Source organism: Rhinatrema bivittatum, chromosome 11 (genome assembly GCF_901001135.1).
Source record: "Rhinatrema bivittatum chromosome 11, aRhiBiv1.1, whole genome shotgun sequence".
In the NCBI taxonomy this organism is placed as follows: Eukaryota; Metazoa; Chordata; class Amphibia; order Gymnophiona; family Rhinatrematidae; genus Rhinatrema; species Rhinatrema bivittatum.
In genome coordinates this window covers 2,218,379-3,346,067 of record NC_042625.1, presented here as the reverse complement: position 1 = coordinate 3,346,067, position 1,127,689 = coordinate 2,218,379, and the positions used below count along the sequence as shown (strand labels likewise).

The following is a 1,127,689-nucleotide window of genomic DNA, read 5'->3' as shown; positions in this document are numbered from 1 at the left end:
TCCAACCCCCTAAACCCTCCTCCCGCCCCAACCTTTATCTTACCTTCTGCGCCTGCCGGCACATGATCCCCCAGCACAGTGGCAAATGGCCCAGCACATATAAGCCTTTTAAAATCTGGGCCTTAATGCATTTTACTTTCTAGAATGCCACTAAGAAAGTCCTGAGGAGGGGAAGAGGTCCCCCTATATTCAGGCAGGGGTGCTCATACAGAAATCCTAGTCTCTGCAGGGAAGTACACATAATTTAAGTGGACCCAGACCACAAGGGAAAAATCTGCTCTTCCATGACCATTACGGGAGAGGAGAGTGACATGTGGAAACAGTCACTGAGGCAGCTGGGAAAAATAGGAAGAAAGGAAGCAATATCCTCTTTTGCCTGACTGCTCAAGGTGAGCAGGGGATTAGTAGCACAAGCCCAAGCAGACTCATGGTAATTCATGGAAACAAATGCTGAGGCACTTAGAATTATACATACAAAAGTTAAAAACAGGCTTTGACTGGCTGCTGAAGGAGAACAGGATGAGAACACTGCAAATTGGATAAAACTGCAGTAGTGCTTGGCAGGTAGCTTAAGGAGCATGGGGTCTGGGCAGCTTAAGTCTGGGGTGGGTGGGGGTGACTGGAAGTCAAACAACAAGGAAACTGGTAGAAGTATGAAGGAGAATGCAATCTCCCTTGTGCATGGTCACATGCTCATGGAGCATAGGGTGGGAGCAGCTCCATGCCAAAGTGGTTAGTGGAGAGATCAGGAGTCAACCCCTGAGGCACCTGGGAGAAATATGCAGATGGGCTTCATTGTCCACTTTGCATGACCATCTACTATTTATTTATGTATGTATGTATGTATTTAATAACTTTTATATACCATCCGGGAACCATCACATCGGTTTACAGAGCTTTAAAAATAACAAATAGTAAAAGATAGCAGAGTGCAATAATAACAAATAAAATAATAGGTAATAAAATACAAAAATAATAAAGTAGGATAAAAGATAATAAAATCAAGGAAAATAAAATACTAATGGTAGTAGCATCCAGTCAAAGCGTGAAAGAATAGTGTAGTCATAATAAATCAGGATTTCGACATAAAGGAATAAATAATCACATGTATATCGTAGAAGTTCCTTAAGCAGGTTAGAGAAAGAATCATGTTGGATCCTGATAGGCCTTCATAAAAAGCCAAGTTTTTACCTTCTTTCTGAATAATTTTAAATCTGGTTGAAGCCTTATCTCTGTTGGGAGGGAATTCCAGAGCTTGGGTCCTGCCAATGATAATGCCCGATCTCTTGCTTGAGAGAGATTAACTGAATGGACAGAGGGAATACTTAGTGTTACGATTTGTAGGTTCATGGGCCCTTGGGCCGAAGTGAGAGATGGTAATGCCCATGGAGAGGAGCCCCACGGAGCCTCACCGGCAAGAGGCGAAGTCTGGCTGCTGGGTGTATAATACAACAACAGTTAGATATAGACAAGAGAGAGAGTCAGAGGCGAGAAAGGTTAGAGAAGTGGCCCCGGGAATGGAGCCGCCGGAGTGTACACCATCACAGTGGTGCCATGGGTCAACAGAGCAGGGTACAGCGATGAAGGTCCTTGGTAGCGATGGAATGGCAATGGTCCGCAGAGCAGGGTACACCGATGAGGGCCCTCAGTAGCGATGGCACGGCAATTGTTCCTCAGTAGCAATGGTATGGCAATGATCCGTAGAGCGGAGAACTCACTGTAATAGTGCGAAGGTTCCAGAGGAAGCCCCAGGGAGCGGCGATGGTAGAAATCCGAGGTGCGGGGCCCTCCGAGGAGTGAATAGCCAGAGACAAGAAAGAGGCCCCCAAAGAGCGGATACTCAAGGAAGTCTCACACTGATGAAGCAGGAACAGGAAAGAGGAGACCGTAGCGATAGCAGTGGATTCAGCAAAAGGGAATCCGGACCCCAGCACCGTCCACCTTCTTTCTCCTCCTCCTCTGTCGGGGCTCCCCAGGCCCAATTGGGGTCCGAGCCCGCCCGCTAACACCGCGAGCCGTGCAGAGGAGGCAAATTAGAAAACAACAAAAAAACCCAAAAACTTAAAAGACTAAAACAGCGAAAGGAACCCTCACAGCGGCCGAGTTGAGCGCACACGGTGAGTCAGCCGCGCCCCCTGAAAGGCACTAGGCCAATCAGAGGGCGGCAAACAGTTCTTTAAATTGCGGCAACTACCTCCGGCGTCGCGCGCCCCTTGGAGCGTCCCAGAGCCAGGGCCGCTACACCCTCCCAGTCAGCCTTGGAAAAAACCATACCAGCACCTCAAGCGCTCACTGTAAAACCCCCAAGGTTGGGCCAAGGCACCCAGAGGCAAACGGCCACACCTCAGCCTTCTTCAGTGTACCTAATACTTTTCAAACCAAGCACCGCAATCACCTATATACAACCCAACAACCATCATCGCAATCGTCAACAAGTACTCCACCATCACTCAGAAACCACCCCTTCATCCCTCTTCCAGCAGCCACTCATCCATCCTGCATCCTTCATCCATCTTTCATCCAGTAACCACTCATCCATCCTTCATCCAGCAACCACTCATCCATCCTTCACCCAGCAACCGCTCATCCATCCGTCAGCCAGCAATCACTCATCCATCCGTCATCCAGCAGCCACTCATACATCCTGCATCCTTCATCCATCCTTCAGCCAGCAACCACTCATCCTCCATCCACTCATCATCCAACAACCGCTCTTCCATCCTTTACCCAGCAACTACTCATCCTCCCTTCATCCAGCAACCACTCATCCATCCTTCATCCAGCAACCACTCATCCATCCTTCATCAAGCAACCACTCATCCATCCTACATCCTTCATCCATCCTTCATTCAGCACCTCAATTACTGATTTCACACTAAAATACAATACAACACACTAGCATTTCAACATGCACCCCATCCCTATACCTACTATCCCCTACACTCCCAAACTCACATCCAACAAACCCAGGATTCTAGGCATCCGTCAACAGAGATTGATCCCTATTATGATCTCCCCAATCTCTCAAATGCTAGGATTAACACTATTCACACTCACATTATTCAACGCACAATTGATTACAAAAAAACTCCACCTTCTCAATGATCACCTGACTGACAACAACCCCGACATTTGCGCCATTACCGAAACATGGCTGAAACCCACTGATACAGTTCTATTAAACCAGCTCCCAAACCACCTCTACGACTTACACTCAATTCCCAGAATCAAAAAAAGGGGTGGAGGGATCCTGCTAGCCTCTAAAAAGGGCCTTGGGCTCTCACCACAACTATCTACTACTATAAACAATACTGAAATTGCCTTTTTCCTCTCGGACCATCTACAAATAGCCTTAGTCTACTCACCACCAGGAACTTTAGATACTGACCCCTCACCATTAATTGAATTCACAACCAAACATTTCAAGCAGGACAAACCAGCTATCTTGATGGGAGACTTTAACCTACATGTAAATAGCGCTCGTTTAACCCATAACTGTGACATCCTCCTCACAGCTCTAAATCAACTAGGCTTCAATCAGATTGTCAAAGATCCCACACATAAAGCGGGTCACACCCTAGACCTGATCTTTCTCAACAACGGCATAACTTCAACCTCTAACCCCACATGCATCCCGGTCCCATGGTCTGACCATCACTTCATCTCTGCCGAACTTCGAATAAAAGACCAGCCTCGGCCTATCTACCCGGCAACCACTATTCAATACAGGAAACCCTGCTCCATAGACAGTCTTAGTAATCGGCTCTCCAAAGAACTCGACCGACTGGATCTCACAGACGCTTCCTCAGCCATCAATTCCTGGCTCAAGATTACAAACGAGGTCGCAGATCTTTCCTGTCCCTCCATCACCAAATCTTTGAAACCACCTCAAGCCAAAAGACATCCGTGGTACACTCCGACACTCAAAATCCTTAAACAAGAACTTCGGAAAAAAGAAAACAACTGGCGCAAGTCTCCATCCACCACCACAATTCTAAACTACAAATCCCACCTCAACACATACAGACTAGCCGTCCTCAAGGCCAAAAAAGACTTCTTTGCTAAAAAAAATCCACAACTTCTCATTCGACTCCAAAGCCTTATTCTCGTTTGTATCATCTCTCACAAAACCCTCTCCACCTATCATCCCAGACGAACAAGCAGCCAACAAAGCATCGGAATTAGCAATCTACTTTGACAATAAGATCACCAACCTCCTTAAGTCAATCTCCACCCAACAACCGACAGCAACGCCCCCCAGCACCGCAACACACAACAAAAAATACAGCTTATCATCATTCAAGACCCCATCATCATTGGAAATCGAAAGCATTCTCAAGAAGCTCAAACCTTCCTCTCATCCACTGGATTCCATACCCTCCAATTTTCTGCTATCGACTCCCAACACCATCTCCAAAGCATTAGCAGACATCATAAACTGCTCTTTAACTCAAGGAAAGGTCCCAGATCAACTCAAAATAGCCATTCTGAAACCCTTACTAAAAAAACCCAACCTTTCAACGGCTGACCCTGCAAACTTCCGCCCTATCGCAAACCTTCCCCTGATCTCAAGAGTAATGGAAAGATTTGTCAACAAGCAACTGTCTGAATACCTAGAAGAGAACAACATACTCTCTCCTTACCAGTTCGGCTTCAGGAAATCGCAAAACACAGAAGCCCTACTAGCATCATTATCTGACACCATCCTCCTCAATCTTGAAAGAAAACAATCATACCTCCTCGCGCTTCTCGACCTATCAGCCGCTTTCGATACAGTCAATCATGCCATCCTACTCGAGCGGCTATCAGATATAGGAATCCAAGGAGAATCTCACAGCTGGTTTCAATTATTCCTGGAGAATAGATTCTATAAAGTCAAGATCAATAACGAAGAATCTTCTCCTATAAAATCTAACCGAGGAGTACCTCAAGGATCATCGCTCTCCCCTACTCTTTTTAACATTTACCTGCTTCCACTCTGCCACCTACTCTCCAACCTCAAGCTAAAGCATTATATTTTCGCGGATGACATTCAGATACTTCTTCCCATTACAGAATCTCTGCAAAAAACCTGGACACATTGGACCAATTGCTTGCAATCCATCAATTCCCTATTATCCAGCCTGAACCTCATACTCAACTCAAATAAAACAGAAATACTCATCATCTCGACTGATGAAAACAATACTCTCATCAACTCCAGAAGCGCAACACAATTCGCAAACTCATCCATTAACCACTCCCCTACCGTCAGAGACTTAGGGGTACGTCTCGACAATCAATTCAACCTTAAGTCCTTCGTTCACAACACAACTAAAGAATGTTATTTTAAACTTCAAGTGCTCAAAAATCTGAAACCACTCCTTCACTTCAGTGACTTCCGTCTTGTAGTTCAGTCTTTAATTCTGTCTAAGTTAGATTACTGCAACTCTCTACTGTTAGGTCTTCCGGCCTTATCTACAAAACCCCTACAGATGGTGCAGAACGCTGCGGCGAGGCTACTCACCAACACTAACAAAAGAGCCCATATCACACCTATTCTCCACAGCCTCCACTGGCTTCCTATAAAAGCCAGAATCAACTTCAAGACTTTATCAATGATTCACAAGGATATTATGGGCATCGCTCACCTAAATCTTAACTCGCAACTCCGCCTTCACACGTCACAAAGACCTATTAGATATAATTACAAAGGTTCATTATATGCTCCCCCGATCAAAACTTCACTAACTAAACAAGCACTTTCCACAGCCGGGCCCACCTTTTGGAATTCATTACCGCCGGATCTTCGACAAGAAACATGCCATCCAACTTTCAAGAAAAACCTAAAAACGTAGCTCTTTCGGCAAGCCTTTCCGGAATCGCAGGAACACTCTGACACCGGTCAAAGAACAAAATAGTCCACTACAAGTTCCATGACCGCACATATCTCCTCAGGGCCCGAATACGCCTTATCTGGACAGCCCACTCGCCTCAAAAGACCCCTTTTGTTGATATATTAGTCCATTAGCTCATGCACTTCTCTTGTTCATGCCCCCCATGTATTCACTGTTACCTGTTTATCTCAAATTAACTCACCATTTATTTTTAGCTATTTTAATAACTTTATTCACGTTAATGGAAGAGTTATTGTTGTCTACTTTATATTTATATTGTTATATTTTTCAGTTTATTTTTATACTTATTATTTACGTTCTTATGTTCAGAATCACTGTTTAATGTAACGCCTTATCTGCGACAGTTTTTGTTCTATGGAAACCGACCTGATTTGATATTTGTATCGAGAATGTCGGTATATAAAAATCCTAAATAAATAAATAAATAAGGGAACTCGTTGCCAAGTCGATTGAGGAGCAGAGGAGGAGTTAGAACAGAAAGACACTGGCGCAAACACCCCACCACTGCCACAAAAACCATTTATTACCAACTCATGCACGCATATAGAAACGCCATTCAAACTACAAAAAAGGAATACTATGCCAAGAAAATTCACCACCTCCAATTCAACCCAAAAGCACTGTTCACCCTAGTCTCAAATCTTACCAAACCTAATATGTCTGCACCCCAAGTCCCCTCCACACAGACCCGATGCAATGATATTGCCCTATTCTTTAAGAACAAAATAGCTAACATCACCGCCAAGTTTACCCCCAACCCCAAAAATTCCCCCAACACTAACAGTATAACCCCCTCCATCCTACACACACCTAACATCCTCACTTCTTTTGAACCCTCCTCAACACTAGAAATAGAAAACATTTTAAAAAAGATGAGACCCTCCTCCCACCCCTCAGACACTATCCCTACTAAACTACTACTCGCTATTCCTAAAACAATAGCCACCTCACTCTCCAAAATCGTGAATTGCTCCCTGGAACACGGCCTGGTACCCAACTCCCTGAAACAAGCTGTGGTCAAACCTATCCTAAAAAAACCCTCCCTTGATCCTTCCAACCTATCCAACCTCCGTCCCATCTCCAATCTCCCTTTCCTCTCCAAAATCATTGAGAAACTAGTTAATTCCCGCCTCTCTGACCACATAGAACAATCCAACATACTCCCACCTACACAACATGGCTTTCGTAAACACCTCAGTACCGAATCCCTACTCCTTTCCCTCACAGACACCATCATCAAAGGAATGGATGCCGGTAAATCCTATCTCATTGCCATGCTAGATATTTCCGCCGCCTTCGATACTGTAAATCATAACATCCTTATCAACACTCTCACCAGTATAGGAATCTCAGGTACTGCCCTCTCCTGGATAAAGTCCTTCCTCCAAAACCGCACCTACACAGTCCTCATTGATAATTTCACATCCCCCCCTGTTAATCTCGACTGTGGCGTCCCCCAAGGATCCTCCCTCTCTTCCACGCTATTCAACATTTACATGCTCCCCCTCACAAACCTCCTTTCTAACCTTGGTATTACACACTTCATCTATGCAGATGATGTGCAAATACTCATTCCTTTCACAGATACTGTACTCACTGCTCTACATAGATGGGACACCATTCTCACTTCCATTAACCAACTTCTCACCGACATGCACTTAGCCCTCAACCCTCAGAAAACTGAACTCCTCCTCATCTCCTCCAAACATGCACCCATACCCTGTCCCTCCACGCTTCAGACTCCTAACTTTATCTCCGACACAAGAAACTTGGGTGTTATACTTGACAACCAACTTACCTTCAAACCATATATCAAATCTATCGTTAGCAGTTGCTATTTCAAACTCCAAACCCTCAAAAAACTCAAACCCCTCCTCTACTTCCATGACTTCCGCACAGTACTCCAATCACTAATTTTTTCAAAAATCGATTACTGTAACGCACTCTTACTTGGACTCCCTGCCACCCACCTCAGACCTCTCCAACTCCTTCAAAACGCTACTGCACGCATCCTCTCTAATGTCAAGAAGAAAGACCACATTACCCCCACCCTCATCAACCTCCATTGGCTGCCCATCCATTCACGCATCCTATACAAGACCCTTACCCTCATCCACAAAAGTATTACTAATGAACACTACAACTGGTTAAGCCCACCCTTCCTCCCTCGTACCTCCACAAGACCTACACGCTCCTCCCTTCGTGGAACTCTTATCCCCCCATCTATAAAATCCACAAGACTCATCTCCACCACCAATAGGGCCCTTTCCCTCGCAGGCCCCTCCCTGTGGAACTCCATGCCACTTGACCTTCGCACCGAAACCTCCACACCCACCTTTAAAAAGAAACTCAAAACCTGGCTCTTCCTCCAAGCATACCCCCAATCACCTTCACCACCTATAAACACCTTAACCCAACCTCCATCTAGTACTAGTACTAACACCCCTACCACAGGACCTACACCCATCCCCTCAAGACAACCACAAACCCCTCACTTATCATGCACACAATAATCTATCTCTTATTAGCACCGTACATATCTTCTTACCCCTTTCACTGTTGCCCTTGCGCATTTTCAAATATTGCACACAACCTATGTACATACCACTTGTTCATTGTTTCCCTGTACATATTTTCTCCTCACGTTTCCGTCTTCACCCCCCCTGCCCCCCCCTTTGTCTCGACCACCCCCTCCCCTCCCTCCCCTATTTATTTAGTTATTGATCTGTTACTATGTTCTAGGTTACACAATGTTCCTTGTAAAGGCTTTGCCTATATATATCCTTGTTTTAAGTTATCTGTAAACCGGCACGATGTGCAAACGGTTGCCGGTATATAAAATTAAATAAATAAATAAATAAATAAAAAAATAAATAGGCCCCAAGCAGTGATGTCATCGGGGGCGGACCAGGGTTCCCGCCCTGGGCCCTTTAAATAATATCCTGGTGACACGCGCGCCTAGGGAGAGCCCTGGGCGGAGCATAACTCGGCGGCAGCGTTCCTGCCACGAATTGAGGGTTCTTGCCTATGGGGCAGGCCGTGAAGAAGAGTGGCATGCTGCGAGCCACTCCAAAGCCCCGCAGCGGAACTGGAAGCCGCTCCGGCGAGAAAGTGAGCATAGTCGGCCGCGATGTCCGTGGCCGACCGGCATAACAATACCCCCTCCTCAAGGCCCTCCCCAAGAGGGTTAGAGTAGCCTGGGAGCCAGTTGTCTCCCATGACACATGAATTCGGGGTCCGAAGTACAGTGGAACACCAAGGCATGACCATCTCGAGAGTATTCTGAGGAGGAACCGGGTATTCCAAGGGCATCGGGAGAGACCCAGAGAGGTGCCTTCCTCCGTTCTCCAGCTGCAAGAGAGCGTGTAACCTCTGGATCTCCTGTTCCTTGTAGGCCAGAATGGATACAAAGCCTTTTGTGGCTTGATTGTGTCTATTTACGAGGGCTTCGTTTTCAGACGTCTTGTGCACCAACTGCTCCTTCACCGGGGCGAAAACAGCCCTCAAGACGTTCTCCCAGAGAGAACCAGACCTGGTCTGCATCTCTTGGGATTTCTTTAAGGAAAAAGAGGTTTAGAAAGGACGGTAGCCACGGTTAAAGATCGAGAAGGCCTTGCGGTTTTTATACAGGTCTTCGAACACCGCGGCCCCCACTGAATCAGGTCAGGCGATGACCAGTTGAATTGTGGCTGATGTCTATGTAATCATGGCAGACCCAGAATTACTGAGCTAGGGCCATAGGAAGAATGTAGAATGAAATGGGTTCGGCGTGATCCAGTCCTATTCTCAGGGACAGAGGTTGTGTGGCTCGTGTGACCTCCCCAGGAAGGAAGTTCCCATGTACGAAGAGAGAACCACAGGAGGCGTCACCAGACATGTGGGAAGTTGATATCGATCCACGAGATCTTGCTGGATAAAGTTTCCCCAGGTGCCAGAGTCCACTAGGGCTTGAGTGGAGACAAGTGGAGGGTGGTTCCAGGGAGGCGGGCAACAGGAACAGGGACGAAACTGTAGTAAGACCGAGGGTTATGGTTTCTGCAGTCTCTCAACGAGGAATCACCTTCTTTTTGGGGCATTGGGACAGCGAGTGTGAAGAGTTACCACAATAAGCGCAAAGTCCCAACTGGCGGCGACGGGAGCTCTCAGCTGCCGAGAGATGAGCATGACCCAGTTGCATCCGTTCCTCAGGAGAAAACAGGTGGTCATCAGCTAGGAAGAGAGGGTCCTTGACATGTACCCGCTGAGTAGTGTGATTTTCCCGGGCCCGCTCTTGGAGTCTTCGGTTGATCTTCCCCGTGAGATCAATGAGCTCTTCGAAGGAAGCAGGAAGTTCTCATGCTGTGAGTTCATCCTTGATTTGGGGGGGCTAAACATGGCATGAAGGCTGTTCCCCTGCCAGTTTAACTCCGTGGCCAAAGTTCGAAATTCGATGGTGTAATCATTTAGGGAGCGAGATCCTTGTCGCAAACGAAGGAGGTCCGAACCCATGGTGGGCATTCTGCCGGGTTCCTCGAAGACTTGTTTGAAAGCCGAGATGAAGTGTGGCAGGTTTGAGAGCAAGGTGTCTGATGGCCTTGCCATCCAAAAGGGAAAGGATAAAGGTCGTTTTAACAGAGTCATTTGGAAACAACGCTGGTTGAAGGGTGAAGTATATGTGGCATTGGTTTAAAAATCTCCGACACCTCTTAGGGTTTCCCGAGTAGCACGGCGATGCCGGCATAGGAATAGATGCTTGACCAGCGTCCACGCAATGACCTACCAGGTCTAGGTTTTTGCGGATGTAGATGATGGAAATCCTGTAGCATCCAAGGTATTGGACATTGGAGTCCGTCCAAGAGTTGTCTTTTGGGCCATAACCATCCCATGACAGGAGGTATTCCCATACTCTGCTTAGTTTTCTTACATCGAGAACTGCATCAACTTTGTATTTGATGGCATCCTCTGCATCTACCAAAGTAGAGTCGGGTATCTTGTTGGAGAATTCACTGAGTATCACTGGTTTCAATAGTGAGACGTGGAATGCATTGTGGATCTTGAGAGTAGCTGGTAGCTTCAGACTGTAGGTGAGGTTGCCCAGTCATCGGAGAATGGGAAATGGTCCAACGAAGCGAGGAGCGAAACAAGCTGAAGGAAGTTTGAGTCTTAAATGTTTTGTTGAAAGCCAGACCTTGTCACCAGGTTTGAAGTCTGGAGCTTTACGGTGATGAGCATCATATCCTTTCTTGGCTCGTATTCCTGCTATCATAAGCATCTCTTTAGTCTGAGTCCAGAGTTGATGGATATCTGTAGCAGTTGTTTTGAGCTGCTGGGGACGACACTAATGGAAGTGGCAGTGGTGGTAATGGTAGTCGTCCGTAGACCACTTTGAATGGTGTTGATCCTGTGGATGTTGCTGGATCAGAGTTTATGGCAAATTCTGCCCATGGCAACAGTTCGCTCCAATCATTCTGTCGGCTGTTCATGTAGGCACAAATGAACTGTTTGAGTGTCCTGTTCATCCTTTCTGTTTGGCCGTTGGACTGAGGATGATATGCCAATGTGAAGTCGAGGGCTATATCGAACATAAGAACATAAGAAATTGCCATGTTGGGTCAGATGAAGGGTCCATCAAGCCCAGCATCCCGTTTCCAACAGAGGCCAAACCAGGCCACAAGAACCTGGCAATTACCCAAACACTAAGAAGATCCCATGCTACTGATGCAATTAATAGCAGTGGCTATTCCCCAAGTAAACTTGATTAATAGCCATTAATGGACTTCTCCTCCAAGAACTTATCCAAACCTTTTTTGAACCCAGCTACACTAACTGCACTAACCACATCCTCTGGCAACAAATTCCAGAGCTTTATTGTGCGTTGAGTGAAAAATAATTTTCTCCGACTAGTCTTAAACGTGCTATTTACTAACTTCATGGAATGCCCATAGTCCTTCTATTATTCGAAAGTGTAAATAACAGAGTCACATCTACTCGTTCAAGACCTCTCATGATCTTAAAGACCTCTATCATATCCCCCCTCAGCCGTCTCTTATACATAGATTGCAAATCATCAAAGGTAAGGATAAAGAGATTTACAGTGGGCTCAGGTAGGATAAGACCCGTGACCCACAGACACCCATTCTTGATAGCTGTGCAGCCCACAAGTCTACTACCCCCACACTCACACAGGGCATTAATGAACTCAAACAACAAGATTACAGTGGGCTCTGGTAGAATTGAACCTGTGATGCAGAGTCACACCCTGTATCAGTTGCAACAAGTACCAAAAGCCCTCTCTGTAGTAAATACTGAAGAAGCTCTTGAGAAAGTGATTGAAGTGATATCTGAAAAGAAAGAAGAAACCCAATGCATAAAGAAATTCCAGATCCATAACCAAAGGATGTGCTGGATGAATCTGTCATCAAAGGCACTAATCCCTTCCTTTGCACAAATGCAAAGGGGAAGGGTGAAGAGGACAACAAAACTCAACTAAATTCACAAAAGGAGTCCAGGAACAGCAGTAACCTGAACAAGGAAAGCTATGAGCACAAATGCTCGTAGTTTGGGCAATAAAATCCCAGATCTGCATGCCCTAATGATAGAGGCAGACTTAGACATTGTTGCTGTCACGGAGACATGGTTCACGGAATCTCACGATTGGGATACGGCAATACCAGGCTATAACTTGTTAAGAAAGGACAGAGAGGATAAGCAAGGGGGAGGAGTGGCTCTTTATATCAGAAACAATATCCAAGCAACTGAGCTTCAAGGAAGATGGGGCAATGAAGAAGCACTATGGGCTGATCTAAAAAAAGATGGGACATCCATTTTTATCGGAGTGGTTTACAGGCCTCCAAACCAAAAGGAAGAGCTGGACAGAGATCTGGTTGAAGACATCCAAAAGATAGGAAAGAAGGGAGAAGTGGTGATCGTTGGAGACTTTAATATGCCAGATGTAGACTGGAGAATCCCATCTGCAGAATCTAATAATAGTAGAGAAATAGTGGATGCCCTGCAAGTAGCTTTGTTCAAACAAATGGTAATGGAACCCATGGGAGAAGGAGCTATACTCGACTTAGTGCTCACTAATGGAGATAATGTCTCTGATGTCCAGGTGGGCGCCCACCTTAGCACCAGTGATCATCAAATGGTATGGTTTAATATCACAAAAAGGATACGGAAAAGAAGCACAAAGACCCGAGTTTTGCAGTTCAAAAATACGGACTTTGATGAAATGGGGAAGTACCTGGAGGAAGAATTAAAAGGCTGGGAGAATGAGAGAGATGTGGATCAACAATGGACCAATCTAAAAGGAGCAATTACCAAGGCAACTAATCTATATGTTAGAAAAGTAAAGAAAAGCAAAAGAAAAATGAAACCTATCTGGTTCTCAAAGGAGGTGGCTGACAAAATAAAGGCTAAAAGAACAGCGTTCAAGAAATATAAAAGATCCCAAAGGGAGGAGCACAAAGAAGAATATCTGGTAGAACTGAGGGAGACGAAGAAATTAATCAAGACGGCAAAAAGTCAAGCAGAAGAGAAGATTGCTAAGGAGGTAAAGAGAGGTGACAAAACATTTTTCAGATACATCAGTGAAAAGAGAAAAGTTCAAAGTGGTATAGCAAAATTGAAAGATGGAAAGGATCAATGTGTGGAGAGAGACGAAGAAATGGCAGAAATATTAAATGAATACCTCAGTTCTGTGTTCACTAAAGAGGACCCTGGAGAAGGACCGTCGCTAGTTAACAAGAAACTGGAGGGGAGTGGAGTAGATGTAACTCCATTTACAGTAGAAAATGTATGGGAAGAGCTGGAGAAACTGAAAGTGGACAAAGCCATGGGGCCTGATGAAATTCATCCCAGGATACTGAGGGAGCTCAGAGATGTGCTGGCGGGTCCGCTGTGCGACCTGTTCAATAGATCCCTAGAAACGGGAGTGGTGCCGAGTGATTGGAGAAGAGCGTTGGTGGTCCCGCTTCACAAGAGTGGGAACAGAGAAGAGGCTGGTAACTACAGACCAGTTAGCCTCACTTCGGTGGTGGGAAAAGTAATGGAGTCAATGTTGAAAGAGAGAATAGTGAACTATCTACAGTCGGGAGAATTGATGGACCAGAGGCAGTATGGATTCACCAGGGGAAGATCCTATCAGACAAATCTGATCAACTTTTTTGACTGGGTAACCAAGGAATTGGATCAAGGAAGAGCACTTGATGTCATCTACTTGGATTTCAGCAAAGCTTTTGATATGGTCCCGCACAGGAGACTGGTGAATAAAATGAGAAGCTTAGGAATGAGTGCCGAGGTGGTGGCCTGGATTGCAAACTGGTTGACTGACAGAAGACAATGTGTGATGGTAAATGGAATTCTCTCTGAAGAGAGAGCAGTTTTAAGCGGTGTACCGCAAGGATCCGTGTTGGAACCGGTCCTGTTCAATATCTTTGTGAGCGATATTACGGACGGGATAGAAGGTAAGGTTTGTCTTTTTGCGGATGACACTAAGATCTGCAACAGAGTGGACACGCCGCAATGAGTGGAGAGAATGAGACGGGATTTAAGGAAGCTGGAAGAGTGGTCGAAGATATGACAGCTGAGATTCAATGCCAAGAAGTGCAGAGTCATGCATATGGGGAGTGGAAATCCGAATGAACTGTATTCGATGGGGGGAGAAAGGCTGATGTGCACGGAGCAGGAGAGAGACCTTGGGGTGATAGTGTCTAATGATCTGAAGTCGGCAAAACAATGTGACAAGGCGATAGCTAAAGCCAGAAGAATGCTGGGCTGCATAGAGAGAGGGATATCGAGTAAGAAAAGGGAAGTGATTATCCCCTTGTACAGGTCCTTGGTGAGGCCTCACCTGGAGTACTGTGTTCAGTTCTGGAGACCGTATCTCCGAAGAGACAGAGACAAGATGGAGGCGGTTCAGAGAAGGGCGACCAAAAGGGTGAATGGTCTTCATCAAATGACTTATGAGGAGAGATTGAAGAATCTAAATATGTAACCCTGGAGGAAAGGAGGAGCAGAGGTGACGTGATACAGACTTTCAGATACTTGAAAGGTTTTAATGATCCAAAGACAGCGACAAACCTTTTCCATCGGAAAAAAATCAGCAGAACCAGGGGTCACGATTTGAAGCTCCAGGGAGGAAGACTCAGAACCAATGTAAGGAAGTATTTCTTCACGGAGAGGGTGGTGGATGCCTGGAATGCCCTTCCAGAAGAAGTGGTGAAGACCAGATCTGTGAAGGACTTCAAAGGGGCGTGGGATAAACACTGTGGATCCATAAAGTCTAGAGGACGTGAATGAAGAGTGGGTGGCTCGCGGGTATGACGGCTACTGCCTAGAGATAATACCCTTATTCAATAAAAATACATACGGTTAATGCGACTCCAACATTGCTCTAAGCTTCAACGGCAAGAGGAAACGTGGAAAAAGATTTGCATTCACAAAAAAGCGGGGAGTAGCTTGCTTGTTACGGCGGTTACTACTCCATACCAAATAAGCCTGGTACTTCACGTTCAATGCATATCCAGAATAGCTCTCTGCTTCAACGCCATGGGAGAAAGACTGATACATCATGCATATCCAGCATAGCTCTCTGATTCAACAGCAGGGGAGGAAGTCTCATAGTTAACTTTCAATGCATATTCAGCATAACTCTCTGCTTCAACGGCAGGGGAGAAAGTCAGATACTTCACTTTCAATGCATATCCAGCATAACTCTCTGCTTCAACGGCAGGGGGAAGGAAGAAAAGTAGATCTATATACAGAAAAAAACCAACAAGGTCTGAATTATTTAGTCTTGGTAAACAAATAAACATGGGTATAGCTTGCTTATTGCGGCCGTTACTACCCCTAACTAATTAAGCTAGATATTTCACTTAGAGGCAGTTCCAACACTGCTCTCTATATTAATGGTGGGGGTAGAAGGGAAATAGAATCAAAAGGTTACTAAGAGCCAAGAGTAACAGATAAGGTCCATCAGGTCTAGAGGACGTGTATAAAGAGGAGGCAGCAAAACATTGCACAGAGCGGCAGTAGCCACAGAGGGATTCACGGAGCGGGATGCCAGTGGCATTCACGGAGCAGAAGGATGGAGGGCTGCCATCTCCAAATTAAAAAAACAAAACAAAACCCAGGGGAGGGTAAGAGTATGTAAAATTAACGGAGAGTTCAAGGCTATAGGTATTACCAATTATTAGGCTTATTCAATATTTGTTGATAGTTAATGTGGCTTTCAATGCATACTTCACTTTCAATGGATATCCAGCATAGTTCTCTGCTTCAACGGCAGGGGAGAAGTAAAACTAATACTTCACGTATATCCAGCATAGTTCTCTGCTTCAACGGCAAGGGAGAAGAAAAACTAATACTTCACGCATATCCAGCATAGCTTTCTGCTTCAACGGCAGGGGAGAAGAAAAACAACCAATAAGGGCTGAATAACATAGTCTGGGTAAACAAATAAGTATGGGTGTAGCTTGCTTATTGCAGCGGTTACTACCCCTAACTAATCAAGCTTGATATTTCACTTGGATGCAGCTCCATCACTGCTCTCTACATTACATAGAAACATAGAAATGACGGCAGAAGAAAACCAAACGGCCCATCCAGTCTGCCCAGCAAGCTTCACACATTTTTTCTCTCATACTTATCTGTTTCTCTTAGCTCTTGGTTCTATTTCCCTTCCACCCTCACCATTAACGTAGAGAGCAGTGATGGAGCTGCATCCAAGTGAATTATCTAGCTTGATTAGTTAGGGGTAGTAACCACCGCAATAAGCAAGCTACACCCATGCTTGTTTTACCCAGACTATGTTATACAGCCCTTATTGGTTGTTTTTCTTCTCCCCTGCCGTTGAAGCAGGGAGCTATGCTGGATATGCGTGAAGTATCAGGTTTTTTTTTCTCCCCTGCCATTGAAGCAGAGAGCTATGCTGGATATGCGTGAAGAATCAGTTTTTCTTCTCTCCTGCCGTTGAAGCAGAGAGCTATGCTGGAAATGCGTGATGTATCAGTCTTCTCCCATGCCGTTGAAGCAGAGAGCCATGCTGGATATGCATCGAAAGTGAAGTATCAGGCACATTTGGTTTGGGGTAGTAACCGCCGTAACAAGCCAGCTACTCCCCGCTTTGTGAGTGCGAATCCTTTTTTCTTCTCCCCTGCCGTTGAAGCTATGCTGGATATGCGTGAAGCATCAGTTTTTCTTTTCCCCTGCTGTTGAAGCAGAGAGCTATGCTGGAAATGCGTGATGTATCAGCCTTTCTCCCATGCCGTTGAAGCAGAGAGCCATGCTGGATATGCATTGAAAGTGAAGTATCAGGCACATTTGGTTTGGGGTAGTAACTGCCGTAACAAGCCAGCTACTCCCCGCTTTGTGAGTGCGAACCCTTTTTTCTTCTCCCCTGCCGTTAATGGTGGGGGTGAAAGGGAATTAGAACCGAAGGTTACTAAGAGCCAAGAGAAACAGATAAGTATGAGAAAAAAGAAGTGTGAAGCTTGCTGGGCAGACTGGATGGGTCGATTGGTCGTCTTCTGCCATCATTTCTATGTTTCTATGTAAGAAAAGACCCTTGCAAAATGAGATGTGTTATCTGAGTAATTCCCCTATCTTTCCATTTCCAAAAAGCTTGTGCAGGTATACCTAGCTGAAAAAGAGTATTATGAAATAATTCGGTCTGGGGGAAATAGGAGGCATTGCCCATTACTTTACGCTTCCATGTAAACCAAACATTTAGGGTGTGTCTAGTAGTTGGAGCCATTGTGTGACATGGCCACCAAGAGCAGTGTGGCTGCCAGGGCATAGCCCGTAACGGCATATCTAAAAGTCATACCTGTTCCATCTGAGCCCATTGCTTAACTTCTTGCCTCATAGGGGAGCTGTTCCATTCCCCTTATCATTTTGGTAGCCCTTCTCTGTACCTTCTCCATCGCAATTATATCTTTTTTGAGATGCGACGACCAGAACTGTACACAGTATTCAAGGTGCGGTCTCACCATGGAGCGATACAGAGGCATTATGACATTTTCCGTTTTATTCACCATTCCTTTCTAATAATTCCCAACATTCTGTTTGCTTTTTTGACTGCCGCAGCACACTGAACCGACGATTTCAATGTGTTATCCACTATGACACCTAGATCTCTTTCTTGGGTTGTAGCACCCAATATGGAACCCAACATCGTGTAATTATAGCATGGGTTATTTTTCCCTATATGCATCACCTTGCACTTATCCACATTAAATTTCATCTGCCATTTGGATGCCCAATTTTCCAGTCTCACAAGGTCTTCCTGCAATTTATCACAATCTGCTTGTGATTTAACTTTCAATTACATTTTCATCAAATAGGAATTCATAATTATTTTCAAATTCTCCTGACTATAAAAATGGCAACCCCTTTATAAATCAATAGGTTGTTAGGTCAGAAGCTATGAAATCCGGCTACAATTTTTTTCTTTTACCTGTCTTATTTATTTATATTCAACATTCTTGTAAACGTAATCAATCAATAAAACTCTGTTTCTCCGTACTTTGCTGTCTTCTCTCAAGCTAACAGCTGAGCTGCAGCTGTGGTGCCTTCTTATCTAAACAGCTGCTTTCCCGCTCCAGACCTCTCGCGCAGATTCCTGGCTAACAGGAACGCAGGCTTTGGAGTCCTCTCGTCTACCCCGGACCAATAGCAATCGCCCGGTGCACATCGACGGCGGTTGGTGTTACGCGTCGAGGGGCTCCTCATGAATAATTTAACACCGTCGAGGAAGGAGGAGAAAAAATAATTGGACGCAAGCAAGCCCCTTATGAATAGTTAATTAGATGAGTGCCTGCGCCCGCTGCCCTCACCAGCTGTTGTCGCGGGCTTACTGTGTGACCAGGCCTCCTTGAAATGGCCGGATTCGCAAGGTAATTTCCTGCATCTGCGCGGCGTGTCTCCCTCTGACTGTCACGGCTTCTGCCCTCTCTTATTATTCGTATTTACTGGAGTTAGCACTGCCTACGGTTACGCCTCTGAAGAAGTGGAGCTAGAGGGAGGTGGATCTGTGCTAGGCCCGGTTCCTAGAGACTCGGTCCTACTCTTTTTCGGAAACCTTTCTGAACGCCAGCGGCGGCCTTTGAGAGTCCTGGAGCTAAAATAGAACCGCTTCCTACCTGCAAGCCAGCTCCCACACTGGCTTTATTTTTACAGATTGAAACCCAATGAGAAATGCTGAGTTGTACTTCCTGTTCCAAGGGTTGTGGGTGTCTAAAGGGAGTAAAACCAGGATTGGGTCAGCGTACCTTAGTGATCAGGCATTATGGAAATCCAACTCTTACATGATTAGAGATGGACCACATAATTACGATTTAGAATTAAGATATTTTTAAGGCAGGGTGGACAATGTAGAAATCATTTAAATAACTATTACGGGAAATGCTGTCAGTTTGTCTTATTATTGGTGAGAAAGTAAATATTGATTTTGCAAAAATGTAGGCAGCGCTGTACAGACACACAAGGACGTCCCTAGACCTTGGAGCTTGCAGGGTAGCCAAGACAGCCTGACAATTTGCAGATGACACAAAATTGTTCAGAGTAGTTAAATCACAAGCAGATTGTGATAAATTTCAGGAAGATCTTCTGAGACTGGAAAATTGGGCATCCAAATGGCAGATGAAATTTCATGTGGACAAGTGCAAGGTGATGCATATAGGGAAAAATAACCCATGCTATAATTACACAATGTTGGGTTCCATATTAGGTGCTACAACCCAAGAAAGAGATCTAGGTGTCATAGTGGATAACACATTGAAATCGTCGGTTCAGTGTGCTGCAGCAGTCAAAAAAGCAAACAATGTTAGGAATTATTGGGAAGGGTTAATAACATGGAAAATGTCATAATGCCTCTATATTGCTGCATGGTGAATTCTGTGTACAATTCTGGTTGCCGTATCTAAAAAAAGATATAGTTGCGATGGAAAAGGTACAGAGAAGGGCGACCAAAATAATAAAGGGGATGGAACAGCTCCCCTATGAGGAAAGGCTGAAGAGGTTAGGGCTGTTCAGTTTGGAAAACAGATGGCTGAGGGGGAATATGAAAGAGGTGTTTAGAATCATGAGAGGTCTAGAAAGGGTTGATGTAAATTGGTTATTTACTCTTTCGGATAATAGAAGGACTAGGGGACACTCCATGAAGTTAGCTTGTAGCACATTTAAAACTAATTGGAGAAAATTCTTTTTCACTCAACGCACAGTTCAACTTGGAATTTGTTGCCAGAGGATGTGGTTAGTGCAGTTAGTGTAGCTGGGTTTAAAAAAGGCTTGGATAAGTTTTTGAAGGAGAAGTCCATTACCTGCTATTAATCAAGTTAACTTAGAAAGTAGCCACTGCTATTACTAGCATCAGTAGCATGGGATATACTTAGTTTTTGGGTACTTGCCAGGTACTTGTAGCCTAGATTGGCCTCTGGAAACAGGAACCTGGGCTTGATGGACCCTTGGTCTGACCCAGTATGGCATTTTCTTATGTTATTGGTATCTCTGATTCAGGTATTTGAAATACCTCACCAAGGTACCTCTTAAAAGTTGTTTCTGGCATTTTACCCATGAACCTGGAAAAATTTAATCACTCACATTTAACCGGCAATTCCAATTTTCAAGAATTTCTAATCTCCAGGATAAGGCAGTTCTATCTTTAACAGTAGCCATATTTAAAGTTGTTTATTTGTTGTATCTCTGTTTCAGCTTTGGCTACTGACATCTTAACAGCCTCTAATGAATTCTCGTGATATTGAATTTTATTATTCACAGAAATGGTTAAATGATCCATTTTTCTATTGCAAGTTTTCACAGCAACTGAAAGCCCTGCTACCAATTCACAAAGATTCTCCAAAGTTACTATCATGGGTTTAGTCGGGGGGTGTAAGCTGCTCACCCAACGTAGAGGTGTCACCTTCCAAGGCTGATGTAATTGGGAGTCCAACCAGGGTTTCAAAACTCTCCCCTGTTGTATTTCTCCCCGTCCCTGGTTGTGCAGACGCTGATAGATCTTCTTCCTGCTTTGCCTGTTCAATGTCCTCACCAGCTCTCGAGGGCTGCAGAGCACCTGGAATCAGCTCCACCCTAACCGACAGTGGTCTGGTGTTTGGGGGGGCTGAGGGAAACCTCCGCCTCAGGCGACAGCAGCTCTCCTCCAGCCACCAACGCAGAGGGGGAATCCCCCCCCCCCCAATCTGAATCTCCTGCAGACATGAAGCGAGTTATCAGAGCCTGATCAGTAAGTTGAGTCGTTATTGAGGGAAAAACAATCACGTTACCCTTTTCTTTTCGGTGGCATTATAGCACGAAGGTTTTTAGTAGAAAATCCAGATCAGCTCAACTTCACATCTTGCTTTCAGGATGCCATATTAATTTCCTTTTCTTTAATGAGGGCAGGTGGATCCACCTTCCCGCTCTTGGCTGCTGGATGGTCGCACTATTATCTTCCTGCATGGCTGCGTATTCCAGGGGTTACTGGAAAGGGTTATTCTAGTCCCTAGACTAGTGTTATTACACTCTTCGTCTGATCTTAGTGTTTTCCTGTTGGCTGAGTGCTGTTAATAATTACGTTTTGTTAACTTGTCCACAGTTGGCTTTTGTGGAGAATACTGATAGGCTGATGGCAGTGCAGGGGTATATATACACTGTGATGTCAGCTTTTGCTCCTTCTCCATCTGCTGGTAGAGGTGCATAATCCACTTATTCTGGTTCCACCTGTCTTTATTAAAGAAAAGCAAATTATTAGGTATTTAGTAATTTCTTCTCATTTGAAAGTGATTGTTCTAAATTTTGTACCATTGCTTTGGTAGGAGTGTTAAAGTTTTAATACTTGAAATGAAATAAATAACTTATCTGACATCTAGGGAAAAATCCCTGTAAGGTCTCAAAAATTCATGTCACATTTTTAAATGATCTCACAACCTATTAGCACTTGAGCTTTTTTCAGGATATCCCAGAGAGAAAAGATAGAAAATATCGTGTTGAAAACTTTTTATATTCTGTCCATAAAGCTGTAACGTTATAAAAATGTAAACAAAACTAAATCTGTAAATCAACCACAATGTTGTATTGCATCTTTCAGAATCGGACTTCCCTACCGTCAGCAGTGGATGTGCATGCGCTATAATGGAAGCTATAAGCACTGTGGGCACTATCAGTTGTCATATTTTATGGGTATCGTAAGAGGCATGTCTGTGGCACTTCGTAAGGGATCAGAGACTCAAGACAAAGCTATCCTGGAGGAGCTGAACGTGCCTTTTTCCAGGGCCTCTGTAGGGACATTTTTTCAAGATCACCCAAGGCTTGGAAACCAGTATTTAGAGGACACCTTTCTCCAGAAGTATCTAAGAAGACACTTACCCCCTAAGGTCTGTTGTGCTGTTGTGTGCATAAACATGTAACTTCTAACAACTATCTGTCTTTGTAGGAGTTGAAACTGAGTAGTAGTAAATTTAATTTTCTTAGCATATTTGTACAATGTGGCGTTGAACTAGAAGGTGAATGTTGATCATGAATATGAATGTGGATATTCTTTTGGAATGACAGTATATAAAATGCCTAAATAAATAAATTCAGACAGGTTAATCCACACCAGTGGGTTATGCACCTCTACCAGCAGATGGAGATGGAGCAAAACTGACGTAATGGTATGTATAACCCTGCACTGACAGTCCACCAGTATTCTCCATCTCCGGCAGATGGTGGACTTGCATCTCCCTACTGGGGATTGCTTTAAAAAAAAGAAACTGAAAAGAGAAAAGAAGAGGGGAATTAATTTACTCTGCTCTCCTATAATGATACCTTATGGTCCATCCCTCAGTCAAGTTTTCCTGAGGCGATATCTGCGGATCCCTCCCTCAGAGTGCCTCGGTCCGGTAGCTAGTTTTCCGGCGTGGACTTAACTGTGGATAGAGAAACAGCTGAGAAGCTAGCGGGTGCAGGAAACAGAGTACAGCGGTGAAGGCCTTTGCCCTCTCCCCTGCAGCCAGAGACCAACTCTCTACTCAGCTGGGACAAGCTGAGCTCAGATAAAGAGTTTAAAAAAAAAAAAAAAAAAGAAGTGAGGGTTTTCATTCCCCTTCTAGTCTCTGAGCCTCAGCACATCAATCCAATGTCCGTTCCTGCCTCCAATGGAGCTTGGGGAGTTATGGTGGGTTGAGCGGTCTTTTGGCTAGGCCCCGCTCTCAGGCTTTACTTAGATTTCACATGGGTAGGCCATGGCAGCATTTGCATGCTTTTCTACGCAGTCTGCCATGAAACAGTGTTTGATGCCAGTTTGCGCTTGTATGCCTGGGTGGGTCCTCAGGTGGGCGCCAACCTGCGCAATGTATTGTGCGACTATATTTTGGACGCTTATTTGGACACACCTTGTTTTTGGGCGCCCTCTCCACGATCGCTTGTGTGGGTGTGCAGCTGAGCGCACAGTTGTCGGATACCTTGGGAACGTGCTGCTAGCGGGGTCTACCTTTGTGCTGCTTGCCTTATTTAGGCATTTCAGCTTGGCATCCCCCCTAACATTTGTTAGTCTACTTGGAGGCTTAGGGAGAGTTTTCTCAGGCTGCTTATTCTGAGCCCGCCCTTCCCAGCATGATGCGGGAATGGGAACAGAGGGGACCTATCAGAGGTTTTGCCTAGTTTTGGGGCTTCCCTAACTGGTTCGTCAGCGGGAGAAGGCTACTCAGTGGGCGGAGGACTGATGCCTCCTAGTTTGGTATGGAACGGCAGCAATCGCGCACTTTTCAACACATGAGTCTGCCGTGAAGCAGCTTGGCTAGGCCTCATTCACAGGTTTTGTTCAGTCACCGATGTGGTAGACCTAAGAGTTCAGGGTCTTAAACTGCGGATCCTCACATGCCTGGTGTCGCAGGCAAGCATCTGAGTACACCTACACCTGCTGCAGATCGCGCTGCAGGGTCAGGGTCACCCTGACCCTGCAGTGCGATCTGCAGCAGGTGTAGGGTCACCCTTACTCCCTGGAGTAAGGGTCACCATCATCTATGCCAGGTGGCATAGATGATGGTGACCCTTACTCCCTGGAGGTTGGGAAATTTCTCCGGGGTTAGAGCAGTATAGAACAATATTGCGTTTCTTTCATAGAGATGAATTGCGGCTAGGATCACCCAGGCATTGAAGATGCTGGGGGTGCCGGGTGCTGATTCATGTCTGAGCCAAACAAGAATCCCATTTAAATTCCTTAAGAAAAGCATTATAGATACTATTCAAGAATTGATTGATTATGAATGGGGAGTCCTGGAGGCTAATTTTATTTTTATTTTTTTCATTTTTTAACACACAATTATAGAAAATTTCTCCAGATAATACAGGAATCAATACATATTATTCATTCCCTTATTATACATAAACTTTAACGCATACAAAATAAAAATTTAAAGTCACCCTTAATTATAGGTATACATGTAAGATCCAAGAGTTACTAGAACAAATATGCAAACAGAATGAAAAAGAAAGAAAAAAGGAGATAAATCTATTATTTAGCTATCCTGAGTTGGTTGGGCTACATTACTCTCAATTCCATGATTATCCAACAAGAATCTTAATTGGGATGGCTCAAAAAAAGATATGTAATATTATTCAAGTTTACAAGGCATTTACAAGGGTACCTGACTGTTACTTTAGCCCCCAACTGCCTGGCCTCTTGGCACATCTCCAAAAACTTTTTTCTTCGAATTTGGGTAGCCCGAGTAATATTGGGATAAACCCAAATCTTTTGCCCTAGGTACATTTTACTTCTATTCTGAAAATACATATTCAAAACCAAATCTCTATCCATGGATAGGATAAATGATACCAAGAGCGTCCCACGGTATTCAACCTCTTCTTCAGTCGGTTTCAAGAAATGCAGTTAGATCTATTTCTACTCCCTGTGGCAACATATTCGTAGCACTTTGTTCTTTCAATGTTGAAGGCACAAAATAAAGTTTAGATATTGAAGGTAAAGCTTCCTTTGGGAATTGCAAATTTTCGACAAGATATTTCTTAAATAGCGCTCTAGCTGAAATTAATTTTACTTTGGGGACATTTAATACCCGCAAATTTAAGTATCTTATACAATTTTCTAAGTTCTCTATTTTTGTCATTGAAATACTTTCATCCTGAATTAATTTATTCTGCATTTCCTGAATAGAGGACATTTTTACATCCATATCATTTATCTTTATATCATGAGATGCAAACATAGGTTCCATTACTTGAATTTTATTCTGAGATTTATTAATGGCCTCAGTTAATGAAGTAATTGAGTTCTGGATCATCATTAACGCTTCCCAAACCATACACAAAGTAATTTCTTGTGGTTTAACCAATTTCAAATTGGGAGTTAAACTCACCCCCCCCCCCCCTTCCCTGCAAATTTCAATAATCCTAACATTCATTTGCTGGTGCCTCTCCTCCCATTAAGTTGGTAGTAGAAGTACATGGCCTTGGGGTGTCCAGATTTACCCTCCCGGTCGCCCCTTCCATCCGCCATGTCTCCAATTGGAACGCCTTGCATTAAATTCTCGTTTACAGCCTCTGCGACCGGCTTAGCACTCAACAATAATTGTTGTGCTGGCCAGTCCTGTATCCAGATATGGCTGTTCGTAGGGGGAGAAAGAATCTCAGGAGCCCTAGGGCTAAGAGATGTATGAGGGTCCAAGGGAGCTTGAATGTGTTCTTCACTCAGTTTCCCAGCAGATGCTCCTGGGGTTGAAATATGGGTTGGAGCAAAAAACCCTTCAATAGTAGGTTGAGAAGGTATAGGTACAGCTATTGCAGGGGAATCAAGCCGCACCCTTCCCTTCCTCTTCGTATGAGGCATGAAATTATTAAAACCAAAAACCAAAAAAAAAGAAGAGTTTATCAAGCTTCAGCTTCTCCATTACGCATAGTCCTGGATCTTACACGGTTTGGAGGCGTTGCAGAGAAGGGATTCTACTATAAATATTTAAACTTTAACTTACTTTTATGTGGAGGAGAATCTCGGTAGGCTTCAAATAATCCTTAATTCCAGAAGAGAAAAAAGAAAGCCGCGCGGCTTAGGCAGCGCGCCTGCGGCAGCTGCGCACCATGGGTGGGCCGGTTTAAATGTCCTTTCACGGACCCCTCCCAGTTGACGTCAAAGCCAGAAGTTAAGCTCAGCGACCGTTGGGGCCAAAGCACTCCTTACCCCCGGAGCTGATTCAGATGCAGGCAGTCCGTGGCAATCAAATCAGGCAGGCAAAAACCTCTCTCCCTTCTACTCCACCTCCTGGAAGCTAATTTTAAAGGAGGACGAGCCTTGGTGGCGCTGTATCCCCTGGATTCAGCAGAGAGCAGTTGCGCTTTCTGAAAGTGGATGCGCTGGTGTATGTTTGTTTATTTTATTTTTAGCTTTTATATACCGATCTTCTTGCATTGGATACAAATCAAACCGGTTTACAGTGAAACAAACAAATACTTGCCCTAGAGCAATTACATAGAACAAGAAAACATTCAAAAAACAAAGCTTTGAGTAACATGCTATGAGCGTTAAATAATATCCTAACAAAACCATAACAAAGCAAAAAGGTAAAAGTAGACTTAAGAATTGCCCAACACAATTTGGGCAGGTTGCAAAAGGGTGATCGGAACGATTGAGGAAGTGCAGGGAGCAAAGAAGAAAGAAGGAGACATGAAAAAGGCAGGACCAGAGGGGATCAGTGGTCCTTATCGAGGGATAAAGGGTGAATAGAGACTATGAGAGTGCATTTGAGAGCGAGTTGAAACATTATATACTTGAAAAGGAGAAAATAGGGAATGTTCAGGTTAAGGTGAGGATGCATTGGTTAACATGCGGGTTCTGGAAATGCTAGGCGATTGGACAGGGATCTTGACGGAGATCTGGTGTGAGAGAGTTCCATTGAGTAGGACCTGCTGTGGAAAGGGAGAAGTTCTGCATTGTGGGACGAAAAGGGTGCCTTGGTATGCTCTTGTCAGTCTGGAGGAGTTTTTTGTGTTTTTTTCAATTTCTCTTTATTAAATTTTTAACAAATTACAAAGATAATTTAACACTTTGTAGCAGACAAAACACATTCAATAAAATTACAGACATAAATTTCAAGAAATATTATCTTATCTTTGTGCTTGTCGTTGCTAAAACATCAAAGAGGTAATACTTGCAAGGGGTTTCAGTGCAACATTAGATAGGGATTTCCAAAAATATTCTAACAATAACAATTGTATAAGATACAGCCATTATTCTTTATTGACCTCGTTACCATTTCCTTCATTCAGAACCTGTTTTGCTTTCAAAAAATCTCTTAACTGATTTATTTCAAAGAAAATATATGTTATTCCTCGAAGTTGTAACATACACTTACATGGGTATTTTATTTTCATTTTAGCACCTAATGCCTCAGCTTCAGGTTTTAACAATAAAAAGGCCTTTCGATGTACCTGGGTACACCTTGCTAGGTCAGGAAACAACCTGACCTTATTACCTAGAAAATTAATATCCATATTTTTAAAATATGCTTTCATTACTAAATTCTTTTCCTGTTCAGATTGAAAGGTAATCAAAAGTGTAATGTGTGTGAGTATCTCTACCTGAGATTCTTCTAGAAATCTTGTTAAATTCTGAAAGTCTATGGGATTTCTTTCTGCATTATCATTGGACGTTTGCTTATTAGATAATTGAACAATTTTCTTTATATTTGGTACTTTATCTGATGGAATTTTTAAATTTTCCATCAAATATTTCTTAAAGGTAATAAGCAATGGTTCTTCTTTAATTTTTGGAAAATTTAAAACCCGGATATTCAAAAATTTGATGGAATTTTCTAAAAACTCCATTTTTCTAGATGTTGCTAACTTATCTCGGGAGATAACTGATGACAAATCTTTCAATCCCTTTACTTCTTCTCCTAGAGATTGTATCTGCACAAACTGGTCTGTAAGAATTTTCTGATGGTCTTGAGATACAAAATCTAACTTCTGGGAAACATTTCTTAAAATTAAAGACTGTTCTTGAATGCTAACAGACAGCTTTCTGATCATGTCCGCCAAGGACTCTATGGACACAGCTGATAGTTCTTTAATCCCTTCATCCTCTATTACCCCAGATTTACCTTCTGGTGTAGAGGACCTAACTATCACTAAATCCTCTCCATGGTCTCCAGTTGTTTGTTGTACTGTGGTAGATATATCTCCATTTCCAACAACAACCATGGAGAGTATTAGGGGGGAAGCTGTAAGCAGCTGGCGAGGTTCAGGGGGGCTTAAAGATATTTCGCCCGGTGATAGCGGTGTCCCTACCCCCACTACACCAATGGGACTAGCACTCCCCTGTAATGTGGCTGATAATGCATATTCAGGAATTAGGCGTTGTTGTTAACAAGGGAGAGGGTTCAGCTGGAAAAACCCATACCTTGGCTTTTCTCTTATAAGGCATACCTTAAAAGGAAATTTCTAACACTTAACCTAAAATCCTGAATTAGCTCTTATACTAACAAATTAATACACAGAAAACCTCTTATGGAGAGGTTTGGAGTTTTCCTAATCACGACAAAAGAATAAAAACTTTATCCTTTAAAAGGAAAATTACGGGCCCTAAAATCCTCCGTCTGGAGGAGTTTTTAATGCGGAACTGGAAGGTGAGATCCAATGGTGCTAGGTTGTTTAAGGTTTTGTGCATGATGGTTAGGACTTTGTAGCAAACTCTCTATTTAATGGGGAGCCAGTGGAGGTTGTAGAGGATGGGAGTGATGTGGTCCCTTTTTTTCGAGTTCATCAAGATCCTGGCGGCTGCGTTCTGTAACATCTGTAGTGGCTTGGTGGTGACCGCAGGGAGCCCAAGCAGCAGTGAGTTACAGTAGTCAACTTTGGTGAGTATGATTGATTGAAGAACCAGGCGGAAATCATAAAAGTGCAGGAGGGGTTTTAGCTTTTTGAGAACTTGTAATTTGAAGAAGCCCTTCTTAGTTGTGGTGTTAACAAATCTTTTGAGGTTAAGCTGGTTTTCCAGGAGCACACCTAGATCTCTGACATAAGACGTGTTTTTCAGGCTGTCCGGAATTGTTGAAGTGGAGTTGGTGATCGAGTGGCTGTCTTCCTGTGGTTGACCCCCTGGAAGAGGGGTTGTCTCTCTAGTAAAGAAGTTGTCTTCATGGGAGATGATGAGGAATTAGGTCTTGTCTTTGTTGATGACTAGGTTAAGTTTCGAGAGGAGTGCGCTGATTTCCTGGAAGCAGTTGTCCCAGAATTTTAGGGATTTTTGTAGTGACTCCTTAATCGGGATGATAATTTGAACATCATCCGCGTATATGTAATGCTTGATTTTCAGCTTGGACAGGAGGAGGCAAAGCGGGAGAAGATATATGTTGAAGAAGGTCGGTGATAGGGAAGAACCTTGAGGGACTCCCAGGTTGGAGCCGATAGGGCAGAGCTTTCCAAAGTGTGTGTCGCGACACTTTACTGTGTCGCCTGAGGTGTGCCAGTGTGTTGCGCAAGCCCGGTGCATGTGACACACCAGCAAGTGGGAGCCAATGCGGCCGCCGGTGGACCTCATCCCACTGGCGGCTGAGCAGTAAAGAATCGCTGTGCTGTGTGCCGCGGACACACAGCAGGAAGATCGGCATGGCCGTGGTGGAGCTCACCTCACCATGGCCTGAAGAACAAGGTCACGTTGAAACGTGCAGATGCTCCGCCTCCTTCCTGCCCACGCGGCCCCGGAAGGAAAATGTTGCCGGAGCCGCACGGGCAGAAAGGGGGAGGAGCATCAGCCGAGTGCAGAAGAGGAGCAGCGTCGTTACAGTGTGTGAGAAGAGGAGAAGGCCCCCACCGCGGATTGGTCCGAAAAGATCAGGGCCGCTGCAGAGCCCGTCCTGCAGCGACCCGTGAAGAGGAGGCCCAGAGGTAAAAGAGAGGCTGAGGGCCCGTAGAGTGTGTGCATGAGGTGCGTTGAGAGATTGGGTTGCGTGTATGAGGTGCGTTGAGAGATTGGGTGTGGGAGTGAGGACCTGAATGTTTGCAGAGACAGCATGTGAGAACCTGTATGTGTGTGCGAGAGACAGCATGTGATAGTGAGAGCCTGTGCTTGAGCAAGACAGCATGAGGGAGTGAGAGAGAGCCTGGGTGTGTGAGAGTCGGACAGCATTTGCAAGAGAGAGACTGTATGAATGATTGTATGAGAGAGAGCATGTGAGAGTGAGAGCCTGTGTGTGTGTGTGTGTGTGTGTGTGTGTGTGAGAGAGAGAAAGCATATGAGAATGAGAACCTGACAATGTTTGAGGGAAGAAGACAGATGGAGAGAAAAGAAATAGAAAAAAAGACAATATGAAAGGAATTGGCAAAAAAATAAGAAAGGGGAGGTGGAACAAAAAAGCCTGTGACCAACCGATTAGAAAACTAAGTTCAGACAGCAAAGGTAAAAAAAAAAAGAAATAAATTACTTTTTACTGATTGGCACATGTAATCTTTGGTAATGTGCAAGAGTAGCACTTTCTCTATGCGGATCTCACAATGTACGAGATCAACATGGAGGAAGTGGAAACCCACGGGGCCTGCACAGAGGCGGCAGCAGAATGGGCTTCAGTGCCAATAGCAGCAATCAGCGCCTCCCCAATAGCCATGCGGCATCAGTGACAGTGGCAGCAGAGGAATGAGAGAGGCTCTGAGGTTGCTGGCAAAAGAAAGAGAGGGAGTCTGCCTTTAGTGTGCATGTGTATGAATGGGAGTCTGCCTAGGGGTGTATGTGTGTGAATGCATGGGTGCCTGCCTGATGGTGTGTCTGTGTATGAGAATGTATGGGTGTCTTCCTGGGGTTTGTATTTGTGAGAATAGGTGCCGGCCAGTGTGTAGTATATGTGTGTGTGTGAGAATGAATGTGTGCATGCCTGGGGGATGGTGAGGGAGTGGTGTGAAAATGAATGGGAGCCTGCCTGGGGGTCAGTTTCAGTGTGTGAGAATGACTGGAAGCTTGCCTGGGTGTGTGTGTTTGTGTGTACGTGAGGGAGCCAGAGAGAGTGTGTATGAGAAAATCCAGGGGAGTAAGTTTGTGTGGGGGGTGTGTGTGGAGGGGTAGAGAGTGTCTTAGACCCTGAGAGTGTGTCAGTGTCTGTGAGAGCGAGAGGTTATGGTGGGTATAAGAGCATGAATGTGTATGTATGTGACAGTGTATGTGGGAGAGAGAATGGACATGTGAGTCTGTGTGAGAGAGGATAACCTCCTAATCCTGGACAATATCAGGGTGACTGGAAATCAAGAGCTCCCACGTATGGACAGCAGGGGCTTTTTAAAATCCTTATTAGTTTTAATTATTGGGTGTTATTTGATATATGTGCTGTTTTGAAATATTTTATTGGTGTTTGGGAAATTGTAAAAAATGTATGATTTTAATTAATAGAAATTCTAATTATCAGTAGTTTTAAAATATTCTTTTATTAGTATGGTTTTACTATTATAACTGATGCTTTGTTTCTTGATTTTATTTGTTTTATGAGGAATGGTGGTTCTATTTTTCCATTGTTAATACACAGAGTCTGGCTTCTTGGGGTTTCCATTTCAGTTTTTGTCTAATTTGTGCTCCTTTATTTTGTATTCTGTATTTGGTGAGGGTCTGTCTCTGCTCTGTGTGTGTGACCATTATGAGAGATTCTGCTAGCATAGGGATCTATAGCAATCTGGTTTGTTTTGTTTCCTCAGTAGGTGGTGTATTGGTATTCTAGGACCCAGTGTAATATTTACCCTTGCTTTTTCACAGGTAGGGTTATTGTTGTTTGAGTCCTTGGTGTTATTACTGTTATGTTACAATGGGATTGCAGTATAGATTTTGAGTGTCTTTTTTACGAGGTTTTATTTTAGTTCACAATGTGCCTGGCAGTGGAAGGTGTTTGTGCTGCGCTTACTGTGAGGTGACACCAGCATTTGAAAATATCTTTCAGTATGATGAACTGTAAGGGAAACATTCAAGCTCCATTGTTTGGGGGAATTTCAGTGGATGCACAGAGTTACAGAACTGGAGGTGCAGGATTTATATTGACATTCTGTCCCTTCCTATAAATTCCAGACTTCACTCTCATAGCCATATATAATTAGTTGAATGAGGCTATCAATTTTATAGTGTGAAACTGGCCAGCTTTTTAAAATTACGCAGAAGACCCTTTGGACTTTATTAACACCAAATATTCAAAAGCTGTGTTCATCCCATCAAGCTCATATATCTCATTAAAGAGGTAAATTGAATAACACAATAACTTTGTTTTATTATTGTTATTCATAAATTATAACAATAACATTAATCTTGGAATATTATATATTTTTAATATAAATGAAAGGTTTTCACAAGATAGGTTGTGTCGTGAAACATTTTATCATGTATATATTTAAGGAAACATACGTAAATTGTCGAAATACATTTTGTTCTTTTAACCTTTAACCTCTGGTTTGCTAGTAGACTGAATTACTGTGTCCCGAAATTATGTTTGTCTAAAAAGTGTGTCACCAACATGAAAAGTTTGGAAAGCTCTGCGATAGGGTGTGATTCTTTGTTGATTTTTATCTTGAATGATCTGTTGTTAAGAAATGAACGGAACCAGGCGAGAGCGGAGCCAGAGATACCAATGTCTACGAGACGGTCTAGAAGGATTGCATGGTTGACCGTATTGAAGGCTGCAGAAAGGTAGAGGAGAATGAGTAGGTGAGGTTGTCTTTTGTCCAAGTTCAAGATGATGGAGTCCGTGAGAGAGATCAGAAGTGATTCCGTGTTTAAGGATTTGCGAAATCCATATTTTGAAGGTGCCAGGATCTTGTGTTCTTCCAGGAATTCTGTGAGTTGTTTATTAACAATTTTCTCCATAATCTTGGCAATGATGGGTAGGTTGGCTATGGGACGGAAGTTAGCCGGGTCTAAGGTTGATAAACTGGGTTTTTTAAGGAGAGGTTTCAAGATGGCCTGCTTTAGCGAATCCGATACTAGTCCTTCGGTTAACGAACAGTTGATAATTTTAGCGATGGGTTTCGCAATTGTCTTTGGGATTGAGATGAGGAGGTTAGATGGGATGGTGTCTAGTGGATGAGATGAGGGTTTGAGTTTCTTTAGGATATTTTCAACTTCGAGTGATGAGGTAAGGATTCTAACCTTGCGACCTGTTGAGATATTGGGGCCATCGACAGGGGGATATGGGGGTTGGGGGTGGCAAACGGTTTGGTGAGATTGATGATTTTGTTCTCGAAGAAGGTGGCCAGTTCTGTAGCTTTGGTGAGAGCTTGGTCGTCCGGAATGGACGGTGGAGAGGGTTTAGTGAGAGCAGAGATGTAGGTGAAAAGGGCTTTGGAGTCGAAGCTGAAATGGTGAATTTTTTTGGCGAAGAAGTCTTTCTTTGTTTTGAAGATGGTGTTTCTGTAGATGTTGAGGGTGGATTTGTAGCTTGATAGAGTTGTGGGTGAAGGATTTTTGCGCCAAATATGTTCTTTGTTTCTGAGGTCTAGCTTAATGGCCTTCAGTTCAGGTGTGAACCAAGGTTTTCTGTTGTCCTGGGCCTTGTGAAGCAGCTTGGTGATTAGAGGGCAGATTTGTTCTGCGACTTTATTGGTGATAGAGTGCCATGATGAGATGGCTGTGTTAGCATCTGAGAGATCGAGCTGTGGGAGTTCCTTGTCAAGCTGTGCAGGGTTTCCTAAAGTGAACCGTGGTTTTGGGGAAGGAAGGGGGAAGAGTGTCTGCAATCTTGAGGACCGTAGTGATGATTTGGTGGTCAGACCAGGGAACCGGGGTGCAGGTTGGAGAGGATGAGAGAGAGATGCCTTCGTTCATGAAAATCATCAGGTCCAGCGTATGGCCTGCCTTGTGAGTTGGGTTGTTAATGATCTGTTTGAAGCCCATGTGGTGAAGTGAGGATAGGAGAGTCTCACAGTTGTGGAGTGTATGGCCGCGTCTACATGAAAGTTGAAGTCTCCCATTATTAATGCTGGGGAGTCATAGTTGATGTGTTTGGCGATGTATTCTATGAGAGGTGATGGGTCAGTTTCGAGATTTCCGAGAGGAGCGTAAATAAGGCATATTTGGAGCTGTTTGGATTTGAAATACGCACATTCTAGGTTAGCAATTTGATTTGATTGTTGAAGGGTGATTGTTGTTGTCATCAAGCAGACTATCATACCTGTGGCAGACTTGAAGATGCAGGATAGGAGAATTGAGGCTATTCTTAAGCAGGTCTTGAGACGATGGCACTGAATTGCAGATGGCCTCTTGCTTGCTCTCAGGAAGTCAGTGAGTCTGGGTTGAATTTGAGAACAGCGCCCTATGGCCTTACCACTCTGGATGCGCTCGATCTCGTCTGATCTCGTAAGCTAAGCAGGGTTGAGCATTGGCTATGGCTGATGAATTGATGCTGATACAATTTCAAAGTCTAATATTACAAAATGGTCTTTTAAAGGATCACTCTGGTTTGGGAGTGAGTTAAAAAAAAATACTGCCAATAAGTGGTGTGAGTCCCAGGTTCCTCGATTACCAGAAGATTAAAAGCAGGTGTCGCATTCATTCAGCGTGGGAGGTCGTGCTAGGGGTTTTCAAACTTTTTCTACCTTAAAGAGGCGAGGCTTCTAAGAGGGCTCGACCTTTGGATAGGTCTTAGTCCTTCATTCCAGGCAGCACAGAGGGGGGTACGGGCTCGAGTGGTGGTATGCTGACCCACTCCCGGGAACAGGAGATAGGGGATTATCTGTGTCTCCTCTTTATCAGAGGTGGATTGAGATCACATCAGACCAGTGGGTTCTGGAGGTGAAAAAGATGGCTATGCTCTGGAGTTTCTCAGCATTCCTTGGGACATTTTTGTGATGTCTTCCTGCAGTTCTCCACAGAAGAGTCACAGTGGAGTGTACGTTGTCAATACTCCTTAGCCTGCAGGTTGTGATCCCTGTGCCCATGTCACAAGAAAATACGGGCCAATATTCCAATTATTTCATTACACTCAAGAAGGAGGGTTCCTTTCACCCCATCCTGAATCTCAAGGGAGTCAACCGGCTTTTGCAAGTGACTCGTTCCTGCATGGAAACCTTACGCTTGCTGATAATGGCAGTATAGTTGGGGGAGTTTCTTAAGTCTCTGGATTGTCAGAGGCATATCTGCCTATTCCCATTCAGCTGGAGCATTAACACTTTTCTGCGGTTCGCTGTTTTTGAGTACTACTTTTCGGTTTGGCCACTGAGCCAGTGGTAGCGGCAATGTTGAGAGAGGATGGCATTCTGATCCACCTGAACTTAGACAATTGGCTAATTTGGGCCAAGAGCCATGAAAGAGTTTTTTCGGGCCTCACGCAAAGTGAGGTGGTGAACTTGGTCAAGAGCAATCTGCAGACAATGGAGTATCTCAGTGTTCGTTGATGACATGAAGCAAGACAGGTATATCCTGGGGGGGGGGGGGGGACTGAATTCAGAACTGATGGTGCAGGTGTGACTATTAATGGAAACAATACGCCCGGCGGTGTAGTCTTAGCTATAGGTGTGTGGGTTGATGGTAGCCATCCAAGAGGTGGTCCCATAGGCAAGGGTGCTTTGGCATCCTTTTCAGTGCACACTGCCTGCATGTTGGAGTCCCCAGTGTCAGGACTACTCGGTATGACTTCAGTTACTGGTAGAGATGAGCATCCAACTGCGATGGTGGTTGCCATCAGATCATCTAACGAAAGGCGTTACTCTATGAACACCGGACTGGCCACTATGCATGACAGATGCGCACCTCCAGGGTTGGGGGACTCACTGTCGGGAGTCATCAGCGCAGGGGCGCTGGAGTACATTCGAGTATTTCTGGAGCATCAATCAGCTGGAAGCCTATGCAGGGTCAAGCAGTCCAAATGTTAGACAGTGCGACAATGGTGCTTACATTACCAGGGAGGGGCCAAAAGCCAGCAAAATGAATTCAAAGGGGGTTGAAGGGCTGATGTGCACGGAGCAGGAGAGAGACCTAGGGGTGATAGTGTCTAATGATCTGAAGTCGGCGAAACAATGTGACAAGGCGATGACTAAAGCCAGAAGAATGCTGGGTTGCATAGAGAGAGGAATATAGAGTAAGAAAAGGGAAGTGATTATCCCCTTGTACAGGTCCTTGGTGAGGCCTCACCTGGAGTACTGTGCTCAGTTCTGGAGACTGTATCTACAAAGGGACAGAGACAGGATGCAGGCGGTACAAAGAAGGGTGACCAAAAAGGTGGACAGTCTTCATCAAGTGTCTTATGAGAAGAGATTGAAGAATCTAAATATGTACACCCTGGAGGAAAGGAGGAACAGAGGTGATATGATACAGACTTTGGTACTTGAAAGGTTTTAATGACCCAAAGATAACGACAAACCTTTTCCATCGGAAAAAAATCAGCAGAACCAGGGGTCACGATTTAAAGCTCCAGAGAGGAAGATTCAGAACCAATATCAGGAAGTATTTCTTCACAGAGAGGGTGGTGGATGCATGGAATGTCCTTCCGAAGGAAGTGGTGAAGACCAGAACTGTGAAGGACTTCAAAGGGGCGTGGGATAAACACTGTGGATCCATAAACTCTAGAGGATGTGCATGAAGAGTGGGTGGCTCATGGGAATGATGGCTACTACCTGGAGATAATACCAATGACGGCTATTACCTGGAGATAATACTCTTATTCAATAAACATACACACAGTTAATGTGACTCCAACATTGCTCTAAGCTTCAACGGCAAGAGGTAATGTGGAAAAAAAAGGATTTCCATTCACAAAAAATGCAGGCAGTAGCTTGCTGGTTACAACGGTTACTACTCCTAACCAAATAAGCCTGATACTTCACTTTCAATGCCTATCCAGCATAGCTCTCTGCTTCAATGGCAGGGGGAATGAAGAAAAGTGGATCTATTTGCAGACAACCAACAAGGACTGAATTACATAGACTGGGTAAACAAACATGGGTGTAGCTTGCTTATTGCGGCGGCTACTATCCCTAACTAATTAATCTAGATATCCACTTAAGATGCAGTTCCAACACTGCTCTCTGCATTATGGCGGGGGTGGAAGGGATACAGAACCAAGAGGTTACTAAGGGCCAAGTGTAACAGATAAGTATGAGAGAGGAGAAAAAGAAAAAAAAAGTGCGAAGGCTTGGTGGGAAGACTGGATGGCCGTTTGGTCTTCTTCTGCTGTCATTTCTATGTTTCTATAAGTGTTGCAGGAAATAGCCCAACTCATGGAATGGGCAGAAGTTCATCTTCAGATCTCAGCCTCACGCGTTGCAGGAAGACAATATAAGAGCCGACTTTCTCAGCAGACTCAGACTGGATCCAGGAGCATTCCAGCTCATAGTGGGTCGCTGGGACCTCGTGTTTCTAGGCTTGCTGGTGACATCACACAATGCGAAGGTTCCTCCTTCGCAGGAGAGATTTGAAGTTTTTGGGCATTGATGCCCTCGTGAGGAGTGGGCAGAAGGCAAGCTTCTATATGCCTTTTTCCCTTGGCCCATGTTGGGCAGAATGATTCGGAGGTTCAAGAGACAAATGGGGTTGGTAGTTCTATTGGTGCCAGGTTGACCCAGGAGTCTGTGGTATGCAGATCTGCAGAGACTTCTGGTGGAATATTCTCTCCAATTACCGGTCCACGGGGATCTGCTATGGCAGGGGCCTTTTCTTTTAGAAGATACTTTATTTTTGTCTTGAGAGGGCTCAGTTGCTGAAGCATGAGTAATCCACTGCTATGATTTTCACCTTGCTTCAAGCATGAAAATTATTCACTTCCTTAGCCTATATTAGTGTTTTGCGAGTGTTTGAAGCTTGGTGTGAGGAACAAGGAATTCATCCTTGTTCAGTTAAAATTCCACTCAGTTTGGATTTTTGCAGGATAGGTTGTTCAAGGAATAAAGGGCCACGTCTTTTATTCCGTGAAGGTACAGTTGGTAGCTTTTGCCTGTTTCTGAGGTCACATGAATGGTGAACCCTTGTCGGCCCATCCATTTGTGGCCCAGTTCTTGAGAGGGGTGAAGCATCTTCGTCCCCACTTGCAGTTGCTGGTGCCCTTGGGAGTCTTAATCTGGTTCTGAATTTCTGGTGGGTCCCACTTTTTGATCACTGTGTAGCCTCTCCTTGAGGTTACTTACTAGAGAACAGTGTTCTGCACATAGTTTACGAACTGTGGGCTCTGTTTTGGGAACCGTTTCTGCAAGTGACTCTGGGGCCGGTCCAGCCGCACACTGTTCTTTTTTTTGCCAAAGTTGGTTTCTGATTTTCATTTGAATCAATCAGTTCCCTGCTGACTGGACAGGGAGAGAGTTGTGGATGAATATCACCTGTTTCGGACCTTGGGTGTCAAGCGGCATATCATGATGAATTGGAGGTTTCTAAACCTCTCAGGAAGACTGGACTGGCTGTTTGTTTATATTTCATGGTGGAAGTAAACAGGGTGAGTTGTCACGGGTTATGGTAGCCCACTGGATTAAGGAGGTTATCAAGGCCGCGTATGTGGATGCTGAGCAACCATTGCCTAGTCTGGTTAGGGCGCATTCCACTAGGGCTCAGGCAGTGTCATGGGCGGAGATTAGATAGTTGTCTCCCATAGAGATTTGCCGAGCTGCAGCGTGGTCTTTCTTATACAACTTCCAGACATTATCGCCTGGATGTGCAAGCCCGGGAGGATGCAGCCTTCGCACTTGTGGTGTTGATCAGACCATGGTCAGCCTTCCGCCCTGTTCGGGAGTAGCTTTGGTACATCCCACTGGTGTGGATTAACCTCTCTGAATGTTAAGCAAGAGAAATTACTACTTACCTGATAGCCTGTCTTCATTAAAAGAAAAGGAAATTAATCCACCTTCCCACCCTTGGCTGCTGGATGGAGAGGTTATTTACTCCTTCGGATAGTAGAAAGACTAGGGGGCACTCCATGAAGTTAGCATGGGGCACATTTAAAACTAATCGGAGAAAGTTCTTTTTTACTCAACGCACAATTAAACTCTGGAATTTGTTGCCAGAGAATGTGGTTAGTGCAGTTAGTATAGCTGTGTTTAAAAAAGGATTGGATAAGTTCTTGGAGGAGAAGTCCATTACCTGCTATTAAGTTCGCTTAGAGAATAGCCACTGCCATTAGCAATGGTAACATGGAATAGACTTAGTTTTTGGGTACTTGCCAGGTTCTTATGGCCTGGATTGGCCACTGTTGGAAACAAGATGATGGGCTTGATGGATCCTTGGTCTGACCCAGTATGGCATTTTCTTATGTTCTTATGTTCCTCCTGAGTGGCTGCATTTCCGGGGATCACTGGTAAGTGTCAGATCCAGTCCCTAGATCAGTGATATTACACTCTTTGTCTGCCCTCAGTGTTTTTTTTTTTTTCTGTTAACTAACTGAACAGTTGTCTCTGGTTACGATCATGTATTGTTTAGTTGTCCACAGTTGGCTTTTGCTGTAATGTCAGCTTTGCTCCATCTCCAATTACCCCAATATTGACTGGTTAAATGTATCATCGATACATGCTAGAAATATAAAGTTCCTGGATGGAATAAATGACATTTTTATGGAGCAATTAGTTCAGGAACCGACAAGAGAAGGAGCAATTTTAGATCTAATTCTCAGTGGAGCATAGGATTTGGTGAGAGAGGTAAAGGTGGTGGGGCCGCTTGGCAATAGTGATCATAATATGATTAAATTTGAATTAATGACTGGAAGGGGGACAGTAAGCAAATCCATGGCTCTCTTGTTAAACTTTCAAAAGGGAAATTTTGATAAAATGAGAAAAATTGTTAGAAAAAAAACTGAAAGGATCAGCCACAAAGGTAAAAAGTGTGCAAGAGGCGTGGTCATTGTTAACAAAAAAAAATCCTAGAAGCCCAGTCCAGATGTATTCCACACATTAAAAAAAGGTGGAAAGAAGGCAAAATAATTACCAGCATGTTTAAAAGAGGAGGTGAAAGAAGCTATTTTAGCCAAAAGATCTTTCAAAAATTGAAAGAAGGATCCAACAGAAGAAAATAGGATAATGCATAAGCATTGGCATGTTAAATGCAAGACATTGATAAGACAGGCTAAGAGAGAATTTGAAAAGAAGTTAACCGTAGAAGCAAAAACTCACAGTAAAAAGTTTTTTTAATATATCCGAAGCAGAAAGCCTGTGAGGGAGTCAGTTGGACCGTTAGGTGATCGAGGGGTTAAAGGGGCACTTAGAGAAGATAAGGCCATCGCAGAAAGATTAAATGATTGCTTCGGTGTTTACTGAAGAGGATGTTGGGGAGTTACCCGTACTGGAGAAGGTTTTCATGGGTAATGATCCAGATGGACTGAATCAAATAACGGTGAACCTAGAAGATGTGGTAGACCTGATTGACAAACTGAAGACTAGTAAATCACCTGGACCAGATGGTATACATCCCAGACTTCTGAAGGAACTCAAAAATGAAATTTCAGACCTATTAGTAAAAATTTGTAAACTATCATTAAAATCATCCATTGTACCTGAAGACTGGAGAAAGCTAATGTAACCCCAATATTTAAAAAGGGGCTCCAGGGGCGATCCGGGAAACTACAGACCGGTTAGCCTGACTTCAGTGCCAGGAAAAATAGTGGAAAGTGTTCTAAGCATCAAAATCACAGAACATACAGAAAGACATGGTTTAATGGAACAAAGTCATCATGGCTGTACCCAAGGCAAGTCTTGCCTCACAAATCTGCTTCACTTTTTTGAAGGCGTTGATAAACATGTGGATAAAGGTGAACCGGTAGATGTAATGTACTTGGATTTTCAGAAGGCGTTTGACAAAGTTCTTCGTGAGAGGCTTCTAGGAAAAGTAAAAAGTCATGGGATAGGTGGCGATGTTCTTTCATGGATTACAAATGGACTAAAAGACAGGAAACAGTAGGATTAAATGGATAATTTTCTCAGTGGAAGGGAGTGGGCAGTGGAGTGCCTGAGGAATCTGTATTGGGACCCTTACTTTTCAATATATTTGTAAATGATCTAGAAAGAAATACGAGTGAGGTAATCAAATTTGCAGATACAAAATTGTTCAGAGTAGTTAAATCACAAGCAGATTGTGATAAATTGCAGGAAGACCTTGTGAGACTGGAAAATTGGGCATCCAAATGGCAGATGAAATTTAATGTGGATAAGTGCAAGGTGATGCATCTAGGGAAAAATAACCCATGCTATAATTACACGATGTTGGGTTCCATATTAGGTGCTACAACCCAAGAAAGAGATCTAGGTGTCATAGTGGATAACACATTGAAATCGTCGGTTCAGTGTGCTGCGGCAGTCAAAAAAGCAAACAGAATGTTCGGAATTATTAGAAAGGGAATGGTGAATAAAACGGAAAATGTCATAATGCCTCTGTATCTCTCCATGGTGAGACCGCACCTTGATTACTGTACAATTCTGGTCGCCGCATCTCAAAAAAGACATAATTGCGATGGAGAAGGTACAGAGAAGGGCTACCAAAATGATGAGGGGAATGGAACAGCTCCCCTATGAGGAAAGACTAAAGAGGTTAGGACTTTTCAGCTTGGAGAAGAGACGGCTGAGGGGGGATATGATAGAGATGTTTAAAACCATGAGAGGCCTAGATCGGGTAGATGTGAATCGGTTATTTACTCTTTCGGATAGTAGAAAGACTAGTTTTAAATGTGCCCCATGCTAACTTCATGGAGTGCCACCTAATCAGAGAAAGTTCTTTTTCACTCAACGCACAATTAAACTCTAGAATTTGTTGCGAGAGGATGTGGTTAGTGCAGTTAGTATAGCTGTGTTTAAAAAAGGATTGGATAAGTTCTTGGAGGAGAAGTCAATTACCTGCTATTAAATTCACTTAGAGAATAGCCACTGCCATTAGCAATGGTAACATGGAATAGACTTAGTTTTTGGGTACTTGCCAGGTTCTTATGGCCTGGATTGGCCACTGTTGGAAACGGGATGCTGAGCTTGATGGACCCTTGGTCTGACCCAGTATGGCATGTTCTTATGTAAGACACCAAATAATTATAAACCCTTTTTCAGTTGAACATAAGAAATTGCCATGCTGGGTCAGACCAAGGGTCCATCAAGCCCAGCATCCTGTTTCCAACAGTGGCCAATCCAGGCCACAAGAACCTGGCAAGTACCCAAACACCAAGAAGGTCCCATGCTACTGATGCAATTAATAGCAGTGGCTGTTCCCTAGGGAAACTTGATTATAAGCAATTAATGGACTTCTCCAAGAACTTATCCAAACTTTTTTTGAACCCAGCTACACTAACTGCACTAACCACATTCTCTGGCAACAAATTCCAGAGCTTATGTTGCGATGCTGCTTGCGGGCTAGGAGACGTACCTACTCCTGAATCAGCTTTAAAACTTTAGCGACTTAATAAAATGAAGATGTAGACAGTAGTCTAGCAGCAAGTTGGGGATTCTCCAGTCTTTTGCACCGATTGCCACGTTTGATTATCTGCCTGTTGATGAGATGTTGTATGGGTGCACTCGGTGCACAGAGCTCTTGGCTCTCAAAGAACGAGTTTGATCTATGGAGGTCAGAGAGGAAACCTTCAGGGACATAGTAGAGCGGTCCTAACTCCAGTCAAGCAGCTTGCGAAGGGGTATACACAAGAAAACCTCAGAATACCTTAAGGGACCGAATCCAGAGATCTGGTCTGATCCAGCTTAAGGTCATATAACATGGAATCCTGGTTTGGGAGGAGGCCCCTGGGAAGGGGGAATATCTAGCCAGGCACAGGAGTGAAGAGAAAGGCCCCAGGGGAAACAGGAGGAAACTTAGAAAAGGCCCAGCCTGAGAGCCTGTAAGTTGTTATATTGCTTCTTTGTTTATAATGGCCTCATGTTACTCTATGACTTATGTCAACTTAAGTCATTAATGTTTATGCCTTATGTTAATTCATAAAATTATTTCACCTCATTTCCCTATTGTTTATGCCTTATGTTACTCTATGACTTAGATCACTCTATGATAGCTGGATCACTTGCGTTTCCAGACTTCACCACCCAAAAGACTTCGTTACACAAACTGCCTTCGCCTCTTTATTTATCTGTTACATGTTGTTGTATTTTTTACCTCATTTAAGTAGTTAATTTCAATTCCAATTTTTACTTTATTTTTATATTGTATTTATTTATTGTGTACACTTCAGGGAAATCTAACCAAGTTATAATTTAACCAGACTTAGTTCATCTTTATCTAAAACCATCCAGTTTGTCCCTAACCCAGAGAAGTTACCTTATGAAGTTTCCTTGAATCGTTACTATTCATTATGTTATGTAAAGCCTTGTTTAATATGTTTCTTGTAAAGCCAGGGGCACAGTTTCCCGTCCCGCGGCATTATTGTTGTTACCTGTAAACCGGACTGATTTGTTTCCCAACAAGAATTTCGGTATATAAAAATTCTAAATAAATAAATAAATAAAATAAATATAATCTGTAAAGATATGCAGTGTTTTTTCTGTTATGAATTAATAAACATTGCTGAATATTCAGCCATGCACATTGCAATATTTTCATTTCCATCGGATCAGTGATCATCCAGTCACATACAGTCTATGATCTAATCTCCCATTGGTGGGGTTCAACTCAGAAGATTCATGTAGCCTCATTCAGTAGTTTAACATAACCTCTTCCGTTGGCTGTGAGTAATGCCATTCATCAAAGATATATGCTTCAATGGTTGCTCAATATTTAAAAAAGGGTCATTCTTTTTAAGATCTTCAGTGGAATGTCATCAAATTGGTTGAATCTATGTGGAGGGGAGTTGATCGCCAAGCAAATTTGAATTTTCACACTTTGTTCTATTAAGCCCACAGGGATGAGCAACACCCAAAAGTGCTATACTTTTTGATTTAGTGGTGATGACATATTTCTGTGTAATAATGCAGTTTTGGTGTGCATACAATCTACATTCCATGAGGAAATATTTGACTGACATAATTTTCCATTAGCAGAGAATAATATTAAACTTCTGAATTAGTTTAGCCTGACCAATGGGGGGGGCGGGTAGTCAGACCATGAGCGATCACATGGAAGTTTAAATGTTGCAATGTGCTTAGTTTGTATAAAACGATTTGGAACCTAAGTCGCAGAAAAGATGCCTTCAGCCACCGATGAAAGACTTTTTAACCTGTGTATCTAGTGAAGCAGAATTATTCTGTATTGGGTTGCGAGATATTGAGATAGGTGAGATTTTATTGTGCAAAGTAAAAGTAGAAACATTGGAATAGAACTATTGACACTGATGCTCATTGACTGATGATTAGAAGAATAGAACCACAAAGTTTATCCAGTGTGGTTTGCTGTATGGTATTCCATTAAAATACAAATGATGATATATGTGTGATTAAAGTTTTTTTATTCATTATTAGTAGGATTGAATAATTTATTGGACATTTTTCTTCCCTTTACCTTGGACTCATTTCTGGTGACCATTTTGTGTGTAGCAATTTCCGTAACCACAGAATGGACCAGTTTATCCATAGCACAGGTACACCAACATCGGGAGCAAGACAGGTTGATTTAGACAGAGGAGTATGTGAAGAGTACTTACCAATGGTACTTTGCAGGTCTTTCAAGAAGTGAGCCAACAATTGGAAAGATTTGGAGCTCGTGTGACAGATGAGATTGACTCTTTGGGGCGTGAATGTGAGTTAAGCCCACCACAATTGCAGCAGTATGATGCCTGGGGCCAACGAGTAGATAGAATTGTCACCTGCCCAGCCTGGAAGAGGATGAAGGAAATTTCTGCAGAGGAAGGGCTTATTGCTGAAGCCTACGAGAGGAAGTACTCTAGCTGGAGGTAATGTAATAATGGGGGAAAACAAAGCATGCTTGGCTGTACTAGAACATTATTGTGCAACATTATGTAGTTTACGATATTAACTGTTGTAGACAGACCATGAGATGTACTATAATATGGATAAAACATACTTTCAATCAGTCAGTTAGCCACCGATATATTAGAGTTCCTCTCATAAATCCTAAGCATTGAAAAATAAAATCCTTTATCCAAGGCACAATCATTATCTAATTTTAACATATGCATACTAATACATATTATAAAGCATAAAGAAAGAAAAGATGTTAGACATAGACATAGGATCAGAGTAATGTTAGAATAAAAGGTTTCTCTTACTTGCTAGTCTTACTTCAGTGGAAGAATACCAGTGTTTTATAGCTCCTTTTTTCATGAAATTTCTGCCTAAAACTATTACCTAGTGATGTATGTTGGAACTCTTGAGCTGGATGTGCACACTATGGGGCAGATTTTCAAAGCCCTATGCGTGCCGGGCCTATTTTCAAAAGGCCCGGCGGTGCGTGTAAAGCCCCGGGGCTTGAAAAAGTGGGAGAGGCGGGGCCAGAGCCTCCAGGCACAGCAGCCATTTGGTGCTGTGCCCGGGATCGCGGGCCGGCCATTGGCCGGCGCGCACAACCTACGCCTGCCCAGAGGCAGGTGCAACTTATAAAATAAAGGTTGGGGGGGGGTTTAGGTAGGGCGGGGAAGGGAGGGGAAGGTGGAGGGGGGGCGGAGGGAATGGGGAAAGCAATCGGGGCTCCCTTAGGGCTCCGCTCCGCCCCCCCCACCAAAATGCACTAGTTGCACTAGTGTGCTCCCCCCCCCCCCGTCCAGGCCCTGCTGCCGCTCCGGCTGACCCTGCCCCTGGCCCTTCTCGCCCTTATTGCGGGCACCCGCCTCCGGGCAGTCCCGCTCATGCGGACCCTGATGTCTCGGAGGACGAGTCCGAACCCCCCGAGGAGGGAGAACTTCCCTCTGGGATAGAGCCATACCGAACCATGAGGCGGTTCTTTCCCAAGGAAGATCTCTCCGACCTGGTCTCTCAGTGCCTGACTGAGTTGGCTATTCCAGGCCCCAGTACCATGGAAGCATCCACGCAGAACCCCCTGCTGGAGGGTCTTCGTCCCACAGCCCGCCATTTCCCCTTCCTGCAAGAGAGTGATGTCCGACAACGCCACCACGGTGGCATACATCAACCGACAGGGCGGAACCAGAAGCCAACAGGTGTCCCTAGAGATAGCCCCGCTGATGGCTTGGGCAGAGGCGAATCTCCAGGACATCTCCGCCATCCACAATGCCGGAAGGGACAACATCACGGCAGACTTCCTCAGCAGGGAATGCCTAAATCCGGGAGAATGGCAGCTGTTCCCCACAGCCTTCCAGATGATCGTGGATCAGTGGGGGATTCCGGACTTGGACCTACTAGCGGACAGGTCCAATGCTCAAGTACCCAGATACTTCAGCCGCAAGCGAGATCCGTTCTCTCACGGGATCGACGCCCTGGTTCAGCCATGGCCTCCAGGGACTCTGCTATACGCCTTTACTCCGTGGCCCCTGCTGGGTGCCCTGCTTCACAAGATTCAGAGACACAGAGGCCTAGTTCTTCTAGTGGCACCAGACTGGCCAAGAAGACCTTGGTACGCGGACATGAGAAGATTACTGGCAGGGGAGCCCCTTCCCCTGCCTCCTCTCAGGGACCTGCTTCGTCAGGGTCCCATCCTCCACGAGAATCCGGCTCAATTCTCTCTTTCGGTCTGGCCATTGAGAGGGCTAGATTGAAGAAAAGAGGTTACTCTGAGCCGGTGATAGATACGCTCCTCCGAGCCCGCAAGTTTTCCACATCCCTTACTTATATAAGGATCTGGAGAGTATTTGAAGCCTGGTGCGACACTCATGGCACCAATCCACATGCGACCACAATCCCTATTGTTCTGGATTTCCTGCAGGATGGGCTTCAGAAGGGTCTCTCCCTCAGCTCCATCAAGGTTCAGGTGGCTGCGCTGTCTTGCTACGGTCCCAGGAGGGATGGCAAGACCATTGCCACGCACCCAGATGTTTCCCGCCTCCTGAAAGGAGTCAAGCACATTCGTCCGCCACTGAGGTGGCCAGTGCCCCTGTGGAACCTCAACATAGTTTTGGATTTCCTCGCGGGATCCTCCTTCAGACCCCTTCAGGGCCTGTCTCTCCATTCGCTAACTTTGAAGATGGTGTTCTTGCTGGCCGTGTGTTCAGCACGCCGCATCTCCGAGCTACAAGCACTGTCCTGCCGTGATCCCTTTCTCAGAATCACTCCTGAGGCTATCCATCTTCGCACGGTTCCCTCCTTTTTGCCTAAAATGGTCTCACAATTTCACCTCAACCAAACCATATCTTTGCCAACCACGGCCGGTTTGAAGGAATCTGAAGGAGGGCGTTTGTTATGCCATCTCGACATCGGCAGATTGCTGCCCAGATACCTGGAAATGACAGAAGCAGTAAGAAAGACGGACCATCTGTTCGTCCTTCACAGCGGGAAGAAGCAAGGGGAAGCAGCCTCTCGGCCCACCATAGCCCGCTGGATTAAAGAAGTTATCAGGGCGGCCTACGGAGAGGCCGGGAAGTCACCACCTTTACAGGTCAAGGCTCATTCTACCAGAGCACAAGCAGCATCTTGGGCAGAATCGAGGATGCTGTCGCCCGCAGAAATATGTAAGGCGGCGACATGGTCCTCCCTCCATACCTTTTCCAGATTTTACCGTCTGGATGTCCAGGCCAGGGAGGACACAGCATTTGCGAGGGCAGTCCTACGCGGTCCTCAGGCAGCCTCCCGCCCAGTCCGGGAGTAAAGCTTTTGTACATCCCACTTGTTCTGAGTCCATCTGGCTACACGCTAGGAAATGTTGAGATTACTTACCTGATAATCTCCTTTTCCTTAGTGTAGACAGATGGACTCAGCATCCCGCCCGGCTGCCGGTATACATGGGTTTCACAGATTCAAGGTAAGCCATGTCATTTTCTTACATAAGAGCGTCCACTCTACCAGGTGTCGACGCCTTCCAGTTGGAACTGCTGGTGGTCTCCAGCTACTGTCCATCGATCAGGGGAATCCTGTTTCCCTATTTCATTGATAGTCAGTACACATATATCCATAACAGCTTTTGCAAGGAAGATTACTGAATTGTCTCACTTCCTGTAGGGGTATATGTACCCGTGCTGACGTCAGATCCGTCTCCAACTGCTAGCACGAGCACACTATACCCACTTGTTCTGAGTCCATCTGTCTACACTAAGGAAAAGGAGATTATCAGGTAAGTAATCTCAACATTTCTGTGCACCGGGTTGCGCGCACAAATGTACGCCCGTGCATACGTCTTAAAATCTGGCCCTATTTGTCTATTTTTCCCTATTTATTTTAACATCTGGCACCACCTATTTCCAGTCCTCATCTGAAGCAATCACAGCTGTCCTATAGTACCTAGTTTTGTTGCCGGTCAGTCCTTTGGTTGGGGCTGGGGGCCATAGTGATAATGCACTAATGCTACCCATTGATATTCTCCCACATACCTTCCTAGCTTAGCTAGACACTACAGTAAAATTTGGTGTTAAGAAGGCAGAAACTCCCATGGAATTGCTCTAATACTGCTCTGCGCCTGGCCACATGTGTTGTAAGCACTGGTACTTTGTTGTACTCCCATCAGGGGCTGTGAACACTGGCTCTGCAGAATTACACACCAGAGTAATCTGAGGAACAGGTGACTTGAGTTAGACAGGAGACCCAAGTTCAATTTCTATCAGACTTGTTGTCTTAAGAGAGAAACAGCAATAATCTAGCAGACAGCATAATATGGAGACTGCTATAGGAGCAGGTATAAGGTTGAAATTTTTAACTCGTGACTCTGGCTTACAGTCTATTCCTGAAGCTGCGTTTGAGGTTTATATGTTATATATTCTGTATAAGCTCACAGAATTCGAGTTCTGCACAGATTGCCTGATCAGCAACTGTTAAATAACTAGTGACATCTCTAAATACTCGTCCATCAGGTGAACTATTTTTTAAACAGTTTTTCAGAGCCCTGTATTGCATCCATAAAAAAACAACCACAGTTAGCTCCTATGGATTGAGAGATTTACCAAAAGTTCCCTTAAGAAAATTGTTACTGAAACATATCCTTAGTTTTTACCTTTATGGAGGTCCATCTTTTCATAGTATTGGCACAGAATTGACAATTATCCCAGGACAAGCAGGATGCTAGTCCTCACATATGGGTGACGTCACTGACTGAGCCCTATTGCGGGAAAAACTTCTGTCAAAGTTTCTAGAAACTTTTGCCTGGCTGCCTGAGGCTACTGAGCATGCCCGGCATGCCATGATATTCCTTGCCACAGGGGTCTCACTTCAGTCTTTCTTTTTCCGCGCTGCACTCAGCATCGCAGAGACTGGAGCCCTGTGAGAATCTCTCACTAATTCTGACTGGAAAAGTCATATTTTTTCTCAAAATTCCCCATTGGGGTCTCACTAAATCTCATTCTTCACCGGACGGTGACAGAAAATAATAATTTGGAAAATTTCTTTTCTCAAGATTTCTCTTTCTCTCACCTCATCGATGGCTGTCGATCACAGACATGGCTTCAGGTTTCAAAAAGTGTCCAGCTTGCAACCGAACCATGTCTATTACAGATCCTCACATAGAATGTGTAATCTGTTTGGGAGAGAAACATGAAATTACTTCATGTGAGAAGTGTCAGGAAATGACCCCAAAGGGCAGAAAACTGAGACAGGAGAAAATGTTTCAGCTTTTTCATCTTAAATCGCTGCCTTCACCGTCTACCTCGACAAAGTCATCACCAACGGGGGTCACTAAGAAAGTTCTCTTAAAAAACAGAGAATAGAAGAATCTGGCGATGCTCCGTCACCAGTACCATCGACCAGGTCAGTGTTGGAATCGGGGCCTAAGCATAAGCACCGACGGCATCGATCCTCGGTGTCGTCGTCGCTCCTTCCCCCAGAGGAACCGACTACAAAACAGCACAAGCCGTCCGATCCCGTGCTGACTTCCGCATCATCGGTTCTGGTGCCGCCTCCGTCGATATCGCCTTCGACATCGATTGCCCAAGTTTTACCATCGGCACCAGACTTACTAACTCTAATCAAACAGATGGTCACCGAAGCCTTTCAAGCACAGATACCGGCGTCCTCACCGATGCTGACTCTTCAGTCTATGCTGGCCACCGCGCTGATGCCAGCTGTTATGCCGATGCCGACAGATATGTTGATGCCGGAAACTCCGCCAGCACTGTCTATGGAATCGTTGTACCCATCGACATCGATGCAATCTTCTATGCCAAACGCACCGATGTTTACGGAGATGCTACTTTGGATTCCTTCATCATATCTCCAAGTTCCATCGACTAAAGTGGCCACAATTTCATCGATGCCCTCGGTTCCAGTCCAATTGTCGACGTTTTCTTTTCTTCAAACATAGACTTTGGCTGCCTCGTCTGCCCTACAACCAAAATTGGTTTACACGACTGCACCTACTTCATACCCTTCTCAAAGGACATAGACAACAAGACTCAAGGCATCCATGAAAATGAAATATACGATGCCAAAGCATCCTTTTCTGACACTTTAGGTGCACAGTCGCATCTACACGAGATGCTAACCAAAAGGTATGAAGACCTATTAGCTTCCTTACCTGCTAATCCAGTGCAGGAGGAGCAAGATGATATTTTCTCTGATCATACTCAGCCTGGACCCTCAGGTGTTTCTCAGCTTCCTAAGCCTATACCTATTAAACAACCTTCTGCGTATGATACCTGGTCAGATACTTCATCAGAGTTCTCATCGGAGGAATTCATGTCTGACCCCTCACCGCCTCAAGCTAAGAAACAATCCCGCCAGAGGATTTTTCACTTTCTACCTTCATCCAAGAAATGGCAGATTCTATACCATTCAAACTGCAGACAGATAGCGATGACAGACAACAAACTCTAGAAATACTCCAGTTTGTTGATCCTCCCAAACATACTCTCGCCATCCCTATTCATGAAGTTCTGCTGCAGTTACAGCAACGCATCTGGGAACATCCATGCACTGTTCCTGCAGTGAACAAAAGAATAGATGCTACATACCTCGTGCAGTCTGCACCAGGCTACCAAAAACCTCAGCTGCCCCACCATTCGGTGGCTGTAGAATCTGCACAGAAGCGTTCCAGGCAATCTCGGACCCATTCCTCTATTCCTCCCGGGAAGGACAATCTATTCCTTGATCAAATGGGTTGAAAAATCTATCAGGGAGCTATGCTCTCTTCTAGGATTTCAGCATACCATCTCTATATGACACAACACTAGAGAAACCTCTGGAAGCAAATAGAAGAGTTCATACCATCCCTACCTGCGCAGAATCAAGAAGCAGCGCAGAATATTATTACCAAAGGTTTAGATACCGGCAAACATGAGGTGAGAGCCGCTTATGATGCCTACGAAACGGCCTCAAGAATTGCTGCTTCCGGAGTTACTGCTTGGTGGTGGGCGTGGCTCAAAGCATCTGACTTATGGCCAGAGGTGCAAGACAAACTTGTTGACCTCCCTTGCCTGGGTGATAATCTCTTTGGCACTAAAGTGCAGGACGCAGTATCCCAACCATGCGAGCATACGGAGACTCTGAGGCAATTATCCTCTCTTCCGCATGATACACATGCTACTCGCAGACCTCCTAGACACGGGACACCAGAACACCATTTTATCGACAAAGGAGATAGTATCCTCCATCATCCAGGCCACGGCCTCCAAGGTCTCAACAGCGACCACAACAGAGGTACCAAAGAACACCCAAACCTCAACCTCCTTCCCAAACTGGACCTGCAACTGGATTTTGAGGTCACATCCAGAGAGCAAAGCCTCTATTCCAATCCCTATACCGCACTACCCGTGGGAGGAAGACTGTCCAATTTTTACAGCACTTGGACATCCATAACATCAGACCAATGGGTCCTCTCAATTATACACAGAGGTTATCAACTCAATTTCACAACCATTCCTCCAGATTGTCCACCTCGTCATTCCCATCTCAGCAAAGCTCATTTGCTTCACTTCCAAACAGAATTATCCACCCATCTGAAAGCGAGGGCTATAGAACCGGTGCCCCAGTCTCAGCAGGGCGGAGGATTCAACCCCCGTTACTTCCTCATTTCAAAGAAAACCGGAGGCCTACGACCCATCCTAGATCTCAGGAATCTCAACAAATTTCTAAAAAAAGAAAAGTTCAGGATGGTTTCTCTAGGTACCATGCTTCCACTTCTACAAAAAGGGGATTGGCTTTGCTCTCTGGATCTTCAAGACGCTTACGCTCACATTCCAATATTTCCTCCTCATCGCAAGTATCTGCGCTTCATTTATTTATTTATTTATTTTTAATTTTTCTATACCGAAGTTCCTATATGAATACAGATCACACCGGTTTACATAATAACAACAAAATTCGCTTAGGAGCGTTACATATAACAAGGCATAAAAATATGATATGAAATTTTAACTTAGGATATGTACTGCTTACTATATATTATCATGTCAATTAACTTCTCGTAAATATGTATCGGTGGAAAGCTTTGGAGAGGTGGGTGGGAAACAGTGTGTGAGTCAATTACGGTAGAAAGAGGGGGGGGGGAATAAACAGTCGGAGGTTGCAAGAAATAGGAGACTATAAAGGCTTCATGGTGGGCCATCAACATTTCCAATACAGAGTTCTGCCATTCGGACTAGCCTCTGCACCCAGAGTGCTCACAAAATGTCTGGCAGTAATAGCAGGACACTTGCACAAGGAAAGTGTCCATGTATTTCCATATCTAGACGACTGGCTCATCAGAAGTCAATCTCAACAAGGAGCTCTAACTTCTCTCAATCGAACGATTGCTCTCCTTCACTCCACGGGATTTCTAATCAACTATCAAAAATCCCACCTAACACCGTCGCACCTACTTCAATTCATAGGTGCAGACTTAGACGCTACCCTATCAAAAGCCTTCCTACCACAACATCGTGCAAACACACTTTCCCTCCTGTCGAAGGACATGTGCTGTACACAACTAGCGTCAGCTCATCAATTTCTAACCCTACTAGGCCACATGGCCTCTACTGTCCATGTCACTCCTCTAGCAAGGCTGGCCATGAGAGTAACTCAATGGACTTTACGATCGCAATGGATCCAAACCACTGCATTCTTCAATTCAAGTAACCCACCAGCTACGTTCATCTCTACTATGGTGGGCGAACGAGGACAATTTGCGCAAGGGCCTACCTTTCCAGCAACAAGTCCCACAAATAACTTTAACTACAGATGCATCCACCTTGGGCTGGGGAGCTCACATACACGATCTCCAGACCCAAGAAACTTGGACAACACTCGAAGCCATTTTCAAATAAACTTCCTGGAACTTCGAGTATACGTTATGCGCTATATGTATTCAAGGACTACCTCTCACACAAGACTGTTCTCATACAAACAGACAACACAGTAGCCATGTGGTATATCAACAAACAGGGAGGTACGGGCTCATATCTCCTCTGTCAAGAAGCTGTACAGATCTGGGGTTGGGCCCTGAACAACTCAATGTTTCTTCGAGCCACTTATCTGCCAGGCATACACAATGTAGTGGCGGACGACTCAGTCATCAGTTCCAACCACACGAATGGTCCCTGGATCCCTTAGTAGCGACCAGGATATTTCGCCGTTGGGGACAACCAACAATAGACCTCTTTGCGTCACATCTGAATCACAAAGTGGACGATTTCTATTCTCTACACAAACAGAAGAATGAACCAGCCAGGGACGCAGTTGCTCGCCCTTGGAACTCAGGCCTACTATACGCGTATCCTCCAATACCGCTAATAACCAAGACTCTAATAAAGCTACAACAGGACAAGGGGTCCATGATATTCATAGCCCCATAATGGCCTCGACAAGTCTGGTTTCCCACACTTCTAGACCTCTCAGTCAGGGATCCCATTCGCCTGGGAGTAACTCCCACTCTCATAACTCAGGATCAGGGTCGGTTGCGCCATCCCAACCTTCAATCCCTATCCCTGACAGCATGGATGTTTGAAAGCTTGATTTTACAACCACTCAATCTTTCAAACAATGTCTCTCAAGTGCTTCTGGCTTCACGTAAACCTTCCACACGAAAGAACTATTCTTCCAAATGGAAAAGATTTACTATGTGGTGCAGACAAATGAAGATAGACCCTTTCACGTGCCCCACAACCTCTCTCTTAGACAACTTATACCTACTTTCAGACTCTGGTCTCCAGATGTCATCTATAAGAGTACATTTAAGTGCAATCTCAGCTTACCATAACAAGGTTGGAGATGCACCCATATCCACACAACCTCTCATCAGCAGGTTTATGAGAGGTTTAACTCATCTTAAACCACCAATTCGACCACCAGTCACAGAATGGGATCTGAATTTGGTACTAACAAGACTCATGCGTTCTCCTTTCGAACCCATAGATTCTTGTGATTTAAAATTCCTCACATGGAAGACTATCTTCCTCATAGCTATTACTTCAGCTGGGAGGGTTAGTGAGATACAAGCACTTGTCACGTACGAACCCTACACAAAATTCCTGCATGATAGTGGTTCTCTGTACACATCCAAAATTCCTTCCTAAGGTAGTTACAGAATTCCACTTGAACCAATCCATAGTTTTACCCACATTTTTTCCAAGGCCTCATTCTCACCAAGGAGAAACAGCCTTACATACCTTGGACTGTAAACGTGCTCTATCATTTTATTTAAACCGCACTGCAGTCCACAGGAAATCCAATCAACTCTTTGTTTCTTATGATCCAAACAAACCTGGTAAAGCAGTGGGTAAACATACTCTATCCAATTGGCTAGCAGATTGCATACAGTTTTGCTATGAAAAAGCAGGCCTTCCTCTCCAAGGGCGAGTAAAGGCACACTCAGTAAGAGCAATGTCAACTTCAATAGCACACTATTGTTCAGTGCCAATCATTGATATACCGTATTTTTCGCTCCATAAGACGCACCTGACCATAAGACGCACCTAGGATTCAGAGGGGGAAAATTAAAAAAAAAAAAAATTGTGCTAAACCGGCTCTGCGTCTGGGCGTCTTATGGAGCAAATTAGGGGAGTGCATAGCTTTTTTTTTTTCTCCCCATTTTGTTTTCGGGTCTGGGGAGGGCCATTTCGGTCCACTCCCCAGATCAGAAAACTTTTCTTTCTCTGGGAACCCCCAAAACCCCCCCCCCCATCCCAACCCAACCCAACCCTTTAAATTAACAACCTCCACCCCCCTGACCCCCCAAGACCTGCCAAATTAATTTCCTGCAACCCCCCACCCTCCTGACCCCCCCAAGACCTGCCGAATTAATTTCCTGCAACCCCCCACCCTCCTGACCCCCCCCAAAACCTGCCAAACGTCCCTGGTGGTCCAGCGGGGGTCCAGGAGCGGTCCGGGAACGATCTCCTGGGCGTGAGCCGTCGGCTGCCAGTAAACAAAATGGCGCCGACGGCCCTATGCCCTCACTATGTCACTGAGACCGACCAATAGCAGCGGTCGGTCTCAGTGACATAGTGAGGGCATAGGGCCGTCGGCGCCATTTTGTTTACTGGCAGCCGACGGCCCACACCCTGGAGATTATTCCCGGACCCCCGCTGGACCACCAGGGACGTTTGGCAGGTCTTGGGGGGGTCAGGAGGGTGGGGGGTTGCAGGAAATTAATTTGTCAGGTCTTGGGGGGGGGGGGGGTCAGGAGGGGGGGGGGTTGTAGGAAATTAAGTCGGCAGGTCTTGGGGGAGTCGGGGGGGGTTTGTTAGATTTTTGTTTGGGTTTTTTTTTATATTCGCTCCATAAGACGCACATACATTTTCCCCCCACCTTTGGGGGAAAAAAAGTGCGTCTTATGGAGCGAAAAATACGGTATGTAAAGCAGCAACATGGAGTTCTCTTCACACCTTTGCAGCTCATTACTGTTTGGACAAAGAAGGACGACAAGATTCTGCCTATGGACAATCTGTCTTAAAGAACTTGTTTCCTGTTTAAACCCAACTCCTTCTACAACCACCCTGCTTTAATCTTCGGCTGACTCATTTCAACAGCAATACTCCACTGTTGTCTCAATACAAAATGACTCAGCCTCTAGCTTGCTAATCACCCATATGTGAGGACTATCATCCTGCTTGTCCTGGGATAAAGCAAAATTGCTTAGCTTGTAATAGGTGTTATCCCAGGACAGCAGGATGTAGTCCTCACGAAACCCACCCTCCACCCCGCGGAGTTGGGACACACATTTTTCTTTCTTTCTTTCTTTCTTTATTTTTGCTAAATAAGAGACTGGAGTGAGACACCTGTGGCAAGGAATATCATGGCATGCTGGGCATGCTCAGTAGCCTCAGGCAGCCAGTCAAAAGTTTCTAGAAACTTTGACCGAAGTTTTTCCCGCAATAGGGCTCCGTCAGTGATAGGTGTTATCCCAGGACTACATCCTGCTGTCCTGGGATAACACCTATTACAAGGTAAGCAATTTTGCTATACTTTAAATATTAGTACAATGATGAGGGAATTTTAAAATGTAAAAAGAGACATACAAAGTACTTGCATTATTATGTTGAATTGGTTAGAACATATTTATAATCGTTAATCTCCCTTATTTTTAAACACACTTTTGAGGCTAGTTTTTTGTCTTTCTACATTGCAAGTAAAATCTTATAAAAAGATATAGCTGAGCTATATTAGAACAGCATCACAGCAATGCTAGTCTTGAGTATAATGATTCTCAACTAAGATGATGGATTCCCTACTGTCTTAACAGCATAATTAACAGGTTTTTCTTAAAAATAGTTTTCTCAGGGGGGTCTTAATGTTGCTGCTTCTACTGCAGGAAATGTCTCTTATTTCCTTTCAAAAAGAAGCTGATCAGCATAAGAGTTGCCAATCAGATCCCTGATTACTGCCTCTAGGAACAACTGTGAAAGTAGCAGAGTGACTTGAACAAAAAAAATCTGACATGAAGCCAAAAGTCCTCTTCTGTGGTTTTATTGCAAAAAAGTACAGCTCTAATAGTAAAATCTAAAAATTCAATTGCTCTGCAACTCGTGTTATACTTTTTCATTTTTCATTACAATTATACATAGCCAATCAATACATTATTCTTTGATTACCCATTTCCTTGCATCATATTCTCATGACAACATCATTTCATGGATGGGATTTATTACTTTATCCAAAGAAATATTGATTACTAATTATGCTGTAAGCTATAATATGCCCCTTTCCTCCATCTTAAATCTTATCCACCGTTTTAGATCCAAAGACAAGTTGTCCTTTAGTCCTCCATCTTAGATGGAGCATCATGTGAGATTTTTCACTCTTCCAACTGGGGAACATGTTTATCTCCAATGAAAAGGGGAACAATTGCAGTTTTGTTTATGATTTAATACTCCAGGTGCGGGCTTATAATAATTCTCAATTTTAGACAGTTATGACCAGTGGCGTAGCCACGGGTGGGCCTGGGTGGGCAGGTGCCCACCCAACTTAGTCCCAGGCCCACCCAACTGGCACCGGAACTGCAAAGCTGTCGCGGGATCCCATCCCCGCGACAGCGAACAAGAGAACCCGCGCCATCACGGCACACGTGGGGCAGCGCTGCTGCGGCCGTATGGCCAACCGGTCTTCCTGTTCGGGGGGGGGGGCGGAAGCGCCGCGTGCAGCTTCCGCTTCCTCCCCCCAATGCAGGAAGATCAGCTGCCTCTCCTGCTGCCACCGGCCTCCTGCTATCTTCGGACCAAATGGCCCGCCGAATTTCTTGTTTGGGGGAGCGGAAGCGCCGCGCACAGCTTCCGCTTTCTCCCCCAAAGCAGGAAGATCAGCTGCCTCTCCTGCTGCCACTGGCCTCCTGCTATCTTCGGGCGTCGGGCTGATCTTCCTGCTTGGGGGGGGGGGAGGAAGCGGACGTTGTGCGCTGCGCTTCCGCCCCCCCCCCCCCCCGACAGGAAGTTCGGCCCGACGCCCGAAGATAGCAGGAGGCCGGTGGCAGCAGGAGAGGCAGCTGATCTTCCTGCTCTGGGGGAGAAAGCGGAAGCTGTGCACGTGCTTGAATGTGTATGTGTGGATGAGAATGGGAGTGTGTGTGTGGGTGAAAACTGGAGCCTGGGTGTGTATGTGGGTGAGAATGGAAGATTGAATATGTGGGTGAATGGGAGCTCGAATGTGTGTATGTGTGGTTGAGAATGGGAGCCTGGGTTTGTGGGTGGGTGAGAATGGGAGCTTGAATGTGTGTATATATGGGTGAGAATGAGAGCCTGGGTTTGTGTGGGTGGGTGAGAATGGGTGCTTGAATGTGTGTATGTGTGGGTGAGAATAGGACCTTAAATGTGTATATGTATGGATGAGAATGGGAGCTTGAATATGTGTGGGTGAGACTGGGAGCATGGGTTTGTGGGTGAGAATGGGAGTCTGGGTTTATGTGTGTGGGTGAGAATGGGTGCCTGGATGTGCGTCTGTGTGTGTGCATAAGAATATAAGCCTGGGGAGGGGTGAGAAAGTGAGAACTTGTATGTGTGTCTGCAGAGAATGTGAGCTTGTGGGGGGGGGGGGGGGAGAGCATATGAGAGTGACAGCTTGAGTGTGTGAGAAGGGAGTCTGTGAGAGAAAGCGTGTATGTGTGTGTGTGTGTGTGGAAGGGAAGAAGACAGTAATAGAAGAAAGACACTGAAAAGGAATTAGGAAATGAGCTATAAGGGAAAAAATGGGAAAAAGAGACCAGGACCAACTGATTAGAAAAATACAAAGATCAGACAACAAAGGTAAAAATATATATCTATATTTTGAGATGTTAGCATTTTAAATATAAGCAACACAACCGCTCTCTCAAAATTTATGGACAGGTAGGAGCCGTGTATAAAATTGTAATAATAAGAAGGCTAAAGTACCACAAATCACCGTGAATTATGTTTGTATCATTAAGTAAACCTCATACTTAGGCGTAGATGTGAATGCTATGCTGCATAATTTGGCATTATTTATCAGTAAAAAAAACAACTAGTAGACCTGCATGCCTACAGCCCACCCATGTTAACCTTGTGCCCACCCAAAAAATCAATTCTGGCTACGCCACTGGTTATGACTTAATCATTCATTTCTTAATCAGATCATAAGACTTTTGACATATGCAAAAACAAAATGCTTAGCTCTGCTTTTCTGTTCCACAGCATTACAGTCTACAGAATTGGGCTAGTAATGGAGACCCTAAAATGCCCAGAGGGTCTTTTCTATTCTAATTCTACACTACTGCTCAAGTCTATTCAGCTGTGTGTTGGCATTCTGGAATAATGTAAATTACAGACATGGATGACTTAGAAATGGGCCAATCCGGACAAAGTTTGTTTGAATTTGGCTCATAAATTTACCATCTATTATATTACATGCTGCTTATTACAAAGGGACCGATCAATTAAAGAACTTTAAAGTGCAGTATAGATAATTGTTCCTGTACGTACCCGGATCAGTCCAGACAGTGGGTTGAGCCTCCTTTCCAGCAGGTGGAAACAGACTAAAACTTGAAGGATGCCCTATATCAGGACAGAGCCTATCCTCTACCCCTTCAGTATTCGTCTGTCTCCAGCAGGTACAGCATCTCCCCTTCGGTTCTCTGCTGTAGGCTAGTCAGCCTCTTCTTCTTTCTTTTTCGGCTCAAGCAAATAGTTCTTTTGCTTCCCGCTAGTTTTAGAAACAAAGGAAAAAATCTATGAAGGAAATTTTGCCGCCTTTTAGTGTTTTTACTGTTTTTGTGTGGGAGACATCAGTCTCCCAGCTCTTGCCCGGCTCAGGGGGGCTTTGCCCCTTTTGCAGGAGGGGGTTCCCTGCATAGTCCTGAGTCCATGGACGCTTCCAGGTGTGGGGATCGACGCTCTCCGGGCCTCGTTCCCCCCCCTCTGGCTGCCGAGAGGGTTTTTTTTAAACCGCTGCTGTGCTCAGTAAAAAAAAAAAAAAAAAAAAGTTTCAAACTTTCAATAAGTTGCAGGTGCTCACCTACCTCTAACTTATTTGCAGCAGTTGACCAGCTTTTTAATTTTTTTCTGGTCAGAGTAGGGCTAGAAACCGGCAGCCAGAGAAGCAGAAGGCAGCAAGTTTCCCGCCTGCTCTCTCCTGCTGTGCAGGCTGTCAATCAAGCTTTTTTTTTTTCTTCAGCTTTTTTTTCTTTAGCCGCGGCTTAGCTATGTCCCAGCTGGCAGCCTGCCTTTCTTGTGGGCTGCCCTCTTCGCGTTTTTCGCGGCAGGGCCTCTGCACTGCTTGCCTGCTGGGTGGAGAAGGTCCCTCCTCGGCAGGACAAGCAAATTTAGCCCGGGGCTCCACTCCTCCCTGCATGGCTAGGCCTTTCCCGGATCTGCAGAGCCCGGGAACGGCCGCCATCTTGGATTTTTCATCGGGGCCGATTTCAGTGCTCCCTGGGGCTGGGGGGCCAGATTTTTTTGATTTAACCCCCGATTTGGCCCCCACGGGTGCCCAGGAGGGGGTCCTGACCTTCCCTCGCCCCCCTCCCCCCGCCAAATCCAGGGTCCCTTTTTCAGCGGATTTCGTCCTCATGCACAAATCTTATCTAGCTAGCCTGCATGAGCTGGACAAAAGCCCCCTCCGCCAAAAATCCCTCGTTCAGCGCCGTTGACCACTGGACCGGCCGCGGAGCCCCAGGGACCAGTTCGGGTGCGGGTGGTCCCGGAGGTGCCCCCCCCTCCCGGTGTCTCCCGTGTCCTCGGACCCCGCTGCTTCCTCGGATTCGGCGGATGCCCCCCCCCCAGAGGGGGATGACCCTAGAGCCCTCCGTCTTTTTCGTAAGGAGGAATTAGAGCCCTTCCTCCCTTTTTGTTTTGCAGGAGCTGGGTCTGGAGAGTCCCTCCGTGAATAATCTCATGGCCTCGCTCCCTAAGGATATGAACCCGGTTCTGGGAGGGCTCCGGACTTCGGCCTCGGCCTTTCCCTTCCACCCCATGCTTAAGCTCCTTATCCTGCGGGAATGGGAGGCTCCTGAGGGTGCGCTTCGGGTGGGGGCGTGCGATGGATAAGCTCTATCCCCTTCTGGAGGAGGGCTTGGAGCTGTTGCGATATCCATCGGTGGATTCTTATGTTTCTGCAGTGGCCAAGCACACCACCATTCCGGTGGAAGGTTCCACAGCCTTGAAGGATTCACAAGATTGTAAGCTGGAGGCTCACCTGAAGCGCATCTTCGACGTTCTGGCCCTCTGGGTCCGGGTGTCTTGCTGTAGCAGTCTCATGATGCGAGCTGGTCTCCAGTGGCTCCAACAGTTACTCTGCGCCCGGGAGCTTCCGCCAGGTGAGGCAGAACAAGCCGAACGTCTGGAGGCAGTAACCGCTTACATATCGGACGCCCTCTACGATCTGGTCCGTGTCCAGGCGAAGGCGATGGTTTCGGCAGTGGCGGCCCGGAGGCTCCTTTTGGCTACGCCACTGGTCGGCTGATCAGTCCTCGAAGACCCGGCTGGGCACGCTACCCTTCAAAGGTAAGATGCTCTTTGGCGAGTATCTCGAGAAGCTTATGGACTCCTTGGCTGACCACAAGGTCCATAAGCTCCCAGAGGACTGCCCTAAGTCTTCCCGATCCTTCGCGGCCTCTTGCTCTCGCTTCAGGGGCCAGTGTTGCTTTGCTCCTCGGGGGTGGGGCGGTTCTGCGAGGGGGTCTTCTCGTGCGCATTTCTGGTCGCAGTCCTTTCTTGGCAGACGGCCCTATCGCAAGGGCCAGCCCATGCGTGCCACCGCTAAACCTGCCACGCAATGAAGTTCAGCCGACCCATTCCTCGGTTCCTTACCTCGGCGGACACCTCTCCCTGTTCTTCGAGGAATGGGTCAAGATCACGTGGGATCAGTGGGTCCTCGACATTATCAGCGGGTACGCTTTCGACCTCGTCAGGGAACTTCCAGATCTCTTTCTTTTCTCACCTTGCGGCCGGGCCAAGAGGGACGCGGTGGTCCAGACTCTCTCCAAGCTTCTGGATCTGGGAGCGGTGGTCCCAGTCCCGGAAAGGGAAATTGGCGCCGCCAGTATTCTATTTACTTCACCGTGCCCAAAAAGGACGGGTCCTTCCGCCCAATATTGGACCTCAAGAGGGTCAATCGGGCTCTCAAGATCCCCCACTTCCGCATGGAAACCCTGCGGGCGGTCATTGCGGCGGTCCGCCCCGGAGAGTTCCTTCCTTCCCTCGATCTCGCAGAAGCTTATTTTCATATTCCCATTCACCGCGACTATCAGAAGTATCTCCGATTCCACATTCTCAACCAGGACTTCCAGTTTCGAGCTCTCCCCTTCGGCCTCGCGACCGCTCCTTGCACCTTCACGAAGGTCATGGTAGTAGTAGTGGCGGCCTTGCGCCGGGAGGGGATTCTCGTCCATTCCTATCTGGACGATTGGCTCATCAGGGCCAAGTCGGAGACCTCTTGCCGGCGGGAGGTGGATCGCGTCTTGGAGCTCTTTGCCTCTCTTGGGTGGATAGTGAACTTTTCCAAGAGCAAGCTTCAGCCCTTCCAGGAGTTGGAATTTCTGGGAGCCCACTTCGACCTCGGGCGCGAGCCCTCAAGCTGATCGATCAGGTCCAGACTTTGATTGCCCTACCTTCCCCAACAGCCTGGGATTATCTCCAAGTCCTGGGATCCATGGCTTCTACCATCGACCTTGTCCCCTGGGCTTTTGCTCATATGCGTCCGTTACAGAAAGCTTTGCAGTCCTGTTGGCAGCCAGTGTCGGAGCAGTTCCAAGTAGTCCTTCCGTTCTTGGATTCTACTGCCGACGAATTACAGTGGTGGCTGTCTCTTCCTCATCTTCTGCAAGGGATGCCTCTTCAAGCTCCACAGTGGAAGATAGTGACCACGGACGCCAGCCTGTTGGGCTGGGGTGCGGTCTGCCTTTCTCAGTCCACCTAGGGGACATGGTCACAGACTCAGTCGCGCTGGCACATCAATCGACTGGAAACTTTGGCGGTCCGCCTGGCTCTTCAGGACTTCCTTCCCCTGATCCGCAGCAAGACTGTACGAGTCCTGTCCGACAACTCCACCACAGTCGCCTACATCAATCGCCAAGGGGGCACTCGCAGTCCCCTGGTAGCCTTAGAAGCCAGCCGTCTCCTCGCTTGGGCGGAGCGTCACCTACAGTGCCTTGCGGCCTCTCACATCGCCGGAAGAGACTATGTTCAAGCCAACTTCCTCAGCCGGCAGTCACTCGATCCGGGAGAGTGGGAGCTCTCGGACGCGGCCATGGCTCTGATAGTGGACAGGTGGGGTCCTCCTCACCTTGACCTCATGGCGACTCTGCGCAATGCCAAGGCCAATCGGTTCTTCAGCCGCTGGAGGGAGCACGGCGCAGAGGGCGTGGATGCTCTGGCTCTACCTTGGCTAGCGGACGTCCTTCTGTACGTGTTTCCCCCGTGGCCACTGGTGGGGAAAGTTCTCAGGAGAATCGAGCTCCACTGGGGACCGGTAATTCGAGTGGCCGCGAAGGCCGTGGTTCGTGGATCTCATCAATCTAGCGGTGGACGGGCCCCTGCGCCTCGGTCATCTTCCTCGTCTCCTCCGGCAGGGGCCTGTATATTTCGACCAGGCCGATTGCTTCTGTCTTGCGGCCTGGCTTTTGAACGGCGTTGCCTGAGGCACAAAGGTTATAGGGAGGAGGTCATCTCCACCCTGCTGCGAGCCCGGAAGCAGTCGACTTCTCTGGCCTATGTGCGCATCTGGAAAGTTTTTGAGTCCGCGTGTACGGAGGCGGGTGTCCCTGCGCGCTCCGCCTCGATTCCTTTGATTCTTTCTTTTCTTCAGAAGGGTCTCTCTAAGGGCCTCTCCTTCAGTTCTCTACGCGTTCAAGTCTCTGCGCTCGGCTCTCTCCTGGGTCGGGTGGACAGTCATGCCTTAGCAGCTCACCCTGACGTGATTCGTTTCTTGAGGGGCGTTAGACACCTCCGCCCCCTCCTCTCGGGCCACGTGTCCATCGTGGAGTCTCAACCTAGTCCTTCGTGCTCTCTGTGCGGCTCCCTTCGAGCCTCTTCACCACGCTACGCTCAAGGATCTTACTCTAATGACTGTCTTTCTGGTCTCTATTTCCTCTGCTCGCTGTATTTCCGAGCTTCAGGCGCTGTCCTGTCGGGAGCCCTTCTTGCGTTTCTCGGATTCCGGTGTTTCTCTCAGGACAGTTCCTTCCTTCTTGCCTAAGGTTGTCTCCGCTTTTCATGCAAACCAGTCGGTAGAACTCCCAGCGTTCTCTCCGGAGGAGATTGCGGGTACAGCGGGTGGTGACCTTCGTCGGCTAGATGTAAAACGAGTCTTGCTTCGTTATCTCCAGGTCACTAATGACTTCCAGGTATCGGACCATCTCTTCATCCTTTGGAGTGGTCCCAACCGCGGTAAACAGGCTTCTAAGACCACGATTGCGCGGTGGTTGAAGGAAGCCATTTCCTCGGCGTATCTTTGTCAAGGTCGTCCACTTCCTGAGGGTCTGAAGGCCCATTCTCTGCGTTCTCAGGCTACTTCTTGGGCGGAGAGTCAATCTGTCTCCCCGCAGGAGATTTGCAGGGCCGCCACTTGGGACAACTCTGCACACTTTTGCTCGGCACTACCGTCTGGATGTACATGCTCTGGTGTTCGGTTCCTTTGGGCGGCAAGTGCTTCGAGCGGGACTGTCTCGGTCCCACCCAGTTTAGGGAAGCTTTGGTACATCCCACTGTCTGGACTGATCCGGGTACATACAGGAAAGGAAAATTAGTTCTTACCTGTTAATTTTCATTCCTGTAGTACCATGGATCAGTCCAGACGCCCTTCCCTGTCTGTCTTCTGTCCTCTCAAAGCTTGTTTTCTTGCAGGTCTGCAGATGTTCATATATTTCTTTGTGCAAGATTACTGAGCAATTACACCGGAAGCCTTGGTCGTTTTCTTATACCAAGTTGATGCAAGAGCGTATAGGTATACCATGTTTTTCTACATTATTCTATATTTGCTCCGTTAAGCTTTACAGTTACTTTCTTGATCCTATTCTTGGGTTTGTTGTTTTATGCTTTGACATACGTTATACTGAAGGGGTAGAGGATAGGCTCTGTCTCCACCTGCTGGAAAGGAGGCTCAACCCACTGTCTGGACTGATCCATGGTACTACAGGAACGAAAATTAACAGGTAAGAACTAATTTTCCTATGTTTCAAATAATGCTATTGTACATCTAAATTAAGTACCAATTCAATTCCTCATGGAGGAACAATTCCTCAGCTTTCAGAACAATTTATTTGTTCTGTCGCCACCCAATACAACTGGGGGGAAACTATTATTGTCCAAGCAATTTTGTACCATTGGAGCACAGATCTTTCCTGTTTTTATTCAAATTTGGTGCTCTATTAGACTAGTCCAGTTTGATCTAGTTGGTCTTCCAATATAAATCTTCAAATGGGGCAAATGATGAAATTTTATTGTAAATCTTCAAATGGGGCAAATGAAATTTTATTGTACAATCTTCAAATTGTGATAGACAAGACTGAGTCTACCCGCAATGTCATGCATTACCAGATCTTGAAAAGTCTGAATATCTGGATCTAGGCTAGGTGACCCAGGGGAATCCACTTCAACAATATTTCTTTTTCTGTGGTAAAACAAAAAATATTTTACATTCAGTGCTCTAACAAATATGGATCAAGATAATGTGTAGGGACGTATGATAGCCTGAGATCCAATACTGCTTCTTATGAAGATGTCAGTTGGAAAGATGACAAATTTATTGCTGCAGATGTCTGGTTTTACATTTTAAAATTCTCTCACCACGTTTGATTCAGTTGTACTAATATTTAAGTGACCATCCATTCTATGCTTCATTATTTCACTTAAGCTTGTGCTTGGTATATTAGAATTGGCAAGATGTCAACAGATCAGTGTTTTCCTATTGTCTTTTCCAAATATTTTTATATTTAATACATTTGTTGCTTACCTAACTTGGAGAATCAAGGCACTATACAGTAAACTATTACAAATAAAGTACATTAAATCACAAATGACCCAAACCCAACAAATAAAAGTTGAATAAATTAATTACCAAATAAAACTCCCACATTTGAGATTAGTCATTTACATTTCTAAGTACTATTGTTGCATTTTCTTTGTCAAGCTTTCTATTAACTGAGCTTCTCTTTATTTTATTTCATTTCTAACCTACCTATTATTCTGTCAACAAGCAAGCTGAATTCACCATGACTCATGGGTGATGTCATCGGACATGCCAAATGGACCTGTTTCTCTTACAGCATAAAGGTTTTGCTCTACTGAGCATGTGCAGGAGTTTTCTCGTAGGCATTAACTCATAAGCCCCTTAGTCTTTTATTGTCTGAGTACCAGCTCTGATGCATTTTTTTTTTTTTTATATCTTCATTCTTTTACATTTTTTTTCTTTAATTGCATTACTTTGGCAGCCCCTAAACAGCACTTTTATGTGCTATATCTATAAAAAAAATAAAAAAATAAATCTTCAGAATATCCAGCTCCAAGGAGCCCACTGTTTAATGACTTCAAGTACCATCTCTACATTAGAAAAATGACTATTCTAGATGGACATAACATCTGGAATACAAATAACATGACCAGATAAATTGATACTATTGTGGCTGAATGTCTCCGTGCCTACAGAAGTCCAGGGTCGTCTGGAGCTGCATAAGTCTCTAAAAGAGAGACAGCCCTTCTCCTGGAGCAGAGCCCTGTCAAGTTCCCTGGGTGCCAAGATGAACAGAGTGCCTTGGGGAAAGTCTGCCCCCTCACTGGATCAAGCCTGAGTCCTTTGATTTGAGCAAGCAAAAGAAAGCACAAGGCTTGGGCCTGTCTAAGAAAAAGTGTCACTCTTTTTAGAACACGTGGTGCAACCAGTGCTAAAAAAGCATTGTCAGTGTTGTTGATGCATCTGTTGCACCATTCACCAGTGCTCAGAGTCCTGGAGCACTCGATGCAGCAAGCCTTGAAGCCATTGATGTTCTTTCCCTCAACACCTCGTTCTTTGGAATAAGCTACTGCATCGGTGATGCACTAGGCTGCAGTGCTTCCTATGCAGCTCTTCACTAAATTGCCAGTTCCTTAGATACGTTTGGGAACTTCCTCTGGGGCAGAAGGGAATATGCTTCACTTACCCCCACCAGTTTGTAGAGCAATGTCTCCACTGAGGTTAGTGGAGCAAGGCCAGCGCCTTTTATGTCAGATCCCATTTGCTCCTTGTTGCCTTTAGTCTCTTAACTTGCCACCAGGAAATTTTGCAAAGTCCAGAGAATGTGCAAGTGTTTTCCATTCTAGTTTATGAAGAGGATGTTCCACCTCAAATGCTTAGCCAGAGGGCACATTAGCCCTTAGCCAAGTGGTACAGTTGGTAAAGACTTTCTTTACTTCAACTTCTCCTTTCCAAGATATCAGATTTACTCCTCCAAGGAGAGGAGTCCCAGTAACACCTGACTGAACAGGTACTTCATCATAAACCCCTGCAAGGTGGGTCTAGTCCTTGATATTCACTTGCAATGGAGTCCAGTCAGTTTGAGGATGTACACCAGGAATATATATTCCTCTGAGGGTATATCATCTTTGGGGTTCTGGATTAGTGTTCCTTCTCCTAGGATCCAAGGAGGTCTCGATGGGATTAACCTCCTGCCCTCAATCTGAACCTCTAAAACATTTGTTGCCACTGAGGACCTCTCCCTCCAGATTTCTGGGCTAGTTGGCAAAGGAACTTAAGAGTTAACATCAATAAGGAAAAGGTTCTTCGCACGAAAGTCTTTGGTCTTCTCCAGATCCTCAGTACTCTGGCAGAGCCGGCAGCTATCCTGATCCTGCAAGAGTTACAAACAAGAATGTGGGAGAATCCAATTTCCTGCATCACAGTGGCCAGGAAATTAGACCTCTGGATTTCAAAGTAGTCCAGCTGCCTCATCAATCAGTTGTAGCTGAGTTGGGTCTAAAGAGAGCAAAGACAACTAGTTTCATTCACTCTACCAGGCAAAGACCCCAAGCTTCTAAAATAATTTTGGTAAATGGTGTTCCAGAGCTCCATTCTTAATGCGCACATTTCAGCTCACCAGTTTTACATGGTTCAATACTCATATAATTGCATTCAAAAATTGAAACCCTTCCTTCCTCTGGGGGAAAGCGGCTCTGCATATCCACAATCATCCCTAGATATGGAAAAACACATGCCATCTTATTTGATCAGTTTTATAAGGCTTTCAGTATGAAGCCTGCTCCTCGTTAGCCTCCATTAGAGGATGTTGAGAGCCAGCAGTTTACACGATGATGTCCATTAGAAATTAGCAGATGTCCCCTGTCTGGGAGATCATCTCTTCTGAGACAAGTTTTAGAAAAATGATTGCTGAAATCAAAGAACGTGTTGCAGTCCATTCGCTCTTAATGGCCTAATCTGGGTGTACACCTTGCACTCTGGCATTCTGCCCAGGTGCTAATCTCACTGGGGTTTAGACAGGAAGTTACCTGAAGAGTTTATCTGCACGCACATAGGACTACCTCAGGAGCTTACCCAATGTAAACACACACGCTCAATTTACTGGGATTATACCCAGGAGCTTGAACCCACACACACACACTCTTACTCTGTACATCACGGTTCCAGTTCTTTAATAGGTTTATTTAATCAATAAGTGTATAGAACAGAGAATAAATAAAATCAGCAAATACAGAAGTTAATTGCAGATAATTACTAAAGAGAATACCTAAATATGTACATATTTATATTTCCAAATGCTCTATAACATCCAGGAAGTGATCTCTCTTCTCACCTAGCTGTTATCACCCTTCATTTCAGTACTCACTGTCTGTCCCTTTGCCAGTTATACCCTTTCTATCTATATATCTGAAACTATGTTATGAGACATGCATACAGTGTTCCCAAAACACAGTCTAGGCTGTCTCTTGTAATTCTTTTTTTTTTTTTTTCAATTTAAATGTTTATTGAAGTTTCAAAAGTACAAAACACCCAGTCATGACAAACAAACAAATCTACAACATCATAGTCATGAGAAACAATGTGCAAACCAATCAAATATACAGTATGCATCGGGGTGTGCATAACCCTCAGCGTCCCCCCCCTCCCCCCTCCCTTCCCCTCCATGAGCCTGATCCCATATGTATTAACGAGAAGAGCCTTGGAAAATAAATGGAAATATTAGTGGGGATAAAGTTAAAAAAAAAAAGGGAGAAAGACAATAAAAAGAAAAAAAAAGAAAGGAACAGAAAAGGGATATCAGGAAATGAAAGTCTAGTTCGACCGTTTAGCATCAAGGTAAAGACAATGCCAGATTGAGAATTCACTGCTCTGCTTGTTCTGTTTCCCATTTTAGATAAGGTGCCCACGCTTCCTGAAATTTGTGCGAGGAATTATGCAATTCGGCTGTGATTGCCGCCATTTTACAATAAAAATGTGTTTTATGCTGTACAATTGCTATAGAAGGGGTTGTATTCTGCTTCCAGTAGCTGGCTATGGTTAATCGGGTGGCAATAAAAACTTGTTGACAAAAAGCCATGTGTGGTTTTTTCATAGGAATGTGGGGATGTAATAGAAGCATGAATCCTGGATCTAATATCCCCTGGATGCCCAAAATATGTTCCAGCCATTGTGCGACAAGCCGCCATAGCGGAGATATTTTGTCACAGGACCACCAAGTGTGGAAGAAAGTACCGGTTTGACCACAACCTCTCCAACATTGATCGCTTAAATGGGGGTATCGTTTGTGTAAAGTACTGGGGGTAAGGTGCCATCTAGTAATAAGCTTATAACAGTTCTCCTGCAATGTGGCCGATACTGATCATTTGCGTGCATAAGTGTATATTTGTGTCCAAGAATCAGGACTGATAGTGTATCCCAAATCCGCTTCCCAGCGGGACATATAAGGAAAGACTGGGATGTCCGGTCCCAAAAATAAGTTATACAATTTAGATATCATCCCTCTTTGTTTGTCTACATGCTCGCAAAAATGTTCAAAAAGGGTTTTACCTAACGCCAAGTCCTTGGATATGATAGGAGTCCTCAGGAAGTGAAGGAGCTGACCCCCCGCTAGAAAATCTTGCCCAGGAAGGTTATACTGAGATTGTATATCTGCCCAGGACATGAGAGTACCCCCACTAAGCAAATTCTCCATCTTAATAATACCATGCCGATGCCAGGACTGAAATGCACTATTACCTTGTCCGGCAGGGAATAATGAGTTATAATAGAGGCGAGTGGAATAAAAGTATTTCCTGTTGCCTACCAGGCGTATTTTCCACTTATTCCAAATTTTTATAGTAGTATCTAGGGCCATAGGGAATTCCCGGACAGGTAGCCAGGTATCCCGAGGTTGCCAAAAAAGTGCCTTGAGCGGGTAACCTCCGATAAGAGATTCTTCAAGCTTAACCCATTGTTTTACGTAGGTCACTCTATGAATATCTGTAATGGCAGCGAGCTGCGCAGCTACATAATAGTGTTCGATATTTGGAGCCCCTAGTCCTCCTCTCAGCCATGGTTGTTGCAGTATGTGTCTAGCCACCCTAGGGGGTCGTCTTTTCCAAATGAAATCAAATAAGATTTTTTGCCATGACCTTAATATAGCACTGCTTAAGAAAATAGGGAGTGTAGTGAACAAATACAAAAATTTAGGGAGAACATTCATCTTTACAATTGCTACTCTACTTAGCCATGAAAAAAAAACTCTATCCCATGTGCGTAAGTCTGTTTTCACTCTGTCCACTAAAGGTTTGTAGTTGAGATGAAAAAGGTGGTGGATGTCGGGGCCAATATGGACTCCTAAATATTTAATGGATTTATGTGCAATCTTGAATGGGTACGTCTGTTGAATATTCAAAATGGTAGCCGGGTCCGCTGATACATTAAGGAGTTTAGTTTTATCTAAGTTAATTTTAAAACCTGATACTGCACTAAAGGCTGATATCTCTTTCGTAACTCCAATTAGAGAAGCTAAGGGATTAGTATGGGTCAAGAGTATGTCATCTGCAAATAAAGACATTTTCAAGCGGTTCGTATCAACATTAACCCCTTCTATCAGTGTAGAGGCTCGAATACGAGTAGTGAATGGTTCCAGGAAGAGGGCAAACAGTAGAGGAGATAAGGGACATCCCTGCCTCGTGCCTCTCTGCACCAGGAACATATCACCATAAAGTCCGTTCACCTTGATCCTGGCCCCCGGATTGTGGTATAAACATTTTATCCAACCCAGAAATCTCTCCCCAAAACGCATTTTAAATAAGGTAGCAAATAAAAAATCCCAATGTACAAGGTCAAAAGCCTTTTCGGCATCAACGGCTAGGAGAATTAAGGGGTTTTGTTCACGTTTAGCCCACCATAAAATATCAATCACTTTACGGACATTGTCTGCCGCTGTCCATTGTGGTATAAAACCCACCTGATCTTTATGCACTAATTATGTGAGAATTACATTTAACCGATTAGCTAGAACTTTAGCAAACAATTTAAGATCAATGTTCAATAAAGATATTGGACGGTAGGAGCCACATTGAGTAGGGTCTCGTCCCGGCTTCGCTATAACTGTAATTCCGGCAACGTTTGAATGGAGAGGTAAATGTTCATCTTCCGACAAACTATTAAAGAAGTTCACTAAAGGCTCCAGAAGTTGTGCTTGGCAGTTTGTAGTAGACCCCCGTGAAGCCATCAAGGCCAGGTGACTTTCCACTTTTCAGGTCCTTAATAGCAGTTTGCACTTCTATCATAGTAATCGGTGTGTCTAAATAAGATTGTTGATCTTCCGACAAGGTCGGTAACGTGAGAGGTAATTTTGGATGTCCTCCTGCGTGATGTGGGTAGCTTTGCTGTATAGCGCTGAATAAAATTCTGTAAAACATCTCCTGATGTCGTTACTGGCGGTTTGAATATTTCCTTGTCTGTCCTTGACTTTTGCGATGTTATTAAGGAGCTGACGTTGCTTAAGCTTTCTAGCTAAGGCCCGTTCCGCCTTATTGCTGCCTTCGAAGTGTTGTTGCTTAAGTCTGTCTAAATCAGCTGCTATTTGTGTAGAATCCATTATATGTAACTCAGAGCGAGCTGCCTGGATTTGATGGAGTGTGGTAGCCGGCGATCTAGCGTGTTGTTGCGTTAGAGAGGTGATTAAATGAAGTAGGTCTAAGCGTCATCTTTCCCGTTGCTTTTTTAACGCTGCTGCCAAAGTGATGACGTCCTCGAATAACCAATTTAGAACATTCCCAAATGGAGCTGGCCTTCGGCACCGAACCTTTGTTGAGGGTGAAATAGTCTCGCAGAGCCTCCTGTATGGTATGAAGGTGTTCCTTAGACTTTAAAAGTTCTTCTCGGAGGCGCCAAAAATGTAGACCGGAGTCAGAATCAGTAATGTCCAATACGACCCAGACCGGCGCGTGATCCGACCACGTGATTGTGCCTATGTCAGTGTCAATCACCAAATTTTGCAGGTGTTTGTCAATTAGTATGTAGTCCAGTCTAGAGTACATATTGTGGGGGTTGGAGTAGAAGGTGTATGCCCGTTCGGTAGGATGAGGTTGCCTCCAAATATCTACAAGACTCCAGATGTGCATCAGGTGCGTTAATTGTGAGGAGGCTTTCCATCCCGCCGACGTTTGCCTATTTGAGGTGTCCACTGTTGGGTTGCGTACTAGATTATGATCCCCTCCCCATAGTATATGGCCTTCAGCAAAAGTCATCAATTTCTCATGCACAGACTTTAAGAAAAGATCCTGTCCCACATTTGGTGCATAGATGTTGACAATGGTTAGAGTTGTGTTATCACATAGTATTTTTAAAAACTGAAATCGTCCCAAAGGATCAGTAAAGTGCTCCTTCAAGGTAAAGGTCACTTTATTAGCTATCAAGATACCCACTCCTGCATACTTGGAGTCCTTGGTGCTAGCTGCGAGGAATACATTCGAGAAGCCGTGAAAGCGTAAGAAGTGTTCATGCCGTTTGCGAGTATGGGTTTCTTGAATGAGAGCGATGTCGACATGAGTGAGTAGGTCGCGGGCTAAGAACTGCCGTTTCGTATGGGAGTTAAGCCCCTTAACGTTAAGGGACCCGACCTTCAATGCCATGACTCATCCAAACGTTTGTTCCTGAATAGCCCTGAGTAGATATTAAAGAACCAAATATCCCCAAAGAAATGTCAAATATAAATCGTCGCCCCGAAGGTAGTGGCTCATGGATGAAGATTTCCCCCTCCCATCCCAACCCCAAGTCTCTTGCATCCTCCATCAGGATACCTCTCATCTCAGGGGTCCTAGCCACCTGCGGGGAAGCCGCCTTCCCTGCGACTTAGAAGTATGAAAGAAAAATATAGGCAAAGCCTCAAGTTATTAAATAATAGTCCAATAAACACCCAGCAGCTGATCAGCACTTAGCGCCCATTAAAGGAGATCAGAAGAAGACTATTACCTCTCCAGTTAGGGCACAGGTGGTGCTTGGGTAGATCTAGCAGAGCTTCTCTGGTGTTCCAGCCGTTTAGAATTACCAGCTCGCTGCCATCTTGGGATAGTAGGTTTCCTACCAGTTTTAGGCGGTGAAGAGGCAGCTGGTGTTAGTGAAGGTAGGTTAGCCTTATCAAAGGCTTCTGACGCCTCTTCTAGGTCACGAACTCTGTAGGTTACCCCATCCACTGTAAATAATAAACTAAATGGGAAAGTCCAACGATAGCGAATGTTTTTATCCTGTAGTGTAGTGGTAGCAGGACACAAATCGAATCTTTTGCGCATAGTCGATGCTGCTCAATCATTAAAGATATTTAGCTTATGATTTTCCCAGATCCACTTTTTTGTTTCCTGGCTGCATCATATATGAGAGTCTTTTCCTGAAAAGTCTGTAAACACGTTAATATATCTCTAGGTCTTTCAGTGTTTCGGGGACCCTGCACCCAGTGAGCACGTTCTATATGAAATGTCTCTGTGCCCGTCTCCGACGCCATCTCCCCTCCGTCTGCAGTGAGAAGTATAGCGCGAAAGATTTTAGTGACCACATCCGTGCAGTTAGTATATTCTGGCAGCTCGGGGACACCTCTAACACGTATATTATTGCGGTGAGATCGGTTTTCGAGATCCTCTACTTTTTCATATAATATTTTAAGAGAGGCCTGGGCTTGTTTCGAGTCATCCGCCATTTTGTGAAGATCCTCCTCGTGTTGCTCAACGCGGATGTCTAGATCATCAACGCGGTGCCCCACCGCTGCTAACTCCTCTCTTACCTCGGCTATAGAGGTCAGCAGCTCTTGTTTGTGCTGTTTAAGGTCTCGCCTTAAATCTATGTTCCGTACGAGTGGTGAGCTCTGCGAGCGACGCAGGAGCCGTGTGGTCAGAATCGAGCTCCGAGGTCTCGGCTGAGGCCTGCTCCCCCGTCGGGACCGCAGAGGTATCAGGCGGTTTAGTATAAGAGAATTGTGTAAGGTCCGGATTTTTACGTTTCGTTGCCATCTCTGCTCTTTCAAACTGACTCCCAGGGAATTATTAGCTGGTAAATCGAGTGATTACGTGCTGTGCAGGCTTTGTAAGAAAATCGTCGTAGGGAGCTGTTGCTTCAGGCGGCCATTCCCGGCGGTGACGTCAGCGCGCCCCCTCTGTCTCTTGTAATTCTGACCTCCTCACATCCAGATTCTGAATGCCTGGTGTTTACTACTTATTTTCACAGTACTTACAATCATGTGATGTTTGTGTGAGAACTCTGAGTTCACTAAAGGCATAACTTCTAAATACATCCTCAACTAGAGCAATCAGACTCGGGCTATGTAATTCCATTACACAGTCCATGGTGACTCTATTACGCTTTTAAATGGTTGTACTTCTAGAGACACCCCTTCTGATATTTTCAGCAGTATCAAGTTCTGTCTCTGCTTCCACAACAGTAGCAACTTCCAGCTCAGAGTTGACCACAAGTGACAACTGAAAGCAATGCAACAGGTTCAACCCAAACCTGGAACAAGATTATAACCAGCCTCCAAGCTCAGCACTCATCCTCCATGATAGGGAGGAGAATTCATCTTTATCTGGATAAATGATGCAAGATCACCAAAGACTGCTAGGTGTTCAAAATTGTAGAATCTGGTTATTCCTTGCATTTCTGCCGGTTTCCCACATGTTCTCATTATTCAGCCTTTTATCTGCATCCTTCTTACTCAACACAACTTTGCCTGGAGGTGGAGTTGCTCACTGAGCAAGCTATGGAACTGGTCCCACCCAATCAATATGGCTAACAGTGTTAAGCGATTAATACATTTTATAAATGAAATGAAAAAAAAAAAAAGAAATCCTGGATTTAAGAAGTTTGAACAAGAATCTACTCTAGGAGAAATTCAACATCAACATCCTCCACACGCTTCCAGTCAGGAGAATGAATATGTTCCCTGGATTTGAAGAACACCTATGCTCACATGTCCACCCATCCCTCCCGCCCACTGGCGGGAGGGATGGCTGGTGCAGTTCTGTCACTATCAGTACCTAGTATTCCCTTTTGGTCTCTCAGCAGCACCAGGGTCTTTACCAAGTGCTTAGCTTTAATAGCAGTGCACCTGCATTGTCAGGACATTTTGCATTTTCCTTTACCTGGACATCGGGCAAGTGACTGTGACTTCCTGTCAGGTATTGCTAACTTCCCTACAAAAATTGATTCAGCTACTCCAATCATTGGACTCTTAGTAAATTTTGAGAAATTGACCCCAATTCCAACTCAGAAGCTCAAATTCATTGGGGCATGGATAGTCTCTACAAGAGAACTCTATCCATATCCTGACAGATTGAACAAATGCTCTCAGGTCTCTTGTTCATCGATTGCTGAACACAGATCAAGCAACAGCCAGGGAAATACTGGTCATTCTGGGCCACATGGTGGCAGTTCATGTAGTATCACTAACCCACCTCCATGTGAATCCTACAGTGGGGGCTCTGCTCCCAATGGGACCAGTTGATGCAGCCCTTGATGACCTTTGTTAATGCCTTGTAGAAAATGAAGCAAAAACTACGCTGATGGCTAGTCCATACATCTTTCAAGAGGTAGCACCACTCCATCTACTTCATCAGATGACATTAGCAACAGACGCCTCCACCAAGGGGTGGGGAGCTCATATGAGTCCCTTCCAAATTCAAGGGACTTGGTTATTAGTGGAAAGACAGTTTCAGATTAACCTTCTAGAACTACAAATGATTAGATATGCCTTAACAACTTTAACGCATCTTCTCGAGGGGAAGAACATTCTCATTGAAACAAACAATTGGCCATATTCCATGTCAGCAAACAAGGAGGTACAGGGTCATGGAATCTCTGACAAGAGTCTATAAAGATATAGGAATAGGTATGCAATCATCGAGCTATTCTGCAAGCAAACCTACCTTATGGGGATCGCCAACACATTAATGGACTGCCTCAACAGGATATTTTGGCCACATGAATACCCTCTGCACCAGTCCATAACAGACAGACTGTTCGACCTCTGGGGATGTCCCTTAGTTTACCTCTTTGTTGGAGGAAAATGGTGAGTGGAAAGATTTTGTTCCATTCTTCTCAGAATCCTCTGACCTGCTCTCTCGATGCTTTTCTGCTTCGCTAGAATGAAGATCCCTTGTGTGCTTTTCCACCAGTTCCGCTGATAGCCAGGTTGGTACAAAAAGTCCTCAGACCGGTCCCATCCTGATTTTTATTGCACCAGCATGGCCTAGACACATGTGGTACATATACCTAGTATAGCTGTCCATCCCTCTTGGAGTAGATCCATCCTCATTAACTCAAGAGCAGGGATGTCTATACTATATGAACATTCCCTTGACAGCCTGAGCATTGAGTGCTCACAGCTTGCCCCATTCTCTTTTACCTAAAGAAGTTGAAGATGACATAAAATCCACCAGAAAACATAAAAATAGGAGAGCTTAACGCTCTAAATGGAAACTGTCCCCCTCCCCCCCCTTTCCCGGTGTCATTAAAGCTGTTTGCATTGAGCCATGAGAGCTACTTAGTAATTGCTATCTTTTTCTTCCTCATGTCTCAATACTTCTTTAGTAAGAGTTCATCTCAGTGCTATAGTGGCCTACCATAATTAGATTGAGGGTAGGACAGTCTCCACTCATCCCTTGATATCAAAGCTCATGAAAAGCATATGGTATACTAGATCTTCAGTTATCAAATCACCAGTAACATGGGACCTTAACATGGTTCTTGCACCACTTATGAAGTTAACTTTTGAACCACTGGAATCGAATTCTCTCAGATTTCTCACATGGAAAGTATTATGTCTTTTTACGATTACATCAACCAGAAGTCTGGTTTATTACTCTCCTTATATAAAATTATTTGCATCCACCCAAAGTTCTTACTAAAGGTGGTCTTGGCTTTCCATATTAATCAAGTCTTTGTGCTACCTACATTTTTTTTTTTTTTTTTTTTACAAGGCCACATGCACATGAAACCCCCTTTTAGGTTTTTATATTCTGCTTTTCAGCACTTCAGAGCAGATTACATTCAGGTACTATAGGTATTTCCTTATCCCCACAGGGTTTACAATCCTAATTTTGTACCTGAGGTACAAAAGTGACGCACAAGGTCACAAGGAGCGACAGTAGGATTCAAACCCTGGTTTCCCTGGGTCATAGGCCGCTGCTTTAATCACTAAGCTACTCCTCCACTCTACTCCACTCGAGGTGAAGGCAGGGAAATTCCACCCACTAATACCTTCTTCCCCAGGTGCAGGCACCACGCACCAAGAGTGTGAGGTCCGGCGGAGTATGCCCTAGGGGAGTTCCCGCCAGGTCAGTCCCAGACCCAGGAACGCCTGCGAGGTAAGCGGTCAAGGGGGCGTTACATAAATTCCTCATTCCTTATACCGTAAAAGAGCACTACCGTACTACTTACTGAAAGAACTTGGCACATCGACAGGCCTTGTAACTATTTGTCTCCTATGATCCTAACTGACTAGGTATAGCAGTTGACAAACATACTTTGTCCAGTTGGCTAGCAGTCTGAATTGTTCATTGTTATGCCTTAGCAGGCCTCCATATCACAGACTATCAAGGCTCATCAAGTGAGAACCATGGTCTACATCTGTGGCTGATCTCAAAGCAGTACATATTAAAGATATTTGCAAAGCTGCAACTTGATCATCCATGCACACCTGCATGTTCTATTACTGTCTGGTCAAATTATCAAAAGTGACAGTAAATTTGGATAAGCAATTTTTCTTTATCCAGTAATCTATTCTCCATGGTGTGGTTCAGATTCACTAAATGCTCCACTGCAACTCTCATCATGGGACTTCCACATGTCCTGACTACTTCAGCCCTGCTTGTCGACAGAGAAAGCAAGTTTGCTTACTATAAACTGTGTTCTCTGTAGACAGTAGGATGAATTAGCCATGCTAAATACTCACCTGCCTTCCTGGAGAGTCAACTTAGCTAGACCTAGCTCTAAAATCAACTGAAGGGTTCATGAGACGGTGCCCATGCAGGAACTCTCACATATGCTCAATAGAACTAAAGCTCTATGCGCTAAGAGAAAAGGGTCTGTTCTGCACTGTTGGATGACATCAGCCACATCTCATGGCTAATTCATCTTTCTATTTACAGTAAGCAGACTTGTTTTTTCTTCTACAGCCGAGTATACCAAGTGGCTAAGATGTACCTGTATGCCCCCTCATCTGGCCTCTTCACCTGTCCACTAGCCATGACTGATGGAGCAGCTAAAGTTATTGAGGTGAGTACATTGCTGCTCATTAATTATACAGGATCGGAACAGTATATTTTAGCACCACTGCAGGAGCCTAGCAAAGCACATAGAACAGGGCTAGTCACCTTTGGTGCCTAAGGCTATTAGTACAGGTTTTTATACCCAACAAAAAAGACCTAGAATTGTCATTTCAGAGTTAAAACCTGAACAGGACTAGCAGAATGTGCTAAAGTTCCTCACTGAATAAAACAAGGAGGATTGATATTTTATCTAGCCTCTGTCCTCCTCCCAAACTTTGCAAAATTCCAAGTTTGCCCCCCTCTTGTGACCCATGCCCCAAAAGCACCCCCTCACCTCACACCAAGCTTGGTCTATCTAAGTCCAGCCATTCAAAAGTTTTATATGTGAGCGATTTAGTCCTGCAAAAAACTACATTGGTATGAATGTTTTGTTTATAATTTTTATTAACTAATAGTGCACATTCATTTTATTTATTTTTTTGCATAAACTGTTAAATTGACCCATAGGTTATGAGGATGTACACAGGCCATTTTGGGGAAAGCATTTTTCTGATATTTTGGGGGTGGGAAAGGAAGGGAATGGTTTGGTTGTTTTTTGTTTTCATTTTTATTAAACTAATGGGGTTGTTTTTTTCAGTGTTTTAATTTTTAATTTATCAATTTTCCTTACAAACATCTATCGGTTTACCTGTATATTTAATGGCCACCAAAAAGTGGTAAGGTGCCAGGAATGGCTTTAGCGTGGACATCAGTCTTTGAATAATGCCTAATGCAACTGAATGTAAACAGCAAAACATGGCCATGTCAGTGTTACACAGATAAGTGGATTTGATGGCTTTATATAGATAAATGGATTTGAATTTGAAAATCATGGGTTTGGGGGGGGGGGGGGGGGGGGCGCTGTTCGCATTCAATGTGAGAGGACGCACGTTAGCTCAGCTCCGCTCCCTCCGGGCCCTGCAACCCTCATAACGCGACTCCAAAACCCTGCTATTTTCGGCGAAAATTGTAAGAAACTACCCACACAACCCCGGCTGTTCCCGCTATGACCAGCAAAAGGAAAATGATGGATTTAAAGCAGTATTCTTATGGTAAAACCACCCCGGGGACAAACCAAGATGGTGCCGAGAGTGGAGCTGCGGACCCGGGCGACCCAGGAGAGCCGGCGGCAGAGAGAAGGGAAGCCCCGGACTCGGAGCTGGACTCCCCAAATACGGCTCTATCTAGAGAAGAAGCCAGATGCTGGTTCATGGAGCTGAGAGCCGATATGAAGCAATATTGGCAGGACATCATGGCGTCGGTGGCTGACCTCAAGGAAGATCTCGCTGCTCTGGGGAATCGCGTCGACGAGACAGAAATCCGCATAGATGGCCACGGGGATGCAATAAATAGTATGGCAACCCGACAAGACAACATTTCTGCTGAATTAAAGGCACTACATGACAAGATTGAGGACTTAGATAATCGCGGCAGACGGAATAATATGAGGATAAGAGGAGTACCTGAAACCCTTGAGTATGCCGATGCGCGGCAAACTGCGGCCCAAATTTGCTGCTTTGTTCTTAGCAGGGGAGCTGAGGGCCAGCCAGAGGGAACGGATATGCAGTCAGTAAACAGCTTTGAAAGGGCTCATCGGGCGCTGGGGCCCTGCCGTGACCAGCAGCCGCGTGACATAGTCCTCTGCTTCTCCAGCTTTCCCTTAAAGGAACGGATCCTTAAGGAAGCACGACTGCAGAAATCTATACAGTGGTGTAACTGCCAAAAAACGCTATGACCTGAGGGAAGTGACGGCTGCCTTGAGGGACCGAGATATTCGCTATCGCTGGACTTACCCCTTTGGGTTAACTTTTCAACATCAGGGAATCACATACAGAATCGCCTTCCTGGAGGAAGCCGCGGACGCCTTTCAGAAGGCTCAATTGCCTCTTTCATTCAATACTACCAAAATGGTGGACCAGCCTTCGACCCGGGATTCAGCGCCCCGATGGCAGAGAGCAGGGAAGGGTGGTAAGAGGTTGTGACGCCAGTCCGGAGGCACGGGATCACACACTTCGGAACCGGATTGAAAGAGAATTGACTTTTCAGACTTAACTCATTTCGGACGGGTCTTCAAGGCTCTAATGTCTCCCCCGGGGCCTATTATCACTATTGGGCTGGAGCAGGTGGGGAACTCTTATGATGGGTTTTGGAAATGTGGGTTATGCTTGTTGCATTGTTATCCGTTAGCACTCAAATTGTGACTTAATAGTACTGGAGGGTTTATATCATGAAACTTAAAACCCTCTTTATAGATAGGGGCTTGGGGGGGGGGGGGGCGGGGATTTTCATGTTCATTCCTCCGCTTGGATGGCCACAGGTCCTCCAAACTTAGTATCCCATAGTACGACTTGGGATACTGCAGGACGTACAGACCTCATGACCGATTACACAGGTAGCGCTATTAGCTGGAAGCGTGACAGGTGGCAGCATGGTTACCTTTGGCGGGAGCTTGTAGTATGCAGGGGCGAAGACTGTGGGCCCGATGATGATAGGGGGAATCTGGGTGCTTTGGAGGTGATAGTCTCATACCAGAATGGCGGTTAAATTGGTATCCATAAATGTGAAGGGTTTAAATTCTCCCCAGAAAAGGCAGCTGCTACAAAGAGAACTCACTCGACAGGCTGCTGATATTATTTTTATACAGGAAACGCATATTAGAAAATCACATGAACACTTGCTAAAATACCCTCGATTTTCCACCGCTTTGTGGGCTGCTAGTACGCTAGAACATAAATACACAGGTGTGGGTATTTTGTATTCCCCCTCACTTGTACATGAGCAAATCCTGGTAGTCAAGGACCCTCATGGCAGATTTATACTTAATAAGATCAAAATGGATAAAAAGATTTTCACTATCCTTAATGTGTATTTTCCCATACAGAATCAGGTATCTTTTATAAGCCGTTTGAATACCCTACTGCAGCAACATGCGGAGGGGGAGGTGATTGTGGGGGGCGATTTTAACATGGTTATGGTCCCCGCCAAGGATTCTAGTTCAGGTTCACAGGCCCACAAGGTGGAGCGCCGAGCTTGGTTGGAGGTGCTAGAGAACTGGGGCTTGGTGGATATTTGGCGGATTAAACATGAACATTCCCGCTCGTACACGTTTTATTCTAATCCACATTCCACGTACTCTCGCATTGACTACATCTTTGTGTCGGCCACTATGCAGGCAAGGGTACAGAAGGCTGATATTGATAACATTACTTGGTCTGACCACGCCCCTGTGTGGATGGTCTGCAATATGGGAGATCATGGAGGTGGGCTTCGCACTTGGAGACTTAATGACAGTCTCCTTAAAGACCCCGCATTTACAACATCCATTTCCCAGCAGTTGCAGGAGTATTTTCGGCTTAACCAAGTAGAGGGCATATCTCCTCTTACAGTGTGGGAGTGCTCTAAGGCCGTTATCCGAGGCTCCTACATTGCTCGGGCGGCTTATTGCAATAAAGAAAGGGACGCCAAACGAGCACAGCTCGTTCAGGAGCTTACTGAGTTAACTAGAAAACATTGTAGTACGCAGTCCGGGAGGCTCTACCATAATATTTTGGCGGTGCGGGGTCAGCTCAGGGCACTGGAAGATACAGCCATAAGCCACTATCTGACCCTTCTCAAACAGAAATATTTTGAGGGGGGTAACAAGGCGGGCAAACTATTAGCTAGACAACTGCGAGCAGCCCAAGCTCAGGCAATCATAGCTAAGATAAAAGATTCTCTGGGCCAGGTGGTTACCTCCTCCGTGGACATACGACAGTCATTTACTGATTTTTATTCCAAGTTATACTCTAGGGACAACGCCATCGTCACTAACACAATTGATGAGTATCTGTCTACTATCGAATTACCCCATCTTACTCTGTTACAAAGGGAGGTACTGGATAGGCCTATATCACAGATGGAAGTGTTGGCAGCTATAAAGCTGTTGAAAGCTGGAAAGGCACCAGGGCTGGACGGCTTTACAGGTATTTACTATCGTAAATTCGCCCAGACGTTAGCTGGCCCACTGACCCTCGCGTTTAACTCTATCTTGGCGGGATCAGACTTCACTTTGGATGCCAACACAGCAGATATCACAGTGTTGGCCAAACCGGGCAGGGACCCAGAGCTTTGTAGTTCCTATAGGCCGATATCCCTAATCAATATCGATCTGAAGATCCTAGCCAGAGTTCTGGCTGCCAGGCTGAACGGGGTGCTGCCCGGGCTTATACATAATGGTCAGGTGGGCTTTGTTCCGGGAAGGTTGGCGGCGGATAATGTCTGTAGGATGTCTGTAGGATGTCTGTAGGATAGTAGATATCATTGATCTTGTGCACCAGGAGGCTCTTCCAGCCATCCTCCTGGCGTTGGATGCGGAGAAGGCCTTTGATCTTGTTCATTGGGACTTTCTCTTCCGCACCTTACGGGTTATGGGTTTTGGTGATTACTTTATTGAGTGGATTCGTAAAATGTATGCCAATCCAGCGGCCAGGGTAAAGGTTAATGGGAGCTATGGCCCCCAGTTTTCGATCCAGAGAGGGACTAGGCAGGGTTGTCCACTCTCCCCTCTTTTGTTTGCTATCTTTTTAGAACCTTTTGCCAGACGAATTCGAGGCAATACGAGTGTCTGTGGCATTGCCAAGGGTAAAGACCATTTTAAAATATCGCTATTTGCAGACGATGTAATGTTTACTCTTACTGATCCTGAGAATTCGCTGTAGGGGGTTATGAAAGAGTTGGATGAGTTCACGTCACGGTCTGGTATGAAAATTAATTTTGAAAAGTCTGAAATCCTTAATTTAACTATGAATGCTGAATCTGCCCTGGCCCTCCAAAAGAAGTTTCCTTTTAAATGGGCCGAGACCTCTCTCAAGTATTTGGGGGTTCACCTGGGGAAGCATAATGACTCATTTCCTGGCGTGTAGCCAGATGGACTCAGAACCAATGGGATAGTATCCGCGTGCTAGCAGTTGGAGACGGATCTGACGTCAGCACGGGGTATATAGCCCCACAGGAAGCGCAGCGATTCAGTAATTTCCGTCTCCAAAGCAGTTTGGAGTGCCTACACGCTGGTTCAGCGTGCTTTCCAAGCCTACTTTAATTTTCTTTTTTTCTCATTCTAGATTCTACTTTTCTTCTCTACAAACGACTATCGAGCCCCGCGCTCCTCAGGGGACGTTTCTGGCACTCCCCCCAGTTGAGCTTCCCGGGGCGCTTACCGTGGCCCCCCGGTGGGAAAGTCCTCGGTCCGGCCGAACCGCGGCAGGGACACAGCCTCCCGGGGGAGACTCGGGTGTGGCTCCGAGGCCCTCGGTCCCGGCGTGGATGAGGTAGCGGGTGCAGTTCCTCCAATCGCGGCGGTGAAAGGTACTGGCCCTTTCCCCCCGCAGCCGGAGACCGCCTGTGTTCCAGCCTTGAAGCGCCGAAGATCGGGTAAGGCGTACATCTCTTCGCCCAGGTCTCCAAAGTCTCGAGGATTGGCGGCGTGGCAAGCCGTGGAGGACGCCATTTTGTGGCCCTATTCAGGTATTCCGCGCCCGTAATGGGCGCGGCTTTCTTCCTCCTTGTGCGTATATTGTATTGTTTTCACATATTGGCTGCCACTGTGATATATGCCGCATATTATTGAAAGCCTATTGCATGCCATAGAGCGTATATTGCTAAACGGCTTAGTGCTGATTGCCTATTGAATGCCATTAAGCGTATATTGCTAACTGCTTAACTGCTGATTGCCTGTTGAATGCCATTAAGAGTGTATTGCTCTCTGCTTAGTGCTGTGTGCCTATTGCTTATGGTTGTGCGCTTGTTCTCTTCAGCGCCCTATTGCTGCCGCATGTTATTGCTATTTGTGCGCCTGTTGTATTGAGTGCCTATTACTGCCGCATATTATTACTATTGTGCGCCTGTTGTATTAAGCGCCTATTGCTGCCGCATATTATTACTATTGTGCGCCTGTTGTATTAAGCGCCTATTGCTTCCGCATATTATTATTCTTGTGCGCCTGCTGTATTAAGCGCCTATTGCTGCCGCATATTGCCGCTATTGTGCGCCTGCTGTATTAAGCGCCTATTGCTGCCGCCTATTATTGCGCGCTTGTTCTATTTGGTATGGATCAGCACGCAGCCGCATCCTCAGCGGCGCAGCCGCTTGTCTCAGGCATTTCAGCCCTTGGCCTCTGCTCTGCATGCCACCTTAGAGCCACACGCAGTACTGAGCCAGACTCACTATGTGCCCAATGTGAGGCGGCAGGGGGACCCTCCGGCCAGGACCGGTCTCAGCCGCAGTTTCTTGATAGTTCCCCTGGGGCTACCCCGGATTTGGGGGGCAGTCTTGACCATTCGGGAATCCCGGGGGATCTTGTACCCCGGCGATTAGAGGCTGCTTCCATTTCCTGGGTGGATCTCTTTAAGGGGATTCATGCCTTCGTTCAGATGCAGACGGCTTCCCGTCCCGGCCCTACTGTCCCTGCTGCTCCGATGGTTCCTGCTGTTGCTGCGGTTCCTGCGCTGGCTGCATCTGCGGCGCCTGCTGCGGCCGCCGCTACGGTGGCAGCACCTAGGGATCCTGTGCCTGGACCCTCACAGCCTTATCGGGAGCGGGACCTCCCACCACTGGACAGTCCAGATCAATCGGACCAGGAGGTTTCGCCGGACGAGTCCGACCTCCCGGATGAGGGGGACCTCCCCCCGGGGATTGAGCCATAGAGAACCATGAGGCGGTTCTTCCCTAAGGAGGACCTCTCGGACCTCGTGACTCAGTGTCTGGCGGAGTTGGATATCACTGGTCCCAGTGCTTCGGTACCTTCTGCGCAGAACCCCCTGCTGGAAGGTCTTCGTCCTACAGCTCGCCATTTTCCTTTCTTGCAGGCAGCTCAGCAACTCATTGATTTGGAATGGGCGGCGCCGGCGGCTTCCTTCAAAGGGGGCCGGGCCATGAAAGGCATGTACCCGTTGGCACCGGCTCTCCAGGACCTGCTGGCATGTCCTCAGGTGGACGCCTTAATTAGCGCTGTGGTCAAGTGCACTACTATTCCAGTGGAAGGGGGGACGGCCCTCAGGGAGCCCCATGACAGACGAATGGACACCATTCTGAAACAAACTTTTGAGGTGGCAGCTCTTTCTTTGCGGATTGCGGCCTGCTGTACTGTGGTGACACGTGCCTGCTTGTCTCAGGTCCGGAACAACGCTCCAGCGGCTGACATGGAGCCCGCTCTTTCCTTCCTCACCGATGCCGCATCGGATTTGGTTTGCACTACAGCTAAGGGGATTTCATCCTCCGTAGCCGCCAGGAGGCAGCTCTGGATCCGGCTGTGGTCAGCTGATGCGCCTTCGAAGTCTCGTCTCACTAGGTTACCCTTTCAGGGCTCGTTTCTGTTTGGCAGTAGCCTTGATAAGCTAGCCGCTACCTGGGGTGCCTCTCCTGTGCCTAGACTTCCGGAAGATCGATCCAGGAGGGGTCAGCGCTCCTTTCCACGGCCCTACAGGGGCAGGAGTTCCCAGCGCTTTGTTCCGTATAGAGGGCGCTATCAGGCGACTCGTCCTCCGGCCAGGAATCAGTCCTTTCGGACCAAGCAGCGCAAGCGGGGGGCTGGCCTGGGCTCGGGCCCTGGTCGCGCCCCGCAATGAGAATTTGCCGATTCATCTGGGGAACGAAGCCATAGGGGGCAGGTTGACCCTCTTCTACCCCAGATGGGTCGAGATTACGTCGGACCAGTGGGTCCTCGCCGTTATCCGGGACGGATATTATCTGGATTTTCATCTTCTTCCTCCAGACAAGTTTGTGGAATCTTCATGTCCCCGGCACAAGAAGGCAGCGTTAGAAGCTACCCTGGCGAGGCTCCTGTCCTTGAACGCCATCCTCCCAGTACCTGCCTGGGAAGTGAATTCTGGACACTATTCCATTTATTTCATGGTACCCAAGAAAGGGGGCACTTTTCGGCCTGTGCTGGACCTCAAGTCAGTCAATCGCTACTTATGGGTACCGAGGTTTCGCATGGAAACTCTGTCAAAGCCGCAGTCCAGCCCGGAGAATTCCTCACGGCATTAGACCTGTCAGAAGCATATCTTCATATTCCGATCCATCCGGATCATCAGCGCTACCTGCGCTTCAAGGTTCTGGGCCGCCACTTCCAGTTTCGGGCTCTACCCTTCGGGTTGGCCACGTCCCCACGGACATTCACCAAAGTGGTAGTAGTGGTGGCAGCGGCACTCAGGCGGGAAGGGATTCTGGTCTATCCCTACCTAGACGACTGGCTGATCAGGGCGAAATCTCGAGAGGAGAGCCAGCGGACAACCGACAGGGTGATCGCCCTTCTGGAAAGCTTGGGCTGGGTAATCAACCTCAGCAAGAGCTGCCTGCTGCCTTCCCAGTCTATAGAGTATCTGGGAGTGCAGTTCGACACTCAGGCGGACACGGTCAGTCTTACGACCAAGAGACAGTTGAAACAACGCATCCAGTATCTGATGAGAGCCAGTCGGCCCATAGCCTGGGATTATCTGCAGGTTCTGGGTCTCATGGCGTCCACCCTGGAAGTGGTGCCTTGGGCGCGGGCCCATATGAGACCTCTACAGCATTCCCTGCTCTCTCGCTGGAGCCCCTGTCGACGGGACTCTTCCACGCACCTTCCTCTACCGGCCAGAGTTTGGACCCAGCTGCGGTGGTGGTTGCAGTCCAACCACCTGAGCAGGGGGTCGAAGATGTCCTCGCCCACGTGGACCTTGCTCACCACGGATGCCAGCCTGAGCGGCTGGGGAGCACATTGCGAAGAGCTCACCGCGCAAGGGCGATGGAACGGAGAGGAATCCACGTGGAACATCAATCGCCTGGAGGCCCGGGCAGTCCGCTTGGCAAGCCTTCGGTTCGCTCACAGACTACGGCACAGAGCTGTCAGAGTGATGTCCGACAACGCCACCACGGTGGCCTACATCAACCGGCAGGGCGGAACCAGAAGCCGACAAGTATCTCTGGAGATCGCCCCACTGATGGTTTGGGCAGAGGCGAATCTGCAAGACATCTCCGCCGTCCACATTGCCGGGAAGGACAATACCACAGCAGACTTCCTCAGCAGGGAAAGCCTGAATCCAGGAGAGTGGCAGCTGTCCCCCATAGCTTTCCAGATGATCGTGGATCATTGGGGGATTCCGGCCATGGATTTACTGGCGGACAAGTCCAATGCTCAAGTACCCAGATACTTCAGCCGCAGGCGCGACCCGTTCTCGCACGGCATCGATGCCCTGGTCCAGCCATGGCCTCCAGGGACTCTACTATACGCCTTTCCTCTGTGGCCTCTGCTGGGCGCCCTCATCCACAAGATTCAGACACACCGGGGCCTAGTTCTTCTAGTGGCACCAGACTGGCCAAGAAGACCCTGGTATGCGGACATGAGACTACTACTGGCAGGGGAGCCTCTTCCCCTGCCTCCTCTCCAGGACCTTCTACGTCAAGGTCCCATTCTACACGAGGATCCAGCTCAATTCTCTCTTACGGTCTGGCCCTTGAGAGGGCTAGACTGAAGAAAAGAGGTTACTCGGGGCCCGTGATTGGTACCCTCCTCCGAGCTCGTAAGTTTTCCACATCCCTCACCTACGTACGGATCTGGAGAGTGTTTGAAGCATGGTGCGACACGGCACCAATCCACATGTCACCACCATACCTATTGTGTTGGATTTTCTGCAGGATGGGCTTCAGAAGGGTCTCTCCCTCAGCTCCATCAAAGTTCAGGTAGCGGCGCTGTCTTGCTATGGTCCCAGGAGGGAGGGCAAGACCATCACCAAGCACCCAGATGTCTCTCGTTTCCTGCTGGGTGTCAAGCATATTCGTCCGCCACTAAAGTGGCCTGTGCCCTTATGGAACCTTAATCTTGTTTTGGATTTCCTCGCGGGATCCACCTTCCGACCCCTTCGGGGCTTGTCTCTCCGGTCTCTCACCTTGAAGTTGGTGTTCTTGCTGGCGGTGTGTTCCGCACGCCGCATCTCGGAGCTACAAGCACTGTCCTGCCGTGATCCCTTTCTACGAATCACTCCGGAGGCTATCCATCTGCGGACTGTTCCCTCCTTTCTCCCTAAAGTGGTTTCACAGTTTCATCTTAACCAAACTATATCCTTGCCTACCACAGTAGGTTTGAAGAAATCTGAAGAAGGCCGTTTATTATGCCATCTCGACATCGGCAGATTGCTGCCCCGGTATCTGGACGTGACACAAGACCTGCGAAAGACGGACCACCTGTTCGTCCTACACAGCGGGAAGAAGCAAGGTGAAGCGGCCTCTCGGCCCACCATTGCCCGCTGGATTAAAGAAGTTGCCAGAGCAGCCTACGTGGAGGCTGGGAAGGCTCCGCCTCTACAGGTTAAGGCTCATTCTACCAAAGCGCAAGCAGCATCTTGGGCTGAATCCAGGATGCTGTCGCCGACAGACATCTGTAAAGCAGCGACGTGGTCCTCCCTTCATACCTATTCCAGGTTCTACCGTCTGGATGTCCAGGCCAGGGAGGACTCGGCTTTTGCGAGGGCGGTACTACATGGTCCTCAGGCAGCCTCCCGCCCCGGCGGGGAGTAAAGCTTTTGTACATCCCATTGGTTCTGAGTCCATCTGGCTACACGCCAGGAAATGTTGAGTTTACTTACCTGGTAATCTTCTTTTCCTTAGTGTAGACAGATGGACTCAGCATCCCGCCCAGCTGCCTGTGTACATGAGTTTTCACCGGTTCCAGGTAAGCCAAGGCATTTGTTTACATAAGAGCGTACGCTCTACCAGTATCTGCGCCTTCCGGTTGTGAATGCTGGCGGTCTCCAGCCACTGTCAATCGGTCAGGGGAATCCTGTTTTCACTTTTCACTTTTCACTGAGCGTCAGTACACACATCCATAACAGCTTTTGCAAGGAAGATTACTGAATCGCTGCGCTTCTTGTGGGGCTATATACCCCGTGCTGACGTCAGATCCGTCTCCAACTGCTAGCACGCGGATACTATCCCATTGGTTCTGAGTCCATCTGTCTACACTAAGGAAAAGAAGATTACCAGGTAAGTAATCTCAACATTATATGACCTGAACTATCGCCCTTTATTGGTCAAAATACAGAGTGACTTGGTTAAATGGCTAGCCCACACTCATTCCTGGTTAGGTAGAATGGCCATTCTTAAGATGAACGTGCTGCCACGCTTTCTGTATTTCTTCACCACGATTCCTATCTATCTCCCTGACATGTTACTTCGCAAATGGCAACAAATCCTAGGGCATTTCATATGGCGGCGTCGGCCCCCTAGGATAGCCAGGGGCGGCCCCCTAGACTAGAGCTCGGGGCGGTCTACAGGTGCCTAACTTAGCATGGTACTATAGCGCAGCACAATTGAGGGCGCTGGTTGCCTTTCACTCCAGTGCCGAGGTACCGTAGTCGGTTAAGTTGGAGCAAGCCCTTTTGGGTCATTTCCCTGTGGATGCCCTCCCATGGCAACCCCAATCTTCTTGGGGCACTCATACAACTTTACCATTTGCTCTGTGCACTACCATGCGGATCTGGAGTCGATGGAAACCGGTGTTAGTGGGGCCTGAGTGTTTTTCTATGATGACCCACTTGTTTACCAATGTAGTGATACCCTTGCAGGACCGTGCTGGGGCTAATCAGCAATGGTTGGGGCGGGGTCTATAAGCTGGGTCATGTCTATCAACAGGATGCCATGTTGACGTGTGAACAGTTAAGTGATCTGTATAACCTGGTACGAGTTGATTTTCTCTTGTATGCCAAAGTATATCATTTTCTCAAAAAGGGGATTCGTAACGGATTGATTAGAACTAAGGGCACCCTCTTTGAAATGTTCTGTAAATCTGCCAACTCCTTGTGGGGAGTGATCTCCAAAATATATGGACTCATGAACGCTCGTAAATTGGGTACACACAGACATCGATCTTTATGGGAAAAGGACTTTCAAACTTCCTTAGCTGACGAGGAATGGGAGCAAATCTACACCGCAGCTGATAAATGTTCAATATCTACGGGACTACAAGAAAATTGCTACAAACTTCTCTACAGGTGGCATTATACACCCGTAGCTCTCCATAAATTTGCTCCAGATATCTATGACACTTTATTTATTTAGCGTTTTTCTACACCGGCATTCATGATTAGAAACCACATCATGCTGGTTTACATGCAACAAGGGGTGAGAACAAGAAACGAAACATAAACAAGTGCAAGGAGATCAAAAGTTACATTACAGCAAAGGTCTTAAACTGGGAAGAGAAATTAGAATAAGAGAGCCGAACAGTAAGGATTACATTATTTACATTATAATGTGAAGTCTCTTGTATAGTTTGCTATCTCTTATAAAATTGCTATCATTTAGTTCGGATCTGGGAAGGCTTGTTTAAATAGCCAAGTCTTAAGCCTTTTTCTAAAAGTCGGTAGGCATGGTTCTTGTCTCAGATCCGGAGGGATAGAATTCCATAATGAAGGACCGGCTGTGGAAAAGGCTCGGTCTCTGAAAGTTACGTAGTGAGTGGTTTTGGTTTGGGGAACGCAGAGTGATCCTCTGTAGGCTTCTCTGATGGGTCTAGTGGATGTGTGTTGTCTGAGTGGTATTCTTAAATCGAGCGTTGCTTGATGATGTATAGCCTTGTGGATAATAGTGATGGATTTGTGGATGATTCTAAAGTGTATAGACAACCAGTGCAGGTTCTTGAGAGTGGGGGAAATGTGATCTCTTCTCCTGGTGTTGGTCAGAATTCTCGCAGCTGTGTTCTGGAGCATCTGAAGGGGTTTGATGGAAGCGGAAGGGAGACCTAGTAAGATAGAATTGCAATAGTCTATCTTAGAAAAGATCACTGCTTGAAGGACCGTTCTGAAGTCTCGCACGTGAAGGAGCGGTTTGATTCTTTTAAGTACCTGGAGTTTGTAGAATCCATCTTTAGTAGTTTGTTTAATGAAGGATTTTAAGTTGAGATGGTTGTCGATAATTATTCCTAAGTCCCTTGTTTGGGTGGTAGGTGGGTTGGTTGGAAGACTCAGAGATGGGTTACTATTTTCTGGTGAGATGATAAGAAGTTCCGTCTTAGCCGTATTTAATATCAAGTTTAAACTCGAGAGGAGGAGATTGATTTCTTTGAGACAGAGTTCCCAGAATTCAAGAGTTTTGGCGATGGTTTCATTGATAGGGATCAAGATCTGCACGTCGTCTGCTTTTAGGAAGTGAATTGGCCTGCTTTTAGGAAGGATTGGCCTTTGTCTAGTCCCATGATGATGTTATCTGTCAGGGCTTGCTGGAGAGGTTGTGGTACTAAGGGCACCTATTATCACATCTGGTGGCAATGCCCCATTATGGCACAATGCTGGAAGGCGGTGTTTGCGTGGTTGTGCCAGATCCTGAACCATAAACTCACCATTGAACCTTGGCATGCCCTTTTGGGTTTAACACTTTCAAACACATCACAGGCTGATCAAAAAATAGCTTTACAAGTTTTTATTGCTACGCGAGCAGAGATAGCACTACATTGGAAACAGAAAACTGCACCATCTTTAGCCAACATTCTACACCGTTTACATTCTTATTACCAGCTGAATCGGCTTACAGCGTTACATCAAGATCGCCTTCTTGCATTCCAAAAGATATGGTCTCCCTACTCAGCCTGGTTGGAGACTCAGCAGGCCTGTCTGGAGTGACTGTCGACGGGTATATGGAGGGCACTCAGGAGGATGACACAGGAGATGTTCCCATGTCTATGAGAATACCCATGGTGAATCCGTGTTTACTATTTGCCTTAGATGAACTTTATTAGTTTGCTGGATTGCTATGACTGATTCCATCCAGTATATGTGCCCCAAACGTATTCTTAGCTTCCTGGTTGTAGTTAACTTTATACTACAATCAGTATTGTCGCCTGATTATTCTCTATGGTGAGTGTTGCCCTGTGATCTGGTCATGGAGGGAAGGGGGGAGGGAGGGAACAGGGGGGTTGTTTTCCCTGAGGGTCAAAAATTTGGTACGCCTAAGGCGCTCATTAGCTAAGGTTAATGTTGCATATTGTTAGCTCTGGGTGCTCTTCTCAGTGGACATGTTATGATGTATTTGGCTGTGTTTTGAGTATTATGCTGTTCATTAATGGTTACCAATAAAAATTGTTTACATATAAAAAAAAGAAAAAAAAAGAAAATCATGGTTTGAATACCTATATATTTGGGACATTAGATGATATGAGGAATTTATTGGACTAAAAAGCAAAGAGAATAAGACATTCTGGTGGTCTTGTGGACTATGTTTTTAATAAATAAAGACAGAAAAAGTTCAAATAAAGTGGTAATTGTAATAAACTGATAAAAGGGTTTTTTTTTTTGTTTTTGTTTATTTTTTTTAAATCAGTGATGGCAGTAATACCAAGCATATTAAGCACCAAGAGAGAAAATTGAGATTTTGGGGCTTATGTTGTCTGAGATTTTCCCTTTTATATATTTTTTAAATATATAGGTAAGCCGATAGAGGTTTGAAGGGAAATTTGAAAATTTGATAGTGCACTTTTTTCATTTTTTTAATTTACTATTAGTTTACTAAAAAATTATAAATAAAATAAATTTGCATTATTAGTTGTTAAAAAATTATAAATAAAACAAATTCATACCAATGTAGTTTTTTGCAAGACTAGTTGAGTGGAACATTGGGGAAATTTTCTTTTTTTGGGAATAGGCATTTAGTCCTGGTAGCTCAGGAGTTGAATATTTAACACACCAGGCATGATACTTATTTGATCAGCTGAAATTGAGTGAGTTTACAATGCTCAAGATTGTGCTTTTATGTGCTGTTTTGAGATTTCAGGCTCTCCTACTTTCTGCTTATAAACATGTCATTAAGATTGAGTGATGTTCTTTGTATACTTTGATATCTATCATGCCACAGAATCTCTTCTTTTTTTTTAAGACTCTGGGTATGTCTGGACCAATTGAAGAGGCCTACAGACATCTGACCTCCCGTGACCCCAGAGAGTTCTGGACTTCTGGTCAATGGATGACTGAGCGTAAGGGAGGCTCTGACATTGGTAGGTATTCTGCATTTTAAGAATGTTCCCTACAACGTAATTTAGCAGTTTATAGACCGCCTTTCCAGAAAACATTACTGTAACTTTGATAAGCCTCACCAACAACTATGATTTACCCCATGAATAGTGACTTATTTTTTTTATTGGGTGAAATAAGCAACTATACAGAATAATGTAAGGGTTAGTATGCCAAAATGGGCCAGTATTTTAAATATACCCCCCCCCCATCTGTTCTGTATGTTCTTTTCTAATGACTTTGTTCCCTTCTGTAATATAAAATGTTCTTTCCTACCCAAAAATTAACACTTTTTTCATTAAATAACATAGGATCATAGAAAATTACTGCAGATATGGCCCTTCCACATCTCCTGTTCAGTGTTATAGTCCTGTCCTTTCCTTCGGAGATCCTATGTGCATGTCCCATGTTTTCTTGAATTCTGATTCCAGTATGTACCCAGATCAGTCCAGACTCCTGGGTTTTGCATCCCTGTCAGCAGATGGAGACAGATAAAGTTTTGCTTACACTGCTATATAACCAACAGGCCGATACAGTAAAGTGCGACCGCGGTTACCCTGCTTCTAACCTGCTTTCTACTCACAATTTGGCCGCGTTAGTCCAACCCGTGATTCACTATCCCTTTAACCCATCCTTACCGCTTCTTAAAATCAACGGGTAACCCTTTCCGCCCGCGGCATGTATATGAGATGTAAACGATCGGATTAGCATTTCCCCCCGCCCCCCATTCAGTAACGTGCTCCCCGACTATCGCCTTTTTAACCTGCAGTTTAGCCGCGCGTTTAACCTGCTAATTTACTGCCTACCCCTACCCCTGCGATAGAGGCAGGGGTAAGGGTAGATGGCAAACTTTCCCCCAGCCCCCGCTCACCTGCCCTGGCCGCATCCATGGGTGCCGGTCTCCGGGGCAGCCCCAGTCCTCTCTCCCCTCCTCCCGAAGCAACTTTAACCAAAAGAAAACCTAAAATCCCTTCCTCTCGAAGCGACTCGACATGTAAAGTATTGTGAATAAGTTTAACCAAAGTTAACTTACTTTTTCTTTCTTTCAGCCCTCTCCGCCTTCCTCCAGAGGCGCGCACCGCGGCTCCCCTGCCTCCCGGGGGCAGCCGGCGGCGAAAGCGGCTTCCAGCGGCCCCCGCCAGCGAAGACGGACGAACACACGCCCGTAGTGCACGGGCGCTCAAGCCAGCGAAAGCACATGAACGGGCGTGCGTGACGTACGCCGTGACGTCATGCGTTTCGGTGGCTTGAGCGCCCAAATTGACGGGCCCCCAAGTCAGCAAAAGCGTATGAATGGGCGTGCGTGACGTCACGGCGTACGTCACGCACGCCCGTTCATGTGCTTTCGCTGGCTTGAGCGCCCGTGCACTACGGGCGTGCGTTCGTCCGTCTTCGCCGGCGGGGGCCGCTGGAAGCCACTTTCGCCGCCGGCTGCCCCCGGGAGGCAGGGGAGCCGCGGTGCGCGCCTCTGGAGGAGGGCAGAGAGGGCTGAAAGAAAGAAAAAGTAAGTTAACTTTGGTTAAACTTATTCACAATACTTTACATGTCGAGTCGCTTCGAGAGGAAGGGATTTTAGGTTTTCTTTTGGTTAAAGTTGGGATCCACTTCCTGGTACCTGTCATTTCAAATGTCATTTGAAATGACAGGTACCAGCGCACCCAGGATACTGTATAGGCGCTGTATAAAATGCCTATACAGTAAAATGGATTGCGCTTCATGGACGTGGGTTGGACGCGGCTTGCATTTGCATGCCATTTAAATAGAGTATCGAGCGGTATGTGATCCGAACTGTGCGTGCAGCAAACGAGGGTGCGCCCGGCACTGCCGCACTCTTTCTAACGCGTCCTTACTGTATCGGCCTGCAAGTGTGCTCTCTGTAGTCCTTCAGTATTTTTCTGTTTCCAGCAGATAGTAGATGGTGAAAAACCTGCAGTCTAAGAAAAAAAAAAAAAGGAAATTAAGGAAAAGGAAGATTTGTTCTTTGAGGTTCTTTCCAGGGAGTTGTAAGGTCCTGGTGGGGCTATTCTCCCTAGTTGAGGCAGATGCGCAGAGGGTTGGTGACTCTTTTTAGCTCTGTCTGGGAATCCAGTTCACATGAGACAGCCTGGTGTCCTGCTGCAGTTCTGCCTACAGGCCTTGGAAGGAGCAGGAATGTATCCTTGTTTGAGTTGGGTAAAGTTGTTTTTGGAAAAAAAGGCTCCTTATTTTCTAGGCAGCGCAGAGTGCTCAGGCTGATGCTGGTGTATGGGAGGGTTTTGTGGCAAGGCAGCAGGTTCTACAGGTGGCCCTTGGCTCTCCAATCATATGCAGAGGTATGCATCACTAAGCGCCACATGGTCCTTCCTGTTGAGCCTGCGGGGAGTCAGGTTCACGCCTTAACCAACAGGATCTCTGCTCCGGATGCGCAGCTGAGGAGGACACATCAGCAGGTTCCTCTCTTCGCACTAGAGCAGTGTCAGCAGCACGTCTGACCAGACCTTTGCCCAGGGCGGCCTCCAGAGAGTCTGAGATTTCCCCCTCATTTATCCCTGGTGGGGTCTAGTGTAGAGATGGATCAAGTGGAGTTTTCGGGGGGGGGGGGGGGGTGGGATTTCCCCCTTGGGGCTGACTCAATGTATGGAGATGTGGCCCAGGATTGAAAGTCAGAGGACTCCCAGGCCGCCTTGTCAGAGTGTTTTTTGATGTATAAGGCTTTTTTGGTCCAGAAGGCATCAGAGGGTCCTGGTAGGTCGGGCTTTCGAACTTTGGGGGGTCCCAAGTTGCGAAGCGTAAGTGGACCGACCGAGTGCGGTAGATGTCGGGCCTGTCCTCGAGGTCTGCTGATTCACAGGGGGATACTGACAGTTCCGCAGATTTGCAGGGGTTCTCTGGGGAAGCTCCTTGGTTTGATCTGCTGCAGGACACACCGGATCTGGTTGGGGACCCGGAGGAGGTTCCCGTGGCTGGGGGAGATGATCCCAAGGTGGAACACCTCTTTTGCAGAGAGGAGCTCTGGCCACTGATTCCACAAGTTCTGCAGGAACTCTGGATCAAGGTGACGCATGAAGAGTCTGACTTGGAGGGAGTAGATCTGGTGCTGAATGGCCTGCATGGACCAACGAAGGCCATAAGACAAAATTGAGTTAGTTCTTCATGAAGAATAGGCCCCTGCTGTAGCAGATCCCTATGGGACTGGTAATCAGAGAGGAGAGTCCACCAGAAGCCTCTGCAGATCTGCATACCACAGCAGTGGCTATTCCCTAAGTAAACTTGATTAATAGCCATTAATGGACTTCTCCTCCAAGAACTTATCCAAACCTTTTTTTAAGCCCAGCTACACTAACTGCACTAACCACATCCTCTGGCAACAAATTCCAGAGCTTTATTGTGCGTTGAGTGAAAAATAATTTTCTCCGATTAGTCTTAAATGTGCTACTTGCTAACTTCATGGAATGCCCTCTAGTCCTTCTATTATTCGAAAATGTAAATAACTGATTCACATCTACTCATTCTGCTCTTTTGCTTCCGGATCCAGGAGGTAAATTGTTTCCAAGGCTCATCTCCCTTTAAAATTAGCTTCCCATTCAAGATCAATCAATTCTTGAACAGCATTCACAATGGGGAAGAAACATGATTCTTTAACAAGGAAATTAAAATGGGATTTTTCTTTGGCTCAGACATGGAATCAGCATCCAGCACCCCTAGCACCTTCAGTGTGTGGGAGATGAGAGCCAGTAACTCATCTCTATGAAGGAAACGCAACATTGTTGTATATGGCTCTAATCCCGGAGCAATTTCCCTATCCTCCATGGAGTAAGGATTGCCTTCATCATCTTTGCCATCTGGATCCCTATCAGAGTGACCCGCAGCAGGTCTAGATGTACTCAGACGCTTGCCCGTGGCACCAGGCATGCAGGGGTTCGCAGCCTGTGATCCTGAACTTTTAGGTTTGGCTGGGGCTGCCAACTGAGCTTGAAGAAAGGACTGCAGCCCTTGAAAAAGTCACCCAAGAAAAGGCAGAAGGATCCATAACAAAACCAGGGAGCATTGGTCCGGTGCCCACTGAGTTGCCTTCCCCTGCTGACAAACCAGTTAGGGGAGCCCCAAAACCAGGCAAAGCCTCTGGCAGTTTCCCCTCCAGTCCCATTCCCACATCATGAAGGGAAGGCTGAGCTCAGCAAAATCAGTTGGAGACAACTCTTCCTGAGCCGACAAGCTATGATGCCCGAATATGGCAAGCAGCACTGAAAAGAGCACTCAAAAAATAAGGCACCCAAAACACGGTCCAGGTAGATATCCACCTGAGTGCCTAGCTAAGCACCCACCTGAGCGAGCGCATAAGTGTGAACTGACGTCAGACACTGTTTTGCAGCAGACTTGTGCTTAGGCTGCGGCGTTCGTGCGCTTTCCTATCACGTGCATCTAAGCAAAGCGTAGCCAAAAAGGCTGCTAAACCCGTCAAGCTGCCATGACTTCCCAAGCTCCCCCGGTGACGGGAATGGACGTCTGATCGGCGTGCTGAGCTCAGAGACCAGACAGGGAATGAAATACCTAAAATTAACTCCTTTTTTTTTTTTTTTTTAAACATATTTACTCTTTACCTGAGCTCAGCCTGTCCCGGCCGAGTACAGAGTCTGTCTCCAGCTGTGGGGGGGGAGAGGGCAAAGGCCTTCACTCCGTGCTTGACTTCCTGCAGCTGCTAGCTTCTCAGCTGTTTGACTCTCTACAGACAAGTCCACACTGGTAAACCAGCTACCGGACTGAGGCACTATTGAGGGATACGCAGGTATCACATCAGGAAAACTTGACTGAGGGAGGGATCACAGGAGAGTGGGGCAAATTAATTTTCTTCTTTCTCCTTCTTCTAAACCTTTTTTTTTTTTTTTTTTTTTTTTAAAGCAAACCATCATCTTCTGGAGACGGAGAATGCTGGGGGCTGATGTCAGTGCAAGAGTATTTATACTGTGACGTCAGCTTTGCTCCGTTTCCATCTGCTGGTAGAAATGCATTACCCACTGGTGTGGATTAACCTGTTTGAATGCTAAGAAAAAAGGGTTAGCATTCATACAGGTCTATCCAGTAACGAGCGGTAGGAAGAGCTGCGTTAGCGCCTGGCGCACCTGCGGTTGCCGCACGCACAGTGCAGCTCACCTACCGCTCGATCCTGTATGTAAATAGCTTGCAAATGCAAGCTGCGCTAAGAAGCGTCCGTGAAGCATTAGGCCCGCGCAACCCATTTTACTGGATAGAGCGCCTATACAGTATCCTGGGTGCGCGGGCCTAACGCTTCACGGCCATGCTGGTATCTGTCATTTCAAATGTCATTTGAAATGACAGATACCAGGAAGTCGGGATTGCCAGTCCGCTCTCCCCTCCTCCCGAAGCAGGGCGCGAAAAGCAGCCTTGCTCCGGGAGGAGGGAAGAAGGGACTGGTAGTGTGAAGCGGCGAAGCGACTTACTTTTTGCAGCCCCTCCAGACATCGGACGACCTCTCCTGCCTCCAGCTGCTCGCAAAGATGGACGCCTGCACGGCCGCTGAAGACGTGACGTCACATGCCATGACGCCAAACGTCGTGACGTCACGTCTTCAGCGGCCGTGCAGGCGTCCATCTTTGCGAGCAGCTGGAGGCAGGAGAGGTCGTCCGATGTCCGGAGGGGCTGCAAAAAGTAAGTCGCTTTGTCGCTTTACACTACCAGTCCCTTCTTCCCTCCTCCCGGAGCAAGGCTGCTTTTCGCACCCTGCTTCGGGAGGAGGGGAGAGGGGACTGGCACGGGGGAAGCCACGATGTCCGGAGGGGAGCTGCAAAAGTAAGTCGCCGAGCGTAGGATTGCCCGTCCTCTCCCCTCTCTCTCTTGCAATTTTTTTTTTTCGCTTTTTTTTTTTGCTTCGGGAGGAGGGGAGAGGACTGGGGCTGCCCCGGAGACCAGCATCCATGGACGCAGCCAGGGCAGGTGAGCGGGGGCTGGGGGAAAGTTTGCCACCTACCCTTACCCCTGCCTCTAACGCAGGGATAAGGGTAGGCGGTAAGTTAGCAGGTTAAACGCGCGGCAAAACGGCAGGGTAAAATAGCGATAGTCGGGGCGCGGGTTACTGGATGCTAGGGAATAGCTAATTCGCTCGTTTGCATGCAATATACATGCCGCGTGTGGAAGGGGTTGCCCGGGGATTTTAGGACGCGGTAAGGGTAGGTTAAAGGGGTTTGTGGATCGCAGGAAGGGCTAACGCGGCCGGAAAGTGAGTAGAACGTGGGTTAGGAGCGGGGTAAACGCGGCCGCACTTTACTGGATAGACCTGATAGAGAGGAAGATAGGCAACAATATCTGGAAAGGCTAAGAGAAGCTGGGAAAACAAAGATGGGAATGGAAGAAAAAATAGCTAATATAGTATAAAAGGGGATGAGACTTTTTGAGAGATATTAGGAGGAAGTACAAAAGGTGAAGGGTGAATATATGGAGGCTGACTAGGAGAAAGCAGAATTGCTCAACTAATATTTTGTAAAGTGTTCATTGATGAAGAGCTTGGAATAGGATCATAGAAAACTGTCACAAGTAAGAATAGAAGTAAGGTACAGTTCCATCAGTTTTCAGAAAAGTGTGTTTGCAAGGAGCTATTAAAACTAAAAACGAGCGTCCGGCAATGACGTCAAGGGAGACGGAAGCAACAGGGTAGAGCTCCGTGGCCCCGCTCCCCTAATAGCTTAAAAACAGCTTTTACTCCCAGCAAAAATCTACTGTTCTTAACTGCCCTGTGGCCCTCTCGGCAGTGATCATCAGCCCTGGAGGCAGTGGAACACATCGGATGAGCACCCGTAATACTCCTCTGGACCTCACCTCGCCTGCGGACGCGCTGACAAAATGGCGGCGGCCATGTTTTTTGAATTTTGGTGCCGCAAGGTGTTGCTGCTTTGCTTTGGGGATCCCTGCTCCTTGTGCCTCCTGCTGCCCAAATGAAATTTGCCGCTCTTTATCTGCCCTACGGCCCTCTCTGTAGTGGCCATTAGCCCCGGAGGCAGCGGGCCGCCTCGGGTGAGAGCGCATGGTACTTTTCTGGATCTCACCTCACCTGCGGGAGCGCTGAAAAAATGGCGGCAACCATAATTTAAAAAAAAAAAATTTTTTTGGTGCCGCGTGGCGTTCCTGCTTAGCCTTGGGGATCTCTGCTCCCTGTGGCCCCTGCTATATAACAAAAATATGCCGAATTTTACCTTCCCTGCGGCCCTCTTTGCAGTAATCATCAGCACTGGAGGCAGTGGGACACATCTGGTGAATGCACGTGCAGCCTTGTAGGATATCAAGTTTCCCACGGGAGTGCTGCAAAAATGGAGGCGGCAATGTTTCTTTAAGATTTGGTGCCGTGAGGTATTGTTACCGTCAGAAAATAGGCCCCAGAAACTGTTCCGTAAAGAAAGACTTTTATTGCATATGCAAGACACAGCTGAGAACAATGGCTCAGAAACTGCGTGCCCCTCCCCTTCAGGAGCTGGCTTTTATACATTCTACATTTCTTATCTTTTACACATGCGTTCTACGCCTTGCTGAGCAAGCATATCCTAGCTGAGGGGCTACTGACCCCCTCCTTAGACAACCTGGAACCTTCGTGAAGCTTCTGCAGGAGAGGCTGCTGGGACTTGCAGTTCTGGAAAGGAATTCACGAGTCTATAGTAATACAGCCCTTCACATAATACATCCATTGTTCTATTCTAGGTTACAGTGAAAGCTTATCAGAGAATAAGAACAGCGAAGCTAAAAAAATGAAAATGTGCAATGTGCTGACAGAGAGTTTCTCAATGTCCTAATTACAGCTGTATTGCAGACTGTAAGTAAACCCGTCATGAAGCAGGGAATTCTGGTACATGAAGTCCTGTTTGGCAGGAGTTTCAGGTTGTCCTTTGTCAGGTTGAAGCGTTCAGACCCCTTCATTCCCCCCTTTGATACTTATCATTCTTTATGAAAAGTATCACACCATCACAACGCAGCTGTGGAGCTGAAAGAAACAGAAACAAGAAAAATTAGCAATTTGAGTTCACAGAGGGCCCTAATTTCCCAAACAGTCCGATGCTTTCTTCACGGGTTTGAGACGGATGGGCCCTATTGGCTTCACCCCCCTTTGTAGCCCGAACTTGTCATGTATGGGAAGATGGCCCAGGATAAAACATGAGGATGGTTAAATAGGTTCTATAGGCTCAGAGGAATACATGTACAGTGACAGGAGCTGCGTGGCTGTTTTGCGTTCAGCAATGTCCTCCATCACCCGACGAAGGCGATTTGAGCAAGAAAGGAATAATACAGGGTCCTAAAAGACAAAACAGAATTAAACTGGCTGGGATAACATACAAGCTCTTAAATCCACCGATCATGGAAAACCAACCACGGAATCCATTGGTCCAGTCCCAAGCACTATTCCACTGCTGGACAGGGACGTGTGCCATCTTGACCATGTGATCAGTGATGTCTTGGATAACCTTGCTTTGGTCATCTACCTGTAAACAACAATTGGAGAGGTTAAATGTTCCACAAACCCTCCTTCCTGGGCCAGAGGGTAATCTAAAACCAATCTATTCTGGTACACTGCAGTCATAATTTTTGTATTTTGTTTTGCCCAGAGTTTAAGAGCGAAAACAGTCGTTGGTGATGAGCTCCAGGACTGCCTGAAGCCTGATGATTCGATGCAATTAATACTGCTTGGAAGGGTTCCCGAGTTGCCTCTTTTTGCTGCTTCATCTGCTCTCTGATTTCCTTGACAATAGGGTTTGATTTCCTGGTGTGTGCTTTGCAATGCATTACAGCCACTTTGCGAGGTAGCCAAACTGCGTCTAGTAATTCACGTTCTTCTGATGCATTGTTCAATTGTTTTTCTTCTGCAGTCCAGGAACCTCGTTCTTTGTATAATGTTCCATATACTTGAATTGTAAGAAAGGCATATTTAGAGTCTGTATAGATATTTACAGTTTTTCCTTCTGCCAACTGCAGAGCTCGAGTAAGGGCAATTAGTTCAGCTTTTTGTGCAGACGTTCCTGGGGGAAGAGGTTGAGCCTCAATGATTTCATCTTCGGATACATCAGCATACCCAGCAACTCGTATTCCATTTATATCTTGGCTACTTCCATCAGAGAGATCAACCTTGGCCTTGCCAAGGTTGATCTCTCAGATCAGGTCAACTAGAATGTACTGTAGCCATGACTTCTTCGCAGTTGTGAGTGATTGGTTCAGGGACTGACATTAGAGTAGCTGGGTTCAGGTTTTTACTGTCTTGTATTTGGATTTCAGGTGTTTCACACAGTAAGGCTTTGATACTTGACGAAACGTGAATTAGTCATCCATTTTGGTCCATGAGTTTCTAGTAGTTCTTGAATAGTATGAGGAGTTGTCACTTGCAGAATTTGTCCAAACGTTAGCTTAACAGCTTCGGGTATCAGTAAGCATGCAGCAGCAATGCTTCGAAGGCAACCAGGCCATCCTTTAACAACATTGTCCATTCCTTTTGACAAATATGCAACAGGTCATTCCCAGGATCCAAAAGTTTGAGTCAATACCCCAGTGGCCATTCCTTTCTTTTCATCGATGAACAGATGAAATGGTTTCATCACATCCGGTAATCCTAGCACAGGGGGTGCGACCAAGGCTTCTTTTAGTTGATGCAATTTTGCTAGTTCGTGTCTTTCCCATTGAAAAGGTTGAGACTCTGCTTCTTTACCCCGCAACTTGTCATACAGGAGCTGAGCAATAATTGCATAGTTGGCAATCCACAATCTACAGTATCCTGTAGCTCCAAGGAACGCTCGAAGCTCTTTTTTACAAGTGGGTACAGGTTATTCTCTTATAGAACTAGTACGAGAGATTCCAAGACGACGGGTGCCTTCACGGATTTGGAAGCCCAAATATTCTACTTCCAATTCGCAAATTTGCGCTTTCTTTTTACTTGCACGGTATCCTTTGGAGTACAAAGTCTTTAACAAGTGGAGGGTGGATGCTGCACATTCAAGATACGTTTCTCGAAACAACAGAAGGTCATCCACATATTGTATGACTGGCCCATACATAACTTGATACATCTTTAAGTCTTTTGCCAGTTGCTCACCAAACAAAGTAGGTGAATGCTTGAACCCTTGAGGCAAACGAGTCCATGTATACTGCTGCTTTACTCCAGTGTGTGCATTTTCCCATGTGAAGGCAAAAATCTTCTGACATTCCTCCGCTACCGGAACGGAGAAGAAAGCATCTTTGAGATCAATAACACTGTACCACTTGGATTCAGGAGAGACTTGAGCCAAGATTGAATACGGATTTGGCACAAGTGCTACCAAATCTGCCTCTTGAGTATTTACTTTTCTCAAATCCTGCACGGTTCTTGCTGGGATTTGGGCCATGATGGAATACGGGTTGGGACCAGGGCCACCAGGTCCATGATCTGGCTGTTGACCTTCTGCAGGTCCTGAAATGATCTATATTCTGTGGAATCTGGTTTCTTTCCCGGCAACAGAGGCGTTTTCCACTCAGATCTAGTTGTTTCAGGTGTTTCTGATCCGATTACTGCTTCTGGCGGCATATGGCACGGGGTATTGGGTTTGGTTAACTATTTGGGCGCCTTGCTTTAGTTCGATCCAGACTGGGGGTGTTCACGACTAATCCTCCAGGACAAATCCCGTCTCTGTCGATGATGGGGTGTCTTCTGGGTATTTGAGGAAGTAATCTCCATTTCTCCCTGAGGGGGCAGATGAGTATCACTGGATGGTCCCTGAAGGAGGCTTTAACTTCCCCTGTTGGTTGAAATCTCAATGTGGTCTGTAGTTTACACAGCAGGTCCCGTCCGATAAGGGATACCATGGTCCCGCCTACTTGTATAGTTCATTCTTTCTGCAGAGGGGCAGTGAGTACCTGACCCGAGGCACTCACTATAGAAACAGTCTCTTTCGTCGGGGGGGGGGGGGGGGCCGATTGGTGCAGTCATGACAGATCGTTGGCCTCTGAGTCCAACAGGCCCCTGATTTTGTCGGTGCAGGTCCATTTTTGTCGTTAGTATTCACTGCAGGGCTCCTGTATTTCTTTTGCCATTCTTCACAGTCTCTCTTCCAATGGCCTTCATTTTTGCAGTACGCACACTGATTCTTTCCCAAAGGGGGTCTTGTTCCCCCTCCTCTTCGCGGTCTGCCATTGTCTTGGCTCCTTCCCGTCCGAGTGTCCTCGGGAGCGGCGGCTAACAGTCACTTTCTCCTTCATATGTCTACTTGCCTCTCTCTTTTCTCTTCCACTTCTCTATTTCCACATACCTGGTCTGCTATAGCTTTTAACTGGCTGAGGCTCATGCCCTCGAAGCCTTCGGCCTTCTGCAGCTTCTTTCAGATGTCGGGTCTATTATTAAGTTCCTGGTTGCAGGGACGGGCCCTTTTCTTCTCTTCCTGATCCCTGTTCCCATACATCTCAAAATACGATGAAAAGATCACAGTCCATCTGGAAATTGAATAGGTGACCTGCGCCTGGAGGCAAATCAGTTCTGACGAGGCTGAGAAGCTGCAAAACATTGCTTCCTTCAAACTTGTAGTTTGGCATTGGGTTAATTCAATAAAGTCAACCTGGATCTGCAGGCTTTAGGTGTGCAGGAGTGATGATCAAACCCTTGGAAGCCTTGTACCAATTACATTGCAAACACTAAGAACATATGGTAATAGCCAGAGCCCAGCCCCCACCAGTGGTAAAAGAACATAATTGCAGTATATATATATATATATATATATATGTGTGTGTGTGTGTGGGCCACTACTTTATCATTTGGGCCGACTCATATTTGCTCTTGTTCCTAATCTTGCATAGTGGCCCCTTCTCTTGCCCACAACTTCCAATAATCCTTATCTTGCGCCTTTCTCTGTGTTTTTACAACGGCATCCTACCACAGTCAGATGCTGTCTTATCTTGCCAGTTCCTTAAAACAGGGAGTAGCTCTGCATATTTAACTACTGCTTTAACAAAAGGTCCCATTCTTAATCATTTCTCCTCTAATTTTCCCAGAGACAGCTTCAAAATAAACTGCGTCAGCAAAAGAGAGTTCATACTTTATCATGCGTTTCAATGTAACTTTTAAATAACAGATAATATATAGGAGACAAGTAAGAACAATAATTAACATGGTATTAGAGAATAATTGACTAACCTGTGGATGTATCGAGTGAAGGATAAGCATAGGGAGGACACTGGGATAGAAGATATGAGAAAACTGAAAGCTTCTGATTAACAACGCCAGCATTGAAACGCACAGCCATATTGAATGCACTATGCACTACGTACTGACATATTGACACGCAGTGGAACGCACCACCATTCCATAATTACATTTTTGTACTGTAACAATGAATTTGCTGCTATAAAATGTCTTAAAAATAACCTGCATCATAAGGCACTGTTTCCCTGTATGCAAGAGGTGTAGCTATAGAAAAAACCTCTAGGTTATTACAGTGCTCGGTAAAAATGATTTGTAAGGGACCCTTGGTTCTGGTATTTCTTTGCAAGTAGCAATCCTTTGTCAGATTACAGACAGTTTTAGCAAGGACAGGCCTTCGGAGCCATTGTGGAATAATACCAATTTTTGGTTTTAACCTTGGAGAATAAATTTAATCAGCAGAAACTCGGAGCTACAAAAAAACTTTTACTTCTGTGAAACAACCTAGGGAGTAAATGTACTGATGTGAGTACTAAACCTTTGACCAGCCCCCACTAGGGATTGAACACCAAGGAATCTTCCTTTCTTTTAATTAACATACCACAATTCTATCTTTATTCACATACGCACACCATCAACTAACTTTCAATAATGCTTGCTCTTTAAACAAACGAAACTTAATGTTTTTCTTTCCCTTTGTCCTCATTCACCCAGGCTGGCTCAATGTCCTTTTTTTTTTTTTTTTTTTTTTCCGGCTGGATCCCCTCCTCTCTCCTGTAATTATCTCTGCTGTTAACCCTTAACTGCCATCAAGTTCTAAACTTCAACACCAGTAAATGCATTCTCCAGTAATCAAATCAGTATTTTAACTTAACACTGTAAATTAATTTGTTGTATAGTAGTCTTGTGCAGCATCTGTAAACCAAAAATCTCTTCTTATTAGGGTTTAAAACAATTAAAAACAATTAAAAAAAAATCCCTGGTACATGTGCTTGCAATTCACAGATAGCAGTTACATACATCACAATCCTTAATTAATAATTTGAAAACCCAAACGTACCAGAGAAATGTTTTGGGGGTTAAACTGTCCCGCTGAGAAGCAGCCTCTGCCCAGCCAAACTAGTTAACTCTCAAGCTCCCAGCAGCAGCTAACTGCCGCTGTTCAGCACACATATACAGATAAATAATTCACAATCACTTTTAATAAGTTTTCCTTAAGTAAAAATAGTCTGCATCACCAGAGTAGATCAAAAGAAATAATGCATTTGATCACAAAAAGAAATTTGTCTAACCGATCTACCACAGTAGAAATTTTTTCCTAAGGGTACCTTCAGCTGAAAATGCACTCTTTCACACAACAAGAAATCTATTCCCGCTAGTCTATATGTATTATTAATTTTATTCCCAAGCGCGTGGTCTTCAGAGCGGGATTCCTACTAACCACTGCGCGGGGCGTGATCAGGGCCCCCTCGGTCCGCTTGGTGACGGACCGGCTACTCGTTAATCTTTATCTATTCTTCACTTAATTCTCTTCTCATCTTATTTATTTTTTCCCAAAATACTCGCCTGCAAAGTTCTTCCGATCGTCAAGAAAGCCTTCTTTCCGGATCAACCAATCCCAAAGGTCTCAGAGGATCTCCGTGGAATGACCCCCTCAGATACCTGATCACTGAACTCAGCGGTGGCCACTCACCAGGCAAGTCTGGGGGATCACTCCGCCACAAAATCTCCTGGACCAACTGGGGGGCTAAAATAGCGTCCCCAGGGCCCCGGTCCCATCTGGGGTGCCAAATGTTACCGTCAGAAAATAGGCCCCAGAAACTGTTCCGTAAAGAAAGACTTTTATTGCATATGCAAGACACAGCTGAGAACAATGGCTCAGAAACTGCGTGCCCCTCCCCTTCAGGAGCTGGCTTTTATACATTCTACATTTCTTATCTTTTACACATGCGTTCTACGCCTTGCTGAGCAAGCATATCCTAGCTGAGTGGCTACTGATCCCCTCCTTAGACAACCTGGAACCTTCGTGAAGCTTCTGCAGGAGAGGCTGCTGGGACTTGCAGTTCTGGAAAGGAATTCACGAGTCTATAGTAATACAGCCCTTCACATAATACATCCATTGTTCTATTCTAGGTTACAGTGAAAGCTTATCAGAGAATAAGAACAGCGAAGCCAAAAAAATGAAAATGTGCAATGTGCTGACAGAGAGTTTCTCAATGTCCTAATTACAGCTGTATTGCAGACTGTAAGTAAACCCGTCATGAAGCAGGGAATTCTGGTACATGAAGTCCTGTTTGGCAGGAGTTTCAGGTTGTCCTTTGTCAGGTTGAAGCGTTCAGACCCCTTCAGTATTACTACCTGTTTTTGGGGATCCTTGCTCCCTGTTCCTCCTGCGCAATAGTGTTCAATCAGAAGACTGAGACGGGGTATGCGAAATCGTAGCGGCCGAAACGTTGGGGACCGAAGCACTCACTGATCACGTGTAGGGTCGCCTAAGATGGCTGCTGTACCGACAGGCGAAACTGTGACATCCGCCTTCACGGAAGAGGCCCTTAAGCAAATATCGCAGCGAGTTACGGAGGCCCTAGATGGAAGACTTATTAAGCTTCAGACCTCTATAGAGGGCATTAAGGGCGTCGTGGAGAACCAGTCTAGGCGTTTAGATGTTGCAGAAACAACCATTTCAGATCTTGGTGATAGGGTATCTGAATCGGAGCGTCGGGTGGAGGTCCTGCAGGATCATCAGTGTGAGTTGATTGCTCGGATGGAGGAGCAGGAGGACTGTGGACGCAGGAATAATTTGAAAATTATAGGCCTCCCGGAACAAGTAAAAGATGGGGGAATTACGCAATTTTATTGAGAAATGGCTTCCAGAACAGGTTGCATTGAATCTGGAGGGGGGAACGTTTGCAGTTCCCCGGGAGGGTGCGAACAAACCTCGACTTGTGATGGCGCGTATTTTGCATTGGGAGCACAAAACGCAATTGATGAGGGCCTTCCGTCAGAAGGCATTGGTGGAATACCAGAATAATCGCATTTTGCTGTTCAATGATTTTTCCGCCAGCACTGCAGCTCAGCGGAAACTGCTGTCGCCGGCCTGCACTGCGCTTCATAAGCGGGGCATTCACTTCGCGCTGTTATATCCTGCGAAGTTACGTGTTCATCATGATAACCAGGTTCTCTTTTTTACCACCAAAGAAGCAGCCGATGGGTTCATCAAGACCCTTCCCAGGATAGAGGAGGAGTGAGGCGAGACCACTTACAGATCCAGTTTCTAGTTTTGTGGGTTTCTTAAGGTTCAATGGGGGAGAAAAAAGAAAAGAAACAAGGAGGCACCAGAGAGGTTTCTTTGTGAGAGCGGGCTGGTTATCTGCGGGGTTTTTATTTTTTTTTTCCCGTCAACTAAGTTCTGGTTTTTTGAACAACAAACTTAGTCTACAGCGGAAACTACCATGCCTGGACACGGGGAACGTTGACTTCTCACTTGGGGGTCAATCATGTTTTTTGTTACTTGTTTGACACTATTTACCTATGGGGGTTTGGAAGTTTTGATGTTACACCGGGGGAATGAAAAAAACCAAAACATTTGTCACCCCAAACCTCGATGGGGGGGGGGGGGGGCAATACCTCTTGGAGCGACGGTGTTGAGAGCTGCGAAAGCTGTGTTTGGTGTGGTGGGTTGTGATGTGTGATCTGAATGTGGATTTGATTGTGTCGAAGCTTGCGGGGGGGAATGGGGTGGGGCAGGGAATCTCTATCCAAATGCGACTGAATTCATTTTTCTGGCTGGCTAAACACTTGATACGCTGTCCTCCAAGACCCAGGCTGGGGGGGTCTTGTGGGGTTTACATGGGAATGATCTCTGTTTTTTCTGCTCATCTGGGTACTTGGTATGGCGCAGGTTAAAATTGTTTCCATGAATGTGGGCGGTATCCATTCCCCGATCAAACGGAAAAAAATATTTACCATGTTTAAGCATATGCATGCCCATGTAGTATTTCTACAGGAAACGCATCGTAATGATAGTGAGCACGCTAAGTTGAGGAGGGACTGGGTAAGCCAATGTTTTTATTCCTCCTTTAATTCGAGGCAGCGCGGAGTGGCTATTCTTGTTCATAAAAATGTGCCTTTCCAACCAGTGCAGACTTACCAGGACCCAGAGGGAAGGTATATTATTGTAATAGGTACATTTCCTGGCGTGTAGCCAGATGAACTCAGAACAAGTGGGTATAGTGTGCTCGTGCTAGCAGTTGGAGACGGATCTGACGTCAGCACGGGTACATATACCCCCACAGGAAGTGAAGCAACTCAGTAATTTCCGTCTCCAAAGCAGTTTGGAGCTCCTGCACGCTCGCTGAGTGTGTTTTCCAAATCTACTTTCTACTTTCTAAATTTCTAAGAAGATACAGAAGACGAGCCCCGCACTCCTGCGGTGATACCCTCGGGTCCCTCCCCCAGTTGAGTTTCCCGAGGTGATTTCCGCGATCCCTCGGAGATCTAGGCCTCGGTCCGGTGGCCGAGTCGTGGCAGGGATCTAGCCCCCGAGTGAGAAGGGCTCGGGCTTAGCTGAGAGGCGCCTCGGTCCCGGCGTGGACTTAGCCCCGAGCGAGACTAGTTCGGCGGCTTAGAGGCAGCGGGTGCACCTCCTCGAGCGCGGCGGTGAAGGTATTTCCCTTCTCCCCCCGCAGCCGGAGACCGCCCGGGTCATAGCCGGGAAGCGCCGAGGATCAGGTAAGGCGTACATCTCTTACTTTTGGTCTCAGAGATATGAGGATTGGCGGCGTTGCCGGTAGGCGATTCGCCGTGGAGGTCGGCATTTTGTCTGCGTTGTTAAGGTATTGAGCACCCACGGATAGGCGCCTGTGGATAGGCGCACAACGCAGCATATACATTACTAAGCATATGTTATTGAGTGCATATTGTATATTATTGAGCGCATAGTGCTGTACGCATATTCTTGAGCGCATATTGTATATTAATAAACGCATAGTGCTGAACGCATATTCTTGAGCGCATATTGTATATTATTGCGCGCATATAGCTGAACGCATATTCTTAAGCGCATATTGTATATTTGAGCGCATATTGTATATTATTGAGCGCGTAGTGCTGAACGCATATTCTTGAGCACATATTGTATATTTGAGCGCATATTGTATATTATTGAGCGGCATATTGCTGAACGCATATTATTACCAAGAGAAGGTTTTTTTTTTGTTTTTTTTTGTTTTGTTTTTTTAAATTTATTGTTTATTAAATTTTTCTTAAACATTTTACAATGAATAAAGAAATAAGAAAATTTAAGTGACATTCATATTTGTCAATATACATACATATGTATTTCAGAAGAGGAAAAAAATTATACATGTACTCCTAAATAAAGTCCACAAGACTTGGAAGCACAATGATGCTGTCCCTTTGTTTAGTTTCTATATCTCCACAGGTATTTAGTGAGACCACACCTTGATTTCTGTATCGTTCTGGAAAAAAAAATCTAACAAAAGGTATTGACAAGGTAGGGCTAATTCAGAGGTGCATGGCTTGTGCTATAAATCTTACATGGAAAGATTTAAGAACTAAAGATGTATTCTCCATGGAAAAAGGGTGATATCTTAATTTTTTGCAATTTTCTGTGCTTGTTTTATGTTTTTATGATTGTATTTTATGTTTTTCCTCTGCAAGTCACATTGTTCCTATGAAAATTATGAGATTAGTAAAAAATAAATAAGATACACAACCATTTAACTATTTAGTGCAGCTTCAGTAAGATACCAGAAGGCAATATTTTACGTAAAAGAGAAGCTGAAGGACAAAGATTTTTCATATGATGCTGAACCAGGGAGGAAGGCTCAAAAGTAAAGTGAGAAAATAGTTTTTTTTAACTCAGAAGGTAGTGGACACCTGGAACAGAGGTAGTAGGAGCCAAAATGGTGCCTGAGATGGATATGAAGTGACCTTGGTGGCAGGGAAAAAATGGGAGGGAATCAGTGATGAAGTAGGATCTGTGGCAGTCCAATAGATATATACAAATGGACAGATTGGGTCAACCAGGTGGTCCTTTTTGTCAACATCTATACAACTTATGTAGAACAGTCAACAAGACATCAGCAAAGCTTAGACATTTTGCTAACCTTACACATGACAGCACTGGGCCAGTAACCATCCTGTAGAGAGGGATAGCTCCATCTTTTCCTTGTTTCTTCTACTTCAAGCAGTAGATAATGTTATTACTAAGAAGGATGGTAACTTTGTTACCGGTGCGCGGGCGCACATGTATGCGTGTATGCTGACTTGCGCCAGAGGATGCGGCCGTTTTATACCGTATGGTAAGAAATAGGCTGAGCGCACATACATGAGCGCACAATTTTATGTGGACACGTGCAAATGCCGTCTCTACTACGTAAGTGGGGAATTTTTATAAGGGACACGCACCGTCGCCATTACTAGTTTTCCCAGTTCGCGCAGTCAGCTCAGTGTGCTGCGGCAATCAAAAAAGTAAACAATGTTAGGAATTATTAGGAAGGGAATGGCAAATAAAACGATGGATGTCGTAATGCCCCTGTATTGTTCCATGGTGAGACCACATCTTGAATACTGTGTGCAGTTCTGGTCGCCGTATCTCAAAGATATAGTTGCAGTAGAAAAAGTGCAGAGAAAAGGGGCATGGAACTGCTGCTCTATTTGGAAAGGCTAAGGAAGTTAAGGCTGTTCAGTTTGGAGAAGAGACAACTAAGTGGGGAGATGATAGAGGTTTACAGAATCATGAAACACTTGAACTGGTTAATGTAAATTTGTTATTTACTCTCTCAGATAACATAAGGACTAGGGGGTATCTCATGCAGTTAGCAAGTAGCTCATTTAAAACAAATAGAAGAAAATTTCATTTTACTCAGTGCTTAGTTAAGCTCTGGAATTCATTGCCAGAGGATGTAGTTACGGCAGTCAGAGGAGACGTCCATAAACTGCTATTAATTAATAAGCAATAATAGCTTGGGATTTAATGTTGGGGTACTTGCTAGGTACTTGTGACTTGGATTGACCACTGTTAGAAACAGAAAATGCCATACTGGGTCAGACCAAGGGTCCATCAAGCCCAGCATCCTGTTTCCAACAGTGGCCAATCCAGGCTGTAAGAACCTGGCAAGTTCCCAAAAGCTAAGTCCATTCCATGTTACCATTGCTAATGGCAGTGGCTATTCTCTAAGTGAACCTAATAGCAGGTAATGGACTTATCGTCCAAGAACTTATCCAATTCTTTTTTAAACACAGCTATACTAACTGCACTAACCACATCCTCTGGCAACAAATTCCAGAGTTTAATTGTGCGTTGAGTAAAAAAGAACTTTCTCCGATTAGTTTTAAATGTGCCCCATGCTAACTTCATGGAGTGCCCCCTAGTCTTTCTATTATCCGAAAGAGTAAATAACCGATTCACATCTACCCGTTCTAGACCTCTCATAATTTTAAACATCTCTATCATATCCCCCCTCAGCCGTCTCTTCTCCAAGCTGAAAAGTCCTAACCTCTTTAGTCTTTCCTCATAGGGGAGCTGTTCCATTCCCCTTATCATTTTGGTAGCCCTTCTCTGTACCTTCTCCATCGCAATTATATCTTTTTTGAGATGCGGCAACCAGAATTGTACACAGTATTCAAGTTGCGGTCTCACCATGGAGCGATACAGAGGCATTATGACATTTTCTGTTTTATTCACCATTCCCTTTCTAATAATTCCCAACATTCTGTTTGCTTTTTTGACTGCCGCAGCACACTATATCGACGATTTCAATGTGTTATCCACTATGACACCTAGATCTCTTTCGTGGGTTGTAGCACCTAATATGGAACCCAACATTGTGTAATTATAGCATGGGTTATTTTTCCCTATATGCATCACCTTGCACTTATCCACATTAAATTTCATCTGCCATTTGGATGCCCAATTTTCCAGTCTCACAAGGTCTTCCTGCAATTTATCACAATCTGCTTGTGATTTAACTACTCTGAACAATTTTGTGTCATCTGCAAATTTGATTATCTCAATCGTCGTATTTCTTTCCAGATCATTTATAAATATATTGAAAAGTAAGGGTCCCAATACAGATCTCTGAGGCACTCCACTGCCCACTCCCTTCCACTGAGAACATTGTCCATTTAATCCTACTCTCTGTTTCCTGTCTTTTAGCCAGTTTGCAATCCACGAAAGGACATCGCCACCTATCCCATGACTTTTTACTTTTCCTAGAAGCCTCTCATGAGGAACTTTGTCAAACGCCTTCTGAAAATCCAAGTATACTACATCTACCGGTTCACCTTTATCCACATGTTTATTAACTCCTTCAAAAAAGTGAAGCAGATTTGTGAGGCAAGACTTGCCTTGGGTAAAGCCATGCTGACTTTGTTCCATTAAACCATGTCTTTCTATATGTTCTGTGATTTTGATGTTTAGAACACTTTCCACTATTTTTCCTGGCATTGAAGTCAGGCTAACCGGTCTGTAGTTTCCCAGATCGCCCCTGGAGTCCTTTTTAAATATTGGGGTTACATTTGCTATCCTCCAGTCTTCAGGTACAATGGATGATTTTAATGATAGGTTACACATTTTTACTAATAGTTCCTTCAGAACTGTGGGGTGTATACCATCCGGTCCAGGTGATTTACTACTCTTCAGTTTGTCAAACAGGCCTACCACATTTTCTAGGTTCACCGTGATTTGATTCAGTCCATCTGAATCATTACCCATGAAAACCTTCTCCATTACGGGTACCTCCCCAACATCCTCTTCAGTAAACACCGAAGCAAAGAAATCATTTAATCTTTCCGCGATGGCCTTATCTTCTCTAAGTGCCCCTTTAACCCCTCGATCATCTAACGGTCCAACTGACTCCCTCACAGGCTTTCTGCTTCGAATATATTTTAAAAAGTTTTTACTGTGAGTTTTTGCCTCTACAGCCAACTTCTTTTCAAATTCTCTCTTAGCCTGTCTTATCAATGTCTTACATTTAACTTGCCAACGTTTATGCTTTATCCTATTTTCTTCTGTTGGTTCCTTCTTCCAATTTTTGAATGAAGATCTTTTGGCTAAAATAGCTTCTTTCACCTCCCCTTTTAACCATGCCGGTAATCGTTTTGCCTTCTTTCCACCTTTCTTAATGTGTGGAATACATCTAGACTGTGCTTCTAGAATGATATTTTTTAACAATGACCACGCCTCTTGGTCATTTTTTACTTTTGTAGCTGCTCCTTTCAGTTTTTTTCTAACAATTTTTTTTCTCATTTTATCAAAGTTTCCCTTTGGAAAGTTTAGCATGAGAGCCTTGGATTTGCACACTGTTCCTCTTCCAGTCACTAAATCAAATTTGATCATATTATGATCACTATTGCCAAGCGGCCCCACCACGTTACCTCTCTCACCAAATCCTGTGCTCCACTGAGAATTAGATCTAAAATTGCACCCTCTCTCGTCTATTCCTGAACCAGTTGCTCCATAAAGCTATCATTTATTTCATCCAGGAACTTTATCTCTCTAGTGTGTCCAGATGATACATTTACCCAGTCAATATTGGGGTAATTGAAGTCTCACATAGTACAAGAAGTGCAGGTAAATTGATAATCCTGACAAAGGACTCAAAACGGACTTCCAAAAGTGAAATGGGTTTTTATTAATTCATTAGGCAGCTCCACTGATTTAAATCGCAAGTAGCTTTACGGCGTCCCCCGACACGGTCCCGTGTTTCGCCTAGGGCTGCATCGGGAGGGCTCGCCAGCAGGAATTCACATATGAAATACTGAAATTAAATCAATCACAAGTCAGGATGCTATATAGGACTTACAACCGAAAAAAAAAGTACAAACAGGTTTAAACACCACTCTTACCTGACAGCTGATGTGCTTGGTTTTGACAGGGAGCGCGCTTACTCTGAACGCAGTCAGGTATTTAAAGAATGGCAATGGCGCCAAGGCTACAGGTGAACCAATGACGTGGGTCTGATAGCCACGTTCATTGGTTCCCGTTCCTGTAGCTCGCCATAGCAGCATTGTGTGCGACCAAGCTTAACTGTGAGAGATCTAAGTGAATAGGAACCATTCTATCTCCCGATTAAGTCCCTTCGGAGTGACTGAGTCTAAAGTAAAAATCCACCTCTGTTCAATGCGGCCGAGCTGTTCAGCATAACAGCCACCGCGAGCAGGTCGTGGAAACACCTCAATGACACTGAATTTAAGGTCTGAGAGATTGTGACATTTTTTTACCCAATGGTCTACCAATGGTTCATTTTCTCTGGAGTGCCTGATGTTCGAGCAATGCTCTATAATACGTGTTTTGACCATTCTTGTGGTTTTTCCAACATATTGGGTAAAAAAAATGTCACAATCTCTCAGACCTTAAATTCAGTGTCATTGAGGTGTTTCCACGACCTGCTCGCGGTGGCTGTTATGCTGAACAGCTCGGCCGCATTGAACAGAGGTGGATTTTTACTTTAGACTCAGTCACTCCGAAGGGACTTAATCGGGAGATAGAATGGTTCCTATTCACTTAGATCTCTCACAGTTAAGCTTGGTCGCACACAATGCTGCTATGGCGAGCTACAGGAACGGGAACCAATGAACGTGGCTATCAGACCCACGTCATTGGTTCACCTGTAGCCTTGGCGCCATTGCCATTCTTTAAATACCTGACTGCGTTCAGAGTAAGCGCGCTCCCTGTCAAAACCAAGCACATAAGCTGTCAGGTAAGAGTGGTGTTTAAACCTGTTTGTACTTTTTTTTTCGGTTGTAAGTCCTATATAGCATCCTGACTTGTGATTGATTTAATTTCAGTATTTCATATGTGAATTCCTGCTGGCGAGCCCTCCCGATGCAGCCCTAGGTGAAACACGGGACCGTGTCGGGGGACGCCGTAAAGCTACTTGCGATTTAAATCAGTGGAGCTGCCTAATGAATTAATAAAAACCCATTTCACTTTTGGAAGTCCGTTTTGAGTCCTTTGTCAGGATTATCAATTTACCTGCACTTCTTGTACTATGTGATATTGCCTCAAAGTGCAGTTTGCTCTAGCATGTACTTTTGGTAATTGAAGTCTCCCATTATTACTGCATTACCAATTTGGTTAGCTTCCCTAATTTCTCTTAGCATTTCACTGTCTGTCTCACTATCTTGACCAGGTGGACGGTAGTATACCCCTATCACTATAGTCTTCCCCGACACACAAGGGATTTCTACCCATAAAGATTCAATTTTGTATTTAGTCTCATGCAGGATGTTATCCTGTTGGACTCTATGCCATCCCAGACATAAAGCGCCACATCTCGTCCCGGGTGCTCCTCTCTGTCATTGCGATATAATTTGTACCCCAGTATAGCACTGTCCCATTGGTTATCCTCTTTCCACCATGTCTCTGAGATGCCAATTAAGTCTGTTATCATTCACTGCTATACATTCTAATTCTCCCATCTTACTTCTTAGACTTCTGGCATTAGCATACAAACATTTCAAAGTTTGTTTTTTGTTTGTATTTTCATTCTGCTTTTTAATTGATAGGGATAAGTTAGAATTTTTTAGCTCAGGTGAGTTTTTAGTTACAGGCACTTGGACTATTTTTCTAATTATTGGAACCTCACTGTCGGGATGCCCTAATTCTAATGCATCATTAGTATCCTTTGAAGATACCTCTCTCCGAACCATGTGCTGCTGAGCGACTGTCTGCTTTCCCCTTTGTTCTAGTTTAAAAGCTGCTCTATCTCCTTTTTAAAGGTTAGCGCCAGCAGTCTGGTTCCACCCTGGTTAAGGTGGAGCCCATCCCTTTGGATACTGGGCTTGATAGTCTGACGTAGTATGGCATATATTTTGCTCTTATGTTTCATCTAGATCCGGGGTCAGGAACCTTTTTGGCTGAGAGAGCCATAAACGCCACATATTTTAAAATGTAATTCCATGAGAGCCATACAATATGTTTAAAACTAAATACAAGTAAATGTGTGCATTTTATGTAAGATCACACTTTTAAAGTACAATAAGTCTCTGAAAATATTACACCAGGCCTTAAGTCACCAATACATCTCCTATTAGGAAAACGGACCAAGTCAGGCTGCTATAGAGCCCTTCACAGAAACTACACGCCAGCAGAAAACCTCACCTGAATCACGTGCTGTCCCTCACCTAACATAGAATAAAGAGACCAAAACGCATAACAAGAAGCATGCAGACAAAAACTGAATTGGAAACTGCAACAAGCCAGAGTCTCTGTATGCAGTGTTAACAAAGGAAAAAAGAAACATCACTCATCCTTATAAAACAAATCAAGAAATATAAAATCATCAGCAGTAAAACTGTACTAACAAAAAGAACATATTTCGAAACAGCTGATGAGTGGAATATCCAATAATTAAAACTCATATAAAACATTTCCAGATACCAACAAAATATTTCAAAATAGCAGACACAAAGACCCAGTAATGAAAAATAATAAGGATACAAACATTTTTTTGCTCTGCATACCTGGGAACGTTTGATATCCAGAGGTCCTGAGATTGTTCTGAATTAGCAGGAGACGGGGTGGTTTGCTTGGAACTTTCTCCTCTCTCTCACACTGGCTCTCAATGACACACCTATACACACATGCTCTCAGTACTCACATATACACATGTTTTTTCTCTCTCACTTATATAGGCTCTTAATTACACATTTACACACATGCTGTCTATCTTTTCACGCTTACACACACACAGGCTTTCAATCACATAAATACATGCTGTCTTTTTCTCTCAAACAAAGACTCTCATTCACATGCTTACAAACATGTCCTCTCTTTCTCTCATTTACACACAGGCTCTCAATCACATACTCACATGCTCCCTCACCTAAATCAGCTCTGTCACACACAGACACACATGGTCTCTCTCTCTCATTTAAACACAGGCTCTCAATCACATACTACTCACATGCTCCATCACCTAAACCAGCTCTCAATCACACACAGACACACATGATCTCTCTCTTACTTATACACACATGCTCTTAATCATACATACACATGATTTCTCTCACACACAGAGGATCTCAATCATACACACATACTCTTTCATACAAACAGGTTTTCAATCACAAACTTACACATACAAGTTCCCAATGGTAAACTTACATTCATGCTCTCTCTCTCACAGGCAGGCTCTCAATCAAAGACATACTCTCTTTCACATATACAGGCTCTCAATCATTCACATACATGCAATCTCTCACTCACACACACAGGATCTCAAACACACATGCTTGCTCGCTCATTCATTCACTCTCTCTCCCCCACCCCGGGAACTCGCGGCAGCAGCAGCCTCCTCCCAACGCTAACCTCCTTCATTTTCAGCCCTCGCGGAGGCGGAGTCCCATCGGCCGCGGTTGAAGCTCTTCATTTTCCTCTGAGCCGCGCTGCAGTCTTCTTTTCATCGGACACTAGTGTGGCCTCTTTTTCCCGCGCACGCACCCGATGCGCACCACTTCCTCTTCTGGGCCGCGGGGGGGGGGGGGCGGGAAGAAGAGACCACACTAGCGTGCAGTCTCCGAGCCGCGCTGCAGTCTTCTTTTCATCGGACACTAGCGTGGCCTCTTCTTCCCGTGCACACACCTGATGCTCACCACTTCCTCTTCCGGGCCGCGGGGGGGGGGGGGGGCGCGGGAAGAAGAGAGCATGCCGGTGGCACTGACTCCAGCTGTCCTGCCGCGTTCCGCCCGGGCTGACAGCATTTTAAGCCCGGGCGGAGGACCAGGGAGCAGCTGGGTCAGCGGGGGACTGGAAAGTGTGGCGACACTTGTCTGCGAGCCAGATGCAGCCCTCAAAAGAGCCATATCTGGCTCGCGAGCCATGGGTTCCCGACCCCTGATCTAGATGGACAAAAAAAACAAGGTAAATAATACAGAAAAAACACATGCCCCAGCAAGATTTTTCAGGGATGTAATTGCTTTTCTGTGCAGGTTACCTCCACACCTTCTGTTTCAGTTTGTAATTGCCTCTCCTAGCTTGAATTATGAACATAAGTGTTCCCTTTTTAAAGGATGCTACTCTTCGTGAGCAACATGAAGAACTGTGTTAACATTCAAAACCATTATTTGTCTTTAAGAGCCTGGAAACCTCCATCCTGTGTGTTTTGTTTTCAGCTAGTGGCACAGAGACTGTTGCCAGAGAGCAGCCTGATGGCACATTTCAGCTCTATGGGTTCAAATGGTTTACATCAGCTACAGACTCGGACATGACACTGACACTGGGAAGGATAATGGACACTCAAGGAGCCACAAAGCAGGTCAGTGAAAATAATTCTGTTCAGCCTTTCCATTTCTAGGTTATGGATATTCACCCCAAGGATGCTTAGATACCAATTGCCAAAGCCACAAACAGGCTTGCAGGATATATTAACCATATTCTACACACATTTCTCAAGTTGAAAATTGGCTTTTATGGTTGTAGATGTATCTCATCTGTAATTAAAACAAAAAAAATGACCAAGAAATCTATGGGGTTTATTAAAATTCATTTTCCTAGCGTGTAGCAGATGGACTCAAAACAAGTGGGTATAGTGTGCTTGTGCTAGCAGTTGGAGACGGATCTGACGTCAGCACGGGTACATATACCCTCGCAGGAAGTGCAGCAATTCAGTAATTTCCGTCTCCAAAGCAGTTTGGAGCTACCTCACGCTCGCTGAGCGTGTTTCCAAATTCTACACGACTAAATTCATAAAAGAAATCTACCTGAAGACGAGCCCCGCACTCCTGCGGTGATACCAGTCGGTCCCTCCCCCAGTTGAGTTTCCCGAGGCGATTTCCGTGGTCCCTCGGAGGTAAGTGCCTCGGTCCGGTGGCCGGCTCGTAGCAGGGACCTAGCCCCCGAGTGAGAAGGGCTCGGGCGCGGCGTAGAGGCATCCGCGGTCCCGGCGTGGACTTGGCCCCCAAGCGAGACGAGTTCGGGCGCGGCCCAGAGGCAGCGGGTGCACTTCCTCGAGTGCGGCGGTGACTGTACTCACCCTCTCCCCCCGCAGCCGGAGACCGCCCGGGTCGCAACCGGGAAGCGCCGAAGACAAGGTAAGGCGTACATCTTTACTTGTTGGTCTCCGAGGAAGCGAGGATTAGCAGAGTCTGCCTAGGTGGCAATCCGCCACGGAGGTCGCCATTTTTCTGCCTGGTTCGTCACCGTGCAATAGGCGCCTGTTGCTACGCGCGCGCTGTTAGGAGCACGCTGTTAGGCGCACGTTGTTAGGCGCGTGTTAGGCGCGCATTCATAGGCGCCCGCTGATAAGCGTCCGTTCCTAGGCGCACATGGAGCGTAAGAGAGCCCATGTGTCGGCAGAGCCGGCCCCTCCAGCATCAGGCATGAGCCTCTGCTCGGCATGCAACCTTAGAGCCACACAGAGCGAGGAAGCAGACTCCCTATGTGCGCAATGTGAAGAGGCCCTTGGAGTTCCAGGTCAGGACCTGTCGCAGCCCAGCGTACTTGCCAGTTCCTCAGGGAACACCCCCGACCTAGCAAGCAGCAGTGAGCAGCCGGGGAACCCGAGGGACCTGGTACCTCTCAGACCAGTTCCTGCTTCGCTCTCCTGGGTGGAATTATTCAAGGGGATTCATGCCTATGTCACAATGCAGGCTGTTCCCCGAGCGGGTCCATATGTACAGGATGACCCGGCTCTTGGACCTTCAAGGCCTAGGCACGGCCACGTGCCACCCGGAACCCCCACTTATGGGGATTCAGATTGCCCTGAGGAAGACGACGAGTCCCCCGAGGAGGGAGAACTTCCCTCGGGGATTGAACCATATCGGACCATGAGGCATTTCTTTCTGAAAGAGGATCTCCCAGGCCTGATCTCTCAATGCCTGTCGGAGCTGGCTATCCCGGGCCATGACGCCCCAGAGGAACCTAGAATGAACCCCCTGTTAGAGGACCTGCGTCAAACGTCTCACCATTTTCCCCTCCTACAAGCAGCTCAGCAGTTAATCAATCTGGAATGGAATACGCCGGAGGCCTCATTCAAAAGGGGTCGGGCCTGGGCTGGCATGTACCCCTTAGACCCGGCAACCAAGAAGAAGCTGGCGTGCCCCCAGGTAGACGCCATAGTTAGCGCAATTGTGAAGCGCACCACCATTCCGGTGGAGGGGGGGACGGCCCTCAGGGGATACACATGACCGGCGCATGGACACCGTTCTGAAACAAGCCTTTGAGATGGCAGCCATGTCCCTACGAATTGCGACCTGCTGCACCGTGGTGACACGTTCCTGTTTATCACAAGCTAGGAACAACACCCCAGGAGAAGACATGGAATCAGCTCTCTCGTTCCTCACTGATGCAGCCTCCGACTTAGTCCGTATGGCAGCCAAAGGAGTGTCATCCTCAGTGGCGGCCAGGAGACAGCTCTGGCTACGTAATTGGTCGGCCGACTCCTCCTCCAAGACACGCCTCACGAGAATGCCCTTTGAGGGATCCCTCCTGTTCGGCAGCGACCTTGAGAAACTGGCCAATAAATGGGGTGCCTCTCCATTACCCCGTCTACCAGAAGACCGGTCAAGGAGAAACCAGCGCCCCTTTCCTAGACCATCCAGGGGTAGAACCTCTCAGCGCTTCAACCCTTACAGGACTCGCTACCAAGCACCTCGTTCACAGGCCAGGAACCAGCCCTTTCGGCCTAAGCACAACAAGAGGGAACAGGCTCGGGTTCGGGTCCCGGCCGTACCCCACAATGACAATCAGCCGACCCATCTGGGGGTAGCAGCCATAGGGGGCAGGCTATCCCTCTTCTACCGCAGGTGGGTCGAGATTACCTCGGACCAGTGGGTCCTCGCCATCATCCGAGAAGGGTATTACCTGGATTTCCTTCGGCTCCCGCCGGACAGGTTTGTGGAATCTCCTTGTTCGCCCATTAAGAGGACGGCCCTAGAAGTTACTTTGCGGAGGCTCCTGTCCCTAAAAGCCATAATCCCAGTGCCTGCAAGGGAGATGAATTCTGGGCATTATTCCATTTATTTCATCGTGGCCAAGAAGGAGGGCACTTTCCGGCCCACCCTGGACCTCAAGTCAGTCAACAGATACCTACGGGTCCCCAGCTTTCGCATGGAAACACTGCGGTCTGTCAGAAATTCATTACAGCCAGGGGAGTTTCTCACATCCCTAGATCTGTCGGAAGCCTACTTGCATATCCCAATCCATCGGGATCATCAGCGCTATTTACGCTTCAAGGTCCTGGACCAACACTTCCAGTTCCGAGCTTTACCCTTCGGGTTAGCCACCGCGCCACGGACCTTTACCAAGGTCATAGTAGTAGTGGCGGAGTACCTCAGGAAGGAGGGATTCCTCGTCCATCCCTACCTGGACGATTGGCTGATCAGGGCGAAGTCACCGGAGGAGAGCCACCAGGCAACCAACAGAGTTATAGCTCTTCTGGAAAGCCTAGGTTGGGTAGTAAACTTGAACAAGAGTTCCCTACAGTCGTCTCAGTCGCTGGAATACCTAGGAGTCCGATTCGACACCCAGGAAGACAAGGTCAGTCTGACCTCCAAGAGGAGATCAAAGCTCCGGAATCGTTTGCTGGCCCTGCTGAGCGCCACCCGGCCCACAGCTTGGGATTACCTACAGGTCCTCGGCCTTATGGCATCCACTCTGGAGGTGATGCCGTGGGCTCGGGCTCATATGCGGCCATTACAACGCGCCCTCCTATCTCGGTGGAGCCCTCGATCACAGAACTACACCGTACACCTACCTCTACCAGCCAGGGTGCGGAATCAGCTACGATGGTGGTTGCAGCCCGGCCATATGAGCCGGGGGTCGAGAATGTCCTCCCCAACCTGGGCCCTGCTCACGACAGATGCCAGCCTGAACGGATGGGGAGCACACTGCGAAGAACTCACCGCCCAAGGGCGGTGGAACAGAGAAGAGTCGGGGTGGAACATCAACCGACTAGAGGCACGGGCAGTCAGGCTTGTGTGCCTGCGGTTTGCCCACAAACTTCGAAACAGAGCGGTCAGAGTGATGTCGGACAACGCCACCACGGTGGCATACATCAACCGACAGGACGGAACCAGAAGCCAACAGGTATCCCTAGAAATAGCCTTCCTGATGACTTGGGCGGAAGCAAATCTCCAGGACATCTCCGCCGTCCACATTGCCGGGAAGGACAACACCACGGCAGACTTCCTCAGCAGAGAAAGCCTAAATCCAGGGAAATGGCAGCTGTCGCCCACAGCTTTCCAGATGATTGTGGATCAGTGGGGGACTCCGGGCATGGACCTACTAGCGGACAGGTCCAACGCTCAAGTACCCAGATATTACAGTCGCAGGCGGGATCCGCTATCCCAGGGGATCGATGCCCTGGTACAGCCATGGCCTCAGGGGATCCTGCTATATGCCTTGCCTCCATGGCCCCTGCTGGGCGCCATTATACACAAGATTCAGCGGCACAGAGGCCTAGTTCTTCTAGTGGCCCCGGACTGGCCAAGAAGACCCTGGTATGCAGACATGAGAAGATTACTGGCAGGGACTCCATTTCCCCTGCCTCCTCACAGGGACCTGCTGCGGCAAGGTCCTATCCTCCACGAGGATCCAGCTCAATTCTCTCTTACGGTCTGGCCATTGAGAGGGCTAGACTGAAGAAAAGAGGATACTCGGGGCCGGTAATAGATACACTCCACCGAGCACGCAAGTTCTCCACATCACTAACATATATAAGGATCTGGAGAGTATTTGAAGCCTGGTGCGAAACTCACAGCACCAATCCACATGCCGCTAAGATCCCTATCATTTTGGATTTCCTGCAAGACGGACTTCAGAAGGGTCTGTCCCTCAATTCCATCAAGGTTCAAGTAGCAGCGCTATCGTGCTACGGTCCCCGGAATGACGGCAATAGCATCGCCACACACCCAGACGTTTCACGTTTCCTGAAAGGAGTCAAACACATTTGTCCGCCACTGAAGTGGCCAGTACCCATGTGGAACCTCAACCTAGTTTTGGAATTTCTAGCGGGACACACCTTCAGATCACTTCAAGGCCTGTCCCTACGTTTGTTAACCTTAAAGATGGTGTTCCTGCTGGCTGTCTGCTCAGCACGCCGCATCTCAGAGCTACAAGCACTGTCCTGCCGTGATCCGTTTCTCAGAATCACTCCAGAGGTTATCCATCTTCGCACGGTTCCTTCCTTTTTACCCAAAGTAGTCTCACAATTTCACCTCAACCAAACCATATCCTTGCCAACCACGGAAGGTTTGAAGAAGTCTCGACATCGGCAGACTGCTGTCCAGATACCTGGAAATGTCAGAAGCAGTACAAAAGACGGACCACCTGTTCATCCTTCACAGCGGGAAGAAGCAAGGGGAAGCGGCCTCACGGGCAACCATTGCCCGCTGGATCAAAGAAGTTATCAAGGCAGCCTACGTAGAAGCAGGGAAACCACCGCCTCTACGGGTCAAGGCTCACTCTACCAGAGCACAAGCAGCCTCTTGGGCAGAAGCTAAGCTGCTGTCGCCTGCAGAGATATGTAAAGCAGCGACGTGGTCCTCCCTCCATACCTTCTCCAGATTCTACCGTCTGGACGTCCAGGCCAGGGAGGGCACAGCATTTGCGAGGGCAATCCTGAACGGACCTCGGGCAGCCTCCCGCCCATTCCGGGAGTAGCTTTTGTACATCCCACTTGTTTTGAGTCCATCTGCTACACGCTAGGAAATGTAGAGATTACTTACCTGATAATCTCCTTTTCCTTAGTGTATGCAGATGGACTCAGCATCCCGCCTGGCTGCCGGTATACATGGGGATTCAGTGACTCACGGTAAGCCATGTTTTTCTTATAATAGGGCATCCACCCTGCCGGGTGTCGACGCCTTCCGGTTGAGAACACTGGCGGTCTCCAGCTACTATCAATCGGTCAGGGTAATCCTGTTCATTTAATTGATCGGTCAGTACACATATATCCATAAAGCTTTTGCAAGGAAGATTACTGAATTGCTGCACTTCCTGCGGGGGTATATGTACCCGTGCTGACGTCAGATCCTTCTCCAACTGCTAGCACGAGCACACTATACCCACTTGTTTTGAGTCCATCTGCATACACTAAGGAAAAGGAGATTATCAGGTAAGTAATCTCTACATTTTTGGGCAGAAAGACATTTGAAATGGAGAAACAAAAACATTTCACCCTTGTTGATCACTGTGGTCTAGACCAGCGATTCTCAACCGGTGTGTTGCGTGCTCCTGGTCTCTCCCGCTTCTCTTCCTTCCCTGCTGCCTTTGCCGCCGGGCTATCAGCATGTTCAAGCCCAGTGGGAACGGCAGCGGTGCTAGAAGGAGTGTGGCACCCACGGCTGGCCTTTTCTTCTTCCCACACCTGCCCCCCCCGTGACCTGGAACAGGAAATGATACACAGTGCGGTGCACAGGAAGGAGAAAGAGCCGTGCGTGTGGAAAAGTAGCAGCGGTGGGAGCAGCATCGGCCCCCGAGCAATCTAAGCAGCCAGTAATCAGGAAAGGAGACAGCAGCATGAGCCTCCCGCGGCCGATGGGATTCTTCTTTCTTGGCCTGCGGGGCTGGAGGAGGGGAAGGCTGCTGCAGCTACCATTTGTGCTCGGGCGGGGGGGAGGGGAAATGAGTGAGAGATAGAGAAGCAGCCAGCCAGCCTGTGTGTAAGTGAGAGAATGTATTTGATTGAGAGCATGTGTGTGATTGAGAGAAACTGGTCAGAGAGCTCGTGTGTGTGTATGTGTGAGGGACAATGAAAGTGACTGCTCAGGGAGGTGGCTGGTGTGTGTGTGTTATGTGTGAGAGATAAAAAGCATGGAAGTGAGAAATCTGGGTATGTGAGAAAGCATGGGAGTAAGAAGCCTGGTGTTGTGTGGGTGTGTGTGAAAGAAAGCATGGGAGTGAGAAGCCTGATTATGTGAGAGAGCATGGGAGTGGGAAACCTGTGTGTGTGTATGCATGAGAGAGAGACTGGTTGGTAAAGTGACGGTGTGTGTGTGAGAGAAAGAGATGTGGGTGAATGTGAGAGAGAGAAAGTGATTATGGGAATGAGAAGCCTGTGCATGTGAAGAGTGAATATGGGAGTGAGAAACCTGGGTGTGTGTGACACAGCATGGGAGTGAGAAGCCTGTATATCTGAAAGAGAACATGGGAGCAGGAAGCCTGTGTGTGTGTGTGTGTATGCATGAGAGAGAGATCAGGTGACTGGTGTGTATGTGTGTTTGTGTGTGTGTGTGTGTGAGAGAGAGAGAGAAAGAAAGTGATTATGGGAACGAGAAGCCTGTGCATGTGGAAGAACAAGCATGGGAGTGAGAGACTGGTGAGTGTGTGTGTATGTGTGTGTGTGTGTGTGTGTTTGTGACAGAGAAAGTGATTGAGAGTGAGAAGCCCGTATATGTAAGTAGAACACGGGAATAGGAAGCCTGTGTGTGTGTATGGCATGAGAGAAACTGTTCAGGAAGGTGACTGGTGTGTGTGTATCAAAGATGATTGGTGTGTGAGAGACAGAAACTGGTCATGGGAGCATGACTGTTATGGGGTGTGTGTGAGAGACATGGGCCCTAAGGAAGAGGACCATGAGTATAGAGCTTAACCACTACTGCTGCTTCTAGTGTATGCTACAGCCTGCAAGGAAGAGGAGTAGGAGAGCTGCTGGTGGGGGTAAGTAAAGGTGGCTTTTAAAGTTTATTTTTCTTGATTGGCTGCCATTTAAATTATTTAATATTATGTGATGTCTGCTTTTTTGAAATATTTTATTGGTGTTTGGAAAATGTTTTTAATAGTTTTTATGAGATTTTAATTGTTGGATGTTATTCTGTTCTTAGCTGTTTTGAAACATTTATTTTGCTTATTAGTATAGTTTTACAATTATTTCTCTGTGGGGATCTATAGCTGCTTGCTAGTTCTGTTTTCCTAATAAGAGGTGTATTTATTTTAGGGCCTGATTTAATATTTGTAGTGTTGCCTTTTCATAGATAGGGTTGCTCCTGTTTGAGTGTATTCCATAATACAGGTTTAACTGTGTGCGGATTAGTTTATGTGCATTACTTCAGATCCTGGGAGTATGTTAGGTCGGTTCTGTGACTGTTACCGAGATGAGATATTTTACTAGCATGTAAGCATTTGTATCAGTCTTATTTGTTGTATTTTCTCAAGAGGACATGCATTGGTGGTAAACTGCTGTCTTTTCATAAGTAGGGCTATTGAGCCTGGAAGTAGAAAGAGTTTGAGTTGCTGTTACTGAGATGACACCAGAACCAGAATATCTTTTTTGTAGGGTGTGTTGTATGGGGAATGTCATAATTCTGCTTTACATCCATTATTGTGGGTCAGGAGGGTTCCCGTGGATGCAGACTGTACTTTTACATCTAGGCCCATGATGATCATTGGTCACTGTGTCATGCATGTGAGAACCATCTGTCAGGTGTGTCCCGACAGAAAAAAGGTTGAGAACCACTGGTCTAGACTACTCCTCCAACCAGTTGAAAAAAAAAACCAAAAAAGGTGTAACTGGCAGATGGACAGAATGAATGTTCTGTTTCAAATTTTTTAAATGTGCTAAAAACATATAACAGTAATATTGGTAGATCCACAATAAGCAAGGGAGAAGTGTTACTGCACTCAGCATCAATAATACACGAAAAATAAGTGCAGAAAAGTTTATTGGTCCACATATAAAGTTTCATAAATAATAAATATTTCAGATTCAGCAATACCACTGTAAAAATATAAATTTTTCGAAGGGTCCCCTGACACGGACCCCGTGTTTCGCCGCAAGGCTGCATCAGGAGGGACAACTAATTTTAACAACAATCTGTGAAGAGATGCATAGAAGCAAGTTCTACTAAAATGAGACCAACAAATGGGTAAAGCCGATGTAATACAAAAGAAATGACATACCTATGTCCACAGTTATGTAGGTTCACAGGGAGCGCACAGGTATAAGGAACAGAATGGACTTTAAACGCTGTCAAATTGGCGCGAAAAGCATCAACCAATCAACAGAGAGGAAAAAGTTAGCCAATCAGATCACAGCACAGGGACTCAAGTAAAAAAAACCTCCACTCTCAGAATGTAAATCCATTTTTGCTCCTTCCGAATTAAAATTTCTGAAAAGTTGCCCCCTCCCCCCGGGGAGGAGGTAAAACAACATTGATGACAAAAGATTTTAGATCCCAAAGCGAATGAGATAGTGAAACCCAGTGATTAACTAAGGGAGCATTCTCTCGAAGGTTTTTAATATTAGAGCGATGTTCTACAATGCATGTCTTGATCCTATGTGTTGTTTTACCGACATATAATTTCTGGCATGGGCAAATGACATAAACCACCCCTGAAGAAGTACAGTCAGAGGTGCCACGTAAAGGAAACATTTTTTCGGAGTTAGGATATGTGAAAGAAGACTTTGTTAATGCAAGTGAACACAATGAACAGTGACTACGCAGTTTATGAACTCCTGAGACATGAGACTGTGTAATACTAGAGCAATGTTCAGAATGAACCAACAAATCATGAAGATTCTTACCATGGCAAAAAGTAAACCAGAGAGGGCTATTAAAGGTGGTGTTTAATGAGTGAGGACCAAAGCTTGCAATTAACAGAACCATCAGTGGAGCGTTCTTGTGGCAAAAACAAAAGATCTCGGTTCACATATAGTGCACATTTAAATGCATTTTTCAGAACTTTAAAAGGGTACCCCCTCTCTCTAAACTGTGAAAACATCTGCTTAGCTTGTGACACAAACTCCGTTTTAGATGAGCAGAGCCGATGCAGTCTTAGAAACTGTCCAACAGGAATATTCTTCTTCAAGACTCGTGGATGAAAGCTGTCAAAAGTTAATAGAATATTACGATCAGTCTCTTTTCGATAAATAGAGGTAGAAAAACCATCAGTATTAAGAGAAATTGAAATGTCAAGAAATGAAATCTCATTTGGATGAATATTGAAGTTAAATTGGAGGTTACAGTTACAACTATTTAACCAATAAACTTTTCTGCACTTATTTTTCGTGTAGTAATATTGGTAGCACTTTGACTATTTTAGTGATGCATATTTGGGATTTTCTTAAATGCAAACCAAAATTCTTTAAGCTTGTTGTCGCTGGAGAGGTGGCCGTGCAGATGGTGGAAAGGAGGTTGACGGGTCACCGCCGTGAAGATTGGCCGGGAGGTGGCTCGGAGCCGAGAGACCAAGCAAGAACTTCACCCTTGGAAGACTGCGGTCCCCCCAGGAGGAGCCTGTGAGGACCCAGGCCGCTGGGGCTTAGGAGAGGTCCCCTGGAGCAGGCGATAGTCCGTTGAAGCAGTCGCTATGCAGTCTGGCAGGGTCTTTTTCTATCTCTTAAAAAAAAAATACTGCACTGGCAGTTTAATATGTGTCCTCTCCTTGCTCTGTCTGTTTTTGTACCTTTGTCAGGTGCTGGCAGGACTGACTGAATGCAGTCTGTTGGTGATCCATATAGGCTGCTGAGCCTGGGGACTCACTTGAATTCTACCTGGGCAGGATTTCCATGTCGTTGCACCGATCGATCAGCATCAGTGGAGGTTCAGACAGTGCAGAGATCGAGGACTACACTATTCCTGTGGGAGGGAGAGCTCATCCTTTATATTCAAAGGAACTAGCCTCCACAGGCAGAAGCCCTGGATGACATAGCCTCCCCTCTTGTTTGCCGGTATGGCAGTGCAGTCTCCTGGTGAAAGAGGATGAGCAGGAGCCTGGCAAGCAGCTTGCTGCCGCAGCTTTGGTGCCATGCCCTGTAATGGTTGCCCATGCACTTTTGTGACCAGCACACCATTGCTTTGACATATCGATGTCAGGACCGTGTTGGGGACCAGGACTGCCATTGAGTGCTGTAGTCACCATTAATACCATCGAGGTGCCATTGTGCCCTCGATGCCATAAGGGCCTTCCTTGCCGTAGGCATTTGTGGACTTCAGGCACCAGAGTCATCAAGCACCTTGGGCTTCGAGGTGGTGGACTAGTCCATTTCATGGATGCCTTGGTCCCATCAGTGCCATGGATGCCTCTGTTCTATTCCATGCCATGAATACCCTCAATCCCATCGAGGGGTGCTAATGGCCTCCCCCGATGCCATCAAGGGGCATGGCCTCGATGCTGCGGCTGCCCGCGATGCCATCGCTATGCATTGACTGCCAGGGCTCTTGGGAGCCCTCAAGTGCCACTGAAGCAGTCGAGCAGCAGGGACTTTGGCCTTGAATGGATCGAGCACTGGGGCCATTCTTTACAGGCGTAGTGGTCTTGTGCCCTCGAGGCACCTTTGCAATGTCCTGACGGAGCACCGAGGGACATTGTGGTGTCTCAACACTGGCCTATGGCTATTGGGGACCATGGATGCCAATGATCTCGGGGGCCCTGAGCCACTGGGATCAGAAGGCATCAGAGGCCCCACCTGGATTCATGCTCCATTATTGTAAATGAGCACTAGCGCTCATTATCCTCAGCCATAGCCGCTGGCAAAGGGTGCCAACAAGCTTGCAACATTGATGTCCTCGGACAGATAGATGAGCCAAGGGGAACAATTGATGGTGCTGGCAGTCATTGGTTCCTCTGGGCATTGATGAGGCATGTCGGGGCTGCAGAACCTCTGCCTGCTGGTGCCCCTGGCATCTTTGGTACCACCGATCCATGCAGCTTCGTCTGGTGCCCTGAATGTGATCCATCATTGGTGAGTGCAAAAGCACTATGCGCCCTATGGGCGCAGTCACCACTGTGGGCACAAGTGGATTTGGTCTGTTACCACATGAATGACCGCAGAGCACCATGGGCACTGTTTGTCACCATTGACTTCGCTGCTGTCATTCCCCCCACAGTGTCAAGGGCTGTGTCCAGCCTCTTGGAGTGTTATCAGGTACTGGAGGGGGCAACATCATAGAACGCCACGCACCACAATGCCATACCCAGAGCCCCAGTGTGATGACAGCGTCCCCCTGTTCCTATGCAGTCCACTGGGAGTTAAGGGGACAGTAGAGCACAGCATGCATGGTCGGGTATGGCAAGGCATCTATTCCAAGCGCCTCACATGATGGCAGGCAGCACCCTGGCATGCCAGGGCTCTGCTATTGTTGTGTCAAGGTCTCAGCTCCTAGTCAATTCTGCACCACAAAGTATTGGGAAGCACTGGCGAGGAAGGTGTCATCACACACTCTGTGATTTGCCTTTTGACAGCACGCAGCCACCAACTCTAGCACTTGGTTCTTGCTGTGCCATGGGATTCGCGTGGCGAGTGGGGTCACAGGTGTGCCGCCATCCATAGGATGGAATGCCACTGTATGAGTACTGGTCAGCGTGCTTTTACAGCAGAGAGCTCTATTCTCCTGTTGTCCTCTGCTGTGTGTGTGTGTGTGTGTGTGTGTGTGTTTCCCTTGTAGCAGGCACAACAGGCTGTGCGCCGCAGCCACAGGACTGACCTTGGTCTGCGTTCCTCGTCGAACCCAAAGGGGAGTGGACACCAGGAGGGTAGTGTTGGAAGTCTTCTCCTTCCTCGGAAGAAGGTTTGTTTTTTTTTTCTACCCCTGCCATGTCACAAATCCCCTTTCTGGGGCCCTGGGGCTCTGTCCCTGGCAGGTTTATCGCCGACCTGGAGCCTCAATTCTTTGAATCTGTGCATCTCGTTGTAGGCCAGGGCAAGGTAGTAACAGTCATCTGACTGTTTTGCTGGGGCCCCTTTGTGGATTTACTGTGGTGACCTTCCCAATTCAAGGGTGGCTTCCAGTAACAAATTGGTTGCTTCTGAGCCTCGGTGATGGTGTCTCCACTTTCAGGTTTTTCCGGCTCGAAAGAGTCCAATTCCCGTTGCTTTCCTATCCCTTCAGGAAGGGAGGATTCGACTGAGTTCCAGGGCAACTCTTATGGGTTCCCTTCTAGACTCCTGACTGTCTACCTCCGCAAGGGGTGTCCCTCATTCTCCGTTTCCTGGAGAAAGCATGTCACTACTTCTGTCTGGTGGTTGCTCACGATTCCTCGTGGGATCTGAGAGCCAGTCGAGCGGTAGCGCTCTCCTTAGGACGCCCTAACGCACAGCAGGTCTGTTTCACTAGGGAGCCTTTCCAGAGTAGTTCTCCAGTGAAGATTAGGGAATTCTCCCACTAGGTCTCACCTTTCATAAGTGCTGAGCTCAATAGGGTTTTGTTTTGTTTTTATAAGGACCACTATTGCCAGTCATTCTTGCCTGCAGAGCCATACCTCAGTGAGGAGGGTTCTAATCCATCTGGTTAGCGAGCATGCCTTTCAATCTATCGCCATATCCTTAGCTGAGGGAGTTGGAAGATGAGGGATCCAGTAACAGAGATGCTACTTTTTGGTTGCAGTGGCTGAAGAACATAAGAACATACCATACTGGGTCAGACCAAGGGTCCATCAAGCCCAGCATCCTGTTTCCAGCAGTGGCCAATCTAGGTCATAAGAACCTGGCAAGTACCCAAAAACTGTCTATTTCATGTTACCGTTGCTAGTAATAACAGTGGCAAATTTCTAAGTCAACTTAATTAATAGCAGGTAATGGACTTCTCCTCCAAGAACTTATCCAATCCTTTTTTTAAACACAGCTATACTAACTGAACTAACCACGTCCTCTGGCAACAAATTCCAGAGTTTAATTGTGCATTTAGTGAAGAAAAACTTTCTCCGATTAGTTTTAAATGTGCCACATGTTAACTTCATGGAATGCCCCCTAGTCTTTTTTTATCTGAAAGACTAAATAACCGATTCACATCTACCCGTTCTAGACCTCTCATGATTTTAAACACCTCTATCATATCCCCCCTCAGCCGTCTCTTCTCCAGGCTGAAAAGTCCTAACCTCTTTAGTCTTTCCTCATAGGGGAGCTGTTCCATTGCCCTTATCATTTTGTACCTTCTCCATCGCAATTATATCTTTTTTGAGATGCGGTGACCAGAATTGTACACAGTATTCAAGGTGGGGTCTTACCATGGAGCGATACAGAGGCATTCTGACATTTTCTGTTTTATTCACCATTCCCTTCCTAATAATTCCTAACATTCGGTTTGCTTTTTTGACTGCCGCAGCACACTGAACTGACGATTTCAATGTGTTATCCACTATGACGCCTGGATCTCTTTCTTGGGTGGTAGCACCTAATATGGAACCTAACATTGTGTAACTATAGCATTGGTTATTTTTCCCTATATGCATCACCTTGCACTTATCCACATTAAATTTCATCTGTTATTTCGATGCCCAATTTTCCAGTCTCACAAGATCTTCCTGCAATTTATCATAATCTGCTTGTGATTTAACTACTCTGAACAATTTTGTATCATCTGCAAATTTGATTACCTCACTAGTTGTATTTCTTTCCAGATCATTTATAAATATATTGAAAAGTAAGGGTCCCAATACAGATCCCTGAGGCACTCCACTGCCCACTCTCTTCCACTGAGAAAAATGTTCATTTAATCCTACTCTCTGTTTCCTGTCTTTTAGCCAGTTTGTAATCCATGAAAGGACATCGCCACCTTTACCATGGCTTTTTACTTTTCCTAGAAGCCTCTCATGAGGAACTTTGTCAAACGCCTTCTGAAAATCTAAGTACACTACATCTACCGGTTCACCTTTATCCACATGTTTATTAACGCCTTCAAAAAAGTGAAGCAGATTTGTGAGGCAAGACTTGCCTTGGGTAAATCCATGCTGACTCTTCCATTAAACCATGTCTTTCTATTGATTTTGATGCTTAGAACACTTTCCGCTATTTTTCCTGGCACTGAAGTCAGGCTAACCGGTCCGTAGCTTCCAGGATTGCCCCTGGAGCCCTTTTTAAATATTGGGGTTACATTAGCTATCCTCCAGTCTTCAGGTATAATGAATGATTTTAATGATAGGTTACAAATGTTTACTAATAGGTCTGAAATTTCATTTTTTAGTTCCTTTAGAATCCTGGGGTGTATTCCATCCGGTCCAGGTGATTTACTACTTTTCAGTTTATCAATCAGGCTATAATTCCCTATTTTAGGGATAACCCTGTCGGTGGACAGGGGGGGTCCTGATTCAGGCAACGGTTGTTTTTACTGGACTGCATGCATCTTTGGGGGAAGAATATGTTGTCATGGCTGAGATATTAATACCTAAGCCAGGTTCGGGGCAATCTGTTCCGAGATCACCCTTGCCCTGCCCTGGTACCTAGGGTTCCAGGCTGGTAAAGAAATCATGTTCGACAGGGGGTTGCACTTTCATCACCCTAGCTTCCTGTCATTTAGTGGAGTGTTTCTGGATTTCTTCACTGTGGAATTTGCTCTCAGTTTCAGCTGTTCCAAGCAGACTGAGGGCTCTACCTTGGCAGGTAACACCCTACTGGAATCCGCAGCAAGTTATTCACTTGGAGTTGAGATATACAATCTAGCGACTTTTGCTTACTCTGTCATTCCAGTGGTCTGCCTCCTTTGTGTTCTTTGCTCCATCCAACTTCCAACTGAAATTTAAAGGGGAGGAGGAGAAAAGCTAAGGCATTTATGTTTATCTTAGTGTATACCTGCAGGGAGTGATACACCACTTTTTCCCTATATTTTTGCCAAACTCTGGCCAATACTGCCTTTTGCTTTTCTCACTTCACTTGGTTGCCCAAAGTGCCTTCCTGCTCACCTGAACTATCAAGTACACAGGATGGATAGCCTGCCCTTGACAGGGTGCAGTGTGGGTGAGTTTCAGGCCTAACGTATCTCCCTGCTCAGGGGTTGGGCTAGCAATCCCATTCAGGGATGGCCTTGCATCCCCTGAAACTCTTGTTGCTGTCCTGCTGGTCAGCTGATGCTTGGCACGTAGTCTTTCACAGACCCTGCCATTGTTACTGATTATTCTTCCAAGCATTGCTTGGGTTTTTCTGACCATTATGCCTATTGGCCAAACATGAGCACACTTCTGCAGAGACATTCTGTCCTTCGGATGTCAGTGGACCGCAGTTTGTTTCTGGGGAGTTTGTTTTTCGGTTGTTTTGCAAAACTGAAGAAAACTGTGGTCTTCGTCAAAGGGTCCTTCCCTTGGTTACATCTCTGGACTTTTTCCTGTATCCAGAGGGTTCTAGACATACTGATGTTTTCCATGATGCAGAGAATATTTCTTGTTTGGCACTCACATTGCTCCCCTGCCTTAGGCGTCCCTGCTACAGATCCAGGTTTTGTGTCTGAGTCTTTTCTATGGTTTTCTCTTTGTAGAACCCAACTCTTTTTTTCCTGCCTAGACCCCTTGTGGGTCAACTTCCTCATGGGCAAAAGGGAGAGAGGCAGTGCTTTTAGCATGGAGCGGTTTCCCACTTTGTCCTGCTCAGACAGCCTAAGGCTGGGTATTTACCCATGTGTGAGAACTACCATCATGCTTGCCCTCAGAGAAAGCAGAGTTGCTTACTTGTAATAAGTGTTCTCTGAGGATAGCAGGATGTTAGTCCTCACGAAACCCACCTGCCTCCTCTGGGGGTTAGTTTCACCATGTATTAGCTATATTAGGGACTGAGGGTCTCAACCTAGGCAGCAGGGTGATGACTACAGCCGCATATGCTCAGTAGGGCATGTTTGAAAGTTCTAGAATCTTTGAGATCAAAGTTGCGTGCCGGCTCGATCCAGTGGTGTCACTCATGTGAGGACTAACATTCTGCTGTCCTCGTAGAACATCTGTCTCTTCCTCTTTTTCTTCTTGTAATAAACGCTGATAAATTCCCCAAAAAAATAAAATTAACTGAAAACAAAGGCACAAGCATATTTGAAAAATGTGAAATATGCTTTTAATTTTAGCATGGTCTTTTGTCTGTCAGAGGAGCTTCCCAGAACCTGATGCTGAAGAGCAGAGAAACGTGCTTTAATAATCCTTGGGTTCAGGAACCAACAAGAGAGGGAGCTATTTTAGATTTAATTCTTAGTGGAATGCAAGATTTGGTGAGAGACGAAACGGTGGTGGGGCCACTTGGCAACAGTGATCATAACATTATCAAATTTAAACTAATAACTGGAAGGGGGACAATAAGTAAATCTGCAGCTCTAACACTAAATTTTAAAACGGGAAACTTTGATAAAATGAGAAAAATAGAAAAAAACTGAAAAGTGCAGCTGCAAAGGTTAAAGGTGTTCAACAGGCTTGGACATTATTTAAAAATACAGTCCTAGAGGCGCAGTCCATATGTATTCCGTGCATTAAGAAAGGTGGAAGGAAGGCAAAACGATTACCGTCATGGTTAAAAGGTGACGTGAAAGAGGCTATTTTAGCCAAAAAAACATCCTTCAAAAATTGGAAGAAGGATCCATCTGAAGAAAATAGGATAAAACATAAGCATTGTCAAGCTAAGTATAAAACATTGATAAGACAGACGAAGAGAGAATTTGAAATGAAATTGGCCATAGAGGCAAAAACTCATAATAAAAACTTTTTAAAATATATCCAAAGCAAGAAACCTGTGAGGGAGTCGGTTGGACCATTAGATGACAGAGGGGTTAAAGGGGCTCTTAGGGAAGATAAGGCCATTGCAGAAAGACTAAATGAATTCTTTGCCTCCGTGTTTACTAATAGAAACATAGAAACATAGAATTGACGGCAGAAGAAGACCAAATGGCCCATCCAGTCTGCCCAGCAAGCTTCCCCCATCCCTTCTCCCATACTTATCTGTTTCTCTTAGCTCTTGGTTCTAATTCCCTTCCACCCCCGCCACTAATGCAGAGAGCGGTGGAGGAGCTGCATCCAAGTGAAATATCTAGCTTGATTAGTTAGAGGTAGTAGGAGTAGTAACCGCCACAATAAGCAAGCTACACCCATGCTTATTTGTTTTTACCCAGATTATGTTATACAGCCCTTATTGGTTGTTTATCTTCTCCCCTGCCGTTGAAGCAGGGAGCTATGCTGGATATGCGTGAGGTATCAGTTTTTTTCTTCTCCCCTGCCGTTGAAGCAGAGAGCCACGCTGGACATGCATCGAAAGTGAAGTATCAGGCACATTTGGTTTGGGGTAGTAACCGCCGTGACAAGCCAGCTACTCCCCGCTTTGTGAGTGTGAATCCTTTTTTCTTCTCCCCTGCCGTTTAAGCAGAGAGCTATGCTGGATGTGTGAAGTAACAGTTTTTCTTTTCCCCTGCCGTTGAAGCAGAGAGCTATGCTGGAAATTCGTGATGTATCAGTCTTTCTCCGATGCCGTTGAAGTAGAGAGCCATGCTGGATATGCGTCGAGAGTGAAGTATCAGGTACATTTGGTTTGGGGTAGTAACCGCCGTAACAAGCCAGCTACTCCCCGCTTTGTGAGTGCGAACCCTTTTTTCTTCTCCCCTGCCGTTTAAGCAGAGAGCTCTGCTGGATGTGTGAAGTAACAGTTTTTCTTTTCCCCTGCTGTTGAAGCAGAGGACTATGCTGGATATGCATTGAAAGTGAAGTATAAGAATGGAGTGATCAAGCTAGTTGAAAGGCATCAGGAATAGAGGAAGGTGGAGGTAGTAATTTGGATATTTGGTTTGGGGTAGTAACCGCCGTAACAAGCCAGCTACTCCCGTCTTTGTGAGTGCAAATCCTTTTTTCCACATTTCCTCTTGCTGTTGAATCTTAGAGTGATGTTGGAGTCACAGTAACCATGTGTATGTTTATTGACTAAGGGTATTGTCTCCAGGCAGTAGCCATCATTCTGGCGAGTCACCCTCTCTTCATTGGCGGCCTCTTGACTTTATGGATCCACAGTGTTTATCCCACGCCCCTTTGAAGTCCTTCACAGTTCTGGTCTTCACCACTTCCTCCGGAAGGGCATTCCAGGCATCCACCACCCTCTCCGTGAAGAAATACTTCCTGACATTGGTTCTGAATCTTCCTCCCTGGAGCTTGTTGGGATGTTGGGGAGATACCAGTTCCAGAGATGGTTTTCAGGGGTGATGAGTCAGATGAACTGAACAAAATCACTGTAAACCTGGAAGATGTAGTAGGCCAGATTGACAAACTAAAGAGTAGCAAATCACCTGGACCAGATGGTATGCATCCTAGGGTTCTGAAGGAACTAAAAAATGAAATTTCTGATCTATTAGTTAAAATTTGTAACCTATCATTAAAATCATCCATTGTACCTGAAGACTGGAGGGTGGCCAATGTAACCCCAATATTTAAAAAGGGCTCCAGGGGCAACCTGGGTAACTATACACCAGTGAGCCTGACTTCAGTGCCGGGAAAACTAGTGGAAACTATTCTCAAGAACAAAATTGTAAAGCATATAGAAAGACATAATTTAATGGAACTTAGTCAACATGGATTTACCCAAAGGAAGTCTTGCCTAACAAATCTGCTTCATTTTTTTGAAGGGGGTTAATAAACATGTGGATAAAGGTGATGTAGATGTAGTGTATTTGGATTTTCAGAAGGCGTTTTGACAAAGTCCCTCATGAGAGGCTTCTACGAAAACTAAAAAGTCATGGGATAGGAGGCGATGTCCTTTCGTGGATTACAAGCTGGTTAAAAGACAGGAAACAGTAGGATTAAATGGTCAATTTTCTCAGTGGAAAAGGGTAAACAGTGGGAGTGCCTCAGGGATCTGTACTTGGACCGGTGCTTTTCAATATATATATAAATGATCTGGAAAGGAACACGAAGAGTGAGGTTATCAAATTTGCAGATGATACAAAATTATTCAGAGTAGTTAAATCACAAGCAGACTGTGATACATTGCAGGAGGACCTTGCAAGACTTGAAGATTGGGCATCCAAATGGCAGATGAAATTTAATTAATTAATTTAATTAAGAGCGTACACTCTACCAGGTGTCAACGCCTTCCGGTTGGGAATGCTAGCGGTCTCCAGCTACTATCAATCGGTCAGGGGAATCCTGTTTCACTTTTCACGGAGCGTCAGTACACACATCCATAACAGCTTTTGCAAGGAAGATTACTAAGTTGCTACGCTTCCTGTGGGGATATATATACCCCGTGCTGACGTCAGATCCGTCTCCAACTGCTAGCACGCGGATACTATCCCATTTGTTCTCGGTCCATCTGTCTACACTAAGGAAAAGGAGATTATCAGGTAGTAATTTCAACATTATAGGCAAACAAATATTTTTCAAATAAAATAAGTAAAATAATCATTCATTTCTTGTTCAGATCATAAGACTTTAGACCCATGCAGAAACAAATTGCCTAGCTCAGCTATTTGTTCCACAGCAATACTCTTTACAGAATTAGCCTAATTATGAAGACCCTAAGACACCAAGAGGGTCTTTTCTAATCTAATTTTGCACTGGTATTATGGCTCAGAGGCTTCAGAACATGACTACTAGGATCTTCATGGGCCAGTCTAGACAAGAATGTGCTACTCTTCTTTTGAAACTTCACTGGTTGCCTGAGATTTCATTTTAAGTTTAAACTCCTTGTACTGTTTTAAGATCTTGCTTGGAATTTATCCTCCACACGTCCCACAATCTATGCTGGAAATAGTAATCCAGAAACTTGCATTCATAATATTGCCATCAACTTCGGCTTTCGTCAATTGAAGCCTACCGCCATGTTAAGCTGCAGAATAGGAATTGCCATAGAAAATGACCTAAGTTATGGGTTGATTTTCTTCTGTCAATTAAGGAGGAAAAAGACATAGAAACATATAGAAACATAGAAATGACGGCAGAAGAAGACCAAACGGCCCATCCAGTCTGCCCAGCAAGCTTCACACATTTTTTCTCTTATCTGTTTCTCTTGGCTCTTAGTTCTATTTCCCTTCCACCCCCACCATTAATGTAGAGAGCGGTGATGGAGCTGCCTCCAAGTGAAATATCTAGCTTGATTAGTTAGGGGTAGTAGGGGTAGTAACCGCCGCAATAAGCAAGCTACACCCATGCTTATTTGTTTTTACCCAGACTATGTTATACAGCCCTTATTGGTTGTTATTCTTCTCCCCTGCCGTTGAAGCAGGGAGCTATGCTGGATATGCGTGAAGTATCAGTTTTTCTTTTCCCCTGCCGTTGAAGCAGAGAGCTATGCTGGAAATTCGTGATGTATCAGTCTTTCTCCCATGCCGTTGAAGCAGAGAGCCATGCTGGATATGCATCAAGAGTGAAGTATCAGGCACATTTGGTTTGGGGTAGTAACCGCCGTAACAAGCCAGCTACTCCCTGCTTTGTGAGTGCGAACCCTTTTTTCTTCTCCCCTGCCGTTGAAGCTGAGAGCTCTGCTGGATGTGTGAAGTATCAGTTTTTCTTCTCCCCTGCCGTTGAAGCAGAGAACTATGCTGGATATGCATTGAAAGTGAAGTATCAGGCTTATTTGGTTTGGGGTAGTAACCGCCGTAACAAGCCAGCTACTCCCGTCTTTGTGAGTGCAAATCCTTTTTTCCTCATTTCCTCTTGCTGTTGAAGCTTAGAGTGATGTTGGAGTCACAGTAACCCATGTGTATGTTTATTGAATAAGGGTATTGTCTCCAGGCAGTAGCCATCGTTCTGGCGAGTCACCTACTCTTCATTAGCGGCCTCTTGACTTTATGGATCCACAGTGTTTATCCCACGCCCCTTTGAAGTCCTTCACAGTTCTGGTCTTCACCACTTCCTCCGGAAGGGCATTCCAGGCATCCACCACCCTCTCCGTGAAGAAATACTTCCTGACATTGGTTCTGAATCTTCCTCCCTGGAGCTTCAAATCGTGACCCCTGGTTCTGCTGATTTTTTTCTTATGGTAAAGGTTTGACGTTGCCTTTGGATCATTAAAACCTTTCAAGTATCTGAAAGTCTGTATCATATCACCTCTGCTCCTCCTTTCCTCCAGGGTGTACATATTTAGATTCTTCAATCTCTCCTCGTACGTCATCCGATGAAGATCCTCCACCTTCCTGGTCGCCCTTCTCTGTACCGCTTCCATCTTGTCTTTGTCTTTTTGTAGATACGGTCTCCAGAACTGAACACAGTACTCCAGGTGAGGCCTCACCAAGGACCTGTACAAGGGAATAATCACTTCCCTTTTCTTACTCGATATTCCTCTCTCTATGCAGCCCAGCATTCTTCTGGCTTTTGCTATCGCCTTGTCGCATTGTTTCGCAGACTTCATATCATTAGACACTATCACCCCAAGGTCCCTCTCTTGCTCCGTGCACATCAGCCTTTCCCCCCCCATCGAGTACAGTTCATTCGGATTTCCACTCCCCATATGCATGACTTTGCACTTCTTGGCATTGAATCTCAGCTGCCATATCTTCGACCACTCTTCCAGTTTCCTTAGATCCCGTCTCATTCTCTCCACTCCTTCCGGCGTGTCCACTCTGTTGCAGATCTTAGTGTCATCCGCAAAAAGACAAACCTTACCTTCTATCCCGTCCGCAATGTCGCTCACAAAGATATTGAACAGGACAGGTCCCAACACCGATCCTTGCGGTACACCACTTAAAACCGCTCTCTCTTCAGAGAAGGTTCCATTTACCATCACACATTGTCTTCTGTCCGTCAACCAATTTGCAATCCAGGTCACCACCTCTGCACTCACTCCTAAGCTTCTCGTTTTATTCACCAGTCTCCTGTGTGGAACCGTATCAAAAGCTTTGCTGAAATCCAAGAATATGATATCGAGTGCTCTTCCTTGATCCAATTCCTTGGTTACCCAGTCAAAAAAGTCAATCAGATTTGTCTGACAGGATCTTCCCCTGGTGAATCCATGTTGCCTCTGGTCCATCAATTCTTCGGACTGTAGATAGTTCACTATTCTCTCTTTCAGCAGTGACTCCATTACTTTTCCCACCAGCGAAGTGAGGCTAACCGGTCTGTAATTGCCAGCCTCCTCCCTGTTCCCACTCTTGTGAAGCGGGACCACCACCGCTCTTCTCCAATCACTTGGCACCACTCCCGTTTCTAGGGATCTATTGAACAGGTCACACAGCGGACCCGACAGAACATCTCTGAGCTCCCTCAATATCCTTGGATGAATCCCATCAGGCCCCATGGCTTTGTCCACTTTCAGGTTCTTTAGCTCTTCCCATACATTTTCTACTGTAAAAGGATTTTCATCTATTCCACTTCCCTCCAGTTTCTTGTTGTGTAGAGATGGTCCTTCTCCAGGGTCTTCTTTAGTGAACACAGAGCTGAAGTATTCGTTTAATATTTCTGCCATTTCTTCGTCACTCTCCACACATTGATCATTACCACCTTTCAATTTCACTATACCACTTTGGACCTTTCTCTTTTCGCTGATGTATCTGAAAAATGTTTTGTCACCATTTTTTATCTCTTTGGCAATCCTCTCTTCTGCTTGATTTTTTGCCAACTTGATTATTTTCTTCGTCTCCCTCAGTTGATACAAATATTCTTCTTTGTGCTCCTTCCTTTGGGATCCTTTATATTTCTTGAATGCTGTTCTTTTAGCTTTAATTTTGTCAGCCACCTCCTTTGAGAACCAGATAGGTTTCAATTTTCTTTTGCTTTTCTTTACGTTTCTAACATATAGAGCAGTTGCCTTGGTGATTGCTCCTTTTAGATTGGTCCACTGCTGATCCACATCTCTCTCGTTCTCCCATCCTTTAAGTTCTTCTTCCAGGTACTTCCCCATTTCCTCAAAGTCTGTGTTTTTGAACTGTAAAACTCGGGTCTTTGTGGTTCTTTTCCCTATTCTATTAGTGATATTAAACCATACCGTTTGATGATCACTGCTGCTGAGGTGGGCGCCCACCTGGACATCTGAGACATCTGCATTAGTGAGCAATAAGTCGAGTATAGCACCTTCTCTCGTGGGTTCCAACACCATTTGTTTGAACAAAGATACTTGCATGGCATCCATTATCGCTCTACTATTTTTAGTTTCTGCAGATGGGATTTTCCAGTCTACATCTGGCATATTAAAGTCACCCACGATCACCACTTCTCCCTTCCTACCTATCTTATGGATGTCTTCAATCAGATCTCTGTCCAGCTGTTCCTTTTGGTTTGGAGGCCTGTAAACCACTCCAATATAAATGGACACTCCGTCATCTTTTTTTAGGTCGACCCATAGAGCTTCTTCTTTACCCCAACTTCCTTGTAGCTCAGATGCTTGGATGTTGTTTCTGACATAAAGAGCCACACCTCCCCCTTTTCTATCCTCTCTGTCCTTCCTTAACAAGTTGTAGCCTGGTATTGTTGTATCCCATTCATGAGATTCTGTGAACCATGTTTCTGTGATAGCAACAATGTCCAATTCTGCCACAGCCATTAGGGCCTGCAGATCTGGGATTTTATTTCCCAAACTATGAGCATTTGTGGTCATAGCCTTCCAGGTACTCTAAGGTTATTGCTTTTCCTGGACTCCTTATGAGATATTAGTTGAGATTTGTTATTCACTTTACTCTTTCTGTTTGTAGTTGTGCCACTGTTGACAGAGTTATCCATCTCAATTAGATTTTTCTTTTGGTTATGGATCTTGAAATACTGCACGCATTGTGTTTTTTCTCTCTTTTCTGGTAATACTGCAATGTTTTTCTCAAGAACTTCCTCAGTTTGTAATATAGAGAAGGCTTGTTCTTTTTGCATTTGGTACATTGTGTGTCTCCTCATCACAGGTCTAATTCTACCAGAGCCCACTGTATTCCTGGATTTTAAAGAATTTTTTAATGACCTGTTTGAGTGGGGGGGTATACCTGTTGGCTGCTCATCTGTCAAGAATGGGTGACTGTGGGTCCTACCTGAACCTAATGGATCTCCTTTTCTTGACTCCTGGTTTTTCTGTGATATTGGGGAATTATTATCTGAGTAATGCAATGTGGGTGTACTACCTTTAATTGAAGCTAATTTAGCTTTTATCACAGTCAGCTCCATTTTCAAGGAAGAGAGTTGTGCACAAATTGGGCAAGCTCTAAGTTTCCAGATGCTTTCCCTCAGAATAAAGGCTCCACAGCAGTTACATTGGATAGTCCTCATCTTGGTAATTTGTGATTTGTATTTCCTTGACTGTTACCAATGTACTAATTTATCTCGCTGCCAATGGGAAGTTAGGCAGTCTTTATTAGAAAACAAGCCCCAGGGGTGGGTGGGCAAAGGGGTAGGGTGGGAGGGAGTCAAACAGTTTAGGCTGGGACAAGCAGGGTAAAGCAGGGCACTTCTGGACTGTTGCCTTTGCTTTTGGTCAATTGTTTTAAAAAACAGTCTTTATGCCCCAATTTTTAGTTTGAACCGATTTTTTGTGCCAACTAACTCCAAGGGAGAGAGATTATAACAGTTTAAAAGCTGGAGAGCTGTTTGTTTGGAGGTTTCTTTTTTTGGTTTGTTTTTTTTTTTTTCCTTCTAGCTTTATTCAGCAAACAGCAAATCAACTTACTAGAATAATAACTTACTATAAAGAAATGAAACACAGCCTATAAAGAAAATTCAAACACAGACAGGAATAATCACAGAACCTTTCTACACAACTTCAAAGCAATAAGCAAAAAATACTTAGCCACAATGCAGATTACACAATGTGATATACACGTCCACCAAGAGAAAACCCCTCCAGCTTGTGCACAGGAACACAATGGCTCCCCTCCTCTAAGAATACCTTGCCCAAGCTCTGAGTCACACCCAATGTGACTGCAAAACCACCTAATGTGGTTTTGCAGTCAAGTAAAGACCTAGCTAATGAGGTCTGGGATAGGAACAGCCTAGCTTGGCATAAGTAGCGGAAGTTGAGTTGACTCAGTTTTGACACAATTTTTTTTGTTCTGCTTTTAACATGTTGATTTTTTTTTTTTTTTTTTAAATTTGTAAAATTTTTATTGACAATCAATCAAAACATTAACAAGCGGCTGTGTGCGGCATCACAATAAAAACATAGAAATATAAGTCACAGCCTAATAACATAGCCTTAACCATCATAGATTGCCAGAATACAATTTTGACAAAGATATATCTCTAGCTAAGAGATATCTCCCCGACCCCCCCCCCCCCCCTCCCACACATGAGGAAACAGAGAATAATCATGGGTCTAAAGTTAGTAAAGCTAAACATCTCGGTCTAGTATGGAGCGAAGGAAGAAAATACATAACAAAAAGTAAAAAAGCACACCGAAAGCATGATCATATAAATTCTGTAAAGTGTATGGGGCCTGTCACACCCCTATGACAGACAACTAAACAGCAGTAAAGGCCGTCCACCGTTCATATGGTTGCCAAATTTTTCGGAACTTAGACAACGTTTTATATTTATGTGCTGTGATTTCCCCCAAAGTATGTGCCAGAGCCAGTGACTTCTGTACTACCTGTATAGACGGAACTTCGGGACCCTTCCAACATTTGGCCAATGCTCCCCTAGAAATTGTAACAGTATATTTAATAAAAAGATTCTGAAAAACTGTGAGATTGGTGTCCTCCTTATTGAGCAGCGCCTGAGCAGGGGTAAGATCCACCGCTCGTGCAAGAACTGTAGTAAGCCAAGCTGACACCATGTCCCAAAATAATTGGATTTTGGGACATTCCCACCACATGTGTATAAATGTGCCTAAGCCATGGCATTGTTTCCAGCACTGAGCGGACTGAGATAAATGACGCCGATACAGTCTATCCGGAGTCCAATACCATCGAAACAGCAATTTGTAGCCATTTTCGATATGTGTGGAGGAAATAAGTCCCTTTCCCATCTCCTGAGATAATTTACGCCAGGAATCCACTGTCCAGGAGACTCCCAGATCCCTTTCCCAAGCAACAATGTGTGCTTCTTTTACCGACGATGGGCTCGTCAAAAGAGCATAGATACGAGAAATGTGCTTTCGGGTCTTCCCCGATTGTTGGCACATTACTTCAAATGGAAGTGAACCCAAACTCAAGTCTGTCAGTTGTAGTTCATGAGTGACAAAGTGGACTACTTGTGTATAAAAATATAGATCCATGGGGTCCAGAGCATAACGCTCCTGGAGACTATGAAAAGGGACAAAGCCCCCGGGATCCCAAATATGCGTGATCGCACAGATACCCAGCGATTTCCAATGGGGAAGCCGTCTAGACTGAGCGGCTTGGCGAAAGGATTTATGATGAAATAAATGGGTACTAGAAAAAGTTTGTCTGGTGCCCACCAAAGTAGTCCGCCATTTATGCCATACCACCAAGGTAGCACGAACAGTCTCAGGCAAACTAACCATGGGATACCAGGTGCTTTTATCCTGCCAAAGAAGGGCTGACAAAGGAAGGTCACCTAGCATAGCTTGTTCCAACTGTACCCAGGGCTTCGAACTATGAGGGTTATTCCATTCCACTGCGGCTTTCAAGTGAGCCGCTCCATGATAACCGTGTAAGGATGGCATCCCTAGTCCCCCCTGTGCCTTAGAAAGACACAGAATGGTTTTCTTAATCCTAGGTTGTTTTGCCTGCCACAAATACTTTAGAAGTCTCCGTTGCCATTTGTCTAAAAATTGATTGGGTACCACAATAGGTAAAGTTTGAAAAAGATATAACAGCCTAGGCAGGATATTCATCTTTATCACCGCTAGCCTTCCAAGCCAGGATATGTGGTACCTATCCCATTCCTCTAATTCCTTGTAGATTTTAGCGAGCAATGGGGGATAGTTAAGTTGGAAAATATCAGGCTCTCCCCCAAGGTATATCCCCAAGTATTTCAATTTGCCTTTGGCCCACTTAAAAGGATGGGATTTTTTAATTTGCACAATCTCCGCCTCAGGAACAGTAACATTCAATAATTCCGACTTATCCCAATTTATTTTAAATCCCGAGACCTCGCTAAAAGCCGAGATCTCTGCCGATAGTGCCCGTAGTGATTCCCCTGGAGATGTAATGGTAAATAAGATGTCGTCCGCGAAAAGGGACATTTTAGATGAGAAGGTTCCCAAGCCCAGCCCATGAATTCGTTGATTAGCTCGAATATGGTAAGTGAAAGGTTCCAAAAATATAGCAAAGAGCAACGGGGATAGAGGACAACCCTGACGAGTGCCCCGCCCTACTATAAACGGATCGGAATATCCCCCATTAATTTTTAGACAGGCTTGCGGGGCTGCATAAAGTTTTTGGATCCACCGAATGAACTTTTCCCCAAATTGATAAGCTCTCATTGTTTGAAAAAGGAAAGGCCAATGGACATAGTCGAATGCTTTTTCAGCATCGAGCGCTAATAACAACAAAGGGACCTCCAGGGTGCGGGCTAGACCAATTAAATCAATTATTTTCCTGACATTATCAGAGGCCATTCTGCCTGGTATAAAACCCGATTGATCTACATGAATGATATTGGGAAGGAAATGATTAAGTCTGTTAGCCAGAATTTTGGCAAGAAGCTTCATATCCAAGTTAATCAGAGAGATAGGACGATATGAACCGCAGAGAGTAGGGTCGCGCCCAGGTTTCGCCAAAATAGTCACCCCTGCTAGATTAGCCGAAGTCGACAAAGGGAGATTACCCTGCAAAGCATTAAACAGTCTAACTAGAATGGGTATCACCAATCCCGCGAATTTCTTATAAAATACCGCAGTAAAGCCGTCTAGGCCAGGTGACTTTCCCGACTTCAGACTTTGGATCGCCCACATTACTTCGGCTGGGGAAATATCACGGTCCAGAGACTCCTGATTAGTCAATGAGATAGAGGGTAAGGATACAGAAGAGAGATACCCCTCAATGCCTTGAGAAGATATGGCGGTATCAGTGGCATATAACTCCGCATAAAACCGGATAAACCGTTGACGAATATCAGAATTTGAGGTAAGCATCCCCCCATTCTCATCCTTAATTTTAATAATATTATTCTGCACCTGTTGAGCTTTAAGCTTTTTAGCCAGGAGTCTCCCCGCTTTATTGCCCCCCTCGTAATATAATTGTTTTGTGATAATTAAATTATGGGCAATCCTAGCCGACTCTAGATGCTGCAAGTGAGCCCTCAAGCTGTCCATAGTCTCCAATAAATGGGGTCCTCCATGTTGTTGGTGTTGAAGGCTCAGCTCATTTAACCGCTGTAACGTGTCGGTTTTATCTTTAATACGCTGTTTTTTAAGGTAAGAGCCCCTAGCAATGAACTTCCCCCGGAGTACGGCCTTTAAACAATCCCACAGGATCATAGGCGAGGTTCCCTCCCGGTCATTAATCGTCAAATACTCCTTGATATCAGAATGTATTTGTTGCACAAAAGTGTCATCAGCCAACAGACTCTCATTCAACCGCCAATATTGGTGACCCCTCGCATAGTTATTTAAATCAAACTGAAGAGAGATCGGACCATGATCAGACCAGGTGATAGGGCCAATTTGAGGGGATTGTACCTGATTTACACAACTTGTAGAAATAAAAAAGTTATCAATCCTAGAATATGATTGGTGTGCCCTGGAGTAAAAAGTATAAGCTCTGCCCCTGGGATTCCAGCTTCGCCACACATCGACCAACAGCCATTGGGTGAGAAATGACCGAAGGGCCTTACGCTCCTTAGTGGCAGTTATGGCCGCACCCCCGGAGTTATCTAAATGAGGATTGAGGGTGAGATTAAAATCACCACCAACTAAGATATGGCCCTCTGCATGGTGATCTAAGAAACGGGAGAGCCTCGTAAAATATTGGCCTTGACCTGAGTTAGGAGCGTAAACATTAACCAATGTAAATGTATCCCCGCCCAGTACCAGAATTAGAACAAGATATCGGCCCTCCGGATCTCTATGGCAAGCAACTTCCTCGAACATTAAGTCTTTGTGAAGTAAAATTCCCACCCCTAAGTATTTGTGACTGAGTGGTCTCGCTGACCAGTATTGTGCTGGATATGAAGGGTGTCTGAGGAGGCTTTCATGGCGTCGTTTAAGGTGAGTCTCTTGTAGGAATGCAATAGAAACAACAGAAGATTGCAAGTCCGAAAAGAGACTATGTCGTTTATAAGGGGAATTAAGACCCTTAACATTAAGGGACAAAAAAGTTAGACAAACCATCCCCTGACCGTATAGAGCTCACGGCCAACAGCCTTCCGTCGACCGTTCCTCCCCTCAGAACATATAGGTCCCTTCCCACCCCAGCCATTCTGATCATACATTCTATGATAGACCAGTTTATGATCAACCCCAGCTTGCATTTCAGATGCCATGTGAAGTTTCCCTCTCCCCAACCCCTCACCCCCCTCCCCTCCCCGCTTTACCATACCCCCCTCAAATTGGAGTACCAGTACCATCCAATCTGACCTCAGAAGAGAGGAGTCAGTCATCCCCAAGTGACTAAAAACTTATCCACACCACAGTATAATAAGTAGTATTGAACATAGAACAAAACATCCCTTAATATAATAGGCTTAACATCACAAAAAAGGTAACCATCCTTGATTACAGAAACGAGCCCTGTCTGGGCCGTCCCAGGAGATAACCAGCCAACATGGAGTAAAAGGCTCCTACGAAACCTTCAGCGCTGCCTTAAGACAGCCTACGCAAAAAAGAAATCATGGTCCAGCACCCGGAACCTCAGAATGTGGTGCATTCCGGCGCAGTCTTTTGTCTCCCCGGTTTACTCTCTGCCACTGTGGATAGGCCTCCCTGCGACTGTTGGGTTTAGGCGTCGCTATGATTTGTTCAAAACCAGCATATCCTGCCTGATGAATCACTCGCGCCGCTTCCAGCAGAGTCTTAACTTGATGTGATTCTCCCTTTAATGTAAAACTTATCCCAAAAGGGAAGAGCCAGCGATACCTTATATTTTCTGCACGGAGAAAATCCGTCACTTGTTTCAAGTCTTGACGCCGCCTGATAGTAATGGGCGAGAGATCAGAGAATACCATGATGGCTTCCCCCTGCCATTGCCACGTTGCCTGTTTGCGGGCTATGTTCATGATTTGGTCTTTTTTGGTATAGTCGTGGAAACAGGCCAAAATGTCCTTGGGTTTGTTAGCTACCCGAGGTCCCATGACCCGATGAGCCCGATCAATCTTAATGTCCCCTGCCATCTCTTCCATATTCGAAGCTGCCGTGGTCGCTAACAGCATGGCACAAATCTTTCGCACGACCTCCTCGCAATTTCCGTTTTCAGGAGACTCCGAGACTCCCCTGAACCGAATGTTATGTCGCCGCGAACGGTTTTCCAGATCTTCAAGTTTTTCACTTAAGCGCTCCAGCTCCGTTTGCGTAGTTGTTTGCTGTTCCCGAATAGTTTTGAGATGATCGCAATTAGCGTCAACTCTGGTTTCCAATTCAAACAGCCGCCGCCCTTGGTCGGCCATTTCGCTCCGTAGATCTTCGATGGACTGTTTAATATCATCCGTTTTAGTAGAGAGCTCTGATTTCAGCTCTGCAAACCACAGTTGCATGTCTGCTTTGGTCGGGAGCGTACCCGGCGCATGGCTTGCCTGTTCGTCCGCGCTATCCTGCTCAGAGGCCGCGTCTTCAAGCGCCGCCATTTCCTCCTCACCCGCGGTCCGCCCGTCTCCCTCCAATTTCTTATAAGAAAACTTTTTAAAGTCAATTTGTTTGCGTCTCGTGGACATCAGGACTCTCTAGGGCGATGAACCCGCGCTGGTAAGGCAAATTTTTGAAAACGATGGTTATATTAAATAGGGATTAAGTCTGTGGTCGGAGGAGCTCTCAAGTCAAGCGACCATCCCTGAGGGTGACGTCACTTCCTCCTTAACATGTTGATTTTATGTATTTTTATATTACTTTATTTTAAAATCTTATAGCCCATAAATCCGATAGGTTTAAAGCAGGTAACAATTACAATAAACACAATAAAACAATATAGTCAGAATAACAAAACAGTATGTACATTGCTTTGGAAATTTTTATTGTAAAACTTGTAAAGCAATTTATAGACCATGCCACATTGTTTTGTCTTACCACAAAACACCATGAAGCAAAACAATACGGTGATACAGCAGTGATATTTTTCGGGGGAGGGGTCCCCTATCACAACTACAACCCCCTCACTCCCACCCCATGAAAAAACCACAGCTTAGTGAATCCATGTGTAAATTGGAATCGAGCCTGTATTGGAAGCCAATGTAATGTTCTCAAAAGTGGTACAGCCCTTCAAAACTCTGGCAGCTGCATTTTGAGCCACTTGTAATCTATGTAAAAGTTGTTCCAACAAACTTACATATAGATTATTACAGTAATATATCTGAGGCATTATTAAAGCTTGGATCACTGTATAGAAGGATTTAGAATCTATAAAAGGGCAAAGGTTTTTTTTTTGGGGGGGGGGGTTTATTATCTCTTTATTAAATTTTTTCATACAAATACAAATAAGGATTTACCTTACCATAAGGTATAGCAAATTCAGATACAATCATTAAATAATCCTTGTATAACTTCCCATAATTTCTTTATGCTATTACCTTATTTTATTTATTTATTTATTTATTATTTTTGTTATACCGAGTTTCATGACAGGCATCACATCAACCCGGTTTACAAATAACAATGTGTGTAAAGCATAGCGTAACGTAATAAACAATATTCCCAATAAAACTGTGAACTTTAAATACAGTGAATCAATTACAGGGTGTGAGAAAGTTACAATAAAACAGGGAAAATTAACTTGGAACTGGAAGAGGGGAGAGATTGAACAATGCAATATCTACATTTCATCCAATTAATGTAATAGTATAGCAGAGTAAATAAATAAGCCTATGTGAATAAATGTGACGGTACATAAATATGAAACTGTAAAATAAGTAACCAAGAGAATAAATATGACACAGTAGTGAATGGTAATGATATGATAAAACTCAGCAGGTAATGATGAGTGTAAGTTTATGGTAGGTGGATTCTTATTTAGATCCAGTTATTGCATACGAGTTTGTGTTGATGAGTGGAGGTTTTATTCAAGGCTTGGAAATGCTTTTTTGAAAAGCCAAGTTTTTAGTCTTTTCCTAAATGTTAGATGTTTTATGTTTTACCATGAAACTGAGAAATCCATCTAATATTAAAATGGAGCATTACACACATATAATCTAATCTAAGGAAAACAAGAAAGTAGTGGAGATTACAATCTATTCTCCTGGTTTAAAAAACAGAAAATTAAGCAGAAATCTCTTTAGAAGACAAAGGTTTTTCTAATTGTTCCGGTTCCAGAAATACATACCGTGTATTATCTATTGTTAGAACACATTTACATGGAAATTTAATCAATATATGTGCTCCTAAGGCTCGTGCTCTAGGACATAGACTCAAAAATCTTTTCCTACGAATGACACATTCGTAACTAAGTCCGGGTAAACCCATATCTTTTCTCCCAAATACAGCTTATTCCTACACCTAAGAAAATTTCTTAATAGATTATCTCTATCCATTGCTGTAGCGAAAGTCACTAATAATGTACCCCTTCTCTCAATCTGCTCTTCTTGAGAGGTTTCTAGAAACCCAGTAAGATCTTTTAAAGGAGACGTTAAAGGAGACGTTATCAATGCATTTTCCTTGGGGGTGCCTTTTACTCCTTCTCCTTCACTGTTCTTTTGGAATTCAGATAAAAAGTAAGCTTTAATTATAACAGGTAAGTTAGTGGAGGAGTAGGACAGCACTTCCCTTAAATATTTATTTAGTTGTTCATTAGGAGAGAAGTTTACATTTGGGGAAATTTATCAGTCTCAGATTATTTTCCAATTTTTCTATTCTTTTATCTGATCTGGACTCCCCTTGGATCAAGTTTGCTTGAATCTCTTCTCAGCCAAAATCCTTCCAATTTCGTAAAACCTGCCCTATAGATTCCCTCGCCACCGCCTGCTCAAACATCCCATATCACATTGACTTGGAGACAGCAGACAGGGCTATATCCTCCTGGACAGAAACAACACAGAAAATCGCTAACAATTTATGCCCAATCATTCACAAAACAATCACACAAACCAAATCTTCCAAAAAACCCTGGTACTCCCAGACACTCAAAACCCAAAAAATCCAGCTTAAAGCAGCAGAAAGACACTGGCGCAAACATCCCTCTACTGCCACAAAAACCACCTACTACCAACTCATGCATGCTTATAGAAACGCCATTCAAACAACAAAAAAAGAATACTATGCCAAGAAAATTCATCACCTCCAATTCAACCCTAAAGCACTATTTAGTCTCTAATCTTACCAAATCCAACGTGTCTACAGCCCAAATCCCCTCCACATAAACCCGATGCAATGAAATTGCCACGTTCTTTAAGAACAAAATATCCAACATCACCGCCAAATTTACCCCTAATACCAAAAATTCCCCCATCACTAGTTGTATCACCCCCCCCACCCCACAGACACCCACTATCCTCTCTTCTTTTGAACCTTCATCATCCCTAGAAATAGAAAACATTTTAAAAAAGATGAGACCCTCCTCCCACCCCTCAGAAACTATCCCTACTAAACTACTCCTCGCTATCCCCAAAACCATAGCCACCTCACTCTCCAAAATCGTTAACTGCTCCCTGGAACACGGCCTAGTACCTATCTCCTTGAAACAAGCCGTGGTCAAACCCATCTTAAAAAAACCCTCCCTTGACCCCTCCAACCTTTCCAATCTCCGTCCCATCTCTAACCTCCCTTTCCTCTCCAAAATCATTGAGAAACTAGTAAACTCCCGCCTCTCCGACTACCTAGAACAATCCAACATACTCCCACCCACACAATATGGTTTCCGAAAGCACCTCAGCACCGAATCCCTACTCCTTTCCCTCACAGACACCATCATCAAAGGTATGGACGCTGGCAACTCCTATCTCATCGCCATGCTAGATATATCCGCCGCTTTCGACACTGTAGATCACAACATCCTCATCAACACTCTCATCAGCATAGGAATCTCAGGTACTGCCCTCTCCTGGATAAAATCCTTCCTCCAAAACCGTACCTACACAGTCCTCACCGACAATTTCACGTCCCCCCCTATTAATCTCGACTGTGGCGTCCCCCAAGGATCCTCCCTCTCTTCCACCTTGTTTAACATTTACATGCTCCCCCTTACAAACCTCCTCTCCAACTTTGGGATTACACACTTTATCTACGCAGATGATGTGCAAATCCTCATTCCTTTCACAAATTCTGTTCTCACTGCTCTCCAAAAATGGAACACCACTCTCGCCTCCATAAACCAACTCCTCACTGACATGCACCTAGCCCTTAACCTGCAAAAAACTGAACTCCTCCTCATCTTTTCCATCTTTTCCATCTTACGCCTTTTCCATCTTACAATTGCTCTCTCAGATTATACCCATATTGTCATTCCAGATAGCACTCCTACATGCAGCTTATCAATCCGTAGTTTTATCCAGTTTGAACCATGTTTAGCTATTGCTACACAAAAGTATCATATTTATTGTTTATGGTGATACCACACTCCCAGTTCAGTTGATCCAAGTTAATCTTCCTTGTTTCAATGTAATCGCATTCTTACATGCCTGTTAATGTTAAAATGTAAACCGAACTGATTTGTAACTTTGCTACATGAATTTCGGTATATAAAAATGCTAAATAAATAAATAAATAAATAAATCTCCTCTAGACATGCACCCACACCCTCCCCCCCCCCCACCCTCCAACCCTCTAACTTTCTCTCTGACACAAGAAACCTAGGTGTCATACTTGACAACCAACTAACTTTCAAACCATATATCAAATCTATCCTTAGTAGCTGCTACTTCAAACTACAAACCCTCAAAAAACTCAAACCCCTCCTCTACTTCTCTGATTTCCGCACTGTACTCCAATCCATAATCTTTTCTAAAATTGATTATTGTAACGCACTCCTACTGGGACTCCCTGCTACCTACATCAAACCTCTACAACTCCTTCAAAACGCTACTGCACGCATCCTCACCAATGCCAAAAAGAAAGACCACATTACCCCCACCCTCTTTAATCTCCACTGGCTTCCTATCCACTCTCGAATTTTATACAAGACCCTTACCCTCATCCACAAAAGCATAATCAACTAACACTACAACTGGCTAAACCCTCCCTTCCTCCCTCGTACCTCCACAAGACCCACCCGCTCCTCTCTCCGTGGAACCCTGATTCCTCCTTCCATAAAATCCACTAGACTTATCTCCACAACCAATAGGGCCCATTCCCTCGCAGGCCCTTCTTTCTGGAACTCCATGCCTCTTGACTTATGCTCTGAAACCTCCACACCCACCTTCAAAAAGAAACTCAAAACCTGACTCTTCCTCCAAGCATACCCCCAACCATCATCATCACCTACTAACACCCTAAACCTACCACCCTCTCGTACTAACTCCCCCTCCACAGGACCTACATCCACACCCTCTAAGGAAATACAAACCCCACACCTAACCTCCAGTACGTAATACTTCTCACTTAACGCAACCGTACACACTTCCTCACCTCAAGTACTGAGTTTCGACGTGCTTTTACAATTTTGTTCATAACCTATGTATATGTTAATAGTCACTCGACCCCTGTACATATTTTTTCCTTATGTACCAGTTTTCACCCTCCCCTGCCCCCTCCTCTGTCTCGATCACCCCACCCCCTCCTTCCATAAGTTATCTAGTTATTTGCGCTGTTTTTGAATTTATGTTATACACTGTTCCTTGTAAAGGCTTTCCGCCTATATACCCTTGTTGTAAGTTATCTGTAAACCGGCACGATGTGCAAACGGTTGCCGGTATATAAAATTAAATAAATAAAATAAATAAATAAATCTGATCTACTTGAGTATCCAATTTTTGTATTTTCATAGAATTAGATAATACTACTGGATTTACTTTTATAGACTGGTCTTGAAAACCTTGAAATGCTTTAGTTAAAGAAATAATTTAATTTTGATTGTAAAGCCTGTTGCTAATTTATGTTCTCTGTAAACCGAGGTGATGTTTGCTAACGAACCGCGGTATATAAAAATCCTTAAATAAATAAATTGTCTTTTCAAAAACAGCACAGCATTCCATAATACATCCAAAGTAACTACTTCAGGTTTTTCTAACAATGTAATCTCAGGTATGCTTACTGGAGATCTCTGAGCAAGATTAATTAAACTGCCCCTTTCTGTTACACTTTCCCCTTCTATGGAGACTGGCAGATCACTGCCAATTCCCAATATTGTCCCAATGTTGACTTCTTTCAAGGCAGACAAAACTTTGTCGCCCTGAATCTGTCCATTCTTTATAACAGCTGTTGCTTCCTTGAGCACTTCTCCCATCTGGGACATCTTTGGTCTCAGGGGGTCTGTAGTAACAGCCATTTCGCCATGGACAGGGGGAGAAGGGGTCTCAGGAGCCCAGGGCTCAGAGATGTTTCACCAAAGGGTTCAGGATACTGCTCCTGATCCAATAACCCAGCTGACTCTCCTGGGATGGTCCCCACTGCGGTATAGAACTCTTTTATCTTCGTTTGAGTTGGGGAAGGCTGACGTGGGGTCGAGGTTCCCTCCCTCACCTTCCCTTTCCTTTTTGTATGCGGTATTGAATTAAATAGGAAACAATAGCAAACGAGAATTGAGTTCTTCTTACCGTCTTCTTTCTCTTAAATGTGGATCTCTCACGGAGGCTACTTGTATCAGGAGGCAGAAATAATATTGCACGAATTTAAAGTTCAAAAACTTTAGGAGGACTTCTTTTCAATCCAAAGCCGCGCACCCGGCATTGACTGCGTGCCGCTGCGAGCCTGATTTTATTGGCTGGATCTCGGCGGGGGTGGAAGTGACGTCACGCCCCTCCTCCAACCGGGATTCCAGAGTCAGCTCTCAAGACTCTCATTGCATCGGGGAAAAGCCTCCTTGGTAAGGCAAAGTCTTTCTCACCTCCTCTTTTCAAATAGCCCCCGGGCAAAGGGTTGGGTTTTTTTTGGGTTTTTTTTTAATCAGCCTCAACTTGAAAATTAACATTTCTTTTCTGAGAAACCTGAGAAGACAGACTAAACTCTGCATCTAATTTAACCTTCAAACTCTTAATTATATTAGAAATTATCTTATTTTACTCTGTAAAATTTTGTTCCATCTAAATAGAATAATAAAGCTCTTCTGCAATCGCTTATTTTTTGTGCGGAAATTACAAAAAAAACCAACAACTTCCAAGAGAGAAATTTTATTGCAATAGGCTCAAATGATGATTTCATGAGGTGAGCTAAAACTATGTATAGATCCCTAGGAATATCTTTTAGCTGGAGGTTTAAGATGTTAGGCTTTTCATGAATCTGGCAACAGTAAATTGCTGGGAAATAAGAATTCCTCTTGAATTCTCATGTTATGCTCCTATAGCATTAAGATGAATTCTAAGTTAGTTTTCAATCCTGAGTCAAATCGACTTAAGAGCTATTGAAGTAAAATGGGAACAGGCCATTTAAAGGGGTTCTGATTGACTCGAAAACACCAAATAGGGTACTTGCCAGGTTCTTATGGCCTGGATTGGCCACTGTTGGAAACAGGATGCTGGGCTTGATGGACCCTTGGTCTGACCCAGTATGGCATTTTCTTATGTTCTTATGTTCTTATGTTCCATTTAAAAATGCTAGATCTTCTAGTAGAGAACCCTCTTGATGGTAGAATAATCTTGCTTATTTCAGCAGACATCTGAATAGAAGATTCTAGTTGACTTTCAACATCCATGTAGTCTGAGCTAAAAACTGAAGGATGGGATAAAGAAGATTGCCTGCACTGTGAGATCAGGGCTGGGAATATTCTCAACTTTGAGTGCTGAATAGCTAGGCATTGAAGCCATGGAAACCAATTCTGATATGGCCAAAAAGGGACTATCAAAATCATTAGACCTTATTCTCTTAACTTTTGAATTGTCTTAGTTATCTGTAGAATCAGAGGGAACACATAAAGAAGCTCCTGATTCCATAGGATTGAAAAGGCATCTGTTGCTAGGCTGTTCCTTGGTGGTAGTCCCAGAGCAATAGACCAAGCTCAGACCAACCTCCCACCCCAACGGCACCATCCCCACCAAAACTCCTATCTATTCCAACCTCCATTGCTAAATCCATATCTGACATCATCAATTGTTCCCTCTCCACAGGCATAGTCCCTGACACACTCAAACAAGCAGTGGTCAAACCCCTCCTTAAGAAACCCTCTCTGGATCCGAAGGACCCTGCCAACTTCCACCCCATCTCAAACCTTCCATTCATAGCCAAGATAATGTAAAGAGTTGTCAACTCAAAACTGACAGACTACCTTGAAAACCACAAGATCCTTCACCCTGCACAATTTGGCTTCCGTAAACACTTTAATACGGAATCCCTCCTTCTCACCTTTTCAGATCACCTCCTCAGAGGCATGGACCAAGGAAACAGCTACATCCTTGCCCTTCTCGATATTTCAGCGGCATTTGACACCATATGCCACAACCATCTCCTCACCCGTTTAAAAGACATCGGCATTTCAGGCTTAGCCCTCCTTTCGTTCTCTTCCTACCTCTCCAACAGAAACTTTTTTGTGAAAATAGGTAATGCCATATCTGCCCCCTATCCTCTCCTTCATGGAGTTCCTCAGGGTTCCTCCCTCTCCTCCACCCTTTTCAATATATACCTCACCCCTCTCTGTCAACTCCTCTCAGATCTCAAACAAAAATTTTTAAATCATCATACCAATCCACACCTCCATATCTGATGCCTTAGTGCACTGGGATACCTGCCTCAAATCAATCAACTCCTCACCAATCTCCACCTCACCCTTAACACTAAAAAAACCCCCAAACTACTATTTATTTCTCACCACTCTACCCCTATACCATCCTTTGCTATTGACCCATCCTTCCAGCTCATTACCGCACAACCTTTTGTAAGAGACCAGGGAGTACTCATTGACCAACAACTAAACCTGAAGAAACAGGTCAGCTCCATCCTTAAAGAAGGGTTCTTCAAACTTAATGTGCTAAAGAAACTCAAGCCCTTACTACATTCCCATGATTTTCGGACAGTGATCCAAACCACCCTATCATCAAAACTGGATTACTGCAATTCACTCTTCTTAGGACTCCCTTACTCCACCATAAGACCCCCTACAAATGCTCCAAAACGCCATAGCAAGAATACGAAATGTCCGCAGAACAGACCATATAACCCCCATTCTCAAAGACCTACATTGGCTCCCCATCCCTTCTTGTATTCTTTACAAAACGCTCACAATCATCCAGAAAGCCATATACTCCCACCACTCCAACTGGCTCGACCATCCTTTCACCGCCGCACACCCGAATCGTCCCACTAGAACAATCAACAAAGGGAACCCTTCATGTGCTCTCTCTAAAAACAGCACACCTATCCGCCACAAGAGAACGTGCCTTCACGATCGCAGACTCCCACATTGGAACTTCCTGCCTTCAACACTCCGTCACGAATCCTGTCAGTTCAAATTTAGAAAGAAACTAAAAACATGGTTGTTTATACAGGCATTTCCTGACTAGCAATTTCTCCCTGCTACATTCTGCCTTCCCCCTACACCATAACCCGCCATCACCTCTAATACCATTATACTCTATGATTCTATACACTCTTGTACATAATGTATATAATAACATAACATATCTAGCATGATATATATACCAATAGTTACTTATGTTAAGAACCCCTCGCCAGTTGCCAGTTGCGCTGTATTTCTGACTTTCTCTGCGTGCACCCTGCCCTTACCATGTTTCCCTTGTTAAATGTATTTTCTAAACATTTTGTAATGATGTAACATAACCGATGTGATGTACACACTAACACCGGTATAGAAAAGGTTTTAAATAAATAAATAAATTGGAACTTTTGTTAAATCTCTTGGCAATGCCACTGCCCAGGAGGGAAGGGTTAGGTCGGCCGTCATAGTTGGTGATTCGATCATTAGGAATGTAGATAGCTGGGTGGCTGGTGGGCGTGAGGATCGCCTGGTAACATGCCTACCTGGTGCGAAGGTGGCGGACCTCACGCATCACCTAGATAGGATTTTAGACAGTGCTGGGGAGGAGCCGGCTGTCGTGGTACATGTGGGCACCAATGACATAGGAAAATGTGGGTGGGAGGTTCTGGAAGCCAAATTTAGGCTCTTAGGTAGAAAGCTTAAATCCAGAACCTCCAGGGTAGCATTCTCTGAAATGCTCCCTGTTCCACGCGCAGCTCACCAGAGGCAGGCAGAGCTCCGGAGTCTCAATGCGTGGATGAGACGATGGTGCAAGGAAGATGGATTTGGTTTTGTTAGGAACTGGGGAACCTTTTGGGGAAGGGGGAGTCTCTTCCGAAGGGATGGGCTCCACCTTAACCAGGGTGGAACCAGACTGCTGGCGCTAACCTTTAAAAAGGAGATAGAGCAGCTTTTAAACTAGAACAAAGGGGAAAGCTGACAGTCGCTCAGCAGCGCATGGTTTGGAGAGAGGTATCTTCAAAGGACACTAATGATGCATTAGAATTAGGGCATCCCGACAGTGAGGTTCCAATAATAAGAAAAAATAGTCCAAGTGCCTGAAACTAAAAACTCACCTGAGCTAAAAAATTCTAACTTATCCCTATCAATTAAAAAGCAGAATGAAAATACAACCAAAAAACAAACTTTGAAATGTTTGTATGCTAATGCCAGAAGTCTAAGAAGTAAGATGGGAGAATTAGAATGTATAGCAGTGAATGATAACATAGACTTAATTGGCATCTCAGAGACATGGTGGAAAGAGGATAACCAATGGGACAGTGCTATACCGGGGTACAAATTATATCGCAATGACAGAGAGGAGCAACCAGGAGGCGGTGTGGCGCTTTGTCTGGGATGGCATAGAGTCCAATAGGATAAACATTCTGCATGAGACTAAATACAAAATTGAACCTTTATGGGTAGAAATTCCTTGTGTGTCGGGGAAGACTATAGTGATAGGGGTATACTACCGTCCACCTGGTCAAGATGGTGAGATGGACAGTGAAATGCTAAGAGAAATTAGGGAAGCTAACCAAATTGGTAGTGCAGTAATAATGGGAGATTTCAATTACCCCAATATTGACTGGGTAAATGTATCATCGGGACACGCTAGAGAGATAACGTTCCTGGATGGAATAAATGATAGCTTTATGGAGCAATTGGTTCAGGAACAGACGAGAGAGGGAGCAATTTTAGATCTAATTCTCAGTGGAGCACAGGACTTGGTGAGAGAGGTAACAGTGGTGGAGCCGCTTGGCAATAGTGATCATAATATTATCAAATTTGATTTAATGACTGGAAAAGGAACAGTGTGCAAATCCAAGCCTCTCGTGCTAAAGTTTCAAAAGGGAAACTTTGATAAAATGAGAAAAATTGTTAGAAAAAAACTGAAAGGAGCAGCTACAAAAGTAAAAAAAATGTCCAAGAGGCGTGGTCATTGTTAAAAAAATACCATTCTAGAAGCACAGTCCAGGTGTATTCCACACATCAAGAAAGGTGGAAAGAAGGCAAAACGATTTCCGGCTTGGTTAAAAGGGGAGGTGAAAGAAGCTATTTTAGCCAAAAGATCTTCATTCAAAAATTGGAAGAAGGATCTAACAGAAGAAAATAGGATAAAGCATAAACGTTGGCAAGTTAAATGCAAGACATTGATAAGACAGGCTAAGAGAGAATTTGAAAAGAAGTTGGCTGTAGAGACAAAAACTTTAAAAAATATATCCGAAGCAGAAAGCCTGTGAGGGAGTCAGTTGGACTATTAGATGATCGAGGGGTTAAAGGGGCACTTAGAGAAGATAAGGCCATCGCGGAAAGATTAAATGATTTATTTGCTTAGGTGTTTACTGAAGAGGATGTTGGGGAGGTACCCGTAATGGAGAAGGTTTTCATGGGTAATGATTCAGATGGACTGAATCAAATCACGGTGAACCTAGAAGATGTGGTAGGCCTGATTGACAAACTGAAGAGTAGTAAATCACCTGGACCGGATGGTATACACCCCAGAGTTCTGAAGGAACTAAAAAATGTGTAACCTCTCATTAAAATTGTCCATTGTACCTGAAGACTGGAGGATAGCAAATGTAACCCCAATATTTAAAAAGGGCTCCAGGGGCGATCCGGGAAACTACAGACCAGTTAGCCTGACTTCAGTGCCAGGAAAAATAGTGGAAAGTGTTCTAAACATCAAAATCACAGAACATATAGAAAGACATGGTTTAATGGAACAAAGTCAGCATGGCTTTACTCGGGGCAAGTCTTGCCTCACAAATCTGCTTCACTTTTTTGAAGGAGTTAATAAACATGTGGATAAAGGTGAACCGGTAGATATAGTATACTTGGATTTTCAGAAGGCGTTTGACAAAGTTCCTCATGAGAGGCTTCTAGGAAAAGTAAAAAGTCATGGGATAGGTGGCGATGTCCTTTCGTGGATTGCAAACTGGCTAAAAGACAGGAAACAGAGAGTAGGATTAAATGGACAATTTTCTCAGTGGAAGGGAGTGGGCAGTGGAGTGCCTCAGAGATCTGTATTAGGACCCCTACTTTTCAATATATTTATAAATGATCTGGAAAGAAATACGACGAGTGAGATAATCAAATTTGCAGATGACACAAAATTGTTCAGAGTAGTTAAATCACAAGCAGATTGTGATAAATTGCAGGAAGACCTTGTGAGACTGGAAAATTGGGCATCCAAATGGCAGATGAAATTTAATGTGGATAAGTGCAAGGTGATGCATATAGGGAAAAATAACCCATGCTATAATTACACAATGTTGGGTTCCATATTAGATGCTACAACCCAAGAAAGAGATCTAGGTGTCAAGGTGGATAACACATTGAAATCATCGGTTCAGTGTGCTGCGGCAGTCAAAAAAGCAAACAGAATATTGGGAATTATTAGAAAGGGAATGGTGAATAAAACGGAAAATGTCATAATGCCTCTGTATCACTCCATGGTGAGACCGCACCTTGAATACTGTGTACAATTCTGGTCGCCGCATCTCAAAAAAGATATGATTGCGATGGAGAAGGTACAGAGAAGGGCTACCAAAATGATAAGGGGAATGGAACAGCTCCCCTATGAGGAAAGACTAAAGAGGTTAGGACTTTTCAGCTTGGAGAAGAGACGACTGAGGGGGGATATGATAGAGATGTTTAAAATCATGAGAGGTCTAGAACGGGTAGATGTGAATCGGTTATTTACTCTTTCGGATAGTAGAAAGACTAGGGGACACTCCATGAAGTTAGCATGGGGCACATTTAAAACTAATCGGAGAAAGTTCTTTTTTACTCAACGCACAATTAAGCTCTGGAATTTGTTGCCAGAGGTTGTGGTTAGTGCATTTAGTATAGCTATGTTTAAAAAAGGATTGGATAAGTTCTTGGAGGAAAAGTCCAATACCTGCTATTAAGTTCACTTAGAGAATAGCCTCTGCCATTAGCAATGGTAACATGGAATAGACTTAGTTTTTGGGTACTTGCCAGGTTCTTATTTTATTTATTTATTTAATACTTTTCTATAAAGACCTTCATGAATAGATTCATATCAAATCGGTTTACATAGAACAAGGGGGTTAACTGAATAAACTATTTAACAAAGAAGTAAAAGTTACATCAAACAAGGAAATATAAACTTGGGGGCTAGGGTAGCCAGAAGCAAAGGACAGTGGAACTAAATAAATGAGAAATGTAGAGACCGACGAATTAGGTGTAGCGTCTGGTCGGGAAGTAGAGTCTGAATAAATAGTATAATGACGTTTTAGGGAGTTAGGGGAAGGCTTGATGGAAAAGCCAAGTCTTGAGTTTTTTTCGAAAGGTCAGAGGGCATGGTTCAAGTCTGAGGTCTGTGGGCATGTTATTCCATATGGCAGGACCCGCTGTAGAAAATGCTCTTTCTTTGGTAGTTGGTGGGACTTGAAGGGTTCCTTTATACGCTTCTCTGATGGGTCTAGAGGAGGAGTATAGTTTGAGTGGCCTGGATTGGCCACTGTTGGAAACAGGATGCTGGGCTTGATGGACCCTTGGTCTGACCCAGTATGGCATTTTCTTGTGTTCTTATGAATGCCCCAAAATTGAAATATTTCCTGTGTGACTTGATGGCTCAATGGCCATTCATGTGGCTGCAGTTGATGGCTTAGTATGTCTATTTTGTTTTAGTTCCCTGGGAGATAGATTCATTTTCTGGAAAATTTGCTCATTTCATATTTTGCAGGTGAAGGATAATATAAGGAAAAATATCCAGAGACTGGGAGCTCTGCAACTCAGTGTCTGCCCTCAGCAGCCATCTTTCCTCTCCCCACCCAAAATTGTTTAACAAATTAACTTTTTTCTACTCAACAAACTTATCCAGAGATGCGAGAAATATCCATTCATTAGCTGTAAAGTCAACTCTTTCCTTCCTCAAGCAGGGAGAGTATGCAGTCCTTTCAGCATTAGTTGCTTGTTGGTGCACTGCTTGAGCCCTCAACAAGGCACTGTAGTGCTCCTGCCCAGCAGCTCTCCTTACCTGTTACAGGTAAGCAACATTTTGCCTTACTGATAATTAAAAAAAGTTTAAATGATTATACATATTGGAGGTAATTTTCAAAGGAGTTAGATGTGTAAATGCAGCATAGTATTGTAGCAATTTTCAAAGGCCATAAGTGTACTTACACATGTAAAATCTATAGAAAATTCAATGTTTCAAAAGCCCACTTACACAGGTAGTGCATTTACATATGTAAAACCCAGTGTTGTGTGTGTAAATTCTTTTGAAAATTACCCCTATTTTTTAAAATTGACAATTTAAAATGTTTGGGGTTTTTTTTGCTTTAAACCGTTATGAGTATTTTGATTTCATCTGAATGTTTTGTTCCATTTTTAAGGATCCTTTTAAAGGTATATTTGTTCAAAAGTTGGAACCCAATAAGATTTTGTGCTTAGATTTTGAGCATCCTGGAAATTGAACTAGTTTGCATCCCCCAAGGACTTGGACAGCTGTGTGTTATACTGTCTTAGGAGGGGCAATTTTGAGTTTTGCAGCAGAGATAAGCCAGTGAGTACTTCTACCAATGGGCCTACAAACTCATTTTCAAAAGGAAGCTCCTAGGAGGGATGTAGTCACATTAGTACCTCAGAGATAAAATTAAATAATGTGTACTTTTAACTGAGTAAAAAGTAGGCAGACCCAGGAGCAGGTCAGGGGAGAAATAACCTTTATAGATTACATTTTCAAATCTATGCACATTGTTTTTATTTATTTATTTTATTTATTTATTATTTTTGTTATACCGAGTTTCATGACAGATAGCACATCAACCCGGTTTACAATTAACAATGTGTGTAAAGCATAGCGTAACGTAATAAACAATATTCCCAATAAACTGTGAAACTTTAAATACAGTGAATCAATACCGTGTGTGAGAAAGTTACAATAAAACAGGGAAAATTAACTTGGAGCTGGAAGAGGGGGAAAATTGAACAATGCAATATATACATTTTTGATGGGAAAAGTACATGCAGAAAAAACCAGGCTTAAATCTCTGCAGATATTTTTTCCGGGGGTAATTTTCAAAGGGAAAGTATATGCCTAGATTTTCCCTGTGAGAACTGGGGCATAGTTCACAGGTAAATGTACCCATGGGCTATACATCTAAAATTCCCCCCATTATTCATAATCTCAAGAGACAAACTCCTTTCTCTCTTGTATTCCAAACAGCTTTCACATTTGCTGGCTTTTCTCATTCCTAGGGCACCAAAGGGCTGTCACTTTTCTACCTGAAGATTCAAAATGAAGACGGGAAACTAAATGGCATTGAAGTACAGAAGTTAAAGGACAAGCTGGGGACACGCCAAGTGCCAACAGCCGAGCTATTACTGGACAGAACCAAAGCATTTCTGGTAGGCAATCGTAGAAATGTTTGCACTTTCCTCCATAATTTATTTCATGTTTTTAATACTACTCCCCTTTACACTGAATCCCATTAGATGTGGGTATGTAAATGTCTTTATCAAGATTACAGATAATAGGAGGTGAGAGATCTGGAAATAACTCTTGGTTAACTAGTAAAGAGTTGTATAGCATAGCATTCAACACATTTATTTATTTTGATTTATTTTTATTATTATATACTGTTTTTCAGCACTTTGAAGCAGATTTTCCCATAGATAAGCAGGCTGAATTAGCCATGCTCTCTGGGGACATTCTCCAGGCATTCCTGTGCGAATCTCATCTCGTCAGAAATTAGTTTCTCTCACGCAGCTCACAGTCGCGGTTCTTCTTTCTCTTTCATCTTTTTTCTAGCTTTTCTTCTTTTAAATGCTTTAGTGTACCCAAAACAAAAAGCACTTTTAAGTGCTATCATGGCACCGAAGGCACCGGGATTCAAATTCTGCCAATGTGGCAAAATTATATCCGTCACAGACGTACATAATTATTACTACATTTGCCTCTGACCAGACCACAATCGGGCCTCCTGCTGCAACTGCGGCAGGATATCTCCAAGGGCCCACAGACAAAGAGCCAAAAAAATAGAGAGGTTGAGCGACCCTTCGGGTTCTTATGCCATGACCCACTGCTTGAACCAGTCCTTACCAGCTCAGAAGAAGAAGACGACTTTCTCACAGGACAAGCAGGATGGTAGTCCTCACATATGGGTGACATCATCAGGATGGAGCCCAATCATGGAACACTTTTGTCAAAGTTTCTAGAACTTTGACTGGCACCTACTGGGCATGCCCAGCAATGTACTGACCCTGCATCCAGCAGGGTTCCCCCTTCAGTCTTCTTTTTTCCGCACAGCAATAGCCACGCGGGTTAAGGAGCTCTCTGAGATTCCTGACAGGAATTTTCCTCACGGAACTTTTTTCAAAAACTTCTACCCCATAGGGGTCCCCCTATCAATATCTATACTCCGCGGTCGAAAGGTAAGCTTTTACCCTTGTGGTCGATTCCTGTTGAGTTATCCCTTCGGAGCCTTCTGGCCATTGACTCCACTGCGGCTAAATTTTTGTCTGAGCCTTGGCGTCGGGTTTTCGTCGGTGCCCGACTGTACTCGGACAATGTCCATCACTGACCCGCATGGGGTCTGTGTTTATGTGCTTGGGGTCCGACCACGATGTCCTAACTTGCACCAAATGTACCCAAATGACACCGAAGGACCGTAAGACTAAATTAGAGAAAATCGACTTTCTCTTTCAGTTAAAAACCCCAATAGCTTCGACCTCGTCCGAGCCGGTGCCATCGACCTCTCGCCAGTACCGGGACACCACTGCTGTTCGACCGGCGTATACAATTCCAAAAGTGTCAATAGTCTTCTTGCCTCCTCAGGAAAAGGACCGAGGAGAACATCGTGAAAAGCGTCGACACTCAGTCCGTTGATCCAGGCAAGTCCTCTGCATCGATGTCGATAGAGCCACCGACAAAGAAGCCCTGTCCAGAAAAGGCCCCATCCTCTTCTGTGACTGGGTCACCGAGGCGGTCCCCCACCTTCAGTGGTAATGGGATCCGGTATTCCACCTTCACCGGTGGACCCTCTGGCTATGCCAGTGCTGCCTCCTACTCCGGTGCCGGGGTTCCATGCCCCAGGCTTCCAAGAGGAATTGGATCGGATGATCCAAGAGGCCATCGGTAAAGCACTTCAGGGCTTCCATCCTCCATTGATGCCGGTGCCAGCCACCGATCCGATTCCCATAGCGCTCGCACCGCTACTGGGTAGACTGGATGCGTTGATCGGTGCCCTGCCTACGATGGAACCGAGAGCCACCGTCTGGGATTTTACCACCGACTCGTCCATCGATGCCGTCTGTGCCGCCTCCGATGCCATCAATGCCTAGGGCTGGTCCTTCAGGATTAGCACCCTTTCTCCCTGATGGAGACCCACTAGGTGCTGGAGATCAGCCCTATAATCCTTGGACCGGTGATTCGTCCCAGGATACAGATGATCTACCATCAGAGCCCTCTTCCCCCAGATGAAAGACGACTCTCTCCACCAGAAGATCTTTTATCAATTTCATCAAGGAAATGTCTGACACTATTCCTTTCCAACTTCAGACAGAAGAGGACTCTAGGCACAAGATGCTGGAAGTACTCCAATTTCTTGATGCTCCTAAGGAAATCATGTCCATACCTATTCATGAAATCCTGCTTGATCTCCTGAAAAGAAACTGGGAACACTCCTGGTTTCCAGAAGTCTCAGTTGGATCATCATTCTGTGGTTGTTGAGTTAGCCCAGAAGGCACGACGTTCAAAACCTCATCCCTCCATACCTCCAGGGAAAGAACAATAATCCCTGGATGCTTTTGGCAGGCTTGTTTTCCATGCTCTATGCTTATATCTCGCATAGCCTCTTACCAGTTATACATGACCCAGTATAACAGAGACCTCTCTAAAAGAATCCAGGACTTCTCTGATTCGTTACCAGAGCAACTCCAGACTCAACTTCATACTCTAGGTCAGAAAAGTCTGGATGCTAGAAAACACGAGGTCCGCGCTGCTTATGATATCTTCGACACTGCTTCTAGAGTGTCTGCAGCGGAGCTTAGTGCACAAAGATGGGCCTGGCTCAAATCCTCGACTTAAGACCAGAAGTCCAAGACAGGTTAGCAGATCTACCTTGTGTGGGAGATAATCTCTTCGGGGAAAAGATCTGAGAGACGGTGGCGCAGTTGGACCATCATAAAACGCTGCGCCAGCTTTCTTCTGTGCCGTCTGAGTTCCCTTCCGCGCCTAAGAGAACTTTCAGATGAGACTCTAAGCGGCCAGCCTACAAGCCAAGGAATTTTTATCCTCCAGCTTCTAGAGGACGCCCTTCCAGACCTTACCAAAAAGATCAACCCAGGCAGACTCGGCCTCAAAAGTCTCAGCCAGCTTCTCAGCTTCTCAGCATCAAGGTTTTGACTCCTTCCTAGAGAGTGCAAGCCAACCTCCTCTTCCATCCATACCAGTCGGAGGTCGACTCTGCCACTTCAACAATGCTTGGCACACAGTTACCACCTAAATTTCCTGACTGTTCCAACGGACTCTCCACCTCGGCCAATGTGGGGGAAGTCCGACCACTCTCCCTTGCTTGAGCACGAGGTCTCATCCCTCCTCCTATCCCAAGCAATAGAACCGGTACCCCTCTCCCAGCAGGACAGGGATTTTATTCCCGGTATTTTCTAATACCAAAAGAGTCAGATGGTATACACCCGATACTGGACCTCCGTGCACTAAACAAATTTCTGTACAGAGAAAAATTCAAGATGGTAAACTTGGGCTCTCTACTTCCTCTTCTGCAAAGAAGAGATTGGCTATGCTCTCTAGATCTTCAGGATTCATACACACACATCTCAATCACACCATCTCATCGCAAATTCCTGCGATTCCTGTTCAGCCCTTGTCATTTTCAGAACCGTGTACAACCATTCGGCCTGGCGTCTGCTCCACGAGTATTCACCAAGTGTCTGGTGGTGGTGGTGGTCGCGGCCTTCCTCAGGAATCAGGGTGTCCATGTCTACCCTTATCTCGATGATTGGTTGATAAGGGCTCCGACTCAGCTATCAACACCCTGTCTCACTATCAACACCCTGATTTCCTTAGGGTTTCTAATCAACTATCCCAAATTCAAGATAGTTTCATTCCCAAATCCTATCCTTTATAGGGGCCGACCTAGACACTATACAGGCGAAAGCCTTCCTTCCCCAGGATCGTGCTTTCACCGTTACATCTCTGGCGCATCAACTACAGTCTCGAGTATCTTCAACTGCTCGTCACTTCCTCATACTGTTGGGTCACAGGGCGTCTTCTGTGCATGTCACTCCAATGGCTCGCTTAACCTTGAGAGAGGTGCAGTGGATCCTAAAATGCCAGTGGATTCAAGCTTGTCAGCCAATGTCCAGCAGTGTCCAGGTTACCAAACAGCTCCGTCTTTCACTAGCCTGGTGGGTGCACTACTCCAATCTCATTCAAGGCCTTCCATTTCAGGCTCCAGATCCTCAAATCACCTTAAGGCATCCAACCTTGGGTGGAGTGCACATGTAGGCGACCTGCAGACTCAGGGAATCTGGTCTCCAGAGGAAGCCAAACACCAAATAAATTTCCTGGAGCTACGGGTAATCAGATATGCCCTCAAGGCCTTTCAGGATTGCCTATCAAACAAAGCCATCCTGATTCAAACCGACAATCAGGTTGCAATGTGGTACATCAACAAACAAGGGGGAACGGCTCCTACCTTCTGTGTCAGGAAGCTGCACAGATATGGGCATGGGCCCTTTCCCGCTCGATGTGCCTCAAAGCAACCTACTTGCCGAGAGTGGACAATGTATTGGCGGACAAGCTGCACAAGTGGTCTCTCAACCCCACGGTAGCGGGTGCGATATTCCAACATTGGGGTTACCCTCGCATAGACCTCTTTGCGTCGGTTCACAACCATAAAGTAGACTACTTCTGTTCTCTCATTCGCAGTCACCACTCGCAGCCAGGAGATGCCTTCACCCACTCCTGGGCCAGCGGTCTCCTTTATGTGTACCCTCCACTTCCTCTCATTTCAAAGACTCTCGTGAAGCTCCGGCAGGACAAAGGATTAATGATTCTGATAGCTCCACATTGGCCACGCCAGGTTTGGTTTCCAATCCTCCAGGACCTATCAGTACGCCGACACATTCCTCTGGGGAAGGATCCCCTTCTAATCACTCAGAACGAAGGGTATCTCCGTCACCCCAACCTCCAAGCTCTGTCTGTGATGGCCTGGATGTTGAAAGGTTAATACTCCAACCTCTTAACCTTTCGGAGTCAGTATCCCAAGTCCTGGTGGCTTCACGAAAGCCTTCAACTAGAAGGTCTTATTGCTCTAAATGGAAGAGGTTTACGATCTGGTGTACTTCCATGTCCATAGACCCCTTCATTTGTTCCACTGCAAGGTTCCTGGACTACCTCTGGCACCTGTCAGCGTTAGGCCTAAAACTTCCTCTATCAGGGTGCATATTAGTGCAGTGTCTGCGTATCATAAGGGTGTAGGTAATGTCTCCATTTCAACGCAACCCTTAGTATCATGCTTCATGAGAGGCTTGCTCCATTTAAAACCTCCACTGCGCCCTCCTGCCCCTGCTTGGGACCTTAATGTGGTTTTGGGACGGCTCATGAAACCTCCGTTTGAGCCTCTCCACTCCTGTGATCTCTATCATCTCACCTGGAAGGTAGCTTTTCTTCTGGCGATCACGTCCGCTTGCAGAGTTATTTATTATTTATTTATTTAACATTTTTATATACCGAAATTCATGTAGCAAAGTTACATATCATTTCGGTTTACATTATAACAATTAACAGGCATATAAGAATGCGGTTACTTCGAACAGGTAGGATAACTTGGATCAATGAACTGGGGAGTAAATTACAATGATTATGATTTGGTAATAATATTCTATAACTGAAATCTGGCTAAGTAAATAGGGAGTCCTGTTACAAGGAGCACATTGATGGGCGATTATTGTTATGTATTAAAAGCTTGTTCAAATAGCCAAGTTTTGAGTCTCTTTTTAAAGGTGATTGGGCAAAGTTAGTGAATTACAGGCATTAGTTACTTACCCACCTTACACTAAAATTCTGCAAGACAGGCTAGTGCTCCACACTCGCCCTACATTTTTGCCAAAGCTAGTGTCGGAATTTCATATTAACCAATCTATTATCCTACCTACCTTTTTTCCCAGGCCCCATTCGAACCCAGGAGAATAGGCTCTGCATTCTTTGGACTGCAAACGTGCTCTAGTTTTCTATCTGGACCGCACGACGGCTCACAGGAAATCCACTCAATTATTTGTTTCTTTTGACACCATCAAATTGGGAAATCTGTGGGAAAGCAAACCCTCTCCTCCTGGTTGGTGGAATGCATTTCATTTTGCTATCAGCAAGCAGGCATTACGCTACAAGACCGTGTAAAAGCACACTCGGTCAGGGCCATGGCGACATCAGTAGCGCACTTCCGTTCAATGCCGCTTGCTGATATCTGTAAGGCTGCTACCTGGAGTTCGCTCCATACTTTCACAGCCCATTAGTGCTTAGATAAGGCTGGCACACAGGATTCTATCTTTGGCCAGTCTGTTCTACGCAATTTGTTTACTGTTTAACTTCCCAACATCCTTCCACAAACCCATTCAGGGTTTCAGGATGCCCTCCTAACCAAAATCCACCCCTGTTGTTGTGCCTGTTGGACGTCTTTGGGTGCATTTGGTGCTTTTCTCGGGCATCCTCAGCTCAGTACTCACCCATTTGTAAGGACTACCATCCTGCTTGTCCTGTGAGAAAGCAGAGTTGCTTACCTGTAACAGGTGTTCTCACAGGACAGCAGGATGTTAGTCCTCACAAAACCCACCCGCCACCCCATGGAGTTGGGTTCGTTTACGTTTCTTTTATTTTTCGCACGTACTTTTACTATAACACAAGACTGAAGAGGGCCCCTGCTGGATGCAGGGTCAGTGCATTGCTGGGCATGCCCAGTAGGTGCCAGTCAAAGTTTTAGAAACTTTGACAAAAATGTTCAGTGATTGAGCTCCATCCTGATGATGTCACCCATATGTGAGGACTAACATCCTGCGAACACCTGTTACAGGTAAGCAACTCTGCTTTCTCACAGGACAAGCAGGATGGTAGTCCTCACAAATGGGTGAGTACCGAGCTGAGGATGCCCGAGCAAAGCACCAAATGCACCCAAAGACCTGTTATAGGTAAGCAACTCTGCTGTCCCAGGTAGGAGATCCACTTCTCTGGAGCCTCAAGTAAAACAAAAGTCAAAAAGGATTCAGGAGAAAAGTTCCCCAAAACACCCTAGTGCGTCAAAATCGGTACCGATAGTGTCGGAGTCGATAAAATCTAAGCATGACGGATGGATCATCGAATTGCCCAACGCATGAAGCGTCCAGCCGCACGAAGCATTGACTCGGTCAATGCACGATACATCAAGACGTGTGGGATCAGAGGATCGTCATTCTAGGAAAAAAACAGCGCATCTATCAACGCAGGATACTCGTATATCCAAAGACAAACACACCGAAGGGGATACTTGATCACAATGGTGACAAGATCCACAAATAGTATTTACGCCGGAAGAGCTGGAAGGAGGCTCTGATGTAGATGTTGTCAGACTAACTGAAAAATCTTCCTCACCCTCACCAAGCAGTATATTCTTAGGCTTTTCGCAGGTCTCTAATCGTAAAAGGGAATAACCTCAACTACAGGAACCCTGAATAAAAAGATACAAATCTCACCAAGAGCCACATGTCCATTCACACGCACAAAGAGAACCGGACTCTGCTATCCTTCTGGCAGAACTACCAAAATAGACTCCGTCTGACACTAGCCTGACACAGGTAACAGAACGACTTATTTCCTGAACCAAGGGGAAGAAGGCAGCCTCGCAAGTAATGTGACAGATATCAGAAATTCTAAACAACTTTTTTGCATTGATACCGGCCCTCATCAGGAGCAGGGTTAATCAAGCAAATCTGAGGACAACATCTCTGCCCTCTTCCTCATCAGAAGATGAATGTGTAGAAGAAACCACTGCACATGAACCTTGTCTGGTGAACTTGGAGAAAGAAGTAAATGTCCCTGCCTCTCCACCAACATCTCCTGGGTAGTCTATGGGGATCCCTTCAGATCCACCAGAAGAGTCGCCTGAACCATCTTCGCCTCCAGAAGACTTAACATATTCAAAGTTCATTGAAAAAGTAGACTTCTTTCTAAAGATTGAAACAAAAAAGATATCAGATCCAAGAGCGGAGGTGCATGGAATATTAAAGATCTTGAATATTCCATCAGAACCTACGGCACTACCCCGCCCCATGCGGTGCTGGAAGATGTACTAGATAAATCCTGGACTTCACCGTTTTCCACTTCTACTATTTCCAGAAAAACAGATTTAAAATTTAGGGTACGCAAGTCCACAAACTATGGGTGTGTATAACTACCACATGCTTCTGTCGTTGTCGAATCGGCAATGAAAAAAGCGAAGAAAACCATACTCTAACACTCCACCAGGTAGAGACAGCAAATTCCTAGATGATTTTGGCAAGAAGATGTTATATCACTCAGTATTTATATGAGTGTTTACAAGGACTGACACAAGTCCTGCTACTAATAATACTCAAGTGTAAAATCAAATAAAATCTGACAAGGAGACAGGATTATGTCATCTACTCAGAATAGTCTATGAAGCTATCAACACTTCAGCAGGGATGTCAGCAGCTGCCATAGCGGCCCGTAGAATTGTCTGGCTCAGAGTGAGCGCAATAAGAGACGATATCCATGAAAAGCTCACTGACTTCCCTTGCAAAGGGGATAATCTTTTTGGGGGCAAGTTACGTGAAACTGTCTCACAGTATCATCGCTCACATTCCCACCGGAGGAGTATCCCACTAAACGATACTATCCCTACAAACAACCATTCTACCAATGTCGGCAATACAGACAATTTACTCCCTATCGTGTACCAACTTACTGGGCTCAAAGACAGCAGCCTCAGCAGCTGTGGACAAGAAATTGCCAGAGAGCACTGTGTCAGCAAAAACCAGGCACAAGGCCTGAGCCAGAAGCCTCAACAAACGTTTTGGAGCAAGGCCACAGCCATCACTAAAAGTGGGGGGGAAGAACGGTCATCCATAACATCAGGCCGTTGGGTGCTCAGTATTGTAAAGAATGGTTATCAACTAAATTTCCATACAACGCCCTGCCTACCCCATCTAGCTCATCCAAAAGCAGATTGCAAAAACCTAAATCTGCTTCACAAGGAAGTACAGGCACTTCTACACCAAAATGCCAAACAACCGCTGACTCGCATGCAGCACATTCAGGGGTTCTACTCCCAATACTTCCTCATTCCTAAGAAAGGAGGGGGCCTCAGGCCTATTCTAGATCTTCAAGCTTTAAACAAATTTATTCAGAAAGAGAATTTCAAGATGACATCTCTCAAAACCATTCTACCATTTCTGCAACCCAACGATTGGATGTGCTCTTTGGATCTCAAAGATGCTTATTCCTACATTCCAATGCATCCGGCCTCGTGACAGTAAATAGCTTTCAAGTGAGCAACACACGTTATCAATACAAGGTACTCCCATTTGGCTTATCCTCAGCTCACAAAATGTCTAGCTGTGGCTGTGGCCCACCTTTGAAAGAAAGGCATCAAGATTTTTCCCTACTTAGACAACTGTCTCCTAGTCTCCTCGAAACCAAAAATACTTCTTTCACACCTACAGCAGACCATAATCTGATTGGACAAGTTGGGATTCATAATCAACTATGAAAAGTCGAACCAGGTCCCCACCCAAATCTTCCAGTTCATTGGGGCAGTAATAAACACCAAACTCTACAGAGCCTTTCTCCCAAAGGAACAAATACAGACTTTCCGCGAACTGGCCTCTGCATTAAAGAGTCACTCAAGTGCATCAGCCTGCCAAATTCTCACAATGTTGGGTCATATGACAGCAGCCCTTTTTGTAGTACCACACACTCATCTTCATATGCATTGCCTACAATGGGGGGACTAAAAGCTCAATGGTCTCAGCACAACCAACCAATATCTTGCTGGATTCTAATGACTCCCTCTATGACCTCGGGTATAAATTGGTGGCTCTCCTCCCAGGTTCTACAGACGGGAGCGCCGTTTCAATCTCCAGGTTATCCAGTCACTATGACAACAGATGCAACCACCCACAGCTCGGGTGCACATGTACTACACTTAACTCAAGGGATTTGGTTGTCACAGGAAAAACACCTACAGATAAACCTGCTAGAACTAAGGGCTATAAGGAATGCATCTTTGTAAATACCCTCACTGGAAAGAAAATGATGGTTATCACGGAAAACCAGGTGGCCATGTTTTAAGTAAAGGAGGGTCCAGTTTGTGGACTCTTTGCAAGGAAGCAGTGCTAACACTAGAATGGGCATTGAGCCACTCTATCCAGTTGCAAGCAACATATCTTCCGGTAATAAAGAACACAGAAGCCGACAGGCTCAGCAGAATATTCCACCCCCCACGAGTGGGCATTAAATCAAGAAGTAGCAAACAGTCTATTCAGAGAATGGGGAACACCCTACATGGACCTCTTCGCAATGAAACCAACACAAAACTACCACAGTTTTGCTTTATCTACCCCAGCACTTGCAGAATAGCCCAGGATGCGTTTCTGCTTCCATGGACGCAGCACTTATTATATGCTTACCCACCGATACCCATGTTGGGAAGAGTGATCCAAAAGTGCATAACAGACAAGTCAGATCTCATTCTCATTGCACCAGTGTGGCCTAGACATCCATGGTATGCCTACCTAGTACATTTATTTATTTATTTTATTTATTTATAGATTCTTTTATACCGCGGTACGTATAGTTATACATCACCTCGGTTTACAGTGAAACAATAAATTAGCAACAGGCTTTACATATAACAGTTTAAACAGTAAAACATTTAACAGCAACAGGCTTTACAGAAACATTGTGTTTCAAGGGTAATATGCTAACATCATTAACTATAATAACCATAAAATATTAATATTCAAGTATTACGAAGGAGCAAATTAACTGTCAAAGGCAAAACCAAATTCACATTAAAGTCAATATACAGAATTGAACGACAGAGGGGGGGTATGGATTAGCAGAATGATAAAAACAAATGGCTAGGATAAGAACCTGGAGAAGGTAAGTAATAACATGGGATAGCTGACTTTTAGGTTAGATATGATTCATAGAGTGAATGCTTGTTCAAACAACCATGTTTTAAGGTTTTGTTTGAAAGTTTTGTGACAGGATTCATGACGCAGGTCCAACGGCATGTTGTTCCAGAAATTGATACCAGCTATGGAGAATGAGCGGTCTCTGGTGGACACGAGTTTGATGTGTTTTAGAGGATGGACAGCTAATTTCGCTTGGTGAATATTTCTAATTGGTCTGTTGGCAGTGCGAAAAATGAACTGATCAGAAAACCATTGCATCTCTTGGTTGTGAATTGATTTGTGAATGAGTGAGAGAACTTTAAAAGTAATTCTGTAGGATACGGGTAGCCAATGTAGGAACATGAGTGCTGGAGTAATATGTTCATGTCGTCAAGTATTAGTAATTAAATGAGCAGCGGCATTCTGCAACATCTGTAATGGTTGAATTGTGCTTTTTGGAAGACCCAGTAGTAGTGCATTACAATAGTCAATCTTTGGTAGAATTGTAGCTTGTAACACAGTCCGGAAGTCCTGAGAATGTAATAACGGTTTAATTCTTTTCAGGGTATGTAACTTGAAGAAGCCACTCTTAATTGTGGTCGAGATGAAATTCTTCAAAGTAAAGTGATTATCAATAATAACTCCAAGGCTGCGGACATGCTTCAGCTTGATATGGTCTGTTGTTGAGGAAGGAGAATGTGGAGTGTTGGATGTGGTGTTCTTGTGTGGCGTTATGATGAGGAGTTCGGTCTTGTTGGTGTTGATTGCAAGAAAGTTTTCCATGAGTAGATTTTTTATTTTGGCAAGTGCTGATTCCCAGGTTTTCATCTAACAATACAAACGCTGATTCACCTGGGAAACAGAGAGGACCTTATATCACAGGAAGGGGGCACTTTACTTCATCCCCTACACTCCTCTCTACATCTGACAGCTTGGAGATTGAAAGGAAGGCCTTAGATCATCTCTCTCTCTCTCTCTCCCAACAGATATTGAGCATATTCTTATTTCTGCTAGGAAACAGTCTACAAGGAAGAATTATGCTGGAAAATGGAACAGATATACAAAGTGATGTACTAATATAGCAATAGATCCATTCCATAACTCTCTACAACAAATTCTTCAGTATCTTCATCAGTGGTATTCTTCTGGGCTAGCACTGTTGTCGATTAGAGTATACCTAAGCTCTATTGCAGCATACCACCTTTGCTTACATGGAAAATCCATTTCCACACTTCCGTTATTAACTCAATGCATGAGGGGAGCTATAAGACTTCGCCGCCTGATCGCAAAACTAGTGGTTCCCTGGGACATTAACATAGTTTTGGAAAAACTCATGCACCCACCGTTTGAACCACTACATTCCATATCACTGAAGTTCCTGACGTAGAAGGTACTTTTTCTAGTGGCTATCACATCAGCAAGGAGAGTAAGCGAATTGCAAGCCTTAGTTCACTGTGCTCCGTACCTGCAATCCCTAAAATAGTCTCAGCGTTTCATTTTAACCAAACAATCACTTTACCAACTTTTTACCCAAAGTCACATGCTACGGAAAGGAAAAAGATACTACACATATTGGACTGTAAAAGAGCAATAGCTTATTATATTCAATTAACTCAATCCCCAGAACATAGTTCACAACTGTTTCTCTCCTTTAACCCGAGTGCGCCAGGTTTGCAGTCTCTAAACGTACTCTGGTGGCTTGGTTATGCCACTGTAACCTCTTCTGTTACTTGTCACATAAGGGCAAACTCCCGGATGGAGTAAAAGCACATAAAATCCGAGCTACGGCAACCTGTATACCCCACCTAAGAAATGTAGCGATTTTAGATATCTGCACGGCAGCCACATGGTCCTCTCTGCACACCTTCACATCGCACTATTGTCTTCAGCAATAGACAAAGTCGGACGCAGCAATGAGGGAAGCAGTACTCTGCTTCACAACTCAAACATAAGCTATCCACACCAAAACATTAATTCTTTTGCTCATATTTTTAAGAACATAAGAAATTGCCATGCTGGGTCAGACCAAGGGACCATCAAGCCCAGCATCCTGTTTCCAACAGAGGCCAAACCAAGCCACAAGAACCTGGCAAGTACCCAAACACCAAGAAGATCCCATGCTACTAATGCAATTAATAGCAGAGGCTATTCCCTAATCCAACTTGACTAATAGCAGTTAATGGACTTCTCCAAGAACTTCTCCAAACCTTTTTTAAACCCAGCTACACTAACTGCACTAACCACATCCTCTGGCAACAAATTCCAGAGCTTAATTTGTGTGTTGAGTGAAAAAGAATTTTCTCAGATTAGTCTTAAATATGCTACTTGCTAACTTCATGGAGTGCCCCCCAGTCCTATTATCCAAAAGTGTAAATAACTGATTCACATCTACTCGTTCAAGATCTCTCATGATCTCAAAAACTTCTATCATATCCCCCCTCAGCCATCTCTTCTCCAAGCTGAACAGCCCTAACATCTTCAGCCTTTCCTCATAGGGGAATTGTTCCATCCCCTTTATCATTTTGGTTGCCCTTATCTGTACCTTCTCCATCGCAACTATATCTTTTTTGAGATGTGGCGACCAGAATTGTACACAGTATTCAAGGTGTGGTCTCACCATGGAGCGATACAGAGGCATTATGACATTTTCCGTTTTATTAACCATTCCCATCCTAATAATTCCTAACATTGTTTGTTTGCTTTTTTTGACTGCTGCAGCACACTGAACCGATTTCAAAGTATTATCCACTATGATACCTAGATCTTTTTCCTGGCTTCTAATATGGAAAAAGATCTAGGCATCATAGTGGATAATACTTTGTAGGGCAACCAAAATGATAAACGGGATGGAACAACTTCCCTATGAGGAAAGGCTGAAGAGGTCAGGGCTGTTCAGCTTGGAGAAGAGACAGCTGAGATGGGATATGATAGAGATCTTTAAAATCATGAGAGGTCTTATCTGATGATGATCTGAGACAAGTGGATTCCAAAAAAAGTGGAGTTTTCTTCCCACTGGAAGATTCTGCATTGGGAGATTGTTCTCGATTCAATGTTAAGTGCATTGACTTTGAGGAGGTTGTTAGGTAAGATGCTTTTGCACTTTGTTTCTGGATCTAGCATGCTATTGTTGCTGTTGAAACTGTTGTGGGTGCCCTTTCTGCCGAGGAGGTGAGGAAAGACTGAAGAGGTTAGGGCTGTTCAGCTTGGAGAAGAGACGGCTGAGGGGGGATATGATAGAGGTCTTTAAGATCATGAGAGGTCTTGAACGAGTAGATGTGAATCTGTTATTTACACTTTCAGATAATAGAAGGACTAGGGGGCACTCCATGAAGTTAGCAAATAGCACATTTAAGACTAATCGGAGAAAATTCTTTTTCACTCAACGCACAATAAAGCTCTGGAATTTGTTGCCAGAGGATGTGGTTAGTGCAGTTAGTGTAGCTGGGTTCAAAAAAGGTTTGGGTAAGTTCTTGGGGGAAAACCACTAGAGAATCGGAAATAACAATGAGCTCTAGAAATTTTTTTGTAGCTAGGCTCTCCCAGAGAGCATGGCTAATTCAGCCTGCCTATCTATGGGGGGAAAAAGCAAGTTTGCTTACCGTAAATGGTATTTTCAGTAGATAGCAGGATGAATTAGCCATGCTCTCTGGGGGCATCCTCCAGGCGGCCCAACACAGAACTTTCTCCAGGTATACAGAGCTGTGCTCTGTGCACCTGCACGGTCATTCCCACACGAATCTCCTCATCTTGTCAGTTCACATAAAGCATAAACATACAGCGAACGGAGAAAGGTATAGACAGAGTCAGAATGAAGGTAAAATCTGTCCAGGAAGGAAGGTGGGAATGCATGGTTAATTCATCCTATCTACGGAAAACACCATTTACGGTAAGCAAACTTGCTTTTACGTTCGGGTACCGTAGATATTATATGGGGCAGAAGGGGAGAGAAAACAGCTTTGCACACAAGTCTCTATTATTTTTTTTCCTTCAGATTTCAGAAGAAGGACGTGGAGTGGCCTCTATTGCCAACATGTTGACTATAACTCGGATCCACAATACTATCTTTGCTGTTGCATCTATGAGGAGGTAAAACTTGAAAGATCAGTCAGTATGCACATACTCTGTCACCTCATGTAAGAATAGTGCAGTTCAGCAAATCCAGCAGAGCTATATTGGGGAACCCGCAGAACCTTTCAGTAACTGGGGAGGGAGAAGAACAAAATTGGGATCTCCTGCAGCTATGTTCCAGGTAAAACTTATCTACCTTAACATGCATGAGGATGGCATTCAGGATTTCCTGCTGTGTTGTTTTTAATGGGGAGATCTAGAATGATTAGGAGGGACAGTGACAGCTATTTTCTGTGGACACGCAGGAACAAAACAACCGCACAAGTGGATGATGTAATCACAGTGCTGTGTTGGGACAAAAAATATATTTGCTGGAATCTCAAAATCCTTACTGAGTATGCACTGGACTTCCCATATTTGAGTTGCCACGCAAGGACCTCGATCATTTTTTTGACTGCTTCGCGAATAATCAGCAGTTGTTTTCTCTTTTGTCACTGCGTTATTTTTAAGTTTTGCTACTACTTTTACTACTTTTTCAATACTTCTCATCTTAGTTTTCATTTGCCCCTTAAAAAAAATAGTGTAGATTAGTTAGCTACCCTTTCCTGTCAGATAAATCGTCAAAGGCAGGAACACTGGCATTTAAAGCTTGTGCCAGATGTCATTGGAAAATGGCAGTGCAAGATCTTCAAGATACATGCTTTAGATGTCTGGGACCTGATCACTATACATCAGATTGTGCTCCATGTGGAATAATGTCACCACGGGCCCATAATTCAGAGAAATGAAGCTGAAATATGAGCACTTTCAAAGGGGGAAAAAAAAGGTGAGGACAAGGGTCCAAAACCTCAGAGGTCCAAGGCCAGTATAAAGATCTATCATTTTTGGGATTCCTCAAGGAAGAAAAGATCTCTTCTGGAAACTGTCATCCACAAAAACACTGCATGGATAAACATGAGACAGCTCAGGCAGTCAGCACAGAAAAGTTGTCAATGGCACAATCGATTTCTTCATCTATAGCGCCAAAGGACCATGACAGGGAAATGGCATATCAGCATCGATGATTCACCTCACGCAGAGAACATTTGGAGAGGATTTTCAATCTTAGCTCCAGAATCTGATTCCTCAGCAAAAGTTAGTTCTCCATTGCTACCAGTGCCACCTAGTGTTGAATGTCATTTTTTTGTGCAGAGGCTGTGGTCTAGCTTTGTGACTGCATATGCCACCAAATGGCCATTACTTCATTATTAGCAGATGAACTGCATTCAAATTTACTCCAAGGAATTAACTAATTTGAAAGCTTCTCAGAATCACCAAGAAGGAGATCATCCACAGCAGAGCCACCAGTGGTAGCATTGGACTTGGAAGAATCTGAATTCTTATTATGGATATTCTCCAAACTCTTATCAAAACTTGCTAGTACTCCCTTCTGATCCATTTCCAGAACCTGTGAGATGTGACACCCCTATAGAGGACATGTATAAAGGCTAGATATGACAAAGGTTGACAGAAAATACCCTTACAGTTGGAAGATGAAATTACCATGTCTGAGGAATTTCAAAAAATCTTAACTCATCCACTGGCGGAAGCTGAAGAATGCTCAAAGCATTAAACAGGGTCTGTTTGATATAGTGTCCAGATTTTCAGCAATGGCTATATCAGGAAGAAAATTAGCGTAGCTGAAAGCATCTGGACTGAGAGAAGACATGCATTATAAACTACTACCTTAACAGAAGGCATGGGGGCAACCTGCACAGAGAGTCATTTACTACCAGAAGCAACTTGCTGGATGGACCATTTTGTCTTTCTGTCATCATTACTATGTTTGTATGTTATGTATAAAATATACTTTTTCCCCCAAATAGATTAAGAGGTCATGCAGGCATTAATGACTGAAGAGCGGAAGAATGCTCTTTTAACATCCACCACCACAGATCAGTCCTCTCAGAGAAGATACCAGTCACCCTTCAGAAGATCATATTACTATCCAAGGAGAAGGTACAACCCGTATCCTTACTACAGATAGAGGAACATAAGAACATAAGAAATTGCCATGCTGGGTCAGACCAAGGGTCCATCAAGCCCAGCATCCTGTTTCCAACAGAGGCCAAACCAGGTCACAAGAACCTGGTAATTACCCAAACACTAAGAAGATCCCACGCTACTGATGCAATTAATAGCAGTGGCTTTTCCCTAAGTAAACTTGATTAATGGACTTCTCCTCCAAGAACTTATCCAAACCTTTTTTGAATCCAGCTACACTAACTGCACTAACCACATCCTCTGGCAACAAATTCCAGAGCTTAATTTGTGTGTTGAGTGAAAAAGAATTTTCTCAGATTAGTCTTAAATGTGCTACTTGCTAACTTCATGGAATGCCCCCTAGTTCTTCTATTATTTGAAAGTGTAAATAACCAAGTCACATCTACTCATTCAAGACCTCTCATGATCTTAAAGACCTCTATCATATCCCCCCTCAGCCGTCTCTTCTCCAAGCTGAACAGCCCTAACCTCTTCAGTCTTTCCTCACCTCCTCGGCAGAAAGGGCACCCACAAAAGTTTCAACAGCAACAATAGCATGCTAGATCCAGAAACAAAGAGCAATAGCATCTTACCTAACAACCTCCTCAAAGTCAATGCAGCTAACATTGAATAGAGAACAATCTCCCAATGCAGAGTCTTCCAGTGGGAAGAAGACTCCAATTTTTTTGGAATCCACTTGTCTGATTATCATCAGATAATTGGGTACTCAAAATTATCAGCCAGAAGTATTTATTACATTTTCAGACCATTCCACCACTTCCCCCAAAGTCAGTCTCAGAAACAGATATCCTAAAAAGGGAGCTTGTATGCCTCTTATTAAATAAGAAATAGAACCTGTCCTCTCACCACAGAAAGGGAAGGGATTTTGATTCAAATATTTTCTCATTCTAAAGAAAATGGGGGATATTTACCCTATAGTAGATTTCAGAAACCTAAATATATATGTCAAAAGTAAAGACCTACTGTATCTGAATGTAACTTACCATGAGCTAAATCAAAATAAAATAAAAATAAATTCCCTGGGTACCATTTTACTGCAGCGAGAAATGGGAACATGCTTAACTATTCTGCATCTGAAGGATATCTACACTCTCACATTCCAAGCCATAGTTCACAGAGAAAATACCTAAGATTTTCACTAGAGAATCAGCATCATCAGTGCATCCATTCAGCAAAGGGTGTTTTCCGAATGTTTAGTAGCGATAGCCGCACATTAAGAAAGAAATATTATGGTTTTTCAGTATTTAGACGATTGGCTAATATTGAGCAAATCCTTCAACACTTCCTGAGAGGATATCACTTTAACAATTCAAATTTTACAAAATGTAGAGTGTTTGAGAAATTTCAAAAAGTCCCTCATGACTCCAACAGATCCAGTAGTTTATAGGCATGCATATAAATACTCAAAAGGGAAAATGTAACATCCCAAAAATAGTTTGCAAATTAATGGACCTTGTTTGCACAATTTCTGCACATCAGTCTGTTACAGCAAGCAATTTGAGAATGTTAGGTCACATGGCCTCAACCATGCATGTAACCCCTCTGGCGTGTTTACACATGAAAAGCCTTCTCAAATCAGAGCATATTCTTATAGAAAAAAAAATTGATCACCATAAACTCGACAATCACATAATCACACAGGCCTCCTTTTGTTGCTAGATGTGTCAGTTATAATCTTAGGTCAGAAAGCAAGGATTTTGGGGTTTTTTTATTTGAATATAAAAGTCCAACAAGCAACACTTATCTTTTGCTGTGAAATCTTCAGAAAAATTACAGAAGAAACCCGTCACTGAGCCAGCATTTCAAGTTAGCATTCTCTGCATCAGGAGTACTCACAAACAGCAAATTTCATGTTTGCCTCTGCTTTTCAAAGTCCAAGGGAGTGGCCACAAAGGAGAAGCTATAAAAAGTAGCACACAAGCAGACTCAACAAGAGAAAGTTCCAGAAGCGCGCTCCACTTGGAGATGGACTTTGACATTGTTGCCATTACGGAGACATGGTTCATGGAGTCTCATGACTGGGATATATCTTAAGGAACAACAGGACAGAAAAAGGGGGAGAAGTAGCATTTTATGTCAAGCACAATATCAATGCGATTGACGTGGGGTAGGGAGGAAGCATTATAGGCTATCCTAAAACAAGATGATGGTTCTTCCATTTAAACTGACATGGTCTACAGGCCTCAACCCAAACTGAATACCTAGATCAAGATCTGATGATCTAGGTCTTCCCAAAAGATGGGAAAGAAGGGAGAAGTATTTATAGTTGGAGATTTTAATCTGCCGGATGTAGATTAAAGTATTCCTTCTGCAGAATCTGCAAGAAGTAGAGAGATAGTAGTAGATGCCTTTCAAGGGGCTCTTCTCAAACAAATGGTAATGGAACCCACGAGGGAGGGTGTACTACTTTATCTAGTGCTTACTATTGGCCAGAAGGGTGCCCACGTGAGCACCAGTGATCATCAGATGATATGGATTGATATCGCAAATAAGATACAGAGAAGCTACACGAAGACCCGAGTTTTGAATTTCAAAAATACGGACTTTGACAAAATGGGGATATACCTGGAGGAAAATTAGAAGACTGGGCGAAAATAGGCAGGGTGGAGCAAATTAAAGAACATAACACAAGATATGCCATACTGGGTCAGATCAAGGGTCAATCAAGCCCAGTACCCTGTTTCCAACAGTGGCCAATCCAAGTCACAAGTACCTGGCAAGTACCCAAACATTAGATAGATCACATGCTACTAATACTTATTAATTACTGTCATAGCAATTTATGAATTTATCCTTTAGGAACTTATCCAAACCTTTTGTAAACCCAGTTACACTAACTGCTGTAACCACATCCTCTTGCAACAAATTCCAGAGCTTAACTATGCAGTGAGTGAAAGAATTTTCTTTGATTTGTTTTAAATGAGCTACTTGCTAACTTCATGGCGTGCTCCCTGGTCCTTCTGATATCTGAGAGATTAAATAACCAATTTACATTAACTTGTTCAAGTCCTTTCATGATTTTTATAGACTTCTATCATAAAACCCCTCAGTCGTCTCTTCTCCAAACTGAACAGCCCTAACTTCTTTAAGCTTTCCTCATAGGGCAGCCGTTCCATGCCCTTTATTTTGGTTACCCTTCTCTGCACGTTCTCCAGTGCAGCAATATCCCTTTTGAGATGCGGTGACCAGAACTGCTCACAGTATGTAAGGTGTGGTCTCACCATGGAACAATACAGTGGCATTATGACATCCTCTGTTTTATTTTCCATTCCCTTCTTAATAATTCCTAACATTTGCTTTTTTGAGCGCCACATCACACTGGGCCAATGATTTCAATGTATTATCCACTATGACACCTAGATCTCATTCCTAGGTGGTAACTCCTAAGATAAAACCTACAGCAAGGGTTATTTTTCCCTATATGCATCACTTTGCACTTGTCTATGTTAAATTTCATCTGCCATTTGGAAGCCCAATTTTCCAATCTCGCAAGATCCTCCTGCAATTCATCACAATGCACTTGAGATTTAACTACTCTGCATAATTTTGTGTCATCGGCAAATCTGATCACCTCACTCGTTATACCCCTTTCCAGATCATTTATAAATATATTAAAAAGCACTGGTCCAAGAACAGATCCCTGAGGCACTCCACTGTTTTACCTTTTTCCACTGTGAAAACTGACCATTTAATCCTACCCTGTTTCCTGTCTTTTAACCAACTTGCAATCCACAAAAGGACATCACCTCATATCCCATGACATTTTAGTTTTCGTAGAAGCCTCTCATGAGGGACTTTGTCGAATGCCTTCTGAAAATTCAAATACACCACATCTACCAGTTCACGTTTGTCCATATGATTATTCATCCCTCCAAAAAAATGTAGATTTGTGAGGCAAGACTTCCCTTAGGACACAGCCAGCATGGATTTACCTATCAAACCATGTCTATCTAAATGTTTTGTGATTTTATTCTTTATAACAGTTTGCTCAATTTTTCCTGGCACTGAAGTCAGGCTCACCGGTTTATATTTCCTGGATCACCCCTGGATCCCTTTTTAAATATCGGGGTTACATTGGCCATCTTCCAGTCTCCAGGTACCTCGGATGATTTTAATGATAGGTTACAAATTTTTACTAATAGGTCTGAAATTTCATTTTTCAGTTCTTTCATAATCCTAGGGTGTATACCATCCAGTCCAGGTGATTTTACTATTCTTAAGTTTGTCAATCAGGCTTACCACATCTTCCAGGTTCACCGTGATTTGGTTCAGTTGATCTGAATCATCACCCATGAAAACCTTTTCAGGAATGGGTATCTCTCCAATATCTTCTTTAGTAAACACTGAAGAAAAGAAATTGTTTAATCTTTTTGTGATGGCCTTCTCTTCTCTAAGTGCCTCTTTAATCCCTTGATCATCCAGTGGTCCAACTGACTCCCTTGCAGGCTTTCTGTTTGGACATATTTAAAAAAGATTTTATTGTGAGTTTTTGTCTCTATGGCCAATTTCTTTTCAAATTTTCTCTTAGCCTGTCTTATCAGTGTCTTACATTTAACTTGCCAATGCTTATGCTTTATCCTATTTTATTCTGCTGGATCCTTCTTCCAATTTTTGAATGAAGATCTTTTGGCTAAAAAAGCCTCTTTCACTTTATCTGTTAACCATGCTTGTAATTGTTTTATTTATTTATTTATTTATTTAACATTTTTCTATACCGTCGTTTGGTGGGAACCGTCACAACGGTTTACATTAAGGCACATAAAAATGAAGCTAATGTATCTTAAGTTATATAGGTGCCATTTAAGGATCGGTAACATAGTTTGTAAATAATATTAATTGGTAAGTGTAATGAGTCATATCCAATTCACATTGTAACAGTTTAGGTTACTAGATTACCTTTATCATTGTACTTTTACCCTTTTGCTGAGCTTTAAAAGAATGAAACTTAATCTGATTAAAAATTACACACACATTGATTTTGGTTATGTGTTTGTTGTTCAATTGTTTGTTTGTACCTGCTTTCCCTTGAGTACTATTCTCCTTTCTCTTTTTGGTAAGCTAGTTTAAAAAGCCAGGTTTTTAGATTTTTTTCTAAAGGTTTTGTTGTTGCTTTGTAGTCTCAACTCTGTGGGCATGGTGTTCCAAAGTATGGGTCCTGCTAAGGATAGAGCTCTTTCTCTTACTTGTGTGAGTCTTGCTGTTTTGATTGATGGAATAGTGAGGAGTGCTTTGTTGGCTGATCTCAGGTTCCTATTTGGCTATTTGCCTTCCTTCCACCTTTCTTAATGCATGGTCTGTGCTTCTAGGATGGTATTTTTTTTTTTTAACAATGACCACGCCTCTTGCACACTTTTTACCTTTGTAGCTGCAACTTTCAGTTTTTTTCTATTTTTCTCATTTTGTCAAAATTTCCCTTTTGAAAGTTTAGCACTAGAGCTGTGGATTTACATACTGTCCCCCTTGCAGTCATTAATTCAAATTTGATCATATTATGATCACTATTGCCAAGCAGCCCCACCACTGTTACCTCTCCCAAAATCCTGCGCTCCATTGAGAATTAGATCTAAAATTGCTCCCTCTCTCGTCACCTCCTGAACCAGTTGCTCCATAAAATTGTCTTTTATTCCCTCCAGGAACTTTTATCTCTCTAGGATGCTCTGATGTTTCACTTACCCAGTCAGTATTGGCTATATTGACTATATAACAAGGCAACATCTATTAGAAAAGTAAACAAATGTACAAGGAAAAAGAAACTGATTTGGTTCTCAAAGGAGTAGGCTGAAAAAAGTAAAAAAGAACAGCATTCAGGAAGTATAAGGAATCCCAAAAGGAGGATCACAGGGAAGAATACCTGGTGAAACTGAGGGAGACAAAGAAAGAAATCAGGAACGCAAAAGGTTAAGCAGAAGAAAGGATTCCAAAGAGGTAAAGAGAGGTCACAAAATATTTTTCAGATATATCAGAGAAAGAAGGAAGGCCTGAAGTGGTATAGTGAACTCGAAAGGTGACAATGAGCAAGAAAGACGAAGAACTGGCAGAAATATTAAACAAATACTTCAGTACTGTGTTCACTAAAGATGACCCTGGAGGAGGACTGTTGCTGGATGACAAGGCTGTAGATGGGGATGAGGTAGACACAGTTCCTTTTACAGAAGAGAATATATGGGAAGAGCTAGGAAAACTGAAAGTGGACAGGGCCATGGGGCCAGATGAGCTACATCCCAGGATACTAAGGGAGTTCAGAGATGTCCTAGCGGATCCATTGAAAGACGTGAGTGGTGCCACGAGATTGGAGAAGAGTGGTTGTCATCCCGCTTCATAAGAATGGTAGCAGAGAAGAGGCTAGAATCTACAGGCCGGTTAATCTCACCTCAGCGGTGGGAAAATTAATAGCGACTCTGCTGAAAGAAAGAATAGTGAACTATCTATAAACATAGAAGCATAGAAATGACAGCAGAAAAGGACCAATAGTCCATTCAGTCTGCCCAGCAAGCTTTCCATGGTAGTATCTGCTGTGCCGTGCAGGTTACCCCAGTCAGTGCTGCTTGATGTGCTTTGCTTATGGACTTGACCGTAAAAGCAGCCCTGTGTTTTTTCCTTAATGTCTGCATATCAGTACCCCCAAACTGTAAAAAGAAGTCAAAGCTCGTATTGGTTGTCTCTGAATCAAAATTCCTTTTTCCCTCCACTTCCTATCCCCCTCCTTGAAAGCAGAGAGCATGTTACAGTTGCATCAGAATCATCAAGGCTTATTGGTTAAGGGTAGTAACCACTGCACCAGCAAGTTACCCCCATGCATGCCTTCTTTGTTTCCTTTAAGACTTGGCCATAGAAGCAGTCCTGTGCTTTTTCCCTTATGTCTGTATATCAATATCCCAGACTGTTGAAGTCAGGGCCCTCAGTTGTCATCTGAATCCAATCCCTCTTCTCCCCCTGCCGTCTAAGCTGGGAACAATGTTGTACCTGCATTAAAAGCCTCAAAGCATATTGGTTAAGCGTAGTAATCTCCATGCCTTCTGTTAGCAACCGCCGTACCTGCACGCTTATCTCATTTCTGTCCTCTACCCTGTAGAGATCCACAGTGTTTATCCCATGCTCTTCTGAATATTTTGATTGGAAAGGCACCACCACCCTCTCTGTGAAGAAATATTTCCTAATGGTTTTGTCAGCCCTCCTGGAGTTCCATTTCATGACCCCTAGTATTATTGTTTTCTTTCCAATGGAAAAAGTTGGAAGTCCATACATCATTGAAATAATCCAGTGCTGGATCCAGGGCAGCATGGATTCACGAGGGGAAAGTCCTGTCAGACAAATCTGAATTTTTTTTTTGATTGGGTGACTAGAGAATTGGATTGAGGAAGAGCACTCGATGTGATTACTTAGATTTCAGCAAAGCTTTTGATATAGTCCCGCATAGGAGGCTTGTGAATAAAATGAGAAGCTTGGGAGTCTGCGTCAAGGTAGTGGAGTGAATTACAAACTGGTTGACTGAGAGTAGACAACAGGTAATGGTAAATGGAATCTGCTTTGAAGAGAAAATGGTGATAAGTGGAGTGCCACAAGGATTGGTATTGAGACCAACTCTGTTCAATAACTTTGTAAGCTACATTACAGAAGGGATAGAAGGTAAAGTTTGTCTATTTATGGATGATACTAAAATCTGTAACAGAATGGACACATCTGAAGGAGTAGAGAGAATGAACAGTGATTTAAGAAAGCTTGAAAAGTGGTTGAAGATTTAGCAGCTGGGATTCAATGCCAAGAAGTTCAGATGCGGTAATCCAAAACAGCTGAATGTAATGGGGGTGAAAGACTGATATGCATGGACTAAGTGAGGGATCTTGGGATGATAGTGTCTGGCGATTTCAAGGCATCAAAGCAATGTGAGAAAACGATGGCTAAAGCCAGAAGAATGCTGGGTTGCATAGAGAGAGGAATAACCAGTAAGAAAAAGGTGATAATGCTCTTGTACAGGTCCTTGGAGTGGCCTCACCTGGAGTACTGTGTTCAGTTCTGGAGCCCATATCTCAAAAAGGATAGAGACAAGATGGAGGTGATCCAGAGAAGGGACACCAAAATAGTGAGGGGTCTGTATTGGAAGACTTATGAGGAAAGGCTGAAGGATCTAAATATGTATACCCTGGAAGACAGGAGGTGCAGTGGAGATGATATAGACCTTCAGATACCTAAAAGGTTTTAATGATGCACAAATTTCAAACTTTTTCTGTTGGAAAGAAATCAGTAGAACTAGGGATCACAAAATGAAACTCCAGGGAGTATGACTTAGAACCAACACCAGAAAACATTTCTTCACAGAGAAGGTAGTGGATGCCTTGTTATGCTCGGTGAGGTGGACCTTTAGTCCAACGAAGGCTGATTAGGCCACCGTCGGTAGACGAGGCCGATCCTCGGAGTTGCAGGTAGAAACGATGAAGATCTGGATGCAGGCGCCTCCTGCAGGTCGTGAGATCCAGATGCTGGCGCCTCCAGCAGGTCGAGGAGCAAACCCCGAGGATCTCTTAAGGAAGTTCAGTCCAATAGTCGAGAGCCAGAGGTGTCCGCAGCCAGTCCAAGGGTCGAGAGCCAGAGGTGTCCGCAGCCAGTCCAAGGGTCGAGAGCCAAAGAGGGTACGTTGCCAAGCCAGGGATCGAGGAACCAGGAGAGACGTCAGCCGGACCAGGTCGATACCGGCTGCGGCCCTAGCAGCAAGTCAGGGGGCGGAGCCAAGCTGCGCGGAGAAGACGCCGCGGCCATGTTGGGGAAGCTGCTGCTGACGAGCCCCGTCAGCGTCGATGCTCCGTTCGGCCCCCAGGGACAGCGGTAGGTCCTGGTCGCGGCGTGCCGCGGCCGGTATTCATAACAGTACCCCCTCCTTTAGGCCTCCCCCTAGAAGGTCTGGGCTTCTCCGGGTGGTCGGTGTGAAAATCCTTGAGAAGATCCTTGTCCAGGATATTAGTAGCGGGTTCCCAGGAGTTCTCCTCCGGCCCAAATCCTTCCCATGCCAGAAGGTACTCCCATCGGCGGCCACGTCTCCGAACATCGAGGACCTCCTGGACTCGATACGTCGCGTCGGTCTCCAGCTGGACGTGGGAAGACACAGGAACCTTCCGAGATGGCCAGTTGAGGAGCAACGGCTTCAACAGGGAGACATGAAAGGAGTTGTGGATGCGAAGAGAAGGAGGTAAGCGTAGCTGGTAAGTAACGGGCCCAATTTGCTTAGTCACAGGAAAAGGACCGATATACCGAGGGGCCAACCGCATAGAAGGAACCTTCAAACGAATATGACTGGTGCGAAGCCACACCTTATCGCCAGGCTGAAATTGAGGAGCCGGTCTCCGATGCCTATCCGCAAATGTCTTAGCCTTTCGTGCAGCTGTGCAGAGCATGTGGCGAGTGCGTACCCATAAGCGTTTGAACTGGGAGGCGGTGAGCTGAGCCGCCGGAGAGGGCACCGCCAGGGGCAGAGGCACCGGTGGTGTGGGTTGGTAGCCAAAAACAACTTGAAAAGGAGAGGATCCAGTGGAGGAGCAGGTGTGATAGTTATGTGAAAACTCCGCCCACGGCAACAAGGCGGCCCAGTCATCCTGGCGAGCATTGACATATGACCGTAGAAACTGCTTGAGAGAGCGATTGGTACGTTCTACCTGGCCATTGGCCTGCGGATGGAAGGCGGTGGTGAAATCCAAGGCAATATGAAATTTGGCACACAGACTCCGCCAATATCGAGCGGTGAATTGGGAACCGCGATCGGAGGCAATATGCAGAGGTAGGCCATGAAGCCGGAAGATATGAGACATAAACAGTTGAGCCAAACGAGGAGCAGAGGGGAGGGCGGGCAGGGGTGTAAAATGAGCCATTTTAGAGAACCGATCAATCACCACCCAGATAACCGTGTGTCCTTCAGAAGCAGGCAGATCAACCACAAAGTCGGTGGAGAGATGAGTCCAAGGTTTGGTTGGTGCCGGTAGAGGTTGTAGATGTCCCCATGGCTTCCCCACAGGACTTTTATGCTGGGCACAAACGGGACAGGAATCTACATACGCTCGAATGTCTTTGCACATCCCCGGCCACCAGTAAAATCGTTGAAGGAGGTCCTGTGTTCTCTTACAGCCAGGATGTCCAGCAAATTGTGAATCATGTCCCCATTTCAGTATCCTGTTGCGGAGTCTGCTGGGAACCACGGTTTTCCCCATTGGAACCGAAAAAGTAGCCGCAAGAATAATACGGGCCGGGTCGATGATATGCTGCAGGACGTCCTCTCCATCTTCACAGATGAAAGACCGGGATAGCGCGTCCGCCTTGATATTCTTGCTTGCAGGTCGATACCGGAGTTCAAAATCAAAGCGAGAAAAAAAAAAGTGCCCAGCGAGCTTGTCGCGGGTTAAGACGTTGGGCTTGTTGTAGGTAAGTCAGATTCTTATGGTCTGTAAAGATAGTGATTCTGTGCTGGGCCCCCTCCAGCCATTGTCGCCATTCTTCCAATGCAAGTTTAATGGCTAGTAATTCTTTGTCGCCAATAGCATAGTTGCACTCCGCAGAAGAGAATTTTCTTGAAAAATACGAGCAGGGATGAGACGTACCTTTGGCATCCGTCTGGCTTAAAACGGCTCCTACTCCCTCGGTGGAGGCATCGACTTCAACTGTAAATGAGCGACTTGGGTCAGGATGGCGAAGACAGGGCTGTCGTAAAAAGGAGTCCTTAAGAGCCTGAAATGCTTCCTCTGCGGCAGTGGGCCAATTAGTGATGTTAGCTCCTTTACGTGTGAGTGCAGTGAGTGGTGCAGATAATTTTGAAAAGTCCTTAATAAAATGACGGTAGTAATTGGCAAAACCAAGAAATCTCTGCAAGGCTTTTAGCTCCTTCGGTTGAGCCCATTCTTGTATGCTTTTCCATTTGGAAACCTCGGCTAGAAATAATGTAACCCAGGAATGGCAAAGACTCAGTTTCAAAAATACATTTCTCCAGTTTAGCATACAACTGATGGTCCCTGAGTCTTTGTAATACTTGTAGCACATGTTGACGATGAATTGGTAAGTCCCTGGAGAAAATCAAAATATCATCGAGATATACCACCACGCAAGTATGTAACAGGTCTCTGAAGATTTCATTAATAAAATTTTGAAAAACTGCAGGAGCATTAGTTAAACCAAACGGCATTACCAAATATTCATAATGTCCGTCTCTGGTGTTGAACGCGGTCTTCCATTCATCCCCTTCTAGTATTCGTACCAAATTGTACGCACCACGGAGATCCAGTTTGGAAAAAATTTGAGCTCCTTGCAGACGGTCAAATAATTCCGCAATGAGAGGCAAGGGATACCGATCCTTAATAGTAATGGCATTGAGACCTCTATAATCGATGCAAGGGCGTAACGTCCCGTCTTTTTTTTCCACAAAGAAAAAACCAGCCCCCGCAGGCGAGGTGGATCGTCAGATAAATCCTTTTTGCAGGTTGTCCTGAATATATTCAGCCATAGCTCGAGTTTCGGCAACAGACAGAGGATAGATGCGCCCACGCGGTGGTGTGGAACCAGGCACCAACTTGATTGCACAGTCGAACGTCCGATGAGGGGGCAAGGTATCGGCCGCTTTTTTAGAGAATACATCTGCAAATTGTTTATATGGAGGGGGCAGTTCCCCCAGAGTCGAAGCACAGATATAGTTGGAAGCGGAACCGGAGTCCTTCAAACAAGTCCCGGAACATTCAGGGCCCCACTGTGTTAGTCGTAAGGAAGCCCAATCAAATTGGGGATTGTGGCGTTGCAACCAAGGTATGCCCAATACCACAGGATGGATAGCTCTCTCCAAGACATAGAACGTGATTTGTTCTGAATGGTCCGGTGCAATGAAACAGTCCAAAGGCTCCGTTTGGTGCGTAATCCTGCCGGGTAAAGGTTCCCCGTGAATGGAGGAAAGGACTAGAGGCGTTTGACAAAGTCGGACTGGGTTGTGGAGTTCATCCACCAGGTTTTGCAGAATGAAATCTCCACCGGCTCCAGAATCCACCAGAGCCAAGGTGGTAAATCCTCGTCCGTTTATATGAAGAGTTACTGGTAGAGTGAGTGGGGGTTTAGGAGAGGAAATGCCCAGGGAAACGCCCCCCAAAGTCCCTAGGCTTTGAAGTTTCCCGGACGAATAGGGCAGGTAGCTAGACGATGTCCGGAACCACCACAGTACAAGCAAAGCCCGGATCTACGTCTTCTCAAACGTTCCTCCGGAGTCAACGGGCCCCTTCCGAGCTGCATTGGTTCGTCCCTGGGACCCACACTGGTAGGGGTTTCTCGAGGAGTCGTAGTGGTGGGCGGCGGGGCCTGGGAAAATGTAGGCCGTCTTCTCCAGTTACCACCCTCACATGCTCTTTCTTGTAGCCTACGGTCGATCCTCGTGGCCAATTCAATGGTGCTATTTAAAGAAGCCGGAAGTTCTCGGGCGGCCAACTCATCTTTGATTTTTGCAGTAAGTGCTTCTAAATAGATGGTCCGAAGAACACTCTCCTCCCAATGGAGTTCATTGGCTAACGTGCGGAAGTCAATATTGTAATCTGTGAGAGACCTTCCTCCTTGACGTAGGTGGAGTAGATCAGTGGCGGCAGCAGCTTGTTTCCCCGGTTCTTCGAAGGTAGTCCGAAACAGCTCAATAAATTGAGAGTAATTCTGCAACACTGGATCCGATCGTTGCCATAAAGGAGAAGCCCAGGTGAGAGCCTTGCCTTCCAACAGGGACAGAATGTAGGTGGTCTTGGTGACGTCATCAGGAAAGAATGGTGACTGTAGTCGGAAATGCATCGTGCATTGGTCTAAAAACCCCAGACAAAGACGAGGATCTCCGGTGTATCTTGGAGGTGCTGGAAGTGGAAGGACTGGACGGAGGCTGCTCGGTGCTGGAAGTGAAGCAGGTGTGACCCGTGGAGCTGTGGCAGATACACCAGGCTGGTTGGCCACCACCGCATCAAGCCGGGCGTTGAGCCGCTCCATGGAGGCAGCCATGGATTCGAGCATACTCTGTTGCTCCATGATTTTCTGAGCCAGGCCGGGAATGGCTCGTAAGGCTGAGGCCTCTGCCGGGTCCATGGCCTTGACTTACTGTTATGCTCGGTGAGGTGGACCCTTAGTCCAACGAAGGCTGATTAGGCCACCGTCGGTAGGCGAGGCCGATCCTCGGAGTTGCAGGTAGAAACGATGAAGATCTGGATGCAGGCGCCTCCTGCAGGTCGTGTAATCCAGATGCTGGCGCCTCCAGCAGGTCGAGGAGCAAACCCCGAGGATCTCTTAAGGAAGTTCAGTCCAATAGTCGAGAGCCAGAGGTGTCCGCAGCCAGTCCAAGGGTCGAGAGCCAGAGGTGTCCGCAGCCAGTCCAAGGGTCAAGAGCCAAAGAGGGTACGTTGCCAAGCCAGGGATCGAGGAACCAGGAGAGACGTCAGCCGGACCAGGAAACAACACAGAAGGATGACCAGGAACCAGGAACCAAACGAACTCAGGAGCCAAGAAGTCAAGGCAAGGTCTGAGGGCATAGACCTTGCTTAAATAGTCCCAGCCAATCAGGAAGCCGCAGGGAGACGCTAACTCACATCCTGTGAGTATTCCTTTAAGGCAGAGCCAGAGCCGCCCACGCGGCCCTAGCAGCAAGTCAGGGGGCGGAGCCAAGCCGCGCGGAGAAGACGCCGCGGCCATGTTGGGGAAGCTGCTGCTGACGAGCCCCGTCAGCGTCGATGCTCCGTTCGGCCCCCGGGGACAGCGGTAGGTTCCGGTCGCGGCGTGCTGCGGCCGGTATTCATAACATGCCTGGAATGCCATTACTGAGGAGCTGGTGCTGACAAAAACAGTCAATTAATTCAGTGGCATGGGATTAATACTGTGGATCCCTGAAGGCTAGAGGATGTAAATGAAGAAAAGGATGTATCTGGGTAACTTGATGGTGCGGCAGTTACTACCCTTGACCAATAAGTCTTGATAATTTTGATGCAACTGCAACATTGCTCTTTGCTTCAACGACAGGGAGAAAAGGGGAGTTGGATTCAGACACAGCCAACGAGGGCCCCAACTTTTACGATTTGGGGAACTGATAAGCATGGAGGTAACCTGCATGGAGCAGCAATTACTACCCTTAACAAAAGGCAAGGGATTACTATCCTTAACCAATAAGGCTTGATGCTTTTAACGCAACTACAACATCACTTTCTGCTTTGGCGATGGGGGTGGAGGTGGGTGGTGTAAGAGGAATTGGATTCAGATGGCAATGGGCCCTGACTTAGTCTAGTATGCTGATACACAGACATAAGTGAAAAAGCACAGGACTGCTTTTAAGGCCAAGTCCATAAGCAAAACACATCAGCAGTGACTGAATTTTCAAGAAGGCTCACCACCCAGTAAAAACATTGCTAGAAGTAAATTTTTTATGGGTTATCAAAAGGCTTGGGAATAACTGCATGGAAGGCAGTTACTATCCTTAACAGAAACATGGGAGTAATCTGCACGGTGTGGTAGATATTACCATAAGAAACTTGCTGGACAGACTGAGTGGACCATATGTTCCTTTTTTGTCATCATTACTATGTAAATTTAAAAAAAACAAACTTTGCTTTTTGTCCGCTAATTATATCCAGTACATACATCTGTCAGCACAAGAATATCTGTGTGTATAGGTGATTGTGAAGTTTATGATGATCAGTTACAATTTTTTCTATTTGTATATACTCTGATTTGAGAGAGATTTTACTGTTTGTGCAATTTTGAGGTTTTTCTACTCATTGGTTCATTTTATTGTGCGTTATATTTTATTTATTTATTTATTTATTTGCTTTTATATACCGACATTCGATCGAGATATCACATCGGTTTACATATAACTCAGTGAATAGGGCAGGGTCTGCCTTATTTTACATTGTAACATTTAACATGGTAACTTGTCTAGCAACGAAGGAGATGAGTATATATTATAACAATTTAAAAGATATAGGATAGTAGCAAATCACAGTAACATTTATAGTGTCATAATATAAATATGGGTTTACATAGTGATGAGGTAATTTGAGAGTTTAAAACAAAACAATTTACATTGCAACAAGAATTTATAACTATTTACATTGCGTCGGGGTGACATCGTAATGAGGTGTTCGAACAATTTATAACAGTCTACATAGCAGCAATGTGGCTTGTGTCAGGATTGGAGAGAAGTAACTCTGATAGGAGTGGATGTTATTGTGTGGGAAGTTGGATGGAGGTGGAGGAGACGGGAGGCTAGCAGGACGGGCCTTTATGGGGGGGTGAGGGGGGCGGGGGGAGTGGTAAAGAGGGGGGGTAGGGGGTAGAATTGGAGGGCGTGAGCTGAGGGAGGGTGGTGAAGAAGTGAGTGGAGGTGGGGGGGGGGATTATTATGGGTGTATGTTGAAGAAGGGGGGGAGTGAGGAATCAGAGGTAAGGAGTTAAACTCAAGGAGGGGGTTGAGAGTCTGGCGGGAAGGCTTTTCTGAATAACCATGTTTTAAGTTGTTTTTTGAAATCTTGGGCGGAGGGTTCGTTCCTGAGGTAGGATGGGAGCGAGTTCCATAGTGTTGGGCCCGCTACTGATATAGCTCGTTTGCGGGTGGAGGTTCGGTGTGCTGTTTTGGAGTTGGGGACCGTGAGGAGGCCGGCGTTGGAGGACCTGAGGTTTCTCTGTGTGGTGTATGGGCGTATTGCAGTGTTTAGCCAGTTCATTCCGTTGTTAATTTTTTTATGGATGAGGGTGAGGGTTTTGTATTGGATCCTCTGACTGATGGGTAGCCAGTGAAGTTCTTTTAGTGTGGGTGTGATGTGATTGCATTTTTTCATGTTTGTGATGGTCCTGGCTGCGGCGTTTTGCAGAACCTGAAGAGGTTTGTATGTTTCGGGGAGTCCAATAAGTAATGAATTGCAGTAGTCGAGCTTCAAAAAGATGATTGATTGCAGGACTGTACGAAAATCTTGAGCGTGCAGAAGGGGTTTGAGTTTTTTTAATGTTTGTAGCTTGAAGAATCCATCCTTTATCATGTTGGAGATGTGGTGTTTGAGGTTGAGTTGACTGTCTAGGGTCACACCTAGGTTTTTTGTGGCTGGTGTGAGGTTGAGCGCTGGGTCCTTTGAGGCATTGTTGCTGAGGGGTGAGGATGGGCGATCGTCAGGGATGTGAAGGATTTCGGTTTTGGATTGGTTGATGCAGAGTGAAAGCTGTGTCAGCAGTTGGGTTAAGTTCGAGCTGAGTTTATTCCATCTGTCCAAGGTGTGTTCGATGGATTTGTTTATGGGGATTAATATTTGTATGTCGTCTGCGTATACAAAAAAGGTGAGGTTTGATGCAGAAAGGAATTTGCAGATTGGGAGGAGGTATATGTTGAATAGGGTTGAGGAAAGGGAAGATCCTTGTGGGACACCGTGTGTAAGTGGTACTTGGATGGATTCCAATGTGTTTATTTTTACATTGTAGGATCTGTTTGTGTGGTATGATTCAAACCATTTGATTGTAGCGTCTCGTAATCCAATTTCTTTGAGCCTGGTGAGGAGAGTTCTGTGGTTGATGGTATCGAAGGCGGCGGATGTATCAAGGAGAATCAGGAAGAAGGATTGGCCTTGGTTGTGACCTCTGAGGATGGTATCAGTGAGTGTGAGAAGGAGGGTTTCGGTGCTGAGAAATTTTCTGAAGCCATGTTGTGTAGGATGAAGGATGTTATTTGAGTCGAGGTGATCTGTAAGTTGATTGTTCACTATTTTTTCAATGATTTTTGCTATGAATGGGAGGTTGGAAACTGGTCTGTAGTTAGCTGGATCGGCTTTGTCGAGTTGAGGTTTTTTGATGATTGGCTTGACCACTGCGTTTTTGAGTTTGTCGGGGAAGATTCCTTGTTCGAGTGATAGGTTAACAATGTCTGTTATTGGTTTGACAATAATCTTGCTGATTAGTTTTAGGGTTTTGATAGGGATGGGGTCTAATGGGTGGGATGCGGAGTTAGTCTTTTTGATGATGGGTTCGTTTTCAGTGGATGCGACGGTGGTGAATTGTGACCATGAGGGGTTGGGTTGGAGGATATCTGTTGTGTCAGAGCGGCTTGGGAGGATCTTGGCTATGATGTATCCATAAGATGCTCAATGGGATATATCAAGTTTTATTGGAACCAACAAATTTGCCCACTTTCAAGCAAAGTTCAGATAAATGAGCAATGTGCAAGACCATCAGATCTGCTCGGTGGACTCAGTTTTCATCCTCCACAGGTGCCAAAGATTATAATCCTTTTGTGGTGGAGAACTCATCTGGATACTATATGTACACAAGGAGTTTGGACTGCTGTAGAAGACCGTACTACATATCAGTGTTTTGGAGCTTAGGGCCATATTCAAAAATTTTTCAGGTAATCGAACTTTGGATATCAGAAATAGTCCTACAAATTCAGACAGACAATCAGCTAGCAATGTTTTACATAAGTGAATAAGGAGGAAAAGGTTCTTAACTTTGGAAGGAAATACTCAAGTTACAGAAATGGGTTCTGTAATGTAAAAAGTTATACCAAGGACAAAACAACAGGACTGCATGTTTCTCAGAATTAAGTTTTTATTCTTATGCGAATAAGGAAGTTGGCTCTTAAAGTTGCAGAGTGCGATTTAATCAGGTATCCAATTGACTTCACTTAAATACATATTTGCCCAGAATGTTATTATAAACACTTCTTTGATTTAATATTACAAGGTGAAGACATTTGCTAACATTAGCATTTCTAAATGTCCTGGGAACCCTAACTAACCTTGAAGACGCATTTTTTTTTATAGCTCTTCGTTGTGATATCTAAAACTACAAAGAGATTTATTTATTTATTTAGGTGGTTTTATATACCGACAACCGTTCATACATCGTGTCGGTTTACAAGTAACTTACAACTAATGTATATATAGGCATGGCCTTTACAAAGAACAGGCAAGGCCTTTACAAAGAACAGTGAAACAGTAACAGATAAATAATAACTAGATAAACTAGAGGAGGGGGGGATTAAATGGGGATGACATGGGGAAGGGCAGGGAATAGGTAAGCTAAGAGAAAAAACAGGGGGGGGTAGGGGAGGGGGAAATTGTGGGAATAGGGGGGAAAGAAGCATTGGGTTTGGCGAAAAACATTTGTTATGTACAGGTTATATACATGATAATGGAACCCTGTATAAGACACTCGTGGAGGCGAGGTCAAATACATGGTTGAATAATATTCTTTATGTACAAATTAAAGTGGGGAGAAGAGGGCTAGAGGGGGCAGGTGTTAGGAACTTGGTCCTGAAGGGGGAGGGTTAGTAATAGATGATGAAGGGGGGTAGGCTTGGAGGAAGAGCCAGGTTTTGAGTTTCTTTTTGAAGTTAAGAGTGGAGGTTTCGGTGCGTAGGTCAAGGGGCATAGAGTTCCAAAGGGTGGGGCCTGCGAGAGAAAGAGCTCGGTTGGTGGTGGAAATGAGTCTAGTGGATTTTATGGAGGGAGAAATAAGAGTTCCACGGAGTGAGGAACGGGTAGGTCTTGTGGAAGTGCGGGTGAGAAATGGTGGGTTGAGCCAGTTGTAGTGTTCATTGGTGATGCTTTTATGAATGAGGGTGAGGGTTTTGTATATAATTCGTGAGTGGATGGGGAGCCAATGGAGGTCAATGAGGGTGGGAGTGATATGATCTTTCTTGTTTACATTAGTGAGGATGCGTGCAGTGGCGTTCTGAAGGAGTTGTAAAGGTTTGATGTGGGTAGCGGGGAGGCCAAGGAGGAGGGCGTTGCAGTAGTCAATCTTTGAAAATATTATAGATTGGAGTACTGTACGGAAATCAGAGAAATGGAGAAGGGGTTTGAGTTTTTTGAGGGTTTGTAATTTGAAATAACAGCTAGTGAGAATCGATTTGATGTATGGTTTGAAGGTGAGTTGGTTATCGAGTATGACACCCAGGTTTCGTGTGTTGGAGGTAAACGTGGCAGACAAGAGGGTAGGGGGTATGGGTGTTGGTGAATGTTTAGGAGAGATGAGGAGGAGTTCAGTTTTTTGGGGATTGAGGGATAAGTGCATATCAGTGAGGAGCCGGTTGATGGAGGAAAGAATGGAATCCCAGTTTTGGAGTGCAGAGAGAAAGGAATTTGTGAAGGGGATGAGGATTTGCACATCATCTGCATAGATGAAGTGTGTAACCCCAAGGTTGGAGAGGAGATTGGTGAGGGGGAGCATATATATGTTGAATAGGGTTGAAGAGAGAGACGATCCTTGTGGGACACCACAGTCAAGATTAACAGGTGAAGATACAAAGTTGTTAGTGAGGACTGTATAGCTGCGGTTTTGGAGGTAAGATTTAATCCATAAGAGAGCAGTACCAGAGATTCCTATGCTGATGAGGGTGTTGATAAGGATGTTATGATTGACGGTGTCAAATGCGGCTGAAATATCAAGCATAGCAATGAGGTAGGAGTTACCGGCATCCATTCCTTTGATGATGGTGTCTGTTAGGGAAAGGAGAAGGGTTTCCGTACTGAGATGTTTTCGGAAACCAAATTGTGTTGGTTGGAGTATGTTGGATTGTTCAAGGTGGTCAGAGAGGCGGGTGTTTACTAGTTTCTCAAGGACTTTATAGAGGAAGGGGAGATTGGAGATGGGACGGAGGTTGGATAGGTTGGAGGGATCAAGAGAGGGTTTTTTTTAGAATGGGCTTGACTACCGCTTGTTTTAGGGCGTTGGGGACGATACCTTGTTCAAGGGAACAGTTCACAATTTTGGAGAGTGAAGTGGCAATGGTTTTAGGAATGGCGAGTAGTAGTTTAGTGGGAATGGTTTCCGAGGGGTGGGAAGAGGGTCTCATCTTTTTTAAAATGTTCTCTATTTCTAGAGTTGAGGCAGGTTCAAGTAAAGAGAGGGTAGGAAGTGTGTGTGGGGTGGGGAGGGTTATGTTGTTGGTATTGGAGGTGAATTTAGTGGTGATGTTGGAGATTTTATTCTTAAAGAAAAGAGTAATTTAATTGCAACGAGACTGTGTGGAGGGAACCTGGGGTAGCGACATATTGGGTTTGGTAAGGTTTGAGATTAAGTTAAAAAGGGCTTTAGGGTTAAATTGGAGGTGGTGGATTTTCTTTGCATAGTATTCTTTTTTAGTTTTCTGAATGGCATTTCGATACGAATGCATGAGTTGGTAGTAGATGGTTTTGGTGGCAGGAGAGGGATGTTTACGCCAATGTCTTTCGGCCGCTCTCAGATGGATTTTTTGGTTTTTGAGTATGTGGGTGTACCACGGCTTTTTAGTTGATTTGTTTTGTGTGACAGTTTTTTGGGTGATTGGACATAGATTGTTAGCAATTTTAAGGGTGGTTTCTGCCCAGGAGGCTATGGCACTGTCAGCTGTCTTGAGGTCAAGTTGATTTGGAATGTTGGAGCAGGCTGTTGTGAGGGTGTCTAGTGGGCAGGTCTTACGGAACTGGAAGGATTTAGGTTGGGAGAGAGGGGATGGGGGTGGGATTTGTAGTGCCAGGGTAGTGTTGATAAGGGAGTGGTCAGACCATGGGACGGGGAGGCATGTGGGGGAGTGGGTGATGTTGATGAGTGAGTTGGTGAACATAAGGTCAAGGGTATGACCAGCTTTGTGGGTCGGGGAGTGGATGAGCTGTGTGAAGCCCATCGCTTCTAAAGAGGAGGTGAATGCTTCGCAAGATAGGGATTGAGGTATGGAGTCAACATGAAGATTAAAATCGCCGAGGAGAATCGTAGGGATGTCAGGAGAGAGTGAGATAGTGAGAAATTCGATGAGGGGGGAGGGATCTTTTTCTAGTAGACCAGGGGGGGTGTAGATCAGTCAGATTTGTAGGGAGTTCGATTTGAAAAGGCCTACTTCGTATTGGTTGGGAATATTGCAGGTTTGAGTTGTGAGTTTGAATTCTTTTTTGGCTATCAGGAGAAGGCCTCCTCCTCTTTTCTTTTTGCGGGGGATAGAGAAAATGTCATAGGTTTCAGAGGGCAGTTGGTTGATAAGTGGTGTGTCACAAGGTTTAAGCCAGGTTTCGGTTACTGCAAAAATATCTGGTCTGGAGACAGTTAAAATATCATGGAGAAGGTGTGTTTTTTGTTTCAAGGATTGGGCGTTAATGAGGAGTAGGGAAATGAGTGATAGGGAAAGGGCTTGCATGGAGGGAGATATGGGGATGGGGGTTAGTCGCCTTTTTTGAGTGTTGTGGGGGCTGGAGGGGGGGAAGGATGGTTTTGAAGGATGTCTGTTTAGGTAACTGTTGGGATAGATGAAGGAGTGGGGAGGCATGGTGAAGTAAATGGCTAGTAGAGGTATAATGGGGAGAAAAACCAGTAATGAGATCAAGCACAGTTATGCAAGCACAGTTGTACAAACATATTTGTGCAGAGACAGTTATGCAAAACACAGTTGTGCCAATACAGTTATGCAGACAGATAAGTAGGTATATAGAACTAATAGATATATAGATGTACGGAACACTAAATGAGATGTTATAACACATTACTGAACACAGTACTCCAGGTGAGGCCTCACCTGGAGTACTGTGTTCAGTTCTGGAGACCGTATCTACAAAAAGACAAAGACAAGATGGAAGCGGTACAGAGAAGGGCGACCAGGAAGGTGGAGGATCTTCATCGGATGACGTACGAGGAGAGATTGAAGAATCTAAATATGTACACCCTGGAGGAAAGGAGGAGCAGAGGCGATATGATACAGACTTTCAGATACTTGAAAGGTTTTAATGATCCAAAGACAACGACAAACCTTTTCCGTAGGAAAAAAATCAGCAGAACCAGGGGTCACGATTTGAAGCTCCAGGGAGGAAGATTCAGAACCAATGTTAGGAAGTATTTCTTCACGGAAAGGGTGGTGGATGCCTGGAATGCCCTTCCGGAGGATGTGGTGAAGACCAGAACTGTGAAGGACTTCAAAGGGGCGTGGGATAAACACTGTGGATCCATAAAGTCAAGAGGCCGCCAATGAAGAGTGGGTGACTCGCCAGAATGATGGCTAATGCCTGGAGACAATACCCTTATTCAATAAACGTACACATGCTTACTGTGACTCCAACATCATTCTAGCTTCAACAGCAAGAGGAAATGTGGAATAAAGGATCTGCACTCACAAAGGGGGGAGTAGCTGGCTTGTTACGGCGGTTACTACCCCAAACCAAATAAGCCTGTTACTTCAATTTCTATGCAAATACAGCATAGTTCTCTGCTTCAACGGCAGGGGAGAAGAAAAAACTGATACTACACACATCCAGCAGAGCTCTCTGCTTCAACGGCAGGGGAGAAGAAAAAAAGGGTTCGCACTCACAAAGCGGGGAGTAGCTGGCTTGTTACGGCGGTTACTACCCCAAACCAAATGTGCCTGATACTTCACTTTCGATGCACATCCAGCATGGCTCTCTGCTTCAACAGCATGGGAGAAGAATAAACTGATACTTCAAGCATATCCAGCATAGCTCCCTGCTTCAACAGCAGGGGAGAAGAAAAACAACCAATAAGGGCTGTATAACATAGTCTGGGTAAAACAAATAAGCATGGGTGTAGCTTGCTTATTGCGGCGGTTACTACCCCTACTACCCCTAACTTATCAGCTAGATATTCACTTGGATGCAGCTCCATCACTGCTTTCTACATTAATGGTGGGGGTGGAAGGGAAATAGAACCAAGAGCTAAGAGAAACAGATAAGTATGAGAGAAAAAAGTGTGTGAAGCTTGCTGGGCAGACTGGATGGGCCATTTGGTCTTCTTCTGCCGTCATTTCTATGTTTCTATGTTTCTATAACTTGTTGTAAGGATTATCTGGAATTATATAGAAACGGGTAGAGATTTCGCGGATGATTTGTGGCCTGCTTTTCGTTGCGGTCCCTTGTGTCAGGTTCGAGGGCTCCTGGCCCTGGTGGGTATACGCTGGTCGTGTGGAGCAATGGGGGGGTTAATAGGCAGACAGGCTTGGCAAAAGGGGTTGAAAGCAAAGTAACTGGAGAGCAGATGAGAGGCTTGAGGATGAAGGTAGCCGGCCTTCTGTGGAATGTGAAGGGCCTTTCACTAGTCTCGTAGGTTTTTCTGAGTGCTGAAGTCGTCTTGTGGGTTTTTAGAAGTTGTGGTTTCTGCGGTTAGGTGCGTGAGCCTAGTCACTGGTAGGGGGCTGCACGAAGGGGCGCACAAAGGGGCGGGCCCCTTTGTCGCGCACCTTCGGCGCGTGATGCACGGTGTGCGGCGCCGGAGTTGCAGCTGGCTTTAAGGAGCCTCAGGGCCCCTTGTGGTTGGCTGGCTGCTGGTGGGGGGCGGGCCTTCTCGGCGTTCGTAGCGGCAGGAGGACGGCAGGAGGAAGGTCTGGGAGCCGCGTGGTCAGGCCCGGAGGTAAGAGCGAAATTAAGAGGCCTTACCCCGGTGGGTCTGTGGCGCCGATCGCGCAGGCCTTCGCTCAGTCGGGTCGCCGCCGTGGAGGGAGATCGCCGACGAAACAAGAGGGGGATCTCCGGAGCTGCAGCTGGCTTTAAGGAGCCTCAGGGCCCCTTGTGGTTGAGATACATTTGTCTTTTCTGTTATCTAAGTGTGAGACAGTTTCAAGACCTAGCAATGCTTTCTGGAACTCTTCTGGTATTTTTCCATTGAACAGATGCTTCTAATAAATTTTATTATATCAGTTCACTTCAGGAAAATTCAACTTTCTATCTATCTTCCAGGAAAGAACAATAGTTCAGTAGATGCATTGTCATCTTCAACCACATGAATATTATCTCCGTAACAGTACAGTGAGTTAACTGCTTCATCAGTGGAGAAATCTAAAAGTAGAATGCTTTGCTTCTCCTCAGAATTGCAAACTTTCTCTATATGCTGTTCAAGAAGACCAGCATAAACTCATTCACATCAGATGCCTTTTTAATTCTCCGGAACAAAAGTTTATTGCATGCAGTTCCCCCAGTTCCACTAATTGCACAGATGTTACTAAAGTCACAGGAGAGATGATCATTGTAGCCCCGTTTTGGCCTTGTCTAATATGGTTTCTGTGGTTGCAGAGGTTAGCAGTACAGCCCCCAATAAGCTTATAGATATTCCCAAACGTACTGATTTAATACAACAGTTCTTTGTTCCACCTCAGCCTACACTCGTTGGCCTTCACAGCATGGAAATTGAAAATGAATTGATACATAATCTTTATTTACCACCACAGGTGTAAAAATGGTGCTATTGATGGCTAGAAAGCCAACTACAAAACAAATGGAAAAGATTCTCCCCCCAGTATGTGGACCATAGCAGTGATCCATGCGCCTGCCATCCTTTCACGATTCTTCACTATATTTTACACCTATCAGATTCTGGTTTGAAGTCAAATTTTATAAGATTGCATTTCAGTGCAATTGCAGTGTACATGTACGAAGGGTGTCCCATTTCTTAGCACTCATTAGTAGCTTGTTTCATGAAGGGATTGTTCAATCGAAAGCCACCTGTTCAACAACCACCACATCAATGGAATCTGAATATGGTCCTAGCACAATTAAGTTTCTGTATAAACCATTAGCAACTGTGGAATAAAATATTGAAACTCTTTCTCATAGCAATAACTTCAGTTCGCAGAATCAGTAAGTTTCTGGCCTTGGTGCATTATTCACCTTACACTAAAATTTTTAAAACTGAAATTGCATTGAGAACACACCCAAAATTATTAGCAAATAGAGTAATGCAGTTTCACATAAATCAGTGTGTTATACTTTCCAAAACTGCATTCATCATCTGCATAGCGCTAGACCATGGATACTTTTTGAAGTGGTGTGCCCAGATTTTAAATTGGGGTTAGGTAACTCTGGTCTTCAAATACCACAAAGCCAGTCAGCACCCTGATCTTCCAGATTCATTTCATACAATTGAATATTAGAGATGTGAATCGTGTGCCCGATCGTTTTAACGATCAGGTTCGGATGGAGGGAGAAAAAAATCGGATCGTTAGAGATGTGAATTGGAATCGGTTCCGATTCCAATTCATATCGTTAATTTTTTAGTGAGGCCTGAGCAGATAAAAAAAAAAAAAACCCCACCCCGACCCTTTACAAATTACCCCTTTGCTTCTCCCACCCTCCCGACCCCCCCAAAAACCTTTTACATGTACCTGGTGGTCTAGCGGGGGGTCCGGGAGCCATCCCTTCAATCATACCCTCGGTGCTGGACTGGTTTCAAAATGGCGCCTTTGCCCTCACTATGTCACAGGGAGCGACGGTCGCTCCCTGTGACATAGTGAGGGCAAAGGCGATTGGCGCCATACTGGCAGTCGATCGCCTTTGCCCTCACTTTGTCACAGGGAGCGACCGTCGCTCCCTGTGACATAGTGAGGGCAAAGGCGATAGGCGCCATTTTGAAACCAGTCCAGCACCGAGGGTATGATTGAAGGGATGGCTCCCGGACCCCCCGCTAGACCACCAGGTACATGTAAAAGGTTTTTGGGGGGGTCGGGAGGGTGGGAGAAGCAAAGGGGTAATTTGTAAAGGGTCGGGGTGGGGTTTTTTTTTATCGGGCCATCGGTGCCATTTTTATCAGTGGTAGCCAAAATGGCGCCGATGGCCCGAGAGCGGGAGATCGCACCGGGACACCCCCCCCCCCCCCCCCCACTGGACCACCAGGTAATTTAACATTTTGGGGGGGTTCGGGAGGGTAAAGGATTGGTTTTAAAGGGTCGGGGTGGGTTTAGGGGTTGTTTTGGTGTGCCGGTTTTCCTGCCCTCCCCCCAAATAATTCCCGTACTCGATTTAACAATTTTTCACGATAAATCGAGGGAATTCCTATTGTATCGAGTCCCTTACCGATTAATGACTATTTTAAAATTATCGGACGATAATTTAAATCGTTAAAAAAGGATTCACATCCCTATTGAATATTAATATTAATTGACATTTTTTGTTAAAATATTCATGTTATGTAAAAATGTTTCAAAACAAAATTATAAAGAAGCAGAGAAAAATCTCACTCTGTCCCCCGTTCTTGCCAATAGATTTCCTATTAGGAAACCAGAACAGGCCAGTATGTTATTGATCCCTACGCAGAAACTACACTCTAGCTAGCAGAATAATTCACTTCAGTCACACATGCAGAACCTCACCCAATACAGAATAAAATGACCAGAAAAAAGTATAAATGAAAACATGCAGACAAAAAATGAACTGGAAAATGCAACAAGCCAGGCTCTGTATGCAGTGCAACAATGGAAAATCACTATGCCTCATAAAAAAATCAAACAAAATTAAGAAATAAAAAACATCAATTATAATAGTAAAACCATACCAATAAAAATAATAAATATTTCAAAACAGCTGATGAATAGAATAACATCCAATAATTAAACTCATGCACAATTTTTTTAAAAAGTTTCCAAATACCAATAAAATATTTCAAAACAGTAGATATATCAAATAACACCCAATAATTAAAACTTATGATAAAAAGAAAACTGCTTTTCATACCTGGGAACCTTTGATTTTCAGTCACTCTGAGATTGTCATAAATTAGTTGGGGTAGGAGAGGGTGCCACAAACTTTCTCCTCTCTCTCTCACATGCACATGCTTTCCAACACACATTCACACACTCTTATCTCCCATATAAAATCACACACAAATTGCTTGCTCTCTCTTCCACATGCAATCTCACACATTCATTCGCTCTCTCCCCCACATGCAATCACACATGTGCAACAGCAGGCGCTGGACGGTATGGGAGAGGAAACTGAGCGTTGTTCACATGGGGTGAAGTGGAATTATGGGCTCCATCCTTGGCAATGACCAGCTCATTTATTCTGTGCCTCCACACAGTGATCACTCCTTCCCTCCCTTCTCAGAATGATCCCCAGTCCATTCACTCCTTCCCTCCCACTCCTCATTACAATCCCCGGTCTGTTCACCCCTCCCGTTCATTAACTGCCTCCCTACAGCATTCACTCATGCACTGCTATCCTACAACAGCAGACAACGACAAGGACTTGCAGCTGCTCAGGTGCATCCTCCCTTCTTTCCAGGATCCCAGTATTGTCCTTTGAATCACATGGTTCTAAGTGTCAGTCAGGCCCAGCGGCTGCAAGTCCCTTAACTCACCCTGCTGTTGTAGGAGAGCAGCAGGTAAGTTAAGGTATCAGGAGGGGGAGCAGAGGAGGAATTGTCCTACTGTACCCAGTGCTTTTTAATTCTGAGGGTCCCCGGCCTTTTTTGTGCTGCTTCAGTTTCTTCAATCCACAGGGATTAGAAACCCCGCGAGTACATTATCATTGCACCATAGCAGTTATATATATGAGATGCAACAACTCAGCTGCCACTTACCAATAAAAATGTTCTGGCATGCCATTCGTGGCACAGGTTGTCAACCCCGTGCTAGACTGCAAAAGAGCCCTGCTATTCTATCCAAACAGTACTAAGCCTTTCAGAAAATCTTCACAATTATTCATGTTTGTCTACAAACAAGGATTTCAAGTTTAAGCAAATACTATCAAAATGACTTTTTCAAGACATATTTTGTTTCTCATCAGTGAGAGTTACTTTTCAGGAAAAATTACAGTGCACCAAGTAGGGTGATAGTAAGTGGTGAGCTGAAGGTGGCAAAACAGTGTGACAAGGCAATAGCTAAAGCTAGAAGAATGCTGGACTGTGTAGAGAGGAACAACCGGTAAGAAAAAGATGGTGATGCCCTTGTACAGATCCATTGTGAAGCCTCTCTTGGTATTGTGTTCAGTACTGATGTCTGTATCTCAAAAAGGATAAAGAGAGGATGGAGGCAGTCCAAAGAAGAGCGACCAAAATGGTGTTGGGTCAGCATCGGAAAACTTATGAGTGGAAGCTGAAGGAATGAATATGTATACCCTGGAAGAGAGGAGGTACAGGGGAGATATGATACAGATCTTCAGATACCTGAAAAGTTTTAATGATGCATAATCGTTAAAAATGTTTCCTTTGGAAAGAAATCAGTAGAACTAGGGGTCATGAAATGAAACTCCAGGGAGGACAACTCAGAACCAATGTCAGGAAATATTTCTGGATTGCCCTTCCAAAGGAGGTGGTGAAGACAAAAACAGTGAAAGAATTCAGAGGGATATAAGCACTCTGGAACCCTAAAGGCTGGAGGATGGAAATGAAGAAAATAGTGCATAGGGGGTAACTTGCTTTTGCAGTGGTTACTACTCTTAACCAATAAGCTTTGATGCTATTGATGCAGCTCCATCATTGCTCTCTGTTTCAACAACAGGAGGAAAAGAGAAATTGGATTTAGTCTGCAGCCAACGAGGGCCCCAACTTTTATGGTCTGGGGAACAAATAAGCATGAATTTATTTATTTTATTTATTTATTTTTAACTTTTATATACCGATCTTCTTGCATTGGATACAAATCAAACCGATTTACAGTGAAACGATAAACTTGCCTGTGAGCATTACAAAGAACGAGAAACATCTAAAACAACTTTGAGTAACATAGTATGAAAGTTAAATAACATCGTAAACAATTTGAGTTACATAGCAATAAAGTTACAATAATCAAGCGATAACATTAATCAGTTTGGGCTAGGATGCAGTATGGTGAAAGGAAACTACGGAGAGAAGGTATTGGCTAACTTGCGGGTTCTGGAAACGCTAGGCTGAATAGCCATGTTTTGAGTTTTTTCTTGAAGGAAATTGGGCAGGGGTCTTGTCGGAGGTCTGGTGGGAGAGTGTTCCATTTAGTAGGACCTGCTGTGGAAAGGGCCCTATTCCTTAGAGAAGTTTTAGCTTGAGGGACGAAAAGAGTGCCTTGGTATGCTCTTCTAATTGGTCTGGTGGAGTTGTTAGTGCGAAACTGGAAGGTGAGATCAATTGAGGCTAGGTTGTGTAAGGTTTTGTGCATGATGGTCAGGACTTTATAGAGAATTCTATATTTGATAGGGAGCCAGTGGAGGTTGTAGAGCAGGGGTCGGGAACCTTTTTGGCTGAGAGAGCCATGAACGCCACATATTTTAAAATGTAATTCTGTGAAAGCCATACTAACTACAACCCCCCACCCTCCTGACTCTCCCAAGACCTACCAAATTAATTTACTACAACCCCCCATCCTCCAAACCCCCCCCCCCTCCCAGACCTACCAAAAGTCCCTGGTGATCCAGCGGGGGTCCAGGGCTCACAGACAAATCTTTAATAAAAAAGTAAAAATCTAACAAAAACCCCCACCCTCCTGACGCCCCCCAAGACCTCCAAAATTAATTTACTACAACCCCCACCCTCCTGACCCCCTCCCTCCAAGACCTGCCAAAACTCCCTGGTGGTCCAGCGGGGGTCCGGGAGCGATCTCCTGGACTTGGGCTGTCGGCTGCCAGTAGTCAAAATGGCGCCAATGGCCCTTTGCCCTCACTATGTCACTGGGGTCGACCAATGGCGGCGGTAGCCTCTGTGACATAGTAAGGGCAAAGGACTGTTGACGCCATTTTGATTACTGGCAGCCGACGGCCCTTTGCCATTACTATGTCACAGAGGCTACCGCTGCCATTGGTCGACCCCAGTGACATAGTGAGGGCAAAGGGCCATTGGCGCCATTTTGACTACTGGCAGCCGACAACCCAAGTCCAGGAGATTGCTCCCGGACCCCCGCTGGACCACCAGGGACTTTTGGCAGGTCTTGGGGGGCGTCAGGAGGGTGGGGGGGGAGGTTGTTAGATTTTTACTTTTTTATTAAAGATTTGTCTGTGAGCCAGATGCAGCCATCAAAAGAGCCATATCTGGCTCCCGAGTCATAGGTTCCTGACCCCTGTTGTAGAGGATGGGCGTGATGTGGTCCCTTTTTTGAGTTCGTTAAGATCCTGGCGGCTGAGTTCTGTAACATCTGTAGTGGCTTAATGGTGGCAGCAGGGAGCCCGAGCAGCAAAGAGTTGCAGTAATCAACTTTGGTGAGGATGATTGATTACAGAACCAGGCGGAAATCATAAGAGTGCAGAAGGGGTTTAAGCTTTTTAAGAACTTGTAATTTGAAAAAGCACTCCTTAGTCGTGTTTACGAATCTTTTGAGGTTCAGCTGGTTGTCCAGGAGGACGCCTAAATCTCTTGCATAAGATGTGTTTTTGAGGTTGTCCGGAATTGTTGAAGGGGAGTTAGGGAGAGAGTGGCTGTCATCCTGTGGCTGACCCTCAGGGTGAGTGGCTGTCTCCCTGGTAAAGAGGTTGTCTTCCTGGCAGATGATGAGGAATTCGGTCTTGTCTTTGTTGATGACTAGGTTAAGCTTAGAGAGGAGTGAGCTGATTTCCTGGAAGCAACTGATTTTGTAGAGCTGATTTCCTGGAAGCAACTGATTTTTGTAGAGACTCCTTAATAGGGATGAGAATTTGAACATAATCCACGTATATGTAATGCTTGATTTTCAGCCTGGTAAGGAGGAGGCAAAGAGGAAGAAGATATATGTTGAAAAGAGTTGGAGAGAGGGAAGAACCTTGGACTCCCAGGTTAGAGTTGATTGGGTGTGATTCTTTGTTGTTGATTTTTACCTTGAATGATCTGTTGCTGAGAAATGAACGGAACCAGGAGAGTGCGGTGCCTGAGATGCCAATGTCGACGAGCCGGTCTAAAAGGATCGAATGGTTGACCGTATCAAAGGCTGCAGAAAGATCAAGGAGAATGAGTAGGTGAGGTTGTCTTTTGTCCATGCTCAAGATAATGGAGTCCGTGAGAGAGATCAGAAGGGATTCCGTGTTTAGGGATTTACGAAAGCCATATTGTGAAGGTGCCAGGATCTTGTGTTCCTCCAGGTATTCTGTGAGTTGTTTATTAACTATTTTCTCCATAATCTTGGCAATGATGGGTAGGTTGGCTATGGGGCGGAAGTTAGCTGGGTCTGATGTTGACAGATTGGGTTTTTTTAGGAGAGGTTTCAAGATGGCCTGCTTTAGAGAATCGGAAACTAGTCCTTGGGTTAACGAACAGTTGATGATTTCTGCAATGGGTTTCGCAATGGTATTTGGTATTGAGATTAGGAGGTTCGATGGAATGGTGTCTAGTGGATGGGATGAGGGTTTGAGTTTCTTAAGAATATTTTCAACTTAGAGTGAAGAGGTAGTCTCGAAGGATTCTAACCTTGCGACCTGTTGAGGTAATGAGGCCATTGAGAGGGGGATAGGGGGGTTGGGGGTGGCAAACGGTCTGGTGAGATTGATAATTTTGTTCTCAAAGAAGGTGGCCAGTTCTGTAGCTTTAATGAGAGCTTGGTCGTCTGGAATGGACGGAGGAGAGGGTTTGGTGAGAGCAGAGATGTAGGTGAAAAGAGCTTTGGAGTCGAAAATGAAATGGTGAATTTTTTTAGCGAAGAAGTCTTTCTTTGTTTTGAAGATGGTGTTCCTGTACTTGTTGAGGGTGGATTTGTAGCTTACTTGAGTCGTGGGAGAAGGATTTCTACGCCAAGTATGTTCTTTGTTTCTGAGGTCTAGTTTGATAGCCTTCAGTTCGGGTGTGAACCAGGGTTTTCTGTTGTCCTGGGCCTTGTGAAGCACCTTGGTGGTTAAGGGGCAGGTTCGGTCTGCGACTTTGTTGGTGATAGAATGCCATGAGTTGATGGCTGTGTTCGCATCTGAGAGGTCGAGCTGTAGCAGTTCCTTGACGAGATGGTAGGTTAGGACATCTGAAGAGCAGGGTTTCCTGAAATGAACCGTGGTTTTAGGGAAGGAAGGGGGAAGGGTGTCTGACTTGAGGACCGTTGTGATGATTTGGTGATCCGACCAGGGTACAGGGGTACATGTTGGAGAGGATGAGAGGGAGATGCCTTCCTTCACGAATATCAGGTCCAGAGTATGTCCTGCTTTGTGAGTTGGGTTGTTAATGATCTGTTTGAAGCCCATGTGCTGAAGCGATGATAGGAGAGTATCACAGTTGGTGGAGCGTATGGCCGAGTCTACATGTAGGTTGAAGTCTCCCATTATTAATGCAGGGGAGTCATAGTTGATGTGTTTGGCAATGAGGGGAGATTGGTCGGTTTCGAGATTTCCTGGAGGAGCCTAGATAAGGCATATTTGGAGCTGTTTGGATTTGAAATACGCACATTCTAGGTTAGAAATAAGATTTGATTGTTGAAGGGTTATCTTTAGGCCTTTCTTAGCTGCAAGAAGAAGTCCGCCTCCTCTCTTTTTAGGTCTGGGGATCAAGAATATGTCATAGATTTGTGTAGGAAGTTGATTTATAAGAACTGAGTCCGTGGGTTTTAACCATGTTTCTGTGATAGCACAGATGTCTGGATTGGCCTCTGAGAGATAATCATTAAGTATGTGGGATTTTTTAGAGAGTGATTGGGCATTGAAAAGGGTCAGGGTGAATAGTGAGAGGCCTAGACGTTGTGTGACCGGTGAGAGAATGACAGGGATTAGCCTCGTCTGCTGGATGGTGTGAAATGGAGGAGATTTCTCTTTATTTCTGGGGTGTTTGTTGATGATGGGGATGGTAAAGGAGTGCATTTTTAAGTGGGGAAGTGAGCTGGGGGGTTAATAAGCCTAGCCTAGATTTCTGGGGTAATCAGAGGAAAGGGCAAGGAGAAGCAGAGATAGCTGGGAGAAAGGCTGCCCTACAGAACATAAGAAAATGCCATACTGGGTCAGACCAAGGGTCCATCAAGCCCAGCATCCTGTTTCCAACAGTGGCCAATCCAGGTCATAAGAACCTGGCAAGTACCCAAAAACTAAGTCTATTCCATGTAACCATTGCTAATGGCAGTGGCTATTCTCTAAGTGAACTTAATAGCAGGTAATGGACTTCTCCTCCAAGAACTTATCCAATCCTTTTTTAAACACAGCTATACTAACTGCACGAACCACATTCTCTGGCAACAAATTCCAGAGTTTAATTATGCGTTGAGTAAAAAAGAACTTTCTCCAATTAGTTTTAAATGTGCCCCAGGCTAACTTCATGGAGTGTCCCCTAGTCTTTCTACTATCCGAAAGAGTAAATAACCGATTCACATCTACCCGTTCTAGACCTCTCATGATTTTAAACACCTCTATCATATCCCCCCTCAGTCGTCTCTTCTCCAAGCTGAAAAGTCCTAACCTCTTTAGTCTTTCCTCATAGGGGAGTTGTTCCATTCCCCTTATCATTTTGGTAGCCCTTCTCTGTACCTTCTCCATCGCAATTATATCTTTTTTGAGATGCGGCGACCAGAACTGTACACAGTATTCAAGGTGCGGTCTCACCATGGAGCGATACAGAGACATTATGACAATTTCCGTTTTATTCACCATTCCCTTTCTAATAATTCCAAACATTCTGTTTGCTTTTTTGACTACCGCAGCTGTATGAAGGGGCGCACAAAGGGGCAGGCCCCTTTGTCACGCTCCTTCGGCACACGGTGCCGGTGAGAAGTTGAATTTAAAGCCCCTCTTGTGCTGCAGTTGATTGGTTGGCTGAGGGAGCCGTCGCGATTGGCTGGAGCCCGGGGGCCGGCTCAAAGGCCTGAAGAGCGTCTCGGAGAGCGGACGGCACGACGCTGTGGTCTCGTGGTTGGCTGCAGCCCTGCTGTGGGGAAGGCGTGCAGGTAAAGAGGCCTTACCCCGGCGGGACTGAGGCGCTGACTGCGTAGGCCAACCAAGCCGCGAACGGCGGTGAAGAGAGGAAATGGCGCCGTTGAGAAGTTGAATTTAAAGCCCCTCTTGTGAATGTAACGTGCTGATGCAGCTTTTACTACCCTTAACCATAAGAACATGCCATACTGGGTCAGACCAAGAGTCCATCAAGCCCAGCATCCTGTTTCCAACAGTGGCCAATCCAGGCTATAAGTACCTTGCAAGTACCTACCCAAAAACTGTCTATCCCATGCTGCTGATGCTAGTAATAGCAGTGGCTATTTTCTAAGTCAATAGCTTAATACTTTTAATGCAACTCCATCATTGTTCTCTGCTTCCACAGCAAGGGGTAAGGGGAAATTGGATTCAAACAGCAACCAATGAGGGGCCCTGACTTGTATGGTTTGAGAAACTGATGAGCATGGGGGTAACCTGCCCTACGCAGCAGATACTACCATAAACTTGCTGGGCAGACTGGATGGATCATTTGGTCCTTTTCCGTCATTTCTATATTTCCAACTGTAACAACAATGGCACACAAAATATGCATCCATTCAGGACATCTGTAAAATCGCCACATAGTCATCTTTCAGTTAAGCATTGAATCTAATTCACTAGAATTAGATTCAAGGAATGACACTGCATTTGGCCAGACTTTATTTTATTTTAGCTTTTTATATTCTGCTTTTCGGCACTTCAAAGCGGATTACATTCAGGTACTATAAGCATTTCCCTATCCCCAGAGAGCTTACAATCTAATTTTATAGATGAGGTAACAGAAAGTAAAGTGACTTTCCCAAGGTCACAAGGAGCGGCAGTGGGATTTGAACTTTGGTTTCATAAGAACATAAGATAGGTACATGCCATACTGGGTCAGAACAAGGATCCATCAAGCCCAGCATCCTGTTTCCATCCGTGGCCAATCCTGACCATAAGAACCTGGCAAGTACCCAAAAACTAAGTCTATTCCATGTTACCGTTGCTAGTAATAGCTGTGGCTATTTTCTAAGTCAGCTTAATTAATAGCAGGTAATGGACTTCTCCTCCAAGAACTTATCCAATCCTTTTTTAAACACAGCTATACTAACTTCACTAACCACGTCCTCTGGCAACAAATTCCAGAGTTTAATTGTGCATTGAGTAAAAAAGAACTTTCTCTAATTAGTTTTAAATGTCCCACATGCTAACTTCATGGAGTGCCCCCTAGTCTTTCTAGTATCTGAAAGACTAAATAACCGATTCACATCTACCCGTTCTAGACCTCTCATGATTTTAAACACCTCTATCATATCCCCCCTCAGCAGTCTCTTCTCCAAGCTGAAAAGTCCTAACCTCTTTAGTCTTTCCTCATAGGGGAGCTGTTCCTTTCCCCTTATCATTTTGGTTGCCCTTCTCTGTACCTTCTCCATCGCAATTATATCTTTTTTGAGATGCGGCGACCAGAAATGTACACAGTATTCAAGATGCAGTCTCACCATGGAGCGATACAGCGGCATTATGACATTTTCCGTTTTATTCACCATTCCCTTTCTAATAATTCCCAAAATTCTGTTTTCTTTTTTGACTGCCGCAGCACACTGCGGCAGTCAAAAAACACAATGTGTTATCCACTATGACGCCTAGATCTCTTTCTTGGGTTGTAGCACCTAATATGGAACCTAACATTGTGTAACCATAGCATGGGTTATTTTTCCCTATATGCATCACCTTGCACTTTTGATGCCCAATTTTCCAGTCTCACGAGGTCTTCCTGCAATTTATCACAATCTGCTTGTGATTTAACTACTCTGAACAATTTTGTATCATCTGCAAATTTGATTATCTCACTCATCCTTTTTCTTTCCAGATCATTTATAAATTTATTGAAAAGTAAGAGTCCGAATACAGATCCCTGAGGCACTCCACTGCCCACTCCCTTCCACTGAGAAAATTGTCCATTTAATCCTACTCTCTGTTTCCTGTCTTTTAGCCAATTTGCAATCCACGAAAGGACATAGTCACCTATCCAATGACTTTTTACTTTTCCTAGAAGCCTCTCATGAGGAACTTTATCAAACGCCTTCTGAAAATCCAAGTATACTACATCTTCCGGTTCACCTTTATCCTCATGTTTATTAACTCCTTCAAAAAAGTGAAGCAGATTTGTGAGGCAAGACTTGCCTTGGGTAAAGCCATGCTGACTTTGTTCCATTACGCCATGTCTTTCTATATGTTCTGTGATTTTGATGTTTAAAACACTTTCCACTATTTTCCTGGCACTGAAGTCAGGCTGAAAGGTCTGTAGTTTCTGGATCGCCCCTGGAGCCCTTTTTAAATATTGGGGTTACATTTGCTATCCTCCAGTCTTTAGGTGCAATGGATGATTTTAATGATAGGTTACAAATATTTACCAATAGGTCTGAAATTTCATTTTTTAGTTCCTTCAGAACTCTGGGATGTATACCATCCGGTCCAGGTGAATTACTACTCTTCAGTTTGTCAGTCAGGTCTACCACATCTTCTAGGTTCACCTTGATTTGATTCAGTCCATCTGATCATTACCCATGAAAACCTTCAGTACACATACCTCCCCAACATCCTCTTCAGTAAACACCGAAGCAAAGAAATCATTTAATCTTTCCGCGATGGCCTTATCTTCTCTAAGTCTCTTTTTAACCCCTCGATCATCTAACGGTCCAACTGACTCCCTCACAGGCTTTCTGCTTCAGATATATTTTTATAAGTTTTTACTGTGAGGTTTTGCCTACACAGCCAACTTCTTTTCAAATTCTCTCTTAGCCTGTCTTATCAATGTCTCACATTTAACTTGCCAATGTTTATGCATTATCTTATTTTCTTCTGTTGGATCCTTCTTCCAATTTTTGAATGAAGATCTTTTGGCTAAAATAGCTTCTTTCACCTCCCCTTTTAATGCCGGTGATCGTTTTGCCTTCTTTCCACCTTTCTTAATGTGTGGAATACATCTGGACTGTGCTTCTAGAATGGGATTTTTTAACAATGATTATGCCTCTTGCACACTTTTTACTTTGTAGCTGCTCCTTTCAGTTTTTTTCTAACAATTTTTCTCATTTTATCAAAGTTTCCCTTTTGAAAGTTTAGCACGAGAGCCGTGGATTTGCATACTGTTCCTCTTCCAGTCATTAATTCAAATTTGATCATATTATGATCACTATTGCCAAGCGGCCCCACCTCCGTTACCTCTCTCACCAAATCCTGTGCTCCACTGAGAATTAGATCTGAAATTGCTCCCTCTCTCATCTGTTCCTGAACCAATTGCTCCATAAAGCCTAGTTCATAGCCCATTGCTCTAACCACTAGGCTGCTACTCCACAACAGACTTAAAATCTATTTCAATAAAAACTTCAACTACCCTCCTCCAGGCTAGGCAGGTTGAGATAAACAGACACAAATATTTGAGGTAATATCACAACCCTTAGCTAGGGAATCCCCACTTGTGTGACTGATTTTGTTTCTGCATGTCCACAGAGAAAATGAAGATGCTTACATGTAGCAGGTATTCTCTGTAGACAGCAAAACAAACAGCCAGACAGTATTTCCTGCCTCTCTGTATAGTTGAAGCTAGCTTGAGAAAAAGACTGAGGTGCTTATGTGGCGACTCAGGTTCAGGAAGTTCTTTGCATGCTCAGTTAAAATTTTATACCATGAGCTATGAGAGAATTATTGTTAAACACAGTGCTGTCAGATGCTGTAAACCTACTTGTGTGGCTGTTTTTCTGCTGTCTATGGAGAATACTTGCTACAGGTAAGCATCTTCATTTTTCTCCCAGGACAAGCAGGATGGTAGTCCTCACATGTAGGTGATGTCATTGGACGGAGACCTGTCATGGAAAACTTTTCTGTCAAAGTTTCTAGAACTTTTGACTGGCACACTGAGCATGCCCAACATGCCATGATCCTTGCAGTTACAGGGGTCTCCCTTCAGTCTCTTTTTTTTCCGTGCTGCAGTTGCCTCGTGGTTAGGAGCTCTGTGAGAATTTCTCACACAATTTTCCTCATGGAAAAAATGTATATTTACTTCAAAAAAGATTCCCTCATAGGGGTCTCCCATTGTGATAGTGTTTTCCCATCATTCGGTGAGTAACTTCACTATTCCCGGTCGGTTCCCGCTCCCACCTTTTTCGGTGCTTGCAGGCCATCGACCATTTTTGGGCCGCAACCTCTTCCATTATGGCACTAGGTTTCCGAAAATGTCCAGAGTGCCCCCAAACCATGTCGATTACCGACCCACATGATGTCTGTGTGCTGTGCTGTGCTTCGGGTCATCACACGACGTGTCTCACTGCCCAAGTTGTGCCCAGATGACTCCGAAGGGTAGGCGGGTTCGCCTCAGCAAGATGGAGACTCTGATCAAAATCAAGTTGACTCCATCGACTTCCACCCAATCGTCACCGGCAGGAGCATCGAAGAAGTTAGTCATAAAACCTCGCCGGGAGCACCAGGGCAGCGGTGACCATCCGTTACAGACTCCATTTAAGACATCCACATCATCTACCTCGATGCTGGGGAAAGACCGGACCGAGCACCGAGAGAAACACCGGCACAGACACGAGTCAACTCCCGTTGCAGACATCAACCCCGCATCGGCCTCGATGGCTATCGCGCCGCTTGCGAAGAACATAAGAACATAAGAAAATGCCATACTGGGTCAGACCAAGGGTCCATCAAGCCCAGCATCCTGTTTCCAACAGTGGCCAATCCAGGCCATAAGAACCTGGCAAGTACCCAAAAACTAAGTCTATTCCATGTAACCATTGCTAATGGCAGTGGCTATTCTCTAAGTGAACTTAATAGCAGGTAATGGACTTCTCCTCCAAGAGCTTATCCAATCCTTTTTTAAACACAGCTATACTTACTGCACGAACCACATTCTCTGGCAACAAATTCCAGAGTTTAATTGTGCGTTGAGTAAAAAAGAACTTTCTCCAATTAGTTTTAAATGTGCCCCATGCTAACTTCATGGAGTGTCCCCTAGTCTTTCTACTATCCGAAAGAGTAAATAACCGATTCACATCTACCCGTTCTAGACCTCTCATGATTTTAAACACCTCTATCATATCCCCCCTCAGTCGTCTCCTCTCCAAGCTGAAAAGTCCCAACCTCTTTAGTCTTTCCTCATAGGGGAGTTGTTCCATTCCCCTTATCATTTTGGTAGCCCTTCTCTGTACCTTCTCCATCGCAATTATATCTTTTTTGAGATGCGGCGACCAGAATTGTACATAGTATTCAAGGTGCGGTCTCACCATGGAGCGATACAGAGGCATTATGACATTTTCCGTTTTATTCATCATTCCTTTTCTAATAATTCCCAACATTCTGTTTGCTTTTTTGACTGCCGCAGCACACTGCACCAATGATTTCAATGTGTTATCTACTATGACACCTAGATCTCTTTCTTGGGTTGTAGCACCTAATATGGAACCCAACATTGTGTAATTATAGCATGGGTTATTTTTCCCTATATGCATCACCTTGCACTTATCTACATTAAATTTCATCTGCCATTTGGATGCCCAATTTTCCAGTCTCACAAGGTCTTCCTGCAATTTATCACAATCTGCTTGTGATTTAACTACTCTGAACAATTTTGTGTCATCTGCAAATTTGATTATCTCACTCGTCGTATTTCTTTCCAGATCATATATAAATATATTGAACAGTAAGGGTCCCAATACAGATCCCTGAAGCACTCCACTGTCCACTCCCTTCCACTGAGAAAATTGCCCATTTAATCCTACTCTCTGTTTCCTGTCTTTTAGCCAGTTTGCAATCCAGGAAAGGACATCGCCACCTATCCCATGACTTTTTACTTTTCCTAGAAGCCTCTCATGAGGAACTTTGTCAAACGCCTTCTGAAAATCCAAGTATACTATATGTACCGGTTCACCTTTATCCACATGTTTATTAACTCCTTCAAAAAAGTGAAGCAGATTTGTGAGGCAAGACTTGCCCTGGGTAAAGCCATGCTGACTTTGTTGCATTAAACCATTTGTTTCTATATGTTCTGTGATTTTGATGTTTAGAACACTTTCCACTATTTTTCCTGGCACTGAAGTCAGGCTAACCGGTCTGTAGTTTCCCGGATCGCCCCTGGAGCCCTTTTTAAATATTGGGGTTACATTTGCTATCCTCCAGTCTTCAGGTACAATAGATGATTTTAATGATAAGTTACAAATTTTTACTAATAGGTCTGAAATTTCATTTTTTTAGTTCCTTCAGAACTCTGGGGTGTATACCATCCGGTCCAGGTGATTTACTTACTCTTCAGTTTGTCAATCAGGCCTACCACATCTTCTAGGTTCACCGTGATTTGATTCAGTCCATCTGAATCATTACCCATGAAAACCTTCTCCATTACGGGTACCTCCCCAACATCCTCTTCAGTAAACACCGAAGCAAAGAAATCATTTAATCTTTCCGCGATGGCCTTATCTTCTCTAAGTGCCCCTTTAACCCCTCGATCATCTAAGGGTCCAACTGACTCCCTCACAGGCTTTCTGCTTCGGAAATATTTTAAAAAGTTTTTACTGTGAGTTTTTGCCTCTACAGCCAACTTCTTTTCAAATTCTCTCTTAGCCTGTCTTATCAATGTCTTACATTTAACTTGCCAATGTTTATGCTTTATCCTATTTTCTTCTGTTGGATCCTTCTTCCAATTTTTGAATGAAGATCTTTTGGCTAAAATAGCTTCTTTCACCTCCCCTTTTAACCATGCCGGTAATCGTTTTGCCTTCTTTCCACTTTTCTTAATGTGTGGAATACATCTGGACTGTGCTTCTAGAATGGTATTTTTTAAGAATGACCACGCCTCTTGGACATTTTTTACTTTTGTAGCTGCTCCTTTCAGTTTTTTTCTAACAATTTTTCTCATTTTCTCAAAGTTTCCCTTTTGAAAGTTTAGCACGAGAGCCTTGGATTTGCACACTGTTCCTTTTCCAGTCATTAAATCAAATACGTTATGCTCTATATGCGTTCAAGGACTGCCTTTCACAAAATACTGTACTCATACAGACAACACAGTTGCAATGTGGTACTTGAACCAGCAGGGCGGCACAGACTCTTATCTTCTCTGCCAAGAAGCCGCACAGATCTGGGCCTGGGCCCTTGCACACTGCATGTATCTACGTGCCACTTATCTGGCAGGCATGCAGAACGTGGTAGCAGATCGCCTCAGCCAACTGTTCCATCCCCATGAGTGGTCTCTGGATCCTGTAGTAACAACCAGAATCTTCCAATGCTGGGGTCAACCAACAATAGACCTCTTTGTGATTCAATTCAGATGCAAAGTGGACAGATTTTGCTCCCTGCACCGGCAACAAAAGAAGTTAGCCATGGACGCCTTTGCTCGCCCCTGGATCACAGGCCTCCTATACACGTATCCCCCGATACCACTGATAGCCAAAACTCTCGTGAAGCTGCAACAGGACAAAGGGTCAATGATTCACATAGCCCCGTATTGGCCTTGCCAAGTATGGTTTCCCATGCTTCTTGACCTCTATCAGAGAACCCATTTGCCTGGGCACAGCACCCAATCTCATAACTCAGAACCAAGGCATGTTATGCCATCCGAACCTTCAGACCCTATTCCTCACAGCCTGGATGTTGAAAGCTTGATCCTCCATCCGCTCAGCCTTTCAACTGATGTCTCTCAAGTGCTTGTAGCCTCACAAAAGCCTTCCACATGAAAATCCTATCGTTCTAAGTGGAAAAGATTCACCACGTGGTGCACGCATAAAGGTATCGATCCCTTTTCCTGCCCCATGCCATCTCTATTAGACTATCTCTGGCACCTTTCAGACTCTGGTCTCCAGACTTCTTTGGTGAGGGTACACCTGAGTGCTATCTCAGCGTACCACAAAGGAGTTGGGGATGCCCCAGTAACAGCGCAACCCCTTGTGAGTAGATTTATGAGGGGCCTACTACAACTCAAGCCTCCTCTACGGCCACCAGTCACTGAACGGGACCTAAATGTAGTACTTATAAGGCTCATGCACTCCCCGTTTGAGCCTTTGCACTCCTGTGATGTTAAATTTATTACATGGAAAGTTCTCTTCCTAGTAGCCATTACATCTGCTCGAAGGGTTAGTGAGTTACAAGCACTTGTCACATACTCACCCTATACAAGGTTCCTACATATTCACCCTAAATTCCTTCTCAAGGTGGTTACTGACTTCCACTTGAATCAGTCTATAGTCTTGCCCACCTTTTCCCCAAAACCTCACTCCCACCAGGACGAGAGAGTTTCACACACCTTGGATTGTAAATGTGCACTTGCATTTTACCAAGACAGTACTGCAGTCCACAGAAAATCCATCCAACTTTGTTTCTTTTGACAAAAACAGCCCAGGAGTTGCAGTGGGCAAACAAACTCTCTTCAACTCGCTAGAAGACTGTATTGAATTCTGCTGTGAAAAGACAGGCCTTCCTCTCCAGCGACGAGTGAAGGCGCACTCAGTAAGAGCCATGGAAACCTCAGTAGCACACTATTGTTCAGTACCAATTGCTGACATCTGCAAAGCTGCAACATGGAGCTGTCTTCACACATTTGCAGCACATTACTGCCTAGACAAGGAAGGACGTCAAGACTCTGCATTTGGCCAATCCGTCTTGAAGAACTTATTTCCAGTATAATCCCAACTCCTTCTACATCCAATCTGCTGTGATTTTCAGGCTGCCTCATTTTTCTCAACAGTACACCAGTTGTTGTGCCTGTTACACAAGTTGTACGCTGTTGGTCCACACAAATATGAGTCAGCCTGTAGCTTGCTAATCACCACATGTGAGGACTACCATCCTGCTTGTCCTGGGAGAAAGCAGAGTTGCTTACCTGTAACAGGTGTTCTCCCACGAAAGCAGGATGTAGTCCTCACGAAACCCACCCGCCACCCCGAAACATTTTATTTTATTTTTTCGCTCGCACCTTTTCCTACAAACAAGATTGAAGGGAGACCCCTGTGGCTGCAGGGATCATGGCATGCTCAGTGTGCCAGTCAAAAGTTCTAGAAACTTTGACAGAAAAGTTTTCCGTGACAGGGCTCCATTCAGTGATGTCACCCACATGTGAGGACTACATCCTGCTGTCCTGGGAGATCACCTGTTACAGGTAAGCAACTCTGCTTTCTTGCATACCAGCACCTTTCATTACTGAATGGAAATGTATGTGGCTTTAATCCATAGAGTGATTAATTTGGCAAGAGATTATGCAAGCAAGCGCTTTGCATTTGGAAAGTTTATCAAGGATCATCCGTTGCACATGCAGACAATGGCCCGCATGGAGGTAAGAACTCCCTATTAGTAAACAATAAGTAGAATGAGTATTAGAATTCCCAGAATGAGCAGTTAAACAGAGGTAGGGGTTTCCCTCGCTAACTTATATGGTATGGTTAGTTTGAAGATCAGGACTCTAAATGCTGTAATATGAGGAAGAATTCTCTTTGCCAGAGCTGACCTGAATAAAGCAGTATAAGGTTTTCCTCTTTATCCTGCTAACCAGTCCAAATGTGTGAGTTACATTCCCTATAAACAGATAGAGACTGACATCAGCAAGCCTGTTCTCTCCCCATATAGGGTCCCATGCTTACCTCAGCCTGCCAGTATTCACTGTCTGTTAGCAGATGGTAAGCAAGTGCCCCATGCTGAGAGCTGGAACCAGGCCTAGAAAAGGCTCTTGGACTAGGCTTCTCCTGGGGTGGCAATTCTCTTGAACTGGTCAAGCATAGCCTGAGTAAGGGGGCTACTCTTGAGCTAATCTCCAGTTTCCTAGCATGTAGACAGATGGACTCAGGACCAGTGGGTAATGAACCTCTGCCAGCAGATGGAGATGGAGCAAACTGACGTCACAGTAGATATATATATACTCCTGCAATAACAGCGTGACAGTATTCTCTGTCTCCAGCAGATGGTGGATGTGCATCTCCCTGCTGGAGATTGCTTCAGATTTTAGAAGGAGAATTTTATAAAGAAAAGATGAAAGCCCCGCTCTCCTGTGGTAATAATAAATGGTCCCTCCCCCAGCTGAGAATTCCTGAGGTGATTTTCGTGGTCCCTCAGATGTGTGCTTTGGTCTGGAAGCTGTTTTTTTTTACCTGGCATGGACTTAGTTATTGTACAGCTTAAAGGCAGCAAGCCGAGCACGGTGGTGATGGCAGATGTCCTCTCCCCCCAGAGACGGTCTCTGAACTCAGCCGGGAAGGGCCGAGCTCAGGTAAGTTTTCTTTTTTTTTTTAAAGTTCTGAGTAGAGGGGTTGTGTAGAAATTTCTCTGTGCTCGGTGCACCATTCCGACGTTTGTTCCTGCTCCCGTTGGACTTAAGGAAACTGGGCAACCTGGTGGGTTGAGCAGCCCGGGTGGGCTAGGCCCCACTGTTAGGCTTTTTCCTGTGCACCGCATGGTAGGTGCAGTGGCGTTTTTGCACGCTTTTCTGCGTATTCGGCTGCCGTCTACAAGATCGTCTGGGTGCACAGTATGTCCAGTTGTGCATACAAATTCTGCGCCCAGATTTTTTGGGGCGCGCTACCTGTGCACGTATTCTGAAACTCATCAGTTGTGCACCCAGTTTTGGTGCGGTTTAGGTGTGCTTAGTTTTTACGGCACATAGACTTGGGGCACCTAACTTTTGTGTGCGGAAATTTTGTGCGCTTACATTTTTTCAACGTGAATCTGCTGGACGCACATCTCCAGTCGCCTATTAAGCATTCTGATGAACTAATAGTGCTGGTGACCAAGAAACCTAAGTGCCTTTCTCTCTGCTGCCTGTCATATTCAGGCATCTCAGCCTGGAGTGCCTTCTAACATGTCAGCGCTGCTTAAAGGAAGAATTATCTTCCTCTGATTTTGCTAAGTCTGGTTCTTCCAGCCTGATGACGGCCTGGTTAAGCACTTGTCTAGAGGGAATGCCTGACCTTGGAACTCCTTGACTGGTTCCTCCGCAGGGGATGGTGGCTCAGTGGGCGCTTGTCTGTGCAGTCTCTAAGCGGATGGAGGAAAGAGTGGTCTTAAAGGGTGTGCATGATAGGAGGAATGAGGCCATCCTTAAGCAAGCATTTGAAGCAGTGGCAGTGACATTGCAGATAGCTTCCTGTTGGGCCCTGGTGGCTCTCTCTTGTCTGCTTCTCTCTCAGGATGTTGATGATTCTGGAATGAATTCCAGAGCAGTTATGGAACCTGCCGCTGCCTTTTGAGCAGATGCGGGTTATGATTTGGTCCATACCTCAGCTAGAGGAGTGGCTTCAGTAATAGTGGCCAGGCATCTATTATGGCTGCATAATTGGTAGACCAACGCAACCTCCAAAGCTAATCTTACGAAATTGGTTTTTAAAGGCTCAATCTTGTTTGAGAGCGAGTTGGAGAAACTGACCAGTAATTGGGGTGAATCCCCGGTTCTGCAGTTGCCAAAGGATAAGAAGCAGTTGCAGTTTCCCTTTGGTATGAGGGGTCGTCTCAAGGGTTCCAAGCGGGTTCGTCCCCACAGATGGTCGACCTTTTAGAGTACTCTGCCTTTTAGCAAGTCTCAGTCCTTTTGTCCCAGACAGCCCAAGCGAGGTATGGGCTCGGGTTAGCGGATCCTCCCAAATCTTACAATGAATGCTTGCTGACCCACCCTCATGAACAAGAGATAGGGAGTCGCCTCTCTCTTTTATCAGAGGTGATTCGAGATCTCATTTGATCAATGGGTCCTGGAGGTGATATAAGGAGATGCGCTGGATTTTCGCAGTGTTCCTCGGGACGTATTACCTTGCCACTCCCCACAGAAGAAGCAGACAGTGGGATCTACACTGTCAAGGCTCCTCACTCTGATGGCTGTGGTTCCAGTGCCTACATCTCAAGAATGTACAGGGCGATATGCCTTGATTTCAAATAGATCTGAGGAGACGGAGAGAAGCCCAAGGCAACTGCGAGGTAAGGTTTGGTTTTCGCTGCTGGGAATCTTGGCTGGAGCCGGGCAGGAAGCTGCCCACCCTTCAGTGAAGTCGTAGTTAGCTGTTCTATGTAGCAGGTTGTAGTAGACTTTTCCTTAATTGAAGTTAGAACACTCTGAGGTATTGGGGAGGAAAGCAGAGTAAGGAAGGGGTTATTGTTTTTCATAGCATAAAATTAAAGTTACAGCTAATAGGATTCTTTCAATTGTGTCTGCCAGATTTAACAAGAGGAATGTTTCCTGTCTAAAATAATGGATTGCATAGTGTTCTTCAAAGTATCAGTTGTAAAACAAAATATATAGGCAGTCACAGGGTGCTATGTTAAATCGGAAGGGATTTCTGCCCACCTGCTGGCGTTTTTTCTGTTAATGTGAAGTACTTGTCTAGTTCTGTAGGTCCTCCTCCAAAGCGCAGCTATTTTTAGTGTAACTGAGTATAAAAAAGGTTTGTATAAGTTCTTTGAGAAGTCCATACATTATTTATTTATTTATTTAAAAATTTTGCTATACCATCGTTAAGTTAAATACCATCACAACGGTTTACAGAAGGGCACGATAAAGAGAAATATGGGTGGTATAGATTACAAATTACTCGTGTGCCATCATAGTATGGTAACAATTTAAAATAATAAACTAGGTGTGTAAATTAAACCTGATTGTTAGGAACAAATTAGGCAGTTTGATTTTAACATTAATATGCTTATGTAGGTTACTAAAAACTTCTAGCTTGGTGCATCCTTATCGCTCAACTATTTTTCTCCTTTTCTTTATCTTTATAAAATGCTTGTTTAAAAAGCCAGGTTTTCAGATTAGTTTTAAGAACATAAGAACATAAGAAATTGCCATGCTGGGTCAGACCAAGGGTCCATCAAGCCCAGCATCCTGTTTCCAACAGAGGCCAAACCAGGCCACAAGAACCTGGCAATTATCCATACACTAAGAAGATCCCATGCTACTGATGCAATTAATAGCAGTGGCTATTCCCTAAGTAAACTTATCTAAATTTGTGTCCTACATTTTCTTTTTCCTCCTCTGTTTCCCTAGAACCCTTCCACTCACTACTCCATCTCTCCTATGAATATTCTCTAACATTTCTCTGGTGCGATTATTTCCATTTATGCTATGTCCTTTTATGCCTAACTCTACATGCTCTCTCATCATATAGCTGATGTGTAGATTGGATTCTACTATCACCCTTTTCCCACTTTTGCTATTTGCCAAAATGTAACTTTTTGACAAAAATGTAACTTGTTACCTGTTAACCATCTTTAATATGCGTTTCTCGAATGTGTTTTGTGTATTAAGTTGTTTATACTGTAAACCGGAGTGAAGGCTGCCTGCTATACTTTAGTATAAAAAAAGAATCTAAATAAAAAAATAAATAATGGACTTCTCCTCCAAGAACTTATCCAAGGTTTTTTTGAACCCAGCTACACTAACTGCATTAACCACATCCTCTGGCAACAAATTCCAGGGCTTTATTTTTCGTTGAGTGAAAAAGAATTTTCTACGATTAGTCTTAAATGTGCTACTTGCTAACTTCATGGAGTGCCCCCTAGTCCTTCTATTATTCGAAAGTGTAAATAACTGAGTCACATCAACTCGTTCAAGACCTCTCATGATCTTAAAGACCTCTATCATATCCCCCTTCAGCTGTCTTCTCCAAGCTGCACAGCCCTAACCTCTTCAGCCTTTCCTCATAGGGGAGCTGTTCCATCCCCTTTATCATTTTGGTTGCCCTTCTCTATTGCAACTATATCTTTTTTGAGATGCGATGAGGGTTTAATCTCACTCAAAAGCTGCTTCAAGTCCACTGAAGAGAGACACAAACTAATCTAAATCATTTGTATCTTCATCTAAAAGGCAAACCTAACCCCCTCCCTACTCCACTCTTGAATATCCTCACCCTGCATGCTATTATGCAGAAGATGTATTGGCATTATTTTTTCAAGATAAAATACATTTAGGACATCAATTTGACGCAACTTAAGAATTTTTATAATAGAGATAATATTTCAAGACAAGACTGCACTTATTGCTTTTTTTTGTGCTTACCTACAGCACATAGTTATATTTCACAATTATCAAACTAGGACATTAAAAATTAGTTTATGCTTGAAAAGTTCTTTTCTTGGTTTTTATTATTTTTAAGTTTCATTTTGTTATTAGTGTAAAATGCATTTTTTTGTCATTCTGGTAATCGACAAGAGAGCTGAACTATTTTAAAATAACTTTGCATCAGAACCTTCTCTCTGCTTGTGGTGTATAGCACTACATTTTATTGTTATACACAAGGGACAGCTTGTGGTGTATAGCACTACATTTTATTGTTATACACAAGGGACAGTTCAACTTTCTGAGCTGGTAAAACTGAAGTCTCTCTTAATCAAAGTGAAGAAAAAAAAAAAAAAAAAAAGTTACAAACCAAACCAGTGCAGGACCAAAACACAAAGTCTGAAAGGAGAGAAGGGTGTGGCTATTCAGAACAGGAAAGATGTCAGAGATAAAAGCACAGAAGAGATAGGACTGGGGAGAAGGAGCTCAAAATAGAGTTAGCAGAGAAGAAGGGGGAAATGGCACTGATAGCAGCTCCTGGGATCAGAGGAGCAGAGCAAAGGGGGGAGCAGAAAGTGAAGTCAGGGGGCTAAAAAGAAGGGAGAAGTATTCTGGAGAACAGAGCAAGTGAAGATGATGGCATAGAGGATAAACCATCCAAGGGTTTACAGGACGACGGGCAAACATGAGAAAATATAAGGAGATGAAGCATCAATGACTTCCAAGAATACATTCAAAGGAAGGTTTAGGAGGAGATCTTCCTTCTGAGCTTTTCTTATTCAATAATTGAGGAGAACAGATGCTGAAGTTCCTGTAGCCCTGCTTTTGCATACTAAAAGATCTGAAACAGTAACAGCTGCTTCTACAAGGAGGAGGGTGTGAATGCAAGCAGGCAAGGCAGTGATGCGGGAAAAAAGGCATTTTAGATTTCCCCATAGAAAGATCAAGAAAATTATTTCCAAACACTGACTTTACACCACTGCGGCTCCTAAATCATCCAGCGTGCACAATAATTCACACTGTAAAAATGAAGTGGTATTGCATAATGTGTTCCTTTAGGCACCGTGTCTTCCTTGCTCAGTGCTGAAGCCAAATACAATTTTTGCTGATTAAAATACCGCAGTACCAGACTTGCTAAGGAAAATTAAGCTATTCTCTACACATTACCATCACACCACCATTAATTAAAGGGACAAGGTCTTGTCATAAATGGGAAGCAGAGACTTTAAAAATCACTAAACAGTTAACTATGATGCAGCAGAAGCAAAGACAAATAACAGGATGCAACAGGATTGGCCTACCCGAGTCAGGACCCGCTGGCCTGTTTTAGAGGCTCAGTTGCTTGCCCTTCCTGGTGCACCATAATGAAGACCCAAAACGTTTTCATTAACATTTGTAAAAACAGTCAAAAGGTTAAAAGAAACACAAGGTGTAACTAAATAGAAAAGATGAGAAAAATAACTACAGCAATGACTGACGAAATAAGCACTTTATATCTACTAATAAAATAAAGTATAAGTAGGATCAGTAGAGAGATGTAAAATAAAATGTGATGAAGAACATGGCGATGACAATATACCTGGAGAATTTTGCAGAACATAGGCAAGGAATGAGCAGAGTCTCTCACAAATCTGATATATAATCCCAGGAGAACTCAAGACGACTTATTGGGAATATTTGTATCCAAGTTTCAAAAATCAACAGAGCCCTGTAGTGCAAAGGCCACAGGACAATACATTCACTTGGTACATGATGGCAAAACAATCCATCAGTTGCTCCATGCAGGTTATCCCCAAGCAGAAAAATTAAGTTCCATATTGCATATATCTAAGATCGGGGTGGAAAAACCACCAGCCTGCCTGAGAATGGGCACCTGGCACTGGCTTAGAGCAAGGAGAAGCCACCACAGCCAGTGCCCCCTAAATGAAGGCAGCCGCAGAGCTACTGCAGGCCCAGGACTGAAAGGGCTCCCCAGGCAACGCCCATACAGGAATTCCTGCACATGCTTAGTAGACCAAAAAAAGATCTAAGAGCTTAGAGAGAAGGGAGGAGTAGCCTAGTGGTTAAAGCAGAGAGCTATGAACCAGGGAAGTCAGGGTTCAAGTTTGACTACCACTCCTTGTGACCTTGGATAAGTCACTTCTCTCTCCACTGCCTCAGGTACAAGCTTACAGGCCAATGCAGTAATCTAGCACCACTTATCACCCAAATCAATGTTTTAAACTCTCAATGTAGTACGCTAATGCTATACAAAGGCATTAGGAGTTTAAAAAATTGCATTGAGTGTAAGATCTGTGTCAGCACAGGTCAAAAGCACATTTTAACTCAGAAAAGTGGGGTGGGGTGTGGTGTGGTGGGGGCCCATCAGTGCCACTGCCACATAGCCAGATAAGGTTTATAATTATCCAGGGAAATGGCAGTGAAGTGGAAAACACTTGTTTAAATTTTAGGTGCTGGCACAGCAAGGCTGGAAGCTTAACTCCCATTTTCTGACCCAGACTTAAGTTTCCAGTGCTGGACAGTGTGCATTTGGTCGGCACAGCTCTCTTACAGGCCGATACAGAATGGTGCACTCAGCTGAGCGCGCCGTTTAGCCCCCGTGTTTTACACACGCTATTATTACCCCTTATATGGAAAACACGCTGCCAATCCCCCCCGAAACTAATAGCGCTCATCACATGCAAATGCATGTTGATGAGCCTATTAGTTATCCCCGCGGGATACTGAAAGTAACGCCTGCCTTCACTGACAACACTGGGAAAGTGTACAGAAAAATAGAAAAAACTGCTTTTCTGTACACCTCTGATTTAATATCATGGTGATATTAAGTCGGAGGTCCTAAATTAAAAGCTGTCTGCCGGCCCACCAGTTGGAAAACGGACGCTCGATTTTGCCGGCGTCCGTTTTCTGAACCCGTGGCTGTTAGCCTTATTTCGAGTGGCATGGTATTCCAGAGTACAGGACCAGCCAGTGACAGTGCTCTTTCCCTTACTTGTGTGAGATGTGCTGATTTGACAGAGGGGACAGTTAGTAGAGCTTTATTTGCAGATCTCAGGTTTTTGTGGTACATGCACGCGCAGTGCTGTGTTAAGCCAGTTGGCTTTATCATCGTGGATTAGTTTATGGATTATACAAAGTGCTTTATATTGTATTCTTTGTTCAATTGGAAGCCAGTGGAGTTCAGCAAGTGTTCCTGTAATGTGGTCACTCTTTTTTTTGCCTGTCAAAACCTTGGCAGTGGAATTTTGCAATATATGCAGAGGCCGAATTGTAGATTGAGGTAGTCCTAACAACAGGGAGTTACAATAATCTGTGCTAGCGAATATCATTGCTTGTAGAACTGTGCGAAAATTGTTAATCGTTAATAGAGGTTTTAGTCTTCTTAGGATCATTAGTTTTGCATAACCTTCTTTTATTTTCTGTGAGATGTTTCATGTTTAGCTCAGGGTCAATTATTACTCCTAGATCCCTAACTTTTGTTGCTAACTCGGTGGTTTGAATATTTTTGATTGTGAATGTTGGTTGTGTGTGGTGAGTGTTTTTACGTTCAAGATGTAAGAATTCGGTTTTGTCAATGTTTATAACCAATTCCATCTGGTTTAGGAGCTGTTTGATTATTTCTAGGTACATATTGGCTAGTTTCATTGTTTCTTCAATGGTGTTTGGAATGGGTAACAGTAATTGTATATCATCTGCGTAAATGTAATGTAAGATTCCCAGTCCTGCTAGTAAGTGACATACTGGGAGGAGATAGATGCTAAAGAGTGTTGCAGATAGGGCTGATCCCTGTGGGACACCAGTTAGCAGTTTGACTTTGTCTGAAAGTGCATTTTTGATTTGTACCTGAAAACATCTATTGTTTAGGTATGACTCTAACCATTTTAGTGTTTTGTTAGTGAGTCCTATTTCTTTCAGTCTATTGATTAGAATTCTGTGATTTACAATGTCAAATGCTGCAGAGAGATCTAATAGAACCAGAATGTAGTGTGTTCCTGTATCGAATCCTCTTAAGATATTGTTTGATAGAGCTAATAGCAATGTTTCTGTACTGTAGTGTTTGCGGAATCCATGTTGTGCTGGATATAGGATGTTGTTATTTTCAAGGAGGTTAGATAGTTGTTTTTGAACTGATTTTTCAATTAGTTTGGCTATTAGGGGTAAGTTGGAGACTGGTCTGTAGTTGCTAAGATTTAAGGGTTCAAGGTTCTTTTTCTTAATAATTGGCTTGATTATGGCTCCTTTCAAGGTATCCGGCATTACCCCTTCGTCTAGTGAGAGGTTGATGATTTTAGTTAAGGTTGGGGTTATTGTGTCAGCTATTTTTTTAAGTTCTGTAATGGGTATGGTGTCGCTTTTGTGGGTAGCAGGGTTTAATTGCCTAATCATTTTTTCTACTTCAGGGTGTGATACCTCCTCAAATTCAGCCCAGATACTGACGTCTCTAGTGGGCATCCTAATCTCTTGTTTTGTAGTTACAGGGATATTTTTCCTTAAATTCTCAATTTTGTCTTTAAAGAATTGGGCTACATCATTGCATTGATTTTCTTGTAGGGTTAGATGATTGATAGTGTTGTCACATGTTAGGTTGTTTACTATATTAAATAGGGTTCTGGCATTGTTTGCAAATTTTTCTATTTTTGAGCTGTAGTATTTTTTTTTTTTGGTGTCTAAGATTGTTTTTTGTATTATGCTAGTTGTTTTCTGTACTTAGATTCTCAGTTGATTTGTTATTTTTCCATTCTTTTTCTTTATTTCTAAGTATCCGTTTTACTTCTTTGATTTGTTCACTGTACCATGGATTGTTTGATTTTGGTTCTTTAATGCGGGCAGTTTGTAGAGGATTTAGTTTGTTAGCTAAAGAAGTTATTCTGTTTAGCCAGTCAGTTGTAGCGTTGTGGCTATCTACGTAGTTATTATGTGTTAATTCTTTGGATAGTTTGTCTTTAAGAATTTCAGTGTTATAAGGGGGGGGAGGGGCGGTATGAGAATTCGGCTGGTTCCATGTTCTGTTTTTTTATGGGTCCTTTGTGCTTTATCTGGGAGTTAATGAGGAAGTGGTCTGAACATGGGATTTGTGTGTAAATTATAAAGGCAGTTACAGAAATCCACTTATCCTTGACATAAACTGCTTTGAATCTATCTACCCCTTGGGATTCTGCCAGGTACTTGTGACCTGGATTGACCCCTGTTGGACACAGGATACTGGGCTTGATGGACCTTTTGGTCTGACCTGGTATGGTAAATCTTATGTACTTTTGTTGTGCCCAAGAAGAGAGGGCTCCTTTCGTCCCATCCTGGATTTCAAAGGAGTCAACTGTCATTTGCGGAAGACTAATTTTCACATGGAAACTTTACGCTCAGTGATAATAGCCATGCAGTCGGGGAATTTGACCTCCCTGGATCTGTCCAAGGCCTACCTCCATATTGCCATCTGATTGGAGCACAAACATTTTCTGCATTTCACAGTGTTGGGGTGCCATTATCAGTTTCGGGTGCTGCCTTTTGGTCTGGCCACCACTCCCAGAACTTTTTCCAAGGTTATGGTGGTGGTGGCGGCAGAGTTGAGAGAGGATGGAATCCTAGTACACAAGTATTTGGACGACTGACTGGTTCGAGCCAAGTCTCTGGAAGAGAGCCACATGGTGACCCACAAGATGATCTCCTTGTTGCAGGTGCTCGGTGGTGGCGAACCTAGCCAAGAGCAGTCTTCAGCCATCTCAGTCGGAGTATTTGGGTGTTCGATTCAACATGAGGCAAGACAAAGTTCGGATTCAGAAGTTTGCCGCAGGTGCGTCTTTTAGTAAACACTGTATGCCCGACAGGGTGGTCCTATCTGCAGGTACTCAGTTTGATGGCGGCAATCCTGGAACTGGTGCCATGGGTGAGAATGCATATGCATAATCTTCAGCGTTCCCTGCTCTCTTGTTGGAACAGACAGTTTCAGGACTATGTGGTTCGGCTCCATTTGCCAATGGAAATCTGCTCTCACCTTCAGTGGTGATTGCAGGAGGATCATCTGAGAAAGGACTTTCCCTACATTGCCAGACTGGTTGATACAACAGATGCGAGTCTCCAGGGTTGGGGAGCTCACTGTCAGAAACTAACTGCACAAGGACGCTGGAATACAGAAGAGTCTCTCTGGAGCATCAATTGCTTGGAAATCTGGGCAGTCTGTTTGGTGTGTTTGCAGTTTGGTGACAGGCTGCAGGGTCAAGCAGTCCGAGTAATGTTGGACAACGCAACAGTGGCTTACATCAATCAGCAGGGAGGAACCAAGAATCAGCAGGTAGCACAGGAAATAGACCAACTTATACAATGGGCGGAATGACATCTCCAGGTGATCTCGGCCTCTCACTTTGCAGGAAAGAGCCAACCTTCTCAGCAGGGAGACTCTGGATCCAGGATAATGGTTATTGTCGGACGAGGCATTCAGCTGATAGTAGATTGCTGGGGCCGTCTGTTCCTAGACGTGCTGTCAAATTCTTGTAATGCGAAGGTTCCTCGATTCTTCAGTCGCAGGTGAGACCCAGAGTATTGATGCTCTTGTGCAGGTCTGGCCGGAAAACAAGCTGCTGTATGCCTTTCCCCTGTGGCCCATGTTGGGCAGGATAGTTTGCAGGATCAAAGGCCACAGGGGAGATAGTGCTCCTGGTGGCACCAGATTGGCCCATAAGACCATGGTATGCAGACTTGTGCAGACTCCTGCTAGAAACTGCTTCCTTCATCTTCCACCTCACAAGAATATGTTGCAGCAGGGACCTGCCCTTCACAAAAATCCAACTTTGTTTTGTCATACAGTATGGCCCTTGAGAGGGATTGCTTGTTGAGGCATGGATATTCTTCTGCGGTGATTGCCACCTTGCTCGAGCTGAAATGTTCTCCACTTTCTTAGCCTATGTGCAGGTTTGGCAAGTATTTGAGGCTTGGTGTGAGGATTGATGTATTCTTCCTCATTCAGTTAAGATCCTGCTCATTTTGGAATTTTTGCAGGATGGGTTAAATAAGGGGCTGGCCCTTAATTCTTTGAAGGAACAGGTTGCGGCTCTTATCTGTTTCAGGGGCCAGGTGAATGGTGAATCCTTATTTATTTATTTAAAGTCTTTTCTATACCATCGCTAAGTTATATACCATCGCAACGGTTTACAAGTAGGAACATAAGTAAGTTTGGAGTAAGCGTACTATAGTACATTCTAACAGGTGCCATTAAGTTTCGGTTACGTTAAATCATAATAATATGTACAAATGTTTAGTGATGTAGGTTCTGGCCAGGTGTACCTAGAAGGTACTTTTACAGGTAAAAAAAAATCACATTTACTGTGTTATATTATTACATTCATTGTGTACTCAATTTGTTAAAATATTGTAATGCACATTTATGAGAATAGTGCTGTGTGCCGGTGCTCTTCTGTTTATTCCAGTGTATTTTCTATTCTCCAGTCTCTTTATAAAAGGCTTGTTTAAAAAGCCATGTCTTTAGACTTCTCTTGAATGTTTTGGGGTCTCTCTGTAATCTGGTCTCCAAAGGCATTGTGTTCCAGAGTATGGGTCCTGCTAAAGACAATGCCCTTTCTCTTACCTGGGTTAGTCTCGCTGTCTTGACTGAGGGAATGGTTAAGAGAGTTTTGTTTGCTGAACGAAGGTTCCTGTGTGGTACTTGTACCCGTAGTGCAGTGTTTAGCCAGTCCGTTTTTACATCATGTATTAGTTTATGTATGGTGCATAGTGCTTTGTATTTTATTCTTTGTTCTATGGGTAGCCAGTGAAGTTCGGCCAGAGTTTGTTATATGGTCTCTTCTTCTTTTTCCAGTTAGTATTCTCGCTGCTGTGTTTTGTAGAGTTTGAAGTTGTCTTATTGTTGTATTTGGGAGTCCTAGAAAAAGTGCATTACAGTAATCGGTACTGGCAAAAACTAGTGCCTGAAGCACTGTTCTGAAATCTGCAGGAGTTAGTAACGGTTTAAGTTTTCTGAGGATCATGAATTTAGCATAGCCTTCTTTTACTTTTAGCGATATGTGTTGTTTTAGATTAATTTCGGGGACCATTATTATTCCAAGGTTCCTTACTTTTTCCGCTAGTTTTATTTTCTGGTTGTTTTTGAGTATAATTGGGGTTTGAATGATTTCAATATTTTTTCTTTCTAAGTGTAGAAATTCCGTTTTTTCAATATTGATCACTAGTTCCATTCAGTTTAATAGTTGTTTTATGATGTTTAGGTACATGTTAGCTAGGTTTAATGTTTTTTCTATTGTGTCGTCGATTGGTAGAATTAATTGAATATCATCTGCATAGATGTAATGTATGATTCCAAAGCATGTATATGTTAAAAAGGGTTGCAGACAAGGCTGATCCCTGTGGTATACCTGTTTCAAGATTGAATTTGTCTGATAGTGTGGTGTTGATCTGAACTTGAAAGAACCTATTTTTTTAGATATGAGCTGAACCAGTTTGTTTCATTATGTAGTCCAATCTCTTCTAGTCTTTTTAGTAGAATTTTATGGTTTATTGTGTCAAAGGCTGCTGATAAGTCTAACATTAATAGAATGTATTGTTTTCCACTATCAAAACCTCTTAGGATGTTGTCTGTAAAGTGAGAGGAGTAGTGTCTCGGTACTGTAGAGTTTGCGAAATCCATGTTGTGACGGATATAGTAAGTTATTGTTATCAAGGTGTTCCGCTAGTTGTTTCTGTACCGTTTTTTTCTATTAATTTGGCTAACAAGGGTAGATTTGAGACTGGACGGTAGTTGTTTAGGATCAGGGGGGTCACAGTTTTTTTTTCTTTATGATTGGTTTTATAATTGCTCCTTTTAGTATATCTGGGATTGTTCCTTCTTTTACGGATAGGTTTATAATATTAGCTAAGGTTGGGGAGACTGTGTTGGCTGCTTTTAATATGTCAAATGTTGGTATTGTGTCAATTTTGTGTGGAGCCGGGTTTAGATTTTTTTAGTATGGATTCTACTTCTAGCTCTGATATTTCAGTGAATGAGGACCATTGAGTAACATCTCTTTTTTGCAATTTAATTTCTTGTTTGGTGTTTGGAAGTTTGGATCTTAAGTTTGTAATTTTGTCGCTGAAGAATTTAGCTATTTTGTTGCATTTTGATTCTGGTAGACTTAGGGGTGATTCTTGTTTGTCTTTGGTGAGATTTACTACTATGGAGAATAAGGTTCTTGGGTTGTTAGCGAACTTCTCAATTTTGTTGCTGAAGTATTCTTTTTTAACGGTCAGGATTAAATTTTTGTAAAAGGCTAGATGTTTTCTGAATTTGGTTAGGGTTTCGATTGTTTTGAGCTTTCTCCATTTTTTCTATATTTTCCTGAGTGTTCTTTCTTGCATCTTTTACTTTTTCATTGTGCCAGGGATTAACTTGTTTCGCTTCTTTTTTACACATTACTTTGGGGTTTATTTCATCTGCTATCCTTTTGGTTGAGTCGAACCATGTTTCCATTGCGGAGCTGCAGCTATTGTAGTCAATATTTGTGAGTTTTTCCTCTAGTTTGTCTTTTAGTTTTTCAATATTATAGGATGGACGGTACTTGAATTCTATCGGTTTATGATTTAGTTTCGTTTGTGGTTTAAGGAATTTAACGTTGGAATGAATCAGGAAATGGTCTGACCAAGGTATTTGAGTGTAGTTTGTTTTAACATGTTCCAAACATTTGTGTTTGATGAAGGTGAGATCGAGAGTGTGTCCCACTTTGTGTGTTGAGTTGTCTGTTATTAATGAGAAACCTAATGCTGTCATAGTGCCTAACAGTGTCTGGCATGTATCAGTTAACGGGTGGATGTCCATGTGAAGATTAAAGTCGCCTAGCACTATGGAGGTTTAGATATGTTTAAGTGTAAGAAACTCGATTAGTGGTAAGTATTTAATTCAAGGAGAGTAGGTGGACAGTAAATGAGGCATATTTGTATGTTAGTATCAAAGATGGCGATTTCATGATTTGTAGGGGGAGTTATTGGGATTAATTTACATTTAAAGGTTTTTTCAATAATTAATAAGAGCCCACCTCCTCGCTTATTTATTCTGGGTACTGAGAAAACTTCATAATTTCTATGTGCTATTTGATTTTTTAGAACTACATCTGATTTTTTTTTAGCCATGATTCAGTTATTGTAATTAAGTTTGGTTTATTGTCATACAAGCCGTTAAGCCCGTCACAACGGGCTACATTACATTTTTGTTTTCGGTCCATTTTCGAAAACAGCACCCTCCTACACTTTTTCTCCCTCATTCCCCCTTCCCCTCAGTCACTCACCCCCTTCCCACCCCTCAGTCTTACTCACTCTCTGTCTCCCACTGCCTCCTTCCCCTCACTCTCACCTCCCTCCCCTTCCCTCAGTCACTCCCACCTCTCTCCCCTTCCCTCAGTCACTCCCCACCCTGTCTCAATCCCATCTCCCTCAGCCCTCCTCCACTCCCTTTTTCTCTGCTCCACAACTTCTTACCCTTCCACTTACTCATATCCCTGTCTCTCACCTCTCCCTCATTCTCCCTCTCCCCTCACTCTTCCCCACCCCCTCAGTCCCTCCCTCTCCCCTCACTCTTCCCCACCCCCCTCAGTCCCTTCCCCTCCCTCCCTCCCACTCAGTCCCTCCCCCTCCCTCAGTCTCTCCCCCTCCCTCAATCCCTCCCTCTCACTCAGTCCCTCCCTCCCCCTCCCTCAGTCCCTCCCCCTCCCTCTCACTCACTCCCTGTCCCTCCCTCTCTCTCCTCCCTCCCTCGCTACTGGCCGCCGCTCCTCGTCGTCGTCGTTCGCTGCCGCCGCAGCCGCTCAACGCCGCCGCTGCCACCACCCGCCGCCGCTGCCACCTGCCGCCACTCGACGCCGCCATGTTTTTGTTTTTTTTTTAACGCTGGCTAAGACCGACGTCCTTGCCCGCACATGCGCAGTAGAGCTGTGCTCTACTGCGCATTTGCGGGCCGTCGGTCATGGCCCATTTATAAGGTAGATAGCAGGTCTGTGAAGATTGGGAATTTTTTGGCTACTGATTGTGCATTTACTAGGAAGAATGCTAACATTAACATGTTGTTTATGGTGGGTTTATTTGAGTTGTTAGTCCTTTTTATCTGTAAAGGTTGCTATGAGAGTTTTCTTTTGACTCTTTTATTGTATGTTTATTTCTGTTAAGTGAAAAGTTTTTTCCCTATTTACCTTTGTTTAGGTAGACTGTGATTTGTTGTTTCGCTGATACTTCTCTTTCTTTGTCCATGTTCCAAGTTGATTGGCTTTGTCTCGTGTAGTATATGGTTGTTCTCTCAGTCTTGGTTGCTCTGGGGTGTACGAAGGGGTGTACAAAGGGGCATGCCCCTTTGTTGCGCCCCTTCGGTATGCGACACTGGCGCACAGCGGCACAAGCGTCCTTCCTTCAATTTAAACCCCCCTCTTGGCACGCTTTTTGTCTTCTGTGATGTCATCAGCGTCAGCCAAAGGGGAGGAGCGTGGCTGGTCTTCCGGGTTCGTCGGGGCATCGTGGGACAGTGTCTGTAGCAGAGAGAAAAACAATAAAGGAGGAGAGAGAAAACACAGGAAACTGGTGAGACAGGGAGCACAAGGGAGGGGAGGGTACAGAGAGCAGAGAAAATCAAGGAGGGAGGGAGAGCAGAAAATAAACGGGAGCCTTAGATGTCTTGCTCAGGCAGGTCAGCTGTGCCGGTCACATCCTCTTATCTTCTCATCCTGATGTGGCCCATTTCTTGAAGGGAGCGAAACATCTTCATCCTCCCTTGCAGTTAATGGTTCCCTTGTGGAGTCTTAACCTAGTGTTGGATTTCTTGGTGGACCCTACGATTCAACCGCTGCGTAGCCTTTCCTTGCAGTTATTGACCTTGAAAACAGTGTTTCCGGTGGTGATATGTTGTGTGCATCGGATTTCTGAGCATGAGACCTTGTCTTGCTGGGAGCCTTTCCTTTTGGTGACTCCAGGAGCGATACATCTGTGTACTCTTACCTCATTTATTTATTTATTTATTTATTTATTTATTTGCTTGCTTGCTTGCTTTTATATACTGACATTCGATCGAGATATCACATCGGTTTACATATAACTGAACAAATAAGGCAAGATCTGCTTATTTTACATTGTAACATGGTAACTTGTATAAAAGAAAAAGAGAAACATTTATATTCTAACATTGCAACTTGGGAAGATAAGTTATAGATTATGATCTAAATAGTCTTAGAGTGGTTAACTGGGGGTGGAGTCTTTCAGGGAAAGCTTTTAATACGTGGCTAAGGGGGGAGGGGGAGGAGGGAGAAGTTTTTAATACGTGGCTAAGGGGGGAGAGGGGGTGGGAAAGAATGATTAAATGCGGGGGGGCTGTAGGGTGAGTTTCACTGGGTAGGTGACAGAGGTTAGGGGTTTCATTTTCGAGTATCTGGCGGGAAGGCTTTTCTGAAGAGCCAGGTTTTGAGTTGTTTTTTGAATACTTGAGTGGAAGGTTCATTTCTGAGTAGGGGCGGGAGGGAGTTACAAAGTGTGGGGCCAGCCACAGATATGGTTCGTTTGTGAGTAGAGGTGAGGTGCGCTGTTTTGGAGTTGGGAACGGTGAGGAGGCCAGTGTCTGAGGACCTGAGGTTTCTTTGTGTGGAGTATGGGAGTATGGCAGTGTTTAACCAGTTCATCTCGCTGTTGTTTATTTTTTTGTGGATGAGGGTGAGGGTTTTGTATTGAAATCTTTGGCTGATGGGGAAGCCAGTGAAGTTCTTTTAGTGTGGGTGTGATGTGGTTGCATTTTTTTATATTTGTGATGGACCTGGCGGTGGCGTTTTGTAGTACTTGAAGAGGTCTGATGGTGGTTTCGGGGAGGCCAAGGAGTATATTATTACAGTAGTCTAGTTTTGAAAAGATTGTAGGACTGTTCGAAAGTCCTGAGCGTGAAGAAGGGGTTTGAGCTTTTTTAGTGTTTGCCTAAAGTGGTCTCGGATTTTCACTTGAATCAGTCCATTTCCCTGTACGTACCCGGATCAGTCCAAACAGTGGGTTGAGCCTCCTTTCCAGCAGGTGGAGACAGACTAAAACTTGAAGGATGCCCTATATCAGGACAGAGCCTATCCTCTAACCCAGAGCTTTCCAAACTTTTCATGTTGGTGACACACTTTTTAGACAAACATAATTTCGGGACACAGTAATTGTCTACTAGTAAACCAGAGGTTAAAGGTTAAACGAACGAAACATATTTCGACAATTTATGTATGTTTCCTTAAATATATACATAAATAAAATGTTTCACGACACAACCTATCTCATGAAAACCTTAAATTTATATTAAAAATATATATTCCAAGATTCATGTTATTGTTATAATTTATGAGAAACAATAATAAAACAAATTGTCTGTCCCCCACACACTCATCTCTCTCCTCCCCCCAGCACGTCTGGCCCCCCACACACTCATCTCTCTCCTCCCCCCAGCACGTCTGGCCCCCACACACTCATATCTCTCCCCCTCAAGCACATGTCTGTCCCCCCAGCACGTTTGCCCCCCACTCACTCATCTCTCTCCCCCCAGCACATGTCTGGCCCCCACACTCATGTACCTCGTCTTTTTGATTGTTGCCAGTTAAGTGCTTCACTCCCTTCCATGATCACCAGACACTGTTGCTTGCAGTCAGTACTCCTCATGGCCAGGCCTCATCGGCAGCAGCAGCCAATGCAAGGATGGCTGGGCTCGTTCCACCCACCAAGCCCCCCAAAAAACCGCGATTGACAGCAAAAATCACCCAATAATAAGCAACCCATAAACTGAAAAAAAAAAGTGTACCTGAGGCAATGGAGGGTAAAGTGACTTGCCCAAGGTCACAAGGTGCGACTGCAGGACTTGAACCCTGGTCTCCTGGTTCATAGTCCACTGCTCTAACCACTAGGCTATTCCTCCTCCCTTATGTGTTGAGATCTTGGAGATCTCAACGCATATTGATGTTATAACAGTGAGCAAAGATTTAAGAACATACATAAGAACATAAGAAATTGCCATGCTGGGTCAGACCAAGGGACCATCAAGCCCAGCATCCTGTTTCCAACAGAGGCCAAAACCAGGCCACAAGAACCTGGCAATTACCCAAACACTAAGAAGAACCCATGCAACTGATGCAATTAATAGCAGTGGCTATTCCCTAAGTATAATTGATTAATAGCCATTAATGGACTTGCTTTTTTGACTGCTGCAGCACACTGAGCCGACTATTTTAAAGTATTATCCACTATGATGCCTAGATCTTTTTCCTGGGTGGTAGCTCCTAATATCCCCCCTCAGCTGTCTCTTCTCCATCTTTCATCAACATCACCTAAGGCTCGCGAACTAGAGCGATGGCAGGCATCCATTGCCATCTAAATGGAAGCACCTATTAAGCATTTATTTATTTATTTTTATTTAAAAAATTTTATATACCGTTTTATAAAAGAGATTTTTGTCAAAACGGTTTACATAATGGAAATAAAATTAATCAAAGAAAGTCAAATTAAAAATAAGTTAAAATATACAAAAATTAGTCAATAGCTAAGAAATTAGCTTAAAAAATAAATCAAATTAATTACTTAAAAACAAAGTAATAAAAATATGTTGCCATGGATTTCATGTCAGGGGAAGGAAGGAAAGGAGGGGGGGGAGGGGGGGCTATGAAAAAATGGAATGTAGCTAGTAGGAGGAGAGTATGGGAATGGTAAAGGGAAAGGAATGACATGAATCTGGTAAATATGGAAATAGATGGATGAGCATTAAACTTGTTCTTGAGTGGATGTTTGAAATGCGAGTTGAAACAAATGTGTTTTGAGTGATTTTTTGAAATGAGACGGATTTGATATAGATCGGAGTGGGTTTGGGAGTGAATTCCAAAGGATGGGACCGGCTACTGAGAAAGCTCTCTTTCTGGTGACGTCTAATCTGGCTTGTTTAGGTGAGGGAATGTCTAAAAGATTTTGGGTAAGTGATCTTAAGTGTCTTGTTGGTTTGTAAATCCGTAGTAATGAGCAGAGCCAGGTGGAAGTTGGGTTATGGATTAGGCTATGAATAGTGGAAAGAATTTTATATTTTATCCTGAATTTTATGGGGAGCCAATGTAAAGATTGAAGAATAGGAGTGATATGATGATGTAAAGGTGTTCTTGTTAGAATTCGGGCTGCACTGTTTTGAATTAATTGAAGGGGGTATACTGAAGAGTCTGGTAGTCCTAGGTAAAGAGCATTACAATAATCGAGACCGGAGAAGACTAGGGATTGAAGAATAGTTCGATAGTCACGATAGAATAGCAGTGGTCGAAGATGTTTTAGGAGCCGTAGTTTGTAAAATGACTTTTTGGTAATTGAAGAGATATGTTGCTTCATGGAAAGATCAGAGTTTATGAGTATACCTAGGTTTGTAGCTTGACGTGTTATGGGTATGGTGGTATTGTTTATTGATAAGTGTGATGGTGGACCTATTGAAGTATCTGAAATTGACGATAAATGTATAATTTCAGTTTTTGAGGAGTTTAGTTTTAACCGGTTATGAGAAAACCAGGAGTTTATGGTGGATAGATAGAGGGAAACCAGGGATAATGTTGCTGACCAAGATGTTTTATAAGGGACATAGAACTGAATATCATCTGCATAAATTTTGAATTGGAGATTGAGTGAGGATAAGATGTTGCAAAGCGGTAAGAGATATATATTGAACAGAATAGGGGATAAAGATGAACCTTGGGGAACACCGGAATTGATAATGTAGAGAGAGGATGAGTGATGATTATAATTAACTTGTTGGGGGCGATCTGAGAGGAATGATGAGAACCAATTCAAAACTGTTCCTGTAATACCTATTGATTTTAAACCTGAAATGAGAATTTGATGGTCCACTGTATCAAAAGTAGATGAAATGTCTAAAAAAACTATAATGTAGTCCGTGTATGAATCAAAAGCGCGAAAAAAAGTGTCGAAAGAAGATAGTAAGAGTGTTTCTGTGGAATGTCCTTTTCTGAATCCATGTTGGTTGATATGTAGAATATTGTGTTCTGTGAGAAAATCAGTTAATTGATATAGTACTGCAGATTCTATAAGTTTCGCTAAAGAAGTAAGAGAGGCAATTGGTCTATAATTGTTGAGATCTGATATTTCTTTGGCTTTTGATTTTTGGATAGGTAATATGGAAGTCTTTTTCAAGGTGTGGGGGAATTCTCCAGTTTCTAGGGATTGATTAACCAAAAGACTGAGAAAGAAGCAAGCCTCTTGTTTGAGGGCTTTAAAGAAGGTTCCAGAGCAGGGGTTATAGGGGGAATTAGAGGGTTTTTGCTTGCTAATGATATTAAGAATGGTACTTTCTTGTACAGTAGAGAATTGTGACCAGATATGGTTAGGGTCGGCCTTTCCCTGTGTAGGGTGGGGCAACTTGGAAAATTCCTTTGAGATGTTTGAAACCTTTGTTTCAAAGTGTTTTGCTATTTTATTGCAGAAGTTGGTATCAGAGTCTAAAATGTTTTCAGTGTATGGAGTGGTAAGAGATTTTACTATATTGAACAATGTATTAGGGTTACCATTGGCTTTAGAGATGATATTTGCGTAGTAAACTTTTTTTGCTAGGCTTATTTCTTTATTATAGCGACGTAATGTACAACGATATGCATTTTTAGCTTCAGTAGTTCTTATGGTTCGCCACTTTCTCTCTAATTTCCTAAGAAGAGTTTTAATAGTGTGTAGGGATTTTGTGTACCAAGGAGCAGTGGGTTTCTTTCTATTGTTACATTTTATTAACTTAAGTGGGGCTATGATATCTAGGGTATTAGTGATGGCGGTATTCCAGGATATTACTGTGTCATTTATATTGGAGGATAAAGCAGTGGGTAAATTTGGAGAAACTGTTTCTAAAAAGGTGTCAGTAGAGATGAATTTCCTTTTATATATTGTCGGCTGTTTTTTTATAGGAGTGTTTTTATGGTTATTGATCTGAAATGAGAAATGGATTCTATAATGATCTGACCAGGGTATGGGAATAGCTGTGATGTCATTCCAGTTGGGAAAATGGGAGGAAGGGTTAAAAAATACTAAGTCCAGTATTTGACCTTTAATGTGTGTGGAGATATTTATAAGTTGTTCCCAGCCAAGACGGCCATGGAATCCAGAAAAGAATTTGTGATTATTGAGGGATTAGTGATATGTAAATTAAAGTCGCCAAGTAAAATAGTTTTGTTTAAATCTAATGAAAGAGTGGTAATAGTTTCTAAAAAGTTGGACAGTTCTAGGTTAAGGCAGCCTGGGGGGCAGTATATGACACCTATATTTAATAAGGTGGTGGATATGAGAAGTATTTCAAAGGAACCAGAAAATGTTATCTGCTTTTTTATAGGTTTCAGAGAGGATTTGATGATAGCTAGTAGGCCACCACCCCTGCGTTTTAGTCTGGGTTCCGATATAGACGTGTAGCCTGGTGGAGTTAAATCATTTACAATAGCTATGTCTGCAGTGGTTAGCCAGGATTCTGTAATTAGCAGTAGATCTGGTTTGTTGGTGCGAATGAGATCACATATGATAGGAACCTTTTTTCGTATAGCTTGAACATTAAGAGAATAAAAGAAAGGGTAATCATAGCAGAGGCGTAGACAGTAGTACTTATAGAGGATAGAGTTCGGTTAAGACAGTTCTTGTAGGAGGAGGGGGGGTTTTGATATAAGGTAGCTGAAGCCGTGTTACCGTATCTTCCTTTTCCCTGGACCACGGGGATGGACATTGCTGTCGCAGGGGGTGTACAAACAATTGTAGCGAAGGATTTAAGAGGAGTACTCGAAGTGACTCGAAGGTGACAAACGAAGGGGCAAAACAAAGGGGCAAGCCCCTTTGTCGCGCCCCTTCGTCGCGCGCCGCACATCGCGCGGCGCCTGTGAATTTGCAGTGTTTTATAAGCAGCTGTCGCCCGATGATGACCTCAGCGAGGGGGCGTGACCAGGAGATCGGTCCGGCTGCTTAGCCGCGGGTTAGGCAGGTAAATAGAAGAAAATGTCCGGTTGTTTTCCAGCAGACAGTTCTGTGGCTCTCAGATGGCAAAGAGAGCGTTCGAAGGCCAAGGCACGAAGCCCCTTCGAATTCGCCGCGTTTATGAGCAGCTGTCGCCCGATGATGACCTCAGCGAGGGGGCGTGACCAGGAGATCGGTCCGGCTGCTTAGCCGCGGGTTAGGCAGGTAAATAGAAGAAAATGTCCGGTTGTTTTCCAGCAGACAGTTCTGTGGCTCTCAGATGGCAAAGAGAGCGTTCGAAGGCCAAGGCACGAAGCCCCTTCGAATTCGCCGCGTTTATGAGCAGCTGTCGCCCGATGATGACCTCAGCGAGGGGGCGTGACCAGGAGATCGGTCCGGCTGCTTAGCCGCGGGTTAGGCAGGTAAATAGAAGAAAATGTCCGGTTGTTTTCCAGCAGACAGTTCTGTGGCTCTCAGATGGCAAAGAGAGCGTTCGAAGGCCAAGGCACGAAGCCCCTTCGAATTCGCCGCGTTTATGAGCAGCTGTCGCCCGATGATGACCTCAGCGAGGGGGCGTGACCAGGAGATCGGTCCGGCTGCTTAGCCGCGGGTTAGGCAGGTAAATAGAAGAAAATGTCCGGTTGTTTTCCAGCAGACAGTTCTGTGGCTCTCAGATGGCAAAGAGTGCGTTCGAAGGCCAAGGCACGAAGCCCCTTCGAATTCGCCGCGTTTATGAGCAGCTGTCGCCCGATGATGACCTCAGCGAGGGGGGCGTGACCAGGAGATCGGTCCGGCTGCTTAGCCGCGGGTTAGGCAGGTAAATAGAAGAAAATGTCCGGTTGTTTTCCAGCAGACAGTTCTGTGGCTCTCAGATGGCAAAGAGAGCGTTCGAAGGCCAAGGCACGAAGCCCCTTCGAATTCGCCGCGTTTATGAGCAGCTGTCGCCCGATGATGACCTCAGCGAGGGGGCGTGACCAGGAGATCGGTCCGGCTGCTTAGCCGCGGGTTAGGCAGCTAAATAGAAGAAAATGTCCGGTTGTTTTCCAGCAGACAGTTCTGTGGCTCTCAGATGGCAAAGAGAGCGTTCGAAGGCCATCACGTGGTCACCGCTGAATACCCTTGCCTCACACCACTGCCTTTGCCAGCAGACAACTGCAGATATGGCACAGGCCGAGCTATACGCAGGAACATCTAGAGAGATTGTCCGCAATGATGGAACAGGTTGACCGCGCCTTCCAAGAGCCGGGATGGATTACCACCACTCCGGAGAGTGGGGGCACCCAATCTGCTAGCTGTGGACTCCCCAGTTATCATGGCTAATTCAACCTGCTTATCTGCGGAAAAGAACAAGTTTGCTTACCGTAAACGTGTTTTCCATTAGTAAGAACATAAGAAATTGCCATGCTGGGTCAGACCAAGGGTCCATCAAGCCCAGCATCCTGTTTCCAACAGAGGCCAAAACCAGGCCTCTGTTGGAAACACTGAAGCAAAGAAATTATTTAATCTTTCCGCGATGGCCTTATCTTTTCTAAGTGCCCCTTTAACCCCTCGATCATCTAACGGTCCAACTGACTCCCTCACAGGCTTTCTGCTTCGGATATATTTTAAAAAGTTTTTACTGTGAGTTTTTGCCTCTACAGCCAACTTCTTTTCAAATGCTCTCTTAACCTGTCTTATCAATGTTTTACATCCCAGGATATTGAGCTCCCTCAATATCCTGGGATGAACCTCATCAGGCCCCATGGCTTTGTCCAATTTCAGTTTTCTTAGCTCTTCCCATACATTCTCTTCTGTGAATGGAGTTTCATCCATTCCATTCCCCTCCAGTTTCTTGTTTGCTATCGACCGTCCTTCTCCGGGGTCTTCTTTAGTGAACACTGAACTGAAGTATTCATTTAATATTTCTGCCATTTCTTCATCTGTTTCTACTCATTGATCCTTTTCACCTTTCAATTTCAGTTTACTACTTTGGACTTTTTCTCTTTTCACTGATGTATCTGAAAAATGTCTTGTCACCTCACTTTAGCTCTTTGGCAGTCCTTTCTTCCGCTTGACTTTTTGCTTTCTTGATTTCTTTCTTCGTCTCCCTCAGTTTTACCAGATATTCTACCTTGTGATCCTCCCTTTGGGATCTTTTATATTTCTTAAACGCTGTTCTTTTATCTTTATTTTATCGGCCACCTCCTTTGTGAACCAGATAGGTTTCACTCTTTTCTTGCTTTTCTTAACTTTTCTAACATAAATATTAGTCACTTCAGTAATTGCTCCTTTTAGTTTGGTCCACTGTTGTTGCACATCTCTCGTTTTCTCCTAGCCTTCTAGTTCTTCCTCCAGGTACTTCCCCATTTCAACAAAGTCAATATTTTTGAAACTCAAAACCCGGGTCTTTGTGCGACTTCTCCATATCGTATTAGTGATATGAAACCATACCTTATGATGATCACTGGTGCTGAGGTGGGCACCCACTTGGACATTAGAGACATTATCTCCATTAGTGAGCACTAAATCAAATATAGCTCCCTCCCTTGTAGGCTCCATTACCATTTGTTTGAACAGAGCCCCTTGCCTGGGCATCCACTGTTAGATTCTGCAGATGGGATTCTCCAGTCTACATCCGGCAGATTAAAATCTCCAAAAATCACCATTTCTCCCTTCTTACCCATCTTTTGGATGTCATCAACCAGCTCTCTGTCTAGTACTTCCAATTGATTTGGAGGCCTGTAAACCACGCCTATAAAAAGGGATGTCCTATCTTTTTTTTTTTTTTTTAGGATGGCCCATAAAGCTGCTTCTTTGCCCCATCTTCCTGCAGCTTGGATGCTTGGTTGTTGTTTTTGACATAAAGAGCCACTCCTCCCCCTTTTCTGACCTCTCTGTCCTTCCGTAATAAGTTATATCCCGGTATGGTAGTATCCCAATCATGTGAATCCGTGAACCCGTCTCCGTGACAGCAACAATGTCCAAGTCCGCTTCCACCATTAGGGCTTGCAGGTCTGGGATTTTATTGCCCAAACTACGAGCATTTGTGCTCATAGCTTTCCAGCTATTCTGGTACAGGTTAATGCTTTTCTTGGACTTTCTTTGTGACTTATTTAGCTGACTTTTGTTATCCATTTTGCCCTTTTTTATTGCATTTGTATTTGGGGGGTGACATTCTAATGTCCTACTGTCACCCCCATCATCTAGTTTAAATGCCTTATGACATAGGATTTGAATTTCTCTCTTAGGATTCTTTTTCTCTCCACAGACAGATGTACGCCATCTTTGACAAAGTTTTTTTTCTGTTCCTTACACTGCCCCAGCCCCCAGTATATCCAAAACATTTTTCTTTACAGAGGCTATATGCTTTTATTCTGCATTACATTTTGGATCATTGTTTGCTTTTTTGACCACAGCTGAACACTGATCTGAGGACTTAAGTGTATTGTCCATTGGATTCCCCAAGTCCTTTTCCTCCTACTACAGAACTCAGCATTGTGTACCTGTGGTTGGGATTATTTTTATTTATCCTAGGACAAGCAGGATGCTAGTCCTCACATATGGGTGACATCGGTAATGGAGCCCTATGTACGGAAAAACTTCTTTAAAAGTTTCCATGAAACTTTTGACTGGCACTTTTTAAAATATATCCGAAGCAGAAAGCCTGTGTGGGAGTCAATTGGACCGTTAGATGATCGAGGGGTTAAAGGGGCACTTAGAGAAGATAAGGCCATCGCGGAAAGATTAAATGATTTCTTTGCTTCGGTGTTTACTGAAGAGGATGTTGGGGAGGTACCCGTAATAGAGAAGGTTTTCATGGGCAATGATTCAAATGGACTGAATCAAATCACGGTGAACTTAGAAGATGTGGTAGGCCTGATTGACAAAGTGAAGAGTAGTAAATCACCTGGACCGGATGGTATACACCCCAGAGTTCTGAAGGAACTAAAAAATGAAATTTCAGACCTATTAGTAAAAATTTGTAACTTATCATTAAAATCATCCATTGTACCTGAAGACTGGAGGATAGCAAATGTAACCCCAATATTTAAAAAGGGCTCCAGAGGTGATCCAGGAAACTACAGACCGGTTAGCCTGACTTCAGTGCCAGGAAAAATAGTGGAAAGTGCTCTAAACATCAAAATCACAGAACATATAGAAAGACATGGTTTAATGGAACAAAGTCAGCATGGCTTTACCCAGGGCAAGTCTTGCCTCACAAATCTGCTTCACTTTTTTGAAGGAGTTAATAAACATGTGGATAAAGGTGAACCGGTAGATATAGTATACTTGGATTTTCAGAAGGCGTTTGACAAAGTTCCTCATGAGAGGCTTCTAGGAAAAGTAAAAAGTCATGGGATAGGTGGCGATGTCCTTTCGTGGATTGCAAACTGGCTAAAAGACAGGAAACAGAGAGTAGGATTAAATGGGCAATTTTCTCAGTGGAAGGGAGTGGACAGTGGAGTACCTCAGGGATCTGTATTGGGACCCTTACTTTTCAATATATTTATAAATGATCTGGAAAGAAATACGATGAGTGAGATAATCAAATTTGCAGATGACACAAAATTGTTCAGAGTAGTTAAATCACAAGCAGATTGTGATAAATTGCAGGAAGACCTTGTGAGACTGGAAAATTGGGCATCCAAATGGCAGATGAAATTTAATGTGGATAGGTGCAAGGTGATGCATATAGGGAAAAATAACCCATGCTATAATTACACAATGTTGGGTTCCATATTAGGTGCTACAACCCACGAAAGAGATCTAGGTGTCATAGTGGATAACACATTGAAATCGTCGATATAGTGTGCTGCGGCAGTCAAAAAAGCAAACAGAATGTTGGGAATTATTAGAAAGGGAATGGTGAATAAAACGGAAAATGTCATAATGCCTCTGTATCGCTCCATGGTGAGACCTTGGGGTGATGGTGTCTAATGATCTGAAGTCGGCGAAACAATGTGACAAGGCGATAGCTAAAGCCAGAAGAATGCTGGGCTGCATAGAGAGAGGAATATCGAGTAAGAAAAGGGAAGTGATAATCCCCTTGTACAGGTCCTTGGTGATACCTCACCTGGAGTATTGTGTTCAGTTCTGGAGACCGTCCGAAGAGACAGAGACAAGATGGAGGCGGTCCAGAGAAGGGTGACCAAAAAGGTGGAAGGTCTTCATCAAATGACTTATGAGGAGAGATTGAAGAATCTAAATATGTACACCCTGGAGGAAAGGAGGAGCAGAGGTGATATGATACAGACTTTCAGATACTTGAAAGGTTTTAATGATCCAAAGACAACGACAAACCTTTTCCATAGGAAAAAAATCAGCAGAACCAGGGGTCACGATTTGAAGCTCCAGGGAGGAAGATTCAGAACCAATGTCAGGAAGTATTTCTTCACGGAGAGGGTGGTGGATGCCTGGAATGCCCTTCCAGAGGAAGTGATGAAGACCAGAACTGTGAAGGACTTCAAAGGGGCGTGGGATAAACACTGTGGATCCATAAAATCAAGAGGCCGTCAATAAAGAGTGGGTGGCTAGCCAGAATGACGGCTACTGCCTGGAGACAATACCCTTATTCAATAAACATACACATGGTTACTGTGACTCCAACATCACTCTAAGCTACAACAGCAAGAGGAAATGTGGAAAAAAGGATTTGCACTCACAAAGTGGGGAGTAGCTGGCTTGTTACGGCGGTTACTACCCCAAACCAAATAAGCCTGATACTTCACTTTCAATGCATATCCAGCATAGCTCTCTGCTTCAACGGCAGGGGAGAAGAAAACCTGATACTTCACGCTTATCCAGCATAGCTCCCTGCTTCAACAGCAGGGGAGAAGAAAAACTGATACTTCACGCATATCCAGCATAGCTCTCTGCTTCAACAGCAGGGGAGAAGAAAAACTGATACTTCACGCATATCCAGCATAGCTCTCTGCTTCAACGGCAGGGGAGAAGAAAAACTGATACTTCATGCATATCCAGCATAGCTCTCTGCTTCAACGGCAGGGGAGAAGAAAAAAGGATTCGCACTCACAAAGCGGGGAGTAGCTGGCTTGTTACGGCGGTTACTACCCCAAACCAAATAAGCCTGATACTTCACTTTCAATGCATATCCTGCTTCAACAGCAGGGGAGAAGAAAAACAACCAATAAGGGCTGAATAACACAGTCTGGGTAAAACAAATAAGCATGGGTGTAGTTTGCTTATTGCGGCGGTTACTTCCCCTACTACCCATAACTAATCAAGCTTGATATTTCACTTGGTTGCAGCTCCATCAGTGCTCTCTACATTAATGGTGGGGGTGGAAGGGAAATAGAACCAAAGAGCTAAGAGAAACAGATAAGTATGAGAAAAAAATGTGAAGCTTGCTGGGCAGACTGGATGGGCCGTTTGGTCTTCTTCTGCCGTCATTTCTATGTTTCTATGTTTCTATGGTCGCCGCATCTCAAAAAAGATATAATTGCGATGGAGAAGGTACAGAGAAGGGCTACCAAAATAAGGGGAATAGAACAGCTCCCCTATGAGGAAAGACTAAAGAGGTTAGGACTTTTCAGCTTGGAGAAGAGACGACTGAGGGGGAATATGATAGAGGTGTTTATAATCATGAGAGGTCTAGAACGGGTAGATGTGAATCGGTTATTTACTCTTTCGGATAGTAGAAAGACTAGGGGGCACTCCATGAAGTTAGAATGGGGCACATTTAAAACTAATCGGAGAAAGTTCTTTTTTACTCAACGCACAATTAAACTCTGGAATTTGTTGCCAGAGGATGTGGTTAGTTCAGTTAGTATAGCTGTGTTTAAAAACGGATTGGATAAGTTCTTGGAGGAGAAGTCCATTACCTGCTATTAAGTTCACTTAGAGAATAGCCACTGCCATTAGCAATGGTAACATGGAATAGACTTAGTTTTTGGGTAATTGCCAGGTTCTTATGGCCTGGATTAGCCACTGTTGGAAACAGGATGCTGGGCTTGATGGACCCTTGGTCTGACCCAGTATGGCATTTTCTTATGTTCTTATGTGGTCTGAAGACGTGTCCCGCTAGAAATTCCAAAACTAGGTTGAGGTTCCACAGGAGTACTGGCCACTTCAGTGGCGGGCGAATGTGTTTGACTCCTTTCAGGAAACTTGAAACGTCTGGGTGTGTGGCGATGCTGTTGCCGTCCCTTCGGGGACCGTAGCAGGATAGCGCTGCCACTTGAACCTTGATGGAATTGAGGGACAGACCCTTCTGAAGTCCATCTTGCAGGAAATCCAAGATAATAGGGATCCTAGCGGCATGTGGATTGGTGCCATAAGTTTCACACCAGGCTTCAAATACTCTCCAGATCCTTATATATGTTAGTGATGTGGAGAACTTGCGTGCTCGGAGGAGTGTATCTATTACCGGCCCCGAGTATCCTCTTTTCTTCAGTCTAGCCCTCTCAATGGCCAGACCATAAGAGAGAATTGAGCTGGATCCTCATGGAGGATGGGACCTTGCCGCAACAAGTCCCTGTGTGGAGGCAGGGGAAGTGGATTCCCTGCCAGTAGTCTTCTCATGTCTGCGTACCAGGGTCGTCTTGGCCAGTCCGGGGCCACTAGGAGAACTAGTCCTCTGTGCCGCTCAATCTTGTGTACAATGGCGCCCAACAGGGGCCATGGAGGAAAGGCATATAGCAGGATCCCCTGAGGCCATGGCTGTACCAGGGCATCGATCCCCTGGGATAGAGTATCCCGCCTGCGGCTGAAATATCTGGGTACTTGAGCGTTGGACCTGTCCGCTAGTAGGTCCATGCCCGGCATCCCCCACTGATCCACAATCATTTGGAAAGCTGTGGGCGACAGCTGCCATTCCCCTGGATTTAGGCTTTCTCTGCTGAGGAAGTCTGCCGTGGCGTTGTCCTTCCCGGCGATGTGGACGGCGGAGATGTCCTGGAGATTCGTTTCCGCCTAAGTCATCAGGGGGGCTATTTCTAGGGATACCTGTTGGCTTCTGGTTCCGCCCTGTCAGTTGATGTATGCCACTGTGGTGGCGTTGTCCGACATCACTCTGACCGCTCTGTTTCGCAGTCTGTGGGCAAATCGCAGGCATGCTAGCCTGACTGCCCTTGCCTCTAGTCAGTTGATGTTCCACCCCAACTCTTCTCTATTCCACCACCCTTGGGCGGTGAGTTCTTCGCAGTGTGCTCCCCATCCGTTCAGGCTGGCGTCTGTAGTGAGCAGGGTTCAGGTTGGGGAGGACATTCTTGACCCCTGGCTCATGTGGCCAGGCTGCAACCACCACCGTATCTGATTCCACACTCTGGCTGGTAGAGGTAGTAGTTCTGTGATCGTGGGCTCCACCGAGATAGGAGGGCGCATTGTAATGGTCTCATATGAGCCCGCGCCCATGGTATCACCTCCAGAGTGGATGCCATAAGGCCGAGGACCTGTAAGTAATCCCAAGCTGTGGGCCGGGTGGCGCTCAGCAGGGCCTGCAGACGATTCTGGAGCTTTGATCATCTCTTGGAGGTCAGACTAACCTTGTCTTCCTGGGTGTCGAATCGGACTCCTAGGTATTCCAGTGACTGAGAAGGCTGTAGGGAACTCTTGTTTAAGTTTACTACCCATCCTAGGCTTTCCAGAAGAGCTATGACTCTGTTGGTTGCCTGGTGGCTCTCCTCCGGTGATTTGGCCCTGATCAGCCAATCGTCCAGGTAGGGATGGACGAGGATTCCTTCCTTCCGGAGGGCCGCCCCCACTACTACTATGACCTTGGTAAAGGTCCGCGGCGCGGTGGCTAACCCGAGGGGTAAAGCTCGGAACTGGAAGTGTTGGTTCAGGACTTTGAAGCGTAAGTAGCGCTGGTGATCCCGATGGATTGGGATATGCAAGTAGGCTTCCGACAGATCTAGGAATGTGAGAAACTCCCCTGGCTGTACTGAATTTTTGATAGACTGCAGGGTTTCCATGCGAAAGCTGGGGACCCGTAGGTGGCTGTTGACTGACTTGAGGTCCAGGACGGGCCTGAAAGTGCCCTCCTTCTTGGGCACTATGAAATAAATGGAATAATGCCCAGAATTTATCTCCCCTGCAGGCACTGGGATTATGGCTTTTAGGGACAGGAGCCTCTGCAAGGTAACTTCTAGTGCCGTCTCTTGAGGGGTGAACAAGGAGATTCCACAAACTTGTCCGGCGGGAGCCGAAGAAAGTCCAGGTAGTACCCTTCTCGGATGATGGCGAGGACCCACTGGTCCGAGGTAATCTCGACCCACCTGCGGTAGAAGAGGGTTAGCCTGCCCCCTATGGCTGCTACCCCCGGATGGGTCGGCTAATTGTCATTGTGGGGTACGGCCGGGACCCGAACCCGAGCCAGTTCCCCTCTTGTTGCGCTTAGTCCGAAAGGACTGGTTCCTGGCCTGCGGACGAGGTGCTTGGTAGCGAGTCCTGTAAAGGTTGAAGCGCTGAGAGTTTCTACCTCTGGATGGTCTAGGAAAAGGGCACTGGCTCCTCCTTGGCCTGTCTTCTGGTAGACGAGGTAATGGAGAGGCGCCCCATTTATTGGCCAGTTTCTCAAGGTCGCTGCCGAACAGGAGGGATCCCTTAAAGGGCATTCTAGTGAGAAGTGTCTTGGAAGAGGAGTCGGCCGACCAATTACGTAGCCAGAGCTGCCTCCTGGCTGCCACTGCGGATGATACTCCCTTGGCTGCCGTACGGACTAGATCGGAGGCTGCGTCAGTGAGGAACGAGAGAGCTGATTCCTGGGGTGTTATTCCTAGCCTGTGATAAACAGGAACGCGTCACCACGGTGCAGCAGGTCGCAATTCGTAGGGACATGGCTGCCACCTCAAAAGCTTGTTTCAGAATGGCGTCCATGCGCCGGTCATGTGTATCCTTGAGGGCCATCCCCCCTTCCACCGGAATGGTGGTGCGCTTCACAATTGCGCTTACTATGGCGTCTTCCTGAGGGCACGCCAGCATTTCCTTAGCTGCCGGGTCTAAGGGATACATGCCAGCCAAGGCCCGACCCCCTTTGAATGAGGCCTCCAGCGTATTCCATTCCAGATCAATTAGCTGCTGTGCTGCTTGTAGGAGGGGAAAATGGTGAGTCATTTGACGCAGGCCCTCTAACAGGGGGTTCATTCTCGGTTCCCCTGGGGTGTCATGGCCCGGAAGAGCCAGTTCCTACAGGCATTGAGAGATCAGGCCTGGGAGATCCTCTTTCAGAAAGAAGCGCCTCATGGTCCGATATGGTTATATGGTTATACCCTTCCAATTTGACAAATCCATCATCCAACTTAAAGACAATGTTAAAGATTTAGGCATCTGGGTGGACAATGATCTAAATTATAAAAAACACATGTCCACAAGAACAAAAGAAGGATTCCACAAACTTCAGGTAATCAAACACCTTAAACCACTGCTCCACCCCCATGATTTCAAAACAGTCCTTCAAGCCCTAATATTCTCCTGTTTGGACTACTGCAATTCTCTTCTGATTTGCCTACCCAAGTCATCCCTAAGACCTTTACAACTTCTTCAGAATGCCGCTGCCAGAGTCTTGACGGGAAAAAGAAAATCTGAACACATCACTCTTGTCCTCAACCAACTACAATGGCTCACAATTGAGAAAAGAATCGAATACAAAGTCCTTTCAATACTGCAGAAAGCAATTTACAAAACAGACTACACTGCTCTTGATGATGTCATACATATCCACCACTCCCTATGCACTACAAGAACAACTAGTAAACTACAACTAGTGATTCCATCTCTTCCTCACGCCAAACTCTCTTCCACCAGAAATAGAGCCATCTCCATCATCGGCCCAAAGCTATGGAACTCACTATCTCAGCATCTAGCTGGTCAAGAAAACCCTAAATCTTTTTAAAAAGACCTAAAATCCTGGCTTCTAAGCCAACCCTCTTACTGACAGCTCAAACTCTTGATCTCATAACTATCAGTCTGCTGATTGGACAATTTATCCTACTTCCTAACTATAGATATCTCTTATTATCTATGAACCCTGTTTTTCAGTATACCTAATTTTTGGTATATCCTGTTTTTGTTTAGACTAATTTTATATGTCAGTTCTCAGTATGTTTATTGTAATCTCTAAATTTCAATGTAACAGTTTGTTATAATGTAAACCGGAGTGAAGGCAACTCTGCTATACCTCGGTATATAAAAAATGCTAAAGAAAATAAATAAATAAAAATGGTTCAATCCCCGAGGGAAATTCTCCCTCCTCGGGGGACTCTTCGTCTTCCTCAGGGCAATCTGAATCCCCATAAGTGGGGGTTCCGGGTGGCGAGTGGCCATGCCTAGGCCTTGAGGGTCCAGGGGCCGGGTCATCCGGTACGTATGGACCTGTTCGGGGCACAGCCTGCATTGTGACAAAGGCATGAATCCCCTTGAATAATTCCACCCAGGAAAGCGAAGCCGGATCTGGCCTTAGGGGGGCACCAGGTCTCTCGGGTTCCCTGGCAGCTCCCCGCTGCCTGCTAGGTCCGGGGTGTTCCCTGAGGAACTGGCAAGTACGCTGGGCTGCGCCCAGTCCTGGCCTGGAACTCCCAGGGCCTCTTCACATTGGGCACATAGGGAGTCTGCTTCCTCGCTCTGTGTGGCTCTGAGGTTGCATGCAGAGCAGAGGCTTATGCCTGATTCTGGAGGTGCCGGCTCCGCTGACGCATGGGCTCTCTTACGCTCCATCTCGTCTGTTAACTCAACTAGAGTCTGCGCTTTGTAATATGCGCGAAAGATGTGCGCCTACCAATATGCGCCTGTCCACGTGCGCCTATCAACGTGCGCCTATCAGCGGGCGCCTCTATGAACGGGCGCCTATCAGCGGGCGCCGCTTAGCAGCGGGCGCCTATCAGCGGGCGCCGCTTAGCAGCGGGCGCCTATCAGCGGGCGCCGCTTAGCAGCGGGCGCCTATCAACGTGCGCTTAGCAATGGGCACCTAACCGCATGCACTTAGCAACCGGGCGCCTAACCGCATGCGCTTAGCAACCGGGCGCCTAACCGCATGCGCTTAGCAACCGGGCGCCTAACAGTATGCGCGCTATCAACGTGCGCATAGCGACATGCGCCTATTGCGCGGTGACGAACCAGGACGGAAGGTGTCGGTGCGCAGACAGGCAAAATGGCGACCCCCCTTGGCGGGTTGCCACGTAGGCAGACTCTGCTACTCCTCGGTTCCTCGGAGACCAACAAGTAAAGATGTACGCCTTACCTTGTCTTCGGCGCTTCCCGGCTGTGACCCGGGCGGTGTCCGGCTGCGGGGGGAGAGGGTGATTACCGTCACCGCCGCGCACCTCTAGGCCACGCCTGAACTCGTCTCGCTCGGGGGCCAAGTCCACGCAGGGACCGAGGCTGCCTCTATGCCACGCCCGAGCCCTTCTCACCCGGGGGCTAGGTCCCTGCCGCGAATCGGCCACCGGACCGAGGCTCTTACCTCCGAGGGACCACGGAAATCGCCTCGGGAAACTCAACTGGGGGAGGGACCGAATGGTATCACCGCAGGAGTGCGGGGCTCGTCGTCAGGTTGGTTTCTTCTATGAATTTAGTCGTTAGAATTTGGAAACATGCTCAGCGAGCGTGAGGTAGCTCCAAACTGCTTTGGAGACGGAAATTACTGAATTGCTGCACTTCCTGAGGGGTATATGTACCCGTGCTGACGTCAGATCCGTCTCCAACTGCTAGCACGAGTACACTATACCCACTTGTTTTGAGTCCATCTGCTACACGCTAGGAAATCTAACTTTGAGAAAATAATTGCTTGGAGGATCGTTCTGAAATCTTGGGCGTGGAAGAGAGGTCTTATCCTTTTTAAAACTTGGAGTTTGTGGAAGCAGTCTTTGGTCGTTCTGTCGATGGAGGCTTTGAAGTTCAGCCTGTTGTCAATTATCACTCCTAAATCTATCCATGTCACTCCCTTAGCACATTTACACATGTGCAGACCCCATTGGATCCTGAAGTCGCAGTAGCACCAGGCCACTCAGAGCCTTCAGGATTGCATCTAAATCACCCCGTCTCTTCAGGACTCTCAAATCTGGAATGGAGATCTCTTTTCAAACTCCCACCTACTCAAATTGTCCTAAACACAGATGCGTCCACCCAGTGGTGGGGAGCTTATGTAAATGGGTTCAGCACCCAGGGTCTCTTGTCCACTCAGGAACATTCTTGTCAAATCAGTTTCCTGGAGCTTCATACAATCAGGTATGTGCTATGGGCTTTTAGGGATTGGCTGTTCAACAAAGTTGTCCTGATCCAAACCAACAACCAGGTAGCCATGTGATATGTCAACAAGCATGGAGGCACAGGATCGTACCTCCTGTGTCAGGAAGTGGTCCAAATCTGGTCGTGGGCCCTGTCCCACGGGATGGTACTCAGGGCCATGTACCTGGCTGGGTCGGAGAACGTAATAGCGGACAGGTTGAATCGAGCCTTCAGACCACACAAGTGGTCCCTGGACCCCAGGGGGTAGCAAATCTGATATTCTACCTCTGAGGGAGCCTGGACGTAGATGTGTTCATGTCCTCTTCCAACAGGAAGGTGCCTCAGTCCTGCTTCCTATACAGATCAGACAGCAAACCAGCCTTGGACACCCTTGCGGCAAGGGTTTTCTGTATGCATATCCTCCGATTCCCTTAGTAGTGAAGACTCTTTTGAAGCTTGACAAGGGCACAATAATCTAATAGCCCCTTATATGCCATGACAGGATTGGGGTTAAAGGGGCACTTAGAGAAGATAAGGCCATAGCGGAAAGATTAAATGATTTCTTTGCTTCAGTGTTTACTGAAGAGGATGTTGGGGAGGTACCCGTACCGGAGAAGGTTTTCATGGGTAATGACTCAGATGGACTGAACCAAATCACGGTGAACCTAGATGATGTTGTAGGCCTGATTGACAAACTGAAGAGTAGTAAATAACCTGGACCGGATGTATACACCCCAGGGTTCTGAAGGAACTCAAAAATGAAATTTCAGACCTATTAGTAAGAATTTGTAACCTATCATTAAAATCATCCATTGTACCTGAAGACTGGAGGGTGGCTAATGTAACCCCAATATTTAAAAAGGGCTCCAGGGGCGATCCGGGAAACTACAGACCAGTTGGTCTGACTTCATGTGGGGTCTTCATTTGAAGCTTCCCCTAAGGCTTCCCACTGTGTCTTAGATCCTCAACGTGGTGTTAGCTCAGCTGATTAAAGTTCCTTTTGAGCCACTGCTTACCTGTGACCTGAAGTACCTGAGCTGGAAGGTCATATTTTTGGTGGCAGTCACCTTAGTGCATAGGGTCAATGAGCTCCAGGCTTTAGTGACTTATACACACTAAGTTTTATCATGACAGGGTGGTCTTGCATAAGACTCTAAGTTCCTTCCTAAGGTGGTCACAGACTTCCATCTTAACCAGTCCTTCGTCCTGCCAACATTCTTTCCCAGGCTTCATTTTGCACCAAGGCGAACAATCACTGCGCAGTTTGGACTTCTAGCGAGCCTTAACCTTCTATATGGAGTGGATAGAAGTCCATAGACAGTCCACCCAAATTATTTCTTTTGATATAAATAGGTTGAGTGTTGCCATTTCCAAATAGACACTATCCAGTTGGCTAACAAATTTCATCTCCTTCTGTTATGCCCAGGCAGGACTGCATCTTAGGGGGTCATATGAAGGCTCATTCTGTCAGAGCCATGGCAGCGTCAGTGGTCCATTTGCAAACAGTTCCCATGGAGGAGATCTGCAATGCTGCATCGTGGAGTTCTCGCCACACATTCACATCTCTCTATTGTCTGGATAGGGATGGCCAGTGTGACCATAGATTTGGCCAGTCTGTCCTTCGAAACCTGTTTGAGGTGTAGAACCCAACTCTTCCCACCTAGGTCCCATTGATTGGGTTCAGACTGTCTCCCCCCTTTTGTTACCAACAGCACTTTTGTTGTACCCATTGGCACCTGGTTGGGTGTCTGGTCCTTTTTTGTGTTGGGGAGCAGCCTGTAGCTAGGGATTCACCCATGTGTGAGGACTACCATCCTCTGAGAAAGCAGAGGTTGCTTACCTGGAACAGGGGTTCTCTAAGGACAGCAGGATGTTATCCTCACGAAACCCGCCTGTCACCCTGCGAAGTTGGGTTTCTCCTATTTTTGTTTTAATTATAATTCTATGTTACAAGACTGGAGAGGGATCCCACGAGGACTCATGGTATAGAGCATGCTGGACATGCTCAGTGTGCCTAGTCAGAGTTCTAAAAACTTTGATATGCGTTTTCCGCATCTTGGCTCCAGCTGATGATGTCCTCCATTTGTGAGGACTAACATCCTACTGTCCTCTGAGAACCTCTGTTATAGGTAAGCAACTCTGCTTTATCAAAGAGATTAAATTATCAGTGTATTAGAGAAGAACAAAAACTGTGCCTAACATGGTCAAGCATGATTTAGGAGATGGTTAAAATAAAATCAGAAAAGTCCAGAAAAAGTATCCATTTTCGTTTCTACCCAATGTACAGGAAATAGAAAAATTATATTTATGACTTGTCCTCTTTATTCTGTGGATTGTTAGGCTTGGTGATTAAATACATTTGAGAAGTGTGATTTTTTTTTTTCTCTCTGCTTTTGCATGTAGGTACAGATTCGTGGTGCATTTCTTTTGATGATGGAAGTAGCCAGACTGCTGGGATTAGAGGAAACCAATATGGCAACTGAACAAGACCGGCACATCCTGCGACTGCTGACTCCACTCGCAAAACTTTATACTGGGAAACAGGTATGACAGGAGATTAGGAGTGAAGATTGAATGGGATTGTGCCATTATGTAAGTAGTAGGCAGATATAGTTTTGGGCAAAAGTATGGGCAATTGTATGTTTCACTGAATCTCTGAATAGAAGTTGACAGAATCTCTACATGGCACAAAGTTTAAACATCTTGCTGCAGTTTTTAATGCATTACTATTTATTTGATGATTTTAACAGATTAAAAATAATTTGAAAAATGAGTATGGTATGTGCAAACATTTCACTCTCTTCCAATTGATTCATTACTCCTCCCCCCCCCTCTTTTTTTTTTTTTAATAAAGTTAATAAGGCCCAAAATTTTGATTTATTTATTTTTGTTGAGTTTTATATACCATCGTTCGGTGAAGCCATCACAGCAGTTTACAAGATTCAAAAGGTAGTATTTTAACATATGTGAATTAAGGGTATAACAGGATACATATTATATTTGAAAAAGAGCGGATAGAGGGGATAGGAATGGGTAAGGATTAGAGGGGATAGGAAGGGGTGGAAGTGCTGGGGGGGGGTGAATAGGAAGAGTGGGGAAAGGAGGGTTACAAGGGTGGGGAAATTAGCTAAACGTAAAGTTATTCTATTTTTATAGTCCGTCATAATATCATTTTTGTATGAGAGGGGTTTGCTTGGTGCTGGTTGATGTCTTGTTTTTGCGTGGTTTCAGTTGGTAAGTCTGTTGATTGTTTGGCTGTTGGGATACTAGATTGTCACTGTAGACTTTGTAAAACAGCCATGTTTTTAGATCCTTTTTGAATGTTTTGAGGTTAGATTGGGTTCTCAAATCTTTTGGGAGGGAGTTCCATATTTTAGGGCAGGTGATGGAAAATGTTCTTTCTCTGGTTGCTGTCAGGTGAGCATCTCTGATGAGGGGGACTAATTGACTCTATTAGGATTTTAATTAGGCGAAGATAATTCTACTGTTGAACAAAATCTTTGACCATTCTAACCTCTCAGGTTGTGATAGTTCTGTCTACTTTTAACAACCATACAGGTTAATTTTAAAACAAGCATGCATGCACCCATATGGATATTTCAGTGAGATGATCCAAAACATACCTCCAAAGTCAACTATTAATTATTTACAGGAAAGAAAGATAAAGGTTTTAGAATGGCCTTCAGTCCCCAGACCTGAATATTATTGAAAATCTGTAGAGAGATCTCAAACATGCAGTTCATATAATTAGACCTAAGAATATTTCTGAATTAGAAGAGTTCTGAAAGGAAGAGTGGGAAAATATTCCAAAGCAAAACTAGAAAGTTTTAGCTGCCTACAGAAAATGTTTGAAAGCTATTTCTGCCAAGGAACTGACTGAAAGGATGCTCAAACTGTTGCACATGGCATATTCACTTTTTTATTCTTTTAAATCTGTTAAAATCAGCAAATACAAATTCTTTATTAAAATTTACAAAAAAATGTCATATTTAACTTTCTACCAGACAAAAGATGGAGATACACAATAACAATGGGTAACAAAAACCACAAGAAAAATAGGTTCACATTAGTGTTAAACAGAGACCATCATAGGATCGAGCTTTCAACTTCACTTAAGTGGTAAAACAAATTTTTGAAATCCACCTTTATGTGCTGTAGCTCATACTTTAATCACTGGTTTCCAGAAATCCACATTTTAAAAAAGTTTTTATATGCATTTAAAAGAAGGAAAACGCTGAGATTGATAGCACCATTATTGTTATCCATTGATTTCAATCACCACAGGGTTTTTAGGATTTATATATGATACACAGTAACACAAACAAGTGATCTATGCAGCAACAAGTGTGTTATCTCATACCGTAGAGATCTGTTCTAAATAAGTTCAAAGTCCAAGTTGATTAAGCATTTGAAGAACCTTTAATGAAACAATCAGTCACAAAACTTGTCAAAAGTCAATTCCCTGACACAGTCAATGCTTCACATAAGACTGCATAGGAGAGACAACACGATCAGCAAAGATCTCTTCTGACAGTACTAAAAAGCAAATAAAATAAAAGTAATCTCAAAATAGTGCTCACTAAAACAGCAAATACCAATATGAAGTAAAGATTGAAACACATACCATTTAAGTGTAAAGGCTTAATATTAATGACAGTGACTTCAAGCAAAGGAGAGCCAAAATATCAACCAATGAAACTGGTTTCATGTCATTGAAACAAAGAGCCAATCAAAGAGCAACACTTTAGAGGCCAGTCACTTGAATTGAAATCACATGGCCATCAGCATAGACTCCAGATATTCCTGGATTACAAGGCTTCTAGAACTCACTAAGTGAACTTTTACTGTTATATATATTTGTGCCTAGAATAGAAGGGGTGTATAATTGTGTGCCTTGGTTTTTAGAAGGGGACAGCTTTTAACTGAAACCTAAAAGGGTGCAATCTAGACTACTTTTCTGGGTCTGAGGTAAAAAATAAATTAAAAAAAAGTAAAGCCTTTACTTTTAGCCACTGTTGACGTGACACAACAGTTAAATGCCTTCCAGGATCCTCAGTTAGTAGAAATGCAAACCAGATAGTCCAAGTCATTGAAGAAGAAATAGGAACTTTGATATTAGTGTTATCATCCATCTGGGGATCAGTGACCTCAATAGAAGTAGCTTCCATGAAGTAGAAAAAGATTTCCAAAATGTTGGAAATATAAGACACACTGCAAAGGCTATTGCCTTTTTGGAAGTACTACTTGTTCATAGAAAGGGAAATGAGAAGCTATGCCATACAGATAATTTCAATTCCTGGCTCAAAACCTGGTGTACAGAAAGTGGCTTTGGATATATTGGAGGCTGGGGTCATGGGGTCATGTATAGAGCAGTAAAAAGGCTTTATGGAAAGTATGGGCCTACATTTGTCCGTAACAGGAAGGAGGATAAGAAATTCAATCATATATTATCAGACATTTAAACTAAAGAATGGGGGTGGCAGGAGATGCCAATGACATTGACATGTCGCCCCCAAGCAATACAGGAAGTGGGAGGAGAAAATAAAATCAGTCAGCTCAAAAAAGCAGAAAAGGTATCTAGGAAGTGCAACAATTCAAGAGAGAAAAATTGGAAAGCAATGACTACAAATGCTCCCAGTCTGGGAAATGAAATCCCAGACTTGCAGGTTCTAATGGTGGAGGCAGAACTGGACATTGTTGCGGTCACAGAGACATGGTTCATGGATTTTCATGATTGGGATATGGCCATACTGGGCTATAACTTAAGGAAGGACAGAGAGTTCAGAAAAGGGGAAGGAATAGCTCTTTATGTCAAAAACAATATCCTAGCAACTAAACTGCAAGAAATGTGGGGTAGAGAAGAAGCATTATGGGCCATCCTAAAAAAAAAAAAAAAGAAAAATGATGGTGCATTCATTTTTACTGGAGTGGTTTACAGGCCTCCAACTCAAATGGAAGAACTAGACAGAGATCTGGTCAAAAACATCCAACAGGTGGGAAAGAAGGGAGAAGTGTTGATTGTTGGAGATTTTAATCTGCCAGATGTAGATTGGAGAATCCACCAGAAGTAGAGATAGAGTGATGCCCTGCAAGAGGCTTTGTTCAAACAAATGGTAATGGGATCCACGAGGGAGGATGTGATACTTGACTGCTCACTAACAGGGATAATGTCTCTGTCAGGTTGGGCGCCCACCTCAGCACTAGTGATCATCAAATGTATGGTTTGATATCACAAGTAGGATACAGAGAAGTCACACGAAGACCCGGGTTTTGAATTTCAAAAATACGGTCTTTGTCGAAATGGGAACGTACCTGGAGGTAGAACTCGAAGAATGAGAGAAAATGAGAGAGGTGGAAAAACATAAGAAATTGCCATACTGGGTCAGACCAAGGGTCCATCAAGCCCAGCATCCTGTTTCCAACAGTGGCCAATCCAGGCTACAGGTACCTTGCAAGTACCCAAACACTAAGTAGATCCCATCCTACTGATGCCAGTAATAGAAGAGGCTATTCCCTAAGTCAGCTTGATTAATAGCAGTTAAAGGACTTCTCCAAGAACTTATCCAAACCTTTTTTCAACTCAGCTACACAAACTGCACTAAACACATCCTCTGGCAACAAATTCCCGAGCTTAATTGTGCGTTGAGTGAAAAAGATTTTTCTCAGATTAGTTTTAAATGTGCCACTTGCTAACTTCATGGAGTGCCCCCTAATCCTTCTATTATCCGAAAGCGTAAATAACTGATTCACATCTACCCATTCTAGACCTCTCAAGATTTTAAAAGACCTCCATCATATCCCTCCTCAGCCATCTCTTCTTCAAGCTGAACAACCCTAACCTCTTTAGCCTTTCCTCATAGGGGAGCTATTCCATGCAGTTTATCATTTTGGTCGCCCTTTTCGGTACCTTTTCTAGTGCAACTATATCTTTTTTGTGATGCGGTAACCAGAATTATACACAGTACTCAAGGTGCTGTCTCACAATGGAGCGATACAGAGGCATTATGACATTTTCCATTTTATTCACTATTCCCTTCCTAATTCCTAACATTGCTTTTTTGACTGCTGCAGCACACTGAGCAGATGATTTCAATGTATTATCCACTATGATGCCTAGATCATTTTCCTGGGTGGTAACTCCTAATATGGAACCTAACATTGTGTAACTACAGCATGGGTTTTTTCCCTATATCCCTATACTAGTGCTGAGGGTGGGTATTTGTCCACATTAAATTTCATCTGCCATTTGGTTGAAATCTTCCACTCGCAAGGTCCTCCTGCAATTTATCACAATCTGTTTGTGATTTAACTACTCTGAATAATTTTGTATCATCTGCAAATTTGATAACATCACTAGTCGTATTCCTTTCCAGATCATTTATAAATAAATCCAAATGTACCGATCCAAATACAGATCCCTGAGGCACTCCACTTGTTACCCTTTTCCACTGAGAAAATTCACCATTTAATCCTATTCTATTTCCTTTCTTTTAACCAGTTTGTATTCCATGAAAGGACAACAGTGGGCCAAACTAAAAGAAGCAATTACAAAGTCAACAAATCTGTATGTTTGAAAAGTAAACAAATGTTCAATGTAATGTTCAATGTTCAAGGTTTACATTGAACTAAATGTTCAATGTAAACCGCTAAATGAAGCGATAGTTACGGTTCCTTAGCGATAGTTTTGGTTCCTTGTAAACCGGGGTGATATGTATACTATACAGGAACCCCGGTATATAAATTCTTTAAATAAATAAATAAAGTAAGAGAAATAAGAAACCGATCTGGTTCTCAAAGAAGGTGGCTGATAAATAAAAGCAAAAATAGCGTTCAAGAAATATAAAGGATCCCAAAGTGAGGAACACAGGGAAGAATATCTGGTGAAACTAAGGGAGACCAAGAAAGAAATCAAGAAAGCAAAAAGTCAGGTGGAAGAAAGGAATGCCAAAGAGGTAAATAGAGGTGACAAAACATTTTTCAGATATATCAGAGAAAGGAGGTCCGAAGTGGTATAGTGAAATTGAAAGGTGACCGTGATCAATGTGTGTAGAGAAACGAAGAAATGGCCAACATAGTAAACAAATACTTAAGTTCGGTGTTCACCAAAGAAGACCCTGGAGAAGGACTGTTGCTAGTTAACAAGACTGTGGATGGGGGTGGAGTAGATGAAATTCCATTTACAGAAGAGAATGTATGAGAAGAGCTAGGAAAACTGAAAATGGACAAGGCCATGGGGCCAGATGAGGTACATCCCAGGATACTGAGGGAATTCAGTAGACCTACCATCACATCCCTGAAGAACCTGTTCAATAGATCCCTGGAAATAGGAGTGGTGCCACAAAATTGGAGAAGAGCGGTGGTGGTCCCGCTTCACAAGAGTGGTAGCAGAGAGGAGGCTGGAAACAACAAGCCATTTAGCCTCACCTCAGTGGTGGGAAAATTAATGGAGATGCTCTCTGCTGAAAGAAAGTATAGTGACTTATCTACAATCCAGTGAGTTGCTTGACCCGAGGCAGCATAGATTCACCAGGGGATGGTCCTATCAGACAAATCAGTTTGTTTTTTTTTGACTGGATGACTAGAGAATCGTATCATGGAAGAGCGCTTGATGTGATTTACTTGGATTTTAGTATATCTTTTACACAGAAATGACGGCAGAAGAATGACGGCAGAAGAAGACCAAACGGTCCATCCAGTCTGCCCAGCAAGCTTTCACTTTTTTTTTCTTCCCATACTTATCTGTTTCTCTTGTCCCTTGTGACTTTTTTGTTCTATTTCCCTTCCACCCCGCCATCCCTTCCACCCCCGCCATTGATCTATTTCCCTTCCACCCCCACCATTGATCTATTTCCCTTCCACCCCCGCCATCAATGTAGTTAGCAGTGCTGGAGCTGCATCTGAGTGAAGTAACTAGCTAATTGTTATGGGGTAGTAACCGCCGTCATAGCAAGCTACTCCCATGCATGTTTATCCAGCCTGTGCAACTCAGTCCTTGTTGGTTGTTGTCCGAATATAAATCTTTTCATCATTCCCCCTGCTGTTAAAGCAGAGACCTTTTCCTCATTCCCCCTGCCGTTGAAGCAGAGAACTATGCTGGATATCATTGAAAGTGAAGTATCAGGCTAATTTGGTTTGGGGTAGTAACCACCGTATCAAGTAAGCTACTCCCCTGTTTTTGGGGATGCAAATCCTTTTTTCTTTTTCACATTTCCTCTTGCCGTTGAAGCATAGAGCAATGTTGGAGTCACATTAACCGTGTGTATGTTTATTTAATTAGGATATTAATCTCCAGGTAGTAGCCGTCATTCCCACAAGCCGCCCCTATGCCTCTTCACTTCATTCACATCCTCTATACTTTATGGATCCACAGTGTTTATCCCACGCCTCTTTGGAAGACTCGGGAACAAAATGAGAAGCTTGGGAGTGGAAGCCAAGGTGGTAGCATGGATTGAAAACTGGTTGACTGACAGGAGACAGCGTATAATGGTAAATGGAACCTACTCTGAAGAAAGAATGGTGTTGAGTGGAGTGCCACAGGGATCTGTTTTGAGACCAGTTCTGTTGAGTATCTTTGTGAACGACATGGTGGAAGGGATAGAAGGTAAAGTTTGGCTATTTCCGGATGATACTAAGATCTGCAACAGTGGACAGGTCTGACGGAGTAGAGAGAATGAAAACTGATTTTAAAAAAACTTGAGTGGTCGAAGATTTGGCAGCTGGGATTCATTGCCAAGAAGTGCTGAGTCATGCATCTGGGGAGCAGCAATCCTTAAGAGCTTTACGTGATGGGTGGTGAAAGACTAATGCACATGGACTGGAAGTGGGACTTTGATGTGATAGTATTTGAAGATGGCGAAGCAATGTGTTAAAGCAATACCTAAAGCCAGAAGAATGCTGGGCTGCATAGAGAGAAGAATAACCAGTAAGAAAAAAGCAGTAATAATGCCCTTGTACATGTCCTTGGTGAGACCTGGCCTGGAGTACTGCGTTCAGTACTGGTGCCCGTATCTCAAAAAGGATAAAGTCAGGATAGAGGCGGTCCAATGAAGAGCAACCAAAATGGTGAGGGGTCTGCATTGGAAGACTTATGAGGAGAAGCTGAAGGATCTGAATATATATACCCTGGAAGAAGGCGCAGGAGGGATATGATACAGACCTTCAGATATCTTAAAGGTTTTAATGATGCACAATCGTCAAACCTTTTCCGTTGGAAACTAATCCGTAGAACTAAGGGTCATGAAATGAAACTCCAGGGAGGTAGACTCAGAACCAATTTCAGGAAATATTTCTTAATGGAGAGGGTGGTGAATGCCTTCTGGAAGAGGTGGTGAAGACTAAAGCTGTCAAGGAAGTCAAAGGGGCATGGAATAAACACTGTGGATCCCTAAAGGCTAGAGATTGGAAATAAAGAAAAAAGTGACTGGGGATAACTTGCTGGTGTGGCAACAGGATGCTGGGCTTGATAGACCCTTGGTCTGACCCAGTATGGCAATTTCTTATGTTCTTATTTGTGGATGATACTAAGATCTGCAACAGTGTGGACATGCCTGAAGGAGTAGAGAGAATGAAAAGTGGTTTAAGAAAGCTCAAAGAGCAGTCGAAGACTTGGCTGCACAGATTTAATGCCAAGGGGTACAGAGTTATGCTTTTGGGGTAGAGTAATTCAAAAGAGCTGTATCTGATGGGGGGTTAAATGGCTAATGTTCACAGACTGAGAGGGACATTGGAGTAATAGATTCTGGCGATCTGAAAGTGACAAAACAATGTGACAAGGTGATAGCTAACTAACTGATAGGAAAATCAGAGGTGGTAATGTGCTTCTACAGGACCTTGGTGAGGCCTCACCTGGAGCATTTGGTTCAGTTCTAGAAACCTTATCTCAAAAAGGATAAGTACAGGACAGAAGCAGTCTAGAGAAGGGTGACCAAAATGGTGTTGGATCTGTGTCAGAAGACTTATGAGGAGAAGATGAAGGATCTAAATATGTATACCCTGGAAGAGAGGACATGCAGGTGAAATTTGATACAAACCTTCAGATACCTGCAATGATGCACAATCTTTGAACCTTTTCCTTTGGGAAAGGAAACTGTAGAACTAGGGGGTCATTTATTTTTTATTTATTTAGATTTTTTTATATTTCACTTTTCACACTTTTTTCCAGATACATTCAGATACTGTAGGTATTTACCTATCCCCAGAGGGCTTACAATCTAAGTTTGTACCTGAGGCAATAGAGCGTAAAGTGACATGCTCAAGGTCACAAGGAGCGACAGCAGGACTTGAACCCTGGTCTCCTGGTTCGTAGTCCACTGCTCTAACCACTAGGCTACTCCACTCCTGACATGAAATGAAACTCCAGCAGGGACAACTCAGAACCAGTATCAGGAAATATTTCTTCACGTGGATGTCTAGAATGCCCTTTCAGAAGAGATGGTAAGCACGAAAACAGTAAAAGAATTCAAAAGGGCATGAGATAAACAATTGTGGATCCCTAAAGACTAGAAGTTGGAAATGAAGATAAGTGTGCATGGGGCTAACCTGCATGGAGCAGCAATTACTACCATAAGAAACTTGTTGGACAGACTGGATGGACCATTTGGTCTTTTTCTGCCATCATTACTATGTTTTATGTTAAAATGTAAGTATAAGACAAGTGAACCTAGTCTCTCAGTCTGAACCCAGAAGACCTATCTAGCCCAGAATTAAGCAAACTTTGCAATCACTGCCCATAATTACCACAGATGTCTTCTTATGTTGAAGCCTGTCAAGAAGGGAGGCAAATAATTCCCCATGGTTGCTGTTAGGACCATAAACATTAACCAATATAGAAACATAGAAATGAAGGCAGAAGAAGACCAATCTGCCCATCCAGTCTGCTCAGCAAGCTTCACACTTTTTTTTTCCTCCTACTTATCTGTTTCTCTTGGCTCCTAGAAACCTTTGGTTCTATTTCCCTTTCACCCCCACCATTAATGCAGAGTAGTGATGGAGCTGCATCCAAGTGAAATATCAAGCTTGATTAGTTAGGGGTAGTAACTGCCGCAATAAGCAAGCTACACCCATACTTATTTGTTTACCCAGATATGTTATTCAGCCCTTATTAGTTGTTTTTCTTCTCCCCTGCCGTTGAAGCAGAGAGCTGTGCTGGATATGCGTGAAGAATCAGTTTTTCTACTCCCTTGCCATTGAAGCAGAGAGCTATGCTGGATATGTATTGAAAGTGAAGTATGCATTGAAAGCCACATTATCTATCAACAAATATTGAATAAGCCTAATAATTGGTAATACCTATAGCTTATGAACTCTTCATTAATTTTACATACTCTTATCCACCCCTGTTTTTTTTTGTTTTTGTTTTTTTTTAATTTGGAAATGGCAGCCCTCCATGAAGGTGGAACACCAACCACTGGCCACTGGCATCCCACTCCGTGAATGCCTCTGTGGCTACTGCCGCTCCGTGCTGTGTTTTGCTGCCTCCTCTTTATACACGTCCTCTAGACCTGATGGATCCACAGTGTTTATCCCACGCCCCTTTGAAGTCCTTCACAGTTTTGGACTTCACCACTTCCTCTGGAAGGGCATTCCAGGCATCCACCACTCTCTCCGTGAAAAAATATTTCCTGACATTGGTTTTTCAAGTATCTGAAGGTCTGAATCATATCACCCCTGCTCCTCCTTTCCTCCAGGGTGTACAGATTTAGATTCTTCAATCTCTCTTCATATGACATCCGATGAAGACCCTCCACCTTTCTGGTCGCTCTTCTCTGTACCGCTTCCATCTTGACTCTGTCTCTTTGGAGATACGGTCTCCAGAACTGAACACATTACTCTAGGTGAGGCCTCACCAAGGACCTGTACAAGGGGATAATCACTTCCCTTTTCTTACTCGATATTCCTCTCTCTATGCAGCCCAGCATTCTTCTGGCTTTTGCTATCGCCTTGTCACATTGTTTCGCAGACTTCATATATCATTAGACACTATAACCCCTAGGTCCCTCTCCTGCTCTGTGCACATCAGCCTTTCCCCCCCCCCATCGAATACAGTTCATTTGGATTTCCACTCCCCATTGCACTTCTTGGCATTGAATCTCAGCTGCCATATCTTCGACCACTCTTCCAGTTTCCTTAAATCCCATCTCATTCTCTCCACTCCTTCCAGCGTGTCCACTCTGTTGCAGATCTTAGTGTCGTCCTCAAAAAGACAAATCTTACCTTCTATCCCATCCGCAATGTCGCTCACAAAGATATTGAACAGGACCGGTCCCAAGGTCCCAACACCGATCCTTGCGGTACACCACTTAAAACCGCTCTCTCTTCAGAGAAAGTTCCATTTACCATCACACATTGTCTTCTGTCCGTCAACCAGTTTGCAATCCAGGTCACCAACTCGGCACTCACTCCTAAGCTTCTCGTTTTATTCACCAGTCTCCTGTGCGGAACCGTATCAAAAGCTTTGCTGAAATCTAAGTAGATGATATCGAGTGCTCTTCCTTGATCCAATTCCTTGGTTACCCAGTCAAAAAAGTCAATCAGATTTGTCTGACAGGATCTTCTGAGGCAGCATGGATTCACCATCCATGCTGCCTCTGGTCCAGCAATTCTCCGGACTGTAGATAGTTCACTATTCTCTCTTTCAACAGTGACTCCATTACTTTTCCCACCACTGAAGTGAGGCTAACCGGTCTGTAGTTACCAGCCTCCTCTCTGTTCCCACTCTTGTGAAGCAGGACCACCACCGCTCTTCTCCAATCAATCGGCACCACTCCCGTTTCTAGGGATCTATTGAACAGGTCACACAGCGGACCCGCCAGCACATCTCTGAGCTCCATCAGAATCCTTGGATGACTCCCATCAGGTCCCATGGCTTTGTCCACTTTCAGATTCTTTAGCTCTTCCCATACATTTTCTACTGTAAAAGGGTTTTCTTCTATTACACTTCCTTCCAGTTTCTTGTTGTGTAGAGATGGTCCTTCTTCTGGGTCTTCTTTAGTGAACACAGAACTGAAGTATTCATTTAATATTTCTGCCATTTCTTCGTCACTCTCCACGCATTGATCATTTCCACCTTTCAATTTCACTATACCACTATACCACTTTGAACTTTTCTCTTTTCACTGATGTATCTGAAAAATGTTTTGTTACCATTCTTTATCTCCTTGGCAATCCTCTCTTCCCCATGACTTTTTGCCGACTTTATTAATTTCTTTGTCTCCCTCAGTTGACTCATATAAGAGCTCAATACTAAATAACTGCCCCTCGATAATAAAATAATCATCAGGGTCTCAATAGGTCTTACTGATAGTCATTTGCAATGCTCTATGTATAAATACAAAAACTTCCCTGCTTTTTGAGTTAGAAGGCACGAACCAACCCAATCCATGAGAAGTTTCTTATGGTTTTACTTTAGACATGTTTCATGTAAGAAACTCATCTGGGCCTTGTGGTTCTCAAGAAATTATTGGACCTTGGTTCTCTGAATAGGATTGGACAAACCCCACACATTCAGAGATAATTTTCAGGTTAGAACTAGCCATAACAAAAGGAGAAAAAAATTAAGTCAAAGTATCTACTAGATAAGGGAGCCCGGACCGACGTGCCGCAAATGCGCAGTAGAGAGCAACTCTACCGCGCATGCGCGGGCGAGCACGTCGGCCAGAGCTTGCCCATAACAAAAATGGAGCTGGGAGGAGCGGCACGCGCACGCGCGAGGGACCTCCCCCGAAGATCTTCCATTTGTGCTATCTGGAAGGGGAGTGACTGAGGGGAGGAGGGAGGGAGACTAGAGGGGGGATGTGGGAGGGAGAATAAAGGGTGAGGGGAGAATGAGGTGGGAGGGATGAGAATGAGGGAGGTGGGAGGGAGAATAAAGGGTGAGGGGAGAATGAGATGGGAGGGAGGAGAATGAGGGGGGGGGGGGGGAGGAAATGGACCGAAAAATGTTTTTTAATGTAGCCCGTTTTTACGGGCTTAACGTCTAGTAATCAGATAAAAGATAAAAATACTTTCCCACATACACAAAGAGAAGAAACCTTGTTATATGTTGAAACAAGTACAAAAGACCAATTTTGAAGATGAACTCCAAAGACCCAACTAACTCAAAACCCTTATAACCAACCCCAACTTAATTGAACCCATATATTTTTCTCCCTTGTGGCTGCACAGCAAGGTATTGTAACGTGAAATATTCACTGCTCAGAACAGGCTCCCCTGCCAGGCCCAGAGCATGCGTTTCAATCTCCCCCTGTCTTATTACAAAAATTCTGAAGTCCAAAAACGAAAAGCCAAAAATAAGATGGATATGATCTGTGGATGCATCCTGTCAGACTTAAATGAACAGTGACCCAAACAAAAATTAGAAACAAAATGAATCAGTCCAAACAGCCATATACAACTAAATGAAAGTTTTAAGTCGGGAATAAAAACACACAGGGGTAGATTTTAAGACCTGCACGTGGGCGTACATGTGTGCATGCTACCCGGCGCGCACACATGCATGCCTGATTTTATAACATGCGCGCGCAGTCGTGCGCATGTTTTAAAATCAGCGGTCGGGGTGCACAATTGTGCACCTTGCGCGCGCCGAGTCGTGCTGCCTTCCCCCATTCCCTTCCCCCTTAACTAATCTTCCCCCCCCCCATTTCTTATCTCATCTTTTGCGCCTACCTAGAGGCAGGCGCAGGTTGCGCACGCCAGCAGCCTGCCGGCACAAGATCCTCCAACACAGCCACAAATGGCCGCTGTGTTGGAGGCCTCTGGCCCCGCCCCTGGACCGCCCCTTTAGTAAAGCCCCGGGACTTAGACACGTCGCCGGGCCTTTATAAAATAGGTCCAGCGTGCGTAAGGCTTTTAAAATCCGGCCCACAGTGTACTGTCAAAAAACAGATATGCCAGGCCTCAGAAAAAGGAAAATGGATAAAAACCTTCTCTGACTATCAGGATATATCTAAGGTCCATTGTAGCATGAAAACAGTACGTATTACTAAAGCATTGAAAACACCACAAAAGAGGAAAAAAAAGTAAAAGAATATAACTAGCAGAAAAAACTCAACACCCCATGTGAGATCATGGGAGACCACGGGAACCTCCAAAACAAAATCAGTGGTGCTCTCCCAGCCACTAGTCTCAAAGCATCATGTGGTCTCCACTATCTGTTTTTATGAACCCAGGAAATGGGAAATCTCAATAAGGCAACTCGTACACTTAATACTCTGATCTTTGAACATTCTTCATGTGTATGCCTTTCAAAGAGTAACACTTCCCTTGTTTCCCAATCAGCCAACAAAAGTTATAACATCTCAGATATAAAGCTTTTCGCCATAGAAGTAGTTGACCATTGCAGTCGCAGGGTAATTTCTTTGAACATTTGGTACAATGCGAACAATGCTGGATTTATAAACTGGGGGCTTGATTCATGAAAGCTTTTCTTCCATTCTGTGTCTATGAGGAAAAAAACTTAGTAAATCTGGCCCTGGGATTGTCGTCATCTGATGGCTTGAAGGGAATTTGAATGGTCCCTTTTTTCTGAATTTTTATTTTTATGTTTTTTTCACAGGACAAGCAGGATGGTAGTCCTCACAAATGGGTGACATCATCAGAATGGAGCCCAATCACGGAACACTTTTGTCAGTTTCCAGAACTTTGACTGGCACTTACTGGGCATGCCCAGCATAGCATCAACCCTGCAGCCAGCAGGGGTCCCCCTTTAGTCTTCTTTTTTCCCGCCGATAGCAGGGCTGAATTAGCCATGCTGTCATGGGATCTGTCAATCAGGTCCGGGAGGCGGAGCTTGTCCAAGCAGAGATCAGAGCTTTGCTCTCTGCGGCTGCGCGTGTGTTCCCGCGCAGGAAAGTAATGGAATCTCCTCAGTCTGTTCTTTCCGTGCGCGGGATCGCACGCAGAGCTATTCTTCTCCTCAGCGTTAATAAAACAAAACATGTCAAAATCAGGGTTTAAGCCCTGTAATTGCGGCAAGGTAATGTCGGTCATGGATGGCCATGACCGATGACCGGAGCCATCGGAGGCTCATTCGTTGCCTGGCCCTGCGATTTTACCGGCTCCCTCAAATAAGAGGGCATCATCGTGGGATCCTCAATCCTCCAATCTTGGAGGTAAGGATGTGGCAAGCCGACAAAGGCCATTGGATTTTCAAAAATCCAAAGAGCCAGAATCACCAGCGCAGGACACATTGGAGCCAAAAATCTCGGCGCCTAAAACTTCTGCGCCTAAGGCGCCTTATGCGCATACAAAAGTGTCAGCGCATAACACTCCGGCGCCTGAAGAAGTATCGGAGCACAACATTTCTATGCACATAGCGCCGAAGACACTTGTGCGCACGGCGCCGAAGATTTCTGTGCGCAGGGTGCCCAAGGCATCTGCGCGCAAGGCGCCAAAGCAGTCTGTGCGCACAACCAAAGGAAACTCTACGTGCACAGCGCCGTCGACATCTGCGCGCATGGCGCCAACACCACCTGTGCGCCCGGCGCCAACCATATCTATGCGCACTGCGCTGGAGATATCGGCGCCGATCACTCTTGCGCGTACGGAAACAGAAAGATATGCGCACAAGTCTAGATCCACGCATAAATCCAAATCCACGCATAAGACACATGAACACCCATCTCAAGTATTACTAAATGAGTTGAAATGAAGACCTGGACCCTCACAAAGGTGTTCAGCCTCTCCATCAATAACCTCACCTCGTTCGGGTACTTCCCTTTCTTCGAAAGATAATTTGACAGAGTTTACAATAAAACGTAGAAAACGATCACCGTCTTCACAGACTCGTCGTCACACTATTATCATAAGCACTCACGACACTCCCACCACAAAAAGTTGGCAAAGAGCAGTGCAACATGGAAAGTAAGCCCTTCGACTTCTAAATCATCTCATATACCAACTTCAAATACCTTCTCCCACAGAGAGGTAAATACAAGTTGCTTCCTCTACCGCTTCTACAGCTTCAGAGGATTCAAGGGACAAAATATGTGACAAAAAACAGACCATAAAGTATACACTACTTTACCTCAGAATACTCCAATGCACCGTAAAGCATGTGAGTCACAAAAACCAGATGATCGTACAATAATACCCCCTCGTACAAAAGAGGCATTTTATCAATTGTCCCAATCCTTAGCAGGTTTTTATGAAATTCTTCAGTCATCATTCAAAATGACTAATATTGCTGATGACAGTTCTCCAGAACATAAGACGTAGACTAATAGAGAACCGTCTGTGGAGCCTCCGACATCTCCCATAGCAAACCGACCAGCTTCACCAAATTATAAACAAGATACATCTTTTGATTCTCCTTAAACAAGATACATCTTTTGATTCTCCTTCACCGCAAACATTCCCATCGGATCTGCAGGAACAACCTCAGGAGCCGTATTCCCCTCTGGAAGACCTTACATACCCAAAATTTCTAGAAAAATTGGGTCCAATACTGCATCTAGAGGTCCAAAAAGAGACAGACCCTAGGTTAGAAACCCTTGGCCTCCTAAAGATTTTTGATACTCCAGGGGAACCAACATCTCTTCCACCACAAGAACTCCTGCTTGCAGTCTTACAGAAATCCTGGGAAACACCTTACGCAATCGCAGCGGTTTCCAGAAAAACGGACATAAAATTCCGTATGAGGAAAACATCACCATACTCTGTACCACAATTACCTCATGCTTCAATTGTAGTAGAGTCGACGATGCAAAGATTTAAGAAAACAAAGTCACATTCCTCATACCCACCAGGGAAAGACAACAAATATTTAGATGAGTTTGGCAGGAAAATATACCATAATTCAATGTTGAATGCCCGAATTATGCACCATCAGTTCTACATGGTACAGTACCTATATGAGTGCATACAGGCTATAAAAGGTATGCTTTCCTCGACTGCGGATCAGATACCTCCGCCTCTTCATGACATGGAAGAGTGTTCCCGACACCTTTTGAGGTCAATCTGTGAAGCATATGAAACAACGTCTAGGGCATCGGCAACAGCCATTGCAGCCCGCAGACTAGCATGGTTACGCTCAAGTTCGATACGTGAAGATTTGCATGAAAAACTAGCAAACCTTCCATGTACAGGAGATAACCTGTTCGGAGAATGATTTCAGGACACAGTAGGTAAACTGAAGGAAGAAGCTCTAGCAGTACAATCATTAACATCACATCCTAACTATTCGAACACACGTCGTTATATTGGATCTACTCGTAGGCAATCATATGCCAGGAGACCCTACAGATCTTACCAGTCCTTTCGTACACAGGCTTACCCTGCATACCAACGTCCTGCTCCACAACAGAATACCTCAAACCAACGTAGCAGGCATAACAGCTGGCTACTGCAGTGAAAGCGACTTCATCTTTTTAGTTACCCAGCCACCACCCGGCAGGATTCATTCCTGCCTGGCAGCCTGGGAGAGAATAACATCCGATCAATGGGTTTTAGAGATAGTATGTCACGGCTACCAACTCCAATTTGTCACAAAACCCATATTACCTCATCTTTCCACTTTCAAGATTCACAACTTCCAATCACAACTGGGGGAGGAAATTGCTTTGCTTCGCAAACAACAAGCAATTCGACAAATTTACCCGGGAACCCAATCAGTAGGATTTTATTCCCCATACTTCCTCATACCCAAGAAGTCGGGTGGCCTTCACCCCATCCTAGACCTAAGGGAATTGAACAAATTTCTCACCAAAGAGAAATTCAAAATGGTATCGTTGAAATCAATCCTTCCTCTGATTCAAACCAACGATTGGATGTGTTCCATTGACCTGAAGGATGCTTACACACACATTCCAATCCATCCATCCTCGTGGCGTTACCTATGCTTTCGCTACAGGCATCAACACTACCAGTACAAAGTTCTCCCCTTTGACTATCGGCTGCACCCAGGGTGTTCACCAAATGCATGGTAGTGGTGGTGGCTCATCTCAGACAACAAGGTATAACCATCTTTCCATATCTGGACGATTGGCTCATAATCGCCCCAACTCCAAACATCTTACTCGAGCACCTCCATCGAGTGATACAATGCTTGCAAGAATTAGGATTGGTGATCAATTTTCAGAAATCACACCTACAACCAACACAACAGTTACAGTTCATAGGAACATGCCTGGACACTACGCGCAACAGGGTATACCTACCAAGCGACAGAATATCACAATTCGGTCTTCTGTTACATACCTTGAACCATACTCAGAGACCTTCAGCGAGACAGGTTTTAGTAGTCCTCGGCCACATAGCAGCGGCAAATTTCATGGTTCCCAACACCAGGCTTACACATAAGACGCCTGCAATGGGGCTTGAAATGTCAGTGGAAACAGCACTCGCAACCATTGACACAGAAGTTATCGTTGACCACCGAAATGAGAAAAGATATAACATGGTGGCTCCTAGACTCCACCCTATCCAAGGGAGCATTGTTCAGTTCCCCTCCTCACAATGCAGTATTAACCACAGATGCGTCTCGCAAGGGCTGGGGTGCACACCTCAAGATTTACAAAACACAAGGGTTATGGACAATCTCGGAACAAAACTTGCAAATAAATTTATTGGAACTCAGAGCGATTCGGAATGCATTACGAGTGTTCCAAGACCACCTGAAAGGACGTAGGGTCATGATCTACACGGACAACCAAGTCGCAATGTTTTACATCAACAAGGAGGGTCCGGTTCATGGTCTCTTTGCAAGGAGACCCTGACAATCTTCGAACATGCTCATCGAAATTGCATACATCTCCAGGCAACTTACCTACCAGGAGTTGCAAACACAAGAGCGGACAAGCTAAGCCGTATCTTTCATCCTCACGAGAGGGCACTCAATACAGAAATAGCCCAAGACATATTCATGCAGTGGGGGACGCCTTCGATACATTTCTTTGCAACGGAGATCAATGCTAAAGTTCTAAAATTCTGCTCGATAAGACCAAGCCAATTCAGGTTCGCCCAAGATGCCTTCCTTATCCCATGGATGACAGGTGTCCTATATGCCTTTCCTCCCATACCACTCATAACAAGGACAATTCAAAAGTGCATAGCAGACAAAGCTTAACTGATACTCGTAGCCCCGGCTTGGCTGAGGCAACCGTGGTACAGTTTCCTTCTCCGACTATCCATCATGGATCCAATTCGATTACCGAATTGCCAGGATCTTCTCTGCCAAGATCAAGGGACGCTTCTACACCCGTTACACTCATCTCTCCACTTGACAGCGTGGAGATTGAGAGGCTCCTTTTAACAGAACAGGGAGTTTCCACCTCGGCACAATTCATCTTGTTAGAATCCAGGAAACTCTCAACGAGGAAAAATTATAGCTATAAATGGAAACGTTACTTTACATGGTGCACTTCCAAAGGTGTACCACCATTAGACTGCTCACCTGAGTTGCTCATTGATTATCTTCATACACTATATACAGCGGGTCTAGCAACATCATCCATCAGAGTTCATCTCAGTGCCATAGGGGCATATCATAGACCAGTTAACAATGTTCACCCCTTACTATCTCATTTCATTAAGGGGCTAACTCACAATTGTCCTCCGATTTCTAAACCTCCGGTTCCATGGAACCTCAACATAGTTCTGGAACAGCTCATGCTTTCCCCATTTGAACCCATGGACTCGGCACATATTAAATACCTCACATGGAAAGTGGTATTCTTGGTTGCAGTAACATCAGCACGGAGAGTTAGTGAATTGCAGGCCTTGGTCCATTATTCTCCATATTTGCAATTTCATCACCAAAAGGAGTTCTCCGAACTCACCCTTCCTTCCTACCAAGAGTGGTTTCCCAATTCCATCTCAATCAGACCATGGAATTACCCACCTTTTTCCCTAAACCTCATGCAAATGATAGGGGAAAAACTACTGCACACACTAGATTGTAAAAGAGCTTTAGCATACTTCAAAGAAAGGACAAACTCGGACTCCCGTGTTTCTCAACTCTTTGTCTCCTTTGACCCAAAGGCACCTGGATTACCAGTGGCTAACGCACCATCTCCAGCTGGATAGCATAGTGCATCAAATTCTGTTAACATAAACAGAAACTACAACTACATTCAGAGCCTAAAGCTCACCAAGTCAGAGCAGTGGCAACCTCATTGGCACACCTAAAGAATGTGCAACCCATAGACATTTGCAAGGCAGCTACATGGTTATCACGCCATACTTTCACATCTCACTAATGCCTTGATCAACAAGCAGCCACGGATGCGAAGATAGGGCAAGCAATCCTGCAATCTCTGTCCTACTGTCCACGGTGACTGCCACACTGTCAAAGATCACGTTCAAACATATATATCAAAAACAACGTGATAGGGAGCTTGGGACTCCCATGACAGCATGGCTAATTCAGCCCTGCTATCGACGGGAAAAAGCAAGTTTGCTTACCGTAAACGGTGTTTACGTAAATAGCAGGATGAATTAGCCATGCTGACCCACCCTCCTACCTGGCAGTCACCAAGTCTTCGACTACACTAAGGCTTAAACACAGACTGAGGAGATTCCGTTACTTTCCTGCGCGGGAACACACGCGCAGCTGCAGAGAGCAAAGCTCTGATCTCTGCTTGGACAAGCTCCGCCTCCTGGACCTGATTGACAGATCCCATGACAGCATGGCTAATTCATCCTGCTATCTACGGAAACACCGTTTACGGTAAGCAAACTTGCTTTTTTCCACGCAGCAGTAGCCACACAGGTTAAGGAGCTCTTCAGAGATTCCTGACAGGAATTTTCCTCACGTAACTTTGTTAAAAAAATTTCAAAACATTTTACTCCACAGGGGTCCCCTTATCGATTTCTTTGCTCCGCGGTCGAAGGGTAAGTGTTTTGCCTGTTTGCGGTCGATTCCAGTCACGTTTTTCCCTCGCGGCCTATCTGCCATCGACCGCACCGTGACTAAATTTTTTCGGAGCCACAGCATCGGGTTTCCGTTCATGCCCCGACTGCACTCGAACAATGTCCATCACCAACCCTCACATGGTCTGTGAGATGTGCTTGGGGGTCTGGCCACGATGACCTTATTTGCACCAAATATGCCCAAATGACACCAAAAGGTTGCAAGGCTCGGCTCGATAAGATGGGTCTTCTCTTTTGGCCAAAAACCCTGACGCCATCGATAGCTTCGGTGTCGTCTGAACCAGTGCCGTCTACGTCGTGCCAGCACCGGGAATCTGCTGCTAACCGACCAGCCTCGATGACTCCATGGGTGTCAACTCCCTCTGTTCCCTCTCAAGAAAAACACTGGGGTGAACATAGAGAAAAACATCGACACCGTCATCGTAAAGCTCAGGACATCGATACTGGTAAACCCTCGACATCGACGTCGTCTGAGCCTCCGACAAAGAAGCCCCGTACAGAAAAGGCTTTGTCCTCTTCTGTCTCTGGATCACCGGGCGTTCCCCACCTGGACAGGTGCCAGGATCCGCGACTCCACCTTCACCGATTCTGATGATTTACCTTCACAGCCCTCCCCTCCTGATGAAAGGAAGCGTTCTCCTCCAGAGGACCTGTCCTTTATTAATTTTGTAAAGGAGATGTCTGAAACAGTCCCATTCCAGCTTCAGACAGAAGAACACTCTAGACACCAGACTCTAGAGCTTCTACAATTTCTTGATGCTCCAAAAGAGATCATGTCCATTCCTATTCATAACATCCTTTTGGACCTTTTGAAGAGAAACTGGGAGCACCCTGGCTCGGCAGCACCTGTCAATCGAAAAGCAGATGCCACCTACTTAGTTCAGTCAGCCCCGGCTTTCAAAGAACTCAGTTGGATCATCACTTGGTGGTTGTAGAGTCCGCCCAAAAGAGGGCCAGACGCTCCAAACCTCAATCATCCATTCCCCCAGGGAAAGATAAGAAGTTCCTGGATTCATTTGGAAGACTGGTATTCCATGGATCAATGCTCATCTCTCACATTGCATCCTACCAACTCTACATGACCCAATATAATAGGGCCTTGTTCACAAAGATTCAAGACTTTGCTGAAGCCTTACCTCTGCAGTTCCAGGACTAGCTTCATGCCCTAGCACAAAAAGGATTAGATGCCGGCAAGCATGAAGTACGATCAGCATATGACATCTTTGACACCGCTTCCAGGGTGTCAGCAGCCGGTATCAGTGCAACGAGATGGGCCTGGCTGAAATCTTCAGACCTCAGACCAGAGGTATAAGACAGATTGGCTGACCTGCCCTGTGTGGGGGATAATCTTTTCGTTGAAAAGATTCAAGAAGCAGTGGCACAGCTCAAGGACCACCAAGAGACTCTGCGCCAGCTCTCTTTACTGCCTTCTGATCCCTCTTCTTCATCCAAAAGATCTTTTAAAAGGGATTTTAAGAGGCAATTCTTCCGGCAGAGAAGATACTACCCCCCCCCCCCCCCAGCATCCAGGGGTAGGCCTTCTAAGCCTTACCAAAAAGGCCAATCCAGGCAGCCTAGAGGGCAGAAGTCACAGCCAGCCACTCAACCAAGTCCAGCGGCAGGTTTTTGACTCCTTTCTAGAGAGCAGTACTCAGCTTCCACTTCCAACCATTCCAGTCGGCGGCCAGTTGTGCCACTTCTCCAACCTATGGCACACAGTCACCACAGATCAGTGGGTACTGGCAATAATATCCAAAGGTTACCACCTCGGTGTTCTCTCTGTTACACCAGATTCCCCGCCTCGGCTGATGTGGGGAGCATCCGACCATTCACCACTCTTGGAGCAGGAGGTTTCCCTCCTCCTCCAATCCCGAGCAATAGATCCAGTGCCCCTCTCAGAACAGGGGCAAGGGTTCTATTCCAGGTATTTCCTAATACCAAAAAAGCCAATATTGGATCTTCGCATTCTAAACAAATTCCTACAAAGAGAAAAGTTCAAGATGGTGACCTTGGTTTCTCTACTTCCCCTTCTTCAAAGGGGAGACTGGCTCTGCTCTCTAGACCTTCAGGATGCCTACATGCACATTTCAATTGCTCCGTCACATCGCAGATTCCTGCGATTCCTAGTAGGCCCAAAACACTTCCAATATCAAGTGTTACCTTTTGGCCTAGCATCTGCCCCATGTGTTTTCACCAAATGCCTCGTGGTGTAGCTGCCTATCTCAGGAGTCAAAGTATCCAGGAAATTTGTACGGGGAATCTGTACGGGGAATCTTTGTCGGAGGCTCAGACGACGTCGATGTCGAGGGTTTACCAGTATCGATGTCCTGAGCTTTACGATGACGGTGTCGATGTTTTTCTCTATGTTCACCCCAGTGTTTTTCTTGAGAGGGAACAGAGGGAGTTGACACCCATGGAGTCATCGAGGCTGGTCGGTTAGCAGCGGATTCCCGGTGCTGGCACGACGTAGACTACCCCTATTTATTTATTTATTTATTTATTTATTTATTTATTTATTTATTTATTTAGTGATTTTTTTATATACCGCGGCACGTGTAAAACATCACCTTGGTTTACAATAAACAATAAATTAGCAACAGGCTTTACAGACAATATGAAATTAATGTGGACATAATAATAATCATTTAAGAACTATTTAAGAACAAAACATAATATAAATCAATAACGAAACCAGTTAAGAACCCCTAGCTGGACGATTGGTTGATCAGGGCTCCCACTCGGCAAAGTGCACTGACATCCCTTTGCCTCACTTTGCATTCCCTGAGCTCCCTAGGGTTTCTCATAAACTATCAAAAATCCAGGCTAGTTCCTTCACAAACTCTATCATTCATAGGGGCCGACTTGGACACTAAGAGTGAAAGCTTTCCTACCTCAGGATTGAGCTCTCACTCTAGCTTCTCTGGCCTTTCGACTGCAGTTTCGACAACATTCAACTGCACATCATTTCCTGATAGTATTAGGTCATATGGCCTCCACAGTGCATGTCACTCCCATGGCTCGCCTTGCCATGAGAGTAATGCAGTGGACGCTAAGATCACAGTGTTCTCAGCCAATGTCCTCCACAATCCGCATCACCAAACAGCTCTGTCTATTCCTAGCTTGGTGGGCAAACCAATCCAATCTGGTACAGGGCCTTCCATTTCAGATTCCAGAACCTCAAATAACCTTAACAGATGCCTCCAACCTTGGCTGGGGTGCTCACGTCGCACACCTTCAAACTCATGGCATCTGGTCTCCCGAGGAAGCCAAACACCAGATAAATTTCCTGGAGCTTCGTACAATCAGATATGCTCTCAGGGCTTTTCAGGATCACCTCTCCAACCAGGTCATCCTGATTCAAACCGACAACCAGGTGGCCATGTGGTACATCAACAAGCATGGGGGGGAACGGGCTCCTACCTCCTGTGTCAGGAAGCTGCACAGATATGGGCGGAGGCCCTTTCCCACTCGATGTACCTCAGGGCCACCTACTTGCCTGGAGTGGATAATGTGTTGGCAGACAAGCTGAGTCGCACTTTTCAACTGCACGAGTGGTCCCTCAACCCCACTGTAGCAGACTCAATATTCCAACATTGGGGATACCCTCAAGTAGACCACTTTGCATCAATTCACAACCGCAAAGTAGGGAACCTCTGCTCTCTCACTCGCAGCCAACACCGCCAGCCCAGAGATGCTTTCTCCCTCTCGTGAGCTAGAGGTCTCCTTTATGCGTACCCTCCACTTCCACTCATTACAAAGACTCCTGTGAAGCTGCGAAGGGACAAGAGACTAATGATTCTCATAGCCCCTCATTGGCCATGCCAGGTCTGGTTTCCAATTCTCCACGACCTATCAATACACCGGCACATTCTTCTGGGGAAGGACCCACTTCTGATCACTCAGAACAACAGCTGCCTTCATCACCCCAACCTCCAGGCCCTCTCTCTGACTGCATGGATGTTGAAAGGTTAATCCTTCAACCTTTTAACCTTTCAGAGCCGGTTTCCCATGTCCTAGTGGCTTCATGAAAGCCTTCCACAAGGCAGTCTTATCGTTATAAATGGAACAGGTTTACGGGATGGTGTACTTCCATGTCCATCGATCCCTTCACTTGTCCTTCACCGACGTTTCTGGACTATCTCTGGCATCTGTCAGTCAGGCCTCAAAACTTCGTCTATCAGGGTACATGTCAGTGCGGTAGCCGCCTTCCATAAAGGTGTGGGGGGTGTACCCATTTCAGTACAACCTCTTGTCACACGCTTTTTGAAGGGCTTGCTTCACCTTAAACCTCCACTGCGCCCCCTGGCCCCTTCTTGGGACCTCAACATGGTTTTGGGAAGGCTCATGAAACCGTCGTTTGAGCCTCTCCAATCCTGTCATCTCCACTATCTCACTTGGAAAGTGATTTTTCTTTTAGCGGTCACATCGGCTTGCAGAGTTAGTGAGTTTACAGGCCTTAGTCGCCTACCCGCCTTACACTAAACTTCTGCGTGACAGGGTAGTACTCCGCACTCACCCTGTCACTCATATCACTCAATCCTTTATACTACCCACTTTCTTTCCCAGGCCCCACTCAAACCCAGGAGAACGGACTCTGCATACCCTTGACTGTAAACGTGCTCTAGCATTTTATCTAGGCCGTACAGCTGCCCACAGGAAATGCACTCAAATGTTTACTTCAATCCCATCAAATTGGGCAATCCTGTGGGTAAGCAGACTCTCTCCTCCTGGTTAGCAGACTGTATTTCCTTTTGTTACCAACAGGCAAGCATTCCGCTTCAAGACTGTGTTAAAGCACATTCTATCAGGGCCATGGCAACATCAGTAGCGCACCTACGCTCAGTGCCGCTTGCTGCCATCTGTAAGGCTGCTACCTGGAGCTCTCTCCACACCTTCGCAACCCATTATTGTTTAGACAAGACTGGCAGACAAGATTCCATCTTCAGCCAGTCTGTGCTACGCAACTTATTTGCGACCTGAGGTACCAACACCCTTCTGCCTGCCCGTTAGGGTTCAGGATGCCCTCTACCAAATTCCACCCCAGTTGTTGTGCCTGTTGCACGTCTTTGGGTACATTTGGTGCATTGCTCGGGCATCCTCAGCTCTGCACTCGCCCATATGTGAGGACTAATATCCTGTTTGTCCTGTGAGAAAGCAGAGTTGCTTACCTGTAACAGGTATTCTCACAGGACAGCAGGATGTTAGTCCTCACGAAACCCGCCCACCACCCTGCGGAGTTGGGTTCGCTTATGATTTATTATTTTATTTTTCGCATGTACTTTTACTATAAGACTAGACTGAAGGGGAACCCCTGCTGGCTGCAGGGTTGATGCCAAGCTGGGCATGCCCAGTAGGTGCCAGTCAAAGTTCTGGAAATTTTGACAAAAGTGTTCCATGATTGGGCTCCATCCTATGTCACCCATATATGAGGACTAACATCCTGCTGTCCTGTGAGAACACCTGTTACAGTTAAGCAACTCTGCTTTCCATCTACTTGCAATTCCCCCTTTTCTCCCACTTTATTTCTATTTCAATTTTTCTTATTTACATTGCAGTTTTTTAATCCCCTACTCTTTTGCCCTGGTACATTTTAATTGGCTGGTCAAGATCACCTGTCTTTTCATGCTATTGTGCCTATCCTTTTATTGAACCTTTTAAAAAAACCTCAAAAGAATGTTTTTTTAAATTACAAGTATTAAAAAAACTTAAACCTCTCCTTCACTTTCGAGACTTCCGACTAGTGCTACAGTCCTTAATCCTTACCAAATTAGATTATTGTAATTCCCTCTTGTTTGGGCTCCCTGCATTAACAATAAAACCTCTACAGATGGTACAGAATACCGCAGCGAGACTACTTACTAATTCAAATAAAAGAGATCATATCTCTCCCATACTGCAGTCCCTACACTGGTTACCTATCAAAGCTAGGATTTCGTTCAAAATACTTATGATGATACATAAAGATATTCATAAAACTGCCCCTCTCAATCTATGCCATCAATTCCGTGCTCATTCCTCTGAAAGACCTATCAGAAGAGCTTATTTGGGCTCTCTACATGTTCCCCCTACTAAATCATTACTAAGCAAAAGAGCATTATCTACTTCTGGGCCGACGCTTTGGAACACTCTCCCACCTGACCTCCGTCAAGAACAGTGTCTCCTGACCTTCAAGAAGGACTTAAAAACTTGGCTGTTTAATCAAACTTTCCCTGAAAACCTTGGTTCTCCTAGATGCAGATCCTAAAACATGAATACAAGACTTTAACTATTCATTTTATTATTATTATTATTATTATTTTTATCTTATTTATTTATTTTATTTATGATTGACTCACAATTTATTTATTGTGGCTCTAGGCTTGCTGCTGTTCCTTAATTCCAATTGTTTCTAAAATGTTCAATGGTTTATATGCACTGTTTATTGTATCGCCTCCTAGCGAAAGTTAAGTTCTTTGTAAACCGGTGTGATCTATATCCTTTATAGGAATATCGGTATATAAAAATTCAAAATAAATAATAAATAAATTGAATTGATTGGTCCCTTTACACTGTTGCTCTTTGGCTCTTTGTTTTCAATGAAATGAAAAGTTACCTGTTTCATTGGTTGATGTTATTTTTAGTGCTTTTTTGATAAATATTTTTATAAGAATGCTCATACTTTGACCCTCCTTTGCTTGAAGTCACTGTTTCTAATATGAAGCCTTTATACTTGAATGGTACGTATTTCAACCTTTATTTCATATTGGTTTTGTTTGCTGTTGGTAGCTATTTTTGGATGATCTATTTTCTGAATGACTTTTATTTGCTTTTTAATACTGTAAGAATAGAATTTTGTTGATTGTGTTGTCCCTCCTAAGCTGTTTTATGCAAAACATAGACCATCTTGGGGTACTGACTGTAGATGAGTTCTGTGACTTGATTGTTTCATTAAAGCAGAGCTTTCCAAACTTTTCATGTTGGTGACACACTTTTTAGACAAACATAATTTCGGGACACAGTAATTCAGTCTACTAGTAAACCAGAGGTTAAAGGTTAAACGAACGAAACATATTTCGACAATTTATGTATGTTTCCTTAAATATATACATAAATAAAATGTTTCACGACACAACCTATCTCATGAAAACCTATAATTTATATTAAAAATATATATTCCAAGATTCATGTTATTGTTATAATTTATGAGAAACAATAATAAAACAAATTGTCTGTCCCCCACACACTCATCTCTCTCCTCCCCCCAGCACATGTCTGGCCCCCACACACTCATATCTCTCCCCCTCAAGCACATGTCTGTCCCCCCAGCACGTTTGCCCCCCACTCATCTCTCTCCCCCCAGCACATGTCTGGCCCCCACACTCATGTACCTCGTCTTTTTGATTGTTGCCAGTTAAGTGCTTCACTCCCTTCCATGATCACCAGACACTGCTGCTTGCAGTCAGTACTCCTCATGGCCAGGCCTCATCGGCAGCAGCAGCCAATGCAAGGATGGCTGGGCTCGTTCCACCCACCAAGCCCCCCAAAAAAACACGATTGACAGCAAAAATCACCCAATAATAAGCAACCCATAAACTGAAAAAAAAAAAAAGTGAATCTCTAGAAAAAAAAAAGCCCAAACTCGCATCAGAGTTGACCGGGCTTGCGCAACACACCTGCACACTGCAGGCGACACACTAACGTGTCCCGACACACAGTTTGGAAAGCTCTGCATTAAAGGTTCTTCAAATGCCCTTGCTCTTAGATCTCATGTTAATTGTTCATTGTTTATTTATGATCTTCCTTGTTTAATTCCTTAACCAAAGTTTCTGTTAATGTTCACCTGTTATTTTATTAACTTATATTATTAACTGTTCTCTGTTCCATGTAAAAGATATGCCTCTTTTTGGCTTGTCCTTATTTGTTACATGTAAACCGGTACGATGTGTAAACGGATACTGGTATATAAAAATGTTAAAATAAATAAATAAATGCTTAATTTGGACTTTGAAATGGTTTAGAACAGATCTCTAAGCTATGAGATAAAATACCTGTTTTCTACATGTTTAATTTTGTACCATGTAAAGGTTTTCAGCTTATGTTTGAATGCTTGAGAGTACCTAACTTTGTCTGAGGGGTGGGATGGATTAATATTTGTAAACCTTGTTCTGAACCATTGACATGTTTTAAAATTTGAAGATGAAGATGACTATCAGTAATCCCTTTTCTGGAAATCTTAGAGAGCAAATCCCTTTCTACTTGCCACACATTTTATGTCCGTTACCCAGTGGTATCTTTAAGTAAATGCGCCATTACTGTTGTGTCTTCAGGACTTGGTCTGGCTGTATGAAATGTAATGCTTTATGTTTGACAGGCAATTTCCATTGTCTCAGAAGGGCTGGAATGCTTCGGAGGGCAGGGCTATATGGAAGACACAGGCTTGCCAGCCATGCTTCGGGATGCTCAGGTATAGCAAGTGTAAAAACTCTTAAAATATTCAGCCACTACCAGGATAAGCAAGTTAGTCAGCCATGCTATTTAATATTCTCAGCTATGTTATATTTTATCTGTTTTTATTAAGTGATACATGTAGGAAACAGCTTACAAATCACAACGCTGAAAGACAGCACAGAACTGGTAAAGAAGGAAAGCATCATAGACAGTAATAGCACCAATATATTTTTTTTATTTATTTATTTATTTATTTATTTATTTAGAAACTTTTATATACCGGTATTAGTGGGGACATCATACCGGTTCACATATTAACAAAAGGCTTGGAAAATACATATCAACCGTCATGTTATCACCTTTTGTACAAGTGTGTTAACCCCCACCCCCCCTTCCCCCAAAGGCAACATCCAGCATTCAGGGGGGGGCGATCCTAGATCCAGGGGGGCATTGCTCCTTTGCGTCCCCTGGATCAAGATGCATATTCAAGCTTAATATAACAGTTGCTACACCCCAGCCCCCATGACATCCCTCCCCCCGGAAACCCCCACCCTCTCACCCCACCCTTCAGAGATCGAGTTCAAATAACTGGGTATGGCCATAACGTAAATGCTTAATTATTAAGTACTAAACTTATCGTTCTGTGAGGCAAGGATTGCAAGTATGGTTCCCAGGGTTGTAGAAAGAAAGTTCGGCGTCTGGGCGAACTCCTAGAAGACAAATTCTCCATCTGCATCAGTCTGTGAAAATGACTGTGCCACACCCAAAAAGAAGGCGCTGTTTCTTCCATCCAATATGTAAGGATTACCTGTTTCCCAGTCAAGCCTGCCTTTTGCAGAAGAGTACGTAGACCCTTAGTCGGGACTAAATATCGATTCTCAGCTATGTTATAGTTAGCCGGATAGGTTTGGCTAAATATAGGACAGCCAATTAGTTGTACTATTGACTTATCTGGCTAACTAAGCCAGATACGGCTGAAATCAACACTTATCTGGCTAAGTTAGCTGATTAAGTATCTCCACCCAGGAACGCCCCATCAGAACCAGTGTTTGGGTAGGTCAAATCTGGGGCCCCATGGGCACTGTCAATATCACCCATCCCACCGCAGTCAGAGTCCCAGCATGACTGCAGCAGATCCCATCCTGCTGCAGCCAAAGAAAGTCTTGACATGGACGCAGCTGATCCCCTCCCACCCCTGGTGCCCTCTCTTGCCTAAAAGAAGACTCCTTGGTAGTCTAGTGATGGCCTATAGCAACTGCTAGCTCTGGGCCAGTCGACGTCTTTTTCCAAAATGGCATCGACCAGTCTTTGCTCTTATCATGTGATGGGGCAAAGACCACTCAATGACATTTTGGAAAAGGGCATCCACCGGTCCAGAGCTAGGTGGCACTCTGGGCCATCACTAGACTACCAGAGCCTCCTCTTTTAGGAAAGGGGGAACCACTAGATTACCTAAGAATGCTATGTGTATGGGGGCCTACTTATAGTCCAGGGTGTCATTTGACCTAGAGCTGACTTTGCGACCTGCCTTACCTTATTTATCCAACTAATTGTTTAGCTAGATAAACAGATGGAAAAGTGGAGCCGAATATCAACTTCTTAGTTTTTATAGCTGGTGATTAGTTAATGTTGCCACTGGCAAGTGATGCTGTTTACTTGCATGGTGAAGATTTGGTGAGTAGTTAAGTCACTGGTGCACGATATGCAGAGTACAGTCTATGTGAACAAACATGAAGGAAGCTAGAGAGGCTATATCGCATTTGTCTCTTACCATGTTGTACCATTAATCTATACAACTTTTATACTGTGTGGATGCAGGAAAGTTTTTAAACAAGTTATCAATGGCTAGACAAGTAGATGCCAGTATTTATTTTAAATGAATATGAAAATTCATCCAGGACTTACTTGCCAGAGGTGACAATCATTTGCCATATACTCCTGCCCCTATCCCCCAATGATTTTTTGGAGAGAGGACACAGAATATATGGAGAGTATGTTTGTTTCCTGAGAAATGTACATGGCCCACCCAAGAAACAGATTCGTTCTGCTCCTCCCACCAAGATGCAATTCACTCCTCCTTCCCACCCAGATGTAATTCATTTCTCCTTCACTCCCTCCATATTTCAGATCTCATTCTCCTTTCATCACCCCCAAGCACTTTCTTGCTTTCTTCTGCTCACCTCTCCCACCCCTGATGCAGCCCTTTCTGCATGGACAAACAGGACATGATCAGCCACACAAGTAGGTGGCGGCATCCAATGGCATGGTGATGGGCAAAGCTCTCTGAGTTCAGACAATCCAGAGTTTTCTAAGCATGTGTGGCCATTTTTGCACAGCTACCATGAGTCTCTTCAGTCTTTTTTTCTTTTGGTATTACAAAAGGAGGCTTTCAGCTCCTCCCTTATCTTTTTTTCCCCCTTTCTTACTTTAATTTTTGTTTAACCTTTATCTCCTCAAAAAAACAATTCCTTATTTACCAGACCAGTCCAGATGGATGAATGTTTCTCCTCTACAAGCAGATGGAGGCAGAGAAGAAAAGATTTACTGTAACCACCTACATAAGGCACTATGCTACCTGAGGTCAGATATTATTTCTTTATCTCCAGCAGATGGTAAAAAGTGCAAGATTCTGCATTCGGATGGTGCTGGTGAACCAAATTTCTCTGAGTTTATGCCCCTGGGGGCCATCCCTCTGGTAGAGAAGGGACAAGCAGGGGTGTTGATGACTCTTGGCTTGGCTTACTCCCAAATATTAGGGGGATTCTGAAAGTCAGTAGTGCTGGCTCCCTTTGTCCCCCCTCCTTCTCTCTCCTCTCCTTGGGATCAGAAGCTTGAGAAGACTTTGGCAGGAAAGTATTGGTTTCTGTTTTGGTTTGTTTTTTTCCTCTGAGCTGAAAATTTAGTAATTTGAAGCCAAAAGAAAACCAGGTTTGGACGCTCTGTCCCGAATGTGGCAGAGTTGTCTTTTGTATGTTTCCGCCGTGGCCACTGATAGGCAGAGTAATTCACAGAATGGAGAGGCATCATTGAATCATGGTCCTTGTAGCCCCAGAGTAGCCAAGATGGCCTTGGTTTGCAGATTTGGTGAGACTGAGTAGACAACTCCTGAGGTTCATTCACATCAAGGTCCGATTTGTTTGGAGCAGGCTTTTTCTTACAGCATGGCTCTTGACAGGATGAGATTGAGTCAAAAGGGTTACTTGGAGGAAGTAATTACTACATTATTGTGGGTAAGGAAGAATTCCTCTTCTCTTGCTTATGTCTGGGTTTGGAAAGCCTTTGAGGTGTGGTTTCTGAAAATGGGTGTCTCCCCTTTTCAGGCCTCCGTGTCAATGATTTGTTCCTTTTCTGCAAAAATGTTTGCGGAAAGGGCTTGCTTTGAATTCTTCTACTTCAAGTGGCAACACTTTCATGCTATAGAGAACAGGTACAAAGGCAGCCCTTAGCTTCACATCTGTTCTTTTCCTGAGAGGGATGAAGCAACTGCAGCCTCCTGATAGGAAATTGGGTTCTCCATGGAATCTTCATTTGGTATTGAAGGCTCTCTGTATTAGTCCTTTTGAGCCCATTGGGGAAGTGCTTTGAAGAATCTGACTCGTAAGGCAGTTTTTTCTGGTGGCAATTTGCTCAATCCACAGCATTTCCATTGCCTTGTCGTGAAGAGAACCCTTTCTCACATTTTCGGAGGATGGGATTTTGATCCGCAGTTCCCTCGTTCCTGCCTAAGATAGTCTCATCCTTCCACTTAGATCGATTGGTCAAATTATCCTCCTTCAAGAAGTCATCTTCTAGAGCAGTGGTTCTCAACCTTTTTTCGGTCGGGGCACACCTCACAGATGGTTCTCACATGCGTGACACACTGAACATGTGACCATCACCAGGCTAAATGTAAACAAACACTCTGCATTCCACAGAAACCCCCCTCGACCCCCAACAATGGGTGCAGAGCAAAACTAGGACATTCCCCGTTCAATTTACCATACAAAAAAAAGATATTTCTGGTGACATCTCAATAACAGCCACATAAACACGTTCTCCTACCAGGTGCAATAGACCACCTTATGAAAAAAAAAATTTACCACCAATGCATGTTCTATTGAGAAAACACAACAAATAATATTGATACAAATTGCCTACATGCTAGTAAAATGCTTCACCTTGGTCATACACAAAGAATCAACCTTCACCAAGTACAGAAAGACCACAGATTACAAATATGGAAACAGAAACTGGAATGGAAACCCAAAAAAGCCACTCTGCATTCTGTGCAAAACAAAAATATAGCACTTATTAGACTTCCAGGATCTGAAATAATGTACACAAACTAATGTGCACAAAGTTACACCTGCATTATGGAACTCAAACAGTAACAACCCTACCTATGAAAAGGCAGCACTGCAAAAATTACACCAGGCCCTAAACACCATTACACCTCCTGTTAGGAAAACAGAACAAGCCAAGCTGCTATAGATCCCTACCAAGAAACTATAAACTCGCAGAACACCCTTAGCTGGGTCACACATGCAGAACACAGACAGACCCTCACCAAATACAGAATAAAGTGACCATAAAGCTAATGTTTTTGTTTTTGCGGGTTTTTTTTATTATTTTCAAAATTTCAGAGAATTTTACAGAAAGTACATTTCTGAATGAAATACAGTATAATACCGTCACATAATTGCAACTTATATAATATACCTTCCAACATCAATAAATATTTAACTAAAGTGTACACCTAAATATAAGAATATAGGGGCAATAGAATTCAGAGCGAAAACAGGTATTTCATTTATTTAAACAGGAAAAGATAGGTGAGCTTCCCTAATTCTAATGAGTCAATCCATCTCCGGGATCCTGAGAGTTTCCTATCAGAAAAACCTTCAATTGCTCGTGCTCAAAAAATACATAATTATTATTTTGAAATCTAATGCAGCATTTACTAGGGTATTTTAACACAAATTGGGCCCCTAAATTAAGAACCCTTTCTCTCATTCCAAGAAATTCCTTCCTACGTTGCTGAGTTAACTTTACCACGTCAGAGTATATCCAAATCTGAGCCCCATAAAAGGGGACTGATCTATTCCTTAGAAACATTTTCAAGATGTAATTCTGATCAGATATAAATGCAAATGTTATCAGCATTGCCTTTCTCTCTTTTATTTCTGATTCTAGTGATAGTTCCAATAAATCAGAAATGTTCATAGATGGAATATTTCTCTCCCCTTCAGCCTAGGTTCCCGGGCGGGGTAGGTAGTATGCCGTAATGCATACTGGTAGCGTAGCTTCAGGAATTTTTAAAACTTCTTTCATGTATATTTTGAAAAGTTCCATCGGTGATACCATTCTGACCACAAGAAAGTTTATAATCCTCAAATTCAGGATTCTTAAGTTGGGACTTCCGGCGATGACGTAGAGGCGCCGGCAGCACGGCTTTTGGGCTCCGAAGTCCCGCTCCCTGCCTCGGCGAAAAAGCCCCCAAAAATCTCGGTGGAACGCCCCCAAATTTTTTCACCAGCTTACCTGGGACGAGCTGCAGCGGTCCTGACCTGAGTGGGAGGCGCGGGGGATGCGGCAGAGAAACCTCCGCAAGGCTGCGGTGCGACGACCTTGCTGTTACAAGATGGCGGCGGCCCCTTCCCCCCCCCCCCCCTCGGGCGCGAAAGTTTTGGAAGCGGTGTCGGAAGATGCACTGATGCAGATCTCCCAGAGTGTGACTGCGGCTCTGGATGCCCGGCTGATTCGCATTCAATCCACGATGGAGGACCTCAAGGCGGCTGTGGAGGGCCAGTCTAAGTGCCTTGATGAGGCGGAACAAATTCTCTCCGATCATGGAGATCGGATGGCGGCGGCCGAGCACCACGTGGCTGAGCTGCGCACACAACAAAGAGAGCTGCTAGATAAGGTAGAAGATTTGGAAGATCGTGGGCGCCGCAATAATCTTAAGATTGTGGGGCTTCCGGAGGCGGTAAAGGATACTGCGCTCCTGGACTGGGTTGAGAACTGGCTCCCTGCCCAAATAGGCCTGGACTTGCCTCCAGGGGAGCTGAAATGTGAGCGGGTCCACCGGGTCGGGCCCTTGCGGGACGGGGCGCCCAGACCCCGGCCGGTGATGGCAAAGATCTTGAATTGGGATCACAAGACCAAAATGCTGCGAGCCTTCAAGCAAAAGGATCTTGTGGAATATAAGTCACAGGATTTTACTATTCAATGACTTTTCAGCATCTACTGCTGCGAAAAGGAAACTGATGACGCCAGCTTGCTCGGAGCTCTATAAGAGGGGCATAAAATTTGGATTGCTGTACCCTGCTAAACTCCGTGTGTATCATAATAACAAAGTTCTCTTTTTTAACACCAAGGAGGAAGCCGATGGATTTATTGCTAGTCTACCTGGGGCAGCAGGGAAATGAGCGGGCTAAGGATCACACAGGATTCAAGCTACATCCTTTTTTCAACCGCTGCGGTTGTGTGCTGGCTGACCCCCACTCCGCGGAGGGGGGGGGGGGGTTGAAGTTAATATGGACTGGTTCTTACAGTTGGAGTGACTCTCATCACTGGCTCTATTCAGCCGTTCGCCAGTCTTTTTGTTTCCCTCCTTTTTATTTCACTTCACGGCAGGGCTTACAATTCTTTTTGCTGGGGGCTTGGCTCATGGACTTGTTTCAATTGACTTGGTGTTTGAGAGTGTGTTCTGTTGCATTGAACTTGTTTCACTTAATACGCTGGATGGGGGCTTCATGGGGCTGGGGGCGGGACGGAGGGGGGTATTCTTGTCCCACTGGAGAGGTTGGCGGGTGAGATACCTCTGTACCTCCTTGAGCGGTTCTGGGTATGCGTGGGGGTGTGTGGGTGTGGGTGTGCATGTGGGTTCGGGGTGAGACACTGTGTGGGGGGGTGGATAGGAGGGGTGGGGAGGTAGGGGGTTGGGGGGGATGGGTCCAGGGACCAGGGTGTTACAACTCTCTTGTTGGTTTTCATATCTCCTTGTGGTCTAGGCTGGGGGGCCATGGGGGGAGGTGGTGTATGCTACTAAAGCCCACTTGTTGGGCTCACATAAATTTTGTGCGGGTATTAGCGCGCCATGGCGAAGGTTAGAGTTACCACCATGAACGTAGATGGTATACACTCCCCAGTTAAGCGGAAAAAGTTATTAACTATGTTTAGTCGCATGCATTCACAAGTCGTTTTCCTTCAGGAAACACATTTGAATGATGCGGAACACCTTAAACTCAAACGGGAGTGGGTGGGTCACTGCATATATTCATCTTACACATCTCGTAAGAGGGGAGTGGCCATCCTTATCCATAAGCATCTGCCCTTTCGCCTCACTAGAACTTGTCATGATAAAGAGGGTCATTATGTGATTGCAGCTGGGGTTTTAGGTCACCAAAAGATAGCCTTTTGCAATGTTTATGGGCCCAATGTTTTTTCTCAAGAATTTTTTTCATCCCTGGCGGGCTTGCTCACTGAGTTTCTGGATCATGTGTTGGTGGTTGGGGGAGACCTTAATGTTGTAGCGGACAATCTCCTGGATCGAAAGCCGCCCAAACCTGCTGAAGCCCGTGGCCGCTCATTGGGAGTTCAATTTTTGTGCGACGAACTTCAGCTGTTAGATGTGTGGCGGGTTCTTCACCCTGGTGAACTTGATTTTACATTCTATTCTAACCCACACCAGGTTTACTCCCGCTTGGACTACTTGCTGGTGTCCGATAAGTGGTTTGCCAGGGTGGAGGAGGCGTCCATAGGTGTACGATCGATCTCTGATCATGCCCCAGTGTCTGTCTTGTTGCAGAGTGATATGGGAGAGAGGCCCCCATTCTCATGGCGTATGCGCCCTGACTTGTACTATGATGAGAAGTTTCGGGAGCACTTACAAAGGTGTTGGAAGGAGTATGTCACGCATAATTCTACCCCGGATATTACCGCGGCTACCTTGTGGGAGGCCGGGAAAGCGGTGATGCGCGGGGAAATCATTGCGTACGTGGTCAAGACGAACCGTCAACGGAACGCTGAAATAGTCCGTCTTACTCAGGTCCTTAAAACGGCACAACAGCGTCACGTGGTTGATATGACCCCGGACGCTAAGGGTCAAGTTGACCAGGCGCGAGCCACGCTAAATTCTTTGCTCCATCAACGGGCGTCCAAATCACTCAAATACTATCAATACCAAATTTATAAATATGGCAATCGGGCCGGTCGGTTGTTGGCCCACTTGGTTCGTCCTAGGGGCCAGAGGAAGGTCATTGTCAGTATTAAAGACAGCCGGGGCGTACGTCGAATGTCCTCTGGGGATATTGAGGCTAGGTTTCTCGAATACTACCGACAATTGTATGCGGAGCGCTGCAGCGATCCGCTGGTTCGGGAGGCTCTGTTCCAACCGATCGAATGGCCGAGGGTGACTCTAGATCAGTTGAATGCTCTTAATACTCCCATTACTGACCAGGAGGTGCATCGGGTTATTCACACTCTCCAGTTGGGCAAGGCTGCGGGATCGGATGGGTTCGGCTCCGAGTTTTATAAAATATTAAAATTCCAATTGCTTTCTCCACTTGTGGCTTTCTATAATGCACTGTTGGAGGAGAGGGCCCTCTCCCCTGCACTCAATCACTCTGTTATAGTTGTTCTTCCCAAACCAGGTAAGGACCCGGAGGAGGTGGGGTCCTATAGACCCATCTCCTTGATAAATGTAGATATCAAGCTCTTAGCGGCTATTCTGGCTGCCAGACTTAGTGTTCTTCTTCCCAAACTCGTTCATGACGATCAAACTGGTTTTGTCTGGGGTCGACAAGGAGTTCGGAATGTGCGCCACCTGATGGCTTCTCTTAGTTATTCTGCTGGGGCTGACGCGGTTGTTCTGAGTCTCGACGCGGAGAAGGCCTTCGACTCACTGTCTTGGGACTTTCTCTTTTGGGTGCTGCGCCAGTATGGCTTTGAGGGGGCTTTTGTACAGTGGGCGGAGGTTCTTTATAGCAACCCCAGTGCTAGTATTTTATTGAATGGGGCAGTGTCCTCCCCGTTTGATTTGCATTGTGGAGTTCGACAGGGTTGCCCCCTCTCTCCCTTGCTTTTTGTTTTAGCTCTGGAACCATTGGCCATTTGGTTGAGGGAGGAGCCTCAGATTTGGGGATTGCGTGTGGGCCAACAGTCCCTTCGTACCGCTCTCTTTGCTGATGATATTTTGCTTTTCGTTGGCAAGCCACAAGCCAGTGTTCCCGTCATTATTAATCTTTTTGACCAATTTCGGGCGGTGGCGGGTCTACGCATTAATTTTGGGAAGTCGGAGGCGTTGGCCTTGAATCCCCAGCTGCAATCTTCATGGGTGGGCTCTTTTCCATTTCGATGGGCGCCAGATAGGCTGAAATATTTAGGTATTTGGATTCCGAGGGATTTAAGGCACTTGTATGAGTTGAATGTTACTAGCCTCTTGGAGTGGATACACTCACAGCTGGAGGCTTGGGCCTCGCTTCCCTTGTCCCTTTTTGGTCGCTGCGCTCTTATCAAAATGATCATTGCCCCTAAGATATTATATGTCCTGTCTATGGTTCCCTGTTGGTTGCGGGATAAGGACTTAAAAGGGTTGTATGCGGCCATTCAGCACTTTCTTTGGAGGGGACGGAAAGCCCGTCTTAGTTATCTGACTATGACTTATTCACGGGATCAAGGGGGATGTGGCCTGCCTGATTTTCGTTTGTGCAACGCTGCATGCCAGCTGTGCTTCATAGGGGAATGGCTTATGGGGGACTATAAATTCTGTGCACAGGGGCTTATCTCTGGCATGGCTGCCCCTTGGTCGCCCCTGAGTCTTATCCAGTCCAGCGCCGTGGAGCGTCGTAGGCTTGCATACCCTAGAGTTTTGCTATCTCCTTGCATTGCGGTCTGGCGGTGGTTACGGGGGCAGCGGGGATTGGATGGGGTGGTTTCACTACTATTGCCCTTGACTGGAAATGTGGGCTTTCTGCCGGGAAGGGACTGTGGGGCTTTGTTTCATAAGTGGGCGTCTAATGGAGCGATGTTTGCCTTTCATTTCTATGACACTGACACTCATACACTGTTGGACTTTGCTACTTTAGCTCACACTTATCGCCTACCGACTCATCAGTTTTTTGCGTATCTGCAAACCAGGCACTATTTGACCTCCTTTCACTGGACATCGGACAGGGTGAGCTTGGAGTGCTCCTATGCTAACAAGATATTTGACATGGCTAACCTTGCCAATACCATAACGGGTTGGGCTACGCTTGGCAGATCGTTGCGTCTAAACCCGCGCTTGGATGTGCTGGCGGTAAAATGGACTGCTACTTTTGGAGAACCTATTACCGTGCAATATTTGGTGAACTGTTTTGCAGCGGTACACCGACAGCTACCGGACATTGGACTGCGCGAAGTACAGTTTCGCATACTTCAGCGGATATACTGTGACGATGTGCGACGATTCAAGATGGGGAGTACTGATTCTCCTCTCTGTATTAAATGTGGCCAAGAGGAGGACACTTTGGTGCATAGACTGTATTCTTGCCCTACTCTCCACTCTTTTTGGGCCACGGTGGTGGGCGTGATTTCTACGTGCACTGGAGCGCCGCCGCCTATAACAGGGAAGTTTCTTCTCTCTAGCCCACAAGCCTGCACTGCCGAGGTCAGCCGATCAAAAGACCGCTTTGGACGCATTGCAGCCATGCTGGCATGCCACACCATACTGTCTGGATGGGCGGAACCCGTGACGGCCCCCACTTCAGTATAGTGGTTCCAGCGTATGGCCTTGGTTTTGCAGATGGAACGTTTGGATTTTTTGAAAGGCCATCGAAAGACTGACAAACTGTATGGGGCTTGTTGGACTCAATGTGTCTTATTGTTGCCGGCCTCAGTCCAGGCCGGTCTGCGGGACAGTGGGTATACTAATGATTGGATTGACAATATGGTCTCTGGGGGAAAGGGGCTGGGAAGGGGGGGGGGGTGGCCCGGTGTGACTGAAGTGTGAGTGGGATGGTTGTGGGGTACGAGGGTGGGAAGGAGGGGGGAGGGGTGGTAAAATCAGAAATAAGATAAGGGCAGAGAGCATCTACTGGCCTAGGAGGCTTACTGCTATCTGGGAATGTCATATGCCTTCTTGTTGTAGTTCCCTCATTGTGTGGGATTGATCTTTGTTATGTTATGTTCTTTACTTGGCTGGTTGGTTGTGTTTCTGCCAATAAAAATTATTCTGAAAAAAAAAAAAAGGATTCTTAAGTTATTTTCAACCCTTTCCAACCTTTTTTCAATTACCAATTCAGATCTTATAAGATTTTGTTGCAGGGACTCCATTTTGATTATTCTTTCCTCGTGGTTTTGAATTTTAAGGTTAAAAGTTCCTTTTAAATTCTTGTTAGTTATTGTTTGACTTTTAACTTCAGTAGTTATCTGTGCAAGTGATTTCAAAGTTTCTTCGATAGCCTTTAAAGCATGCCACACATTCCCCAGAGTAATTTCCTTGGGCTGCCCAAGCTTAATACTCACAGCCGAAGGTTCTGACTGGATTTCTCTCTTCCCTTTCGATTGCCGATTGCTGCATGTTACCTGCAGTTGTTCTAGCAGTCTGGGCTTGAATCCCTCCTTCTGAGGAGCTCACTTCCAGCTCATGTTGGAATCCTCCACATCGTAAACTGGACTCTCCGTCCGATTGTGTCCTGGGACTTCCCCGGCTACTCTCCAGCAGCGCTTGATGTGATCCACTCTGGACTCCAAACATAGCCTGGGTTGATTCACTCTGAGCTGGATGCATAGGCCTGGATGGCTCGCCAGGACTCAGGGTGACATCGAGAGTCACCCGGAGAGGCGTTTGCTGCTCCGGTGTCCCCCCAGCGACTAGTCCTTCTGGCGTTGCGGTAGCTCCCATGAAGAAGCCCTTGATTCGTCTCTGGAAAGGGTCGGGAACGGGTGAGCTTGTCATTGCTCCCCGAACATTTCCCTTTCTTTTTGTATGAGGCGTCAAGGTGTTGCATATAGGGAAAAATAACCCTTGCTGTAGTTAAACGATGTTGGGTTCCATATTAGGAGCTACCACCCATGAAAAAGATCTAGGCATCATAGTGGATAATACTTTAAAATCATTGGCTCAGTGTGCTGCAGCAGTCAAAAAAGCAAATAGAATGTTAGGAATTATTAGGAAGGGAATGGTTAAAAAAATGGAAAATGTCATAATGCCTCTATATTGCTCCTGGAATACTGTGTACAATTCTGGTTGCCACATCTCAAAAAAGATATAGTTGCGATGGAGAAGGTACAAAGAAGGGCAACCAAAATGATAAAGGGGATGGAACAGCTCCCCTGTGAGGAAATGCTGAAGAGGTTAGGGCTGTTCAAAAATTGGAAGAAGGATCCATCTGAAGAAAATAGGATAAAACATAAGCATTGTCAAAGTAAGTGTAAAACATTGATAAGACAGGCGAAGAGAGAATTTGAAATTAAGTTGGCCATAGAGGCAAAAACTCATAATAAAAACTTTTTAAAATATATCCAAAGCAAGAAACCTGTGAGGGAAGTCGGTTGGACCATTAGATGACAGAGGGGTTAAAGGGGCTCTTAGGGAAGATAAGGCCATTGCAGAAAGACTAAATGAATTCTTTGCCTCCGTGTTTACTAATGAGGATGTTGGGGAGATACCAGTTCCAGAGATGGTTTTCAGGGGTGATGACAGACGAACTGAACGAAATCACTGTGAACCTGGAAGATGTAGTAGGCCAGATTGACAAACTAAAGAGTAGCAAATCACCTGGACCAGATGGTATGCATCCTAGGGTTCTGAAGGAACTCAAAAATGAAATTTCTGATCTATTAGTTAAAATTTGTAACCTATCATTAAAATCATCCATTGTACCTGAAGACTGGAGGGTGGCCAATGTAACCCCAATATTTAAAAAAGGCTCCAGGGGCGATCCGGGTAACTATAGACAGTGAGCCTGACTTCAGTGCCGGGAAATATAGTGGAAACTATTCTCAAGATCAAAATCGTAGAGCATATAGAAAGACATGATTTCATGGGACACAGTCAACATGGATTTACTCAAGGGAAGTCTTGCCTAACAAATCTCAATTTTTTTGAAGGGGTTAATAAACATGTGGATAAAGGTGAACCGGTAGATGTAGTGTATTTGGATTTTCAGAAGGCATTTGACAAAGTCCCTCATGAGAGGCTTCTATGAAAACTAAACAGTCATGGGATAGGAGGCGATGTCCTTTCGTGGATTACAAACTGGTTAAAAGACAGGAAACAGAGAGTAGGATTAAATGGTCAATTTTCTCAGTGGAAAAGGGTAAACAGTGGAGTTCCTCAGGGATCTGTACTTGGACCGGTGCTTTTCAATATATATATAAATGATCTGGAAAGGAATACGACGAGTGAGGTTATCAAATTTGCGGATGATACAAAATTATTCAGAACGGAAAATGTCATAATGCCTCTGTATCACTCCATGGTGAGACCGCACCTTGAATACTGTGTACAATTCTGGTCGCCGCATCTCAAAAAAGATATAGTTGCGATGGAGAAGGTACAGAGAAGGGCAACCAAAATGATAAAGGGGATGGAACCAGCTCCCCTATGAGGAAAGGCTGAAGAGGTTAGGGCTGTTCAGCTTGGAGAAGAGACAGCTGAGGGGGGGATATGATAGAGGTCTTTAAGATCATGAGAGGTCTTGAACGAGTAGATGTGACTCGGTTATTTACACTTTTGAATAATAGAAGTTAGCAAATAGCACATTTAAGACTAATCGGAGAAAATTCTTTTTCACTCAACGCACAATAAAGCTCTGGAATTTGTTGCCAGGGGATGTGGTTAGTGCAGTTAGTGTAGCTGGGTTCAAAAAAGGTTTGGATAAGTTCTTGGAGGAGAAGTCCATTAATGGCTATTAATCAATTATACTTAGGGAATAGCCACTGCTATTAATTGCATCAGTAGCATGGGTTCTTTTTAGTGTTTGGGTAATTGCCAGGTTCTTGTGGCCTGGTTTTGGCCTCTGTTGGAAACAGGATGCTGGGCTTGATGGACCCTTGGTCTGACCCAGCATGGCAATTTCTTATGTTCTTATGAGAAGAGACGGCAGAGGGGGGATATGATAGAGGTCTTTAAGATCATGAGAGGTCTTGAACGAGTAGATGTGAATCAGTTATTTACACTTTTGGATAATAGAAGGACCAGGGGGGCATTCCATGAAGTTAGCAAGTAGCACATTTAAGACTAATCGGAGAAAATTCTTTTTCACTCAATGCACAATAAAGCTCTGGAATTTGTTGCGAGAGGATGTGGTTAGTGCAGTTAGTGTAGCTGGGTTCAAAAAAGGTTTGGATACGTTCTTGGAGGAGAAGTCCATTAACGGCTATTAATCACATTTACTTACGGCCGTTTCAGTAAAGTCCGCGGGAGAGCCGGCGAATGCTGGCTCTCCCGGCGCGCGCACAGGCCACTCGCCTGTGCGTGCGATTCTGTATTTAAATGAGGCCTAGCAGTAGAAACAGGCAAAAGGAGGCGCTAGGGACACTAGTGCGTCCCTAGCGCCTCCTTTTGGACCGGAGTGGCGGCTGTCAGCGGGTTTGACAGCCGGCGTCGGTTCTCAAGCCCGCTCTCAGCCACGGGCTCGGAAACCGAACGCCGGCAAAATTGAGCGTCCGGTTTTCGACCTGACAGCTGCGGGCCGACTTCTTGGAAAGTTTTATTTTTAATAAGGTATGTCTGCCTATAGAGTAAGCAAGCCACAAGCCTTGGTCTCATACTATCCCTGTAGTCAAATTTTTTGTTACAGAGTAGTTTTGAAAACTCATCCTAAATTTATACCAAAGTTCTCTCTCTCATTTAAATCAATCCATTGTCTTTTCAACATTATTTCCAAGATCACACGCCAATAAGAGTGTGCAGGGTCTTTATACCTTGGACTGCAGAAGAGCTTTATTCTATTTAGAAAGTCTTCACAACTGTTTAACACCTTCAGCCCATCAAACAAGGTTCTTCAGTTACAAAAACAACTCTTTCAACTTGGATATTTGATTGCATTTCTTACTGTTAAAATCAGGATAGCATCTTCAAAATAAAGTGAAAGCCCATCAAGTTAGGGCTACAGCAGCTTCCATAGCACATCTTTGCTGTGACTTCATAGATGATATGAGCAAGGCTGTCATTTGGTCTTTCAACCATACCTTTACTGTTCATTACTGCCTAGAAAATACTTCATGTCAAGACAGTACTTTTGGACAGGCAGTTCCAAAGAGCTTATTTGATCGATTCCTTCAACTCTTCCCTCCAGCCTCTGACATAATTACAGGTTGCATGGTCTTCTAACAGCATATCATCAAATGTCATACACTCCTCAGTTTGAGTGCCCCATTTGTGCGGCTGATCGTTGTCCTGCTTGTATATGGGGAAATAGAAGTTACTCATCTGTTACAGGTGTTCTCCATAGACAGCAGGACAAATCAGCCACACAGTTCCACCATCCACCCCTTAGAATTGAAGATCAGCTTGCTATAAAAACTGAGATGACTCATGCAGCAGTGACTGTATAAGAATGGCTACACATGCTTAGAAAACACACCTGGCTATTTCTGAGCTCTTCCGTCTCTGCTCATTTAGACAATGTTGCCCATTTGTGTGGTTAAGTTGTCCTGATATCTATGGAAAACACCTGTTACAGGTGAACAACTTTGCTTTCTTTCCTCCTTGGAGCCCTGCTGCCTTCTTGGCCCCAGTTGGGGTTGAAGATGTATCTTCCTCCCCCCAGGGGACTGAAGTTCTTTCTGGGCCTAAATCGGGGTATTTCCCAGAGCAATAGCCAGCTCTGTCACATTATTTCTGCTCAGTGGTGAGGTAGTGTTGTTCCTTGTGCCTAGCTGGCTGCTTCTTCCTTTCATCTAGGCAGGGGTTCTTCAGCCTCACTTTGTCCAATTTCTAGCAGTGGATATCAGCTTGCATTTTTGAAAGCCTATTTATTTTCAGTTTGCTATAAAAACTCAGGAAACTGAATCTTGCTAGTTTTATTGGCAAAATGATTTGGGGTCTGATACGTACATGTCCCTATTTATAGGTATTGACGATTTGGGAAGGCACAACCAACATTCTCTCCCTGGATGTCCTGCGTGCTCTTGCTAAGAATGAAGGACAAATGGTTAGCTTCTTCTCTGCGGTTCAGGTGAGTCAAATTCTCAAGTCTTTGCTCCTCGTAACCAGTTGTGAAGACCAACCTTGAGACTCAACCAATGTAACTTTTCTTAGTGTTTTTAGGTGCCATAAGGACTGCAGCCAGGTGAGTTTCTTCTAGCAAATCACTGTTCACTGTGGATCGCAAGGCAGACTTTACGGATGTCCATTCATTTTTTCATTTTTTTTTTTAAACAAAAGGCAAGAAAAACAAATGGAATTTTTGTTTTCCTTTTTTGCCAGCATTCTTTTTAATGAAAAAAAGTCCCATGCCCTCCTCCTGATTTGCTTCCCTTCACCTTAACTCTTACCAAGATGATGTTCTTCTTGAAGTAGCAGCAAACCCCAGGGAAGATCAAGAGAATGGCCCAGGAGGATGGTGAAGAGGGGTTTGGGACAGGAGCCAAACAATTAAATATTTTGTTTTAATATTTTAATTGTTTTAAATGTTTTATTATTTTTCTTTACTCAAAAAAAAAAGAAACAAATGAAACAAAAATGTCTGAGAAACACCCATTGTAAGCTTCTTCCTAACACTGCCACTTGGTTCTCCTGTAGTGTATGTAATGCTTACTTACTTCCAAAGTGCTGTCCATGCTTCTTTACACTAGAGTGATATTCTGTAAATATTCCTCCAATTTTGTTCTTTTTATTTTTAGAGCAACTTGGAGTCATCTTTGAATATTCCTGAACTGGCATCCTCAGTAACATTGGCACAGGTTGCCTTGAACAGACTGGGAGAGTTCACACAGAGAGCAGGTCTGAAAGGGGCAACCTTCTTGGAGCTGGCAGCTAGAGACTTTGCCTACAGCTTGGCAAGAATCTACATGGGTAATAGAGGAACTCTGTGTGAATGACAGCTGCACTGTGAAATCTAGCTAAGCATGAGACAAGCCTGAGCACTGAGGAGCCTTGAGTAGGATGGGCTTTACTAAAGAAAAAACAGTGGCCCCCTTGGTAATGCCCAAGTCTGACTTCATGCATTCTTGGAAGGATCAGTGGAGGAAGAGAAATGCATTCTTCCTGGCTAATGCAACATGGTTGTATGTAGTGGAGAAAACAATGGGCTATAATTACACAGGTAGTAAAGGTTAGAGCCTTTCTCCCAGGACAAGCAGGATGGTAGTCCTCACATATGGGTGACATCATTAGGCGGAGCCCTATTATGGAACACTTTTGTCAAAGTTTCTAGAAACTTTGACTGGCACACTGAGCATGCCATAATCCCTGTGTCCACAGGGGTCTCCCTTCAGTCTCTTTTTTTCCGTGCTGCAGTTTGCCTTGCGTTTAGGAGCTCAGTGAGATTTTTTCTCACAACTTTTCGTCACGGAAAAACTTGAAGTTTTACTTCACAAATAATTTCCCTACATGGGTCTCCCTTAACATACATTTTCATCGACTCTCGGTGAGTACTATTCTGTGTTCTCCGGTTGGTTCCTGTCATCTCACTGTCGGTTCTCCGGGGTTACCAACCGTTTACGGCCCTCATTTTTTCTCTCCCTATGTCTATCACACTCTGTCCGCCCCACGATGCCCACGGGTGTCCTTGCTGCGATCTTCGATCGGGGCGTCCATGGTTCCCATTAATGTCATGGAGGCCCCTGTCAACAACTCCGTCGGCGCCGCCATCAACACCGTTGATGTCACCATCTACATCGGCATCAATGTCTCAGTGCCCTCGACTAACAAAAATGCTCCATACTTCGGGATCTCAACCAGAGCCCCCATGTAATCCTTGGGCAAAAGCCACGCCAGGAGCAGTAGAGGCACAATGACCATCCGTCACCGATGTCATCCAGGACAGCTGGGTCATCTTCCCCGGTGCTGGAGAATGACCGGGCCGAGCACTAAGGGAAACATCATCGCCGGCACCAACAGGTTTCCGTGTTCGGTGCCAGCTCCGATACCGCATCGATGTCAATCGAGCCAGTTGCGAAGCGGGCCCGGATACAAGAATCTCCATACTCCTCTGCACCCGAGGCACCGAGGCATTCCCCACCAACACTGGTGGGGAATGCCACCACAGATCCATGTGGAAGTGCCAGTAATGCCTAGCCTGTATCTGCATTACCAAAACTAGGTGTGTAAATTAAACCTGAATGTTAGGAACAAATTAGGCAGTTTGATTTTAACATTAATATGCTTATATAGGTTACTAAAAACTTCTAGCTTGGTGCATCCTTATCGCTCAACTATTTTTCTCCTTTTCTTTATCTTTATAAAATGCTTGTTTAAAAAGCCAGGTTTTCAGATTAGTTTTGAATAATTTCAGATTTGTCTGTAGTCTTATTTCGAGTGGCATGGTATTCCAGAGTACAGGACCAGCCAGTGACAGTGCTCTTTCCCTTACTTGCGTGAGATGTGCTGATTTGACAGAGGGTACAGTTAGTAGAGCTTTATTTGCAGATCTCAGGTTTCTTTGTGGTACATGCACGCGCAGTGCCGTGTTAAGCCAATCGGCTTTATCATCGTGGATTAGTTTATGGATTATACAAAGTGCTTTATATTGTATTCTTTGTTCAATTGGAAGCCTACTTCCAAGGAAAACAGGCGACCTCCGCCCATCCTGGACCTCAGAAATCTCAACAAAGTTCAGTATGGTGTCTTTCAGCACCATGCTTCCCTTACCACAACAAGGAGGTTGACTCTATTCTCTGGACCTTCAATACGCTTCATAGTGAGTCAACAGCATTTTCAATTCCAAGTTCTGCCATTTGAACTAGCTTCGACACCTCATGTATTACACCAAATGGCTAGCAGTGATTGCCGCTCATCTATGAAAAACAGCATTCATGTGTTTCCTTACCTGGACGACTGCCTGATAAAGAGTCGGTCCAAACAAGGAGCTCTAAATTCTCTAAGACTCACTATAAATCTACTAAATTTGCTAGGATTTCTGATCAACTACCATAAATCCCATATGGATCCGTCTCATCTCCTTGCCTCCATCGGACCAGATCTGGGCACTACAGTCCAAAAGGCCTTCCTGCCCAACAACCGCGCAGACATCCTATCAAACTGTCCACATCGCTCACGCATGCAACATAGCCTCAGCCCATCAATTCTTCCCATTGCTAGGCGACATGGCTTCCACAGTCCACGTCACTCCTATGGCCAGACTAGCCATGGGAAAAACTCAGTGGACTTTAAAATTTCAGTGGCTCTAAGCCGTTTAACCGCTTTCGTCCCTGATCCATGTCACCGATCCAGTAACCAATTCCTCAGGAGACCTTGGCCTCGGTCGCATCCATCTTGGGTTGGGGAGCTCATATTAACAACCTCCAAATCCAAGATATGTAGACTCCACTCGATGAACAGTCTCAGATCAACTTCCTGGAGCTTCGAGCCATATGTTATGCCCTTTATGCCTTCAAACACTGCCTCTCACACAAAACTGTGGATACAGACAGACAACATAGTGGCAGTGTGGTATTCGAACAAGCAGGGACACACAGGCTCTTATCGGCTCTACTAGCAAGCTGCGCAGATCTGGGCCTGGGCCCTTGCACACTCCATGCATCTCTGGGCCACTTATCTAACAGGCATACCGAACATACTAGCAAACCATCTCAATCGATGTCTCCATCCCCACAAGTGGTCTCTGAACCTATGTGTAATGAGCAAAATCTTCTAGCGCTGAGGTCAACCAACATCGACCTCTTTGCGTCCGAATTGAACCACAAAGTGGACAGATTTTGCTCCCTACACAGGCAACAACATGCGTTAGCCATGGACGCCTTTGCTCGCCCCTGGAACAAAGGCCTCCTATATAAGTCTCCTCCAATACCGCTCATAGCCAAAAAACTCTCGTGAAGCTATTGCAGGACAGAGTTTTAATGATTCTCATACCCCAGTACTGGCCTCGACAAATATGCTTCCCCATACTTCTCGACCTATCAATCCAGGAACCAATTCGCTTGTCCACAGCTCAATCTCATAACACAAAATCACAGCAATTTATACCATCTGAACCTTCAAATCTTTTCACTAATGTTTTTCAGATACTCATAGCTTCAAGAAAACTTTCCACACGTAAATCTTACCATTTGAAATGGACAGGATTTACCAAATGGTGTACACAAAAAGGTATTGGCCCCTTTTCCTGCCCCACTCCATCTCTATTAGGCTATATAGGGTACCTTTCGGATTCTGGTCTTCAGACATCCTCTGCACAGGTACACCTCCGTGCCATTTCGGCATACCACCAGGGAGTAGGTGATGCCCTGATAACTGCTCAACCCCTTATGAGTCGGCTTATCATGGGCTTTCTACAACTTAAGCCTCCTCTATAATCACCGGTTACAGAATGGGACCTAAATGTAGTGCTCACAAGGCTCATGCATTCCCCGTTTGAGCCTTTGCATTCCTATGACATTACAAATTCTAACATGGAAAATTCTTTTCCTCGTAGCCATTACATCTGCTCAAAGGGTCAGTGAGTTACAAACCCTACACTAGGGTCCTCCGTACTCACCCTAAATTTCTTCCTAAGTTGGACACAGTCTCTCCCCTTACTCAGTCTATAGTCTGCCCACTCTTTTCCCAAGGCCTCACTTTCACCAGGGGAAGAGGTTTTTGCACACTTTGGACTGTAAGCGTGCACTTGCATTCTATTTAGACCGCACTGCAGTCCACAGGAAATCCACACAACTCTTTGTTTCTTTTGACAAAAAAAGCTGGGAGTTGCAGTGGGCAAACAAACTCTCCAACTGGCTAGCAGACTGTATCTAATTCTCCTATGAGGAAGCAGGCCTTCCTCTCCAGGGGTGAGTGAAGGCACATTTTGTAAGGGCCATGGCAACGTCGGTAGCACACTATTGTTCAGTACCAATTGCCGACATCTGCTAGGCTGTGACATTCCCAGCCACTACTGCTTAGATAAGGAAGGCCGTCAAGACTCTGGACAATCTGTCTTGAAAATCTTTTTTCCAGTATAATGCCCAAATCCTTCCACAACCACCTGCTGTGATTTCAGGCTGCCTCATCATTGCCAATAGCACCCTGTATATTGTGCCTGTCGCACGAGTTGTCTGCTATTGGCCTGTTGTAATATGAGACAGCCTGCAGCTTGCTAATCACCCATATGTGAGGACTACCATCCTGCTTGTCCTGGGAGAAAGCATAGTTGCTTACCTGTAACAGGTGTTCTCCCAGGACAGCATGATGTAGTCCTCACGAAACCCACCCGCCACCCCGCGGAGTTGGGTCCGCTTATGTTTTATTTTATTTTTCGTTTGCACGTTTTTGCTGCAAACGAGACTGAAGGGAGACCTCTGTGGACACAGGGATCATGGCATGCTGGGCATACTCAGTGTTCCAGTCAAAGTTTCTAGAAACTTTGACAAAAGTGTTCCGTAATAGGGCTCCACCTAATGACGTCACCCATATGTGAGGACTACATCATGCTATCCTGACCTGTTACAGGTAAGCAACTCTGCTTTCCTTGAATTACATTGGATGAGTGCTTGTGCTGATGGAATGGGCAATTGAACTCTGCCAAGTGTCTTTTCCTTTACATCCTATTAGACCGGTCCAGACCTCTGGGTTATTTCCCTCTCCTAGCAAATGGAGAAACACCTTTTTCCATAACATCATCACTGGTAGTTACCATGGTGCACCTTCTGCAAAAAATCAGTATTCTCCATCTCCAGCAGATGGCAGGAACTTGACTACCAGGCTTCGGCCTTTGCCTGGCAGAGAATGTTTGGGCAGTTCTGTGTTTGTCAGCCTTTTCTGCTTTATTGACAGCAAATTGTGGGCCAGGCTTCTGTGCTTCCCATTTAAGCAACACCTATATAAGGCTTCCAGCCCCAGAGGGAGTTTGGTAGAGCTTAGAGGGTGGAAGCTTGTTTTTATTCAGGGCTAGAGCTATCATGACCAGGAGCCTCTCAGATCATGGTTTTGGCAAGAGCGTCTGCCATTTTAAGCTATGCTTCCGCAGCAGTTCCTGATTCACGGAACCAGTAGGGGCCCTCAATAATGGAGAATGACTCTGTAATTCTCCTTTTTCTTAAGGAGGAGATCCTGTACGTACCAGGATCAGTCCAGACGGTGGGTTATGTCCTCCGTCCAGCAGATGGAGTCAGAACAAAAACTTTTGGGGAAGGTCCTATATTACCTCACCTCCCTTGCCTCAATTCTCAGTATCTTTCTGACTCCAGCAGATGTGAGCAGGGGACCGTATAGTCCCCAGCACCATAGCTTAGTGTCCTAGGCTCTTGCTCTGTTCTATTCCTGAGGGATCAAGTACAAAAAAAAAAAAAGTAATTTACTAGGCAGGAGGGCGGCATTAAGTCTGGGAGAGTTAGGTTGCTTGGCTCTCCCTTCTAGTGGCTTGCTGACAGGTCTGTCTCCCTTGTTTCTCCTCTCTGCTTTTCTTTCTTCAAACTGTTGTGGGGTAAGTGTGTGCATTTTATTTTTAGACTTGCCTTCCTCTTCGTTGTGCTTCATTGCTGTGGGCTGCTCCTGACCACTGGGGTGCACGTTGGTGGTGCTAAACTCTCCCCCTCCTCCCCCTCAGTGGAGTGAGACTATCGTTACCAACCCGTGGCCCCGCAAAGTTCCATTCCCCGGGGCCGCCGACCGCTGAGAGGTCAGATTCCCCGACGGTTCCTTCGGGTCGGTGGGGGGGCCGGTCCGGGTACTTTTGCAGCCAGCCGCCGAGGATTTCGCCGCGCGCACTTGCCCCTCCCCCTCGAACTCCCGATGCTGTGTTCAGCGGCCTGTGTGGCATGCGGCCGTCAGGGGGAACGGCTTTCGCGGGAGGGGCACTGCGCTAGCTGCCTCCCTGATGGAGAGGACAGCTCTCCACAGGGGGACGCCGCACGAGGACAGGACCGCGCGGCCAGGAAACGGCAGTCCCCGTTCCCCCTGAGCGCAGGAACGGCGGCCATTTTGTTTGCTGACTCGGATGCCGGCATCCCTGAAGAGGACACTGAGGCCCCGATTTACAGCGACGCCGCCTGTTCTGGCCCCTTTTGCAGAACCGGAGCCAGGATGTCAGGAGGGGGAGGCCCCGGTGTGCCCCCCCTCGGGGGTTCCTTCGTTTTCTCCCGAATTTGTCATTTTAATGCATAGGGCCTTTCTGCAGAGCAGGGACTCGCTCATGGACCCTCCTGGGCCCCCCCCCCCCTAAAAAACTGGCTCGCACGGCTCCACTCCTGGGGGGGAAACCTCCCCCAGGGCAGTCTTCAGCTAGCCGGGGGGGGGGGGGGCCGGGACCTTCCCGGGACCCACCTGCACCGCCTCGAGCACCGCAATCCATTCCGGGGGGCGGGGGGGGACCCTCTTCTGGATCCGGCTGGGGATGACCCCATTTTGGCAACCCAGATGGAGGGAGACGATCCGAGGGTTCTCTGCATTTTTCAATCAGAGGAGTTGGACGACCTTATTCCCCACATCCTGCAGGAGATGGACATCGATCCTCCACCAGAACTGGTAGGGCCCGACCCTAAGGTTAAGAAGGGAGACCCCCTCCTGGCGGGCCTTCGGCCATTGGCCAAGGCTTTTCCCCACTCATCCCACCTTCCTACAATTAATCTCCAGGGAGTGGGATGCGCCGGAAGCCACTCTCAGGGTCAGTAGAGCGATGGAGAAGCTGTATCCCCTTCCGGAGGACTTCCTTGAGCTCCTCAAGGTCCCCACCGTGAATTCTGCAGTCTCAGCAGTCACAAAGCGTACCACCATCCCAGCCACTGGCGACACGGCGCTGAAGGATATTCAGGACAGAAAGTTGGAGAGAGTCTTTGAGGTGTCACCGTTGGGAATGCGGGCTGCTATTTGCAGTTTGTTAGCGCAGCGAGCTGGTCTTCATTAGGTCCAACAGCGTCTCACCTCCCAGGCTCTGCCGGACGCAGAGGCTCAGCAGGCGGACAGGTTGGAGGACGTGGTCGCCTATGGGGCAGACGCCCTGTACGACCTCCTACGGGTCCTGGCCCGTTCAATGGTGGCTGCGGTCTCGGCTCGTCGACTCCTGTGGCTTCGGAACTGGTCGGCGGATGCCTCTTCCAAGACCCGGCTAGGGTCCCTTCCCTTTAAAGGCAAGTTTCTTTTTGGGGAGGATCTGGACCAAATCATCAAGTCACTGAATGAGAATGCAGTCCATAGACTACCAGAGGACCGACCGCGCTCTACAAGATCATTCAGTGCCTCCAGAAACCGGTTCTGTAATCAGCGCCGGGCGCGGTCTACGAGACAACAGCCTCCCCGGGCTCCGTCATCTCGCTCGCAAACCTGGAACCGGTCCTTTTGTGGGCGCCGGCCTGGTAAGGAAGGACAGGGCCCGGGCACTTCCTCCCAACCTGCCCAATGATGCCAGGCAGACCCGCGAGCCGATTCCCCGGCTGGGGGGTCGGATTACTCTCTTCTACGAAGAGTGGGTCCAAATCACGTCGGATCAGTGGGTTTTGGATATTCTAAAACACTGCTACGCCTTGGATTTTGTTCGCGCACCCAGGGACAGGTTTCTTTTCTCCCCATGCGGGTCCCTCCACAAACAAAGGGCTGTTCGTCAGACCCTTGACCGCCTCCTGTCGCTGGGGGCGATAGTGCCAGTTCCCGCCTCCGAGCTGGGCCGGGGTCATTATTCCATCTATTTCGTGGTACCCAAAAAGGAAGGCACTTTCCGTCCTATCCTGGATCTCAAGACCATCAACAAGCCCCTCAAGAGTTCCTCGTTTTCGCATGGAGACTCTCCGCTCAGAGTTGGCAGCAGTGCACCAAGGGGAATTCCTGGCCTTGCTGGATCTCACGGAGGCGTATCTTCACATCCCGATCCACCAGGCACATCAACGCTTCCTCCGTTTCAAGATACTGGGACAACATTTTCAGTTCCGGGCTCTTCCTTTTGGTTTGGCCACAGCTCCACGGGTCTTTACAAAGGTCATGGTGGTGGTGGCGGCCTCACTACGCAGGGAAGGAATCCTGGTGCATCCCTACCTGGACAATTGGCTCATACAGGCGAAATCTCGGATCCAGGGTCTTCGGGCGGTCGACAGAGTAGTGCAACTGCTCTGCTCCCTGGGGTAGATCGTCAATTATGCCAAGAGCAACCTTGTTCCATCCCAGTCGTTGGACTTTCTGGGGGCGCATTTCGACACAAAGGAGGGCCAGGTGTTCCTGCGTCCGGAGCGGGCACATGCGCTTCGCGAACAGATTCATCGGTTCATGGCGCTCGATGCCCCCACTGCATGGGATTACCTGCAGGTCCTGGGAACCATGGCCTCCACCATCGATCTGGTCCTATGGGCCTTCGCGCATCTGCGTCCTCTCCAGAAAGCCTTGCTATCCCGGTGGAAACCGGTGTCGCAGGATTTTCAGGTGGCCCTTCCAATTCCGAGATCAACCCTAGTCAGCCTCCGCTGGTGGCTGGACCCTCATCACTTGGCTCAGGGAGTGTCCCTGGAGGTTCCGGACTAGGTGGTAGTCACCACGGACGCCAGCCTCGCCGGCTGGGAGGCGGTCTGTCGGGAGAGCTCAATCCAGGGTCGGTGGACGACGGATCAGGCACATTGGCCCATCAACTGGCTGGAGACCAGAGCGGTTCACCTAGCATTGAAGGGTTTCCTTCCACTGGTGCACCATCGGGCAGTCAGGATTCTCTCGGACAATGGGACCATGGTGGCATACGTCAATCGTCAGGGGGGCACGAGAAGCAGTCATGTCTCGTTGGAGGCAGACAAGCTGATGGAATGGGTGGAACTCCATTTGCTGTGCCTGGCAGCCTCTCACATTGTGGGCGTGGACAATGTGCAGGCGGACTTCCTCAGCCGACAACACTTAGATCCCGGAGAGTGGGAACTCTCAGAGGAAGCAATGCGTCTGATAGGTTGTTGGGGGACCCCACACATGAATCTCATGGCCACTGCCGGAAATGCAAAGGCCGCTCGCTTCTTCAGCCGCAGAAGAGAGCACGGCACGGAAGGGGTCGATACTCTAGTCCTACCATGGCCACGTCAGTGTCTATTGTATGTCTCCCCCCCCCCCCCCCCCCCGGCCCCTTGTGGGAAAGGTTATTCGAAGGATAGAGGCTCATCAGGGTCCGGTAATTGTGGTGGCGCTGGAGTGGCCCCGACGGCTGTGGTTCGCAGATCTCCTCAACCTGGCGACGGAGGGCCCGCTACGTCTCAGCCACCTATCGCATCTTCTCCATCAAGGGCCAATATTTTTCGAGGAGGCAGATCGCTTCTGACTTGCGGCTTGGCTTTTGAGAGGCGCAAGCTGAGGCGCCGCGGGTATCCGGAGACGGTCATATCGACTCTACTGCGGGCACGCAAGACGTCCACTTCCGTTACTTACGTCCGGGTGTGGAAGGTCTTTGAGGAGTGGTACGTGTCACATGCCGTTCAGCCGACCCATGCCTCGGTGGCGCAGATTCTCTCATTCCTGCAAGCGGGTCTGGATTTGGGACTCGCCTATAACTCCCTCAGGGTTCAGGTGGCGGCCTTGGGGGTTTTCCTTCACAACGGGAACGATTTGATACTCTCTTCCCATCCGGATGTCCTGCGTTTCCTCAAAGGAGTCAAGCACCTGAAGCCTCCTATACGACCGCCTTGTCCCTCATGGAATCTGAACCTGGTACTCCGTGTCCTCAGTGGTCCACCTTTTGAGCCTCTTCGTGCCGCTACCCTCAAGGACGTCACCCTCAAGACCATCCTCCTGGTAGTGATCAGCTCGGCGCGACGTATTTCAGAACTTCAAGCGTTATCCTGCCGTGAGCCATACCTCCGATTCATGGCCGAAGGAGTTTCATTGCGCACGGTACCATCTTTTCTACCCAAGGTGGTCTCGGCCTTTCACCTCAACCAATCGGTAGAGCTGCCTTCTTTTTCCTCGACCAATTCCAGTGACCTGCGCAAACTAGATGTTAAGCGATGTCTGATGCACTATCTGGAGGTCATGAATGATTTCCGTCTCTCTGACCACTTGTTCGTCCTTTGGTCGGGACCGAAGAAGGGGTGTATGGCCTCCAAACCGTCCATCGCCCGTTGGCTGAAGGGGAGCGATCGTCGCTGCATATCTTGGAGCGGGCAAGCCCCCGCCACTGGGAGTTAAGGCTCACTCCCTTCGCTCTCAAGCCACGTCTTGGGCGAAGAGTACCTCGGTGTCCGCACAGGAGATCTGCAGGGCGGCCACCTGGAAGTCGCTTCATACTTTTGCGAGACACTATCGCCCGGACATCCGGGCGCCGACTGGCAGTTCTTTCGGGGACAGGGTCATTCGAGCAGGGCTGTCTACGGCCCGCCCATAGTAGGGAAGCTTTGGTACATCCCACCGTCTGGACTGATCCTGGTACGTACAGGGAAAAGAAAATTATTCCTTACCTGCTAATTTTCGTTCCTGTAGTACCATGGATCAGTCCAGACACCCTCCCTATGTCTGGGGGATTGTTGTGGGACACCTCTGCTCGCCTTTCTCCTCATGTTCAATTCTGTGCTTCCTGGTGCGCCAGGACCTTTCTTCTCACAGTTCTGTTCGCAAGTTCTCAATTAGGGTTTTTGCCTAATGCAGTTGCGGTTTTTGTTTGGCAACCGTTATTGAGTGCGTTCGTTACTTGATCCCTCTGTCTCTTCTCTTCTTGGCTTTGTTAGTCTAGTTACTGAGAATTGAGGAAAGGGAGGTGAGGTAATATAGGACCTCCCGCAGAAGTTTTTGTTCTGACTCCATCTGCTGGACAGGGGACATAACCCACCATCTGGACTGATCCATGGTACTATAGGAACGAAAATTAGCAGGTAAGGAATAATTTTCTTATTGTCTACCGCCTCAGGATTTCAGAAGCCACAGTTGAAGCTCCTGCATGGTGCTTAAAACCATGAAGGTCTTCCCCCTTTACATTCTGAGATAGAGGAGATGGTATTAGTGGAGTGGGAGGCCCCTAAATTGTCCCCCTAAATCTTTTCAAACTGTATCCTCTTCCTACAGAATTGATTAAATGCTTCTTTCACATGCCACGTGTGGATGCTGTGTCATGGCTGCATGGCTGTTATTAGATGCACAACTATCCCAATTGATGGTAGCAGGTCTCTTGAGAGCCCTCAGGATAGGAAAACAGAAAATCACTTAAAGTATTCCTCGCCACTGGTGGTTCAAATTTCAATTTGTGGTGGATTCGTGATCAGGGTATTCTTGTGCTAGAGCCAAGAGCTTCCAGAAAATGAAGGCACAGTGGCTTCTCCTTTAGTGGCCAGAGCATTTTTTGGCTTTGAAACTGGTCTGCAGATGCTTTGTTGCCTTGGAAAACTCCCCTTTAAAAGGAGGCTGTTGGAGAAGACCTGGAACAGCTGCATTTTATTAGATTGGGAATTTGTTATTAATTTTATCTCACTTGCAAACATTACAGCACAGAAACCTTACTACTCTCATTGACTGATAGCATAATGAGAGGCTTTGACAATGGGAAACATTATATCCTCCTAATGCTCGACCTATCCTCTGCCTTTGACACAGTAAATCATGACATACTGCTAAATAGACTCGATGAAATTGGATTAAAGGAAAAAACTAAAGCCTGGTTCAGATCATACCCAAGTAACAGATATTATCAAGTTCAAATAAAAAAACACATTGTCAGAGAAAATAAATCTAATAACTGGAGTACCACAAGGATCAGCACTCTCAGCTACACTCTTTAATATCTACCTACTTCCACTGTGCCATCTTCTAGCTGGACTGGGTATCATACACTACATATACGCCGATGATATTCAGATTTTACTACCAATCGAAGACTTACTGGAAAAAACACTAAACCTAGCAATCATGTACCTTGACATTATTAAACAGCTACTAAACCAAATGGAGCTAGTCATCAACATAGAGAGAACTGAAGTCCTCCATCTTGAACGAAAAAACACGACAGTCATCCAATCCCCAATCCTACTAAAAAAACAATCAGAAAATTGGAATAGCAGAGAAAGTACGGACCTCGGTGTAATAATAGACACAAAACTTAGCCTCAAACAACACATATCATTAAAAGTCAAAGAAGGATATGCCAAACTAATGGTCCTCAGCAAACTTAAACCGTTACTAAATCAAACTAACTTCCGAACTGTCCTACAAGCTTTAATATTTGCCAGCACTGACTACTGTAATGCCTTACTACTAGGATTACCATACACGACATTAAGACCACTCCAAAACTCAGCCGCAAGAGTTTTGACAGGAAAAAGAGATCATATAACTGAAACACTAGCTGAACTACACTGGCTGCCAATTGAATACAGAGTAAAATATAAAACCCTTTGCACTATACATAAACTAATCCATGACAAAAAAGCTGAATGGCTAAACACAGCACGTCCCACACAGAAACCTGAGATCTGCCAACAAAGCCCTCCTAACCATCCCTCAGTAAAAACTGCAAAACTAACTCAAGTCAGAGAAAGAGCACTATCTTTGGCGGGGCCGATACTATGGAACACCATGCCCATAGAGATAAGACTACAGAGAGATTTCAAGACATTCAAAAAGAGCTTAAAGACATGGCTCTTTTCACAAAGAGAGCCAGAAAGAGAAAAACGCTGTAAGCTGTACACATAAAATCTTCATATAGCACTAGCACATTATATGTATGTACGTCGTGGTTTGTCTATTGCACCTTTTAAAATTAAATGTATAATTTTTATTTATTTTTTATTTAAAAAATTTTCTATACAGTCGTTTAGTGATGCACCATCACAACAGTTTACATTTCGGCACGAAATAGGTTGGTTAAGTTTCTAAGTTATCCATGGTGTGCCAATATTTTACGGTTACATAGTTCAGTAATATACTCTAAATGAGAGATGGGTTGGGGTTACCAGGTTAGCTATACAGGTTAGCACCACCAATTCGGCTTCCAATATTTCTAAACCTTCTCACTCAATAACAGGGAACTTTTATGCACCCCAATCTAAAATCTCTAGCTTTGATAGCATGGATGTTGTAATAGTAATAGTCTACAGCATCCACCAGAAATAAAACAGATTCTGCTAGCATCAAGAAAACAGTGAACTAGGAAATCATAACTGTAAATAGCAAAGATTTTACATTATCCCAAGACAAGCAGGATGGTAGTCCTCACATATGGGTGACATCATCGATGGAGCCCCCTCATGGAAAACTTCTGTCAAAGTTTCTAGAAACTTTTGGCTGGCACACTGAGCCCACTAAGCATGCCCAGCATGCCATGATCCCTGCAGCCACAGGGGTCTCCCTTCAGTCTCTTTTTTTCCACGCTGCTTTTAGCCTCGTGTTGAAGATTTTCTCATTATTTTTTCCTCACGGAATATTACTGATAATATTTCTGTCAGAAAATTTCCCTCTCGGGTCTCCCTTCGACATCCCTTTCGGTGAGTACTCTTTGGAGTCTTTTTTTTTCCATCTATCCCAGATACTTTATCATCAGTATCCACAAGCCACTGACTGTTACCCGGCCTAAACGTTTTTATAATGGCCATGGGCTTCAAAAGGTTCCACCTATACCCAGATGACACTGAAGGGCAGGTGTGCCCGACTGGATAAAATGGAGGAACTTTTCAAAAAGATCACTCTATCATAATTTTTGGCGTCATCACCGAAGATAATTCCTTCCTCTGTTGAAAAACATCGAGGTAGAAAGAAGGCCGATGACCATCCAACACCGACCCCATCCGGATCTTCTATAGCGTCCTCTTCGGTCTCCAGCAAAAACAATCAAGAGAAAAGACGCCGTCAGCACCGTTCCGATTCCATTCCTTTGGAACCATCGGTGTCTGCATCGGCTTCGAAGGACGTCGAACCGATGAAAAAAACGGGTCTGGGTACAAGAGCTACCATGCCCCTCTGTACCTGAGGCACAGAGGTGCTCTCCACCAGCGGCGCTGTTAGAAGCTGTTCCACCACACTCTGCTGTGGAAGTGCCAGTGGCGCCAGTCTTACCTTCTCCTGCGACAGTGGACCCAGTCCCAGTTTCCAGAGAAGAAGTGACTTCAATGATTCAACAGGCAGTCACCGAAGCTTGGCAAAAATTCCAACCTCCATAGACACTGATGCAACCGTTGGCACTGACACCGGAGCCAACCATATTTGCTCCTCTCCTGACAAGAATCGATGCTTTACTCTGTGCTTTACTCTGTGCTCTTCCAGCACCGGCACCGATACTATCGACGGGTTTTCCGATGTTTCCATCTGCGCCAATACCAGGCTCATCTAAAGATGATAGACAAAAATAGGGACTAGCTAGTTTCCAATGCAAGATACCAAAAATAGACTAGCTGTGAAACATAACAAGTCGTATGAACATGGATACTCTTTCTAAAAGACCAATCTTTATTATTATCTGGTCATGGATGTAAACAATGATTTTTTATGAATAGAGACAGAAACCTCAGAACTGGTAAACCTTGTCGTTATTTTACAATGGTTTTTTAGACCAGTAAACTCAATCACGGGTTTCAAATGTGTCTCTCTATTTTCTATTTTTCTTAAAAAGATTTTACTTATAGTTTACACAATCTTAAGTAGCGTTTTTTAGACTTAGATGGAGCTGGGCATATAAAAATTGCCCCTGTGTAGGAGCTAATAGGTACTGTAATCGTTTAGTTTGCCGAAGTTCTTTCCTTTTGATTTTTAACAGCGGCTTGCTGCCCGATTTTGCTCTCACTGCAACAATGCTCTACTTGCTCTCATCATAAATTTCTTAGAGAAATGTCCATATCGGCTTGGATAGACAACCCGAGTTTAAAGACTTGTTACTTTGCCTTCAATGTGACATCAAATTTTATATTGTGACATTTGATTTTTGAAAAGCTTGTGACACTGTATTTCGGACTTGTTGCAATTTAATATGTTTTTCAAAACAAGTCAGTGCTTCAATCCCCGCCACAGTATTGCACTTATCTTATATAACTTGTTGCGATATCTTTGAATGCCTGAAACAAGTTAGTGCTTGAAGTCGCCGCCAACGTCAACGTTTCGCATGTAGCTTCCTCAGGGCGGATTGATACTATCTGTGGCTTGTAAGACGCGGGCTTCTAACTCATTTGATGTCACATTGAAGGCAAAGTAACAAGTCTTTAAACTCGGGTTGTCTATCCAAGCCGATATGGACATTTCTCTAAGAAATTTATGATGAGAGCAAGTAGAGCATTGTTGCAGTGAGAGCAAAATCGGGCAGCAAGCCGCTGTTAAAAATCAAAAGGAAAGAACTTCGGCAAACTAAACGATTACAGTACCTATTAGCTCCTACACAGGGGCAATTTTTATATGCCCAGCTCCATCTAAGTCTAAAAAACGCTACTTAAGATTGTGTAAACTACTTGTTTCACAGCTAGTCTATTTTTGGTATCATCTAAAGATGATGACAGACTCTGATCACACACCAGGACCATCGGACTTACTAAAAACCCGTATTCCATCAATGCCTTCGATGCCATTCCCTGGTCCATCGATCCCTTCACTGCCTAGTCCATCAGGTGATACCGGACATCGGTTCCCATCGGTGCCATCAATACCTTTTGGTTCCCCATCGATGCCTTTTCTGCCTCCATCGATGCCAAAGCAGATTCCAACACAACCATCAAAATCTGCATCGATGAAAAAGCGTCCTCTTCCACAGGACCCCTTACATCCTTCTGGATCCCATTTCCAGCCTCAAACCAATCCTTGGGAGGATGTTAATACTGATACTGATGACCTCGCATCTGAACCTTCTCCACCAGAGGAAAGGAGGAAGTCCCCACCAGAGGACCTGTCTTTTCAACACTTCATCAAGGAAATGGCAGATACCATTCTTTTTGAATTACTAGCCGAGGAGGATACCAGACATAAGACCTTTGAAGTCCTTCAGTTTGTAGATGCACCGAAAGAGGTCATGGCAATACCCATCTCATGAAGTCCTTCTAGAGCTTCAGCATCGCCTATGGGAACATCCCTATTCTGTGCCTGCCGTCAATAGGAGAACGGACGCAACATACCTGGTTCAACATACACCAGGTTTTCAAAAACCACAGTTGCCACATCATTCATTTGTTGTTGAATCAGCTCAGAAAAAAGCAAGAAAGCAGAAACCACATTCATCTGCTCCTCCAGGAAAAGAACATAGATTTCTGGATAGTTTAGGGAGGAAAGTATTCCAAGAATATAAGAAATTGCCATGCTGGGTCAGACCAAGGGTCCAGCTAGCCCAGCATCCAACAGAGGCCAAACCAGGCCACAAGAGCCTGGCAATTACCCAAACACTAAGAAGATCCCATTCTACTGATGCAATTAATAGCAGTTGCTATTCCCTAAGTAAACTTGATTAATAGCCGATAATGGACTTCTCCTCCAAGAACTTATCCAAACCTTTTTTGAACCCAGCTACACTAACTGCACTAACCATATCCTCTGGCAACAAATTCCAGAACTTTATTGTGTGTTGAGTGAAAAAGAATTTTCGCCGATTTAGTCTTAAATGTGCTACTTGCTAACTTCATGAAATGCCCCCTAGTCCTCCTATTATTCGAAAGTATAAATAACCGAGTCACATCTACTCTTTCAAGACTTTCAAGACTTCTCATGATCTTAAAGACCTCTATCATATCCCCCCTCAGCCATCTCTTCTCCAAGCTGAACAGCTTGGAGAAGAGGGGAGCTGTTTCATCCCCTTTATCATTTTGGTTGCCCTTCTCTGTATCTTCTCCATCACAACTATATCTTTTTTGAGATGCGGCGACCAGAATTGTACACAGTATTCAAGGTGCGGTCTCACCATGGAGCGATATAGAGGCATTATGAAATTTTCCATTTTATTAACCATTCCCTTCCTAATATTTCCTAACATTCTGTTTGCTTTTTTGACTGCTGCAGCACACTGAGCCGACGATTTTAAAGTATTATCCACTATGATGCCTAGATCTTTTTCCTGGGTGGTAGCACCTAATATGGAACCTAACATCGTGTAACTACAGCAAAGGTTATTTTTCCCTATATGCAACACCTTGCAACTTGTCCACATTAAATTTAATCTGCCATTTGGATGCCCAATCTTCCAGTCTTGCAAGGTCCTCCTGTAATGTATCACAGTCTGCTAGTGATTTAACTACTCTGAATAATTTTGTATCATCCGCAAATTTGATAACCTCACTCGTCTTATTCCTTTCCAGATCATTTATATATATATTGAAAAGCACCGGTCCAAGTACAAATCCCTGAGGCACTCCACTGTTTACCCTTTTCCACTGAGAAAATTGATCATTTAATCCTATTCTCTGTTTCCTGTCTTTTAACCAGTTTGTAATCCACGAAAGGACATCACCTCCTATCCCATGACTGTTTAGTTTTCATAGAAGCCTCTCATGAGGGACTTTGTCAAACGCCTTCTGAAAATCCAAATACACTACATCCACATGTTTATTAACCCCTTCAAAAAATGAAGCAGATTTGTTAGGCAAGACTTCCCTTGGGTAAATCCATGTTGACTGTGTTCAATTAAACCATGTCTTTCTATATGCTGTAATATTTTGTTCTTGAGAATAGTTTCCACTATTTTTCCCGACACTGAAGTCAGGCTCACTGGTCTATAGTTACCAGGATTGCCCCTGGAGCCTTTTTTTAAATATTGGGGTTACATTGGCCACCCTCCAGTCTTCAGGTACAATGGATGATTTTAATGATAGGTTACAAATTTTAACTAATAGATCAGAAATTTCATTTTTGAGTTCCTTCAGTACCCTAGGATGCATACCATCCGGTCCAGGTGATTTGCTACTTTGTCAATCTGGTCTACTACATCTTCTAGGTTCACAGTGATTTCGTTCAGTTCATCTGACTCATCACTGCTGAAAACCATCTCCAGAACCGGTATTTCCCCAACATCCTCATTAGTAAACACGGAAGCAAAGAATTCATTTAGTCTTTCTGCAATGGCCTTATCTTCCCTAAGAACCCCTTTAACCCAACATCTAATGGTCCAACCGACTCCCTCACAGGTTTCTTGCTTTGGATATATTTTAAAAAGTTTTTATTATGAGTTTTTGCCTCTATGGCCAACTTCATTTCAAATTCTCTCTTCGCCTGTCTTATCAATGTTTTACATTTAACTTGACAATGCTTATGTTTTATCCTATTTTCTTCAGATGGATCCTTCTTCCAATTTTTGAAGGATTTTTTTGGCTAAAATAGCTCTTTCACCTCACCTTTTAACCTTGACAGTAATTGTTTTGCCTTCCTTCCACCTTTCTTAATGCATGGAATACATATGGACTGCGCCTCTAGGATTGTATTTTTAAACAATGTCCAAGCCTGTTGAACACTTTTAACCTTTGCAGCTGCACCTTTCAGTTTTTTTCTAACTATGTTCCTCATTTTATCAAAGTTTCCCTTTTGAAAGTTTAGTGTTAGAGCTGCAGATTTACTTATTGTCCCCCTTCCAGTAATTAGTTTAAATTTGATCATGTTATGATCACTGTTGCCAAGTGGCTCCACCACCGTTACCTCTCTCACCAAATCCTGTGTTCCACTAAGAATTAAATCTAAAATAGCTCCCTCTCTTGTTGGTTCCTGAACCAATTGCTCCATGAAGCAATCATTTATTACATCCAGGAACTTTATGTCTCTAGCAAGTCCTGATGTTACATTTACCCAGTCAATATTGGGTTATTGAAATCTAGCAATCAGAAGATGGGAACACAACAATCAATTTTTCAAATAGCCTCCATGAAGGTGTCATCAAGCCTGTCACTGTGTTTCAATCGAAACCAACCGGTCTTCTCTATCATTCACCTTCAATCAAATTTATTCAAAATGCTTTTTCTAAGTTTTTCTTTATAAGTTTTTATAAAATTATCCCAGTCCAGGAGTTTTCAAGCGCCCAACACGGCCATGTTTCACACACGTAGTGCTTCTTCAGGGGCATTTGACTAGAAATTTTAACACATCATTCTCATCTGGACCGGCATCTCAACCGTCTTGCAGTCAGAACGGTAACCTTGACAACTCTATTGACTATTGTTGTGGCAATTGAAATCTCCCATTATTATTGCACTGCCAAATTGATTTGCTTCCCTGATTTCTCTTAGCATTTCATCATCTATCTGACCATTTTGTCCAGGTGGATGGTAGTATACTCCTATCACTATAGTCTTACCCAACACACATGGGATTTCTTCCCATATAGATTCTACTGAGCATTTAGTCTCTTGTATGGTCTTTATCTTGTTGGACTTTATATCCTCCCGGACATAAAGTGCCACACCCCCACCAAGTTGATCCTCCCTATCATTGTGATATAATTTGTACCCTGATATAGCACTGTTCCATTGGTTCTCCTCCTTCCACCAAGTCTCTGTGATGCCAATTAGGTCAATCTCATTTGCTGCTATACACTCTAACTCTCCCATCTTACTTCTTAGACTTCTGGCATTGGCGTACAGACATTTCAAAGTGTGTTTTTTGTTTGTTTTAACAACCTGCTTTTCAGTTGTTTGGGATAATTCGGAAATCATTAGCTTTGGTGATTTTTTACATATAGGCATATGGACTATGTTTGCTTTTAATGGAACTTCTCTGTTGGGATGCCCTAACTCTCCTGTTTCATTATTATCCTTCAAGGATCCATGCTTGTGTCCCGTATCGCTGAATATCAGTTATATATGACACAGTATCAAAGGAACTTATGGAAACAAGTTCAGGACATTGCAGATACCCTCCCTCAACAACAACAAGTGACACTCAACGCTCTTATTGACAAAGGGCTGGAGTCAGGGAAACACGAAGTAAGAACCGTTTATGACTCTTTTGAAACATCAGCCCATCTATCAGCTACAGGAATTAGTGTACGGAGATGGGGTTGGCTGAAGGCCTCGGATCTCAGAGTAGAAGTCCAAGAGAGGCTCGTGGACCTCCCATGCACAGGAGACAACCTCATCAGAGAGAAGATCCAAGCTACTGTCTCTTTACTTAAAGATCATCATGAGATATTCCAACAGCTGTCCAAGTTACCATCGGCACAACCATCCTCAGCACGTAAACCTGCAAGACGTGATACTAGAAAGCCTTTCTATCAGCCTCATAGGTACTATCTACCTACTTCCTCTACATGCCCTTTCCGTCAATCCCAGAGAGGTCGTCCACGTCAACCAAAGCAGGTTAAAACTCAGCCACCCCCACAAATAGGACCAGCATCTGGTTTTTGAAATAGATACCAGAGAACAGCAGCCTCTTCAACAACCCCCAACCCAACCTGCCTGTCTGAGGTCGGCTCCACTACTTCCAACCTTGATGGAGCCTCATTACCACGGATCAGTGGGTGTTAGCTATACTGAACCAGGGGTACCGTCTAAAATTTCAAAATTTACCCCCGGAGTCGCCACCCATTCCTCTGTGGTCACACAGCATCATAACATCTCAACTACAATCAGAACTCTCCACCCTGCTGACTACCAGGGCTATCGAAACCATTCTCCGGTCTCAACACGGCAGAGGGTTTTAATCCCGTTATTTCCTAATTCCAAGGAAAACAGGCGGACCTCCGCAACCTCAACAAATTTCTTCACAAAGAAAAATTCTGCATGGTTTCCTTGGGAACCATTCTTCCCCTATTACAGCAAGGGGATTGGCTCTGTTCTCTGGATCTTCAAGAAGCCTATGCTCACATTCCCATTTACCCCACAACATCAAAAGTATCTACAATTCATAGTGGGGATAAGACATTTCCAATACAGAGTCCTTCCATTTGGACTGGCCTCAGCACCTCAGGTGATTACAAAATGCCTGGCAGTGGCAGCTGCACATTTAAGAAAAAACAGCATTCATGTTTTTCCCTACCTAGACTGGCTCATCAGGAATCCATCCAAGCAAGAACATAAGAACATAAGAAAATGCCATACTGGGTCAGACCAAGGGTCCATCAAGCCCAGCATCCTGTTTCCAACAGTGGCCAATCCAGGCCATGAGAACCTGGCAAGTACCCAAAAACTAAGTCTATTCCATGTAACCATTGCTAATGGCAGTGGCTATTCTCTAAGTGAACTTAATAGCCCTGCAGAACACCATATCCCTCTTGCATTCCCTGGGATTTCTAATCAACTATCAGAAATCACATTTGAACCCGTCTCAGTTCCTTACCTTCATCGGAGCAGACCTCAACACCACAGTCACGAAAGCTTTTCTTCCAAGCGACCGTGCAAACAATCTAGTGAATCTTGCAAACTCCTTGAGCACCTGCAACTTCACCTCTGCTCATCAATTCCTGACATTATTAGGCCACATGGCTTCTACAGTCCATGTAACACCTATGGCAAAGTTAGACATGAGAAGGACTCAATGGCCTCTGAAGTCTCAATGGCTGCAAGCTATTCAGCCTCTGTCGACCCTGATTCGCGTCACCAACCAGTTATGTCTCTCACTTCAATGTTGGACAGACCAATTTGCTTTGCGGACCAGGTTACCGTTCCAGCCGCCAACTCTTCAAGTAACTCTAACCACGGATGCATCCAACTTGGGATGGGGAGCTCACATCAACAACCTTCAGACTCAAGGTACGTGGACCCCGCTGGAAAGAAAATGTCAAATAAATGTTTTAGAACTTCGAGTGATACGATATGCCCTTTATGCCTTCAAGGACTGCCTCTTGCACAAGACTGTGTTGATACAGACAGACAATACAGTAGCAATGTGGTACACAAACCAACAAGGAGGCACCGGCTCCTATCTCCTGTGTCAAGAAACAGTACAGATTTGGGCCTGGGCCCTAGCACACTCCATGAGTCTCAGGGCCACTTATCTAGCAGACATACAAAATGGCCTAGTGGACAGTCTCTGTCGACGTTTCCATCCACACGAATGGTCTTTGGATTCCTGTCTAGTGAGCAAAGTTTTTCAACACTATCGGCCTCTTTGCGTCCAAAATGAACCACAAAGTGGAAAAGTTCTGCTCCCTCCACAGCTGTCGACAGATGTTCCCCAGGGACGCCTCTGCTCGCCCCTGGAACACAGGGCTTCTATACGCGTATCCTCCGATTCCGTTCATAGCCAAGACTCTTGTGAAACTAAAGCAGGACAAAGGGTCATTGATCCTCATAGCACTGTACTGGCCTCGGCAAGTATGGTTTCCCATACTTCTCAATCTCTCGATCAGAGAACCAGTTCGCAGCACCCACTCTCATAACTCAAAATCAAGGCAGATTACGCCATCTGAACCTACAAACTCTTGCCTTGACAGCATGAATGTTGAAAGCTTGATCCTACAAACACTCAATCTTTCCACAGAAGTCTCTCAGGTTCTCGTAGCTTCACGAAAGCCTTCCACTCGTAAATCTTACCGTTCCAAGTGCACTAGATTTACCAAGTGGTGCACTCAAAAAGGTATTGACCCTTTCTCTTGTTCCACTCCATCTTTACTAAATTATCTATGGCACCTCTCAGATTCTGGTCTCCAGACTCCATGTACACCTGAGTGCCATTGCAGCATATCACAAACAAATAGGGGATGCCCCAATATCAGCGCAACCCCTAGTAAGTCGGTTTATGAGGGGCTTACTTCAGTTGAAGCCTCCCATTTCACCACCGGTTACAGAATGGGACCCTAATGTAGTACTGGCATGACTCATGTGATCTTCGTTTGAGCCTTTGCATTCCTGTGATGTAAAATTTCTTACATGGAAAGTACTTTTCCTCGTAGCCATTACATCTTCTAGAAGGGTTAGTGAGTTACAAGCACTGGTCACATACTCACCCTATACAAGGTTCCTGCACGACTGAATGGTCCTGTGCACGCACCCTAAATTTCTGCCTAAGGTAGTAACGGATTTTCACCTTAACCAATCCATAATTTTGCCCACTTTGTTTCCAAGGCCTCACTCTCACCAGGGCGAGAGAGTTTTTTGCACACCTTGGACTGTAAACATGCTCTCGCTTTTTATATCGACCGCACTGCAGTCCATAGGAAATCCACCCAACTCTTTGTTTCTTTTGACAAAAACAAGCCAGGAGTTGCAGTGGGAAAACAAACTCTCTCCAACTGGCTAGCAGACTGTATCGAATTTTGCTATGAAAAAGTAGGCCTTCCTCTCCAGGGGTGAGTAAAGGCGCACTCAGTTAGGGCTATGTCATCATCCATAGCACACTACCGTTCAGTACCTATTGCAGATATTTGCAAAGCTGCTACTTGGAGTTCTCTGCATACCTTTGCAGCTCATTACTGCTTAGATAAGGAAGGAACACAAGACTCTACCTTTGGACAATCCGTCTTGAAAAACCTATTTCCAGTGTAATACCCAACTCCTTCCTCAACTACCTGCTGTGGTTCAGGCTGCCTCATCTTCATCAATAGCACCTCAGTTGTTGTGCCTGTTGCACGAGTTACGTACCATTGACCTGTTCCAGAATGAGTCAGCCTGTAGCTTGCTAATCACCCATATGTGAGGACTACCATCTTCCTTGTCCTGGGATAAAGCTGAGTTGTTTACCTGTAACAGGTGTTATCCCAGGACAGCAGGATGTAGTCCCCACGAAACCCACCCGCCACCCCACGGAGTTGGGTCCGAAATGTTTTATTATTTTATTTTTTGCTCGTACTTTTTATTGCTACAAACAAGACTGAAGGGAGATCCCTGTGGCTGCAGGGATCATGGCATGCTGGGCATGCTCATTGAGCTCAGTGTGCCAGCCAAAAGTTTCTAGAAACTTTGACAGACGTTTTCTGTGAGGGGGCTCCATATGTGAGGACTACATCCTGCTGTCCTGACCTGTTACAGGTAAGCAATTCTGCTTACCTGTTTTCTTGTTCAACCAAAAGCATCCTACATTGCTTCCTACATTTGTCAGACTCAGAGCTGAAACAAATTCTGCGAGAGTGCATTTAAGTGCAATATCTGCATACCACCATTTAATAAATAGAAAACCAGTTACAAAATCCATTAGTGGCAAGATTTATAAAAGACTTATACAATTCAAAGCCCCCAATAAAATCACCATCAGCACAATGGGATTTAAATATAGTACTGAGGCAATTGATGCTGCTTCCGTTTGAACCTTTAGCAATCTAGAAGTGCTATTTTTAATTGCAGTAACTTCAGCAAGAAGAGTAAAACTGCAAGCCTGAGTTATTTACTCCCCTTATATTCAAATATTCAAGGATAGAATAATACGTAGGACACACCCTAAATTTCTCCGTATCAACTAAATCATAACATTGCCAAAATTCTATCCAAAGCCAAATATGGGACCAGAATTAGCAGCTCTACACAAGTTACACTGTGGGAGAGCGCTCCTGTTTTGTTTAGAAAGGACTAAACTGTATTGAAAATCATCACAATTACATGATTTCAATAAGAAAGGTAGCGCAGTCAAAAAGGTATCAAGATGGTTGACAACGAATTTGGGCTATGACCGCTTCCACAGCATTCAATAACTCAGCCTCTATACAATTGTGATGGGGTTTATGTCCCAAACCCGAGAGGTCAGTTAAAATCCCCGGAACCAAAGATCCAAGAGAAGGGGGGAAGGAAAACACAGCAACACCAAGCTAGGGACGTCCCCTGGTTCCTTCCTCTGGATGTTACAAAGACAGAGGAACCACAGGTATGGGAAGTTAAGGGTGGAGCTATAGAGACCAATCCTTGGCTTCAAGGGGAGGGCCAAAGTGAGAGTGGAACTTTCCGAGCCAATTAGCTAGTAGAGGAGCCACTCCTATGGCTGAGGAATTGGGCGGCAGATTTGTCCTCCAAAGTCCCAACTTTGTAATCTACTCTTTAAGGGCAAGCTTCTGTTCGGGGAAGATCTGGATCAGTTGGTTAAGCTGCTCGGGGAATCCAAGGGCAATAAGTTACCAGAAGATAGGAGATCTTCTAAGAAGGTTTTTCCCCCTCGGTCTCGCTTTCGGGATTCTCGCCATTTTCGATCCAGCAAATATTCCACGCCTTCTGGTCCTAAGCAAAATTCGGGATGCCAGCAGTCCTTTCGAGGAGGTCGTCGCTCTGGTAGGGACTCTGGACACCAAGGTACAGGAACCAGTAAGCCCTCCCAATGAAGCCACGAGCACCCATTCCATCGTCGAAGCTGTCGGTGGCAGATTATCCAACTTTTACGTGGAATGGGAAAGGATTACCTCGGACCGTTGGGTTCTAGAGGTGATCAGAGACTGCTATGCTCTTGTTTTCGCGGCCGGTTCGGTAGATTTTTGAGGAATCGCGCATGAACTCAAGCATCCAACGAGATGTGGTTCGAGTAACTCTACAATGTCTTCTCGAGCTTCGAGTGATTGTCCCAGTTCTGGAAGTGCAGCAGGGACGTGGACGTTACTCGGTTTACTTTGTGATTCCCAAGAAGGTGGGCATGTTTCGTCCCATCCTCGACTTGCAGAAGGTGAAACGTTGTCTTCGGATCCCTCGTTTCTAGCGTCCCTAGATCTCATGGAGACGTATCTTCACATTCCCATCTGACTAAGCCACCAGTGGTTTCTACGCTTCAAGGTCTTGGGTCAGCACTTCCAATTTCAAGCCCTTCCATTTGGCCTCGCAATAGCTCCTCGAACGTTCACCAAAGTGATGGTGGTAGTAGTGGCTTTCCTTCGCAAGGAGGGGATTTTAGTCCATTCTTACCTGGACAACTGGCTTATTATCACGAAATCTCGGGAGGACTGCGAGAGATTGGTTTGCATGGTGATGGTCACCTTACAGTCGCTCGGGTGGGTCATCAATGTGCAAAAGAGTCACTTGGAACCCTCCCAAGAACTGATTTATTTGGGAGCACTGTTCGATACCTTGCGCGGCAAAGTTTTTCTGGCTGTGGACCGAGTGACAAAAGTTACAAGGTCATATCCATTCTCTTCTTCAGAGGAAGAGTCCCGCAGTCTGGCATCATCTGCAGGTCCTGGGTTCCATGGCTTCCACTCTAGACCTGGTCCCGTGGGCATTTGCTCACTTACGACCTTTACAACGTGCACTTTTGTCTCGATAGAGTCCGGTGTCAGAACAGTTCTACCTACCAATGCTGCTGCGTCCAGAGTCAGTCTGTCGTGGTGGCTATCGCACAACAATCTGGTGTGTGCAGACAAATCTGCTCAAGGTCTCTGGTCACCGATGAAGAGCTCCTGGTCTATCAATCGACTCGAGACAAGAGCAGTTCGGTTCACCCTACAAGCTTTCCTACCTGAGATACAGGGCAAAATGGTAAGAATATTCTCCGACAATGCGACGACTGTGGCTTTCATCAACCAGCAGGGTGAAACAAGAAGTCCTGCAGTTGCGCTCGAGGCGCGACTCCTGTTTGCCTGGGCGGAACGGCACCTCAGGGGAATTGCCGCCTCTCATGTCGCGGGAGAGAAAACATGCAGGTGGACTTTCTCAGCAGGCAACAACTCGATCCAGGAGAATGGGAGCTGTCTCCCGAAAGCTGGAATTAATTTGAACCAGGTGGGGCGTTCCGCAGTTGGATCTGATGGCGGATGAATGCTAAGACAGATCGCTTCTTCAGCCGTCAACGGGAGCAGGGCTTGGTGTGTCTCAACGCTATGGTGTGCCCTTGGCCCACTGGAATTCTACTTTGTGTTTCCGCCTTGGCCCCTCATCGGTCAGCTTCTCCGTCGCATAGAACTTCACCCAGGCAGAGTGGTGTTGGTGGCACCAGAGTGGCTGCGTTGCCGGAGGTTCGCGAATCTGGTTCGCTTGGTTCTAGAGGGTCCCTTGCAGCTAGCTCATCTGCCGCAGGGTCCCATATTTTTGGATCAGGAGGATCACTTCTCTCTCGCGGCTTAGCTTTTGAGAGGCGACGTTTAGGCTTGAAGGGTTATTCCGAACAGGTCATTTCCACACTCCTGCAGGTAAGATGCCCAGACACCTCTATAACCTATGTTAGAGTCTGGAAACTGTTTGAATCATGGTGCCGTCAGCGTTCTTGGGATCCCTAAGCTGTGGACGTCCCTCGGGTCCTGGAGTTTCTACAACAGGGGCTCGCTAAGGGTTTAGCGTTTAATGCCCTTTGTGTTCAGGTGGCAGCTCTGGGTGCTTTGATTGGAAAGTTTAACGGTTGTTCGCTGGTCGTGCACCCGGATATTGCTCGGTTTCTCAAGGGTGTTAAACATTTGCGGCCTCCCATCCGTTCTGTGTGTCCTGATTGGAGTTTGAACCTAGTGCTTCAGGTACTTTGTGGTCCTCCTTTCGAGCCTATCCGAAGAGCTTCGCTGAAGGATCTGATGTTGAAAATGGTCTTTTTAGTGGCCATTTGCTCGGCGCGTCGGATTTCAGAGTTACAGGCATTGTCGTGTCATGACACCTTTCTTCGGATCTACGACAATAGGGTGTCATTGCACACGGTTCCGTCCTTCATTCCGAAGGTGGTATCGTCCTTTCACGTCAATCAGACTGTGGAGCTTCCAGGGTTTCCTCAGTGGTCTCGGGAGTCCTCTCAGGGCAGGGACCTTCATCTTTTGGACGTACGACGCATTTTATTGAGGTACCTGGAAGTTACGAATGATTTTCGATGTTCCGATCATTCATTCTATTTGGTGGTCCTAAGAAGGGGGACAAAGCGTCTAAGGCATCCATCTCTCGTTGGATTAAAGAGGCCATTTGTTCGTCATACATCGTCCGCGGACGCCAAGTGCCTTTGGGTCTCAGAGCTCATTCTACCAGGGCCCAGGCTACTTCCTGGGCAGAATGTCAATTGCTGTCGCCTAAGGAAATCTGTAGGGCGGCTGTGTTGTCCTCGCTTCACACTTTCACTAAGCATTATCGATTGGACGTTAAGGCTTCTGATGAGTGTCCTGCGTGCAGGTCTTTCAGGTTCCCGACCAGTGTAGGGTGGCTTGGGTACATCCCACTTCTCTGGACTGATCTGGATACGTTCAGGAAATGAAAATTGGTTCTTACCTGCTAATCTTCGTTCCTGTAATACCACAGATCAGTCCAGAGGCCCACCCCTTTTCTTCAGTTACTGAAAGACTGTCTTGCTAGACTTTGCTATGTTTCTTTCTTTTTTCACGATGCTCCTTTTACAGATAAATTTATTGGAGCAGTTTTTTGAAGTTTGTTCAGTTTGTGTTCATGGGGCAAAGTGGTAGTTAGTTTTAATTGGTTTCTACCCTTTGTTCCTTAGTTCTGTTTGCATGGGCTTGGGTACAGGTCAATACTGAGGGACAGCAGTTGGCACTCTTCTATATATGGCAGTGCCCAAAGTTCTTTGCTCTCTGACTCCACCTGCTGGTAGGGATACACAACCCACTTCTCTGGACTGATCTGTTATATTACAGGAACGAAAATTAGCAGGTAAGAACCAATTTTCATTTGAGTTTTTGTTTCCACAGCAAGCTTCTTTTCAAATTCTGTCTTTGCCTTCTTTATCAGTGCTTTGCATCTGTCTTGCCAGTGCTTATGCTGTTGCCTGTTTTCTTCATTCAGATCCCTGTGCTATTTTTGAAACTTGTTCTTTTGGCTTAAAATAGCCCCTCTCACTTCACTTTTTAACCATGCCAGCAATCCTTTGGCCTTTCTGCCACCTTTTTTAATGCATGGAAAACATCTGGTCTGGGCTTCCACAATGTTTTCCTTGTATTATTTTGCTAACAATTTCAGTCTGGATGCTCAGGCCAGAGGATGCAACCTTTGCACCTAGTGTTCACAGGGCAGCTCTAACTTCCTCCCCTCCCTCCCAGATTAATTGGGTTTGATCTGGATGGTGTAACAGGATGAAAAGGAAGGAGAAATGTAATCTTACCTGATAATTTCCTTTCCTTGAATCTTGCTGCACCAATCCAGGACCCTGCCAGGAAGTTGGACTTGTTCAGTCTTTGATTAACAGATTTTCTTTTCACTTCCTCTTTTCCTTTTTCTTCCTCTTCATTTATTGAAGAAAAGTTTGAATGGATCATTTCTTTGGCGGATCCTTTAAGTATTTCAAATTATGTACATATTTAAGAGTTTGAATCTGTTTTTAGTGTTTTTTCCCCATTATTTTGACATAAGAATACAGTTGGAGTTTTTTTGCTGTAGCTGCACCATGGTACGTACCAGTGATAATGCCATGGAATAAGATATGTCTTCTGTTTCCATCTGCTGTTGGAGGAAGATAACCCACACAGCTGGACTGGTGTAGCAGGATTCAAGGAAAGAAAATTATTAGATAAGACTAAATTTCTCCCTCTGTTAATCTTTCTATTTAGGTTCCTGTTTCCAGCCAAGAGGGGAGAATTTAACATCATCTCTTTCGGTTACTTTCATATTCTCTTTACTCCCTGAAATAAATATAGTTTTAGTTATATTTCATTTTACTTTTTAATGTTTGTAATTGTTTGTGCTGGCTGCTTCCTTTATTTTCATTTGCAAACTTGCATCTATTTATGTGCTTTTTTTTTTCAGGTGGTCTTTTGCTGAAACATGCAGCATGGATAGAAGCCTCAAGTGCAGACATTTACAATGCTCAGAGGTAAGAGCTCTCATATCTCACAGGTTTATGAAGTAAAGGTGAACTACTTACATAGATGGAAGTGCTGAGAAATTGGAACATCTGACAGCATAATGCTCAGAGAAAATAAAAGCCGCACTCACATTAAGACCACCTAACCAACATAAGAGATGCAGTGAATGCAAGACCATAAAGCTACAATTCAAGCAAAAACTAAAAACATGGCTATTCCTACAAGCATACACCTAACTTATACATTTTCACATCACATGCACTCCCACTTCCTCCTCATTAAAATTCACATAAGATCTTGACCCTACCCCCAGTTATTCACGGCCTAGCAATATTCTAACAGCTACTTTCCATTTGTTCTAGCAACCATTGTCAAATTTGTATATAAGATCCATGATATTGCATTATTTAATTAAGTTGCATCACATTGTAATCTAATTTGTATCTCTTTAGTTTATCTTATCTTATTTAAACCCGTTTACACTCAGTTATTTTCATATATTTATGCTCTTTATTCCTCTACCCTTTTCCCCTTAGTTAATGTGTTAACCGTATTGCTCCATTAATGTTAATGTGTCAACTGTAATGCTCTGTTGCTAACCCTATGTTCTTTAACACGGTTGCAATTTTACGTTCTCTGTGAACCGATGTGAAGTTACTAAACAAATGTCGGTATATAAAATCTGCAAATAAATAAATAAAGGGCCAAGGAGTTGCCGTAATAAAATTTCATACGTGAAAGTTCAAAATCGCACCAGGAACTTACTCTTTTCTTGCACTTGTGTGGATACTAATAATTTAGAGTGCAAGCAGTGCTCCAGTGTGTCGTTTTCCAAGAGAGCTTACATTTTATTAAGTTATAGATGTTTATTTATTTATTTGTTGATTTTTATATACCAACATTCATCAGAACATCATGCCGGTTTACATTGTAACAAATTAACAAGAGAGTGAAATACAATAAACAGGGATGGGGAAGGGGGAGCAGCAATGAAGGAGGAGAGAGGACAGCAGTAGGAAGGATAGAGAAAGAGATTTTATAGGAACATTTGAAAGATAAATTAACAATTATTATATATGCATTATATATTATTTAATATATAATTATAATTATACAATATTATATAATTATAGATGCATGCCCAAGAGAGTTTACATTGAAATTTTAACTCCTTTCTTGGTCTGAGGTGGATTAAATTTTCATTTCTGGTGGCCAATGTTGTTGTGTTGCTGTGCCCTGTGTGGTGGAAACAGCGAGACACTACCATATGAGCACAGCAATACAATAACATGGCCATTATATTTTACTCTCTTGTCCCCTGCCATACACACACCCTGACACTTGCCTTACTTCACACCACTCACACCCCCCACTCTCCAACATACAACACTATAACTCCCCCACACCCCCGACATAGAGGAAGGAGAAGAAGACTACAAAGTGGACAGTGCAAGGGGGGAGAGAAAATACATACGCACACACACATCTCCTTCCTGTGGACTGCTATCTTCTCACATGCAATGCCATTGTGCCACAGTGCCAGTGTGTGCTGTTCAGTTGCAGGTGGTTGACCCATTGTCTGAAGGCACGTCAAGTAAAATTGAAGCATAAGTTCTCTTGGGAAGGCACCTACAGCTGAACAGCTTGGTCTTTTATGTTCATAATTTTATGTAATTTTTATTTATTTTCAATCTTATGTTAATTTATTTGTTAGTTATGTACATTATTATGTAAATCGCTTAGAGCTCAAGCACAAAGCGATTAAGAAATTTTAACAAACAGTATGCACCAGTACTGCGGCACAATGGCTTTTCATGCAAGATTGCATCCCAACTTTGGCACATTCTCACATGCAAGGCCATTTGGCCAAGGCATGCCAAGTGAAATGAAATGGTAAATTCTTTGGATCAGACACCTAGAGCCATTCAGTTCACACTCTTATGTGCCCTGGTCGAGATGCACTGTTTGGCTCTGGGTGCCCACTCCAGAGAGTTTACCCTTCAATTCCTTTTCATTCTGCTACACCAGTTGAAAATCTAAGTTCTGTCTCTTTTCCAGGAGTTGGAGGCAGATTTTTTTTTATTTATTTATCAAATTTTACTTAAATTTTTCAGAGAAAAAACTTTGCTATGAAATCAAAGAGAGTATCATAAGAAATCTCTTATATGATACAATTATTGGAAGAAAACAAAAGAAAAATTATAGTACATCTCTTACATTCTTAGGAAATTGGGGGAGAAAGCAAATTAAGAGGAGTACAATTAAAAAAAAAACAAAAAACAAAACAATATATTGAAAGGCTGCATGTTACATGTTACACCCGATTCCTTATAGATCCTTCCTTGTTTTAATTGAAGGTTAATGCACCAGCCCATCCGAGAAGGCCCTTAACTGCTCCGAGCTAAAGAAAATATACATATTTCCTGATAATTTAATTATACATTTACACGGGTAGCGAAGTAAAAAACTTGCTCCCAATGTTAACGTTTCAGCTCTCATTGACAAAAATTTCTTTCTATGCTATTGTGTACATCTTGACAAATCTGGATATATTCGGACTGGCTCACCAAGATACAATACATTTAAATCTTTAAAGTAACATTTCATTAATTTACCTACATCATACTCAGAATAAAAGGTGACAAATAATACAGCTCTTTCAGTAATTTCTAAACCAGAATTCTCTAGGTCAGCGCTTCTCAACCGGTGTTTGGCGACACACTAGTGTGTCGCCAAACACCGCCAGGTGTGTCGCGTCTCCCGGTGTCCCACTATCCCGTTCTACTTTCCTTTTGCCTTTTTCCAGCACACGCGGGCCAATTGGAAGCCTTCGTTCTTCCTACCCCTATTACACAATGGGAAGCCTCCTTCATTCTGCCTGCCCCCGCGCAGGCCAATCGGAAGCCTCCTCCCTACCAGTGGGAGTAGGAAGAAGGGAGGAAGCCTTTGATTGGCCGGTGAGGCAGGCACGGAGGAATTTTGAACTCTGACGAAGCAAGATCGCGCAGTGAAGAAGAAACCCGACCCCCGACGAAGCAAAGCCGCCATGGGAGCCCATTCCCATGGCGGCGAAGAGGAGACCTGACCCCGACAAAGCAAGGCCGCCACAGCCTGTGGCGGCGAAGAGGAAACCCGACCGAGGCCACCACAGGAGCCCATTCCCGCGGTGGCGAAAAAAGAAGGCCCGCCGGAGTAAAGCCGCGGCGGAACTGGAGCCCATCCCTGCAGCGAAGGAAGAAGAAGTTTTTGGTGAGAGCGGGTGCGTCTGTGTGCGTGAATGAGTGCCTGGGTGAGAGCGGGTGCGTCTGTGTGCGTGAATGAGTGCCTGGGTGAGAGCGGGTGCGTCTGTGTGCGTGAATGAGTGCCTGGGTGAGAGCGGGTGCGTCTGTGTGCGTGAATGAATGCCTGGGTGAGAGCGGGTGCGTCTGTGTGCGTGAATGAGTGCCTGGGTGAGAGCGGGTGCGTCTGTGTGCGTGAATGAATGCATGGGTGAGAGCGGGTGCGTCTGTGTGCGTGAATGAATGCATGGGTGAGAGCGGGTGCGTCTGTGTGCGTGGATGAGTGCCTGGGTGAGAGCGGGTGCGTCTGTGTGCGTGAATGAATGCATGGGTGAGAGCGGGTGCGTCTGTGTGCGTGAATGAATGCATGGGTGAGAGCGGGTGCGTCTGTGTGCGTGAATGAATGCATGGGTGAGAGCGGGTGCGTCTGTGTGCGTGAATGAGTGCCTGGGTGAGAGCGGGTGCGTCTGTGTGCGTGAATGAATGCATGGGTGAGAGCGGGTGCGTCTGTGTGCGTGAATGAATGCATGGGTGAGAGCGGGTGCGTCTGTGTGCGTGAATGAATGCATGGGTGAGAGCGGGTGCGTCTGTGTGCGTGAATGAATGCATGGGTGAGAGCGGGTGCGTCTGTGTGCGTGAATGGGTGCCTGGGTGAGAGTGGGTGCGTCTGTGTGCGTGAATGAGTGCCTGGGTGAGAGCGGGTGCGTCTGTGTGCGTGAATGAGTGCCTGGGTGAGAGCGGGTGCGTCTGTGTGCGTGAATGAATGCATGGGTGAGAGCGGGTGCGTCTGTGTGCGTGAATGAGTGCCTGGGTGAGAGCGGGTGCGTCTGTGTGCGTGAATGAGTGCCTGGGTGAGAGCGGGTGCGTCTGTGTGCGTGAATGAATGCATGGGTGAGAGCGGGTGCGTCTGTGCGCGTGAATGAGTGCCTGGGTGAGAGCGGGTGCGTCTGTGTGCGTGAATGAATGCATGGGTGAGAGCGGGTGCGTCTGTGCGCGTGGATGGGTGCCTGGGTGAGAGCGGGTGCGTCTGTGCGCGTGAATGGGTGCCTGGGTGAGAGCGGGTGCGTCTGTGCGCGTGAATGAGTGCCTGGGTGAGAGCGGGTGCGTCTGTGTGCGTGAATGAATGCATGGGTGAGAGCGGGTGCGTCTGTGTGCGTGGATGAGTGCCTGGGTGAGAGCGGGTGCGTCTGTGTGCGTGAATGAGTGCCTGGGTGAGAGCGGGTGCGTCTGTGTGCGTGGATGAGTGCCTGGGTGAGAGCGGGTGCGTCTGTGTGCGTGGATGAGTGCCTGGGTGAGAGCGGGTGCGTCTGTGTGCGTGAATGAGTGCCTGGGTGAGAGCGGGTGCGTCTGTGTGCGTGAATGAGTGCCTGGGTGAGAGCGGGTGCGTCTGTGTGCGTGAATGAGTGCCTGGGTGAGAGCGGGTGCGTCTGTGTGCGTGGATGAGTGCCTGGGTGAGAGCGGGTGCGTCTGTGTGCGTGGATGAGTGCCTGGGTGAGAGCGGGTGCGTCTGTGTGCGTGGATGAGTGCCTGGGTGAGAGCGGGTGCGTCTGTGTGCGTGGATGAGTGCCTGGGTGAGAGCGGGTGCGTCTGTGTGCGTGAATGAGTGCCTGGGTGAGAGCGGGTGCGTCTGTGTGCGTGAATGAGTGCCTGGGTGAGAGCGGGTGCGTCTGTGTGCGTGGATGAGTGCCTGGGTGAGAGCGGGTGCGTCTGTGTGCGTGGATGAGTGCCTGGGTGAGAGCGGGTGCGACTGTGCGTGGATGAGTGCCTGGGTGAGAGCGGGTGCGACTGTGTGCGTGAATGAGTGCCTGGGTGAGAGCGGGTGCGTCTGTGTGCGTGAATGAGTGCCTGGGTGAGAGCGGGTGCGTCTGTGTGCGTGGATGAGTGCCTGGGTGAGAGCGGGTGCGTCTGTGTGCGTGGATGAGTGCCTGGGTGAGAGCGGGTGCGTCTGTGTGCGTGGATGAGTGCCTGGGTGAGAGCGGGTGCGTCTGTGTGTGAATGAGTGCCTGGCTGAAAGCTGGTGTGAATGGGTGCCTGGGTGAGAGGTAGTGTGTGTGGGTGTGAATGGGTGCCTGGGTGAGAGGTGGTGTGTGTGGGTGTGAATGGGTGCCTGGGTGAGAGCTGGTGTGTCTGGGTGTGAATGGGTGCCTGGTTGAGAACTGATGTGTCTGTGTGTGAATGGGTGCCTGAGTGAGAGCTGGTGTGAATGGAAGCCTGGGTGAGAACTGGTGTGAATGGGTGCCTGGGTGAGAGCTGGGGTGTCTGTGTGTGAATGAGTGCCTGGGTGAGAGCTGGGGTGTCTGTGTGTGAATGAGAGCCTGGGTGAGAGCTGGTGTGAATGGGTGCTTGGGTGAGAGGTGGTGTGTGTGGGTGTGAATGGGTGCTTGGGTGAGAGCTGGTGTGTGTGGGTGTTAATGGGTGCTTGGGTGAGAGCTGGTGTGTGTGGGTGTGAATGGGTGCTTGGGTGAGAGCTGGTGTGTGTGGGTGTGAATGGAAGCCTGGGTGAGAGCTGGTGTGGGTGTGAGAGCATTTGTGTGTGATTGAGAGCTTGTATATAAGAGACCATGAGTGTGATTGAGAGAGAGACTGGTCAGGGAGGTGAGAGAGACCGAGACTGTTCGTGGGGTCTAATTGGAGTTATGTGTGTGAGTGACTGGTTGTGGGCGCTAAGGAAGAGGACTGTGAGGACAGAGCTTCAGCAGCCCTTGCTGCTTCCTGTGAGTGCTATTGGCCTGGAAGGGAAAGAAGTAGGAGAGTTGCTGGAGAGGGTAAGAAAAGGTGGCTTTTTAAATTTATTTTTCTTGATTGCCATTTTAATTATTGGGTATTATGCGATGTCTGCTGTTTTGAAATATTTTATTGATATTTGGACATGTTTTAATAATTTTTATGAGTTTTTAATTGTTGGATATTCTGTTCAGCAGCTGTTTTGTAACATTTTTAGTAAAGCTTTACAATTATTTCTGTGTGGGGCGCTATAGCAGCTTGGCTTATTCTGTTTTCCCAATAGGAAATGTATTAGTGTTTAGGGCCTGGTTTAATAGTTGTATTTCTTAGATAGGGTTGTTACTGGTTGAGTGTGTTCCATAATACAGGTGTATCTTTGTGCGGGTTAGTTTGTGTGCATTATTGCAGATCCTGGGACTATGTTAGGTGCTATATTTCTCTTTCCATTTCTCTAGGTTTGCACTGCATGCAGAGTGGCTTTTTTGGTTTTCCATTCCAGTTTCTGTCTCCATATTTATAATGTGTGGTCTTTCTGTACTTGGTGAAGGTCAGTTCTGGGTGTGTGACAGAGGTGAGATATTTTACTAGCATGTAGGCTTTTGTATCAATCTTATTTGTTGTGTTTTCTCAATAGGATATGCATTAGTGGTAAATTACTGTCTTTTCATAAGAAGGGCTATTGTGCCTGGTAGTAAAGGGAGTTTGTTTTGCTTTTACTGAGATGTCATCAGAACCAGAATATCTTTTTTTGTATGGCGAGTTGTACAGGGTAATGCCCTAGATCTGCTCTGCACTCATTGCGGGGGGTTGAGGGGATTCCTGTGGATGCAGAGTGCATGTTTACATTTAGCCCCGTGACGGTCACATGCTCAGTGTGTCACGCATGTGAGAACCATCTGTCAGGTGTGTCCCGGCCAAAAAAAGGTTGAGAACCACTGCTCTAGGTAATCTGTTAGATTTACAATATCTACCCTTTCATTAGGCAATATCGAAACAGAGCTGGTTCTCAGTGGGAGAAATATTTTCTTCACAGCCAGAATCTCTTCCAACGATATTTTTAAAGTTTCCTGAGCATATCTCTTGAAAGTTATTAGGGGTGGCTCACCCATTACTTTTGGGAAATTGTGAAGCCTCAGGTTAAGATGCCTCAAGAAATTCTGGAATTACAGAAGCATTCACCTCTTGTAAATTTCTGATATTATTGGTATTTTCTTGTATAGATTTAGCCTGTTCTTGTAATAGCTGTCGCTGGTCCCGTTCGAAAATATCCATTCTCTGTGTAACTGCCTCTTAGCGTCGGGTCTGATCATTGGAGGAAAGTGCAATACCTGCAACTAAACCCCACAGGGATTCCAAGGTTACTATCGCCGTTTTTTTAATCTCCAGGGGTCTAAAAAGGCAAGCCCCCAAATCAGAAGCATTCTTGCTCTCCTCCGCTGATATCGAGGAAGCAGCCCCTCCGTTCTGGGACTGTAACCTGAGAAGGGGGCGCCTCCCCTGCTGAACAGCCGCTGACATGACTTCCTGACTGAGTCTGCCCGGTGATGTCATCCACCGGCGACCCAGCGTTGCCCTCGCCACGCAGGGAAGAATCTCTCGGCGGAGCCCGAGGATCTGGAGGGCTCCTCTCCCTAACTCGCCAGCGGGGCTAGATGCCCTCGTTCCCGGGATTGGAGTCGCAAACTCAGGTATTAGTCTTTGCCCTGAGGGAATTTCCGAATCAGGAGGAAAAATTTGGATTTTCCCTTTCCTTTTGTGAGGTATATTTAATTAAATCACTTTTAATTCTTAACTGAAGAGAAACTCGGAAGTCGGAGCAAGTTGAGCTGCGTCCTCTCAGGCAGTCATCTTATTTTCTCTCTTTTTTTTTTTATATCACATGTATGTTTATCATATATGGAACTGGTATAGCCATTGCTATCTATCTTTGGCTACTGGATGAATGGTTGTGGAAAAGGCACACCTTGAAATTTTAATAATTCATATTTTAAGGGTGAATTTTGGTATTATATAGCTTCTATACTGACTCTAGAAAGCTATCCTTAAATTGTTCTCTTGTCAGTGAGGTGGGCCAAATTAGGAGAGCAGGCTGTCCTACCTCTCAGTGAGGAAAGTGGTTGAACGAGCACTCTTGACAGGAAAAAGGCCACTTTTCTTACCTTTTCCTTTGACTTAAATAGTCACTGCATATTTTTGTCTGATTTTTCGGTTGATAAAGGTCTAGGGCTTCTGTGGGAACAAACGTTCCTTAGTCTCTAATGGCTGTTTGTGCTCTGTCTGCCATAGTACCGTGAATTCAGGGGAGTCCTCTGAGGTGTCTCACCCCCCCCCCCCCCCCCAAAAAAAAAAACAAAACAAAACTCCAATGAGTTGGGACCTCCTCTAAAGAAGTCAGTAGAATAATTTGGGGCTTAAACAAGGCCGACACAATTTTCAGCAGTGGCCGTTTTTAAGTCACTGTGAGTTACAAATGCAATGAAAGGAATTGCAGCCTTCTTTCAGGAACCTCCGAAGTTATTACCGGAAGGAAATATTGAGCTGAGCATCACACAGGAAGAGGTGGCCTTTCAAATGCTGAATATTTGCCAGAATTTTTTGTTTCTTCGCCAGGTTTTTCAGGCAAAGGGTATCAAAATAAACTTTTTCCATGGTCATGCTCTTCCCCTTAATTCATGGATGGCAAAAAAGAAGGAAAGTTACTGGAGATGAGGCAAATTTTATTCTACGAGGACAAGCAGGATGGCAATCCTCACACTTGGGTGACATCATCCGATGGAGCCCGGCACGGAAAACTTATGTCAAAGTTTCTAGAACTTTGACTGGACTTCTCACACATGTAATATACCACATGTCCAATAGGGGTCCTCTCGGTCTCTTCTTTTCGGTAGAACCTTGTGTCTCACAGTTGGGTGAGCCTCAATTTTTTCTTTTCTTCATCTTGAAGTACTTTTTTTCATGATCAATTTTTCGCATTTTCTCACACAATCAACAGGGTCACCCCGTCGTCTCCTGTTAGCATAGGAGATAGTTTTTTTTAAAAAAACATTTTTGGGTAAGTTTATTTTCGTTGCTGATCCCCAGGACAGCGATGCGCTTTGTCCCTCCAACCATTGACTATCTCCACCATCTATTTCGATCTTGCATCCCTTTTGTTTCGAGGCGACATGTCCACTTTGGGTTTTAAGCAGTACCCCAAGTGTACGAGAACCATATCTATCATGGACTCCTATGATAGATGTGTCCTCTGCCTTGGGGCATTGCACAACATCTGACGTAGCAAGTGCGCCAAAATGACCCCAAAAAGACATAAGATCCACCTTTCTGAGCCGAAGAAGACAGATCATTAGCATTGATGGACCATGGAGCCACACCAATGGACATTGAGCCATCGACGCCAGTGGGGCCACCAGTTCCATTGAGGTTGGGTGCCAGGGATGCTGGAGACAGGCCATATGACTCCTCCAGGATGAGGTCAGGTTCGTTGCCCTTACTCTTGGCACCAGGGAAGGAGCGGTATGAGCATCGAGGGAAGCCGGAAAAGCATTGGCATTGGTCCCCCTTGATGCATGGTGCTAGGCATGGGAATGCACCAGCTTCTGCTGTGATGCTCCCGAAGCAACCTCAGGGCAAGGAGAGCCAATCCTCTATCAATGCCAGAGCTATGCCATGGTATCCACTGGTCCCAATGCCTGCCACTGATCCTCCTCTCTGTTCCGAAAAGGATCTGGTTACACTGCCTGGAGCCCAGTCTGTCCAGGCATCTGTGAATTTTGAGGAGGAACTGGAACGGCATGTGCAGCTGGCCGTGGAGAAGGCGATATGCAGCATCAATGACACTGGCACCGTCGTTCTTCAAGCCACTGCTGGAATCTCTGAACATGCTCATTGATACCGCACCTGGTATCTGTTCTTGGGGAGGCACTGATGCCCTGCCATCAACCAATCTGGTGCTTATTCCCAGTTCCTTGGAGGAAGCTTCCCTGGTGCCAGGAAAGTAACCAGGACCTGAGACAAAGCAGCCAGTCGAACCGGTGCCTACACTGGTGGCTGGCTGGGGACTGAGTGACTAGGGCCCTGTCACCAGCCGATGACAGCGAAGATGAAGGCACCTATGACCCCTGGTCATAGGTGCCTTCATCAGTGTTTCTGATGATGTTTTGAATGGACTCCCCTCAGATTCATCTCCTCCAGACGATCAAAGGAAGTCTTCACCAGAGGACCTCTCCTTCACGGGATTTCTCCAGGTGATGGCGGAGGCCATCCCATTTCAGTTGCAGACTGAAGAGGATACCAGGCACAAAATACTAAATATCCTCCAGTACGTAGAGCCTCCCAAGGAAATCGTGGCAGTCCCAGTATATGAGATCCTTGTAGAGTCACTGAAAATGATGTGGGAACATCCCATCACAGTTCCTCCCATTAACAGAAAGGTAGACGTGGTTTATCTCATCCAAAAGGCTCTCAGATTTGACAAGCGTCAGCTGCCCCACCAGAGGTCATCAGATCTGCCAAGTGCTCTTGGACCCATTCTTTGGCACCCTGGGAAAGGATCAGAGAGCTATGGATACTCTTGTGAGGAAGATATTCCAGGGCATTATGCTAATTGTCTGCATAGCTGCCTACCAGCTCTACATGAGCCAGTACATACACAACATCCTGAAGAAGATGCAGAAGGTTGCCGAGCAGCTGCCTCAGCAGCAGCAACACACCCTCCAGTCACTGGTGCAAAAGGGTCTGGAGTGCAGAAAACACGAAGTTCATTCAACCTATCATGTTTTCAAAATGGCATCGAGGGTCTCTGCAGTGGGAATGAGCGCCTGCAGACTCGCATGGTTTCGGCCTCTGTTCTCTAACCAGAGGTGCAGGAGCAACTCGCTGACATGCCAGGTACAGGAGAGAATCTCTTCAGAGATAAGGTGAAGGGACGCAGTGGCCTAGATTGGGATTCCCACTGGCACTCAGGACCCATTCTCCTCAGCCAGAAGAGTGTCATGGTTTGGGCCCAGGAAGTCCTCCTTTCGCTCAAAGATATACTATCCTCTGCCCCCCTCGCTCCCGTCAGCAACATGAGGCCCCTCATAGTCATCCCAGGCAACAGAGGGCCCCAAAGACCCAGCCAGTGCTTCAGTCAATGCCAGAGATGGGATTTTGACTGGATTGCAATGATCATAGCCAGGTCGCCCATACCCAGAGTGATGGACCCTGCCAGTCAGGGTAAGGCTATGGTTCTTTTCAAAGCAGTGGCCAAGTGTAACCTTGAACCAGTGGGTTCTTGCCAACATTCACAAGGGGTACAAATTAAACCTGATGGGTGCCCTGCCAAATTGTCTCCAAGCCCATTTTGGGGTCTGGTAGCACATCAGGAGTTACTAATAGCAGAGTTCTCTTCCCTCTTAATGGCCAGAGTGGTCAAGTCCATCCCCAGGGCAAAGAAGGTGGGGATTTTTCTCCTAGTACTTCCTATTCTCACAGGACAAGCAGGATGGTAGTCCTCACATATGGGTGACATCACAGGATGGAGCCCAATCACGGAACACTTTTGTCAAAGTTTCTAGAACTTTGATTGGCACCTACTGGGCATGCCCAGCATGGCACTAACCCTGCAGCCAGCAGGGGTCCCCCTTCAGTCTTCTTTTTTCCACGCAGCAGTAGCCACGTGGTTAAGGAGCTCCACAGAGATTCCTGACATGAATTTTCCTCATGGAATTACTACAACTTTTCTTACCCCACAAGGGTCCCCCCTTCAATTTTTTTCAAGCCGCGATACTCCGGTAAGTTTTCTACCCGTTTTCGGTCGCTTCCCGTCGAGTTTGGCCCTCGCGGCCTAAATTTTTCATGGCCATGGCGTCAGGGTTCCGTCGGTGCCCGGACTGCAATCACACCATGTCCATAACAGGCCCTCATAAGGTCTGTGTAATGTGTCTTGGATGTGAGCACGATGTCCTGACCTGCACCAAATGTGCCTTAATGACACCAAAAGGTCGCAAGGCCAGAATAGAGAAGATGGAACTTCTCTTCCGTGCGCAAACCCTGACACCATCAATTGCATCGACGTCGTCAGATCCGGCACCGTCAACTTCAAGCCAGTATCGACCAATGACTGGTGACCGTCCGGCATCGACGACTTCTCGGCCTTCAACCACCTCTACTCCCCCTCAGGACCAAGGGGATTGTAGAGAGAAACATTGCCTCCGACATCGGAAGTCTCGGACCATCAAGGGAGCGAAATCATCGACCTCGCCATCGTCCGAGCCGCCGAAGAAACCCCGTCCAGAAAAGGCACCGACCTTTTCGGTGACCAGGTTACCAAGGCAACCCTCACCCAAAAGGGGATTGGGAGCCGTGACTCCGCCTTTAACGGTGGTCCCTCCGGCTATGCCTCTGCCTCCTTCTTCTGTTCCGGAGCCGGGGCTGCTTGCTCCAGGACTCCAAGAATAACTGGACCGGCTGGTTCAGGAGGCCATTGACAAGGCGATGCATCGACTCCAGGTTCCTCTGACACCGGTGCCGATTGTGGAACCAACCACTGACCTGATTCCAGCAGCGTTGGCACCGCTGCTCTCGAGGATGGAAGCACTCATTGCTGCTTTTCCACCGATGGATCCAGGGTCACCGATGGCCCTGTTGCCCTCTCCGCTTACCTTGTCATCAGGAGGAGAAAAACTGTTCCGCATCCCTCCATCGGGAGTCCTACCGATCCCTCAGCCATCGATGCCGATATGTCCGTTGGCACCACCGATCCATCCATCGATGTCGATGCGCCAGGCGCCATCGATGCCCTCGATGCCTTCATCAGTGCCTCCAATTATTCCTTCAATTCCTTCGGAGCCTAGACCAGGACCTTCAGGGAATCCACCATCCCATCCCCCTTGGGCATCTAGAGGGGTAGGTGCTGATCCCTACGATACCTGGACTGATGATTCTTCACCAGACACCGATCACCTGCCTTCACCAACTTCTCCTACTGAAAACAGAAAGCATTCTCCTCCAAAGGACCTTTCCTTCATAAATTTTGTGAAGGAGATATCTGAATTGGTTCCCTTCCAATTACAGACCGAACAAGATGACAGGCATCAAATGATGGAGCTATTGCAATTCCTGGATACTTCCAAGGAAATAACCTCCATCCCTATTCACCAAGTTCTTCTAGATCTCCTCAAAGAACTGGCTCTGTTGCTCCAGTCAACAGGAAGGCTGACGCCACTTATTTGGTACAGTCAGCCCCAGGTTTTCAAAAACCTCAATTGGATCACCAATCTGTGTTGTAGAATCTGCCCAAAAGAGGGCAAAGAGATCAAAACCCCACACTTCTTTTCCCCCAGGCAAGAAGCAAAAATTTCTAAATGCCATTGGTCGCCGGGTCTTCCAGAGCTCAATGCTCATCTCCCAAATCGCCTCTTATCAGCTCTATATGACCCAATACAACAGGGTCTTATTTACGCAGATACAAGACTTGACAGACTCCCTGCCTCAGCAATTTCAAGATCAGCTCCAAACCCTAGTAAACAAGGGTTTTGAGGCGAGCAAGCATGAGATAAATTCATCTTACGAGATCTTTGACACTGCTACCAGGGTATCTGCAGCTGCTAACCCGGCAAGAAGATGGGCCTGGCTCAAGTCTTCAGACCTTCGCCCTGAAGTACAAGACAGATTATCCGACCTGCCCTGTGTAGGAGACAATCTGTTCGGCGAGCAGATTCAACGAACGGTGGCAGAACTCAAGGACCATCATGAGACCCTGAGACAGCTCTCTCTGATGCCTTCTGAGTATTCCTCAAAACAGCCTTTCCAAAAAGACACTAAGAAGTCCTCTTCCATCCGAAGAAATCCTACCCACCACCAGCTAGAACTCGCTCTACAAGACCATTTCAAAAAATCCAGTCTCGTCAGATTTGAAAACAAAAGCCGCAAGCAGCTCCTCAGCTGGGCCCTGCTTCTGGTTTTTGACTCCTGCATAGAGAGCAGCAGCCAGCTTCCACTGCCTCACATACCAGTGGGAGATCAGTTGTGCCATTTCAACAACAGGTAGCACTCAATCACCTCAGACCAGTGGGTCCTAGCGATAATCACTCAAGGTTATCATCTCAACTTTCTCTCATCCCACCGGACTCCCCACCCCTACCGACGTGGAGAACATCCGATCACGCCATCCTTCTGGAACAGGAGGTCTCCCTCCTTCTCCAGTCCAAGGCAATAGAACCAGTACCCTACTCTTAGCACAGCCTAGGGTTCTATTCCCGGTACTTCCTAATCCCCAAAAAATCAGGAGGCATTTGTCCAATTCTGGATCTACGTGCCCTCAACAAGTACCTTCATCGAGAAAAGTTCAAAATGGTAACCTTAGGTTCTCTTCTTCCTCTTCTACAAAGATGAGACTGGCTCTGCTCTCTAGACCTCCAGGACACATACATTCATATTGCGATAACTCCATCTCATCGCAAATATCTGAGATTTCTGGTAGGCCCCAAGCACTATCAGTACCGAGTGCTTCCATTCGGCCTTGCATCTGCACCACGAGTTTTCACAAAATGTCTCGTAGTACCTTTGTCAGGACTCAAGGTTTTCACGTCTACCCCTGTCTAGATGATTGGTTGATCAGGGCTCCCACTCAGCAAACTGCTCTGTCGTCCCTACATCTTACCTTACACACTCTGATTTCCCTAGGATTTCTCGTCAACTACGACAAATCCTACTTAGTTCCATCTCAAACCTTATCATTCATAGGGCAGACTTAGACACCTTGCAGGCAAAAGCTTTTCTTCCTCAACAACAAGCTCTCACTCTCGTCTCTCTCGCACACCAGCTGCAGTCTCAGCGCTACACGACGGCACGCCGCTTTCTCATCCTACTGGGACACATGGCATCCTCAGTTCAGGTCACCCCAATGGCCCGCCTAGCCATGAGAGTCATGCAGTGGACTCTAAGGTCACAATGGATTCAATGCATTCAGCCCCTGTCGACCATTGTCCACGTCACTAACTCACTCCGTCAATCTCTCACCTGGTGGAAAAATCAGATCAATCTCCTCCAAGGCTTGCCCTTCCAGGCTCCAGACCCTCAAATAACTCTCACAACTGATGCTTCCAACCTCGGCTGGGGAGCCCACGGGGCCAATCTGCAGACACAAGGAACTTGGTCTCTAGAGGAAGCCAAACACCAAATCAATTTCTTGGAGCTTCGAGCAATCAGATATACTCTGAGTATTTCAGGATCGCCTCTCCAACCAAGTCATCCTGGTTCAGACGGACAACCATGTGGTACATCAACAAACAGGGAGGCACGGGCTCCTACCTCCTGTGTCAGGAAGCTGTGCAGATATGGGAGGAGGCCCTCTCCCACTCGATGTACCTCAGGGCAACCTACTTGCCGGGAGTGGACAATGTGTTGGCAGTCAAGCTAAGTCGCACCTTTCAACCGACCCCTCAATAGCAGACTGGGTCTTCCAACAATGGGGTTACCCTCAAATAGACCTCTTTGCGTCACCTCAAAACCGCAAAGTAGAGAACTTCTGTTCTCTCACTTGCAGCCAACTCTATCAGCCAAGAGATGCGTTCTCCCTCTCATGGGCAACCGGTCTCCTATATGCATTCCCTCCACTTCCACTTCTCTCAAAGACTCTCGTGAAGTTACATCAGGACAAGGAAACCATGATCCTGATAGCACCTCACTGGCCACGCCAAATGTGGTTTCCAATACTTCAGGATCTCTCCATTCGCAGGCACATTCCCTTGGGAAAGGACCCACTTCTGATCACTCAAAACGACGGGTGGCTACGCCACCCCAATCTTCAAGCCTTCTCCCTGATGGCCTGGATGTTGAAAGGTTAATCCTTCAGCCACTTAATCTTTCTGAATCAGTTTCCCATGTCCTGATTGCTTCACGGAAGCCTCCTACCTTTACAAATGGAACAGGTTTCAGTCATGGTGCTCTTCTCAATCCCTTGACCCCTTTACCTGTACAATCATGAAGTTTCTGGACTATCTCTGGCACTTGTCGGAGTCAGGTCATAAAACTTCCTCCATCAGAATGCATGTTAGTGCAGTGGCCGTCTTCCATAAAGGTGTTGGATGTTCCCATATCGGTACAACCCCTTGTAACACGTTTTCTGAAGGGCTTGCTTCACCTCAAGCCTCCACTGCGTCCTTCGGCCCCTTCTTGGGACCTCAACCTGGTTTTGGGTCGGCTCATGAAACCGCTGTTCGAGCCTCTCCAATCCTGTGAACTTCGCTATCTCACATGGAAAGTGATCTTCCTTTTGGCATCACTTTGGCTCGCAGAGTTAGTGAGTTACAGGCCCTAGTTAACCTATCCGCCTTACACTAAAATTCTGCAGGACCGGGCAGTACTCTGCACTCACCCTAAGTTCTTGCCTAAGGTAGTATCAGAGTTTCATCTCAATCAATCCATTATACTATCTAGCTTTTTTCCCAGGCCCCATTCCAATCCAGGAGAACAGGCTCTGCATACCCTTGACTGTAAACGGGCTCTAGCGTTCTACCTAGACCGTACAGCTGCCCACAGGAAAAGCACTCAATTGTTTGTCTCTTTCCATTCCATTAAATTGGGGCAGCCTGTAGATAAGCAGACTCTCTCCTCCTGGTTAGCAGACTGCATATGCTTTTGCTATCAGCAAGCAGGCATTCCACTTCAGGACCGTGTTAAAGCACACTCTGTGAGGGCCATGGCGACTTCAGTAGCACACCTGCACTCTGTCCCGCCTCCTGACATTTGCAGGGCTGCCACCTGGAGTTCTTTCCATACCTTTACAGCCCACTATTGCTTGGACAAGGCCGGAAGACAAGATTCCATCTTTGGCCAATCTGTCCTGCGTATCCTACTCACAACTTGACGTACCAACACCCTTCTGCCTGCTGATAGGGTTCAGGATGCCCTCGGCCAAACTTCACCCCAGTCCTAGTACCTTGCACACCTGGGTACATTTGGTGCATACTCGGACATCCTCAGCTCTGTACTCACCCATATGTGAGGACTACCATCCTGCTTGTCCTGTAAGAAAGCAAATGTTGCTTACCTGTAACAGGTGTTCTCACAGGACAGCAGGATGTTAGTCCTCGCCCGCCACCCCATGGTGTTAGGTTCATTACGTTTCTTATTTTATTTTTCGGCACTTCCTGTAGCTTTAAACAAGACTGAAGGGGGGGGACGGACCCCTGCTGGCTGCAGGATTAGTGCCATGCTGAGTATGCCCAGTAGGTGCCAGTCAAAGTTCTAGAAACTTTGACAAATTGTTCCGTGATTGGGCTCCATCCTGTGATGCTGTCCTGTGAGAAAACCTGTTACAGTAAAGCAACATTTGCTATACCAAAGAAAACAGGGGGACGAGACCTTAGGGCCTGGATCAAGTTCATCAAAATAAAAAAGTTCAAGATGGTTCCCTGGGCACCCTGATCCCCCTTCTTACGAAAAGGGCACTACTTATGCTCCCTCGATCTGAAAGATGCCTACACACACATCAAGATCTTCCCAGGTCACTGAAAGTATCTCCAGTTCGTGGTGGCTTCCAGTATTGCTTTATGCCGCTTGGGCTCGTGGCCATATATGTTCATGAAATGCCTAGCCGTGGTAGCTGCGCACCTTCGCAGAATAAGAATTCACGGTTTCCTGTATCTGGATTATTGGCTGGTTAAGAGCACCCTCGGGCAGGGACCGAGGAGTCCATGCACTCAACCTTCTTGATTTTTGGATTTACTAGGGTTCGTTGTCAACTACCCCAAGTCTTATCTCATCCTGTCACCACAGTTGGACTTCATTGGGGCCCTGCTAGGCTTGGCTCAGACCAATACCTTCCTGCCTCGGCAACAGGGCATTAATCTGAAGAATCATGGCAGGAATTCAACAGATCAACAATAGAAAGCCCAATCAAGCAAATGAAATTATTCCAAAGTACAGGTAAACATGAATTGCAAAGAGCAATAATATAAATGAGAAAGAGACTTTGAATATATCTATGGGACATTCATACCACCCTTACAGTTTTCGAACCTGGTATTGTTCACATTAACAACCTGTAGGGTCTTGTGTAATCATCAGTCCTTTTTTTTGTTTTTTAACAATTTTAAATGTGATAACTTCCACCAGAGCAAAAGAAAAGCAAAATTGCATACCTTGTAATAGGTGTTATCCCAGGACAGCAGGATGTAGTCCTCACATATGGGTGACGTCACTCACGGAGCCCTAATGCGGGAAAACTTCTGGCAAAGTTTCTAGAAGCTTTTAACTGGCAGCCTGGGGCTACTGAGCATGCCCGGCATGCCATGATATTCCCTGCCACAGGGGTCTCACTTCAGTCTCATATGTAGCAATAAGCGTTAGCAAATTAAAATAATAAAAGTCTAAGGTCCAACTCCGCGGGGTGGCGGGTGGGTTCTGTGAGGACTACATCCTGCTGTCCTGGGATAACACCTATTACAAGGTAAGCAATTTTGCTTTATCCCAGGACAAGCAGGATGCTAGTCCTCACATATGGGTGATTAGCAAGCTAGAGGCTGAGTCATTGTCCATGAAGTTAGCAGTGATGCGTTGTTGAGGAAGTGAGTCAGCCGAAGATCAGAGCAGAATGGTTGTAGAAGGAGTTGGGATTAAACTGGAAACAAGTTCTTTAAGACAGATTGTCCATAGGCTGAATCTTGTCGTCCTTGTTTATCCAGACAGTAATGAGCTGCAAAGGTGTGAAGAGAACTCCATGTTGCTGCTTTACATATGTCAATGATTGGCACTGAACGAAAATGTGCTACTGAAGTTGACATTGCTCGTACTGAATATGCTTTTACTCGCCCTTGAAGAGGAAGGCCTGCTTCTTCATAGCAAAACTGTATGCAATCTGCTAACCAGTTTGATAGAGTATGTTTGCCCACTGCTTTACCTGGCTTATTTGGATCATAAGAAACAAAAAGTTGATTGGATTTCTTGAGGGATGTAGTGCGGTTTAAATAAAAGGACAATGCACGTTTACAGTGTGTAAAGCTCTTTCCCCTTGGTGAGAATGAGGCCTTGGAAAGAATGTGGGTAGAACTATGGTTTGATTTAAGTGGAATTCCGTAACTACTTTAGGAAGGAATTTTGGGTGTGTATGGAGAATTACTCTGTCATGTAGAAACTTTGTATAAGGTTCATAGGTGACAAGTGCTTGTAACTCACTTACTCTTCTAGCTGATGTAATGGCTATTAGGAAGATAGTCTTCCATGTGAGAAATTTGAGATCACAAGAATGAATGGGTTCGAAAGGAGAACGCATTAATGCTGTTAAAACCAAATTCAGATCCCATTCTGTGATTGGAGGTCGAATTGGTGGTTTAAGGTGAGTTAAACCTCTCATAAACCTACTGACAAGAGGTTGTGTGGATATAGGTGCATCTCCCATCTTGTTATGATAAGCTGAGATTGCACTCAAATGTACTCTGAGTGATGAAGTCTGAAGACCAGAGTCTGAAAGATGGTATAAATAGTCTAGAAGAGAAGTAGTGGGGCAAGTGAAAGGATCAGTGGTTCTGTCTGCACCACAAAGTAAACCTTTTCCATTTGAAAGAATAATTCTTTCTAGTGGAAGGTTTCCGTGAAGCTATAAGCACTTGAGAAACATTGGTTGAAAGATTGAGTGGTTGTAAAATTAAGCTTTCAACATCCATGCTGTCAGGGATAGGGATTGAAGGTTGGGATGGTGCAACCGACCCTGATCCTGAGTTATGAGATTGGGAGCTACTCCCAGGCGTATTGGATCCCTGACTGAAAGGTCTAGCAGTGTGGGAAACCATACTTTCGAGGCCAGTATGGAGCTATGAGTATCATGGTCCCCTTGACTTGCTGTAGTTTCACTAGAGTTTTTGTTATAAGCGGTAGTGGAGGATACGCATATAGTAGGCCTGAGTTCCAAGGGCGAGCAAAAGCGTCCTTGGCCAGCTGGTTCTGTTGTTTGTGTAGAGAACAGAAGTTGTCCACTTTGTGATTCAGATGCGACGCAAAGAGGTCTATTGTTGATTGTCCCCAACGTTGGAATATCTTGGTCGCTACTGAGGGATTCAGGGACCACTCGTGTGGATGGAACTGACGACTGAGTCGATCTGCTAGTACATTTTGAATCCCTGCCAGATAAGTGGCCTGTAGGAACAATGAGTGGTTCAAGGCCCAGCCCCAAATTTGTGCAGCTTCTTGACAAAGGAGATACGAGCCCGTACCTCCCTGTTTGTTGATAGACAATACAGTAGCCATGTGGTACGTTTGGATCAGGACAGTCTTGTGTGAAAGGCAGTACTTGAACGCATGCAGCGCATAACGTATAGCTCGAAGTTCCAGAAAATTGATTTGATATGTGGCTTCGAGTTTTGTCCAAATTCCTTGAGTTTGAAGAGAGTTTATGTGAGCTCCCCACCCCTTAAGGTGGATGCATCTGTACTTACAGTTATCTGAGGGACTGGTTTTTGGAAGGGTAGGCCCTTGCGTAAATTCTCCCTGACTGTCCACCATTGTAGTGATGAGCGTAGTTGGTGGGTCACGTGGATTGGATAATGTAATGGCTGAATGGCTTGGATCCATTGTGATCGTAGAGTCCATTGGGTTACTCTCATGGCGAGTCGTGCCATAGGAGTGACATGAACTGTTGAGGCCATGTGGCCTAGTAAAGTGAGAAATTGATGGGCTGTCGCTTGTTGTTGTGTGGAAATTGAGTGTGCCAACAGGGACAGTGTGATTGCACGATCTTCTGGTAGGAAAGCCTGTGCAATGTTTGTGTTTAATTCTGCTCCTATGAATTGGAGTAGATGAGAAGGGTTCATGTGGGATTTCTGATAATTGATGAGGAATCCCAGTCTGTGAAGTATAGCTATTGTGCGATTTAGTGAAGTTATTGCTCCTTGTTGTGATTGACTTTTGATGAGCCAATTGTCGAGATAAGGAAAGACATGAACACCTTGTTTGTGTAAGTGTGCTGCTATCACTGCCAGGCATTTGGTGAATACTCTGGGAGCTGAAGCTAGGCCGAATGTTAACACTCGGTACTGGAAATGCTGATGTCCTACTGTGAATCTTAATAATCTGGTTAATATTGGCACAGACGTGCTGAGGGGGTCCTTTAATAGGTAAGAACTAGAAGTTTCCTAAGGTGTCCAGTTAAGGCCAGTTTGGGTGTGGCAGAGAAGGTAAATAGTGACCTGGCTGGGCATTGCAGACTACTTGAGGCAGTCCCAGAAAGGTTCCTTCTTCTGTTCCTGTGCAGATAAGACTCTTTTACATTTTTGTGGTGCTCTCTGGGGGATAAAAGACTCTTACTTTTCTGTGGTGCTCTTGAGGGAAAAAAGAAAAAAACCAAAAAAAAAAAAACCCTGCTTGTTTTCTTTCACTATTCTAATTAATTGCTTTGTGCTGCACTAACATCTGGGCTCTCTGAGCAGTAGAACTTCTGTGTTTTATACCTTTCTCTAGGTCTGTTATTATACAATAATTGTAATTGTTGCTTGCAAACTGTTATTTTGAAGATCCAGTATACCTGCTTTTCTATTATTGTATAGCGGTTCTTTAATAATCTGGTTAATATTGGCACAGACGTGCTGAGGGGGTCCTTTAATAGGTAAGAACTAGAAGTTTCCTAAGGTGTCCAGTTAAGGCCAGTTTGGGTGTGGCAGAGAAGGTAAATAGTGACCTGGCTGGGCATTGCAGACTACTTGAGGCAGTCCCAGAAAGGTTCCTCCTTCTGTTCCTGTGCAGATAAGACTCTTTTACATTTTTGTGGTGCTCTCTGGGGGATAAAAGACTCTTACTTTTCTGTGGTGCTCTTGAGGGAAAAAAGAAAAAAACAAACAAAAAAAAAAACCCTGCTTGTTTTCTTTCACTATTCTAAATAATTGCTTTGTGCTGCACTAACATCTGGGCTCTCTGAGCAGTAGAACTTCTGTGTTTTATACCTTTCTCTAGGTCTGTTATTATACAATAATTGTAATTGTTGCTTGCAAACTGTTATTTTGAAGATCCAGTATACCTGCTTTTCTATTATTGTATAGCGGTTCTTTAATAATCTGGTTAATATTGGCACAGACGTGCTGAGGGGGTCCTTTAATAGGTAAGAACTAGAAGTTTCCTAAGGTGTCCAGTTAAGGCCAGTTTGGGTGTGGCAGAGAAGGTAAATAGTGACCTGGCTGGGCATTGCAGACTACTTGAGGCAGTCCCAGAAAGGTTCCTTCTTCTGTTCCTGTGCAGATAAGACTCTTTTACATTTTTGTGGTGCTCTCTGGGGGATAAAAGACTCTTACTTTTCTGTGGTGCTCTTGAGGGAAAAAAGAAAAAAACCAAAAAAAAACAAACCCTGCTTGTTTTCTTTCACTATTCTAATTAATTGCTTTGTGCTGCACTAACATCTGGGCTCTCTGAGCAGTAGAACTTCTGTGTTTTATACCTTTCTCTAGGTCTGTTATTATACAATAATTGTAATTGTTGCTTGCAAACTGTTATTTTGAAGATCCAGTATACCTGCTTTTCTATTATTGTATAGCGGTTCTTTAATAATCTGGTTAATATTGGCACAGACGTGCTGAGGGGGTCCTTTAATAGGTAAGAACTAGAAGTTTCCTAAGGTGTCCAGTTAAGGCCAGTTTGGGTGTGGCAGAGAAGGTAAATAGTGACCTGGCTGGGCATTGCAGACTACTTGAGGCAGTCCCAGAAAGGTTCCTTCTTCTGTTCCTGTGCAGATAAGACTCTTTTACATTTTTGTGGTGCTCTCTGGGGGATAAAAGACTCTTACTTTTCTGTGGTGCTCTTGAGGGAAAAAAGAAAAAAACCAAAAAAAAAAAACCCTGCTTGTTTTCTTTCACTATTCTAATTAATTGCTTTGTGCTGCACTAACATCTGGGCTCTCTGAGCAGTAGAACTTCTGTGTTTTATACTTTTCTAGGTCTGTTATTATACAATAATTGTAATTGTTGCTTGCAAACTGTTATTTTGAAGATCCAGTATACCTGCTTTTCTATTATTGTATAGCGGTTCTTTAATAATCTGGTTAATATTGGCACAGACGTGCTGAGGGGGTCCTTTAATAGCTAAAGGACTAATAAAGTTCCAGAAAGTGTCCTGCTTGTCCCAGGTTCAACTGTTTGTTTCCCTCCCACCCTCCCCCTCTACCCACCCACCCCTGGGATTAGATTACTATTATAGACTGTCTAAATTAGCATTAGCAACAAGATCAATTAGTAAGTTAACAGCTCAGGACATACCAATCCCAAACTTAACCAATATGAGAACTATCCAATGCAACTGTTGTAGAGCCTTTATTCTGAGGGAAAGCATCTGGAGACTTGGAGCTTGCCCGATCTGTGCACAGCTCTCTTCTTTGACAACGAAGCTGACTGAGGTTAAAGCTCAATTAGCTTCAATTAAAAGGATTACACCCATATTGCATTACTCAGAAAATAATTCCCCAACACCAAAGAATAACCAGGAGTCAAGAAAAAGAAATACAGTAGACTCAGGTAGGATAACACATGTGTCCCACAGTCACCCATTCTTGACAGATGGGAAACCAACAAGTACACCCTCCCACTCAATCAGTTCATCAAGTAAATCATTAAAAAACAGGATCACAGTGGGCTCTGGTAGAATTAGACCTGTAACAAGGAGACACACACAGTATCATATGCAACAAGAACATAAAGCCCTCCCTATATTAACTGAAGAAATTCTAGAGAAAAACATTGAGATGGATAACTCTGTCATCAATGGCACAACTGCAAAAGGAACGAGTAAAGTGAATAACAAATCTCAACTAAAGTCTCATAAGGAGTACAGGAAAAGCAATAACCGTAAAGAGAGTACCTGGAAAGCTATGACTACAAATGCTCATAGTTTGGGAAATAAAATCCCAGATCTGCAGGCCCTAATGACAGAGGCAGAATTGGACATCGTTGCTATCACAGAGACATGGTTCACAGAATCTCATGATTGGGACACGGCAATACCAGGCTATAACTTGTTAAGGAAGGACAGAGTGGATAGAAAAGGGGGAGGTGTGGCTCTTTATGTCAGAAATAATATCCAAGCATCTGAGCTGCAAGGTAGTTGGGGCAAGGAAGAAGCACTATGGGTCGACCTAAAAACAGATGATGGAGCATCCATTTATATTGGAGTGGTTTACAGGCCTCCAAACCAAAAGGAAGAGCTGGACAGAGATCTGGTTGAAGACATCCATAAGATAGGTAAGAAAGGGGAAGTGGTGATCATTGGTGACTTTAATATGCCAGATGTAGACTGGAAAATCCCATCTGCAGAATCTAAAAACAGTAGAGCAATACTGGATGCCATGCAAGTATCTTTGTTCAAACAAATGGTATTGAAACCCACGAGAGAAGGAACTATTCTCGACTTAGTGCTCAATAATGGAGAAATCGTCTCTGATGTCAAGGTGGGCGCCCACCTCAGCACCAGTGATCATCAAACGGTATGGTTTAATATCACTAAAAGAATAGGGAAAAGAACCACAAAGACCCGAGTTTTACAGTTCAAAAAAACAGACTTTGAGGAAATGGGGAAGTACCTAGAGGAAGAACTAAATGGATGGGAAAATGAGAGAGATGTGGATCAACAGTGGACCAATCTAAAAGGAGCAATCGCCAAGGCAACTGCTCTATATGTTAGAAATGTAAAGAAAAGCAAAAGAAAAATGAAACCTATCTGGTTCTCAAAGGAGGTGGCTGACAAAATTAAAGCTAAAAGAACTGCATACAAGAAATACAAAAGATCCCAAAGGGAGGAGCACAAAGAAGAATATCTGATTCAACTGAGGGAGACTAAGAAATTAATCAAGTTGGCAAAAAGTCAAGCAGAAGAGAGGATTGCCAAGGAGATAAAATATGGTGACAAAACATTTTTCAGATACATCAGCGAAAAGAGAAAAGTCCAAAGTGGTATAGTGAAATTGAAAGGTGGAAATGATCAATGTGTGGAGGGAGACGAAGAAATGGCAGAAATATTAAACGAATACTTCAGCTCTGTGTTCACTAAAGAAGACCCTGGAGAAGGACCATCTCTACACAACAAGAAACTGGAGGGAAGCGGAACAGAGGAAAATCCATTTACAGTAGATAATGTATGGGAAGAGCTAAAGAATCTGAAAGTGGACAAAGCCATGGGGCCTGATGGGATTCATCCAAGGATACTGAGGGAGCTCAGAGATGTGCTGGCGGGACCGCTGTGCGACCTGTTCAATAGATCCCTAGAAACGGGAGTGGTGCCGAGTGATTGGAGAAGAGCGGTGGTGGTCCCTCTTCACAAGAGTGGGAACAGAGAGGAGGCTGGTAACTACAGACCAGTTAGCCTCACTTCAGTGGTGGGAAAAGTAATGGAGTCACTGTTGAAAGAGAGAATAGTGAACTATCTACAGTCCATAGAATTGATGGACCAGAGGTAGCATGGATTCACCAGAGGAAGATCCTGTCAGACAAATCTGATTGACTTTTTTGACTGGGGAACCAAGGAATTGGATAGAGGAAGAGCACTCGATATCATATACTTGGATTTCAGCAAAGCTTTTGATACGGTTCCGCACAGGAGACTGGTGAATAAAACGAGAAGCTTGGGAGTGAGTGCCGAGGTGGTGACCTGGATTGCAAATTGGTTGACGGACAGAAGACAACGTGTGATGGTAAATGGAACCTTCTCTGAAGAGAGAGCGGTTTTAAGTGGTGTACCACAAGGATCGGTGTTGGGACCGGTCCTGTTCAATATCTTTGTGAGCGACATTGCGGACGGGATAGAAGGTAAGGTTTGTCTTTTTGCGGATGACACTAAGATCTGCAACAGAGTGGACACGCCAGAAGGAGTGGAGAGAATGAGACGGGATCTAAGGAAACTGGAAGAGTGGTCGAAGATATGGCAGCTGAGATTCAATGCCAAGAAGTGCAAAGTCATGCATATGGGGAGTGGAAATCCGAATGAACTGTATTCGATGGGGGGGGAAAGGCTGATGTGCACGGAGCAGGAGAGGGACCTTGGGGTGATGGTGTCTAATGATCTGAAGTCGGCGAAACAATGCGACAAGGCGATAGCTAAAGCCAGAAGAATGCTGGGCTGCATAGAGAGAGGAATATCGAGTAAGAAAAGGGAAGTGATTATTCCCTTGTACAGGTCCTTGGTGAGGCCTCACCTGGAGTACTGTGTTCAGTTCTGGAGACCGTACCTTCAAAAAGACAAAGACAAGATGGAGGCGGTACAGAGAAGGGCGACCAGGAAGGTGGAGGATCTTCATCGGATGACGTACGAGGAGAGATTGAAGAATCTAAATATGTACACCCTGGAGGAAAGGAGGAGCAGAGGTGATATGATACAGACTTTCAGATACTTGAAAGGTGTTAATGATCAAAAGACAACGACAAACCTTTTCCGAAGGAAAAAAATCAGCAGAACCAGGGGTCACGATTTGAAGCTCCAGGGAGGAAGATTCAGAACCAATGTCAGGAAGTATTTCTTCACGGAGAGGGTGGTGGATGCCTGGAATGCCCTTCCGGAGGATGTGGTGAAGACCAGAACTGTGAAGGACTTCAAAGGGGCGTGGGATAAACACTGTGGATCCATAAAGTCAAGAGGCTGCCAATGAAGAGTGGGTGACTCGCCAGAATGATGGCTACTGCCTGGAGTCAATACCCTTATTAAATAAACATACACAGGCTTACGGTGACTCCAACATCGCTCTAAGCTTCAACAGCAAGAGGAAATGTGGAAAAAAGGATTCACACTCACAAAGAGGGGAGTAGCTGGCTTGTTACGGCGGTTACTACCCCAAATCAAATAAGCCTGATACTTCACTTTCAATGCATATACAGCAAAGTTCTCTGATTCAACGGCAGGGGAGAAGAAAAACTGATACTTCACACATCCAGCAGAGCTCTCTGCTTCAACGGCAGGGGAGAAGAAAAGAGGGTTCGCACTCACAAAGCGGGGAGTAGCTGGCTTGTTACGGCGGTTACTACCCCAAACCAAATGTGCCTGATACTTCACTTTCGATGCACATCCAGCATGGCTCTCTGCTTCAACGGCATGGGAGAAGACTTATACGTCACGCATATCCAGCATAGCTCCCTGCTTCAACGGCAGGGGAGAAGAAAAACAACCAATAAGGGCTAATAACATAGTCTGGGTAAAACAAATAAGCATGGGTGCAGCTTGCTTATTGCGGCGGCTACTACCCCTAACGAATCAAGCTAGATATTTCACTTGGATGCAGCTCCATCACTGCTCTCTACATTAAAGGTGGGGGTGGAAGGGAAATAGAACCAAGAGCTAAGAGAAACAGATAAGTATGAGAGAAAATATGTGTGAAGCTTGCTGGGCAGACTAGATGGGCCATTTGGTCTTCTTCTGCCGTCATTTCTATGTTTCTATGTTTCTATACTTGCGATGAGGCGGGAATATAGGAATGTGCGTATAAGCATCTTGAAGATCCAGAGAACAAAGCCAATCTCCCTTTTGTAGAAGTGGAAGCATGGTGCCTAGTGAAACCATCCTGAACTTTTCTTTTTTTAAGAATTTGTTGAGATTTCTGAGATCTAGAATGGGACGTAGGCCTCCGGTTTTCTTTGGAATGAGGAAATACCGGGAATAGAATCCTCTGCCCTTCTGACTGTGTGGAACTTGTTCCACGGCTCTTGATTGCAGAAGAGCTGATAATTCTGTTTGTAATTGAGGTATGTGATTGAGATGGGAATTTTGTGGTGGAAACTCCTGAGGGAGAGATGCGAAGTCTAGGCGGTAGCCTTGATGAATTATGGAAAGGACCCAATGATCGGTTGTTATTGATGTCCACTCCTTGTAGAAATGGGATATTCTCCCTCCAGCTGGCAAGGTGGTGTAGGGATTGGAATATTGGCCTTGTGCTCTGAAATTTGTTTCAAAAACCCAAGGCAGGTCCTGTTTGAGGAGCTGGTTGGGGCCTCGCAGACCGCTGTTGTCTCTGTTGGGGTCTTTGTTGAGACCTTGGAGGTCTTGGCCTAGAAGCGGGAGGATAGTACCTCTTTGGCCGATAGAAGGGACGTTTTGTTTCCCTACGCGGTGGTCTGCAACTTGTGTGGGTTGCAGGGTCATGAGGCAGCATGGAGAGTTGTTTTAATGTCTCTGAGTGCTCTCGAAGTTGAGCCACAGCATCCTGAACTTTGGTGCCAAACAAATTATCTCCCTGACAGGGAAGGTCTACTAGTTTGTCCTGGACTTCTGGGCGTAAATCAGAAGCCTTTAGCCAGGCCCACCTTCTGGCACTAATGCCAGATGCTGCTGTTCTCGAAGATGTTTCAAAAGCATCATAGGCTGCTCTGACCTCGTGCTTCCCTGCATCCAAGCCTTTTTGGTTTATGATTTGTGCTGCCTCTTGGTGCTGTTGAGGCAGAGAGGGTACAAATTCTTCAATCTGGTTCCAGAGATTTCTTTGGTATTGAGTCATGTAAAGTTGGTATGCTGCAATTTTGGAGTTGAGCATGGCTCCCTGGTAGATTTTTCTTCCCATCTGATCTAAAAATCTATTGTCCTTTCCTGGAGGGACCGAGGCATGAGTTCTGGTTCTGCGAGATTTTTTCTGAGCAGATTCCACCACAAGGGAATTGTGAGGAAGTTGAGTTTTCTCAAATCCTGGGGCAGCTTGAACTAGATAGGTAGAATCTACCCTTTTATTAACAGCAGGAGTTGTACATGGGTGTTCCCAAATCCTCTGCTGGAGCTGCAGTAGCACTTCGTGGACAGGGATGGCCAGATTGTGCTTAGGAGGATCTACAAACTGTAAAATTTCCAGTGTCTGTTGCCTCTCATCCTTTTCAGCTTGTAGTTGGAAGGGTATGGACTCAGACATCTCTTGGATGAAGGATGAAAATAAAAGGTCCTCTGGAGGTGACTGTTTCTTGGATTGAGGTGGAGAGGGATCAGACATGAAATCCTCTGAAGAGGGCTCAGATTCTGTATCCGACCAGGTATCAGAAGTTGGTGTTGGATATGGAGGAGGCTCAGGCCTTTGAGGTGGAGGTATCCCAGAAGGGCCTTGCAATGGATCTTGTGGATCAGGTGAAGTTTCTTGCTCCTCCTCTTCTTGCCCAGGCATAATGGGCAATGAAGCTAGAAGGTCCTGATATCTCTTAGTGAGCAGGCTGTGTAATTGTGCTTCAGAACTGGAAGTGTCTGGAACTGTGGGAAAAGGCTTTAGCAAAGAATGCTTGAATTTCCCCAATGACTTTTGCTTGGAAGATGTTCTTCTTTGCAAAGGGGGTTTGGATGGTGCCATGGTATAGAGAGACATCGATTATGTAACCGATGGCATCGATGATGTAGTGAAGGAAAACATCGAGATAGGAATCATCGAAGGCATCGAGAATGGTAAAGGCACCGATGGTATCAATGGTACGAACGCCTGAACCGGATCCGTCATCGATGTAGACATCAGCGGAATCGAAGATACCGCTGGCATCGGCGTATACGCCGGCATCGACTGAGCTGTCGGCATCATCGGCGGAGTCGCCGGCATCGGCTGTGAAGCCGGTATCGAAGGAACTGCTGACATCGGCGATCCCGTCGGCATCGGCGATGGCGCCGGAATTTGATGCTGTAAGGCATCGGTGACTATTTGTCTGATTAACACAGTCAAGTCAGGAATCGAAGTTGATACTTGCTGTGATGTCGATGGTATCGATACTGGAACCGATGGAACCGTAGTCACCGAAGTTGAGGAAGACTTTTGCTTCTTAGCAATCGGTTCATCCGGCGGCGGAAGCGGCGGGATAGATCGATGGCGTCGGTGCTTGTGCTTCGATCTTGGTTCAGATACCGACCTTGTCGATGAAGTGGAGGGTGTTGGAGAAGAGGCATCGCCCGAACCCTCCGGAAGTCTTTTCTTGAGAAGAATCTTTTTAGTAAGGCCTACCGGTGATGATTTTGTGGAAGTTGTCGGTGAAGGCCCCGATTGGATTTGAAAAATCTGTGCCATTTTTTCTTGGCGGAGTTTTCTGCCTTTTGCAGTCATCTCCTGGCATTCTGGACAGGCAGCGATGTCGTGCTGTCCTCCAAGGCACCGAACGCATTCAATATGCGGGTCCGTTATGGACATTGTTCGGTTGCAGGCTGGGCACTTTTTGAAGCCTGATGACATCTTGACTCGACATCCATCGATGGAAAAACGCTGAATTTATTAGCGAAAGCTAATTTCTTTGTCACCGTCCAGCGACAAACAGTATGAGACCCAAAATGGGGCAAAATTTTTAAAGAAAGTGTTGACTTTTTCTGTCAAGTTGTGAGGAAAATCTCATAGGGCTCCTGTGACCGCGATGTCGATGGCAGCGCGGAAAAAAGAAGACTGAAGTGAGACCCCTGTGGCAGGGAATATCATGGCATGCTGGGCATGCTCAGTAGCCCCAGGCTGCCAGTTAAAAGCTTCTAGAAACTTTGCCAGAAGTTTTCCTGCATTAGGGCTCCGTGAGTGACGTCACCCATATGTGAGGACTAGCATCCTGCTTGTCCTGGGATAATAATTTTTACTTCCCCTTTTTTATCCTGTCATCTTGCCAAGCCTGACATATCATCATGTTTCGCTAGAGCTGCTTCAGGGGCATCAATTTGTAGTGAATACTTTTGCATTCTCACTGATTAATCAAATTCTTTGTCCCATGACCATCTTCTATAAGAATACAAAACATTTGTTAATGTCCCAACATACAATGCGCTAACAGAGCTGTGAAAAACAACAACTTAGGCGTCCCGCGCTTCAGCAAACATTCCTGCGCCAAGTAAAAATAGTCTACTCTACATGGGTTTTTAAACATTTCACTTGACAGCACGCAACTGAGCGTGATGTCATATGTTATTTATATCCACGGAAACAGCGTGACCGTGCTAATCACAAAAAAGCAGTCTATTCGATTTGTTTGAGACCCCACAGGTCCACGGTGTGGAGCCGATAGATCCATTTTTGTTCCTATTGGGCCAACCTCTGAATGTGATTGCCACCTCGCAATGTGCTGCCACTTTTTCCAGAATGATCCACCTACACTCATGAAAAGCGTGATCCTCTTTAAGAAAATGGTCCACTAAAGGTGCCCCCTTCTTTATGTGTTTTAAGGCAGCTTTTATGTTCAGTCATCCTAATTTTGACAGTTCGTTGTGTCATGCCTATGTATTTTAAATTGCATGGACAGATGATGCAGTACACTACAAATTTTGACCTGCAAGAAAATTCCAAAGGAGATAATACTTGATAACCATCAAATGAAGATGGGTCGGCAGAAGCAAGTTTCATCTGACATAAAGTACACTGGCACAAGTTGTTTTCAACCAGTGTTGAAACTGGGATGTAATCACTTGATCAGACTACTTGATCTCTTATATTCCGTCCCTGTGAGTAGGCTGTATGTAGATGGGAAGAAAATACTGAGCTTACATTCTGAAAGGTACGCCAGTGTTTTCCAATAGCTCAGCTGATTAATGCAGCCATCAGTGAATGTTTTAATACTAGGGTCTGCTGGTTCAAATCCCCATTAGGCGCAGGTTGCAAAAACAAGTGCTCTCGGTGGTTGTATAAAGCTCTTCGATATGCTGTACGAATACATGGAGGATAGCCTCTGTCCAAAAAGCGATTAGCCATATCCTTGGCACGTCTTTTGAATTCATCCTGTTAGAGCATAAGCGGTGTAATCGGAGGAATTGTCTAATGGGGAGACTATGTTTGAAAGCTGTGTGGTGGGAACTGTCAAAACGAAGTAAATTGTTGCATTCAGTTGGTTTGCGATAGATGCTGGTCCTTACAGAAGTGGAATGCTTAGTCATTAAAATATCTAAAAATACATCCCAGTTTCAACACTGGTTGAAAACAACAACTTGTGCCAGAGTACTTTGTCAGATGAAACTTGCAACTGCTGACTCATCTTCATTTGGTTATCAAGTATTATCTCCTTTGGAATTTTTTTGCAGGCCAACATTTGTAGTGTCCTGTATCATCTGTCCATGCAATTTAAAATACATAGGCATGACACAACGAACTGTCAAAGTTAGGATGACTGAACACAAAAGCTGCCTCAAAACACATAAAGAGGGGGCACCTTTAGTGGACCATTTTCTTAAAGATGATCACGCTTTTCATGAGCGTAGATGAACCATTCTGGAAAAAGTGGCAGCACATTGGCGAGGTGATAATCGCATTCAGAGGTTGGCCCAACAGGAACAAAAATGGATCTATCGGCTCCACACCATGGACCCGCGGGGTCTCAACAAAGAAATCAAATGTTCTGCTTTTTTGTGATTAGCATGTAGTCACGCTGTTTCCGTGGATATAAATAACACACGACATCACGCTCAGTTGTGTACCGTCACGTGAAATGTTTAAAAACCCATGTAGAGTAGACGTTTTTTCCTTGCCGCAGGAATGTTTGCTGAAGTGCGGGACGCCTGAGTAAGTCATTGTTTTTCACAGCTCTGTTAGTGCATTGTATGTTGGGACATTAACAAATGTTTTTGTACTCTTATAGAAGATGGTCATGGGACAAAGAATTTGATTAATCAGTGAGAATGGTAAAAGTATTCACTACAAATTGATGCTCCTGAAGCAGCTCTAGCGAAACATGATATCGTGTCGGGCTTGGCAAGATGACAGGATAAAGAAGGGGAAGTAAAAATTATTTCTTTTGCTCTGGTGGAAGTTATCACTTTTCTTTTTTTTGTTTTTTAACAATTTTAAAGGACCGATGATTATGCAAGACCCTACAGGTTGTTAATATGAACAATACCAGGTTCCAAAACCTTAAGGGTGGTATGAAGATCCCATAGATATATTCAAAGTCTCTTTCTCATTTATATTATTGCTCTTTGCAATTCAGGAATTCAACAGAGCCAGCAAGCATCAGCATGGCACATATTGAAGTTATTGGGCCACATGGCTGCTACAGTACATCTCACGCCCTTGGCTCATTTGTACTTGTGAAAATCCCAGTGGACCTTAAAGTCACAGTGGCAACAAGCCACTCAGCACCTGCAGAATCACATCTTAGTCACACCATCCCTCTGGGCCTCTTTGTCCTGATGATGGGAAATCTCAAAAGAGGGTGGCATTCCAAAGTCCTCCCACTCAAATGATCTTTACCATGAATGTGTCCACCCTGGGTGGGGGAGCTCATGTAGATGGACTCAGCACCCAGGGTTTATGATTCGCCCAGGGACATCTCTGGAAATCAATTTCCTTGAGCTCCGGGCGATCAGGTTCACATTGTGGCCTTTCAAAAATAGGCTGTCCAACAAAATTGTGCAGATACAGATTGACAACCAAGTAGCACTGTGGTATGTCAACAAGCAGGGAGGTATGGAAGTAGTGAAGTGAAGAAATTACATACAATATATGTGATCTGCTTTTTTAGGTCCAAAACAAATCAGAATGAAAAAGGTTGCAAAATAGTCTTGCGGCGATGGGCCAGGAAAAGTACATGTCCTATCCATTGCACAGGGCTCTACCTAGGGCAGCACCCTCAAATAGAGGGGAAATGTCTTGTGCATGCAGATAGTAGCCCACTGACTCAGTACCAGTTTGGAAAGGTGCTCCGGCTGGCTCTATGGGTGATTGGTGACTCTGGGGAGGGTTATAGTTCTTACTCATTTCAGATTGGGGCAGCTACCATGGCTGCAGAGCTTGGTTTGCAACCGGCAACAATAATGTCAGTAGGCAGATGGCATTCAGGGAGGTTCAAACTGTATGTCAAACCACAGGAATATTTCTTGCCCTAGTCACTAACCTGCTTACTCTTACAGGTCCGTCAATGCAAATGCACTTCATCTGGATTACAGGGCATTCATATGTGCCATGGGCACATAAGAGCCATGGGCCGGCTGTTGGGTAAACACCTGGGCATGGCACTGCCTCATCTGACACTGATTTGGAAAGGAATACAGGGGATGAGGTGGGACCAACTGCTACCAACTATTCTGCATATACGCAAAGCCTTTCCACCCCGCCTTATGTTGATATCCATTTAGGGGGTAATGATTTGGCAACTAGGCACAGCGTTGAGCTAATACAAAAAAATACAAAAAGATCTCATTGTAATTTCTGGATGGTTTCAACATTCAGTCATTGTATGGTCCTGCATCACCCGCACACAGGTCTGAAGAGGAGAATATTCATACCAGGCATTGGATAGGGAAGGAGAAAGATCAATAGATGGATGTGCAGATTCATGCTGTCTACATCAGACATGTATAGCCCCTATACATGTCTGATGTATAGGGGCTATACATCAGACATGATTTTTTAGATGAGAGCCTGGGAATGTTCTGTCCAGATAGAGCGCATTTGTCACACATAGGCTGGGGTATTTTTTAATAGTGATTTACAAGATGTGCTGGATGCTTTGCTTGATAGATTTGGCTCTGGTGCTTTTAACGGCAGCCAGGGGAGAAGAAAAGAGGCAGGGCACGAGCAGTGCTCAGTTAAGGTCCAGGGACTTCTACGGTCAGGACCTCAGCCTACCAACGATCCTGTCAATGTGATTGGCTTCTATGGCCGGGTTTTATAGCTTGTTAATGGCTTGTTGGCTTGTGCACTGGTCACCTGGGGAGAAAAGCTGATGATACTTTGATTGCTTAGGTAGGCTGTTTTAGGCCTCGACGTTCATTCACGGCGCCATTAATGCATGGAAAGAAACGAGCATTAATAATTTTGTCAAATTGAATGACTAGCGTTGGAAAGGCAAAACTGTTTTTGGAGTTGCGATTAAAAATACAAGGCATCCCCTGAGGAAGACTGGAAACAGTCGAAACATGGCCCATGTCGGGACAGTTGTGAAATAGTACATCTACAGTGGGGCTAAGTATAATTTATTCTAGGATTTCAAGGGTTAAAGGAAATAAATAATGACGGTGGACAATTTAAGTTAAATGGTGAAAGGGATAATGGTAAATTAATTGCGTTGATCTTAGAAAGGTTAAAAAAATTTTGTGTTTTGGGGTGAAATAAAACAAAAGTAAGAATTTTTAAATGGATTAGAAAATATTAAAAAACATTTTTTGAGTAAAAAGTGGAACTGTACCAAATGATTATAGATCCAGTGCTTGACTAATCGCTGAATTTGCCTGCGGCCCATTGCGTGGCGAGAGGCGATGGATTAAATCCTATTTGTACTACTACTGATGGTACTGGTTCCTATTAATTGGTTTATGAGGGTAATTAATATTTTATAAAATGAAATAAAAAAAGATCAAGATACATCCTCCTTTTTTTGTATTAGATACATTCATGTAATGTCATAAAAAAAAAACCTAACTCTGCCTTCAAATGTTGAATGAGGGCTAGAACCCATATGTTCTTGACTGGTGTAGCAGAAATAAAAGAGAGGAAATGATCAGGTAAATCCTAATTTCACTTTTCTCTTGCCAGGCCTTGCCCAAATGACCTTGTATGTGAGATTGCACCCAAGTCAGCATACACAGCACCAATCTTTTATGCAAGGCCATTTTGGTCACACTCGTTCCAATTTCAAGCACTTGTTTCCCTACTCCTGTTTTATTTTTATTTATTTTTAACTCATGTTCGATTTCCATCCATTAGCTTAGTGCATCCTGTAGTACCCCTGCTACTGTGCATATTAACCATAACCCCCACTAAATATAACTCCTGTTTTAGTGCAGGCTTTGTTACATCTGCCTCAGTAGGAGTAGCAAGATGGAGCAGTAGGACTGTATGTACCTTACCCAAAATAGCATTGTGTTTCTAAACAACAGAGGGCATTGGATTAAGCTGTTTTACATTTTCCTTCAGATGGTGCGAGCAAGACCTCTGCCCTGTACACACGGCTGACAAAGCTGGAGCATATAATGCTGAAACAGCCTCCATGGACACAACACTGGTTTATGAGGGGAGCCTACTCTTGAAGGGAAATTAGGAAATTATAAATTGAGCAATCTATCTTGAACAATATCTTCCAGCTTTCTTTTCACACAGTCTCTAAAATTAATAAAGAGAACAAGTAACTTTAAGCTCATTATGGCTGTAAAATGAATAAATATAAACACAAGCAGCAGTAATCTAATCCAATATCTAATCAAATAAGGATACACTTGTAGCAAACAGTAAGGGGGCTTGAGGGTGAAGACATGTTAGTGATAGAATTTCATATGGATATTTGTATTTTATTTTTCACTTTTAATGTCAGAAAGAGTGGCTAGATTGACAGTACTGGAAACTAAAGTCTTATATCTATAAAACAGATACAGAACAAGTTTTCCCATAGGTCTGTGCTCATCACTGAATCCTGTACTCAAGAGACCACTTCTCTGAGCCATGCTGCTGCACTTCAAAAAGGATGCTAAATTGTGAGGATTTTTTAAATAATGATTTAAAGTAGTGTTTATCAACCCAGTTTCTGGTAGCTAATACACCAGCAACTACATTGCAGCCCTACCTCAAGACCAGTTCACAGCTGCCATGGTGCTGGCTCTGCATGATCCAATGGCAAAAGGAGTTGCTGTCGTTCCCTGATAAACTTCCTGTCTGGTCACTGCACTTCTCCCTCTGGATGACACAGAGCAGCGGAGCCTCTTCTGTTGCATACCCCACAGCCAGCCCTGGGCTTTGAACAGCACAAGACCCATATTTTCATGATCTTGGAATTTGAGAAGCAAGAGAGTATGGGTACCAAGCTGCTCTGAACTGGCCACGAAGAAGAGGGGATGAAGGGAACTATGGGAAGAGAGGGGGAAGCTAGAAGAGTAGATGAACAGCGAGTGCATGTAATGCAAGGGAGAAAATGGAGTGGGATCAAAGTTGAATGGGATGGGGGGAGGTAGGCTGAGAGCACAGTACTAAACAGAACGAGACTATGACACAAGAGCAGATATGTTTGTTACTGGGAGCAACACTTTCATCCAGACTGGAAAGAGCTCAGGAGCAGGTAGACCCACCTACCACATTCAATGCAATGAACAAACTGATCTTTTTCTTTACCATATATGCTACACTGTGTTTAAAATAGTTTCCAACTAATCTCTGAGTCTTTTAGTTATTATTTAACATGACATGGTTGTAACTAGCAAATAGCTGTTCTTTATCTTTAGGGGGAGAAGTGTTTTTCTTCCACTGGGGAGAGGAAAAAAGGTTTGAAACCACTAATATTAACAGTCGCCTACTAGAAATTATAGTGAGATAACCAACTGATTTTATATTAATCACCCTATTGCTTTCAGGACTCTTGAACCTTGCTGAGGTGAGCTGAATCGATTTGAACCACCGACTTAAAGTTGGAGGTCTCACTAAACCATCAAATCCCACTTTAGCTTTTATTTAAAGCATTGAAACATCTTCACTTTTGTATCATGAAGTCACACTAATGCCATAAAATTAATCATTGTTTGCATAGTAAGCTGAAACCTATTTATTGTTCACATATTTTCTAATGGCCTCTATTGTATTTTTTCTTTTGCCCAGCCATTTCTGCCTGCTCCTTAGGGCTTCCAGCTCTTTTGAAATCAGGGTTGGGATCCTGCACCAACTACTTGGGAATTCCCCCCCATTTTATATCCCTGACATTGTAGCAACAGTCCTCAGCTAAGGGCCACAAACTCAAGTTCCCTCCAGTAACCCTACAATTGTGGGCCTAAACGTCTGCTCATGAGGTATCACCACTGCAGGGTGACCAGGCCTCCCTTCTCCCCCTCCAGAGCTGCTAGGAACTGAACCCAGATCCTTTCTATGTGCACTGCCATTCAGTCAGCCGCAGCAGGGCTTTTGTTTATAGAGATTAATTGATTACAAACAAACCTTGTGTGAACGTGAAGTATGTGCCTAAAACAACACAACAAAACACTTGCATGCTTAAGAGTATGAGTTTGCTAGAGCAATACAATATCAAAGTGTGAGAGCTTGTTCTGTTGTCAAGTGCCTTATTGTGCTGAAACCAGCAATTAAAGCATTCTGTACCTCAAATAAATATAATTAACTACAAGAGCCACCTCTGTATGCTTTTTGTTAGCCTAATCCTTTACATTTATAATCAAGTATAATCATGTAATAGCTAGTGATTTTATATGCTTTTGTATTAAAAGAAATTGTGTAAATAGCGGGATTGCATAGGCTACCACATTCAACTTTTGCGAAGCCTGCAAAACTGAATTACTTTTGCCTGTCTTTCCCCCCCCCTCCATCTCAAATCTTTTTGGATGTAACTTTGGAGAGTATAGTTCTGTTTAAAATAATTAAATAAAGCATTTCACATGGACACAAAAGCTTTTATGCCCCTTAAATTTCAAACTTTTCACAGTGCTGGATTAAAAGATAGCATTATATTTTGCCAACTCCACGTATGTTCTCATAAAATTTGGAAGTAGTAAGCCCTGCTTAAGGAAAGTTTTTCAATCATTTAGTGAAAATAAAACAAATTAGTGAAGAATGTAAGCTAATGAAAAATGTATAAGACAACACATCAAATTACTTATGATGCATTAGCATGAAAATTACTGGTTTTCTGCCATTCATAGAATCCAAAGCTTATTCTCTGAACAAGTAGGAAATTAGAGACAATGTTCATGTAGAGAGCTGAAGTGCCATAGAAAGCTAGATAAAAATCTTAAACAGGAAGTGTTCAATAATCCTTTCCTACAAAACTGTTGTACTACTTTTCCCTATTAATGGGGCCGAGTGCACTGTATAACCCGCAGTCGGATGCTTCTCCTGAACACATTTAGAACAAGTACAGAAAAGCAGAAAAAACAGCTTTACTGTACTTGTTTTAAATGCTTAAAGAAACTGTACTTAAAAAACGCCCGAGTTAGGAAAACCGATCGGGGTCATGTTAGCAAGGAGGTGCTGGGGCTAACGCGACCCCCGTAATTTATATATTACATTATGCCCCCCTTAGGGGCACCTGGGGCACGTAAAGAAAACGGGCGCTGACTGTTCAGCACCCGCTTTCTACGCACTTTTATTGCATCGGCCCCAATGTGCTGCCTCCCTTCCTATTTCTAAAGGCATATAACATGGATAGGGGTCTCGAAAGATTTTTTTGCATTGCTGCTATTGTATACAAATATGAATATTCATTGTGGATATTCTGAAAATCAGACCTGTTTGTGGCACATGAGAACAGCAGTTGCCTACCCTGGGCTATGAAATGGTATTATGTCATCAAATACTTATTACATTAAACTCCTGTGGCTCAGAGCAGGATATTCAGTAGCTTTTAAGAAAGCAGATGTTGTCACAAACAAGACTTAGTTTTTGGGTACTTGCCAGGTTCTTATGGCCTGGATTGGCCACTGTTGGAAACAGGATGCTGGGCTTGACGGACCCTTGGTCTGACCCAGTATGGCATTTTCTTATGTTCTTATGTTCTTAAGCTGATGCAATACCATGCACTCAGGCTAGCACACAAGTTAACCTGCGGTTGGACGCACATCCACAACCCCTTATGCCAGAGCTTTCCAAACTTTTCATGTTGGTGACACACTTTTTAGACAAACATAATTTTGGGACACAGTAATTCAGTCTACTAGCAAACCAGAGGTTAAAGGTTAAATGAACGAAATGTATTTCGACAATTTATGTATGTTTCCTTAAATATATACATAATAAAATGTTTCACGACACAACCTATCTTGTGAAAACCTTTCATTTATATTAAAAATATATATCCTGCACCTCCAGTTCTGTAACTCTGTGCATCCACTGAAATTCCCCCAAACAATGGAGCTTGGATGTTTGCCTTACAGCTCATCATACTAAAAGATATTTTCAAATTTTGGTATCACCTCACAGTAACAGCAGCACAAACACCTTCCACTGCCAGGCACATTGTGAACTAACACAAAACCCCGCAAAAAAGACACTCAAAATCTATACTGCAATCCCATCGTAACACAACAGTAATAATACCAAGGACTCAAACAACAATAACCCTACCTGTGAAAAAGCATGGGTAAATATTACACTTGGTCCTAGAATACCAATACACCACCTACTAAGGAAACAAAACAAACCAGATTGCTATAGATCCCTATGCTAGCAGAATCTCTCATCATGGTCACACACACAGAGCAGAGACAGACCCTCACCAAATACAGAATACAAAATAAAGGAGCACAAATTAGACAAAAACTGAAATGGAAACTCCAAGAAGCCAGACTCTGTGTATTAACAATGGAAAAACAGAACCACCATTTCTCATAAAACAAACAAAATCAAGAAACATAAAGCATCAGTTATAATAGTAAAACCATACTAATAAAAGAATATTTTAAAACTACTGATAAATAGAATTTCTATTAATTAAAATCATATACATTTTTTACAATTTCCCAGAGGTTATCCTCTCTCACACAGACTCACATGTCCATTCTCTCTCACACATACACTGTCACATACATACACATTCATGCTCTTATACCCACCATAACCTCTCGCTCTCACAGACACTGACACATTCTCAGGCTCTAAGACACTCTCTCCCCCTCCACACACACCCCACACACAAACTCTTACTCCCGTGGATTTTCTCATACACACTCTCTCTGGCTCCCTCACATACACACAAACACACACACCCAGGCAAGTTCCCAATCATTCTCACACAAACACACACACCCAGGCAAGCTCCCAGTCATTCTCACACACTAAAACTGACCCCCAGGCAGGCTCCCATTCATTTTCACACCACTCCCTCACCATCCCCCAGGCAGGCACCCATCCATTCACACACATACACCCCCAGGCAGGCACCCATTCATACACATGCACACACTAAAGGCAGACCCCCTCTCTTTCTTTTGCCAGCAACCTCAGAGCCTCTCTCATTCCTCTGCTGCCACTGATGCCGCATGGCTATTGGAGAGGCGCTGATTGCTGCTATTGGCACTGAAGCCCATTCTGCTGCCTCCTCTGTGCAGGCCCTGTGGGTTTCCAGTTCCTCCATGTTGATCTCGTACATTGTGAGATCCGCATAGAGAAAGTGCTACTCTTGACATTAACAAAGATTACATGTGCCAATCAGTAAAAAGTAATTTATTTCTTTTTTTTTTTTTACCTTTGCTGTCTGATCTTAGTTTTCTAATTGGTTGGTCCCAGGCTTTTTTGTTACACCTCCCCTTTCTTATTTTTTTGCCAATTCATTTCATATTGTCTTTTTTTCTATTTCTTTTCTCTCCATCTATCTTCTTCCCTCAAACATACAGTCAGGTTCTCATTCTCACATGCTTTCTCTCTCTCTCACACACACACAGGCTCTCACTCTCACATGCTCTCTCTCTCATACAATCATTCATACACAGTCTCTCTCTTGCACATGCTGTCTGACTCTCACACACCCAGGCTCTCTCTCACTCCCACATGCTGTCTTGCTCATGCACAGGCTCTCACTGTCACATGCTGTCTCTCTCTCACACACACAGGCTCTCACATGCTGTCTCTGCAAACATTGAGGTCCTCACTCCCACACCCAATCTCTCAACTCACACAGGCACCCAATCTCTCAATTCAGCTCATACAGGCACCCAATCTCTCAACTCAGCTCAGCTCATACAGGCACCCAATCTCTCAACTCAGCTAATACACGCACTCTACGGGCCCTCAGCCTCTCTCTTACCTCTGGGCCTCCTCTTCACGGGTCGCTGCAGGATCGGCTCTGCAGCGGCCCTGATCTTCTCGGACCGATCCGATCCGCGGTGGGGGCCCTGCTATCGTGAGGATAGGACCTTGCCGCAGCAGGTCCCTGTAGGGAGGCAGAGGTAGAGGGTTCCCTGCCAGCAGTCTTCTCATGTCTGCGTACCAGGGGCTTCTTGGCCAGTCCGGGGCCACTAGAAGAACTAGGCCACTGTGTCGCTGAATCCGGTGTACAATGGCGCCCAGCAGGGGCCATGGAGGAAAGGCGTATAGCAGGATCCCCTGAGGCCATGGCTGTACCAGGGCGTCGATCCCCTGGGCTCGAGGATCCCGCCTGTGGCTGAAATATCCCCCAATATCATGAAGAGCTTCAGGAGGCCTTTCCTCTCATCAAGAAGATCCTGGAACTCCCCACTACCACCACCATCTTTCTTGAATCTCCACTTAGGATTCCAGAAGGACTTCATCTTTGCTGGCTGGAGGAACACAATCTCCCTCCTGCTGGCACCACTGCCCTGTGCTAAATGATGCCACTTGTGAGTAACCTACCAGAAGTCACTTGTACCAGGCTATAGTAGTACATCATTTATTTATTTGTTATCAATTTATCGTATTTTCTGCATATTCCAGAATAGAGCTGTTCACTGCAGATTCCACTGTAATATTCATATAACTGTAAAACTTAAAACAAAGGTTAAAATGAATCATTCATAAAACACAACCCCATTACATCTAGTAGAATGACAAACAAGCACAGACATTGCATGGATGGCCATAGAGGGCAGCTTTCCCATAAGGCATTTATGTATGCAAGGGGCCATGGCAGATACAGGTACAGGGTTGCACTACAGAAGAGACAGCACTTGTTCTAAGAGTACCCTTGTGCATAGGACTGAATTGAAGGCTTTAGACAATAAACTCAGGGACTGCATCCCAAGGAAGTTCACAACCCATTAGTTGATGTTCTATGGACTGTTTCCAAAGACGCACACATGGGAAGCCATCCTAGATATTTAGAAGCTCCTCTGCTGCATCAAGGATATCATCTTCTTCCCAGGAACCAACTGGAGCTCCAGACAGAGATGGTGTCCATCTAGGCCTGATCCACAGCTCCAAAATCTTCACTGGCTGCCTATAAAATTTAGGATACAATTTAAATCCCTCATGATGATTCACAAGGCTCTTCACAACATATCCCCCCTCAACCTATCCTTCCAACTACAGCAACACATCTCCAATAGACCAATCAGAAGTGCATACCAGAACATGCTTCACACCCAGCCAACAAAAACCTCATTGAGGAAACGAGCTCTGTCCACTGCAGGTCCCCATCTTTGGAACCTGCTCCCACCGGACCTCCGCCAAGAACCACGCCTTCCGACATTCAAAAAGAAGCTAAAGACTTGGCTATTCACTCAAGCTTTCCCTGAGAGCTAAAATCTGGTGAAACGACAGACGATATACCTACCTATGTACATATGTTCCTGATTTATGGTTCCCAGTTACATTTAATTGAGTTTATGAAAGTTCTCTTTAATAGTTTTCCTGTATACTTGTGTTAATGTATTCTGCCTTGAGGCGACTGTTTTAATGTATTTCCGCCGTGGAGGAGACTGTTCAGTTCCTTGTAAACCGGTGCGATATGTATTCTTTACAGGAACATAGGTATATAAAAATTAAAAATAAATAAATAAATAAAACGAAGAAACCTCTGATGCTCTTTTATCAGAATATGACCTTAAGCTTTTGTGATATTAGAAATTCACCTTATCTCATGTTAGAATAACAGACCTTAAGATCTCCATCTCGAATGAGTCATCCACAGGGATCAGACGACATGCTTTAAATCCAGAATGGGACAGAAGGAATCCTTTTCTTGGGAACCTCAAAATAATTTGAATTGTGCCCCAGGCCTTGCTGCGATCATGCTTTTGAAACCACTGCTTTAAGAACACAAGAACATGCAATACTGTGTCAGACCAAGGGTCCACCAAGCCCAGCAACCTGTTTCCAACAGTGGCCAATCCAGGCCATAAGAACCTGGCAAGTACCCAAAAACGAAGTCTATTTCATGTAACTGTTGCTAGTAATAGCAGTGGCTATTTTCTAAGTCAACTTAATTAATAGCAGGTAATGGACTTCTCCAAGAATGTATCCAATCCTTTTTTAAACACAGCTACACTAACTGCACTAACCACATCCTCTGGCAACAAATTCCAGAGTTTAATTGTGCGTTGAGTGAAAAAGAACTTTCTCAGATTAGTTTTAATTTTAAATGTGCCACATGCTAACTTCATGGAGTGCCCCCTAGTCTTTCTATTATCCAAAAGTGTAAATAACCGATTCACATCTACCCATTCTAGACCTCTCATGATTTTAAACACCTCTATCATATCCCCCCTCCGCCATCTCTTCTCCAAGCTGAACAGCCCTAACCTCTTTAGCCTTTCCTCATAGGGGAGCTGTTCCATTCCCTTTATCATTCTGGTCACTCTTCTCTGTACCTTCTCCATCGCAACTATATCTTTCAGCTTGAGGCGGCATGTAAGCATCGATTCTACCATTCCTAATTTACTACAGAGTGAAGGTGGAAACCATAAAAGCATCTGAAATGAAATAGGCAAACTACAGAGCATAACTGTCCTAAATGACTTCCAAAATCCACTGATTGGAAGTAATCTGGGCCCACCTCTGATAAAACCTGGATATACATTTGGGCTCCCAAACCATTATTGTGAGGCTCTATTCTTGGAAGATAGAAAGGTCAGATACCTACTAAAGCATCTACTCTCTCTGCCTGAGTTTCATCTGGGGCTTTCCGGTATACCATCTTGCCGGTATTTACATCTATTGCTGCCTCCCGAACCACCCATTGCCCCTGCTCAGTAGAACTGGGAACCTGCCCACTTTGACATATAGGTGTCACAGCTTCTACTCTCTCTGCCCGAGATTCATCTGGAGCTTCCTGGTATACCATCTTATTGGTATTTATATCTGTTGTTGCCACCCAGATCATCCACCGCTCCTACCCAGTGGGACTGAGAACCCGCCCACTTGGACATCATTTCCTGGGCTGTGGGCTTAAGGGGCTTGTGACGACATTGTAGGCATCACAGCATTTGCTCTCTTTGCCTGAGCTTCATCTGGGGCTTCCCGGTATACCATCTTGCTGGTATTTACATCTGTTGCTGCCACCCAGACCATCCACCGCTCCTGCCCAGTGGGACTGAGAACCCGCCCACTTGGACATCATTTCCTGGGCGGTCTGGGCTTAAAGGGCTTGCGATGACGTTGTCTTATTGAACCTATTGTAGATCTTGATTTGTATGGGGACTTAAGAGTAATTTAAGAAATGTTTGTAAAAGTAAAAATGTGGTTTACCCTGTTGTAAGTAATATCTCTGCTATGCCTTCTTACTTAATGTTAACTTTGTTCTTAATGCTCAAACTCTGACAAAGAAGATCCCTTTCATTAATGATCTTTTGGAGGATCTGAATTCTTCCATTTTTTTGTATCTGAAATTTGGCTCAATGCTAATGACAATGTCTTGCTAAACCAAATTCCTCATAATAGCTATAAAGTTCCCTGCCAAAAGGGACCTTTGTCCCGGGCAGGGCACAAAATGTGCGGGACAGACGACAAAAGGCTAAGCTAGCATAGGGATCAGACAGACACAGGCTAGAAGGGAAAGACAAAGGGGGGGGGGGGTGTGTTAGGAAACAAGAGGAAGGAGCTGGAAAAGGGGAGGGAAGTTGCAGGAATTAGGGCACCATGTTCATTGGAGACCATAGCCCTTTATAAGGGGCATCCTGCGCAGAGGAAAACCCCTTTCCACCACGATTGCACTAGCAGCTTGCAGTTTTATCGTTTATGCCTGCGATCTGCAATTCAACGGATTAAACGGTCGGCCTTTGCTTACACGGCTGGCAACATACTACAGTCATTTTCACACAGTCTAAAAAACATTCTGTGCATGTGCTAGCAGTGGTCGCTTTCGCAGTTGCATCCAAAGAGAAAAAGGTAATACAATTTGTAAGTTACCTTGTACTTGGGTCCGTTCCGGCCCACAGCCATGGAGTGAGCACAGTTCAGATGATTTTGTTCAGAAGCTGGATTGGGGCACCGGGAATGTTGTCCGCCCTCGCCGCTGGTGTGATTTCTAGCCAGCACCATTTTGGTCCCTCGTGATTGCTCGGTCATTGGGTGGGGGCCGTTTCCAAAAAAAAAAAAAAAAAAGAGAGCAGCGATTCCGGGTGCCGGGACTGGGCATCGGGTGGAGGCCGGTCTGATGAGGTGCAGAGCTGCGACTCCGGGTGCCGGGACTCGGGGCTGGTTCAGGCCAGCATGGCAGCGGTTGGGTTTTTCAGCAGCACTCAGCGGCAGAACAGAACGGGAGGCAGCCCAACTATGCTCGGCAGCAAGGGGTCTTATTACGGGAATGCTACCTCTGGCTTCTACGGCTGAGGAGGAGGCAGCACCTATCAAGAGAAAGTGGATTGTCAAGGCCCCCGAACTTCTACAGAACGAGAGTTCCGGCCAAAGCATATCTACGGCGCCAACAGACTATGGCTTCGACGGCCGGGATTGCCAAGGAAGTAAAGAGAGGTGACAAAACATTTTTCAGATACATCAGTGAAAAGAGAAAAGTTCAAAGTAGTATAGTGAAATTGAAAGGTGGAAAGGATCAATGTGTGGAGAGAGACTAAGAAATGACAGAAATATTAAATAAATACTTCTGTTCTGTGTTCACTAAGGAGGACCCTGGAGAAGGACCGTCCCTAGTTAACAAGATACTGGAGGGGAGTGGAGTAGATGTAACTCCATTTACAGTAGAAAATGTATGGGAAGAGCTGGGGAAACTGAAAGTAGACAAAGCCATGGGATCTGATGAGGTTCATCCCAGGATACTGAGGGAGCTCAGAGATGTGCTGGCGGGTCCGCTGTGTGACCTGTTCAATAGATCCCTAGAAACGGGAGTGGTGCCGAGTAATTGGAGAAGAGCTGTGGTGGTTCCGCTTCACAAGAGTGGGAACAGAGAGGAGGCTGGTAACTACAGACCGGTTAGGCTCACTTCGGTGGTGGGAAAAGTAATGGAGTCACTGTTGAAAGAGAGAATAGTGAACTATCTACAGTCAGGAGAATTGCTGGACCAGAGGCAGCATGGATTCACCGGGGAAGATCCTGTCAGACAAATCTGATTGATTTTTTTTGACTGGGTAACCAAGGAATTGGATCAAGGAAGAGCACTCGATGTCATCTACTTCGATTTCAGCAAAGCTTGTGATACGGTCCCGCACAGGAGACTGGTGAATAAAATGAGAAGCTTAGGAGTGAGTGCCGAGGTGGTGACCTGGATTGCAAACTGGTTGACGGACAGAAGACAATGTGTAATGGTAAATGGAGCTCTCTCTGAAGAGAGGGAGGTTTTAAGTGGTGTACCACAAGGATCGGTGTTGGGACCGGTCCTGTTCAATATATTTGTGAGCGACATTGCGGACGGGATAGAAGGTAAGGTTTGTCTTTTTGCGGATGACACTAAGATCTGCAACAGAGTGGACACGCCGGAAGGAGTGGAGAGAATGAGACTGGATTTAAGGAAGATGGAAGAGTGGTCGAAGATATGGCAGCTGAGATTCAATGCCAAGAAGTGCAGAGTCATGCATATGGGGAGTGGAAATCCGAATGAACTGTATTCGATGGAGGGAGAAGGGCTGATGTGCACGGAGCAGGAGAGAGACCTTGGGGTGATAGTGTCTTAACGATATGAAGTCTGCGAAACAATGCGACAAGGCGATAGCTAAAGCCAGAAGAATGCTGGGCTGCATAGAGAGAGGAATATCGAGTAAGAAAAGGGAAGTGATTATCCCCTTGTTCAGGTCCTTGGTGAGGCCTCACCTGGAGTACTGTGTTCAGTTCTGGAGACCGTATCTACAAAGAGACAAGGACAAGATGGAGGCAGTACAGAGAAGGGCGACCAGGAAGGTGGAGGGTCTTCATCGGATGACATACGAGGAGAGATTGAACAATCTAAATATGTACTCCTTGGAGGAAAGGAGGAGCAGGGGTGATATGATTCAGACTTTCAGATACTTGAAAAACTTTAATGATCCAAAGACAACGACAAACCTTTTCCGTCAGAAAAAAATCAGCAGAACCAGAGGTCACGAGCTGAGGCTCCAGGGAGGAAGACTAAGAACCAATGTCAGGAAGTATTTCTTCACGGAAAGGGTGGTGGATGCCTGGAATGCCCTGCCGGAGGAAGTGGTAAAGTCTAAAACTGTGAACAACTTCAAAGGGGCGTGGGATAAACACTGTGGATCCATCAAGTCTAGAGGGCGTGAATAAAGAGGAGGCAGCAAAACACTGCACGGAGCGGCAGTAGCCACAGAGGCATTCAAACACTGCACGGAGCGGCAGTAGCCACAAAGGCATTCACGGAGCGGGATGCCAGTGGCCAGTAGTTGGTGTTCCACCTTCATGGAGTGGAAGGATGGAGGGCTGCTATCTCAAAAAAAAAAACAAAAAAAAAAAAATAAAAACGGGTGGGTAAGAGTATGGGGTAAGGGTGTGGCCTGCTTGTTACAGCGGTTGCTACCCCTAATTGAGCTGGATGTTCACTTGGATGCAGATACGGCGCTGCTCTCTATATTGGTGGTGGGGTGGAGGGGAATTAGGGCTGGAGGGTACTGGAAGCCAATAGTAACAGGTGGGAGAGAAAAAAAGGGGAAAAAATGGATAAAGTGCGTAGCTTGCTGGGCAGACTAGATGGGCCGTTTGGTCTTCTTCTGCCGTCATTTCTATGTTTCTAGAGACAAAGCAGAGTCAACGGTATGGTCACCCTGAAACCTCCTATTTGCATTACAGTTGTTTTTGATAAAATATAAGTCTATTACTTGGGTTATATAAGTTTCTGTCAATTTTAGCTTGTGCTGTGGCCTTAATATATCCCATAAAATTCATTCTTATTATATCATGAAAGGTTTTGGTGTCTTTATTATACAAGAAAATGGAAAAAAGGAAACAGAGGCGCTGGAGGAGGGAGAGGGGGGAGTTCTAGAAAGGAGGAGTGAACCTGCACATATTGTGTATTTCATATTACTAGAACCAAAGCATAAAGGTGGGGGTTTGTTAATTATTAGTATGAAAGAACTTGTTAGTTCCTTATAAAGTAGAGATTAGTCCTCCCTATGAAGTGGCTGTTTTGAAATCTCCTCAATTAAATTTAGGACTTGTTTATTGTCCTCCTGGACTTCTCCAACAAGATTGTTCACCATTGAGTTATTTCCTAATTGCTTTCCTTCGTCAGATTCTACTTTAATTACTGAAGATTTTAACCTTCATGTGGACAAATTACACAGAACTGGCTTGTGAAACTTTCTTAGAAGCTGTGTATGCCTTGGGGTGGACTAAATTTGTTTCTAAAGCTACTCAAAGTGGGGCATACTTTATATTTAATTTTTGCCAATGTTGGCAATTGCTCAATTAATACTTTCCACTCTTGTTTTGCCCTGGTCTGACCATCAATTAATAAAGGCTGAAAACTTTTCTTAATTCTCTTCCTAAAATCTTTGATCAAAATCTTTTTTCCTTTAGGAAAAATATAGACAAAGAGGTGCTTTCAGAGTTACTAGGAAATAAGCTTTCTGAATTAAATTTAGAACATGTTTCCTCTGCCTTTAACTCTTGGGAACAGATTGTTAATGATATAGCTCATAATATGATTCTAGTTCTAACTAAAACTATTAACCTTTTAGGTACCAAGAACTTAATACCTAGCTTTAAAATGTTCCACTTGTGGAACGTTGGTACCTAATTTAATAATGAAAAGAACATTTCCAAATGGAAAAACCTCTGGTTTAATGAACATTTAAGGCATACTAAACAGATTCTTAGGAAATATGAGAAATCTTGGCAGAAATTCTCTTCTGATTCTTTAGGAAAATACAGATCTCTTTTAACCCAATGTCGTACTTTAATCAGTAAAGCTAAAAAGGATTATTAAGCTAAACAAATTCATGCAGTAATGCTCAACCCTAAATTACTTTACGATGTAGTTAAGCATCTAATTAAGGATCCATCATCTTCCTTTTCAACAAATGTGGGATTACTACCTGATAATCCCCTTTTCCTTAGTGTAGACAGATGGACTCAGTACAAATGGGATAGTATCCGCGTGCTAGCAGTTGGAGACGGATCTGACGTCAGCACGAGGGTGTATATAGCCCCACCGGAAGCGTAGCTGTTCAGTAATCTTCCTTGCAAAAGCTGTTATAGATGTGTGCACTGACGCTCAGTTAAAAAGTGAAACAGGATTCCCCTGACCAATTGACAGTAGCTGGAGACCGCCAGCATTCCCAACCGGAAGGCGTGGACACCTGGCAGAGTGTACGCTCCTATGGAAAACAGGGGACATGGCTTACCTTGAATCGGTGAAACCCATGTACGCGGGCAGCTTGGCGGGATGCTGAGTCCATCTGTCTACACTAAGGAAAAGGGGATTATCAGGTAGTAATCCCACATTTCCTGGCGTCTAGCCAGATGGACTCAGTACAAATGGGATGTACAAAAGCTTTACTTCCCACCTGGGCGGGAGGCTGCCTGACGCCCATGTAACACCGCCCTGGCAAATGCGGAGTCCTCCCTGGCCTGGACATCCAGACGGTAGAATCTGGAAAAGGTATGGAGGGAGGACCATGTTGCCGCGTTACAGATTTCCGCCGGCGATAGCATCTGGGATTCCGCCCAGGACGCTGCTTGAGCTCTGGTAGAATGAGCCTTGACTTGTAGAGGCGGGGACTTTCCCGCCTCAACGTAAGCTGCCCGGATAACGTCTTTAATCCAGCGGGCGATGGTGGGCCGAGAGGCCGCTTCACCTTGTCTCTTCCCGCTGTGCAGGACGAACAGATGGTCCGTCTTTCGTAGACCTTGTGTAAGCTCCAAATAACGGGGCAGCAATCTGCCAATGTCGAGATGGCGCAATAAACGCCCTTCTTCAGATTTCTTCAGTCCCGCCGTGGTAGGCAAGGAGATGGTTTGATTAAGATGAAACTGTGAGACCACTTTGGGTAGAAAGGAGGGAACCGTACGAAGATGGATAGCCTCTGGAGTGAGTCTGAGAAAGGGATCACGGCAGGACAATGCCTGTAGCTCTGAGATGCAGCGGGCTGAACATACAGCCAGTAAAAATACCATCTTCAAGGTGAGAGAACGAAGAGACAGGCCCCGAAGGGGTCTGAAGGTGGATCCCGCGAGGAAATCCAAAACAAGGTTGAGGTTCCACAAAGGTACAGGCCACTTCAGTGGCGGCCGAATATGCTTGACTCCCTGCAGGAAGCGAGAAACATCCCGGTGCTTGGCGATGGTCTTGCCATCCCTCCTGGGACCATAGCAAGACAGCGCAGCCACCTGAACCTTGATGGAACTGAGGGAGAGACCCTTCTGAAGACCATCCTGCAGGAAATCCAACACAATAGGGATTGTGGTTGCATGTGGATTGGTGCCGTGAGTGGCGCACCATGCTTCAAATACTCTCCAGATCCGGATGTATGTGAGGGATGTGGAAAACTTGCGAGCTCGGAGGAGGGTATCAATCACGGGCTCCGAGTAACCCCTCTTCTTCAATCTAGCCCTCTCAAGGGCCATACCGTAAGAGAGAATTGAGCCGGATCCTCGTGAAGAATGGGACCTTGATGTAGAAGGTCCCGGAGAGGAGGCAGGAGAAGGGGCTCCCCTGCCAGAAGTCTTCTCATGTCCGCGTACCAGGGTCTTCTTGGCCAGTCTGGCGCCACTAGAAGGACTAGGCCCCGGTGTCTCTGAATCTTGCGTATGACAGCGCCGAGCAGAGGCCATGGAGGAAAGGCGTACAGTAGAGTCCCCGGAGGCCATGGCTGAACTAGGGCATCGATTCCGTGGGAGCACGGGTCGCGTTTGCGGCTGAAGTATCTGGGTACTTGAGCATTGGACTTGTCCGCCAGTAAATCCATGTCCGGAATCCCCCAGTGATCCACAATAATCTGGAAGGCCGTGGATGACAGCTTCCACTCTCCTGGATGTAGGCTTTCTCTGCTGAGGAAGTCTGCTGTGGTGTTGTCCTTCCTGGCAATGTGGACGGCGGAGATGTCCTGAAGATTCACCTCTGCCCAAGTCATCAGAGGGGCGATCTCCAGAGATACCTGTCGGCTTCTGGTTCTGCCCTGACGGTTGATGTAGGCCACCGTGGTAGCGTTGTCGGACATCACTCTGACTGCTCTGTTCCGTAGGCTGTGGGCAAAGTGAAGGCATGCCAGGCGGACAGCCTGGGCCTCTAGACGGTTGATGTTCCACCCCGACTCCTCTCTGTTCCACCGCCCCTGTGCGGTGAGTTCTTCGCAGTGTGCGCCCCAGCCGCTCAGGCTGGCATCTGTGGTGAGCAAGAGCCACGTGGGTGAGGACATGTAAGAATTTATTAGAATGTCTGCGCATATGCTGGACAGGAAGGCCATTATGACTGTGGTGTCCAAAAATGTTATATAAGGGATTTATGGCAGTGTCAGTAATCCCAGTTAGTAAATGTATAGTGAGTCATGAAGAAGGTAGAGCTCCTTGCATGGACTGACTGGTTATGCAGCTGTCCATACAAGGAAAGAGTGAATGATGTTGCACTCAGCAGAGAAACAGCAGTCACCGATAGTGATTCAATGAATACCCCAGTTGCCAAAGCTAGTGCAACCGGCAGAGCTTGGGATTGTAATATTGTTGACTCACCATGAAGCACATAGAAAGATTAGAGGTAATGTACTTACTGCGATATGGAAGCATGGTGACGAGAGATACCATTTTACCTGTGCCTTCTGAAGAAAGTTGGTATTTCTGAGGTCCAGGACTGGCGGAGAGTAACTACTTTCTGTTGAAAGAAAGAATAGTGTAATTAAAACTCCCCAACACCCCTACCCCCCTCTGCGCTTTGTAGCATCTGGGAGAGTGTACCGGGAACTTTGGTACAAGGTAGGGTGGCCGCTCTGATATCCAGCCAGTTGGGAGACCAGGGGGTGTCCAACTGGAGGGGCTGATGTAATCTGGATATCATGTAACCTCCCACGGGAGCGTGAGCGGTAAAGTCTTACCCGCATTTCTGTGTGCTGTACAAGGAGACACCGATACCTGTCATCAGGCTTCGAGGTGGACTTGCACTTGAGGCAATATTTGCTGGATCTCGTGTTTATCAGATTAGCGAATGCACCTGGAACTTTGGTTCTGAAGCAGGAACCAGAAGCCAGAGCATTAATCAGTACAGAGCCTCATTGCGGAAGAAGGGAGGATGCCCTGATGCAATCCCAAAGAAATGATAGAGGTTCTCTTTGTATTGTGGCTGACATAGCTGGCATAGTGATATGTGACACTAATACGGTTCTTGGAAGGTACATGACCTAGAACATTTCGAACCATGTGGCCCGAATTAGAGAACACATCTCAATGGGAATGCTGCAGAAGCGGGTACTTACTATCCGACGTGGATCGCCAAAGGACGAGCCGGTGAAGATTGCTGGCTCTGTGGATTTCAGGAGTCATCGAGGGAGTAGACGCCCGTCTCAACTCTGATGCCTGGTATGGTGGTGCAGGTATAGAGGAGACAGGCTGAGCGTGGCTGGCGCTACCACGGTAGTATTTTGTGGAGGGCCACAATCCCCCACCGATGTTGGTGGGGCACGCCTCGGGAAAGGGGATCTGATTAACAGCTCGTGAACCCGGCCCTCGTCGCAGCGGCTCGATGTCTCGTGACGCCAGTGTAGAATTCTTCGGAACTAGTTTCGGTGTTTCTGGAGCACCAAGGACTGCCAATACTGTGTGAAACAGTGTCGATGGCAGTGTTGATGTTGCTCAGCCCAAGCATTGTCCAGCATCGAGGACAGCACCAATGTGCTGGATGGCGTCGGTGGCGGACGGTCACCAGTGACGATACATGCCACGGTGCTCAGCCCGGTCTTTCCCCAGCGCCGAGATGGATGCCCTCACTGTCACATGGATAGTTGCAGGCTGAGCATGCTCAGTACACTCAGTGTGCCAGTGTCAGTCAGCTTTGTAGAAACTTTGACAGAAAAGTTTTCCGTACAGGGCTCCATCCTGTGATGTCACCCATATGTGAGAACTACCATCCTGCTTGTCCTGTGAGAAACCCCCAATATTTAAAAAGGGCTCAAGGGGTGATCTGGGAAACTAAACATTTCCCGGCTCACTGGTCTATAGTTTCCCAGATCACCCCTTGAGCCCTTTTTAAATATTGGGGTTATATTGGCCATCTTCCAATCTTCAGGTATAACGGATGATTTTAATAGGTTACAAATTAATTGAAGTAGGTCAGAAATTTCATTTTTTACTTCTTTCAGAACCCTGGGGTGTATCCTATCTGGTCCAGGTGATTTACTACTCTTCAGTTTGTCAATCTGGCCTAGTATATCTTCCAGGTTCACAGTGATTTGGTTCAGTTCATCTTAATCATCACCCTTGAAAACCATCTCTGAAATGGGTAACTCCCCAACATCCTGTTCAGTAAACACTGAAGCAAAGAATTTGTTTAATCTTTCCATGATGGCCTTGTCTTTCCTAAGTGCCCCTTTAACCCCTCTATCATCTAACGGTCCAACCAACTCCCTCGCAGGCTTTCTGCTTTGTATATATTTAAAAACATTTTTATTGTGAGTTTTTGCCTCTATGGCCAATTTCTCTTCAAATTCTTTCTTAGCCTGTCTTAACAATGTCTTACATTTAACTTGCCAATGTGTATGCTTAATTCTATTTTCTTCTGATGGATCCTTCCAATTTTTGAATGAAGATCCTTTGGTTAAAATAGCCTCTTTCTTCTCACTTTTTAGCCATGCTGGCAATCTTTTGACCTTTCTTCCACCTTTCTTAATGCGAGGAATACATATGGACTGTGCTTCTAGGATGGTATTTTTTTTTTTCTTTTAACAATGTCCATGCCTGTTGCACACCTTTTACCTTTGTAGCTGCACCTTTCATATTTTTTTTTTAACTTTTCCCCCATTTTATCAGTGTCCCTTTTGGAAGTAGGAAAATTAGTTCTTACCTGATAATTTTCGTTCCTGTAGTACCACGGATCAGTCCAGACCATGGGTTGAGCCCCCCTTCCAGCAGGTGGAGACAGACCAGAGTCTAAGAGTAGCCTATATAAAGGACAGAACCCACCCTGGAACCCTCAGTATAACCATTGTTAAAGCAAAAAGAACAAGATCAAGCAAGTAACAGGATAACTAGTAATTTAATTTAAACCAACAAAACAACAGAACAGTTGAATGACCTGTGTAACTAAATACTAAATACTCTTGTATATCTACCCCTGATCATCGTAACGATGCTTCCGGTGTCTATCATAAAAATTCCAGGAAGACGATGCAGAGATAAAAAGAGAAAAATCCTATAAGAAGGAAAAACAAAAAAAGAACAGGAAAAAGAATTCGAGAGGACAGAAGAACGGGCGGGTGTCTGGACTGATCCGTGGTACTACAGGAATGAAAATTATCAGGTAAGAACTAATTTTCCTTTCCCTGTACGTACCCAGATCAGTCCAGACCATGGGATGTCCCAAAGCTTCCCTACAAAGGGTGGGACCCAAACAGTCCTGCTCGAAGCACCTGCCGACCAAAGGAACCAAAGACTGGAGCCTGAACATCGAGTCGGTAGTGACGAGCAAAATGTATGAAGAGATTTCAATGTAGCCGCCCTACATATTTCTTGCGACGACACCGATTGAGACTCCGCCCAAGAGGCCGCTCGAGAACGTAAAGTGAGTTTTTAGGCCTTCAGGAACTGCTCGGCCCTTGCAAATGTAGGCAGAAGAAATTGCATCCTTCAACCAGCGAGCGATCGTAGCCTTAGAAGCTTGCTTCCCCCTGTTGGGTCCACTCCACAGGACAAAACGATGATCGGAGACCCGAAAATCATTAGTGACCTCAAGATAACGCAATAAGACTCGTTTGACGTCGAGACGACGAAGATTACTACCACCAGACACCGCGATTTCCTCTGGCGAAAAAGCAGGAAGTTCCACGGACTGGTTAACATGAAAAGAGGAAACAACCTTAGGTAAGAAAGAAGGTACGGTCTTAAGAGAGACGCCCGAGTCCAAGAAATGCAAGAAAGGGTCTCTATAGGATAGAGCTTGAAGCTCAGACACTCTCCTGGCTGAAGAAATAGCGACCAAGAAGACAGTCTTGAGAGTCAAGTCTTTGAGAGTGGCACGACGGAGAGGCTCGAATGGCGCCGTACAAAAAGAGCTCTGAAGTACCAAATTTAAACACCACGAAGGACAAATAGATATGACAGGTGGTTTTAGGTGCTTAGCGCCCCTGAGAAAACAGTCATAGAGGGCATCCGCACCATAGGCTATAGCGCCCTCCAAATGCTCGGCCTGCTCAGCCTCTGCAGAAGGGAGGTCCTGGGTGCTGGGTAACTGTTGCATCCACCTAAGGCTTGCCCGCTGCATGAGACTGCTGCAAATTGTCACCCGGACTCAGAGAGCTAAAACCTCAAAAATGCGTTTCAAATAAAATTCAAGCTTACGGTCCTGCACATCCCGTAATGCTGTGGCGCCCACCACCGGAATGGTGGTAAGTTTCGTCAGCGCGGTGACGGAAGAATCCACCTTTGGAATCTTTAACATGTCCAGGCAGTCCTCAGGAAGCGGGTAGAGCTTATCCATAGCCCTAGCAACTCGAAGACCCGTCTCTGGGGACTCCCATTCCCGGAGGAGCAAGCGGTGCATCGGATGAAATGGGAAGGTACACGGTAATGCCCCCAGAGTCCTGTCAGGACCGGGTCCGCATTTAGCATCAAAGCCGCCGCCACAGAATCATCTGGTGGGGCATCAATTCCCAATTCCTGGAGAACAAAAGGAATAAGAGGTTCCAGTTCCTCCTGCTGAAACACGCGCAGGACACGGGGATCGTCGCCTTCTAGCAGGGGGGCTTGGGCCGTGGTATCACTCTCCCCTTCATCAAACGGGTCCACAGGAAGCTGGGGGAGTCCGCCGGGGAGGGGGGGTTCCTGGGACCACCTGAACCTGAACCGAGCCCTGAGGATCCGGAATAACAGCGGGGGATAGCACGGGCAAATGAGGAAGTTTCAGGGGAGGGGGAACTACCTCCCTCTGTAAGCTAGCCAACTAAGATTCATGTAATAAAAGAACAAAATCTGAAGAAAAATGGGCCCGGGCCAAATTTCCCACAAGGGGAGGGGGGCGGATGGGGTCCGAATCACCTCCCCGAGAGCGAACCGGGCTCAAATTGGGGGGTAAAAGAGGAAAAATTGTATCCACTGCCTCAGGAGAAGCAGAATGTGTTTCCTCAGAAACACCTAAAATGGCTGCCGCTCTCGCGTGTTCCCGAGACGGGAACGGCCTGGCCAAACGATGAGGAGCCTGTCTTCGAGCTTTTGTAACCTGCGGCGCTGAAGAGGAGCTTTCCCCCCTACAAAGGCACCTAGAGCACACCCCCTCGCGGGAGAGTCGGGAGGCCGACTCTCCACACGCCAAACAACAAAAAGGCCGTGGCATAGGCAGAGAATAGCAGCTGCGATATTAATAGAAAAACAGCTGACCGGGGAGCCCCGCTCCCTCCTCACAAAAATCTGCTGCCCTTTTTTTGTTGTTGTTTTGGCAACAAAGACTAAAACTTTATGGTCCTTTGTGAGAAAAATGAAAATCTTCCCTTTATTTATTTATTATTCACAGAGACAGGGAAAATGACATCCCTGACAGTCCAACCGAGTAATGTGCATCTCGGGGCACGGCAGCAGAGAAAGTGGGGAGAGGGACTGGCACCACCAGTATCACCCACACCAGGTCACCAGGAAGGGAACCTAGGCTGATAAAAATCAAGGGGCCAAGCCCCCCTAGGAACCCCAAGAGTGAGGGAGACAGAACTGTCTACCCTAACACAGTCAGTCAGAGAAAAAATTTATTTTTTTTTAAATACGTAAGAAAGGCAAACTAAAAATGTACTTGCGTGAGCTTGCCCCAGAAAGAAAGTAAAAACATCAAAGAGCACAGAGGGCAAGCTAACAGGGAACCACAGGGTGAGCTGTTCCACCTGCTGGAGACAAATACTGAGGGTTCCAGGGTGGGTTCCGTCCTTATATAGGCTACCCTTAGAACTCTGGTCTGTCTCCACCTGCTGGAAGGGGGGCTCAACCCATGGTCTGGACTGATCCGGGTATGTACAGGGAATTAGTGCTACAGCTGTGGATTTACTTACTGTCCTCTCTTCCAGTCATTAATTAAATTTGATCATGTTATGATCACTATTGCCAAGTGGCCCCACCAATGTTACCTCTCTCACCAAATCCTGCACTCCACTGAGAATTATATCTAGAATTGCTCCCTCATCTGTTCCTGAACCAATTGCTTCATTTATTCCATCTAGGAACTTTATCTCTCTAGCATGTCCTGATGTTTCACTTACCCAGTCAATATTAGGGTAATTGAAGTCTCCCATTATTACTGTACTATGAATTTGGTTAGCTTCCCTAATTTCTCTTAGCATTTCACTGTCCATCTCACCGTCTTGGCCAGGTGGACGGTAGTATACTCCTATCACTATACTGTTCCCCAACCCACAGAGGCTTTCTACCCATAAAGATTCAATTGTGCATTTAGTCTCAAGCAGGATCCTATTGGACTCTATGCCATCCTGGGCATAAAGTGCCACACCGCCTCCTGGGTGCTCCTCTCTGTCATTGTGATATAATTTGTACCCTGGTATAGCACTGTCCCATTGGTTATCCTCTTTCCACCATGTCGCTGAGATGCCAATTATGTCTATGTCATCATTTACTGCTATACACTCTAATTCTCCCATCTTACTTCTTAGACTTCTGGCATTAGCATACAAACATTTCAAAGTGTTTTTTGTTTGTATTAACATTCTGTTTTTCAGTTAACAGGGATAAACTGGAATCTTTTAGCTCAGGTGAGTTTTAAATTATAGGCACTTGGCCTACTTTTCTTATTATTGGAACCTTGCTGATAAAATACTTAGCACCATATCTGGACCCTATTTCATATAAGATGCTGATGTGTATGCTTGAAGCAGTGTTTCTTTGCACATGCGTACCTGGATCATGAGCTGATTGCAGTGCATCCATAAGCATACAAGCATGAGAGTCATCGTAATGGTGATTAACATCCATGGTAGAGCATGCATTGAGTTGATCTCTGGTATGCTTAGAGTCTACTTCACAGACAGATGTCTGAACATCTGTTATTTTCTTTGTAGCCATGAGAATGAGCTGTCATGCTCAGAGGCAAGTGTTAAGACAGTCTCTGGTTCACTGAACAGGATCTTCTGAGAACACCTGATCAAGCTGGATCTCCTCGCTTTCTTGTGCCACAGCAGTTTCAAGGCTTTTAGCTTGGCCTTCTGCAGCAGCTCTGCATCTAGCTCAGCCTTCCTAGGTGTGGCTGCTGCTGCTGCCTCAGCCTCCAACTTCTCAGTTCTAGCCCTGGTTAATTTATAACAGCCTCTTGTTAACTGAACGAAGCATGCACCCATGTAAAGGAAAATTAGTTCTTACCTGATGATTTTCATTCCTGTAGTACCACGGATCAGTCCAGACACCTGGGTTGTGACTCCGCACCAGCAGATGGAGACAGAGCAAAACCTGTCGGGCTCCCTACATATTGTAAGGTGCCACCCACAGCCCCTCAGTCGAACGGAATGTCCAAGCAACTAAAGTGCCCGACTAACTAAACTAAAACTCTTAACATAGGCCAATTCATAAACACACCCCTGGCTGGAACCAAACTGCCAGAACCAGAAGCGAACGGCCTTATTCCGAACTTGAAACAACGTTGGAATTCCAACTTGAATAACGGGGACTTAATTCAACCGAGCGGACTCTCCCTCACTTCAGCACAAGAAACAGAATATACGGGCGGGAGCCTGGACTGATCCGTGGTACTACAGGAACGAAAATTATCAGGTAAGAACTAATTTTCCTTTCCCTGTACGTACCCGGATCAGTCCAGACACCTGGGATGTACCAGAGCTAATTACCGAGGGTGGGAAGCAGAGAGTCCCACGCGGAGAACACTCGCCCCAAACCCCTGAGTCTCAGCTGCCTGGACATCCAGCCGGTAATGTCTAGTAAATGTATGCAACGACTTCCAAGTCGCTGCTCTACAGATCTCCTGCGGGGACACCTGAGAGACCTCAGCCCAAGATGTGGCTTGCGCACGAGTCGAATGAGCCCGGAGACCCCTAGGCACCGATTTGCCCTGCAGAAGATACGCCGAACCAATTGCCTCCTTGAGCCATCTCGCAATCGTGGAACGAGGGGCGGCAGACCCCCTTCTGGCACCAGAACAAAGTACAAACAAGTGGTCTGAAACCCGGAAAGGATTCGTAACCTCCAGGTAACTGAGTAGAATCCTACGGACATCGAGTTTCCGTAACTCTTTCGACCCCTTATCCCTTTCATTCACGGTCGAAAAAGCTGGAAGCTCCACGGACTGATTCAAATGGAAGGGCGACACCACTTTCGGCAAGAAAGACGGAACCGTTCTCAAGGACACACTGGAGTCCGAGATTCGCAAAAACGGTTCTCTACAAGACAGAGCTTGTAACTCCGAGACTGGTCGGGCGGACGCGATCGCGACAAAAAACACCGCCTTTAAAGTAAGATCCTTCAGTGTCGCTCATTTCAGAGGCTCAAACGGCGCTGCGCAAAGCGCTGACAGGACGCAGTTCAAATTCCATGACGAACAAGGATGCCGTACCGGCGGACGCAAATGCTTAGCCCCTCGAAGAAAACGCGCCATGTCCGGATGGCGAGCCAAAGACACACCGTGTATCTTACCTCTGAGGCAACCAAGGGCAGCTATCTGGACTCGTAGGGTACTCCAGGACAGCCCTTTCGAGAGACCCTCCTGTAAAAAAGCGAGGACCTCAGGCACGGCTGACCTGATGGGGTTCACCTCATGAGAACTGCACCAGTCCTCAAACACCGTCCAAACCCTAACATAGGCTAAGGACGTAGACTGCTTTCTAGCTCTCAACAGGGTGGCTACTACCGCATTCGAATACCCTTTAGCCCTCAAGCGCGCCCTCTCAAAAGCCAAGCCGCGAGACAAAAGTGATCCGCATCCTCCAAACAGACGGGTCCTTGACGAAGAAGGATCGCGTCCCCGCGAAAGCGAAGAGGAGGTTCCATGGCAAGTTGCAGGAGATCTGCGAACCATGGTCGTCTTGGCCACTCCGGCGCAACCAAGATCACCTCCGACGGGTGCAACTCGATTCGCCGTAGTACCTTGCCTATCAGGGACCACGGAGGGAATACATACAGCAACACGTCCGTGGGCCACGGAAGCACCAACGCATCGACGCCTTCTGCTCCCCGCTCCCTCTGCCGACTGAAGAACCGCGGAGCCTTTGTGTTTTGGGCGGTGGCCATCAGATCCAGGCGTGGCCGTCCCCACCTGGCACAGATGAGGTGATAAGCTACGTCTGGCAGTTCCCATTCCCCTGGGTCCAGACGGTGTCGGCTGAGGAAGTCCGCTTGAATGTTGTCTACCCCGGCGATGTGGGATGCCGCGATGACGCTGAGATGTCGCTCCGCCCAGTACATCAACCCGCTCGCCTCCCGCGCCACCTGCTGGCTCCTTGTTCCGCCTTGGCGATTGATATAGGCCACCGTGGTCGCATTGTCCGAGAGGACCCGGACCGCCCGACCCCGTAACAACGGGAGGAAGGCTCTCAACGCCAATGCTACAGCCCTGGTCTCTAACCGGTTGATGGACCATAGCGACTGCTGGATCGACCACTGTCCCTGTACCGAGTGTCCCCGACAGACCGCACCCCAGCCAGAGAGACTGGCGTCCGTTGTCACCACCGTCCAGCTGGGCATAAGTAGTGAGACTCCGCACGTCAGGTGGTCGGGGAAGAGCCACCATTGCAGGCTGGCCCTGGCCCTGCCTGTGAGAGGAAGAGGACGATAAAACTCCTCCGATGCCGGCTTCCATCGGGAAAGTAAGGCTGATTGTAACGGTCGCAGATGAGCAAAAGCCCAAGGAACCAAGGCGAGCGTCGAAGCCATCGAGCCCAATACCATCAGGTAGTCGCAGACTAGCGGGCACCTGCTGGACAACAGCCGTCTCACCTGACTCTGCAGCTTGGCCACTCTTTCCTAGGACAGCGATACCCTGGCTCTCTCCGTGTTGAACATGGCCCCCAGGTATTCCAACCGCTGAGTAGGCTCCAGCAGACTCTTGGCTAGATTGACCACCCAGCCGAGAGACCGCAAGAGTTGCAACACCCTGGCAACCGCCTGTCGACACGCGACCTCGGATTTGGCCCGAACGAGCCAATCGTCCAGGTATGGGTGTACCAGGAGACCTTCCCTCCGGAGCTGGGCAGCCACCACCACCATAACCTTGGTGAAGGTGTGTTGCGCCATGGCGAGGTCAAAGGGAAGAGCCCTGAACTGATAGTGTCTGCCCAGGATGCAAAACCTCAAGTATTTGTGGTAGGCCGGCTGAATCCCGATGTGCAGGTACGCCTCTGTAAGGTCCAGAGACGCTAGGAACTCGCCCGGACGAACCGAGGCCACCACCAAGCGGATCGTCTCCATTTTTAAGCGCGGGACGCGAAGACACCTGTTGACGCCTTTCAGATCTAGGATTGGTCTGAACGGCACGTTCTTTGGAACGATGAAGTAAATGGAGTATCTCCCCTTGCCCCGCTGTTTCGGGGAAACGGGAGTGATGGCGCCCAGATCTTCCAAGCGCCGGAGGGTTGTCCTTACCGCTGCGCGCTTGACCAACCCCTTGCATGGGGATACGAGAAACTTGTCCGACGGTAGCCCTGCAAAATCTAACGCGTAACCGCGACTTATTACGCTGAGGACCCACTGGTCTGAAGTTATCTTGGTCCATTCCTCGAAAAACAGCGCTAACCTTGCTCCCATATTTGGCACGAGTTCCCGAGGCTGCAGTGAGGAATGAACCCTTCTCGTTTCATTGGGCCGATTTGGACCCCGCTCCCGACGAGGGACCACCTGTTCTGTTGAACTTCTTCCCTCGAAAGGACTGGGACCACGAGGGGGTCCTGGAGGAGCTGGACCAGTAGGAAGGCCCTGCCCCGGACGATCTCTGCGGGCGCTGACGCCGGTTGCCCCGAAACCGTTTCTGGACGAGAAAGAGGTTCTAGGCCTGGGCCTGTCTTCCGGCAGCTTAAAAGCCTTGTTCTCGCTTAGGAACTGCATCAGATCGTCCAGCTGCTTCCCAAATAATAGCTTCCCTTTAAAAGGCAAGGAGCCCAGGTGAGCCTTGGACGTACCGTCCGCCGCCCAATTTCGAAGCCACAGGAGGCGGCGAGCCGAGACCGCCGATACCATGGCCCTGGCCGTCCTCAGCAAATCATGCATAGCGTCTGCGCTGTAAGCTATCACCGCTTCCAAGTGATCAGCCTGCGATGCCTTCCCCTCGGAGAGATCTGCATTCGCTTGGAGATTTTGGGCCCAGCGGAGCCCCGCCCGCAGCACAAAATTACTACATATGGCCGCTCTGACTCCCAGGGCGGGCACCTCGAAGACCTTCTTGAGTTGCACCTCCAGCTTCCTATCTTGAATATCTCTGAGCGCCGTGGCGCCTGTGACTGGAATGGTGGACTGCCTTGTCTACCCGCGGGAGGTGCAGCAGCTCCAAGACGTCCTCTGGCAGAGGATACAGCTTGTCCATGGCCTTACTCACCTTCAGACCCAATTCCGGGGTATCCCATTCTCGAAACAGGATATCGGAAGCTGAAAAGTGAAACGGAAAAGCCACGGGCGGGCTCGCCAGGCCTAATAACACCGGATCCATATTGGCCCCTTGGTGGGATTCCACTGGTGGGGCCTCCACCCCGAGCTCGTTGAGGATAGCCGGGATGAGGGGAGACAGCTCCTCCCTCCGGAACAGGCGTACGACTTTGGGATCATCCCCTTCCGATGCCTGCGTACCTTTGCTGGCCCCCGGCTGGGCTGGACCCTCGTCATCGGGCCCCTCAGGCCCTCCTGGGGCCCCCTAGGCCGGCTCCTCCCCCAAGGAGGAGGTAGAATCCGTATCAGAGTCCCACGGATCACCCCGCGACGGCCTCTTCTCCCTTGGAGGGCCCGGCATGTCCCGGTCCCGAGCTGTCCTCTTCCGGGGCTGAGAGCGTCCCTCCCTGCCCCTCGAAGCTTTTCCAGACCTTTGTTTTGACTTTTTATATTTTGCTAATTTCCGGAGCAACAAAGCAAAATCCGCGGAGAATGAGTCTTCTGAATCCGAGGAACAGTCATCTACACTAAGATTTCCTGAGCCCAGCCCCCCCGGGGCCTCTCCCCCCAGGGCCCGCTGCTGCGGCGAAAGTGAAGGTGGCTGGCCGCCATCTTCAATAGCTTTCCTCGTGGCCTCTCTCACAGAATTCAAAATGGCCTCCGTTGCCTCCGCTGGCACGGTGATCGGCGGCGAACGGGACGCCCGAGATCGGCTCCCCCGAGCAATCTCAGACGATCCCTCGCCCCCTGAAATGCAATTCGCGCGCGCGCACACACCTTCGCACGGCAAGCCGCCCCCTTCAACATCCCAGACCGGCGCGGCAAACCTCGCAGAGCAGAGAAAACTATAAGAAAAACAAGTCGTCGTGTCTCCCCCCCCCCCCCCCCCCCCCCGCGAAGCTCCCCGACCGAGAAAGAGAGACGGCACGATTAAACTAAAAGTCCCGAAACTTTTTTTTTTTTTTTTTACTTAGCCGCTGGCCCAGGTCCTGAAATCTTCCGCTCCAGCGGGGGTGAGTGAACCGGGGTCCCCGGTGTCACCCCCAACGCTGCTGCCATGCACGGCCAGGTCCTCGACCCTCAGCAGCGGCCTTGACCAGGAGGGGATGGTCTCCTCAGGACCTTCCCAACCCCCCTGGGAGGCTCCACCGACGGGAGACTTCCTTTCCTATAATTGTTTCCTCTTCTGATTAAAAAAAAAAAAAAAAAAAAAAAAAAATTAAACAAATTGAAAACCAATAGAATCCTTTTTTTTTTTTTTTACTATCCCTGACTGACTATCAAAACCCCAGGGATCCCAGAGACTGTGGGTGGATCTGCCCCATCTGCTGGAGACAGAGAAAGACTGAGGGGCTGTGGGTGGCACCTTACAATATGTAGGGAGCCTGACAGGTTTTGCTCTGTCTCCATCTGCTGGTGCGGAGCCACAACCCAGGTGTCTGGACTGATCCGGGTACGTACAGGGAACTTCTGCTTATGCCCTGGCTGCAGCTGTACTTGCTGAAGACAGGTTTGACAGATTGACTTCAGCAATCTTGAAGTCCTCAATGAGCTTTTAGAAAGGTTAGAATACTGGGATAATGTTTTTTACATTCTCAGTTTTTTTTGCTGTGCTTTGCACTAGATGGTCATGTTCTAGTTCAATGTTCTCATGCAGATCTCTATCTTCAACACTCTCTTCTGTATTTATTCGCATAAGGAATGCAAGGTATTTGTCTACATTTGAAAATATTTATTACTGCAACTGCAGTGGTTTATAGCTTGTTGAATTTCTTCTGTACTGGAAGCACAAACTTATGTGTATCAAACTACAACTTTTCCCACATTCTATTCATTTTCTTTAAGTAATTTGTTTTGTCAGTTTTGAATTTCTCTACTGCTTTTGCTGTTAACACATGCTTTCGTTTGCAGGCAGCAACTGTGACTGTGGTAGAAAGCAATACTTCGGCAGAGCTTGAAACAGGAGTGAAGAGGAGCTGCTAGCCTGCAGGAAACCCAGTTCCAACTGAAGAAAATCACAGGAAGCAAACTATCCCAAGCATTTCTAGGGGCAAGGGACCAATGAGAGCAGGCAAGAGAAAGCAGACAGAAAAACAAAACATAACAGGAAAGATCTAATAAGGAGCTCAGAATCATTCAAAAGACAACCAATTAGGAAAGAGCTCTACAAAAGTAGAGAACCCAAACTGTGCAATATCAAAATGACAGGCAGTCAGTACAACAAATGAACATATATACATATTTTTAAGTATACTGTGACAGCAACAGGACTAATTAGATAGGAATACAAACATCTCAGCAAAGAAATAGGTTATAGCAGCATTTTCAAGGCACTCTTATAAAAACACCATAAGCAGTTTATAATATTCCCCTCACTCATTAGGACCTTTGCTCCTGAATGCTGATCCCACTATAGTTCCTTCCTTCCAAATCCCACCATGGCCATACTACTCCCTCACTGTCAGGCCAGCAGGACAGCCAGAGCACATATAGCAATGCCCAAAAATGCACCTTAGGGTCAGCACCTTGTTTACTGCCACCTCTAATCCTGTAAAGCAGCAGCTGTTGAAGGTGTTGGTGTAAGCGCACTTTCTCTCTTCTTCTCGGTGCAGCTTCAAAGTGGCAATCAGTTATACTCTTCCCTATCTCCTCTCCATGCCAGGTTGGGGTTTTTGAAGCTGTGATCTTCCTCTCCTCAGCATTAGATAAGGCAGTGGAATGCATAGCGCCTCAGAGTTAAGGTCAGCCTATTTCACAGTAGTTACACTTTACTTGCCTCCCTCCTTGCAGACCCTCTATGATGGTCTCACAGACCCCACGTTGGTAAACACTGTGGTAAGGCATGCAGATATTAGCACTGTTTTTTACTCCTATCTCAGCATACATTTTTCCACAGTAAGTTAACTCTGTTATTTAACAGAGTTATCAGTACAAAAAGCAGGAGTATAGCAGAGTTGCTTACCTGTAACAGGTGTTCTCACAGGACAGCAGGATGTTAGTCCTCACATATAGGTGACATCATCAGGATGGAGCACAATCACAGAACACTTTTGTCAAAGTTTCTAGAACTTTGACTGGCACCTACTAGGCATGCCCAGCATAGCACCAACCCTGCATCCAGCAGGGGTCCCCCTTCAGTCTCGTAATATAGCAAAAGTATGTGCGAAAAATAAAATAAGAAAATGTAAACGAACCCAACTCCGTGGCGTGGCGGGCGGGTTTCGTGAGGACTAACATCTTGCTGTCCTGTGAGAACACCAGTTACAGGTAAGCAACATTTGCTTTCTCACAGGACAAGCAGGATGGTAGTCCTCACATATGGGTGAGTATTGAGCTGAGAATGCCCAAGCAATGCACCAAATGCACCCAAAGACGTGCAACAGGCACAACAACAGGGATGGAATTTGGTTAGGAGGGCATCCTGGACCCTAATGGGTCGGTGGAAGGATGTTGGTATGTCAAACTGAAAATAAGATGCATAGAACAGACTGGCCGAAGATGGAATCTTGGGCTGCGAATGTATGGTGAGAACTCCAGGTAGCAGCCTTGCATATGTCAGGAAGCAGCACCGAACGAAGGTGCGCTACTGATGTCACCATGGCCCTTATAGTGTGTGCTTTCACATGGTCTTGGAGTGGAATGCCTGCTTGCTGGTAGCAAAAAGAGATACAGTCCACCAGCCAGGAGGAGAGGGTCTGCTTTCTCACAGGATTTCCAAGTTTGATAGTATCAAATGAAACAAATAATTGAGTGGATTTCCTGTGGGCTGACGTGCAGTCTAGATAGAAGGCTAGAGCACGCTTGCAGTCTAAGGAATGCAGAGCCTGTTCTCCTGGATTGGAATGGGGCCTGGGGAAAAACGTAAGTAGGATAACAGATTGATTAATATGAAATTCCGATACTACCTTTGGTAAAAATTTAGGGTGGGTGCAGAGCACCACCCTGTCATGCAGAATTTTAGTGTAAGGCAGATAGGTAACTAATGCCTGTAATTCACTAACTCTGCGAGCGGATGTGATCGTGAGAAGAAAAACTACCTTCCAGGTGAGATAACTGAGATCACAGGAGTGGAGAGGCTCAAACGGAGGTTGCATGAGCAGACCCAACACTATGTTAAGGTCCCAAGCAGGGGCCGGAGGGCACAGTGGAGGTTTTAAATGGAGCAAGCCTCTCATGAAGCGTGATACTAAGGGTTGTGTCGAAATGGAGACATTTCCTAGACACTGCACTGACATGCACCCTGATAGAGGAAGTTTTCAGGCCTAACTCTGACAGGTGCCAGAGACAGTCCAGGAACCTCGCAGTGGAACAAGTGAAGGGGTCTATGGACATGGAAGTGCACCAGATCGTAAACCTCTTCCATTTAGAGCGATAAGACCTTCTTGTTGAAGGCTTTCGTGAAGCCACCAAGACTCGGGATACCGACTCTGAAAGGTTAAGAGGTTGGAGTATTAACCTTTCAACATCCAGGCCGTCAGAGACAGAGCCTGGAGGTTGGGGTGGCGCAGGTATCAGTCGTTCTGAGTTATCAGAAGGGGATCCTTCCCCAAGGGAATGTGCCGGCGTACTGACAGATCCTGGAGGATTGGAAACCAAACCTGGCGTGGCCAGTGGGGAGCTATCAGAATCATTAAGCCCCTGTCCTTCCATAGCTTCATGAGAGTCTTTGAAATGAGAGGAAGTGGAGGGTATGCATAAAGGAGACCGCTGGCCCAGGAGAGGGCGAAGGCATCTCTTGGTTGCGAGTAGTGACCGAATGAGAGAGCAGAAGTTGTCTACTTTGTGGTTGTGGACCAACGCAAAGAGGTCTATGCAAGGGTAACCCCAACGTTGGAATATCGAGTCCGCTTCCATGGGGTTGAAAGACCACTCGTGCGGATGGAAAGTGCGACTCAGCTTGTCCGCCAAGAGATTGTCCACTCCCAGCAAGTAGGATGCTTTGAGGCACATCGAGCGGGAAAGGGCCCATGCCCATATCTGTGCAGCTTCCTGACACAGGAGGTAGGAGCCTGTTCCCCCTTGTTTGTTGATGTACCACATCGTAACCTGATTGTCGGTTTGAATCAGTATGGCTTTGTTTGATAGGCAGTCCTGAAAGGCCTTGAGGGCATGCATATCTGATCGCCCGTAGCTTCAGGAAATTTATCTGGTGTCTTCCTCTGGAGACCAGGTTCCTTCAGTCTGCAGGTCGTCCACATGTGCACCTCACCTTAGGTTGGATGCGTCTGTTAAGACAATTTGAGGTTCTGGAGCTTGAAATGGAAGACCTTGAATGAGATTGGAGTGGTGCATCCACCAAGCTAGAGCCAGACAGAGCTGTTTGGTAACCTGGGCAATGCTGGACATTGGCTGACAAGCTTGAATCCACTGGGATTTTAGGATCCACTGCATGACCCTCATGGCAAGGCAAGACATTGGAATGACATGCACAGAGGACACCATATGACCCAGCAGTGTGAGGAAATGTCGAGCAGTTGAAGATGCTCGAGTTTGCATGTGATGCGCCAGAGAGGTTATGATGAAAGCGCGATCCTGGGACAGGAAGGCTTTCACCTGTAGTGTGTTTAGGTCGGCCCCTATAAAGGAAAGTGTTTGGGATGGAACTATCTTGGATTTGGGATATTTGATTAGAAACCCTAAGGACATCAGGGTAAGGATAGTGATTCGCAGGGAGGCTAATGCATCCTGCTGAGTCTGAGCCCTTATCAACCAATCGTCGAGATAAGGGTAGACATGCACTCCCTGATTTCGGAGAAAGGCTGCGACTACCACCAGGGCCACTTGGTGAATACTCGTGGAGCGGACGCTAGGCCGAATGGTAGTACACGGTACTGGAAGTGACGAGGGCCGACCAGGAATCGCAGGAATTTGCGATGAGAAGTTATGGAGATATGTGTGTAAGCGCCTTGGAGATCTAGAGAGCATAGCCAATCTCCTCTTTGTAGAAGAATTTTCTTTCTGTAAAAATTTGTTTAGGGCGCAGAGGTCCCGTATCGGACGTACACCACCTGACATTTTTGGTATTAGAAAATACTGGGAGTAGAACCCTTGCCCCTATTGGGAGAGGGGCATTGGTTCTATTGCTCGGATTCTGAGGAGGATTGAGACCTCCTGTTCGAGCAAGAGAGAGTGGTCGGAAGTCCTCCACGTCAGCTGAGGTGGGGAGACCGGTGGAACAGTCAGGAAATTTAGATGGTAACCCTGAGTGACTACCGCAAGCACTGTGGTGACTCTATGCCAAATGTTGTTGAAGTGGCAGAGCCAACTTCCGACCGGTATGGATGGAAGAGGAATTTGGCTTACACTCTCTAGGAAGGAGTCAAAACACCGACGCTGGTCCAGGCTGAGAGGCTGGCTGAGACTTTTGAGGCCGAAGCTGTCTGGACTGACCTTTTTGGTAAGGCCTGGAAGGACAACCTCTAGAAGGCGGAGGATAGAATTTTCTTGGCTTATAGGCTGGCCTTTTAGAGTCACGCCTGAAAGTTCTCTTTGGGGCGGATGGAAACACAGAAGGCACAGAAGAAAGCTGGCATAACGTTTCATAATGGTCCTTCAGCTGCGCCACAGGCTCTCGGACTTTTTTTTACCGAAGAGATTATCGCCTACACAGGGTAGATCAGCTATCCTGTCTTGCACTTCTGGTCTTAAGTCTGAGGATTTGAGCCAGGCCCATCTTCTTGCACTAATACCCGCTGCAGACATAAGAACATAAGAAATTGCCATGCTGGATCAGACCAAGGGTCCATCAAGCCCAGCATCCTGTTTCCAACAGAGGCTAAAACCAGGCCACAAGAACCTGGCAATTACCCAAACACTAAGAAGATCCCATACTACTGATACAATTAATAGCAGTGGCTATTCCCTAAGTAAAATTGATTAATAGCCATTAATGGACTTCTCCAAGAACTTATCCAAACCTTTTTTGAACCCAGCTACACTAACTGCACTAACCACATCCTCTGGCAACAAATTCCAGAGCTTTATTGTGCGTTGAGACACTCTAGAGTGTCAAAAATATCATATGCAGCACATACCTTGTGTTTTCCAGCATCCAGACCTTTTTGAGCCAGGGCATAAAGCTGACTTTGGAGTTGCTCTGGTAAAGATTCAGAAAAATCCTGGATCCTCTTAAAAAGGTCTCTGTTATACTGAGTCATGTATAACTGGGTAAGAGGCAATGCGAGATATGAGCATTGAGCCATGGAAGACATGTCTACCAAAAGCATCCAGGGATTTTTGTTCCTTCCCTGGATGTATGGAGGAATGAAGTTTTGAACGTCGTGTCTTTTTCTGGGCTGATTCAACAACAGAGTCATGATCCAGCTGTGACTTTTGAAATCCTGGAGCTGACTGTACGAGGTAAGTTGCATCTGTCTTACGGTTGACAGGTGGGACTGAACCTGGGTGTTCCCAGTTTCTTTTGAGGAGGTCAATCAGGATTTCATGAATAGGTATAGACATTATCTCCTTAGGAGCATCAAGAAACTGGAGTACTTCCAGCATCTTGTGCCTAGAGTCCTCTTCTGTCTGAAGTTGAAATGGAATGGTTTCCAACACTTCCGACAATATATTTTAATATATTAAATGTTAATTGAGCTCTCCATTCTAATCAATTGATTTGTACTATTGTGCATTACTTTTAGGCATGTTGTGTTAAACTTTTTTCTCTCGCTTAAATATCCTGAATGTACTCCCTGTTCTTTGTAACTTTCTCTCATGTAGTTAAATGGTTTTCCCCTGGTTATACGGTAAACCAGTACGATAAGACTTGTCTTGAGCATCGGTTTATTAAAAGAATTTAAATAAATAAATAGATAAATTTCCTTGATGAAATCAATGAACGAGATCTTCTGGTGGAGAACGTCGTCTTTCATCTGGTGGAGAGGGCTCTGAAGGCAAATCATCGGTATCCTGGGAAGTATCATCAGTTCAAGGATCATAAGGCTGGTCTCCAGTTCCCATAGGATCTCCAGAAGGGAGGAATGGTGTTAATCCTGAAGGACCAGGCCTAGGCATCGATGGCATCGGAAGTGGAACCGACGGCATCGATGGAGGCACTGAAGGAACTGGTGACATTGATGGACGAGTCTGAGGTAAGATCCCAGATGGTGGAATGGGTATCTGTGTTTCCTCTTCATCCGATGATAATGGAATCAGAGTAGAAGGTACTGGATCCACCGGTGCTCTCGGTTCCAGCGGTGGAAAGGCTCCGATCAACGCATCCAGTCTACCCAGTAGCGATGCAAGCGCTATGGGAATCGGATTGGTGACCTGCTCGGAAACCGGCACCGAAGGAGGTTGGAAGCCCTGAAGTGCTTTTCTCGGAGACCTGGGGCGAGTAACTCCGGCTCCGGAGTAGGAGGCAGCACTGGCATAGCCGGAGGGTCCACCGGTGAAGGTGGAATCGTGGATCCCTGCACCACTGAAAGTAGGGAACGCCTTGGTGACCCAGTCACAGAAGAGGATGGGGCCTTTTCTGGACTAGGCTTCTTTGTCAGTGGCTCTGTCGACGTTGATGACGAGGGCTTGCCTGCGTTGGCGGACTGAGCCTTACGATGACGGTCTCGACGTTTTTCATGATGATCTCCTCAGTCCTTTTCTTGAGGCAAGGAGGCGATCGACACCCTTGGAATCGTCGATGCCGGTCGGGCAGCAGCGGTGTCCCAGTGCTGACGAGAGGTCGATGGAACCGGCTCAGACAAGGTCGAAGCTATCGATGGAGCCGGGTTTTTTGACTTAAAGAGAAAGTCCATTTTCTCTAAACGAGTCTTGCGGCTCTTCAGTGTCATTTGGGCACAAGTTTGGACATCATGGTCGGACCCCAAACATAAAACACAGACCCAATGCGGGTCAGTCAGGGACATTGTCCGAGAACAGTCGGGGGCACTGACGAAAACCTGACACCATGGCTTCGACAAAATTTTTTAGCTTCGGTGTGGTCGATGGCTGGTAGACCCTGAAGGAATAACTCGACGGGAATAGACTGCAACCAGGGTAAAGCCTTACCTTTCAAACGCGCAGTATAGATATCGATAGGGGGACCCCTATTGGGTAAAAAGTTTTGAAATTTTTGAGAAGTTCCGTGAGGAAAATTCCTGTCAGGAATCTGAAGAGAGCTCCTTAAGCTGCGTGGCTACTGCTGCGCGGAAAAAAGAAGACTGAAGGGGGACCCCTGCTGGATGCAGAGTTGGTGCTATGCTGGGTATGCCCAGTAGGTGCCAGTCAGAGCTCTAGAAACTTTGACAAAAGTGTTCCGTGATTGGGCTCCATCCTGATGATGTCCCCCATATGTGAGGACTAACATCCTGTTTGTTCTGTGAGAAAAACAGTGCTAAAATTAGCACAGAGTTACAAATGTTAATGAAAGTATTATGTATTCCCAAGCAATACATAATGCTAAAGGGTATATTGCATAAGACATTTTAATGCTGGAAATTTAACTCCTGATCCTGAGAGAGAGTAAAAGCTAACCCATATTTCTTGTGGCAACCATTATTCAATTGCTCCACCCATATGGAAGTGTCTAGCTTTCTCTACTACCCTAGACACAGCAATAAAATAATATTGGCCATCAGAAATATGAGTTTACTCCACCTCAGACCAAGAAAGAAAATTTCTATTGTAAGCTCTCTTGAGTGGCCACCTACAGCTGAACAGTTCACTGGTATTGTGTATCCCAACTTTGGTGTACTGTTCAGCTATAAGTACCCAACCTAGAAAGCTTACAATTTGGTTTTACTCATGCTTTTCCAAAATGGCACTGCTTGTGAGATTGTGCCCACCTCAGGATGTGCAGTGCCAATTTCACATGCAAGGCCATTGCTCCACTATGGCAATGAGTACTGTTAAGCTGTAACTGCCCACCCCAGAAAGGCAAGTGCTGGAAGTTGAAAGGAATATGAACAAAATAGCCTTGCATGCAAGATTGATGTTGTGCATCCCAACTTGGGTACACTTTCACACCTTTCCTTACCCCCTCAATAAAGGTTTGCTAAGGAAAAGAATCACTGCCCTGAAACAAAAAGAAGATAAAGGATGGTGTGCCAGAGCATTGAATCATTTGTCTATACAATTTTAAGACTGGTGAGGAAATGTGTAGGAATCTGTTTTCAGTTTTTATTTTATTTTTTAATGTTAAAATAAAAAAAAAATCAGTAAAAAAAAAACCAATTTTTCCACAGATTTTTTTTTTTTGTTGTAACATTGAAATTCTCAGGAAGGATGTTTGCTTACCATAAACGATGTTTTCTGTAGATAGTAGAATGAATTAGCCATTACATGTGGGTGACATCATCTGGCGGCACCGAACAGACATCTCTCTAAGTTGTAGAGCTCTGAGCTGTACTGAGCATGTGTGGGAATTCCCGCATGGACATTGCCTTGCAAATCTCCCAATTCAGTCACAGAGCTTATTTGGCTATGTAATCAAATCTCCAGGGCTAATTCATCCTACTATCTATAGAAAACACCATTTATGGTAAGCAAACATGCTTTTCCCACTGATAAGCAGGCTGAATTAGCCATTACATGTAGAGAGTCCAAGCTGAGGGTTACAGCAAAACGATAACTTAGTAAGCAACTCAGACTCCACTGTGGAGAGTGGACTACAGCGAGAAAAGATTTTGCAAAGCTGCTTGTCCAAATCTGCTGTCAGTTCTTGATGTGCTATCGCGATAGTAATGGAATGTGGATGTGGATGTGTGTACCATGATGCAGCTTTGCAGATATCTTCAATGGGTACCTTATTGAGATATACAACAGAAGAAGCCATTGCTCATACTTGGTGAGTTTTGACTGAATCTGTTAGTTGTAATCCAGCCAAGGTATAACAGTAACGAATGCACTCTGCTATCCAAATGGATGTAGTTTACTTTGCAATCAACTCCGAGGTGGTTAGATCATAGGAGACAAAGAACTGGCTTGATTGACAATAAGACTGAGTATGCCATTTATAATACGCTGAGGCTCATTTGCAGTCTCCACATCATGCATATGAGGTCTTGGGAAAAAAGTAGGTAGCACAACAGATTGATATGAAAAGCTGAGACTACTTTTGGTAGAAGCTTGGGGTGAGTTTGAAGGACCACCTAGCTGTAACAGAATTGTAGATAAGAGGGTAATGGATGAGAGCTTGAAGTTCACTAACCCTTCTAGCAGAGTTAATTATGATGAGGAAAAACACTTTCAAAGTGAAGAACTTCAAGGTAACAGTTTGCAGTGGCTCAGAAGGAGGCTTCATCAATTGAGAGAGTATTATTTTGAAGTCTCATGGAATCGAGAGTTCTTGGACCAGTGGTTTCTCATGCCAGAGACCTTTCATAAGGCAGGATGTGAGCAGATGTGAGGAGATGGGCTTATCATCTATTAAGGAGTAGCATGTGTTCAGATGAACTCTTACAGAGGAGGTGGAGAGTCTTGAATGAGAAAGATGGAGGTAGACAAGTAAATGGATCAGAATCAGGTCGCCATCAGATGGAGAATCTTTTCCGTTTGAAGACATACTTTTTCCTGGTCAACGGTTTCCTTCAGCATATCAGTATGTCTTTGATCTCTGATAGTAACTGAAGGATTACAACCACTGCATGCTCAACATCCATGCTATGAGGCTGCAAGCAGGGAGATTGCGATGGAAAAGGGTTTCATTTTGAGTTAGGTGAGCAGGGTCTAACCCAATTGTATGGTATGACTGCTGGACAGTTTGAATAAATATACATACCAAATCTTCCTGCGCTATGATTAGGCAGGATGGAGCTAGAAAAGGATTTTGCACTCTTTTGGATATGAGAGGTATAGATGGAAAAGCATACATGAACCGTTGGCCCCAATTGAGAAGGAAAATGTCCTGTGTGATTCTGCGGTTGCTTGAAAGAATAGAGTAAAAATTGACTTAAGTTCTGTATTTTGCTGTGATGCAGAGGTCCACTGTTGGAAGACCCCTTATGTTAAATAGTTTGTTTGCTACTGATTGCTGTCGAGACCATTCATGAGGTTGAGATACTCTACTGAGATGATCTGCTAGAATGTTCAAGATGCCTGGCAGGTAATTTACTTGTAAAGTTGCGTGATGGTGCTCAGCCCAGATCTTTAGGGCTTCTCGGTAGAATAGCCATGATCCTGTTTCCCCTTGTTTGTTTACATAGAACACTGAAACTTGATTGTCCATCTGAATCATGATGGTGCCGTTGTAGAGGAGATAAGTGAGCATGATGACAGCATGCTATATTGGTCATAGATCTGAAAATGGGATTCCTTATGTGATCAAATCTCCTGGGTACAGAGGAGTGTCACATGTGCTCCCCAGTCTTTGGTGAATGTATTTGTGGTGGGAATGAACTGATTTTGAAGTAAGCGGAGGGGTCTACATCCTGTAGTACACAAGGTCATAACCACTATCACAATTTGCTTGCCATTGACAGTGTGATTCACAACACTGAAAAGAGGGCTGAGTGAGCTGATCTGCCTTTTTAGTGTTAGGCGGTTTATAAATGCAATAAATGTAAATGTACCGCACATAGAAGTGAGTTAATGGGTACAACATGGATTGTTGTTGCCATATGACCTAGTATGATTTGTAGCTCCCAGGCTGTGCAGAATGGAAATCAGCACCCGAATGAGCGAGTGCATTATTGATCTCTGGTTGCTGCGTAGAAAAGCTCTCTGAGTGCCAGAGAGGATTTCTCGAAGTTGATGAGGAAGCCTAAGCTCTGCAGGAAGCTTTTGGTTTTTGCCAGAGTGGAGAATTGCTTCTTGAGAATTTGCTGTGATCAGCTGGTCATCTAAGAAAAGAAACACTTGTATTCCCTGTCAAAAAAGGTGGGCTGCAATCACTACAAGGCATTTTGTGAAGACTTGCAGAGCAGAAGTACCAATGCGCTGAGTGGTTGAAATATAAGTATAGGCATCCTTGAAATCCAAGGCACCTATCCTCCACCAAGCAACGTGCAATATCCCTAGCTGGACCCTCACTATGGAATTCCATGCCCACCCAACTACGCCTTGAAACATGCCCCAGAAAATTCAGGCAAAACCTCAAGACCTGGCTCTTCACCCGAGCCTTCACGTGAACATCCCCCCCCCAACCAACCCCCTCCTCCCTCCCCACACTATTTCCCCGCCCCCTAAGCACACACCCTCTTCCCCTTCCCTCCCTTCGCCCTCCAAGTAAGCAACCGCTCCCCCTCCTCACAACGCCCCCCCAGATGCTTTATTTAAATAATTCCCCTGTATATAATGCCCTCTTTGTATATATCCATCCATACTATATCGCTTGTTAATTTGTACAGTTTACCCTTGTTTTTCTTCCCCCCACCTTCCCTGATACCCAGTTCGCCGATCAGTTCATTGTAAAGCCCAGTTGGCTACCTTGTGTTGTATGGAAACCGATGTGATGTTCCCCGAACGAATGTCGGTATACAAAAATTGCAAATAAATAAATAAATAAACATCTATTCGCCATGTTGAAAGAATGGGAAGATTGTACTGAGGTAGTTCATTCTGAATTTCTCTCAAAAGGATGTGCTTGTTGAAAGGTCTCAGGCCAGGATTGGATGCAATCCCCCAGATTTTTGGGAATAAGGAAGTACCTGGAATAGAAACCCTGCTTATGTTGTGAAGCAGGGAGGATCTCCACCGCCTGCTGGTTGAAAAGCGATTACACTTCCTGAAAGATCTGTGGTAGATGCGAGGGTTCTGGATGAGGAGAGGAATAGTAGAGAAGGGTTGGCAGTTGAGAGAAATGCAATCAGTATCCATGTTGTACAATACTGAGAACTCAAGAATCCTGGGTTATGTGATGCCAGTTGCTGATGAAATGTTGAATTTATCCGGCTACCAGAAGGGCAGGATGCAGATTGGTTGACAGGATCAAAAACTGGGCCCTGGTCCTGCTGGTGATGTTAACGTTGTCTGGCCTGGTTGGAAGCTGTTGTTGATGCTGCTGTGGAAGAGGTGGAAGTCAGTACTGTTGAAAAGGGTGGAAAGGCCATCTATGAAAGTATTTCTTTTTGTAAGGATAGTAAAGATGTCTTGACTCAGCAGGCTGTTTTAGGGCAAGCAATAAAGACTGAACAGCTATATTTTGGTCTTTTATCTCCAAGACTGGTTCTTGAAGTTTGTCTCCCAAGCATGGGAAATCTGCTAATTTTTTGTTGACATCCTCTCTATCTGGCTCACAGCCATACCATATGTCTGGCTCGAATGGAGATTGCATAGGCCTTTGCAGCAGAACTGAAGGATTTGTACACCAAATGAAGGAGTTGGTAGACCGCCTCTTTTGTGTCCAGAAAGGCTTTTGGCCAGTCAAAGATAAATACAGTTTTAGCTTTTGCAAACAATCATTAATGTATTGCATCATATATAACTGGTGCATAGCAATACAGGCAGAGAGCATTGAAGTAGTTTATGATTTTTAAGTGGGGGTGGGGTCAGGGATTGGAGTAAATACGGGTTTCTTTGTCTTTTTTATAGCCAATTCTACAATGATTGATTGGTGAAGCAGGCGGACTACCTCAAATATAAGAGTGTGCTGGACTCGGAATTTGAGGTCTAGCTTTCTGGACATTAGGGGACACGAGATGGGTCCAGGATTTTTAGTAGACCAAGAAGTTCTGATCACACATCTTTATCCTTATGGACCTGAATACCCAGGGCTATCGCAAATGTCCCCATGAATTTGGAGTAGGTAAATTCCTCTGAAGGGGAAGATTGTTTCACAGGGACCGGTATAGGGTCTGATGGTATTCTAGTAGATTAATCTTCTGATCCTAGGAGTTCTGGCTCACTAAGCCAGAATGCCAGTGAGGAGGAAGAAGTGGATGATCTCTTGTAACCTCCAAATGAGTGGGTTCTGCTGCAATCAAATGTGTTGATATGGGGTTCCGATGATGAAATCACCCCTAAAGGTGAGTTTGGGACTATGATCTCAGGAATAGTTGCTGCTATGGAGAAGATAGGCTAGAGAGTTCTGTCCGTCTCTCTTGTGAGAGGTAAAGAAATTTCTCATTATACTGCCAACTTGCCAGTAGGACTGCTGTATCCCTCTGGCCTAGGGTTGGTGGAGGGACCTCATCTTCCAAAACCAGAATTTGTTCCTGATATTTAATAGGTGGTTTAGTGGTGGAGAGCAGTATAATAGTCTGAATCAGATCTCTCCTCTGTAAGTGAAGACCCTCTGCTCCCAGTCTTGGAGGTGTCAGTTTCTGAACCAATAAGAAAAGTAAAGTCAGCTTCTCGAGTTGATCTTGGGTGAGAGGAGAAATGCTGGGCTGGAAGGCCTCTTGGATCCCAGGATGGAGATGCAGCATCTCTGGATGAGCCAAGATGGGGATATTATTGGATGGTCCAGGTTCCTCATGGAGCAAGACGTATATCAGATGCAGCGTGGCCTGCATCGGGTGCACTGGTACACAATGCGGAGAAGAGAGTGTAGCTTCGGAAGAGTCCATATGCATCAGGATGACTTGTATTGGTGTATCGTGCATCGATGGCTGGTTCAGCATTGTAGATTACATAAGTGCAGAAAGCATTGGGTAAGGTATTTCAGTTTACCATGGTTTAGGAAGATGGACACATCATGTAACAATGATGTTGAGTGCGCTGATGGCCTCGAGTGCGTCAACTTGGTATGCATGAATGGTTTTGATGGTATCTGTGCACCATTCTTTTTAGACGCGCCATATTTAGAAAGCATCGATGCATTGGTATTTCAACGTAGTTTGCATCAGCACTGGCTTCGATGCTCCTTGATGCTAATGCTTCTCTGATGCATGGGGAGCTGGCTTGAAAGAATACCACGTGTGCATTGATGCTTGCCGGGCAGCTGAATTCGATCCTGCAGCCTTGGCAGACAGGGGAGATTTTGAGCAGCTTTGACTCATGGGTATTCCCCAAGGCAGATTATGCTGCACTGTGGGAGGAATAACAGCTGCTACTCCTTTGAGATTTACACAGCCCTTCCATATGCAAGGGATCTGGTCGTGATCCAGTCCAAAGCAATGATAGTAAAGTTCGTGTCTGTCAGAGAGAGACATGATTTTTCCACACTGGCAATTTTTGAAACTACTTACAGTTCTTGATTTTTTCTTATGGCCTGCCATTATGAGGGAGGACTCGCTCAGTACTGGTATGTCTTCTTTTTTTCTTTGTTTTCTTTTTATAGAATAAAAAATAAAAAATGAACCAATTGCCAAACCCCTGAAAAGTACTGTTTGGGTGGCTGCAGGAGCAACTAGAATATTTCCTGAAGACAAAATGAAAAACTGAAGAAAGAATTGAGGAAAAATGAAGTACACATCTGTGCTTTAGCTTAGACAAAACATGACTGGGGACTCGTGGTGCAAGAATTCCCACACATGCTCAGTAGAACTCAAAGTTCTACAGCTTGGACAGACAAGTCCATTTGTTGCTGCCGGTCAGCGTCACTCACATGTAATGGCTAATTCAGCCTGCTTATCGACAGAAAACAAAAAATAACAACTAAAAATGAAGGTCCCTAGAAATATGTTATTTGTGGAAAGACATTCCTACAGTACTACAAATGAAAGACCTTATTTACTTTTTCTTTTACAAATATTTTTTGTTGTTAAACTTCCTTAAAGGCTTCAAAGGTGATAAAAATAGAAATCATGAATGCAAATGCTACCATGCAAAACTCTAATGTTTATTACATTTTATTTATATATTTAACAATGCTAAAGTATTTACTTCTTGCTTTGACAAAAAAAAAAAAAAAATTATAGGAGCACTTTCCTCCTTTTCAGGAAAAGCTAGAGAAGGAATCACCTCTCCTTTCCTGAAAGCTAGAGAAGGAATCACCTCTCCTTTATAAAGAAACATATTTGAAAAAAGTGCTTCAATGACCAAGAGTAAAAGCCTAGGAGTAACTAGCAATGCTTCCCGGCATACATCAGAGTCATATGGCCACAGCTTGGCATCCAGCATCAAGCTTCAGACCATTTGAGACTTCTGTTTTCTACTGTCTATTTATTATTTATTTACTTACTTTTTTTAGCCACAAAACACTTCCTTAGTGCATGTAGAAATGTGGGATATTTTCATTGAAAAGCTAGTAACTCATTTTAATGGTGGTTTTAAATCTGTTTTAAGAGGTTATAATATTTTAGCGTTCCTTTCCATCCACACCACGCTTCAGAACAGGTATTTGAAATAATTTGTGTGATTTTTAAATGTGCTCTAGCAGAATATTAACACTGCATATTTACAAAACGTAAGTGCCCAATAGGGTGGGATCCTGGGAGAAAACTATCACCTGACAGTTTCCTAGTAAAATAAAACACAAGCTATCCAGGAGCCTGGATCTGCTAGACAGAACCAGAAGCAGAATGATAACATGTCCACAAACAAAAACCAAACTACTGTCACTGTTTTCAGAAGGACACTGCACATTCCCAGTCAGTTACTGAGAAGGTGCTGGGACTAGGGAGTCAGGAAACAACTAACATTTGTAGAGGTAGAAATACCGGAGTGTGAATTCCATCTCCACTCTGCTCTAGAAGGCAAATTTGAGAAGCACAAAAATCAAAGCCCAGGCAGCATTTCTCTCATAGGGACTCAGTTACAATAAGTAACATGGGGGCGGCAGTTCTGATCTGCCAAGTGCCCATTCCACTAAAGTCATAAAATGAACAGTTTTGTAACAGTAGCATACTGGATCCCAACAAGATACTTTTAGTAAAAGATTAGTCTCCTAAAAACATGTAGGGTACAAATGCCACAACAGTCAGGCTAAGAGTACTGCTATACTAAGAGTACATGCTGGGGTGCAGTTAGTTCTACTTCAGAGTAAGGCAACAAACTGCAGTGTTTAAAGATAAGTGCACAAATGGGTAAGTATTTTCTAATTACTGATTAGGAGCATTTTCTTTTGTGTATACTGAACCCCTATCCTACTGTTCAAAGACCCAGATATTCCAAAGACTCATGCTTTAAGGAGATGTAGAAAAAAAATTCATGAGTGTTTTCTCAACCTTTTTTCAAATTGGATGTCTAGCGTACCAAAAAAGGGAAAAGTAGCAACATGAGCTTCGACCAGCAACAGTGTCTGGATTGCATTCTAATTAAATATTACCTCTGCAAACTAAATCTGACAAACAGATGAAATAAAAAACTAAAGCAATGTCCATTGGTAGGAAATTTGTCAGTGCAAACCTGAATCTGTATTTCTTTTATTGAATGTGGAGCTATAGGAAAGCACAGTACTGATCATCCTAAATCAGGCTCTGAGTTCTGACGAGAGGGTAACCATGCTCCTCTGATACAAGAGCAGGTGTTGGACAATGTTCTGGCTAACAGATTGCAGATATTCATTCTGCTACATTTTCATCTAATTTTTCTTCACATGCCCTGAAACTCCTGTAACACCTGCTTGTTTAAAAGTAGGACAATTAATAATAGAAGGAGCATTTCAATCTTCACCCTCATTCTCCTCTGTCTTCAGCATTTCTCTCCCCCAGAAACATCAAACAAAGACAAAAAAAAGCAGATGGGAGAACTGGAAAATAACCACCACAATTCAGTGGTACTCCTGAGAGTACTATCTTTCTGAGCAGTGCCATGCACAGAACTCCAAAGTGCATAGCCTTCTTCTCTAGCCATCCCAGTCATAGACCTGGGAGAATGCGCGTATAAAGGGCTCGTTCCCTCCTTGGTGGGCAGGGGCTTCAGTTTGAAGTGGCAGAGATAGGCTTCTCCAGTTCAAGATCAAGGCTGGAGCTACTGGGCTGCAAGCTACCATAGCAAGACTTGCAAACTCGACTGGGCTCGAAAAGTTGTTGGCTGGGGACCGGCACCTTCTGGTTACAGCAGCTGGAGCAGAAAACATTCCCACAATTCCTTTCACCATGAAGCAGCAGAAAAGGAAAGAGGTGGAGGAAAAACAAAATAAAAAATTATTTCCGAAGTTTTTTAATTTCTTTACATCGTCTGCATGTATTGCACATAGTAGCTTAAACTCTTCTGCTAAAATATTTATCACAAACTAACAAAAACCATTGTGGTAAAATGCTATAAAAGCAAACTTTCAGCAGCTTTTCCTCCCCCGCTTCAAATAAATGCAACAATCTTTAAAAATGAATTACAATATTTTCCAGTGAAGCCAGCTGCATCATGTTTCTTTTACTAGAATGAAAAACATCACAGTAATCATGCAAAGTTAATGACAAGAGGTGCCACCTATGATCCATGCTTAGGAAGGGCAGTGCAGAGACCACCACATGCAGCCACACATGATCCATGCCAGACAGAACACAAACACACATTCCTAGAGCAGACCTGCAAGTGTCACGAACTCATGACCAAACATGTGACAAAGGTTCAAGTCTTCTACTCTGATCAATCTCCAAATCATTTTCACCAAACTAATTGTTCAGGAAGAAATCTTTGGATTCAGAATATGCCAGAGAGAAAAGTCTATCATCTGAGGTATTTAGGATACTTTTGCTGAGTATGACTTTCACTATCAGTCCTCTAGTTCCCAGGAATGGGGATAGATGGAAAAATGTTAAGCTTCAAACATGCATTGCTCACGATAGTGAGGTTAGTGCAAAACTACTGAGCTACACGGATAACAGCAGTGAAAAATCCCTTTGCTGCCAACCCAGAGTTGTTTGGAAACAAGAAAATAAATTATTCAAGACATAGGTTTAAGATGGCGAGAAGCTATGTTAGAAAGGAACACTTAAGCTCTGCTGCTCCACAGCTATCTTGGGAGAAATAATTTAATAGGAACTGTTGCTAGAATCTTAATATGAAGATTCCTTTAGACAATAAATCACACTGTCAATATTTTTTCTGGAATTTCAGTAGCATGAATTTCTCAAGCTAGGTTCTTACTGATTTTCACATCAACCTAACTTATTATTTCACATCCCTTCTCAAAAAGAGCCATATCTCATGGTCAGAGATGTAAAATTTCTCTAGGACTTGCTCTCCAGGGATGAAATGCACTTCTGATATACTCTCCACCCTCTAATTTGTTTTAAGGAAGTAGAGAGAGGGGGGGGGGGGGGCAGGGTCAAAATACATAGTGAATACATGTCTTTCCTGATCAGTACACAACCTCTACCCTACCTGGTGCATCCCTCATTCTTCCCCCTACCACATTAAGGCGGTGCAATCCTCTCCCCTCCTCCAGTGAATGCAAACTGATCTAATGCATATTCATTGTGGATTTTCTGAAAACTCAAGTGGGGTCACCAGAACAGGTTTAGGAAACCCTGAGCTAACAATTTCTAAGGTAGATACAGTCCAAATACATAAAGGACATAGCCCTTAAAATTTTTCAGGTTCTTATTAAATCCCCCTTCCCATAGGATATAATGAGAGCTCAGATGGAATCTGCAGGTCTACAGTACATTGTTTTTCAGAGGAGAGGAAAATTCTGCTGCTGGAGAGTGCTGTTGCTGCTCCAATCAACTCCAGGTTAATATTGCACTGCTGAGCTGAGCTAAGCTAAGCAGGACATTTTTTTTTTTTTTTAAAGAACTTTATTGTCCCTGCCAGTGACTAAAGGTGCTGGAGCTGTTTCTGCAGATCCTTCCATGTCGCAGATCAGCAGTTGAAGACAGCGGGGCTGATGCAATAAAGTGTGCCCAGCCTAGCACATGTGTTTACACGCATCAGATGCAGTAAGGAGATTAGCGGGTTCAAAACATGTACCCTAATAAATGCGAACCCGATAGCACCTTGCAGATGTTGAGAGCATGTATATGAGGAAACTAGCTATTAACTCTGATGCAGTAAAGCACTGGGTGCCCAATGCACCCTTTTAAATACAGCAAATTTAACTCCAGTCTTGGAGGTAAAGTCAGCTTGCAGTCAAGGGCTCATTTAAAACACTAAAAAAATAGGTTCTCTGTGTTGTAACAAGCGTCTCCTCCCCCTTAATATCATTGTGACACTAATTTACTGCTTTTGATGGAGAAAAATAATGTATATTTTCATTTCATTAAAAAAACAACAAAAAACCCCCACTTTTTTTTATTGTCACAGAATTTGGACATTCATAGCAAGGGGTGCATAATATTTGGCTGAGATTGCTGAAGTGAATTATAGCAAAAAAAAAAAAAAGAAGTGGAATGAAAATGGATGTTCTTATGAAGCACCCGCTGATGCTCAATTCTCCATTAGCACGCCCTTATTAATACTCCTCATTTAAATATTGCATCAGGCGCCCAGGGGATGTGGCTGCACATGCGTTAGTAAAATGGGCACTCGAGTACCCGTCTTCAGCGTGTCTTATTGCATCAGCCCCAGCAGCAGGAGACCATTGCCCAAAGAGGCAGAGCCCATCAGTTCGGATTGTGGTGAATGTAATTGAATTTATATTTCTTGAAATCCCTCTCTCTCAGATTACCATTCTCAAAGAATATCTCCAGGGCTATTCTATAGCTCCTGAAACTCCCTCTTAGTCTAGCCTGCATACTATAGCTTCAAGAAAAAGGCAAGAGAAGCCAGAGTTAGTCTGGGGTAGTAAGTGAAATGCGGACTGACAACTAACTGAGAGACCATTGTAAATGCTCACCAGGTTTCATCAGCTCGCTCGTTGTCCCTGCAAGGATGGAAGAAACAGCTCAAAGGTGGAAATGAAACAAAAGACAAAGGCTAAAGAAGAGGGGCTGTAATCAAGGGGAAATATTGCTCAAAAAGGCTTCTTGCTGTAACCACAGATAAAAGGGACATCACTGAAGAAAAGCTAATCTGCTTTTGCCTTTAACATGGGTTTTGTAACCTATTCATCTATGAGCGAGAAGAGAACACAATGCATAATTGAGAAGATCCCTACAGACTGCAGGAAGTATTAATTTTTAAGTACTGGCACTCATGGCACATTACTCACAAGTTTGACATCTATCACCAAAAATTTGATGAATACATCAGATATTTATATCTTATTCAGTTGAGTCAAAAAGTAGCCATAGAGAACTTTCTCCGAGCAGCATTTAGAAAGGAAGAGAACAGAAGGAGATTAAAAGATGACTGTACTTTCTTCCTTTGTACAGGCTTTTGATTTAAGGCTGATATGCCCTTGTATGCATTTTGGGTTGCTGAAGATCTCTAGAGTGTCTCCTTAATCTACTAAATATCAAAGACAAGAGCTAAATATTAGAGAGATTGAGAGGAGACAAAAAATGAACAATGAATAGGAAATGTACTGGAAATGAAGCAGCACGCCATACACAGAACAAGTGGACATTTCAACTCCCTGTTCCAAAATCTGCACTGTATAGAAGGCATACAGATAATTTAACCCACCCAACTTAATAATCTTATAAAGGCAAAGAAAAGTGACCATTGCAGGAATGTAAAAATCAGAAAAATGAAAAAGGGCCATGCAAGATGGCTTCTCATACACCACATCTCATGATGCTGCTGCTGCATGTCTTCTCTCTTGCCTTTGACTACATCTTTCTTTACCAATACATCGTCCAAGACTCACCTGCAGTGGTGCTTCCTGCTAGCCAACCAAAACTTGCTGTCACAGCCATAGCAATTTGCAGCTAGGTGGTCTGGAAGCCATCGTGTCACCTGGAAAATACATAAAGAGTGCAAATATCATTAGCGACAAAAGGGCATACAAGCCCAAGAAAAAGCAAGGTAAGTTGCCTGGGACAGAACACACTAAGGGGCAAAGTCTGAGAAAAGTTAGACCAAGATCAACAGAACCATTGCATCAGTTACCACCTATGCTGATGAGGTGCAACCAATCTGAGGAATGTGTATTTCTAGCAACAAGGAGAAATAGGAATACCTCACTGCATCTTCCTAATGTATCTCTTGGTATCCAGAATAAGCCATTTTCCATCAAACTTGTCATTCCCTTCATCATAGGCCTTGCTACAATCTCCCAGCAGAAGCCAACAAAGGAGGACCATTTATTAGGAAGTAGAACAAAGTAGTCAAAAGGCTGCAGTACAATAGAAATATAATGTCCTAACAGAATAGAAAGAGGTACATAAACAGCTGAATAGTATGCAGCAGAACAGAACTGGGAGTTAGTCTGTACCTCTGTATCTTGTTTATCCACTTGCTCCCAGCTGGCTTCAGAGAAAATCTCTGTGCTGCAGCGAGACAAGCAGTTCGGATCCAAGTTGCTTTCCGAGTCAGGGATTGAAGTCTGTTGGCAAACAAATAAAGGTGAAGGGTGTCTTTCCAAACCACCCATCACACAACAGGAGACTACTCAATGAGAGGGAACTTTCATAAACCACCCCTCCAAAAAGAACAAGTAGACACTGCCTATTTGGAGAGAAAGGGAAGCTGCAAAAAACACTCTACCAAGCAAGACTTGTTTGGTGTAATATTTCTCATTCAATTCCAGTATTTCTATTTATTGTACATCACTTTGAGAGATTTACCTAATCTGTAAGGCAATCAAGTGCTCCTAAATAACATGAAATAAGAGAGACACTATGTAGAAATATAGTAGGGTTCCAGCATGAAAACTGAAGCAGAGCACTGTGCTCACATCTTAAGAAGAAGTTGAACTATTCATGGAAGAGATGAGACATGCCACTCAGTGCCCTACTAGGAGTCAAGCCTTTTTAATATTAGAAAAGGAGGAAAGAGCGTGGGCTAATGCAACAAAGTTCAGAGGTACAGCACGTTAATGGCTGCAGTACCAGCAAAATATTTTTAGGCAATTCAGTTAACTGCTTTAAAAAAAACAAACAAAAAAAACCCATTATGAGCTTTCTTTGTTATTCTGATTTGCTTTTTGAGGAGATACTGTTAAAGGTTTTAAAAGTGCCTCATCCGAAGTCATTCCCACCAATAAGAATGAAGGTAAACTGTGATACTGCTGTGCAGATTGTCAGAATCCTATGTGGGCTATGAACTGATGTTAAAAAAAAACAACCCCAAACTTGAATACAGTACACACAGTAAAGTGTAAATTCAAGAAAACAGATTTTTTTTTAAAACAAAGCATGGGCACAAAAAATGCACACTTTTTATTCCAACTGTAAAAAACAATTATGCCAAATAGAGAAGATAAAGAATAAGATCATGACAGGGAATGACTAAACATTTAAGTTGATATTTTCAAGAATCAATTGGTACATCTGCTTTAATATAAAACTACAGAGGAATATTTAGCCTGTCTCTTCTCTCCAGCAGTACACCAGACAGAAGCAGCACAGCACAGTTAAACAGATTAAAACAAGGGCCCAGATCATGAAAAATGTTCAACTGCAAACAAACTCTACGAGGTAAGGCCCATGAAAATCCATGGGTTTCAGCCAGTCTCTATTGTGCACTGAGGTTTCCTTGCCTCCCCCATCTAGCAGGTTGTATCCTCCTTGTACTAAAGGGAGATTGCTCAGAACCAATGGAGGAACAGGAGACTCAAATGTTCACATTGCAAATGAGGATCCCAGGAGCTCAGTGATAGAGATTACATACTCCTATGGTGAAAAATACCAACCTTGACATAATTACTACAAAGTATTCATGATTCTGCTCTATCATGGGGCAAGCAACCACAGTAACCTGCCTGAATGTTTTCACACATATCTACCACCTACAAAATATTAAAGGCCTTATTTACTAAGCATTTTTCCCATAGACACAGAATGAGAGAAAATCCTTAGTAAATCAGGCCCTTAGGATGCTAAATTAGAATGCCAGAACTATATGACTGCTAGCAATCTCTGGACATTTGCAGATATGACTATGCAAAACTAACAGTTTAAAAAGTCTATACTTGTCTAGCTATAGATAAAATATTTGAAGTAAATTAAAGTATTCCCTTGGGCAGACCCATACAGGCCCCATGATTTTCCTACGTACACCACACACTGGCCCCAAAGAATGTACATTCCTACATACCCCCAAAAACAAGTAGCTACCCATGTCTACTGATACACTCCACACAAATTGCATTAACAATGCAAGAACATGATCTTCATGCATACTCCACTGATCCTCCCCCAAAGAGTGTATCCATACATGTACCAAGTCTCCTTTAAAGCACATGCCCCACTGAACTTTCCCATGCATATAATCATTCAAGCTTGCATAAAGCCATCCATGCACAAATGGTATAATCTCACAATTTTATTCAGTCTGAATTCTGCAATGTGCCATCAAATGTTGCACTTTGCAGAAATATGTACAGCATACTGGTTATTGGTATACAGCGTCTATTCACTTACCACTTCATCAGCAAAGTCCCCATTGAAGCGCAGGGAGCTGTTGAGATTTTGGCTCTCTAAACGACTCTTGAGCTCCTGCACTTGCTTCTTCAGGATCTCCACTTCCTGCTGGTGTCCTGTTTCAATCTGTCGCAGGCGTTGCTGGATGATGTCAATATAGACTGGCATGCCGTCATCATCCAGGTGACTCCTGGTGGGCTGATCTGGGCTGGTGGCTGCCTGTTGCCTTCCAACATGGCCTTGCTGTACCCACTTGTGCTGCAAGTTCCTTAAATGAAATTGGGCAGAACCACAACTGGCTGCGGAAAGCTGTCTAGTGAGAGAGACCTTGTTCTTGCTGTCCTCTCCATTCACATAATGCCCATTGGACACAGGTGACCTCCGAGCACCAAGTTGCCCTGCAGATCTCTCAATCCCTAGTTCACCATTACACACAGCCTCTTCTTTACATTTAGCGAGGGGTAAGGCACAGAGAGAAGGCAAGTGGCTGGGCATGTTACTGCTGCTGTTGCTTTGTGAAGTCCTATTAACATCTGTTCCTACTTGGAATATGTCCACTATGCTCTCCCCCACATCAGGCCTAGTTTCAAGAGTTTGAGAAAAATCAGTGGTAGTACTACTGCCCATCATACAAGGTCTGAAACAAGGACCCTTTCCAAGTAATTCCAGCTTCACGCCATCCTCAGTTAAGTTTCTGTAGCTTTCTATATTGGCTGTTTTCACCTCCTGTTTAAAGGCAGTGAGGAGAGGAGGAGGGGGGCTGGGTTGTGGGGTGGTATAGTGATTTCCCATATCTAAACATTCCTTAGCATTTGCTACTATGTCATTTTGTATAGGTGTCTCCAAGGAGATTGTCATTATTCCTTCATCCTCAAGGACTTCCTGAGGCTGGTTACTGACATGCTTCTCCTCCAACTCCTGATTTTTCAATTGTGGGCTAGGAATACTCTGTGGAATCACTTGGAGGTTAGAAGCAGGATTCTCCATTAAAGTATCTGTAACTGCCTCCATCTCCATACAGACACCATCAACTACATTAAGTAATGTACTCCTGCTCGCCTTATTTAAAATGCCCTCCTCCTCGCCATCTTTTACTAATGCAGTCTCAGGGGCAGTGACCTTCAACAGATCCTCTAGGTTGCTGTCCTCCTTTGTGGCCTCCTGCAAAATATTTTCCATCTGGCCTTCTGCCACACCAGCAGCTACAGAGAGCTCTGCCCCCAAGGGAGCTCTACTTGGTTTCCCCAACTCCAGGCTATCTCCATTGAAGTTGTCATCCCCCAGGTTTCCTAGACTGTTTAGCTCTAGGGACCGGCGGTGCTCCTGCCACTTCTCGTTCAGGCTGGGATCGCTGCTGCGCCGGTTGGCATTTGGCAAGCTGTTGTCACAAGTTGTTAGATTGTCAAACGATCTGGTCTTTGGTAGCCTGTAAAGATGGTCAAGAAATACTCATTGAGCTTTTTTTCACTGTTTTTCTTTAGTTATGCAATACCTGCTATTCAACTGTTTCCAATCACAGTTTCTATATCTTTTTTCTCTTCATAATTTAAATGCAAAAATTTGGAGGGAAATTATTTGAAAGGAGTTCATAGACAGGCAGAGGGTACACAGTGTAAATGAAGTCCAATCGTATTCATAAGCTAGTAGGCAGAGTGTAATTTTCCTGCATGCTAGCCCAAACTATAATCTGACCCCATATACCTCTTACCCTTATAACAACTGATTTCTGAGTAACTGGTGGATCCTAGTCATACCTTCCTGCGTCCCTGAGATCTGGGAGTCACAGCAACTTCAACTACACTGTATTCTTGCTCATACTGGGATCTTGTAATAGAGAAGGCTGTTTTACCTACCAATCTGGCTTGGTTACATAGCTACCTTTGGATTCTCTGCTATCCTAAGGAGGAAAGCCCTGTCACAATACATCGAAAGATCAAATGAATTTCAGTTCTTCCTCTCTCAGACCATCATCTGATAACTTTCACACTAAACCACCCTACCCCACAGCATCGTACATTTGCCATCAACACCTTCCAGAATCTCCAAGCTGTCGATCCTTGTATCCTCTCCACTACTGTTTCATCTCTCCTTTCCTTCTGAGTCAGTTGACAAAGCACCATCATACTCTCCTCAAACTTTAGACAACTTTGCCTCTCTCCTTATCTGTCCTGTAAAGCACACCAAACCCAAGTCTTGGCTCACCCCTAGAATTCACTTCCTACTTTAGCAGAATGTTTCTGGATAAAATCTTGTGCCCATGCAGATGTCATACATTTCAAATTCATGCTGACCTCCTTCCAGTCTGCTATTGTACTTGCCAAGCAAGACTACTATGTCCACTTGGCAAACTATTTTGCATCCCAACCCTTGCCTTCTTTGCCACACTCAGTTTCCCTCCTCAAACCTCTTTTTGTGTCCCTCTCCCACTTCACTCTCTGCACAGACTAAGGAGGACTACTTCCATGATGATTCACAAAATTAGTCTTGAGTTCTCAACCAGATCACCTCTACCTCCGCTCTCCCCTTCCACTGGCCTCTGCCACTCTTTTCTCCTTTTCTGAAGTCACAATGGAAGAGAAATGCCCATCCTCCTCTAAACTCACTATCTGTTCCTCTGACTCGTTTCCCATCCAGATCCTCAGTTTTGTCTCCACTGTAGTCATCCCTTCCATCTGTCACGTCCTTAATCAAATTTTCTTCCACTGCTACTGTTTCTACTGCCATCAATATGCTGTGATCACACCACTCCTCAAAAAATCCTCACTAGATCCTACCTGTCCTACCAGCTATTGCCCCATCTCCCTCTTCCCTTTTGCTTTCAAACTACTTAATTACTTGAACGTGCTGCTCACCACCACTGTCTTGACTTTCATTCATTTCATTCTTGATCCACTCCAGTCTGGTTTTCATTTTCTACAATCCACAGAAAAAGCCCTTGCCAAAATCTCCAATTACCTATTTATGGCTAAAACCAAAGGCCTTTACTCAGTGTTTGACCTAGCTGCTGCTTTTGACATTGCTGATCACCATCTACGCATCAATACTCTGTTCTCACATGGATTTTGTGACTCTGCCCTATCTTGGTTCTCTTACCTCTCCCATCATACTTTTAGTGTTTCTTCTGTATTTGGCGGATCCTCCTCTATTGCTATCCCACTATCACAATTGGTGTGCCTCAGGGTTTTGCTCTGGGCCCTCTTCTTTTCTCTCTGTATACTAATTTCCTTGGTGCTCCAATTTCCTCCCATGGTTTTCAATAACATATTTATGCTGATTCCTAGATTTACCTCTTTATAGCAGAAATTTCATCAGGAATCCAGTAACAGATCTTAACCTGCTTGTCAGACATTGCTGCCTGGATGACCCATTGCCACCTTAAACTCATCATGGCCAAGACAGATCTCCTTTTCCTTCCCTTCAAGCTCATGTCCCCTCTTCTTCCTTTCTCTATTTATTTGGATAACACTTTAATACTCCCAGTCCCCTTGGCCTGTAAGCCTTAGCATCATCTTCAACAACTCTTCTCTCTCCTTCTCCACACATATCCAAAACAATGCTGTTTCTTTCTCTATCAACAACCAAACCTTGTCCCCTTTTCCTCAAGATCAATAACAACCAACCATTAAGGGAACTCCCCAATGTGTGGTGATGTGCGGTGGCTACGTCTAAGACAACCACTGTGTGATTGTCTCAATGAGTAGTTCCCGTGATTATTCTTCAAATGCTTTATTATTTTGTTTTTTCTTTTTTCTTTCATGTGCTTAGTTAATATCCTCTCCCTGGCAGATAGCCCGACCCTCCCTAAGCGTTTCGGCTTTTCCGTTGGTACTTATCCATTTCCTTTTCTCCCAAACGGAGTCCTGTCACTTCTGTGTAGTCGGAGCCGCCTGCCCGACATCGGCCACGTTTCAGCAGTTGTCTGCCTGCTTCAGGGACCTCGGGAGGATTTTTCTTTCAATTCACCGTATGGTTTCAAAATTACTAAAGCACATATGAATTCTCTTTAAAAATCATTTGCGTGTTGAAAGAAAAATCCTCCCGAGGTCCCTGAAGCAGGCAGACAACTGCTGAAACGTGGCCGATGTGGGGCAGGCGGCTCCGACCACACAGAAGTGACAGGACTCCGTTTGGGAGCAAAGGAAACAGATAAGTACCAACGGAAAAGCCGAAACGCTTAGGGAGGGTCGGGCTATCCACCAGGGAGAGGATATTAACTAAGCACATGAAAGAAAAAAACAAAAAATATATAAACAAAATAATAAAGCCTTTGAAGAATAAACACGGGAGCTACTCATTGAGACAATCACACAGTGGTTGTCCTAGACGTAGCCAAGGCACATCACCACACATCGGGGAGTTCCCTTAATGGTTGGTTGCTATTGTTTCTTTCTCTATAGCATCACCAAAATCCCTCCCTTCCTTTCTGAACACACAACCAGAACCCTTTATCCACTCTCTCATCACTTAAGACTATTGCAACCTGCTCCTCACAGATCTCCCAGTGGGTCATCTCTCTCCATTACAATCTATCCAAAATTCAGCTGCGTGACTTATACAGTGACTTTGGCAAAAGATAACCCCTCCTCTCAAGTCACTAGATTGGCTCTCTATCCATTCTTTTAAACAGTTGAAACCTTAACTTTGCAGTTACTCACTACCTCTCTTTTCATCTCTCTCTAAACCCCTCCCCTCTTAGGTTCCGCTCATCAGGCAAGTCATTCCTATCTATGCCCTCCCCCTCTACCACCAATTTGTGCGCTTCCTGAGCTGTTGCATCATGCTCCTCTCTCTTGAGATATTTAAATCCCACCTAAACATCCACCTTTTTGAGGCTACTTTTAAAATCTTACCTCCTGATTGCTCTACTTATAGACTCATTAACTTTTAACCATTGTTTTAAATAAATGAAATTCCACAAATCTTTTGCCTTTTATGTTTGTTTTGCTTAAATTGTATGCTCTACTGAGCTATGTTTTTTACAGCAGTGTGTATTTCGAGTAGCGCTATATTAGTGTTAAATAATAGTAGTAGTAATATCGCATTTGAATATTCCAAGACAAAAATTCCTTTAAAATCAGAAGAAAAATGTCATTATAAAAGACCAGAACACAATTAACAAATCTTGATCTTCCAGCAACACAGTATAGCATGAGCACTGTTAAATCCATAAACATTTAACACACTAAAAGAATTGAATAAAGTTAAATTATACTTACCTGATAATTTATTTTCCTTGAAGACTGCAAGACCAGTCATTATATTTGGGATTTTCCTCCTACACACAGCAGACAACATTAGTAGCCTACTGCTAAAGCACTAGGACTATTAGAAAGCCTCTTTATACCCTATTTTTTAAATATATACTATGGGATGCAGGAACCCATTCTGAGCGAGGCACAAATGTAAGACAAAGGGGGAAAGTCGACAGTTACTCAGCACTGCATGGTGCTGAGGAAATTATCTTTGAAAGTGAGTTAGAGCATCCCACAGAGAGGTTCCAATAAAAGCAAAAGTAGTCCATGTGACTATAAGTAAAGAATCACCTAAGCTAAAGGATTCCAAATTATCCCTATCAACTGAAAAACAGGTTGCTAATACAAACAAAAAGCACTTTGAAATGTCTGCATGCCAATGCCAGAAGTCTAAGAAGTGAGATGTGTATAGCAGTGATGATGAGATAGACATAATTGGCATCTCAGAAACCTGGTGGAAGGAGGATAACCAATGGAACAGTGCTATATCAGGGTACAAATTATATTGCAATGATAGAGAGGATCAATTTGGTAGAATCTATATGGGTAGAAATCCTATGTATATTGGGCAATAGTATAGTGATAGGGGGTATACTACCATCCATCTACCCAAAATGATCATAAGAACATGCCATACTGGGTCAGACCAAGGGTTCATCAAGCCCATCTTTCTGTTTCCAACAGTGGCCAATCCAGGCTATAAGTACCTGGCAAGTACCCAAAAACTAAGTCTATCCCATGCTACTGATCCTAGTAATAGCAGTGGCTATTTTCTAAGTCAACTTGATTAACAGCATATATAGAAACATAGAAATGACAGCAGAAGACGACCAAACGGCCCATCCAGTCTGCCCAGCAAGTTTCGCACTTCTTTTTTCTTCTCATACTTATCTGTTACTCTTGGCTCTTAGTAAACTTTTGGTTCTATTTCCCTTACATCCCCACCATTAATGTAGAGAGCAGTGTTGGAACTGCTTCTAAGAGAAATATCTAGCTTAATTAGTTAGGGTCAGTAACCGCCACAATAAGCAAGCTACACCCATGCTTATTTGTTTACCCAGACTATGTAATTCAGTCCTTGTTGGTTGTTGTCTGTATATAGATCCACTTTTCTTCATCCCCCCTGCTGTTGAAGCAGAGAGTTATGCTGGATATGCGTGAAGTATCAGTCTTTCTCCCCTGCCGTTGAAGCAGAGAGCTATGCTGGATATGCGTGAAGTATCAGTCTTTCTCCCCTGCCGTTGAAGCAGAGAGCTATGCTGGATATGCATTGAAAGTGAAGTATCAGGCTTATTTGGTGTGGGGTAGTAACGGCCGTAACAAGCAAGCTATGCCCCGCTTTTTTGTGAATGCAAATCCTTTTTTCCACATTTCCTCTTGCCGTTGAAGCTTAGAGCAATGTTGGAGTCGCATTAACCGTATGTTTATTGAATAAGGGTATTATCTCCAGGTAGTAGCCATCATTCCCGCGAGCCACCCACTCTTCATTCACGTCCTCTAGACTTTATGGATCCACAGTGTTTATCCCACGCCACTTTGAAGTCCTTCACAGTTCTGGTCTTCACCACTTCCTCCGGAAGGGCATTCCAGGCATCCACCACCCTCTCCGTGAAGAAATACTTCCTGACATTGGCTCTGAGTCTTCTTCCCTGGAGCTTCAAATCGTGACCCCTGGTTCTCTTAATTTTCTTTCCGACGGAAAAGGTTTGTCGTTGTCTTTGGATCATTAAAACCTTTCAAGTATCTGAAAGTCTGTATCATATCACCTCTGCTCATCTTTCCTCCAGGGTGTACATATTTAGATTCTTCAATCTCTCCTCATAAGTCATTTGATGAAGACCCGCCACCTTTTTGGTCGTTCTTCTCTGGACCGCCTCCATCTTGTCTCTGTCTCTTTGGAGATACGGTCTCCAGAACCGAACACAGTACTCCAGGTGAGGCCTCACCAAGGACCTGTACAACGGGATAATCACTTCCCTTTTCTTACTCGATATTCCTCTCTTTATGCAGCCCAGCATTCTTCTGGCATTAGCTATCGCCTTGTCACATTGTTTCGCCAGCTTCAGATCATTAGACACTATCACCCCAAGGTCTCTCTCCTGCTCCGTGCACATCAGTCTTCCCCCCCCACCCATCGAATACAGTTCATTCGGATTTCCACTCCCCATATGCATGACTCTGCACTTCTTGGCATTGAATCTCAGCTGCCATATCTTCGACCACTCTTCCAGCTTCCTTAAATCCCATCTCATTCTCTCCACTCCTTCCGGCATGTCCACTCTGTTGCAGATCTTAGTGTCATCCGCAAAAAGACAAGCCTTACCTTCTATCCCGTCCGCAATGTCGCTCACAAAGATATTGAACACCGATCCTTGCGGTACAGCGCTTAAAACCGCTCTCTTCTGTCCGTCAACCAGTTTGCAATCCAGGCCACCATCTCAGCACTCACTCCTAAGCTTCTCATTTTATTCACCAGTCTCCTGTGCGGGACCGTATCAAAAGCTTTGCTGAAATCCAAGTAGATGACATCGAGTGCTCTTCCTTGATCCAATTCCTTGGTTACCCAGTCAAAAAAAATCAATCAGATTTGTTTGACAGGATCTTCCCCTGGTGAATCCATGCTGCCTCTGGTCCAGCAATTCTCCCGACTGTAGATAGTTCACTATTCTCTCTTTCAACAGTGACTCCATAACTTTTCCCACCACCGAAATGAGGCTAACTGGTCTGTAGTTACCAGCCTCTTCCCTGTTCCCACTCTTGTGAAGCGGGACCACAACCACTCTTCTCCAATCACTCGGCACCACTCTCGTTTCTAGGGATCTATTGAACAGGTCACACAGCAGACCCGCCAGCACATCTCTGAGCTCCCTCAGTATCGTGGGATGAACTTCATCAGGCCCCATGGCTTTGTCCACTTTCAGTTTCCCCAGCTCTTCCCATACATTCTCTAATGTAAATGGAGTTACATCTCCTCCACTCCCCTCCAGTTTCTTGTTAACTAGCGATGGTCCTTCTCTAGGGTCCTCTTTAGTGAACACAGAACTGAAGTATTCGTTTCATATTTCTGCCATTTCTTTGTCAGATTGACAAACTAAAGAGTAGCAAATCACCTGGACCGGATGGTATGCATCCTAGGGTTCTGAAGGAACTCAAAAATGAAATTTCTGATCTATTAGTTAAAATTTGTAACCTATCATTAAAATCATCCATTGTACCTGAAGACTGGAGGGTGGCCAATGTAACCCCAATATTTTAAAAAGGCTCCAGGGGCGATCCGGGTAATTATAGACCAGTGAGCCTGACTTCAGTGCCGGGAAAAATAGTGGAAACTATTCTCAAGATCAAAATTGTAGAGCATATAGAAAGACATGATTTAATGGGACACATTCAACATGGATTTACCCAAGGGAAGTCTTGCCTAACAAATCTGCTTCATTTTTTTGAAGGGGTTAATAAACATGTGGATAAAGGTGAACCTGTAGATGTAGTGTATTTGGATTTTCAGAAGGCGTTTGACAAAGTCCCTCATGAGAGGCTTCTACGAAAACTAAAAAGTCATGAGATAGGAGGTGATGTCCTTTCGTGGATTACAAACTGGTTAAAAGACAGGAAACAGAGAGTAGGATTAAATGGTCAATATTCTCAGTGGAAAAGGGTAAACAGTGGAGTACCTCAGGGATCTGTATTGGGACCGGTGCTTTTCAATATATATATAAATGATCTGGAAAGGAATACGACGAGTGAGGTTATCAAATTTGCAGATGATACAAAATTATTCAGAGTAGTTAAATCACAGGCAGACTGTGATACATTACAGGAGGACCTTGCAAGACTGGAAGATTGGGCATCCAAATGGCAGATTAAATTTAATGTGGACAAGTGCAAGGTGATGCACATAGGGAAAAATAACCCTTGCTGTAGTTACACGATGTTAGGTTCCATGTTAGGAGCTACCACCCAGGAAAAAGATCTAGGCATCATAGTGGATAATACTTTAAAATCGTCGGCTCAGTGTGCTGCAGCAGTCAAAAAAGCAAATAGAATGTTAGGAATTATTAGGAAGGGAATGGTTAATAGAACGGAAAATGTCATAATGCCTCTGTATCGCTCCATGGTGAGACCGCACCTTGAATACTGTGTACAATTCTGGTCGCCGCATCTCAAAAAAGATATAGTTGCGATGGAGAAGGTACAGAGAAGGGCAACCAAAATGATAAAGGGCATGGAACAGCTCCCCTATGAGGAAAGGCTGAAGAGGTTAGGGCTGTTCAGCTTGGAGAAGACACGGCTGAGGGGGGATATGATAGAGGTCTTTAAGATCATGAGAGGTCTTGAACGAGTAGATGTGACTCGGTTATTTACACTTTCGAATAATAGAAGGACTAGGGGGCATTCCATGAAGTTAGCAAGTAACACATTTAAGACTAATCGGAGAAAATTCTTTTTCACTCAACGCACAATAAAGCTCTGGAATTTGTTGCCAGAGAAGGTAGTTAGTGCAGTTAGTGTAGCTGGGTTCAAAAAAGGTTTGGATAAGTTCTTGGAGGAGAAGTCCATTAATGGCTATTTAATCAAGTTTACTTAGGGAATAGCCACTGCAATTAATTGCATCAGTAGCATGGGTTCTTCTTAGTGTTTGGGTAATTGCCAGGTTTTTGTGGCCTGGTTTTTGGCCTCTGTTGGAAACAGGATGCTGGGCTTGATGGACCCTTGGTCTGACCCAGCATGGCAATTTCTTATGTTCATTGATCCTTTCCACCTTTCAATTTCACTATACCACTTTGAACTTTTCTCTTTTCACTGATGTATCTGAAAAATGTTTTCTCCTCCAAGAACTTATCCAAACCTTTTTTAAACCCAGCTACACTAACTGCACTAACCACAAATTCCAGAGTTTAATTGTGCGTTGAGTGAAAAACAACTTTCTCCGATTAGTTTTAAATCTGCCTCATGCAGTGACCCCTAGTCCTTCTATTATCCAAAAGAGTAAATAACCGATTCATATTTACCCATTCTAGACATCTCATGATTTTAAACACCTCTATCATATCCCCCCTCAGCCGTCTCTTCTCCAAGCTGAACAGTCCTAACCTCTTTAGTCTTTCCTCATAGGGTAGCTGTTTATGACATTTTCCGTTTTATCACCATTTCCTTCCTAATAATTCCTAACATTCTGTTTGCTTTTTTGACTGTTGCAGCACACTGAGCCGACGATTTCAATGTTAGTATCCACTATGGCGCCTAGATCTCTTTCTTGGGTTGTAGCTCCTAATATGGAACCTAACATCGTGTAACTATAGCATGTTTTTTTTCCCTCTATATGAATCACCTTGCACTTATCCACATTTAATTTCATCTGCCATTTTGATGCCCAATTTTCCAGTCTCACAAGATCCTCCTCCAATTTATCACAATCCGCTTGTGATCTACTTACTCTGAATAATTTTGAATCATCTGCAAATTTGATTAAATCGCTCATCGTATTCCTTTCCGGATTATTTATAAATATATTGAAAAGCATGGGTCCCAGTACAGATCCCTAAGGCTCTCCCACTGTCCACCCCACTGAGAAAATTGTCCATTTAATCCTACTCTCTGTTTCCTGTCTTTTAACCAGTTTCTAATCCACAAAAGGACATCGCCATCTATCCCATGACTTTTTACTTTTCCAAGAAGCCTCTCATGAGGAACTTTGGCAATTGTCTTCTGAAAATCCAAATACACTACATCTACTGATTCACCTTTATCTACATCTTTATTAACCCCTTAAAAAAAGTGAAGTAGATTTGAGAGGCAAGACTTGCCTTGGGTAAAGCCATACTGACTTTATTCCATTAAACCATGCCCTTTCTATATGTTCTGTGAATTTGATCTTTAGAACATGTTCCACTATTTTCCTTGGCACTGAAGTTAAGCTGACCTGTAGTTTCCTGGATCGCCCCTGGAGCCCTTTTTAAAGATCGGGGTTACATTAGCACCCTCCAGTCTTCAGCTACAATGGATGATTTTAATGATAGGTTATAAATTTTTACTAATAGATCTGAAATTTCATTTTTTAGTTCCTTCAGGACCCTGGGTTGTATACCATCCGGTCCAAGTGATTTACTACTCTTCAGTTTGTCAATCAGGCCTACCAGATCTTCTAGGTTTACCGTGACTTGGTTCAGTCCATTTGAATCATTACCCATGAAAACCTTCTCTGGAATGGATCTCCCCAACATCATCTTCAGTAAACATCGAAGCAAAGAAATTGTTTAATCTTTCCGCAATGGCCTTATCTTCTCTAAGTGCTCCTTTAACCCCTCAATCAACTAACAGTCCAACTGACTCCCTTGCAGGCTGCTTCGGATATATTTTAAAAAGTTTTTACTGTGAGTTTTTGCCTCTACGGCCAACTTTTTTCAAATTCTCTCTTAGACTGTCTTATCAATGTCTTACATTTATCTTGCCAATGCTTTATCCTATTTTTTTCTGCTGGATCCTTCTTCCAATTTTTGAATGAAGATCTTTTGGCTAAAATAGCCTCTTTCACCTCACCTTTTAACCAAGCCGGTAATCGTTTTGCCCTTCTTCCATCTATCTTAATGTGTGGAATACATCTGGACTGTGCTTCTAGAATGTTTTTTTCTAAACTATGTCCATACTTCTTAACTTTTTTTCTAACTATTTTTCTCATTTTATCAAAGTTTCCCTTTTGAAAGTTTAGCACTAGAGCTGTGGATTTGCTTTCTGTCCCCTTCCAATCATTAATTCAAATTTGATCATATTATGATCACTATTGCCAAGCGGCCCCACCACCGTTACCTCGCTCACCAAATCCTGTGCTCCACTGAGAATTAGATGTAAAATTGCTCCCTCTCTCTTCAGTTCCTGAACCAATTGCTCCATAAAACTGTCTAGGAACTTTATCCCTCTAGCATGCCCTGATGTTACATTTACCCCAGTCAATATTAGGGTAATTGAAATCTCCTATTATTACTGTACTACCAGTTTAGTTAGCTTCCTAATTTCTCTTAGCATTTCACTGTCTGTCTCACCACCTTGGCCAGGTGGACAGTAGTATACTCCTAACACTATACTGTTCCCCAACACAATGGATTTCTACCCATAAAGATTTGATTGTGCATTTAATCTCATGTAGGATCTTTATCCTGTTGGACTCTATGCCATCCCGGACATAAAGCGCCACCCCACCTCCCAGACATAAAGCGCCACCCCACCTCCCTTATGTCACTGTGATATAATTTGTACCCCGGTATAGCACTGTCCCATTGGTTATCCTCCTTCCACCATGTCCCTGAGATGCCAATTAAGTCTATGTCATCATTCACTTTTATATATTCTAATTCTCCCATCTTACTACTTAGACTTCTGGCATTATTTATTTATTTGTTTGTTTGTTTTTATATATCGGTGTTTGATTTACACATCACATTGGTTTACATGTAGCTTGAAGGTACAAGAGGAAAGGTGTTTCCTTTTGCCAGGTATAAAAAAACAGTAAAAAGAAGTAAAATGAGGTCATAGTGGTAACATGAGCAACAAACAAGGCTAATATTGGCAATATTGGCAGTGGCAGTATTGGCATTAGCATACCAACATTTCAAAGTGTGGTTTTGTTTGTATTTTCATTCTGCTTTTTAATTGATAGGGATAAATTGATATTTTGTTTTTTAGCTCTTTTCATTACAGGCACTTGAACTACTTTTCTTACTATTGGAACCTCACTGTTGGGATGCCCTAATTCTAATGCATCATTAGCATTCTTTGAAGATATCTCCCTCCGAACCATGCGCTGCTGAGTGACTGTCGGCTTTCCCCTTTGTTCTAGTTTAAAAGCTGCTCTATCTCCTTTCTAAAGGTTAGTACCAGTAGTCTAGTTCCACCCTGGTTAAGGTGGAGCTCAACTCTTCGGAAAAGAATTCCCCTTGCTCAAAAGGTTCCCCAGTTCTTTACAAAACTGAATCCCTCTTCCTTGCACCATCGTCTCATCCACACATTGAGACTCTGGAGATCTGTCTGCCTCTGGGGACCTGCACGTGGAAAGGAAAATTAGTTCTTACTTGTTAATTTTCGTTCCTGTAGTACCACGGATCTGTCCAGACCGTGGGGTTGAGCCTCCTGTCCAGCAGATGGAGACAGACCAAAACTGAAAGGGGTATCCTATATGAGGACAGAGCCTACCCTGCAGCCCTTCAGGATAACAGTTGTCAAAGCAGAAAACCCAGTAAAGAGATCAAGCAAGTAAACACGACTCAAAAAAGAGTAACCGACAAAACCATTATGAACAATTCTGAACAAAGAATGGACTCTGTGTAATAGTGCTCTTGCATATCATTGGACATCATATAGATGCTTCCGGTGTCCTCAACATAATGACAGGTGTTCTACAGAAAGAACTTCGAGCGGACGGTAGAAAAGCCGGAAGGGTGTCTGGACTGATCTGTGGTACTACAGGAACGAAAATTAACAGGTAAGAACTAATTTTCCTTTCCCTGTACGTACCCGGATCAGTCCAGACTGTGGGATGTACCAGAGCTTCCCTAAACCGGGTGGGACAGAGACAGTCCCGCTCGAAGCACCTGCCGCCCTAAAGAACCAAAAAACGGGGCATGTAGGTCTAGACGATAATGCCGAGCAAAAGTATGCAGAGATGTCCAAGTAGTGGCCCTGCAAATTTCTTGCGGAGAGACAGACTGACTCTCCACCCACGAAGTAGCCTGAGAACGCAAAGAGTGAGCTTTCAGGCCCTCAGGAACAGACCGGCCTCGACAAATGTAGGCCGAGGCAATCGCTTCTTTCAGCCACCGAGCAATAGTAGCCCGAGAAGCCTGTTTTCCTTTATTTGGACCACTCCAAAGGACAAAAAGATGATCTGAGAGTCTAAACTCATTAGTGACTTGGAGATAACGGAGTAACACCCGTTTCATATCAAGCCGGCGAAGATCGACCCCATCGGGACCCACGACATCCTCCACCGAGAATGCCAGAAGCTCCACCGACTGATTAACATGGAAGGAAGAAACGACCTTCGGCAGAAAGGAAGGAACCGAAAATCGCAGAATAGGCTCCCGACAGGACAAAGCTTGAATCTCCGAAACCCGACAAGCGGAAGAAATAGAAACCAAGAAAATCGCCTTAAGCGTAAGGTCCTTAAGCGTAGCCCGCCGGAGAGGTTTCAATGGAGCCACACTTGGACCGGATGGTATACAACTAAATTGAGATTCCAGGACGGACATGTAGGTCGGACGGGGGGGGGTCTCAAGTGTTTGGTGCCCTTCAAAAATCGAGCAACGTCCGGGTGAGATGCTAAAGGGTGTCCTTCTACCCGACCAAGAAGAGAACAGAGAGCGGACATTTGGACGCCCAGCAAATTGAAAGACAGACCCTTGGAGAGGCCCTTTTGAAGGAAGGAAAGGACCACAGCTACTGGTGCCGAAAGCACCGAGACACCCAAGTCAGTACAGACATTCTCAAAAACCTTCCAAATGCGAACATATGCTAACGAAGTAGATGGCTTACGTGCCCGCAGAAGGGCGGTAATCACCTCTTCCTTGTAGCCTTTACGCCTTATCTGCTGCCGTTCAAAAGCCAGGCCGCTAGACAAAAGCAATCCGCCTGGTCAAAAAATATGGGACCCTGCCGTAGAAGACGAGGCAGGTGGCCGAGACGCAGAGGGCCGTCCGACGCCAGATTGACCAGATCCTGCGGGGCCATTCAGGAGCTACTAGAATGACTGGCCCCTCGTGGAGTTCTATTCTTTGGAGGACTTTCCCCACAAGAGGCCACGGAGGAAACACATAAAGGAGGACATTCGATGGCCACGGTAGAGCGAGAGCATCCACTCCCTCCGAACAGTGCTCCCTCCACCGGCTGAAGAACCTGTTGGCTTTGGAGTTGGCCAGAGTCGCCATGAGGTCCAGGTGCGGAGGACCCCACCGTTTGGTGATCAAGGTCATGGCTTCATCCAAGAGCTCCCACTTTCCTGGATCGAGACGCTGGCGACTGAGGAAATCGGCCTGCACATTCTCCTTGCCTGCTATGTGGGAGGCCGCTAGACAATCCAGAGGCCCTTCTGCCCAGGTGAGATCCGACTGGCCTCCAGAGCCACTAAGCAACTCCACGTGCCCCCCTGCCGATTGATGTAAGCTACCGTCGTGGAGTTGTCGGAGAGGACCCTTACTGCCTTGCCTCAGAGCAGAGGTAAAAACTCCTGAAGAGCTAGGCGTACTGCCCTGGCTTCCAGCCGATTGATGTGCCAGCGTGCCTGGACCGGGGACCAATAACAGAGTGGTCTGAGACTGGCAGACTGCCCTCCAGCCGGTGAGACTGGAATCCGTGGTGACTATAATCCTCTGTGGAGACCGAAGAGGCATTCCCTTCAGAAGGTGCGGAGGCGAAAGCCCCCACTGTATGTCGGCGATGGTAGAGGCTGAAAGCGGGAGAACCGTTTGGAACTGTTCCAACACCGGTTGCCATCGGGATAGCAATGCTCTCTGTAATGGGCACATATTTATTTATTTAGAGCTTTTTTATACCGACTTTCTTGATACAAATCAAATCAACTCGGTTTACAGAACAAAGATCTTAACAATAACAATAAACAGTAAACTATAACCAGAGGAAGTAAAAGTTACAATAAAACAAGGGAATACAACTTGTCCCCTGGGCTTTTGCGCATATTTATTTATTTATTTATAGATTCTTATATACCGCGGTACGTATAGTTCTACATCACCTCGGTTCACAGTGAACAATAACTTAGCAACAGGCTTTACATATAACAGTTCTACAGAAAACAATAGTAGTAACAAATTTTACATATAACAGTAAATATATTATGTAATCAGTCAAATAAACAAGTTTTATATAAATAACAAATACAGGAGGCCAATATATAACTCCAGTAAATACAATTACCGAATGAAGGTTTCAACGCAAACCTATTAAAGGGCCGGATTCTAACGTTAAGTTCTAGTCAAATCCACAGGTTCGCATAAGGAAGGAGGTGAAAAGGAGTAGAAGTGTGATGGGCTGAGAGCAACAGGCTAGTGGAAAAAAGAAGTATGTAGCGCAGAGTTGGTATCAAAGTAGTTCTGTGAGGAGAAGGACACAATAAGAACATGGTGTAATTGAGCAATTATACAGAAAACTGATTCATAAGATATTTATTGATCATTGATAGAAAGCTTGTTCAAACAACCATGTTTTGAGATTTTTTTTGAAGGTTTTGTGGCAGGACTCAAGACGTAAGTCCAAAGGCATATTGTTCCAAAGGCATATGCCCAAAAGCCCAGGGGACAAGGTCGATGGTGGAGGCCATAGTTTCCAGGACCTGGAGGTAGTCCCATGCCATCGGGAGTGGGAGCAAGATCAAGTGTGTACCTGGTCGACGAGCTTGGATGCTCGAGCAGGGGGCAGAAACACCTTTGCGACCAGAGTATCGAAACTCGCCCCCAGAAATTCCAACACCTGGGAAGGCTGGAGATGGCTCTTGTGGAAGTTTACTATCCACCCGAGAGAGGTAAGGAGAGCTAAGACCCAACTGACCACCCGTTTGCAGAGGGCTTCCAATTTGGCTCATAGTAGCCAGTCGTCCAGATAAGGATGGACTAGGACTCCTTCCTGCCAGAGGGCCACCGCCACTACCACCATGAAGGTGCGCGGCAGGTGGCAAGACCGAAGGGAAGCGCCCGGAACGGAAAATGCTGACCCAGAACGTGAAAGCGGAGATACTTCTGGTGATTGGGGCAGATTGGGATATGTAAGTACGTCTCTGTTAAGTCGAAAGAGGCCAAGTATTCGCCGGGATGAACAGCTGCTATGACCGCCCTCAGGGTCTCCATATGGAAATGGGGTACCCTGAGGGCTCGGTTGACCCTTTTGAGATCCAAGATCGGGCGAAAGGAATCTTCTTTCTTTGGTACAACAAAGTAGATGGAATACTGGCCAGCGCCAATCTCCGCCTCTGGGACAATGGCTCCCAGCTGCTGAAGCCTGGCAAGGGTTAAAGCCACCACGTCTCCCTTCAGACGGCCGCATGGAGAGACCACATAGAGGTCCGGCAGGTCTCGAGAAAACTCTAAAGCGTAACCGTCTCGGATAATCTCAAGGACCCACTGGTCCGACGTGATCTTGACCCATTCCTCGAAAAATAGGGAGAGATGGCTCCCTAGGCTGGGGACAGAGGAATGGGTTGACTGGATCTCATTGGGTAGCGGACTTTGGGGTGGTACGCTGGGGGGCCCCGTCACGAAAGGGCCGATGACCGCGAAAAGGCTGAGACCAAGACTGAGCCCGCGAAGGATAACCCTGCGAAGAAGCACCATGCCCCCGAGTCGCATAACGATGGTGGCCCCGGAAACAGGACCGAGAAGGCACAAAAGCTCGAGCCTGTTTCGGCCGGTCCTCCGGCAGCTTGTGAACCTTGTTCTCATCCAAGGAATTAATGAGCTGCTCAAGGTCCTCGCCAAAAAGCAACTTACCTTTAAAAGGCAGAGTGCCCAACCGCACCTTTGACGCCGGGTCCGCCGACCAATTGCGTAACCAGAGGTGTCGTCTGGTGGAAACCGCCGAGGCCATAGCCTTCACCTGGACGCAGAGAACATCGTACAGAGCGTCTGCCCCATACGCAATAACACCTTCCAGCCTTTCAGCCTGCTCAACCTCTTCAGGGGGAAGGTCCTGGGTGCCGAGTAATTGCTGAACCAACCTAAGGCCGGCCCGTTGCATGAGACTGCTGCAAATAGTCGCCCGAACTCCCAACACCAGTACCTCGAAGATACGCTTAAGGTGGAATTCGAGTTTGCGATCCTGTGCATCCTTCAGGGCCGTAGCCCCCACCACCGGAATAGTGGTGTGCTTGGTCACAGCGGAGACTGAGGAATCCACCGTGGGCACCTTTAACAGCTCCAGGCAGTCCTCCGGGAGCGGGTAAAGCTTGTCCAAGGTTCTCCTGAAGCGGAGCCCCGCCTCGGGAGCTTCCCATTCCCGGAGGAGTAACAATTTAAGCATGGGGTGAAACGGAAAGGCAAAAGCTGGGGCCCGGAGACCCGCCAGGACCGGATCCATGTGCTTAGGTAGAGCCGCCGTAAGAGTATCCACCGGGATACCCTCAACGCTTAACTCCTGTAGGACGAAAGAAATGATGGGTTCCAACTCCTCCTTCTGAAATAAACGGAGAACCCGGGGATCATCCCCTTCCAGAGGCGGAAGCATCCCCGCTAAATCCCCCGTCGGATCTTGCTCCGAGGTTCCCAACTGCGCCGGAGGGTCCGGACAGGGAGGGGCCCCAGGGACCACCCTTACCCGGACATTCCCCTGCAGATCCAGAGCCGTAGGGGTGATCGGAGGGTCCAACCGCGGAAGCTTGGCCGGCGGGAGACCTGGGGAAGGGTCCTCCTCCTGCAAGCTGGCCAAGTAAGATTTGTGCAAATTCCAAAGAAAAATGAGGCCTAGACTTGCCCAGGGGTGGGGGGTGTCAAGGACCATGTCCTGAGGTCGCACGGGGCTCAAATCAGGGGGGGGGGGGGGGGAACAAAAAATTTCCTCCGCCCCTGCGACGAGCAGCACTGAATCGGGAGCTGCTAAAACACCCAAAATGGCCGCCGTTCCCGCAGTTTGCCAACTCGGGAACGGCCTGACCATGCTTCTAGAGCAGCGACCCCGGGCTGGATTTTGCTGCGCTACCTGGGAGGGGCCTTCCCCACCCGGTAGGCATTTCGAACACAACCCCTCACGTGAAAATTGCGTCGAGAGTTCCCCACAGGCTAGGCAGCAGTGTGATCGCGGCATTATCAGTGAAGAAAGCTGCGATCACCAAGAAAATCAGTTGATTGGGCTTCCCCTCGCTGCCGGGAGGAATGGAGGCAGAGGACTGAACCCTGCACGCTCCTGGCTGAACACCTGGCTGCCGGCTAATGAGGTAAAAGGACTGTGCTAGAGGGAAGCTGAAAATCTAACAGTACCTCTGTTTTTATGTCTTTTTTTTGCCAAGACCAGAAAAAAAGGGTGTGTGTGTGTGTGTGTGCCCTAAAGGCACTGACAGGAGAGAAATCTCCTGAATACTTTAAAGGCAGCCAGGTGAGGGGGGAGTGACTGGACCACCAGTTTCACCCTCTTAGGAGCACCGGGAATAGGGGCTTAGGCTATGCTACCAGAAAAAGAACACAAGGGGCCAAGTCCCCCTAAGCCCCCCAAGAGCCTGGAGGCAGCGCTGTCTCCAAAGGATAATAAACAGTGTCAATTCCTGGGGTTTTTTTGTTTGTTTTGTTTTTTTTTTTTACTAAAACCCAGAGAGTACTTGCTTGATCCTCAAAGGACGTATATACTGGCTCCCAGTAAACTTCCGGATCATGCATAAATCTCTCACAATCATTCATAAAAATATCCACCATCAAACCCCGCTTGACCTGTCTCATCCTCTCAGACTGCACTCGACAGCCAGGCCTTTAAGGGATGCTTACAAGGGATCTTTACACGTTCCTACAATCAAATTAGTGCACCACGCAAACATCAGAGACCGGTCATTTTCTACCGCAGGCCCTTCCATGTGGAACGCCATGCCTCCGGACCTCAGACTGGAGACTTGTCTAACAACTTTTAAAAAGAAACTAAAGACATGGCTGTTCAGCCAAGCCTTCCCCACTACAAACTCCATTGCCTGATCTAGAACTGTACACCACACATCTCTGTAAACAAAACTCTCCAAATTTTCATGCATAATATTCATTAGAGAGAGGTTGGCCCCTTGCCCCCTCTTCTGTATATAGTATTTATTCTATTTTATTTCACTTTATTTATATATTTATTGCTCCGTTCACCCCCTCTTTATTTTCCTACTCCAAGTTAAGGCTTCCTTGTTATAATGTAACTGTATGCTCCGTATCTCTTGTTGTTTGGTTAATTGTATATTCTGCTTAGTTCATTGTAAACCGAATTGATTTGATTTGTATCAAGAAAGTCGGTATATAAAAGCCTTAATAAATAAAATAAAAAAATAAAAATATACAAGGATCAGGTCAAAGTGGGGGTTAGCATAGGAATGAGGGAGGTCAGTGTCTAGTCAGGGTAAGCCTGCTTAAAGAGCAATGTCTTTAATTTCTTTTTTAATTTAGTGGTACATGTATTCCATGCATTAAGAAAGTTGGAAGGAAGGCAAAATGATTAGCAGCATGCTTAAAAGGTGAATTGAAAGAGGTTATTTTAGCCAAAAAAACATCCTTCAAAAATTGGAAGGATCCATCTGAAGAAAATAAGAAAAAGCATTGGCATTGTCAAGTTAAGTGTAAAAGATTAATAAGACAGCTAAGAGAGAATTTGAAATGAAGTTGGCCATAGACACAAAATCTCATAATAAAACCTTTTTTAAATATATCAGAAGCAGGAAACCTGTGAGGGAGTTAGTTGGATTGTTAGATCACAGAGGGGGTTAAAGGGGCTCTTAGGGAAGATAAGATCATTGCAGAAAGACTAAATTAATATTTTTCTTCTATGTTTACTAATGAGGATGTTAGGAAGATACCAGTTCCGGAAATGATTTTCAAAGGTGATGAATCAGATGAACTGAATCAATCACTGTGAAACTAAGAAGATGTAGTAGGCAGATAGACAAATTAAAGAGTAGTAAATCACCTGGACCAGATAGTATGCATCCCAGAGTTCTGAAGGAACTAAAAAATGAAATTTCAGATCGATTAGTTAAAATTTGTAACCTATTATTAAAATCACCCATTGTACCTGAAGACTGGAGGGTGGCTTATGTAATCCCAATATTTATAAAGGGCTCCAGGGGCAATCTGAGAAACAATAGACCAGTGAGCCTGACTTCAGTGCCAGGAAAATTAGTGGAAACAATTCTAAAGGTAAAAAATCATAGAGCATATAGAAAGACATGGTTTAATGGAACACAGTCAACATGGATTTACCCAAGGGAAGTCTTGCCTCACAAATCTGCTTCATTTTTTGAAGGGGTTATTAAATATGTGGTTTAAAGTGAACCGGCAGATGTAGTGTATTTGGAATTTCAGAAGGCATATGACAAAGTCCTTCATGAGAAGCTTCTAAGAAAACTAAGAAGTCATGGCACAGGAGGTGATGTCCTTTCATGAATTACAAACTGGTTAAAAGACAGGAAATAGAGTAGGATTCAATGGTTAATTTTCTCAATGGAAAAGGGTAAACAGTGGCATGCCTCAAGGATCTGTACTTGGACTGTAGCTTTTCAATATATTTATAAATGATCAGGGAAGGAATACGATGAGTGAACTAGTAATCAAATTTGCAGATGATAAAAAATTATTCAGAGTAGTTAAATCACAAGCTGATTGCGATAAATAGCAGGAGGACCTTGCAAGATTAGACAGGACATCCAAATGACAGGTGAAATTTATTGTGGACAAATGCAAGGTGATGAATATAGGGAAAAATAACCCATGCTGTAGTTACACGATGTTATGTTCCATATTAGGATCTCCCACCCAGGAAAAAGATCTAGGCGTCATAGTAAATAATACTTTGAAATATTCGAGTAAGTGTGCTGTGGCAGTGAAAAAATCAAAAAGAATGTTAGGAATTAGGAAGGGAATAGTGAATAAAACGAAAAATGTCATAATGCCTCTGTATTGCTCCATGGTGAGACCACACCTTGAGTACTATGTACAATTCTGGTCGCCGCATCTCAAAAAATATATAGCTGCCCTGGAGAAGGTCGACCAAAGTGATAAAGAAGATGGAATGGCTCCCCTATGAAGAAAGGCTAAAGAGTTTAGAGCTGTTCATCTTGGAGAAGAGATGGCTGAGTGAGGATATGATAGAGGTCTAGAATGGGTAAATGGGTATCTGTTATTTACTCTTTCGGATAACAGGACGACTAGGGGGCAACTCCATGAAGTTAGCAAGTAGCACATTTAAAACAAATCTGAGAAAATTCTCTCTCACTCAACACAAAATTAAGCTCTGGAATTTGTTGCAGAGGATAAGGTTAGTGCAGTTAGTGTAGATGGGTTTAAAAAAGGTTTGGGGAAGTTCTTGGAGAAGAAGTCCATTAACTGCTATTAATCAAGATAACTTAGGGAATAGCCACTGCTATTACTAGCATTAATATCATGTGATCTACTTAATGTTTGGGTATTTGCCAGGTACTTATTACCTGGATTGGCCACTGTTGGAAACAGGATGCTGGAGTTGATGGACCCTTGTTCTGAACCAGTACAGCAACTTCTTATGTTCTTATGATATGGACAGAAAGAGGACGTGCTTCACATGATGCCTTTAGTCCTTCTAGACCTGCGTGTCCTTGTCTACCTGGGCACCATCCTGACTGGTCTAGGGATCTTCAAGGAAAGTAAATTATCAGGTAAGTATAATTTTACCTTCCTTATCCTCCTGTTAGACCAGTCATTACGTTTGGGAGTTACAAAACCTTCCCTTTACTGGGGGTGGGAGAAGAAATGGCTGATTTACCAATCCTTGCCCCCAAAGGCAGAACTGACAGTGGATGTGACCAATAGTGTTTAAAGAAGATGCGAGGATGACCATGCCACTGCCTTGTCTGATTCTTCTGAAGAGGCTGAGGTACCTCTGTCTGGGACCAAGCTTGTACCTTTGTAGAGTGAGCCCAGAGAAATTCAGGTATTTGTTATCCTGTTAAAGGATGGTGACCTTAAGAGGCCACTTGCCCCTTCTTGGTTACCGGATATCAAAAACAGCTCATCTGTTCCTTTATAATGATAAATGTGTCAGGAGAAAGCAGAGTTGCTTACCTATAATAGGTGTTCTCAGAGGACAGTACATGGGTGACATCATCAGATGGAGCCCTATACCATGCATCCACGCAGGGTCCCTCTCCAGTCTCTTATTCTGCAGAGCTGCAGCATCGTGTTTGGTGAGCACTAATCTTGGCCTGTTTTAGAAAACGTTCTTTCGTTCCTTTTCATGTTTTTTTCAACGTTCGATGCCAGGTCTCTCTCGGTCCATCCCCAATAGCATTCCTAATCAGGGTTTTTGTTGTTTATTTGTAAGTTTCTTTTTGCGGTCGATTCCCTGCAGTGGTGGTACTTTGGTGTTCGCCTGCCACCATCGATTTTTATTTTGCGTCCCTTTTATTTATCCCATCATAGCCACATCTGGTTTCCAGCGATGCCCCAGGACCAAGTCCATTACGGACCCCCATGATACATGTGTTCTCTGCCTGGGGGCATTGTATGACATCTGGGATTGCCGCTTATGCGCACAGAGGACCCCAAAGGGACGTCATCTTTGGCTCAACAAGTTGGAACTCTTCGGGTTGAGCAAGACCAGGCCATTGGCATCGATGGACCCCATGTCATTGGCAGATAGGGACAACCAGAGACCGACCACCATTGAGCTCCACCAGGCTGAGGATGTTGGGTTTCTCGTCATCAGCCTCAGCACCAGAGAAGGACCGGGCCAAGCATCAAGGGAAGCCGAAGAAGCTTCGGCATTTGTCCTGTCGGTGCACGGTGCTAGGTTCGGGGATGCACCAGTACATGCTGTGATGGCCCCAAAACAACCCAGCGGCAAGGACAGCCAGTCCTCCATCAGTGCCAGGGATCCACAACGGTCTCCACTGGTTCTGATGCCAGTCACCAATCTGCCTCGTGGCTCTGAAGAGGATCTGGCCACTCCTCCTTCCTCCCAGTAGGTGTTACCAATGGCAATGTTCGAGGAGAAGCTGGAGCATCAAGTCCAACTGGTGGTGGAACGGGCGAGGCAGAGAAATACTGAAGGACTGCAGGTGGCACTCTCGGTTATGTAGCAGTGCCCAAAGTTTTGTTCTCTAACTCCATCTGCTGGTAGGAATGAATAAATCCCGCTTGACTGGACTGGTCTGTATATATTCAGGAACTGCTAATTAACTTGTGCACAGCAAAATGTTTGGTGTCATATACTTACTGCTGGGTTAGCTCTTGAACTGCAGGGACTACTGATCTACCTTTGCACTGCCTGAATTTGGCAACTTTCAAAGGGGTAGCATATTATTGGCCTTTTGTGCACGTACAGCAAGGTTACAGCTATTACTGTTGTGTCCCAGATACATCATGTGGAGTTGATTAGCACTCCAAATCATTGCTGTCCCAACTGTGGGTATCCTCACAGCAGACCCAAAAGAATATCAGATAGCATGGTTTTTTTTGTTTTGTTTTTACACAAAAAATTCAACCTTACTCACCTTCTCCCAAGAACCCCCACCTGCGAGACAGACAGACAGACAAGGCTTCTACTTACTTCTGTTGCTTTGCTAAGGAGAGGGAGAGAGGTGGGGGACAGGAGATGAGGCACAGAGAGAGAGAGAGAAGGAGCATATCTGTAGCCTTAATCTTTTTTTTTTTTTTTTTTTTTAAACAAGCTGCCGGGTTCCTGAGAACCCAAAAACAGCTCTCTAGAGGCTACACAGACCAAGATTAGCCCCTTACTCTCTGAATGCTCTGTAGATCCCATAGGATACACTGGGATTAACTTTCAGGGACTCAACCAGGGTAGATCCTGGGAGGGTACCCTGCTGGAAAAAAAATTAACCCTTAGTAACTATTTGTCCCCAGAGCAACACTGCCTCATTACCTTATAAGGGGAGCCTGCCTATTTGCTTCATAAGAGGAGCATTTAACCTTCAAGAGGAGCATTCAGGGCTAAACTGCTTGCGCCATAGCATTAACATTCAAGAGATGCATTCTGGGCTGACCCTGCTTGCTTCATAGTCATTGTATTAATCATACAAGGGGAGCATGTAGGGCTGAACCTGCCTGCTTTATAGCCCAGCATTAATCATTCAAGGGCAGCATGCAAGGCTGACTTCTTGTTTCATAACCAGAGCATTTACCATTCAAGAGGGGAATGCAGGGCTAATCTGCCTGTTCCATAGCCACAGTGCTAACATTCAAGAGGAGCATATAGGTCTAACCCTGCTTGCTCCATCACTAGACCACATATGGAGCACACTGTATGGTCTATGCTAGGGATTACTAGGAAAAGAATGGAGAATAAAACGCACATCTAAAAAAAAAAATAGAATTATAAAAGGTACAGAGAATGGTGACCAAAATGATAAAGGGAACAGAACAAATCCCCTAAGAAGAAAGGCTAAAGAGGTTAGGACTCTTTAGCTTGAAGAAGAGACGCCTAAGGAGAGATATGATAGAAGTCTATAAAATATTGAGTAGAATGAAACAAGTAAAAGTTAATCAGCTGTTTACTCTTTCAAAAAGTACAAAGACCAGGGAACAAAGAACGAAGTTACTAGGTAATACATTTAAAACTCATAAGAAAATATTTTTTTTACTCAATGCATAATTAAGCTCTGCAATTTGTTGCCAGAGGATATAGTGAAAGCTATTAGTGTAGTTGTGTTAAAAAAAAAAAAAAAAAAAAAGGAAGAAGAAAGGTTTGGATAGGTTACTGGAGGAAAAGTCCATTAACCATTATTTAGGTAGAGTTGCAGAAATCCACTGCTTATTCTTGGGATAAGCAGCTTGAAAATCTATCTATCCATTGGGATCCTGCCAGATACTCGTGATCTGGACTAACCACTGTTGGAAACAGGAAACTGGGCTTCATGAACCTTTAGTCTGACCCAGTTCGGCAAATCTTATGTTCTTATATAATCACTTTAAGGCCATTTTACCCCTGACTAGTGAGCAAGTGCTTTCACCAAACCAAACCAAACCCCATCAGTGCTAGTAGATGGTGTGGTCAGGGAGCATGCCTGGGGCATTTGACCTGCAGCTAGAGTTAGTTTAACAACTGCTCTTTCCGTATCTCAGGCAAGTACTGAAACCCTGTAAAGTTTATTATCAAGATTCTCACATTTCAGCCTATTAAGTTATCAATTTACTGAAGGGCATGCACCTGAACAATATCATGCCACTACTACCCTCTCTCCAGCAGACCCTTGGTCTGACCCAGTATGGCATGTTCTAATAAACTGGCTCAGCCACTACTTACCACCTCCATTCAAGACCCCTGCCTGCTGGTAGCTAACCCAGCTTCTACTTACTTCTGCTGCTCCTTCACCTTGAGAGAATAAGGTAGGGGGTGGAGAGAGCCTTGCAAGCCCCCTGAGAAAACAGGAACCACTCTCTACAAATACACGACCACCAAATGTCCCAGACCTCTGAGGGATACTGGGCTAGGCACTGTCCTCTGGAGTTTTCGCAGTCCTGCAAGCAACTGGGAGGGACCTCCAGGACATCAGGCAGGGCCTGGAAAACTGCTCTGGTCAAGCTCCTGGGTTATCCCAGTGTTAGCAGAGACTGGGAGACTGCTCCCACTGGGAGAAGTAATCCCTAGGGGTAGTTGTCCCAGGAGCAACAAGGACTCAACTAGCCAAGGCACACCCTGCCTTTGGGAACTACACCCTCTTTCATGTGTTTGCCATTGCAGAGACAGAACTACTTATGTTGGCTAGGGCCACAGCTCCTCTATAGCCCCGGTCATGAAAAAAGTGTGTTGTCTGTCAGCTGTGTGGATGCAATGGCTGGTCTATCAGGATGATAAGGAAATAGTGATATATACATAAGTGTTTAACAAGAACACAGACAACAGCACTGGCAATGCTACATGTTCCAGCACTGACATAGCGATAGCCTTCTGAAACCATTAACAGTCCCATTTATAGTGTATCCAGTACCACTCCCATCCCCTCACATCAGCGCACTCTGCATTGATCTTACTTCATAGATTTTGAGGCCTGAGGCTTACCTGCCTAGGGGCTGCTCTTCAGGGCTGGAGCATGGGACTGGGTAAGGTACACAGGACTCATCAGCAGGTGTAGAAGGAGATGAGCAAGGTAGGTAGACAGCACTCCAAAGCATCAGATTACGCACATGACATACTGGATACAGTACCTTCGGAGGAAAATTAGAAAGAAAATCAATTTCAGCTAGGTCTGAATGCTGGCCTACAAATTGTGTGTGAACAAGGCATAGCTGTATATTTCAATCATCTTTCCAAGAAAAAATAGAATAGCACGTACAGTTTCAGACTGGGATGAGTACAGCAGATTTTTGAAGGCTTTGTTTGCTGCCCGCAACAGAGACCAGACAGAGCAAGTGCGTTCCTGAGTGTGCTTTTCGCCTCGCTCCTTTGCGTTGTTGCACAGGAATGTTCCAAAAAGGCAGGAGTAAGTGTGCTGCACCAGTTTCACCTGGGAAGAACAGTAAGAAGAATGGCAATACATTCATGCATATGCACACTATTTCCCAAGGCATTTAGTAAACTAGACATCTTACAGAATCGGGTGTGATACATTCTGGAACTTATTTCTTGTACTGTTAATCAAATATCTCTTCTCTCTGCTACAAGCTTTCCCCTCCTCTCTCTTCTATTGTTTCCAGTTATTTTTAGTTCCTCATCCATGTGTCATACATGCATACAGAGTCATGCCTATTTATTTTTTCAATTAAAATGTTATATACTGCCTGTAAATCATATTACTTAAGTGGGGGTACAATAAAAAAACAAATGGAAATTAAAATCAAAATACAACAAAAACAAAAATGTGAATAAAATATAAGTAATTAAAATAAAATAAATGAACAAACATAATCCAATAAAATACAACTACAAAAAAAAATACATTTAAATTAAATAATCACAAACACACATAGACTAACAACCAATCAACCGTGCCTACTTAAGTTGCTATGAGATGTTATCAAACGCTTGAGTGAAAAGCAAAGTTTTTACTGCGTTTCTGAACTTTGCATAGCTTCCTCTGAAAGAATATCAAATGATAAAGTATTCCAAAGTAAAGGAGCTTGGTAACTAAAGGAGTCGTCCCTAGCTGACTTAAGGCGAATCACAGATGGCAGGGGAAGAGATAGTAAATCCTTCTGAGAAGAATGGAGGGAACATGTTGACGTATAAGGAGTTAGATGTCTAGCAAGATACAATGGAAGACCAGTACGTAATGCTTGGAAAGTAAGAAATAAAACTTTAAATCTAATATGGTAATTAATCAGAAGCTGGTGTAATTCTGACAAAATAGGAACAATATGATCAAATTTCTTAAGACCATAAATTAATCTGGCTGTTATACTCTGAAGCAATTGCATTCTTTTTGCTTGGTAATTTGGTAAACTTAACAGTACACACCAACATGCAGGCACAGGGAAACTTGTTTTTCCCACATTCTGCCTCTCTTCAAATACATGGCAAAGACATTTGATTTTACCTTCCTGTCCCCCTCCTTCCCAAAAACAACTTGTCAGTTCCTGTTCTGTACTTTTTAGAGGAGAAATAATAATTCTGTCTGCTCCAGATAGAAGGCTAAGGGTCTTTTGCAATCTAAATTGTGCAGGGCTCGTTCACCTTGGTGTAAATGGGGCCTGGGAAAAAAAATGTTGGCACGACGATGGACTGGTTAAGATGGAAGTCCGACACCACCTTAGGCAGGATTTTAGGGTGCATGCACAAGACTACCCTTTTGTGAAAAAACAGTGTAAGGTGGATAAGTCACTAAGGCCTAGAGTTCATTGACCCTGCATGCTGCAGTGACCGCCACGAAAAATATGACCTTCCAGGTCAGGTACTTCAGGTCACAGGAGCACAGTGGCTAGAAAGGAGTTTTCATCAGCTGAACTAACACCATGGTGAGGTCCCAGGACATACAGGAATTCTTAGGGGAGGCTTCAGCTGAAGCAGACCTCACATGAACCATACAACTATAGGCTGTACAGAGATAGGTTTACTCTCTACACCGTGGTGTTACCCGCCAATCGTACTCAGGTGAACCCTTTTCAGACCAGAATCCAAAAGATGTAGAAGGTAATCAAGCAGATTTTGTGGAGAGCAGGAGAACAATACTTTGGTCTTTTGCTCAATCCACATGGAAAACCTCCTCCACTTCAGTGCATAGGACTTTCTAGTAGAGATGTGAATCGGAACCAGAATCGGATCCGATTTCAGTTCCGATTCACATCTCTACTTTCTAGTGGAAGGCTTTCTGGAATTGTAAGAACTCGAGACGCATCCTTCGAGAGATCAAGTTGTTCTAGAATTAACCTTTCAACATCTAGGCTGAGAGCAATAGGGCCTGGAGGTAGGGATAATACAACCTGCCCCAATCCTGGGTGATAAGATCCAGAGAATATCCCAGTCAGATTGGTTTCCTGACTGGGATATTCCCTGGATTCCCTTTGGAGTCCCTTTGCCTCACGAAGCTTCAACAAACTCTTTGCCACCAATGGTGCTGGAGGATAAGTGAACAGGAAACCTGTGCCCCAATAGTGGGCAAAAGCATCTGAGGCTGGACTGCTGTGTGTCCTGTACAGAGTGTAGAATTGAGGAACCTTCTTGTTCCAAGGTGTAGTGAACAGAACCATCCTCTGGGCTTCCCCTGATTTGCCACCCCTTGGTCCAGAGACCATTCAGTCCATCTTCAATTGCGTTCTCTGTACTTGCCAGATACATGGCCCTGAGCACCATTCCGTGGGAGAGAGCCCATGACCATATCTGGACCACTTCCTGACACAGGAGGTATGATCCTGTACCTTCCTGCTTGATGACATACCACAATGCCACTTGGTTGTCTGTCTGTATCAGCACAATTTTGTTGGATAGCAGATCTCTGAAAGCCCATAGAGAATATCTGATCGTCCAGAGCTCCTGGATAGACCACAGACCCTGGGTGCGGAGCCCATTGATATGAGCCCTCCAGCTCAGGGTGGATGCATCTGTTGTTAGTACAATTTGGACCTGAGAACTTTGGAAGGATACCCCCCCCCCCCGTTCCAGAATGGAATTTACCTGCCACCAGGACAAGTTGTCCAGGAGGCAGGAGGACGATGATACAGTCCCATAGATACTACATGGCTTGTTGTCACTGGGACCTTAGGGTCCATTGGGCTTTTCATATGTGCAAACGTGCCAAGAGAATAATATGCACTGATGTGGCCATGTGATCCGACAGTCTCAACATATGCCAAGCTGAAACCTGCTGGCTCGCTTGAATCTCTTCTGTGATGGCCATCAGATTGATGGCCCGCTGCCAGATCAGGAAGGCCTGGCTCCAATGAAGTCAAATTTCAGTGACGGGCTGAGATGCGACTTGGGGTAGTTAATGATGTACCCTAGTGATTCCAGAACCCAGATGGTCGAGCGCATGGACTCCATGGGCCCTGTCCAAGAAGTGCTCTTGTCCAGCTAATCATTCAGATAAGGGAAAACATGGACTCCCAAACTATGAAGGTGCACTGCCACCACAGCTAAGCATTTCGTGAAGACATGTGGGGCTGATGCTAGCTTAAACGGCAGAATGCAGTACTGGAAGTGCTGTTTTCCCCACCACAAATCAGTTACTTCCGGTGACTGGGGAAGATCTCGATGTGACTGTACATGTCCTTTAGATCGAGGGAGCATAGCCAGATCCCTTTTTGCTGCATTCCCTTCTTTCTGATTGGAAAACAGAACATATAAATTATCAGACCTCCTTAAAGAATAAGACTCCTTTAACTACCAAAGTAAAGACCCTCCAATTTCCTGGGAAATTTTATTGCTCTGTTAACCTGTCCACACTATGTATGAGATATTGGATATTTGGACTCCCGTATCACATCTTAATGTTGGGACTCATATTATGTACATAAGTTTGTTTTTCCGATTTCAAGCCTTAAGCTATCGCTCCCACGTGCACCTGACCTTGCACTTCCCAGTTCTCTGTTATCCTATTTTTTGTAACTGCTCTCTTCCTGCTTTGTTTTTACCCCTGTTACATGTAAACCAGCATGATATCTCTGATGATGGTCGGTCAAGAAAAAAACACAAATAAACAAACACATTCAAGGAATGAAATGTCTTGTTTTTGCCTGCTGAACTGCTATGAATCACTAAGAAATGAACCAACTGATTCAAGTGGAATGGAGAAACTACTTTAGGTAAAAAAGAAGAGACCATTCGAATATTTATTCCCTCTTCTGAAATTTGCAGATAAAGATCTCTACATGATAAGGCTTGAAAATCAGAAATATGTCTGGTGGAACAAATAGTCATGAGAAACTGTCTTCAGCGTCAAGTCCTTGACAGAAGCATCTTTAATTGGCTCAAATGGAGCCTTACAAAGGGCCCAAAAGTCCCATGCTAGAACTTCCTGATGCCTGGGCAGCCAAAGATGCATAGCTCCTCTTAGAAAACAAAACATATCCAGATGAGCTGCAATAGACATCCCTTTCCAATTTCTTCTATAGCAACAGCTGCCACCTGCACGTTCAAGAAATTTATGGCCAAACCTCTTGCCAAACCAGGAATCGAAGCTTCAAAGGGAGCAATACCAGACTTCTCATACCAAATCTCAAAAACCTTCCACATCCAAATATATGCAAGGGAAGTTTATATTTTTTTCTCACCTATAACAAAGTGGTTACTACCTCTGTTGAATAACCTTTCTTTATTTCAATAGCCAGGATAAAAGACAGAAGGGAGCCAGATCCTCCAACACCACCAGCCCCTGATGTTGCAGATCTGGAACATGCAGAGTCTGATGAGATCTGCATAACACATACACCAGGGCCAACCTGAAGCCACCAGAATAACATGTCCCCAGTGTTCCTCTATCCTTTGAATGATGCAGCTTATCATGGGCCAAGAGTGGAAAATGAATAGCAGTTTCTGAGCGGACCACAGATGCAACAACACATTTATCCCTCTCCTCCCCCCCCCCCCCACACACACGCTAGATGTCGCTTCTCTCCTTCGACTGAAGAACTTTGCTGCCCTGGAATTCTCTCTTGTGGCCATGAGATCCCACTCCAGATTTCATTAAATGAGAAACTAGCCACTTGAAGGTCATACCCACTAATTCCCATTCCTCTGGATCCAGGGTATGGCGACAATTTGCCTGAACACTTTCCACTCCTGCTATATGAGGCTGTGAGTGCTTGAAGATGCATTTCCACCAAGTGGAATAGCATCTCCACTCTACGCCACCAGACAGCTATTTGTGCCTCCCTGACAATTCATATACACTTCTGCTGTTATATTGTTGGAGAGCACTCTCACTGCCTTACCCTCTATCAGCGGAGAAAACTTCTGCAATGCATTCCTTACGGCTCTTTAGTTTACTGATGTTCCACGATGCTTCTGTTCAATTCTAGATACCCTGAGCTGACATGCCTTGACAATATGTTCACCATCTAGTCACACTAGCGTCCACCATTATCACTACCCATTCAGAGGACTCCAAAGGCATTACCTTGTTCAGATTCAGAGTAGAGAGCCACCAATGCAGACTAATCCTGCCTTTTGGCATTAAATGCAACCTCAGCTCAAAATCTTGAGACTGTGCCTTAAATGTGAGAAGAGAGATCTCTGCAATGGATGCATACGTGCATACGAGTTCTTGTCCACTGAACTAAATCCAATATCATGACCATGGAATCTAGCATTTGTAAATAATCCCAGACCCTGGGTAGCCTCCACTTCATCACATTCTGCATTCAGGCCCAGCGCTACAGGTTGTGCACTATGTGCAATTGCACAGGGCTGCACCCCGGGGATGGGGGGGGGGGGGGGGGGCAGTGGAATAAGAGGTGACCCATGAGTCTGCTAGTGGATCCATCCCACCAGTGGCCAAAAAGAGGAAGAGGTCCGTAAGGCTGTGGTGGACCCCATTCCACCAGTGGCCAAAACAAGGAAGAGGCCTGCAAGGCAGCCAGTGGACTCCATCCCACCAGAGGCCAGGAAGAAGAGGCCAGCAAGGCCGCTGGTGGACCTCATTCCACCAGTGGCCAGGAAGAGAAAGAGGCCCTCAAGGCCATTGGTGGACTCCATCCCACCAGTGGTCCAGAAGAGGAAGAGGCGCTCAAGGCCACTGGTGTACCCTATCCCAATGGTGTCATAAGAAAGAAGCAGCAGCCCATTCTTCTGTTCCTTCTCGAGTGCCAGCATACGTTGTCCAAAACATGTGCAGCTAGCATGTACTCTATGCTGATCTCACAATGCATGAGATCAGTATAGAAGTGTTAGCCCCATGAGATTTGATTAGCGCAGGGGCCAGCACAGAAAGAGCAGCAGCAGAACGGCTCCCAATGGTATATGCGTATGTGTGTGAGTAAATGAATGACAGCCTGACAGGGATGTAAATGGGAGCTCCACTGGGGTGTGTGTGTATGTATGAATGGGACCCTGACTGGGGTATATGTGTGCATGAATAGGAGCCTGACGGAGGGGGAGGGGTGAATGGGAACATGACTGGGGTGTGTGTGTGGGTCAATGGGAACGAATAGAAACGTGCCTGGTGTGGTTGTGTGTACGGGAACCTGTCTGGATGAGTGTGTGTATGTGAAGAAAGTTTGTGCTGCCCCACGCCATACTCAGGAAGACTGGAAATGAAACTTTTTCCGGTATGAAGAGCAGTGAATTTTCCATCCTTATTACTTTTAACTATTGGGTCTGTCATTTCGAAATATTTTGTTTGGACAATTTTTAAAATTTTGTATGAGCTCTTAATTATTGGACGTTATTCTATTTCTTAGCTTATTGGAAATATTTTTATAAGTATGGTTTTACTACTATGATTGATTTATATTCCTTGATTTTACTATTTGATGAATGATTTATCAGGCTGGTGATGTTTGTTTGTTTCTCCACTATTGTACTTCATACAGAGTCTGGCTTGTTGCAGTCTCCAGTTCATAAGAACATGCCATACTGGGTCAGACCAAGGGTCCATCAAGCCCAGCATCCTGTTTCCAACAGTGGCCAATCCGGGCCATAAGTACCCAAAAACTAAGTCTATTCCATGTTACTGTTGCTAGTAATAACAGTGGCTATTTTCTAAGTCAACTTAATTAATAACAGGTAATGGACTTCTCCTCCAAGAACTTATCCAATCCCTTTTTAAACACAACTACATTAAATGCACTAACCACATCCTCTGGCAACAAATTCCAGAGTTTAATTGTACGTTGAGTGAAAAAGAACTTTCTTCGATTAGTTTTAAATGTGCCACATGCTAACTGAGTAGAAAGACTAGGGGGCACTCCATGATCTGAAAGAGTAAATAACTGATTCTACCTGATCTAGCTGTTCTAGACCTCTCATGATTTTAAACACCTCTTATCATATCCCCCTCAGCCGTATCTTCTCCAAGCTGAAAAGTCCTAACCTCTTTAGTCTTTCCTCATAGGGAAGCTGTTCAGTTTCTGTTTATACTTTATAGTCTCTTTATTCTGTATTTGGTAAGGGTGAGTGTGTTCTACATGTTTAATTGGGGTGGGGTATTTTGTTTTTAAATTAAAAAAAATAGAAAAACAAGGAGGGAGCCTCACAGTTATTGTTCGCATAGGGCAGCAAAAAATGCTAGCATTGGCCCTGTCTGCACCCTAGAAAGACTTTGGCAAAACAAGTATCAACAATACTAGTATTGACAGAACCTGATCAAGTGAAATAAAGATACAACCAATACATACTGATTCACCTTGTTGAATTAAAAATTCAAGCACACTTTTTTATATCCGATATGACCATCATATGGTCATATCGGATATAAAACAAGTCTGCATCTGTTATAATCATTAGTCACATAGTCTCATTTTCTGAATGCAAATAAAAAGCACTTAGCTTATTCATTAATATTGCTTGTCTTCATAAGAGATCATTGCTCAATACTATGCCAGTATTTCGTTTACCTGCTTCAGGGGCACACAATAAATACATTCACCCGTAATTGCTAACTGCAACTTAAAACGTAAATCCACATTCTCACTAACAGCAGTCTATAGATGAGCATAGGACATGAAAGGCTTTCATGAAGGAACCATAAACTGTGAACCAAAAGATACTATAAGTTACAAACCAGAGCTCTTACTCAGACTCTCTGTGTCTCATTGCCTGTCAGCACCTTAGTCCGTGCACAGGTTGGTGCCGGATAGAGACGATGACAGGCAATGAGACACACTGAGTATTATGTATTATTTACTGCCTTTACTATTGTGTGTCCCTGGAGCAGGTAAACAAAATACTAGTATAGTGTTGGGCCATGATCTCTTATGAAGATAAGCAATATCAATGAATAAGCTAAGTGCTTATTCATTGATATTTGCATTTTATTTGCATTCAAAAAATTAATTCAGAAAATAAGAGACTGTGTAACCAATGATTATAACAAAGACGCAGTCTTATTGAAGACTCTATAGACTCTAAATGAGTACTCTTGGCAACTCTATATGATGGATCATAAAATATGTGCTTGAATAATTCAACCATTTAATAAGATGAATCAGTTTGTATTGATAAAACAAGTATCAAAGCATATCCACAAATATTCTGTGAATTGAGATGGCTTGAATATGCTCCGTGGAAAATGTATCACCCATCCCAGATCTTGCAACAATTGAATCACTCTGTCTGTAGCTTCTTGGGCCTCTATCTGACTTAAGCAATCAGTCAAGTAAGGATGTACCATTATACCTTGTTTGCGGGGTCATAGCCAAACTGAAGGTAAGTGACCAAAATTAGTAATGTTCTTCCATCATGGCATACCTGAGATACTTTTGATGAGATGGATGCATCAGAATATGTAGATATGACCTTCTTCTCACTGCCACAATAATAGTAACATAGTAATGATGGCAGAAAAAGACCAAATGGTCCATCCACTCTACCAGCAAGTTTTTTTTTAATGGTGGTAACTGCTGTTCTGTATAGAACATAAGAACATAAGAAAATGCCATACTGGGTCAGACCAAGGGTCCATCAAGCCCAGCATCCTGTTTCCAACAGTGGCCAATCCAGGCCATAAGAACCTGGCAAGTACCCAAAAACTAAGTAGATTCCATGTAACCATTGCTAATGGCAGTGGCTATTCTCTAAGTGAACTTAATAGCAGGTAATGGACTTCTCCTCCAAGAACTTATCCAATCCTTTTTTAAACACAGCTATACTAACTGCACTAACCACATTCGCTGGCAACAAATTCCAGAGTTTAATTGTGCGTTGCGTAAAAAAGAACTTTCTCCGATTAGTTTTAAATGTGCCCCATGCTAACTTCATGGAGTGCCCCCTAGTCTTTCTACTATTCGAAAGAGTAAATAACTGATTCACATCTACCCGTTCTAGACCTCTCATGATTTTAAACACCTCTATCATATCCCCCCTCAGTTGTCTCTTCTCCAAGCTGAAAAGTCCTAACCTCTTTAGTCTTTCTTCATAGGGGAGTTGTTCCATTCCCCTTATCATTTTGGTTGCCCTTCTCTGTACCTTCTCCATCGCAATTATATCTTTTTTGAGATGCGGCGACCAGAATTGTACACAGTATTCAAGGTGCGGTCTCACCATGGAGCGATACAGAGGCATTATGACATTTTCCGTTTTATTCACCATTCCTTTTCTATTAATTCCCAACATTCTGTTTGCTTTTTTGACTGCCGCAGCACACTGCACCGACGATTTCAGTGTGTTATCCACTATGACACCTAGATCTCTTTCTTGGGTTGTAGCACCTAATATGGAACCCAACATTGTGTAATTATAGCACGGGTTATTTTTCCCTATATGCATCACCTTGCACTTATCCACATTAAATTTCATCTGCCATTTGGATGCCCAATTTTCCAGTCTCACAAGGTCTTCCTGCAATTTATCACAATCTGCTTGTGATTTAACTACTCTGAACAATTTTGTGTTATCTGCAAATTTGATTATCTCACTCGTCGTATTTCTTTCCAGATCATTTACAAATATATTGAACAGTAAGGGTCCCAATACAGATCCCTGAGGCACTCCACTGTCCACTCCCTTCCACTGAGAAAATTGCCCATTTAATCCTACTCTCTGTTTTCTGTCTTTCTGTAAATAACTTAATGATGGTATAAAAAAAACTCTTAAATAAATAAATAAATAAATCAATAAATAAAATATTTCATGGCTCCAGATACCCATTTTAACAGAAATGGTCCTGGCCAATGTTGTTGTATGGTGCCATATACATCTAGCGCTTCTGACTTTTCCAATTTATTTTTAAGCCCACAAAGGTGCCAAAAGCCTGTTGGAGGTCCAGCAATAGGGGAAGGGATATAAAGGGGCATGTCAGAAAGATTAAGATGTCGTCCGCGAAGCCCACAACTTTAAAAGGATGGGGCTCTTGGGAAAATCCAACGATTGTCTTAGAAAGTAATATTTCCCTTATTAGGGGGTCTACTGACAAAATATATAATAAAGGGGGAAAGGGGACACCCCTGCCTGACCCCTCGCTTTATTATTACCAGGTTTGATTTGCAACCATTTGCTATGATATGGAAATGTGGATTTTGGTAGAGTAGGGCGATATAAGATAAGATATTTCCCTGAAAACCAATCTTCGCAGAACCGAGAATAAATACAACCAAGAGACCCTGTCAAAACCTTTTTCTGAGTCGAATCCAATGGCTATCACTGGAATTTGGTGTTTTTGACAGGTCTGCATAGCTGAGAGGAGCGTTATAATGTGTGAGCTTGCTGCCCGCCCCTTAACAAAGCCTTTCTGCAGATAAGAGATGAGACTGTCCAAAATAGAGCAGGGGAGAAGAAAAACTGATACTTCATGCATATCCAGCATAGCTCTCTGCTTCAACGGCAGGGGAGAAGAAAAACTGATACTACACGCATATCCAGCATAGCTCCCTGCTTCAACGGCAGGGGAGAAGAAAAACAACCAATAAGGGCTGAATAACACAGTCTGGGTAAAACAAATAAGCATGGGTGTAGCTTGCTTATTGCGGCGGTTACTTCCCCTACTACCCATAACTAATCAAGCTTGATATTTCACTTGGTTGCGGCTCCATCACTGCTCTCTACATTAATGGTGGGGGTGGAAGGGAAATAGAACCAAAGAGCTAAGAGAAACAGATAAGTATGAGAAAAAAATGTGAAGCTTGCTGGGCAGACTGGATGGGCCGTTTGGTCTTCTTCTGCCGTCATTTCTATGTTTCTATGTCTGTTTGCCAGGGTTTTAGCTAAGATTTTACAATCACAATTTAGCAAATATATGGGTCGGTACGATGCCGGATTTTGAAGGTCTTTACCAGATTTAGCCAAGATAGTGATATGGGCTGTATTGAAACTTAATGAAAAGGAGCCAAGGGTTTGGGCACTCATGAAAAAAAATATGTCATAGGGGCGGTGACAAAGAATTTAAGTATTTTATAGTAATTGTACGAGAACCCATCTGGTCCCGGAGATTTTCCGGGCTTAATCTCGGAAATTACTTTAAGAATTTCAAATGTCTGCAAAGGGTGGTTCAGAAAGGACAGTTGGTCCTCGGACAGTGTTGGTAATGTCAGGTCTTTAAAAAACCTCTTCTTCTTCCTGCGAACCACCCATTTCATCATCTGTCAATAGGGACTCATACAACTGTTTAAAGGCCTCACAAATTTCTTCCTTGGAAGATACGAGTTCACCAGAGGATAACTTCATGCAGTCAATAATAGTTTTCCCCTGCGCTACTTGTACCGCATTTGTGAGGAATTTCCCCATCTTGTTTCTGTATCTGAAAAAATTGTGTTCAGCTACTTGCAGGGTATGCTGGGCCCTACGATGAAGGTATGCGTTGAGACCTTCTAGCACCAAAGTGTGTGTTTCTGTATGTTTTCTTGGGTGGGGAAGCAAATGAGCTGATCCTTGGCCTTACATAAAGTGGATTCTAAATGGAGTATGGTTTTATTGAGACTTTTTTTACTTCTACTTACAAAGGGAATAATTTTGCCTCTCATCACAGCTTTTCCAGTCTCCCATAATAATTGAGGATTGGAGGCATGTTGCTGATTATGAAACATAAATTCTTCCCATTTGCTTTTCAAAAAAGTTTGAAATTCAGGGACAGAGCTCAGGAAGCTTGTGAATCTCCAGGTATTAGGAGAGCTGCCTCTAGAGTCATTATGGCTCAGCTCAACCCAGATGAGGGAGTGGTCAGAGATTATTTATTGTCCAATTTCAGCATGGGAAATATTTGGGAAAGTGTGCTGGGAGACCAAAATGTAGTCGATTCTATTTATTTATTTATTTAGTGTTTTTCTATACCGGCATTCGAGATAAAAATCCCATCATGCTGGTTTACATTAAACAGGGGGTGTACAAAACAGAAAACACTGGAAATCTATAAAGAGGCATGGGCTCTAGAGACATGGGTAAAGTCTTTCTCACCCGGATATAGGACCCTCCACACAATCAATCAATCCTAACTGTTGGCTGAGGAAAACTGAACCCTTCTGCTTAAGAGTGGTCCCCCTTTCTTTGGGCAGGCATTCGTCAATAGAGGGATCCACCGCCCAATTAAAATCTCCCATCAGAAATAAATCCCCTTGGGAGTTGGATATTAAAAAGTTAGAAATCTGAGAGAAAAAAAGTGTGAAAGTTTTCGTTGAGGGGCAGAAATATTGCAGATAGACACTTCTCGTTTGTTTAATAATCCCTTAATGAAAATATATTGGCCCTCTTGTTCAGGAGATACTTGAAGTATTTTAAAATTTAACTTTTTATGGATTAGGATGATCACCCCTCCCTTCTTATTCTTGGCCGGCGAGTAGTGGCAGGTATCCACCCAGTCACTACGCAACTTAGCACTTTCCGCTGCCGAGAGGTGGGTTTCCTGGAGACAGGTTACTGAGGCCCCACTTCTCTGTTTTTCCTTTTTATGGGGGTTCCCAACCCGTTAACATTCCAAAAGAAGAGCTGTATTTTATCTATACTCTGAAGTGGAAAGCAGTTGCGTAAATTCAGGTGCTATGTCTCGGTAGGACAGTGGGGCCCCCAACCGACTCCACTGGTTTAGCTGAGACAAAACCATAAATAGGACCCCAGTCTGCATTATAATCCATCGTGTAGTGCCATACAGTTGGGGAACCGTCCCGCTGATAGCCCAACAATCTAGGGATATACATAAGCAGAGTATCATGCAAGTAACATATAGAATATGCAAAACCATAGAACATGCACCCCCCCTCCCCCCCCCCCCCAACCGTAATGCATATACAGGGAAATGGAGTCGTGTGAATGCTGTGGTCAGGCGCCACTCCCCACCAGTAAAGAATGGTGTACAGATTCAATTGTCCCGTACTCTCCCTCACCCTCAGTAAGTAGCCATTTTATAGGGGTAGACATTTCTGCCTAAGATGTTTGGTGAGATAGAAAACAGGTGGAGGCCTCACTTAACCCGGGCATCGCCTCTATAGAGTAGGCTGCGTGGCTTCTCCCAGCATGTACAGATTTCTACCATTAGTCCATGGCAGCCCTGGGTGTTATGGACACTCCAAACAGTAATAATACTGTTCCAAAAGTATACTGAAAATAGAGATATTATGCAAACCCTGTTAAAGCCCAACTCGGATATTTAAATGTCACTGTGGTTCTGTGTCCCAGGTCCTCCAGAAAGTTATTTCTCTCATAGACCCGACTCAGGGTCTATGAGAGAAATAACTTCCATGCGAGGGATTCTCCTCCAGGAGCCAGGTACCAGGAACGAGAAGGCCTGTTTGGGGTGAAAATCACACCGGTGTGCTCCCGGAGTGTGTCAGGTCCAAAGAATTGCAAGGCTCTGTCCTGTCCTCATCTCTCATGAAAAGGTGATCGAATCCACCCTCTCTCCTAGTTCTCAACAAAACACAGGTCTGAAAAAACTTGTGCGGCAGATCAGGATCCTTCTGCCGGCAGTGTATCTAGGAAGGCTTGCATATCCCCCGGCAATTCAAAGGTTTTAGTTTGTCCGTCATGCCATATCTGCAGTTTTGCGGGATAGGTGAGCACAAATTTTATCTGTCTCTTAAATAAATTGGAGCAGACCGGGGAAAACGTTTTCCTTAGTGCGGCCGTTCTTGCATAATCCGATGGTTTTGAAACTCCAGATCAGGGAATTTTCTTGCTTGCTTGTTTGAGTGATTTTGGCCTTGTAGGCGAAGCTGAGAAGCTTTGTGATGACAATACGTGGTCTTGTGTCCGTGGGTCTTTTCGCATCGAGATGTGTGCTCGCTCAATATGCAGTTGATTGCGAAGCTCAGAAAGGTTCAACGCTTCAGGAAGCCAAGTTTATAATAATTCTCGCCCAGTTTATGGTCCTCAATTGTTTCTGGAAAGCCGAGGAATCGTAAATTCGATCGCCAGGATCTGTTCTCGAGGTCCTCTAATTTCGATGCTTGGTCCTCTATATTTTTTTCAAGTGCCACCATTTTCCTCATGGCTTGAAGGGAGTCATCCTCCAGCACAGACACCCACCCTTCCACCTGCTCTATGCAGGGTCCGACTTCCTCCAATGCTGATTTCACCTCAGCCAGTTGTGTAGCAATTCCTGCTAGCTTCTCATCTAGGGCTGATCGAATGATTTCTTTAATTTCAAACAGCATATGTTCAGAAGGAGCCTGTTCAGCTGCTTGCTCTTTTGCCACAGGTGTCGCTGCCATCTTGTCGTCAGGGGCCCGGAGTTTTTCGTTTTCCTTCTTACCTCCCCGAAGCAGCATAGATGGCGGCGTTTTGTTCATGTAAGTGGTTATCGACATGTGACATGTTATATCAACAAGAGACATGTTATAGACATTGTCTCTTGTTGATTATAGTTGGTTATAGTTACTGCCTAGTTCGATGTAAACCGAGTTGATTTGATTTGTATCAAGAAAGTCGGTATATAAAAGCCTTTAATAAATAAATAAATAAATGTGTTAATATAGATAATGTCCCTTTCTCTTGTCAGGGGGTTGATTCAGACATTGAAATGGTATGTGGTGGCTGTGTGGCGCCTGGAGCTAGGGAAAACACGTCTTACCAGGCTCAATCACATCACGTGACCCCCCCCTCACCCATTTCCACTTTTATAACATCTGCTCTTCTAGAGTCCTCTGGAACCATTCCTTTCTCCAACAGAACTGTCAGTGAGAGCTGCAGAACCTCTGAGCTCCTTTAATGTTCTGATATATATGCCAGTTGATTCACTGCCTTGTCTACTTTCAGTTTTGTGAACCCTCTCTTCTGTTAATGGAAGGGGTGTCTACCTATCATCTATATCTCTAAAGTTCTTTTTCAATTCCTTCTATGGTGAATATTTTGGTGTATATTCCACCTTTCAAGCATTTCAGAGTGGATTACATTACTGTAGGTAATTCCCTATCCCCAGAGAGCTTACAATCTAAGGGCATGATTTACTAAGGCTTTTCTCTCATTTTGTATTTATAGGAAAAATGCTTAGTAAATGAGGTCCTAAGTTTGTACATGAGGCAATGGAGGATGAAGAGATTTACTCAAGATCACAAGGAATGGCAGCATGATTTGAACCTTGGCTTTTCTGGTTTGCAGCATGCTGCTCCTCCACTGAACAATGCTTATTTTTTTTTGTCACCCCTTCCCAAGTATTACTCCTCTTCATCTCTCAGTTTTATAATCCCACCTCTTTATTCCCCTCCTTTAACTGATATATTTGAAATAAGTCATCACCTTTATTGTATTAGCTATTCCTTCCTTGATTTGTGTCTTTGCATCCAGACTACTGTTTCTGCTTCCCTCAGTTATTCCAAACATTCTTCTGTTGTCCTCTTTCTGAAATCTCTTTACCTTTCACATGGTAATCTCTTTTCCCTTCACTTTTCACCTACCTCTTGAAAACCATGCTAGTCTTTTTCTTCTTATTTTATTTACTTTCCTTACAAGGATTTCTTGCTCTTATGGCTCCTTTCAGTTAAGCCCACTGTTCTACTTCACCATTTTACCTGTTTCTCCTGAAGGTACTCTATCTTATTTATTTATTTATTTATTTTTAGCTTTTCTATACCGAAGTTCCTGTAAAATATACATATCACATCGGTTTACAATGTAACTACAACATTCGCTCAGGGCGATACAAAGAACAGTGGTGGCAATTAACAGTAAAACGGGTCATAACATATCAAATCATAACATAACATGGAGCAAAATATTGATTAGGGTAAGCTCGAGATGCCATTAGGGCTTCATGTTGTACCTTTAAGTGAGTTTCTTGCATAAAAATATCTAATTTTTGATGAGCTAGTTCTCTAAAGAATATTCGCCTTTTAAATGGAGTATTAAGCCCTTTTACATTAACAGAGCCTATCTTAAAAAATTGGTACTCAAAGTCCAAGATGTTAAACTTGTGTGACCTCCTGATCTCATACATTAAACCACTCTGTCCGATGATCATTGAAGTTCAGGTGATCACTTACTTGGCTATTAGAAAACTTTCCCCATTTGTAAGTACTCCCCGTTACCATTTGCCTGAAAAGAGCCCAGCAACTCTGTACTTTTGTTTCTGCAGATATGATGGCTCAATATCTGGAAAATTAAAAGCAGCTATCTGCAGTGGGTATTTACTGTATTCTTATGAATGTCCATCTAAATCCCAATCTAACTCTTCTGTATATCTCTATATTACATAAGTGTAAATGGGCATGAACCTGCCATACAAGGTCAGCCCAAGGGTCTACCAAGCCCTGTATCCTGTTTCCAACAGTAGCCAATTCAAGTTAAAGTCTCTGGAAAGAGCCCGAATCGTAAATAGATCCCATACTGCTATCACATATTTATAAACTGAGAAATTGCTACTTACCTGATAATTTATTTTTCTTTAGGACAGTCAGATGAATCCAGAACAAGTAGGTTATTCATCTCTCCAGCAGATGGAGGCGGAGCAAACTCACAGTATATATACCCCTGCAGTGACATCAGCCTGCCAGTATTCTCTTCAAAAGCAACTATAGATTGACTAGCAAAACTTGATTAAACAGATAACTATTTCAATACTCAGCAAACAGGCAACACTGAACTCAGACAAGAATGTACTGGCCCTAAATTTAAAAAGCTCTCCAATTGCTTCTAACTGCTGTGGCGCATCTTCAAAAGACATGAGCATATCACTCTGGTTTTCATTGACCTGTATTGGCTTTCCATTTCTGAGTGTATCAAGTACAAGGTTGCAGTAGTTACTTTCAAATTAATTTCCTCTGTTGTTACTCCATGATGTAATGCCTTGCTGCGACTGTATTGCCATACTCATCAACTTTGCTCCTCCCAGACGGGCCTGCTAGATGTAGCCTCGCCTGCACATGCCAGGCTCAACTGTAAGAGAGACTGTGCGTTCTCGATCGAAGCTCCGGCTCTCTGGAACACATTCCCTGAAACACTATAACTGGAAGACAGCTTAAAGACCTTCAAGCAGTCTCTAAAAACATGGTTATTTAGGCAGGCATTCTATTAGTTGTCCACAGTGTGTCCTATGTACTTTTTTAATAACTTGAAACAGGTTGGTATGATGTTTGTACATTTTTGTTTGGAATTTTATGTATGTTCTTTTTTGGACATCGTCTAGTATTTAGGTGATTAACAAATGTTAATAAAGACAAAGGTGTAATAACACTAGTCTAGGTACTAGACAAACACTTAACAGTAATCTCGATAATACGTAGCCATGGAGGACCATAATACAACCATTTGGCAGCCAAGGGAGGGAAGCTGGATTCATTTGACTGTCCTAAAGAAAAGGAAATTATCAGATAAGTAGTAATTTCTCATTTATTAGCATCCAGTCAGATGAATCCAGAGCAAGTGGGATGTACCCAAGCACCTCCCGAATAGGGTGGGAGACTGCCCACAGTCCAGTCAAAACCACACGTGAAAAAGCTACGTCCTCCCAGGCTTGCACATCCAGACGATAATACCTGGAAAAAGTGTGTAATGAGGACCATGTCGCAGCTCAACAAATGTCAACGGGAGATAATTTCACTTCCACCCATGACACTGCTTGAGCTCTTGTGGAATGAGCCCTGACCTGAGTAGGTAACGGTTTCCCCAGCATCAACGTATGCAGCTGTGACTGCCTCCTTAATCCAGTGAGATATGGTAGCCCGAGAGGCCAACTCTCCCTGCCTAGTACCGCTGTGAAGAACAAACAGGAGATCTGCCTTCTGTAAAGGCTTAGTAACCTCCAGATACCAGACAATATGTCTCTTGACATCCAAGGGTTGCAACAGATGACACTCCTCAACATTTTTCTCTTTGTCCAGACAGGGTAGGGAGATGGGCTGGTTCAAGTGAAAGTCAGTGACAACCTTCAGTAGAAAAGAAGGAACAGTACACAGCCCCTGGAGTCTCCAGGAGGAACGGTTCCCGGCAAGACAAGGCCTGCAGTTTGGAAACCCTATGCGCAGAACAAATTGCCACAAGAAACACTGTTTTCAAGGTCAATAAATACAAGTTCAGGTTACACATCGGTCTAAATGTAGGGCCCGCTAAGAAATCCAATACCAAATTAAGGCTCCATATGGGCACTGGAAACTGCAAAGGAGGGTGAAGATGCTTCACTCCTTTCAGGACATGGGCCACATCAGGATGAGCAGACAGGGATCCACCATTCACCTGACCTCTGAAACAGGTGAGAGACACTACTTGTAACTTTAAGGAATTAAGAGCCAAACCCTTATTCAAGCCATCCTGCAAAAATTCCAAAATCAGTGGAATTTTGACCAAGCAAGAAAAAGTACCTTGATCCTCACAGCAGACCTCAAACACTCGCCAAACTCGCACATAGGCCAATGAAGTGGAGAGCTTTCTAGCTCTTAGTAAGAAACATTGAAATGAAGGCAGAAAGGGCCAAATGATCCACCCAATCTGCCCAGCAAGCTTATGCCAGTATCTGCTGCACTGTGCAGGTTACCCCCATGCTTATCAGTTTACCAGACCGTAAGTCAGGGCTCTCGGATACTATTTGAATCCAATTTCCCTTAACCGTTGCCGAGAAAGCAGAGAGCAATATTGGAGTTGTATCAAAAGTATTAGGTTTAGTGATTAAGGGTAGTAAAAGCCACATTAGCAAGTTACCCCCATGATTATTTGTTCCCCAAACCGTAAAAGTCAGAGCCCTTGTTGTTTGCTGTCTGAATCCAATTTCCCTTTTCTCACTGCCACTGAAACAGAGAGCAATGATGGAATTGCATTAACAGTATCAAGGCTTAATTGTTAAGGGTAGCAACTGTCACACCAGTAAGTTACCCCATGCACTCTTTTCTATATTTCTATCCTCTATTCTTTAGGGATCCACAGTGTTTATCCCATGCCCCTTTGAATTCCTTGATTGTTTTTGTCTTCACCACCTCTTCCGGAAGGGCATTCCAGGAAGTCACCACCCTCTCTGTAAATAAATTTCCTGACATTGGCAATGAGTCATCCTCCCTGAACATAAGAACATAAGAACATAAGAAAATGCCATACTGGGTCAGACCAAGGGTCCATCAAGCCCAGCATCCTGTTTCCAACAGTGGCCAATCCAGGCCATAAGAACCTGGCAAGTACCCAAAAACTAAGTCTATTCCATGTAACCATTGCTAATGGCAGTGGCTATTCTCTAAGTGAACTTAATAGCAGGTAATGGACTTCTCCTCCAAGAACTTATCCAATCCTTTTTTAAACACAGCTATACTAACTGCACGAACCACATTCTCTGGCAACAAATTCCAGAGTTTAATTGTGCGTTGAGTAAAAAAGAACTTTCTCCGATTAGTTTTAAATGTGCCCCATGCTAACTTCATGGAGTGTCCCCTAGTCCTTCTACTATCCGAAAGAGTAAATAACCGATTCACATCTACCCGTTCTAGACCTCTCATGATTTTAAACACCTCTATCATATCCCCCCTCAGTCGTCTCTTCTCCAAGCTGAAAAGTCCTAACCTCTTTAGTCTTTCCTCATAGGGGAGTTGTTCCATTCCCCTTATCATTTTGGTAGCCCTTCTCTGTACCTTCTCCATCGCAATTATATCTTTTTTGAGATGCGGCGACCAGAATTGTACACAGTATTCAAGGTGCGGTCTCACCATGGAGCGATACAGAGGCATTATGACATTTTCCGTTTTATTCATCATTCCTTTTCTAATAATTCCCAACATTCTGTTTGCTTTTTTGACTGCCGCAGCACACTGAACAGACGATTTCAATGTGTTATCCACTATGACACCTAGATCTCTTTCTTGGGTTGTAGCACCTAATATGGAACCCAACATCGTGTAATTATAGCATGGGTTATTTTTCCCTATATGCATCACCTTGCACTTATCCACATTAAATTTCATCTGCCATTTGGATGCCCAATTTTCCAGTCTCACAAGGTCTTCCTGCAATTTATCACAATCTGCTTGTGATTTAACTACTCTGCACAATTTTGTGTCATCTGCAAATTTGATTATCTCACTCGTATTTCTTTCCAGATCATTTATAAATATATTGAACAGTAAGGGTCCCAATACAGATCCCTGAGGCACTCCACTGTCCACTCCCTTCCACTGAGAAAATTGCCCATTTAATCCTACTGTCTGTTTCCTGTCTTTTAGCCAGTTTGCAATCCACGAAAGGACATCGCCACCTATCCCATGACTTTTTACTTTTCCTAGAAGCCTCTCATGAGGAACTTTGTCAAACGCCTTCTGAAAATCCAAGTATACTATATCTACCGGTTCACCTTTATCCACATGTTTATTAACTCCTTCAAAAAAGTGAAGCAGATTTGTGAGGCAAGACTTGCCCTGGGTAAAGCCATGCTGACTTTGTTCCATTAAACCATGTCTTTCTATATGTTCTGTGATTTTGATGTTTAGAACACTTTCCACTATTTTTCCTAGCACTGAAGTCAGGCTAACCGGTCTGTAGTTTCCCGGATCGCCCCTGGAGCCCTTTTTAAATATTGGGGTTACATTTGCTATCCTCCAGTCTTCAGGTACAATGGATGATTTTAATGATAAGTTACAAATTTTTACTAATAGGTCTGAAATTTCATTTTTTAGTTCCTTCAGAACTCTGGGGTGTATACCATCCGGTCCAGGTGATTTACTACTCTTCAGTTTGTCAATCAGGCCTACCACATCTTCTAGGTTCACCGTGATTTGATTCAGTCCATCTGAATCATTACCCATGAAAACCTTCTCCATTACGGGTACCTCCCCAACATCCTCTTCAGTAAACACCGAAGCAAAGAAATCATTTAATCTTTCCGCGATGGCCTTATCTTCTCTAAGTGCCCCTTTAACCCCTCGATCATCTAACGGTCCAACTGACTCCCTCACAGTTTCATTTTGTGACCCCTAGTTCTATTCATTGCTTTCCAACGGAAAAGGTTTGACGATTGTGCATCATTAAAACCTTTCAGATATCTGAAAGTTTGTATCATATCTCCCCTGCACCTCCTTTCTTCCAGGGTATACATATTCAGATCCTTCAGCCTCTCCTCAATCTTCCAATGCTGATTCCCTCCATTTTGGTCGCTCTTCTTTGGACCACCTCTATCTTTTTGAGATACGGGCACCAGTACTGAATGCAGTACTCAGGTGAGGTCTCACCAAGGACCTATTCAAGGGCATCATCACTAACTTTTTCTTACTGGTTATTCCTCTCTCTATGCAGCCCAGTATTCTTCTAGCCTTAGCTATTGCCTTGTCATATTGCTTCGTCACCTTCAGTTCATCAGTCACTATCATACTAAGGTCCCTCTCCCAGTTCGTGCACATTAGTCTTTCACCACCCATCACATGAGTTCTTTTGGATTATCGTACCCCAGATGCATGACTCTGCACTTCTTGGCATTGAATCCCAGCTGCCGAATCCTCAACCAGTCTTCAAGCTTTCTTAAGTCATTTTTCATTCTCTACTCCTTCAGGTGTGTCCAACTCTGTTGCAGATTTTAGTATCATCCACAAATAGACAAACTTTACTTTCTATCCCTTCTGCAATATCACTCACAAAGATATTGAACAGTCTACTTGTCCAGGCACAATTCAGAGAATGTTTCATCCATTCTAATAACTCTCCACTGACTGCTCAGCACATTAAATATAAAGCTTTAACCTGAGCATTTAAGGCCTAGAACACAATATAGACCCCACCTATTTGGCTGAGCAGTTGATCCCATACATTCCACCTCAGTTGTTGCAGTCATAAGTGGGTAATTATCTTAATTCACCACCAAAAAGCATTAAACTCAGACCCAAACCACTAGGTTTTTTTTTCTGAGGTTACAAATTAGACAAATTTCTACAAGCTTTGCACTTAACTGAGCTTGTGACATTTAGACATTCTTTAGAAATTATTTGAGTGTTTGATGTTCATTAATATATATTGCGTGATTTCTTGTTACATGTTACTTTGTTACATGTGAACTGTTTTTTTGATTTACTGTAATCCATTCTGAGCAATCTTGGAATGTCAGGATAAACAGCAAACTAAATAAATAAATAAATAAATATCAATCTACAAGGCTGCCTGAGAAAATTCACCCAAGAATTACTCATAATTCTGAATCAATCTATTGGTTTGAAAGTTGAGCCCTTAAAGAAATCCAACTAGTTTAGTTTATGCAGCATAACTATTTAAAATGAAATGTGAACAAAAATAGATTCTGTGGCTAGGCCAGTCTCCTTTTCCAGTTCAGTTTTTCTACTACTGAACTGGGAAATATACATATCTGATGAGATAAAGATTTTGGGAGTCATTTTAGACTCCAATCTCACTATGCAAGGACAGATCTGGACAGCGGAAAAAAAGGCTCTCTCAGTTGAGATTGATAAAACAAGTTAAGCTACATTTAGTTGCACAAGATTTGCATAAGGTGATGCAAGCTTTGATTCTGACACACTTAGATTATTGCAATGCACAGTAGATAGGGTTACTGAAAAGGACGATAAGTTGCTTGAAAATTATACAAAATGCTGCTGCAAGGGTTATTACAAGAAGCAGATGGTGGAATGAGCTTCACCATTGTTAATGGCTTTGTACTGGCTATCTGTATCCTATAGATTTCATTTTAAGATTATTGCATTAGTTTTTCAATCAATAATAGGTGTAAGCTCCGATTATTTGACAGCCAAGATCTCAATTATGGGCCCACTAGAGTGCTTGGTTCCAGCTAGGAGGTGAGACTGGATATGCCATCAACAATCACTAAGATCAGAACCAGATAATGCTTTTTTACTGGAATGGCTACTACTCTGAAATATGCTATCAGTTGTGCTTAGGAGTCTTTTAGATGGGCTCCTTTTCAAAGGGGAGATTTTATGTTTTGAGGTGTTGCGCTGTTTTTTGGGGACTGAGGAAGGTTATTGTATTTTGTGCTTGTTTCAATGATTTGGAATATTGATTAGATTTATTTTATATAGTTAACATTTCAGTTTAATGAACTGTAGTTTGTTGTACTCTGCTTTGAAATGACTTGATGTGGAAAGCAGAATAAAAATCTGTAAATTAAATTAATTAAATGTAATCCAATTTAGCAGAGATTAAGTAAGGAGACTGATATTAACAGATTTCGGTGATACTGGGTTTTATTTTACTGTCCAATGTTTACTCTTCCCTATTTGACAAATCATGCACAATCTATTATCTTTCTTTTTTTTTTCTCTCATATTCCCTATCCATTCAGAGCTGCTTCCAAAGCTGCTCTTTGGCTGACCACTAAACAATGCAATAAGAATGGGACTTGGCTTTCCCTCTCTCCCCAGAAGCTGTATTTTACGCCTTGTCTTATTACTTGGCAGTGTAATGTTGTCTAGCCTATCTAGAGCCATTTGCAAATTATAAAGCAGGTAAGACTTCATTTCACTGGGTAATTTCAAACAACATACAAGTTTTAATGGCTGACAACTGAAGGTGTCTAAAGTTACTACTCACAAGGAATGCTTCGTTAAACTCAAAGGAACACGGGAACTGCCGCTGGAGTTGATGGACACAATCCAGCCACTGCAGAAACACTGGGCAGCGTTCATTTAAGTCATCTGAATTCTCACCATGACCACAGCGATCTGCAAACTTGTGACCAAAGTCCAGCCACTCCATCTCCACCAGCACTTGGAAACCCTTCAAAAGAACAGGCAACAGCAGCAACATCTGGTCAGGGAAATGTACTGGGGGAGTCATCAGACCAGACAGATAACTCTGAGGGTTTATCTGCCTCTGACCTAGTATCCTATTACATTTATATTCTGTCTAAAGAACATGCTCCCTGACATTTAAGATGGCATCGTCTTACATAGAAACATGACTGCAAAAAACATCATATGAGTTTGCCCATCCAAAGCAACTACCCAGTTCTACAATTCCTACTACTCTCTCAGAGATCTCCTTTGCTTATACTATACTTTCTTAATTCAAATACTGTCCTCGTCTCCACCATGTCCAGTGGAAGGCTGTTCCATGCATCAACCACCCTCTCTGCAAAGAAATATTTCCTTAGATTACTCTTAAGTTTACCCCCTTTCATCCTGATCCCATGAGCCTCCTTTTCACTGAAAGAGGCCCATCTCCTGTGCACAGATACCTTAGATGCATTTAAATGCCTCTATCATATCTCCCCTGACTGTCTTTCCTCTAGGGTATATATATTTAGATCTGTAAATCTGACCCCCATATGCTTTAGTACGAAGACTAGTGACCATTTTAGTAGCCACCCCCTGGACAGACTCCACTTTGTTTATATATTTTTGAAGGTGCAGTCTTCAGAATTGTTGTCCTATCATAGTTAACATAAGCATTACAAAAGGAATCACAAAACTCACTACTATCCATTGGACAACAGAAGCCACAAGAAAGCAAAATTGCCTTACCTTGTAATAGGTGTTATCCCAGGACAGCAGGATGTAGTCCTCACTTGTGGGTGACATCATTGATGGAGCCTTATTGCGGAAAACTTTCTGTCAAAGTTTCTAGAAACTTTTGACTGGCGCTCTGAGCCCACTGAGCATGCCCAGCATGCCATGATATTCTCTGCCACAGGGGTCTCCCTTCAGTCTCGTATGTAGCAATAAGCTTTAGCAAAAATAAAAAATTAAAACGTATCGGACCCAACTCCGCGGGGTGGCAGGTGGGTTCTGTGAGGACTATATCCTGCTGTCCTGGGATAACACCTATTACAAGGTAAGCAATTTTGCTTTATCCCAGGATAAGGAGGATACTAGTTCTCACATGTGGGTGATTAGCAAGCTATAGTCTGAGTCATTTTGTAGTTAAGCAACATTGCAGTATTGTTGGTAAAAATGAGGCAGCCAAAAGTCACAGCAGGTTGGATGTAGAAGGAGTTGGGATTATACTGGAAACAAGTTCTTTAAGACAGATTTGTCCATAGGCTGAATCTTGTAGTCCTCCTTTGTCCAAACAGTAATGAGCTGCAAAGGTGTGAAGAGAATGCCATGTTGCTGCTTTATATATGTCAAGAAGTGGCACTGAACGATAGTGTGCTACTGAGGTTGACATTTCTCTTACTGAATGCGCCTTTACTCGCCCTTGGAGAGGAAGGCCTGCTTTTTCATAGCAAAACTGTATGCAATCTGCTAGCCAATTGGAGAGAGTATGTTTACCCACTGCTTTACCCAGTTTGTTTGGATCAAAAGAGACAAAGAGTTGAGTGGATTTCCTGTGGACTGCAGTGCGGTCTAAGTAATATGCTAGCACAGGCTTACACGTTCTCCTTGGTGAGAATGAGGCCTTGGAAAGAATGTGGGTAAAACTATGGATTGGTTCAACTGGAATTCCGTAACTACCTTGGGGAGGAATTTTGGATGTGTACAGAGAACCACTCTGTCATGTAGGAATTTTGTATAGGGTGAGTACGTGACAAGTGCTTGTAACTTACTAACCCTTCTAGCTGATGTAATGGCTATAAGGAAGATAGTCTTCCATGTGAAAAATTTTGGATCACAGGACGTCATGGGTTCAAAAGGAGAACACATGAGTCTTGTTAAGTCTAGATTAAGGTCCCATTCTGTGACTGGTGGCCAAATTGGTGGTTTAAGGTGAGTTAAACCTCTCATAAACCTACTAACAAGAGGTTGTATGGATATTGGTGCATCTCCCATCTTGTTATGGTAAGCTGAGATTGCACTTAGGTGTACTCTGACAGATGAAGTCAGAGTCTGAAAGATGGCATAAATAGTCCAGCAGAGAAGTTGTGGGGCAGGAGAAAGGGTTAATACTCTTTTGCGTGCACCACAAAGTAAACCTTTTCCATTTTGAAGAATAATTCTTTCGTGTTTATTTTATTTTATTTAGCATTTTTTTTATATACCGAGGTATAGCAGAAATTGCCTTCACTCCAGTTTACATTTACAATAACCTGTTACATTTAAAGCATTTAACAGAAAAACAGAAACTGGTACCGAACAATAATATATCAATTAAGATATACAATATAGTTAGGTATATATCTGTGCTCAAATCATGTAAGGGGACAGCTGATACAGAGAAAAAAAATCGAGAAAGTTTCTGAGAGTCAGAGAGGTAGTCGTTGGAGGGAGATTGCATGCCCAAGGTGGGACACGCAATGGGTGTGGTCTATAGATTTATCCTATGCAGTCTTTGAGTGTGCTGTCTTTGAGTGTTTGGCTGAGTAGCCAAGTTTTAAGATCTTTTTTAAAAGATATGTTTTCTTGAGAGGTCAAGTGATGAGGTAACGAGTTCCATAATTTCGGGCCAATGATGGAGATGGCTCTGTTTCTTGTGGAGGACAGTTTGGCTTGTGGTAGTGATGGAACATCTAGATGAAGATTACTTGTTGACCTTGTCGTACGTAGTGATCTATGTATATGAATGATATTGTCCAGTGCTGTACTTTATGAATTGTCTTGTGTAGAATTGTAAGAACTTTGAACTCTATTCTTTTCTCTACTGGTAGCCAATGTAAATTGTTGAGTACGGGGGTTATGTGGTCAGATTTTCTTTTACCAGTCAGGTCTCTGGCAGCGGCATTCTGAAGTAACGGCAGTGGGTTTAAGTTCGTTTTAGGAAGACCTATCAGGAGAGAGTTGCAGTAGTCCAGACCGGAAAAGATGAGGGCTTGTAAGACGGTTCTGAAATCATGGAGGTGAAGCAACGGTTTTAGGTATTTGAGTATTTAGAGTTTATGGAAGCCCTCTTTTGTTCTTGTTGTAATGTGTTTTTTGTAGTTTAGTTCATTGTCTAACCAAATGCCAAGGTCTTTTACGTTGTCTTTAAGTTGAATGCGAATGCTGTCAGTTTGGAAGGGTGGTGTGGTTGTTGATCCTGAGTTTTTTCTCACGATTAGAATACATTCGGTTTTGCTCATATTTAAGCATAATTTTAGATTGTTTAGCATATTTCGAATTGCATCAAGGTGTGAGGCTGCTCTTGACATTGCATCTTCTATGGAGGAAGAGATTGGAATGATGAGATGTATGTCATCAGCGTACATGTAGTAAGTGATGCCTAGTCTTGATAGGAGTTGGCCTAAAGGTAGAACATAAGAACATAAGAAAATGCCATACTGGGTCAGACCAAGGGTCCATCAAGCCCAGCATCCTGTTTCCAACAGTGGCCAATCCAGGCCATAAGAACCTGGCAAGTACCCAAAAACTAAGTCTATTCCATGTAACCATTGCTAATGGCAGTGGCTATTCTCTAAGTGAACTTAATAGCAGGTAATGGACTTCTCCTCCAAGAACTTATCCAATCCTTTTTTAAACACAGCTATACTAACTGCACGAACCACATACTCTGGCAACAAATTCCAGAGTTTAATTGTGCGTTGAGTAAAAAAGAACTTTCTCCGATTAGTTTTAAATGTGCCCCATGCTAACTTCATGGAGTGTCCCCTAGTCTTTCTACTATCCGAAAGAGTAAATAACCGATTCACATCTACCCGTTCTAGACCTCTCATGATTTTAAACACCTCTATCATATCCCCCCTCAGACGTCTCTTCTCCAAGCTGAAAAGTCCTAACCTCTTTAGTCTTTCCTCATAGGGGAGTTGTTCCATTCCCCTTATTTTGGTAGCCCTTCTCTGTACCTTCTCCATCGCAATTATATCTTTCTTGAGATGCGGCGACCAGAATTGTACACAGTATTCAAGGTGCGGTCTCACCATGGAGCGATACAGAGGCATTATGACATTTTCCGTTTTATTCATCATTCCTTTTCTAATTATTCCCAACATTCTGTTTGCTTTTTTGACTGCCGCAGCACACTGAACCGACGATTTCAATGTGTTATCCACTATGACACCTAGATCTCTTTCTTGGGTTGTAGCACCTAATATGGAACCCAACATCGTGTAATTATAGCATGGGTTATTTTTCCCTATATGCATCACCTTGCACTTATCCACATTAAATTTCATCTGCCATTTTGGATGCCCAATTTTCCAGTCTCACAAGGTCTTCCTGCAATTTATCACAATCTGCTTGTGATTTAAGATATTGAAGAGTATGGGCGATAGTGCCAACCCTTGTGGTACTCCTGTTTCAAGGGTGATAGCATCAGATGAGTTGTTGTTGTAGGAGACTTTGAAAAACCTGTTTTTAAGGAAAGAGGTGAACCAGCTTAGGGTTTTGCCAGCGAGCCCAATGGTTTCTAGGCTAGAAATAAGCCTTTTGTGGTCAACTGTGTCAAAGGCTGTGGAAAGGTCGAGGAGGATCAGTAGGTGTTGAAGGTTTACATGAAGCTATAGGCACTTGAGAGACATTGGTTGAAAGATTGAGTGGTTGTAAGATCAAGCTTTCAACATCCATGCTGTCAGGGATAGGGATTGAAGGTTGGGATGGTGCAACCGACCCTGATCCTGAGTTATGAGAGTGCGAGCTACACCCAAGCAAATTGGATCTCTGATTGAGAGGTCTAGGAGTATGGGAAACCATACTTGTCGAGGCCAACATGGGGCTATGAGTATCATGGACCCCTTGTCCTGTTGTAGCTTCACTAGAGTTTTGGTTATGAGCGGTATCTGAGGATACGCGTATAGAAGGCCTGAGTTGCAAGGGCGAGCAAAGGCGTCCTTGGCTGGCTGGTGTTTCTGTCTGTGCAGAGCGCAGAACTTGTCCACTTTGTGATTCAGACGTGATGCAAAGAGATCTATTGTTGGCTGCCCCCAAAGTTGAAATATCCTGGTCGCTACTAAGGGATCCAGGGACCACTCGTGTGGTTGGAACTGACGACGGAGTCGATCTGTCACTATGTTGTGAATGCCTGCCAGATAAGTGGCCCGGAGAAACATTGAGTGTGTTAGGGCCCAGTCCCAAATCTGTGCTGCTTCCTGACAAAGGAGATACGAGTATGTACCTCCCTGTTTGTTGATGTACCACATGGCTACGGTGTTGTCCGTTTGGATCAGAACAGTCTTGTGTGAAAGGCAGTCCTTGAATGCATGCAGCGCATAACGTATAGCTCAAAGTTCCAGGAAATTGATTTGAAATGTCGCTTCGAGTTTTGTCCAAGTACCTTGGGTTTGGAGATTGTCTATGTGAGCTCCCCAACCTAAGGTGGATGCATCTGTAGTTAAAGTTATCTGTGGGACTGGTTGTTGAAAGGGCAGGCCCTTGCGCAAGTTGTCCTTGTTCGCCCACCAAAGTAGAGATGAACACAGCTGGTGGGTTATTTGAACTGGAGAGGACAGTGGTTGAATGGCTTGGATCCATTGTGATCTTAAAGTCCACTGGGTTATTCTCATGGCTAGTCTTGCCATAGGAGTGACATGAACAGCTCCTAAACCAGATGGAACTGGTAATAAACACCGACAAAACTTCTTACACCTTGAATGTAAAAACACACACAACCAACATTCACAATCAAAAATATTCAAACCCCCGAGTTAGCAATAAAAGTTAGGAATCTAGGAGTAATAATTGACCCTGAGCTAAACATGAAACAACACATCTCACAGAAAATAAAAGAAGGCTACGCAAAACTAATGATCCTGAGAAGACTAAAACCTCTACTAACGATTAACAATTTTCGCACAGTTCTACAAGCAATGATATTCGCAAGCACAGATTATTGTAACTCCCTGCTTTTAGGACTACCTCAATCTACAATTCGACCTCTGCAAATATTGCAAAATTCCGCTGCCAGAGTTTTGACAGGCAAAAAAAAAAAGAGTGACCACATTACAGGAACACTTGCTGAACTCCACTGGCTTCCAATTGAACGAAGAATACAATATAAGGCACTTTGTATAATCCATAAACTAATTCATGATGAAAAAGCCGACTGGCTTAACACGGCACTGCGTGTGGACGTACCACAAAGAAACCTAAGATCTGCAAATAAAGCTCTACTAACTGTCCCCTCTGTCAAATCAGCACATCTCACGCTAGTAAGGGAAAGAGCACTGTCACTGGCTGGTCCCGTACTATGGAACACCATGCCGCACGAAATAAGACTACAGAGAAATCTGAAATTATTCAAAACTAATCTGAAAACCTGGCTTTTTAAACAAGCATTTTATAAAGATAAAGAGGAGAAAAATAGTTGATAGATAAGGATGCACCAAGCTAGAAGTTATTAGTAACCTACTAAAGCATATTAATGTTAAAATCAAACCGCCTAATTTGTTCCTAACAATCAGGATTAACTTACACACTTAGTTTATTATTTTAAATTGTTACCGTACTATGATGGCACATGAGTAATTTGTAATCTATACCACCCATATTTCTCTTTATCGTGCCCTTCTGTAAACTGTTGTGATGGTTCTTTAACTTAACGACAGTATAGAAAAGTTTTTAAATAAAATAAATAAATAAATGTGGCCTAGTAAAGTTAGAAACTGATGAGCTTTTGCCTGTTTCTTTGAGTGTAGCGAGTTTGCCAATAGGGAAAGTATGTCTGCCCGATCCTTGGGTAGAAAGGCTTTTGATGGTATGGTGTTCAATTCTGCTCCTATGAATTGAAGCAGGTGAGACGGAGTTAGATGGGACTTTTGATAATTGATGAGAAAGCCCCTGGAGTGAAGTAGTGTAATTGTTCGACTGAGAGAAGCCAGAGCTCCTTGTTGAGACTGACTTCTGATGAGCCAGTTGTCTAGGTACGGGAAGACGTGGACACTTTCCTTGTGTAAGTGTGCTGCTATCACTGCTAGGCATTTTGTGAATACTCTGGGAGCTGATGCAAGTCCGAATGGTAGTACTGTGTACTGGAAATGCTGATGACCCACCAGGAAACGCAGATACTTGCAATGAGGAGGGAAGATTGGAATGTGAGCTTAAGCGTCTTGTAGATCCAGAGAACAAAGCCAATCTCCTGTTTGCAGAAGTGGGAGCATGGTGCCTAGAGAAACCATCCTGAATTTTTCTTTCAGAAATTTGTTGAGATTTCTGAGGTCTAGGATGGGATGTAGGCCTCCGATTTTCTTTGGAATGAGGAAATAACGGGATTAGAATACTCTGCCCTGCTGAGCCAAGGCCACCGGCTCTACGGCTCTGGCTCTCAGAAGGGTGGATAATTCTGCTTGTAGATGAATTATGTGATTTTCGCTGAGTGAAAGAGACCTTGGAGGAGAGTCACTTGGAATTGAGAGGAAATTGAGTTGGTAACCTCGAGATATTATTGAGAGTACCCATTGGTCTGTTGTTATCTGTAACCAATGGTTGTAAAAGGAGGAAACTCGGCATCCTACTGGTAGATCCGGTTGTGGATTGTGGAAGTGGCTTTGGTCTCTGGTGATGGTCTCAAAAGCCTGCAGCCGGTCCCGTCTGCGGTGGAGGTTGAGGCCTAGCAGCTCTAGGTTGCCTGGGCTGAGATCTTTGCTGCGGACGAGAAGATCTGCCCCTTGATGCTGGAGAGTAATAACGCCTCTGCCTGTAGAAAGGTCTTTGAGATTCCTTCCTAGGAGGACGGCGAGATGAAGATGCAGCAGAATCTTGCGGAACTGACGACAGTTGACACAAGGTTTCTGTATGTTCTTTCAATTGGGCCACAGCGTCCTGCACCTTTGAGCCAAAAAGGTTGTCCCCTGTGCATGGCAAATCAACCAGTTTTTCCTGGACCTCAGGCCTGAAGTCAGAGGCCTTCAACCATGCCCAGCGATGTGCACTTATTCCTGAGGCCGCTACTCTGGAAGCAGTTTCAAAATTGTCGTAAGCGGCACTTGCTTCGTGCTTACCAGCTTCAAGCCCTTTGTGTATTATGGTTTGAGCTGCTTCTTGATACTGCTGTGGTATTGAATTTGAGAGATCTTGCATCTGTTTCCACAGGTTTCTCTGGTATTGCGTCATATATAGCTGATATGACGCAATCCTTGTATTGAGCATGGCTCCTTGATAGACTTTCCTGCCCAAGGAGTCCAGGAATCTGTGATCCTTCCCAGGAGGAATGGAGGAATGAGGTCTTATTCGCTTAGATTTAGTTTGTGCAGACTCAACCACAACTGATTGATGTGGCAGTTGCGATTTTTGGTATCCGGGGACAGATTGTACCAAATAAGTGGTGTCCACTCTCTTATAGATGGTACTGAGCATGGATGCTCCCAGAGTCTGTGCTGTAAGTCTAGCAGAACTTTGTGGACAGGGATGGCCAAGACTTCTTTTGGAGGGTTCACAAACTGTAGGACTTCCAATGTTTGTTGTCTTGTGTCCTCTTCTGATACCAAAGTAAATTGTATGGAGTCTGCCATATCCTTAACAAAATTTGTAAAGGATAAATCTTCTGGTGGAGATTTCTTCCTTTCGTCCGGAGGAGAAGGATCAGACATAAACCCCTCAAAAGACGTAGCCGTATGTCTGTCTTCCCAGGAATCGTAAGGGTCTTCTTGGCATGGAGACGTGGGAGAAGACCTTGGCGGTCGAGAAAGCCCTGAAGGACCTGGCTGTGGATCATCTAGTGGTATCCGTCCAGGGATGTCTTCCTGTGGCTTGGCTGGAATCGATGGTAAAGCACCGACGACTGCGTCAAATCTGTTCATCAGAAGCTGAAATAACGCTAATTCTGGCTGTCCTGGAGCCCCAGGTACTGGCATCAGCATCGACAGTGGGCTGGGCATCGGTGATGGTAGAAGCATCGGCATCGACAGCCGCTTTGGTGTAGACTTCGTTGTTGGTACCGGCATCGGAGCTGGCACCGGCATAGGCGGGAGCGCCGGCATCGGTGCAGGCACCAGCATCGGCGGGAGCACCAGCATCGGTGCAGGCACCGGCATCGGCGGGAGCGCCAGCATCGGTGCAGGCACCGGCATCAGCGGGAGCACAGGCATCGGTGCAGTCACCGGCATCGACGTCTGTGAGGGCATCGATGGTTGTTGATCCTTTAATGCTTGGAGCACCGCTTGACGGATAAAATCTGTCAATTCCTCCGTGATAGCTGGTGCAGGCAGAGCAGCTACACTTGGTGGCGGTGGAGGTGTTGTTGGTCCTTCCACAGGGCCCTGTGGAGGTTCGATGATCGGTGCATCGAGAGGAGGCGAAGGCCTCTGTGTCTCTTGGAGTCGAGGCCGTTTCGCAGCCGATTTCTCTGGGGAGAGAAGCGCCTTCGAATCGATGGGTGTCGGTGCCGATGGCGATGTTTTGGTCTATGTTCCGCAGCTGACCTCGTCGATGCCACGGATGGGGGTCAGTGACGAATGATCCCCCGAGCCTTCCGGATGACGCTTTTTGAGGATTAAACGTTTCGAGACTCCGGCCGGAGACGATTGAGTAGACGTTGACGGGGAAGGCAAAAGTTGTAGATGGAATAAATGTTCCATCTTTTCTTGGCAGTCCTTTCGACCCTTCGCAGTCATTTCAGCACACTTGGGATAGGCTGTTACATCATGTGTTTGACCTAAGCAAAAGACACATTCGAGGTGTGGATCTGTAATGGACATAGTCCTATTACAGTTGTAACATTTTTAAAATCCCATGGCCATATTTTTGCTGACAGCCGTCGATGAAAATCTATTTATTTTATTTATTTTTAATTTTTATATACAGAGGTTCCTGTATGAAATACAAATCACTCCGGTTTACATAAAACAGTAATTCGCCCAAGGCTGAAAATGGGAGAAAAACGAGAGAAAAATGATTTCTACTCAAGAAAGTAAAAAAAGAGTCTAAATTTACTCACCGGCCGGTGGTAACACGAGAGACACCGATATGGGAGAGAAATACATGTTTTTAAAATCTGATTTTAGTCAAACAGTATGTGAGAAAACTTACACAGGCTCCTGCTTCGCGATGCTAACAGCAGCGCAGAAAAACGAAGACTGAAGGGAGACCCCTGTAGCAGAGAATATCATGGCATGCTGGGCATGCTCAGTGGGCTCAGAGTGCCAGTCAAAAGTTTCTAGAAACTTTGACAGAAAGTTTTCCGCAATAGGGCTCCATCAGTGATGTCACCCACATGTGAGGACTAGCATCCTGCTTGTCCTGGGATAACACTAAATAAGATTTATTCACAATATCAAAATAATGCCCTGAAAGGTTAGAAAACTAGCTGGAAATAGAGAGAAAGGGAAGAAAGAATGCAGAGGCAGACAGTGCACTGAATCAGGAGTTTGCATACCTCTATGGTTCTGTAATATGGATCCAATAGCAATTTGGCCAGGGCCACTATCTGTGGGGTACGGTCCCAGCCATCAGAGCAGTGCACGAGAACAGGTCGCTGGTCTCTGTCCAATGCATGCACGACCAGCAAGGCCGATTTCAGGAGCACAGAAAGGTGCTGCAGCCACTTGGTACTTTCCAGCGCAGATAGCCAACTGCAGCAAAAAAGAGTGATTACTAGCATTCTAAACCCGGAAAAGATATGAAGCACAACTCATCTCAAACACATCATGGCAAGAGGTTGCAAAAAGGAAATCTCAGACAAAATGAGAAATTACTACTTAGCTGATAATTTCCTTTTCCTTAATTCAGACAGATGAATTCAGGACCAATTAGTATGCACCTCTACCAGCAGATGGAGCAAACTGATGTCACAGTATATATATACCCCTGCAGTGATATCAGACTGGCAGTATTCTCTTCAAAAGCCAACTGTGGACAGACTAGCAAAACTCAATTAATAACAGATAATCATTTTAGTATTCAACCAATAGGAAACACTGAACTCAGACAAAAAATGTATTAACACTAGTCTAGGGACTGGATTAACACTTACCAGCACAATCATTTGGCAGCCAAGGGCAGGAAGCTGAATTCATCTGTCTGGATTAAGGAAAAGGAAATTATCAGGTAAATAGTAATTTCTCATTTGCTAGCACCCAGACAGATTAATTCAGGACCAGTGGGATGTACCAGTTACTCCAGAATAGGACAGGAGGCTGCCTGCGGTCTTGTCAAAACCACATGTGCAAAGGCTGCGTCCTCCCGGGCCTGCATATCCAGATGATAATACCTGGAAATCGTTGCAGCTTGGCAAATCTCGACAGGAGACAACAATTTAACTTCCATCCATGACACTGCCTGAGCCCTAGTGGAATGAGTCCTAACCTGAGAAGGCAACGGCTTTGCAGCATCCACATTCGTAGCAGTGACTACCTCCTTAATAAGTCACTGGACTAAATTGTAGCCCACGAAGCCGGCTCACCCTGTTTACTTCCACCATGAAGGACAAACAGGCAATCCATCTTTCGGAAGGGTTTGAAAACCTCCAGATACTTTATAACATCTTTTGACGTCCAAGGGTTACAACAGACTATATTCCTCCACATCTCTTTTCCTATCCAGAGATGGCAAGGAAATGAATTAATTCAAATGAACATCTGAGACCGATTCTGGCAAAAAAAGGAGGAACAATACGCAGCTGTAACGCCCCTGGAGTCACCCGAAGGAACGGCTCCCAGCAAGACAAGGCCTGAAGCTTTGAAATTCGACACACAGATCATATTGTCACCAGAAACATTATTTTCAAGGTCAATAATCGCAAGGAAAGGCTGCGCATCAGTCGAAACCTAGGGCCCACCAAGAAATCCAAAACCAAATTAAGACTCTACAAAGGTACCAGTAACCACAAGGGAGGACGAAGATGTTTCACATCTCTCAAGAAACGGGCCATATCTGGATGAGATAAGGATTCTCCATTCACCTGACTCCTGAAACAAGGAAAGGCTACTACCTGTACCTTCAAGGAATTAAGGGCAAACCCTTTGTTCAATCCATTCTGCAAAAATTCCAAAATGAGCAGGATCTTAACTGAATGAGGAAGCACTCTTTGACCTTCACACCAAGCCTCAAATACTCACCAAACCCACACACAGGCTAAAGAAGTGGAGCTCTTTCTTGCCCATAGTAAGCTGGCAATCACCGCAGTAGAATATCCATGCTTCAGCAAGCGAGCCCTCTCAAGTCAGATCTTTGTAAAGAACAGGTCCCTGCCACAACAGATTCCTGTGTGCCGGAAACCGGAAGGGAGTATCTACCATGTGCCTTCACAGATCTGCATACCATGGTCTCCTGTGCCAATCTGGTGCCACCAAAAGCACCATCCCACTGTGACCCTTGACTTTCCGAATTATTCTGCCCAACAAGGGCCATGGGGGAAAGGCATACAGCAGCCTGTCCTCCGGTCAGTCCTGCACAAGAGCATCAATACCCAAGGACTTCAGATCTCTCCTGCGACTAAAGAATCAAGAAACTCTTGCATTGTGAGAGTTCGCCAGCAGGTCTAGAAACAGAAGGCCCCAGCAATACACTATCAGCTGAAACACCTTGTCTGACAAAACCATTCTCCTGGGTTCAGTCTCTCCCTGCTGAGCAAGTCTGTTCTTACATTGTCTTTTCCTGCAATGTGCGAAGATGCACTTCCGTCCATTCCATAAGTTGGTCTATCTCCTGCGACACTTGCTGGCTCTTGGTTCCTCCATGCCGATTGATGTAAGACACTGTGGTCGCACCGCCCGAAATTAGCCAGACCACGTGACCCTGTAGCCTGCCACTAAACTGCAAGCATGCCAATCAGACCGCCCGGGCTTCCAGCCGATTGATGTTCCAGAGAGAGACTCTTCTGCACTCCAGAGCCCTTGTGCTTTTAGTTCCTGACAGTGAGCTCCCCAACCCTAGAGGCTCGCTTCTGTCGTGAGTACTAACCAGTCCAGCGATTTCAGGGAAACTCCCTCTCTTAGATGATCCGATTGCAACCACCACTGGAGGTGAGAGCAGACTTCCATCGGCAGGTGGAGCCAAATCAAATAGTCCTGGAGTCTGTGGGCTCCAATGAGACAACAGGGAGCGCAGAAAAAGACGCATAAGTGCTCTCACCCATGGCACCACTTCCAGGCTTGCTGCCATCAAACAGAGTACCTGAAGACAGGACAACACTGTTGGGTGTATAGTGGTCATCAAGAGATGCACATGTGCCATCAACTTCTGAATATGAGCTACCGGCAGGAAAACTTTGCCTTGTTTCACATTGAACTGAACAACCAGATACTCCAATGACTGAGATAGCTGAAGACTGCTCTTGGCTAGATTCACCACCCAACCAAGCTCCTGCAACAGGGAGATCACCTTGCGGGTCACCAGGCGGCTCTCTTTCAGAGAATTAGCCCGAATCAGCCAGTCAATCAAATATGGGTCTACTAGGATACAATCCTCTCTCAACTTTGCTGCTGCCGCCGCCGCCACCACTATAATCTTGGAAAAAGTTCTGGGAGCGATGGCCAGACTAAAAGTTAGTGCCCGAAACTGATAATGGCACTGCAAAACCACAAAACACAAAAATCGCTAGTGCTCCAATCGAATGGGAATATGGAAATAAGCCTTGGACAGATCCAGGATGGTCAGAAATTCCAACAGCACGGCCATTATCACAGAGTGCAACCATTCGAAAACACCTCAAACGCAAATGATGGTTGGCCCCTTTGAGATCCAGTATGGGACAAAAGGAGACCTCCTTCTTGGGCACAACGAAATAAATGGAATATCGACCCATATTTTCTTAACACGTGGGCACTGGGACCACAGTCCTCAGACTGAGGAGCCTTGACAATGCACACTCCACTGCCTGCTTCTTCTGCGGGAAATGGCAAGGAGACACCATGAACATGTCCCGAGGAACACTGCGAAACTCCAGCAAATATCCCTCTCTTATTACCTCCAGAATCCACTGTTCCGATGTAAATTCAACCCACCTCTGACTAAGAGAGAGAGGCACCAACCTATCTCCTGTTCCCGGGGGGGGTGGGCAAATCTTCATAGGGAGGCTCAGGAGGTTCCACTACATGAGCCCACACCCCATCTGGGCTATCTAGGATGAAAGGACTGAAATCTACTGAAAGGTTGCTCCTCTGTAGGGTTGAAAACATTTGGAGCCCCTAGTACGACCCCTCATGCCAAAGGGGCGCGGCTTCTGCTTCTTATCCTCTGGCAACCGAGGAACTGGGAATTTGCCCCACTTTCTCCAACTCGCTCCCAATCAAAAGCAAGCCTTAAAGGGCAATTTTGTAAGACTAGCCTTGGAGGTCACATCGGCTGACCAATTTCTCAGCCATAACGGATGCCTGGCCACTATTACCAATGCCACCCCTCTGCTGAGTTGCGGATCAAATCGCAGCCCGTATCAGCTAAAAAGATGGCAGCTGGTTCCATAACAGTCCTAGAATTCATTCCAGAGTCATCGAGCCACCAGGGAGCATAAAGCTATCTACAAGATCATCGCCAACTGCATAAGGATGCCCTCAATCCTTCTATCATGCACATCCTGCAACGCCGCTCCTCCCTCCATGGGGATAGTCTTCCACTTAGAGAAGGCATAGACAAACACATCCACTTTCAGAAAACGCAAACGCTCTCTCACTACTGGACCAAGCAGTACAAGCCTTCCAAAGCCTGACCCCTTGCAATTAGACTCTGGGACGTCCCTACTCAAGATCAATCAATTCTTGAATGGCCTCCATAACAGGGAAAAAAGCAAGAGGCTTTACGCAAAGAAACCAAAATGGGATTTTTCATTGACTCAGACATGGAATATGCCCCAGCATCTTCAGCATCTTGGAAATCAGATCCAGTAGCTCATCTCTATGAAAGAAGTGCAACATAATCCTTTATGGTTCCTGTCCTGGAGGAATTTCCCCATTCTCCAGACAGTCAGGATGAGCCTCATCATCAGTGCCATCCGGATTCCTATCAGGAGGACCTGCTGCCAATCTAAGATCATAATAACATGCCATCCTGGGTCAGACCAAGGGTCCATCAAGCCCAGCATCCTGTCTCCAACAGTGGCCAATCCAGGCCATAAGAACCTGGCAAGTACCCAAAAACTATCCCATGCTACTGATGCTAGTAATAGCAGTGGCTATTTTCTAAGTCAACTTAATTAATAGAAGGTAATGGACTTCTCCTCCAAGAACTTATCCAATCCTTTTTTAAACCCAGCTACAATAACTGCACTAACCACATCCTCTGGCAACAAATTCCAGAGTTTAATTGTGCGTTGAGTGAAAAAAAAACTTTCTCCGATTAGTTTTAAATGTGCCACATGCTAACTTCATGCAGTGCCCTCAGTGGGAACACAGAGGAGAGGATCACCTTGCTGGTGGTTGAAAGGAATCAGTAAGTTTCTGCTTGGGACATTGTCTTTTTTAAAAGTATTGGGGCAAAGTTAACTATTTGGGAATATTATTTAGTGTGTTTGTGTGTTTATGCCTTTAATAGTCAGAAAGGCAGTGAATAAACAAGTTAGACTGTTTGTATTTTTAAATAATCAGTCAATAAGGTAGCAGTAGGTAGGCAATGAATAAACAAGTTAGACTGTTTGTATTTTTAGTCAGTCAATAAGGCAGCAGTAGGTAGTGTGTTTATTTTTTAAAAGTCTGCAGAACTGAGTGTTCTCCAGACTTTTAAAGAACTGAGTGTTTGTATTTAATACTAACTGAGTGCTTGTATTGAGGAAAAAAAAACCCCACAAAAAACAAAAAACCCCCAAAAAGTAGCCACAAGCTAGAAATAATCTAGGAGCAGTGTATACCTAAGTAAAAAAGTTGAATAGTTCAGCTCAGTTACTCACCTTGGAAAGGTGTTGAGGTAGTGTGATTGGGTTTGAATAGGGACCAACATTTGTTAATCAAGAGAGCAGTGAGTCAGTCAGGCTGACTAACTGAAGTTAGACTGTTTGTATTTGCAGATGACACAAAATTATTCAGAGTAGTTAAATCACAAGCAGATTGTGATAAATTGCAGGAAGACTGGAAAATTGGGCATCCAAATGGCAGATGAAATTTAATGTGGATAAGTGCAAGGTGATGCATATAGGGAAAAATAACCCATGCTAAAATTACACAATGTTGGGTTCCATATTAGGTGCTACAACCCAAGAAAGAGATCTACGTGTCATAGTGGATAACACATTGAAATCGTCGGTTCAGTGTGCTGCGGCAGTCAAAAAAGCAAACAGAATATTGGGAATTATTAGAAAGGGAATGGTTAATAAAACGGAAAATGTCATAATGCCTCTGTATCGCTCCATGGTGAGACCGCACCTTGAATACTGTGTACAATTCTGGTCACCACATCTCAAAAAAGATATAATTGTGATGGAGAAGGTACAGAGAAGGGCTACCAAAATGATAAGGGGAATGGAACAACTCCCCTATGAGGAAAGACTAAAGAGGTTAGGACTTTTCAGCTTGGAGAAGAGACGTCTGAGGGGGGATATGATAGAGGTGTTTAAAATCATGAGAGGTCTAGAACGGGTAGATGTGAATCGTTTTTTTACTCTTTCGGATAATAGAAAGACTAGGGGGCACTCAATGAAGTTAGCATGTGGCACATTTAAAACTAATCGGAGAAAGTTCTTTTTTACTCAACGCACAATTAAACTCTGGAATTTGTTGCCAGAGGATGTGGTTAGTGCAGTTAGTATAGCTGTGTTTAAAAAAGGATTGGATAAGTTCTTGGAGGAGAAGTCCATTACCTGCTATTAAGTTCACCTAGAGAATAGCCACTGCCATTAGCAATGGTAACATGGAATAGACTTGGTTTTTGGGTACTTGCCAGGTTCTTGTGGCCTGGATTGGCCACTGTTGGAGGCAGGATGCTGGGCTTGATGGAACCTTGGTCTGACCCAGTACGGCATTTTCTTATGTTCTTATTATCCGAAAGAGTAAATAACCGATTCATATTTATCCATTCTAGATCTCTCATGATTTTAAACAACTCTATCTTATCCCCCCTCAGCTGTCTCTTCTCCAAGCTAAACAGTCCTAACCTCTTTAGTCTTTCCTCTATAGGAGAGCTGTTCAATCCCCTTTATCATTTTGGTCGCCCTTCTCTGTACCTTCTCTATCGCAACTATATCTTTTTTGAGATGCGATGACCACAATTGTACACAGTATTCAAGGTGCGGTCTCACCATGGAGCGATACAGAGGCATTATGACATTTTCCGTTTTATTCACCATTCCCTTTCTAATAATTCCTAACATTCTGTTTGCTTTTTTGACTGCCGCAGCACACTGAACCGATGATTTCAATGTGTTATCCACTATGATGCTTAGATTTCTTTCTTGGGTGGTAGCTCCTAATATGGAATCTAACATTGTGTAACTATGGCATGGGGTAGTTTTCCCTATATGCATCACCTTGCACTTATACACATTAAATTTCATCCTCAATTTCGATGCCCAATTTTCCATTCTCACAAGGTCTTCCTGCAATTTATATCTGCTTGTGATTTAACTACTCTGAACAATTTTGTATCATCTGCAAATTTGATTACTCACTCACTCTATTCCTTTCCAGATCATTTATAAATATATTAAAAAGCACAGGTCCCAGTACAGATCCCTGAGGCACTCTCTGCCCACTCCCCTCCACTGAAAAAATTGTCCATTTAATCCTACTCTCTGTTTCCTGTCTTTTAGCCAGTTTGTAATCCACAAAAGGACATCACCTCCTATCCCATAACTTTTTACTTTTCCTAGAAGCCTCTCATGAGGAACTTTGTCAAATGCCTTCTGAAAATCCAAATACACTACATCTACCGGTTCACCTTTATCTACATGTTATTAACTCCCTTCAAAAGAGTGAAGCAGATTTGTGAGGTAAGACTTGCTTTGAGTAAAGCCATGCTGATTTTGTTCAATTAAACCATGTCTTTCTGTGATTTTGATATTTAGAACACTTTCCACTATTTTTCCAGGCACTGAAGTCAGGCTAACTGGTCTGTAGTTTCCTGGATCGCCCCTGGAGCCCTTTTTAAATATTGGGGTTACATTAGCCACCTTCAAATCTTCAGGTACAATGGATGATTTTATTTACTAATATATCTGAAATTTCATTTTTTAATTCCTTCAGAACCCTGGGGTGTATGCCAACCAGACCAGGTGATTTACTACTCTTCAGTTTGTCAATCAGGCCTATCACATCTTCTATGCTCACCATGATTTGGTTCAGTCCATCTGAATCATTACCCATGAAAACCTTCTCCAGAACGGGTATCTCCCCAACATTCTCTTCAGCAGAGAAATCGTTTAATCTTTCTGTGATTAGCTTATCTTCTCTTTTAAACTAGAACAAAGGGGAAAGCCGACAGTCGCTCAGCAGCGCATGGTTCGGAGAGAGGTATCTTCAAAGGATACTAATGATGCAATAGAATTAGGGCATCCCGACAGTGAGGTTCCAATAATTAGAAAAACAGTCCAAGTACCTGTAACTAAAAACTCACCTGAGCTAAAAAATTCTAACTTATCCCTATCAATTAAAAAGCAGAAAGAAGATACAAACAAAAAACAAACTTTGAAATGTTTGTATGCTAATGCCAGAAGTCTAAGAAGTAAGATGGGAGAATTAGAATGTATAGCAGTGAATGATGACATAGACTTAATTGGCATCTCAGAGACATGGTGGAAAGAGGATAACCAATGGGACAGTGCTATACCGGGGTACAAATTATATCGCAATGACAGAGAGGAGCACCCGGGAGGAGGTGTGGCACTTTATGTCCGGGATAGCACAGAGTCCAACAGGATAAACATCCTGCCTGAGACTAAATACAAAATTGAATCTTTATGGGTAGAAATCCCTTGTGTGTCGGGGAAAACTATAGTGATAGGGGTATACTACCGTCCACCTGGTCAAGATGGTGAGAAGGACAGTGAAATGCTAAGAGATATTAGGGAAGCTAATCAAATTGGTAGTGCGGTAATAATGGGAGACTTCAATTACCAACACACAAAAGAGAGTCGATGGATAACCACAAAAATAATCTAATAGCAAAAAAATGTGGAAATCACAATATTATGAATATTTATTTATTTTATTTATACAACTTTATATACCGACTTTCAAATACATGTCAAGCCGGTTTACAATTATCGAAATTGCAGTAGCAAATTCAAACTAGTAGTAATTGTTATAAAAAACTTATCTAAGTTTACATTCTTTAGCCTAAGAAGGTGCCAGCAAGGTGCCAGCAAGCCTGACGTTATATGTCCTTATTATGGACACTAACCGGTCTACTCAATCACCACCTTCATCATTTTTTAATTCTTTAATGCTTCATCAGATAAGTAATGCTATCATCAGATAAGTAGTATTTTTTACTTTCTTGCTATTCGATATATAAATTAACTACAATATGGTTATTCTAGGAAACTGACTCATGCTAAAACATTTTTTGATGTGCCCCTGATGAAGCTGAGTTTGCGAAACACCGGCCTGTGTAGGGCGATAAGAATGTTTTTTTGATAAGAGTCTGAGTCATCTTGAGATCCATGGATGGAGGACTGTTTTAATTAAAAATTTAAAAAAAGCTCTATAAAAAATATTTTTGAAGCATTAAAGAATTAAAAAATGATGAAGGTGGATGATTGAGTAGACCGGTTAGTGTCTATAATAAGGACATATAACGTCAGGCTTGCTGACACCTTCTTAGGCTATTATTCATAATATTGTGATTTCCACATTTTTTTGCTATTAGATTATTTTTGTGGTTATCCATCGACTTTTTTTTGTGTGTTGTGCTCCACTATTGTGAGTCATGGAGGCTGAAGCTGTTATTCCCTTAAAAACTCTAAGTTTTTCTGACGCTGACCTACAAGCCCTGTTGGAGAAGCCATCTTCCTTTGTTACTTCCACTAATTCCACTTCACCGGATTTACAGTGGTTTACGCTCCAAAAATTACTTCGTCATTCAATCCGCACTATTTCTCATGCCGATACTCTATTAGAATATTGTCGGGTCCAACATATACCTCGAGGTCTTTGCATGATAAAGAAACCACATTTATATAAAGAAGACGCTGAGTTAGTTTCCGATTGGAATGCAGTACTCAATAAATGTTGCCTAGACATGATGATTCTGATCATTAAAAAATCCCAGTCTTCAGACATTGTGATACGCGAAGAAATTGAGATCACTAAGACGATGCTAGCATCTACTGTAGAAATAGATCACTTCAATGCCCAGATGAAATCTACTGAAGAATTAATTGAGAAATTTAAATCAGAGTTACGCCAATTCAAATTTGATAAATTTTGCCGTGATGAATGGGATTATAATAAAGGTTATGTCTATCCCTGGATGACAAAGGATCATATTGAAAAAACATCTCGACATGTTACCTTTGATTCCAATACAGATGATTCTTCAGGAGACGATGATATTCGTTCCCGTCAACAATGATTGAGTCAGCTGCACAGTCTTTTTTGGGACAAAATTCACGAGGCTCTCGCCGCCCGTATCGGAGCTGCTGCAATTGATATCAGTCTGCCGGACGACAGGACACCTACGAACCCCGATATCCACCAGCGGGTCGACAAGACAAATACGAACCACGCATCACGCGGTCCCAGCAAGTGAAAAATCCCTGATTCTTAATTTATCTCGGCAACTTTCTCCGATTGAATTACAAGTATTGGAGTGAGGACTCATTTGCACCCACTAACCTTGGTGATACATTTTCTTTACAAGTGGCTCTATTTCGATTTGTCCGCACTTTGAAAATAAAAATTTTTTTCACATCTCATCCTTCTTCCGTGGATTTATCCATTCTTTCTAATCCTTCTACTTGGAGCCCTCCAGGACCTGAAGACCCGGCTATTAATGTCTTTTATCAGTTAATTTCACGAGATATTTCATCTTTGGATCTCACTGCGGATGCGACATTTCATAATTTTTCCCGGCGTGAACGTGATGCCCTTCGTGAACTTCAATCTGCACCTGATCTAATCATTAAATCTGCTGATAAAGGCGGTAAAATTGTTCTTCAAGATCGAGTTGATTACGAGAATGAAATTCGTCGTCAATTAGAGGACGCTCGTTTTTACACACGCCTGGATGCAGACCCCACCACCGAGATAAAAAATCTTATTACGTCCGTGGTAAAAATCGGTACCAAGTCAGGCTTCTTGACCCCCAAGGAATCTAATTTTTTCATCAAGCAACACCCTCGTGTTCCTGTTTTCTACACGCTACCAAAGATTCATAAGAATATTGATCACCAACCAGGACGTCCAATTGTTTCAGGTTGCGGCTCACTTCTTGAACCTCTTTCCCGGTTTGTTGACCATTTTTTGGCACCCTTTGTTCCCCTAATGCCATCTTACATTAGGGATTCAGCAGACATGATTGTGTTTTTGGAACATTTGGATATTAACACCATGATTTAAAACTAGTGACCTTGGATGTAGAAGCCTTATATACTTCTATACCTCAAGATGAGGCTATAGAAATTGCACAAAATTGTTTTGATCAACGCCCTAGACCACATCGAATTCCTAGTGACTACTTGTCACAACTTCTACAGATTCCTTTAAAGAAAATTTTTTTTGCCTTTAATCAAGAATTTTTTCTGCAAGTATGTGGTACGGCCATGGGGGCAACCATGGCCCCAGATTTGGCAAACCTTTATATGCATCATTTTGAGAACAGTTGGCTCACTAATCATCCATTTATGCAACAATTAGTTACCTGGAAACGTTACATCGATGATGTTTTTGTTCTATGGAGGGGAAATGAAGAATCATTCCAATTGTTTTTGATTTGGTTAAACTCTTGTAACTCTCATTTGAAATTTACAGCTTCAATTGATTCACGCACAATTACATTTTTGGACATTCGCATCACTTTAACTGGTAGAAAATTTGTCACTTCACTGTATCGGAAATCTGTCAGTTCGAATACCTACCTTCATTATTCGAGTGTAAGAGAAACTTACCAGTAAGCCAATATATCCGTCTCAGACGCCTATGCACATCTACAGCAGATTTTGAAATACAGTCTAAAGTGCTAAATGAACGTTTCTCTGCGAGAGGCTATCCTCACTCATGTATTAGGAAGGCATATCTTCGGGCTAAATATTCTCATCGTGAATATTTGTTCCTTCCACGTTCAACAGAAGACTCTGTACGTCAGACTTGTATTTTACCCTACTCTACTGCTGCCTCTAAGGTTCGAGAGTCAATTTTAAAATATTGGCATGTTCTGCAAGTACATGAGATTTTTCAATTACCCCCATGGATCACCTTTTCCCGCGCTGCAAATTTGAGAAATTTGTTAGTAAAATCTGACAGCTCTGTGACATCAGTTTCATCCAATAGCACTTTGGGATCTCATTACCCTTGTCATAACTGTTCCATTTGCCAATCATCTATGTCTATTCAGGATCATCTAATTTTGCCTTCGGGTTATAAAGTATTTCTTAAACACAACACTACTTGTGATTCCTTGATGGTGGTCAACCTGATTCAATGTCCGTGTTCATTACTCTATGTTGGGAAGACTAAGCATCTCTTGAAGACGAGAATGATAGAACATCGTTCTAATATTAAAAATAATTGGGAGGATGAACCCTTGGTGTTGCATTGTCAGGAACACAAACATACTTTTGCTGATCTTCTTTTCTGTGCAATAGACCATATATTACCGCATTGGCGAGGGGGAGATCGACATCATCTTTTATTGCAGGCTGAACAACGCTGGATATACAGACTTAATACTGTTCATCCGTTTGGCTTAAATAATGAGTTGGATTTACATGCTTTTCTGGGTTGATTATTTTTTATAGATCAATCTATGACATCTCAACTATACCTGACTTTGGTCATTGACGTCAGACTTTTGGGTGAATTTAAAGAGACGTGAGCCTCGGTTTCAGTTCCTCCAATCTTCCTGTTGACAAGACAGTTGAGACGCCTGGTCCCGTTTGAATGGTTAGCCATGCTATCATCAGATAAGTAGTATTTTTTACTTTCTTGCTATTCGATATATAAATTAACTACAATATGGTTATTCTAGGAAACTGACTCTTGCTAAAACATTTTTTGATGTGCCCCTGATGAAGCTGAGTTTGCGAAACACCGGCCTGTGTAGGGCGATAAGAATGTTTTTTTGATAAGAGTCTGAGTCATCTTGAGATCCATGGATGGAGGACTGTTTTAATTAAAAGTTTAAAAAAAGCTCTATAAAAAATATTTTTGAAGCATTAAAGAATTAAAAAATGATGAAGGTGGATGATTGAGTAGACCGGTTAGTGTCTATAATAAGGACATATAACGTCAGGCTTGCTGACACCTTCTTAGGCTATTATTCATAATATTGTGATTTCCACATTTTTTTGCTATTAGACTTCAATTACCCCAATATTGACTGGGTAAATGTATCATCAGGACAAGCTACAGAGATAACGTTCCTGGATGGAATAAATGATAGCTTTATGGAGCAATTGATTCAGGAACCGACGAGAGAGGGAGCAATTTTAGATCCAATACTCAGTGGAGCACAGGACTTGGTGAGAGAGGTAATGGTGGTGGTGCCGCTTGCAATAGTGATCATAATATGATCAAATTTGATTTAATGACTGGAAGAGGAACAGTGAGCAAACCCAAGGCTCTTGTGCTAAACTTTCAAAAGGGAAACTTTGAGAAAATGAGAAAAATTGTTAGAAAAAAACTGAAAGGAGCAGCTACAAAAGTAAAAAATGTCCAAGAGGCGTGGTCATTGTTAAAAAATAGCATTCTAGAAGCACAGTCTAGATGTATTCCACACATTAAGGATCCAACAGAAGAAAATAGGATAAAGCATAAATGTTGGCAAGTTAAATGTAAGACATTGATAAGACAGGCTAAGAGAGAATTTGAAAAGAATTTAGCTGTAGAGGCAAAAACTCACAGTAAAAACTTTTTAAAATATATCCGAAGCAGAAAGCCTGTGAGGGAGTCAGTTGGACCGTTAGATGATCGAGGGGTTAAAGGGGCACTTAGAGAAGATAAGGCCATCGCGGAAAGATTAAATGATTTCTTTGCTTCGGTGTTTACTGAAGAGGATGTTGGGGAGGTACCCGTAATGGAGAAGGTTTTCATGGGTAATGATTCAGATGGACTGAATCAAATCACGGTGAACCTAGAAGATGTGGTAGGCCTGATTGACAAACTGAAGAGTAGTAAATCACCTGGACTGGATGGTATACACCCCAGAGTTCTGAAGGAACTCAAAAATGAAATTTCAGACCTATTAGTAAAAATTTGTAACCTATCATTAAAATCATCCATTGTACCTGAAGACTGGAGGATAGCAAATGTAACCTCAATATTTAAAAAGGGCTCCAGGGGCGATCTGGGAAACTACAGACCAGTTAGCCTGACTTCAGTGCCAGGAAAAATAGTGGAAAAATGTTCTAAACATCAAAATCACAGAACATATAGAAAGACATGGTTTAATGGAACAAAGTCAGCATGGCTTTACCCAGGGCAAGTCTTGCCTCACAAATCTGATTCACTTTTTTGAAGGAGTTAATAAACATGTGGATAAAGGAGAACCGGTAGATATAGTATACTTGGATTTTCAGAAGGCGTTTGACAAAGTTCCTCATGAGAGGCTTCTAGGAAAAGTAAAAAGTCATGGGATAGGCGGCAATGTCCTTTCATGGGTTGCAAACTGGCTAAAAGACAGGAAACAGAGAGTAGGATTAAATGGACAATTTTCTCAGTGGAAGGGAGTGGGCAGTGGAGTGGGTGTGTATTCCTACCAGCAGGTGGAGTCAGAGAACAATTAGAACTTTGGGCACTGTAACATAACGAGAGTGCCATCTGCAATCACTCAGTATTGACCTGTACCTAAGCCCATGCTAACAGAACTAAATAACGAAGGGTAGCACCCAACCAAATTTCCGGACTACCACTTCGTCGCTGGCAAAAAACCAGACCGAACAACTGCTAAAAACTGCTCCATGAATCATGTCTGCAAAAAAGGAGCTTAAACAATTAAAAACTTAAGCAGGAAGGTGGTCTCATGATTGGAAACCATCAACCTGGTGCAGCAGGAAAGGATCCTATAGCAAGGACCTGCTCTCCAGGTGATGCATTGTCCTTTCGCACCGAGGATATCTCCCCAATGCCTACGCCCCAGGAGGGAAGGGTTAGGTCGGCTGTCATAGCTGGTGATTTGATTATTAGGAATGTAGACAGCTCGGTGGCTGGTGGGCGTGAGGATCGCCTGGTAACATGCCTACCTGGTGCGAAGGTGGTGGACCTCACGCATCACCTAGGTAGGATTTTAGACAGTGCTGGAGAGGAGCCGGCTGTCGTGGTACATGTGGGCACCAACGACATAGGAAAATGTGGGAGGGAGGTTCTGGAAGCCAAATTTAGGCTCTTAGGTAGAAAGCTTAAATCCAGAATCTCCAGGGTAGCATTCTCTGAAATGCTCCCTGTTCCACGTGCAGGTCACCAGAGGCAGGCACAGCTAGACGCACAAGCTGAACCAAAATCCTGTAGAGGGCAGCCTAAGAAAAGCTGCCCTCTACAGGAGGGCACGCCATGTGGTAGTCCGTTGCGGACTACCACATGGCGTGCAGCGAAAAAGCCTCAGAGCGGGGCCTAGCCTACAGAGGCTGCTCTGCCCGCCAGGCTGCCCATGTCCCTCAACCTCCCAAAGAAATGGCCAAACAGCGGAACAGTGCACCGAGTACAGAGACCGGGAAAAAAGAGGAAGCCCTACACTACACAAAAGCCTCCTCTTACGTCTCTGTAAATATACTTTATTTTTTTGAAACTTACCTGGGCTCAGCCTTACATGGCTGAATATAGAGCAGTCGCCAGCTGCGGGGGGAGAGGGCATATGCTGTTACCACCGCACTCAGCTTCCTGCACCTTAAGCAGCCTTTTAGCTGCTTAAGGAGCTAAGTCCACACTGGCTGAAAAACCAGCTACCAGACCAAGGCACTCATTTGAGGGACCACAGAAATCACCTCAGGAATTCTCAACTGGGGGGGAGAACTTTTTGTTATCACCGCAGGAGAGTGAGGTAATGTAATATCCTTAATTCTCCTTTTACAAAATGAAGCAATCTCCGGTAGAGAAATGCACGTCTACCATCTGCTGGAGATGGAGAATACTGGCAAGCTGATGTCACTGCAGGGGTATATATACACATATACACTGTGACATCAGTTTGTTAAGTCTCCATCTGCTGGTAGAGGTGCATAACCCACTTATTCTGGGTTTATCTGACTGGACACTAAGAAATGAACTGATTGCTAAATTGTAAGACCTATATGCACTGGATTTAGATGATAGCACAGGAGACAGTCATGAAGGGGGGAAAGTCCGAAGGACGTTTTTCCTGTGGAGATGGGGGATTCGCATAGACAAGCTCCCTCTCCTTATTCTGCTCAGGATATTTTGCATAAGCTGGTCTTCTAGTCCCTTCAGGGTAAAATCTGGCGTGCCCTCACCATACTGATATAGACGTTACTGGAGAAGCAAGAGTCTACAGGTATCAGAAATTCTTCAGCCCCCCAACTCCTGGACTTGGCTAATCTCTGTAGGAAATTGGCTGAGCTTCTGTTGCCACATAAAACATTTTTCCATGGCAGATAATCAATGGCCCGATATGTATAAAATTGTTTCATGGAAAGGGGAAAGTAAGCAACTGATTAATGCCCTGGTGCATTCAGGGGCGGAGGCAGGTAAAGGGGCCGGCCAGTACAACTGGAGGCATACGGAGGTTCCGTTACAAGAGTGCAGATCCTAGCGTATCTAACTACTGAGGATGGTCGCATTGCTCTCCAGAAAGATTGCATATTAGATACTGATTTTATCAAACTGTTTGACCTGGAAGTAAAACATGGGCAGATGTATATCCAGATCCTATATCTCTTCCAAAACCCACTGAGGTTGTACATTCTGATCAATTGATGACAAAATGCCCCTCCACAGTTGTACAGACTACTATTGATGAATTAAGGGAAGCTGGGGTAGTGACACCTGCAAGGTCCATTTTTAACAGCCCTGTGTGGGCAGTGCTAAAGCAGGTATTTGACTGTAAGTTAAGAACATAAGAAGTTGTCACACTGGGTCAGACCAAGGTTCCATCAAGCCCAGCTCACTGTTTCCAACAGTGGCCAATCTAGGTTACAAGTACCTGGCAAGTACCCAAAACTAAGTGGATCCCATGCTTCTATTGCCAGTAATAGCAGTGGCTATTCCCTAAGTCAACTTGATTAATAGCAGTTAATGGACTTCTCCTCCAAGAACTTATCCAAACCTTTTTTAAACCCAGCTACACTAACTACCCTAACAATATCCTCTGGCAACAAATTCCAGAGCTTAATTGTGCATTGAGTGAGAGAATTGTATCTAATTAGTTTTAAATGTGCTATTTGATATCTTCATAGAGCGCCCTCTAGTCCTTATCTGACAGAGTAAATAACCGATTCACATTTACCCTTGCAAGACCTCTCATGATTTTATAGATCTCTATATCCCCCCCTCAGCTGTCTCTTCTTCAAGCTAAACAGCCCTAACCTCTTTAGCTTTTCCTCATAGGAGAGGCATTCTATCCTCTATCATTTTGGTTGCCCTTCTCTCTACCTTCTCCAATGCAACTATATCTTTTTTAAGATGAGCCTCAAGGTTCGGTCTCATCATGGAGCGATACAGAAGCATTAAGACATTTTACAGGAATGAGGCGAGGAGGTTAGAATGACTATGTCCAACATGAGCAGGCAGCTCAATAAACTTCAGAAGCTGAGAGGTGGAAAACAGAAGCTATTGCAACAATATACATTGAGAAGGCCTCCCTGAGGTCACAGAAGGCCCAGACGTGGCAGGGTTCTTTGCTAAATGGCTCCCGCAAGTGCTACAGCTACAGGCCACCAAATCAATTTTCAAGGTGGTCAGCGTACAGAACTTTGGAGCTGAAGCTCATGGGAATTATAAAATTGAGGGCAATAATAGTGCGTTTACATAACTAAGGAGGTAAAAATATGCTATTGGATGCCGCCAGAAATATTCCCGACCTGAATTAAAATGCCAGTGAATTTATGTGTTCCTGGACTTCTTGGCAGATCTTCAAAAAAAGCACCAAGGCTTTCAAGAAGCAAAACAGCTCCTTCACCAAAATGGGGCTCAATATGCATTGTTATCCTCCTCTAAGCTACATATCAAGCATGGTGGCGCCTCTTAGTTTTTTACTACTGAAGCTTTTAAACTAGAAAGGGGAAAGCTGACAGTCGCTCAGCAGCGCATGATTCGGAGAGAGGTATCTTCAAAGGATACTAATGATGCATTAGAATTACGGCATCCCAACAGTGAGGTTCCAATAATAAGAAAAGTAGTCCAAGTGCCTGTAACTAAAAACTCACCTGAGCTAAAAAATTCTAACTTATCCCTATCAATTAAAAAGCAGAAAGAAGATACAAACAAAAAACAAACTTTGAAATGTTTGTATGCTAATGCCAGAAGTCTAAGAAGTAAGATGGGAGAACTAGAATGTATAGCAGTGAATGATGACAGACTTAATTGGCATCTCAGAGATATGTTGGAAGGAGGACAACCAATGGGTCAGTGCTATACCGGGGTACAAATTATATCATAATGACAGAGAGGAGCACCCGGGAGGCGGTGTATCACTTTATGTCTGGGATGGCATAGAGTCCAACAGGATAAACATCCTGCATGAGACTAAATGCACAATTGAATCTTTATGGGTAGAAATCCCTTGTGTGTCGGGGAAGACTATAGTGATAGGAGTATACTACCGTCCACCTGGGCAAGATGGTGAGACTAACAGTGAAATGTTAAGAGAAATTTGGGAAGCTAACCAAATTGGTAAAGCAGTAATAATGGGAGACTTCAATACAGATATAAAGTTCCTGGATGGAATAAATGACATTTTTATGGAGCAATTGGTTCAGGAACCAACAAGAGAGGGAGCAATTTTAGATCTAATTCTCAGTGGAGCACAGGATTTGGTGAGAGAGGTAACTGTGGTGGGGCCGTTTGGCAATAGTGTTCATAATTTGATCAAATTTGAATTAATGGCTGGAAGGGGGACAGTAAGCAAATCCACAGCTCTCTTGTTAAACTTTCAAAAGGGAAATTTTGATAAAATGAGAAAAATTGTTAGAAAAAAATTAAAAGGAGCAGCTACAAAGGTAAAAGGTGTGCAAGAGGCATGGTCATTGTTAAAAAATACCATCCTAGAAGCACAGTCCAGATGTATTCCACACATTAAGGATCCAACAGAAGAAAATAGGATGATGCATAAGCGTTGGCAAGTTAAATGCAAGATATTGATAAGACAGGCTAAGAGAGAATTTGAAAAGAAGTTGGCCATTTGAAAAGAAGTTGGCCAAAAGCAAAAACTTTTTAAAATATATCCGAAGCAGAAAGCCTGTGAGGGACTCAGTTGGACCGTTAGATGATCGAGGGGTTAAAGGGGCACTTAGAGAAGATAAGGCCATCACGGAAAGATTAAATGATTTCTTTGCTTCGGTGTTTACTGAAGAGGATGTTGGGGAGGTACCCGTACTGGAGAAAGTTTTCATGGGTAATGATTCAGATGCAGTGAACCAAATTACGGTGAACCTAGAAGATGTGGTAGGTCTGATTGACAAACTGAAGAATAGTAAATCACCTGGACCGGATGGTATACACCCCAGAGTTCTGAAGGAACTCAAAAATGAAATTTCAGACCTATTAGTAAACATTTGTAATCTATCATTAAAATCATCCATTGTACCTGAAGACTGGAGGATAGCTAATGTAACCCCAATATTTAAAAAGGGCTCCAGGGCGATCTGGGAAACTACAGACCGGTTAGCCTGACTTTGGTGCCAGAAAAAATAGTGGAAAGTGTTCTAAACATCAAAATCACAGAACATATAGAAAGACATGGTTTAATGGAACAAAGTCAGCATGGCTTTACCTAAGGCAAGTCTTGCCTCACAAATCTGCTTCACTTTTTTGAAGGAGTTAATAAACATGTGGATAATGGTGAATCGGTAAATGTAGTGTGCTTGGATTTTCAGAAGGTGTTTGACAAAGTTCCTCATGAGAGGCTTCTAGGAAAAATAAAAAGTCATGGGATAGGTGGCGATGTCCTTTCGTGGATTACAAACTGGCTAAAAGACAAGAAACAGAGAGTAGGATTAAATGGACAATTTTCTCAGTGGAAGGGAGTGGGCAGTGGAGTGCCTCAGGGATCTGTATTGGGACACTTACTTTTCAATATATTTCTAAATGATCTGGAAAGAAATATGACGAGTGAAATAATAAATTTGCAGATGATACAAAATTGTTCAGAGTAGTTAAATCACAAGCAGATTGCGATAAATTGCAGGAAGACCTTGGGAGACTGGAAAATTGGGCATCGAAATGGCAGATGAAATTTAATGTGGATAAGTACAAGGTGATGCACATAGGGAAAAATAACCCTTGCTATAGTTACACAATGTTAGGTTCCATATTAGGTGCTACCACCCAAGAAAGAGATCGTCGGTTCAGTGAGCTGCGGCAGTCAAAAAAGCAAATAGAATGTTGGGAATTATTAGAAAGCGAATGGTGAATAAAACGGAAAATGTCATAATGCCTCTATCGCTCCATGGTGAGACCGCACCTTGAATACTGTGTACAATTCTGATCGCCGCATCTCAAAAAAGATATAATTGTGATGGAGAAGGTACAAAGAAGGGCGACCAAAATGATAAAGGGAATGGAACAGCTCCCCTATGAGAAAAGACTAAAGAGCGGGGGATCCAAGATGGCGCTGATCTGAAAGGACGCTGAACTGAGCCCTCGTGTTTAAGTCTGCATATTTGTTACCTAATTGCCTTCCAATGCTGGAAATATGCCGCACACTAAAAGAAAAAGGCAGGGCAAGGGAAACTTCCTCGGGGACCACTAACCTACCGAGTTCGCAGACTTTAATTCCGGACCTGTTCACACAGGCAGCCAGAACTCCAGAGAGTCCCGCGCCTGCGATGACGAGTGAGCAGTCGTTACCGCCAACGGGCGAAACAACACTTAGTCCTGGAGCACCGCTGACCCCCTCCCCCCCAGCAAGGACACAAGCTGAAAGTGCAGAGCTTCTCCAACAACGGATGTCGTCTGACGGGGTGAGCTTACCTGAGGCGCGCTTTTCAGGGGAGATCGTGGTCCCTGCGATAGAGGGTGGTGTAATGGCGTCCACCCCGCTGGGAGGAGGGGAATCCCCCGAAAGCCCTAGAGCTGAAAGAGGAGGGGGATCTATCCTGGAGATACCAACAGAAATATCTAGAGGTACAGATGATTTAAATATTGTTTTGCAACCGGTACCTTTTCCTGTTTTAAAACCACTAGAAAGGCCTCGAAATATTACCTTAGAATCATTGTGGTTCGCAATATCAACGCTTCAAAACTCTTTAATGACAATATCGGAAGGATTTAAGATAACTCAGGAATCGATATCGAATGTGAAAAAGGTTATGGCTGGTCAAACAGAGAGAATAACTTACATTGAAGGGAAAATAAAGAAAGTAGAGGAAGTTCAAAATTCCATAATTAAAGGAGAAGCAGTCACGAATAGAAGAATGGAAGCATTAGAGAACGAACTGAAAAATGTGAATATTAGAATAATAAACTTTCCGAAATGTAAATTGATCTCCTCTAAGGAGCAATTTAAAAGTTATTTAAAAAATATACTGAAAATGCCAAATGAAGATCTGCCGGCTATAAATAAAGCATATTTTGTGTCAGCACTCAAAGAAAATACAGAAAATCAGATGGAAATGGAAGGAGACAGATTAAATGTTACGGAGTTTTTGGAGACCTCACAACAACATCAAGTGGAAGGAAGAGGTACCTTGTTGGTTAAGTTCATGTCATCAATGGACAGAGCTATTTATTTATTTATTTTAATTTATTTTAAATAATTTATATACCGGAGGTTCCTGTATAATATACATATCACCCCGGTTTACAAGGAACAGTAACCGTCGCTACATTTAGCGGTTTACATAGAACATAATTAAAAACGAGGTAAACAAGTTTTATATTGAACAAATTAATCAAAGTAAGCAAATAGTATAAAATAGTATAAAATAGTATAAAATAGATATAATAATGAAAAGATTTCTACAACATAGGTCGGTGTTATATTTGAATCAAAAAATCTGGATGTATCCAGATGTTTCGAAAGAAACTCAGAGGAAAAGGAAGAAATTCCTGACTTTGTTGCCACAGGCAAGAATGCATGGAGCTCAGATAATACTGAGATTCCCATGCAAATGTGTTATGAGAGTGGAAGGGAATAGATATGTTTTTTATGATCCCGACCAGTTGGGGAACTTTATACAAACACATCAATGGACCCTAGATATAGGATAAGATAGAAACAGCAAAAAGTATATAATGCTGCCTAACTTTCAGTAATTTGAAAAAAAAAAGTTTGGTTAATATTGCTCTAAATTAAAATGGACCCTCTCTTACTAGTATATAAGTGAAATACAGGAAATATATGTCTTTATTGTTTAGTTAAGAGGTTTGATGAATATTTGTTTTATTTGAATGTGGAAATGGTAAAGAAAAATTGTTTTTCTGACTACATGCTTAATATTACTGTATTACTTGACATTTATTGTAAATGTTTGAATTACTGAAAATGCAAAATTAAAAAATTAAAAAAAAAAAAAAAGAAAAGACTAAAGAGGTTAGGACTTTTCAGCTTGGAGAAGAGACGGCTGAGGGGGGATATGATAGAGGTGTTTAAAATCATGAGAGGTCTAGAACGGGTAGATGTGAATCTGTTATTTACTCTTTCAGATAATAGAAAGACTAGGGGGCACTCCATGAAGTTAACATGTGAACATAGAAACATAGAAACATAGAAATGACTGCAGAAGAAGACCAAACGGCCCATCTAGTCTGCCCAGCAAGCTACGCACTTTATCCATTTTTTTCCCCTTTTTTTCTCTCCCACCTGTTACTATTGACTTTTCAGCTTGGAAAAGAGACGGCTGAGGGGGGGATATGATAGTGGTGTTTAAAATCATGAGAGGTCTAGAACGGGTAGATGTGAATCTGTTATTTACTCTTTCAGATAATAGAAAGACTAGGGGGCACTCCATGAAGTTAACATGTGAACATAGAAACATAGAAATGACTGCAGAAGAAGACCAAACGGCCCATCTAGTCTGCCCAGCAAGCTACGCACTTTATCCATTTTTTCCTCCTTTTTTTCTCTCCCACCTGTTACTATTGGCTTCCATTACCCTCCAGCCCTAATTCCCCTCCACCCCACCACCAATTTAGAGAGCAGCGCCGTATCTGCATCCAAGTGACATCCAGCTCAATTAGGGGTAGCAACCGCTGTAACAAGCAGGCCACAACCTTACCCCATACTCTTACCCACCCCTGTTTTTATTTTTTTGTTTGTTTTTTGTTTTGGAGATAGCAGCCCTCCATCCTTCCGCTCTGTGAAGGTGGAACACCAACTACTGGCCACTGGCATCCCGCTCCGTGAATGCCTCTGTGGCTACTGCCGCTCCGTGCAGTGTTTGAATGCCTCTGTGGCTACTGCCGCTCCGTGCAGTGTTTGAATGCCTCTGTGGCTACTGCCGCTCCATGCAGTGTTTGAATGCCTCCTCTTTATTCACGCCCTCTAGACTTGATGGATCCACAGTGTTTATCCCACGCCCCTTTGAAGTCGTTCACAGTTTTAGACTTCACCACTTCCTCCGGAAGGGCATTCCAGGCATCCACCACCCTTTCCGTGAAGAAATACTTCCTGACATTGGTTCTTAGTCTTCCTCCCTGGAGCCTCAGCTCGTGACCTCTGGTTCTGCTGATTTTTTTCTGACGGAAAAGGTTTGTCGTTGTCTTTGGATCATTAAAGTTTTTCAAGTATCTGAAAGTCTGAATCATATCACCCCTGCTCCTCCTTTCCTCCAGGGAGTACATATTTAGATTGTTCAATCTCTCCTCGTATGTCATCCGATGAAGACCCTCCACCTTCCTGGTCACCCTTCTCTGTACCGCTTCCATCTTGTCCTTGTCTCTTTGTAGATACAGTCTCCAGAACTGAACACAGTACTCCAGGTGAGGCCTCACCAAGGACCTGTACAAGGGGATAATCACTTCCCTTTTCTTACTCGATATTCCTCTCTCTATGCAGCCCAGCATTCTTCTGGCTTTTGCTATCGCCTTCTCGCATTGTTTCGCAGACTTCATATCATTAGACACTATCACCCCAAGGTCTCTCTCCTGCTCCGTGCACATCAGCCCTTCTCCCTCCATCGAATATAGTTCATTCGGATTTCCACTCCCCATATGCATGAATCTGCACTTCTTGGCATTGAATCTCAGCTGCCATATCTTCGACCACTCTTCCAGCTTCCTTAAATCCCGTCTCATTCTCTCCACTCCTTCCGGCGTGTCCACTCTGTTGCAGATCTTAGTGTCATCCGCAAAAAGACAAACCTTACCTTCTATCCCGTCCGCAATGTCCCTCACAAATATATTGAACAGGACCGGTCCCAACACCGATCCTTGTGGTACACCACTTAAAACCTCCCTCTCTTCAGAGAGAGCTCCATTTACCATCACACATTGTCTTCTGTCCGTCAACCAGTTTGCAATCCAGGTCACCACCTTGGCACTCACTCCTAAGCTTCTCATTTTATTCACCAGTCTCCTGTGCGGGACTGTATCAAAAGCTTTGCTGAAATCCAAGTAGATGACATCGAGTGCTCTTCCTTGATCCAATTCCTTGGTTACCCAGTCAAAAAAGTCAATCAGATTTGTCTGACAGGATCTTCCCCTGGTGAATCCATGCTGCCTCTGGTCCAGCAATTCTCCCGACTGTAGATAGTTCACTATTCTCTCTTTCAACAGTGACTCCATTACTTTTCCCACCACCGAAGTGAGGCTAACCGGTCTGTAGTTACCAGCCTCCTCTCTGTTCCCACTCTTGTGAAGCGGAACCACCACAGCTCTTCTCCAGTCACTCGGCACCACTCCCGTTTCTAGGGATCTATTGAACAGGTCACACAGCGGACCCGCCAGCACATCTCTGAGCTCCCTCAGTATCCTGGGATGAACCTCATCGGGTCCCATGGCTTTGTCTACTTTCAGTTTCCCCAGCTCTTCCCATACATTTTCTACTGTAAATGGAGTTACATCTACTCCACTCTCCTCCAGCATCTTGTTAACTAGGGACGGTCCTTCTCGAGGGTCCTCCTTCGTGAACACAGAAGTATTCGTTTAATATTTCTGCCATTTCTTCGTCTCTCTCCACACATTGATCCTTTCCACCTTTCAATTTCACTATACTACTTTGAACTTTTCTCTTTTCACTGATGTATCTGAAAAATGTTTTGTCACCTCTCTTTACTTCCTTGGCAATCCTCTCTTCTGCTTGACTTTTTGCTCTCTTGATTAATTTCTTCGTCTCCCTCAGTTCTACCAGATATTCTTCTTTGTGCTCCTCTCTTTGGGATCTTTTGTATTTCTTGAACGCTGTTCTTTTAGCCTTTATTTTGTCAGCCAAAACCTACATAAGAACATGCCGTGCTGTCTTATGTTTTAGCCTTTATTTTGTCAGCCAAAACCTACATAAGACATGCCGTGCTAGTTTTAAATGTGGCACATTTAAAACTAATTGGAAAAAGTTCTTTCACTCAACGCACAATTAAACTCTGGAATTTGTTGCCAGAGGATGTGGTTAGTGCAGTTAGTGTAGCTATGTTTAAAATAAGGATTGGATAAGTTCTTGGAGGAGAAGTCCATTATCTGCTATCAATTAAGTATACTTAGAAAATAGCCACTGCTCTTACTAGCAACGGTAACATGGAATAGACTTAGTTTTTGGGTACTTGCCAGGTTCTTATGGCCTGGATTGCCCACTGTTGGAAACAGGATGCTGGGCTTGATGGACCCTTGGTCTGACCCAGCACGGCATGTTCTTATGTAGGTTCTGACCAAGACAGTTTTTCGGTATCTGAAGAAAGGGGTGGGCCTCTGGACTGATCTGTGGTATTACAGGAAAGAAAATTAGCAGGTAAGAACCAATTTTCATTTCCTGAACATACCCAGATCAGTCCAGAAAAGTGGGATGTACCCAAGCCACCCTACACTGGACGGGAACCCGAAAGACCCGCACGAAGCACACTCTCCCCAAAGGACGGTTCATTAGAAGCCTTAACGTCCAATCGGTAATGTTTCATAAAAGTGTGAATAGACGACCACACTGCCACCCTACAAATCTCCTGAGGTGACAGTAACTGACACTCTGCCCAGGAGGTAGCCTGAGCCCTAGTGGAATGAGCTCTGAGACCCAAAGGCACCTGACGCCCTCGGGCTATGTATGCCGCACAAATGGCTCCTTAATCCACCGAGATATGGTCTCCTTTGACGCTTTGTCCCCCCTCCTTTGGGCCACCAAAGAGAACGAACAAATGATCAGAACATCTGTAGTCACTGGTAACCTCCAGATAATGCAATAAGGCGTGCCGCACATCCAAAAGATGAAGGTCTCTGTTCTGAGAAGACTCCTGGGACCAGTTAGGGAACCCCGGAAGCTCCACAGTTTGATTGACTTGAAAGGCTGAAGCCACCTTAGGGACAAAGGACGAAACCATACGTAATGATACCCGATCTTCGTAAATCCGAAGAAAAGGATCCCGACAAGACAGCGTCTGCAATTCTGAGATCCGACGGGCCAAGCAAATGGCCACCAAAAACACCGTTTTCAAGGTTAGATCTTTCCTGGAAACTCCACGAAGAGGCTCGAAAGGAGTGCCACATAGAACTCGCAGGACTAAATTCAAACTCCAATCCGGACACACCGAATGGATGGGAGGGCGCAAATGTTTGACCAACTTAAGAAACCGAGCAATATCTGGATGCGCTGCCAGCGAACAGCCGTCAGTTTCCCCGCAAGGCACCTAGAGCTGCAACTTGTACACGAAGGGAATTGATCGCCAAGCCCTTAGCAAGGCCCTGTTGCAGAAAGTCAAGCTTCCGAGGAACATGCACCGCTAAAGGGTCTCAGGAATGCTGATGACACCACGTCTCAAAAAGCTTCCAAACTCTCACATAGGCCATAGAGGTGGCTGGACATCTCGCCTGTAGGAGGGTGGAAATGACTTGTTCTGAATAACCCCTCAAGCAAAAACATCACCTCTCAAAAGCCAAGCCACGAGAGAGAAGCGATCCTCCCGATCCGAAAATGTGGGCCCCTGACGGAGCAGATGCGTTAGATGAGCCAGCTGAAGTGGACCCTCTAGAGCCAAGCATACCAGATCTGCGAACCACGGATGACGTAGCCACTCCTGTGCCACCAGAATCACTCTTCCCCATGTGCCACTCTATGCGACGGAGAAGCCGACCTATGAGGGGGCCAGGGCGGGAAGGCATACAGCAGAATCCCCGTGGACCAAGGACACACGAGTGCGTCTATGCCCGGCGACGGCTGAGAAAACGAACTGTTTTTGCGATCGCCTGTGTTGCCATCAGATCCAGCTGAGGAGTTCCCCATCTGGCGCAAATGAGATTCCACGCCTCGAGAGATAGTTCCCATTCCCCTGGGTCTAGTTGCTAACGGCTGAGATAATTGGCTTGCATATTCTCTACTCCCATGACATGGGATGCGGCAATGCCCTCAAGATGGCACTCCGCCCAGGTGAACATAAGACGTGCCTCCAGTGCTACTTCGAGACCTGCCTTGCCGGTTGATGTACGCCACCGTTGTCGCATTGTCCGATAAGACTCGCACCATTCGCCCGCAGGGCCAGATGTACAGCCCTGGTCTCGAGCCCGTTTATGAACCAGGATCTTTCCATAGCCAACCAGAGCCCTTGGGCGGACCTGTCTGCCCACACCGCCCCCAACCTGAGAGGCTGGCATCGGTGGAGATTATCAGCCAATTCGGAGTGTCCAAATCCACCCCCCGTTCCAGATTGTCCAATGACAGCCACCATGACAGACTGGCTCTGGATTCCAGAAGTAGAGGCATTGGTAGATGGAACTGCTCCAACACCGGGCTCCAGCGAGACAAAAGCGCATGCTGTAAAGGTCTTAAGTGAGCGAACGCCCAAGGAACCAAGTCCAAGGTTGAAGCCATGGAGCCCAGGACCTGAAGATGATGCCACATTGTGGGATTGTTTCTTTGAGGAAAGAAATGTATTTGTTCCTGCAGCTTCCCTATTCGGTCCGCTGCTAGAAACACTTTGCCCAGCAAGGTATCGAATTGTGCTCAGAGATAAATCAACTTATGAGTGGGTTCCAAGTGACTCTTCTGCACATTGATTACCCAACCTAGGGATTGCAATGTGAACATCACAATGTGCACTGATCTCTCGCAGTCCACCTGAGACTTTGCGCGAATCAACCAGTCATCCAAGTACGGGTGGACCAAGATTCCCTCCTGACGAAGGAAGGCCGCCACCACCACCATCATCTTGGTGAACGTGCGAGGAGTTGTTGCAAGACCAAATGGGAGGGTTCGAAAATGGAACTGTCATCCCAAGACCTTGAATTGCAGAAACCTCTGGTGATTCAGCCGGATTGGAATGTGTAAATACGCCTCCATGAGGTCCAGAGAAGCGAGAAACTCCCCTTTTCGAACCGCGGCCATCACTATCCTCAGGGTTTCCATACGAAAGCGAGGAACCCGAAGGCAACGTTCACCTTCTGCAAATCGAGGATGGGCCGAAATGTGCCCTCCCTCTTGGGGAACACAAAGTACACGGAGTACTGACCTCGTCCCTGTTGAGCCTCCGGAACTGGGACAATAGCTTTGAGCTCGAGAAGTCGTCGTAGAGTCACCCGGACCGCCTCTCGCTTGACACTTGAGGCCATGCGGGACTCCACAAAAACCTCCCGAACCGGGCGCGAGAACTCCGGTGCATACCCATCTTTGATCGCTTCTAAGACCCAGCGGTCTGATGTAATTCTTGCCCATTCCATGTAAAAGTTGGATAATCTGCCTCAGACAGCTTCGATGACGGAATGTGCTCGTGGCTTCATTGGGGGTTTTTATTACTTCCTGCATCAAGATGTCCCGAATCTTTTCCGGGTCGGTGACCCCCTTGAAAGAACTGCTGGCGCCCCAAAGCAGGTTTAGAAGCAGGAGGTGCGGAGTATCTACCCGCTCTGAAGCGGCGAGAGTCCTGAAACCTAGCTCAAGGAGGGAAGACTTTCTTAGAAGATCTTTTATCTTCCGGCAACCGATTGCCCTTGGATTCGGCAAGCAGCTTTACTAACTGATCCAGATCCTCCCCAAACACGAGCTTGCCCTTAAAGGGTAGATTACAAAGCTGGGACTTGGAGGACAAACCCGCCGCCCAATTTCGCAGCCAGAGGAGATGCCACGCTGACACCAAACCTCTCACCGAGGTCCTCACCAGATCATACAAAGCATCTGCAACATAAGCGATGCCTGCTTCTAGGCGGGCGGACTGCAGAGCCCCACTGTCGCCCTTACCGGCCCCGGCAGCCGACTCCTGGACCCAACACAGACAGGCCCTCTGCATGAGGCTAGCGCAAACCGCCGCTCGAAGGCTTAGCGCGGCAACCTTGAATGCTCGCTTCAACTGGATCTCCAGCTTGCGGTCCTGCATATCCTTAAGGGCAGCCGCCCCAGCAACCGGGATAGTGGTCTTTTTCGTGACTGCCAAGACCGCGGCGTCCACCTTTGGAATCTTCAGTAAATCCAAAACATCAGACGATAATGGGTACAGTTTCGCCATAGCTCTGCCCACCCTCAAGCCGGAATCTGGAGTCTCCCACTCCCAGGTCACCTTCTTAGGCAGAGGAAAAGATGTTGTGGGACCCCTAATGTCGTCGAGGACTGGATTGATGCCCTCGTTGTCAGACTCTTCTTGAGAAACCTTAAGTCCCAGAACTTCAAGGACCTGGGGAATAAAGGGTCTTAACTCATCCCGCTTGAACAAACGCACTACGCTGGGGTCATCCCCCTCCGCAGGAGGGTGATCGGGCTCATCCAGATCATCAGTATCCACATCAGCCGGATCCAGCCGTGGATCCGGGTCTGCCGCCCTACTACCCCAGAAGACGGCGTCGCCCCAGACCCAGGGATCAGATCTCGTGTACCCTGGGGAGAATCCCCTGTGAGGTGAGCCTGATCAGAGAGGTGCTGACGAGGGTCCGTACCCAGACCTCTTCTCAGGAGGGTCCGAACCTGCCCCCAGGAGATCGGGTCGCTTTACCACCAGGAAAGCCTGGTGCACAAGGAGGACAAATTCTGGGGAAAACCCCTCTGGGTCCCCTCCCCCACTGGAGAATCGGCTGGGATGATTTCATCAGCTCCCTGGTGAGGTCTTCCCTCACAGGGGCTAGAAAAGGCGGAGAATCCTCTTCCCGCGAAGCCAAAGACGAGACAGATGTTCCCTCCCCGAAGGAGGAGGCAAGAAGCCCTGAAGAGCCCTCTAACCCCGGGGAACACGCTGTGCATAAGGAGGCTGCATCTAACGCCTGGCCGTGTGACCCACACGCGCGGCAGGCCTGCGATTCTGTTTTCGGTGCCATCCGCAGCAGTGCACCGATAGTCTGAAGTGAAATAGAAAGGGGCACGGAATAGAAAAAGAAACGCTCAGAGCCGCGACGTGGAGAAAATTTCAGTCAGGCAGGACCAGAAAAAGAAACGTTTCGTGCTGCGGGCTAAGATGCTACCGGCTGAGGAAAAAAAAACACGTGCAGCCATGCTGCGGGAAAGGAGCCTGTCTATAGTGAAATTGTGAGGCCTCCACAGCAGGGAAGCGGCGAGTAAACAAGGTACATGGAGCAAAACTCACCCTTGCCCTCTGAAAATGACCCGGAGCCCCGGGAGCTGAGGGGAACGCTGCTGACAGCTTCCCCGGCCAGCCTTAAAAGACCCGGTCCCTCCTGCACCTCTCCTTACCTCAGCACTGAAGACTGTCAGTCAGCAGCAGTGAAAGCAGCTCTTTTTTTTTTTTTTTAATTAAACTTTACCAAGACACAGAGAAAAGCTGTTGCAGGAGACAAGGGAGCAGCTGTAGCAGAGATGGTGGTGAGTAGCCCAGAGCCCCTGGTTGTCAGACGCCGAACTGTGGCGGGCAAAACCCTGACAGGAATATCCAGTTCCCCGATGCCCGGCTTCTACTGAGGGATGGCCCACGAAGGCGCTTAACACCTCAGGAAGCGACCGTAAACCAAAAAATTAAATTCAAACTAACTAAATAAAAAATATAACTAAAGACTGCAGGTGTGTGTCTGTACCACCCACTGGAGTCAGAGAAATACTGAGTGACTGCAGGTGGCACTCTCGTTACGTAGCAGTACCCAAAGTTCTAATTGTTCTCCGACTCCACCTGCTGGTAGGGATACACAACCCACTTTTCTGGACTGATGTGGGTATGTTCAGGAACACAAGTTAGAGGGCCCTCCAAGCTGAGATGCTTGAATATGACAGGCAGCACAGAGGGAAAGGCACTTAGGTTTTTTAGCCACAGGAGCCATTAGTCCGTCAGTACGCTTAACAGGCGACTGAAGGTGTGCATCCAGCTGAATTGATGCTGCAAAATTTAAGTGCACAAAATTTAGGTGTCGCAAAACTAGGTGCGCTTTCACTGCGCCAACCTTACACACACAACCAATGTATCCGAGATTGTGCACCCAGGCACCGTGCCCAAAACAAACTGGGTGCAGAACTCAGATGCACAGCCAGGCGCACTTGCATGTACAGACTGACCTAAAAAGGGCAGCCTAACGCGCAGAAAAAAAGAGCGCAAAAATACCACTGCAGTTTACCACGCGGCACACAGAAAGAAAGTCTAACAAAAGGGCCTAGCCCACCTGGGTTGTTCAACCCACCAGGCTGCCCAAGTCCTTTAACTTCCCGTGTGAATGGTAATGAATGTCGGAACGGCGTACCAAGCACAGAGACCGGAGGCAGGGGAAGGCCTACAACCCTTTTACTCTGATTTGTCTCTCTCTCTCTCTTTTTTTTTTTTTTTTTTTAAACTTTATCTAAGCTCAGACTTTCCTGGCTGAGTACAGAGACTGTCTCCAGCTGGGGGGGGGGGGGGGGGGGGGGGGAATGAAAGCATATACCATCACCTTCGCGATCGGCTTCCTGCACCCACTGCCTTTCAGCTGTTTTAAATCAGTTAAGTCCACGCCAGCTGAGAAAAACAGCTATCGGACCAAGACATTCATCTGAGGAACCCAGGAAATCACCTCAGGAATTCTCAACTAGGGGAGGGAACATCTGGTATCACCGTAGGAGAGCGAGGCGAATTAAATCTCTCATTATTTCTCCTCTAAATTCTGAAGCAATCCCCAATAGGAAAATGCAGGTCCACCATCTACTGGAGACAGAGATGATGTCACTTCAGGAGTATATATATATATATACTGTGATGTATTTTGATCCATCTGCTGGTAGAGGTGCATAACTCACTGGTCCTGAATTCCTCTGTCTGGGTGGTAGGAAATACCATTTTATTGAGAAGATGGTGTATACCTAAAACAGCCTACCAGGAGAAATGATGGCAACCAAAATATTGAGAAAATGTATACATGCTTAGAGCAGATACAGACCAAAGATCAAGTAGAATATTAGTGATACTGTAAGCAAGGGAACTGGGTTGGCCACGTCGTCCATTTTTCTGACAATGAATATGTTATGTTGCTGTTAAGAAACAGGCTGAAATCCAATAGCAATTCTTCAACTCTCCTTCCAAAACTGAAAGATTTCTCATTAGTCCTAGAGATGTAATCATTAGCAGGGTCAAGAATTGCCAAAGACTAGGAATGCGGCATACTAGCCTGGTTTCTGTCATGACAAGTATTCTGGGAGAGTATCACTAATTCCTCACCAAGAAATGAGCAAGTCACCATGTCATTCACTTACATGCAGGTTTCTGAAGTCAAGGTCTTAGGGCAAATGGATATACCGTTTAGATGAAGTGCAAAATGGATCTAAAATAATTTTAATATCATTATATTGTGACAAGGGACTCCTAGTTCTCCAAAGCCAGTTTCAGATGAGGTAGCAGCAGGGAAGGCAGGTAAACACAGCAGAAATTAGAATAAGAATACACTCACTTGGCAGGATCTGGCATCTGGGTGCACAGCAAGCGCAAGGATTGGAAACTCTTACGAATAGAATGGATGTTGGCCATGCCCATGAACACTACTTCACAATTAGGATAATACTCTGCAAAGAAACAGATAAAAATAAAGAGGACTGTAATACTAAACTATTCTTTGTAACACAATAACACTGAGGAGTTCAGCTTTGTGACCAGCGTGATCAGCATTTTCTCTCTCAAAAATACATGAAATCTATCAGCAGTTGTCTCCCAGTTTCTAGTTGTGAAGCTTAAAATGAAATAAAGTGAACTTATTTATTTAACATCTTTTATATACCGTCCCTCAGAATCTATCAGAACAGTTCACAACAAATAACAATTAACATATCATATATAAAATTTAACATACAATATAAAACTTATGACTAAACTTTTCCAGCTAAAATTACTAATTAAAATGTTATAAAATGTAGCTCCTATCCTACGACACTCCAGATTCTTCTTCAGTGTGTAAAATATATCTAAAATCCTAATAAAATTCTAAAATAAAGTTTGATTCAGATTCTACCTCATCCCCCTTTCTGCTTTAATACATCTAGCATGTCTAAAATTGACACCTACTATAATTAAAATAAAATTTCAGTATAGACTAAATAACCACTATCTACATTAAATATACTCTTCAGCCTCCTTAAGACTGATTTGATCTCGGTATCTTCAACAGTAAATTGACTTATTCTGTATAAGCTTTAGTAAAGAACCAGGTCTTAAGTTCCCGTTTAAACTTTTTAAAGTTTGGTTCTAGTCTCAGCGGAGCTGGGAGTGAGTTCCATATTCCTGGGCCAGCCATCGATAGCGCTCTTTCTCTGACCTGATTAAGATATGCTGACTGAACTGTTGGTAGGGAAAGCAAGCCCTTATTTGCTGAACGCAGATTCCTTTGGGGGACATGTAATTTAATGGCTGCATTCAGCCAATCCACCTGTTATGCAAAAATTAATTTATGCAGAATACACATGGCCTTGAATTTAATGCGGTACTCTATTGGCAGCCAGTGTAATCCAATCAGTATAGGTGTAATGTGTTCATTCTTCCTCACCCCCGTCAAGACTCTGGCTGCCGCATTCTGCAATACCTGCAATGGTCGAACAGTGGATGCAGGCAGTCCCAACAAGAGGGAGTTACAATAATCCAGGCTTCCAAAGATAAGGGTCTGTAATATTGTGCGAAAATCGTTTGTCTCCAGTAATGGCTTTAATCTTCTTAACATCAATAATTTTGCATAACCCTCTCTCACTTTTACAAGGATATGCTTTTTAAAAGAAAATTCTGGGTCGATTATAAATCCTAGATCCCTAACTGTCTCTGAAAATTGTAAGGTGATATTATCCTGGAGTTTTATCTGGCTTATGTCCCTAGGGGAGATCTTTCTCTCTATTATAATTATCTCCGTTTTTTCCATATTGAGTACAAGTCTCAACTGATCAAGGACCTGTTTAATTGCCTTCAGATATATTGATAAAAGTTTACATGTATCTTCTACCGAATTTTCTATTGGCAATAAAATTTGGATGTCATCTGCATACAAAAAATATTGTAGACCCAGACCTGATAATAACCGACAAATTGGCAACATATAAATATTGAAGAATGGGGGCGACAGCGCAGAACATACTGTGATATAGGATTTTCTTCTGGTTTGTATATATTTGGCCTGGAATGAAATGCTTTATTAAAGGCTGGAACTGAACAGAGCTACTCACCCGGACACTCACAGCCCCCACCCTTTGCTCGATTGGCCACAGCAGCCGTATAGGAGCGTGCGTCCAAGATTAAGAGTTTTTGAGGTTGAACAGACAGGTTCTCTGATCCTGGTGCATTGGATATGGAAGAATCTGCAAGAGGAGAAATACATCAGAAAGGCAAATAGTGCTGAAAATACAAGTGAAAAACAGGCAGGGCAATATGGTCCCTGCCTCCCTCATTGTAACCTAACTCCCACACCACCATGGCAGTGTCCTTTCCAACTAGAACTATCAGCCCCAGTTTTCTGTAATACTGCTGCATAAAATGATCACACAATTTTATGTTATTTAATGTGTGTAAAAAACAAAAATGTACTGAAAAATGTTAAGATATTTAGAAATTATTTTTCAAAACATTTTCCAGTCTTTGTTCTTTACTTTCACCATTTTCATTCTTTCATATTCTATTTCTTTTTATCTTTATTATAATTTATGAATCATCTGGTGCACAAGGTTCTAGGCGATTTACAAAAGGTACAAACATAATATAATTTGATATAAAACAATATAAGCTGCACATAAACAAAAATAAAGCATCAACAGAAAACTTAGAAAAGAGCATCACATGTTAATCATAAGCAAGCTGAACAAGTATGCTTTCAGCAAAGATCAAAAGACCTTGGGATATGGAATGAGCCGCAACTCCTGTGAAAGCAAGTCCTTTTACCTCTCTCTTTATTTAGCTCTCCAATCTTACCACCCCATCTCCATCTCTCACAACAGACTCATTCATCTGTCCCTTCAATCTTATTACTTTTTCCTTGCTTTTTCATTCATATATCTCTTCCTCAATCTCTCTGCTCTCCCATACATTTCCTCCCTTCGTGCAACTCCAACTTTCTCCTGCTGCCAAATTCCTGTTCATATCCTCCCCCTACATCTCCTTATACACTCTCTGCAGTATTACCTTCCCTGGTCTCACACCAATTGTGTTGGAGCCACACTGTTTTACTTAGGAACTTTGAGCTATGTTCTGCCAGCATAAAAATACTCTTAAGTTAATAAAATATTGCTCGGAGTATAACACACTGTTTTCTCTCCGATGAGTAGCAAAAATCAAGCAGCACATGGATTACAATCCACCTATATAAATACATATGTCAATTTCAAAAGTCTGTACATTAACCCTTGAGCTCCTGTTGTCCCAGTACCTCTAGACCCAGATCTGATCATAATAAGACAAATTACGTTTAATCATATAGATCAGTTTTCTATTATTGCTGCATTCAGCACCAGTTAACACGAAAGGGCAACCGATGGCGATGTCTTCCATAGAGTAACAATGGTAAGTTGACAATGCAATAAGTGATCAGCCATGATCCGTTTCAATGTGGCTAAATGTAAAGTTCTCCAATAGCCAAGCAGACATGGCTGCGGAGTAAGAGCTATCTCCATTTCAGAACGAGTAACATCTCTACTTTTACTGCCTTCCAAAACTGAGCAATCTCAGAACATGACCACTACATATGCGGAAACATACCATCCATACCACATTCCCGCCACCATAGTCTTGGGGCTGCTTCACAAAATGTAATGTAGAAGAGCATGTACCTCTGTGTATGATGTAAGAGCCACATGATCAATTCCAAGATCCTGGTTCCATTGAGATATACAACTATTTGACTCCCCAGGAAAGCTTTATAGAAAAATGAAATACTTATTCTTGGGAGGGTGCTCCTGAATAACCTTTTTTTTTTTTTTACCACAGAAGGTATCAGAGATTCTCAACCCCACCTCCTATAACCTTCAATCATTTTGAATAGGTCTGAATAAAATTGCTCAGAATCCCTATCGACCACAAACTGTGATCTAAAATCTTGAAAGGTTTTGAAGTTAGTACTTTTATCTGCCCCTAGCTGTCCCACAAATTTTAACCCTAACTCTCACCAGTTGGCAGCCTGCTTACCGCAGACTGGGTAAATGTATCATCGGGTCACGCTAGAGAGATAACGTTCCTGGATGGAATAAATGATAGCTTTATGGAGCAACACTAACAGCTTTTACCATATCCACCAGCAACTAATTCCAGAGTTTAATTAGGTGTTGAGTATAAAAATATTTTCTATTTATATTAAATGTATTAGTAACTTCATTGCATGCCCCTCTAGACTTTGTACTTTTTCAAAGCGTAAACTGATTCATGTTTACTCGTTGCATTCCACTCATTTTACAGACCTCTTTCACATCTCCCCTCAGCTGTCTCTTTTCCAAGCTGAAAAGCCATAACCTCTTTAGCCTTTCCTCAGAGGGGAATTGTTCCATTCCTTTATCATTTTGGTTGCACTTCTCTGTATCTTTTCTAATTCCACTATATCTTTTTTGAGATGCAGAGAAGAGAACTGCATATAAAACTCAGCTTGTGTTCTTAACTCATGTCTTGTGCACACAAACCTTTAGGAACATGAAAGTTGAGTTTCTGATAATTTGTGTACACAAATTTTAGGTGCACAACTTTTAGATGCACAAATATTTCCTGCTCACCAGGCAAACAAAACTATGGTTATAATCCTAAAACATGCTTTGTGCTCATTAACCAACTTTCAAATGGCCCCATCTAGCCATGTTAAGCCTATTTTAATGTGGCTAGATATGTTTGAAAATTGTCCTCTCCAATGCATAAAAAATAAAGGTCAGTAAACAAATTTCAGATGTTTGGATATTTTAATGCTGATTTAATATAGAGTATAACTTTGAAAAGCAAGTCATAAAGCAGTTAAGTTAATCCAAAAAAAGGTATTATCTGCAACATCTTTTCTCCTATATATTACATTCTAACAGGCGATGCAATAAGTTGCGTTGAGCTGCATGAATTTTTCTGTGCATACTTCAACGCACATTTTCTTTGAGCAAAACTTACTAAAGATGCAGCAAGGAGTTTTACATGCAGAAAACACGTGCTTCCAAATGGGAGTAACTGCTTAGTGCTCTTGCATGGAAAGCCTTTTTTAGCTCAGGAAACTTAACTTCTGGTTAGAGCTGGAGTTAAGTTTCCAGAGCTATTTAAAAATAAATAAATAAATAAGATTTTTAAAGTTTTAAAAACTCTCTGGGCAAGTGCCAGCAGCTGCCACTACTTACCTGGATAATAACTGACTTATCTGTCTGCTGCCACTTATCCAGGTACGTTTCTATGTACTGATTTATCCAGCTAAGAAAGTAGCGGTTACTCAGATATCCTGTCAGGGATGCCTCCACCCCCTTCCCTAGATAAAATGTATGTTTGACCTGTGCGAGTATACATTTTACAGATTTTATATGCTTTTTAACTCCCAATCATTAGCATATCATTAGCTTACTGTATCAGGAGGTAAAAAATATTCTTGGCATTAAAAATGTGCACTGAAAACTAGCGCACATTTTATCAATGCCGAGATTGCATCAGGTTTTTAGAATTAAGCTCCAGCTTGGCCAAACTTTCCTAAGTGGGTCCAGTAAAATAAAAGCTATTCATCTGCTTTAATTTTTCCACCAGGAAGGCCCGAAAAAAACTGCTGTTCAACTCATCTTGCCCAGAGTTTTCTGAACAAACAATAAGCTTGAGCCTTCTCACCGTACACACACACAGAGCTAAGCTTACCAAATTCCACATCGGAAAGGTCCCCTCCATTAGAGAAATCTCTTGGACAATTTCCATTGGAGAGTTTGCTAGTGCTTGATCTAGAGTCAGTGGCACAGGCTTTGGCCATAGACTGGACAAGGTGTTCATCATCTGCATTCCTCCAGCCCCACCAGCTGACCTCCGGTTGTCCACAACGAGCAATCACTGCCCCATTACTCTGATGCCTACACAGAAGTGATGCAGAAATAAAATTCTCAGACAAATATACACACAGTATATCATAGTGAAACAGGTGAACCTAAGAACCACCTACTGTTATCTACCCAAAATAAAAAGCAAATTCTCATCCGTCTATAGCACTAAATAGACATTGCTGCATGCAAAACACCTCTGTAGTATTCCCAAGTAGTATAATGGGTACACGATCAAACTGATTGACAGGTGAGATAAGGATGACAGCAGCCAATCAGCGTTCACTTCCGGTCTAAGCCCCACCCATTCCCCACCCACTCCCTATAGAGGTGAATGGGGGACGTGGCCACGCCCCCTCCTGCCTCACCCCACTCTTGACCATGCCCCCCAGGTCACACCCCTTCCACCCCTGGCCACACCCCTGGCCCCGCCCCAGACCCCATTGATGCTCCTCCCCCCAATAGAAGTGAATGGGGAGCCCCTCCCACACCCCACCCCCAAACCACCCCATGATGTCATGGATGGCCCCGCCCACACCCCAGCCCCAAGCCACACACCCCTGTGACATCACGGGTATGACATCACCGGAAGTCCACCCCCCAAAAACACACCCCCTAAAAGGGTCCTGTCGCTTTTTTAAAGATGTCAGAATTAATGGACTCTGGCTGTTTTTGATTATTTCACCGGAAGTACAATACAAAAGTCCCGAAATATGGGCTCCTAGAACATCCTGATGCCTTTTAATGATGTCAGAGCCGAAAGTATGCTTTTAAAATACGCCCCTAGAACATCCTTACGTCTTTTAATGATGACAAAGCAGGAAATATGCTTTTTTTCTAGCCCCTCTGTTTTAAAAAAAAATAAATACAAGCTGTTAGGAGGCAGGAAAACTGTGGCTCATTCTGTTGACAAGGATTTGGTTTTTAAAACAAGTGATTGCTTGAAGCTACATGTGGTGAACTGCATGAACTGCAATGTATTTTTTCACATAGGCACGATCAAACTTTACAAAAGACAGGCTTTTTTTTTTTCCAAAGACCAGGGACCGGAGTAGTCTATGGGTACGCTGTCACTCAAACCCCCAAGCCAAGCCCCCCAGTGATGTCACCAGAAGTCCAAGCCCACCCCCTCCAAGCCCTCGCTGTAGATAGGCATGCCCCAATAAAAGTTACCAGACAGCTGGCAGGAAGCTGTGACTCGTTCTGTACACAGAGACAGGGAGAATCTTCCCCACACCCCTTCCCTCCTCCCCTCTCTGTAGATACATGCCTCAACCCTCCCTGCCCCCAGACCTGAGAAGAAGATAATTGAAAGCAGTGGGGGGGGGGGGGGGGTGTAGGTTTGCAATGGTAAAACACAAGGCTTTAGTTTTGTTTAAAAAAAAAAACAGACCTCTGTATTTACAGCCATATAAAAAAACAAGAATGCACCAGCGGATCTTAAAGAAAATTTATAATGACCCAGGATCTATAGGTAGCTTTGGCGGTATAACACCTCTTTTGCAGGCAGCTCACCTCTTTTGCAAGACCAGATATAGAAGTAAGCATGTGATAGTGATCACGTGAGAACAATCTTCAAGCAGAAGTGTTGTAATTGTTCCTGAAAATGGCCGTTTATGAAACACCTAAGCATCTTGAAATGGAAATCGTACCACAACCAAAACTAAAAAGGAGCCATAAACGAAAGCGGAGGGCAGAAGAAGAAGGAGGAAGCACTGACCCAGATTTTGATGAACTACCATTGGGACAAAGCTTTTTGATTCGCAGGATCCAGACCTGGTCAATGAAAATGCTACAGACTCTGAAGATTTAGAGCTGCACACAGCTGCGTTGGATGCCGAAGCAGATTATTTGTTGGAAAAGCTTGAGTGTAAGGTAAGAAAAAAATCTCTTTCCTTCTAATGATGCATTTTAGGGGGTGGTGTGTTTGGGAGCTATCTATAATAGAGAGTTTGTTTAGAAGAGGTTTTAATTTAATGTTTACATTATGTTTTATAGGAAAATGAAGGACCTTTACAAACAGAAGAATATGGAGACACACCAGGTATCAAAATGAACTGTATTTGCTGCTTCTGCCCAAGTATAAAAGAACCAGATACATGTGATCCAAAAAAAAACAAACCCAATCCTGAAGATGTGCACGATTTCAGCTGGTGGAGCTATATAGGATTCCCAAAACCACCGCCGGTGCATGGACTTCTTCGAAAAATGACATTTAGATCAATCGTAAGGGTGGCTGTCTATAGTATTCTTACAAAATGTCTGGCTGGCATATGGTATGAAAATTGCGAAGGCTGTGTTCGCGACGAACCGAGTCAGGATGATCATAGTTGCGTTTATTGGACTGCCTCTGACACACAGGAAAAATTAAGGACCGCTTGTAACAGGTTGTGCCTAGAATGTGTTTTGAATCTTATAGTATTAGCAGCATATAAAAGAGGTGTATTAAGCCTAAACAATGACGATTTGAATCTGATCATATATCTTATACACAGTGTGAAAACTGCTGAAAATCCTGTTCAAAAACTAAACAGTTTGCTTAAACCTACAGATGAGATTTTAATGATAAAATATATAAATGCCATCATCTATGGGAGAAAACACCAGTCCCTTTTTAAAAATGTATAATAAAGCAGTCTTTGTTTGCTAGTAATGTTTTTTCTTGTCTGTATTTCAGAAGTATGTATTGACAATGAAATACTTTGTAATATTTTAATAAATTTTGCCATGTGTATAAATTAGTTAATAAAAACAACTAATAAATATATCAGAATTAACAAAATGTGTCAATTGTGCTTTAAGGTAATATGGAAGTTTTTAGGGGGGATATCTTATGGTTTTATTAAGTCTCATTGATATCAATGCACAGCCTGTAAAATGTTTGATACAGCAACTATTTCATTAACTAAGGAATGTATATTGCAATGAGCTATGTGTGTGGGGGAAGTTGTCTGGATCCAAGATCTGTAAATGGTTAATCTAATCAGAATGAGACAATGTTTGGAAGGGGAAAAAAAAAAAAGACCAGGATGACAAGACATTCAAGAGAGGCCTTTCATTTGTTTTTTAGGATTGTTGTGTGTGTGGGTGGGTGGGGTGAAGGAATACATAGGGGGGATGTCTCTTAAAACACATCAGTCTACATTTTTGTAAAGTGCCCCAAGACCTAAGAGGGCGCTGGTAACACACTACCTTTCATGAACAAAAGGGGTTGTATATTGTAATGACGTAGGTGCGGATAGCTGTCTGGACACATGATCTAATCAGGGAGAAACAATGGTCAGGAACCATTAAATCACAGAAGGTTCAACAGACTGTAGTTTTGTGAAAGGGCTTCAGATCTAAAGAGATATTGATAATACATACAAAAGCCCTGTAAATGATAACCCAAGCAAGAGAACTATCTTATTCTATAAGATGGGTAGTTGTAGCAGATGTCCATCACATGACAGAGAGTGCAGGTAGCTTTTTTTTTGCTGTTGCTTCTCAATAAAACAAAGCCATAGTATCTGCATCAAACGTAGGAATCACAGCCAAATACTTAACTGATTGCGCTTCTGAACACCTATACATGTATTTTATTTTATGATTTAAGTACGTATATCTATACATGTATTTTATGTCTTTATTGTTTTGAATTACCGTATTTTTCGCTCCATAAGACGCACTTTTTTTCCCCCAAAGGTGGGGGGAAAATGTATGTGCGTCTTATGGAGCGAATATAAAAAAAAAACCAAACAAAAATCTAACACACACCCCCCCCCCCGACTCCCCCAAGACCTGCCGACTTAATTTCCTACAATTTCCCCCCCCAAGACCTGACAAATTAATTTCCTGCAACCCCCCACCCTCCTGACCCCCCCAAGACCTGCCAAACGTCCCTGGTGGTCCAGCGGGGGTCCGGGAATAATCTCCTGGGCGTGGGCCGTCGGCTGCCAGTAAACAAAATGGCGCCGACGGCCCTATGCCCTCACTATGTCACTGAGACCGACCGCTGCTATTGGTCGGTCTCAGTGACATAGTGAGGGCATAGGGCCGTCGGCGCCATTTTGTTTACTGGCAGCCGACGGCCCTATGCCCTCACTATGTCACTGAGACCGACCGCTGCTATTGGTCGGTCTCAGTGACATAGTGAGGGCATAGGGCCGTCGGCGCCATTTCTATGTCACTGAGACCGACCAATAGCAGCGGTCGGTCTCAGTGACATAGTGAGGGCATAGGGCCGTCGGCGCCATTTTGTTTACTGGCAGCCGACGGCTCACGCCCAGGAGATCGTTCCCGGACCGCTCCTGGACCCCCACTGGACCACCAGGGACGTTTGGCAGGTCTTGGGGGGGTCAGGAGGGTGGGGGGTTGCAGGAAATTAATTCGGCAGGTCTTGGGGGGGTCAGGAGGGTGGGGGGTTGCAGGAAATTAATTCGGCAGGTCTTGGGGGGGTCAGGGGGGTGGAGGTTGTTAATTTAAAGGGTTGGGATGGGGGGGGGTGGTTTTGGGGGTTCCCACAGAAAGAAAAATTTTCTGATCTGGGGAGTGGACCGAAATGGCCCTCCCCAGACCCGAAAACAAAATGGGGAGAAAAAAAAAAACTATGCACTCCCCTAATTTGCTCCATAAGACGCCCAGACGCAGAGCCGGTTTAGCACAATTTTTTTTTTTTTAAAATTTTCCCCCTCTGAATCCTAGGTGCGTCTTATGGTCAGGTGCGTCTTATGGAGCGAAAAATACGGTATTTAATTTTGTTGTTTTAAGGTTTTATATTTATTTGTTCAATTCTAGTTGCCCCTGAGGCAGCTCTATGAGCGAAACTCGGCCAGAGTCGGGCATTGAAATAAAGGGCTTCTTCTGATCGTCCGATTCTCATTGTCTTTACTGTATCACAGCCAACTGGATCGGCTTCCGATTTTCTTACTAAAAGGAGGCAACAAAGAAAACTAAAAGGTGAGTTAATAGTTTTAATGTATATTTTGAGATATGATTTAAAAAAAAAGTAGTAAAAACAGTGTTTGTCTGTTTTATCATTAGAACAGGGAAATATTGCAAAATCAGACACAGATTTGAACATAGACCAACAACAAGAACAGCCTGGATGCAGTAATGCCTCAGAGAAAAAAACAGACCCCCAAGACATTTCTGACAATAATACAAATAATGGTGAGAAATAGGTTTTCCTTAATGTCTATGCCCCCCAAATGTCTCTCTTTTTTCCTTCATAACAGTCAACGAAGCAGAGATCTACCGTATTTTCCGGCGTATGACGACCCCCCCCCCTTTTTTATACATATTTTTAAGAAAAAAAATAATTTTACACTCAAACAGGAGCAACCCTATCTATGAAAAGGCAACACTACAAATATTAAATCAGACCCTAAAAACCAATACACCTCTTATTAGGAAAACAGAACTAGCAAGCAGCTATAGATCCCCACACAGAAATAATTGTAAAACTATACTAATAAGCAGAATAAATGTTTCAAAACAGCTATGAACAGAATAACATCCAACAATTAAAAACTCATAAAAACTATTAAACATTCTCCAAACACCAATAAAATATTTCAAAAAAGCAGACACATCACATAATATTAAATAATTAAAATGGCAGTCAATCAAGAAAAATAAATTTTAAAAGCCACCTTTCCTTACCCCCTCCAGCAGCTCTCCTACTCCTCTTCCATGCAGGCCGTAGCACACACCAGAAGCAGCAGTAGTGGCTAAGCTCTATACTCATGGTCCTCTTCCTTAGAGCCCATGTCTCTCACACACACACACACACACACACACACACACACACACACACACACACACTGGTCATGGGGGCATGACTGGTAAGTCATGCCCCCATGACCAGTTTCTCTCTCTCACACACCAATCATTTCCCAAACAGTCTTTGACACACACACCAGACACCTTCCTGAACAGTTTCTCTCATGCCATACACACACACAGGTTTCCCACTCCCGTGTTCTGCTTACCGTACATATACAGGCTTCTCACTCTCATAATCACTTTTCTCTGTCTCTCTCACACACACACACACACACACACACACACACACACCAGTCTCTCTCTCATTTTCATGCTCACTCTCCACGTGCACAGGCTTCTCATTCACTGAATCACATTCTCTCTCTCACATTCACACACACCAGTCTCTTTCTCTCACACACACCGTCACCTTATCAACTAGTCTCTCTCTCATGCACATACACACACACAGCCCTCCCACTCCCATGCTCTCTCTCACATAATCAGGCTTCTTACTCCCATGCTTTCTCACATACCCAGATTTCTCACTTCCATGCTTTTTCTCTCTCTCTCTCTCACACTCACATACACATCAGTCATCTCTCTGAGCAGTCACTTTCATTGTCTCTCACATATACACACACATGAGCTCTCTGACCAGTTTCTCTCAATCACAGACATGCTCTCAATCAAATACAATCTCTCACTTACACACAGGCTGGCTGGCTGGCTGGCTGCTTCTCTCTCTCTCACCCCCTTCCTCTCCCCTCCCCCGCCCCCCAAGCACAAATAGTAGCTGCAGCAGCCTCCTCCTCCAGCCCCCGCAGGCCAAGAAGGAAGAATCCCATTGGCCATGGGAGGCTCATGCTGCTGTCTCCTTTCTCGATTACCGGCTGCTTCAATTGCTCGGGGGCCGATGCTGCAGCGGCCGCTGCTACTTTATCACGCGGCACAGCCTTTCTTCTTCCCGCGCACCGCGTATCACTTCCTGTTCCGGGTCCGGGGGGGGGGGGGGGGGGGGGAATGCAGGCGTGGGAAGAAGAAAAGGCCAGCCGCGGATGCCACAGCTTTTTTTTTTTTTTTTTTTGCACCGCTGCCGTTCCCGCTGGGCTTGAACGTGCTGATAGCCCAGCGGCAACGGCAGCAGGGAAGGAAGAGCAGCGGGAGAGACCGGGAGCACGCGACACACAGGTGAGAAGAGCTGCCCTATAAGACGATACCCGGCGTATAAGACGACCCCCGACATTCGAGAAGATTTTCAGGGGTTAAAAAGTAGTCTTATATGCCGGAAAATACGGTATTTACAAAGACATCAAAAGTGTGTGTGACCCTGTGTTTATTTTATTTTGTAATTTTTAGAATGTGAAAATGATGCAAACAAAACTATTTCCAAAAGAAAGAGAAAAGAGTCTGAAGATGCTGTTGAAGGTAAGAAGTATTTTTTTATATCTGTATGGGTAAAACGCCAATTAGTTCACAGCTGTGTAAAAGAAAAGGTATTACCATGTTTTTTTTGGTTTTTTTACATAGACCATGAGCAGCATATGCCAAAGAAATCTGACAAAAGACCATACCAAAAACCAAGAGATAAACAAAAGAGTAAGAATCTATACTGTTATAGTTTAAGAAAATTCTTCTTAAAATATTGCAAAAAACCAATAAAAAAGTATGAGACCACCCATGTTAATTATTATTATTTTTAATTTTAGACAGTGAAAAGACTACAAAAAGACCTATTTCCAAAAGAAAAGATGAGAGAGACAGCAACAGACCTGTGCACAGGGAGGAAGTAGAGAAAGAATGTGAAAGCATGTTCTTAGATAATTGTACCGATGACAATGTTTCAGAGGGGGTGGTAAATAATTGTATATCAGAGACCTCTGAAAATGCAGTTGTAGAAAATGAACCGGTTAATTCTGTGCAATTTGTGAGAAGGTGGAACCGTGATTTAGAAAAATTTAATGGCGTGCTTTATTCAGAGGAATTTCGTTTTATTAATTTAGATAGAATAGATTCTTTCATAGATGCACAAAATATTGTGAGACAAGGCATACAGCATGTTCTAAATGAAATAAGCCATAATGTTTCCCCCCCATGATTATATACAGATTCATTTACATTCTACAGGTTTTCATAATTCTTTGTATTCGGGAAAGTTAAACCCTCAGGATTTGAATGCTGATGATTTCTTAGATCAAGTTAGTAAACTCCTGCAGAGTTAGAGAGAGATACAGTTTGGTGAGACATTCCGCATAGTCATTCTTGTTATAAGGAACAGGGGTGGCGGGTCACGAAGGGTTTTAAGGTCTATTCTGTACAGTCAAATCGTACATAAAAAGAGAAGGCATTTCATAGACTTGAATAACACAGGTAATGCCCTATGCTTTGCAGGGAGCCTTACAGCCCTCATGTCACCAATAAAGCTCACAGATGCAGAGCTATTAGACTGTGCTAAAAAACTGCACGCGGAACTAGGGTGGTCAGAACATAAAAAGGTCATGCTAGATGATGTCTCAACATTTGAACAACATTTAGGTATAAACATAAGAGTTGTGCTTTATACAAAAGAATGGGGGTGTTTTAAGACAAAGGACAGACCTGAATTCCAGAAAACTGTATTTATATTGCTACATGATGAACATTTTTATGGAATCTTAGATGTAAAAAAGCTCTATGGGGAGTGAAACTTCTGTAAATTTTGCCAGAAACCATATAGTCACGATCATAATTGTACATTATGGTGTCGTCTCTGCTTAACAGCAACGTGTATAGACAATATTGGTTTACAACAGAAATGTCCTAAATGCAGGCTGTATTGTTGTTCTCAAGAGTGTTTAGAAAAACATACAGCTCTGGCTTTAAAAAAAGAAGTTGAGTGTTTGCTTAAAATACTGTGTGAAAAATGTGAATCGTATGTTGATAAAAAACATAAATGCCGAGTCAGACAATGTAAGCTTTGTTCTGAACCCTTGATCGCTGGCGACAAACATTTGTGTTTTATGCCCCCTATTGATCATGCACAAATATCCGAAAAATATATATTTTATGATTGTGAATGTGTGCAGGAAACAGGCTTTCATGTTCCAAATTATATATATGCAACAGATTTAAACACAAGAAACTGGGAATTCAAAGGTCTTGAGAGTATTTCTGAGTTTAAGATTTTTTGTGACAAAACGTTTGAAGGATACACCTTCATAGCGCATAATCCTAAAGGCTATGATGGTTATTTTGTAGTTAGAGAGCTGCTAAAGGAAAAGATGGATGTGCGCTTGTTAGCTCAGGGTGCTAAGCTCTTAGAAATCACGATAGAACCCCTGGGTATACGGTTTAAAGACTCTTTAAATTTACTGCCCATGAAGCTTAGCAAGCTTCCGCAAGCCCTGGGGTTTCAAGGCTGTAAGGGCTATTTACCGCATTTTTTTAACACCAGGGTTAATCAAAATTATGTGGGACCTATGCCCAGTGTTGAGTATTATGGAGATGGGTATATGATGTCTGGAGAAAGAGAGGAATTTTTAAAATGGTACAGGGACAATCAAAATAACACCTTTGATTTACAAAAGGAGCTCGCCTATTATTGCCAACAGGATGTGAACATTCTGAGGCAGGCTTGTGTCTTATACAGAACTGAAATCATGGCTTTGACAGAGAGAGAGACGGTTGTAGAGCAGGATGGTGGATCTAAAACTGTGAAAAGGTGTATAGACCCCTTCCAATATATAATACTGGCATCTGTGTGCATGGCTATGTACAGGTTTATGTTCTTAGAACCCAAGACAGTGGCACTCGTCCCTCCAGACAACTATCACAGACACACAAAGAGACATTCAACACCCTCTATACAGTGGCTGATGTATACAGAGGCCACAGAGCAAATACAGATCACCCATGCTCTAAAGGGGGGTGAAAAGCAGGTGGATCCCTATTTTCTTGACGGTTATGCACTTATTGATGGGATACCAACAGCTTTTGAATTTAATGGCTGTTTTTTCCACGGTTGTCCGAGCTGTTATAACTATAAAGACCAGAACCCCTTAACGGCTACAACCTTTGGTTTTCTCAATTACAAAACACAAATCAAAGCAGATTTCCTGAAAAGAAGAGGGTTTAAGGTCATAAGCTTGTGGGAACACGAATGGAAGAGAATGCTGAAAGAAAATATATGGGGTTGTGCAGACATTCTGGTTAAATCAGGCCTGCCGCAGCAGCTAGTACCCAGAGATGCCCTCTTTGGTGGTAGAACCAATGCTACATGTTTGTACTATAAAGCCAGACCTGATGAAAAAATACATTACTATGACTTTACCAGCCTCTACCCCTTTGTCAATAAAACCAAGGAATACCCTGTTGGCCACCCACAAATCATTTATGACAGTTTTGGTCCCCTCTCAGACTATTTTGGGCTTGTTAAAGCCAAAGTGTATCCACCACGAAAGATCTTTTTCCCAGTATTACCGGTCCGTGTGAGAGGTAAGCTCATGTTCCAACTGTGCCGCACATGCGCTGACAACAGTCTGCAGGATATGTTCAACCACACGGATGAGGAGAGAGCCCTCGTAGGGACTTGGTGCACTGTGGAGATGAATGAGGCTGTTGCAAAAGGGTATGTGGTTGCTGAAATATGTGAAATATGGCATTTTGAATGTAAATCTGTCAGCCTGTTTTCTGAATACATAAAAATGCATCTACGTCAAAAACAGGAGGCCTCTGGTTACCCTCAGTGGTGTACCGATGTAGAAAAACAAAACATGTATATATCTAATTTTTACAAAAAAGAAGGTGTAGTTAAGGCATGAACAGGTTAGTATAAACCCCGCAAAACGTCAAATTGCCAAGCTTTTCTTAAACTCTTTGTGGGGGAAGTTTGGTCAAAGAACAAACCTACCTGTTACAAGTATTGTGAGAGATCCTGACGATCTGTATAAGTATTTGTTTTCACCCGAATATGATGTTTCATCATGCGATTTTATTGATGATGAAACAGCCTGTGAGACATGGAAGCATTCAAAAGACCGCAGCATATTGTCAGGTAATACAAACATCTTCATTGCCTGTTTCACAACTGCTTATGCTCGTTTAGAACTGTACAAACTGCTTGACAGTTTGCAAGAACGTTGTCTGTACCACGATACAGACTCTGTGATATTTGTGAGTCGTGAGGGTGCCAGTGATACCCCTTTGGGAGATTATTTAGGACAGTTGACGAGCGAGATACCCGCAGACGAGCATATCACAGAGTTTGTATCGGCTGGGCCCAAAACATATGGCTACAAACTATCCAGCGGAAAAACCTGAATGAAAGTGAAGGGGTTTACGTTAAATGTAGAAAATTGTAAAAAGATCAATTTCACTAATTTGAAAGATCTCGTCTTTGACTATAAAACAGACGCTGTGGACAAGAGTCCTAAAAAGATACAGGTACAACAATCTGGGATCATTAGAAACAAAAAGACCTGGTCGATAGAGACCAGCCTACTTAAGAAAACACAAAGGGTCGTATACGATAAAAGGGTGATAAAAGAGGATTTTAACACGCTGCCTTATGGATACTGAATTTGTGGATGTGCGCTGGAGGCACCCCTTTTCGTGTATTTTAGCCGGACCGTCAAATAGCGGCAAAAGCTTCTTTGTTAAAAACCTGCTAGATCACGCTGGACGTGTGTTGACTGACATGCCTGATAATATTGTAAGGTGTTATAGTTGCTGGCAACCTTTGTATAAAGAAATGTTGTGTAAATATCCTTTTATTACCTTTATTATTTATTTATTTATTTAAGTTTTTTTTATATACCAACATTCAAGACGGTAGTCCCATCATGCTGGTTCACAAGAAACAGGGGTGCAATTAAATAAACTTTACAATTTGAACAATAGTGCAGAAAAGCAGTTACATGTAACAGGGAATCAATAACTTGGGGTAAGAAGGAAAATGAAGATCAGATATATATATATATACAAAAACATTATAAGAGGTGGCTATTAATGCTATTACTAGCGAAGTATGTTGATTGAAGGGAGTTAGTAAGTAATGTTGGAGTTAGGAAAGGCCTGCGTGAACAGCCACGTCTTGAGTCTTTTCTTGAATGTTGAGATGCTGGGTTCCATTCTAAGATCCGGGGGAATGGAGTTCCATAAAGTTGGACCAGCTGTGGAGAAGGCCCGATCTCTAAGCGTGATGTGTCTGGTAGATTTGGCTGGAGGTACTTGAAGTGATCCTTTGTAAGCATCTCTTGTCGGTCTTGTTGAGTAGTGTAATCGGAGGGGGATATGGAGATCGATTGGGGCTAATTGATGGATGTTTTTGAAAATGGTGAGAATGGCCTTGTAGATTATTCTGAAGTGGATAGGCAGCCAGTGGAGGCCCATCAGGATAGGGGTTATGTGTTCTCTTCTCCTGGTGTTAGTGAGTATACGGGCTGAGGCATTTTGGACCACTTGCAATGGTTTGGTGTGTGATAAAGGGAGACCAAGCATGATGGTGTTACAAGCATGATGGTGTTACAATAGTCCAGCTTTGCGAAAATGATTGATTGTAGAATCGTTCTAAAGTCATGTGTGTGGAAACACTGAGAGGAGAGGATCACCTTGCTGGTGGCTGAAAGGAATCAGTAAGTTTTTGCTTGGGACATTGACATTGACTTTTTTAAAAGTATTGGGGCAAAGTTAACTATTTGGGAATATTATTTAGTGTGTTTGTGTGTTTGTGCCTTTAATAGTCAGTCAGTGAATAAAACAAGTTAGACTGTTTGCATTTTTAAATAGTCAGTCAATAAGGTAGCAGTAGGTAGGCAGTGAATACACAAGTTAGACTGTTTGTATTTTTAGTCAGTCAATAAGGTAGCAGTAGGTAGTGTGTTTATTTTTTAAAAGTCTGCCTGACTATTAAAGTGTCCTCCAGACTTTTAAAGAGCTAAGTGTTTTATTTAATAAATAACTGAGTGCATTGTATTGAAAAACAAAAAAAACACAAACCCCCCCCCCCCCCCCCCCACAAAAAAGTAGCCAGAAGCTAGAAATAAGCTAGGAGCAGTATATACCAAAGTAAAAAAGTTGAATAGTTCAGCTCAGTTACTCACCTTGGAAAGGTGTTGAGGTAGTGTGATTAGGTTTGAATAGGGAACAACATTTGTTAATCAAGGGAGCTGTGAGTCAATCAGGCTGACTAACTAAAGTTAGACTGGCAGCCCTGGTGCTGCCTTGGAGGAAGAAGGTCTCATAATGGGAGAGCACCAACCAGATGTAGCAGGAAAGGATCCTGTAGCAAGGACCTGCTCTCTAGGTGATGCATTGTCCTTTCGCACTGAGGATATCTCCCCAAGGCCTACTGCCCAGGAGGGAAGGGTTAGGTCGGCCGTCATAGTTGGTGATTCGATTATTAGGAATGTAGATAGCTGGGTGGCGGGTGGGCGTGAGGATCGTCTGGTAACATGCCTACCTGGTGCGAAGGTGGCGGACCTCACGCGTCACCTAGATAGGATTTTAGACAGTGCTGGGGAGGAGCCGGCTGTCGTGGTACACGTGGGCACCAACGACATAGGAAAATGTGGGAGGGAGGTTCTGGAAGCCAAATTTAGGCTCTTAGGTAGAAAGATTAAATCCAGAACCTCCAGGGTAGCATTCTCTGAAATGCTCCCTGTTCCACGCGCAGGTCACCAGAGGCAGGCAGAGCTCCGGAGTCTCAATGCGTGGATGAGACGATGGTGCAAGGAAGAGGGATTCAGTTTTGTTAGGAACTGGGGAACCTTTTGGGGAAGGGGGAGTCTCTTCCGAAGGGATGGGCTCCACCTTAACCAGGGTGGAACCAGACTGCTGGCGCTAACCTTTAAAAAGAGATAGAGCAGCTTTTAAACTAGAACAAAGGGGAAAGCCGACAGTCGCTCAGCAGCGCATGGTTCGGAGAGATGAATCTTTAAAGGATACTAATGATGCATTAGAATTAGGGCATCCCGACAGTGAGGTTCCAATAATTAGAAAAGTAGTCCAAGTGCCTGTAACTAAAAACTCACCTGAGCTAAAAATTCTAACTTATCCCTATCAATTAAAAAGCAGAATAAAAAATACAATCAAAAAACAAACTTTGAAATGTTTGTATGCTAATGCCAGAAGTCTAAGAAGTAAGATGGGAGAATTAGAATGTATAGCAGTAAATTATGACATAGACTTAATTGGCATCTCAGAGACATGGTGGAAAGAGGATAACCAATGGGACAGTGCTATACCGGGGTACAAATTATATCGCAATGACAGAGAGGAGCAGTCGGGAGGAGGTGTGGCGCTTTATGTCCGGGATGGCATAGAGTCCAACAGGATAAACATCCTGCATGAGACTAAATACAAAATTGAATCTTTATGGGTAGAAATCCCTTGTGTATCAGGGAAGACTACAGTGATAGGGGTATACTACCGTCCACCTGGTCAAGATGGTGAGATGGACCGTGAAATGCTAAGAGAAATTAGGGAAGCTAACCAAATTGGTAGTGCAGTAATAATGGGAGACTTCAATTACCCCAATATAGACTGGGTAAATGTATCATCGGGTCACGCTAGAGAGATAACGTTCCTGGATGGAATAAATGATAGCTTTATGGAGCAATTGGTTCAGGAACCGACGAGAGAGGGAGCAATTTTAGATCTAATTCTCAGTGGAGCACAGGACTTGGTTAGAGAGGTAATGGTGGTGGGGCCCCTTGGCAATAGTGATCATAATATGATCAAATTTGATTTAATGACTGGAAAAGGAACAGTGTGCAAATCCAAGGCTCTCGTGCTAAACTTTCAAAAGGGAAACTTTAATAAAATGAGAAAAATTGTTAGAAAAAAACTGAAAGGAGCAGCTACAAAAGTAAAAAATGTCCAAGAGGCGTGGTCATTGTTAAAAAATACCATTCTAGAAGCACAGTCCAGATGTATTCCACACATTAAGAAAGGTGGAAAGAAGGCAAAACGATTACCGGCATGGTTAAAAGGGGAGGTGAAAGAAGCTATTTTAGCCAAAAGATCTTCATTCAAAAATTGGAAGAAGGATCCAACAGAAGAAAAATAGGATAAAGCATAAACATTGGCAAGTTAAATGTAAGACATTGATAAGACAGGCTAAGAGAGAATTTGAAAAGAAGTTGGCTGTAGAGGCAAAAACTCACAGTAAAAACTTTTTAAAATATATCCGAAGCAGAAAGCCTGTGAGGGAGTCAGTTGGACCGTTAGATGATCGAGGGGTTAAAGGGGCACTTAGAGAAGATAAGGCCATCGCGGAAAGATTAAATGATTTCTTTGCTTCGGTGTTTACTGAAGAGGATGTTGGGGAGGGTACCCGTAATGGAGAAGGTTTTCATGGGTAATGATTCAGATGGACTGAATCAAATCACGGTGAACCTAGAAGATGTGGTAGGCCTGATTGACAAACTGAAGAGTAGTAAATCACCTGGACCGGATGGTATACACCCCAGAGTTCTGAAGGAACTAAAAAATGAAATTTCAGACCTATTAGTAAAAATTTGTAACTTATCATTAAAATCATCCATTGTACCTGAAGACTGGAGGATAGCAAATGTAACCCCAATATTTAAAAAGGGCTCCAGGGGCGATCCGGGAAACTACAGACCGGTTAGCCTGACTTCAGTGCCAGGAAAAATAGTGGAAAGTGTTCTAAACATCAAAATCACAGAACATATAGAAAGACATGGTTTAATGGAACAAAGTCAGCATGGCTTTACCCAGGGCAAGTCTTGCCTCACAAATCTGCTTCACTTTTTTGAAGGAGTTAATAAACATGTGGATAAAGGTGAACCGGTAGATATAGTATACTTGGATTTTCAGAAGGCGTTTGACAAAGTTCCTCATGAGAGGCTTCTAGGAAAAGTAAAAAGTCATGGGATAGGTGGCGATGTCCTTTCGTGGATTGCAAACTGGCTAAAAGACAGGAAACAGACAGTAGGATTAAATGGGCAATTTTCTCAGTGGAAGGGAGTGGACAGTGGAGTGCCTCAGGGATCTGTATTGGGACCCTTACTGTTCAATATATTTATAAATGATTTGGAAAGAAATACGACGAGTGAGATAATCAAATTTGCAGATGACACAAAATTGTGCAGAGTAGTTAAATCACAAGCAGATTGTGATAAATTGCAGGAAGACCTTGTGAGACTGGAAAATTGGGCATCCAAATGGCAGATGAAATTTAATGTGGATAAGTGCAAGGTGATGCATATAGGGAAAAATAATCCATGCTATAATTACACGATGTTGGGTTCCATATTAGGTGCTACAACCCAAGAAAGAGATCTAGGTGTCATAGTGGATAACACATTGAAATCGTCGGTTCAGTGTGCTGCGGCAGTCAAAAAAGCAAACATAATGTTGGGAATTATTAGAAAAGGAATGATGAATAAAACGGAAAATGTCATAATGCCTCTGTATCGCTCCATGGTGAGACCGCACCTTGAATACTGTGTACAATTCTGGTCGCCGCATCTCAAAAAAGATATAATTGCGATGGAGAAGGTACAGAGAAGGGCTACCAAAATGATAAGGGGAATGGAACAACTCCCCTATGAGGAAAGACTAAAGAGGTTAGGACTTTTCAGCTTGGAGAAGAGACGACTGAGGGGGGATATGATAGAGGTGTTTAAAATCATGAGAGGTCTAGAACGGGTAGATGTGAATCGGTTATTTACTCTTTCGGATAGTAGAAGGACTAGGGGACACTCCATGAAGTTAGCATGGGGCACATTTAAAACTAATCGGAGAAAGTTCTTTTTTACTCAACGCACAATTAAACTCTGGAATTTGTTGCCAGAGAATGTGGTTCGTGCAGTTAGTATAGCTGTGTTTAAAAAAGGATTGGATAAGTTCTTGGAGGAGAAGTCCATTACCTGCTATTAAGTTCACTTAGAGAATAGCCACTGCCATTAGCAATGGTTACATGGAATAGACTTAGTTTTTGGGTACTTGCCAGGTTCTTATGGCCTGGATTGGCCACTGTTGGAAACAGGATGCTGGGCTTGATGGACCCTTGGTCTGACCCAGTATGGCATTTTCTTATGTTCTTATGAAGAGAGGTCGTATTCTTTTCAGCACTTGGAGCTTATAAAAGCAGTCTCTGGTGGTTTTGTTGATGTTCGCTTTCAGGTTTAGGTGATTGTCAATTAGAACTCCTAGGTCTCTCACTTGTGTAGTGTTTGGTAAGGTTGGATGAGTGTGTGTGAGGGGGCTGTTTTCTGGTGTGATGATAAGAAGTTCCGTTTTTGATGAATTTAGTATCAGGTTGAGACTTGTGAGAAGCTGTTTGATATTTTGGAGGCAGGTTTCCCAGTGAGACAGTGTTTTTGCGAGTGACTCCTTGATGGGGATCAGGACCTGAATATCGTCAGCGTAGAGGAAGTGTTTGAGATTGAGGTCAGTGAGAAGTTCACATAAGGGTAACAGATAAATGTTAAACAAGGTAGGAGACAGGGATGAGCCCTGAGGGACTCCTACTGATGCGGGGTGAAGAGAGGATTCTTTATTATGAATCTTAACCTTATATCCTCTGTTGCTGAGGAAGGTTCTAAACCAAGATAGGGCAGTGCCAGAGATACCTATGGCTGTTAGTTGGTTGATGAGAAGAGAGTGAGTGACCGTGTCAAATGCAGACAAAAGGTCGAGTAGGATCAGAAGAAAGGATTGTCCTTTGTCTAAGCCTAGGATGATGTGGTCGGTCATAGAGATGAGGAGGGCTTCCGTGCTTAAGGTTTTACGGAATCCGTATTGTGATGGGAATAGTAGGTTATTGTCTTCAAGGTAGTTTGAGAGTCGTGAGTTTACCAATTTTTCCATAATCTTGGCTATGAAGGGGAGGTTGGCTATCGGTCTAAAGTTGTTAGGATCGTTTGGGTCAAGATTTGGTTTTTTGAGAAGGGGTTTGAGTGAGGCTAGTTTGAGGTTGTCAGGGTAGAGTCCTTGTGTGAGGGAGCAATTTATGATATCTGCCAGGGTTTTGGAGATTGAATCTGGAATTGATAATAGTAGTTTAGCTGGGATGTGATCTGAAGGGTGGGAGGAAGGTTTCATTTTCCTTAGAATTCCTTGGATCTCCATGGATGAAGTTGTGTCAAGTTCTTCTGAGTGTAGTTGAGTGAGGGTTGAGGAGTGGTTAGTGGAACAGTGGGGTTAGTGGGGAGCTGAGATAGAAGAGTGTTGATGTTGTTGCTGAAGAATAGAGCTAATTCTTCCGCTTTCGATTGAGCTTGGTCATGTGCAATCTCTGGTTGGTTTAATTGTGTGAGGTTGGCTACATAGCTGAAGAGGGCTTTGGCATCGAATACAAGGTCGTGTATCTTCGAGGCGTAATAGTCCCTCTTGGATCTTAAGGTGCTTGATTTGTATTGATGCAGAGATGATTTGTAGATTGAAAGGGTGTTGGTTCCTGGGTTTTTGCGCCATTTAGCCTCATTTTGTCTTAGTTGGAGTTTGAGCTTTCTTAGTTCTGAGGAGAACCAGGGCTGTCTTTTGGAGGAATTCTGGTGTGGTTTTTTTGTAATTGAAGGGCATAGCTTGTTAGCTATCGTTTCGGTGATTGTATTCCATGATCGAAGTGCTGAGTTCGGATCTGTGAGGTCCAGTTGGTGGAGTTGTGGTGATAGGTGATTATTGAGGTCTTCTGGGGAGCAAGTTTTCCTGTATGTGAAGGAGGGCGAAGGAATGCAAGCCGGGCTAGTATCTTTTATAGAGAATGAAGTTGTTATGAGGTAGTGATCTGACCACGGGACCTTTGTGCAATCTGGGATAGATACGGGCTTGATTGTAGCGTTAACGAAGATCAGGTCTAACGTGTGGCCGGCTTTGTGGGTGGGTTTGTTAACTAATTGAGTGAAGCCTAGCGCTGAGAAGGCTGTGAGTAGTGTTTCACAGTTAGGTGAAGGGGTAGGGTTATCTACGTGCATGTTGAAATCACCTAGTATGATAGCTGGCGAGTCAAAGTTGATGAGGGAAGAGGTTAATTCGACCAGGGGTGAAGCATCTGATTCCAGGAGTCCTGGGGGAGCATATACGAGAAGGATTTGGAGCTTGTCTGAGGTGAAATAGCCGAATTCAAGTTTTAGAATTGGAATTGGATTGCTGTAGAGAGAATCTGAGGTCCTTTTTAGTTGCTAAAAGAATACCTCCTCCCTTTTTTTTATGACGAGGTAGCAAGAAGAAGTCGTAAGCCTCTGTAGGTAATTGATTAATTATTGCTGTGTCTGATGGTTTTAACCACCTTTCAGTGATTGCACATATCTCCGGTTTCACGTCGATGAGGTAGTCGTTTGAGATTACAGACTTTTTCGTTAGAGATTGAGCATTGAAAAGGCTTAAAGAGAAAAGAGTGAGGCCTAGCAATTGCGTGGTAGGAGTGGTCAAAATTGAAGAGAGGGATTAAGGTTGAGTTGTTGGGCATGTTGGAAGAAATTCTTTTAGGTGGTTGTATTATGTTGGAGAATTGGAATTGTGAAAAATGGGGCCATTTGTAGGAACTATGTTGCGAGATTAGAAGGATAATGAGAGGGGCTATGTGAAAGTTGGAGGCTTGTCTGTGCAGGTTTGATGAATGCTAGAGGCTTGCCGGAGAGGCTGTATGAGTGATAGAAGCTTGCAGGTGAGGCTGGATGACTGTAGGAAATTTGCAGGAGAGTCTGGATGAATGCTGGAAGCTTGCAGGTCAGGCTGGATGAATGCTGGAAGCTTGCAGGTCAGGCTGGATGAATGCTGGAAGCTTGCAGGTGAATGCTGCTGGGTGAATGCTGGAAGCTTGCAGGTGAATGCTGCTGGGTGAATGCTGGAAGCCTGCAGGTAAATGCTGCTGGGTGAATGCTGGAAGCTTGCAGGAGAGGCTGGATGAATGCTGGGAGCTTGCAGGTCAGGCTGGATGAATGCTGGAAGCTTGCAGGAGAGGCTGGATGAATGCTGGAAGCTTGCAGGTCAGGCTGGATGAATGCTGGAAGCTTGCAGGTAGGATGAATGAGTGCTGGGTGAATGCTGCTGGAATGCTGAAGCTTTGCAGGTCAGGCTAGATGCTTGTAGGTGAGGCTGGCTGACTGCTTGTAGATTGCCGGTGCGGCTGGATGAATGCTGGAAAAATGCAGGTGGGAAGGGTGGATGGATCGAAGTCCGGGTGCGTTGGTGGAGAGTGTCTAACCTGACTAGCGTCCTGAAGGGGTGGAGAGTCTTGTTGTAGATGTTTGTTACGATGCTGTGGAGACTGGAATGGATAGGAGTTGGTTTGAGTGGTACTTTTATTCCATATGGCTGAAAACTGTTAGCTCCATACCTTTGCTAGCTGCTACCTTTGTTGTAGATAGAACACTCCGCAGGTAAGACTCGGGCCTCCTCGGGGCTGAAACAAAGGGGCGAGACAAAGGGGCAGGCCCCTTTGTCGCGCTCCTTAGGCGCGCGACGCACGGCGCCGGTCTTCCTCTGATTTAAAGCCCCTCTGGGCTGGCTCCTATTGGAGGCTGGCTTCGACGGGCGGGGCTTCCTATCGCGGCGATTTTTGGCGCGGAGAGGAGATGTTAAAGTCTCTGTAGGTACTTATCTTTTTGCCTCGCTGTCTGCGCTGGGCCTCCTGGGGGAGGAGGGTGCTTTTGCAAGCCTTCCCCCAGCGGGGCTCAGCGCCGATCGCGCAGGCTGAAGCAGCAAGCAGCAGCAGCGTTCAAAGGGAAATGGCGCCGGTCTTCCTCTGGTTTAAAGCCCCTCTGGGCTGGCTCCTATTGGAGGCTGGCTTCGGCGGGCGGGGCTTCCTATCGCGGCGAATTTTGGCGCGGAGAGGAGATGTTAAAGTCTCTGTAGGTACTTATCTTTTTGCCTCGCTGTCTGCGCTGGGCCTCCTGGGGGAGGAGGGTGCTTTTGCAAGCCTTCCCCCGGCGGGGCTCGGCGCCGATCGCGCAGGCTGAAGCAGCAAGCAGCAGCAGCGTTCAAAGGGAAATGGCGCCGGTCTTCCTCTGGTTTAAAGCCCCTCTGGGCTGGCTCCTATTGGAGGCTGGCTTCGGCGGGCGGGGGCTTCCTATCGCGGCGATTTCTGGCGCGGAGAGAGAGATGTTAAAGTCTCTGTAGGTACTTATCTTTTTGCCTCGCTGTCTGCGCTGGGCCTCCTGGGGAGGAGGGTTGCTTTTGCAAGCCTTCCCCGGGCGGGGCTCGGCGCCGCTCGCGCAGGCTGACGCAGCAAGCAGCAGCAGCGTTCACAGGGAAATGGCGCCGGTCTTCCTCTGGTTTAAAGCCCCTCTGGGCTGGCTCCTATTGGAGGCTGGCTTCGGCGGGAGGGGCTTCCTATCGCGGCGATTTTTGGCGCGGGAGAGGAGATGTTAAAGTCATCTGTAGGTACTTATCTTTTTGCCTATCGCTGTCTGCGCTGGGCCTCCTGGGGGGAGGAGGGTGCTTTTGCAAGCCTTCCCCGGGGGGCTCGGCGCCGATCGCGCAGGCTGAAGCAGCAAGCAGCAGCAGCGTTCAAAGGGAAATTGGCACCGGCCTTCCTCTGGTTTAAAGCCCCTCTGGGCTGGCTCCTATGGAGGCTGGCTTCGGCGGGCGGGGGCTTCCTATCGCGGCGATTTTTGGCGCGGAGAGGAGATGTTAAAGTCTCTGTAGGTACTTATCTTTTTGCCTCGCTGTCTGCGCTGGGCCTCCTGGGGGAGGAGGGTGCTTTTGCACCCTCCTCCCCCAGGAGACTTTATGGATTCTTTGCCTGATACTTTGCCTGATTCTTTGCCTGATACTTTTAATAATGATCAACTGTTTCCAACCAATAAAATAAATATGGTTATTGTAGACGATTTCATGGCTTCTGCTTGTAAAGTGATGAAATCGAGAAAGCCTTCACACAATACGTGCATCACAGAAATCTGAGTATTATATATATTGTACAACAAGGTTTTCTGTCAAGGCAAACAAGCAGAACTATAGCCTTAAATACCAAATATATGGTGCTCTTTAAGAATCCTAGAGACAAGTTGCAAATCGCTATTTTAGCCAGACAGATGTACCCTGGTAAGTCACGCTTCTTTTTAGAAGCCTTTGAGGATGCCATCAGAAAGCCATATGGATATCTCATCGTGGATTTAAATGCTACGAGCCCTGAGCGCTACAGACTGAGAACAAACATCTTTCCACCAGAATGGACCACGGTATATTGTGAAAAAACACAACCCCTCCATAAAAGAAGTGAATATATATTCTCCCCCCCACATATTTGTTTGTGTGTCCCAGAGATCATGTCTGCTCGCTTTAAAGCGGAACCTAGCCCTTTTTAAAACTTTTAGTTCAAGCCTCTCCGCAATGGAGAAAAGCTATCCTAAAGGCCGCTTCTAACGATTTAGTGGGGGGTCATAGCAGAGATAGCAAATGTTGCTTACCTGATGTAACAGGTGTTTCTCACAGGACAGCAGGATGTTAGTCCTCACCAAATGGGTGACATCGAGGATGGAGCCCAACCACGGAAAACTTCTGTCAAAGTTTCAGGAACTTTGACTGGCCCCTACTGGGCATGCCCAGCACGGCACTAACCCTGCAGCCAGCAGGGGTCTCCCTTCAGTCTTGTTTCAAAGCTACAGGCAGTGCCGAAAAATAAAATAAAAACGAACCCAACACCGCGGGGGTGGCGGGCGGGTTTCGTGAGGACTAACATCCTGCTGTCCTGTGAGAACACCTGTTACATCAGGTAAGCAACATTTGCTTTCTCACAGGACAAGCAGGATGGTTGTCCTCACAAATGGGGTGAGTACCGAGCTGAGGATGTCCTGACTTACACCAAATGTACCCAACGGCGTGCAACAGGCACAACAACTGGGGTGGAATTTGGGGAAGGGCATCCGCACCCTACCGGGAAGGTGGAAGGGTATTGGTACATCATGTTGGAAAAAGGTTACGCAAGACAGATTGGCCGAAGATGGAATCCTGTCTTCCAGCTTTGTCCAAACAATAGTGGGCTGCAAATGTATGGAGTGAACTCCAGGTGGCAGCCTTGCAGATGTCAGGAAGCGGCACCGATCGAAGGTGTGCTACTGAAATCGCCATGGCCCTCACAGAGTGTGCTTTGACACTGTCTTGGAAAGGAATGCCTGCTTGCTGATAGCAAAAGGAAATGCAGTCCGCCAACCAGGAGGAAAGAGCCTGCTTACCCACAGGTTGTCCTAACTTGTTAGGATGGAAAGAGACGAATAATTGAGTGCTCTTCCTGTGAGAAACTGTACGGTCTAGATAAAAGGCTAGAGCACGTTTACAGTCTAAAGTATGCAGAGTCTGTTCCCCGGAGTTGGAGTGGGGCCTGGGAAAGAAGATAGGTAGTATGATGGATTGATTGATGTGAAACTCCGAAACTACCTTAGGTAAAAATTTAGGGTGAGTGCGGAGTATCGCCCGGTCCTGCAGGAGTTTAGTGTAAGGCGGATAGGTGACTAGGGCCTGTGACTCACTAACCCTGCGAGCGGAAGTGATAGCCAAAAGGAATAACACTTTCCATGTGAGATATTTTAGGTCACAGGAGTGGAGAGGTTCGAAAGGTGGCTTCATAAGGCGACCAAGAACCAGATTAAGGTCCCAAGATGGGGCCGGAGGACGTAAAGGTGGTTTCAAATGGAGCAAGCCTTTAAGAAAGCGTGTTACAAGGGGTTGTACTGATATAGGAACACCCCCTATACCTTTATGGAAGGTGGCTACCGCACTAACATGCATTCTTATGGAAGAGGTCTTTAGGCCTGATTCCGATAGATGCCATAAATAGTCCAAGAATCTAGAGATTGGACAGGAAAGGGGATCAAGGGCCTGAGAAGTGCACCATGATGTGTACCTTTTCCATTTGTAGGAGTACGATTTCCTTGTGGAAGGCTTTCGTGAAGCTATCAGGACACGAGAAACTGAATCTGAAAGGTTAAATGGCTGAAGGACTAACCTTTCAACATCCATGCCGTCAGGGACAAGGCTTGGAGGTTGGGATGGAGGAGGCATCCGTCGTTTTGAGTGAGCAGATGCGGGTCCTTTCCCAGAGGAATGTGCCTGCGGATGGAGAGATCCTGGAGTATGGGAAACCACACTTGGCGGGGCCAGTGCGGTGCTATCAGGATCATAGTTCCCTTGTCCTGACGCAGCTTCACGAGAGTCTTTGACACAAGAGGAAGTGGAGGGAATGCATAGAGCAGACCGGTTGTCCACTTGAGGGAGAATGCATCTCTCGGTCAAGAGTGCTGGCTCCGAATGAGAGAGCAATAATTGTCCTCTTTGTGGTTCTGAGGGGACGCAAAGAGGTCTATGTGAGGATAACCCCACTTGTGAAACAGAGAGGTCGCTACCAGAGGATTGAAGGACCACTCGTGTGGTTGGAAGACACGGCTTAGCCGGTCTGCCAATACATTGTCTACTCCCGGCAGGTAGGTGGCCCTGAGGTACATGGAGTGGGAGAGGGCTTCTGCCCAAATCTGCGCAGCCTCCTGACACAACTGGAAGGAGCCTGTGCCTCCCTGCTTGTTTATGTACCACATGGCCACCTGGTTGTCTGAATTAAAATTGCATGGTTTGACAGGCAAGTTTGAAAAGTCCTGAGAGCATAGCGAATGGCTCGCAGCTCCAGGAAATTGATCTGGTGTTTGGCTTCCTCTAGTGACCAGAGTCCTTGAGTTTGCAGATTGTTTACATGGGCTCCCCAACCGATGTTGGAAGCGTCGGTGGTGAGGATTAATTGGGGATCTGGTGGAAGAAAAGGCAAGCCCTGTAGGAGGTTGCACTGATTCGTCCACCAGGCAAGAGATAGACGGAGCATGTTTGTGATGCGAACAATGGAGGACAGAGGCTGAACAGCTTGGGTCCATTGTGATCATAGAGTCCATTGTGTGACTCTCATGGCCAGACGAGCCATGGGAGTCACATGAACTGAGGAAGCCATGTGTCCCAGTAGAACAAGGAATTGACGAGCTGTTGCTGTGTGTTGAGACTGCAGCTGGCAAGCTAGGGACACAAGGGCTTGAGCTTGTTGATGAGGAAGGAAGGCCTTTGCCTGTAAGGTGTCCAAGTCTGCCCCAATGAAGGATAAGATTTGAGATGGGACTAAGTAGGATTTCTCGTAATTGACAAGAAACCCTAGAGATAGCAAAGTTTGAATGGTTAGGGTCAGGGAGGACCGAGCAATCTGCTGGGTTGGGGCCCTGACTAACCAATCGTCCAGGTAGGGGTAGACGTGGACACCTTCCTTCCTGAGGAACGCTGCAACCACCACGAGGCATTTGGTGAAGACCCGTGGCGCAGATGCCAGGCCGAAAGGTAGCACTCGTTATTGGTAGTGATTTCGGCCTACTAGAAAACGCAGGTATTTTCGATGAGATTGCGTGATTGCAATGTGGGTATATGCGTCTTTCAGGTCTAGAGAGCATAGCCAATCCCCTCTCTGCAGCAGAGGGAGAAGCGAGCCCAGGGTTACCATCTTGAATTTCTCCTTGCAAAGGTACTTGTTGAGGGCCCGGAGGTCGAGGATCGGACGAAGTCCCCCTGACTTTTTTGGGATCAGGAAGTACCTGGAATAGAACCCCAGTCCTTGTTGTAAGGGAGGAACGGGTTCTATAGCGTTTGACTGTAGGAGAAGAGAAACTTCCTGCTCTAAAAGAACAGAATGATCTGTGTGACTCCACGCCTGTAGAGGTGGGGAGTCGGAAGGAAGAGTCAGGAAGTTGAGATGGTAACCCTGTGCAATTATTGCTATCACCCACTGATCGGTGGTGATGTAATGCCACCTTTCCAGAAAGTGGCACAGACGACCTCCCACTGGAATGGCTGGAAGAGGGGTTTGGCAAGTGCTCTCCAGGCAAAAGTCAAAAACCAGCAGCAGGGCCAGGTTGTGGAGCTGCTGCAGGCTTTGGTTTACGAGTCTGGCAAGGTTGAGTCTTATGATAAGATCTCGCTGGCCTAGCCTTAGCTGATGGGGGATAATACTTTCGTTGCCTGAAGAAAGACTTTTTGGAGTCTTTCCTAGATGGCTGTTTAGGAGGCAAGTCAGGAGGGATAGACGAGAGCTGTTTTAGTGTCTCATGATGATCCTTTAGTGCAGCAACAATTTGCTGAATCTGCTCACCAAACAGATTATCCCCTAGACAGGGTAAGTCAGAAAGTCTGTCTTGAACCTCTGGTCGTAGGTCAGATGACTTAAGCCAAGCCCAGCGTCTGGCGGAGATGGCTGCAGCAGAAAGTCTAGTGGAAGCATCAAAGACGTCATAAGCGGTTCTTATTTCGTGCTTCCCTGCTTCAAATCCCTTATTTAGGAGGGACTGGAGCTGCGGCTGGAACTGTTCTGGCAAAGCATCTGAGTACTCCTGCATCTGCTTGAGAATGACCCTATTGTATTGTGTCATATATAGCTGATAGGAAGCTATTCTGGAAATCAGCATAGCTCCTTGGTACACTTTCCGGCCTATACTATCGAGGAATTTATTTTCCTTGGTAGGAGGTATGGAAGAATGTGGTTTTAAGCGTTTAGCTTTCTTTTGGGCTGATTCTACCACAACAGAGTGATGATCTAATTGAGGTTTTTGAAAGCCTGGTGCTGACTGTACAAGATAGGTAGAGTCAGCTTTCTTGTTTACTGGAGGGACAGATCCAGGAGATTCCCAATTCTATTTCAAAAGGTCTAGAAAAACCTGATGAATGGGAATAGAGGTTAAGATTTTTGGGGCATCCAGGAATTGCAATTCCATCATCTGGTGCCTGTCATCTTGTTCAGATTGAAGTTGAAAAGGGACTAATTCTGACATTTCCTTCACGAAGTTTATGAAAGAGAGGTCCTCAGGGGGAGAACGCTTTCTACTCTCTGCTGGAGAGGGTGGTGAAGGCAAATCATCGGTGTCAGTAGAGGTATCATCACCCCAAGTGTCATAAGGATCACGAGGAGGTTGAATATCTGAAGGCCCCGGTTGAGGCTCCGAGAAACCGGAGGGAATCACCGGGGGTATCGAGGAAAACCTCGATGGAATCGGTGCCGGTGTCGGCATCGAAGGAATCGGTGTCGGCATCGGTATTCTCGGTGGAGCTGATGTGCTTATCGCCCCCGAGGAATGTATCGGTGGCGAGGGACGACAAGGCATCGATGGAACTACCCCCGAAGGGGGAATCCGATACGGTGTTTCTCCACCCGATGACCTCGGTGACCCGGGTAGTACCGGTGGAAGGGCTTTAGCAAGCGCTTCCATACGGGCGAGCAGCGGTGCTAGCGCTGCTGGAATTGGGTCAGTGACCGGTTTCCACCGTCGGTGCCGGAGTCGGTGCCAAAGGAGGCTGGAACCGTAGCATCTCCTTGTCGATGGCCTCCTGGACCAGCCGGGTCCAGTTCTGCCCGGAGACCTGGGGTAACAAGACCCGGCTCGACGGGAGAGGGAGGCTGAGGCTGAGCCGGAGGGGACCACCGTCATCGGTGGAATCGCGGCTCCCAAACCCCGAGGGGGTGAGGGTTGCCTCGGTGTCTGCGAGACAGGAATGGACGGTGCCGCTTCTGCTCTAGACTTTTTTGGCGGTGGCTCGGCCGGTGCGGAGGTCGATGACGTCGATTCCTCAACGGGCCGAGACTTATGACGTCGATGGCGATGTTTCTCCTTCCGATCCCCTCGAGCATCAGGGGAAGGGACGGGAGTCGATGGCCGTGAAGACATCGATGGCGGACGGTCACCGGAGGGCTGTCGATGATGATGAGACCTCGACGGTGCTGGTTCCGATGACGTCGATGCAATCGATGGCGTTGGGGTGCGAGCATGGAAGAGGAGCCCCATCTTCTCCATCCTGGCTTTGCGACCTTTTGGAGTCATTAGGGCGCATTTGGTGCAAGTCAGGACATCATGCTCACTTCCTAAACACAAAACACAGACTCTGTGCGGGTCTGTGATTGACATAGTTCGGGTACTGTCCGGACACCGACGGAACCCCGACGCCATGGGCCAAAAAATTTAGCCGCGGGACTGTCGACTGCCAACAGGCCTCGAGGGCCAAACTCGACGTAAGTCGACTAAACGACGGCAAAAACTCACCGAAGTTCCGCGGACCGAAAATTTGAAGAAGGGAGACCCCTGAGGGGCAAATTTTCTTCAGAATTCCAAATTCCTGTCAGGAACGTGGTTAAGAGCTCTTCTACCGCGTGGCTACTGCTGCGCGGAAAAAAGAAGACTGAAGGGAGACCCCTGCTAGCTGCAGGGTTAGTGCCGTGCTGGGCATGGCCCAGTAGGGGCCAGTCAAAGTTCCTGAAACTTTGACAGAAGTTTTCCGTGGTTGGGCTCCATCCTCGATGTCACCCATTTGTGAGGACAACCATCCTGCTTGTCCTGTGAGAACGCATTAAACACTCTGAAAGGTAATGTTCCTTTATCACAACAGCAGATAAATATCTTGAAAAGGAAACGCCAAGCCATAAGGATTCTGGGTGATAAAAGAATAACACTTAAGAAAAAAAAGAAGCTGGTGAAACAGTCGGGAGGGTTTATCGGGCCTCTGTTAGGATTCGCATTACCACTCATCACGGGCCTTTTGAGCTAAAACACTAATGCAGTACACAGAAAAAATGTATTTAGTGCCTAGTCAACAACTTGACCGTTTGAGAAGCCCTTCAGTTCATGAGGAAAATATTAGAACCACAGCTGTTCAAAGACTCGATGAAGAAATGAAAGGTATACTTCAAAGTTCTGGTATGTCTGAATATGAGAAAGCCAAACGCTATTCAGAAGTGCTACAGCGCTATCTGTTGCTTAACAGACACGGAGAAATGGAAAAAGAAAGAATAAATCTGTATCTACCCCTACAGGATGATACAGCAACCTCTGCATTTCTAGAGCACAAAAGCCCCCCAGACCCCATCCTGCAGGAAGTGTTAAATAGCATCAGCATGCACTGTAGAAAAAATGCAGAAATACTGCTCAATAAACTGTCAAAGAATAAGGACATTGCATCCTGGGAGAGTAATGGGACTTTTGTATACAAGGGAAACCCTGTAAGCGGCTCTAACCTATTAGACCTGGTTCGTGGAGCTACACAGACCCGTGCTCTTTCACATCGGAGGATACCCAAAGGTTGGGGAGAGTTCATGCAAACCCTGGCAGAATTAAACATGCCCTCCACCGTCATGGGTAATCCAGCCAACAGGGATCTGCTGGTACAACTCAAGGAAAATCCTTCAGCGACAACTGTTGAAATGTACACAAAGACTGTAAAGTGCAAAGACCCCCTTCCCCGTAAAAGATGTAAAGTACTTGACACAAACAGATGGTTGAAGGTGTAATTATATCTTTTCAAATAAAAAAGGCTAACACTGGTTAGCAATATACTTGACTGAAAACGGCACAGGAGAATAGACTATAGACGTTTGGTTTGTTTTTCAAAAAAACTCTTAAGAGAGATTGTTTTTATTTAGGATTAGTACAACATTCTTGGTATGGTACACACATCTGGGGGGCATGAAACAGACAGCGAAAAGATTTAGACATACAATATGTTCTCTGTTTGTTGTTTTTTTACAAATTGTAAAACCATTTTGTCATTTTGCAATGGTTCTTCAGAATACATTTTAAAAATATTTTCAAAAGACAGCCCTTTATAGCGTTGATGTAGGAAAAACACACAATGGTTACCGCAGGTTGTAGATACCGGGTGTTGCAATTGTTTGCTGCTGTATAAAACATCCTCACAATGTTTATTGAAAAAGTTCATAATACTGTTAGGGAAGAACAAGCTATCAGGCTGTTGCCCATAGGAATCAAAAAATTCTCCTGTGCCGTTTTCAGTCACGTATATTGCTAACCAGTGTTCTCCAGGAAGGTCGTGGGGGTGGGTATTTACCACCAAGCTTGCAGGTTTCCTTTCTATTTGTACATCAGACAGCCAGTCACTGGGTAGGACGTCTACAAAAGATTTTGTAACATACGGATCCTTCTTTAAAATACGGTAGATCTGTACGGTGTTCATCATCATAGGTAATCAAAAAGTACGTTCCTTCTGTGGTTAATTTCTATCACGTTGTCAAAGACACCATACACAATCATATTTACCGTGTGTGGCAAAGCGAAGGCAAAATGGATTTCAGCCCGCAGATTACCGGTTTTAATCAAAGAGTAGTGGTCCGTGCACTCTTGGTCGGGTGATAGGTCAACGGCCAGTTAGGTATAACCTTGGTAAAACTCTTGACGATCAATCAAGAGAGCACTGTCTTTCAAATGTTTACCCGTCGCTTGAACCAGCTGCATGTATTCTCTGATACAACAGCCATTATCGAAATCCGGTTGGAGAGGTTTCCCTGGGACTTGCTCACCATCCACATACAGCGCAGCAAAGTTAATATCGTAATGTTTAAAATTGAAGGGGTTTTTAGAGTAATTACCGCTGAAAGCGTCATTATCCACAAAGCCCAATACGATAATTTTGGGTAATTGTCCCAAAAAGAGGTTTTCCTGGTTAGTCATACGGGCGCCAGCCGGTATGCTAAAGACTTTCCAGACTTACACGGTCCACGGCGTACTTGACATTAGCTCTCAGCAGCGCTTCTGCATGCCCCAAGCGCACTCCCGGGGACACTTTCACTCTCCTTACAAAGAGGGCTGCAGATAAAATAAGGAGTTTGTACCTCTCGTTGGCATCTCCGCTCATTAAGCAGAACGTATCTTTAGAACATAAGAAAATGCCATACTGGGTCAGACCAAGGATCCATCAAGCCCAGCATCCTGTTTCCAACAGTGGCCAATCCAGGTCATAAGAACCTGGCAACTACCCAAAAACTAAGTCTATTCCATGTAACCATTGCTAATGGCAGTGGCTATTCTCTAAGTGAACTTAATAGCAGGTAATGGACTTCTCCTCCAAGAACTTATCCAATCCTTTTTTAAACACAGCTATACTAACTGCACGAACCACATTCTCTGGCAACAAATTCCAGAGTTTAATTGTGCGTTGAGTAAAAAAGAACTTTCTCCGATTAGTTTTAAATGTGCCCCATGCTAACTTCATGGAGTGTTCCCTAGTCTTTCTACTATCCGAAAGAGTAAATAACCGATTCACATCTACCCGTTCTAGACCTCTCATGATTTTAAACACCTCTATCATATCCCCCCTCAGTCGTCTCTTCTCCAAGCTGAAAAGTCCTAACCTCTTTAGTCTTTCCTCATAGGGGAGTTGTTCCATTCCCCTTATCATTTTGGTAGCCCTTCTCTGTACCTTCTCCATCGCAATTATATCTTTTTTGAGATGCGGCGACCAGAATTGTACACAGTATTCAAGGTGCGGTCTCACCATGGAGCGATACAGAGGCATTATGACATTTTCCGTTTTATTCATCATTCCTTTTCTAATAATTCCCAACATTCTGTTTGCTTTGTTCCGCGTTAGTTTAATTTTCACATCCACACCATTTATGAGCAGCTTTTCTTGAAAAAACAGATCGCTATGTAAATGTCCCAGAAGCTCTACTTTATGGCTATCGGCTGTAAAAACAGCTCTTTCGGTAAAACCTTTATTACGGGATCCCACGTCTCTCACTTCATGGTTTCCGGCTGTGTCTTTATAAAACAGACCGCTTGTAAACTGTGTTTTGAGAGGACCCTCACCATAATTGAGAAACAGTGCTATGAGGGCTCTGTAAGGGTAACAGTTGTTGCTCTGACTAATGAGTCTATCTCCGAGAGTGACATCCAGCTGGCTAAAAATAGAGGCTATTGGATAGTTCACGAGAGCTACTTTGGCCCCTACATCAAGATCGAACCCATCTTCGTTCACGATTTTGCAGGTCAGGTACAGCAACGTGTTGTTCAAATCCAGTTAATCCTCGCCATGTCTGGCTATATAAAAATCTAAAGGGGCTGTTTCTGACAAGGCAGATAATGGCGGAATCTCCACATAAACACTTTTTTCTATGCTGGTTTGGGTGGGGGCCAGTTGAAACAGATCCAGTTCTGATTTCAAGCATTCTTCAGACCCCTGATGTACAAAAGCCATAGTTTTTAGAATACATCTTGCTTCTTGGCGAAGAGGTTTCTCTTCTTAGCCTTGCGGTTAGTCTTTTGAGACTTGACACGTTTGGTCGTCTTTGTTTTAAAAGGTTCAGGAGGCCCCTGTTGATTGGTTCTCTTTCTTTTAACAGCTCTTCTAATAACCACTAATCCTGACCCCTCCTGCTCTGTGTTATTGTTCATTTTATGCAGAACCGCCGTTGTGACACGGCCCATAACATCTTTGGCGATGTTTTTTGCTGCACTTTTCACATGAGATTTAACAATCTCAAAACCCCTTCTCAAAAGAGGTATTGCTTTTCTAAAGAGACTACGAAAAATACCACATATCCCAGCCCCGTACATGACCGGAGCGCCGTAATACCCCGAAAGGCCTTCACCGGCCTGTGCTGCATAGTAATTTCTGTATGCGCCAGGGTCCCCGTAGTCTTTAACCACAACCATTTTAAAAAACAGTTTTCCGGGGTCGCAGGTGTAGCTTAAGGATCACTTTCCCATAGCGAAATGAGACGTGTTGGTTTTGGTCCGTCTTTATTTCAAATGTTATGGTGTCTATGTGCTGCTTGTTCACAGGAACATAATGCGGTTTATCATAAGTGAAGGTGATAAACTCGTCCTTACCACCTTTAGCGGGGACACAGCGAAGTAGCTGCACAAAATGATCTCCCACCAACTGGTGCTCTACAATATCCGTGTACAGGTATAGGGTATTAAACCCTCCTGTGATATCCGTTGGAAATAGCGAGCGCTTCGTATTCGTTTTAGCTTCTAGCCCCAAAATGGTCGCCAAGTCACCCCCTGCAGAAATTACAGCGTTGTCCTCTGACTTTAATTTGATTCTTGGGATATTATTTATTTATTTATTTATTTTTAGATTTTTATATACCGGTGTTCCTATATGAAATAAAGATCACATCGGTTTACATTGAAACAGAACATGAAAATTGCCAAAAGGCATTACATAGAACAAGGTTATGAAACTTGGAACAGTGTACATAAGTTCAAAATTTAACAATAACGTTGTAACATTGATGACCAAAAGATAGAGAAAAAAAAAAAAAAAAAAAAAAGACTTAAACAATTAAGTTGACAGGTCTTATTGAGCATAAAAATTATAACGTATAAGTGAGAAAGTCTCAAGTGTCCTGCAGCAAGAGATTAGATACCGAAGTAGGTAGTGGTATGGAAAATGGGGGTTTGTGAAGAAGATATGTTCTTGCTGGTTGGAGGGGAAAAAATGATGATCATGGTCCTGGAAAAACTTGGCTAAAGAGCCAGGTTTTAAGTTTTTTTTTGAATGAAGAGTGGCAGAACTCAAGCCGAATGTCTGGTGGGAGCGCATTCCATTGAATGGGGCCTGCTGTAGATATGGCACGTTTATGATGCGAGGATTTTGTTGAAGGTACATAGAGTGTGCCTTTATATGCTCCTCTGATGGGTCTAGAGGAGGAGTGAGGGCGTAGTTGGTTACATAATTGAAGAGGAGAGATATTGTGAATGGATTTATGAATTACGGTGAGTACTTTATATAGGATCCTTTGCTTTATAGGCAGCCAGTGGAGGAGCTTGAGAATGGGGGTGATGTGATCTCTTTTATTCGTATTGGTAAGGATTCTGGCTGCAGAGTTCTGTAGCATTTGGAGGGGTTTGATGGATGAATATGGAAGGCCAAAGAGAAGCGAATTGCAATAGTCGACTTTTGATAGAATAATGGCTTGTAGGACCATCCGAAAATCGTTGAAATAAAGAAGAGGCTTCAATTTTTTTAAGACTTGTAACTTATAAAAACAGTCTTTGGTGGTTGTGCTTATGAATTTTTTAAAATTGAGCTGATTGTCTAGCATGATACCTAGATCTCGAACATGTGGTGAGTGATTTAATATGGGAGTGGATGAGTTGAGTAGGTCAGCTGGGTTTAGAAGTTTGATGTTGATGTCTTGATTGATGATTAGGATCTCAGTTTTGTTGTTGTTAAGAATGAGACAAAGGCTGGAGAGAAGATGATTGATCTGTTGCAAACAATTGTTCCAGTGAGCCAAGGTTTTTTGTAAGGATTCTGAGATTGGGATGAGTATCTGGATGTCATCCGCGTAGAGATAGTGAGTTAGGTTTAGTTTAGTAAGTAGATGACATAGAGGTAAGAGGTAAATGTTGAAGAGGGTAGGGGAAAGGGAGGAACCCTGAGGGACCCCCCGGTTGGAAGGGATCGGTTGTGATTCTTTGTTGTTAATCTTTACTTTGAATTGTCTATTTGCTAGGAAGGATTTGAACCAGCTGAAGACTGTTCCTTTAATGCCTATATCTGCCAGACATTTTAATAGAGATGAATGGTTGACAGTGTCAAAGGCTGCAGAGAGATCTAGTAGTATCAAAAGATGTGGTTGTTTTTTGTCCATATTAGATAGAATAGAATCGGTAAGAGAGATAAGGAGAGATTCAGTGCTTAACGATTTCCGAAAGCCATACTGGGAAGATACAAGAATGTTGTTTTCTTCCAAATATTCAGATAGTTGTTTATTGACTATCTTTTCCATAATTTTGGCGATCAATGGCAGATTAGCTATTGGGCGGAAGTTAGCTGGATCTGTGGTTGGAAGGTTAGGTTTTTTAAGTAGAGGTTTGAGAATGGCTAATTTAAGTTGGTCAGGAACTAGACCCTGGGAGAGAGAGCAGTTAATGATGTCTGCAATTGGTTTTGATATGGAGTTTCTTATTGCGATGAGAAGGTTAGTAGTTATATTATATATATATATATATATATATATATATATATATAATATATATATATTATATATATTATATATAGTTAGTAGTTATATTGGGGTCATAGATGATTCTTGGTGCCATGGGTTTGAGGAGACTGCTCATGTCGTGGTTCATTTGATCCGTCAGGTTTTGAACGGTTGCATAATACCCTCTTCGTACAACAAAGTGATGCTCCGTGCTTCCTTCACCCGTGGTGACAACATATTTATGGTCTTCTTTAATATTATCCCATGTGTTCGGGTACTGTATTTCCACCAGACCCACTTCCCACGGACTCTGTAGGTCCAAAGGTCTAGCTAATTGTGTGGTGAAATTAGAGCTGTTGTTTTGTGGAAATATTCTCACAGAGGCGTTACTAGGCAGCGTTATGTAAAATCCCCCTTCATTCATTTTTTTTCTTTTTATGAGTCAAGGCCTTTTCAAATCAAATGTTTTGAATCTCTGATGCTTTTATCCAGCTGTTAAATTTTTCGGGCCATCCTCGCCATTTCACAAAGCACTGCTTGTTCTTACCTCTCCCTTTTACCTTTAGAACCTTATCAACGCAGTATATTCTGTCCTGTTGAGGGCTGACTTTCTGTAATTCTTCAGGATAAAAAGAACCTTGAATGGTTTCCTCACCATAATCTTGTATCTTGTACACTGTTTTCTGCCCCATGCTTAAGACGCCAGTTATTATAAATATCTAATCTGTCCATGTTTGTTCATAACCTTTTTCAAATTTCCCTTTAGTTTTTGACAGTCTAACATGATCCCCCTTTTTTAAAAAAGGCTTAGCAGTTTCATGTTTGTTGTTATTGCCGTAGATTACTTTCCAGAACCGCAGAGAGTTTGAGGTTGTTACATCGATGGGGCGGGCCTGTATTGTTCGGTGAAAACTGTGATTGTAACTGTTCATAAAAGCCGGAAGCACATCTTCATATCGAAAAGTGTTGCGCGCTGTAAAGTATCGCCACATTTTGGATTTTAAAGTCCTGTTAAATCTCTCCACAACCGCTGCCTTAACATCGTTGTTGGTCACAAAATGATGAATGCCTCTGTATTTTAACAAACTCTTCACAGAGCAGTTTAAAAATTCTTTACCTCTGTCTGTTTGTATTTTGTTGGGAACACGACCACCTTTAAATATACTTTCAAAGGCCTCGGCCACTTCACGACCTGTTTTTGTTTTAAGGGTCACAACCCATGCGTATTTTGATAAAACATCTATTACCGTCAAAATGTATTTGTAGCCTCTGTTATAACCAGACAAGGCTGTCATGTCAACCAGATCTGCTTGCCATTGTGAATCCATATCTGGCACTATGGTTTTATTTCTTTTAAATCGTACCCTAGCAGGTTTGTGTAAAGAATAAGCATCTTGTTCTGTAAGCCAATCAATCACCTGTTTCTTGGTCACAGACGGCATACATGTTTTAGCTGCCTGCAAAAGAGGTGTTATACCGCCAAAGCTACCTTTAGATCCTGGGTCATTATAAATTTTCTTTAAGATCCGCTGGTGCATTCTTGTTTTTTTATATGGCTGTAAATACAGAGGTCTGTTTTTTTTTAAAACAAAACTAAAGCCTTGTGCTTTACCATTGCAAACCTACACCCCCCACTGCTTTCAATTATCTTCTTCTCAGGTCTGGGGGCAGGGAGGGTTGAGGCATGTATCTACAGAGAGGGGAGGAGGGAAGGGGTGTGGGGAAGATTCTCCCTGTCTCTGTGTACAGAATGAGTCACAGCTTCCTGCCAGCTGTCTGGTAACTTTTATTGGGGCATGCCTATCTACAGTGAGGGCTTGGAGGGGGTGGGCTTGGACTTCTGGTGACATCACTGGGGGGCTTGGCTTGGGGGTTTGAGTGACAGCGTACCCATAGACTACTCCGGTCCCTGATCTTTGGAAAAAAAAAAAAAGCCTGTCTTTTGCAAAGTTTGATCGTGCCTATGTGAAAAAATACATTGCAGTTCACCACATGTAGCTTCAAGCAATCACTTGTTTTAAAAACCAAATCCTTGACAACAGAATGAGCCACAGTTTTCCTGCCTCCTAACAGCTTGTATTTTTTTTTTTTTTAAAAGAGGGGCTAGAAAAAAAGCATATTTCCTGCTCTGTCATCATTAAAAGACGTAAGGATGTTCTAGGGGCACATTTTAAAAGCATACTTCCGGCTCTGACATCATTAAAAGGCATCAGGATGTTCTAGGAGCGCATATTTCGGGACTTTTGTATTGTACTTCCGGTGAAATCATCAATAACAGGCAGAGTCCATTAATTCTGACATCTTTAAAAAAGCGACAGGACCCTTTCTGATGACGTTTTAGGGGGTGTGTTTTTGGGGGGTGGTGTGGGGGTGGACTTTCGGTGATGTCATACCCGTGACGTCACAGGGGGGTGTGGCTTGGGGCTGGGGTGTGGGCGGGGCCATCCGTGACATCATGGGGCAGTTTGGGGGTGGGGTGTAGGAGGGGCTCCCCATTCACTTCTATTGGGGGGAGGAGCATCAATGGGGTCTGGGGCGGGGCCTGGGGCAGAAGGGGTGTGACATGGGGCATGGTCGAGGGCAGGATGAGGCAGGAGGGGGCGTTGCCACACCCCCATTCACTTCTATAGGGAGTGGGTGGGGCATGGGCGGGGCTTAGACTGGAAGTGAACGCTGATTGGCTGCTGTCATCCTTATCTCACCTGTCAATCAGTTTGATTGATCGTGTACCCATTATACTACTTTCCCACCTGCGTATGAAGCATTAAGCAAAAATGTCTAGTTTTCTAGAATACTAAAACAGCTGACCTGTACACCACTGCTGGGATGCGTTTCCAGGACCTGAAGCTTGCCACACTCTCCAACTCTTTGTCGGTGATCCAGGCAGGAACAATAAGCTCTTGGGGGTAGCTAGCACATAGTCTGCAAGGAGAAAAATAAAAAGGCTAGTCATCAGAATACCAAAGTAAATCATAACTTACGCCCCAAGGAAAAAGCCCTTAATCAGCATCTTATGAGCTGCATACAGGTCCCTGAATGTGAAAATGCAGCTCTTTCAATAGTGCCAGTCATGGCAAGAAAGGAAGCCTCATTGGCCCATGCTGGCCAATGGGAAAAGAAAAGGCATTCCTGGCCTGCATGAGCCAAAGGGAATAGGCAGTAGCATTGGCAGGCTGAAAGGAATAAAAGGCACTTCTTTGACTATCTCCAAAAAGATTCTTCCCATTGCATGGTATGTCCGCAAGTCTTTCCTGGATTTCCTGTCATAGGTTAAGGTTCGCAGCCAGGCAAGTCTGCCCTGCTAATACCCACTGCAGACATACTTAATATCGATTGAAAAACAAAAGTCGAACAGACTATGCATTTTCTGCACCCAAGTCCACTAGCAACACTAGGGTGTTACACTGCTTTTGAGAAAGCTCTGAAAATCCCTTGATGACCTTCAAAATGTTTTAAGAATTGAAACAAAGAGCTGAAAGGAGCCTCTGTGTGCACAGAAGCCCCCCTCCTCCATAATAAACCTTCTTCCCAAGAGTGCCAAGGTGCACAGAGAAATGAGTTCTAGACCTTGGTCTTTTTGAGGGCTGATTCAACAAACATCCACGACTTCCGATCTATCCTTCAGGCCATTTTGTTCGCTAAGGTAGACTACTGCAATGCTATTCTTTTAGGTCTACCTGCATCCTCCACTAAACCCCTATAGATGTTACAATACGCCCATTGCAGGGGGAGGAGGAATAGCCTAGTGGTTAGAGCAGTGGGCTATGAACCAGGAGACCAGGGTTCGAGTCCTGCTGTTGCTCCTTGTGACCTTGGGCAAGTCACTTTACCCTCCCATTGCCTCAGGTACAAAAAAAAAAACTTAGATTGTAAGCCCTCTTGGGATAGGGAAATAACTACAGTACCTGAATGTAAACCGATGTGATAAATAAATAAATACAATCTACATTGGCTCCCAATAACTTTCAGAATCCTGCACAAATCTCTCACTATCATTCATAAAACTATTCATCACCAGGTTCCCCTCGACCAAATTCCACTCGAACTTCACACCTCCTCCAGACCTATTAGGGAGGCGTATAAAGGATCCCTACATGCTCCTCCCAACAAAACCACCCATCTGTCAGCCTCCAAAGTACAAGCTTTCTCGACAGCGGGTCCCACAAGCTGGAATGCCATTCCCCCGGACCTAAGACAGGAAACCTGTCTACTGACTTTCAAAAAAAAACTCAAGACTTGGTTGTTCAAACAGGCATTCCCTTAATCATTGCAACAGCCCTGTACCATTTTTAAATCCTTCCAAGCTCCCCAACTCTATAGTTGTATTCTAATTCTAAGTTAATTTTCTCTCTGTTTTTCCACCTCCCAAGTTCCACTCCCCGTTTGATTGTAACATTTTGCTCCTTCTTGTTATTGTCAATTGTTATGATACTATGTTCTCTGTAAACCGATATGATATGACCGATGTCATGAATGTCAGTATAAAAAAGCATTAATTAAATAAAATAAATAGCATCGACTGGAGTGATAGCTGTTGCTTTTTGAAATCAGGAGCCTTCTGGATACAGTGGGGTCTCTCACATTCTCTTGGACAGGCACTGCCACAAATTATTTAGGGGGCATCCACAAACTGGAGGATGTGAAGCATTTTGGCCCTGGACTCTTCCTCCTTCTGCAGATCAAATGAAATGACATCTACCATTTTGTTCACAAAGACAGCAAAGGAGAGGTCTTCTGGTGAAGGCCCTCTCTTTTCCTATGGAGAGGAGCTGTTGACAAGTTGACCCCTTCTGATTAGAGAAGCCTTCAGATCCATAGCTATAACCCCAGAAATAATCTGACTCCCAAGCCTGACGGATATATCTAAGACATGGATCGGGATTTCACCTGGCCTTGGAGGGAATAATGCTTGCCTCCTGGGGCCTAGAAGCCGATGAACTCCTGCATGCCAGGGAAGATAATCTCCCTCACCCCGATGCTAATTTCTAGTGCATTGGTGCTGTGGTTCCCAATGCTTCTCAGAATTGGCATTAGGACCCTACTGCCAGGTGCCTTAAGTCTCTCCAGAATGGGCTGGATGTCTGTCTGCATCTACACCAATGCCATCTATATTGTTGTACTGGCTGCCTTCTTCCCTTCTTCTGAGGCATCAGATGAAAAATCAGTGAGGCAAAAATCAATCAACTCAATAGCAAAAACCCAACCAATGTCAACTCGATGCATCGGTACTGGTACACATGGCCATCAAAAAAGAAAGGAAACTTACAACTCATTCGAACAGCCTACCTAGAAGGACTAGATTGTGAAAAACCTGCAGGGTCCCACAAAGACTGCTCCTGCAGGGCCAAATGAAATTTACCACTGCAGCAACTGAGAAAATGAACCGTGATCTGTGGAAAAGATGAGCCCTCACAGGACACTGACATGGGAAGAGCTGTACACGTGCCAAGTGGACATGTCCAAAGCATTTACAAGCTCTGAAGTAAAACTTCCAAGCTAGGCTCCATTTAATGAAATTCCCCACAACCTGCTTGTCCTTGGAGAAGGAGGAGGAGGAGGAGTAGCCATCCTGCTTGTCCTTGGAGGAGGAACAGCATTGCTGTTGACTTCTAATAAAGGCAGAGTGAGACTGGGAGAGGAAAGGGCTTGCAGAGAGAGTGACAGCCTGCTGGGGAGAGGGAGCGAGACCGGTGAGGCCAGGGTACGGAGAAAAAGACAGAGAATGGTGGGGCCAGGGCCGGAGGAATTAAGAGAGAGAGAGAAAGAAAGACTGGTGGAAATCAGGAGTAGGATATCAGAATTAGCCTTTTCTTTGGGGGAAGAAGTTCCCCATCCCAGCTCTTCAAAGGCTCTCTGCGTTCTGGTTTCTTGGCAGTAAAAGTCTGGCCACTATTGAGCTAGAGGAATCCAAAATATACTATAGCATATATTATGTTGATTCACTAAAAGTTCATAACCTACAAAAAACAAAAACCCCAAAAGGTTTTTCCAGGAATGATACATCCTCTAGAAATCTGCAACTGCACTCTATTACAGTAGAGACGATACCTTGGATCTGGATTTTGGATTTACTTACTTACTTTTCCTCAGCCAAGCTCAAGGTGACTTACATTCAGGTATAGTAGGTAGGTCCCTGTCCCAGAGGATTTACAATCATAAGTTTCTACCAGAAGAAATGGAAGGTGACTGCTCAAGGACACAAAAAGCATCTGTGGGAGATCAATGATTTGAACCCCAGCTTCCCTGGGTTTCAATCTACTGCACACTAACCACTAGCCTACTCCCTTCCACTCCATCTCCCTCTGTGGAAGTGCAGAGTACTAAATAACTATGTTAGTTCCTGAGAATACTGGATTCTTTATACGTTGAAATACCTTATATTAGATCAATGTAAGAATCATCCAAAGACAATATAGTACATGAGCTAAAAAATGGACCCACAATCTTGTAAATTCATTCCCATTTCATCTTTGGATGATTCTTGTATTGGTCCAGTATAGCCAGTTTGCTTACTGTAAACAGTGTACTCCATACACTGCAGGATGAATTAGCCATGACATGTGGGGGAGGGCTGATGTCATCCAGCAGTACCAAACAGACCCTTTTCTCTAAGCTCAGAGTTTTTGCTCTACTAAACATATGTGGGAATTCGCACAGGAGTATTACCTCATAAGAATCAATTTTAGAGCTAATTATAGCTAGATGGTCAACTCTCCACAGAGATGGGGAGGTATTTAGCATGGCTAATTCACCATACTGTAATTGGAGAAAACATTTACAGTAAGTAAACTTGCTTTTCTCTGTCAACAAGCAGGGCTGAATTAGCCACATGTGGGAGTCCCAAGCTGAGGGCTGCAGCAGAGCGTTTACTGGATAAGCAACCTGGTCCCCCTGTGGAGAGCAGACTACTGGGTACTCAGACTACACAAAACTGCTTGACCAAATTAGTCACTCTTCAAAAAATGGTCCAGACAGTAATGGGACATAAAGTTGAGCACTAATGACCAAGTTGCAATACTGCAGATGATTGAGAGGTACAGCTTGTATATGAAACACTGATGCACCCATGGCTCTGTCTTGATGAGCTTTGATGGTATCTGCAATATGTAGGCCTTCTAGGGTAGAGCAGTGCACTATACTCTGCTAGCTAGACAATGTATATTTGATTACTGCTAAGCCTAGTCTGTAGGACTGTAAGAAACAGTTTTGAAGCGTGAAGATGAGGCTTTTATAGTAAGCCAAGGTATGACTGTTTTTTCTCATCTTTATGTACTTGGCCTTGGGAAGAAAGTAGATAAAGGCTTGATTAATATGGCAGAAACTGGTAGGTACAGAGCACCACCTTATGAACCGAGCCTGAAGCTCCCTCAAGTGACTATTACAAGGAATATTACTTTCCATGTTAAAGACCTGAGAAAAGCAGACTCCAATGATTCATATGGTGGCTACATCAATTATACTAAAACTACGTTTAGGTTCCATGGAACAGGTGGTTTTAGAATTGGAGGTTTGGTATACTATAAGCCTTTCATGAACTTGGATACTAATGGATGAGTGTATATTGATTTCCCCTTGATTTGGGTATGGTAATCTGCAACTGCATTGAGATGATCTATCACTGATGAGGTAGTAAGATCTGAAAAAGATCTGAAAAAGGAAGTAAAGGAAGTAAAGGAAGTAAGATCTGATAAAGATCTGAAAAAGGAAGTGAGTTCAATAATATTTGGGTTTGCAAGCAAACAGGTCTAAGGAACAGCACTGACACCATGAGAACAGTTTCCATTTAAATCCGTAGGTTCTGCTTGTTGATGACTTCCTGGGAAACACACATGTCCTCAACCTCCTTGGGTAAGTACAGTTCAGCAATTATTGAGCACTCAACATCCAAGACATCGAGGTGAAGAAGGAAAGATTTGGATAATACAGACATCCCTTTTCTTGAGTTAATAAGGATGGATCAAACCTGAGAAGGATTGGAGGACTACTCAACAGCTGTACCAGATACACGAACCATACTTGTCTGAGCCACGATAGAGCTATGTAGATCAGCCAGGCCAGGTTTTACGCTCTTTTTTCATTGGCTATCAGAGAAATTGTTGGGCGAGCAAGCTGCATTCCAGTCGAATAGAAGAGTATTCTGAGCAGCTCTAAGCTTGCAGGGAAGAATGGAGAAAAATCTTTCCAGTTTTTTATTTTGTTCTGAAGCAAAGAGGTTGATTGTTAGAATTCCTCATTGACTGAACAGTCTGTTGGTTGTTGATTGTTGCAGAGACCATTTGTGTGGACAAAAAACTCTAAGACAATCTACTAACATGTCAGAGATCCCTGGAAAATAGGTCACTTACAGGACAGCTTGATGTTTTCATGCCCATTCTAACATATTTATCACTTCTTGGCAAAGAGTCCATGAGCTATGCCTTCTTCCTTATTCACATAGAACATGAGTACTTGGTTGTCTTTTTGCATGAGAATACTCTTCTCTTGGAGATGAATGAAAGTTGTAAGAGCATTTCTCATTGAATGTAATTCTAGGAAGTTGATTTGAAATTGTTTCTCCATGAATGACCATGTTTTCTTGAGTTCAAAAGGGCCCCAATGTGGACCCCCAACCCTTTGTGCAGGCAATTCTCATCAATATTACTTGATGATGAAGTAGACAGAGTGAGTGTGGTGCTCCTTCCTGGAGGATGATGGGTCTATCCATCAGCGTAGTTCTTTCTTCATTGCTTGAGAAGTTTCCACTTTGATTTTCAGTAGTTGAGTTACTTGGTCCCAATGGGACTGGAGACCCCACAGCAGGAGTTGTATATGAAAGCGGGTTAGTGAAACGATGTGTTTTGCCACTACCATGTGGCCTAGAATGACCAGTAATTTCCCGGCCGTCATGTGATCTGTGTTCAACAATCCATATACAACTGATCTGAGTATGTACACTTGATCCAAAGGAAGGTAAACTGTCTCTTGCAAGGAATCAAGAGTTGCCTACCTGTAACAAGTGTTCTCTGAGGACAGCAAGATGTCAGTCCTCACACCTGGGTGCAATTATCTGATGGAGCCCGGCATTGAAAATGTATGTCAAAGTTTCTAGAACTTTGACTGGGCCTCACGGAGCATGCCTAAGCTTGCATTATATCATATGTCCACATAGGGTTTTTTCAGTCTAATAAATTTAGCTAAAGAAATAAACCATGGAGACCCAACACAACAGGGAGGTGGGAGTATCTCAAGAGAACTGACATCCTGCTGTCCACGGAGAATACCTGTTATAAGTAAACAACTCTGCTTTCTCCGAAGACAAGCAGAATGGCAGTCCTCACATATGGGTGAACTCCCTAGCTACAAGCGGTCCCCAACAAAAAAGGGAACAAAACCCATGCCAATGGGCACAACAATAAAAAAAAAAAAAAAAAAAAGTGTTTTTGTTGGCAAGGTTTTTTGTTGTTTTTTTTTAAAACCGGTATATATCCTAAAGGGGGGCAGCCTGGAACAAAAACAACAGATCCTAGGCAGGAACAGACTTGGGTTCTACACCTCAAACAAGTTCTGAAGGACAGACAGGCCAAATCTGCTGCCGTGTTAGCCATCCATATCCAAACAGTAATGTTGAGATTACTTACCTGATAATCTCCTTTTCCTTAGTGTATAGACAGATGGACTCAGAACAAATGGGTATAGTATGCTCGTGCTAGCAGTTGGAGACGGATCTGACGTCAGCACGGGTATATATACCCCCACAGGAAGCGTAGCAACTTAGTAATCTTCCTTGCAAAAGCTGTTATGGATGTGTGTACTGACGCTCAGTGAAATAGTGGAAACAGGATTCCCCTGACCGATTGATAGTAGCTGGAGACCGCCAGCATTCACAACCGGAAGGCGTTGAAACCTGGTAGAGTGTACGCTCTTATGGAAACAGATGACATGGCTCACCTTGAATCGGTGAAACCCATGTACACAGGCAGCTGGGCGGGATGATGAGTCCATCTGTCTACACTAAGGAAAAGGAAATTATCAGGTAAGTAATCTCAACATTTCCTGTCGTGTAGCCAGATGGACTCAGAACAAATGGGATGTACAAATGTTTTTCTCCCAGCCTGGGCGGGAGGCTGCCTGAGGACCATGTAGAACCGCCCTCGCAAATGCTGTGTCCTCCCTGGCCTGGACATCCAGATGGTAGAACCTGGAGAAGGTTTGGAGGGAGGACCACGTCGCCGCTTTACATATTTCTGCAGGCGACAGCATCCTGGATTCTGCCCAAGATGCCGCTTGTGCTCTGGTAGAATGAGCCTTGACTTGCAGAGGCGGAGACTTCCCGGCCTCCACGTAAGCTGCTCTGATAACTTCTTTAATACAGCGGGCGATGGTGGGCCGAGAGACCGCTTCCCCTTGTCTTTTCCCGCTGTGCAGGACGAACAGATGGTCCGTCTTTCGTACTTCTTCTGTCACTTCCAGATATCTGGGCAGCAATCTGCCAATGTCGAGATGGCGTAGTAAACGCCCTTCTTCAGATTTCTTCAAACCCGCCGTGGTAGGCAAGGATATGGTTTGGTTAAGATGAAACTGTGAAACCACTTTAGGTAGAAAGGAGGGAACCGTCCGAAGATGGATAGCCTCAGGAGTGATTCTGAGAAAGGGATCACGGCAGGACAGTGCTTGTAGCTCTGAGATGCGGCGTGCTGAACATACAGCCAGCAAGAACACCATCTTCAACGTTAGAGAACGGAGAGACAGGCCCCGAAGGGGTCTGAAGGAGGATCCCGCGAGGAAATCCAAAACAAGGTTGAGGTTCAATAAGGGTACAGGCCACTTCAGTGGCGGACGAATATGCTTGACTCCTTTCAGGAAGCGAGAAACATCTGGGTGCTTGGCAATGGTCTTGCCATCCCTCCTGGGACCATAGCAAGACAGTGCAGCCACCTGAACCTTGATGGAGCTTAGGGAGAGACCCTTCTGAAGTCCATCTAGCAGGAAATCCAACACAATAGGGATTGTGGTCGCATGTGGATTGGTGCCATGAGTGTCGCACCATGCTTTAAATACTCTCCAGATCCTTACGTAGGTGAGGGATGTGGAAAACTTGCGAGCTCGGAGGAGTGTATCTATCACGGGCTCCGAGTAACCTCTTTTCTTCAGTCTAGCCCTCTCAATGGCCAGACCGTAAGAGAGAATTGAGCCGGATCCTCGTGGAGGATGGGACCTTGACGTAGAAGGTACCGGCGAGGAGGCAGGGGAAGGGGCTCCCCTGCCAGTAGTCTTCTCATGTCCGCGTACCAGGGTCTTCTTGGCCAGTCTGGTGCCACTAGAAGAACTAGGCCCCGGTGTCTCTGAATCTTGTGGATGATGGCGCCCAGCAGAGGCCATGGAGGAAATGCGTATAGCAGAGTCCCTGGAGGCCATGGCTGAACCAGGGCATCGATTCCGTGTGAGAACGGGTCACGTTTGCAGCTGAAGTATCTGGGTACTTGAGGATTGGACTTGTCCGCTAGTAAGTCCATGTCCGGAATCCCCCAGTGGTCCACAATCATCTGGAAGGCTGTGGGTGACAGCTGCCACTCTCCCGGATCTAGGCTTTCTCTGCTGAGGAAGTCTGCCGTGGTGTTGTCCTTCCCGGCAATGTGGACGGCTGAGATGTCCTGAAGATTCGCCTCTGCCCAAGCCATCAGCGGGGCTATCTCCAGAGATACCTGTTGGCTTCTGGTTCCGCCCTGACGGTTGACATATGCCACCGTGGTGGCGTTGTCGGACATCACTCTGACTGCTCTGTTCTTCAGTCTGTGAGCAAATCGTAGGCATGCCAATCGGACTGCCCGGGCCTCTAGACGGTTGATGTTCCATGCTGCCTCTTCTCTGTTCCACCACCCTTGTGCGGTGAGTTCTTCGCAGTGTGCTCACCAGCCGCTCAGGCTGGCATCTGTGGTGAGCAGAGTCCACGTGGGGGAGGACATCTTCGACCCCCTGCTCATGTGGCTGGACTGCAACCACCACCGTAACTGGGTCCGTACTCTGGCTGGCAGAGGAAGGTGCGTGGAATAGTTCCGAAAGCAAGGGCTCCAGCGAGAGAGCAGGGAGTGTTGTAATGGTCTCATATGGGCCCTTGCCCAAGGTACCACTTCCAGGGTGGATGACATGAGGCCGAGAACCTGCAGATAATCCCAAGCTATGGGCCGACTGGCTCCCATCAAGTACCGGATACACGTCTGAAGTTTTAACCTTCTCTTGGTAGTGAGACTGACTGTGTCTGCCTGGGTGTCGAACTGCACTCCCAGGTATTCCAGAGATTGGGAAGGCTGTAGGCAACTCTTGCTGAGGTTGATTACCCAGCCCAAGCTTTCAGGAAGGGCGATCACTCTGTCGGTTGTCCGATGGCTCTCCTCTCGTGACTTTGCCCTGATCAGCCAGTCGTCTAGGTAGGGATGGACCAGGATTCCTTCCCGTCTGAGTGCCGCTGCTACCACTACGACCACCTTGGTGAAGGTCCGCGGTGACGTGGCCAACCCGAAGGGCAGAGCCCGGAATTGGAAGTGGCGTCCTAGAACCTTGAAGCGTAGGTAGCGCTGATGATCCGGATGGATCGGGATATGCAGGTAGGCTTCCGACAAGTCTAAGGCCGTGAGGAACTCTCCTGGCTGTACTGCGGTCTTGACAGAGCGCAGAGTTTCCATGCGAAACCTCGGGACCCTTAAGTATCGATTGACTGACTTGAGGTCCAGTACGGGCCAAAAGGTGCCCCCTTTCTTGGGTACCATGAAATAAATGGAATAATGTCCAGAATTCACTTCCCATGCAGGTACAGGGATGATGGCTTTCAAGGACAGGAGCCTCGCCAAGGTAGCTTCCAATGCTGCCTTCTTGTGTATGGGACATGAAGATTCCACAAACTTGTCCGGAGAGAGGTGATGAAAGTCCAGATAATAGCCCTCTCGGATAATGGCGAGGACCCACTGGTCCGATGTAATCTCGACCCATCTGGGGTAGAAGAGGGTTAACCTGCCCCCTATGGCTCCGTCCCCCAGATGAATCGGCGGATTCTCATTGTGAGGCGCGGCCGCGACCTGAGCCCGGGCCTGCTCCCCTCTTGCGCTGCTTGGTCCGAAAGGACTGATTCCGGGCCTGAGGACGAGGTGCCTGGTAGCGACTCCTGTAGGGAATGAAGCGCTGGGAGCTTCTACCCCTGGAGGGCCTTGGAAAGGCGCGCTGGTTCCTTCTGAACCGATCTTCCGGCAGTCGAGGTACTGGAGAGGCGCCCCATGTGCTGGCCAGTTTATCAAGGTCGCTGCCAAACAGGAAAGAGCCCTTAAAGGGCAATCTGGTGAGGCGTGTCTTTGAAGGCGCATCGGCTGACCATTTCCGGATCCAGAGCTGCCTCCTGGCAGCTACGGAGGATGAGATCCCCTTGGCTGTTGTCCGGACTAGGTCTGATGCAGCATCCGTGAGGAACGAGAGAGCTGACTCCATGTCTGCTGCAGGAGCGTTGTTCCTGACCTGTGACAAACAGGAACGCGTCACCACTGTGCAGCAGGTTGCGATCCGCAAAGATAGAGCTGCCACCTCAAAAGTCTGTTTCAGAATGGCATCCAGTCGCCGGTCATGAGGCTCCTTGAGGGCCGCCCCCCCTTCAACTGGAATGGTAGTGCGCTTGACCACAGCACTAATAAAGGCGTCCACCTGAGGGCACGCCAGCAGCTCCTGGATAGCCGGTGCCAGTGGGTACATGCCTGTCAGGGCCCGCCCCCCTTTGAATGAGGCCGCTGGTGCAGCCATTTAAAATCTATCAGTTTTTGTGCTGCTTGCAAGAATGGAAAATGTCGGGCTGTGGGACGAAGACCTTCCAGCAGGGGGTTCTGCGCAGAGGGTCCCGTAGCGCTGGGACCTGTAATATCCAACTCCGCCAGGCACTGAGACACCAGATCGGAGAGATCCTCTTTAGGGAAGAACCGCCTCATGGTTCTATATGGCTCAATCTCTGAGGGAAGTTCCCCTTCGTCCGGGATTTCGGACTCATCCGGTGAAACCTCCTGGTCCGACTGATCCGGACTGTCTAGCGGCGGGAGGTCCCGCTCACGATAAGGGCGTGAGGGTCCAGGAACAGGATCCGCTGGAGCCGCAACCGCAGCAGCAGCTGCAGCAGCCGCCGCAGTCACAGCCGCAGTCACAGCCACCGCAGGACCAGCAGGAACCGCAGGGCCTGGACGGGAAGCCGTTTGCATCTGTACAAAGGCATGAATCCCCTTAAAGAGATCCACCCAGGAAATGGAAGCAGCCTCTAATCGCCGGGGTACAAGATCCCCCGGGATTCCAGAGTGGTCGAGACTGCCCGCTAAATCCGGGGGAGCCCCTGGGGAATTGTCAGCGAATCTTGGCTGAGACTGGTCCTGGCCCGAGGGTCCCCCGGCCACCTCACATTGGGCACATAGGGAGTCTGGCTCTTCACTGTGCATGGCTCTAAGCTGGCATGCAGAGTAGAGGCCGAGGGCTTTAATGCCGGAGGCAGGAGGTGCCCCTGCTGAAGATGCTGAGGCGTCCTGTTCCATTGAAAAATATGTGCTTAATGAAAAGCGGCAGCAATAGACACTTAATATAACAGGCGCTTAATAATAATAATATGCGGCAGCAATATACGCTTAATCCAAACGGCGTTCAATACAACAGGCGCTCAATAATATGCGGCAGCTATATACGCGTAATACAACAGGCGCTCAATAATATGCGGCAGCTATATACGCTTAATACAGCAGGCGCCCAATAATCTGCGGCAGCAATATACGCTTAACAGAACAGACGCTCAATAATAAGCGGCAGCAATATATGCTGAACAGGACAGGCGCTCAATAATATGTGGCAGCAATATACGCCCAATGATATCCAATATGCTCTCAGCAATGGGCGGCTAGCAATATACACTCAATAATATGCAATATGCTCTCAGCAATATGCGGCTTAGCAATGTACGCTGAACAATAAGCAATGTGCTCTCAGCAATATGCGGCTTAGCAATGTACGCTGAACAATAAGCAATGTGCTCTCAGCAATATGCGGCTTAGCAATATACGCTCAATGATATGCAATATGCTCTCAGAAATATGCGGCTTAGTCATAGACCTGCGCCTATCATGGGCGCTCAATACCTGAGTAAGGCCAACAAAATGGCGCCCTTCCACGGCGTGCCGTCTACGGGCCACGCCACCAATCCTCGTTCCTCGGAGACCAACAAGTAAGAGATGTACGCCTTACCTGATCCTCGGCGCTTCCCGGCTGGAACCCGGGCGGTCTCCGGCTGCGGGGGGAGAGGGCAAGTACCTTCACCGCCGCGCTTTGAGGAAATGCACCCGCTGCCTCGTCCACGCCGGGACTGAGGCGCCTCGTTCGCCCCGCCCGAGCCTCGCCCGGGGGCTACGTCCCTGCCGCGATTCGGCCACCGGACCGAGGACTTAGACCTCCGGGGGATCACGGAAATTACCCCGGGAAACTCAACTGGGGGAGGGACCTTAGGGTATCACCGCAGGAGTGCGGGGCTCGATGGTGCTGTAGAAATTTAGTAAAAAGAAAGTAGAAAGTAGAAAGTAGATTTGGAAACACGCTCAGCGAGCGTGCAGGCTCTCCAAACTGCTTTGGAGACGGAAATTACTAAGTTGCTACGCTTCCTGTGGGGATATATATACCCGTGCTGACGTCAGATCCGTCTCCAACTGCTAGCACGAGCATACTATACCCATTTGTTCTGAGTCCATCTGGCTACACGACAGGAAATGCAATATGAATTAGTGGATGGAACACCATATCAAAGCCTTGCAGATCTCCTTCATGGGAACTATTCACAAGTGAGCCACTGACGCTGCCATGGTTCAGACAGAATACGTCTAGATTCAAGCCCACCTACACATAAAAGAAGGAGATGCCACCTGCTAGCCAATTGGAGAGCATCTGCTTGGCAATGGCAATCCCCAGCTTATGCTAGTTGAAAGAAACAAAACGCTGAGTGGACATTCTATGGGCTTCTGTCCTCTCCACACAGAAGATCAAGGATCTCTTGCAGTCTAAAGTTAAACTGAGCAGGCTTGTTCACCGTGGTGAGCGTGAGGCCTGGGAAAAAAAGTTGGAAGGACAATTGACTGATTAATATGGAATTCTGACATCACCTGGTTTGTATGCAAGACCACCCTATAATGAAAAAACTTAGTGTAAGCTAGATAAGTCACTATGGCCTGAAGCTCACTGACCCTGCATGCTAAAGTAAAAAAAAATATGACCTTCCATGTCAGGTACCTCAGGTCACAGGAGCACAGCAGCTCAAAGGGATCTTTCATCAGCAGTTGACAGATCTATGATTAGGTCCCATAACATAACAGGTGGTCTGATGGGAGGTTTCAAATGAAGCAGATCCTGCATAAAATGTACAACTAAAGGCCATACAGAGAAGGGTTTATTTTCAATGTGGTGATGATATGCACCAGTTGCACTAAGATGAACCCTGACCAAGTTGGTCTTAAGACCAACATCAGAAAGATGTAGATGATAGTCAAGCAGTTTTTGTTTTGAACAGGAGAAGGGATCTAAGGCCCTTTGCTCACACCTCATGGTAAACCTCCTCCACTTCAGACTGAAGGACGTTCTGATGGAAGGCTTTCTGGAAGATAAGATAACCCGACTCTTCAGAAAGATTGAGAAGTTGGAGAATCAGCCTGTCAACCATCCAGGCAGTGAGCAAGAGGGCCTGGAAATTGGGATGACGCAAGCAGATCGGGATGACGCAACCTGCATTGATCCTAAGTGATGAGATCTGATTGGTTTCCAAATTAACAACTTCTGAAGAAGCAGAAACCAGTCTCAGTCTCAGTCAGGACTTCAAAATCTTTACAACAATTGGAACTGGAGGATGCACATAAAGAAGTCCCTGGTCCCATTGGAAGGCGAAGGCATCCAAGGCTAGCTTGTCGTGCGCCTGTAAGTGGAACAGAAGCGAGGGACCTTTCTGTACCAGAGAGCCAGGAATAGGTCCACCTCAGTGTTACCCCACAGGCTGATTTGCTACCGCCTGGGTGCAGGGACCATTCGTGGGGTCTGAAGGACAGACAGTCAAGTCCACCACTGCATTCTCCAGATTGGCCACATAGGTGGCCCTAAGCACAATCCCCTGAGAGAGTATCCAGGCTCAAAGCTGGACTGCTTCATGAAACAGAGGTAGGTTCTTATACCTCCCTGCTTGTTGATGTAATACACTGCCACTTGGTTATTCGTCTGGATCAGTATGATTAAGCAGGTCAGCCAATCTTTGAAAGCCCATAGCACGTACCAAATAATCCCATTCTGAGGTTCTTGGGTGGACCAGAACCCTTGGAAGCAAAGCCCATCTACATGAGCTCCCCAGCCCAGGTTGGATACATCTGTGATTAGGACAATTTACACTGGAGGAATCTGGAAGGGAGCCACACCAATTGGAATTGTCCCATCACCAGGACAGAGAATCCCGGAGCAATGAAGTAACTCGGATGCAATCTTGAATGGCCTGAAATCACGGGGACTGCAAGGTCCATTGGGCTCTTCACATAAATAGATGTGCCATGGGGACAACATGAATGGCTGCGGCCATGTGGCCAACAACTGCAATGGCCATCAGGGTGACAGTTTGCTGCTGCAGGAGGAAGGCTCTAGCCTGAGTCATGTCTAGCAGAGCTCCAAGTCCAATTGAGTTGATCGGCAGAGGTGAGATTTTAGGTAGTTGATCACAAACCCTGGTAACCAACACCAGACATACGTACAGACTCCTTGGCTCCTGCCTGAGAGGGGCTCAATCAGTCAGTTGTCCAGAAACCAGAGGTTGCAGTGAATTCCTATAAGGGATAAACTGTGTGTGGTATATATGCTTGTGGGGTCAGCTCTGTCAGAGTCACAGGTAAGTAAATCCCTTTGTGTCTGAGTTTGGCAGTATGCTGTCAGGGTCACAAGTAAATCACCAGATGAGCCCCATTGTTCAGAAGTTAAAGGAGCTGTCCTAGTCTGTCACATTGAACCCACTACACTCTTTTAAAAATACAAAAACTGGGGGACACACCATGAAGTTAGTAAGTAGCACATTTAAAACAAATCAGAAAACATTCTTTTTTACTCAATGTACAATTAAGCTCTAGAATTTATTGCTGGAGGATGTGGTAAAGGCAGTTAACACGGATGAGTTTAAAAAAGGCTTGGACAAATTCCTGAAGGGGAAATCCATAAACTAATAACTAGGTAGACTTGAGGAAAGCCTCTACTTATCCATGGGTGTTAGCAGCATGGGATCTATCTACTGTTTGGGATCCTGCCAGGTACTTGTAACCTGGTTTGACCAGTGTTGGAAACAGAATGCTGGGCTTGATGGACCCTTGGTCTGACCCAGTATGGCAACTTCTTATGTTCTTATGAATCCCCAACCCGTATAGGCGCGCCGCCACCATGGCTAAGCATTTTATGAAAATTTGGAGTAGACCTAAGCCCAAATGGCAGAACACAATACTGAACTCCACCATGAACCTGTAATACTTCCAATAAATGAGGAAGATCTCAATGTGTGAGTAGGTGTCCTTTAGCTTGAGACAGCAAGCCCCCCTTTTGCAAAAAAGGGGAACAAGGTACCCAAGGAAATCTTGAATTTTTCTCTTTTGAGAAACTTGATCAAGGCTCTTAGGTCTAGGAAAGGATGGAGTCCCCCTGTTTTCTTTGGCATAAGGAAATACTTGGATCAAAATCCCTGCCCTGGTGGAATGGGCTCGAATGATCTGGCCGTTAAGAGGGAGGAGAGCTACAAAAGCAGTGCCTCCTGATTTGCTATGAGCTCCCAAGTCAGACTCAGATGATGATTTGGAGGGACACTCAATAGATTTAATTTGTACCCTCTCCGAATAATGCTGAAACCCAGTCATCTAAGGTTACACTGGGCCACTGGTTCACGTAGAACCACAGGCTACTAATGACCAGAAAGTCCCTCAGCATGAGTACTGGGATCTGTGATGTGCTCTCTGCTATCCAGTCAAAACCATCCCAGGTATTGGCTGGGATGCTGTCTCAGGCTTAGATGCCAAAATAAATCCTTCAAAAATTGGAAGGATCCATCTGAAGAAAATAGGAAAAAGCATAAGCATTGTCAAGTTAAGTGTAAGGAAAAACAAAGAAATGGATGCCACAAGATAGTCCTTTTCAACGTTTAATCAAGGAGACGTAAAATTCTTATAAACATGCCCGACTCTGGCCGAGTTTCGCCACCAATGGTGGCTGCCTCAGGGGCTTGTTGGTCACAGAGCAGTATTCAGATGGTGGTCCAAATAAGATCAAATGTGTATCTATGTCAATCGCGCGTTTCTCGTAGCGAGTCGTCTCCTCTCGGCCAGAGTCGGGCATGTTTATAAGAATTTTACGTCTCCTTGATTAAACGTTGAAAAGGACTATCTTGTGGCATCCATTTCTTTGTTTTTCCTTACGGCTGTACTGGATCGCCTACCCTGCTGTTTTTTGGGCCCATCCAAGTTAAGTGTAAAACACTGATAAGACAGTCTACGAAAGAATCTGAAATGAAGTTGGCCATAGAGGCAAAAACTCATAATAAAAAGTTTTTAAATATATCCGAAGCAAGAAACCTGTGAGGGAATCGGCTGGATTGTTAGATGACCGAGAGGTTAAAGGGGCTCTTAGGGAAGATAAGGCCATTGCAGAAAGACTAAATTAATTCTTTGCTTCTGAGTTTACTAATGAGGATGCCTTTCTGTTTGAGGCTCAATGTAATATAGTTTCTTCTAACTAACCTATATTTTACCGCCTGATGCTTTTTACTGCTTTATGCACCCTGTATTCCCCCTAACCGTGCGAATTGTCGCCCTTGCCCTGCGCTATTCTTTTTTCCTCCCCTATCTCTCTCTTCGCTCTTCTCTTCTTCGCTGCTCCACCTCACCCCTTCCCCTGTTTCATTGTATTTCTTCCTCAGTTCTAAGTAAACCGATGTGATATTTATTCGAATAACGGCATAAAAAAACCCACAATAAATAAATAAAATGAGCAGAGCATTTTCCCTAGCTGGCCCCACTACATGGAACTCCTTGCCGCCTGAATTACGCATTGAGACCTCTACCCCTAAATTTAAAAAAAACCTCAAAACTTGGCTGTTCCAACAAGCTTACCCCCTTTCCCCCCCTCCCACGCATAAAAATCTCCAACAAGCGAGTAACAATCCGAGTAGCTAAACTGTTACCCATCCGCCAAATATGATTAAGAATGCTCTAGATATACTGTACCTTGTTGTTATTTTATTATATTATATATACTGTACATTGTAGTTATTTTATTATAGTTCCATGTATTTATATATTTACTCAGTTTTTCGACTGTTACTTGTAAGGGCCCCGCCCAAAAGTTAATTGTTTGATGTAAACCGATACGATGTGCGAACGATTATCGGTATAGAAGAGACTTTAAATAAACAAATAAATAAATAAATAAATGAAATACTGGTTTCGGAGATGGTTTTCAAGGGTGATGAGTCAGATAAACTGAAGCAAGTCACTGTAAACCTGGAAAATGTAGTAGGCCAGATTGAAAAACTAAAGAGTAGCAAATCACCTGGACTGGATGGGATGCACTCCAGGGTTCTGAAGGAACTCAAAAATGAAATTTCAAATCTATTAGTTAAAATTTGTAACCTATCATTAAAACCATCCATTGTACCTGAAGATTGGAGAGTGGCCAATATAACCCCAATATTTAAAAAGGGCTCCAGGGGCAACCCAGGAATCTATAGTCCAGTGAGCCTGACTTCAGTGCCAGGAAAAACTATTCTAAAGATCAAAATCACAGAGCATATAGAAAGAAATGGTTTAATGGAACAGCATGGATTTACGCAAGGCAAGTCTTGCCTCACAAATCTGCTTCATTTTTTTGAAGGGGTTAATAAACTTGTGGATAAAAGTGAGCCAGTAGATGTAGTGTATTTGGATTTTCAGAAGGTGTTTAACAAAGTCCCTCATGAGAGGCTTCTAAGGAAATTAAAAAGTCATGGGATAGGAGGCTGTGTTTTTTCGTAGTTTACAAACTGATTAAGAGACAGGAAACAGAGTAGGATTAAATGGTCAATTTTCTCAGTGGAAAAGGGTAAACAGTGAAGTACCTCAGGGATCTGTACTTGGACCATTGCTTTTCAATATATTTATAAAAGATCTAGAAAGGAATAAGTGAGGTAATGAAATTTGCAGATAATACAAAATTATTCATAGTTAAATGACAAGCGGCTTGTGAGATTGCAGGAGTCCCTTGTGAGACTGGAAGATTGGGCATCCTAATGGCAGATGAAATTTAATGTGGACAAATGCAAGGAGATGCATATAGGGAAAAATAATTCATACAGTGGTTACACAAAGTTAGGTTCCATATTAGGAGCTACCACCCAGGAAAAGATCTAGATGTCATAGTAGATAATATACTGACATCATCGGTTCAGTGTGCTGTGGCAGTCAAAAATTAAATAAATTGTTAGGAATTATTAGGAATGGAATAGTGAATAAACAGAAAATGTCATAATGCCTCTGTATCGCTCCATGGTGAGACTGCACCTTGAGTACTGTGTACAATTCTGGTCGCCTCGTCTCAAAAAAGATATGGATGCAATGGAGAAGGTACAGAGAAGGGCGACCAAAATGATAAAAGGGATGGAACAGCTTCCCTAATAGGAAAGGCTAAAGAGGTTAGGGCTGTTCAGCTTGGAGAAGAGATGGCTGAGGGAAGATATGATAGAGGTCTTTAAAATCATGAGAGGTCTAGAATGGGTAAATGTTAATCGGTTATTTACTCTTTTGAATAACAGAAGGACTAGGGGCACTCCATGAAGTTAGCAAGTAGCACATTTAAAACTAATCGGAGAAAATTCTTTTTCACTGAACGCACAATTAAACTCTAGAATTTGTTGCCAGAGAATGTGGTTAGTGCAGTTAGTGTAGCTGGGTTTAATAAAGGTTTGGATAAGTTCATGGAGGAGAAATCCATTAACTGCTATTAATCAAGTTGACTTAGGGAATAGCCACTGCTATTACTGTCATCATTAGCATGGGATCTACTTAGTGTTTGGGTACTTGCCAGGTACATAAGAACATGCCATACTAGGTCAAGCCAAGGGTCCATCAAGCCCAGCATCCTGTCTCCAATAGTGGCCAATCTAGGCCATAAACCTGGCAAGTTCTCAAAAACTAAGTCTATCTCATGTTACTGCTGCTAGTAATAGCAGTGGCTATTTTCTAAGTCAACTGAATTAATAGCAGGAAATGGACTTCTCCTCCAAGAACTTATCCAATCCTTTTTTAAACCTAGCTACACTAACTGCACTAACCACATTCCCTGGCAACAAATTCCAGAGTTTGTGCGCCGAGTGCAAAAGAACTTTCTCTGATTAGTTTTAAATGTGCCACATGCTAACTTCATGGAGTGCCCCCTAGTCCTATTATCCGAAAGAGTAAATAACTGTTTCACATTTACCCGTTCTAGACCTCTCGTGATTTTAAACACCTCTATCATATCCCACCTCAGCCATCTCTTCTCCAAGCTGAAAAGTCCTAACCTCTTTAGTCTTTCCTCATAGGGGAGCTGTTTAATCCCCTTTATCATTTTGGTCACCCTTCTCTGTACTTTCTCCATCGCAACTATATCTTTTTTGAGATGCGGCAACCAGAATTGTACACAGTATTCAAGGTGCTGTCTCACCATGGAGCGATAGAGGTATTATGACATTTTCCGTTTTATTCACCATTCCCTTTCTAATAATTCCCAACATTCTGTTTGCTTTTTTGACTGCCGCAGCACACTGAACCGACAATTTCAACATGTTATCCACTATGACGCCTAGATCTCTTTCTTGGAACCTAACACTGTGTAACTATAGCATGGGTTATTTTTCCCTATATGCATCACCTTGCACTTATCCACATTAAATTTCATCTGCCATTTGGATGCCCAATTTTCCAATCTCACAAGGTCTTCGTTGGCCACTGGTGGAAACAGGATGCTGGGCTTGATGGACCCTTGGTCTGACTCAGTAAGGCAATTTCTTATGCTCTTATGCCCTCTGTTGCCTGAGTGGCTGTGTGGAGCCTGCTGAATGAGGGATTGAGAGAGCTGAGGATAGTATGTCCTTGAATGGAAGAAAGGCTTCCTGTGTCCCGATCTTGGATACCGCCTAGAGGAGGAGTTCAGGTCCGAATAGGGAGTGGAGAGCTGTTACAGCATCACACAGTGATCACAAATCTTGCCACTGTATCCTTAACCCGATCTCCGAAGAGATTCACTCGTGTATACGTCACGTCAGCAAGTTGTTCTTATACTTCCAGATGAAGATCAAAGGCATGCAGCCAGGCAAGTCTGCAGGCCCCTATCTCTAAGCAGAGACTCTCAATAACTCCTTGAAACACTGTAGGTCCTCCGGACCCCATGTTTTCCACACTCTAGGCCCTTGGTCACTAGTGACTAAATCTTGCTGGTTCTGAGGAAGCAGCTCAACTACCTCCTGCACCTGCTTCAGAATGTCCTACATATATTGGCTCATATAAAAAGCTGATAGACGCATATTGAATTTACAAACTGCTTTTTACCACAATCGAGAGAATTCCCGATTGATTGATGGATAAACAATATCTGCTTGCACCAATCAACAAGGCTAACTAGTAAGCTCATTGAATATACTAAACTTGTGATGTATTCCAACCGATTGAGCTGACTTAAGAATGTGACATTTTAAAGATTGTACAGCCCCTGAAGCAGCCCCTTGGTGGGCGAAACTAAGGCCTGGAGTCGGGCAATCAATAAAGAATTCTTTGAAGGACTATCGGTTATTCTTTATTTTGTTCCTCATGGCTTTTCTAGACCGCCTTCCTCTACGTTTCACCTATACCAGCTCCGTTCCCCGCAGGTTGAGCCCTTGGATTCCAGGGGCCAGGAGGGCTTAAGCGATGGTCCTGTAGAAAGCATGGTCAAGTGGAGTTTGGAAGCAGGCTGAAGTCTGGGCAGGCTGCAGACAAGTGGTGTTGAAGTCCAGGCAGTGGTCAGGGCAGGTGGATGGCAAGTTAAGGCCAACGCAGCAGTCAGAATTGGAAGTCAGGCAGAAGACGAACAAGCCAAAGACAGACAGTGTTGAGGTGCTTACAGCCCCCATCACAGACATGAAAGGGCTGAAGAAGCAGTGGAACACTTTTTGACATGTCATACATGAAGTCATTCTTGTTTTTCTTTTTGATATTTTGATAATAGGCAGGTTTTTTTTTTAAGTACTAACATTATAGCCTCAGCCTTGTACTTGTTTTCCTAGACAAAAAGACACTAAGTTAGAAAAAGATGATGAACTACAAGGTTATAGAACTTTTTTGAACAGAAACAAGGCCAGTTTACATTCCATCTAATTGTGAGACATAGATAACCTCATTTACATACGAGTCGAGGCTAAGTAGCATGGAAGGCAAGAGCAAATTACCTTATGTCCAGTCACATTTGTTTAGAATGGAAAACCAATCATAGAAATTTTGGCAATTATGTAATCTAACTTGTGGATGGATGAAACAAGTGTAGAAATCCTATATATAATCTTGCTAGTAGTAAAATCACTTGAGAGAGAGGGTTATATTAGTGCTTTGTATAGCACATTGCTTATCTCTCCAAGATAGCAAATGTTGCTTACCTGATGTAACAGGTGTTCTCACAGGACAGCAGGATGTTAGTCCTCACAAATGGGTGACATCGAGGATGGAGCCCAACCACGGAAAACTTCTGTCAAAGTTTCAGGAACTTTGACTGGCCCCTACTGGGCATGCCCAGCACGGCACCAACCCTGCAGCCAGCAGGGGTCTCCCCTCAGTCTTGTTTTTATAGCTACAGGCAGTGCCGAAAAAGTAAAATAAACGAACAAAACACCGCGGGGTGACGGGCGGGTTTCGTGAGGACTAACATCCTGCTGTCCTGTGAGAACACCTGTTACATCAGGTAAGCAACATTTGCTTTCTCACAGGACAAGCAGGATGGTTGTCCTCACAAATGGGTGAGTACCGGATCTGAGGATGTCCTAACTTGCACCAAATGTACCCAACGGCGTGCAACAGGCACAACAACTGGGGTGGAATTTGGGGAAGGGCATCCGCACCCTACCGGGAAGGTGGAAGGGTGTTGGTACATCATGTTGGAAAAAGGTTACGCAAGACAGATTGGCCGAAGATGGAATCCTGTCTTCCAGCTTTATCCAAACAATAGTGGGCTGCAAAGGTATGGAGGGAACTCCAGGTTGCAGCTCTGCAGATGTCAGGAAGCGGCACCGATCGAAGGTGTGCTACTGAAGTCGCCATGGCCCTCACAGAGTGTGCTTTGACACGGTCTTGGAAAGGAATGCCTGCTTGCTGATAGCAAAAGGAGATGCAGTCCGCCAACCATGAGGAAAGAGCCTGCTTACCCACAGGCTGCCCTAACTTGTTAGGATGGAAAGAGACAAATAATTGAGTGCTCTTCCTGTGAGTAACTGTACGGTCTAGATAAAAAGCTAGAGCTCGTTTACAGTCAAGGGTATGCAGAGTCTGTTCCCCGGAGTTGGAGTGGGGCCTGGGAAAAAAGATAGGTAGTATGATGGATTGATTAATATGAAACTCCGAAACTACCTTAGGTAAAAACTTAGGGTGAGTGCGGAGTACCGCCCGGTCCTGCAGGAGTTTAGTGTAAGGCGGATAGGTGACTAGGGCCTGTAATTCACTAACCCTGCGAGCGGAAGTGATAGCCAAAAGGAATAACACTTTCCATGTGAGATATTTTAGGTCACAGGAGTGAAGAGGTTCGAAAGGTGGCTTCATAAGGCGACCGAGAACCAGATTAAGGTCCCAAGATGGGGCCGGAGGACGTAAAGGTGGCTTCAAATGGAGCAAGCCTTTAAGAAAGTGTGTTACAAGGGGTTGCACTGATATAGGGACACCCCCTATACCTTTGTGGAAGGCGGCTACCGCACTGACATGCATTCTTATGGAAGAGGTCTTTAGGCCTGATTCCGATAGATGCCATAAATAGTCCAAGAATCTAGAGATTGGACAGGAAAGGGGATCAAGGGCCTGAGAAGTGCACCATGAAGAGTACCGTTTCCATTTGTATGAATAAGATTTTCTTGTAGAGGGCTTTCGTGAAGCTATCAGGACACGAGAAACTGAATCTGAAAGGTTAAAGGCTGAAGGATTAATCTTTCAACATCCATGCCGTCAGGGACAAGGCTTGGAGGTTGGGATGAAGGAGGCATCCGTCGTTTTGAGTGAGCAGATGCGAGTCCTGTCCCAGAGGAATGTGCCTGCGGATGGAGAGATCCTGGAGTATGGGAAACCACACTTGGCGTGGCCAGTGCGGTGCTATCAGGATCATGGTTCCCCTGTCCTGGCGGAGCTTCACGAGGGTCCTCGATAGCAGAGGAAGAGGAGGGAATGCATAGAGCAGACCGGTCGTGCACTTGAGGGAGAATGCATCCCTCGGCCGAGAGTGCTGGCTCCGAATGAGAGAGCAATAATTGTCTACTTTGCGGTTCTGAGGGGACGCAAAGAGGTCTATGTGGGGGTAACCCCACTTGTGGAATAGAGAGGTCGCTACTACAGGATTGAGTGACCACTCGTGTGGTTGGAAGACACGGCTCAGCTGGTCTGCCAATACATTGTCTACTCCCGGCAGGTAGGTGGCCCTGAGGTACATGGAGCGGGAGAGGGCTTCTGCCCAAATTTGCACAGCTTCCTGACACAGAAGAAAGGAGCCTGTGCCTCCCTGCTTGTTTATGTACCACATGGCCACCTGGTTGTCTGTCTGGATTAAGATTGAATGGTGTGATAGGCAATCTTGAAAGGTCCTGAGAGCATAGCGGATTGCTCGGAGCTCCAGGAAATTTATCTGGTGTTTGGCTTCCTCTAGTGACCAGAACCCTTGAGTTTGTAAATCGTTTACATGGGCTCCCCAACCGATGTTGGAAGCATCGGTAATGAGGATGACCTGAGGATCTGGTGGGAGAAAAGGCAAACCCTGTAGGAGGTTGAATGGATTCGTCCACCAGGCAAGAGACAGACGAAGTGCGTTGGAGACGCGTATTATAGAGGAGAGAGGCTGAAGAGCCTGAGTCCACTGTAGTCTCAGAGTCCACTGTGTGACTCTCATGGCCAAGCGGGCCGTGGGAGTCACATAAACTGAGGAGGCCATGTGTCCCAGAAGAACGAGGAAGTGGCGAGCCGTAGCTGTGTGTTGGGACTGCAGCTGGCGAGCTAGGGACACTAGGGCTTGGACTCGTTGATGAGGAAGGAAGGCTTTTGCCTGTAAGGTGTCCAAGTCTGCCCCAATGAAGGATAAGGTTTGAGATGGGACTAAGCAGGATTTCTCGTAATTGACAAGAAATCTTAGAGAAAGCAGAGTTTGAATTGTCAGGGTCAGGGAGGACCGAGCGATTTGCTGGGTTGGGGCCCTGATCAACCAATCGTCCAGGTAGGGGTAGACGTGGACTCCTTCTTTCCTTAGAAACGCTGCAACCACTACGAGGCACTTGGTGAACACTCGTGGTGCGGATGCTAGGCCGAAAGGTAACACACGATATTGGTAGTGATTTCGGCCTACTATAAACCGCAGGAATTTGCGATGAGATTGTGTTATCGCAATGTGGGTATATGTGTCTTTGAGGTCTAGAGAGCATAACCAGTCCCCTCTTTGCAGCAGAGGGAGTAGCGAGCCCAGGGTTACCATCTTGAAATTCTCCTTGTGAAGGTACTTGTTGAGGACCCTCAGGTCTAGGATGGGACGAAGTCCCCCTGACTTTTTTGGGATCAGGAAGTACCTGGAATAGAACCCTAGGCCTCGTTGCAAGGGAGGAACGGGTTCTATAGCGTTCGACTGTAGGAGAAGAGAAGCTTCTTGTTCTAAAAGAAGGGAATGATCGGTAAGACTCCACGCCTGCAAGGGTGGGGAGTCTGGAGGGAGAGACAGGAAGTTGAGATGGTAACCCTGTGCGATGATCGCTGTCACCCACTGATCTGTGGTGATCCGATGCCACTGTTCTAAAAAGTGGCATAGCCGACCTCCTACTGGAATGGCTGGAAGAGGGGTCTGGCATGTGCTCTCTAAGTGGAAGTCAAAAACCCGCCGCAGGGCCAGGTTGTGGAGCTGCTGCAGGTTTTTGTTTACGAGCCTGGCGAGGCTGAGCCTTATGGTAGGACTGTGCAGGCCGAGGCTTGGTAGATGGGGGATAATACTTTTGTGGCCTAAAGAAAGACTTTTTGGAGTCCTTCCTAGACGGTTGTTTGGAAGGCAAGTCAGGAGGAATAGATGAGAGCTGTTTTAATGTCTCATGATGATCCTTCAATTCAGCAACAAGTTGCTGAATTTGCTCACCAAACAGATTATCCCCTAAGCAGGGCAAATCCGAAAGCCTGTCCTGAACCTCTGGGCGAAGGTCAGATGATTTGAGCCAAGCCCAACGTCTAGCAGAAATGGCTGTAGCAGAAATTCTAGTAGAAGCATCGAAGATGTCATAGGCAGTTCGGATTTCATGCTTTCCAGCTTCAAACCCTTTATTTAAAAGGGACTGAATCTGGGGCTGGAACTGCTCTGGCAAGGCGTCAGCGTATTCTTGCATTTGCTTTAAAATGACTCTGTTATATTGAGTCATATAAAGTTAGTAAGAAGCTATTCTGGAAATCAGCATAGCTCCATGGTAAACCTTCCTACCTATACTATCTAGGAATTTATTGTCCTTAGTAGGAGGTATGGAAGAGTGTGGTTTTAGTCGTTTAGCTTTTTTCTGAGCTGACTCGACGACCACAGAATGATGATCTAACTGAGGTTTTTGAAAACCTGGTGCTGATTGTACAAGATATGTAGAATCAGCTTTTTTATTGACTGGGGACACAGAGCCAGGAGATTCCCAATTCTTTTTAAGAAGGTCTAGAAAAACCTGATGAATGGGAATAGAGGTGATGACTTTCGGGGCATCCAAAAATTGGAGCAATTCCATCATTTGGTGCCTATCATCCAGTTCAGATTGAAGTTGGAAAGGAACCAACTCTGACATTTCCTTCACAAAGTTTATGAAAGAGAGGTCCTCAGGGGGAGAGCGCTTTCTGCTCTCCGCAGGAGAGGGTGGTGAAGGCAAATCATCGGTGTCAGTAGATGTATCATCAGCCCAAGTATCATAGGGATCTGGTTGATGACCTGGAGGCCCTCTAGGGGGCTGAATTCCTGAGGGCCCAGGTTGAGGCACCGAAATATTGGCTGGAGACACCGGGGGCATCGAGAAAATCCTCGATGGAATCGGTGTCGATATCGGTGCCGGGGTAGGCATCGAGGAAACCGGTGCCGGTCTCAATGGAATCGGTGCCGGCATCGGAAACCTCGGTGGAGCAGAGGTGCGTATCGCCCCCGAAGATAGGATCGGTGGCGAGGGACGACTTGGCACCGATGGAACTATCCGCGAAGGGGGAATCCGATACGGTGTTTCTCCACCCGATGAAAAACCTGTCGGTGACAGCGGTCTTGCCGGTATTGGTGATACAGGTATCACCGGTGGAAGGGCTGTCATGAGCGCCTCCATCCGGTGCAACAGCGGTGCCAGTGCCGCTGCAATCGGCTCGGTGGCCTGTTCCGCTCTCGGTGCCGGAGTCGGTGCCGGAGGAGGCTGGAACCGTTGCATCGCCTTATCGATGGCCTCCTGGACCAGCCGGTCTAGTTCTGCCCGGAGACCAGGGGTAACAAGACCCGGCTCGACGGGAGAGGGAGGCTGAGGCTGAGCCGGAGGGACCACCGTCACCGGTGGGATCGCGGCTCCCAAACCCGGAAGGGGTGAGGGTTGCCTCGGTGCCTGCGAAACAGAAGTGGACGGTGCCAACTCTGATCGAGGCTTTTTCTGCGGAGGCTCGGTCGGTACAGAGGTCGATGACGTTGATTCCTCGACGGGACGAGACTTATGACGTCGATGGCGATGTTTCTCCTTCCTATCTCCTCGATGATCAGGGGAAGGGACAGGAGTCGATGGCCGAGAAGTCGTCGATGGCGGACGGTCACCGGAGGGCTGTCGATGGTAGTAAGACTTCGACAGTGCCGGTTCCGATGACGTCGATGCAATCGATGGCGTTGGGGTGCGAACATGGAAGAGGAGCCCCATCTTCTCCATTCTGGCTTTGCGACCTTTTGGTGTCATTAGGGCACATTTGGTGCAAGTCAGAACATCATGCTCACTCCCTAGACACAAAACACAGACTCTATGTGGGTCTGTGATTGACATAGTTCGGGTACAGTCCGGACACCGGCGGAACCCCGACGCCATGGCGGAAGGCCAAAAATTTAGCCGCGGGACTGTCGACTGCCAGCGGGCCTCAAGGGCCAAAGTCAACGGAAGTCAATGAAACAACGGCAAAAACTTACCGGAGTTCCGCGGACGAAAAAATTTACCGAAGGGAGACCCCTGAGGGGCAAATTTTCTTCAGAATAACGAATTCTAAATTCCTGTCAGGAACGTGGTTAAGAGCTCTTTCACCGCGTGGCTACTGCTGCGTGGAAAAAAGAAGACTGAGGGGAGACCCCTGCTGGCTGCAGGGTTGGTGCCGTGCTGGGCATGCCCAGTAGGGGCCAGTCAAAGTTCCTGAAACTTTGACAGAAGTTTTCCGTGGTTGGGCTCCATCCTCGATGTCACCCATTTGTGAGGACAACCATCCTGCTTGTCCTGTGAGAAATACCTTACATTATTTTGTAGCATTTTAATAAAAAAGTTTTTCTCCACACCTGTTGGGTTTAAGCGTTCTTTTTTATTTTGGTGCCCCATATCAATTGGTGCTCCATTGGGACTGGAGAACTCTGGAGACAGTGAGTAGAACTGCCTGCTTGTCTCCTCTGTTAAAGGGAAGTATGTTCTCTCCCGTGCTGGCTGGCGTTTTCTTTCTACTTGATTTGAGATTTTGTCTTGCAGAGCCACAGCTGGAGAACATTTTATTAGGATAAGATTTAAGATTTATAGGTTAAGATTTACAGAGACAAGGATGTTATCCTCAAGACCGATTAGCCCACTCATGTTGAGGTGACAACGGTGGAGGAGAAGCATCGCACGGAGAAGCTATGTACCCAGGCTGGGTTCTTGAGAAGTGCTATTCTTTGATAAGTTTATTTTTAAATCACAGACCTAACAGGTTATTAAGGATAGAGCACTCAATTTTAGGATAAGGCATGAGACATCTAGTATGATTGAAAACAAAAACTGCAGTTTGCTTGCTTGTTAGTGTGAATGCATTTTAGTAAAATCACTTGAGAGAGCGCGTTATATTAGTGCTTTGTATAGCACATTGCCTATCTTTCCAAGATATACCTTACATTATTTTGTAGCATTTTAATAAAAGTTTTTTTTATTAAGTTTTTTATTAAGTTTATTAAGTTTTACAAACTTAACATCATCAAAAAGCTCAAGCCACTACTTCACACTCATGATCTTAAAACAGTTGTCCAAGCCACCCTCTCATCCAAGCTGGACTACTGCAACTCCCTATACCTTGGACTCCCTCACTCCTCCATCAAACCCCTCCAGATACTTCAAAATGCCACGGCGAGATTCCTCAGCAACACATGCAGAACAGACCACATAACCCCGGTCCTTAAGGACCTGCACTGGCTCCCCATCTCATTCCGTATCCTGTTCAAAACCCACACCATCGTACATAAATCTATTTACAAGAGTGACTCCTCGTGGCTCAGCGAACCACTTCGACTCTCCCAATCGGCACGCCCTACTAGAGCAAACCTCGCCTGCACCTTGCATGTCCCACCCCTCAAGAAGGCCCGCCTCTCCGCAACCAGGGACCGTGCCCTATCTATCGCCGGTCCAACCCAATGGAACGCCCTACCTGCCCACCTCCGCCTTGAGCCATGCCCCATGAAGTTCAGAAAAATGCTCAAAACATGGCTTTTCCACCAGGCCTTCCCGGACTAGCCCCCCCCCCCCACACACACTATTCACCCCGACCCCCCCTCTTCGATGTTAATATGTTCATTCTCATACCCACCCTGAATTTTTGTAAATATGTTATGTATTATCATTTTCAATTTTTGTAAATATGTTCATATCCCTCTCTTCCCCCCCCCCCCTTTTTTTTTCCTCGCTTGATTTCTGACTCCTCCTCATAGCCCCTATTCTGTTTATTGTTCTCATGTTTCCCCCCTCCCCGTTCAATGTAATTTCAACCTTTCGTTATGATGTAAACCGATATGATGTGTATTTTAATGTCGGTATAAAAAAAGCTGTTAAACAAATAAATAAATAGTGACTTTTTCCGAAGAAGTAACAGTTTTAATAGTGTATAAATTTAAGGTAATGATTAATACTTTTAGGTGTTTTCATGTTTGTCTGCCAAATGACAAGAAATCAATATCTGAAGATGTTTTTATGTCCTATATGTTTCTATGTTTGACGCTTGTGACTTGAAATAAGAGAAAAATAATAATTAGGATTAGGGAGTTTTCCTTAATGAAAAGCATGCACTTCATAGTAGGAGACAAAATTGTTGCCTCAGTATACAGAACTATCAAGATTTTGGAAATTACAAAAATATTCTAATGTGCTATAAATGTGCCTTTGATAATATTAGTTAGCAAGATAAATCACACAAAGGGTCCATTGTGTTGACATTAATACAATATGAGACAAAATGCAGTAATAAATAATAAGCTGTTTATCCAGATAAAATTAACTTGCAGTTAGATGTCAAGAAATATGAATACAATATGAATAAAATTAATTGCAGAGTAAAAGTAACTAAAATAAACACACCCGGAGTGAGTGTCTGTGCTTACATACTTGGCAGTGCTTGTGTGTGTGTTGCAAATAATTTTCTAACTTCTATTTAACCCTCTGCTTTTCCTTGATACAGCTGTTCTTCATGTAGGAGTAAACAAGCTTACTGTATAGGTTAACTTTCAGTTTGGAATGTTCTCCCTCTCTTGCTTTCTGCCAGTTGGAATGTTCTCCCTCTGCCGGCCTTCACATGTTATCAGGAGAGAAAGGGGGAGGAGAGAGAAAGATGTGAGAGCCAAGAAGCAGTAATCTTGGTTGTACTAAAGCTTGCGAAATACAGCTGCAGCAGTTTGTGTACTGTGAAAATCTGTACAGTGTGGGACTGTTGATTTGTGTGTGTCAAGCTATGGAATCTGCAAGCGTGTGAAAGGAAGCAAACATGTTTACAAGGATAGCAAGGATGGCACAGAAAGGAAATACTAGAACCCCTAATGATATAATACAGTTAAAATATGGAAAAGCTTTTGATATAGAAAAGATTACAAAATGGTTTAATAAAAAGCTAGGATCCTCAGTGTGGTCAACTGAGGGACTTTTGATCCTGATAAGATTTCAAATGTTTTGCGAGAGGAAAGGATCTGAAACTAAAATGAAAACAGCTAAAATGCTATTTACCATTTTTCTCGATGAAATTAAACAAAGGAAATAAAGTCAATTGAATTCATTGCAAAATGAATTGCGAAAGCTGTCCATTAAGAAAGATTCTGTTGAATACATTCCTACTGTCCAGAACAAGAGTTTTTTCCTTCTCCCCCTCCTTTAGATCCATCCACAGACTCTTATCGCCCCTTAGTGGACACTTGTTTACACTATGTAAGAGTCCGGTTACGTTAGCAGCTTTGAGATTAAAAACTCAGCCCTGCCCCCGAAGACCAGGACGGGTTATGAATTAGGCATGAGAGAAACTGACAGCTACAAAAATTCGCTCTATCTATGAAAGATTACCTAAACTGGAAATATAAGGGGATAAACAATTAGCAGATGAGGTACAAGTAGGAGATCTCACATTTGATAATGTGGATTGTAATAAGATCACATTTAACTGAGGAGCAATTTGAAAAGTGAGCTAAAGTAGGAGATTACCAGGAAAATTTACTTCCAGGTAAAACTCGGGTAACCCCAAATGATGGAATTGAAGTGGCTATTTTACAAATTGTACCTAGTCTGCCCCTCTAAACCAAACTGGAATGTGATTAGAGCTACTATACAGGGAAAAGATGAATCAGTTAGGGATTTTTGTGCACGATTTCTTAGAAGTATGGAAAATGAATGCTGGCACAGATATAGTTCCTATTGACTCCTTAATTACCCAATGTATATCTGGATTCACACTATGCATTAAGGGGTATATTTTCAAACCGCGCGAACTGGCGTACTTTTGCTGGCGCATCAGGCGCCAGCAAAAGTACGTGGGATTTTAGTAGATACGCGCATAGCCGCGCGTATTCGCTAAAATCCTGGATCGGCGCGCGCAAGGCTATCGATTCTGTATAGCCGGCGCGCGCCGAGCCGCGCAGCCTACCCCGTTCCCTCCGAGGCCGCTCCGAAATCGAAGTGGCCTCGGAGGGAACTTTCTTTTGCCCTCCCCTCACCTTCCCCTCCCTTCCCCTACCTAACCCACCCGCCCGGCCCTGTCTAAACCCCCCCCCCCTTACCTTTGTCGGGGGATTTACGCCTCCCAGAGGGAGGCGTAAATCCCCGCGCGCCAGCGGGCCGCTAGCGCGCCGGGCCGCGACCTGGGGGCGGGTACGGAGGGCACGGCCACACCCCCGGACCGCCCCAGGCCGTAACCACGCCCCCGGGCCCGCCCCCAAAACGCTGCCGACACGCCCCCAAAACGCCGCGCGGACCGGGCCCGCCCCCGACACGCCCCCCTCGCCAAACCCCAGGACTTACGCGAGTCCCAGGGCTCTGCGCGCGCCGGTAGGCCTATGTAAAATAGGCGCACCGGCGTGCAGGGCCCTGCTCGCCTAAATCCGCCCGGATTTAGGCGAGCAGGTCTCTTAAAATCCACCCCTAAGGCAAGTGTGGAGCAAGCTTTTTTACTTATACTCACACAAATTGAGAGAACTGCTGTCCAAGCTGACAAAACTGTTAACACTACAGATGTAGCAGAAAAAGTGATAGCTCCATCACTCCTACCTCCTCCCCCAAGAAATGATGAAAGGGGAACGAGATAGCCTCTAACCATCAAAATGTTCATTATTATTATTATTGCAGGAAGCAAGGTCACTAGAGAAAAGAATGTAGAAAAAGGCAGGCTCACAGAAATGTTAGAGGGGAGCCGGGATACTGGATCACTGCTCCCTGGCCCCAACCAGGTATTAGACAGAAGTCTCCAGCAGTGGGCCAAAAAGTTCAGCCTATTTATCCCTGGGCTGCTCCACCTACACAGCCCCAAACTTGTAATAGTTACAGTTGACTAGAAAGGGGGGCATGCACTGGCATTTCTCTTATTGGTGCTGGTGGTGTTTTTGTGTTGTCTGGTTCTTTTACTAATGATTTAACTATAGAAGTCGAGCTGATAGGCGTTCCTTTCAGCATGATGACTGACACTGGAGCACAACAGTCTCTCCTCACGGTAAGGGATCATCATAAGATAAGGACTCCTCTGTCAGATCAGAATCAACTGTAAAGAGAATGGGGAATAAAAATATTGTTTGCTCTCTTACGCCTCCATTGACAGTTACAATTGGTCCCTCAAGTAATTATTCTCTTTTTAGTCACCCCCTCCCCCTTTCATATTTCACTTCTAGGTCTGTGCACTCTCCAAGCCCTGGAGTGACAGGTTCATTGCCATAAGGCAGAGCTTTCCAAACTTTTCATGTTGGTGACACACTTTTTAGACAAACATAATTTCGGGACACAGTAATTCAGTCTACTAGCAAACCAGAGGTTAAAGGTTAAACGAACGAAACAATTTACGTATGTTTTCTTAAATATATACATAATAAAATGTTTCATGACACAACCTATCTTGTGAAAACCTTTCATTTATATTAAAAATATATAATATTCCAAGATTAATATTATTGTTATAATTTATGAATAACAATAATAAAACAAAGTTATTGTGTTATTCAATTTACCTCTTTAATGAGATATATGAGCTTGATGGGATGAACACAGCTTTTGAATATTTGGTGTTAATAAAGTCCAAAGGGTCTTCTGCGTAATTTTAAAAAGCTGGCCAGTTTCACACTATAAAATTATTGATAGCCTCATTCAACTAATTATATATGGCTATGAGAGTGAAGTCTGGAATATATAGGAAGGAACAGAATGTCAATATAAATCCTGCACCTCCAGTTCTGTAACTCTGTGCATCCACTGAAATTCCCTTAAACAATGGAGCTTGGATGTTTCCCTTACAGCTCATCATACTAAAAGATATTTTCAAATGCTGGTGTCACCTCACAGTAAGCGCAGCACAAACACCTTCCACTGCCAGGCACATTGTGAACTAAAATAAAACCTTGCAAAAAAAGACACTCAAAATCTATACTGCAATCCCATTGTAACATAACAGTAATAACACCAAGGACTCAAACAACAATAACCCTACCTGTCAAAAAGCAAGGGTAAATATTATACTGGGTCCTAGAATACCAATACACCACCTACTAAGGAAACAAAACAAACCAGATTGCTATAGATCCCTATGCTAGCAGAATCTCTCATCATGGTCACACACACAGAGCAGAGACAGACCCTCACCAAATACAGAATACAAAATAAAGGAGCACAAATTAGACAAAAACTGAAATGGAAACCCCAAGAAGCCAGACTCTGTGTATTAACAATGGAAAAACAGAACCACCATTCCTCATAAAACAAATAAAATCAAGAAACATAAAGCATCAGTTATAATAGTAAAACCATACTAATAAAAGAATATTTTAAAACTACTGATAAATAGAATTTCTATTAATTAAAATCATATACATTTTTTACAATTTCCCAAACACCAATAACATATTTCAAAACAGCACATATATCAAACACCACCCAATAATTAAAACTAATAAGGATTTTAAAAAGCCCCTGCTGTCCATACGTGGGAGCTCTTGATTTCCAGTCACCCTGATATTGTCCAGGATTAGGAGGTTATCCTCTCTCACACAGACTCAAATGTCCATTCTCTCTCACACATACACTGTCACATACATACACATTCATGCTCTTATACCCACCATAACCTCTCGCTCTCACAGACACTGACACACTCTCAGGCTCTAAGACACTCTCTCCCCCTCCACACACCCCCCCCCCCCCACACACACTCTTACTCCCCTGGATTTTCTCATAAACACTCTCTCTGGCTCCCTCACATACACACAAACACACACACCCAGGCAAGCTTCCAGTCATTCTCACACACTGAAACTGATCCCCAGGCAGGCTCCCATTCATTTTCACACCACTCCCTCACCACCCCCAGGCATGCACACATTCATTCTCACACACACAGACCCCCAGGCAGGCACCAATTCATTCTCACACACACACATATACTACACACAAGCCGGCACCTATTCTCACACATACAAACCCCAGGAAGACACCCATACATTCTCATACACAGACACACCCTCAGGCAGGCACACATGCATTCACACACATACACCCCCAGGCAGACTCCCATTCATACACATGCACACATTAAAGGCAGACCCCCTTTCTTTCTTTTGCCAGCAACCTCGGAGCCTCTCTCATTCCTCTGCTGCCACTGTCACTGATGCCGCATGGCTATTGGGGAGGCGCTGATTGCTGCTATTGGCACTGAAGCCCATTCTGCTACCTCCTCTGTGCAGGCCCCGTGGGTTTCCACTTCCTCCATGTTGATCTCGTACATTGTGAGATCCGCATAGAGAAAGTGCTACTCTTGCACATTACCAAAGATTACATGTGCCAATCAGTAAAAAGTAATTTATTTCTTTTTTTTTTACCTTTGCTGTCTGAACTTAGTTTTTAATCGGTTGGTCACATGCTTTGTTGTTCCACCTCCCCTTTCTTAATTTTTTGCCAATTCCTTTCATATTGTCTTTTTTTCTATTTCTTTTCTCTCCATCTATCTTCTTCCCTCAAACATTGTCAGGTTCTCATTCTCACATGCTTTCTCTCTCTCTCACACACACACAGGCTTCTCACTCTCACATGCTCTCTCATATACAATCATTCATACAGTCTCTCTCTTGCACATGCTGTCTGACTCACACACCCAGGCTCTCTCACTCTCACATGCTGTCTTGCTCAAGCACAGGCTCTCACTGTCACATGCTCTCTCTCATACAATCATTCATACACAGTCTCTCTCTTGCACATGCTGTCTGACTCTCACACACCCAGGCTCTCTCTCACTCCCACATGCTGTCTTGCTCAAGCACAGGCTCTCACTATCACATGCTGTCTCTCTCACACACATACAGGCTCTCACATGCTGTCTCCCACACCCAATCTCTCAACGCACCTCATACACGCACCCAATCTCTCAACTCACCTCATACATGCACCCAATCTCTCAACTCACCTCATACATGCACTCTACGGGCCCTCAGCCTCTCTCTTACCTCTGTGCCTCCTCTTCACAGGTCGCTGCAGGACGGGCTCTGCAGTGGCCCTGATCTTCTCGGGCCGATCGCAGCGGCGGCCCTGATCTTTTCGGACCGAACCGCGGTGGGGGCCCTGCTACCGGGCCTCCTCCTCTTCTCGCACGCTGTAACAATGCTGCTCCTCTTCTGCACCTCTTCGGCTGGTGCTCCTCCGGCAACATTTTCCTTCCGGGGCCGCGTGGGCAGGAAGGAGGAGGAGCATCTGTACGTTTCAACGTGACCTTGTTCTTCGGGCTGTGGTGAGGTGAGCTCTACCACGGTCCTACCGATCTTCCTGCTGTGTGTCTGCGGCACACAGCACAGCGATTCTTTACTGCTCAGCCGCCAGTGGGATGAGGTCCACCGGCAGCCGCATTGGCTCCCACTTGCCGGTGTGTCACATGCACGGGGCTTCCGCGACACACCGGCACACTAAAGTGTCGCGACACACACTTTGGAAAGCTCTGCCCTAAGGGAACTAACTATATCCCTGACTAACATCAGAGGCCCTGCAGCTTTCTACCCCTAGAGACTAAGGCTGCATTGAACTTGCTCCGGTACATCTTGAGCAGACTCAGGAAGAAAGAGATGTTTTTTTTTCACAATCTCTGCATATTCCTCCTTGCCTGTGGGTAATAGAAAACAGAAGGAAAGTTAATAAAATCTGACCCAGAGTGGACTCAACCAAACAACTCCTATGTATGTGTCAATATCCCTTCCCCCCCAGAGGCAGAGGAAGGAATTGAACTCATCATATAGCCCTTGCTTACATAAGGAATTCTAAATCATTCTCAAAGAGACTGTAACAACTCCATTCGGCCTGTGCCTAAGCCCAATGGCAAGTGATGTCTTACTCAGGATTTACAGAAAATTGTGTGCGAGTCCTTGTTTTCCTACTAAACCTAATCCAGCCACAGTCCTGTCCACCATACCATCCACAACAATGATATATTCAGTCATATCTTACTGTTACCTTTTTTTTTTTTTTTTTTATAGTGCCCATACATCCCAAGTCTTTCGTTTTCTTTGCATTTACGTATAAGGGATTGCAATATACATGGACCCGTTTTCCCCAGGGCTACACAAAGTCCCTCTATCTTCAACTTCTACATCAAGATTTGGTGATGTAACCCTCCAGGGAACATTGGTACAATATATAGATAATCTTTTGCTCTGTACTACAGATCAACAGAGCCATTTACAATATTTAGCCACATTATTCACTGCCTTAGCTCACAAAGGCCATAAAATGGACCTTAAGAAATAGCATTTCCAAGAAACAGTATGATACCTCGGACATCTTGTGGTCCCTTGACCTCATGCTGTTGCTCCTTATCGAATTGCCGCTATATTTCAGGTCCCATTTCCCAAAACAGACAGCTCAGAGCTTTCTTATCGCTAACTAGGTATTATGGTCAATGGATTAATGAGAATGTCCTAATGGCAACGCTTCTGGAGGCCCCTACCTTCAGGGATTTCCACCACCATTTGATACTTTTGAATGGAATAAAGAGCTTCAGAAAGCTTTTGAGGCCTTACAAACTGCTCTGGCCTAGGCTACAGGCAAACCCACTAGGCCATGTTGACAGCAAGTGAACATGGTCTATTGGGTTGGATCTGGGCTTTACCTATAAGAACATAAGAACATAACAAATTGCCATGCTGGGTCAGACCAAGAGTCCATCAAGCCCAGCATCCTGTTTCCAACAGAAGCCAAACCAGGCCACAAGAACCTGGCAATTACCCAAACACTAAGAAAATCCCATGTTATTGATGCAATTAATAGCATTGGCTATTCCCTAAGTCAACTTGATTAATAGCAGTTAAGAACTTATCCAAACATTTTTTGAACCCAGCTACACTAACTGCACAAACCACATCCTCTGCCAACAAATTCCAGAGCTTAATTGTGCATTGAGCGAAAAAGAATTTTCTCCCATTAGTCTAAAATGTGCTACTTGCTTATGTCATGGAGTGCCCCCTAGTCCTTCTATTATCCGAAGGTGTAAATAACAGATTCACATCTCGGTCAAGACCTCTCATGATTTTAAAAACCTTTATCATATCCCCCCATAGCCGTCTCTTCTCCAAGCTGAACAGCCCTAACCTCTTCAGCCTTTCCTGTTAGGGGAGCTGTTCCATCCCCTTTATCATTTTGGTTCCCTTCTCCATCGCAACTATATCTTTTCTTGAGATGCGGCAACCAGAATTGTACACAGTATTCAAGGAGTGATACAGAGGCATTATGACATTTTCTGTTTTACTCACTATTCCCTTCTTACTAATTCCTAACATTCTGTTTGCTTTTTTGACTGCTGCAGCACACTGAGCCGAAGATTTTAAAATATTATCCACTATGATGCCTAGATCTTTTCCCTGGGTGGTAGCTCCTAATATGGAACCTAACATTGTGTAACTACAGCAAGGGTTATTTTTCCTTATATGCAACACCTTGCACTTGTCCACATTAAATTTCATATGCCATTTGAATGCCCAATCTTCCAGTCTTGCAAGGTCCTCCTGTAACGTATCACAGTCTGCTTGTGATTTAACTACTCTGAATAATTTTGTATCATCCGCAAATTTGATAACCTCATTCGTCGTATTCCTTTCCAGATCATTTATATATATATTGAAAAGCACCGGTCCAAGTACAGATCCCTGAAGCACTCCACTGTTTACCCTTTTCCACTGAGAAAATTGACCATTTAATCCTACTCTCTGTTTCCTGTCTTTTAACAGGTTTGTAATCCACGAAAGAACATCGCCTCCTATCCCATGACTTTTTAGTTTTCGTAGAAGCCTCTCATGAGGGACTTTGTCAAACTCCTTCTGAAAATCCAAATACATCTATCGGTTCACCTTTATCCACATGTTTAACAACTCCTTCAAAAAAATGAAGCAGATTTGTTAGGCAAGACTTCTCTTGGGTAAATCCATGTTGACTGTGTTCCATTAAATCATGTCTTTCTATATGCTCTACGATTTTGATCTTGAGAATAGTTTCCACTATTTTTCCCGGCACTGAAGTCAGGCTCACTGGTCTATAGTTACCCGGATCGCCCCTGGAGCCTTTTTTAAATATTGGGGTTACATTGGCCACCCTCCAGTCTTCAGGTACAATGGATGATTTTAATGATAGGTTACAAATTTTAACTAATAGATCAGAAATTTCATTTTTTAGTTCCTTCAGTACCCTAGGATGCATACCATCCGGTCCAGGTGATTTGCTACTCTTTAGTTTGTCAATCTGGTCTACTACATCTTCCAGGTTCACAGTGATTTCGTTCAGTTCATCTGACTCATCACCCCTGAAAACCATCTCTGGAACTGGTATCTCCCCAACATCCCCATTAGTAAACCCAGAAGCAAAAAATTCATCTAGTCTTTCTGCAATGGCCTTATCTTCCCTAAGAGCCCCTTTAACCCGTCATCTAATGGTCCAACCGACTCCCTCACAGGTTTCTTGCTTTGGATATATTTTAAAAAGATTTTATTATGAGTTTTTGCCTCTATGGCCAACTTCATTTCAAATTCGCTCTTCGCCTGTCTTATCAATGTTTTACACTTAACCTGACAATGCTTATGTTTTATCCTATTTTCTTCAGATGGATCCTTCTTCCAATTTTTGAGGGATTTTTTTTGGCTAAAATAGCCTCTTTCACCTCACCTTTTAACCATGATGGTAATCGTTTTGCATTCTTTCCACCTTTGTTAATGTGTGGAATACATATGGACTGCACCTCTAGGATTGTATTTTTGAACAATGTCCAAGCCTGTTGAATACTTTTAACCTTTGCAGCTGCACCTTTCAGTTTTTTTCTAACTATTTTCCTCATTTTATCAAAGTTTCCCTTTTGAAAGTTTAGTGTTAGGGCTGCAGATTTACTTATTGTCCCCCTTCCAGTTATTAGTTTAAATTTGATCATGTTATGATCACTGTTACCTCTCTCACCAAATCCTGCATTCCACTAAGAATTAAATCTAAAATAGCTCCCTCTCTTGTTGGTTCCTGAACCAATTGTTCCATGAAGCAATCATTTATTACATCCAGGAACTTTATGTCTCTAGCAAGTCCTGATGTTACATGTACCCAGTCAATATTGGGGCAATTGAAATCTCCCATTATTATTGCACTGCCAAACTGGTTTGCTTCCCTGATTTCTCTTAGCATTCATCATGTCTGACCATTTTGTCCAGGTGGACGGTAGTATACTCCAATCACTATACTCTTACCCAACACACATGGGATTTCTGCCCATATAGATTCTACTGAGCATGTAGTCTCTTGTATGATATTTATCCTGTTGGACTCTATACCCTCCCGGACACAAAATGCCACACCCCCATCAAGTTGATCCTCCCTATCATTGCGATATAATTTGTACCCTGATATAGCACTGTCCCATTAGTTATCCTTCTTCCACCAAGTCTCTGTGATGCCAATTATGTCAATCTCATCATTTGCTGCTATACACTCTAACTCTCCCATCTTACTTCTTAGACTTCTGGCATTGGTATACAGACATTTCAAAGTGCGTTTTTTGTTTGTTTTAACAACCTGCTTTTCAGTTGTTTGGGATAATTCGGAAATCATTAGCTTCGGTGATTTTTTACATATAGGCATATGGACTATGTTTGCTTTTAATGGAACCTCTCTGTTGGGATGCCCTAACTCTCCTGTTTCATTAGTATCCTTCAAGGATACATTTCTCCAAACCATGCACTGCTGAGTGACTGTCGGCTTTCCCCCTTGTTCTAGTTTACACAAGCCCTGATCCCTGCAGGTTAAGTCATTGGGCTCCAGGAGTCAGCAGGGCTTAGGCAATGGTCCTGTAGAGAGCATGGTCAGGCAGAGTTCAGAAGCAGACAGAGGTCTGGGCAGGTTGCAGACAAGTGGTGAAATCCAGGTAGCTGTCATGGCTAGCATAGTGAATGTCAAAGCAGTGGTCAGGGCAGGTGGATGGCAAGTCAAGGCCAAGGCAGAGGTGAGAATCGGAAGACAAGACAGATAGACGGGGGTAAGACAGTATACGTGGCAAGGAACAATATACAGGCTAGGCCTGGAGTGAGAGAGGGACATAGCCTGGAACAGGGCAGGGTGGCACTGGTGGGACCTAGGCAGGAACTTGATGTATTTTTCATGTTACTCAAAATTAGATGTCTTTACTCCTGGGGGAATTCTACGCAAAAAAATGTTAAATTCTGCACACAAAAACTTAAAATTGTGCAAACTTTATATTGATCAAAATAACACAATTTACAAGACAGTCTAAGTAATTACATTTTAAATTAATACAGAAAAAAGTTATTAGTTAGTGATGCAAAATTTTAAATATTTTGAACAGAATTTCCTTAGAAATTCACTGTTAACAGTGTCACACTCGCTCTCCCTACTCCCCTGGCCACTTTGCCCTCTCCTCCACCTCTAGGCTCAACCCCTTCCACTATCACCAGTCCCAGAGTTTGACCCCGTTCTCAGTACTGCCCCTCACAAAGGCTCCCTCTGTCCCTCCCTCTCTCACACACATGCTCCCTCTCTCTAGTACACATACACACACCCTCAATACAGGCTCCCTCACTCTCTCATACAAACACATCCCCTCATACAGGGTCCCTCTCTCTTGCATTCACACTTACACACACAAGCTCCTTTTCTCTCTCACAAACATCCTCACACAGGCTATATGTCTCTCTCTCATGCACCCCTTCACACATACACAATCCCTTCACACAGGCTAGCACCCTCACATACACACGAGCTCCCAATCTTTTACACACATACACACTCCTTCACAATCTCCTCATATAGGCTCCCTCTCTCTGGCACACTCAAGCATTCCCCCCCCCCCGCGATCTCACACACCCTCCTGCTCCCTCACACCCTCCCCTCCCCCCTCACACATACACATTCACTCTCACTGGGGCTTTCATCTTCGCTGTGAGCGGAGAGCATCCCAAAGCACACGGGGGCCTTCATCTTCGCGCTCCGTTCATGGCATGCCGGGGTCTCCTCTGCCATTTTCTGCGCAGAATTCCCCCAGGAATTCTCTTTCGGTTATTTACTCTTTCAGTTAATAGAAAGACTAGGGGGCACTCCATGAAGTTAGCATGGGGCACATTTAAAACTAATCGGAGAAAGTTCTTTTTTACTCAACGCACAATTAAACTCTGGAATTTGTTGCCAGAGGATGTGGTTAGTGCAGTTAGTATAGCTGTGTTTAAAAAAGGATTGGATAAGTTATTGGAGGAGAAGTCCATTACCTGCTATTAAGTTCACTTACAGAATAGCCATTGCCATTAGCAATGGTAACATGGAATAGACTTAGCTTTTGGGTACTTGCCAGGTTCTTATGGCCTGGATTGGCCACTGTTGGAAACAGGATGCTGGGCTTGATGGACCCTTGGTCTGACCCAGTATGGCATTTTCTTATGTTCTTATGACTATGTGTATCTGTGTATACTGGAAAAAAAGAATCCCAAGTCTGATCAGGATTGGAAGATGAAGGAAATACAGGGTAAGGAAAATGTGAAAAGGTAGCCCTAATTAGTGAGTTTTTTCCCATGAAATAAGCCACTATCTTATTACAGTGTTTGACTGTAGAAGCTGTGTTTATTTTTTCAGTAATTAATGGTTTGTCAATATTAAACAGTGTGGAGCAATTATTGCCAGCAACGTGCATCTCTGCTGAATAAAAATGCTTTTTGGTAAGATCAATTTGCTTAAGATAAGATAAGAACATGCCATACTGAGTCAGACCAAGGGTCCATCAAGCCCAGCATCCTGTTTCCAACCATGGCCAATCCAGGCCATAAGAACCTGGCAAGTATCCAAAAGCTAAGTCTATTCCATGTTACCATTGCTAGTAAAAGCAGTGGTTACTATCTAATTCAACTTAATTAATAGCAGGTAATGGACTTCTCCTCCAAGAACTTATCCAATCCTTTTTTAAACACAGCTATACTAACTGCACTAACCACATCTTCTGGCAACAAATTCCAGAGTTTAATTGTGCATTGAGTGAAAAAGAACTTTCTCCGATTAGTTTTAAATGTGCCACATGCTAACTTCATGGAGTGCCCCCTAGTCTATTATCCGAAAGAGTAAAAAACCGTTTCACATCTACCCGTTCTAGACTTCTCATGATTTTAAACACCTCTATCATATCCCCCCTCAGCCATCTCTTCTCCAAGCTGAAAAGTCCTAACCTCTTTAGTCTTTCCTCATAGGGGAGCTGTTCCATTCCCTTTATCATTTTGGTCGCCCTAAGAGTTTAGCTAGCCTAAATAAGTGGAAGTATTAGATTATTACGCCAAACGGCGATCAAGTTGCCTAACTCTGAAACACCCTCCTATACAACTGTCTCATGGTCCGATCACACAATGATAAAAACTAATCTCTCCATAAACAAAAATCTCAAACAAATCACATCCCCTCTTTCCAATTCAGAAAAACATGCAACAAAGATGACCTAATTGAATCCCTTACAGATGCCCTAATCGAACTAGACCTCACAAACACAGAATCCGCCGTCTTGGAATAGCATTACTAACAGCATAGCCAATAAACTCTGCCCACTAACAACCAAAAAACTAAACCCTTCCCATAACAAAAAAACATGGTACTCACCCAAACTTAAAAAACTAAAACGCACACTAAGACACGAAGAAATAAAATGGCGAAAAGACCAGACTCTCACCCTACTGACCACATACAAAATCACCCTACACAATCAGAATCACTATCCTCAAAACCAAACGCGATTTCTACTCCAAGAAAATTCACGACTTCCAATACAACACCAAAGCCCTCTTCTCCTATGTGACCGACCTTACCAATACTTCACCCCCCTAATATCTAATATAGACCCCAAAACCAAATGAGACAACCTTGCCCACTTCTGCAATTACAAAATCACTAACCTAATGATCAATTTCCCACCAACACACACATATAAAACCCGTCCCCCCCAAAAATCCAAATCAGACTGCTGGCGCTTACCTTTAAAAAGGAGATAGAGCAGCTTTTAAACTAGAACAAAGGGGAAAGCCGACAGTCGCTCAGCAGCGCATGGTTCGGAGAGAGGTATCTTCAAAGGATACCAATGATGCATTAGAATTAGGGCATCCTGACAGTGAGGTTCCAATAATAAGAAAAGTAGTCCAAGTGCCTGTAACTAAAAACTCACCTGAGCTAAAAAATTCTAACTTTTCCTGTCAATTAAAAAGCAGAATGAAAATACAAACAAAAAACAAACTTTGAAATGTTTGTATGCTGATGCCAGAAGTCTAAGACGTAAGATGGGAGAATTAGAATGTATAGCAGTGAATGATGACATAGACTTAATTGGCATCTCAGAGACATGGTGGAAGGAGGACAACCAATGGGTCAGTGCTATACCGGGGTACAAATTATATCATAATGACAGAGAGGAGCACCTGGGAGGCGGTGTATCGCTTTATGTCCAGGATGGCATAGAATCCAACAGGATAAACATCCTGCATGAGACTAAATGCACAATTGAATCTTTATGGGTAGAAATCCCTTGTGTGTCGGGGAAGGCTATAGTGATAGTATACTACCGTCCACCTGGTCAAGATGGTGAGACTGACAGTGAAATAAGAGAAATTAGGGAAGCTAACCAAATTGGTAGTGTGGTAATAATGGTAGACTTCAATTACCCCAATATTGACTGGGTAAATGTATCATCAGGACACGCTACAGAGATAAAGTTCCTGGATGGAATAAATGATAGCTTATGGAGCAATTGGTTCAGGAACCTTCGAGAGAGGGAGCAATTTTAGATCTAATTCTCAGTGGAGCACAAGATTTGGTGAGAGAGGTAAAGGTGGTGGGGCCGCTTGGCAATAGTGATCATAATATGATCAAATTTGAATTAACGACTGGAAGGGGGACAGTAAGCAAATCCACGGCACTTGTGCTAAACTTTCAAAAGGGAAACTTTGATAAAATGAGAAAAATAGTTAGAAAAAAACAAAGGAGCAGCTACAAAAGTAAAAAGTGTGCAAGAGGCATGGTCATTGTTAAAAAATACAATCCTAGAAGCACAATCCAGATGTATTCCACTTATTAAGAAAGGTGGAAAGAAGGCAAAACGATTACCGGCATGGTTAAAAGGGGAGGTGAAAGAAGTTATTTTAGCCAAAAGATCTTCATTCAAAAATTGGAAGAAGGATCCAACAGAGGAAAATAGGAAAATGCATAAACGTTGGCAAGTTAAATGTAAGACATTGATAAGGCATGCTAAGAGAGAATTTGAAAAGAAGTTGGCCATAGAGGCAAAAACTCACAGTAAAAACTTTTTAAAATATATCCGAAGCAGAAAGCCTGTGAGGGAGTCAGTTGGACCATTAGATGATCGAGGGGTTAAAGAGGCACTTAGAGAAGATAAGGCCATCGTGGAAAGATTAAATGATTTCTTTTCTTCGGTGTTTACTGAAGAGGATGTTGGGGAAGTACCCGTACTGGAGAAGGTTTTCATGGGTAATGATTCAGATGGACTGAACGAAATCATGGTGAACCTAGAAGATGTGGTAGACCTGATTGATAAACTGAAGAGTAGTAAATCACCTGGACCGGATGGTTTACACCCCAGACTTCTGAAGGAAGTAAAAAATGAAATTTCAGACCTATTAGTAAAAATTTGTAACCTATCATTAAAATCATCCATTGTACCTGAAGACTGGAGGATAGCTAATGTAACCCCATATTTAAAAAGGGCTCCAGGGGAGATCCGGGAAATTACAGACCGGTTAGCCTGACTTCAGTGCCAGGAAAAATAGTGGAAAGTGTTCTAAACATCAAAATCACAGAACATATAGAAAGACATGGTTTAATGGAACAAAGTCAGCATGGCTTTACCCAAGGCAAGTCTTGCCTCACAAATCTGCTTCACTTTTTTGAAGGAGTTAATAAACATGTGGATAAAGGTGAACTGGTAGATGTAGTGTACTTGGATTTTCAGAAGGCATTTGACAAAGTTCCTCATGAGAGGCTTCTAGGAAAAGTAAAAAGTCATGGGATAGGTGCGATGTCCTTTCATGGATTACAAACTGGCTAAAAGACAGGAAACAGAGTAGGATTAAATGGACAGTTTTCTCAGTGGAAGGGAGTGGGCAGTGGAGTGCCTCAGGGATCTGTACTGGGACCCTTACTTTTCAATATATTTATAAATGATCTGGAAAGAAATACGACGAGTGAGGTAATCAGATTTGCAGAAGATACAAAATTGTTCAGAGAAGTTAAATCACAAGCAGATTGTAATAAATTGCAGGAAGACCTTGTGAAGCTGGAAAATTGGGCATCTATATGGCAGATGAAATTTAATGTGGGCAAGTGCAAGGTGATGCATATAGGGAAAAATAACCCATGCTATAGTTACACAATGTTAGGTTCCATATTAGGTGCTACTACCCAAGAAAGAGATCTAGGCGTCATAGTGGATAACACACTGAAATCATCGGTTCAGTGTGCTGCGGCAGTCAAAAAAGCTAACAGAATGTTGGGAATTATTAGGAAGGGAATGGTGAATAAAACGGAAAATGTCATAATGCCTCTATATCGCTCCATGGTGAGACCACACCTTGAATACTGTGTACACTTTTGGTCGCCGCATCTCAAAAAAGATATAATTGCAATAGAGAAGGTACAGAGAAAGGCTACCAAAATGATAAAGGGAATGGAACAGCTCCCCTATGAGGAAAGTCTAAAGAGGTTAGAACATTTCAGCTTGGAGAAGAGACGGCTGAGGGGGGATATGATAGAATTATTTAAAATCATGAGAGGTCTAGAACGGGTAGATGTGAATCATTTTTTTACTCTTTCGGATAATAGAAAGACTAGGGGGCACTCAATGAAGTTAGCATGTGGCACATTTAAAACTAATCGGAGAAAGTTCTTTTTTACTCAACGCACAATTAAACTCTGGAATTTGTTGCCAGAGGATGTGGTTAGTGCAGTTAGTATAGCTGTGTTTAAAAAAGGATTGAATAAGTTCTTGGACAAGAAGTCCATTACCTGCTATTAATTAAGTTGACTTAGATAACAACCACCGCTATTACTAGCAACGGTAACATGGAATAGACTTAGTTTTTGGGTACTTGCCAGGTTCTTATGGCCTGGATTGGCCACTGTTGGCAACAGGATGCTGGGCTTGATGGACCTTTGGTCTGACCCAGTATGGCATGTTCTTATGCTGTCCTTGACACATTTGAAACCACCTCTTCCAAAGAAATCTAATCACTCATAAAAAAATAAAATAAAACCAGCTATACACCCAACTGATGCTATCCCTATAAAATCCCTAATATCTATACCAAATATCCTAGCTAAACCCCTATCTGGTATCAACACATCCCTGACACTTGGAAATGTCCCTACCACATTAAAACAAGCCATAGTTAAACCTATCTTAAAAAAAACCCAATTTGAACCCTTCAGAACCAGCCAACATAAGAACATAAGAAAATGCCATACTGGGTCAGACCAAGGGTCCATCAAGCCCAGCATCCTGTTTCCAACAGTGGCCAATCCAGGCCATAAGAACCTGGCAAGTACCCAAAAATTAAATCTTCAGACTAATATCCATTCTCCCCTTCTTAGCTAAACTCCTTGAGAAAGTTGTAAACATCCAACTTACCGAACACTTAGAAAAACACCACATTCTATACCCTTTGCAATTCTGTTTCCGCAAATTCTTCAGCACTGAAGCTTCATTAATCTCCCTGACACACACTTAAAAGGAATAGATAAAGGCCAATCCTACATCCTAGCTATGCTAGATATCTCAGCAGCCTTTGACACTATCAGCCATAATAGTCTCTTGAATAGACTCTCTGAAATCGGCATAACAGGCACTTGTAATTACAGTTTTGAATCTTATCTAGAAAACTGTAATTACAAGATGAAAATAGGAAATATCGAATCTGAACCTGTCAAACTCACCCGAGGAGTACACCAAGGCTCTTCACTATCCTGTACCCTCTTCAATATCTATATGCTGCCCTTATGTCAACTCCTATCTGACCTAGGACTCTCACACTTCATCTACACTGATGACGTCCAAATTCTAATCCCTATCACTGAATCCATTCCAAAATCCCTCCAACTCTGGGAAAATTATCTTTCCACTATTAACAACTCCAAACCAAACTGAATCTGGCCCTGATTACCTCCAAAACTGAACTCTTTATTATATCTCACAATCTTAATGACAAGACACTCACTGACATTAACTCCCATCATCCCAAACACCCGATTGCGCTCCAGGTAAGAGACCTAGGCGTTATCTTAGACAGCCAACTGAACCTAAAAAATATTCATAAATATTACAATGAAAGAATGCTACTATAAACTACATGTCCTCCTACATCTTAATGATTTCCGAACTGTACTTCAGGAAATAATCTTCTTTAAGATAGATTACTGCAACTCCCTATTACTAGGCCTCCCTGCATCAACCCTCAAACCCCCCTCCAAATGTTACAAAATGCCACTGCCAGAGTCCTCACTAACACACGAAGAAATGAGCATATCACACCTATTCTAAAAGACCTCCACTGGCTCCCAATCCAATTCAGAATTCTCTTCAAGAGCCTTATATTAATTCACAAGATCCTACACATAATCACACCATACACTGGCTAAATGACGCCCTCCATTTCCAAACCCAAAAAGACACACACCAGATCCGCCAACAACAGAACTTTGCACGTACCCTGACCTAAACTAACACACTTCATCTCCACCAGGAACGAGCACTATCTATTGCTGGCCCTTCCAACTTGAACGCTATGCCCCCCGATTTAAATCTAGAATCTAACACACAGAAATTTAAAAAAAAAAAAGGCTTTTCAAACAGGCCTATTCATAACCCCCCCCCCCCCCCACATCGCCACCATGTCAATCCTTCAAACATTTAGTACCTTTACTCAAAGTCCTGTACAAAGTTTCTCTCTTGTTTTCACCCTGTTATTTAATTGTATCACTAAGAAGAACATAAGAAGAAAATGCCATACTAGGTCAGACCAAGGGTCCATCAAGCCCAGCATCCTGTTTCCAACAGTGGCCAATCCAGGCCATAAGAACATGGCAAGTACCCAAAAACTAAGTCTATTCCATGTAACCATTGCTAATGGCAGTGGCTATTCTCTAAGTGAACTTAATAGCAGGTAATGGACTTCTCCTCCAAGAACTTATCCAATCCTTTTTTAAACACAGCTATACTAACTGCACTAACCACATTCCAGAGTTTAATTGTGTGTTGAGTAAAAAAGAACTTTCTCCGATTAGTTTTAAATGTGCCCCATGCTAACTTCATGGAGTGCCCCCTAGTCTTTCTACTATCCGAAAGAGTAAATAACCGATTCACATCTACCCGTTCTAGATCTAAACACCTCTATCATATCCCCCCTCAGTCGTCTCTTCTCCAAGCTGAAAAGTCCTAACCTCTTTAGTCTTTCCTCATAGGGGAGTTGTTCCATTCCCCTTATCATTTTGGTAGCCCTTCTCTGTACCTTCTCCATCGCAATTATATATTCTTTTTAATATGTAATTTCCTTTTCTTATAACGTTTTATCTTTATGTTCCTTGTAAACCGATGTGATGTGCAAATGAACGTCGGTATAAAAAAAAAGCCTTAAATAAATAAATAAATAAAATAAATGTTTGCTTCATCTTTTTTAACTGAAGGGAATACCAAAGGACATTGTGTTTACAGAATTTGAGAATTTTTTCACACACAACTTTGATCATAATTTGTTAGTGTGCTGTTCCAGTTGATATTAGCTTAATATCTGTAGGTGAGTGTGTCGATGTAGTCGAAGCTAATACAGTTTTAAAGTTTTCCGAGGCATTGTAACCTTGACTTTTGATTTCAATTGGCATGAGAGGTTCAGGTTAAGCATTTAAATTGAGGGAAAATTTTAGAGATATTAAATGATAATCAGACCATGGAAGTGGGAGAGATTGTAATTGTAAAGATGGAAGTCAGAAAGATGGATTTGCAAATAGAAGGCACAGGGTGTGACCTTCTCTAAGGACAACAAGATTAACGAATTGTTCCTATCCTAATCCAGTCATGGCATCCAGAAGGGTTATTGCAGAAATAGGTAAAGGCACAGTTCTCTACATGCAAGTTGAAATTACTGGCAGTTTACAGAATGTCTCAAGTACAGGAGAGATATCAGGAATGTGAGGAGGCCTGGGTGGATAATAACATTTTGTAGGGAATACATGCATCATTGTTAACTATAGTTGGAGAAATAGAGAAATTACTTACCTGATAATTTCGTTTTCCTTAGTGTAGACAGATGGACTCAGGACCAATGGGTATAGTGTACTCCTGATAGCAGTTGGAGACGGATCAAATTTCAATCTGACGTCAGCCCTAGTACATATATCCCAGCAGGAAGTGCAGCTCTTCAGTATTCTCCTCAAAAAGCATTGTGGATATATGTGTGACTGACTAAGTGAAGGAAAGCATGGCTTACCCTTGTACCATTTGAAATTCCATGAGTAACGGCAGCCAAGGGTGGGATGCTGAATCCTTCTGTCTGCACTAAGAAAAACAAAATTATCAAGTAAGTAATTTCTCCATTTCCTAGCGTGTAGCAGATGGACTCAGGACCAATGGGATGTATAAAAGCTACTCCCGAACTGGGTCGGAGGCTGCCCATGACCCACTTAGCACTGCCCTTGCAAATGCCATGTCCTCCCGAGCCTGAACATCCAGGCGGTAAAACCTGGAGAAGGTGTGGATGGAGGACCACGTCGCCACCCTGCAAATCTCAGCGAGTGACAACATTCTGGTTTCTGCCCAGGACACTGCCTGGGCTCTAGTAGAATGGGCCTTGACTTGTAGAGGCGGCGGCTTGCCTGCTTCTACGTAGGCTGCCTTGATGACTTCCTTGATCCAGCGGGCTATGGTTGCCCGCGAGGCCGCTTCCCCTTGACTCTTCCCACTGTGAAGGACGAATAGGTGGTCCGTTTTTTGTACGGGTTCCGACATTTCCAGGTATCTGGATAGGCGTCTGCCGATGTTGAGGTGGCGTAGACTCCGAGCTTCTTCCAAATTCATAACCTCATCCGGCGATGGTAGCGAGATGGTTTGGTTAAGATGGAAGTGTGACACCACTTTGGGAAGGAACGAACGGACCTTCCCACAGTGCTTGTAGTTCTGAAATGCGGCGGGCTGAACAAATTGCCAGCAGGAATGCTGTCTTCAAAGTCAATAGTCGGAGAGACAGTCCGCGGAGGGGCCTGAAGGAGGCTCCTGCTAGAAAATTCAGGACCAGGTTGAGATTCCAAAGAGGTACCAGCCACTTTAGGGGTGGGCGGATGTGTTTGACTCCTTTCAGGAAGTGTGAAACGTCCGGGTGAGAGACTATGCTGTTGCTCTCGCTCTTGGTGCCATAGCATGACAATGCGGCCACTAATACCTTGATGGAGTTGAGGGACAATCCCTTCTGGAGCCCGCTCTGTAGAAATTCCAAGATCGCGACAACTTTGACTGAGAGTGGTATGATGTCGTGGTCTTCGCACCAGGCTTCGAATACTCTCCAAATTCTTATGTACGTTAACGATGTGGACAACTTGCGTGCTCGGAGTAGGGTGTCGATTATAGCCCCCAAGTATCCGCTCTTGCTCAAGCGAGCCCTCTCAATGGCGTAAGAGAGAATTGAGCTGGATCCTCATGGAGGATCAGCCCTTGTTGAAGCAGGTCTCTGTGTGGCGGCAGCGGCAGGGGGGTCCCTGCCAGTAGTCTTCTCATGTCTGCGTACCACTGTCTTCTTGGCCAGTCCGGGGCCACCAGAAGTACTATCTTCAAGTTGTATCTTGTGAATGATTGCGCCCAATAGGGGCCACGGCGGGAAGGCATATAATAGAGTCCCCTGTGGCCAGGTCTGAGACTGAGGTTCCCGCCTGGGACTGAGGTTCCGCCTGCGACTGAAGTACCTGGGTACTTGGGCGTTGGACCGGTTTGCCAGAAGGTCTATGTCCGGTATGCCCCACCGGTTCACTATCATTTGGAACGCTGCGGTCGACAGCTTCCATTCTCCTGGGTCTAGACTTTCTCTGCTGAGGTAGTCCGCCATGATGTTGTCTTTCCCGGTGATGTCGACGGCCGAGATCTCCTGGAGATTTACTTCTGCCCACGACATTAGGGGGTCTATTTCCAGAGACACCTGTTGGCTTCTGGTTCCCCCCTGACAGTTGATGTAGGCCACTGTTGTGGCGTTGTCCGACATTACTCTGACTGCTTTGTCTCGGAGTCTGTGAACGAACCGTAAGCAGGCTAGTCTGACCGCCCGCGCTTCTCGACGGTTGATGTTCCAGCCATACTCTTCTGCGTTCCACTGCCCTTGGGCAGTTAGCTCCTTGCAGTGTGCTCCCCATCCTCTTAGGCTGGCGTCTGTTGTGAGCAGGGTCCAGTTTGGTGAAGATAGTCTTGTTCCTTGGCTCAGGTGGCTGACCTGCAGCCACCATCATAGCTGGGTCTGAACTCTGCCCGGGAGTGGTAGACGTACGGGGTAGTTCTGAGACAGTGGATTCCATCGTGATAGAAGTGAACGCTGTAGGGGTCTCATGTGAGCTCATGCCCATGGCACTACTTCCAGTGTGGATGCCATCAGACCGAGGTCTTGTAGGTAATCCCATGCTGTGGGGCGAGGTTCGCTCAACAGGATCTGTAACCAGTTCCTCAGTTTTGATCTTCTTGTGGGAGTCAGGCTGACCTTGTCTTCTTTGGTGTCGAATCGGACTCCTAGGTATTCTAAAGACTGAGGGCTGCAGACAACTCTTGTTTGTGTTGACCACCCATCTGTGGCTCTCCAGTAGAGTTTTGACTCTGGTGGTTGCTTGGTGACTTTCCTCTGGGGATTTCGCCCTGATCAGCCAATCGTCTAGGTAAGGGTGTATGAGGATTCCTTCCTTCCTCAGTGTTGCCGCCACCACCACTATAATCTTGGTGAACGTCCAGGGTGCTGTGGCTAACCCGAAGGGTAGTGCTCGGAACTGGTAGTGACGGTCCAGGATTTTGAAGCGTAGAAAGCGCTGATGTTCCTGATGGATCAGGATGTGTAGGTAGGCTTCCGAGAGATCCAGGTATGTGAGAAACTCTCCCGGTTGTACTGCCCTTATTACAGAGTGTAAGGTTTCCATGCGGAAGCGGGGAATCCTCAGGTGGCGGTTGACCGACTTGAGGTCCAGGATGGGCCTGGACGTCCCCTCTTTCTTGGGGACAATAAAATAAATGGAATAACTGCCCAGTATTTATTTCTTGTGGAGGTACTGGGGTTATGGCCTCAAGGGCCAGTAGTCTGGTCAGTGTAGCTTCCACTGCCACCCTCTTGGAGGGGTCGTGGCAGAGGGATTCCATGAACTTGTCCGGAGGGGTTCGTAGGAAATCCAGGTAGTACCCCTCTCGAATGATGGTTAGGACCCACTTGTCCGACGTTATCTCGACCCATCTGTGGTAGAACAGGGCTAGTCTGCCCCCTATGGCTTCTTCCCTTGGACAGGTCGGCTGAATCTCATTGTGGGGTGGGGCTGGGGCCTGGACCCGAACTGGTTCCCCTTTTGTTGTGCTTGTTCCGAAAGGGCTGGTTCCTGCCTGTAGGGCGGGGCGCTTGATAATTATTTCTTATGGATTGAAGTGCTGTGAACCTCTGCCTCTGGTAGTCACGGTAGTGGGGACTCGCCCCATTTGTCAGCCAGTTTCTCTAGATCACTGCCGAACAGGAGGGATCCCTTGAAGGGCATCCTTGTGAGTCTCGATTTGGAAGACGCGTCAGCCGACCAGTTTCAGAGCCAGAGTTGTCTCCTGGCTCCCACAGCTGATGACACTCCTCTAAGCTGTGGTGCGTACTAGGTCGGAAGCAGCATCCGCGAGGAATGATACTGCTGGTTCCATGGCTTCCCCAGGGGTGCTGCTCCTGGTCTGTGATAGGCAGGCACGTGTCACAATAGTGCAGCAGGCCGCTATTTGTAAGGACATAGCGGAGACGTCAAAGGACTGTTTAAGGATGGATTCCAGGCGTCTGTCTTGCACATCTTTGAGTGCTGCACCTCCCTCCACTGGGATAGTGGTGCGCTTCGAGACCGCGCAGACCATAGCATCCACTTTTGGGCATGTCAAAAGGTCTCTGGCCACCATGTCCAGAGGGTACATGGCTGCCAGAGCCTGCCCCGATTTGAATGTGGACTCTGGAGCAATCCATTCCAGGTCAATTAGCTGTTGAACAGCTTGTAGCAGAGGGAAATGGCGGGAGGTCTGACGGAGTCCCTTTAGCAGAGGATTCGTCTTAGGTTCCCCCGAGGCACTTGTGCCCAGGATTGCAAGTTCCTTCAGGCTGCTGGTGGCCAGGTCTGGAAGCTCATCCTTGGTGAAGAAGTGTCTCATGGTCCGGTGAGGCTCTGTCCCCGGAGGGAGTTCCCCCTCCTCCAGGGGCTCTGATTCCTCCTCCGAGATGTCCGTGTCCCAGTAATGGGGCTTCCGGGTGGTGGATTCACTACCCTGGGACTAGCGGGGCCCGGAGCATGGTGGTCCTCTGGTGAAGGCTGTGGCCGTGTTACTGGAGGCTCCGTGTGCATGTGAACGAAGGTGTGTAGGCCTTTGAAAAATTCCACCCAGGAAATAGACGCTGGGTCCAAGCTAAAAGGTGCTGTGTCCCTGGGGAAGCCCATTTGAGGAGGGGTCCCGCTGGGATTTGCTAGGTCCGGGGTACTTATTGAGGAACTGGCACTCAGGCCCGGATGGGGTTGGCCCTGGGCTTGATACCCCAGGGCCTCCTCGCACTGGATACACAGGGTGTCGGCCTCTTCGTGTTGTGCGGCTCTGATGTGGCATGCTGGGCAGAGGCCCTGAACCTTGAGCTCTTTTTCTAGTGGTGCCATCAATATAGACGCATAAATCTCTTGTGCGTCAAATATGTGCGTGTGGACGGATGTGCGCGCTGATGTGCGCACAAGTCGTAGTTATACGCCTGGCCTAGTAAGCGCGAGTTGCACTCAGCACTTGAGCGTGTAACGTTGTGTGCACAAGTAGTGTTGTGCACACGACTCGCCCTACGAGTACGGATCGTGACAGCCGTCAGGGCGGCGAACAGGGCCAAAATGGCGACAGCGACCACGCGGGCAATATGGCAACCACCTCGAAGGGTCCCCACCTGGGAGAGCCCTTGGATCTAACCGGGGTCAAGCCCTGCTAGGGCGGATCAACCCGTGGCACTGGTCCCGGCCGGTGACCTGTGTGACTCCTCGAGCTTCGAACGGAGTCTTTAAACAAGATTTCTACCTTACCTTGTGTCTTCGGCACTTCCTGTTTTCGTTCCGGGCGGTCTCCAGCTGCGGGGGGAGAGGGCAAATACATTCACTGCCATGCTCGTGGTTGCACCCGCTGCCTCTCAGCCACGCCCGAGATCGGGGGCTAGGTCCCCGCCGAAGGTCGGCCGCCGGACCGAGGCTCACCTCAGAGGGACCACGGAAATCACCTCGGAAATTCTCAACTGGGGGAGGGACTCGAGGGTGTCACCGCAGGAGAGCGGGGCTTGTCGTTGAGGTAAGTTTTCTTTTTCTTTTGGGTTTTCTCCGTTAAATTTCGCTCTAACGCTGTGAGAGCGTGCAGATAGTCCCTAACTGCTATGGAGACGGAAAATACTGAAGAGCTGCACTTCCTGCAGGGGTATATGTACTAGGGCTGACATCAGATTGAAATCTGATCCGTCTCCAACTGCTGTCAGGAATACACTATACCCATTGGTCCTGAGTCCATCTGCTACACGCTAGGAAAGCGTATTTTTTACAATTGCTAATAAACCATTGACTCTTTGGTTTGGTCTTAGTAAGCGAAGGCTGAACAGCCATCGGGATATGATTGCTGATAATAGTATCATATTCAAGGAGCCAGGATTCAGTAATCATCAGACAGTCAGTGTTGGAATTTTGAAAAGGTCATATATAATAGGTACTTTTTTTTTTAACCAACTGCACATTGATAGGGTGGAAACAAAACTAAAAGATTAATCAATAGCAATTTTATTTGATGACGACAAGTGATTGTAAACCTCGATTTGGAACATGTACTGAATAAATGTCCATATTTACCCTGTCCCATGACGACAAATATAGACATATTTGAAATTCAGCGAGGAAAAATGTGATTGAGAAATAAGGAGAAATAGACAGAAAAGATAAGATATTAGTGTGAATAAAAATCCAATCCTGAGAAATGGACATAAAAAGAGAGAACTAGAAAATCATGTTTACAAATAGCTTCATAGCTAGTTCATATGAAGATTTGTACAAAGGGGTATACTAATGACGCAGAGTCTCTTGACCTGGTGCCCAGATGACATCGGGATGGGCAGGGTTAAAGTCCCATCGGGTCAAGACGTGCTGCAGGATGGAAAAGACGACAGCAGGCAGGGAAACCCTGAAACACCGTGATTACTCCCACAATGGTCAGAAGGGATCTGGTCCAAAGCAGGCAGGGCAGGTGGCATTCTCCAGTGTGATGCAGTGCCTCTTGACAAAATGCCCAGATGATGGTCACTAAAAAGTGCTGTTAGAGGGCTGTTGAAGTACTTTGAAGAGAAAAAATATTGGAGAAATTACTTACCTGATAATTTTGTTTTCCTTAGTGTAGACAGATGGACTCAGGACCAGTGGGTATTGTGCTCTTCTGCTAGCAGATGGAGTCAGATTTCAAAGCTGATGTCACTCTAGATATACCCCTGCAGTAACCTCAGCTCTTCAGTATTCTCTTCAAAAAGCCATTGTGGGTATATCTTTGCTTAAATATGTGTTAGTTAATTTAATTTACCCAAGTTCCTCCTTTCCTTGTTTCGCTGTAAGACTCTCATGTTAAGTCATTTCAATGTTATATGTAAACCGAAGTGATTAGTAACATTGTTACTAGAACCCCGGTATATAAAAAATGTTAAATAAATAAAATAAATAACTTGATTAAACTTGATTAAAACTTGAACTGGTTCATCTATTTTCCAAACTGGAGACCACCAGTGCACTCAACTAATTAACGCTGACATCGAACAAACTGTGGGTGTCTTGAACTAGGAGTAGGTCGCGGCTTAACCATATTTGCTTAGTCTCGACGTTTGCTATCCGAGGTTCTCCTTTTCTGGGGCAGCCATGGACGGGATGCTAAGACCATCTGTCTACACTAAGGAAAATGAAATTATCAGGTAAGTAATTTCTCCATTTCCTAGCGGGTAGTCAGATGGACTCAGGACCAGTGGGATGTACAAAAGCTACGCCCGGACAGGGCAGGAGGTTGCCCGTGGCCCACTTAGTACTGCCCTTGTGAAGGCTGCGTATTCTTGGGCTTGAACATCCAGGAGGTAGAACCTGGAGAAGGTGTGTATGGAGACCACGTTGCTGCCTGACAGATCTCGGCGGGCGACAGTAGCTTGTTTTCTGCCCAAGAAACTGTCTGTGCCCTCATAGAATGAGCCTTAATCTGTAGTAGAAAGGGCTTTCTTGCCTCTATGTAGGCTGCCTTGTTTCTTCCCACTGTGAAGAACGAACAAGCGATCCGTTTTGCGCACTGGTTCCGATTTTTCCAGGTACTGCACTATTTTATTTATTTATTTAAAAACTTTTCTATACCATCGTTTAGTGATGCACCATCACAACGGTTTACATTTAGGCACAAAATAGGGTTGGTTTGCTTTCTAAGTTATCCATGGGGTGCCAATATTTTACAGTTACATAGTTCAAAAATATACTCTAAATGAGAAGTGTGTTGGAGATACTGTTTATGTGATTCTATGGTAATCATATGTGATAACTGTTTTAATTTAAAATTTAATTATGATTAAAACAATAAAGTAACATTCTGCTTTTTATATGTGACTTTCAGCTGTATGTCTTTGTTGTTATTCAGCGACCTCACTGTGAAATGCTTTTTTGAATAGCCAAGTTTTTAAGCTCTTTTTGAAGAGTTTTAGTTCTTTCATAAGTCTAAGCTCAAGCGGTAATGTGTTCCATAATAACGGTCCTGCCAAGGATAGTGCTCTCTCTCTAACTTGGGTCAATTTTGCTGTTTTGACTGATGGAATGGTTAGTAGTGCTTTATTGGCTGATCTGAGATTTCTTTGAGGGACATGTAATCGTAGGGCAGTGTTTAGCCAGTCAGCATTTTCGTCGTTTATTAGTTTATGGACTGTGCAAAGTGTTTTGAATTGGACTCTTCGTTCTATTGGGAGCCAGTGCAAATCAGCAAGTGTTTGGGTGACGTGATCTCTTCTTCCTTTTCCAGTTAGTATTCTTGCAGCTAAGTTCTGTAGTATTTGTAGTGGCCTGATTGTGGTGTATGGTAAACCTAGGAAAAGTGTATTACAGTAGTCCGTGCTAGCAAATATTAGTGCCTGTAGTACTGTGCGAAAGTGATCTTGAGTTAATAAGGGTTTTAGTCTTCTAAGCATCATTAGTTTGGCATTGCCTTCCCTTACTTTTATTGATATGTGTTGCTTAAGGCTGAGTTCGGTGTCAATAATTACTCCTAGGTTTCTAGCCTTATTAGTTAGCTCGATTGCCTTGTCATTTTTAATTTTGATGGGATTTTGGATTCTTACAATGTTTTTTCGTTCAAGGTGTATAAATTCAGTTTTTTCTATGTTTATTACTAGTTCCATTTGGTTTAAAAGCTGTTTTATTATGTCTATGTACATCATTGCAAAATTCAGTGTTTTCTCAATTGATTCCTCTACTGGTAGAATCAGTTGAATGTCGTCGGCATATATGAAGTGTATGATACCTAGCCCTGCCAGAAGGTGACATAGGGGGAGCATGTAGATGTTAAACAGGGTTGCTGAGAGTGCTGATCCCTGGGGGACTCCTGTTTTTAGGTCGATCTTGTCTGATGTGTTTATCTGTACCTGATAGGATCTATTTGTCAGGTAGGATGTGAACCAATCAAGTGTTTTTTGTAATCCAATTTCTTCTAGTCTTTTTAATAGTATGTTATGTCTGCCGACATTTAGATGGCGAAGAAGGCATGAGTCTTCAGAGTCCTTATGTTCATCCGGAGATGGTAGAGAGATGGTTTGGTTCAAGTGAAACTCGGATACCACTTTCGATAGGAAGGAGGGGATGGTGCGCAGCTGTATGGTTCCAGGCGTGAAACTAAGGAATGGTTCCCAACAGGATAGTGCATGTAGTTTGAAGATGCGATAAGCTGAACATATTGCTACCAGGAATACAGTCTTCAATGTTAAAAGGCGTAGTGACAGTCGCGTGTTGGTCTGAAGGAAGCCCCAGCTAGGAAGTCTAATACTAGATTGAGATTCCATAGAGGCATCGGCCACTTTAGAGGTGGTCAGAGTTGTTTAACCCCTTTCAGGAAGTGGGACAAATCCGGATGGGTTGATAGCCGGATTCTGTCCACTTCGGCTCTGAAGCAGGACAGTGTGTCTACTTGGACCTTGAGGGAGTTGAGTGACAACCCCTTCTTCATATCTTCCTGTAGGAACTCCAGAATCATGGGAATCTTGGCTGTCCGTGGGAGTATTCCGTGTCCTTGCACCAGGCTTCGAATACTCTCCAGATCCGTATGTATAACAGGTATGTGGAGAACTTGCACGCTCGGAGCAGGGTGTCAATTATGGCCTTTAAGTAACCCTGCTTCTTCACGCGAGTCCTCTCAAGGGCCAGACCATAAGAATTGAGAAGGATCTTCATGGAGAATTGGGCCCAGCCGTAGAAGGTCCCCGTGTGGAGGTAGGCACAGAGGGTTCCCCGCAAGGAGTCTTTGCATGTCTGCATACCATGGTCGTCTTGGCCAATCTGACGCCACTAGTAGAACTAATCCCCTGGAATGTTCTATCTTGCGGATGACCTTGCCCAGTAGTGGCCATGGGGGAAGGCGTACAGTACGTATTCCTCCTGCCATGTCTTTTTCCTATGATGTGGGAGGCCGAGATCCCTTGTAGGTTTATCTCTGCCCATACCATGAGAGGGTCTATCTCCAGAGACACCTGCTGGCTCCTCGTTCCTCCCTGGCGGTTGATGTAAGCAACCGTTGTCACGTTCGACATTACTTGAATCGCTTTGCCTCGAAATCTGTGGCTGAATCGCAGGCACGCTAGCCTGACTGCACGAGCTTCCAGGCAGTTAATGTTCCATTCCGCCTCTTCCTTGTTCCATTGTCCCTGGGCCGTCAGTTCCTGACAGTGGGCTCCCTACCCTCACAGGCTCACATTCGTGGTGAGCAATTTCCAGTTTGGTGGGGATAAGCTTACTCCTCTGCTTAGGTGGTCTTCCTGTAGCCACCACTGGAGCTGAGAATGTACCTCTGCTGGTAGCTGGAGGCGAATTGAGTAGTCCTGGGACAGTGGGTTCCATCGTGACATTAAGGAGCGCTGGAGTGGTCACATATGTGCCCTTGCCCACGGGATGACCTCCAGGGTTGATGCCATGAGGTCGAGGACTTGAAGATAGTTCTATACCTTGGGGCGTGCATTGGTCATCAATTGTCGTAATTGTTCCATCAGTTTCCTTCTCCTCGGAGGAGGGAGGAAGACTGTTCTGTTTGGTGTCGAAACTGGCCCCCAGGTCTCTAGAGATTGAGAGGGCTGCAGATTGCTCTTGCCCATGTTCACGACCCAACCGAGTTCCTGCAGTAGGCTCTTGACTCTGCTGGTCACCTGTCTGCTCTCTTCCGAAGACTTTGCCCCGGATCAGCCAGTCTTCCAAGTAAGGGTGTACCAAAATACTTTCCTCAGTGTTGCTGCCACGACCACCATAATTTTGCTGAAAGTTCTGGGGGTGGTTGCTAGGCCAAAGGGCAGCATTCGGAACTGGTAATGGTGACCCAGTATCGCAAAGCGCAGGAAGCGCTGGAGATCCTGATGGACTGGGATGTGAAGGTAGGCTTCAGAAAGGTCCAGGGAGATTAAGAACTCTCCCAGTTGTACTGCCATTATTACGGAGCGAAGAGTTTCCATGCGGAAGTGCAGTACCCGCAGATGGTGGTTGACGTTCTTGAGATCCAAGATGAGCTGGAATGATCCTTCCCTTCTTGGAAACGATAAAATAGATGGAATAGCGCCCCATATTTTGCTGGGGCATGGGAACTGGAGTTTTTGCCTTCAGACTGAGTAGCCTTGTTAAGAGTGGTTTCTACTGCCAGTCTTGGTGTGGGAGTGGCTGGGTAACATTGTAAATTTGTCTCGAGGGATGCTGTGGAACTCCAGAGAGTAACCTTCTCGAATGATGTTTAGTACCCATTTGTCAGACATTATCTCGACCCATCTTTGGTAGAAGAGGGCAAGTTGACCCCCCATCTCCTCTTCCTGTGGATGGATCGGGCCCATTCTCATTGTGGAGCATGGCTGAAGCCTGCCCCCGGGCCTGCTCCCCTCCTTGGTCTGTCGGTTCCGAAAGGGCTGGGACATTCCGGAGGGACGAGGTACCTGGAACTGCGAGTTCCTGTAGGGTCTAAAGCGCTGCGAGCTTCTGCCTTTGGTTTTTCTGGGGGAAGGACGCTGAGATCTTTTACTCCTATCTTCCAGTAGTCGAGGCACTGGGGATTTGTCCCATTTGCTAACTTCTCCAATTCGTTTCCGAACAAGAGAGATCCTTTAAAGGGCATTCTTGTTTTATTTATTTATTTTATATACCGACATTCAATCGAGATATCACATCGGTTTCCAGGTAACTAAGAGAATAGGGCGAATTCTGCCCTATTTTACATTATAACATGATAACAATTATAACATGGTAACAATTGTAACAAATACATGGAAAAATAAAATTATAGCATATAACATATATACATTATGACTTGTTGATAAAATAATTTAGGTATCAGGGTTGATTGGAGGGAGGTAAGAGAAGGGTGGGAGGGGGGGGAGAAGAGAGGGTGGGAGTGTCAGGGGAGGGAGGAACGGAGGTAGAGATTAGCTTTAGATGTCGCGTCCGCAGACCAATTCCGTAGCTATAGTTGTCTTCTGGCTGCCACTGCCAAGGCAATGCCCCTGGCTGAGGGGCGTACCAGGTCTGAGCTTGCGTCCATCAGGAAGACTGCTGCAGGTTCCATCGTCTCACCGGTATACATTACGGAGTTATTTGCCTATCTCTAGAGAGAGGAGCAAGCAGGAACGTGCCACCAGTGCGTAACAGGAAGCAATCTGCAGTGTCATTGCTGGTGCGTTGAAGGCCTTCTTAAGGATGGATTCCAACAGTCTGTCCTGAGTATCCTTCATGCAGCCCCTCCCTCAACGGGAATCGTCGTTCGCTCTGAGACGGCACAGACCATAGCATCCACTTTCGGGAAACGCAGGTGTTCCTTGGTTGCTGGCTCTAGAGGGTATAGAGCTTCCTAGGTCCAACCCCCTTTGAAGCTGGCCTCCAGGGCATCCCACTCCAGGTCAATCAGTTCCTGGATGGCTTCCATCATTGTAAAGTAGCATAATGCCTTAAGAAGGGACACCAAGATGGGGGTTCTTTTTTGGCTCCGCCATAGGGTCTGTGACTGGAATACCCAGCGTCTTCAGAGTCTGGGAAACAAGGGCTGGTAATTCATCCTTGTGGAAGAAGCGAAGCATGGTTCGGTATGGTTCCATTCCTGGAGGGATTTCTCCTTCTTCCAGGGAGTCACCCTCATCATCTGAGGTGTCTGGGTCCCTGTCAGGGAAGTTTTTGGTTAGGCGAGGCATCCGAGCAGGGCTTGGAGGATCTTGTGCTTCCGGCAGGGATTGAGCCCGGGGCGCAGCCGGGGTTAATTGCGCCTGAACGAAGGCTTGCAGGCCTTGGAAAAATTCCAACCAGGAGAAGATCCCTGGGTGCATGTTAATCCCAGGGGGAGTCGGAATAGGGGCCCCAGAGGTGCCCTCCTGTGGGGAAGCCATCTCGGAGATGCATAGATCCGGGGAGCTATCGTCTGTAGTTCCGGAACCATCTCCCGACAGTAAGGGACCAGGCTTTGTTTCCCCCTGGGCTTCTTCGCAATGTTGTCACAGGAAGGACTTCAATTCAGGCTGCGTGGCTCTTATTTGGCAGGCTGTGCAAAGAGAGTGCCTTCTGGCCTTCTTGGGCACTGGTGCCATTGTCTCTATGTGTTTGCGCACGTGTAATTGTAAACGCAGCTGTGCGTGTCGTTATGCGTATGGGTGCGCTCAGTTGTGCGCACGGGCAAGTTAGGCGCATCAGCCGCCTGGACTGCCCCGCTGGTCAAGAAGGGAAGATGGCGCTGAGGACCCTCGCGTGTAAGATGGCGCCCCCCCAGGGTCTTCACATGTGTGGACCCTTGCACCGGATCGGGGCCTAGCCCAACCAAGACTGCTCAACCCGATCAGTGCTCCCTTTTCACCTCGCCGGAAGAAGAATTTGGTATGGCAAGCCGACCTCTGGAGACCTGAATTTAAAGATTTTTTTCTCACCTGGTCTCGGCGCTTACTGATTGTGTGCCGGACGGTCTACAGCTACGGGGGGAGAGGGAATTACCTTTACCGCCGCCTTGGTTCTGCACCCGCTGCCTTTCAGCTACACTGGGGGCTAAGTCCACACCGGGAACCGGCTACCGGACCAAGGCACACCTCTGAGGTATAGAGATCACCTCAGGAATTCTTGACTGGGGGAGGGACCCTTAAGTATCACCGCAGGAAAGCGGGGCTCGATCTTCTTTAAGGTAAATTTTGGTTTTTTTTTGCTGTAATTCTTGACACTCTTCTAGTGTGTGGGATTAGTGTCCGCATCTGCTAGGAGAAGGATGAAGAGCTGAGGTTACTGCAGGGGTATATCTAGAGTGACGTCAGCTTTGAAATCTGACTCAGTCTCCCATCTGCTACCAGAAGAGCACAATACCCACTGGTCCTGAGTCCCTCTGGCTACACGCTAAGAAATAAGAATTTTAGTAGAAAAACTGAATAATAATAGAGAGATATGGTATAATAGAGAGATATGGTACTCCTCACGAGAACGCCCGCATAGGAATTCATGCACATGCTCAGTAGAACAAAAGTTCTACTGAGAAGGGTCCATTCGGTGGTGCTGGATGACGACACTCCTCCCCCACATATCATGGCTAAGTCATGACATATCATGGCTAAGTCAGCCCTATTTATCGATGGAGGTAAAATATCACAATCTAAAACTGTCTTCAGTCTTCTATGAAGGAAATTAACCAGGACACAATAGGCTTGACTTACTAAGAATTTCTTCCACAGGCACATAAAGATCAGATATCTATGAAAACTGCAAACCCAATTGCAAGAAAGGAAAGGAATCAGATTTTAAAGGTAATTCTACAAAATACTGGGTAATAACTACTACATGATTTTGATATATACACACCAGTCCACAACATATGATGCAAGGTGTGGTCTGCTAAAGTCTGGGCCATGGATTATTAAAAAGGATACAGTTCCCAGTCACTCACCTGAACTTCTCATTGATATTGGAAATTCTCCAAGCATTGTTCATATCGAAACCCATTCGTTCCACTTCATTCTTAAATCTTGATGTGACATGGTCCCCTGAAACACAGGCTAAATATATAACATCCCTAAAGTGCTCTATCTATAGTTCTTCTCTTGCCTAAAGGTCCTACCGCCTCCGCCCCCCCAATCCTCTGGAAATCCACATGGGGCCTTGCCATAGTAGTTCCTCCTTTTCAGAACACTGCATTCCATGCATATATAGGAAAAAACTCAAAAGTATTTTGCTCTAGTTTTGTAGACAGATACATTTAAACAGGGAGCAGAATTAATGGAGCCTACTGTTTGGGCACATGCATATATGTGGATCAAAATAAAATACCCATTATCTGGATCTCACTAACATGTCCTGTAAATTTGGTGAGGACAGTACACCTAACCAAAAAGTTGTTGGGGGAAATATATACTCACAAACATGTAATTCTATAAGCCTTGTTTAGGATAAAAAGTCACAGTGACCCCTAATTCTGCACCCAAATACAGAACATTTGTTGACCTGAAGGCGGAAGAGATCATCCTCATCGACCTCCTATCAGAAACCCATATATATCTAAATCATCTATAACAGCAGTTCACCAGTCACTCACGTGTGTCACATGACAAAAAGGATTATTATTCCTGAGCTATCTATAAAGGCTAAAAAACTTTACTGTGCAAATGGCATGGTGGTGCAGGCTGGAGTCAGAGGATACCCCCTCAGAAGTGGTGCAAGACTGCAGGGCAAGGCTTGGATTTATCTTCTACCTAGCTAGCCCCCTCCCCTGCAAGTTGAGCCCTTGAGTTCTGGAGGCTGGTAGGGCTTGGTTTCGGTGGCAGAACATTATTATGGAAGCTGGTCTGGTTCTGGGCTTGGCAGGAGTTGGATAAGCTGGACAGACAGGGTAGGTACAAGCTGGAACTGAGGTCATGCAAAAGCTGGATGTTTGGGGGCAGAAGACTGGAAGTAGAGGTCTGGGTACTGGAACAGGCAAGGAGCCTGACACTGCAGGGATTGAGACTGGATATGGACACAGGCTGGACTGATTGCTGAGCAGGGACTGGGACTGAATCTGGATACAGACACAGGCTAGGCAGGATACTGACCAGGGACTGGGTGTGGATTCAGACACTTCAGCAGGCAAGGCAAGGCAAAGCAGGGTATGGATATGGGAACTGGGCTGGGCAGAGTACAATAAGACCAGGCAAAAGCAGGACTAGACAAGGCAGAAAAGAGCAGGACCGGACAAGGACTAGACAAGGACAACACAGAGCAGAAAACACTAAGGCCCAAAGGCAGTAGTACAGAAGGCCTATAGGTTGCTAAGCAAAAAGCCTGGAGGCCACTAGGCAAGATGCTGGGCAAGGAAGAAGATAAGAGGGGGCACAGAGACGAGAGAACAAAGAAAGGCTCGAGTAGGCTGCAGAACAAGGTATAAGGTAAGAGCAGGCCTGGAAGCCACAAGGCAAGGCATGGTCTAGACAAGGCACAAGATGACAGAAGGCCCGGAGGCTACAAGGTATGGAGCACGGTAAGAGCAGCCAGGTCAGAGAGCCATGGGTGATGCCATGAAGAGGCACTGAAGTTCTAGCAAGGCAGAGTTAAATGGGGCTAGAGCTTGGGTGTGGTGTGAGCAGAGGAGGAGCTTGGCAAGGCTGGAGGTGAGGCTTCCTGAGAACCCTGGTGGAGGGAAGGCTGCACAACAGGCTAAACCAGGGCAGTGAGAGCTTGTAAAAAAGGCAAAACTGTGACCACGTATATAGGCATGTCCACTTTGCTGAAGCCTCGTGGCTTCCATCAGTTCTATTAATACAGCTTTGACTGGGGAAGAACAACTTTAAAAGGGGAGATGGAAGGATCTGTGTGACTGGTAAAGTGATGTCCTCAAAGAACATCTGCTATAGTTAAGCAACTTCATTTTCTCTAAAGACAAATAAGTTCACCATGTCACATAAGAGATATTCCCTAGCTAAGTGTGGTCTTCAACAAATAAGGAGAAAAAGTCACCAAGACCACCAATAAACAAGAAACATTTTTGTTGATCTATAAGGTGTCATCCGTCTCATGTCATTTTTGCTACACCAGACTAACTTGGCTAGCCCTCTGAATTTTTGTTGACCAAAGCCCTTTCCTTTTTTAATAGGAGCTTGTTACAAAAGGCTGTAGACAATCTCGGAACACTGACACAGCAACATCTTACTATGGGAGAATGACTTCACCTCCAGATGTGGCTACTTTGCATGGTGCAGAGTCGCCTGCACTGCCATACTCTTAAAATCTTGGGCCAAAAAGGCACACTAATGATTCTAAGCTTCTGCTCGATGCTGAACCTCTCAGGATTCATCCTTGAGCATCCAGAGACCTTGTTTCAACTAGTGCAGAGGGGTGGGGGACCAAACTCTCCAACTGAGGGGCCAAAGAAATCAAGAATTCCTTCAGCGTGGCCTTGGTACTTGGTGATAACTTCATAGAGCTAGACTATTTCTTCTCAGCAAGGTAAGCTTTTGGCCTGAACCACTTGGGACAACATTCTTGAGCAGAACTGTAACTCGAGGCATTGTGTCCTTGCCTAAAAAATAGTAGCAAACATGATGATCTGTAATGGTTATCTGTTTGCATCTGGGGCAGAACGTGAAGCCACTGGTCTGCTTCTCCAACATGAAGAGGAAAACAATCACAGCAAAAATCAAAGAATGTTTTTGGGGGTATTTTATGAAAGACCAAATATTCGAAAAATCAGCTGAACAGATTTACTAGCACCACAACAGGGAGAGAACATATCCAGACAACAAAAAACAAAACAAAACAAAAACCTATGTTTAAAGTTAAGTACGGTATTATGGGCACAAAAAGAAGATTTAAAAAATTGCTAAAGTGGGGGCAGAGCAAGATGGCTGCCTGAGCTGAGACAGAGGATGCCGACCTTTTGCTTTTCTTCTTTGGTTTGTACTATTATGGCTCCTAAGCACAAAGGAAAATTGAGGGTCTTTCCTTCCGAACCCTCTCTACCTTCTGGTCAGCAGTGTATCACTTCCTTCGTCTCCACCATGCCCGGATACCCTGAGGACTTCCCCGCTGCAGCTTTGTTTGAGGGAATGGAGCAACTGCCAGGGGAAGGAGCTTTCTCTGACCCTCGGGACCAGGACCTACCACTGGAGTGGTGCATTAGTATCCCCAAGGAAGCAGCATTGGCGCCGATTGATGACATGCCTAGTGTGCCCACACGGGAGGGGACAGAGGAGTCTGCTACACCGAAGGGCCCTACCATTCAAGCCAATGAGAGCTTAAGTGACCCACTGTTGACTCCTAATAGTGAGACTGCTTTGATTCCCTCTGTGCCTTGTTATAGCTCTCTTCCTAGTTTGCTGGCCGCCTCTGGTTTTTCTGCAGACTTTTCTCCGGGTGAGTTCATCTCCAAGTTTAAAGAAACCCGCGGTAGTGACTATAGACTCTGTCTGGGATAGCATGGAACACTTTGCTAAAATCTTATATGTTTCTACCTCCAAGATTGATTCAGTTTTGTCTAAATTGGCACATCAAGTTTCCAGCCATGAGTCCCGCATTCAAGATATTGAAGTACAACTTGATTCAGTTTCACGGGACTTGAGTAAAATTCAAGCTGTTCATACTACCTCTATTCAGGAACATGGAGCTTTGTCTCACCATATTGAGTCTCTCGAAAATTCCTTTCATAGACTCAACTTTCATTTTTTAAATTTTCCTAAATTTATGGGAGAGCTACCTTTGATTTCATTAAAAAGATATTTTCTTGAAGTGTTAAAAAAAAAATTCCTCAAGATAAATTTCCCTCTATTAACAAAATTTTTTTTTTTGGCTTCATCTCGTTCTCCTAATACCCCTAAGTTTGCTTCTGGCAATATTTCTGATTTGTTGAAGTTTTTGGAGACATCTACTTTAGAGATTATCGATTCTGCTACTCTTGTTGTTCTCTTTATAGCTGACTCTGATGTTCACCTTGTGATATCTTCCTATTTTCGGTATCTGGACGTAGAATTTCATGGTTATAAGATTAGAATCTTTCCAGATATTAGCAGAGTAACCCAAGAATGAAAAAGAAGGTTCCTGGCTATGAGAAAAGAGACTCTGGACATTGGGGCATCTTTTACATTGCGTTACCCCTGTAAATGTTTTGTTAAGTATCGCTCTGATTTCTTTGTTTTCTTTTCTCCAGAACAACTTAAGTCTTTTATAAATGCCAGGAAAGTTTTGGTTTCTTCCCCTTTTCCTCCAGGGTTTTAATATCCCTTATTTTCTTTTTTCGGGCATGATTTCTAGCTAAAGCATTGCCTTTTTGTGATTTTCCTTTTTTTTTTCTCTTTTTCTCACTCTCTGCCCCTTTATCCTTTGTTTCTTTCTAATGATCAAGATGGAAAGATTTACATTATTCTGTTTTCCTAGATATGTTTCTTTATTTTTTATTTTAAGTGTCCTGTAATTTCTAAAGTTATAAGCTTTGTTTATATAAAAATGTTATAAATAAGAAGTTTGGCCTTTCCAGAAAGCTTTGGAATGGTTGTCCATTTGGCAACGTGAGCAACCATTTGTCTGACTGGAGAAACTGAATACTGAATTTTCTAACAAAAAACATTTACAAACCTCCCTTCTACTTCTAGGGCTCTAAAACAGACCTATCTCACTTCATTATTCCCTACATATCTTCCTTTAAGCACCACACCATTTATTCTTGACACACCAATAGCATAAAATTAAAAATCTACCTTTCACAGGCTTAGTTATAAGCTTCATGGATTGGCTACTTGAGTAAGAAATGTCTTGGCTGACCCTGTTTTAGGCTCAATCAAATTCAAGAAATGCAGGTTCTAATCTCTAAACTCCCACTTCACAGGTTCTGGAGAAAAGTTCACCAACTATGGAGAAAGACCATTTATTGGCTAGAAAATTTTAGAGACTGATATTCAAAAGGGTTTCTCTGGCTAACTGCTGAAGGTGTAAAATTCCCACCTTGCTTAGTGGCTAAATTTTAATCAGGTAAGTCATTATCCAGTTAAAGTTTAACCACTTAAGAAAAAGGTGAATGGTGAATAAAGTTATCCAGTTAAGTCTGGGCAGAAAAATTCCTGTTCAAAAGTTAGCCAGATGACAAAAGAAAAAAATAGTGGCCAGGCAGTGACCGATCACCCTCCCTCTTTCAAAAATATAGCATGGCCAAGCAGACCCTATTCCCCAAAATATATGCAAATCTTGTAAGCATGGCCAAGCAGACTCTGTCCCCCCAACCCAAATATATGCAAATCTTGTAGCATAGCCATGCCAGACCTCCCTCCCACCCCTAATTTAAAATTTTTGCACAGCAAACAGCATTGATTCCTCCCCCACCTATACTGTTAGAGAAAAAGATTCTAAAAATACCTTCCCCATAGCCTCCAAAAAACTATCCCGAAGTAGAGCAAGAGAGTCTATTAGTATTCAACAGAGAAGAAGCAGGCATGTGCTAACAGCTCTGACAGCTAAGGCACATAGTATTAATTTATTCATTGCACTTGGTTCATGATTGCTCCCTTCATTGACAGCCTCTCCTGATTCCACTCTGCTTATGAAACAGTTTTGGGGGTGAGGGGGGTGGGGATTTTTTGCAAACTGTTTTAAAATGTATGGTTTGGTGGACTAGGGGATTAGCATGGGATAATTTTAAAATGTTATTGGCTGTTCTACAAGTTTTACATATACTGGAGAGGGGGGTGTCTGCTTGACCACTCAATAATTTAGGTATGGGGGGGGGGGAGGGCAGAAAATCGGCTGTAGTTTGAGTTTTATTATGAATATAGCCAGTGAGCAGCTGTTACCCAGATAACTTTTCTGCTCACTGGCTTACTGAATATTAACCTGTTATAAAAAAAAAAAAAAAAAAAAAGACATTGATGGTGTAAAAAAAAAAAATTACTACACAAACAAAATAAACCTAGTAAATGGAAATCCCAGAGTCCTATTTAATGTTAAGTTCCTGACCTCACAAGTAACAATACCAAATGATAAAAAGACTGACAAACATTGTAACAAAATTGCCTGTCATTTCCAAGAAAAACTTTTAAAGATATCTACTGAATTTGAAAACTTACCTATACCTAAAATCAATCTACCTCCTCTTACCTGCTCTTGGTCTGATTTTACTGAAACTGACTCTGCTACTGTATCTAGACTACTTGCCACAACCAAAATATCACATTCCCCATACAATCCGTGTTCTGGAAAACTCATAAGAGACAGTCACGAGTTTATTTCCCCAGTCAAAGCACAGATAGCAAAAATATATCACTCACTACCGGTACTTTTCCAGACATTCTTATAAAAACATCTATAACTCCAATACCCAAGAAAAGTATACCAGATTTATATGACCCTTCAAATCTCCGACCCATAGCATGTTTAAGCTCACTAGCCAAAATAATTGAATCAACTGTATTACACCAACTTACTGAATATATAAATGACAACACCACATTCCATACAAATCAACATGGATTTCGTAAGGGTCATAGTACTGAAACTTTATTACTCAATGTTTTTGTTACAATCATTCGTGGTTTTCACGCTAACACTGATTTCATTATTCTCCTCGACCTCACCGCAGCATCTGATACGCTGAATCATGAACTTCTCTCTCTCTATTCTACAGTTTTACTGGTATTCGAGACTCTGTGCTTGACTGATTCACTTCCTTGATATCAAATTGCTCTCAGCAGATAAACCTTAACTCCCACCATTCATACTGGTTTACCACAACAACTGGAGTACCACAAGGCTCCGCATTACCCGCCATGTTGTTTAACATTTATCTTCTTTCGTTATGTCATATCCTATCAGGTTTAGGCATAGATTTCAAAATCTATGCCGACGATATTCAGCTAATCATTCCTTCACTTCCTACTGGGCACACACCTTTTCATTAATCACCATATACATGGATATAATAAAAACCTGGCTCGCGCATAGACTAAAATTTAAATGATGGAAAACCAGAACTAATATATATATATCAACCATTCCAAACTCTTCATGGTCACCTCCATCACACTTTATATTTACCTCACACTCCATCCCAATTGTTACGCAAGAATGTAACTTAGGTTTTATTATGGACTCAAAACTATCAATATCAGAAAATATATCAAAATGAACAAAAACCTCATTCTACAAACTCAACTTTCTGAAAAGACTTAAACCTTTACTATGTCAGGATGATTTTAGACTTGTACTCCAAGCACTTATCCTTTCAGGATTAGATTATTGTAATTCCCTATATAATAGCCTTCCAGATTCAGCACTTTGTCCGCTTCAACTTATTCAAAATTCTGCTGCTCGACTCCTAACTGGTTCCAAACTTAAAGATCAAATATCCCCTGTTTTGCTAAATCTTCACTGGCTACCCATCAAATGACTCCACTACAAAATCTTAACTTTAATATTCAATTTAAACCATAACCCATCGGCTATCTGGCTATGTACAACCTTTCATTTATAATCAACCCTGGCGTCACTTACGGTCATTAGAGAAAAACCTCCTTGAGGTTCCAACAGTTAAAATCGCGAGACTAGAAATGACCAGGAAACATGCTTTTTCAGTGGCAGGTCCTCTCCTTTGGAATTCCCTCCCAACCTCTCTTAGAACCATATCTAATCCAAAGGAATTTAAGAAAAAATTAAAAACATATTTCTGTTGCATCGTTTTCAATTTAACTTATACAGACTAATATCGCCATCCCACCTATGCTATTTTTCTTCGGTACTACGTTGTGTTTTATTTGCCTTGTTTCAAACAATTTTTTATTTAAATGTATTTTATTATTGATTGCCTATGTTTTTATTTCCTGAATTATGTGCTATCCAATTTGTAAACCGCTTAGACCATTCTATGTATAAGCGGTATATAAGAAGCTTTTAAATAAATTAATTCATTGAGGAAAAAAAAAAAAGACTGCTACAGAGAAGATTTTCAAGTGAGTTGCTATCAACTGTATAATCAACTGAAGAAAGCTTAGGAAAAAAAAAATACTTTTTAAGTGCAGAACTTGTCACTTACAGAATACATCTTAAAGCACTGATGATATCCTGTTCCAAAAGGATCTCAGCACATACACATGGCACAGCACACATCTATTCGCTATGTACTTTTTCATTTGAAATAATTAAATATGTTTTAGCTGGCTGCTTCTACAATGAATACAGAGTGCCTGCATACCTGGCCGGCACAGATCCCCATGTTGTTCCTTCTCACTGGCATAGACTTCCATGCACCATGCATGATAAGCAAAGGAGAAGAGATCCTCGATCTTGGCAGGAGGATGAATAGCATTGTTCAAGCGCTTCAGCCATTCCTGACATTGCTCAAAGGTGAAAAACTGGCATCTATAATAGTACCAAAGATACATCTAGGTGAACATTTAAAGGTGTGACAATCAGTGCCATGTAATGTACGGTCCAGCTCTTAACCTATGGTTGAGAAATGGTCAAACAGACAAAGAAAAAAAGAAAACAATCTGCTAGGGTTGTTAATATTACTTTTAGAAATTAATCAGTAATTTAACTTTACTGTTAAATTACTTTAATTCCTAAAAAGTTATTTGTGACACAAAACCTTTGCTCCTAGAATAATCCAGGAACTTGTTTGAAGTATACTTTCCTGCAAAATGATCCCATTATTTATTTTTTATTCAAAATCTTATATTCCGCACCCTCCACTTCACAGAGTGTTCAGTGCAAATTACAACAATATCATTTAATACAGCATTGCATATATATTACATGTTAAAATCTCAAACACATAATAAACATGACCATCAGCCAAATGCTTCCCTGAACAATATTGACTAACTGCTTCCTGAAATCTTTTACATCAGTTTGATATCTAAGATGATCAGGAAGTGAATTCCACAACAGTTGTGACATGAAAAAGCCTAAGTTCTTTAAAGATGATAGGCATTGTTTGCTGGTACCTTCAACAATGTTTTGTTAGCTGATCGCACATTACGACCAAGTTTATACCATTCCAGCTTCCTTTGTAAGACATTTCTCATCAGATGTCAAAAGCTTACGAGCTTATAGTGATGACCTTAAGTTTAGATCTCAACCACACCGGCAGCCAATGCAATTCCCTTAATGTGGGTTGAATATGGTTATTCGGGTGTAATCCCATAAGGATACATGCAGTGGCGTGTTGGATCAACTGCAGTGTATGCGACAACCTTTTAGGTAAAGCAACAAAGGGAGCTGCAATAATCCAGTGAACCCAAAACCAGAGCCTAAAGTACATCTTAAACATGTCTCTTGAGAGAACATGTCTAAGTGGTTTTATCATCTTCAATTTATAAAAGGCAGTGTAACATTGGAACACATGGTAAGCTGAGAGTTCAACAGTACACTCAAATTCTTTGCCTCAGAATGGGTAAAACAATATTCTTAACTTTAATCGGAGGAACCTCTGAGATTAGTGCTGGTGAAACCATCCATCAGTTTTGTTTTTGTGAGGTTCAAAACTAACCCATTCTTTGCTAAGCACTGCTTCACCCTCATAAAACATGTAATGAATGACTTGTAATACATAATTACAAGTCATTACTTTAACCACCTTGATTTCAACAACACATCACAGAAAGCAAATGTTGCTTACCTGATGTAACAGGTGTTCTCACAGGACAGCAGGATGTTAGTCCTCACAAATGGGTGACATCATCAGGATGGAGCCCAATCACGGAAAACTTCTGTCAAAGTTTCCAGAACTTTGACAGGCCCCTACTGGGCATGCCCAGCATGGCACCAACCCTGCAGCCAGCAGGGGTCCCCCTTCAGTCTTGTTTCAAAGCTACAGGCAGTGCCGAAAAATAAAATAAGAAAACGAACCCAACACCGCGGGGTGGCGGGCGGGTTTCATGAGGACTAACATTCTGCTGTCCTGTGAGAACACCTGTTACATCAGGTAAGCAACATTTGCTTTCTCACAGGACAAGCAGGATGGTAGTCCTCACAAATGGGTGAGTACCGAGCTGAGGATGTCTGAACGTGCACCAAATGTACCCAACGGCGTGCAACAGGCACAACAACTGGGATGGAATTTGGGAAGGACATCTACACCCCCACCGGGTAGGCGGAAGGGTGTTGGTACGTCATGTTGGAAAAAGGTTACGTAAGACAGATTGGCCGAAGATGGAATCCTGTCTTCCGGCTTTGTCCAAGCAGTAGTGGGCTGCAAATGTATGGAGAGAACTCCAGGTTGCAGCCCTGCAGATGTCAGGAAGCGGCACCGATCGAAGGTGTGCTACTGACGTCGCCATGGCCCTCACAGAGTGTGCTTTGACACGGTCTTGGAAAGGAATGCCTGCTTGCTGATAGCAAAAGGAGATGCAGTCCGCCAACCATGAGGAAAGAGCCTGCTTACCCACAGGTTGCCCTAACTTGTTGGGATGGAAAGAGACAAATAATTGAGTGCTCTTCCTGTGGGCAACTGTACGGTCTAGATAAAATGCTAGAGCCCGTTTACAGTCGAGGGTATGCAGAGTCTGTTCCCCGGAGTTGGAGTGGGGCCTGGGAAAGAAAATAGGTAGTATGATGGATTGATTAATGTGAAACTCCGAAACTACCTTAGGTAAAAACTTAGGGTGAGTGCGGAGTACCGCCCGGTCCTGCAGGAGTTTAGTGTAAGGCGGATAGGTAACTAGGGCCTGTAACTCACTAACCCTGCGAGCAGAAGTGACAGCTAAAAGGAACACCACTTTCCATGTGAGGTATTTTAGGTTACAGGAGTGAACAGGTTCGAAAGGCGGTTTCATAAGTCGACCGAGAACCAGATTAAGGTCCCAAGAAGGGGCCGGAGGCCGTAAAGGTGGCTTGATGTGGAGCAAGCCTTTAAGAAACCTTGTGACAAGGGGTTGTACCGAAATCGGGACATCCCCGATTCCTTTATGGAAAGCGGCTACCGCACTGACATGCATTCTAATGGAAGAGGTCTTTAGATCTGATTCTGATAGATGCCAAAGATAGTCCAAGAATTTAGGGATTGGACAGGAAAAGGGATCAAGGGCCTGAGAAGTGCACCCTGATGTGTACCTTTTCCATTTATAGGAATAGGAGTTTCTTGTGGAAGGCTTTCGTGAAGCGATCAGGACACGAGAGACTGAATCCGAAAGGTTAAGTGGTTGAAGGATTAACCTTTCAACATCCATGCCGTCAGGGACAAGGCTTGGAGGTTGGGATGGAGGCGGCATCCGTCGTTTTGAGTGATCAGATGCGGGTCCGTTCCCAAGGGAATGTGCCTGCGGATGGAGAGATCCTGGAGTATGGGAAACCACACTTGACGTGGCCAGTGTGGTGCTATCAGGATCATGGTTCCTTTGTCCTGACGTAGCTTCACGAGAGTCCTCGACAGAAGAGGAAGTGGAGGGAATGCATACAGCAGACCGGTTGTCCACGTTAGGGAGAATGCATCTCTGGGCCGAGAGTGCTGGCTGCGAATGAGAGAGCAGTAATTGTCCACTTTGCGGTTCTGAGGGGACGCAAAGAGGTTTATGTGGGGATAACCCCATTGCTGGAAGAGAGTTGTCGCTACTAATGGATTGAGCGACCACTCGTGTGGTTGGAAGACACGACTCAGTTTGTCTGCCAAGACATTGTCCACCCCCGGCAAGTAGGTGGCCCTGAGGTACATCGATCGGGAGAGGGCTTCTGCCCAAATCTGCGCAGCTTCCTGACAGAGAAGGAAGGAGCCTGTGCCTCCCTGTTTGTTGATGTACCACATGGCCACCTGGTTGTCCGTCTGAATCAAGATGATGTGATTTGATAGGCAATCTTGAAAGGCTCTGAGAGCATATCGGATTGCTCGAAGCTCCAGGAAATTTATCTGGTGTTTGGCTTCCTGTGGAGACCAGAATCCTTGAATTTGTAGGCTGTTTACATCGGCTCCCCAGCCGACGTTGGAAGCGTCGGTGGTGAGAATCATTTGAGGATCTGGTGGGTGAAAGGGCAAGCCTTGTAGGAGGTTTGATTGATTTTTCCACCAGGCAAGAGATAGACGGAGTGCATCGGTGATGCGGACAATGGTCGACAGAGGCTGAGTCGCTTGAATCCATTGTCATTTCAAGGTCCATTGCATGACTCTCATGGCCAGACGGGCCATTGGAGTCACATAAACTGAAGACGCCATGTGTCCCAGCAGAATAAGGAATTGACGAGCTGTTGCTGTGCGTTGAGACTGCAACTGGCAAGCTAGGGACACAAGGGTTTGGAGTCGTTGATGAGGAAGGAAGGCTTTTGCCTGTAAGGTGTCCAAGTCCGCCCCAATGAAGGATAAGGTTTGAGATGGGACTAAGTAGGATTTCTCGTAGTTGACAAGAAACCCTAGAGAAATCAGAGTTTGAATAGTCAGGGAGGACCGAGCGATTTGCTGGGTTGGGCCCTGATTAACCAATCGTCCAAGTAGGGGTAGACGTGGACACCTTCCTTCCTTAGAAATGCTGCAACCACCACGAGACATTTGGTGAAAACTCGTGGTGCGGATGCTAGGCCGAATGGGAGCACTCGGTATTGATAGTGTTTTTGGCCTACGAGAAACCGGAGGTATTTGCGATGAGCTTGAGCTATCGCAATGTGGGTATAAGCGTCTTTCAGGTCTAGAGAGCAGAGCCAGTCCTCTCTTTGCAGCAGAGGGAGAAGCGAGCCCAGGGTTACCATCTTGAACTTCTCTCTGTGAAAGTACTTGTTGAGGGCCCGTAAGTCCAGGATTGGTCGAAGTCCTCCTGACTTTTTTGGGATCAGAAAGTACCTGGAATAGAACCCTAGTCCTTGTTGTAAGAGAGAAACGGGTTCTATAGCGTTTGACTGGAGGAGAAGGGAAACTTCCTGCTCTAGGAGAAGAGAGTGGTCGGTAAGTCTCCACGCTTGCAGAGGTGGAGAGTCCGAAGGAAGAGTTAGGAAGTTTAGGTGGTAACTGTGTGCGATTATGGCTAGCACCCACTGATCTGTGGTGATGTGACGCCATTCTGCTGCAAAGTGGCTTAATCGACCTCCTACTGGTATGCCTGGTAGAGGGATTAGGCATCTGCTGCTCTCTAAGTGAAAGTCAAAACCCCGATACAGGACCTGGTTGTGGAGCTGTTGCGGGTTTTTGTTTCCGAGGTTGGCGAGGCTGAGGTTTTTGGTAAGGCCTCGTCGACCTAGATTTAGTGTGTGGGGGATAGTACTTCTGTGGATGGAAGAAAGACTTTTTAGTGTCCTTCTTAAATGGTTGTTTAGAAGGGAAGTCAGAAGGAATCAATGAGAGCTGTTTGAGGGTCTCATGATGGTCCTTTAATTCAGCAACTATTTGCTGAATTTGCTCACCAAATAAATTATCCCCTAAACAGGGCAGGTCAGAGAGCCTGTCCTGAACTTCTGGGCGGAGGTCAGAAGACTTAAGCCAAGCCCAGCATCTTGCCAAGATGGCCGCAGCAGACACCCTAGTGGAAGCATCGAAGATGTCATAAGCTGTTCTTATCTCATGCTTCCCAGCTTCAAAGCCCTTAGCCACTAGGGCTTGAAGTTGATGTTGGAATTGTTCTGGTAGGATATCTGAGAATTCCTGTATCTGTTTGAAAATGACCCTATTGTATTGGGTCATGTAAAGCTGATAGGAAGCTATCCTGGAAATGAGCATGGCCCCTTGGTATACTTTCCTACCTATACTATCTAGGAACTTGTTTTCCTTAGTAGGAGGTATAGAGGAGTATGGCTTCACCCTTTTAGCTTTCTTTTGAGCTGACTCTACCACTACAGAGTGGTGGTCTAGCTGAGGTTTCTGAAAGCCAGGTGCTGACTGTACAAGGTAAGTAGAGTCAACTTTTTTGTATATTGGAGCAACAGATCCAGGAGTTTCCCAATTCTTCTTCAGAAGGTCCGGAAAAACCTGATGAATTGGAATGGAAGTGATGACTTTAGGGGCATCTAGAAATTGGAGTAGCTCCATCATTTGGTGCCTGTCATCTTGCTCAGATTGAAGCTGAAAAGGGACCAATTCAGACATTTCCTTCACAAAATTTATGAAAGAGAGGTCCTCTGGGGGAGAACGCTTTCTACTTTCAGCAGGAGAAGGTGGTGAAGGTAAATCATCGGTGTCTGTGGAGGTATCATCACCCCAGGTGTCATAAGGATCAGGCAACTGACCTGTAGGACCACGAGGGTGTTGGATACCCGAAGGCCCCGGTTGAGGCTCCGAGAAACTCGAAGGGATCACCGGGGGCATCTAGAATACCTTCGGAGGCATCGGTGCCGGTATCGAAGGCATCGGTGGCACTGATGTGCGTATCGCCCCCGAGGAATGTATCGGTGGCGAGGGACGACACGGCATTGATGGCACAACTCCCGAAGGAGGAATTCGATACGGTGTTTCTCCACCCGATGACACTGCCATCGGGGAGCGTATCGGTGCCGTCGGTGACCCAGGTATCAAAGGTGGGAGGGCAGTCATAAGCGCTTCCATACGGACTAGCAGCGGTGTCACGCTGCTGGAATCGGGTCGGTGACCGGTTCCACTCTCGGTGCCGGAGTCGGTGCCGATGGAATCTGGAACCGTTGCATCGCCTTGTCGATGGCCTCCTGGACCAGCTGGTCCAGTTCTTCCCGGAGACCTGGGGTAACAAGACCCGGCTCTGCGGAAGAGGGAGGCTGAGGCTGAGCCGGAGGGACCACCGGAATCGTGGCTCCCAAACCCCGATTGGGTGAGGGTTGCCTCGGTGTCTCAGAGACAGGAGTGGACGGTGCCACTTCTGGTCGAGACTTCTTCGGTGGCGGCTCGGACGGTACCGAGGTCGATGACTTCGATTCCTTGACGGTCCGAGACTTGCGATGTCGGTGACTATGCTTCTCCCTCCGATCCCCTCGATCATCGGGGGAGGGGACGGGAGTCGATGGCCGACGGTCACCGGGGGGGTTGTCGACGATGGTGTGACTTCGACGGTGCCAGTTCCGAGGATGTCGATGCGATGGACGGCGTCGGAGTGCGAGCATGGAAAAGGAGTCCCATCTTCTCCATTCTGGCTTTGCGACCTTTTGGTGTCATAAGGGCACATTTGGTGCAAGTCAGGACATCATGCTCACTTCCTAAACACATTACACAGACTCTATGAGGGTCTGTGATGGACATGGTGCGCGAACAGTCTGGGCACAGACGGAACCCCGACGCCATGGCCATTGACCAAAAATTTAGCCGCGGGACGGTCGACGGCCAGCAGACCGCACGGGCCAAACTCGACGGTAATAGACTAAAAACGGCAGAAAATTTACCGAAGTACTGCGGGCTAAACTTAGAGACAGGGGGGACCCCTGTGGGGCGAATTTAAAGTTAAAGAAGTCCGTGAAGAAATTCCTGTCAGGAATGTGGCAAGAGCTCCTTAACCGCGTGGCAAGAGCTCCTTAACCGCGTGGCAACTGCTTCGCGGAAAAAAGAAGACTGAAGGGGGACCCCTGCTGACTGCAGGGTTGGTGCCATGCTGGGCATGCCCAGTAGGGGCCAGTCCAAGTTCTGGAAACTTTGACAGAAGTTTTCCGTGATTGGGCTCCAGCCTGATGATGTCACCCATTTGTGAGGACTACCATCCTGCTTGTCCTGTGAGAAAAATGTAGACAATCCCAGGTAACTATGCACCAACCTTCTAGTTTCTGTATATATTCACTGAAATTCATTTCAGTTTCTACTACTTTACAAATGAATTTACAGCACAATACAAGACTAACACCTTAGGGGAGTATTTCAAAAGGATTTACACACATAAAAATAGCATATAGTGTACCAATTTTCAAAAGCCTACTTACACATGTAAAGTGCATTTACGCATATAAAACCCAATTCTAAGCACAGAAATCTTTTTGAAAATTACATCCTTAGAATTTGTTATGAAGTGCTGTATATTGGTACTTATGGTTACATATACAGCATCAAAGCACAGTACTTTCCATTTTACTCTAGATGCAAACAGTCTTACAGCTTTCAGTCAAATTTGATTTTCAAAAGATATCACTTTTTGATCAAACCTTGGAAGAAACAGTCAACAAAACAGAAAAGAAACAAGCAAGGTAACTATATATTCTAGAAAAGTAATGTGCAGTAGAGCAAGAGTTTGTTCCAATATTGAAGTTAGGCAGGGAATGAGTTAATGAAACTTAGTAACATAGTATTGTTGGCAGTAAAAGACCAAATAGTCCATCCAGGCCTGCATAGCAAGCTTCCCATGGCAGCAATTGCCGCTCTGTGCATTACCCCCAGGCCTAATGTTAAGGATAGTAATACTTACAAGCAAAAACAAGCAACTATCAAACTTATAATAAAATTATTGCAACATTTTTACATGGTGAGCATCCTGCCTGATAACTCAAACAATGCTGCTTGAAAGTTCTTTGCTTTTGGACTTGGCCATAGAAGCTTTATTCCCAATGACAGCATATCAGTACTCCAGATCATAAGTCGAGGCCTAGCGTTGGCTGTCTTCAGAATCCAATACCCTTTTTTCACCCACCATCAAAGCGGAAGAGCTATGTTGCAGTTGTGTCAAAATCATCAAGGACAGTTGGTCAAGGGTAATAATCCCCCATGCCTTCTGGTTAAGTGTACTAGCTGCTGCTTCGTGCAGGTTACCCCCATGCATCTTTTTCTTCATTATCATCCTCAAGCCTTTAGGGATCCACAGTGTTTATCCCATGCCCTCTGTTACAAAAGAGCATTCCAGGCATCCACCACTCTCTCCATGAAAAAAATATTTCCTTATGTTGGTTCTGAGTCTACCCCACCTAGATTTTCATTTCATGACCCCTAGTTCTACTCTTTCCTTTCCAACGGAAAAGGTTCAAAGTTTGAGCATCATTAAATCCTTTCAGGTATATTGAAGGTCTGTATCATATCCCCTTTGCACCTCCTCTCTTCCAGAGTATACATATTCAGATCCTTCAGTCTCTCCTCATAAGTCCTCAGATACAAACCTCACATCATTTTGATGACCCTTCTTCTGTCACCTTGCTTTACCTCTTCGGTGATCCTTTCTGTCGCTTGACCTTTTTGCTTTCCTGATTTCAAACTTAGTTTCACCAGCTATTCTTCCCTGTGTACCTCTTTTTGGATCTTTTATACTTCTTGAATGCTGTTCTTGCCTTTATTTTTTCAGTGAAATAATTAAAATGGTTTAAAGCTTTTGTTTATTTATGTATTTATTTATTTATTTAAGAATATCAGGGTAAAATATATTGCTGACTGAGGCCCAAGCAGAGGGAGAGTGTGGTACAAAGATAAGAACTAGCAAATGTATCTATTGCTTCCTTTCTGTGATTAAAGTAAGGCTGTAAACCTAATCTCTCATAGCATGTCTTCAATGTTAAATTAGCTTTCCCAGAAGAATTAGAAATGTAGACATCTTCACCTTTTTATCTTTGTAGTTTACCTTTGTAAGAAAGTGGATTTAAAGCTTGAATATGCCATGTCAATTTGAAATCAGCATCTTACTGATTTCTCATGTGCATGTTAATAGAGTGAACTAACAAAGAAATACCAGTCTTATATGCTGTGAGTCTTCGTGTGATTTCTCTGTATCCTATTTGCAAAATCAAACCATACCATTTGATATCACTGGAGCTCAGGTGGCAACCACCCGGACAGAGACATCATCCCCATTAGTGAGCACCAGGTCAAGTATCACACCCTCCCTCATGGGTTCCATTACCATTTGTTTGAGAAGAGCCCCTTGAAGGGCACCCACTATCTCTCTACTTCTCAGATTCTGCGAAGGGATTCTCCATTCTGCACCCAGTAGATTAAAATATCCACCAAACACCACTTCTTTCCCATCTTTCAGATGTGTTTGACCAGACCTCTGTCCAGTTCTTCCATTTGAATCCGAGGGCTGTAGACCACACCAGTAAAAATGGATGCCCCATTATCTTTGTTTATAGTATGGCCCATAATACTTCTTCTCTACCCCATGTCCCATGCAATACAGTTGCTTGGATATTGTTTTTGACAAAGTTACTCCTCCCCTTTTTCTGCCCTCGCTAATCTTCCTTAACAAGTTATAGACCGGAATGGCCATATCTCAATCATGAAAATCCGAGAACTATGTCTCCATAATAGCAACAATGTCCAAGACTGCCTCAAACATTACGGGCCTACAGGACTGGGATTTTATTACCCAAACCACAAACATTTGTGGTCATAGCTTTCCAATTACTCTCCCTTGATTTGCTGTATCTTTTCTGCTTTTTTGAATCGATTATGTTATGTTCTCCTCCCACATTCTGTATTGCTTGGGGTGATATGCCAATTTCATTGGCCACCTCCAGCTACCCCCATTCTCTAGTTTAAATATCCGATAACATATATGAATTTCTCACTTAGCAACCTCCTTCCTGCTACAAATGTAGGCCATCCTTACCATATAGCCTTTTACTGCTCCATACACAGCCCAGCCTTCCAATGTATCCAAAACCACTTTCTGTACACCAGGTTTTGAGCCAGGAATTGAAATTAGCTATGTGACATAACCTCTCTTTTCCCTTTCTATGAACAGGTAATACTTTGCCATGTGTCTCATCATCTTCCCTAGATTTTGGAAATCTTTCTGTACTTCATGGATACCATTTCTATTGAGGTCATTGGTCCCCAGATGGATGATAACATTGATATCAAAGTTCCTACTTTCTTCTACAATGGCTCTATCTGGTTTGCATTTCTATTAGCTGAGGATCCTAGAAGGCATTCAACTGTTGTCACCATCAAAATGAACTCCCAAATTGGTTCCTCTGATAATCGAGTCTCCCAGGAGAAGAAGCTTTCTTTTATAACATTTGATCCCGTTGAAGGGCTTCTGGGTGCATTGGATGTCCTATCTTTCAGACATAACTTCTAATTCTATTGCTGAGGTTTCTTCATTTTCGAATGCAGAAAAGGTATTAAGTAAGTATAACAGTGGGGAGAGTAGGAGTCTCTTCATCACAGGATGGTGCAAAGTTGGGGAAATTGGATGTCTCTGTCACATGTTTTGTTTTACTAGAGCCCACTGTAAACCATTTTTTCCTGGGTTTCTGAATCCTCTGTGGGAGATGGATGAGAGATTGAAATGGTTAAAATAATTTAGATCCTTTCAATAAAGAATTTCAAAATGAAATATATTGTTGCTTTAAACTTCTGCACTATGAGGTCTCAGAAACAACGTGAGTTGGCTGGTAGAAGGTAAAGATAGACAAATGTTTCATTGCTTCCCTCATGATTAAAAGGGGAGGCTGTAAACAATCTCTCATGATGTTTTCAAGGTTTAATCAGCTTTCCCAGAGTTGTTAGGAATGCAGATGTCTTCACCCTTTCATCTTCGAACAAAAAGTGCTTATCTTAACATTTTATCTAGGTAAGAATGTGTTGTGGTGTTTGTAACATTTTTTCCATAACAAGATACTGGATGGTGAAAGGAAGGGGAGGTTAATTGAAACCTGGACAATTCCTCTCTCAGATGAGTCAGCTCCATTTTCATTGCAGACAGCTGAAGGCAAAATAGACAACCTTTGATTCTCCAAATGATAGGCCTTAGGACATAAACACAGTTGTTGTACTCAAAGACATTGCTAATTTATCGCTAATCCCTTAAAATTCTACAAAAAAGGTATGGTAAGATTTAGGCTCTCGCAAAAGATTTTTAATAGGTATTTGAAAAGTATTAAAAACAAGCCAGTAAAGATTAATAGGCAAACCCTGAAAGCTAAATTTTACATGCCATATGACAGTTTAAATTTCTGTTATCTGAGCTGCAAGAAACTATCTTGTAATGGAAGATGATGTAACTGAAGATAAGTCAGAGTCCAGGGAAGACTATATAAGAAAAGTATATACTCTTTAAAGACCCTATTCATTCTGTTCCAAGTGTTCTTATGTACTCATATTTATATTTATATATTCTACTAGACATTATGTTCTAATGTTACGCCCTAGCCGCGATTGTTCTGTTATTATATTCTTTTGACGCTATGTTTTAATGTAACGCCTTAGACGCGATTGTTCTGTTGTATTGTAAACCGATATGATTTGTAAATCCTGCAAGAATGTCGGTATATAAGAATTCAAAAAAAATAAATAAAAATAAAAGTAATCTCAGTTTAGGGAAGGAGTGATGGAGGGAGGGAACTAAATAGTTGAGATTACAAGCAGGAAACAATTCCACTTAGCTTGTGTTGCCTCACACAGAAAAATCTGTGTGAGGAAAGTAGCAAGATATCAGATGCTAGAAGAATCCAGAACTCTGGCACTGTCTCTCTCTGCAATGATGCAATTGCTCATCAGACCTCAGGTGAGGCTAAAAGTGAAAGCCCTCCCCATAACATAAACTACTTTCTAAGTAATCATCTTCCCATCTATATTAGGTCCTCTACATACCTAATAATTTTGCAGTCTTTGCAAGTCAAATGGAGCTGAAAAATTTCCCGGCATTCAACACATTCGATAAGTTGTAATGGAATCTGCAAAAAAAAATAAAAAATACAAGAATATATAAATGTGTTTACTGATGTAAAAGAATAACTATAAAGGAAATGGACCCAAAAAATGTGATACAATTTGAAACAAATGTTTTCTTAGAAACAAATTAAAACTGACAAAATAATGCAACCTAAAATGCAAAATTTGCACAAATACAGCATGCAGACCACTATGGATTGTTGATTTTTTTTTTTTTATTATTTATAATGAGCAATGGTTTTCAATTGCGTTCCAAAACAATTTCAGGACTTTGAATTCAGAGCCACTTGCCCTGCCAATGTTTTGTTGTCTGAAATTAACAGAGACTGGCACAATGTAGTTAAAATGTTAAAGAGAAAAGGGGAGGTGAAGAATGAAGAAATACATCCATATTTTGCTTTAAAAAAAAATGACAAGCTTCACACTCCACAGGTATGCATGTCTCTCTTCCTGTAATCTGGTGTTCGGAGAATGAGTGGGAAGACCTGTGTAAATGCAGTAATTAAAATACAAGGACTAGGTTTTAAAAATAAAAAAGATGAATGTAAGCTACTAAGGTACAAACGTGATTTTTTTGTAGCCAAAAATAAATCTCTACAGTAGGATGAAGTGACTGTATAACAAATACTCAAACCAAGGTCAGACCCTATATTTTCAGTCTAGTCTCTTATCTTAACCTAGAAATAAAACATTAGCAAAAGCTGTATGTAATAACTTTTTATTAACTAGCTTAATACATTTATAACTAGCCTTTGACAGCTATGCTCCCTTCATCAATTCAGTGCAGAAAATGTTAATGAAAATGTTTCACAATTATAGAAGTAACTTGTAGGTTTGACCACAGAAGAGGTGTTTTAATTGTAAAGCTATAAAGAGCTTTAAAATAGAAAGGCTAAGAGATGGGGATGGTGACATGTTTGGAGAGGGATACAAATAACAGAATTTACAGCTATAGAAGATTATTGACTTTGTTCAAAATGAACATTTCCTCTTTCTGTCTCTCTGTAAAAAAATTAAACTCTTTAATGAAGAAGTTTCTATATCTAGTAGTGAAAAAGAAATTGGTTCCATTTGGGCAGCATCATCCTTTGCTCATTCTGCACTAATCTAATAAAAGGGATCCTAGCTCTCGAAAGCTAGTCTCAAATGTATTAAGTTAGTCAAACGTAAAATATCACAACTTATTTGTTGACTTATTTCTAAATATGCAAACAGACTAACACAACCACCATCCTGCTTTTTTAATGATCTTAACCTGTAAGCAGATGGGCAAGGAAAGCCATTTCCTTTAGAACAGAGAACAGTGATAACTATAAACAAGGGTGATGGTCAGAGCTAGAGTAGTGTAACAGAGGTAACTCAGATTGAGTAGACCAAATAGTACGTTCTCTGTTTACACCCATTTTCTTAACTCTGTTAAATAGAGAAGCATTTAATAGATGACGGATATAGCAAGGACAGGTATTCCATAAATACATCAACTGCATTGACCCTAGTATAAAGCAAGTTGCTTACCTTTAAAAGGTGCTCTCTGTGGACAGCAGGATAATTTATCCACACATGAGGGGACATCATCAGATGGCACCGACACAGAACATGCTCTTTCAGAGCTCAGAGAAACCTATCAGTCTTTCTGAGCATATATGTAGCAACCACCACAGAAGTCTCCTCAGTAAATGTGTAAGCTAAGCTTTAACTCTACAGGGAGGAGGAGTGGAGTTGTGTGACTCAATTGTCCTGCTGTCCACAAAAAACCCCTGTTACAGGCATGCAGCTTCGCTTTCTCTGTGAACCAGCAGGACTGAATTCAGCCACACAAGTGGGGATTTCCAAGCTGAAGGTTGGAAGATATTTATGTCCAGTGACTAAAGATTTGTAACCAGGTAGTAGAAAATGGAGGAAGAACTGAAGTACTTAGGTAAATAAGCTCATAAGTACTGCCTGGCCAAAAGTAATATTCCTGCAGGAGTCCTCTTCAAGACCAGCAACGTTTCACAAAGGTGTGGCTACACAGAAACATGATGGGTCATACAGTCTTTTTCTGCCATCTAGTCTGCCCATCTGCCCAATTAATTTAGCTTTATAATTCCCATCACTCCTTTAGAGATCCCCTGAATTTATTCCATGCTTTCTTGAATTCAGATACTGTTTTTGTCTCCACTACCTCTACTGGGAGGCCGTTCCATACATCTATCACCTTCTCTGTAAAGAAATATTTCCTAAGATTACTCCTGAGTCTACCCCCTTTTCACCCTCATCTCATGTTCTGAAGCCTTCTTTCCATTGAAAGAAGCTCACCTCCTATGCATAGAAACCTTTATTCTAGATATATAAATGTTTATTATATATCCCCTATCTTCCTTTCATCAAGGATATACATGTTTAGAGCTTTATCTCCATATGCTGTAGAACGAAGTCCAATGACCATTTTAGTAGTCACCCTCTGGAACAACTCCATCCTGTTTATATCCTTTTGAATTTGTGGTTGCCAGAATTGTACACAGTATTCCAAATTAGGTCTCATCTCAGGACCTATATAAGGGAAATAACAACTTTTTCTGCTGATTAGTCCTCTCCCTATGCAGCCAAGCATCTTTCTGTCTTTTGCCATCATTTTATCCACCTGTTTAGCCATCTTTAAAATCATCAGATTCAATCACCCCCAGATCCAGCTCTTCTTTTGTGCTTAGAAATATTTCACCTCTAATACTGTACCTCTCCCTTGGGTTTCTGCATACTAATTAAGAATAGTCCTGGGCTCTGATGACAATTGAACTCATTTCCTCTGGTTTATAAGGCTTGCCACTAAATGATTGCTCTGCAGATTTCTTGGATTGGAGCTGAGTGAAGGTGCACTAAGGAAGTCAAAGCTGGTCATACTTGAGAGCTTTTACCTAACTATGGATTTGTACCCAGATTTCATATAGCAATATAAAATGCAATCAGAAATCCAGGTAGAGACTGTTAGCCCTAGACTGATTAGGTTAAAAGAAAAAAAAAAAAAACAATTGAGGAGATTTTCTGAAAGATTTAAATCTTTCAAAGTAGAACAAACAACCTTTTCTACAGTCCAAGGAGTGAAACATTTGTTTTTCATCGATAAGCAGGCTTAATTAGCCATTGCACGTGGGCGATGTCATCTGACAGCACACAATGTACTCTCCTCTCCTAGCTAGTACAGCTTTGAGCTCTAATGAGCATGTGCAGCAGGTCCAACTCGGGCATTGCCTTGTGAGCCTCTTCAATCTTTTTTGTCTGAGCACAAGCATGGATGTGTAATCTATCTCCACTTACAATATTACATCAAATATCTTCTTGGTGGTTTTTACCTAAAAAATCTTTTTACTTTGTTGCTTTGCTGTTTTGGCAGCCCTACAACAGAAAAGGAAAGAAAACTGAAAAGAGTTGGCCCTGCCTCTTCATCATGTTGGGCCAGATAAAAAAAAACAAACAGTAACAGTGAGCAGTTTTAAAAGTTCATTTGTGACACAGTAATGGAGAAATTACTTATCTTATAATTTCGTTTTCCTTAGTGTAGACAGATGGACTCAGGACCAATGGGTATAGTGTACTGATGATAGTTGGAGACGGATCAGATTTCAATCTGAATTCAGCCCTAGTACATATATCCCAGCAGGAAGTGCAGCTCTTCAGTATTCTCCTCGAAAAGCAACTGTGGATATATGTGTGACTGACTAACTTGAATAACTTGATTAACTTTATAACTTGGTTAACTTAATTAATTTGAACTGGTTCAATTGGTTATAGCTGTAGACCGCCAGTGCCCTCAACCGAGAAACGTCGACACCCGGCAGGATGGGTGTTCTAGTTGGAGAAAGGCATGGCTTACCCGTGAAACATTCGCTGTCGGTGATGTCATTCGAGGATTCCAAGAATAACGGCAGCCGTGGGTGGGATGCTGAGTCCATCTGTCTACACTAAGGAAAACGAAATTATCATGTAAGTAATTTCTCCATTTCCTAGCGTGTTGTAGATGGACTCAGGAACAATGGGATGTATAAAAGCTACTCCCGAACCGAGTGGGAGGCTGCCCATGACCCACTTAGTACAGCTCTTACAAATGTTGTGTCCTCTCGAGCCTGAACATCCAAGTGGTAAAACCTGGAGAAGGTGTGGATGGAGGACCATGCCGCCGCCCGACAGATCTCGGCGGGTGACAGCATCTTGGTTTCTGCCCAGGACACTGCCTAGGCTTTAGTGGAATAGGCCTTGACTTGTAAAGGCGGTGGCTTGCCTGCTTCCATGTAGGCCGCCTTGATGACTTCTTTGATTGAGCGGGCTATGGTTGCTAGCGAGGCCGCTTCCTCTTGCTTCTTCCCGCTGTGAAGGACGACTAGGTGGTCCGTCTTTCGTATGGATTCCGACCTTTCCAGGTATTGGACTAGGAGTCTGCCGACGTTGAGCTGGTGTAGACTGCGAGCCTCTTCCGAATTCTTATGCTCATCTGGCGATGGTAGTGAGATGGTTTGGTTGAGATGGAAATGAGACACCACTTTGGGGAGGAACGACGGAACTGTGCGTAAATGGATGGTTCCCGGGGTGAGTCTGAGGAACAGCTCCTGGCAGGACAGTGCTTGTAGCTCGGAGAAACGACAGGCCGAACAGACTGCCTCCATGAAGGCTGTCTTCAATGTTAATAGTCGGAGAAACAGGCCGCGAAGAGGTCTGAATGAGGCTCCTGCTAAGAAATCTAGGACCAGGTTGAGGTTCCAAAGAGGCACCGGCCACTTTAGGGGTGGCCGGATCTGCTTGATTCCTTTCAGAAAGCGGGAGACATCCAGGTGAGAGGCTATGCTGCTGCTCTCGCTCTTGGTTCCGTAGCATGATAATGCGGCCACCTTTACCTTGATGGAGTTGAGAGACAATCCCCTTCTGTAGTCCATTCTGCAGGAATTCCAAAATCGCAGGAATTTTGACTGAGTGTGGAATGATGTCGAGGTCCTCGCACCAGGCTTCTATTACTCTCCAAATGCTTCGAGCAGGCGTAACTTGTATAACAAAGCTAGGGGGGTTAGATAGGGCTGGGGGGGGGGCGGTGGGAGGAGGCCGAAGGAAAGTTCCCTCTGAGGCCATTCCGATTTTGGAGCTGCCTCGGAGGGAACGGAGGCAGGCTGCGCGGCTCAGCCCGCACAGGCTGCCGACTTTGGGCAGACTTGTGCGCGCCGACCCCGGATTTTAATGTATACGTGCACATCTATTGAAATCCAGCGAACAAAAGTATGTGTGTGCGCAAATTTATAAAATCTACCCCTATGCGAGCATGTTCATGTTGGCAGTCAGTTGGCATCACCCACTTACATGGGTGAAATTAGTCCAGCTTGTCCATGGAAATGTTAACAGGACACTCCTAATTTTTTGCACTTTTTTTCTGAAGCAGAAGGTAACCATTGAAATCCAGCTTCCATGCATGGTTGCAGATGATACAAGTTTTCTCCATGTGTATAATGTACCCCATAAATAAAGAAAGGATCATTTCAATTTTAATTATATATTCATTATTTAACTGACCTACATGCAACACATTTGGGTCCAGTTCTATGTCCACACAATTTCTTTTACCCGAATTTATAACATCCCAACAAAACTCCACAGTTATACAGTCCCATATTTAAAAAAAAAAAAAAAAAAGTTACCTTTGTGCTTCCATTTTATTACATTTCTGGTTTACCCAGCTCTGCACCTTCAACAGTTAGCTAGGAAGTAGTGTGTTTTACAAACACTGAAATTCATGCTTGGAATATATAACAACTGATTTATTATGGGAATACCAAAAGTACTAACCACAGTTCCTACTTGTTCTTTCTTGCTTCTATTGCTTGGCACAAGGAATTCCTTTACAAGTCCAACTGTTTCTATATTTTCCATTTCTAACTTTTCAGATCACCCTCTCTCCTTTCCCCTTCCCTCTTCTGCAGTTCCTTGTTTCTTATTGAATGCTTCTCTCTCACTCACTCTTACATTCTTTCCTTCCAAAACTTTCCATTTTTATTCTAAAGTATAATGCAACACAATGCTGTTAATCTGCTCCACAAAAAAGCATAAATAGGCCAAGAAGCATGACACCAAATATAGTATTATGCAACGTACCAATGGTAAAACCAAATACTTTAATGAACATGCTCTGCTCAAAGGCTCGCATTGTCAAAGGAAGAGAAAAATCAGTGCTATAGCATGCTTTAACGCTGTGATCTCTCTCTAAACATGCTTTCATCAAAATGCTAGTTTAATTTCAAACATTAAAGAAATATAATTAACTGAAACTACTGTGTGATCTTTTCTCCCACTTCATTGAGGGCAAAGTGTATAGATGGTGGCCAGTTATGGCTAGGAAGATCAAAGGCAAACTTAAATAAATGGAAACTCAAGACTAAAAGATGTAGGAGGAACACTACATTTGGACTAGTATTTTGTAAAGCAGATGTCTGGGATCAAAATGCTATATTTGCATCCATTTTGCTTCCATGGTATGAATAATGCTTTAAAATATACAAAGTCAATTGCCTGTGATTTTCCTAAGCAGACAATTTGGGAAATGTAGATTTATTAGGAGGAAAAACTGACTTCCCAAAGGCCATGCAAAGGATCCATGTCTAACAGTTAAAATTATAATCTATGAGCCCTGATTACCAGTCTTCTCATTTGATTAAAAAGGGAGAAAAAAAAAAAAGCATTTCAGAACTGCGATTCTATCAAGGTATCTAGCAGATCTTACTTTTTTTTTTTAACCTAGTTAGTATTCCTGACTCTAAACCCTGTGACCTGTCAAATGAGTCATGCAGACAGCCTTTCATGGCCAAGTCGCAAAGTAAGCACCCACGTCATTCTTAGGATGACTTCATTGGTCCAAGCAGATGTTCAAGTAGTCAGCATCATGATACTTACTGAAATTTCACAAGAGGCAGTTGGACAGGCATTCTAGCAAAATTGTAAACAAATACAAAAAAAAAAGCAAACAAGCATGAAAACTATAAAAATTAACAGCAATATCTGCAACTTTATTGTACAGATCCTATGTCTGGCTGTACTGACAAGATGCACCATGTGCACGTTAAGAGGCAGAAGATGACTATGCACACATATTGCTGTCCCTACATATGAAACTGCTCCTTGACAAATACCACATGCAGCAAAGATAGCACACATCTGAAAAAGATAAGACTGGTGCCAGCATACACGACATGAAGTTTATACTGCTAGATCAACCCTCTCAGACCAGTACTGAGATTTTCAGAAGGCCAACAGAAGGTATTTGCCTCTACCACACTTGGATATAACTTCATGCAAACTAAAGTACCATATCATTTTCCCAATTTACTATAGCAGAAAGGAAGTATAAAAAAAAACAGCCATAAAGTTACTGAACATGCCCTTCTTCACTAAATAATTTAGATTTTATTAACCATGCCTCAAAGTGGTACCAAAGAACATGAGAATCAGCTGCCACTATTCCTGCCACTTCGCCATTAGTGAATTGGTTAGACTTTCTGTAGCCAGAATCAAAGAGACTTACATTGACAACAGATTCCTTGAACTTGATGTGCAATCTGTAGTTAGAAAGCGCAATGACAGCATCCTCTGCTCGCCCCACATACTCAGTGCTTTCCCCATGCAGTTCCAGGAAAGGGACCTTCCAAAACAAAAAAGGAAAAGTTTGCTTGTATTCCAAAATAATGTCTTTCCAGTGTGCAGTGAATGGGGTGAAGTCCATTTAAGCAATACAGAAGTCCAGTTGTTTGACTGGAATACAACCTGAACTTGACAATATAATTAAAAAAAAAAAAAAGTCTGCATATCTTCCTATGGCATAAAGTGTACTGATGGAGTTTCAAGCTGACAGTTTGCTGGCTTCTCTGCAACTGCAAAGCATGGAGAAGAAAATATAACACGATCACCTCATTCCTACTATGAGATAGCAAAATTGCTTACCTTGTAATAGGTGTTATCCCAGGACAGCAGGATGTAGTCCTCACATATGGGTAACGTCATTGAACGGGGCTCCGTTCAATGACGTCACCCATATTTATTTATTTATTTATTTATTAACTTTTATTTACCGACATTCGTGAAGCACATCATGCCGGTTTACAAAGAACTCAGGTGGGAGATACAGTGAAACAATATAACAATATAATATAACAATATAACATTATAACAAAGTGAACAAATAAAACAGTACAAAATGTAACCATGGGAGCCGAATTGAAGAGGGGAAAAGGGGGGAGAGGAGGGGGAGGGTAGGTTAGGGGTAGGGCGGGAAGGGGAAAGCGTAGATAGGAGGAGGTAAGGGGAGAATACAAAAGAGTAGGGGGAGACTATGTACAGGAGAGCTGTACAGGTGTCATTTAACTACGTAGAATTACGAGGCGTCGAATGTTGAAGAAGGCGGTAGAAAACTGGGAAAAGTTACTTCAAAGGGTATAAAAAAGGGGGGGTGGAGGGGGGGGGGAAATAAGGGAAGGGTGGCGGCCGGGTGACGCGGAAACGAAAGGGTGACAGGGGGCAGGGAGGAGAAAGGGATAAGACATGCGAGAGGAGGGTGAGAGGGATGGCCGGGCCGAGCGGAAACTGAAATGGGGGGGGGCAGGGGGGAGCTGGGGGAGATATTACGTTTGGTTTGCGTCAGGGTTTGTGTCAGGGTTTGCGTCAGGGTAGGCCTGTCGGAAAAGCCATGTCTTGACTCCTTTCTTGAAGTTGTGAAAGGATGTCTCTTGGCGTAGGAGGGTGGGGAGGGAGTTCCAGAGGGTAGGGCCAGCGACGGAGAAAGCTCTCCCTCTGGTGTGAGCTGAATGAGCTGTTTTGAGGGATGGGGTGTGGAGGGTGCCTGTATGGGTAGTTCTTGTGGGGCGATTGGAGGAGCGGTAATGAGGCATATGTGAGGACTAGCATCCTGCTTGTCCTGGGATAACATGTAACCAGGGGATTAAGAATAATTGATTTAAAAAAAAAAAACAAAAAAAACAAAACCTCACGGTAGGAAAGCCAAAACATCCAAAACAATCAATAGTAATTATCAAACAAACAAACTGACCGTCATAAATTAGACATAGATTTGCACATAGATTTTCATGCTAGACTGTATATCTACTGATATACACAAGGATCAGATCAAATACCTGAGCTCAGCTCTTCCCGGTGACTACAGAGACTGTCTCCAGCTGCGCGGGAGAGGGCATCTGCCATCACCACCGTGCTTGGCTTCCTGTACCCACTGCGTTTTAAGCTGTACAATCAGCTAAGTCCACAATGGCTGAAAAACCAGCTACCAGACAAAGCACTCATCTGAGGGACCATGAAAATCATCTCAGGAATTCTCAACTGGGGGAGGGACTGTTGGGTACCATCGCAGGAGAGCAGGGCAATCAATTCTTTTATTTATTTATTTTAGTTCTCCTTCTAAAATCTGAAACAATACCCAGTAGAGAGATGCATGTCCATCTATTTTAGATTTAATTCTTAGTGGAATGCAAGATTTGGTGAGAGAAGTAACGGTGGTGGGGCCACTTGGCAACAGTGATCATAACATGATCAAATTTAAACTAATAACTGGAAGGGGGACACAATAAGTAAATCTGCAGCTTTAACACTAAATTTTAAAAAGGGAAACTTTGATAAAATGAGAAAAATAGTTAGAAAAAAACTGAAAGGTGCAGCTGCAAAGGTTAAGTGTTCAACATTGGACATTGTTTAAAAATACAATCCTAGAGGCGCAGTCCATATGTATTCCGCGCATTAAGAAAGGTGGAAGGAAGGAAAAACGATTACCGTCATGGTTCAAAGGTGAGGTGAAAGAGGCTATTTTAGCCAAAAAAAATCCTTCAAAAACTGGAAGAAGGATCCATCTGAAGAAAATATGATTTTATTTATTTATTTATTTAAAAGAATTTATATACCACTTTATAAAATTAGTTTTTGTCAAAGTGGTTTACATTGGAAAGAGTAATAAAATAAAAAAATAAAAAGAATAAAATGAAATTATAAAGAAAGGATAAAACATAAGCATTGTCAAGCTAAGTGTAAAACATTGATAAGACATGCGAAGAGAGAATTTGAAATGAAATTGGCCATAGAGGCAAAAACTCATAATAAAAACTTTTTAAAATATATCCAAAGCAAGAAACCTGTGAGGGAGTCGGTTGGACCATTAGATGACAGAGGGGTTAAAGGGGCTCTTAGGGAAGATAAGGCCATTGCAGAAAAACTAAATGAATTCTTTGCCTCCGTGTTTACTAATGAGGATGTTGGGGAGATACCAGTTCCGGAGATGGTTTTCAGGGGTGATGAGTCAGACGAACTGAACGAAATCACTGTGAACCTGGAAGATGTAGTAGGACAGATTGAGAAACTAAAGAGTAGCAAATCACCTGGACCGGATGGTATGCATCCTAGGGTCCTGAAGGAACTAAAAAATGAAATTTCTGATCTATTAGTTAAAATTTGTAACCTATCATTAAAATCATCCATTGTACCTGAAGACTGGAGGGTGGCCAATGTAACCCCAATATTTAAAAAAGGCTCTAGGGGTGATCCAGGTAACTATAGATCAGTGAGCCTGACTTCAGTGCCGGGAAAAATAGTGGAAACTATTCAAGAACAAAATTGTAAAGCATATAGAAAGACATGATTTATTGGAAAATAGTCAACATGGATTTACCCAAGGGAAGTCTTGCCTAACAAATCTGCTTCATTTTTTTGAAGGGGTTAATAAACATGTGGATAAAGGTGAACCGGTAGATGTAGTGTATTTGGATTTTCAGAAGGCGTTTGACAAAGTCCCTCATGAGAGGCTTCTACGAAAACTAAAAAGTCATGGGATAGGAGGCGATGACCTTTCGTGGATTACAAGCTGGTTAAAAGACAGGAAACAGAGTAGGATTAAATGGTCAATTTTCTCAGTAGAAAAGGGTAAACAGTGGAGTGCCTCAGGGATCTGTACTTGGACCGGTGCTTTTCAATATATACATAAATGATCTGGAAAGGAATACGACGAGTGAGGTTATCAAATTTGCAGATGATACAAAATTATTCAGAATAGTTAAATCACAAGCAGATTGTGATACATTGCAGGAGGACCTTGCAAGACTTGAAGATTGGGCATCCAAATGGCAGATGAAATTTAATGTGGACAAGTGTAAGGTGTTGCATATAGGGAAAAATAACCATTGCTGTAGTTACACGATGTTAGGTTCCATATTGGGAGCTACCACCCAGGAAAAAGATCTAGGCATCATAGTGGATAATACTTTAAAATCGTCAGCTCAGTGTGCTGCAGCAGTCAAAAAAGCAAATAGAATGTTAGGAATTATTAGGAAGGGAATGGTTAATAGAACGGAAAATGTCATAACGCCTCTGTATCGCTCCATGGTGAGACCACACCTTGTATACTGTGTACAATTCTGGTCGCCTCACCTCAAAAAAGATATAGTTGCGATGGAGAAGGTACAGAGAAGGGCAACCAAAATGATAAAGGGGATAGAACAGCTTCCCTATGAGGAAAGGCTGAAGAGATTAGGGCTGTTCAAGCTTGGAGAAGAGACGGCTGAGAGGGGATATGATAGAGGTCTTTAAGATCATGAGAGGTCTTGAACGAGTAGATGTGAATCAGTTATTTTCACTTTCGAATAATAGAAGGACTAGGGGGCATTCCATGAAGTTAGCAAGTAGCACATTTAAGACTAATCGGAGAAAATTCTTTTTCATTCAACGCACAATAAAGCTCTGGAATTTCTTGCCAGAGGATGTGGTTAGTGCAGTTAGTATAGCTGGGTTCAAAAAAGGTTTGGATAAGTTCTTGGAGGAGAAGTCCATTAATGGCTATTAATCAATTTTACTTAGGGAATAGCCACTGCTATTAATTGCATCAGTAGCATGGGATCTTCTTAGTGTTTGGGTAATTGCCAGGCTCTTGTGGCCTGGTTTTGGCCTCTGTTGGAAACAGGATGCTGGGCTTGATGGACCCTTGGTCTGACCCAGCATGGCAATTTCTTATGTTCTTATGTTCTTATCTGCTGGAGACGGAGAATACTGGCAGGCTGATGTCACTGTAGGACTATAGGGATGTGCAGAGGGACGCCATACGTTGCATTCGTGATTCTGATTCGTCGGGGAGCAGATACATTACATTCGGCCGTATGGCACCCCGATGTGTTAATATGGCGATTTCTATTCGTGTCCCAGCTAAAATTAAAATTAACTACAACCCCCTACGACTTACCAAAACTCCCTGGTGGTCCAGCGGGGAGACCGGGAGCCATCCCCTGCACTCTCACGCCAATCGCCTTTCCCCTCACTATGTCACAGGGGCCGACCATCGGTACCTGTGACATAGTGAGGGCAAAGGCGATCGGCGCCATTTTGAGTACTGGCATCGGACAGCCGGCGTGCAGGAGGTTGCTCCCGGACCCCCGCTGGACTTTTGGCAAGTGTTGTGGGGGTCAGGAGGCCCCCCCAAGCTGGCCAAAAGTCCCTGGGGGTCCAACGGGGGTCCCGGAGCGACCTCCTGCACTCCGGCCGTCCGATGCCAGTACTCAAAATGGCGCCGATAGCCTTTGCCCATATTATGTCACAGGGGCTACCGGTGCCATTGGTCAGCCCCTGTCACATGGTAGGAGCACAATATGGCGCCGATGGCCATGTGACAGGGGCTGACCAATGGCACCGGTAGCCTCTGTGACAAAGGCTATTGGCGCCATGATGAAACCGGCACCGAGGGTGTGAGTGCAGGGGATGGCTCCCGGATCCCCCTGCTGGACCACCAGGGAGTTTTGGTAAGTCTTGGGGGGGTTCAGGAGGGTGGGGGGTTTGTTTAAATTTTTATTTAGGTGGCCGTATAATTCGGCGAAGATTTGTGTATTCGTGGGGAATCGCGATACGTTTCGCTTCCCCACGAATACTACGAATAGTGCAATATATGTTGCAGATCGCCAATACGGCGAAAACGAATGCACACCCCTATAGGACTATACAAACTGTAACATCTGTTTGCTCTTTCTCCATCTGCTGACAGAGGTGCATAACCCACTGGTTCTAAATCCAACTATCCACATGCTAGGAAAGAAGCCATTACTGAAGAAAAACCACATCAAAGCACTTCTGGAGTATGCCAGAAAGCATCAGAGTGACCCAGCTATAATGCGAGATAAGGTTTTGTGGTCAGATTAGACAAAAACGGAGCTATTTGGCCAAAAAGCAAACACCATCCTCGGCAACCACCATCCCAACAGTAAAGTATAGAGGTGGCAGCATCATGTTGTGGAGATGCTTTTCCTCAGCGGGGAATGCCTAATGCCTAAGATGCCTAATCTTGTTAAAATTGAAGAAAAGGGGAGGAGTTGGAGAGACTAGCCTCTTGAGAGAGAGGAGGCACGAAGGACTGCAAAGGGAACCCTGTTGAAATTCAGGGAGCCCTGGGAGCGCAGAGAACATCTCACCTCGTGCCAACCCCCGCTGACGTCATCCAGCGGCGACGGGACTCCCTACAAAACCGGAAGAGCTGCGGCGCGAAGCCGCGCGCCAAAGGGGCGCGCCCCTTCTGAAGTTTTTACTTGTCTATCTTAATATCCTTTATGGGTAAGAAGAGAAAGACAAAGTTAGTTACTTCATCTCCAGGAGTCATACCAGCTAGAGGCCCGATAGACTCCCATGTGGTAAGGAGAATGGGACAGTTTGAGAGACATTCTATTCCGGAAATTTCCTTTTCATCAGGGTCACCAGAGAGTCCTGCCATATTACAGACACCCCTGAAGCTCAGTGAGACTCCAGACTCTGACCAACAGAGATTGGTATTTGGGACTGGAGCCTCAGTGAATATGGATAATAATAGGCCAATGGAGAATGCTGGTATGCAGGACAGTCAGGAAGTGTTGATACCTCAGGAAGAGATACCTGGGGGAAATACTGATATTGAATTACTAGAACCTCAAAATATTACTTTAAGTGATATTTGGAGAGTATTAATGGAAGTTAAGAAGACCTTAGATAACTCCACTAAGCAATTTAAAGGTGATATAGTTGTGATTAATAACAAGATAGAACAGCAGGTAATTAGACTGAATATGAATGAAGAAAATATTGGGGTTATTAAAACTCAGATAACATCCTTACAAGGAACTAATAATGCATTTGTTAAAGATAGTTTGATTATTCATCGACAGTTAGAATTGTTAGAGAATGAAAATAGAGCAAGAAATCTAAGGTTCTTGAATTTTCCAATGTCTAGACTGCTATCAGCATTTGAACTGTTGAAAAAATATTTGAATGAAATTTTGTCAATTACAAATATTGATGAAAGAAGTATCTCAAAGTTATATTATATTCCTAAATCAAAAATTCAACCTCAAGAGGGGGGTAGAAGAATTAGACACTATGCAACGGGAATCACCAAATTTAACTTCATTCCTTGAGGCATTGATTGATGATATCCCATGTAGAGCCACACTGGTAGTATCTCTGTGTAGAGAACAGGATAAGAGTTTAATTTTGCAAAAATTCTTTAGAAATAAAGATTTTCTTTTTTGTGGATGTAAAGTCCAAGTATTTCCTGATGTCACACCGAGTACCCAGTTACGGCGGAAACAATTCCTGTTATTAAAATCTAGGGTTTTAGCGCTGGGAGCATCTTTTTATTTGAAATTCCCGTGCAAATGCCTAATTGTCTTTCAAAAAAAAAAAAATTTATATTTCTAGATCCTACCCATCTTGAGGTATTTTTGACGGATAAAGAGCAGGGTTGAGTAACTGTAAAATAAAATATAAAAGTCTCGTTTAGTATATTTATATACATTTTTCCTATAATATAATTTGTTTATAAATTTCCTGGATTATCCTCCCATTATTGGGGACTTTTTCTCTGAAGTACTGAATATGTTGTAGTTCTATTTTTTTCTTATATCTTTCTGTACTGAAGTGAATTTCTTGATTTTTTGCAAATGTTATAAATTTGTTTTAAAATCTGAATAAAATTATAAATTAAAAAAAAAAAATTGAAGAAAGGATGGATGGTGCAACATACAGGGAGATACTGCAAGACAGCCTGATTCTGATTGCTAAAAATACTGAAACTTGGGAGAAAGTTCACCTTTCAGCAGGACAATGATCCCAAGCACAGGGCCAAAATAACACAGGAGTGATTGAACAAAAAGGCAAATGTTCTCCACTGGCCAAGTCGAAGTCCAGATCTCAATCCAATCGAGAATCTGTGACCCTATTTGAAAATCACATCATCCAACCTACTTGAACAACCTGGAGTAAATATGCCAGGAAGAATGGGCAAAAATCACTCCCAAACAGTTTTCAAAGCTGGCAGAAACTTACCCCAACAGATTTAAAGCTGCTTTGAAAGGTGGTTCTACTAAGTACTAGCCTGAAGGGTTTAAATACTGATGCAAGCAGCATTTTTCAGTTGTATATTTGATTTTACAAAAAATGCAGAAAAATAATGATTTGTGACTTTGAAAGTTTACTTTAAGAGCATACTGGCTTGCCATAAACATACTGTCTAGAACAATCTATGTAAGTGTCATTTGTAATCCACACAAATCTGCTGACTTTTTACAAGTTGAATACTTTTGCAAGCCACTGTATTCTGAAAACTAGACTGGTTTTGTAGCTCTTGAGGACCAAAGTGGGCCACACCTGTTCTAATTACACATTATATCTGACAAAATTGACTCATCTTTGAAAGCTTATGCCTCAATAAATCGGTCTCTAAGGTGCTCCCTGCCTCTATGTTGTTTTAACATATGTTGGAAATTTTTCTATGGATATAAATATTTTATAAAAACTCGTATGCAATATATATTTTTTAAATAAAGTATTGATCCCAGTCCTGGCATTTGTGATTTTACCAGAAGGCTGCCAACTCAGTCTCAATCTCCACCCCATCTAGTATGAACAGTTATGGGATCTCTCAAGTAAGACCCCCAGACAAGTGAATCACTGTAATGGGCTCCCAAATAAGTAGAGTATATCCCAGAATGCAACAAATATCTAAGATGAGATGTGAAATCTTAATTCATTCCACAAGAGTATGATCTGAAGTTCCACAGACAGTTACCTGAAGATTCTCGTCCTCTCGGATCAGCTGCTTCCTGGGAAATATTCGGTTGGCCTGTATGCACTGAGTCTCTTCATCCTATGGAGACAAAATCTTTCTCAGTTAGCGATAAGAGTCCTGTCAAAACTGAAGTGACCTCTCTCGAGGTTCAAGTACATTGTAAATTCTGAAAAAGAACTACCATCTGCCTGAACAAAAGTCAAGACAACTAAAAAGTCTATGAACCTAAAAATAAACTGCAAGCATCTGAAAACAGGGCTAATGAAGGGAGACTAAAAAGACCACCCACTGATGTCCCTCTTTTCATTCACAGGCGATCTATGAGAAAGAGGCCTATGCAACACTGTCTTGTAATGTACCTAATGGCTTTGTGAGCTAGAAACAAGGACCATCCTTCTTTCTAGCACCAAGCTTATGCTAAAACTCAGAAATCCAGACTCCACAACAGGACAGCTTATAGCTTCATGTAAACAGAAACAAACAAAGCAGGTACTGAACATAATCAATGGGAGTTGCAATTTACAGGTGAATATTCCAGCTTGGAAGATGGCAATCATGAAATTATTCAGGCACTCATGACATTATACATACTCACAATGTTAATTGTAGCTCCCATTGGCTTATTTCTTTTGTTGAACAGTTTCATTGTCCATTTAATATTTAGAGCAAGCCTATGACACAAAGAATATATAGAGAATAACTGGATAAGAGTGGAGTAGTTTGGTTTTGCGTGTTAGACATCACTGCAGAACTCACAATTCAAATGTTTAAATGCTTTCTGACTGTTCTCTGAACCAGATAGATGTTCTAGGTAGAGGGCTATCTACATGTGATAGTTATACAATGAATCGGACTCACGGGTCTCCCACTCATGAGAGCTACTACCACTCAGTGCAAGGAAATTATGACTGTTTCTGCTTCATGAGCTAAAAGATAACTCGCAAAACAGTGGAGTGAAACAATCACAAAGTGGCGATTTCTTTATTCAATGTGAATGAAATAAAATATGCCTTTCACTTGCTGAAATGCAGCCTTTGATTTCTCTTTTCTGAAGTATTTTGTGGTAAAGTATTCAATTGTTTTGACCCCACTTCTGTATTTTGAACATATTTGAGGAGCAGAAAAGAATGAAAACAAACCGATGTGATATGTAAATCTAACACCAGTATATAAAAGCAAATAAATAAATAAATAAATAAATAAAAGGGCTAGTAACCTAAAAAGGCAATCATTTTATAGGTTAACAGGAACTACATTATTATGAAAATATCAGTATCTAAGGAAAATATTTTTTCACAGTGTACAACCTAAACTTGGGAGACAGAGGGCAATAATGCATAAACACCTGCACCCAAACTTTATATTTCCCCACTAATACTGGCAAAAGCATGACAGCAATAAGAACTTAAATTGGGGAAGAGAGAGAACAAGAGCATGCACTTTTGCATTTCATTCAAACAAGATCATGTAGGCTACACAATCACTATAATGAATGAAGATTTCTAGATTCCCTTAGGAAAAGGAGTGTGAGAAATATGGCATCTGGAATACAGTAGCCTCAAGTCGAGTACAATACATTCAATATTTCTTCTATTGCACTAAATCCCATCCAGAACAGATGTACTGGTAACTGGGCATAATATAAATTACTGCAAATAAATAAATCAATCCCATTGACTGCTGATAAAGCTTCAACACTTACCATGACGGACCCCAGTTCAAAGGGCAGTTTTGTTCTTGCACGGTGATTTCAGACTCTGTTTCACAAAGAAAACAATCTGGACAGCAAAAGCAAAAACATAAATCAGAAGAGAATCACCTCACAAGCTTTAATATCACCAAAGATGAACCACATACTGAAGTGAAAAAAATGTGTCCATGAGCACTTGACAGAGCTATTACAGAATTCACAGCCTACAATGCACTAAACCAGCAGAGGAGCAGAGGGGGAAAGCATGTTTGCTTGCCATAAACGGTGACATCATCTGATGGTGCCGAACAGACGCTTCTCTCTAGCTCAGTAGAACTTTTAGATTCTACTGAGCATGCGTGGGAGTTCCTGCCAGAGCACTGCCCGTGAGCCTCCTCAGTTTGTTAGTAGCTTAGCTTTAGTCAGATAGTCCACCCTCCAGGGAGGTGGGAGGGTAACAAGCATGCTTAATTCATCCTGCTGACTACAGAGTATGCCTTTTACACTAAGCAAACATGCTTTTCTCCAATGACAAGCAGAGCTGAATTAGCCTTGGAGAGTCCCAAGCTGAGGGTTGTATAATAGAGCACTCACTGAACAGCAACCCAGTTCCCCCGTGAACAGATGACTACTCAGTGAACAGGTTGCGCAAAACTGCCTGTCCAAAATTATTGTCAACTCTTGAGACTGTCCAGATAGTAGTGGAACGTGAAGGTATACACAGAGAACCAGGACACAGGTTTTGCAGATATCCTCAATAGAAACAGATCTCAGATGAGCAACTGAAGTAGCCATAGATCAGACAATGAGCCTTGATGGAGTCCATGATCTGAAGGCCAGCAAGTGCACAGCAAGTGCACAGCAGTGCCAGAGCCGGCTCCCCTCTTGTTGCGTTTGTTCCGAAAGGACTGGCCCCTGCCTGTGGGGTGAGTGGCTTGGTATGTACTCTTTTAGGGTCTGAAGCGCTGTGATCCTCTGCTTTTAGGTAATCGGGGAGAGGGGCGTTGGCTTCTTTTGTTCTTGTCCTCCGGTAGCCGAGGTACTGGGGATTCACCCCATTTGTCGGCTAACTTCTCCAGTTCGCTTCCGAACAGGAGGGCTCCTTTAAAAGGCTTTCTCGTGATTTTCATCTTGGAAGTCCGTCGGCTGACCAACTTCAGAGCCAGAGTTGCCTTCTGGCTGAGGTGCGTACCAGGTCAGAGGTCGTATCCGTGAAGATACCGCTGGTTCTAGTCCTTCGCCAGGCGTGGCAGCATTCCTGGTCATGGATAAGCAGGGCGTGTTACCACGGCACAGCAGGCAGCAATCTGTAGTGACATAGCTGATACGTTGAATGACTGTTTAAGGATAGATTCCAGACTTCTGTCCTGGGCATCCTTGAGTGCTGCTCCTTCCTCGACTGGAATGGTAGTGCGCTTTGTGACCACACAGACCATGGCGTCCACTCTGGGGAACAGTAGTAGCTCTTTGCCTATGGGTTCCAGTGGATATAGGGCTTCCAGGGCCCACCCCCCTTTGAAACTGGCCTCCGGGGCATCCCATTCCAAGTTGATCAGCTGTTGCACGGCTTGCAGCAAGGGGAAATGGCATGAGGCCAGACGAAGCCCTTCTAGAAGAAGGTTCATCTTTGGTTGCTCTGTGGCACTTGTGCCTGGAATGGCGAGCTCCTTCAAGCTGAGAGCCACGAGATCTAGTATCTCATCTTTGGAGAAGAAATGCCTCATGGTTTAGTAAGGTTCCGTTCTTGGAGGTATTTCCCCTTCCTCCAAGGAGTCTTGCTCCTCGTCCGAGGTGTCCGTGTCCCTTATGGTGAGGCTTTTGGCTGGGGAGAGCACGTCACTGGAAGGCCTGGAGGGTCCTGGTAGACAAGGGTCCTCTGGTGGCGGATGTGTCTGTGCCATCAGTGGCAGTTGCATGTGGACAAAGGTTTGTAGACCCTTAAATAATTCTACCCAGGAGAAGGATCCTGGGTCTAGATTAAAGGCCGCTGCGTTCCCCAGGGACCCCGTTTGGGGGAGGGTCGTGCTGGGAATAGAGAGGTCCAGGGTACTATCGGTGGATCCGGATTCCTGTACTGGCTGGGGAGGGCCTTGTCCAGGTTCTCCCAGGGCCTCCTCGCGCTCTAGGCACAGAGCCGTGGCCTCCTCGTGCTGCGCAACTCTTATGTGGCAGGCTGGGCAGAGGGCTTGTGCCTTGGTTTTCTTGACCGGTGGTGCCATGGTTTTGTGTGCGTGGGTCGTTGAAACCCCGGTCTGTGCATTTAATGTGCGTGCCGGGAGGCTTAGCTATGCGCTCCGGGTGTGCCAAAGATGTGCATGTAGGCCGGGATGCGCGCTCACTGAGGTGCGCACGGCCTTAAACTTGTGCGCCCGGCAACGTTGTGTGCGTAGCTGTGTGTGTGCACTGCTGTGCGCACAAGTAACAGGGTTCAGTTAGGCGGACAGAGCAGTGAAATGGCGTCGGCGACCATGCGAGCAAGATGGCAACCACCTCAGAGGGTCTCCACATGGGAGGACCCTTGTATCCGATCGGGATCTAGCCCGGCCTGGGGTGATCAACCTCATGGTACATACGCCAGCTGGCGATCTGTGTGGCTATCCGAGCCTCGGAGACCGGAGACTTAGAAAAGTTTTCTACCTTACCTTGTCTCAGCGTTTTCCGGTTTCGTTCTGGGCGGTCTCCAGCTGCGGGGGGAAAGAGGGAAGTACCTTCACCGCCACGCTCGGTATTGCACCCTCTGCCTCTCAGCTGCCCCCATTGCCGGGGGCTACATCCACGCCGGGAACCGGCTACCGGACCGAGGCCTACCTCTGAGGGTTCTCTGAAATCACCTCAGAAAATCTCAACTGGGAGAGGGACCCTTAGGTATCACCGCAGGAGAGCGGGGCTCGTCTGGAGAGGTAAGATTTCTTCTTTGTTTGGAATTTTCTTTCTTCTTTGGTTTGAATACTCTAAAGCTGAGCAAGTGTGTATAGAGTCCTGAGCTGCTATGGAGACGGAAAATACTGAAGAGCAGAGCTTCCTGCATGGGTATATGTACTGGTGATGACGTCAGATTGAAATCTGACTCCATCTCCAACTGCTATCCGGAGCACACTATACCCATTGGTCCTGAATCCATCTGCTACACGCTAGGAAAAAGCTAATTTTTTTTTCCAGCAAGGTTTTTCTTGTGATTTTAAATTGTGGTGAATGCTCCAATATGAGTCTGCCATGAAATGAAGTTCTCTGCAATGAGATGGACACTCGCATTGATGCCAATTCCAGCGTCAATGCAGATACCAGGGCCAAAGAAGTCATTGGCACCTTTGCCAACACTAGAGCTGTAAAGGAACTCTCCATGGTACACTATGTCTTTTTTTTCTGCATCGATAGTCCACTATGCACTGGCTTATATAATTTTGTTCCCTTATGCACAGATAACATTTGACACTTTTTTTTTTTTTTTTTTTTTTAATGGGGGAGCTTTCTCTATTCAACCTAGAGACTGCCCTTTTTTTTTTTCCTCTGACTCTTCGAGTTCTGATGCGACACAATGCCTTTCTGAAATGTGAGAAGAGTGTTTATTACACCAAGTAGAGAGTTTCTGACTCTTTTCATGCTCTTTTCTGTGATGTATTTTTCTCTTTCTTTTAATAAAAATGGATCCTTGGATCTTGTATCCTAAATTTCATTCCTCTAAAAATGAAAGCTCTTGGTGACATTTTGCCACATGAGCTACAATTAGATGGCTCATGAGATGCACTCAGACACAGAATACATATTTTATGATCATCCCGGCTGGACATACTTTTGTAATATCTCTCGTAAAACTTAAAGGGCACCTTATCAAATGTTGAAGCAGTAGAAGACTTATTTTTTAAACTAGATAGAAATAAATGAATAAAAACTATGGGAAAATCTGTGCATGCTCTGAAAGGTTTTCTAGAACCTTCAGAGCACAAAGAAAGCAAATAAGAAACCAGGAAGAAGCTCTAAGAGGTCAGGGAGGGAGACAAAGTACTTTTTATCATATTTTCTAGCTGGGGTGGGGAACATGCTAAAACTTTTCTCTTGCTCGCCTTTTCCCCAAATTTTTAGAAGTCAGTATTCCAGAAGGTTGTTGTATAACCAAAATCTGCTGGAGAGAGGGCTCCAGAAAGTGAGGGGATGAGTCAAGTTTGCTGAAGGAGGGTGGTGAAGGAATAGATGAACTGAGCCCACAGGAGAAGGTTGCTGGCCAGGAAGAAGGAAAAGAGCTAGCTAGGGAGAGAACAGGGTCTGCTGAGTGGAGAAGTGGGGGGAGATTTGTGGAAAGTGGAAGGTGGAGAGCTGGGAGAGGAGGGAAGTATAACAGGCACAGTGGCAAGTAGCACAGGCTGGCGAGGGAGTAGACTGGGCAGGAGGATATTAATCCCTCTTTCCTCCTCAAAATATAGAAGTTAATCTATGCTTATGAATCTTTCAAGATTGATTGTAAGAGAGTTTCTGATCTGGTTTAATGCTGCCAAGCAAACCAAATTAATACATATCCTACATCACTTCTTCTTACAGTTCTTGTCAAGGGATAAAATATATTTTTAATCAAATGGCTGATCAAGCCGCCTACATAATGCTCATTCTAATCCATTCACTGTCTCTTAAGAGACTTTTTTCCTCCTATACTGGTGATTCTAATTATGTTTGCTACCAGCAAGCGATAGTGAGAAGATCTGACTGAACAATTAGTTTTATTCTGTGCCTGACAAAACAGTCTTTCAGGGAAGCATGAACATTTTTCACCTAATCTTTTTGTTTTGGTACACAGATGGTTATTTTTCAATGGTAAACAAGAGTACGATCAGAGAGCCCATGAAACCCAGCAAATCAAAATACATTTTTTAATGTTATATTATGGCATAAGAAAAGTACAGTTCTAATATAAAACCTAAGGCTCATACATGTCCAGCCTAAAGAGATTGCTATTTTACAGTGGGGACAAGGAGGGTATTTGTCTACTTTTATTACTGTAGCAAACATATGAATTGCTGCAAGAGGTGTAAACTTTGCCTCTCTCGTCAGCTAGAACCATGATACGGCACTCATGCTTCTGTAGTTTATGCCTTCAAGTCTCACATCAAAATTAAGAAACATATTTGTCTGTCATTAGTGTCATTCAATTCTGAAAAATACGTTTGCTAGCCTGAATTTCATTTCAAAAGATTAAAATTGCTGACCATACTACATTATCGCCACTATCTAATTCCCTCCTTTCTCAGACCCAAACACTTGTTTTTCAGGTCTTATAGCTTGTAATCAGCTGACAAACACCAAATCTACACTAGTGAGAGGAATGCTTGACAGCGGAGGAGGGAAGAATTAGCAGATGTGCATCATAGACACTGAGCAACAGTTCAAAGTCATTTACCTAGGTAAACCGGCTTATCTGAAAACTACCCTCCTCTACCCTGCTGAAAGCTCACATGGGCTTTCCACAGGGCGCACACTCCTAGCTAGGTTAATAAGAGGCATTTCCAGGATGGGGGAAGAATCTATGCATACATGTGCTATTCTACCTCCTCCCTCCCATTTCCACCTGCACAAATAGCAAGTTCATAGCAGTTATGATACACCTGTACCCCAGTTCTGAATTTCCCTTTTATCAAGTAAAAGTCAAGTAACTCAGTCTCATCTTCAAATTACTTTAAACACTCATCCAGACTATGCTAAAGAAACAAGGTGAATGGAATAAAAACAAGAAATGTCATCCAACAAAAGAAAAATCACCTGAAGACTTACCGTTTACAAGTGAATTTCAAAGAACATTTCTGTCCTATGACCTTTAGAGACTGTTCATCTAAAACTAGTCTGAAATCTGTGAACAGAAAAAAAAAGCATTACTTTACAATTAAAATGCAATCCTGAGAGAGTTAGAAGCAAAGATACGTTCATACTTATACCTTGAATAAATACCTATAACTTGAGGTGGGGGTTAATCTTATTGAGGTATGCCCCACACCAAAAGAAAGGCTAGGATCAGGGAAATATTAACATCTACTCCCGATCCAGTGCTTTTACAACCAAGAATATCTACATTCTTTGCCCCAACACTGGGAATGAATCCGGAGGACAGGGCCGCAGTGGTATCTGACTTGGAGCGGGAGCCAGTACTACAGGCTGAAACAATCTCGCTTAGCCCCGGAGCTCCTAACACTCCCTCACCACCTGTGCAGTTAAACCAGGAACAGTGTGACTTTTTATTGGGGGGGGAGATAGCCCTGGAAAATCAATATTGCCGGGACTAGCTACAGGAATGAGTGGACAGCAATCTGTGGGGGGGATAGGGGGCCCAAGCAGGAGCTGAATATAATTCTACCATCAGAAATGCCAGAGATAACTATGGGGCTACTGTGGTCAGCCATAAAATCTCTTGAGAAAACAATTGTGGATCTTACTCAAAATATTGGTAGAACACAGCAGAGTTTTTCTTGCTTAGAAAATTTAGTAACCCTGAATAAAACAAGTATAATAAAAACTGAAAAACGTGGAGGTATTTCAACAAAAATATGTTAGATCGGAGTTGATAAATGATAAGAAAATTGAATATCTGGAAAATTCAATTAAATACTTGAATCTCAGAGCTCTAAATTTTCCAATGATTAGGTTAACTTCAGCTAAGGAAATGTTTAATAGATATCTAGTGAATGTTTTGAAGATGCAAGAAAAGAATTTACCAATAACTTCAAGAATTTATTATTTACCTGTAAAACCTGTTCCTGGTAACTTAGAGGAACAAGGAGTAACTGATAATTCAATTGGGGTGTCTAAGGTTTTAGAGATATCAACTGATACGGTAATAAAAACAAGGGCCACTATGTTAGTATCCTTTGTTTTTACAACTGATAGGGACTCTGTCCTAAGATTATTTTTGAAACAGAAACACCAATTATTTTTAGCACAAAAGATTTGGATATACCCGGATCTGTCTAGGTCAACGCAGACCAGAAGGAAAAGTTTCTTGAACCTTAGATCTGAGGTAGAATCATTTGCTGCTAAAATGATTGTAAAGTTTCCTTGTCGATGTGAGATCTTTTTTTCAAACCACAAATATGTTTTTTATGAAGTATCTCAGCTCCAGAAGTTCTTGAGCTCCCACACCTTAGTTAGTACAGATTAGCGGTTAGAAGCATGTACTCAGTTAAGACTCAGTGTACTCTCCTTTCCTTTGGATAAACAGTTTAGTTTATATCTGATGGATCGCTTGATTTCTGCCATAAATAGCTTGTGGATTTCCTACATTAAGAACAGGCAATTTATTTCAGGGTAGTGGCTATTACAGAATTATGTAATTGCTTTAAATGCCTGTATTCAAATTTATAATGTAATGTTATAATATTCTAAAAGCTGAATAAAAATAAAATTAAAAAAAAAAAAAGCAATCCTGAGGAATATGTGCTTAAGTTATTTTACTCCTTGACAACCCAAACTAAAGCTTCTAGCTTGGTGGCTTACCCAAGAATTGAAAAAACAAACAGGATTCATACTCTACAAAAAAAGATCTGTCTGTGAGATATTCTGGTATTTCTAGCATTCCATCAACTTTAGTTTTAAGAGAGCTTACAACTGACTATCCCAATATCATTTTCCACAAAATAAGGCAGATTTCACTGCTATCTGCAATACCATACTGACAGAATATGAATACTGGAAAATAAAATAGAAGAGGATTAAGATTCACCTGTGCATGTGCCTTAACCTTTTATAAATATTTTTAAGAACAAAAAGTCCTCGTAAACAGCATTCAGAAATCAGGGATATACTCACAACACCGTGTGTTAGTCTAAATATGCAATGGAAACTAACACAAGCTTCCAAGTAAACCCAAAAATGTCTGTGGTTTTGTATAAGACATGACTGGTCAACAAGGTCAGGGCAACTAGACTGCTGCAAAGAAGAATTTATCTTAAAATTAGGTTGTACATTTTTCTAGCCAGGGTTTTATTTTTTCATTCTGTCTCTATGGGAAAAAAAAAAGCTTAGTAAATCAGGACCTGAATATATAAAAATTATTTACCTTTATTGAGAAGAAATATAGAAAAGCAGATAGTTAAACTCTGATTCACACAAAGGTGCCAAATATTGTCCTTTTCTAATGATTACCAGCTGCCCTTCTAAGGTTGTTTTCACCCAAAACTGGGTGTTCTTGCAGAAACTTCTTGCCGTTAAAGGTGCAAGTTCCAAAATTGTGTTTTTGATGCTAAGTTCACAGGTACCTTTACCTATGGGTTTTGCACCAGTTTTCAAAGTGGAAACATGCACATCAGCAAGTTTGCTTAGCATAAACAGTAGGATAAATTAGCCATGATAAGACGGGTGATACCATCTAGATGCAGCAAATGGACCTCTCTCTCTCAACTAGTAGAGCGTTTGCTCTACTAAGCATGTACGAGAATCCTCGCTTGGGTATTGCTTTGTGAGATCCCTTAAGTCGATTTTAGAGTTCATTTTAGCTAGGTAGTTGACTCTTCAGGGAGGCAGGCAGGTATTTAGCATGGTTAATTCATCCTATCTACGGAGAGCACTGTTTAGTGCAAGCAAACGTTCTTTCTCCATCTACAAGCAGAGCTGAATTAGCCATGATATATGGGGAGACCCAAAATGAGGGTTGGAATGGAGCATTTAGGGGCAGATTTTAAAAGGAGCGCACCTGGTGCACACACATGTACGCCAGATTTGATAACTTGCGCACGCAAGTTATAAAATCAGAGGTCGGCGCACGCGCAAGGGGGTGCTCAATTGTGCACCTTGCACACGCCGAGCCGCACTACCTTCCCCCGTTCCCTCCCTCCTAACCTAACCTTTCCCCTTCCTAGCCCTACTCTAACCCCCCCAAAATTGTTTTCTTACCTTTTGCGCCTGCCGGCAGCATGCCAGCACACAATCCTTTGACACAGCGGTAATGGCCGCTGTGTCGGAGGCCTCTGGCCCCACCCCTGCCCACAGATTGCCCTGTCCCGGGACCGCCCCTTTAGTAAAGCCCTGGGACTTACATGCTTTACGCACGTCACCGGGCCTTTTAGCCCCGGCGTGCATAAGGCCAGTTTCGCGCGTAACCTTTTGAAAATCCGGCCCTTACTGAATAAGCAACCTGGACTCATCTTGGAAAGTAGTCTACTGGGTGAACAGGCAAAGCAAAACTGCTTATCCAAATTTACTGTCACTCAGACTATCCAGACAGTAATGGGATGCAAAGGTTTGTACTGACAACAATGTTGCAGCTTTGCAGGTATCTTCGAGAGAACTGGTTTGCAGATGAGCCTCTGATGTAGCCATAGTTCTATCTTGATAAACCTTGAAGATGCTTATAATTTTGTAGGCCTTCTAGGATACAGCAGTGCATGATGCAGTCTGCTAGCCAGTTGGACAATGTACATTCGGCCACTTGGACAATGTACGTTCGGCCACTGTTATGCCCAGTCTGTTAGGATAACAAGAGACAAATAGATGTAGTAAGCCAATGCTCTTTTACAGCCTAAGGTATGAAGAGTTCTCTCTCTTTCATGTGAACATGCCCTCAGAAAGAACATAGATAACACAATAACCATATTAATATGGAAAGCTGATACTATTTTTGATAGAAACTTGGGGTGGGTGCGAAGCACCACTCAGTTGCAGAAGAATTGCATATACGGTCGGTAATGAATTTGAAAGCCTGAAGCTCGTTGTCTTTTGGCTGATGATACTGCTATTATTTTCTGCTAGAAACTTGAGAGAAGCAGACTCCAATGGTTCATATGGCAGCTTCCTCAGTTGTGCCAGAAAGCAAAATTGTTTACCTTGTAAGAGGTGTTATCCCAGGACAGCAGGATGAGTCCTCACATATGGGTGACCTCATCAGATGGAACCCTGATACGGAAAACGTCTGTCAAAAGTTTCTATAAACTTTTGGCTGGCACACTGAGCCTACTGAGCATGCCCAGCATGCCATGATATTCTCAGCCACAGGGGTCTCCCTTCAGTCTCTTTTGTAGCAGTATGCGTGAGCTAAAAAATTAAAATAATAAAACATATCGGACCCAACTCTGTGGGGTGGCTGGTGGGTTCTTTGAGGACTACCATTCTGCTGTCCTGGGATAACACCTATTACAAGGTAAGCAATTTTGCTTTATCCCAGGACAAGCAGGATGATAGTCCTCACATATGGGTGGATTAGCAAGCTACAGGCTGAGTCATTTGCATTATATCAACAGCATACAACTTGTGCAACAAGCACAACAACTGGTGTACTGCTGGAAAAAAATGAGGCAGCTTGAAATCACAGCAGGATGGATGTAGAAGGAGTTGATGTTATACTGGAAATAAGTTCTTTAAGACAGATTGTCCAAAGGCTGAATCTTGTCGTCCTTCTTTGTCCAAACAATAATGAGCTGCAAAGGTGTGAAGAGAACTCCATGTTGCAGCTTTGCATATGTCAAGAATGGGCACTGAACGATAGTGTGCTACTGATTTGGACATAGCCCTTACTGAGTGTGCTTTTACTCACCCCTGGAGAGGAATTTTTGCTTTTTCATAACAGAATTCGATACAGTCTGCTAGCCAATTGGAGAGAGAGTGTTTTCCTACTACAACTCCTGGTTTATTTTTGTCAAAGGAAACAAAGAGTTGGGTGGATTTCCTATGGACCGCTGTGCAGTTCAGGTAAAAAGCTAGTGCACGTTTACAGTCTAAAGTGTGTAAGACTCTCTCTCCCTGGTGAGAGTGAGGTCTTGGAAAGAAAGTAGGCAAGACTGGTGTACTGCTGGAAAAAATGAAGCAGCCTGAAATCACAGCAAGATGGCGTTTGACAAAGTTCCTCATGAGAGGCTTCTAGTAAAAGTAAAAAGTCATGGGATAGGTGGCGATGTCCTTTCATGGATTGCAAACTGGCTAAAAGACAGGAAACAGAGAGTAGGACTGAATGGGCAATTTTCTCAATGGAAGGGAGTGGACAGTGGAGTGCCTCAGGGATCTGTATTGGGACCCTTACTGTTCAATATATTTATAAATGATCTGGAAAGAAATAAGACGAGTGAAATAATCAAATTTGCAGATGACACAAAATTGTTCAGAGTAGTTAAATCACAAGCAGATTGTGATAAATTGCAGGAAGATCTTGTGAGACTGGAAAATTGGGCATCCAAATGGCAGATGAAATTTAATGTGGATAAGTGCAAGGTGATGCATACAGGGAAAAATAACCCATGCTATAATTACACAATGTTGGGTTCCACATTAGGTGCTACAACCCAAGAAAGAGATCTAGGTGTCATAGTGGATAACACATTGAAATCGTCGGTTCAGTGTGCTGCGGCAGTCAAAAAAGCAAACAGAATGTTGGGAATTATTAGAAAAGGAATGATGAATAAAACGGAAAATGTCATAATGCCTCTGTATCGCTCCATGGTGAGACCGCACCTTGAATACTGTGTACAATTCTGGTCGCCGCATCTCAAAAAAGATATAATTGCGATGGAGAAGGTACAGAGAAGGGCTACCAAAATGATAAGGGGAATGGAACAACTCCCCTATGAGGAAAGACTAAAGAGGTTAGGACTTTTCAGCTTGGAGAAGAGACGACTGAGGGGGGATATGATAGAGGTGTTTAAAATCATGAAAGGTCTAGAACGGGTAGATGTGAATCAGTTATTTACTCTTTCGGATAGTAGAAAGACTAGGGGACACTCCATGAAGTTAGCATGGGGCACATTTAAAACTAATCGGAGAAAGTTCTTTTTTACTCAACGCACAATTAAACTCTGGAATTTGTTGCCAGAGAATGTGGTTCGTGCAGTTAGTATAGCTGTGTTTAAAAAAGGATTGGATAAGTTCTTGGAGGAGAAGTCCATTACCTGCTATTAAGTTCACTTAGAGAATAGCCACTGCCATTAGCAATGGTTACATGGAATAGACTTAGTTTTTGGGTACTTGCCAGGTTCTTATGACCTGGATTGGCCACTGTTGGAAACAGGATGCTGGGCTTGATGGACCCTTGGTCTGACCCAGTATGGCATTTTCTTATGTTCTTATGTTCTTATGATGTAGAAGGAGTTGGTGTTATACTGGAAATAAGTTCTTTAAGACATTGTCCAAAGGCTGAATCTTGTCTAGTAAAGAAGGAGTGGGGCAAGAGAAAGGGTCAAACCCTTTTTGTGTGCACCACTTGGTAAATCTAGTCCCCTTAAAGTGGTAAGATTTACGTGTGGAAGGCTTTCATGAAGCTACAAGAACTTTAGAGACTTGTGTTGAAAGATTAAGTGGTTGCAGAATTAAGCTTTCAACATCCAAGCTGTCAGGGCAAGAGTTGTCATGTTGGGATGACGCAACTTGCCCTGATTCTGAGTTACGAGAGTGGGTGCTGTGCCTAGGCGAATTGGCTCTCTGATCGACCCCCTTTGAAGCTGACCTCTGAGGCATCCCACTCCGGGTCAATCAGTTCCTGGATGGCTTCAATCATTGGGAAGTAGCATGAGGCTTTACGAAGGGACACCAGGGGTTCTTCTTTGGTTCCGCCATAGGGTCCGTGCCTGGAATACCCAGAGTCTGGGAAACAAGGGCTGGTAATTCATCTCCACTGGCTTCCCATTAAATACAGGATACAGTTCAAAACCAGCATGATGATTCATAAGGCCCTACATAGCATCTCTCCACTCAACTTAACCTTCCAGCTTCAACTACACTCTTCCAAAAAGCCAACTAGAAGGGCATACCAGAACAGAATGGTCACCCAACCTGCAAAATCCTCCCTGAGGAAACGCGCACTATCCACAGCGGGCCCGTCTCTCTGGAACTCTCTACCACCAGAGCTCCGCCTTCAGCCGTGCCATACTACTTTTAAAGTGAAACTCAAAACTTGGCTCTTCCTGCAAGCTTTCCCTGAGAGCTAAGAGCAAGAAGAGCAACAACCCTCCTGCTATTACAACTATAATGTAAAGTTCATTTGCTTTATTTATGTGTTCTAAGTTGATCTAAGTGTGCCCTAAGTTGATCTTAATTTGTATTTTACTCTATAATAGATTAATCGTTTGATATGTTCCATGTAAACCGCCACCCGGCGATAGTTATCTCTGTTACCTGTGAACCGGAGTGATATGTATTGTATACAGGAACTTCCGGTATACAAAAACCAAAAATAAATAAATAAATCAATTCTTGTGGAAGAAGCGAAGCATGGTTCCAGGCCTGGAGGGATTTCTCCTTCTTCCAGGGAGCAACCATCATCATCTGAGTTGTCTGGGTCCCTGTCAGGGAAATTCTTGGTCAGGCGAGGCATGTCTCGAGGCATCAGAGCAGGGCCGGGAAGATCTTGTGCCTCCGACAGGGGTTGAGCCCGGGACGCAGCTGGGGCTGATTGTGCCTGAACGATGGCTTGCAGCCCTTGGAAAAATTCTAACTAGGAGAAGGTCCCTGGGTCCATGTTAATCCCAGGGGGAGTCGGAGTAAGGGCCCCTAAGGTGCCCTCTTGTGGAGAAGCCATCTCAGAGATACATAGGTCTGGGGAGCTATCATCTGTAGCAGTTTCGGACCTGTCCACAGACAGTGAGGGACCAGGCTTTGGTTCCCCCTGGGTTTCTTCGCAATGCTGACCCAGGCAGGACTCCCGTTCAGGCTGTGCAAAGAGTACCTTCTGGCCTTCTTGGATGCCGGTGCCATAGCCTCTATGTCTAAGCGCACAGGTAATGTGCTTCAATGCACGCGTGTAGTTGTAAACGCGGCTGTGCGTGTAGTTGTGCGCACGGCTGTGCGTGTCAGTATTGGCTGCGCACAAGTTAGGTGCATTGGCCGCCCGGTCTGCCACGCGCGTACTGCTGGACGAGAAGGGAAGATGGCGCAGATGCCCCCGGCGCGTAAAATGACACCCCCCGAGGGTCTCCACATGGACCCCTGCATCGGATCGGGACCTAGCCCCAACTAGGGCTGCTCAATTCGATCGGTGCTCCCTTTTAACATTGCCGGAAGAGAAACAATCGGTACGGCAATCCGAGCCTCGGAGACTGGAGACCTGAATTTAAAGTTTTCTGCTTACCTGGTCACAGCGCTTACCATGAGTGTTGGGATAGTCTCCAGCTGCAGGGGGAGAGGGCTTTACCTTCACCACCGTGCTTGATTGTACATCCGCTGCCTTTCAGCCACTCTGGGGACTATGTCTATGCCGGGAACCAGCTACCGGACCAAGGCACCCTCTGAGGGATATAAGAAATCACCTCAGGAATTCTCAACTGGGGGAGGGAGCCTTAGGTTTCACTGCAGGAGAGCGGGTCTATCTTCTTTAAGGTAAAATTTTCTTTTTCTTCTTGCTGTAATTCTATTCTAGTGTGTGGGACAGTGACCGCATCTACTAGGACACGGAGAGATACTGAAGAGCTTAGGTTACTGCAGGGGTGACGTCAGCTTTGAAAATCTGACTCAGTCTCCCGTCTGCTAGCAGAAGAGCACATAACCCACTGGTCCTGAGTCCATCTGGCTACACGCGAGGAAATGTTGAGATTACTTACCTGATAATCTCCTTTTCCTTAGTGTATGCAGATGGACTCAAAACAAGTGGGTATAGTGTGCTCGTGCTAGCAGTTGGAGACGGATCTGACGTCAGCACAGGTACATATACCCCCACAGGAAGTGTAGCAATTCAGTAATCTTCCTTGCAAAAGCTTTTATGGATATATGTGTGACTGACCGATCATTTAAATGAACAGGATTACCCTGACCAATTGATGGTAGCTGGAGACTGCCAGTGTCCTCAACCGGAAGGTGTCGACACCCGGCAGGGTGAAAGCCCTATATAAGCAAACATGGCTTACCGTGAGTCGGCGAATCCCCATGTATACCGGCAGACGGGCGGGATGCTGAGTCCATCTGCATACACTAAGGAAAAGGAGATTACCAGGTAAGTAATCTCAACATTTCCTAGCGTGTAGCAGATGGACTCAAAACAAGTGGGATGTACAAAAGCTACTCCCGGACTGGGCGGGAGGCTGCCCGAGGTCCGTTTAGGATTGCCCTCGCAAATGCTGTGTCCTCCCTGGCCTGAACGTCCAGACGGTAGAACCTGGAGAAGGTATGGAGGGAGGACCACGTCGCCACTTTACATATCTCTGCAGGCGACAGCATCCTAGTTTCTGCCCAAGAGGCTGCTTGCGCTCTGGTAGAATGAGCCTTGACCTGTAGAGGTGGTGGTTTTCCTGCCTCTTCGTAGGCCATCTTGATAACTTCTTTGATCCAGCGGGCGATGGTTGGCCATGAGGCCGCTTCTCCTTGCTTCTTCCCGCTGTGAAGGACGAACAGATGGTCCGTCTTTCGTACTGCTTCTGACATTTCCAAGTATCTGGCCAGTATTCTGCCGATGTCGAGATGACGCAGTATTCGACCTTCTTCTGACTTCTTCAAACCTTCCGTGGTTGGCAAGGATATGGTTTGGTTGAGGTGAAATTGTGAGACTACTTTGGGTAAGAAGGAAGGAACCATGCGAAGATGGATAGCCTCTGGAGTGATTCTGAGAAACGGATCACGGCATGACAGTGCTTGTAGCTCTGAGATGCGGCGGGCTGAACACACAGCCAGCAAGAACACCATCTTCAAGGTTAACACACGGAGAGACAGGCCTCGAAGGGGTCTGAAGGCGGATCCCGCTAGAAATTCCAACACTAGGTTGAGGTTCCACAGGGGCACTGGCCACTTCAGTGGCGGACGAATGTGTTTGACTCCTTTCAGGAAACGGGAGACGTCTGGGTGTTTGGCAATGGTGTTGCCATCACTCCTGGGACCGTAACAAGACAGCGCTGCCACCTGAACTTTGATGGAGCTGAGGGACAGACCCGTCCGAAGTCCATCTTGCAGAAAATCCAAAATGATAGGGATTTTAGCGGCATGTGGATTGGTGCTGTGAGAGTCGCACCAGGCTTCAAAAACTCTCCAGACCCTTATATATGTGAGTGATGAGAACTTGCGTGCTCGGAGAAGTGTATCTATTACCGGCTCAGAGTATCCCCTTTTCTTCAGTCTAGCCCTCTCAATGGCCAGACCATAAGAGAGAATTGAGCTGGATCCTCGTGTAGGATGGGACCTTGCCTCAGCAGGTCCCTGTGTGGAGGCAGGGGTAGAGGATTCCCCGCCAGTAGTCTTCTCATGTCGGCGTACCAGGGTCTTCTTGGACAATCCGGGGACACTAGAAGAACTAGGCCTCTGTGCCGCCGAATCTTGTGTAGAATGGCGCCCAGCAGGGACCATGGAGGAAAGGCATATAGCAGGATCCCCTGAGGCCATGGCTGTACCAGGGCATCGATCCCTTGGGATAGCGGATCCTGCCTGCGGCTGAAATATCTGGGTACTTGAGCGTTGGACCTGTCTGCTAAGAGGTCCATGCCCGGCGTCCCCCACCGATCCATAATCATCTGGAAAGCTGTGGGCGACAGCTGCCATTCCCCTGGATTTAAGCTTTCTCTGCTGAGGAAGTCTGCCGTGGTGTTGTCCTTCCCGGCGATATGAACAGCGGAGATGTCCTGGAGATTTGCTTCCGCCCAAGTCATCAGGGGGGCTATTTCTAGGGATACCTGCTGGCTTCTGCTTCCGCCCTGTCGGTTGATGTATGCCACCGTGGTAGCGTTGTCTGACATCACTCTGACCGCTCTGTTGCGGAGTCTGTGGGCAAATCGCAGGCACGCTAGCCTGACTGCCCGTGCCTCTAGTCGGTTGATGTTCCACCTTGACTCTTCTTTGTTCCACCGCCCTTGGGCGGTGAGTTCTTCGCAGTGTGCTCCCCATCCGTTCAGGCTGGCATCTGTAGTGAGCAGGGTCCAGGTTGGGGAGGACATTCTTGACCCCCGGCTCATGTGGTCGGGCTGTAACCACCACCGTATCTGATTCCGCACTTTGGCTGGTAGAGGTAGGTGTGTGGTGTAGTTCTGTGATCGTGGGCTCCACCGCGATAGGAGGGCGCATTGTAATGGTCTCATATGAGCCCGCGCCCATGGTATCACCTCCAGAGTGGATGCCATAAGGCCGAGGACCTGTAGGTAATCCCAAGCTGTGGGCCGGGTGGCGCTCAGCAGGGCCTGCAGACGGTTCCGGAGCTTTGATCTTCTCTTCCTGGGTGTCGAATCGGACCCCTAGGTATTCCAGTGACTGGGAAGGCTGTAGGGAACTCTTGTTCAAGTTTACTACCCATCCTAGGCTTTCCAGAAGAGCTATAACTCTGTTGGTTGCCTGGTGGCTCTCCTCCGGTGACTTTGCCCTGATCAGCCAATCGTCCAGGTAGGGATGGACGAGGATTCCTTGTGGGATTGTAAGCTTAGCCCCTGAAGGAGTATCTCAGGGGTTAACTCTGACTTCCCTCTTTCTCCGGCATACACTGGAGACAGCAGAATTGTTCAAGTTTCCTCCTGCCCTAACTGAGACAGGAAATCTGTCTGACAAACAACCTGCCTGCCCCAGAAAGAGATCTCAAACTGTAGCAACCTGAAACTGCTCCCTGCTTACTTCCTCTCGCACTTAGTCAGCTAGTTCAACACAGCTTAAACTGCTTCAATGTCCAGTCTTATAACTTTTCCCCTCTTGGCCTGCTAGCTTACGCGTAGTCAGCATAAAGGCCAGGAAAGGACATTTCCTGGCCTTTATGCTGACTACGCGTAAGCTAAATAACTGACTACGCGTAAGCTAAATAAACCATAAACCATGCTATAAGCGCACAGCCCAATGAAGGCTCGCGCTTAGCTTTTCCGGCATACAAGCGCACCTAAGATGGATGTGCATCCAAGTCCTCACGCTTAGGCTGCTCATCCCACCGGACACCCAAACAGGACACCCAGGACTGATGCCTAAACCTGGCGTACAAGGTGTGCATCCAGAAGGAAGAACACCCAAATGCACACACAAACAAGAATGGGTGCACACCCAGGCACGCAAGTGTGCGCCAACGATCTGCAGCAAAACAGAGCGCAAAAGTACCCAGCAGCCTACAGCACGCCAAAATGGAATAAGCCTGGAATCAGGGCCTAGCCAAAAGGCTGCTCAACCCCCCATGCCTGCACTCTCTCCTCATTTCACAGAACTCCCCAGAGACGTGAGCGGGGCAGCTGAATGCCAAGAAAACAGACCCTTCACTTACTGTCTTCCTGTCGCTGAATCAACAAAAAAAAAAAAAAAAAGGTTAAAAACTTTTACCTGAGCTCAGCCCTCTCTGCTGAGAACAGGAATGGGTGCCGGCTGTGGGGTGGGGGGTGGGAAAAAACTAAAGCCTTCATCGCCAAGCCTCTCTGACTGAAACCGCTAATTGTAATTTAGGTCCACACCAGAAAAGGCTACTGGACTGAGGCACTCTTACTGAGACCGCACGGTATCACCTCAGGAGGCAAGCGGTGCTACATAGACATCTCCTTTCCATCTTCTCTCTTTTTTTTTTTTTTTTTACTTACAGCAATGCCCTGAAAGAAAATGCATGTGATGGCTCGTCAGGTCTCTGAGCAGCAGACTTTTCTGCCTTTTCTCCATGAGACTCTGGGTGTGATTTAACTTTGGAATGTGCCTTCCTTTTTGTCCAGTGATTTCAGACTTTCATTTGAATCAATCCATTTCTCTGCCTGCCTTGGACAGGGAGAGAGATGAAGCAGAGTACCGCTTTTTGCATTCCTTGGATGTCAAGCATCATTTACTGTGCTATTTGGAGGTGAATAAGACTGTTTAGAAGTCTGATCACCTGTTTGTGCTCCATGTTGGAGGTAAGCAGGGAGCACTAGCAACGCGGTTATTGATTGCCTGCTGGGTTAAGGAGGTCATTACTGCAGCCTATGTAGCTGCTGAGGTTACCTTACTGAAGAAGATTAGATCGCATTCCACAAGAGCCCAAGTGGTATTGTGCACAGAGCATCATTTGTCACCTGCTGAAATTTGCTGAGCAGCGAAATGGTCATCTTCACACGCCTTCTCCAAGCATTACCGCTTGGATGTTAGGGCTAGGGAGGATGCCGCTTTTGCACAGATGGTTCTGACTGGGCCACTGGCAGCCTCCTGCCCTTTTCGGGATTAGCTTTTGTACATCCCACTCATTGGGATTAATCTACCCGAACGCTAAGGAAGGAGAAATTATTACTTACCTGATGATTTCCTTTCGTTTAGTGAGAGTAGGTCAATCCCAGACCCGCCCTCGGCTGCCGGTTTTTGGTTTTGTGGTTAGCCTTTTCTAGGGCGAGTGATGCAGTGTATGATTCCTGCTCTTTGTTTATAACTGTTAAGTGGCTTCTCTAGCCCTAAGTTTGCTAGATATATTTTTTCCTTCTTTTGGCTGAGCTCAGTGTTCCTGTGGTTGAAAAACATGAATGGTTGCCTGTTGTAATAATGTTCAAGTTTAATCAGGTTTGTCCACAGTTTGGCTTTTCCAGAGAATACTGGCTTGCTGATATCGGGGCAGGACTATATAGCTGTGCTGTCGGATTTTTGCTCCATCTTCATCTCCTGGCAGATGTGCATAACCCACTCATTGGGATTGCTCTACCCTCATTCAGGCCGATTCAATAAGAAACTCGGGAGAATGGGCGTTCTGTGTCGAGTGCCCGCTCTCCTGTGTGCCCAGCCACCTCTCCTGGGCATGTGATCCTATATTTAAATGAGGTGTCGCACTAAAACAGAGGCGCTAGGGACAATAGCGTATCGCTAGTGCCTACTTATTAGCAGAAACCGAGGAGAGATGGCTGTCAGCGGGTTCAGGAAACTGACGTTCAATTTTACGAGCGTCAGTTTTCTGATCCCGCTGACAGCCATAGGTTAGGAAAACGGGCGCCAGTAAAATTGAGCATCTGTTCTCCTAATCTGACTGGCTGGCACATTTTTTAAATTATTTTTTTAAACATTTTTGGTTACATAAGAACATTACATACATAAATCATCATATTTTTGGTTACATAAGAACATTACATACATAAATCATCATACCTTCATCACACACCAAACCATTACAAATGGTACAAAATGCCTCCGCCCGTATACTCACCAACACCAGGAGAAGAGAACACATAACACCTATCTTGATGGACCTCCATTGGCTGCCCATCCACTTCAGAATAATCTACAAGGCCATTCTCACCATTTTCAAAAACATCCATCAATTAGCCCCAATCGATCTCCATATTCCCCTCCGATTACACCATTCCACAAGACCGACAAGAGATGCTTATAAAGGATCACTTCAAGTACCTCCAGCCAAGACTACCAGACACATCACGCTTAGAGATCGGGCATTCTCCACAGCCGGTCCAACATTATGGAACTCCATTCCCCCGGATCTTAGAATGGAACCCAACATTTCAACATTCAAGATAAGACTCAAAACGTGGCTGTTCACGCAGGCCTTTCCTAACTCCAACCCCATCTAATCTCCCTTCACACAACAAGCTCCGCTAGTATTAGCGTTAACAGCCACCTTTCAAAATGTTATTTATACTTATATTTTACTATCTAATCTTCATTTCCCTTCTCATTCCAAGTTATTGTTTTCCCTTGTTTTATGTAACTGCTTTTCTGCACTTTTGTTAAATGGTAAAGTTTCACCCCTGTTTCTTGTGAACCAGCATGATGGGACCACCGTCTTGAATGTTGGTATATAAAAAACTTAAATAAATAAATAAAATAAAATAAATACATACATACATAAATCCGACAGGAAGGTGGAGGGTCTTCATTGGATGACATACGAGGAGAGATTGAAAAATCTAAATATGTACTCCCTGGAGGAAAGGAGGAGCAGGGGTGATATGATTCAGACTTTCAGATACTTGAAAAACCTTAATGATCCAAAGACAACGACAAACCTTTTCAGTCAGAAAAAAATCAGCAGAACCAGAGGTCACGAGCTGAGGCTCCAGGGAGGAAGACTAAGAACCAATGTCAGGAAGTATTTCTTCACGGAAAGGGTGGTGGATACCTGGAATGCCCTTCCGGAGGAAGTGGTGAAGTCTAAAACTGTGAACGACTTCAAAGGGGCGTGGGATAAACACTGTGGATCCATCAAGTCTAGAGGGCGGAATAAAGTGGAGGCAGCAAAACACTGCATGGAGCGGCAGTAGCCACAGAAGCATTCACGGAGCGGGATGCCAGTGGCCAGTAGTTAGTGTTCCACCTTCACGGAGCGGAAGGATGGAGGGCTGCTATCTCCAAAAAATAAATAAATAAATAAAACAAACAAAAAAATAAAAACAGGGGTGGGTAAGGGTATGGGGCAAGGGTGTGGCCTGCTTGTTACAGCGGTTGCTACCCCTAATTGAGCTGGATGTCACTTGGATGCAGATACGGCGCTGCTCTCTAAATTGGTGGTGGGGTGGAGGGGAATTAGGGCTGGAGGGTACTGGAAGCCAATAGTAACAGGTGGGAGAGAGAAAAAGGGGAAAAAAATAGATTAAGTGCGTAGCTTGCTGGGCAGACTAGATGGGCCGTTTGGTCTTCTTCTGCCGTCATTTCTATGTTTCTATGGTATGACCTATAACATCCAATGAATGATGTATGTGTTTGCAAGGACCCAATGATGTTATGACAAATCTGCATGCCATGCTATTCGATGGAATTATGTACAATAAAAGGAGCCCCGGGGAAGGAGGAGGAGAGGTGACCTTCCCGGGGACACGCTTCACCACGAATCCTGATGTGTCTTCATTACAACAATTCCTTCCTTCCTGAGTGCCGCCGCCGCTACTACTATTACCTTGGTAAAGATCCGCGGCATGGTGGCTAACCCGAAGGGTAAAGCTCGGAACTGGAAGTGCTGATTCAGGACTTTGAAGCGTAAGTAGCGCTGGTGATTCCGATGGATTGGGATATGCAAGTAGGCTTCCGACAGATCTAGGGAGGTGAGAAACTCCCCTGGCTGTACCGCATTCTTGACAGACCGCAGAGTTTCCATGCGAAAGCTGGGGACCCGTAGATGTCAGTTGACTGACTTGAGGTCCAGGACGGGCCTGAAAGTGCCCTCCTTCTTGGGTACTATGAAATAGATGGAATAATGCCCAGAATTTATCTCCCCTGCAGGCACTGGGATTATGGCTTTTAGGGCTAGGAGCCTCTGCAAGGTGACTTCTAATGCCGTCTTCTTGAGAGGTGAACAAGGAGATTCCACAAACTTGGCCGGCGGAAGCCGAAGAAAATCCAGGTAATACCCTTCTCGGATGATGGCGAGGACCCACTGGTCTTAAGTGATCCCGACCCACCTGTGGTAGAAGAGGGTTAGCCTGCCCCCTATGGCTGCTACCCCCGGATGGGTCGGTTGATTGTCATTGTGGATTGCGGCCAGGACCAGAACCCAAGCCGGTTCTCCTCTTGCTGTGCTTAGCCCGAAAGGGCTGGTTCCTAGCCTGAGAACGAGGTGCTTGGTAGCGAGCCCTGTAAGGGTTGAAGCGCTGAGAGGTTCTACCTCTGGGTGGTCTAGAAAAAGAACGCTGGCTCCTCCTCGACCTGTCTTCTGGTAGACGAGGTAATGGAGAGGCACCCCATTTCTTAGCCAATTTCTCGAGATCGTTGCCGAACAGTAGGGATCCCTTAAAGGGCATTCTTGTAAGGCGCGTCTTGGAGAAAGAGTCGGCCGCCCAATTACGTAGCCAGAGCTGTCTCCTGGCTGCCACGGAGGACGACACTCCCTTGGCTGCCGTACGTACGAGGTCGGAGGCTGCGTCAGTGAGGAATGCGAGAGCTGATTCCATGTCTTCTCCCGGGGTGTTGTTTCTAGCTTGCGATAAACAAGAACGCGTTACCACGGTGCAGCAGGTCGCGATTCGTAGGGACATGGCTGCTACCTCAAAGGCTTGTTTCAGAATGGTGTCCATGCGCCGATCATGTGCATCCTTGAGGGCCGCTCCCCCCTCAACTGGAATGGTGGTGCGCTTTACAATAGCGTTAACTATGGCGTCTACCTTGGGGCACGCCAGCAGCTCCTTGGACACCGGGTCCAGAGGGTACATGCCTGACAAGGCCCAACCCCTTTTAAATGCGGCCTCCGGCGCAGTCCATTCCAGATCGATTAGCTGCCGTGCAGCTTGCAGGAGGGGAAAATGGTGAGCCGTTTGGCGCAGGCCCTCTAACAGGGGGTTCATTTTAGGGTCCCCCTGGGGTGTCCTGGCCCGGAATAGCCAGTTCTGATAGGCATTGTGAGACCAGGCCTGGAAGATCCTCTTTCTGAAAGAAACGTCTCATGGTCCGATAGGGTTCTATCTCCGAGGGAAGTTCTCCCTCCTCGGGGGGCTCCTCATCTTCCTCTGAGCAATCCGAATCCCCTAAGTGGGGTTTCCAGGTGGCGAGTGGCCGTGCCTAGGCCTCGAGGGTCCAGGGGCCGGATCATCCGGGACAGAAAAGGCCATTCGAGGAGCAGATTGCATCTGGACAAAGGCGTGGATCCCCTTGAATAATTCCACCCAGGAGAGTGAGGCCGGATCTGGCCTTAGGGGCACCAGGTCTCTCGGGTACCCTGGCTGCTCACCGCGGCCTGCTAAGTCCGGGGTGGTCCCTGAGGAACCGCTGGGCTGGGATCGGTCCTGTCCTGGAACTCCCATGGCGTCCTCACATTGGGTACATAGTGAGTCTGCTTCCTCGCTCTGTGTGGCTCTGAGGTTGCATGCTGAGCAGAGGCTGAGGGCTCTTATGCCTGATTCTGGAGGTGCCGGCTCTGCGGGCATATGGGCTCTCTTATGCTCCATACTCTTTGCACTACGTATCGCCTACTAATATGCGCTTATCTTATGAGAGTGCGCTTATCAACTTGCGCTTAGCTGCCTGCGCCTATGAACGGGCGTCTTATGGACGTGCGCCTATAATGTGCGCCTACCAACGGCAGCTTATGAATGGCGTCTTATGAACGTGCGCCTACCAACGGTGTCTTATAAACATGCGCCTATAATGTGCGCCTACCAACGGAGTCTTATAAACATGCGCCTATGAGCGTGCGCCTACCAACGGCGTCTTATGAACGGCGTCTTATGAACGTGCGCCTATAATGTGCACCTACCAATGGCATCTTATAAACATGCGCCTATGAGCGTGCGCCTACCAACGGCGTCTTATGAACGTGCGCCTACCAACGACGTCTTATAAGCATGCGCCTATGAGCGTGCGCCTACCAACGGCGTCTTATGAATGGCGTCTTATGAACGTGCGCCTATAATGTGCACCTACCAATGGCGTCTTATAAGCATGCGCCTATGAGCGTGCGCCTACCAACGGCGTCTTATGAACGTGCGCCTACCAACGACGTCTTATAAGCATGCGCCTATGAGCATGCGCCTACCAACGGCGTCTTATGAACGGCGTCTTGTGAACGTGCACCTACCAATAGCATCTTATAAACATGCGCCTATGAGCGTGCGCCTACCAACGGCGTCTTATGAACGTGCGCCTACCAACGGCGTCTTATAAGCATGCTCCTATGAGCGTGCGCCTACCAACGGCGTCTTATGAACGTGCACCTATAATGTGCGCCTACCAACGGCGTCTTATAAACATGCGCCTATGAGCGTGCGCCTACCAACGGCGTCTTATGAACTTGCGCCTATAATGTGCGCCTACCAACGGTGTCTTATAAGCATGCGCCTACCAACAGCGGCTGAGGAACGCGCAGCTATGTATGTGACGAAGGCGAGTAGGCAGGCAAAATGGCAACCTCCTTGGCGGGCTGCCACGTAGGCAGGCCCCGCAAAACCACACTTCCTTGGAGACCACAATACAGATGTACGCCTTACCTTGTCTTCGGCGCTTCCCAGCTGCGACCCGGGCAGTCTCCGGCTGCGGGGGAGAGGGTAAGTACCTTCACCACCGCGCTCAAGGAAGTGCACCCGCTGCCTCTGGGCCACGCCCGAACTCATCTCGCTCAGGGGCCAAGTCCACACCAGGACAGAGGCTGCCTCTACGCCGCGCCCGAGCCCTCACTCGGGGGCTAGGTCCCTGCCGCGAGTCGGCCACCGGACAGAGGCTCCTACCTCCGAGGGACCACGGAGTCAGCTCGGGAAACTCAACTGGGGGAGGGACCGACTGGTATCACCGCAGAAGTGCGGGGCTAGTCTTCAGTAGGTTTCTTCTAGGAATTTAGTCGTTAGAATTTGGAAACACGCTCAGCGAGCGTGAGGTAGCTCCAAACTGCTTTGGAGACGGAAATTATTAAATTGCTACACTTCCTGTGGGGGTATATGTACCCGTGCTGACGTCAGATCCGTCTCCAACTGCTAGCACGAGCACACAATACCCACTTGTTTTGAGTCCATCTGCTACACGCTAGGAAATGTCCATTTAATCCTACTCTCTCTTTCCTGTCTTTTAGCCAGTTTAATCCACGAAAGGACATCGCCATCTATCCCATTACTTTTTACTTTTCACAGAAGCCTCTCATGAGGAACTTTGTCAAATGCCTTCTGAAAATCCAAATACAATACACCTACAGGTTCACCTTTATCTACATGTTTATTAACCCCCTTCAAAAAAGTGAAGCAGATTTGTGAGGCAAGACTTGCCTTGGGTAAAGCAATGCTGACTTTGTTCCACTAAACCATGTCTTTCTATATGTTCTGTGATTTTGATCTTTAGAACACTTTCCACTATTTTTCCTGGCACTAACTTAAATCAGAAGTTTCCCGGATCACCCCTGGAGCCCTTTTTAAACATTGTGGTTACATTAGCCACACTCCAGTCTTCAGGTACAATGTATTATTTTAATGATACGTTACAAATTTTTACTAATAGATCTGAAATTTCATTTTTTAGTTCCTTCAGAATCCTGGGGCATAAACCATCCAAGTCCAGGTGATTTACTACTCTTCAGTTTGTCAATCAAGCCTACCACATCTTCTTGGTTTACCATGATTTGGTTCAGTCCATCTGAATCATTGCCCATGCAAACCTTCTCCGAAATGGGTATCTCCCCAACATCCTCTTCAGTAAACTCCGAAGCAAATAAATTGTTTAATCTTTCCACAATGGCCTAATCTTCTCTAAGTGGGAACTTGCCAGGTTCTTATGGCCTGGATTGGCCACTGCAGGATGCTGGGCTAGATGGACCTTTGGTCTGACCCAGTATGGCAGGTTCTTATGTTCTTATCTTGTAAGTGCCCTTTTAACCCCTCGATCATCTAACGGTTCAACTGACTCCCTCGCAGGCTTTCTGCTTTGGATATATTTTTTAAAGTTTTTACTGTGAGTTTTTGCCTCTTCGGCCAACTTATTTTCAAATTCTCTCTTAGCCTGTCTTATCAATGTCTTACATTTAACTTGCCAATGCTTATGCTTTATCTTATTTTCTTCTGTTGCAGCCTTCTTCCAATTTTTGAACGAAGATATTTTGGCTAAAATAGCCTCTTTAACCTAGCCTCTTTAACCTCAGCTTTTAACAATGCCAGTAATCGCTTTGCCTTCTTTCCACCTTTCTTAATGTGTGGAATACATCTGGACTGTACTTCTAGGATGTTTTTTATTTTATTTTTTTTTTTTTTTTAATCTTTATTTCTAAGTTTCAAATTTACATATTTCATTTTGATTCAAACAAACAAAGAGAAAAAAAAATTCCAATTATTTTTAAATCATACATTTCTTCAATAAGGAAAAAAATTTTCATATTTTCTTCTCATATTTACCAAACAATAGCTTGGGAAGTCCTGTACTTGAGCAAAATAACATAAAAATATAACACTTTGAATCTAGGGTAAGGCAGAATAATAATCTTTGCCAACTTATTGGGTAATATCAGTTACCTCCTCAGGTTTGCGGCGAGCTTCTAAAAACCTCTCTAGGTGTTCAGGTTCAAAGTACACATATCTTACTCCTTCAACACGTAATATACATTTACATGGAAATCTCACTAATGCTTGATATCCAAATGTTCTGGCCTGATTTACCAACAACAAAAACTTTTTCCTCCTCATCTGTGTTTCTTTGGAAAGATCTGGATAGATCCATACCCTCTGTCCCAAGTAGGAAGAGTTTCGTTTGGCCAAGAACAATTTCAATATTTTCTCTCTATCCATAACATTAATAAATTTGACCAATAACGTACCCCTTTTTTCCACCTGGGAACTGAGGGATGATTCTATTAAATCTGTCACATTTAAGGAGGTATCAATTCCTCCTTGTTCTAATACCACATTATTTTTCCAACCAACAAAGTATGCATTCATTATTGAGGGGAACTGATCCAAAGATAATAAAAGGACTTCTGAAAAATAATTTTTCAGTTGTTCTTTCGGAGACATCATCTTGCACTTTGGAAAATTAACTATTCTCAAATTGTTATACCTAATTGAATTCTCTATATTTTCAACTTTTTTTTGCAAAATCAATTCTCCCTGAATAATAGAAGATTGAGTTGATTTAATTGGTTTAATTTCTTCTACCTTATTTATTGATTCTGACCAGTAACAGTTGGATTCAAATTAATTAAGGACATTTGCATGTCCTTAATACTACCATTTAAATTTAGGATATTCTTTTGCAAAGCCATTATGGCTTGCCAAATCGTATCCATTGTCACATTAGTAGCCTTCCCCAACAATATTTGTGGACCTGATGATGTTATTTGCTGCCCATAAAGGTCTTGTCTGCTACTGCTCCCTGAGGATGAGTCTGAATCTTTCCTCCTAATGGAGATTCCTTCTCCATTAGTTTCCACCCTTTGTGGGGGGAGCTCTAATTCTCCCTCCCTTCTTTGCTCTGCTATACTCAAACCTGGAGCTTCCTCAATCGGGGTTCCCTGACCTGACGCAATCCGTACAGGAGAGAAACCTAGTTCCTGGTTGATTGCGTTGCTACAAGGGGGAATAGGTGTCATTGGAGCCCCGGGACTAAGACTGACCTCTCCCAGGAGGGGGGTCGATTGCTCCCCTTCCCCTCCTCCAATGGGACTCTCCGGGGATTCTTTTTCTGCTGAAAAAAAACCAGTCATGGTTGTTTGAACCAAGGCTGGGTATACAGGGGTTGAGGCTTCCTGCCTAACCCTACCTTTGCGTTTGGTATGTGGCATAGCACTAAATAGTGCCTAAACAACTATGAGGATATTCAATTACCCTATATTAACAACAATAAAAAAAGTACTTAAGAAGGAGATATGAGATAGTGAGTCCAAAATAAGCAGTACCTCAAAGAGTTGGGGAGCCTTCTAGCCTTCGCCGGCTTAAGCCGGACCAAGCCGCGCGCCCCTTACGTAGCGCGCGGGTTAGGCAGCGTGCCGACGGCGATGGTGCGCCGTCTGCCATCCAAATTTATCTGGAGACGCGCAGCGATGATGTCACTGGGGCACCTCCCCTTGCCGGGCTCCCAGCTGGAGCAATCGATATTCCGGGGTCTCTCACCTCCCACGACAAGGTCAGTCTCTCCGGGCACCCCACCGATTTGGAGACCCTCTCTCAATCTCAATACAGACACATTTAGTGCTAAAGTGTTTACTGTTGAGTTGCTGGTGCCCAACCAGTCAGCCTAGGTGAGTTCCCCAGTAGCCTAGTCGTTAAAGCAGCAGACTACAAACCAGGTAGAACATGGTTCAAATCCCACTTATGCTCCTTGTGATTTTTACCCTCCGATGTCTCAGGTTCAAAAGGAAAATTAGTTCTTACCTGTTAATTTTCGTTCCTGTAGTACCACGGATCAGTCCAGACAGTGGGTTGAGCCTCCTTTCCAGCAGGTGGAGACAGACTAAAACTTGCAGGATGCCCTATAATCAGGACAGAGCCTATCCTTTCACCCTTCAGTATAACGTATGTCAAAGCAGAAAACAATAAAACCAAGAATAGGATCAAGCAAGTAACCAAAAGCTCAACGGAGCAACCATAGATTAATGTAGAAGCATAGTATACCTATACGCTCTTGCATAAGCTTGGTATAAAATAACCACCAAGTGTAAATGCTCAGTAATCTTGCACCAAGGAAAATATGAAATCTGTAGACCTGCAAGAAAACAAGCTTCGAGAGGACAGAAGGCAGACAGGGAAGGGCGTCTGCACTGATCCGTGGTACTACAGGAACGAAAATTAACAGGTAAGAACTAATTTTCCTTTCCTGTATGTACCCGGATCAGTCCAGACAGTGGGATGTACCAAAGCTTCCCTAAACTGGGTGGGACCGAGACAGTCCCGCTCGAAGCACTTGCCACCCAAAGGAACCAAACACCGGAGCATGCACATCCAGACGGTAGTGCCGAGCAAAAGTATGCAGAGACGTCCAAGTGGCAGCCCTGCAAATCTCCTGAGGAGAGACAGACTGACTTCTCCGCCCAAGAAGTAGCCTGAGAACGCAGAGAATGGGCTTTCAGGCCCTCAGAAATGGACGACCCTGACAAAGATATGCTGAGGAAATGGCTTCCTTCAACCACTGCGCAATCATGGTCTTAGAAGCCTGTTTACCCCGGTTGGGACCACTCCAAAGGATGACGAGATGGTCCGAACGCGAAAGTCATTGGTGACTTGAAGATAACGAAGCAAGACTCGCTTGACATCCAGTCGACGGAGGTCGCCCCAAGCCGTACCCACAATCTCCTCCGGAGAGAACGCGGGGAGTTCCACCGACTGGTTGACGTGAAAAGTGGAGACAACCTTAGGCAAGAAGGAAGGAACCGTCCTGAAAGAGACCCCGGAATCAGAAAAATGCAAGAAGGGCTCCTGACAGGACAGCGCCTGAAGCTCGGAAATACGACGAGCAGAGGAGGGAGAGACTAGAAAGATAGTCTTAAGAGTAAGATCCTTGAGCGTAGCGTGGCGAAGAGGCTCAAAGGGAGACGCACAGAGAGCACGAAGGACGAGGTTGAGACTCCAAGATGGACATGTGGCCCGAGAGGGAGGGTGGAGGTGTCTAACGCCCCTCAGGAAACGAATGACGTCCTGGTGAGCAGCCAAGGCATGACCATCCACTCGACCCAGGAGAGCGCCAAGCGCAGAGACTTGAACGCGTAAGGAACTGAAGGAGAGACCCTTAGAGAGACCCTTCTGAAGGAAAGAAAGAACCAAAGGAATCGAGGCAGAGCGCGCCAGGACGCCCGCCTCCGTACATGCGGACTCAAAGACCTTCCAGATGCGCACATAGGCCAGAGAAGTCGACTGCTTCCGGGCTCGCAGCAGGGTGGAGATGACCTCCTCCCTATAACCTTTGCGCCTCAGGCGACGCCGTTCAAAAGCCAGGCCGCTGGACAGAAGCGATCGGCCTGGTCGAAAAATACAGGCCCCTGCCGGAGGAGATGAGGGAGATGACCGAGACGCAGGGGCCCGTCCACGGCTAGATTGAAGAGATCCGTAAACCACGGCCTTCGCGGTCACTCGGGAGCGATGAGAATCACCGGACCCCGGTGGAGTTCGATTCTCCTGAGAACTTTCCCTACCAGAGGCCACGGGGGGGGGGGGAACACGTACAGAAGCACATCCGCCGGCCAAGGGAGAGCCAGAGCGTCCACGCCCTCTGCGCCGTGTTCCCTCCAGCAGCTGAAGAACAGATTGGCTTTGGCATTGCGCAGGGTCGCCATGAGGTCGAGATGAGGAGGACCCCACCTGTCCACTATCAGAGCCATGGCCGCGTCCGAGAGTTCCCATTCTCCCGGATTGAGCGACTGCCGGCTGAGGAAGTCGGCTTGAACATTGTCTTTTCTGGCGATGTGAGAGGCCGCAAGGCACTGTAGGTGACGCTCCACCCAAGCGAGTAGGCGGCTGGCTTCTAAGGCTACCAGGGGACTGCGAGTGCCCCCTTGGCAATTGATGTAGGTGACAGTGGTGGAGTCGGACAGGACTCGTACCACCTTGTCGCGGATCAGAGGAAGGAACTCCTAAAGGTCCAGGCAGACCGCCAAAGTTTCCAGTCGATTGATGTGCCAGCGCGACTGAGTCTGGGACCATGTCTGAGTCTGGGTCTGGGACCATGTCTGAGTCTGGGACACATTATATATATGTGTTTTATCTATCACATCTAATTTTATCATTTATTGATTTTAGTTCTTTTTGTTCAATTTGTGGATTGTTTAATGTAAACCCGAACGTTACCTGTTCAATACTCTATTGTTCAATGTAACGCCTTACGGCGAAAGTTTTGTTCTTTGGAAACCGTCTTGATTTGATTTGCACATCGAGAAAGTCGGTATATAAAAACCCTAAATAAAAATAAATAAATGTCCCCTGGGTGGACTGAGATAGGCAGACCGCACCCCAGCCCAACAAGCTGGCGTCCGTGGTTACTATCGTCCACTGTGGAGCTTGAAGAGGCATCCCTTGTAGGAGATGAGGAAGGGACAGCCACCACTGTAATTCGTCGGCAGTAGACTCCAAGAAGGGAAGGACTACGTGGAACTGCTCCGACACTGGTTGCCAATGAGACAGCAAAGCTTTCTGTAATGGACGCATATGAGCAAAAGCCCAGGGGACCAGATCAATGGTAGAAGCCATGGAGCCCAGGACTTGGGGATAATCCCGGGCCGTCGGTGAACATAGCGCAATCAAATTCTGAAACTGACCGATCAGTTTGAGGGCTCGCGCCCGAGGTAAGAAAACCTTGCCTACTCGGGTGTCAAAGTGTGCTCCCAGAAATTCCAACTCCTGGGAGGGCTGAAGCTTGCTCCTGGAAAAGTTCACTATCCACCCAAGAGAGGCAAGGAGCTCCAGGACTCGATCCACCACCCGTCGGCAAGAGGTCTCAGACTTGGCCCTGATGAGCCAATCGTCCAGATAGGGATGGACGAGAATCTCTTCCCGGCGCAAGGCCGCAGCCACTACTACCATTACCTTCGTGAAGATGCGAGGAGCGGTCGCGAGGCCGAAGGGGAGAGCTCGAAACTGGAAGTCCTGGTTGAGAATGTGGAATCGGAGAAACTTCTGGTAGTCGCGGTGGATGGGGATATGAAAATATGCTTCTGCGAGATCGAGGGAAGCAAGGAACTCTCCTGGATGGACCGCTGCAATGGAAACCCTGCGGGCGGTCATGCGAAAGTGGGGGACCTTGAGGGCCAGATTGACCCTCTTGAGGTCCAGGATTGGGCGGAAGGACCCGTCCTTTTTGGGCATGGTGAAGTAAATAGAATACTGGCCGGCGCCAATTTCCCTTTCTGGGACTGGGACCACCGCCCCCAGATTCAGAAGCTTGGAGAGAGTCTGGACCACCGCGTCCCTCTTGGCCCGGCCGCAAGGTGAGAACAGAAAGAGATCTTGAAGTTCCCTGATGAGGTCGAAAGCGTACCTGTCTCTGATAATGTCGAGGACCCACTGATCTGAAGTGATTTTGACCCATTCCTCGAAAAACAGGGAGAGGCATCCGCCAAGGTAAGGGACCGAGGGATGGGCCGGCTGAACTTCATTGTGTGGCAGGTTTAGCGGTGGTACGCACGGGCTGGCCCTCGCGAAAGAGCCGCCTGCCACGAAAGGACTGCGACCAGGACTGCGCACGAGAAGACCCCCTAGGAGTACTGCTCCGCCCTCAAGAAGCGAAGCGACGCTGACCCCTGAAGCGAAAGCGAGAGGCTGCAAAGGACCGAGAAGCCTTAGGGCGGTCCTCTGGAAGTTTATGGACCTTGTTGTCAGCCAAGGAGTCCATAAGCTTTTCGAGGTCCTCGCCAAAGAGCATCTTACCTTTAAAGGGAAGCGTGCCCAGCCGGGTCTTCGAGGACTGATCAGCCGACCAGTGGCGAAGCCAAAGGAGCCTCCGGGCAGCCACTGCTGAAACCATCGCCTTCGCCTGGACACGGACCAAATCGTAGAGGGCGTCCGACACGTAAGCGATTACCGCCTCCAGACGTTCGTCCTGTTGTGCCTCACCTGGCGGAAGCTCCCGGGCGCAGAGTAACTGTTGGACCCACTGGAGGCCTGCCCGCATCATAGAAACATAGAAATGACGGCAGAAGAAGACCAATCGGTCCATCCAGTCTGCCCAGCAAGCTTCACACTTCTTTTTTCTCATACTTATCTGTTTCTCTTGGCTCTTATTAACCTTAGGTTCTAGTTCCCTTTCACCCCCACTATTAATGTAGAGAGCAGTGATGGAGCTGCTTCCAAGTGAAATATTAAGTTTGATTAGTAGGGTAAACGGCAGCATAGCTCTCTACCGTTGAAGCAGACAGCAATGCTGGATATGCGTGAAGTATTAGTTTTTCTTCTCCCCTGCCATTGAAGCAGGGAGCTATGCTGGATATGCATTGAAAGTGAAGTATGCCTTGAAAGTCACATTAACTATCAAATATTGAAAAGCCTAATAATTGGTAATTGAATAAGCCTAATAATTGGTAATACCTATAGCCCATGAACCCATCCCTGTTTTGTTTTTATTTGTTTGTTTTTTTTCTTTTTTTAATTGGGAGATGGCAGCCCTCCATCCTTCCGCTCCGTGAAGGTGGAACACCAACCACTGGCCACTGGCATCCCGCTCCGTGAATACCTCTGTGGCTACTGTCGCTCCATGCATTGTTTTGCTGCATGCTCTTTATACGCGTCCTCTAGACCTGATGGATCCACAGTGTTTATCCCACGCTCCTTTGAAGTGCTTCACAGTTTTGGACTTCACCACTTCCTCTGGAAGGGCATTCCATGAGGCTGCTACAGCAAGACGCCCAAACCCTGAGGGCCAGGACGTCGAAGATGCGCTTCAGGTGAGCCTCCAGCTTACGATCTTGCGAATCCTTTAGGGCCGTGGAACCTTCCACCGGGATCATGGTGTGCTTGGCCACTGCAGAAACATAAGAATCCACTGATGGATATCGCAACAGCTCCAAGCCCTCTTCCGGGAGGGGATAGAGCTTATTCATCGCACGCCCCACCCGGAGCGAACCCTCAGGAGCCTCCCATTCCCGTAGGATAAGGAGCTTAAGCATGGGGTGGAAGGGAAAGGCCGAGGCAGGAGCCCGGAGCCCTCCCAAAACCAGGTTCATATCCTTAGGAAGTGAGGCCATGAGATTATCCACGGAGGGACTTTCCAGACCCAGCTCCTCCAAAACAAAAGGGAGGAGGGGCTCTAGCTCCTCCTTACAAAAAAGACGAAGGGCTCTGTGGTCATCCCCCTCTGGGGGGGGGGGGGCATCTGCCGAATCCGAGGAAGCAGCGGGGTCTGAGGACCCAGGAGACACCGGGGGGGGGGGGGGGGGGAACCCTGGGACCACCCGCACCCGAACTGGTCCCTGAGGCTCCGCAGCCGGTCCAGAGGTCAACGGCGCAGAGCGAGGGATTTTAGACGGGGGGGGGGGCTTTCATCCATCTCATGCAGGCTAGCTAAATAAGATTTGTGCATGAGGACGGAATCTGTGGAAAAAAGGGACCCTGGATTTACCGGAGGGGGGGGCGAGGGAAGGTCAGGACCCCCTTCCTGGGAACCTGCGGAGGCCAAATCGGGGGTTAAATCGAAAAAATCCGGCCCCCCAGCCCCAGGGAGCACTGAAATCGGCCCAGATGAAAAATCAAAGATGGCGGCCGTTCCCGGGCTCTGCCGACCCGGGAAAGGCCTAGCCATGCCGGGAGGCGTGGAGCCCAGGGCTAAATTTGCTTGTCCTGCCGAGGAAGGACCTTCCCCACCTGGCAGACAAGCAGTGCAGAGGCCCTATCGCGAAAAACGCGAGGAGGACAGCCCACAAGAAACACAGGCTGTCAGCTGGGACATAGCAACCTCGGCTGAGGAAAAAAAAGCTGAAAAAACAAAGCTTGATTGACAGCCTGCACAGCAGGAGAGAGCAGGCGGGAACCTGCTGCCTTCTGCTTCTCTGACTGCCGGTTCTAATCCTATACTGACCAGAAAAAGTTAAAAAAGCTGGTCAACTGCTGCAAATAAGTTAGAGGTAGGTGAGTACCTGCAACTTATTGAAAGTTAAAACTTTGAAACTTTTTTTTTTTTTTACTGAGCGCAGCAGCGGGTTCAAAACCCTCTCGGCAGCCAGAGGGGGAACGAGGCCCAGAGAGCGTCGGTCCCCACACCTGGAAGCGTACACGGACTCAGGACTAAGCAGGGAACCCCCTCCTGCAAAAGGGGACAAGCCTCCCTGAGCCGGGCAAGAGCTGTGAGACGGACGTCTCCCACACAAAAAGGCACTAAAGAAGGCAAAAATTCCTTCAGAGATTCACTTTTTTTTTTAAACAAGAACCAAAAGAAGTACTTGCTTGAACCTAAAGAGAATAAAGAGGCTGACTAGCCTACAGCAGAGAACCGAAGGGGAGATGCTGCACCTGCTGGGAGACAGACGAATACTGAAGGGTGAAAGGATAGGCTCTGTCCTGATATAGGGCATCCTGCAAGTTTTAGTCTGTCTCCACCTGCTGGAAAGGAGGCTCAACCCACTGTCTGGACTGATCCGGGTACGTACAGGAACTTAAGATTGTGAGCCCTCTAGGGATAGGGAAATACCTATAGTACCGGAATGTAACCTGCTTAGAAATGCAAAAAAGTAGAATATAAAAAAAAATGAATAAAAGAAATATGCCCACAAGTTGGGATGCACAGCACCAATCTCACATGCAATGCCATTTTGGCAAAACATGGCAAGTAAAATCGAAAGCATAAGCTCTGTGGGGCAGGCACCTTCAGCTGAACAATATGCATTTTGGTACTGAGCATCCAACTTTGGCTCCTGTCCAGCTTTAGATACCCTCTCCCCCCAGAAAGTTTATAGTTTGTTAAGCTAGCTATAGTTGCTCACCCCAGAGAGCTTATGCTTTGATTTTACTTGCCATTCTCTGCCAAAAGAGCCTTGGATGCAAGAAGTTGCTCTCTGGAGCGGGTACTTATAGCTAGCTGAACAAAGTGTAAGCTTCCTAGGGTGGGCATCTACAGATAAACACAGGTGGATGCACAGTGCTGATATACTGTTCAACTGTAGGTGCCCTAACTTGAGAGTACCAGAAATTAAACTCCTGGGTCCGAGGTGCAGTAAATTCACATTTCTGGTAGCCAAAGTTATTCTACTGTTGCGCCCATTGTGGTAGAAGTAGCTAGACACTATCACACTGGGCACAGCAATAGTATAATATAGCAATGAGAAATGCGAATTTACTCCTGCTCTGACCCAGGAGTTCAATTGCTAGCATTAATAAAATATGATTTAAGCTGCTTGCCCTTTAATGCACCTCTCTGCATTACTGGGGAACAGATAATGCATTCTTTTACATGGCATTTGTATACACCCGTCTGTTTAAAATGCATTATTTAAAACCCCTGTTACCATACCAGAGTTTACTTACTCCTGAAAAATGTGTGATAAAACAGGAGTAAAAACCTGGCTATTGTTAACGCTCCTTATTACTTCATGCCAAAACTTTTAAACCATCTTGTTCTTCTCAGTTTTTATCTTCAAACTCTGCTGCAATACAGGCCCCAAATTATTTGCTCTTCCTAAATATGGAAATACCAGTGTGGAAAATAATATGGAATAAATAATTTCAGCACCAAGACAGACAATACAGACATTCTGCAAAAACTAGACCCAAGTACCCACAATTCTCAAAAATGTTACAGAATTTCTCAACTGATTTTCCATGCCACTAAATTTGGGGGTATTCCAGGGTACCTATAACATAAGTGAACTGGGCAAACCAACATCTCTTCAACCAGGTAAGCGATCAATAAATGTAAATACTAAATATTCAAGGTTAAAAATGTATTACTATGTCAACAAAATATTTACAAAAAGAACTTTTGATACAATGTAAAAATAGACCACACACTAAATTCATATCTACAAAATTTGTTGTGTACTCAAACAGATTAACATGAGGAAGAATTTTTCAGACTATACTCAGCACACTGCTATGCTATTCAGTTACTGACTGGATAGTTATTAGTTGCATAATCATACTTTAATTAATTACTCAGGAAATTGTCAAGAATGTACGGAATGGTATGGGAATGACAAAACAATGATGCTATAGTTTCACTGATGAAGACCAATGACATTATTAGAAACAAGTAGTGTGAAACTTAGAATACTCATCCAAGCTGATTCCACAGCATATATTTAGGAATTGCAGTAAGCTTTTTTTGATTATAAAGGAAATTAGACTACTCAGATTCAAAGCAGCTAAAAATTGTTTTTGAACATTCTAAAGCACAGTCACCTAGAGGTAATATCCAGTAATGTAATAACTTGAATTTCATAATAAATGTGGATAAATAAGAAATGGATCTTGTTTCCCAAATGGCACCTGTAAGGCTCAGTGCACAAGAGGTACATGCTGAATACGGACAACTGTTGTGTTAGACGTTTAGTTTGTAAGCAATTCACATTCCATGAATTCTAAGCTTTCAGCAAAACTCAACTTGATACATTAATAGTGTCCCCAATTGCTTCTTCAGCCACAGTGCAACTATTATGAAAGGACAAATCAAAATACAGTTTAGATCATGCTACCCACCACTATAACATCAAGGTCAATGTCTTGACCAAGTCAAGAACACTCCTATACACACATTTCTCATGGTACTGTAAAATTCTAACAGATCCAGCACGAAAACCACCACAAATCCTAACAGATCATGCACTAAAAGAAGAAAGTGTTTGTGATGCCAAGCAAGGTAATATCAGCAGAAACACAATTCCTACGGATAAGTTAAGTGCAAAAATTGATATTGCACATGTTGAAAACAGTTATCTCCCAGAAAGTTACAATATGGTAAAATATACCCACATAGGATTACAAAAGGCCCTTTACTTTCAGCTTTCATATTTTGGTAGAAGGTTATAGCAGATAGATTCAGAATGTACACTATGAGCCTTCACATGTTAGTGCAAAGGAATTTCCCTAAACAGGAAGAACCTGACCACCAGGCCCAACAGCAGCAATCCAGGGACCAACAGCAATTATAACAGCTGCTGCGGCTCATTATTAGTCAGTAGTAGGTCACTACATGTCTAGCCAGCTTCAAAGATTTTTGTAATTAAATATCAAGAGTAGCTTACAGAGACTTCTGGTGGTACAGGGAATGAATACAGATGGGTGTTCTGTTTGGGAATTAAAATAAAGGAACTTAACTTAAAATGTACCACTTTTGTGGGAAAGATGCCTAAACTCAACAAATCCAAGTCTGCAAAACTAAAGAAATATATGTAGTAAAAGTACAAAAAAAATCTACAATTTTAGCTCCCAATCTGAAGAGCTTGATTACAAAGAGCACAGACTATTGTAGAAAGATGAAACTCAAATTCCAGAGACATGCACAGACCCTAACTTCAATGTTACTCAGAGAACATTTAATTCAGAAACATTGAAAATGAAGAATATTGAAAATAAAGTTAATAAATTACACTTCTGGACCTTAGAAACTAAATGTATTTTGATTTGTATTTTTTAGGCAGCAGAACAAAAAAAGTACAAGGTGTGAAGACAAAGTATTGAATATATGTGGAGTTATAAGTGCCCTTTATCATTCACTTGTAAAATATATTAATATAAAATCCTTTGCAGACTGGACTTATCCCGCTAAAATTATACTGGATAAATTTGATTCCCCTCTGTACTGGAAAAATTTTGGGACGAAGGCAGTTTTTTCTACTTATGCAATACCCTACACCACTGAACATCAGATTAGCATCAAACCTGATAAAATTTGGAAAATTAAAACCTAGCTCTTCTGAGGTGGCTTTTGGTCCAGAAACCACAACTTAGCCTACCTCACTAGAAGGCCTTTCCTTACTAGAAGAAAAATTCTGACTTCTTATACGAGGCAAACCTGTTCCCCATGACCTTAAACAAGTCTATCCAAACAGTAGTAATTTCGCTTCAGAACTTTAAATTTGAGATCCCATACATTTCTTCACATGCTGCTACCTACTGTGCCTATCAAGTAGTAACTTAGAACACCATAAAATTATCTGAGATGTAGCAAAACTCCTAGTTACTTTAGATCCTGGTTTTCCTTTCTTACTCTCATGCTATTAAAATCAATTTTATATGTCCTAATTTATTTGTCCTAAATGTCTGTACTTTGAACATAGCTGTTATCTACTGTGCCATACCACAGCTGTTCTGGTTAGGGAAGCATAAAATAAATTATGATTGCCTTATTATTCTACACTTTTGGGAAACCATTAGATAAAACATTGCTAAAACTGGTATTCAAATACAAATGGATCCCAAGTTATGTTCATTGGGTTATGTAGAAAAAAAACCCCACATGTGCAGTGGGACCACCCAAGTGTTTGGTCATCAGATTACTTTGAGCAGTCATTGCCTAAATGGGAAAACTGGAGAGTGTAGGACCTCTAGGAATTAGCTTGTTAAAAAGGGCTAAGTGATATATTTTGAACAAAAACAACCTTTCATTGAAAGATAATCATGATTAATATCTAAATGTCTGATCTCTATTCCTGCACTAATTGCATGGTATTTTATACTGAGCATAGGTTTTTTGGCCTTTGACTTCTCCAAACTCATCTTAACCTTTTTTTTTTTAAGCAGTGAAAAGCTCTGTTTCAGGAGCTGCCAAGACAACGGCAAGAAAATAGAAAAGCAATGAGGCAGTAACAAGGGAAAAGGCCAAAAGTTGAAAAACTTTGAAAGAGTGGGAAACATGTTCATGCAGTAGCTCAGACAAAGGCAGACTGAGAGGCTCATGAGGCAGTGTATGAGTGTGGGAAATCCCGCACGTGCTCCAAAAAGATTTTATAGAACTTGGAGCTGGATCTGAGTCAGCATTATGAGATGTCATCACCAATATATTATGGATAATTCATGTCTGCTTGTCAAAGAACTAGGTAAATAAATATATCTGAGAAGATTGTTCACGGGTAATAACAATCTCTCATTTTTGGATACCAACTGAATGACTATCATTTGTTCCTGCTGACAATACTAATGCCAATTGCCAAACATATATGTTTCCCGTCGATAGCAGGAATGAATTAGCCATGCTGTCCTGGGATCTGTCAATCAGGTCCGGGAGGCGGAGCTTGACAAAGCAGAGGTTAGGTTTTTTGTCCCTCTGCGGCTGCGTGTGGGTTCCCGCGCAGGAAGTGCAGATTCTCCTCAGTCTGTTCTTTCCGCGCGCGGGATCGCACGCGGAGCTATTGTTCTCCTCATGTCGAAATCGGGCTTCAAGCGCTGCTGCTGTGGAAAGGTGATGTCGGTCACGGACAACCATGACCGATGTTACCGCTGCCTCGGCAGCAGCCATGACGTTCCGAATTGTGAATTTTGTGCAAAAATGTCTCCAAGGGCCAAAAGACAAAGGGCCTATCGGCTACAAGAACTCTTGAGCACCTCAGAACCCTCGGATGTCCATTCTTCCCCGGGACCGGTGAAGGAACTAAAATATTCGACCCCACGATCAGCAGTGTCGGATCTGGCTCATCAGGTACAAGGGAAACAGAGCTCTGTAGTTCCCGAACTTCGATCCCCTGCTAGCCGAGACCCATTGCCAAATAAAACCAAAATGGCGCCGAAGGTCTTAGGACGTGACACGGCACAGACGAAAATATCTCGGTCACATAGACCAGGAAAACCACGGCGCCATGAATCATTGCGCCATGAGCCGCCATCTTCTAAGGTGCAAAAGTCTTCCCACCGTCTGGGGGAAAAAGAACATACGGCGCCGACAGGATCGGCTCCGAAAAGCTCACCTACGGCGCACAGAGATACTCGACACCCATCGGCGCGGGATAGGATCCGAAAGACATTGGCGCCGAGTACGGCGCGGGATCCACCGACGCCGAGTACGGCGCGGGAACCAACGGCGTCGAGTACGGCGCCGGAGCCATGGGCACCGAGTACGGCGCCGGACCCATCGGCACCGAGTACAGCGCCGCAACCATCGGCGCCTCCTGCGGCACCGGGACCGGCTTTGGCGCAGGAGCCATCGTCAAAGAAACAGTCGAAACCTTCGGCGCCGAAGAAGACGCAAAAACACCAAAGTTCCAAAGAAAAACAAAAACCAACAGAAATACCGACTGAACTGGAATCAATTGAACGGTCCACGGTGCGTTCAACCACAAGGTCATCTGAGACGTCTAACAGACATACCTCAAAATCAAAATTAACACGCCCTGAAGGGGCTTTCATCTGTGAACGCACGGGAGGAAGACCAGAGCTATACACTTTGTCAAGCAAAGGACAACTCAGTGAACAATCTCGCAAACGAAAATGAAGTTCCTCCTCAAGAGACTCCAGAGATAGACGATCATCTTGCTCTCATCAGGAGTTGCGGGAGTCACATCAGTCAAGAACAAAACACCAGGTACATGGGCAAAAATCTCATCATAGACACCATGACAGGACAAAACGTAGCCCAGACACCTCCAGATTGTCCTGGAGATCCCAATCACGGGATGCACAATCTCCAATTTACGTGACATCTTCTCAGGCATCTTCCCCGTCAAAAACCTCGGACGTAGGAAAACATTTGGCCAAACCAGCTAAGAGACAACAAAAGCCAGATTTGCCACAAGCTTCTAAAGATGCCTTTTGGCAATTATCGCAATCGTTGGCTGGATTTTATAGCACGTTGGAATCGTCCTTTGCGTTAGGGAAAGCGCCCTCCGATACTGAAACAGAGCCAACGTCTCCTCCTCCGAAGACCGGAACAAAAGACACACCAGCCTCGCCTGAGGGGATATCTCCACAACCCTCCCCGGCACGCTCCACCTTGCCAGAACCATATGATTCCATTTCTGATTCTCCCAATTCGTCAACAGGATTTCCTTCTGACGTGCCAGAAGGACAACAAGAACCGTATTCGCCACCGGAGGACCTATCTTACCCTCGCTTTTTAGAGAAATGGGTAATATACTCCAATTACAATTCCAGAAAGAACCTGACCCCAGGGCGGAAACCCTTGGGTTATTAAAAATATTCGATGTTCCGGGGGAACCTACCACGCTTCCTCCCCATGATCTCCTACATCGGCTTTTACTTAAGTCATGGGAGACTCCACAGTCGATACAACCAGTGTCACAGAAATCTGACATCAAGTTCCGCATCAAAAAGGAAACCCCTTATGCGCTTCCTCAATTGCAGCACGAGTCAGTAATAGTGGAATCCGCAATGCAAAGATTCAAAAAATCGAAACTTCATGCCACCTACCCCCCCAACAAGGATCATAAATACCTAGATGAGATGGGTAGGAAAGTTTATCAGAACGCCATGCTGACTACACATATTATGCACCACCAATTTTATATGGTGCAATACATGTACGAGTGTATACAGGCCACAAAGGGCTTACTAGCCACAACGCGAGAACAAATGCCTCAGACATTACATGATATGGAGGAATGCTCGAGACACCTCCTCCGCTCAGTATACGAGGGCATGGAAACTTCATCAAGAGCTTCAGCGACTGCAATAGCAGCGCGTAGGACGGCGTGGCTTCGCTCAAGCTCTATAAGAGAGGACGTCCATGAGAAACTCGCCAATCTTCCTTGCACCAGGGAACACCTGTTCGGTACTAAACTACAGGAAACGGTGGGAAAGCTGAAGGAAGAGGCTTTGGCAGTGCAGTCGTTGCAGTTCCATTCGACATACCAATCCTCAAGGCGCTTCTACCAGTATCCTCGCAGATCCTCATATGGAAGAAGATCATATAGGTCATACCAGGGATATCGCCCTCAGACCTATCCTAATTACCAAAGACAACAAACACAACATCAACAACCTCAACTGCCACGTAGAGGCAAACCACGGGCACAACGCCAACAGAGCCAACAACAGCCTGCGGCCGCCAAGCCAGCGCAATCTTTTTGAACCTAATGCCACTACCACAACCATCACCACCGCCAGGGAGGATCCAGTCTTGTCTCCACATGTGGGACCAAATAACATCGGATCAATGGGTTCTGGACATTGTAAGCCAAGGGTATCGTTTACACTTCCAAACAAAACCAACCCTACCCCAATTCGCAGCTACAGGAAATACAAGGCCTCACCCACAGCTCCAACAGGAGATAACCAATCTTTGCCAATCAAGCGCCATTGCGCTCCTCTCCAGAATCCACCACAATCAGGGATTCTATTCACCCTATTTCCTGATTCCCAAGAGGTCGGGGGGCCTGCGACCCATCTTGGATCTCAGAGAGCTCAACAAATTTCTCGTAAAGGAAAAATTCAAGATGGTATCGTTGAAGTCAATCCTTCCACTATTACAACCCAACGATTGGATGTGTTCCATCGACCTGAAAGATGCTTATACTCACATTCCAATTCACCCTTCTTCTTGGCGGTACCTATGTTTTCGTTACAAACACAGACATTACCAGTACAAGGTGCTCCCCTTTGGGTTGTCAGCGGCACCCAGAGTGTTCACCAAATGCATGGTAGTGGTGGTGGCACATCTTCGGAAACAAGGGATGACAATATTCCCATACTTGGACGATTGGTTAGTAGTGGCTCCGAGCAGGGAACTACTACAATCCCATCTGCAACAGATCCTTCAATGCCTGCAGCAATTAGGACTGGTAGTCAATTTTCAAAAATCTCAACTCCAACCGACACAGCAACTCCAATTTATAGGAGCATACCTGGACACTATACAGGCCAGAGCGTATCTGCCGCAAGACAGACAACTTCAGTTACGACAGCTATTACACAGTTTACGAACAAAACAAGTAACAGCGGCACGACAAGTACTAGTAGTCCTCGGCCACATGGCAGCCGCCAATTTCTTAGTCCCCAATACCAAATTACACATAAGAAGGTTACAGTGGGGACTCAAACGACAGTGGAAACAACACTCGCAACCTCTCTCGCAACCAATCAACCTTACCAAGGAGATGAAAAGAGACATCTCTTGGTGGCTCCTGCTGTCAACACTAGTGAAAGGAGCTCTATTTCAACCACCCATTCACAACGCAGTCCTAACGACAGATGCTTCCCGAAAGGGATGGGGAGCACATCTGGAAGTCTACGAAACGCAGGGCCTGTGGATGTTACCAGAGCAAACTCTACAGATCAACCTGCTAGAACTTCGAGCCATTCGCCTAGCCTTGCAAGCATTCCAGACATTCTTGCGTGGTCGCAGAATCATGGTGTATACGGACAATCAAGTGGCGATGTTCTACATCAACAAGCAGGGGGGCTCGGGATCCTGGACACTGTGCAAGGAAACATTACAAATTTTCCACCTCGCACATCAGCAGAGCATGCATCTACAAGCGACTTATCTACCCGGCATAGTAAATACAAGAGCGGACAGATTAAGTCGAATTTTTCATCCCCACGAGTGGACCCTCAACGGAGAAGTGGCGGTACAAATATTCAACAAATGGGGAACTCCAACAATCGACCTTTTTGCTACGGAACACAACACACAAATTCCCAAGTTTTTTTCCATACATCCAAGCTCACTCAGAACAGCGCAAGATGCCTTTCTGATTCCGTGGTCACGAGGCCTTCTTTATGCCTTCCCACCCATTCCCCTCATCACCAGAACTATTCAAAAATGCATAGCCGACAGGGCACAAATGATACTCATAGCCCCGGCCTGGCCCCGTCAACCATGGTACAGTTACCTCCTTCGCCTCTCCAGGGAAGAACCAATCCGGCTCCCGTCCCATTCGGACCTTCTATTTCAGGATCAGGGGACCCTACTTCATCCGCTACACTCTTCCCTCCACTTGACAGCCTGGAGACTGACAGGTGGTTACTAACACAACAAAAAGTATCCCAGAAGACACAGCTTATACTTCTAGAATCCAGAAAACCCTCCACTAGATTGAACTACAGTTATAAGTGGAGAAGATATACCACCTGGTGTACGTCAAACCACATCTCTCCGGTGGATTGTACACCTCATCAATTACTGGACTATCTACATACCCTTTATGAAGCGGGGTTAGCGACAGCATCTATTCGCGTCCATTTGAGTGCTATTGCAGCCTACCATAGACCTTATAATAACGTCACAATAGCAGCTCATCCTCTCCTCGCTAGCTTCTTGAAGGGAATGTTACACATTAGACCACCTTCTAAGAAACCAGCGATTCCGTGGAACATCAATATAGTCTTGGACCAATTGATGCATTCCCCGTTCGAACCCATGGAATCAGCACATATTAAATACCTAACCTGGAAGGTGGTATTCCTGGTCGCAATCACTTCAACGAGACGTGTTAGTGAACTTCAGGCATTAGTACACTATGAACCGTACCTACAATTCTTCCATCAAAAGGTAGTCCTGAGAACACATCCCTCATTTCTACCTAAGGTCATCTCCCAGTTTCATATCAATCAAACTATAGACCTACCAACTTTTTTCCCAAAGCCACATGCCAATGACCGCGAGGCATTACTCCATACCTTGGATTGCAAAAGAGCGCTGGCGTATTACAGGAATAGAACGTCGGACTCTTCACGACCATCCCAACTATTTCTGTCCTTTGACCCCAACAGACAAGGTCTAGCGGTCACAAAACGGACTATAGCAAGCTGAATAGTACAATGCATCAAGTTCTGCTATACAAAACAGAATATACCACTACTTCAAAAACCCAAAGCACATCAGACACGTGCCCTCTCCACCTCCTGGGCACACCTCAAACATGTTCAGCCCATAGACATATGCAAAGCGGCAACATGGACTTCCCTACATACGTTTACAGCACATTATTGCTTAGATCAGCAAGTCTCAACGGACAGGCAGCTAGGTCATACAATCCTACATTCCGCAACAGCTGACACCAGGTGATTGCCACTACCTAATACACTTTACCAGAACAAATAGATTAAACGTGATGGGAGCTTGTGACTCCCAGGACAGCATGGCTAATTCATTCCTGCTATCGACGGGAAAAAACAAGTTTGCTTACCGTAAACGTTGTTTCCGTAGATAGCAGAATGAATTAGCCATGCTGACCCGCCCTCCTCCCTGGCAATCACCAATATCACTCAACCATTCATGCTTAATCACAGACTGAGGAGAATCTGCACTTCCTGCGCGGGAACCCACGCGCAGCCGCAGAGGGACAAAAATCCTAACCTCTGCTTTGTCAAGCTCCGCCTCCCGGACCTGATTGACAGATCCCAGGACAGCATGGCTAATTCATTCTGCTATCTACGGAAACAACGTTTACGGTAAGCAAACTTGTTTTTATAGCCATTTCCGGGACAAAAAAGACAGCAGCAAACTAGAGTTAGGAACAAAATGGAGAAATTACTTACCTGATAATTTCGTTTTCCTTAGTGTAGACAGATGGACTCAGGACCAGTGGGTTATGTGTTCCTCTGCTAGTAGATGGGAGAAGGAGTCATGTTTCAAAGCTGACTTCACCCTAGATATACCCCTGCAGTGACCTCAGCTCTTCAGTATTCTCTTCGAAAAGCCATTGTTGATTAAAATTTGGATACAACTTGATTAAACCATTGGTTAATCAAACTAGAGACCACCAGTGTACTCAACCAACGTAAGCATCGAAACCAGCTATAATGCGGATGCCCTGAACTAGGGGTAGGGCAACGGCTTACCCATATTCCTATGGAATCGAGGTTCGCCTCATGGGCGATTCCTTGGCGCCTCTCCTGGGCAGCAGTGGGCGGGATGCTGAGTCCATCTGTCTACACTAAGGAAAATGAAATCATCAGATAAGTAATTTCTCCATTTCCTAGCGTGTAGCCATATGGACTCAGGACCAGTGGAATGTACAAAAGCTACTCCCAAACGGGGCGGGAGGCTGCCCGTGGTCCAGTTAGCACCGCCCTTGCAAAGGCTGCATCTTCTCGAGCCTGGACGTTCAGGCGGTAGAACCTGGAGAAGGTGTGTAGGGAAGACCACGTCGCTGCTCGACTGATGTCGGCGGGTTACAGTAGCTTAGCTCCGAAGCAGGAGAGGGCTGCTACTTGGACCTTGAAGGAATTGAGGGACAACCCTTTCTTCAGGCCATCCTGTAAAAATTCCAGAATCATGGGGATCTTGGCTGTTCTCCAGATCCGTATGTATGCCAGGGATGTTGAGAACTTCTGCGCGCTAAGCAAGGTAGCGATCAAGGATGCCAAGTACCCACTCTAATTCAGGCAAGCCCTCTTAAGGGCCAGACCGTAAGAGAGAATAGAGACAGATCTTCGTGAAGAATCGGGCCCTGCTGGAGAAGGTCCCTGTGTGGGGGGAGGCACAAAGGACTCTCCACGAGGAGTCTTCGCATGTCTGTGTACCACGGGCATCTGGGCCAATCCGGGGCCACTAGGAGGACTAAACCTCTATGGCGTTCTATCTTGCGGATGATCTTGCCCAGTGGAAGCCATAGGGGGAAGGTGTACAGTAGGTCCTCCTCTGGCCAGGTCTGGATGAGGGCGTCGATCCCTTAGGAGTGCTAATCTAGTCTGCGACTGAAGAACTGGGAGACTTTCGCATTGTGAGATGTGGCCAGTAGATCCATGGCCGGGAGGCCCCAGTGATTTACTGGAAGCTGGAAGCCTTTGGTCAACAGCATCCATTCCCCCGGGTCCAGGCTTTCCCTGCTGAGAAAGTCCACTGTGACGTTCTCTTTTCCTGCAATGTGGGAGGCCGCGATCCCTTGTAGGTTTAACTCCGCCCATTCCATAAGGGGGTCTTACTTCCAGAGACACCTGATGGCTCTTTGTTCCTCCCCGGCAGTTGATGTATTTTATTTATTTATTTATTTAAAACTTTTTCTATACCGTCGTTAACGTGGGTACCGTCACAACGGTTTACAGTAAGGCACAAAAGTAATGCTATTAACCTCTATCAGTTTACACAGGTGCCATAATGTTCGGTAACAGTTTTAATCAATGTTAGTTGTTTAATGAGTGTGAACACTATCATGTCCCGGTTGATTCTATAGCAGTTTTGAGTCAAGGTCTCATATCTATAAGTAACTTATCCTTTACTGATGAATTCTATTAAAACAAAAACATACACCCTAGTGACTTCTGTTTGTGAGGGTGTTTTGTCCCTTGCACATTGTCCAACATCACTCGAATCGATTGCCCCCAGAGACTGTGGCTGAACTGCAGGGATGCTAGTCTGATCGCTTGAGCTTCCAGGCGGTTTATGATCCAGTTCGCCTCTTCCTTGGTCCATTGTCCTTGGGCTGTCAGCTCCTGACAGTGAGCTCCCCACCCTCGGAGGCTCGTATCTGTTGTGAGGACGATCCAGCTCAGTGGGGATAGGCTTACGCCCTTGCTCCACTGGAGCCAAGAGCATACCTCTGTTGGTAGGTGGAGATGAATCGAGTAGTCTTGGGACAGTGGGTTCCAGCGTGATAGGAAGGAGTGCTGGAGAGGCAGCATGTGAGCCCTTGCCCACGGTACAACTTCCAGTGTTGATGCCATGAGGGCGAGGACCTGAAGCTAGTCCCACACCTTGGGGCGCATTGTGGTCGTCAACCGGCGTACTTGGTCCATCAGTTTCCTCCTCCTCAGGGGAGGAAGGAAGTCCTTGTTCTGCTTGGTGTCAAACTGGGCCCCCAGGTACTCTAACAACTGGGAGGGCTTGAGGCTGCTCTTGTCCATGTTCACGACCCAACCGAGTTCCTGTAAGAGGGACTTGACCCTGTTGGTCACCCGGAGGCTCTCTTCCAATGACTTCACCCGGATCAGCCAGTCATCCAAGTAGGGGTGCACCAGGGTCCCTTCTTTCCTCAGTGCTGCCACCACGACCACCAAAATTTTGGAGAATGTTCTGGGGGCGATTGCTACACCAAAGAGTAACGCCCGGAACTGGTAATGGCGGCCCAGTACCGCAAACCGTAGAAAACCTGGTGGTCTTGTTGGACTGGAATATGAAGGTAAGCTTCAGAGGCGTCCAGGGAGGTTAAAAGCTTTCCCGATTGCACTGCCATTATGACAGAGCGCAGAGTTTCCATGTGGAAGCGTAATATCCGTACATGACGGTTGACACTCTTGAGATTCAGGATGGGGCAGAATGAGCCCTCTTTCTTGGGCACGATAAAATAGATGGAATAACGCCCCGTATTTACTTGGGGTGTAGGTACCGGAGTTATAGCCCTCAAACTGAGGAGCTTTATCAGTGTGGATTCCGCTGCCAGTTTCTTGAGCTGGGAGTGGCAAGGTGATATCATGAACCCGTCCCGAGGGATACTGCGAAATTCCAGAGCATAACCTTCTTGTATGATGTCCAGTACCCATTTGTCCGACATGATCTTGACCCACCGCTGGTAGAAGAGGGAAAGTCGACCCCCTATCTCCTCTTCCCATGGATGGGCCAGCCCAACTTAACATAAGAACATAAGAAAATGCCATACTGGGTCAGACCAAGGGTCCATCCAGCCCAGCATCCTGTTTCCAACAGTGGCCAATCCAGGCCATAAGAACCTGGCAAGTACCCAAAAACTAAGTCTATTCCATGTTACCATTGCTAATGGCAGTGGCTATTCTCTAAGTGAACTTAATAGCAGGTAATGGACTACTCCTCCAAGAACTTATCCAATCCTTTTTTAAACACAGCTATACTAACTGCACTAACCACATCCTCTGGCAACAAATTCCAGAGTTTAATTGTGCGTTGAGTAAAAAAGAACTTTCTCCGATTCGTTTTAAATGTGCCCCATGTTAACTTCATGGAGTGCCCCTTAGTCTTTCTACTATCCGAAAGAGTAAATAACAGATTCACATCTACCCGTTCTAGACCTCTCATGATTTTAAACACCTCTATCATATCCACCCTCAGCCGTCTCTTCTCCAAGCTGAAAAGTCCTAACCTCTTTAATCTTTCCTCATAGGGGAACTGTTCCATTCCCCTTATTTTGGTAGCCCTTCTCTGTACCTTCTCCATTGCAATTATATCTTTCTGAGATGCGGCGACCAGAATTGTACACAGTATTCAAGGTGCGGTCTCACCTTGAATACTGTTTTATTCACCATTCCCTTTCTAATAATTCCCAACATTCTGTTTGCTTTTTTGACTGCCGCAGCACACTGAACCGACGATTTCAATGTGTTATCCATTATGACACCTAGATCTCTTTCTAGGGTTGTAGCACCTAATATGGAACCCAACATTGTGCAATTATAGCATGGGTTATTTTTCCCTATATGAATCACCTTGCACTTATCCACATTAAATTTCATCTGCCATTTGGATGCCCAATTTTCCAGTCTCACAAGGTCTTCCTGCAATTTATCACAATCTGCTTGTGATTTAACTACTCTGAACAATTTTGTGTCATCTGCAAATTTGATTATCTCACTCGTCGTATTTCTTTCCAGATCATTTATAAATATATTGAACAGTAAGGGTCCCAATACAGATCCCTGAGGCACTCCACTGTCCACTCCCTTCCACTGAGAAAATTGTCCATTTAATCCTACTCTGTTTCCTTTCTTTTAGCCAGTTTGCAATCCATGAAAGGACATCCCATGACTTTTTACTTTTCCTAGAAGCCTCTCATGAGGAACTTTGTCAAACGCCTTCTGAAAATCCAAATATACTATACCTACCAGTTCACCTTTATCCACATGTTTATTAACTCCTTCAAAAAAGTGAAGCAGATTTGTGAGGCAAGACTTGCCCTGGGTAAAGCCATGCTGACTTTGTTCCATTAAACCATGTCTTTCTATATGTTCTGTGATTTTGATGTTTAGAACACTTTCCACTATTTTTCCTGGCACTGAAGTCAGGCTAACCGGTCTGTAGTTTCCCAGATCGCCCCTGGAGCCCTTTTTAAATATTGGGGTTACATTTGCTATCCTCCAGTCTTCAGGTACAATGGATGATTTTAATGATAAGTTACAAATTTTTACTAATAGGTCTGAAATTTCATTTTTTAGTTCCTTCAGAACTCTGGGATGTATACCATCCGGTCCGGGTGATTTACTACTCTTCAGTTTGTCAATCAGGCCTACCACATCTTCTAGATTCACCGTGATTTGATTCAGTCCATCTGAATCATTACCCATGAAAACCTTCTCCATTACGGGTACCTCCCCAACATCCTCTTCAGTAAACACCGAAGCAAAGAAATCATTTAATCTTTCCGCGATGGCCTTATCTTCTCTAAGTGCCCCTTTAACCCCTCGATCATCTAAGGGTCCAACTGACTCCCTCACAGGCTTTCTGCTTCGGATATATTTTAAAAAGTTTTTACTGTGAGTTTTTGCCTCTACAGCCAACTTCTTTTCATATTCTCTCTCAGCCTGTCTTATCAATGTCTTACATTTAACTTGCCAATATTTATGCTTTATCCTATTTTCTTCTTTTGGATCCTTCTTCCAATTTTTGAATGAAGATCTTTTGGCTAAAATAGCTTCTTTCACCTCCCCTTTTAACCATGCCGGTAATCGTTTTGCCTTCTTTCCACCTTTCTTAATGTGTGGAATACATCTGGACTGTGCTTCTAGAATGGTATTTCATTGAGCCTGAGCCTGTCCCTTTTTTTGGGTTCCCAGTTCCAAAAGGACTAAGACTTCCCAGAGGGTCGAGGTGACTGGAAAAACAGGTTTCTGTAGGACTGGAAGTGCTGGGAGGCCCTGGCTCGACTCCTCATGGGAGAAGGGCGCTGAGACCTCTTTTTCCTGTCTTCTGATAGTTGAGGCACTGGATATTCGCCCCATTTACTGGCAACTTCTCCAACTCGCTTCCGAATAGGAGGGATCCATTAAAGGGCATATTTGTGAGGTTTGCCTTAGAGCAGAGCTTTCCAAACTTTTCATGTTGGTGACACACTTTTTAGACAAACATAATTTCGGGACACAGTAATTCAGTCTACTAGCAAACCAAAGGTTAAAGGTTAAATGAACGAGCTGATTCGCGGGTTCTATAAATATCTGCTCACGGAGACTAATTCAGAGCCTGACTATCACATCCCCCCTATTAAATTTGACAGGGCACACAGAGAACTCCGCTCTTTCCAGCCCAATCACAGCCGCGAGATCATCGTCTGCTTCTCTAACTATCCTATAAAAGAACAAGTGGCAGAAGCAGTTAGATCGCGTCCTAGATGCACATGGAATGGGCAGGAAATATCAGTGTACCCAGACCTGTCCTATGCAACACTTCAAAACAGGCAGTCACTGTGGGCAGCCACCACTTTTCTCAGAAACAATAATACTAAATATCGCTGGCTCCATCCATTCGGCCTCTCAGTCAACCTAGATGGGATTACACACAAAATTCTAAATCCAACTGAAGCCTACATCGCTCTCGCACCTCGTGGATATGATAGCAATCAACCACCACCCAAAGAACGCAGGCTGCCTCTCGCACCACCCCTGCAACCTGCATGGCAAAAGGCAGGCAAACAATCAGGCAGACTACGCAATCAGGAGGCTCTTCGCTTACCATGGATCTACCTGAACAATCCCTAATTTGGCACATGCCTCAGTGTTTTATTAACATGTATCAGTGTTCATTTTCTCAATTTAAATGTTATGTTTAATTTGGTGTATTCCAAAATATCACCTACACTCTCGGATACTATCTAACGGTCTATTTCAGACCTTATTTATTACTGGGAGCGAGTGTTGGGATCAGGGGAGCCATCTCTACCTGTTGTTACTTCACACCCCAATTAAGGGAAGGCGCTTGCCTGTATGGAGGGAATTGCAGGCCTATTTTTTTCACACAAGGACAATAATTGTTCTCTGGGGTTTCATGATATGCTATTCTTTCTTTGCCGGGTCACCCGTACTTGTATTCCAATCCAAGAACCAGGGTATCCTGCACCTAGATTTTTGTTACCTGTAGCTGCTCAATATTGCTATAACTCATAGAAGGAAATGTTGTATAATATTCTTGACTTTTGTGATTGTGGTTGGTGGCACACTAGATTTCGACCATTTCTCACAACTCATTTATTCACATGAATGGCTAAACTAAGAATAGTCTCCATCTACACTAAGGGGCTGAATTCTCCTCAGAAAAGGTCCCTGCTCTTTCGTGAACTCAATATACTTACTCCTGAGATTGTTTTCCACCAGGAAATCCACCTATCACGTAAATATGAAATCTTGATGAAGTCTCCTAAATATACCCCTCAATATTATTCGGCTAACACCAAGCTGACCAGATTCACCGGTGTGAGAATCCTGTTTGCCGCCAGCCTGGTAGTGGAATGCACTTTCCATAAATCAGATACTAAGGGTAGATATTTACTCCTTCGCGCCAAGATCAAAGAGACTGAATATACTCTGCTTAATCTTTATGCCCTTAACAGGGATCAATCTGAATTCTTTACAGACATTCGCCAGCTGCTCCTCCATACTTCAGGTGCACTTATTTTGGGTGGTGACCTTAATGTGGTGCTTTCTCTGTCCCTAGATACTTTCAAGGGTCACACCTCCACTGCCTTCTCTCACAGTTGAGCATTTAAGGATCTCATGGAGGATTTCCATTTAGTAGATACCTGGAAAACCAAATTTCCACGATCCCGTTCTTATTCCTTTTACTCTGCAGCCCATGACTCGTACTCCAGAATCGATTATTTAATGGTAGATAAATCTCTATAATCACCTAATACAAAAAGCCGAAATAGGTATCATAACATGGTCCGACCAGGTTCCCGTTTTTATAGACATTGGCCTCTCTTCCCAAGATCAGGGCCGCCGATTCTGGAGACTTAACGATTCACTGCTTAATGATCTTCAGTTCAATACGGCTCTGACCACTATTGTCTCTGATTTTTTTCATACAAACGCAGAGTCTGTTCAGTCTCCAGTCGTGATGTGGGAATGTTTTAAAGCATTCAGTGGTCACTTCATCTCCCGTTCCTCCTACCTGGGTCAATATTAACAGTGTACAAAGTTATAACAATAAACATTACAGTTACAATATAAAATTGATAAAAAGAGTAAAAGTAAAAAACAAATGAGGCATACAAAGTAAAAAAAAAAACAAGCAAAAAATGATCTCAAAATTATACGTTGCCATGGCTGATAAAGGAATTTAAGAGAAACATGTGCCTTTTTAAAGGCCTTAAGATCTTTTTGCAATCGTAAAAATAGTAAAAATTTGTAACCTATCATTAAAATAGTCTATTGTACCTGAAGACTGGAGGATGGTCAATGTAACCCCGCTATTTAAAAAGGACTCCAGGGGAGATCCAGGAAACTAAAGACCAGTGAGCCTGACTTCAATGCCGGGAAAAATTGTGGAAACTGTTACACAGAATAAAATCAAAGAACATTTAGACAGATATGGTTTAATGAGACACAGCCAGCATGGATTTACCCTATGGAAGGCTTGCCTCACAAATCTCCAACATTTTTATGAAGGGGTAAATAAACATGGACAAAGGTGAACTGGGAGATGTGATGTATTTGGATTTTCAAAAGGTGTTTGACAAAGTCCCTCATGAGAGACTTCTAAGAAAACTAAAAAGTCATGAGATAGGCGATGATGTCATTTTGTAGATTGCAAACTGGTTAAACAAGTAGGATTAAATGGTCTATTTTCACAGTGGAAAAAGGTAAACAGTGGAGTAACTCAGGGATCGGATTGCTTTTTAATATATTTATAAATAATCTGGAAAGGGGCATGATGAGGGAGGTGCTTAAATTTGCAGATGGTACAATTACGCAGAGTAGTTAAATATCAAGCAGACTGTGATAAATTGCAGGGTGACCTTGTGAGGCTGGGAGATTGGGCGTCCAAATGGCAAATGAAATTTAATGTGGACAAGTGCAAGGTGATTCATACAGGGAAAAATAACCTTTGCTGTGGTCACACGATGTTAGGTTCCACATTAGGAGTTACCACCCAGTAAAAAGCTCTAGGTGTCATAGTGGGCAATACATTGAAATCATTGGCTCTGTGTGCTGTGGTGGTCAAAAAAGCAAACAGAATGTCAGGAATTATTCGAAAGGGAATGGCAACTAAAATGGTGGATGTCATAATTCCTCTGTATCACTATATGATGAGACCGCAGCTTGAATACTGTGTGCAGTTCTGGGTGCCGCATCTCCAAAAAGATATAGTTGCTCTGGAGAAGGTACAGAGAAGAGTGACCAAAATGATAAAGGGGATGGAACAGCTCCCCTATGAGGAAAGACTAAAGAGGTTAGGGCTGTTCAGCTTGGAGAAGAGACGGCTGAGGGGGGATACGATAGAGGTCCACAAAATCATGAAAGGACTTGTGAATCATTTATTTACTCTTTCGGATAATACAAGGACTAGGTGGTGCAGTCCATGAAGTTAGCAAGTAGCTCATTTAAAATAAGTCGGAGAAAATTCTTTTTCACTCAACACACAATCTCTGGAATTCACAGCCAGATGATGAGGTTATGGCATTTAGTATAGCTGGGTTTAAAAAAAAGGTTTGGATAAATTCCTAGTGGAAAAATCCGTAAACTACTATTACTCAATAAGGATCTATTCATTTAATGTTTGGGTACTTGCCATATACGTGCAACTTGGTTGACCATAGGATACTGGATGGACTCTTGGTCTGACCCAGCATGGCAATGTCTTATGTTCTTATAAAGCCCAGCAAATTTCAACAGCAATATTCAATATTGGTCCTTAACGAGGAAAATAATTTTTACATTACAACTACTGTCACCTCCTGTGGAGGATTATAGCACAATATACTACATGCATTATATGCAGCTATGCCAAACACAGAAAGACAGAATATGATAGATAAGGACCATAACACCCATCTTATTTGTCTAATGTGTTTCCTTTTGGAGTGCTAGTTGATCTTTGAAGGAGAAGTCTGTCCAAAGCACTTCAGCAGATCCATACTTGGTTCTCCTCTGATGAAGCACTGTTTTGTTTTTTTTAAAACATTTTAACCTGAATTCATCCAAATCAAAAAAGAGATGCAAAAAACATTACCTTGATGATCCCTAAGAAAGAAGACATTCTGGCAGTCATGTTGACAATTGAAAATGGTAGCGAGGAACTAAACAAGAAAGGGTAGGAAAAGAAAGAATACCATTAGATGAAAACTTCAGAAAATGGGTACAGCATTCATAAAAAAAAAGAACCAAAATAATATTAATTAAAAAGGAAAACACAGTGAAAAGTATTTAAAATCCTCCATTGATGGGCACATGACTGTTAAGACCACCCATTTTCTGCAGCAAATCATTTATCAGAATATTGTATACATGAAAATGATTTCCTAAGATTCCAAAAATATTAGAAATTTAAAGCCATATGGTAATATTGTTAGATTGCCCCATATTTTACAAATCGCTTCCAATACTTGGCACATCCAGCGAGTTTTTAATTACATAACATATTCAACTATATTCAAATCATTGTCATTTTCACACGTTTCAGATAATAACAGAACTCCCAGCTTGAGCTAACCTATCTATATTACAACTCTGTTCAACACGGGTTTCGTTCTGAAACCTCAGCTGCTGAGGAAACCTGACACCACAAACTAATGGCTGTGTACAAAATACAGGCTCTGTGACTTTATTTGTTCCAACTTCTCTTTGTCAAATTGTTATCCAACTATGGAACTACACCTATGACGTCAACTCACTCATTAGGTGTGCCTTTACCCATATTCATGAAAGCCAACCAACCACTCTTTAAACTGACTGGACGCATGATCTGACAAGATCACCCAATTATTTGAAGCCAAAATGAGAAAGTGGAGATATTCTCAAACATATTTTGTGTGTTGAACACACACAACTATTTCATGATACTCACATTTACGTCTCAAGGGATTGAAAGATTCAAGTCTTAGAGGCATGGAAAACCAACCAGACTATTATCCAAAGTGCAGAAAAACCTACTGCTAGATCTATTGTCCATAAAAGTCCTCTGGAATGTTTGCATGCAGAGACAGTCAAGTCCTTGACAGGTTTTTCTTTTTGGAAAATTACAGTACAGTGATACTCTGTTTCTGAAGTGTAGTTAATAGCATGGTACTTTCCTGTCAGTCCCTAAAAGAGTGGAGTTTAGTATATCTCTCTCTCCATTACGTCAACCTCTATCTACCCTTTGTGTCTCCTACCGCATACATGCTGACGACATATAATTTTTTTCCCCCACATATCATGACTGGGGATCTACAGTACAATTTCTCACCCTTTGTTTAACATATCAAAACATGGTTGTTTCACCACAAACTTAGCTTAAACTTATCAAAACCAGAAATCATGATTCTAGGAAGTCCTTCTTTCAATAATATACCAACACACATTTCTGTAGAAAATATTAACATCAATATCACCAACAAAGCCAGGAATCTTGGAGCATATGTTTCGATCCTAAACTTAACACGCAATCTCACATTCAATCTATTGTTAAAACCTCTTTTTACAAAATGCGTTTACTAAAACACTCCTAGAACATGAAGCTTTTCGGACAGGTTTTTTGTTTTTTTTTTTTCATTTATTAAAATTTATTGATCGCCTACAACAAAGAGGCCTAGGCAATTTACAACATTAACATACATAATAAAAACAAAAAAATGATAAATACAATAACACAAATTATATGTGTTTCACAGAAACAGAAATAGCCAATCACCCAAAGTATGTAACAGAATCCTTACATCTGTAAACCAAACCAAATGTGCCTGATACTTCACTTTCGATGCATATCCAGCATAGCTCTCTGCTTCAACGGCAGGGGAGAAGAAAAAACAACCAATAAGGGCTGTATAACATAGTCTGGGAAAAAACAAATGAGCATGGGTGTAGCTTGCTTATTGCGGCGGTTACTACCCCTACTACCCCTAACTAATCAAGCTAGATATTTCACTTGGATGCAGCTCCATCACTGCTCTCTACATTAATGGTGGGGGAGGAAGGGAAATAGAACCAAGAGCTAAGAGAAACAGATAAGTATGAGAAAAAAATGTGTGAAGCTTGCTGGGCAGACTGGATGGGCCGTTTGGTCTTCTTCTGCCGTCATTTCTATGTTTCTATGATATTTATTCTGCTGGCAGAACTCTAGAATATGTTGTATGCACGCTGGAGAAGGTGCTCTTTCAATAACTGTCTGAACTTTTTTGCATCATCCAAAGACAATCTATTGTACTTACTGGCTTAGACTACTGAATTGCTCTTTACGCAGGCCTTCCGACTACATCACTTCGACCGCTTCAACTCATACAAAACACTGCTGCATGTCTACTCTCCGGGACTAAATCATTTGATCATGTCACCCCTGTTCTATATAATCTTCACTGGCTACCCATTACCTGGTGCATCCAGTATAAACTGCAGTTATTCACTTCACAATAAAAATTGCTGGCTTTCCTCCACTTTACACTTATACACCCCTTCTCGTGCTCTAAGATCTCAAAATCAAATGCTATTACAGGTACCTTCACCAAAATCCACCAGGCTTATTACCCATGAAAGATCATTTTCTACTGCAGGCCCTATCATCTGGAACACTCTTCCTGCTCACATCCGGCTCATTACTGATACCAAAGAATTAAAAAAAGCAGTTAACACACACCTTTTCAAATCTGCTTTCTCTGATTTATCTGACTCTTAATTTCACAAATCTTCTTGTACAGAATTATTTTTCATCCTCATTTTCTCTGTTGACTCCTTGCCCCATTTTATTTAGCCAGTATTGTTTTTAGTTTTGTTTACTTTTTTATTTTAATACTATCTGTATATGTTTCTTATTGGATTATTTTGTTTATTTTAATGATATGGTTATTAATAATTTTATGTATGTTCCTTTGTAAACCACTCCGAACTTTGGAGGATGTGAACTCCACTTTGGTACTGCTGCTTTATCTTCCATCATTTTCCCTAAGCAGGCCACAAGTTGTTGGTCAAGTCCTATGAACCAGTAAATATTTAACTGGCAAAAGAAACAGATAAAAATGGTGAACAAGAATTCTCTAGATCAGAGCATTATTTCATTGCTGAAGAAACTATTTTGTTGTAAGTTACTTATACTGCATAGTATAACATTACTAGATATATGTTAGTCCTGGGGGAATTCTGTGCGCTACTGTGGAGCGCAGAATTTGCGCAGAATTCCCCCCCCCCCCGCGCAGAATTGCCAAATTCTGCACAAAAAATAAAGGAAGAGACCCCAGCATGCCACAAACAGAGTACGTGAAGAAGGAGGCCCGGGCACGCTGTTCGCGGCGAAAATAGAAGGCCCCCGTGTGCCGCGAATGGAGTGTGCTCCGCTCACGGTGAAGATAGAAGGCCACCCTGTGTGCCGCGAATGGAGTGTGCTCCACTCACGGCGAAGATGGAAGGCCACCCCGTGTGCCGCGAATGGAGTGTGCTCCGCTCACGGCGAAGATAAAGGCTCCAGTGAGAATGTGTGTGTGAGAGAGGGGAGAGGTGTAAGAAAGGGGAGGTTGAGGAAACATGGGAGGTAAGAGAGCGGGGGGGGATGCTTTAGTGTGGGTTTCAGAGAGAGGGAACCTATATGAGGAGATTGTGAAGGAGTGTGTGTGTGTGTGAGAGATTGGGAGTTCATGTGTATGAAAAAGGGATTGTATGTTTGTGAGGGTGCTAGCCTGTATGAAGGGATTGTATATGTGTGAGACAGACCCTGTGTGAAGGGGTGCGTGAGAGAGAGAGACATAGGTAGCCCGTGAAAGGCTGTATGTGTGAGAGAGAAAGGGAGCTTGTGTGGGTGTGTATGCAAGAAACATAGAAACATAGAAATGACGGCAGAAGAAGACCAAACGGCCCATCCAGTCTGCCCAGCAAGCTTCACATTTTTTTCTCATACTTATCTGTTTCTCTTAGCTCTTTGGTTCTATTTCCCTTCCACCCCCACCATTAATGTAGAGAGCAGTGATGGAGCTGCAACCAAGTGAAATATCAAGCTTGATTAGTTATGGGTAGTAGGGGAAGTAACCGCCGCAATAAGCAAGCTACACCCATGCTTATTTGTTTTACCCAGACTGTGTTATTCAGCCCTTATTGGTTGTTTTTCTTCTCCCCTGCCGTTGAAGCAGGATATGCATTGAAAGTGAAGTATCAGGCTTATTTGGTTTGGGGTAGTAACCGCCGTAACAAGCCAGCTACTCCCCGCTTTGTGAGTGCGAACCCTTTTTTCTTCTCCCCTGCTTTTGAAGCAGAGAGCTATGCTGGATATGCGTGAAGTATCAGTTTTTCTTCTCCCCTGCCATTGAAGCAGAGAGCTATGCTGGATATGCGTGAAGTATCAGTTTTTCTTCTCCCCTGCCGTTGAAGCAGAGAGCTATGCTGGATATGCGTGAAGTATCAGTTTTTCTTCTCCCCTGCCGTTGAAGCAGGGAGCTATGCTGGATATGCGTGAAGTATCAGTTTTTCTTCTCCCCTGTCATTGAAGCAGAGAGCTATGCTGGATATGCGTGAAGTATCAGTTTTTTCTTCTCCCCTGCCGTTGAAGCAGAGAGCTATGCTGGATATGCGTGAAGTATCAGTTTTTCTTCTCCCCTGCTGTTGAAGCAGGGAGCTATGCTGGATATGCGTGAAGTATCAGTTTTTCTTCTCCCCTGCCGTTGAAGCAGAGAGCTATGCTGGATATACATTGAAAGTGAAGTATCAGGCTTATTTGGTTTGGGGTAGTAACCGCCGTAACAAGCCAGCTACTCCCCACTTTGTGAGTGTGAATCCTTTTTTCCACATTTCCTCTTGCTGTTGTAGCTTAGAGCGATGTTGGAGTCACAGTAACCATGTGTATGTTTATTGAATAAGGGTATTGTCTCCAGGCAGTAGCCGTCATTCTGGCTAGCCACCCACTCTTTATTGACGGCCTCTTGATTTTATGGATCCACAGTGTTTATCCCACGCCCCTTTGAAGTCCTTCACAGTTCTGGTCTTCACCACTTCCTTCGGAAGGGCATTCCAGGCATCCACCACCCTCTCCGTGAAGAAATACTTCCTGACATTGGTTCTGAATCTTCCTCCCTGGAGCTTCAAATCGTGACCCCTGGTTCTGTTGATTTTTTTCCTATGGAAAAGGTTTGTCGTTGTCTTTGGATCATTAAAACCTTTCAAGTATCTGAAAGTCTGTATCATATCACCTCTGCTCCTCCTTTCTTCCAGGGTGTACATATTTAGATTCTTCAATCTCTCCTCATAAGTCATTTGATGAAGACCTTCCACCTTTTTGGTCACCCTTCTCTGGACCGCCTCCATCTTGTCTCTGTCTCTTCGGAGATACGGTCTCCAGAACTGAACACAATACTCCAGGTGAGGTCTCACCAAGGACCTGTACAAGGGGATAATCACTTCCCTTTTCTTACTCGATATTCCTCTCTCTATGCAGCCCAGCATTCTTCTGGCTTTAGCTATCGCCTTGTCACATTGTTTCGCCGACTTTAGATCATTAGACACCATCACCCCAAGGTCTCTCTCCTGCTCCGTGCACATCAGCCTTTCTCCCCCCATCGAATACAGTTCATTCGGATTTCCACTCCCCATATGCATGACTTTGCACTTCTTGGCATTGAATGTCAGCTGCCATGTCTTCGACCACTCTTCCATCTTCCTTAAATCCCGTCTCATTCTCTCCACTCCTTCCGGCATGTTCACTCTGTTGCAGATCTTAGTGTCATCCGCAAAAAGACATACCTTACCTTCTATCCCTTCCGCAATGTCGCTCACAAAGATATTGAAAAGGACCGGTCCCAACACCGATCCCTGCGGTACACCGCTTAAAACCGCTCTCTCTTCAGAGAGAGTTCCATTTACCATCACACATTGTCTTCTGTCCGTCAACCAGTTTGCAATCCAGGCCACCACCTCGGCACTCACTCCTAAGCTTCTCATTTATTCACCAGTCTCCTGTGCGGGACAGTGTCAAAAGCTTTGCTGAAATCCAAGTAGATGACATCGAGTGCTCTTCCTCGATCCAATTCCTTGGTTACCCAGTCAAAAAAGTCAATCAGATTTGTCTGACAGGATCTTCCAATGGTGAATCCATGCTGCCTCTGGTCCAGCAATTCTCCCGACTGTAGATAGTTCACTATTCTCTCTTTCAACAGTGACTCCATTACTTTTCCCACCACCGAAGTGAGGCTAACCGGTCTGTAGTTACCAGCCTCTTCTCTGTTCCCACTCTTGTGAAGCGGGACCACTACCGCTCTCCTCCAATCATTCGGCACCACTCCCGTTTCTAGGGATCTATTGAATAGGTCACACAGCGGACCTGCCAGCACATCTCTGAGCTCCCTCAGTATTCTGGGATGAACTTCATCAGGCCCCATGGCTTTGTCCACTTTCAGTTTCACCAGCTCTTCCCATACATTTTCTACTGTAAATGGAGTTACATCTACTCCATTCCCCGTATGAGGGGATGTGTGTGTACGCCTGAGAGAGTGAGGGAACCTGTATTAGGGTGTGTGTATGTGTACTAGAGAGAGGGAGCATGTGTGTGAGAGAGGGAGGGACAGAGGGAGCCTGTGTGAGGGGCAGTACTGAGAATGGGATAAAACTCTGGGACTGGCGACAGAGTGGAAGGGAGAGATACTGGCAGGTGGAAGAGTTGGGGCCTGAGAAGGCAAATTGGCCAGGGTATAGGGAGGGCAAGTGGAAGGGACACTCTTACAGTGAATTTCTAGGCAAATTCTGCTCCTTTAAGTAATAACTTTTTTCTGTATTAATTTAAAATGTAATTACTTAAAGACTGTCATGTAAATTGTATTATTTTGACCAATATAAAGTTTGCAGAATTTTGCACAATTTTACGTTTTTGAGTGCAGAATTCCCCCAGGAGCAATATGTAGCACCTAAATATTAAATAAACAGCAGTATTGGCTCTTATTAGAATCACATACAGGTATCAGGGCCAGAAAAATATTTTGCAAAGTTAGGTGATAGCCAAAAATCTTTTTAGAGCCAGATCAAAGGTGTCACGTTTTAGAATCCCCAGGAGCAGGGGTTCCCCCTCCATGAAATGCTTTCCAGGGATATAGACAAACAACAGTGCAGGCTGGGAAAGCACTGGCCAGCACTCCAGCACAGTAGACCCACCCCTTGACAGACACAGGGGCCTTTACGCCAGCACAAGAACAGCTCAAGCTGCAGCTTCTTTTTTTTTTTTTGCAGAGCTCTCTTGTTATTTGGGGCACTGCCAAACTGAACTGGGGAATGGTCACTATGTGTCCATGCCAAGCAATATCCCTCACTAATGGAAATTTTGTTCCTAAGTCCTAAACTAAAATCCATTTCCTTTTTGTTTGCTTGTTTTGGGGCCTATTTTGCACTTCATTTGCTAGTTTTTATCTTCCTAATTGTTTGGAGCTTATTTGTTTAATCCTACATTTTAATACCTCTATTTATTTTATTTTTAAATATCTGTTACCAGCACCCTCTAGATGGGGGACAAACATCAGCCATAAAAACTAAGTATATAGACACACCAAAAATTACTAATACTAATTCATCTTGCATTGCAGGCCCTGCTCAGCAAACATCCTTAAATCCCACTGATCTCATGGATTAACAGACTGCATAATCAGCTCCTAAATACCAGAGCTAACATTACCATTTTTATTCTCTTCCTAAATGTTCTAAGACATGTCTCTCAATCAAATCATCTGAACAAGTATGTCGGATTGTTGGGCCCACTATTGAAGAAGTTTTCTCCTGAGTCTCACAGAGGCTCAATCATTCCGATGAAAGGTCCAGCATCTTTTTTCCTTGAGATCTCCTCGGGCGTGGCAAATAGATACTTAATTCTTAACTAATGCCGAACAATACTTTAGCATTTAATTTCCTATGAATTAGAATCTAGAAATCAATGCGCCACTGCACCGGCAGCCAATGTAAGACACAAAATAGAGGGTATATGATCGCTACCTCTAGCACCAACATGTGCTGCTACATTTTGCACTTCTTGATGCTCTTTTAGCTTAGATGCTGGCAATCCAAGATACATGGAATTACAATGATTTTGTTCAGAGATCAGGAATGACTAATACTGATTGAAAATGCTCAGATGTCTAGAATGGTTTCAGTTTCCAAAATAAGCATAGCTTATAGAATATACTCTACCATGGCTTTCACCCAGGGTCCCAATGACAAGAGTCAAAGATAATCCCTAAATTCTTCACTTGAGTAAAGGTGGAGATAGACCATTCTTTTGACTGAAAACAAGGAAGCAATGTCAATGCATGTGAATCTGGCTAGCAATATTAGTTCTGTTTTATTCATGTTTGGAGCTAGGTTCTAGCACCTCTGGGACAACATCTAGCATCTCTGGGTCAACAGTAGTCACCAGGAATGAGAACAGTAAGTATATGGTCTGCATATAAACAATATTCCACCCCTAGATCTGCATGAAGCCTGCAGATTGGTCTCAAATAGATGTTAAAAAGGGCTACGAAGTGGATCCTTGCGGTACCCCTCTCTTTAAAGGAGCACACAAAAACAACAAGACTCTGACCATCACTTTCTGAGCTTAGTCTGCCAGATATGATTTAAGGTACAATTTATTAGTTGCTAATTTCCTTTCCTTTCTAGAGTGCCGCTAGACCAGTCTTTCACTTGGGATTTCTCCTCTACAACTGCCGGAGATAGAGGTCACACCTTTTTCCCTTCTGACACCATGTGTAGCTATAAAAGTGGTGTGGTCCTAGGCAGTTGCCAATAGCCTTCTGTCAGATAAATACCCTATCCTTAATTCAGAACAAAAAAAACCAAAATGAACCAAATGGAGAGAGGGAGAAAGATAGCTTCTTCAGTCCCTCTCTATGCTCTTCCCTGCCCTTTTGGTTTATATTTCTCCCATCTCCCTTCTTTCCTTGTTAAAAAAAAAAAATCTGATGGAACTACAGTTTCTTCCTCCATAAGGGAAGTGGGTTGAAAGGAGGAGATTGAAGAGAGATGGCGCATTGCTTCTAGACTGAGTTAGGCTTTGGCAGCACTGTATTCTCAGGTGGGTTTTGGACTGCTCTAGCAACACTCAAGGGAAGGAAATTAACAGGGAATACCAAACTTCACTTTTATCATCTTCATGCCAGACCTGTCCTTACACATAGGAAATACCTAAGTTGTTACTTCCCCAGGTGGGAGGAAGACAGTGCTACTTTAAGAACAGCTCCAAATGCTGTATCCGCCTTGGCTTGTACATCCAGTCTGTATTGTTTAGTAAAGAAATGCAAGGAAGATCTAGTAGCTGCCCTACATATTATCTTCTAGGGATGCAGATATCATCTCTGCCGGGATGCCATCTACACCCTGGTGGAATATGCATGGAGCATGACCAGTGCCTGCTTATCCCTAAGTAGGTAGGTTGAGGAAATTACCTCCTTACTCCATCTGGCTATCATAGCCTTGGAAGCTGCCTCTCTGTGGGTGTCTGTACAACACGAACAGTTTTATCGGTCTTCCAAAAGGGGTTTGTGACTTTAGGATTTTGTGCCAGATATCCAGGAAGCAAAGCTCAGAGCTCCTCTTTCATGATTTGTCTTCTTTAAAAGGATAGAAGGGATACTGCCTGATTCAAGTAGAAAGCAAACTTGCTTACCTGTAACAGGTGTTAGTCTTCACACATGGGTAACATCAGATGGAGCCCAGCACGGAACTTTGATCTCAGCATGCCCTACTGAGCATGTGCAGCTGTGGTTATCACCCTGCCCCCTTAGACAAGAGCTCCTTAATCCATGATATAGCTAATACATGGAGAAACCAACTCCCAAGGGAGGCAGGAGGGTTTCGTAAGGACTAATATCCATGTGTGAGAACTACCATCCTGCTTTTCCTCGGATAACAACTATTATTTTATTTATTTATTTAAAAAGTCTTCTATACCGATGTTAGTCGAAACATCACCTCGGTTTACATGGAACAAAAGCAACGGAAATTACAAGTAACAGGGGAAGGGGTACAAAAAACCATAAGGAGAGCAGAGAAGCATAGGAACAAACAACAAGTGAACTGTAATGTCATAAGAACAAGGTCATAGTCAAATTCAGGTCATGATCCATCACAATTCAATATTCATCAAGGGTGTTGGGGAAAGGCTTGTTTGAATAGCCAGGTTTTGAGCTGGGCTCTGAATTTGGTGATGCAAGGTTCAAGTCTGAGGTGGGTTGGGAGTGAGTTCCAGTGCATAGGTCCAGCAATGGAGAGCGCCTGATCCCTTGTAGCTGTGAGGTGTGCTTTCTTTAGGGATGGCACATGGAGGTAAGCACATGTAAGCACATGGAGGTAAGCACAGGTAAGCAACTCTGCTTTCTCCGAGGAAAACCGCACAGTGCTGGAGCACTACCTCCCTCCTTTGCCTGACAGGCAGCCGACCCACCAGGGGTGCAGGCTGGAGAAGAGTTGGGTTCTACAAAGAAAGCCACAGAAAAGACAGACACAAACCTTCATGCGTAGCAGGGGTGCCCAAGGCAGAGTAGTGAAGCATGTGCAAGCAGACTCAAACTCCGCATCACGGAAAACAGTACAGCAGGGTTTCAGAGAAGTAAACCCCGACTAAATCAGTGGATCTAAATCCTCCTGGATACAGGAAGGACCCAGAGATGTAAACAAGAGAGACTCTTGAACAAAAACCGCACGGTTTCCTTCAGTTTGAAGAAACAACTGAAAAACAAACTGGGACCCAAGAGCCCTCCAGAAAGAAACTATCATCCACTGTCATCCAGAGGATTAAATTTATCTGGAGAAGAGTGCCCAAGTATGGCTGGTAGGCCAAATAGGCAGACAAAACCCAAGCAACGCTTGGAAGAACAAGCAGCAACCATGTCAGGGCCTGGGACAGACACTGCATGCCGAGGCATTAGACCTAGCTGACTGTGGACAACTTCAAGGGTTTCAGGGGATGAGAGACAATCCCCGAAACAGACCTGTAGCCCAAAACTCCACAAACAGGGAGATGAGATAGGCCTGAAGCTCACTCAAGAGCTTCAGGCCTATCAAGAGCACCTATCAGAACAGGTTCTTCTATTCTGTCACAGAATCGCATGGGGAGCAGAAAGGCCCTTTGGGCAACCTCGAGAAGGAGAAAAATTAAGGCAGTATTGGCCAGAGAATGGCGAAAGTGGAAAAAACATGGCATATCCTTCCTTGCAGGTATACAGAGAAATACCTACGTACCTGAATGTAATCCACTTTGAAGTGCTGAAAAAAGTGTGAAAAGTGGAATATAAATCTATCTAAATAAATAAATAAAATAAACTGGAGAAATTACTTACCTGGTAATTTCATTTTCCTTAGTGTAGACAGATGGACTCAGGACCAATGGGTATAGTGTACTCCTGATAGCAGTTGGAGATGGATCAGATTTCAATCTGATGTCCGTCCTAGTACATATACCCCTGCAGGAAGTGCAGCTCTTCAGTATTCTCCTCGAAAAGCAATTGTGGACATATGCATGACTGACTAACTTGAATAACTTGGATAACTTGATTACCTTTATAACTTGGTTAACTTGATTAACTTGAATTGGTTGAATTGGTTATAGCTGGAGACCGCCAGTGCCCTCAACCGAGAAACGTCGACACCCGGTAGGGTGGGTGTCCAAATTGGAGGAAAGCATGGCTCACCCGTGAATAACTCACTCTCGGGGATGTCGCCCGAGAATTCCACGAATGACGGCAGCCGTGGGTGGAATGCTGAGTCCATCTGTCTACACTAAGGAAAACGAATTATCAGGTAGGTAATTTCTCCATTTCCTAGCGTGTAGCAGATGGACTCAGGACCAATGGGATATATAAAAGCTACTCCCGAATCGGGTGGTAGGCTGCCCACGGTCCTCTTAGAACTGCCCTTGCAAATGCTGTGTCCTCTCGAGCCTGAACATCCAGGCGGTAGAACCTGGAGAAAGTGTGGATGGAGGACCATGTTGTCGCCCGACAGATCTTGGCGGGTGACAGCATCTTGGTTTCCACCCAGGACACTGCCTGGGCTCTAGTGGAATGGGCCTTAACTTGCAAAGGCGGCGGCTTGCCAGCTTCTATGTAGGCCACCTTGATAACTTCTTTGATCCAGCAGGCTATGGTTGCCCGCAAGGCCGCTTCTCCTTGTTTCTTCCCGCTGTGAAGGACGAATAGGTGGGCCATCTTTCGTACGGATTCCAACCTTTCCAGGTATCGGACTAGGAGTCTTCCGACATTGAGGTGGCGCAGGGGGCGAGATTCTTCCGAATTCTCGTGCTCATCCGGCGATGGAAGCAAGATGGTTTGGTTGAGATGGAAGTGAGAAACCACTTTGGGAAGGAAGGATGGGACCGTGCGTAACTGGATGCTTCCCAGAGTGAATCTGAGGAACGGCTCCCGGCAGGACAGTGCTTGTAGCTCAGAGATACAACAGGCCAAACAGACTGCCACCAGGAAGGCTGTTTTCAATGCTAATAGGCGGAGAGACAGGCCACGAAGAGGTCTGAAGGAGGCTCCTGCTAAGAAATCTAGGACCAGGTTGAGGTTCCATAGAGGTATCGGCCATTTTAGGGGTGGTAGGATCTGCTTGACTCCTTTTAGGAAGCGGGAGACATCCGGGTGAGAGGCTAGGCTGCCGTCCTCACTCTTGGTTCCGTAGCATGACAATGCTGCCACTGTACCTTGATGGAGTTGAGAGACATTCCCTTCTGTAGGCCATTCTGCAGGAATTCAAAAATCGTGAGAATTATGACTGAGCGTGGGATGATGTCGCAGTCCTCACACCAGGCTTCGAATACTCTCCAAATCCTTATGTATGTTAGGGATGTGGAGAACTTGCATGCTCGGAGCAGGGTGTCAATTACTGCCCCCGAGTATCCGCTCTTCCTCAGGCAAGTTCTCGTGGAGGATCGGCCCTTGTTGGAGCAGATCCCTGTGTGGTGGTAGCAGGAGGGGGCTCCCTGTCAGCAGCCTTCGCATGTCTGTGTACCACGGCCTTCTTGGCCAGTCCAGGGCCACTAGAAGTACTGGTCCCTTGTGGTGTTCTAGCTTGTGAATGATTGCGCCCAATAGGGGCCATGGTGGGAAGGCGTATATAGAGTTTCCTGTGGCCAGGTCTGTACCAGGGCATCGATTCCCTGGGACTGAGGTTCCCGTCTGCGGCTGAAGAAGCTGGGCACTTGGGTGTTGGACTGGTTTGCCAGGAGGTCCATGGTTGGTGTTCCCCTATGGCTCACTATCAATTGGAACGCTGTGGTTGACAGTCTCCATTCTCCTGGGTCTAGACTCTCTCTGCTGAGGTAATCCGCAGCAACGTTGTCTTTCCCAGAGATGTGGACGGCCGAGATCTCTTGAAGGTTCACTTCCGCCAATGACATTAGGGGGTCTATTTCCAGAGACACCTGTTGGCTTCTGGTTCCTCCCTGACAGTTGATGTAGGTCATTGTTGTGGCGTTGTCCGACATGCCTCTGACTGATTTGTCTCAGAGTCTGTGACCGAACCGTAGGCAGGCTAGTCTGACTGCCCGGGCTTCTAGGCGATTCATGTTCCATCCCGTCTCTTCTTTGTTCTATTGCCCCTGGGCAGTTAGCTCCTGGCAGTGTGAGTCCCATCCTCGTAGGCTGGCGTCCACGGTGAGCAGAATCCAGGTCAGCGAGGATAGCCTCACTCCCCGGCTCAGGTGGCCTTCTTGTAGCCACCATCGTAGTTGGGTCCGAACCTTGTCCGGGAGCTGAAGACGTACGATGTAGCTCTGGGACAGTGGATTCCATCGTGATAGCAGGGAGCGCTGTAGGGGTCTCATGTGAGCTCTTGCCCATGGCACTACTTCCAGTGTGGATGCCATGAGGCTGAGGACTTGGAGGTAGTCCCATGCTGTGGGACGAAGCTCGCTCAACAGGTTTTGCAACTGGGTCATCAGTTTTGATCTCCTTGTTAGTGTCAGGATGACCTTGTCTTGTTTGGTGTCGAACCGAACTCCCAGGTATTCTAGAGATTGGGAGGGCTGCAGACAGCTCTTGTTTGTGTTGACCACCCACCGATGCTCTCCAGTAGAGTTTTGACTCTGTTGGTCGCCTGGTGACTTTCTTCTGGGGATTTCGCCCTGATCAGCCAATCGTCCAGATAAGGGTGTACGAGGATTCCTTCCTTCCTTAGTGTTGCTGCCACTACCACCATAATTTTGGTGAATGTCCGGGGAGCTCTAGCCCGAATGGTAGTGCCCGGAACTGGTAGTGGTGATCCAGGACCATGAAGCATAGAAAACGCTGATGCTCTTGATGGACCGGAATGTGTAGGTAGGCTTCCGACAGGTCCAGGGATGTATGGAATTCTCCCGGTTGTATCGCCCTTATTACCGAGCGTAGGGTTTCCATGCGGAAGCGAGAAATCTTCAGGTGGCAGTTGACTGACTTGAGGTCTAGGATGGGCCGGAATGTTCCTTCTTTCTTGGGAACGATAAAATAAATGGAATAATGTCCAGTATTTATTTGTTGTGCAGGCACCGGTGTGATATAGCCTCTAAGGCTAGTAATCTGGTCAGTGTAGCTTCCACTGCCATCCTCTTGGAAGGGTCGTGGCAGGGGGATTCCACAAACTTGTCCGGAGGAAGGTGGTGGAAATCCAGGGAATATCCCTCTCGAATGATGGCTAGGACCCACTTGTCCAAAGTTATCTTGACCCATCTTTGGTAGATTAGGGCAAGTCTGCCCCCCCCTATGGCTTCTTCCTTTGGACGGGTCGGCTGATTTTCATTGTGGGGTGCGGCTGGGACCTGGGCCCGAGTCTGCTCCCCTTTTGTTGTGCTTGTTTCGAAATGACTGGCTCCTGCCTGCGGAGCGAGCTGCTCGTTATGTGCTTCTGTATGGGTTGAAGCGCTGTGATCCTCTGCCCCTGGATGTTCAGGGGAAGGGTCGCTGGTTTCTATTATTCCTGTCCTCCGGTAGTCGCGGCAGTGGGGATTCGCCCCATTTGTTGGCTAGTTTCTCTAGTTCGCTTCCAAACAGAAGGGTTCCCTTGAAGGGCAACCTTGTGAGTCTCGTTTTGGACGATGCGTCGGCCGACCAGCTTCGGAGCCAGAGACTCCTCTGTCCACAAACAGGGTGATCTTGAAAAAGGGGGAAAAATAGCTTGCACACAACTGTGAGCAGAGGGCAGTGCCTCTGTTGCAAGGTACTCTGCCCCCAACTCCCTCAGCCATCGACATGGCAAAAGGGTGAAAGGCACAATTACCCCGCTGATAGACTGAAACGCTCCACACACAGAGAAGGGTCCCGCAAGCAAGAATGACTGACGATAGTGATCCTTAAGGAAGATACGCACAGAGTCCAGCAGATACCAAAGTGACTCCCAAACAGGGGGAAACCTGTAGGGTCACCGGTTGAGCAACATTGGACAGGGTCTCTTGTGGATAGAACTGCTCTGTCTTAGAGCGCCCAAGGGAAAGTGCTATCCTTGACTATTCTTGGGGCTGGCATCAGTCAGAGCAGTGCCATCCCTTGTCTAGGAATGGAAAACAAGGGACACCCTTTGAAGGGGTACAAAGTCAGGCATCCAGGGGGGGAACCCAAAAGGGTTGCCCTGGAACCTAGTCAAATCTCCCCTTCCAGAGGGGAGAGGGAAGCAGTGGGATCAGGGCCTCCTGATCCCAAAAGACCTAGCAACTCCAAGAAGGAGAGATGAGGTACAATCACTGATTGCTGAGGTGCTAAAGCAAACAACTACCACAAGCAGACAGCCTCGTATATGGGAGGTTGCCACTACAATCCTCGGAGGAGCCCCAGCTGAAGACAGTCCCCGGACCAGGCCCTCGAAACTGCATCAGAACCGGCTCACCCGCGAGTCCCACAGGGAACGACAATGGCAAAGTCCCTGGCAACCGCAGATGCTTATGGAGTACTGCGGACATGTCCTGTGATCTCCGACTGCATCCACGGGTGCCCAGAGCGGGGACTGTGCTCATAGGGCCCTCGGCGCTTTCGCGCTCACCAATGCAAAGCCGCACCCAACAAAAATGCACCCAGGGCCTTGACTGCGCTAAACCGAACTATAATCAGTTCAACGGTAAATAGCACCATCCCCAGCATCATAGGTGCCCAAGGATGTCGACCACCCAAGGGCCCCAATGGGGTCTCGGCCCGAAGGTATCGACCAAGGAAGCCATGGGCATCTGCAGGGAGAGGCCCTGCAGCCCAGGTTCCACTCACCCTCTCTCCCAGGGAGACTGACTGCATTGCCAAGGCTGGTAAGCAGGAAAGGAGGTAACGTCATCCAAGGCACCTGCCCATGGAGACTAGTTCCTTGAGATTTATTTATTTAACAGCTTTTGTTTACCGATGAACGTTGGGAACGTCTCATCGGTTCACATGGAACAAAAATTAGCAACAGGCTTTACAGAGAACAAAGAACTGTAGGAAAATTAACAGAGGGATGGGGGAGAGGGCAGGGAGAGGAGCGGAAGAGCGAGGGGGTATATTGAGCATAACATTCTTATTAGGAGAAACTATTTACAAAATTGTATACAGATTATTTACAAATTATATACAAATACTCAATTGAAAAGGAATTACGATAAGTAGCTTTGTCATGGGCTACAAGAGGTTATGCTGACAAATTGTACTTTGATTTGAATTCGGAGAAGAAGTTGCAACGGGAGGAGAGATGCGGGAAAGTAAAGCATAGAGAGTCGCACAGTGGTAAATGTAAGGAGGTGATTAGGACAGCAATAGATAGGACATGCATTTATGTGTAAGCTTGCTTGAAGAGCCAATGTAACCCCGATATTTGGATTTTTTAGGGCAAGGCTCTTGGCGGAATGAGGATGGTAGCTTGTTCCAGAGGGAGGGCCCTGCTAGGGAAAAGGCCCTTCCTTTGGTAGAGCATAACTTAGTAAGTTTGGGTGAGGGGGTGTGCAAGGTAGCCAGGTATTGTTTTCTAGTGGGTCTATCACTATTATAGAAGGTGAAATGTTAAGAACATAAGAAATTGCCATGCTGGGTCAGACCAAGGGTCCATCAAGCCCAGCATTCTGTTTCCAACAGAGGCCAAACCAGGCCACAAGAACCTGGCAATTACCCAAACACTAAGAAGATCCCATGCAACTGATGCAATTAATAGCAGTGGCTATTCCCTAAGTAAACTTGATTAATAGCAGTTAATGTTCTTTAAACCAGTGCATATTTTGGTTGTGCAGGGATTTATGGATTAGAGTAAGAGACTTGTATGTGATTCTTGAAGTGACGGGTAACCAGTGCAGATGTTTCAGTACAGGGGTGATGTGGTCGCTTTTATGGGTGTTGGTGAGGATACAGGCAGCTGCATTTTGGAGTAGTTGGAGGGGTTGGGTGATGCTTTTAGGTAAGTCCAAAAGCATCGCATTACAATAGTCGATTTTCGATATGATGAAGGTTTGTAGTATAGTACGAAAATCATTGAGGTGTAGCAGAGGTGGAAGGAAGGCAAAACGATTACCGTCATGGTTAAAAGGTGAGGTGAAAGAGGCTTTTTTAGCCAAAAAAACATCCTTCAAAAATTGGAAGAAGGATCCATCTGAAGAAAATAGGATAAAACATAAGCATTATCAAGGTAAGTGTAAAACATTGATAAGACAGGCGAAGAGAGAATTTGAAATGAAGTTAGCCATAGAGGCAAACACTCATACTAAAAACTTTTTTAAATATATCCAAAGCAAGAAACCTGTGAGGGAGTCGGTTGGACCATTAGATGACAGAGGGGTTAAAGGGGCTCTTAGGGAAGATAAGGCCATTGCAGAAAGACTAAATGAATTCTTTGCGTCCGTGTTTACTAATGAGGATGTTGGGGAGATACCAGTTCCGGAGATGGTTTTCAGGGGTGATGACTCAGACGAACTGAACGAAATCACTGTGAACCTGGAAGATGTAGTAGGCCAGATTGACAAACTAAAGAGTAGCAAATCACCTAGACCGGATGGTATGCATCCTAGGGTTCTGAAGGAACTCAAAAATGAAATTTCTGACCTATTAGTTAAAATTTGTAAGCTATCATTAAAATAATCCATTGTACCTGAAGACTGGAGGGTGGCCAATGTAACCCCAATATTTAAAAAAGGCTCCAGGGGCGATCCGGGTAATTATAGACCAGTGAGCCTGACTTCAGTGCCGGGAAAAATAGTGGAAACTATTCTCAAGATCAAAATTGTAGAGCATATAGAAAGACATGATTTAATGGGACACAGTCAACATGGATTTACCCAAGGGAAGTCTTGCCTAACAAATCTGCTTCATTTTTTTGAAGGGGTTAATAAACATGTGGATAAAGGTGAACCGGTAGATGTAGTGTATTTGGATTTTCAGAAGGCGTTTGACAAAGTCCCTCATGAGAGGCTTCTACGAAAACTAAAATGTCATGGGATAGGAGGCGATATCCTTTCGTGGATTACAAACTGGTTAAAAGACAGGAAACAGAGAGTAGGATTAAATGGTCAATATTCTCAGTGGAAAAGGGTAAACAGTGGAGTACCTCAGGGATCTGTATTGGGACCGGTGCTTTTCAATTTATATATAAATGATCTGGAAAGGAATAAGACTAGTGAGGTTATCAAATTTGCGGATGATACAAAATTATTCAGAGTAGTTAAATCACAGGCAGACTGTGATACATTACAGGAGGACCTTGCAAGACTGGAAGATTGGGCATCCAAATGGCAGATGAAATTTAATGTGGACAAGTGCAAGGTGTTGCACATAGGGAAAAATAACCCTTGCTGTAGTTACACGATGTTAGGTTCCATATTAGGAGCTACCACCCAGGAAAAAGATCTAGGCATCATAGTGGATAATACTTTGAAATCGTCGGCTCAGTGTGCTGCAGCAGTCAAAAAAGCAAATAGAATGTTAGGAATTATTAGGAAGGGAATGGTTAATAGAACGGAAAATGTCATAATGCCTCTGTATCGCTCCATGGTGAGACCGCACCTTGAATACTGTGTACAATTCTGGTCACCGCATCTTAAAAAAAAGATATAGTTGCGATGGAGAAGGTACAGAGAAGGGCAACCAAAATGATAAAGGGGATGGAACAGCTCACCTATGAGGAAAGGCTGAAGAGGTTAGGGCTGTTCAGCTTGGAGATGAGACGGCTGAGGGGGGATATGATAGAGGTCTTTAAGATCATGAGAGGTCTTGAACGAGTAGATGTGACTCGGTTATTTACACTTTCGAATAATAGAAGGACTAGGGGGCATTCCATGAAGTTAGCAAGTAACACATTTAAGACTAATCGGAGAAAATTCTTTTTCACTCAACGTACAATAAAGCTCTGGAATTTGTTGCCAGAGGAGGTGGTTAGTGCAGTTAGTGTAGCTGGGTTTAAAAAAGGTTTGGATAAGTTCTTGGAGGAGAAGTCCATTAATGGCTATTAATCAATTATACTTAGGGAATAGCCACTGCTATTAATTGCATCAGTAGCATGGTTCTTCTTAGTGTTTGGGTAATTGCCAGGTTCTTGTGGCCTGGTTTTTGGCCTCTGTTGGAAACAGGATGCTGGGCTTGATGGACCCTTGGTCTGTCCCAGCATGGCAATTTCTTATGTTCTTATGTTTGAGTTTTTTTGAGTGTGTGCAATTTGAAGAAACCGTCTTTAAGAGTCATGTTGATATATTTTTTGAAGTTAAAGTGATTATCTAGGGTGAAGCCGAAGCTGCGCACATGTTGGGGAAAGGTGATATTAGTAGGGGGAGCATTGATCGATGATAGTGGAGGACTGATGTTGTGGGGTGAAATGATGAGCTCTGTTTTAGAGGTGTTGAGTGCGAGGAAATTGTTAGATAGTAAGGTGCTGATGACAGTGAGGGTGGATTTCCAGGTTTCAATGGTTTTGTGTATTGTGTCCGTTACAGGAATCAGTATCTGCACATCATCCGCATATATAAAATGCAGGAGGCCTAGTTTTGAGAGGAGATGGCAGAGGGGGAGGAGGTATATATTAAATAGTGTAGAGGAGAGGGATGAGCTTTGGGATACACCTTGAGCTAGGGCAATAGGATTGGAGATACAATTTCCAATTTGCACACTAAATTGTCTCTCCATCAGGTATGATTGGAACCACTTAAAAGATGTGGGGAGGATGAGTTCTCCCCCCACCCCTTACAGGAACGGCAATCCTCAATCCTTCCACTGTCTGAATTCATCGATGCCTATCAATCAGTGAACCGTCATGGAACTCCAGACAGGAAGAACTCAAGCGAATCCCCAACCTCAGCAGCCTACATCGATCACGGACTGCAAAAGTCAGTCCTGTCAGCACCGTGGAAAAAGAGAAAAAACAGATAGAGCTAGGAGACTGACGAACTGAAGAGTAGTAAATCACCTGGACAGGATGGCATACACCCCAGGGTTCTGAAAGAACTAAAAGAATGAAATTTCAGATCTATCATTAAAATCATCCGTCGTACCTGAAGATTGGAAGATGGCCAATGTAACCCCGATATTTAAAAAAGAGCTTCAGGAGAGATCCGGGAAACTATAGATCGGTGAGCCAGAGTTCAGTGCTGGGAAAACTCATAGAAACATTTTGATAGACATGGTTTAATGGGACACAGCCAGTATAGAGGGGAGAGAGAATGCAAAGGTAACCGGTCATCCATGATTCCAGAAACTTCCTACTTTCCATACAAAAATGGGGCACAGGCACCAACCTATAAGAACATAAGAAATTGCCATGCTGGGTCAGACCAAGGGTCCATCAAGCCCAGCATCCTGTTTCCAACAGAAGCCAAAACCAAGCCACAAGAACCTGGTTATTACCCAAACACTAAGAAGATCCCATGCTACTGATGCAATTAATAGCAGTGGCTATTCCCTAAGTAAAATTGATTAGCCATTAATGGACTTCTCCTCCAAGAACTTATCCAAACCTTTTGTGAACCCAGCTATACTATGAGGTTCCATTGGTGACATGACCAGTTACTGGTGGCTGCCTAGTTGGATGCTATGATCACCATGGTAATCAGGCCACAGGGATGCCAGTGAAAGTGGTCCAAACGACCCCCCCCCCCCCCGATACTTCCCCACCCCCTCAGCTCCCCTAGGGGACCTGCAAGGAGCTGTACTGATTCATGCAGATCGAAGCCCTAGCCAGAGCAACAAACCTGCAATGGACTGTGCCCTAGAGGCTTCCCAATGAAGGGGAACCAGAGCATAAGTCCATATTGAAGGGGGTCCATAATGGCCTGGCCCTTCCCCATGGGGGGGAACTATCCAAACATTACCACCTCGGTATCCACCTTAATTGCAGAGTGAATAGGAGTGCATTCTCAGCAACTACATCCCAGTGCATCGACAACTGTAGTGCACAAGCCTGTGATGTCTTCCAAAAGAAAATGCATACTAGAGGACACAAAGACATGCAGGAGGGGAGATTATGTCATCCAGGGCCCAGAGGTGTACATTAACTTGAGCCCATGGAGACTAGTTCTCTCCCCACGGTAACCGTCTGGTGCTGGACTCCTTCACTGTCTGAGCAGTGATCAGATGAAGCTTCCTGAACTCCTGCCTGAATGGGAACTCAGGCAAGTCTCTAGGCCAGAGGCCTATACAGACCACACACAAACTGCATACTGCCAGTCCCACGAGGCACCTGACAAAGGCACATAACAGACAAATTATCGGCGCCGAGCCCCACCAGGGGAAGGTCAGTTGTTTCACTCCCCACCCGGACGGCCTCAGCTCCGATAGAGCGACCCAGGCCTACATCTAAAAAACTAAGCAAACAGAAAAAAAAAAAAAAAAAAACGCGCCGAGACCGGCGAAACCCCGCCTACCTGCCAGCTAAACCAATCAAGCCTTGCCCTGCAGGGTTTTAAATTAGGATCGCAGCGGCGCCATTCCTCCTTCTTCTTCTCTTCACTGCTGTACTCGCTGGGGAGGGCCTGCGCTATCGGCGCCGAGCCCCACCGGGGGAAGGTCAGTTGTTTCACTCCCCACCCGGACGGCCTCAGCTCCGATAGAGCGACCCAGGCCCACATCTAAAAAACTAAGCAAACAGAAAAAAAAAAAAAAAAACCGCGCCGAGACCGGCGAAACCCCGCCTACCTGCCAGCTGAACCAATCAAGCCTTGCCCTGCAGGGTTTTAAATTAGGATTGCAGCGGCGCCGCGCGCCGAAGGAGCGCGACAAAGGGGAAGGCCCCTTTGTGCACCCCTTCGTGCAGCCCCGAGAAAACCTTTGCCTCCAGCACTACTCAACAGCGAACCTATGCTATGCTCACTGCCCAAATCCACCTCAATATTAAATTGGACCCCATAAGCATAGGTACAAGACTTTTTTCTTCAATTATCTAACTTCTGCCCATCTCCTAGGTCAGTACCTTATCACATCCAATCTATCAATTTATCACAAATCTTAAGAAACAAGATGCAATCCTACCCTATCCCCATTTTACACCACCACCACTCCTCTCGTACAATATCACCATTTCAATTCTCAAACCCCTCATTTCCATCATGGCCTCACCTCTCTCTCAAATACTAGGACTCACTTTTTTCACACTTTCATTGTTCAATGCACAACCCTTAACGAAGAAAACCCACATTCTCAACGACCATCTCAACGACTCTAATCCAGACATATGTGCCATTACTGAAACCTGGCTCAGACACTCAGACATCGCCATCATAAATCAATTACCTACCCACAGCTATGACATTTTCTCTATCCCCAGACAGAAAAAAAGAGGAGGTGGTCTTCTGCTAGCAGCAAAAAAAACCCCTCAACCTCTCTAACCACCCAATCAAGATTTCCCCCTCCAAAATTGGAACTTGTCTTTATCAAATCTAACCAGCTCCAAATCTTTTTAGTCTATGCCCCCCCCCCCCCCCCGGACTGCTGGAATCGAACTTCTCTCCGCTCATAGAAGCCATCACGAAATATATAAACACGGACTCCCCTGCTATGATCCTGGGAGACTTCAACCTCCATGTAGATGCTACTCCTCCCTCAGCCAACTGCGAAGCCTTTCTTACCACCCTTAGAGCCATGGGTTTTGAACAAATCATAGACAAACCTACACACAAAGCTGGCCACACACTGGACCTCCTCTTCATTAACTCTGGTATCTCATATTCTTCCCCCTCCTGACTGCACCCCAGTCTCATGGTCAGACCATGTTCTTGTATCCACCTCTCTGACAATTAATACATGCTCTAAACAACCGCAACCCCATTCTACTATCCACTTCCGGAAATCATGCCCTTCTGACACCCTTATCGAACACTTATCTAAAGAATTCTCAAACTTGGACACAACCAACCCCAATGCAGCTATACTCTCTTGGCAGAACATCACGGAGGGTATAGCCAATAAACTATGCCCAGCAGTTGTAAGAACAATCAACCCGAATCAGAAAGCAAAACAACCTTGGTTTTCACCAGAACTTAAAAAGTCTAAACAAGACCTTAGACTTAAGGAACGCCAATGGCGCAAAGCACCCAGCTCCACTACCTTATCCATCTACAAAGACCAGCTCCACCGATATAGAAACCTCATACTACGATCAAAAAAAATCTTCTTCGCCAGCAGAATCCATGATTTCCAATTCGACGCAAAGGCTCTCTTCACATACGTCTCACAACTCACGAAAACCAATGCTCCGGCTATAACAGAGGATGAGGCACAAAACAAAGCAGAAGAACTTGCTCTTTTCTTTCAAAAAAAAAATAACAAACACCTTAGCACTGCTGCCCCCTAACACCTCCACACAACAGACTACTGCGGCAAAACAGACCATCATCGGAGCCAAATTTGATACCTTTGAACCCATCTCATCCAAGGAGATCAAATCCCTCCTAAAGAAACTGAAACTATCAAGCCACCCTTCAGACAATATACCTACAAAATTCCTCCTTCGTATCCCTGACACCATAGCCAGTCCCTTGGCAGACATCATAAACTGCACCTTATCTCAAGGAATATATCCTGACTCTCTAAAATCTGCATCACTCAAACCTCTTCTGAAGAAACCCAACCTAGACACACAAGATCTCTCTAATTTCCGCCCAATCTCCAACCTTCCTTTTGTTGCAAAAATCACTGAAAAATTGGTCAATTCCCAACTCTCGGATTTCCTAGACGATCACAATATTCTCTATCCTAATCAATACGGGTTTCGCAAATCCTACAGCACAGAAACCCTCCTCCTCTCCCTTACGGATCACATCATCTTAGGCCTAGACAAAGGTCAAGCATTTCTGTTAGCTCTTCTTGACATCTCGGCAGCATGTGATACGGTGAATCACTCCACTTTGCTAAGCCGTCTCTCAGACATTGGTATTTCAGGCTCTGTACACAGATGGTTTAATTCATTCCTAAGCAACAGAACCTACAAAGTCAAAATTAACAACAAAGAATCATCCAGTATTAAATCTTCAGTAGGAGTTCCTCAAGGATCCTCCTTATCCCCCACCCTATTTAACATCTACCTCCTCCCCCTCTGTCAACTGCTTACCAATCTAAGATTAACACATTATCTCTACGCAGACGATGTTCAGATCTTAATCCCCATAAAAGAGTCACTCTCAAAGACTCTCCTATACTGGGAAAATTGCCTTCAATCCAACAACCAACTCCTCAATAATCTGAATCTAGTCCTAAATATGTCCAAGACCGAACTGCTCATCATTTCAACCGACCATTTCGACTCCTCACTTCAGCCCCTTCATACAGCCCAAATCTCTCATGCTAGAGACCTCAGAGTAATCCTTGACAATCGCTTAAATTTAAAGAAATCCATTAACAACACTACAAAGGACGGCTTCTACAAACTGCAAGTCCTAAAAAGGCTCAAACCCCTCCTGTTTTGACATGACTTCAGGACTGTCCTCCAAGCCACGCTCTTTGCCAAGATTGACTACTGCAACACACTCCTTCTGGGGCTTCCACTCTCCTCCACAAAACCATTGCAGATGCTCCAGAATGCAGCAGCTAGAGTCTTGTCTAATACAAACCACAGAGATCACATCTCCCCCATCTTAAAGAACCTACATTGGCTGCCAATAAACTATAGAATCTTACACAAATCCCTTACCATAATCCACAAAACGATCCACAAACAACACCCGTTGGACCTCCAGTTCCCCCTCAAACTCCATTCCTCATCCAGACCCATCAGAGAATCATACAAAGGATCTCTCCATGTGCCTCCTAACAAAACTTCACGCCACACCGCAACCAAAGAACGAGCATTCTCGATAGCAGGACCCACTATTTGAAACAATTTACCTCCGGACCTCAGACAGGAACCCTGCCTACAAACATTTCAAAAAAAACTTAAAACCTGGCTATTTAGCCAAGCTTTCCCTTAATCTATTCACTTTTGGAACTCTACATCTCAAGCCTACCTGACAACTTACATAGCGAAACCCTTTAATCACAATGGTTATCCCTCTGTCCTTCTCTTTCTTCTATTCCCAAGTTTGATCTCCTTGTTATATGTAACTTTTTTTTACCTCCTCTGATTATTTTACTGTTAAATGGTTGATAAGAATGTTTACCCCTTGTTCCATATAAACCGATTTGATATGACACCAGTCATGAAGGTCGGTATATAAAAGAAAGAAATTAATTAATTAATTAATTAATTAAAGGATAGGACCACACAAATAAGCTGCATATGCAGCAATATTTATTAAGGAAAAGAGAACAACCTCTGCCAGGCTGCATAATGCACTAGGCCCACCATGCGGCTAGCAGACAGGTTTGAAATGAGAGGAGAAAACCAAAATCAATACCATAAAGTATAAAGGGGAAAAAAGAAAACAAAAGCCTGTTTAAAACAAAAAAAAAAAAACCGGCTACTGCAGCTCCAGAACTGTCACAGCAGTAGCTGTGAGGGAGAAAGTAAAGCTGATACCACAGCCACATTGATGGAAAAAGAAAGAATGAGGGGCTCTGCCTAGGGGGCGGGACAGTGATTACAGCTACGCTGACTCAGTTGAGATGCTGAAAGCTCTAGAATCTTTTGAGATCAAAGTTCTTTGCCGGGCTCCATCGGATGTCAGCCCACCCTGCTTGTCCTCAGAGAACAAGATCATCTACTGTTTTGCAAAATGGGATTAAAGCATCCTCCCTTTTGAGGAAACATTTATAATGAAAGCATGCCTGAGCCTTCCCACAAGATTTCATCAGAACAAAAATCATTGCCTGCTCATTATCTAATAGTACTTGACCCAATTCATATCTGCCTTAGGACAGGTGGCTTTGTTTCAAATCCAAAGGGACCCACTGGCGTTTTATTCATAATCTAGGTTTGAAAAATCCATTCTTCACTAATCGATTTCAGCAGAAAAGGCATCTGCATATTTGGCCCTGTTCAAGGCCCTTGCAGGAAGCCAGAGAGAGCTGAAGCAAATGGGGGTAAGGAGGGTGGAGGTGGGAAAAGGAGGAAAGGCAGAGAGGATTGTGCCTGAGGAAGCAGGAGAGCTCTCCTCCTTCTCCGCTCCCACTGGGTGCAACTGATCCACTCCAAAGAACACATTACTTGGGGGAAAGGGAAGAGAACAGAAGTGCATGTTGAGTAAGTCCTGAAGAAAATTTTCAAACCCTGCTCAGTATAACATTTTTACACAGAGCAGATCAAGTTAGTGCACACTCAAAACCTTTATGAAACCTGCATGCCAAGAATGCTAAGATAGTGATCACCTCAAACTTTTAGAAACAAACAAAAAAAAATGAGAATATTGAATAATCATTCTTTCCTGACATGTAAAGGCAAGATTAACAAACTGATAGTTTACTGCCTAATTTAACAATGATTTGCCAATACAGTTGCAAGCCTCTTCGTAAGTCAACAATGGACTTCCCTAATTCCGTTTGTTGAGCAATCTCAGTTCAGTACTGTAATAGTCTTATACTTCACACCCAATAAAACTCAGTTCTGTACTTTTAAACTACTTCATTACAAAATCAACTGCAGTAGGTAGAAATGTATCCCCCTCCAGGTTATCACTATAAACAGGCCGATGTAATACAGAAGCGCTAAAAATGTGCATCCAAACTGGAAGCACTTTTTTTTTTTTTTTTTTAACGCATGCACAATCACTTGCCCTGAGAGCTCGATGCAATAGGCAAAAAAGCTGCTGTACTAAAAAGGATGCACTAGGGATACATTGGGCACCCAGAAGAAGTGGCTGTGCATGGGTTAGGAAACAGATGCTCAATTTTATGAGCAACTGTTTCCTAACATGTGCACAGCCACCCCTTAGGAAAATGGATGCTCGTTATCCTACTTGCCAGCAACACTTTTTTCATTTTTTCTTTTACATTGTTCCTTTTTTCAATTCCTCCGACTTAATATCATGGTGATATTAAGTTGGAGGAACCACAGAAAAACAGTATTTTCTGCTTTTTGTTAACTTTTGGGGCTCCTCAAGACTTAACGCCAGCTCAGGGACTGGCGTTCATTTTTTAGGGTAAAAATGAGCGCATCAGGTGCACATTTGTTTTTTACATAAGGAGGTAATAGCTAATATAGCCTCATAAACATGGCATTTACATGTGATGAACACTATTAGCTACGTGCTGGTTTGGACACACTAATTCTCTTATTGCATAAGGGGTTATTGGCGCTCGTCCAAAATGTGCGTTCAACCGCGGGTTAACCAGTGCATGGTACTGCATTGGCCTGAAACACCGAATGACTCTTCCAAAGAAGTCTTAGTACATTACTGCTAACGTGAGCTAACCAATGGATACTATAAATTGTAGGCAAGCCAAGAAGCAGCATGACAAACTGCTAGGCTACCTGTAAAAGGAATGCAGTTTTCTAAATGTAGTGCTAGTCCCATGACTCACTAATTCCACTCATTCCAAACAGTTTGTTGAAATTACAATTGTGTATATAAAATAACACCAATTAAAATTTACAATAAAATTTATAATTTTTTTTCTCGTAAACACAAAAACAGATGGTTCTCTACAATGATAATTACTTTAAACATAATTTAAAGGTGAAAAACTTTGAAAGTCCAGTGCAAGACAGTACTAGATGAAAGTCATTACCAACAGTAACATTCTGTTGACTATGCAAAATTAGCTGATGTTATCAGTGTACCTTCCACAAAAATACACAACCACAAAAGCTTGAAAACAGTCTGCACCACCCCATTCAACACTGGCTTTGAAGCACACTGGCTAGAGCAGAATATATGAAAGCTTGGACTGTCACTACTGCTAGTGAATATTTCTCAAAAAAAAAAAAAATCAACAAATTCCACCATAACCCCAGCTCTTCTCAATTGTACAATACCTCACAAAGACTACCAATAAACCTACTTGCACATCATTCAAAAGTGATAATTTTGCTGAATTCTTTAGTAATAAAATATTAAACCTAATTCAATCCTTCATCAATAACACCCAATCCATATGTCTGAACACAAAAATAAAATCAAAATGGACCAGCTTCAATACCTCCTCCACCATCCAGATCCAATCAATCACCAAGAAAATGAATCCTGCCAACCACCCTCTGGATAGCATCCACATTATAAGCCTCAAGACAATTGAACCTATTATAAAAAAATTAATCACCAAGATCGTCACTTTATCACTTACCGAAGGAAACTATCCCAATTGTCTCAAATCTGCAATAATCAACCCATACTAAAAAAGAATAACCTTGACCCAAACAACTTAAATTACCACCCTATTTCTAATCTACCCTTTATTGCCAAAATCATAGAAAAAGTAGTTCACTCACAACTTGATGATTACCTGGAAACAAACAACATCCTATCCCCAAACCAATATGGTTTCAGAAAAAAATCTCAATACTGAGACTCTCCTTCTCTCTTTAAATGACACCATTCTAAGAAGATTTGATAACGGAAAGCAATTTCTTCTAGTACTCCTTGATCTCTCTGCAGCATTTGATACAGTAAATCATCAAATTCTTCTAGAATGACCATATGACATTGGTTTAGCTGAGACTACACTTCAATGGTTTTCATCTTATCTCTCCAACAGAAGCTACCAAGTTTCATTCAATAATAACATCTCTAAGAAAATTAACCTCAATACTGGAGTTCCACAAGGTTCAGCGTTATCTGCCACTCTATTCAATGTATACCTTTTACCAATTTGCCAGCTACTAAATGATCTGCAAATCACCCACTACCTCTATGCAGATGACATACAACTTTTAATTACCATAAAAAACTCCATTGATGAAACATATAAAGACACTTCTATACTACTTGAATCAATAAAACAACTCCTTACAAAATTAACACTCATAATCAACATTGATAAAACCGAATTACTTATCAAGAACAAAAAACCCAATATAACACCACTACCTCTATTCGCAACAATCAAATTAACCCAATATCCCCCTGTCACTCATGCCAGAAACCTTGGAGTAATAATAGATAATAACCTCTCTTACAATAACCACATAACTACCAAAATCAAAGAAGGATATCACAAACTCATAATCCTAAGGCAGATAAAACCTTTTCTAAATTCAGTAGATTTCAGAACAGTTTTACAACTAATAATTTTCTCAACCATTGACTACTGTAATTCCCTCATGATTGGCCTTCCATATATTAACATCAAGCCTCTGCAGATTCTTCAAAATTCAGCAGCCAGAATTTTAACTGGAAAAAAAACAGAATGATCACATCACTCCAATTTTAAATTCACTACACTGGCTTCCTATTAAATCCCGAATTGAATATAACACTTTGACCATTATACACAAATACATTCCAATCACCATAAACAAACAAGCTTGAAAATCACTCCACAGAATAACAGTAGGAATCTTTGATCAAATAACACCTTTCGTCTATTAATTCCTCCCAAAGATGCCCATCTATCAACAACAAGAAATAGAGCAGTCTCCATTGCCTGTCCTAAAAAATGGAACTCACTACCACCTTATTTAAGAACTCAAACTAATATAAAAACGTTCAAGAAGGATCTTAAGACTTTCCTTTTTCACAAAGTCTACATTAATGATTTGATTCAACAATCTAACTTCAATCAATACTACCAACCAGACCCATGCAAGAGAGATACTGAATTAACATCTGGCATCAGCCATTGTAGCAGCAATATGAACTTATAATTAAACACTAGAAGTCCATTCCAAAGATGAATAAATACCAAGACTATTACCTTCCTCCTTTTCTTCCTTGTCCTCCCTTTTTCACCACCAACCTCTTCCCCTTCATCTCTCCCACTGTTAATTTATGCAACTATGTTTTAATTGTATATTCTTTGTTTGATTTCTGTAAACCGTTATGATGGCTGCACCGAATGACCGTATATAAAACTGAACAAATAAATAAATATTGTCCCGCTGAAATTGTTCAGTGGATGAGATATTTGTTTTCAGTATTAAGAAAACAAACTCACGAAATAAAATATTGAAAATAAATATGCATAACTTTTAAATCCAGGACAATAGACTCACCAACAACGCAAGCCTACCAATATCGTTGGGTTTCGCATTCGGTCAAAACTTAAAAGCTCCCACAACCAGCATCGCTTCCCTCCACGGGCTCTCCAAGGTACTGCCCGTCCCCGCCCCCCGGCCCGTACTTTCTGCAAGGGACACCCCTGGGTCACTACTCTCCCGCGTCCCTTGTCACTTTCCAAGGTATCGTCCTAAAAGATATCTGCTCTGATTCTTCCCGCCTCCGTCTGCAGATGTAGCCATCCCCGTGCGCCGGGCAAGGAGGGAAAGAAAGAGGCAGCCGGACACACAGCGAAGGATCAGGTGTAGGGGGGGGGGGGGGGGGGGAAGGCCGGAATCGGGCCCCAACTCCCCTCTCCCTTCTTTTCTAGAGGGTTAACAGCACGGAGCTTCTCACCGAATAACAGCAAGGATCACAGCCACCGGTCCCCTCCACCCCATCAGCTTCCCCGCCTCCTCGGCGCGGCTCCCAGCTGTTTGTTGTTGTTCAGCTCGGGCTCGCCTTCCTCTCACAACCACAACAACATGGCGGCGGCGAGAGACGCGCACGAGCGCGGCCAGGAAAAGGGGCAGCATCGCTGTGGCGGAGGCGCGCACGCAGCGTGAGAGAGGGGGAAGAACCACGGAAGGGGGCGTGGCCTTAACGGCGCCATTCTCTGAGCGGAAGATGGTTAATAATCTTAAAGGGACAAGGTCTGAGCATGCCTAGCGCAATTTTCACTTGCTGAGTAGTAGGCAGTGTTTTTTTGTGATTGCTGCAGGAGATGGAACGTCTGCCAGAAGTGATTCAGGCAAAGTAGCCATACAGCAGGATTATATTGCATACGGTTATAATCATATGAAACACCCCTGTACTATTTTCCTTCTTAATTTCCCAGCATGTATATTTGAGCAGGTATCAGCAAAACAGGAAAGAGTGAGAGGCCGACTACTAGAAATCAGCTGATTACATCATCCTTTCTTTCTAGCCATTCTTGGAAGAGTAGGGATGTACGTCATTTCCGGCCGCTTTCACAGCTGGACGTAGCCTATTAGTTTGGAAGGTGTTTTGGTTTTGTTGACTGGCAAATAACAGTAAGCGTTTATTTTTGTTGTTAGTAGCGATAATGTTTTATTTCTTACTTATTAATAGATCTGTTTCTTCGGGACCAGTGAGAGCAGTGGGAGTTGTATTCTGGTGCCGCGTTTATACGATAATCCTGTAGAATAAAGTTCGTTAGGAATTAAGGTCTATATGCATTGAGTGTTTTCTCATTTTGTGTCTATGGGAAAATACTTATTATGCCTGATCCTATATGCCTTGTCTTTTGGGTTTGGGGAGGATGCCATGTTTCTCTCGTTTCAATATTTATACATACATACATACATTTGATTCCTCAAACTGTTATTTCCTTGGTCTTATTTATAAACATATTTTATTCTCGTATCACAGTGACCCGTTGGTTATCCTCTTTCCACTATGACTCTGAAATGCCTATAATGGCTATATTCTCGTGTACTGCCATACATTCTAACTCACCAGTTTCACTTTTCAGGTTTCTGATACTCGCATATAGACATTTTAAAGCATGCTTTTTATTTGTACTTTTATTTCTCTTTGTATCATTTGTTAACAAGCAGATTGTGAATTCAGACGGTTTGAAGTCATTCATATCTGGATGCTCTTTGTCTACGTTCATGTGGGCTACTTCAGCCAAACACAACCTCTCTACTGGGATATTCTAACTTCCTTGTTTTGCAAGTATCTTTGCGAGATACACCCCTCCAAACCATGTGCTTCTGAGCGACTCAGCTTTCACCCATTAGTTTTAAAACTGCTCTATATCCTTTTTTAAATGTTTGTGCCAGCATCTTGGTTCCACTCTGGTTAAAATGGAGGCCATCCCATCATAATAGCTTCCCTGTTCCCAGTTCCTAACCAGTGTAAAACCCTCTTCCCTGCACCCTCATCTCATCCATTGATTGAGATTCTGGAGCTCTTGGTGTCCTACGCATGCAATGGGGAACAGTTCTGAGCATGCAATCGTAGATGTTCTGGATTTCAGTTACCTACCTAAAAGCCTAAATTTAGCCTTTAGAACCTACCTGTGTCATTTTTACCCAATTATACCACAACAGGCAGCTCCTCCCCAGCACTCTCTAAAATCTTATCTAGGTGGCAGGTGAGATCCGCTACATTCGCATCAGGCAGGCAAGTTACCAAGTGATCCTCAATACCACCAACCACCTAGCTATCTACATTCCTAGGAGATGGTAAGCTGACAGCTCCTAGGGTACAATTTCTGCTCTGGGGGAAACTCCATAGATTTGTAGATTGCAAATTGTTTACTATTATAATAAGAATGTAATTTTAAATTTGATTATAATCCGCCTTTAGACTATCTTTCTACAGGTGGATTATAAATTATATTGATGTGATAGATTGAATTGGTGAAGAAGTAATACTACAGAGTAAGCATGATAAAAATTCTGCAAGAAACAAAATGCATATGTGCATCATGGTTAAGAGTATATCAGTGGGTGTGTCCTTCTGACCACCTCGCCAAAATGAAGAAACAGACTACTTTATGTATTTATTTATTTTTTATTTATTTTTCTTGATCACTTACTGCCTTTGAAATGTTTGTATGCTAATGCCGGAAGTCTAAGAAGTAAGATGGGAGAATTAGAATGTATAACAGTAAATGATGACATAGACTTAATTGGCATCTCAAAGACATGGTGGAAGGAGGATAACCAATGGAACAGTGCTATACCGGGGTACAAATTATATTGCAATGACTGACAGGAGCATCTGGGGGGCAGGGTGGTGCTTTAAGTCCGGGATGGCATACAGTCAAACAGGATAAAGATCCTGCATGAGACTAAATGCAAAATCGAATCTTTATGGGTAGAAATCCCTTGTGTGTTGGGGAAGACTATAGTGGTAGGAGTATACTACTGTCCACCTGGTCAAGATGGTGAGACTGACAGTGAAATGCTAAGAGAAATTAGGGAAGCTAACCAAATTGGTAGTGCAGTAATAATGGGAGATACATTTACCTAGTCAGTATTGGGGTAATTGAATCATTGGGACATGCTAGAGAGATAAAGTTCCCGGATTGAATAAATGACAGTTTTATGGAGCAATTGATTCAGGAACCAACGAGAGAGGGAGCAGTTTTAGATCTAATTCTCAGTGGAGCACAGGATTTGGCAAAAGAGGTAATGGTGGAGGGGGCCGCTTGGCAAATCCACAGCTCTAGTGCTAAACTTTCAAAGGGGATGTTGTGGGAACACTGGAGACGGTCCCATCTCTGGGATTTCGTGTACCCTTGGGCCACGACACCGCCGCAGAGGAGCTCAGGCAAGCGCCGTGGCAGGTGAGGAGTGTCCAAGCATGGGCTGAAGATTCAGGAACGCTGAACCCTGGCCACTACCGAACCTGATCACATAGAGAGAGACCCAACAACACAATGTTGGTCTCTGGAGTAGCCCTCTAGCCACTCGATAGCCCTTTCGGACCTGCCACACGGGAGCAGCAAATGCGACAGGACGGACAGTGGCTGAAGGGTGTAGATATGAGACAAAGACATCAAATGAAGACAAAGACTCAGGATACGTGAGGACTTCATGGAGACTTGGCTACATGAAGAGTCGAGACGAAGACTTAAAGGATGAGACGAGACTTAGGGTAATCAACGATGAGATGAAAGGCCGCTGAGATGTCAAGAAGGGCGAGGAGGTAGCTGTGGCCTTGTCCCAGTCCTCTGAGAAGATAGTCAGTAAGGGAGAGCAGTAAGGATTCGGTATTAAAGTGTTTCCTGAATCCAAATTGGGAGGCATGGAGGATATCATGGTTTTCTAGGTAGTCCATGAGTTGTGAATTGACCACCTTTTCCATAAGTTTGGAGATGAAAGGGAGGTTGGAAATGGGGCGGTAGTTGGAGGGGTCTTTAGGGTCTAGGGAGGGTTTCTTGAGGAGGGGTTTGACAACAGCGTGTTTGAGGGAATCTGGGACTATCCCGTGGGTGATGGAGCAGTTGATAATCTCAGCTATGGTGCTTGATATACTGTTGGAGATGGCTATTAGCGCTTTGGTGGGAATGGTGTCGTTGGGATGGTGTCGTTGGGATGAGAAGGTACAGAGAAGGGCTACCAAAATGATAAGGGGAATGGAACAACTCCCCTATGAGGAAAGACTAAAGAGGTTAGGACTTTTCAGCTTGGAGAAGAGACGACTGAGGGGGGATATGATAGAGGTGTTTAAAATCATGAGAGGTCTAGAACGGGTAGATGTGAATCGGTTATTTACTCTTTCGGATAGTAGAAAGACTAGGGGGCACTCCATGAAGTTAGCATGGGGCACATTTAAAACTAATCGGAGAAAGTTCTTTTTTACTCAACGCACAATTAAACTCTGGAATTTGTTGCCAGAGAATGTGGTTCGTGCAGTTAGTATAGCTGTGTTTAAAAAAGGATTGGATAGGTTCTTGGAGGAGAAGTCTATTACCTGCTATTAAGTTCACTTAGAGAATAGCCACTGCCATTAGCAATGGTTACATGGAATAGACTTAGTTTTTGGGTACTTGCCAGGTTCTTATGGCCTGGATTGGCCACTGTTGGAAACAGGATGCTGGGCTTGATGGACCCTTGGTCTGACCCAGTATGGCATTTTCTTATGTTCTTATGTTCTTAAGTTTTCGAAGGAGGCCTGTAATTTCATTAGAGGAGGTAAGATCCATTGTGGCCATTGAAGGTTGGGACAGGGAAGGGATCGAGGGTGGGTTAGTAGGGGGAGAAGGGTTGGTGGGGGAAAATCTGGAGAGAAGGTTGGAGATTTATTTATTAAAATAGCTGTGGATTATGAAGAACTGCAGAAAGAACTTGTGAGACTAGAAGACTGGGCAACTGAATGGCAAATAAAATTTAATGTGGAAAAATGAAAAGTGATGCACATAGCAAAAAGTAATCCCATCTATTTATTTATTTATTTATTTATTTTTAGTTTTTATATACCGATCTTCTTGCATTGGATACAAATCAAACCGGTTTACAATAAACAGTAAGAACTTGCCGGTGGGCTTTACAAAGAACAAGATACATCTAAGCAAAAACTTTAAGTTACATAGTGTGCAACTTAAGTAACAATTTAAACTTTAATAATAATTTAAACAAAACTTAAATAATAATTTAAACAGATTGAAATGACATAGCAAAACAATTATACAAGCGGTCGATTCAAGTATTTCGGCTAGGTTGAATTAAAGGGAGAGAGGAAAAGGGTGTGGTACCAAGGGCTTGCAAAGGACAGAGGGAGTCTGTGGATCTCATATGGCAGGGGTCGGGAACCCATGGCTCACGAGCCAGATATGGCTCTTTTGAGGGCTGCATCTGGCTCACAGACAAGTGTCGCCACACTTTCCAGTCTCCCGCTGACCCAGCTCCTCCCCGGTCCTCCTCCGCCCGGGCGGAACGCGGCAGGACAGCTGGAGTCAGCGGCACCGGCGTGCTCTCTTCTTCCCGCCCCCCCCCCCCCCCCGCGGCCCGAAAGAGGAAGTGGTGAGCATCGGGTGCGTGCGCGGGAAGAAGAGACCACGCTAGTGTGGTCTCTTCTTCCCGCCCCCCCCCCCCACGGCCCGGAAGAGGAAGTGGAGAGCATCGGGTGCGTGCACGACGAAAAGAAGAGTGCAGCGCGGCTCAGAGGAAAATGAAGAGCTTCAACCGCGGCCGATGGGACTCCGCCTCCGCGAGGGCTGAAAATGAAGGAGGTTAGCGTTGGGAGGAGGCTGTTGCTGCGAGTTGCCGGGGGTGGGGGAGAGAGAGAGTGAATGAGCGAGCAAGCATGTGTGTTTGAGATCCTGTGTGTGTGAGTGAGAGATTGCATGTATGTGAATGATTGAGAACCTGTATATGTGAAAGAGAGTATGTCTGTGATTGAGAGCCTGCCTGTGAGAGAGAGAGAGAGCATGAATGTAAGTTTACCATTGGGAACCTGTATGTGTAAGTTTGTGATTGAAAACCTGTTTGTGTGAAAGAGTATGTGTGTATGATTGAGATCCTTTGTGTGTGAGATAAATCATGTGTATGTATGATTAAGAGCCTGTGTGTATAAGTAAGAGAGAGATCATGTGTGTCTGTGTGTGATTGAGAGCTGGTTTAGGTGATGGAGCATGTGAGTATGTGATTGAGAGCCTGTGTGTAAATGAGAGAAAGAGAGAACATGTTTGTAAGCATGTGAATGAGAGTCTGTGTGTGAGAGAAAAAGACAGCATGTATTTATGTGATTGAAAGCCTGTGTGTGTGTGTAAGCGTGAAAAGATAGACAGCATGTGTGTAAATGTGTAATTGAGAGCCTATATAAGTGAGAGAGAAAAAACGTGTATATGTGAGTACTGAGAGCATGTGTGTATAGGTATGTCATTGAGAGCCAGTGTGAGAGAGAGCGCTGGTGTGTGACTGAGAGAGGAGAAAGTTCCAAGCAAACCACCCCGCCTCCTGCTAATTCAGAACAATCTCAGGACACCTGGATATCAAACGTTCCCAGGTATGCAGAGCAAAAAAAGTTTTGTATCCTTATTATTTTTCATTACTGGGTCTTTGTGTCTGCTATTTTGAAATATTTTGTTGGTATCTGGAAATGTTTTATATGAGTTTTTAATTATTGGATATTCCACTCATCAGCTGTTTCGAAATATGTTCTTTTTGTTAGTACAGTTTTACTGCTGATGATTTTATATTTCTTGATTTGTTTTATAAGGATGGGTGATGTTTCTTTTATCCTTTGTTACACTGCATACAGAGACTCTGGCTTGTTGCAGTTTCCAATTCAGTTTTTTCTGCATGCTTCTTGTTATGCGTTTTGGTCTCTTTATTCTATGTTAGGTGAGGGACAGCATGTGATTCAGGTGAGGTTTTCTGCTGGCGTGTAGTTTCTGTGTAGGACTCTATAGCAGCCTGACTTGGTCCGTTTTCCTAATAGGAGATGTATTGGTGTCTTAAGGCCTGGTGTAATATTTTCAGAGACTTATTGTACTTTAAAAGTATGATCTTACATAAAATGCACACATTTACTTGTATTTAGTTTTAAACATTGTATGGCTCTCATGGAATTACATTTTAAAATATGTGCCGTTTATGGCTCTCTCAACCAAAAAGGTTCCTGACCCCTGTCATATGGGAACATGAGATTAAGGTGAGGAAGAGCGAATTTGAGAGCGCATAATGTCAAGTCATACTTTTAGGGAGAATGGGCTAGGTGAGAAATAAGGTGAGAAAATGATTGGTTAATATGCGGGATCTGGAAACGTTAGTTTGAATAACCATGTTTTGAGTTTTTTCTTGAAAGAAATTTGGCAGGGGTTCTGTCGGAGGTCAGGTGGGAGAGTGTTCCATTGCTTAGGACCTGCTGTGGATAGGGCTCTATTCCTAAGAGATGTTTTAGCTTGAGGAACGAAAAGAGTGCCTTGGTGTATACACTTCTAATCGGTCTGGAGGATTTGTTAGGGTGAAGCTGGAAGGTGAGCTCAATAGGTGCTAAGTTGTGTAGGGTTTTGTGCATGGTGGTCAGGACTTTGTAGAGGATTCTGTATTTAATAGGGAGCCAGAAGAGGTTGTAGAGGATTGGCGTGATGTGATCCCTCTTTTTTGAGTTCGTTAGGATCCTGGCGGCTGAGTTCAGTAACATCTGGAGAGGCTTGATGGTGACAGCAGGGAGACCAAGCAGCAACGAATTGCAGTAATCGACTTTTGTGAGTATAATTGATTGCAGAACCAGGTGAAAATCATATGCGTGCAGAAGAGGTTTAAGTGTTTTCAGCACTTGTAATTTGAAAAAGCACTCCTTAGCCGTATTGTTGACAAATCTTTTGAGGTTCAACTGGTTGTCCAAGAGCACGCCTAGGTCTCTTACATGTGACGTGTTTTTGAGGTTGTCCGGAGTAGTTGAGGGGGAGTTAGGGCGAGAGTGGTTTTCGTCCTGTGATTGGTCCTCTGGGTGAGTGGTTGTCTTACTAGTGAAGAGGTTTTCATCTTGGGAGATGATGAGGAATTCAGTCTTGTCTTTATTGATGACTAGGTTAAGCTTAGCGAGGAGGGAGCTGATTTCCTGAAAACAGCTGTTCCAGAAGTTAAGGGATTTTTGTAATGACTCCTTAATAGGGATGACAATTTGAACATCGTCCGCGTATATGTAATGCTTGATTTTCAGCTTGGTAAGGAGGAGGCAGAGAGGAAGAAGGTATATGTTGAAGAGGGTTGGTGAAAGGGAAGAACCTTGCGGGACTCCCAGATTAGATCTGATAGGATGAGATTGTTTGTTATTGATTTTTACCTTGAATGATCTGTTGCTGAGAAATGAACGGAACCAAGCGAGAGCAGTGCCTGAGATACCAATGTCCCCGAGCCGGTCTAGAAGGATTGAATGGTTGACTGTATCAAAGGCTGCAGAGAGATCCAGAAGAATGAGTAGGTGAGATTGACTTTTGTCCATGTTCAGGATGATTGAGTCGGTTAGAGAAATCAGAAGGGATTCCGTGTTTCGGGATTTACGAAAACCATATTGTGACGGTGACAGGATGTTGTGTTCCTCCAGGAATTCTGTGAGTTGTTTATTAACTATTTTCTCCATTATCTTGGCGATGAGGGGTAGATTGGCTATCGGGCAGAAGTTAGCTGGATCTGATGTTGATAAATTGGGTTTTTTTAGGAGAGGTTTCAAGATGGCCTGTTTTAGTGAATCGGGAACTAGACCTTGGGTAAACGAGCAGTTGATGATTTCTGCAATGTGTTTTGCAATGGTGTTTGGTATTGAGATGAGGAGGTTCGATGGGATGGAGTCTAGAGGATGGGAAGAGGGTTTACGTTTCTTAAGGATATTTTCCACTTCGAGAGATGAGGTGGTCTCGAATGACTCTAATCTTGCGGTCTGTTGAAGAGATGATGCCAACGGAAGGGTTATAGTGGGGTAGGGAGTGGCAAGTGGTTTGGTGAGATTGATAATTTTGTTTTCAAAGAAATTGGCCAGTTCTATGGCTTTAGAGAGAGCTTGTTCATCTGGAATGGATGGTGGAGAAGGTTTGGTGAGAGCTGAGACATAGGAGAAGAGAGCTTTGGAATCGAAGATGAAATGATGTATTTTTTTTGTGAAGAAATCTTTCTTTGTTTTGAAGATGGTGTTCCTGTAGTTGTTGAGGGTGGATTTGTAGCTTGCTAGCATTGTGGGGGGAAGGATTTCTGTGCCAAATATGTTCCTTGTTTCTAAGGAGTAGTTTGATAGCCTTCAATTCCGGTGTGAACCAAGGTTTTCTGTTTTCTTGGGCCTTGAGAAGTACCTTGGTGGTTAGGGGGCAGGTTTGGTCTACGACTTTGTTGGTGATAGAGTGCCAGGAGTTGATGGCTGTGTTCGCATCTGAGAGGTCGAGCTGTGGCAGTTCTTGGTTAGTTGTTTAGTTAGGATGTCTGAAGAGCAGGGTTTCCTGAATTGAACCGTGGTTTTAGGGAAGGAAGGAGGAAGCGAGTCAGATGTCTTGAGGACCGTGGAGATGACTTGGTGGTCCGACCCAGGGAACTGGTGTGCATGTGGGAGGGGATGAGAGAGAGATACCTTCATTAACAAATATCAGGTCCAGAGTGTGGCCTGCTTTGTGAGTTGGGTTGTTAATGATCTGTTTAAAGCCCATGTGTCGAAGCGCAGATAGGAGTGTTTCACAGTTGGTGGAACGTGTGACCGAGTCTACATGTAGGTTGAAGTCTCCCATTATTAATGCCGGGGAGTCGTAGTTGATGTGTTTGGCGATGTATTCTATGAGGGGAGATGGGTCAGTTTCGAGATTTCCAGGAGGAGCATAGATGAGGCATATTTGGAGCTGTTTGGATTTGAAATACGCACATTCTAGGTTTGAAATTGGGTTTGAATGTTGAAGAGTTATCTTTAGGCCTTTCTTAGTTGCAAGTAGCAGTCCACCTCCTCTTTTCTTAGGTCTGGGGATCGAGTATATGTCATATATTTGTGTAGGGAGTTGATTTATAAGAACTGTGTCCGAGGGTTTTAGCCATGTCTCTGTAATAGCACAGTTGTCAGGATTGGTCTCCGAAAGATAATCATTGAGTATGTGAGATTTTTTAGAGAGTGATTGGGCATTGAAAAGGGTCAGGGTGAATAGTGAGAGGCCTAGCAGTTGTGTGAACGGTGAGAGAATGATAGGGATTAGCCTCTTCTGTTGGATGGTGTGAAGTGGGGGAGGTTTCTCTTTATTTCTGAGATGTTTGTTGATGATGGGGATGTTAAAGGAGAGCATTTCTTTTTTTACAATTTCATCTACAGGTATGCAGTGCTGGGTTCTGTATTGGGAGTCATTACACCCAGGAAAAAGACCTTGAAGTCTTTGTGCACAATACGTTGAAATCCTCAGTGCGAGATGGGGGTCAGAAAAGCAAATAGAATGTTAGGAATGATCCGAATAGGAATAGAGAATAAAACGGAAAATATCATATTGCCTCTGTATCAAGCCATGGTGTGTCTGCACTTTGAGTTTTGTGTGCAGTTCTGGTCACCCTATCTCCAGAAAGACATAGTGGAACTAGAAAAGGTGCAGAGAGGGCAACAAAAATGATTTAAAAAAAAAAAAAAAAAAAAAAGGAACATTTCTCCTACCGTATCATGAGAGCCAGTACAGGCGAGGGCTCTTCAGCTTGGAAAAAAGATAGCTGAGAGGAGATATGGTAGACATTTATAAAATCATGAGTGAGGTGGAACAGGTAACTAAAGAACAGTTATCTTAAGAATTGCCATGCTGGATCAGACCAAGGTCCATCGAGCCTAGCATCCTGTCTCTGACATTGGCCAGTCCATGTTAGGAGTACCTGGCAGATCCCATAAAGTAGATCTAATTCCTGTTACTCACTCTCATTCAGGCCGATACAGTACAGTGTGCTCCGATGGAGCGCACTGTTAATTTTTATTTTATTTATTTATTTAACAATTTTATATACCGAGGTTCTAGTAACAATGTTACTAATCACTTCGGTTTACATATAACTTTGGGATGACTTAACACGTGTGTCTTACAGAGAACAAGGAAATGAAGAACTGGGAAATAATTAAATTACATAACACATTATGAAAAACAACATTTTAAATAACTGAATTCTAACATACTAGCGATTAGGATCCATCATGTAACAAGTGGTCAATCGTTGGTAAGAGGAAATTGTAATTGTTTCTAGGATTATTAAGCATTGGGGCACATAATGATTTGATCAAGGTGGGAGAGTGTTAGTAAAGTCCAACTCAGGCGTAGGCTGATACAGGGACACTTCCTCCAGCAACTTGACCAAACATCTGTTAACCCGCCATTGGACGCGCGTTTTCGACGTGCTAGCATTACTCCTTATTCAGTAAGGGGCCGAAAACGTGCGTCCAATCCCCAAATGCATGTTGATTTATTTATTTATTTATTTATTGGTTTTTATATACCGCCGCTCATCAGAGATATCACGTCGGTGTACAGAGAACGAAAAAATACGCAATTGCGTTGTACATAAAACAGTATGAAAACAACTGGGAACCAATACATTAAAACAGTTAAATGCATTAACAAAAACAGGTTATACAAATATAAATAGATATATATAGATATATTATGGATTAGTTATGATAACATAACTTATTATAGTATCAAGGGAAACTGTAGGAGAGAAAAAGGAATGAAAGGGTATAAGTTTAAATAGGGGAAAATGAGGGTGAGGAAAGGGAGGAAAGGATTATATACAAGTGAAGCTGTTAAGTATGTTAAGTATAGCAGTTTTTTGGCCCTATTAGGTATTCCCTATAATTGATGGCCTTCCATCAATTATAGGGAATTATATATATATATATATATATATATATATACATATATAGGGAATACCTATTAGGTATTCCCTATAATTAATGGCCCTATTAGGTATTCCCTATAATTGATTCCCTATAATTGATGGCCCTATTAGGTATTCCCGTGCGATTCAGAAAACAAAATGTGCAGCCAAGCCACACATTTTGCTTTCAGAAATTAGCGCCTACCCAAAGGTAGGCGCTAATTTCTTCAGGCACAGGGAAAGTGCACAGAAAAGCAATAAAAACTGCTTTTCTGTGCACCCTCCGACTTAATATCATGGCAATATTAAGTTGGAGGTCCCGAAGGATAAAAAAAGTAAAAATTTAAAAAAAATTTGAAGTCGGCCCGCGGCTGTCGGGTCGAAAACCGGACGCTCAATTTTGCCGGCATCCGGTTTCCGAGCCCGTGGCTGTCAGTGGGCTTGAGAACCGATGCTGGCAAAATTGAGCGTCGGCTGTCAAACCCGCTGACAGCCTCTGCTCCGGTCCAAAAGGAGCGGTGGCCTTTTGCCTGTTTTTACCGCTGGGCCTCATTTAAATACAGAATCGCGTGCACAGGAGAGTGGCCTGTGCGCGCTCTCCCGCGGACTTTACTGTATCGGCCCGATTGATAGCAATCGGGCCCAATACAGGGACACATCCTCCAGCAACTTGACCAAACATCTTTTAAACCCTATGCTAGTCATCTTGATTATGTCCTCTTCCACAGCTCGATAGTGCGCTAAGTGTAAAAGCATTTTCTAAGATTTGTTTTGAATCTTCTGGTTGTTAGTGTCATGGGTCATTTCCTTAGATTAATCTTGAGTCTTCCCCTATGCAGTATGGGCAGTCTGGGTCGAGAGTCCTGGCCCTGGAATCGAACCCAGATCTTCTGCATGGCAGGCTGTAGTCTTTGCCATTGAGCCATTGGGCCCACAGTTTAGTGTTATTTAAACTCTGTTACAAATTAAGTTAAACCTTCTTCAGCTGTACTGGTGTTTTTTGCATTTTAGCTACTTTTTAAAACACAGAATCTTGTGCAGCATTCTTGTAAAACACAACTGAAATCAAATGTACTAGAATATTTACAGAGATGGAGAATGAATTAATAATAATAAATATCGAACAATGTCCAAAAAGTGAAATTATTGAAGAGTGGAAACAGTAGTGTGGTGGCTTGGGTTGATTATGATAGGTGTGTAGTAGTGTTCGGTCATTTTTTTACGTGTTGATTATGATAGGTGTGTAGTAGTGTTCGGTCATTTTTTTACATGTTGATTATGATAGGTGTGTAATAGTGTTCGGTCATTTTTTTTTACCTGTGTTTTTTTGAAGGAGAGAGAGAAGCCTGCGGGATGCCAGCATTGCCATTAGATGAGCTCCAAGTCCCAATAAAGGATCCTGCCACAGGGAAGCTGCGCACTCTACCAGCACTGGTGAGATCAACTGTTGGAAGCAGTGGGAACAACTTCCATTGCCCTCTGTGGTGACTGAGGAATAAAATCAGGATAGTATTACTCATGGTTCTGTTTAGGCTGAAGTGATAGTGGTTCTGGATCCAGATGTTACTGAGTTTACATAGTAACATAATAAATGATGACAAATAAAGACCAAATGACCTGTCCAGTCTATCCAGTTGTCTTCCTCTTTGGTTCTGTAAAACCATGAGCAAATAAACATAGGGAGGGTAATTTTAAAACTGGGCATTTAAGTAATGTCTGCATATACCGTTTTATGCATAGACTTTAGTATTCAAAACAAACTTCTTCATATAAGTTTGCTTTGAAAATTCACAGGTAATTGGCCTGGAATGTGCGCAAATTAATTAGCACAAAGCTATAGCTCACTTGTATGGGCGAACTTATGTGCATATTTCTTAAAATCAAAACATTGGTTTGTAAGTTCTGACTCTGCCTGGACTCCACTCTCCGAAATGCCTCTCTCTAGTTTGTGTAAAATTACTCTCGTAACCAGATTACGCACAGAGAGCCCCAGGTAAGTTTCTAACAGCCATTTACTACGTAAAACACTTTTTATGCATATAAATGGCTTTAAAAATTCAGCCCACAAATTCCAATACTTAACACCAACTCCCTCCTCCCATCTCCTCAACTCTGTTCCTACCACTGCCTTCTTTCTCTGTCTCAAGCATGTTTGAAGTCAGTTACAATGCTGGCCTCCTCCACCTGTGCTGGTAGGCCATTCTAGGCCTTGTTGTCTTCCTATTTGATTCTTACAAAACCCATATTTAATCCAATCCCCTAGGTCCCCCCTATGTCTTAACACATGTTAGGCCGTTTACCATGTGGTAAACAGCTTAACAGAAGGATAATGCAAGGTATTTGAAATACCTCATGTTATTCTGCTGCTGGCATTATGAGATGATTAGCATGCACATACAAGCTAATCAGCTTATTAATAGCCTAAACAATGCAAATCAAATAACATGACTTCCTCAAAAATCACAAACCACATTATTTGATTTGAAGTTAGCTACAGCTCAAGAGTTGTAGCTAACATCCCCCAGGAGTATTAGGATATTAATGCATGTCCTGATGCTCCCAGGGCCTAGGCATAAAGGGGCCACTCTGTCCTGAGTAATTCCACCCCCCCCCCCCACACACACACACACACCAAAGTTAATTTAAATAACTCTAGGGGTCTCCATAGACTCCTATTCTACACACACCATCCCTGGAAGTGGCCATAGTAAAAAAAAAAAAAAAAATCCCAGTCAGGTGCCCCCCCCCCCACCCCCGAACGTACAGTTTTAGAAATGGTGGTGTATAGTGGGAGCCCAGAGCACCCCCTCTAGATTCTGGGCCCAGCAGTGGCCATTTTTTAAAATAGTGCCAGCCAGCCAGGCCTGGCTGCCCCTGTCATGTGAAGGGGGAAGCTGGTGCCAGGGCTAAACTGTACATTCTGGAGCGGGGGTGTTCAGCCTCCAGGGACCATAATTTGTATTTGATGGCAAGGGATTGGGGACATGGCCTGACTGGAATATTTAAAAAAATGTTAATATATTTTTTTTCTTACTGTGGCTGCTTCCGGGGCTGTGGGAAAGGGGGTCAAGATGTCTTTGGAGACCCCCAGGGTTTTTTAATTAGCTTTTGCAGGTGCAGGGGGGAGGATCCCCTTTAAGCTATGGTAGAGCCGCAGTCCCAGGGCTGCCATTACATGTTTTTTGAGGGCCTTGCTCTGCCATGGTATTTTTCCTGGTGATATTTTACCTCCAGGGAAAGTACTGTGGGAGTCACAAAGCGGCAACATCAAGTACTGCCGATTTGTGAATCCTGTGGTATTTTTCCCTCTGGAAAAAGTACCATAGCTTAGTAAATGAGCCCCTAAGTTTGGAATCCACTTAATCTCCAAATCTAGATAGGCTGTCCAAAATATCTTGCCAACCTGTCCTTGTTGATGTTATAGCCTTAGCCATTCCAAGTAGATTAGCCCAGTTTAATTTCAGCTTCACAATCCAGCCATTTCAACTTCTGGTCTTAGAACATATCAAATCCTTATTAGGAACATAAAAAAATGTATTGTGCTCTAAATGATATGTTTGTATACAGACTGAATACAGTATACTGGGTGTAGGTTTACGAGCTCCATCCAGTAATTGGAACAAAATATTTGATTTCAGTGTGTTTGTGTGCAAACCACCAATGGTAATCTCTGGAACACATGAAAACAGTATTTGGAAGTATCACCATGTTTAATAATCAGACATTCATCTCTGTTTCCTAATTTCCTTAGCATCCAGATAAGAAGGTGGAACGTTACTTTGTGCTGTATAAGCCTCCTCCCAAAGCCTGCATCCCTGCTCTAGTGGAAGAGTACCTGGAACGCGCTCAGTTCATCCAAGATGATCTCGATTGGCTTCTGGCTCTGCCTTATGACACATTTTGGTGTCAGGTAATTTTAGTTTGGTCTGTACAGTTTTAGATGTCTTTCTGTCATGTCCTTGTACATCTCTGTACAGCCAGATGAGAATGCTTTATAGTAACTGAATGTACTGCTGTTCTTGAGATGCAGTGCAGCAGCAAAAACGAAGTTGAGGCACTGAAAGCTGAATGTTGTCCACAAAATATTTTAAAGTGCATTAGACACATTTATAAGCTCAACAGTAAAGAATATGCCACTTAACACAATAAGAAAACCCTTCTGCTAATGTTCTATACACATATATTGACATTGCACACATCCAGCTACTTTATATTCATCTAGAGTTCTTTGTTAGTATTGCAAGAGATATTGAATTTTATTTTGTAGTGTAGTGTATTTATAGTGTATTTTCAACAGGTTATAGCTGGGGTTGGATTTTGAAACAGAAATTTGAGTGTTGTGGGAAGGTGAATTGATGCTGCCTGGGGATGAGGGTAGATATTCTTTCTGTTTATTTTTTTATCTACCAGCTGTCATCACCAATAGGACAGTGCTATACCGGGGTACAAATTATATCGCAATGACAGAGAGGAGCACCTGGGAGGCGGTGTGGCGCTTTATGTCCGGGATGGCATAGAGTCCAGCAGGATAAACATCCTGCATGACGCTAAATACAAAATTGAATCTTTATGGGGAAGTGACGTCATCCCAACAGCATGGACATCTGAGGCGTTAGCTCCGCTCCCCTTCATCCTGCCTTAAGCATTAAAAGCTTTTTAACGGCGAATTTTTTATTCTGGACAGCATCAGGGGTCGTCCAAATCCCTATCGATGCACCCCAGGAGGAAAACTGCGGATCTTAAGGTTTTTTCCTATGAACCGGGAGGTTCCCGTTTTGCGGCCTTGAGCGAAGAACCTGACCCAGGAGCTCCCGCAATGGCGGATGCCGTGCCGCGCGCTGGGGTGCCGGCGATTGAGGCGGCGCTTGACGGTCCGGATCAGCACTCACGTTCCGCACCGGCTGAACCGACTAAAAATGATTTTCAGCTTTGGTTCCGGGAAATTCAAAGTGACATTAAATCGATGCGCTCCGAAATGCAGGCGGCGCTGACTGAATTTCGCACTGAAATCGGAGATATTGGCCGGCGAGTGGAAGTTGTAGAAGTGATTGTCGAGGGGCAGGTAGTAGAAACCTCGACCCTTAAGAAAGAAGTTGCGATGCTTCACAAAGCAAACGAGGAGCTGCAACTCAAAATGGAGGACTTAGAGAATCGTTCTCGCCGCGCAAACATTCGGGTGAGGGGAGTCCCAGACACGGCGGAATATGCTGATGCCACAGTGGTGGTCCAGAAAATATGTGAACTCATTCTCCATAACAGCCCTGCATCGGCTGGGACCAAGGCTGGCGATATCATACTGGACAGAGCGCACCGTGCACTGAGGGCACCCCGACCGAATGTCTCCAGAGACATTATAGCCTGTTTACATAGTTTTCGCCTGAAGGAAGTTATTATGCAACAGGCCCGTAAGTTGGGCACTATAACCTGGGAAGGGCACAGTGTTACGGTTTATAACGACTTGGCAGCCGCTACCCTTCAGAGACGACTGGACTTTCAGCCGGTAACCTCGATTCTCCGAGAGGCAAATCTGAGATACCGATGGGTGTACCCTGCAGGACTTGCTTTTACTAAAGATGGCCGTACGAGATTTATAAAGATGGCGGCGGCTGCGGCTTCAATTTTGGCGGAGGAAGGTATGCAGCTTCCGGATTCGGGACATGGTTTCTCTAAGCCGCTGGCTGCGGACCGGCCCCGGTGGCAACGAAAGGGGACATCTGGATCACGTCTACGTAGAAATTCATCTGATTCCAATATGACTCTGAGTACCAGTTCTGAGGTCAAGGTTCCTTGAGAGGCCCTGCATGCATAATCGCCCGGTTGGGTGGGGGTTTTTTCTTTGCATTGCTCGTTCAGGGGGCTAATTTGTGCTGCAGGGTTTTCTTCCCTGTTATCTATGTGGGGAACTGTTGCAGAACTTGGTTACAGGTTCCTAAGTTTTATACCCTATTGGGTGGCCTTTTGATAAGGGCTGGATGCATGTTTCAATTTCTGCGTTTAGTTATACGCTGTTTCTGTTATTCTGTATGAAAGGATGAAGGGGGGGGCGCACTTCACCTCAGTATTCCCCGGCCCATGTTCACTGGCGGGGAACATGTTTTCTGGGTGGGGGGGAGGGGGGAGAGGCGGGAGGGGGACGGGGACGGGGGGTGTATTTTCGTGGGGGTTTATTTCTTTTTGGACTTCTTTGTGGTAAGGTGGCACAGTCGTTCTTGGCCATATGTGGAGCATGCTCTGGTCAGAGTGGCTGGGGTGCGTAATTTAGGCAAGAAGGGGGGAGGTGTGGATGGTTATGACTATGACATCTCTTAAAATAGTGTCTCTGAACGTGAAGGGACTCAACCATCCCGCCAAGCGCAATAGTTTATTTAAAGATGCGCTGCGGATGAAAGCTGATATTTTATTTCTTCAGGAGATGCACTTGCGTAAACGTCATGAAAAGTTATTGCATCACGCGGGTTATCCCATGGTGTTTCTGGCTGCAAGTACTCCCCAATATAAGTACAATGGGGTGGGGATTCTGATCTCCAGGGACCTGGTGGGGCAGGTGGATTCGGTATTTAGGGACCCAGAGGGTCGGTTTCTCATAGTGTCCATATATTTTCAGCAGATTTTGTACACCTTGGTTAATGTTTATAATCCTAACAAGATGCAGAGGGCTACTCTACAGCGAATAGATGACCAGCTGCTAAATTCATCTTGTGGGCTGTTGATTTTTGGGGGGGGGATTTTAATTTAGTTTGCAATCCGTGAATGGATTGTTCCACAGGAGTCGGACATTATGCCCCTGTGGATAGTAGAGCTCTACATGCCTTTATTGATAAATGGCATTTAGTGGACATATGGAGGGAACATAACCCCACGGCAAGGGATTACTCGTATTTTTCGACAGCGCATGAGATCTACACTAGAATTGACTTTTTGCTGGTTGACTCTTCATGTGTGGGGGTCACGATAGATACCGGTATTGGTTCGATTACCTGGTCGGACCATGCCCCGGTATGGTGGTCCTTTAGTACTGCAGGCTCTGATACTGGTCGCCGGTTTTGGCGATTGAACGACTCTCTTATTAAGGATAAGCAGATAGAGCAAGACATAAGACTCGCCATTCAGGAGTATTTGCACTTGAATGACAACGGGGAGTCTACACCCGTGGTGATTTGGGATTGTCTGAAAGCCGTTGTACGGGGCAAGTTGATAGCTATTGCTTCTTACCGGAAGAAGGAAAAACTTAGGAAAAGCAATCTATTGAGAACTAAATTAGGACAAGTGGAAGCGGCTCATAAAGCCGCACCTACTAAGGCTCTGTTACGTGAATTGGGGGAACTTCGGTATCAGCTGCAGCAGCTGGACGCTGATGAGAGGGCCCATCAGCTAGATCTGGCTCGCCAAACTTATTATGAGCTTGGTAATAGAGCGGGGAAATTGTTAGCCCATACTTTGAAGGCTAGGGTAGCACAAACCCAGATCACCAAGATTAAGAATCCGGGAGGGGCAGTGACGACGGTAGGGACGGAAATTAGAACGCAATTTAATACTTTTTTTGCCCATTTATATTCTAGAGAACAGGCTGCCTCGGAAGAAAACATTCGGGACTATTTAGATGGGGTTACATTACCGTGCCTGGAAGCCCCTCTGACGGAGGGAATGGGTCAGGCTATTACTTCAGCGGAAGTGTTGGCAGCCATAGCTGAGTTGAAACCTGGAAAGGCCCCGGGGTTAGATGGGTATTCACCTCTTTTTTTATAAAAAATTTAAGGATGTGTTAGTGAGCCCTTTGGTGGCTATGTTTAACGCATTGGGTACGGGAGCTCATATGCTCCCTGCGGCTAATGTTGCGGGCATAACGATTCTCCCTAAGCCCGGAAAGGACCCACTGTTATGTAGCTCCTATAGACCCATCTCCCTTATTAACATTGATTTAAAATTATTAGCCAAAATTTTGGCCACCCGTTTGAAGTTTGTTATTCCCTTATTGGTACACGATGATCAAGCCGGCTTTATGCCAGGCAGGATGGCGGGCGATAATATTCGCAAAGTGGTCAATATTATACACTACGCTAAACGGCAATCTATCCCTTCGGGGTTGATGCGGAGAAGGCCTTTGATCGGGTTCACTGGCCATTTTTGTTTCAGGTGCTCCGAAAGGTGGGGCTAGGAGGGGGTTTTCTCACGTGGGTTCAAGAATTATATAGCTCCCCGGCTGCCTGCATTAAAATTAATGGGGGATACTCTGAGAATTTTGAGGTACAGTGGGGGACCCGGCAGGGATGCCCGCTTTCACCATTATTATTTGCCTTAAGTTTGGAGCCCTTTGCCACCAAGATTCGGGAAGCGGAAGGGGTTCAGGGGATTCAAATTGGGGATACTACCTATAAACTTGCGCTTTATGCGGATGATGTGCTGTTTACCCTGGCTGATCCGGCTTGTTCTTTGGCGAGCCTGTTGCCTATTCTGGAGGCCTATGGTTCGGTTTCAGGGTTTAAGGTTAACAAAGATAAATCTGAGATATTGCCTATTGTTCTGGCCCCGTCTCTGGTTGTTCAACTCAAAGCCCAATTTCCTTTTGTTTGGGCCTCCAAATCGGTGAAATATTTGGGGGTTTTCCTGGGTCCGGAGTACAAAGAGTTATTCCAGTTGAATTATGAGCCCTTACTTAAAAAGTTAGACTTAGACTTGCTAACATAGGATAGATTGACACTTTCTTGGATGGGAAGGGTTGCGGCTCTTAAGATGACCTTTTTGCCTCGGATTGCTTATCTTTTTCAAACATTGCCATGTTTGGTGCCTGCTTTGGTGTTAAAAAAAACTGCAGGTTAAAGTTTTTTCTTTTATTTGGAAGAGACGACCTCCGAGAGTAGCTCGTGCGGTGCTGTATCAACACAAGCGCGATGGGGGAGTGGGAGTCCCAAATTTTTTACACTACTATATTGCTTCACAATTAAGAGCCATGGTGGATTTTCACAACCATCAGGATGTCAAACAATGGGTTCGCTTAGAACGTTTCTTGCTCCAGGGTGCTTATTCGGATGAGTGTTTCTGGGGATTGGAGTCTATCCCCCATGATCTGGGTATCCAATCTCCATGTACTATGGTTACGTTACTGATATGGCGAAAGTGGCGACCGCAGTTTATTGGGGATCGGAAATTCTTGCACTCAACTACAATTCGAGCCTGTAAGACTTTCCTTGCTGGATGGGCGGAGAGAACCTTTCAAGTATGGAAGCGTAGTGGCTTGCTGACCCTGGGGCAACTGTGGTACGATCAGGGGGTACGCTCTTGGGAGGAGCTTCGGTCCACGTATCATCTGGGGGCTAACCAGTATTATGCCTATTTACAAATTTGTCATTTTTTGCATTTTAAGCCAGTGCGCACAGACTTGCTCAAAGGGAGGACGCTACTGGAAGGCTATTGTGCTATTGCACATACGATACGGGGGGTAATTCCAAGCTTTATACTGTCTTGAATGGAGCGCTGAAGGGCCAGCCCACTCATGTGAAAGCTTGGGAAAAAGACTTGGGAGGCCCCTTATCCGAGGCGGAATGGGAAACATGTTTTTCCGCTGTGGGACGGTCGTCTACGTCAGCTTCTATGGTGGAAAATGGTTACAAGATGTTGTTCCGGTGGCATCTTACCCCCTATAAGCTGTATAAGATGGGGCTTAGACAGGATTCGTTATGTTGGCGGAATTGTGGGCTGGAGGGAGATTTTTACCACATGTGGTGGACGTGTCCCGGGATTCGTGCCCTCTGGGGTCAAGTGGAAAAATGGTTTGGGGATCTGGTGGATGTGCCTGTCGTCTTTCACCCGAAGGAAGTTTTGCTCCACATTCCAGTTACGCAAGACACTCATATGCATAGTCTACTGCTCCGGGCAGTGGCGCATGCGGTGCAGGGTGAAATTGCCATGCGGTGGAAGGATCCTAGTTCCCCTACTCTGTCTGATATCCTGAGGAGATTGAAATGGATCTATTATATGGAGTATCTGATGGCAATTCGTAGAGATAATATGGCCAAATTGGGCAAAGTTTGGCATTTTTACACACACTGGTCTGATTCCACCTTACCGAGCTCAGCAGGAACAAGTTAGCGGGAATGGGAATGGGGGGGGGGGGGGGGAAGAGGTGACGGGGGGATGGGGATTTTGTTATAGGGGTTCTAGGGGTGGGGAGGCACCTCAAGGGTGGTTCTCCCACGGGGGTTATAATAGACATGAGTATTCTTGACTGCTTGTTTATTGCAATGTTGGTTGCTGGTTTTCTACTATGGGCTAGATTGTATTTGTATTAGCCAGCATTGCCTACTGTTCTATGGAAATGTGTACTGGTATTTATGTCAATAAACATACAATTACAAAAAAAAAATTGAATCTTTATGGGTAAAAATCCCTTGTGTGTCGGGGAAGACTATAGTGATAGGGTATACTACCGTCCACCTGGTCAAGATGGTGAGACGGACAGTGAAATGCTAAGAGAAATTAGAGAAGCTAACCAAATTGGTAGTGCGGTAATAATGGGAGACTTCAATTAGCCCAATATTGACTGGGTAAATGTATCATCGGGTCACGCTAGAGAGATAACGTTCCTGGATGGAATAAATGACAGCTTTATGGAGCAATTGGTTCAGGAACCGACGAGAGAGGGAGCAATTTTAGATCTAATTCTCAGAGCAGCACAGGATTTGGTGAGAGAGGTAACGGTGGTGGGGCCGCTTGGCAATAGTGATCATAATATGATCAAATTTGATTTAATGACTGGAAGGGGGACAGTAAGCATATCCACTGCTCTTGTGCTAAACTTTCAAAAGGGAAACTTTGATAAAATGAGAAAAATAGTTAGAAAAAAACTGAAAGGAACAGCTACAAAAGTAAAAAGTGTGCAAGAGGCATGGTTATTGTTAAAAAAAAAATACCATCCTAGAAGCACAATCCAGATGTATTCCACACATTAAGAAAGGTGGAAAGAAGGCAAAACGATTACCGGCATGGTTAAAAGGGGAGGTGAAGCTATTTTAGCCAAAAGATCTTCATTCAAAATTGGAAGAAGGATCCAACAGAAGAAAATAGGATAATGCATAAACGTTGGCAAGTTAAATATAAGACATTGATAAGACAGGCTAAGAGAGAATTTGAAAAGAAGTTGGCCGTAGAGGCAAAAACTCACAGTAAAAATTTTTTAAATATATCCAAAGCAGAAAGCCTGTGAAGGGAGTCAGTTGGACCTTTAGATGATTGAGGGGTTAAAGGGGCACTTAGAGAAGATAAGGCCATCGTGGAAAGATTAAATGATTTCTTTGCTTCGGTGTTTACTGAAGATGTACTGGAGAAGGTTTTCATGGGTAATGATTCAGATGGACTGAACCAAATCACGGTGAACCTAGAAGATGTGGTAGACCTGATTAACAAACTGGACCAGATGTTATACACCCCAGAGTTCTGAAGGAACTAAAAAAATGAGATTTCAGACCTATTAGTAAAACTTTGTAACCTATCATTAAAATCATCCATTGTACCTGAAGACTGGAGGATAGCTAATGTAACTCCAATATTTTAAAAGGGCTCCAGAGGCGATCCGGGAAACTACAGACCGGTTAGCCTGACTTCAGTGCCAGGAAAAATAGTGGAAAATGTTCTAAACATCAAAATCACAGAACATATAGAAAGACATGGTTTAATGGAACAAAGTCAGCATGGCTTTATCCAAGGCAAGTCTTGCCTCACAAATCTGCTTCACTTTTTTAAAGGCGATAATAAATAAGTGGATAAAGGTGAACCGGTAGAATGGTAGATGTAGTGTACTTGGATTTTCAGAAGGCGACTTCCTAGAAGATAACAATATCCTCCACCCCGCCCAGTACGGCTTTCGCAAAAACCGAAGCACGGAAAAGCTCCTACTTGCAATAACAGACACCATCCTAAAAGGCATGGACCACGGCCAATCATACATTCTAGCCCTCTTAGATATCTCAGCAGCTTTCGATACGGTGAACCACAAAATCTTAATATCACGCTTAGCAGAGATAGGCATCTCTAACACAGCCCTATCATGGTTCTCCTCTTACCTTGACCACAGAAAGTATTTAGTCAAACTTGATAAATCCGAATCCACACACATTCCTCTTTCACAAGACGTACCCCAGGGCTCCTCCCTTTCCTCCACCCTCTTTAACATCTATCTACTCCCTCTTTGCCACCTATTATCTAAACTGGGACTAAAATTCTTCTTGTACGCTGACGACGTACAAATACTTATCCCCATCCAAAAATCCCTCAACGAAACCCTGCACTTCTGGGAGACATGCCTTGCATCTATCAACTCCCTCCTTTCCAACCTACACCTTGCACTCAATACTTCAAAAACCGAAATCCTTATTATTACTAATCAACCCAGCTTATCCATCCACCAAATGCAACAAAACACTTCACAAAATCTCACACTTCCGCCCACTGTCAGAGATCTAGGAGTCTCCTTAGATACACAACTAAGCTTCAAATCCCACATCAAATCGCTCCTAAAAGGGGGCTTCTATAAACTCCAAACCCTCAAAAAACTTAAGCCTCTCCTCCACGCACATGACTTCCGTACTGTTATGCAAACCACTATACTATCAAAACTTGACTATTGCAACTCACTGCTAATAGGCCTTCCAGCTTCCACAATCAAACCCCTCCAAATCTTACAAAACGCCATGGCTCGCATCCTTACAAACTCAAGAAAGACTGATCGTATTACTCCCATACTACAAAACCTCCACTGGTTCCCAATCACCTATCGCTCTCAATACAAAACACTCACTATCATACATAACACGCTATACAAAAATAATTCCCCCTGGATCGAAGATATGCCACACTTCCACCAGGCCAACCGCCCTACCAGAAACTCCCTTGCTGGCACCCTCCACACCCCTTCACTCAAAATTGCTCACCTCACAAACACCAGAGTGAGAGCCTTCTCCATCGCCGGCCCCACCCTCTGGAACTCCCTCCCCACTGAGCTCCGACTAGAACCATCACTTACTTAATTCAAAAAAGGAATCAAGACCTGGTTATTTAAACAGGCCTATCCCAACGCCTCTCAATCATAGCATGAGACTTCTCCTCACTCATTATTTCCCCCTCCCCTGTACAGTTTCCCCCTGCCCCCCCAAACACCTCCCCACCCTCTCCTTCACCACCCCCCATCCAATATATGGCTTCCGATATTCAGTCACCATCTCTCCTTCCCATCGCCATCCCCTTCCCCCCGCCCTATCCCCTACACTGTCACCTCTTGTATATAATTAATTATGTCTAACTTGGTTAACCATATGTAATCTCATTTAATAACTGTGGCACCCGTTGGCTCTACAGTAAAGTTAATTTACCTTTTAACTATCTATCCTTCCTCCACCTATCATTGTAATTTCCTTTCTCAGTTGTCTGTAAACCGACATGATGTTTTTTACGAATGCCGGTTTATAAAAGTTATAAATAAATAAATAAAGTTCCTCATGAGAGGCTTCTAGGAAAAGTAAAAAGTCATGGGATAGGTGGCGATGTCCTTTCGTGGATTACAAACTGGTTAAAAGACAGGAAACAGAGAGTAGGATTAAATGGACAATTTTCTCAGTGGAAGGGAGTGGGCAGTGGAGTGCCTCAGGGATCTGTATTGGGACCCTTACTTTTCAATATATTTATAAATGATCTGGAAAGAAATACGACGAGTGAGGTAATCAAATTTGCAGGTGATACAAAATTGTTCAGAGTAGTTAAATCACAAGCAGATTGTGATAAATTGCAGGAAGACCTTGTGAGACTGGAAAATTGGGCATTCAAATGGCAGGTGAAATTTAAAATGGATAAGTGGAAGGTGATGCATATAGGGAAAAATAACCCATGCTATAGTTACACAATGTTAGGTTCCATATTAGGAGCTACCACCCAAGAAAGAGATCTAGGCGTCATAGTGGATTACACATTGAAATCATCGGTTCAGTGTGCTGCAGCAGTCAAACAAGCAAACAGAATGTTGGGAATTTTTAGGGAATGGTGAATAAAATGGAAAATGTCATAATGCCTCTGTATCGCTCCATGGTGAAACTGCACCTTGAATACTGTGTACAATTCTGGTCGCCGCATCTCAAAAAAGATATAATTGCGATCAAGAAGGTATAGAGAAGGGCAACCAAAATGATAAAGGGAATGGAACAGCTCCCCAATGACGAAAGACTAAAGAGGTCAGGACTTTTCAGCTTGGAGAAGAGATGGCTGAGGGGGGATATGATAGAGGTGTTTAAAATCATGAGAGGTTTAGAACGGGTAGATGTGAATTGCTTATTTACGCTTTCGGATAATAGAAAGACTAGGGGGCACTCCATGAAGTTAGCATGTGGCACATTTAAAACTAAACTAATCGGAGAAAGTTCTTTTTCACTCAACGCACAATTAAACTCTGGAATTTGTTGCCAAAGGATGTGGTTAGTGCAGTTAGTGTAGCTGTGTTTAAAAAAAGGATTGGATAAGTTCTTGGAGGAGAAGTCCATTACCTGCTATTAAGTTCACTTAGAGAATAGCCACTGCCATTAGTAATGGTAACTTGGAATAGACTTAGTTTTTGGGTACTTGCCAGGTTCTTATGGCCTGGATTGGCCACTGTTGGAAACAGGATGCTGGGCTTGATGGACCCTTGGTCTGACCCAGTATGGCATTTTCTTATGTTCTTATGTAAGTCCATTGCCTGCTATTAATTAATTAATTAATTAAGTTGACTTAGAAATTAGCCACTGCTGTTACTAGCAACGGTAACATGGAATAGACTTAGTTTTTGGGTACTTGCCAGGTTCTTATGCAGGGGTCCGGAGTATATGAATTTCGTTAGGTACAGATAGTCAGAAATATGCTGTTTGTTTCTCAGGCTTTGATGCTGTTTTCTGTCTGTGCAAAGCAATACTTTGCCGCATTATTTTTTTCTCCCACACCATGGGCTTTATTGAATAAAGAATTTTTTCCAGAAAGACAATTGGGAAAAAGTCCTATTTTGAATAAAGCTGTATGCTTTTCTTTCTGGCTGACTGCCTTTGTTTTGTGGTAGGTGATATTTGATGAGACCTTGCAGAAGTGCCTGGATTCCTACCTGTGTTACGCCCCTCGACGGTTTGACGAGCTGGTGGATGCCCCTCCAGCAGTAGTGCGCATGCAGGAGCATCTTCAGCGCAGTGTCTTCCTGACCTTTCTCAGAATATCCACGCACAAGGAATCCAAAGTATGTATTTCCTCCCACTGCAGATGCCATTACATAGGGTCAGAGAGAGAGAGAGCACCTCATGCAGGGAGACTCTGACTCTGAGCACTGTGGTTTTATATTTTCATTGCTCTGTTTCTGGCAGTTGCTGCTCTGATTGGCCTTTCACCTGCAGTGTCCATCTATAACCCAGGCTACATTTTTCCCTGATTTGATTTGGCCTATACCTATGAGCCTTCCATATCCCAGAGCATGTGTGTCCTTTCTACCACCTCCTCACACTTTATTTTATTAAACTCCTACTGTACCTTTTTTATATTTCATGTATTTTCTTCTCTCCTTTTTTTTAGGATCATTTCATTACACCATCTGTGTTTGGAGAAATTCTATATGATAATTTCCTTTTTGATATCCCAAAACTTCTGGACCTGTGTGTGCTTTTCGGGAAGGGCAACAGTGCACTACTCCAGAAGATGATTGGTTAGCTATAATATTTTTTTTATCCCTTCTTCCCAGTGTATCCCCTTCCCGGTGCTGTATCTTTTGTTCTCCTGGATACTAAATTGTGATATGTCCTGAACTAATCTCAGCAGATAACTGGGGGACATCACTAGGAAGTGATAATTCTATTATTCCGTGGGTATCTGCTCCAGAAAGAACATCTCCCAGGCATTCTTCTCCTCTACATTTTTTTTTTGTGTGTGGGTTGTGCATGCAAAAAGGTTCTCATGTGCATCGTAGTGTACAAATTTGTGCATCATGTTCCTCAACTCTTGCGTGCTCTGTTTTCCTAAGTACGCTGGTTTCAAGACATGCATGCATGCACTCAGCTTCCAGGGATCATTGCTCCCATGCTTCATATTCAGATTTTACTGTTTTGTAATTTAAAACTGTAAACAGAGCAGATGTTTTTTCTATTTGTTTTGTGGTTATTTTGAAAGTTAGATTTTATTGATTTTCTAAATAGTGTTGCAACATGCTACGAACATTGCATTTCCTAGCGTGTAGCAGATGGACTCAAAACAAATGGGTATAGTTTGCTCGTGCTAGCAGTTGGAGACGGATCTGACGTCAGCACGGGTACATATACCCCCACAGGAAGTGCCGCAAATCAGTAATTTCCGTCTCCAAAGCAGTTTGGAGCTACCTCACGCTCGCTGAGCGTGTTTCCAAATTCTAACGACTAAATTCCTAGAAGAAACCTATTGAAGACTAGCCCCGCACTCCTGTGGTGAGGCCCTCACCCAGTTGAGTTTTCCCGAGCTGACTTCCGTGGTACCCTCGGATGTAAGTGCCTCGGTCCGGTGGCCGGTTCGCGGCAGGGACCTAGCCCCCAAGTGAGAAGGGCTCGGGCGCGGCTTGGCCCCCGAGCGAGACGAGTTCGGGCGCGGCCTAGAGGCAGCAGGCGCACTTCCTTATGCGCAGCGGTTGAAGGTATACTCCCCCCGCAGCCGGAGACCGCCCGGGTTGCAACCGGGAAGCGCCGAAGACAAGGTAAGGCGTATATCTTTACTTGGTCTCCGAGGAAGTGTGGATTCACTGGGCCTGCCTAAGGGGCAGCACGCCAAGGAGGTTGCCATTTTGCCTGCCTGCTCAACTTCGCCGCTGAGCGCTCACTACTGAGCTAAGCGCGCGCGATAGGCGCATGTTGTTAGCGCACGCGATAGGCGCATGTTGTTAGCGCACGCGATAGGCGCACGGTTATAGGCCGCCCGTGTATAGGCGCACGTTTATAAGCCGCCCGTGTATAGGCGCACGTTTATAAGCCGCCCGTGGATAGGCGCACGTTTATAAGACGCCCGTGGATAGGCGCACGCTTCTAAGACGCCCGTGTATAGGCGCATGCTGTTAAGCGCTCTTGTTAGGCGCACTTATTGGGCGACACCGGATTTCAGGCGAATGGAGCATAAGAAAGCCCATGCGGCCGCAGGGCTGGCACCTCCAGAATCTGGCATGAAAGCTCTAAGCCTCTGCTCAGCATGCAGCCTCAGAGCTACACAGAGCGAGAGAGCAGACTCACTATGTGTCCAATGTGAGGAGGCCATGGGAGTTCCAGGACAGGACCGGCCCCAGCCCAGCAGTTCCTTAGGGAGCACACCGGACTTCGCGGGCCGCAGCGAGCAACCAGGGAACCCGAGAGACCTGGTGCCCCTACGGCCAGATCCGGCTTCGCTTTCCTGGGTGGAATTATTCAAGGGGATTCACGCCTTTGTCCAGATGCAGTCTGCTCCCCGAATGGATCTTCCGGTGGATCAGGTACCTGGTCCCTCGAGACCTAGGTGCAGCCACTCGCCTCCCGACAGCCCCGATTATGGGGATTCGGATTGCTCCCAGGATAGTGAGGAGCCCCCCGAGGAGGGTGAACTTCCCTCGGAGATAGAGCCATATCGGACTATGAGGCGCTTCTTTCGGAAAGAGGATCTTTCAGGCCTGGTCTCACACTGCCTATTGGAACTGGCCATTCCGGGCCAGGAGGCTCCAGGGGACCCTAAAATGAACCCCCTGTTAGAGGGCCTGCGCCAACCTGCTCACCATTTTCCCTTTCTACAAGCAGCACAGCAGCTAATCGATCTGGAATGGAAGGCACCGGAGGCCTCATTCAAAGGGGGTCGGGCCTTGGCAGGCATGTACCCGCTGGATCCGGCGTCCAAGGAGCTGCTGGCGTGCCCCAGGGTAGATGCCATTGTTAACGCAATAGTGAAGCACACCACCATTCCTGTGGAGGGGGGAGCGGCCCTCAGGGATTCGCATGACCACATGGACACCATTCTGAAACAAGCTTTTGAGGTAGCAGCCACGTCCCTACGAATCGCGACCTGCTGCACCGTGGTGACGCATTCCTGTTTATCACAGGTGAGAAACAACACCCAGGGAGCAGACGTGGAATCAGCTCTCGCATTTCTCACTGACGCAGCCTCTGACCTCGTCCGTACGGCAGCCAAGGGAGTGTCCTCCTCAGTGGCAGCCAGGAGACAGCTTTGGCTACGCAATTGGGCAGCCGACTTGTCCTCCAAAACACGACTCACAAGAATGCCCTTGAAGGGTTCCTTACTGTTCGGCAGCGATCTCAAGAACTGGGCTACTAAATGGGGGGTGCCTCTCCATTACCCCGTCTGCCAGAAGACAGGGCGAGAAGGAGTCAACGTTCTTTTTCTAGGCCATCTAGAGGTAGAACTTCTCAGCGCTTCAACCCTTACAGGACTCTCTATCGAGCGCCTCGTTCCCAGACCAGGAACCAGCCCTTTCGGGCTAAGCGCAACAAGAAGAGAACCGGCTCGGGTTCTGGCCCCGGCCGCAACCCGCAATGACAATCAGCCGACCCATCCGGGGGTAGCAGCCATAGGGGGCAGGCTAACCCTCTTCTACCGCAGGTGGGTCGAGACCACTTCGGACCAGTGGGTCCTTGCCATCATCCGAGAAGGATATTACCTGGATTTTCTTCAGCTTCCACTAAACAAGTTTGTGGAATCTCCTTGTTCACCGCTCAAGGCAGCGGCACTAGAAGTGACCTTACAGAGGCTCCTGACCCTAAAAGCCATAATCCCAGTACCTGCGGGAGAGGTGAATTCTGGGCATTATTCCATTTATTTCATAGTACCCAAGAAGGAGGGCACTTTCAGGCCCGTCCTGGACCTCAAGTCCGTCAACTGACACCTACCGGGTCCCCAGCTTTCGCATGGAAACTCTGCGGTCAGTCAAGAATTCAGTACAGCCGGGGGAGTTTCTCACCTCCCTAGATCTGTCGGAAGCTTACCTGCGTATCCCAATCCATCGGGATCACCAGCGCTATTTACGCTTCAAAGTCCTGAATCAGCACTTCCAGTTCCGAGCTTTGCCCTTCGGGTTAGCCACCGCGCCGCGGATCTTTACCAAGGTAATAGTAGTCGTGGCGGCGGCACTCAGGAAGGAAGGAATTCTCGTCCATCCCTACCTGGACGATTGGCTGATCAGGGCAAAGTCACCGGAGGAGAGCCACCGGGCAACCAACAGAGTTATAGCCCTTCTGGAGAGCCTCGGATGGGTAGTCAACTTAAACAAGAGCTCCCTACAGCCGTCCCAGTCGCTGGAATACCTAGGGGTCCGATTCGACACCCGAGAAGACAAGGTCAGCCTGACCTCCAAGAGAAAATCAAAACTCCAGAGTCATCTGCAGGCCCTGCTGAGCGCCAGCCGGCCCACAGCTCGAGATTACCTTCAGGTCCTCGGCCTCATGGCATCCACTCTGGAAGTGGAGCCCTGGGTGCGGGCTCATATGAGACCATTGCAACGCGCCCTTCTATCTCGATGGAGCCCACGATCACAGAACTACACCGTACGCCTACTTCTACCGGCCAGAGTGCGGTATCAGCTACGGTGGTGGTTGCAGCCCGGCCACATGAGCCGGGGGTCAAGAATGTCCTCCCCAACCTGGATCCTGCTCACCACAGATGCCAGCCTGAACGGATGGGGAGCACACTGTGAGGAACTCACCGCCCAAGGGCGGTGGAACATCAACCGACTAGAGGCACGGGCAGTCAGGCTAGCGTGCCTGCGATTTGCCCACAGACTTCGCGACAGAGCGGTCAGAGTGATGTCAGACAATGCCACCACGGTGGGATACATCAATCATCAGGGTGGAACCAGAAGCCAACAGGTATCCCTGGAAATAGCTCCCCTGATGATTTGGGTAGAAGCAAATCTCCAGGACATCTCCGCCGTCCACATTGCCGGGAAGGACAACACGACGGCAGACTTCCTCAGCAGAGAAAGCCTAAACCCGGGGGAGTGGCAGCTGTCACCCACAGCCTTTCAGATAATTGTGGATCAATGGGGGATGCCAGCCATGGACCTCTTAGCAGACAGGTCCAACGCTCAAGTACCCAGATATTTCAGCCGCAGACGGGACCCTCGGGCTCAGGGGATCGATGCCCTGGTACAGCCGTGGCCTCAGGGGATCCTGTTATACGCCTTTCCTCCATGGCCCCTGCTGGACGCCATTGTACACAGGATTCAGCGACACAGAGGCCTAGTTCTTCTAGTGGCCCCGGACTGGCCAAGAAGACCCTGGTACGCAGACATGAGAAGACTACTGGTGGGGAACCCTCTACCTCTGCCTCCCTACAGGGACCTGCTGCAGCAAGGTCCCATCCTCCACGAGGATCCGGCTCAATTCTCTCTTACGGTCTGGCCATTGAGAGGGCTCGACTGAAGAAAAGGGGATACTCGGAGCCAGTTATAGATACACTCCTCCGAGCACGCAAGTTCTCCACATCCCTAACATATATCAGGATCTGGAGAGTTTTTGAAGCCTGGTGCGACTCTGACGGCACCAACTCGCATGCCGCTAAGATTCCTATCATTTTGGACTTCCTACAAGATGGACTTCAGAAGGGTCTGTCCCTCAGCTCCATCAAGGTTCAGGTAGCAGCGCTGTCTTGCTACGGTCCCAGGAGTGACGGCAACACCATTGCCAAACACCCAGACGTCTCACGTTTCCTGAAAGGAGTCAAACACATTCGCCCGCCACTGAAGTGGCCAGTGCCCTTGTGGAATCTCAACCTAGTATTGGAATTTTTGGCGGGATCAGCCTTCAGGCCCCTTCGAGGCCTGTCCCTCCGTTTGCTAACCTTGAAGATGGTGTTCTTGCTGGCTGTGTGTTCCGCACGCCGCATCTCAGAGCTACAAGCACTATCCTGTCGTGATCCATTTCTCAGAATCACTCCAGAGGCTATCCATCTTCGCACAGTGCCATCCTTTTTACCAAAGGTGGTCTCACACTTTCACCTCAACCAAACCATATCCTTGCCTACCACAGAAGGTTTGAAGAAGTCGGAGGAAGGTCGAATGCTACGCCATCTCGAGATCAGCAGACTGCTATCCAGATACCTGGAAACTTCAGAAGCAGTACGAAAGACGGACCACCTGTTCGTCCTGCACAGCAGGAAGAAGCAAGGGGAAGCGGCCTCACGGCCAACCATCGCCCGCTGGATTAAAGAAGTTATGAAGGTAGCCTACATAGAGGCGGGAAAACCACCGCCTCTACAGGTCAAAGCTCATTCTACCAGAGCACACTCGGCCTCTTGGGTAGAAGCTAAGCTGCTGTCGCCTGCAGAGATATGTAAAGCGGCGACATGGTCCTCCCTCCATACCTTCTCCAGATTCTACCGTCTGGACGTCCAGGCCAGGGAGGACACAGCATTTGCAAGGGCAATCCTACACGGTCCTCGGGCAGCCTCCCACCCAGTCCGGGAGTAGCTTTTGTACATCCCATTTGTTTTGAGTCCATCTGCTACACGCTAGGAAATGTTGAGATTACTTACCTGATAATCTCCTTTTCCTTAGTGTATGCAGATGGATTCAGCATCCCGCCCGGCTGCCGGTATACATGGGAATTCACCGACTCACGGTAAACCATGTTTTTCTTATAATAGGCCATCCACCCTGCCGGGTGTCGACGCCTTCCGGTTGTGATCACTGGCGGTCTCCAGATACTATCAATCGGTCAGGGTAATCCTGTTCATTTAATTGATCGGTCAGCTACAGCTTTTGCAAGGAAGATTACTGATTTGCTACACTTCCTGGGGGGGTATATGTACCCGTGCTGACGTCAGATCCGTCTCCAACTGCTAGCACACTATACCCATTTGTTTTGAGTCCATCTGCATACACTAAGGAAAAGGAGATTATCAGGTAAGTAATCTCAACATTATTACTCAAAGCCTTAGATTATATATCAAAGAAAAGCTCTTAGCACAGAAAGGGAAAATAAAAAGGAAAGCTGAAAGTTTCCAGCCCGCCTCTCATAACCCCGAATATTCCCCCTTCCTACTCTTCTGGTGATGTTGGGTAACCTTGCACACCCTCAAAAGCTTTATAAGTGCCACTGCTGTTAACAAGCACTTATTACTTCGTCAAACAGAAGCTGCGACTCACTGGGGACCAAATCATCTGCATAGCATGCCACATTCCTCTCACATTTTCTGTCATTAGCCCACTCACCCAAAGAACGGGAGACAGGAATTGTCCAGTTAGCTCATATAGCAGCAGATTTTTCTTTCTTTTTTTGAGCAGAAGCAAATGACAATGGAAATTTAAATCTGAAAGAGTGAAGCCAAAAATAAAGATTCTCAGTTCATCTATAAGCACAATACTGAGAAAATAAAATAAATACATTTGGCAAATCTTGTTATTAATTTGACACCAGAAATTTTCAGTTGCTTTGCAATGAAATAATACATGCCCCGATTCCCAGACAAGGGCCTAGTGAACTATTGCATCTATCTTGTGAGAGAACAAAAGCTCATATCTGGGAGGAAAAAACAAATAGCAGAAAACCTGTAACATCAAAATCTTTAAGAAAATTATACTACATCATAAAAGAGCCTTCTGAGTAAAGCTGGAAAAAGGTAACTAGCAGTGAACATTTAACCTTCCTTATACCAAAGGAGGCAGGATTTGAAATATTGCAAGGTGAGCTAAGTGTCCGGCCCCATCTTTTACCAGAAAGCCACTGTTTTTTTTCATAGTGAGAGAAAAACCAAATGGAGAGTCAGCACATTCCAAGTCCATCTAGTTTTGACTCTGGGATGGATTGTGCCACTGGGCCAAAATATTAAATAAAGTAGTCCAGTGAATAAAAATCTGGGAACTTCACCATCTCTTGAGCTTTGGAGGGTTTTTAAGCTAATTCTGGCTTTTTTGTGTTTTGAAATGAAACCCTGCATTGTGCTATTCAAGGTTAAAGAAGCAGCAGCAGCAGGAAGTTAATTGGAAGCATAGAAAACAAATACAAGCCTTGGGACAGTTAGTTCATTTTAATTGTCTGACTCATTCTCAGCTAGTTAACATGTAAATCCCCTCTGCCACTTTCAGTTGTATACCACCTCCCTCAAACAGAAGTTTGCATCTTCCCTGAAGGAAGCAAACAAATGCCACTGATTAAGTTCAAGAAGTGCCTTAACCTGTGATAAGAAAATTACCAATGTTTTTAACCCATTAAAATTCTATCTCGATGGACAATTTAGCTGCCTACAATTTTCTGCAGCCTCTTAAGAGGTATAATTTATGACTTTAATAAATTAACTTTATACCCCAGTAAGAAACCGAAGTCCAGATAGATAGCTTTATCCTGAAGTGAAACAGCTCGTCTCTGGAACATAAAGTACTTGCTGAGCACTTGTCTTCAATTTTTTGCTCAAGCTCCATTACCTGCGACCCATAGAATCAAAGGCATTTGGAGTATTAATTGATTCCTTTGCCAAATGGCAATCTATTGGTGTTCTGGCCATGTAGCTTTTACTTCATTATTAGTATTTTCCAAGCTCTACCTTCACTCTCCTAGGAGAGGAAATGGTGATATAGGGTACAAGACTGAGAAACTACTGACTTTGTAGTTAATAGTCTCTCATGTGCTTGGTACATTCCATAGTCCTTGTAGGTTCTTTTAGAAGCCATAATACTGTGTTCAGTTCTGGAGACCGTATCTACAAAAAGACAAAGACAAGATGGAAGCGGTACAGAGAAGGGCGACCAGGAAGGTGGAGGATCTTCATCGGATGACGTACGAGGAGAGATTGAAGAATCTAAATATGTACACCCTGGAGGAAAGGAGGAGCAGAGGTGATATGATACAGACTTTCAGATACTTGAAAGGTTTTAATGATCAAAAGACAACGACAAACCTGTTCCGTAGGAAAAAAATCAGCAGAACCAGGGGTCACGATTTGAAGCTCCAGGGAGGAAGATTCAGAACCAATGTCAGGAAGTATTTCTTCACGGAGAGGGTGGTGGATGCCTGGAATGCCCTTCCGGAGGAAGTGGTGAAGACCAGAACTGTGAAGGACTTCAAAGGGGCGTGGGATAAACACTGTGGATCCATAAAGTCAAGAGGCCGCCAATGAAGAGTAGGTGACTCGCCAGAATGATGGCTACTGCCTGGAGACAATACCCTTATTCAATAAACATACACATGGTTACTGTGACTCCAACATCACTCTAAGCTTCAACAGCAAGAGGAAATGTGGAAAAAAGGATTTGCACTCACAAAGACGGGAGTAGCTGGCTTGTTACGGCAGTTACTACCCCAAACCAAATAACCAAATTACTACCTCCACCTTCCTCTATTCCTGATGCATTTCAACTAGCTTGATCACTCCATTCTTATACTTCACTTTCAATGCATATCCAGCATAGTTCTCTGCTTCAACGGCAGGGGAGAAGAAAAACTGTTACTTCACACATCCAGCAGAGCTCTCTGCTTCAATGGCAGGGGAGAAGAAAAAAGGGTTCGCACTCACAAAGTGGGGAGTAGCTGGCTTGTTACGGCGGTTACTACCCCAAACCAAATGTGCCTGATACTTCACTCTCGACGCATATCCAGCATGGCTCTCTGCTTCAACGGCATGGGAGAAAGTCTGATACATCACGAATTTCCAGCATAGCTCTCTGCTTCAACGGCAGGGGAAAAGAAAAACTGATACTTCACGCATATCCAGCATAACTTCAAAGGCAGGGGAGAAGGAAAAAGGATTCACACTCACAAAGCGGGGAATAGCTGGCTTGTTACGGCGGTTACTACCCCAAACCAAATGTGCCTGATACTTCACTTTCGATGCATATCCAGCATAGCTCCCTGCTTCAATGGCAGGGGAGAAGATAAACAACCAATAAGGGCTGTATAACATACGGGCCAATCCTGTATCGTGCGGTAGGAAGAGCTGCGTTAGTGCCTACGGCACCCGCAGTTACCGCCCGCACAGAGCAGCTCACCTACCGCGCGATCCTGAAGCCTAATTATATGTAAATGTAAGCCGCGTCCGAAAAGCCTTAGTCCCGCGCAAACCAGGATACTGGATAGAGCGCCTATACAGGATCCTGGGTGCGCGGGCCTAAGGCTTCACGCCACGCTGGTATCTGTCATTTCAAATGTCATTTGAAATGACAGATACCAGGAAGCAACGGCGGCGACAGCGCAGAAGCAACGGCGAAAGGACTTTTCAGTGTCCCCCCTCCTCTCGGAGCAGGGCGCGAAAAGCTGCCTTGCTCCGGGAGGAAGGGGGACACTGACAGCGACGAAGCTTTCCCCCAGCCCGGACACCGGCGAAGCCAGAAGACAGCGGCGGAGAAACGGCGAAACGACTGTCAGTGTCCCCCCTCCTCTCGGAGCAGGGCGCGAAAAGCCGCCTTGCTCCGGGAGGAGGGGGGACACTGACAGCGGCAAAACTTTCCCCCAGCCCGGACACCGGCAAAACTTACAATTTTGCAGCCATGAGCCACGAGCAGGAAGGCGAAGATCTGGCTCCGATAGCTCCTCCCGACAAGATGGCCGCCTGCACGGGGAAAGAGTACAATTGGCCGCTCAAGACGTGATGTCGTGACGTCACGTCTTCAGCGGCCAATTGCACGCTTTCCCCGTGCAGGCGGCCATCTTGTCGGGAGGAGCTAAGGCAGGCCAGATCGTGTTCGTGCTCGTGGCTGCAAAAAAGTAAGTTTTTTGCCGGTGTCCAGGCTGGGGGAAAGTTTTGCCGCTGTCAGTGTCCCCCCTCCTCCCGGAGCAAGGCGGCTTTTCCGCCCTGCTCCGAGAGGAGGGGGGACACTGACAGTCGTTTCGCCGTTTCTCCATCGCTGCTTGTGCGCTGTCAGTGTCCCCCCTCCTCCCGGAGCAAGGTGGCTTTTCGCGCCCTGCTCCGAGAGGAGGGGGGACACTGACAGTCGTTTCGCCGTTTCTCCGCCGCTATCTTCTGGCTTCGCCGGTGTCCGGGCTGGGGGAAAGCTTCGCCGCTGTCAGTGTCCCCCCTCCTCCCGGAGCAAGGCGGCTTTTCGCGCCCTGCTCCGGGAGGGGGGAGAAGAGACAAGCGGCGAAACAACTTACTTGCACGGGGGAAAGCGGTCTCCGTGGCAGCCCCAGTCCTCTCCCCTCCTCCCGAAGCCAAAAAAAAAAAAAAAGCTTTTTTTTTTGGCTTCGGGAGCAGGGGAGAGGACTGGGGCTGCCACGGAGACCGGCACCCATGATCGCGGCCGGGGCAGGTGAGCGGGGGCTGGGGGAAAGCTTGCCACCTACCCTGACCCCTGCCTCTACCGCCTGGGTCAGGGTAGGCGGTAAGTTTGCAGGTTAAACGCGCGACAAAGCGGCAGGGAAAGGTAGCGTTAGTCGGGGCGCGGGTTACGGGATGCTAGGGGAATAGCTAATTCGCTCGTTTGCATGCAATATCGCGCTAATTCGCTCGTTTGCATGCAATATACATGCCGCGGGCGGAAGGGGTTACCCGGGGAATTTAGGACGCGGTAGGAGTAGGTTAAAGGGGATTCGGGATCGCAGGAAGGGCTAACGCGGCCGGAACGTGAGTTAAAAGCGGCTTAGGAGCAGGGTAAACGCAGCCGCACTTTACAGGATTGGCCCGATAATCTGGGTAAAAACAAATGGGCATGGGTGTAGCTTGCTTATTGCAGCGGTTACTGCCCCTACTACCTCTAACTAATCAAGCTAGATATTTCACTTGGATGCAGCTCCATCACCGCTCTCTGCATTAATGGTGGGGGTGCAAGGGAAATAGAACCAAGAGCTAAGAGAAACATATAAGTATGAGAGAAAAAAATGTGTGAAGCTTGCTGGGCAGACTGGATGGGCCATTTGGTCTTCTTCTGCCGTCATTTCTATGTTTCTATGTTTCTATAATGTTGGCACATACATCACTGCAAAAGACACCCCCCCTATCAGCCAAATACACACTATTTACTTAGGGGCCGATGCAATAATTTTCGCTAGAGGGGCACCATGCAATATGTAAATTAGGCGGGCACGCTCCTCCTTGCTAATGCAACCTGCCGTGGCGGCCGGTTATGAAGACCGATGCCAGTAAACTCAGCCTCGGTTTTCATAACCGGCTTGTCTGCAATTGATGAACATTAAGATTAAAATCCAAGAACATATCATTAACAAGTTTATATTTCTCAGTATATTGTAGAAATATTTTAGCCCTGTTTTAAAATGGTCATAGACTGGCAAAACATTTGAAAATAGATCCCATTATGTTTATGAAATGTCTTCATTCTGTTCAAAACAGGATCTGTTTGCAAAATGGTTTCTCCTTTTCTGTGTCTGATAAAACTCTAACATAGGGCCAAAAATATTAACCCAATATACCAAGGTGTACAAACTTGGTAATGATGTGTTCTCAGCTTTTAATAGCCATAAAGGGAATGGCATGACAGCCAAATCTTTTTTCTAATGCAGTGTATCAGTGCCAGACTACAGGCCTGGAAAGTTAGTTTGCCCTGTCTTTTTTGTTTCTTTCCTGCACTACGGGTGTGAGTTAGTCTTAAGAAATGTTCTCTCTTTTTGTAGGAAATATCTTCACCCAGCAGCCAAGTTACTACAATGATTTGGATGAAACCGTGCCCACAATTCTCCAGGTAAGTACTTAGTTTGGAGGCTGGTTCTTCCAGCCTCACTTTTAATGTCCAATTTAATTGGCCTGGCAGTCCTCCCTTGCAAGTCCCTAGCAGGCTGCTCCATTGCGCCCCTTCCACCAGGTCATCTGTATCTGGCATATTGTGTGCTGATGATAATGATCAGTGGACTTGTACCAAGTCTAAAAGGAGTCTTATTAGAACATTAGAACATGCCATACTGGGTCAGACCAAGGGTCCATCAAGCCCAGCATCCTGTTTCCAACAGTGGCCAATCCAGGTCATAAGAACCTGGCAAGTACCCAAAACCTATTTCATGTTACCATTGCTAGTAATAGCAGTGGCTATTTTCTAAGTCAGCTTAATTAATAGCAGGTAATGGACTTCTCCTCCAAAAACTTATCCAATCCTTTTTTAAACACAGCTATACTAACTGCACCAACCACATCCTCTGGCAACAAATTCCAGAGTTTAATTGTGCGTTGAGTGAAAAAGAACTTTCTCCGATTAGTTTTAAATGTGCCACATGCTAACTTCATGGAATGCCCCCTAGACTGTTATCTGAAAGAGTAAATAACAGATTCACATCTACCCGTTCTAGACCTCTCATGATTTTAAACACCTCTATCATATCCCCCCTCAGCCATCTCGTCTCCAAGCTGAACAGTCCTAACCTCTTTAGTCTTTCCTCATAGGGGAGCTGTTCCATCTCCTTTATCATTTTGGACACCCTTTTCTGTACCTTCTCCATCGCAATTATATCTTTTTTGAGATGCGGTGACCAGAATTGTTCACAGTATTCAAGGTGCGGTCTTACCATGGAGCGATACAGAGGCATTATGACATTTTCCGTTTTATTCACCATTCCCTTTCTAATAATTCCCAGCATTCTGTTTGCTTTTTTGACTGCCACAGCACACACGATTTCAAATTGTTATCCACTATGACGGATATGGAACCTAACATTGTGTAACTATAGCATGGGTTATTTTTCCCTATATGCATCACCTTGCACTGATCCACATTAAATTTCATCTGCCATTTCCCTGTACGTACCCGGATCAGTCCAGAATCCTGGGTTTTGCCTCCCCACCAGCAGATGGAGACAGAGAAAGTTGTGACAGGCTCTGCCATATATACCCGGGTGCCACCCACAGTCTGCCAGTATTACTCTGTCTCCAGCAGATCGTAGGGTGGCCAAACTCACAGTCTGAATAGTTTACTTAGTAGATAGTTTTTTTTCCTGTTTTCAGTTGTTTTAAAGTTATAAAGCTTTTAATTTAAAAAAAAAAAAAAGTAATAGTAGTGTTGACAGGTTAGTCAGGATTTTCTTGTGCTTCAGCGGGTCACCGATGTGAGAGATTCAGCCTCCCAGGGATTCGGCAAGTTCTGAGGGGACTATCCCCCCTGGTATGAGGCAACTGCGGCAGGGGCTGAGAGCCTTCTTTTGCCTAGTGCAGCAGACGCTGGGGTGATACCGGGGAGCCCGGATCACTCATCCCAGCACCACCGGCCAAGAATCAACTCGTCAGACCGGCAAGTTTCAAAAAAAAAAAAAAAAAGTTTTATTTAATTTCTTCTCCTTTCTGTCTTTGCTGCGGCTGTGGGGGCGCTGCGTTTAGTCGCTCGTTTTTGTTTTTTACTCGTCGGGGCTTTCTCTATAGTGTCTTCATGCCGCGTGGAGCGGCTTGCCGCGCCTGTCCCGAGACGGGCTCTGTTCCGCCTGCCTTCCCGGCAGTGAGGGACCCTGAGTGAGGGCCGGGGGGGGGGGCATGCTTAGCAGTTGGTCGGTTGCACTGGCAGTGGGGGGGGGGGAGCTCCTGATTCCTCCTCCCTGTTCTCTCCCACCGAGCGCGGGAAACGGCGCAATTTTGAGGGCTTTTGCAGCCGCGACTCAGGTGGCAGAGGGGGAGGGGAATCTCCCGCCGCGGCTTTCTCCACAGCGGCCGGATCCGAGGCCACGATCTAACTCGCCGACAGAGCCCACGGGGCAGAGAAATTCCCCTGTTCCCTGTACGTACCTGGATCAGTCCAGACAGTGGGTTATATCCCCCGACCAGCAGATGGAGTCAGAACAGAGTTTGAGAGCGTCAGCATATAGAGCAGTGCAGCCTCTGCTGGAGCTCAGTATTCTTCTGACTCCAGCAGATGTGAGTGGGGGGATCCACTAGCTCCCCCAGATTGACAGGGTTCCTTCATTTTTGGTTATTTCTTTCTTTTTCTCCACAGTATTTCCCTGTCTTATGTTTCTCTTCATTGTGGATCCTTAAAGTTTAAAAAAAAAAAAAAAAAAAAGACTTTTCAATTTTTGAGGAGGCGTGTGTCTGTGGCTCTGCCTTCTCTATTCTGGACTCCTTTCCTCTTCCGTTGGGGTAAGTGGAAGTTTTTTGAGTTTCTTTCTCCACAGGTTTGCTTCTTTTTGGTGGTGCCCCGTGGATGCCGGTGGTTCCGGCCGCTCCACGCGTCGTTTGTGGGTCCCGCGGTTCGCAAGCTCCGCCCGCAGGTGTGTGCTCAACTGAAACGGGGGTTTTCCCCCGCAGTTCCTGGACCCCTTCGGCGGGTTGTTAGGGCCATTCCAGGCCCCCCGCAGCACTAGCTCGTTTTTGCCCCCCCCCCCCCCCCCGAGGCTTTTTTCCCGGTGCTGACATGCCGCGGTCCTCGAGGTGTGAGGCCTGCGGCGAACCGGGGAATCAATTTCTGAGGGAGGGGCTTTGTGAGCGGTGCTTCCCCGACGGGGAAGGCACCCTGCAGTCCTCCGGTGCGATTTCGGACCTGCCTCCTCCTCAGCCCGGGCGGCGCAGGCCGGCCACGACGCCGCCTTTGGCGGGAACGGCGGCCATTTTAGGGGGACAGCGTGAGACGGACTCGCTCCCAGATGCAGACAGGATTGGTTGCACTGGCTCTCAACAGGCTTTGCCTCCGGCGGGGGGTTTGCCCGACCGGGGCTCCCAGGACGGTCCCCCCCCACGGATTCCAATCAGCTCCCCGTTTTTCTCACCTGATTTTATTCTGGCAATGCACATGGCTTATTTGCAGGGTATGGGAGCGCAGGCGCCGAATCCCCTGGGGGCCCCTCCCCCCAAGGTTCCTAAACTTGCTGTTGGTCTCACCGCCTCGCCCGTTACGCCTGGATCCCTGCCGGGTCCCTCTCCCGTGCCACCCCGGCGTACCACGGGGGCGGCTTCGCCGGTGAGACGACTCCCCGGAACCCCCGGAGGCGCATCCGGATGGACATACGGAGGGGGACGACCCTCGAACCCTACGGATTTTTCAAAAAGAAGAGCTGGATGAACTCATCCACCATATTATTCAGGTGCTGGACCTCGACCCACCTCCAGATCCGCCGATCCCTGTGGCTCCTGCCGTTGCAACCTCTTCTCGCAAAGGGGATCCAGTACTTGCCGCCCTCCGTCCTAGGGCAAGGGCTTTCCCTATCCATGAGTCCTTCCTACAGCTTCTCACCAGGGAGTGGGACACTCCCGAGGCGTCCTTGAAGGTCACACGCGCCATGGAAAAGCTATACCCGCTCCCTGAGGATTTTTTGGATCTTATCAAGGTGCCCAAGGTGGATTCAGCGGTGTCGGCAGTGACCAAGAGGACGACCATACCGATCACGGGTGGAACGGCCCTGCGGGATACGCAGGACCGTAAACTAGAAACCTTCCTCAAGAGGGTCTTTGAAGTCTCCGCCCTAGGTATGCGGGCCGTGATGTGCAGTTCGCTCGCGCAAAGGGCCAGCTTACTCTGGGTACAGCAGCTTCTCACCTCTCAGGAGTTGCCCCCCGAAGAGGCCGCCCAGGCGGACCGTCTGGAATCTGCCATAGCATACGGGGCAGACGCCTTGTATGATCTCTTTCGCGTAATGGCGCGGTCCATGGTTTCGGTTGTAGCAGCCCGACGGCTCTTGTGGCTTCGCAACTGGGCAGCGGATGCTTCCTCCAAGTCGAGCCTTGGCTCCCTCCCCTTTCGGGGGAAGTTTTTATTTGGAGAGGACCTGGATCAGATCATCAAGTCACTGGGGGAAAATTCGGTGCATCGGCTGCCGGAGGATAGACAGCGTTCCTTCAGGTCATTTTCTTCCGGTAGAACCAGGGCCAGGGCACAGCGACGTTATAGGTCTTACCGGCAGTCCGGTTCCCGGACACAGCCAACAAGATCCCAGCCTTGGTCTCGTTCCTTTCGTGGGCGGAGGCCCGCGAGAGAGGGTCCAGGGCAGGGAAATCCGCCCACAAAGTCCTCCCAGTGATGCCAAAGGAGCCCACTTCTCACCTCCCCGGATCGGAGGCTGCCTCATGGACTTCTACGAGGAGTGGGCAGTTATCTCCACGGACCAGTGGGTGCCGGACACCATAAGAGACGGTTACGCCTTTGAGTTTGTCCGCCCCCCGAGGGACCGGTTCATCTTCTCCCCCTGCGGTTCGGATCTCAAGAGGATAGCGGTTCAACAAACACTAGACCGTCTGCAGGAAATAGGGGCCATCGTTCCCGTCCCCTTCGAGGTGGGCTTGGGCCACTATTCCATTTACTTCATCGTTCCCAAAAAGGACGGTTCCTTTCAGCCCATCCTGGACTTGAAGGAGGTAAACAAGGCCCTCAGGGTCAGCCGGTTCCGCATGGAGACTCTTCGATCAGTGATTGCCGCAGTGCACAAGGGAGAATTCCTCGCTTCTCTGGATCTCTCGGAAGCATACTTGCACATTCCCATCCTGCCGGCTCACCGGCGGTATCTTCGCTTCAAGATTCTCGGTCAACACTTTCAGTTCAAAGCGCTTCCCTTCGGTTTGGCGACCGCACCTCGGACCTTCACAAAGATCATGGTAGTGGTGGTGGCGGCCCTCCGCAAGGAGGGTATCCTAGTACATCCGTACCTAGAGGACTGGCTGATTCGAGCGAAGTCCTTCTCACATGGTCAGACCTCAGTGGCCAGAGTAGTACAATTCCTACGCTCTCTGGGCTTGGGTGGTGAACCTTCCAAAGAGTTCCCTTGTGCCCTCGCAACACCTGGATTTCTTAGGAGCGAGCTTCGATACCCGGCGGGGTATGGTGTTCCTGCGCCAGGACAAGGCGCAAACCCTGAGGGAGCACGTGTCTCGGTTTTCGGCTTTGGAAGAACCAACCGCCTGGAATTATCTGCAGCTCCTGGGAGTAATGGTCTCCACCATCGACATGGTACCCTGGGCGTTTGCACACCTGCGTCCACTGCAGGCGTCCCTGCTATCCCGTTGGAAACCAGTCTCCCAGGAGTATCAGGTGATCCTGCCGCTTCCACCATTAGCCAGGAAAAGCCTGGATTGGTGGCTTGTCCCCTCGCATCTGGCTCGGGGAGTCTCGCTCGAGGTTCCCAATTGGGTGGTGGTGACCACCGATGCCAGCCTCGCGGGATGGGGCGCCGTCTGCGAAAGAAGCGCCACGCAGGGGACTTGGACGCCAGAGGTGGCAAAGTGGCCGATCAATTGCCTGGAAACGAGAGCCGTGCGTTTCGCTCTCCAGCGTTTTCTTCCCCTGGTGCGACACAGAGAGGTGAGGATCCTCTCGGACAACGCCACCACCGTGGCCTACATCAATCGTCAAGGGGGGACAAGAAGCAAGCATGTCTCCCTCGAGTCAACTCCCCTGATGGAGTGGGCGGAGAGCAATCTCGTCCGGATAGCGGCCTCTCACATCGCCGGGGTGGACAACGTTCAGGTGAACTTCCTGAGTCGTCAACAGCTAGACCCCGGCGAGTGGGCTCTCTCCGACGAGGCAATGCATCTCATCGTCCGTCGTTGGGGGACTCCACGCCTCGATCTAATGGCGATCTTTCTCAACGCCAAGGCTCCACGCTTCTTCAGCCGCAGAACAGAGTGCGGCGCGGAGGGGGTGGATGCCCTCGCCCTTCCGTGGCCGTCGGATCAACTGCTCTATGTGTTTCCTCCTTGGCCTCTGGTCGGCAAGGTTCTCCGCAGGTTGGAACATCATCGAGGGACTGTAATTCTCGTCGCCCCGGAATGGCCCCGTCGGCCATGGTTCGCAGATCTACTTCAGATGACGGTGGACGGCCCACTTCGCCTGTCCCATCTTCCTCATCTTCTGCGTCAGGGGCCGGTATTTTTCGAGCAGGCAGAACTCTTCTGTCTTGCGGCCTGGCTTTTGAACGGCGCCGTCTCCGCCATAGAGGCTACCTGGAGACAGTGATCTCAACGATGCTTTGTTCCCGCAAGCCTTCGACCTCCGTCGCTTACGTTCGAGTTTGGAAGGTCTTCGAAGCCTGGTGCTCCGACTGCGGGGTCCAAACCATGGAGGCGACTGTCCCGCTGATCCTTCATTTCCTACAGGATGGTCTGGATAAGGGTCTCGCCTATAATTTGCTCCGGGTTCAGGTGGCGGCCTTGAATGTCTTGGTACAGAAAGGACTGCTTTCTACCCCTTCAGCCGGATATCGCACGTTTTCTGAAGGGTGCCAAACACCTACGGCCACCGGTCAGGGATCCTTTCCCTTCTTGGAGCCTCAACTTGGTGCTGCGAACGCTGTCGGGCCCTCCTTTTGAACCCCTGAGGGGGTCCTCCCTCAAGGACCTGACCCTCAAGACGGTTTTCCTGGTAGCCTTCTCTTCTGCTCGCCGGATCTCAGAGCTCCAAGCCTTGTCCTGCCGGGACCCTTATCTGCGTTTCTCCGACTCCGGGGTTTCCCTTCATACGGTGCCATCCTTCCTACCAAAGGTGGTCTTGGCCTTCCACGTCAATCAAACGGTGGAGCTTCCAGCGTTCGCTCCAGAGGAACCCCGGTCTCTCCGGCTCCTGGACGTCAAGCGTGTGCTGCTCCGTTACCTGGAGGATACCAATGACTTCCGGGTATCCGATCATTTGTTTGTCCTCTGGTCAGGACCGAGGAGAGGTTCTCAGGCATCCAAGACGATTATTGCGCGCTGGATAAAGGACGCCATCTCATCGGCTTACATTGCGGCGGGGCGGGTGCCGCCTCGCAGCGTGTCGGCTCATTCCACGCGATCCCAAGCGGCGTCCTGGGCGGAATCTCGCTCCGTTTCCTCCCAGGAAATCTGCCGTGCGGCGACGTGGAAGTCGTTGCACACTTTTTCCAGACATTACAGACTACACCTGGCGCCTCAGTACATGGGTTCTTTTGGCGATCAAGTTCTCCGAGCAGGTCTCTCAGGACCCCACCCGGTTTAGGGAAGCTTGGGTACATCCCACTGTCTGGACTGATCCAGGTACGTACAGGGAAAAGAAAATTATTCCTTACCTGCTAATTTTCGTTCCTGTAGTACCATGGATCAGTCCAGACGCCCGCCACTAGGGGTTTCATTAGGTCCTGCTCGGATTCTTCCAGGTAACTTTCATTCTGTTTGTCTCTGATTATTGTTACTGTTCACAGCTCCTCACAAGTTGACTGTTGGTGGTCCCGTTGACCGTTTGTTTACTTATATCTTTCTCTGTTCCTTTTTGGGGACGGATCTGGATCCAAAATGTTGTGTTTTGCTTTTGGGCTTTGCTATGCGTAATACTGAGCTCCAGCAGAGGGTGCACTACTCTATATGCTGACGCTCTCAAACTCTGTTCTGACTCCATCTGCTAGTCGGGGGATATAACCCACTGTCTGGACTGATCCATGGTACGACAGGAACGAAAATTAACAGGTAAGTAATAATTTTCTTATACCGATTCGGTGGATTCTGATTGCTATTTCTCTTCAGAGTTTGTGCTGGTCATGCATAAGGCTTTTAAAGCCCAGAAAGCCAGCAAGAAACGCGCCGTTCCAGTTTTGGAGCCGCTGGAGTCTCCTCTTCCTCCTCCTCCTGCGGTCAGGAAGAGGGTCCTGGCGCAGGGGCCCACGGGGGCTCCTAAGGGGAAGCGTCCCTTGCAAGCCAGGATGCCGCAAGTGGATACAGACACTTCTTTGGACTCTGCAGATCCAGATGAGCAAGATTTGCAGTCCCAACCCCCAAGGGGGGTTGAGGGGGACCAGCAGCAGAGAGCTGCATGTGGTTCTCAAAGCATCGAAGGCGATGATCCGAAGATTGTTCGTCTGTTCAGAAAGGAAGAGTTACTTCCTCTCATTTCTCCCATTTTGAAAGGATTGGGAATAGACGCTTCTCAGGAAGAAGCGCGCCTGGGATCCATGGATCCAGTACTATTGGGCCTGAGGGGTCCCGGCTACTTCTTTTCCATTTCATTTTTCTGTCACGGATCTCCTGTTTCGCGAATGGGACACTCCAGATTTGAGGTTGAAGGTCATTAAGGCGATGGACAAACTTTATCCGCTACCTGAGGAGGGTTTGAGATACTTCGGGTTCCTGAGGTGGACGCCACAGTTTCGGCGGTGATGAAGAGGACCACGATCCCGGTCTCAGGGGCGACGGCCCTGAAGGATCTCCAGGATCGAAAGTTGGAATTACTACTTAAGAAGATTTTTGAGGTCTCTGCACTTGGTGTCCGAGCCACCATGTGTAGCAACTTTGGGTTGAGAGCTGGTCTTTGCTGGGTACAACAACTACTTGCAAATGAAAATCTCTCGGAGGAGGAAGCTCAGCAGGCGGGCCACCTGGAGTCAGTGGTGGCTTATAGTGCCGAAGCTATGCATGATCTGCTGCGCACGTCGGCCAGGGCTATGGTGTCCGCGGTTTCAGCTTGTAGACTATTATGGTTGCGAAATTGGTCGGCGGATGATTCCTCGAAGTCTCGACTGGGCTCTTTACCGTTTAAGGGCAAGCTGTTATTTGGGAAAGAACTAGAGGATATGATACAATTTTTGGGAGAGAATAAGTCTTATCGTTTGCCACAGGACAGGCCACGGTCCAGGGGGACTTTTTCCTCCCGTGCCTGATTTCGGGGAGGTCGGTGTTCTCGGGCTTCTAGAACACCTATGGTCTCGTTTCGGCAGAATTCTAACAGGCAACAGGGATGGCCTCAGTCCTTTCGTGGCAGACATTTTGGCAGGCCAAGTCCCGCTCAGGCCACGTCAGTCGGTAAGTCCCCTCAATGATGGGCGGCCGGCCCAATCCTCTGTGCCAAGGGTAGGAGGCAGATTGTCCCTGTTTTACGAGGAATGGGCCAAAATCACAACAGATCAATGGGTACTCTCTGTGATAAGGCACGGTTATGCTTTAGATTTTGTCTGCCAGCCTTGCCCACAGTTTCTGATGTCTCCATGCTGGTACACCACAAAGCGTCAAGCAGTAAAACAGTCATTGCAGCGCCTGATCGACCTTGGAGCGGTAGTTCCAGTCCCTCTGGTGGATCAACGAAAAGGGCATTACTCCATTTACTTCGTCATGCCAAAGAAAGAAGGGTCCATCAGGCCCATACTCGACTTAAAGTGCGTCAACAGGTGCCTGCGGATATCATGCTTTCGCACGGAGACGTTGCGGTCAGTTCTGGCTTCGGTGAGGCCGGGAGAATTTCTAGCATCTCTGGATCTGACAGAGGCATATCTACACATCCGGGTTCAGGCTGGATCATCAGCAGTTCCTGAGATTTTCCATTCTGGGTCTCCATTACCAGTTTCAGGCCTTACCTTTCGGTCTTGCTACGGCACCCAGGGCGTTCACCAAAATCATGGTGGTGGTAGCGGCCCAATTGCACAGAGAGGGGTGGTTGGTTCACCCATATCTGGACGATTGGTTGATTCAGGCAAAGTCAGAGCTGCTCTGTCAGACCGCTGTTCAGCGAGTGCTGCAAGTACTGAAGAATCTAGGATGGGTGGTCAACTTCTCCAAGAGTCATCTAATACCTTCCCAGTCGTTGGCGTTTTTGGGTGCGTTGTTAGACACCCAACAGGGGAGAGTTTTATTAACGCCCAACCGCATTACCAAGTTGCAGGGTCAGGTACGAAGGTTACTGTACAAGCGCTCTCAGATAGTCTGGGACTACTTGCAAGTTCTGGGATCCATGACTTCTTCTCTAGAATTGATCCCATGGGCCTTCGCTCACATGCGCCCGTTGCAATCAGTCTTACTTTCCTGCTGGAATCCGGTTTCCGAACAGTTCCAGCTGCAATTGCCTCTGACGGAGGCCGCTCGCTCCAGTCTGGATTGGTGGCTTCTGTCCAACAATTTGAGCCAGGGGGTTCCCTTGGTGTTACCAGATTGGACGGTGGTAACTACAGATGCCAGTCTGTCCGTCTGGGGAGCGGTTTGTCTCCGACAATCGGTGCAGGGCTGCTGGACCCCGGCAGAATCTCGGTGGTCCATCAATCGTCTGGAAACCAGAGCGGTTCGTCTGGCATTGTTGGCATTCTCCCCACTTGTCAGGGGGAAAGCAGTCAGGGTGCTGACCGACAATGCGACCACGGTCACATACATCAATCGGCAAGGAGGTACGAGGAGTCAACCAGTAGCGCTGGAAGCTCGATGGTTAATCGAGTGGGCGGAACGGAATCTTCTCAGCATAGCAGCTTCCCACATTGCCGGAGTCGACAACGTTCACGCGGATTTTCTAAGTCGGCATCGTCTCCATCCCGGGGAATGGGAATTGGCAGACAAGGCCTTTCAGATAATCTGTGACAGATGGGGCACACCGTGCCTGGATTTAATGGTCACGTTCAAGAACGCCAAGGCTCCACGTTTCTTTGCTCATCTCAGAGAAACGGGGGCAGAGGGCATGGATGCTCTGGTTCTACCTTGGCCGACAACTGTCCTGCTGTATGTGTTTCCCCCTTGGCCTCTAATAGGCAGGGTGCTCAGGAGATTAGAGGATCACCCGAGCAACATGATTTTAGTGGCCACGTCAGCCGTGGTTTGCAGATCTAGTCAACCTAGCGGTGGAAGGGCCTCTGAGGTTGCCGTCTCTTCCGAACCTTCTTCATCAGGGACCCGTCTGTTTTGACCAGGTTGATCGCTTCTGTCTAGCGGCTTGGCTTTTGAGAGGCAGCATCTAAAAGACAAAGGTTTTTCGGACGCGGTGGTGACCACTTTGTTACGTTCACGGAAGGACTTCAACCTCTCTCTCCTATGTGCGGGTTTGGAAGATATTTCAGTCCTGGTGTGTAGACTGTGGGACAGTACCCATGCGGGCTTCCGTTCCTGACATCTTGGCCTTCCTACAAGCAGGTTTAGCTAAAGGTCTGTAGTTCCTTAAAGGTTCAGGTAGCAGCTCTGGGATCTCTGCGTGGTCCCATTCAAGGGACAGCCCTAGCGGCACATCCTGATGTCTCTCGTTTTTTACGGGGTGTGAAGCATTTGCGGCCGCCGGTGAGTTCACCATATCTTTCCTGGAATCTTAATTTGGTCCTTAGGTCTTTGTGATCGACCCCCCTTTGAGCCCTTGAGGAGAGCCATGTTAAAAGACCTCACATTGAAAGTGGTGTTTTTGGTGGCGATTTCCTCCGCTCAGAGGGTGTCTGAGCAGCAAGCCTATCGTGCAGGGAACCGTTCTTGCGGATTTCGGACTCTGGGATGTCCCTGCGAACGGTTCCTTCCTTTCTACCGAAAGTCGAATGTGCCCGAATCCCTACAGGTAAGCGCTTACCATGTAGCAAATACGTGGAATGTATTGCCTCCTTGAGCCACTGGGCAATCGTGGTCTTGGATTCCATGTTACCTCTCTTCGAACCACTCCACAGAACAAAGAGGTGGTCCGAAACCCGAAAGCTATTTGTTACTTCAAGATAACACAACAAAGCCTGGCGAACATCCAACTTCCGTAAATACCTGGAAAACTGATCCGACCTATCCAGGGTGGAAAAAGACGGAAGCTCCACAGACTGATTCAAATGAAAAGGCATTTGACAAAGTTCTACAATGAGAGGCTTCTAGGAAAAGTAAAAAGTCATGGGATAGGTGGCGATTTCCATTCGTGGATTGCAAACTGGCTAAAAGACAGGAAACAGAGAGTAGGATTAAATGGACAATTTTCTCAGTGGAAGGGAGTGGGCAGTGGAGTGCATCAGGGATCTGTATTGGGACCCTTACTTTTCAATATATTTATAAATGATCTGGAAATAAATACCACGCGTGAGATAATCAAATTTGCAGATGACACAAAATTGTTCAGAGTAGTTAAATCACAAGCAGGTTGTGATAAATTGCAGGAAGACCTTGTGAGACTGGAAAATTGGGCATCCAAATGGCAGATGAAATTTAATGTGAATAAGTGCAAGGTGATGTATAAGGGAAAAATAACCCATGCTATAATTACACAATGTTGGGTTCCATATTAGGTGCTACAATCCAAGAAAGAGATCTAGGCGTCATAGTGGATAACACATTGAAATCTTCGGTTCAGTGTGCTGCGGCAGTCAAAAAAGCAAACAGAATGTTGGGAATTATGAGAAAGGGAATGGTGAATAAAACAGAAAATGTCATAATGCCTCTATATCGCTCCATGGTGAGACCGCACCTTGAATACTGTGTACAATTCTGGTCGCCGCATCTCAAAAAAGATATAATTGTGATGGAGAAGGTACAGAGAAGGGCTACCAAAATGATAAGGGAAATGGAACAGCTCCCCTATGAGGAAAGACTTGGAGAAGAGACGGCTTGGAGAAGAGACGGCTGAGGGGGGATATGATAGAGATGTTTAAAATTATGAGAGGTCTAGAACGGGTAGATGTGAATCGGTTATTTACTCTTTCCGATAGTAGAAAGACTAGGGGACACTCCATGAAGTTAGCATGGGGCACATTTAAAACTAATCGGAGAAAGTTCTTTTTTACTCAACGCACAATTAAACTCTGGAATTTGTTGCCAGAGGATGTGGTTAATGCAGTTAGTAAAGCGGTGTTTAAAAAAGGATTGGATACATTCTTGGAGGAGAAGTCCATTACCTGCTATTAAGTTCACTTAGAGAATAGCCACTGACATTAGCAATGGTAACATGGAATAGACTTAGTTTTTGGGTACTTGCCAGGTTCTTATGGCCTGGATTGGCCACTGTTGGAAACAGGATGCTGGCCTTGATGGACCCTTGATGGACTCGCAATCCCCCCTGGTACCTGTCATTTCAAACTTCATTTGAAATGACATTTGAAATGACAGGTACCAACGCACCCAGGATACTGTATAGGCGCTGTATAGCGCTCTATACAGTAAAATGGATTGCGCGGGCCTAACGCTTCACGGACTCTTCTCGGACGCGGCTTGCATTTGCATGCTATTTCAATATAGTATCGAGCGGTAGGTGATCCGAACTGTGCGTGCGGCAAACGCGAGTGTGCCCGGCCGTAACGCACCTCTTCCTATCGCTCCTTACTGTATCGGCCTGATTGTGATATAATTTGTACCCCGGTATAGCACTGTCCCATTGGTTGTCCTCCTTCCACCATGTCTCTGAGATGCCAATTAAGTCTATGTCATCATTCACCTCTATACATTCTAATTCCCTGTACGTACCGGATCAGTCCAGACGCCTGGGTTTTGCCTCCGCACCAGCAGATGGAGACAGAGCAAAATTGACTGGCTCTGCCATGTATACCAGGGTGCCACCCATAGTCTGCCAGTATTACTCTGTCTTCAGCAGATGGCACGGGTGCAACACTCACAGTCTCTACTGATTCTTTAGTAAAAAAAAAAAAAAGGAATAGAAGTAGACAGGGTTTAGTTTGGTTAATTAAGTTTTGTTTTAGAAAAAAAAAAAAAAGTGAACTAAGGGTCAGGAATGGCAAGGAGATCAGCTTGCTGAAGGTCTCTAGCCTCCCAGGGGGTTGGCAGGTCCTGAGGGGACCATCCCCCCTGGTTCTGCAGGCAGCTGCGGCTCAGGGTCGAGGGCCCTACCTTTTGCCACAGGGCAGCACAGCTTGAGGTGATACCGGGGAGCCCGGAACACTCACCCAGCCAGACCACTTCAGGACCCAACCAAGGACAGCGGAACAGGTTGGAGTGAATTTAAAAAAAAAAAAAAAAGTACGAGCAGAGTTGCGAGGCTCTCTTGCCTTTTCTGCCGCGGCGGTCGGGAAGCGTTCGTTCCGTTTCCCAAACCCCCCCCCCCTGGTTACAAAAAAAAGGACCGTGCGGTCTGCTCTGCAGTGCGTGTGGCTCGGGGCGAGCGCTCCTCTCAAGGGATGGGCTGTGCTCAGCCTGCATCCCCGGAGGGGAGGGAATGTCGGGGGACTGTCGAGGGGGTGGTTGTTCGTTGGTGGTCGTGGCGATCGCGTTCGGGGAGGTGCCAGCGTCTGCTGCAAGGCCCTTACCGCTGAGAGCGAGAAAAGGCACCATTTTGGGCTCCACTTCATTCGCAAGTCAACTCGCGGTGGGGGAGGGGAATTCCCCCCTCCTCTGTCTCCTCAGCAGCCAGCCCCGAGGCCTGTTTCTCCTACGGGAGCAGCTGCTGTGGGGCAAGATGTGGATAATACAATGGATTCTGAGGGTCTTGTTCTTCTTTTTCTTCTGATTTTATTCTGGCCATGCATAGGGTTTTCAAGGCACGTAAGGCATCTAAAAGATCCACTGCCAAGCCCAGGAACTCCTCAGGACCGCTTTCTCTGGGAAAAAAGCAACACTGGTCGGCAGACCACAGGGGGTCTTCCAAAGCAAAGCGGCCCCCTATGGTCCATACCACCACCAGAGGATTCTGGATACAGCCTTTGACACCCCAGATCAGGAAGATCCAGACATTCCGGCCCTGCCCCCGAGGGGGGGGTAGAGGGCGACATTGATCAGCAGCAGGGTGCTGATAAGCAGGGCCACATCGCCAAGAGCAATGACCCGAAGGTGGTCCACTTGTTCCGAAGGGAGGAACTTGAGCCTCTCATTCCTGCCATTTTGGGTGAATTAGGGATTGAGGCGCCTCCTGCAGAGTCTCGCTCAGGGTCTATGGATCCAATAGTGTTGGGCCTGAGGGGTCCCCCTACAGCTTTTCCCTTTCATTTCTCTGCTACGGACCTGCTTTTCAGGGAATGGGATACCCCAGATCTGGGGTTAAAGGTCTCAAAAGCAATGGATAAGCTTTATCTGCTGCCGGAAGAGGCTCTGGAGGTTCTCCGAGTTCCGAAAGTGGATACAGCAGTTTCTGCAGTCACGAAAAAGACTAATATTCCGGTTACCGGGGCCACAGCTCTCAAGGACCTACAAGATCGCAAGCTGGAGCTGCAGCTTAAGAAGATCTTTGAGGTCTCCACTCTGGGGGTCAGGGCGGCGATGTGTTTCAATTTTGCTCTGAGAGCAGGACTCCGCTGGGTGCAGCAACTGCTAGCCAACGAGGGCCTTTCGGAGGAACAAGTGTTACGACTGTCGCTGCCCAACGTCTCCACTCTGCCCTCCTTACTTTTTGGTGACTCCTCCCACGGTTGATGGACGTCTGGCTGCCACGGCGTCTGCCTAACGTCCTCTCCGGCGTCCCCGGTCCGGCTTGGGCGCTGCATCCCGCCATGTTGTTCAGCTGCCAGAGGACGCGCACACCGCGCAGCCCTGCTTCTTATTCCTTCTTTGCCGCAAACCTCAGGGGCGTCCCTCTGTGATGATCTCACGCATCCTGGATACAAAAGCCTACTCTGCTAATCGAGTTAGCAAGGGACTCCTTACTCTTATCGGGGTACCCGCTCCTCGGGGGCCTCTCTCTTTTCTTTCAGGTCGCTGTCTGGAGCCGGTACTCGCTCCTCGAGGGCCCATGTTCCCGGACTTGCTGCCTGAGCTCACTTCTGCTTGGAAGAAACCGCTGCCTACACTATCAGTGAGTTACCATCTATATTCTCTCAGAGCTGTTCCCTGGAACCAGGTACTCGCTTCTTGAGGGCCTGCCTCTATTCCAGCTTCTGTGTTACCTTCCAGGAGAAACCGCTGTGTGAGTAATCAACCAACGAGGCTCTATTCCAGAACCCCGTGTATGCTCCACTGTACTCTCTATCTCAGTTTCTCTCCACTACAGCACAGCCATTGAGGGATCGCTGTTCCAGTGTCCTGAGCGACTACAAGCCCAGACGGGCTTCATCTCTACTCACTACCGCCACATCTGGTGGCTCCTCAACTCTGTCTAATAAAAGATAATTCTGTGTTGTGTGTTCTAAAGCTGAGCCTGACCTGTGGCCCCTCACAGGACTTCCCCCCCATGTGCGTGGTGTTCTGCCACAGTGTCCAAGGGTCCACCCAAAACCTTACAAACAATAACAAGAAGCCCGGCAGGCTGGCCATCTAGAGGCAGTGGTGGCTTATAGTTCAAATACTCTGCATGATCTTTTGCGCACTTCCGCTCGGTCCTGCTATTAAGTTCACTTAGAGAATAGCCACTGCCATTAGCAATGGTTACATGGAATAGACTTAGTTTTTGGGTACTTGCCAGGTTCTTATGGCCTGGATTGGCCACTGTTGGAAACAGGATGCTGGGCTTGATGGACCCTTGGTCTGACCCAGTATGGCATTTTCTTATGTTCTTATGTTCTCATGGTTTCGGCGCAGAGATTATTGTGGCTGTGGAACTGGTCTGCAGATGGTTCTTCCCGTTTGGGTTCTTTACCATTTAAGGGCAAGCTGCTATTTGGGAAGGAACTTGAAGACATAATTCAATCCTTGGGTGAGAATAAGGTTCACAGTCTGCCGAAAGACAGGCCAAGGTCCAGAGGAACTTTTTCTTCCCGGTCCCAATTCCAGGGAGGTCAAAGATCTCGACTGGCTCGTGTGCCCACTTCTTCCTTTCACCAGAATACGGGCAAGCAGCAGGCCTGGTCGCAGCCCTTTTGCGGATGGCGTTTTGGCAGACCTAGGGGTTGCCAGGCAACCTCATGTGGTAAACCTGCACAATGATGACCTGCCGGTCCATTCCTTGGTACCAAAAGTAGGGGGCAGACTGTCTGTTTTACGAGGAATGGGCCACAATCACATCGGACCAGTGGATACTTTCTGTGATTAAAACACAGCTACGCTTCAGAATTTTCACGACGGCCTAGCCCGCGGTTTCTGATCTCCCCATGCGGGTGTGCCGAAAAACGTCAGGCAGTAAAGCAGACCTTACACCGTCTTCTCGATCTGGGAGCAGCGGAGGGGCCGGTACTCCATATAATTCGTTGTTCCAAAAAAGGAGGGTTCCTTCTGACCCATCCTAGATTTAAAGAGAGTCAACAAATGCCTTCGGATCCCCCACTCGAATGGAGACGTTGCGATCGGTCATCGCTTCCGTTCGACCAGAATTCCAGGCATCTCTGGACCTGATGGAGGCGTGTTTACACATCGGAATCAGGGCGGACCATCAAAAATTTCTAAGACTTTTCGTCTTGGGAAAACACTACCAGTTTCAGGCTCTGCCCTTCGGTCTTGCGACGGCTCCCAGAATGTTCACCAAGATCATGGTGGTAGTAGCAGCACAACTATGCCGGGATGGCTTATTGGTGCATCCGTACTTGGACGATTGGTTGATTCTGGTGAAGTCCGAAACTCTGTGTCAATCAGCGATCATCTGGGTGCTGCAGTTGTTGAAGTCTCTTGGTTGTGTGGTCAACTTGGCCAAGAGTCACCTCATCCCCTCTCAGTCATTGGAATTTTTGGGAGCTTTGTGTTGCGTTAATGCCTGTTCTCGCCCTCGCTCCACTCTCTCTACCTTTGTGGCGACTCCCTTCGGGTCTGACGGACAGATGCTGCCGCAGCTTCTCCTCGCCACTTCTTCCTGGAATCCCTGGGCTGGCCTGACGCTACATATCCGCCATGTTCCTGATGACGTAAGGGCGCATGCGCGCGCTCCAGAGTTTGAACCGGCAAGGGCGCGAACCTCGGGGGCGTCCCCCATGGTGTCGTCATCCGCTTCCAAATTATAAAGTCTTTGTTTGCTACTTCGAATCGAGTTAGCAAGGGGAATTCTTTCTCTGCTGCTCTGCCTCCACAAACTTACCAAGGGGTACCTGCTCCTCGGGGGCCCCGCTCTCTCTTCTTGATTTCAGATTGCTAAGACTGGATCCAGTACTCGCTCCTCGAGGGCCTACGTCCCTGAATGCTCAGAAGACTCCTTACTGCCTGGAAGCGATTGCAGACGTGAACACTGAGTTCTATTACAGATAGGAACCGGTACTCGCTCCACGAGTACTGGTTCCTAATTTCCAAAGACTCTCTTCTTTCTAAGATGTTATCGCAGGTACGGAGATCGTGAGTTATTATTGCAGATTGCAGATAGGAACTGGTACTCGCTCCACGAGGGTCCATGTTCCTAAAATCCTTCACAGATTCTCTTCTATATCAGAAGCTATCACATACCTATATCTTGTGAATTACTATTACAGATTGCAGATAGGAACCGGTACTCGCTCCACGAGGGCCTATGTTCCTAAAACTCTCCAAAGACTCTCTTCTATTCCAGAAGCCATCTCATACACAGATATTGTGAGTTTTTATTTCCAGACTGCATATAGGAACCAGTACTCGCCTATGGCTCCTGTTCCTGAATATACTGAAGAATCTCTGTTGAATAGAAGCCATTACAGATATCTACAATTGTGAGTGTATCATCTACTACTGGTTATGTATCCAGCATATCCTGTCTACTCACTACCTATAGTCTATCTCTACAGCTCAGCAACTCAGAGATCGCAATTCCAGTATCTGAGGGACTTCAGCCCTGCCGGGCACATCAGCTCACTTCTGCCACCTCTGGTGATTCTACTTCCTGTTTAATAAAGAACTATCTGTGTTTGTCTCCATACTCCAGCCTAGCCGGTGGTCCCTCTCAGGATATCCTCCTGGGGGCGCTGTCATCTGCCATCAGCCCAAGGATTCACCATTTTACATTAAGTGTTCATTCCTTACACTACTAGAGCGGTATGATACAGACTGCCACTCTGTGGGAGCCAAACCACAACAGATCATTAACTCCGCCTACGGAGTATTACAAATTGCTGCTCCCTTGGGGGAGCAGCATTGAACAGATTGCTAACTTCCTAGCGGATTTATAACACTTTGTTTGACACCCGTCAGGGAAGACTTTTTCTTACGTTGAATCGAAGTCTCAAACTACAGGGACAAGTAAGGACTTTGCTAACGAAACATCCTCCTCCGGTCTGGGATTACTTGCAGGTCCTAGGTTCCATGACTTCGACGTGGAACTGGTCCCGTGGGCGTTTGTGCACATGCGGCCCTTGCAATCAGCATTGCTTTCCCGGTGGAGCCCAATTTCCGAACAGTTCCACCTCCCTCTGCCGTTGACAGAGTCCACTCGGTCCAGCCTAGCTTAATGGCTGTGCTTGGACAATCTGCGCCGTGGCATTCCCTTGATGGTTCCGGACTGGACAGTGGTTACCACGGATGCCAGGCTTTCTGATTGGGGAGCGGTTTGTTTGCGGAAGTCAGTGCAGGGGCTTTGGTCTCCAGAGGAGTCTCTGTGGTCGATTAATCATCTGGAGACCAGAGCGGTGCGACTGGCATTGCAAGCTTTCCTCCCTCTCGTCCAGGGGAAGTCGGTCAGGGTGTTGTCCGACAATGCGACCACAGTGGCCTACATCAATCGTCAGGGCATGACCAAGAGTCGTCCAGTAGCGTTGGAAGCTCGACTGTTGGTCCATTGGGTGGAGCAGAACCTAGCCTGCACACGCGGATTTTCTGAGCCGAAATCAGCTAGACCCTGGAGAATGGGAACTGGCGGAAAGGGCCTTTCAACTCATCTGTGAGTGGGGCATGCCGTGGGGCATGCCGTGCATGGATCTGATGGTGACATACAAGAATGCCAAGGCTCCACGCTTCTTTGCACGTCGCAGGGACACAGGGGCAGAGGGCGTGGATGATCTTGCACTTCCATGGCCGACGACGTTTCTGCTGTATGTGTTTCCTCCTTGGCCCCTTATCGGCAAAGTGCTTCGTCGAATAGAGAACAACCCGGCGGATGTGATCTTGGCGGCTCCCGAGTGGCCCCATCGACCGTGGTTCGCGGATCTGGTCAATCTCATGGTGGAGGGGCCACTGCGATTTCTGTTCATTCCGAACCTTCTTCACCAGGGGCCCGTTTGTTTCTATCAGGTAGATCGCTTTTGTCTAGCGACGTGGCGTTTGAGAGGTGGCGTCTGAAAGGCAAAGGTTACTCGGACACGGTGATGACTACTCTCCTGAGATCATGCAAAGCATCGACTTCGCTATCTTATGTGCGAGTTTGGAAGGTTTTTGAGTCATGGTGCATTGACCGTAAGATTGTTCCCACTCGGGCATCCGTGTCCAGTATTCTAAGCTTTCTGCAGGACGAGTTAGCTAAAGGCTTGTCCTGTAGCTCTTTGAGGGTGCAGTTGGCAGCCCTAGGCTGTTTACGCGGAACCATAGACGGGGTGACATTAGCGGCACACCCCGGTGTTGCTCGTTTTCTTAGAGGGGCGAAGCATTTACATCCACCGGTGAGTTCTCCATGACCATCCTGGAATTTGAATGTGCTTCTTAAGGCTTTATGTGCGCTCCCATTTGAGCCATTGAAGAGGGCTACTTTGAAAGACCTCATGTTGAAGGTGGTATTTCTGGTGGCTATTTCCTCAGCACGTCGAGTTTCTGAACTACAGGCGTTGTCATGCCGGGAACCCTTCTTGAAGATTTCTGATTCAGGGGTTAGTTTGCGAACGGTACCATCCTTTCTTCTGAAGGTGGTTTCCTTCTTTAATTTGAATCAGTCAGTGGAACTTCCCTCATTTTCCGATCTGGATAGGTCGGATCCTCTTTTGAAGGATTTGAGAAAGTTGGATGTCCGCAGGGCGCTGCTGCGTTATCTGGAAGTTACCAACACTTTTAGAATCTCGGACCATCTCTTTGTTCTCTGGAATGGTCCAAAGCGGGGCAATATGGCGTCCAAGACCACGATCGCCCGGTGGCTGAAAGAGGCCATAAATTCTGCATATTTGCTTTGTGGTCGGCACTTACCGGTAGGGCTTAAGGCACATTCCACACGCTTCCAGGCAGCTTCCTGGGCAGAGTGTCATCAGGTTTCCCCGCAGGAGATTTGCAGGGCAGCAACTTGGAAGACTTTGCATACTTTTGCGCGACATTATGGACTAGATGTCCAGGATCCGAGGAGAGGCAATTTCGGAGCGGGTGTGTTGAGAGCGGGCCTCTCCGGATCCCATCCCCAGTAAATACAAGCTTTGGAACATCCCAGGAGTCTGGACTGATCCGGTACGTACAGGGAAAAGAAAATTAGGTCTTACCTTTTTTGTTCCTGTAGTACCAAGGATCAGTCCAGAGCCCCGCCCACTTAGTGCATAAGGATAAGGGAGAGTCCGCTGCTTCTGCTTTTGTTTTTCTCTGATCTGCGGTTTTTCATACATTTTTTTACCCTCTTTTACCGGGTCTGGTTTATTGTTGGAGTCAGTGATTCGTTTTCAGGTTTTCAATTCCTGTATATAGTTAGTTTGTTGGGAATTCATTCTGCTTTGACATTATGTAATACTGGCAGACTGTGGGTGGCACCCTGGTGTGTATATATATATATATATATATAGCAGAGCCAGTCAAAGTTTGCTCTGTCTTCATCTGCTGGTGCGGAGGCAAAACCCAGGAGTCTGGACTGATCCTTGGTACTACAGGAACGAAAATTATCAAAGGTAAGACCTAATTTTCTTTTCTCCCATCTTACTTCTTAGACTTCTGGCATTAGCATAGAAACATTTCAAAGTTTGTTTTTTGTTTGTATTTTCATTCTGCTTTTTAATTGATAGGGATAAGTTAGAATTTTTTAGCTCAGGTGAGTTTTTACTTACAGGCACTTGGACTACTTTTCTTATTATTGGAATCTCACTGTCGGGATGCCCTAATTCTAATGCATCATTAGTATCCTTTGAAGATACTTCTCTCTGAACCATGCGCTGCTGAGCGACTGTTGGCTTTCCCCTTTGTTCTAGTTTAAAAGCTGCTCTATCTCCTTTTTAAAGGTTAGCGCCAGCAGTCTGGATTCACCCTGGTTAACGTGGAGCCCATCCCTGCGGAAGAGACTCCCCCTTCCCCAAAAGGTTCCCCAGTTCCTAACAAAACTGAATCCCTCTTCCTTGCATCATCGTCTCATGCACGCATTGAGCCTCTGGTGACCTGCGCATGGAACAGGGAGCATTTCAGAGAATGCTACCCTGGAAGTTCTGGATTTAAGCTTTCTACCTAAGAGCCTAAATTTGGCTTCCAGAACCTCCCTTCCACATTTTCCTATGTCATTGGTGCCCACATGTACCACGACAGCCGGCTCCTCCCCAGCACTGTCTAAAATCCTATCTAGATGATGCGTGAGGTCCGCCACCTTCGCACCAGGTAGGCGTGTTACCAGGCGATCCTCACACCCACCAGCCACCCAGCTGTCTACATTCTTAATAATTGAATCCCCAACTATGACAGCCAACCTAACCCTTCCCTCCTGGACAAGTAGGCCTTGGGGAGATATCCTCGGTGTGAAAGGACAATGCATCACCTGGAGAGCAGGTCCTTGCTACAGGATCCTTTCCTGCTGCACCAGGTTGATGCTCTCCAATCATGAGACCTTCTTCCTCCAAGGCAGCACCAGAGCTGCCAGTCTGAAGTTGGGACTTGGCTACTATGTCCCTGAAGGTCTCATCTATATACCTCTCTGTCTGCCTCAACTCCATCAGGTCTGCCACTCTAGCCTCCAGAGATCGGAAGAGTGTGTATTCTACTGGAAGCAATTATTTATTTATTTATTTATTTAAAGCTTTTTTTATACCGAGGTTCAGGTAACAGGGTTACTAATCACTTCAGTTTACATTTTAAACATCAAACAGTGGACATGAGCTATGTCTTACAAAGAACAAGGTAAAAAACAACTTGGAAAAACACAATAACAAGGTAGCAACATAAGATGTACATACCTAAGGTATCTTAACTTAAAGTACATAACAAGGTAGAACTAAGTGTGGGGGTTGGTCTAGTGTGGAGTTGGTCTCGTGTGGTCTGAGGCCAGCTAGAGTTGGGGGGGGGGAAGGCTAAGAGGATGAAATTATAGCTTTATTAATATGATAAAGGGTATTTGGGGGAGTCCATGGAAGCTGAGGAAGCTGAGTAATGTTAAGAGAAGGCCTGACAGAACAACCAGGTCTTGAGTCTTTTCTTGAATGAGATTGGGCATTGTTCCAGCCTGAGGTCCGGAGGGAGCGAGTTCCATTGTTTGGGACCAGCTGTGGAGAGAGCTCTTTTTCTTAATGTCGTTTTGATGGGTGGAGCCTGAAGAGTGCCTCTCTGTGCTAATCTCAGTGGACGGGAGGAGACGTGAGGTTGTAGAGGAATTCTGAGGTCCAGAGGAGTGACGTTGTGCATGGCTTTGTGGATGATTGATAATGTTTTGTAGAGGATTCTGAATTTGATTGGGAGCTAGTGGAGATTCTTTAGTATGGGAGTAATATGGTCTCTTTTGTTGGATTTTGTTAGAATCCTTGCTGAAGCATCTGAAGAGGTTTTAATGAGTTGTCTGGAAGTCCGAGTAGAAGTGAGTTACAATAATCGATTTTTAAAAAAATGATTGATTGTAAAACCGACCTGAAGTCGTGGAAATGGAGGAGGGGTCTTAACCTTTTTAGGACTTGGAGTTTAAAGTAGCATTCTTTTACAGTGTTGTTGATAAAACCTCTGTAGTTCGGTTGGTTATCCATGATTACCCCAAGGTTTCTGACCCGGGGGGATAAGGCTGGGAGCATTGCTAGGAGTGAGTTATTTACCGGGAAATTGCCATCTTGTGAAATTAGTAGGAACTCTGTCTTGTCTGTGTTAAGTATCAGGTTGAGGTTAGAAAGTAGGTTATTGGGAGAGCGGATCCAAGATGGCCGCCGGATGAGATGTTGTGACCAGAGCGTCCTCGAGTTAACTGCTAAAGATTCTTCTTTTTTCTTGCGAAACACTTACCTAGCATGGGAAGGAAGCGCAAACCGAGGACGTCTTGCCCTGCTGGTCCCTCGGTGAGCACTCCCTCCGGCCCGATGGATGCCCATGTCACGCGCAGCACTCGAGGGGCGGGAGACCGGCCGTTGCGGAGTGGGGGAGGGGAGGTGGAGCTCCCTTCTCTGCCTGGTTCTGTGTCGCCTTTGAGTCCCGCAGTGAGGACTCCGCCGCTGGACCCAGCGGCCGGTGGAGACGCAGCACAGAATGGGGAGGATACTCTGAACCGGAGTGGTCATGATTTCCTCTCAGCAGGAGCAGGAGTGCTGCCGACGGCTGCCTCAAGCCCAACAGACGATCAGGGGCATGGCGGTGAAGGAGGAGGATTCCCAACGGAGGGAAACGCTATGGCTGCTACAGTTTTTACCACGAAGGCAATACCAGCAATGGTAAGACCTCAGGTTTTCTCTTTTGAGACTTTATGGGAAGCCATTAATGATATGAGGACAAACATATTGCAACAACTAACTCCAGCAATGGAGCAACTGAGGAAATTTGAACAAAAGTTGGAGGTGTATGAAAAGTTTAATATGGAGGCAGACCAACAATCAGTGACTATCAGGACTGAGATAAAAACGATTCAACAAGTGCAAGCAATGATTATAAAAGATAATAAAATTATGGGACAAAAGATCGAGAGTCTAGAGAATTGTGTAAAAAGTAGGAATGTCAGATATATAAATTTCCCACAGTTACCAGTGAGGTCTTCAAGGGAAGTTTTTAATAGATATATGCTTGAAATATTAAAAATCCCAGTCGATCAGAGCCCAACGATTTTGAAATCCTTTTACTTACCAAAGCCTAGAACATCGGCAGAAAATCAAGGAAATGGATTAGAGATGGAAATACCAGTGATTGATCAACCTCTGAACATAACAGCATTGCTGGAAACATCGGATACTGAAATGGCGGTTCCTGCAACCCTGATTGTGATTTTTGCCTCTGATACAGATAGAGATAGACTTCTGAGACTGAGCATAAAACATAGAAATGAGAGATTTCTTGGTTTAATGGTCCGAGCCTTTCCTGATTTGTCTCGCGAGACACAGAAGAAAAGGAAGGCCTTTCTCCTTTTGCGACCTCAGGTCTTGTTAATTGGGGCTAGATATTTCCTCAAATTTCCATGCAATTGTATGGTTAAATATTTGCAAAATACTTATGTTTTTTTCGATCCGCCCCAGTTAACACAGTTCTTGGTTGGTAAGACCCCCAGTGGCCATAGATGATGTACCCTGAAGGATCCTCCATATTTTCTCACAAATAATGTGGGGTGCTGTAATAATCCGGGATTATCTTTATTTTGGTATGATCCTGTTGTGTTTGATAGGTTTGGTAAAGATCCGCCCTCCTATTAGTGGATCTCTTCAGTGGAACAATAAGAAGAGATATGTCTCTTTACCTTTATTTTTTTTTTATTTTCTTGGTTAAATTTAGACGATACTGATGTTATAAGTACCGACTAAGATATATTGTTTTCCCTGATTCTGTACAAGATTTCTTGAATAATTTGTAAAATTGCATAAATAAAAAAAAAAAAAAAAGAAAGTAGGTTATTGATGGAGCGAAGGCAGGAATTCCAAAAGAGTAGGGTCTTGTGCAGAGAGTCAGTAATCGGTATGAGAATTTGGACGTCATCTGCATATACGTAATGGGTTAGTTTTACATTGGACAGGAGCTGACATAGTGGAAGCAGGTAGATGTTAAATAAAGTTGGGGAAAGTGATGAGCCTTGAGGGACTCCTCGGGAGGAAATGAAAGGTGTAGATTCTGTGCTGTTGATCTTGACTTTATAGTATCTGTTCTGGAGGAAGGATTTGAACCAGCTTAGAACTGTATTTTTAATGCCGATCTCGGCATAGAATTAGTGGATATTCTATGTCTTAGGTATACATGGAAGGAGCATTACAGGAATGTTTCCTAGGAATCTGTTACAATAGATCATCTATCACAGACAAATGTGCAGGGAGTACCTCAGATTGTATATTCTGTAAAAAAAAAAAAAAATAGTTGTGCTTGTCTTTCACTCCTTTTCTCTGAATTTTAGGTATTCAGCAATATTCTAAATAAATGTGGCTTACAGCAGGATGGGCCATCAGCAGAGCCCCAGAAACTGGACGAAAAGACCAGAGTATCTCCCTGTGATGTGGCTGTCCAAGTGAGATTATTTCCACCTGAACACAAAGAATAAGACATTTAATCGAACACTTCCCCCAACACAAAGCACAGGCTAAACTTTTTTGTATTGTGTCTTTGGCCATCAGCAAGTATGAAACGAGTCATACTAGAATGGAAATGATGTCTTGGAAGCCAGGTGTGACTTTATTCTTCTTTTTCTGTTTATTAGGAGTTGATGGATATCATTCTTTATCTGTGTGACACCTGTACTACTCTCTGGGCCTTCTTGGACATCTTCCCCCAAGCATCCCAGACATTTCAAAAGCATGACTTCCTTTCGAGGTAACAGTATGGGTCTTACCTTGTGTATTTCTCCCATGGCCACCAAGGGCCCCACTCTGGTGCAAGACTGTTAAGAATAAAGAGCTGAGCAAGTGACTGTAATGGGATGTCAGGAGTTTGCTAGCTTGAGACCATACAGGCCACGTGCTATGCTATGCATGTCACCTCATGATGTCGCATTCCTTACCTCTAGACAAAGCACCACAAAGCCTTCCTGCTACAATATAGCAACACTGTTTTATAATCAGAAACTCCCAAACTGGATCAAAAGATATAACAATTAGACAGGTTTAAAACTTACAGTAGTACAGTTCTGAAAGACATCTAATTGGGGATTACATTTTGATTTGTTGTTTTGGCATTATGAATTGCTTAAAATAGTCTAAGCGATGTACAAAAGAACAAGCATAAAATAGAAAATTTCAAGACAAAACTCATAAAACATAAACAACATATCATAAGTATTGCTCTACTCTTAAACTGAAAACTACCTGGCGGAAATTAATAATATGCCTGTTTAAACAGAAATGTTGTTTTTAACAAGGTCTTAAAAGTCTTCAAACTGTCTGATAGCCGTAGTGCTTCGGGCAAAGAATTCCAAAACATGGGTGCCGCAACTGAGAAGGCATGTTCTCTAGTCATACCAAGCCGTGCATGCCATAAAGAACGGGGTGTCCAAGGGACACCTCTGAGAGGATCTTGGTTGGTGTGAAGGACAGTAAATGCATAACAGCGTATTACACCAAGAAGAAATAGACGAACTCAGTTTGAACACAATAGTGCTGATCTTATACTATATTCGTTGATTAATAGGTAACAAGTGGAGTTAAATTAAAACAGGAGTAATCTGATCCCTACGTCTGTTCCCTGTACATTTATTTATTTATTTATTTAGATTCTTTTGATATACCGATACTCAAGACTAGTGTCTTATCGTACCGGTTTACATTGAACAAGGGGTAACCACTTAACTAGGAAGATAAAGTTACAATGAACAGTGGTTTACAGAGTGGGAGAGTAGAGAGCAAAAGCATACGATTAACATAATAAATTATAACATAACTAAGTTTAACATAACATAACAAAGTTTAACATAAGGAATTAATGTAGCAAGCTTAGACTATAGCTTAATCTTTAGGTCAATAAAACTGCAGGCACGAATGAGTGAAGAGGAGGGGGTGGATCTGTGAAAATGGAGTGCAAAGCTGTGCTGTTAGTAGGGTGTCCATTAAGGGAAGGCTATTTATTTATTTATTTATTTATTTAACATATTTCTATACCGGTCTTCATGAAGGGATTCATATCAGACCGGTTTACATGGAACTTGGGGATTAACTAGATAACCAAACAAGAACGCCGAAGCAAAGTTACATATAACAAGGAATATGAACTTGGGGACTAAAGTAGCCAGGAAGTAGAGAGACAGAAAAAAAAACAAAAAAACCTGGAGGTAAAATACAATGAAGGGTAATGGGATTAGTGTGAACGTCCCATCAGTTGAGCTGAGTCTGAGATGATACTTTCGGAATCGGCTAGGGTGAACAGCCAAGTTTTTAGTTTCTTTCTGAATGAAAACGGGCATTGTTCCTGTCGAAGTTCCGGGGGAAGGAGATTCCAGTGATACGGACCGGCCGTGGACAAGGTTCGTTTCTGGATGGAAGTGTGACTAGTGGATTTGTTAGGGGGGGCTTGGAGTGTTCCTTTGTAAGCCAATCTGATCGGTCTTGTGGAAACGTGAAGTTAGAGTGGAATTTTGAGTTGTAGAGTAGATCGGTGATATATGTTTTTGTGGATGATGGATAAGGTCTTGAACATTATTCTGTGATTGATAGGTAGCCAATGTAGGTTTTTTAGGATTGGTGTGATGTCCTTGCGCCGAGAGTTAGTAAGGATCCTTGCTGCGGCATTTTGAAGCATCTGTAATGGTTTCGTTGAGGCGGTTGGGAGGCCCAGGAGGAGCACGTTACAGTAGTCTATCTTTGAAAACGGTATGGCTTGTAGTACTGACCGGTAGTCTTGAAAATGAAGGAGAGGTTTTATTTGTTTCAGGACGTGAAGCTTATGGAAGCATTCCTTGGTGGTGGTGTTAATGAATTTTTTGAGGTTCATTCTGGTATCAAGCATGGCTCCTAGATCTCTCACGTGGTTTACAAATGGTGGGAGATGGAGAGTAAGGGGGTTGTTGTCCTTAGGATAGATGAAAAGAAGTTCTGTTTTAGAGGTGTTAAGAACTAGATTGAGACTTGAGAGTAGACTATTGATGGAGCTGAGGCAGTTGTTCCAGAAGTGCAGGGAGCTGGAGGTGGGATCTGTGACAGGGATTAAGATTTGTACATCGTTGGCACATACAAAATGAGTTAGGTTGAGGCTCTCTAGATGCTGGCATAAAGGTAACAGATACATATTAAACAGTGTGAGAGATAGCGAGGATCCTTGGGGGACGCCATGGTTGGAGTGGATGGGTTGGGATTCTTTATCATTTATTCTCACCTTGTATTTCCTATTATTGAGGAAGGATTCGAACCATTTGAGCGCCAAGCCTGTGATGCCGATTTCCATTAGGCGGTTGATGAGAATTGCGTGGTTTACCGTGTCGAATGCTGCTGAGATGTCGAGAAGGGCCAGAAGGTAGGATTGGCCTTTGTCTAGGCCCATTAGGATGTTGTCAGTTAAAGATAGTAGGAGCGTTTCCGTGTTTAAGTGTTTACAGAAACCGTATTGCGACGGAAAGAGAATGTTGTAGGAATCTAAGTAGTCTTGTGAGTTGGTTATTGATTAGTTTTTCCATTAGTTTGGCGATAAATGGAAGATTTGCTATGGGGCGAAAGTTTGCAGGGTTGGTAGGATCTAGATTAGGTTTCTTTAGTAAAGGTTTTAGAGAGGCGGTTTTAAGAGAGTCTGGAACGTATCCTTGTGTCAGGGAACAATTTATGATGTCTGCCAGTGGTTTGGTTATGGTGTTAGGGATTGTAAGCAGGAGTTTGATGGGTATTTGATCGGATGGATGTGACGATGGCTTCATTTTCTTGATTAAAGATTCAATTTCCAGGGCAGATGTGGGTTCAAATGATTCTAGAAGCGGATTGTGTGTGGAGGGGGATGGTTTGTAGATGAGTGGAGGTTGGGTGTTTGAATTATTCAGTGGTGCCAGTAGGTTGTGAATTTTCTTCTCGAAGAATAGAGCCAGTTCTGTGGATTTGTTTTGGGCTTCTTCTTCTGGGATGGTAGGTGGGACTGGTGTAGTGAGGGCTGATACATACGAAAATAGTGTTTTTGGATCATACATGAAGCTATGTATTCTTTTGGCATAGAAATCTCTCTTTGTGCGTAGTATGGTGGTCCTGTAGATGCTCATAGCAGTTTTATAATTGGCTAGAAGGGAGGATGAGGGATCTTTGCGCCAATGTTGCTCTTTGTGTCGTAGGTCTTGTTTGAGATTTTTTAGTGTTGTAGAGAACCAAGGTTTCTTATTTGAAAGAGCTGGGTTGATTTCTTTAGAAGTCAAAGGGCAGATTTTGTTAGCTACTGAATGAGTGATGTTAAGCCATGATGTCATAGCTGTGTCGGCGTTGGTGAGATCCAAATTGGGTAGGTCCTTGGCCAGGTTTGAGCTAAGGTCATCCATTGAGCATGGTTTTCTGAACCATATTGTTGTTTTGGGAATGCAGTGAGTCTGTTTTCTCTTTATTGATAGTTCGGTAGTGATCAGTGAGTGATCAGACCAGGGGATGGGGGTACAGGTGGGAGGGGTATTGGGCGAGATGGGTTCATTTATGAAAATGGGGTCCAGAGTGTGGCCAGCTTTATGGGTGGGTTTATTTATAATTTGCTTGAAACCCATGGCTTGGAAAGAGGATAAGAGGGCTTCACAGTTGGGGGTAGGAGATGGGGAGTCAGCATGTATGTTGAAGTCCCCTAAGATGATGGCAGGGGCATCCGTGTTGATGTGTTTGGTGACGATTTCGATGAGTGGGGAGGGGTCAGACTCTAGGAGCCCGGGGGGGGGGCATATATTAGACAGATTTGTAGCATGTTCGATTTAAATAGCCCAATTTCTAGTTTGGTCGTTGAGATCACTGGTTGATGAGATATTCTCAATTTTTTTTTTTTGCAGCTAGCAATATTCCTCCTCCTCTTTTCTTTTGTCTGGGTAAGGAGAATATGTCATATACTTGTAGTGGCAATTGGTTAATTAAGGCAGTGTCTGTGTTTTGCAACCATGTTTCAGTGATTGCGCAGATAGCAGGTTGAGAGTCCAGGAGGTAGTCATTGAGGATATGTGATTTTTTTGTGAGGGATTGGGAGTTGAGAAGCGTTAGGGTAATTAGAGAGAGGCCCAGGAATTGAGTAAGGGGTGAAGTCATGATAGGGATCAATGATCTCTTTGAGTGTTGATGATTGAGGATCGGTGGTTTATGTCTGCTAAGGAAAGGGTGAGAGATAATGGGGATGGGGAACACTTGAATCATTGTGTGCGAGTGAGGAAACAAAGCTGAAGGTTTCTGGATAAGGTCAGGATGAGTTCTAGAAGCTGCTTGGTGAGGACAAGGTTGTTGCTAGAAGAGGTCGGGATGATCTGTGATGCGGTTGTATTAGAGTAGGTGCTGGAGTGGCTGGAGGCCTGCTGGATTGGCTGGCTGAATGCTGGTGTGGCTGGAAGAGTGCCTGGATGCACGCTGGGGTAGCTGGATGAATGCTGGAGTGCCTGGATGCACGCTGGGGTGGCTGGATGAATGCTGGAGTGCCTGGATGCATGCTGGGGTGGTTGGATGAGTGGGTCTGGGCAGAATGAGGATAGCGGTTTCTCTCTTCTCCTTCACTCAGTGGCTGCACGAAGGGGCGCACAAAGGGGCCGGCCCCTTTGACGCGCTCCTTCGGCGCATGACACCGAAGGAGCTGCTGATTTAAAGCTCCCTCTCTGAGCTTTTGATTGGCTGCTTGGTTGCCGGGTTGCCGGTGGGGGGGTGGCCGGAGGGGTGGCGCGGTGTTGAGAGTAGCGGCGGAGGACTTGCCTCGTGATCAGCGTCTGGGCTCGCCAAGGGTAAGGGATATCAAAAGGCCTTAACATACCCATATCAGTCCAGACTGATACATACATACTGATACATACATACATACAGACTGATACATACATACTGTACATACCCAGATCAGTCCAGACTCCTGGGTTTTGCCTCCCTTCCAGCAGATGGCGACAGAGAAAGTTTTGCAGGCACCACCTCTTAACCTGGTATACCACCTGCATCTCCTCAGTATTTCTCTATCTCCAGCAGATGGAGGTGGTTGAAAACCTGTGGTTCTGTACCTGAGCATACAAAAAAAAAAAAAGTTGAGATTTTCCTCCCAGGAGGTTGCCAGGTCCTGATGGCACCATCCCTCCTGGTAGCAGGTTACAAACGAGCAGGGGTTGGGAACCCCAATTTGCTCTCTGTGACGCCGGGGGTGACAGCTGGTGGTCCAGCTCCCTTCCCTTCAATAAGGATCGAGGGAAGCCTTTGCTACTTTCTTCAGAGAAGTACTCTTGTTCTTATTTTTTTTTCTTGACAAATTTCCTTTAAAAAAAAAAAAAAAAAAAAAGTAAAAGACTGGGACATTCAGACACGACAGCTGAAAAGCGTTTGGCTGGTGCTTTCTGGCTCCCATCCGTCGTTGGGAATGAGCGGATGCTGGGTGTCTGAGCTGTTTTGCAGTCCCACGGATCCTGATCTCCTTATTGTTCGAGTCGGCATCCATAGTGCCCTCTCGCGCCAGCCATGCCACGTGTCAATTGCTGCTCCGAGAGAGGGGAGCACAGTACGCAGCTCTCTTATCTCGGCCGATATTCTCGCTGCCTCCCCAGAGGGGAGGGCTCGTCACGGGTCTCTCGGATGGCGTCCTCAAAATAGTGCAGTCCTGCTAGTTCGCCAGCTGATTGGCAAGGCACTACCGACCCATTCCCGCCAAGCACAAGAACAGTGGCCATCTTAGAAACTTTTGCGACTGCGGAGGAAAGAGCTGCAGGTGGGGGGGATCTCCATCCAGCGCTTTCGCCAGATGATTCGAGCCCGCAGGTGGCCCAGGGGCCCTCAGGTGGGCATCCGGGGAAGAGCCCTGATCCCCTGGGATGGGATTTCTGTGGGCCTGCACATTTTTCCCCAGATTTTATTCTATTAATGCATGAGGCGTGCATGGCCAGTAGAGGCAAGAGGAGTGCCTCTATCAGTGGCAGGGCCCCGGGGAACCCGCCCAGTACATTGCCTAGGTCATCGGGGATGCCAGGGTCTACCAGAGTTTGTACAGTCAAGGGTCCAGCGGCACATAGAGCGGCAGATGACCTTTCCTCCGACAAATCCGATCAGGGGCTGCCCTTTGGGGATTTGCCTCTTGTTGACTCTCCTTCCCATACTGGATTGGATCAGGAGGAAGGAGCCTGCAAGGTTTCCGCTATGGAGGGTGACGATCCAAAGGTAGTACACCTGTTCCAGTTTTACGCTCTTTCATTAGGTCTAGTCACGGCTTCGAGAACTTTCACCAAGGTGATAGTGGTTGTAGCAGCAGCTCTCTATTTCCACATGTCCTGGCGGAGCTGGGAATAGTGGTTCCATAGGAGGAGCCTCACCAGGTCACGGTGGATCCAGTTATGGCTGGTTTGAGGGGCCTGGTTAGGACCTTTCCTTTTCACAGAATGGTTAAGCAGTTGATGGTCAGGGAGTGGGACACTCGAGACCAGGCTAATGGTTGGCAGGGCTATGGATAAGCTTTATCCCTTGCCTGAGGAGACCCTGGAGCTTTTGAAGGTGCTGAACCTGGATGCTTCTGTGTTGGGGGTTACCAAGAGAACCAGCATTCCAGTTGCTGAGGTGGCAGCGCTGAAGGATCTGCAGGACAAAAAGCTCGAGGTGCATCTTAAAAAGATATTTGAAGTCTCTGCTCTGGGTACTTGCCAGGTATTTGCCAGGTTCTTATGGCCTGGATTGGCCACTGTTGGAAGCAGGATGCTGGGCTTGATGGACCCTTGGTCTGACCCAGTATGGCATGTTCTTATGTTCTTATGGGCATCCGTGCGGCAGAATGCAGCAGTTTTATACTTTGTGCAAGCCTGCAATGGTGCAGCAGCTACAGAGTGCCAGGGATCTTTCACCCCAGGACTCCAAATGAGTGGAGCATTTGGAAGCATTTGGGGCTGACACTTTTTATGATCTTATTCTCACCTCTTCTAGGATGATGGTCTCTGCGGTTTCAGCTAGAAGGCTCTTGTGGTTGCGGAATTGTTCAGCGGACATTTCGTCAAAGGCTCAGCTCGGGGCGCTCCCCTTTAAGGGCAAGCTCCTTTTTGGAGAGGACTTAGAGCAGTTTTTGGAGAGGACTTGGAGCAGTCACTCAGCAGTGCATGGTTCGGAGAAATGTATCCTTGAAGGATACTAATGAAACAGGAGAATTAAGGCATCCCAACAGAGAGGTTCCATTAAATGCAAACATAGTTCATATGCCTATATGTAAAAGAATCACCAAAGCTAATGATTTCCGAATTATCCCAAACAACTGAAAAAACAAGCAAAAACCACATTGAAATGTCGGTATGCCAATGCCAGAAGTCTAAGAAGTAAGATGGGAGAGTTAGAGTGTATAGCAGCAAATGATGAGATTCACATAATTGGCATCACAGAGACTTGGTGGAAGGAGGATAACCAATGGGACAGTGCTATATCAGGATACAAATTATATCGCAATGGTGGGGGTGTGGCACTTTTTGTCCGGGAGGGTATAGAGTCCAACAGGATAAAGATCATACAAAATGCTCAGTAGAATCTATATGGGTAGAAATCCCATGTGTATTGGGTAAGAGTATAGTGACAGGAGTATACTACCGTCCATGTGGACAAAATGGTCAGACAGATGATGAAATGCTAAGAGAAATCAGGGAAGCAAACCAATTTGGCTGTGCAATAATAATGGGAGATTTCAATTACCTCAATATTGACTGGGTAAATGTAACATCAGGACTTGCTAGAGACATAAAGTTCCTGGATGTAATAAATGATTGCTTCATGGAGCAATTGGTTCAGGAACCAACAAGAGAGCTATTTTAGATTTAATTCTTAGTGGAACGCAAGATTTGGTGAGAGAAGTAACGGTGGTGGGGCCACTTGGCAACAGTAATCATAACATGATCAAATTTAAACTAATAAATGGAAGGGGGACAATAAGTAAATCTGCAGCTCTAACACTAAATTTTAAAAGGGGAAACTTTGATAAAATGAGGAAAATAGAAAAAAACTGAAAGGTGCAGCTGCAAAGGTTAAAAGTGTTCAACAGGCATGGACATTGTTTAAAAATACAATCCTAGAGGCGCAGTCCATATGTATTCCGCGCATTAAGAAAGGTGGAAGGAAGGCAAAACGATTACCGTCATGGTTAAAAGGTGAGGTGAAAGCAGCTATTTTAGCCAAAAAAAATCCTTCAAAAATTGGAAGAAGGATCCATCTGAAGAAAATAGGATAAAACATAAGCATTGTCAAGCTAAATGTAAAACATTGATAAGATAGGCGAAGAGAGAATTTGAAATGAAATTGGCCATAGAGGCAAAAACTAATAATAACAATTTTTTTAAATATATCCAAAGCAAGAAACCTGTGAGGGAGTCAGTTGGACCATTAGATGACAGAGGGGTTAAAGGGGCTCTTAGGGAAGATAAGGCCATTGCAGAAAGACTAAATGAATTCTTTGCCTCCATGTTTACTAATGAGGATGTTGGGGAGATACCAGTTCCAGAGATGGTTTTCAGGGGAGATAAGTCAGACGAACTGAACAAAATCACTGTGAACCTGGAAGATGTAGTAGGCCAGATTGACAAACTAAAGAGTAGCAAATCACCTGGACCAGAAGGTATGCATCCTAGGGTTCTGAAGGAACTCAAAAATGAAATTTCTGATCTATTAGTTAAAATTTGTAACCTATCATTAAAATCATCCATTGTACCTGAAGACTGGAGGGTGGCCAATGTAACCCCAATATTTAAAAAAGGCTCCAGGGGCGATCCGGGTAACTATAGACCAGTGAGCCTGACTTCAGTGCCGGGAAAAATAGTGGAAACTATTCTCAAGATCAAAATCGTAGAGCATATAGAAAGACATGATTTAATGGAACATAGTCAACATGGATTTACCCAAGGGAAGTCTTGCCTAACAAATCTGCTTCATTTTTTTGAATGGGTTAATAAACATGTGGATAAAGGTGAACCGGTAGATGTAGTGTATTTGGATTTTCAGAAGGCGTTTGACAAAGTCCCTCATGAAAGGCTTCTACGAAAACTAAAATGTCATGGGATAGGAGGCGATGTCCTTTCGTGGATTACAAGCTGGTTAAAAGACAGGAAACAGAGAGTAGGAATAAATGGTCAATTTTCTCAGTGGAAAAGGGTAAACAGTGGAGTGTCTCAGGGATCTGTACTTGGACCGGTGCTTTTCAATATATATATAAATGATCTGGAAAGGAATACGACGAGTGGGGTTATCAAATTTGCGGATGATACAAAATTATTCAGAGTAGTTAAATCACAAGTAGACTGTGATACATTACAGGAGGACCTTGCAAAACTTGAAGATTGGGCATCCAAATGGCAGATGAAATTTAATGTGGACAAGTGCAAGGTGTTGCATATAGGGAAAAATAACCATTGCTGTAGTTACACGACGTTAGGTTCCATATTAGGAGCTAACACCCAGGAAAAAGATCTAGGCATCATAGTGGATAATACTTTAAAATCGTCGGCTCAGTGTGCTGCAGCAGTCAAAAAAGCAAATAGAATGTTAGGAATTATTAGGAAGGGAATGGTTAATAGAACGGAAAATGTCATAATGCCTCTATATCGCTCCATGGTGAGACCACACCTTGAATACTGTGTACAATTCTGGTCGCCGCATCTCAAAAAAGATATAGTTGCAATGGAGAAGGTACAGAGAAGGGCAACCAAAATGATAAAGGGAATGGAACAGCTTCCCTATGAGGAAAGGCTGAAGAGGTTAGGGCTGTTCAGCTTGGAGAAGAGACGGCTTAGGGGGGATATGATAGAGGTCTTTAAGATCATGAGAGGTCTTGAACGAGTAGATGTGAATTGGTTATTTACACTTTTGAATAATAGAAGGACTAGGGGGCATTCCATGAAGTTAGCAAGTAGCACATTTAAGACTAATCGGAGAAAAATCTTTTTCACTCAACGCACAATAAAGCTCTGGAATTTGTTGCCAGAGGATGTGGTTAGTGCAGTTAGTGTAGCTGGGTTCAAAAAAGGTTTGGATAAGTTCTTGGAGGAGAAGTCCATTAATGGCTATTAATCAATTTTACTTAGGGAATAGCCACTGCTATTAATTTCAGCAGCAGCATGGGATCTTCTTAGTGTCTGGGTAACTGCCAGGTTCTTGTGGCCTGGTTTTGGCCTCTGTTGGAAATAGACTTGATGGACCCTTGCTCTGACCTAGCATGGCAATTTCTTATGTTCTTATGATAAAGCAGCTCGGTGACAATAAAGTGCACAAGTTATCAGAGGACAAGTCTAAAGGTCCAAAGTATTTTCTTCCGGTTCATTCTTGTTTTCGAGTACAGAGGTGTTTCCGTCAGAGCAGAGCTCCAGGTGCAGGCCAGAAGCAATCCTCGGAGAGGTTCCAGTCCTATTCCCAGTCCTTTCATGGCCGGAATGCGAACTGGAACAGCTCCAGCCAAGGGCCTAGCGGGACCAAATTCGCACAACGAAGCAAGCCCAGCCCTCTCAGTTCCGACTATCGGGACTCTGTTAACCCTTTTTTATGAGGAGTGGGCCAAGATCACTTCGGACCAGTGGGTTCTAAGCATCATAGAAATAAGGTTATGCTTTAGAATTTGCTCGGCTGCTAAGAAACCTGTTCATGATATCCCCTTGTGCCTCTCCAGCAAAGAAACTTGTCATCTAACAGACTATCTAAAGCCTAAGAACGCTGGGGGCTATCATTCCCATTCACAGAGACGAGAGGGAGATGGGAAGGTACTCCATTTATTTTGTGGTGCCGAAGAAGGAAGGGACTTTTCGTCCAATGCTGGACTTAAAGAAGGTGAATGCAGCCCTCAGGGTCCCCCGTTTTAGGATTGAAACTCTCAGGTCTGTCATAGCGGTAGTGCGAAGCGGAGAGTTTTTGGCTTCCTTGGATCTCACGGAAGTGTATTAACACATCGAGATATGCCAAGATCATCAAAGATATCTCAGGTTCATGATCCTTGGGAAACATTATCAGTTTTGCGCTCTTTCGTTCAGTCTAGTCATGGCTTCAAGAACTTTCACCAAGATGATAGTGGTTGTAGCAGCAGCTCTCAGAAAAGATGAGGTTCTGGTGCATCTATATCTGGATGATTGGCTCATTCGAGCAAAGTTGAAGGACCTTTGCAAACAGAACATAAGAACATAAGAAATTGTTTGCTGGGTCAGACCAAGGGTCCAACAAGCCCAGCATCCTGTTTCCAAAAGAGGCCAAACCAGGCCACAAGAACCTGGCAATTACCAAACACTAAGAAGATCCCATGCTATTGATGCAATTAATAGCAGTGGCTATTCTCTAAGTAAACTTGATTAATAGCCGTTAATGGACTTCTCCTCCAAGAACTTATCCAAACCTTTTTTGAACCCAGCTACACTAACTTCACTAACCACATCCTCTGGCAACAAATTCCAGAGCTTTATTGTGCGTTGAGTGAAAAAGAATTTTCTCTCATTAGTCTTAAATGTGCTACTTGCTAACTTCATGGAATGCCCCCTAGTCCTTCTATTATTCAAAAGTGTAAATAACCAATTCACATCTACTCGTTCAAGACCTCTCATGATCTTAAAGGCCTCTATCATATCCCCCCTCAGCCGTCTCTTCTCCAAGCTGAACAGCCCCAACCTCTTCAGCCTTTCCTCATAAGGGAGCTGTTCCATCCCCTTTATCATTTTGGTTGCCCTTCTCTGTACCTTCTCCATCGCAAATATATCTTTTTTGAGATGCGGCGACCAGAATTGTACACAGTATTCAAGGTGAGGTCTCACCATGGAGCAGTATAGAGGAAGATAGATGTGATGTTGCACCCCTTGAGATCCTTGGGTTGGGTCATAAACCTAGCTAAGAACCGCCTCTCCCCCTCATAGGTCCTGGATTTCTTGTGCGCACACTTCGATACCCGTGTGGGCAAGGTTTTTCTCACAGAGGAGCGGATTCTGAAGCTACAAGTACAACACCTGTTAGAAATGCGAGTGTCCAGGGTCTGGGATTACTTACAGGTCCTCTGCTCCATGGCCTCGCCCTTGGAGTTGGTCCCATGGGCATTTGCTCATATGAGACTTCTACAGAAAGCATTATTTATTTATTTTATTTAACACTTTTCTATACCGACCTTCATGGTAGAGACCATATCAGGTCGGTTCACATCGAATAGGGGAACTGAACCAAGAACAGTAACCAAAAACAAAAGGTTGAACATGAAAAAGCAAAGTTACATTTAACAGGGAAATTAAACTTATTGTCACGTTGGGATCCAATGTTAGAGCAGTTTTATCTTCCGTTACTGCTCGTAGAGTTCGCCAGGTCCAGTCTTTCGTGGTGACTTACCCAAGACAACTTGTGCCATGGGGTGGACCTTGAGGTGCCTCAGTGGATGGTAATGACTACCGATGCCAGTCTCACCAGTTGGGGGGCTGTGTGTTAGTCCCAGTCAGTGCAGGGACAGTGGTCAGCAGAGGAAGTGACCTGGTCCATCAGTCGCTTGGAGACCAGAGCGGTGCAGCTAGCTTGTGAGGCCTTTCTACCCCTTCTACGGAACTTTGCAGTCCGTGTTCTATCAGACAATGCGACGACGGTGGCTTACATCAACCACCAGGGAGGCACCCAGAGGCTAGTGGTCGCTCTGGAAGAGGAGCTGCTGATGTACTGGGTGGAACAGTATCTGGCCTTGATAATGGCGTCGCACATAGTGGGGACCGACAACATGCAAGTGGATTTTCTCAGCCGTCAACAATTAGATCCAGGCGAATGGGAGCTTTTGGAGGAAGCATTGACCCTCATCTCTCGTAGGTGGGACGTGCCTCATGGAGCTAATGACGACCCCAAGGAACATCAAGGCGCTGCGTTTCTTCAGTCGCAGGAGAGAGCGCAGAGCGGAAGGGGTCGATGCGTTAGAGATACCTTGGCTGCAGGATGTTCTCTTTTACATATTCCCTCCCTGGCCGTTGGTTAGCAAGGTCCTAAGAAGGATAGAGGTCCCCCAAGGAAAGGTGATTCTCGTAGTTCTCGAATGCCCATGGCAGCCTTTGTTTGCGGATCTGATCAATCTAACAGTGAACGGTCCCCTGAGACTGGGCCATCTGCAGAATCGTCTACGACAAAGCGCTATATTTTCCTATCAAGCGGATCAGTCCAGAGTCCCACTCGGTGGTGAAGAAGTTTGTGTAGAGTCCGCTCAATCTGTCTTTAGTATTTCTTGCTTAATTCTGAAGAATGGCACAGGTTTCCCATTGGTCCTTTTACAAAAGGATATAATTTGAATAGTATATTTTCCTTGTCCTCTGCACATTCCAGGGGATGTAGTGTAGTTAATTGGTTAGAAATTAGTTTTGTTAAGTATTTTCAGCTTGGGTACTGATTAATACTGAGGAGATGCAGGTAGCACACCGGGTTAAGAGGCAGTGCCTGCAAAACTTTCTCTGTCTCCATCTGCTGGAAGGGAGGCAAAACCCAGGAATCTGAACTGATCCGTGGTACTACAGGAACAAAAATTTGCAGGTAAAAAACAATTTTCCTTTACCAGAAATCAGTCGAGCTGAAGCATTCAATAATAACTGTAGTGGTTTCAGTGTCTTCGCAGGGAGACCTATATAGATGGAATTATAGTAATTGACAAGGGGCAGAATACATGCCTGCACAACTGTGTTTCTGAATGTAGAAATATTGTAGAAACTCTGTTAAATTCCAACTCCAGTCCCCTTTCTTTGCCTCCCACCCCTGTCCCTGGGATGCATGTGAGCTTTATGGGTGTAGAAAGTGTGAAACAGAGGGTCGCACCTGAACCTGACATTTCCACACTGAAACGCAGTAATGAGCCCAATTTTTTAATGAGCTTTTATATCGTCCTCTGTGTCTCCAGTCTGTCTTTCTGTCTTTACAGACTGGCTTCATTTTATGAGCTAGTGATCCCAGAGCTGGAATCAGTGGTTAAGAAGCGGAGGTTTGAGGACAGCAGGTATGGAAGGACAGATTGTTGATGCATTCTGATAGCAATGTAATCTGCACAAAAACTGCTTGGATTTAAACACTGAGTTATTATGGATTCATGTAGTTTATAACAACCCTCTTTGGGATCCCCACAAAAATAAGAAGCTATGTGAATACCTTCCAGTGCACCTCGGGCACCCCTACACTTCCTGCACTGCCTCTGCACTGCACTACAGCCTGTGTAGGGCTGTTGTGAAAATGATCATTTCAGACTGCTGATATCACCACATTTAAACTACCTGGGAACCCATGCAGTCCAGGATTTGAACCCAGGTTTGCAGAGGCAAAATACTAGCGTGCTAATCCACTGCGCCATCTGTCTCCAGCATAGATTTCATATTGAGGCTAATGCGGGCATTTTTTCTTCTTCTTTTCCAGTTTACAGACTGACTTGTGGCGGAGACTCTCCCATGCCAGGAAAAAGATGGTGGAAGTTTCTCATATTCTCATTAATCAGACCTGCCTGCAGCCCATTTTAGAAAGCAGGTAATTCAGCAGCAGTACAATATGCTGCCTCACAGGAGATTTAAGTTCATAGCTTAAGCCTAACTTTCTTTCTCTTTGGACCCAGTGGAGCCCAAGAGGGAGGGTACCCTTCTTACACCTGATTTAGAGTAATATTGAGACACTCATTCCCTGCCACAGGAGAGTGAGCCAGTACTTGAGCTAAGTTCAGTGAGTGTGAGAGGAAAATCTCAAATAGTTGTGCCTGAAGACCTTGAGAAAGAGCCAGAGTACTCCCCTTTCCTCTCCCCCATGATCTTGCTTCCTATGGCCTTGCAGAACGCTGGCCAGTAAGGTACAGATAATTCAGGTAAGGCAGTCTCTCTATGGTAGTGGGTAGGAAAATTGGTGATTATTTTGTCATAGATTACACAACACACTTATTTATAAGTATAGAAGTTTTACTTATAAGTCTGAGAATAAGCAATAAAAGCATACAAGATTAGAATTTGCATTAAAGAATATATATACAAAAATACTTACCCTCACAGTTCCCAGTGTGATATATTTTTGGAGATCCGGGAACATAGCACACCAGGAAACCAGCAGCAGCTCATCAGGCACTTTGTTAACCACTGTTAATGTCCAACGCTATTCTTCTGAGCTGTTCTTTCTCTGATTTCAAACAGCTTGTCTTATGTTGCTCTTTTTAAGTTAATTCTTCTGACCTTTGCTCTAGTTTCTTCTCTGGGCTACTCCCAAGTGTTCTTGGGACCCCAGCTGTCTGTTCTTATCACATCAGCAAGCAGTTGTGTGTGGCCAAATGGCTACTGTCCTGTTTTCCTTTGATATCTGCACAGTTAGCCTTCTGAGTAACTGCTCTCCAGTATATCTGATCATGACTTATTTTTTGTTGCAAGCAATCTAAGAAAAATGGCATATTTATTCTCAGAATTTATAGGCCTTATATTAAATAATTACACTAATATCAGTGATTCCTATGCTTTATTACTTTCTATCGCAGTGCAATATACTTCTGCAAGCTAACTAACTCAAAATAATTCCAAGTATAATAGCAAGGCTATTGCAAACATAAATCAGTATTTTTTTTCCCCATGCCTTAATCTGTTCCCACCATCCATACATACATACATACTATTAGCCTAATCAGTTTATTTGCAACACTGGGCACAGAGTTCATCATTTAGTACTTGGAAAATACCCACTTTTTCTGCCAGGATTAAATCTAATGCAATATGATTATCCATCCAATATACTTTAGTGACATATGAGATTATTCAAAAAAATTGTTTTAAATATTCCACAATTCTTTATTCAGAGACAAAAGCATTCATATATTGACAAAAACTTTTTCTTTTATCAAGAGCACACATAAATAATTCAGGAACAATATTTTTAACATACAATACATATAAAACCACCATTCATACACATTAAAATTTTTTAGACATTCTTTTAATCAATATTCTCTTAAATGCTATTTCAGATTCTTTTCTTCTAATCCTCCCTCATAATACTCCCAACATGTTTCGCCCCACAAGCTTCTTCAGGGGAGCCTAATGCCACAATATTGATGTTCCCGAATATTTATATCAAACGTTTTCACATTTCTTCATTATCAGTAATAACATGTATGTTCCTTCTCAACCCCTGATTTCAAAATTTTCAGGTATGTATACGGAGCAACCACAGTTCTTCAATTTGTACTTGTACCAAATCACCACCGTATAAAAGCATCTCCCAACTTTTATACGTCATTACGTCTGTTTCGTTTCACCTTTCAGCTGTTCTAATCAAGACAACCACACCGATTCCCAAGTTAACTTTAAAGGCTAAGGAACCGAAAACAGTCAAATCCGGGAGGTGTGTAACACACGCAGAAGAATGTGGAGTATTCCTATGTGCCAGTGAGCCGTGGTTGGAGGAGTTAACGGATTTGACTGTTTTCGGTTCCTTAGCCGTCCATCAGAAAATCCACACTGAAGAGAGATCTTATTCCTCCACTACCTATTGCAGATTTTGAATAACTAAGGCAGCAGCATATCGCTAAACTTATAAAGTCTCTGTCTCTGTGGGTTTCTAGGCAAATTTCCTGAATCTTGCTATAACATCATGCTATAAAGGAAAATTGGTTCTTATCTGCTAATTTTTGTTCCGAAGTATCATGGACAAGTGGGTTTATGCATCCCTACCAGCAGATGGAGGCAGAGAACAAAACTTTGAGGAACTGCTACATAACCGAGAATGCCAACCTATAGTCCCTCAGTATTGACCTTAAGAAACCCCAATAAATCTGGGGCGAACAGATGCTTAAAAGTTGGAGCCCCCTGAAAACTAGGCCCTTTTAACCTAACAGAATGAACATCTCAAACTATGTACACTTCTCATTATTCTGCATATAACGCACATCAGCTCAGCAACATCCAGAAGCGAGGAAATCTTTCAAAAGATAGGGACGGATCTCTGGACTGATCCATGGTACTTCAGGAACGAAAATTATCAGGTAAGAACCAATTTTCCTTTCCTGTTCATACCCCAGATTAGTCCAGACAAGTGGGATGTACCCCACTTTTTTACCCCTCTATTCTAGGCAGAAACGTGAAAGACCCGCACGCAACATACTTTGCCCAAAAGACATCTCCCTTGCGCCCGCACATCCAAGCAGTAATGTTTGGTAAAAGTGTGAAGAAAAGACCACATCACCGCATGACAAATCTCCTGCGGAGAAAGCAGTTGACTATCTGCCCAGAAGGTTGCCTGTGCTCTCAACCGACCGGCCCTTGCAGATGTAAGCAGAAGCTATCATCTCTTTCAACAATCATGCAATAGTTCCCTTGGAAGCCTTATTCCCCTTCTTAGCGCCACTGCATAGTACAGATGATAAGATCTCCGAAAGTCATTTGTCACCTTAAGATATCGCAAAAGAATTCTGCGCACATCTAACAAGTGATGCTCTCTTGCCATAGGAGCCTCCGCAGACAAATTTGGAAAGGATGGTAACTTGATTTCCCCCAATTTATTTATTATTTATTGAGTGTTTTATATACCGTTGTTCCATGCGAAAACACTAGTTCACAACAGTGTACAGGGTTGGCATTTTCTTATGTTCTTATAGGAGAAGTCCATTACCTGCTATTAAGTTCACTTAGAGAATAGCCACTGCCATTAGCAATGGTAACATGGAATAGACTTAGTTTTTGGGTACTTGCCAGGTTCTTATGGCCTGGATTGGCCACTGTTGGAAACAGGATGCTGGGCTTGATGGACCCTTGGTCTGACCCAGTATGGCATTTTCTTAGTTACAAAGATAGGCATGCACACAGATGAACAAGGTAAACATACTAAACTAAGGGTGTACTACATAGGCAGACACATAAGAGGAAACATATGTCATTGCGGCCAGAGAAAAGGGAGTATAGTTTTTGGCAAATTTTGGATATCTGAGTCAAGGTGAAAAAATTTTGGATATCTGAGACAAGGTGAATTGGCTGACTCGGCCAAACCATAAGCAATAGTGAATAGCCATGATTTCAGTTCTTTCTTAAATTTCTTATTTCCCATCGATAGCAGGGCTGAATTAGCCATGCTGTCTGGGAGCATCGCAACCCGAAGTAGGCGGAGTTTCCTCAGTGAGTCACAGAGCTTTGACTCTGTGTAGCTGTGCGGTGATCTTCCCGCGCGATTCGCTCTTCTCAGTTTCTTTTTTTCCGCGAGCCAATTCGCACACGGGGTTTTCTTCCTCAGTAGATTTTTTCCATCAGGAAATCTTTTTTGCGATGGTTTTTTTTTTGGGGGGGGGGGTTTTGCTCTTTTTGCGAATATTTTTCGATCCCAGATGGCTCCGAAGCCATCTGGATTAAAATATTGTCAGTGTGGCAAAATTGTCTATCTCTGATGGACATAATTATTGCTACATCTGTTTAGGTCCTGACCACGACCAAGTCTCGTGTAGAGTCTGTGGTCAGATGTCACCAAGGGCCCAGCGCCAGCAAGCTGAGAAAATGGAAAGATTTCGGACAGGCTCTTATGCCCTACCAGCCTCCTTGCACTCATCGCCGGGACTGGTGAAGAGGGGTAAGACATTCACGAAGAGGGCCGACGGAGAGGAGCCGCGCTGCTCCGAGTACTGGGCTCAGGTCCAACAGACCCTTTGAGCCGCCAAAGAAAGTCGGGGCTCCGGCAGAGGTACTGCGGAAGAAAGGAGTCGTAGGTGAGACGATCGGGTCACAGGGCCTTGTTCCCGGTCGACCACACTCTCCGGCGCCAAAAGACTCGATGCACATGAAGCATAAAAGAAAATCGACGCACGCAGCACTCGACGCCATCCGGACACTCGCATGAAAGCGTTCTAAGTCTACGAAGTACCATAAGTGTCCAACTCACACTACGACGCATTCGAAGCATATCTCAGCTCAGGTGCAACCACCTTGCCTGAAAAAAGATCTCAGAAGATAAGCACACCCATGGAACACCAAAATGTCCTCCTGACAGTCTGGACATTGACATTGAAATCCTTTCTGACCCAGAATCTCAGTCCTCGAAACACACATCAATCAGTGAAGATTCCTATTCAGGCCTGTCTTCGGTGTCTCGCACCAAAAGGCTATCCCCTTCTCTAGAAACATAGAAACATAGAAATGACAGCAGAAGAAGACCAAACGGCCCATCCAGTCTGCCCAGCAAGCTTCACACATTTTTTTTTCTCATACTTATCTGTTTCTCTTAGCTCTTTGGTTCTATTTCCCTTCCACCCCCACCATTGATGTAGCGAGCAGTGATGGAGCTGCATCCAAGTGAAATATCAAGCTTGATTAGTTAGGGGTAGTAACCACCGCAATAAGCAAGCTACACCCATGCTTATTTGTTTTACCCAGACTATGTTATTCAGCCCTTATTGGTTGTTTTTCTTCTCCCCTGCCGTTGAAGCAGAGAGCTATGCTGGATATGCGTGAAGTATCAGTTTTTCTTCTCCCCTGCCGTTGAAGCAGAGAGCTATGCTGGATACGCGTGAAGTATCAGTTTTTCTTCTCCCCTGCCATTGAAGCAGAGAGCTATGCTGGATATGCGTGAAGTATCAGTTTTTCTTCTCCCCTTCCGTTGAAGCAGAGAGCTGTGCTGGATATGCATTGAAAGTGAAGTATCAGACTTATTTGGTTTGGGGTAGTAACCGCCGTAACAAGCCAGCTACTCCCCGCTTTGTGAGTGCAAATCCTTTTTTCCACATTTCCTCTTGCCGTTGAAGCTTAGAGCGATGTTGGAGTCACAGTAACCATGTGTATGTTTATTGAATAAGGGTATTATCTCCAGGCAGTAGCCGTCATTCTGGCGAGCCACCCTCTCTTCATTGACGGCCTCTTGACTTCCACAGTGTTTATCTGATGCCCCTTTGAAGTCCTTCACAGTTCTGGTCTTCACCACTTCCTCTGGAAGGACATTCCAGGCATCCACCACCCTCTCCGTGAAGAAATACTTCCTGACTTTGGTTCTGAATCTTCCTCCCTGGAGCTTCAAATCGTGACCCCTGGTTCTGCTGATTTTTTTCCTATGGAAAAGGTTTGTCGTTGTCTTTGGATCATTAAAACCTTTGAAGTATCTGAAAGTCTGTATCATATCAATCTGAAAGTCTGTATCATATCAAGGTACCCCTAGCAAAAAGGTATCATATCAAGGTACCCCTAGCAAAAAGATTCAAACCATCACCGGTCATTCCACCTTCGCCTCAACTCAAGCGAACAATGCCTCAAGACATATTATTGCCTGCAATACCTGCGAGGTGGATGGTCTTCATCAAATGACTTATGAGGAGAGATTGAAGAATCTAAATATGTACACCGTGGAGGAAAGGAGGAGCAGGGGTGATATGATACAGACTTTCAGAATGTTAGGAATTATTAGGAAGGGAATGGTTAATAAAACGGATAAATGTCATAATGACTCTATATAATACCTACAGTACCTGAATGTAATCCACTTTGAAGCGCTGAAAAAAGTGTGAAAAGTGGAATATAAATAAATTATAAATTAAAAAATATCGCTCCATGGTGAGACCGCACCTCGAATACTGTGTACAATTCTGGTCGCCGCATCTCAAAAAATATATATTTGCGATGGAGAAGAAACAGAGAAGGGTAACCAAAATGATAAAGGGGATGGAACAGCTCCCTTATGAGGAAAGGCTGAAGAGGTTGGGGCTGTTCAGCTTGGAGAAGAGACGGCTGAGGGGGGATATGATAGAGGTCTTTAAGATCATGAGAGGTCTTGAACGAGTAGATGTGAATTGGTTATTTACACTTTTGAATAATAGAAGGACTAGGGGGCATTCCATGAAGTTAGCAAGTAGCACATTTAAGACTAATCGGAGAAAATTCTTTTTCACTCAACGCACAATAAAGCTCTGGAATTTGTTGCCAGAGGATGTGATTAGTGCAGTTAGTGTAGCTGGGTTCAAAAAAGGTTTGGATAAGTTCTTGGAGGAGAAGGCCATTAATGGCCATTAATCAAATTTACTTAGGGAATAGCCACTGCTATTAATTGCATCAGTGGCATGGGATCTTCTTAGTGTTTGGGTAATTGCCAGGTTCTTGTGGCCTAGTTTGGCCTCTGTTGGAAACAGGATGCTGGGCTTGATGGACCCTTGGTCTGACCCAGCATGGCAATTTCTTATGTTCTTACTTGAAAGGTTTAATAATCCAAAGTCAATGACAAACCTTTTCCATTGGAAAAAAATCAGCAAAACCAGGGGTCATGATTTCAAACTCCAGGGAGGAAGACTCAAAACCAATGTCAGGAAATATTTCTTCACGGAGAGAGTGGTGGATGCCTGGTAACCAAAACTGTGAAGGATTTCAAAGGGGCGTGGGATTAACACTGTGGATCTATAAAGTCTAGAGGATGTGAATGAAGAGAAGAGGCATAGGGGGGCCTTGCGGGAACGACAGCTACTACTTGGTGATTAATACCCTTATTCAATAAACATACACACAGTTAATGCAACTCCAACATTGCTCTATGCTTCAACGGCAAGAGGAAATGTGGAAAAAAGGATTTGCATTCACAAAAATGTTACGAGCGCGCACGGGCGCGGTCGTCTCGAGCTGGTGGTGAGCCCTTGGGCCACGGCGAAAGCTAGGGAGGAGCCCCAGCCACACCGTGGGAGGTGAGCTGGGCAGGCATGGTGAGCCAGGTGGGTACAGAAGCAGGCACAGAGTCTGACCCTCAGCCGGACCTGCACGCCCATGGTAGCCAACACTGGGAAGTTGACTGATGAACGGTCCTCCGACTGTTCCCGGCCCTTTCGGACCTGCCGCTGGGAACGGCAATGGGCAGCAGGCCCGACAGAGGCGAGGGCAGACAAAGTCCTTTACACTGAAGACGTCAGACTGGGGCTGAAGCAGACATCCAAGACAGGCTGAAGCAAGACGTTGGAGACATCAGGGCAAAGGCTGAAGCAGACATCATAGACAAGGCAGGTGCAGACATCGTAGACAAGGCTGGAAGGAAACATGGCACTGTCCATCAGGGCGCCCTACTCAGCCCACCCGTGGGACTGAGTCGCGGACCACCCCGTCCCAGACGCGCCCTACACAGCCCAGGAAGGCTGGTCGCGGACCATGCTGAGGAAAGGAGGGTGCAGGGAAGACAAAGCGGAAGATCCAGGCGAACAGGAACTCCGATGCTGGGATACTGACATCCGAAGCCCTTTCGGCTGGCAGGCAGGGAAGCTCAAGAGCCCGTGGGACGAATCCCTCCTGTTGGCCACTCCAGGGCCCAACAGGACAGAAGGCTCAGGAACCAGACAGGACGTAGGGCAGAAGCGAGCAGAACTGGATCAGGACATCAGGAACACATCAAGGCAGACATCAGGAACATCAGGAAGCAAACATCCGGACAGAGACAGGACAAGGAGCCATCAACACAAGGCAGACCACGGTGGACCTGGATCGGCAAGGTTACAGACGACTGTAGAGCCCGATCGAAGGCCCGTTGCAAATGACAAGGAAGTCCTTATATACTGGAGGTAGAAGGCAACTCCCTGGGAGGAGCTTGCCAGGACCGCCCACCGCTGGCCCTATAAATAAGGAGGAGAGCTGCGGGCCGGCCCCTAGGAGAAGGGCGTCGCCAAACAGGAAGTCCAAATGCTGGCTTGCAAGCCACAGGCACAGCTAGGCCTCTCAGGCCCTGGAGCAAGTCCCGGATGGAACACAGGCGAGGCCCTGGCTTTGGAGCGGCCTCCGGAGGAAGGTGAGAGACCACCTGTAGCGCAGCAACAGGGAGGATCGCAACAAAAAAAGCGGGGGAGTCGTGTTCTTGTTGCGGCGGTTACTACCCCAAACCAAATAAGCCTGATACTTCACTTTCAATGCATATCCAGGATAGCTCTACGCTTCAACGGCAGGGGGGAATGAAGATAGAGGATTTACATTCAGACAATTGACTGAATTGCATAGTCTGGGTAAACAAATAAGCGTGGGTGTAGCTTGCTTGTGATGGCAGTTACTACCCCGAATCAATTAAGCCTGATACTTCACTTGGAATACATATCCAGTGCATCTCACTGCTTCAAGGCAGGGGGAATGAAGATAAAGGATTTATATTCAGACAACAACCAACAAGGACTGAACTGCACAGGCTGGGTAAACAAGCGTGGGAGTAGCTTGCTTATTGCGGCGGTTACTACCCCTAACCAATTAGACTTGATACTTTACTTTGCAGCTCCAGCACTGCTCTCTACATCAATGGCGGGGGTGGAAGGAAATTAGAACCAAAAAGTTACCAATAAGGGCCCTGACCTCAGCTGTCAGAGTAACAGATAAGTATAAGAAAAAAATAAGTGTGGAAGCTTGCTGGGCAGACTGGATGGGCCGTTTGGTCTTCTTCTGCAGACATATCTATGTTTCTATGAGACCGCCTCCAAGGCTGGTTCCCTTACCACCACAACCAGGAACTTTGGCATCTACAGCCATGATTAAAATTTCCCAAGTGTTAATTTCCTTCTTTGAAGATCTTGAACAGGCAAAAACGGTTCCACCGATAGGGTCTCCAGATCATTCTCTACCATCATCACCTGCTCCTGAACCGTCTGATCGAGCTGATATACCAGTACCGGTTCCCCCACATAGTCCGGACTTACAATTGTCTTCATCCTCACTAAATTTCTCCACAGGCATTCCTCTGACCCGCTGGAGGGGTTACCAGAGTCTTATTCACCTCCAGAAGACCTGACATACCCTAAATTTATAGAGAAAGTAGGAACTGTGCTACAAGTGGAAACGGGTAAAATCCCGGATCCCAGGGCTGAGATGATGGGAATTCTTAAAATATTCGAGATGCCTCCAGAACAGACAGCCTTACCCCCTCATGCGGTCCTGGATAGTGTTCTTCATAAAATGTGGGAAACCCCTTTTTCCACAACAGCTGCATCTAGGAAGACAGATTTAAAGTACAGAATGCGGAACTCTACAGTCTATGAAGCCTCTCAACTCCCCCCATAACTCCATAGTTGTGGAGGCGTTAACAAAAGCGAAGCACTCCAAGCTGCACGCAAATGCTCCCCCCAGCCGTGAAAATAAATGTTTTGACGATTTTGGTCAACGGGTTTACCACTCCACCATGTTGTCTTCAAGGATTCAACATCACCAATTTTATATGACACAGTACTTATATGAGTGTCTTCAAAGACTTCGCCCTATCGCCCTATCTGCCTAGCTGAAGATAGCCCTTCCTCAACATTGAAGAAGGTCAATGGCACTTACTTCGTTCAATCTATGAAGGGTTTGAATATTCAGCAAGAGCTTCAGCAACGGCTATAGCAGCCAGGGGATTAGCTTGGCTAAAAGCAAGTGCGATCCGTGACGACATTCACGACAAGTTGGCAGACATCCCATGAGTGGGGGATAACTTTTTTGGTGAAAAGTTTGGGAAACTGTGTCCTGCCTAAAGAAACAGAACACAATGGTACTTTCTCTCACCACCCCCTCTGATACACACAAAACTCATCAGAAATTCTATCCTTCCTATCGTAGGAGGTCCTACCAATGACTATACTCCAGACCATATATTTCTTACAGATCACAGCAAGGCATTTCTCACAACATCATCAACCAAGGGGCAGGCCTCATCAACAACGGCAGCCCAAACCATCCACTGCACCACCACAAAAGCAACCACCTGCTTTTTAATAGCCAGAGAGCCACCAACACCAACATTTATAGGAGGACCTCTGTGCTTTTTTCTCAGCAGAAGGGAATCCATCACCACAGATCAATGGGTATTCAGCATAATCAAGGAAGGTTATCGCCTGAACTTCCAAACCCTTCCATCTCTTCCCCACAACCTCCTCTATGGGTACATCTTCCCACTCATCATCCCTCAATGCAGAAGTGGTAAATCTGCAGATTCAGAAATCTATCCAATCAATCCCTCTTCAACAACAAAATCAGGGATTCTATTCCCATACTTCCTTATCCCGAAGAAGTCGGTAGGTCTGCGTCCCATTCTGGATTTGCACAACCTCAACAAACACATTCAGAAGGAGAAGTTCAAGATGACTTCGCTCAAGAGCATCTTACCGCTGTTACAACCCAACGATTGGCTATGTTCCTTAGATCTGAAGGATGCATACTCCAATATTCCCATGCACCCATCTTCGTGGCGCTACCTCTGTTTTCAAGTTCAGAAGATGCACTACCAGTACAAGGTTCTGCCCTTTGGCCTGTTCTCAGCCCCAAGGGTTAGGAACTGGGGAACCTTTTGGGGAAGGGGGAGGCTCTTCCGAAAGGATGGGCTCCATCTTAACCAGGGTGGAACCAGACTGCTGGTGCTAACCTTTAAAAAGGAGATAGAGCAGCTTTTAAATTAGAACAAAGGGGAAAGCCAACAGTCGCTCAGCAGCACATGGTTCGGAGAGAGGTATCTTCAAAGGATACTAATGATGCATTAGAATTAGGGCATCCCAACAGTGAGGTTCCAATAATAAGAAAAGCAGTCCAAGTGCCTGTAAGTAAAAACTCACCTGAGCTAAAAAATTCTAACTTATCCCTATCAAATAAAAAGCAGAATGAAAATACAAACAAAAAGCAAACTTTGAAATGTTTGTATGCTAATGCCAGAAGTCTAAGAAGTAAGATGGGAGAATTAGAATGTATAGCAGTGAATGATGACATAGACTTAATTGGCATCTCAGAGACATGGTGGAAGGAGGATAACCAATAGGACAGTGCTATACCGGGGTACAAATTATATCGCAATGACAGAGAGGAGCACCCGGGAGGCGGTGTGGCGCTTTATGTCCGGGATGGCATAGAGTCCAACAGGACAAACATCCTGCATAAGACTAAATGCAAAATTGAATCTTTATGGGTAGAAATCCCTTGTGTGTCGGGGAAGACTATAGTGATAGTAGTATACTACCGTCCACCTGGTCAAGATAGTGAGACGGACAGTGAAATGCTAAGAGAAATTAGGGAAGCTAACCAAATTGGTAGTGCGGTAATAATGGGAGACTTCAATTACCCCAATATTGACTGGGTAAATGTATCATCGGGACACGCTAGAGAGATAACATTCCTGGATGGAATAAATGATAGCTTTATGGAGCAATTGGTTCAGGAACCGACAAAAGAGAGGGAGCAATTTTAGATCTAATTCTCAGTGGAGCACAGGACTTGGTGAGAGAGGTAACGGTGGTGGGGCCGCTTGGCAATAGTGATCATAATATGATCAAATTTGAATTAATGACTGGAAGAGGAACAGTATGCAAATCCACAGCTCTCATGCTAAACTTTCAAAAGGGAAACTTTGAGAAAATGAGAAAAATTGTTAGAAAAAAACTGAAAGGAGCAGCTACAAAAGTAAAAAATGTGCAAGAGGCGTGGTCATTGTTAAAAAATACCATTCTAGAAGCACAGTCCAGATGTATTCCACACATTAAGAAAGGTGGAAAGAAGGCAAAACGATTACTGGCATGATTAAAAGGGGAGGTGAAAGAAGCTATTTTAGCCAAAAGATCTTCATTCAAAAATTGGAAGAAGGATCCAACAGAAGAAAATAGGCAAGTTAAATGTAAGACATTGATAAGACAGGCTAAGAGAGAATTTGAAAAGAAGTTGGCCATAGAGGCAAAAACTCACAGTAAAAATCTTTTTAAATATATCCAAAGCAGAAAACCTGTGAGGGAGTCAGTCGGACCGTTAGATGATCAAAGGGTTAAAGGGGCACTTAGAGAAGATAAGGCCATCGCGGAAAGATTAAATGATTTCTTTGCTTCAGTGTTTACTGAAGAGGATGTTGGGGAGGAACCCATACCGGAGAAGGTTTTCATGGGTAATGATTCAGATGGACTGAATCAAATCACGGTGAACCTAGAGGATGTGGTAGACCTAATTGACAAACTGAAAAGTAGTAAATCACTTGGACCGGATGGAATACACCCCAGAGTTCTGAAGGAACTAAAAAATGAAATTTCAGACCTATTAGTAAAAATTTGTAACCTATCATTAAAATCATCCATTCCCTGTACATACCAGGATCATTCCAGATGGTGGGTTATGTTCCATGTCCAGCAGATGGAGTCAGAACACAAAATTCCCAGGGGAGGAACCATATAACCACGCCTCCCCTGTAACAGCTCTTAGTAACGTTCTGACTCCAGCAGATGTGAGCAGGGGACTTGTGGTCCCCAGCTTGTTAGCTTAGGGCTACCTCCTCAGGGGGATCAAGTTTAAAAAAAAAAAAAAAAAAAGAAAGAAAGTTTTAAATTTACAGTTTAGGTCACTTTGCTAAGGCTCCTCTTACAGCAGGGGGAGAGCTCTCTGCTGGTGCTGGCTCATCGCTCTCTAGCCTGGTGACTTGCTGACAGGCTGTTGCCTGTTTTCTTTCTTTCTTTTCTCATTTTCCTCACTGAGGGCTCAGTTGGGGTAAGTGTATATTTTGTTTCATCTTCTTTTTCAGCAGAAGACTGCAATTTTTTGGACTCCGGTCGGCTCTCTGAGGTGAAAGTCGGTAGCGCCGGCCTCTCCCTCCTGACCCAGGTTTTCTCCCCTCCCTTTTGGGGAGCGAACGACGTCCCGACCTGCGGCCCCGCGAAGCACCATTCCCCGGGGCCGCCTGCTGTTGGGAGGGTAATTCCCCGTCAGTTCTTCTTCAGGTCGGTGGGGGACCGCGGCAAGCGTCCGTTGCCGGGTCGGCGCTCATTTTAGGTGCAAGCCACCTGTAGAGCCTCCCCCCCTCCCCTCTCTCCCTGCGGCGATGCAGTCCGCGGCGCCTTGTGAGGGCTCCGACAGGGCCGGATTATTTTCTGAAGAGGGTCTGTGCTCAGGCTGTTTCCCCGAGGGAGAATGTGCGCCAGCTACTAACAAGGACGTTCGAGCTGCAGACCGCGTGGGAAGGAAGCGCCAGGCCCCGTTCCCTCTCAATGCGGGAACGGCGGCCATTTTGTTGCAAGATTCTGATGCCGCGCTTTCTGAGGAGGACACGGATAATCCGTTCCCCACTTCTAGGCCCGTTTTAGACCCTTACTCCGAGTCTAATCCTGATAGGCAGAGGGGCAATCCCCCCGGAGGGTGACCCCTCAGGATGCCAGGCCTTTTCCCCTGAATTCATAGTCCTGATGCACAGGGCTTTTCTTCAGAGCAGAGACACGACCTTCGGGAGACTTCGTCAGGGGAAGGACAATCCCAGGACCCTGACGTGGACGACCCCACCTTGGCGGCCCAGGTGGAGGGCGACGACCCTAGGGTCCTCCGCATCTTCCAAGCGGCGGAGTTAGATGACCTCATTCCCTACATCCTCCAGGAAATGGATATTGATCCACCTCCGGAACCGGTGGGGCCTGACCCGGCTCTCAAGAAGGGGGACCCCCTCCTAGCAGGACTGCGGCCTCTAGCCAAGTCTTTTCCCACTCATCACAAGATCTTGCAGTTGATCACTCGGGAATGGGATTCCCCGGAGGCCAACCTTAGGGTCGGTTGAGCCATGGAAAAAATTGTATCCTCTACCGGCCAATTTTTTGGAAATTCTCAAGGTTCCCACCGTAGATTCTGCGGTATCAGCGGTCACAAAGCATACCACTATTCCTGTCACTGGAGGGACGGCGTTGAAGGATATGCAGGATCGGAAGCTGGAGGTTTACCTCAAGCGTATCTTTGAGGTCTCTGCCTTAGGGATGCGGGCGGCTATCTGCAGTTCCCTAGCACAGCGAGCGGGTCTTCTGTGGGTGCAGCAGCTTCTCACCTCCCAGTCCTTACCAGACGCTGAGGCTCACCAGGCGGACAGACTGGAAGCCGTGGTTGCCTATGGAGCGGATGCTTTATATGATTTTTTAAGGGTCCTAGCCTGAACCATGGTGGCGGCAGTCTCAGCGCGTCGGCTCCTTTGGCTTCGCATTTGGTAGGCTGATGCCTCTTCCAAGACACGTTTGGGGTCCCTTCCTTTTAAGGGTAGGTATCTTTTTGGTGAAGACTTGGATCAGATCATCAAGTCCCTTAATGAGAACACGGTGCACAAGTTACCCGAAGATCGACCCCGTTCGTCAAGATCATATAATTACTCCAGAAACCGTTATCGTAACCAGCGGAGAGCGCGTCCTCAGAGGCAACAGCCACCTCGGGCTCCCTCTTCTCGTTCGCACTCCTGGAACCGGCCCTTTCGTGGGCGCCGCCAGGGTAAGGCAGCGCAGGGTGCTGGTACATCCGCTAAATCTACCCAATGATGCCAGATGGACCCGCGAGGTGGTCCCTCGACTGGGGGGTCGCCTTGCTCTCTCTTACGAAGAGTGGGTTCAAATCACGTCGGATCAATGGGTTCTGGATATTCTAAGACGCGGTTACGCTTTGGATTTTGTTTGCGCTCCTCGGGACCAGTTCCTGTTTTCCCCTTGCGGGTCCTTAATCAAACAGGGAGCCGTGAGGCAGACCCTCTATCATTTCCTTCAATTGGGGGCCATAGTGCCGGTGCCAGCCACCGTACTGGGCCGGGGGCATTATTCAATCTACTTTGTGGTTCCCAAGAAGGAAGGTACTTTTCGTCCTATCCTGGACCTCAAGCAGGTCAACCGGTCCCTCAGAGTCCCTCGTTTCCGCATGGAGACACTCCGTTCAGTGTTAGCGGCAGTTCATCCGGGAGAATTCTTGGCTTCGTTGGATCTCACGGAGGCGTATCTTCACATACCAATTTGTCAAGCTCGTCAGCGTTACCTACGCTTCAAAATCTTGGGCCAACACTTCCAATTTCGCGCTCTTCCCTTTGGCCTGGCCACAGCTCCACGGGTTTTCACGAAGATCATGGTGGTAGTGGCGGCAACCTTGCGCAAGGAAGGCATCCTTGTGCATCCTTACCTAGACGATTGGCTCATCCATGCAAAGTCACGAACGCAGTGTATCCTCGCAGTCGACAGAGTGGTACAACTTCTCCAATCTCTGGGATGGATTGTCAACTTCACCAAGAGCAGCCTGGTCCGTCCCAGTTGTTGGCTTTTCTGGGAGCTCACTTCGACACCAAGAATGCCAGGGTTTTTCTGCATCCGGACAGAGCTCATTCTCTGCGTCAGCAGATTCAAGGATTTATGGCGCTCGAGACGCCCACTGCCTGGGACTACCTGCAGGTACTGAGGACCATGGCCTCAACCATCGATCTGGTTCCTTGGTCATTTGCGCATCTGAAGCCTCTGCAGAGATCCCTACTCTCCCAGTGGCAGCCGGTGTCGAGAGATTTTCAGGCAATCCTTCCGATTCCGAGAGGAACCTTCATCAGTCTCCATTGGTGGCTGGAACCGCGGCACCTAGCTCAGGCTGTGTCGCTGGAGGACCCGGATTGGGTGATTTTCACCACGGACGCCAGCCTCACAGGCTGGGGAGCGGGCTGTTGGGACAAATCAATCCAGGGTCGATGGACGGAGGAACAGTCGAAGTGGCCCATCAACCGCTTGGAGACCAGGGCGGTCCGTCTGGCATTACAGGGTTTCTTCCCCATAGTACGCCATCAAGCAGTCAGGGTGCTATCGGACAATGCGTCTACAGTGGCATACATCAATCGCCAGGGAGGCATGAGAAGTCGGTGGGTCTCTCTGGAAACCGACAAATTGATGGAGTGGGCAGAGCTTCACCTTCAACGACTAGCGGCCTCGCATATAGCGGGAGTGGACAACGTACAGGCGGACTTTCTCAGCCGACAAAACTTGGATCCCGGAGAGTGGGAGCTCTCGCAGCAGGCAATGCAGATAATAGTACTGCGATGGGGGACACCGCATGTAGACCTAATGGCAACTGCCGGAAATGCAAAGGCCGCCCGCTTCTTCAGCCGCAGGCGGGAGCGCAGCGCTGAGGGCGTGGACGCGCTGGTCCTGCCCTGGCCACGCCACTGTCTCCTATATGTTTTTCCCACCGTGTCCCCTCGTGGGCAAGGTCATCCGCAGGATAGAGACACACCAAGGGCCGGTGATCCTTGTGGCACCAGAGTGGCCCCGACGACGACCGTGGTTCGCGGATCTGCACAATTTGACGGTGGAGGGTCCCCTTCGTCTCGGTCAGCTGCCACGTCTTCTACGCCAGGGACCAATATTTTTCAAGGAGGCAGATCGCTTCTGTCTTGCGGCCTGGTTTTTGAGAGGCGTCAGTTGAGGAGGCGCGGTTATCCGGAGCCGGTTATTTCAACGCTACTGAAAGCACGTAAGATGTCCACCTATGTTACCTATCTTCGAGTCTGGAAGGTCTTTGAGGATTGGTGTGGAGCGAATGACATTCTTCCCATGCAGGCCTCAGTGCCACAAGTCCTTTCCTTCATGCAGGCAGGTTTGGATTTGGGTCTTGCTTACAATTCTCTTCGGGTTCAGGTGGCGGCCTTGGGGGCTTTTCTTCGCAGTGGAAATAAGGAGTTTCTGTCCTCACATCCGGACGTCTCCCGTTTCCTTAAAGGAGTGAAACACTTGAAGCCTCCGATTTGCCCACCTTGTCCATCGTGGAATCTGAATCTGGTGCTCCGAGTCCTCTGTGGTTCGCCGTTCGAACCTCTAAGCTCAGCTACCATCTTCTCAAGACCAGCTTCTCAAGACCATTTTTCTCGTGGCAATCAGTTCAGCAAGACGTATTTCCGAGCTGCAGGCCCTATCCTGCCGTGAACCATACCTTCGTTTCACGCCTGAAGGGGTTTCGCTGAGGACGGTTTCTTCTTTTCTCTCTAAAGTGGTTTCGGCATTCCACCTCAACCAATCGGTGGAATTACCATCTTTTTCCTCTTCTGAGTCTGGAGACCTGCGTAGACTGGATGTACGGCGGTCTCTGATACGCTATCTGGAGGTGACTAATGATTTTCGGCTCTCCGATCATCTGTTTATCCCCTGGTCCGGACCCCGGAAGGGTTGCAAGGCCTCCAAACAATCTATAGCGCGGTGGTTGAAGGGAGCGATCATAGCGGCGTACCTTGGCGTAGGTAAGTCCCCTCCGCTGGTTGTCAAGGCTCATTCTCTTCGAGCCCAGGCAACATCTTGGGCGGAGAGCTCCTCCATCTCCACTCAGGAGATTTGTAGGGCGGCCACCTGGAAGTCGATCCATACTTTTGCGAGACATTATCGCCTGGACGTCGGTGCTCCGTCGGGCAGTCAGCTTGGAGACAAGGTAATACGAGCAGGGCTGTCTGCGTCCCACCCGTGATGGGAAAGCTTTGGTACATCCCACCGTCTGGAATGATCCTGGTATGTACAGGGAAAAGAAAATTATTCCTTACCTGCTAATTTTCATTCCTGTAATACCATGGATCATTCCAGACACCCTCCCTTGGTTTGGGGGTTTGCTTGTGGGACATCCCTGCCTACCTGTCTTAACAATCTTTTACTCTGTATTTCGAATACTGCACGTCTTTTTTGTTCACGCACTGCTGTTCGCAAGTTCACTGTTCAGAATTTAGTTGCTGTTTATTTGGACAGCGGTTATTTCAATTCCTTCTTTTATTACTTGATCCCTCTGTTTTTTAGTCTCTCTCTTTTGGGCTTTGTTAGTCTAGTTACTGAGAGCTGTTACAGGGGAGGCGTGGTTATATGGTTCCCCCCCTGGGAATTTTGTGTTCTGACTCCATCTGCTGGACATGGAACATAACCCACCGTCTGGAATGATCCATGGTATTACAGGAACGAAAATTAGCAGGTAAGGAATAATTTTCTTTTGTACCTGAAGACTGGAGGATAGCTAATGTAACCCCAATATTTAAAAAGGTCTCCAGGGGCGATCCGGGAAACTACAGACCAGTTAGCCTGACTTCAGTGCCAGGAAAAAAGTGGAAAGTTCCTCATGAGAGGCTTCTAGGAAAAGTAAAAAGTCAAGGGATAAGTGGCAATGTCCTTTCGTGGATTGCAAACTGGCTAAAAGACAGGAAACAGAGAGTAGGATTAAATGGACAATTTTCTCAGTGGAATGGAGTGGGCAGTGGAGTGCCGCAGGGATCTGTATTGGGACCCTTACTTTTCAATATATTTATAAATGATCTGGAAAGAAATACGATGAGTGAGATAATCAAATTTGCAGATGATACAAAATTGTTCAGAGTAGTTAAATCACAAACAGATTGTGATAAATTGCAGGAAGACCTTGTGAGACTGGAAAATCGGGCATCAAAATGGCAGATGAAATTTAATGTGGATAAGTGCAAAGTGATGCATATAGGGAAAAATAACCCATGCTATAGTTACACAATGTTAGGTTCCATATTAGGTGCTACAACCCAAGAAAGAGATCTAGGCGTCATAGTGGATAACACATTGAAATCGTCGGTTCAGTGTGCTGCAGCAGTTAAAAAAGCAAACAGAATGTTGGGAATTATTAGAAAGGGAATAGTGAATAAAACGGAAAATGTCATAATGCCTCTGTATCGCTCCATGGTGAGACCGCACCTTGAATACTGTGTACAATTCTGGTCGCCGCATCTCAAAAAAGATATAATTGCGATGGAGAAGGTACAGAGAAGGGCAACAAAATGATTTATTTATTTATTTATTTCAGATTTTTTTTTTTTATATACCGGCATTCGAGACAGCAGTCACATCATGCTGGTTCACATAAAACAGGGGTGCATAGTAAACATAACTATAACAATGGTGCTGAAACGGCAGTTACATATAACAGGGTGATAAGAACTTGGCTGAGAAGGAAGAGAAAGGACAGGTTATTAATTCACACAGGTAAACGATAGAAGATATGGTTAACCATGGTGTAGTTGGAGATTAGTTAACCATGGTGTAGTTGGAGATTAGGGGTAGCTTGGAGGTGTTAGATCAATTGGCGTCCGGGAAAGCTTGTATGAATATCCAGGTCTTTAGTCTTTTTTTGAAGGTTGAGATGCATGGTTCTGTTCTGAGATTTGAGGGGATGGAGTTCCATAACGGTGGAATGGCTGTAGAGAAAGCCCGGTCTCTTAGTGTGCAGTGTCTGGTAGATTTGGACGGTGGTACCTGTAGCAATCCCTTGTATGCATCTCTTGTCAGTCTTGACGAATTGTGTAGTCAGAGAGGGATCTGTAGGTCAATGGGAGCCAGTTGGTGGATGTTTTTGTATGTAGTAAGAATGGCCTTGTATATTATTCTAAAGTGTATAGGTAGCCAATGGAGGCTCTTTAGAATGGGGGTTATGTGGTCCCTTCTCCTGGTATTTGTCAGAATTCGTGCAGCTGCATTTTGCACCATCTGAAGCGGTTTGGTGTATGAAGCGGGAAGGCCAAGTAGGATGGTGTTACAATAGTCTAATTTTGAAAAAATGATAGCTTGTAGAATGGTTCTGAAATCTTGGGCATGGAAAAGAGGTCTAATTCTTTTCAGCACTTGTAGTTGGTAGAAACAGTCTTTGGTGGTTTTGTTAATAGTGGCTTTGAAATTCAGGCGATTATCAATTAGGACTCCTAGGTCTCTCAATTAATAGCAGGTAATGTGATTGTTGGCGTGGCTTGTTGTGCAGAGGTGATGGTGCTGTTTTCTGAGGCGATGAGCAGGAGTTCGGTTTTGCCGGAATTTAATACCAGGTTTAGGCTGGTGAGGAGGAGTTTAATTTTTTGAAGGCATGTATCCCAGTAAGCCAGAGTTTTTGCGAAGGAATCCTTAATGGGTATCAGGACCTGAATATCGTCCGCGTAAAGGAAGTGTTTGAGGTTGAGGTCGGTGAGAAGTTGGCATAACGGTATAAGGTAAATGTTAAATAAAGTAGGAGACAGGGAGGACCCCTGTGGGACTCCTACTGACGACGGGTGTTGAGAGGATTCTTTGTTCTGTGTCTTGACCTTGTATCCTCTATTGCTGAGAAATGATATGAACCAAGATAGTGCTGTGCCTGAGATACCTATGGAGGCTAACTGGTTAATGAGTAAGGAATGATTGATGAGTAAGGAATGAGTAAGGATGATAAGGGGAATGGAACAGCTCCCCTATGAGGAAAGACTAAAGAGGTTAGGACTTTTCAGCTTGGAGAAGAGACGGCTGAGGGGGGATATGATAGAGGTGTTTAAAATCATGAGAGGACTAGAACGGGTAGATAATAGAAAGACTAGGGGGCACTCCATGAAGTTAGCATGTGGCACATTTAAAACTAATCGTTGAAAGTTATTTTTTACTCAACGCATAATTAAACTCTGGAATTTGTTGCCAGAGGATGTGGTTAGTGCAGTTAGTATAGCTGTGTTTAAAAAGGGATTGGATAAGTTCTTGGAGGAGAAGTCCATTACCTGCTATTAATTGGGTTGACTTGGAAAATAGCCACTGCTGTTACTAGCAATGGTAACATGGAATAGACTTAGTTTTTGGGTACTTGCCAGGTTCTTATGGCCTGGATTGGCCACTGTTGGAAACAGAATGCTGAGCTTGATGGACCCTTGGTCTGACCCAGTATGGCATGTTCTTATGTTCTTATTCACGCTTAGCAGTGGTGGTGGCTCATCTCACGCAATTACCGATCCAAATATTTACCTTATCTAGACAATTGGCTGTTAGTAGCATCGGATCCAGATACGCTATGCACGATCAACTGTCTCCAGACACTGGGGTTTCTCATCAACTACGAGAAATCACGCCTTCAACCTATGCAAATTCTTCAATTCATAGGAGCTCTCATCAACACTGTGCAAGAGAGAGTTTACTTTTTCCAAGACAGAATGCACACGCTTTCGGGTTTAGCGCAGAGCTTATTCAACCAAAATCAAGCATCTGCATGCCAGGTTTATTTATTTATTTTATTTATTTAAGAGTATTTATATACCACTTTATAAAATCGGTTTTGTCAAAGTGGTTTACATAGAATAAAAAATAAAAATAGAAAAATAGAAATAAAAATCATAACGAGATGATAAGAAATAAACAAAAGTTAAAAAATACATAAAATTAATTAATAGCTGGAGCAAAATTCTAGCTAGAAATAAATCAAATATTTACTAAAGTAAATAAAAAATAATTGTTGCCGTGGACCTGCTATTGTAATGGGACCGGGGGGGGGGGGAAGAGAGGAAAGGTACAAAAAGTAAAAATAAGGGAAGGGAAGAAAAATAAGGGAAAATAGGGAAGAAAGGGAGGGCGGAGGGTGGAGGAAGGGAGGGTGGAAAGAGACTTTATGTTTGGTCTTGAGTAAATGCTTTAAATGCTAGTTGAAACAGGTGGGTTTTGAGTGATTTTTTGAAATGAGAAGAATTTGAAATTGAACGAAGAGGGTTGGGGAGGGAGTTCCACAAAATGGGTCCGGCTACCGAGAAAGCTCGTTTTCGGGTGACATCTAGCCTCGCTTGTTTAGGAGATGGGATATCTAGGAGATTTTGGGTAAGTGAACGTAGATGACGGGTAGGTTTGTAAATCCGCAGTAAAGAACAAAGCCAGGTGGAAGTTGGGTTATGAATCAGGCCATGAATAATAGACAGAATTTTAAATTGTATCCTAAACTTTACTGGGAGCCAATGTAGTGATTGAAGAATTGGAGTGATATGGTTGTGTAAGGGGGTCCTGGTTAATATTCGGGCTGCACTATTTTGAATCAGTTGAAGGGGGTGTAATGAGGAATCTGGTAGTCCCAGGTATAGTGCGTTACAATAGTCTAGTCCAGAGAAGACTAGGGATTGGAGAATGGTTCTGTAATCACGATAGAAAAGTAATGGTCGAAGATGTTTTAAAAGTTGTAGTTTATAGAAGGATTTTTTGGTAAGTGAAGAAATTTGTTGTTTCATGGAAAGATCTGAGTTAATAATTATTCCTAGGTTAGTGGCATGGCGTGTTATGGGTATAGAGGTATTGTTTATTATCAGCTGTGATGGTGGACCTATTGAAGAATCTGTGATGGAGGATAGATGTATGATTTCTGTTTTTGAAGAGTTTAATTTTAATCGGTTATGAGAGAGCCATGAATTTATGGTAGAAAGGTAGGTTCTTCAAATTCTAGGACACATGGCAGCAGCCATCCATGTAGAACTCCACATGAGATTCCACATGCGTTATTTACAATAGGGCCTAAAAACTCAATGGTCGCAATTCCTACAGCCACTAAACTCCAAAGTTCAGCTCACCACACAAATGAAAGCAGACATTCAGTGGTGGCTCTCTCCCAACAACCTATCCGTAGGAGAGTCCTTCAGGTTACTACCTCATCAGCTGACCCTCACAACAGATGCTTCCAGGAAAGGTTGGGGTGCCCATCTCGGAGAAATAAAAACTCAGGGACTTTGGTCTCCTCAAGAATCCACGTACCAAATCAATCTCCTAGAGCTAAGGGCAATCTTGAAAGCACTTCAAACCTTCTCTTTTCTGATCCAAGGGAAAAGTTTAATGGTGTACACAGACAACCAGGTAGCCATGTTCTACATAAAGAAGGAGGGTCCAGTTCATGGACCCTGTGTTGTGAAGCGATTCAAATACTCCAATGGGCGAATGCAGCCCAGGTATCCCTCCAGGCCACTTACCTTCCAGGTCTGGACAACGTAACGGCAGACCGCCTAAGCAGAGTTTTTCACCCACATGAATGGACTTTAAATCCAAAGGTTGCCTTCACCATTTTCCATCAGTGGGGCTTCCCAACAATCGACCTCTTCACCATGGAAACAAACTGTCAAACACGGATTTTTTGCTCAATGTACCCCAGCAAACTCCGATCCGCCTCGGATGCCTTCCTCATCCTGTGGACAACGGGCTTACTGTATGCCTACCCTCTCATTCCATTCAAGAACAATTAAAAAATGCATTCAGGACATAGCAGACATGATCCTCATAGCTCCGGCATGGTCAAGACAACCGTGGTATGCATATATCATGAATTTTCCATACGTCCACCAGTGCCGCTGGAGGACCATCTGCGGCTGCTAACTCAGGAAGGAGGCTCCCTACTGCATCCAATGAATCAATCCCTACATCTCACGGCGTGGAGATTGAACGGCAAGTCTTGAACCACCTGGGCCTCCCTTCACAAGTAGAAGACATCCTCATTGTATCCAGAAAGCCTTTCACCAGGCGAAAGTATGCAGGCAAATGGCACCTCTATCAGACTTGGTGTAAACCCCCAAACCTGGATCCCTTCTCATCCACCACCAATCAGCTACTGGAGTATTTTCATACACTTTACCAAGCAGATTTGGCTACCACATCAGTTTGAGTACATATCAGTGCTATTGCAGCTTTTCATAACTCTCATTATGGCCTTCCAATCTCAAACCATCCTTTGATCTTCAGGTTCATGAAGGGCATGCTCCGCCTCCGGCCACCTGTGACAAAGCCTCCTGTACCTTGGGACCTGAACATAGTCTTGGAGCAGCTGATGCTACCCCCCTTCGAACCATTAGACACCAGTCACATAAAATACCTAACATAGAAAACAGTATTCCTGGTGGCCATCACATCAGCCAGTCGAGACAGTGAGTTACAGGCCTTAGTTCACTACTCTCCTTATTTGGAATTCTACCATGACAAAGTTACCCTTCGGCCTCACCCCACCTTCCTTCCTAAGGTGGTCTCCCCTATCCACATCAATCAAACCATCACTCTACCAATTTTCATGCCAAAGACACACTACAATGATCGTGAGAAACTTCTACACTCACTGGACTGTAAACGGGCTCTGGCTTACTATAAACAAAGGATTCAATCCACTATGAGACCTTCTCAGCTCTTCGTTTCCTTTAATCCAAATGATCCTGGAGAACCAGTCTCTAAGAGAACCATCGCCAGCTGGTTATCACAGTGCCTTCTATTTTGTTACAACAAACGATCAATCAAACTTCCCAACAAGCCTCAGGCGCACCAAATACGCACCACCGCAGCATCAGTTGCCCACCTTAACAAGGTTCCATTACTGGATATCTGCAAAGTGGCAACTTGGTTGTCCATCCATACCTTCACGTCCCACTATTGTCTACAACAGCAAGCGACTTCTGATGCAGCGCTGGGCACAGCAGTCTTGTCGACTCTTCAAAACAGATGAGACTGTCTACTTCTCAATGGGTTGCTGTCCTAGCCTTCAAAGACATACAAAATGGACACAACCCGGGAGCTTGGGCCTCCCAGACAGCATGGCTAATTCAGCCCTGCTATCGACGGGAAAAAGCAAGATTGCTTACCGTAAACGGTGATTCCGTAGATAGCAGGATGAATGAGCCATGCGATCCCTCCCTCCTCCCTAGACAGTCCCACAAAGGGACACTTTTTTTTTATACTACCTCTCGCTTGGCTACAAAGAAATTGAGAAGAGGGAACGCGCGGGAAGATCACCACACAGCTGCACAGAGTCAAAGCTCTGTGACTCACTGAGGAAGCTCCGCCTACTTCAGGTCACGACGCTCCCAGACAGCATGGCTAATTCATTCTATCTACGAAAACACCGTTTACGGTAAGCAAACTTGCTTTTGTCTGGTATTGTTCGCAGATTCTCTGGCATTGAGTTCCAAAGCTTTGGGCCAGCAATTGAAATCGCTCGATTTCTAGTTTGAGTTAGATGACAATTTCTTAAGGAGGATTTCCAGTTTTCGATTTTGGATATCCTTCAAAGCAGCAGCACCTGCCCACCGGGATGGTCATCATCTTGGTAACAGCGAAAACTACAGCATCCACCTTGGGATCTTCCACGACTCCATCTATTCCCAGAAAGGGATATAATTTAGCCATAGCCCTGACTACCTTCAAGCCTCAGGAGATTCCCACTACCGATTCACCAACTTCTTCACCATCTTAGGCAATAGAAAAACTTTAGGAAGCCCCTATAATCCCTCCAGGATTGGGTTTACACCCTCATAAACCAAATTTTCCTGAGGGACCTTAATTCCCAGCTCCTCCAGAACCTGGGGAATTAGCAAGCCCAACTCATCCCTGCGGAACAGGCGGACCACCTGGGGATCGTCACCATCCGCGATGGGACCTCGTCCAGGTCCTATATTGGATCCTCCAACGCAGTAACAGGATCCTTGTCTGGATCCTGCATTGGATCCGCCAGTGTGCTAACGGGGTCCCTGCCCGTATCCACCGGTCCTCCCTGTACCTGATCAGGATCATCCACCTCATCTGATGTTTTCTTCCACCACGGACCTCTTGAGACCCAAAAACTGCAGGATCCCTCAAGACTCCATCTGCCTAGGCTTCTTGGCAATCCGGGACTTCCTGGGTAAAGGCCTCTTGGTCCCTGCTCCTTTCTTAGCCAAATAGGCCTTATGGAGCAGAAGGACAAAATTCACTGAAAAAGCTTCTGGATCCAAAGAAGGGCGCGGATCCACATCCCCCTGCGTTTGTTCCCTTCGCCTGCCACCAGCAGGATCATGTTCCACAGGAAACAGCATGGGAGGGGAGTCCCAAGGCTCTGAAACAGCAGCCTGGCTCCCAGCATGTGTAGACAAAATGGCCACCACTCCTGCCCCCCCCCCCCCCCCCCCCCCAGAGTTCCCAGCCCCTCCGGAGACACATTTGTGGCAAAATGCAGCCAAATCGACCACTCGATGAGAACTGCAGCCGTGACAAACTTTGCAGCACTATGCGGGAGGTGGCATGCCGGCACGATCTGGCCTAAAAATAGCCCCTGCCAATGTGAGGTGAAGAATGGTGCTATCCAGTGCTGAAAACAGCCCCCGGGTCTGACCGAGGAACAAATTCACCCCCCCCCCCCCACACCCTTACCTGCCTCCCGGCAGAAAACAACTCTAGCCACTCACGCTGCCTCAGCCCTGCTCCTCTGCTTCCTGAGAACAGCCTTAAACTTAAAACAAAAAGACACACAGGGCCAGGGAAGGGAAGAAAACATAAATACTTCCCTGCTTCTGAAGGAGGGCTGAGGGTGCCAGGGACCCAGGAGCCCTGACGACAAGGGCTGAGCCAAACCTGGATCTCCAACCCCCTGCTCACCCTGCTCTATCCGGGGGATGACCCACAAAGGAACCCAACACCTCAGGGAGCAGAATTCTTATACTTTTTTTTTTTTAAACTCCAGACTACAGGTTTGCACCTCCACCATCTGTTGGAGACAGAGAAATACTGAGGGACTGCAGGTGGCTCTCTCGGTTATGTAGCAGGGCCTCAAAGGTTTGTTCTCTGCCTCCATCTGTTGGAGACAGAGAAATACTGAGGGACTGCAGGTGGCACTCTTGGTTATGTAGCAGGGCCTCAAAGGTTTGTTCTCTGCTTCCATCTGCTGGTAGGGTTGCCTAAAACCACTTGTCTGGACGGATCCGGGGTACAAACAGGAACATCAGGTTCTTTCACTAAATAAAAAACAGTAATAGGAATAGAAAATAAGAAGAAATTTATGAATACAATGGGTCTAGTGTAACAGATATTCTGGTCTGATAGAGAAATGTTCTGTAGCTGATAGGGACCATGCACTTTCAATCTTGTCGCCTGTTTTTTGTAGCGATATCTCAGCATTAATTAGTCATTCAGACTAATAAGCACATCTGCCTGATGCAAAGATGAAAAAGGAAAGGATAGGCAAAAAGGGTCAACAAAACATATATATATCCAAAGAAATTAAGAAATGCAGGCTGCTCTCTGTATTTCTGATAAGAGCCTCTCACATTCCATAGGACAATTTCGGTCTAACCAGTATAAGCGTAACCCATCTTTTGAAGTGAGCAGCAGTTATATGGTCTAACATCCATTCTACAGGATAGCGCTCTATAAATGAACATAGGAGGGCTAACAGTTCTATGGCTAAAATACTATCAGGGAAAGAATTCCTAAAGAGCGTCTTTGAAAGAAAGAATCCTTCATCAAGGTACAGTTTCTGTAAAAATTCTGATAGCCTCCTTATCACTTTGACAAATTGCGGATATTACTCTTGACCAGGCAGAACTTGGAAGTATATAGACAATTCAGTTAATCTGCAGTGAAAATCAACTTACATTCCCACATTCTTAACTCTTTGTCTGTTTATAACTTTTAAAAAGAAAAGCTAATTCTGTGCTATAGAAACCATTTTTTTCTTGTTTGTATTTATGTAGGAAAGGCATAGTCAGACTTGCATATCTCCCACTGTCCCTCTTCCTCACTAGCTCCATTCCATTATCAGTTCATTCTTCAGCTTCCTGTGTCTTTTCAGGTTCTAAAGCACTGGTAATCAACTCTACAGTATACGAATTATTAATATACTCATTAGAGGGATTTTCTTGTCCCTTTGTGACCAGATTTTGCATTTCTGCATGGCTATGGGTTTCAACTGCAAATGCACATGGACACTGAGTAGTTTCCTGGATTTGACAGCAGTTCTTCTTCAACTTGGTGCTGTAAGTCATTCACACCCTTCTTAAGTGTATCCTGACAAAACGATGGTGGCAGACAGACAAAAGCATACAACATGCCTGCAAACAGTCCCTGACACCTTCCAACTTATACTGGGAGAGGCAAGTAACTATTTCAGAGGTCAAGTCAGAGCTCTGTCCCAGCCTTATATTTTCTGTCATATCAGAATCAGAAACCTGGTCAACTGGAACATTGCTAGATTTACACATGATTCCAAGTATTACACAAGATTTTTTTTTTTTTTTTCATCTGGTTATTGTGAAGTAACATTGAACCTATTCTGATAAAACATCACATCCGTACAAGAACAAAGCCATCACCGCATACCTGACGGAAAACATAATGGTTGCCACGGAACATCTGGCAGTAACAGGCATTACAATAACGTTCATATATAGAACTTCACTTTTGGTTTTCCCTTCTGGATTTACTCCCTACCGAGTCATGAAGTACCTTAACCCAACCCCCCACCCTCCCTTCCCTCTCTAACCTTCTGGGTGGTGTGCTTTGTAGGGTAGGCTGCCCATCCGGGCTTGTTAATGAAGAATGGACTACTGAGTGTGAGTCAGAGCTGGAGATGAACTTTGAGTGGAACTTTGTTGGGAGATGCCTGTGCCTTGTATAGAAACAGTTTCTTGTGGACTTTAATTGGAATTTGATAATGATGAGAATGATGATGATGATGGGCAAAAAACTAGGAGAGGTCATGTCCTGCTGCTGACTGGAACATTATTAGAGTCCTAATGCGCTCGCCTCTCCTTGTGGACTGGCCCTGAGGGAACTGGTGGAGGAGAATTACTTGAGAGAAAAGAAAAACTCTACATCGGAGCAGTGGTCGGCCTTAAATAGGAGAAAAACGGACCCCAGATCCTCTGCACTTTATCTCTGCTTTTAGCGGTGAAGTTATTGGCTATTTGATATTCTTGTGTGCTGAGATTTAGCATTCTCGTGAACCAGTGATCTATGTGTGGCACGTGCTCCATCACCCAATCGGTCAATATAACTTTCTTCCCCACTGTTGCTGCCTTTGACAGGAATGCCATTATGTCTTCAGTATCCATCGAGTCATCCTGTGAGACTCCAAAAAGCCAGGTATTAGGGTTTACCGGGAGAGAGCATCCCCATAACTTCCCACAAAATTGTATAATATCCTTCCAGAATGACGCAATTTTTGAGCAATCCCAAAAACAGTGAGTGTAGGATCCTGTATGGGAAGCACATTGTAAGCAGTAGGAGATGCACATAGCTTGTATTTAAAGGCGAGAGCTGGGGATATATATCCCCTCCATAAGAATTTATATTGGGTCTCCCGTAGAAGTTTGTTGATTGTAAGGGACCTTATGCCCGAAAAAGTAGCCTTGAATTCCTTAAAGAAAAGATTAAAAGCTGGCCATGCTTGCCAAGATTAGTGGTTAGTGCAGTTAGTGTAGCTGGGTTCAAAAAAGGTTTGGATAAGTTCTTGGAGGAGAAGTCCATTAATGGCTTTTTACTTAGGGAATAGCCACTGCTATTAATTGCATCAGTAGCATGGGATCTTCTTAGTGTTTGGGTTATCATATACTTGGATATCATATACTTGGATATCATATACTTGGATTTCAGCAAAGCTTTTGATACGGTTCCGCACAGGAGACTGGTGAATAAAATGAGAAGCTTGGGAGTGAGTGCCGAGGTGGTGACCTGGATTGCAAATTGGTTGACGGACAGAAGACAATGTGTGATGGTAAATGGAACCTTCTCTGAAGAGAGAGCGGTTTTAAGTGGTGTACCGCAAGGATCGGTGTTGGGACCGGTCCTGTTCAATATCTTTGTGAGCGACATTGCGGACGGGATAGAAGGTAAGGTTTGTCTTTTTGCGGATGACACAAAGATCTGCAACAGAGTGGACACGCCAGAAGGAGTGGAGAGAATGAGACGAGATCTAAGGAAACTGGAAGATTGGTCGAAGATATGGCAGCTGAGATTCAATGCCAAGAAGTGCAAAGTCATGCATATGGGGAGTGGAAATCCGAATGAACTGTATTCGATGGGCGGGGAAAGGCTGATGTGCACGGAGCAGGAGAGGGACCTTGGGGTGATGGTGTCTAATGATCTGAAATCGGCAAAACAATGCGACAAGGCGATAGCTAAAGCCAGAAGAATGCTGGGCTGCATAGAGAGAGGAATATCGAGTAAGAAAAGGGAAGTGATTATTCCCTTGTACAGGTCCTTGGTGAGGCCTCACCTGGAGTACTGTGTTCAGTTCTGGAGACCGTATCTTCAAAAAGACAAAGACAAGATGGAGGCGGTACAGAGAAGGGCGACCAGGAAGGTGGAGGATCTTCATCGGATGACGTACGAGGAGAGATTGAAGAATCTAAATATGTACACCCTGGAGGAAAGGAGGAGCAGAGGTGACATGATACAGACTTTCAGATACTTGAAAGGTGTTAATGATCAAAAGACAACGTCAAACCTTTTCCGTAGGAAAAAAATCACCAGAACCAGGGGTCACGATTTGAAGCTCCAGGGAGGAAGATTCAGAACCAATGTCAGGAAGTATTTCTTCACGGAGAGGGTGGTGGATGCCTGGAATGCCCTTCCTGAGGATGTGGTGAGGACCAGAACTGTGAAGGACTTCAAAGGGGCGTGGGATAAACACTGTGGATCCATAAAGTCAAGAGGCCGCCAATGAAGAGTGGGTGACTCGCCAGAATGAGGGCTACTGCCTGGAGTCAATACCCTTATTAAATAAACATACACATGCTTACTGTGACTCCAACATCGCTCTAAGCTTCAACAGCAAGAGGAAATGTGGAAAAAAGGATTCACACTCACAAAGAGGGGAGTAGCTGGCTTGTTACGGCGGTTACTACCCCAAATCAAATAAGTCTGATACTTCACTTTCAATGCATATACAGCATAGTTCTCTGATTCAACGGCAGGGGAGAAGAAAAACCGATACTTCACACATCCAGCAGAGCTCTCTGCTTCAACGGCAGGGGAGAAAATGAGGGTTCGCACTCACAAAACGGGGAGTAGCTGGCTTGTTACGGCGGTTACTACCCCAAACCAAATGTGCCTGATACTTCACTTTCGATGCACATCCAGCATGGCTCTCTGCTTCAACAGCAAGGGAGAAGACTGATACTTCACGTGTATCCAGCATAGCTCCCTGCTTCAACGGCAGGGGAGAAGAAAAACAAACAATAAGGGCTGTATAACATAGGCTGGGTAAAACAAATAAGCATGAGTGTAGCTTGCTTATTGCGGCGGCTACTACCCCGAACTAATCAAGCTAGATATTTCACTTGGATGCAGCTCCATCACTGCTCTCTACATTAAAACTGGGGGTGGAAGGGAAATAGAACCAAGAGCTAAGAGAAACAGATAAGTATGAGAGAAAAAATGTGTGAAGCTTGCTGGGCAGACTGGATGGGCCATTTGGTCTTCTTCTGCCGTCATTTCTATGTTTCTATGTTTCTATGTTTCTATGTTATTGCCAGGTTCTTGTGGCCTGGTTTTGGCCTCTGTTGGAAACAGGATGCTGGGCTTGATGGACCCTTGGTCTGACCCAGCATGGCAATTTCTTATGTTCTTAAGATAGGTAAAGTGACGTAAGAGCATCACCATCTAGGCCAACTGACAGTTCCCTGTAAAAACGGGAGATACTCGGGCCTTTCTTTGGTGCCCACCATCATGAGGTTTGTGAGGGATTGAGTCTTAAGCCATTGTGCATGATCTTCATCTAAAGTACCCATAAAATGTTGAAGTTGCAGAAAAGCAAAAAAATCAGAAGAGGGGGGAGCTGGTAGATCTTCTGGAGTTCTTGGAAGCTGTATATAATGCCCGTGTCTTTATGTACCATTTGATACAAATAGCCCAGTCCCTTCCTCCTCCAGCTGGAAAAAATCAAGGGCCTTGACCAGGGATAAAATGGGCATTATGATACTGAGCAGTGGCGTTATAACATATTTTAACCCCTACTTCCTGCAGACAAACTTCCATGTGCTCCGGCAGGTCTGGAGTAGGAGGTGCGAACGAAGCTTAGGCGGAATTACTCCTAGATGCACGTGCAAGAGACCATTTAATGACGATACCCCATACCACTCCCTGAGGTATGGGTTTGGTGTAAAAAACGTCATCTCAAATAGCCAGTCCTGGAGGAAGCAGAGATTACACGCCACATTATATCTAAAGAGATTGGGGCAACCCAGCCCTCCTTCTGTTTCCGGCATTTGTAAGGTACGGAGGGATATTCTTGCCTCTCCCCCCCTCCCCCCCCCATAAGAAACTGGATAAAGCTTTGTGAATAACTTGGAGGTCTTGGATCTGGAGCCATAGAGGGAGCATTTGAAGAATATACATCCACTTTGGTAAAAGTACCATTTGGTATAAGTGGACACGGCCTCGTAACGATAAGGGTAGCAATTTCCATTTGGTGAGTGTGTCTGTCATACTTTTAATATTAGGTTGTACGTTAATTCGATATATTGTGTCCAAATCAGACAGTATGTAAACTCCCAAATATTTCAACTTGTCATTCGCCCACTTTAGAGGGAACGAGTCCTGCCACTGTTGTTCGACTAAATGACAGATGTCTAGAGCCTCGGACTTGTCCCTATTGATTTTTAAACCGGCGAATGCCCCAAATTGAGATTGGATGTCTAACAATATTGGGAGTGAGATGAATGGCTGTGTAAGAAAAACCAAAACGTCATCGGCAAATGCTGCCAGTTTAAAGCCCTTCCTTCCTCGCTCAAAGCCATGATGCTCAAAGCCATGATGCGCATATATTTTTCGCAGTAACGGATTGATGGATAAAATATACAAGAGTGGAGACAGCGGGCATTCTTGTCGGACACCCCTATGAAGAAAGAATTTTTCGGATTTCTGTCCATTAACCAGGATTCTAGAGGTTGGATGGTCATACAGCAGTGCAATATAGTTTATAAAAACCCCTGAGAAACCATATTTGTGGAGAACTGAGAATAAGTAAGCCCAGAAAACCCTATCAAAGGCTTTCTCGGAATCTAATCCGACTGCCAGTGATGGGGTTTTGTCCTGCTGTGAAAATTTCATAGCCGATATCAGTTTACGTATGTGACTGGTGGCTCTTCTGCCCTGAACAAAGCCGACTTGATGTTCCGAGATGAGCGAAGGACGTAAAGTGTTTAAACGATCTGCAAGCACTTTCGCTAGTATTTTGAGGTCACTGTTGAGAAGGGATATCGGCCTGTATGATGCCGGAAAACATGGATCCTTTCCTTCTTTTGGAAGGACTGTGATAGGGGCACTATTAAACTCTTCCGGGAATTTATTTTTCTCCAGGCCATCCACATAATACGCAGTTAATGGGGCTGTGACTTGGTCTTGCAATATTTTATAAAAGGCATACGAAAACCCATCGGGTCCTGGGGCTTTTCCTTTGGCTACTTCTCTGATTACGAGGAGGACTTCATGGGTTTGGATGGGTTTGTTGAGAGAATCCTTTTGTACCTCGGATAGTTTAGGGAGATCAATGTCTGAGAAGAATTCTGGTTCTTGGTTCTGAGACGGGAGCAAATCATCTTTGTAGAGAGATTCGGAAACATCACCCATTTCAGCTGTGCTAGTGACTATAGTACCAGATCTTGTCGTCATTTTATGAATGAAAGCGCGTTTTCTAGTTCCTCGGACTAGGTTGGCTAGCGGGCGGCCAATCTTGTTCCCAAATTTGAAAAAATTATGACTTGCGGCTTGTAATTCTTGAAAGGACCTAGTATGTAAAATTGTGTTTAAGTGTTCCAAGGTGCTGAAGTAAGCTTTCTTGTTCCCTTCCATCAGAGAGGCGAGCCAATGTGTCTTGGAACACTTCAGCTGGGCTTCGAGCTGCAAAATTGCTGCATCAGTGCGTTTTACTTTGGCACTGAGGTACGCAATTATATCGCCTCGAAGTACCGCTTTGCCGGCCTCCCAGAATAGTTGTGCTGTGGTCTTATGTTGTTCATTGTGCGTTTGATAGTCTCTCTATTTTTCTTTTAGATAAGACTGAAAATCACAATCAGAAGCTAAGGCAGCTGGAAACCTCCATGGTTTTTCTCCCATCTTCCTTTCGCCCAACCGGAGGGTCATGGTTACTGGAGAATGGTCAGAAATGACTGGGATCTCCACAACAGCCTTTTGAGTATTATGGAAAAGTCACTTCGTGATTAAGGATGTAATCTATTCTTGACATTGTCCCATGTGGGTGAGAAAAGAAAGTGAAGGGTGCAGTGTCCACCACACATCTATTACATCCAAATTTTGGCACAAAAATTCCACTCCAGTGGGTTTACTGGACTGTAATGGTGGCCCCACTGGGGATCTGTCCATGCTCGGATCATGTACGCAGTTGAAATCTCCAGCTAATATTAGCGAGGCTTCCAAGTGGATAAGGATCGTATTCAACAATTTCCTAAAACATTCTTGGGAATTATTATTGGTGCATATACATTACATACTGTTACTTCTAGCCCCTTCCAACGCCCTATCACCAGGACGAATCTGTCGTCGGAGTCTACCACTGATTGTTTTACACTAAAGTCTGAGGATTTATGTATCAAAATGGCCACTCCTGCCTTACGCCCCTGTGCTGGAGCAAAGACACAATCACCAACTCAATCCCTTTTCAGTTTTTGACTTTCTCCTGCATTTAAATGGGTTTCCTGTAAGCGGGCCACTTCCATGCCCAATTTCTTGAAATTGAGTAGAATCTTTTTTTTGCTTAATGGGTGTGCCCAGGCCATGGACATTCCATGAAACAAATGTATTCATGTAATACCTATATCTTGCACAGGTTTCCAGCTGCTAGGATTCCTGAACCACTTGGAGGAGGTGCCCAGCCCCCACTCTCCTCCAACCTCACACCAGCCTGATTCTCTCCTGTATTGCCTATCTTCTGGATACTTAGCCCATCCTCCAAATTTTCTCACATCATGTGCTTCCCTAATACCACCCCCATACACCCTACCCTCTCCCCTTCCCCCCCCCCATCCCCAAACACAACCATACTATCACAAACAACATAATCCTTCTCCCTCTGTACTCAGATGGGAGATCGGGGGTCAGTGTCTGGATGTTCAAGCTCCTCACTGCTAATAAGTAGTTCCCCATTAACCAGTCTGAGATCTTCAGTTCGTACTTCCTGGAGTCCAGCTGCTCGAGCATGTTCAGTATCTCCAGTCCCCCAGATTCTGGACCCGGCTACAAGTAATTCCCCCCTGTGTGGCACACAAGTGGGAACATGTGCTCCTGGTGTCAGTGCCCGAGTGCCATCCAGGGATCAAAACCATAACTGTCCTGAAATGCTAAGCCCAGCTTAGCATTTCAGGACCAGCGTTAAATCCAAAGTTCAACAACTGTAAATTTTAGCTATACACTTTAAGTCTGTACCTAGCTCTTTGTTGTTTAGGTGGCATTTGGCTGCAAGATACTCTTAGCTGCCTCTGGTGAAGTAAAGGAGAGTACCTTGCATCTTTCCAGACCTTTAAAATTGCAGGGTACTCACAAGGGTGGGGATGGAGTCAAGATGGCGGCAGGCGTGTAGCGGCAGAGAGGAGCTGGCCGTTTCTTTTCTCCTCGTTTATTAGAATCTTCTTTAAGAATGCCTCCTAAAAGGAAAGGCAGAGTCAGGGTATATCCCTCAATGCCCTCAACACTGCCTAGCCAGAAAACGATCCCCGAACTGACCACTGTTTATCCTGTTGGGGGAGCAAGCCCCGCTGATGGAAAACAGGTGGGAGCGGTGAATCTGTCTGGGGAGACATCTCTAAGCCCCCCAGATCTGAGAACTCCGGCTGCGCCAGGACCCCACCAACTCCCTGTGCTGATGCCAAGCGATGGGATACCAGAGAATATCGCGAGCAACGTGGAGGGAGCAGCCTCCGAGTTGGAAGGCCCCGGATTAACATTGGCGCTGGGCGAGTCTGGCCAAGCAGGAGCGCCAGGGAGTGCGGAGACGGACTTTAGGATTGGAGTGACGCTTGTCCCAGTCGGAGAAGCGGTGAGAGGAGAGCCGTCTGAAGAACATCCCGACTTGCAGACGCTCCTGGAAATGGAAGACATCGCCAAACCGGCATGCATGCCGGTTTGGCGATGTCCCTGTGGGAATTGCATGCTTCATATCACCCTATGTTTAAGGGCTATTCTCAACAATTATCTTTATTGTCTGGGAAAATGGACATAATTATCCCAGGATAATCGATTTCAAGAACATACAGACAAGATTACTGTGTTAGAAAAATCAGTAAAGGCAACGCAGAATGTTTGTGCAAAGTTAATTCAGGACAAACAAACTGTGTCTAGAAAGCTGGAAATTATGGAGAACAAAATGAGAAGATTGAATCTGAGAGTGTTAAACTTCCCAAGAGTAATCGGAGAACTGCCTCGTGTAACTTTTAAAAAGTACCTAACAGAAGTTTTGAGAATTCCTATTGAGAGTATGCCATCTTTTAATAAAGTGTACTTTTTGCCATTTAAGAGAGGTGGGGGGGGGGAGTTAGTCAGCCACAGCTAGATATTGGGAATTTAACAGAGTTCCTAGAGTCCTCATTTGAAATAGTAGAAAGATCAACTTTACTTGTTTCTTTAATAATTGAGAGTGATGTAAGTCTGCTTATGAGATATTATTTTCAACACTTAGGTGAACATTTTCTAGGACAGCCTGTCCAAATATTCCCAGACATGGCTAAAATAACACAGGAGAGGAGGAAAGCTTTTTTGCTGATGAGACAGGAATATAACACTATTGGGGTTAAGTTTCTTTTAAGATACCCATGTAAATGCGTGGTAACGTAAAAAAAGGTTAAATCTGTTAAATGCTATTGTTACATTCTATGTTACTTGTAATAATGTTCAATGGTTTATTGTTATTGTTCCATGTTCTATGTAAAAAAACCCAGGTCTAACTTCCCAGACCAGGGCAACCTCTTTCGTTACCTGTAAACCGGACTGATTTGTATTGCATACAGGAATTCCGGTATATAAAAATTTAAAATAAATAAATAAATAACGTATAACAAAGATGTCTTTATTTTTTTTTGCCCCAGAGCAATTAAGAATGTTTCTTGATACTAGAAAAAGGAGCTTATTAACATCTTTCCCTAGAGATAGACCTTTGAATATCTCAGACAATGGTAATGAAGGATAAATAATTATTCCTGTGAAGCTAATTACTGATAATTTTCTTATTGAATATTCTCACTTTAAATCTAACTATCCACCCCCGTATTAACAGATTGTGGTTAAATTTTATTTAAATTTAAATTTCCTGCTGAAGTAAGATGTAATATTGGCAAGATTGCTGAGTTTCTGTGCAAAGTTTTCTGTCTGCTTTGTATTTGATTAAAACTAATAAAGAGAAAATAAAAAAAAAAAATTGCAGGGTACTGAAGGGCAAATTTGGTATTAGTCGCCACTAAATGAGAGCAGAGCGTCGAGAATTGCCTCCAGAGCTGGGACAACCTGACTGAGTAGTCCTGCGTGAGCCTTATTTTATGGTTGTTATAAGCAAGATCTTTTCTTTGCCGGAAGGCTAGCCAAACCTTTTGTTTGTGGGCGTAGGTCATAAATTTGGCGATTGCAATTCTCGGTTGCGAATCCGCCATTTTCTTGGGGCCCACTCTATGAGCCCGTTCCACAACCAGAAGCCCTCTGAGTTCAGGCAGACCTACCGCTTCAGGCAGCCATGTCTCAAGAAACTCACCCAAGCCTTTATCATCCACTGCCTGTGGTAGCCCAAGGAATTGGAGGTTGGCTCTCCTCGACCTGTTCTCGAGGTCGCCGAGTTTCTCTTGGCAGTCTTTGAGTGTGGTTTCGTGCGCCTGGATCTTTTGCGCTGCGGTCGCCATTTCCTCCTCCACTGTCATTACCCGGGTTTCCACGTGATCGAGCCGAGGGCCCAGGTCAGAGAGCGCCTCACTCATTCCGGAAAGTTTTTCGTGGATACCAGCTAATTTTTCGTCAAGGGTAGAGGCTATGGTTTCTCTGTGTCTCCACAGTGATCGCACTTGGTGGGCTGGACTCCGGATCATTTACCGCCGCTTCCGCCGCCATCTTGATCTCCCCTGCCTTTCCTTTGTCCTTCTCTTTTTCTTTACGGGTGCTCTTTGAAGCCATGGATTGCGGCAGAAAAACACGTAGATAGCAGATTTATGGGTCTGAGCCATTAAATTGCAGGTGAGGCGCTCGGAGCTGAAGGGAAACGCATCCTCCTCAGCACATCACCCCACGTGACCCCCATGATTAAGTATTAACAACAAAAAGGACACATTCTTTTTGTCACACTCTGCCACTTACTTACAAACTAGGAGACAAATAACCATCAATCTGATCTTCGTCGCCAAATACAGTGGGTAAAAAAATTGATTATTTTGTCATAGATTACACAATACACTTATTTATAAATATAGAAGTTTTACTTATAAGACTGAGAATAAGCAATAAAAGCATACAATATTAGACTATATTATATATTAGAATAAAGAATATATACGCAAAAATACTTCCCCTCACAGTTCCCAATGTGATATTATTTTTGGAGATCCAGGAACACTGCACCAGGAAACCAACAATAGCTCATCAGGCACTACATTAACCACTCTTAATGTCAAAATCTAATCTTCTGAGCTGTTCTTTCTCTGATTTCAAACAGCTTGTCTCATGTTGTTCTTTTTAAGTTAATTCTTCTGACCTTTGCTCTAGTTTCTTCTCTAGGCTACTCCCAGGTGTTCTTGCGGCCCCAACTGTCTGTTCTTATCACATCAGTAAGCAGTTAGATGTGGCCAAGTGGCACTGTCCTGTTTTCCTTTGATATCTGCACAGTTAGCCTTCTGAGTAACTGCTCTCCAATATATCTGATCATGACTTATTTTTTGTTGCAAGCAAGCTAAGAAAAATGACATTTTTTTCTCAGATCTTTTAGGCCTTATATTGAATAATTACACTAATCATATCAGTGATTCCTCTGCTTCATTACTTTCTATTGCAGTACAATATTCTCCGCAAGCTAACTCCTTATAATAATTTCCCACACTCTAGTCAAGGAATATAAAATAATGACTGCCATTTTTAAAAATAGAAATAAAAAAAAGAAGTAATGACAGCAGCACTTTTGAAAGGTGGGAATGGAACGACGAAGAACACCTTGAATCAATCACCATTTGCTTTCTGATGCAGGCATGTTTAAGATAGTGAAGTGTCTGTGCTACATATCCATTACTTCTTTAGCTATGAAACTAGCCATAATTGATGTAAGTGCAGGGTGCACACATCTGCTTTATTGGTCCAAGAGAACAACTAGTATTGCATGGCTAACATTTTAGCACCCTTGCTTTGTTTCTGGTAATCATGAGTGCCCTGCATTACATTTCTTTTTCTTATTATGTATATTTTGCTTCTTTCAGTTCTGATAACATTCAGTCCTTTGTTGAAGAGTTTCTGCAGATTTTCACATCATTGGTGCAGGAGAAGAGGTGAGCTAGACTGTCTGGGAACAATTCCCAGGCCTATGTACATACAATTTACCTCTTCCAATTGTGTACACTTTGCTTTTATCTCCCCAAACATGTTCTGTTCAGTGTCCCTTCCCAGCCACCCACACATATATTCACTGCACCGCCTGCATTTCAGAACAGCATCAAGCAAGTTTCTGTATTCTGCCTAGCTTTCTAATAATATCAGAAGGTTACTGAGCTGCATACGTGGATCTGGAAGGTTTCTGCATTCAGTGAGCTTTAGAACAGGATTCAGAAGGTTTCTTAATTGTGCTGACTTTTGTAACTGCATCAGAAGTGTCTTGCACTGCATCTGGGTTTCTGCTTATGTATGTAGGTTCCTGCGAGATTATGATGAGCTGTTCCCGGTGGAAGATGATGTGAGTTTGCTGCAACAGGCATCCTCCACCCTGTATCCTTTCCTTACATATTGAGGTGGAATAATTTCTATTGCCAAGACATTCTCAAACCAAAGAGAGAAATTTTTATGAGGAATAAAGGTGTTTATGTAAGAAGGGTTCTTAGGGCTGTCAAGAGGTTTTTTTGTTTTGTTTTTTAGCAGAAGGTTTAATCCTCCTGCTTTGACAGTGGCCATGACCTAATTGTGTCTCCAGTGGAGCTGGGTGAAATGGCATTAACCTGCTCCCACCCCACCCCATTATAACGTCCTCACTCAGCCCAGAGGCCAAGAAGGGTCTGTCTTTGGCTCATTGCATGGACCCTACTCTTGGATCTTAGACAAAGAGAGGCGGAGAAGCTAGTGTAGTGCATTGCAAATTGATGGTAGCTGTCCATGCTAGAGGACTGAGATGAACCCCTAGCCAAAAGAGATCTATAGAGCCTCTGAGTGAAAAAATATATGGGTTGAGCAACATTCCAGAGCAGCTGACATGTTCTTAGATGGTGACTCCTTTTTTTAATTAATCAAAAAATACAGGCTTTATTTATTTATTTAATAGCTTTTATATACGGTCGTTTGGAAACCATCACAACGGTTTACAGAGTTTTACAATAAATAGTAAAGATAAAAGTGTAATAATAACAAATAAAATGGAGAATAAAAAATACAGGATTAATAGAATAAAATAAAAGATAAGATCAAGGAAAATAAAATACTAGAGGCAGCTGTATTCAATAAAAGCGTGCATGGATAACATAGTCATAAAGTCAGGTCTGAAACAGAAAAGCTCTTTAAACAGGTTATAAAAAGAATAATGTTAGATCCTGATAGGCCTTTGTAAAAAGCCACGTCTTTACCTTCCTTCTGAATACTTTTAGATCTGGTTGAAACTGTGTCTCTATTGGGAGGGAATTCCAGCACTTGGGTCCTGCCATTGATAATGCCCAATCTCTTACTTGAGAGAGGTGTGCTGAATGGACAGAGGGAATATTTAGGAGATCTTTATTAGCAGAACGGAGATTGCATTGTGGAGTGTGAATCCTAATGGCGGCATTAAGCCAGTCAGTTTGTTCACCATATATAATTTTGTGAAGAATGCATAAGACTTTGTATTTGATTCTATATTTAACCAGTAACCAGTGTAAGGATATTAGGATCGGTGTTATAAGGTCATGTTTCTTGGTTCCTGTTAGAATTCTGGATGCAGTGTTCTGTAGAATTTGGAGAGGACATGTGGTGGAGGATGGTAAGCCCAGTAGTTGCAGTAGTCAATGTTAGCAAAAGTTAGAAGTTGGAGTACTAATCTGAAGTAATGGTTTCAATCATTTTAAAGTCTGAATTTTGCTGTACTCTTCCTTTATTTTGGTTGAAATGTGTTTTTTTAAATGTAGTTCAGAATCGATTATGACTCCCAGGTTGCAGGTATGAAGGATGGGATTTAATGTAGTCAGCTGATCTTCTAATTTGAGGGAGGGTAACTTGCCAAGAGTAGGTCTTCTATCTAGGAAGATGATTTCAGTTTTGTCATCTTTTAACATGAGCCTCATGTGGGATAATAACTGTTTGATGATTGTTAAATACATTGCTGCTTTTTTATAGGTGGATTCAAGAAATCTGTGGATAGGAATGAGAATCTATATATCATCTGCGTAGATGTAGTGGGTGAGACCAAGTCCAGAGAGCAGATGACAAAGTGGAAGCATATAGATGTTAAAGAGGGTGGCGGAGAGTGCTTATCCTTGTGGTACTCCAGTATGAAGTGAGATTTTATCCGATGTGGAATTTTTTATTTTAACTTGAAAATGTTGATTGGAGAGAGAGGAGTTAAATCAGTTGAGGGTTGTATTTGATAGTCCTATGTCAGTTAATCTATCAAGCAGGATGGAATGATTGACTGTATCGAATGCTGTCAATAGATCGAGTAAGATTAATAGATAGTTCTGTCCTCTGTCAAACCCTTTCAATACGGTATCAGATAGTGCGAGTAGGAGTGTTTCTGTGTTAAAGTGTTTACGAAAGCCGAACTGGGATGGGTATAGGATGTTAATATTTTCTAGATGTTCAGTCAGATGTTTCAGAACTACTTTTTCCAGCAGTTTGGCTAAGAAGGATATGTTTGATATGGGTCTGTAGTTGTTGAGTTTTGTATGATCAAGGCTATATTTTTTTTAAATTGGTTTAATTATGGCCGTTTTAAGTGGATCAGGAAAATGTCCTTCGGAAAGAGATAGATTAATGATGTCCGATATCGGGCCGGCAATTGTATGGGCAATAGATTTCAATGTTGGAATAGGAATGCTATCAATTGGATGTGATGCAGGATTTAATTGTTTTATTAATGTCTCTATTTCAAGGGGCAATGTTGGTTCAAAGTTTTTCCAATTGGTTGTTTCTCTGGGGTTCATATTGATGGTTTGCTTTTCTGTATTGTTAATTTGTTTAGTTAAATTTTGAATATTATCATTGAAAAAGTGTGCAATTTCATTGCATCTTGTTTTGGGTAGGGATGTATTCACCTTGGATTCTTTGTATGGTTTTGGACTATGGAAAATAATATTTCAGGATTATGAGAAAACTTGTGGATTTTATTGGAAAAAAATTCTCTCTTAGTCTCATTAATTAGTATTTTGTAATAGTTTAAATAAGCTCTATAAGGCCCCCAAGTGAATTGTTTGATTTGTTTCTCCTCCAAGTTTTCTCTTTTTTTTCTTAATTCACATTTTGTGATTCTTATCTTAGTATTATACCAGGGATTGTGCCATTTTGGTTGCATTATGGTTTTCGTTCGTGCTAGATTTATATTATCTGCAATTATGGAAGTCAGCTCAAGTCAGGATTTAGTGGCTTGTTCACTGTCTCAAAGATTAATGTTAATATGAGTTTGCATTTGGTTGTCCAGTTGTTCTATGTTGAATGGTGGTCGGAATGTAAAAGATACCGGTTGGGATTTTAAGAGGATTCTTATCAGTTTTAAATGAAATAGAAGTCCGAATTAGAAAGTGGTCTGACCAAGGAATTTGTGTAATGTTCGGGGGGGGGGGGGGGGGGGGGGGGGTAAAAGTACTAAAATTAGAGTTACTAAAGATCAGATTGAGAGTGTGGCCGGCTTTATGTGTTGGTCAGATTTGATTTCTTGTAGGCCAAGAGCAGAAAGTGAATCAATCATGATATCTCATGTGGCGATGCGTGGATTGGTTTCAATATGAAGGTTGAAGTCCCCTCGGACTAAAGTAGGCCTATCAGGATCCAAATTGCCAGCTAATAATTCAATAATCTGAGAACAGTTATGTTCTAACAGTCCGGGTGGACAATAAAGAAGACAAATCTGTAATTAGGGGAATCAAATGAGGCAATTTCATATGGTTAAACATTGTCTATTGTTATTGCTTTTAATTGCAGGTCTTTTTTGGCTGTAAGCATCAGACCACCACCTTTGCGATGTGGTCTCGGTACTGAAAATATTGAGTAATTTGGATTAGTTATTCGATTGATTAACACATTATCCATCTTCTTTAGCCAAGTTTCTGTTATTGCAAAAATGTCAGGTTTGACGTCATCAAGTAAATCAGAAATTATAGGTGGTTTTTTTTTTTATAGAGATTGAGCATTAACTAATAGCACAGTTAGGAAGACGCAGTTAGTAAGCAAGGTAACATTCTTATATGGAATAGGAATAAGTGTCCTGTTAGAAACATATCTTACTTTCCTATTCGGTTGTAGGTTCATCTTTTGAGAACTTTTTGTAGTAGAATGGTATTTTCCTTGGTTGAGGCACACTGGGATGCGAGAGTTGAAAGTAAAAGTTATTGTATATTGATTAGGATGTACAAAAAAAACAAAAGATTTAGCAGTTTTCACTGTTATAAGGATTGCAAGAGGGAACGCTCGAAGGGAGCGCATGAAGGGGCGCACAAAGGGGCAGGCCTCTTTGTTGTGCTCCTTCAGTGCGTGACACCGGGTGCTTCCGGCCTCATGCTGGCGCTTATTTATTTTATTTATTTAATGTGTTTTGTATACCGTCATTCGGTTTCGCCATCAGAAACCTTCCCCCTTGGTGCCCTTGATGACATCAGTAGGAGGGTGGAGTCAACAGCCAAGGGTGGGAAGCGGCGTGGCAGTTCTTTCGGGGCTGGGAGGGACAGAGGCAACAAAGGCAGGCAGTGAGATGAGCCTCAGGTGGTAGCAGAGGCAACAGGACCACACAGGTTCCTCCTTCAGATGCCAGTAGTTTCCTTTAATTAGTTTAGGAGGCAATTTTCAAACCATTTTGAAAGAAAGTCCACGAGCCTTTTTTGCTGCAAATGTTGCCACAAATTAGAAAGCGACAGTCTGTGTGTACATTGGCTTTGAAACTTGCCACAAGTACTTTGCACCTGCTTTGTCTGCAGGTGCTTTTTTAATGGAAAATAAATAGGTTTATCCACATAAACAAGCGGAACTAGCTTTTTACCTTCCTAAATGGCTTTGGAAACCTTCTTTTCAGTGGAGCAGTTTACTAGAAATCTATACATCACATCATGGTGTCTTTGCTCTTTGATCAGCGTAACTTTTGCTCTCTGGTTTACTATAAGCCAGTCTTTGCCCTGTGGTGGCATCTATTGTCCATATGATGAAACTATTTATGAATATGTATTTTTTTCCCCATTTGGTCTTTATCTGCCATCATTTGACTATGTTACTGTTTTTCACATTCCTCGCAGGTGTGGCGTTTTTATAGCCAGTACCCGTCTCCTGCAAAATCTGACCCTTGCCACGGAATTGCTAGAGACCAAGAGCTAGATCAGGAATGCAGTGGCTGCCAATGTGCACAAATGCAATTCCTTCCATCTTCTCTTTCTCCTTCCATTCAACAGCCAATTCCATTTTCACATGACGGGGCCTGCGTTTTTTCTTCTTTCCATCCTTGAAATTTCTTTCCCTCCTCCCCCCCACCCCCAATCCTAAAAGCCTCAAGATCCTATACACACAAAACTCCCAAAAAAGACAATTATACAGACACCAACTAACTGATTATGCAAATTCATCTTATTTAATATGATGCAAAACGGTGCACATTTATGCAAGTATGTCACAAAATAGCTGCAGAATTTTTTAAGTGATCACAGAATCTACCCGAGCAGCCACAGGAATTTCGGGGTTGTGATTAAAGTGCCAGGTTGTGGTATACACCACAGCTGATTGATGTAAACAATCTGAATATGTTAAAGCTGCATCATATCTTCATTGTATTTAATGTGAACAAGATAAATATGGAAGGAGAAACCCTTAACCCACTGCTGACAGGGATGAAACGCGCACATCCTATGTGCTCCATGCAGTAGAAGCTGCTTGGGAGGGTACAAGAAGACGCAAAACTCCTGTCACTGTAAACCCTCCACCACAGGCAGTACCACAAAGTGACAGCAAAAGCTCTGATCACCAGGAGGAAGATAATGTGAGTATGATTATAGGTTAGGACCAGAGTCACAGGCAGCATGTGACAAATCTTCAGCAGCAGCACGGAGAGACAGCAAAAGCTCTGATCACCAGGAGGAAGATAATGTGAGTGTGATTATAGGTTAGGGATCAGAGTCTGTTCCTTTTTTACCTCTTCAGGTAAAACCATTTTTGTAGTAGAGGCTTAGGATGATCCACTCCCAAGAACAATTTTTTTTATCTGCCCCTTTTTAAAATACTGTAGTGTTATTCTCTTGGCCATAAGCTATTCTGTACCCTCTTCCACATTCATCCTCACTCTATTTAAGTTCCTAGTGTTTGTTTTGTTCTTGATGTATTTATAGTGTGCAGGAGCTGCAGCAGCATTCTCTACGAAAGTGTCAGGAGTGGAGCTGGACTCTCTGATTACCCAAGTGAAGGATCTGCTACCTGACCTTGGTGAGGGCTTTATTCTGGCTTGCTTGGAGGAGTATGCCTACAGTGCTGAACAGGTGATTAACAATGTGCTGGAGAACCACCTGGCTCCTGCCCTCAAGAAGCTGGATCATTCACTGCCCAGGTATGACCAGCATGGACAGATGAAAGTAAAGATGAAGGGGAGATGGAGATAGTGGAATGTGAAATTCTGATTAGACATAGGATCCCATCTCTTCTTTTTATGTCCTATTCTTGGCCTCCACAGACAAGTGAAGCAAGAACCATCCACTCTCTTGTCATCTCGTGCCAATATTTTCCAGGATGATGAGTTTGATGTGTTCAGTAGGGACTCGGTGGATATGTCTAGGGTCTGGAAAGGCAGAAGGTAATCATTCTCTAAATGAGTCTTTTTGTTACTTCTCAGGCTTACACCAATGTACATGCCCCATACAGAAGCAGAGAAAGTCATGCAATGAATACTCCCATGTCTTCTCTGTTCTTGCGCTGTTGCTTTGATTTGCACATAGACTGATATCTTGCCAAAGGCAGATGTCCTTGAGCAACCTGAATATAACAGATCTCCATTCTACTCCAGCTTTTCTCTCTCACCTTCTCCTCTTCTCTCTGTACATGCCCTGTCACTCTCATGGTGTGGTTGCAGGAAAGGCGAGGACACTAAAAGTTTTCTGAATGACAAGAATCTGATAGCAGAGCAGAGAGAGCGCTATAGTCAATACAGTGTGATTGTAGAGGAGATCCCAGTTGATGCAAGCACTACACAGTTCTACAAAGACGACTATGAGGATGAATATGACGACACCTATGACGGAAATCAGGTGGGGGCCAATGATGTGGACTCTGACGATGAGCTGATCAGCAGGAGGTGAGTGCACAGCTGGCATGAGGAGTCTATAACAGAGCCCTCTCAAACAAGTAGCTTCAGTGTCCTAGAATCTGCTGTCCCAGGAGAGGAGGCACCAACTACATGTACAAACTTATTCTTCGTCCTTCAGATGGAGAATTAATTTTGAGAGTAAGGCATCAACCTTGCCAGCCTTGCTATTTAACAAATTTGATTTTGTCTCCTGTTAATAAAGATGTGATTATTGGGCTTGGACTAGTGATGCTCATTAACTATTTCCTGGCTATATATGTTGGTGAGATTTAACAAAAGATCAGTTAATCCTTTTGTCTCTTCAACACCCTTAGGCCATTTACCATCCCCCAGGTTCTAAGGACCAAAGGGCAGGAGGAGGAGAATGAAGAGGAAGAGGAGGAAGAGGAATATGAAGAGGAAACTCCCAAGGTAATGTTTAAGGAGAAGGAAGAGTAGTACTTTCTAGATATGGCTGGGTGTAGCAACTACTGCCAATTGTAGGGGTCACTCAAGGAACCAGACTGTCAAGAAGAAACATTGGGTTTGCATTTGAAGGCCCACTCATGCTCTTTAGTGCTGAGAGGAATATGGAGATATCACTTAGTCCCTAAGGCAGCGAGAATTGCTGGGTGCCGCTCTGTATGATATTTTCTGACTGGTTTGGGATAATCAATTGGGATTCTAGTGAGCTACTTGAGTCATGATTCCTCTACGTTATGGGTAATTATTTCCCTTTTCCCCCTCCCTTTCACATACAGTATCAGTAATTCAAGCCTTACATCCAAATCATAATTGTAGAGAAAATGCAGATAAACACCAAAGACCCAAAACAAATGTATTTATTTTATTTAACAGTTTTATATACCGCAGTTCAGGTAACAATGTTACTAATCACTAATCACAAATTCTGAACTATGAAAATATCTACATTCTCCCTGCATTGATTTTATATAGAAAAAAAGAATCCAAATATCTCCAAACAGGATGTTCTCTCTTGTAAAAACCCATGTCAGTCTCTCCATGGCATTTAATCCCAAATCCGTTATGCACTCTGACCAGGTAGTCTGTCATCTCTTTCCATTATCAGGCTAAACCACATCTTGTGGATAAAAGAATACTTTGAATTAGTTGGTTAAGCCTCTCAGGGGTACATCTAACCCTAATATTATAATTGAGAGATCCAATAGAACAGATACCCAAGACATTTTTGAGATTGTGTTCTGCTCTTCCCACCAGGACTTCTTAATATTAGGGCAGTTCCCACAATTACACCAACATAAAGGAGCAATGACATGACCCCACTTAATAAGCCTTTGTGGAGTTATGTATGTTCTCACAGGACAAGCAGGATGGTTGTCCTCACAAATGGGTGACATCAAGGATGGAGCCCAACCACGGAAAACTTCTGTCAAAGTTTCAGGAACTTTGACTGGCCCCTACTGGGCATGCCCAGCACGGCACTAACCCTGCAGCCAGCAGGGGTCTCCCTTCACTCTTCTTTTTTCCGCGCAGCAGTAGCCACGCGGTAGAAGAGCTCTTAACCACGTTCCTGACAGGAAATTCGAATAACTAATTCTAAGAAAAATTTTCCCCTCAGGGGTCTCCCTTCGTCGAATTTTTCGGTCCGCGGAACTTCGGTAAGTTTTTGCCATCGTTTGGTCGACTTCCGTCGAGTTTGGCCCTTGAGGCCCGTTGGCACTCGACAGTCCCGCGGCTAAATTTTTGGCTCTTCGCCATGGCGTCGGGGTTCCGTCGGTGTCCGGACTGTACCCGAACTATGTCAATCACAGACCCTCATAGAGTCTGTGTTTTGTGTTTAGGGAGCGAGCATGATGTTCTGACTTGCACCAAATGTGCCCTAATGACACCAAAGGGTCGCAAGGCCAGAATGGAGAAGATGGGGCTCCTCTTCCAAGCTCGTACCCCAACGCCATCGATTGCATCGACGTCATCAGAACCGGCACCATCGAGGTCTCATCATCATCGACAACCCTTCGGTGACCGTCCGCCATCGATGACTTTGCGGCCATCGACTCCCGTTCCTTCCCCTGATGATCGAGGGGATCAGAAAGAAAAACATCGCCATCGACGTCATAAGTCTCGGCCTGTCGAGGAATCGACGTCATCGACCTCAGCACCGACCGAGCCACCGCCAAAAAAGTCTCGATAGAAGTGGCACCGTCCACTACTGTTTCGCAGGCACAGAGGCAACCCTCACCCCCTCAGGGTTTGGGAGCCGTGATCCCACCGGTGACGGTGGTCCCTCCGGCTCAGCCTCCCTCTCCCGTCGAGCCGGGTCTTGTTACCCCTGGTCTCCGGGCAGAACTGGATCGGCTGGTCCAGGAGGCCATCGACAAGGCGATGCTACGGTTCCAGACTCCTCTGGCACCGACTCCGGCACCGAGAGTGGAACCGGTCACCGAGCCGATTGCAGCAGCACTGGCACCGCTGCTACACCGCATGGAGGCGCTCATGACAGCCCTTCCACCGGTGATACCTCAGTCACCGACACCGGTAAGACCGCTGCCACGACAGGTTTATCATCAAGCGGAAAAACACCGTATCGAATTCCCCCTTCGGGAATTGTTCAATCGATGCCAGGTCGTCCCTCGCCACCGATTTCTTCTTCGGGGGCGATACGCACCTCTGCTCCACCGAGGTTTCCGATGCCGACACCGATTCCATCGAGACCGACACCGGTTCCCTCGATGCCTACACCGGCACCGATACCGGCACCGATTCCTTCGAGGATTTTCTCGATGCCCCCGGTGATTCCAATCGATATTTCGGATCCTCAACCTGGGCCTTCAGGTGTTCAGCCCCCTCGAGGTCCTGCAGGTCATCATCCAGATCCCTATGATACTTGGGGTGATACCTCTGCTGACACCAATGATTTGCCTTCACCGCCCTCTCCTGCGGAGAGTAGAAAGTGTTCTCCCCCTGAGGACCTCTCTTTCATAAATTTTGTGAAGGAAATGTCAGAGTTGGTCCCATTCCAACTTCAATCTGAACAAGATGACAGGCACCAGATGATGGAATTGCTCCAATTTTTGGATGCCCCAAAAGTCATCACTTCTATTCCCATTCACCAGGTTTTTCTAGACCTTCTTAAAAAGAATTGGGAATCTCCTGGATCTGTTTCCCCGGTCAACAAAAAAGCTGACTCTACATATCTTGTACAGTCAGCACCTGGTTTTCAAAAACCTCAGTTAGACCATCATTCTGTAGTCGTAGAATCAGCTCAAAAGAAAGCTAAGCGACTAAAGCCACACTCTTCCATACCTCCTACTAAGGAAAACAAATTCCTAGATAGTATAGGTAGGAAGGTATATCATGGAGCTATGATGATTTCCAGAATAGCTTCTTATCAACTTTATATGACTCAATATAATAGGGTCATTCTGAAACAGATGCAGGAATATACTGATGCCTTGCCTGAGCAGTTCCAGCCACAGCTTCAATCCCTTCTAAATAAAGGGTTTGAAGCTGGGAAGCATGAAATACGAACAGCCTATGACATCTTTGATGCTTCCACTAGAATTTCTGCTACGGCCATCTCTGCCAGACGTTGGGCTTGGCTTAAATCATCCGACCTTCGTCCAGAAGTTCAGGACAGGCTCTCTGATTTACCCTGCCTAGGGGATAATTTGTTTGGTGAGCAAATTCAACAAATTGTTGCTGAATTGAAGGATCATTATGAGACACTTAAACAGCTCTCATCCATTCCTCCTGACTTGCCTTCTAAACAGCCCTTTAGAAAGGACTCCAAGAAGTCTTTCTTTAGGCCACGAAAGTATTATCCCCCCATCAACAAAACCTAGGCCTGCACGGTCTTACCATAAGACTCAGCCTCGCCAGGCTCGTAAACAAAAACCTGCAGCAGCTCCACAACCGGGCCCTGCAGCGGGTTTTTGACTTTCACTTAGAGAGCAGTTGCCAAACCCCTCTTCCAGCCATACCGGTAGAAGGGCGGCTGTGCCACTTCCTAGAAAAGTGGCATCAAATCACCACAGATCAATGGGTGATAGCAATCATTGCACAGGGTTACCACTTCAACTTTCTATCCCTTCCTGCCGACTCCCCACCTCTGCAGGCGTGGAGACTCACCGATCACTCTGTTCTTTTAGAGCAGGAAGTTTCTCTTCTCCTACAGTCAAACGCTATAGAATCCGTTCCTCCCTTACAGCAAGGTCTCGGGTTCTACTCCAGGTACTTCCTGATACCAAAAAAGACAGGGGGACTTCGTCCAATCCTGGACCTACGGGCCCTGAACAAGTACCTTTCCAAGGAGAAGTTCAAGATGGTAACCCTGGGCTCGTTGCTCCCTCTGCTGCAAAGAGGGGATTGGCTATGCTCTCTAGACCTGAAAGACGCATATACCCACATTGCGATCACAGAATCTCATCGCAAATACCTGCGTTTTCTAGTAGGCCGAAACCAATACCGAGTACTACCTTTCGGCCTGGCGTCAGCACCACGAGTCTTTACCAAATGCCTTGTGGTGGAAGCAGCATTCCTCAGGAAGGAAGGTGTCCACGTCTACCCCTACCTGGACGATTGGTTAATCAGGGCCCCAGCCCAGCAAATAGCTCGGTCCTCCCTGACCCTAACAATTCATACTTTGCTCTCTCTAGGATTTCTTGTCAATTACGAGAAATCCTACTTGGTCCCATCTCAGACCTTATCTTTCATTGGGGCAGACTTGGACACCTTACAAACAAAAGCCTTCCTCCCTCATCAACGGGCCAAGACTCTGGTGTCCCTAGCTCGCCAGCTGCGGTCTCAACACACAGCCACGGCTCGCCAATTCCTCATTCTACTAGGACATATGGCCTCCTCAGTTCAAGTAACTCCCATGGCCCGTCTGGCCATGAGAGTCACACAATGGACTCTGAGACAGCAATGGACACAAGCTCTTCAGCCTCTGTCCTCCATTGTTACAATCACCGACGCACTCCGTCTGTCTCTTGCCTGGTGGACAAATCAAAACAACCTCTTACAGGGCTTGTCTTTTCTTCCACCAGAACCCCAGATAATCCTCACCACCGACGCTTCCAACATCGGGTGGGGAGCGCATCTACACAATCTGAAAACTCAAGGATGCTGGTCACTAGAGGAAGCCAAACACCAGATAAATTTCCTGGAGCTACGAGCAATCCGCTATGCTCTCAGGCAATCTTGAAAGGTCCTATCGAACCACGCAATCTTAATTCAAACAGACAACCAGGTGGCCATGTGGTACATAAACAAGCAGGGAGGCACAGGCTCCTTCCTTCTGTGTCAGGAAGCTGCGCAGATTTGGGCGGAAGTCCTCTCCCGCTCCATGTACCTCAGAGCCACCTACCTCCCGGGAGTGGACAATGTATTGGCAGACCAACTGAGCCGTGTCTTCCAACCACACGAGTGGTCACTCAATCCCTTGGTAGCGACCTCTCTATTTCTCAAGTGGGGTTATCCCCACATAGACCTCTTTGCGTCCCCTCAGAACCACAAAGTGGACAATTACTGCTCTCTCATTCGGAGCCAGCACTCTCGGCCGAGGGATGCGTTCTCCCTCACGTGGACAACCGGTCTGTTTTATGCATTCCCTCCACTTCCTCTTCTGTCGAAGACTCTCGTAAAGCTGCGTCAGGACAGGGGAACTATGATCCTGATAGCGCCACACTGGCCACGCCAAGTGTGGTTTCCCATACTACAGGATCTCTCCATCCGCAGACACATTCCTCTGGGAACGGACCCGCATCTGCTCACTCAAAACGACGGATGCCTCCTCCATCCCAACCTCCAAGCCTTGTCACTGACGGCATGGATGTTGAAAGGTTAGTCCTTCAGCCATTTAACCTTTCGGATTCAGTTTCTCGTGTCCTGATCGCTTCACGAAAGCCTTCCACAAGAAAATCTTACTCATACAAATGGAAATGGTACACATCATGGTGCACTTCTCAGTCCCTTGATCCCCTTTCCTGTCCAATCTCTAAATTCTTGGACTATTTATGGCATCTATCAGAATCAGGTCTAAAGACCTCTTCCATTAGAATGCATGTTAGTGCGGTAGCCGCCTTCCATAAAGGTATCGGGGGTGTCCCTATCTCAGTGCAACCCCTTGTTACACGTTTTCTTAAAGGCTTACTCCATTTGAAGCCACCTTTACGTCCTCCGGCCCCATCTTGGGACCTTAATCTGGTTCTTGGTCGCCTTATGAAACCACCTTTCGAACCTCTACACTCCTGTGACCAAAAATATCTCACATGGAAAGTGTTATTCCTTTTGGCTATCACTTCAGCTCGCAGGGTTAGTGAATTACAGGCCCTAGTTACCTATCTGCCTTACACTAAACTCCTGCAGGACCGGGCGGTGCTCCGCACTCACCCTAAATTTTTACCTAAGGTAGTTTCGGAGTTTCATATCAATCCATCATACTACCTATCTTCTTTCCCAGGCCCCACTCCAACTCAGGGGAACAGACTCTGCATACCCTAGACTGTAAACGAGCTCTGGCTTTTTATCTAGACCGTACAGTTTCTCACAGAAAGAGCACTCAATTATTCGTCTCTTTCCATCCTAACAAGTTAGGACAACCTGTGGGTAAGCAGGCTCTTTCCTCCTGGTTGGCGGACTGCATTACCTTCTGCTATCAGCAAGCTGGCATTCCTTTCCAAGACTCTGTGAGGGCCATGGCGACTTCGGTAGCACACCTTCGATCGGTGCCGCTTCCTGACATCTGCAAAGCTGCAACCTGGAGTTCCCTCCATACCTTTGCAGACCACTATTGTTTGGATAAAGCTGGAAGACAGGATTCCATCTTCGGCCAATCTGTCTTGCGTAACCTTTTTCCAACTTGATGTACCAACACCCTTCCACCTCCCGGTGGGGTGCGGATGTCCTTACCAAATTCCTCCCCAGTTGTTGTGCCTGTTGCACGCCGTTGGGTACATTTGGTGCAAGTCAGGACATCCTCAGCTCGGTACTCACCCATTTGTGAGGACAACCATCCTGCTTGTCCTGTGAGAAAGCAAATGTTGCTTACCTGATGTAACAGGTGTTCTCACAGGACAGCAGGATGTTAGTCCTCACGAAACCTGCCCGCCACCCCGCGGTGTTGGGTTCGTTTTTATTTTATCTTTTCGGCACTGCCTGTAGCTTTGAAAACAAGACTGAAGGGAGACCCCTGCTGGCTGCAGGGTTAGTGCCGTGCTGGGCATGCCCAGTAGGGGCCAGTCAAAGTTCCTGAAACTTTGACAGAAGTTTTCTGTGGTTGGGCTCCATCCTCGATGTCACCCATTTGTGAGGACTAACATCCTGCTGTCCTGTGAGAACACCTGTTACATCAGGTAAGCAACATTTGCTTTCCCTGTACGTACCCGGATAAGTCCAGACCCTGGGTTGTGCATCTTGCTCAGCAGATGGAGACAGACCAAAACGGAAAAGGCATCCCATAATAGGATAGGACCTCCCCTGCTCCCTTCAGTATTTGTCTGTCTCCCAGCAGATGCAGGCAGCTGAACCCCTTCTCATCTCCTTATCTTTTCTCTGTGGGGTTTTTTCTTTACGGATCAAGCAAGTATTAACCAGTGTTTAATTTTATAATTATTTGAAAGTGTTCTGGCTTTTGACTAGGAGACAGTTCTGTCTCCTCGCTCTGCTGGGGGTCCAGGGGGGCTGTGCCCCTTGAATTTATTTCAGCCTGGACTTCCATTCCTGGTGACCTTTGGGGTAAAACTGGTGTTCCAGTCCCTCCCCCTTCACTAGCGGTACCACTTGGGCTTGGCATTTCTGCATTTATTTCTGAGAAAACAAAAATTCAAAGTTAAAAGCAGAAAGAAGAGAGGTATTACTTAAGAACATAAGAACATAAGAAAATGCCATACTGGGTCAGACCAAGGGTCCATCAAGCCCAGCATCCTGTTTCCAACAGTGGCCAATCCAGGCCATAAGAACCTGGCAAATACCCAAAAACTAAGTCTATTCCATGTAACCATTGCTAATGGCAGTGGCTATTCTCTAAGGGGTAGATTTTCAAAAAACGCGAATAGGCATACTTTTGCTGGCGCATCAGGCGCAAGCAAAAGTACGCTGGATTTTAGTAGATACGCGCGGAGCCGCGCGTATCCACTAAAATCCTGGATGGGCGCGCGCAAGGCTATGAATTCTGTATAGCCGGCGCGCGCCGATCCGCGCAGCTTACCCCCGTTCCCTCCGAGCCGCTCCGAAATCGGAGCGGCCTCGGAGGGAACTTCCTTTTGCCCTCCCCTCACCTTCCCTCCCCTTCCCGTTACCTAACCCACCCACCCGGCCCTGTCTAAGCCCCCCCTTACCTTTGTCGGGGGATTTACGCCTCCCAGAGGGAGGCGTAAATCCCCGCGCGCAGCGGGCCGCTAGCGCGCCGGGACGCGACCTGGGGGCGGGTCCGGAGGGCGCTGGCCATGCCCCCGGGCCGCCACCAGGCCGTAAACCATGCCCCCGGGCCCGCCCACGAAACGCTCCCGGCACGCCCCCTAAACGCCGCGACGACCGGCCCGCCCCCCGACACGCCCCCTCGGAGAACCCCCGGACTTACGCGAGTCCCGGGGTCTGCGGCAGGGCTCTTAAAATCCGCCCAAAGTGAACTTAATAGCAGGTAATGGACTTCTCCTCCAAGAAACTTATCCAATCCTTTTTTAACACAGTATACTAAACTGCACTAACCACATTCTCTGGCAACAATTCCAGGTTAATGTGCGTTGAGTAAAAAAGAACTTCTCCGATTAGTTTTTAAATGTGCCCCATGCTAACTTCATGGAGTGCCCCCTAGTCTTTCTACTATCCGAAGAGTAAATAACCGATTCACATCTACCCGTTCTAGACCTCTCATGATTTTAAACACCTCTATCATATCCCCCCTCAGTCGTCTCTTCTCCAACCTGAAAAGTCCTAACCTCTTCAGTCTTTCCTCATAGGGGAGTTGTTCCATTCCCCTTATCATTTTGGTAGCCCTTCTCTGTACCTTCTCCATTGCAATTATATCTTTTTTGAGATGCGGCGACCAGAATTGTACACAGTATTCAAGGTGTGGTCTCACCATGGAGCGATACAGAGGCATTATGACATTTTCCGTTTTATTCACCCTTCCTTTTCTAATAATTCCCAACATTCTGTTTGCTTTTTTGACTGCTGCAGCACACTGCACCGACGATTTCAATGTGTTATCCACTATGACACCTAGATCTCTTTCTTGGGTTGTAGCACCTAATATGGAACCCAACATTGTGTAATTATAGCTTGGGTTATTTTTCCCTATATGCATCACCTTGCACTTATCCACATTAAATTTCATCTGCCATTTGGATGCCCAATTTTCCAGTCTCACAAGGTCTTCCTGCAATTTATCAAAATCTGCTTGTGATTTAACTACTCTGAACAATTTTGTGTCATCTGCAAATTTGATTATCTCACTCGTCGTATTTCTTTCCAGATCATTTAGAAATATATTGAACAGTAAGGGTCCCAATACAGATCCCTGAGGCACTCCACTGTCCACTCTCTTCCACTGAGAAAATTGCCCATTTAATCCTACTCTGTTTCCTGTCTTTTAGCCAGTTTGCAATCCACGAAAGGACATCGCCACCTATCCCATGACTTTTTACTTTTCCTAGAAGCCTCTCATGAGGAACCTTGTCAAACGCCTTCTGAAAATCCAAGTATACTATATCTACCGGTTCACCTTTATCCACATGTTATTAACTCCTTCAAAAAAGTGAAGCAGATTTGTGAGGCAAGACTTGCCCTGGGTAAAGCCATGCTGACTTTGTTCCATTAAACCATGTCTTTCTATATGTTCTGTGATTTTGATGTTTAGAACACTTTTCACTATTTTTCCTGGCACTGAAGTCAGGCTAACCGGTCTGTAGTTTCCCGGATCGCCCCTGGAGCCCTTTTTAAATATTGGGGTTACATTTGCTATCCTCCAGTCTTCAGGTACAATGGATGATTTTAATGATAAGTTACAAATTTTTACTAATAGGTCTGAAATTTCATTTTTTTAGTTCCTTCAGAACTCTGGGGTGTATACCATCCGGTCCAGGTGATTTACTACTCTTCACTTTGTCAATCAGACCTACCACATCTTCTAGGTTCACCGTGATTTGATTCAGTCCATCTGAATCATTACCCATGAAAACCTTCTCCATTACGGGTACCTCCCCAACATCCTCTTCAGTAAACACCGAAGCAAAGAAATCATTTAATCTTTCCGCGATGGCCTTATCTTCTCTAAGTGCCCCTTTAACCCCTCGATCATCTAACGGTCCAACTGACTCCCTCACAGGCTTTCTGCTTCGGATATATTTTTAAAAGTTTTTACTGTGAGTTTTTGCCTCTACAGCCAACTTCTTTTCAAATTCTCTCTTAGCCTGTCTTATCAATGTCTTACATTTAACTTGCCAATGTTTATGCTTTATCCTATTTTCTTCTGTTGGATTCTTCTTCCAATTTTTGAATGAAGATCTTTTGGCTAAAATAGCTTCTTTCACCTCCCCTTTTAACCATGCCGGTAATCGTTTTGCCTTCTTTCCACCTTTCTTAATGTGTGGAATACATCTGGACTGTGCTTCTAGAATGGTATTTTTTAACATTGACCACGCCTCTTGGACATTTTTTACTTTTGTAGCTGCTCCTTTCAGTTTTTTTCAAACAATTTTTCTCATTTTATCAAAGTTTCCCTTTTGAAAGTTTAGCACGAGAGCCTTGGATTTGCACACTGTTCCTTTTCCAGTCATTAAATCAAATTTGATCATATTATGATCACTATTGCCAAGTGGCCCCACCACCGTTACCTCTCTCACCAAGTCCTGTGCTCCACTGAGAATTAGATCTAAATTGCTCCCTCTCGCGTCGGTTCCTGAACCCAATTGCTCCATAAAGCTATCATTTATTCCATCCAGGAACGTTATCTCTATAGCGTGACCCTGATGATACATTTACCCAGTCTATATTGGGGTAATTGAAGTCTCCCATTATTACTGCACTACCAATTTGATTAGGCTTCCCTAATTTCTCTTAGCATTTCACTGTCCATCTCACCATCTTGAACCAGGTGGACGGTAGTATACCCCTATCACTGTAGTCTTCCCTGACAACATAAGGGATTTCTACCCATAAAGATTCAATTTTGTATTTAGTCTCATGCAGGATGTTTATCCTGTTGGACTCTATGCCATCCCGGACATAAAGCGCCACACCTCCTCCTGAGTGCTCCTCTCTGTCATTGCCGATATAATTTGTACCCCGTATAGCACTGTCCCATTGGTTATCCTCTTTCCACCATGTCTCTGAGATGCCAATTAAGTCTATGTCATCATTTCACTGCTATACATTCTAATTCTCCCCATCTTACTTCTTAGGACTTCTGGCATTAGCATACAAACATTTCCAAAGTTTGTTTTTTGTTTGTATTTTCATTCTGCTTTTTAATTTATAGGGCTAAGTTAGAATTTTTTAGCTCAGGGGAGTTTTTAGTTACAGGCACTTGCGACTTACTTTTCTAATTATTCGGAACCTCACTGTCGGGATGCCCTAATTCTAATGCATCATTAGTATCCTTTAAAGATACCTCTCTCCGAACCATGCACTGCTGAGCGACTGTGGCTTTCCCCTTTGTTCTAGTTAAAAGCTGCTCTATCTCCTTTTTAAAGGTTAGCTCCAGCAGTCTGGTTCCACCCTGGTTAAGGTGGAGCCCATCCCTTCGGAAGAGACTCCCCCCTTCCCCAAAAGGTTCCCCAGTTCCTAACAAAACTGAATCCCTCTTCCTTGCACCATCATCTCATCCACGCATTGAGACTCCGGAGCTCTGCCTGCCTCTGGTGATCTGCGCGTGGAACAGGGAGCATTTCAGAGAATGCTATCCTGGAGGTTCTGGATTTAAGCTTTCTACCTAAGAGCCTAAATTTGGCTTCCAGAACCTCCCTCCCACATTTTCCTATGTCGTTGGTGCCCACGTGTACCAAGACAGCTGGCTCCTCCCCAGCACTGTCTAAAATCCTATCTAGGTGGCGCGTGAGGTCCGCCACCTTCGCACCAGGTAGGCATGTTACCAGGCGATCCTCACGCCAACCAGCCACCCAGCTATCTACATTCCTAATAATCGAATCACCAACTATGTCGGCCGACCTAACCCTTCCCTCCTGGGCAGTAGGCCTTGGGGAGATATCCTCAGTGCGAAAGGACAATGCATCACCTAGAGAGCAGGTCCTTGCTACAGGATCCTTTCCTGCTACACCTGGTTGGTGCTCTCCCATTGTGAGACCTTCTTCCTCCAAGGCAGCACCAGGGCTGCCAGTCTGAAGTTGGGACTTGACTACTATGTCCCTGAAGGTCTCATCTATATACCTCTCTGTCTGCCTCAGCTCCTCCAGGTTCATTTCAAGTCTTGCCCTTTTTATTTCAGCACCGTGGTCGGCTCCTGCAAGCGAGCAAGTTCAGTCTCTGCCTCCACTTGTTTTTCAGCACAGCTCCTAATGGCTCAGCTGTTTTTTAAAATTCTACAGTGTAACGTTCTTCTCAGCTGATGCCTCGCTCAAATCATTGTACTGCCTGTGCAGAGCATGTCACAAGGCTCTCCCTAACAGGCTTGTGCTCCGGCTGTATACTTGGCGGAGAGGGTCCCTCCTCAGCGCCTTTTAACTTCAGAGTCCCGTTGTCGTGCTCCCCGCCGCACAGCCAAGCCCTTCCCGACCCTGAAAAACTGCGGGAAACAGCCGCCTTCTTAGATTAGTCATCACTTCATGAAATGGAGCTGCACGGAGGAGGGTGAGCCAGATTCTTTACATCTCCTCAGGATTTGAACCCTCACTCATTCTCCTCATTCCTCATGGGGTTACTCCTGGTTTTTCTGCAGAATTTGTGCTTCTTATATCACACCGGTTTACAAGGAACTAAAACTGTCGCCTCGGGGCCGGAATACATTGAAAACAAATAACAATAGCTAACTTAAAGATAAATAAAAGATGTAATATAACTGAGATATGGTGAAGATATGGTTTCAAAGATATTTTTTCAAAGGGAAGAGCTGGAACCTCTTATTCCTTTTGTTCTGCAAGAATTGGGAATAGAGGCTGCTATGCCTCCTAACGCGGACCCTCTACTGGCGGGGATTTAGGGCTCCTGCGCGTACGTTTCCATTCCATCCCATGAATAAGCTTATGCTTCTTCGGGAATGGGAGTCCCCGGAGGCAGGACTCAGAGTGGGCAGGACTATGGATAAGCTCTATCCCCTACCTGAGGACTGCTTGGATATGCTTAAGATGCCCAAGGTGGATTCTTCCGTTTCTGCTGTTACCAGGCAGATCATTGTCCCGGTGGTGAGTGCTACTGCCTTAAAAGATGTTCAGGACCGTAAGTTGGAATTTTTATTTAAAACGCATCTTTGTTTTGTCCCTCGGTGTGCGGGCGACAATCTGCAGCAGTCTCATGCAGCGGGCAAACCTTAGGTGGGTACAGCAGTTTACTCAGCACCCAGGACCTCCCGTCTGCAGAGGCGGAGCAGGCGGATAGGCTGGAAGGAGCGATTGCAAATGGGGCTGATGCCCTTTATGATCTTCTTCGGGTACAGGCCAGGGCAATGGTCTCGGTTCGGCGTCTCTCTGGTTGAGAAATTGGTCGGCGGATGCTGCTTCTAAGGCGCAGCTGGGCACTCTCCCCTTTAAAGGTCAGTTGCTTTTTGGAGAGGACCTTGAACAGCTTATTAAGTCTTTGGGGGAAACTAAGTTTCATAAGCTCCCAGAGGATATCCCAAAACAATCAAAGTCCTTCTTTCCTTCACACATTCGTTTTCGAGGACAGCGTTTTGATATAATACCAGGGCTCATGGTTCCTTTACTAGGGGTAATGTGTCCAGAGCCTTTCCTTGGTCTCATCCTTTCGAGGCCATCGGCCCTTCCAAACCAGTAGCCAGCTTCACTCAGCCCCAAAGTCCACTCCACAATGAAATAAGGAAGGCCCCGGTGGTCGACTGTCTCTATTTCTTGAGGAATGGGTCAAGATTACGACGGATCAGTGGGGCCTAGAGGTAATCGAAAAAGGCTACGCAAAATGATAAAGGGGATGGAACAGCTCCCCTATGAGGAAAGGCTGAAGAGGTTAGGGCTGTTCGGCTTGGAGAAGAGACGGCTGAAGGGGGGATATGATAGAGGTCTTTAAGATCATGAGAGGTCTTGAACGAGTAGATGTGACTCGGTTATTTATTATTTATTATTTATTTAAAACTTTTCTATACCGTCGCTAAGATATATACCATCGCAACGGTTTACAAATAGGCACATAGACTAAGGTTAGTAAATCTAGGATATCGTACATTCTAACAGGTGCCAATAAAGTTCGGTTACAATTTCATAAATAAAATCATTATTTGAGTAATGTTGGTCAAGTCCAGGTATATTATTGAGTTACTATCTCTTTGAGATATTACCTCTTAAATGTAGGATTGAGTAAATTCATTCTCATCTGCATTCCTCTGTACTTTCATTCTCTACCCTCCACACTCTTTATTGAAGGCTTTTTTAAAGAGCCATGTTTTTAAATTTTTCTTAAACGTTTTGAGATTATTCTGTAATCTGAGTACGGGGGGCATCGTGTTCCATAGTATGGGCCCAGCCAATGATAAAGCCCTTTCTCTCACTTGGGTTAATTTTGCTGACTTTACTGAAGGATTGTTAGTAGTGCTTTGTTTGCTGAGCGGAGGTTTCTTTGTGGAACTTGTACTCGTAAGGCTGTGTTTAGCCAGTCTGCTTCTTTATCATATATTAGTTTGTGTATGGTACATAAGGCCTTGTATTTTATCCTGTATTCGATGGGTAAACCAATGTAAGTCTGCTAGAGTTTCGGTTTATATGGTCCCTCCTCTTTTTTCCCTGTCAGTATTCTGGCTGCTGTATTTTGAAGTATCTGGAGTGGTCTTATCGATGTGCTTGGGAGTCCTAGTAAGAGTGCATTGCAGTAGTCAGTGCTGGAAAATATAAGTGTTTGCAATACTGTTCTGAAGCGGGCGGGGTGTGAGTAATGGTTTCAATCTTCTGAGGACCATAAGTTTTGCGTAGCCTTCTCTAACTTTTATAGATATGTGTTGCTTCAGGTTGATTTCTGGGTCCATTATTACTCCCAGATTCCTACTTTTTTCGGCTAGTTCAATTTTTTGGTTATTCTTAGGGTTATCGGTTGTTTGAATGATTTTAGTATGTTTCTCTCAAGGTGAAGGAATTCAGTTTTGTCAATGTTGATAACCAGTTCCATCTGGTTTAGTAGTTGTTTAATTATGTCTAGGTACATGTTAGCTAGACTTAATGTTTTTTCAATTGTGTCGTCTATTGGTAGGAATTAATTGAATGTCATCTGCGTAAATGTAATTTATTATCCCTAGGCCTGCCAGCAGATGGACATAAGGGTAGCATATATATGTTAAAGAGGGTAGCAGACAGCGCTGAACCCTGAGGTACTCCTGTTTCAAGGTTAAATTTTTCTGATAATGAGTTTTTTATCTGGACTTGAAAGAACCTGTTGTTTAGGTAGGATCTGAACCAGTTTATTGTTTTGTCACATAATCCAATTTCTTCAAGTCTTTTTAGTAGTATTCTGTGGTTTACTTATCAAAGGCTTGCAGATAAGTCGGAGCATTATAAGGATGTAATGTTTACTGCTATCAAAACCTCTTAGTGTGTTGTCTGTTAGAGAGAGGAGTAATGTCTTCAGTGCTGTAGTGTTTTCGGAAGCCGTGTTGTGACGGGTACAGTATGTTATTATTGTCTAGGTGTTCAGCTAGCTGTTTCTGTACTGTTTTCTCTATTAATTTTGCTAATAATGGGAGGTTTGAGACTGGGCGGTAGTTAATGAGGATTAGTGGGTCACTGTTTTTCTTTTTGAGGATTGGTTTAATGATTGCCTCTTTTAGTTTATCTGGCATTAATCCTTCAGATAGGGATAGGTTTATGATATTAGTTAGTGTTGGGGTTACTACATTGGTAATCTTTTTTATCTCAGTTGTTGGTATTGTATTGATTTTGTGTGGAGCAGGGTTTATTATTTTTATCATTGATTCAACTTCTTGTTCTGATATTTCTATAAATGAGGACCATAGGTTAACATCTCTCTTTTGCATTACTGATTGCTTTGTTTGCTGTTTTTTGGGAGTTTGTTTCTTAGGTTTAATATTTTGTCACTAAAAAATTTAGCTAATTCATTGCATTTTGATTCAGGAAGACTTTGAGGTGATTCTTGTTTGTCATTTGTGAGATTCGTTACTATGGAGAATAAGGTTCTTGGGTTATTTACACTTTCAAATAATAGGACTAGGGGCATTCCATGAAGTTAGCAAGTAGCACATTTAAGACTAATCTGAGAAAATTCTTTTTCACTCAACATACAATAAAGCTCTGGAATTTGTTGCCCAGAGGATGTGGTTAGTGCAGTTAGTGTAGTTGGGTTCAAAAAAGGTTTGGATAAGTTCTTGGAGGAGAGTCCATTAACGGCTATTAATCAAGTTTACTTAGGGAATAGCCACTGCTATTAATTGCCAGGTTCTTGTGGCCTGGTTTTGGCCTCTGTTGGAAACATGATGCTGGGCTTGATGGACCCTTGGTCTGACCTAGCATGGCAATTTCTTATGTTCTTATTAGATTTTGCTTGGGACCTTCCGGATCTTCACCTGGTCTCCCCCTGCAGGCCCTCAAAAGAGGCCGGGCTGTGGTCCAGACCCTAAAAAGACTACTGGAACTGGGAGCCATAGTCCCAGTCCCAATGGAAGAACAAGGGTCAGGCCAGTATTCCATCTACTTCGTGGTTCCAAAAAAGGAAGGCTCCTCTCGTCCAATCTTGGATCTCAAACGGGTCAACAGGGGCTCTCAAGATTCCTCATTTTCATATGGAAACACTAAGGGCGGTGTGATAGCGGCGGTATACTCAGGGGAATTTCTGGCCTCTCTCAACTTGACTGAGGCCTTCTTCCACATTCCAATTCACCACGAGCATCAGCGGTTTCATCCAATTCGAGATCCTGGATCAGCATTTCCAGTTCAGAGCGCTTCCCTTCGGCCTTGCCACAGCTCCGCGAACTTTCACCAAGGTCATGGTGGTAGGTGGGTGTGGCTTTCCTCCGTCGGGACGGCATACTGGTCCATCCTTACCTAGCCGATTGGCTCATCCAGGCCAAGTCAGAGTCTCTTTGCAAGCTGGCGGTCAGCAAGGTCATGACTTGCCTCACCTCTCTCAGCTGGATAATCAACTTCCACAAGAGCAAACTCCAGCCCTCTCAGACCCTGGAATTCCTGGGAGCACGCTTCAACACTCGAGTCGGCAAGGTGTTCCTTTCGACGCACGAGCGCTCAAACTCTGGGACCAAGTGCTAACCTTGATCTCTCTTCCTCTGTCTATGGCCTGGGACTACCTCCAGATCCTGGGTTCCATGGCCTCCACTATCAATCTGGTCCCTTGGGCCTTTGTCCGTTACAGAAAGCTTTGCTATCCCGCTGGAAACCGGTTTCGGAGCAGTTTCGGACCCTTCTGCCACTCCCTGAATCTATCGTTGCAGAACTGCAGTGGTGGCTCTCATCTGCTCACCTTTTGAAGGGTGTTCCACCTTCAGGCAGCAAAACACTGCACGGAGCGGCAGTAGCCACAGAGGCATTCACGTAGCGGGATGCCAGTGGCCAGTGGTTTGTGTTCCACCTTCACGGAGCGGAAGGATGGAGGGCTGCCATCTCCAAAAAAAAACAAAACAACAAAAAAAACAAACAAACAAAACAGAGGTGGGTAAGAGTATGGGGCAGGGGTGTGGCCGCTTGTTGCAGCGGTTGCTACCTCTGATTGAGCTGGATGTTCACTGGGATGCGGATACGGCGCTGCTCTCTGCATTGGTGGAGGGGTGGAAGGGAATTGGGGCCGGAGGGTGCTGGAAGCCAATAGTGACGGGTGGGGGGGGGGAGATTAAAAAAAAAAAAAAATGGATAAACTGCGTAGCTTGCTGGGCAGACTGGATGGGCCGTTTGGTCTTCTTCTGCCGTCATTTCTATGTTTCTATGAGTGTCCCTCCAAACCCCGAAGTGGATCATTGTCACAATGGACGCCAGCCTCTCGGTTGGGGAAGCGGTCTGCCAGACACAATCTACACAGGGGGAACTGGTCCCCAATTCAGTCGTGCTGGCACATCAATCAACTGGAGATCTGAGCTGTTCGCCTGGCTCTCAGGTCTTCCTTCCCTTGCTTCATCGCAAGGCGGTACGTGTTCTCTCCGACAACTCCACCACGGTATCTAGCATATATCAATCGTCAGGGGAGTACAAAGAGTCAACTGGTGGCTCTGGAAGCCAGCAAGCTCTTGGTCTGGGCAGAACATCATCTAGAGCGCTTGGCAGCGTCCCACATTGTGGGGAAGGAGAATGTCCCAAGCCGATTTTCTCAGTCGCCAGCAGTTAGACCCCGGCGAGTGGGAATTGTCGGACAGGGCAATGGATCTCATCATCCGCAGGTGGGGTCTCCCACACCTGGATCTGATGGCCACCATGTACAATGCGAAAGCTTCCAGGTTTTTTCAGCCGCAGACGAGAGCATTGCGCGGAAGGAGTGAATGCGCTGGTCCTTCCATGGCCTCACGAACATTCTTCTATATGTGTTTTCACATGGCCATTAGTGGGCAAAGTACTTAGATGAATCGAGCTTCCATCGGGGTCCCGTCATCCTCGTGGCTCCGGAATGGCCCCGCAAACCTTGGTTTGTGGATCTGGTGAATCTTGCCACTGACGATCCTCTCCGCCTCAGACATCTCCTTCGGCAGGGTCCTGTATTGTTCGACCAGACGGATCGCTTTTGTCTAGCGGCCTGGCTTTTGAACGGCATAGATTGAGGAAGAAGGGATATAAAGAAGAGGTTATATCCACTCTGTTGAGAGCTAGAAAGCCAGCTACCTCTCTTGCTTATGTTCAGGTATGGAAGGTTTTCGAAAACGCATGTGCCGTGTCAGCTCGTAGGGCTCCGGTTTCTCAAGTCCGTTCTTTTCTCCAGAACGGTCTCTCCAAGGGATTGTCTTTTAGTTCCTTATGGGTTCAGGTCTCTGCGCTAGGCTCTCTCCTGGGAAGTATTGACGGTTATCCGGTGGCGGCTCATCCGAATGTCGTCCGTTTCCTCAAGGGGGCCAAACATTTGAATCCACCGGTTCGAGCTATTTGTCCCTCTTGGAGTCTTAACTTGGTTCTTCGGGTTCTATGCGAAGCCCCCTTTGAACCCCTACGGCAAGCCACGCTTAAAGATTTGACTCTTTAAAACCGTCTTCCTGGTTTCCCATCTGTTCAGCCAGAAGGGTCTCGGAGCTTCAGGCTTTGTCGTGCAGAGATCCTTTTCTACATTTTTTGGATTCCGGCGTATCTCTCAGGACAGTACCCTCCTTTTTACCGAAGGTCGTGTCTTCTTTTCATTCAATCAGTCGGTTGAACTCCCGGCTTTTTCTTCTGATGACATCATGAACACTCCAGGAGGTGATCTTCGCCACTTAGATGTGAAAAGGGTCTTGCTGCGTTTATCTTGAAGTTACCAATGATTTCCGTGTATCGGATCACCTTTTTGTTCTCTGGAGTGGCCCGAACAGGGATAATAAAGCCTCGAAGGCCACTATTGTCCATTGGCTCAAGGAAGCTATTGCGTCGGCGTATATCTGTAAGGGCCGTCCGGTTCCAAATGGTTTTAAAGGCTCACTCTTTACGCTCTCAGGCCACTTCTTGGGCTGAGAGTCAAGCGGTCTCTCCTCAGGAAATTTGTAGGGCAGCCATTTGGAAATCCCTGCATACTTTTGCTCGTCATTACCGTCTGGATGTGCAGGCTCCAGTTTTTGACTCCTTTGGGCAGCAGGTTCTTCGAGCGGGACTATCTCGGTCCCACCCTGTTTAGGGAAGCTTTGGTACATCCCAGGGTCTGGACTGATCCGGGTACGTACAGGGAAAGGAAAATTGGTTCTTACCTGCTAATTTTCGTTCCTGTAGTACCACAGATCAGTCCAGACACCCTCCCGCACTAGTTTTCCTCTGTCCGCTCGAAGTTTCTTTTTTTTTTCTTTTCCAGATACCTGAATATCTAAATCCTCTCTTCTTTCTCAGTTAAGGCACCAGAAGCATCTAAAGATGAATATGACAATATATATATATGTTATGCATAGCATTGTTCTGTACAGAATTCTTTCTAATTGTTCAGTGTTCAACTGTTTTGTTCTTGTTTACTTGCTTGATCTCTAGGGAGTTTTTTATCTGCTTTGAAAGTACTTTATACTGAAGGGAGCAGGGGAGGTGCCTTTTCAATTCTAGTCTGTCTCCATCTGCTAAGCAGGATGCACAACCCAGGGTCTGAATTGATCCGTGGTACTACAGGAACGAAAATTAGCAGGTAAGAACCAATTTTCCTATCTCATTGAAATTTGTATCTGTGTATTTACTAAATTCAGAGTACAATGCTGTTTGTCCAACCAAGATTCCTTTTCCTCTTGTATTCCTACCGCTCCCTTCATCTATATGAGTGATTTGTTTTTAAGGGGTAAAACTTTGATCACACATGATAGACCCAACCATTATAAGGCAGCAGCAATCGGGGCAGGGCCAAGCTTCTAATGGCAGAATCATGGCTGTACAAGAGAACATTACACTAGCACATCTCTTATTTTTAGGATACTTCAAAAACTTAAAATAAGCCAAGCTATTATACTGTCAAATTATGCTCCTGAATTGGGGCTGTGCGGCAGATTTTCATGTAGATAAGCAGCATGAATTAGCCATGCTGTCTGGGTACATCCTCTGTGTCACTAGGTGGCGGAGCTCTCAAAGATCACCAAAGTCTTTTTGTGAGGTAATCCTTCCTGTATCCTCCCCCGCTCCTCCAAGTCTCCTCAGTCCAGTTTTTTCTGCACAACAGAGAACACACGGACTCTCTGTGAGAAAGTAGTTACTTCAGAAAAAAACCCCATCAAATCACCTCAGCATTGGCAGAAAACTTCACTTTGCCTCGTCCACCAAGCTTTAAATTCTGCCACTGTGGAAAAATGACTGTCACGGACGGACATCAGATATGTTACATATGCTTAGGTCAGAACCATGATCAGGCTAACTGTCAGGACTGCGGACGCATGTCCCCAAGGGCCCAGAGCTACCAGGATTGAGCAGCTTCATTCAGCATCGGGATCTTATGCCCCATCAGAAGCCTCTACAAAATCCTTCCTGGGCCCTCACAGGCACTCATAAGCCCCTCTCAGCGTCGGACAGCTTCAGCAGATCCCCCTGGACCCTCGGATTTGGCGCCAAAAAAGACCCATCCAAAATCGACTCATGGCGCAGCAGATGCGCCAGCCGCACCGAAGCACAAAATTGCGTTTAAAGCGTTGAAGCATGGACATGCCGACGCATCAATGCCTCTAAGGTCGACCGATGCACGGAGCACAGTGCCCCGGATTTTATTCCCATCGACGGCACCAATTACCGACGATGCATACCGACGCATTGACTAACTTTATCGACGCTTGCTGACGCAGCCTTCCACGGGACCACTTCCCAGTCAATCTGCACCGACGCTGCCAACGCAGCCTGCTTCTAGACCATATAAAAAGTACACCTCCGGTCACAAGAGACCTAGGGAACCTTCTCCCATAATAAATGTAGAGTCAGAGGGAGATCCAGCCTTCCCCAAGACACTCTGACACTGCTTCATCCTCGTCAGAGGTGTTTTACGGACTCTCCATGGCATCCAGGCGCTGCACAAGTTCCAGCCTGCAGTACCCGCTGTATGAGAAAGTCGAACAGCCACGAGTTAACGTAACCTGACCCAGAACTTCGGGTTCAGACATACTAATGGCAGCACTTCCCCAGCAGGTAGACCGACATAGCCAGGACCACCCCCTTCATCGGGGATGGCTTCCCAGGCAATCTCTCAGATATCACTGATTTTGTCTCAGTTCCTGAAATCAGTAGAACAGTAAAATCAACCAGCGGACAGCCTTCTGAGGCTCCATTACCTCCTCAAGGGCCCCAAGCTCTGGACCCTACACCCAAACATCGGCCTCGCATGCCTTCTCCTCTGAAAGAGTATTCTCCTCCTGTATCAATCTCGTCTGACACCTCTACAGGTTACCCATCCAATCCAGCCGAGATTCTGCCGGAACCAGTTTCACCACCAGAAGACCTTACCTACTCGCAGTTTTTAGAGAAGACTCAATGTTAAAACTAAAAAGATTCCTGATCCCAAACAGGAAATGATGGGTATTCTCAAAATTTTTGATACCCCGTCGGAGCCTACAGCACTTCCCGCACATACAGTTCTTGACTCCCTAATAAAGGAGGGCGTGGGAATCTCCTTCACCTTACCAACAACTTCAAGAAAGACAGATTTAAAATATCGCATGAGAGAATTCACCCTATTACAATACAGTACATCTTCCCCATAATTCCATTGTTGTGGAATCAGCAATGCAAAGAGCAAGAAAATCAAAGCTCCATGCTAACACCCCTCCAGGAAGAGACCATAAATATTTAGATGATTTCGGAAAGAAATCTTATCAATCGGGCATGTTAAATGCAAAAATCCAGAATCATCAATTCTATGTCACTCAGTACTTATGTGAGTGCCTTCAATCTCTTAAACCTATCTTGCAGGATGCCTCATCAGATGCCCACCTTCCTCGGGAATTTTTTGACATGGAGGAGGGCCTTCGCCACCTCCTTTGTTCCATATATGAAGGATTTGAAACACTGCAAATGCCATCGCAGCACGACACATGGCTTGGCTCCGGTCAAGTGCGATAGATGACATCCATGAGAAGCTGACAGATCTCCCATGTCATCCAAACAACCTCTTCAGTGACAGGTTAGCGGAGACAGTAGCTAAATTAAAGGAGCAAAAAGTAGCAGTCCTGTCCTTAACTGGCCCACCAGAAGACCCACAATGGCATTTACCATCTTTCAAAAAGTCAAACTATCTTCGTCGCACCTACAGGCCCTATTCTTCATATCAGCCACAGCCTTACCAACCCAGCCGCCAACAACCATATCAGCAACTGGGCCACACCAACACCCCCGAGCTCCACATCGTCAAACAGTCAACGGAAGCTCATCCAACCAAGTATCAACAAGGTTTTTAAGAATAGCATTACCACCACTACCGAACCACACCGTGGGTGGCAGACTATCGCAATTTCTACCAGCCTGGAGCACGGTTACATCCAACCTTTGGGTCCTCAATAAAATAGAAAAGGGTTATTCCCTAAATTTTCCCCTCCAACATCTGGTTATCCAAAAACATCAGAGGATGTACCAGGCACCTCTCCTACAAGAGATAAATCACCTACTCCAACAGGAAATGTATCCAAGAATTACCATCACCCCAAATCCAACAAGGATTTTATTCCCAATACTTCCTCATTCCCAAAAAAATCTGGAGGGCTACGGACCCATCCTAGACCTACGGTCTCTCAATAAATACCTGCGAAGGAGGAATTCAAGATGACATCCCTAAAATCCATCTTGCCCTTCCTACAACCCAAAGATTGGATGTGCTCACTAGATCTGAAAGATGCGTATGCACACATACTGATGCAACCCAACTCTTGGTGATATCTTTGCTTCACCATGAACGAGAGACACTTCCAGTACAAGGTATTACCGTTCGGACTCTCCTCTGCCCCGAGAGTCTTCACAAAATGCCTACCAGTAGTGGTTACGTTCCTTCGCTGACAAGGAATACAAGTTTTCCTTACTTGGACAATTGGCTGCTAGTAGGCCCCACTCAATCACTCCTGCAAAGCAATTTACTCCGAACAATATCTTGCCTAGACCATGTGGGCCTCTTCATCAATTACGAGAAATCGAACCTGCAACCTACTCAGTGCATTCAATTCATCGGTGCACATATTGACACCATTCAAGACAAGGCTTTCCTTCCAGAACCTTGGCCAATCACTCTGACAAAGATATAACCAAGAGTTGGGATGCACCGGTATGTGTGCATACGCATCTTTCAGATCGGTCTTTTACTCTTTTGGATAATAGAAAGACTAGGGGGCACTCCATGAAGTTAGCATGTGGCACATTTAAAACTAATCAGAGAAAGTTTTATTTCACTCAACGCACAATTAAACTCTGGAATTTGTTGCCAGAAGATGTGGTTAGTGCAGTTAGTATAGCTGTGTTTAAAAAAGGATTGGATAGGAGGAGGAGGAACGGAGGTGAGACGCCTGAATTGCCCAAGAGAAGAGGGTGAGGAATACCCGGCCCTCTCCGGGATAATTATTATTACCTGGTTTCTGCCTCGTGAGAAGGAAGGAGGTAATCGCCTGCTCTATCTGAACCACCTGAGCGACTTCCTGCCTGCTTCGTCCGTGCTGACGTCATCCAGGGGGGACTGGCTAGTGCTTAAAGGCCAGCCCCCTGCGGCGCATTGCCGAAGCCGCGCGCGCCAAAGGGGCGCGCAGCTTTGTTTGAAAACTTTGGCAGAATTGATTTCATCAAGATTCTAAGGACTACAAGAACTATGAGTAATTATCCCTCTTTATTTCCTTCTTCCTCCGTTATAAACCTCCTCCAACCACCAAAGAAGGAAATAAAATACATAAGGAATTTGGGAACTGGAAGGTTTGGACTCAAGGAACTTAGATTAAATAAATGCCTCACACTAAAAGAAAGGCTAGGATTAGGGAGATAACAACCTCATCTCCCAATCCTGAGCCTATTCAGTTGCAGATTCCATCCTTTTTCCCATCAGCAGCTTTAAAAGAACCGGTTGAGATGGCCGCTGAGGGAGAGTGCCACGGAGCGGGTGGCAGATCCTCTGGTCGAGGCATCCTTAACTCCCGGTGCCCCTAATACTCCTCCTCCACCACAACTGTTTTCTCCTGAACAATTAATAAATGAGTCTATAACTGAATTGGTAGGAGAAGGAGGCCTGGCTAAAGAAGGTAGCAGTGGGCCCAGTGAACAATCACAGTTTATGAAAACTGAAGAGATATCTATGAGCTCTATATGGTCAGCTATAAAATCCTTGGAAGCTGCTATTGTGAATTTAACGAAAGTCACGGAAACATCTAATCAACGTTTCAGCAAAATAGAAACTGTAGTGCAAAATTGGATTTTCAGCAACAAGAAATGGAAATGAAAATAAATGGCCTGCAAAATAGTTCTCAAAAGATCACTAAAATAGAAATTCTATATGATAAAAGGCTTGAGGCCATCGAAAATTCATTGAAGTATTTAAATTTAAGAATTTTGAACTTTCCAAAACATGACCTGATTACGCCTCTAGATATGTTTAAAGAGTATCTAGGCACTATTTTACATATGCCACAAAAATCTATTCCACCTATCGCAAAGATCTATTATGTTGAAACTAAGAAGGAAAAATTAAATACAGAAAGGGTACCATTAGAGGCACAACTAAATTTATCTGAGTTAATTGAAGCTTCAGTAGATACGAAAATAGAAATAGAACTACATTGCATGTCTCTTTTGGTTTCCTGCTGACAGAGACGCAGTTTTTTCGCATATACATAAGGAAGAGACAAGAGAAATTTTATGGAGCCCCGATTTGGATTTATCCTGACCTGTCTCGACAGACACAGGCCAGGAGAAAACAATTACTAATGTTGAAAAATGAAGTAGAAACGAAAGGAGGGAAAATGTTATTAGATTTCCATGTAAATGCGAAATAACTCGTCAAAATCAGAAAAATATCTTCTATGATGTTTCACAAATGACAGTTTATCTGGATTCACTAACCTAGAAGTTTTAGTTATAGGATGAGGCAAAATAGATAGAAAGCGCTACCTTATATTTCAATTGTATATTGAGTTATTCTTATTTCTTAAAACCGCTTGTTTTTCTAACCTATCTCTGGTGGATTACCTAAATGTTTTAAGGTAGATATATTTGACAATTGCCATTAATTTGTTATATCTGGAAATTATTACTGTTATCATTGCTTATTTCTCCTTGTAATTTGTAAAGCATAAATAAAAAATTAAAAAAAAAAAAAAGGATTGGATAAGTTCTTGGAGGAGAAGTCCATTACCTGCTATTAATTAAGTTGACTTAGATAATAACCACTGCTATTACTAACAAGGGTAACATGGAATAGACTTAGTTTTTGGGTACTTACCAGGTTCTTATGACCTGGATTGGCCATTGTTGGAAACAGGATGCTGAGCTTGATGGACCCTTGGTCTGACCAAGTATGGCATGTTTTTATGTTCTTAACTTGTGGACAGTATAGTTGCCCCAGCCTGTCAAGTCCTCACCATCCTGGGCCACATGGCGGCAGCCATCTACGTAGTTCCACACATGCGTCTTCATATGCATCATTTTCAATGGGGCCTAAAAAGACAATGGGACCAATTTCGCAACCCCCTCTCCTCGAAGGTCACCATAACAACCAACATGAAGCGAGATCTTCACTGGTGGATAATGCCACCGGCGCTAACAAAGGGCTCATATCTATGTCCCCTTTGCCATCAGACAATACTCACCACAGATGCATCTCCATCAGGTTGTGGAGCCCATCTCACACACTTAGAAACTCAGGGACAATGGTCCAACCGAGAACGAACCCAACACATAAACCTTCTAGAACTCCGGGCCATTCGACACGTCCTTCGAGCACAGCCTCCGCAACCAGATTGTCATGGTCCACACGGACAATCAGGTAGCAATGTTCTACATAAAAAAAAAGGAGGGTCAGGTTCATGGAACCTTTGCCAGGAAGCTATAAGAATCCTAGTATGGGCTCACAGCAGAGGAATCTCCGTACAAGCCACATACCTATCGGGGATCAACAACGCCAGAGCGGATAAGCTAAGCAGGATTTTTCACCTCCATGAATGGGAACTTCAACAAGAGGTAGCCAATCAAACTTTTTCCACATGGGGTCATCCCCGGATTGATCTCTTTGCATCAGAACACAACAAAAAGGTCAAACTGTTTTGCTCAGTATACCCCATCCCACACCGGTTGGCACCGGACATGTTCTTCACATTCCCTCCAATACCTCTCATCTCTCGCACAGTCCAGCGATGCATCAAAGACAAAGCAGACTTGATTCTCATTGCCCTAGCATGGGCACGCCAGCCCTGGTACAGCTACCTCATTCAAATGTCCACACACCAATCGATCCCACTGGGCAACAGCCCTCAACTGCTTACCCAGGAAGGGGGGATCTCTACTACACCTAATGCATTCATCCCTGAATCTCACTGCCTGGAGGTTGAAAGGCTCGTATTCCAAAACTTGAACATCCCTACTCATCTCCAAGATATTCTATTCTCCTCGAGGAAACCATCAACTAGACTCAATTATCAAAGAAAATGGTCATGTTACACATCCTGGTGTATGGCCGAGGGAGCAGATCCACTAACCTGTCTACTAAATTACCTTCATCTGCTCTACAGAGAAGGTCTGGCTACAGCTTCGCTTCGAGTACATCTAAGAGCAATAGCAGCTTACCACACACCTCTCAATGGAGAACCTATTTCTTGTCACGCATTGGTCTCCAGATTCATGAAAGGTAATCCTACACCTTCGCCCCCCAACTAAGAAACCCGCAGTACCATGGGACATAAACATAGTGTTGGAACAACTCATGCTACCACCCTTCGAACCATTAGAAACTTGTTATCCCAAGTACTTTTCCTGGAAGGTACTCTTCTTGGTTGCCCTGACCTCTGCGAGATGCATTAATGAATTACAAGCCTTAGTGCACTATCCACCCTACCTTCAATTTTACCATGACAAAGTTACTCTTCGTACACATCCTAACTTCCTACTAAAGGTGGTTTCTGCATTCCATTTAAACCAAACCATAAGACTTCCTACTCTCTTTCCAAGACCTCAAGCAAATGAGGGCGAACGACGCCTACATTCATTAGACTGTAGACAAGCCCTCGCATACTATAAACATCGCACGCATTCTGCTCAGAGACCCTTTCAACTCTTTTTATCCTTTAATCCGAATGCACCAGCACTCCCCGTATCCAAGTGAACGCTTCCGTCTTGGATCTCCAACTGTATGCAATTTTGTTACCACAAATGTTCAGAGATGCTACCTGCTTCACCCAGAGTGCATCAGGTTCGTGTGATGACTGCTTCAATTGCCCATACACGAAGTGCCTATCTTGGACATTTGTAAAGCAGCCACATGGACCTCACTGCATACCTTCACATCCCACTACTGTTTGGACAAACAGACCGCAGATGGGATGGACTTTTCTCCAGAGAAGCACCTCTGCTTCTCAACACAACAGCCTTTGAGAACTATCCACCTATATTTTCCTAACCGTATTGAGCACATTTCTACCAGTATAACACATAAACAACAAATGTTCAATACTGCAGCTGGGGACTCCTAGACAGCATGGCTAATTCATGCTGCTTATCTACGTGAAAAGTGCAAGTTTGCTTACCGTAAACATGTATTCCATAGATAGCAGATGAATTAGCCACGCTGATCCGCCTGCCTCCCCGGACAGTTCCACCATTACATCTCGTCTTGCTTGGATAAGGACTGAGGAGACTTGGAGGAGCGGGGAGGATACAGGAAGGATCACCTCACAAAAAAGACTTTGGTGATCTTTGAGAGCTCCACCACCTAGTGGCATGGAGAACGTACCCAGACAGCATGGTTAATTCATCTGCTATCTACGGAAAACACCGTTTATGATAAGCAAACTTGCTCTTTCATCCCAGCAGGAATTTTTACATCTGGCCTCTAAACCCCAAAAATGCATGTTGCCTGTACATACCAAAATCAGTCCAGACTCCTGGGTTTTGCCTCCCTTCCAGCAGAAAGTTTCGCAGATAATGCCTCTTAACCCGGTGTTACGGGTTCAGCCCAGGAGCTCTGACCTGGGGGGGGGGGGGCTAATCTCATATAAATAAACACAATTACTGGGATTATACCTGGGGGCTTGAACCTAGGAACTTATCCCCTACACAAAGAGTTACGCACGGTTCCAGGTAAGAAAGTAAGTTTATTTGAGCAATAGGAGGATAGATCAAATGAAATCAAATCATATAGAAGACGTAATGGTAGATAATAACAATTCCTACATAGATATAAAAAGCTTACATTTCCAAAGGATTAGCCATACAATCATGTCCAGGGCTCTCTCTCCCTTCTCTTTCTCTTTGAGAGCTCCGCCACCTAGTGGCATGGAGAACGTACCCAGACAGCATGGTTAATTCATCTGCTATCTACGGAAAACACCGTTTATGATAAGCAAACTTGCCCCTTCATCCCAGCAAGATGGCAAAAAGTCAAGCGGAAGACAGGATTGCCAAAGAGGTAAAGAGTGGTAACAAAACATTTTTCAGATACATCAGTGAAAAGAGAAAAGTTCAAAGTGGTATATTGAAATTGAAAGGTGGAAAGGATCAATGTGTGGAGAGAGACGAAGAAATGGCAGAAATATTAAATGAATACTTCAGTTCTGTGTTCACTAAAGAGGACCCTGGAGAAGGACCGTCCCTAGTTAACAAGAAACTGGAGGGGAATGGAGTAGATGTAACTCCATTTACAGTAGAAAATGTATGGGAAGAGCTGGTGAAACTGAAAGTGGACAAAGCCATGGGCCTGATGAAGTTCATCCCAGGATACTGAGGGGAGCTCAGAGATGTGCTGGCGGGTCCGCTGTGTGACCTGTTCAATAGATCCCTAGAAACAGGAGTGGTGCCGAGTGATTGGAGGAGAGCGGTGGTTGGTCCCGCTTCACAAGAGTGGGAACAGAGAAGAGGCTGGCAACTACAGACCGGTTAGCCTCACTTCAGTGGTAGGAAAAGTAATGGAGCCACTGTTGAAAGAGAGAATAGTGAACTATCTACAGTCAGGAGAATTGCTGGACCAGAGGCAGCATGGATTCACCATTGGAAGATCCTGTCAGACAAATCTGATTGACTTTTTTGACTGGGTAACCAAGGAATTGGATCGAGGAAGAGCACTCGATGTCATCTACTTGGATTTCAGCAAAAGTTTTGACACTGTCCTGCACAGGAGACTGGTGAATAAAATGAGAAGCTTAGGAGTGAGTGCCAAGGTGGTGGCCTGGATTGCAAACTGGTTGTCGGACAGAAGACAATGTGTGATGGTAAATGGAACTCTCTCTGAAGAGAGAGTGGTTTTAAGCGGTGTACCACAGGGATCGGTGTTGGGACCGGTTGTGAGCGACATTGCGGAAGGGATAGAAGGTAAGGTATGTCTTTTTGCGGATGACACTAAGATCTGCAACAGAGTGGACACGCCGGAAGGAGTGGAGAGAATGAGACGGGATTTAAGGAAGATGGAAGAGTGGTCGAAGATATGGCAGCTGAGATTCAATGCCAAGAAGTGCAGAGTCATGCATATGGGGAGTGGAAATCCGAATGAACTGTATTCGATGGGGGGAGAAAGGCTGATGTGCACGGAGCAGGAGAGAGACCTTGGGGTGATGGTGTCTAATGATCTGAAGTTGGCGAAACAATGTGACAAGGCGATAGCTAAAGCCAGAAGAATGCTGGGCTGCATAGAGAGAGGAATATCAAGTAAGAAAAGGGAAGTGATTATCCCCTTGTACAAGTCCTTGGTGAGACCTCACCTGGAGTATTGTGTTCAGTTCTGGAGACCGTATCTCCGAAGAGACAGAGACAAGATGGAGGCGGTCCAGAGAAGGGCGACCAAAAAGGTGGAAGGTATTCATCAAATGACTTATGAGGAGAGATTGAAGAATCTAAATATGTACACCCTGGAGGAAAGGAGGAGCAGAGGTGATATGATACAGACTTTCATTGTGTATGTTTTTATTGTGAATCGCCTAGACCTTTTTTGTGAAAGGCGATCAATAAATTTTAATAAAATGAAAAAATGAAATGAGTGGGAAAGGTCTTTCTCATGGATGAGCGAATTGCCAAACTACAGGCTCAGGTTTGGAATCTGTTGGAGGTCCAAGTGCCCAGAGTCTGGGATTACTTGCAGGTCCTCGGTTCCATGGCCTCGACCTTGGAGCTGGTCCCGTGGGCATTTGCTGATATGAGACCTCTACAGAAAGCATTGCTATACCGGTGTGATCCGATGTCAGAGCAGTTCCATCTTCTACCACTAACAGAGTCCACCAGCTCCAGTCTTTCATGGTAGCTTGGCAGGAACCATTTGTGCCGCGGGGTGGACCTTGAGGTGTCTCAGTGGGTGATGGTGACTACCGACGTGAGTCTTTCTGGTTGGGGAGCTGTGTGTCAGTCCCAGTCGGTACAAGGGCTTTGGTCAGTGGAGGAAGCGACCTGGTCCATCAGTTACCTAGAGACAAGAGCAGTGTGGTTGACTCTGGAGGTGTTTCTTCCCCTTCTGCGCAACCAGACAGTCAGGGTCCTTTTATTTATTTATTTATTTATTTAAGGATTTTTATATACCGCGGTTCGTTAACAAACATCACCTCGGTTTACAGGGAACATTAAATTAGCAACAGGCTTTACAATCAAAATTAAATTAAAGAGAAACAGGTTTATAAACAATAATACTGTAACTAATAAATTAGGTTAATACACAATAAACTCAACAATACTTCCAAGGAAGTGTAAAGTACTGGAGGATCAAGAATATCAGTACAGAAATAGCAGTTCAATTATTACAGATTGAGAGAGTAACGCATAATAATTAGTGAATTCTTGAAAATTCAGGATTAGTAGACTGTTCATTACTATAATAGAAGGAATATTTTAAATATAAATGTTACAAAAAGGAATGTTTAGAATTGTTGGTAAATGAACAGATTGAAGGAATGGGAAATTATTCTAAGGAATGTCATGATAAGGTATAAGAAACAAAATGGATAGAATTCACAAATTGTATGCTTTTTTGAAGAGCCATGTTTTTAAGTTCTGTTTAAATTTCTTATGGCATGGTTCTTGGCGTAGATCTGTAGGTAGTTTATTCCAGTGATTAATTCCTGCAATCGAAAATGCTCGTTCTCTCGTAGCGACATGTTTTATTTGTTTATGCTTCAATGTAGTTAGTTTCGCCAGGTGCATTTTTCTAATAGGTCTGACTGAAGTATGGAATATAAAACATTCAGTGAACCAATTCATATCTTGATTGTATAATGATTTATGTATAAGGGTGAGAACTTTGAAAATTATTCTAAATCCAATCGGAAGCCAGTGTAGAAATTGAAGAGCTGGAGTAATGTGTTCATAGCGGTGAGTATTCGTGAGGAGTCGCGCAGCTGCATTTTGTAGCATCTGTAATGGCTGTATTGCATTCTTTGGTAGACCTAGTAAAATAGAGTTACAGTAGTCCAGTTTAGCTAATATAGTAGCTTGTAGTACAGTCCGGAAGTCATTTGGGTGTAGAAGTGGTTTTATCCTTTTCAATATATGAAACTTATAGAAACCATTTTTAATGGTGGAGGTGATAAATTTTTTCAGTGTAAAATTATTGTCAATTATAACACCAAGGCTGCAGACTTGTTGTATAGAGTGCGAGTCAGATAGGGGTTGTTGCGTAGGGCTAGTAAAATTGTTGTTTTGTGGCAATATGATGAGAAGTTCAGTTTTGTTGGTATTTATTGCCAATGAGTTTTCCGTAAGAAGGTTCTCAATTTCCATCAGTGCAGACTTCCAAGTTTTGAGTGCGTTGGGAAGAGAGTCCTTGATAGGGATAAGGATCTGCACATCATCTGCATAAATGAAGTGCGGTAGACCCAGTTTCATCAACGGCAGAGGGGAGTGAGGTAGATATTAAAAAGAGTGGAAGAAAGAGAGGAGCCTTGTGGTACTCCTTGCAATAGATTTTTGGGTTTGGATTCATATTGTCCAATTTTTACATTTTCTGTCGTTAAGAAAAGATTTGAGCCAACATAGAGCAGTGCTGGAGATGCCAATTTGAGAGAGGCGGGTTAAAAGGATATTATGGTTGACTGTGTCAAATGCCGAAGAAATATCCAGAAGGGCGAGTATATATGAGTGACCAGTGTCCAATGCTTTCAGAATAGTATCTGAGAGTGTTAGGAGAAGCATTTCAGTACTATGGTGCTTTCGGAATCCATATTGGAATGAGGAGAGTAGATGATTTTCATCAAGGAATTCAGTGAGTTGTTTGTTGATAACTTTCTCTAATATTTTGGACAGAAAAGGTAGATTCGATACAGGGCAAAAATGTGCTGCTTCAGTTGGGTTTAAATCATGTTTCTTTAATGTTGGTTTAATTATGGCGTGTTTAAGTTGTGCAGGTACAATTCCAGAGGTAATGGATTTGTTAATAATCTTAGTTATGGGTTTTGAGATTCTAGAAGGGATGGCAAGGAGGGTTTTTGTAGGCATGATGTCAAATGGGTGTGTTGCTGGTTTAGTTTTTTTAAGAATCCCTTCAATTTCTAAAATCGTTGTAGGTTCGAATTTTGTAAGTGAAGCATGGCAGGGATTGTTTAGATTTGTATTGTGTGTGGGTAGTTTATGTGTTGTGGTAATAGGGGATGTGGTATTGTTTATAGAGAGGTTAGACAGGGGTGAGGTAGAGATGCGGTTCATAATAGCATTGATTTTGTCCTGAAAGAAGGTTGCAAGTGTTTCACATCTGTTTCTGTCATCATTATCCGAGTTAAAGTTAGCTGGAGGAGTAATGATGGAAGCAGCATATTGGAAAAGCGCTCGCGGATTGAATTGGTATTGGTGGATCTTCAAGGCGTAATAGTTTTTTTTTGATTCGTCTGTCTTTTTCCTGTATTCATGTAGGAGTGACTTAAATTTCTGAAGTAACATATGTGTTTGGTTTTTATGCCATTTCTTTTCAATTTTACGGAGTTCAAGTTTCAATTTTTTAAGATCAGGAGTGTACCAGGGTTTTTTGTCTTTCTTTTCAGAGTTGATTTCTTTAGTATGTAAAGGGCAGAGCTTATTTGCTATGTTACTAGTGATATGATACCAGGAGGAGCAAGCCGAGGTGGCATCCGAAAGATCTAACTTCCGAAGTTCTTCTGAAAGGGCTTCAGCGATGTCCTCAGTATTGCATTGTTTTCTGAAAGTAATGGATCTTTTATTTGTGTGAGGAGTGTGGGGGTTGCCTGTAATAGTGCATCTTGCATCAATCCGGAAATGATCTGACCAGGGTATGGGAGTACATTTGGGAGAGTCCGCATTAACAAAGGAGTTCGTGAAAATGACATCTAGGGTATGACCTCCTTTGTGAGTAGGTCCAGAGACCCATTGTTTAAAACCAATTGCATTGAGAATGGTAAGGATAGATTCACAGGCTGGAGTAGGGGTGGAGCGGTCGAAGTGAAGGTTAAGATCTCCAAGGATAATTGCAGGAGTGTCGATATTGATGTATTTTGATATGTATTCCGTTAGTAAAGAGGGGTTGTTTTCAAGTTTGCCAGGAGGAGCATATATAAGGCATATTTGCAGAGTTTTTGATTTAAATAGAGCAATCTCGATTTTGGGCGGAGGAATAATGGTTTGTAGAGTGAGGTTGAATTTCTTTTTGGCAGCCAGGAGGAGTCCGCCTCCTTTCTTTTTAGGTCTAGGTATCGAGAATACATTGTAGGTATTTGTAGGTAGTTGATTTGTGATGGCAATGTCTGTGTTTTTTAGCCATGTTTCAGTTAGAGCACAAATATCAGGGGATTCATCTGTAAGTATGTCGCTGAAAAGTGAAGCCTTTTTTTGGATGGATTGAATATTAATGAGTAAGATGGAAAAGGTCATCAAACCCAGAATTTGGGATAGGGGTGAGATCATGATAGGAATTAAGGTTTTGTCATATGGTATGTTGAGCTTGGTTCTTGAAGTGTTGTGTATGAAGTTCGTGTATTTAAGGGTAGAAATAGTGAATGTGTTCATTTCAAACAGAATAAGGCTTAAGCAATTATTGTGGGGCTTGCGCTGAAGACTATTCTAGATCAGGATCTTTTTTTTTTTTTAATTTTAATTCTGGACAATGTGACGACGGTGGCCTGCACCAAGAGTCAGGCAGTTGCTCTGGAAGCGGAGATACTGATGTCATGGGCAGAGCAGCATCTGGCCATAATAGCAGTGTCGCACACAGCAGGGTCCGACACTGGTGGATTTGTTCAGCCAGAAGGGTGTTTGAACTTCAAGCTCTGTCGTGCAGAGAACCATTTTTGCGGATTTCGGAGTCTCTTTGCAAATGGTCCCGTCTTTTGCCGAAGGTGGTTTCAGCGTTCCAGTTAAGTCAGTCAGTGGAGCTTCCAGCTTTTCCAGATCTGGAGGTTGTGCTCCTTATGCAAAAGAATTAAGATGCCTGGATGTCAGAAGGGCTTTGTTTCACTATCAGATTGTCAGATCACCTTTTTGGTTATAGAGTGGTACTAAAAAGGGTCAAAAGGCACAATTGCACATTGGTTGAAGGAAGCTATTGGTTCGGCATACATCTGTCGAGGTTGTCCTATCCTGGAGGAGTTAAGGGCTCATTCTACCCAGTCCCACATGGCCTCTTGGGCAGAATGTCATTTTGTGTCACCACAAGAGATTTGCAGGGCGGCTACTTAGAAGCTTTTACATACTTTTGCCAGACACTACAGACTGGACGTCCAGGCCTCTGACGTAGGCAATTTCAGTGCAAGTGTACTTTGAGCAAGACTCTTAGTCCCACCCCTGTTAGGGAAGCTTTTGGTACATCCCAGGAGTCTGGACTGATCTGAGACCATACAGGGAAAGGAAAATTGGTTCTTACCTGCTAATTTTCTTTCCTGTAGTACCACAAATTAGTCCAGAGGCCCGCCTGGTGGTGGAGAGCAGTGTTTGGAGAGTCCACTTGCTTGGTTTATTATATTGATTCTGAAGATTTCTGAAGAATAGCAAAGGTTTCTCATTGGTGGGGGGGTTTCCCCTATACGTTTGGAAGTTTGGTTGCATTTCTCAGTTAGGAATCTCCTCTTTCCTCTGCTCATTCCGGGGAAGTTTATAGAGTGGATTTATTAAAACGTTTTTGGTTATAGAATTTATGCTTGGGTACTGAGTAATACCAAGGAACTGTAGGAGGCACACCGAGTTAAGAGGCGGTGTCTGCAAAACTTTCTCTGTCTCCATCTGCTGGAAGGGAGGCAAAACCCAGGAGTCTGGACTTATCTGTGGTACTACAGGAACAAAAATTAGCAGGTAAGAACCAATTTTCCTATTTATACCAGCAACAATTGTAATGGCTGCATTTTAATTTGTCAAGGTGCTTCATCCGAAAGGAAAGTTGTTTGTTTTTTTTTAGAATCATTTGTGAAACCCTATGGGGCTAAGTAACTGGAAAGCCTGAGGACACCCAGTGGAGCTTAAAGATTTTGTTCCCTTTCCATCTCACAGCCTGATCACTTTGTACAGGACCCAGCAGTGCTCAGGGAAAGGGCTGAAGCCAGACGGATGAACTTCTACACCAGGAAAGGGTGAGCTGCAATTCTGTTCCCCCATGCTTTCTTTGCAGCACTCATTACTTGAGGATCTGTGATGTGGTGCTTGCACGAAACAGCAGAAATTTTCTGCTTACAAAGATGGAACATTCATGGGTACTTTTACCAACAGGGGTTGAACAAATTCTTAAAGTGAAAGTACAAATATCCTTTCCCTTTGTGAGTTGCCCTAGAAAAAATACCTGCAGAGTTGAGGAGCTGCTTTATCTGCAGGTACTTTTCCCCTTCAAGTCATTTAGAAAATGTAATCTTTACATCTTATTTCTTTCCTCAACCTAAGCACAACTCTGAGTTAGCCTGTCTTTTTACCTAGTTAAAAGTACATGTGTTGTCAATCTCTGTCTATACTTTTAGCTTGATAAGGGCTGAGCAATTTTACTGGGTAAATGGCTTCTAAAAATTGCACTCCCCAGTTCCATGATCTACAACGTCAGAATGCAGGTTGTAAGGGGAATGTCATCCATTGTTTCTTTTATAGAGGGATTCTGACTGGCCTAAGTTGGTAGATGTATGGTGCAGCACTTCACTTCAGAATCACAATTAGACAGCAAGCAGCATCCTCATTTATCTTTTGCAAAGTGAATTTGAAATGCATGAAATGTTGGTTTGAGGAACAGCCCTTTTGCAGTTTTAATCTAATTGTTAACTCCTTGCATAAGGAAGTTTAAACACGAATTGTGCTGTACAGGGAGAGCTTCCAGGAGTGTGAGTCCAAGGCTTTTCCACTTGTTAGTGGGGCAGTTAACAAATGAAACAAGTCAGAAGGAAATATAGTTGTGCTACTAATTATCTGAAACTTTGTTACTAATGCAGTCCTGAAGCATTGAAGGCAGAAACAGTCTTCCTCTTTTCTTTGTTGTCCTCATTAATCCTGGCATTTTTCCTGTTTGTGGCTTTCTCTTATCTTCTGTGCACTAGTTTCCGTCATGAGAACTCCACAGCTGCTGTGGGCAATGCCAAGGGACAAGGACAGTCTCGAGAGACTCTTCAGGAACGCAGGAAGAAAGAAGCCAACAAAGGAGCACGAGCCAATCACAACCGGCGCTCGATGGCAGACAGGAAGAGGAACAAAGGCATGATCCCCTCCTGATGAGAACTGCATCCCAAAGAGCTCAGGGGCCTGCTCAGCCCTGCAGACTGGGAGAAGGAGCCCAGGACAAAGCTGGCATGCACTGGGGCCTCTGAAATATTAACATAAACAAATGTATGTACTGAAGACTTTCACAAAGTCCAGAGCTGGAGTTTGTTCACCAGCAAAAACAGCCAGACTGCCTGTAAAAAGTTTGAAACAGGCTTTAATTTTTTTTTTTTTTTTTAAATTTTAATTTTAAATTTTTTTTTTTTTTTTTTACAACAAAAGTTTTCAGCTTGTGGTGATGTTTTGGAAAGAGAAAATGTTTTATGTTGTTGCACAAAGTTCAAATGATCTATTTTGTTATCTCACTGGGTGGAAAAATGTTGCACATAAGTTTGCTGGCACTCCTATAAAATAGAAACACAAATACCCTCAAACTAAATGCTAGAAGAAAAACATGACTGTTAGTTGCACTTTTTCAGTACACATTTTACAGCACTGTCTTCTCTTTGATGCAGGTGCTGCTGTTTTAAATACATAAAAAATGGCTTGGAGAACCTAAGGCAAACAATGGATGTGATTTGTTGTGTCACAAAACATTCGCAATATTGCAGAGAAAAAAATTAAAACAGAAAACATTTATTTTATTATTCTATTTAAATCTGATATAGGTAATAATCTTTGCAACTTACAATGATAGTTTTGTGTGTAACTTTGCAAAGATATGCCCCAAGTTTCTAAATGCTTAAAATCATGAAACATTGTGTCTGGTTCAGATATTTCTCTTCATTCTGCGATAGTCTGTGCAAATGCAGAAGGATACCGAAATCTGCACTTTTGAGTAGCTCACAATTTTTACAGTTATCTGTAAGCAACAATGCCTGATGCAAATAAAGAACGCATTCTTCTAGTAACAAACTGCTCTTTCTCTATTAAAAATAAACTGATCACAACACTAGAAACCATTTCTTAAACTAGATCCACAGCATGAACCTGTTTGTTTATTTTTTTGGTGGATGGAAGAAGGTGTTTGCTGAGCCCTGCCTTACAGAAGTAATTTGTCCGTGCCTTGCTGTTTATCTATTGGAATTAATGCTTGTTTGCTTCAAACTGCGTTACCAGCCTTGTTTGGGCCATCATGAAGATCTTTGTTGACCAAAACCAAGATATGCAGCAGTATGGTACAGTGTAACTGCATGAACCCTATTGCTAGTCAACTGGTAGAAACAGCAGCACATAAAAACAGACTGGCAGCTTTTTTTATGCTTTAGTTGGTGTTTTTCAAAGCTGTAAAACTAATTTTATAATGGCTAAAGTATGTGTGTAACTTGCAACCACAGATTTCAACCACTATTTTCAAAACAAACTTATATGCAGAAGTTTGCTTTGAAAATGCTTGGTTAATTGGCCTGGTACGCACATGAATTAACTAATGCAGTTACACCTTCCCTTCAGAGGGTGTAATTTATGTGGGTTAACTTACATGCACACAGCTTAAAATCAAAAAACAATGTAGGTACATTCCACCTCTCCTCTAAAACACCTCCCTACAGTATGTGTAAAAGTATGTGCATAACCTTTATTATCAGGCCGATTCAGTAAAGTCCGCGGGAGAGCGGACGAACGCCCGCTCTCCTGGCGCGCGCATCGGCCCCTTGCCGGTGCGCGCGATGCAGTATTCAAATTAGGTGGTGCAGTAGAAACGGGGAAAAGGAGGCGCTAGGGACTCTAGCGCGTCCCTAACGCCTCCTTTTTGACAGGAGCGGCGGCCGTCAGCGGGTTTGACAGCCGACGCTCAATTTTGCCGGCGTCGGTTCTCGAGCTCGCTGACAGCCACGGGCTCGGAAACTGGACGCCGGCAAAATTGAGCATCCGGTTTTCGGCCCGACAGCCACGGGCCGAATTCAAAATGTTTTTTTTTTTTTTTTTTACTTTTTTTACTCTTCGGGACCTCTGACTTAATATCGCTAAGATATTAAGTCTGAGGGTGCACAGAAAAGCAGTTTTTACTGCTTTTCTGTGCACTTTCCTGGCGCTGGAAGAAATTAGCGCCGACCTTTGGGTCGGCGCTAATTTCTGAAAGTAAAATGTGCGGCTTGGCTGCACATTTTACTTTCTGTATCCTGCGTGCATACCTAATAGGGCCATCAACATGCATTTGCATGTTGAGGGCGCTATTAGGTGCCGCGGGTTGGACGCGCGTTTTCCTCCCCTTACTGAATAAGGGGTAAGGGAAAATGCACGTCCAATAGCAGGCTAACAGTGCGCTCCGTGTGCACTTTCGCATGCACAGAGCCCTGCTCTGTTTTGTAAGGGCCCTTTACCTGCATAAAACTGGCTTTTATGAAGGTAAATAGCTTTGCAAATCAACCCTTTAAAGCATGCCTCCTTGCTTAGTTAAAAAAAAAGACACCAGTTTTTGGCTGAGGCTACTTCAGGTTTTACATTGGGAATACTTAAAAAAGCATTAGGCAGTAGGACGATTCCTTTAAGCACTAATCACATTAGATGGTTATCCTCTCAATCATTGATGATAATTCCTAAAATAAACATCAGTGATGTTCCCTAATTAGTCTGCAGATACTTCAGCCGTTTGTTCTTTTTTTTTCTAGTATGCCCTTTTCTGATCTCTCAGTAATCCAGGACCCTTGTGCTTTTGAGTCATGTGTTCAGCTCAAGTTTTGTTTTTCCATGAAATAGTAATTGCTGCATTCAATACCTACAAGCGGTTTTCTGTGCATTTCCTTTGAAAGCATCATTCCTTGCTAATTACTGAAAACTTGTAGGTAGGGAGGAACATGCTAGAGCAGTAATGGCCATGGCCATGGGCACTCAGATGTGGGCCCTTTACCAATAATTTGCACCATAGAGCATTCCTCTGTCTGGGAGGAGGACAGCACTGCCCTGGTGGTCCCCTAATTTGCACCATCAGCTCATAGACATTGACAAGTGGGACTAGGTTCCCCCATAATCCATCTTGCCACTTCAGTGCCATGCACCTCCTTCCTTTATTTTTTTTTTTTGCTGCCTCCACCAGCTTTCTTTAGCAGGCAACCAGCAGGACCTCAGAAAAGGTCTGCAGGGAAGAGCAACAGTGCTGGCCATGCACAGGATGAAAGGCAATATGGAGGATCCGCATCCAGTGTACCTGTGGGTAATACCGATTTATTTCCAGCTCAGTGGAACATGCTTTCACTGTAGGAGTGCCTAGTTCACACAGGAGTTACGCAAGGAATCCATCACCAATCAACCGCTGACCCTTCCCACACCCTGGTGGGCGTAATTGACAAACTTTGTGCCCAGCGACAGCATGGGCCTCAACAATCCGGGAAGCACAGATCGCTTCAATCACCTCTGTCACCGGTCACATCCCTGGGATCCAGCACTTTCTTGCTCTCGACGTTTGAGGGTAGTGCCCACCTTCTCCACAAATTTTGAGGAGAGGTCTTCTGGTGGGGAGATGGGCCCCCAGGGGCTCTGAAGGGTACCCTGTTGAGGAGTCTGGTGACAAGGCGATGTTATGCTGGGGATTGGGCCTTCCTGCCAATGGCGTTGTTCTAGCGAGGCCAAGAAATGGGTCAGTACCTGCGCTATCTGCATCATCGCTTGTGCTACGAGGGGTCTACGCTCCCTTAGGGGGCTTCCTAAGGTTACCTCTAGGAGGTACTGCCGCTAACAGAATGTCTGAGTCTAGCCCCCCTCAGGTGTATCAGTTCCTGCTCTATGTGGGGCCCCTGCTTCTTCCTTTCCTCCAGCGACTCTTGCAAGTGAGACCCCTCCTGCCTGCACCTGGACGACAGGTCTGAGAAGATCCTGGACGATTGGGAGGATCCCTGAGCAGACTCCATGTCGGCTAGACCTTCCCAATCTGGGACAGGGGCTCTGTGTAAAGACGGCAGCTGGGTTATAGGTAACGAACCCGCATCTGCTGCCTGTGGAATGCTGTAGTCTGTCTGTCACCCCTTCTCCACAGAGTCTGTATAGTGTCCCCGACGCGGGCTGGTGCTTCATAGGAAGATTCATCAAGTGATGCTCTTTACCACTTTGATTTCTCCTCCTGGTAGGCCTGCTTTGATACACTGGGTGCTTCACGTCGATGCGTCAACCTCAACTTGCCTGGATTTACAAGGCTGTTGCCAAGGGATCCATCACGGTAGTAGGATGTGCTTCCATGGGGCCCTTTCATCCCCTGAGGATCCTACTGAGCCGGCCTTCTCTCTCAGGGGTTCCCAGCTGGGACCTGGAGAGGATTTGGTGGATCCCAGGGCAGACTGTGCAGTCTGGGGTGCTGCTGCCTCCTTCAACTCTGAATTTTTGCTGCTCTCTGCCTGCATGCCCTCAGGGACATGTGGCCACAGTCCCTGCAGTTGGCCTGGTCGTGGTCGAGCCCCAGGCAGGTATAAACAGGGCATATGTCCATCTGTAATGGACACAATCCTGCCCCACTGGCAAGATTTAAATCCAGATGGTCTTGGCCTCTTCACTTATTTATTTAGTGATTTTTTATATACCGCGCCACGTTAAAAACATCACCTCGGTTTACAATAAACAATAACACAGCAATAAGCTTTACATTCAACAGGAAATACAGTGTACAAAATGGTTCAATTATTAACAAGAATTTAAAACAAGTACAATAAACCAATGAACGAATGCAAAGAACAGTTCAATGTTAAATAGTAAGTCGAGTGTTAACCATGTGATCAGAGACAGACACTTCTTGTTTTGGGCCCATGAGGAGTTAATTCCTGTAGTTCCAACATTGAAGCAGTGAGATACAGAGCTCCACGTGCAGTCTGCAACTCGGAAAGAACAAGACTGAAGCAAACTGGGAACCACGTGGTGATATGCACAGGCAGAGACACAGAGCTCAACTCTGTGTACTCTGCCACCTAGAGGACAGGAGGGATGGCCCCAGATAGCATGGCTAATTCAACCTGCTTATCTGCAGAAAATAGTAGTTTTACTGGTAAGGGATATCTTTATTGCATAAAAAGATTCTTTTTATAGTATCTTTATAATGAACTTACATATGCATTTAGTGTCAGACCAAGGCATGCTAGAACATCTCAAAATTGTTTTTGAATTACATGGCGGCAGCAGCAGCAAACTTTCTGGTGCACCCACCACCTAAAGCAGTCACTTTCCATGCTTGGTAATGATAAAGTTACTGGCACTCAAGAGACAACTACAAACAAGTAGTCACGGCAGCAGCCTTTTCATTAGATGTACATCACCTGACCTCAAATAGATTTGCCACTGCAGGGAAGTTACTTGATCTGCATAAAAATAGCAGAGGTGAAATGTAAAAATGCTCTTTATTAATACTACACTGACGGCCAAGCACACCCCCTACCTGCAAACCTGCTAGGCTTTAGGTATTCCTTATAGGGGAGCCTTAATTTTGCATGGCTGCATAATTAAGCCATATTGCAGAAACAGGCTGTTTTAGCAGTGTCAATATATGCTGTTTCATAGTTTATGGTGTTACCAACCAAAAGGTTCAGAGGCAGGTCCAAAAACTAATTTATACCTCTGCAGAGCTCATTACATTTTACAGCTTTTAATTCACATATTTAACAGTAAAAAAGAGGATAGTATAAACTTTTTTTTAACAGAAAATCAGTAAATATTACTACTTTAAGCTGTTATATTGTACTTAAATTTACCCTATTTATTGGCTCTCCCTCTTATAAAGGACAAGCCGTAAAGCCCGTTAAAACGGGCTACATCCCTCTGTCTCTCACCTCCCCCTCATTCTCTCTCCCCTCACTCTTCACCACCCCCCTCCCCCACCCACTCCTCTCCACCCTCCCTCTCCTCACTCAGTCCCCCCTCTCCCTCACTCCCTCCCACTCAGTCCCCTCCCCCCTCTCCTCTCCCTCCCTCCCACTCAGTCCCTCCCTTCACCCACCTCCATTTCCTCCCGGCGCCGTAAGCGCGACTTCCCGCAACCCTCACCCGGCTCCATTGACTCCTCCCGCTCCTGCCGGCAGATCTCGCGGGGGTCACTCCCGCCGCGCGGCAGTGACCCCCGCGAGATCTGCCGGCAGATCTGGGGAGGAGAAGTAGCGGCACCGCGCGCAGCGCGGCGCCGCTGCTTCTCCTCCCGCTCCTGCCGGCAGATCTCGGGGGGGGGGGGGGGCGCGGGAGTGACACCCTCCCCGAGATCTGCCGGCAGATCTGGGGAGGAGAAGCAGCGGCGCCGCGCGCGCACGGCGCCGCTGCTTCTCCTCCCGCTCCTGCCGGCAGATCTCGGGGGGGGGGGGGGGCGCGGGAGTGACAACCCTCCCCGAGATCTGCCGGCAGATCTGGGGAGAAGTAGCGGCACCGCGCGCGCGCGGCGCCGCTGCTTCTCCTCCCGCTCCTGCCGGCAGATCTCGGGGGGGGGGGGGCGCGGGAGTGACACCCTCCCCGAGATCTGCCGGCAGATCTGGGGAGAAGTAGCGGCACCGCGCGCGCGCGCGGCGCCGCTGCTTCTCCTCCCGCTCCTGCCGGCAGATCTCGGGGGGGGGGGGGGGGGGGGGGGGCGCGGGAGTGACACCCTCCCCGAGATCTGCCGGCAGATCTGGGGAGAAGTAGCGGCACCCGCGCGCAGCGCGGCGCCGCTGCTTCTCCTCCCGCTCCTGCCGGCAGATCTCGGGGGGGGGGGGGGGGGGCGCGGGAGTGACACCCTCCCCGAGATCTGCCGGCAGATCTGGGGAGAAGTAGCGGCACCGCGCGCGCGCGCGGCGCCGCTGCTTCTCCTCCCGCTCCTGCCGGCAGATCTCGGGGGGCGCGGGAGTGACACCCTCCCCCCCCCCGAGATCTGCCGGGCTGTCGGTCACAGGCCATTTATAAGGTAGATGACCATGAGCCAAGCACTGTAACTCAGAGTTTACATTTCCTCTCCATTCATTAGGAGTCAGGCCTGGGTACACACTGCTGATAATGTACTCAAGTCCAGGGAAGGATAGAAGACAGTACCTATTACTGTGCAAATATGGTATGAACTTCAAAAGGTGGTAGCCCTTGGGCCATCTAAATATAACATCTGGGGCGAGGGGTGCACAGACACGAGTAAGGAAGAAAATATGGAGGGAAGGGGGAAAAGATGATCAGGTTCATACTAACATGGAAAAAAAGGTTTAATGCCATAATTTCAGAATTTACATTTTTGGGTTAAATCACAGGTGAATAGTGACAGCTGGCCCAACTATAAACAGACTTGTTTTAGAGGAATTTATTTTCTGCAGGATACATTTCAAGAATGAGCAGAAGTCCACAGTTCTGCTGTGGCTGAAAATGATGGCAGAAGATGCACTAGAAGTGTTTCATTCTGGATTCCAGGTCTTCTATGATCAGCAGTGAAGGGATCCAGTAAGCCCAAACTTGACATCATGGACTCCATTCTACTCTTCAGGCTGCTCATATTTGTGCTTGATGTGTTTCCACAATTTCTACAAAAAATTAGCACACACAAACAACTAATTACAATTCAGCACTACTACAGTGCAAAAAGTAGCAGATGCAGAAAAAAGATCCACCAATTCTCTGTAACATAATACCTTACTCCAGTGCTTCTCAACCTTTATTTCATGGCACACTTTCAATCCTCATGGCAGGCCAGACCAAATTTTGCCTGATTCTCCCCTCTCCGATCAGCAGGAGGAGAGAGCAGAGTTCACCATCCTGTTTGTCCTCCCTGTAACAGGTGTTTTCTGAGGACAGTAGGATGGTAGTTCTCACACATGGGTGACATTATCAGATGGAGCCTGGCATGGAACTTTCAAACATGCCCTATTGAGCATGTGCAGCTATAGTCATCACCCTGCCCCCTAGGCAAAGTTCCTCAGTCCATAATATAGCTAATACATGAAGAAACCAACTGGCAGGGGAGGTGGATGGGTTTTGTGAAGACTAACATCCTGCTGTCCTCTGAGAACACCTGTTACAGGGAGGACAAACAGGATTGTGGTCCTCACATACAGGTGGATTCCTAAGCTATAGGCTGTCTGAGCAGGACAAGTTGGAAACTGCACTGTGCTGAAAGCTCCATCTCTCCCTTTTGCCTGTGAGGCAGACAACCCACAAAGAGTCTAGGTGGGAAAAGAGTTGAGTTCTTCAAAGAGAAAACCATAGAAAAAAAAACCCAGACAAAACCCCGCAGGGGATAAAAGAAAATCCCTGAAAGGGATCGCTAGCCCAAACCCCTGAGCAGGGAGATAAGTAAGGCCTGAAAGTTCACTCACACTGACCTGTCAGGGGCAGGGCTATCCATCCTATCTATAGGATAGTTCAGGTGAGCAGGAAGACCCTTTGGGCAACCTAGTGAAGTGAGAAAAGCTAAAGGCAGTATTGGTCAGTGCTTGGCAAAAATATCAGGGAAACGTGGTGTATCTTTCCAGCAAGCCGGCGAAATAGACCTGCGAGCAGAGGCAATAGCAGCGGTTCGGTAAGCCTGGCACCCTCCTTGATGTAGTACGTCCCGGATGCCCCCCCCTCCCCAGCGCGCCCGCCACTACCCCTTTCATCAGCTGCATCCACTGCGACCCTGCAGTCCCGTGAGGCCTACAAAAAAAAAAAAATCCCCAGCTCCCGCGCCCCCCCCCGATCAGGCAGGTAGGCGGCGGCGATGAAAACCAAAGCAATTTTTTTTTTTTCAAAAAGCAACATCACACATTGCATAAAATAATTTCTCCAGCCTTAAAGCGACTTACTTTTGGGATCTGTCAAGATCCCAAAAGTAAGTCGCAAAAGTAACTTACTTTTCTGAAGCCATCACGATCGTAGCTCAAGACGAAGATGGCCGCCTGCACGGGGAAAGCATGCAATTGGCCGCTGAAGACGTGACCTCACGTCTTCAGCGGCCAATTGCACGCTTTCCCCCGTGCAGGCGGCCATCTTCGTCTTCGTCCGGAGGAGCTAAGATCATGTTCCTGATGGCTTCAGAAAAGTAAGTTACTTTTGGGATCTTGACAGATCCCAAAAGTAAGTCGCTTTTGGAAAAAACCAAAATTGTTGCTTTAAGGCTGGAGAAATTATTTTATGCAATGTGTGATGTTGCTTTTTGAAAAAAAAAATTGCTTTGGTTTTCGTCGCTGCCGCTGCCACCTACCTGCCCGATCGGGAGGAGGGGGGGGGTAGAGTTGGCGGGCCAGTGCGGGGGCACGGGAGCCGGGGATTTTTTTTTTTTGTAGGCCTCACGGGACTGCCGGGTCGCAGTGGATGCAGCTGATGAAAGGGGTAGTGGTGGGCGCGCTGGGGAGGGGGGGGGCATCCGGGACGTACTACATCAAGGAGGGTGCCAGGCTTACCGAACCGCTGCTATTGCCTCTGCTCGCAGGTCTATTTCGCCGGCTTGCTGCACGCTTTTGCTTTGCTCGGCTCTGCTTTTTCTCCTCTCGTGTCTGTCTTCGCCGCTGTGCCTCACCTCCTCCGGGTCGCAGTGGTAGCATGGCGCTGTGAGGGGGGCGAAAGGGTATATACCCATGAACGGATTTGAGTGGGAGCGCTCTGTGAAGCGGGACATGCCCGTGAGGGGCATAATGGGTGGATGCAGCTGATGAAAGGGGTAGTGGCGGGCACGCTGGGGGGGGGGGGGGGCATCCGGGACATATTGTGCTTGAGTATCTTAAGCGGTGTCGATGGATTTGTTACACAGTCCTAACTCCTACTAGGGGGAGGCGGTAAACTAACAGGTTAAGGCCGCGGCAAAACAGCGCGTTCCTAAGGAGATAATATCAGCGCCCGTTACAGTATCGAAGGGGAATAGCTAATTCCTTCATTATACAGCTTTTTCGTTCATTTACATGCTGGGTGCGGAAAGGGTTAGGTGTTTATTTTAGGAAGCGCTAAGGACGCGTGAAACTGGAGACTATATCGCTGGATGGCCTTACTCGTCTGTATTGTGCGCTCCCAGCACGTTACAGACGGGCAATCTTTAACTGCACTTTACTGTATCGACCTGAAAGTCTCTTACCCTAAAAATGCATATGAAATAAGAAACTAATTAAACATCTAAGGCAGCGATACCACACAGCGGATATGAAAGGAATAATGAGATCCTGAATCTGCAAAGCAAGAACGTTCCCTTCTCATTAAACCACTTCTTTTAAGCAGACACAGGCATTTTAACAGGAAAAGTCAGGTTCTCTCTGACTCCACATCAGAATCCCCGACATCTGCCCAGGCAGCTCAGTGCCATCAGTTCAAGAAGAGAGCTTTCACTTAACTCCGGCCGCCACATGTGCCCTTCCAAAGGTCACCCCACCACCCTCTATCGCCCGGCCCTTCTCACCCCGCGGTTCAGGTGCTCGAAGAGCGCGTCCGCTCCCTGGTCAAAAACTCGCTCGAAAACGACAGCGCCCACCACAATAGTCAGGGCAAAGGTAGATGTCCTGCGGAAGAGCAGCCTGTACATGCTGCTAGCCAGCGCCATCTTCTCCTGGCGGCGCCTGCGCACTCGTCCCGGCGCGCCTTTCCTGCATCTCGGACTATACATGCTGCTAGCCAGCGCCATCTTCTCCTGGCGGCGCCTGCGCACTCGTCCCGGCGCGCCTTTCCTGCATCTCGGACTATACATGGTGCTAGCCAGCGCCATCTTCTCCTGGCGGCGCCTGCGCACTCGTCCCGGCGCGCCTTTCCTGCATCGCGGAGAGGCGTTCGTCCCTAAGTGTCATGGGAACTGTAGTTCTACCATCACCAGGTGACGAATTTGTCGTTTTCTCAACCTGCGAGTGTTAGTAAGAACTGCAGTTCCTATCATTCAACGTACAATAAAAGGAAAGTGCTACAGTCTGTTCTACTAATCAGCTATGACTAGATCGCTCTCAGAAATTATAAAGACAATATACTAATGGGATAGCGATAAACCAGTTCCCACAAGTGTCTGGCACCTTGATGTCTATATGCCAGTTAGTTGGGAAGATGACAAAACCATTAAGGAACGCGTACGCAGAGCTGGTCATCTCATTTTCCTCCCGCTATAGTAATAATTTCTGCTTTAAGTTGCATTGCAAATCATGGCATGATTCTTTTGAACTTGCACTTATCAGACAACAAGTTTTGTAGCAACGAGACCAGAAATAAGAAGCCAAAACTACAATTCCCTTCAAGCCGTGAGGGTATTTCCGCTAAGGTACGGGGTTTATTCCGGAAGAGCCTGCGAGGCTGGTAGGTGGTGCAATAATGAATTGTGGAAGTTCAGCTTTGATCCCATCCCCGGCGTTTTCTCACTCCTCAGATAGGGACCTACGCCTCAGATCCGCGAGAGTAAGTCATTAGAGCCCGAAGTGTCTTACTATTGAGTATGGCCCTATCTTTGGGCAAGCAGTCAAGTTTTTGTGGCTGACAGCTGGGATTTATTCTTGCCAGTATGTTATGTCAGAAAGTGCTAAAGGCTTGTTTGGCATCAGCTGCTCTGTGTGTCTCTTCCCAGACGATGGAAAACAGCTACAGTTGGAGAACTAGAGGTACAGCTTCAATATTCAGGTCCTGATGTTACTTGCATTTTCTCTCATGGCCATGTAATGGGAAATAGCCTTTTAGTACATTAGGCCCTAGCTTGTCTGTGCCTGGTAAAGCTGCCTACCAGATGAATAGTCACTGCATGTTGAATTACCCTGCAATTAAAAGTAAAAGTTGCTGACATGCAACTTGAAAAATAAAAGTAAACGGTTGTTTTGAGTATTTGTGATACATCCAGAGTATTAAGAGAATTTAGAGAAGTTCTGGTAGCTCCTCTGGCTGACCTTAGTGCTTCTTTAGAATCAGGAGTGGTTTAGAAACCTGAATGTGGCTCCTCTTCACAAACGTGAAAGTAAGGATGAATCTGAGACCCACATGCTGCTTAGTCTGACTTTGGTGGTGATTAAAGTAATGAAATTGCTGCTAAAACAAAGGATAATTCAGTTTCTGAAATCTGATGGATTACGAGATCTAAGGCCAGTATGGTTTTACCAGAGGTAGGCCTTGTTAGACAAATCTAATCCATTTTTTTGACTGGATGATCAGAGATTCAGATCAGTAGAAGCATTAGATGTAGTATATTTTGATTTCAGCTGTTTTTTGACATGGTTACACATAGGCAACCTATAAACAAACTGCCTAAAACATGGGCCTTAAAATGATTTACTGGGTTAGAAACTAATTGAGAGGTGACAAAGGGTACTGATAAACAGAGTTCACACCAAGAAAAGGTTGGGGGGGGGGGGGGGTCATCAGTGGAGTGTCACAGGGATCAGTCCTCAGTCTGCTTCTCTTCAACATTTTCATTAGCAATATTTTCAAAGGGCTATTGGGAAAGGTTTGCCCTTTTGCAGATGATACCAAATCTACAACAGGGCATGGAAGGTATGGAAAACATGAGGAAGGATGTGATGTAGTGAAGCTTGGAGTCTGGCAGTTAAGATTTAATACTAAAAAATTCAGGATCATGCATTTTGGTTGCAAAAGCTAACGAAGCAGTACACTATAGAAGGTGAAGGTCTGTGTACAAAATGAGAGTGGGATTTGGAGATGATCATAACTGCCAATCTTAAAATCATCAAACAGGTAGATAAGGCAACAGCAAAAGTCAGAAGGATGCTTGAGTGCACAGAGAAAGGAAAAAAATGAAGTGATATTGTATCTGTGATTGGGTGAGACCTCATCTGAAGTACTGTGTACAGTTCTGGAGACTACACCTTCAAAAGGATCTAAACCAAATCAAGTCAATCTTAAAGGGCAGCTACTAGATATTACCTATGGTACTTGAATATAACCATTGAAAATACATGTACTAAATCTAAAATAAAAATATTAAAATGGTCAGTGTCTTCATAATAAACCATATGGAGACAGACTTAAAGATTTAAATGTTATAACTTGGAGGAAAGGTGGGGATACCATTTAAATACCTCCAAGGAATTAATGCACAAGAGGCGGGCCTTTTTCAGTGGAAAGGAGGGTCTGAAATGACAGGTCATGGGATGAGGACAAAAAGGGATAGACTCTGAGTTACCTAAGGAAATATTTATTTATAGAAAGGGCTACATAGAACAGCCTCCCAAGGAAGTGATGGAGACGAGCAGCGTCAGAATTCAAGAAGTATGGGACAAGATCAGGGGATGTCTGGGGAAGAGGAAAGGATTATAATTTAAGACTTTATTGAGGAAGGGATTATAAAGATGATCAGCAGATGTGGATGGGCAGTTTGCTTGTTATCTGCCGTCATATTCTGTATCAGTATGTTTCCTCAGTTTTGGTGTCAGTGCCTTAAGTAGATTAGCTAGAATGACCAGGTAGCCTTCATTTGATTTGTGGGATGTTTTGTTATTCTGTTTTATGTTGATTAATGCTGAAGTTTGTTCTGTGTTATGTATTTTATTTGGATTTAATTCATATCTTTCTTTAGTAGCTTAAGTTGAGTTAAGTTCAGGTATAGTAGGTATTTTCCTGTCCATAGAGGGTTTACAATCTAACAGGGTTATTTATCAAATTGTGTTATGGCGTTTTCGCATGCGTTAAGATGGGGGCGGGGGGGGGGGGGGGAGAGAGCATGCCTCTGGGGGTGGCACCATAGTAAGTAGTTATTATGCTACTATAGGAGGCCCACCTAGTAACTCGAGGTGAGGTTTAGGTAGTCATGTAGGGGTTAGGGGCCATTTTTACATGCAGAGTGAGACGTATGAACAGAACAGTACAGTCTTGTGAAGATTTGATGTCCTTCAAGCTAGGTTGAGAGAACATTGTACAAATCTCATCGTTGTGTGAGTTTCCTCACGCCGAAGGACATCAAATATGTATGTAAAAGTGGCCCCTAACCCCCACACGACTACCTAAACCTCACCTCGAGTTACTAGGTGGGTCTTCTATGGAGATATAAATAGCTCACTACTATGAGGGTCTCTATTCCCTCTCTCTCCCCGCTGCTTGCTAGTCATTATTTTGTTTGGTTGGGACTTTCCTGTTTTTTGTTTTTTTTTAAGACTGAAAAGTATATGCATATGTATTGGACACATGATTACATACTCATCAAGCAGATGAATTAGCACAAGTTTGAAATTTGTGAGCCATTTCTGATTCAGGCATGACATAAGTAAATGTGAGATATACTTTCTATGTTAGAAAGATTTTATTTTAAAGATGATTGAATTATGATTCTATATGAAAGATGCATGAATGGACAGTAGCTAGGGTTGAAGCCTTGAAGACTGGCGCTACTGCTCACAAGTTTCAAACTGAGGCTAATTCAGTGCCTATTTTTTAAGAAACTGAGCTGAGCTGAGTTTAATTCCTGTCTCAAGACTTCTGCTCCTTGAAGTGAAATATTATATGAGGAGGAGGACACCATCAGTCAATGGCTCAAGGGTAGAGGAGCTTCATATATTCAAATTGTTGTGTTACGTTGGAATCACAGAATATAAACTTTCCTCTTTGAATGGTAAGAGTTTGTCTCTGATGATGAACAGATTTTCCTTCAGAAGGGGTAAAAGAAGTATACACCCTGTTTTGGAAGAGAGATGGGGAAGCGGTATTTCTGCGATTATTGTGATCGATCCTTCCAAGACAATCTTCACAATCGAAAGAAGCACCTGAATGGGGTACAGCACCAGAGATGCAAGAAAGTCTGGTATGATATGTTTCGAGGTGAGCCATAGTATCCTCAAGTGGGGTTTACCCAGGATGCTCTGGGAATGTGAATGACACTTTACAGAAAACACAGAATTGGACAGCAAATAAAGACTGTAAGGCCTAACTAGATTACCAGTTTGCTTCTTTTTGCAATGCTATAGATAGACCACAGTTGATCCCTGACTTTCTCTTCACTTTTTTGCAACTAAGGCTCTTTTGTTCTTTAAATTCTGTTGTTTTTTTTTTGTTTCTTTGAATTCTGTTATTCCACCATTTCCACTGAGAGGTTATTGCATGCATCCACCACCCTTTCCATGAAGAAACATTTTTTAATGTTACTTCTGATTCTATCCCTTTCAACCTCATACCATGTTCCCTGTACGAACCTGGATCATTCCAGACTGCTGGTTTCACCTCTCTTCCAGCAGATGGAGACAAAAACTTTGAGAGCGCCTTCTTTTAACCTGGTGTGGCACCTGCTGCTCCTCAGTATTTCCCTGTCTCCAGCAGATGGAGGTGGTGCAAAACCTGCGGTTCTGACCCAAGCTTTTATTCAAAAAATAAGAAAAAAAGAAGAAGAGGAACAAGTCTAAAGGACGCAGCAGCTTCCCACGGAGTAGTTAGGTCCTGGTGGGACCATCCTCCCTGGTCGCAGGCTGGGGATGAGCAGGAGTTGGGGACCCCCTTCTTCTCTCCTTGGGGTACAGGGGGTGATAGCTGGTAGTCCAGTTCACTCCCCCCCCCCCCCCCCCCCCTTAGCCTCTGCTTTCTTCAGGGGAAAAAAAGGAGCTCTGTGTCTTTAATTGGACTGCCTGCCTAAAGTTTGGAAAAAAAAAAAAGAGAGAGAGACAGAGCGAAGGCAGTCAGAGTGGGCGGCAGCTGTTGCTAGCAGGAAGGCTGCTTCTCCAAAGCCTTGGCCCGGTGCGATTGCCCAGTCAGTGGTGAGTCTTGCTGTGCACATTTCCCCGTTCTTCCCAGGCCAGTCCGGTTTGCTCACGTGACCCGTACGCAGCAGCATGCCCCGCTCCAGCCGTTGCTCACGCTGCGGGGAGCGTTTTTCAGGCTGAGATTTGGCCGATTGCTCTGATCGTTGTCTCCCCATAGGGGAGACTTCTCCGGGCACAGCCACGCTGGTGATGTCGCAGCTGTATAGCTCTGGCAGAGCCATTGCTGCCTCTGATGTGCAGGTCGATCCGTTCCCTCTCAGCACAGGAACAGCAGCCATTTTGGACACTTCGTGCAGTAGAGGCAAGATCATTAGGGAGAGGGGATTTTCCTCTGCACTCTCTCCTGCTGATTTTTGCCCTGATAAGGCTCGGGGAGGGGGGGGACGACGCTCTGATGGGGGCTCCAGTACCCTGGCAGAGTCTCTAGGGGGCCAGGCTGTTTTTTTCCCCAGAGTTCATTTTTTTAATGCACCAGGCCTTCTTGGCAAGTGGTGCTCAGAAGAGGGGACATCCCATAGATCAGGTTCCTGAGGGCCCATCTGGGAAGGTGGCCAGGAAGGAGGATCCACTGGCGGTGACGCAAATCTGGATTATTCATATCCCCGTGAGGCTTGGAGTTTCCCGGGATTTAGTGACAGATGAGTCCAATCAGGAGGAGGGTCAGGGGGATCTGCCTCTGCCCTCCGATAGCCCGACCCCTGGACATGAGCCTGGCATTCTCCCCTCGGTTGAGGATGATGACCCTAAAATGGTCTGCCTATTCTGTCGTGAGGAGCTGGCCCCCTTAATCCTGCATATCTTGCAGGAGTTGGGTATTGCAGCAGCTCCTGTAGACCCGAGTCCGGACAAGGTGGATCCAGTCTTAGCATAAGAACATAAGAAATTGCCATGCTGGGTCAGACCAAGGATCCATCAAGCCCAGCATCCTGTTTCCAACAGAGGTGGATGCGGGGCCCCGCTCAAACCTTCCCTCTCCACCATGTTGCAGCAAATGATGGTTCGGGAGTGGGATGCTCCAGAGACAGGACTCAAGGTTGGCAGAGCCATGGACAAGCTCTACCCTCTTCCGGAAGACATTTTGGAACTTTTACAGTTTCCGAAAGTGGACACGTCCATTTCGGCGGTCACGAAGCGGACTACCATCCCGATGGCCAGAGCGACAGCGTTGAAATATCTCCAGGATCGCAAGCTGGAAGGTCACTTCAAGAGGATTTTCGAAGTCCTGTGTCCTAGGTATTCGTGCTGCGGTCTGCAGTAGCTACATGCTCAGGGCGGGCCTCTGCTGGGTGCAGCAGTTGCTCAGCACCAAGCATTTGGAGCCCCAAGAGGCAAAGCAGGTGGAACGTCTGGAAGCTGCCACCGCTTATGGCGCAGATGCTTTATATGACCTCCTTTGCATCTCGTCGAGGACGATGGGGTTGGCAGTCTCTGCTAGGATGCTCTTGCGGCTCCATAACTGGGCTGCGGACGCATCCTCAGAGGCCCAGCTCAGTGCCCTTCCTTTTAAAGGCAAGCTGCTCTTCGGAGAGGACTTGGAGCAGCTAATTAAGCAGCTGGGGGATAATAAGGTGCTTAAGCTCCAGGAAGATAGGCCGAAGTGACAGAAGGCTTTTCCCCTGGCTTGTTCTCATTTTCGGGGCCAAAGGCATTTTCACCAGAGCAGAGCTCAGGACGCGGGCCAAAGACAAGCCTCAGGGAGGTTCCAGTCTTGGTCGCAGGCCTACGGCGGGCACCGATCAGCCTGAGATGGTTCCGGGCAGGGGCCCAGCAGGGCCAAAGCTGCCCAATGAGTTCTGGCCGGCCCACTCCTCGGATTCGGTTATAGGGGATTGCCTGACTCTCTTTTACAAGGAGTGGGTCAAGATTATGTTGGACCAGTGGGTTCTCTGCATGATAGAACACCGCTGCACATTAGAATTTGCTCGCCCACTACACAACCTGTTTCTGGTGTTTCCTTGTGGGTCTCCAGAAAAGCGTTCATCGTTCGTCAGTCCCTGGACTACCTCCAAAGTCTGGGGGCCATCGTTCCGGTTCCCCCATCAGAACGCAGAGCAGGGCATTACTCCATTTACTTCGTAGTCCCAAAGAAGGAGGGGACCTTTTGGCCCATCCTAGACTTAAAGAAGGTTAAATTTGCTCTCAAGATACCGGGTTTCTGGATGGAGACGCTCCGCTCGGTCATTGCAGTTATATGGAAGGGCAAATTCCTGGCATCACTAGATCTGACGGAAGTCTATCTCCACATCTGGATTCACAGGGACCACCAGAGGTTCCTCAGATTTATGGTTCTCGGACAACATTTTCAATTTTGCGCACTACCTTTTGGCATTCACCAAAGTTATGGTGGTGGTGGGTTCCATTACCATTTGTTTAAACAGAGCCCCTTGCAGGGCATCCACTATCTCTCTACTATTTATTTATTTTTATATACCGGCATTCGATCTCAATTGAGATATCACACCGGTTTACATTCAGGTACTGTAGGTATTTCTCTATCCCCAGAGGGCTTACAATCTAAGTTTTTGTACCTGAGGCAATGGAGGGTAAAGTGACTTGCCCAAGGTCACAAGGAGTGACAGAAGGACTTGAACCCTGGTCTCCTGGTTCATAGTCCACTGCTAACCATTCCTCCTCCCCTATTGTTAGATTCCACTGAAGGGATTCTCCAGTCTACATCCGGCAAACTAAAATCTCCAACAATCACCACTTCTCCCTTCTTTCCCATATTTTGGATGTCTTCAACCAGATCTCTGTCAAGCTCTTCCATATGATTTGGAGGCCTGTAAACCACTCCAATAAAAACGGATGCCCCATCATCTTTTTGTAGGTCGGCCCATAGTGCTTCTTCTTTGCCCCATCTTCCTTGCAGCTCAGATGCTTGGATATTGTTTCTGACATAGCCACTCCTCCCCCCTTTCCTGTCCTCTCTGTCCTTTCTTAACAAATTATTGCCCCATATTGCTGTATCCCGTTCATGAGATTCCGTGAACCACGTCTCCGTACAGCAACAATGTCTAAGTCCGCCTCAACCATTAGGGCTTGCAGCTCTGGGAATTTATTGCCCAAACTATGAGCATTTGGCCTAACCTTTCCAGCTCGTGAGCGCCCTGAGACAAATATGTGAGTGTTGTCATCTAAGTTCTGTTCATGAACTCTGCATACCCTGTCTACTCACTGTCTACAGTTTCTCAACAGCTCAGCCATCCAGGGATCACTGTTCTAGTATCTGAGGGACTTCAGCCCTGCCGGGCCCTACAGCTCACTACTGCCACCTGGTGGTTTCAAGACCTGTTTAATAAAAGAACACGTGAGTGTGTATCTCCATACTCTAAGCCTAGCCGGTGGTCCCTCTCGGGATCTTTCCTCGGGGGTGTGGTCATCTGCCACCGGCCCAAGGATCCACCCACTACTATATCCAGCAGTCTATACAACAGATTGCTACTCCGCCTACGGAATACATCAGATTGCTACTCCTATCTGATTGCTCCTTCCACCAACATAGCGGATTATGACACCCTCCCCCAGATTTGGCTAGCTAATTTAAGCTTTTTCCCTGGCTCTCCCATAGAAGATGGACCTCTGCCTGTCTCCTTCAGTTTCAAAGCAGACTGATGAGAAGTTGATTACCTCCAGCAATGCACTAAGTCAGCTGCTAATAGCTGTTTAACCAAACCCCTTTTTTTTTGTATATTTAAATTTTTTTTGCTTACACATACACACAGCAATTTAAAGCAGCAATATCAATATTTAGAAAAATAGACAGATAAGGCTAGCACTACAAAGAAACAGAAAAATATAACCAGCCTTCTTAATAAGGATAAATTAAAGTTATTACTTATCTTTGCCCAAGAAGTTGGATCTCTGCCTGTCTCCTTCAATTTCAAAGCAGACTGTCAAGGAGTTGATTACAGAAGATACGCAAATAACATTTACTCATGTAACCGCTTAAAATTAGAAGCACACATACATGCGCTAGGTGTATTTTAAATAGTACGTGCGCACTTGCGCAATCGACTTAAAATTCCTGCGCATGTGCACGCTCGTTTTAAAGTTATCGTCCCTTTGAGGTCAAGTGAGCGGACTGATTTCAGTGAACTTGAGAGCGGGATAGAGCGTTTGGAAAAGCTGGCATTCTGGGACAGTTTCCTTTGTTTTCAGTTTTTTGCTCTGTTTGTGCTGTAGTGCTTTGCAGGCGTTAATAGCTGAGCGCATCTGAAACAAGTATAGAAAAGCAGAAAAAACTGCTTTTCTGTACTGCCTCCTACTTAATATCGTTGATAGACCCAGCGTCGGTTTTCCTTACCAGCGGAGGGCAGTCACGAAAACCGACGCCGGGTTTATCGGCGTTGGTTTTCGTGACTTGGCGTTAGTTTTCCTTGCTGGCGCTTGGCCGAGTCACGAAACCGATCAGGTTCTAGTTAGCAAGGATTTGTGCGACCCTAGCGCCTCCTTGCTAATGTGACCCCCCCTAATTTAAATATTGCATGGCGCGATAAGAAAGCAAGCAACGACTGTTCAGCGCCCACTTTCTACGCTAATTTATTGCATTGGCCCCTAAGGTTACTGATGTAATCCCGGATGGGAGGGGGGATATGAAAGTGGTCCCAGGCTAAGTAACACAGCAGATTTTTGGATACCAGCAAGCAGAGATTCACAAGACTGAGGAGTCTTTCCACTTTCTTGTCTTGCAAATTTATAAAGCCAGACTCAGTAATCCTTGACTTATAACTCCTTTAATTCTTCAACATCCTTTCACTGGTTTTCACTGTACTGCCCTCATCTCTTGATACTAATCTTGAGTGCCTATGCAGTCAGTTAACAGTCAAACCTTACTCCCAGCTTCAAATATCAAAGAAAAACAGTCCTTGAATACCAAGGGCAGGCCATAATATAGAGACTCTTTTGCTCTCTGTTTTTGATATTGGTCACAGGGGCTTTAACAATGGTACTGAAGTTTTTCTAGTCTTAATAAACTATCTGTAGCCTTTTGACACTATAGATCATCACTTTTTACTCAAAGGTCTAAAACAAATAGGAATAAGAGATTCCCTATCAATGGTTTTCTTTTTTGGAACAAAAAAACTCAGAAAATATCTCTGCCTGACTTTCGGAATAATTTTTCATCTAGTTTCTTATTTAAAACAGGTGTGCCACAGGGTTTGGAACTATCAGCGCCATTGTTTAATATTTGCTTATTGCCTATTTGTCAAATACTTGCAAATTTGGATATCAGTTTACAGACTCTATGCGGATGAATTCCAATTTTTTATCCCTGCAAAGGCTCTTATCAAGATACTCTCAATAAGGTCTGTAATTGTTTAATAGTCATAAATGAATGGCTCATTAAACATAAACTCTTGCTGAGCATGAAGTAAACAGAAATACTTTATCTTTCAATATGACCCATCCAATGTCCCTGACGTACTTCAATTAATGGAATGTCTATTCCTATTCTGAATCGGGTCTGAAATCTTGGAGTCATCATGGACATGACACTCACTTTGCCCTGATTGTTGGGATAGTAAAGAGTGCATCCTTCAAACTACGAATACTGCAGTGGTCCCCAAACCTGTCCTGGAGGGCCACCAGCCAGTTGGATTTTTGGGATATCCACAATGAATATGCATGAGAGAAAATTTGCATGTTATGGAGGCAGTGCATGCAAATTTTCTCTCATGCATATTCATTGAGGATATCCCAAAAACCCGACTGGCTGGTGGCCCTCCAGGACAGGTTTGGGGACCACTGGTGTAGACTATGCTCCTTTTTTAGGCACCAGTATCTTAAGGGCTGTCATGCAAGCACTTGTTTTGTCCCCTTTAGATTATTGCAACGCAATTTATCTTGGTGTATCTCAGAACACACTCCGTGCCTTGCAGTATGCTGCTCAGATTATTACCAGAGCATCAGTTTGTGAACATATCATGCCCAGGTTTGCTAAGCTATATTGGCTCTCTATTAAATTGCGTATTTCCTTTAAAATTCTAGTGTTTGTACCAGCTTACCTGCAGTTTGTACCAGCTTACCTGCAGTTTACGGTCAGTCTCTCAGGAGCTGTTATGTAGACCTTCTTTTAAACAAATTAGATTAGATGAAACAGGAGAGCACATCTTTTACGTACAGGAGCCACTTCCATGGAATACTTTACCAAACGAAGTCAAGGAAGAGGGTTCACTATTAAAATTCCGTGAGTTCCCTGTACGTACCTGGATCAGTCCAGACAGTGGGTTATCTCCCCCTTCCAGCAGATGGAGTCAAATAGAACGTTGAAGGATGCTTCCTTATAAGGCAGTGCACCCTCTACTAATCCTCAGTATTCTCTTGCCTCCAGCAGATGACAGTGGTGGCTTTCGTTCCCCACTGAGATGACTAGAAAGCTATTTTAGGAATTTTCTCTATTTTCCTCAGCTTTCCTTTCTTTTGGATGGATCAAGTCTAATTAAAAAAAAAAAAAATTTCTTTGAATTTTCTGAGGGAGCATTCTATTGGGAGCATTCTATTGCTTGCAGGCAGTACTATTTGCAGCTCTCCCCACCCCTCCCATCTCTATTGTCGGGGTAAGTTTGTTTTTATTTCCTTTTGACAGGTTATTTCCTCTCTTCCGCTCTCCAGGGTGCAAGTCGGTGGTGCCGACCTCTCCCCCTGTGGCTGCTATCCGACCCGCTGCCCCTGAACATAAGAACATAAGAAAATGCCATACTGGGTCAGACCAAGGGTCCATCAAGCCCAGCATCCTGAGACACCGTTTTCCTTGGGGCAGCCAGCTCAGAGAGGCGTTATTCCTCTATGTCTCTATCTGTGGGTCGCTGAGGGATAGAGAGAGAGCAGGACTGAAGCGTAGGCTATTACCCGCTTCTTGCAGCCACGAACCTGGTGAGTGTGAGGAAGAACAGGCTAAAGCAGAGGTTTTTCCCGCTTCCTGCAGCTTTAAACCTTGCCTGTTTCTCGCGTTAAGAACAGCTGGTTCCCTCGCAGCTCCGTCGGGGTTCCCCATGCCTCGTTCGTCCAGGTGCTGTGCTTGTGGAGAGCCCGGGTTGAGGCTCTCCCGCGAGGGGATTTGCACAGCTTGCCTCCCTGGTGGGGAGAAACCCTCTCAACCGCCGGGCCACTCTGGTTCTTGTCTTCTGGCACGCCTCGACACTCAGGGGCCAGCCCCGATCCCGCTAACCGCGGGAACGGCGGCCATTTTGTCTCCAGACTCGGCTGCTCCAGCGCTAACAGGAGAAGAGCAGAACACCCCTTTTTCATCTCAGCTGCTGGTTTTGACTCCCATCAGGGGATCTTCCCACTCTTCCTCCATCGGGGCCACCTCCATTTTCCATGGATTTTGTTCTCCTGCTTCACAATGCTTACCTGGCCAGAATGGGCCAGCACCAGGAATTTTTGGTGGGACCACCTCCTCCTAAGGTACCCAGAATGGCTGATTCCACTGAGGTCTTGGGAAATGCCCAGACCGTGCGGAGTGCCCAAGGGTCAGCGGTCCTGGGACCAGGGGTACCTCCGACTACCTCAAGCGCTCCGAGGGTCCGTTTGGTACACCCCTCTGCGGGGGGGGGGGGGTCTGTTCCTCAGCAGGACCCGGATCCGGATGAACCTTCAACTACGGCTCAATTGGAAAGGGATGATCCTAGAGTCCTGTGGATCTTCTAGAGCAGAGCTTTCCAAACTGTGTGTCGGGACACGTTAGTGTGTCGCCTGCAGTGTGCAGGTGTGTTGCGCAAGCCTGGTCAACTCTGACACAAGTTTGGGCTTTTTTTTTTCTAGAGATTCACTTTATGGGTTGCTTATTATTGGGTGATTTTTGCTGTCAATCGCGTTTTTTTGGGGGGCTTGGTGGGTGGAACAAGCCCAGCCATCCTTGCATTGGCTGCTGCTGCCGATGAGGCCTGGCCATGAGGAGTACTGACTGCAAGCAGCAGTGTCTGGTGATCATGGAAGGGAGTGAAGCACTTAACTGGCAACAATCAAAAAGACGAGGTACATGAGTGTGGGGGCCAGACATGTGCTGGGGGGGAGAGAGATGAGTGAGTGGGGGGCAAATGTGCTGGGGGGACAGACAAGTGCTTGAGGGGGAGAGATATGAGTGTGTGGGGTACAGACATGTGCTGGGGGGGAGAGAAATGAGTGTGTGGGGTCAGACATGTGCTTGAGGGGGAGAGATATGAGTGTTGGGGCCAGACATGTGCTGGGGGGAGGAGAGAGATGAGTGTGTGGGGGACAGACAATTTGTTTTATTATTGTTTCTCATAAATTATAACAATAACATGAATCTTGGAATATATATTTTTAATATAAATTTAAGGTTTTCATGAGATAGGTTGTGTCGTGAAACATTTTATTTATGTATATATTTAAGGAAACATACATAAATTGTCGAAATATGTTTCGTTCGTTTAACCTTTAACCTCTGGTTTACTAGTAGACTGAATTACTGTGTCCCGAAATTATGTTTGTCTAAAAAGTGTGTCACCAACATGAAAAGTTTGGAAAGCTCTGTTCTAGAGGGATGAGCTGGACCCCCTCATTCCACATATCCTACAGGAATTGGACATTGAGGCCCCTCAGGACCTGCCCTAGCCTAATCCACCAGAGAAGAAAGGGCCCCCCCCTTCTGGCTGGTCTATATCCACTGTGTAGGTCCTTTCCTTCCCATTCCACGTTCCTTCAACTGTTATCCAGGGAATGGGATTCTCCGGAGACCTCCCTCAAGGTCGGCAGAGCCATGGATAAGCTATATCCTTTCCCGGATGATTTCCTGGAGCTTCTTAAGGTTCCAAAGTAGATTCTGCAGTCTCAGCGGTGACGAAAAGAACTACCATTCCAGTAATGGGTGGTGCAGCCTTGCGAGATCTTCAAGATCGAAAGCTGGAAGTTTATCTTAAGAGAGTTTTCGAGGTGTCCGCCCTGGGGGTCCGGGCGGTTCATTTGCTCAGCGTGCAGGCCTCCACTGGCTTCAACAGCTGCTCAGCTCCCAGGAGTTGCCTCCTGAGGAAGCACTTCAGGCAGACCACCTGGAGGCCGTCATAGCATATGGAGCAGACACTCTATATGACATTCTGAGAGTATTGGCCAGATCTATGGTATCTGCGGTCTTGGCTAGACGCCTCCTCTGGCTTCGCAACTGGTTGGCGGATTCTTCTTCCAAGTCGCAGCTGGGATCCCTACCCTTCAAAAGCAAGCTACTATTTGGGGAGGATCTGGACCAGATTATCAAGTCCCTCGGAGGGAGTAAGGTACACAAACTGCCAGAGGATTGCCCTTGTTCTTCTAGGTCTTTTAATTCCACTAGAAGCCGATTCAGGAATCAACGTCGTTTCAGTCAGGCAAGGACTGCAGCTCCTCATTAACTTCAGCAGTGCATGTTTTCACCTATTTATATATGTGTTCATACATATACATATAAAACATAAGGAGCAAATATACAGGGAAATGCAATCACAAAATGAACATCCTCAACCAACAAAGAATCACCTGTTTGCAGAAACTTCCTGCAGGGTTTCTTTGTCCTCTCGATCTCAATCCTGGACTCAGTCCTTTAGTGCCCGAAGACAGCCCCGCTCTGGTCCGGCCCAGGGGACGTCCTCCAAGTCTTCACAATGAAGCTATGCTGGCCCACTCCCTGATCCCCAGGATAGGGGGACGCCTCTCCCTTTTCTACGAGGAGTGGGTCAACATCACATCAGATCAGTGGCTCCTGGATATTCTAAGACATGGCTACGCTTTAGAATTTGCTCAGCCGCTAAGAGACAGGTTCCTCTTCTCTCTATGTGGCCCAGTCCAGAAACAACTCATAGTCCGGCAGACACTCGATAGGCTTCTGGCTCTTGGAGCGATTCGTCCGGTCCCCCCCCATGGAAGTAGGCTGGGGACATTATTCGGTATACTTTGTAGTCCCCAAGAAGGAAGGTTCCTTCCGCCCGATCTTGGATCTCAAGATGGTCAACAGGGACCTCAAGATTCCCCACTTTCGGATTGAAACCTTGCACTCGTGATAGTGGCGGTACAATCCGGAGAATTTTTGGCCTTCCTGGATCTGATGGAAGCTTATCTACACATTCCCATCCTCCAAGCGCATCAGCGTTTTCTGCGATTCAAGATTCTGGGACAGCATTTCCAGTTCCAGGCTCTACCCTTTGGTCTTGCAACCGCTCCTCGAACCTTCACGAAGGTGATGATAGTAGTAGCTGCTGCTCTCCGGAGGGAGGGAGTCTTGGTGCACCCATACCTGGACAACTGGCTCATTCGGGCAAAGTCCTCAGCCCAGTGCCACCGGGCGGTCGACAAGGTGTTGACGCTTCTTCATTCCCTCGGTTGGTTGGTTAACTTCGCCAAGTTGACCTTTCTCCATCTCAGTCTCTGGACTTCCTGGGGGCGCATTTCGACAGAGCGCAGGGCAAGGTGTCTCTGCCCCCGGACAGGGCTCATACACTCATAGCTCAGATACAGCGATTCATCGGTCTCTCGCTTCCAACGGCGTGGGATTACCTCCAGGTCCTGGGATCCATGGCTTCCACCATTGATCTGGTCCCCTGGGTGTTTGCACATATGCGTCCCTTACAGGGCGCCTTGCTCTCCCGCTGGAAGCTGGTGTCTCGGGACTTCCAAGCCATCCTTCCTCTCCCGCAGGGAGCCAAGGACAGTCTCTCATGGTGGTTCAACCTGTCTCATCTTCTCCAGGGTGTTCCTTTGGACATCCCGAAATGGGTAATCGTCACGACGGACGCCAGTCTCTCTGGCTGGGGAGCGGTGTGTCAGATGAGTTCTGCGCAAGGGAAGTAGACGCCGTCCCAAGCAACTTGGCCGATCAATCGCTTGGAGACCAGAGCAGTGTGTCTGGCATTGAAACGCTTCCTACCTCTCATCCATCATCGTGCAGTCTGAATACTCTCAGACAATGTGACCACTGTGGCCTACATCAATCGCCAAGGGGGCACGAGGAGCCGTCATATCTCTAGGGAGACAGACAGGTTGATGGCGTGGGCGGAGACTCATCTCTCCCACCTAGCGGCTTCCCACATCGCAGACATAGACAACGTTCAAGCCGACTTTCTCAGTCGTCAACATCTAGATCCCAGAGAGTGGGAACTCTCAGAGGAGGCAGTGAATCTCCTGTTCCACAGATGGAGGACCCCCTTTCTGTATCTAATGGCAACCTCCCGGAATGCCAAGGCAGCTCGGTTCTTCAATCGCAGAAGAGAGTACGGCGCAGAGGGAGTGGATGCCTTAGTCCTCCCCTGGCCCCGTCACGTTCTCCTCTGTGTTTCCCCCTTGGCCTCTGGTGGGCAAGGTGCTCCGGAGAATAGAGTCCCACCAGGGTCCGGTAATGCTGGTGGCACCGGGATGGCCCCGTCGTCCGTGGTTTGCAGACTTGATCAACCTTGCAGCGAACGGACCTCTTCGTCTGGGTCACCTTCCATGCTTGCTGCATCAGGGTCCAGTATCTTTCGCCCAGGCCGATCGCTTCTGTCTTGCAGCCTGGCTTTTGAGAGGTGCCGGCTGAGATGGCGTGGATACCCAGAGGCCGTTATCTCGACCCTCCTCAAGGCTAGAAAGACGTCTACCTCCATCTCCTATATCAGGGTTATGGCAAGTTTTTTGAGAACTGGTGTGCCTCCATACCTGTGTCGCCACAGACTGCCTCGGTGGCTCAGATCCTATCTTTTCTTCAACAGGGACTGGACAAGGGTCTGGCCTACAACTCGCTGAGAGTGCAAGTCTTTGCCCTAGGCTCTCTACTTCATCAATGAGAGGGAACTTCCCTCTCCTCTCACCCGAATATCATCCGATTCCTCAGGGGGGTGAAGCACGTGAAACCCCCGGTCCACACTCTTTATCCTTCGTGGAGTCTCAATCTCGTTCTCCGAATCTTGGTCGGTCCACCCTTTGAACCCATGCGTTCCGCGACCCTCAAGGATATCACTCTCAAGACGGTTTTCCTGGTAGCTATCTGTTCTGCCCGCAGACTCTCGGAGCTTCAAGCACTCTCGTGCAGAGAGCCCTACCTTTGTTTTACGGATTCAGGAGTTTCCTTGTGCACTGTGACTGCTTTTCTGCCCAAGGTGGTTTCCGAGTTCCACTTGAATCAGAAGGTAGAGCTTCCGTCCTTCTCAGCGGACGCATCGGCGGATCTATACAAGCTAGATGTCAAGCGTATCCTCATTCGCTATCTGGAAGTCACTAATGATTTTCACTTGTCGGACCATCTTTTTGTTCTCTGGCATGGTCCGAGGAAGGGGGTCAAGGTGTCAAAAACTACCATTGCTCGCTGGCTGAAGGAGGCGATCTCAGTGGCCTACATTGGAGCGGGTCGACAACCTCCGGTGGGTGTGAAGGCCCATTCTCTTCGAGCTCAGGCTGCTTCCTGGGCGGAGATGCAATCGGTCTCGTTCCAGGAGATTTGTCGAGCGGCAACTTGGAAATTGTTACATACCTTTGCTCGTCATTATCGTCTACACATACAGTCGCCTACTTTTGTCTCCTTTGGCTCTAGGGTCATTCGGGCAGGGCTTTCCGGGGCCCACCCTACATAGGGAAGCTTTGGTACATCCCACTGTCTGGACTGATCCTGGTACGTACAGGGAAAAGAAAATTATTCCTTACCTGCTAATTTTCATTCCTGTAGTACCAAGAATCAGTCCAGACGTCCTCCCTGACTGTTTTTTCCTTTGGCTGGTTAATGGTTCATTCTGCAAGTTTGTTGTTTGACACTGTTTTTGTGCCTTTTGCACACTGTTATTTGTTACTTAATTCTATTGTTCTTGAGCCATCCTGATTTTCCTCTTTGCTTTGACATACTCCATACTGAGGATTAGTTGAGGGTGCACTACCTTATAAGGAAGCGTCCTTCAAAGTTCTATTTGACTCCATCTGCTGGAAGGGGGAGATAACCCACTGTCTGGACTGATCCTTGGTACTACAGGAACGAAAATTAGCAGGTAAGGAATAATTTTCTTAAGGTCAAAGCATTTTTATTTCAACAGGCATTACTGAAGGAAGGGGGCATTGGAACATTGGCATACTGTTTTTAGCAGTTCCTAAATTGAGACACTGTGTAGTTTTTAAAATGAAATGTAATTGCACCTAGGGTGCTTTAAGCAGATGGTATCCTTTTAATATATTTGAAGCTTTGGGACTTAAATATGACATTTGTTTGGTTTCTTTTTATTGATTTTTTTTATCTGTTTTATTGTGTCATCATGTTTTATTTTTTTTTATAATATATTCACTGCAGAGATTATTATGTATGTACTATCTGTGAACCGCCTAGAAAAGCTAATTAGTGGTATACAAATTTAATAAATAAAACATTTATTTGAATGTTAAACAATTCAAACAAAGAATGAGGAAACATCAAGAGTAGCCGCACAAAAAGGAGAGACTGTCACAGCTGTGTTAAGTGCAGTCTGGATGCTCAGTAGTCCGAAGGAGACAACTGGAGCTTAGATAGAAGCTGTAGAATGTGAATGGTGAAAAGCAATGCTCTGTGTATCTTGAAAGAGGAATCAGGAAGAGCTGCTAGCCTGTAGAGAGCCAATTCCAACTGAAGGAAATTGAAGGAAGCAAACTGTCCCAGGCATTCCTAGTGGCAAGGGACCAATGAGAATAGGCAAGAGAAAGCAGACAGAGAAACAAAGCAAAACAGGAAAGATCCAATAAGGAGCTCAGAATCATTCAAAAGACAACCAATGAGGAAAGAGAGCTCTACAACAAGTAGAGAACCTAAGCTGTGCAATATCAATAAGATGACATAGAATGACAGCGTAACAAGGAAACATATATACTTATTTTCAAAATACTGCAAAGGCAAAACCACTTTTATTTCTCTATTAGTTTCTCCTGTAATGCAGCTTTGTCTTGATTTACAGATGCTTCTACAGTGTTGGCAGAGGAAAAGACAAAGAAACCCTGCAGGAAGTTTCTGCAAACAGGTGATTCTTTGTTGGTTGAGGGTGTTCATTTTGTGATTGCATTTCCCTGTATATTTGCTCCTTATGTTTTATATGTATATGTATGAACACATATATAAATAGGTGAAAACATGCACTGCTGAAGTTAATATTGGAAAATATTCATCCTTAGGTTGAGAATAGCGACTGCGAACTAACTGGGGGTAATCTGCACAGAGTGGCAGTTATGACCCTAACAGCATTGGTATGGCTGTAACTTGCTTCCTGGAAGGCTAGGGTAACCTTTAGTGGTGTAACCACGCTTAAAACCCATGTTTCAGTGATCACAAGGAGGCCAGATGTTTGGACAGCAAATTGGTGGTTTTGGTGTCTGTGCATATTGTTAGAAAGCTTGATGGTGGGATCCCGAGACCCCGGGAGAGGAGAAAACCTACAGGCAACATTGAGGCCACCCGGCACTGATATCATCCGAGCACTGGGTGCCTTTATTCCTGCAACTGGAGTGTGGGCTGCTGCTACCTCCCACCCTGATCCTGAAACCCCGGGAAAGGAGAAACCGCTACAGGCAGCATCGAGGCCACCCGGCATTGACGTTATCCGAGCGGTGTCAGGCAGCACACCACTACCTGTGTGCCAAAGGGCGCACCCCTTATACCAATTTTTTCCAACCTAAGACTGGGAAGAAAGAAAAGGGAAGATCGTTGCTTCTCCCCCAATGTCTACCCCAATTAGAGGTCCTATGGATCTTCATGTAAATTATCCTAGTTCAACACTGCAGATGGATCTGAGTAAGGAACTGGACATCTCCTTAAGTCCCGGGGCAAATCTCCCCACTCCCAACCCGCAGTCTCTCCAGAAGAGAGCAACTGAGCAACAAGATTTGATAACATTTTTGCCTAGACAAGATTCTTTGTTAGAAAAATCCCTTGAAAGTACCATATCTTTGAATCCTGGTAGGATTCCTCTTCCAGTATCATTGCCCCAACAGTGTCAAGGGGGTAGTGCTGATGTTTTGGGTGATCCTTGAGACATTTCCCTAGGGAATGAGATGTTTAAAAGATACACTACTGAAGACCTCCAAAATCTTCCTGACCAAGTATTCTCATTGTCCAGTTGTTATATTCCTGACAAATGGAGAGTTCTCACCTCTGAGGAGGGAGCTACTGATGTGTTGGTTCCCTTCTTTAGCTCAGACCTCACCTTATTTTTGCAAACATTTAACAATGTGATTATCTCTAGAGCAACTCTTAATTTTTTTTTATTGGCTAGCAACAGAGAGATCTTTTTCAAAGAGTATTTCAAATTTAAAGATGTGCTATTCTGTGGATAAAACATTATGGTATTTTCAGATGCCTCTAAGGAGACCCAACTGAAGAGAGAATTATTCATACAATTAAAACCTAGGTTATTGTCTTTGGGTGCAACATTCTTCTTGAAATTTCTTTGTAAATGCATTGTAGGTTATCAAGGCAATACATTTATTTTTGTTGAGCCTATGCATCTGGAAACCTTTATAATAGATAAGTTATCAATGTGCTGATTTTGGGGGGGGGGGGGGTTATTATTGCATACTGTGATGGAGTAATTGATCAGGTTTTGTTTTATTTTATGTTAATTGGTATTATTTTGAATTAGTAGTCCCAAAGTAATGGGAACTTGTTCAAGTGAGACTTGTTCATGTGAGATGATTGATATAAGATGTTTCTTGATTTTCCTAGTTTTTGTATCATATATATTATATGATTAAAAAGCTTAATAAAGATTAAATTATAAAAAAAAAAAAAGAAAGCTTGGTGCTAAGACGTGGAGCTGGACCTGGGTGTTGGTTGGCCTTGTAAGAATCAAAGAGGAAGATAAGAAGGCCTGAAATGGCCCTACCAGTAGAGGTGGTGGAGGCCAGTGCATGCTTGGGGAGATGGTAGGAAAGGCAGAATGTACACAAAAATTTAAAAAATGAATAAAAGACATCGGGGGGCAACCGCTGCTGGATTGCATAATAGATGTTGTGTGCTTGTCTAACCAAAGTGGAGGACTCTCAACTGTGAAGACTGGATGGACCAATTTGTTCTTTTTATGTTGTCATTTATTATGTTAAGATAGGCTGAGAGCTGTATTGATTCTGTTTTTTGGGGGGGGGGGGTGTCATTGGCTACCTGAGACTTTCATTTCAAGAAAGATCATATTTTTCCGTTATTGAGCAATGAGACAAATAATGTTCTTAAAAAATGCAAGCAAAACATTTTTGTTGATCTCTTTCCATTAGCTCTTGCTGGCTGCCGTCTGTTGAGGTCAGCAATTAAGCTTTTATTAGGTCATGTGATCTAGTCAGAACCAGTGAAAAGCTCTCGGTATACCATACTTGCTTTTGTCTATATTTGTATGGGGCTTCTTTTGCATGCAAGTGGGTCTCTACAGGTCAGTATATGCTTGTGTGGGTATCTGTATCTATCTATAGCTATATCTATATCTATATCTATCTATAAATATATAGAGAGAGAGAGAGAGTCAGACACGAATGTCTTTGTAAACCGGCTCTAACAATTGACATTATCACTGACCTTCAGCTGTATACTTGTGTGTCTTTCCAGGACAGTGCGACTTTGGTTCCAACTGCCGATTCTCCCATCTGTCAGAGAAGGATATTGAGAGACTAATGTCACAGGTAGAAGGTGAGCATGAGAGAATGTAAAGAGCAATCCACTAAGCATTCTCGGGGGTATAACAGGACAAGCACATGGGCGGATGTCTCCGAATTACGGAGGCAGCATTCAGAAGGGATCACATCCTATTGTGATTATTTTGCATAAAAGATTCATTCACTGTCTTACAGTTTTATTGTTCTTTGCTGAAATGGATCAGCTGGCCATGCAAGTTCCCAGCAGCAGGGGGCAGCAGAACCTTGGTCATTTTTTCTTTTTTTTCCTTGAAATTAATCAGATTGTTAAGTCATAAGCGCTCTTATTTTCATTCTGTGATTTTGCAGTAGTTTCATAGTGATGTTACATGGATTTGCAGAGCCACTGATGGTTCCTGTTTAACACTACTTATTTACTGTTAAGGATGTAGTAAGTATTGATCCTTAACTGGCATGGAGGTTGCCTTTTCATTTTCTGACCTTAATTTTGCTGTGCTGTGGGTAGCACTTTAGAATTAACACACATTCTCTCTTTTTTTTCTTTCTGTAAGATCCTATAACTCTAGAATGAACCTGCCATAACTTGAGGCAAAACTCATAGCAAACAGAAATACTGCCACCCTACAACACCTTAAGTAAAAAAGGGTGTTCAGGAGACAGTAAAAAGCTTTACTGGACGAGCAGGACAGAAACTAGAACCACTGTCCCATAGGGTCTGGGAATTAGTGAGTCACCTTGAGGGCAGGGTTATTTGGCATGGGGATTGTGTAAAGAATATCCCTTCGAACCCATGATAGTGCAGTAGGGAAGAAGCAGTGCTATACTGCTCACATGTGATAAGCACAGGCTGTGAGGCCCATTACAGACAGAAGAGGAGGGGGAATAAGAAGCCCATCTGGGGTTAATCAGTACACAGATTAAGGTGAGGACAACTATCCTGCACTGGTGGTGGGAACTGAAAAAAGAAAGCATGCCCAGTGCTGGAGAGGACATGGGGTGAGAGGTGGACCTGGTGGAAAGTGCTTTTCTGCACAGGCCGGAGGAAGAAACACCCTCTCCATGAGATGGGCTTTTTGGTATGGTACATTCCCAATCCCAGTTCCATCCCCAGAGTTGTCTTACAACTGTTTGTCGCACCTGCGCAGAGCTGCTTTTCTTCCTGTCTGACTCTTGTGCATTGGTGGCCCATATCAACAGTGCTGTGCCAAACAAAACAGTGAATATAGGAAGATGAGAATGACTGAATGAATAAAGGTCATGGGACCCATGTAGTTCATCCCTCTGCATATGTCAGCAGGTGCACAAATTGATTCGGTAAGCTTCTATGAACCTGACTAGACTGCAGTTGAATGAAGCAAGGGCTCTGGTAAATTCTTCCTGAGCCTAATAACGGAGATAAATAGTGCAGCATTGTTTTCTTGGTCATCTCTCCTTACAACATCTTTGAATCCCTTCCAGCTTCAAGCTGTGACACAGCGTGGTGGCCAGAGCTCGTTCAGCTATGTTATGCGAGTCTGTGCTATAGGAAGACACATTTAGCCATTGTGAGATGAAAGTCTGTAACACCTCCGCTTCCCTGTACGTACCAGGATCAGTCCAGGACACCTGGGTTGTGACTCCGCACCAGTAGATGGAGACAGACTAAAACTTGTGGGCGGAGCCATATATAAGCCCCTGTGCCAGTCACAGCCCCTCAGTCTTACTCTGTCTCCAGTAGATGGTGCAGGTCCAGTCACAGCCCTGCCTGACCTGATTCTGGTGGTTAGTCAGGTTTGGTTTTTTGGGCTAGTTTTGTTAGGCCTAATAGTTTGTATACTAAATTGGGTTTTGTTTTTAATTCTTAGTTGGGTGCCCTGCCTCCCAGGGGGGTTGAGAGGTCCTGAGGGGACTACCCTCCCCCGGTTGAGGCCGCTGCCAGGGTCGAGGACCTGGCTGAGCTAGTGGCAGCGTCAGGGGTGACACCGGGGAGCCCGGTTCACTCACCCCTGCAGGAAAAGGGCTCCAGAACCAAGGACAGCTGCAAGCTGTGTAAAAAAAAAAAAAAAAAAAAAAGGGTTTTTATTTTCGTTGTGCCGGCTCTCTGTTTCCTCGCGTCTCCACTCCGTTTCGGGGGGGGGGGGGGGGGGGGGGGCGCCGGTAGCAGTAGGGAGGTCGCCGACATTGACATTTTTTTGTTTCGCTGCGTTTCCCGCCCGTTTTTCGCCGCGATCGCCGGCCTGCCATGAGGGTCGGCCTGCGGCTCGGCTCGCGCATGCTTATCGTGGCAAGGTCTCTGCAGCTCCTGTCTCACGGGTGGAGAAGGAGTGCCCGGATCGCCTCGGGGGGTCCGGTCCTGAACCGCGCGATTGCCGCCGCGCGGGGAGGGGGCTCGGCTGATAGGCCCCAAGGTTTTTGTTTTCTTTCCCGCTCTGTACGAGTGCGGCGGCCATTTTAATTCCCAGCCGCGAAGTTGCTCGGTTCACAGCAGGGGATTCAGCTCTGCCTCCCGCGCTTTTTCCGTAGCGGGGTCCGGCGGGGGGGGTCCCCACGGAGGGGCCTCATTCCCCAGTGGCTACCGCGGAGGCTTCTTCAGATTCGGGTTCTTGTCATCTGATTTTGTGGCGCAGGATTCTTTTCTTTTTTCAATTTTAAGCATAGTAAGTGCAGCCGGAGGGGCATCGCGGGGGAGGGCCACCCGCAGGTCTGCTCCAAAAAAGAAGAACACTATGGATGTTGCGGAGGGCTCTTGGGAGCCCTCGCGGTGGACGCATCCGCCGCGTGGCGTACCTTAGGAGTCGGAGAAGGAATCTCCATCTACAGTTCACTCAGAGTCTCCAGAGGAGCCCCTGATGGGGGCCGAGGAGGCGGCTGCGGACGGTCCCGTCCAGCCCAGCGCGGGCAAAGGGACATTAGCCGTGGAAGGGGAGGACCCCAAAGTGGTGCGGCTATTTCGCAGGGAGGCAATGTCTCCACTAATTCCAGCAATTCTTCAGGAACTGGCAATAGAGGCTCCGCCTGTGGTGGCCCGTCCAGAGGCAAACATGGATCCGGTGCTCTTAGGTCTCTCGGGACCGGCAGTAGCATTTCCTTTTCACTTTTCATCGACAGATATCCTGTTCGGTGAATGGGATACGCCGGAGTTACGCTTGCAGGTCAGTAAGGTCATGGACAAGTCTTACCAGCTACCCGAGGATGCGCTGGAACTCCTTCATCTGCCGAAGGTGGATTCCGCAGTCTCTGCGGTGACAAAGAGGTCGACCATTCCGGTTACAGGAGCCACGGCTCTCCGGGATATACAGGATAGGAAGCGGGAAGTGCAACTCAAGAAGAGTTTGGAGGTGTCTGTCCTGGGGTGCGGGCTGCCATCTGTACCAGCTTCGCTATACGCGCGAGTCTGCGCTGGGCCCAAGTTCTTCAGTCGAACCCAGGTCTGTCGGCGGCAGAGGCATCACAGGCAGATAGGTGGAGGCAGCAATGGCGTGTGGGGCAGATGCTCTCCACGGGTTGCGGCGTACATCCGCTAAGTCTGGGGTGGAGGCTGTATCGGTGCTTCGCCTGCTATGGCTACGCAACTGAGCTGCAGATGGTTCGTCCAAAGCGGCTGCCCGAGGATAAATTTCAGGGCACGCTCCTCCTTTTCGGCCAGATCCCGTTTCCGAGGGCCCAGGAATTCGCGTGCTCAAAGGTCTACCGGTCCGTCTGATAGGTCGCCTTCCTCCTGAATCCCTCAATGGCAGCAGTCTTTTCGGAGTACACGCTTAGGTAGACAGGGAGGAGCCCAAGTCTTCACTATGATACGCGGCCGGCCCATCCCTCACCTCAGCCCCAGCACGTCGTTTCCAAGGTAGGGGCGCGGTTACCCTTGTTTGTCGAGGAATGGGCCAGAATAACTTCGGGCCAGGGGGTCCTCAATGTGATAACGCACGTCTATGCATTCGAGTTGTTCGTTCCCCAGCACTCAACTTCCTGGTCTCGCCGTGCAAGGCTCCCGAACAGAAGGCACCAGTGCTAGACACCATCTGGCGCTTGGAAAATTTGGGGAGCCATTTTTTTCCCCGTTCCGATCAGTCAGCACGGCGAGGGGCGTTACTCCTTTTATTTCATTGTTCCAAAGAAAGACGGCTCTTCTAGACCAATCCTGGATCTAAAAGGGGTGAACGGAGGCCGGCGTGTGCCTCACTTCAATATGGAGTTTATTTGGTCGGTGATCGCCTCGGTGCGTACAGGAGAGTTCCTGGCCTCACTAGATCTCACGGAGGCGTACCCTCACGTAGGCATTCAACTGTCGTTTCAGCGATCCCTAAGGTTCTGCGTCCTAGGACGGCTTTATCAATTCAGGGCTCTCCCGCTTGGGGCTGGCAACGGCGCCTCGAATGTTCACGATGGTGCTGGTCGTGGTTGCGGCGCAGCTTCGCCGGGAGGGTGCTGGTTCATCCTTACCTGGACGGTTGGTTGATTCGGGCGAGGTCCGAGGATCAGTGTGCGGTGGCCAGGGGCCTACAACTCTTGCAGTCTCTAGGCTGGGTAGTCATTTTCAACAAGAGTCAAGTGGTGCCCACGCAGACCTTGGAATACCTTCGACGACACGGTGCTGCGTGTTCCTATCGCAGGACCGAAGGTGCGGACTGCAGTCTCAAGTGCGGCGCTTGCTGTCGCTACGCCTACCACGAGTCGGCAATTACCTGATGGTCCTGGGTCCTATGGCCTCCACTCTCGCGTTGGTCCCCTGGGCGTTCGCTGATCTATGGCCATTGCAGTCGTCCTTACTATCCGGCTGGAAGCCGGTTTCGGGGGAATTCTACCGTCCACTTCCACTCGTAGGCCGGGCGAGATCCAGCCTGTCCTGGTGGCTCGATTCCAGTCTTCTGACCTCTGGAGTGTCACTCTTCGTGCCCACCTGGACAGTGGTGACCACGGATGCCAGTCTCTCCGGATGGGGAGCAGTCTGTCTAGGACAGTTCAAGGCCTATGGTCAGCGTTTCCAGCCCGAGGGGCTATCAACCGACAGGAGACCAGAGCGGTCCGTCTGGCGCTGCAATTGGTCCTACCTCTGCTGAGGGGACGGGCAGTCCGTGTTTTGTCGGACAACGCAACCACAGTGGCCTATATCACTCGCCAAGGAGGGACGAGAAGCCCACATCCATCGCCAAGGCGGGACGAGAAGCCCACAGGTAGCAGAGGAGGCGAGGCTCTTGGTGGTTTGGTCGGAAATAAATCTCGACAACGTCGCAGTCTCTCACGCCGCCGGGGTCGGCGACGTCCAGGCGGATTTTCTCAGCCGGCATCGTCGGGACCCCGGGGAATGGGAGCTGGCGGACGAAGCGTTTCGCCTTATCGGCAAGACGTGGGGTATCCCCACATGGACTGGATGGCCACAGGCCGCACTGCGAAGGCTCCGTGATTTTTCAATTGGTTTTGAGAAAGGGGAGCAGAAGCAGTCGACGCATTGGTGCTTCCCTGGCCGACGGATATCCTGCTGTACGTCTTTCCTCCGTGGCCGATGTTCGGCAAGATTCTGCGCCGCATAGTATTGCACCCGTTCAACATGATCATGGTGGCTCCGGAATGGCCTCGCCGTCCGTGGTTCGCTTGTCGAGGGCGGCTACCATGCGTCCCATGCGTCTCCAGGGGGTCGCGGGGGCCCCTCCGTCAGGGCCCTGTCTGGTTGCAGGATGCGGATCCCTCCTGTCTCGCGGCATGGCGTTTTGAGTGGACTCTGCTCCAGAGGAAAGCTTACTCTGACGCGGTGGTGGCTATGCCGCGGCGGTCCAGGAAGCAGTCTACGTCCTTGGCGTACGTCCGGGTCTGGGTAGTCATTGAGGAATGGTGCGTGCAGCGGAGTGTGGCTCCCACTGCCGTTTCGGTATCTGGTCTTCTGGTTTTCTCCAGGCTGGTCTGGCCAAAGGCTTGGCATGCAGTTCCTGCGGGTCCAAGTGGCGGCGCTTGGTTGCTGGCGGGTCCTGATGTCTCCCGTTTTCTCCGGGGGGGCTAAGCTTTCCGTTCTCCGTTGCGTTTCCCCTGCCCGTCCTGGAACCTTATTGGGTTCTTCCCACCCTGTGCACGGCACTGTTTGACCCTTGAAGCGTACAACTCTTAAGGATTTCGCATTAAAGACTGTTTTCCTTGGTGGCGATTGCCTCGGCGCAGCCCTTCTCAGAGTTGCAGGCTATTTCCTGTAGAGATCCGCCTCGGGGGTATCCTTCCGGGCGATCCCTTCCTCTCTACCTAAGGTTTTTCATCGGCATCAGTCAGTTGAGCTGTCCGCTTTGCGGCCAGGAGCTCCTCTGTTCCTCAAGCGAGGGACTTAAAGAGGCTTGCTGTGCGAAGTTCCCTTCTACGCTACCTGGAGGTCACGAATTCCTTTCCGATAGCGGATCTTTTGTTTGTTTTCCTTTTCGGGTCCAAAGAACGGGACCGCAGCATCCCACACGACGATTGCCCGTTGGCTAGAAGAAACCATTGGTTCGGCATACCTCGTGTGGGGAAAACCGATTCCTGGGGGCTTCAGGGCTCACTCGACGCGGTCTCCAGCGACGTCTTGGGTGGCGTCTTCGCAGCTGTCGCCTCCAGTGATTTGCAGGGCGGCTACCTGGAGGTTGTTACATACCTTCATTAGTCATTACCGGTTGGAGGTTCAGGCTACTGATTCCGGGGGTTTTGGAAAGTAGGTGCTCCGAGCGGGACTCTCTGCTTCCCACCCTCGGTAATTTAGCTCTGGTACGTCCCAGGTGTCCTGGACTGATCCTGGTACGTACAGGGAAAGGAAAATTAGTTTCTTACCTGATAATTTTCGTTCCTGTAGTACCAAGGATCAGTCCAGGATCCCGCCCGCAGTGCTACGCTGCAGTAACGAAGAGTCCGCTCATTGTTGTGTTTCAGTACGCTGACCCCTTGTTTAGTCGCTCTCCCGGTTGGGGCGTCTGGTTCCTGTAGGGGTGTTGGAATTTTTTTTTCCGTTTAAATAGCAAGTTTGTATGGTTAGCTATGGTTACCTTATGGAATTTTCTACTTTGACATTACGTATGACTGAGGGGCTGTGACTGGCACAGGAGCATATATGGCTCCGCCCACAAGTTTTAGTCTGTCTCCATCTACTGGTGCGGAGTCACAACCCAGGTGTCCTGGACTGATCCTTGGTACTACAGGAACGAAAATTATCAGGTAAGAAACTAATTTTCCTTTCTGGCCCCTTCTTTCTCCCAATCCATCCTGCAGGAAACAAGGCAGCAAGCGTGGCTGGGTTTGGTTTCAATTGGGCAGAAAGCCCAGGAATTTGGAGGAGACTAGTTGGCCAAATAATATGTGCATGTAGCTAAAAGTGAGGCAAAATATGTCACTCTTCATGCAGCCGTCTGGATTTTCTCAAATTAGGTGGAGCCCATGGGCTGCATAGGGAGAGGGACTAGATGAAAGGGAGACAGTATGAAAAAAGTGTAGGGTTCTCCAGAGAAAAAACAGAAACTTTAGAAATCAATGATTTGGCTCTGGTATGCAGGTCAAAGTGATCGGTTGATCTACAAGGCATAGCTAAAGTTCTTCTGGAATCTGATCTCAACTATTAAATTCATTTCTCAAGATAAGTTGTGGAACATATTTCTTCTGACTTGATTCATATTTGGTTACACGGTGAATGACTGCTTGCCACAGATGTGACAGAGTAAACTTTCTCCATTTCAAATGAATATTCATTTCACATGGTGTGTACAGCTTAGGATACCTAACACTGGGAATTGAAATCCTTGCAAAGGGGATGATGGGAGGATGATCTGATATATCCTTTAGACTTAGGGAGATGGCAGAGGGAAACAGTATGGGGTAAAAAGTTTTCTTCTGTCCTGATCCTGCATCGTTTCGAGGAGGCAACATCCTCATCATTTTATTGCTGTCCTAGGACGATTTTTGGAAGAATTTCTCAGATACCCTGAGGACAGTACCTCTGAAACAGCATCTGCTTTATAATATGGAACCCTCGACAAAAACTGCTTCCCTTTCATAGAATTTATCATGAATAATATTTCTCTCAACAAACCCATCATAATCCTTGGAGACTTCAACATTCACTTCAATTCTCCATCGCAATCTAAAACCTGCCAAACTATCTCTGATGTCCTTTCAACTCTAAATCTAAACCAAATAATCCAATCACCATCTCATAAAGCTGGCCACACTATTGACTTCATCTTCATCAACTCAGATTTCTGGCTATCAAACTCTGTTCAAACCACTGAAATTCCCTGGTCTGACCACCATCTGATTCAAGCAAAATTAACCCTTAATTCCAGCTTCAAACCAGCTAATACCACTCCTAACAAGTTCTCCTACTGTCAACCATTCAACACTGATCTTCTACAAAAAACCCTACAAATAGAACTAAACAACATAAACCTAGAGGATTCAGAATCTGCAACTACATCTTGGTTAAATATCACAAAAAATGTAGCAGACTCAATCAACCCCATCATTACAAAGACTAAACAACATACCAAACACAATAACCAATGGTATAACGAAAACATCAGAATTGCCAAACGCCTTCTCAGGAAAAAAGAAAGAGAATGGAGAAAAAATAAAAACGCAACAACTCTTAACAACTATCGGAATAACTTAGCGGAATACAAAAACCTCATCAACAATGCAAAAAAAGAATTCTGCTCCAGCAAAATCTCCAAATTTCATCATAACCCCAGAATGTTATTCACAATAGTTCAAAAACTTACCAAAACAAACCAAAAATCTACTTGCACCAAACACAAAAGTGATGACTTTGCTGATTTCTTCAGTGAAAAAATATCACATCTAATTCAAGCCAACATAACTGAAAACAACCAAATCACCAAACTCAACGTCAATCTAACATCTTCATGGTCAATCTTTGAGACCACTTCTACACTTGAAATTTAAACGATTATAAACAGAATGAACCCCGCCAGCCATCCATTAGACAGCATCCCAATTACAACCCTCAAAAATATTGAACCCACCATTTCAAAAACCATCACCAAAATTGTCAACCTATCCCTAACTGAAGGTAACTACCCCAAATGCCTCAAATCTGCTATCATCAAACCTATTCTAAAAAAGAACAACCTTGATCCAGAAATCCTTACCAACTACCGCCCAATATCAAACCTGTCATTCATTGCCAAAACCATTGAAAAAATCGTACATACTCAACTTGATGATTATCTTGAATCAAACAAAATCCTACCCCCATCCCAATATGGATTTAGGAAAAATCTTAACACAGAATCTCTCCTCATCTCCCTTAATGACATCATTTTAAGAGGCTTTGACAAAGGAGAAAAATACCTCCTCATACTCCGCGACCTCTCAGCCGCCTTCGACACAGTAAACCACAAGATACTGTTGGAACGACTTTCACAAATTGGATTAACAGGCACAACATTACAATGGTTCTCCTCTTATCTCTCTGACCGAACTTACCAGGTAATAATCAACAACCCATCAAAAATGATCAACCTCAACACTGGCGTCCCCCAGGGATCAGCATTATCTGCCACCCTTTTCAACATATACCTTCTCCCCCTCTGCCAACTTCTCCAAAAAAAAACAAAACACATTTCCTATATGCTGATGACATACAACTTTTGATCCACATAAAAAAATCAATTGAAGACACCTACAGGAAAACCTCAGATCTACTAATCTCTATCAAACATCTTCTAAATTCCCTAAAACTCATAATCAATTTTGACAAAACCGAAATTATACTGATGGACAAAAAACAGAACCCAGCTCCTCCACCCCTGATAATTCCTGACAAACATATGACAACTAGAATTCTTACCTCCCACACCAGGAACCTCGGAATTATCATCGACAAAGATCTGTCATTTAAGAACTACATATCAAACAAAACCAAAGACGGTTACCACAGACTCCTAACCCTAAGACATTTAAAACCATTTCTCAACACTGATGATTTCAGAACCGTACTTCAAATCAGTGGCGTAGCCAGAATTGATTTTTTGGGTGGGCACAAGGTTAACATGGGTGGGCTGTAGGCATGCAGGTCTACTAGTTGTTTATTTACTGATAAATAATGCCAAATTATGCAGCATAGCATTCACATCTACGCCTAAGTATGAGGTTTACTTAATGATACAAACATAATTCACGGTGATTTGTGGTACTTTAGCCTTCTTATTATTACGATTTTATACACGGCTCCTACCTGTCCATAAATTTTGAGAGAGCGGTTGTGTTGCTTATATTTAAATTGCTAACATCTCAAAATATAGATATATATTTTTACCTTTGTTGTCTGATCTTTGTATTTTTCTAATCAGTTGGTCCTGGTCTCTTTTTCCCATTTTTTCCCTTATAGCTCATTTCCTAATTCCTTTTCAGTGTCTTTCTTCTATTACTGTCTTCTTCCCTTCCACATACACACACACACACACACATACACGCTTTCTCTCACACACTCAAGCTCTCACTCTCATATGCTCTCCCCCCCCCCCCCATCCCAAGCTCACATTCTCTGCAGACACACATACAAGTTCTCACTTTCTCACCCCTCCCCAGACTTATATTCTTATGCACACACAGATGCACATCCAGGCACCCATTCTCACCCACACACATAAACCCAGACTCCCATTCTCACCCACAAACCCATGCTCCCAGTCTCACCCACACATATTCAAGCTCCCATTCTCATCCATACATATACACATTTAAGGTCCTAGTCTCACCCACACATACACACATTCAAGCACCCATTCTTATCCACATATTCAAGCTTCCATTCTCACCCACCCACACAAACCCAGGCTCTCATTCTCACCCATATATACACACATTCTAGCTCCCATTCTCACCCACCCACAAACCCAGGCTCCCATTCTCAACCACACATACACACATTCGAGCTCCCATTCACCCACATATTCAAGCTTCCATTCTCACCCACATACACACCCAGGCTCCAGTTTTCACCCACACAGACTCCCATTCTCATCCACACATACACATTCAAGCACGTGCACAGCTTCCGCTTCCTCCCCCCAAAGCAGGAAGATCAGCTGCCTCTCCTGCTGCCACCGGACTCCTGCTATCTTCGGGTGTCGGGCCGTACGGCCCGCCGAACTTCCTGTCGGGGGGGGGGGGGGTGTGGAAGCGCAGCGCACAACGTCCGCTTCCTCTCTCCCCCCCCCCCAAGCAGGAAGATCGGCGGACCATATGGCCCGACGCCCGAAGATAGCAGGAGGCCGGTGGCAGCAGGAGAGGCAGCTGATCTTCCTGCTTTGGGGGAGAAAGCGGAAGCTGTGCGCGGCGCTTCCGCTCCCCCACCCCCAAACAGGAAGTTCGACGGGCCGTTTGGCCCGAAGACAGCAGGAGAACGGGTGGCAGCAGGAGAGGCCAGCTGATCTTCCTGCATTGGGGGGAGAAAGCGGAAGCTGCATGCGGCGCTTCCGCTCCCTCAAACAGGAAGATCGGCGGGCAGTACGGCCCGACGCCCGAAGATAGCAGGAGGCCGGTGGCAGCAGGAGAGGCAGCTGATCTTCCTGCTTTGGGGGGAGAAAGCGGAAGCTGTGCGCGACGCTTCCGCTCCCCCAAACAGGAAGATCGGCGGGCAGTACGGCCCGACGCCCGAAGATAGCAGGAGGCCGGTGGCAGCAGGAGAGGCAGCTGATCTTCCTGCATTGGGGGGAGGAAGCGGAAGCTGCGCGCGACGCTTCCGCTCCCCCCCCCCCCTCAACAGGAAGACCGGTTGGCCATACGGCCGCAGCAGCGCTTCCCCCATGTGTGCCGTGATGGCGCGCGAGGCGTGGGTTCTCTTGTTCGCTGTCGCGGGGATGGGATCCCGCGACAGCCTTGCAGTTCCGGTGCCAGTTGGGTGGGCCTGGGTCTAAGTTGGGTGGGCACCTGCCCACCCAGGCCCACCCGTGGCTACGCCACTGCATGGAATATCTGGCTAACTGTGGCCGGATAACTTGTCTGCTTGTCAGTTAATTGAATATTGGGCCCTATATTTTTTAAAAGCATAGGGAGAAAAAAAACCAAATAAATTAACCATACATACGCAATAACATTTGGAAAATATTTTGTTCCTAAAATGAAAGCATTTAATCAAACAATTAACAGTAAAAAAAAACGTTTTCATGCTGAGCAGTATAAAACCATATGCAAACGTTTCACAGTATCTATTCCTAAGCTGCCTCTAACATTTAACTTCTCACTTTCCCTGTCTACACAGAGGAGAGAAAAGCGAAGGAGCACCAGGAGGAGAAAGGCGATAAAGCCTCAGACTGTCAGATTGAGGACTGGTTGGAGAGGAGAACTAAGAGGAAGAAGTCAGCTCGCAATAACAGGTATGCTGTGGCACTGCTGGGCCTGTAGTGTTAAATATACCCTGTTTCATTCCCCTTCTTCCTTTTGGCAGTCGTTAATGCTCAGGCAAGCCTGACTGCATGTTAGTGCCAGTTTGTTCACTTCTTATGCCCCTCCTTTCACATCCTTCCCTTGGGCACTGTGAAAAGGGATGCCAGCTTTCACCTTCTTACAATGTGACATAATTAGATAAGAACATAAGAACATGCCATACTGGGTCAGACCAAGGGTCCATCAAGCCCAGCATCCTGTTTCCAACAGTGGCCAATCCAGGCCATAAGAACCTGGCAAGTACCCAAAAACTAAGTCTATTCCATGTTACCATTGCTAATGGCAGTGGCTATTCTCTAAGTGAACTTAATAGCAGGTAATGGACTTCTCCTCCAAGAACTTATCCAATCCTTTTTTAAACACAGCTATACTAACTGCACGAACCACATTCTCTGGCAACAAATTCCAGAGTTTAATTGTGCGTTGAGTAAAAAAGAACTTTCTCCGATTAGTTTTAAATGTGCCCCATGCTAACTTCATGGAGGGCCCCCTAGTCTTTCTATTATCCGAAAGAGTAAATAACCGATTCACATCTACCCGTTCTAGACATCTCATGATTTTAAACACCTCTATCATATCCCCCCTCAGTCGTCTCTTCTCCAAGCTGAAAAGTCCTAACCTCTTTAGTCTTTCCTCGTAGGGAAGTTGTTCCATTCCCCTTATCATTTTGGTAGCCCTTCTCTGTACCTTCTCCATCGCAATTATATCTTTTTTGAGATGCGGTGACCAGAATTGTTCACAGTATTCAAGGTGCGGTCTCACCATGGAGCGATACAGAGGCATTATGACATTTTCCGTTTTATTCACCATTCCTTTTCTAATAATTCCCAACATTGTTTGCTTTTTTGACCAGAGATCCAGAGAAGAAGACCAGAGATCCACTGAATCCAAACGCTGATAGCTCTTTATGTAGTAATCTAACAAAAGATGAAAAAACTCTGCCTCTGTAGTCAATTCTTTACACCTTCAGAACACTACATTTTTAATAATTTGTTTCCTAGCACCCAGACAGATGAATTCAGGACCAGTGGGTTATGCACCTCTACCAGCAGATGGAGACGGAGCAAAGCTGACATCACAGTATATATATACACCCCTGCAGTGATGACAGCCCACCAGTATTCTCCATCTCCACCAGATGGTGGACGTGCATTTCCCTACTGGAGATTGCTTCAAATTTTAGAGGAGAAATAATAGGAGTTCCCTGTACATACCAGGATCAGTCCAGACTGCTGGGTTATCCCTTCCTTCCAGCAGATGGAGTTAGAGAAAAGCTTAAAAGCACCCCCTAGATATACCGGTGTGCCACCTGCGATCCCTCAGTATTTCTCTGACTCCAGCAGATTGAGAGGCATAACCTGCGGTCCTGATCCTTTTCAGATTAATCTTGATTGTACAGGTTTGACAGTACCAGCACCTCTGACTAGACCAATTTCTCTTGTTTAAAAAAAACCAAAAACAAAACAGAATTGTCTAATTAAAATTTAATTCAGTATTAATAGTAATAGTTAAGATTTATTTTTTCTGGCACTTTCTGTGCGGGGGCATACTTTACGGCAGGCTAGGCAGGGCAGTGCCCTAACACCAGATTCCCGGAGCTTTTCTTTCCTCAGTGGCCAGGGGGAGTATTCACCGGTGGGCCGGTCGCTCTCCCCCCTGTCTATGTTCCAGAGATGTGCATACCTCTGAATGGGGCTTGCGGTTGACACAGCAGGGAGACTGCTTGTAGATTTAAAAAAAAAAAAAAGAGACGCACAGACCTGTTGGTGACAGGCCCGTGGTGTAGTCCTGTTCCAGCCCCGGCCTGCCACGAAATGGCCCTGGGACTCTGGAGGGGGTGGACCATTCACCCGGCGCGATATACATATTTTTTTCTTCAGCACTTTTCGCGCGCTTTTGCTGAGGCCCTGCGCCTGCCATGCCGCACGCTTCTGCTTGCATGGCCTGCGGGGAGTCAGGGACACGGGTCTCCCAAGAGGGTCTATGCTCCCGATGTATCCCCGGGGGCAAGGGACCCTCTCGGCGGCCGCGTACAACCCGCGGCTGCGCGAACCGCGAAGAATTCCGGCGGCTTGGGGGCAGAGGCCTGCCCCGCCCCCACTCGGTGAGGGAGTGGCAGCCGTTTTGACCGTGCCGAAGGAGAAGAATTCCCTCCTTCCTCTCCACCTGCTTTAAGTCCCCAGCGCGATCGCGTTTTTGCAGCGAATTTAGACACCCCCCCTTCCTGGCCGGCGGGGGGGGGGGGCTTAAAGAGACCTGCTCCTTTTTCATCGCGATTTGTCCTGTTAATGCATAAAGCCTTCTTAGAGGCTGAGGCAGATTGGGAGGACTCGCTCCGCCCCCCCCCCCCCCAAGCTTTTTAAGCCCACACTGGACCAGGGAAAGGCGGGGGCTCGTCTTCCCCGACCGGCTGCGGAACCTGATATTCCCAAGCCTATGGATCCCTCCCAGGACCCTTTAGCCCTGGATATGGGAGGAGGTGTGGACACGCATGTACCAGTGGTGGGGGATGATCCTCAGATCCTTCGCTTATTCAGCAAGGACGAGCTGGATCCTTTAATTCCCCATGTGTTGCGTGAGCTGGAGATTCCGGCTCCACAACCAGAGTCGGATTCTTCTCCGGGAGATTCTGTTTTAGCGGGCCTTAGAGGTCCTCCGCAAACTTTCCCATTTCACCCTAAGTTGTTTCAGATTGTATCCAGGGAATGGGATTTCCCCGAAGCTTCATTAAGGGTCAGCAGGGCTATGGAGAAACTATATCCCTTGCCGAGCGACTCCTTAAATCTTCTCAAGCTTCCCAAGGTAGATTCTGCGGTCATGGCAGTAATTAAGCATACCACAATTCCCGTGACTGGCGGAACAGCGCTTAAGGATCTTCAGGCTCGGAAGCTGGAGATCTTACTGAAGCGCATTTTTGAGGTCTCTGCGCTCCTGAGGACAAACCCAGACAGGTTCACCCTTCCGGCGTGTTCAGGGGCCGTTTCCGTGGTCAGCGCCGTTTTCGGGTGGGGAGGGGTTCTTCCTTCGCACAGAGACAGTTGGCGTCTCGATCACAGGCATGGGCACATTCCTTTCAAGGCAGGAGGCCTCAGCGTTCGGGGGGCCTCTCATAGTTTTACCCCCAACAAGACCCCACAATGAAGGGGCGCCAACCCATTCCTCTGTCCCACAGATCGGAGGACGGCTGGCCCTCTTTCGGGAGGAATGGGTCAAGGTAACATCGGACCAGTGGGTTCTCGACATTATAAGTCACGGTTACGTTTTGGATTTTGCTCGCCCGCTCCGTGATCTGTTTCTAGTGTCGCCTTAAGAACATAAGAACATAAGAAAATGCCATACTGGGTCAGACCAAGGGTCCATCAAGCCCAGCATCCTGTTTCCAACAGTGGCCAATCCAGGCCATAAGAACCTGGCAAGTACCCAGAAACTAAGTCTATTCCATGTAACCATTGCTAATGGCAGTGGCTATTCTCTAAGTGAACTTAATAGCAGGTAATGGACTTCTCCTCTAAGAACTTATCCAATCCTTTTTTAAACACAGCTATACTAACTGCACTAACCACATCCTCTGGCAACAAATTCCAGAGTTTAATTGCGCGTTGAGTAAAAAAGAACTTTCTCCAATTAGTTTTAAATGTGCCCCATGCTAACTTCATGGAGTGTCCCCTAGTCTTTCTACTATCCGAAAGAGTAAATAACCGATTCACATCTACCCGTTCTAGACCTCTCATGATTTTAAACACCTCTATCATATCCCCCCTCAGTCGTCTCTTCTCCAAGCTGAAAAGTCCTAACCTCTTTAGTCTTTCCTCATAGGGGAGTTGTTCCATTCCCCTTATCATTTTGGTAGCCCTTCTCTGTACCTTCTCCATCGCAATTATATCTTTTTTGAGATGCGGCGAACAGAATTGTACACAGTATTCAAGGTGCGGTCTCACCATGGAGCGATACAGAGGCATTATGACATTTTCCGTTTTATTCATCATTCCTTTTCTAATAATTCCCAACATTCTGTTTGCTTTTTTGACTGCCGCAGCACACTGAACAGACGATTTCAATGTGTTATCCACTATGACACCTAGATCTCTTTCTTGGGTTGTAGCACCTAATATGGAACCCAACATCGTGTAATTATAGCATGGGTTATTTTTCCCTATATGCATCACCTTGCACTTATCCACATTAAATTTCATCTGCCATTTGGATGCCCAATTTTCCAGTCTCACAAGGTCTTCCTGCAATTTATAACAATCTGCTTGTGATTTAACTACTCTGAACAATTTTGTGTCATCTGCAAATTTGATTATCTCACTCGTCGTATTTCTTTCCAGATCATTTATAAATATATTGAACAGTAAGGGTCCCAATACAGATCCCTGAGGCACTCCACTGTCCACTCCCTTCCACTGAGAAAATTGTCCATTTAATCCTACTCTCTGTTTCCTGTCTTTTAGCCAGTTTGCAATCCACGAAAGGACATCGCCACCTATCCCATGACTTTTTACTTTTCCTAGAAGCCTCTCATGAGGAACTTTGTCAAACGCCTTCTGAAAATCCAAGTATACTATATCTACCGGTTCAGCTTTATCCACATGTTGATTAACTCCTTCAAAAAAGTGAAGCAGATTTGTGAGGCAAGACTTGCCCTGGGTAAAGCCATGCTGACTTTGTTCCATTAAACCATGTCTTTCTATATGTTCTGTGATTTTGATGTTTAGAACACTTTCCACTATTTTTCCTGGCACTGAAGTCAGGCTAACCGGTCTGTAGTTTCCCGGATCGCCCCTGGAGCCCTTTTTAAATATTGGGGTTACATTTGCTATCCTCCAGTCTTCAGGTACAATGGATGATTTTAATGATAAGTTACAAATTTTTACTAATAGGTCTGAAATTTCATTTTTTAGTTCCTTCAGAACTCTGGGGTGTATACCATCCGGTCCAGGTGATTTACTACTCTTCAGTTTGTCAATCAGGCCTACCACATCTTCTAGGTTCACCGTGATTTGATTCAGTCCATCTGAATCATTACCCATGAAAACCTTCTCCATTACGGGTACCTCCCCAACATCCTCTTCAGTAAACACCGAAGCAAAGAAATCATTTAATCTTTCCGCGATGGCCTTATCTTCTCTAAGTGCCCCTTTAACCCCTCGATCATCTAACGGTCCAACTGACTCCCTCACAGGCTTTCTGCTTCGGATATATTTAAAAAGGTTTTTACTGTGAGTTTTTGCCTCTACAGCCAACTTCTTTTCAAATTCTCTCTTAGCCTGTCTTATCAATGTCTTACATTTAACTTGCCAATGTTTATGCTTTATCCTATTTTCTTCTGTTGGATCCTTCTTCCAATTTTTGAATGAAGATCTTTTGGCTAAAATAGCTTCTTTCACCTCCCCTTTTAACCATGCCGGTAATCGTTTTGCCTTCTTTCCACCTTTCTTAATGTGTGGAATACATCTGGACTGTGCTTCTAGAATGGTATTTTTTAACAATGACCACGCCTCTTGGACATTTTTTACTTTTGTAGCTGCTCCTTTCAGTTTTTTTCTAACAATTTTTCTCATTTTATCAAAGTTTCCCTTTTGAAAGTTTAGCACGAGAGCCTTGGATTTGCACACTGTTCCTTTTCCAGTCATTAAATCAAATTTGATCATATTATGATCACTATTGCCAAGCGGCCCCACCACCGTTACCTCTCTCACCAAGTCCTGTGCTCCACTGAGAATTAGATCTAAAATTGCTCCCTCTCTTGTCGGTTCCCTTGCAAAGCAATAAGTGATTGCGCAGACGTTGTCTCGATTGCGAGCACTGGGAGCTGTGGTTCCAGTCCCACCAGCTGAGCATCGAACCAGTCGGTATTCTATTTAATTTGTGGTTCCCAAGAAGGAAGGCACATTCCGACCAATCCTGGACCTAAAGCAGGTCATCCGAGCCTTGCGCGTTCCACGTTTCCAGATGGAGACGCTGAGATCGGTCATTGCGGTCATCCACAAGGGCGGGTTTTTGGCTTCTTTAGATCTGCCGGAGGCTTACCTTCACATTGGAATCCAGGAGCATCATCAGAGATTTCTAAGGTTCATGATTCTGGGGAAGCAATATCAGTTTTGCGCCCTGCCTTTCGGTTTGGCGACGGCCCCCAGAGTATTCACCAAGGTGATGGTAGTAGTCGCGGCTTCCCTCCGGCGGCAAGGAATTTTAGTTCACCCCTATCTGGACGATTGGCTCACGCTAGCGAAGTCGGAGGCACTTTGCAAAATAGCGGTTCAGTCGGTGTTGGACCGACTGCGATTTTAGGTTGGATAGTCAATTTCGCCAAGAGCCAGCTGGTTCCATCCCAGGAATTGGAATTTCTGGGAGCCCGATTCGACACTTATGCGGGCAAGGTTTTCCTCCACCACCAGCAGTGGAAAATTTACTGTCTCAAGTTCGGCGCCTATTGGTCCTCCCTTTGCCTACGGCATGGGACTATTTGCAAGTTCTTGGACATATGGCACATACTCTGGAACTGGTTTCTTGGGCCTTTGCTCATATGCGACCTTTGCAGAGAGCACTACTTTCCTGCTGGGATCCTAAGTCAGAAGACTATCATCTGCCCTTACAATTAATGGAACCGGCCAGGGCCAGTCTCAGTTGGTGGTTGGTACTGTGGCACCTTCTTCAGGGGGTGAACTTGGAACCTCCACCTTGGATCATCATTACGACAGATGCCAGTATGACAGGTTGGGGAGCAGTCTGTCAATCCAGGTCAACACAGTCCCCTCGACAGGCCAAATGGTCGATCAGGTGGTTGGAAACCAGGGCAGTTTGCCTGGCTCTACGACAATTTTTTCCCTTAATACATCACAGGGCAGTCAAAATTCCCTCCGACAATGCGACAACCGTGGCTTACATAAACCGACAAGGGGGTACAAGAAGTCGTCCGGTGGCCTCCGAAGCAGATTTGTTGATGGCCTGGGTGGAACACCACCTGACCCGTATCGTGGCTTCTCACATCGCAGGCGTGGACAACGTCCAGGTGGATTTTCTCAGCCGACAGCATCTGGATCCAGGAGAGTGGGAGCTGTCGTCTGAGGCGATGCGGCTCATAACTCGCTGCTGGGGAACCCTACGCTTGGACTTGATGTCGACTCAGCTGAACGCCAGAGAGGCTCGCTTCTTCAGTCGCAGGAGAGAGCACGGGTTGGAAGGGGTGGATGCTCTGGTGTTTCCGTGGCCTCCAGACATTCTCCTTTATGTGTTTCCCCCTTGGCCACTGGTGGGAAAGGTTCTAAGGCGCATAGAATCCCACTGGGGTCTGGTCATTCTAGTGGCACCGGAGTGGCCACGAAGATCGTGGTTCACGGATCTAATCAACCTAGTGGTAGACGGTCCCTTGCGTCTCTGTCATCTCCCGAATCTTCTGAGGCAGGGTCCCGTATTTTTCGATCGGGTGGATCGCTTTTGTCTAGCAGCTTGGCTTATGAAAGGAGACAACTGAGAAAGGGTTACCCGGAAGCCGTGATTTCCACTCTTCTTAGGGCGCGCAAAACCTCGACTTCCCTTGCCTATGTTAGGGTCTGGAAGGTTTTTGATTCATGGTGCAGTGGGTTGAAGGTGTCCCCATGGCGGACCTCTATAGTGCATATTCTCGCGTTTTTGCAGAATGGCTTGAAAAAGGGCCTGGCCTACAGTTTGCTTCGAGTGCAGGTGGCAGCCTTGGGCTGTCTGCGGGGTAAGATTGAAGGCTCTTCCATTGCTGGTCATCTGGATGTTGCTCATTTTTTACGTGGGGTCAAACATTTGCGCCTTCCGGTGCGGGCACTTTGTCCATCCTGGAGCTTGAATTTGGTTCTCCGTGGTCTCTGCGTTTCACCATTTGAGCCTATCAAGCGGGCCACCTTGAAGGATTTAACTCTCAAAACAGTATTTTTCGTGGCCATTTGTTTGGCGCGTCGCGTTTCCAAAATTCAGGCATTATCATGTAGAGAACCATTTTTGAGTATAACGGAGTTGGGAGTATCCTTGCAGACGGTATCCTCCTTTTTACCTAAGGTGGTTTCGGCATTTCACGTCAATCAGTCGGTGGACTTACCATCCTTCTCGGAGGAGGATACCCGCTCTTCTCATGGTCGAGACTTACGACGATTGGATGTCCGGACCCTTTTGAGGTATCTGGAAGTAACTAATGATTTTCGTCTGTCGGATCATCTTTTTGTCTTGTGGAATGGTCCAAAGAAAGGACATAAGGCTTCCAAAACTACGTTTGCCTGCTGGTTGAAGGATGCTATTGCTTCCACGTACATATGTTACGGACGTCCTGTCCCTGACTGTCTTAAGGCTCATTCTCTCCGCTCTCAGGCGGCATCATGGGCGGAAAGCGAATGTGTTTCGCCCCAGGAAATTTGCAGAGCGGCTACTTGGAAGTCATTGCACAAATTTGCTCGACATTATCGGTTGGATTTGTAGATTCCTTTGGCAGCAGTGTGCTTCGAACGGGACTCTCTGGGTCCCACCCCATTTAAGGCGGCTCGAGTACATCCCAGCAATCTGGACTGATCCTGGTACGTACAGGGAAAGGAAAATTAATTTCTTTCTTGATAATTTTTGTTCCTGTAGTACCAAGGATCAGTCCAGACGCCCGCCCAAGTATGTATATTACAGGAGAGTCCGCTCATCTTTTTGTCATATTCCTGTTGTCTTCTCTTAACAGTGTTTTTAGCAAGTTCTTGGTTTTAAAAAACAAAAGAAAAAAGAGGAGAACAAGTTTTCTGGTATTTTTAGAGTATCCTTACTTGATCTTGTCATTGGTTGTTTAAAAAAAACAAACCACAGGATGAGATATATGTTTCATTCTGCTTTGATACTGATTATACTGAGGGATCGCAGGTGGCACACTGGTATATCTAGGGGGTGCATTTCAGCTTTTCTCTGACTCCATCTGCTGGAAGGGAGGCATAACCCAGCAGTCTGGACTGATCCTAGGACTGATACAGGAACGAAAATTATCAGGTAAGAAACTAATTTTCCTATTTAATTTGCCCTGCTCTCCTGCAGTGTTACCAAATGGCCCCTCCCCCCAGCTGAGAATTCTTGAGGTGATTTCCGTGGTCCCTCAGTTGAGTGCCTTGTTCCGGTAGCTGTTTTTTTCTCAGCCAGCATGGACTTAGCTGATTAAACAGCAGAAAGCCGAGCGCGGCAGTAACAGCATATGCCCTCTCCACCGCAGTTGGAGGCCATCTCTGTACTCAGCCGGGAAAGGCTGAGCTCAGGTAAGGTTTAAAAAAAAAAGAGAGATTGACTAGAAGGGTTGTTTGTAGGCCTTCCCCTTCTTCTGGTCTTCGTGCTTGACGCGCCATTCCGACATTCGTTCCCATTCCCATGGGAGGTTAAGGGACTTGAGCAGCCTGGCAGATTGAGCAGCCTGGGTGGGCTGTTAGGTTTTCCTTTCTGTGCGTTGCGTAGTAGGCTGCGGCAGTGTTTTTGCACGCTTGTTTTCTGCATGTTAGGCTACCCTCTTCAGGACCGCCAGTGCATGCAAGGGCATCTGGCTATGCACTGAAGTATCTGGGACGCATTGGTTGTACACTTAAGTTTGGCGCAGTGGAAGTGCGCCTAGTTTTGCGATGCTTAGCTTTGGGATGCCTAAATTTTGTCCGCCTCAGTTTTGCAACGTGAATTCAGCTGGACACACACCTTCAGTCACTTGTTAAGTGTAGTGACGGACCAATGGCGTCTGTGACTAAGAAACCTAAGCGCCTTTCCCTCTCTGATGCCTGTCATATTCGGGTATCAGCCTGGAGTGTCCTCTAACCTTTGCTAGCGCTGCTTAGAGGCTTAGGGAGAATTATCTTCCTCTGATTTTACTAAGCCTGGTTCTTTCCAGCCGGAAGATGGCCTGGATAAAGACTTGTCAGGAGAGATTCCTGACCTTGGAGCTCCCTTAACTGGTTTATCAGCAGGGGATGGCGGCTTAGTGGGCGCAGCACAAGTGCCTTCTGGTTTTGGCCTGGATCCTTCTGCCTTTTCTTGGGTAGAAGTTTTTTAAGGATTTCAATCCTTTCTTCATGCACAGTCCTCAGCCCCATACAATCCTGTCAGGTCAGAATCACAGTCGGTGACCTCTCACTCGTCCGATACTGCTGTTAAGTACTGAAGTACACCTAGATAGGCAGCAAGTCCTCCTGATAGGAATCTGGATGGCACTGATGATGAGGCTGATCCTGACTCTCTGGAGGATAGGGAAATTCCTCCAGGTCTGGAACCGTATAGGACTGTGTTGCGATTCTTTCATAGAGATGAGCTACCGGCTCTGGTTTCTCAGACATTGAAGATGCTGGGAGTACCTGGGGCAGACTCCATGTCTGAGCCAAAGAAAAATCCCATTTTGGTTTCTTTGCGTAAACCCTCTTGTTTTTTCTTCTTTTATGGAGGCCATTTAAGAATTGATTGATCTTGAGTGGGATGCCCCGGAGGCAAATTTCAAAGGGGTGTCAAGCTTTGGAAGGCCTGTACCCCCTGGATCCAGTGGTGAGCGAGCGTCTGCGTTTTCTGAAAGTGGATGTACTTATCTGTGCCGACTCTAAGCAAACAACCTGTGGAGGGAGGAGCCACTTTGAAGGATGTGCACGATAGGAGGACTGAGGCAATCCGTAAGCAAGCATTTGAAACAGTGGCTCTCTCCTGTTACCTTCTCTCTCAGGCTCCATAACTGGCCTGGAATTCACTCTAGAGTGAATTCCAGGCCAGTTATGGAGCCAGCCGCTGCATTTTTAGCAGATGCAGGCTGTGATTTGGTCCGCACCTCAGCCAGAGGGGTGGGTTTGGTATTAGCAGCCAGGTGATGGCTGAGAAATTGGTTGGCTGCTGTGACCTCCAAGGCTAATCATGTGAAATTGCCATTTAAAGGCTTGCTCTTAATTGGGAGCGAGTTGGAGAAACCAGTAAATGGGGTGAATCTCTAGTTCCTCGGAGGATAAGAAGCATATGCCTCGCCCCTTTGGCATGAGGATTCATACCAGGGGTTCCAAGCATTTTTGACCCTATAGAGGAGCGACATTTCAGAAGACGACCTTTCGGGAAGTCTCAGTCCTTTCGTTCTAGACTGCCCAAGAGAGGCACAGGCTCGGGTAGTGGAACCTCTCGAGCCTCCCAATGAAGGTTTGCCGACCCACCCCCAGGAACATGAGATAGCGAGATGCTTCTCTCTTTTATCAGAGGTGGGTCGAAATCACATCGGATCAGTGGGTCTTGGAGGTGATATGAGAGGGATATTCACTGGAGTTTTGTAGTGTTCCTCGGGACATATTCATGGTGTCTCCCTGCCACTTTCCGCAGAAGAAGCAGGCAGTGGAGTGTATTTTGTCAAGGCTCCTCAGTCTGAAGGCTGTGGTTCCAGTGCACACATCTCAAGAAAATACTGGTCGATATTCCATTTATTTCGTTGTGTCCAAGAAGCAGGGCTCCTTTCATCTCATCCCGGATCTCAAAGAGGTCAACTGTCATTTGCGGGTGACTCATTTTTGAATGGAAACATTGCACTCAGTGATAATGACAGTACAGTTGGGGGAATTTCTGACTTCCCTGGATCTGTCCAAGGCGTACCTCCATATTCCCATCTGATTCCTGTTTTCTGCGTTTCGTAGTGTTGGGGTGTTGTCATCAATTTCAGGCACTGCCTTTTGGACTGGCCACAGTTCCCAGAATGTTTTCCAAGCTTATGGTGATGGTTGCGGCAGAGGTAAGAACATAAGAACATGCCAAGGGTCCATCAAGCCCAGCATCCTGTTTCCAACAGTGGCCAATCCAGGCTACAAGTACCTGGCAGGTACCCAAAAACTAAGTATATCCCATGCTATTGATGCTAGTAATAGCAGTGGCTATTTTCTAAGTCAACTTGATTAATAGCTGGTAATGGACTTCTCTTCCAAGAACTTATCCAAAAAATTTTTAAACCCAGCTATATTAACTGCACTAACCACATCCCCTGGCAACAAATTCCAGAGTTTAATTGTGCGTTGAGTGAAAAAAAACTTTCTCCGATTAGTTTTAAATGTGCTACATGCTAACTTCATGGAGTGCCACCTAAACCTATTATCCGAAAGAGTAAATAACTGATTCACATTTACCCGTTCTAGACCTCGCATGATTTTGTTTTTTTTTTTTTATATTTTTATTGCAGTTTTCATAGAACAATTGAAAAACTCAGCATAAAGAAATTGCCAAAACAATAACAGATCAAAAACGTATCGATACATATCGCAGTTTTACTTTCATCCCATTTATCTTCAAATCCCATCTGCCCCTCCCTATCCCTTCCTTTGTTTCCACTCCCCACCCCTTTCCTTTCCTTCCCTCCCCTCCCCCCCACGGATCATCAGGATTCACGATATTGACGCTCTCGAAAGGCATTGTCATTGTCCAGTTGTATAAGACATTGTAATGCAGTCTTGCATACTAGGAGACAGAGTGTTCCAGTAACTCCGCCAGATTGCGCGACACTTAATTAAAGCTCCCTTTGATTTGTGTTGCGCCGTCATATGATCAAATCTTAGAATCTTATATAATCTGTTCTTCCTCTCGCATGATTTTAAACACATCTATCATATTCCCCCCTCAGCCGTCTCTTCTCCAAGCTGAACAGTCCTAATTTTTCTAGTCTTTCCTCATAGGGGAGCTGTTCCATCCCCTTTATCATTTTGGTCGCCCTTCTCTGTACCTTCTCCATTGCAACTATATCTTTTTTGAAATGTGGCGATCAGAATTGTACACAGTATTCAAGATGCAGTCTCACCATGGAGCAATACAGAGGCATTATGACATTTTCTGTTTTATTCACCATTCCCTTCCTAATAATTCCTAACATTCTGTTTGCTTTTTTGACTGCCGCAGCATACTGAACCGACAATTTCAATATATTATCCATTGTGATGCCTAGATCTCTTTCTTGGGTGGTAGCTCCTAATATGGAACCTAACATTCTGTAACTATAACATGGTTTATTTTCCCTATATGCATCACCTTGCACTTACCCACATTAAATTTCATCTGCCATTTTAAAGTCTGACAAGGTCTGCCTGCAATTTATCACAATCCGCTTGTGATTTAACTACTCTGAATAATTTTGTATCATCTGCAAATTTGGTTACCTCACTCATCATATTCATTTGCAGATTATTTATAAATATATTGAAAAGCACGGGTCCCAGTACAGATCTCTGAGGCACTCCACTGCTCACTCCCCTCCACTGACAAAATTTTCCATTTAATCCTACTCTCTGTTTCCTGTCTTTTAGCCAGTTTGTAATCCACCGAAGGACATCGCCACCTATCCCATGACTTTTTAGTTTTCTTAGTAATCTCTCATGAGGGACTTTATCAAACACCTTCTGAAAATCCAAATACACTAAATTTACCGGTTCACCTTTATCTACATGTTTATTAACTCCTTCAAAAAAGTGAAGCAGATTTGTGAGGCAAGATTTGCCTTAGGCAAAGCCATGCTGAATTTGTTCCATTAAACCATGTCTTTCTATATGTTCTGTGATTTTGATATGTAGAACACTTTCTACTATTTTTCCTGGCACTGAAGTCAGGCTAACTGGTCTGTAGTTTCCTGGATCGCCCCTGGAGCCCTTTTTAAATATTGGGGTTACAATTGCCACCCTCCAGTCTTCAGGTACAATGGGTGATTTTAATGATAGGTTACAAATTTTTACTAACAGATCTGAAATTTCATTTTTGAGTTCCTTCAGAATCCTGGGGTGTATACCATCCGGTTCAGGTGATTTACTACTCTTCAGTTTGTCAATCAGGCCTACCACATCTTCTAAGTTCACTGTGATTTGGTTCAGTCCATCTGAATCATTACCCATGAAAACCTTCTCCGGAACGGGTATCTCCCTACCATCCTCTTCAGTAAACACCGAAGCAAAGAAATCGTTTAATCTTTCCATGATGGCCTTATCTTCTCTAAGTGCCCCTTTAACCCCTCGATCATCTAAAGGTCCAACTGACTCCCTCACAGGCTTTCTGCTTCGGATATATTTTAAAAAGATTTTACTGTGAATTTTTGCCTCTACGGCCAACTTCTTTTCAAATTCTCTCTTTGCCTGTCTTATCACTGCCTTACATTTAGTTTGTCAACCTTTATGCTTTATCCTATTTTCTTCTGTTGGATCCTTCTTCCAATTTTTGAATGAAAAACTTTTGGCTAAAATAGCCTCTTTCACTTCACCTTTTAACCATGCCGGTAATCGTTTTGCCTTCCTCCACCTCTCTTAATGTGTGGAATACATTTGGACTGTGCTTCTATGTTGGTATTTATTTTTAAAAATGTCCATGCCTCTTGCACATTTTTTTACCTTTGTAGCTGCTCCTTTCAGTTTTTTTCTATTTTTCTCATTTTATCAAAGTTTCCCTTTTGAAAGTTTAGCACTAGAGCTGTGGATTTGCTTACTGCCACTTCAAGTCATTCAAATTTGATCATATTATGATCCTATTGCCAAGTGGCTCCACCACCGTTACCTCTCTCACCAAATCCTGTGCTCCAATGAGAATTAGATCTAAAATTGCTTCCTCTCTCTTGGTTTCTGAACCAATTGCTCCATAAAATTTTCATTTATTCCATCTAGGAACTTTATCTCTCTAGCATGTCCCGATGATACATTTACCCAGTCAATATTGGGGTAATTGAAATCTCCCATTGTTACTGCACTACCAATTTGGTTAGCTTCCCTAATTTCTCTTAGCATTTCACTGTCTGTCTCACCATCTTGGCCAGGTGGTCAGTAGTATACTCCTTTCACTATATTTTCCCCAGCACACAAAGGTTTTCACCCATAAAGATTCAATTGTGCATTTAGTCTCGTGCAGGATCTTTATCCTGTTGGACTCTATGCCATCCTGGACATAAAGGATGGGATCCTGGTATACCCGTATTTGTACAATTGGCTGATTTGGGCCAAGTCTCTGGAAGAGAGCCACCTGGTGGACCCACAAGTTGATCTCCTTGTTGCAGGAGCTTAGTTGGGTGATGAACCTAGCCAAGAGCAGTCTTCAGCCATCTCAGTCGTTGGAGTATCTGGGTGTTCCTGTTCGACATGAAGCAGGGAAAGCTTTTCCTGCTGGAAGCTTGTATTCCTGCTGCAAGCTTGTATTCAGAAGTTGTTGGCACAGGTGCGTCTCGTAATGAACATTATACGCCCACAGTGTGATCTGGTCTACAGGTATTCGGTTTGATGACGGCAATCCTGGAAATGGTGCCGTGGGCGAAAGCGCATATGTGTCCTCTTCAGCACTCCCTGCTGTCTCATTGGAGCCCACAGTCTCAGGACTATTAAATTTGGTTCCAATTGCCAATGGAAGTCTGCTCTCACCTCCAATGGTGGTTGCAAACGGATCATCTGAGAAAGAAAGTATTCTTGAAATCGCCGGACTGATTACTACTCACGACATACGTGAGCCTCCAGGGTTGGGGAGCTCACTGTCAGGAACTAACAGCACAAGGGCACTGGAATGTGGAAGAGTCTCTCTGGAACATCAATAGGTTGGAAGCCTGGGCAGTCCGGTTGGCATACTTGCAGTTCAGTGGCAGGTTGCAGGGTAGAGCAGTCCAGGTAATGTTGGACAGTGCAACAACAATGGCTTACATCAATAGGCAGAGAGGAACCAAGAGCTAGGAAGTGTTGCAGGAGATAGACCAACTTATGAAATGGGCGGACGTGCATTTTCAGGAGATCTCGGCCTCGCACATTGCAGGAAAAGACAATGTAAGAGCAGACTTTCTCAGCAGAGAGAGTCTGGACCAAGAAGAATGGGTATTGTCAGATAAGGCGATTCAACCGATAGTGGATTGCTGGGGCCTTCCGTTTCTAGACCTGCTGGCAACTTCTCGCAATGTGAAGCTTCCTCTATTCTTCCATCGCAGGAGAGATCTGAAGTCCTTGGGTATTGATGCTTTCGTTCAGGACTGGCTGGAGGACAAGCTGCTGTATGCCTTTCCCCCATGGCCCATGTTGGGCAGAATAGTTTGGAGGGTCATGGGTCACAGAAGGATAGTGCTCTTGGTGGCACCAGATTGGCCCAGGAGACCATGGAATGTGGATCTGCGACAGCTCCTGGTAGACTCTCCCCTCCATTTTCCGGCGCTCAGGAATCTGTTGCGGCAGGGACCTGTTCTTCACAAAGACCCGACTCGGTTTTGTCTTACGGTATGGCCTTGCGAGGGCTAACTTGCTGAAGTGTGGATATTCTACTTCGGTGATTGCCATCTTACTATGAACAAGAAAGTTATCCACTACTATAGCCGATGTGTGGGTTTGATAAGTATTTGAGACTTGGTGTGAAGATCAAGGGGCGCTTCCTTGTTCAGTTAAGATCCTACTCATTTTGGAATTTTTGCAGAACGGATTGAATAAAGGGTTGGCCCTTAATTCATTGAAAGTACTGGTAGTGGCTCTTGCCTGTTTCAGGAGTCAGGTGATTGATGAATCCTTATTGGCTCATCCAGATGTGGCCCTTTTCTTAAGAGGAGTGAAAGGTCTTCGTCCTTGGAAGAAGGATCCATCTGAAGAAAATAGGATAAAACATAAGCATTGTCAAGGTAAGTGTAAAACATTGATAAGACAGGCGAAGAGAAAATTTGAAATGAAGTTGGCCAGAGAGGCAAAAACTCATAATAAATCTTTTAAAAATATATCCAAAGCAAGAAAACTGTGAGGGAGTCGATTGGACCATTAGATGACAGAGGGGTTAAAGGGGCTCTTAGGTAAGATAAGGCCATTGCAGAAAGACTAAATGAATTCTTTGCCTCCGTGTTTACTAATGAGGATGTTGGGGAGATACCAGTTCCAGAGATGGTTTTCAGGGGTGATGACTCAGACGAACTGAACGAAATCACTGTGAACCTGGAAGATGTAATAGGCCAGATTGACAAACTAAAGAGTAGCAAATCACCTGGACCGAATGGTATGCATCCTAGGGTTCTGAAGGAACTCAAAAATGAAATTTCTGATCTATTAGTTAAAATTTGTAACCTATCATTAAAATCATCCATTGTACCTGAAGACTGGAGGGTGGCCAATGTAACCCCAATATTTAAAAAAGGCTCCAGGGGTGATCCGGGTAACTTAGACCAGTGAGCCTGACTTCAGTGCCAGGAAAAATAGTGGAAACTATTTTCAAGATCAAAATCGTAGAGCATATAGAAAGACATGATTTAATGGGACACAGTCAATATGGATTTACCCAAGGGAAGTCTTGCCTAACAAATCTGCTTCATTTTTTTGAAGGGGTTAATAAACATGTGGATAAAGGTGAACTGGTAGATGTAGTGTATTTGGATTTTCAGAAGGCGTTTGACAAAGTCCCTCATGAGAGGCTTCTACGAAAACTAAAAAGTCATGGGATAGGAGGCGATGTCCTTTCGTGGATTACAAACTGGTTAAAAGACAGGAAACAGAGAGTAGGATTAAATGGTCAATTTTCTCAGTGGAAAAGGGTAAACAGTGGAGTGCCCCAGGGATCTGTACTTGGACCGGTGCTTTTCAATATATATATAAATGATCTGTAAAGGAATTCGACGAGTGAGGTTATCAAATTTGCGGATGATACAAAATTATTCAGAGTAGTTAAATCACAAGCATACTGTGATACATTACAGGAGGACCTTGCAAGACTGGAAGATTGGGCATCCAAATGGCAGATGAAATTTAATGTGGACAAGTGCAAGGTGTTGCATATAGGGAAAATAACCCTTGCTGTAGTTACAAGATGTTAGGTTCCATATTAGGAGCTACCACCCAGGAAAAAGATCTAGGCATCATAGTGGATAATACTTTAAAATCGTCGGCTCAGTGGAGTCTTAATCTGGTTTTGGATTTCTCAGCGGGTCCTATGTTTCGACAGATGCATAGCCTTTCCTTGTGGTTACTGACCATGAAAACGGTGTTTCTGGTGGCGATATATTCTGCACGTCGAATTTACGAGCTGAGGGCCTTGTCTTGCCAGGAACCATTCCTTTGGGTGACTCCAGGGGCAATACAGCTGGGTACTGTTCCTTCTTTATTGCCAAAAGTGGTCTCTGATTTTCACTTGAATTAGTCTATTTCCCTGCCTTCTCCTTGATAGGGAAAGTGATGCAGAGGAATATAGCCTGTTGCGGCCCTTGAACGTCAAGAGATATATCATGAGGTAACTGGAGGTTTCTAACCCTTCCTACCATAGCTCGCTGAATTAAGGAGGTAGTCATGGCTGCATATGTGGATGCTGAAAAGCTATTGCCTACTCAGGTTAGGACTCATTCCACTAGGGCTCAGGCAGTTGTCTCCCATCAACATTTACCGAGCTGCAGCGTGGTCCAGGTGTTATTGTTTGGATATGCAGGCCCAGGAGGACGCAGCCTTTGCCCATGCTGTTTAGCAGGACCGCGGGCAGCCTTCCGCCTTATTCGGGAGTAGCTTGAGTACATCCCACTGGTTCTGAATTTTATCTGTCTGGGTGCTAGGAAATGAGAAATTACTACTTACCTGATCATGTCCTTTTCTTTAAATTAGACAGATGAATTCAGCTTCCCAACCTTGGCTGCCGAATAATTGTGCTATGGTCCTCCTGCGTGGTTTGTATTTCAGGGTTATTTGTAAGTGTTAATCAAGTCCCTAGACTAGCATTAATACATTCTTTGTCTGAGTTCAGTGTTTCCTGTTATTAATCAAGTTTTTGCTAGTCTGTCCACAGTTGGCTTTTGAAGAGAATACTGGCAGGCTGATGTCACTGCAGGGATATAGATATACTGTGACGTCAGTTTGCTCATCTCCATCTGCTGGTAGAGGTGCATAACCCATTGGTCCTGAATTCATCTGTCTGGTTTAAGGAAAAGGAAATTATCAGGTAAGTAGTAATTTCTCATTTGCACTCTTTTGTTGACTGACTTTATTCTTATGGAATTATTCGCAGATCAGTAGAGAGCGACAGAATGTAACTCTGTTATTAGTTGGGTGAAAGAAAGGCAGAAGGATACTGCTTATGACAGAGCATGGTGCTATGGATCAACCTTCATTGACTGATGAAAGTCACAATGCTGGAGCTCTGCGTGGCCACTGCTGAGGGGAAGCTTGAGAGTATTGAAATCCTTCTTGGTCCTGACTAGGCACTGCATAGCTCACAATTCTGGAGATGGGAAATCTTTAACCCACAGAAATGCAGATGTTTTGAAGTGGGGGAGCAGAGAGATCCCTGGATTGTTTTGCTTACTAATGTGATGTGGATTATGAGATGTGCATGTTGAAATTTGAACAGTTTTTAATTGGATGCTATGTTTTGGCTTACAGAAATCTAACAGTGGAAACTACTGTTTTCCAGTTCCCTCCTGGGTGGCCTTCGGTTCATGACCTTCCACCTTCTCTTCACCCTCCTCCTCCTTCAGGATGGACAGTTCCTTCCAGCTTGCAATGGGGCTGAGGGACAGACTCGAGAGATAGAGTGGAGATGAGTCTGAAATAATAAAATTGCTTTGCTCTTTACTGCTGAGAGACTCTAGAATCCAGTATATGATTTGGGGTTTTAGCAAATGGACTATAATTCATCTCTGTTGTGGCATTCAAGCCCACAATATCTTTCACAAATATTTCTACCCACCCATCTCCACCTGTTGGTACAGTAGCACCTGCAATTTAGATCTGTTGGAGCTGAGAAATTAGAATCCTCCTCTCTGCCATAAAGCAGCTTGAGCGCTCCAAACATGACCAAGGAAGTGCCAAAGACTCTAAAACACGCGAGAATATTCTCCTGTTTAGGTCACTGGTAACTGTACAAACTAGTGATCTTTGAACAGGACTGTGTTACCGGTCATTTTGATGTTGGGATACACTATTGGAAGTCGATGTTTTGGTCTCTGCTCATAGGACTTTCAGTAGCAATTTGCAGATTAAGTTCTTGCTGTGTTTAGCATGAATGCCTTCCACGGATGTCTTTATATTGGGAAAGAGAATGAGGGTAGGGTGAAAGGCTGAATGGTACAAGTCCTCTTTCTTGTCCTTATTTCGAATGCATAGCAAAAACGACTGTGTATTTGAGGAAGAGAATAAGTGTGACATGATCTTATATGCACTTCTTTGGAGGGTCTTCCTTATTTACTTGATCCTGTCTTAAATCGGGGCATCAAGTGAATAAGGAAGACCCTCATTAAAATTACATGCAGACATCATACTGCTATATATGAAGCAGGAATATAACACCCAGCACTGTGCAGTGCACACATAATTTGGTGCACACATTTCTTTATGCACAGACAGGAGAAATAAAATATATTGGAACAGAAAAGCTTTTATGAGCCAGAGTGTTATGTTTTATGTTACTGTTTTATGGATTTATGTATTATGTATGATTTTATGTAAACCTCTTAGGAAGTATGATAAGCGGTCTATACATTTTCAAATAAACGTGAGATCTAGGAATACAATCAAATCAAGAGTGAGAAAAACTGCTGTTTTAAAGACTTTTAGTGGTTCTGCTGCCTTGGCCAATTAACTGGGATTGTGAACTATACATTTGACTGTAAATCCTAGAAAATTAGGAGAAGGGGAATTATTGTTAATTATTAGTATTTATTTTTCCCACCTTATTTTCCACTTTTTCTATGTTGTTCAAAGTAGAGTACAAAAAATTATATTCATAAAAACATACATTAAAATCATTAAAAACAAAACATCAACACACTATATTAAACAAGAGCTGCAAATCAATCACTTCTGTTACACTTTAGAATAAGTCTGCTGAAACAGTACTGCCTTAACCTTTTTTCTAAATTTCAGAAGATCCCCCTTCATTCTGCAACTCAAATGATAACATATTTCATAGCAATGGTGCTGCTATGGAATAGACTTTTTCTCTGGTTTCATTCAGTCAAAATACAGTAGGGGAAGGATCTTGAAGAAGTTTCTGAGAGTCAGATCTCAGAGACAATGCTGGCTCATATCAATGTATTCTATCCAACAAACTAAAGTCACCTCAACACACTGATTTATGTGTCAAAATAAGCTCTTTAAATAATATTTTCTGATGAATTGGAAGCCAATGCAACTTCTTCATATAATGAGAGATACTTGAACCCCAGCGCATGCCATATATAATATGCACTGCTGCATTCTGGACAAGTTGTACCACTTTCAACAAGTAATGCATATGTTAAGTGTAAAAATCCCGTTTGAAGATATTGCTGACCAAATTCCTTCTGCATTGTAGTATTTTTATTCAAAAAGAGCCCTAAAATTCCTTTCACAATCAAACAATGCATTTGAAAAGCATAATACCTTTCCAACAGCTAGTGCAGTATTAAGGAAGCTAACAGAAAGAAGTGAAGCATCTTCAGGTTAACAGATGGCTGGCTTCTCTCAATAGGAAACAACATTTTGACAGTAACTTTCATAGTGGCATGCAAGTGCACATGTGGGCATTTGTCAACCCGTATCCAGGGATGCATCCATTTTATAACATACATATGTATATGTGCGCATGTTATAAAATAGTCTAACCAGTGCACGTGTGCGTGCAATTTTAAGTGGATGCATGCCTATGTGTGCAAATGCTGTTTCTACTGTGTAAGTGGGGGATTTTAAAAGATGTACGCCGACGCCATTACCAGTTTTCCCAGTTCGCCTATGTTAGGGAAAGCACCTCCAAACCCCCCTAGTTTAATAGCCTCCCCTGTCAGACTTGACCCTTAAAACACTGCTGATCTGTGTAGATTCTTTTGTTTTAGAAGTTACATGTCAGCAATAGAAGAAGTAAAGATACGCGGCAGAGGACCTGGCGCATGGCAGTGCATGTAAGTATTTATGCACAAATTTCAAGTTTACATCCAGGAATGCCCAGACCATGCCCACTCCTTTTTTTTTAACTTTTCATTTGTGCAAGTATGCGAGCATCCAGGTGGATTTAAAATTGCTCGGTGCGCACTGACCCAGCATATTCATTCATCCCCTAATTTCAGCGTGTATCAGGCTGTTAAAATTCACCTTTTAGTTTTTATCTGTTTTACTTTGTTTTATTAGTTTAATGAACTTGTTATCCCTGATTATTTTATGAATGTAATCATGGAAACCACTTAGAAATTTAGATTTGCAGTATACACATTTTTTAAAATAAATATCACAGTATAAGGCAGAAAACCTCCAAAGACATATCCAGTGTGGCTTCTAATAGCCCTGGCAACCATAAGCAAAGCTTCCAGTGAATTGTGTTGCGATCCCTCCCACGGCTGGAGCCACAGGAGGTCTCTTACCTCCGCGCCGGAGGCCACTCGCATCCCCGGACTTTCCTTGCGGCAGGAGCAGCCCGACCCCTGACGCCATCTTGTATCGCAGCCCGGAGGCCGCATCCCCGGACTTTCCTTGCGGCAGGAGCAGCCCGACCCCGACGCCATCTTGTATCGCAGCCCGGAGGCCGCATCCCCGGACGCCGCTGACCAGGCCATCTTGTTCTGCGGCCCGGAGGCCGCATCCCCGGACTTCCCCACGGCAGGACGCCGCTGACCAGGCCATCTTGTATCGCAGCCCGGAGGCCGCATCCCCGGACGCCGCTGACCAGGCCATCTTGTTCTGCGGCCCGGAGGCCGCATCCCCGGACGCCGCTGACCAGGCCATCTTGTATCGCAGCCCGGAGGCCGCATCCCCGGACGCCGCTGACCAGGCCATCTTGTTCTGCAGCCCGGAGGCCGCATCCCAGGACTTGCCTGCAGCAAAGGAAACCGCCTCCATTCTTTCCTTCGGCGGCAGGGGAGCCCCCTCCCGGCATTGGGGCCTGCCCTGAGGCCCAACTTTCTCCTCTCCAGCTCGGCGTCGCAGCGGCAGCATGGCCGCTATCCAGGGTCCTGCCCCTTCCTAGGGGGCGGGCCCGCGGCTTCTTCGGAGATTTAAAGGGCCAACGCAGGTGTGGACCTCCTGAACTCCTCCCAGGGAGTTGCCTTCTTCAGTCATTCAGTCCTTGCTTCAGTAAGGGGCTAAGTCCTCCCAAGGACTCCTCGTCTCCAGCTCCTACCCTGGCATTTCTGCTCTTTATCCATGGATCTTCTTGTATCTTCTTGGTCTCTGTTCTGATGTTCCGTGATGTTCCTGATGTTCCGTGACGTTCCTGAAGTTTCGTCATGTTCCAAGTTCCGTGTGATCCCCAGCCTTATGTAGCTGGTCCTAATGCTCCAGGTCCTGTAGGACCTGTGCCTCCGGAGATTCCTTGCTTTTAATCCGAGCTTCCAAATTCCAAGTTTTATCTTCGTCTTTCCAGTCCCGACTCCGGAGGATCCGAGGGGTTTCTACAATCCTGCGCTATGAGACTTCCTGAGCCTCCCGCTCCCCTCGTGGTCCGCGACCAGCCGCCCGGCTGTGTAGGGCGCGTAGGGGACAGTGCAGTCCGCAACCAGCCCCTCGTGCTGTGAAGGGCGCCTGAGGGTTTGGCTCATCCCTCTCTGTTTCCTGTCTTCGTCTCAAACTACGTCTGAGTCTTCATTCCAAGCTCCAGTGCCTTCGGCCTTCTCCCACTGTGACCTCTGTCCAACCTGCCGCCTCTGCTGCACCCTGTGGCAGGTCCAAAAGGGCTTGGAGTAGTCAGAGGACCACTCAGAGAACACCATTGCGTTGATGGTCTCATGGGCGTGCAGGTCGGTGGAGGATTCGAGGCTCCTGACTCCCAGACTTGGACTGTTCACACCGTAAGGGCACACACTCTCCTCGTCCCACGCTGGAGAGCTCCGTCCCTTCGCCAGCGCAACAAGTTGTGCTTTATTGTTGTACCATTGTAGTCTATTTGCCACCATTTCTCACTAAAGAATGCTAATGGTTGAACTGGAGTATCTAATAATAAGTATGCTGCAGAATCCCAGAAAGCTGTAACCATATTTTATGCCATTCTAATCTCTTCAATCTTTTCTTTTCCCACAATTTTTTTTTTTTTGTGGCCCTGTAGTTTCCTGCTCTTTCCAGCTCAATCAGAGAGCTGCTTTTAAGGCTACAGCACTATACACTTTCATTCACAACTACTTAGGGATTTTGTCCCCCATTACCCACTCACTTTGCCCTGGCCATCACAGTGAGGGTTCTTGGCCAAAGGCCATAGGCCATGATTTCCTCTGTAACCTGATAAGCATGGAGTCTGGCCAATAGGTGCCACTCTGCTGTGGTGGATGGCTGGAATGTTCCTTCCCCTTCATTCACTGGCTATGAAACAGTTCCTTTAAGAACATAAGAAAATGCCATACTGGGTCAGACCAAGGGTCCATCAAGCCCAGCATCCTGTTTCCAACAGTGGCCAATCCAGGCCATAAGAACCTGGCAAGTACCCAAAAACTAAGTCACTTTGCAACATCTTCACTCTTGGTTGGCCCGAGATGCAGAAGCTAGGGTCAGGAATGCAACACAGATCTTCCTAAAGGGCATTGTACAGTTCTGCTGCTCGGTCATGGATTCTTTTTTTCTTTTATTGATGATGATACTTTTTTTTTTTTTTTTTTTAAATGATGTTGCATGTATGCTTTTTAATAGTATGTTACATTCGTCGGCTGCACGGTCAAATGTGTCAGACATCGACTAAACAACATTTTATAATCTGCATTCATACCTGCAGCACGTCCCTGTTTCTGGCTGCAGACAGATGCACATCTAATAAAAGGTAGAATTCTCTTCACTTCACTGCCTGGAACTTTTCATTCTATTACTTTAACTGTGAGTGACGTGTGTGGTTCTGGTTTGGCAGCTGTTTTGTCCTCAGTACTCTATACTTCCAGCATCCCTTGCTGTGTTCCTGTGTCAGGCATTTGTTTGAACATACTCATTGAAATATTAATATTTGGGATGTTGAAAAATTATAGCTATCTAAAAATAAGAAGACATCCAGTTGCAAACTTACCCCTAGATGCATCAAGTCGCGGTAAATAAAAAAAGGCTTATGGTGTATTAGCCTCTTGCAATAAATATATGGGTGTGGTTAGGGAAATTTCCAAAATACCACATTTCGCAATATGTTTTTGCGTCGCGTGGCAGTTTACGTTTGGTGCGCTATTTGGTCGTGTCTCGCAATACGTTGTTGTGTTGCTTGCCAGTTTACATGTCGTGTGATATTTTTGTTTATATAGCCAACTTCCTGCCGCTGCCTCTTTGAGGGGTGTCAGGAGTTGGAGAGAGATGAGAGTTGGAGAGAACTGGTTGGAGTTTTGGAGGAGAGTTCTATTGATTTACCTGAGTGAGTTATCCTGTTTGTCATCTGTTTACCTTAAACTTTGTCTATTATGTTTACATCTGTGGAAAAAAGAGTTTGTTTTTGTCTGTCCCTTTGTGTTTAGTGGAGCAGAAGAGAGGAGTGGGTAGGTGAAAAGATGGAGCATGGAAGGCATGGGGAGTGTGAGGAGAGGAGAAAGAGAGCAAAGTGGTAGGCGACAGCAGAGGAGAAGTAGGAGTAGAGACGGGGAGGAGGAGAGGCACAGGCAAGTATGGAGGAAGGAGGACATAAAAGTAGGGTACAATAGCAAGGACAGAGGGTTAGGGGGGAGGAAGGGAGTGAGGGTTCAGAGAGTGCACTACCTTCCCGGAATTGGACATGCACTTTGTGCATGGCTCCGTGCACACAAATTCAGCGTGGAGGACAACGAGATGCTCAACACTGGTGTCCTAGACAACTACAACATGCTGTTTGGGATCCAGGCTGCAAAGACCTCCAGGGCTGCCAAGGGTCAGATATGGAGAACCATTCCGCAGGCCATTTCTCGACGCAGTGAGATCAAAAGTAGTGGAGAGCAGGTGGCCCACCGTTACAGAGATGTCCAGGCCCAGCTGAAGGTGAAGGTGTCCAGCAGAAACAAGTACATGTGGCAGACTAGAGGAGGAGCCCCTTGTTCCATAATCCTCACCCCCATGGAGGAGCGACTCAGACAGCAGCTGGGACCAGATGTCTTTGAGGGCATGGATGAGGCCCTGGACACAATGTAAGCCAGGGCCGGTAAGTGACACCACCTGTAAACATGATGCATGTATCGGATGCTCACATTGAATGTTGCAATCAAAGTGAACATCTTATGCAAAATAGTATATGTATATTTGTTAGCATTCATACTTATGTCTTTTTTGTTTCCACAGCTGCCACCCAGGATGTCCCCAGTCCCAGCCATGCAGCTCCAGGTGCCAGCAGTGCAGTCACAGGTCTCAGCAGCCCCTTTTCTAACTATTGGGTACATGGGCATGTATGTGAGATGGGCACTATCTAGTTACTGTTCACCTCCATATCATGCCAAGTGGAATAGATGTTGAAATGCTTTACTAGAGATGATGTAGCTATGTCTTCACTCTGTTGATGACTAGTAGGTTTTATAGCTGTGCTCATGTCATAGGGCAATTATACCAAACCTCTTCCAGTGTGAAGATGTATCTGCTCTTATCACATAACTCTGACTAAAAAGTTATGTGATAAGAGCACCTAATGCTGTTATCACATAATTCATTAGCCGAAGCCTACTTGAAAAGTTAAATAACCACTTGGTGTGGTTGATCTATAGTGTAGTGATTTTGACGTTACAAATTGTTTTTATTGTTATCCGCCATGAACAAAAATTGATAATATGATAGACAAATTTTTGTAAACAAATAAAATATTGAGCATTTATTTTCTACTGCAGGTGCCAGGCCCATAGAGTAGACTGTGTACATGTAACTCTTGTCTGGTCTTAGGTGGAGTAACACAAATAACCCCATAAGAATAACATTGGTGCCTTTACATTTGTCTTCACTCCAACTAAAAGGCAAGAATTGTTATCCTCTCCTTTATTTCTCCTCTCCCAGTTCCATCATCCTTGTTATTTGTAACTGCTTCCTTCTACACTTCTAGATTACTTTGTTGTTTACTGTACACCCCTGTTTACATGTAAACCAGCATGATGTGATTGTATCATGAATGCCGGTATATAAAAACCTTAAATAAATAAAATAAAAGAATTTCATTAGCATTTTTAGGTTATCAGAGAAAAAAATATGTAATGTTCTTGTAGCCTCCTAAAACAGTGTCATGCAGGAATGTCAGAGTGACAACAGAGGAGTCAAGGTGCTTTGAAGTATAGAGAGTACACACTGCCTATGAGCAGAAAGTGATGAGGCCTACAATTGCTTATGCACATTTGGACATCCTCATACTCCCTACCACCCCTGCACTGCCTTTGGTTGTTGATGTGTAGATTGTTATTTGCAAAGTCTCATCAGTGTGTTCTACTATCCCTTATTGGCATACATTATTTAAAAGATAATGGAAGTAAGTATTTCACTACTGTCCAATGAAGGAAGAACTTAAAGGCAGGCACAGCCGCAGCGCCATCTTTTCTGCTGGTTGTCCGACCCACCCACCATTGGCTCTGCGCGTTCGGCGCGAACCCGCCAGGGTAAGGAGCCCTCCACACCCGATATCAGCCCTCCAAACCTCGTTCAAGCCTCGATCGTAGCTGCTGCCCACATCAGCCGAGAGGCCCACCCCTAGAGTGACATAATCAGAGATGTCAAAGGAAGTAAGAACTTAAAGGCAGGCACAGCCTGTTGGCGCTGCATGCCTAGCGCCACACACTGGAGGGGCGCAACCAAAGGGGTATGCCCCTTAGAGCGCCCCTTTGAGTCGCACCTTCCAGTTTAAACCTTCAACTTAAGCGACTCTTACACCAAAAGTTCCAAATCCGACATCATGCATCTATCCAACAATCTAACGATGACTCCAGAAGCCTTAAAACTCCCTTTAAGGAGACAATGAAACCTGGTAAATATAACCATTATTGATGCTACAGAATATCTGATATGCTTTGCTTTCTTCCTCAAAAATCTCTCACTAAAAAAATCATGCTAATCGCAGATATGATGCAAGATCAAAAGCCAGACTTCATTGCGATCACTGAAACTTGGTTAAAAAATACCGACAATGTACTAACAAACCAATTAGCCAACAACGAATATAACATATTCTCAATCCCCAGGAAATCACGCAGAGGCGGCAGAATATTGCTAATAGTTAAAAAAAAAAAAAAAAGCCTTGCTATGAAACTGATATCTAACTCACTTCCTAAACAATACGAAACAGCCCTATTTGATTCAAACAAACTCCAAATATGCCTGGTCTACTGCCCTCCCAAACTACTTGATAACAACATCTCCCCACTAATCGAATTGTTCATTACAGCCATCAACCACAAAAAACCCACAATCATGGGGGGTGAAGGAGAGAGAGAAAGGAGCTCGAGCCAGTTTCCTGGAGGAATATTTACCTAACTTGTTGCTTGGACTTTTTCTTTGCCCAACCGAGGGTGAGGCTGCTGTCCCGGCCCGTCGGAAAGGAGGCGCACATGTGACATCATCGAGGAGGGACCGGAAGGCCATAAAACCGGCCCCTCCTGCGGCGCGCAAGTGACGCCGGCGCGCACCAAAGGGGCGCGCGCGGCTTAGAGGAACATCATGGACTCAAGAGGGCATATTACATTAACTTGGATTTAGTAAGTAAAACTTGCTTCTCTTTGTATCTCTCGCCTAATCGCCCCCATCTAAAGCAATTCCAAGAGTCTTAAAGCGTAATTAGTGGCATTGGAAGTAAGCCCCATATTTTATTTCTACTATATTCGTTTTTCTTAAATGCCACATTCTAAGAGAAAAGCTAGGATCAGGGAATTGGGGATGAATACCCCTAACCCAGATTCCTCTCAACCTACCATCACGGGGTTTATGGTTCCAGTCGTGGATCCCTTAGCTCCACAGGCGTCCTTGGTGGTGATTCCACAGGAGCGGGTGGATCAGGCACCGGACATGCAGGTCACCCTAAGCCCGGGAGCTCCGTCTACTCCCCCCTGTCCCTCTGAAGGTTTCAGGACATCAAGTAGTCTAGTGGGCAATGGAGAGCTATCTCCTATTGCAAGCAGAGCAGATCTAAGGATTAGCTCTGTTTTAGATCCCGGAGTGGTGGGAAATCCGGAGGGCCTAGCACAGGGAGCAGACATGCTGTCTCCCTCTGCATTAAAGGCCTCTACTCCTAGAGGGAATATAGAAACATCGGGGGAATCAAAAGGACAACAAGAGAATCAAGCTACTGTGCTGAATTTATTGCGCCCTGCTATTCCTAAACCCACTGAGATAACTCTGGACTCTATTTGGAGTGCCATAATGGTACTGGGGAAATCCATTACTTCATTAGTAGATGTTACTTCAAATTCAGCTGGAAAACTATTAACTGTGGAAACAAATACCTCTTTAAATACCCAGAAAATAACAACTTTGGAAACTAAAGTTTCTCTTTTGCAACAAAATCAAAATCAATTGATAAAATCAGATTTGATACAACAACGTAAATTGGAAAATATTGAGAACTCTATTAGATACCAAAATTTGCGTATATTAAATTTTCCGATTTCAAAGTGGATTTCTCCATTGGAAATGGTAAAAAAATATATATTGGAGATCTTAAAAATTCCTAAAGAATTGATGCCTACCATAGCTAAGGTCTATATGACAAAATCTGAAAGGACTGAACAACCCGATCAGGTGTCTGAACCTGAATTAGACCTGACGCAGTTCCTGGAAATATCCACAGAAGTAAAGATAACAAGACGAGGAACTTTGTTTCTACAATGTGTTTTTTCTCAAGATAGAGAAATGTTATTGAAAGCCTTTTTTCGTAACAGAACATCTCAGTTTTTTGGTCAATTGGTTTGGGTTTTCCCAGATATTACACGCTCCACTCAGGAACGAAGGAAAAAATTCTTAGCTATGCGAGCTGAAGTAGTGGGTATGGGGGCCAGATTTAATCTCAGGTTTCCATGTCAATGTATAGTGAATATGAAGGGCGTTAAAAATGTTTACTTTGAACCTGAATTGTTACGTAACTTCTTAGATGCACGTACCTTGATGCCTTTAGTTTAATCTGTTTTTGATTACGGAATGTAATAGAAAAAGATCTATGACAGCCTCTATATATTCCTACACTTATTTCTTTATTGTTCCGCTTAAATTGTTCATATCTTGGAATTTCTTTTTCTTTAATATTACATAGGATAAAAAACGAACTAGCAGTTAGAGTTATGTTAGATAACATGTATTTAGGTAGAATAACTGCAACTCCTATTTGTATTTTGCCTTTAATTTACCTGTATTGTATGGTATAAAAAATTCTATAAATAAAAAGTAAAAAAAAACAAAAAAAAACCCCCACAATCATACTTGGAGACTTCAATCTCCACACAGACGAAACCCCTCTATCCCACTCCGCCCAAACCCTGATAGATGTCCTTTCCGCCTTTAACTTCACACAACTAGTAAACAAACCAACACACAAAGAATCCTCCAGATACCCATCATCACAAGGAGTTCCTCAGGGTTCCTCTCTCTCACCAACACTTTTCAACTTATACCTTCTCCCGCTTTGCCAACTGCTAAACAAATTGAACCTAAAACACTTCATTTTTGCCGACGACGTCCAGATTGTGATCCCCATCAAAGAATCCATCACTAAAGCGCTAGAACTTTGGGAAAATTGCTTTCAAGAAATTAACGAGCTCTTATCCATCTTAAATCTAATCCTAAACCAATCAAAAAGTGAATTCATTCTAATCTCTCCAGATAATTGCAAAATCACTACAAACCCGCCAGCCAACTTGCAAACCTCAAAAGTAAGAGATTTAGGAGTCTCCATAGACAACCGGCTAAATTTGAAATCGTTTATCAACCAAACAACCAAAGACTGCTTCCACAAACTGCACGTATTAAAAAGAATAAAACCCCTATTTCACTTCCATGATTATAGAACAGTGCTCCAAGCAATAATATTTGCGAAAATTGATTACTGCAACTCGATCCTACTAGGCCTCCCATCATCACATACTAAACCGCTCCAAATGATACAGAACACCGCAGCAAGAATTCTAACAAACAAAAGAAGAAGAGATCACATTACACCAGTCCTTAAAGACCTACACTGGTTACCAATCCACTACAGAATAATTCATTTTATTTTATTTATTTATTTATTTATTTATTTTTTAATTTTTATATACCGAAGTTCTAGTAGGGACTACAAATCACTCCGGTTTACATAAAACGAAGAACTGCTCAACAGATAGCGGAGCTTTACATAGAACCGTATAACATATGGAACAGTATAACTGGTTGACAATTTAACATAGTGCTAAATAAAGTGATAATATTTTAACTGGTAATAAATAAAGAAATATAATATTTTATATAAGAAGTATAACTATTTAACGTAGCAATAAATATAAATATAAGCAATGCCTAATATATATATGAAATAAAGTGAATTTTTGAGCTCAAAGATAATTGTCCAGTTGCAGATTCTTAAAAGTAGTACTTTATACAGTGTCCATAGTTAAGGGATGTAAGTCTGTCAGTCATAGTAAGATTAAGCGTCTGGGAAAGCTTGTTGGAAGAGAAAAGTTTTCAGTCTTTTTTTGAATTCTTGATAACTGGGTTCTAGTCTAATCTAATTCATAAATCCCTCACCACAATCTACAAGAATATCCATGGACTGGCTCCACTCCATCTACAAATAGCTCTTAAAAAACACTCCTCCAACAGACCCATCAGAGAAGCATATAGAGAATATCTACAGGTACCACACAACAATACCACCCAACATATAACATTGAGAGATCAGGCCTTCTCCACAGCAGGTCCCCCACTGTGAAACTCCATCCCCCTAGAACTAAGACAGGAACCATGTCTTCCAACCTTCAGGAAGAGACTGAAAACATGGCTGTTCATGAAAGCATTTCCAGACCCTTAAAGATTCACTACCATCAAATGCAGCATTACTGAACATTTCCTATTAAACTGAAACAGTCACTATCTACCAATCACTACAATGTTTTACTTCTTGTTAAACTTTTTATCTTTCCTCTAACTCTAATCCCAGTTAGAATGACCCCCATTTTATTGTAACTTTTTCTTCCATGCACTTGTTTTACTTTTAATGTATACTCTTATGTTATTAGTTATTTACATTATAACGTATTTCTCACCCCTTGTTTTATGTAAACCGACATGATACGAACTCCGTGAATGCCGGTATAGAAAAATACAAATAAATAAATAAATAAAGCAGGCCACAGATTAGACCTGATATTTACTAATGATAAATTCCTCGCAAATCCCACAGTAAACTGCTCACCAGTTCCATGGTCCGACCATTATCTCATAAATTGCAAGACTTTAATTGTAAACAGCTTTAACTCAGAATCAAATAAGCCCCACTCCTTTAAATACAGACCTCCTTTCCCTCAAGAACCCCTACAACAAGAACTTGGAAAACAATTAAAGAACATAGACCTATCTATCATCAACAATGCTGCACACTCATGGCAACAAATAACCATGGAAATCGCCAATAATATAAACCCAGAAAGAATGAAAAAGATAGATAAAAGAAAAAATGATAATCCATGGTTCAACAAGCACCTAAGAGATACCAAATCAACCCTAAGAAAAAAAGAATGGCGCAAAAACAAATGCCCCCTAACGCTAGCCAGATACCAAACATACCTAGCATACTACAAAAACTCAATAAACACTAAAAGAGATTACTACAACAAAAAAATACAAAACTACTCAAACAACCCAAAACCTCTGTTCAACATAGTTAAAAACCTAACCTCAGACAACAACAACACCTTCACTCAAACAAAACTTTAAGCCAAGATCTAACCATTTTTTTCAAAAACAAAATTAGCAAAATCACTGAAAACTTAAAATCCTGACACAAAAACTACAACTAATCAACAAAATTAATTTATATGCCCCACAACCAAGACAAACCCATGTAGACTGGGGATTTTCATGTGTGCACCCCTTGCACCTCCATATGCTAGGATTGGGAGATTTACATATGCAACACTTTGGAAATCCTGGGGAAGTATGTCTTTGGCAGTTAGTGCAAACCCAGGAGAGAACTGAGGGTTGTATAGAATTAGAAAAATTTTCACTGAGCTTACCCAGACAGGACAGGAATTCTGGACCCGTTCCTGTGGGGACGATACGGCCTAGTCATTCTATCAGAAATGAGAGTCCGGCTAGAATTGGTGGACCTCCAAGGAGGCAGCACAGGACATCAGGGCACAGCAGAGAGGATCTTCCGCATGTACCAGCCACCTCCCTCACAGGTTGAGCCCTTGGATTCTAGTGGCTGGTAAGACTTAGGCTGTGGTTGGAATCGAAGTGCAGGCTTGGAGGCACAGGCTGGAGACAAGGAGTGAACACAAAAGCAAGGCAGGACTGGAGTCTGAGATAAGGCAAGGCTGGGGTCTGAGGCAAGGCAAAGGCTGAATACAAGGGATAGGATTAGGTTGGACAAGATTAGACAAGATAGACAAGGACAGACAAGACAGAACAGAGAATGAGGAACACAGAGGCCTGAAAGCAGCAGTTCAGAAGGCCTGGATACCACTAAGGATAAGGCCCAGAGGTCAAACAGGGAGATACTAGGAGGCCCAGAGGCTACAGGATAGACAGAAGGACTGAGAAGGCCACAGGCCTACGCAGGCGGACTGAGAATGCTACAGGGCTAGGCAAGACAGAGCTGGAGGGCCTGGAGACCACAGAGTAATACAAGAAAGAATGGGGCCAAGCAGGGAATCAAGGCATCAGGTATTACAAGAGGCAGAGTTAAATGGGAAAGCCCTGCTAATCTTGACCCATGGAGACTATGGCTGGAGCGAGAGCAGGTGTAGTTCCATGGAGTCCTCTGGTGGCAGAGAGGTTTCATAGCAGGCAGGATCCTAACTGTTTTATGAAAATGTGTGAGACTAGGGATGTGCAGAAGAAAAAAATTCATTTTGGTTCATTTATTAGTTTCGTTGGGACCCCAATTTGTTTCATTAGTTTCAAAGCAAAAAAAAAATAAAATTCGTTTATAAGTTTGATTCATTTTTCATTTGCCATTAAAGTCAATGGGGAAGTATTGCAGCCTGTTTTTGGCTGCAGAATTGGGGTTTTCTTATCAATTCAGATGAAACTTCTGGGGAGCAATCATCAGAAGGGGAAAAGAGCTCCAAGGTACTTAGACTGTGGCAAAGTGGCACCAAAGTGGCATGAATAGCCTAAGGCACCATAAAGGGGCAAAGGGGTAGCAGGAGTGGCAAGAGAGCTTTAACAGAGGCACAAAGCAGCAGTGAGAGTGTCAAAAACACCCCACAGCTTCAAAAGAGGGCACCGATAACAGTTGAATGAACCCTCGAAGGCAGCACGACAGGCAAAGCGGCAAGACAAGTGGCATCGACATCCTACAGCACAATGAAGGGGGAACATAGCAAGCAGAAAGACTAGCACCAACACACTGAGGAACCATGATAGTGGCAAGAACACCACATGGAGTAGAGTGAGTCATCTGGTGTATGGCAGCAAGGCAGAGTGGCAGAAAGTTGATAAGGGCAAGACAGGCTGGCACATCTTCTCAGCCACGGTGTATTTAAGAGAGAATATCCAAACGATTTGCAAAATTTAAACCATTCTAAGGCTGGGCACGGATGCCAGAACCAACATGGGAAGAAAAGTTTAAACAACCTAAAAGAAAGAAATTGTGAGGCGAAGTCAAGTATTGCTTAATCCGATATACAAATGATGACAATGTATAAAGCTCTGCGGTAATATACCCGATGTCTTGAAGATGAGAGGTGCTGGTGATATTTAATTGTAGAACGGACCGGGAAGGTCTCCAAAGAACTATGGCATCGGGGACAAAGAACTTCTAGCAATTAAAATGGCATTTGAGGAGTGATGGCAGTGGTTGGAGGGGGCCCAACACCCCAGCACAGTGTATACCGACCTAAAAAATCTAGAATATCTCTGCCAGGCCTAGCGCTTGAATCCTTGGCAAGCCCGCTGGTTGCTGTTCTTTAACAGATTCAACTTCACCCTGCGGTATCAGCCAGCCTCCAAGAACACCCGAGGAGATACCCTATCCCGGACCTGTGAAACGGAGGACTCACTAGTTGTTCCCCAGTACATATTGGACCCTGCTAAAGTCCTTTTCTCAGCCACAGACTTAATAACCATAGGCAAGACAGTTGTACCACTCTGTCTACGTAGGAAGGTCTTGTCCTGGGCGCACGATTCCCTAATGGCTGGCCACCCCGGCAGACCTTGCACGCTAGAACTCTTATCCCGGTACTACCGGTGGCCCTGCATGAAAGAGGATTTCCGAGCAAAGCTGCCTCTTGCCCGACCTACGCCCAGCAGAAACCTTTGCCAGGTTGCCCCTGGGATCTCCTACAGCCGGAGGAGACGTGGACCCACAACACAGACTTTGTGGTGGATCTTCCCCTGTTCGATGGAAATCAAGTTATTTCGGTGCCCATTGACAGGTTTTCTAAGATGGTGTACTTTGTGGCTCTTCCAAAGCTCCCCTCAGCGCCCGAACTCGCTCAGTTGTTCACTCAAACATCTTCTGCCTCCACAGCCTTCCTCGACATATAGCCTCAGATGGGGGCTCCCAATTCCCAGCAAAATATTGGAGAGCTTTATGTATAAGGTTTGGAATTCAGCTGGACTTTACATCCACTTTCCACCCGCAGGGAAACGGCTAGGTGGAATGTACCAACCGAGTCCTGAAAACCTTTCTTCGCTCCTTCATTGGAGACAGACAAGATGACTGGGCAGCCCTACTACTGTGGGCTGAATTCTCTCATAATCTACATGTCCACTCTGCTACAGGGAATTCTTTGTGAAACAACCAGTACCGCCTTTACCAATACCACTGACGGTGTCCTCTCTGGCTGCCCAACTTACTGCTCAACAGCTCCACTCACTTTGGAACGCCACGCAGGCCAACCTACAACGTGCTGCAGAGGCAGCCAAGAAAGGTGCAGACAAGCACCGCCATGCAGCTCCACTCTTCAACCCTGGTCTGGTTTATCACCCGTCATATCCGCCTTCGTGTACCCTCCATGAGGTTGGCACCTAAGTTCATTGGACCATTCACTATAAAGGAGCGCCTGGGTCTCCTACAGGTTACACCTACCTTCTAGCCTAAAGATATACAACACCTTCCATGTTTTCTTGCTGAAACCCTTGGTTCTTTCACCTTTTCACCGCAAGCCCCCAGAACCTGCACCTGTGGTTTCTGAGGATGATCAAATTTATGAAGTCAGCGACATCTTGGATGTAAGATACAACCACAGATGGTGGAGTACCTGATCTCCTGGGAGGGCTTCGGCCCAGAAGAGAACACTTGGGAACCTGCTGTGAATTTACTGGGTAAATCCCTCCTCCAGCAATTCCATCAAGCTCATCCTGACAAGCCTGGTTCTTCTGTGAGGGGGCGTAAGGGGAAGTACTGTTGGGAATCCTGGCCGCGGTTTCCCGCAGCAGGCTCCCCTTACCTGCTCCAGCAGGCCCAGATGCCAATTACCCCTCTCCAGCGGCTTGAGATGGCTGCTGCGCTTCCTGGCTGCTGCAGGCCTCCCATGCAATCCGGGACGCTGCTGGCAGGCTTCCTTGGCGTGCGTGTGCGGCATCTGCCACATCTTAAAGGGGCTGCAGCAGGAAACCTTGGCCCGGTCCCCGAAGATGACGTCAGATGCCCTGGCTATTTAAGCTCAGCTCAGACCAGCATTCTCTGCCTTGGCAACAGGTCCTACTCTCTGAGTGTGTGTTGCTGCGTTCCTGCTTGTTCCTGAGTTCTTGCTTGTTCCTGCCTATTCCTGAGTTCCTGCCTGCTCCTCACCCGTGGTTCCGCTGTTCCTGGCTCTTTGTTCCTTGGATGGTCTTCTTGTTTCGACTTTGGCTTGGCTTCCTGGTTTCTCCATGTCTGCTGCCCGTCCTGACCTTTGACTTGTTTCCAGTTTCTCTGAGTCCGATGCCTGCCCAGAGCCCTGGCCTGGTTCCGCGTCCAGCCTGCTCTCCGCTTGCCCTAACTTCTGGACTGCCCACGGAGCTTCTGTTCTTGGCCTGCCTTGACCCAGACTTCCTGACACCGCCTCCTCCTCTAGATCGCCCTGCACTAGGAGACCCCTGCCTAAGTCCTGCCGGCACCCAAGGGCTCAACCTGAGGGGAATGGGGTTAGTATAGGTGAAGCTCCTGCTGGGTTTCTTGGACCTGTACTGCCTCCCGGCTACGAGGACTTCTGGGGGCCGTCCCTCGGAGGCATTACCAGTGCTCGTGCCAACTCAAGGGTCCACAGATAACAGAAGTGTACAGGCCCCAACGCTGTCACAGCAAGAGAGAGAATTTACCCAGGTGAACTTTAAAACAGCACTGTCTCAGTGGAAAACAAGAGGTCCCCCCCTGATACACTGAAGAATACCTTATCAAGATGCACCTGTTTGCATATTCCTGTGTCAATAGGAGCAAAGCAGACAGAGACAACAACTTAAGCCCATAAGCAGCAGTCATGGATGAGCCAAGCAAGCAAAGGTCAGAAAGACCCTCAGCATTGGGGGGGAGGAGATGGAGAAAATCGCTGACACTGGCAGACAGTTTGGCATACAGACATGGCAGTTCTCCCCCCGAAGAAATGGGGGGGGGGGGGGGGGCGGAAGAAGACCTGCAACGTAGCAGGACTTCCCCAAAGTAATGGGGAAGGGGGAAAAGACCTACAATGCGGCAAAAGACCATCACCCACCACGAGATTATGCATGAGCTTATGCATATTTAGCAGATGAAAAGTTTAAGACAGGAGGCAAAGAAAAAGAAGAGAACAAGAATCCTGGGAGAAAACCCAGAGAGTGAATCCTGAGAAAGCGAGAATTTGTGCCGAAGCATCCCTGAAAGCGAAAGAGGGGCCAGAAGCAGACCAGTACTCCCTGCTATTGAGAAGGGAGAAGACTAGGTGTGGCCCGGAGACCAGAGAGAGGAGGTGCCTGCTCATGTGAAGAGAGTGGGACAGAGTCTGAGACAGTGAGGGGCAAGAGCAAGCCCATAGAGCTCTGCCAGTACCAAGTCCAGGAAACAAGTCCTTCGCTGCACACATTCTCCAGACCTCAAGCCAGAGTCTGCTTTAGAGGTGAACAGAGAGATATCACCTGAAGTTGTAATCCTGGGAAAGTAAGTTAGCCATAAGTATTAATACATTAAGCAGGTTAAGGTTTATGAAATGTTACCACCCATGATACTGAACTTTTTTTTAGGAAAACCTGGTGCATACTAGCCAAGATGTTAGAGACAGGAATTGTTATTTTCTAAATGCTGAACACTACTGAATCTGATAAATAAAAGTCTGTTTCTGAGGAGAATACACGTTGTCTTTCTCTGACTTAGAATCACAAGTAAGGTGGGAGGGCAATTGGAAGTGTCCTGTAGCAGACAGGTCCCTGTACCCTTAAACTTGCTTACAGTGCCTTGCCTTGTGGTCTGTCCAGGCCTCTCCTTTCCTAGTAGCCTACGGGCCTTAATGTTCTCTGTTCTGCATTATCTTTGTCTGGTCCTGTTTTTGTCTGTCTGGTCTGTCCTGCCTTGCCAAACCCAGTTCCTAGTATCCATTCCTTGCCTTGCCATTTGCTTTGACTTGCCCCAGTCTGTACCTAATTCCAGTCCCTGCTCATTCTCCTGTCCAGCCTATGTCTGTATCCAGTGCCAGTCCCCAGCCTCTGTTCAGTATCCAGCCCAGCCTGTGTCTATATTCAGCCCCAGTCTCTTTTCAGTATCCTGCCCAGTCTGTGTCTATATCTAGTTCTAGCCTGTACCCAGTATCTAGCCCTCAGTTCCAGCCTACTCTGTCCAGCCTCATCCAGCTTGTTCAAGCATCCTCCAGCCCGTCTCTGCCACAGAATCTAGCCTGTGCCTGCCTCATCCAGCCTGACATACCTTCAACAATAATATTCTACCAAAGAATCCAAGCCTTATTGGCCCCAGAACCCAAGCTTCAACCTGCACAGGAGGGGGCTGGCTAAGCAGACGATGAACCCCGGTCCAGTCCTGCGGTCCTCCATGCTCCTGAGGGGGTATTCCCTGACCCCAGCCAATATGACAGAATGAAGAGGTCAAGGAACCTCCACAGGAGTGGGGCCAGGGCTCCTTGTCAATGTGGAGAATCAGGTACAGATTCCAGTTATTTTCACCATGGTGTTGTTGCCTCAGTAACTCAAACCAGTCTTGATTCTGTGCATTATAATGTTTGACCTGCCTGCCAAATTTTGAATTCTTCACACTGTCTAGAGAGCATTGTATGCCAATTTCCTGATTTTAAATTGTGGGACTGTTCAAAGTGTTGGACTATAAATCCTGCATGTCCAAATACCTGTAGCAGCTGTGCTGCACTGCAACTTGATTCCAAGCTAAGAATTCCTCTTCCTGATAATAAGGTTCACCTCAGTTCCCAGCTTTTTGAAAGTGTAGTAAATGCCCAGCAAAACATGCTCTGCTATTTTTTTTGGTTTGGTAGAAATGTCAATGCTTCCCTGGGTATATGCCTCCAGATAGAACCTGTCTTATTTCTGCTACAAACAAGACAGCTCTCTTGAAAACCACAGTGCACCCAGGCATAAGAAAATCCAGCCAACAAAATTTGAAACTTTCATCTCTAACCCCTTTTTTGAAGGCCCAATGGGCACACAACTAATTTATAGCTTCAGGAGCTACTCTGGCTAAACATTCCATACCATGCTGACTCTTAATCCCTGGGGGGAGGTCTCTTTTTATGGTAGGAAGCTCTCATTTATCACCCAAATGTTGAGAAAAGGTTGCCAGTGTGTCAGAACTTTAGGTTCTCATGAGGAGAGAGGCTATAATGATTCAGGCAGGACCAGGTCTGGGTGTTAAAATAAAGTTTACTGATTGGAAACAATTAAATATAGTCCATTATCCATAAGTATGAGTTTACATTTAACTGATAGTACAAGTATAATTCTAGGTAGGTAGGTCTCCTTTTACCAGACCTCTGGGTATAGCCCATAGTGATTTTAAATGTGCTTAGCTCTCCCAATGGCTGACCAGGAATCCTATTAAAGGGTCCCCCTCATTACTTCAAAAATCCTTCTTTTGGTCATCTTCTTCCTTGGACACACAGCCTGTCCTGGTCCCTTGGTGCTGGTAGAGATCTCTTTGGGGTCTCTTGTGTTGCGTGTGCCGGCCGTGGCAGGCCCGTGGCCAGGCCCTCTTACCCTCTTTTGCCTGCTCCACCATCTGGCTCCACTTCTCTCGCGGCCATGGGCCACCGCCTATGACCTCGGGCCAACCCCGGTGCTCCTATCTTCGCGGCGGACATTTGGCTTCTCAGGCTTCGACCTGTTCTTATTCGGGCGGCCCCTGTCTGCCTCTCATTCAATTTGGCGCCTTGGTCTCTGGGACTTTGCCTCATCCAGATCAGACTTGCTACTCTTACCGCTGCTGGTCCCTGGCTGACCTCCTCATCCATCAGAAGACTTCGAATGGAGGCCCACCTAACTCCAGCCAGCCCCAGTACCCAAGGGCTCAACCTGCGGGGAATGAGGGCTGGTATTGGCGAAGCTCCAATCAGCCTCCGTCAGTCAGCCAGCTCCGCCTACCGATGGTGGGGACCCGTAGGGCTTGCCCTGCGGATAGCGTCAACCCCGCCTCGGCTCAAGGATCCACCTCATGTGCAAAATCCTGCTCTTCATCTTCTTTCATTCTTTAGTTGTTACTTCAGGGGATTTCTCTTGGAGAAATATCTTTGGGATCAGGCTAACTCTCAGCTCTGCCATCCTAATGGGGAAGGGGGATCCAAACCCTCCCCACTCATCTTAAGTCCAAATAATACTAAATTACAGGGACAGTGACATCTGGTAGCCAGACCAGGTAGGGGTGCTACATGCAAAGCCTGCTCCAAGATCCAGTCCAGGTTTTTCAAAACCCACAGTTTCCACCCCAGTACCTGCTATGCAAATAGTATATTCTGTCAGCACAGGAACTGTCTCTCAAACATTACTCGGCACCATCTCCTTGGAAAACACAGCTAATGCAAGCCAGTTTACAACCATAGCTCATCCAAACCTGAGTAAACCCAGGGACAGGGAATTAAAAGCAGCACTTGTACCAATAACTCTTGTTTCTACACCCTGCACAGCCTCCCTGGAGAACACAAACAATTTAAGCACACCTTGTCAATCTAAATTAAATGTCTTACCAGCAAAGGCAAGGTCAGTTCCTGGTTGCAGTAATCTTTTAATTCTCCCTCCTCAGTCTCAGACGGCAGAAGTCATGCACCAGAGGGAATTAATTAATCTAGCCCAAAAAACACAGAAGTCATCAGGTGCACATAAGCCACCACTAACGAGATCTGTTCTGTCTCACAGAAAAGCAGCATTGGGTTGTGTGCAAAATGTTTTGCTCATGAGCAAACTTTTTGGTTTCATTTCCCTTTGAGCACTACTTTCTTTGATGCCTATTAATTTTATGCTCACAGCAACCTAATCGTTAAAGAGAACATTGGAGCAGCATGTATGTACACAAACTTCCTCAAATACACACACATACTAACACACTTGCATATTCACTCTCAGACTCTTTCACACGCATACATGCTCATTCTCACAAACACACACACACACACACACTCAATCTCATGCCTCTCATTCACCCCCAGACTCTCATGCACATGCACACTCACTCAATTCTCCTCCTCCTCTTCCACACACACACACTCAATCTCATGCCTCTCATTCACCCCAGACTCTCATGCACATGCACACTCACTCAATTCTCCTCCTCCTCCTCCTCTTCCACACACACACACACACACACACTCAATCTCATGCCTCTCATTCACCCCCAGACTCTCATGCACATGCACACTCACTCAATTCTCCTCCTCCTCTTCCACACACACACACACACACACACACACTGAGAAGTAACAAAACCCTCAGGACTCAAACAGCAGCAGCTTTATTTATGACATGGTATTGTGGCCTACTCGTGTCTTTCCTTGCCTTGTGGCTTCCAGGCCTCCTCTCATTTTGTGCCCTGCCTTGCAGCCTATCCAGGTCTCTCCTTGCCTAGTGGGCTATGGGCCTTCTGCATTGCTGCCTTCAGGCCTCAGTGTTCTCTGTTCTCTTTTGTCTTTGTCTAGTCTTTATCTGGTTCTGTTCTTTTCTGTCTGGTCTGTCCTTCCCTGTCCAGCCCAGTTCCTAGTATCTATTTCTTGCCTTGCCCCAGTCTATACCTAGTCACAGTCCCTGCTCATTCTCCTGCCCAGCCTATGTCTGTATCCAGTTCCCAGCCTGTATCTGTAACCAGTCCCAGTCTCTGTTCAGTATCCTGCCCAGCCTGTGTTTGTATCCCTCCCCAGTCCCTATTCAGTATCCTGCCCAGTCTGTGTCTCTATCTAGTTCTAACCTGTACCCAGTATCCAGCCACCAGTTCCACCCTGTGTCTGTCCAGCCTTGTCCAGCCTGCTCTAGTACCCAATCCTCAGCCTGTCTCTGCCATAATGTCCTGCCTGTGCCTGTCTTGCCTTTTCCAGCCTCTCCAGCCTCACATATCCCACACCCAAAATGCATTACTATAGACCTAATGCCACATGCATTCCAAAGGTGTTTTATGTAGGTTTGTGATATAAATGCAGAATTTTAAATTGTGTGTGATGAGGGCAGGGAGGCACGGGCATAGGGCTGCAAAGCTTGCCTAGTTTGCCTAATGCCCTTGCACCAGCCTGGAGATAGACCCCCCCATTCCCCCATCTTCCACTTCTCCAGGAGAAAATGCTGGGGAAAAGGTGGGAGGCAGGTCTTAGGATTCCGGGGAATGGGGCAGGGTTGCCAGCTTCCTAGAAACAATATCACTGACACCCTGCTTTCCCCCTTCCACAGCTAAAGAGCCAGACTACAAAGAGAACCCCTTGCCCCTCTTAATGATTTGATCTGTACCGAACCGTGGGGACTCCATCTCATTCCTCGCCTCAGGCAGCAGATTGTCTTGAGCTACCCCTTGGTGGTAAGTGCTGCCAGATGTACTGGGACTTACACTTATAGGTCCCTTTCAAAAAAGTGGCAAAGCATTTCCTCTACCTCTGACAGTCGGGTCGATACAGTAAAGCGCAGCCGCGGTTACCCTGTTTTTAACCCGCGATTTAGTATCCGGTTTTACGTGTCCTTACTGCTTGCCGAAATGGACGCCTATCCGTCTCCGCTCGCCGCATGTATATATGTTAATGATCGATTTAGCTATTCCCTCCGATACAGTAACGTGCGCCCAGATTATCGCCTTTTTAACCAGCTTATTTGCCGCGTCTTTAACCTGCATATTATTATTTACCGCCTACCCTGACCCTGGCATTAGTGTGGTGTTCAGTCAACCAAGACAGAAGAGGAGCACATGGTAAAATGGACCAGACAGGCAGAAGCACAGACCCCGTACAGGCAGTGGGGCATTTCAGTCATGGACGTCCGGAAAGAGACAGGAACGTCCATGAACGGAAGCTGTGACCTCGGATGTCCAAGGTCACGGCGTCCATTCATGGACCTTCCTGCCTGTAGGCCCCGCTGCCTTGAGCGCCCGGCCGGACATCCAAGCCACGACCTTGGCCGTCCGGCTGGGCGCTCAAGGCAGCGCGGCCTCTGATCATGGACACCCGGATACAGGCGTGAAGGTCCATGAATGGACGCCGAGGTCACGCCTTCCGTTCATGGACCTTCCCGCCTGTAGGCCCCGCTGCCTTGAGCACCCAGTCGGACGTCCAAGCCGTGACCTTGGACGTCCGGCCAGGTGCTCAAGGCAGTGCGGCCTCCGATCATGGACACCTGGATATAGGCGCGAAGGACGCCGAGGTCACGCCTTCCGTTCATGGACCTTCCCGCCTGTAGGCCCCACTGCCTTGAGCGCCCAGCTGGACGCCCAAGCCGTGACCTTGGACATCCGGCCGGGCGCTCAAGGCAGTGTGGCCTCCGATCATGGACGCCCGGAATCAGGCGGGAAGGTCCATGAAAGGACACCACGACCTTGGACGTCCGAGGTCGCGGCTTCCGTTCATGGACGGCGTCCGCTCATGGACCTTCCTGCCTGTAGGCCCCTCTGTCTTGAGCGCCCAGCCAGACGTCCAGGGTCGCGGCTTGGACATCCGGCCGGACGCTCAAGGCAGCAGGGTCTGTAGAAAAGAACCATCCACTTACCTGGTGGAATGACATTTCAAATGACAGGTACCAGCACACCCTGGATACTGTACAGGCGCTGCATTCCGCTCTATACAGTAAAATGGATTGCTAACACCTACCGCTTCATTGGTGTGCTTTGGATGCTGCTTGGATTTGCGTCTAATTCGAATACTGAATCGAGCAGCTTGTGAACCAAGATGTGCGCGCGGCAAACAAGGGTACGCCCGACACTGCCGCACTGTTTCTTACGCGTCCTTACTGTATCGGCCTGAGTGTTACTACAACACTTTCCTGTTCCTCCCATTCCCTGTGGAGTGATGGAAAATTTCCACAGTCATTAGGAGTGCCAACTGCTCACTCGTGCTTCTCACAGATAAGTGCATGCTTAGGAGAGCATAAGAACATGCCATACTGGGTCAGACCAAGGGTCCATCAAAGCCAGCATCCTGTTTCCAACAGTGGCCAAGCCAGGCTACAAGTACCCAAAAACTAAGTCTATCCCATGCTACTGATGCTAGTAATAGCAGTGGCTACTGTCTAAGTCAACTTGATTAATAGCAGGTAATGGACTTCTCCTCCAAGAACTTATCCAAACCTTTTTTAAACACAGCTACACTAACTGCACTAACCACATCCCCTGGCAACAAATTCCAGAGCTTAATTGTGCCTTGAGTGAAAAACAATTTTCTCCAATTAGTTTTAAATATGCTACATGCTAACGTCATGGAGTGCCCTCTAGTCCTTCTATTATTATTATTTGCATGTGTAACTCCTTTGAAAATTCAGCTGATACTGAATATTCATACCCATGTGAAGAGTTTTCCCCACCCCCAGAGAGATAGCAGAGACAGAGTGCATGGTTATTTTTGTACCCACAAGCCTTAGAGTGAATTTTCAAAGGGAAATCACTAACAACATTTCCCTTTGAAATGTTGCTAAAGGAACACTGATATAAAAATACCTTGTAGTTTGCCACTGTGCAGTTTAGTGAAACGTGCTGCCTTCAGTAGGAAATGACCACTGGAAAATGTTTTCTTTGAATGGGTATGTGGTGCTATAGAATAGCAACGTACACTTGCACATTGTGTGTGTGCACATATATACAGTAAATATCCCTTTGTATTAATAACAGAGAAATGAAGGAGGAGATAGGACTTCAGATCACTCTTTATACAATTTACTGTGCTATTTAATTCTTTATTCTTTGGAAGAAAGGGAATGTTTTGCATAAGGGCTGCAGTAGGAAGCATCTCAAAGTATTTTGCATAAACCAGGCATCCTTTCCATTAACCAACTCAGTCCCTTCTGTCTCAAACATATTTCTTTCCTGTAGAGTTCTGATCAAACACTGCCAAAGGGAACATTCTCATTTCTTTTTTTTATTTTACATTAAAGCAGCATTTTGTGTGCTGTCTTAACATTTTTCATCTTTTTTTTTTTTTTTAGTAACTCAGAGACCCCTAGGCCCTTGTTTCCAATGTTTTATATCATGGATGTGAGAGAAGAGTGAAAGAGAACAAACAGTGGTCAAAGAGAGAGAATGAAGTAGATATTCAGGAAGGAGAGAGAAGAGATGAAAAGACTGAATAAAATGGAACAAAAAAGGTTAGAAAGAATGAAATGGAAAGAGGAGGGGGAAGCAGAGCTCTTTTTTGGACCATTTTTCAGTTGCTTAGGTCTAATACTCCCATTTCTCATTTTGACTGAGTCATTGTTTTCCCCACTGTAGGATAAGAGGACCATAACAAGGAGCTTCTAGAAGATGAAGATTATTTTCTTTATCTTTATTATTTATTGGTTTTAAAATGTTGTCCTTTTACACTGTGGATGTTTTGGAGCTCTATTCCCTTGAGCAGCTTTTTGCCCTTTCCTTCCTGCCATCTGTAATTGATCAGCAAGAAAATCCCCAGACTTCTGGGTCCTTCATAGCCCTGAGTGCTCAAAGCGAAAGGAACAGCAAATCTTGTCCCTTTCACTAGAAATGACCGGCAGATTACGTGATTGTCTTTTTAAGCTGTTTATTTCACTTTGGGAGGCAAAGCTGGGAGCTGCTTCCAAAGCTGCTCTTTTGTTGGCCAACACGTGTTGCATGAAGAACAGAACTTGGTCAAGCCTTCCAGTAGGCCCAGTGAGCACGACCTGAGGCTGGGATGAGAATCCAGGCTTTCTGCATGGCAGCACTGAGACCAAACCTCTTGCTAGATTTTATTTTCAAACTTCACAGGCTAAGACAGTCCCCTCCCCTGCCACCCACAACAGGAATTGTTCCACCACCTATGTAAATAAACAAATGCTAAAAAGTGCTTATAAGTTATTATGAGGTCGGCTCCTTGCCTCCCTCCCATACTCCATTGTATATAGTGTGGGATCGTAAGCTTAGCCCTGAAGGAGTATTTCAGGGGTTAACTCTACTTCCCTTTTCTCCCTACACTAAAGGCAGTAAAATTGTGCAAGCTCCATCCTGCCACTAACTGAGACAGGAAACCTGTCTCATAAACAACCTGCTCCAGACAGGCCTGCCCCAGGAATAGATCTCACTGTATCAAACCGAAACTGCTCGGTGCCTACTTCCTCACACATAGTCAGCTAGTTTAACACAGCTTAATTAAACTGCTTCAATGTCCAGTTATGAACTTTTCCCCTCCTGGCCTGCTAGCTTACGCGTAGTCAGCACAAAGGCCAGGAAGGACATTTATGGTATGTCACTGAAACATCCAATGAATGATGTATGTATTTGCAAAGACCCAATGATGTTATGACAAATCTGCATGCCATGCTTTGTGATGGAATTATGTACAATAAAAAGGAGCCCCGGGGAAGGAGGAGGAGAGGTGACCTTCCCGGGGACATGCTTCACCACGAGTCCTGCCTGATGTGTCTTTATCATTACTACATCTGGTGAGCCCGACGTGATTTAAGTCTTGATCCAGGGGGTGACCCGAGACGTGACAACTCCCTGCTCATTCGGCTGGACAAAAGCCAAGGTGCGCACCGTACAGCAGACCTACTCTTGCAAGTGTAAGTGTTTTTTTTTTTTTTAAGTTTTTTTTCAGTGAGTCTGTTCCCAAACATTCGTGAGTATGGGAGGTAACATTTCAGTTCAGCTAAAAACTCATGCGGAAGAACTGAGAAAAATAGTGAAGAATCATTATTTCGTCACCAAGGGAGAAATAGCACATATCAAATTGGGGGACATGGAAAAATTGATAAAAGAAATAGCTTGCTGTTGTCCCTGGTACCCGGAATCTGGAACCCTGAATGTTGATCATTGGGTGCAGATAGGTAATAGCCTTCATACATCTCCGCGAGCTCCTATAAGGCAGTTATTGCTCTGGCAAAAATGCACAGAGGCTCTAGAACACATCAGGACTAAAAATCTGAAGGCACCATTTCCAGTTCATGCGTCCTTAGACACAGACAGTAAAGAAGCAGACAGACTGCCTGTCAGCACAGCTACTACACACACTCATCCCCTATCATATCTGCAAAATCCCTCAGGAACAGCAACTTCGCTGTATCCTCAGCTTCCCATGCCAGAATCTGTGACACAGCCCATTCAGACCTCCCAGCCTGATTCAGAAAAACAGACCCTAAGCACAATCGAGCCACAACTTGGCACGTGCGGTACGGTTCAAATGAGTTTTCTCCAGGAACAACAAAAGGGTAACCTTACAGGGGAAGAACTGTTAGCAGGACTTCAAGCCTTTCCCATCACAGAAAGGATCAATGATATGGGCGGGAGAGAAATGAATTGGTCCGCCCTTCCCTATAGTGTTCTCAGGGAACTCCGCACAAGCATCAAGGAGACAGGGTTCCACTCCTCTTACACCCGAGGGCTGCTTGAGGCAATGTCTAATGGCTATAAATTAGTTCCCCAAGATTGGAAAGACTTGTCCCGTATGCTCCTCACCCCGGCTCAGTATGTAGTATGGGAATCTGAGTACCAAAGAGAAGCATTGTTAGCAGGAACCACTTCAGGTGGCGCCTACTTACCAGAGCAGCTATTTGGATCAGGTCAATTTGCCACCATAGAACAGCAAGCACTTGGCATACCAGCGGTCGCCTATCCAGCAATTATCTGCTGCGTAAATAAAGCCTTTAAAAAGGTCCCTGAATCTGGAAAGGTCACAAAGTCATTTATAATGACCCGACAAACAGCGACAGAGCCCTACACACAATTTGTTGATCGCTTACAGGAAGCCATTAGGTGACAGGTAGATAATCCAGAAGCGAGCATAGAGCTCCTGCTAAAGTTAGCTTTTGAAAATGCAAATGCCGACTGCCGTAAGGTTTTGCAGTCCATAGTTGGCAGACCTGATTGCAACCTAGCAGACATGCTTAAGGCTTGTGCAGAAGTGGGCACCCACGCTTTTCAGATGGATGCCCTCGCTGTTGCCCTACAGAAAGGTCAATTTCACAATCCCAAAGGCACGTGTTTTAACTGTAAGAAACCCGGCCATTTTAAACAGCATTGTCGTGCCCCAGGTGGCGGGGCGTATAAAGGAACCGATTCTGCAGGGGTCTCTAGGTCACGACCAAAAACTGTGTGCCCAAAATGTAAGAAAGGGTTCCACTGGGCAAATCAATGCCGAAGTACCAGTCAGGGAAACTAGACTTCCGGGCCAGCGACAAGCCCCAGCCCAATTGTCGCAGCCCCTAAGATCCGGGCACAATCAACCACAGCGGAAGTCATTGGCAGTGCCAGCATAGATCTTATTAATCAAGACACAAAATTTGTAGCATTCCCAGGGCAGGTCACTCTGATGCCCTCTCAGCTCACAGGCCCTCTGCCCGAACAAACTGTCGGGCTGATTTTACCCCGGTCCACTGCAAGCAAGGCAGGGATCTATGTCATTCCAGGGGTTGTAGATTCTGATTATGAAGGTACTATTATGATCCAATTCGAAACCAAATCCTCCCTCACATTGCACAAAGGGGATTCCTGGGCACAGCTAGTCATGGTCCCCTGTGTCTTGCCCGTAGGAGAACAGCAGACTGCCAGAGGCTCCAGCGGCTTCGGATCTACCCGAGCCACAGCACTGCATCCTAGCATTTTAGCAGTGACTCAGGCAATCAGAAAAGAGAAACCAAAGAGAACCTACTTGCTAGACGGTAAGCCCTTTGAAGGCATTTTAGATTCAGGAGCTGATGTCTCAGTCATAACCACAGATAACTGGCCCACCGATTGGCCGACCGTGGACTCCCCCTCGGTGTGGGGGGTGGGAGGGAGACAGCTGGCCCGCCGCAGTGCTCGCTGGCTAACAGTAACAAATCCCTCCGGCTCAGGCACAGCAAACTTAAAACCAGTAATCCTTCCCATTCATATCAATTTATGGGGACGAGATTTACTGAGTCAGTTTCAAGCCCGAATTGTACTAGAAGTTTAAACATGTTTCACAGTAAACCCACTGCTCTTCCATTAACTTGGAAATCCACCACGCCCATCTAGGTAGAGCAGTGGCCCCTGCCTAACGATAAGCTTCAGGCCCTCAATGAATTGGTACATGATCAATTAGCTGCTGGTCATATTGAACCCACAGTCAGTCCGTTTAACACACCTGTTTTTGTAATTAAAAAGAAATCAGGGAAGTGGAGACTTCTCCACGATCTCCAAGCCATCAATGCTATTCTGCAACCTATGGGTCCGCTTCAGTGCGGCACTCCAAATCCAAACATGATTCCCAGAGATTATCAAATTTTAATAGTAGATCTGAAAGGACACTTTCACCAAATAATTAATTGAACTGAATCTTAGAGGAAAAAAGAAAAAGGGGAAGTAACCGTTGCTTTAGCGTTTAGCAGAGAGTACTGCTTTTTAGGGAAGTGCTCGTCAGTTCAGTGCTGAGCGAACAGAAGAAAAAAAAAAGGGGAAAACAGATTTACTTTTGTTTAAACGGAACATATTTAAGTTCTACTGATTTGATAATTAATTAATTGATGTTTAAGTTCCAATTATTCTAATTATTTCGTATTACACATTACACTTCAGCTCAGAATCTTATTGATTGAATTTATTCTAGGTTGACATCTATACAGTGATGATAGTGCATCCACTAGGAGGCACTGTGCTATTCCAACAGTTGTACTATATTATTATTTTAATAATTCTTTGAATACTAGTTTTCATTTCTCAGGTCTATGACCCTCCTGTCTTAAGGAAACTTCAGTATTATTTTCTTTTTCTAAAATTTTATTCAGAATTTTGAACCTTTAATTTTTACTGATAGAGGTTGCTACATCTAAAGCAATCCCTCCCAAGCCTTTTCTTGCAAATCCAAATTGATTTTATTAAATTGTATAATAGAATTGATTCTCCAAGGTTAAGAAAGTAAAAATTTCACTTTAATCATTACCTTAATAAATTTTTGCTGAGTGCCAGATTTTAATATTTTCCAGATTGACAGCCTTCCTGCCATGAGAGATATGAAGATGAACACTTCACTTTGCAGTTTATTTTAACACTTTTCAAACGTTTTTCAACCACTTTTTGATTTTTGATTTTTGATCTAATTTTATTTCTGATACATCTTGATATGACACTTAAGTTGATGCTTCATTGTTTTTAATAATAACAAACGGCTCGATACAGTAAGGCCGCGGTAAAAACAGTGCGGCAGTGTCAGGCGCACCCTTCCTCCCCGCACGCACAGTTCTCTTCACTAACTCCCCGATACTCTCCTCTAATCGCATGCAAATGCATGCCGCGGCTGTGAAGCGTTAGGAAAGGGTTATGCCCGCGCAACCCATTTTACTGTATAGGCGCTGTAACAGCGCCTATACAGTAACCTGGGTGCGCTGGTACCTGTCATTTCAAATGACATTTGAAATGACAGGCACCAGGAAGTGTAAAAAAGTGTAAAAAGTGTAAAAAACAAAAAACCTGTGTGTTATATAAAAAAATAAAACAATTTTAAATACCTGTCGGAGGGCCGTGGGTCCAGGCGGCCGGTGGGCGGCGGGCAGCCATCAGCGGCATCCGGTTGTCCCTTCTCCCTTCCTCCCTCCCTCCCCTGCCTGGATGAGCGCCAAAATCGCACGGGCGGGTCGGCAGCAGGGGGGCGGCAGCAGGATCCGGGAGCGGCGGGTAGGCAGCAGCGGGGTCCGGGGGGCAGCGGCAGCAGGATCCAGGGGCGGCAGTGGCAGCGAGATCCGGGGGGCGAGTAGCGGCAGCGTGTTCGATCGGGCAGGTAGGTGGGTTAAAAAGATGGCCGCCTGCACGGGGGAAAGCTGCAATTGGCCGCTGAAGACGTGACGTCACACCCCGTGACACCAAACGTCATGACGTCACGTCTTCAGCGGCCAATTGCACGATTTTCCCGTGCAGGCGGCCATCTTTATTTTGCCACCTACCTGCCTGCCCGATCGAACTCGCTGCCGCTACTCGCCCCCCGGATTTCGCTGCCGCCCCTGGATCCTGCTGCCGCTGCCGACCCGCCCGTGCGATTTTGGCGCTCATCCAGGCAGGGGAGGGAGGGAGGAAGGGAGAAGGGACTACCGGATGCCGCTGATGGCTGCCCGCCGCCCACCGGCCGCCTGGACCCACGGCCCTCCGACAGGTATTTAAAATTGTTTTATTTTTTTATATAACACACAGGTTTTTTGTTTTTTACACTTTTTACACTTTTTACACTTACCGTAGCAGGCCCGAGCCTTGCTACTTTTTCGTTTGTTTTTTTTTTGCTTCGGGAGGAGGAGACCGGACGGGACCAGGGCGGGTAAGCAATGTTTTTACACTACACTACACTACACTAACTCCTACTAGGGGGAGGCGGTAAACTAGCAGGTTAAGGCCGCGGCAGAACAGCGGGTTACGGAGGAGATAATATCAGCGCCCGTTACAGTATCGCAGGGGAATAGCTAATTCCTTCATTATACAGCTTTTTCGTTCATTTACATGCTGGGTGCGGAAAGGGTTGCGGAAAGGGTTTAGGAAGCGCTAAGGACGCGTGAAACTGGAGACTGTATCGCTGGATGGCCTTACTCGTCTGTATTGTGCGCTCCCAGCACGTTACAGACCGGGAATCTTTAACTCAACGTTACTGTATCGACCTGACAGTGGGAAAACATTATATAAGATTAGTAATAGTAAAGTTATAGCCATGATGAAATCTTCTCATTAATTAATTTGAATTTCAGTTTCTCTTCCTATATTAGGTACCCAAAGCCATAAGAAACACATATCACAATTAAGCCTTGATGAATGAAAAATTGATACACCTTGCTGAAAGATTGACTACGACATTTATGGAACTTACTCCAGCTCAAATCCCACAGCTAAACGTGAATGATACCTTTACATACTTATAGCTGCAGTCATTCTTGTTTTGCAAAATTTTATGAATGCTGATTTAAACATTATTTCTGATAACCAGTATGTTTGTAATGTTGCTTCTTCTCTTCCTGGAACATAGGTAACCCCCTCATTAAACAATTTCTCCCTGAGCCTCCACAACGCTCAGAAGGACAGAGACCGGACTCCCCGCAAAAAGCAGCACCGGATGTCCTGGGGACAGATCAAAGCACTATCTGACCAATCTGCACAACTCTTGGAACAGCAAGGCCTTGAGAAAACTCCAGAGAACTTCTTATTAGCTGCCTTTTCTTGTCTAAAGGCCAACTCATTAGCACTTGTGTTCTGCATTCTCATGCTTTGCTTTATCTCCCCAGCAATGGCACCTGCGCCCGAGCAAGGACCCTGGCAAGACAACATGTACATCATTGATGCACAGAACTTCTCACGCCTGTTGAACCAAAAAGACTTGGATTTGCACACACATGCCAACACATACTCGAGGAGGACTAATGATGCACACCGTGCCACTTAATCTTACAGGATGGACTACTTACCCTTGGCCGAGAGGAAGGTATCCCCTTAACTCTCCAATTGACAATACCATAATACCCATCGGTAGCCGTATTCAAGAGACTGCTGCATTGTGTTGGGAATATGATCCCAGGAAGGGTGAGGGACTTCAGGTGGGGAAATATCCATATTGTAGCTGAACCATTGTATCAGAAGAAGTCATGACTAGATCGTACTCTAATGTAACAGCACACCCAGAATTTTCACAGAATATCACAGAATATTTGCATAGCTTTACCCACTATATGTGCAATTGGCTGATCTCAGGATGCTCAATGGGAGAAACAAATAGGTGTGAAAGAGGAGACAAATTCTCAGACGGGCAATTTGGCTTGTGTGAATATGTATCCGCTATGGTTCAACAAGTCAAACAGCCCCATAGCTGGTCCACTAACCAGATAGGGAACATTTGGATGTTATGTGGGCGTAGAGCATATATGCACATTCCCCCAAAATGGAGAGGCAGATGCACTCTAGGCTACCTCCTCCCCTCATACTATGCAGTTCACAATTTGCCCAAAGCAAGACTCCATAACAAAAGGGAAGCGATCAAGAGTCCCATAGATAAGAATGCAGGAACTCAGGTAGTTAGAAGCCTGTTTCCCTCAATGGGAACAACTATGAATTACAGAGATTTACACATCCTTGCTCACTGGACGACTGCCCTATTTAATCAGACAGTCCATGCTTTAAAACTACTCACAACAGAAATTTCTCAGATTAGAGAGGTAGCATTACAGAACCGTTATTCTTTAGACACAGTCTTAGCTTCGAAAGGCGGAGTCTGTGCCTTAATTGTGGCCAAGAAGGATGGCTCCCTCCGGCCGTGTATCGATTACCGCGGCCTGAACGCCATCACCAAGCGGGATGAGCGGGATCGGTATCCTCTCCCGCTCATCCCAGAGCTTCTGGATCGCCTCCAGGGTGCCCGTATCTTCACGAAGCTGGATCTCAGAGGGGCCTATAACCTCATCCACATATGCCCAGGGGACGAATGGAAGACGGCGTTCAACACCAGGGACGGGCATTACGAGTACCTGGTGATGCCCTTTGGGCTCTGCAATGCCCCCGCTGTCTTTCAACACCTCATGAATGAGGTTCTCCGGGACATGCTCCATTCACATGTCATAGTCTACCTGGACGACGTGCTCATCTTTTCTAAAGATGTGGACTCCCATCGCCATCACGTCACGCAGGTTCTTCAGGTCCTCCGAGACAACTACTTGTATGCCAAGCTGGAGAAGTGTATATTCGAGGCTGAGTCTCTGCCCTTCTTGGGCTACATCATCTCCTCTACCGGCTTCCGCATGGACCCAGAGAAAGTAGCGGTCATTACCAAGTGGCCCCAGCCCACGGGACTCAAGGCCCTCCAGCGGTTTCTGGGCTTCGCTAATTTTTATAGACACTTTATCCCGCGTTACTCGCACCGAGTGGCTCCGCTCACGGTCCTGACCCGCAAGGGAGCTGACGCCAAGAACTGGCCTGACGCTGCGGTGGCAGCCTTCGCCGACCTCAAAGAGGCATTTCTCTCTGCCCTATTTAATCAGACAGTCCATGCTTTAAAACTACTCACAACAGAAATTTCTCAGATTAGAGAGGTAGCATTACAGAACCGTTATTCTTTAGACACAGTCATAGCTTCGAAAGGCGGAGTCTGTGCCTTAATTGGATCTCATTGCTGTGTATACATATCAAATTATAAAGCAAATCTCACACATACCATAGAGCAGATGGAAACCATGATTGCCGAGGCACCACTCTCAGATAGAACACTGGTATCTCCCTGGGACTGGCTATGGTCCTGGCTTCCTGATACCGGTGGTCTCAAACAAATTATTCCTATTGTGATCATGATAATTGGCTTACTCATTTGCTTATGCTGCTGTATTCAATGCATACCAAATCTTGTGTCTATGCTTAGACCTTGCTTTTCCCCTGGATATAAAGATGTCCTTTATGCTGCTTAATGGGGAATCAAGAGCTCGGCCGCAGTTGGCACACCACGCTGCATAAGCTCTAGGTGATATGGGGAATCAAGAGCTCTGCGGCAGTTGGCACACCACGCAGGCTCAGCTCTTGCTGTTGCGGTCTCCACCGCTTCCCCTTCTTTAGCTCTGAACAGTGCTCTCCTCCGCTGCTGGAAACGCCGCGTTCCGCATGCCCGGGACTCCTGCGGCTCTGCCGGTTCCACGTGGCGGCCGCCATTGCTTGCCCATCTCCCCGCTGCCTCGCGCGCGCGTGAGGACGCACACTATGTGCGCACAGCTCCCGGAAGTCTGGCCCCGCCTGTGCTAATGACGCCACGCCCTAAGCCTGATATAACCGGCGTCCGGACGCCTTCTCCTTGCCTTGCAAAGAGGTTCACTACTGCCTAGTAGTTCTGAGTTGCGCTTCGTCTGTTCCTCATTCCTGACTTGACCTTTGGATTGCCTTTGACTGCGCTTCAGCCTGCCTCCTGCCTCCGACCTTGGTCCGTTCCTGACTCCACTTCAGCCTGCTCCAGTTCAACAGCCAGCTACAGACTCCGTTCCAGTCTACAGCCTGCTCCAGTTCAACAACCAGCTACAGACTCCATTCCAGTCTACAGCCTGCTCCAGTTCACAGCCAGCTACAGACTCCGTTCCAGTCTACAGCCTGTTCCAGTCCACAGTCTGCTATCGATTCTACCTCAGCCTTCAGCCTGTTCCCGGTCCAGTATTCTACAAACCCTGCCTCACGGTCCGGCTTACTACAGGTATCGCTGCCGCCCGCTGTCCTGTCATCAGCTGGCCCTCGACCTGCACTGCTGGCCTACAGACTATCTTTTACTCTTTGGACCTTCCTTACTACACTCCCTGCCCAGGCTTTACCTGCTATTTGACTCTGAGCTGATATCCCAAGTCCCAAGGTTCCAGGACCCTACGGGCTCCTCCTGGGGGGCTCCTGGTTCCCGGGTGTACACCGCCAGCCTGTGGCTCCGCCTCCCGGCCTACCCTGTCACCCTGGGTAGACCGGCCCAAGGGTCCACTATCCTGCCTGCAGCACCCAACTGCAACACTTGCCTCCATATCTCCCCTTCCCTATCTCCAGCCTATATATGCCAAGCACAGCAATCCCCAGATTGGGTCTCAAGCATGGATACAAAGATTTTCTTTATGCTGCTTAATAAAAATAAAAACAAAAGGGTGACATGTGGGATCGTAAGCTTAGCCCTGAAGGAGTATTTCAGGGGTTAACTCTACTTCCCTTTTCTCCCTACACTAGAGGCAGTAAAATTGTGCAAGCTCCATCCTGCCACTATCTGAGACAGGAAACCTGTCTCATAAACAACCTGCTCCAGACAGGCCTGCCCCAGGAATAGATCTCACTGTATCAAACCGAAACTGCTCGGTGCCTACTTCCTCACACATAGTCAGCTAGTTTAACACAGCTTAATTAAACTGCTTCAATGTCCAGTTATGAACTTTTCCCCTCCTGGCCTGCTAGCTTATGCGTAGTCAGCACAAAGGCCAGGAAGGACATTTATGGTATGTCGCTGAAACATCCAATGAATGATGTATGTATTTGCAAAGACCCAATGATGTTATGACAAATCTGCATGCCATGCTTTGTGATGGAATTATGTACAATAAAAAGGAGCCCCGGGGAAGGAGGAGGAGAGGTGACCTTCCTGGGGACATGCTTCACCACGAGTCCTGCCTGATGTGTCTTTATCATTACTACATATAGTACTTTATCTTCGTTCTCCCACTCTTTTTTTCCTACTCCCAGTTAAGGCTTCCTTGTTATAATGTAACTTTATGCTACTTTTAAAATGTCTCATTGATTGGTTATAGTTACTGATTAGTTCAATGTAATCTGAGTTGATTTGATTTGTATCAAGAAAGTCGGTATATAAAAGCCTTTAATAAATAAATAAATAAATAAATAGGATGATGATTCAAGGTGCTGTTTTTTTATTTATTGAGGTAGAGGGAAGTGGGTCATGTTTGTGCTAAATCACTGTTGAAAGAATTGGCTAATATTTTATGAGAGGAAGAGCTGAAGATGGGCAGTTTATCAACTGAAAGAGAGATGTCAGGTCAGTGGCATAGCCAGAACTGATTTTTTTGGAAAAGGCCCAAAGTTAACATGAGTGGCCACTAGGCATACTGGTCTGAGCCCTACTAGTTGTAATCTTATTGATAAATAAAGCTTTAGAGCAAGGCTTCCCAAATTTTTAATCAATGTGACCCCATTTTAACAATTGAAAATTCACATGACCTCCAGAGGATGACCAAAACAAAATTAGCAGGGGTGTAGCCCCCTTTCAAAAATCCCTCCTCTCTCACCTTCACTGTACTCCAGTTGATCCTCTCTCAACATCAAAATCTACCCCTTTCAGAGGACCTCTTTTCTTTACCTCAGCCTTCATGCTGATCACTTATGTCCCCCAGCTCCTCTTACTTCCCAGCTCACCTCTCTCCTTCATCCCTTCAGCCCTTTTTGTATCCTCACAGCGGATCCTCTCTCACTCCAAGCCATTCTAACCTACAACGGATACTCTATCAACCGCTCATTCTCACCTTATCCCCTCCTCACTCATGCCCCATCCCCTACATGTTGCGTCGGAAGTGGACCCTTGGGCCGAAGTGGGGTTGACACTACCCGTAGGAAGGATCCTATGGTCCCCACTGTCGGTAGGCAGATAGGGCTGATGGACAGAGGCCGGCTGGTGCTTCACCAATATCAGCCCTCATTCCCTGCGGGTTGAGCCTTTCTGTGCCAGGGCCAGCTGGACTTAGGTGGCCTCCGTTAGAAGATGTCGACGGGTGGATCGAGGTCAGCCCAGAGGCAGCAAATGAAGTAGGTATCAGTCTGTACTGGACGAGGCAGAGTCCTGGAGACCAGGGCGCCAATAGGAACACAGTCTGACAGGAGGCGCCTGAGCAAGAGAGGCCGAAGCCTGAATGAACCACGTCCAGGACAAAGGCTGAAGAGGCATCTTGAAGCAAGCTGAGATCAGGGCTGGCGACAATCTAAGAGTAGTGGCAAGGCTGAGGTCTAGATGAGGAGAGAGCCAATGAATAATCAGGCGAAACAGAAGTCCAGGGCAGGAGAGAAGCAAAGACGTAGTCAAGCAATGCAGAGATTCAGGCTGGAGAGAGGCAATTGGAGTAGTCGGGCAATGCAGAGGTCCGGGGCTGGAGAGAGTCAACAGAGTAGTCGGGTAATGCAGAGGTCTGGGGCTGGAGAGAGGCAACGGAGTAGTCAGGCAATGCAGAGGTCAAACCAGGTCAGTAGTCTGAAGGAGAGACAAGGAACAGGAACACAGGAACAACGAAACAGGAATGAAGACAATCAGAATGAGGAACCAGGAACCAAAGAAGCAACGAGTACTCGACTAGCGAGGGGACCTGTTGCAAAGGAAATCTGAGAGAGTGGAGCCCGGGCTTATATGCCGGAGCTCCGCTGACGTCATCATCTGGGGCCACGGCCAAGTTCCTGCCGTGGGCCCTACTTAAGACTTAGCTGTGTGCACGAGCGCTTGCGCCTAAGGAGAGGCACGGTTCTGGTCGGGATGGCGTCTCTTCACGAGCCACGTGGAGAGGCCCAACGCTGAACATCAGAAACTGTAGCAGAGCTGGAGGCACCAGAGGCTGTCCGAGGACGGAGCCGGCGTTTCACCGCCGCCTGAGATGTGGAACCAGATGCTGGAGTGCTTTGAAAGAGGTGAGGGGGCCGAGCCACGGGTCTACCATGGCCGGTGTGCATAACATATCACCCTAAAGCCTCACCTCTTCCTCTCCAACCCTTCTCTCACAATCCCCACCTAATCTCTCATGTCCCAGCTCCTTTCTTACATTCTCCAGTTGATTTTCTGTCATTACCCCTCTCTCACCTTTCACACAGGTCGATACTCTAAGGCCACGGTAGAAAGAGTGCGGCAGTGCCTGGCGCACCCTCGTTCCCCGCACGCACAATTCTCCACCTACCGCTCGATACTCTCTTCTAATTGCATGCAAATGCATGCCGCGTCTGCGAAGTGTTAGGGAAGCGTTAGGCCCGCACAACCCATTTTACTGTATAGAGCGCCTATACAGTAACCTGGGTGCTTGGGCCTAACGCTTGACGATCACGCTGGTATCTGTCCCATGCACACTGAGCCCTTTTCTCCCCTCATGGCTGAGATGTGTAAGCAGCAGCATTAGTAATGAGTTGGCATGGAGTCTGTGAACAATACAAACTCACAGGATCTGGAGGATTCCCAATCCTGCCCATTGCCAGGCTTTCTGGCAAGGATGGAGCCACTGAATAGCCTGTGAGTGCAGGCTGGTGCACAGGCTCTATACTTACTTCCACTACTAATACTGCTGCTTCTGGGGCCAAAGGAGTACTGCCATTTGAAACTGAAAGTTGTAGGAGCCCATTTGGAGTCTCAACCTACAGTTTGGGAAGCACTGCTTTAGAGTGTACCCGACAATGGATTTCTAAATAGTCTGCAACAGCTGTTATGCATCTTGAATGACTCTTTAAAATATTTTAACTCAATTATTTCAAGGACTTACCAAAGTTAAACCACATACACACTTATGCAAACAATTCAATTACATTTAAAGATGTCTCAAGAGGCAATTTCCCACAATTTAATTTAAACTTGATCACACACGCAACTACTATAAAAACAAACATCTCAACACACATCACATTACCCTGAAAAATATTCTAAAATCACTCCTGTTATGATAAAATAATTACTACTATTTAGCATATATCCTTTAATGTTGTTATATGGCAAAAAATGCCTTATTATTTTGTATTACTAAAATAGGTAAATTCATTTGAAAGTTTTGAGTTATATTTATTGCAGTTTCTAAATACTGAAGAAGAATATTATGCAAAAAACAAAGAAAACTTATAGAAACATCAGATCCAATAAATCATGTAATAAAACAAATATCAATGTATCATTTTATCAGTCCACTTTCCAGAAAGGCAGAGAACATCATAACTACAATAAAATAGCATTAATTATATTAATCATAATATTATCAATGGATGCAAAACCAAATTAGCACAATTCATATTACATGATAAAAATATTCAAATTCTGGTGTCACCTTCATAACAGCAAAGCATATTCTTTCCACTGCCAAACATTTTGGGTCCAATGTAATAAACTCTGTGCCAAAATCAGTGCTATTTTTTCTACCTGTTTTTGGCAGCACGCACAGTAAAAACCAAGGGCCCCACAGGATGTAATAACATAAAAGTATGCAAATGAGACACAGGCTAAAAACACACACTAGCCAAAAAACATGCACAAAACATGCACAAAACTCTTTTACGAAGTCTCTTGGGTACGGGGGTCTTAGTCGTGGAGTCTAGCGGAGTGAGGGTTAGTTGTATACATGCAAGATCCAAAATGCGTTGCAGCCCCTCCTCCTCCTCAGGTTGGGTGGTGCGAGATAGGGCATCTGCTCGGGCATTTTTCTCCGCAGGTCGATACTTAAGGATGAAATCAAAGCGACTGAAGAACAGTGACCATCTCACTTGACGAGGGTTCAGCCGTTGGGCTTGAGCTAAGTACTGCAAATTTTTATGGTCCGTATATACAGTCACCGGGTGGTTAGCTCCCTCAAGCCACTGCCTCCATTCTTCGAAGGTGAGCTTAATAGCAAGAAGTTCTTTGTCTCCGATACCGTAGTTGCACTCAGCAGGTGAGAATTTTTTAGAGAAGTATGAGCAAGGCATTAACTTGTCAGAGGGATCATGCTGACTGAGGATGGCCCCGACTGCTAGACTGGAAGCATCAACCTCTACAACGAAGGGGTGCTGCGGATCCGGATGGCGAAAGCATGAGGCTTATAAGACTGCTTGTTTTAATTCTTCAAAGGCTAGACAAGCACTAGTAGGCCAGTCGTGAGTGTTGGCCCCCTTGCGGGTAAGTGCGGTGAGAGAAGCCTCCTTTCGGGAGTAGTGCGGTATGAAGTGCCTGTAAAAGTTGGCAAACCCGAGAAATCGTTGGAGAGCCTTCAAGCCCGAAGGACGGGGCCAATTGGTGATAGCGGAGACCTTTTCAGGATCCATTTGAAAGCCAGTGGATGAAACGATGTATCCTAGAAAAGGAAGTGATTCACACTCAAACTGGCACTTCTCTAGTTTGGCGTATAGGTGATTGTCCCTTAATGCTTGCAACACGCGCTTGACGTGACGGCGATGTGTGAGGAGGTCTGGCGAGTAGATCAAGACATCGTCGAGGTATACGATGACGAAGGAGTGGAGCATTTCCCGGAGTACTTCATTCATGAGATTCTGGAAAACAGCTGGGGCGTTACATAACCCAAAGGGCAATACCAGGTACTCGTAATGACCGTCCCGGGTGTTGAAAGCCGTCTTCCACTCGTCCCCCGGATGGATACGGACTAGGTTGTAAGTCCCACGCAGGTCAAGTTTCGTGAAGACTTTGGCTCCTTGTAGTCTGTCCAGTAGTTCAGGTATCAGAGGAAGCGGATACCGGTCCTTCTTAGTGATGGTATTCAATCCTCGATAGTCAATGCATGGCCTGAGGGTGCCATCCTTTTTGGCCACAAAAAAGAAGCCTGCCCCGGCTGGTGAGTGAGAGGGGCGAATGAAGCCCTTAGCAAGGTTCTCAGTGATATAGTCTGACATCGCCCAAGTCTCAGGTAATGACAAGGGGTAGACCCTGCCTCGCGGAGGAGTGGTACCCGGAAGCAGATCAATGGCACAATCGAAAGGTCGATGAGCTGGGAGGAGTTCCGCTTTTTGTTTAGAAAATACATCCGCAAAGTTCTGATACGGTGAAGGGAGTTCCAAGGCTGCCTGGCAGAAAGGAACTGTAGGTCTCAGAGGTCCAGGCAGTTCCGAAAGCAGTAGGTGCTCCATTGGGCGATTTGAAGTGAATCCCAGTGAATCACTGGCACATGCTGCTGTAGCCAGGGGAGGCCTAAGACTATTGGATGCACAGACTTCTCCAGCAGCATAAAGGAGATGCTTTCGGTATGGAGCGTCCCGGTCCGAAGAGTGAGGGGTTCTGTGATCTCTGAGATGTCACCCAGTAGAGGAGTCCCTCGGATAGAGGTGACCCTTAGCAGGGGCTTTCGGGGTATTGTAGGAAGCCCCAGCTGATACACCAGTTCTTTCAAGATAAAGTTTCCCCCGGCTCCAGAATCGATGAACGCCAGGGTTTGGAAGGAACCTTCTGGGTACTCCAGGGTAACAGGCACCGTACATTGAGGAGCAGCATTAAGACAACCTAGGGAGATCTCCTCCTTCCTCCCTAGGCTCGGGCATTTTCCGGCCTCTCGGGGCACTGAGCCAGTAGGTGGCCATTGGTACCGCAGTACAGACACAGTCCTAGGGTACGCCGTCGCTTCCTCTCCTCTTCGGTTAACGGCGTCTGCCCAATCTGCATGGGCTCCTCCGAAGAGTTATGACTAGGAGTGGACGGTGTCTTGTGAGATGAGGTCAGAGGTCTCGAGAACGTGGGTGCCAGGGAGACTGGTCGCCGGAGCGTTCGACCTTCCTTGGCACGCTGCTGTAGGCGTCGGTCGATCTTCCCAGCCAGGTCTATCACCTCGTTCAAGGTGGTGGGAATATCCTGGGTCATCAGTTCGTCCTTTACGCGACCTGCGAGACCCTCCAAGAATATGCCATGCAAGCAGTCATCCTGCCACCCTAGCTCCATCGCCAGGGTGCGGAATTCAATAGCATAGTCCGCCAGCAAGCGAGGTCCTTGTTTCAATTGTAGGATTTCTGTGGTGGCGATAGTCTGGCGAGCAGGTTCATCAAATGTTTGTTTGAAATGAACCACAAAACTTTGCAGGTCTTGCAGCATGGAATCTTGGTGTTCCCACAGGGGTGAAGCCCATAACATGGCCTTCCCATCAAGTAGAGACAAGATGTAAGCCACCTTGATGGCGTCAGATGGAAATTGCCCCGGCAGCAAGGAGAAACAGATGAAGCATTGATTCAGGAAGGTCCTACATGTCTTGGCGTCCCCAGAGTAACACGTAGGGGCCGGAAGTTGGGTCTGCACGGAAGGCTGTGGTACTGGCGCTGGAGGTGGGGGCTGTACCACCACCTCTAGAGGATGGGTGTCCAAGCGATTCGCCAGGCGGTCAACTGTGGCAGCCAACACTTCTAAACACTGCTGTTGCTGCTGGATTCTTTGGGCCATTCCTGGAATGGCCTGCAGGCAGGAAGCATCCGCCGGGTCCATGGCCTTGCAAACTGTTGTGGGAAAAGTCTGTTAGTGAACCCTTGGCCCGGCTGAGTGGAGAGAGGACTCCAGTCGGTGGAAAAGAAGCCAGGAGGCGGAACAGGTCTGGCACGAAGGAGGAAGTGTTCGCCCTGGAAACCCGAGACCCCCCCAGGAGGAGCCCGTAGGGGTCCGGGTCGCTGGGACTTAGGAGATCCGGTGGTCGAGGCTGGCTGAAGACAAGAAGAGTCGAGCAGGAATCCGGTGGTCGGCTGGCTGAGGACAAGAAGAGTCGAGCAGGAATCCGGTGGTCAAGGCTGGCTGAAGACAAGAAGAGTCGAGCAGGAATCCGGTGGTCAAGGCTGGCTGAGGACAAGAAGAGTCGAGCAGGAATCCGGTGGTCAAGGCTGGCTGAGGACAAGAAGAGTCGAGCAGGAATCCGGTGGTCAAGGCTGGCTGAAGACAAGAAGATTTGAGCAGGAATCCGGTGGTCAAGGCTGGCTGAAGACAAGAAGAATGCAGGAGCGGAGCCACAGGAACGGAGGCAGGAGCAGGCGGAACTGGAACAGACAGGAACGGAGCACGGCAGGAGCCACAGGAACGAAGGCAGGAGCAGGCGGAACTGGAACAGAGAGGAACGGAGCACGGCAGGTGCCACAGGAACAAGCAGGAACCAAGGAACAGCAACAGGATCCAGGGAAGCAACTAACTACTCACAGGAGCGACCTCGTTGCAAGGCGAGGAGGAGAGGCTGAGGCTGGTTTATATAGCCAGCCGGCGTTTGATGTCAGAAAAGGGGCGGTTCAGCACTTCCGGGTGCTGGACTTACAAGTGCCGTCCCCTCGCGCGCACGCGTTCCCCGGCAGGGGGAGGAGCCAGAATCGGCCTCGACGGCGTCTCCACGAGGGAGACGCCGCTGCCATGTGGCCGGGCAGGCCCGGAGTTTGGAGGAGTGCGGCAGGGACGGGGAAGCTGGCAAGGAGGTAAGAACCCAGTTGCTAGCCTGGCAACCGGGATCGCAACACAAAAGCCCACTCTAAAGCCGCAATGCAGAAACCCATGCAAAAAAAAAAAAAAAAGCACTAAAACCCTGCAAAATGAAAAAATCCTGAAAAGCCCTTATTGGCTTTTTAACATGACATGAGCCAAACTGAAGTGTGATTGGTGTGCATAGATGTTCATCAAATTTTCTGGTACCCTCCTCCTTGCAGGTTAAATAAAAAGTTAAAAGGCAGCTCCTTCCAAGGCCCTCCAAGGTGTTGATTGGACTAGATATTGGAGTTAAGGTTGCCAACTTTCTGTCAAATTTCTGAACATTTGGAGATGCTGTTTAATATCTTTGTTGAAGGAGTTTATATACACGCAACTTATTACCACTCTTTACCAGTAGAAAAATGCAGAAATAGCAGATAAGGACCCATCTAGTTTGCCCAGTTTCCTTCCTGCTACAATGCCATAGACTCCAGTTGATCTCTGACTTTTCTATCACATCTTTGCAATTAATGATCCTCTGTACTTGTCGTGTGCTTTCTTGAACTGTTTTGTTGTTGCCTCTACCACTTCCATGGGGAGTTTGTTCCATGTATCCACCACCATTTCTGTGAAGAAATATTTAATGAATCTTACTCCTGAGTTTACTCCTTAGGATCCTAATCTCTTGACCACAATTTCTCAATCTTCTTGTCGACAGAAATAAAAAAAAAAAAGATAACATTAAATTAAAAGTTACTTGGCTTGTGTGCTGCAAAAAGCAATGCTGGGTTGGGCAGGCAGAGGCAGCATGCTGTGTGTGTTTTTATGCTGTCAGTTATTTGCACATCCAGTATAGTTAGAGAGCCAGAAATCAACTGTCCGTAAGAGGCAGAAGGACTGAAGGTCTGAGCAGGAGCTGCACTGTTTACTTTCATTTTGGTAGCAGCAGTCCTGTGAACTGGAACTTGGAAAATCCCCTGCTGCAGAGAGGAAGTCAGACTACATGCTACAAAGGAAGGAAGAAGTCTGATGATGTCACTTCCTTTCCTGGGAGGTGGGCTTTACCATGATTAAAAATAAAGTGCATTAAAACAGATGAAAAACAGAAAACTACCTAAAAGAGGCACAGGGATTCTTAAAATAAAGTGTTGGATGTGATGTGGGTGGAAACCAATGGTAATGTGTAAGTTTATTGCAAATTGTGACTCCAATCCACCAAATGGCAAGAAACAGTTCAGGATTTCACTATGACTTCCTTGCTGAGATTCAGACTTGGCAACTTGCCAAGTAATTAGAAATGCCACGTGAGAAAATACAGTGAAGAGACCATGTGAGAAAATACAGTGAAGAGACCAGTAGAAGGATCCCCTATCTCCTGTAGTTCTTCAGTTTAATTAAGGTTACTGGAAGTTATTTCAATGATCTAGACTGTGCCAAAAATAATCATTCCTGCTGGCTATTGTAAGTAGGAGAAAAAGGAAAGGTTTTTGTACTTGCAAATGTTACCTCCGAGGACCCCTTGGTACTATTTTCTCTGACATTATCAGCAAAGCATGGGTATCCTAGTTCAGAAAAAAGGGTCTGGCTACACATGCCTTGGCCAGAAGCAAGGCAGCAGCTGAGAAAGAAAGAAGTAGGCTGGATAAAGAAGGCAGTAGCTGAGAAAGAAAGTAGAAGAGAGAAAGTAACAGCAGAAAAGGGAGAAAGAAAGCAAAGAAGGAAAAGCAATGGGAACTGCCATTCCACAGTCTGATATTGCAAAACAATAAGTATATTTGGTTTATTGATTATGCTGAGTAAAGAAGATAAATATCAAGAGTTAGTTAATGGTAATTGCCCAGCTGAAGTGTGTATTAATCAAATTCATCTTATTAAGACAAGACACTATAATCTTTATTGCTGAAGAATTTGAAAGTGAACATTTATTTGATACCACCTATTCTCTTGAGAGATCAAAAATGTATATGTGGGAATCCTTTACAGAAAGAACTCACTATTGTTGTTACTCAAGAATAATTTAAGAAATTATCTCTGATATCGTGTGAGATTGAGTTTTACCACAGCCAGTCAGTGGTAAAGGCTGCAGCAACCTGCAATCTCAAAAACTTAAACTTAACGCAGGACAACATTTAAATTTGATAATCCTTAGTAAAGGAAATCCAAGTTAACTGGAGAACCAGTCAGCTATACTTGTTTCACAGTTATTGTGCCAGGGAAGGTAGCTGCTGCAGATACAGTGTGAATGCTACAGTCAGTGCAACTACTGTAAAAGACACTAACCATCTTTTTTGTTATGATGCTGCTTGCAGGCTAGGCCCACAAGCAGCCTCTCACCTCTCAGCAGGGCCCGAAGGCCGCCACTGAAGATGCTGACCACTGTTCTCCTTCCTCTGTGCGGCCGGGAGGCTGCCACTGACATTCCACCTCCTCCACTGCCTGGTGGCCACCGCCATTTCCGCTGCTGTAGCTGCTGTCCGCAACAGGCCAGCCACTGCCAACACCGCCACCTTCCGTGCCGCCTGGGAGCTGCCGCTGACTGGGCCTTCTATGTGGCCCGAAAGCCGCTGCTGGTGCTGTCCCTCCTGATCTTTGTGGCTAGGCTGCTGTCGCCGCTCTTCAGCACGCTGCCTGGAGGCCACTGCTGTCAATCTTCTATGCGGCCTGGAGGCCTCTGCCAACTCCGTCGTTTCTTCCAAGGCCAGGAGGCTGCCACTGACATCCTCTGCTGCAGCCTGGAGGCCGCCCCAGAGCTCCTCTTCTTGCGGCAGGGAGCCGCCATCAATCATCTTCCTTCTTCGCGGTGTGGACGCTGCCGCCGCTATCCGAGGTCCTGCCCCTTCCTAGGCATGCAGCCGCACCTCTCTTCCCTATTTAAAGGGCCTGTGGTGGGCACACCTCCAGGGCTTCTCCTCATGACGTTTCCAAGGCATCTCCTCTTCAGCCCTATAAAGAAGGCCTTCCTTCAGTCTGTCTTCACCTTTGCAAGGAGCTGCCTGTTCCTGGATTCTCTTGTGTTCCAGCTCTTTATCCAGGAGGCTCCAACGTCCATCCTTGCTTCTTCAAGGCATTCTGTTTCTTTGTGGGAATTCTCTTGACTTCATCTGTGGTTCCTGATCCTTCATCTTCATCTTCATTTCATGTCCTGGTCTCTTGTCGGATCCCGTCTCCTCATCTCCAGATGTCCAGATGTCCTTGTCTTTAGATGTCCCGATGTTCCTGTCTTCTGATGTCTTCATCTTCTGATGTCCAGTCTCTGGATGTTCCTAGTCCTGATGTCCCCGGTCCAGAAGTACCTGATGTTCCATACTTCATGCTCCAGACGTCCCTGATGCCCTTATCTCCAGAGGTCCCTGATGTCCAGATGCCTTAGATGTCCAGACGCCCTGATGTCCTGGTGTCCAGAGGTACTGGCGTCCTGTTGTACCCATTGTCCTATGTTCCAGTCCTGATCCTGATGTATCCGAATTCCAAGTGCCAGTTCCTCCTGATCCTGATGTCCTTCTCGTCGGCAGCGCAAGCCTCCGGAAGACCCTTATTTTTAATGTTCCGAGTTCCAAGTTCCAAGTCTTGAATACTGAGTCTTGTATCCTGTTCCCGGTCTTCGAAGTACTTTGTGCCTCCTTCTGTCCTTGACCTAAATCCTGAGCCTTTGTCTTCGTCTGAGTATCCCAAGTCCTCGCCTGACTTTCCTGAGTCCACGTCTGAGCATCCTGTACATCCATGTCTGAGCATCCTATATCTCCATCCATGTTTGAGCATCCTGCATTCAAGTTCCACGCATCCTTGACTCATCTGAGTTCCAAGCATCCTCGTCTCGTCCGAGTTCCAAGTGTCTGTTAAGTTAACTGATGAGAATGTGGACCTCTTGCCCAAGGTGGAGTTGGTGCAACCTGAGCGGGTGAACCCTCGCAGGTCCCCACCATTGGGAGGTGAGGCCGGGCTGTTGCAGGGGCTGGCTGGAGCTTTGCAAATACCAAGCCTGTTCTCCGCAGGTTGACCCTTGGGTGCGGGGGCTGGCTGGTCTTAGGTGGGCCCCTGTGAAGACAGTAGGGTAGCAGCTGGAAGAATAGCCCGAAGTCAGTCCAAGATCAGAAGCCAGAGGATCGCTGATAGCTAGTGCAGAGTCAGAAGCCAAAGAGTTGCCGATAGCCAGTCCGAGGTCGAAGCCAGAAAAATCACTGAAAGCCAATCTGAGGTCAAAGTCAGAAGAGTCACCAAAGCCAGTTTGAGGTCGAAGCCATAAGAATCACCGAAAGCCAGTCCGAGGTCGAAGCCAGAAGATCCATCCACAGGAATTAAAGGAGGGAAGCAGGAGCAGGAGCAGGACTCGGAAGGCAGGAACATGACTCAGAAGCACAGAAGACTTCACCGAAGTGAAGCAGACTCTTTGCCGAGGAACTGGAAAAGGAAGCGCCCTTATAAAGTCCCTGGTCCCTGACATCATCTAGGGGGCTGACCAGTGTGGTTCGTCGCTGGCCCTTTAAGGTCAGCAGGAGGCGCGGCTGCATGCTCATGGAGGGCCTGGCCTGGCCTGGAAGGGCTGCTGGCAGAGTTGGCCTGTGGAGTTGAGCTGCGAAAATGGAACTGGAGTCTGCCGTGGGAGACGATTTCCTTAGCGGCGGCATTGTACAAGTGAAGAGTGGGGTACATCAGCCCTCCCTCGGCCAATGGACACATCAAGGTCACCAGCGCAATCCTTGCTTTCTTATGCCCCCAAAGGAAACTGTGGAGTGCAATGTTCAGTTCATCAATGTGCGACTTGTGAATCCAAACAGGCAGCATGTGCATGACATAAAGCCACTTAGGAAGTTCAATCATTTTGAAAAGTTGGATCCGCCCAGATAATGATAATGGCAGATACTCCCAATCTTTCTATTTTTGTTTTGTCTTGAGTAACAAAGGATTTATATTAACATCATAGATATGTCTAACATTGGTCGGTATGCGAATACCCAAGTATTTCATTTTTGAGGTGACCCATCGTAGAGAGAATTCTCCCGGCCACCGCGTTTGGACCTGACCCGTGACATCTATAGCCTCCAACTTATCTCAGTTAATTTTCAAACCAGAGAATTGACCAAATTGAGTTTGGAGTTCCAAAACCCTGCGCAATGAAATAATTGGGTTCACCACAAATACCAATACATCCTCAGCAAAGGCCGCAAGTTTGAAGTGTGTTTGTCCCACCCTTAAACCTTCTATTTCGGGGTCGGCATCTATAGCCCTCAACAGAGGGTCCAGCGTAAGAATGTAGAGCAGCAGGGATAGGGGGCATCCCTGTCTAACTCCCCTCTGGAGTTCAAAGGGGGCGGACATCACCCCGTTGATGACAGTAATAGATTGCGGCTGCTTGTACAACCATGCAAATTCTGCAATACACTCCCCTGAAAGCCATATTTCTGCAACACTGAGAATAAGTAGTCCCAAGCCACTCTATTGAATGCATTTTCCGCATTGAACCCCACCGCCAATGCTGGAATTTTATGGGATTTGCAGTGGGTCATTGCCAGCCATAAACTCAACAGGTGACGGCTGCCCTTCTTGCCCTTCACAAAACCTACCTGGCTGTTAAAGATTAGGTGTGGCAACGACCCACTGAGCCTCATAGCTAAAATCCGGGCAAATAATTTTACATCATAATTTAACAAGGAGATTGGCCTATAGGAAGCAGGATTTAGGAGGTCTTTGCCACTTTTGGGAAGGACTGTGATATACGCCGTAGTGGCCTCTTTAGTAAACCCTTTTCAAGCAACATCTGAGAAATAGGCCTGTAAGAGGTTGCCGACTTCCGTTTTCAAATGTTTATAGTAATCTGCATTTAGACCATCGGGACCGGGTGCCCTGTGAGACTGTCTGGACCCAATACTCTCCCATATTTCTTGTGTAGTGATGGGCATGTTAAGAAATTGTAATTGCTCTTCAGTCAACTTTGGTAAAGAAAGATTACTGAAGAAACGGCTTTCCGCCATTGGTGCGTGTGGGTTGGAGCCAGCTTCGTAAAGGGTTTCATAAAATTTTCGAAAAAGAGCACATATCTGTGGGGAATGCTACACTCTGTTATGGTCTTTTAAGGCTGCTATAAATGCCGTGCCTCATTGGGTTCTAACCTGATTTGCTAATAGTTTCTCTATTTTGTTGCCAAAACGGAATAGTTTATGGGAGTAATACAATATATCCTGTTGCATTCTGCGATGTATGTAACAATTTAAGGTGTATAGTAGGTCCCTCTATTCCTTTTTGGCCTGAGCAGTGGGGTGTGCTATTAATTTTCTTTTTGCCTTTTGAACCTCTATCCCCAAATCTGTTTACTGGCCAGCTTCCTTTGTCTGATAACATATGCAGTTATGTCTCCCCACATCGTTGCCTTGCCCGCCTCCCAGAAAAGGGTGGGGTCGACTTGGTGCTGCTCGTTATGACGAGCATACTCATTCCATTTTTCCTGGAGGTAGGCTCGAAAGTCCCTATCCTCAGAAAGATGCGCCGGGAACCTTCACCTAGGCTGACCCTGTTTTGGCCCACCCAGACCTATATCCACCCATATCATGGCATGGTCTGAAAATTCTTCCGGTCCTATCTCAGCCATCCCAATTTTGCTAAATCTGTGGGAGGAGACTAAGATATAGTCAATACGAGACATGGAAATGTGAGCCCTTGCTACATGAGTGTAATCCTTCTCTTCGGGATGGAGAATCCGCCAGGGTCTACTAGCTGTAGTTCCTGACACAGATAAGGTACTCCCTTGCGCAGATTATAGCGCGCATACCTTCCAGGGTTTGATCTATCCAACCCAGGATCCATAACCTGATTAAAATCTCCTGCTAATATTAATAGACCCCTTTGATGTATAGTGAGAAAATGTGTGAAAGTGGTGAAAAAGCTATGCTGATAGGAATTCAGCGCATACACACTGCATAAGGTAACCTCAGTGTCGAATAACTTCCCTGTCACCAGAACGCTTTGTCAGAAGCTACATGGGCCTCCTCAAACACTACATTTTTGCCTAATAATATGGCCACCCCTGCTTTCCGGTGCACAGCCGGAGAATAGTACGCCTTGTCAAACCAAGCCCTTGCTAATTTTTTGCTTTCAGCAGCTGTTAAATGGGTTTCTTGTAGAAATGCTATTTTTGCCTTATGCCACCGCAGCGATTGTAACATTTTAGTCCTTTTTATTGGGGAACCTAGGCCTGCTATATTCCAGGAAATACATCTGAGCCGTTCAGCCATACCCCTTCTTGTAGTTGATTAAGAGACTAAGTGTACCCTGTCTCTGAATTACCGTGAGGCCCACCCCTCCCAGCCTAGAGGTGAGGCCTTATGGAATTATTAGAAAACCCGTGTATTACACTCCCTGTACTGCAAGCAAAATCAGGAACAAACAAGTAACAGCACATTGCGGCTTAGGATATGGTACAGTGCTACCCTGCCCCCCATTCCCTCCCAGTCCCCCCTTCCCCCCTCCAATTCCCCTGTATTTCACTTATGTCCTCCATATAAAGGAGGTTAGAGAACCACCTGATTGTTCCCCACCGGCTCCCCCACCAATAGTAAAGGGCAACACCCCTCAACCGGCCAACTATAACAGAATTAACAACCACATCTTGTAAACATGAAAGACATTAAGCAGTGTCACCATTCCAAAAGAGGATGGATTCTCTCCTCTTTGGGAGACAGAAAATGTACCCAAGGCTCAGTTTCTGCCGAGGTTCAACTTGCATCCATTTTTTCCGCTATGTACTGTTTCACCGCCTCCATGGAGTCGAAACTGGAGTGGAACATAATGTTTGTTTATTTATTTATTTATAGATTCTTTTATACCGTGGTACGTATAATTATACATCACCTCGGTTTACAGTGAAACAGTAAATTAGCAACAGGCTTTACATATAACAGTATAAATATTAGAACATTTAACAGCGACAGGCTTTACAAAAATAACGGGTTTCAAAGGTAATATGCTACCTTCATTAAATATATTAACCATAAAATATTCATATTCAAGAATTACGTAGGAGTAAATTAACTGTCAACGGCAAAATCCAAAGTCACATTAATGTTTGCCCCATTATGTTCCATTCGTAGGTGGGTGGGATACTGAAGGGTAAATTTTAATTTTCTGTTAAAAAGGTCCTCACAGATCGGTGAAAATTCCCTGCATTTGGCTGATACTACAGCGGAATAGTCCTGAAAAATCATTATTCTACTTCCCTCATAGGATAAAGTTGTACTTCTCCTATAGGCTTGCATAATAGCAGCTTTGTGGCAGAAATTCAAGAAGCGTGCAATTACCACCCTGGGTTTAGTGATCTCCTGTTTTCTAATCCCCAATCTGTGTGCTCTCTCAACAGTGACACTGCCCGCAAGCTCCGCTAGGCCCAGAGTGGGGAGCAGCCATGTTTCCAGAATGTTTGCCAAATCTTTCTCAGGGATAGATTCGGGGAGGTCCACAAACCTCAAGTTGTTCCTCCGCGACCTATTTTCCAGGTCTTCCACTTTCTCTTCCAGGGTAGCAACTTTCTTAGTCAGAGATTCTTGTTTTTGAAGTAAATGCTGAGTTTCAGTTTCCACATTTGCTATTCTTTGCTGTGTGTCTGCCACCTGTGTTTTTATTTCTTGGAGCGTTTCATTTCCGGTATTTATTTTTTGGGCTAGTTCCAAATATTGGGGTTCTAATTCTTGAACCACTGCCTGTGTGACTTCCCCAACCAAATCGGGCTGCTCTGCCTGCATGCCGGAGCTCGGAGGGCTCAGAGGGATGGCGGCCATCTTAGGTTTGGCGGGCTTACGCGCTGCTTTTTCTTTTTTCTGCTGTTTCGCTGCCATCCTGGAGTCGCCGCTGGGGAAAAACAGCCTGATTTTTTTTCTGCGATGGCCCCGATTCACCTGGGGGTGCCACGATGTGAGATTTTTGCCCGGGAAGCACGGCATTTTGGCGGGGGAGCGCGGTCAGCTAGCAGCCTACCCGCTCATCAGGTCACGTGGTCTGCCATAGCAGTGGCTATTTTTTATGTTCAAACATTTTTTATTCAGTGACACATTGTAAAAATATACAGAACGAGCAAGGAAAACCATCAAACTTTGGCAAACTTTCCACCTCAAAGAACATATATCAATTTGTATTGTGTGTAGTCACTTCTTTCTTCCCATTATGAAAACACCCCCTCCCTTACCCTTCCAACCAAAATAAACATTCGCATCACAATACAGTCTGTCAACATCCGCTACCCCCCGCACCCCTCCCCTCCCCTCCCCTTCAGAGACCTTCACAACCTCCCACCCCAGGAGATCCGTTCCGTACTATTCTGGAACCATCCGCCTGCTGCTGACCATAGCCAAAAAACGTGCACCGTGTCCCAACACCTAATGGTCCTAGGCATTGAGTATCAGGCTCCTGGCTCTGTGCGGAAGTGACTGTAGATAGGATTCCCAGGTCCGGAGAAAAGTACAGCGAAGCGTATTTATTTATTTATTTATTTATTTATTTAACATTTTTCTATACCGACCTTCAAGGATGGATACCATATCAGGTCGGTTTACATCGAACAGGGGATAGATAAATATAACATAGGAACAACTCTTTATAATCAGAGAAGCAAAAAAGTAAAAAAGTACAAAAGTGAAAAAGTAAAAGTTACATAAAACAAGGACCATGAACTTGGAAGCTGATTCAGCTGGAAGAAGAAAGGCCCTAAGAGGGTAATTAAATTAATTACAGTGATTCATGTCCGAGTCTGGTCTAGAGCCAGTTAACTTATCAGTGTAGATAACTAGTAAATGAGGAGAATATTGGGGGAGCGAAGTTCCATATTCATGAGCGGATTAGTTAACTAGTTAGAGTCTGATGGATCTGGGAAAGCTTGTATGAACAGCCAAGTTTTGAGTTTTTTCTTAAATGTTAGCAGGCAAGGTTCCAGTCTGAGTTCTGCAGGGAGGTTGTTCCAGATGGCTGGTCCTGCTGTAGAAACTCGGTCCCTGGTCAAGATGAGTCGTGTGGCTTTAATTGGCGGGGCTTGTAGTGCTCCTTTGTAGGATTAGCTTAGATGAGCTGCGGGAGGAAACGTTTTCCAGTTGAATCAGTCAATGAAAATGACTTCGCCAAGTCCAAAACGAGGGCTGCGTCGCCTCCCGCCAATAAATGAGAATAACCTTTTTCCCCACCAGTCCAGCTTTTTTTTAGAAGAATTCGCAGGCCCCCATCCTTCACCAGAAATCGTGAAACACAGTGAAACAACCACAGATATGGAGACATCGGAAGACAGAGCCCAACCAATTTACTCATATAATTAACAATCATACGCCAGAAGAGCTGAATGGATAGACAAGCCCAGAAAACATGGGACATATTTCCCACTGACTCCTGGCAGCGCAAACACCAATTGGTAGTGGCTAATCCAGCATGAGATGCAATTTGAGGAGAAACATACGCCCTACGCAAAAATTTTAATTGTAGTTCTCTAAAATACATATTCCCAGTAATGGGAAGTACACTCTGTATACTAAAGGAAAAAACCGAGGACGTCATCAAAAAGACCCCATCTCTGTTCTATCGCTCCACCGATATGATATAGGAGTCCATGGGGGACCCGCATGCCAGCCGCCGGTAATAAGCCAAGAGAGTGGGACCTTTTAAGTTGTCAAATTGAAAAACAACACTGCCAAATGCTGCCAAATGCTGAGAGGGGGATCCCCAAGATTGTACAAAATGACGTAATTGAAGGTAACCAAATATGTGAGACATCGTCAATTCATACAGCTCCTGCATATTATCATAAGTGAGAACCGACCCAGCATTATCAAGAGCATGGCCCAAGTACAGAATTCCTTTCTGCCGCCAGGTCCGAAAACATGCAGAAGTGGAGCCAGGAGAAAAGTCCGTGTTTCCCCATATAGAGGAAAGGTAGAGAAACACTCTGGGTATGCCCATAAGTTTCGTTAGGTAAAACCACATTTTTCTAAGTGGTAGGATTAGTGGGTGCTGAGCCAGTGTGGGATCTATGCCCGTCCCCGATTTCATAAGAACCTGATCCAAGGCTAATGGAAAGGTTAAAGTATTTTCAGCCAAAATATTAACATAAGAAGATTTCCCCGTAAGCCAGCCCCTCAGCAGTCGGAGATTAGCCGCCATACCATAACGGTTAAGATCTGATATTCCCATACCGCCCTTGACCCAAGGAAATTGCAGCCATTTCAATTGTATTTTAGCTTTTTTACCTTTCCATATGAATTTTCGTAGTAAATCATTTAATTGAGATATATCACTAGGCTTTAACCAGAGGAAAATTCTGGAACACAGAAAGCCATTTCGGCAAAATCACTATTTTAAATAGGTTAACCCTCCCTCCGACAGAAAGACGCAGATCTCGCCATAGTCTTAATTTATCCTTAGTGGCCTATAGTAAAGGGTGAATATTCAGCTTATAGATAACACTTAAATCTGTGGCTAAATGAATCCCTAAATATCGGAGTGAATGTGGTGCCCATTTCAAGGGAAAGGGTTGCCCCATCTCTCCCGAAGGGTCTCCGGAAAGGCCAGTGCTTCAGATTTGTCCCAGTTAATTTGCACACCAGAAAGTGCCTCATATACTTGAAAAAGGGCTAGGAGAGCCGGTAAGGATTGACATGGGGAGGTGAGAAATAACAGAACATCATCAGCAAATGCCGCATACTTAAAAATTTCTTTATGCACTTCCTGTTGGAATTGTATTCCCCGTATAGCCGAAGTGGCTTGAATAGCAAGCAAGAGGGGTTCCAGAGTCAAAAGGAACAAGAGCGGGGATAATGGGTACCCCTGTCTAGTCCCCTGTCCAACCAAGAAAGAATCAGTGAGCCCCCCATTGATCCGAATTCAGGCAACCGGGTTACTATATAAAAGTTCAATAGCTCGATAAAAAGGGCCCCCAAATCCCATTAATTTTAATACATGAAACATATAGCCCCATTCTACCCTATCAAAAGCTTTCTCAGCATCTAGACTAACCAGCAAATAAGGGTCTTCAATTCTGTTACACAAGGCCATTGCTATTGCTACTTGGTGAATGTTTCTCAAGGCGTAGTGCTGTTTAACAAATCCCACCTGCCCAGGTTTGATCAGGAAGGGAAGGACATTCCCCAATCGGTCCGCTAGGACTTTAGCCAAAATTTTATGATCCACATTTAATAAGGAAATGGGCCTATATGATGCTGTTAGTAAGGGGCCCTTCCCGGGTTTAGGGAGAAGCGTTACATAAGCCTGGTTCCCCCCCTCCAGAAATCCTCCCTGTCTGATCAATGTGTTATAGGCCTTAGGAAGAAGTTTAGTTACAGGGCCTGTAAGGCACTTAAAAAATTCAGCACTGTAACCATCTGGGCCAGGGGCTTTCAATTTGCGTAGGGTGTATATGACCCGCTCCACCTCCACCTCGGTAATGGGTTCATTTAGATAACGACTGAATTCCAAGGTCAGCGAGGGAAGCTGAATCTTATCCCCAAAGGCGTCCCATTTATCCGCATCCCAGCCCTCTGTTTGATAAAGATTTGAGTAATAGGTATGAAAAACTTGCATAATCCCCTCTGTCTCCGTGAGTATGAGGTTCTGGGGTGTCTTGATGGACTGTATATAATGAGATCCTCTTGCTGATTTAATTAAAGAGGCTATCAATCTGCTGGATTTCTGTCCGAATTGAAATAATTTATATTGATAGTATAGAAGGCTTTTCTTAGAATGCTGGTGAATTAATGAATTAATAGCTGTTTGCAAGGACAAAAACTTTTCCCGATGAGTAGTAGAATGATTGCGTAATAAGTCCCTTTTGGCTCTCTGAAACTGAGCACTCAGGCTAAGTAGCTGCTTATCCAAGGATTTCTTCCTGTATGCCACATATGAGATAATTTCACCTCTGAGCACTGCCTTGGCCGTATTCCAAAATAAAACAGGATCATCCTTATGCTGTCAGGATGAAAGAAAAGAAATAGATGCCTGTAGTCTTAAAACAATCCTTTATTGCAGTGGAGACACAAGGGTAGCCCGACTCTGGCCGAGTTTCGCCGTTTCAAAATGGCTGCCTCAGGGGCTAAAAACATAAATAAAAGCTTTGAGAATAAGAATAAAATAATATAAATGACATCATCAATAATTGTATAGTTATTTGAATCAATCAATCACATTTTAGTGAATCAGTCATTTAAAAGTTAGATAAAAAAGCCAAGGTGACATATAGAGGATAAATACACTAAAAAGATGGGTTTGTAACAAACCAAGTGAATTTGTACATAGCCTCACGGTAGAATAAATTGCATAAAAACAAAATCCAGAATATTGATAAAAACATCAACATTACCTTACAATAATCTTCTTGAATTCATTAGTTATATATCGACTAAGAATATAGTGTGATCATATAAAGAGCTGTATGATCTCTTATGTTGCGTCTGTAATGGTGCAGAAAAAAGATGACAATATCACATGATGTATTATACATTAAAGTTGAACATTAATCAAGATATTGTGAACATTAACTGTACATATCAATGTATCTCTGTTAATATAAATAAATATATCACTTAATGTTGTGTGTGGTTAAGCTGTACTCTAATAAAATTATTGTTATAATATGTCTTACTGATGTATTTATATAAAATATTGAGCTTAAAAACTGTAAAGGTGAAACAAATTAAGAAACTATGGGAATAAAAATAATTGTTTAGAATCTCTGTGCTATGTGAAGATCTGTGATGTATGTGTATGTGAACATTATAAAATAGTGTATGATAAAAATATTAATTAAGACGAATATGAATGAAAAAACTTAAAAAGAGCAATACAAACTGGGGAGAACAACTCCTCATACATGTGTGGATACAACAAATGCACATCCCTATAATATAAAAACTTTTTAGACATGAGTGCTTTGCTGATGGAGTCTGATCATAAAAAAACATATGAAATGAATAATGAAATAAAACCATTATATTCCTTTTTTATAGACCCATAAAGAAAAATTGTGATCTTAGTAAACAATGTTCAAACATGCTAAATATAAGGGCTTAAAAATTCATGCCGAAATACTTAAAATTTAAAAATTAGAAAAGTGAATGCATAAATAATGATGAGCGTGTCGATTTAAATTACTGACCAATGTGCATGAAAGGGGGTTGATGCATAAAGGTGTTAAGATTGCAGTCAGTGTTGACTATAATAATTTAGTATGCATCTCAAAATGAATATCCGTGAATTAATCCTTGCTCTAATGTGTGTACCAAATATTCCTTAAACTATTTTAGAAAGTGGCAAAGAACTAGTAAGGGCTCATGTAAGTGAATATACGTCATGAATATTTCATTGTGTAGCCTTCCAAACGCTACAGTACCCAAAAGTTTTTTTTTAAAAGACCACACATATGCAAGCATATATAGTTCATTAAATGTAGTGAAAGATACATTGTAAAACCTTTTAAAAAAACGCGGTGCTGTGAGTGTATTAAAAGCCATATAAAAGCAAGATGTCAATATCAAACTGAAGCACCGTGATGAGTAAAGGTATATATTGATATTACTTTCTTTCAAAACGGCGCTCCGATGAACAATGTACATATGTGCACCAAATGACATAACTAATAGGAAGTGTTGTGACTGATACCTTGAAATAGTTTGATATCATGTTGTGCAGATTGCAAACGGCAGGAGGGCTACTGATGTAGCGAGCAGAGTACAAAAGAAGCGATGTTAAAAGTGCTCAAGAAAGTGTTTGCTAAAGGAATGGAAACAAACAATGCTATTTAACATACTGAGAAGGTTAAACAGAGCAAACAGGACATCAAAGGAGTGAATTTACCTTGAAGCATTCGCGATAGCAGAACTCCACTAGCAAAGGCAAACATGGACGGCAGTGCTGTGCAGGAAATGTTTAGAATCAGATTTGGCGCCAAATTACAGCTGTCAATCATTGACGAATATATTTAGTGAACCCAAAAAAAATAAAAAATAATGTATTGTGTGTGAAAAAGATGAATAAAACAAGTTTTTAATGTGTAATGTGAAAAACTGTTTGTAAAGATTAAAAACTCAAAAAAGGATTGAACTGTCAATCATCTGAGGGGGCGTGTCAAAACGAAAAAAATGAAAAAAATGGAAATAAAAACATTGTGGACAAGAGTCAGTGTAATAAATGTATTGGAGTGAAATAGTGTATATTTTATTAAAAAAAAAAAAAAAAAATTCGTGATGTGTGTGTGTGGGTGCTATAAAGATAGCTATTGACTGAAAGGACGTGTGTATGTGCCAAAAGTGTCAAGGCATTGCATTGTCTAAGTGAACTTGGAAATATGTTTCTACTTGTGGCTAAGCAATAAACCATAAAAAGGGTTAATATGTGAAGAGTGAGTTCGAAATTTAACTCATATCCCACACATCAAAGTGTTAAAAAATAATTGGTAGAAAAAAATTTTTTTAAACAAATTATTGTGAAGAATATTTGCTAAAATTATGATATGTGTATGTATATGATATATGATATGTGTATGATATATGTATGTATATTTTGCTATTTTATTGTTTCTTATTATGAAATTGTATTTTATATCTACGTTCTCATGTTCTATGTAACGCCTTATCAGCGACTGTTTTGTTTTATGGAAACCGACCTGATTCGATATGTCTATCGAGAATGTCGGTATATAAAAATTCTAAATAAATAAATGTGCATTGTCTTCGTGTTTCTGCAATCACCAGGAAATGTAATATATTATTTGATAAAATCAAATGTACATCTAAGAGCAATAAAAATGAATATATATCAAGTATGCACATTATATCTATTGAAAGACGGACTGAACCTAATAAAGTTATCAAACAATAAAATCACTGTAAGAAATATTATAAAAAATATGCAGTAATAAATAATTATGATGGATAAATACATAAAAACCGTGAGGTAAAAAATCTATCATAAAAGGGTGTTACCATGTGGTGAAACTAATATTGGAAAATCTTATAAATACACAGAATAATCTATTTCAGCATTAAGTCCATTAGGATGGAGAGTATCAAGTTCATATATGAATTTCTGTTCCTGTCTTAGCAATAACTGGCCCATGCGGCTCTTGTTCAGTCTGCACAGTGAATCTTAAAACAGACCATTTACTGATACCGAAACAACAGAGAACTATCAAGCTCACTTCTTTCACCAATTGTAAGAGCAGAGGAGTAGTATATATTGTCATCTGTCCGTGCAATAAGTTTTATATAGGGAAGACTATTAGAGAACTGAACAAAAGGATTATAGAGCATAAAAGTGCTATCACACGTAATGTTCTGTCCAAACCCTTAGTGGCACATTCTATTGAATACAAACACAAATTTGCTGATTATAAATTTTGTGTACTTCAGAAACCAGTTTTAAAATAGAGAGGAGGCAATTTAGACCAGTTATTGCTAAGACAGGCATGAATTTTTAAGCCCTGACAGGCATGAATTTTTAAGCCCTGACTGCAATCTTAACACCTTTATGCATCAACCCCCTTTCATGCACATTGGTCAGTAATTTAAATCGACACGCTCATCATTATTTATGCATTCACTTTTCTAATTTTTAAATTTTAAGTATTTCGGCATGAATTTTTAAGCCCTTATATTTAGCATGTTTGAACATTGTTTACTAAGATCACAATTTTTCTTTATGGGTCTATAAAAAAGGAATGTAATGGTTTTATTTCATTATTCATTTCATATGTTTTTTTATGATCAGACTCCATCAGCAAAGCACTCATGTCTAAAAAGTTTTTATATTATAGGGATGTGCATTTGTTGTATCCACACATGTATGAGGAGTTGTTCTCCCCAGTTTGTATTGCTCTTTTTAAGTTTTTTCATTCATATTCGTCTTAATTAATATTTTTATCATACACTATTTTATAATGTTCACATACACATACATCACAGATCTTCACATAGCACAGAGATTCTAAACAATTATTTTTATTCCCATAGTTTCTTAATTTGTTTCACCTTTACAGTTTTTAAGCTCAATATTTTATATAAATACATCAGTAAGACATATTATAACAATAATTTTATTAGAGTACAGCTTAACCACACACAACATTAAGTGATATATTTATTTATATTAACAGAGATACATTGATATGTACAGTTAATGTTCACAATATCTTGATTAATGTTCAACTTTAATGTATAATACATCATGTGATATTGTCATCTTTTTTCTGCACCATTACAGACGCAACATAAGAGATCATACAGCTCTTTATATGATCACACTATATTCTTAGTCGATATATAACTAATGAATTCAAGAAGATTATTGTAAGGTAATGTTGATGTTTTTATCAATATTCTGGATTTTGTTTTTATGCAATTTATTCTACCGTGAGGCTATGTACAAATTCACTTGGTTTGTTACAAACCCATCTTTTTAGTGTATTTATCCTCTATATGTCACCTTGGCTTTTTTATCTAACTTTTAAATGACTGATTCACTAAAATGTGATTGATTGATTCAAATAACTATACAATTATTGATGATGTCATTTATATTATTTTATTCTTATTCTCAAAGCTTTTATTTATGTTTTTAGCCCCTGAGGCAGCCGTTTTGAAACGGCGAAACTCGGCCAGAGTCGGGCTACCCTTGTGTCTCCACTGCAATAAAGGATTGTTTTAAGACTACAGGCATCTATTTCTTTTCTTTCATCCTGACGGCTATTATAGATCGCCTTCCTTCGTGCTTTTTGGGTTCATCCTTATGCTGGTCATTTAAGACCTCAAAATCTGCCCACTTATCCCTTAAATATTTTTGAAAAGAGATCTCCTCAGCTAAGTAATACGGATATTTCCATTGAAAAGCAGTTTGCTTTGATGAGGGGTTATTTATTTCTAGTTTGATTGGAGCGTGATCTGATATCACAATATCCCCAATTCCTGCATCTGCTATTCAGAAAAAGCTATTGGAGCTCAAGAGAAAATAATCTAACCGGGAGTGCGTTGCATGTGCCCTGGATACATGGGTAAAATCCCTCTCAAGAGGGAATGGAACAGCTCCCCTATGAGGAAAGACTAAAGAGGTTAGGACTTTTCAGCTTAGAGAAGAGATGACTGAGGGGGGATATGATACAGGTGTTTAAAATCATGAGAGGCCTAGAACGGGTAGATGTGAATCGGTTATTTACTCTTACGGATAGTAGAAAGACTAGGGGGCACTCCATGAAGTTAGCATGGGGCACATTTAAAACTAATTGGAGAAAGTTCTTTTTTACTCAACGCACAATTAAACTCTGGAATTTGTTGCCAGAGAATGTGGTTCGTGCAGTTAGTATAGCTGTGTTTAAAAAAGGATTGGATAAGTTCTTGGAGGAGAAGTCCATTACCTGCTATTAAGTTCTCTTAGAGAATAAATAAAGTTCTCTTAGAGAATAAATAATAAAGGCTAAAAGAACAGCGTTCAAGAAATATAAAAGATCCCAAAAGGAGGAACACAAAGAAGAATATCTGGTAGAACTGAGGGAGACGAAGAAATTAATCAAGATGGCAAAAAGTCAAGCGGAAGAGAGGATTGCCAGAGAGGTAAAGAGTGGTAACAAAACATTTTTCAGATACATCAGTGAAAAGAGAAAAGTTCAAAGTGGTATAGTGAAATTGAAAGGTGGAAAGGATCAATGTGTGGAGAGAGACGAAGAAATGGCAGAAATATTAAATGAATACTTCAGTTCTGTGTTCACTAAAGAGGACCCTGGAGAAGGACCGACACTAGTTAACAAGAAACTGGAGGGGAATGGAGTAGATGTAACTCCATTTACAGTAGAAAATGTATGGGAAGAGCTGGTGAAACTGAAAGTGGACAAAGCCATGGGGCCTGATGAAGTTCATCCCAGAATACTGAGGGAGCTCAGAGATGTGCTGGCAGGTCCGCTGTGTGACCTATTCAATAGATCCCTAGAAATGGGAGTGTTGCCGAATGATTGGTGGAGAGCGGTAGTGGTCCCGCTTCACAAGAGTGGGAACAGAGAAGAGGCTGGTAACTACAGACCGGTTAGCCTCACTTCGGTGGTGGGAAAAGTAATGGAGTCACTGTTGAAAGAGAGAATAGTGAACTATCTACAGTCGGGAGAATTGCTGGACCAGAGGCAGCATGGATTCACCATTGGAAGATCCTGTCAGACAAATCTGATTGACTTTTTTGACTGGGTAACCAAGGAATTGGATCGAGGAAGAGCACTCGATGTCATCTACTTGGATTTCAGCAAAGCTTTTGACACTGTCCCGCATAGGAGACTGGTGAATAAAATGAGAAGCTTAGGAGTGAGTGCCGAGGTGGTGGCCTGGATTGCAAACTGGTTGACTGACAGAAGACAATGTGTGATGGTAAATGGAACTCTCTCTGAAGAGAGAGCGGTTTTAAGCGGTGTACCGCAGGGATCGGTGTTGGGACCGGTCCTTTTCAATATCTTTGTGAGCGACATTGCGGAAGGGATAGAAGGTAAGGTATGTCTTTTTGCGGATGACACTAAGATCTGCAACAGAGTGGACACGCCGGAAGGAGTGGAGAGAATGAGACGGGATTTAAGGAAGATGGAAGAGTGGTCGAATACATGGCAGCTGACATTCAATGCCAAGAAGTGCAAAGTCATGCATATGGGGAGTGGAAATCCGAATGAACTGTATTCGATGGGGGGAGAAAGGCTGATGTGCACGGAGCAGGAGAGAGACCTTGGGGTGATGGTGTCTAATGATCTGAAGTCGGCGAAACAATGTGACAAGGCGATAGCTAAAGCCAGAAGAATGCTGGGCTGCATAGAGAGAGGAATATCGAGTAAGAAAAGGGAAGTGATTATCCCCTTGTACAGGTCCTTGGTGAGACCTCACCTGGAGTATTGTGTTCAATTCTGGAGACCGTATCTCCGAAGAGACAGAGACAAGATGGAGGCGGTCCAGAGAAGGGTGACCAAAAAGGTGGAAGGTCTTCATCAAATGACTTATGAGGAGAGATTGAAGAATCTAAATATGTACACCCTGGAGGAAAGGGGGAGCAGAGGTGATATGATACAGACTTTCAGATACTTGAAAGGTTTTAATGATCCAAAGACAACGACAAACCTTTTCCGTAGGAAAAAAATCAACAGAACCAGGGGGTCACGATTTGAAGCTCCAGGGAGGGAAGATTCAGAACCAATGTCAGGAAGTATTTCTTCACGGAGAGGGTAGTGGATGCCTGGAATGCCCTTCCGAAGGAAGTGGAGAAGACCAGAACTGTGAAGGACTTCAAAGGGGCGTGGGATAAACACTGTGGATCCATAAAATCAAGAGGCCGTCAATAAAGAGTGGGTGGCTAGCCAGAATGACGGCTACTGCCTGGAGACAATACCCTTATTCAATAAACATACACATGGTTACTGTGACTCCAACATCGCTCTAAGCTACAACAGCAAGAGGAAATGTGGAAAAAAGGATTCGCACTCACAAAGTGGGGAGTAGCTGGCTTGTTACGGCGGTTACTACCCCAAACCAAATAAGCCTGATACTTCACTTTCAATGCATATCCAGCATAGCTCTCTGCTTCAACAGCAGGGGAGAAGAAAAACTGATACTTCACGCATATCCAGCATAGCTCCCTGCTTCAACAGCAGGGGAGAAGCAAAACTGATACTTCACGCATATCCAGCATAGCTCTCTGCTTCAAAAGCAGGGGAGAAGAAAAAAGGATTCGCACTCACAAAGCGGGGAGTAGCTGGCTTGTTACGGCGGTTAATACCCCAAACCAAATAAGCCTGATACTTCACTTTCAATGCATATCCTGCTTCAACGGCAGGGGAGAAGAAAAACTGATACTTCACACATATCCAGCATAGCTCTCTGCTTCAACGGCAGGGGAGAAGAAAAACTGATACTACAAGCATATCCAGCATAGCTCCCTGCTTCAACGGCAGGGGAGAAGAAAAACAACCAATAAGGGCTGAATAACACAGTCTGGGTAAAACAAATAAGCATGGGTGTAGCTTGCTTATTGCGGCGGTTACTTCCCCTACTACCCATAACTAATCAAGCTTGATATTTCACTTGGTTGCAGCTCCATCACTGCTCTCTACATTAATGGTGGGGGTGGAAGGGAAATAGAACCAAAGAGCTAAGAGAAACAGATAAGTATGAGAAAAAAATGTGAAGCTTGCTGGGCAGACTGGATGGGCCGTTTGGTCTTCTTCTGCCGTCATTTCTATGTTTCTATGTTTCTATAATAGCCACTGCCATTAGCAATGGTTACATGGAATAGACTTAGTTTTTGGGTACTTGCCAGGTTCTTATGGCCTGGATTGGCCACTGTTGGAAACGGGATGCTGGGCTTGATGGACCCATGGTCTGACCCAGTATGGCATTTTCTTATGTTCTTAGTGTAATGTACGCCATACATCAACTAGATGTAATGCTTTTTCTAAGAAGGAAATCCCCTTACTCGGCGCCCCTTTGACTTTAGCCGATGACGATCGATCCCAAGCTGTATCTTTGACTGCATTAAAATCCCTCCCAACTTCCACCATATTATCTGTATGGGGGAGAAGCAAAGCATGCAACTCCTGAAAAAAGGAAGGTTGATATACATTCGGGGCACATATATTGCACAGGATAAGAGATGTATGATTAAATTCAGTCTCTAGAATCAAATATCTACCTTTGGGATCTTTGATTTCTTTTATTACAAGCCGTTAAGCCCGTTAAAACGGGCTACATTACATTTTGTTTTCAGTCCATTTTCTAACACAGCACCCTTCTACATTTTTTCTCCCTCTCTCCCCCTTCCCCTCGTACACTCCTCCCCTTTCCTCCACTCAGTCTTACTCACCCTATGTCTCCCACTGCCTTCTTCCCCTCACTCTCACCTCCCTCCCCTTCCCTCAGTCACTCCCATCTCTCTCCCCTTCCCTCAGTCACTCCCCACCCTCTCTCAATCCCATCCCCTCCCCCTCAGCCCTCCTCCACTCCCTTTTTCTCTGCTCCACAACTTCTTACCCTTCCACTTACTCACATCCCTGTCTCTCACCTCTCCCTCATTCCCCCTCCCTCTTCCACTTACTCACATCCCTGACTCTCACCTCTCCCTCATTCTCCCTCTCCCCTCACTCTTCCCCACCCCCTACCTCCCCCTCCCACACACTCATCCACTCCTCCCTCCCTCTCACTCAGTCCCTCCCTCACTCAGTCCCTCCCCCTCCCTCAGTCCCTCCCTCTCACTCAGTCACTCCTCCCACTCTCTCTCCGTCCCTCCCACTCCCTCCCTCCCACTCAGTCCGTCCCTCCCTCTCTCTCTCCCTCCCTCCCTCGCTACTGGCCGCTGCCGCCGCCTGCTGCTGCTACCGCCGCCCGCTACCGCCACCGCCGTTGCTACCGCCGCTGCTACCGCCGCCGCCCGCTGCCGCAACCGCTACCAGCTGCCGCCATGTTTTGTTTTTTTTTGACGCTGCCTAAGACCGACGTGCTCTCCTGCACATGCGCAGTAGAGCTGCTCTCTACTGCGCATTTGTGGCACGTTGGTCAAGCGTCGTTTATCTAGTTAGATTTGTATGGGAAATGATCGTCGAATCAATATGGTTACCCCAGCTGATTTAGTACTGGCTGAAGAAAAATGTACTGAGCCCACCCACCGCTGTTTCAGCTTGCTGTTATGAATGCGCTGCCCGCGGGTACCCCCGCGAGCAGGCAAGAACTCACCATGTGCTGCATCTTCTCCCGACACGGCAGGACGCTGCCGTCGGGCCTCCCACGCGGCTGGAGCCGAGCTCTGTCTTCCACCCGCGCGGCCAGGAGGCCGCCCTGCCTCTTCTGCAGCTCCGCGGGCGGAGCCTCAGCTTCCCTAGGGGCCCGGGATGCCCCCGACGCCATCTCGATCTTCGCGGTGTTTAGGCCGCAGTCCCGGGCTCGATTAGCGGCAGGAGCTGCCCCCGGGGCCTCCCGCAGCGGCTGGAGCTGCTGCCGACACTGGAGCCTGCGTTCAGGCTCTCCCCTGCTTCCTCTGACGTTGCCGACGTGCAGACGCTGTGCAGGCCACTGTCCAGGGTCCTGCACAGCCCTGCTCTGCTCCTGCTTAGACGCGCGGCCGCGTCTCTCTACAAGATTTAAAGGGCCAGACACAGGAAGTGTCTGGGCCCAACCTAATGACTGTTTCCTGGTTCCAGCCCTATAAAGGGGCTGCTCCGTCAGTTCTTCGTGGCCTTGCATCGTGTTCCAGTCTTCGCTCTGGAGGCTCCGGCCTGCCAGAGACTTTGTAAGGTCTTCTCGTCTTCAAGGAGCTCCTTGCCTTGTTCCATGTCCACGTCTTCGCCTGAGGTCCATGTCCAGGTTTCTTCATCTTCATCCTGGTGTTCCTGCCTTCCTGATGTTCTTGCCTTCACGCCATGCCTCGTCTCTGCTCTTGAGCCTTCTGGTACCGGTAGGCCGGGAGTCCCTCAGATGTAGTTCCTGGGTGGGCTGCCTGCCGGTGGACGGTTGTCCTGTGCTCCTGAGCCGTCTGGTTCTGATGTGTCTTCCTGTGCTGTCCCGCTCCCGTCGTGGTCCGTGACCAGCCTTGGGGCTGTGTAGGGTGCGTAACGGACAGGGTGGTGCGTGACTCAGTCCCGCGGGTGGCCTGAGTAGGGTGCCCTGAGAGACCGTGCCAATGTCCTTGCCTTGTGTCTTGCCTTGATGCCATGTGTCTTCGTCTGCCTTATCCAGCCATGTGTCTTGCCTCGGATGCCGTCCGCATCATCCCAGCCATGAATTCTCGTCTTGGATGCCGTCTGCATCAACCTCATCAAGTGTCTCGTCTGCGATGCCGTCCGCATCGATCCTGGTGTCTTGTATCCACAGCCCTGATGTCACGTCTTCTGCCAAGTGTCTTCGTGTCATGTGATGCCCTTGCATCAACTCCAGTGTTTCCATGTCAAGGCCCGTCTGCCCTCAACCTCAGGCCAGGCCTGCTGCTCCATGCTGCTCGCAGCAGGTCCGAAAGGGCCCGGAATGGTCGGAGGACCATTCACCTTCCAACATCCTCGGATGTTTGGCCATGGGAGCTTGCCGGCCTGGCAGAGGGTAGAGTGTCCAGCCATGCGGAGCCACCGTCAACCCTTGGTTCGGCCCGGGACGGCCTGGGTCGGGCTGAGGCCCATGGGCACACTAAAACCACCCAATGTATAACAGAACCGTTTACAACAGAATGCAAGGCCTTTCGAGGCCGATACACAACAGAATGCAAGGCCTCTCGAGGCCGATTCACAACAGAATGCAAGGCCTCTCGAGGCCGAACACAACAGAATGCAAGGCCATGTGTCCTATGGTGGTGCTTTGCTGATATCTTGCCTTGTTCCACAGTTTTGTTCCATGTCCTGGACTGTGATGGACCGGAAAAAAGTTTTGCAGGATTTATTCTGTGTACGACCTACTGGAGGCGCCAGTTTGCCATAAGTTACGACCTGCTGGAGGTGCCAGCCGTCTGGATTCTTTTTTTAGTGACCTGCAGGAGGCGCCTGCTCCAGACCTTTTTTTTGTCATCTTGTTGCCAGATTGGGGGTTTCACGACCTGCAGGAGGCGCCTGCACCCCCACTGGTTTTGCGGTCTTCTTTTTCCCACCCGGGGATCCCTCCCCCATGTCTTCTTGGTATTTATGGGTGCTTTTTGTTGGTCTTGTTTGTTGCTTGTGTCTTGTTCTTTGTTGCGTGTTTGTTTGTTTTCCTCTTGTTTTCTTTCCTGCTTGTTGGTTTCTGCTTATGTTCTCCCCATCCTCGTTCCCGCGTTTCCGTTCCCTCGTGTTCCCTTCCTCGCTCTTCGCTCTTTCGCCCTTCGCTCCTTCACCTCTGTTCTTTCGCTCTTGGCTCTTTCGCTCATGGAGCTCCTTCGCTCTCTGTTCCCTTGCTCGCCGCTCTCTCGCTCTCTGCTCCCTTGCTCTCCGCTCTCTCGCTCTCTGTTCCCTTGCTCACTGCTCCTTCGCTCTCTGTTCCCTTGCTCACTGCTCTCTCGCTCTCTGTTCCCTTGCTCTCCGCTCCCTCGCTCGCCGTTCCCTTGCTCCCTCTTTTGTGTTTTGTGTTGTCGGTCACGCGGTCACCGTTCGCTCGGTCGCTGCTCGCTCGGTCGCTGCTCGCGCGGTCTCCGTTCGTTCGGTCGCTGCTCGGGCGATCTCCGTTCGTTCGGACGCTGCTCCCTCGGTCCCGTGTTCCCTTCGTCCCGTGTTTCCTTGGTCTCATCTGCCTCTCGGTCTCGTGCTCTTGGTCTCTCGTCATGTCTCTTGTGTTTGTGTGCTGTGTTTTGTTTTGTCTTGTTCTTGTCTGGTTTCTTGTGGTTGTCTTCTATGTTTCTGTTGCTATGCCTTGCCTTGTTTGTTCATGCTGTCCCCGGAGTTACCAGCTTCCATTTTTTGGACCCTCGAATACCTCCATCCGGTATGGACTGATACCCTTTCCCTTGAGCTGTTGACAGGAGGCTTGAAGAGGGGGGGCTTTGAGGAGGGGGTACTGTTATGAATGCGCTGCCCTCGGGTCCCCCCGCGAGCAGGCATGAACTCACCATGTGCTGCATATTCTCCCGATGTGGCAGGACGCTGCCGTCGGGCCTCCCACGCGGCTGGAGCCGCGTTCTGTCTTCCACCCGCGCGGCCAGGAGGCCGTCCTGCCTCTTCTGCAGCTCCACGGGCGGAGCCGCGGCTTCCCTTGGGGCCCGGGACGCCCCTGACGCCATCTCGATCTTCGCGGCGTTTAGGCCGCAGCCCCGGGCTCAATTAGCGGCAGGAGCCGCCCCCGGGGCCTCCCGCAGCGGCTAAAGCCGCTGCCGACGCTGGAGCCTGCATTCAGGCTCTCCCCTGCTTCCTCTGACGTCGCCGACGTGCAGACGCTGTGCAGGCCGCTGTCCAGGGTCCTGCACAGCCCTGCTATGCTCCTGCTTAGACGCGCGGCCGCGTCTCGCTACAACATTTAAAGGGCCAGACACAGGAAGTGTCTGGGCCCCCTCCTAATGACTGTTTCCTGGTTCCAGCCCTATAAAGGGGCTGCTCCGTCAGTTCTTCGTGGCCTTGCATCGTGTTCCAGTCTTCGCTCTGGAGGCTCTGGCCTGCCAGAGACTTTATAAGGTCTTCTCGTCTTCAAGGAGCTCCTTGTCTTGTTCCATGTCCACGTCTTCGCCTGAGGTCCATGTCCAGGTTTCTTCCATCTTCGTCCTGGTGTTCCTGCCTTCCTGATGTTCTTGCCTTCACGCCATGCCTCGTCTCTGCTCTTGAGCCTTCTGGTACCGGTAGGCCAGGAGTCCCTCAGATGTAGTTCCTGGGTGGGCTGCCTGCCGGTGGACGGTTGTCCTATGCTCCTGAGCCGTCTGGTTCTGATGTGTCTTCCTGTGCTGTCCCGCTCCCGTCGTGGTCCGTGACCAGCCTTGGGGCTGTGTAGGGTGCGTAACGGACAGGGTGGTCTGCGACTCAGTCCCGCGGGTGGCCTGAGTAGGGCGCCCTGAGAGACAGTGCCAATGTCCTTGCCTTGTGTCTTGCCTTGATGCCATGTGTCTTTGTCTGCCTTATCCAGCCATGTGTCTTGCCTCGGATGCCGTCCGCATCATCCCAGCCATGAATCCTCGTCTTGGATGCCATCTGCATCAACCTCGTCAAGTGTCTCGTCTGCGATGCCGTCCGCATCGATCCTGGTGTCTTGTATCCACAGCCCTGATGTCACGTCTTCTGCCAAGTGTATTCGTGTCATGTGATGCTGTTGCATCAACTCCAGTGTTTCCATGTCAAGGCCCGTCTGCCCTCAACCTCAGGCCAGGCCTGCTGCTCCATGCTGCTCGCAGCAGGTCCAAAAGGGCCCGGAATGGTCGGAGGACCATTCACCTTCCAACATCCTCGGATGTTTGGCCATGGGAGCTTGCCGGCCTGGCAGAGGGTAGAGTGTCCAGCCATGCGGAGCCACCATCAACCCTTGGTTCGGCCCGAGATGGCCTGGCTCGGGCTGAGGCCCATGGGCACACTAAAACCACCCGATGTATAACAGAACCGTTTACAACAGAATGCAAGGCCTTTCGAGGCCGATTCACAACAGAATGCAAGGCCTCTCGAGGCCGAACACAGCACTTGCCATGTTCTGTGTCATTCAAATTGGTCTCCTGTAAAAGTGCAATATCTGTGGATTTCTGACCAAGGGCCTGCAATATCTTAGATCTTTTGACAGGAGAATAGATACCCCCTACATTCCAGGAAAAAATATTGGTGTTGCGATTACTCATAAGTAGGTTCTTTTAGTATCTGAAAGACAATATTAAGAAACTTATTGAAGAGGAGTTGGGCTCCCAGACGGGCCTCCTCCCCTGAACCATAACCACGATTTGCCTGACCATGCCAACAGTGAATGCGAGAAAAAAATATGTGGATCTCTGACTCCCATCCCTCCCATTCCCCCTAGTTAACATCCTCCCCCTATCCTTCCCCCGCAGTATCTGCTCCCCCTTATTCATACCCCCCCAAAAGCCCTATTATCCACTACCCTCTGCCTGCTGTCCTAGTGTTGCGACCATCGCTGCCCGACGTCTCCACTTCGCCCACCTTACCTCTTTGGCGACTCCCTCTTTGCTTGTTGGATGTTTGGCTGCTGCGGCGTCATCTTACCGACCTCCTCCAGCATCCTCGGACCGGCTGGACGTTGCACTCCGCCATGTTTCCCAAAGGGTGCACGCGCGGCCCCGACCCAAGTACCAGCAGTGGCGTGAACCTCAGGGGTGTCCCCCTGAGATGACATCATCCGCACCGGATATTTAAGGTCTCTGAATTCGCTATCGAGTTAGCAAAGGATTACTAAGGATTGGAAAAGGTTTCATATGCTCCTAGCTACTCTGCCTCCTTGGACTTACCAGGGGTACCCGCTCCTTGGGGGCCTCATTTCTCTTTTGCCTTTCAGGTCGCAGTCTGGAACCGGTACTCGCTCCTCGAGGGCCCACGTTCTCGGACCTGCTTCTGAATACCACTTCTGCCAGGAAGTCATCGCTGCCTACAACACCAGTGAGTTACCATCCTTCTCTCAGAGCTTTCCCTGGAACCAGGTACTCGCTCCTCGAGGGCCTAATCCAGGGGTCGGGAACCTTTTTGGCTGAGAGAGCCATGAACACCACATATTTTAAAATGTAATTTCGTGAGAGCCATACAAGACCTACCAAATTAATTTACTACAACCCCCTACTCTCTTGGCACCCCCCCAAGACCTGCCAAATTAATTTACTACAACCCCCTACCCTCCTGACCCCCCCCCCCCCCAAGACCTGCCAAACGTCTCTGGTGGTCCAGCGGGGGTCCAGGGCTCGCAGACAAATCTTTAATAAAAAAGTAAAAATCTAACAAAACCCCCCACCCTCCTGACACCCCCCAAGACTTCCAAAATTAATTTACTACAATCCCCCACCCTCCTGACCCCTCCAAGACCTGCCAAAAGTCCCTGGTGGTCCAGCGGGGGTCCAGGGCTCGCAGACAAATCTTTAATAAAAAAGTAAAAATCTAACAAAACCCCCCACCCTCCTGACGCCCCCCAAGACCTCCAAAATTAATTTACTACAACCCCCCACCCTCCTGACCCCCCCCCAAAGACCTGCCAAAAGTCCCTGGTGGTCCAGCGGGGGTCCAGGAGTGGTCCGGGAGCTGTCGGCTGCCAGTAGTCAAAATGGCGCCGACAGCCCTTTGCCCTCAGTATGCCACTGTGGTCTACCAATGGCAGCGGTAGCCTCTGTGACATAGTGAGGGCAAAGGGCCGTCGACGCCATTTTGATTACTGGCAGCCGACGGCCCTTTCCCTTACTATGTCACAGGGGCTACCTCCGCCATTGGTCGACCCCAGTGACATAGGGAGGGCAAAGGGCCGTCAGCGCCATTTTGACTACTGGCAGCCGACAGCCCAAGTCCAGGAGATCGCTCCCGGACCGCTCCTGGACCCCCGCTGGACCTCCAGGGACTTTTGGCAGGTCTTGGGGGGGGGGGGGTGTCAGGAGGGTGGGGGTTGTAGTAAATTAATTTTGGAGGTCTTGGGGGGCGTCAGGAGGGTGGGGGGTTTTGTTAAGATTTTTACTTTTTTATTAAAGATTTGTCTGCGAGCCAGATGCAGCCATCAAAAGAGCCACATCTGTCTCGCGAGCCATAGGTTCCTGACCCCTGTCCTAATCCATTCCAGCTCCTGGGCTGCTTCAAGAGACCATTGTGTGAGTGTTACCATCAAGGCTCTATTCCTGAACTCTGCATACCCTGCCTACTCACTATACTTAGTTTCTCTACAGCTCTCCCATCCTGGGATTGCTGTTCCAGTATCTGAGGGACTACAGCCCAGCCAGGCGCTTCCAGCTCACTACTGCCATCTCTGGTGGTTCAATATACTGTTTAATAAAAGAACTAGTGTGTGTCTGTCTCCAAACTCTGAGCCTGACAGGTGATCCCTCTCGGGATCTTCCCCCGGGGGCGTGGTCATCTGCCACCGGCCCAAGGATCCACCCACAACTATCCCAAACAATAACACCTAGTGATAGCAGATGGAGATCACACCAATACAGTGCCCAGCCCCCCTTCTCCCTCCCCACCGTTATATGTCTAAAGTAACAGAATAAAAAAAGTGCCGTTCAAAAAAAACAATATAGCGCCATGCCTTAAAATAGTAGGTACACAACATCTTTGCCTACCCAAAACATTTCTCAAAACAGTGTATGCCTCACAGCTAAGAATGATACATTTCACTTAAACCCCCCCCCCCCCAGAAATAATACCCCAGATGATATTATAAGAGCGTGCTTAGTACAGTGTAAAAAAAAAATATGCTCAAGGAGTACAGAGGCATTGAGAAAAAGAAATATGAGATGCAATCTCAGCCACACCAAGTTTGTCATGAATACCATAATACTTCAAATCCAAAACTGTCTGTGTTAAAATAATAAAAGAGGAAATCAGTCATGGAAAAACTCCCAGTGAAACAAACATTTAAACTGAGAAAAATACCGTCTCACTCAGCCCATGTTGAAAGAAGATGGCAATCGGGCCCCTGCCATCCCATATCCATGGGAGAGCAAACCAGATTGTTCTTAACACTTCCAAAACAGAACTGCTAGTCATCTCCCCCAATGACAACAACCCCCTCATCAGCAACCCACTCTCACCATTAGTAAACCAAGAGAGAGACCTAGGAGCGACTCTTGACACCAGAATGAACTTCAAAAAGTTTATTAACAACACCACCAAGGAATGCTTCCATAAATTACATGTCCTAAAACAACTAAGACCTCTCCTTCACTTTCAAGATTACCGTTCTGTTATGACTTGAGAGGTGGACCCTTGGTCCGGCGAGGAATGTAGACCCCTCGTCGGTGGGCGAGGCCAATCATGAATGTCACAGGAGGTACTAGAAGAAGATCTGGATGCAGGCGCCTCCTGCAGGTCGTTTAGTCCAGATAGCTGGCGCCTCCAGCAGGTCGAGCGAATAGAGAAGAGCACCTCCGGTGGGTCGTGAAATTGAAGCTGGCGCCTCCAGTAGGTCGTGGAAACTGAAGAAGTAACAAAGTTGTCCAGCGAATCAGAGCCAACTCACTCCGCAGCCAGTCCAGGGGTAAACGCCAGAAGAATCCGCAGCCAGTCCAGGGTCAAGAGCCAGAAGAAACCGCAGCCAGTCCAGGAGTCCAGAAACAACGAGAGTCCTCAGCCAATCCAGAAGTCAGGAGCCAAACAGGAACAAAAGCCAGTCCAGGGATCAACACAGAAGCAAGCAGGAACCGGAACCAAACCACACTGGAGCCACGAAGCTGAGGCAAGGTCTGAGGCCCCAGACCTTGCCTTAAGTAGTGCAGGGAAGCTTGAGACAACAGGAAGGAACCCCCTACACTTCCTGTAGGGGTTCCTTTAAGGCCAGGCCTTAGCTGCCCACGCGGGCCTAAGAGAACCTCAGGGGGCGTGGCCTAGCCACGTCGAAGATGCGGCGGCCATCTTGGAAGGCAGCCTTCGATGACGGCCCCAAAGAAGTGGAGGTGAGTGACCGGCCCCCCAGTCGTGGTTCGCCGCGACCGGCGGTCACAACACGTTCAGTACTACAAGCTATACTGTTTTCAAAGATCGACTATTGCAACGCGTTTCTTCTTGGCCTTCCGTCTTCATCAACCAAACCACTACAGATGCTTCAAAATGCCGCAGCCAGGATCCTTACAAACTCTCGCTGTAAAGACCACATCACTCCTATCCTTAAAAACCTACACTGGTTACCCATCAAATACAGAATACTGTTCAAGACCCTATCCATCATCCACAAATCCATCTATCACCAATCCACACTCCAACTCAAAGTACCACTCAAACTCCACGCATCAACAAGACCAATCAGATCAGCGTACAAAGGATCTCTCCAGGCTCCTCCTAATAAATCCACTAGCCACACCTCCATTCAGAAACAAGCCTTGTCCACAGCTGGACTTTATCAATGGAATCTACTTCCCCCAGAACTGCGCCAGGAACAATGCCCTTTCTCCTTCAGAAAGAAACTGAAAACTTGGCTGTTCATTCAAGCCTTCCCTTGATGGTTCTGTCCACTACTAGCATAGACACTCACCCATCATCTGCACAGTTCCCCCCCCCCCCCCTCCCCTTCATCGATCCTGCCACAGTTCAATATTCCTAGCAAACCATTGTCTAAGCTAGTTTCATACGTCAATTGTCACGTACGTTTCTCCTGTTAGAATTATGTTACATTAGAATTATATTACGTTAGAATTATGTTATGTTAAACTAATATCTTTCGCTCTTAACTCTCCCGTACTGTCATTTCCCTGTTCATTGTAACTTTATCTTCTATTTTATGGTTACCCCTGGTTACGCTGTAAACCGGTACGATAAGACCTCCGTCTTGAGCATCAGTATATTAAAAAGAATTTAAATAAATAAATAAATTAAGTGAGAACTCTGTAAATTTAAACCCATAATATTCAAGGAGCAGCGAGTTCTTTAGCTGGAAGCGTTGAAATATACTGCTGTATGGCTGCTGCCTCTGTGAACTAGCGGACTCCAGCGTCGGACCCTCATTTTTGCCGGGTAGACAAGAACTGCCCGAATACCCCTCTCATATAGCTGGGTACAGGGAAGATTAGCACTTGGTGATTTTCATACTTTAACTTGGTCCGCTGTCGAAGAGTTTGCATGATCATAGCTTTATGGGCATAGTTCATAATTTTAATGATCACAACACGCGGTTTCTCAGTGTCAGCACGTTTTGGGCCCAGACAATGTGCTCTTTCCACAGTGAATGAGCCTTTTAAATCAATTAAATTTAGTGCCAGTGGGAGCCATTCCTCAATAATGCGGGGAAGGTTATGGTCTGCTAAGCTTTACGGTAACCCCACTAACCTCAAATTCGACCTCCGTGCATGATTCTCCATATCGTCCAGCTAAAGCGCTGCTTTAAGACCCATGATGTCCGCCTGGGCAGCATGGAGGCCATCTTGATTATCTGAGACTCGCATCTCTAACCTGGAGAATCGGCGCTCAAACGCTGCCATTCCCGAGTTAAGCTCCTGCAACTGAGCTCATATTTTCTGGAGCTCCGGGGTGATCACCGTGATAACCGCTGTGGTAAGTTCAATAGTGGAGCCGTGCAGAGCTGCGCCCGTCTCTGCCGGGCGCAGCTCTGCCTCAGGGACCTGGGCCTTGTCACGCTCCTGTTCTTTTTCCTTCTCCTTCTTGCCTGCCCTGGCCGCCATCGAGGACCCAAGAGCTAAGAAATTATAAACAAGTTCGTCCGTGTGGCGCCCGATACACAGGAATAGGCATAAACAGCCAGATGGGGCGAGATAGTGAGGGCTAGGGATGTGAATCGTGTCCTCGATCGTCTTAACGATCGATTTCGGCTGGGAGGGGGAGGGAATCGTATTGTTGCCGTTTGGGGGGGTAAAATATCGTGAAAAATCGTGAAAATCGTTAAAAAATCGAAAAATCGAAAAACCGGCACATTAAAACCCCCTAAAACCCACCCCCGACCCTTTAAATTAAATCCCCCACCCCCAAATAACTTAAATAACCTGCGGGTCCAGCGGCGGTCCGGAACGGCAGCGGTCCGGAACGGGCTCCTGCTCCTGCATCTTGTCGTCTTCGGCCGGCGCCATTTTCCAAAATGGCGCCGAAAAATGGCGGCGGCCATAGACGAAAAAGATTGGACGGCAGGAGGTCCTTCCGGACCCCCGCTGGACTTTTGGCAAGTCTCGTGGGGGTCAGGAGGCCCCCCACAAGCTGGCCAAAAGTTCCTGGAGGTCCAGCGGGGGTCAGGGAGCGATTTCCCGCCGCGAATCGTTTTCGTACGGAAAATGGCGCCGGCAGGAGATCGACTGCAGGAGGTCGTTCAGCGAGGGTTCCGGCGCCTCGCTGAACGACCTCCTGCAGTCGATCTCCTGCCGGCGCCATTTTCCGTACGAAAACGATTCGCGGCGGGAAATCGCTCCCTGACCCCCGCTGGACCTCCAGGAACTTTTGGCCAGCTTGTGGGGGGCCTCCTGACCCCCACGAGACTTGCCAAAAGTCCAGCGGGGGTCCGGAAGGACCTCCTGCCGTCCAATCTTTTTCGTCTATGGCCGCCGCCATTTTTCGGCGCCATTTTGGAAAATGGCGCCGGCCGAAGACGACAAGATGCAGGAGCAGGAGCCCGTTCCGGACCGCTGCCGTTCCGGACCGCCGCTGGACCCGCAGGTTATTTAAGTTATTTGGGGGGGGTTCGGGAGGGTGGGGGATTTAATTTAAAGGGTCGGGGGTGGGTTTTAGGGGGGTTTTAGTGTGCCGGCTCACGATTCTAACGATTTATAACGATAAATCGTTAGAATCTGTATTGTATTGTGTTCCATAACGGTTTAAGACGATATTAAAATTATCGGACGATAATTTTAATCGTCCTAAAACGATTCACATCCCTAGTGAGGGCTTAGGTGCAGCGACGGGAGATCACATCCTCTCCTGTCAATATATCACGTGATCTCCTTGTGGCTATTTTTTAAATCAACATAATTAATAGCAGGTAATGGACTTCTCCAAGAACTTATCCAATCCTTTTTTAAACACAGCTACACTAACTGCACTAACCACATCCCCTGGCAACAAATTCCAGAGTTTAATTGTGCGTTGAGTGATTAGTTTTAAATGTGCCACATGCTAACTTCATGGAGTGCCCCCTAGTCCTTCTATTATCTGAAAGAGTAAATAACCTCTCATGATTTAAAAAACAAACAAACAAAACCTCTATCATATCACCCTCAGCCGTCTCTTCTCCAAGCTGAAAAGTCCTAACCTCTTTAGTCTTTCCTCATAGGGGAGCTGTTCCATCTCCTTTATCATTGTGGTTGCTCTTCTCTGTACCTTCTCCACAACTATATCTTTTTTGAGATGCGGCGACCAGAATTGTGTTGAGTTATGTCTAGAGTTAGACAGTGGGCCCCTGGGTCGTGGTAAGGATAGACTCCACCTACAGGGAGGAGTCCTGTGGTGACTCACCACGACAGGTGGAGTCTCAGTGATGATGAACAACAGAGAAATAACTTTATTATACTGCAATGGTACCCGAGGAAAGGGTAATGAACTTAGTCCAAGATGTAGGACCTGCAAAAAAGGCCTTTTCCGATGATAACCCGCAGCGTGGGATGGTCCTGAAAATACTTCCTCACAGTGGTACTTGTGTAGGATATCTCTGGTAGAGGCCCTAGTGCAGAATAGGCTGGAGATAGTAGAAGGATGTACACAAGGTATTAGAGAGCCGGTGGTAACCCGCAGCGTGGGGTGCCCTGAAGAATACCTTCTCTTGCTGGTGTCTGTGCAGTCGATATCCGGTAGTGGTCCGCAACGTGGGGTAGGCCGGACGCTGGTGGCAAGTTGCACAAGATGGTATGGATTCGGTAGTGGTCCGCAGAGCAGGATAACCTGAAATCCACACAGTGAAGGTAGAGGCAGGTGGAGAGCAGGCACTGTGCTCACTAGGCACTGAAGAAGTAGATTGAAGCGTAGGCACAGAGAAGCCCTGGAATGGAGCAGGGCCAGGTCGTCCAAGGAAAGATGCAGGACTCACTGAAAGAGAGCAGAGGCAGTGAGAAAGGCCCTCTGAGGAGCATATAGCCCTGAGTGTGAGCGAGGCCCCCGAGGAGCGGGTACCAAGAACACTCAGACAGGAACAGCAACCAGAGTCGCAGGGACTGGAATCCTTGCTAACTCATTGTACTGAAGGTCAGCTGAGCTTAAGTAGTAGAAGCGGGTGATGTCATATGGTGGTTCCCGCCATGACACGCTCAAAAAGGGGCCAGGCACGCACGCGTGCCCTAGGTTACCCCGGACGTAAGATGGCTGCCAAGAGCGCCCACGCTGTCCCGGGAACGCCATATGGGTCGGTGTGGAGAAGCGGAGACGGCTATCTTCCCCAGACTAGAAGCAGAGGAGAGAAAAGAGGTGAGCAGTAGAGGTCACAGTCACCTGCGACCGACAGGCGCCACAAATTATACACAGTATTCAAGGTGCAGTCTCACCATGGAGCGATACAGAGGCATTATGACATTTTCCATTTTATTCACCATTTCCTTTCTAATGATTCCCAACATTCTGTTTGCTTTTTTGACTGCTGCAGCACCTTGAACCGACGATTTCAATGTGCTATCCACTATGACGCCTAGATCTCTTTCTTGGATAGTAGCTCCTAATATGGAACCTAACATTGTGTAACTATAGTATGGGTTATTTTTCCCTATATGCATCACCTTGCACTTATCCACATTAAATTTCATCTGCCATTTGGATGCCCAATTTTTCAGTCTCACAAGGTCTTCCTGCAATTTATCACAATCTGCTTGTGATTTAACTACTCTGAATAATTTTGTATCATCTGCAAATTTGGTTACCTTACTCGTCGTATTTCTTTCCAGATCATTTATAAATATATTGAAAAGTAGAGGTCCCAATACAGATCCCTGAGGCACCCCACTGCCACTCCCTTCCACTGAGAAAATTGTCCATTTAATCATACTCTTGGTTTCCTGTCTTTTAGCCAGTTTGTAATCCATGAAAGGACATCACCACCTATCTCATGACTTTACTTTTCCTAGAAGCCTCTCATGAGGAACTTTGTCAAACGCCTTCTGAAAATCCAAGTATACTGTATATACCGGTTCATCTTTATCTACATGTTTATTAACTCCTTCAAAAAAGTGAAGCAGATTTGTTAGGCAAGACTTGCCTTGGGTAAAGCCATGCTGACTTTGTTCCATTAAACCATGTCTTTATATGTATTCTGTGATTTTGATATTTAGAACACTTTCCACTATTTTTCCTGGCACTGAAGTCAGTGCCAGGAAAAAGTCTATAGTTACCCGGATCACCCCTGGAGCCTTTTTTAAATATTGGGGTTACATTGGCCATCCTCCAGTCTTCAGGTACAATGGATGATTTTAATGATAGGTTACAAATTTTTACTAATAGGTCTGAAATTTCATTTTCGAGTTCCTTTAGAATCCTGGGGTGTATACCATCCGGTCCAGGTGATTTACTACTCTTCAGTTTGTCAATCAGGCCTACCACATCTTCTAGGTTCACTCTGATTCTGAACTGCACCATTCAGTGATCACTGGATCCCAGATAGTTGTCCACTACATCAGAAACACTGTCCCCATTGGTAGGTACTAGTTCCAGTATTGCCCCCTTCCATGTGGGTTCCATTGCCAGTTGATGGAACAATTCTCCCTGCAGAGAATCCAGCATCTCTCTGCTGTTGGAAGACACCGTAGTCAGGATGTCCCAATCGACATCCAGCAGATTGAAATCCTCTGGCAATAGAACCTCCCTTTTCATAATAATTTTATGAATATCCCCCATTCAGTTTTTATATTTTCTGTCTGTGATAGAGGTTTATATATTACAATGAAGGATGGTCAAAATTATAGAAAGTCCACTAAAATCTTAGAGTATTATTGCAAATTTGGTAGCTTCAAACTAACTATAGTACATTTGTCATCCGTTTTACATGATTAGATGTGCCATTCAAATCTAATTGTGAAACTGGGTACCTCTGATTCAAGGTACCTCCCGACACAGTCATTTGAAACTCAGTTCCGTATCGGGGGACCGTGTAAAACGGGTAAGAAATGTACTATGGTTACTTTGAAGCTGTCAATAAAATTTGTAATAATCCTCTAAAATTTCAGTGGACTTTCTATACTTTTGACCATCCTTCATTGGGTTTTTGGATTCTCCATAATTGGCTTGGTCTTCCACCTGTTCTGTATGCTGGGTTTATATATTACAGCAAAATAAGTAGATGTCCCTTTCCCTTTTTCCAAATTATCCCACAGTATCTCTTCCTTACCTGATAAGCTCTGTAGTTCTGCAAGCCCTAATGGAGGAGGCAGACTTGGACATCGTTGCTGTCACAGAGACATGGTTCACAAAATCGCATGATTGGGATACAGCAATACCGGGCTATAACTTGTTAAGGAAGGACAGAGAGGATAGGAAAGGGGGAACATAAGAACATAAGAAATCGCCATGCTGGGTCAGACCAAGGGTCCATCAAGCCCAGCATCCTGTTTCCAACAGAGGCCAAAAACCAGGCCACAAGACCCTAGCAATTACCCAAACACTAAGAAGAACCCATGCTACTGATGCAATTAATAGCAGTGGCTATTCCCTAAGAATAATTGATTAATAGCCATTAATGGACTTCTCCTCCAAGAACTTATCCAAACCTTTTTTGAACCCAGCTACACTAACTGCACTAACCACATCCGCTGGCAACAAATTCCAGAGCTTTATTGTGCGTTGAGTGAAAAAGAATTTTCTCCGATTAGTCTTAAATGTGCTACTTGCTAACTTCATGGAATGCCCCCGAGTCCTTCTATTATTCGAAAGTGTAAATAACCGAGTCACAGCTACTCGTTCAAGACCTCTCATGATCTTAAAGACCTCTATCATATCCCCCTTCAGCAGTCTCTTCTCCAAGCTGAACAACCCTAACCTCTTCAGCCTTTCCTCATAGGGGAGCTGTTCCATCCCCTTTATCATTTTGGTTGCCCTTCTCTGTACCTTCTCCGTCGCAATTATATCTTTTTTGAGATGCGGCGACCAGAATTGTACACAGTATTCAAGGTGCGGTCTCACCATGGAGCGATACAGAGGCATTATGACATTTTCTGTTCTATTAACCATTCCCTTCCTAATAATTCCTAACATTCTATTTGCTTTTTTGACTGCTGCAGCACACTGAGCCGACGATTTTAAAGTATTATCCACTATGATGCCTAGATCTTTTTCCTGGGTGGTAGCTCCTAATATGGAACCTAACATTGTGTAACTACAGCAAGGGTTATTTTTCCCTATATGCAACACCTTGCACTTGTCCACATTAAATTTCATCTGCCATTTGGATGCCCAATCTTCCAGTCTTGCAAGGTCCTCTTGTAATGTATCACAGTCTGCTTGTGATTTAACTACTCTGAATAATTTTGCATCATCCGCAAATTTGATAACCTCACTCGTCGTATTCCTTTCCAGATCATTTATATATATATAAATCTCCCCCTATAAAAATTATATATATATAATCCCCCTATATAAATTATATATATATATAATTATATATATATAAATTATATATATATATAAATTATATATATATAATATATATATTATATATATATAATTTATATATATATATATATATATATATAAATTATATATATAATTTATATATATATAAATTATATATATATAATCCCCCTATATAAATTATATATATATAATCTCCCCCTCCCCACCCCCGTTTAGATAACCTCTTTCATGTATCACACTTTTATAATTTTACTTATATAATCTAATCTGTTATTTGTATGCTCTGAATGTTCCTTATTTAATTATCTAATTACGCAAAAATTGTAAAGCCTGTTGCTCAGTTCTGTTATATGTAAACCGACGAGATGTTCCCAACGTTCGTCGGTATATAAAAGTTACTAAATAAATAAATAAATAAATAAATATTGAAAAGCACCGGTCCAAGTACATATCCCTGAGGCACTCCACTGTTTACCCTTTTCCACTGAGAAAATTGACCATTTAATCCTACTCTCTGTTTCCTGTCTTTATGTCAGAAACAATATCCAAGCATCTGAGCTGCAAGGAAGATGGGGCAATGAAGAAGCTTTATGGGCCAACCTAAAAAAGATGGGGCATCCATTTTTATTGGAGTGGTTTACAGGTCTCCAAACCAAAAGGAGGAGCTGGACAGAGATCTGGTTGAAGACATCCAAAAGATGGGAAAGAAGAGAGAAGTGGTGATCGTTGGAGACTTTAATTTGCTGGATGTAGACTGGAGAATCCCATCTGCAGAATCTAACAATAGTTAGCTATCATTTTTTCTAAGATCGATTACTGTAACTCTATCCTTCTGGGCCTACCCTCCTCCTACACTAAACCCCTTCAGATGTTACAAAACGCTGCGGCAAGACTACTGACAAATTCCAGGAGGAGGGACCATATATCTCCAATCCTAAAAGATCTCCACTGGTTGCCTGTTCACTTTAGAATCCTCTACAAATCTCTTTCCATAATATACAAAACCATCCATCAACACACCCCTCTAGACTTACAAGTCCCTTTCCAAATTTACAACTCCTCCAGACCAACAAGAAACGCACTCAGAGGATCTCTTCATGTGCCCCCAGCCAAAACCACCAGACACATTACCTTGAGAGATCGGGCCTTCTCAACAGCTGGCCCCCTTCTGTGGAACTCCATCCCTCCGGACCTTAGACAGGAGCCCAGCCTCCCAACCTTCAGGAAGAGACTTAAGACCTGGCTGTTTAAAAAAGCATTCCCGGACACCGATTAATTCTATGCAGCCAGATCTACCACTTACTCATGTAAATATGTTTCTGCTAATGTAAATACCTTCATCTAATGTTATACGCTCCATTTCTTCTCTTCTCCCAGTTCTATTACCTTGTTATTTGTAACTGCTTCCTTCCACACCAATAGGTTATTCAATTGTTCATTGTACACCCCTGTTATATGTAAACCGGCATGATGTGTTTGTAACATGAATGCCGGTATATAAAAATTTTAAATAAATAAATAAATAAATAAATAAAGAAATAGTGAATGCCCTGCAGGGAGCTTTGTTCAAACAAATGGTAATGGAACCCACAAGAGAGGGGGCTATACTCGATTTAGTGCTCACTAATGGAGATAAGTCTCTGATGCCCAGGTGGGCGCCCACCTCAGCACCAGTGATCATCATATGGTATGGTTTAATATCACAAAAAAGATACGGAAAAGAAGCACAAAGACCCAGGTTTTGCAGTTCAGAAACACAGACTTTGATGAAATGGGGAAGTACCTGGAAGAAGAAGTAGAAGGCTGGGAGAACGAGAGAGATGTGGAACAACAGTGGACCAAACTAAAAGGAGCAATTACCAAAGCAACTAATCTATATGTTAGAAAAGTAAAGAAAAGCAAAAGAAAAATGAAACCTATCTGGTTCTTAAAGGAGGTGGCTGAAACAATAAAAGATAAAAGAACAGCATTCAAGAAATATAAAAGATCCCAAAGGGAGGAGCACAAGGAAGAATATCTAGTAGAACTGAGGGAGACAAAGAAAGTAATCAAGATGGCAAAAAGTCAAGCAGAAGAAAGGATTGCCAAAGAGGTAAAGAGAGGTGACAAAATATTTTTCAGATACATCAGTGAAAGGAGAAAAGTCCAAAGCGGTATAGTAAAACTGAAAGATGAAAAGGATCAATGTGTGGAGAGAGATGAAGAAATGGCAGAAATATTAAACAAATACTTTTGTTCAGTGTTCACTAAAGAGGACCCTGGAGAAGGACCATCGCTAGTTAACAAGAAAATAGAGGGGAATGGAGTAGATGTAACTCCATTTACAGTAGAGAATGTATGGGAAGAGCTGGGGAAACTGAAAGTGGACAAAGCCATGGGGCCTGATGAGGTTCATCCCAGGATACTGAGGGAGCTCAGAGATGTGCTGGCAGGTCCGCTGTGTGACCTGTTCAATAGATCCCTAGAAACGGGAGTGGTGCCGAGTGTTTGGAGAAGAGCGGTGGTGGTCCCCCATCACAAGAGTGGGAATAGAGAAGAGGCTGGTAACTACAGGCCAGTCAGCCTCACCTCAGTGGTGGGAAAAGTAATGGAGTCACTGCTGAAAGAAAGAATAGTGAACTATCTGCAGTTGGGAGAATTGCTGGACCAGAGGCAGCATGGATTCACCAGGGGAAGATCCTGTCAGACAAATCTGATTGACTTTTTTGACTGGGTAACCAAGGAATTGGATCAAGGAAGAGCGCTCGATGTCATCTACTTGGATTTCAGCAAGGCTTTTGATACGGTCCTGCACAGGAGACTGGTGAATAAAATGAGAAGCTTAGGAGTGAGTGCCGAGGTGGTGGCCTGGATTGCAAACTGGTTGATGGACAGAAGACAATGTGTGATGGTAAATGGAACTTACTCTGAAGAGAGAGTGGTGTTAAGCGGAGTGCCACAGGGATCGGTGTTGGGACTGGTCCTGTTCAATATCTTTGTAAGCGACATTGCAGATGGGATAGAAGGTAAGGTTTGTCTTTTTGCGGATGACACTAAGATCTGCAACAGAGTGGACACGCCGGAAGGAGTGGAGAGAATGAGATGGGATTTAAGGAAGCTGGAAGAGTGGTCGAAGATATGGCAGCTGAGATTCAATGCCATGAAGTGCAGAGTCATGCATATGGGGTGTGGAAATCCGAAAGAACTGTATTCGATGGGGGGAGAAGGGCTGATATGTATGGAGCAGGAGAGAGACCTTGGGGTGATAGTGTCTAATGATCTGAAGTCGGCGAAACAATGTGACAAGGCGATAGCTAAAGCCAGAAGAATGCTGGGCTGCATAGAGAGAGGAATATCGAGTAAGAAAAGGGAAGTGATAATCCCCTTATACAGGTCCTTGGTGAGGCCTCACCTGGAGTACTGTGTTCAATTCTGGAGACCATTTCTCCGAAGGGACAGAGACAGGATGGAGGCAGTCCAGAGAAGGGCGACCAAAAAGGTGGAGGGTCTTCATCGAATGACTTATGAGGAGAGATTGAAGAATCTAAATATGTATACCCTGTCGGAAAGGAGAAGCAGGGGTGATATGATTCAAACTTTCAGATACTTGAAAGGTTTTAATGATCCAAAGACAAGGACAAACCTTTTCCGTTGCAAAAAAATCAGCAGAACCAGGGGTCACAATTTAAAACTCCAGGGAGGAAGACTCAGAACCAATGTCAGAAAGTATTTCTTCACGGAGAGGGTGGTAGATGCCTGGAACGCCCTTCTGGAGGAAGTGGTGAAGACCAAAACTGTGAAGGATTTCAAAGGGGCGTGGGATAAACACTGTGGATCCATAAAGTCTAGAGGATGTGAATGAAGAGAAGAGGCTCAGGAGAGGCTTGCTTGCGGGAATGATGGCTACTACCTGGAGATTAATATCCTTATTTAATAAACATTCACACAGTTAATGCGACTCCAACATTGCTCTCTGCTTCAACGGCAAGAGGAAATGTGGAAAAAAGGATTTGCATACTCAAAAAAGCAGGGGAGTAGCTTGCTTGTTACAGCGGTTACTATCCCCAAACCAAATAAGCCTGATACTTCACTTTCAATGCATATCCAGCATAGTTCTCTGCTTCAACTGCAGGGAGAATGGAGAATGAAGAAAAGACAATTTATATTCAGACAACAACCAACAAGGAATGAAATACATACTCTGGGTAAACAAATAAGCATGGGTGTAGCTTGCTTATTACGGCAGTTACTACCCCGAATCAATTAAGCCTGATACTTGGAATACATATCCGGCGCAGTTCACTGCTTCAACGGCAGGGGGAATGAAGTAAAGAGGATTTATATTCAGATAACCAACAAGGACTGAATTGCACAGGCAGGGTAAACAAGCGTGGGAGTAGTTTGCTTATTACGGTGGTTACTACCCCAAACCAATTAGCTAGATAGTTCACTTAGATGCAGTTCCTGCACTGCTCTCTACATCAATGGTGGGGGTGAAAGGGAATTGGAACCAAAAAGTACCAATTAGGGCCCTGACTTTAGCGGTCAGAGTAACAGATAAGTATGAAAACAATTAGGTCTGAAAGCTTGCTGGGAGACTGGATGGGCCGTTTGGTCTTCTTCTGCCGTCACTTCTATGTTCCTATGTTAGTTCTGTTGCTTTAATATTATTTTTTATAGTTAGTGCCCTCTTTCTTCCTTTCTTCCTACCCGGTCCTTCCTGAATAGATTGTAGCCTGGTATAACTATGTCCCAGTCATGGTTTTCTATGTTAACATATTTCTGTGAATCTTATGGACACCAAGCCCCTTAGTGGGGCCAGAATTTCATTAAACCTGAATTCAGCAGGGACATACATGTACTTTATATTCCCCTATATCTCTGGGAACATGAAGTTCAACAGTGTCATCACAAGAATTCCTAATCCCTCTCAATAAAAGACTCTCAAGACCATTATTAATACACACAGACCCTGGAAACCTTTCTTCCGTTATCCATTTCTCAAGAGGGAACATTCCCCTTTTATGTCTCAAAGACTCAGCATCTTCCATGTGAGGCACATGAATCCAAACATCCTCTCAGTACCCACCCACACAAACATGAATCCCCTAATTTATATCAAAGAAACACCAAATCCCCCAGCAGTATAACAATTCCTAATCCATCCCTAGAAGACAGCCCCCAAGTGTCATGGGGAACACAAATCTTCCATTTAGCATTCTCTCACTAGAACAGGGCTAGCCTAGTTACAGTGGTCTGAAGCCTGGATTCTGTGTATGGAAAAGATACAGACTCAGGAAAGAGAAAAAAACAGTTTATAAACTCCATTTTTATTCTCATTTTGAAAAAAAATCCATCAGATGAACAGATGAGTAATGCAGACATGATGGAGCAAATCCTTCAAATACATAAAACATGGATTAATGCACTCTGGGGGACTCACGCAGTTCTGCAGTTGATGGATGTCATTAAGAACAGGGTAGCTAGGACCAGCCCAGTGGCTCAGTGGTTGCTATATGTTGCATACTGCCATGTGGAGAACCTGGGTTGATTGATTTCTAGGCCAGGACTCTGCTTCCCAGGCAAGTTGGGACTGGGGATGCTGTGAAGGGAGCTTTTGCAGCCCCTAGCATCAGGGACTCTCAGTCATTGTACAATGGCAACACCTATTGGCTGGATTTAGGGCCCACGAATGTAGGGTTCCTGGTACCTGGCTCCCAGCTGAGGACTATTGCTCAATGACTGGACTGAGTGAATTGGGAGGGAATATAAAATAGGGAAAACATTTCCTGTTGGCCGAAAATAAAGGTTCATGGCACCAGAACCTAGCCCTGGTTCCATTTGGGCCAAAAGCCCAAAGGGGGAGGAAACTGCTGGGCTCCATCCCCCCAAAAAAAGAACATAATAGCTAAATTAGGCCTGCCTTCTTGCAAAACAGGTAGTTGGTGGATTTTACCTATGTTCCACCACTACTATTGGCTTGCTGGACTCAGCAGCGTGAATATTTGATCCAGGACAAATTACATTCAGTTAAGTCAATCATGAGAGTTGTGGTAAAGTGCTGCAGTCAGCCAGAGTCCAGCAAAGGTGGACATCTGGCCATTGTCTTCTTTGACAAGACAGTGAAGTAATCACACATGAAATGAAAGTCAAGACGGCCACTGCCAGAAGCTGAAATGTAGACAAACCTGGCCTTAAGTGACAGACAGCGCTATGAATTGTAGCTACCTTATAAATAGGAACTTTGGGGTCAATTTTCTGCCACTATCCAGCCAGCAAAGTTAGTTGGATACACTTATCCATCTTTGTTGGAACATTTAGTGGTTCACCCAGCTATCTTGAAGTTATCCAGATAAGGTGTCTGGCCATGTTAGACAGATAGATCGGCATTCAACTGGATAAATGGCTCCAGTTTTATTTTCTGAAGTTGTGCATTCAGTGCTTGACAGGATATAACTAAAAGCTCCTGTTTCTCTTCTTCATTCTGACTTACAACTCTTCAATTCTGGACTCTTCTCTCAGTACTAACAGGGCCAGCGCTGACTGGATTCATGCAAATAATTTGCATGAAAATTGCAGCTATTTATTTTGGTCTATTTATTGCTGGAAATTAGGTAGAAGCTGCAGACCTCAGGCAGCTGAAATATCTTTTTCCGTATCAGTTGTATAATGTGAGACTAGATATTAGTCTTTAAGAAATGACGAATCACAATTACTTCCCTGTAATTTCCTCAAAACTGTAGAAGCGGCCATGTCAGTAAGACACAAATGACCTCATACTCTGGGTTTGATTAGTCCATACTGACTATGATGTCACAAATGACCTCACACACTGGAAGAATCAGTCAGAACCCATGCCATATAGGATGTCATTTGTGACACTGTTCTGAGCATGGCAGCTCCTGGGACTGGGATAGCAGAGAAGGAAATTTAAAAAATAATGACCATTTAAAAAAAATTGCTATCAGTCCTTCCTGTAATTTTTTTTTAAATAATACATAATATAAAACGGGGGAACAGCTTTCTTTGAAATCTGAAGCAGAAATGTTAGCTGGAACTATGGAATATTCTGAAAATAGCAACAGTTTATCGACTGAAACATACAAAAACTATAAGGGAAAGAGAGGAATGTGCCAAGACAGTGTTCAGTATCTGCATGAGGGATCCTGTGATTTTGTCATAATTCTTGAGCAAGCCCAGAATAGGAAAAGAGTTACAAAAAGCTGCTCTCTCAGACAGTTAAACATATCATCTCCCTGGTTTTCTCCTCTTCAGCTTTAGGTTTAGAGAAACAAAAGGAAATGCATATGTTTTTATCATTAGTAAAGATATCTGCCAGGAATGTCTGCATACCTTTAGTACAGTCTGGCTTTACTGACCCCTAAGTATATGACTGGGATAATGAATGAGGAGGCTTCTAGGAAACCGGATACCGTAAAACGGATGAAATGTTGAACAATGAGAAAATAGGAATGAGGATACAAATGTTTCATGTCCAGCCCTTAATCTGAGGTCCATGCAATAGAAAATTTTCACAAGTGTATTGCTTACTGGTGATTTGGTTTATCATAAATATATATATATATATATTTATATATTATATAATAGATTTTATATTATTACTGTTATTGTACTATATTATAAAAGCAAACAGTATTGCATCACTCCTATTGTAGGTAAGGAATCTCCATGCACTGTCATGCACTTGTCTCTGTAAAGAGCCATGCGAGTCCAGGCAACCTCTCCGTTCCCGGTTGGGAGAGGGAAATCAGTGCTGAGCACCTCCTGCAATCTGCACAAGGCCTGCTGCTCCATCCGGTCATCTGCCAAGGTTCTAGGATTCCATGGAAAAGAAGTTGTGGGTTTGGAGGGGGAGAAGGAAGATGAGGAAGAGTCTGTGAGCTTCACAGGAGGCTGGTTATCATTGTAAGAAAGCATTCAGTTTGCTTTGTGTCTTCCCTTGGGGAAGTCTGTCCCTCTCTCTGTCTGCCTTGGTTACTTCATTCCACTCCGCAGGACCTGGTTGGCAGCGATCAGCATGACGCTGATGATGAAGGCAATGGCAAAAGCACAAATTAGGCTTTTCCGGACGCACGTTTGTCTGATTTGCTGATTTGGAGAGGCTACAATGGGGAGACAGTGAGAAAAGGAGGAGGAGATGGAGGAGTGAAAGAAAGAAAAAAAGAAGAGACATAAAGAAGGGAGAGAGGAAAAAGTGGCAGAGAGAGGCCTCAGAAAGAGATAAAAGAGGGAGATAGAGAAGAAAGCATAAGAAGGAAATGGTGTGGTAGAGTAAAAAGACCAAGGGAGGAGGAAAAAGTAAAGCAAAGAGGAAAGAAAAATAAAAGGAATAGGAGATGTGTAAAGAGCAAGAAATATTGAATGAATAAAAAAGAGATGAGGAAGAGAGAGGAAAAAGGTGAAGAAAGAAAAAAAGCCAGTTAATTGAACCTGTGGGCTCCATTTGCCATACTTGTTTTCTAGATTTGAAATGTTCTAAGAACGAGTGCTTAGTGCTTTCTTTCTCATACATAAACAGCAAGTAAGAAAACCCAAAAAAGGCCAGGAGGGCTTTATTGATAAATGCAGAAATTTAAAAAGAATGTAGCTCAGTATAAAACCGTGGGAGTCATCCAATAATGATTTCCAATAGAAGCTGCTCCTTTGTGGTTTAAGTTCCCTTCCCCAAGAGTGGCCAGCAGATGGTCTTACTCACACTCCCTCCCAGCACTGCCTAAGTATCCCTGAGAGGTACCCACCCTCACACCTGAGACAACTCCAGCTTTCCTTACTGATCATTGCCCATGCTCCTCTGGGTTTATGCCTTTCCCCTGTAATGGGAATGGAATTTCTACAGATTGACTGATAATTCCTCAGAGTTTATCCTGCCTCTCTTACATGGGTGAGTGAGGAGGAGGAGGAGCAGGAGGAAATGTGCTTCAGGAAGGACTCACTCTCCAAGCTCTTGGTGTCCATTTTGCTTACCTTTCCTCCTAGAATGGAAATATGAGGAAGGTTTAGCTCCACTTTCCTAGTGGGAATCTGATAAAGGATAAACCATACAGTATGGGATGTAACTCATTCATTGTACTGACTGAATATTCCTCTAAATGTATCCCCATCCTCCTAGTGAGGCACTAAGAAAAGAAATAATTTTAAGAACAGGGTCTCACTTACTCTCCACATCAACCGGGCATTCCTCAGCATTCTCTAGATTGCTTTCTTCCTCTGTCATGATAATGTTCTCAATGTCCTTCATGGATAGGTGCTCACAGAATGTGTCATATAGCAATCGCTTCAGCTCGTCCACAGTCAGCTTCTGCATGTCACACTGTGGAGAAGGAGCAGGGAATGTACTCTGTTACTCTTGTACAATGCCACACTGCCATTGCAAGCCTACCAGACTACAATCAACTCCCTGACATGCCAACATATGCTTACACTACCTATCACTGGATCCAAGTTTTTTTTCGTCTAAATGAACTCCTCCATGTACCTTTTTAAGACTCACTACTTAGCAGTGCTATGTTGATTTTATTGATGTGTATGTTTTTTTATTGATGTTATTTTATTATGATGTGTTTATAATTTATTGTAGTAATTTTTTGCTGTAAACTACTTTGGGTTGAATTTTATTAAAGGAAGGTAATATATAAATGTAACATAATATAACAAGAGTAAGGTAGTTAATCTCAGCTTCATTGTTAAATTCCAATATACATTATGGGCCAGATTTTCAAAGGGGTAAGCGCATAAGATACGCGCGTACCCCCTGAAAACCTGGCCCAAACTCCCCCTGCGCCTACTCAACATAGGCTCGGCGGCGCGCGCAAGCCCCAGGATGAGCGTAAGTCCCGGGGCTTTCCTGGGGGGGGGGCGTGTTGCGGCCAGCGTGTCATCAGGGGCGTTCCGGGGGGTGTGTCAGGGGGGGCATGTTGTGGCCGGCGTGTCATCGGGGGTGTGGCTGTGGCCTCCGGACCAGCCCCCGGACCGGACCTTGACGCACCAGTGGCCGGCCCAATGCACACAAGTTACGCCTGCTTCGAGCGGGGGGGGGGGTGTTAGGTAGGGGAAGGGAGGGGAAGGTGGAGGGAGGCCGAAGGAAAGTTCCCTCCGAGGCCGCACCGATTTTGGGCAGCCTTGTGTGCGCCGACCCCGGATTTTAATGGATACGTGCGGCTCCGCTCGTATCTATTGAAATCCCACTTACTCTTGTTTGCACCTGGGGTGCGAACAAAAGTACACGTGTGTGCAAATTTATAAAATCTACCCCTATATGTAGTGTGGCGTACTGAAATTCTCCTACTGAAAACACAAATTAGAAGAATTTCTGCTTACTTCTGTTAGGAACAATGTTGAATAGCCCATATCATTACAAGAGAATATGGACCTTGAAGTTGATTTTTAAAGGGAAACTATCTGGCTAATTACCCATGTAAAAACTGCCTACAAGGTTTGTGCATACAGTGCGGCCACTTACATTTGCCCCTGCTATCAACTGGGCACCCCAGCAGGAGGTAAAGCAGGAGGTAAAGCCCTATTTGCTAAGCATTTTCCCTATAGACACAAAATGGGAGAAACCCTTTAGTGATTATGCTCCTTAGATTGTAAGCTTTCTGGGGACAGGGAAATACTCGGGGCCAGCTTTTGGGGTGTGCGACCTGTGTGGCCGCACAGGATGCCATGCTCAAGGAGGCACCACTGTCTCCTAATCTTTCCATCTAATGTCTGCAAGCAGGAGAATCAGAAATGCTGTGTAGCAGGAAGGAGGCTTCTGTCTATGGTGGTAGGAGAAGGGAGACGAGGAAGAGGAGGAAAGGAGAAAGAGGAGAGGATGATTGGAGAAGAGGAGAATCCTGGGCTCTGTGGGCAAGGGGAAAGAACAAAGCAGAGGGGATACTGGTGCTGGACAATGGGTGAGAGAAGTATATGAGTGTGTGTGGGGGGGTGGGGGAGATGGGTATACCATGCTAGAGCCACTGACACTGCTAAAGGAGGAAATACTGTGGCAAAGCTGCTGCCAAAGGGGGAAGGAAGGTGCTCATTTTATTTTTCGTACAGGGTACCAGTTAGCCTACTGTGCCTGACTGTAGCTTGTGTTCAGCTACCAATGAAAAGGTGTGAGCTAAATCTGAATACATTTTTTAAAAATTGGAAAAGAGATGGCTGGGAGAAGATATGATAGAAGTTTATAAAATCATGAGTGGGGTGGAACAGGTAAATAAAGGATAATTATCTACCCTTTCAAATAATACTAAAACAAGAGGATGCTCCATGAAAATAACAATAAGAAGATTTAAAACAAATCAGAGAAAGTGGTAAATATGACTAGCACAGGTGACAAGTACATGGGATCCACCATGTACTTGTCACCTGAACTTGCTACAGTTGGAGACAGGATGATGGGCTGAATGGACCTTGGTCTGACCCAACATGGCACCTCTTATATTCTTATGTTAATTGTGGGTGCTTTTGTGTCTGTCGCACTTCTTGTCTTTCAAGGGGGAAGACTCAGGAACAATGACAGGAAATATTTCTTCATGAAAAGGATGGTGAATGCATGGCAGGTCCTCCTGGAAGAGGTGGTGAAGAGAAAAATAATATAATTCAAAAGAGTATGGAATAAATACAGTAAATCACTGAAGGATGAAAATGGGGTACTTTATGTTAACTTTAGGTATAACATTTCTGCATGGGTGTACCCTGCACAGAAAGGCAGTTACTACCCTAAACAGCTTACTTGGCAGATTGCATGGACCATTTGGGTCTTTGCATCATTCACTATGATCTGATGAAGTGGACTCTATCCTCGAAAACTCAGGTCTCAATAAATTGGTTAGTGCCACCCGCTTCTTGTTGTTTTTACTATGTTTTTCATCTTATTCAAATCAAACCTTGGAACTTGATTTGTATTTTTTATGACCATTTAAATTGTTGTTGTTAGTTTGCTCAATAATTAGATAATGCTTCCTTCCTCCAGTTATGTAATATCTTAATCCTATTACCATGATGTGCCCTCAGCCTCCAGAATATGTATGTGATGTTAAATAAGAGTTGTCCACTAGATACAGGTTTAAATTTCACTGATTGTGGAGAAGAAGAGGGCAAGAAGTTATGATTTGTCAAATTCTGCTTGCAAAGTAATTTTAATGATTGAATTAAGCTTTTATAATATGGTTGCTCAGCTCACGTATTTATTTTTTAAATTTATTTAAAAGTATTTGTTACCCTCCCTCCTAATTGGGTAAGCAGTGCACGTGCGTGTTATATAACGGCAGCAGCTTTTCCAGAAAGTCACTCACAGTTTTCAGCAGTACTGTTGCGGTCCCGGTCGCCAGGCTAGCGACCGGGACCTTACCTCTGTTCCGGGCCCCCCAGTCACGCCGCGAGCCGTGAGGAAAGGGGCCTGCCTGGCTGCATGGCAGCAGCATCTCCCTCGTGGAGACGCCGCCGAGGCCCGAAACCGACTCCTCCCCCTGCTGGGGAACGCGCGCGCGCGCGAAGGCACGCTTCTTGTAGGTCCAGCACCCGGAAGTGCTGAACCGCCCTCCTCCTGACGTCAGACGCCGGCTGGCTATTTAAACTAGCATCTGTCCCTCCTGCCTTGCCTTGCAACGAGGTCGCTCCCAGCGAGTACTTAGTTGCTGTTCCTGATTGTTCCTGCTTGTTCCTGCCGTCCTCTGGTTCCTGCTTGTTCCCGTTTGTTCCTGCTGTGCCCTGGTCCTTGCCTGTTCCAGCCTGCCTCCGCTTCAGCCTGTTCCTGTCTCTGCTTCCCCAGATCCGCTCCTGCTACTCCGGTTCCTTGTCTTGTCTTCAGCCAGCCTCGACCACCGGACCTCTTCTCTATTCTCCTTGTCTTCAGCCAGCCTCGACCACCGGACCTCTTCTCGATTCTCCTTGTCTTCAACCAGCCTCGACCACCGGATCTCCTAAGTCCCAGTGACCCGGACCCCTACGGGCTCCTCCTGGGGGGGTCTCGGGTTTCCAGGGCGAAGACCACGTCATCCGCTCCGGCCCTGTTCCGCCTCCCAGCTTCCTTACCACCTTCTGGAGTCCACACTCCAGTTAAGCCGGCCCAAGGGTTCACCATCAGACTCTTTCTGCAACAGTTTGCAAGGCCATGGACCCGGCGGACACGACCGGCTTGCAAGCCATTCCCGGAATGGCTCAAAGAATCCAGCAACAGCAGCACTGCTTGGAGGTTCTGGCTGCTACAGTTGACCGTCTTGCAAACCACCTGGACGCCAACCCCCCGGAGGTGGTTCTATCTCCACCCCTGGTGCCAGCTCCACAGCCTCCTGCGCAGACTCAACTCCCGGCTCCTACTCTTTACTCCGGGGATGCCAAGACGTGTAGGGCCTTCCTGAACCAGTGTTTCATCCGGTTCTCGTTGCTACCGGGGCAGTTTTCATCGGACGCCGTTAAGGTGGCTTATATCCTGTCTCTGCTCGATGGGAAGGCCATGCTTTGGGCATCACCCATGTGGGAACATCAAGATCCCATGCTGCAGGACCTGCAGCGTTTTGTGGCTCATTTCAAACAGACTTTTGATGAACCCGCTCGTTTGACTACTGCCACCACAGAAATTCTAAGCTGAAACAGGGGTCTCGATCCCTGGCGGATTACACTATAGAATTCCGCACCCTGGCTATGGAGCTAAGATGGCAGGATGACTACTTGCGAGGTATTTTCCTGGAGGGCCTCGCAGAACGCATTAAGGACAAGTTAATGGCCCGGGATATTCCTTCCGCCTTGAACGATGTGATAGATTTGGCTGGGAAAATTGACCGTCGTCTACAGCAACGTGCCAAGGAGGGCCGAGTCCTTCGCCGTCCTGTTCCCCTGGCACCAACCTTCTCGAGACCTCTGACCTCGGCTCACAGGTCACAGCCTCCTCCCAGTAATTCTGCTTCTGAGGAGCCCATGCAGATTGGGCGGACGCCTTTGACTGAAGAGGAGAGGAAACGACGCCGTACTCAAGGATTTTGTCTGTACTGCGGCGGCAAGGGCCACTTCCTAGCCCAATGCCCGGAGAGGCCGGAAAACGCTCGAGCCTAGGGAGGAAGGAGGAGCTCCCCCTAGGCTGTGTTAATGCTGCTCCTCAATGTACGGTCCCTATTACACTGGAGTACCCTGGAGGGTCCTTCCAGACTCATGCCTTTGTGGACTCGGGAGCTGGAGGAAACTTTATCTTAAAGGACCTGGCGTACCAGCTTGGACCTCCTATTGTACCTAGAGAACCCCCTCTACATGTCACCTCCATCCGGGGAACTCCCCTTCCCGGTGACATCTCGGAGATTACGAAGCCTTTCACCCTATGAACTGAGACTCTCCACACCGAAAGAATCTCCTTCCTGTTGCTTGAAAGGTCAGTGCACCCTGTGGTCCTAGGACTCCCCTGGCTACAGCAGCACACTCCCGAGATTCATTGGGACTCGCTTCAGATTGCTCAATGGAGCGCCTATTGCTTTCAAAATTGCCTTGAGATCCCTCGGAGGCCAGAGGTCCCTCTCTGCCAGGCAGCTTTTGAGCTCCCCCTGCCGTACCAGGACTATTCCGACGTATTTTCAAAACAAAGGGCGGAGATTCTTCCATGCCACCGACCTTTCGACTGCGCGATTGACCTCCCAGGCTCCACTCCTCCACGGGGCAGGGTCTACCCCCTGTCGCTACCTGAAACCCGTGCGATGTCCGACTACATCACAGAAAACCTCGCTAAAGGCTTCATTTGCCCTTCTCACTCCCCTGCCGGGGCAGGATTCTTCTTTGTGGCCAAAAAGGATGGCACCCTCAGACCCTGCATTGACTACCGAGGTTTAAATACCATCACTAAAAAGGATCGGTATCCGCTTCCTCTGATACCTGAATTACTCGACAGATTACAAGGAGCAAAAGTTTTCACGAAACTTTACCTTCGTGGGGCCTACAACTTAGTCCGTATCCGTCCGGGAGATGAGTGGAAAACGGCATTCAACACCCGTGATGGACACTACGAGTATCTGGTAATGCCCTTTGGGTTGTGTAATGCCCCAGCTGTTTTCCAAAACCTCATGAATGAGGTGCTCCGGGAGATGCTCCACTCATTCGCCATAGTATACCTCGACGATGTCTTGATTTACTCTCAAGACCTTCTCACACACCGGCAACATGTCAGGCGTGTCCTGCAAGCACTAAGAGACAACCACCTATACGCCAAACTAGAGAAGTGTCAGTTCGAGTGTGAATCACTCCCTTTCTTAGGATACATCGTCTCTTCCACGGGCTTCCAAATGGACCCCGGGAAGGTCTCCGCAATCACTAACTGGCCTCGCCCTTCGGGCTTGAAAGCTTTACAATGATTTCTCGGATTCGCCAACTTTTACAGGCATTTCATACTGCACAACTCCCGAAAGGTAGCCCCCTCACCGCACTTACACGTAAGGGGGTCAACGCCCACGATTGGCCTGCATCCACCTGTCTAGCCTTTGAAGAGTTAAAGCAAGCATTCTTGGAGGCCTCATGCTTACGCCATCCGGACCCGCTGCGCCCTTTCATTGTGGAAGTCGACGCGTCCAGCCTAGCGGTCGGGGCTGTCCTCAGTCAACACGATGCTTCTGGCAAGTTAATGCCATGCTCGTACTTTTCTAAAAAATTCTCACCAGCGGAATGCAATTACGGCATCGGCGACAAAGAACTTCTTGCTATCAAACTCGCCTTCGAAGAATGGAGGCAGTGGCTAGAGGGAGCTAACCACCCTGTTACCGTATATACGGACCATACAAATTTGGAGTACTTGGCTCAAGCTCAATGGCTGAATCCTCGTCAAGCTAGATGGTCCCTTTTCTTCAGCCGCTTTGACTTCATTCTCAAGTATTGACCCGCAGAGAAGAATGCTCGAGCGGATGCCTTGTCCCGCACCACCCAACCTGAGGAGGAAGAGGGGCTGCAACACATTCTGGATCCTGCACGTATCCAACTAGCTCTCACCATGCTTAACCCCATGACTAAGACCACCGTACCCAAGAGACTCCGAAAAAGAGTTCTGGTTTGGGGTCATGACTCTTTGTCCGGAGGGCACGCGGGGAGGCAAAGAACACTAGACCTCATAAACCGTTTTTATTGGTGGCCTGGCCTTCGGCGGGACGTCTCGCTCTACGTTAACTCGTGTCCCACCTGTGCCCTGCAAAAACCTCTAATTGGTCCTCAGAGGGGGTTGCTACAACCGTTGCCCATGCCTACGGAACCGTGGACCCATATCGCCACAGATTTTGTTGTAGAACTACCACCTTCTCAAGGCAAGACTGTGGTGTGGGTCACTGTGGACCGTTTCTCTAAAATGGCCCACTTCGTGCCACTAGCTAAACTACCCTCCGCAACGGAGCTGGCTTCGCTATTCACCCACCACGTATTTCGCATCCATGGCCTGCCTCAAGACATTGTCTCAGACAGGGGACCCCAATTTACAGCTAGGTACTGGAGAGCCTTATGTAAAAAATTTGAAATACAACTAAGTTTCTCCACCGCCTTCCACCCGCAAACCAACGGGCAAACAGTACGAATGAATCGTTCTCTAAAACTGTTCTTACGGACTTTTACTAATCACAAACAAGATAATTGGGTGGACCTATTACCCTGGGCAGAGTTCGCCTACTAAAATCAGGTACATGCTGCAACTGGGAAATCACCCTTTCAAATTGTATACGGAAAACAACTCAAACCACCTCTGCCAATACCAGTGCTAGTCACCTCGCCTGCCGCCCAGTTAACCGCCAAACAACTGGGTAAACTCTGTATTTCCACTCAACGGCGGCTCCAAAGGGCCGCACTCACCTCTAAGCAATACATTGATCGACACCGAAAACCCGCACCCACTTTTCTACCAGGGGACCGAGTATGGCTCAGTACCAAGAATATTCATCTGAGACATCTCTCTAAGAAGCTGGCACCTAAGTTTTGCGGTCCCTTTCGTGTGGCAGAGAGAGTGGGCTAGTATCCTATCGCTTGCGTTTGCCTACCACGTTACGCATTCACGATGTTTTTCAGGTTTCCCTGTTGAAGCCGGTGGTCCTCTCCAGGTTCCATCAAAAACCACTAGATTCTAGTCCAGCACCCACGGCAGAGGATCCTACCTTTCAAGTACGGGAAGTTCTGGATACTCGTTTCGTCAACAGACGTTGGGAGTACTTGCTAGCCTGGGAGGGATATGGAGACGAAGACAATACCTGGGAACCTGCCCGCAACATCTTGGACAAGTCCCTCCTGCGACAGTTCCACTTAGACCACCCTGACAAGCCTGGCCCTTTGAAGAGGGGGGCGTAAAGGAGGGGGTACTGTTGCGGTCCCGGTCGCCAGGCTAGCAACCGGGTCCTTACCTCTGTTCCAGTACCCTCAGTCATGCCGCGAGCCGCGAGGAAAGGGACCTGCCTGGCCGCATGGCAGCGGCGTCTCCCTCGTGGAGACGCTGCCGAGGCCCGAAACCAACTCCTCCCCCTGCTGGGGAACGCGTGCGCGCGAAGGCACGCTTCTTGTAGGTCCAGCACCCGGAAGTGCTGAACCGCCTTCCTCCTGATGTCAGACGCCGGCTGGCTATTTAAACCAGCATCTGTCTCTCTTGCCTTGCCTTGCAACGAGGTCGCTCCCAGTGAGTACTTAGTTGCTGTTCCTGATTGTTCCTGCCTGTTCCTGCTTGTTCCTGCCGTCCTCTGGTTCCTGCTTGTTCCCATTTGTTCCTGCTGTGCCCTGGTCCTTGCCTGTTCCAGCCTGCCTCTGCTTCAGCCTGTTCCTGTCTCCGCTCCCCCGGATCCGCTCCTGCTACTCCGGTTCCTTGTCTTGTCTTCAGCCAGGCTCGACCACCGGACCTCTTCTCAATTCTCCTTGTCTTCAGCCAGCCTCGACCACCGGATCTCCTAAGTCCCAGCGACCCGGACCCCTACGGGCTCCTCCTAGGGGGGTCTCGGGTTTCCAGGGCGAAGACCACGTCACCTGCTCCGGCCCTGTTCTGCCTCCCGGCTTCCTTACTACCTTCTGGAGTCCACACTCCAGTTAAGCCGGCCCAAGGGTTCACCATCAGACTCTTTCCGCAACAAGTACAGCAATTTAGCTTGTTTATTACTTCAGTTCAGCCATCCAGTTAGTGATCAATATAATAACAATGATAGGGAGAGGTGAGCAGCTTCAATGGCTGCTTTTACTACAATCAAGGCAATGTGCTGGTCAACAGTACCACTGCTGATTTAACTTTTCTTATTCTGTTGTTTGTATTTTGTGAAAAGACAGTAGGCTTTAGGCACACTCATGAGGTTTATTCAAGTGCACATCTTGCTGACAAAGATTTGCCAGAGAGAGCCCCTGCAACAAGAAGTTGTAAAGAAATTCAGTGCAGTCAACCTCAGTACACTTGGCTGTCATCTAGGGTCTGGAGCTGATATCTACATGTTAGACTGCAAGTGAATACTATCTGTGTCTTGGTTGCTCCCTGCTGCTATGTAACATTTCTATAACGCTAGTCGCTCCCTCAGTCTCTCTGAGCATTAGGCCCAGCAGAAGTGTCAGGGTATAGTCCACCCCCGCACAGCACACACACAATGTCCTCCTACCTTCCAGAACACAGTGTCAAAGTCTGTTCCATGGAATTTGTCAGGCATCCCAGAAGTTGTGATCTTGGGCCCCAGTAAAGTTACAAATTCTTCAAAGTCCACCTGACCATCCCCTGTAATGGCAAAAACAACAAATAAGAACAAATAGAAAACAGGTGAGCTCAGTTATCTACTAAATCTTACATCTGTAAAATGCCTATCTGGGGAGAAAAGCCAGTGTATAAGACCTAGCCCTTCAGGTTGCTGGACTGATCCTTGGTACTACAGGAACAAAAATTAGCAAAAGGTAAGGATGTGATTTTCTTTTGTAGCTTCCCTAAATGCATACATAGCAAAGGGCTTGCTGTGAAAACGCCTTTGAAGCTGTAAAAGTTCAGGAGAAGGCCAGTAGGCCTTAATTTGTCTTCTGTTGAAGAGGAGGTGTGTGAGGGTGCCTAATCCCTGCTGTAAATTCTGTTCTTGGCTTTAGCTGCTCTCAGGCAGAGGGCCCTGCTGTGCTGAGTCTGTTGGAGAGAAAGGTATGGACAAGAAAATAAGAGTTGCAGCAGTAAAAAAAAGAAGCAGCGTTGTAGGTGGTTTTTTTCCTGTAGACATAGCCCTTGGAACCTAAGCCTTGTAGGTGAAGGCCTTCAGTGACTTGAGCACATGACTAGTCCAGCGCCTCATACTTCACTCATTTCTTTAACTGCAGCTTGTCCATATGCGGTTACCACCAGTGCACTCTCTTTCTGTCCCAGTTCTCTCCCGGTTTTGGTTTCTTCTACCTCTGGAAGCAAACCAATTTGGCAGTGCAATAATAATGGGAGATTTCAATTACCCCAATATTGACTGGGTAAATGTAACATCAGGACTTGCTAGAGACATAAAGTTCCTGGATGTAATAAATGATTGCTTCATGGAGCAATTGGTTCAGGAACCAACAAGAGAGGGAGCTATTTTAGATTTAATTCTTAGTGGAACGCAAGATTTGGTGAGAGAAGTAACGGTGGTGGGGCCACTTGGCAACAGTGATCATAACATGATCAAATTTAAACTAATAACTGGAAGGGGGACAATAAGTAAATCTGCAGCTCTAACACTAAATTTTAAAAAGGGAAACTTGATAAAATGAAGAAAATAGTTAGAAAAAAACTGAAAGGTGCAGCTGCAAAGGTTAAAAGTGTTCAACAGGCTTGGACACTGTTTAAAAATACAATCCTAGAGGCGCAGTCCATATGTATTCCGCGCATTAAGAAAGGTGGAAGGAAGGCAAAACGATTACCGTCATGGTTAAAAGGTGAGGTGAAAGAGGCTATTTTAGCCAAAAAAAATCCTTCAAAAATTGGAAGAAGGATCCATCTGAAGAAAATAGGATAAAACATAAGCATTGTCAAGCTAAGTGTAAAACATTGATAAGACAGGCGAAGAGGGAATTTGAAATGAAATTGGCCATAGAGGCAAAAACTCATAGTAAAAACGTTTTTAAATATATCCATAGCAAGAAACCTGTGAGGGAGTCGGTTGGACCATTAGATGACAGAGGGGTTAAAGGGGCTCTTAGGGAAGATAAGGCCATTGCAGAAAGACTAAATGAATTCTTTGCCGCCGTGTTTACTAATGAGGATGTTGGGGAGATACCAGTTCCGGAGATGGTTTTCAGGGGTGATGAGTCAGACGAACTGAACGAAATTACTGTGAACCTGGAAGATGTAGTAGGCCAGATTGACAAACTAAAGAGTAGCAAATCACCTGGACCGGATGGTATGCATCCTAGGGTTCTGAAGGAACTCAAAAATGAAATTTCTGATCTGTTAGTTAAAATTTGTAACCTATCATTAAAATCATCCATTGTACCTGAAGACTGGAGGGTGGCCAATGTAACCCCAATATTTAAAAAAGGCTCCAGGGGCGATCCGGGTAACTATAGACCAGTGAGCCTGACTTCAGTGCTGGGAAAAATAGTGGAAACTATTCTCAAGAACAAAATTGTAAAGCATATAGAAAGACATGATTTAATGGAACATAGTCAACATGGATTTACCCAAGGGAAGTCTTGCCTAACAAATCTGCTTCATTTTTTTGAAGGGGTTAATAAACATGTGGATAAAGGTGAACCGGTAGATGTAGTGTATTTGGATTTTCAGAAGGCGTTTGACAAAGTCCCTCATGAGAGGCTTCTACGAAAACTAAAAAGTCATGGGATAGGAGGCGATATCCTTTCGTGGATTACAAGCTGGTTAAAAGACAGGAAACAGAGAGTAGGATTAAATGGTCAATTTTCTCAGTGGAAAAGGGTAAACAGTAGAGTGCCTCAGGGATCTGTACTTGGACCGGTGCTTTTCAATATATATATAAATAATCTGGAAAGGAATACGACAAGTGAGGTTATCAAATTTGCAGATGATACAAAATTATTCAGAGTAGTTAAATCACAAGCAGACTGTGATACATTGCAGGAGGACCTTGCAAGACTTGAAGATTGGGCATCCAAATGGCAGATGAAATTTAATGTGGACAAGTGCAAGGTGTTGCATATAGGGAAAAATAACCGTTGCTGTAGTTACACGATGTTAGGTTCCATATTAGGAGCTACCACCCAGGAAAAAGATCTAGGCATCATAGTGGATAATACTTTAAAATTGTCAGCTCAGTGTGCTGCAGCAGTCAAAAAAGCAAATAGAATGTTAGGAATTATTAGGAAGGGAATGGTTAATAGAACGGAAAATGTCACAATGCCTCTATATCGCTCCATGGTGAGACCTCATCTTGAATACTGTGTACAATTCTGGTCTCCGCATCTAAAAAAAGATATAGTTGCGATGGAGAAGGTACAGAGAAGGGCAACCAAAATGATAAAGGGGATGGAACAGCTTCCCTATGAGGAAAGGCTGAAGAGGTTAGGGCTGTTCAGCTTGGAGAAGAGACGGCTGAGGGGGGATATAATAGAGGTCTTTAAGATCATGAAAGGTCTTGAACGAGTAGATGTGACTCGGTTATTTTCACTTTCGAATAATAGAAGGACTAGGGGGCATTCCATGAAGTTAGCAAGTAGCACATTTAAGACTAATCGGAGAAAATTCTTTTTCACTCAACGCACAATAAAGCTCTGGAATTTGTTGCCAGAGGATGTGGTTAGTGCAGTTAGTGTAGCTGGGTTCAAAAAAGGTTTGGATAAGTTCTTGGAGGAGAAGTCCATTAATGGCTATTAATCAATTTTACTTAGGGAATAGCCACTGCTATTAATTGCATCAGTAGCATGGGATCTTCTTAGTGTTTGGGTAATTGCCAGGTTCTTGTGGCCTGGTTTTTGGCCTCTGTTGGAAACAGGATGCTGGGCTTGATGGACCCTTGGTCTGACCCAGCATAGCAATTTCTTATGTTCTTATGTTCTAACAATATGTTATTATTAATATGTTGTTATTATTATTATTATTATTACAATATTATTATAATTACAATATTACATATTGTAATTATTATTAATAATTACAATATGTAATTATTAATATGTTATTGTTATGTTCTTATGTTCTAACAATATCATCGATAATAAATCATTCAAAAAAGAACTGAAAACCTGGATCTTCAGCCAGACTTTCAATGATGACTTAAGCAAATTACAATTGTGATGCCTTAAGCCTCCACCTCCTTCTCCCCTCTTCTCTTTTCCGCAGATATTTACCCCTTCCTCCTCCCACTGCCTCCCCCTCTATCCCCCCGACCCCTACCTCCCACCCATTCCCCCCCTTCTTTCCTTCATTTCCCACTCATACTTTCTTGTATTTAGAGCATGAGTTTGTATCTACCTTCCTCGTTTTTCGTTTCTATATTCATTTTCGTTATTTGGCTTAAACTATTTTAGTTATTTCCTGTTACAACCTGCTCCATGACCTGCTATATGCTTATACTTTTGTTTCACTACTTGTTCTATGTATCTTTGTTTCGTTTCAATGTAAACCGGGGTGAAGGCATGCGCTAAACCTCGGTATATAAAAGCTTCAAATAAATAAATAAAATAAACAACCCAGAACGATGTTCTACCACCTTTTTTCTGGGACTCAAGAAAGCAGAGCACAGACAGCAATGTATTTCAGTTCTAGAGCCCCTGAAGAAACAGAACAGAGCCATTAGTTGCATGGATTATTTCTCCCCCCCCCCCCCCCCCCCAGACCTTGGAGGAAGCAGAAAAGTTTTGATTCGGGTATGCGTATGTGTGTGTGTGTGTGTGTGTGTATGCGTCCCTGGTCCCACCCAGCTCCCCTCCCCTCCACAGTGCCACTTCTTTGATGACTTCTTCCAGTGCAGCAAGCACTATTTTGCTGTTCAGCAGTACATTTGTATGGCGCCGTTTTTTAAAGTATCATGGACCTGTGCAGGAGTGACTGCTCCTGCCCTTTTTGGAGGATCCGGGAAGGGGTAAGTGGGGACTGGGATGGGAGTTCCCTGGTCCTGGCAAATTTAAAGGGGGGGAAGGAGTGACAGCAAGCCCTGGCCCTAGCCCTAACCCTGACCCTGAAGCCAGGTAGGTCCTGGCTCGGAATAGTCCTTGGGACCGGGTAGGCTCATGGCAGGCCCCAGTGCTGGATAGGCCTCAATGCCAAGCTGCTGTTTTGTGGCCAAAAAGTGGTGTCATAGGGGCCCAGTGAGGGGAGGGGGGTTGTTTAATGTTATTTTTTCAGTTTGCCAAATGAACTGAAATGAAAAAAACATTTAACAAACTTAAAAAAACCCAAATCTTCCCCAAAGTGAAAAAACAAATAAAAAATGGGGCTGCACATCTCTACTGGAGCCTGATTCTACAAAAGGGCATTGCCAAGGAGGAGCAGCAAGATGGTGCATGGCTTGCACTCAGGCCTGGATTTAAGATTTGGATGCCCATAGGCAAAGTTGGAGATTAGCGACTGGGAGAACCTGGAGATAAGAAAGTGGGACGAGAGTCCCAGATTGTCCTGGCAGTGCCCCTTTGAAGTGGACAGTGGGAGCAGACTCCTCTTTGGCCTGGGTATTTCACACCTTCAAAATTTATTGCCCTAGGCAATTTTCTATGTTGCCTATCCCTAAATCTGGGCCTGCCTGCATTGTAGGTCAGGCACAGAGACTGAAAGACTAAAGATGTGCTCTAGAAAAAAGAATGGAAAGAGGAGATATAATACAAACATTCAAATATTTAGCAGGCTTCAATAAAGTACCAGAAAGAAGCATTTCCCATAGAATGAAAAGCTCAAAGATGAGGGGTCATCATAGGAAGCTGAAGGGAGGTAAATTTAAAAAGAAAGTGAGAAAATACCTTTTCACTGAAAAGGTGGTGGACACCTGGAACAATTTCCAGTGGAGATTATGAGACAAAAATGACAAAATTCAAGTATGGACGGGATAGTCACAAAGTGACCTTAGTAATAGAGGGGCTGATGTAATAAGGTGCGCTGAAGTTGCCGCGGGTTTGTACGCACATGTACGTGCATTTTCCCATGCAAAGCCCTATATATGGATGTAATAAGGGTTTGGTGCGCGGGAATAAAGCATGTACGAACATGCTCACAGACAGGAAAATTAGTTCTTACCTGTTAATTTTCGTTCCTGTAGTACCACGGATCAGTCCAGACTGTGGGTTGAGCCTCCTTTCCAGCAGGTGGAGACAGACTAAAACTGAAAGGATATCCTATATGAGGACAGAGCCTATCCTGTAACCCTTCAGTATAACGAATATCAAAGCAGAAAATAACAAAACCAGAGTAGGATCAAGCAAGTAACCATAAAGCTCAATGGAGCAGATGTAGAACAATGTAATAGATATGGTATGACTAACCACTCTTGCATATACTTGGTGCTGGGCAACCAAGGCTTCCAGTGTATTTTCTCAGTATTCATGCACAAAAAAGATGTGTAGAAATCTACAAATCTACGAATCTGCAAGAGAAACAAGCTTCGAGAGGACAGAAAAAAGACAAACAGGGAAGGGCATCTGGACTGATCCATGGTACTACAGGAACAAAAATTAACAGGTAAGAACTCATTTTCCTTTCCCTGTACGTACCCGGATCAGTCCAGATTGTGGGATGTACCAAAGCTTCCCTAAACCGGGTGGGACCGAGACAGTCCCGCTCGAAGCACTTGTAGCCCAAAAGAACCAAGAAGCGGAGTTTGCACATCCAGACGGTAGTGTCGAGCAAAAGTATGGAAGGATGTCCAAGTGGCGGCACTGCAAATCTCCTGCGGAGAGACCGATTGTCCGCCCAGGAAGTAGTTTGAGAACGCAGTGAATGAGCCGTAAGGCCCTCGGGAACCGCCCGTCCTCGACAAAGAGAGGCCGAGGAGATTGCTTCCTTCAACCACCGCGCGATAGTGGTCTTAGAAGCCAGCATACCCCAAATGGGCCCACTCCAGAGGACAAAAGATGAACCAAGACCCGAAAGCCATGGGTAACCTGGAGATAGCGAAGTAGAACTCGTATAGTATCAAGTTTACGGAAATCGTCCCCAGTCGCAGGGGAAAATGCAGGGAGTTCTGCCGACAGGTTGACATGGAGGTTAGAAGAACCTTCACTAAGAAGGAAGGGCCCGTCACAAGGGATACCCTGGAATCGGAAAATTGCAAAACAAAAGGTTCCCGACAGGACAGCGCGTGGATCACCGAGATCCGACGAGCAGAAGAGATAGAGACCAGAAAACCACTCTTAAGCGTAATAGTTTTCAAGGTTGTGCGATGGAGAGGTTCGAACAGAGCCGCACAGAGGGCCCGACTGATCAGACTAAAACTCCCCGACGGGCAAGTGACCGAGAAGGTGGACGTAGATGCTTGACGCCTTTCAAGCACCAATCACATCTGGGTGGCCCATTCAGTGATGACATTCTACCCGACCCAGGAGAGAGCTGAGAAGGGAGAAGATCTTCTTGGGGAAGAGAGGACTAACAAGATCGGGGCGGAGAGCGCTGAGATATCCGACTCCGCACAAACAGCTTCAAACACATTCCAGATATGCGCGTACGCCAGGGAAGTCGACTGTTTCTGGGCCCGCCCAAGGTGAAGATGACCTCCTCCTAATAGCCCTTGCGCCTTAGGCGTCATCTTTCAAAAACCAGGCCGCTAGACAGGAGCGATCGGCCTGGTCGAAAAATACAGGTCCTCGACGAAGGAGCCGAGGAAAATGGCGTAGCCGTAGAGGTCCGTCCGGTGGTAGGTTCAGAAAATCCGCGTATCACGGCCTGCGCAGCCACTCTGGTGCTACCAGAACCACGGGACTCTGGTGGAGTTCCATTCTTCTGAGAACTTTCCCAACCAGGGGCCATGGGGGGGGGGGGGGGGGGAAACACGCACAGAAGGACGTCTGCCGGCCAAGGAGAGCCAAAGCATCTACGCCCTCCAAGCCGTGTTCCCTCCAGCGGCGGAAGAACCAATTTGCCTTGGCATTGCAAAGCGTCGCCATGAGGCCCAGGTGGTGGGGGACCACCTGTCGACGATGAGATTCATGGCTGCGTCAGAGAGTTCCCACTCCCCGGGATCGAGCGACTGACGACTGAGAAAATCGGCCTGAACATTCCCCTTGCCCACAATGTGGGAGGCCACCGGGCACTGTAGATGTCGCTCTGCCCCGGCGAAGAGACGGCTTGTTTCCAGGGCCATCAGCGGACTGCAGGCGCCTCCTTGGCGATTGACAAGCCACAGTGGAGGAGCTGTCGGACAAGACTCGTATCGCCTTGCCGCGGATGAGGGGGAGAAACTCCAGAAGAGCTAGAAACATCGCCTGAGCCTCCAACCGAATGATGTGCCAGCAAGAATGAGCTGCTGGTCAGATCCCCTGGGATACTGGGAGAGGCAGACCGCACCTCAGCCCGAGAGACTGGCGTCCGTGGTTACTATCGTCCACTGAGGGACTTGGAGAGGCTTTCCCTGTAGCAAATGAGGAAGGGAAAGCCACCACTGCAAGTCGGCGATGGTAAGGCCCAAAAAACGGGAGGACTGTGTGAAACTGTTCCAACACTGTCTGCCAACGGGACAGCAAAGCTTTCTGGAACAGTAGCATATGAGCAAAAGCCCAAGGGACAAGGTCAACAGAAGGCAAGGGGCCCGAGACCTGCAGGCAGACACAGGCCGCCGGAGAAGGCAGCAAGACCCGACTCTGAAACCGGCCGATCAACTCGAGAGCCCGCGCACGAGGCAAGAAGACCTTGCCCACCCGGTTGTCGAGGTGGGCTCCCAGGAACCATAACTCCTGGCAGGGCTGAAAGTAGCTCTTGGAGAAATTCAGTATGCACCCAAGAGACGTGAGGAGAGGTAACACGCGATCCACCGCCTGCCGGCAAGAGCCTCCACCTTGGCCCTGACAAGCCAGACGTCCCGGTAGGAGTGAACAAGGATCCCTTTCCGGCGGAGAGTAGCTGCCACCACCACCATGACTTTGGTGAAGGCGCGAGGTGCCGTCGCGAGACCAAAGGGAAGCGCCCTGAACTGGAAGTCCCGGTGGAGGATGTGAACGCGAAGAGACTACGGTAGCCATGATGAATCGGAATATGGAAACACGCCTCTGTCAAAGCAAGTGAAGCAAGGAACTCTCCGGGGCGAAATGGCACGAGGTCCACTCGCAGAGTTTTCATGTGGAAAGCGGGATCTTGAGGGCCCGGTTAACTCTTGTGAGGTCTAAGATCAGACAAAGACCCGTCCTGTTAGGGAACGACGAAGTAAATAGAATACTGGCCTGCAGCAAGTTTGCTGTCTGGAACCGGGACCACCACGCCCAGACACAGGGGCCAGGCTGGGGTTTGCTCCACCGCTTGCCGCTGGGACTGACCGCACAGGGAAATAGAAAAAGGATCTTGAGAATCTCGAACAAAGCGAAGGTGTACCCGTCTCTGAGGACGTCGAGGACCCACTGGTCCGACATGAATTTGACCCATGCCACGAAAAACAGGGAGAGTCGACCGCCTAGGAAGGGGACCGAGGAAAGAGTCAAGTGAACTTCATTGTGTGGTAGGCGTAAGGATGGAGCGCGTGGGCTGGCCCTCATGAAAGGGATGGTGCCCACGGAAAGGCTGTGACCAAGACTGCGAGCAAGATGGAAAAAACCCCCTGAGGAGTCACCTGCCCGCGTGGGGTATACTGTCTCTGGCCCAGATAACATGGACAAGAGGGTGTAAAGGAATGGGATGGTTTCGGACGGTCCTTCGGAAGCCTATGGCCCTTACTTTCCCCCAAGGAATCCATAGTTTCTCAAGGCCCTTGCCAAGGAGCAGCTTACCTTTGAATAGCAACGTGCCCAACCGGGCTTTGGAGGATGGATTGACTAACCAATGGCACAGCCAGAGGAGCTGTTTGGCGGACCTCGCCGTAGCCATCGCTTTTGCCTGGACTTGGAGAAGGTCTTAAGCGCAGCCTCTGCCCACAGGGGGTCCCGGGTGCAGGGCAACTTTGAACCCACCTGAGACCTGCCTGCAGCATGAGACTGCTGCAAATAGGCGCACGCACCCCCAGCGCCAGGACATCAAAAATGCGCATCACATGAGCCTTGAGCTTGCGGACCTGTGCGGCTTTAAAAGCTGGGAAACCCTCCTGTATTGTGATCGCATAAGTAGTCCCCGGAGGGATTATTGTCTTGTTTTGTTTTTTTTTTTTAATCTAAGCATACCTCCGGGAGGGGGAGCTTATCTAGTGCACGGCCCGCCTAGAGTCCCGACTCGGGAGCGTTCCATTCCCGCAGGCGCTACAACTTGTGAGTGGGATGAGAGGGGAAGGCGATTGCTGGATCCCTGATTCCCGCCAAGACCGGGTCGTAAGGGGTGGAAGGGTATCCTCTGCATCCGGATTACGGCAGGATCCGGGGGTACCGGATCCACCGGGAGGTCGGGGGAGGGGCACTCCTGGGACCACCTGCGCCCCAAGAGACCCCGGGGGCTCCACAGCCGGTCTCACCGTCAACGGCACGGAGCGAGGAATTTTTTTTTTTGCCGGGGGGGGACGGGACACCTTCCTCCTCCTCCTGCAGGCTAGCTAAATAAAATCTTCGCAGGAAGAGGGCAAAATCAGATACAAAACGAGCCCTGGAAGTCCCGGGAGGGGGAGGGGAGGGAGAGGCAAGAGGGTGACAGAAAACCCAACCTGGGGGCTGAAATCGGGGGATAGCTGCAAAAAAAAAAAATCAGCCCCCCAGCCCCAGGGAGCTTCGAAAACGGAGCCGACAAAAAATCCAAAATGGCCACTGTTCCCGGGCTTTCCCGGCCTGGGCAAGCTCTGGGGAGTTGATCCCTGGCCTAAATTTGCCAGCCCTGCCGAGGAGGGACCTACCCCACCCGGCAGGGAGGCAGAGAAGAGGTCCCCTCGCAAAAAAACACGAAGGGGCTGGCAGAGAAGAGGCAGGCTGCCTGCCGCAGCAAAGAGAGAGCCGCTTTGAAGAAAAAAAGCTGCAGAGAAAACGTTTGATTGACAGCCTGGAGGCCTGGGGTGGAGCAGGGGGGAAACCTGCTGACTCCTGCCTGTCTGGCTGCCGGTTCAACCCAGGTGGGGAAGAAAGACACAGAATATTGGTCTGCTGCTGTAGGTAAGTATTAAGCACTGGGAGCACTTTTAAACTTAAGCCTGTTTCTGTGTCACTTTTTTTTTTTGTAAAGAAACTGAGCACAGCAGCGTAACATTAAGACCCTTCGGCAGCCAGAGGGGGGGAGACGAGCCCTGGACAGACTCAGTCCCCACACCTGGAAGCGGTAACAGACACAGGCTGTGCACTGCACAAGGGGCAAAGCCCCCCTGAGTCCGGCAAGAGCCAGGAGTGGGAGCCGTCTCCTGAAGAAAAAATCCACAACTTCCTGACTAAACTTTTTAACTTTATTTTAACAGGAAGAAAACAACTACAAAATCCCTACGGAATAAGTACTTGCTTGATCCCAGAAGGAAGGAAGAGAAAGAAGGCTGACTAGCCTAGATCAGGAGACCGAAGGGAGACGTGCTGCACCTGCTGGAGACAGACGAATACTGAAGGGTTGCAGGATAGGCTCTGTCCTCATATAGGACACCCTTTCAGTTTTAGTCTGTCTAGACCTGCTGGAAAGGAGGCTCAACCCACAGTCTGGACTGATCCAGGTATGTACAGGGAACTGCGGTTTTTCCTGTGCGAATGCATGCTAATGGCATGCAAACAAGGCGATTAGCTAATCATAGGCAATGCAGGGAGCCACACTAATGTTAGTGTGGGTTTTTTAATACGAGTTTTTTACCGCCATGCACAGGGCACGAGTTAAGTGTCAGCACCTACTTTGGGGACCTATGTCGGTGTCTGAGCATCCTGACCACCTAGCTGAGCGCCTATCTCAGTGTCTGAGTAGCCAGCTTAGCTTGGCGCTTTGCTGAGCGTCGGAACGGCCAGCTTAGGTAGATGCTTCTCTAGGCGTCTTTCTGGGCATCTGACGGTATACATTCGCACCCAAGTAAAGTGCCTAACCTTTCTTGCCTACCTATTGTTGCCACTTGGGCACTGAGCTAGGTGCTTACTTGGTTGTGAATGTATGCTGTTGGCCGCCCAGAAAGGCGCCTAGCTACCATTTCCACTCGGGCGTGACCAAGTAAGCATCTAGCTCATTGCCCGAGTGGCAACAATAGCTAGGCGCCTTTCTAGGCGCCCAATTGTGCAGATTTTTCTGTCATGAACAGAGCCTGAGCGGCCTGATAAGTGCCTGGCTGAGTGCCTATCTCGGCTTCAGAGTAGCCAGCTTTTCATGGTGTCTGAGGTAGGTGCTTCCCTGGGCGGACAGATACACAGCCAGAAGAGTGGCAAGATTGTTGTGAATTAACATCCATGAAAATATTTGCCCTGTTTTCTGCAGCACAGTTATTGGAAATATTTAAAAATACTTTCCAGGGTCATACTTTCACTTAATAGGGAGACCTGTTCGCTTGCTCGCTTGCTTTTATGCATGGATTATTGGCGTGGGTTTTGAGCGTGGATGCGGCCATAGGCCCTTACCATGCTTAGGTATGCACAGTTTTCTGTACGTGCGCGGATTTCTGCGTGCAAGTCATTTGCACAATTTGGTTTTTACATCCTGCGGAAGCGGCAGCTTCAGCCGCATGCGGGGATCAAAACCTGCGCACATAACGAGCACCTCTTATTTCATCAGCCCCAGAGTGAGGGAGAGAGCATAGCTTCAAGAAGATCTGGAACAACTGGGCAGACTGGGTGGACCAAATGATCCTTTTCTGCCAGCATCTTCTTTGTTTCTCTTTCTGTAATTCTAATGTCACCTCAGTAAGAGTGAGACAAACTCCCTCCACTCAGGTAGTTGGTTCAGATTGGAAAACAACACACGCTGGAGTGCCACAGATCCCTACAGAGAAACTGCACACTAGCAGAATACCTCACCTTGGCACACATGCAGAACACAGGCACAGTCACCAAATACAGACAAAATGACCACAATTTAGAAAGGGAACTCTGCAGAAAAAGCCAGACTCTGTATGCAGCGCAACACTGGAGCAATAGAAACAGAAATGCATTTCCTCCTGTGCTGTGCTGCATAATACAAAGATAGCAGAGATGCACATTTCCAAAAGCCGATAGGAAAATCAAAGACTTCCCACGGAAGAATGAGCTGAAAAAACAGGGGAAACAGTAGTTTATTGCAGCAAAATAGGTTGCATCCTGCCACCAGGCTAGAAACAGAGTAAGATCAGGGACAAGACAGAAAATCACCAAAACCTTGCAATTGTCTTTGCTGCCTTTATTATTTCTCTTCTGGCTTTTATTTTACAACTTAATGTATTACTTTGGCAACATTTGTACAAAGGGTCATGCCAATAGAGTTTCTTGAATCTGAAGAAAAGGGAAGGGGGCAAAAAGGTGGAGAGGTACTGAGATGAAAGAAAGAAAGAAACAGAAGCAGGGAGAGAAAAAGGAAAGGGAAAGGCAGACAGAAAAAGACAAATAGTGAGTCTGGGAAAGGGAAGCGAGAGAGGAGAGATGGATAGGGGTTTTGGGATGGCATGAGAGATGGAAAGAGGGTAGGGGGCATGATGCCTGAGAAAGGGATGAGAGAGAAGAATTGGATGGGGGGAGAAGGACTTGAGAGAAACAATGCCAGAGAAAGGGATGAGAAAGAGAAGAGATGGATGGGGGAGAGGGACTTGAAAGGAACAGAATGCCAGAGAAAGGGATAAGAAAGAGAAGAGATGGATGGGGGAGAGGGACTTGAAAGGAACAGAATGCCAGAGAAAGGGATGAGAAAGAGAAGAGATGGATGGGAGAGAGGGACTTGAGAGAAACAGAATGCCAGAGAAAGGGATGAGAAAGAGAAGAGATGGATGGGGGAGAGGGACTTGAGAGAAACAGAATGCCAGAGAAAAAAAGAAATGAATGGGGTTTAGGTGAGAGGAACAATGTATCCGAGAAAGGGAGAGAAGCGATGGATAGAGGACAGGGGCAAGAAAGGAATAGGGTTCCTGAGAAAGGAATGAGAGAGAGAAGAGATGGATGGTGGGGAGAGGGACTTGAGATGAACAGTTACTGAGAAAGGGATAAGAAAGTGAAGAGATGCAAAGGGGAATGAAACATTTAAGGGCCAATTTTTGTTAAAACTACAGCAGGGCTTCCCAAACCTATTTATTTTATTTATTTATTTATTTAACATTTTTTATATACCGAGGTTCTAGAGACAGAATCACTAAGCACTTCGGTTTACAGAGAACAATTGAAATGACTGAAAGTGAGTCTTACAGAGAACAAGGAAATGAATAACTGGGATGTTACTCAATTTAAAACTCATTATGATATAGAAACCTTAAATAACAGAATCAACAATATAAGAATGGTAGTCAAACATGTAACAGTTGATTAAAATGATTAGAGTAATATGTGATTAAATCTGAGGTTGTTTGGTCGTGAAAAACATAATAAACTGAGACAGGGAGGATAGGATGGATTAAGTCCAATTAATCGTAGGCAAGGGTGAAGAGCCAAGTCTTGAGTCTTTTTTTGAAAGTAATTGGGCATTGTTCAAGTCTAAGGTCTGAAGGAAGAGAGTTCCAATGATTCGGGCCAACTGTGGAGAAGGCTCTTTTATTTGAAAATGATTTAATTGGAGGTGTTTTTAGAGAGCCTTGTTGGGCAGCTCTCAATGGATGGGAAGATGAATATAGTTGTAAAGGGATCCGGAGGTCAAGAGGGGAGTTTTTGTAGATGGATTTGTGGATGATTGAACAAGTTTTGTAGAAAATTCTATATTCTATAGGGAGCCAGTGAAGATTCTTTAAAACTGGAGTGATGTGGTCCCTTTTTTTTGATTTTGTAAGAATCCAAGCTGTGGCATTCTGTAGCATTTGAAGAGGTCTAAGGGATGTCGCTGGGAGACCAATTAAGAGGGCATTACAATAGTCAATCTTTGAAAAAATGATTGCTTGCAGAACTGATCTAAAATCACGGGGGTGAAGTAGAGGTCTGAGTCGTTTTAATACTTGAAGTTTGAAGAAACAGACCTTCACTGTGTTGCTGATGAAGCTTTTGAAATTGAGTTGGTTATCCATGATAACTCCTAAGTTTCTGACTATGGGAGAAAAAGAAGGTGATGGAATTGGTTGAGAGTTGGTAGTTGCCATTTTGGGTGATAAGGAGGAATTCAGTTTTGTTGGTGTTGAGAATTAAGCAGAGGTCAGCAAGAAGATTGGAGATGGAAGTAAAACATGAATTCCAAAAATGAAGAGTTTCTTGCAATGATTTGGTAATTGGAATGAGTATTTGGACATCATCCGCATATAGGTAGTGGGTTAGATTCAGATTAGATAATAATTGACAAAGAGGGAGTAAATAAATGTTAAATAAAGTTGGAGATAAGGAGGATCCTTGAGGGACTCCTAGAGTGGAGCAGATGGGTTGTGATTCATTATTGTTAATTTTGACTTTATAAAACCTGTCTTGGAGGAAGGATTTAAACCAACTGAGAGCGGTGTCTTTGATTCCAATCTCAGTTAGTCGGTTAAGGAGGATCTCATGGTTAACAGTGTCGAATGCCGCTGATAAATCAAGGAGGATAAGGAGGCAAGGTTGTTTTTTCTCACGGTTGAAAAGAATGTTGTCAGCTAGAGAAATTAGTAAGGATTCTGTGCTACGGTTTTTGCGGAAGCCAAATTGTGAAGTAGTGAGAATGTTGTTGTCATTTAGGAAATCTGAGAGTTGATGGTTTACTATTCTTTCGAGGATTTTGGCAATAAAAGGGAGATTTGCTATTGGACGGAAGTTTGCTAAATTTTCAGGAGATAGATTAGGTTTTTTTAAAAGAGGTTTCAGAATGGCGAGTTTGAGTGGGGTAGGCACTAAGCCCTGCATTAGGGAGGCATTGATGATTTGAGCGATTGGTTCCTGTGGACATGAATATGTATGAGATAAATTTGCATATCGTGGAGACTCAGCATATGCAAATGTATCTCATGCATATTCATTGTGGATATCGTGAAAACCTGACTGGCTGTGGCATCTCCAGGACAGGTTTGAAAATCCCTGACCTACAGTGTTGCAAAGTATATGGGGACCTTGCAGCTGGTTTTGAAAGAAATACACCCGGATAGTTTCCCTATACAAAGGGGCCGCGTCCTCTTCCACCTGCTGTTTCTGCAGGCAGCCAGTAATCTTGAAATCAACTCTGCATGTGCTGTTATCCTCCCTGATCTAAGGCTTCTTTTTAATCTAGCTAAAAGTACACACGCTATGAAGGACCGGCCACACATGTGAAGAGGACAGCGTTCAGCCACGGCAATCCACCTTAGTAAATGCCTTTGAATAATGTCATTAGAATAGTCAAGCAGGTAAACAAACTACTACTACTCAGAAAGACAGAGAGATACTGCATGAACAGGTAATTTATATTACTGATGACCATGAATACAATGTGAGGGCATTAACCAAATGTGTTTTCCTCTCTCTCATTCTCTCTGTCCTCCTTCGTCCCTCCTGTTCTCTTAGCCTTTCTGCTCCCCCCTCTCTCTTCGGACCGGTATTCTCTTCAGTGATTCCCCCTGGGATGTGTCTAATGGGATAGTAAATGGCTTTCTGCAGGTTCCCCCTGGATGCTCCTGAATGTGCAGGGCTGCTCCTGGGGCCTCATTTTCATGCACAATAGCTTAATCTGATTTGCTGTGGGGACTACACTATCAGAGCTGCTTCAGCAAGCAGCAGGAAGGAGAAATCACATCCACTGACAGTGCATATTAATAAGTGACTGCCACTGCAAGAGAAGGTGAAATATTCCCACCCTCCCCCTTAATTACCATTTGTTGGTGAAGCTGTCAAACTCCAAACTTTAAAGCTGGAAGTGCCTGTAGTGAGCCTGCCTTAAACAATAAAGAGATAGCACGGAGGGCAGACATAACAGTTGTGGTGAAGAGAGGGAGTGGGGCACCGTGTATGCCATGTGCAGAATGAGGTCTGGCTGCTGTTGCTGGTGGGAATATTTGTCTGCCTTCACCGATGTGATGTCTCGTGCGAATGTCGGTATAGAAAAATGTTAAATAAATAAAATAAATAAATAAATGAGCACCAGGTAAGTAGCTTGGGGTTAGGTCAAATCTTCTGTATAACTAAAGTTCCACTTAGGTTCAAGCTTTTGTTCCCCAGGAAAGAATGCACCAGCAGAGCAAGGCTCAGAGGGGTAGTTGTTGCCTGGAATCATCTATCAGCAGAAAGGATTGTAACCCAAACAGCAACAGAATTTAAGCGTGCTTGGGACAGATACAGAGGGACATGGTAAGAGCAAGGCAGGGAAATGGCCAGAGATGGAGCAGATTCTGCAGTCACATGTAAGCAGGGTAATTGGACAAACTGGGCAGGTTCAGAGGTTTTTATCAGCCAGGAACTAGCATGTAACATTGCTATGGTTCTGTTTTACAATCCATGTGAAACCAGTCCGAGAATACTCTGGTTTCGTGTGTCAGTAAAGCAAATCAATTTCAATCAACAGAAAAGCAAAGAGATAAAAGGAATTAGAATACAAAAGTTTAAAAAAAAGACCCATTCAGAGAGAAAGGGATCCTTTAGCATCGGCTAAAATATAAAATAAAAGATCAGAAGTGAGAGAGCAGATGCAGGAGGCTCAGTGACAATGCATACAGCATGTCAGTCTGTGGATTTCCGTCACTTGCGCTTAGCATGGGAGCATATTCGCTAAGACACAGTCTGATCTCATACAGCCTGTGCCTGTGGAATAATGAAAGCAGGGCCCAGCTCTTTCATTCCTTCATGGCTGCGGCTCCTCAGTTCCTTTGTGTTTCTCGGCTTCCATTAATCTTCCTGTATCTCCCTCCAGTGCACTGTATCCTAGGCTGGTTAAACAACTGATACATTATCCAAACCTTTCTTCTCGTCATATGACGGCGCTTTCAGTAGTGATCTCTCTCCTTTGTTTGGGGGGAAGCTGCTTAAACTTTGGATAGATGCCGCATGGCTTGCCCTCAGCCAGATTACACAATCCAAGTGTAAGCTGAGTCCTTCCATTTCTACTTGGACATGTGCACCATTACCAACTCTTCTTGTGGAAGCGCCAGGCACTCTCTCATTTGTCCAAAAAAGTGTCATTTTTTCACCCTCTCCTCTTTAAAACTCAATGTCCTCCCACACTCCACCTTAAGAGCCTTGACACATTGGCAAAACTGACAATTCAAAGTCACAGAGATAAATGAGAAGCAGAATAGTGCACTATTATGATTCAGTTTAACAGATATCAATAAACCTTGCTGGTAAGAAATAAAAACTGAAGTTGAAGACAAAATAGCCTCTCCTGCTGGACAGCAGCTACCTGCAGGCCTTGGAGTCTCTGGCGTGACTGTGCTCGTACATTACAGCTACCTGCAGGCCTTGCAGTCTCTGGCGTGACTGTGCTCGTACATTACAGCTACCTGCAGGCCTTGGAGTCTCTGGCGTGACTGTGCTCATACATTACAGCTACCTGCAGGCCTTGCAGTCTCTGGCGTGACTGTGCTCGTACATTACAGTGTGCCCTGACTGAGGTGCTGCTAGGGGTTGCCATATGGAAGATCTGGGTTTGACTGGGGAGACTGCACAGGAAACATTCACAGCCCCTGGCTGGTGGGAATCTCAGCCATCACTCGGTGCACAGACTCAGGGTCGTTTTAGTTGTGCTCCTCAGGAGGCCGTGGTCAAGGAAAGTTGCTGTGATGAGTGGGCTCAGTTGGGAGGGGATTAAATAAGAATAGGGGACTCTTCCTTACCCCTCCCCCTGGACATCTGAAAATGAAGGCTCATGAAGCTGTAGCCCCAGAAGAGTCCAGTCCAAAGGAGCAGGAGAAAGCTACCAGGTAAAAGAGCCAACAAAAAGAAATAGCTAAATTGCCTCAGGGAAGAAGCCAGACCTGATGGATGGAGGTTGGCATTTTGAGGGGGAGTAACAAGAGACTGCCTTACCGTCCATGTCAAGCCGCTGTATGATCACTTCCAGCTCCACCTCATTGGGCATGTAACCCAAGGACCTCATGGCTGTACCCAGCTCTTGCTTGGAGATGAAGCCGTTCCCATCACGGTCAAACACCTTGAAGGCCTCACGGATCTCTGTGGGAAGGAAGAAGAACTGGAATAAAGACAGCTGCTGCAGTGTAGGAGGATGAGCAGAGGACTCTAGTGCAGACACCCTCATTACAATGGCTCTTATTTGCTCCCTTCTAGCATTGGCCTTCATAGACCTTGCTTTATTGCAGGAATTCTTAGCTTTTGAAAGGTACAAAATTTCACATATGAAAATGATAGAATCCGAAACAACTTTGGTCGCAAGTCTTCGTATGGTTGTGTTTTCTTTCACTGTGTCTCCATGGTCTATGGGAGGGAAATGCGATATCTAGTAACACAGAAAGGTTAATTGCATAGTGCATTCATGCCGTCTGATTTTCTACTGCTTTGTTTTGGAAAAAAGTTTCCTAAATTTGAGGCCTGGAAGTGACAGATCCATGAGAAAGTGACCACAGAGAGACCTACTTTTGTGCTTAAAGCAAATCAAATCAGAATACTGGAACTTCTTCTGGTCCTGCGATGATGTTCTCTAATGTATCTGATTTTTCCTTTCTGATTGACCGCTTTGTACTTATTACTGTTATGTCAAACGTCTTTAAAATGACCAAGTAGAATGACTTACAGTACCTTCAGTGACTGAACTGAACCTCCATAAGGAAACGGTTGTGATTGTGTGACTGCTACTTCTCCATAATGAAAAATACATGACATGAATGCCAAGCACACTTGTTCAGTGCATCAGCTTACCACTTCTGGACAGCCAGGGTCAAATTTAACTGAGGTCATTTGAGAAATGAATTTGGTGCTGTCACTGTCGCAGTCTGGTCCTTACTCTCTACTTGCCCATGTCATAAAACTGCCACATTATTAAACTCCATTGTAAATCTATGCACAAGATGAACCATGACTAAGATAACGGGCTGCTACAGGTCAGGAATTAGCTGCTTGGGCAGAGGTGGAGGAAGGACCTTGCTACTGGAGTAAGAAGTAGTGCAAGGTAGAACGAAGGTGCAGAAGCACAGTTGTGTGTAAGCCTAGTTCTACTGCTCCAGGCCAGGATCCTTCTCAGTGTTCAGTCCAGCATGGCACAGATCCTTCTGCTAGTTAGCTGGATGACAACCTCTCCTCACACTACTGTTACGAATCCTGAGAAAGAGGGGTTATTTCCCAAATGTTCCCACCATAGAGTTCCCTGCTGCTAGTTATATGGAGATGCATAGCTCCTCCTGTCTGCTGTTTAAATCTCTTCCTCAGCTCCCTCCTACTTCACCTGCATTTATCTCTGCATTAATAATCTCTCTCTCTCTCTCTCGTCCCATTAAATCTCTCTTTCTTCCTGCCTGCTTCACTCTCTCTCTCCTGGCACTCTCATCTCTACCTCCATTTCATTTGCATCTCATTTTGCTTACCTGTCTCTCTTCCTCTTCTTTCACTCTAATCCTCTCTTGGTCTTTTTCGTGCCTTTTATTCTCTCTGTGTTCTTTGGTTTCCATTTCTGTATAAGAAATTCCTTGCCCTCCCACCCCCCATATCACAGCACATTTTACCCCCTCCTCCTCGTCTTTGCAAGATCTGAGCACACCATAGCTAGCTAGCAATGGGAAATGCAGATATAAAACTCTGCACTGAGCCTTTTTCCCAGAATGCTGTCTGTGATCTTTAAGTACTTTACATCCTACACGCTGAGCATGCAGAAACTCCCTGCATAGGAACCTCCAGCTCCTCACTCTATTACAGAAATTCATGATCATTTGCAAACGTGACAATAGCAGAGGAGGGGGCTGTGGTCCAGGTCTGTCCTGGAAAGCACCCTGTTCCCTGTTTGCACCTTCAAAATCTGAGCAAGCTGGCAGGGATGTACAGGCACAGACAGTGCTCACCCTGAGTCATAACTCCCCTCAATTACAGTTTCCATCACTGTAAATGTCCATCAGGACAATGTGATCATAAATAAATAAACAGCAAACCTTATGCTATATCACAGCCCAGCACCTATGAATCTCAACATTGAGATATGACTGCATTACTCCCGTTATATCACAGCAACCAGGAAACCCCAGCATTGAGACATGACTGCCTTACTTCTCTTATATCACAACACAGCACCCAGAAACGCCCGGCACTAAGACATGACTGCATTATTCCTGTTATATCACAGCAGCCAGGAATCCCCAGCACTGAAATATGATTGCATTACTCCCGTTCTATCTCAGCAGCCAGGAAACCCCAGCATTGAGACATGACTTCCTTACTCCTGTTATATCTCAGCACCCAGGAAACCCCAGCTGTGAGAGATGACTGCATCACTTTTGTTATATATCAGGACCCAGGAACCCTCAGCACTGTAACATATTACTTCTCTTCTATCATAATACAGCACCTAGAAACCCCCGGCACTGAGACATGACTGCATTACTCCTGTTCACAACACAATATCCAGGAAACCGCAATATATATATATATATATATATATGTGTGTGTGTGTGTGACTGCATTACTCAGTCACTCGGGAATCCCCAGTGCAGAGAAATGACTGCATTATTCCTGTTATGTTACAGGATCCAGCAAGAACCAGTACTGTGACATGACTGCAGTACTCTTGTTATATCACAGCACCCAGGAACTCCCAGCACTGAGACATAACTGCATTACTGCTGTTATATCACAACACTGGATCCAGGAACCCCCAGCACTGAGATATGACTGCATTGCTACTGTTATATCACTGGACCCAGGAATCCACAATAATGAATCATGCCTGCATTCCTCCTGTTGTATTACAGCACCCAGGAACTCCCAGATGTGAGAGATGACTGCATTACTTCTTTTATATCTTAGGATCCAGGAACCACCAGCACTGTGACTAGACTGCATGACTCTTGTTATATTACAAGACCCAGGTACCCCCAACACTGAGACATAACTGCATTACTCCTGTTATATCACAGGACCCAGGAATCCTCAGCAGTAAGTCATGACTGCATTACTGCTGTTTCACAGGACCCAGAAATCCCCAGTGCTGAGCCATGACTGCATTACTGCTGTTGTATTGCAGCACAGGAGCCAGGAATTCACAGTGCTGAACTTCTATGGCAATGACAGCCTAGGATAGTTGCTGCTTTCATATGAAGGGGATGAGCATGAGAAATATGTGATGCCGGTGATGCAGATACACATACACAATATAATAGGGTTTATTCCTTCAGCATTAATATCTGGACATAGACAGGGGGTCATTACCAAAACTGCAACTATGCATGTTTTCCATTTCCTTCTTGGGCTGCATCCAGATAGTCCCAATTTCTGCATCACCATCTGCAGGCATCGTTTTCTATGATAGCTTGTTTATTATTAGATTTTTATATGGTTTTCCCTGCAGATACTTGTAACATTAAACACACAAAGCATTCCTGCACAGTTTGAAAAAGACACCAAATTAACATTACAAACAGATTAAGAGTGAGGGGGCAGGAGGATGAAAGAGAAAATAAGTGAGCAAGAGCAGGGCTGGGATGGGCACAGGGAAATTGGGAAACAGTGCAGATAGAGGTGGAAGAGAAGGTGAGGGGGAAGAGGGTATGAGAGGGACTTCATAAGTAAGGAATGACAGGGGGGAAAATAAGAAGATGAGAACAGGCAAAAACATGGAGAACGTTAAATAATGTCAGGGCCTGAGTAACTTCAGTGCTTTGGTCAGTAACAGATAGAAACATAGAAATGACGGCAGAAGAAGACCAAACGGCCCATCCAGTCTGCCCAGCAAGTTTTGCACTTTTTTTTTCTCATACTTATCTGTTTCTCTTGGCTCTTAGTAACCTTTTGGTTCTATTTCCCTAGAACCAAAAGAAATCTTCCCTTATTATGCCTAGAATGAGACATAGGGTACTTAAGTTCAAGGAATCTTTTATTTCTTTTGTAAATTGAATAATATAATTGGCAGGTCTGCTATTGTACTGTGTTCTGTTTTTGTAGTAATTATTTATGTTTCACTGTAAACCACTTAGAACTTTGGATTATGCGGCCTATAAATGTTTAAATAAAAAAATAGGGGGGCTCTGAGCAGATGTGATATCTTGCCTGGCTTTTTCTGTGTGGCTGTCTCTTGGTTCATTGGGAGTGTTTCCATCTGACCATCCAGTGTTATTGGGGCCTTGGTGGATGATCTTGTCATCTGACATCAGCACCAAGGGATGGGCAGAGCTGGCTATAGAAGAACCTCAGCAGTGAGGTGGAGCTGCCATTAAGAACATAAGAAGATGCCATACTGGGTCTGACCAAGGGTCCATCAAGCCCAGCATCCTGTTTCCAACAGTGGCCAATCCAGGCCATAAGAACCTGGCAAGTAGCCAAAAACTAAATCTATCCCATGTTACTGTTGCTAGTAATAGCAGTGGCTATTTTCTAAGTCAAATTAATTAATAGCAGGTAATGGACTTCTCCAAGAACTTATCCAATCCTTTTTTAAACACAGCTATACTAACTGCACTAACCACATCCTCTGGCAACAAATTCCAGAGTTTAATTGTGTGTTGAGTGAAAAACAAATTTCTCTGATTAGTTTTAAATGTGCCCCATGCTAACTTCATGGAATGTCCTCTAGTCCTTCTATTATCCGAAAGAGTAGATAACCGATTCACATTTACCCATTCTAGACCTCTCATGATTTTAAACACCTCTATCATATCCCCCCTCAGTCGTCTCTTCTCCAAGCTGAACAGTCCTAACCTCTAGTCTTTCCTCATAGGGGAGCTGTTCCATTCCCTTTATCATTTTGGTCACCCTTCTCTGTACCTTCTCCATCGCAATTATATCTTTTTTGAGATGCGGCTACCAGAATTGTACACAGTATTCAAGGTGCGATCTCACCATAGAACGATACAGAGGCATTATGACATTTTCTGTTTTATTCACCATTTCCTTTCTAATAATTCCCAACATTCTGTTTGCTTTTTTGACTGCCGCAGCACACTGAACCGACGATGTCAATGTGTTATCCACTATGACACCTAGATCTCTTTTTTGGGTAGTAGTTCCTAATATGGAACCTAACATTGTGTAATTATAGCATGGGTTATTTTTCCCTATATGCATCACCTTGCACTTATCCACATTAAATTTAATCTGCCATTTTGATGCCAAATTTTCCAGCCTCACAAGGTCTTCCTGCAATTTATCACAATCCGCTTGTGATTTAACTACTATGAATTATTTTGTATCATCTGCAAATTTGATTAACTCACTTGTCGTATTCCTTTCCAGATCATTTATAAATATATTGAAAAGTATGGGTCCTAATACAGATCCCTGAAGCACTCCACTGCCCACTCCCTTCCACTGAGAAAAATGTCCATTTAATCCTACTCTCTGTTTCCTGTCTTTTAGCCAGTTTGTAATCCACGAAAGGACATCACTACCTATCCCATGACTGTTTACTTTTCCTAGAAGCCTTTCAGATGCTTACTGAGACTCCAACATCGCTCTAAGCTTCAACGGCAAGAGGAAATGTGGAAAAAAGGATTTGCAATCACAAAGAGGGGAGTAGCTGGCTTGTTACGGCGGTTACTACCCCAAACCAAATAAGCTTAATACTTCACTTTCCAAGCATATACAGCATAGTTCTCTGCTTCAACGGCAGGGGAGAAGAAAAGAGGGTTCGCACTCACAAAGCGGGGAGTAGCTGGCTTATTACGGCGGTTACTACCCCAAACCTAATGTGCCTGATACTTCGCTTTCGATGCATATCCAGCATGGCTCTCTGCTTCATGGCATGGGAATAAGAAAAGCTGAGGCTTCACGCATATCCAGAATAGCTTCAACTGCAGGGGAGAAGAAAAAAAAAAAAAAAAGGATTCGCACTCACAAAGCAGGGAGTAGCTGGCTTGTTACGGCGGTTACTACCCTAAACCAAAAGGGCCTGATACTTCACTTTCAATGCATAACCAGCATGGCTCTCCGCTTCAACGGCAGGAGAGAAGAAAAACAACCAATAGGGGCTGTATGACATAGTCTGGGTAAAGGGAATAAACATGGGTGTAGCTTGCTTATTGCAGCGGTTACTACCCCTACTACCCCTAACTAATCAAGCTAGGTATTTCACTTGGATGCAGCTCCATCACTGCTCTCTACATTAATGGTGGGGGTGGAAGGGAAATAGAACCAAGAGTTAAGAGAAAAAGATAAGTATGAGAGAAAAAAATGTGTGAAGCTTGCTGGGCAGACTAGATGGGCCATTTGGTCTTCTTCTGCCGTCATTTCTATGTTTCTATGAGGAACTTTGTCAAATGCCTTCTGAAAATCCAAGTACACTACATCTACTGGTTCACCTTTATCCACATGTTTATTAACTCCTTCAAAAAAGTGAAGCAGATTTGTGAGGCAAGAATTGCCTTGGGTAAAGTCATGCTGACTTTGTTCCATTAAACCATGTTTTTCTATTTGTTCTGTGATTTTGATATTTAGAACACTTTCCACTATTTTTCCTGGCACTGAAGTCAGGCTAATTGGCCTGTAGTTTTCTGGATCACCCCTGGAGCCCTTTTTGAATATTGGGAGTACATTAGCCACCCTCCAGTCTTCAGGTACTTTGGATTATTTTAATGATAGGTTACAAATTTTTGCTAATAGATCTGAAATTTCTAGTTCCTTCAGAACTAGAAATTGGTGTATACCATCTGGTCCAGGTGATTTACTACTTTTCAGTTTGTCAATCAGGCCTACCACATCTTCTAGGTTCACTGTGATTTGATTCAGTCCAACTGAATCATTACCCATGAAAACCTTCTCCGGAATGGGTGAATGGGTATCTCCTCAACATTCTCTTCAGTAAACACCAAAGCAAAGAAATCATTTAATCTTTCCATGATGGCCTAATCTTCTCTAAGTGCCCCTTTAACCCCTCGATCATCTAACAGTCCAACTGACTCCCTCACAGGCTTTCTGCTTTGGATATATTTTAAAATGTTTTTACTGTGAGTTTTTGCCTCTATGGCCAACTTCTTTTCAAATTCTCTCTTAGCCTGTCTTATCAATGTCTTACATTTAACTTGCCAATGCTTATGCATTATCCTATTTTCTTCTGTTGGATTCTTCTTCCAATTTTTGAATGAAGATCTTTTGGCTAAAATAGCTTCTTTCACCTCCCCTTTTAACCATGCCGGTACTCGTTTTGCCTTCCGTCAACTTTTCTTAATGTGTGGACTATATCTGGACTATGCTTCTAGTATGGTATTTTTTAACAATGTCCACGCCTCTTGCACACTTTTTACCTTTGTAGCTGCTCCTTTCAGTTTTTTTCTATTTTTCTCATTTTATCAAAGTTTCCTTTTTGAAAGTTTAGCATGAGAGCCTTGGATTTGCTTACTGTCCCCTTTCCAGTCATTAATTCAAATTTGATCATGTTATGATCACTATTGCCAAGCGGCCCCACCACCATTAACTCTCTCACCAAATCCTGTGCTCCATTGAGAATTAGATTTAAAATTGCACTGCTGAAGCTGTGTGCCAAAGAGGCATACACCTTGGTAAGATTTCTGGGGATCAGCGAAGAAGCTTTTCCTTGAGTAGGCTGTATAGTGAAGGAAGGAGACTGTTAGGTCTTTACTGTCCAGACTAGTGACTCCCTCTTTGCTGAACCAGACCTCTATTGATGGATTTTTGCTTCAAACTGACATGGGGTCTATATCAAGGAAAAATAAGCTTACTGGGGAAGCCATCTCTGTTAGCTCTGATACTTGTTTATCACCTAGTGCTGGCTTAGAAACTTTTGCAACTTCTGGGGAGATTCACTCTCAGTCCCAGGTGGTTTTGGACTTTTCTCCCTTGGATGGAAAGAATGGTGCACAGCTGGATAATGTGGTTGTACTGACTAACCAGGGAACAGCTGTTGTTTCAACTACCAGTGTTGCTGCTGATCATACTAGTCTTGGGAAACCAGCTGTGATTCCACTAGTGTGGACAGCTATTAAGAGCTTAGAATGCTCTCTGGCTACCAGAATTAATGTTCAATCAGCTGTTGGTGCTGTGTAAAATCAAGTTCAATTTCATGAACAATTAATTAAATAAAGTAACATAGTAATGACGGCAGAAAAAGACCAAAATGGTCCATCTAGTCTGCCCTGCAAGCTTCCCAAGGTAGTAACTGCCGCTCCGTGCAGGTTACCCCCATGTTTCTCTTAAGGGGAGTAACTGCCACTCCATGCAGGTTACCCCCATGTTTCTCTTAAGGGGAGTAACTGCCTCTCCGTGCAGGTTACCCCATGTTTCCCTTAAAGGTAGTAACTGCCGCTCCATGCCAGTTTAGCTTTTTTATTTATTCCCATCCTCTAGCCTTTTAGGGATCCACAGTGTTTATCCCATGCCCCTTTGAAATCCTTACATAAGAACATAAGAAATTGCCATGCTGGGTCAGACCAAGGGTCCATGAAGCCCAGCATCCTGTTTCCAACAGAGGCCAAACCAGGCCACAAGAATCTGGCAATTACCCAAACACTAAGAAAATCCCATGCTACTGATGCAATTAATAGCAGTGACTATTCCCTAAGTAAACTTGATTAATAGCAGTTAATGGATTTCTCCTCCAAGAACTTATCCAAACCTTTCTTGAACCCAGCTACACTAACTGCACTAACCACATCCTCTGGCAACAAATTCCAGAGCTTAATTGTGTGTTGAGTGAAAAAGAAGTTTCTCCGATTAGTCTTAAATGTGCTACTTGCTAATTCATGGAATGCCCCCTAGTCCTTCTATTATTCAAAAGTGTAAATAACCGATTCACATCTACTGTTTCAAGACCTCTCATGATCTTAAAGACCTCTATCATATCTCCCCTCAGCCCTCTCTTCTCCAAGCTGAACAGCCCTAACCTCTTCAGCCTTTCCTCATAGGGGAGCTGTTCCATCCCCTTTATCATTTTGGTTGCCCTTCTCTGTACCTTCTCCATCGCAACTATCTTTTTTGAGATGCGGCGACCAGAATTGTACACAGAATTCAAAGTGCGGTCTCACCATGGAGCGATACAGAGGCATTATGACATTTTCTGTTTTATTAACCATTCCCTTCCTTCACAGTTTTAGTCTTCACCACTTCCTCCAGAAGGGCATTCCAGGCATCCACCACCCTCTCAGTGAAGAAATATTTCCTGACATTGGTTCTAAGTCTTCCTCCCTGGAGGTTCAAATCGTGACCCCTAGTTCTACTAAATTGTTTCCAATGGAAAAGGTTTGTTGACGACCATGGATCATTAAAACCTTTCAAGTATATGAAGGTCTGTATCATATCACCCCTGCTCCTCCTCTCCTCCAGGGTATAAATATTCAGGTTCTTCAACCTCTCCTCATAAGTCATTCGATGGAGACTACCCACCATTTTGGTCGCCCTTCTCTGAACCGCCTCCATCCTGTCTCTGTCTCCTTTGAGATACGGTCTCCAAACTGAACACAGTACTGCAGGTGAGGCCTCACCAAGGATCTGTACAAGGGAATTTCACTTCCCTTTTCTTATTAGATATTCCTCTCTCTATGCAGTCCAGATTCTTCTGGCTTTGGCTATCGCCGTGTCACACTGCTTCGTCGACTTCAGGTCGTTAGACACTATCACCCCAAGGTCTCTCTTCTGCTCCATGCACATCAGCCCTTCACCCCCCAATGCATATAGTTCTTTTGGATTACCACGCCCCAGTTTTTGTGTGCCTGGCTCCTGGGCTTTCGTGCTCTCTCCTTCCTAGTGAACTGTATAAGCAGTATACATATATGTTTGGAATTTTCCTTTTTTTTCTTGCTTTCCAATTACTGTTAAATAATAAATATACTGTATTACTGGTCATGTTCTTGATTGATAGGATTGTATACATTAAAAACTGAGATGAGCTGCTTTAAGTTATGCCAGCTGCTGATGTCCAGGTCTTGATCTATTCTGCATCTTGCCTGATATACAGCCTGGTGCAGTGGCCTGGAAATGCATCCACTGAGAATCTGCTTATGCTAGTTTATACTGAGGTCTGATGCTATTTCCTGATAGCTAGTGTTGGTCTCTTTGTTCCAAGCTTTTCTCTCTAGTCCCTGATTGCTGTGATGGGGGGAGTTTAGGGAAGGACCCTGTGGTGAATCAGATACTTCTGCTCCCAGGCTTCAAGATTTCTGTGTTACTTGGTTCCATTACAGAAAGTTGTTTCTCCCTCAGAGAATTGGGTCAACCTACTTGCAGACATGTGTTTTCTCTGAGTCAGAGGCGTAACAGGGAAGTGTCTGAGTAATAACATTGTTCCTTATCCTTCTAAAAAAGGTAGGTTGGCTGCAACAAACTGCTGTCAGGTCAGAAGTGTCTCTATGTACATTTCTAAAATATTAAGTTGCAAAGGTTTTATGAAATACATTATGTAAATCCAAATTATTACCAGCATTTAATGTTCCAGCTTAGGCTGAAACATGCTTTAGTTGAATTGTGTGAGGTGAGCATGAGACCTTGCATAAAACTGGCACTTCCTCCCTTCATCCTCAGCAATGCTATCTTGAGTAAATGCAAACCGATCACATCTTGGAAGCCAAGCAGGATCAGGCCTGACTTGTACTGGGAGACTACCAGGGCTGATCAGGTGTTGTAGGCTATAGAAGGCAAGGGCAAGCCACTACAATATTCCACTAAGAATATCACAGCCACTATGGTAGTATTATAATCACCGAAATCTATGAAAACAGATAAGGTACTTCCCACAATTATACCCTTTACCAACTAATGTCCTCCTGTGTTTAGGAAGTCTGACCTTACCCATTACTGTTCTTAAAGCAAAAGTGCTATTAAGAATTTTTTTTTAAAGCTGTTAAGTAACCTTTATATGCTAATTTGTATTTAATTTCTGAGCAGACATCAGTATTTAAATATTTAGTATGTTATTTCTTATGCTTTTATGCTGCTTAAAATAAAAAGCATGCCTCTGTTATTGTAATCCTGCCCACTCTTCATTAAATTGTCTTAAGGCAAAATCTATCCAGACCATCAGCCAGTGAGATTTACAGGTTAGAATAAAAAAAATATTCCGATCCCAGGAAGATTTATTTATTTATTTATTTATTTATTTATTTAGAGTTTTTCTAGACCGACATTCATTGGGAACATCATATCGAAACACATAGACATATAGAAATGACTGGAACACATAGAAATCCCATCAGACCTCAAACTAGTGCAATGCCCTATAGGTTTTAAGAAAAGACTCAAGACCTGGTTATTCAACCAAGCTTTCTCCTAACTTCAGCTTCTTTTCGAATTCCATCCTATGATCCCTTTCATTGGAAACCCCCAGAGAACAGACACTGCAGAGCCTGGATTACCATAAAAGTAGCAGACTCTGTAGCACTCAGTCAATGGGAATGTACTGGAATGGTGGCAGGGGCACAGAGAAGTTACAAAAAGGGATGGGGTAAGCCAAGAAGAAGTGCTTGTGCTGTGTTGGGGAGCTTCTGTAGGCTGGTTTTTCCTCCTGAAAGGGTTAGCTAGCTGTCGAACCAGTGAGTCTCTTGGAGGGGGAAGGAATGAGAAAGGGAGAGGGCTGTTGCAGGCTGGGGAAGGGCTGGCAACAATCAAACTTTTTATATAATGCTGTGGCAGTACAGGAGTGGGGCACTCACTGTGTGATCATATGAGCAGCAGCACAATGACGGAATGTGTGTATCAGAGAAAGAATGTGGATGTCTTTCTCCCTGACACATAAAGACACCCATACACAGAGTGAGTGAGTGTGTGTATGTCTTTGTGTTAGAAAGAGACAGACACCCACACATACCCTCTCTCGGAGAGAAGGTGGGTGTCTGAGAGTGTGTGTGGGTGTTTGTGTCTGAGAGACTATGATTGTGTCTGACATGGCTGGCATGTGCTTGTCTCATTACTTGGCAACTGGTTCAAGAGCTGATTGGTTTGGCAAGAGACTTTAATACCAGACCATAAATCAAAGATATACATATGAGAGATGTAACTAGACTTGGGGGCAGATGGCAACCGACTGCATGGATGGAAGAGAGCACGCAGCTCTGTGTGCTCATCCCTGGTCTAGGGTGTGTTCTACTACTTAGTTATTTATGAAAAATTTGAAATTTATGTTCTAGTTTTTGACTCAATTCTGCCAGGCTCCAGGTCACATGAAGGGTCAGTTTGGTGTGCTTTTGGGAACTGTTGAAACACATACTGCAGGGAAAGCACACAAGGGAGTCAGACAGATAATAGGGGTGTGCATTCGTTCCCTACGAATTGGCAATCTGCAACGTTTAGGGACATATTCGTTGTATTCGTGGGGAAGCGAAACATATCGCGATTCCCCACGAATACAACGAATCTTCGCCAAATTATTCGGCCATCTAAAGGAGCCAATTTAAACAAATCCCCCACCCTCCTGACCCCCCCCCAAGACTTACCAAAACTCCCTGGTGGTCCAGCGGGGGGTCCGGGAGCCATCTCCTGCACTCACACCCTCGGCTGCCGGTTTCAAAATGGCGCCGATAGCCTTTGACCTACTATGTCACAGGGGTTACCGGTGCCATTGGTCAGTCCCTGTCACATGGTAGGAGCAATGGATGGCCGGCGCCATCTTGTGCTCCTACCATGTGACAGGGGCTGACCAATGGCCATGGTCGGCCCCTGTGACTTAGTGAGGGCAAAGGCTATCGGCGCCATTTTGAATACTGGCAGCCGACGGTCCGAGTGCAGGTCACTCCCAGACCCCCGCTGGACTTTTGGCAAGTCTTGTGGGGGTCAGGAGAGTCCCCCAAGACTTGCCAAAAGCCCCTGGTGGTCTAGCGGGGGTCCGGGAGCCATCTCTTGCACTCCGGCCGTCGGCTGCCAGTAATCAAAATGGCGCTGATAGCCTTTGCCCTTACCTTGTCACAGGGGCTACCGGTGCCATTGGTCAGCCCCTGTCACATGGTAGGAGCACAAGATGGCACCAGCCATCCATTGCTCCTACCATGTGACAGGGGCTGACCAATGGCACCGGTAGCCCCTGTGACATAGTAGGTCAAAGGCTATCGGTGCCATTTTGAAAACGGCAGCCGAGGGTGTGAGTGCAGGATATGGCTCCCGGACCCCCTGCTGGACCACCAGGGAGTTTTGGTAAGTCTTGGGGGGTCAGGAGAGTGGAGGGGTTGTAGCTAATTTAATTTTAGCCGGGACGAATAAGAATTAACATATAAATGTATCGGGGGGGCCCCCTTGCCGAATGCAACGTATCTGCCGCCTGACGAATATACGAATCCTGAATGCAATGTATGGCGTCCCTCTGCACATCCCTAACAGATACCACATGGGCTGGTTTTGAAAAAAAATCCCCCCGGCTGATTTTCCTGCAATCTGCCCCTGCCATCAAAACATCTCTCTCCACCACAATCTATTCAAAACTCAGCCACATGAATTGTCTTCCTCCAATACCATCATGACCATGTGACCCTCCCCCAGTCATTAGATTGGCTTCCCATCTGCTTCCGCAAACAGGGCTGGATTTTAAAAGTCCTATGCACGTAAATCCAGAGGATTTACTTGCGTAGGGGGGTTTTGCGCGGCAGGCCTATTTTAAAAAGGCCCGGTGGGCACACATCACTTTAATACCCAAAGCAGGCAAAGATTTGTTATTGCCTGAGTCATATCGCCTGATATCGCTCCTTAATTTTGATCAGAACCTATTGGCTAAAATAATGGCTGATCGGTTAGCGCGTATTTTGCCCTTGTTAATTAGCCCTAATCAGGTAGGCTTTGTTCAGAAACGATATGCTCTCTCCAATATTCGTCGGATTTTGACCGCCATGGAAATGTGCAGGTGCAGAAATGTGCCTTATCTGGCCATCAGAAATGTGCCTTATCTGGCCATCAGCTTTGACGCTGAAAAGGCCTTTGATCGGGTGGAGTGGAATTATCTTTTCTTCATTCTGCGTAAGATGGGATTTGATGGGCTCTTTTATCAGGTGGTTCAATTATTGTATTGTAATCCTGAGGCTGTGGTTTCTGCTAATCAGAGGCACTTGGAACCCTTCCGGATTGGCAGGGGTACGCAACAGGGATACCCGTTATCTCCCCTACTTTTTTGTTGCAGCTGGAACCTCTGTTGTTAATAATCCAGGCTACTCGGGAGTTTCGTGGTGTACGGTTTCAGTCAGAGGTCTTTAAATATGCGACTTTTGCTGATGATCTGCTCCCTTTTTTAACGGACCCTTCTAATTCCTTACCGCTGTTATTACACCTCTTTGAGACATTCGGCATTTTCTCTGGGCTATGCTTGAACGTGGATAAATCCTTTGCCTTGGCATTTCCGGATACGTTACTTCATATAATTCAGGCTAGCTATAGTAAAATAGCAAAAATTTCATATAACCTATACTATCGTGAATTGCAATTTAAGTTTCTGGGGCGGGCATATATTTCCGCGCAAGCAGCTCATCGTATGCATATTTCTCCTACTGATAGCTGTGAACATTGTAAGCAAGTGCCTGGTATCCTGGCACATGCCTTCTGGTCATGTCCCATGGTTAAACACTTTTGGAGACGAATAGCGGGGTATTTGGCTACTATTTTGCAACTCTCTATCCCCATAGCGCCCTTATGGTTTCTCTTTGGCTGTATCCCGCCTCTGCGAATCTGGGATTATGGCTCCCGCCTGCTGATCCAAAAGGCTAGTCTGATTGGGAAGCGGGTTATTTTGTCTGGCTGGCGGAGTGCAGACCCTCCGGCCTTTTGGTCATGGCGTAATCAATTCCACTCTATGATGATCATGGATCATTTCCTTTCCCACACTTCTCCAGTTCACAGAAAGCGTTTTCTTGTGGTTTGGGACCCCTATATACGGGCTCTCCGACATAGGGCGTGGAGTTGCGTACTTAACGACTAGAGAGCTGGATTGGTCATTTTTTTTCTTTCCATTGCGGCTGCCTCGCTACACTTGGGATGTGTTGTACTTGGACCTTTTAATGCTTGAACTATTGAGGGTTTTTTTTTGGGGGGGGGGAATTGCTTTGGGCGGTGTTGGGTTGGGGGAATATGGGGGCGACTGAAGTTAGTGGTTAGTGCCTGGCAAGGTTGGGAGGGGGGTGTATCAGACACCAACACTCCCCCGCACGTATCATTTTGAGCTCATTTGCTTGCCTGCTAGGTATCAATGTAAGTTTGGGGAGACATATCAGGGGGGTGGGGGTGGGGGTGGAAATGTATTTTTCTCAATGAAAAATCCTATGTACCGTTTCGTTTGCAATGTTGTTTCTTTATCACTGTTTAATAAACATATTTTACTAAAAAAAAAAAAAAGGCCCGGCGACACATGTAAAGCCCCAGGATGTGTGTACGTCCTGAGGCTTGCAAAAAGGGGCGGTCTGGGGGCAAGACGGGGTGGGGGCAGGGCCAGAGGCCTCCGACACAGCGGCCATTGTGGCTGTGCTGGAGGATTGTGTGCCGGCAGGCTGCTGGTGCGTGCAACCTGTGCCTGCCTTCAGGCAGGCGCAAAAGGTTAGATAATTTGGGGGGGGGGGGGGGGGGTTTAAAGTAGGGCTGGGGGAGAAAGATTAGGGGAAGGGGTGGGAAGGTTAGGTTAGGGGGAAGGGAACGGGGAAAGGCTGCGCGGCTCGGCGCATGCAAGGTGCACAATTGTGCACTCCTTGTGCGTGCTGACCCCTGATTTTATAACTACTCTTCTTCATGATCTCTGTTCATTATGCAAGTAGCTATTAACATAGTGAATGGCGGCAGAGAAAGACCAAATGGTCCATCCAGCCTGCCCAGCTGAGATGGGTAAATGTGCATAGAACTTTCCATATGCAAGACACCAGCTCCTCTCTCCATCCCCATCTCTTAGCTGATTTCTTAACCAATGTTCCCTCTAAATTTTTATGGACTGTGTGAGCAAAAAAGTTCTCATGTGCAATGTAGTGCACAGTTCTTTGAAACACCATTCTGTTTTCCTTTTCTCGTACATTTATTTATTTAAAAATTTTCCTACATTTTCCTGTGTTTGCTTCTTTCAAGACCATGCATTTGTGCACAGTTTGCATGGAACATTGTCCCAGCCCTTTTTCCACCACTGTCATCCATATCTGTCCTAGGTATATCCAAAAACTGTTACAGTGCTGGCTTCCTCTTCTTAGTAAGCCATTCCAGGCCTGGTCATCATCCTCCGATTCTTGTAATCCAATATCCAGACCCTTTTCCCTGGGCTTGATGGACCCTTGGTCTGACCCAGTATGGCATTTTCTTATGTTCTTATGTTCTTATTACCAAGGTTCGTAATAATCCACACAATCCCAACATGAGGGAAGCTACTGTCAAAACATCTGGCCTCCCATGCTCATTAACCATGGTCACTCCAACAGCCATACAAGGTGGTTACTCACCTAGTAAATGTTAATAGTGTGGGCTACACCTTTTTCAAATAACTAATTACTGCACCATGCAGGTTGCCCCTGATGCATTCATACCACTGTGGTTTAGAGATGGAATTGCCACTCTGTTCAGGTTTCCTCACTACTTTTCTATCATTCTGGGTAGATGAACATAGAAGATCCCATATTTAATCCATCATTTAATCCCCCATCTCTGCTTCCCTAGCCATGTCTTAGCACCAAGTTTTTTAATAATCTAAATCATTACTAAAGCCACTGAGGCCATTAGGGATGTGAATCGTGTCCTCGATCGTCTTAACGATCGATTTTGGCTGGGAGGGGGAGGGAATCGTATTGTTGCCGTTTGGGGGGGTAAAATATCGTGAAAAATCGTGAAAAATCTAAAAATCTAAAAATCGCAAAACCGGCACATTAAAACCCCCTAAAACCCACCCCCGACCCTTTAAATTAAATCCCCCACCCTCCCGAACCCCCCTCAAATGACTTAAATAACCTGCGGGTCCAGCGGCGGTCCGGAACGGCAGCGGTCCGGAACGGGCTCCTGCTCCTCAATCTTGTTGTCTTCAGCCGGCGCCATTTTCCAAAATGGCGGCGAAAAATGGCGGCGGCCATAGACGAACACGATTGGACGGCAGGAGGTCCTTCCGGACCCCCGCTGGACTTTTGGCAAGTCTCGTGGGGGTCAGGAGGCCCCCCACAAGCTGGCCAAAAGTTCCTGGAGGTCCAGCGGGGGTCAGGGAGCGATTTCCCGCCGCGAATCGTTTTCGTACGGAAAATGGCGCCGGCAGGAGATCGACTGCAGGAGGTCGTTCAGCGAGGGTTCCGGCGCCTCGCTGAACAACCTCCTGCAGTCGATCTCCTGCCGGCGCCATTTTCCGTACGAAAACGATTCGCGGCGGGAAATCGAGGGTTCCGGCGCCTCGCTGAACAACCTCCTGCAGTCGATCTCCTGCCGGCGCCATTTTCCGTACGAAAACGATTCGCGGCGGGAAATCGCTCCCTGACCCCCGCTGGACCTCCAGGAACTTTTGGCCAGCTTGTGGGGGGCCTCCTGACCCCCACGAGACTTGCCAAAAGTCCAGCGGGGGTCCGGAAGGACCTCCTGCCGTCCAATCGTGTTCGTCTATGGCCGCCGCCATTTTTTGCCGCCATTTTGGAAAATGGCGCCGGCTGAAGACAACAAGATTGAGGAGCAGGAGCCCGTTCCGGACCGCTGCCGTTCCGGACCGCCGCTGGACCCGCAGGTTATTTAACTCATTTGGGGGGGGTTCGGGAGGGTGGGGGATTTAATTTAAAGGGTCGGGGGTGGGTTTTAGGGGGTTTTAGTGTGCCGGCTCACGATTCTAACGATTTATAACGATAAATCGTTAGAATCTCTATTGTATTGTGTTCCATAACGGTTTAAGACGATATTAAAATTATCGGACGATAATTTTAATCGTCCTAAAACGATTCACATCCCTAGAGGCCATTGCCTAAACATCCAGACCCCTAGTTGTTGCAGACTTACCAGAAACTATCCTGCCACCACCGACCTGCCAGCATCAACCCAGTTGAAACATATAGAAACATAGAAACATAGAAATGACGGCAGAAGAAGACCAAACGGCCCATCCAGTCTGCCCAGCAAGCTACGCAGTTTATCCATTTTTTTTTAATCTCCCCCCCCCTTTTTTCTCCCCCTCCCCCGTCACTATTGGCTTCCAGCACCCTCCGGCCCCAATTCCCTTCCACCCCTCCACCAATGCAGAGAGCAGTGCCGTATCCGCATCCCAATGAACATCCAGCTCAATCAGGGGTAGCAACTGCCGCAATAAACGGCCACACCCCTGCCCCATACTCTTACCCACCTCTGTTTTGTTTGTTTGTTTTTTGTTTTTTTGTTTTGGTTTTTTTGTTGTTTTTTTTTTTTGGAGATGGCAGCCCTCCAACCTTCCGCTCCATGAAGGTGGAACACAAACCACTGGCATCCCGCTCCGTGAATGCGGGATGCCACCTTCAGGCAGTATTTTGCTGCCTGAAGGTGGAACAACTACTGGCCACTGGCATCCCGCTCCGTGAATGCCTCTGTGGCTACTGCCGCTCTGTGCAGTGTTTTACCACCTCCTCTATATTTACGCCCACTAGACTTGATGGATCCACAGTGTTTATCCCACGCCCCTTTGAAGTCTTTCACAGTTTTAGACTTCACCACTTCCTCCGGAAGGGCATTCCAGGCATCCACCACCCTTTCCGTGAAGAAATACTTCCTGACATTGGTTCTTAGTCTTCCTCCCCGGAGCCTCAGCTCGTGACCTCTGGTTCTGCTGATTTTTTTCCGTCTGAAAAGGTTTGTCGTTGTCTTTGGATCATTAAAGTTTTTCATGTATCTGAAAGTCTGAATCATATCACCCCTGCTCCTCCTTTCCTCCAGGGTGTACATATTTAGATTCTTCAATCTCTCCTCGTACGTCATCCGATGAAGATCCTCCACCTTCTTGGTCGCCCTTCTCTGTACCGCTTCCATCTTGTCTTTGTCTCTTTGTAGATACGGTCTCCAGAACTGAACACAGTACTCCAGGTGAGGCCTCACCAAGGACCTGTACAAGGGAATAATCACTTCCCTTTTCTTACTCGATATTCCTCTCTCTATGCAGCCCAGCATTCTTCTGGCTTTTGCTATTGCCTTGTCACATTGTTTCGCAGACTTCTTATCATTAGACACTATCACCCCAAGGTCCCTCTCCTGCTCCGTGCACATCAGCCTTTCCCCCCCCATCGAATACAGTTCATTCGGATTTCCACTCCCCATATGCATGACTTTGCACTTCTTGGCATTGAATCTCAGCTGCCATATCTTCGACCACTCTTCCAGTTTCCTTAAATCCCGTCTCATTCTCTCCACTCCTTCCGGCGTGTCCACTCTGTTGCAGATCTTAGTGTCATCCGCAAAAAGACAAACCTTACCTTCTATCCCGTCCGCAATGTCGCTCACAAAGATATTGAACAGGACCGGTCCCAAAACCGATCCTTGCGGTACACCACTTAAAACCGCTCTCTCTTCAGAGAAAGTTCCGTTTACCATCACACATTGTCTTCTGTCCGTCAACCAATTTGCAATCCAGGTCACCACCTCGGCCCTCACTCCTAAGCTTCTCGTTTTATTCACCAGTCTCCTGTGCGGAACCGTATCAAAAGCTTTGCTGAAATCCAAGTAGATGACATCGAGCGCTCTTCCTTGATCCAATTCCTTGGTTACCCAGTCAAAAAAGTCAATCAGATTTGTCTGACAGGATCTTCCCCTGGTGAATCCATGTTGCCTCTGGTCCATTAATTCTCCTGACTGTAGATAGTTCACTATTCTCTCTTTCAGCAGTGACTCCATTACTTTTCCCACCACCGAAGTGAGGCTAACCAGTCTGTAGTTGCCAGCCTCCTCCCTGTTCCCACTCTTGTGAAGCGGGACCACCACCGCTCTTCTCCAATCTCTTGGTACCACTCCCGTTTCTAGGGATCTATTGAACAGGTCACACAGCGGACCCGCCAGAACATCTCTGAGCTCCCTCAGTATCCTTGGATGAATCCCATCAGGCCCCATAGCTTTGTCCACTTTCAGATTCTTTAGCTCTTCCCATACATTTTCTACTGTAAAAGGATTTTCATCTATTCCACTTCCCTCCAGTTTCTTGTTGTGTGGAGATGGTCCTTCTCCAGGGTCTTCTTTAGTGAACACAGAGCTGAAGTATTCGTTTAATATTTCTGCCATTTCTTCATCTCTCTCCACACATTGATCATTACCACCTTTCAATTTCACTATACCACTTTGGACCTTTCTCTTTTCGCTGATGTATCTGAAAAATGTTTTGTCACCATTTTTTATCTCCTTGGCAATCCTCTCTTCCGCTTGACTTTTTGCCAACTTGATTAATTTCTTCGTCTCCCTCAGTTGAAACAAATATTCTTCTTTGTGCTCCTCCCTTTGGGATCTTTTGTATTTTTTGAATGCTGTTCTTTTAGCTTTAATTTTGTCAGTTGTAGCCCATTGGTACCAGCACAGCTAGTCCATGGCCTGTTGCATTTCCATTCTCTGTCCTTTTGTTTCATCCTTATCACCTCTCCCCCTAATCCTCTGCTTTTGAGGGAGCGAGTGGGTTGTCTGCAATACTGCAGTCTCCCAACCCTGTTCCCATCACTGACACAGAATATCACAGCAGATAAGAACCATATCCACAACCACTGCAATGCCACACATCCCTGGATCTGCCACTATTAGAAACCCACCAAACCTAAGTAAGCAGCACTCTCACTAACCTCCAGATACTGAAACAAGTGGGGATTAGAACCATTCTCTGGGGGTCTTCTCCTAAACTATAAAATTGGAACGGCATTAATCAGGTGCCAGATGAAAGTATAATAGCAAACACATCTAGAGGCCCTTTATACAGTCTTCTTGGCTGTTGGCTTTGTTCTGTCTGAAATAACGGTACAGAAAGCAAAAGATTTTGTATAAGATCTTAATTGTCAGCCATAAAATTGAACCATGACTGACTACAATGCTAGTAATACAGGCAATGGAGAGATTATCTTGTTAAACATATTAAGGTAAATTTTAAAGAATTGCATATGGACAAATTAGCATATGTGGGCACAAAAATTCACACAAGTGCTGTTTTATAAACCTGAAACATAAACATGTGTGAATAAATTTTCTCGTTTAAAAAAAGGTCAGGTTTGGAGTGGGCTGGGGAATTCCGGGGTAGGGCCAACATTTAAGTTTCTATTTTATATAACCCGCAAAAGTGATGCGAGTAGGCGCTTACCTGCTAATTATCTGGTATAAGTCAGAATAAAATTCTTTATAGCCAAATACTGACTGGGTGAGGGATCTGGGTAAACTGAGGGAAGTTCAGACTGAAGAACCAGGGAGGTCTTGATGACCTAGAGATAGACTATTAGTAAAACTGGTGATTTCCTTCATGTGAGCATTATACAAAATTTGATGATTTAAACCTGTAAAAGCCAACAAGTGCTAAGGAAAATACATGAGATAAACTTCCTCATGTAAATAATTTAAATTAGGAGCACAAATAAGCATATATAGCAGATGTCCGCCACTTATCTGGATACATTTTGACTTATCTTGATAAATCTTATAAAATACGTTACTTAGCCAGATAGGTTACATTTCACAGCTTGCACGCAGGCCCAGTAAGCCAAGCACTCACCCAGTGCCACTAGCCTGGCCTTGTCCTTGCAGTGGGATGCTACTGAACTCTCTTCTCACGGCTTGGGTCGCCACCACTACCTCTTGGGGCCACTCTAGGCACATGTGCACTGGATCGTATGCTACTTAAGTGGCCCCCTGGCGGGAAAGTGCCTGAGGTGCCCACCAATGATGTCACCACCTCAGCCCTACATAGGGTTTCCCAGGACTACCTCTCGCCTTAGCAATGGGTCATCTACATTCCCATGCAGTGTGAGTTGCTGCATCTTCCTGCGTCCTCATCCCAGCCTGTCTCATCTCTCCAGCCCAGCCTTATCCAGCCTCTGCCTTCCTTCCTGCCCTGTGGTTTCAGTCCCTCTCCTTGCTCCATTTACCTGCCCTCAGACAGATTTCTCGATCTATTTATTTATTTATATATCTATTTATTTAAAATCTTTTCTATACCATCATTCATAGAAACATAGAAACATAGAAATGACGGTAGAAGAAGACCGAATGGCCCATCCAGTCTGCCCAGCAAGCTTCCCTCATTTTTTCTCTCATACTTATCTGTTTCTCTTAGCTCTTGGTTCTATTTCCCTTCCACCCCCACCATTAATGTAGAGAGCGGTGATGGAGCTGCATCCAAGTGAAATATCAAGCTTGATTAGTTAGAGGTAGTAGGGGTAGTAACCGCCGCAATAAGCAAGCTACACCCATGCTTATTTGTTTTTACCCAGATTATGTTATACAGCCCTTATTGGTTGTTTATCTTCTCCCCTGCCGTTGAAGCAGGGAGCTATGCTGGATATGCGTGAGGTATCCGTTTTTTTCTTCTCCCCTGCTGTTGAAGCAGGGAGCTATGCTGGAAATGCGTGATGTATCAGTCTTCTCCCATGCCGTTGAAGCAGAGAGCCATGCTGGATATGCGTCGAGAGTGAAGTATCCTCGGCGACAGGGGTAGTCGAAGGATCTGGAGGCTTGCGATGATAACGGGAGAGGACCAGAGGTTTCAACAGCGAGACGTGGAAGACATCATGGATCCGGAGTGAGGATGGCAACCTCAATCGGTAGGACACGAGACCTACTTGCTCAGCAATCCGGAAGGGACCACAGAATCTGGGGGCGAAGCGTCTCGAGGGAAACCGAAGATGAATATTCTTCGTACTCAACCATACCCGGTCTCCAGGCAAGTACGTGGGTGCCGGTCAGCGGTTTAGCTTGTCCTGAGTAGTTTGCCAGAGAGTCTGTAGTTGTTGTGCCGTCATCTGAGCGGCCGGGGAGGCACTGGACGTATGACTGGGAAGTGGAGGCCTAAGTTGCTTCCCATAAACCAGCTGGAAGGGAGAGAGTCCAGTGGCAGCATGAACCTGATTGTTGTAGGCGAACTCAGCCCATGGCAGAAGCTCAGTCCAATTATCCTGTCTTTCATTAATGAAAGCCCATAGAAAGGTCTTTAGAGAGCGGTTCATCCTCTCAGACTGACCATTACTTTGGGGGTGAAATGCGGTGAAAAAACTGAGTTGTACCTTGAAGCACTTGCAGAGGGCCCTCCAGTATCATGCGGTGAATTGGGGCCCACGATCCGAAACAATGTCCACGGGAAGTCCATGGATCCGAAAAATGTGTTGAGCAAACAAGAGGGCCAATTCCGGTGCTGAAGGTAGCTTGGGTAATGGGACGAAATGTGCCATCTTCGAGAAACGGTCGACCATGACCCAAATGACTGTCTTCCCCTGGGACAAGGGCAAGTCGACCATAAAGTCCGTGGCCAAGTGGGTCCACGGTTCTGCAGGCACCAGGAGTGGCTGCCACAGGCCACAGGGAGGACCCGGGCTGGGTTTTTGTTGAGCACATGTAGGGCATGAACTCACATATGTACGTACGTCCTGTCGCAAACTAGGCCACCAGTAAAACCGGTTGAGGAGCTCCAAGGTCCGTTCTCGTCCGGAATGTCCTCCCATGAGGGAGTCATGGGCCCAACGTAGGACTTATAGCCGGTCTTGCCGGGGAACTACGGTCCTGTCTTGGGAAAGGACCGTTAATGCGGAGTGGAGGACCTTACCGGGATCCAGGATGTATTGAGGAGGATCCATCTCTTCCTCTGCCATGGAGGTCCTGGATAGGGCATCCGCCCGTAGGTTCTTCGCCGCTGGGCGATACTGAACGGTAAAATCAAATCGGCTGAAGAACATGGACCATCGGGCTTGGCGGGGGTTCAATCATTGAGCTTGGGAGAGAAATTCCAGGTTCTTGTGATCTGTGAATACGGTAATGGGGTGTCTTGCGCCCTCGAGCCACTGCCTCCACTCCTCCAAGGCAAGCTTGATTGCCAGGAGTTCCTTGTCTTCAATCGAATAATTCGCCTCAGCCGGGGAGAATTTCTTGGTGAAGTAGGAGCAGGGCAGTAGTTGTCCTGACGAGGAGTGTTGGCTGAGGACTGCCCCTACGGCCACACTGGAGGCGTCGACCTCCACGATGAAGGGTTTAGTTGGATCAGGGTGACGAAGGCAAGTATCTGCCAGGAACGCCTCTTTTAGGTCCGAGAATGCCTTCAAGGCAGCGTCAGGCCAGTTCCTGGGGTCAGCTCCCTTACGGGTTAAGGCGGTGAGGGGAGCGACTCGGTGAGAGTAACGAGGAATAAAATGTCTATAAAAGTTGGTGAACCCTAGAAACCTTTGGAGGGCCTTGAGGCCCAGAGGCTGGGGCCACTTGGTTATGGCTGAGACTTTCTCAGGGTCCATCCTAAAGCCAGTGGAGGAGATAATGTATCCTAAGAAGGGCAGTGACTCGGCTTCAAAGATGCATTTTTCTAGTTTGGCATAGAGGTGGTTATCTTGGAGAGCTTGCAGAACTTGTCAGACGTGTTATCGATGAGACTCCAGATCCTTGGAGAAGATGAGTACATCGTCCAAGTACACTATCACGTGGGAATGTAGCATTTCACGTAGGACCTCGTTCATGAGGTTTTGGAAGACGGCCGGCGCATTGCAGAGTCCGAAGGGCATTACCAGATACTCGTAATGCCCATCCCTGGTGTTAAAGGCCGTCTTCCATTCATCCCCAGGCCGGATATGGACGAGATTGTAGGCCCCTCGGAGATCTAGTTTGGTGAAAATGCGTGCCCCCTGAAGGCGGTCCAGTAGCTCAGGGATCATAGGCAGAGGGTAACGATCACGCTTAGTTATGGCATTCAACCCATGATAGTCGATACAGGGGCGGAGTGAGCCGTCCTTTGTAGCCACAAAGAAAAAGCCCGCTCCTGCGGGGGAACGAGACGGTCGAATGAAGCCTTTGGCCAGGTTCTCGGTAACATATTGAGACATGGCTGCGGTTTCCGGTAAGGACAGCGGATACACTCGGCCTCGAGGGGGCGTGGTGCCCGGTAGTAGGTCAATAGGGCAATCGAATGGCCGGTGCTGCGGAAGAATCTCTGACATTTCTTTGGAGAAGATGTTAGCAAAGGCCTGGTATGGTTCTGGCAGGAGGAGCGAGGAACAGAGCTGTATTGGTCTCCTGGGACGAGGAACTTGTAGGCAATGAGTGAAGCAGTGGGGACTCCATTGGGTGAGCTGGAAGGTATCCTACTGGATGACTGGTGAATGGCGCCGTAACCAGGGCAGACCCAGGACCAGGGGATGCACAGCCCGTTCGAGGATTAGGAGAGAGATCTCCTCGGAGTGAAGCAGTCTGGTCTGGAGGGTCAGAGGACCTGTGCAGCGGGTAACGGTCCCTGGGAGCAAGGTGCCACGAATGGAAGAAATGCGCAGCGGTGGAAGCTGGGGTTGCGTGGGAAGTAGAAGTTGGTCAACCAGGTCGGCGATGATGAAGTTGCCCTCAGCCCCAGAGTCTATAAAGGCACGTCTGAAGTTCCCCACCGGGATATTTAAGAGTCACTGGAAGGATGCAATGAGGAGCTGAGCCTGCAAAGCCTAGGAGTAGCTCCTCATGATGACCTAGGCTCGGTCGTTTCCCGGACGTTCAGAGCAATTGGCGAGAAAATGACCCTTGCCCCCACAGTAGAGGCACAGACCCAAGGAGCGGCGTCTCTTTCTCTCCTCAGGGGTCAGGGGAGACCACCCCAGCTGCATGGGTTCTCCGGGAGTGGCGGAAGCAGATGGTACCCTGGGACTTGGAAGCCATGCGGAACTAGGAGTTGGTGGTGGCGTTCTGCGAACGGAGCGGTTCTCCTTCTCTCGCTGCTGTAGACGACGATCCACTCTCCCAGCAATATCAATCAGGTCATTGAGGTCATCCGGGAGATCTCGGCCTGCAAGCTCATCCTTGATGCGGCTAGCTAGGCCCTCTAAAAAGATCCCCCTCAGGCAATCATCCCGCCAGCCAACTTCCATGGCTAATGTTCGAAAGTCTATCGTATAATCGGCCATGGAGCGAGTCCCCTGCCTGAGGTGCAAAAGCTCCGAGGTGGCCGTGGTCTGGCGTGCGGGATCGTCAAAGGGAAGGCGGAAGTTCAGTACAAATTCTTGAAGGTTTTGCAACAAGGGATCCTGACGCTCCCACATGGGCGAAGCCCAGTCCAGTGCCCTGCCATCCAGCAAGGAGAATATGTAGGCCACCTTGACTGCATCTGACGGGAATTGCGCGGGCAGAAGGGTGAAGCGTACATAACACTGGTTCAAGAAGCCTTGACATGTCTTGATGTCCCCTGCATAATGTGTTGGGGCAGGTAATTGGGTTGTCGAGACCGAGCTGGATACTGAGGCAGGAGGCGGAGCTGGAGGCGAGACAGAGGGAGCGGTGTCCAAGCGGCCGAGCAGTTGTTCTACAGTGGCAGCCAAGGTATCAATGCACTGCTGCTGCTG

The 1,127,689-nt window shown here is 45.2% G+C and overlaps 6 protein-coding genes across 32 annotated transcripts; 3 read left to right on the top strand and 3 right to left on the bottom strand.

Moving 5' to 3' along the window:
* The first annotated feature begins 18,475 nt into the window (after nucleotides 1-18,475).
* Nucleotides 18,476-377,223, top strand: LOC115100538 (acyl-CoA dehydrogenase family member 11-like). 4 transcript variants are annotated; one of them, XM_029619045.1, is made up of 16 exons: nucleotides 18,478-18,772; nucleotides 21,964-22,249; nucleotides 44,370-44,602; nucleotides 78,215-78,314; nucleotides 93,224-93,341; nucleotides 119,630-119,772; nucleotides 165,851-166,000; nucleotides 180,774-180,868; nucleotides 225,595-225,694; nucleotides 226,583-226,621; nucleotides 263,879-264,019; nucleotides 292,692-292,784; nucleotides 308,812-308,916; nucleotides 309,584-309,755; nucleotides 339,221-339,287; nucleotides 375,040-377,223. In XM_029619045.1, the coding sequence occupies exons 1-16, from the start codon at nucleotides 18,756-18,758 to the stop codon at nucleotides 375,161-375,163; spliced, it is 1,983 nt and encodes a 660-aa protein (XP_029474905.1). In that variant the 5' UTR covers nucleotides 18,478-18,755; the 3' UTR covers nucleotides 375,164-377,223. The 4 variants fall into 4 exon arrangements, with proteins under 4 accessions (XP_029474909.1, XP_029474905.1, XP_029474908.1 ...); XM_029619047.1 differs by lacking the exon at nucleotides 226,583-226,621 and having other exon boundaries at nucleotides 18,480-18,772; XM_029619049.1 differs by lacking the exons at nucleotides 44,370-44,602; nucleotides 78,215-78,314 and having other exon boundaries at nucleotides 18,476-18,772.
* A 42,067-nt stretch (nucleotides 377,224-419,290) lies between these two features.
* Nucleotides 419,291-753,636, bottom strand: MTMR3 (myotubularin related protein 3). Of its 9 annotated transcripts, XM_029619464.1 has the most exons (24): nucleotides 753,483-753,636; nucleotides 722,697-722,763; nucleotides 672,849-672,924; nucleotides 667,104-667,179; nucleotides 665,997-666,072; nucleotides 665,402-665,479; nucleotides 656,861-656,977; nucleotides 656,233-656,265; nucleotides 649,249-649,331; nucleotides 637,063-637,229; nucleotides 628,810-628,906; nucleotides 564,794-564,907; nucleotides 527,378-527,583; nucleotides 523,759-523,890; nucleotides 522,009-522,120; nucleotides 489,287-489,482; nucleotides 478,700-478,885; nucleotides 455,067-455,237; nucleotides 454,793-454,938; nucleotides 427,824-429,249; nucleotides 425,675-425,785; nucleotides 425,108-425,196; nucleotides 424,193-424,219; nucleotides 419,291-421,503 (listed from the first exon to the last, which is right to left on the bottom strand). In XM_029619464.1, exons 5-24 carry the CDS (start codon nucleotides 666,045-666,047, stop codon nucleotides 421,332-421,334), a joined length of 3,714 nt encoding a protein of 1,237 aa, XP_029475324.1. In that variant the 5' UTR covers nucleotides 666,048-666,072; nucleotides 667,104-667,179; nucleotides 672,849-672,924; nucleotides 722,697-722,763; nucleotides 753,483-753,636; the 3' UTR covers nucleotides 419,291-421,331. The 9 variants fall into 9 exon arrangements, with proteins under 9 accessions (XP_029475324.1, XP_029475325.1, XP_029475329.1 ...); XM_029619465.1 differs by lacking the exon at nucleotides 424,193-424,219; XM_029619469.1 differs by lacking the exon at nucleotides 425,675-425,785.
* Nucleotides 753,637-753,688: 52 nt separating this feature from the next.
* Nucleotides 753,689-918,162, top strand: ASCC2 (activating signal cointegrator 1 complex subunit 2). 6 transcript variants are annotated; one of them, XM_029619477.1, is made up of 20 exons: nucleotides 753,859-754,159; nucleotides 760,725-760,815; nucleotides 766,254-766,354; nucleotides 768,672-768,830; nucleotides 779,988-780,158; nucleotides 780,488-780,617; nucleotides 792,460-792,527; nucleotides 818,310-818,420; nucleotides 818,610-818,722; nucleotides 832,865-832,939; nucleotides 833,350-833,457; nucleotides 872,548-872,616; nucleotides 872,975-873,049; nucleotides 878,321-878,471; nucleotides 878,818-879,032; nucleotides 879,156-879,275; nucleotides 879,552-879,773; nucleotides 880,100-880,196; nucleotides 916,070-916,149; nucleotides 917,092-918,162. In XM_029619477.1, the coding sequence occupies exons 3-20, from the start codon at nucleotides 766,274-766,276 to the stop codon at nucleotides 917,261-917,263; spliced, it is 2,217 nt and encodes a 738-aa protein (XP_029475337.1). In that variant the 5' UTR covers nucleotides 753,859-754,159; nucleotides 760,725-760,815; nucleotides 766,254-766,273; the 3' UTR covers nucleotides 917,264-918,162. The 6 variants fall into 6 exon arrangements, with proteins under 6 accessions (XP_029475335.1, XP_029475337.1, XP_029475336.1 ...); XM_029619476.1 differs by having other exon boundaries at nucleotides 760,717-760,815; XM_029619475.1 differs by lacking the exons at nucleotides 753,859-754,159; nucleotides 760,725-760,815 and adding an exon at nucleotides 753,689-753,778.
* Nucleotides 918,163-924,357: 6,195 nt separating this feature from the next.
* LOC115100589 (cytochrome b-c1 complex subunit 9) lies at nucleotides 924,358-927,845 on the bottom strand. Its single transcript, XM_029619136.1, has 2 exons — nucleotides 927,528-927,845; nucleotides 924,358-924,687 (listed from the first exon to the last, which is right to left on the bottom strand). Exons 1-2 carry the CDS (start codon nucleotides 927,828-927,830, stop codon nucleotides 924,640-924,642), a joined length of 351 nt encoding a protein of 116 aa, XP_029474996.1. The 5' UTR covers nucleotides 927,831-927,845; the 3' UTR covers nucleotides 924,358-924,639.
* Nucleotides 927,846-928,121: 276 nt separating this feature from the next.
* ZMAT5 (zinc finger matrin-type 5) lies at nucleotides 928,122-1,004,481 on the top strand. Of its 11 annotated transcripts, XM_029619131.1 has the most exons (8): nucleotides 928,375-928,501; nucleotides 931,681-931,858; nucleotides 946,656-946,718; nucleotides 949,286-949,366; nucleotides 961,535-961,649; nucleotides 983,453-983,518; nucleotides 987,813-987,875; nucleotides 1,004,463-1,004,481. In XM_029619131.1, the coding sequence occupies exons 2-8, from the start codon at nucleotides 931,732-931,734 to the stop codon at nucleotides 1,004,464-1,004,466; spliced, it is 519 nt and encodes a 172-aa protein (XP_029474991.1). In that variant the 5' UTR covers nucleotides 928,375-928,501; nucleotides 931,681-931,731; the 3' UTR covers nucleotides 1,004,467-1,004,481. The 11 variants fall into 11 exon arrangements, with proteins under 11 accessions (XP_029474988.1, XP_029474987.1, XP_029474991.1 ...); XM_029619128.1 differs by lacking the exons at nucleotides 928,375-928,501; nucleotides 1,004,463-1,004,481 and adding an exon at nucleotides 928,122-928,367 and having other exon boundaries at nucleotides 987,813-991,914; XM_029619127.1 differs by lacking the exon at nucleotides 1,004,463-1,004,481 and having other exon boundaries at nucleotides 928,122-928,402; nucleotides 987,813-991,914.
* A 65,145-nt stretch (nucleotides 1,004,482-1,069,626) lies between these two features.
* On the bottom strand, nucleotides 1,069,627-1,127,389 carry CABP7 (calcium binding protein 7). Its single transcript, XM_029571206.1, has 5 exons — nucleotides 1,126,991-1,127,389; nucleotides 1,101,225-1,101,405; nucleotides 1,082,861-1,082,973; nucleotides 1,073,463-1,073,616; nucleotides 1,069,627-1,072,408 (listed from the first exon to the last, which is right to left on the bottom strand). Exons 1-5 carry the CDS (start codon nucleotides 1,127,387-1,127,389, stop codon nucleotides 1,072,281-1,072,283), a joined length of 975 nt encoding a protein of 324 aa, XP_029427066.1. The 3' UTR covers nucleotides 1,069,627-1,072,280.
* Nucleotides 1,127,390-1,127,689: the final 300 nt, after the last annotated feature.

Coding starts and splice junctions, on each gene's coding strand:
- LOC115100538 (XM_029619045.1), top strand. Junction 93,342..119,629: donor TAAGGGAGGCTCTGACATTG/GTAGGTATTCTG, acceptor TTTTGTTTTCAG/CTAGTGGCACAGAGACTGTT. Junction 309,756..339,220: donor CTTGGCAAGAATCTACATGG/GTAATAGAGGAA, acceptor TTTTTTTTTCAG/GTGGTCTTTTGCTGAAACAT.
- LOC115100589 (XM_029619136.1), bottom strand. CDS start 927,830: ATGGCGCTGGCTAGCACCATGTATAGTCCGAGATGCAGGAAAGGCGCG. Junction 924,688..927,527: donor TCGAGCACCTGAACCGCGGG/GTGAGAAGGGCC, acceptor AATTTTTTGTAG/AAATTGTGGAAACACATCAA.
- CABP7 (XM_029571206.1), bottom strand. CDS start 1,127,389: ATGTGGGAGCGTCAGGATCCCTTGTTGCAAAACCTTCAAGAATTTGTA. Junction 1,101,406..1,126,990: donor CATGGCTTCCAAGTCCCAGG/GTACCATCTGCT, acceptor CCTACACTGCAG/CAGCTGTCTTTATTCCAGTT. Junction 1,073,617..1,082,860: donor TTGACACTGTGTTCTGGAAG/GTAGGAGGACAT, acceptor CCTTCTCCACAG/TGTGACATGCAGAAGCTGAC.
- ZMAT5 (XM_029619128.1), top strand. CDS start 931,732: ATGGGGAAGCGGTATTTCTGCGATTATTGTGATCGATCCTTCCAAGAC. Junction 931,859..946,655: donor CTGGTATGATATGTTTCGAG/GTGAGCCATAGT, acceptor CTTGATTTACAG/ATGCTTCTACAGTGTTGGCA. Junction 961,650..983,452: donor AAGTCAGCTCGCAATAACAG/GTATGCTGTGGC, acceptor CTTTTGTTTTAG/AAGTTACATGTCAGCAATAG.
- MTMR3 (XM_029619464.1), bottom strand. CDS start 666,047: ATGAAACTGTTCAACAAAAGAAATAAGCCAATGGGAGCTACAATTAAC. Junction 564,908..628,809: donor AATATCAATGAGAAGTTCAG/GTGAGTGACTGG, acceptor TTCTCCTTGCAG/ACTATGTGCTAGCTACCCCC. Junction 523,891..527,377: donor CCTTTCCGATGTGGAATTTG/GTAAGCTTAGCT, acceptor CTCCTCTTGCAG/ATTCTTCCATATCCAATGCA.
- ASCC2 (XM_029619475.1), top strand. CDS start 766,274: ATGCCAGCATTGCCATTAGATGAGCTCCAAGTCCCAATAAAGGATCCT. Junction 818,723..832,864: donor AAGCATGACTTCCTTTCGAG/GTAACAGTATGG, acceptor CTGTCTTTACAG/ACTGGCTTCATTTTATGAGC. Junction 879,033..879,155: donor CTGGATCATTCACTGCCCAG/GTATGACCAGCA, acceptor TGGCCTCCACAG/ACAAGTGAAGCAAGAACCAT.